Source organism: Crocodylus siamensis, chromosome 12 (genome assembly GCF_052110815.1).
Source record: "Crocodylus siamensis isolate JL-2025a chromosome 12, ASM5211081v1, whole genome shotgun sequence".
NCBI classification, from domain to species: Eukaryota; Metazoa; Chordata; order Crocodylia; family Crocodylidae; genus Crocodylus; species Crocodylus siamensis.
The window spans coordinates 10,103,536-11,250,758 of record NC_143406.1 but is presented as its reverse complement, the minus strand read 5'-3'; the positions used below and the strand labels follow the sequence as shown (position 1 = coordinate 11,250,758).

The following is a 1,147,223-nucleotide window of genomic DNA, read 5'->3' as shown; positions in this document are numbered from 1 at the left end:
TGGACCTACGGCTCCTGTTGCTGGCTCCACGCTGCTGTCAGGAGCCCTGAACGAAGGCCTGATGCAAAGCCACCCACAGGGGCATGCCAGGGTTGGGGTCAGGCCCATTACAGCAGCTCTCCTCACCCCACAACCTGCTCCAAGCATCTGCTTGATTCACTCCAGGTGTAAGTTGCTCCTGTTGGAGCCTCCATCCAGACACACACCAATGCTCCCCGGAGCACAGCCAGGAAATCTGGGATACATGCAAAATACAGCGCTACCAGGGACCATTCAGCACCACACCGGTCTCCCTCCCAACTCCCTTTTAAGCCAGCCCCACCTGCCTGGCACAGAACATGCCAATTTAAGATCCCCTGGAACAAAGCTGCTGCCTGCTTGCAGCCCAACCATGGGTGACAAGAAAGATCAGACCTGGGATGAAAATTAATTACAGACCTGAATTGCTAAATCAGCACATCAGGCCCTGAGCAAAAGCAAGGCATTGCAACCAGGTGAGCAGGCTGCTTTCCAAAGGACCACCTCTGCCCCTCCACCAGGGAGCCAGTGATCTAACTGGGATTCCTCAGCCCGAAGGACCAGCTGGCCTAGGCATCTGGTTTCACCTCCAAGCCCCTTGTGCTGCTGGACTGACACTAGCTCACAGGAAATCTTCAGAAGAAGAGACACCAGCGGGGTGCTGTGCATGGGGCGTCCAGAGAACCAGGCACAACCTCCACGGCCACCCATCCTGAGTGGACAGGAAACCTACCACCCTGACACAGCCCAGGGTCTGCTGGAAAGGCTGCCACAACTTATTTCATGGAGCTGGAGCACACGGGCAGCCCCAGCGCGGCGCTGCGCCTGTGCCAAAGCCTTTCCTGCAAGCGGTCGCTCCAGCCCGGCTCCCACTGCCTTTTCGTCAGGAGTTGCAGCCTGGTCACTGCTCCGCTCCAGCTCTGGGTCAGTGCAACTCCGCGGGTCCTGTTCCCTGTTCTGCCACTGTGTGAACTCAGTTGAGTGTGCCTCAGTTTCCCCACCCGTTCAACAGGACTACAAGCTCTGGGCAGTGCACCCCTGGTCCCTCCCTCCTCAGTCTCCACTACCACCCACACTGCGCCCTGCCTGCCCCTCGGACCTCAGGAGCTGCCAGATGCTGCTCAGTAGCTGCCCCAGGAGCCCTGCTTAATGGAGCAGTGGCCTCATCAGTCCCTGCACCTGGCTGCAGGAGACTGCTACCTAGTAGTGGGAGAAAGGCAGGGACAGGTCACCTCTGTGCGCACACACAGTGCATCACACTCACATGGGGAATTGTGCTCCATGGCACCTGGCCTCGAATCCAGCTGGGTCCCAGTGCCACAGCTGCTCCAGGCATATGGGAGAAGGCAGAAGGGGGACATACATCGAGCCAGCCTGACTCCACACCAGCACCAGCACCTCACGCTCGCTTGCACATGCAGCTGTCCACGCACACCGCCCACCACAACCAACACAGGAAGGAAAAAAAAAAAATCGCAGCTCCTTGCCAGTCTTCATCCCCCGCTGAGACGAAGCAGGTCCCTCTCCACCCACAAACCACACAGCAAAGCGCCAGAGGGACAGGGCTTTGCCACCAAGCCGGCCCTCAGCCCCCTTCCAGGAGGCATTTCCAAGCTGCAGAGGGCACTCAGCACCACATAGCTTCCTGCTACAAGCAGCTAATGCAGGACCCTTCCTACCCTGCCCCATTCAGAGACCCCCCCCACCCCCATGCAGCAAGGGCTTATAGCACCTACCATGGAGCAGGGCCCCCAGCAAGGGGCAGGCCAGGGGTTGCAACACACGCAGGGCAGCTCCATCCATGCACCACAGCTTCTCCTTCCTGGGTCTGGGCACCCAGCTCAAGCCCCACACCTGAGCCTGGCCCTGCCCACTGCCTCCAGGAGGAGGCTTCTACCTGTTTAAAGGAGCCACATCCTTATTCACGCAGCACCCCTGCAACGGGGCTTTCCGCAGGGGCCCCCCCGTGGGGACAGACCCCTGCCACAGGCCGTGCCTGGGGCACCTTCCCATGGACCCAGCCAAGAGGCTGCCAGCACCATGAGCACTAGCGATGGGTATTGGCTCTGCTGCAGCACACCCTGGGGAAGGGGAGCTTTCTCCCACGTGGGGCCAGGCTCTCTTGTTCCAGGCATGGCCAAGATGAGCAGCTCCTCTCAGCCAGGCCCGAAGGAACCACACACACCAGCAGGGTCACCACAGACTCGCTGTCCCCCCGGCGCAGTCACCATCCCCGAGGGACAGCCGGCCACGTGCTGAAGCAGAACCCAGACTGGATTACACGGTGCTGGCCTCCCTCCCCGGTCCGGCCTCCCAGGCACAACGCGCCTCTGGAGACTGCCTTCTGGGGGCTTCTGGCACTGCCTGGCCTGAGGGGCTGGCTCGTGTGCGAGGCAGGCAGCAGGGCAGACCAACATCCCTTGCACCCCCAACATCCTGGACCAATACTCCCTGCCCTTTCCTGAGGAAGCAATCGCCAGGGGACAGGGCCTTGCTGAAGTCACTTGAAGCATGTGCGCCTCAGTTTCCCCATCTGTAGAACCGAGAGTGCACCTGTCACACGGGGTGCTGCCCCTCCGCACAGAGTTGCAAAGTGCCTGGGGCCCAGGGGATGCACTTGGTGGTTGATGTCCTCTGAAGAGGAGGTACCAGACTGGAACACGCTACCAAGGAGAACAGCTGGCCAGTCTGCCCCATGCAATCCCCATCCCTCACCCATTTGCTGGTCCCTGGAATACAGTGCATGGCCGAAGAGCTCCCTGCAGCGATCCCAGGAGGGTTCTTCATTGTCCCCGAGAGAGGTTGACGATGGAGAAGGGGCCCATCTCTCCCCTCCAGCATCCCCTGCTGCAATGAAACCCCATCCACCCAAACAGCAGGGAGCCTCAGGAGTAGAAGACAAGCACAGATTGGGGCAACCAGCTTCGGTCCCAATGCACCATGCGCCTGCCACAGCCACTTGGACCGGTGCAAAGGGGATGTCACATGGGTGGGTAAACTGGAGTCTGCTCCAGGGAGCTTGTGCCGCTGGTGACAGCATGTGCAAGGGTTGGAGAAACAGGCCATGCTCTGCTGAGAGCTGCAGCTGGTCCAAGGCCTGCAAGCCCATGGGGGTAAGCAGTGCTACGCGGGGCGAACACAGACCTGAGCGCGAGGGAGGAGGAACCACGGGAGGCCCCAGTGTGAATGTCAAAATCCTTTATTTACAAGAGTCTCCAAAACCAAGGGGCACTGTAAACAGTGGGGGCAGGAGACGCCCTACAAAAAAAAAACACATGGGGATGGCACAGGGGGAATTGTGCTACATCACTCCATGGGCATGGAGTAAGGAGGACCCCTTCCTGCCTCCTTTCTCCTGGCACCTGCAGCTCTGGCGACCCCAGGCCCTGGACCCACTTGCTTCCCTCTCCCCAAAGCCAAACACCCCTCCTTCACCTCTCAAAGCTGCCTTTGCTCCTCCTGGGCACTTGCCTCCCACCCCCAGCTCTCTGGGCCGTCAGGGGTCATCCAGCTCCCACTCCCATCTCTCCCTACACCATCCTACCAAGACAGAATTGCTTTACTACGCCAAGCAGGAGGGGACTGTGAGCAAGGGCCATAGCCTGGAGCACCGCTGGCCACAAGCTGAAATAGGTGAGCAGAGGATTTACTGCCTCCCTGCTGAGCAGCTATGTAGAAAGGAATTGCAGGTGCTACAGCGCTCGCCCTGCCCAGCTGCAAATCAATCGGTGCCGCCCCAGCCGGGAGGACACTGATGGCTGCAGTAAATAACAGGACTCCTGCGCCCAGCCGGGGGAGTAGGCCATGCTGCCATGAAAAACGAGCGTGCACAGAGCATGTCAGGGAGCGCAATGCCCTTCCTCCTGACCCCCACCTACCAGTGGGCAGGTCCCAGGGCCCCACTCTTGACTTGGTGCTCCCACACCTAGCCGTGCTCCACCAAGTGGCAACTTCTCCCCATGTCTGTTCCCAAGAAGGTGTTCCCTGGCTGCTCCCCGGGTGCCACCAGGACAGAGCACATTGCCTGCTGGGGAAACCCTCTCTGGAGGCCTTCAGGCCCCAAACAAGGTTCACAACTCCTGCCGCTGCCACAAAGATGCTGAGATATGGCCCGACCCTGCCCACTGGATGACACCGAGGAGTCAGTTTTACCCCTGGCTCTGCCGCTGCTCTTCCGTGTCACTAGGGACAAGTCCCTCTTTCTCCTACACTTAAATCTGTGAGGCTGCTAGGACAGGGATCATCCAACCCTTCAACCCCAGAGCTCAGGACCAACTCTACCACAACACACATCTCCAGAGTAGCAATTCTCAACCAGGGTGCTGCAGCACCCTGGGGTGCCTTGCAATCTGTTTAAGGATGTTGAGGGTGCCGCACAATGTTAGCACTGTTATGTGTGCAAACATGCTTCATACAATTATATAAAGTTAGGGTTAGAAGGGACCTCGAGAGGTCATCTAGTCCAGCTCCCTGCTCAGAGCAGCACCGTCCCCAACTAGATCATCCCAGCCAAGGCTTTGTCTAGCCAGGTTTTAAAAAACCTTCAGGCATGGAGATCCCACAACCTCTTTGTTCCAGTGCTTCACCACCCTCCTAGTGAGAAAGTTTTTCCTAATATCCAACCTAAACTTTCCTTGCTGCAACTTGAGCCCATTGCTCCTTGCTCTGTCATCTGCCCCCGCTGAGAACAGCCCAGCTCTGTCCTCTTTGGAGCCTCCCAGCAGAAAGCTGCTATTAAGTCCCACCTCAGTCTTCTCTTCTGCAGCCTGAATCAGCCCATGCTGAAGTTCCCTCAACCACTCCCCATAAGTCATGTGCACCTGCCACTTAAAACATTTTCGTTGCCCTCCACTGTGCAGTTTGTCCACATGCTTTCTGTAGTGGAGGGGGAGAGGGGTAAAACTGGACACAGTACTCCCTCCGAGACATATCAGTGATGAACCCAGATATTTCAGACAGAAATCACTGTGTTAAAAGCATTCTGCTCTGCTGTTGCCTCTCCAAGTTCTTTGCAACAGAAGAATTGCTCTATTATTTTTCTGTAGTCAAAAAACAAGTGAAAACTAAGCTGCCATTTTTTGAGGGTGTCACGAGCCTGGGTGGCTTGAGTCCAACATGGTTGAGAAGCACTACTCTAGAGCAACTAGCCCCGCAAAGCAGTGATTTCACTTGGGCCCTCAGAGTAATGCAAGCAGCTCTCAGTTCAAGGCAGCATGGCTGTGCTAGATCAATGACTAGCGATGCTTCCTGACCGCTGGCTCTGACTGGGCGCTGAAGACTCCTAGCGAGAGCTGGACAGGACACAGACTTCTGCTATGCAGGAAGTGCCCCCATACATTTGTTTTCTATGGGGAAGCGGCATAAAAGCCAAAGACTCTGGGCTCCCCCGAGGAACGGCACCACAGAGCGATCGCACCCAGCCGTGCCACAGGGGAAGGCAAAGCGACAGGCCCCCAGCCGCGGGCTGCCGAGGCCGCAGCGCAAAACGAGAATGTCTCACGAGAAGAAAAGACCGCGCTGCCTTGTTCTGAGGCCGAAGCATCAGCCCTGCGCTCCCCCCAGCCAGCCGCTTAGCTAGGCACTAATAGGCTGGCCTCTTACCACCACTTGGCTGAGTTTTCTGGGTCTGACACAGTCACAATTGGTCTGCTGTGCTGGATCAGGTCTAATGACTACTGTATGGGTTATACCTGGGAGTGGACTAGTCCCTGCTCCAACACATCCGCTTCTGGACACCCCTTCAGCAGTGGCCACACATGCCTGTGATCTCCAAACAGCCCTCTCTGTGCTTGGACATGGAAAGCTCCCCTACACCCAGCAGCTCAAACCCTGGGCTGCTGAAGGGGTTTCCACCCTGTGCTGACAGACAGCAGCTGCCCTCCCAGTATGGGCTGACCTGCACCTGCCGCCACCTCCTTAACAGAGCCCCGTGCTCCTGAAGTTAGGTTCAGGCATATGCCAAGCCCAGGCAGGAGTCCCCCCAGCTGAGGTCCAGTGCTGGCACACACACAACAGCCGCCGTCTGTGCTAAGGCAGGAGGCACCTCGACTCCCCGCAGCTGTGGCTTCCCTTTGCCCTACTGCTTCGTGCCCTTCCCCAAGGCCTGGCTCCACCACCAGTCCTCAGGCGGCTTCACTCCCTACCCCCTCTTGCTCTCCCTAGGGCTCCTCCCTCACTGCTCACCACAGCTGAGGGGAGTAGCCAGGCCCTGGATGGGCAGGAGAGCAGTGTGGCATCCCTGCCCAGGGCCAGGGCATGTTTCCTGCAGATGCCCAGGGGCCTGAGCTCCCCACCAGGCCACAGCCCAGGCTGCCACATAACAATGCACACACTCTGTTATTTCCACTTTAAGAATAAGATGGAGCCAGCGATGCCTAAAATGTCCCTGCTAATGGTGCTCGGCTCATTCTCCTTTAATAGGAAACATCTGCTCTGAGCAAGCAGTGGCAGGGGAGAGCCCCCAGCACCATCCACACTCACCCCTGGCTGAGCGAGTCATGCTGCCCCCAGGGGCCAGCCCACTCCCAGGGTAAAAGCTCACTGCTGCGACTGACCAATGGTCCTTCCCCTATTGCTGCTGCTGGAGGGTGGGCATGTCACAGCATCCCCTGCTGAGGAGGAGACTTGGAGATGAGGGGAGATGCTTTCCACAGCTGCCAGCCCTGGAGAGGCCCACGAAGAGCAGCTCCCTGGGCAAGATGGACCCTGCCTACATGTGGCATGACAGGGATGGGGTAGGGGGTAGACAGACACATCTGTGACCCCAGGGAGCGCCACACTGCAGTCACACCCAGCAGCCCCTGACTGCTCTGTGCTGGGACTGCAGAGGTGACACCCCACAGCTGTGTCCAGTGGCACCAACCCAAACCAGTGCCCCGAAGGGCCACACCTGAGTTCTCGCCCCAGCTACTGCATAGCTCAGATCCCTGTGGAAAGGGTCAGGCCTGTGGCAGCCAGAGTTTCTTCTGGCACTGCTGACCCTTGACCTGTCTGGATAGACCCATCCCAAGCACTCCTGAAGCCACCTCCTCCTAGCCCCTCAAGTAGTGCAGCATGGGGAAGCAGAAATGACACCAGCTGGCCTGCACCAGCCATGGTCTGGCCCAGGAGGCACGGTTCACCCATACACCTCACTGGAGTCCCATGTTGAAGGCTCACGGTGGATGTGATGCACTGGCTCCTGCTCAGGGGAGCCTGTTGCCCTGAGAGCTGGACCCCATCCCTGCCCCCATCAGCAAGCCAGCCAGGGGAGCAGTGCTGGGGAAAGGGCCCAGCCAGCAACCTCCTGAGGGCTGCATTTACCTTCTAGGGCTCCAGATGCTCAGCTCCTTAACAAACCAAGCAGACCGAGAGGAGAGGGACTCCTCCTCCTCCTCTCTCTGCTGTTGCCAGCCCAGGCACTTCTCTGGGCACCCACATGATTCATCCATCCGCTGAAATAAACAGGAGGTCCGAGCCAAACCCCTTGGAAAATAAAGTGCATCTGGAGTGAAAAACCTTCTGGGAAAAAGGAGCGTCTGTTTGGGCTTTTTCTCTGTTTTACAAAATATATCCTTTAAAAAGGGGGGGAGTGGATTGCAAGGTCAGGGGTGGCGGTGGCGGTGGGGCACTATAGGGTCATCCCGTTGGGCAGTGGGATCTTGAATCCACTCTCCAGCAGTGCCAGGCAGACGCCCAGGCCAGCAAGGCCAGCAAGAAGCACGCCCGCCAGGGCCTTGAGGAAGGAAGTCCTGCTCCGGGTAAAGGTGCCAGGGCCCAGGATGCTGAGCAGGGCGGTGCTCACAGTCAGCGTGTACAGGATGGAGACGCCTGTGTTGAGGGCCACAATCTTCCCGAATTTGGCAAAGGGTGCGATGATGCAGAAGAAGAGCGGGACTGTGGCGATCATGGTGGTGACAGCACTGGAGACGATGGCTACACCCACGTGCCTCACAGCTTCCATCGTCCTCCACTGGCGGCAGGCGGTGGGGTCCTGGGGATGAGGGCAGTGAGGTTAGCAGGCAGCCCTGGGGCACAGGAGATTGTGCCCATGCCCGAACGGGAGCTTCTAGCTGCCAAGGTGGCTGCAGTTCTGCCAGCCAATGGCACAGGCCTGGTGGGAGCTGCACCAGCATCAGTCACACCGAGTGGGGGCATGCAATAGGGCATCCGTCATACCGCCCCAGTACAGGCAGGGCCTAAGAAGCAGCATTTGGATTCGGCTACACCAGCTCCTCCATCCCAGGGGCGGAGTGCTGGGAGCTCCGCTTCTCCAACCTCATGGCTGGGGCAGGCCCTGGCTCTCCCTGCCCCTTGCAGGAGGCATAGGGAGGAAGGGTACTCTGAACCCTGGCATGGCCCCACACCCCCTCCGGCAAGTGTAAGGGAACTCACCTCAGCCTGGTGGAGTGGCAGGCTCTCTCCTGCCAGCAGGTAGCCCTCCACCAGGTGCACACAGTAATCCACTGAGGAGCCCACAAGGATGGAGAGGGAAATGGCCTCAACTGCACCCATCTCCCAGCCAGACCAGTACATGATGGTCACCACCAGGCAGACCACCCCTGCACAGAGAAGCCAGCGAGGAACGTCAAGCAAACTTCAGACTCTCACTGAGGACCAGCCCTAGTCAGTGCTGAGCTCAATAGGGGATGCAGGGAACTGTCTATGCAGTATGCTTACAGGCTGCCCTGACCTATCCGAGTTGTACCTTCCTCCCCATGTGGAGTGGAAAGGGGCAGAGCCTCTTTACACCAGGGTAGGGGACCTGGCCTGCACTCTCAGCTCATTAAGCACCCGTGTGCTGTGCTGATGGGGGACCAGGCGCCTAGATTTGATAGAAGGCTGGGGAGAAGAGACAGACAGACCGCTACGAACAAGCATGCTGTAAAGCCAAAAGAACGCTTGGCAAAGAGCACAGGGCGTGTGTGCGCACACATGTACTCATATCCTCCCACCCCCCAACATGACAGAGGCTTCCTTGGTTCGCTTGCTGGAGTTCTGCGCACCGCATGGGCATGCATGAGTATGTGCGTGTGCATTCCTATACCTGCCACATGAAAAAGGCTCCTGTGGTTTGCTTGGTGGTGCATGTGCACCTACCCATTCTCTTACTGGCATTCTGTGCAGTGTCTGACCCCAGTGCTCTTTCTTAGGCAGGGGGTCGGGCTCGATGATCTGTTGAGGTCCCTTCCAACCCTAGCATCTATGAATCTGCCTGTGTGCATGCGCATTCACCTACCCACTCCCTTAGTTTGCTACTAGCATTGTATGCAGTGTGTATGTCCATGTGCATATGTGCATGCATGCCTGTGTGCACACATGTGTGCATGTATTTACCTACCCGCTCCCTTGGTTTGCTCGCTGATATTCTGCACAGTGTGCACGCTTCCCTTTTAAGCAGTGAGCACTGTTTATCTGTCAGCCATGAGTGGGAGACTAAGTGGTTTTAAAATGATAGATTTGATTTTTATACTGAGAAGTTTAGCAACATGCTTAGTCCATAATATTGTCAAAGCCCAGCCAGGGACAGGGAGCCTATTTACAGATTTGTTTAAAACACTAACAAACCCACTAACATATGCAGCTTTACTCAGGCCCCCCCACGGCTTGGAAACAGCAGAGGTGGCGCTGTGCTTTGGAATGGAGAGCGATTGTTATTCGAAGCATGTGGGACTTAATCACATTATTATACATAAGAGGCAGGGATGGCGTTTGTGTAGCTCAAACCCTTATTTAAACAAATAGAAGGGATTATGGAGATAAAATGCTCGAGAAATTAGGCACAAGACTCTTCTATCGCAATGCAGCCCTTTGGCACGCTCAGGGCAAGTGGTTCCTCTCCCTTATGCCTGGGTCAGACAGGAGTGACCCCAGCAGTTATGTGGGTGGAAGGGAGAGAAAAATTAAGCCCAGAGAAGTGGCCTGGGTGGAAATCAGGAGTAGGCAGAGCTGTATCAAAGCAGAATGGAGCCCTGGTGCCGGCTCCTGCAGATGTTCAGTGCAACCTGCTAGGGGCATGCTCTTACCTAGGATGCTCAGCAGCACGGGCAGCAGGAGGAGGATGTGGGTGGTGAAGACAGCAACCGCCGCTACACAGATGACCAGTGAGAGGATGAGGCCATACAGGGCACTTTGCACTCCTGCAAGACAAGCACACCCCCGCCATGGTCAGGGCACCGGGTGGGAGCAAGGCCCATCGGAGGTGGGCAGGGCGCAGCTGTGGGGTTCACCCTGTTGAAGCCCTGGCTGGCCAGAATACAAAGGGGCACTAGGTTAGGTGAAGGGGAAGATGCATGGGGCCAGGGATCAGGAACTTTCTGCCTGCATCATGGACCTACTGTGTGATCTCAGGCAAGTCGCTCTCTGCCAGTGCCTTAGTCTCCCCTCCTGCCCTCGCTCTACTCTGTCTTGTTTGCTTTGCAAGCTCTTTGGGGTGGAGACCTCTCCTCATTCGGTGTCTGATTGGGGTAGACTGCTCTTGGCTGGGCATGGGGGTGCAAGGCCAAGGCAACATGGGGTGCAGGTGTCAGGAAAAAGCTCAGGTGAGTAGGGGCAGGGCATGGTGCGGGGGAAGGAGGCTAAGGCCACCTGCCTATGATCTCCATGAAGATTTGCTTCCAGTGCTCGCAGGTCTGGAAGCCGCGGCGCAGGGCAGAGTCCTCGGGCAGGAGCTGGAGCTGCTGCTGCAGGAACGTCTCCCACTTGAGGTAGTCAGAGTAGGTCTGGAAGGATGACTTGCCCTTGTAAGTCGTCTGTGAAGAAGGGAGTGAGTCATTTCTGGGTTGACAGAGCAGTGATGCCCCCTGCTCCTCCAGGCTAGGGGGCTACCTCATTCTGAGCCCCAGCAGGAGAAGTGGTTGTATTGATCTGCACCTTCCCCTCTGCCTTGTCCCCCTCCTTGGGGCTTTGTCTCAGCGATAGGGGTGGCTGTGTCCCTGCCCGGCTCAGAGCCAGGACTCTTTCCAAGTGCCCCTGCACAGCCCAGGCTGCCAAAGGGATCCACCCCCTTGTGCGGACAGCATCGTCTCTAGCCCAACTGCCAGGGCCAGCTTTCTGTTCCCAGCTGGCAGGTGGGGCAGGCCGGGAGCCCGGGGCGGCACCCTCACCGATTCAAAGGCCATGGAGATCCACTGCACCTTGCCGTCCTTCACCCCCACTGCCCCGTGGGAGAGCTGCCCAGGCAGCAGGTTCGGCTCAGGGATGTTCTTGCACTCCGGGTGCAACATCTGCAGAAAGGAGGAGATGCTGTAACCTGAAGAGGAAGAAAGAGCAAGGGGTAGGGAAGGGGCAGGGACACAGGAGCAGGGGGGACAGAAGAAAGAGTTGCAGTTCTTGCTCAAGAACAGCTGCTTCTCCTTGCAGCCTCTCTGCATGCCACAGGGGACTCGTGTACCACACCATGGAGCCCCTCACTCCCTAGGGCCCACTGCTGTCAGCTCCCACTAGCTCAGGGAGGAGCAGATGCCAGGCATCCCACACAGGGCCCCAGACAGTCCTTGAACAAGCATGAGGCCATATTAGGTGGTGAAGCTGCCAAGCCAGGGGACAGTGTCAAGACCCAGCACGGGGGGACCCATGGGCAGGCAGGAGGAGCAGCACAGCTGAGAACACAGGATGGACAGGGCAGGGAGCTGGCTCCCAGGAGGCAGCAACCACAACCTTGGCTTCCTATTCTGAAACCATCCCAGGATACCCAAACAGGTGTCCACTTCCAGCTGGCTCCACCCTGCTGTACCTTCTACAGTCCTGGCCCGGGGCTCCCCGTCCTCCCTGAGCAGGGCCAACACCCCTGGGAGCTGCCGTGACCAGCAAGCTTCCAAGGGCATGGCTGCTCCCCTGGAGGGGGGGGGGGGGGGGGGGATCATCAGCTTAGTATCAGCCACCCCCTGCCTGAGTGAGAGGCCTGGTCCTCTCCTACTAACGCCAGGGCAAGCCGGGAGGGGCTCCACCACCATTAGCGAAGCTGCTCTGATGCTCATGGGGAGGGCTGGCAGCACTGCCAGACGTGTGCTCAGCGAAGGAGGAGAGGGCTGAGATGCCCTGGGAGAGAGGAAGCTGGGAGATACCTGGGCTGCTGTTCCCATCTGCAGCCTTGCTGGGCAAAGCGACAGGTTGATAAAACCCCGCTGTGAGCAGAGTGGGAGCCTGGCTGCACAAAGCACCTCCCTGGTGCCCGCAGGCCAAGCAAACAGCTATGGGGTGAGCAGTCTGCAGGGCAGGGAGCACATAGGTGTTCTGCGAGTCTTCGAGCTAGCCCTCAGCACAGACTTGGCCTTTCCCTCAAAGCCCATGACTTCCTGGGGTGGGAACAGGTAGTCTCTGCCCTACGTACCCGAGGGCAGGCACTGGGCCCCTCCAGGCTTCACCAGTTCGGCATTGGCGGCAATGGCCTTGCAGATGCGGCACAGGCTGCCAATCTCTTTGAAGAGGTCGAAGCTGTCATCGTAGATGACGCTGCCCTTTCACAAGGAGACACAACAGCGAGAGCAGGACACGTGAGGCACACATCCCACCACTGGCAACGTGACCAACCACACAACAGTGAGCTGAGCGAGGAGTGGCCCCGACGCTGGGCACTGCCTGAGCCTCCCAGCTCCACACACCTGACTGGGAACAAGATGCTGTGGCACTAAACAGCTTGGCAGGAGTGCTCCCTACCCTCACAACACTGCCAGGTCATAGCAATGTCCAAACCCCAGCCCAGCCGCCTAAACTGGAGGCCTCTGTGTCCCAAGGACTCTCCCACCCACAGGGCTCAAGGCCTGTCCACACACAAACCCCACCCCAATTTGTCTGCCCTGGTTTAGGTCCACTGGCACAGCCCTTAGCACGAGCACAGCTCTACCAGGATAAGGGACCGTAGGGCAATGGAGCTTATCCCTGTAAGGGAAAAGCCAGACATGAGGTACTGCACAGCCTGCAGACTGGCCAGGATTCAAACCCAAAAGCCAGGCTAGCAAAAAGAGCTCAAACTGCCTGCTGGGCATCAAGGCAGACTGCACCAGAGTGCCTTGCCCCTCTGGCAGGCACAGGCCCTTTGGCCCCCAAGTGCCCTGGCTGCTTCCCACTCAGCTCTGGGAAGAAGGGCGGGTGCTCTGCCTGGCCCATCCTTGAGGTGCCAGCAGCTCTGGGGCATCTCTCCAGTGAGTGATTAGCAGAGGTGCACTGGGGAAGCGACAGTCACATGTCAGGCTATCTGGCTTAGGAACTAAGCTGCCCTGGGGCAAGTCACCCTCAGCAGGCTCTCCCTCGCAAGGCTGATCCATATTTATTTATGCTAATACCTCGCAGCAGGGGAGGCAATAATTACACAGAGTGAGGGCTGTGGAGCTTGCAGCTAGGTTGATTTGCCTCTAAACCCCATGGAGAGACTGCCTGGTCTCACGGTTATTGGCTCTGGGGCTCGGATAGTGTCGGAGCACTTGGAGCAAGCTCTGATTTCTGTTGGGCAGACACAGTAAGATGTGGGTGGGCTCTCCTCAGAGCCTGATCCCAGCATGCCTGCCTCCACTATTCTCTCGGGGCAGCAGTGGGGAGAGCTGGCTGGGCTCTGTGCTTGCGACTCCCGGGAAAGTGCGTGTACCATGTCTCCAATGACGTGGTTATCCGGGCGCCGAGTGCGGTTCACCCCTCGGATGCCAAACACCACGAACACCATGGCTCCCGTGTCCACCAGAGGCCGCACGGCTGGCTTCCCACAGCCTGTGTTCATGCAAGGGTTAAACCCCGATGTGGTAGAGGGCTTCACCTTAGGGGCTGCTGTCAGAGCAAGAAGAGGAGGTTAAAACATGCAGGAGAGCAAGGAAGGCAGCCACAGCAGACAGGCCAGCCCTCCTTGAGCAGTTGTAGCTAGACAGACCCAGCCATAGGTGATAAATACATGGGGGCCTGAAAGCCCTGGCCCCTCTCAGGAAGAGGCCCTGAAATGGGAATATCAAATCCCAGTCCCACTGGTGCTGGGTAGGCAGGGGGTACCTTGCCATGGTGGCATGGCTGGTGTGGGGCTCCTAGGAAGAGGACAGGAGGGTGGTGAGCCGCAAGCCTGCAGCAGATAGCCAGCATCTGCCCCAATTCAGCTCTGCTCTGGCCATGCCACTGTGTAGGGGGCATCATCATAGCCTCCCCCCACCACCCCAGCAAAAATTAAAGTTAATGCCTGTAGACCCAGCCCTTGGCCCTACACTTCCACCTCACTTACCTCTCTCGCTGGGCACATAGAGGATACCCTTGGTGGGACCGTCTGGGCTGGAGCTGAGCAGACAGCCAGGGGGTGCCACACACACTCTGCCGTGGTACGGGGGCTTGTGTGACTGGGCAAAGTACAGCTTCCTGCATAGCAAACAAAGCCCATTATGGGATATTCTGAGCAGGTGGAAAGGCAGGGCCCCCACACCACCTACTAGCAGCTGAGGCAAGGTCTGACAGTGCAAGACAGCACTGGGGCTTTGCAACAGGGAATGTGCCAAGGCAAGGACTGGCAGGGAACGAACAGGGCAGACGGAAGGGCGAGAGACAAGGAGCTGGAGGGAATGACTGGTTTATCATGCAGTACCTCCATCACACCCCCACCTCTGCCTGGAAGGTGCTTGCTACATCCGTAGTCCCACCAATCTGGACTGCACGCTCCATCTGGGATGCCCAGGACCTGTCCCAGGTAGGGGAGGGGCATTGCAACACACCCAGGCTTTGCAGATGGTGCTATTCTGCTCACCATGGCCTGGTGGAACATGGATCTCCCTGCTCATGGCTGGTGGAAAATCTCTAGCAGACTGGAGCAGTGGAGAGGCTGCAATGCCTCAAGCATCTGGTTCTGCCTAGCACCGGGCAGCAGTGCATTGTAGCCTTCTCTGAGGCCCAGAGAGGTGACACGGCTTAGGCAAGGAAAGGAATCCAGGAGTCCCGTCTCCCCTCCTTGCACTAGCCACTGCTGTGCCCCTCCCCAGCTCCGTGCCCCCACCCCCCAGGCAGTTACCGCGTGCGTTGCTGCTCTTTGGCCGCCACGTAGAAACTGAAGTCGAACTTCCAGCCTCTCTTGGTGTCGCAGGACAAGGTGGTCATCATCCACTTCCTGGGGCTCTTCTGCGTAAGCAGCCCTACTGTGGACACACAAGCGGTCAGCTTCCTGGTGAAGTTACCGAAAGGCGCTCTATACACCTAAGCAATGGATTAACGAAAACAGACACTTAACTCCACAGGGCCGCAGCTGAGCATGCCTTAGCATCACACCCTCCCCTGGGCCCTGGCCTGGCCCAGTCCCAGAGTGGGCTTGGATGGGATGGGTCAGACCACTGGCATTATGACCCCATCCCTGCACCCTGCTCGCTTCCCAGCACATGGGGAGCAGAGTTATTGTCAGTGTCCGACTTCCAGCAGAGTTGAGTGGCTTGGTTTGGCCACGCATCTGCTGTCCAGCGTGTGCAGACAGAGAGCAAAGGTTCGGCTCAAATGGCACAGGAGCTTCTGCGGGGTTGGCTCAGCAGAGGAAGCCTGGCTTCCCATAGCCTGCTTTGATCTTCCTTGGGACTGAGCTACCCCCAGCTCCCACAGAAGTGTCTGCGGTGGAATGAGGTCTCAAGACAAGGCACAAAGTGTTCCAGTAGGTGGCTACCAGGGACGGCAGAAGTCGTACTGGTGCCAGCTGAACTGCCTACAGGGCGAGCACTGCCCTGCGACGCCCCGCAGGCCCCTGCACAGCGGGGGCGAGACACGTGAGCTGGCCACCGGGGGTGGGCCGTGCTCCACCTTCCCTAAACACACTCACCTGGAATGAGGGCACCTCGCCATCCCCCGGGGACACCAGCTGCCAGGGGGCAGGAACGCTGGCGTTGAGCGAGAACCTGTAGATGGCTGGCCTGCCCTTGCTCTTGGACTTGGAGATGTACACAGTCCCCTGGAGATCTAGAGGGCACAGCACATTTGGGGGGAGGGCAGTTATCCACAAAGGTGCAAACACAGAAGCTTCCCTGACATTCTTCCCGCCCCAGCATGACCCTGCTGACAGCAAGGCCCCTTCCCAAAGGGCTTTCAGAACAAGTGTCTGGTGCAACTCCCATAACTCGCAGACTTTCATGGGTGATGCTGATTTATGCTCGGTTAGGAGCTGGCCCCTTAACCAGCCCATCCTCAAAAGTCAAAAGTAGCTGGCAGGACTATCAAGCCCTAAGCCAGGGGAGCAAGGAACAAGGCCCAGAGGCTCCTAGTCCTAGCTGTGTGCTCAGGCTACTGGACCATGCTGCCACTCTGCTAAGCAGTTCATCCCAAAGGCCTCTCTGCTGAAAGTCTTGGTCCCTGTGGGGGCTGGGGAGCAGAAGCAGTGGACATGCTGACAGCTTAGAGGTCATCTGAGCGCAGGGTGTTCCCAGGAGCTCCTCACCCACTGAACCATACTACATTTGTCTGGGGCTTGGTGGGGGTGTCTGCAGCTCTCTCATCTGCTGAGAGCCCACTCAGCTGCCATCTTTACTAGGGGGGACCTGGGGCACCTCAGACCACACACCCTGCCTAAAGCCAGAGAGTACCAGCAGGTGTTTGAGCCTTTGTGGACTTACCTGGCTGTGCAGCCTCACCCGTGCCCCCTCTGCTCCCCCAGGGAAGTCCTGAGCCCCGCTTCTTCTTCTCCAAGGAGGTCCGGATGTTGTTCTGCAAGCTGTGGGGCTTTTCCTGAAACAAACCTGTCCCACAAGGTTAGTCAGGGGGGAAAGGACCAGGGGCCTGATCAGGGACCAGTCACACCAGTGCACCCTGTACAGGCGGGGAACACACAGGGGACCCTGCCAGCCTGCACTGGTATCACATGGACATTGCCCTGACTGGCCCTGGGCAACATGCTGAGGAGGGGGGCTTGGAGGAGGGGAAGACACCAGCTGTCAAGGCTGAACAGCACCATGCACAGAAACAAAGAGGAAGAGTTTTGCTTAATACATATCTCAGCCCCCAACCCAGGTCACACCATGAGAAGCCCTCACCTGAGCAGGTGACGCAGGAGATGCCCTCGGCACTCAGGTTGTACTTGAGATCCAGCAACACCTGGATGTTGGTGTCGGGCCGGAACAGGATGGGAGCGCGGCTAGCGGGGCGGAGGCGGCTAGCGAAGAATATGGACAGGATGAGGACTAGGACAAAGAGCCCTGCAATGAGAGGCACAGCCAGCGTGTGGGACTCAGCATGACTCTCATCCTCTCGGCAGCTCCAGGGGCTTTCCAGAGATGTGCGCCCAGGGCAGAGGGAGAGAGGGCAAGGCAGGCCCCTCAGGAAGCCTCCAAGCACAGAGGATCTGGGTCCCCAGCTGCCCAGGGACAGAGCGCTGCCCAGAAGCCACTTCACTAGCCACACGGGAGCAGTGCAGCTGTGTCTGCTAAACCCCAGAGGGAAACTCCATGCCACCTGGGGAAGGCTGGCAGGGCGGGACAATGTCTGAGCAGCAGTGCGTGGCTGGCATTGCCAGCACTTGTGTGCCGAGGGGCCAGGGTGTGAAGTGCCCTGAGGAAGGGCATCTCCTGCCCATCTTACCCATGATCACCCATCGGCTCTTCACAGCAGACCACAGCACCCAGTGCTGAAGCAGCTCCTGCAGGTGGGCTATCAGGTGGCCACGGCTGCTCTTCTCAGTGGGGCCCTGCAAGCTCTCTGGCAGCACTGACACCAAGGGCACATCCCCCATCTCTGGAGTCACTGTGGAGAGAGGCCAGAGGCATCACCTAAGAGCCCTGAACCCGGGGCTGCAGGTTCGGTCGGGCAGTGATATCCAGAGGTTTTGAAGCCCAAGCCCTTTGCAAAGAAACACCCTTTGCACCAGCTAGAGCTGGGAGGAAGAGCTTATGGTAAAGGCACTGGCTTGAGGTTTCTTATCCCGCTGGCCACTTCCTAGCTCCCCTGGAAGCCACTTAACAGCCTAATCCAACATGGACTCAAGTCACATGTGGGGCAACTGAGGCACAGTGGGGTACCATGACTTGTGCAAGGCCTCCACAAACCAGCAGCACTCCTGGGAGAGATGTCAGGACAGCCACTAGCAGACATTCCTAGTCCTGAGAAGGACCCCAAGCACCTACGCGAGTCCTCCTCCACGTCGAGCAGTGGGATGTCATCATCGAGGTATGGGAGGGTGCCCCGGGCTGGCCCAGCTGCAGCCTCCGACACGATGAACAGGTCGTCAGCAGTGTGCAAGGAGCTCTTCTTCATGCACTTCTGACTGCAGCTACAGCAGGGAGGGAATCACCCAGTGTAAGCGGCCCCGTACCCTGCAGCCAGCTGCCACCCAGACCTGAGCACAGCATCAGCAGAGTGCTCCACCCACTCGGCCTGGAAGCCCACAGCCAAAGCCACAAAATCAATTCCATGGCTGCTGTGCGGGGTGGACAAGGCCAGGCTGACAGTGGATCACCAGGAGGTTGGACTGGGCATATGGGGCAGGCTGGGATCAGGACCCCTGTGTGACAGCATTTCAGGCGTGTGCTGCTCTGCTAAGGAATTACACCTGGCCAAGTCCAGAGCCATGCTAATGGGAGGGAAGAGGAGAAATGCAAGGGCCCAAGCAGATACAGATCTGCATCTCAAAAGCTAGGCTGCCTGCCTGCCTGCAGGGTCTCCATGCCCGCAGCTCAAGGACTGGATGCTGGGAGAGTTCCTCGAAGTGTACAAGTCACAGTGCCTCTGCCAGCCTGGGGGGCTCTCACCTGGCTTGACAGGAGCTCTCCAAGGGAGACAAGTAGAGGGTCCAGATCCCGAGTGCAGCCGGCATGGTGAAGAGCACCGCCACCCAGCAGCAGGACACGATCAGTGACATGAAGAGCCCAAAGTCATGTACAGCTGGGATCTGCACAAAGAGACAATTGGGACAGGAACATAGGGGGCTGAGAGTGGCCACAGCAACGGCCCCGCTGGAGGTATGTTCTTACAGCCCCCCTGCCTGGCTACCTCACGAAGGCAGGGGTTGCGGTGGGAAGGCAGAGGGGGCAGAGCATCCCATTGGCGCAGCTTACCTGCGAGAAGATGTTGGCAGCATAGGCCGCAGCGGTGGTCAAGGAGGTGAAGAAAGTGGCCTTGCCCGCTGTCTGGACAGTGTGGATCATGCGGAGCCGCAGGTCCTTGAGGTGGGTAGCTTGGCGGTAGGTGTTTATGAAGACAAAGACATCATCCACACCTGGGAGGGGACCGAGACGCTTAAACAGGGCCACTCCCAGCAGGTGCGAGTCGGCACCACTCCCCGAAAGGCAGTGCAGAGAGGCAGCCACCCCCAGAAGAGGCTCTGGCCCCCAAAGTGCAAGTGCAGCAGCTCTGGGGAGAGGAAGCTTTGCCCCACAAGCTGCCTGCCCCATCCCCCTTCTCCCTCTGCACTAGTTTTCCCTGCACCAAGTGAGATGACCTCCCAGTGCAGGTGGGGCCTGGCCACACTGGCAGGGCTCTGAAAGGGAGCCTCTTACCGATGCCCACGATGACGAAGGCAGCCACACCATTGAGAATGCCCAGGTACTGGATCCCAAAAACGACATGGTACAGGAACAGGGCCACCAGGCAGCTCAGCCCAATGCTGGCAATGCCAAAGAAGGATAGGAACACTGCAGGGGGGAGCAAGAGGGAGGAGACGCCAAGGCTGAGCACCGGGACACACCTCCACAGTGCCCGAGTTGGTCCAGAGACTAGGGATCCCAGCTCTGGTCCTGGGATGAGGGTGGCTCCTAGGGTCAAAGGAAAGAGCTTCTGCCCCTCCTTTTTATTTTCATTTGTTCAGCTGGAAATGCCAGCGCCTGATTTATGGAGGTACTGAGCACCCCCAGCTCTAATGGACATCCAGGGGGAAAGCACGTCCCACCACCTCTGGAAGTGGCACCCATTTGGGAACCTAAGTTCAGAGCCTAGTGTTGCCAGCAGTGACATCCATGTCCTCGATGTGAAAGTATGGGGTGGGGAACCAGCAATGGTACATGAAGCCTTCCACCCCCACCCAGTTAGCAAGAATCAAAAGGCACATGTGGGTTCTTTGCACAAGCCAGGGACTTCCCTGCACCCCTTAGGCTCAGCGGGAAGGGAGATGGAAGCACCACTTACCTGAGCAAGAGGTGAGGATGTAGACCAAGACTGCAATGCAGCTGCTGCTGATGAAGGCCAGCAGCATATCATTGTTGAAAGTCTTCCTCACCTCGTAGTCGAACAAATCTGTCCCACCATACAGCACCTGCACCTTGCTGGGTGGAAGGGGGAGAGAAAGGAATAGCATGGAGGTGAACAGACAGTGAGGGCACCTACTGAACACAGCTTCTCCTCCAAAAAGACACAAGGGCACCAGCCTGGGCACTTGGCCATGTTCCCAGGTAGCAGGTGGGGTGCTGGAATGGCACTGGACTGGGAGGAGAAGCAGGTGGGGTCTGCACAAGAGGGAGCTCGAACAGCAAGAGCGGGTCTAATGCTGGTACGATAATTCCTCTGGTGCCCAGTGTCCTGCGGCATTGAGTTCTTGCCATCAGTAAATAGCTCCTGAAGGCCTCAAAGCCAATTCCATCTGGAATCTTAATCATTGCTTATTATATTAAGCACAAAGGTAATAACCAGTGGATGCAGCCAGAGTGCCGGCCTAGTGAGAGCTGGGCAATTTACCGGCCTCTGTTGCTGGAAGCTGGCTCAGAGCGGAGGTAATCCGAGATAATTAAAGCCAGGAGCACAATAACCCAGCACTGCAGGAGCCTTTCCATAATCCAGTCTTCGCAACAGCTCATCTGCTCCCCAGCTCCTGGTGCTGCTCCCCGTAATTGCAACCCCCCACCCCTCCGTCCTCGGCTCCTGGCTGGGAGGACTCCGCGGCTGCTTGCCATTCAGAGCTGACAAGGACTGGCTGTACTTCGCTTGGCTTTTAAAGATCAGAGTCTCCTCTGCCCAGGAGCGATTGAGATTCAGTGCAGCAGGGGGATGAAGGAGTGGCAGCAGATGCAGGCAGGTGGCAGGATGGAGCGCTCTCCTCCCAGCCATCCCATTCCCAGAGCTGCTGTGCGGGACTCAATGCAATCGCACTCTCCCTGCCTAGGCTGGTAACGAGGCTCGCCCAGTGAGCGTGGAAACAGAGCCCCAGTCTCCCCAACACAGTCACGGTGCAGCACTGTAGAGAAGGGAGCCCATGCAGCACCCTGCGCAACCCCTCCCACTGCCCCATTGGCATCAGTGCTCACAGGTGAAGTGAAGTGAAGGAGGAGCAGACCCCACAGCCTCCAGCGAGGACTGCTACACCACCTTTAAGAAACTGGCCTGGGCCAAATGGAGAGCTGATATAAATGGAGACAGTTCTGCTGGGAGTGGACGGGTGGAAGAGAACTGGAGAGGAGCTTGATAAATCCCTTCCTGGCTTTGAGTGAGGCCTGGTGGGAGCAGCCACACCTCGGGCCATGGCCTGTCCCTGTCCCAAATAAACCCACTGGCTGGGGCTCCTCTGCACACCATGCTGGACCCCATTGTCTATCCCACTACAAACCACACTGGTGTGACCCTAAACCCGTGCTGTGGAGCTGCCTCCCACTGTATGCCCAGGAGCGAGAACAGGAGCTGCTCTTCCAGCCTGTGACGCCAGCTGTTGCCAGGTGCATCTGCACTGTAGGAGAGGGGCTTGAAGCTTGGGTCCACAGATCTGCACTAGCTTTAGTCTGGTCAGCTTTGGCACCACATACAGCGAAGCTGCGGCAGCAGAGCATCAGCACCAGCATGCCAGGCAAGTACCACCCCAATGCCCGTGGCATGGGGCTGATGTCTCTGCCAGCATGACTGCTGCTGGGAGTCCCCTGCACGGGCTAGCTGAAGCTGCAACCTGCCTGGCGTCTCAGCGTCTCAGGAACACAACTGTGGTGCAAGAGAAGCATGCTAGCGAGGTGTGTAAGAAGCATGTGAACCACAAACACCGTGCAAGCTTTTTCTGCTTCCCCTGAAGCATCATGCTTTGGTTGCTGATCAAGGCAGGAGATGCAGCCAGACCAGGCACTCGCCTGAGACCCACAGCCACATCCAGGGCTCCTGATGTCCCCAGACAGCCGGACACCTCCACTCAGCTTTACCCCTGCAGAAGCCCCCAAGCACCGTCATGCAGGGAAGGCGAGTTAACTCCACGTACACTTGACACGCTCCTTCAGCATCTCCTCAAACTCCCGCCCTCCCCGCGCCGCAAGGCACCTGCCTCACCTGGTGGACTGCTTGGCCAGCATGGCTACGTAGGTGACCACAAAGCTCTGGAACTTGTGGCGCTGCTCCTCCCACCGGTCCTCCACCGAGTAGTAGTTGGGCAGCGGGGCCCCGAAGAGGATCTCACTCCGCAGGAGGGAGCTCTTCATGTTTTCTGCAGACAGCCCTTCATCCACGTACCAGTAGAACTCAGGGTGGGTCATGGCCAGCTCCAGGGACCCTGCGGGAGGGACCAGCATGGACTCTGTTAGACGCAGCTCAGCTGAAGGAGCACGACTACAGGAGGGGCCCAATGCTGGTGGGGTCAACAGCACCCACTGGCTCAGGGGACCTCTTCCAGCCATCTATAGCTTCGAAGGGCTGCCCTGGATGGCGCTGCCTTGCAAGAGGTCAGGCAGGGCCACGGCAGCCTCATTGCCCTGACTCTCGGCCACCTCCATGCAGCTCCTCGGCCCACCATGCTGCCATGTACGGTCACCTCAGAGCCACAGCCGCTCTGAGCAGAGGGGCAGGCCGAATCAACCTGGACTACCAGAGCTGGCCGCATCCTCCACCCTGTTAGACGGGGGATCCCAGCAAAGTATCCTCAGTGCAGTAATCTGCTGGATTCCCACCCAGTGCCCTCCTCCTTTGTGTGTAACCACCACATCCCCAAGCTGGGCTCGAGCCCATCCTCCCAGCCTGGCACACCGAGGAAGCAAGGCTGGAGCTAAATGTGCCACAGGACCCTGCAGTGTAATGGGACTGAGGATACCACAACTGGGAAGGATGCGCTAGATGGCACGCTGGAGGGACTCCAAACAGCAGCACAAACTGCACGAGTCTAAAGCAACTGCTGAAACAAGGCCCTGCACCAGCCCCAGCGTGGAGGGGGCAGGCATTCCTGCAAAACAGGGTCCCATGAGGAAGAGACAGAGTTCCTCCCAGCGCATTGTGCAGAGCAGAGCTGGCAGCACAGAGTCACAGGCTGTGACACCCCCCACCCCAAACTCCAGCATGCAGGAGCCTGTGAGGACAGAGCACGGCCCCGGGGCCTGCTTTGGAGCTGGGAGCAGAGGGACTTAGCAGCTTGCCTGCTCCCTGCTTGGCTCCCATTGACTTACAGCTGCAGCATGTGCCTGGCAGACAGAAAAAAGCTCCTTCCCACAATCACATCCCTCCCACGGCCCAGCCAAGAGTCACTTCCAACTCCACCGCCACATCCACCCCACTGCAGCACCAGGGAAGAGGGATCTGCTAAAAGCAGCACATCCTGGGGATGACTTGCAGGGCAATCCCTCAGCCAGGACCACCCAGTGCTATTAGTCCCACTGGCACTGGGAGCCCTTCCATGCTACCCTGGCAGTGGCCACAGTCAGTGAGTGCTGAGGGAAGAGGCCACTGCCTGAACTGGGATGAGGCAGGTGCTCAGCTGCAGAAAGGGCCGCTCCTCCATCACTCAGCACCGCGCATCACCCTGAGCCCCAGGCAGAAAACAGCACGTGCACCCTTTCTGTTCTGGCGTGAGTGATCCTAAGAGGTGCCAGGCCATGGAGGGCCAGCCCAAGAGGCTCCTGGCCTATTTTTGAAGGGTCCAGCCAGGCTACCAGCTCAGCAGCAGGATGGCTAGCATAAGGCCCTGAACCACTGCAACAGGCCCACGAGGACGCCAAGGCGAGCGCTGGCCTGTTTCCACCATCACAGCCCCCAGCCTTGCACTGCTACCTGGCCAGGGCACAGTCCCGAGGGGAGCAGCCAAAAGGAACAGGACAGAAGGCAGGGGGGAGGCTGTGGGCCCTCACAGCCAGCCCAGCAAACCCTTGCCTAGCATATGTGGTGATGACTGTCCCTGGTTGTGCTCCAGCAGGGCCTGCAGCCTGCTGGATGCTGCTCAGACGCACGCGACGGACGCGACCATCGTAGAACCCTGGCAAGCAGGGGATCGGCGTGTGCAGCCCCTGCCCCAATACCCCAACTACTCCTGGCAGGTCCTGGCCCAACCTGCTCTTAAGAACCAGCTATGGGGATCCCTCCACCCTGGACAGTCAATCTATGGCAGGGCTCTGCCAGCCTCATAGTTAGAAAACGTCTCTCGTTTCCAAGCTACCCCTCTCCTGCTCCCATCTAAGCCCTTTAGGCCTGTCCAACTCACAGCAGAGCTGGGGCAAAGCTCAGAGCCTTCCTCTTTGCAAAAGCCTCACATAGCTGGAGATGTTCCCCCTCCCCGCTCAGCGCCCTTCCCTCTGACAGCACAGCCTCACCTGGGTCCCTTGGCCCCAGCACCCAGGATGCATGCAGCTCACCTTGGATGTCAGCCAGGTCTTGCCCCATGCCGTCGTAGTAGATCTTGCCGCCCTTTTCCGTGGGGAAGAAGTACGTCATGAGGGAGCTGGGTGGGGAGCAGTAGGAGTAGGAGCCCAGAGGCAGGTCCTTCAGGACCTCATGGGGCTTCCAGCAAAACTCCCGGAACCGGGGGTGGTCCATGATCTTGCGCTCAATCTCATGGATGGTAACCAGGCGCTCAGTGGTGAAAATGTTGTTTTCAGCATCCCCCCGGGCCAGAAAGATGAGCTCAATGCGCCAATGGGCATGCGTTTGTGTGTTGGCACTGACATAGGCACTGGAGTAGTCCCAGCGCGAGGCACCCCGGGGCACGCGGGAGCTTTGGTTGGCTGGGCTCTGGTGGGTGGTGGGCCTAGTCCTGCCTCTGGCTGCAGGCGGTGTGGCACTGCGCTTTAGCCGGGTGGGCCCCCCAAGGTGGGAAGCATTGAGGTGCAGCTGCTGAAGTTGCTCAAAGAGGAGCCGCTGCAGGGTCTCCGAGGTGAAGTCAGCCAGGTCCCGGCGGCTGCGGCCCCACGAGCCGAACTGGGACTTGAGGGCCAGGGTGAGGGCATCAAAGCGCTGCGAGGACTCGTGGTTGCGGATCTCAAAGGCATTGTAGGAGATGTCAATGTCCAGTGCTGGATAGTGCAGGAACATAGCCATGGCCAGGGCTGCCGGGATGGCACAGCCCAAGAAAAGGATAAAGCCGGCACAGCAGGGGTTGGTGAACATCCAGCCAACTGTGTTCCAGAAGCCGGATACCGGCAGCATCGCAGGCAGCAGCTTGGGGCTCCACTGACACTTCCCGCACAGCTGGGGGCCCGCACTCCTCTTCGGAGGGTTGAAGGCAGCCGCCTCCTCCTCCTCTTCCTCCTCCTCCAGCCAAGCATCCTGCAACAAGGGGTCGTCCTCAGCATCCATGGCCAATGCCTGTGCCAAAGCAAGAGGGAGACAGGGTCAACAAGCCATCCCGATCTGCACATCCGCCTGCCCTCCTGACAGCCCTGATCCTGCCCAGCTGGGAGGAGATCACAGCCACCAACTGCACTGACACCAGCCTCCAAGAGCCAGGTGCCGAATGCATCAGAAACCGGATGCCAAAGCAGGCCACCACGGCCATGCTGCTCTGTGTCCAGCACTCACTCCTCCCTAGGGACAGAGGTCATGGAGCCTGAAGGGGACATACCACCACATGCATACACAGAGCCGCAGTGGTGGCACTGCAGTTCCCTGACCCTTCCCCAGTGCCCAGAGACAGCTTGTGCTGTGGGATGAAAAATGGCAAGGACCCTTTGCTCCTCTCAGCAGTGATGGAAGGAGACTCTCCTTGTAGTATTTATCACTTTGTTCCCCAGCGGAGCACACAAGCCCACACATGTACATGCACTGTGCAGAGTGAAGCCTGCTGTCATGGCCCAGGTTGCCCAAGCCACTCGGCAAGGGGAAGGGGCAAAGGACAGGAGCCAACAGCCTGGCTGTGTCTGTGCAGCACAGGCAACTTGCCTCTAGTATCCAGGACAGCTGCCAGCACAGCACCCCAAAGGCAAAGGCCCCAGAGGTTATTCAGCAGTTGACCCCATACCTCTGACGCAGCAGCCCCAACCCCAGGCAGCCGGGCACTCTGATCCGCAGAAAGCAGCCACTGCTGTTTATGCCATCCGTGCCTATAGAAAACAACAGCAGTTGCCAGTGGTAGGAACGGAAAAGAAGATGGCACTCTCCAGCTCAGCCCTGCTGCCCTGCAGGAGGTGGAAGGCCACCATGGCTGCAGGCATGCCCTGACTCTGCAGGGGGTTAGGTTCATAGGTGTAGGGTCGGAAGGGACCTGAGCAGATCATCAAGTCTGACCCCCTGCCCTGGGCAGGAATGAATGCTGGGCTTATATGACCCCTGGTAAGTTTAAGCTCATATATGACCCCTGCTAGGTAATTATCAAGCCTCCTTTTAAAGACCCTGGGGTTGCGTGGTGTGGGCAGGGGAGCACTCTGTGCACCCAGCCCTGCTCGGCTCCACCTCCCAGGCACACCTGTAAGGGCAGCCACATCCAGCCGGCAGCCACTTGTACCAAAGCCAGCACAGCCAAGCCCCGGTCAGGGCTGGCGACCCCACACTTTCACATTACAAGAAGTGAAACAGGAGGAAGGGTCAGTGACTTGAAACACAAGCTTCAAATTCTACAGTACATGGGCACACCTGACCACAGATGGGCAAAGAAAATCCCCTATGACCCACAGCACCAGGTGGTGTTTTGAAGCTCTCCGCACCAGCACACAAAATCCATCTTGCCCTCTCCCCGCAGTGCTGGGTTTGTCTGCCCCTGTGCGCCACAGGCCCACTGTGCAGGCCTTCCCCTACCAGTTTTGTGGAGGGCAGTGTGTGGCACCAGCAATCCTTCAGTATCAAGGCCACAGTGGAGCATTAGCCAGGTCGCATGCGCCCTGCACGCTGGGCCCCCGGTATGATCAGTTCTCCCCACCCGGGCTCCTAACCCAGGGCTGTCTGCACCCCACTCTTGCAAACAAAATACCAGTCTGGTGGGTCACAACCCCCTAGAGCTGGCCTGCTAAGAGAACAGCTTACTATTGCTGGCAGGCAAAGGACATGGATCCTCTACTCAAGCCGCCATGATCCCCATTTCCCCCACAGCTGGCAGCAGCCCCAGCTGAGTACATGTATATAATATTTTAAAAACTCTTATCGGGGAAGCAAGGTGAAGAGCCATAATCATGCCCTATTTATTGAGCTGCTGCGGAGAAGGAGGGAAGAGATTGTAATCCTGAAACAGAAGAGCCTGGACGTGACTAGAAAGGAAAGCACGAGGGAGAAATGGAGATGGAGAGGAAAAAAAAAGCAAGTCCAGAAATCTGTCATCTCCAGAATTCCCCCCAGCCCTACCATGGAGAGGAGGGAAGCCTCTTTGGATGGGGGAAGGGAGAAGCTTTGCTCTCAGGATGTCTCATAACTCCATCCTCTTGGCAGAGGTCTGGGTCCAGAAGCCAAGTCTACTTATCTCTCGATAAACCCAGGTAACTCCACTAAAGCTGGTGGAGTCACTGCTCCAGGACTGCACTCACCAATGTGGAAGGAAGTGGAGTCAGCCCAGCCAGGCTGCTGTGTGCAGGAGGGAGGGTGGGATTTGGGAGGGCAAAGGGCAGGTGTCTGAGGAGGCTCATGCTAGAGCTGGGATGGATTAGCAGTGCTCAGAGCACAACCTGGTTTGGGCTGGGGTTGGAGGCAAAACCAGGGGAGGTAGTGATAGCACTGGGCTCTCCAACACTGTCCCTTCCCCATTCCAAGCTGAGCCCACAGGCCCCTACCTCCTGTACCCCGAAGGGCTGGTGGCTCAGATCCAAGATCCTGCTGGAAGATCAACCCTGGTCTGGCTGGGGGAGGAGAGATGCACAATAACCCATGTCTTGGGAGAAAGCACAAGAGATGCACTAGAACCAGACTGGGATGGTCCCCCCAAGGGGCGAGCTGCACTGGGACAGTGCCCAGCAGGCTTGGCTACACAGGACTGCAAGCCCCTCAGGCTGTGGAACAGCCTAGTCAGGTCGGCAGCACGCGAGGAGCTCAGGTGCCCTTTGGCATCCCCAGCAGCCAATGTGCCAGACAGCAGCCCCTTGGTTATCGTTGCCAGGCCCCGACTTGTCCTGCCTGTGCAGCTCGGAGGAGAGAGAGCGTGCGTGTGCATTCCCTGAAAATGAATGGGTCTGCCACTGTGGCTTGCAGCACGAGGGCACCCTGGCTCCCAGCTGGCGCTTGCAAGAACAGGCATGAGCAGTTGTGCGGCCAAATGCTCCTTCCATCTGCAGCAGGGAGAAGCCTTCAGGGCCAGCCCTCATCCCTCGGCCTGCCACTGACTTGGCCTCCCCCTCTGTGGCCACTGGGGAACCTGCCCCCCCACAGCTGACAGCCCAGGGTGCAAACCTGCCTGTCAAGTGGCTGGAAAGCTGCTGTGCTGCTCCATCACCATTCGCTTTCTCCTGCACAGTCCTGCCTAGCTCCCACCAGCACAAGCTGTGTAAGCAAGCCCCAGCATCTGTATGTGCTGTGAGCACGGGTCTAGCACCAGAACGGTGCAGGGGAAGGAAGAGGCCTCACTGGATCTCTCTGCACCGAGCAGAGTTGTGTTGTCACCCAGCTGGCTAATGCCTGCCACTCTACCCTGGCCCCCAGCCCAGCCACGAGCATGGCTTCTGGCTTGGCAAGCCACCTTCCTGTTTCCCCACAGCTGCCAAGACTCCCCAGCACCAGGCTACACACGGAAAAGGCTGCCCATGCCCATGTCAGCCCTCCCCCTAGCCAGCACAGGGGTGCAGGCCACAAGTGGCCTGTCCCCAGGTTCCCCCACCTTGCCCAGGAGGCAGAGAGAAAGCCACGTCTGCGCACATCTGGAGAGCAGCTGCCTGGAGACAGCCACCGACACACAGAGATCTGGCTCTCCTTATCCCAATCAGGATTAGCCAGGTTCTCCCACCCTGTCCCCCGCTCAAACTCATGCCACCAGGCTTTGCGAGCCACCCAGCCAAATGTCACCAGAAGTCAGGGGAAGCAGCAGGAGTGCAGCTGGGTCAACAGCACGGCTGGGAGTGCAGGCAGAGCTCAAGCTGTGCAAGGTAGGAGGAGAGAGGGGTCCAGATCCAAGCAAATCAAGACCTCGTGCCCCCTCTCACACCCAACCCCAGAGTCAAGCAGAGCCCCAAGGAACAGCTGCAAGGGGGGGGCTGAGAAAGGCTGTGGCACTGGAGGGACAGGCCATCCCAACAGGATCAGAAGAGGCCCAGGGCAGCCCAGAAGTCCCTGCCTGCGGGACTGGCTCTGCAGCTTTGCAGACAAAGGGGCACTGAGGCAGGAGAAGCCAAGAATACACACATCACATTGGGCAGAGCAGGGGTGAAGCCCCCCCCCCCAGAGCACACAGCCCCCCTGCATGGGTACAAGTGACAGCCAAGGGATAGGGGCAGGCATGCCCCAGCATCCACATCCTCCAGCTCTGCCCCCCCGCCACGCCTTGTGCCAGCGGTCCGACCATGGCTTCTCTGATGTCTTGTTGCAATTTACCAGCCTGATTGGAATAATGGATTAATTAAATGTTTAAGACACTGTGGAGCCGGGAAGCACCACAGCAGGAGTAATTATTTCTCCAGCATTTGAAGTGGGCGCAACACCCGATGCGAAAGAAGAGACGACACCGAATCCTGCAGCCTGAGCAGACTCCCTCTCCTCCGAGCCTGCACCCTCAGGATCGGATGGTGCCACTGAACGTTCACATCCAGGTCCAGCAAAGCCCTGCACGATGCCCACACGACTGGGAACGCTCGACCCCTGCTACACCCAGGAATACAAAGCCAGTCACTGCCGAGTCAGGGAGCGATGGTGACAGGCACAGAAGCTAATTACACCCGACCTGACTAATTAATGCTGACTTTCAGATTAAAACCTCCTTGCCAGTGTTCCATTTCAATTACCTAGTTGTTCCTCTTGCAAGAAAAAGGGAGGCTCATGTGCCGGCACGGGGAAAAAGCAGCAAGGAAAAAAAAGAGAAAGGCTTGAAGGAGGAGGGAGCAACAAATCCTGTCATAGGCGAGATTCCTATCGACAAAATAATTAAACTGCACATTGGCTGCTCCCCCAGGCAGGGCTCCGAGCACAGCAAAGCCTTCCACAGCCCCATTTGTATTCCTGAAACTCGCAGGGTCTATGCTGAAGGCAGCTCTTGGCCTCCTCGTCCGGTAAATAAAGTCTCTATGAGAGAGGGAGAAAAGACAGAGACAGAGGGAGAGAGAAAGAGGTTTTTTTGCTTCCTTGCACACAGCTCACAAACCCTTTCTAGCAGCCGACAGCTCATGAGCAGCCACCTTGCAGAGTGGAATAGACAGGGCAACCCCCATTGCAGAGGGCATGGATGAAATGCAGCCACGGTCCCGGGGCTCAAGTCCACCCTGTACTGCATGAGCCACACGGCAGAGCTTGAGAGAGGGGTTCATTGTTTCTCCATTTGAAAGGCTCTAGTATAACAGAACTGGGTCCCATGGCTGTCCTGCAGCTCAAGAAGAGGTGCAATAGTACCAGTAACCCATATGCACAGCCCAGGTCTCCAGTGGGTAGTGCCAGGCAACCCCTACCCAGCATGTTTCATCCACAGATCTCAGAGCATGGGCCATCTTGTACCCCAGTAGAGGAAACAGAGCTCAGGAAACAGAGCCAGGTGCTTAGGTGACTTACCGGGGCACCTAAGCACCTGGGCACTGACCCAGCCCCAACCCCAACCCCAGCCCAGTGCGAAGCCATCAGGCTGCATTGTGTCTCTATTTAACCTGACACCTTCCTGCCAGCTCCCCACACCAATGCCCCATTCCCCCGCTTATGCCATGTGTTAGGGCGAGGATGTGGACGCTCCATCACTGGAAGGTCTCAAGGCCACATCAGACACACATCTGTCTGAGCTGGTTCAGATGGGACTGATCCTGCCTGGAGCAGGAGGTTGGGTTAGCTCCAACCTCCTGAGGGCCCTGCTGGCTGGGTCGTAGCTGGGAAGAGGACCCAGAGCCCTGACCCAGCAGGACACTGATGTGATGGTCTGCATGTATACTTGATGGTAGGCACATAAGTGCCTTGCAAGGCAAGGGCCAGGTCTCCTTCCTCCTAAAACAGAGGTAGCAGGCCACCCCCTCCCTAACATACCAATGCAGACCAGTCCTCTTCCCCTGCTGTAGGGTGACCATCAGTACAGGACAACCAGACCGTCCTCTATATGAAACCAGATGCCTTTATGTCCTCTAGTTTTCTCTATGGAAAACCAGAGGACATAAAAAGGTGTCAAGTTTCGTATCAACAGAGGACAGAGTAGCAGAAAACTGGAATGTCCTCTATGATGGCCACCCTATGTAGGGCACATCTCAGCATCATGGCACACTCAGTTTCCATTCTTGGCCCTTTGCTGTCCCTCCCTGCTTGCTTCAGATCCTTTGAAAGAGGAGCAGATGCACGGCCAGCCCCCAGGCACTTTGCAGATCAAGACATCAAGATGCCCCGGCCGCACACTGCTGTCAAGACTGCAGTGTGCCAATATGAACATGTTTTTACTGGAAGAGAAGGCAGACAACTTCCTTCAGGTTTTTTTTATTATTATTATTATTTTTCTTAAGTCACCATCTTCTGCAGTTCTACTTGGCCAAGGGAGGAATGAGACCAGAATAGGAAGTGAACAAACAGGGAAAGCTGGTTAAACTCCCAGCCTCTGTGCAGTATCAGGTACAAGCGCCGTCCTAATTAAGCCCTTCTCTATCCAATCAATGGCTGTTCCATCTCGCCTTCCTCCCGATCAGCACATCTCACACTCCCCATGGGAGCATTTGCACCCGGTTAAGATCACAGCCACTAGAAATGGGCCAGGGAGACAAGGCCCTGGCTTCACGAGGCAAGCAAGGTGGTTGCTACCCCTTGATCCGACAATGTCACTGGTACTCTGCATCCACCTACCACTGCCGGCCCTGTGGCAATGACCTCCTCATAACTACATACAGGAAAAAATATAAGGCAACAACTAAAGCTGCAAGGACAAGCTCTCCAAAAGGGAGGAAATGCCAGATGGCAGGTGGACAGCACAACCTTCATTCAGCCACTTTCTTGACAGGTGCTTTACCTAAAGGCCTGTGCCAAGTTCAGTGAACAGAAGGGATGGCGCTCACTCAGAGCACAGCTCTTCAGGATGCCGTTTCCCTCATTTTCTCAGCCTGTGGCTCCACACCTCCTTTGCTGGACACGGTTCAAACCCCCGCAACGAAGGAATTCCGGATTTCCTCGTAGGCTCCCCCTTGCCGGCCTCAGCAGAGCCTCAGAACGCTTCACTAATAGCGATGAATTCACTTACACAACCCCATCTCTTGGAGGTGAGGGAAGGACATTATGCCCATTTCACAGACAGACAACTGAGGCACAGAACTTTCTCCCAGGTCTTGTTATTGGAAACGGCTAAATGTTCTGCCTAACGTTTAGCCGGGAAAATCCATTCAGGCTGTAGTAGAGACCAGCTTCGGAAATATCACCCCAAGCAGTTAGTATGTGGCCAAGCTAGAGCAGGCAGTGCTCAGCTCTGCTTATACTAATGCAGCCCAGGGGCTCATGCACAGGACCCGGGTCTCTTTCAGCCCTGTGTGCAGATGGGTCTACCCAGCAGCTAGGACAAAGGCAATCCCTGGGCATTACCATGAGGTCAACAGGAGTGCCGCCAGTGTCCTGCAGTTCTGCCCAGGAGGAGCACTTCTAAGGTGTCAGCACTGCTTGCCATTAGCATAATTTCAGAGCACAATTAAACCACTTGATAACAATCAGCCTCTCTAGGCTACTACTGCTAGCAACGAGGGGGTTTAAATGTGGCCCTAGAGTTAATCTCAGAGGCACTCTCTGGGCCCGTCCACAGGACCGATTGCAAGGCCACACTCATCCCCTAATGACAAGGCCCCACCGTCACTCAAGCATGTGGCACTTGCAGGGTCCTGTGCTCCAGCACAGAGAAAGCCAGTGCCGACACGCTTCCTGAACTGCCTGCCTAGCTCTGCTCAGAAGGTGCAGCGAGCCTGTCTAAGCCCCGGCACCTTGCTGTTACAAAGTGGAGCGCCAGCTCCCAGCTCTGGTGCCTGCCTTCAGATGCCCCGACACAGATTTCAAAGGTGCTACAAAGCCCACCTGCTGTGGGCCTGGGAGAATGAGCTCATTAACTGCATACAGATGGCAGCGCTCCAGTGCATACCCTGAGCTCCTAGGTTCACTGCTAAGCCTCTGTGCGTCAGTGAAGTCTCATGGCTGCTGTACGCAGAAACCTCGTGTTACCACACCTAGGACAGACAGAGGCTCCCAAAACAAAGGGATGAGCCCCTGAATAAAAAAGCATGTCCCAAACACTTGCCTGCTTCTTCAGTGATAATCCCCACCCACCTTTGTGCCTCCCTCCCCCCGAAAAGGCGGTGCTTTGTTGTCAGCCCTTGTGACGCACTTGGTATTCCAGCCCGCGTGTGCCAGCTCCCCAGTCTGCGTCACAATGGCCACAGGAGCCACTCCAGGCTCTGCTGCTTCCTGGTAGTGAGCAGAGCTCTGACCTGGCTCCCAAAGCACCTGCTCCTTCCTGGAGGAGGCAATGCCAACCCTAGAGGCAGCTCTGCACAAGTTCCCCCCACAGGACAAGCCTGCTCAGTCCACAGTAGCTCAGAGGTTAAACCGCGACTCCCCTCCCTAGAATCACCTGCCTACAGGAACTAGCTTGGAAAAGAGCTGTAGATAATGCAGCCCCTCTACCCGGTCTTTTCAGCCCAACAGACCCTAGGACCCACTTCGGCATGTGGCCCGAGAGCCCACCAGGGTCTCCTTAGCCTCAGGGGCTTGCAAAGGAAGTCCAGGTTGCAGGGACATGTCTTGCACACGCCAGGGTCCCTTATTTGAGATGCAGCCTCTCAAAAGGGCCCAGTGATTCTCTTATATCCCGGCAGTGTAACCCAGCACACCCCCCAAGTGGTCCCAATCTAGCCCCTGATCCAAGGAGGACAAGACTCTACCCCAACCACCAACTGACAGAGCTGCCCCCTGAGCCCGAGTAGCAGCAGCTCATGGTTTTAGTGTTGAGGGCAGAATCTGGTCCCCAGCGATGCCTCATTGCACCTGGGTGGGGAAGCACTGGGCCAAAGCCTGTTCGCCTCAGCAGGGGCCTCTGCAGCAGCTTGGAACTGGGTTCAGGGCACCCACGAGGCATGGGCGCAGCAGGCACAGCTCCCTCACCAGCCCTCCCCGCTGCCTGGCAATGTGCAGGCAGCAAGCTGGGAGTGGGGCTACCCGGGAGAAGACAAGGCTTTCCATAACTCAGGGAGAACTTCCTAGGAAAGGAGGGACGGGATAGGGGCCCTTGGTGCCCACGCAGCATGTTGGCAGCTTCCCAGCCACAGCAAGGGCTTAACACCTGCTGCCAGCTGTGCCAGCCATGCAGAAACTCACAATAAATGTTACCACAGCTCCATGAGCATGGCCACGCAGCCAGCTGGAAGAGGACCGGGCAGCTGGAATGAGCAAGTAGGCTTCAGAGGCATGGAAGCCTCATTTGGAGCCCAGGATCCTTCCCCCTGCAGAGGGGGGACACTGCGAAGAGGAGTACCACCACTGGGCTGGCTAGGAGCCCTGGAGAGAGGCTGGTGCTAGGGGGAAAGGTCTAGGGAGCGTGGAAGCTGTAGGGTGACAACAGCTGAGTCCAGGAGGCAGGAGAAGCAACTTCTGCCCAGCAGAGTCCCTACCCTGTCAGTGCTGCTACTAAGCATGCGCTCCCGCTTTTCTCCACCCTTTCTTCTCAGTTCTGCTGAGCACAGCCAAGGCAGCAGGGTGTAGCAGCACAGTGCCCCTACCCAGATGGCAGGGAGCTGGGCAAATCTATGAGCAGTGTGGATCTTGCTGCTCACAGGGTGCAACAGGCAAAACAGCACAACCTAATTTTCAGATCCATGGTCTGTGGGAAAGGATACTACATCTGGAATCAAAGTCATCCTGATGAACCCCCTCACCGTAATGAACTGGGCTTCACACATGCCAAGGCTTTGGGCCAGAAGACTATTCTCCTCCTACCACAGACAGATCTAGGATACTGAAAAATGGAAGTCCAGATGCTCATGCATCATCACATGTAACAACACATTTTTCTCCAGTTAAACAGAAACTAGAAGCTTTACTGAAATGCTAGGGGCCCAGTGCTATATTATTCAGTTTAAGATCAAAGCAAAAACAAATTTAAATTTATTGAAATGTGCATTGGTTTGTTTGATTTTTATATTAAGTTTAAACGCACACAATGCATCAGGCAAAAACAGTCCAAAGATATTGTTTCATTAATCTTGTAGTCATAGTTGCATTTACATCAGGTTTGTAAACCAAAAACGTAGTCCTCTCCAGTGTCTTGATAGTGCCCCTCCAATACTTCACCTTTCAGCCATTTCTAAACCCGAGTTTGATATTACCACAGCCAAATTAAGGGTTTTAGCCAGAGCTAAAAACATTCTGCAGGACAGTGAAATAGAAAACAGATTGCCAAGAATAGCTAAAAAAATAACAAAATTGCAGAAGAAATGATAGATTGAACAGTGCAATGTCAAGACCATTAAGAGAGAAAGGGTCATTAACACCTGTGGAGTGAAGAAAGATGATCATTTCCCCCAATTCCTGCTAATGAGTCAAGTGATTCCCTCACTGCTACTCAAATACACATGCCACTGCCAGTTTAGGTGATGCAAAAAAATCAAAGTGAGGTGCAACCACACCGCAGCACCCCCCCCGAATCTACCCCCACCTCCTACCACGCGATAAGCTACAGGCCAAACAAGAGGGCTCTCCAAGTGAAAGGCCACCTCAATGGGACTTACTCCACGGCCCCTGCCCGTGGCTCAGGTCTGCATCCGTTGCATCTGGAAAAGGATCCAACACTTCTGTTGCACCAGTTACAGGCAAAGCTGCGCTGCGAACTCCCCAACTATAAAACGGTAACTTCCGCAGAGGATTCTGCTCTGTGTAGCAACATCAGGTTTACAAGAAGGGAACTTCTTATCTACAGTTTAAACAGTTCCTCGGGGGATAAAACGCTTACCTACTTGTGCAACCTGCTCCCAGCTGGTGCTTTACTGCCACGTGCGGGGCTGTGGAGTTCTTATCGCGCTCTACGCCCGAGTGTGCTGACACTGATGACAAAAAAAAAAAAAAAAAAAGAGAGAGCAGCCCCAAAGATCACAGCTCAGTTGCTCAATTACTGCCTCTTTCAGGATGCTACACGTGACCCAATACAGAGCAGTGGAAGGACAGGCAAGGGAAAGGAAGGGAGCAGCTCTTAGAAATTTAGATTCGCTGGAATGTTTAAATCATGAATCTAAACAAGAATTCCTGGCTCCAGGGAGACTTCAATTGCAAAAGTAACTCCAGGAAACATCTGTTAAAAGCCTGCCTGAAACCCTACGCAAATGGAAAGTTTGCAACAGAACAAGCCACTGAAGAGCCCAGTGGTTTGGAAAGACCCTGGGACTGATCTCTTCCCTTGGGCAGGGGCAGGCAATTATTTTGGGCAGAGGGCCACTTACTGAGTTTTGGCAAGCCATCGAGGGCCACATGATAGGCAGCCGGGGCAGATGAATATTAATTTTATACATTTTTTTTTTTTAGGGGCCCTGTGGGCCGGATAGAATGGCCTGGTGGGCCGCATCCAGCCTCCGGGCCACATTTTGCCTGCCCCATACTAGGGAGATCTGGGCAGCTGGCACCAGCTGGAAAGAGCAGTTTTTTGCTCATTTTGAGCAACAGCGTGAGCTCTCTGGCAAAACAGATTTGGCTTCTGAAATGAGCTACTGTCTGGATTGTCCAGACTCTCTGCCTGCTGTTTAAATGGAGCCCACTGTTTTAATCGAGTGACTTTCATGCTCTTGCAGGCCTGTCCACAGTTTCCATTTCAACTCAGCCATCAAAATTGGCTTGGAAATTAAGCCTGGCACAAGCTGTTAGGAGAGAAAGCAGGCAGGGCCTGGGAGGGGAAAGAAAGGAATTGCAAGGGACAGAGTTTGGGTTGGTGTGGAGTGAGAATTGCTTTTTGTTTCATCCCATATGCTTTTAAAACACACTTTTCCCAACTGGCTCTAGGAAGACTTTCCCACTGCTTCCCAGGAAGGGATACAGCTACTTAGAAAAAGGACGACAAGGTGATGCACAGGGAGGCTAATAGCAGAGGAAACCACAGCTGCAAGAAAAGGGAGAAGTACGATCTTTTGAGCACCAGCTCTGCTAGTGCATATAGAAAAGGGTCACCTCACAATGCTGGGCCAGAGACACAGCCAAGAAAAAAAAACCTGCAGCACACAGCCAGTCCATCTGGGAGCAAAGGATGCTTTGCATCGCTAAATCCAGCAGCTTTGATGAGAGGCAGCCCAGCCCCCCTGCAAACACGGAAAGCATTCCCATGCCCCTGGCAGGGTAGGTTATGCTATATCACAGCTTAGCAATGAATTAACCATTAGGCCAGAGACATTTCTGCTCCTTCAGAAAAAAAGCCCAAACGCCCATCAGCTTCCATGGGGGTGAGATGAGACCCAGGTATTATTAAAACAACAATAATCAAGCAGCCCCCACAGTTGTAGGTGCCTCCATTTTGGGGTATCCAGTCTAGGCCCCTTGCACCTGATTTTCCAAAGCAAGGGTCCCATTGCTCCAGCTAATGGAGCCCAGATGAAGTCCCCGGAAACAGAGGCAATCAAAACTGACAGTCGTTTCTGATACAACAATCCAGGAGATCTGCCCTAGATCACCCACTTCAACATAGGGTCCCCAACTCCCCATCCTCTGTGCTCAACACTAGGCACATCCTTCTTTCAAAGCCCAGGCACAGCAGAGCACAAAACAGCAATTAGTACCCAGCAAAGCTGTGCAACGCCCCGACTCCAAGTCCCTTCTTAGCCATCACTGTGCAAATCCGAGGTCTCTGCAAGCACGTTCTGGGGGGCAAACGCAGGCAGTGGGCTCCACAGCTCAGGACACCTCTCCAAGCCCTGCACTCCTCTGACCTCCGACACATACTCTTGCAGGTGGCGAAACAAACAGCATATGAGGCCGAACAATCCTTGGATGGTATACGTGGTGGCAGGGCAATATGTTATTATTATTTATTGAGTTTGCTGTGGGCATGAGCAGGTGTGACACTATTAAAGTCAATGGAGCTGCACCTACTTGTACCGGCATTCAATCTGGCCTGCAGCATCCATAAAGCTTTCCGTGCGGCAGGAGGGAGGAGAAAACAGAGCAGGTAGGAAGAGTCTGCTGGATGGGCACAAGGCAGCCAGACACCAGGCAGCAGCCGCCACTCATGGGCTGCGGCAAGTGTAGCATTACAGCTGCAAACGTTGCCGGGCACTGGCGCTGGCAGAGACAGCCATGCAGATTTATCTCAGTCCCTGCACCACATCCTACCTGTGTAGACAGATATCTACCTTGCAGCCAGAGTTAGCATACAGTGTTCACTCGCCAGAGGAAAGCAACAGTCTGAATCAGTCCCTAATATACTAACCCATTAAGTAGCAGGAGCAGAGGCCTGTCCACTCCAGTAGGTGCCCTCCTCCCAGCTCCAGGGAGCACCCAGGGAGGCAGATGCTGGTCTTCACTGGGACAGGGCAGATATTCTGCACTCCTGGGGTATGATGCAGATCCCAGTCACTTTCTCTGCTTGATAATATGAAGCATTTCACGAGTCATTTAACTAATGAATTCTCCAGTCAGGAAAGAGCCATTATCCCTGTTTGTGAAGAAGGAAACATGCCCCAGGCAGGTGGGTGGTGACTTGCCCAAGGTCAGACAGGCTGCAGAGCTGGGATTACAACTCAAGAGCTCTCAGAGCCCCTGCCTCTATTCAAACTCAGCATAAATAAAGGAGGACTCTCCTACCAGCTAGCAACAGACTAGGAAGAATGAGGCTGGCAACCTCAGGGCACCTTCACTGAAATCTGCTGCACAGTCTCTCCTGTCCAAGGATCCTGAGGGCCAGATCCTGCATTGATCCATCCTGGTGCAGATCCAAAGGGACTCTGCTGCTGTCATCTGGATTTATGCTGGAGTGGGCGAGATCAGACTCGGGCCTGAGGTGCAATAACAGCCTGGAGCCCGGTCTGTGCGCAGATGAGCCTCACTTCTGCCTCTCCCCATCACAAAACGGATTCAGCATTATCAGCAGCCTAAAAACCAGATGCCTGCCAGTGCAAGTAGTCTTTTGCCTCCTCCAGGCACTGCCCCCTCCACCTCTGCCAGTGTGCGTGTACCAGGCACTGCTTTGGTTTGATAGGAGCATACTCTGGTAACAAGGCTTGGCAAAGGGATGGCATGATCAGCGCCAGCTTGCAAGCCTGATGTCTTGAGGCAGATGGCAGGGAAAACATTCCAGCCTCGCTCCTCTTCTCCCAGGAAAAAAAGAATCCTACATGGGAACAAAGGGCTCTGGGAGCTGGGCTTACACCCCCGGATCTCACCCCAAACCCAGGTTTATGCCTGGCTTCCCAGCTTGCAGCAGGCATACTCCCCATGCTAAGACCCATGGCACCCTGCTTCTGTGCCAGGCTGAGACAGGAATGTTTGGAGGTTTTTGCTAGGAGCATTACTCACCCACAGTTAGAGGGGGAGGAAGAGACACTCTTCTGTTTGCAAAAAGGAAAACAAGGTAGGTTTTCAAAATCCATAGGATGTTGCCAATGCCTAAGCTTGGGGAATGGAGAAAGGGAAGGAGACCCCAGCCAGCAGCTGAAGGGAGAGAGTCAAGGCAGACATTCCTCTTGTCACGGAGCCCGACAGTCCCAGCCAGATGGGGACACGCAGTACCTCTGCAAGGGGCTGCACGTACGGGCTGCCCTCTGCCCCTGCCCCTTGCACACAGAACATCTGCTCTGCAGCAAGAACCAGCACCTGCTGCTCCCACGGGAGCAGAGGGGTCCACGCGTCTGATCGCATGATGCATCTGCCCACCAGGGCAGCCTGGGTCATCCACGGGGGTGGACATGGGTTGTGCCACATCAGGACTCCATCCCGCAAGGCATGGAGCACCCAGATCCCAGGGAGGACCCTACAGATCTCAAAGGCTCCCTCTTACTCCCCTTCCCCACAACATGAAGGTCAGACCCTCCATGCTGAATCCAAGCCACAGGTAACGAGGGAGCAAAAGAAGCCACTTCCCACACCCGAGCTGCACAGTGCAGAGCCAGCAAGACCCTACAAGCAAATGCAGAGCTTGGAGGCCAGGCAGGTGGCTTTTCAATATGAACTCTGCTACCTGGCCCAGAGGCCAGCTGGATCATGCCCACTTCATCCCCAGACCTGCAAAGAATACGGCTGTTCCACACACCGTCACGGACCGACTCGTATCTGGTAACAGCTGCAGCCGGCTGATTCGCAGCTCCCCTAGCCCCATTATTGTACCCCGCCAGCCACTCTCACTGCGGTCCCAGAGCCAAATTAATATCACAAAGAAAAAGCTGGATGTCTCCATGCGAGACGGCCAGGCAGGAAGTACGGCTCGATTGTTCGGTCTCTGATGAACAACAAGGCACGATGCCACAGCTGCTTGGGTTGCACAGACACCAGAGCCCCTTCCCACCGAAGCCTGGGCAGGGGAAATGCAGGCACCGTCAGTTCTGCCAGTTTGTGCGAGTCACTGCTCACAGAACTGCTGGGGTGCAGCAAGCCCAGAGGTGCACCCTTTCTCCCAAGCCCAGTGACAGGCAGCGCCCCCCCCCGGTCCCTCTGGCATCCGACTTGTGAGGCCTTACACAACCAGTCCCACCAAGACACATCAGCAAAGCCAGCCCAACACCCTGCAGCCTCCCTGCCACCCCACAGTGATCTTTAAGGACTGCCAAGTTACAGCTTCTCTCCAGTCCTGAACTAAGCAGTAAATGCGCTTTCATTCCCTGCTTCTTGCAACCGCAGAAAGCTGTTCCCACCACAAGCTACATGAAGGTGCTGGGGTCCCCCATGACCCTCCCAGGCAGGCACCCAACTTGAGAGTGCCCCATGGGCCCTGGTGTCCATCAAGGTCTCAGCCTCCGCTCTGCTCCATTCCACCCCAAGACAAGATTCCTGGTCTTGAAGTCTGGGTGGGGGGAGTGGGGAGCGCTTCTCTGCAGCGTTAGCTCAACTACAGCACAGTCTAATATGGAATCAAAATCAGCCAAGTTCCTCAGGGTCTAAAAGGCAAGGACTGCCCTGCTACAGAGACACTGAGGACAAAACAAGCCATTCTTTGGAGAAGGAAAAACCACACTGACTGCACTCCAAGCCAGCAGGTCTCCAGCTATCTGCCCCACCAGGAGGCACAGCCACCACGGAGGGTTTCCAATGAATGATACTACTGCACTGCTCCAAACACAGTCACCCATTGCTCCCACCACCACCTCTTAAAGGAGCAGTTTGATGGGCGAGGGCACAGCCATCAACATGGCCCAGGCAGGGAAGGGATTATGGGATCGAAATGTGGGGCTGGAAAAGCCACAGAGCTCAAGGGCCAGACTCCCTTTCTGGCACCTCCAGGATGGAAGGGAGTTCTGAATAAGACAGCAGAGACCTCATGGTGAATGTCTGCAAGGGGACGATGTGATCCAGAGCACCCAATCCTGAAAGCAATGAAAACAGGACAAGCAGGAGGCATCTTAGCCAAAAGGTCCTGGCTCGCTAGCTCCGCTTCAGCCATCGCAGAACCCCCAGGGAGAGTTTCCGCTCAGTGTGAATGGCCAAAAACCTGGATACATTCATTGCTGCCCCCACACAGAGTTGATCCTGCTGTCCTCATTCGGGGCAGGCTATTGAAATAAACAGGAGTTCTGCCCGAGCATGAAAAGCAGAATCAGGCCCACAATTTTGCTTTCAGCTCCATGCACTGACAAAGTGCTGGAGTGTCTCCAATGTCTCATTTCCTGGAGAAAAGCCCAAATACAGGAAATGAAGGAGGATGGTAGGAGCAGCTACCCCATTCACCTGAGACCTCATCTAGCTACAGAAGCTCCTGAAGACTCCACACACAAGGGGAGCCCAGACACTGCCTAGCTTTGATTTCTCCATTTATGAACAATAGGATAAGAGCAGCACCCACGTGGCCTTTGCTACTCTATTCCAGGTAGGATGCAGACAGCCTATCTACTCCAAAGCAGATCTGTGTCTCCCTCCAAGATGGTCAGAGATAAATCAAGAATAATTTCACCCCCTATACTCCTGCATCCAGGAGGTCCGGTTTGACAAAAGAAAGAAAATCTGTTCTTTCTGGACCCAATCCCAAGCCACTGGGAGCAACAGGAGTCATAGGAGTATTAGTAGCACATACAATAATATTTGTAATGGGGTGGCATGTAGATAGAGTACCTAGCCAAGACTGGGGGCCCCACTGCAACACACACTGCACGAACACATCCAGATGCTCTATGCAGATATGCATGTAACCATGCTTAACTTTGGGAACGTACTTAAGTCTCAAACCCATGCCTGAAACATTAAGCATGCGCTCTAGGGCTTCGCAGAGAAGTTACATGCAGTATTCAGGCCCAAGCTTCCAGCAATTAGAACAAGCCCAGTCCATTCCTGATGAATGAAATGGGTTTAACCAGCATTTTCTGGAGACCCTCCAAAAGGCGTCCCCAATATTTAGGTTATATTGATATTTGCTCCTTTGCAAGCTGGTTGGAATGGAAATGGGATCGCCTTTCCTTTCCAGTATGCATTGCTATTCCTCTACAGGGAGGCTTCCAAAGGCTGGATCGCTTCCATTTGTGTCATTTGTTTTGCATTTTTATTTATTTATTTATTCTACAGAAAAGCTCTGCGGATCCTAAGCAACCAAAATTACATATTTGTGGCTTGTTTTGACAGACTTCTTATGTGGATATTTTTCTCTTGTTCCTGGCATAGTACTGTAGTTATTAATCCTTTCTCTTCTTAAAAAAATATTTTATAGGATTCAGTAGCTACACAGAGTTCTCCGAAAATCTGCCTTGAGGAGCTATCAGGAAAGGCAAAGGGCAACACCATGTGCCACAGGCTCACAAATAATCTTATTGTAATCCCCCCCGCCCCCACCCAAAAATATGTTGAGAAAGTATCTTGGCCACACGTCCACGTTTAAGCACATTTCTGGCAGTGGTCTGAATCCCAGGCTCATAGCGAGGCACGTGCTTAAAAGACCATTTCAGGCTGGACATAAGGAAGAATTTCTTTACTGTCTGAGCCCCCAAGGTCTGGAACAGCCTGCCATCGGAGGTGGTTCAAGCACCTACACTGAACACCTTCAAGAGTAAATTGGATGCTTATCTTGCTGGGATCCTATGACCCCAGCTGACTTCCTGCCCTTTGGGTGGGGGGCTGGACTCAATCTCCCGAGGTCCCTTCCAGCCCTAATTTCTATGAAATCTATGAAATATCCTGAATAGGGGTCTCGGAGCACAACCCAGCTCCCCCTGAAATCAATGGAAGGGCCTATAACGTCAGTGGAAAGAAAAAGTCAGATTAGGTGTAATCATCTTTATATCCTTCCAGGATTCATCTGGGGCTAGGCTTCGCACCTCTGCCCCACAGCAAAGCCTGCTGACAGCAACAGAGACTGCCAGCGACCTCGGAGTTTGGGATGACAGCGCCAGGCAGTCCCGTATTCTTCAACAAGTCTAATTGAATTCAGGGGAGTTATTCATGGAGCAAGGTGCTGCTCAGCATGCATAAGGGAGGCTGGATTCAGCCCTCACACAAACTGGACACTGAGGAGCACTCCTCCTGCTATAACTGCAGAGACAAATGGGCACTGTGGTAGGAAATCCATCAGCGACTGCAGCCCTCTGCTCCCACCCAGGAGAGATAAGGAAGCACTAGGAGTGTTGCATTGCTCAGCTTCATCACAGGGACTGCGAACAGAGATCCTGGTCTAGGTCTGCACTCTCATGGCCATATTCATGGCTTGCAAACGTTCACCTGGTGGTGGTTATAGCCATCTCTCAGTATTAGGCAGAGCAGGGACACTGCCCGCTTCTCGCAGAGGCAAAGCATACAAGATGCCAAAGTGAGGCCTGATCCAGAGAGGCGCTAGGCACCCCAATGCCCACTGATTCCTTCACCTGCCACCCCAGCACCAGCAGGATGTTCTCAGCAGCAGGGATCCCCGACTCACTTTATCCCCAGACTTCACCAGCTTTGGGCTGAAACTTAAAAAACCTGCCAAAACAAGCAGCAGATAGACCCGTCAAACAGAGAGAGCCAATTACCATAACGCCTTTCACCATGATCCTGTATTGACAAGGAGATACTTTTAAACAAGCCCTGGCTGCAGACATAAGCCTATCAAGCGAATGAAAGGAAAAATTGTATCTGCTACATGGGCAAATACAATGGGGTTGGTCTGATTTTTTTAAACAAATGAATCTATTCAGTTCTAATTTATGTCAGCCCTTGATAAGATTAGAGGATTAGACCAACTGTACACTAAATGCTCTGTGCTGGAAAGAGTCATGCCCGGATTCCCTCCCCGTTTGCATGCTTAGAGGCTACAGCACCATCACATGGGGACCTGGAGAGTCACAGTAGGACCAGCTCAAAACTTCAGAAATAAAAATCACGGCTTATCCAGATTTTCCATATGCAGTCAAGGCATGAACGCCGATCCCTCTCCAATTTCAGTGAAGCTTATTCATTAAGTACTTGTACCCAACAGGCAAGCCTTTGTACAAGCAGTACTTATCTCAGAGCACTGGTATCACAAGAGGATTTTGTGCGTATGCATATGCACAAGTATCAGGTACACGTTCACATCAGCCCCTCACCCAGGGGCAGAAAATTCATGTTCCCACTCCCACCCACAATTCGGTAACAGGCACATCTCTAAACCCACTCCCACACGTGCTTGCACTGTATGATGTGCTAAAAAAATCATACCTGCTCTCAGCTTTCTGATCTCCAATTCATGAATAATAAAAGCACGACTGTTCAGAGCGCTACCGTAATTGGTCATCTCTTCTTACCTGCCTCACAGGACACGGCTGATGATTATTTCATGAGCGTCGGAGGACTTTGGATGGAAGGAGCTATGGAAGATATTACTATTATTGATGGGTTTTCTCCTCGTGTGCCAAAAACAACTTCCTCAACTGCAGGTTAACAAAACCTAGGACAGAAATCCAGCTAAAACAGACAGAGGTTTTGCCCACAGGAAACCAGGACCTCTGTCCTACAACACCCAAAAATTAAACATAAGCAGCCACACTCTTCCACTCGTACCCATAGTCAATGCTGCCTTACTCCACTAAAAAGCACAGGCACTATTTACACGGCAAGGTGCTATAGGAAGGCTCCAGCCCAGCAAGACAAGTCTACCAGTGGTGCAACAGGCAACTTCAGGGTTTTTTTTACACCAGGGATGAATACACTCCCTTATGCCACAGAAACCGAATCATTCTTCATCACAATGGGCGACTGGAACAGTACAGATGCACTTTGGGTCATTTGTCCCTTAGCTTTCCCTGCATGCATCCAGGAGCAGCAGTCACTAATACTGATGGCTCTTTTCCCCTTGAATGATTTTTTTATTAGATATGAATTCCCCCACCCAAGTGAGGTACCATCCCTGGGAACAGCAGTCTTTTGCAGAGGGTGTGGGGCTGAAGGCACCTTTCACCACAGTAAGTGGATCTATTCCTTTTTTTTTTTTTCCCCCCACCAGCTCAAGTCTATTTTATTCTGTACTCAGAGTCCATCAGTCTATAAGCCTCTGCAAGGTGCTAAAGAGACTGTCTTGATGACTCTAACCTCTGAAGATGTTCCTGGTATGATAAAAGAAATCCAGCTATTGAAACATGTCCCCACAATACAGTCACTGTGTTGCTAGGGTTCCAGCTAGATACAGAGCTTAAAAGAGCAACCCGAGAGGGAAGCTGCTGCCGAAGATAACATCTTTATCAGTGCTTGACAGGAGTCACTGGGAGCCAGAAGGGGAGAGGGAACAAGAGGCAAGGTGCAGGGGTCCCAAGCTAAGTTTGCTTTCGCAGCAAAGAACAAAACCGAGTTTCAAAAACTAACCTTTTCTTGTTGTTCCCTAAAACGCATCAAAAACAGAGTTTGGTAGCACGGAGACTGTGCCTCAGCGTATGTGCTGTGTGCGCTCGTGTGTTTATTCTATCATTCAAAATGTATTGCAATTATGGCATAATAGCACCAAAATGAGAGAATTATCCTCCCAACACACCTGCTCAACCCACTTAACTGAAGTCACCTCCTCCAGCTGCAACAGCCAGGCATGCCTCAGCCTTGTTGCAAAAAAAATAAATAATAATAATAAAAAATAATAATAATAATAACAACAACGACGGATCTTATTTGCTGGTGTACTGCATTAAACCCTAACAGGCCGGGTTCAGCTGTCAGAACAGCCCCAATAACTGCCCAAGGGGAAGTGGGGTGACCGCCTGGCAGCTCCGGCGCCGGCCTGGGGCGAGAAGAGCGGCGGGCACAAGCCGGGCACTGGCGCCGGCCAGGGGCTCCAGGCCCGGGGGCGCAGCCGCGCCGCGCAGGCCGGGGCACCGGGCCGCCTCCAGCGCGGGTGCGGGACGCTGCTGCCTCCCCCCGAGCCCGGGCAGCCCCAGCAAGGCCCGGGCTGCAGCTGCCAGGGCAGACGGAAGGGCGCTTGTGCCCCGCGCGCCGGTGCCCGCGGCCAGCGCTTACCTGGCCCCGGCGGGGCGCGTGCGGCCGGCGCTGCTCCGCGGCTCCCCGCGCCCTGCCCGCGCGGGCTCCGGCTGCCCCGCGCCGCCGCCGCCGCCGCCTTTTATCGCCGCCGCCCGGCTCCTACCATCGCGGCGGCGGGGAGGCCGCGGCAGCCGCGCAGCGCCGCCCGCAGCCCCGGCGCACCGAGCCCCGCGGCGGCGCGGGCGGGGGGGAGGGGAGGCGGCGGCGGCGGCGGCGGCGGCGGCGGCGGGGGGGAGGGGCGCGGCCGTCCCCCGAACGGGGCGCGGCGGTGGTACAGCCTGCCCGGGCCGCGGGCGGCGGGGGCTGCAGCCTCGACATGCCCGCCAAGATCCGCCCCCGCCGCGAGCCCATTCTGGGCGGGTGCCCAGGCAGCCGGTGCAAGCCCTGGGCCAGGCCGGCCTCCTGCTCGCTGACTCTCCGATGAGTTTGAATTTAATGAGGCTCCTGAAATACAACTGCATTATTCCCCCGGGACCCGCCTGGCCTGGATCCGCGTGTTGCCGGCTGGGGGTCTGGGTTGTTCGCGGGGTCTTTTTCGGTGCCCAGCCCCTTGCCCCTGAGCCAGCGCCTGCTCCGCCAGGGGTCGGTCCAGAGCGGCAGCTCTCCGCTTTCCTTGTACCTGTGTGTAAACGTGGATGGCCGGCCCCAACCCGGTGCCCCCAGTGAATGGGGAGCAAGTCAGGGCTGGGGCCGCGCAGCCCCTTGGAGGCAGGGGCTCTGCCAGCCTGCAAGCGAAAAGCCACACTCGCCCCCATTTTTTCTCCTTTGAAGGAGAACCTGTTTTTTAAGGTCGCTGATCCATTTTTAAAGTTGGTTCGTGACCCTTTCGTATATTCTTGCGACCCCCTTTGGGTCACGACCCATGGGTAGTGAAACGCTGATCTAGAAGAACGCGGTTTTCTTTAGGGGGGCTGTGTCCACTGAGTAAGGAGGTGTTTAACAAAGAGAGAGGGGACAGCATGGTCACTAGCCCAAGCGGTGCAGGAATCCTTTTCAAATTCACACCTGTCCCCCATGCACTTAGGCAGCCTGTGCAGCTTCTGCTCTAACTCAAGGTATATTTGCCTTGGAAGTCTCATGTAAGTGCTGGGGTTTCCTTAGCAGCGGTGGGAGCTGCCGTAATGGCAGTACCGGACCCTGGAGTCCTACATTTGCGTAAAGCACGTGCAGGAGCAGTGTGACGTGACTCTATTATGGAGACGGAGCAGATCAGGCTCCGTTCCCATTTGCCTCTCGGCCCCTCTGCTGGGGCTGCCAGGGAAGGTGCCAGTTCGAGTGGTGCGAATGCTTGCAAGAGCAGCCTCACGTTACAGAAGCGACTTCAGCCATCTGCTGGTAACAGCTTTTAATCATTTCTGGCTTAGTTTGGATTTAAAGTAGGGGCCCTAAAATACAAATGCTTTGTGTTTCATCCAGGGTTTGAGTTATGGAGGAGCTCGGTGGGGGGGGGCTGAGGCCCCCTGTAAGAGACGAGAGCCCCCCTGTAAGATTTGAAAATCGTAACCTGGGGGTCTCCAGTTTTATTAGGGCATTGCGATGGGTAGTCGAATTTTTTTTGCAGAACCCCCCACAAGAGTCAAAACGTAATTCGAACCCTGGTTTCATCCATCATCAACTTAAGCCAGAGCCTTTGATGGTGTCTACATGCAACCCCTGGACACCTGTCTACCAACCTGACCACACAGTGCATATGTGGAGCAGCACAGTACCATGAGCTCATCAGGTGTGTCATCGCCTCCTAGCAGAGGGGTCAAATGGGGGATATTAGATTCCTCCCACTGTGGTACCCAGAGTGACGAGGAAGGCACACAGGAAAGGCCAGACCATCCTCTTGCTTGCTGAGACTCCAATGAATTTGAATTTAACGAGGCTCCTGAAATACAATTGCATCCCTCTGGTTTAGTGCATTTCTGCTGGTGCTGGAAGTTTCTGCGGAGAAGGTAGCATCAAGGGTTTAGCTGTTCTGTTGGAAACAGCGAGCATCGAGTAAATGGAAAAATCGCTTTCTCTAACTTCTCCAGTAATGTGAGCTGAGCCCACGCTGATGTGAGGGACAGCACTCAATCAATCACCCAGAGAGCCCAGTAAACAACAGGGAGCTATCATTCAATGCTGCACGTAAGTATTCAGACTATAACACAACAATAGCTCCAGCAACCCTCCGAGTATAACAGGCACATACGTGTACCCTTCTCTCACATCAAACCCCACCATCGCTCAGGCATCTGCTGCATGACAGGTCTCATAACATGCATGCAGGCAAACACATAAACCCATACTCACAGGCCACCTCCTGCACACGTGACCTGCCACACTCACAATGCATGCTCGTACGCACCAACTTCACAGACTTAGAGAATAGAACTGCGTACACAATTACCACAAAATACAAATATGTACAATACACGCAAACACTTTCCCTTGATGCTTACATATGCACCAGAACTGTGGTGAAACCTGAAGTACCCCTTAATTCATAAGGCTTGCAATATATATATATGGGAGGGGGGAAAAAACCCCTTTTCCAACCATTTAAGCTGATGTGAGTGCTGCCCCACAGTCCAGCAACCTCTTAAGCATCTCACAGTGCATGTTCTACAATCTGCACAGGCAGACATTAAAACTCCAGTCATAAACCCCAATCCATATACACAACAAGATTATACGCAGAAACTCTTCCATCCTTAAAACACTCACCAGTATAAGGAATGCACCAGCTCACAGGAAGAGCTCCATTTCACAGCAGCTTTTAAGATTTCAAAATCTGTTTGTGCTCTGCGCTGGAAGGAAAACAAACCCTTTGCAATGTGCTCATGTGAACTGATCTGTGTGTGTTCTGCTGCCTAATAATGAGGGGGCGACTGGTCTGAGCCCTATGCTCTGCAGAATATTTCAGTCTCCACCACTTCAGATCAGGCACTTGAACTTCAGTACTTGGCATCCTAAAGCAGCACCCCAACCTCCCAGCTAACTCTTCTCTTCCTGTCAAAACCATCGCTTCAATAAAACAGTTCACTTTGCCAAAATGACCAGTGTTAAGCTTAGTAACACTGACTATACCTTATGCGCACACACATCTGAATAGTATCCCAATCTGCATTAACAAAATACATGCATACACACAGGAAGTAATAGTACTGGGCTGCAGTTTTCATTAACACACGCACGCACCACACATAGGTGGTGCACTTTGTTGCAATCTTTATTGCACATGCACACACACACAAAAAATGGAGGTATTAGTATTGTATCACAGTGTTCGTTAGGAAAATGCATATGCACGTACACAGACGTGTGTACACAGAGCAGGAAAAGGATTGCCAGTGGATCTAAAGCCATTCTTTGCTATGAAATCTCCTTGAGGGCTGGAGATAGGGAGGAGGGACCTTAGGGCTTCTGAGTAGTGACATCTGCCACCTCTACCGATGCCCCCTTCCTTCAAAGCCATCTCTCCCAGCTTATCCACCATCATGACTGGCCTCTGTGCTGAAATCTAAGCAGCTGGCCATTGGGTGTGCTTATGCTTCTTTTTGAAATTCTGACTGCTCTTCTATGCAGAATAAAGCTACCCAGGCAATCTTCCCTGCTCAGGTGCTCATTACCAAAGCGTTAAATAACGTCAAGCAGCCTCTCTTAGGCTTTGTAAATTTTATCTGGGGGACATTCAACTTCCATGAGCTCTATTATTGCCTGCTTGCCTGAAAGACTTCTAAGCTTGTTTCCAGACAGCAAGCCATACAGATGAGAGGACTGGGAAATGCACGGAGCTCCTACTGAACAACGTAGGCACCATAGGAGTCAGACATGGAGAGGGGCATGTGTGCGTGTGCGTGTATGTGTGTGCGTGTGCGTGTGTGTGTGTGTGCGTGCACGGAGCCCGCCTCCCTGGAGGGTACATGCGGCTACAAGTGTTTGCATGAATGCGTGTGCGTGCCTGCCTGTTGGAGAGAGGCGTTTGGAGAGGAGAGTGATGGTCCGCATGAGTGAGTGCGAGATTGTGGGAGTGTGAAAGGAGCAGGCTCCTGTCTGTGGGTTGGATTCTGCTCGTGGCTTTGCTAGCGTCAATCTGGAGTAATCCCACAGAAGTCAGTAGATTGGCTCTGGGTTTACCTGGGCCCTGGGAGTTCAGCGCTGTGCTGTTTGAACAGCTTTATCCATCTGCCAGTCAAAGAAGCGGTGCTTACTCTCACTTATGACTGCAAGCCATGATTCAGAGCCAGGGGAAATGGGAAGGAATGAGGCTGTTTGAATAAAGCGGTGAGCTTAATCGAGAGGAGATGAGGTCATGGAGAAGAGCAGGGAGTCACCTCCATAATCAAGTCACGAAAAAGCCCACAAGCATGGACAGGTTTTGCTTCCAACGTGGCCAACAAAGTATCCCGGGGTCCTTCGTAAGCGGGTCCAGCACCCACCAGGCTGCACGTCTATATGTTTTAGCTTTGACCTGGTGGGACCCTATCTAGCCGCATGGGGGAAGCACGGTCTGCATGGCTCGCCCAAGCCTCAAAGAGCCTGCTGGATTTCGCAGTAATGGTGGGCCAAAAGCTGGGACAGTGGTTGCACCCTGAATGTCTCTCTGCTAGGAACTGCACCCACCCCTTTCCCTGTAGGCCACTGAACAGCCCTCAGGCAGGAACAAGTGCCCTATACCAGTACTGCAGCACAGGACTGGATTCCCATCCCCGTCCCTCTTCATTCAGGCAGCAATTGCAGTCACCGCACTAGAAACAGAGGCGATGCCTTCCCCATTGAGCACAGAGCTGACAGCCCAGAGCCAGCCAGGCTGCCTCCATACTAGGATAACATTTCCCTCATATCTTTCATAAAAGCCAGATGGCACTATCTGAAGGGCAGCGAGCTTGCAGCCGCCAGCCACAGCTGCTGAAGCGATGCGTGACACCGGCCTCTGCAGCAGCCCCAGAGCCAGCCCCAGTGCTCAGACAGAACTTGGATGCTAGCTTGTCCTCTCCTGGGAGGCCCCAATGCCAAGGAGCAGTAGCAGCAGGAGTGGGGTCGCTCTTGTTCAAACACCATCTGCAGCCAGGGTGGATGACCTGAACAACTCTCTGAAGCTCTTGTATTGCCAACCAGTAAGATCCTTTACTGAAAAAAAAAGGAAGCCCCACATCCTGGAGTTCCTGGGACAAGGGACACCCTGGGAAAAGTGCGTCAGAAGAACTAGAAATGGAACCGGAGAGAAAAGGCGAAGTGTGCTGCAAAATCCAGCTGAGTATAAGGCCTTTTCCTTGCAGTTAAGTCACTTTAATGGCTTTACACACATTGTTTGTTTAAAAGGCCTTCACTGTGATGTTTAATGGAGTTTCACCAGTGCTTCCCAAAGGCTCCGAGATTCCATTAGTATCCCACGGCTGGCATCCTAACCAAACAAGTCCCCCCCACCCCAGCGTGTTTTCTCAAAGCACAGCGTGCTGGAGCGGGTAGAGCTACCAGGCTGCCTGGGCTTCCTTTGCCCCTGGAGTCTCGCAGTCCCAGGAAGGTAATGAATATGCATGGCATAAACACTAGCGTTAAGTACTGCGCAATTTGGCCCAAACTGTATTTTAGAGAAGAAGAACCGAGTGGGAGTGAGTGAGAATTTTTCACTCCTGAGTTCTGGGAACATCTGAATAGCATTTTCCTGAGCCGTAACTGGGGGTTTTAAAATGCAAATCAGGCTCGGGCTTCTGAAAGGCACTGTAAAAATAAAAAGACGTGTGCAGCAAAGCTTTATTGTTTCCTCACAAACTCCCTGTTCACAGAGCTGGGGTATTCCAGCAAGCAGCATGGAGACTGGGCACGTGGGAAGGGGCCCTGTCCTCTGCCACTGCCACACTGGGGCAACTCCGTCTCTGCTTCAGTTTCCCCATCTATATAAAATGCAGTGGAGGGGTTAAACACACTTGCTTTCCTTTGCATATTACGCAGCTTAGACGTTCTAGGTCATTACAAGCTGAAAACCAACAGAGCAGCTGCATCAGCAGTTTGAGCAGATGCTAGCAGACAATGAAAATACTCGCTATGGTTTTGACTCATCTTCCTCTGCCCTGTGCGGCTTGACTGTTGGCTCCAACCCACTCCTGTTCCTCCCTCATTGCCTATTATAATGTAACAACACACTGGTTAAGTTCAGGGCAGGGGAAAGTGTGGGTGCTTGCTATCACGGGCCATTTGTCTTCTGTTACCTCCAAAGCAGTGGTTTGCAGGCTTTTTTCATTCGCAGATCCCTAAAAAATGTCAAATGGAGGTGCGGACCCCATTGGAAATGTCAAACGGAGGTGTGGATCCCTTTGAATTGTAAGTATGGATAGTCGCATATATTTGCTTGATCAAAGTCATCTTAGACATAGTCTGCGGACCCCCAGAAGTCCATGGGCCACAGGTTGAAAACAACTGCTCTAGAGATCCATCTTTATCCCGTGGCAAAGGGTGCTCTCTAGAGGGAAGGGAGGGGAACCCAGTCCCAGAATATATCTCTGTACTAGCCCAGTGGTTTTCCACCTGTAGTCTGCAGAAATTTTGAAATATCTAAAGGGGTCTGTACCTCCATTCAAAATTTTTTAGGGGTCCCCAAATAAAAAAAGGTTGAAAACCACTGCAATAGCCCACAGACTGAAGCAGCATAGCTTTGTTAGTGCAGTTCTGAGCTCACACTGGTAAGCTCGGCACTTCAGAAGCTGCACTACTTCCAGCTCAGGGACTAATACGGACAGAGTGGGTTCAGCTTGTCTCCTAGTGGTGACTCTGTGGCCCAGTGTGGCACTACTTTGTGTCATGCGGACATGGCCTCAGCTGGCTTCTCAGTCCTATGATTCCCAAACCTGTCCTGCCAGGGCTGCATCCTTCTCTCATCCTGTCTAGCAGGTCACTTCCATTGTTTGCAATGAGGCTATCAGTAAAGCGCTGGATAGCCAGGTATGAGTCTGACCCTTGGAAACCAGATGGAGAATTCTTCACCAAGCTTTTTTTCCCCTCCCAGAGTCTGCTATCAAGCTCTCAACTGGTGCTGCCTTTGCCTCATTACCTACCAGGGACAGATGTGAGCCGGAGACTCAGAGGCAAAGCGCTCCCTGCCCCATTACCAGTCCCTGGAGCCACCGCAGTCACCCCAGAGGGAGAGCTGTTCGCTGAACCCCTCAACCACAGTTTCTCCAACAGCTGCCTGACCACGTGTGGCTGGAACCTTGGATCATCTCAGTCAGCATGCACCACAGGGCGAAATATTGCAAGCCCCCTGGAAAGTATTTCCTGATGAATTATAGACACTCCAGTAAGCTGACTTTGCCCCCTTGTGTTGCATACATGCAGGGGTTTTATGCCTTCTCAAGTCAGGGCATCACAAACCCCCCCAGCTCTATTCTGCTTTTTTCATAATGCAAAGCACCATGGAATCACATCACAATGAGCCGTAAACACCATACAAAAGCTGCAAGCCAGCTGTCTCTCTCCACATTTCACGGTCTTCATAGAGCCTGCCATCCCACATCCTGTTCATTCAATGACACCAGCAAATCACACTCACCATGGCCCCTCTTCTATGACTGGCACCTTGCAGACATTACAGGCCAGAAATTTTAAACCAGGGCTCTGAAGTGAGGATTCCAAATGTTTTAACCAGTGAAAGATGAGTAGTGAGAATTAGAATTAATGTGTCCTCAGTACTTTATCAAATCAGCCCTAAAGCAGAGGTAGTTGCCTTGATATGATGGAGGGACAGCTCATGGGAAAGGTATTATTCTCCCATGGAAGTTTTAGATTCCTCAGCAGAGATTCACAATCCTGAAAAATTATGTCTGAAAAACAAAATGTTCCAGAAATATTTCAGCTTGGAGGCATTCATTTTTAACAAAGTATTGCAATATTCCATCAAAAGGAGGAGGAAAAACAGAAGAAAGGAGAAAAATGTTTTACTAAAAAAACCTCAGTCTTTGCTCAAAAAAAAGTTTAAATGGAAATATTTCGACTATCCATAAGAGCAGTCAACCTTGATGCTCCCAGACCTGAAAATACTATGACTTCCTAGAATCATAGATAATGAGGGTTGGATGGGACCTCAGGAGGTCATCTAGTCCAGCCCCCTGCTCAAAGCAGGACCAGCCCCAACTAGATCATCCCAGCCAAGGTTTTTTTAGCCGGGTTTCAAAAACTTCCAAGGATGGAGAGTCCACAGCTTTTCTGGGTACCCTGTTCCAATGCTTTACTACCCTGTTCATGAGAAAATTTTCCCTAATATCTAACCTAAATGTCTTGTCGCAACTTGAGACCACTGATTTGTGTTCTGTCATCTGCCACCACTGAGGACATGTTATCTCTGTCTTCTTTGAAACCCCTGTTCAGGTAGCTGAAGGTCACTATTAAATCCCTCCTCCATCTTCTCTTCTCCAGACTAAGTAAGCCCAGTTCCCTTAACCTCTCCTCATAAGTCATGTGCTCCAGCCCCCTAACTACTTCCAAGATGTCCTGGCTCCTATTCAGCACAGTATACAGTAAGTATGTGCTTAAAGTCTCATTGAAACCAATGGGACTTCAATACATCAATAAAGCTTTGCAGAATGAGGGCCTCGCACTGCCTCAAGTCAATGAAATGGCCCCTTTTGACTTCAGTGGGCTGTGCATCAAGCACTAACTCAGCCCCATGGCCCATCCTGTTTGTTTTATGGCACCATCCTATAAAGTGTAATATAGCAAGGCTGACATTTACTGAAGGAAAGTGTCCATATGTGCAGGAAGGCCCAGCCAACGGGACTAGAATCCTTAAAGTGGGGAAGGTGCTCTCTTGGGGTTTCCTGGTCTCTGGCTCCAGTAATGAAAGGTTTTGTGTTTCATTTTCAAGGAAGGAAGGAAGGAAACTGAGTGAACACATTTAGCCTGATTTAAGCATCTTAATGGCCTGATCCACAAGGAAGGTGCTTTAATACCTGCTGTCCTTCACTTAAAAGTCCTTAAATGATGCAACTGTACTCTTCCCTGAAACCCTTTTCCCCTTGGTTATTCAGAGGTGACGACAGGGAGGCATTAGTTACACAGGGCAGCAGTCGGCAGGGGTCTAAAGGAGCATGGAGGAAGCCAGAGCGGTGGAGTTGTCCAAGAATGGGGGCAGGAGCAGAGGGCCCGGGGCTGGGGTGGAGGAGAAGGTGCAGTTAGCCACAAGGTGGTAAAGCAGAGCAGAAACAGATAAGGGAGAGGCAGGCAAGTGTTGGGGAACGAGACCAGGAGAGCAGTGGTGGAGCTGTGAACTGGGGAGGAAGCAGGAGAGGCAGGACGAAGAGAACCAGGTGGGGACTGAGGAGAAACACCAGCCACACCGCCTCCAGGTGTAAGAGCTGCACCAACCATCACTGAGAAGTAACAGCTCCCTGCAGGCTGATGAGATTCGGTGCCCTGGGATAAGAGAAGGTGCATACCAGCTGGTAGGCAAGGCGCCAGGTCTGATGGCAATGGGGAAGGCCGGTGACCGTGGCAGGGCAGAAGCTGAAGCCTGTCAGCTGCATGTGGAAGGTCAGACCCACAGGGCTAAAGAGGTGCCTTCACTGAACCACGCCTGCATGTCCTCAGCTGTGTTCACACACAAGCACTCACTCTTTGCACTATTAATAACCTGCCTTGAGACTTGTCCACACACAGAACTACCGCCGTTCCACGCGAGCTGTGAGTTTCACCAGTCCACAATGCAGGATGGATGCTCCTGGTTTAGCACAAGCCAGGCTCGCTTTGGTTTGGTTTGTGCCCGCTGGAGCAGGTATAAGATGAAACAGCCCCCTGGAGGGTTTGTGCCAGTTGAACAAAGCTGACTGAACCAAACTGGTGCAAACTGGTGTATAGCCAAGGGCTGGATCTGCAAGTGCCCACTGCGCTAAACTACACCAGTTTGGGGAACTGGGGACCTCACACAAAACGGCCTACCATGTGAGTCTGCACAGGCCCCTTCAAACACTTCTAACTTAGTCACCAAGCAGCTTCCTCTCGAACTCGGATTGCACTCGCTCCCTCAGCAAGGGCGATAAAATAAGCCAAGCTTGACATTTCCAGCCTCAGCCTGCTCTGAGTGATGGGAGCACAAACACTGCAATCGGAACATATGGAAAAAGGGTTTCTTTCCCCCCACCACTTGCATAACTCAAAACCGGCAGAACCAATTTGGCTCAGCCTTTCCGACAGGACCTCACCTCTCCTCTGAGACAGAGTGTGGAAAATTCCAGCCACTATATGACTGTCTGTGAAGTTTGAGGGGGGAGAAGGGGGTGTTGAGTGATGGAGCTGACAAAAAACCACGTCCAAAGAGCAATTTGCTAGTGATTGCTGTCTGCAGATGCTATCACACACAGGGATGGGAATGGGCGACACAGAGCCCCCACTTACACCTGGGCTGCTCAGTTAACTTTAATAGAAGGGAGGGTAAAACTGAGCTAGCTCTATGTTCTGTGGTATTAGCTGCTCAGGAGAGGGGCTGAGGGGGGCAGGTCTTCACTGCACTGCATCTTGTGTCCATCGCTGCTATTCAAAAGAACCCAGCATGCCAGGTGCCCAGGGAAACACCATGTATCTGGGCCCAAGAAGGCAGTTCTCCTTAAGTGGTCCCCGGGATAACTGTATTTCTGGCGTGGTTTAGTACCCACCGAAGTGTTGGGGCTTAAAGCCCACTTTATGGAAACGGGAGGCTTCTCTCTAGCTTGCTCCTGCAGCCGTATGGCTGAGGGCAGGCGAAACTTGGGGGCATCTGATCCCCAGGCCTTCGGGCTTGGACCTTCATATGGGATGCCTGCCAAAAGACTTTGGGAATATGTGAAGCCCCTGGTGAGGGTGGAGGATGTTTGTCGGTTGTAGGGCCACTTATGGTTCTGGACTGACTCACGGATTTGGCTAATTTGGCTTGGAACACAAAAAAATTGTTTAAAAAAAAAAATAGCCAGGTGCCAATTGGATGCAGAGCCTGGGAAAACTGGCCATGCCTTCTTTGGGAGATCCATTCCCACCTCCCCTTCTATGTTTGCAGAGCATCTATTGCATTTTGGGGAATTACCCAAAAATGCAACAGTGACCCTAAAACAAGGGTCAGCTGCTATGGCTGGCTTGCAGCCCAGCTGCCGTTAGCCTACTCTCCCATCTCTCTCTTGCATGCACACCCGGCAGTCTTCACTTACATTGCTACAAAATTCTGCAGATACATGTGGCAAATGACAGTGTAGAAGGACAAATCTGGTGACGATGGCAAGTGAAAAAAGAAAACAGGGAGGGGAGGAGAAAGGAAAAGAACAGGAATGCCCAGGTGCTCCTGCCAGTCGTAGTTTGTCAACCCCAGTCTCTAGCACACATCATCATAGTCCTGATTTTCAGAGGCGCTGAGTGCAAATCCAGATAGAGTGAAGGGGAACTGCTTGGGTTCAGGCCCTTTGAAAATCAGGCCCAGAAGAACTTCTGCAAATGATGGCTCCCATGAGAGGCACTGCAGTCACAGTGCACAGACAGAAGAGGGTTTCAGCTTGTCTATCCTGCCCAAGTGCCCATCCAAATGCACTTGCTTGTGCTTTTTGGCTGCTTTATCCTTTTGGGAGGATTGCCATTGGAAAGCACATGGGTCAAATCCTCTGTTGGGGTAATTCAACCCACTTCCACTGACTCCTGCAGAATTAGACCAGTCCACAGCAACACAGGGCATGACTCACTCTATACGGAGGCACAGAGCATAGCGGGGAAGTTGATGTGGTAACCATGTGGCTCATAAACCTTTTGTCCCTGCTCTGAGCTACTCTGGCAGTGTTATCATAGACACGGCTATTTATACATCGGGATGCTAAGCAGCTAAATGTTCCTTTCATCTCAGTGTCCTTCCACCTCGCCAAGAAAAGCAGCCTGCCTCAGATGATGAAACAGAATAACAGCCGGCGCTGTTTCCTTCCTCAGAGCAAGCAGGAAGCACGAGCCAAACCTTCTGATTAGTCACAGCCAAGCTTTGGGGTTTGTGTGGTGCAAATGTTTCTATTTCAAAGGCAGCTCAAGCCCTGACTCAAAGGGCTGAAGTGGGAGAAGGAACTGAGGAGACCTTGCTGGTTGTCTACCAACAAGCAAGGAGGAGAGGGGCTGGGGGACTAGTCAGGGATGCACTTAAGTATCTGGGGTCTTAAGATGGGGACAGCATGGCAGGCCTGTCTTTTGTTGGTATCTCAGAAAAGGAGTGGAGCTTTCTGAATAGAGAGATGATGTGCTGTGTGTATATGACATTCTCCCAGTCACCTAGGCAGTGTAGGGACAGGTAGTGCACAAATGCCATGGATAAGGTGTGCCCTAGATGAAGACAGATGTACAGACAGACGGATGGAGGGAGAGAAGAATGATCGGATGTTATACAGGCAGTCCTCAGACTTACGGCACAATTGCTTCCTGAGAACGGCATCTTTAGCCGAAACGTTGCAACTCGGAACCGATTTTCCCATAGGAAACAATGTTATAAATGGGGGATTGGTTTCTGAACCAAAGCCCGATGCCCTATTTTCACCAAAAATAACCCATAATTTTGTACTCAATAAATTATAGATGAGTAATATAGCTATATTAATGTATTTATATTGTAAATAGCAATCATATTGATTTGGAAGGACTTCTTTGAGGTGACTTGGCTGGACTTTTTGAAGGGTTCTTGGCTGGCGTCTTCTCAGAAGTCTCGGCTGCAGGTTTTTCTGGAGTCTTGTCTGCTTTCTTAAAGAAAGTGTCCAAGGACGTTTGGACAGGAGATGGGCGATGCAGAGAACTTGTTCGCTGGCATGGCGTGGTGTCAGATCAAGCATTGTAAAGTCGAAAGTGACATCAGAAAGTTGAAACGGTGTCAATTTAGAAACGCTGTAAGTGCGAAACGTCGCAACTCAAAATGTTGTAAGTCAAGGACTACCTGTACTCTGATACTCTGCCCCTTGCCTGACACACCTGTGGGCCAGTTTCTGTGGAGCAGTTTTAGCTCTGCATGTGTTTGCTTCCCTTTGTTCGTTGTCTTGCCCTGGCCAGCGGAAAGCAGAGCCACAATAACTGTACAGGTGGCAGCACACAGGGCATTCAGTGGCCCTGTGGAAGAGCGATGCTATCCGTGGAAACGGAGATTACTCCCTAAAACCCCAGGAGAGTTTTGCAAGCCCCAAAACTTAACCCCCAAGTTGCGGAGGCTACTCTGCTCCACAAGGCAGCCTGGACCTTTCGCCGCACCCTTGAGTAAAGCTTTGTCTCCTTCCAACCAGAAGGCTAAAGTGGCCTGCTTTCTACATGGGGAGACAGTGGTCATTATGCAAATGTGGCCCAGGGAGCCTCCCTCCGACAGATGGCCAAGCAGCCAGGATCGCCAGAGCTTGTGGGTAGCATGGATGTCTTTATCTTTATCATGGCTTCAAATGAAAGCAGTGAGACTGCCCACTGGCAGCCTGGCCACTTAATTTATTCATAATAACTTCCCTCTTTATTTTGCACTTGCATCTCATCAGGGAGCCAGTCTGAGTCCCCATCCTCCTGTAGCAGTTCAGAGAACCCTGCTCCAAACCACGGCGCAAACTCTTCCCCCAGGGCCCCGCCAGAAGCACTGTGCCCCGAGGAGCCGTGCTCATGCACAGCTTGCAGAAGCTCCTTGGCTGCACGCGGGAAGTCCTTGTGCTGCGAGGGGAGGGAAAGGAACCTCTCCTCTCCGTAGGGCTTCCCACAGCGAGGCTGACAGGTATGTCAGACATGAGATGTCACCTCCTGATTTCATATCTGGGACCTTGCTGTCAATAGTTGACTGACAGATCACCCACTGGCTCTCCAGGATGGAGAGATGACAGGGAGGAGCAAGGAGGAGACAAGAGGAGGGGGAGAGAAGGAAGCAGCGAGGGAGCCAGTTGCAGGGGAACAAGGGAAGACGCCAGGAGTGAAAGTGCAGCGGGAATCTAGTACTCAGATGCTGCAGGGAGGGATGTACCAAACAGACAGAAGTGATATAGCTGCAGGAGCCCGGTTCCCATCTCAGGTGAACCTCTAGAGCAACTTTATTTAAAAGAGAAAGGAAAAGGAAATCAAATGCACTAGGAAGCACAGAAGCTGGCTGTTAAAAGCCCAGCAAGCTCAGGAATGCTGAGGAGGCCATTAGACTCCAAGGCTGGGGCTGCTGGCAGGCCAGAGAAGGCAGGAAGAGGAGATGGCATGAATGGGGGGGGTGTTTGTCCAAGCACCATGAATAATGGGGAGCTGCCAGGCCTAATGTGCTTCGTACTGCCTGTGAAACCTCAGTGCGGAGTGCCATCCATTTCACCGGTGAGCTGCGCTCTCTCAGGTGCCGTTTGCATTTGATGAATGCCACTGTGACACATAAATTAAACCCAGGGAAAGTGAGCTTTATTAGAAGCTGAAAACCAGGGCCCATCGCTCCTCAGACTACTTCAGAAAGGAGTCAGGCTCAGGATACATGCCAGACCTCCCTACAGCATAGGGGGAAGCACTGCCAGCCCCAGCAGATGCCCCCCGCAGCCTCATGTACACTGTTTGGATCCACTGCAGAGGCTGGGAGCTCCCCTGAGGGCCTGGTGCAGGCAGCTTCTGCCTTTCTGGGCAGTCCCAAATGGCCCCACACACTAACCAGGTATCGGGGTGCTTTCTGCTGGGCTTGAAACCTCCTGCTATTGCAAGGTAACAGAGAATCAACCAGATGCCCTGAAGCTGCCCATGTCATTATCCCCATTTCACAGGTGTGAGGACTGAAGCCCATGAAGATGCAGAGGTAGTGATCCAGTGGTGGAGGGAAGCTAAGAAGCTGACTGCTTTTCCTTATACCGGTGATTTTCAACTATGGTGCCATGGCACCCTGGGGTGCCTTGAAATCCTTGCAAGGGTGCTGCAGGGCACCACACAACATTAGCACTGTTAGGCGTGCAAACACGATCCACTAGATAAACTCAGAAATGTCAAACAGGAATCCAGAGTGTTAAAAGTATTCCAACCTTTTGTGGTCTTTCTATGTGCTTTGCTACAGAGAAATTGCTCTGGTAGTTTTCTGCAGTCTAAAACTGAGTTGGCATGTTCCAAAGGATGCCTTGCATCTACTGATGGGTACCTGGTGTCGAAAAAGGTTGAGAACCACTGCCTTACACTCACAACCCTGCTTCCTTCTACCTTCTGCAGATTCCCATGCACATCAACCGCACTGGCTCAGATCTCCTGGAAATACTGGTTCCTGGTTGAGTCCATGGACCTATTAACAAACTCCTGCCATCAGAGAGGGGCAAGAACCAAGGGCTTCTTATATGAAAGAGTGGGTCTTTGGAGACTTCCATGGCCACAGCATACTGGCCATGGCTAAGAGACAGAGTTGAATGGATGCACAGAAGGATATAAGTGGATATAGCAAGAGGTGGTGTCTCCTCAGTGGAAACAGGGACTTGACTCTACTCCGATCATCCCTAAATCTGGGACTGGCACTGGCCTATCCATTACTTTCTGTTCCACACAGTTTTGAAACTCAAAACCTTCCCATGACTCTTGAGTGGCTTTTACAGAGGATCTCCCTCCCTTCCCCCGACCTTGCTTCTAATGAACCACACAGCAAGATATGGAATTAGCAGAATCCAAGTTATTAATTGTCTACAACAATTAGCCAGGATGCCTGGGCCTTTAGGCACCTTGGTTTACGTGGGGGAGCCAATTAGAGCTTCATACATATTCATACTCCTTAATCTACATGCTGAGAACATGGTTTCCCAGCCCTCGAGCCTGTCCCGAGCCTGCCCCGAGCCAGGAAGGATGGGAAGTTTCCTTTCCTTTCACGTTCCTTTGAAAACAAATATTTGAAGTAGCCATGATTGAGGCAGTGAAACAGCAGGGCTGATACCTCACAGTAGCAGGGGCTGGCCTGCTCCGGGGATCCCCATATCTGGGCAGCAGGGCCCGAGCCGAGCCCCATTCCTGCACCGGCCCCATTCCCTGCAACATGGGAGGAGAGGGAGAGAATCTGCCCCCTGCAGTCACTTGCCCCTGTTCTTCTGCAGCCTCTTGCTTAGCTAGTGTAAATCAGCAGAGCTCCAGGTATTTCCATGGATTTATCCTGATTTACACCATTGTAGAACCAAGCCCCAGATGTGCAGAACTATCCCTAATGATAATGGTCTGAGAAACAAGACCTGCAAGCCCAAGATGGGCTGATCCCAGAGCTGAAGGACGACCCTGCACTTCAACTGCTGCTCTTGCAAGCTGCCCTTCTCAGACTGTGCCGGTGTCCCTGAGCCAGTCCGGATCCTACCCTCAAGGCAGCACAGGGTGTAGAGCCTTCCTTATTCTGTTCCTCAGCTTTCACCGGTGTCCCCCAGTCTAGTCTCCAATATCTTCTCTGAAGAGACACTGCTCAGCCCCGATGGCCCAGGGGAGCTCCCTTCAGAGACAAGCACCTACTCCTGCCCCTGGACAAGCAGGTCTGGAAATGCCTACTGCAGGCTTTGTGGACCTCACTTGTCAGAGGAGCAGGTGGGCCCTGGGGGTGCTCTGCCCTCTGCACTAATCGCCTGAAACATGAAACAGCTGTGCAGTGTTTACCCAGGTAAAGCAGGAAGTTAAAAGCAAGACATACTCCCACCAGGCTCGCTGCCAATTAAGAGCTTATCCCGGCACCGTTTGCTTTGGTGTCTTCTGCTGTTGACATAGCTGTAAGATTTCCTGTTTATAGACCCAAATCCAGCCCAGGTGACATTTTAGAAAGGTTAAGCCCAACTTTAAGCCTGCCATGTGGCTACTTTGCAGCAAGCTGGCTGGCACGAAGCTGCCAGAAGGTATCTGTGAACCGAGGCTGTGTCATCCTTCACACCTGTGTGCAGTGGTTGTCAAATGCTCCGGCAGCTGCACGGCAAAGTTTTCCCCTCACCTTGCACAGCTTGAAGCACAAGGCAACAGAGAAACAGGACTAACAGCTTCACTTCTGCCTCTGACCATTAGCAGAGCATTGGTGTCAGCCGTTACAAAGCTGCTGTGCTCCGCCCCAAAAGTGGCTGCTTTCCAGAGGGGATGAAGTGTGCCCTGAAACCCATCTGTAGTCTGCAAAACATTTTGGGGATGAAAGATGCTATAGAAATGTAAGATGCTATTAAGGATTCTATTCTTAGATGAGCTAAATAACAGATCTTCCTCTTTCTAAATCTGCAGCCTAATGAGGAGAAAAATGGAAAGTTCCCTTGTCAACATTGAATTGTTTATAGAAAGGTTTTCACACAGTCTGAAAGATCTGAAGAGACTGGTTTCCTTGTATTCTTTTCCTGCCAAAATCCCGCAATCCAAATTTACAACAAAAAAAAGGAGTCTTAATTGGAGTTAAATGATGAGAGAGCTCCAAAATGCAGAGCATGAATCACATTTTGTGATGAGCAAAATATGCCAATCAGGCTAGTTTGATCCTTTCCAAGTTATAATCAGGGGCGTTTTTACCATTAGGATCAGCTTGTTTTCTTAACTCTGCAAGAACAAGCCGTTTTTCCATCTTCTTCTCCACTGAAAGCTGAGCTGGGGGCTTTTCTTCCTCTTCTGAGAGGAAATGAAATGAAGGAAGAGTTCTGAGATAAGCTGAACCTGCCAACTCCTTTCCATTCGACCAAAATAAGGAAATGAGCTTTCCTGTTTTTGAATTAAAAGAAAACAAATCTGAACAAAACAATAAAGGCAGCATCTAAAAGATCTCCAGGTACTCACAGTTTAAAGGCTCACTGGCCTGCTTGGAACTGGTTAAAGGACCCAGGTCAGAGGTGATGCAAACCATGGAGTGCATTGGCCCTCAGGAAGCAAAGGGAAGCCAATGTATTTTACTCCCCAGTGAGGAGAGAGGTAGGACTGCCTCAGAAAAAGTGACCGCAGGAAGGCAAGATAAAGCAGCCACTGTGTCAACTTGGCAGAAAGTAGACAGCATGAGTCCATGTGTTACCCTCTACCACCAGCACCCAACCTCCTCCCCCAGGAGGTGCCAGGAGCAGGGAGGCAAACCCTCCCACAGTCGCCTCCCCTGGGCTCTCCCCTAGCCAGTCTTGTTGCCCCTTCCCTGAGCACCTGTGGGGGAGAGAAACCAGTTAACTCCTTGGTCAGGGACAGACATTACACATAAACCAGTTTAAGTGATCAGAAACTGGTTTAAACCTGTAACAAAACAGATGTTCAGTGCACATAAACCAGTTTGAAAATGGCTGAAACTGGTTTCGGATAAACCTGGTTGAATGCAGTATCAGACTTAGATGATTCGGGTAAAACCGGTTTATGCAATGTCTGTCTCAGACCCCTTTCTGGTTTAAGTTAAATCAGAGTCCCTCAGCATCCCAGCATGCTCTCTGGGCTGGACTGAGTGGGGCTCTCTGCTCCAGAGAGCTGGGCTGGTCCCTCCCCTCTGCTCCCTAGCTGGAGCTCTGGCAGAGACTGCAGGTACAGCAGCATCTGCCTGCCTTTCTCCTGCCTCCTTCCTCCCTCCACAACCCCTGTCCCCTCTGCCTTACACAGACAACTCTCAGCATTAGCTAGCAGACCACATGCTGGCTATGGTCCATGCTGTGGGAGATACGTAGACAAATGCAGGGTGCTGCACCTTGGGAGAAGGAACCCACAGCATACATACAGGCTGGGGAGTTCCCTCCTTGAAAGCACAGAGGCGGAGAGGGATCTTGGAGTCATTATTGACTCTAAGATGAACATGAACCGCCAATGCCAGACCTCAGCCAGCAAGGCCAGCCATACCTTGTCATGCATCCAAAGGTGCATCTCAAGCTGGTCCAGAGAGGTGATACTCCCCCTCTATGCAATGCTGGTTAGGCTGCAATTGGAGTACTCTGTCCAATACTGGGCGCTGCACTTCAAAAGGGATGTGGCCAGCATGGAGAGAGTTCAGGGGAGGGCCACCCGCTTGGTGAGAGAGCAGCAGGACAGGCCCTACGAGGGGAGACCGAGGGACCTGAACCTGTTCAGTCTTGGCAAGAGGAGGATGAGGGGGGACCTGGTGGCTGCCTACAAATTCATCAGGGGAGATCAACAGCAAATAGGTAGAGTCCTTCCAGCACCACCTGGGGTGACAAGGACCAATGGTAATAAGCTGATGGAGAACAGGTTTAGGTTAGAGATCAGAAGGCAATATTTTACAGTTAGGGTGGCCAAAATCTGGAACCAGGTTCCCAGGGAAGTGGTCCTCGCCCCTACCTTGGGCAAATTCAAGAGGAGGTTGGATGATCACCTGTCTGGGGTCCTGTGAACCCAGCATTCATTCCTGCCTGTGGCAGGGGATAAGGCTAGATGATCTGTTCAGGTCCCTCCTGACCCTAGCTACTATGAAACTATGAAACTATAAGATGGGACAAAGGCAGATAGGACAGTGTCCACTTAGGTCTTTTTGGAGCTAATCAACAGGTAAGCTGGTAACGTCTCTCTATTCCTTTCTTAGAAAAAGTTGTTTAAGAAGAGCTTGAACTAATGAGAGAAGCTTTTCTTTTCTTTTGTTTTCTTAATGGGTTGATAAACACTGAGTTAGGGGTGATAGACACTGTGTTATCAACTCCCTGCTGGGCTGGGGAGTGGGGGGGCAGAGAACCATTCCCTAATCAGGCCCTGCCAGAGCCTGACCACACCCCCACCCTCAGCTCAGCACTGTGGAAGGGAAGGGAGGGCTGCTCTAGTGCCCCCCAGCTTCTAGCCTGAGCCACTGCAAGCACATGCCTGCATTTCTGGACTAAAAAGGGAATGTCTATCTACCTCCAAACTGATTCAAGTGTTGCAGGTTAGACTAACCTGCAAAGATATTGAGTCAATTGAGGCTCAGGTTTTTTGAATGTCTGTCCCTAATCTGGAGGCCCAGCCTCATTGCCATGCCCTGTCACAGCCCCATAACTGAACACACCTGCATCTTGGTTCGGTTCCTGTGGTCATCCTCACAGTGCAGGAATGATATCGGCTGCACTCCGTGCACTGAGAAACTTGCTCCCTTTCTGAGTCAGTGAACCATTTTTGTTCTCAGCCCAAAGGCCCCACAGAGGGACTGGGCACAGGTTCATCAGTATGGCTGACACCAAGAGCTTGCTTCTTTGCAAAGGTGCAACTTCCAGTGCAATCTGGAGACAGTAAATGTGCTAGTTTGATCTCTTATCAACTTCATTTAACTCCCCGACCGTCTGCTGTCTCCTCCACCCCACATACTTCCTAGCATATTTTCCCTCTGTTTGTAGTTTCGTTTCTGCCTATTACGGGGGCTTTGCAGAAGGGAAAATAAACAGATCATTGTTTGATGTGGTGCATTCTGTTTAGAAGTTGGCTTCCCTTTCTTCTTCCATCTCATCAATATTAACAAGGTGATTCATAAGCAAAAAAAAAAAAGACTATAAATAAATTCTTTTTCTCTTTTAAATCAAGAAATTCAAAGTTATGGTTCCCACAGCAACTGTAACTCAACCTCATAGTGCACAGATATTAAAGGCTCGGGAAATTATCACCAAAGGCTGCAATCCAATTTGCGTGAGGAGCCTGAGTTACCGGTGCTGGGAGGGCTATATTGCTTTGAAATCCTGGAAAGGCAGGAAAAACCTCAACCTTCTCTCTGCAGGAAATATGTACCGTGACAGGGAGCTGGAGCTGGATCTCTTGTACGGAGGGAACCGCTTGAATAGGGACAGGGAAGGGGAATCCCTAATGCAGAACCACTGGAGAACTCCTGGATCTCACAGTGACTTGGCTCCTCCTAGCACTAGAGATGCTGCCGCACAGTCTCTGCCTGAGCCCATCACTCAAACCTGGAACCAGTAGGCAGGTCACAGAGCCCACTGTCCCCACGAGCATCAGCCACCAGCATGCAGAGCCAAGGGAGGTGTGACGTGCACACCCCAGGCTACACCCCTGTCACTCATTGCCAAGCAAGTGTCGTTCTTCCTTGCAGCTACACTCAGCCTGAGAAGAGGCATGAGTCTAAACTGTGGCTCCTCAGAAAGCACTGGGGTTCTCTGGGGCCCAGATAGAAAGCAGAAAGCTTTAGAAAGCAGGAGTTTTGGGGCCCCCTCCGCTCCTCTGTGCTGTGCCTGCAGAGTAGCCAGGCAATGAAAGGGATTGTTTCAAGCTGGCGCAGCCTCCCAGGGGGCCTGGGTTAAGTTATTCTAATTATTTGTACTATGAGATGAAAGAGCGACGCGCTCTCTTCTTGTACTGGCTTTAGCAAACACAGTCCATCAGGTGCTGCCACTCCTTCCCGAGGCCCAAGAGCTGAGAACTAATTAGTCCCAAATTATACCCCTGACAAATACATGGCTAGGAAGCGTGGAACACAAACACGCAGCAAACAGCTACAGTCAGGAGCCCTTTCAAATGACAGATCAAACAGGCACCGCCGCTTCAGAGAGCGCAAGGTGCCTGGAGCCATCCATTTGTGCTGATGCTGGGCAGTACAGAGACCGGCAGAGACTGGGGAAAACAGATCCACAGAGCTGGCTGTTCTCACGGGGCCAGTGTCCTCCATGGGGGCAGGCTGCAGAGGAAGGAGGGTGCATGATGCAGTGGGCATCTATGGGGAGATGGGGGTTGGTTCCATTGACTCTCCTTCGCCACTGGGTATGTTGCTAGTGTCCAGAGCCAGCTGTGGTCAAGAAATGCTGCAGGAATAGCTCACAATAGCACAGCTGGATGCACAGGGAGCCCTGTTTGATAGACTCAGCTCTGTAAGGAGTGGGTGCAGTAAAAGAGGGGTTCCAGATGCTCACTACAGATCCAGAGGGGAAAGTTCTGGTGGTGCACTGAAGGCTATGCCATTTGGCTGTGCTGTGATGGACAGTTCAAGCTGGAAAGTCTAGGGTGGCTGGGTGTAAGGCTGCCCATGACACTCCCTGGTGTGCTACTTGTTACCAAAACCAACCTACCCGAACTGTGCCTGCCCTCTGGGCCCAGGGCAGGACTTGGCCCTGTTGGCTCTGAAGGAATGAAAGGCTCTGGTACAGTGTGTTGGCGCAGCTGGGTAGGGCTGACACTCCTCATCCAACCATTATGACTTGGCTTTCTTGACTGCTCCCAGTGCCCCATGGTCCCACACATGCGCTGGAGGGTGGAGAGTCCTCCAGCTGGGTTTAGAAAGTCAGGAAGAGGCATAGCAAGAGGGCACAGCAGCCCGCCTGGCTCTCCAGGGATCTAGCAGACCTCCTGAGGCTAAAAAGAAAGGCCTACAAAGGATGGAGGATGGGATTCACCTCCAAGGAGGATTATTCTGCACTGGTCCAGTCCTGCAGGGAGCAAACCAGGAAAGCCAAGGCTACAACTGAACTCCAACTAGCTTCGAGCATCAAGGACAATACAAAGTCATTTTTCAGATATGTGGGGAGCCGGAGGAAAAGCAAGGGCAATATTGGACCCCGGCTGAACCAGATGGGACATCTGACAACTGATGCCCAGGAAAAAGCCAACCCATTAAATGGGTACTCTGCGTCGGTCTTTCATCAGTCCTATGGGACACTGATGCCCACCATGGGACAGGGAGGTCCGGGTGAGGGAGATCCCCTGCCCTCCATCAATGTTGACTTCATGAAGGGACATTGAGAGGCTGGATACCTTCAAGTCAGCAGGCCCTGACAATCTACACCCCAGGGTACTCCAGGAGCTGGCAAGCATCATAGCCCAGCCCCGGGCACAGATCTTTGAAAACTCCTGGTGCCCTGGTGAAGTGCCCAAAGACTGGAAGAAGGCCAATGTGGTGCCGATCTTGAAGAAAGGGAGGAAAGTGGATCTGGCTAACTATAGGCCCACTTTTATCCTGGGAAAGGTCTTAGAAAAGTTTATTAAAGAGGCTATCCTTAATGGACTGGCCAACGCCAACATCCTAAGAGAAAGCCAGCACGGGTTTGTTGCGGGTAGGTCTTTCTTGACCAATCTCATTTCCTTCTACGACCAGGTGACCTATCACCTGGACAAGGGAAAAGAGATTGATGTCATATATCTTGACTTCAAAAAAGCCTTCAATCTGGTATCCCATGATCACCTCTTGGCAAAACTGGCCAACTGTGGCCTTGGGTCCACCATGATCTGCTGGCTGAGAAATTGGCTCCGTGGTTGGACCCAGAGGGTAGTAATTGATGGAAGTCACTCATCATGGTATCCTGTGACCAGTGGGGTACCCCAAGGCTCTCTCCTTGGACCCATATCGTTCATTATCTTCATTAATGATTCATAGATTCATAGATTCATAGATGCTAGGGTCGGAAGGGACCTCAATAGATCATCGAGTCCGACCCCCTGCATAAGCAGGAAAGAGTGCTGGGCCTACATTACCCCAGCTAGATACACATCCAACCTTCTCTTGAATACCCCCAGGGTAGGGGAGAGCACCACCTCCCTTGGGAGCCCGTTCCAGAGCTTGGCCACTCGAACTGTGAAGAAGTTCCTCCTAATATCTAATCTAAATCTGCTCTCCTCCAGCTTGTGGCCATTATTTCTTGTAACCCCCGGGGGCGCCTTGGTGAATAAATACTCACCAATTCCCTTCTGTGCCCCCCTGACGAACTTATAGGCAGCCACCAGGTCGCCTCTGAACCTTCTCTTGCGGAGGCTGAAAAGGTCCAGTTTCTCTAATCTCTCCTCATAGGGCTTGGCCTGCAGGCCCTTAACCATACGAGTGGCCCTTCTCTGGACCCTCTCCAGGTTATCCGCATCTTTCTTGAAGTGCGGCGCCCAGAATTGCACGCAGTACTCCAGCTGCGGTCTGACCAGCGCCCGATAGAGGGGAAGTATCACCTCCTTGGACTTATTTGTCATGCATCTGCTGATGCACGATAAAGTGCCATTGGCTTTTCTGATGGTTTCATCACACTGCCGACTCATGTTCATCTTGGAGTCTACTAGGACTCCAAGATCCCTTTCCACTTCCGTGCCACCCAGCAGGTCATTTCCTAGGCTGTAGGTGTGCTGGACATTTTCCCTCCCTAGATGCAGCACTTTGCATTTCTCCTTGTTGAACTGCATTCTGTTGTTTTCTGCCCACTTGTCTAACCTGTCCAGGTCTGCTTGCAGCTGTTCCCTGCCCTCCGGCGTGTCCACTTCGCCCCATAGCTTAGTGTCATCTGCAAACTTGGACAGAGTACATTTCACCCCCTCGTCCAAGTCGCTGATGAAGACATTAAAGAGTATCGGTCCAAGCACCGAGCCCTGCGGGACCCCACTGCCCACACTCTTCCAGGTCGAAACCGACCCATCCACCACAACTCTCTGGGTGCGACCCTCCAGCCAATTCTCCACCCACCGGACTGTGCAGTCATCCAAGTCACAGCCCCTTAACTTGTTCACCAGTATGGGGTGGGATACCGTGTCAAAGGCCTTCCTGAAGTCCAAGTATACGACATCCACCCCTCCTCCTGCGTCGAGGCGTTTTGTGACCTGGTCATAAAAAGAGACTAGATTGGTCAGGCACGATCTACCTGCCACGAACCCGTGCTGGTTTCCCCTCAGCATAATTTGTCCTGCCAGGCTCTCACAAATGTGAGCCTTGATGATTTTCTCAAAGATTTTGCCAAGGATGGAGGTGAGACTGACTGGCCTATAGTTACCCGGGTCCTCCTTCCTCCCCTTCTTGAAAATGGGAACCACATTGGCCCTTTTCCAGTCCTCCGGGACTTGACCCGTGCGCCACGAGCGTTCAAATATTCCCGCCAGTGGCTCTGCAATGATGTCGGCCAGTGCCTTCAGTACCCTCGGATGGAGCTCATCCGGGCCTGCCGACTTAAAGGCATCCAGTTCTTCCAAGTGACCCTGCACCACCTCGGGGTCCACGCATGGAAGTCTGGTGCCTTGCTGCTGCCTCCCTACACTCCCAGTGAGAGACTTGTCATGCCTCTCACTTAGGAACACTGAGGCGAAGAACTCGTTGAGGAGTTCAGCCTTGTCCCCTCTGTCCGTCACCAATTGTTTCTGCCCATTTAGCAGGGGTCCCATTCCTCCCTGGGCCTTCCTTTTACTCCCTATATATCTAAAAAACAATTTCTTATTGTCTTTTACTTGGGTTGCCATCCTCAGCTCCATGGTAGCTTTGGCCTGTCTAACTGCCTCCCTACAAGCACGAGCAGAAGAGGTATATTCCTCTTTGGTGATCTCTCCCTGTTTCCACTTTTTATGTGCTCCCCTTTTGGCCCTTAGTCTCCCCAGGATTTCTCTGGTCAGCCAGGGAAGCCTCCTGGCCCCTTTCCCTCTTTTACCTCGCACGGGGATCGTCTCGCTTTGTGCTCGAAGGATAGCTTCCTTAAGGCACAGCCACCCTTCTTGGGCTCCCATCGTTTCAAAACTACTACTCTGCAGTGCATCCTTCACTAATCGCCTGAGTTCGCTGAAATCAGCTTTCCTAAAGTCCAGCACGTTCACCCTACTGGTTACCTTACCCACTCGACGCCTTATGTTGAATTGTACTTTTAGGTGATCACTGTCCCCCAGATGGCTACCGATCTGTAGGTCCCCTACTATGTCATCCCCCGTTGCCAATACCAGATCCAGTAAGGCATTCCCCCTAGTGGGACCATGTACCTCCTGCGTCAGGTGGAGGTCCTGTACACAGGTTAGAAACCTGCGTGAGCGGTGGGACTTTGCTGTCTGTGTCTCCCAGCAGATGTCCGGGTAGTTTAGGTCCCCCATGACCACCGCCTCTTTAGCTTTTATGGTCTCTGAGAGTTGCCTCAGGAGCCCCAAATCTATTTCTTCCCCTTGATGTGGGGGTCTGTAGCAGACCCCTACCACCAAATCCTTTTCTCCTTGCCCCCCATGTAGCCTAACCCACAGTCCTTCTACTTCCTCATCCTTTGATTCTGTCTTGATGAGGGTTGATGTATATTGCTCCTTAACATAGAGCGCAACCCCTCCCCCCCTTTTCCCCACTCTGTCCTTTCTGTACAATCTATAGCCCTCAATATGTACCGCCCAGTCGTGGGATGGATCCCACCAGGTTTCCGTCAGCCCCACTAAGTCGTAGTCGTTTAGTGCAACCAGGAGCGCTAGTTCATCCTGCTTGTTCCCCATGCTCCTAGCATTAGTATATAGGCACTTGAGCCCTGTGACTGGTGCTTTTGCTACCCCCTCGCTCCAAGTCCTAAAGGGCTTTTTGTCCCTAACCTTCCCGTTCCTTACCTGTGCCGTATTGCTGTCCACCCCCTGCCTTTCACGTTCCCAAAGCTCTCTTTCTTCAGGCTGAGCTGTCCTTGTGGGTGCCACCTGGTTTGGTGGTCCACAGCCTCCCCCACCCTCATCTTCCCCTCCCCCCGACGAGCCTAGTTTAAAGCCCGCCGGAGGAGATCCGCCAACCTGGAAGAAAACACACGCTTACCTTTGGGGGACAGGTGAAGCCCATCCCAGCTGAGCATGTCCCTCGTTGTAATGTGTGGGTCATTGTCCAGGAAGCCGAAGCCTGCCTCGAGACACCACTGCCGAAGCCGCCAGTTGGTCTCTCGGATGCAGTTCTCATGCCGTCTTCCACGTCCATTCACTGGTAGGATGGAAGAGAATACCACCTGTGCACCAAATTCCCTCAGCACGCTGCCGAGAGCCTGGTAGTCCGCCATCAGGTGATCGGGGGTTCTCCTGGCCGCATCATTAGTACCCACATGGACAAGGACCATGGGGTAGTAATCGGTGGGCTTGATCCTGGCCTGGATTACCTCCGTCACATCCTGAATCTTAGCTCCAGGCAGGCAGTAGACCTCTCGTGCTGAAGGGTCCTGGCGACAAATGGGCCCTTCCATACCTCTCAGGATGGAATCGCCTATGACGAGCACGTGTCTCCTCCTCTTCTGGGTCCTCTCAGATCTCTTGATCTGTTTGGAATGTGAAGAATGTGGCATTTCTTCCTGCCCAAGGGCTTTCTCCTCCCTTTCCATCTCCTGCAGAGTCGCCAAGGCCTCGTACCTGTTCTCCAGTCAGACTGGAGAAGCTTGTACCTGCTCGCTGCGGACATTGGAGTCAGAAGTGGACTGGTCAAGTTCACCGATGACACCAAACTTTGGGGCAAAGCATCCACACCAGAAGATAGGCGAGTGATCCAGGCTGATCTGGACAGGCTCAGCAAATGGGCAGATGAGAACCTGATGGTGTTTAACACTGAAAAATGCAAGGTTCTCCACCTTGGGAGGAAAAACCTGCAGCACCCGTATAGGCTTAGCAGTGCTATGCTGGCTAGCACTACAGAAGAAAGAGACTTGGGGGTCATCATTGACCACAAGATGAACATGAGCTTGCAATATGATGCTGCAGCTAATAAAGCAACCAAAACTCTGGCTTGCATCCATAGATGTTTCTCGAGCAAATCCCGGGACATCATTCTCCCCTTGTACTCGGCCTTGGTGAGGCCGCAGCTGGAGTACTGCGTCCAGTTTTGGGCTCCACAATTCAAAAAGGATGCGAGAAGCTTGAGAGAGTCCAGAGAAGAGCCATGCGCATGATCAGAGGTCAGGAAAACAGACCTTACGATAAGAGGCTGAGAGCCATGGGGCTCTTTACCCTGGAAAAGCGCAGGCTCAGGGATGATCTGATGGCCACCTATAAGTTTATCAGGGGTGACCACCATCAGGTTTGTTTACCAGAGTGCCCCAAGGCATGATGAGGTCGAACGGTCATAAACTACTGCAAGACCATTTCAGGCTGGATATAAGGAAAAATTTCTTTACTGTCTGAGCCCCCAAGGTCTGGAACAGCCTACCATCGGAGGTGGTTCAAGCACCTACACTGAACACCTTCAAGAGTAAATTGGATGCTTATCTTGCTGGGATCCTATGACCCCAGCTGACTTCCTGCCCTTTGGGCAGGGGGCTGGACTCGATGATCTCCCGAGGTCCCTTCCAGCCCTGATGTCTATGAAATCTATGAAATTTATGGAACTTACCCAGGAACAGTTACAACCTGCAGGTGTCTTCCATCGCTATTACCAGCCCCCTTGAGGGTAGCCCCACACTCATGCTGGTGTGAGTGAGAGCTGGACTGGGCTGTCTGCTCCTCAGAAGCCCAGATGGAGGCCGGCTCCACAGAGGACCCTCCCAGCTCCTCCTGCCACAAGGCTGCACCAAGACTGGAAGTGGACCAGATCCCTTGCTGCAACAAGAAGGTTCCTCAGCAATGGCAGGGGCTGAGTTGGGCTTGGGTCCAGTTCTAGCCTGAAACAGAAGCACACCCCCATCTAACTTGAAGCGCACCTCCATCTCTGAGACCAGAGGGCTCTGCTGAGGATTCCTTACCATCCCCTTTGGCAAGTCTCCATCTCCCTTCCTGCCACATCTGGGATTCATTAATCACAGCAGAATTTGTTGCTCCCATCTGTCTGCTATCAGGCGATCTGGGGTGGTCTGGTTTAGCATGTCTGCAGCATCCGATCCTCCGGAGCCAGCTGCAACACTGCAGCTGGAGGAAGTCACCGGCATGGTGATGGTTGCAGCTTGGTGTCTCCAACATGGAAGCAAGTGCATGAGGTGCTCCCTGACACCAGATACTGTTCAAATGTGCCAAGGCAGCACAAGAGTCTCGCAGGTGTACCCGCCACCCTCTTCCAGCCCAAAGGGAGGCGTTTAATTTGGGGGGGTTGGCACCTGAGAGGCAGCACCATGTGATAGATATGATGGACACGAACCTCAAAACTCTAGCATTTCTGAAAATCCCACTAAATGCCTTCAGGTCTCTAAATCACTTTGAAAATTGGGCCCAAAGTATCAAACCAGGAAAGATATACATCCCTCTGTCAGCTCTGGACTACCATGTTCTTTACAACATACAGGACAACTCTTCTCAGGAGTGACCTATGTCCCACCATCCTTATCTCTCCAGCCAGGACCTGCCTGGCTCCCCCAAGGCCCAGCTCCCCTTTCCACTCCTGGAGCCTGTGTCACATTCTCTTTGCTAATATCCCCTAGCTGTCCCGTCTTGTCCAAACTGCTTCCCTAATGTAAGGCAAAGCTCCCAAGGCTAAATGCCACTGTGGCATGAATTATGTTTATCATAAACAAGAAACAAAGAAGGAAAAGAACAAAGGGAGAGGAAAGGAGGGTAGAGAACAAGAAAGGGAAAGACAAACAGAAGAGCAAAAGGGACGGATATAGATAGACCCATTAATTTCCCTGTGTTTGCCCTGGGATTTGAACAACAAGCTGCTGTGTCTGTGGTTTATCTTGGTTCCTCAGCTGTGAAACGTGCTGTGCTCCAGCGTCTTCTGAGCTTTAGAGATTTGCCAGAGAGCTGGGAATGAAGCAGGAGGTTCGGCAAACAGAGATAGCAGAGGCAGCTACATACATCACGCTCAGAGGAAATTCATTCCTTTCAGCACTGCCCATGGGTGAAATTACATTATATTCTGTTTGGGTAATTGGATGTCACATGCCATCCGACTTGCTAGAGGATGGCACTTCCTTCCAGACCCCCAATGGGAAGTGAGACCCTGGGACAAAGGAGATGAAGCTGATATCCCATATGGTGTGGAGGAAAGAAGGGGGAAAGCCAGGCCTGGACTCTGAGTGTTCCTGACAACCCACAAATCCAGCAGACTTCAGGTGGGGCAGAGGATGAACAGCTGCTCTGGGGATTGGGTCTAGCAGGGAAAAATACTAAAAATAATCAGAGACAATGAAGCTATACAGAAAACTAAAATAGAAGTCAGAGAGAAAGAGTGTGTACATGGGCAACTAGTGCCTCCTGAGTCGGGGGGGTGGGCACCAGCAGCCAATCGCCAACCAGGGGGGCATGTCCTGGCAGCTGATTGCTCAACCCAGAAGCGCCAGCAGCAAAACTGGAAGTGCTGGCAGCAAAACCAGAAGTGCCCCCGGTGTCTCTCTCGGCACCCCCACTCCCCAGCCAGTGCCAATCTCGGGGGGGGGGGGTACCGGGCAGTGCTTCTCTTCGTGCCCCCCACTCCCCGGCTGTTGAGGGCCAATTTCAGGGGGGGCACATGCCCCCCCCCACATTGCCTATGGGTGTAGGGAGAGCAGAGGAGGTCACACTGAGAGGGCTCCTTTTTTAGAGCATGGCTTTCACTTTGTGCACACACACACTGTGCACCTAGTGTACTAATGCAGTTTCCTTACCCATCTCCTCTCTGGCATCCGGGATGCTGATACACGCATCTTTGTGCAGACCTGGTGCCCACCACTGCTGCTGTGTCCAAATTCAAGTGTGGAACAGGCTGAGAAGTCTCTGAAAATGCAGCCAGTTGTGAGTAGGGAAAGAAAAGCAGGAGGTAGAAAGTAAGGAGAAAGACAAACACAGGTAGAGGAGATCTCTCTCACATATTCTCTGATAGCAGGTGGCATTAAAACAAAGCCAAAAAGTCCCAAGACTTTCAATAATCTCTAGTGATTTGGTTGCTTCTCTGTCCAGGTGCCCACCCTCAAACTGATATAAAACAGCCTAGGATAAGAGCATAGGTAGTCAGTACTTCTTGAGGGTGAGGCCCCTTCAAAGCACCTCCGGTAGGCACCCAAAACTCCAGTCACTGCTGCGAGTCCGTGCTGTCACGAGGGTGGCACCGATCAGCCATCTCTGCCTCCCGAAGGCTGGATTGAGATCTCCTGTTTATGGCCCCTGTGGGGTAGTTAGTGAGGTGTTTGGGGGTATCTGGGATAGTTAGGGAGGTGGCAGGGGTAACAATTGGTGAAGGGGCAGGGAACCAGACACACTGGAGAAGTGGGGGGGGCATGTATCCAGCAAGAGGCTGCAGCGCCGAGAATTTGAATGGATATGCCCAGAAGAGCGCATGCTGCAGAAGCAGGCAGGGAGCAGCATCCCCTGCGCACAGGGCCTGGTGAGGCACTTTCTCAGGGACAGGTCAGGATGTCCCAGACAGGTGTCTCAGGGGGTCAGAGCCAGCTGGCACCAGGGACTACACTTGAAATGTGGGGCCAGCCTTGCTCTGAGCTGCACCATCTCCAGGACACTTCTCTGTCTTGCACAGTGCTGTCCTTTACTTTGTGGTGGCTCTGATAGGACTGTGATGGCAGGGACACACAAGCCTCTTTGAAATTCTGCTGCTTGTCGTGCCCCCGCTGACCTGACTGGTGTCTGAAATCCCTTCCAGTTCTCCCTCTGCCTCACTGTCTCACTTCTCCTTGCCCCTAACTCTGGTGTCTTGATGGCTTTTTAATAGCACAGTTAGTTGCCAACACAAGCCAGAGGACAGTCTCATGTGTCATGTTCACCCAGGGCATCCTGGGAGCTCCATCTGGCTCGGGAGGACTTATTTTATTGAAACAATTTCTGCTCGGCCCTGCTGGTTATTGAATTGTCTTGGCTCAATGGCCTCGTTCAATATCAACTTTTCATGCTTAATAATTAGCACTGCAGAAGAGAGTTTCATTGAATAAATGCTTAATGTCACACACGATTAGGAGATACCGGGATGACCTAACCAAGCAATTCAATTTGGGGCTGCAACTGTTCTCAGGGGGGACAATTAGGGCTACATCCTGTACTAGGGATATCCGCCAGTCAGAGAGAGTGAAGGAGCTCATAATAATTTTGCTCTTCTTTCCCATCCACCGCATCTCGGTCTTGTGTGAAGCACAAGGACCAGTTTTGCTTCTCCCCCAAAATGCTCTGTGATCCCTGTCCAGTGAGGTCATCCGTTATAGCACCATAGCCCAATCCTGCACTTCTTAATCTACCTGGAGATGCTGCTTTGAACAGACTAAAACTTGAACAGACTAAAACTTGGTCTCATCAAAGCCCCTGGAAATTTAGCCTGAGTGTGGCATCCACAGGACTGGGGCCCACACTGCAGCCCTGACGCCCAAGAAAGGCAGAACTTCAGGCAGGGGATTTGGCTGAGCCCAAGTGCAGCATCAGCCCCGACCAAAGGGGTGAGGCTCTAGCCATGCCAAAGTCATCACACAAAGTCTGTCTCCTCACAACCCCGGTTCCTGCAATCTCCGAGAACCTCAGAGTCCTTGAGGCCCGCTCCCCACAACACAGATGAGGAACTAAGGCATGGGGAACAAGGGCCAAAACCTACAGATAGACAGGCACCTAGAGAGAAGAGAGGTGCCTAGGCACTTCTGTGGATCTGGGCCTGAGTACCCTGCCCAGACTTGGACACAGTGGAGACTTGAGTACAAGTCTCTTAGGCCTCAGCTACCATAGGACACTCCTTCCTTTCTACAAGCAGGCTGTCACCTGATTTCCCCCTGTGCACGGCCCCCACCCTGCCCAGGCAAGCACACTTCCATCCATGTTTCATTTCCTGGAGACTTCTGCACCAGCTGGTTTTCCCAGATGAAAAAGTGGCCAGACGAGAAATCTGCTTCCTGCTGATGGCCATATTTTATATGTGAAAGACTGATGTGCTGCAAATGCCTCCTGTATCCTGAACTGCCACTATGGTCATGTTCGTCACCTGCACCGTAGGCTGGCAGCTGAGTGAACTCCTTGCACAAGGGATGGCTGTGAATACAGAGCGTCAAAACCCCTGTATGGCTCCGGGCAGCTCTGCGCTTACAGTTCAGACCCAGCAGGATGCTCTGTGTTGGGAATGAGGCCCAATAGCTGCTTTTGGTCTCAGGGGACTTAAAGACTGCATGGAGGCAAATGCTACAAATCTCTCAACGGGGCCAGGACACAGCCTCAGAGAGGCAGTGGCCAGGCACAAAGAGAAGTAGGCACTGCTGCCTCTTCAAGGTGCAGTGCAAGGCTACACTGAAAGGGATTGCTGCAAAACCCATTGAAGTGAATGGAAGGCCATGAGGCACAATATTGCCCTCTGCAATGTCCACAGACTCACCACTGAGATGCAGCCACTGCTGGTGCCACCTGGCAGCTGAGCTCTGCCCAGCAACATGCTCCACCAAGACTCAGGGAAGTGTGAGCCAGCACCTGCCCCACTGAGCAACTTGGGCGTTTTGCTACTGGTCAGACCAGGGGTGGGCAAAATGCGGCCCGCAGACCAGATGTGGCCTGCCAGGCCATTCTATCCGACCCGTGGGACCCCTAAAAAATTTAGAAAGTTAATATTTATCTGCCTCTGGCTGCCTATCATGTGTCCCTCAATGCCTTGCCAAACCTCAGTAAGCGGTCCTCCACCCGAAATAATTGCCTGCCCCTGGGTCAGACCCTCCCTAAAAAATAGCCAGACACCAAAGCAGGAGGACAGAGCTGCACAGTCTGGACTGGAGGCAGCCCCAGGTCCCACGCAATGACAGGCCCTGCGTAGCTTATACGAGCTGGCATGAGCCTAGCCTGTGACAGCCTTTCTGCGAGCAGAATGGCCACCACCTTTAACTCTTGGTCCTTGCCTTGAAGTGGCTGTGACCAACTTTTATCAGAAAGCAATGTCTTTGAGGGCTGTTGCTGCAGCCTCTAATTAGTTTAGAGCTGGACCCAAAGGCCAAGGAAGCCAATAGTGAGAATGGGATGTGAGTCAGGCCCTGGGGATACAGCTGCTTTAAGCTAGCAGGTCGCATAAGGCAGAAAGTAGGGCTGTGCGAAATTTCACTCGGCTTTTTGTTTTGAAGCTGTTTCCATGCATTTTGAGCTTGAAACAGCGAAATCGGAATGAAACAAAAGCCTTCTGAACAGCTTCGAAACAAAACAAGGGAACTCGAAACATTTCAAAAGGTTCAAAACATTTCAAGTTTTGAAGCCAGGCTTACTGGCTTCAGTGCGGGTCTCAGCCAGCAGCACCTGGCTCCTGTCACCTGGCAGGCAGATTGGGGGCATGCACCCCTGGGAGGACTCCAGCACAGCCTCCACAGCCCTCCCAGGGGGTGCTGGCAGCCTCCAATCTGCATGCCAGCTGACAGGAGCCAAGTGCTGCCACACGGGGCCAGCAGGGCTGAGGCAGATCAGCTCATGTGGGGACCCAGCGCCCCCAATCCTGGGGCAGGGAAGGGTCCCTGCATGAGCTGATCTGCCCTGGTCCCGGACCGGTGCCGGCTCGAGGAGGGTGCAGGGCCCAGGGCAGATCAGCTTGTGCAGGGACCCTCTCCCACCCTGGGATCAGGGTAGTGGGTCCCCACATGAGCTGATCTGCCCCAGCCCCGCTGGCCCCAGGTGGTAGCACCCAGCTCCTGTCAGCCAGCAGACAGATCAGGGCCTGCTGGCACCTCTGGGCACCATTTCATTGACTCCAAGATGAACATGGGCCGGCAGCGTGGGGACGCGGTCAGGAAGGCCAACCACACCTTGTCATGCATCCACAGATGCATCTTTAGCAGGTCCAAGGAGGTGATCCTCCCCCATTATGTGGCACTGGTCAAGCCACAGCTGGAGTACTGCGTCCAGTTTTGGGAGCCGCACTTCAGGAGGGATGTGGACAACATGGAGAGGGTCCAGAGGAGGCCACTCGCATGATCAGGGGGCAGCAGGGCAGGCCCTACAGGGAGAGGCTATGGGACCTGAACCTGTTCAGCCTCCACAAGAGAAGGCTGAGGGGGGATCTAGTGGCCTGTTACAAACTAGTCAGAGGGGACCAGCAGGCATTGGGGGAGTCACTGTTCCCCCAAGCACCGCCAGGAGTGACTAGGAATAACGGTCACAAGCTGGCAGAGGGTAGATTTAGGTTAGACATCAGGAAGCGCTAATTCACAGTCAGGGCGGCTAGGATCTGGAACCAACTTCCAAGAGAAGTGGTGCTGGCTCCTACCCTGGGGGTGTTTAAGAGGAGGCTGGATGAACACCTCGCTGGGGTCATTTGACCCCAGTACTCTTTCCTGCCATGGCACGGGGTCGGACTTGATGATCTGCTCAGGTCCCTTCCGACCCTAGAAACTATGAAACTTATGGGTGAAACATCGAAACAGCAAAACAGTTTTGATGAAACAAAATGGAAGAGTGCTTTCGAAATGAAACTCGAAACGAGACGCCGTTCCGTCGAATTGTCGAAATGGAAGTCAAATCAGAACGGCGCTGTTTTGCACAGCCCTAGCAGAAAGCACAACTAAGGGTTATTTGCAGAAGATAAATTCTGCAGACAGGGCAGCAGTCTCATCCTCTTGGTTATGTGCTGTCACTCTCACCTGGGCTATGCTCAGAGTAACACCCTCTTCCAGGCAGGTCAGAGACCATGAGAGGGGAGGAGAAAGGAAATGGGTCAACTCAGGTGACTGGGTGGCTGGCCTCTCCCAACCAGAGTCCTCATTGCCAATTAGAAAATAATGATTCTCAAATGACTGGGAGATTCCTAGGAGAAAGCTTAGGTCTGAGGTGCTTCCCTCAGGGCAATGTCAGTCATGGCACCCCTGCTATGTTGGCCTGCACCTAATTGGCTGCTTCAGCACTTTGCAGAGCTAGGGCTACAGTGGGTGCTCCCATCAATAAGCCAGGGGGGACCTGGGCAGGCAGCACTAACCCCCATCACCATTAATATTTAATTTTTAATCAAACAAATGAGGAAGTCTTCTATTCCACTCATTTCCTTGTTCTTTCAGAGCCACAGCAGAGGAAGGAGGCAGCACAGACAGGACTGGGGGGAGCACATCAGGGCTTGTCCATCAAGTGCCACCACAGTAAGATCCATCTTTCTGAGAAGCCAAGACAGCTCCAAGTCCTGCAGAATAAAGTCACCTCATTCTCCTCCTGATGGCCAGGTTTTCTGCTGGTATAAATCACTGCCACCACTGGGGCTGCAGCAGGGTGGGGGAACATAGCTGCCTCCCAGTGCACTGGCACTACCCTTGCAAAGCTATCACTCTATCAGGAAGTACAGCACGGGGAGATGAAATGCTATTACTGTATCTAGTTCTCTTCATCTCAAATAGGAGGGGGGAAAAAACTTTGAAAATCCTCCCTGTGCAGGGAAGTCAAAGAAAATCTCTGATTCTAGGCTGCTTTCTGAAAGGAGTGGGAGCTCTTTGATTTTATTTGAGGGATTTTACAGCTATCAGGCCAGACATTACTGGTATTTCAGAGGTTTCTGGTATAAACAGATCGTTAATGAAATTAAGGAAATGACTTGCTGCTAAAGATCTGCTTAAGTCACAGGAGATAAAAAGGGGTGAGAACCACCTGGAATTTCGCAGGCAAACAAATGAGGAGAGAAAGCGGAGCTTTGGCTATTAAGACTCCTTGCAAGTGAAAGGTTTGCAAAATGCAGGGAGAAGGTACTTTGCATGTCAAAGGGCTCCCACACCTCCCACTCCAAAGTGTCACAATGAGCGCTGACAGATGTTCAAGCCAACCACTCTAACTCATGGCACTTTTCTTAAAGCACCATGAGTTAGAGCACCCAAAACCCAACAGATAATTGCCTGTTGGGTGTGGGGAGGTGGGGATGGAGCCTGCCTAGCAAGCAGAGGAGCTCCTCTCCCCAGCCCTACCCCACTCCTCCCCTAGCTCCAGGGCGGTCATCAAGGAGAGAGGTAGTGGGGAGGGCAAGCCAGCAGCAGCAAGCTGCTCCTTTCGCAAGCTAGAAGCTTGCCTAGCTTGACCTGGAGGGGGTGGGGTGTGATTCAGAGCCCTGCCGCCTTGCGGGCCTGGCCCAGCCAGGCTCCCCACAGTACCCCAGCTGGGCTGAATCAGCCCAGCCCTGATAGCAAGAAAGGTTAACCCTAGGGCACACAAGTTTCCTAAGGCACTCTAAAGTGCACTTTCATCTGATACCCCATTTGAGGAGGGTTACTTTTTTGCACGATTGGCCACTTTAAAAGCACACTGTAGCTTTGCACATGTGTCATGGTACAACTGTAGAGCACTTTCAGGGGCCCAATTGCGCGAAAAATGTAACGTCTGTCTAAGCCGAGTGTCACATCCTGAAGTCATCTCTGTAGCTCTATTGGGCTGCACCTGTAAGCTTTACCCACTGGCACAAAAGACTTCTGCCTACAATAAAGCCATGGCACCAGGAAACAGGCACAGGGATGAGGTTTGCCAGGTGGCTTGGGATGACCCACTACAGACACTTCACATGGCCCTATCTCAGAAAGCTCTGGGGTAAAGCTTCTCACTTTCTAATTAACAGACACTTCCAAGTGTCTTAGACCAGTTCTATCAATGTCTATACATCTCCCCAGGGGTGTGATGGTCTCTCCATTCCTGTCAGGCTTTAGGTCAAGACTGGATACCCTTCTATAGCACCGGCCCTGGCCAAACTGGAGCAGTGAACTGGATGCATAGCTCCCTGGGGGAGGTTCGTTCAGGTGTGTTATACAGGTGGTCTGACAGGATCATCATAGTGGCTGCTTCTGGCTTTAAAACCTATGAACACAAGTGTAACAGTACAAGATAACATAAGCAGCACCCACAAAGCTCAGCCTGCGTACAAGTGCTTGCAGAATTAGGGTTTGGAGCTGGGCATCCGGAAACTAGGGATCATAACAGCTAGACGGGTTTGAAACTCAACCACAGGCTGCTTCCAAACAGTCTGCCCGGGGTCAAATAAGCCTCATTCAAAATTGGCTTGACTCTTATCAATCCCTCATACAGCAGGACTAGCCCCAGAGCTTGACACTGCAATGAGCTGCAAGTACCCCTCTCACAGAAGACTGAAAATAGTTCCCAGGCTTTGGGTTATAAGCTGGTCAGCAGCTGGTATCAAGGAAAAATGGCCCCACCATGGCATAACACTGCACCGTCAAATACTCATGAAGAAACCCATCACGCTTATTCCGAGGGACTAGAGGACATGACGAGCCACAGATCTCTGCTTCCACAGAAGCTCCTAGATGCACAACTCACATTTAACAACAGGCATCCATACCTGCCCTGCCAGTGCCAGGGACTGGTGTCAGCAGGGAATCTAGTGGCTCTCCAAAGGTCCGGCGCACAGCAGGTGCCTGCAGGTTAGTGTGTGACAGACTGAGAAGCCACATCGAGGAGACAGTTAATAAAAGCAGGACTAGAAGAATCAATGCGTGCTGACACCCCGATGACAGATTGGCGAGAGGGACAGATTTAATATCCCCACATTATCCCTTCACAGCCTAGGGGCCCTGGAATTGATTGAATAAATTAAAGCATTGCTGTGCACGACACTACAGTTAAGGTCGTATCAGCACTTCAATCTCCGGTATTTTCCCCCCAGGTTTTCCTTTTCATGGCTCCACACAGAATTTTATTTCTGTGCTGTAACTTGGCCCAGAACATCTCAGTTCAAGTGTAATTTTACTATTGTAATTCTCAGGGCAAGAAAAAAAATGGATGGATAGACAGACAATAGCGAGATGTTCTGGAGGATGAGATAGGTGGCTCTGGCTTACATCCCCCAGAAATCAACCAGTGTGCCGGCCCTGGTAGGCCACTGCTCCAGTGGCCGCACCACTGCCTCATGCTGCAGCACAATCAAGAAATACAGGACCAAAAAATACATTAAAAAAGATCAATATGCTTCAATGTATAGAGACTCTGGAAAGATTTAAGCAATGCATCTCCGCATAACTCCACTGGCTGGCAAAGTTATTCATTCTCATGTTACTAAAACCAGCTTAGATTACTGGAATGAAGATTTAAAAAAAACAAGGTTTTTTGTTGTTGCTGTTTTTACTCTTTATTACATCCTTTCGATTTGCTCAGGGACAAGTACAGCAGCCCTGATGTGCAGCAAGATGTATTACGTCTCACAAGAAAATCCCATTGATTTCAACAGGCCTTCTGGAAAAGCGAGGTACTGAATCAAGATGTGGCCCTTCATTTTGCCTCCTTCACCCACCAGCAAGATCCCTAGGGCATCCACCCCCAGATGATGCCGACCACCTCGCATGAAGGACCGAGCCCCCCAGCTGAGAGGCAAAGCTGCCGCCGTGCTTCAGAGAGGGGGCTTCCCTTCCCAGGATTAGGCCTTACACTGCTCATTGTGTAGTCTGCAGCACTTTCCAGTCATCCTGTACTAGCCGCAGGCCTGAGCGCTGAAGTCTCTGTGCTACGAGAGCGCTCTACAAAACAAATGTCTGTACGTGTGCAGTGAGTTAATAGATACAGTCCACTAGTTCATGCTCCAGAAAATATTGTGTCATTCACAGTAAGAACGGGGCACTGCAAACAGCTTCCTGGGTGCAGCTCTTTGCATCAGTGCTCCACACTGAGCTCAGCAGGGGAACGTTCAATTTAAAAACAACAGCTGCAAAAACCCGTTTCCCCTGTTTTTTTCATTTCATAAAACCATTGGCACAAGGCCCCGATCAGTGCCATACCTAGACTCCTGGCAGCCCGGGTGAACTTTTAGTATCCAGCCCCCCCTCACCAGAGATAATGATAATAATAATAGGACAGCGGAGGGATTAAGTATATGTATATGCACAATATTAAAACATTTTTTTGTAATTAGTTTTTTGGGTTGTTTTTTTTTTGCATTGTCAGGCCCCTCTCTGTCCAGGGCCTGTGTCTGGGTCTGGCCCCAATCCTGGGAGACTCAGCATTTTACATCTCTCCTGCTTGGCCTCCTCTTTCCACCTGGCCATCCTCGTCATGCCAAGTTTACTTGGGGAGCCTGTGTCTCCCTTTCTGAAGATGCTAGCAGCACGCACCTTTCTACAGCCTCATGTTAAACAAGACAAAGCAGCCTGGAAATGTACCCCCCTCCCAGTGAACATCAGAAAAGCAGCACAGCTCCTGGCAACCACATGGGCTCAGCCACATGACCATCTTTAATGGGAGTGATGTGACCAGCCCCTCAAATAAGTTAAATGGAGAATTTAAAGGGTTGCCATGCAAATTCTGGAGAGAGCAACTGGCTCTGCTCAGACCGACCTCCTACAGTAGCTAGGACACTGCCATGCAGCACACCACTGTGCTCCCCAACTTTTCTCCAACAAAACTGCGTGGGCCAAAGTCTCAGAGCCTGAGTCAGCCCAGCTTTACTGCAGCTGCATGCCAGTGTGACTCCATCCACCTACTGAGCAACTGCATGGATGAGTCAGACCCTCGGTGTCAGCCCAAAGTGGGAACCTGACTGAGTCTGTCAGCCTGTGTTCCTGTCCACAGGCTGTTTGCTCATGGATTTAAATACAGATTGAGCATCAGTGCCTCTATCCACAAATCAAGCTTTCTTGTGTGCATGTTAAGTACAGACTAATTAGACACTCAAAGGGGGACAAATCTAATTTGACTGGGAGGATATGGAGAAAATTAATGCAGTGCAATGGCAGAATGGAACAGGAACACTTCACAGTGACAAGAGGGGTGGAAGGGCAGGACTCCTGGGTCCCACTCCTGCCTCTGTCACTGACTCCTTGGGTGAGTCACAGACTTTCCCAGCCCCCTGGCACCTTGTGCTGTCACTTAGAGTGGCGCACAGTGAGTATGAACAGCTCATCGCTTGGATACAAACATTTGGCACCCACTTTGCAATGGTGTCAGCTACCATGGTGCAGGATAACAGAGGATCCAGCTACTGGCACTGTTCGTTGTTCCACCATCTGGCAGACCAGCCTTACAAAAGGCTTCATCACTGTCCACACAGCGCTTTGAGTTCCTCACTTGCAAGGTGCCCTCCACACAAATGAGGCGCTTAAACTGCTCCCACACTGCCATCACCCCCTGGAAGATGGCATGTGTGTTGCTAACGAGTAACGAGTGCCTTCTGATGGCTTTTGCTGAGGATAATAGAGCACAGTTGGCCAAAGCAATCTGTGGAGGCTACTCTTTGAACATCAGCAGCTCCCATGTCCTCAGGCAGTGGAAGTTTATGGATCTCTTTTTGGAAGTTAATGTGCTCACTAATTGGAGGCTGATGGAGCAGATGGCACCAGCTTTGCCTTCCCTTGGACGCAGGTGGTAGAGCCGGCACTGCCCTTCATTAAGGGCTTTGGGACTCTTAGCAAAGCCCATAATTAATTGGAAGAGTTGTGTCTAAGGATTTCTCTCCTATCCTGGGGCTTGGGTTTCCCATCACAAATGATACAGTTTCCTACAACTGGGAAAATATAGCTCAAAAGTTAAAACAAGAGAAGCAGGGCTGGGGGGAGGGCGGGGGGAGGTTAGTCAGCTTCCTGACTGATTTTAATCATTCATGCAAAATAGAAATGGCAAATTCTCAAGGGCAGGTAGAGCTCCCTGGCTTTTGGGTTTCCCCACTAGCTTGAAACTCCCAAGGTCAGCCACAAGTTTGCTACAGGTTGTGGACCTGTTGGATAAACCTGGGCCCAGCACCAAGGTCACCCAAGGCCCAGTTCTGAAAAAAAACATGTCCAATTTCAAATCAGCTCCAATTTTGATCAAAGCTCAAAAGATTCTTGACTTCACCTCCAGAGTCAAGGGAACAGATGGTTCATAGCTTTCCTGAATAAAACCAGCTGGATTTAGCCATTTCAGCTGAGTTCCACTACAAATGTTTCCATGCACCTTCACTCAAACCTCATAGTCAGGCAGCACTGATGTGACTGCACCTGGACAGGAACCAGAGAAGGCAGCCTTGGCTGGAAGCAGAGCTACCCCTGCCCTCATGGACAATAAACATCAAACCTGATTCTCCTCTCACTCCAGTCTGATACCAGTATGATTCGCTAAATCTGGGTCGGCAGCAGCAGAACCTAGAACCGAGTCTGACCACAGCACAGCGGCTGAAAAACCACAGTGTGGACCCTATTCTGCCCTGGAGGATTGGACCAAAAGAAATCTCATGAGGTTCAATAAGGACAAGTGAAAAGTCCTCCATTTAGGATGCAACAATCCCATGGACCAGTACAGACTAAGGACTGACTGACTAAGCAGCAGCTCTGCAGAAAAGGACCTGGGGGTTACAGTGGACAATAAGCTGAACATAAGCCAACAGCGTGTCCTTGTTGTGAAGGCTGATGGCATCCTGCTCTGTATTGGTAGGTGTGTTGCCAGCAAGTCAAGGGAAGTGATTATTCCCCTCTATTCAGTAGACCTGTGCAAAGCGGCTAGTATTCGCCTTGGATTCAGCTGATTCGGGGGACAGTGATTCAATTCGGGGATTTGAATCACTGTCCCAGATCAATCTGGCCAAATCTCTGAATCACACAGGCCCATCCCCCACCTGCTCTCCCAGCCCCACCTGCCCCAGCTCCCGGCACTTTGAAAAAAAAAGCCCCTGCTCACCGGGTGCTGCCCAGTGGGGGGCAATCCCCACTGCCCCCCACTGCATGGGGGGCTATGTCATGAGCACCCTGACCCCCACTCGCTCCCCCAGTCCCCCCATGGCTGCCCCACCTGCCCCAGCTCCAGACCTTTAAGAAAAAAAAAAACCAACCAAAACCCTGGGCTGGGGGAGTGAGGGGGAGGGTTGGGGGGCTCGTGCACAGCCCCCCCCAGGCAGCGTAGGGCAGTGGTGTGCAGTGAGGATCACCCTACCACCCTGCAGCAACTGGTGAGTGGGGGCTTTTTTTTAAACGGCCGGGAGCTGGGTCAGGCAGGGGCAGCCATGGGGGGGCTGGGGATCGGGCGGGGGTCAGGGGGAGCAGGCAGGGGATGGGGCCTGGCGGGGGTCTCCCCATGGTCCCCTCTCCCCCACCCCCACCCCTAGTACTTACCGGCTCCAAGTTGGGCTCCAGCTCTCTGCTGCAGCCATCGGGTCTGCCCAAATCACTGAAGCTCTCTGAATCTTTTCCAGAATGATTCACACCTTTTTATTGATCCCCTGATTCAATTCGGATTTGGAGATCAGCCACTGAATTGGGCTTAATCTCCTCTGAATCGAATCACCACTCAAAGCTTCGCACAGCCCTACTATTCAGCACTGGTGAGGCCATATCTAGAGTTCTGTGTTCAGTTTTGCCCCCCCCCCCACTAGAAAAAGGATGTGGACAAATTAGAGAGCGTCCAATGGAGGGCAACAAGAATGGTTGGAGGGCTGTGGGACATGATTTATGAGGAGAAGCTGAGGGAATTGGGCTTATGTACTCTGCAGAAGATTGAAGGGGGGATTTAATAGCAGCCTTCAGCTCCCTGAAGGGTGGCACAAAGAGGACGGAGCTGGGCTGTTCTCAGTGGTGGCAGATGACAGAACAAGGAGCAATGCACTCTAGTTGCAGTGAGAGAAGTTCAGGTTAGATATTAGGAAGAACTTTCTCACTAGGAGGGTAGTAAAACACTGGAACTGATTGCCCAGAGAGGTGGTGGACTTGCCATCCTTGGAGGTTTCTAAGACCCAACTAGACAAAGTCTTGGCTGGGATGATCCAGTTGGGGACAATCTACTTTGAGACCCCCATGTCGGACTAGATGACCTCCTGAAGTCCCTCCCAAAACTAATTTTCTCTGATTCTCTGAGTTTATGATTCCTGACCCAATCCTAAGTCCATAGATTCAGGGGGCACCTGTTGGGCTGTCAAGACAGAATTTGGCCCATCATATTAAAAGATATTTCCTGTTATGACTCAGACATTGTGACTCTAACAACCCAATCAGTAGCACCCAGTCACTTCTTCGCAAGCACTTTGAATTCCCCACTGCCACTGGGTCTGGGGGCTGGCGTTTGTCTGGAAGACTTAAATAAAATAAGCCTATTAGGAAGTCTTCCTTCCCTGCTCCTGAAGACTGCTAAATCATTGCCCAGTGCACAACCACTCACTCAAAAGCATGAGGCATTCAGAGCGTAAATGAACAGTGATTTGTCACCAAGAATCAGTCCAAAGGTGTTGGGGCACATTTGCTACTAACGTAAATCCACAGAAGTGGCAGTGGAGTCAGCCGCATGCTCTGCTGCAGTTTCTTCATTATGAATGTTTCCATAGCAGATCATCCAGGGACAGTCACTCTCCTGTATTTCCTCTGTGCAGTGAAGCTGCCCAAGACGCTGGGCCAAGCAGTGATTTTGCAATGCAGATGACTGATCACTCAGGGTGCCTTTACTTTAGACTGCCAGAGATCCCTCTAGCACTGCCCAGCAGCCCTCACCCCAGATCTCAGATACTATTTAGTTCCCTCTTCACACTGTTTTGCTCACAGCAGGCCAGTTCTATGCTCAGAAAACACACTTGGCTCAAGAGGAGATTTTAATGCTAAAAGAACTGGAAGGAAGGACCAAGGCTTTGCCTCAGGCTGATAGGAGTTGAGGTGATTACACTCCTCCCTGGATCCTATCTGTAAGACCAATATTTTGGGCCATGTTCCTCTGTAACATGAACCCAGCTGAAGACACTGGAGAAGCACTGGGAATGAATTCTTTCCCAGAGGAAGCTCATGCTCGGAGAAACTCTCCCATGCCAAAGGCCAACGCAAGAGACAGGTGTTAGTACAGCCTCATTTGAGTCTCACCCTCCTGGAAGACCTACCTGCTGCAAACCCCTTGAGGGGATCCCTCTGCACAAGCTGCCCCTTCAGATTCAAAAAGACTCCAATCGACCCCGTAAAAGTTTCTATAAACCTCATCAGAGCAAAGTGACTTTTAAACTCACATTGAGTTTTCCAGGGGATGTGGCAAGCTGAGAGGGTTTGGGCCAGGAGGTTATTACTGAAGTTGCAGCTGTTTAATGAGCCCTGATAGAGTCATCTATTTATCTTTTCATTATTGGCATTAATGTTCTATACAACAGAAGGTGTCGGGAGAGGGCTGGGTTTTTCCATGCAGTTTGGCAAGCAGCGTGAGATTCACAGGACTCGTTTCCAGAAGCTGAGGCTGCTGGTTTGGCTTCTGATGGAACAGCAGGCTGAGGAGGGAGGAGGAGGAGAAGCAGATCTCTAGTAAAAGGGACGCTCTCGGGGTGAACAACAGACCTTTTGGAGAGCGAGGTTGTATTTCCGGTACAGAACACTGCAGTGCTCTTCACAGGGAGGTATGATATCTTTCACCTTCATCGCTCAGGGTTTGGGGTTCAGAGCAGTCCAGCCAGAACCCACCCCATAAAACATCCAGCGAGCTGCAGTGTCAGGTGGGTTGGGTGGCTAGCTCCCTTGGCCTCATATCCTGAGGGTGTTCTTGTCTTGAAAAAATATGAGAAGTTGACATGAATCCCCCACCAAGGTGGAGGGCTGGTTCCTTATTTCTGCTCTGCACCATGCAGACTTATGAGAAGCCCCCTCTCCCTTAAGCCCCTGGTGCTGGCTGGTCTAGTGTGCATCAGAGGTCTCCGCACAATCCCAGTTGCACATCTACCTTACCCCATTCTTTCTGCACACCTTGTGCTGCACTAAGCTTAGGCAAGGCCAGAGGATATGATCCCCAGATTCTGCCTGATGTCAGGTAAGCCTCTGCTGAAGGCAGACTGGCAACACTAACCCGTGGAAAATAATCACAAAAAGTCTTCCTTTTCCTTGCTGCAACATCCTACCATAATAGCATCAGAAGCTACATTACCACTGGAGTAAGCTGCCATGTTTGGGGCCAGTGAGAAATAGGGTGCTTCAATAAACTGGTACTTGAGACGACTGGGTTTTGTTCCCTGGTCCTCAGTTATTCTCCTGGGTGACCTTGGACAGGGTCCTTCACTCACCTGTGTCTCAGTTTGCCCATCTGCAAAAGGGCAATAATGAAAGGAAAAGGGTGGCATGAGCCATTGAGTTTTCCAGTTCAGGGGGCAAACCAATAAAAAAACTAAAATAACATGCTTGCCACATGCTTCTGATCAGGCTGGAAATGACTGGAGGGGGGGAGAGGGGAAGGGTGGATGAGTTTGTTTCTCACTGAAATGGAGAGCAAAACTTTTCACTTTGAGATAAGCTAAATGCTTTGTTCATCCCACCCACAAGGAACCAGGTCATTTCTATTTCTGGCTTTTCTAAGGAAAGCAAAGGAAGGGAAATGAAGGGCTAGACGTAGGCAGTATTCACCAAATGAAGGTGACGTGAGTGCTCCCTGCCAATGGCCCAGTGGTTAGGATTCTTTTCTGGGTTCAGATCCTCACCTGCCCAAGGGCACCTGAAGCCACATCCTCCACTTCCTAGGAGGTAATGCCCAAGGTACCACACTACTGGGTGTCTTAAACTAGACTCTTAATCTCTCCTGTGGGAGAGATTTGTTTAAGACCCCCAAAATATTCTTTGCAGGAGGGACTGGCACTTGAGCGACCAATCTAAGGGCTCTAACCACCAAACAAAAGAGTCATTCTCATGTTCTCCCATGTTCTCATGGTGAATTGTGACCTCTTCTGTAAGTACTTTCAGACTAGGGATAGAAAGAGCTGCATGAGGGTTAGGCAGTATCAGTATCACAGAAGAAACACAGTACTTCTCCCACCCAGGTAAATCATCCAGAAGGGCCAAGATGAACCAATTCACATTTATCCTATTGATCAGTCAGTGGGACTGTGATCTTGTTAATAGAGATGTCCAGAGTAAAAACAGATGAGGAGCAAATTTACTTGGCCTTTGTGAAAGCCAATTTTTTAAATAGCCGTAATTCAGCATGCTTAGAGTGTGTGTGCGTGCATTTATACACACACATACCCTTGGACTGAAAACAATAAACTGTCATTCAGAAAGCCAAAGGACATCTAAAATGGCAGGCTATTTCATGCCCCTGTAATTTAATTTAATTGTGGCAATACAAATGGGTCTGAAAATGTAAGAGTCTTCTTACAGAAGATCTGAGACTAGGATCCACTAGAAACATGACTCAAAAAATGGCTAGGAAGCAGGGTAGGGCTGAAATGCAAGAGACCCCGGGCAAATCGCTTGAACCCCTGCCCCCTGACTCCCTCCTGCAGCTGTAAGGCAGGAATGATGCCATTCAGGCTTTTGTAGGGCTCTCATGAGGCTGAATTCATTGATGTCTGCAAAGAGCACTGAGCTCCACAAAGGGTACAATGTAAGTGCCCAGGATTCTAATTATCCCCTAAAACTTGGGCTTTATGATCAAAACTCTCCCAAAGCCTCAGTGACAGCATGAATGGTTCCACTACAAGCCAGGTGCTCTTCAGACATGGTGCCCTTATCCCTCGGCGCTAATGATCAAGGGGAGGTTGCGTCTCCCAGCCTTAATCTGTCTTGCCTTTTAGGATTCATCACTGACAATAATTAAGTCTCATAAGGATGAAACTTAAATGAGCAGTAGCCTTTGGGGATGGTATTAGAGTGTTAACTCTGTTTGTGGTTTAAATATTAATGTCAAAGTGTAATTACCAGCCGCTAAGTTCCTGGCTGGCGTTTGAAAACACATTTAGCCAAGCAGGAGGAACGAGCCCGCCCCAGCTGGAGGCCTTGGTATGGAGGGGATTAAAACCCCAAGCTGGAGGAATCCTCCACTAAAGGAGAGCACAGAGGAGAAGATATAGTGGATGATCACTGCAAATGAGAAGGCAGCTTGGAAAACTTGGGGTGGGGGGGTATTCCTGATGCACCCTGGCTGCCAGCGGAGCTCCCAACATGGCCTCAGGACCCGGGATAGCAAAAGTGGAGGGACAGCTCAGCCCATAAAGGGACCCTGGTCACAGCTCAATGCTATTTAGCTAGCTGGCGTTTGCAGTATGCATGCATTGAACCTGATTCCAAAGGGAGAAGTCCTCAGCACCAGGGTTACTGTTGTGTCACTGGGATTTTATGAATCTGGCTCTCAGTGACAAGGCACCCAGCTGCTGGCTTCACTGCCCAGAGGTGTACCGTGCAAGCAACCACCCAGCCCTGCCTGAATTCCCAGCCCTCTGTCCCAGCAGCCCCCAGTAAAACCAAGGCTGGAGCATCTAGGAATGACTTCTCCTCTGGTTTTTCCAAAAGCCTGCACAGGGACAGGAGGGGGGAGCGGGTCCTTCCCAGGAGCCAGGAAGGGATGAGAGACTTGGGACGGACCATCCTCTTCTTGTCCTTGAGGCTCGCTAAATCTGTGGCAGAAAGAAAGAAATGAGCCTCAGCAGAAAGAAAGAAATGAGCCTCAGCTACACACAGCTCTGGTGCCAAGCCCTCAAGGCTGGCAGAAGTCCAGGGGCACATGGGCATGTGCTAGACAGTGACCAAGCCAAGTTTCTGCAGCTGGAGCATTAGGAACCAAGAAAAGGGCCATGCCACCTCAGGGCCTACTCACAAAAGGTGATGAGCATCCTCAGGGCCAGATCCAAAGCCCATTGAAATCATTCAGAGTCTTTCCATTGCCTTCCATAGGCATATGGCACCAGAGGGTACTCCAAGAGGGTACCCAGCACCTGGCAGGATCAAGCCTTTGGGACAGACTTAGGACAGCCCACCTTCTCCCATTCGTTCCTTCCTTAGGAATGGCAGAGGGGAACAGTCAGAAGGGGCAGGAGAAAGGAACGGCAAAAGGAGGAGGAGGGGATGCCATGAGTGGCTGGGGAGACACACTAACCCTGACTGGCTGAGTCTCTCTGCGCTGTGGCAGCGAAGGAGTCGCAGGCTGGGAGCCAGCCACAGCAGCACCCAACTCCCGTGCTCAGCCCTGAGAGAGAGCGCAAGCAGCAGAGAGAGACTGTAATTCATTTCACTTCAGCTCTGCTCATTTCAGACAAATAGAGCAGAAAAGTCAAGCCGGGGAAAGTGGAAACAGGGCATGAAATGGAGCTGTGGATTGTAATGCCTTGGTGAGCCTGGGAACTCATTACTGGTCTTAATACCATTAGCCCTTCCTGGCGCTCTGCTCCAGACCTGCAGGGACAATGCTAGGTCTAATGAATGCCACCCTGCCCCGCACACTCCTGTCCATCCCTGTTACGCCTGCGGCCCCCCGTGGGATTAGTTATACACAGGAAGAGCTGAGGGAAGGGCCCTGGCTTGCGCTCCAGGTGGGGAGAATAGAAATGCAGAATCCTCCCTGTGCCCAGGGTGGCATGTCTCAGCCCTTTGAACAATGACTGAGTGATTAAAGCTGATCCCTCCAAGGCTGCCCCCAGCTTTGGGGATTGGCAAGGTCTGAATGGCCAGGCTGAGGGCAGTGGGGCCATGGAGCGATCTGTCATTAGACATCCCCTGTAAATCCGAAGGAGTTTAACGGGATTCGGAGAATTAATCCAGCCAGGATTTAGATGATCAAAAGAATTTCTTGGAGTCAGAGGCCCTTACAGTGAAATTCAGCCAAGCCCTTAAAATATAGTCCCGCAGCAGGCAGAAGCCTTTATTCTTTCTATCTGGGTTTACGTGTCTTTATTTTTATTGTCTCTCTGGAAGGCAGGGGAGAAAGAAAAGTAAAGTCTAGGAGTGAAGGGAAATTTCACCTTGCTCAGCATCTGCCCCAAGGCAGCACGCCTCCCCACACCCAGGGCCATGGTAGCTTGTGAGAGACTGATCAATAGCAAGAGAGCTGGGAACGAGCTGAGCCAGCTCCCAAAGCACTAACCCCCACCAGAAGAACTGTAATATTAGCTCTGGCTCTAAATAATTAAGGGTAGATTAATATTCTCTTCTGTTATTTCCATAGGCTACATCTCAGTAGATCCCACTCTTTGCTATGTCAGCTGCTCCTTTGCTTTCTGCTGTCTTGCTCCTGGGGGGTGGGCTTGCGGCAATGATCCAGGAGGATGCACTCCAGAGGTGCATCCAGACAAGCATGCACATGTGGTCTGCAGTGCCTCAAAGCTGTCTGAGGCCCTGCAAGCTGCACACAGTGCACATGCACCCATTCGCCAGACTGCTAATTTGCAGCATGGTACCAAAATTTGACACCGGGAGATCCCTACATAAAAAAAAAGTTGCTAAAAAAAGCAGTGTGGCACACACGGCAGCAGCATGTGCTGCCAGAAATGGAGCCTGGCCAGCCACAGCCACACTGGCTGTTGGCCAGGCTCCGTGTGGCTGGACTGGTGCTGCTGCTGCCCCAGGAGGCCCCCAGAACCCCAGGTAAGACTGCTAAGGCCAGCACAGATGTTGGCCCCAGCCTCCTCTACCCCACCCAGGACAAGTTGGTGAATGCAAGAGCAGAAATATGTGCCACTGCTATTTGCGCCATGGGAAACATGCACCCCTGTACAAGCACACTCATCTGGACGCACACAGGCGTGTGCTCCTGGTTGTGCCTGTGGCAGAATGCCATCTTAGTCTCTTCCCAAACTCTACTATCAGGATTTTTCTTGCCATTGTTCTATTACCTGTCTGTCAGTTTGGTTACCATAGTCACTGTGGTCAAGCACCCTCAAAGTCTACAAGGCCTGTGTATCCCAGGGGGCACAGGGCCTTACACAGACCGAGACTCCTGGGTGGTGGCAACGATGACCCCAAGTTCATGGGTGTGCTCCAGGAAAGGGGTCGGCCAGACATGAGGCACCCCCAGGGAGGCACTTGGAGCCTGGAAGGTTGTCGGGCGCAGTGAGATAGGTGGCTCAATGCAGGAGCGCTCCCTATTGGCCCGCCAGTGCCCCTGGTAAAAGCAGCAAGCTTGGGCGAACCCAGAGGTGCTTGAAGTAGAGACACTCAAAAATGAGTGTCTTCCCCTATACATGAGAACGCTTGCCAGACTGGGCACCTGCATCTGGCACAAGTTCCAAGGTACTGGGATGCCAGGGCCAGAGCACTCCTATATTCTCCCTCACCCCTTCCCCTTGGCTGCTTTTCCCCACATTTTCTATCATTTTGGGGTTGCTTCTATCAGGCTCTGGGTCCCCCTGCTCTACCCCAGTCCTATTTGTAAGGGTCATTTAAAAACAATACATGATCCCACTGAAGTCCCAGGGAGCTGAGGGCAGCTTGCTGCTCCCAGAAAGGGCCTAGCATCATCCAGAAACAGGACTTCCTGTCTTTTTTCTTTTTATTCCACTGTCACTGTTCTTCTTTCTTCCTTCTTCACTTACCCCTTTCTCCCTCTGCCAGTCTTGTTTTTCAGTAACTCACTTCCCGTCTCCCTGAAGCTTCCAGCTTTTCCTGCTGCGCGGAGAGCTCTCCTGAACAAAGTGCCAGGCTGCCCACCTTTGGCCTACCCTCAGCCCCTCACTCACACGGGTTTGTCCAGACACAATAAATGATCTCTGCCCAGTCAAGCAGGAGGTGTGGAGGGCAGGGTGGTTCAGATGATGAAGTCAAAGAGCCTCTAGATAGCCAGAATAATTCCAGCCCAGCTGGACATGGGCTGAGCCTCATCACCATCTCTTGGCAGCTGAGGGCTCTATGTGAAATGGTTTGGGTCTTGTTTCCAAACCACTTTTCCCTCTTTCTCCAACTTCTGCACTTAAGCAGCTCGTTGCTCCCAACCATGGGAGTATGTGAGCACCTCACACTGTTTAGTCTTTGTTCTCCCAGCACCATGAAAGGCAGGGCCGTGCTACCATCCCATTTCTAGATGCAGAGCTGACAGGCTAGGTGGCTTGCCCAGGGTCACCTGGAAAGTCTGTGGCAGAAGAGGGACTCCAATCTAGTCCTTGCAAACTAATACCTAAACATTAGGCAAGTGTTCCCTTCAATGGGAATATGGGGAGGCCAAGAGCTGAACAAGGGGAGTGGGCAACAAACATTTCCCCCTCAAGACCATCAGGCTGGGGCCTGTTGGGGAAGCTGCCTTCACTGACCCACTTCTATAGGTACACAGAACACTGCATTCACTATAACTTAGAGGGGAAAATTCACACAAGCAATAAAACCCGCAAAACTAAAGAGATGAGAGGATGTGCTAATGAATGAGGTAGCAATATATGAATATGGGGGGGGCGCAATGTACAGCTCTCTGGCATACGCAACCACAGCAGCCCTCCCTAATGACACCTGGGAGAGGGAAACAGAGACAGAGCCAAAATAGCAGTAAAATGCTGAGGGCTCAATGACCCGCTCCAGATGCAGCCTTCTCTTCATCCCCACACTGGCTGCTGGAGATCAGTGCCTTGCCAACACTGCCCACTCTCCAAAGCCAGCCCTGCCAGCCAATCCGCCAAGTAGAATCCACGCATCCTTGGAAGGAAATAGTTTGACTGATGAACATACAAAAGGGAGAGTTTGCCATTAGCATAGAGAGAAAATCTCTCATTCCAAAAGGTTGCAGCAATAATTTTTAACACTTGCACAGAGCTGGACTGGTTTGATACAGTGGAGACATACATATGATTTATGAACCACTGATTATAATTGGAAATCAATCCTCGATCAGGCCTGAGGCAGGAGGAGAAAAAAAAATACACAGAGGCCTAAAGAATTCCAGGGCAAATCTTATGCAGCATCATTCTCTCAGCCACACGAGCTAGCGTAGGTACTGCTTGGCCTCCACTATCACCAGACCTGAATGTTTCACTGTCTTTCAGGCAGTTATCAACAGCACACATTTGTGTGTAGAGCAGAGCTAATGTCTCCATTATTTAAATGGGAAACTGAGGCCCAGGCAAGCTAGACCTATGGACTGGCAAGCAAAATTTAGTGAGTTGAAAGAGGGGTACTTACCACACTTGCTGCCCCCAGTAAATGTTTCTTGCATCCATGCCTATCCTCTGGTAATAAAAACGAAACCAGGGCAACTTACTCCTGAATAAAGCAGGATTATGTTGACCACAATTTAGCTTTCTTGTACTGTGGGGCAGGAGCAGGCACATCAAACAGCTATGGCAGACCAGCTGGGGTGCAGTAAGGGCTCCTCCAACTCAGTGTCATTTGTCCATCTAGCCTAGACCCTGGACAAGTTGCTTAGGGTTTGGAGAGATGAACAAATGACCGTGAATTAACAGGGGATAAAACTGCCCTCCCAGTAACTGTCCCTCCATCCACTTTTCTTGAGAAGTGAAAGCCAAAACAAAATAGCTCCATCCTGCTTCATTAAGGGCTACTGCATTTTAGCTGCCATTTACCATAGGGCAATGGGCAGTTACCCCAGAGCAGCTGATGCACAGTAAGAGTCCATCATCTTTTCCTGGGCAGTTGTTCGTCTATCTGTCCACACCGAGGTTTCACAGGAGTCCGCGGCAGAGCAGGGTTGGTCATGTCTGTGGCCAGTGCTCTAACCACATGCCCCATGCCAGCTGAATGAAGTAAGGTTACACAGATATCATCCCAGAAACCAGTTGCCATCCTCTCTCCTGTGCTGGTGACAGTGATCCTGACCTGAGTTACCCTGTTGTCAATCCAAGGACATCAGTGGAGTCTGGGCTAAATCACGGTGCCAGGATCATGAAAGGCAAAACTCCCTGTGACTGCTACAGGAGCACAATTCAACCCTGCTCCGAGCTCGGGCAGCCTCTGATTGATTCAGAAAGCACCTCATTAAGGAGAACTAATCCCCTCCCCGTATGAAGCAGAACTCATTTCTCTGTTACTGTGGGTGACAATCCATCATGTTCTCATCTGCACTGACAGCTGTCACCTCTCCGGGAGACGGAGGCATCTGCAGAGAGCCTCGCTCCCCAGGCTACTCTCTCTGCATTCCCCCCGTCTGCTCCATTCCAGGCTCCACATCTAAAGCCTCTTGCCACCTGTGATCTGCAGTTGATACTCAGGTCTCGCCTGCACTGAGACCTTTCTGCTTCACCCTGAATGTGCCTGATGCTGCCAGTAGTCACCTGTGACTGCCAGGCCAGGCTGACAGATTTTTAATGCAACAGTAACCAGGAGTGGTGATGAAGGAGCAGTGGGCCAGTGCTTGTGCTCTTGGATCAGCAACCTCGGATGCCAAGCCTCATCTGTTGATGGGCGGAGCCTAACTCTTTCCCCCATCCTCTTTTCCCTTCAGCTCACCCCGGCTGGCAAACCCTAGTTCCTGCTGTGGCGGGCCAGTAGGGGGCGCTCCTGCATTGAGCCGCCCACCTCCCTGCGCCCAACCACCGTCCAGGCTCTGAATGCCTCCCTAGGGGCGCCTTATGCTTGGCCGGCCCCTCTCCCACAGCACACTCGCTAGTCTGGGGGTAACGTCACTGCCACCACCCCGAGAAGGGACTGTCTCGGCCCTGTGTCCTCGGGAAAACACAAGCCTAATAGTCTGACGGGTACTTGACCCAGCACAGGCACTTGGGGCACTTCCCCAAGTCAGGGGGCAAAAAGTAAAGTCTCCCTTAGTCTGCAGACCTAAGGGGTCTCTTAGGCATAATTTTGACCCACCCCTCAATAAGTCTCCCACACCAGTCAAAAAGGAGAACTTTATTGATTACAAGGGGTAGGGTAAACTAGGGTACAGGATTAAGCAATATCTTAGAAATCCTAAAGAGCAAACAGTGTGGCTGAGGTAGCCTTTTGATTACGCATCTGTGTTACTGCCAGCTAAATAGCTAATCAGATTGAGTAGCTTACTCACAAGCATCTTCCAAAGGCAGGTGAAGTTTCCCTGTGGGGGCAGGCAGTTCCTTGCTCATGAGTTTTGGGGTGAGAGAGAGCTACTTTCAGATGGTAAAGCTCCTCTGTGTCCCCCGCATGGCTGCTGCTTCACCTCATGGCCGAAGAGAGAGACCGCCTCCTCCCCCCCCCAACTTACATAGCCCCTGTGACCTCATTCACCTGGTCCAGTGGAGGTCAGCCCCAGTTGGCTGTCAGCCAACCAATTTGAAATACATCACCTGTTACTGGGCTGATTCCAGCTCCCCAGGTAGAAACCCCCCACCCAGGGGGCTGATGCCAGTCACGCACGCAGAGGGAGCAGGTTTCCCCCTCCCTCAGGAATCCAGCCAGCTCAAGTCACCTAAATAGACAGGCTGAGGGTGCAGTCCCCTGTGTGCAGGGCCCACCCTAATCAAATGGTGGCAGCTCAGAGATTTTAGTCACAGTGTCACATGGCAGAGATTTTGGGGAGGAACCAAGGTGGCTTTCTGCCACACCTGCCTTCTGACATCTCCCCTTTATAAAGCCAACACTTCACCGTAAACGGCTGCAGGATTGTTCTGCCCCCGCAAGGGAACAGGCTGAGCCTTGGACTCCTTCCACCTGGGACAGTACCCATCCCACTGAGCCAGCCTCCCTCCACCTTCTCACCTCTGCATGCATCTCCCCCCTCCCAGCTGTCCAGTGACCAACTTCAACAGTAGGGTCAACGTGTGCTCTAGTCCATGTCTACCCCACATGCTAGTGGTCAGAGCACTTGGGAAGCATGCTGATCACCCAAGGAGAAGATACAGTACTTTCGCCTACCCTTTTCCTTTGTTGCCCTTCTCTCTCCCTGGCCTCATTGACAACCGAGGGGCGAAGAAAACCAGCATCAGCAATTTCTGCCTGCAATGAAATACAAACTGCCTCCCAAGCTCCCTTTTTTGAGGCCAGCTCTTGGCCAACTCACAGCTCTCTCCCTTCTCCTTTGTCATCCAGGTGACAAAAGCCTCCCTGATCAGTACGTTAGAAAGAGATATAAACCCTTCTCTGAGATTGATGGCCTGGTGCATCATCCTGGGTACTCTCAAAATACTGCAGCATGGGGCTCAGACAGAAATCCGGCTGCCTTCGCAATGGGCTCTGGAGGGAATCCAGAACTATCTTGGCATGGGAACAATTTCAGCACCCCATTGGAAGGGATCTACGTGCTTCAGACAACAGGGACAATTACTATATAAATCATATGTGGAGAAGAGACTAGAACCTTGGTACCTCGGCTCTAAAAATACAGCTTTCTGGCCTGCAAGGCAAGGCAAAGCTGGCGTTAGTGCTAGGTCTTGTATCCTATCCATGAGCTACATACTTGAAGGTACTGCCCACACAAAACCCTTCTGGCTGAAAAAGATGCCTGTCAGCCTCAAGACTTCTGAATATGTGGTGTGACTCTTCCTATTGCGTGGTGGACCAGATTAAAAAAGCCATGCCCTCCTTGCTCATTAAACTCCTCTTATTATACTCCTCCCCTGCAGGGCAGATCCACAGCAAAGGATCCAGCCCCTGTTATGTTCTTGAAAAGCACTTTTCAAACATAACCTCTCACACATTAAGATGGACATTTCTCAACCCATTTGTTCAGGCTGTAGCAAAGCGTCCGGCTCTAGATCACATGGCAGGAGAGTCGGGTCTGGGAAGGACCCACCAAAGACTGCCTGCCATTCCCTGTGCTGCTCTAACCACCCCTCACTCACACACCTCCCCTGGGACTCAGAGAGACCCAGTATAATCTACTGAGCACGAACAGCTACACCATTAATTGGTATTTATGCTGCAAAGGCCATGTAGCTACACAGCCATTTACAAGTTCCCTCCGATCACTCGGTAATGGTATTTGATGTTGTCAAGTTATTACAAGCATAATTGCTACACAATTCACAGTGTTCAGGACCTGTGATGTCAAGGCACGAGACAAAAATAACCCTGCCTTCCCCTTGTCACTGACCGACTGCTATAGTGAACTTCTCCACTCAGACACGCTCCCCAAAGCCTGCAATCAGCCGACAGCAGAGAGCAACAGCAGCTCAGCTTACCACGTTATGGGTATAGCTACACTGCAATCAGAGTGTGATGGCAGCCTGAAAACACCCGCATAAGCCTCCTTTGCTATACCAGCAAGGACTCTGGTTACGTTAGCCCACCAGACCACTGCGTAACCAGATTCACCTGCACTGATGTCCAGGCTATCATGTCTTTGCAGCTCTTGGTATCCAAACCAGCCAAATTAAAGCTGGTTTGGGGTGCCTCCCTGGTCACCTCCTGGATACAATGTAGACAGGCCCTTTGCCCTGCCTAGATCCTGCTGTTCCTAGGGGAGCTCCATCTGAGCATTAGTGGAGCAGGAGCAGGACTCGCCAAACTGCTGCACTGATGCAAACAGAAAAGGGCGATGACTTCCAGGCCCTGAATGGAGGAGATGCTATTTCCTGCACTCCACGTCTCCAAGGAACTTGGCTGCCAAAATGTTTGCCCAGGATTCTCTCATGACCCTCTCTGCATGGGAGGTGAACATCTAAAGAGACTCCTTAAAGCCCAGCAGCTGTGCACAGTCATACTGCGCCCTCCCTGCTAACTCCCCCCTGCCGGCTCTCTCCACGCTTGTCTCATTGGTAAGGATAAACGGGTGGCTGCCTATGCATTAAATCGCTTCATGTCTCCGGCTGCTACCATCACTTCAGTGATAATGAGAATCCTGGGTCCCTGGGGACCTGGGAAGGGAAAGTTTGTTAGAACAAGGCAGCATCTGTTTGGTTTAGTGGCTCCCAGCTCTGCTGCATCCTGGGACCCGGGAGGTGTCTTTGGGGAGGCACTTCTCCAGTTTTCAGGCTCACAGTGCATGGTTGCACCTGAGCCTTGAGCACCTTCAGTAACCAAGAAGCATGACTTAATGCCCCGGGAGCTCAGTGCACTGCAGGGAGCCATGCTGGCTGTCATGGTGCTGAACGAATAACACCCCCCTACACACACGAATAACACCCCCCTACTCCCACGAATAACACACACACACACACACACCCCGCTAGTGACAGTACTGCAGACCTAAGGAATCAAAGCACTATTGATCGGGCCCATCCTGCCCTGATTGCAATCTGCCCGGCAAGTGGCATCAGAAGCTCCAGCAACATCCATCATCACTTTCAATAAAAATACACCAGGTCAGGTCCTCGGCAGGTGCAAATCCATAGAGGCAGCTCGGAGGACCTGGCTTGTTTTGTCTGTCATTAATCAAGCGCAAGGAAAACAGAGGAAAGGGCTGGTGCAGAGAGCAATGCAGTGGCTCAGGAATGTGGAGCATTTGTTTGGCTAATCAGTTTTATTGTGCAATCAATGTCTATTTTGCCTCTTCTAAATGGCCACACCAGACAAAAAAATTATTGTTAAACAGTCATGTAGTGGATTTTGGCAAATTGCAGACTTTAAAAGAAAAATAACTACAAACAAGCCTGGCCCGCTACTTATGGATTTTTTTCTCCAGCTGAATAAATAATCACCTTTGGCTAATTGAGTAAATATAAAACTCTTTAGAAACAGAAACGCAGCAGAGCAGCCAAAGGATATCGGCGTTTTCAGAAAGAGGAATTCCCCAAGAAACCGCGTGGAGAAGAGAGGAGAAGGGCAGGGATGGAGGGAAGCAATGAATTAAACATCGCTCTCAGTTCCTCAGGACATTAGAGGCAGCTACAGACCAAAGGCAAAAGATAAATAAATAAATAAACACATCTTTAATTAATAAAGCTGAAGGAAAGAGATGAGAGTGAAAGGAGAGAATGGGACCCAGACGCTGCACCCCGAGGTCCTGAACAAGAGGAATATCCCAGCAGGTGATCAGCCAGTTGTCTCCCCAGCTGGGGAGTGGTTGGAGTTTAAAAACAAATCCGAATGCTTCTGGGATTTAAAGGGAACTAAGCAAAGCAGTAGCCGTGGCCTGGAGGGGAGGATTCCTGCTGTAGGCCAGGAGGAGGGAGAAGGCTGGTGTTTTCTGCACCGTGCCTATTTTCTAAACAGGGAAGCCAACACATGCAAGGTCATTGCCACTTGCTCCAGGTTGGCTGAGCCTGTGTTATAGGTGCGAAAATAACCTACCCCCCCTCTCACCTGGGTGACTGACCCACCGAAGCACACAGCCTTCCCTACCCACCTCTCCTCCCTGGGCTTCCTCTGAATATTAAGCCCAGGCTGGGAGTTGAGCGTATGAATCCAAGCAGCACGTTCTCAGCCCCCTCGCCTTGTGGAGTAGTCTCTTTTGCTTTAACTTCCCTCCAAGGTCTCTATTAGCAAACGGATTGTGAGGCATTTCACATGCTCCATCTGAATTCTTATGAAGAAGGAGTACGGCCATGCAAGATGGATGTGTCAGCTGGGAGGCCTGGGAGATTGGCTGGAAGAATTTTAAGGAGCTAAATTCAAGAAAGCGGTAATCAGGGGAAGTGGAAAGAGTGGGAGAGGCTCGTAAAAGCAGGCAAGCTGCTTCTAACAGCTGAAAGATCTGGGCAATACAACCCTTGCCGGGTCCCAGATGGGCTGTGCTAGTGATGATGGGGTATTAAAGCAGGCAGGCTACGGGAAGATGGTTCACAGGGATTATGATTAGCTCCAGATTAAGGGCCCAAGTAAATCCTGTTGGTGGAAAAATGGCTTGTTTGCTTTTGTTTCAAGAAAATGATGTAAACCAAATAAATCCCAGTTTCTCCTTCTCCTTTTTGCTCCTTTGTCCCAGCTGTCATCCCTTTTTACAATGAATCATAAATATGTTTTGTGGAGAAAGTAATGGTTAAGGTAAAATGTTGAAATTCTAGCGCTGCCAAAAGCTCTGGGGGAAGCCAGCAACCCCAGAGAGAAACACCTTCCCTTCAGCAAGATCCCATGAACACCCCTAGCCACTGTGTACCAGGATGCAGCAGATTCCCCCTGTGCAGAGTCAGCATAACCACAGAGTCATACGAAAATGAGGCTCAGAAGGGACCTCGGGAGGTCACATCTAGTCCAACCCCCTGCTCAAAGCAAGACCATCCTCAACTAGATCATCTCAGCCAAGGCTTTGTCTAGCCAGGTCGTAAAACCCTCCAAGGATGGAGATGTCACACCCTCTCTGGGTAACCTGTTCCAGTGCTGTACTGCCCTCCTCATGAGAAAGTTCTTCCTAATGTCTAATCTAAACTTCTCGTGCTGCAACTTGAGCCCATTGCTCCTTGTTCTGTCATCTGCCACCACTGAGAACAGTCCAGCTCCATCCCCTTTGGGACCCCCCTTCTCGTAGTTGAAGGCTGCTATTAAATCTCTCCTCCATCTTCTCATTTACAGACTACATAAACCCAGTTCCCTCAAGCCTCTCCTCATAAGTCATGTGCCCCAGTCCCTAATCATTTTCATTCCCCTAATCATTTTCATTCCCCTCTGCTGGACTTTTTCCAATTTGTCCACATCCTTTCTGTAGCAGGTGGGTGGCAAAACTGGACAGTCATCCAGATGTGGCCTCACCAGTGCCAAACAGAGAGGAAGAATCACTTCCCTCAATCTGCTGGCAGTGCTCCTCCTGATGCAGCCCAATGTGGACACGCTGCTGGCTCATTCAGCTTATTGTCCACTGTAACCCCCAGGTCCTTTTCTGTGGAGCTGCTGCTTAGCTAGTTAATCCCCGGCCTGTGCCAGTGCGTGGGATTGTTCTGCCCTAAATGCAGGGCTTTGCACTTGTCCTTATTGAACCCCATGAGATTTCTTTTAGTCCAATCCCCCAATTTGTCTAGGTTTCTCTGAATCTTAACCTGACTCTCTGGCATGTCTACTACTCCCCGCAACTTGGTGTCATTTGCAGACTTGCTGAGGGTGCACTCCATCCCATCTTCCAGGTTGTTGATGAGAATGCCCAGGCATTACTTATAGCTCAAGGATCTTTTTTTCATCGAAAAGGCACCTGGCATTAGAGCTCCTAGTACCTCACCCCCAGTCCATACACAAAACCAGTCATATGTGTGCTGTCCTATTAGCATCTCCAGTTGACTGAATGAGCAGGAATAGAGCTGGGAGCTGGAGGAGGCATGGTTCATTTCAAACTAGTATGTAAGTAGGAGGTAAAGGGATGTCTAGGGCTTGATATGGAGAATGTCATCTTTTAGCCAGAAAAAATGGCCTGTTATGGGATTTCCTGTGGGTCAATACTGCTGTAGTGGGGTGGGGGGGAGCTTGAGGCTTAGAAAACTAAGGTAAAATATGCTGAGGTACCATTACAGCAGTGTTTCCCAACCAGTGTACCGTGACACAATAGGCACAAGGATGGGGAACACCTTAACAGGTGTGCCGTGGAAAATATTTATTAATGTAAGTGTGCCTTGGGCTGGAAAAAGTTGGGAAACACCGCATTACAGACACAGAGCTATGGGGAAAGGAGCAAGTAGGGCTCAGCGTCTAAGGGGCAAAGCAACACAGGCCAGTCTCTGCTTTCATTTATATTAGTGCAACCCCATGAAGTCAGTGGAGTTGATTGGGTATAAAGGACAGGGCTGGTCCAACCATTAGGCAAACTAGGCAGTCGCCTAGGGTGCCAAAATTATATGCAGAACAAAATAACAGGAACACCATTCTAAATAACAGCCCTGGCTGGCTCCAACTTGGTCTAAGACCTTTGGTTCAGTAAGGGGAGAAAGACCTCTGAAAAAATCTCAAAGGAAAGATCACTAGAATCACAATTCCTACCTTTTCAACTCTCAAGTGGATTTATGATAAGAGCTGGCAACGTTATCCTAATTTTCCTCTATATTGGAGTGGTGGGGGTGCACAGTTCACCTAGGGCACCAATTACCCTTCAACCGGCCCTGATAAAGGAAAGGGTTTGTTGGGCCTCTGAGTTTGGCTCAGATATTAGGGCAGGGGTGGGCAAAATGTGGCCCGTGGGCCAGATGTGGCCCACCAGGCCATTCTATCCGGCTCGCAGGGCCCCTAAAAATTTAGAAAATTAATATTTATCTGCCCCTGGCTGGCTGTCATGCAGCCCTTGATGGCTTGCCAAAACTCAGTAAGTGGCCCTCTGCCCAAAATAATTGCCCGTCCCGTATTAAGGGCTTTAAAGGCGCAGGTGAACATTATGATCCAGCAGAGGGCAGAGCATTTCCTCCAGAAATGGCTGCACTGAGCCCAGGAACTTGTGGTTAACCCAGCACAGGCTTTTAAAAGACATCCATCATTAAGTCCAGGCTCTATTGAAGACAATGGCAAAATGCTCCTGGCCTTTGATGGAGCCAGGATGTCACCCACAACCTTGACCTACAGAGAATGCACCTTTGTGCCTTTGCAAGATGCAGCCCATGATTAAGGTGTCCTTGATGGATGGGAGTTGCTCCAGAAGGAGCTACGGTCCTGCACTTGGCTCCCAGATGCAGGCAGTTGCCTCTGTGGAGTGGGAGTTCAGAGGCTGCAGCAGTTCTGGCCATGGCCCAACCCAATCAGTTCTCCACCTGCATGCAAAACCGCCTGGCTCTTTTTTGTCATTCATCTGAGCGTGTTGTCAAACAAAGGCTCCGGTGCCAGGGCTGTGCTGAAGGGCTGCACTGCTCTCAGCCTCGCTGCTCTGGAATTGTGAAGGTGCCCTTAGAAGCAGCAGCATAATGGCAGTTAATGTGGGAATGAAAGCACAGGGAACCCTTCCTTTCACCACTTTATTTTCTATGCGTCCTCCCCGCTCTCCCCATGTTCATCCATCAATCTCCGTATCTCTCCCTGCCTCGCTGTCCTTTTCTGCACATAAAGGCTTTTGCTCAGATGACAAAAACCTGTGTTCCTCCTCCAATCTCAGGAATGAAAGTCAATATAAAACAGCTTCTTATCTCCGGCTCTGCTTTTTTTTTTTAGACCTTCAAGGGTCTTTATTTCACTCCACTAGCAAATTTTAACTGACAATTACAGCCATTGACTCGCACGCAAGGTGCTTAAAGCCTGCGCTGCCTCGGCATTAATCCAGGCAGAGGAGTGAAGCTAGACGCTAGACAGGAGACACCTGTCAATGTCTTTAAAGGGGCGGAGGGAACTGCACACAAGCTACCAACTATCCTCTGCAAAAAAAACCCCATAACACACACACGCGCTCTCTCTCTCTCTCTCTCTCCCACTTCTCCTTTCACTTCCCCTTCATCCATTTCTCCAGCTCCAGGAATTTCACCGCAACAGGAGAGAAGACTGAAAAAAACATGCAATTTAAAACAAGAGCCACCACAGAGACTAAGCCTATCAGGATTGCGGCCTGCAACTGTGTTGCTTTTTACAAAGACAGAAAGATTAGCGGCTGATGAGCAAATATCGGCTGGTAGAGAGAAAGTTGGCCTGATGTCCTGATGGGCAGTTTGAAAACACATTGTGGGGGAGGATGCTACCAAGAAGCTTGCAAAGTCCCCCAGCTTGGAAAGGGAGAGTAGGAAGGCTTTTCTCCTCTTAGTTCCGTGATATGGGTGCTAATAAGGAGAAGAAGGGATAGGAGACATCACATGCAAACGCCTGAAGGGGCAAGGACTCAGTGATCTCTGAAAATATGCTCCACTCAGCATCAGGGCAGCAGGGATCTCTGCAGGCAACCAGGGTGGACAAGGGAAATAGCAAAGCAAGGCGAAACCTCTCCCTTGCAGGCAATGGATGGATCAGAGCAGTTGTGACCTCTGGTCTGAAGCCACTGGCTGCTGGCTGTTCTTGTGCCCAATTAATTCATGACCTCAGTCCAGTCCAACATCATGACTGCTCAGCAGATAAATCGAAGACTCAGTGACTCAGCAGACCACAGAGGCTGATGCAGCTGCACTGGCTTAGAGCAATCCCCGCAGATGGCTCTCCTGGAGCTCTGGCTAGGAGACAGTGTAGTACTGCCATTATCCCTGCTTACTCAGGGCCAAACCAGGCAGCCATTGGAAATACCTGACCTAGACCTTTGTCCTTGGTGGAGGGACACCTGATTTATACCAGTATAAGGGAGAATACGAATCCTGCCCCTGGCTTGACAATATGTCACACACTGTCCGCTTGTTCCTCCACCACTGCTCCCTTGGTCCCCAGGGGTTTATATTAACCCAAACGTAAAAGCAGTACATAGGAAGGTAAAGGGCAAAATGTTGTCCCTCTCTGACAGCTGGGGGGCAGCAGTGACACCTGCTCCAAGGCTATTCACAGCACTCTGGCAATCAGACTGAGTCGCCAGTTGCTGAATTAACTGTATCAACATTGCAAGGCTGAATTAGCCACATGCTGGCACTATAATTCTAATTGTTTTCAGATACACATTGTAATAAAAGTCTAATTAGCACACATCTCTGAATGGGAGCTGATGGCATGCAGGAAGGGCTTGTGTCTGTGACACAAGTAATGAAGGATTACATACACTTGCCAAATACCTCTGGGACACTGCTTTTCACGTAGGTTTTTGTCTGATGTGGTGGAGGTTTTTAAACAAATGCATGAAAACAAGAAGGGAAGGAGTAGGCTGACAAACTGCATGAGCTAGAAGATGTAGATCAGACCCTCGGGAACATGGCCCAGCAGAGATCATTTAAATAAGGTGTGATGTCTGCTCAGCAAATCGAATCTGATCTCTGCACACAGCCAATGTGCCATCACGTGTGCCCAACAGCCTGGCAGCATGCATGCAGCGATGCAGGGGCACGCAAACATGCCCACACATGCAGGGATGTGGGCAGGATGCCCGCTTGCATGCACATATAAGCACACTTGCAGTGACTCAGTGGTACACAGTAGGGTGTGCGAAGCTTCGGGTGGTGATTCAATTCGGAGGAGATTCGACCCAATTCAGTGGCTGAATCTCCGAATCAAATCAAGGGACCAATTTAATCTTTGGAAAAGATTTGGAGAGCTTCAGTGATTCGGGCAGGCCCCAGTGGCTGCAGCAGGGAGCAACAGCTGGGCTCTGAGCTGGTAGGTACTAGGAGCGGGGGAGGGGACCGTGGGGGGCCCCTGCCAGCCCTCCCAACCCCTCCCCATTCCCCCAGCCCCCCATGGCTGTCCCAGCCCACCCCAGCTCAGTACTTCTAAAGAAAATCCCCGGTGCTCACCAGGTGCTGCTGGGAGGAGGGGTGATCCCTGCTGCCCCCACTGCCCATGCTGCATGGGGGGCTCTGCCACAAGCCCCCTGACTTCCCCCAGCCCCCCACAGGTGCCCTGTCTGGGCCAACTCTGACCCTTTAAGAAAAAAAAATGGAGAAAAGCCCCAGGACTCATTGCTCCTGCAGTGGCCTCGGGGCTGTAGGGGCTCATGCAGAGCCCCCCACATGGCACAGGGCAGTGCAGGGCAGCGAGGATTGCCTCTCACCCACAGGAGCGGTGAGTTCAGGTTTTTTTCAGGTTTTTTTTTCTTAACGGTCTGGAGCTGACCCAAGCGAGGCACCTGTGGGGGGCGCTAGGGGAGCAAGGGGGGGGTCAGGGGCCTTGTGCAGAGCCCCCCATGTAGTGCAGGGCAGTGGGGGGCAGCAGGGATCACCCCCTGCCCAGCAGCACCCAGTGAGTCAGGGCTTTTTTTTTTTTTTTTTTTTTTTTTTTACAAGTGCTGGGAGCTGGGGCAGCCTTTGCTGGGCTGGGAGAGCAGGTGGGGAATGGGCTTGGCCTGGCTGATTCAGCTAAATTCATTCAAGACAGTGATTCAAATCACTGAATCAAATCATTGTCCCCCGAATCGGCCAAATCCAAATCCGAAGTGAATACTAGGCGCTTCGCACAGGCCTAGTACATAGGCACACCCCTATAAATATACAAAACCACATGGAGGCCACAATCCTGGCACACCGGTCATGTCTGCACCACAGAGTCCTGCTTACACTGCTGGGTTGGTCAGGGGTGCATAGCGGCAGAAGCAATAGAGCTGTCCTGAAAGAAGCCTGTAGCCTGGGTGCAGCAATACTGGCAAACACCTTTTACAAGTGGTTTTACACGACCGGGACAGAAGACAGCTTTGTTAGTATAAGCTGTGTCCACACTTGGAACCCTTTGCTAGTATTCTGAGATGCTCTACTTAAGCCAGTAAAGCACTCCTGGCAAAGAAAAAGGTGCAGATATATGGATAAGTAGAATAGTACTACAACACACAGACCTACATGCATACACAACACCCACACAGCCCAGCCCACAGCCAGCTGAAGCAATGAAAGAACTACAATGGCCCCAACATGCACTTTCGCTGCCATCCCCTACGGCAAAGAGTAGGCCCAGACTCAGGCTAGGGTCAGGGTCTGTTAATGGTATGGTGTAAGCAAGCCCAGCACTGACTAAACATGGAAGCTGAATATTTTGCCCTAAAGCCAACAATCAGATGCCCTGAAGACTGTATAGCTTGTGAAAACATGAGCATGTAATCTCCCCACCATGCATAGGCCAGCAGCAAGTGGGGAAACACCTGCCAGGGGTATCCATCTCCATCTCACCCTGGGATCCAACTCATGACCGTGAAGGCAAGCACAGCAGGAGCAGCCTGTGCCTTCTCGCCAGACCCACCGATGCCCCATTGCCTTGTTTGTCTGAGCCAGCCGGGTCTGTATAAGCAGAAGGGAGCCAATTAGCAGCTGATGTGAACGGCTGAGTGGAAAGTTATTATTTAAAAGCTAGTTAAGATAATTGGGGGCCAGTTTAATTAAAACATCAACTTAAATGCAAACCAAACACTGGAGGTTTCTAGCCCCCTGGTACCAGGATGAGTGGCTTCCCCAGGGAGGTGGTTAATTACTGCCAGTTGCAATTGTAACTAATAAATAATAACCATAATCATCTCCAGGGGTTGGAAATGTCAGCTCTGGACTTGACTCCCCAGGACATAGCTCCTGTCTGCACATGTTAACGGAGTCCCCATCAATGGCAAAGGTCACAGCAGTGTCGTAGAAGGTGAGAAGCTGTAGGGCTTCTGGTGAGATTTCCAAAGCCATTTAGGGCTCACAGGCCTGGCTCCCACTCATACTAATTTCCTGCTCATTTTAATAGGAACTGGTCCATTAAGTAAGTGTCAAAATCCCCAAGGAGGTCATGGAAATCACAGCCTTTCAATTGGACTCCACTACAGACAGGTGTTAGCGCACCACATCAGACCTGGGAGAGAGGTGCTTGGAGTATCTATTAAGGGATGCAGGTCCAGGGCTGAGTGCTGCCTGGGGGAAGTGACAGTCCCTTTTACACGTCCTGGGGTCCAGCTCTGTGATGCCAACAACCCATGGGGTACAGATGAGGCAGGAAAGAGAACTGGGAGGTGACAGTTAATGTGACCTGCTAATCTGGTGATGGAGACAAGCAGTGAAGCAGGCAAAGCAGCCTCCTCTTCCTCCAAAACAGGATCTTGCCCCTTTGGCAAATGTGCTTTGAGACCCCTGTATTTCCATGAAGGCCCCAATTCTAATCTCAGTTCTACTGATAGGAGCTGAGAGCACCTCCTCCTATCTCACACCATGGGGAGAGCAGGCAGCAGAGTCCGGGCTGGCATGGCGGGCAGGACTCACTGGGACACGTGAGACAGCTGCAGCACTGTGTGGAGCACATGGACCATCACTACCAGACTGCGTAGCTTCATCCAGTGAAACCACTAATAAACCCAGCTTCTGCTGAGAGACAAGCACAATTACCCCAATCCATGCAGGGGACCACAGCTACAGCCCATGATGTGGAAGGGGAAGACCCTCCCATGAAGAGGGGACACAAGGAAGGGAGCCTTTCCTCCCTATTGAGGACTGCAAAAATGAATGCTCTCCTTGGAGCAGAGAGGAGCTGCGCTATCTCACTCCCACACCATAGATCCTGCGATGGCCAGGGGCAGGGGAATGCTCTAATTACTTCCGAATCAATTGATCTGCTGCTATTTCAGGAACATCTCTCTAACAGCTTGGACAAGCTCTGAAACAGCCAGACCCTGGTGCCTGGACCCCAACAGAAGGACGGCGCTGAGAATCTGCATGTGAGACCCTGCCAACAGCACAGCACAGGTGAGATCCGGAACTGAAGACAGATGCTGGCATGTCCCTCCCCTTCCCCAGATTTACAGGGCCACCTTGAGTCGAGGGAAATCTATGAGAGGAATGAACAAGAACTTGATAGTACATACAGCAATCCCAGCCAAGAGGAGGAAAGGGAAAGGCAGGGGGGGTGCCCTCTCCAGGCACAGGCAACAACACTAGCAAGTCACAGGTACACATCTGCAACACCTTCCATTTTTTTAAGGTAAAACTGAAACAAGGCAGGCACACAGGTTTCTAGCAAACTCTGGCCATAAAACCAATTGAGACGATCAAGCAGGATCAGGGATCCTCTAGTAAGACAGAACCACCAGTGCCAGCCTCATCCCTATTACCAGCATATCCAGAAGAAAGGGGGCCTGGGCAGGGTGGCCAGCATACCACAGAGAAGCTCCCAGTCTACTCTAACTCCTCACAAGAAGCCGCAGCCCAGCATAATGCAGCTCCCTGCTCTCAGGAGTGTGAAGGGAGCTTTACAATGTCCTTTCACCTCTCATCTGCTCTCTGTGCCCCACAACCAGACCCCTGACTCTGGCCCTTAAGGTCCAAACCTAGAAATGTTTCTCCTGGAAACTGAATAAGCCAGTTCTCCCAGCAGTGCTCCTGTTCTCACCTCCCATGTGAGCCGTAAGTGTATTAACATGCTGGGATTAAAAGGCATAAGTGATTTATAGAAATGAGGTGCTTAGTGAGCATTACCTTGAGTTCTCTCAGTTGTGTGGCCAGATTACAGCCAGCGGGGCTGAGGATAGAATCACTCCTTGGTCCTTTCATGTGTACGTGCAGCTGGAAATGATGCCCTCCGTCAGAACTGGCTTTCCCTGGCCTTCCTATAAGTGTGAAGGATCTCAATAAAAGGCAAGTCATAGTTCTCTCTCTGTACCTACATGCCAGATCCTCAGCTGTCATAAACCAGCAGAGCTCCATCGGGTTCAGTGATGGGTTAACAGTTTATAGCATGGGAGGATCAAACCTTCCAAGGCACCAGGAATGCAGAGGATGTCCCTTTGTACCATTAAAGTTCCCAGTAGGTTGTATAGCGTAGGGTGGGACAGGGGCTGCCTTTTCATTGTGGGTATATACAGCATGTGGCACAACAGAGCCTGCTTCCTGACTCAAGCACAGCACAGTGCAAGCTGAAATACCCTCCTGCCCCATAGGAGAATTACTCCTGACAGGCTGAAGCCTGCCTGTCCCTGCTGTTCCCTGCTCTCTAACCTTCCTTCCCCCTGTCTTCTCAGTAACTAGAGCCTTGGTCTGCAAAGAGCCTGTTCCTACTCCCACAGATGCCCAATGCACAGCTCTTCTAGGCAGGGGATCATGCCCAGGGTACCTCGAGGTATGTCATAAGCATCTACCCCACCCTGTGCTCCTGGCCTGAAGCTTCCTGCCTCCCCCGCTTTCAGTCAGCATGCACTCACAGTTCACCACCAACGTGACCGCCGATGATTAAAAGCAATCACAGTGTTTCTTGAGCGCCACAAGTTTCAACCCTGCTCACCCGCTCGCGTGCTTTAGTTCTGCCAAAGTTGGAAGTTTTGCCCTGCTCCCTTCCTGAAGACACGCTTCAGTATCTCCCCCCAGATTAGAAACCTACATCTCACCGTCTGCGGGAAACACAAACATTAATTGCACAGGAGAAGACATCTTCTCCACATGTTTTTGATATAGGGACTTCCACTTGTCAAAGTCCTCCTGGTTATTCTGTATAATTGGAACCCAATTATCCACCATGATATCACAGCCCTATCTTCAACTTCACTCCAAAACAAATTAAATTTTTCATCAGCCACTGTATAAACAGGGCCAAAATATAGAATTTCGCTGAGGGCAAGATTTGGGGTTTAACTCAGAGGCAGGAATTACTGCGTGATGCTGAAAATCTGCAGGGATTTTTCAAGGGTCTCTTACTAATATCAGGCTACCGTTGCTCACATCAGATGTGCATCTAATTACCTGGTGTTTTATCATGGTGAGCCCCACTCTAGGGGGTCTAGTATGAAAATACCTAGCTCTTTTCATCAGTAGATCTCAAAGCACTTTACAAAGCAGGGCCTCATTGCTATGCCTATTTTATAGAGTGGGAAACTGAGGCTTGGCAAGAGGAAGTGACTTGTTCAAGGTCACACAGCAAATTGAAAGCAGAGCAACTAATGTAGCCTGAGTCCTGGTATGGTGCCGTGGCCCTAGGCCCATGCTGCATTCCTACATCAGGGTCATTTCCATGGGAGTTACTGGAATGGGGCCACTTCTGAGGTGCAATATGGTAAGTTGCTAGCAGCACACACCAAGTGTCCATAGCAGTTTTATGCAGGAAGCAAGGACTCTGTGCAAGGTGACATCTCCCATTCGTGCTACCTGGGAACACCTGGACTTGTGTGTCCAGGACAGCAGGGTTAACAACACCTCTGCTGAGAAAAGTGCTGTGGGATTTTTAATGATCAGGGCTTCTTTCACCTGTCATCCATCAGCCAGTGCCTCTGGCAATACGGCAGCCTCCAGCCAGGGCCGTATTAAGCAGCAAACTTCAGCCAGGGCTCTTAATCAACAGTAACCAAGGCATGTGCTTGCTCACTGGGTCACTTCAGCCCTGTCTGTAGCTCCTGCTGACAGCTGACCTGCCCCTGTACATGGTACCTCTGGGATGCTGGTTCCACAGTGAGCCAGAGGGTAGTGCCAGCTACTCCACCTACTGACAGCCACAGCACTTGCACTGCTCCAAAAGAGAGAAAAGGAAAAGTCATGGAGCTCATTGCATGGGATCTAAACGAATCTGAATTGCATTTGCACTTCATTTAGATTTAATAAGATAGTTATTGTTTGCTAATTACATGCCAATTGATTACTGCAGCAACATATTTATTGAAGAGGAATAATTCAGCTGATGCATATCCTACTCCACTAAATTGAATTAAGCAGATTCAAAGTGACATACTGTCAGAGAGCATAAGTCTCCCATTTGACACACACACCTCTGAAAACAGCCACTGTCTGGAAACATATCGTGTCCCTTTCCAGGGGAGGGAGCAGCCCAGCAGGAGGGTGTATCACCGCAGGGCTGCTGTGTAGGGTGCTGGAGGTGCATGCCCAGGTCTGCAGCCCCTAGGCAGAGAGCTGTGCCCTTCCAAGGCTCCTTGCAGTCCCACTACCCCAGCTTCTGCTGCTACCTTCTCAGGATCCAAGCACACAGGGCAATCAGTGACACTAGACGAGGCCAACTTATCACTGACCAGTTTAACACATGACAGAATTGTCCTGGGTCCTGTACTATTTAATATCTTCATTAATTATTTGGACCATAGCAATGAGCACACACTTAGCAAATATGTGGATGACATCAAGGTGAGAAGAGTTGCAGACACTCTGGAGAGCAGGGCTTGGATCCAGAGTGACCTGAATATCCTAGAAAAATGATCCAAAAATCAATCAAACGAAATTCAACAAGGACAATGCAAAGTCCTGTACTTAGGACAGAACAACAGCATGCATAAATACAGACTAGGGAATGACTGGTCAGGAGGAAGTACTGCAGAGAAGGACCTGCGGGTTACAGTGGCCCCTAAGCTGAATGTGAGCTAACAGTATTCCTTCATTGCAAAAAAAAGCCCACAGCATACTGGGTTGTATTAACAAGTGCAAATCAAGGGAAGTGGCTCTTCTGCTCTGTTCAGCATGAATGAAGCCTCACCTGGAGTACTGTGCCCTCTTTTGGACCTACACTTCGAGCAAGATATGGACAGATTAGAAAGTGTCTAGAGAGTGACAAAAATGATTGGAGGTCTGGAAAGCAAGATTTACGAGAAAAGGCTGAAATAACTAGGATTGTTTATTCTGGGGAAGAGAAGACTGAGGGGAAACCGTCTTGAAATAACCAAAGGTTGTTTACAAAGAGGAGGTGAAAGACAATTTTCTGTGGCCACAGAAAACAGGACCAGGAGCAATGGCATCAAACTGCAGCAGGAGACATTTAGGTAGGAGATTAAGAAGAACTTTATCACTACAGAAGTAGTTAAGCATTGGAACAGGGTATACAGAACAGTTGTGAAATCTCTATCTTTGGAAAAGCAGGTTAGATAGACGTTTGACGGGGACGGTTTAATCAGCCTTGAGCAGAGAGCTGGACTAAATGACCTCCTGCAGTCACTTCCATTCCTACATGCTAACACACACACACACACGCACGCACAGGGGATGCATGTATAAATGTGAATAAATGTACCCACGTAAACAAGCATGCACAGATTTCATATATATATATATATATATATATATATATATATATAGTAATGGGCATGTCCATGCCACCTGACACGTCAACACATTTATGCACGCACAGACATATGTAAACGCACACACAGATTCACAAGCAATGCTCTATTTCCCCAAACAATGCTCTGTTTCCCCAAAACAAACATATAAATGCATTCACCTATAGAGACCCAGGCATCTGCAGACCACCAAACCATATTGATCTGAGGCAGAAAGAGCCTAGTACCAGCACTGACTTTAACAGAAGGCAGACCCAAACATGCAGGCATCCAGATACATGCATAAACATGCATGCATGCAAGGTGGATGTTTCTGGGTCCAGCGCTGGAAGTGAAAGCCCTGAGGATCCTTTGCTCCCAACAGTCTCATCTGTTTCCCCAGTAAAAGAGAAGCATTCATCTCTTCCAGCAAACAGTGATGCACTGAGAACACAGGCTGCCCAGCAAAGGTCACCCCCTACAAAGAGTGAAGCAGAGTCAGAGAGTTTGCCAGAGCTGGCAAGGAGAACCGAAGAGCAGTGCAGGGAGGGAGGGAGATATTAAACCCCATCTAAAGGAAATGAGAAACTAAATGATCCTCTTCACAACTGTCTCCACACACAAGCAGCCACGAGTCGGAGGGACTGCTCCAGCCGGGGAAATGTCAATTGTATGGAAATGTCATCTTCATCGCAGCACTCTCCTGGGGCTGCCAGGAGCTGCAAACACGACTGCATTAATTTCCGTCCCTCTCTATTTAATTTTTAAGCTTTTAACGTTTTTTTTGAGAGAGAAAAAACCCCCTGCATTTTGCATTCTGTAAAAATGTGTCGTCATAATCATGCAGAAAGGTTAAAGAGCCTCAATTAGAGAGGGCACTGCAAAAGTCACTCTGCAGGCAGTCGCATGCCGCCTGCAGCTTAAAGGGAGTGGATGGCACTCCAGTCTTCCTGTGCCAAGGGTGACAACAACTCTCCCAGTCAAGCCAAAAAGAAATTGCTGGTTATTTCTTCTTTAAAGTGACCCTGGACTCCCAGCCCCTTGGGAGCTGCCAAGCATGGAATTGCATAATGGGAACCCAAGGGAGAGAGACAGCAAGGAGCAGATCCACAGGAGATGGAGAGCCAGGGGGCACAGTCGGAGCATTCTCACAGATGGAAACCATTGGGTACAACAGCAGAAAGCAGGAATAGCCATCTCTGGGCCACGATTCAGAGCTCTTGGTACCTCCATGGTTAGTGAGGCAGGATGGCCAGAGTCAATACATGGAAGAAACAGTGAACCCTTAGCCACAGTTCCTCTATGAGCTCTTCCACCCCCATCTTGTTCACAGTCCTTTTGTTCTTTGTTCCCTCCTCCCAACCCCTCTACTCTTGTTTGCTCCAAAGGAAAGAAAGCAGCACACCCCCCATGGTCAGAAGGAAGGAGCATGGGGGAGACAGCAGTGTTCAGATAACCAGGAGAGAGGAATTACACGAATTACAATTGATTTTCCACCGTTAATGAACCGTGAAGTGCTTGTGATTGCATCTTGAAAAGATTTATAATTATTCATTGAATCTCAGAAGATAATTAAACTTCATTAAAAGCAGACATGACAAGCTTGCATAGCAAGAACAAACCTGGGTGCTGGTTCCAGATACAAGAGGGAGATAAGATGATGGGAGAGGGTGGAGGGTAGGTGAGGAAGTCTGCTTCAAAAGTACTTTTTTTGCCTGAACAAGAACAGCTGCTGCCCTTGGTGGTTTTTCCATCTTTCTTCTTCTCTTTTACAGCCCTCCTCACACTTCCCCCTTTGCCAAGCATCGAGAGCACCTTATGTAATCCAATTACATAGTTTGCAACAGTAATAGTGTGAAAATGTCCTACTGCTAGAGTGCAGGTTGGGGATAGGTTGTGTTGTGCGTCCTTGCCAAAGTGGCCACGATGTACAAAAAGCAAATGGGAAAGGAGTTCAAAGGGGAGAATGGGCAAGAAAAAAGCCATTAAGGTGAAATTCAGCTCTGCTTGAGGACTTGATTTTCAAAGCAGCCACATGTGGGACGTACTTGGGGTGCTGGGCTCCCCTCCACAGCATGAAGTTGGCTCTTAGGTTAGGGACAGACATAGGGGTCTGGGACAGACATTGCATAAACTGGTTTGAGCCAAATCAGTAAGTCGGATACTACATTCAACCAGGTTTATCTCACACTGGTTTTGGCCATTTTGAAATGTGCACTGAATGTCTGTTCTGTTACAGATTTAAACCAGGTTCTGATCACTTAAACTGGTTTATGTGTAATGTCTGTCCCTAGCCTAGTTCACAGAGCTTAACTAGGATATAAGTACGCTTATAGGCCTTGCATAAGGGGGAGTTTCTGTGTTGACTCCAGACATGCAAAAGCTATCACCTCTTTTACAAAAGAAAATTTTAACCAAGAAAGAAGCTGCAGAGCCTCAGCCATCATTTGGATCCTTTAAAATCAGAGATGGCCTTAGCTACTTTTCTCTGTTAGGAGCACCAGGGCAATGTTGCCACACAGCTTGACTAAGACAAGTACCTTTGCTCATATGAATCCCCTGTAATCAATGGTATTGCTCACATGGGACTAGTTTTCATAACATGCCCTACCTCCTTCCCCACAAGGAGATGGACATGGCAGTCTGAAAAGCCTGTACTGTCCTATCCTAGGAGGACCCTCATGGCACTTTTCCATTCAGAATTAATTTCCTAGGGCATGCAGTGTGCACAGCCCCCGGCAAAATCTCCTTTACCTGCCAAAACAGGACCAGTCAGCTTCAAGCCCAAACAGAAAAGAGACCATGGGACTCTGTGGTTCAAGGCCCTGCGTGAGGATGCAGCAATGCACAACACAGCTTTCCCGAGGCCCTGTCCTGCCTGCCTTGTGCTGAAACAGAGGCCAGAATCGAACAGTGCTGGAGAGGAAGTTGACTCCTTGTCCAAGCCCAGTCCTGATGGTGAGATTAGAGCAGTAGGGGCCAGCCCAACCCACTCACAAATGCCTCTCAATCCCCTTCTGCTGCCCAATCTGCTGCTCTGCATTCTGCTTCCTGACCTATGCTTCCTGCCTGATCTGCTGCTCTGCTTTCTGCTCCCTGGCCTATCTGCCTGCCCCATGCCACACCAAGAGGTTGCCCGTGCCACTTGTGGCACCTGTGCTGCAGGTTGGCCCCCCTGGACTGGGGAGGTCAGCACACAGTGAGGTCTTTCTAAACCCTCCAGCAGACTGCAACAGAGAACTCACACCTTGCTACACTGGAAGCTGCCTCCAAAGCTCTGCTGAAAGCAGGTTGCTTCTTTCATCTGGTCAATGGGGTTTGCAGTCATTTCCATGGGACTCTATTATCACGCCTCCAGCGGTTGGGTTCACCACTGCTCCAATCTGCAAGGCGTCCACTCTGCATCTCCCTTGGCCCCAGAGCACTGGTGGCCCCCCTCCTAACTGGTCTCTGTAAATCATTGGCCAGATCCTCAGTTGCCATTAAGAGTTACAGGTCCATGAAACCCCATCAGTCCAGACTGAGTTGCATCAGCTGAGAACATGGGACTGCAGGGTCAGACCTAGAGACAGCCGCTCAGAATGAGAGCTCTGAGCAATCGCCCTGTAAAGGAGAGCCCAGCAAATCCTGGAAGAACTCCCCTGCGCCTGCCTCCCCAGTTAAGTAACCCGACCAGAGATGGGGCAATAACAGCGGTGGATTGGCACAAACTTAGAAGTTGGCCCTGTGCATAAATCCCAGCCTGAGCCTTGGCATGGGTGGATCTAGGATTTTGAAAGGGGAGTGAAGATGGTGCGATGCATCATTCATCACATGTAAAGTAACACATATTTTTATCCAGTTAAAAATAAATGAGAATCATTTGTACTGGTGTGATAGGGGCCCACAGCTGGATTATTCAGTTTAAGACTGAAGCAAAAACAAATATAATTTCACTGGAATGAGTTAAAAACAAACTGCAGGGCTGTGAAATGAGCTTCCTTACCAGGCACAGCTAACAGGCAGAAGAATTGCAGAACAAAGGATAATTTGATTGGTGGAACATCAAGACCATTAATAAGACGAGAGGGTCATTAACATCTGTGGAATGACAAATTTAGAAAGGTTCAAGTGGATTATAATGAGCTATGGGGTTAACTGACTCCCTCAGTCTGACTATAAATGCTGCTGCCACTGCCAGGCAAGTAGTTTTAAATTCTGGGTGGGCCAGGAATCAAAGGGGGGTGCAAGTGCACCCCTGAGCCTTGGCATGCGGGGAACACTTCAACTCTTACCACCCTGGGGACTACTGCTCTTGAAGTGAGAAAGAGGTCTCGCTGCAGAAAGGGGCAGGCACTTCAGAGCAGCCCAATACATGTTGCTTCCCCTCAGAGAGCTCCTTCTTTTCATTCCCCTCCTAAAACTGCACTGAACGAGCTCTGGAGTCCCAAGGCAGGCTGACTTCATTAAGAACAAGAGATGTCAACATGAAATAGGGAGACTCAGAGAAACTGTTCCTCCTGCTCGGCTTGGCGCCGGCTGCACGAACAAAGTCCCAGTCAGAGGACAGCCCAGCGTGGGTAGAGACAGACCGCCCTGTCTGCACGCTTTGATTTTCAATCAATCTGCTTTAACCACTGCAAAGCCTCTCATATAAATGCATTTCACTCAGCTTAACCATTCTGTGAATCACTGGAGCTTGTGTCTGTATGTTTCTAAAATGATTTAAGCAAGGGTTAAAAGTAAAACCACTTCCCGGGTGTCCACAGGCAAGGGGGCTGCACACAGTGACCAAATGCATGTAAAATCAGCATCATCTGATAGTGTGCAACTCTTCTCTTACAAACAAGACCTGAACCTCAGGATGGACAAAGCCTTTGGGAGGACACAAAGATGGGTGTCCAGGCTTTGCAAGGAGCAGAAGGAGATGCCAAATGGAAAGGCTTCCTCCTGAGACCCTCCTGCCCTGCTTTGCAAGGGAATCACATCCCAGCCTTGCAATGAATGAGTTTCCGAAGGCAGCAGCGTTTCCTCCAGCTCTCGCCCCCGCGCTATAGCACCATGTGTTTTACAGCATTGTCAAACATAATGATTCTTTCCCTGGAGAGAAATTGGGCCCCGTTTTATATTTTATTGCCACAAAAAGAACATTTTTTACCTTCCACAGTCCACAGCTGGCAGGAACGGCCCCGTAAATCCTGGCAAATGCTTGGTGTTGATATATTGTCCAGTGAGAAGTCTTTGATGCTTGAACTGACACAGAGTAAACAAGGTGGCAGTCCCCAGCACATATCTAAATAGTGGGAGCTGCAGATGGGATGGGACAGCTGGGGAACTGGCTCTGGGGTCAGACCCAAAGAGTATTAGTTGATGGGAATAAATCAACATGGCACAAGGTGACCAGTGCTGTCCCTCAGGGATCAGTACTCAGGCCAGTACTATCCAACACTTTCATTAATGATTTGGATTTGGGGATCAGATGCAGACTGACAAAGTTTGCGGACAGCACTAAACCATGGGGGAAGGTGGTCATGCTGGAGGACTAGCTAGGGATAAAGGCCGACCTGGACAGGCTCGCAAGGTGGGCAGACCAAAACCTGATGGCTTTCAATGTAGAGAAGTGCATGGTGCTCCACCTTGAGAGGAAAAACCAACATCATACTTATAGTCTCAGCAGTGCTATGCTCACTAGCACCACAACCAAAAGAGACCTGGGGGTCTTAATTGACCACAATAGGAACATAAGCCACCAATGTGATGCCATAGCTGGCAAAGCAAACCAAACTCTGGCATGCATCCACCAATGCATCTCAAGCAGAACCAGGGATGACATCCTCCTGCTTTACTCAGCATTAGTGAGGCTGCAGCTAGAGTACTGCGTCCAGTTTTGGGCCCCCCACTTCAGGAGGGATGTGGATAAGCTTGAGAGAATCCAAAGAAAAGCCACCCGCAGGATCAAAGGCCAAGAGAGCAAGCCTCATAAGGAGAGGCTGAGGGACATGCGACTCTTCAGCCTGGAGAAGAGAAGGCTCAGAGGGGACTTGGTGGCAGCCTATAAATATATAAGGGGTGTGCACCAGGATCTGGGAGAACAGTTGCTCACCAGGGCTCCCCAAGGGTTAACAAGGTCTAACGGCCACAAACTTCTGGAAGGCTGATTTAGACTGGAAAAACGTCCTTACAATCTGAGTGTCCAGGGTCTGGAACAGACTCCCCCAGAGGTCGTGGAAGCAAGTACTCTGCACTCATTCAAAAGGCATTTGGATGCTTATCTTGCTGGGATCATCTGGCCCGAGCAGACTTCCTGCCTATGGCAGGGGGGCTGGACGTGATGATCTCGCGAGTTCCCTTCCAGCCCCTAGTACCTATGAAATCTATGAACTGGGCAGCCACCCGGGGCCCAGACAAAAAGTGGGCCTGAAAATGGTCATTTTCTTTTCACTGTCCAATTATTATCATCATTATCACTGGCGAAGGAGTGCTCGAGGCCACCAGGAGTCTAGGTAGGGCACTGGTCACCAGGAGGCCCCTGTAGCCAGAACCACTCCTACAGCCCTGCTCACCAGCTCCCTGAACTGCAACCAGCAGCAAAGACCGCTGCACATCAGGCAACTCCCTCCCTCTGCAGAGCAGGGTGCTCTACCTGCACCCACTAGAAAAGGGAGCTCTCCCTTTCACATCACAAGGTGCAGCCTCAGGTGTCTGAGCCAGTGGGCTGCTGCACTGACAGCCCCAGAGACCAAAGTCCTCTCTAATCCACCAGGCAGGCCCAGTGCAAGGTTTAGGCACCTGCACCAGAGGTGATAGGCAGAGAGAGCGCATCCAAGACACTGGAAGGGGAGCATTCCTGTCCTTTTATCAGTCCCCTCAGACATCTAGGCCCTCCCCTCCAAACTCATGTGATAGAGGCTGGGGCAAGAGGGAGCATGATAGCAATCAGGCACTCTGCTCCAGCCATGCAAACCGATGGGAGGCACTATTTACCAGACAGCACATGGCATGTCCTGTCCACTGAGAGCAAGCACAGCTCAGTGAGTGCTGCCTCCCTCTGCAGAGGAATCCAAAGGTTAGTTTTCAGCAGGTAGGGAGATGGCCTGCGGGGGTCAAGTGCCCAGGTGAGTTGGTTTACATCAGCTGGGGACAGCTGGAGGGAGGGAGGCAGCAATAGGGTGTGAATCTGTGGATGGAGGGCATAAGCAAGCATGAGCTAGCGGGTGAAGGCTACCCGTGCATCTGAGGCACATACATGACGCGGCGTAGTGGGAATTTGCTGAGAAAAGGAGTGTGTGTTGGGGCGTGCATACGTGTGTACAGAGGTAGAGGCCAAGACTGGAGCTGGAGGAGGGTGGTGGTACAGCATGTGTACAGGGGGCTAAGGCTGCATAGGTGTGTTCTATAGTAGCCGTTGTGTGAACACAAAATCACGTGGCCTTTGGGGAAGGTATAAGAACAGAGGTGCGGCAAGGCAATGCAATCATGGGCTGTGGCATGGTGGGTGACCAGACGCAGTAATGCAGGTGAGTGGGTTTCTCAGTAGGACAGCAGGCTGTCAGCAGTTTGTTCCTGGTGGGGCAGGTTTAATGTAAGCGTGTGGGAAGGGGCAGGATTGGGGAAGCCCTGGAGGGTCTGTGTGGGTGTGTTTCACACGCTATAAGAGGACACAGGAGTGGGTGCTGGTGAGGGGCTAGGTGCCCACATGCATACAGCTGATACCTGGTGTATTTGCACTAACCTGCGCAGATGCATGCATGTGGACAGGTGTACACATGCATGTGCTCTCCCCTGAGTCCAGCTCTTAACAAGCACTATCCTTGACTATGGCACTGCATGCCCCAACGTGGCAACACAGCATCCCCTAATAGCAAGATGCCAAGCCCGATTCCTCTGGGCAAATAACGAGTCAGGTTCCCTCCACTGTCTGTCCCTGCCTCCTGCCTAAACTCCAGCAGTGGGCCTCCATGTAATGAAGAGATAATGCCATAATGACTCCAGTGCTCTGCCTCGGTGTAATGCCTTAGAACAACCACATGCCACCTCACAAGCCCTCTGCCCACAGAGCCAGTGGCGCCCAGCTGGAGAGCCACCCACTGTCTGTCCCCAAGAGCCAGGCCCATTCAATGAGAGCTCACAGCTGCTCTCCAGCCAAGCCTGTAGTGCCTGACTCACGAGTGTTACCCCCTCTCCTCCCTTCCTCAGGGCCAGGACTGCCATTGTGCAGCCCAGGTCCACTCCGGCCACCTTTGTCGGCGCTGATTCTTTATGAGCCGGAACCTCCCCTGGAGCCTCGGGAATGAAAATATCACTAACCCTGGCTGGAGGGATAATGAACAGGGAGAGAGATTGATTGCGACGGCTGTAATTAACCGAGGGGCCTTGATGGCCTCGTAAACCACACGAGCCAAACCGGAGCCCCGAGATGAAAGCACCTGACTCTCCCAGGCCACCCCCACCTCCAAGCAGGGCTGGAGTCTTCAGGATTCAGAGCACGAAGCAACCTCGCTCCTGCCTTTATAGGGCTCTGAATCGTTTTATGAGGGTGGGGAGGGCTTGCAGGGGAGGAGATGAGCTTCCCACAGCCAAACGTGGCTGAGAGCCCTGAGGTGGGAGGGGGCCAGAACCGACACACTGATTGCCACAGAGGTGACATCCCAGCTTCAGCTTTGCCCTCCATGCATTACACACAGAGGGCTGCATCCATCTGTAGTCTGTAAACAGGGCCCAGCTGCCAGAAGGGTAAGGGGGAGCTGGAGGAGGGAATAATTATCCACCAAGGACTCAGATCCAGTGAGATTTACGCCCCTGCTTGGCCGTAAACCTTACAGAGATCTCGGGAGAAAAACACACTCCAGCTCTCTGCTGAACACTGCCTGCAAGTGCAAAGCTGCTTGGACACCCACCCACTCCTGCCAAGCTACCCTCTTCCCTTCAGGGCACTAGATCCCTCAGTGACATGTGCCCCTCATGTCACCCAAGCAGCAGGCAATGCCCTTAGTGCAATAGGAGGTATGTTTTCACATCAGAAAGCCACCTTTCCCTAGCAGGGACAGGATGGGGGCTGTTTTTACTAGTGTCAGAGAACTCAATCCCTTGTTTTTTGCAGTGCAGTCATACCCTGAGGCTGCTTTAGTCATGCAGGCTACATACACACGCAAGTGCTGTGCCTCAGAAGATGTGATGAGAGACAAGTTTGTGCTCGAGGGATGGATGGAGATGGCCTCAAAGACCCTCCCCAACTTTGTGGGGCTGCCATGACCCCAGTCCTGCATACTAACATCTCCTATAACTCCATTTCACCCCAGCATTAGACTACTCTCTGTTTGCTCCAGCCCTGGCTACCAGCCTCTCCCAGCACTGGGCTTGTTTCCCCCTTTCAGATCCTCTTTGTTGCTTCCCCTCGCTGGCAGGGGCTCAATGCCAGAAGAGGCTCTGCGGCAGCTCTGAACATCTCTGGGGATCAAAACCTTGATCAAAGCCAAGGTGTTTCATGTGGCTTTGCACCATGCCCAGGTCTCCAGGATGTTCCCCAACCTCATAGGTCAGTGGAGTTGCCAGCAAGCCTGCCAAGAGACAGAGGCCAGGCTTTGAGCACGCAAGGGGACACAGCGCCTGCCACAAACACAGAGTGCAGCTCAGGCTCCCCCTCTCACAGCTGGGCACTCCTGAACTTGCACAAGAATCAGCCATACAGACTCAACAGATCTAGGACTAGACACAGCCATTCCCTTTGCAAACAGCTTACCTGCTCCACCGGGACAGGGGCCAAGGAGGGGTCTGCTGTGTTTCAGTCACTTAAAACACTGGACAAGCAGCAAGCATTGAAGAGTACATTCACCCTGTCCCCTGTGATGTCCCAAAAAGGATGCCCCTGAGCAGGCCGTCCCCCACCCCTCCTGCTGGCATACTCCAGACCCCGAACAGGAGCGGCAGAGCCATTCCAGAGCATCCCCTGTGGCCAGTCTGGGGACATGCCCTGTGTAGCGCAGGTGATAACCTCTTTGCAACTAAGCTATTACGGCTTTGCAGCTCACTGATGGGCTCCTTGCTTCCTGCAGCTAGCTCCGTTATGCAAATTCCCCCGATGTTTGTAATATGTCCCTGTTAAAAGCCTTTCCTCTCTAAAGCGAGCAAGTAATAAATGGGAATGTCTCTATGCCCCATTAGCCTACACAAGGCAGCAGTTTGCAGCAGAAGCAGTGGGACAGAGGGATCATTACTCCTTGGACAGAGTCCCAGCCATGGCACTCACACACTGCACGGCATTGCCTCAGTTGTGTCATCACCCTGTGCCTCAGTTTCCCCCTCCATTCCTGCCTCACAGGGGCTTTGTGAGGCAGAACTATTTGATGTACACATGAGCTCTTCAAAGGAAAGGAACAAGAGAGGAGCATGAGAGTTTTGTGATATCATCCCTTTGAGCCTCCTAGTAACCAGGGCAATGGCTCAACTAGCAGGATTCTATTATAACCAATGTCTAAGCCCAACCGTACGTTTCTTCTGTATCATTTTAATGCCGGTGCTTCCCTCCCCAAGGCCCCTGTTCCCTGCACACTGCCTCCTCCTCTGGCTGTTCAACCCCCGCACACCTCCCCACGCGATCTTTGTCCATCACACATCGTTGGCCCTGAGACTCCATGCACCATGGGCGACAGACATATCCGGAGCGACAGGCTCTCGGAGTCAGCAGAATGCAGCCTGTTGCCATGGAAATCCAAGCCCCCTTTTCGAGCATCTGTGCAGCTTGAGGGAATGTAGCCAGCTCCCACTGTGAAAAATCTTTGCAAAGAGTCCCACTGAGAGTTGGTTTTGTATCCCACAATTGCTCACCATTCCCCGGTCCAATTATGAGCTCTGCCGGGAGATGATGGACCACAGCTCAGCTCAGGATGTCTGACGTCAAAGTGCATTGTCTAAAGGAAGAGCTCGCAACCAAGGAGATGATTTTCTATTTCAAAAACTCCACATGAAGGCGTTGGGTTGGTTTTTTAAATATTCCCAATGATTCCTTTTTGCTATGACCTTGCGGGAAACCACCAAGTGGTGCCCCTCAGAAACAGCCTGTCGAGTTCTGTTTATCTGAATGCACCAGAGTTTGCACTTGGAGAAATGCTTATGTACCGGTTGTGCTTCAGTTCTTTTCAGATGTTGAAAAAATTGCTGGGAAGAGTCTTCTGGCTACACCCCTGGCTGACCAAATAATGCTTTTAGGTGCAGCTGCTGTCTGAGAGTTATGGCCAGTCAGGGAAGCAAAACAAAACTCACACACTACTGTGCCTGTATAGGAAGGATCAATGAGGCAGAGTGGGGCACCTGGGAAAGTCCTTCTAGGTAACCTGGCGCCTTCATCATTTCTGTGCACTGCTGAGTTTGGAGTTGCAGGAAATGCAAGCAGAGGATACTAGCTGGCATTTAGCACGGTGTCTTTGTCATGCTTCTGTGGTGTGTGCAAACATATCTGTGCACACATGTATCTGCATCTGCAGGCACGTGTGTGTGCCTTAGCATGCATGTTCAAGGTTGTAAATGGAAATGTCACCGTGTGGGTTAATGTGGTCATGATGTCACTTACTAAAGGTGCATGCTGTGCATGTGTTGGTGTGTGCTAATGCATCCACATACATGCATGTGTGTGTATGTTTGCAGGGGGAAAGGCTCACATGCATGACAACCATAGAGAAGGAACAAAGTCCCGCTTCTCCAGGCCACTCCCATGGTGCAGCTATGGCAAAGAAAAGGCTCATCCAATTACCAGCACAGCTTAGCCCATGAAAAGTCTTTGCAGATCCAAACCCCAGGCTCCTGACTGAGTTGTTCCCTTTCCTTATTTTGGAATCACAGGCACTTAAGTGACTCTTTGCTGCTGGCAGAGGCACCTGCCACAGGAACTGCTTAATGAGCGCCAGCAGCGTGCTTCGGCTTTCAAAGCTATAGACAGCTTCATTAGCCAAACAAAGGCCACTTGCCCAGAGAAAAGGCAGCGGACGGGAGGCAGGAGGGCTTTCATCTGAGATCGAAGACAACAGCTCCTCGATTTCTCTGGAGCCCATTGGGAGATGCCGGCTGTGGGTGGAGGTGTGATAATAAGCTCTCCAAGGAGTTCAGCTTGTGATGTCCAAAGCTCGGACTTCAGAAATAAATCCAGAATAAAGCCCAAGCCAAAACCTGCAATCCTTTTGCTTTGAGTCTTTTCTACAGAAGCCTTTGTTTCATGAGAGATGTTTAGGGCCTGGTTCGCTATTGCCTGGTGCCTTCCCCCGAATGCTACTGTAAATGATGCCCCAAGATGTGAGACAATAGCGCAGGGCTCCTCCCTTTGAGGTCATATCCCTGCAGGGATATGGCCATCCCAATAGACAAGACAATCTCCCTCCTTGCCAGGAACGGTCTCTTCCTCTGCATTCTCCCTCTATAAATCACTCCATGTCAAGCAGTTCCTCAAGCCAGATGTCCCTGGGGGTCCCTTCTGGCTTGAAGGTCTCTGGCTATTCCCCTCCTCCCCTCTCCCCAAATGCTTTCCACAAGAGTGGTGCTTTTCCTCCCCAGTGTCCTTTCTCACAGAGTTCAAATAATGTCAGCCCTGGGACTGGAGAAGCCAAGAAAACCTTCACCTTCCTACCCATTGCCCCCAGTGCAGCCATCGATTCTCATAATTCCAGATGAAGATACTAACTACTGCTCTGGACAGGAAGAAACAGACTGAGATAAATGTAGAGAGGAGAGAGACTGCGAAAGAGAGAGAGAAAGAAAGAGAAAAAAGAACGAGACTCAAGCGACAGCAAAAGGAAGCATTTTGGCACTGACCCTTGTCCCCTCTGTGAAAATCAGTGAACAATTACCCAAGTTGTGGCCCAGAGGGTCATCCCAAGGGCAGATCATCCTCCCCTACTCTCTTGATCATCTCCTCAGCTCTTCAGGTTGCCTCTCAGGGGAGAGCACCGCTTGCCCTCCCTGCGTCCTTCCCGTCCCCCTCTGCTGCAGAGCTTTCCTGGGTAAACTCCAGGGAAATAAATCTGGAAAAGAGACTAGAAATTTAATCAAAAGCCGTCACGATGAGCAATCTGTCTTACCGGGAGCTGGGATGAGAGTCGGGCACATGAGGATGGAAAACAGAGCTGAGGCAGGGAGTCAAGGGAGAGCCAGAGCTAAGAAGAGGTCTCAGGACTCAAAGGAAAGCATGTAACTATGTTACAGCCACTTCAATCTGGGTCCCCTGCCTGCTGTGTGAATTGGGCGCCTGGCCCCTCACTGGAGCACTGGGTGGCATTGCTGCGCCTGGCAGACAGTGATGCTAAAACTAGCAACACTACCCTGTCTGTGGTTCTCTGAGTGCGCTTCGGGGGTGGTTTCTTCAAGGGACACATTAGTACCTCTATCCAAGAGAGCTCAGGAGAATATGGGAAAGAAATACACCCACATAGCAGTGAGGCCCAGGATGGCAGCAAAGTCCAGTCCGAGGGGAAGCCCTTCTGGTCAGTGCTTCAAGCCAGTTATGGCAACCTGACTGCTCTGCTCTGCTCTGCTCTGCTCCGCGAAGGACACTCCTGCTGTTGGGATACCTCTCACCCAATGCAGACTAACTAGACTCAGACACCCAGTGACATGCATCTGAATGGAAAACCAGGGCAGCACTTAGGGAGAAGCTGGGGTTAGGTCTGCAGTGCTCAGCACCCACCCTGATGAGCAGTGAGCAAAATCTGGCCTCCAGACAGGAGTGACCATACAGCCTAGACAGGTTTTCTCCTCCACTCTGCAAAGCACCAAGGAGCACAAAAGAGGGCACACAAGACTTCCTGCTAAAAGTCCTGGCAGAAAAGCAATGCAGGAGAGATGGTGAGGACAGCTATACAAAAGCCTATCTTACATCACTAAGGGACTCCCCTGCCAAAGGGACCTAGGGGGCTGAAGAAGGCCTAAGGCTGCTTGTGAAGCCCTGTCCTGAGCACACTTGACTCACTGTCTCTGTGCCAGACAGCTCCTTGATTTGCCTCTCTGCAGCGCTGGCGCAGCTCGCCAGGCCAATAATGCTTTCTGGCCAGAGCTTAATGGCAGCCATGGGAGTGGATTCAGACAGAAGACAAAAGCTTGAGGTGCCCATCGGGGACATGATGCCCAGCCTGAGCTATAAGCCAAAGAACATCAGCTTCTCTCAGAACAAGCTAAGAGAAGAGAGGAGAGGAGGCGGCTGCTTCTTAGGGATATGTCTCCTGCCCCCCTGCACCACACAGCTGTGCTCAGGACCTCAATGAGATCAAAAGCTACGGCAGAAAGGACGGGAGTCATCCATAACAGTGTCACACACGGCAGTCTGCAGGGGGTCGGACTCAATGATCTACAAGGTCCCTTCCGACCCTAGATATCTATGAAATCTAACCCAAAATAAAATCTTAAAACATCTGAACGGGTCATTTCCACTATATTAGAAACTATATGTATGTAAGTATGCATGTATGTATGATTATCGAATATAAAATTCACTGAAGCCATTCCTTTCCCACCAAAAGTTCTCGTTTGGAAAACAAGATGTTTTCACACGATAGCAGTTCCCTTGAACAATCTCTAAGCAGCTCCGCTCTCGGCCTTCTTTGCCCCCACCACCCCAGTGCCATTGCTAACGTGGGGAACCCTTCTTCCCAACAGAGCTTGCCACAAAAACCACGACAGTCTTCCTTCTGCCCAATCGAACTTCGGGGCGGGGGGGGGGGGCAGCTTCTCCTACTGGTTCGTCCCCCGGCCAAACAGGGACAGCATCACACCTCCATCATGGGGCTTCAAGCTTCCACACAACCAGCAGCAAAATTCATAGCACTCACACCCACCCGTTTTACTCTGCAAATGCACATGGTGATTACAGGGACAGCCTAAACTGGAAATGGCAGAGATGGGTCTTGGGCTCAGTCCCATCATTCACTTTCCCCTTTAACTTTAAAGCACCATTCAAAGCTTCCTAAGGCTGCTGTCGTAGAGCACAGGGCCTCCAAACACTCCTCCTCCCGCTCCCCCTCTTCCCACCCAAACACATGTGGGTCCATGAAATGGCCTCCAAATTACCTATGTGTACTCATCTCCAGCCTGCCTTTCCAGGGGTTTATTTTTTTCCTGATTGCAGGGCCTCGCCCGCCTGACAGCTTCATTACAGGTGACCTTCAGCTCCAGCTTTGTTGAAGGAGTGATTTAGAACCAAATTACGGCTGTATTCCCCCCCACTCCCTCCCCATTGCTCTATACAACAATAATAGCAGCAGAGAGGCCCTGTGAAGAAAAGCACATCTCGAACACAATACAGAAGCAGGATAAAAGCAGCACATAGCCCTCAACCAGAGTCAGAGAGAAGGGACCAAAACACCTCTAACATAATGCAAGCAGACTTGCATCAGGGATTAACTTAGTCCATGGGCATGACTGACTGATCTCGTGGGCTGGGAAATTGTAATTAAGAGAATCTGGGACTCTTCTGGGAGCGATGGAGACTGCTGGGAGAATATAGGGGTCAGATGGTAATTGGGAAGTTGGGCTTGCTTGGAACAGGAAGACAGTGAGATGGACACATGCATTGTTGCTATGGCTTGGCTAAACCTCATGGTGACTGGTAGGTATAACAGCCGCCTTCCATTCAAGCTGAATAAAGGAATAGATAAACGTGCCCTTGTTTAGCAAAAGCTGAAACAATACAAGCCACTGCCCAAAGCACTTCTGTGTGGGAAGGCGGAAGGGAAGCTATGGCATGTGCACTGGGAGGATTCCTGAGGGCTGGTACAGCCAAGGCAGAGACAAGTCACTGGTTGGCGGGAGCTGCATGTATCCATGTGAGTAGGAGAAACAGAAAGCAGCTCCAAAGAGCCTGGGCAGGAAAGCCAAGGACACCAACAGGACAAGCACCATTGGGATGAGGTGAAAAAAACCAAGAGAGCGCATTTTCAGGCTAACTGCAGCTGGAAAAGCTGTGAGCAAGGACACTGTCTCTTGATGGCTGATGCCTGCTGCATTCAGTGCAAGCACGTGTGTGCACATTTCTCATACATGAACAGGACGGCATCAGAGGAGGAGGAACACCTGACCCCATCTCCTACTTCTCCTTCTACATAGAACAAGCTCCACAATTTAGCTAAATGGGTGGGTCACAAAGGGGTAATGTTACCCACAGGGGGCCAAATTCTCAGCCGGAGTAGGTTAGCCTGACTGCAGTGGAGCTGTGTGTAGTGTCTGGCTTTAGTTCTTGAAGAACTTGATGCCCACCTTGCTGGAGTCATCTGACCCCAGCAGTCTTTCCTGCCCAAGTGCAGGGGGGCTGGACCCAATGATTTCGTCAGGTCCCTCCCAGCACTTAACCTCTGTGAATCTATGAATCTCACTCTGGATGCACAGAAAGGCCAAACTGCATGGGGGATGAGATCTTGTTAATAGCCATTCGTGTCCAGTGACAGAGCACTCCGGCTACAGCCTGAACCAGCTCACCCCAGAGCAGTCACTTCAAACATCTCCCTCCTACCCACACCGGGATTGCATACCTGTCCTTGCCAACCCCTCAGCTTCGTTGTGTGCTTCTGCATCAAATGTGCTTTGAAACTACCCAGCCCAAAGGATGCTGAGAAAGAAAAAGACACCAAAAGCACAAGAGAGGGAACAGAGGAAGGCCATCCTGGAAAAAAGTAAGGGAGGGAAGAACCCACTCCCGTTCTCACTGGAGGAAGGAAGGACGGAATCTTTAATCATCTCCTTCACAGCAGGCCAGAGGATGGGGCAGGCAGGGACAGCTTCAGAGAGAGTCTCCAAATCCAAGCCATGAAAAACTAGGCCCTGAAGCTCTGTCTGACCCAATTTTTTTGCAAGACTTACTCAGGCAACACTCAGTCAGGGGTCAGGAGCAGCCGACAGCTTCCCAAGGGAAAGGCAAGTGCTCAGAGAGGAATAGCTTTGAGACTATAGCTCACAGACTGGGCAGGAATTGGGCCTGACCCAAGAAGCCAAGCTCCTTCTGCAAGGGGCTGACTCTTTCATTCCCACTGAAGTCAGCAGAAGCAGCAGGTGCTCAGCACCTCTGGGTGCAGCTCAGAGCCTTGCAGAATGGCATCCTATGCCTGGAGAGCATGAGGCTCCCTCAGAGAGTCTGCATGGTTCTTTATCCACTATGGCCGAGACAGATTTAGAGGACAGAGCACTGGAAGAGTGGACATCTAGTTGAGACCCCCGCTCTGGGCTGGATCATCCCTGTCTTACAGATACACTAAACCATCCAGAGAATGAAGCTGCCAACAGACTCTTCTTCCCAGTCACCACAGGGCCATGACTTTAGCCACTTGGAGCACAGGGGGAAGAATTTAATTGGTAATGAGAAAATTTGGGAGGGAGGCCAGGCTGGTAGGTATGTAGACTGGTGACAGGCAGGCCTGGTAACGAGCAGCTGGGAGTGCATGCAGGAGGTGCCCGGGTGACTTGCATACTGAAGAGCATTGAGCGGTGGCCACATGGAAACAACAGAGATAAAGTGCCTCTTTCCAGCTGACATTTATCGCTGCCGCAGAATTCCCAGCTGGATCGAGGAGGCAGCAACCAAGAGGAGACATTCACACTGGCTACTGTATGCAAATCTAACCTTTCTGCACCTGCCATGTCGGGAGGGTTTATTGACTATGCAGCTGCCCAGCTAAATTGGCAAAGGCAGCCAATCAAAATAGACCGTGGGAAAGGTCAAAGGGCCACCAGGCTCATGACTGTAATTTCAAAGAGGATGACAGGCATTACATCTCTAATGTGATGGGGAGAGGTGCTATATTGAAATGAATTGACAGCAAGCAGTCATGCACCCGTGTATATATGCAGGGGTCACCCACACCGCTGGCCTGCGCTGGACAGAAACAGAACTGCTCAGCCACGTGTCATGAGCCTTATTGCTTGCAGGGAAGGGGAAATTTTCTGTTAGCTCAAATCCCTGGAGTCATTCACTTTGGAGCAGTTACCTCCTTTATCGCTATAAAGCTCCGTAAGACCATGGTATGAAGAAGGGTGGCAACTGTGACATAGCCTGAGGAATGAGGGGCAAGGGTTGGATTAATTTTAGATAGAAAGATAGTAGTTGTACACACATGCACCGTACCACTGCCACTACTACCCCACATTATCAAACATCTGCTTATGCTCCAGGCTATCGAATTATGCCATTTAAGCAGTTTGGGTAAATTAAGCTAATTTTTTCTGCACCCAAAACAGCATTGCCTATGTGGCAATAATGCTGCTTGGCACTTTACATCTAAAGGACTCCCTTCATCCATGGAAATGAAATGCAGCCACCTCTGTGCGTCACAGCAGCTGATCCTCAGCCCATAGTACAAGAGCTCAGGAAAGCAAGTGAAGAAGAACGCTATAACCAACTAAAACGGCAGAGGGGGATTTAGACAGACATAATGCCATCTCCCCACATTGAAATGAGGCCAGGACACAATAAATGAAAGTGATGCTCTGAAAATAAAAACACCTCGAGGTCTTGAATGATCTTAGGGTCAGGACACCGGTTTTGCATCACTTCTAGTACAAAATACTTCAGCAGCAACAGTGGCTTAAAGGGCTGGCCAAGGAATTGCTTCTGCCCTAAATCAAAGGAAAACATTTCATTTAGCAGCCTGGATTGTGCTAGCCTGTACCCCACTGCCCAGGTAGCCCACCACAGCTTGCATCTGTGCAGTTACAACCCCAGGAGCAGCAAGGGTGGAGGGAGGGGCCTGAAAGCTTGACTTTTCAGACATGAGATTTTAGGGTCCCAACTGAAGACATCTTAAAGGGGCTGGTTCCCAGGAGGCAGATACCCAGCACTTTCTGTAAATCAGGCCCCTTTATAGCATATCTTTCTGGACATCCAGAATCACTAGCTATGTTTGAAAGGCTTAGACTGAAGGCACTGATGAGGTACCAGTTGGCACCCGCTAGTACTTTTACTGCTGCATTTTCTCGACCTACTTTAAGCAGCATGAGTTCCTTCATAAGTCAGGCCATACAAAACCAGAAGACTGACATAATAATACTAGTAATGATGATGATGATGATGCCTTTTCCCTTGTTTTCTGCTTTGCTAGCTTCTATGTGACACTTGGGTCATGTCTTCAAGGCTTTTTCTGTGTAATTTCCCTTCTCCTTTTAAAGAAAAACAGACCCTCATGCACTTGCATGCCCCCAGGATCTGGAGTTTAATGAAAAACCCCAACTATTGTAAAACTCAAAATAAAATCACAAACGTAAGCAACACTCAAACACAGCCGCAAAACCACAGCCTTTGCCACGGCCTCTCTACTGCTGCCATCTCCACCCTGCATCATCATTCAGCTGGTACCAAACTGGTGAGAGTACAAAACTTAAGTCCTAGCGGAAATAAACTGACTAACCCCCAAGGCCACTTCCCACAACATCCAGATCTCTTTCAGGGCCTTTCAACCCAGTCCTAAATAGGCCCAGCCTTGCTCAGTTTGCAAGATCTGACGGGATCACAGCCCGAGGTGATCTGGCTGCAGGGCATGCCAGAGGCCATTTCTCTGAACCCAGCATGCCCTCACTGCTCTTGCCCAAACCATCTAGCTGGCTGCTTTAGTGAAGGGAAAGAAAAGAGAAGGCTTCTGAAGGGATATAGAAAAAAAAAGTGTGTGTGGTGGAGAATCCCCACAGGATAAGAGATGAGAAACTCAATGTTTTTTTAAAGCAGTTAAGTGAGGTCAAGAGTCAAGGATGACCAGAAGTCATGGAGGAGAGAAAGCAGATCGGAGCTGTTGAGGCATCCTGATCTTCTGGGCAGTTTTGAAACTCTTGGCCTTGAGGCCTCTCACTTCCTCTTGCTGGCACCAGAATTACATAGGTGAGTCCCATTTGACCGGCAGTTACACAGGCAAGTCCCCGCGGACTCGAATGGAGATGATATCCGAGGCTGTGGATGGAGGGAAGAGGAGATAGTCCAGGGGCGGGCAATTATTTTGGGCAGAGGGCCGCTTACTGAGTTTTAGCAAGCCATCTAGGGCCGCATGACAGGCAGCCAGGGGCAGATAGATATTAAATTTCTAAATTTTTTAGGGGCCCCATGGGCCAGATAGAATAGCCTGGCAGGCTGCATCCAGCCTGTGGGCTGCATTTTGCCCATCCCTGAGATAATCCAGTGCTCAGTGCTCTATTGCTTACACTACCTTTATAGCAGGGGTGAGCAAAATGCAGCCCGGGGGCCAGATGCAGCCTACCAGGCCGTTTATCTGCCCCTGGCTGCCTGTCATGAGGTCCTCAAAGGCTTGCCAAAACTCAGTAAGTGGCCCTCCGCCTGAAATAATTGCCTGCCCCCGCTTTATAGCAATGTTGCTGTGTTCCCACTGGAGGGCTATACTAATATAAAAGCTCCAGTGTTAAAATCAACCCTACCCAACAAAGTTTAATGATACAAATGCTGTATTCAGACAAGACCTGGTTTATATGCACAGGGTCCCGTGGGCTTTGCAGGTCTGAAACCACCTCCAGAGCTAGGGACAGAAGTTACACATAAACCAGTATAAGTGATCAGAAACAGCTTCAAATCTGTAACACAACAGAAGTTCAGCGCACATAAACCACTTTCAAAATGGCAAAAACTGGTTTAAGATAAACATGGATTGATATAGCATCAAACTTAACTGATTTAGGTTAAATCAGTTTACTGATTCTTTGTCCCAAATCCCCCCCAGATTCAAGTTAACTCACAGTCCCTCAGCATCCCAGGATGCTTTGTACCTCCCCCACAAAGCCCCCCTCACAGGGTGGGTGGGCTAGCCTTGGCCCAAGCTGTGTGCTCCAGCTGAGCAAGGAGGCATGATCTAGCGCCCCGTCTCCCAGCTTCTAACCTGGGTCGCTGCAGGCATGTGGCTGCATTTCCAGAATCAAAAGTGCAAGTCTATTCACTTGCTTATTGGTTCAATATACACAGCTTAGATTAACCTGCGAAGATTGAATTGATTCAGCCTCAGGCTTTTTGACTGCCTGTACTTAAGCCAGAGGTACACATCCTTCAGATTAATTCAGATGCTGCAGCATCAAGTGGGAGATTGAAAAGGCCTCCCTACCCCAGGCTAATTTCTGTTGTATCAACCTCCTGGGAGCTATTTTGTCTCCTGACAACGAATGATTTTACCACCTATACCCGCCTCAAGGAGTTAAAGGGCAGGTATTGTACTCCATCCCCAGTGCACAGGATGGTACGGGCAGACCCCTGAGGGCACAAGGGTCAACTACATTCTGGGCAGCTCCTGGCCTATCACACTGGCCCCCCGATCCTGTTTTGCAGCCTAACCATCTCACACAGTTCCTCCAGCTTATCAAGGTACAGAAACCCACCTTCCTCTCACTGCAGACCCTCCTCCAGAGAAGGTTTCCTTCTCCAGCAAGAACCGGCAACATCAGAAGAGCTCTGCACTGTGCCCAGCCCTCAGGAGCGCTGTACTGCAAAAAGACTTTCAGCCTCAGCTCTACAAGGCAGGGGAGTGCCCAACAGGCAGAGAAAGAAATCAGTGGAAAGTAATCGATGTCAGCAGGTAGTTTCAATAGGTTCCTTAATCAATACAATTTATAGCAGAGGCAGCTCCAAACACTACGGCAGGGAAGCCTGGCTTAAAGTGGTTATAACCTTTCTCATTTGTTTTTGTTTATTTTTCCTCCCTTTCTTCTTTTGGCAGCATCCCTTTGAGAACTAATTTGTCCAGGGACATAACAAGCTCATGTTTCATTCACCAACACTGTACAAACTCCCCGCAAATTGAATTACCTGGGTGGCAATGGGGGACCAGCCTGGGTTCTCCAGGATAAAGTGGATGCGAGACAACGGCCATGTCCCCAGTGGAAATGGATTGGAGATTTACATGGTAATTTAATTTTGCTGTGTTATTGGTTTTAAAGTGAGGATAAATGACTGGGAAGCAAGCAAACAAAAGGAAAAGAGGAAGCGGCTGCTGAAAGGAAGAGCTTTTTAGTTGTTAGCTGGTTCCCTACCCCTCAGCTTGAGGATCACAGTGCATGGATTAATACCGAGGCCCGGGAGGGGAGAGGTCAGCATTTTGTCTGGAGCTTTGCTGCAGGCTCACGTGGCCTTTCCTGCCTCAGTTTCCCCCTTGGTAAAACAGGGATAAAAGAGAAAATGCCTGGCAAGCGGGTTAATTACCATACAGCACACTGACATCTGCAGACATAAAGCATTATGGAAGACTATGTGTTCGACAGTTATAGCTAGTACTGTCTCCTTACTGAGAGGTGCCATTTAGAAATGCTCCAGGTGGTGGCATAAATGGATCTCCAGTAACTCATGCAGCTACCGACTACCAGTGAAGAAAGAATGAAGAGCTCTGCAGTTCTCCTGATGCTTCCAATCTCAGCCAGTTTACTGTTCGAGCCAAAACTTCCCAGCAAACTCTCGCAGCCCCTCCAGCCAGCCTGCTCGTACTCTCTCTCCATGGACACAGACTCCTAATCCTGAGCCCCAGTGTTTATCTAGCCACTGCCTCTTTAAATGTGCATGTGAATTGGAGCCCTCAGGCAGAGGATTTGCAGGCCAGATTGGCAAGGACAGCTCTGGATGCTGTTAGGAAAGCTTTGCAATGCTTCCTCAGGCCGCCTGGAAGCCTGCTAGGAAGCTAGTGACTTAAAGATTGATATTTTCTAGAGCTCTCATTGCCCAGAGCAAAACAAAGGTTTGGCAACCTGGGAAAGAACAAGCGAGTACCCTAAACTCCCCAGCTGTGCTCCACTGAAGAATCAGGAAATCCTTCAAGACAAACATCTGCCTGTTTGCTGATCATCTGAAAACAGGTGTCTCTTCCCTCTTCAGCAGGCTCTGGTTTATAATATGATTTCTCTGGAAAGGTATCAACCCAGATTCAATTATACGGGAACAGGGGAGCACATCTGGAGAGGCAAGGCTCTGACTATCAGCCTATATTTAAGACCAAACCAGATCTACACATACAAGTTGCAAACAAATAGAAAAGGCTGAGTGGTTTTGTTACAGTTGAGGCATTTTTAGCTTCTCCGCGTGGCAGCTGAGAGAAGAAGTACCCAGATACCCTCGGTCAGTTGGAAAATGAAAAGAAAAAATCCCATGAAACATTTCTACGCTATTTCCATTTCGCAGGATTCAAAATGAACTGTTCTTTTTTTTTTTTTCAGAATTGCTCACAAAATCATTAAATGCTCTTTTCATTTACTGAAAATCAGAGTTCCCCCCACAATAAATAAGGCATCAAGGATATGTTTTAACCTGAAAAAAAACGTATTTTGCTAAATTAAAAATGCAAGGTAGCCACTTCAAACAACTATGTGGAAGAGAGTTTGATGAAAATGAACATTTCCTCAAGAACCATCTCTAGTGAGGGCATTTTTTATATTAAAGGAGGGCATACTTCAGCAAGAGAAAAAATGCTTTTTGACCAGCTCTGCCAAAAACAATAAGAAAAAGAGGCTCAGATGAAATTTCCTGGAGAAAAGTAAGCCTCCACTAAAGAGCATCAGGTCAACTCTACTTATGCAAGAGGTTCAGACAAGCATCTCATCTTTTATATTATGATTCAGCACCCAAGCTTTTTCCTTCTCACCCGTCATTTACTGTATTAGAAGATGAGCTTGAGGAAGAAGCACTCAGACAGCTTTCACTGAGAAACCCAAAACAGGAATACAACAATTCACAGCTTCCTGAGGTTGTTAGAAGTGGTGTTGGTCTCATCAGTTGATTGGCAAGCACAACAGAGATAGCATCCTTTCCTCTGGTTGATGGTGACTAGTGATAACCGGAGGTTTCCCCATCCTGTTTTTGTGGAGAAGGGGCAACCTCAGACTTCGCTCCATGTGAATATTGGTGGCAACTACCCCTGCTTGCTCACTGTGAGACCTGCTTCACAGGATTATTTCTTTTGTGGAGGAGGGCAGGTTCTGCAGAAATGTCCTCTTCAAGGGGATAAAACCTTCAAGAGGAGCTTGGAGGAGGTGGAAAGGGCAGTCCCAGGAAGGACACGGGCTCAGACACTCAACCTGGCAAGCTCATCACCAAAGGACCTTTTGAACACCCTGTATAAGACATTAGTACTGATGGCTCTGGTGCTGACCCATGACACAGAAATATTCTTTGCCAAGGGAATAACAGCTATCTTCTCAGCAAGGAGAAAACTCCAAATGATCACAAGGTGCTATTCTGTATCTGTCCATGCTAGGTCCTGTACACACGGGCACGAGGCCTCCAGCAGAGACCCTGACAGCAGCAGCACAGGCCTGAGATGTTGCACCAAGCAGATGAGTTCTCTCTTTTAAGACATTTTAAGTGAATGAATAATTCATCCTAAATGACTTTGAGATGAGGCGACTCGCCATGTTACCACCCAATTATATGTTCCATAAAATGAGATGACAGCAATTTATCTCTTTTCTCTTCCAGGGTGGGCTGGTGGGGGGATAAATATGCCAGCACTGAGCTGGAGTTATGAATCATTCCTCATAGCAGTCAGAACGCAGCCAGTAACACTTTTACTGATTTGGCATTTAGTGCTTCCCACTAGGAGCTGTAAGGAAAGGGGCATTCACATAGTCCTTTGGAAGAAGAGGGAAGAGCCTGGATGATGGAGATCTCTCGTCTCACTCTGTCCTGGAGATCTGTGTCATAATGATTAATGCAACGGTTGTCAATCTGTGGTACAGGTACCACCAGTAGTACACAGACAACCTGTCAGTGGTACGCATTAACAGATTTATAATTGCTTTATATGACAAAAATTTGCTCATGGTACTTAAGGTTGAACTGAAAAATTTGCTGGAGGTACTGAAGGTTGTTTCATTTTAAACTGGTGGTGCACAATCTGTCAGAGCTTGGGAACCACGGTGTTAATTAATTGCATGTGGATGCAGGAGTCCTATGCTATAAATGACCGAGCCTTGCCAGAAGACCAAATCCATGTGCAGCTACCTAGCATGTAGGGAGGTGCCCAGTCTCCATCCTATTTTACAATGACTTAAGCAGTGTCACCCCTTTTCCAGAATTCAGTTTCCTCACTAGCAGCTTGCATCACTCCTGGAGACACAAGCAGTACTGTGCATGCCAGCCAAGGCCAACTCAGCTGGGAAGAGGAATCTGGACAAAGATTTGGGTAAGGGGAGCTACACACCCTGCTCCACACCAGCCTTGGGTACCTGTGCCCAGACCTGCTCAAGGTCTTGTGAGCTACTCCTGGGAGGCGAATGTTATCCATGCTCACATGGGGCTGCTACGTATTAGGGATGCTCTAAAACTACCAAACTCTGTTCAGTGAGCTCCCTGCACTCAGAAAGGAAAGGGGAAGGCTTTCTATCCTGAACTGCCTGATTCCCAGCTGGGATTTCTGTGGGCTTCCATATGGAAATGCCTCCATCCTCACAGCAGCATGGCCATATAGGCACAGGTACCTGGTCATGTGTACCCACACACAGGCATTCCTGCACAAGCACATGTAGGAAGTGTCACAGCCATGCACACACTTGCACACCCCCACCTAGCGACACACAGAAGCTCCTTGCACTAGTATGCTCAGATAGACGCATCTTCAAATATGCTGCAGAGGTGCATGAGTGTATACATGCAAAACAGAGTGCTGCACCAGCAGACAGATGGCCATGGACAAGCATACCATTCCCCCACGCACATATTGCCCTGCACACATGCCTCCTTCCCATTTACCCTCATGCCTTCCTCTGTGTGCTTCCCTTTAATCCCTCTCTCCTTCCAGCTGCTCCTGGCATGGGATGGGCTGATACAGCATGTAAATGCGCTCCAAAGACACATCCTCCACACCTCCGCACAGACTGAGAGAAGCATAAAACACAGCAGAGATTGCTGCTGCTTTATTATTTATGAAGCTTTGGTTATTTGGCATATAAATAATCCATGACTGCAAAGTGTTGCTGGCATTTTCGTTGAATATTCATGAGATATTTTTGTTGGGAATTTTCCCCACCATTTCAAATCCAGATACAAAAATAAAAATCATCATAATAAAGATTTCATCTGTCAGCTTGTGGCTTCAGCCTCAGAGAAACAACAGCTCATTCCCTCCTCCCAGGACTTGCCACGGACAGGGGAGAAAAAAGTCAGGGTTAATTTGGGAGGCAGATGTGTATGGAGCTGGAAAAGACTGGAGCCCCCTGAAAAGAGCTCTGCCTTCCACTTCTCAGGGCTGCCTGGGTTTTTGATCTGTAGCTGTTTGCCATCTGCAGAGGGTTCAAGCAAAACATCTTCCTCCCTCTAAAAACATTTCTCACCTAAGGTTTATGCCTAACCATTTTCTTAGACCGATGAATACCTACACACATGGAACTCAGAGGCCTGCAGCTACTTGTAAACTGGGAACATGCAAGCTCTCTAGCCATATGATCCTAAGCAAAGCTGCCATTAAATCTGCTGCTTTGGCATGGATAGGACCAGTAATCCTGATTTCACACTTGCATCCAGGCAACCTTCAGGAGAACGGCAACCCCTGTCACCATGCTGGGATATTGGCTCGGCCTTGTGTAGGGTGCTACCTACCACTACTGCTTAATACTGCAAGAGCGCTAAAAGGAATCAGGCAAGACTGTAGCACTATCACGCTGCAAAAACAGGGTGAAAAGCAGCCCTCACTATGAAGAGCTTAGAATCTAAAGAGACAAGAGATCACAGGTAGATTTTTTATTTCATTAGATGGATGTAAACCAAGGCAGACCAATGATTTGACTTTTCCAATGTCACCCAAAGAAATGAACCTTGGTCTCCCAAGTCACAGGCCATTGCCTTAACCCTGAGGTCAGCCTTATAATTACCTTCCAGCTCTCCTCTGCCAGACCACATGATGAAGGCTCATCTGATCTCAGCTGATCACATGTGGGATATCAGTGGGACACAGATTTGACCTGCCAAAGATATTGAGAGAGCCTTGGAGTGCAGTGTGAAGGATGACACACCTTCCACTGCATTCTTCATGTGTGTGCGCATGCGCACGCGCACACACACACACACACAACTGGGGCACATTGCATATGTCACAGTACATGAAGGGAAGAGGCATAGTAAGAGATGAAACAGCCTGTGGACCCAAACAGCTGACAAGCAACCACCTTTCACACCATTGTTGCTGGGACGCAGCCCATTATAGCAAAGGCTATAAACTAGACTATGATTCTAGCAGATGAATTATACTGTACTAAATTTCAGAGCAAAGGTATAGGAAAAAGCAACCCTGATAGGTAGGTAAACAAGCATGTTCATACCAGCTCCACAGTGACCTCATGGCACATATGGCCCTGCCCCACTGTCTCTTAGGAGCTGCCACTTAGAGGGCTAATACCCCATACTGTCCCATTGGCCACCATCACTGGCTGGACAACATCTCCCGGGATCCAGAGCACCCTCCCCTCTCAGAGTAGCAGGAAACAGAATGGGAATCGCTGTATTTCTTCAGTGTAACAGTTTCCATGCCCTTGGTGACTGTTGTGACACAATCAGAGCCTTAGCTATAAGGAATGGGGCCTGTGTAGCTGCCTTCTAGTGTGCAGCAAGTACACAGGGGCTGATTAATGGGGCTGCCTGATTGGGGCTGGTGGTGCACCTTGAAATGAAATGTAGCCTCATATAAAATAAATCTGGCTGACTTGCCACCCTGCTCTTCATAGAAGTTATCCATTGGGCTGTCAGACCGCAGTGTGTGACAACACAGGCCCTTGCTGAAGGTAAATATCGTGGCAACTCCAGCTGCCACTCACAGGGTGCAAAAACAAACAGGTGCAAGAACAGCCACAGAGGCAGGAAACGATCAAATAGTCCAAGACGGCAGCAGGCAACATGAAACTGGTGGCATGCATGTGTCAGGTAACAGAGCTGCAGCTCAGCGGGGGACCCGTCCTCTATCCCCGCTCCTGGAACAGGATTAGACTGCGGCAGATCCTGCTGGCTGCATGCAGTCCCATGGCTCGCTGCCTGGCTTGTATCCCAACCGGAGCAGTCTGCAGGTTGGAAGATATGGGACCAGGGAGGCAAACTACAGGACTGGGTATGGTTGGGCAGTTTACTTGGGCAGGAGATCTTTGATCAGACTGGCTCTTCATCCCCCAAGCTCTCCAGCCTCCTCTCCGTCTCCAGAACATGGTAAAGATACTCTGCCAGCGTTTTCCTTTCCTCTCGAGTTCCATCCTGAGCTGTTTTACAGGGCTGAGTTGGCTTCCTGTGATCACCCCTGGTCTCCTGTTGCTTGGTCTTCAGATTCTATAGCCTTTTGGCTCACAGAGACTGGTTTCCTGGGTGTCCTCCCCTTCCTGAGTCTGGAATGAGAAGAACTGATCCCAACGAAACAGAGCGGCATTTAGGATTCCTTCAAACCCCTCCAGGCTGCTGTTCCCTCACAAAATGTAATCCTGCTGGACCTTTGGGAAAGACAGCAGTTAACTCCAAGCCTGAAGGCCAATGGAAACCTTTTTGTATCTTCTAGCAAATGAACTGATGAATGAATAGAAGAGGGGCGAGAGCATTACAAGGGAGACAGAGAGGCTTGCTGTGCCCTGAAGTCTGATAGACTGTCTGGAATTCTAGTGAGTGAAAAATTTCTACTTTACCGCTCCTCGAGACTGAAGCAAAATGAGATCTGCCCTGCTAGCAAGAAGGTGATGCCGCAGGTTGCCTTCCATGCTGCCTTGCCCTAAGGTATCCTTGGTAATGACTTGAAGATTCATGTTCCCACAAGCTATACATTGCCATAGCTCAGGTTGTGAGGCTTTCAAGTCTTTTGTGCTTGTGAAATGCTTATCTGCTAATAAATCACTGCTCTGAGCAGCTGCTGGAGGCTGCTCCTTTAAAATTCCCACTGCTTTCACCACCATCCCATTCATCCGCATTAGTGGATACCACAGTCTGCTGGGTGGAGAAGGGATGTGTAAAGGGGTAATTCTATATGCAAGAGCTGAGACTAAAGGCTAAAACTAGCCCATACATTCATAACAGTTTTAACTACCATAATAATGGCTATATTCATCATGTGTAGCAGAGATGCTGCGTCCTCCTCTGAAGGGCTCCTCTACCCTGCTGGGGTCTAGATCTTGCGAGAGGTCCTCAGGACTCATGCCATGTCCTCTCCAAGTGGGCTGTTCCCAAGTGGGTGGTGGGCTCTGCGTCCTCATAAACATCCAGGTCCTGAATCCACACTTGTCCCAGGTGGAATAGGAGCTGAGACATAAGCATGGGCCCCTAAGCCAAGGCTGACTTCAGCACTGGGCTTTGCTGAGAACTCAACAGACAGAAGCACCTCTCTAACCGGCACCACGGCTGGGGAATCCAGGGCACAGCACTGATGGCTGAACTGTTAACTACACCAGCCAGTAGTCCATCTTCCTGCCACCGCCAAACTGCGTTCAGCCCCTTCTGTCCTGCATGGACACAGCAGGATGTTGGGTCTGTCCTGGGCCCCTCTGCTCCCCTTGCTGCTCTACAGACTCATTCCCCTACGCACAGTCTCTTTCTCCTGCACACATCTTGGTGCCTGTAGCTGGAAGAGAAAGCAGAACTGTGGGCAGCAGTGGGCCCAAACCGACTCTCTTTCCAAACACCCTACATGGGCGGGACCCGGGGCCCAGAAACCTGCCACTGGAGAACAACACTATGGTTTGCTAATGGCGGGATGCACGGAGCCAGTCAAGCCCTGGTGCCACTCACTTCACTGGATTCTTCCCACTTCTTCTCCAGCTGTGCCCAGCAAGCTCCTGCCCTTGACCCTCATCTCCTAGGCACTGTGACACTCTGCCCTGGCCAGTGATCCCTCTCATACCCTCCCTCTTCTGCCACTCTGTCCATCTCCTTTCACCCCTCTCCACCCCCTGCCTGTTTTCCAGCTGCCCCTCTACATGGAGCACGCCCTCTCCTCATCATCCTCCCACACAAGCTACTGTCCTGCCTCTCTGCCAAGTCAGCCTGGAAGCTCTTTGAGGGGGGCATCCCACCTTTGCTCCATGCTCTGTAACAATCTGCTAAATAAGTAATAATAACGGAGGTGTCGTATTCCCCATCCCTCTGGCTCAGTCGATTTTAATTCAGCAAGGTGAGGCTGGGGGACCAGCAGGCGGATCCAGAACCCACCCCTTTCCCAACCTGCTACAGTCTGCTTGCCCCGATGTCTGCAAGGCTGCGTCGTGTCAGCACATTGCAGACGGAGCTGGCGCTCTCTGCACGGTTTGCCTTCCTGGGTGATTTATGGGCCTTGTCAGTCGGGCAGACTGAACGGCAGAGACAGCTGGAGCGTGCAGCGAGTGGAGTAGCAATCCATCAGCACCGGGTGGGAGTCACCCAGGAATCCATCAAGAGCTTCATCATGGTGACACCTTTGCAAAAGCAGAGAGGGAAACAGAGGAGCAAGATGGAGAGAGAACCAGGAGTGTAAAACCCACCCGGGATTTCTCTGTGCTTTGGAGACACAGGAGTAAAACTAGATGACAGGCGCTGAAAAATATTTTTGGTGTGTGTAGTGACTCTGATGGACCTGCTTTAAGTCACAAATTACAATGTCTCATGCAGCTGAGCAAGGCTCTCTAGTGTCACATGCACCGGCTACAATCAGAAATCTCTCTTCCTCTCTTCCTCTGTAGCCACAGAACATGGGGGCAGGTACTAATTGCCTCTGGGTACAACAACTGGAGAGTTTTGACTGTAAGGCCATTTAATTGTGCGGGGCTGCTGCTGGCAGGAGGAAGCAGCCCCAGCTGCCTCTGTTCCAGGCCGTTCACTGCAGAGGAAAAAATGATGCCCTACAGTCTGGAGAAAATAACACAGAGCATCCTGCAGCTTCTATCAGCATGGGATGGATTTTGTATTCCAACCCAGAGATAGCTTCTCAGCAGATGCCCACCCCCTATACCCACTCAGGGGCAGCAGTGCACACACACACACACATGCACAGGGCCAACTGCAACTGAGTACACGCACACAAGCACCCACAAGCACATCCAAAGACACAAGCAGACACAAAATGAGGCACAAGTACATACACAGGCCCAGAGAAGCATGCAGAGAAAGGTTGGGCCAGCAGCCATCTAAAGTACAGCTGCAGAGTCTTCACACAATGTACAAGCACAGGATATAAAAAAAGAAAGCAAAGATGCACACACACACACAAAGCAGGGACCTATCTACCCATGTGCCCTGCCACCAGACTTGCATGTACCCTGCACCCTGCTCTACAATTCAGTCATCAGACACGGACTGAGTTCCTTAACAAAAAAAGAGCTGCTTTCACCCCAAATGCCATCAGAAAACAAATGAACATGAGTCCTTCCTAACACTCACTGGACACCATGGAGAAAGACGGGGGAAATGAACATGTGATGGAGGGCAGGGAAAGGGGAGAAGAAAAAATGCAATTTAACTAAATAGGGCACAGCAGAACAAGGCACATTATGCTTTCTCGTCCAGAGGCAGCCAGTGACATTGCTTTGATCCATGCTGATTATAGGTTAAGTGAGCTCCCAAAGCCCAGGAAAGGGCCAGGAGGGTGCTCTGGACAGAGGATGAACCAGCTGCAGGGTTGGCATGGAAAGAATAAGCTGGTGAATGAACGGGTTTGGACCCAAGTGGGTAGCAGGGCATCAGAGCAGGGAGGATGGGGATATAGAGCAAGGGCAGCAATAGGGGAGGTCTCAAGAGGCTTTTCTTAGGTGCATCCTGCACTCAGGGTCCTGCACATGCTGTTGACCACCTTCCCCAAGTGCTCAGGTATCCCCAGCCAGCACCACCCAGCTCGATGCATCTTTTCTGCCACTATTTATGCCCCAGCATCACACTGACTTTCACACCCAGGGGAGCTCCTCATGGCCCACAGCAGGCCTGGGGGTGCATCTGCCTCACCTTGAGCAGAGCCTAGCCTGTCTGAGCCACAAGCAGGATATGCTGCCAGCCCACTTTATGAGCCTTTTCTCTCTCTGGCCAGAGAACCATATCCCATGTCCCCCAGGAAAAGCAATGAAGCCTTCTACATTACACAGCCCCCAAAGGACACTATTCCCTTTAATCTGAGGGGAGGGCTGTCCTCCAGCCGCCAGCCCTTTTAATACCCCACTGGTGCTCTGTCTGAAGCACAGGTCATAAAGGCAGCTTTTATTTTTAAGTCAACCTTTGTGTTCAGCCACTAAGGACTCAGACAGAGTGCCAGGCTGCATGGGATACAGGGAGGGGGAGAGATGAGACCCCGGCAGCTTTGTCTGCTTGCAGACAGCTTCAAGGAAAGCCATTCATGGTCAAGATAAGCCAGCAGTTTAGGCCTTCACTGGTCCTACTTGCAGTTTCACTGTGTGACAAATAGGAGAGCAACCTTGACCTAGGCAGGGTTTGGGGTTTATAAATTACTATAGTCATCACTATTATTATTTGTGTGGTGGTAGCATGTAGGAGCCCCAGTCCTGGACCCAACTCTGTCCAGTGCTGTGCGAACACACAATGAAAAACAGTCCCTGCTCCCGAGAGCAAATCCAGCTGCCTCAGCCATGCCCTCCCAGCACAACCTACATCAAAAACCTGAGTTGTGCGGAGATTCAGAACAAGAGAGAAGGCTGACTCCTCAAGTCAATGCCTTGTTGTGCTACAGACTCACAGCGTAACCCTGGGTAAACCACTTTACTTCTCTGTGCTTCTGTTTCCCTCTCGGGAAATAGGGACAAAGCTTAACTCCTGATTTGTGAATGGGAGAGGTATGGGGCTCAGGCTGCTGCAGAGCTGAACAAGACATGATTTCCCTCCATATCAGCTGGGTGGCTGCCAGAGACCATATACACTGGGTTCAGTGCATAATTCCCATACACACGACAGTTCCCCCACTCCTGGCACCCTTGCATGCTATGCGCATATGTATGTATATGTACCTGTCCCATAAAGTGCTGTTGCTGCTACTTTCTCCTGCTTGATGCTCTCTTCATTGGGCTGGAAACTGCCACGGCACTGAAGGTAATTTCCTTTCATTTTAAATAAATAATCATTTGACAATGCAGGCTGCTGAATTCATTCTGCATCAAAGGGGAAATGATTGCACTTCCTGGGCCGGAAAGATGGAGGAGGGAGGCTGGGGTTTATAATTAAATTTGCCTTTCCTGCTTTCATTGTGCATCTTATTTTAGAAACCTCAAAGAACCTTGTGCTTTGGCCTCATGGGAACAAGGAGAGGCTGCCCCTGTTTTTGTCTCCTAATTCTGCTTCCACCACATGACCTGATTACAGCTGCCTGGACAATGCCAGCATGGGGACCTCATTCATTCCGCCTGGATACTCAGCACGGAGATGGAAGGCAACACCTGCCAATTGCCGCCAGGGGAGAGGGCAGTGAGCGAAAGCCCTGGGACATGCCAGGCACATCCTCTGATATGTCCCACACATGAATACATAAGCAGGGCACTCACCTGTGGCAAAGCCATGCCGACTCTGCACCGGATGATGCAGGGCAGAAGGTCTTATGCCCAGTATTTCACTTAGCAGCTGAGCTAAGTGGCAGCTGCAGCTGGTCCCCCTTTGAGGGCACAGTTTGATACATGAGGGTGGAGTGGAAGCACCCTATGCACAGTGAAACCTGGTGGCCAGCATTATGTCCCATGGGGCCAAGAACTGCTAACACCAAGACACTGAGAGTTCACAATAAGGTTCATAATCAGCAGCTTTTTACATTATTGCACTACCTGGACACCCTCCCAGCACTAACCAGCCTCCCAAGTCCTCAAACAGCCTGCACCGAGACACTGGATATGATGGAGGCCTAGTCTGTCATATGATGGTTGCAAAGTCTGTCTAGTGGGGACACCCGAGAGGCTGGGGACTGCATTCGCCGTTAGAGAAAGTCCTCGCATCAGGGAACAGACTGAAATGTTCTTGCTCAGTCAGTGCCAGGTAAACACACTGCAATTCCATCCATAATGAGCTATCTCTTTCAGGGGGAAAATCAGCACTCTGGTATCAGAGAACATTGCTGAGTGTAGTTCATGGGAGCTGTGTAAGTGCTGTCTGAGGAGAGGAGGTTAAAACACAAAGAGCCGCTGGAGCAATTTACCTTTGTGGTGACCCAGGTTAACACCTTCAGAGTCACTATAGATCTCTGGCCAGCAGGTCATCTTTTCCCTTAGCTCAGCCCAACAGAAACGTACATTCTTTGAGCCAAATCCATCCCTGGTTTAACCCTATTGATGTCAGGCCTGACTTCTGCAAATGCCCATTGATTTCAGTAGCAACTCAGTGTCCACAGGGACTTGAATCCAAAGACCTTATGAACTTTTCTTCCTCTTCCCCCCACACAACACACCCCTTCTTCCTTTGTACCAAACCCTTGTACTCCTTCCACCATTCCCAGCCTGTATCATGGGAGAAAAATGGAAATTCACCTTCAACCTTCCTATCCAACTGCATTCTAATTGCTGCAAGGGATTTGGGTGCATCCCAGCTATTCCCATCGCACCGGATCTGGGGCAGGGAGAGGATGGGATGACGAAGCCACATATCAATGGATCCGACTCCACATCAACTTTCATCCAGAAACCCTTCTGCACCCACTGCTGCAGTGACAGCTGCCTGGGGCCTGGGTACATTTTCCTCTCTGTTGCCTCAAAAGCTATCTGCCGATCTGCAGCTGGAGTCACCTGGCCTATTAAAAATAGGGAATAATAAAAAGTGACATTACTATGCATTATAAAAATAATGAAATAGTCTTTTCAATTTGTTTCCGCCCCAGATAGTGGTGCTGATCAGCATTTTATGCAGGATGCTCCTATGCGGCCTGGCACATGTTATTACAGTTATTAATAGTGAGCCATTCCTGGGGGCAGCTCTCTGTGCAGGTACATTTATTTCCTTTGCAGCCTTGTCACCCCCTTGCTGGTGTTGCAGGTCTTTGCCACACAACCCGCCATGCAGGACTAGATGCAGACTGGAAGGCAGGTGTCCTGCACTGCTCCATAGCTTCCTACACAAAGGCCATCCTCATTCTGTCACCCAGAAAGGGCTGCGAGGCAAGATGTATACTAGTGTTACTGCGCTGTCTGAGCCTTACTCCTCCATCTCCTGTTCCTTCCCACTCAGCTGAGGTTGTAAATACTTCGGCACTCACCCATGTCGCCTCCACGTGCCATGCGAATGTGAGCTGCCAGAGAGCTGCTCCTCAGTGACAAGGGAAATTCTGCCCCAAGCTGTTTCCACTAATTCCAGCCATTGCCCCAAATACCCCCAGCCCAGAAGCAAGACAAGCCCCTAATTCTTCTCCTTCAGCCCGCTTGACCAATGCTGCAAGTTCTTCTTTGCATGTCCCCACTACAGGACTAAGGCAAGCTTATGTCCCAAGCAGGCTAATCGCTGAGCTGTGATCGAGCCAAGTGCTCCCTATAGCTGCACCATAAGCTTCAGGTGATCCCTACACTAAGCCTAAGAGCCCCAGGCATTCCCCATGTGCCTCTCCCCCCGTAGACACAACTGTCTCCTCAAGTCTCTTATCCAATGACCACATCCAAATCCCACATTGTGGCACTGAGGAAAAGAATGTGTCAAGCCATCGTTTCAGCAGAAACACCCATATCTAGTCACATACAGGGCTAGAGTATAATGGCCAACCTCACCCCCGACAGGTTTCTACTGCCCCTTGCCCTTTGTGAGAGACCTCCTGTCCCTGCTTCCAGTCCTACTGTCCATCACTGTCCAACAGAAACCTCTACATGGCCAGGTCCTTTGCTGAGCCTATTGTCCTGCAGTCCTAACCCTACCTTCTTTCACTGAGCTGAGCCTATGGACTGTCTCTCACTGTATATTCATTGCTCTTTCCCCGAGCCAACCCCATCACTGCCTCTTAAAGCCTCCTGGGTCGCTGTTGTTTGCAGAACCCTGTCGTGCTAACTGGAAAATAAAAGAAGCCAAGGGATCTTCCACAATTCACGGCTCAGTGAACTTCACCATGATTCCAGGGAAATTAACTGGCAAGAACTAAGGCTACAATTGCACAATACTTGTACAATGCAGAACGGAGGGAGGAATAGGGTCACCACACCAACACTGCTGCAATGGGGAAACTAATCTCTCTTCAGCCTGGTGGAGTGCTTTAAAAGCAGCTAATCTGACAGAGACAGAGGTGACTGACTACAGAGAAATTACTTGGCGTCTCAAGAGCAAGGGGCCCAAGTGATCTCAGCTACATGCAGCAGGTTAAATCCAGAGCAACTGCATCCGCTTCAGCAGAGCTGCTCCAAATTCACACTCCGTGCAAGATCAGGATCTGGCCCAAGACTGCATTGCTGTCTCAGACACTGATGGGCAACAGGAAAGGAACAGTCATGGCCAACAGCTGCTTTGCCAAGTAGAAGTTAGTATTGGCTCACTGTGGTCAGAACTGGGACTATGGCTCGTTGATATCAAAGTCACATAGTTGGCAGAGTTAGGCTGGATTCAGCCTCCGCAAGGGTTTCAGTGTAGGGAAAATAGAACATACATCTGCTGGCAGCGCAAAGCAGGAGATAACATTGGAGGGAGATGAGGGAATAGAAAGCACAGCCCTCCTGGTGAAGCTAGACCACCATTCAGTGAGGGCATGGAGAGCAAAAGCCAGCTACCATAAGCCCCCACTTCAAGGTACAGTTTTATCAAAGCAACAAGGAGTAAAACAGGCCCCAATTAAATCAGTGACAAAACTCCCATTGACTTCAGTGGGGCAGGATCATATCCAAGCTGTCCCCAAAAACCCCTTTGTGATGGTGTGAATGGGTGCACACAATCTGAAAAAGTAAGAGATTCTTGATTTGAAGGCTAGAATAAATCATTAGGACTGTTCAGTCTGACCTCCTGCATAAGGCAAGCCAGAGAATTTTGTCCAGTGACCAAGCTGAGCTGGTTAAGCTACAATATATCACTCAAAAAGACATCCCGTCTTGATTTAAAGACTGCGTGTGACAGAATCCCCACATCCCTAGGCAAATTGTTCCAATAGTTAATTACTTAAACTTTTGCTTTTGTCTGCTAGATTAATGAGCCTTCCACCATCGGAAATCTCCCCACTTCAGTATTTATGGAAGTTATCTGGTCATCTTTTAACCTTGCTTTGGATAAACTAGATTCAGCTCCGCTGGGCTTCACCATAAGGCAGGTTTTCTAGACCTCAAATCATTCTTGTTGTACTCAGAGAAGGCAGGAGATCTGTTTCCCCCACCAGCCCTGGGGAATTTCTTTCAGTTCCCATGTGGTCGTGAGTCTCAAGGCCCAGGATCCTAGTCTGCCTCCTGCAGCTCCGTGTGTGATCAGCACTCAGAGTCCTTACCAGCGATTCCCAGCCAGGGTGCCATGGCACTCTGGGGTGCCTTGAGATCTTTTCAAGGGTGCCATGGGGTGCGCCACAATGCCATCACTGCTGATATGCAAATATGATTCACAAAATAAACCCAGAGATTTCAAATAGGAATCCATAGTGTTAAAACCACTCTGTCCTGTTGCTGGCTTTATGAGTTCTTTGCAACAAAAGACTCGCTCTATTATTTTCTTGCAGATAAAAAGACGAGAGAAAACTAAGAGCTGGCATTTTCTGAGGGGGGCCTTGAGTCCGGTGAGGGGTACCTTGAATCCAGTGAGGTTGAGAACCATTGCCTTATGCCCTTCTGTTGACAGATTCTTTGGGCATGTAGGAATATAACATCTCTAACGTTTCCTCTCTTAGCAGGGATATACTGCTGAGTCTAATTCCAGCTGAATGGAGTGAGGGTGAGTAAATGCACTGCCTGCCTGAATACACTAGAGGCCACCTTGCAAATGGATCAGGACAAAAAAGGGGAGAGATGGAAAGGAAGGTGAAATGACCAGCTGAGTAGACAATGTGTCACAAAACACATATCAAAGGGCTGGCAACCCTCTCCAAATCATTCGCTGTTCAGATACTTATTTTATAATTGTATGAGAAGCAGGCTGATCTAAGAGCCCTAGGTTGGGACTTGGGAGGCATGGGTTCCAGCTCCTGCTCTGCCACAAACTTCCCATGTGACCCTGGACAAGTTACTTTGCCTCTGTGCTCCAGACCCCCTGTTAGCTGGCTAGGGATACCAATCATGCCCGGCCTTGTTGGGTAAGGTAGGGGACAGGCACGAGATAAATACATGAACAGCTGTGAGATGCTCAGATACTGCAGTGATGGGGGTAGGTACATATGTCTGCATTCCCTGGCATATACTCATCCTTCTGAGCTCACTGAATTTCAACCCATTGGCCATAAACCTTGACAGAACTTCACTGGCTGACGCAGTTTCTTTTTGCCATTGGCCAGATAAGTCCCACAGAATGCTTTCTGATTGGAGGAGCACACAACCCCGCCTACTGAGCAAACATAAATGTCACCTCTTGCAGGTGCTTGTGCACGCGACTTGGGACTCTGCTTTCCAGAAGCTGAGAGCCCGAAGTAGATGCCCAAGGAAAGTCAAGCTGGCTGCAGTGAGGTTAGGAGAAACACAGAGCTCCATGGACTGGAGGTGCTTCTGCATTCGATTCTAGGAGAGGGAGCCAATACATTTTAGTCAGAATTTACAGGCAGGCTGCAGCCACATTTTCCAAAGAACTTATTGCCTTGATGAATATGGGAGGGGGGGGGGACTATATTGAAAATCAGCCATTAGTTAGTTGAAATCAAGCAAATTAATCATAGCAATTACTTGCAATGTACTATAGAGCGCTACCTCCCAGCCTCTCAATCTGTGCTGTGGCTTGTTTCATTATTTCATCAACTTAATTTAGGAATTGTGGCTACCTTTTTTTCCTCCCCTCTCTCTACCCTGGGAGAGCTCACAATGCAGAATAATGGGTAAAATATCTCAAACGCTTTCACAATGGCCACAGTGCAACCCAGCCAAAAAAGATCACTATACGCTAATTTGGGTTTCCTGCCTGCCCAGTCCCCAACCCCTTGCTTTTTCATTCTCCGCACAAACTTTCACATTTCTCCCCAGCTTGAAATTAGCATTCCTTTAAAATGTTTTCATACTCTCAAATTGTTTCCTAAATGTGCATATTAGCTAGTGAAACAGCTTGCCTTAGTTACTCTACATGCGCTAACATTCATCTCAGCAAAAACCTATTACACTTAATATGCCTTTGCCTCACTCCTCAGGATCATAAAATCCAGGGGCACTAATGAAACCAGCTCCGTGACTCTTTACATGGGAACTAGAGAGTTCAGAGTGTCAAACGCTCGTTGTTTGGGACCAGATCATCCAGAGAGACTGAGAGCGGGAACACAGGCACTGACAACCATTTACTCAAGGAACCCCCTAAACATCACTTCAACCCCACACACAACTGCAAGGCACAGAACCAGAAACTCCAGGGATGCTACTGGTAAAAGCAGACAAGACAAAAGCTTTGCCAACACCTGGTCAAGTAGTTGGTTGACATATATGCTCAGAGGATCCTAGGACAATGCTAGGACTTCCTATAGAAAAAGGCAAGGGTCTCCCCCAAGGGTCCTTGCCATCTTGCCTCAGGGGAAAATGCTTTCCCTGCTCCCAAATTTAGCTCCAGCCAGAAATCTCTGACTTTCCAAAGAACCAGCAGGACTACCTGCACATGCATTAAATGGACCCCAGCCTTAGATGTGACCAACACCCAACACTTCAGAAGGCAAAAAACCCCAAAACCCAGTGGCCTGCAGTATTCATAAAAGGGGAAAAAATCCCCCTTGGCCCCTGCAGGCTCCCCGCACAAGCCCAGAAGCACAGGATTACCAGATTTACCACACTGTAAGAGGTAAATCTCCACACCCAAGACCTCCCTGGCCTATCACACTATCCTTTCAATAAACTTATTAAGTTTGATCTTAAAGCAGTTCAGGTTCTTTGCTCCTCTGCTTTGCTGGTGTGAAGGTTTTGCAGGCAGCCATGAATGCCACTCAGTTCAAAATTCAGCCAGGTCCACAAATACACTTCACAGATGACTCTGGACAAAGTCATACAATTCCACGGCTTTGTCCCCTGGGGGAACGATGCCACCTTTGCACAGCTCTCCACAGTCAAGTAACACTTGAAAGGAACACTGTGAAGCAGGCTTTCGCCTGCACTGACCATTTGAACTAGAAATAAAAACGGTGCTTCTTGGGGGAAAAGAGGTGAAAACACAGACTCTGATTGTATTAATATAGTTTCCTTGTTTTGCTCATGGCAGTGAGAATGCTTTTTGCTAGACTCTAATGGAATCATTATGCCTGCTGGCCTGTTTTTCCGAAGTAACCCTGGAAACACACTGAAGAACATGGGAGACAATCAGCTTTCCCCCAGCCAGTGCATTCTGTTACAGAGGCTCTGACTAGGTGATGGACCAAGTGAATTTGGTATTGTGCTGGGGCTCTGACTTTGTGATGGACCAGGAGGTATATCCAGCTGGGGCCACCTGCCCCATTCCTACCACGCTGGATATCCAGCTGGGGCCACCTGCCCCATTCCTACCATGCTGATGTAGAGAAAATGTACCCAGATACCTATCTGTTTAGTTAGCTTCTGTCATTAATTGTACAGGTTGCACACAGGTTCATACAGACTCTTTGGGAACATACCCACTGAATATCAAGCCCATCCCACGTCAGCCCTGTGTTCTCTGTAACCATAACCATGCCAGTCTGTGCCCAGAATCAGCACTGAATCTCCATTAGCATGCAGCTCCCTATACCTGTTATGCATCAGGGCAGCCTTCTGTTCCATACCTACTCAGGTGCCAGCAACTAGGATGGGCACTGGGCATCACATACAAGTCCCTCCATGCCTTGCCTTCCACCTGTCTAGCATGGGTTTCCTTTACCTTCCCACTTGCAGCCCCACACACAGAGCCAGAGGCTTCCTGCAGGTCTTATTAGCTTGGTAGAGCCTTGGACAGTTGGACCCGATCCTCCTCTCCTGCTAATCTACATCCACGTGGCTTCAGTTTCACTGGAGAATTGAGATTGGATCCTGCCTCCCTTCCCCACAACACCAAGCCCAAGGAAAACAGAGCAGGGCCTGCTGGGCAGGCATCCTGTTGATCTGAAAACTGCTGTGTCTTGGAAGATCAGAGCATTGCCATCACTGGTCTCTTCTCAAGCCACACCATTTGTAAAATACACTTTGGGGGTGGACTGGACATTAAACATGACTAGGTTTGGTTCCTGTGTTTAGTTGCGGGGTGTGAAGCAGAGAGGCTTTGGCACCTAGACTGGGATAGGGCCAAGTCAGATTGCAGGGGTGCTTGTTTTGGAGAGCTGCAGGACGGTTTGGGCATCTGGGGTAATGGTTGCTGGGCTGGAGAAACTTTCTGTAGGCTGGGAAGTGTAATCCTGGGGTAGGTAAGCATGTGCTCCAGAGAACAAGGAGCCATTGGAGTCTGCATGGGGAATGTGCTGCCAAGCTGGCTCCAGTGGCGGAGGGAGCCAGGATGGCAGGTCTGTCAGTGGCAGGCGAGTGTGGGAGTCTGGCAGCTGGGAGAGTGCATGTAGAAAGCACGGCATGAGAGTTGTGTGTATCCTGATCAGATCACTGCTGTTGCTCTACCAGAGAGGGGGTAGGGGGAAGACTTTTATCCATGCATCTGCAATGCAGTAAATGTGCAGACTCCCAGCACCCTGGAGAAGCAGAATGGGCCAGTGCTGCCCTCCCCACACACCCCCAGCCCAAACCTCCCTGCTTCCAGCTTGCAAATCCAGCCTGGCTATTGAGATTCCCCCTCCCCTCCTCTCCACACCTACCTGCCTGCTGGAGAACATGTAGTGGGGGCAGAGGATAAATCAGGGGCTATATCAGAGTATTCCATCCCTGACTGTGTAAAGAGCAGCTTTTGTGACTTCCTGATGTGATTTACCATACAATGACAACCTTTAATGTCCGCCGGTGTTATAATCTACTTTATCTTAATACAATCTTTCCCTGCTGAACCCTCCGGAGTCTTAACAGCTATTTTCAATGGAGTTTTTTTTATTATTATGACTTGATACTGTGATTACTGTCGCACTCCTGCTCTTTGTGGAAGGGGAAATTAATAAGTTTTTTCTTAAGCACTTTGCAGCAGAGTGGAATACCAATCAGCCCCGAGCCGGGATCCTGCGCCTGCTGGATTCAATTACCAACCTTTGCTCTGACTTTCCAAGACACAGCAGTTTTCAGTTCAACAGCATGTCAGCACAACTGACCCACTCTGCTTTCCAGGGGTTTTGCATTGTGGGGAGGGAGGCTTTCCCTCTCACTGCATATCTTGTGGTAGGCCCCACAGAAATCTCCTCCTCAATGTCTCTCCCACCAGCCTCTGCTGCACGTCATTCCTCAGTGGAGCACAAGGCTACTCTCCACCCCAGCCCAGCTTCATTCACCTCCCTGCCCATCAGGGACCCACTGCATGACTGCCCCTACCTTTCCTCTCCTCAGCAAGGAAGGGGGTGTCATACAACTGCTTTCCCTCCACCTCCCAACTTCTCAAGTAGTCACAACTCCACTCCTTACTTCCCCTCCCACCATTCTTTACTGCACGGCATTCCTCAGCTAGTCACTGTTCTGCCATCAACCTGTCCTCCTTTACACTCTGGGAGTAACTGCAACAGCCCCTCTATCTCCCAGCACCTCAAATAGTCACTATGCCTGCCTCAGCATCCGCAGCCCAACTCAGGAAGCTCCCATCTCAGCGTCCCCTATCTCTTCTTCAAGCATGACACTGGGCCATCTCTCATTTCCTCCACTAGTCCCTTGGCACTTTCACCATGTCCTTGTCTATGGTGCATGCAAAGAGCAGACAAAACTCTGCTGGAGCACAAGCACCAAGAGTCGTCCTAGGCTAGCCCTTGAACTGCCTGATCTAGTTTCCACATCATGAACCGCTTGCTGATCATGGCCCTGTGAAGGGCTCCCACCATTCTGTGGCCAGCCCTCCATCTGTCTGTGTAAAGACAGAGCCAAGCAAACAAACCACACGACTCCTCAAACTTGCTGGGGCCAGCCAACTCCCTGGCTTCTCCACAGGTGTTGGCTGGCAGAAGATGAGAGTGCAAGTACACTGCATGCCATATAGCAGAGCTCAAACCATGCTGGATCAAACCCTGGTAATTCAGGAGACAGCCTCCTCCCTTGTCCCAGTGCTATCAGTATCTTCTCTGACAGGGGTTCAGCCAAATCACAGGACCTCAGCTCTGCCAGCTGAATTCTCACCCTGGCTATAGAGCATCTGCTTCTTGCCTTGGAGATGTTATTTCTGTTTGGGATGCTCTTTCGTCCATCCTGAGAAATCCAGTCTAATCTCTTACTGTTGCATTTCACCCTGCCCTCATGGCCACTGCTGCTAGATCCCCTCCAGACTGTTGTCCTCAAGTCAGAGAGAGAATCCCCCACTCTTGCTCGCACCCCTTACTCATTGATTTGCTACTCAGAGGAAGAGAAGCTCTCCAGTCTGCAGTGTTACTGCACAGGGGATCTGGGCAAGCATGTAAGCCTTACAACCAGGGCCAAAGCAGCGAGACAAGGGCTCATGCTCATCTTCATCTCTGCCCAACACAGGGACAGGAACTCCTGACTTCTGCCACCCAGGCTGCACCCACTGTGTGAGTAGAGAAGCCCTCTCACCTGCAGTAGCAGCCTCGTCCTTTCACCAGCATTACTCTGCATTCCCTAATGTATTTGAAAGGGAGCAGCACTGTTCTTGCACCTTGGACTGGGTTCTCTCCTGCCCTGGACCTTCTCTCATCCCTTCCAGCTGTGCAGAATGGGAGTGAAATGCATCCGCTCTGGTCAAATAGCATGAGATCTCCTATTTGCACGGGCATAAATGAACAAGGGTTAGGGGGCAAACGGATGGAAAGGCTCTCGTTTACCTCCATTTCAAACTCTTCCTGCACTGCCCCCATCCAGCCTCATGTGCCAGCAGGATAAACACCGACTGGGTGAACAGCCAGGCTTGGAGCCCAAGCCCTGGAGCCAGTGCCAGCATTGATCAAACAAACTGCAAAAAGTAAACAAAGTTCCTGCGATTAGTCAACTTGATGGATGCCAGTAGGTTCATTTGTTTCCTGCAAAGATGCCAATAGCCTAACGGAGCAAACATCAAGCCATTATGTAATAAAACTATACAGGTAATTAAAAATCTTCCGGCAAGCCTGCAAAGAGAACATCCTCTATTAACCATTTCAATGGAGCAAGAGGATATGGATGTTAAGGATTCTCTTTCACTCAAGACAGGAGATGGCTTCTCAGTACTAGAGCTGAGCCAGTAATTGATAGTGAACCACACATGCCTCAAATCTGACTTTGCCTTCTCCCTGGGAAATATATACCAGTATTTCACTGTATTGCCTAGAGATACCAACTGAGATTGGGGCCCAGGGGACTGGCTGCTGTACAAATGCATAAGAAACCAATTTGGCCCCAGAAAGCTTTGGACTAAATAGTCAAGACAGTCAAAGAGGAAGAAGAAAGGATTGTTAATTATCCATGTTTAAGAGGGAGAACTGAGGCACTAGCTGAACAGGCCCATGTCTACACTACCTCTCCGCCACTCCGCACCTGCTCACTTCTGCTCTGCGTCCGTGCAAGTCAAGCACTTATGCAGCACGCAGTTTGGAGGGGTCCTGAGTGAGCACCCCCATGTGCCAGGGAACCTGTAAGCAGTGCTTGGCCTTAAGCTAAGTGGTGGGCTTCTTTCACAGCAGTCCCCCCCCAGGCTCAGCATAGCGATGGTATACACGTGGCTGGAACGACTCACCCAAAGTCACACAGGTCAGTGGCTGAACTGAGAATGGAACCAAGACTCCTGCTCCCAGCACTAGACTTCAGCACAGAACCTCTGGCTTAAGTAGTGGCCCATCTGTGATGCAAGTTTCCCTAAAATAATGGGAACCTCTCCACAGGGAAATGGATCTGGCCCACCTGTACACGGACACCTAGGAAAGCAAGGTCCAGACCAATTTCCAAACTCAGTTGCTTCTGCTGCTGCCCTGTTCAGAGAGAGAGAAAGAGAGAGAGAGAATACTTAGAATATCTATATATTTGACAATGGGAAAGTGTATTTTGGTTGCCCTCCCACAGCTCAAACACAGCTACAGGGATTTTATTCAAGCTGTCCAGAACAATTCATCTTCATTGAGAGACCCAGCCTGAAAAATTTCAGACCCAGAGGTGACATTTTCAGGAAGTTATAAGGGCGTGAAATCAGGGGAGCTGTAATAGAAAATAGTTTGCTGTGTTACAATACAACTTGTCGAGGTACAAGGGACACAGAGCGATGGGCAACATGCTGAGCAAAGCCCCCAGCGGAGATGCTGCTTGGACCAGAGGTTCTCAACCTTTTTAGACTCAAAGCACCCCTTGTAAAATGTCAGCTCTCAGCTTTCACTTGTTTTTCAACTATGGAAAAATTATAGAGCAAATCTTCTGTTGCAAAGAATTCAAAAAGACCACAACAGGTCAGAATGGTTTTGACAGTACAGATTCCTATTTGAAATCTCTGGGTTTATCTTATGAGTCATGTGCAGGTGTTTGTCATGGCATCCAGGCTGAGAATCTCTGGTCTACACCCATGGTTACAGTTCAGTTTAATATCCACATCTCACAGGGAGTCAAGGGCTCTGTCCCAGGCAAGGCTCATGGCCTTTCCACACAGGTGAGTAAAGCAGGAGGTGCTTTGCAGAACTGGAGTGTTTCCCAGAGCAGCTGGGGTCAGAAGGGGAGAGCTGTGCTTAGCATTACCCCTGGGAGGCCCCTCAAATGCAAGAGGGCCCAGGTTGCACTAATTCCCCCATGGAAAAATCCACGCATTAGCACATGGATCACCCAACACTGTTTGAGGGAGATGGAGAAATCATTTACTAGCCCTGGGGCCTTGAAGATTGGGTTGATTCCAATCAGACTTTTCTTGGAGGGGTGAGAGATGTGGAAACAGGGGAAATTTCTCAATTGTTTTCTTGAAAAGTAAGCATTTTTGTACCTTTACAAATTGGGCTTGAAGGGGTTAGTTTCTCTCTGGGGCACAGGGAAAGCAATGTGGAGCGTGCTGTGTAAAGGAAGTTGCGATCAAGACCTATCAATAAAAACAGAGTTCCCCCGGAGCCACAACAGAAGACCACTGGCCAAACCATTAACTTGTAACAGATGCCTGCTGAGAGGGTCAGAACTGGTGAAACACAAGACTGGAGCCTCGAGCAGCGAGCGGAGGCACTAGCAGACCGCAGTCAGACGGGCTGCCAGGGCCACTAGCTGCACCGTCACCCTGTCACCGGGGCTCTGAACATTGTGCTTCATTTGGCAAATAAATGCCGTTTCCAAAGCTGTCCTGTGTCATGACAAACATCTCCAGGTTGTACAGCCCTCCCAAAGCCCAGTGATCAAAAAGGTTTCCAGTTGCTTTGAAACTGTTGAGGGATACTTGGGGAGACAGAATGGTGCTGGACCCAGGCATGGAGATCTGGGAATGCAGGGTTCTTCATGGCAAAAGGTGTAAAAGCAGGAGCTAGCACTAAGAGGTGCAGTCTCAGAGAGGATAGTCCAAGATCAGAGGCAGCCCACACCCTACAGATCAAAGAGAGCACCCCAAATCAACGGCACACCAAGCCCTGCCAATGTTTAAATCAGGCTCAGAGGGGAAGGAGAAGCTGTCTAAACGGTATGAACCGTCTAAAACAATGGGGAGGAGCAGAGTTTATTGAGGCACTTAAACCGTGTCTCTCCTCTGCTTTTATGTGGAGGAATCACGAGGTCATTCAAAATCAAGGAGAGAAACCAGAGGGAGGAGGGAGGAGTGCACGGGGTGATAGACAGCCAAAAGCTCTGGCTGGACCGACAGACAAACAGGCTCCCTCCTGAAATGAACTACGGGCTTCAAACTCTCTAGGTATGGTTAGAACCAGCAGCTTAAACCCGCCAAAGATGTAAGTAAGCTCTGCGCCAGGCTTGCAGCTCGCTTGATATGGGAGGCAGCAGTGTGGGAGACGGGCTGGTGCCAGGCAGCCGCAGAGCTTGGCACAGCCCCACTCCCACGCTCCTGCCTCTCTGGAGCAGAGGGCACAGAGCACAGGCAGCTGCTCTGCTGAGGCCTGAGCGCTACAACAGCACAATGGAGACAGCCTGCCAACGGCTCGCCTGGCACGCTCCCAGACTGCCCGGGGTACAGTCTGCCATGAAATCCTAATGGGAGCAATGTTCTTCATTTCCATAAAGGGCTTTTCTCTGAAGAACCGGACCCCGGGTGCCCTGCAGATGGGCCCACTCCTATAATGCAGCCAGCCTGCAGCTGCCACCTCCACAGAGCCTGAACACTATCTAGTCTGTCAGGGCAGGAAGCAGAGAGGAACGTGTCCCATTTAGATGCACTTAGCACTTCACCAGGCACCCTCTTAGGGGCTTAATGCAATTCCCATTGAAGCTAGTGGAAGTCATTCCACTGGCTTCAGTTAAGAGCTGGATCTGGCCCTGGCCCTGAGAATCAGCCTTCCTAACAGCCTTTTGCTAAGTGCTCTAAAACTCCTGGTTTCCCTTACCTTTAGTACAGCCAAGAAGCGTCTCCTTCCTAAGGAGAACCAGCAGAAACTACCGCCTCCACCCAACACAGCAATACCTAGGGACACCTGCTCTGGCTAATGACATAACTGGCAACCCCAAGAAGAAGGCAGGGACTATGGTGCTGTCTACAGCTAGAGATTAGACTCAGCTTAGTGCAAGAGGCAGTGCTCAGTGGCTAATACAATAGCCTAGGAGGCAGGAGAATTAAAGCTATTCCTGCCTGTGCCACTGACCTGCTGTATGGCTTGGGGCAAATCATTTTACAGGGTAATAATTATTACGGGGGCAGTAATAACCACTGACTCAGGGATCATTCATTACTGTCTCTGCCTCACAGGCTGTTCTGCTCAATAAGCACCATCCCACCACTCAAGCTGCTTACACCTAAATAGATCACAAGCAGACAAGACGCTGGAGAGACAACAGGCAGTGGCAGAAATGCACAGGTTGAGGTTATGTAGACAGGACGACAGTTCGATCATGAAGGTTGTAGTTACTTGTGGGGACCTCAGGATGTCAACCAGGGAAAGAGCATGGGGTGCTGTACCTTTGGAGAAATGCCACTGGACACATGCCTGGGCAAGCTCTCTCATCCCTTGGGGAAAAAAACACCTTCAGTCAAAGATGAAAGCCACAAAGGTCCCTGAACCACAAGCAGCAGCACATCACATCTGACCTTTTCTACCCTGCCTTTCAAAACAGCTCAGAAGCAATCTTTTGAATGTGAAAAACACAAATGTCGATCTCGGGAAAGGTACAGCCTGAGAGAGAAGGAGCAGCAGTCCTCCTGGGGAGATGAGGCACAAATAGATCAGCACGGAGACTTAATTTCACCAGCCCCCCAGAAAAACAGGGTCCCTGACACCTGTCCTACCTGCGACCTCCAGGTACTAACGCAGCACAGATAATAGTCGCACACTCTCAAGCAACATGTAGAGGGAAGTAGCTGTGAAATTATGTCAGGCTAGGATTTAGGGAAACCCAGCATAGCAGAGGCTTTGTCAGCCAGTTAGAGAGCAAGAAAACCAGAGTGAACCGCAGGGTCTATGTCCAACTGCCTCAATCCTTAATCCCTTTTATACTCATTATAACCACATGCTTATGCTTTTCTGCCACTACAAAAATAAGAGCAGATCTTTCTGTTTCTTTCACATACCAAAGGATATTTTTGTATCGTTTTAAAATGGCTTGTTTCCAAAAACATAAATAAGGGAAAAACAGCTAGGGTTGGGGGGAGCAGTCTGAATGGAGGAAGCATAGCAGAATTTCTGAGAGGAGCTGTAGCTGCCCCACCGGTGGCAAAGTAGCTTTGGTGCTGGATGGGGAATCTCCTAAGGCTGCCGGCATGCTGACATAGTTAGGAAATAATGTCTCTGAATGACTTCTCTGCAATACAAAAGAGCTGGAAACAACAGCGCTGACAGGATCCAAAGCTGGAACTTCAGATTTTCAGCTTTGACAACAGAATTATTGCACATTATTCTTTCTAAGTAAATTAAACCCATTAATCATCATAATTAGTAATGCTCCATGTCAGTGATATGGTAACAGAGCTAGTCATTATGCTGTACTATTAAGAAATTAAAGTGTGACACTACAGCCACTACATGCTGCTGCTGTCACTGGCTGACCAGGCTATGTTAAAAGCCGGTGGGTAAGGAGACTTTCCCACTGCAAAGAGAGGTGGGGGTGGTTGGAGTTGGCACCTCTTCTCATGGTCATAGCTCCCAGGATTTTGAAAGAGAGAAGGTCAAATTCCTCTCTGCTGAGACTCCACTTGAGTCAATAACTATCACATCAGGGATGATTTTGGTCCATTAATTTTCTCTCTTGCCTTGTACTTGGGGGGCGGGGGGGTCACCCTAATTTAACTGCTTTGAGTTTCCTGCCATGCCCCACTTCAGGGCATCACAGGCTGGCTGAAGGCAGAGTCCACCAGTGCTCTGCGCTTCAGTGCCATTGCTCTAGCACTGTTTTCCCCAAAGTCTTCTTGACCTAATTTCAACGTGCACATTTGTTACAGCTGCATTATTGTTATAGTCGCACATTATCCTGAGTTCATTTATAAAAGGCTTAATAATTAATTGATGTTTTGATAAATGACTAATCATGAGGTCAATACATGCCTTATAGCCACCTGTAACACCTTCTACTGAAGAGCTTCTAAGCATCCATACACATTTGGCATGCCTGTAACTCATTTCTACCATTCCTATTAATAATTGTTAACCCCTTTATAAACCATGTATAAGCAGACGCTGAATATTAGGTGTGACCCATTATTATTTCATAAAATCATAGGAAAGTGCAGTTGGAAGGGACCTCAGGAGGTCACATCTGGTCCAACCCCTGCTCAAAGCAGGACCATCCCCAATTAGATCACCCCAGCCAGGGTTTGTCTAGCTGGGTCTTGAAAACCTCCAAGGATGGAGACTCCACCACCTCTCTGGGTAACCTGTTCCAGTGCTTTACTAGCCTCCTAGTGAGAAAGTTCTGCCTAATATCCAACCTAAACTCCCCTTGCTGTGACTTGAGCCCATTGCTCCTTGCTCTGTCAGCTGCCACCACTGAGAACAGTCCAGCTCCATCCTCTTTGGAGCCCCCCTGCAAGTAGTTGAAGGCTGCTATTAAATCCTTCTCAGTCTTCTCTTCTACAGGCTAAATAAGCCCAGTTCCCTCAGCCTGTCCTCAGAAGTCATGTGTCCGAGGCCCCTACCCATTTTTGTTGTTCTCCGTGGGACTCTCTCCAACTCATCCACATCCTTCCTGTAGTAGGAGGCCCAAAACTAGACACAATACTGCAGATGTGGCCTCACAAGTGCTAAATTTGTATCATAGTAGTACCCAGAAGCCACAAGGTTTGGTGTGTCCACGGTGCTGTACAACCCAATGGAAAGACTATCCCTGCCCCAAAGAACCTATAATCTATATATTTTGTGACAGAGTTGTGCCTTCCTCTCTTTGAAGCCTATCTGCAGAGGAAACGAGATGCTTACTAACAAATTCATTACTTTAAATTATTTATCAAAATATGTCACTAATTCCATTTTCTCCATTAGCCCATCTGGGTTGCTTAGTTACAACTGTCATACGGCATTGTTTCTATTTCCTGATTGGACATGCCAAGAATTCTCCGATTGCATCTGATGCCAGTGCTGAAAGGAAGCGGATTCAAAATTTCCTTCCCTCCTTGTTTGTGCGACTAAGATTTAATGATGTGAATGTTATGAAAAGACAAACACAAAGGGACATATCCAGCCAACTCATGCTGAGAGCTCCTTCCTCCCACTGCTGTCAGTGGGATGACTTGCAAGGGGTACAAAGAGGCTGAGGAAGAAAATCTTGTACATAAGTGGGGATCCTTTTGCAGATATTCATGTATCTTCAGAGAGGAGGTGTGTGCTTGTGCATGAAACATTGTATGAACATGCAGTGAGAGCTCCAAGAAAGGTAACAGCTACCCTTACTAGCTACATCTTTTACTACATGCTGTTTCACAGGGGCCAAAGTTTCTACAGACATATTAGAGGCATGTTTTAAGCTGAAAGTATCTTCTCATTGATCTGGGACTCCAAGTCCTCCCTATACCTCCTGCACCCCTTGACCCTCTTCTTATAACACCTACCCCACGGCTATACGTTGCCCCACTCTCCTTGTTGTAAATACCTGCTTCTGCAGGCTACTTGGCTGTTGCACCCAACTCCAGTAGCCCTCTTGGTCCAGCTAAGACAAAATTTGGGTCTCAGAGAAATATATTCCAATGTTGGGAGCTCCCCCTAGTGCTACAAGGAGCTCTCATGACTGGCCATTATCAGAGCTGCAGGCATGGTAATTTGAGTTGGACACAAGGGAAATGGGCAGCTGTAATAAGATAAAGAGCCTTTCCACCCAAGGTCACTGACTGGAATTACTCTCAGGTCATTAGCAACTAAACTGTGTTAGCATCTGATAGTCAGTTGATGGCTTATGCCTCATCAGCAGTCTGTACTACGGCTGTTCAAGCCCGACCCAAAAAGGCAGCACAGGTTGTGTTGGTCTGAGAGCTGGAAAGCCAGAGAGAACCACAGCATCTGTCTGTTTCCAGCAGTATTCATAAAGAATCTCCTTTATATCCATCACAGCCAGCTCCTTGGCTCTTCTCTTCAGTGAAACATTGCAGTCATCTCAATCCAGTTTGTGCTACCCTTGGTCAATGCTACGTTTTCAGAAATCATGGACTGAACAGACCATAGAAAATTGGACTCCTGGAGCTAGAGACAAATCTGTGCATATTAAGCTGAAACACACTTGACTGAGCAGCTTGTAGTTACTACCCCTGTTCCGTAGATAAAGAAGACCATTGGTTTCCCGTGCTGTCTGCACACCGTCCATCAGCAGGAGTTGTTAAAATTGAGAAACAGAGGCTAATAAAAAGATGCCTGATAAGAATACAGCAACTTTTTATCTCCAGTATCTGGCTGCCTTTGTATCCAGCCTGTAGGACTGGAGGTTTGACGCACAGTATCATGGGTAAGAAGGTAAGCTCTAGCGAGACCATGGTGCGATGGAAGCTTTGGGTACTGCTCCAGTCTCCCGCGGGGTCAATGCTCTAGAAGCCGCCTGTCTGAACAGCACTGGGAAGAGTGATATGTTCTCATTTATTTAAAGGCACCCTCAGCTGACAGCTGTCTGCTCTGTGAGGGTCTATCTAGTCCAGTGCACACTGGCTCCGTGGAAAAAGCTCTGCTCTTTCTGAGTCAAGTTTACCCGAAGCGTGGGTTTCTTAATGTGGTTTTAAGATGTGTGATGGACAGTTTATGATAGAGGATACATACACACACACACACACATATATCCTCTATCTCCACATTTTTTATATATAAATAAAAAAACCTCTCTCTCTCCCCGTGTGTGTGTGTGTGTGTATATATATATATATATATATATATTTTAATTAAAAAAAAAAAAAGTTTACCGCAGGAGTTTCACAAGGAAAGGGATAATCAGCGTTCTGCCCGTCAGTGGCAACTTTCATCCCATGGAGCTCTCAGTATTTGCAAAGAGAGGCACAAAGTAGCTAAGTCAGCTGCTTAAGCAAGTCCACGGAAGAGCCTAATCTCCAGACTCACAGATGCTCACTCTAACCGCTAGAGGGAAGGTGTGATTGAGATCCATAGTGTTTAAAACTTGACCTGTGGAGCTGTCATCCAGCCCATCAGGCTCTCCCTAGATCAGGAAATTTGATGAAGCAGGAGTGGTGGCAGCAATTGCTGCTCCCATACGTTCCTGACTGGTTGGGAGCACAAAGAACCAGATAAGGTGGCCCTGTTCACTGGATTGGACATGCAGGGCCCAATGGAGGCAGCACAGGACCCAATCCTGGTGCCTGGGATGATGTGGCAGGGCTCAATCTTGGTATGCTAGGCCAGGCAAAGGCAGCACAGGACCAATCAGGGTGCACGGGGATGAGGGATGCAGTGCAGGGACAGGTAGTATGGGGCCCGATCCTCACTCCTGGGGACCAATCCAGCCTGCAGACCAGCCCCACACCGTTCATCCAGCCCACGGATCCAAAGGTAGAGCACCCCTGGCCTACAGAATCATGAAGGGTGCAGATAAGGTGAACAGAGAATTGTTATTCACCAAGTCCCAGAATACAAAAACTAGAGGGCACCACTGATATCATCAGGAGGCAGGTTTAAAACAAACAAGATGAAGCACTTTTTTACAAGAGCGCACAGAAGATGTCAATAAACGGTGAGTTGGGGTGACACAGTTGACATAATACCATATATTTGGACTTCCAAAAATTCTTTGACAAGGTCTCCCATTAAAGACTCTTAACTAGGTTAGATGATCATAAGCTTACAGGGAATATACACTCATGGATTAGAAATCGGCTCAAAGATACAAACCAAAAAGGGAGTATAAATGGCCAGTTTTCAGGATGGAAAGAAGTAAACAGTGGGGTCTCTGAGGGATCTCTGCTGGGACTGGTGCTGTTTAACATATTCAAAAATGATATGGAAAAGGAGGTGTGTAGCAAAGTAGCATCTGCCAATGATGCAAAATTGTTCAAAGTGGTAAAGACTAAAGCAAGCCATGAGGAACTACAGAAGGATCTGACAGGATTGAGCAAATGGGCAACTAAATGGCAGATACAGTTCAATGTAGATAAGTGTAAACTGATGCACCTAGGCAAAAGTAACCCAAACTATACCCACACTATGATGGGCTGTGCATTAGCTGTTACCACACAGGAAAGAGATGTAGGAGTCTGTGGGCAGTTCACTAAAAACATCAGCTCAGTGCTCAGCAGCCATCAAAAAGGCAAACAAAATGTTAGGGATTAAGAAGGAAAATGTATCATTATGCCCTTTATGAATCAATGGTGTGTCCACACCTTGAATATCATGACCAGTTCTGGTCCCCACACCTCAGAAAGGATATAGAAGAACAAGGTAAGGTCCAGAGAAAGGCAATAAGGACTTTTAGTGGCATGGAGATGCTTTCATATGAGAAGAGACTAAAGAGGCTAGGCCTATTTGGTTTAGAAAAGAAATATGTGTGGGGAGGATGTGATAAGGGTTTATAATATACTACTGATAAATGGCAAAAAGAAAATAAATTGAATTTATTATTTAAATTACCATCACTTACCAGACAAGAACTCAGAGTCACAAAATGAAATTAGTAGGTAGTAAGTATAAAACTAAAAAAAAGGAAGTTCTTTTTCACACAGTGTATAAAAAGTGTGGAACTTATTGCTACCCGATGTGGTGGAAGCCGATCCTTTAGCCCAATTCAAAAAGAGATTGGGCACATTCTCGGTAGAAGAGGGCATCAGTCGCCATTGAGCACAGGAGTGAGGGGCACAGTCCCCGAATCAGAACTTCCTCGACCTTAAATGGTAGAGGCTGCGCGTGAGAGGAACAGTGTGGGGGGGAAAAAAACCCCCTGGTCATACCCCATTCATTCTCCCTTTCAGCACACACTCTCTGCCCCCGTGTGACCAGGATACTTAGCAAGATGGACCTATGGTCTGCCCCAGTAAAAGGTGATTCTTATGTTCTTACTAGCAGAACTCACTGCCACGGAAGGCTGTAGAGGCAGATAGTATAACCAAGTTCAGAAAGGACTAGATAAATTAATGGGGGGCAGGTCCATTGGGAGCTGTTACATACAACAGTCAGAGATGTATCCTTTGACATTCCTAAACCAATGATGATGGACGCCAGGGAGGATATGACAGATGAAACCCTCTAGATGTGCCCTATTGCATATATTCTCCCTCTGGAGATGGGTACTGGGCTAGATGGACCATAGGGATCCTTTTAGGTTCTTATAATCTTAACGGCCTTATTAGAGAGAAACAAGAGATGGTGAGGAACTTGGGGCTCTATTTATGGGGCATAAGGAATAAAATGGAGGGGGAGGCTGTGATGTTTTGCCCAGTGCCTGCTTGTCCTATGAAAAGCACAATTCCATTGATAAAGGTTTTCCTTTCACTAAGCTGCGTTAGACATGAAGCCTGCAAGGGCCTGCTTTCAAGAGGGGCTCAGCACCCCCGTCTCGAGTCACGCTCAATTGGAGCTGCTCTGAGGAGGCAACCCGGGAAGTGCTAAGCATATTCCTGTCTTGCTGCCTTCACAGGAAGCATTCACTGCCTCGCTGTGCTGTGCTCTGATTTTTTAACTTATTGGCCCCATGTACTGCTAATGAGCTGGTATAAAGGCTGACACACACTCAGAATCAGGGATGAAGCTCCATGATAGATCAAGGCCAACAAAAGTCCCAGCAGGGGAGGAAATGCAGCTACTTGGAATAAAAGACAAGAACCCACTTGTCCGCCTGGAAATACCCAAATCACCTCCTTTCCTCAGTGGCCTTTCTCCTCTAAGCCTTCAGCTTGGGGATCCCCTTTGCCCTCCACTGACAGCCCACAACGGCATACAACATCTCCTCTTATTCTGGGTCATTGGCGTGGCTAGGCCTCTTGCCGGTGACTTCAGACAAGTTTTGGATCAAGCCCTTCACCTATGGGAGGAAAAAATGGCAAATATAAAAAGAGAGAAATCCACATTGCTCACCCTCCGGGCCCTAGATTTACTTATTTTTTCCACAGGGAGACTGGCACAGTCTATTTCCCCGAGGCGTTTTATTGGGCCATCCGCAGGAAGCGCGGGGAGCAAATAAGAGTATTTACTGTGAGCTAAAATCACGATGGTTCCACTATAAAGCAGACCGCAATTTTGTTTACCTTCTTGATCCCACTCCTGTGCTTGGGTAACGATTTTACAGTAAATTCTTTCATTTAGTATTTAAAATGCTCTACCTTCCCATCTCTTCTGCTGAGATGGATGTGGATATTCTGAGGCAAAAAACGTTCAGTAGTTTTCTCAGGCTGCAAAGGACATACACTATATTTATTCATCTCTTTCCCTAATTTTGAAATGATGATTTACAGAAACATTTTCGGGCCCCCCCCCCCACAAGAAAATCCTAGTACTTAGGACTTCATTTCTCATGTTTGTAAAATTAAATGAAAGGTTTATGAGTTTCTGTGCTACTTTAAGTTCCTGGAATATTATTGATAAGCCTTCTTCCTCTTCCTGTTGTTACATCTCATCAGCCCTTCAGCCATTATGGGCTTCTGAATCACTGATTCTCTTTGTTGGATCATTTTAATATCTGCCTCCCTAAGATTAACATTAGGTTTTGCTCCCCCACCAAATATATCATTTTCCACACTCCCATTGTGGCTTCAGAGCTGGGCAGGCAATGCATAAATCCCTTGTTATAACAGGAGCAGAATAAGATGGGGGAATCTCTGGAATTGGATAATACACCTCCAGAAATGTGCAGCCTTTAGAAGAACTGAACAAAGGCAGGTTTGAGTGAAAGTAAATTCACAGCTAATGTTATCACTGCAAGGGAGTGAGGATGAAATGTTGGTCACTTCTGGCTCTAAAATGATGAATGGTGCTGTGCTGAACATAAGTCTTCAGAGACTTTTGAGAACCCATCCAAGGACAACTCTCTTGCAGCAGCAGTTATCCCACCATTTTTATTCAGTGGACCATTCTGTAAGAATCCTCCACTATTTGGGTCCTCCACTGACCTTTCTTGGCCAGTGCACCAGCCAGTGCTTTATTCTAGGTGCCGGCAAGAAAGTCCCTGCAGACAGAATCACTGTCATATCCCTCAAGTTCTCGTGTCTTCGGGCCCCTCTCATACAGTCAAGAAGCTGGGCTTAGCAGGAATGCTATACTCTACTCGGCGTTTGGCCAATTCAGCAAGAATGTTACCACGTGCACTCAGTCACGAGAAGCGTCTGTGAACAATTCACAGCACAAAACATGCTCACAAAGGGACCGGTCTGATTAGAGATGATCTGCAAGAGAAAAGAAGCTAACCCATTAAGTGCATTCGTCATCATCTTAGTTGCTGCCTCAAAGAGCTTGCATTTATACAGACCAGACAGACAAGAAGCAGCAATCAGCATTTTTGCCCAAATGAGGAGACCTGCAAAACCAAAGCTGAGCCCAGCTCTATCTGAGGCCACCCTGAGCAGAGCACACAGCCATTGAGAGCCTGCCCTCAGTACCCCACTTGCTATAGGTCCCCCAGCTCACCTGCTCATGTGGACTTCTCTCATGCAGAAGGTCCCATGCCTGGCCTGCTGAGTCCCAGACACAACCCAAGATCTGCCTGCTGTTTCTCTCTGGCCTTCCCATGAAGAGGGATTGTAAGAGACACAAGGATTCAGAAAGCTGCCCCTCCCACCCAAGAACACAGCTGCTGTCTTCCTAATAGAGACACTGTCGCTGTCAGCACTAATATAGAGATACATGCCGCCTCTCCAAAAGGCTTCAGTCTGAACGGATTCTCCAGAGCACGGGGCACATGAGCCCTTTAGATTTTAATCCTTTTGCTCTTTAATCTTTTTTGCTCATGGTCTTATCATGCGCTGCAGAGTTTCAGGCGATAAGCCCACAACAGAAGGAGGTAAATCTCCCCTGTAGACAAGAGAAGAATCAGAATTTCCCAAGCAAGGGAGAGAAATTACTGGCTCGTCTTCCTGAGAACTGGCAGAACGAGGAATCAGCAGCAGGCATGTCCTCCAAGCTAGACTCTGTGCAGAAGTGATCACTCAGGCTAAGACCAGGGCCTGAACTTCGCCCTCACGTACCCACCTGGCCCTTGTCACCCTAGCATCTAGGCCCCTCAGGCCCCACAATGCCCTTCTCCTCACAATATTTCCCAGAGTAGGGTGAGAGGAGGAAGGGTTGTGCCCATTTTACAGATGGGGTAAATAAGGCACAGAGAGGTTATGCGACTTGTCCAGTGTTATAGATTTCATACACATCAGGCTGGAAGGGACCTCGGGAGATCATCGAGTCCAGCCCCCCGCCCGAAGGGCAGGAAGTCAGCTGGGGTTATAGGATCCCAGCAAGATAAGCATCCAATTTACTCTTGACGGTGTTCAATGTAGGTGCTTGAACCACCTCCGCTGGCAGGCTGTTCCAGACCTTGGGGGCTCGGACAGTAAAGAAATTCTTCCTTATGCCCAGCCTGAAACGGTCTTGCAGGAGTTTATGACCGTTCGACCTCGTCATCCCTTGGGGCGCTCTGGTGAACAAACGTTCCCCCAGATCCTAGTGGTCACCCCTGATAAACTTGTAGGTGACCATCAGATCACCCCTGAGCCTGCGCTTTTCCAGGCTAAAGAGTCCCATGGCTCTCAGCCTGTCATCGTAAGGTCTGTTTTCCTGACCTCTGATCATGCGCGTGGCTCTCCTCTGGACTCTCTCAAGCTTCTCCACATCCTTTTTGAATTGTGGAGCCCAAAACTGGACACAGTCCTCCAGCTGCGGCCTCACCAAGGCCGAGTACAAGGGGAGAATGACGTCCCGGGATTTGCTCGAGAAGCATCTATGGATGCAAGCCAGCGTTTTGGTCGCTTTACTAGCCGCAGCATCGCATTGCAGGCTCATGTTCATCTTGAGGTCAACGATGACCCCCAAGTCTCTTTCTTCTGCAGTGCTAGCCAGCGTAGCACTGCCGAGCCTATAAGGATGCTGCAGGTTTTTCCTCCCAAGGTGGAGAACCTTGCATTTTTTGGTGTTAAACACCATCAGGGTCTCGTCCGCCCATTTGCTGAGCTTGTCCAGGTCAGCCTGGATCACCCGCCTATCTTTTGGCGTGGATGCTTTGCCCCAAAGTTTGGTGTCATCGGCGAACTTGGCCAGTCCACTCCTGACTCCTATGTCCACATCATTAATGAAGATGTTGAACAGTATGGGTCCCAGGACAGAGCCTCGAGGGACCCCACTGGTCACAGGGCACCACGATGAGTGACTGCCATCAATCACAACCCTCCGAGTCCGACCACGGAGCCAATTTCCCAGCCAGCAGATCATGGTGGACCCAAGGCCACAACTGGCCAGTTTGGCCAAGAGGTGATCATGGGATACCAGATCAAAAGCTTTTTTGAAGTCAAGATATATGACATCAATCTCTTCTCCCTCTTCCAAGTGATAGGTCACCTGGTCGTAGAAGGAAATAAGATTGGTCAAACAAGACCTACCCGCAACAAACCCGTGCTGGCTATCCTTTAAGATGTTAGCCTGGGCCAGTCCATCAAGGATGGCCTCCTTAATAAACTTTTCTAAGATCTTCCCCAGGATAGAAGTCAGGCTAATGGGCCTGTAGTTAGCCGGATCCACTCTCCTCCCTTTCTTGAAGATCAGCACCACAAGTAAAAAAATGTATTGAGATGCAAACAGAGGTGTAAGAATAGACAAACAAAAAAAACATCAGCTCAGAACAATAACCTGTTCTTAGCCAACATCTTCAATCCAAGGTGAGTCCTTAGCCAGCTTCCCAGCTTACAGAGCAGAACCGGCCTCTTACCTCGTGCCACAGCCTTCTGTATCTGCCCATCAACTTGCTTTTCTCTGCCTAAGGACTACAGCCCACCTGGAACTGGGTACCTGGGCAGACTGAAGACAAAAGTCATACCCTGAGGCAGACTTAAGTACAGTTGCTTATTTGGCAATTCATGCATGCCACCCCTTCCACTCTAGGTTGCTCACACTATGCCAGCAACTTTGGGCCCCTCCACCCCCAAAGTGTATTTTTACCAGACTACAAACTTGCATCTTTTTTCAGACATGTAGATTCATTAATCCAACATACTGTCTCTCCCCCCTGACTGACCAGCTGTTATTCTTTTGGCTCTTTTTAAAAACAGGAAATGTATCACCACCTGGCCAGATACTGACTTCCCATGCCTCAGAGCACATCTGCATGAGGGACCAGTAAACAGCCCAAGTCACATGCCAGATTTCAGCCACTGCCTCTTCTAAGCCTGAACAGTCAAGAGCCACTTAAGTTAATCACTGCCTTATTAATACTCCCTTGTTTAGAATATAAAGACATGTCAAAATTGCCTTTATATCAAGTACTATAATACATACAGATATGAAAATGGCAAAGCTGAGCGCAGCTTCCTACCAGCTACACACAGAGACTAAACACTGCAGGACTAAAACTAATTAGGAGAATACCCATGCATGCTACATGGTGAATCTCAAGGGCAGCTTGGTTTTAGGCTGAATCCACAACACATGGAAGAGGAGGAAATTTCCTGCAAGTCTCTTAAGTCACAAACTACTGCCCTAAGCACTGGACTGTTTTTTCTCTTTCATTCCTGAACTGAAGCCAAGCACCTACCCCTTCTCCCATCACTACCTCCAGGACAGTTGGTGCCGGTCCCCAGACTTGGGCTGTTTACTGGTCCCTCATCCAGATGTGCTCTGAGGCATGGGAAGTCAGTATCTGGCCAGGTGGTGATACATTTCCTGTTTTTAAAAAGACCCACACCAGGATTCTTCAGCTTAGACTCACCTCTGTGTAGTCTCACAAGGCAAATACGAACCAGCTTCTCTATGCAGACCTTTCCTGACAGCTCTAGCTGCTGCTAGTTGCAGCCAAAAGAGACTGAGAATTATGGATGCCTAAAATAAAGCCCCATAAAGGGGCTCAATTTTCACAAAATGCTCGGCAGCTACCCTCCAAAAACTAGTAACCCATGCAAACTTCAGTCACAGTTTTCTGAGCTGGGACAATAAACTCTCAAAGGCCAAGCCTGTGCCTGCAGCAACACTGGTACTTAACAAGCCATGAGCCAGAGAAACAGCAGCAAACCTTCCAGCTGTGCTGAGTGCAGGGTTGGAAACAAACTTGGCAGCAGGGTGCTGTTCATTCTGTCTGCATGACAAACAGGGAGGAAATAAAGCAAACCGGCTGCCTTTGGGGATATAAACCTCTGCCTGCTCAGGATGCGCTTGCCTTATTAAGCCCACCCAGCCAAGAAGCACAAGGTATCCCACTGAATTTAATGGGCTGGTCCCGGCTTAAAGGTATGAATATGCTTTACTGCCCTGGGTTCTCAGTGCTGAAGATATCGCCCCACAATGCACAGGTAAGCCTTGTCCTGCATCCTTAGTATGAACAAGGCTCATGGCAAGAAAGCCTCTTCTCAGAATGCTTCCTTTCCATGATGCTCTAGATCCACCTTGCCTTCTTCACACAGCTGGACCAGGAACAGGAACAGTGCTAGGCCTGGCAGGTTGGTGATGGGGACACATATCTATTGAGAACTAAGTTGAGACTCACTAAACTCATTCCACTTAAGCCATCATATGGCAATAACCATCAGCCATTTTCACTCCCTGCAGGATTCAAACTGCCTACCCAGTCTAAAAGGCTCCATAGCAGTTTCCTAGGCAATTCTATCCAGAGATAAATCCCACAAATCCTGCCTCATAGCAACACTTCAGCATGTGTGAAATAGCTTGGGAGGAGCTGCAGAGATGCTGATGGCAGCACAGGTAGTGCACTGCTCACCACAGAGGCACTGAAGACCACAGGGGAAGGAAGAACCCTGTACCCACAAGAGATAAGCCATGTGCAGCCCATAGCTTTAAAAAGAATTAAAATCCCCATGAACATTTGATTCTTTCCCATCCTAAGCACTGATACCATGGAGCACAACTCCATCCCACACCTGCATCACATAGCCACAGTCTTTCCCTTGGGAGCCTGGAGAAGACCACAGTCAGCACTCCAGGAGGAAACATTCAGGAATTAGACAGCATCAAGTGTGATCTCAAGATTTTCACAATGCTGGTTCACTCCTGGCCTGCTAAACCACCAGCAGTCCTCTCCATCTTGAATAGACAAACCCCACTTCCCATTACAACTGGAAACCTCAGCCTCCAGACTATTGGCAGACTATAGACTGACTGGACACACAGAAAATGATGCATGTCCCCTCTGGGCAGGCTTGAGGCTCCTCGACAGGGCAGCAAGGGGACAGCTACCTTTCCTGTGGATCAATGGAAGTTTTCAGTCTCTAGTGCTTACAAGGCCATAACCTCTGCGGCACTAAGTATCCTTTAAACAGAAGAGAGACGAAACGTTCCTCTGTGGCTGGCAAGGCTCCAGCACAGAACATCCCTCCTTGCAGAAGGAAGCTGCTTTTCTGACCCTTTTTCCTTCTCTTTGTTCTGAGCCCTTTGCTCTCTCCAGCTCTGCTTCTTGGCAGTAAAGGAGAGAGAAAGAAGGCAGCATGCACATGCTAAGCCCACAGCACAGGGCTTCTGTGCCCCTACTGCAGGTAGACAGATGGAGATCTCTCTTGCATTCACAAAGGACCACAGGAAATCATCTCAGGATTATTCTTGGTCTGCGGGAAGTAGGGGACAGCACATAGTTTCAATGGATGGCTTCAGTGTACTTTCACTGCTCTAACAGGGGCATCCCCGGCAGCTAGATGTGCTCTGTGTAGAGCTTCTCCTGGGCTTTGGAGAAGGGAAGAAAGACAAGGCCACACTGCCTCCCCATTCTCCAGGAAATGTGGTTTGCCTTGTCTTGGGCTTAGGGTGACACTAGGTCTCACAGCCTTTGTGCATCCACTTTCCCTGCCTTTTGTGCATGTATACGCTGGCATCTATCTGTGGGTAAAGGTGCATCACAAAGGGGCCCAAAGCAAACCTCTCCTGATCCCTGCACCCCATCCAACCTCTGGGGAAGTTCGATGAAGAGTTCAGCTCTAGGCCCAGGGCCAGTGCATGTTGGGGCATGTGTGCACAGCATAATCTACTCATTGATCTTCCCATTCAATGTTTGTGTGACAGAGCACAGCTCAGGAGTCCATGAAAGAGAAGGGACTTCAGCCATAATGCAGCCTGGGGATTAAGAAGCCAGCTTTACACAAACCCATCAGGAATCAAGACAATTAGGCACACCTGGGATTTCTTTCTTTTCACTCAGGGAGCATTTTGCTCTTAATTACAGCTGGCGGTAGCAGCAGCCATTGCCTTGTTTGGCTTTGTCTGGGATGAACTTGATTGCATTCAAGGGGGGAAGAAAGCGCTTTCTTATGAAAATCCAATCAATCCAGTGCGTGTCTGCAGCTGTTTGCTGCTCAGAGCACCTGGAGCTTGTTTTAGGAGAGGGAAAGGCGGTGGAGTAGTGGGAAATTCTTGCACTTCTGGCAGAGGCTTCTTGGGAACTCTCCTAATGCAACATCCCTTCCTCCTCTCTCCACCCCACCTTAAGAGAGAGATCAGGAAAGAAATAATCTCACCTCCTAGGGGCTGCATCCCCTCTGCCACTGACTCCTTGCTCTGTTTCTCAATTTTCCCCACCTGTAAAAAAAAAAGAAAGAAAAAGAAAAAGATAATATTGTAATGAATTGCTGTCTGCATTCAAACCACTACCGTCTGCTAACAATTCACCATCCAGTGCAGGGTGTCAAGGGCCTGCAGCAAGATGGTAGCCCTAGACTTCAGGAGGGCCAACTTCAGCAAGTTGAGGAGACTAGTGGGGGAGGTGCTGGGGTCCTTGAGGGCAGGGGAACTCAGAGTCCAGGGCGAGTGGTCGTTCCTTAAGGAAACGATACTCAGGGCCCAGGGGGAGTCCATCCCAACAAGAAGCAAGGGGGGCAAGAGTGCCCGGAAGCCCCCCTGGCTCACGAAGGGCATCCGGGAACACCTGCTTGCCAAAAAGGTGGCGTACGCCCAGTGGAAGGGGGGTGCTACCTCCTCTGCTCGGGCCTGTAGGGGGGCTATCAGGAAAGCTAAGGCAGACATAGAGCTAGGACTAGCGTCCAAGGTCAAGGATAATAAAAAGTCCTTTTTCAAATACATAGGGAGGATGAAGAAGGCACCGGGTAACGTGGGGCCCCTGCAAGGTACGCTGGGCAATCTGGTGGTTGCGCCAGAGGAGAAAGCGGACCTCTTTAACCAATCCCTCATGTCCGTTTTCTTGTGCAGGGACTGGGACTTCCCCGCTGGGATGCCAGATGGACTTGAGGGGAACGCCTTCAGACCTCAGGTTGGGGAGGACCGGGTTAGAGAGCTTCTGGAGGGGCTGGACGTGTTCGAATCAGCGGGGCCAGATGCTCTCCACCCCCAGGGTGTTAAGGGAGCTAGCTGGGGTTATTGTAGGGCCCTTGGCACGGCTTTATGAGCGCTCATGGTGCTCGGGCCAGGTGCCAGATGACTGGAAGATAGCTAATGTGGTCCCCATCTTCAAAAAAGGAAGAGGGAGGACCTGGGCAACTATAGGCCCATCAGTCTTACCTCTATCCTTGAGAAACTCTTTGAGAAGATTCTCAAGAAGCACATCTGTGATGGGCCGGCTTCAGGGATGATGCTCAAGGGCAACCAGCACGGTTTCATTAGGGGGCAGGTCTTGTCAGACCAACCTGATTGCCTTTTATGATCAGGTCACAAAGGCAATGGATGCAGGTGTTGCCCTGGACAGTCTTTCTAGACTTCAGCAAGGCCTTTGACACCGTCTCCCACCCCATCCTCATTAAAAAACTAGGCGACTGTGGCATTGATGCCTACACAGTCAGATGGATTGCAGATTGGCTCAAGGGTTGTACTCAGAGGGTGGTGGTGGACAGGTCATATTCGACCTGGGGAGAAGTGGGCAGCGGAGTCCCCCAGGGCTCGGTCCTGGGGCCTGCGCTGTTCAATTTCTTCATCAGCGATTTGGACAATGGGGTGAAATGCAACCTGTTTAAATTCGCTGATGATATCAAAATTTGGGGTGAGGTGAGCACTCTAGTAGGGAGGGAAAGACTGCAACAAGACCTGGATAGGTTACAGGAGTGGGCTGACATAAACAAGATACGTTTCAATACTGGCAAGTGCAGGGTGCTGCACTTAGGCAGGAGAAACCAGCAGCACACTTATAGAATGGGAAACTCCCGTCTTGAGAGCACGGAGGCAGAAAGGCATCTTGGAGTCATTATTGACTCCAAGATGAACATGGGCCGACAATGCGAGGTCTCGGTTGGCAGGGCTAACCGGACCTTGTCGTGCATCCACAGGTGCATCTCAAGTAGAGCCAGGGAGGTGATTCCCCCGCTCTATGCGATGCTGGTCAGGCCGCAGCTGGAGTACTGTGTCCAGTTCTGTGCGCCCCATTTCAGGAGGGATGTGGACAACATTGAAAGGGTCCAGCGGAGGGCCACCCACATGATCCGGGGACTACAGGGCAGAGCCTACATTGAGAGACTGCGGGACCTAAACCTGTTCAGCCTTCACAAGAGAAGGCTGAGGGGGGACCTGGTGACTGTCTATAAACTCACTAGGGGGGACCAGAAGGGTTTAGGGGAGACGCTGTTTCCCCCAGCGCCCCCTGGCATGACAAGGAACAATGGACACATGTTATTAGAGAGTAGATTTAGATTAGACATCCGCAAGAACTACTTCACAGTCAGGGCAGCTAGGAGCTGGAACCAACTTCCTAGGGAAGTGGTGCTAGCTCCTACCCTGGGGATCTTTAAGAAGAGGCTTGATGCCCACCTGGCTGGACTCATTTGAGTCCAGTCTTTTTCTCCCACCCAGGCAGGGGGTCGGGCTTGAAGATCTACAAGCTCCCGTCTGACCCGACTTCTGTGATTCTATGAACAAAAGCCAGGCTTGGTCACTCACCAGATACTCATGGATGGAGATTCTCCTGCATCCCAAACACAGTTCCAGCCTTGCCCTCAAATAAAGTAAAGCAGCAGCCCTGCAAATCTTGATGGCCTGGTAATTATCATTTCCATTTTTACAGATGTGATAGCAAAACAAACAAAGGGAGGACCAGAGGCAGAATCTGAGTTCAGAGCTCCTGCTCCGACCCCCATGCTCCATTGTACATGCAGCTGGAAGGCTGCACAGGGCAGTCTGTCTGTGGAGCTGGTCCTAGAACAGTGGCAGACATGTAAGAAATGGCTTGAATAAAATGGAGGAAAGCCCTCAGCCCAAGCCTCCTCTCTGGTTTGGATAAGGTAAACCCACTGCCTGCCCATTCTTCTCCCTTCCACAGAAGCCTCAGGCTTTCCAGAGCCCTGAATTGCAGTTTCCCAGCACTGCCCATCCTCTTCTCTCAGATTCTGCTGTGTGGCCAAGTTCAGGACCCATTAGAACAGACCCACATGCTATTCTGAGGCCTCCACATCATGAAGTTTGTCATTCCCATCCACCCCCACACTCCTTATCTCCCTGGCTTTGTTCATTCAAGGGCTGCCAGAGCATCAGCTACATTTGTGGCCTTGCCTGCTATTTTGCTCCCACATTAACAGTCTTTGCTATGATGTTTCATTGCGCTGGATTTCCACGCCCCACTCGGCAATAGGTCTCAAAGGACCAACCTGGGATGCATCACAATGGCAACACTCACACTTCCTCCAGCATCCAGGGCAGCTGTGCTTTTCAAAGCTAGCTGCAGAGGCTAGCAAGGTTTGGCCCAGCATGGTGGGGCACTGATAATCCTCCCAGGCAGCTTGGAAGATAAGAGTGCTCCTAGCCTTGCTCATTAGTGCCATCCTCTGATGGAGACAAAGAATGGCACTGTTGTGCTACAGTGAACTGCTACAATGCCAGGGGAAGTAAGAGGAGAGGAGACATTGTCTGGAGAGGATTGGAAAGGGTCAAAAAGGTGCTATACAAAGACCTTGAAACAAGCCCTGCCACAAAGAGCTTCTAATCAAAAGAGCCAAGGCAGGAAAAGGGCAGGAGGGGAAGAAAGAAGCAGAGGGGGAGGAAGGGACTTGCCCAAGGTCATGCTGTGGATCTATTGCAGAGCCAGGAATAGAACTCAGGTCCCCTGAGTCCCACTGCAGTAGTGGCCCAGCCATGGATCATGCTGCCACTCCGGTAAGCGATACACTAAGTAATTACACTGCTGTCAACCTTGGCTGGTCCTAGAAGTGGGGGGGACACAAATTTCCCAGCAGCGTGTTGGGTTTTTTGATGGGGGGACTTACCAGTAACAGGCAGGCATCCTGAGTCCCCTGCGTAGAGAAAAGAAAGCCACTTTTCTTCATTTTAAATAAAGGAGACACTTGAAGGGGGGTGAGCTTCTCTGGCCAAACTCGTCACAGAGTCCTGCCCCAGGGCTGCACAGCTGACCCAGCACACGTGTTTCCTGCAGTTGGCAATTCCATGCACAGTTCAGCCTGCTACAGCTGATATGTCGGCCATACATGCTAATAAATCATAGCATAACCTGGGTTTCCTGCCTTCACAGCCAGCCTCACTCTGCTATGTGCTGCACCTCTTTGAGCCTCCATTGCCCCAATATTAATGCTTGGGGCTTCTGTCCTGCTTAGATTGTTGTATCATGCCACACAACACGGACTGTCTCAGCCCACCGGGGCCCTGCTCCCACACCACTGAAGTCAGGGTCAATGGGAACAGTCTCACTGGCTTTAACAGGTATGGAACCGAGTCTGTGAAGTGCAGCCTTCCTCTCTGCAAAGGGGGAATGAGGGGGAGAAAAAGCCCCCATGGCTATTTCAAAGGTTGCTGCTTCTTCTCTAGCTCTCAAAGTACTTCACACCTTAACTACAGATCCTCCTGTGCTGCACGTTCCAAAGCCCAGTTCCCAACTGTACGATCCAGATTTCCCCCAGCTCAGCAGGATCCCACTGTGAAAAGGAAGAAGGGCAACTGGATTCCCACTCATTTGTCTACTTGGATACTATCCCTCACCTGAAGAGTGCCTGCCCAGCACCTTCAAATCAATCCCTCTCACAACTTTCCAACAGAGCTTTGCCCTTGGGCAAAAGCCCTTTATAAAATAAAAGAAATTGAGAGAATTTGCACCAGGTCTTTGGGGAGAAAACAGAATTATCTGCAGCATCTCAGAGCCTACCCTTCCCCCACCCCATCTGCAGCTGCTGGAACAGGAGTGCTTAGCACGTTAAAAGCATAGACTGAAACCTAGAGAGGAGCACAGCACACAGCAGCAAGGAGAGAGGGCCATGGCAGCCGGCACACCAGGGACGCAGGTGTTCAGAGCATGCAGGCTTTATGGATGACTTGAGCTGTAATACACCATCAATTATAGCCATGCTGTCTCAGCTGAATTAACTCCTCCTGGGCAGGAGGGCATTTGTGGGTTGGAATCAGTCTCCTGTGATCAGCAGCAGCCTTTCCCCACCCAGGGCAGGAGGCACCATCTATCCACGTGAAAGAAAGGTTAACTGAGTGGCAAAGTCCTGTGGGGGGGGGAGGTGGAGGGGGAAGCAGCAGATGGCTGGCTTCTTGTTTTTCCTGCCAGGGGAAGCTTGCAGCCCTGCTGCCCATGGCTGGAGCAGCTTGTGTTTTGGTATGGCTCATGGTCTGGCACAAGTCAAGACCAGCTGTGGCCTCACCTCGCACATCGGCAGGCCGGGGCTAGGACATGGAGAGATTTGTGGTTAGCTCAGGCAAGAATGCGGAGTCAGGATATCTGCAGCCAAGTTGTGTGCTCTGATGGATGTATATCAGGAATGACTCCGGGGAGCTGTGTCAAATCAGCATGAAACCAGAATCAGGACCATGTTGTCTGCTTTTGGCTCATCCAAAGGTAGACCTCAGACAAGGCACCTGGAGTCCAATGATTAGCATTGCTAAGCACCTTTGACCTAAGAGGAAGTTAGTAGGTGGCTCAGCACCTGAAGAGGAGGGAACAAGATGGGATGGAGTGAGGCCTCAGCAAGTTTGCAAATGGCATCAAGCTGGGGGGAGTGGTAGATGCACTGAAGGGCAGGGGTAGGATTCAGAGTGACCTAGACAAATTGGAAATTTGGGCCAAAAGAAATCTCATGAGGTTCAATAAGGACAAGTACAAAGTTTGTTTTTTTGGGGGGGTTGTTTGTTTTGTAAAAATATAAGGTTATATACACACACAAACAGCTTCTTGTCACTGTTCATTACCTCCTTAACCCACCAAAGGAAAACCCACACACCTGCTACAATATACGGACCCGAGGAACGACGCTCCTGTGCACCTGTCCACAAGGCATCATCTTCCTCCAACCTTGTCTCAGTCTGGTCCCCAAATACTGGGTTTGAAACTCAGTTTGTTCACTGTCACTTCTGCTGGAGGCCCCGCTGCTGCTGTCCTCATTGCTGTCTTCCGATCCGGTTGTCTTGATGTCCTTTTTGCTGTCACTGTCTGTTTCCCTGCTCAGCGGGGTCTTGAAAGATCCTGTGCCAAGTGTCCTTCTGCCAGGTGGATTTGGCTGCATCCTCACTCTCCTCTGCTACTGGTTTCTGGTAGTAGGACTGGCATTCGCTCAAAGCCATTTTAACATAGTCTACCACCTCGAGGTTTGTGCATGTACCTCAGGAGGTTCCTGGACTTCCACAGGGCACTCCTGACACAGGATACAAACTGAGTGAAGTGGGCTGATGGGATCCCCTGGGGTTTAGCCAGGAGCCCGTACAGCGCCGCCCCTCTTGACAGCTGTCCAACCCGTCACTGCTTCACAGAGCTGCTTTACCTTCTTCCACACAGAACAATCCCATGCGCCGATACAGGCTGGGGGCCGACTAGCAAAGCAGCAGCTCTGCAGAAAAGGACCTGGGGGTTACAGTGGGCAATAAGCTGGATATGAACCAACAGTGTGTCCACATTGGGCTGCATTAGGAGGAGCACTGCCAGCAGACTGAGGGAAGCAATTCTTCTTCTCTATTTGGCACTGGTGACATCTGGAGTACTGTGTCTAGGTTTGGGCCCCCCATTACAGAAAGGATGTGGACAAATTGGAAAAAGTCCAGCAGAGGGCAATGAAAATGGTTAGGGACTGGGGTACATGACTTATGAGGAACGGTTGAGGAGCTGGGCTTGTTTAGTTTGTAGAAGAGAAGACTGAAGGGGAATTTAATAGCAGCTTTCAACGACCTGAAGGAGGTACAAAGAGGATGAAGCTGGGCCGTTCTCGGTGGTGGCAGATGACAGAATAAGGAGCAATGGGCTCAAGCTGCAATATGGGAAGTTTAGGTTGGATACTAGGAACAACTTTCACAGTAGGAGGGTGGTAAAGCACTGGAACAGGTTACCCAGAAAGGTGCTGGAATCTCCATCCCTGGAGGTTTTTAAGACATAGCTAGACAAAGCCTTGACTGGGATGATCTACTTGGAAATGGTCCTACTTTGAGCAAGGGGTTGGACTAGATGACCTCCTGAGGTCCCCTCCAACCCTAATTTCCTATGACTCTATGACACTAAAAACCAGGCCATCGATCTCTATGTGCTTCTGCTTTACCAATCCTACTGGTAGCCATCATTAATAATAATCGTTACCAATAACTCCCTGCCTCTGAGGAGGAAGGTGAGATGCACAGCCCTCAGATCCTTCAGCCAGCCAGCCAGATTCCACAGAGCTGGTAAGTCTTAGCTGCTGTTTGCAAAATGCTTTGAGATCCCCGTAGAGAAGGGTGCAGTGCTGGATACAGCTGCACACGTGGAACAAAACTGCATATGCCAATTCTATGGCCCTGCCTCTGACACTATGATGTGCAGAGCAGCGAGCTGGGGACAGCACCCACACCCAGCCCCCTTCTCCTCCTCCATCTCCCAGCCTCCTCTCTCCCCCCAGCTGTTTGCAGGCTGATAGCATCACTGGCCTGGTGTTGAGACAGAGAGTATTTTGTGCCTCTGGAGTCCCACCCCTGCCTCTGGATCTGCAATAATCCTGTAATTGTGATGCCGAGCAGCACCTGAAGACAATTTTATCACACTCTGTATAATGTGTAAATACCATTAAGTTAGACAGATTCTCTCATTAATTCTCCGTCCCAGTGACAGGCCAGGAATTAACACAATTGATTTTCCAGTCCCTGCTCATTATCAATCATCCAAGAACTTAGTCACATTTCATCTGTTCCACCTGGTCCCCAGCATTTATTCAGAGGCTTCAACGTATATTAAACTAATAAAGAACAGTGGGTAAAGCAACCTCTATATTCCAAGCCCAAAGAGGAACAAAGTGACCGCATTCCTAATTGCCTCCTTATGAAATACCTTCCTGTGTTTTAGCAACCGTTACAGCCAGTGCAGAACAAACTTACATGCAGACCTGCTAAATGACACCTGCTGCTCTGGTATTTTCCAAGTTGCCAGGTAAATGAATGCCTAGGTGTGCATGTCTGCACTACTGTCTTCAAAGCGCTAATGCCAGGTGCAGAGGGTCTGCACCTTCTGGTGAATCCTTTTGCAGTGAAGGGTCCTTGGCATTTGCCAGGGATATACAGCAACTCACAGCAGAAGGCACAGATTCAACTGGACTAACAAGATCAGAATGGCACCACACTCTGCCAACAGTCCCATTGGAAGTAGCAGGGCACTTCCTCCAAGCAATTGCTCAGCAATTGGGGGAAGGGGCTCACTACCTGTCCCCATGCTGCCAGGAGACTCAACTGAGAATGAGAACCTGGGAAGAGCACCCAAAACCCAGGTGGAGAAGGAAGCAATGCAAGTCAAGGTACCATTTAGCTCCTTAGAGCAGGCCTTGTGTCCTGGCATGAGAGTTAGAAGTGGGTGAGAAGAGGATGATTGACAGCATTACTTCCAGCTTGATAAAAGGCAGATAGTTTCAGTGTCTCATCCTCACAGTGGAAATCACAGAGCCAGAAAACCGCATTCTGTCCGTCTGTCTATCCTGCTGCTAGGCAAAACTCACTCTGGAGCTGAAGGAGCAGCAGCGCTAGGCTGAGAGGGTGATTCTGTCTCCAGACTCAGACAACTTCTTACACAGCAATTTGCCAACTACGAACCATGTTGGGGATTCAGACCTCTCTACAGGCTGATGCCCATCATTTACAAGCCTAATTAGGCCTTGCACAAAGTCAGCATCCACTCCTGACTGCACTTGTACCCTCACCTGCCAATACCTACATCATCCCACTTCCACCAGCTCCTCTTGCTTGCTCTGTGTCCCATTGTTTCCCTGCTTTGTATTTCTTGCAAACCCAGCCACTTACCTGAAGCTCCCCCTTGACAACAGAATCTGGATTTGTGGTTTGATGCAACCCACTTGTTTGAAAATGAAAACAAGTAGGTTGCTCTAAACCACAAATCCTTTTGCATCTTCCTTGCTGAGGGCATCTATTCCTCTAGCCTATCTTGTAAAGGAGGACATACAGGCCTAAATCGTCACACCCACATACAAGAAAAATGGAGTCTTACTCACACTGTAAAGACCAATGGTCTCAGCTCAAACCATAGCCGGTGCTGAATGCTTTGGAAGATCAGAAAGGGAAACGTTCTTCTGAACCCTGTGATCATTATATGCCCTTCAATGGGAGCCCTTATACCTGTGATTCTCATTAACATCATTACAACGAGTGTATGGGTCTATATTGGAACCTTATCAACTTGGTCCCCATAATCCTGTCACTGTTACACAGGGTGTATGGAGGGGGTAAAGTTTCCTTCTAGCCATGGGAAATGTACTGCTTTATCCTAGGAGTTAAGGGCAGGGTAGACGGGAGCAGCCTTTCCTCTTAAAGCCATTAACTCTCTTCTCCTCCCAGGGATCCAGGCACTCTTTGAGACAGGCTCCCAGATGGAATAACCGCTAGGTAATAATAATCTTTATGGAAGCTATTGAAGAGGAATTCTAATCTGTTTTTATTAGGTGACTTCTAAAAGTTCCCGTGCGAGGAGACAGTGCAGGTTGAGAATACTAAGCAAGGAGAGGTTAGAAGGGACACTTCAATCTGGTGACTGTTTCTCCAGCTAATTGGATTCCTAATCCCCTTAAGGTTATGCTCTCAGTTTAGTCAGCTGGGCTAGAAGTAAGGTGCCCAATTAGTCTGATATCATGTGATCCAACTCAGGCTCCAGCACAGCCTGCAAGTGACTGGGACCAGTCCCACCTGAAAAAAAATCACCACAGGAGGGAAAACTAAGGGAAGCTCAGGCTGTAGTAAATCAGCTCCCAACATATTGCATGTCTCACTGGAATGGCTTTTGTATTAGGTTGTTCTCCTAGATGCTGCAGAACCACAACCCAGGCCACCTGGGGACACAAAGGATGCAAGTCCTTGATCTGCAGAGGGGGCCAGGGAGCTGTCCATTTTCTGAAAGAAGTGGGTAGCAAACTCATTATAAAGAGCTGGCTCCTATTTAACAAGAGCAAAATGAACCTTTTATTGTGGCCCAGACCAGAGTGCTCCAAAGACAGGTCACTTTGGCTGTATTCATGTGTCATGTTCTCCAGTTTCTCGTGGTTACTGCACTAGCTCACAAAAGAGAATAGCAGGAAGGGGGGGAATAAGGTAGTTAATATGGATTTTTATAAAGTATTTAACTTACAAAATCATATCCTGAGAAGTGCAAAGAGCTTGGCAGTATCACTGAGAAACCCAGCTTGCTCTTATAAAACATCATTCATGCCTTGAGGAACAAAGCACAGACCAGGCAAGCCCCAGATCCCTGTTCTGGCAGAAGCTGCCTGTCCTCCACAACTAAGATTTGGGCCAAATTCAATAAACAGTTGACTTCAGTGAAGCTGCAAAGACCACAAGGATAAAGGTTGATCAGTGAATTGTATCTGGGCCATACACTGCTCTTTCTCTAGTTGCACAGGTTTTGCTGACATCTGTGGGCACTGAGCATGCACTTTCATGGACATCTCCATCTATAAGCAGGAAAAGGAGATGCAGCTCAGAAACTAAAGTGCCCTCAAGGTATTGGCTGTACCCAAGAATATCACCCCAAGTTAAACGTTTGCCCTTTATCTCTTACCTTTCAGGCATGAGGTGGTTGTGGCAGTGGCAGTGTGAAGAGAAAAGGAAAGCTAAAACCACACCTGTTCTATCAGATGAATGCACCTTTCTTATTAAAATGGGTAAAATTTACTATGCAAAGATGATTTTGCAGCCTGCATAATTTCCTAGACAGCATACTGACTGCACCTTGGGTATGGCTGTCGCTCTGTTAGCATCCTCACAGTGACCTGCAGCAAAGGTGCTCACCACAAGATAAAGTTGCATGAGAAACAACAGACATTGGACTCCTCAGTCATACCCAGAAGGGGCTTTCCTACCAGAAACAATAGAAAGTGTCCAGGAAACTCAAGAGCACTACGTGGCATCACTTGCTGGTCAGGATGTTAGGACTGGGGAACCATGGCCACTATGAAGAAAGGCAATGGAAAGAATAAGATGTTGGAGGGGCAGAAAAGTCTTGACAGGAGCTTCCTGCTGCATAGAGGGCGAGTGAAGACAGTAGCATCACCTTTATATCACTTACCTGCATTGTGGTTGCCCCTAGGAGCACAAGTCAAGGACAAGATCCCTGGAGTGGTAAAGAAACAGGACAAAAAGACAGTCCCTTGGGTTATTCTGGATAATTCATGTTTCTTTTAAAAATACATATGCTGAGCTCTGAACCACTCGGGGAGGCAACCAAGGCCAGCTGTGTCTTCTGCCACCACCATGCAACACTTTCAAAGGAATCACTGGCAAGCTGCCTCCCCTAGCCTGGTGAAAAGATTTTTCTCTGGGGAAATGGGAGCTGTGAGTTTGAATCACTGATGGTTGTAGAGCCACTTTGAAGAGTTTCTGCCCCAGTTTCTGACTGGGTTACTCCCCATCCCCTGAGGTGCTCATCCAGCAAATGGGTGAGCTTGGTTCTCCCTGTCTCAGACACAGGAGATTCAAAGAGAGCTGTGGTTCAAAGGCTAGCTGGTATTCACAGCCTTGTCACGCTCTCTCCATTAAGAGGAGCCATTAATTATAGTTGTGGATTTTCTCTGGCACAATTCTACTCATCTACAAAGACTGTCCACTAACTCCCATCCCTAGAGAGATGCATGGGAAAGCAGCAGGCTGCTTCCTGGCTCACAAGTTCCCAGCCTTCCTCTCCAGAGGCTTCCACACGCCAAGGAACTTGGTGTCTCTTCCCTCACAGGGCCATGCTCATGACTGCTTTGCTCCCCGTCTCCAAAAGCACCGGGCAGAGTTGGAAGCTATGCTGACAGAAGGACATTTCTGTAGGCTGAGGCCTTGTCTGCATGCTTGCACCATTGTCTGCTGCCCCCACCAAGCCATCAGAGTGCACCCACACCCATGTGCTTCTGGCAGGTCCGCAGCTGAGCCACCAGAGCATGAAGCGCGCCCCGAGAAGGTATCACCCATTGAAGGAGTGTCAGCAGCCAGCAGAAGGCACAGGAGCGTCTCCATGTGACTGCTACCAGCTTCCAAGCGGCGGCAGAAGCCTTGCTGTGCTCGGCAGAGGTGGAATAACTCTGCTGGCAGAAGAGGGGCTCGTGGCCACAGGATCGTCAGGTGAGGACAGATTTGCCAGCAGAACATTGCCCTACCTAGGATGGCAGAGGAAAAATATCCTTCCCCTGCATATGCTGCATGTCCACCAAGAGGGTCCGTCAGTACCACGATGGCAGTGACGGCTCTGGGATGGAGATGGGCCTCCGAACTCCTCTGAAGCCGGAGGTCGTTATGTGCCTAGAGTTGCTGCAGCATTTGCCAGAGGGACACTCACCCCACTCAGAGTCATGGAGGGTTTCTTGCTGCTTTGTCTAAGGCTACACTACATCCCTGCAAGCAGGAAGGACGAGTAGTGTGCAAGAAGAAGGAAACCCAAGAAGCGCACAAACAGCCTACAAGAAAAATCTAATGGAGCCTTTAAGGCTTTGCTCCATAACAGAAATAATCTGTCAGAAGCCCAAGCTTCCTTTTATCGATGGCTGAGCTCATTCTCCCTCAGCAGCCTGGTAAATACAACCATTCGTGTGTGACTAGTTTTATAGCAGGCTTCAGGCTGGAGCAGATTTTTACAGCCCAATCTTGAACTCCAGCAAATGTAGAATCCCAAATGGCAATGCTGGGAGAGGAGCTGTTGCCCCAGTTGCGCTCCAGGGCCGGGAGAGCTCAGGTGATGTAGTGATCAAACAGGGCAGCAGAGCGGGGCACAGGCAGTAGATGAACACAAGCAACTCGGTGCCTTGCAAAGCCCCACTGCTGCCTGTGGCTTGGACTCACATCTGTGCTGACCCACAGCTCTCCCAGGCCTGGGCGCACACACAGCTCTGCCAGCTCACCTCAGTCCTGTCCTGCATCCACACATGCGTGCTATTCCCATCCTGGGCATCTCAAGTGAGCACTGATTAAAATTATATTCATGAGCTAGGCACTGAGCCAGGGGACTTGCTTTATTGTCACTCACTTGGCAGTGATTGGAACAATTTATAGCAGATTGAAGTGTAAGGACCCAATAATGAAACCATTTCATTTCTATGCCCGATTCAGCTGCCACCTGTAAAGCTGCCACTAGGGAAGGCCTCTAGAAAGGATGGAGAACATTCCTGCACTAGGCACTGCCCTCTCCGTTACACATCTCCATCCCCACCCCCATCACAAGATGATTTCCCCTCTAGCTGCTCCCTGAAGTAATACCAGCCCCAGGACTGATTTATTACTGCAGGGACACAGAACACTGCAGCTGCCCGCATCTTTAATAGACAGGTAGAGTCTGCAGAGATTACGGTGCCCAGCAGTCAATTGACCCTTCTTGATCTGCAAAAGCCTCCACTTCACTCTAGAAGGAGTGTAGCACGCTGAGATCCACAGCTTGCCTTCCCACATTAGGGAAGGAGCAGCCCATGGACTGTGTTTGGGCAGTGATTCTTTACAACTCCCTGCTGTCGTGGCCTGAACAGGTACCCCTGCCACGGGGCTGGCTCCTGAGCATCAGTCCTCATTTGGGATGAGTCCTTGAAGAACCTCAAAGCCCAATCCCATAGGATCCTCTGCAGTGAAGCATGATCCAAAAAAGCCAAAAGACAGCATTGAATAAGGCAGGCTTCCATTTGCCTTAGCTATTAAATACCATCCTAGCCAGGCCTGCAGAGTCGTCTTTAGAGATGGAAAATGAACTGTGGGACACCCTGGATAACAGGAATAAGCTCTTCCTCCGTTCTACACAACCAGCACATTCCCGCTCCTGGCATCCATGCACACACAGGGAAGGAGCCTTCTTTCCTCCAGAACAGCAGCAGACAGGAGGAAAATATTTGCTCACCAAAAAGCAAGAGCCTAGAAATCTTGTCTGAGCTCCTTTGAGTCTTGTCCTACCATGCCTGTCACACCGCAGCCAAAGCCTCCCAAGGGACTTGTCCCCACCTCAGTCACAGCTGCCTTCCTCCAGAACCAGGTGGCAGGCTCACGAGCACAGGACGCGGGGCTTTCACTGGCGCTGGACTTTGCCTATGGATCTTCCCTCTCCACAAGAGCTCAGGAGGACCCCAGATCCCCCTGCATTCGAACATAAGACCAGTTCTGGAAAGGGCTGCCATCAAGTCCAGATCCTCATGATCACAAGCAAACACCATCAACATCAGCCCCCAACATCCACAAAACCCCTCTCGGTACACCAAAAGAAAGGATCTTTAGTTCCAGTTATCAGAGTGTCTCGCAAGGGAGGCAAGGGTCTTGAGCTCATGCCCCTGCAGGGAATTTGTTTGGTAAAATACATCTGGATGGACTGGGAAAAAGTCCTGCTGCAAAGGAAGGTACAAATCCCCCAAGCGTTCTTGTCAAGTTGCTCTGCGGGAAGATTCCCTCTTACGCCAACCTGGGAAAACTAACTGAAAAAAACTATTCCTTCTGCTTGCCTTTCCATCAAACAACTCTCCACCTCCTGCCCTCCACCAAGATGCACAACACACTCCCACACAAACAAGCAAACAAATCCTGCAAGATAACCAGCTCTTTTCTACAGGTTGGCACAGCAGAAAGACTGCTAATGTTCTTCTTCTGTTTAAATTCCTGGGAAGTATTCAAGTAACACCAGTAAATTGGGCACCATAATTATCAAGATACATTAATCAGTGAGAGATGGGTGGGATAATTCCAGATATGAAACTGTACTGTTTTGTGCTATTTGCATGCATACATATGCGCTTGCCCACATACACCATTCCTCACCCCAAATCAGAGAGCAGCCATAACTGCTGCCTCCCACATGTAGCCATTTTTGGCATACTAAGGTTTCTTTCACAGATGTTTCCCTCAACACCCCTTCCCTCACCCAGTTAACTTCAACAGCAAATTGGATGCTTATCTTGCTGGGATCCTATGACCCCAGCTGACTTCCTGCCCTTCGGGCGGGGGGCTGGACTCGATGATCTCCCGAGGTCCCTTCCAGCCCTGATGTCTATGAAATCGATGAACAGGGCAAATACAACAGACAGGGGAAGAGACACTGGGGCATCAGCAACCTTTGTGAGAAAGACTAGGGGACTTTTACCCTACACTATCCATGCCAGCACACCAGGAGCCCTGGCTATGCCACCACCAGCAGTACTATGACAGAATCAGAGAAAAATAAGGTTGGAAGAAACCTCAGGAGGTCACATCTAGTCCAACCCCTTGCTCAAAGCAGGGCCACAACCAACTAGAGCAGCCCAGGCAAGGTTTGTCTAGCTGGGCCTTAAAAACCTCCAAGGATGGAGATGCCACAACCTTTCTGGGTCACCTGTTCCAGTGCTTTACTACCCTCCTCATGAGAAAAGTTCTTCCTAATGTCTACCCTAAACTTTCCTTGCTGCAACTTGAGACCCTTGCTCCTTGTTCTGCCATCTGCCACCACCGCGAACAGTCCAGCTCCATCCTCTTTGGACCCCCCTGCAGGTAATTAAAGGCTGCTATGAAATCCTCCCTCATTCTTCTCTTCTCCAGACTAAATAAACCCAGTTCCCTAAGCCTCTCCTCAGAAGTCATGTGCCCCAGTCCCCTACTCATTTTTGTTGCCCTCCGCTGGTCTCTCTCCAATTTGTACACATCCTTTCTGTATTGGGGGGGGGGGGGGGGGGGGGGGGGGAAAACCAGACACACCTCCACAAAAGGCAGCCGAAGTGAGCACCTGGCATCCAGGTCTAACCAGCCTGAACAGCAGTCTTTTACCTAGGTAGGCAGTTGTCTGCTGTAAGCACACAGACAGAGTTTCTGGGGTTTTCTTATGTGTTTTACAGCTGGTAGTTAGTTACGCTCTAAATTGGAAGTCTATTACATGGAGATCCTTTGGGCTGAATGGAAATATGACAGCTGATTGTTTCTCGGGGCTGTGCCGACTCTGCAGGAAGCCACTCAGTAGCGACGTTCCAGGCAAGTTGGTGGGGAAATCAGGCTCAGACGTCGCTCCAGCTGCCCTCCCCAGATCTTGGACTCTCCTTCACCGACAGCAGCTCCCTCTGCTCTCGGCAAAGGAAAAAGAGCAGTTTCCCTTTTAATTATTTGCCAGTGAACACATGCCCAGGAGCAGGAGCCACCCAAAGTAGGTTTTCATTTGCTGGCTGTGGCAAGTCACCACCCATCTCTGAGCCACAGACACTTCATGGGAGGTGACATGGAACTTCCTTCAGGAAAGTCTGGAGGAAGAAGTGTGATCTGAGATAAGAAATATATGTCTTAAGGAATATGCAGTAAGGGAACAGGGTGGAAAAGCCTCTTGTGTAGGAGTGTGGTTTGGTGATAAAAGCTCAAGGATTCAGGTGCCACCACCCAGCAGCAAGACACCCTTGCTAGATAAAGCCAAGTCACTTCTCCACACTGTGGTTTCCCCATCTGTAAAACAAGGATAATGCCTGCCTTGCACATTAAATCCATGGCTTCCTTCACTAATGATAGCAAAGCACCTGGACATGGCTGCATCTCCCCACTTCTTCCATTCTGACCAGGTTGCACCTGCCTGCTTCCCCTCCCCCACCATTAATTGCCCAGCTACTCTCTAATTCAGTTATTATCAACAACAGTGCCATAGAAACCTGGGTGCCATGAGATCCTTTTAAGGGTGCTGCACAATATTAGCACTGTGCAAACACCTGCTTATGATTTGTAAGATAAACCCAGAGATTTCAAAGAGGAATCAGTAGTGTCAAAACCATACTGATCTGTTGTGATCTTTATAAGCTCTTTGCAACGGAAAAATTGCTCATATTTTCCCACAGTCAAAAAATAAGGGGAAGTTAAGACCTGGCATTTCCTGAGGATTCCTGGAGTCTAACCAGGTTGGAAGCCACTGCTTTAGCTTCTCACTGCTCTCAAGAACTGCCAAGATTGACTGTGTGATGGCAGGGAAGCCTGAATCAGCCACTCAAGGCTTGGGGCAGCTCAAATTTGAATCAAGCTTCCAAGGTTCCCCCTTCTCCCTTGGAAGGAGCCCAATACCAGGGCCTGATGGAGACCTCGAGCTGAGCAAGTTGGGGCTGGATCTCAACCTTGCAGCTCAGGCTGGAAAGAGAACAGAGCCATGGGGGCTCCACATCCTGTGCTGAGCCCTTTATTGTTCACAGAACAGCCTAGGATACTGCCTTATCACTACAAGAAGAAAAAAGCTAGAACAAATCTTCAGACACAAAGAACTAAAACAGGATTCCAGCTCCTGAAAGGCAGTGATACAAGGCTTCCCCCTTCTCCCCCGCTCTGCTTTTCTTCTTGATCTTTCTTCTTAATCCTCCTCTCTCCGCTCCCACTGAAATTGTTCCACCTCTTCCCATAACCCTGACCTGCAAAGCTCTGAAGCAGGGTGAAAAAACCAGCCTGGCTGAGAGATTCCAGTTCTGTAAAGGGATTAAGCCTGGGGAGAGCTTTATAGAAATCCCAGAGCAGATCATGGAGGGAAGAAATCAGTTTGGTTTGACCTTGTACTTCAGGGTGGCTAATGAACTGCTTAATTGTAAACTAATTTAAGCAAAAAGAAAGGCCAGATATAAAGCAGCACAGCCCACGATCCACTATTTCTAAAGCTTTATTGAGCTCCAGAATATAAAACCACCAAAGAATCTATAGTGGGGTCACTCCAGCCTCTGCTTATTTATATTGACCAGAGATTAACGCAGCAATGGAAAGCTACTATCCCTATGGTTTGACTTCACTGGAGCATCTATGGTCCCTTGACCATTACAGGAGTTAATTTTACTACCTAACTGTAGTCATTTCCTCAGTCCCAACCAAGGACAGTGGTTACAATGCAGGAGTGATGGTTTATTGCCATCTCTTACCTGGAGGTAAGATCTGGAGAAATTGCCCATTTTATAGAATACAAAGTTGTTCCACAGCGAGATTTACAGACACCACCCAGCATACAAAATAACTGGCCACATTTGCTCCTGGTCAAGTCGGGCATCAAGTTTGCCAGCAAGCCAGAAGGTCTAGTGAGCAAGCCTCTCAATTTCCAAAACTTCCAGCAAACACGTTATTTGACCAGAGGTCAAAATCAGCAGCAGGTTGTTACCTCCAGCAGAGACGGAGCCACCGAGTGACAAAACTCCTGGGAGCCTGCTTTGCCAACAGAAGGATCCCATCTCTTTCACAGAACTGACTGGTTCCTGTGCTTGTCATGCCTCATGCACAAAGGGACAGGTGTCCCAAGAAAGAAGGAAAAGCAGCAGGACAGAGATTCAGGAATGCAATCTACACGGTGAGCGATGAACCCTTAGATATTTTGCAGACATCTAAAACTTGACAATTTACTTGCAGAAAAGGCAAACGTGCTGCCTCTTTTGCATACAGGCCAAGTCTGACACCCCTCTGCTTCCCACACAGGGAGGGAGATGCTTTCCCGATTAAGCAGCGAATAACCATTTCACTGTGTGAAGCAGGCAACCAGCCCTGTTAGGTCCGACCCGTAGAGAAATGAATTCTATTTAACTTCCCAATTTTCCATTACAGATAGAAAATGCTGCTTGTTTTAATTAGCTTTCAGCCAAGGTCTGTGTTAGGGGGAAATATGAATTTTTGTAGCAGAACTGAATAACTGATTTATGTACGCTCACATGAAAGGGAGCAGTCACTTTCCTTCTACTGTTCTCCAGCACCAGCACAATGTAGCAATATCAGACTCCAACCCCTGCAGGGAAAGATTTCAAGTCAAACAAACTGTTCGCATTGATTTTTTCTTTTTCAGCCTCATGAAAACACTCTCTCCGTACTATTAAGTTCTGGATCCTTTTAAGGTTAAAAAAAGAAGCCCCATACCCTAGGTTTTCAGTCTAAACTGCCCAATATTAACTGTCAAAGGAAGCGAGGATGCAGAACAGAAAGAACAGAAACACACTACTGGGAAGAAGAAAAGAGCCGGTCCAGTATACAGCAGGCTTCCCGGGGGCTGCTGTGTCATTAGGCTTCACATAAGAACTCTGCCTTGTTGGGAAGCTTGTACGCAGTAGACCTGGTGGGACCCTCAGGGAGAAGGCACTTTCCCCCATATTCAATTCGGGCTCCTCTCTAGTAGGTATGAGCAATCACCATTGTTTTTATCCTCTTGTAGCCTAGATCTGCTAGGAGCACAACTGGATACCACAATGGCAGACCAGTGGGGGCCCTGTCCACACGTGTGCCTCCCCCCACTGCCACCCCAGAGCTGCACTAGCTGGGGGGCGATTCCTGAGACTCTCCAGCAAAGCAATGGCCCTTGCATTACACAGATGCTCTCCATCACCTCAAATCCAGAGCTGCTTGGATCTCACCACTTTCAAACACACGGGGCACACCAGGCTCCTTTTCAATTATTAAGTCAAGAAAAGCCTCTGCATTTTGCTAGGTCTTCAACATTTGCTTTGGTACTTGACAAACTGCCTACGTGACGCTTCACTCTGCCAGGGCATTTGTCTGGATTCATCATCGACAGCTCTGTCTGATTAACAAGCCGAGAATCTCTTCCTGGTTGTTTTCATGTGGAAGCTGCACAATGGTGCCATGGATTTTTAATTCCTCAACCTGCTTTGTGCTTGGCAGCATGAGGAAGAGTCTGGGCAGTGCAGCCAGGGATGAGGGTTTACTGAGAGCGACAGTATTTGGGTCTGTGTTTGTGAACTCTCTGCTGGAAACTTCTGCTGATCCTTCACTTCAGGGGTAACTCAGCCCAGAATCTGGGACAGGCGCCCACATGCAGTTTTGTTTCCAAGGGAACAGCAACACTCGGCTTGTAAGTCACATTGTATTTGTTGTTCAACAAGCCCTCGGTGGTGAGGCCAGTGGCACGTCCTCCAGGAAGGATTGCAGAGGCTCCGACACCTGGTCTTTACTTGCTGGAAGGAGTCCGGACTTGATACCTCTGAAAGAGAGCAGGACCCTTTCAACTGATTCAATAGATGGATCACACCCCAGATGTTTCTTTTTGAAGAAGGTCCCAGCTGATTACTAAAATACCTGATTTAGGATGTAGGCCATTTGGGGAAGGCAAGTGGGACCCATATAGACAAAGGGGGAGCAGCCCCTAGTTGCAGAACCATTGGAAGAAGCTTGCCAGGAAACCTGCCAAACTTTCACTCTGGATCTTGCTCTGACTTACAGACAGAAGCCAAAGGCTTATTTCAGACAGTAAAGCGTGAACATTACTCCAGACAGAGCTGGCCTCTATGTTTCCTTTAGACATACAGCTGCAATAAGGCAGCCAGGCCAGAGTTTTATTAAGCCTTATGAATTTTTTAGCAGTTCTGGGAGCTACATATTTTAAACTTGGGTAGATATTTAGCTCCACCTTAAAGTAAAAAAAAAAAAAAATCACCTTAAAAAGTCAGAGCAGCATTTCATTCCTTAAATATGTAATTCCAGCTGGAGCAAAACTCTAAGAACAAAGCTGCCAAAGGTGACTTAATTATAAGTGATCTGCAGACAAACTACAAGGGCAAGGGGGTCAACTAGTGATTAGAGCAGCAAGCCGTGTGTTCTGTTCTCTTACTGCTCACATGCTCACTGGGTGACCTTGATGAAGAGGCACTGGCTCAATTTACCCAACCATGAAATGGGAACAATGCTGACTGAGCTCCCAGGAGCCCTGCTAGAGGGATTTGGTATTGCTCAGGGTGCTTTGAGCTGCCTGGGTTAAAGCAACACAAACACACTTGACAGCTTCTCTACAAAATCCATGCAGATGCTGCATTTTTTTCTTCCACATAGGCAAATATGTGTCTTACCCATCATGCACAGCTTGCCCATACTCTTTTGAAAGCTTAGCACTTAGCATCTGACCAGAATAAGCTTATTAAGCCATCAGCAAAGGCTTTAAAAATGTAGGATGCCTATGTTTAAATGTACATTTCTGCTATGGCTAACTAGAGCAAAAAGCATCTATCAACCATCAACCCTGGCACTAAAAGTTCATCCTCAGGCACTTAACACTTTCTTACCCCTGAACCCTCTACCCTGTTCAGGTGGGAAACAGGTTTGTGCGCCAAAGTTTTGCTGGTGCATTTATGTTAACTAGGGCACACAAAAAAATGTAACCCCTATCCAGCATCACTTTGCTGGCAACACCCAGACTATAGCTGCCAACATGCTAACAGAAGAAAACTGTTGCCACCTCAGCATATGTGGCTCAGGCAGTGTAGTTATGTCAGGAGAAAAACTCCTTCGATCCAGGTATGCTGACTGTCCACTCAGAGGCACTGTTGGCATAGCATAAGGAGCCCAAAGACTCAAATCAAGTTCTCTGGGGATGGCCTCAGACCCAAATTTCTTTGGAGACAAAGGACAATTGAGCTGTTCTAATGCATGCCAGAATGCGTGCTGGGAAAAACTACTCCCCCTGCCCCCCCAAAGTCCTGTACACATTGGCTAGGAACAGACATTCAAAAAGCCTGAGCCTGAATGGATTCCATCTTCGCAGGTTAGTCTAACCTGTCTAGGCTGAATCAGTTTGTAACTGTACAGACATCCCAGAAATGAAGGCACAGGCCTGCAGTGGCTCAGGCTAGAAATCCGGGGGCGCTAGAGCAGCCCCCTAGGGGTGTGCAAAGTGGGCCCTATTTGATTTGGATTCGGCCCAAATCAGGGACAGTGATTCAATTAGTTGATTCGGATCACTGTGTCTGATTTGATTTGGCCAAATCCAAATCTGAAGATTCGATGCTGATTCAGAGAATCAGCGATTTGGACATAGACACAGCTTTAAAATTTTTTTCTACATACCTTGAGGGAGCAGGCACGGCTCATGATCACTGGGGTGCACGGAGCATCGCACAGGAGTGTAGGGGAGCCCTCCATGTACTCAGCGGCAAACCCTGAAGTGGACCAAAAGTACTTCTGGGTCTGATGGGGAGCACACTGGGGGCCCCTCCCCCCCCCACACCCTCCGGCTTGGTGATCAGCCACAGAGGGACTCCAGGTGCCCCCCCAGACCCATGAGGCACCAGTCACTGAGCCAGGGTGGGGGTGCAGAGGGGCCCCCCAGTGCGCTCCCCAGTGGACACAGAAGTGCTTCTGGTCGACTTCCAGGTCTGATGCCAAGCATGCTGGAGAGCCTCCCATGCTTCTGTGGGACAGTCCATGCAGCCCAGCATCACAGCACTCACAAGCCCCTGCTACCTAGAGGTATGTAGAAAAAACATTTAAAGCTGTTTCTATGTCCGAATCTCTCCAAATTGATTTGGAGGGTTCCAATTCGATTTGGAGAGATTAAAGGGTCCTCTGATTCAATTTGGATTCGGAGATTTGGCCAATGAATCAGGCTGAATCTTCTCCACCAGAACAAATCAGGGACCAAAGCTTCGCACAGCCCTCCAGCCCTCCCTTCCCTTTGACAATGCTAAGCTGAAGGGGGGCATGGCCAGGCCCTAACAGGACCCTCTGATTAGGGAGGGGTTCCCCTGCTCTCCCGACCACAGGGAATTGAATGATAACACAATGTTTATCACGCCATTAAAAAAAAACAACAGAGGGACATTACCATTTACCAGCTACCTGTTGATTCTGCCTTTATGCAGTCTGCCACAGCATGGACCCTAGCCAGCATGTGGTCTGCTAGCTAATGCTGAGAGCTGTCTTAGTAAGACAGAGGGGACTGGGGAATCCCTGCTTAGCAGGGAGTGGGGAGGACAGGGATGGGGAAGGGGGCTAAAGGAAACCAGGCAGATGCCTGCAGTCTCTGCCAAGCTCCAACCAGGGAGCAAAGGGGAAGGGCCAGCCCTGCTGTGGAGCAGAGCCCCGCTCAGGCCAGACAGCATGCCAGGATGCTGGGGGAGTCTGGTTTAACTTAAATCAGCAAGGGGTGTGAGACAGACATTGCATATACCAGTTTGACCCAAATCAGTTAAGTCTGATACTACATTCAACCAGGTTTATCTCAAACTAGTTTCAGCCATTTTCAAACTGGTTTATGTACACTGAACATCTGTTTTGTTACAGGTTTAAACCATTTTCTGATCACTTAAGCCAGTTTATGTATAATATCATAATTTCATAGTTGGTAGGGTCAGAAGGGACCTGAGCAGATCATAAAGTCCGACCCCCTGCCATGGCAGGAAAAAGTACTGGGGTCAAATGACCCCAGCAATGTGTTTGTCTAGCCTCCTCTTAAAGACCCCAGGGTAGGAGCCAGCAACACTTTGCTTGGAAGTTGGTTCCAGAGCCTAGCCGCCCTGACCGTGAAGTAGCGCCTCCTGATGTCTAGTCTGAGATGTCTGTCCCTAGCCATTATCTATTGGCTGCAGAACTGTGTGCTAAAAGCATGTAACCTCCCAATCACACAAAAAACCCTTCCAAACTGCAGTGAAGTGATCCAAGTCTGAAGCAACGGGTCTAATGGGGGCAAACAGCTTCTTTGCCTGATAGTGATAGGAATCTACTGTGTAACACTAAGATCTGATGATGAAAAGGACTGTATGAAAGCTGGGGATTGTTATCACCCCCTTGTCATCAGAATGTGAACAGTGAAGATTAACATACTGAGACTTAACTATTTCACTGATGATCACTTAACATCCAACTAATATGGCATGTTCAAATGCACAAACTGACTGGCATACTTTCTAGAGGGGCTCACAACCTACCTTTCCCCTCCTCAGAATCAAAGGCCTCCATCTTCTTCTGAAGTCTGTAACAACCATGCATTTCTAGCAAGCTCTGCAACCTACCAACAATTAGAGGCTTGCACCAGCTACACTGAAAACAATTGCATCCAACAACGGGGCAGACATACAGCGCTGGTCGTATTATTCGTTCACATCTTTAATTCCATTAAACAGTTAATTCAGCCGATGCTGCCACAGAATACCCAGCCTGCTGTGAAGAAGCTGCCATGGGAAGCAGAAGCCTAGCTGCAGGATTGGATTGGGGCTTGCTATGGAAAACAGCAACTCAGCTGTCACCAATGCTCATACCAAGAGCCTCTTTGGAACAGCAGACTCCACAACCACGCATACACTCTTACCTGGTGTCCCCTAATCCTCTCAGAGATCAATGCTGACCCACACACAACCTGCCCAATGAGGCTATGAAGAAGGGTCCGCCTACCCACCCAGCTATACACCCTGTCTTGTAGCTGCTTACCCAACACAGTAAATACATCTGCCAAACTCCTATATAAATGCATTTAGGATTCCCCAGACAGAGGCCTGCTCCTCCTGTAAGCACTTCCCTGGTTAAGGCTGCAGGCCCAAGGAAGGCATTTCCCCCTGCTTTCTCAGTTTGAAAATGAGCCATGTAAGTATAGGCCCACACCCCACAGCGACCCAGCCTGAGTTAAACAAGCTGTGAGAGGTGTCAGTCCTGACAGGGGTGGGGGGTGGGATTTAAACGGAGAACAGACCACCCAACCGGTGGTTGATCAGACCTGGAATCCCTGGTTCTGCATAAAGCAAGAACCGATCTCACTCTTGCTGTCCGCCCTCCCCCAAGGAAGGCAGGGCCTGACAAAACTCTGAAAACCCCTTTCTTAAAAGCACTTGACCAGGGTCCTGGCTGCGTGGAGAGATGGAAATTGCGTGGAGAGATGGTTGTTTATTTCTCTTTGGACCATCAATAATCCAGGAAGGGGTGGACTTTCTTGGATTCAGCTGGAGAGCTCAGCCTTCATTCACATGACCTGTTACAGACTGCAGTGTGGCTCAGAAGTGGGGAGAAGAGCTCGACCAGGAATTCTTAGGTCAGCTCACAGAGGCAGTGAGGGCATCATGGGGGACCTGAACTTCCCAGACATCTGCTGGGAAGAGCAGTCAGCCAAGTCTGACCGCTCACGTCGGTTCTTAGCCAGAGTGCAGGACCTCCATCCAACCCAGGAGGTGCACAGTCCCACCAGGGGAGACACCTTGTTGGACCTGGTGCTGGCCACGGGTGACGACCTGGTGAGGGGGCTGCGGGTGATGGGCCACCTGGGAGACAGTGATCATCGCTTGCTGGAATTCACCATCCAGCGTAAGGTGGCAAAGGGCTGCAGCAAGGCAACAGCCCTAGACTTTAGGAGGGCTGACTTCAACAAGCTAAGGAGGATCGTTGGGGAAGCGCTGAGGACCCAGAGGGGAAGGGAGCCAGATGTCCAAGGTGAGTGGTTGCTCCTTAAGGAGACGATCCTCCATGCCCAAAGGGAGGTAATCCCAACAAGGGTCAAAGGGAGCAGGAGGGCACATAAACCCCCATGGCTCACTAAGAGCATCCGGGAATGTCTCCTTGCTAAAAGGGAGGCATACACCCAATGGAGGGATGGGGTCATCACCAAGAAGGACTATGTTACAGTCGCCCGAGGATGTAGGGGGGCAGTCAGGAGGGCCAAGGCAGAGATGGAGATAGGACTAGCTTCCCGGATTAAGGACAATAAGAAGTCCTTCTTCAAATACATAGGGGGTAAAAAGAGGGTCCCAGGTAATGTGGGGCCCCTGCAGGACACGATGGGCAACTTAGTCGTCATGCCAGATGACAAAGCTAACATATTTAACGATTTCTTTGCCTCTGTCTTCCTAAGTAGGGACCAGTTCAGCCACCTCCCTGCTGGGCCCCCCTCGGGCCCCGAGAGAGACACGCCTGGGCCAAGGGTTAGCGAGGAGTTAGTTAGGGTACTTCTGGAGAGGCTGGACGTGTTCAAGTCCGCTGGTCCGGACGATCTTCACCCTAGGGTTCTACAGGAACTGGCTGAGGTCATTGCGGGACCCCTGGCGCGGCTCTATGAGCACTCGTGGTGCTCTGGTGAGGTGCCGGAGGACTGGAAGAGGGCCAATGTGGTCCCTATTTTCAAAAAGGGAAAAAAAGAGGACCCGGGAAATTACAGGCCAGTTAGTCTTACCTCAATCCCGGGTAAGCTCTTTGAAAAAATTATCCTGGCACACATCCAGGAGGGCCTTGCGGGGGAATGCATGCTCAGGGGCAACCAACATGGGTTCATCAGTGGCAGGTCTTGTCAGACCAACCTGGTGGCCTTTTACGATCAGGTCACCAAATCATTAGACGCAGGGGTTGCTGTGGATGTAGTCTTTCTGGACTTCTGGAAGGCTTTCGACACTGTCTCTCACCCTGTCCTCATCAAAAAGCTGGGAGACTGTGGTGTCGATGCCCACACGGTCAAATGGGTCGCTAACTGGTTGGAGGGCTGCACCCAGAGGGTGGTAGTGGATGGGTTCTTCTCGACCTGGAAGGACGTGGGCAGTGGGGTCCCCCAGGGCTCGGTCCTCGGGCCCGCACTGTTCAACATCTTCATCAGTGACTTGGATGAGGGGGTAGAAAGCACCCTGTTCAAGTCTGCTGATGACACTAAGATGTGGGGGGATGTGGGTGCACTAGAAGGGTGCAATAGGCTACAAGCTGACCTTGACAGGTTGCAACAGTGGGCGGATGAGAATAGGATGGGGTTTAACACTGATAAGTGCAAGGTGTTGCACATGGGGAGGAAGAACCGGCACCACGCTTACAGGTTGGGGAACTCCCCTCTTGCCAGCACGGAGACGGAAAAGGATCTTGGAGTCGTCATTGACTCCACGATGAACATGGGCCAGCAGTGTGGGGAGGCAGTCAAGAAGGCCAACCGTACCCTGTCATGCATCCACAGATGCATCTCGAGCAGGTCCAGGGAGGTGATCCTCCCCCTCTATGCGGCACTGGTCAGGCCGCAGCTGGAGTACTGCGTCCAGTTCTGGGCGCCACACTTCAAGAGGGACGTGGACGATATGGAAAGAGTCCAGAGGAGGGCCACTCGTATGATCAGGGGTCAGCAGGGCAAGCCTTATGAGGAGAGGCTACGGCACCTGAACCTGTTTAGCCTCCACAAGAGAAGGTTAAGGGGGGACCTTGTGGCCTGCTACAAACTGGTCAGGGGGGATCAGCAGGTATTGGGGGAGTCCCTGTTCCCCCGTGCGCTGCCAGGAGTGACCAGGAATAACCGTCACAAGCTGGCGGAGGGTAGGTTTAGATTAGATATTAGGAGGCGCTACTTCACAGTCAGGGCGGCTAGGGCCTGGAACCGGCTTCCAGGGGAAGTGGTGCAGGCTCCTAGCCTGGGGATTTTTAAAAGGAAGTTAGATGAGCACCTTGCCGGGGTCATCTGACCCCGGTGCTCTTTCCTGCCAAGGCAGGGGGTCGGACTAGATGATCTACCTAGGTCCCTTCCGACTCTAGCTACTATGAAACTATGGGGCAAGCGCCAGACCCTACTACACCCATGGGAAGAGGGTCCCCATAACAGCATGTCTGCTGCAAAGGGCATCACCCAGAGACCATTAGTTGCTCTGGTGTTCACCCTCTTTACCAGCTGGAAACAACAAGCCCTGAGAGGTCTTACAAACAGCAGGTGGACCAGTTGGCCTTCAAGTCTCCTCAGTTCATACCTGAATTCAGATTTGCAAGTACAGCAATAGCAAGCTAGGGCTCAGGCCTGGAGCTGTGGCTCAGCCTGTCAGTAAGATGAGAAGATTCAGAACATTTCCAGCATCCTCAGTTTTGGGGACAGGATTTTCTGCCTGGGCCACTACCATGGGTAACATGAGCATATAGTTCGTCCCAAGGCAGGAACAGCTTGTCTCTAGCTCCCAGCTGCCAATCTAAGAGGCCCACCTGGTGCTTACCTGGGGATGCCCTCCCAAGCTGCATTCACCCCCATTCTCCAAACAGACTGCAAGAACACACAGGAGAAGGGAGTAGTTTCTATCCTCTACACTCCTGAGCCAGCAGTTTTCCTTATTATACTAATGTCATTAAGGCTCTTCAATTACAGGCAATTTTAGCACCATTATCCAAGAGGGAGGTCTCCAAAGTGCCATCTACATCTGACCCACTGAGCATTCCTCCCCCCAAACCCACAGAGAAATGATCTCTTAATGGAGGAGACAAGAGCAGGTTCAGCACAGCTAGAAACTGAGGGTGCTGCTCTGTGTGGGGTGGAGGGCACTGGCACACTCTGTTCCAATCAAGCTGTGGCTTTGCTGAATGGGACCAATTCCTTAGAGAAAGTATCAGCTGCTCCAGCCCTTCCCTTGCCTCCACTCTATATAGGAAGTAGTGCAAATGGTGATCTGGAGAGAATTCCAGCCGGCACATTTAGTGCACGGAGACTATAGCTCTCAGGACACCTCCCGTCTAGTTCAGGTACTTGTAGGGCCCCCCATTACTCCAGGACCTCCCAGGCCAGCTCAATGATAACAGAACAACGTTGCCATCTTCAGGCAGCCTTCAGAATTACAACTTCTATTTAGGCAGGAAAAGCTTCCTATTTAAGGGAGGAAAAATGTGCCAGGATCTGGAAAAGGCTTCCACTTCCATGTGTCAAGGCAAATACAGCAATACTGTAGGGGCCCAAGCAGTGGAACAGAATGCTGAGCCAGGAGTAAGTTGTCCTACTTTCTGCTTCTACTACTAAGACAGGACGTTGGGGTGGACTGTGTTCTGGAAGCCAGCACAAAACAGTTACAAAAACATTAGCAAACACTTCCAGGCAGCTATACTTGCAGTACCATAGCAACAAAGTTTGGCACCTGGGGCAAGCCTGCAGCAGCAGCCCACCCTTGCCCCACACACACATCCGTGGGGCACATGCCCCCCCCATGCTTGCCCAGAAGTGCACACAGCAGCAGGAGCCACCTTCCACCCACTGCCGCATCCCCCCAAACAAGCCACTCACGGCTCTGTCCTGTGCCCTTCTCCCCCCACCTGCTGGCTAGCTCCTGTTGGCAACCCTTTCTTCAGTGTCGGGGGTGGTTGCCCCACTCTCCCCCCACTTATGGTACTGTATGCTTGTCCTCATGAACTGGGAAGTACAGCAAACTGGGTTTTGTTTTGCTATGCAAGGAGTTTGCCCAACTTTCCTTAGGCCTGAGATTGTCCTGAGTCCAACTATTCCACATATGGCTGTGATATTCAAAGCCAGGGTGGATAAAAATCAACAGTTTAAAAAACAAAACTTTTTAAAAAATTAAAGTCAGATTTTGTTATTTAAATCAATTTTTTTAAATTTAATTGTATTTGGTCTTGTTAAGATGCTTTTTAAAAAAATAAGCATATAAGGATAGCTTAAATTTAAGCTATGTGAAAGTTCAAAGATACCATCATGGAATAGGGATTATAACTTCTAATTATATACTATTTGAGACAATATATTCATCTAACCTTTTTAGAAGTTTTAACTAGGTCACAACAGGTCATGGACTATACTGGGGCCCAATCTTATGGGGTTCCCAGAGGCTCCTCTATAGCTTAGTAAAGATTAAAGAAAATCACTGTACCCAAAATGACTCCGTGCTCAGTCTATAGAAGATCCCATTAAGCATCTCCATGATGCTTAGTTTCAGTTTTCAAACTATGGATTGGTGTCTCCAGAGATCATAGGCAGACAAGGTTCTTTGGGTATATGTGATATCTTACTAGACTAACCAAATAGTTGGAAAAAAATTGCTCTTTGCAAGCTTTCAGGCACAAACACTCTCCTTCAGGCATAGGAGAGTTTGTTGTCCCCAGAGATAACATCCTTATTAACAGCAGTATATGGAGATGAGAGATAACAGCCCTGATTACCCACTCATCATCCCTATTGGCTCTTTGCAAGTTTGTGTACACACAGTCAAGCCCTTACCTCTCTCTAAAAGTTCAGTTTTTAGAAACAATAAAGGCTCTCAAACAATAAGAATTCACTTTTTGTAGAAAACAATAATTCACTGATGGGGCGTGTGGAACTGCACGCTTCTGAAAGAACAGAGAATGCCAGCTGTAGATGCAAGAGTTTCAATTAAAGGATTAAATTCACCTCATTATGGGAAGTTCTCGCAGTTTTGCAGTGTATCTAGCTTATCTCTACTTGAAGGTGCTACCAGCAATCGGCACGGGGTTTGACAGCAGAGCAGTCTACAGGCAGGTGCCAGGGCCTTGACATTCATTGGAGGTTGGCATGCGATCTGTTTAAAATAAAGGGTAGTAAGTGGGGGCATCCATTCAGATGCACCCGGACAATCCTCCCTCAGCGCAAAGGCCTTAACAGCCCCCCAGAGATGGAAGACTTCATTCTAGAGTTAATTTGTCCTCATTACTCCACACAGGACACTGTTCTCTTTGAGTCCTGCAAACCCAGCAGATTGCAAGTGTGAAGGTTTTCTCTATGGCACCAAAGCATTTTAAAGCAAGTTAAATTGCCACGACCCAAATAAGCCAGTACCTTTCTACTGGAGCCTGCACCTCCCCACAAATGCCCGTTTCCTGGGCAGAGGTGTTTAGCCATGTTCATTTTAAGTCTATATGGCAGTGGTTCTCAACCTTTTTAGACTCAAAGCCCCGCTTGGACAAAGCCAACTTAGTTTTTAGTCATTCCTTGACTACAGAATAATAACTAGAACAATTCTTCTGTTGCAACAAACTCAGAAAGACAACAGGTCAGAAGGCTTTTAACACCACTGATTCCTATTTGAAATCTCTGGGTTTATCTTGCGAATTATACTTGCGCATCTAACAGTTCTAACATTGTGTGGCACCCTGCAGCACCCTTGAAAGGATCTCAAGGCACTGCAGGGTGCTGTGGCAACCTGGTTGAGAATCACTGATTAAAGCTGCCATCTTGCCTCATCTCCCAGAAGCAATCACTGACTGCTCATACTAGTACCCAAGGACACATTAGCAAGCTCAGGTTAACTGGAAGTCAATTAACTTGCATTAAAACCCTGGAAAATAAGCAAATGCTTAGCAGACAAGGTAGCATGCTTCTTAACTCCTGTTCTCCTCGGACCTCATCTTATCACCACAGTCACAGTTTGCCCGTGACACACACAATCTCTAGCCCTTCCAGATATTCATGTCCTGCCCTCAGGGACCACTTTCTGGCTGCCCAGGAAACAGATGAGAAGTTGCTACATGGGCTTTGTACAACTGAGCTCACAGGCCAGCCCACCTTTTGTGCTCTGGATCTGGTCTAATTATAACAGCAGAGGCTGGTACAGTATCTAACTGTTTCTACAGTAGCGACAGCCATATGCTTACCTATGTAAAGCACACATAGGTCCTTTTATAGGTAGGGCTGACGAACAAAGAACGAGGTTTGCTCTCTACCCATTTGCCATTTAGTCTGGGTCCCTGAAAGGCCACTTAGATCTCTCCCGAGTAGTATCAAGGGTGTTTATCACTATTGTTTGCCATTGACCTTGCACATAACACAACTCGTAAGGTGTTCAGGCAGGTCCCATCAAACTAGTTTGTCTGACAATCACTCTGAAAATTGAAACCGCTGGTGAGATACAGAAGCCATACACTGCCTACTCCCAACAGGACTTATCTATACTCAGAATTCCACCATCTCAATAAAAAGTGCAATATTAAACCAATTTGATAAAGTGGTGCAAGGAAACTTGGGTTTAAATTAACTTATTCCCATTTATTTTTAACCACTGGGAACATGAAATTAGACTCCTTAAGGCCAAATTTAGGTCCTCATGCAAATCTGCATGTGAAAACCTGTGTATAAACATGATCTAAATTAGAAATAAAATTCCTATTAACTTTCATACACAAGATGGGGCTTACAGTCATGAACAGAGACGATTAGGGAAGGCAGACATTTTTGCACTAAAGGTGGGCAAAACACTAGCCCAAGCTTGGGAAGGGGTCAAAAGAGAGTCAAGCTGGCACGGTTCAGGCAGACCAGCTTCTTTAGCCAACAGTCCAGAAGGTGCAATGTGGCTAGGAAGTCAACCAGTTGTGTTCAGCTCCCCAGTCCAGATGATCAGGTACTCAGTGTTCAGCTGTGCTGACTGGGGAGCAGCCTTCAGTAGGAGTCTGGAACAAGACTCAGACTTGCATCTTCAAGCCAATGCCTTTGCCACACTGCCACCGCATCCCTTCAAGAGAGAAGAGCATAGGGAAGCAACATCAAGGGTTGGGAATTCTAGTTCAAACTGGGAGCAAGATGTTGCATGTGCCTTCAGAGGGAATGGTTTCTAAAGGAAAGGATAACAGAATGGTTTCTAAAGGAAAGGATAACAAACCACCACCTGTGGCAGAGCTTGCCTGGAAGCTCTTTATTGCAGGCCACAGCATTCATTTTCAAGGGCATGAGGGCAAAAACAAAACTGCATAGGGAGAGGATCATCATAAGGCAGCAGTTGAGCAATTAAAAATGAGGCGCAGTTGGAAAAAAGGAGCCTTCCTGGGCCTGCTTAATGGTTCCATAGGCAATACTATTCCCTGCTAGGTAGAGCACAGCTACAGGCATTTACATAGATTTAGCTGGTACCTCGGCCCTCAAGAGAAACACCCACAATTGAACACCAATGACCCAGAAGGAACCAACTTCAAGAGGCTTCAGTAGGGTCAGCGACACCCTAGGAGATCCATTTTAACAGGGTGGAACTGATGCTGAGCTAGTCCCGAGGGGCACAACACTGGGTGTATGACAGGAGCAGATGGGAGAGGCCCAGCTGCTTCACAAAGTTTCTGTGCTCATCCTTTGCCCTGGTTTTGGCACACGCAAAGATCCTGAGGATGCTGCCCCCAGCGGCCATGACACAAGTAAGACAACCTACAAAGCTGTGAGTTAGAAAAGGGGCCTATGACGCAGGAGGAACAGGAGACCACACAGGTGTTCATAAGTCAGTCTGTCTTTATTCAGAAAAAAAAAAAAGACTAAGAAAGTGAACTGAAGTCTCATTATTACAAAGGCTTGGGCTGAACAGCATGCCGCATAGAAACCCGGTGCATCAAAGGGGACTTCTCATTGGTGAAGGTACCAAAAATGTGTTACAGTATGTCCCAAAAGTAGGTCCACTTCTTGAACTACTTCTCCCACGATGTACAAGGACATAGCTGCCCAGCTCACAGGTGGCCTCCGGTGTCTTTTCAGGCACACCCAAGATGTGTGTTCTCCAGTACCTGCACTTCCAAGAGCATTGCGCAAGATTCCCTTTGACCCAGGGCAACGCTCCGATCCATGCCCTGCAATTTAAAGATTAACCACAGCTCATTGGCAACACAACATTTACCTGAGTTCTTTGTAGTGTGGACCAGGCCTCAGAGACACCTTGCCCAATGGTTCTCTGGAAAGGAGAGGTCTAGGAGAATTTTAGTGCACAAAGATGAACATGCAAACATACCTGCTCGTCTACCAGCAGAGACTCAAAGGACACTACATTCTGCCTCAAAGATTTGATCTAAGCTGCAAGGCCTACAACCAGGGAAGGAAACTAGGAGCATTTCAGTGTATTCAGCTCAGACCCTACAAGTCGGGTCCTCCTATTCTGGCCTGAGTGTCCATGTGGGAGAACAAGTTACTCGCAAAATATTTCCCCATACCCAGAGATGAAGACCCTCTGACCTTCAAAAGTTCTTCACAATGATGTTAGCCAAACATCCCTGTGAGCAGGCAAAGGCAGCTCTATTGTAAGGATGGAAAGAGGTAGGGAGATCTGAAATGTCTCCCCTAAGGCTACAAGAGGCTCAGAACTAGAATTCAGGTGGTCCAGGGAAAGAGATCTGTTTATGTTAAGGGAACAGGGGCTCTCCAATGTTTGCTGGGTAAGCATACAAACTCAAAACTGGAAGCAATGTAGGCCACACCTCAATTCCTCTCACCCCTGCATTTGTAAGCAGCTTGCCAGAAAATAGTGCTACCTATACATAAAGGAGCACAAGTAATCTTTTGCACCCATTTTGAAACTATGTAGTGTTGGTCTTTCCCAGTAGCAAGAAGTCCTTTCCCTACAGGCACAGAGGAGATCCTCTACAGGACTAGAGTGTAGTGGGGGCTCTTCCATCCAAGACCCCTTCCAAGACCGTTTGCTCTTCACCACTACAAAAGCCGGCAAACAACTCATTCACATTCCACTGCTATAAGCAACAAAACTAGAGGCAACCACTGGGAATAGAAATAAAAGCTTTTCATCAATCCCAATTTAGCATTGAGCTAGATACTGTAGACAAAATGGCACAGCACGTAGCTGCTGAGAGCTGCAAACTATGTACTACAACACTGAGATGGAACCACCATTCCAAATTACACAGGAAGTTGCTATCTTTAGCTCTAGGTTTAATTTGGCCACCAGCAATAGTCCACAGTCCTGGAAGAGCATTTGCTGGCAGGAGGCCAAGGTGTCTCTGACCAGTAAGGAAAACTGAGTGTTGCTGAGCATATATTCACTGTGGAAATGTTTTCTAAGGGTTGCTGGATGCTGGTCTCTACTCAATTTGGTCTCATCTTCTGAATGTGTTTCTAGCCTAAGCCATGTTCTCTGCTGTTAAAAGCAGCACACAGATCACTCATGTCTGTTCTGCTTTCTTGTTTTTCCTGGGCAGCCTACAAATAAGATCTGATTAAAACTGGGCAATGTCTTGACCAGAAGTGACCCAGAGCTGGTGAGAACTGTCATCTGCCTGCTGAGACTCATTTTGATTAAATCACAGAGCCCAAAAGCAAAGCAAACAGTCAGCAGCCACGTCTTTAAAAGCCACATGAATGGACTTCAAGATCAGAGAGCTCACATCTCTTTGGGTAGCTCCACTTCAGCTGTACCATTACATCTTCAATACATGAAGCACCCATTGTTCTCAGGGGATTAAAGCAAGGAACTGACACACCAAAGAGTAGATCTGGAACATTACTACAATCCCTAATGGACTTTTTGGCTCTGAAGTTAGCATACTGCCCTTTGGCTCAAGGACAAATTGTGTTCTACGCACCAAATGCCCTAGTGCAATATCCACGTCCACATCAATCCAACTTCAGCATCTCCAGCAGCCCTAGATGCTCCCTTTTAAAGCAGAAACCCAATGGTTCTTCCCCAGTACAGAAGAGGATTTAGTGGTCACTGAAAATATGAATCATTTGGGTCAAATTCATGCCCTCCTGGGACTCCACTGAAATCAGTGGCATTTCTCCACAGCTGTGTTTGGCCCTGTGCATTTTTCACAATGCTGTGGAGTCAAGAACTGCTCCTGGACAGAGGCCTGTTAGCTGTTGAGTGGCAGGACCTGCAAGATAGAGGAATAAACACCACCACTGAGCACATCTTCACAGGAGGAAAGAAGAGGGACTGGAACTTCAGAGCTGACCAACACATCACATAAACAGGACTTTGATTGAAACCCTGATCAGCAAGAATATAAATCCATCTCCCATTCCCAAGTTTTAGGGCAAGGGCATGGAAATTATTTAGACTCCTTCCTGATAAGGCCCCACCTTTCTTCTTCATTGCCACAATGCAATAGGATTAGTGCAATATTCTGGGGCCTTAAACAACAGATTCAAAAAATGACAGCTAGAAAATATTTTGCTACTAGAGACTTAGTTAAGTTAGGTCAGCTTGCAAGTCTGCTCATCAATATCCAGCTGCTTCTCCACTTTTACCACCTTGTCTGACACCTTTAATATCACAATCCTTTTACCTTGGCACACTGAGTTTGGAGCTCAGGGCAAGCATAATGGCAAGGAACATAACTTTCCAATCTAGCTAGGGCTGGGAGCTCTAGATTTGCAACCCCAGCTCCTAGTTCTGCAAAAGGAGATAAAAAGTTTATTGCTTTTGGCTAAAAGCTCAGTGCAACAGTGGAGTTGTGTTCCATTTCAGTACCTCTGTGCTACAGTGGTGCGTAACATGGATATTCCTAGGCAGGAAAGGTAGTAGACGAAAGCTCCAAAACGCAATGGTTCCCATCGGCTATCAAGTTGGATAGACAGCCCACACTCCATGTCATATAACCATAGGGCCAGGGAGGGGAAGCTCAGGGATTTGGCATGAGAAAAAAACATGAATATTAGGTGAAGAAGATGAAAGCTTATCACTGAGGGGGATAAGCAGGAGCAGCTGTGAGGCAGTGACATAGGCAGAACAGAAGCATCTGGCAGCCACTTTCACTATAGAAAGTGCTGCATTACTCTCCTCCCCTTCAATACAATCGTTGGCTTGAAAAAGTCATCATGCCATATGCATCCATAACAAACCTGTCACGTGGCACTAGGGACTCTGGCATTAATACTGAGTCACAGGGCCTGTTTCTGCAGCATCCCACACTGCTACAGTTTGGGCAGTGTGCCTGCTGGGGCCAGCACGATGCCAAAAACGTAGAAGAGCCCAAGCAGGAGGTTCAGCTTGGCTGTCCGCTGGGGAATTTTGTTGAAGTTCTGGCTCCGAAACTGCCTCTCCAGAGAGAATGCCATGGGAATGGTGAGTAGTGGCAGTGCCATGCTGATGGTGTAGCGTGTGGCCAAAACGCAGAAGATCAAATAGGGAAGGAAGAGGAGGATGCTGTAGAGCATGTAGGAGAACGTGGGGCCAATGAGGATGGCCAGGGTGACAATGCCCGCCTGTCGGTCAGACTCCATGTCCCGCGTGTTGTTGCTGTGCAGGATCGCTTCGGTGCTGAGAGCTAGTGGGATAGCATAGAGCAATGGCGAGACAGATAGATAACCAACCTGCACAGCATGAGCAAACATGACTGCCAGGGGCCCAAAGGTGATGAGGATCACCAAGTCTCCAAGGGCAACGTATTTAAATCCAATTCCTGTGGCAAGACACAAAAGCAAGAGGAGGATAAGGAGTCATGAAGCGAAACGCATGTTCTGGAGAACTTACTCAAACTGTACAGCAGCTCCTAGAGAAATGCTGCAAAACAGTCAGCATGAACACAGGTAGGTCTGGACAGCATGGGCTCTTATTGCCTTAGATATCCAACTTCTCTCTAATACCTGGGAAAAATCTGCTCTCTCTTCCTTTTCCAAAAATAATACTGGAAATGCAGTTTCTGAATTATACCTGGCTCCATACATAAGCAAAAGATTTAGGGACAGAATCTGTAACCTTCCTTCCCACCAAAAATATCTTAAATTCCACAACCAGTCCCAGTGAATTCAACAAGAATAAGGTGCTATCCAGTCTGAAACTGGACAAAAGAATCTGACCCTGAAGAAACAGGTGCAACAGTGAGGTGAACAAAAGGCTGCTAGACATTTTAGATGGTATCAGAAATTGTTTAATCTTTCCTAGAGCAAAGACTATCTCCTGTCTAGGAAAAGAAAAGATTACAGAACTGTTTGTCCTGGCACATATCTCCAGTGTCATCCCTCCTCCCACACCCATCATGTACAAAACTTGGCTTTAACTTCTAAATGTATTTTTTCATTTGAAACTGGACCTGGCAGATACAGGAGGAAAAGAGTCAGTTAAAACATTCCAGGCTTTCCCCATGGAGAAGAGAATAGAGATAACAAGAACTGGAAGTATTAATTTCAGCTATGGTGGACCAGTAGGGAGTGCTCCTGCGCTGAGCCACCCACCTCACTGTGCCCAACCACCTTCCAGGCTCTGGGTGCCTCCCTATGGGCGCCTCATGTCTGGCCGACCCCCTTCCTGGAGTGCACCCGCTAGCCTGGGAGTAGAACTGCCACCACCCAGGGATGGGCTTGATTCTGGCTCTGCACCCCCTGGGAAACACAGGCCTAATAGCCCCCTCAAGGGTTCCTGACTCACTTCAAGAGCTTGGGGTGCTTCCCTCAGTCTGAAGCACAAGCAGTGGTCTCCCTTAGTCAGCCGGACCAAGGGGACCCCAAGGCATAATCTAGACCCGCTCCCAGTAAGTCTCCTACACTAGGTACAAAGGAGAACTTTATTGGTTGCAAGGGATAGGGCTGGAATAGGGTACAGAGTTGAGTAGTATCAGAGAAATCCCATAGAAAAACAGGGTGGCTGGGGTAGCCTTTGATGATGCATCTGAGTTACTTTAAGCTATACATCTAGTTAGATCTCAGGTAGCTTAGTTAGATACTCACAAGTATCATCAGAGGCAGGTGGAGATTCCCTCTAGAGGCAGGTAGTTCACTGATCAAGAGTTTTGAGACAGAGTGAGATCAAGAGTTTTGAGACAGAGCGAGAAAGCAAGTTTTAGATGGTCTAGCTCCTCTCTCTCCCCCTCTCTCTTTTTCTTCATGGCTGCTGCCCCTTCCTCCTGGCCAGTCCTTAACTTATATAGTCCTTATGACCTTGTTTACCTGGTCCACTGGAGGCCAGCACCTGTTGGCTGTCAGCCAACCAATCTAAAATGCATCACAAGTTGCTGGGCAGACTGGTAGTCTCTAGCTCACCAGGGTGCCCAGGCCCCTCACCCAGGTATGCGATGCCAGTCACATAGGCAGAGTGAGCAGGTTTCCCCCCTTCTTCAGGAATGTATCCAGCTTAGGTTACCTAAAGAGATAGGGTAAGGTGCGTATCCTCTGCTGGGCCCATCCTAACCAAATCATCACAGAGCAGAGTTTTTGGGGAAAAACAGAGGTGGCCTTCTGCCACATCAGCCACCGTTCATGCCCCTGGTTTGTGGTGAAAAGGGTTCAGAAGCCATAGGGAGGCACAACTCCTAGCTCATCACGAAGAAGAAAAAGACACATGTGATGTTACACGTGCACCACCAGCCCAATCTGGAACGGGCTTCCAAGGGAGGTGGTGCTCTCCCCTACCCTGGGGGTCTTCAAGAGGAGACTGGACAAGCACCTGGCTGGAGTCGTCTAACTGCAGCGCTCTTTCCTGCCCGGGGCAGGGGGTCAAACTCCAACATCCCTTTCGACCCAAACATCTGTGAATCTATGAACCTGCGTCCCCGTTCAAAAGTCCCAACCCACCCATGCGTGTGAGATGGCAGAGGCCATCACTGCTGCAGAGGACAGTGGCAGACATGGAGGGGAGGCTGTCAGACCCCCCCGAGCCGGTGAACGTCGCGAGAAGCCATCAGGACTCCCGTCGGTCCTGGGCTGGCACCCGCACTCCCCGGTCCTTACCGCCGGTGTAGAGGAAGGAGCTGGAGAGCCCGCCGAAGTAGATGAGGGCCAGGTGCTCCAGCCGCAGTGGGGACAAGAAGTAGAGGCCAGCAGCGCAGATGCAGCCCAGGGTGTAGAGGACGACGCCGAAGCGCACCACGTCACGCGGCTCCAGGAGCTGGTCCACCAGCGTGCGGTCGTCGCTCTTCTTGTGGTCGATGCCCTTGGAGAAGTCGTAGTAAGTGTTCACCAGGTTGCCGGCCCCGTGCACGGCCAGCACGGCGCCGGCGCTGCCCACCAGGCGCGCGGGGTCCAGGGCGGCCTGAGCGCGGTAGGCGAGGGCGCTGCCCAGCGCCACGGGCGTCAGCGAGGCGCTGAAGCTCCAGGGCCGCAGCGCCAGCACGTAGGCGGCGCACTTCTGCCTCCAGCCGCCCGGCGGGCCCCGCTCCGCGCCCGCTTCGCCCAGCTCCGCGCCGCCGCCGATGCTGATTCCCTCGGCGGGCTCCGCGGCGGCGGCGGGGGGCGCCGGCGGGGGGCCCCGGCGGGGCGGCGCGGCGGGAGGCCGCATAGGGCTCGACCTCACGGGGCGCGAAACCCACCGCGCACGACACAGGTCATTACGGTAACAGCGCCCTTGGTCGGCTGCGAGCGAGGGAACGCTTTCAGCAGCGCACCCGGAAGCAGAGAGGCATGTGTCCCCACCCTGGCGTCCCCCCGCGACTTCCTGCTTCCGCCTGGTCACAGTCCCCGGGAGGGGTGGGAGTGCAGCATTCCAGCCAATCACGCTGCTGCCGGCTCGCCATTGGCGGAGCCCTGTATCAATCGGACATCTTTTATTTTATTTATTTTTTTGTTCCCGGATTGGTCAGCCCCGCTAGCCGGCTTGAGGGGTGGGGCTGCACTCCCCTAGGAACCCCGCCTTCCTCCCCACTCCATTGGCGACAGTGGCTGCCACTCCGATCTGCCTGGGCGCTGATTGGGTGGGGTGCTTCTCGCCGGCCCGGCGGGTAGAGCCGGGGCCCGAGCGAGGGAGCCGGCGAGGAGGCGGTGAGTGCTCCCCCCTCCCTCCGCGGTCACCTGGCGACGCCCCGGGGCGCGGGGCTCTGTCATGCCGGCGCTTGGCGCTGCGAGGCTCCGGGCCTGGGTCTGTGCGGGGGCCCGGCCCCCCCGGTGCCAACGCCGCGATTTTGTGTCCCAAGGCCCCGCTGCGCTGGACGCCCTGAGCCGCCTCCGCCGCCATGTCGGGCACCGTGTCCATCCTGCAGCAGTTCGCCAACGGCCTGAAGAGCCGCAGCGAGGAGACGCGGGCCAAAGCGGCCAAGGACTTGCAGCACTATGTCACCATGGAGCTGCGCGAGGTGCGGCGGCCCGCGGGGTCTGGGAGGCCCGGGACGGGACGGGACGGGGGGGCGGGGCAGGGGCAGGGAGGAGAAGACGCCGCCTGTTTGGATCCTGGGAGGCCCCGGCATCGTTGCTGCCCTGGGGGCTCAGGGTGCTGGGGAGCGGCTCTGCCTTGGCCTGAACTCTCTTTCCTGCGCAGATGAGCCAGGAGGAATCGACCCGCTTCTACGACCAGCTGAATCACCACATATTTGAGCTGGTCTCTAGCTCCGACACCAACGAGAAGAAGGGGGGCATCCTGGCGATAGGTGAGCGCAGGGATTCGGTGTCTCTGGGAGATTTGCTCTCCACTTCCCTGTGACGCAAACAAGCTGAAGACCTGGTCTCTCCGTGCTGAGCGCTTGAGAACGTGGTCCTGAGTTACGAAAATACGGGCCGCGATGCTCAGCTTTACGTGATCATGGTGTGCAAATAGTCTGGACTCTCTGTGGCCTCAGAGCAATAATCGTACCCTTTAAAACCCTTCGCTCAGTGGCAGCAGGTCCCACCTCCAAGGAGGAGATCAAACAACTTTTTTGCATTTATTTCTGGTAGCATCTCCCCTGATTGCCCTGTTGAGTTTTCGTTCTTGTGCGGCAGAACAGCCTAAACTTTGCAACTCCTGGGCATACAGATCAGGGGTTCCCAACCTTTTTATGCTGTGGACCAGTAAACCGTGGACCAGCAGTGATTGGCATACTGCGGGCCAGCAGCCAACCCTTTTTTATACTCGGTAGTGACCAACATACTGTGGACTCGGTTGCTAGTCCACAGTATGCTGGTCACTTTGGGACTTCCAGTCTGGCGGCCAACCCTCCTGTGGACCACCAACCAACCCTTCACAGCCTGAGGGTTGGGAACCCGTGATACAGATAACTCATATAAAAACAGTCCCTTCCAAATGGATCCCTCATTTCTGCACCGTTTGCTTTTTAATAACCCGGTAAAGCTCCTTCTGGATTGAATTGAGCATCATAACCAAACCAACCCCGGTGCGCTTAGAGGTGATGGAGGTTGTTGCAGTGGGGTGGTCTTTGTTAATGACATCTCACTTTAGGCAGACAGTGTTACTTTAAAGTTACTTCTGTGAACTTAGTACTGGTGGAAGGTGCCAGCTTGACAACCCTGGATACCAATGGCTTCTCTCTGCTGCCGCGCTGCCCCCTGCCAATGTGCCCCAAGCCAGGCCTTGAGAGACCATCTCTGGAAAGAGTACAAACTTCTCCATTCAATCCTGGGTCCATTATGGCCATATATAGATGCATGTGTGTTGGAATGGATGTGTGTTCCCAGGGTGGATCTTTATGAAGTAATACAAGGAAAATGTGACTTATGGAACCTTCTTGATGCATTTCTCTGTTTTACATAACAGATACGAGCTTGAGAAGAATGCAGACCTTTCCTGCTGCTTAATGTTTCTGGTGGATTTGCAGTTTAGGAAGAGTTAGCAGGAATCTCTCCAGGCTGCCTAGAAAGAACTCTCTTCCAGGGATTTTGCTACTGTTTGCCACACCAACCCACTGGCAGAACTTAACCCATGCTTTCTTTCTCCCCAGCAAGTCTTATTGGCGTTGAGGGAGGCAATGCCACCCGCATTGGCAGGTTTGCCAACTACCTTCGAAATCTGCTCCCCTCCAATGACCCTGTTGTCATGGAGATGGCGTCCAAGGCTATCGGGCGCCTTGCCATGACGGGAGACACCTTCACAGCAGAATATGTGGAGTTTGAGGTGAAACGGGCTCTGGAATGGCTGGGAGCTGATAGAAATGAAGGTCGAAGGCATGCGGCAGTAAGTGTTCTTCTGGCTTCTCAGCCTTCCTGGGAACAGGCTCATGGGTAGTGGTGATGAGAACTGTGTGAGGAAGGATGCAATGAGTGGAGAGAGAGTTGGAGGGAAGTCCTAGTTGGGGAGTGGAATGGCTGTTCTTCCATTTCTGAAGAGCTATGGGATGGACTAGTTGGTCTGCTGTTAATGGTGTTTGTTCTGGTGGTGCTTAGGAACCAAGACTCAGATGCTCCTGTGCCAAAGCACTGTATAAACCCAGCAGCATGCTCCCAAAAGCTTACAGTATAACTAGGCAAGACAGATCTAGCATGTGGAAGTTTTTTTCTAAATTCCCACCTCTCCCTGACCACCATTTTCCTTCCTGTCTCCAGGTTCTCGTCCTGCGTGAACTGGCCATCAGTGTGCCTACCTTCTTTTTCCAGCAAGTGCAGCCATTCTTTGATAATATCTTTGTGGCCGTGTGGGACCCCAAACAGGCCATCCGAGAGGGAGCTGTCTCTGCCTTACGTGCCTGCCTCATTCTCACCACCCAGCGGGAGCCAAAAGAGATGCAGAAGCCCCAGTGGTACAGAGTAAGGAAGGAGTTCCTTCCACTTTAAATAGCTTTCTTCTCTGTGTCAGCATACAAGATCTGGTCTAAGATAAGGCTGTTAGGTGTTGGCGCCTCTCAGTCAGGATTAAAAATATTCTGGCCTTGGGATCAACTGGTACAAAAGGAATGGGTCATATACACCAAAGTTTTATTGTGCTTTTTGCAACTTGTTGTCAGCCCTTTGACCAAGTCTATCCTAGCAGTCAGACTGTTCTCAAAAGAGCAGGTGATCAGACTGACCTGTGCTTCCCACCTTCTTTTGGTAGCAGTGTAGACTAATTTTAGGTGACATGCATGAGCATCTCCATTTCTCAATATCTTGGGACAGGGTGGTATGGCAGATGCTCAGGTCTCACTGTGCCTAATTAGCTTAATCATCCTGTTCAAGCCTTGTGTGATTACTCCACAGGGCGAACTCAGTGGCAGAATTCTTGGTATAACATCCTTGCCATTGCTCTTGGCTCTCATTGCTGCTGAAGACACTCTCAGGTAGCTGAACTCTGTTTTCTCTCTGACTCCTAGCTATACAGCACTTCACAATTTCCTGGCTGAAGCATGTAGCTCTTCCTGGAACTTACAGGTTCCCAGTACCTAGTGACATGTTGTGGTGCATTGTTCTGTTTCATGGGGCTTAGTTTCTGTTAAAATTGCTGCTGTTTATTGTTATTTTCTTTTTTAGCACACATATGAAGAGGCTGAGAAGGGTTTTGATGAGACTTTGGCCAAGGAAAAGGGTATGAATCGTGATGACCGAATCCATGGTGCCTTACTGATCCTCAATGAGTTGGTGAGGATCAGCAGCATGGAAGGAGAGGTGAGCAATTTATCAAGGTGATAGTCTGTGTATTACTGGTGGAAAGTGATACAAATTGATCAACTAAGTGATAAATGGGTACTTGTATGATGTGAACACACAAGAAAGGGTGAACTATTTAGTGTACAGGACTACATATTCAGATGAGGTAGCATGACAGTGAAGGGGTTGGGAACAGGTGGAATATCAGGAAACTTTCTGGCAGAGAGTTAAATAAGGACTGGAACAGGCTCCTGAGTAAGAAGGTGAAAACTTCATTGCTTACAGCTTAGGACTGATTAAGTACTAGGGAATGTTCTTCTGCCTTTGTACTGAGGGACGGGCAGGACAAATAGGGATTTTTCCCTTTCTAGTTTGTTATGACTTTCTAATCTTATCTTGAAACCTTTCTTTCTTTCTGCTGATATTGTCTACTAGCCAATTGCCCATCAGGAATGCCAGGGGAGGGGGGAGAAGTAGGTGGAGACAGAGCACCATCAGCCACCACCCTGCGCCGCTGCTTTCTCCCGAGAGCGAGAGAGGGGGGAAGCTTGCTTCTCTGGCCCCCTTGGCCAGCACCCAGTGCCGCCTCCGTCTTCAGGGAGCCCCTTGCTCCAGCTGCTCTGTTCCTACCGTCATGGTGGCGTGCCACTGTCTCCTGTCCGGAACAGTCTTGGAGCACTCTCGTTGTTTCAGATAACTAATCAGTGTATGAATAAAGCATTATGGACAGGCAGACAGACGGATTAAGGCTTTTATAATATTAGAATGAACAGATTTGGTACAGCCAAATACATTTTGATAAGGATTGGGATATGTGCCATAGGTTGCTGAGTATAGGTTCTGATCACATATGGAGCATCTGACTTCTTCAAGTAGTGCAGTGAAAGTTCTGTTATCTGGCATCTTACCAGCCATCATGCTCCACTAACCGGCATGCCAGCTTGTAAGGTAAAGTGAAACTGGAAGTACCCGTTGTGGCACTTCCAGTTTCTCTGAGCCCCCATTGCTCAGGGCAAAGCAGCCTGCGCTGTGGAGCCCCCATGGCCTGGGGGTATAGCAGGCTGTGTGGAACTTGCCTCCCTGTCCCGCTGGACCACAGGAGGGGCGGAGGGATGCCCCAGATGCAGCATGAGAAGCAGTGGCCGGGGCTGCTCAATTAACTAGCATATTTTGTTATCTGGCATCCACCGTTCTCGGGGGATGCCATATAACAGAGCTTTTACTGTAACTTGAACAAATGAAATGTGGAGTGGAAAAGCATGTGAGGACTGTGCGTTTCTGGAAAGCAGTTGAAGGTGTTCAAAGGAGGGATCAGGTTAAAGTTCAGAAGTAAACTGCTCATTCACTTGAAGCTGGATGCATTCAGAGAGGTATGCCAGACTTGAATCTCCTTTGTCTGGGGAGTAGGAGCCCTGGGTATGGGGTTCAAGTGGCATTTACTTGGAGAGTTAGGACCTTTGAAATACCCTGCCTGTCTTGTTCTGCCATGCTGGGGGGCTTTCATTGCCTGTCTCTGCTGCTTTCCCACTGGAAGTATAAAGAGGTAGAATTCCTTGGAATGTCTTGCTGTTGGTCTCTTATCAGAAAATCTGTTGCCTGTTGGGGATGTTGCAACTGGAGTGGATGCCTTTGGTCCCTAATTCTGTTAGTGCTTTGTGTGTGTGTGCACAATCTTCTATTCAGCTGTCTTTGAACCTGCTTATCTTCTATGCCTAGCGCCTCAGGGAAGAGATGGAGGAGATCACACAGCAACAGATGGTGCATGACAAGTACTGCAAAGATCTGATGGGCTTTGGTACGAAGCCTCGCCACATCACCCCATTCACCAGCTTCCAGTCTTTGCAACCCTCCCAATCGAATGCCTTTGCCGGACTGCTGGGATACAGTGCCCACCAGGGAATCATGGGATTCGGAGCCTCACCTGTCCCAGCAAAGTCAACCTTGGTAGAGAGCCGATGTTGCCGGGATCTCATGGAGGAAAAGTTTGATCAGGTGGGTTGTGAGTGTTTCTGTACTTGCCCCCTTGAACCAGCATAGATTTAAATTCTTAAAAGCACAGCTACCCTCCACTTCCCTTGTCTGGGAAGCAGTATGGCTCAGTGATTGCATCGAAGTATCAAGGTTCGTTAGCTGTATTTGACTCTGCTTCTGAGAGAGAGCAGCTTAGATTCTCTGTGCTGCAGTTTATTTCTCTCTGAATCAGATAATTTTATCTACTCCCGGGGGGAGCTGTGAGAGTCAGTACAAGGCTTTGTAGAGCACCAATTAAAAGAATGGGGAGGAGGGAAAAATATGCTCCTCCCTGAAAGCCCAATCCATCCGGTTTCAGGTATGCCAGTGGGTTTTGAAATGCAGAACCAGCAAGAACTCCCTGATCCAGATGACAGTACTCAACTTACTGCCCCGGTTGGCTGCTTTCCGGCCTTCTGCATTCACAGGTGAAGTGTTTGTTGCCTGGGTTTTGGGGATGCAGCCAAAGGTGGGCGGAGAGAGTTCCAGCTGCTTCTTCCATTGGCCTGCACACAGGTAGTAGAGCAGGGAGAAATTGCATGAGCTGGCCCTTTGATTTCTCTGAATAGCAAGGGGCCAGTTTTTTTTCAGAGAAGTGCAGCACAACATCTGTCAGGAACTTGCAGCTTTGCAAAGCCCTTGTGTGGATTACACAGTGCCATAGTGCCTCGTCTCAGGCTTTCTCAACCTGCTGGGCTCTTCCCTTTCCTTCCCCGCAAACATAACTGTGCGGTTGTCACCAGTGTCCAGTCCTTTATTTCCCTATTTGGGGCTGTTGGGAGATCTTGAGGGAAAAGGAGATTATAGCTGACCTTTTAAAAGCTGTATGGGTCTTAAAGTCCAGAGTGTACCAGAAATAAGGCCTTGCTAGTATGCCTAAGATTGGCTGTGCCTTTACAGCTGTATACCAATATCTCCTAAACTGCAAACCAGTTACCACCCTGTTGAGAAACTTTAGCATTTGTCTCCTGTATAAAACCTATAGGAAATGTCTTAACCACTGTTGCTGAGTTGTTGCTTTTTTCATATGCCTTTTCCAGGCGTAGAACCCTATGAAAGAAACTGTTGGCTTAGATGGCTAAAGCCCAGCTGGAACTTATTTTGTTGTCATTACATTTAAGTTTGTCCTTGCTGGCAGCAGCAATTTATACCAAGCCAGTGCCCATCCCCTAGTGTGTTATTTCTGCAAGGTGTCTTGCTATAAGTGATACTTCTGATGCCAGCATTCCTGTCCTCTGGTGCAGTTGCTTCTAAATAGGCCACCCTCTAAGTAATTGTCCTGGGTATTTTTTATTGCTTCACTGGCCGCTATGTGAAATACACTAATCTGCATTCTAACAGGTTCCCTGGCACAGTAGGCTGAAAGATGGATAGGGACAGGCCGCATGGTATGGCCTCCTTGTGTACTCCCTTTGCTTTGCAGCCCTATATATTTGCCACTCAAGGAATTGCTGAATGCTGTACACGTGCCTCACTAGTTGTGGTTGGTAACCTATGCTTTGGCCCTGCTGCCCAAAGAACTCACAGACTGACTTCTTCCTCTCTTGCCTTAGCTGACCAGTACCTTCCAGATACCATGAACCATGTCCTAAGCTGTGTGAAGAAAGAGAAGGAGCGAACAGCAGCCTTCCAGGCCTTGGGACTGCTTTCTGTGGCTGTGGGGTCTGAGTTTCAGGCCTACTTGCCCAAGGTTCTTGAAATCATCAAAGCAGCTCTTCCACCAAAGGACTTTGCCCACAAGTGAGTGCATGGTCTTGGATAGACAACTGTTGGTAAACTGACAGACAGTCCCTTGATGTCAGTGGTGTGAAGGTGGGGTGAGGGGGTGACAGGACTGCAAGCTTTCTGAGTTAACTAGCTCTTACTGTGTCTTCTTAGGAGACAGAAGTCCATGCAGGTTGATGCCACCGTCTTCACCTGCATCAGTATGCTGGCACGAGCTATGGGGCCCAGCATTCAGCAGGACATCAAAGAGCTACTGGAACCCATGCTGGCTGTAGGACTGAGGTACATACAAAGCTCTTCCACATGTTTTTCTGTTAGCCACTGGATGGCATTATTGGCCCTGAACAAAATAATTGTAGATTCTGAAGGGAAAGGGCCTGTAGGTATAAAAGTGAGTTGTGAAGATAGAGCAAGCAACCCTGGAGAAAAGCCCATCAAGCGCTTTCCTTGGGGGAGACAGCTATATTAGTCTTCCTGTGTTGGAGGAAATGGTGCATTGAGTGACTGCTTAGGGAAAACGCTAGAGTGCTTCACCCTTCCCTTTGGATGAAAATAAAACTGTTGTGTTACTAAACCTCCTAGGGTGTTACTGAACTGAGTCTTGTCGTGCAAAGGGGTAAGAAGTAATCTTTCAGTTGCAAGAGGTTAACATGCCATGTTCCTATGGGAAAGAGATGTTCTAAAGCTTATATCCTTCTCCTGAGAAGGGTAGATCTTGGAAGGGCAGGCCTGTGTGAGTGAGGCTTCCCTCAAAGGAGCCAATTTTAAAGAGAGGTGTTTCAGTGTGGGCTGATTTAACTTGACCCCCACCTGGAGGTGCATCAAACAGATATCTGCCATTCTCTTGTCTTTCACCTTCAGACTCAGCCCTTGGGCACTGGGAGTCGTTACATATCTGGAAATTGGGCCCATGTGTTATCTACAATATGTAACTACATTTCTGTGCTGAGCTTTGTGCCACATCCAACACAGCTGGTCAGGTCCCTTCAATACTGTCAGTGCATATATGCTATTACTTTTGGCTCCTTTGCCTTCTCAAACAAGTAATCTGTTGTCAGTGTAAGGTGTCTGAGTTCTGACTACATGTGCCACCATGTAAAAAATTCGCTCTTTGAAATGGCAGAGCAAAGTTAATTGAGGACTGGTCTCTCCAGCTTCTCAGTGCTCAGATACTCTTCTAAGTTGAAAAGCCTGAACAAAACAGAAAACCTTGGGAGGCTGATAAACTCCCGCTGTATCAGACCAATAGAAGAAGAAGGTTCAAGAGCTGGATGCTATGCCTCTAGCTTTTTCTTGCCCTCAGAGCTCAAATCTGGGGTCTCCTACTAAAAGAATCTTAACTCACCTCTGCTGGCAGCATGAGGGTGTGGGGAAAAGATGGTCTTTCAGACATCCAGCTCTCAGGCTGTGACAATTTTGTAGTCTGGAGTCAGCATCTTGTGAATTGCTCACCTCTCTGTCCATAGGATACAGGCTTGAGGTGTTCAGCTGAGCATGCACCCTGAAATAAATCTGTAGCTGCATTGTGCATGATTTGGAGCATCAAAGCAGCTTTTAAAGGCAGTCCTGTGCATAGCCCATTGCATTGGTCCCAGCTGAAAGTCCTCCATGTGGATAATTCTCAGTAGCACCTAGTGTAGCACACTGGGCTGGCATCCAAGCAGTCTGTTTTAGCTTCTGGAGGTCATGCAAGGGTAGCCAAACTCTAGTGGCAGGTATTGCTGTGGCTCTAAATGCCTGGAGCAATATTCCAATAGGCAGTGTCAAAGGCATGAACGAGAAGTAGAAACACATAACTTGTGGTGTTCCTGTCCTAATGAGCATTTGCCTGCTTCTTGTCCCCAGCCCTGCTCTGACTGCTGTGCTCTATGACTTGAGCCGTCAGATCCCCCAGCTGAAGAAGGACATCCAGGATGGGTTGCTGAAAATGCTGTCCCTTGTTCTAATGCACAAACCCCTGCGGCACCCAGGCATGCCCAAAGGCATTGCCCATCAGCTGGCCTCACCCAGCCTCACCAACATCCCTGAGGCCAGTGATGTGGGCAGTATCACCCTTGCCTTGCGCACGTTGGGCAGCTTTGAGTTTGAAGGTAAGACATGAAGCCAGTAGCAGGCTAAATGCAAGATGCATTCCAGCACTTGCAGAAAGCCTGAGCAACAGTATTGCAAGTGCAAGTGGCACACAGCCTAGTTAAGATTTCACAGAACAGTTGTCCATAAAAGCTTTCAGGTCTTCTAGGGTGGGTGTTCTCTGGGTATTTGCTGCAGAGTAGTGGGAACTTTGGAAGCAGCATGTTTTGGACACACAAAAGCAAGATGCACCTAAAAACTTTTACTAGAATCAGGATATAGAAGTGGTTGGCAAACCACCTAAACAAAATCCTAGCCTTTCCCTGCTAGACCCAGAATAATACCAACTGGCCTACTCAAGTTCTTGCTAATTCCATCTTCATAACTATTTCCCTTTGTTACCAAGCCTGCAGGTAACCTTGCAGGTTGGCTACTGATAAAAGAGGCAGAAACAGGTCTACAGCCCAACATTGTATTTGCTTGCACTTCAAAACACAAAAAAAACCATTTATTCCAAAGTCTGTCTAGCTACGCATGACAGCACAATATTAATTCTTACCTATACCAGCTGGGAAGACTCACACGGTGGGAGGAGGGTGGCATACGGATTGGCAGCAGGTCTTCTTGAATTTACTGAGTTCTCCAAATTTCCCTCCAGCCTATACTCTGTATTTATAGATGGCTTGTTCTAATAAATGTTCTCTGATTAGTTTTATTTAGATGTCTTTCTTTCACTCAACCTTTGGGGACTTGGACTGAACCAGATCTCTTGTGAACTTGGAAGGTGTTAGTTAGTTGGGATTTATATCCTTAGGAAAGTAAAAAGGAGGGTTTCTTATCTCCCCTTTTTCTTCCTCTTCAACATTCCATTGTGGAGTGCAGTTCAACCCTGTCCCATGTCTTCTTTACCTTAGTTTATGGTCTTCTCTGACCAGGGTGTTTTTGTTTTTACAACTTACCTAAATTTTTTAACAAAAATATATCTATAGCATCTAATACATTTGATTACACCAACCACCACTACTGATATTTTAAGATAAAGCTATGATATAGTATATTTGGATTATATAATATGTGGTCTTCCCTTTATAGTGTCTCCTTTCAGGCCTTGTGCTTTAATTGTATCTAATTACTGGTTTACTTAGAGACGTTGATGGCATCCTTTACAGATGAAATGACTAGCTGGTTCAGCAAAGTAAAGGTTCCCTCTGTGGCAGGGGTGGGCAATTATTAAGTGGCCCACCAGCCCAAAGTTTTGGTGAGCTGTTGAGGGCTGGGAGGGGGTGGGGTGGGCAGGGAGATGCCATTTGACCCTATCTGGCTACCCAGCTGCTGCTGGGAGCCTGAGGAGGGAGGGCTGCCTCCTGTGCTACTCTGTTCTGCTGCAGCTGGGGCTGGGCTAGGTTGGGCAGCATGCAGACTCATCCACACCCCTGCCTCCCACTTCTGTCCAGCTTTCTGTTGGTGTTGCATAGTCCTGGCACTGCAACCACTGGCAGCCAGGCCTGTATGGGATGGGACCAACTAGCCATCCTGCTTGTCCACCTGCTGCAATGAGCCACTACTGCCATGCAGCTCCAGGAAGTTGGGGGCAGCGGCTGCCCAGGCTGAGTCCCTCCCCTTCCCCCCCCTGTGGCCGGCACGGACTCACCTCCTAATGGTGCCACAATGGCAGCAGCTTGTTGCAGCAGGCGGATGGGACAGCTACCTGGCATGCTGCATTGTGTCCCATCCCATGCGGGCCTGGCTCCCAGCAGCTGCAGTGCCAGGACTGTACAGCCACAGTCCCAACAGGAAGCTGAAGGGGTAGGGGAAGAGTCTGCACACTACTCAGCCGAGCCCAGCACTGGCTGCAACAGAGTGGAACAGGTCATAGCACGGCCCTCTCTCCTCAGACTCAGCCAGCGGGCTGGGATAGGATCAATTAGTAGGCCAGATATGGCCTGTGGGCCTAATTTTGCCCACCTCTGCTCTATGGTCACTCCGAAGCAGGCTTTGGGCCCTTCTACTTAGCCACAGTTCTGCAGCTTGGCTTACGCCCCTTGAAAGTGGCCCAGGCTTGGCAACACTTTACAGTAGGGAGATCAAACTACACCTCTGTTGTTCTAACACAGTCAGCAGGAAGTCTAGGACCTAAAGTTTAAACCCATGTCAGACCCTCATCTGTCTTTCCTCTACCCCTCACTCCCACCCAGGTCATTCCCTGACCCAGTTTGTTCGACACTGTGCGGACCATTTCCTGAACAGTGAACACAAAGAGATCCGGATGGAGGCAGCCCGCACCTGCTCCCGCCTACTTACACCCTCCATCCACCTAATCAGCGGACATGCCCATGTGGTCAGCCAGACAGCAGTGCAGGTGGTGGCAGATGTCCTCAGCAAACTGCTTGTGGTTGGAATAACAGACCCAGGTATGAGTTCTCCCAGGTTATGATCCATTCATGGAGTTCAAGGGAGGACTGTCTCCTTAGCTAAATCCTTAGCCAGTTGCAGGATGGTCCCCAGGGGCTGATGTTTGCCATATCTCTGGATCCTTTCCAACCACACGAGCTGCAAGAGCAAGAGACAGATTTGGGTGTGAAATCCAAGTGTCTTGCTTAGCAACAGAGGCCACCACTGAGAAGCCCCTTGGTGGCCTGTGCTGAACTGCTTTTGGGTAAATTCCTTGGGTATTTCTTCCTTCATTGGGTCCTGCCAGCTCTAAAGCTTTGCCATGAAAGGTTAATGGCAGTAGGTCTGTGTGGTAAAGAGAGACAGTGGTGTGCTGGAAGCCATATATCAGTAATAGCAAGGGATTGTGGAAGAACAGAAACTTAAAGTGAACAAAGACAAGCAAACATGCTCTTGCAGACCCTGATATCCGCTTCTGCGTGCTGGCCTCCCTGGATGAGCGGTTTGATGCACATCTTGCTCAGGCAGAGAACTTGCAGGCTCTCTTTGTGGCCCTCAACGACCAGGTGTTTGAAATCCGAGAGCTGGCCATCTGCACCGTGGGCCGGCTGAGCAGCATGAACCCTGCCTTTGTCATGCCTTTTCTGCGCAAGATGTTAATCCAGGTGAGAGAGGTGTTGGGTTGGGGCTGAGTTGAGAGAGTGAGGTTTGAGGCTGCTGGAATTATCCTCTTCTCATGTGCTTAGAATGGTAAGAGCACCCTGAAAGGGTTCTTATCACTCAGCTTGATACACTTCAGAATCATAAAATCGTAGAAATTACGAGCTGGAAGGGACCTTGAAAGATCATGGAGTCCAACCCCCTTGCTCTGGGCAGGAATACTGCTGAGATCAAATGATTCCAGCAAGGTATCTGTCCTTGAAGACTTCCAAGGTTGGGGACTGCACCACCTCCTTGGGAAGTCTATTCCAGATTCTGATCACCCTTACCATAAACAGTTCTTCCTTGCATCCAACCTGAAACCATCCACTAACAGTTTATGGCCATTGCTCCTTGTCCTCCCCTGGGACACCTTAGTAACCATTTTTTTTCCTCCCACCTCCTGATGCTCACCACTCACATACATATAGATGCCCACCAAGTCCCCCCTCAGTCTTCTCTTCCCCAGGCTGACAGTCCCAGATCCCTCAGTCTTTCTTCATAAGGTTTGTCCTCCAGGCCCTTAATCATTCTTGTGGCTTTTCTCTGTACCCTTTCAAGATTCTCCACATCTTTTTTTGAAGTCGGCACCCAGAACTGGACACCGTACTCCAGCTGGGGTCTCACCAGTGCCAAGTAGAGAGGAAGTGTTGGGAAGGGCCTGCCTATAGGTTCATGACTTGACATCCATATCTAGAGTGAGCCCTTGCAATTCAGTAGTGAATCTGGCAGTTACCTTCTTCCATAGTGGAATGGAGAAGAGAGCAGAAACTGCAGGTCCCAGTATACATCATTTCTCCTTGACTGAAGTGGCCTTCTTTCAGTGGACAAGGAACACTGTGTGCTGGAGCCTTTAGCTCCATACCCTACACCTCCCTGTTAGACATGGGCTTAGTTTTAGTCCTTTCCTTTTAAAATGCAAAGTAGCTGTAGCCGTATTTTGACACTGCAAGCTGGGCAGTGCCTATATATGGAACATCACATATGGCTACCACAATCACGTTTTCTATGATGCTTCAATTGTGTTTCAGCCAAATGCAGACAGAAGCAGGGAATGGAGTCTAACTGGTTTGTTCCTTTTCATCTGTTGCTGCCTAATCTGAAGAATGTCGGCTCTCCAGCCTATCTCTGCTTTGATGCATCTGTTTCCCCCCTCCCTGTAGATCCTAACAGAGCTGGAACACAGTGGAGTTGGGAGGATTAAAGAGCAAAGTGCCAGGATGTTGGGTCACTTGGTCTCCAATGCCCCACGTCTCATTCGCCCATACATGGAGCCCATCCTTAAGGTAGGGCCTCCTTCCACACCCTGCTGATTTTTCATTGGAGGAAGGGGGGGGGTTTTTAGCATGTGGATGTGTCCCCTTTACCATGAGCTATCCTGTTATCCCTGCTTGGTAATAGCAGAACCAATATAAAAGAAACTGGCTAGAGTGGTCCTTGTAGTAGCACTGATTACATACAACCATGTGACCCAGATAGGGTGGGTGCATAGAAGCCATACAGATGTCATCAAAATGTATCGTTCATCTTTGAAATGCTGATACATGTGAATATCCTTCATGGGATGTGCACTGGTTTGAATTTTTGGTGTCAGGCAGAGAAGAGAGTGTTCCTTGCTGGGTAGGGGTGGGAGAGGCTTTCACTGAGGAGTCTAACCTATTTCTATGTCCTCAAACAGGCACTGATTGTGAAACTGAAAGATCCAGATCCAGATCCAAACCCAGGAGTGATTAACAATGTCCTAGCCACCATAGGGGAGCTTGCACAGGTAAGGAACTGCAGCTTTCTGAGGAGGCACCATGGTGGCCACCTTGACCCTAAACCTGTTGCTTTTGTAGAGGAGGGACTTCTCTTCTCTGCTTCTTACAGGTCAGTGGGCTGGAGATGAGGAAATGGGTGGATGAGCTTTTCATCATCATCATGGACATGCTCCAGGACTCCTCTTTGCTGGCTAAAAGACAGGTAAGTATACAACACCCTCATTAAACTAAGCTGCTGTCTGTGATTTAGAGAGAGTCAGATGTTACTGTGTGCCTCTTGGAGCTGGAAAAATGAGCCTTCAGTTCAAAGTGGTCAGTCGTCTACTTGAGAATGCCCAGAAGGGTGAGCCATATTGGTGACTTTACTGTCCATTTCATCTCAGGTAGTGTGTGTTCCCTGAACAGCTAAAGAAAGAAGCATGGATAAATGGCTCCCTTAGAAAGCACTAGGATCAAGCTCAGTGCTGTTAAGAAGCTGCCAGCAGTGACAGGGGGCAGGGCAACAGGTCTTGGAGAAGATGGCTCTTTTAATGACCCAGAAGGATGTATGTTGTCAAGTGTTAATGAACTTTTTGCTTTGCCCTGACAGAGAGAAAGTCTCTGGGGAGGCTTTCAGAAAGAGTTGGACCCTGAGATGCTTTTAAGTGTTTTAAAGGGAGATAAATGACTCCTTACAGGATAAGGCAAGTAATAAATTGCTGGTCTTCCATACCAGGTCAAAGCTAACTTTTCTGGGAATGTGTTCATTCCAGGTGGCTCTCTGGACGCTGGGGCAGCTGGTGGCCAGTACTGGTTATGTGGTAGAGCCCTACAGGAAATACCCAACTCTGCTGGAGGTGCTGCTGAATTTTCTGAAGACTGAGCAGAACCAGGGTACCCGGAGAGAGGTAGGAACTCCAATCTCTTCCTCCTCTGAGGACTTCCAGGAGTTAGGAGGGCAGTCCGACAGACAGGCTGCTGAATCCGCTTCTAGCAAAAGGAATGGAAGACCCGTTGCTGGGGCTGAGTGGGGTATAATTTGTTTTGATGGACAAGGCTGTAAAGAAGCTGTGAATGAAGTTGTTCACCGTTAGTGGAATGGAAAGAATTGGCTTGCTGTCTAGGGAATAAAAGGCCACCATTTCTCTTATCACTAGGTCTCCTCATGGCAGCTACCCAGACACCTGGGTTCAGGCTTCATTCATTGTGTTGGCTTTTGCCTGGAATATGGTTTTCACACATTTTTCTTGTTTTCTCCTTTGCTAGGCTATCCGTGTGCTGGGGCTCTTGGGAGCTTTGGACCCATATAAGCACAAAGTGAACATTGGCATGATTGACCAGTCACGCGATGCTTCGGCTGTCAGCCTGTCAGAGTCTAAATCCAGTCAAGATTCTTGTAAGCAAGTGGATGCTGGGAGAAGAGTGCGCAACTTTCACATAATTTAATTTTAAAGGGGCTGTGCTCTTTTCATTCCAGCATAGAAGCTAAAGATGGAAATTACATCATAGGTCATCTGCTTGTTTCTCCAGCCAGTATGGTGGCATGGGCCAGAGAGATCCTAACTAACAGTGAACCTGGGCTTTAGACATGATTCATTCCATTCTGGAGTTAAAAAAAATCCTGAGAGCTACAGTACAGCAGCATTAACCTTAACTGGGGCATAGACTCCAGCTCTGCCACAGGGAAACCCAAGCAAGTAGCTTCTCAATGCGTGTTTAACCTTTTGTTAAAAGTGTCTATTGATACTGATCTGCATTTGAAGGACTTGGAGATCTATGGTGGAACTACACTAAGCAGAAAGGGTTGTTGGTACCTGAGAAAAGGAAAATTTCTTAAAGGTGTTCCTTTTTTAGCTGCTATAAATGCTGGAAGGATGCTGTAGAATAGCAATCTAGTCGGTTTCAGAAAAATGAATTCAAGTGTTTTGTGCACCATCTTTGTACAAACTACCAGATGAGTGGCTTTCCGGTTGCTTTTTCCTGTTCTGTGAAATGTCCTTGTCCTGTGTTGCTGTGTGAAAGGCCAACAGGAAAAGAAGTGACTGACTATAGTGGTAGGGAAAGTGTGACTACATATAGTGCAGTCAAAATAAAATGGCACATGAAGGAAATCTCTGCTCTTTTAGCTACAGTGATAATATTGGGTACTACCTGTAGTAGCAGTACATACATTTGGGGCAATTGGGCAGGGTTTGTTTAGTATTATTAATAATGATACTCAGGTCTTAGTTCTTACTTGCATTAGCTCTCAAAGCACGTTACAGAATTATCGTTATTCCTTCTTTATAGAATGGAAATTTAAAACTTAGGGGAGGAAGTGCTGTGACCCAGGTGTCATCCCCCCGCCCCCCCCGGCCCAGGAGGCCAGTAAACCATGAATTAAATCTGGATCTCCTGTACCCCAGCCCAGTTCTTCTTACCCACTAGGCCAAGTTGATAACATCCCTTAGTAAATGTAATATTTTTATTGTTAGGGTTTGCATTTAGACACCTTTCATTGCCACTTATATCACCATTTCTTGTCCTCTTTGTGTCCTATGAAAGTTTCCTCCATAGCCTCTTTTCTTTCAGGGGAGTACAAATACAATGATTTTATTCCAAGAATTAACCGAGCATCTGAAAGATGTCTTTTTGGACAATGACAAACTTAAACTCATTTCTCTTTTAAAGAGGGTCTTGTAACCTATTCTTTTACCTGTCTCACTGTAGGTGAGATTTGGTTCAGGAACACACTGAAGGTCTTCACAGCCTTAGGTCTTTCTGTGGTGTATGTGGATGTATGTGATTCCTGGTCCATTGATTTAAATGAGCCTCTGTCTTGAGGAGTTTCCAACCAAACTAAAACTCTGAAGCCATCTAACAAAATCCTTTTGAGCAGGTGTCCAAGGAGGATCAAACTCCTGTGACTGAGGAGATCAGTAAACTTGTCCCCTTTACAACTGTCATTGGTGTTTTTGGGGTAGCCCTTTTTAAGCAAGCCATGTGACAGATTCAACACAGAGATCTACCCACACCTCTCACTCCCTACCCATGCTTAACCCTGTTGTGTAGCTGTTTACTAAGCAGACAGCTTTAGAGCTGACTTGGTTCAGAGTGGCATCCAGCTGTGGAAAGGTACCTGTTTGCCAGGCATTTGCTTAAATGAAATGATTGAATGGTTTCACTTCCTCTTTTAATAGGAATTTTTTATATTGGCCCTTTCCATTCTTAAAATGAAAAGTATAACAGCAGGTGGAACATGCTAACCTGTGTCCCTACATTCAAATACATTTTGGAGCCATAGGGCAGTAAAAAGCACCGCTCCCCGCCTCCAGGTTAGCAGGGTGACTGATTTTATGGATAGTTGTGGGGGCAGCTTGCATAAGGGAACTAAAGTAGCTAGGTACATGTGAATATGACCCTGACTAACTTAAGTTAAATTGGCCAATATGGAAATGTCTGTTATAGGAATAGTAATATTGCTCTCTCATCAGCAAGATTTTCTTTTGTAAAATGGCACCAAGTTGAAATACCCCATTTCATGCTTTAGAGCTTAGATTATCTATGGTCTCTTTGGGCTTCTACCCTGTTCTGTTACACAGGTGAAAGCTATGGTACTTCCATCAGAGCTGGTTTAATTTTTCAGGAGTTCCTCTCCTCTAAACAAAGTCCCAATTCAAAACTGGTGAATTGCTAAGAATTACAGTCCAGTTCTAATTTTTAAATGCATATATGAAAAAGACATGGACAAGGGTGCTTCATAATAGTTTATTACAGGGGGCAAATGGCTGGTGAGTAATAGGTTCAGTGTTGCCTGAAGACTTGTCTATGTATGGAAATTTATCAAAAGAGCTATTCTGAAATAGCTTCCAGAGTCTTGGAGCTTTGATGTAAAATTCCTATAAAATGTCTGCCCCCTCTGAGCATGCCCATAGTGTAAACATCCATTTTTCCCCATTAGCTGGTAGTGTTTGTATAGCAATATTGAAATGCGCTGTGTGTATACTGGTGACTCTTCTTTACTTCCTACCAGCTGATTACAGTACCAGTGAGATGTTGGTGAACATGGGGAACCTCCCACTGGATGAATTTTATCCTGCTGTCTCCATGGTAGCATTGATGCGAATCTTCCGAGATCAGTCCTTGTCCCAGCACCATACAATGGTCGTCCAAGCCATCACTTTCATCTTCAAGTCCCTTGGGCTGAAGTGTGTGCAGTTCCTACCCCAGGTCATGCCAACATTCCTCAATGTAATCCGGGTTTGTGACGGTGCTATCCGAGAGGTGAGTGTTGTTCTCTCCTGTCTGCCCCAGAACAGAAATCCATTGCAAAGAGAACATGACTAGCTTTGGGCACTCCTGCACTGTGTGTGTTGCTGCTAAGCATGCTGCAGAAAGTGAGGTACTAGCTCTGCTTTCTTTTGTCTCCAGGCATTGGTCAGAACATCAAGTGCCACCAGTTTTTCTGCTTCTCAGGCTGTTACTGAGCATCCTCCTTAAATGGCCAGCCCCTGGCTCTACTTCTTTGCCAAACCACTCGGCCCAAAAAGTGACTTTGCAGCTAGCTCCCCCAGCCTTCCATGGCCTCTGCAGTTCATGCCCCTGATGCACAGAGAATTTTTTTTGCATGTTGCACTAAGTGTCTTTTAAACCTTTGCCATAGACATGTGCTCTCATCCCCCTTTGAGAGGGATTATGATTTGCCAGTGTCAGCTGATGATTCCACAGAATCATCTTTGCCTCTTACCTAGCAGTTATCAATTGTGCATGACAGCACAAAAACGAGCGTTGGCTGCATCTGACCAAAAAATGGCTGAGTCTAGCAGAAGCTTTTCCTCCTAATACTGAAACTGGTGTGTGTGGGGTGGGATGGGGAACTTGCATGGGTTCCCAGAGTTGTTTGGTACGTGGGATGGGAGCTACATACTTACCCTTGTGGAATGTCTACCCTGGTATAGAACTGCAGTTGCCACAGGCTAATTCCCTACCAGACTGAACTACTGCTCAGGTCGGAAGGAGAAATCCTGGCACTCTTGGGTTGGCTGAGTGCCTACCCTTGATTGATCTAACATGCTTGAAAGCTATGCAATTGTGCACACTCTGTTTAAAAATTTTCAGGTAAAAGAAGATGGTGAAAGTGTACTGGGGAGAAGAGCTGAGGTGGGTACACGTGACTTTAAAGCCCAGACGAGGCAGGCCCTTGTCCTGTATGTAAGCACTTCGCAACTCTAAGAGAAGACAACTCCATGGGGGCTCAGGGTTACTTCTCGGTAAACACATACACAAGCCGCCTGTAGCCAGAGACTGATTATTTATTTATTTTTAATCCCTTGTCCACTTGCTCAATTTTCACTGAAAAGCCCTTCCTTGATTTCTCTGAGTATTGGCCTGTATTTTCCTGCTGTGAATAGCAGAAACAATCTATACTAGAAATTTTTTGTGAAAAAATAAAATATAGTAGAAAACACTTGTAAACACTCTTAATCTTTTAAAAAAAAAAAAAAAAGCATATATGTATTTGTGGACAAGGGCAGTTGATCCAAACTGACATATTATTTCATATCAAGCTCCAAAGTAAAATCACCACAGTGGTAAGTGTGCACGTGATTGTGTTTTGTTGGATCAAAGGTAATCATGAAACAGACATAGCAAGCATATGGTAGAAATGTCTAGTTCAGTTTTTCCAGGGTACAGTTGGTCATCTTCCTGTGAATTCGGCAAGTCCCAAGATCTCTCTCCTAATATTCCACCATTGTCTTGGTGGGGAGGGGAGAACTATAGAATCCGACCTTAAAATCTGGGTGTGTCTGGCTGGCAGGCAAGGGGGGAAGAGATGTGGGGCTACATTTTCAGTAACAGCTTCCAGATTTTAGTTTGCAAAATGGTATGATGTTTGAAATTCTGTCCATGAGTATGTTTAGACACCTAACCAGCTTGCATGCCTAAATTTCTTTTAGTGCCTGCATATCCACAGTTTGAAATGCTTTCAGTAAATACTGTAAACAACAACTATATGTTTTGAGGCTGTTGAGAGAATTTAGCCCCAGACTTCCTGCTTATAGTAGCTGTGCATGTTGGTCATTATTAGATGAGCTTGCAGTTGGCCTTTGAAACCTGATTTCTCTTGGGTTGCACTGCCACTTGGATAGTAGCACTGAGCACTACCCTCTTCTTCCTCATTCCAGTTCCTGTTCCAGCAGCTTGGAATGCTGGTATCCTTTGTGAGAAGTCACATTCGACCCTATATGGATGAAATTGTCACCCTTATGAGAGTGAGTATCATCCTTATGAGAGTATGACCTTTAGCTGGTGCCCTAGCTTCTTGGAAGTAAGACAAGGTAAGTAGTAATACTTTCCTTTGAGCACATGGAGTTACTCTTGAAGAAATACCAGAGTAAGAATGTTTCTGTCCACTCAGTGGTATCAAAGGGAGAAGGGCAGCAACTGATGTCAGGGAAGCTCATAAATGATGGGCAAAAATAGCAATTCATCAAATCTTTAGAATTTAACAATACTGTTTTTTTAATCCAATGTGTTTTGAGAGGCATTTTCTCTAGCTGAAGGCCCATGCAGTACTTTGTTAGGGTCATACCTGGACTTTGTTAGCCACTTCTGAATAGATGTTGGGTTCAGGATGGAGCATTGTCATTATAAACATTAAAAAAATTATTTTTCTGCTGCCCCTAAGCCATCACAAACAGCAGTAATTAAAGTTGGCTTTTCCCTACAAGTTAATGGGGCCAGCAGGAAGAATGATGTTTCATATTTCTAGCTGGATGAAAAGGTTTAATATTTGGTTGTAAGTGCATTAAGTGTGAAGAGAAAGAAGCAAGGCATAAATGTAGTATCTTTCTTCTATTTTCTAGAACAGCAGTGTTTCAGGAAGTAGTTCCTGCATGTCAAGGGTGGCATTGTGTGGAAGAGGCTCTAGAATAGACCTGTCTTTGTTATTGCATGATGATTATAAGGGTCCATTCTGACCTGCAGGAAGCCATCCTTCAGGTATCTAAGTGACATGTGCTTGTGAACAGGTGTTGGAACCTATTTGAAGGGACATGGTTAGTGCAAGTTTGACCTCATGTTTTAAATTCTGTGAAACTCAAAATTTAAAAAACCTGAACCAACTGGAAATCATAGACTCATAGAAAGTTAGGGTTGGAAGGGACCTCAGAGGTCATCTAATCCAGCCTCTCGCTCAGAGCAGGAACATCCCCAACTAGATCATCCCAGCCAAAGCTTTGTTTAGTTGGAGTTTGAAAACCTCCAAGAATGGTGCTTCCACCACCTGTTCCAGTGTTTTACTATCCTCCTAGTGAGAATTCTTTCTCATATCTAACCTAAACTTCTCTTGCTGCAACTTGAGACCATTGCTTCTTGTTCTGTCATCTGCCATCACTGAGAACAGTCCAGCTCCATCTTCCTTCAGACCCTACTTCAGGTAGTTGAAAGCTGCTATTAAGGTCCCCTCTCAGTCTTCTCTAGACTAAATAAGCACAGTTCCCTCAGTCTTTTTTCATAAGTCATGTCCATGAGCCCCTTCACCATTTTTGTTGCCCTCTGCCGGACTGTCCCCAGTTTGTCCACATTCTTTCTGTGGTGGTGGACCCAAAGCTGAACACAGTACTCCAGATGTGGCCTCACCAGTGCTGAACAGACTGAAATAATCACTTCCCTTGCCCTACTGGCAGCAAACCTACCAATACAGCCCAGTATGCCATTAGCTTTGTTGGCAACAAGGCCATGCTGCTGACTCATATTCAGCTTATTGCCCACTATAACCCCCAGGTCCTTTTCTGCAGAACTGCTTCCCAGCCGGTCAGCGCCCGGTCTGTAGTGGTGCATGGGATTGTTCCGCCCTAAGCGCAGGACTTTGCACTTGTCCTTATTGAACCTCATCAGATTTCTTTTGGCCCAATCCTCCAATTTGTTTAGGTCACCCTAAAGTGTTTCTGCTTTTTAAAAATCAGTCACAACTGGAGTTTAAAAATAACATTTCCTAGCAGTGCTCAAAACCTAGGTATTATAGCTTATCCTAGCAGGTACAAGCCTGTATATTAGTCAGTAATGAAAATAAGTGATCAGTCTTTTTCTGCATGCACAGAAGTGTGAAAACTAAAATAGAGAATTAATATTCAGTTTGTAATTGCACAACATGAGCTAGTGATAGAAATCAGGAAACTTTGGGATTTTTTAATAATTAACTTAAGCACTGAGAGTTATGTAACCCTTGAGTCTGGAGGATTGTGTAACTATACTGCGGAGCTGAAGAGTACATTTTACTGTGATGCATGCTTTTGAAAGTTTTATAAAAGGAGCATTAAGGCAATTGGTTTATTAAAGCAGAGGTGGGAACTATTATGTTTTGCATGTTGGTCAAAGTTTTCTTTGATCTGGCTAAAAGCACTGAAAAGTAAAAATAAACGATTCTTTTGGGAGCGTTTGCAGATTATTGGTCTGTTGACACTGGGAAGGCAAACAGAGGATCCATTCTCTAGAACTTGTTCCAGCTCATTTTTTAAAAGTTCCTTTCAGACCAGAAAGGAGTTGGGGAAGCCCATTTGTAGGTGGTAATCCTAGTGGGATCCCCTGGCAGTCTGCCTCGATGTCTGCCTAACTAGTGAGCTTGTTCGTGGAAAGTGTGAGGGCAAGAGATCAGGCTGGAATTCTGCTGAAGGTTTTCAGAAATTCTCTTTCTGAAGTTGTTACTACCAAAGAGAAATTAACGCCAAATGAGCTGTTATGGCCTGTGAAGTCCATGGAGATTTACCTTGCTAAGCTGATAGTGTTTGAAACCAGGCTGCTGTCACATGGCACTCTCACTGTCTTTTGAACTGCTTGCGGTTCTTTGGAGCTGGCAGAGGACAAGAAATCTGCCCTGGTTTTAACATTTGCTTAATATTCTGATGGTGAGGCTTGAAGGAAAACGGTTGTTCTCTGACCTCTTCTTATACCAGTGTAAAATATAAAACTCCACTCCATATTGCTTTGATATTAATTGGGCACTTCCTAATGTTGGCTCTGGATTTAGGATCCAGATACCTTGTTCCACACTCAGACCAATCGCAACCTTTCCGTTTGATAATAGGCAAATTTATTGATACACGGAGATAACAGAAAAGGAACAATACAAACAATCAATCAGTTCTGTATATCTACCAAATCCTAAGGATGCCATCAGAGTCAAAGTACATGGCCAGGATGGGTTCTTCACTCTGAGGCTCCTTCTTAGGTGTCAGCAGTCTGGAGGTGGGATGCTAAGGCCCACCCCACCCAGTGGGGTGCATGAGATGGGCTGTTGGTATCCCCTCTATCTATGGTGGTCTCGAGGACCCTTCCCAGGGAATGAGGAGAAGGATGGGGAGGGATGGGAGGGACACAATAAGAGGAAAGACTGATGAGGAGGGATGGGACAAAAGGAGGAACAGGAAGGCGGGGTGCTTTTTTACTCTCAAGTCTCCTGCTTTTGTATTCTCCTTCACTCCTGATGCCTTCATCCATGGCTATCTTTGGTTGGTTGTCTCCCTATGGTCACATGTCCACGTAGCCTTCAAGGCCTTCTCCTAATTTGGTCTGTTCCCCCAAAACCAGGATTCAGACCCCCTTGCTGCTCTGCGGTCTTATAGCTGGTGTCAGTTATGTCGTGTTATGGGCAATATGGTACATACTTCCTCCGTTCTCAGGCTGTGTCCTTGTTGTGTTAGACAGCCTGTCCACCTTGAAGGCTATACGAAACTGCATGCACGCACACGTGTGTGTGTGTGTGTGCGCGCGCACATGTGTGTGTGTGAGAGAGGGAAGGGGGGAGCGAGAGACACCCAGGCTTCTTAGAAATCAACCCCTGCTGCCCATCATCAACCCTTATAATGTATATATCTATACCTATAAGCCAATTCCCAAAAAACAGACCTTTAAATGCCATTTCTAAGCCAACACCTAAAAGTACTTACACTTTCATTTCTTACTAGTCTGCATAAGGGCAGCTGGCATTTAGTTGGTGCTTATGTACAAGACTTTTTGAATTTGTGCATGTTGTACATCAGATCCATTGTAGAGGAAAAGAGTTTGTGTTCATCGGGAGGTTGCAGTCTCTGGGGAGTTGGGGAAATGGAATCTGTCATAAGCAACTAAGCAAGGGACTAGGAAAAATCAGTCACCAAAGAAGTATGTTTCTAACAGCCAAACAAGACAGCACTGGAGATCTCAGATGCTAAAACAGAGGGTTTTGTAATGGTGGTGGGGTTTCTAACTGTTGTTCTGTATCTAGAAATCACTGTCAGTCTCCCTGGTCCTAACATGCACAGGTTGGCTGTAGAGGGCTGTTTTATTGTCTCCTTCTGTCTTCTGCAGGACTTCTGGGTCATGAACAACTCAATACAGAGCACAATAATCCTGCTTATTGAACAAATTGTGGTGGCTCTAGGGGGCGAGTTCAAACTCTACCTGCCACAGCTCATTCCTCACATGTTACGAGTTTTCATGCATGACGGCAGCCCAAGTCGCAATGTCTCTGTCAAGGTGAGTGAGGCCTTAGGCAGGCTGCATTGTTTTAGGTATAGCCTGAGTGGAAGCATGTGGTGGGGAAGGGAGTAACCAGAGCACAGTCAATTGCTGACAAGACAAGACAAGATACTCTACAGCAGGGGTCAGCAACCCCCGGCATGCATGCCAGAGCATGCTATGCATGGCCATTTTGTTTGGCACACCACCACTGGCCTGGGCTCTGGGCAGCTGCTGCCGGCCAAGGAGCCTGAGTCGCTTGCAGCAGGCAGAGGGACAGCTACAAGCCCTGCTGCGAGCAGCCCAGCCTCCATGGCAAGCAGCAGCTTCCCAGAGCCCAGGCTGTCTGTGGCAGGCAGCTGGGAAACTGCAACTGGTACACTGGGGTCTGGAGCCCTGGCTTGGCTCCGTGGCCAGTGATGGCTGTACGCGTGCCTCAGGATGCATGGCGGGGAAGGGGCCTGGGGCAGTACAACCCCAGCTTCTTCCCTGCCATGTACCCCAAAACGCAAGTGCAGCCACTATCAGCCACAGACCCCTGGCTGCTCACAGCCAGCAATGGACAGACTGCAAGCAGCTGCACAGGGTCCAGAGCCGCAGCCCAGCTCTGTGGCCGGTGGCAGCTGCACGTGAGCCTCAAGGTGCACAGCAGGGAAGGGGCTGGGGCAGTGTAGCCCTGGCCCCTTTCCCACTGTGCTCCTTGAGATGCACATGCAACAGCTTCTGGCAGTGAGTCAGACTCTGGATCCTAGTACAGCCGTTAGCAGGCTCGCGGCTATCTGCTGTGAGCAGCCTGGGCTTCATGGTGGCAGCAGCAGCGTGCTGGCAGTGGCTGCACATGTGCTTCGGGGAGCATGGGAAGAAAGGTACCGGGGTTCCCCTGCCACCCATCCCTGACATGCCAACATCATCTAAGCCCAGGTTGCAGGGTTTTTTGGGCACTTGGCCCAAAAACGTTGCCAACCCCCACTGTACAGTGTTGCTGTTTTACAACTTTAAGTTGGGTGGTGTTGGGTTGTCTTCCTCTCCAGCTGCTGAATGCAATCCAGCTGTTTGGCGCTAACTTGGATGACTACCTGCACTTGCTACTACCTCCCATTGTAAAGCTGTTTGATGCCCCAGACGTCCCAATACCGCCTCGGAAGTAAGTATCCACTGTTGTTTGTTTTCTCTTTTTTTTTTTTTTTTTTTTTTTCCCCCCTCTCTCTGTTCCCACTCCCTCTGGGTTCCTTAGTGGTTGCTATGATCTGAAATGGCACTAATTGCTCATTAGTCACTTCCAAAGACTTTGGCTTTCTCTAGTCACCAGTCAAGTGGAAGACCTACTTATTGCTTTGTGTTGAATGCACAGTGCTAGGACAGCCTAAGCCACAGAGAGTGAGCTCATTTGTCTGATATGAGCAGTGGGCAAGCTAATGCTTCTAGCCCATCTTGAATACTGTCAGTACTGTGCTGTTAGCACCCCAGAAATGGAGGTCATTCTCTCTATCAAGGTTGCTGGTAAGACACTCTGAGTAACAATGAAGTGAGCCTTAATGCTGTGTAAATAGCTGAATGCAGGTTGGGCCTAAGCTCTTGCTGCATTGTTACTCAGGATTCATGAGGTAAAAGTAGGCTCTTAATGCCTGAGTTAACAGGCGTGTGTAGCTTGTTAACTCGAGCACTAAGAGGGATTTGGCAAATGTCCGATGCTACTTGCACAGTATAAATGACTGCCTGTCTCACCCTTGGGTATCTTAATCAGCCTCTACTGTATGCTTTATTCTTTTGACATGGACTAAAATAATGGGAGGTGAGAGGAGTTATTAGCCATTGCCCTGTTTCAGGCAATCTTGTAAGTGTTCTCCCTGAAAGCCAAGTCCTTGCAGAAGCTGAAGATGACTGTGCATGTCACCTGTTTCTCTTCAGCCAGCGTGCTCCTTCTGTTTCACTCTGTCAGAGATGATGAGTCTCCCTTTTTTTCTTTGATTTCAGAGCTGCTCTAGAGACTGTGGACCGCCTGACAGAGTCTCTGGATTTCACTGATTATGCTTCAAGAATTATTCATCCTATTGTGCGCACACTAGATCAGAGCCCTGAGCTACGGACACCAGCTATGGATACTCTGTCCTCTCTGGTTTTTCAGCTAGGGAAGAAGGTAATGTCTTTCCTAAGTCTGAAAGCCACCAGAAGAGAGAGGGACTACCCCAAAGTTTATGGCTATAAGATGGAGTATTTATTATGTAGTCAGCTAGGGCCTTAAAAAGATGATACCCAGTTTTGCAATGTTTCCAGTCCATGACTGTGAAATGCAATGGATTTATTCTCAAAATAAACCAATTTCTATCTCTGCCATCATTTGTTCAATTTAAGGTTTTTTAGAATCTAGTGTTGGCCAACAAAATGGACATGGAATCAGTGGGTATATCTTTAGTCTTGGTGAGATTGGTTAATGAACTTGTAAAACCTTTCCCCTACAGTACCAGATTTTTATCCCAATGGTGAACAAGGTCTTGGTGCGTCACAGGATAAATCATCAGCGGTATGATGTTCTCATCTGCAGGATTGTGAAGGTGGGTTGGTTCATATGAATTAATGCAACAGAAAATTTGGTTGGCCTCAGCTGTAGGATGCAGAGCAACTATTTCCATGTTTTTGGGAGATTAGTTATATTATAATCTGGTATTTTGAGAGTAAAAATGCAAAACTTGTCCAGTATGTAAAACTTGATCCTCAGTCCTTCTGCAGGGAACCAAAAGGGATCCTAAGGTCCTAGCTGGTATCCTTCTTTCTCTCAATTAAATTGTCAAATTGAGCCTTCCTCTTTACCATCTCCACACCAGGGCTAAGGGAGGACTCTTCTGCCTTAATTTTCTGCAGTGGACCCCATGGTTCATAAGTCAGTAACTGCTCCATTCTATTATTACTTGCTTAAGGGGGTCTGTAGCACATCAGTATTTAGTAGCTATTGCAGAGACCCATATAGGGGAGGGAAGTGGCAATGCGCATTTGTGGCTCACTATTCCACAGTGGCATGCCTCAGAGTTCAGCTTTTCTATCCTTTGGTGTTGAGAGTCAAGATTTCTTGACACTTCTGCTGAACAGGACTGGGATGATCTGAGCTCACAGATTCCAAGGTCATCCATGTTATGAAAAGTGATTTCCCCTCCCTTGAGCTGAGCTAAGCTGAATGAGTGAGAGCTCCTCTGACTTGCACCAAGTTGACCCTCAGCAGATCTTGTTCGTGACTTGTGCGTGTCAGAGGAAACCTTAATGGTGGCCCTTCTGATCTTCATTCTGAGCCATTGGTTTGCAGGGTTACACACTTGCTGATGAAGAGGAGGATCCTTTGATTTATCAGCACCGAATGCTGAGAAGCAACCAGGGAGAGACACTAGCTAGTGGCCCTGTAGAAACAGGTCCAATGAAAAAACTGCACGTCAGCACCATTAACCTGCAGAAGGTGGGTATGGAGCTCCCTGTTTCAGTACTATGCTGCAGAAAGGCCAGGCTTTTGGTGTCTCAATCCAGGAGGTATGTCCAGTGCCACAGAACAGGGTTTGGGGTTTTTTTCAGTGTTCTCTTCCATTGCTGACTCTCATCCACAAGAGGAGAGTCCCCGTGATATCAGGGATTCCCCTGAGAATCCCGTATTTTTAAGAAATTCTGAGGTGCTTTGTTATACTTGGAAGATGTCTCATGGGCTGTGCAGCTGGTGGGCTGAAAAAGCACCGTGGGTAATATTGTAGGGCTGTTTCTCCAGGTCAGAAGAATAAGCAAAAGTTCTGGACTGCAAGTAGTAAGCCTTGGATAGGTCTCTGACTTCTAGATATATCTTCATTGGTGCACATCGCTATGGAATAGCCTCCTGTCAAAGGCAGCTGTGTAAAGTGTCCTCTGTACCATGTTTGGGGTGTCTAATGTTTGATTAAGTCCCTACAGTATCTGATATTTCCAACTTAGCTGTGAGTGGACAGATGTCTTAGTTGCACATGTGAGACCATCTAGATTCCAGCAAATACTGATTGGCTCAGAAAAATGACAAGAACACTTTGTCCAAAGGTAGCAATAACTTCTGAGACTGATATGTTGGTTGTTGCTTTTGGCAAAATGTGAAAGTAGGAAGTGTTTTTTAGTATAGCCTAATTTTTATTTTATTTTAATGGCTAATTAATCTTTTATGCCTAATGCTCCATCCACTAGCTGCATTGTGTGCAGTGCCTGTTCCCAACAGCAGGCACTAGTAGCCAGCGTTCACTTTGGTTGGCCTTGAAATGTTCACCTCAGACATGTCTACCAGTCAATAAAGACTCTTCCCCACCTGCTTTCAAAAATACAGTGGTACTATTATGTCTGGTCATATATGCCATTGTTTAAGTACTAGCTAGATTCAAAAGTGCTTCTGTATGAAGGACTGAGTTGACCCTGCTGGGTTTGAACATCTAATTCAAAGCATTTCAAAGGTGGTGCTTGAGTAGGGGTATGTGGCACTTAATGTTCTTCATATGAGGGAAAGAAAAGCAGGGGAGGCTTCCTGTGCATGAGGGGAATATATTTGGAAAGATCCTTTGGAGGAGCCAGTAGTCTGAGGAAAGGCACTCTTAGCAAGGAGGGGACAAGCGAATTGCAGCTGACAAAAGGGAGCAGATGCAACAAATTGGAAATATCTCTTCTCTTTGCTCTTCTACTTTTATTCACTGTGAGATTGTGTGCAGGTGCTTCCCTCAGAGCATCTCAGCTATCCTGCTTTTTGTTGCAGGCTTGGGGAGCTGCAAGAAGAGTCTCCAAAGATGACTGGCTGGAATGGCTCAGACGGTTAAGCTTGGAGCTGCTGAAAGATTCCTCATCACCATCCCTGCGCTCTTGCTGGGCCCTGGCTCAAGCCTACAACCCTATGGCCAGGTACAGTCACTATGTAGTTCATGTCTCTCCTTGGAGCATCATATAGATGCCAGAAACTGGAAGAAAATGGAAATAGGCAAACAAGGTTCTTTGGGTAAATGTGCTATCTTTTATTAGACCAACTAAATAATTGGAAAAATTGTTCTTTGTAAGATTTCAGGTACAAACACCCTTTTTCAGGCATAGGGAGAGTCTGCTGGTTTTTGTGTGCTCTCCTGGGTGAAATAGAAACCAAAATGCAGGTCTGTGAAAATGCAAAATGTATGGCAGTGAGGATCAGAAGGAATGGGAGACAATAGGTGAGAGACAGGTAGGTGCAGGGGGAGGAAAGGATGGGGATGTTGAACTGGTGATAGAATGTAGATGGAAAATTTTACCAGCTACATTCTATCACCAATTCAACATCCCTCCCCTACCTGTTTCTCACCTGTTGTCTCCCATTCCCTCTGATCCGCACTGCCACACATTTGCATTTTTACAAACCTGCATTTTGCATCTTGGCTTCTGTTCCACCTAGGAGAGCAAACACAACACCAGCAGACTCTCCCTATGCCTGAAGAAGAGTGTTTGTTTTCTGCAAGCTTTCAGGCACAATTTTTCCAACTGTTTAGTTGGCCTAATAAAAGATGCCACATTTACCCAAAGAACCGTTTCTGTCTATGTCCTTAGACCAATGTGGCTACAACCCACAACCCTGAAGGAAATGGAAAGTCATTTAAGAGCTGCTGAGTTGTACAAAATAGAGAGAACTATTGTTTGGGGGTAAATAAAGCAGGTGGAAATTGTACTTCCTCTCCAGTTTGTTGAGGTACAGAAAACCTGAGTAGAATTTTGCCTATTATTGTTTTCATAATTACACAAGGCAAATGTCAATGAAGCTGGAAAAAGAGCAAAGTGTAAAATAGCTTGTAGGGTCCCATGTCTCAGATAAAGATTCCTCTAGGCAAATAAACATCTGTGATTTTAGTTCTTTCATAACCTCTATGTCAGGGCTGACTTGTGAGTGCTATAGAAACCACCTATTTATCTCTTCGCTGTGGCATATAAATATCACCTTGATGTGCAGGGGCCTCACTTTACTACTGTCACAAAAGTGTGGCCTGTTCGAGTTTTAATCTTTTCTTTTATAAGTGAATCCTAGCATGCATGAAATAGAAGGATTGATTGCCTGGCAAGAGTATGGGACTTGCTGTGTGGTTAGACAGCATGCAAGTGTCCTTCATACAGGTCTGCAAGTACATCTCAAACCTCTATTATTTCTCTACTTCCCCTGTGCACTTTAACCTTACCTGCCATAAACCCAGCCATTGCACTCCTTCAGTGAATATAGGTAATGTGGTAGCTTTGTGTTGTGAACATATGACACTTCTCCTCCCCTGCCGCCCCCATCCCTTCCTACTGCATATAAGGATTTTTTTAAATTCTATTTTAATCTGCTTCGGTGTTTTGTACAGAGAACAAGGCAAGAATCATCTCTCATTTTTTTTGTATACCAGCATGGATTGTAGGACTTGGCACAGAAGGAACAAGCGTTTTTAAATTAATCCTTAAACCACTAGAATGTGTTGTAGCTTAGTGGCCTGAGCATGGAGTGTGACACTCCTTTCAACCACATATTTAAATCCTGGCTGGGTATACTTGGCCATGTGTTAAGTAAGGTAGGTAAACAGAGTTGCGTGCTATTGTTGTAGGTCTAATGAGTTGAAGCTTCAAAACTGAGGTTTCTGTATAGTAAAGATCCTATGGTATTTTCTGTAGAAGCTAAAGGGGTCCACCTTCTCTTCCTCCTTTTCAGTGTAGCAGTGACTGAAAAGACTTTTCCATATGGAGTTGTGTAAGGCAGATGGGGACGTCTGGCATCTAAATGAGTACTGCTTCAATGGACAGTACCAGGGATTACAAGAAAACCTTGTTTAAATCTGTTTAATATCCTGTTTTCTCTGCACTGAAAAGCAGTTATAATTGAAGGTGAACAAAAGCTAAAGCAGCAGCAGCTTTCCCAGTGATGTAATTTAGTCTTTTATATAAGATTCAGTGCATTAGAGAAGTGTGTCCCTAGATAACCTCAATCAGTCTGCCTTGAAGGAGCTGCATCTGCCAATAGCACAAATTCACTGCTCTCCTATGGATTTGGTTTCAGATTTTTAGTACCTCAGCAAGATGCTTAGAACTTTTGAACTTCTTATATTCCAAAAAATACTTGGTTCAACACTGAGTTTCTGAAATAGCTTTAGCAGCCGGCAAAGTGTTGAGCCAGACATTGTGTTTCACACCAGATAATAAGTGGGGGAATCTACATATGCAACTAATTAATGCACAGAAAGTTTACTGCACAGTAAGCTTTCTGTGAAAGCATGTCTATATGTGCACCCATTAGGAGGAAAATATGCTCCTAACAGGAGCAGTACAGGGCAGGGAAATACCTACCCTGTTCTCCTGCCATATGAATGTTGGGTCCCAACCACTGACCATGTCCCTGTTCCTCTGTCCTCAGAGATCTTTTCAATGCTGCCTTTGTTTCATGCTGGTCTGAGCTGAATGAAGATCAGCAGGATGAGTTGATCCGAAGCATCGAGTTGGCCCTGACTTCTCAGGACATTGCAGAAGTCACTCAAACCCTTCTGAACTTAGCAGAATTCATGGAGCACAGTGACAAGGTAGAGGTGGCAGGCAGGGAGCCCTTCTCTAAAGATACTTGGGTGACACTTGTGGCAGGTTTATAACTGCAAGCTCTGTCCTCTTTGTCTACACACTTTGTTTCTGATCTCCTCTCCAGGGTCCTCTGCCATTGCGAGATGATAATGGCATTGTTCTGCTGGGGGAAAGAGCTGCCAAATGCCGAGCATATGCCAAAGCCTTGCACTACAAGGAGCTGGAGTTTCAAAAAGGTCCCACCCCTGCCATCCTGGAGTCTCTTATCAGGTAGGAGTCAAACTGAACAGCTTCACGCTGTCTCCTCTGTATTGAAATTCCCATGTGCAGCATTGTCATTTGAGAGCCTAGGCTTAGGCCATTCCTTGACCTTTTAAAGAAAGCCCTTGTCATGTTTCAGATGGTCTGTTAGGAGATCCAGGGGTAGGTTTCCAGATTGCCTGGAGTTTGTAGGTTGTACACCCTCCCCTATCAAGTTCCTTCTACCTTCTGTGGAGTAAAGGTTCCAGTGGGAGCTGTCACTCAGGACTCAGTAACGTCCCTGCCTCCTTCAGTGAGCTGTAACCTGTTAATGACCCACCAGAGCACATCAGGGAGAGGCCTGGGTGTGGGTCCCCATGAAGTAGCTAAGGCATGGAACAGAGAACCTCCAAGAAAACAAAGCTGGTGATGCTAAACCAAATGGAGCTTTCAGGACAAAATCTTGGCTTTTAGCTAGTGTATTTTGTTGGGGTTTCAGTGCTTCAGATTGGGCTAATGTGGTGCTCATTCTTGACATGGCAGGAATCTCTAGGTTCTAGAAAAACCCAGTGATTGCAAGGAGCTAGGGGTGTGTCCTCAAAATGAGAGACTTCAACTAGGCCTGTGTGAAGCAGCTAGTATTTGCTTCGGATTCTGGTTTGACTGATTCGGCCAAATCGATTCGGAGTTTTGGCTGCTTCCGAATCGGCTGAATCTCTGAATCACACAGGCCCCATCCCCTGCCCACCCTAGCTCTCAACTCTTTGGGGGAAAAAAACCAAACAAAAACCCACTCACTGGCTCCTGCCCAGCAGGTAGGAGGCAATCCCTGCTGCCCCCCCACTGCTCCATGCCATGTGGGAGCCCCTTGGCCCCCACGTGCTATCCCAACCCCACCGTGGCTGCCCCGCCTGCCCCAGCTCCCAGCCCTTTAAAAAACAAAACAAAAAAATCCCCTGGACTCACCAGCTCCTGCTCGGTGGTGGGGAGGGGGATCTCCACTGCTCCACACTGCGTGGTGGGGCTTTGCCAGAAGCCCCTCGGCTGCTGCAGCAGCCGGTAAATCCAGGGTTTTGTTTTGCTTTTTTTTAAAGGGCTGGGAGCTTGTGGGGGGGGTGGACTGGGAAAGCAGACAGCGATTGGGGGGCTCATGGCAGAACTCTCCCACGTGGTAGGGGGACAGCAGGGATCACCCCTCCTCCTGGCATCAGCCATTGAGTAGGGACTTTTTTGTTTAAACAACTGGGAGCTGAGCCGAGCGAGGCAACCATGGGGAGGCTGGGGGAGCGGGCGGGGATCAGGGGTGTGCCTGGGGTGGGGGGAGGCTGAGGGAGCAGGCAGAGGATGGGGCCTGACAGGGGCCCCCCTGCCCCCTACTTACTAGCATGAAGTCCTGGTCCAGTTCCCTGCTGCAGCAGGCGGGGACTGCCCGGATCGCCAAAGCTCTCCGAATCTTTTCCGAATCGATTCGGAGTGCTTCGATGTTGGACCTTTTCATTGGACCCCTGATTTGATTTGGATTTGGAAGGTTCAGCCACTGAATCAGGTTGAATCTCCTCCAAATCGAATCGGCACCTGAAGCTTCACATAGCCCTAATTTCAGCCTTCCTGACTGCAGACATTTTTGAGGGACCAGTTACCAAGCAGCCAGAGTACTTACTTAGAAAATGAAGCAAACCCAGGAAGAGTGTGATTCCCAGCAGTTAATCCAGGCACAGGAAAGGGAGGAAGCTTCTTGCTGTTTTACAGTCTGTACTCAACTACTTGGCGCTGGTTATCATTACTCAGATAATCGGTCACTGCATTTGGCAATATGGTGTGAAGCAGTTTTGTCATGTGGTCTCCAGGATCATGCCCTGCAAGCCTGTTTTGTGGAATAATAGGAGGCATGTGAGACATCTTGTTAATTTGAGATGGTATAAGTGTAAGCCTATGGGACTATGCCAAGGCAGTGTTGTAAAGGCAATAGTATCAGGAAGCTGCGATGCAAAGGATTCTCTTGACTGGCTTTGTTTTCATAGTATCATAGTATCATAGTAGCTAGAGTCGGAAGGGACCTAGGTAGATCATCTAGTCCGACCCCCTGCCTTGGCAGAAAAGAGCACCGGGGTCAGATGACCCCGGCAAGGTGCTCATCTAACTTCCTTTTAAAAATCCCCAGGCTAGGAGCCTGCACCACTTCCCCTGGAAGCCGGTTCCAGGCCCTAGCCGCCCTGACTGTGAAGTAGCGCCTCCTAATATCTAATCTAAACCTACCCTCCGCCAGCTTGTGACGGTTATTCCTGGTCACTCCTGGCAGCGCACGGGGGAACAGGGACTCCCCCAATACCCGCTGATCCCCCCTGACCAGTTTGTAGCAGGCCACAAGGTCCCCCCTTAACCTTCTCTTGTGGAGGCTAAACAGGTTCAGGTGCCGTAGCCTCTCCTCATAAGGCCTGCCCTGCTGACCCCTGATCATACGAGTGGCCCTCCTCTGGACTCTTTCCATATCGTCCACGTCCCTCTTGAAGTGTAGCGCCCAGAACTGGACGCAGTACTCCAGGTGCGGCCTGACCAGTGCCGCATAGAGGGGGAGGATCACCTCCCTGGATCTGCTCGAGATGCATCTGTGGATGCATGACAGGGTACGGCTGGCCTTCTTGACTGCCTCCCCACACTGCCGGCCCATGTTCATCGTGGAGTCAATGAGGACTCCAAGATCCTTTTCCGTCTCCATGCTGGCAAGAGGGGAGTTCCCTAACCTGTAAGTGTGGTGCCGGTTCTTCCTCCCCATGTGCAACACCTTGCACTTATCAGTGTTAAACCCCATCCTATTCTCATCCGCCCACCGTTGCAAGCTGTCAAGGTCAGCTTGTAGCCTATTGCACCCTTCTAGTGCACCCACATCCCCCCACATCTTAGTGTCATCAGCAAACTTGAACAGGGTGCTTTCTACCCCGTCATCCAAGTCACTGATGAAGATGTTGAACAGTGCGGGCCCAAGGACCGAGCCCTGCGGAACCCCACTGCCCACGTCCTTCCAGGTCGAGAAGAACCCATCCACTACCACCCTCTGGGTGCGGCCCTCTAACCAGTTGGCGACCCATTTGACCGTGTGGGCATCGACACCACAGTCTCCCAGCTTTTTGATGAGGACAGGGTGAGAGACAGTGTCGAAAGCCTTCCGGAAGTCCAGAAAGACTACATCCACAGCAACCCCTGCGTCTAATGATTTGGTGACCTGATCGTAAAAGGCCACCAGGTTGGTCTGACAAGACCTGCCACTGACGAACCCGTGTTGGTTGCCCCTGAGCATGCATTCCCCCGCAAGGCCCTCCTGGATGTGTGCCAGGATAATTTTTTCAAAGAGCTTACCCGGGATTGAGGTAAGACTAACTGGCCTGTAATTTCCCGGGTCCTCTTTTTTTCCCTTTTTGAAGATAGGGACCCTCTTCCAGTCCTCCGGCACCTCACCAGAGCACCACGAGTGCTCATAGAGCCGCGCCAGGGGTCCCGCAATGACCTCGGCCAGTTCCTGTAGAACCCTAGGGTGAAGATCGTCCGGACCAGCGGACTTGAACACGCCCAGCCTCTCCAGAAGTACCCTAACTAACTCCTTGCTAACCCCTGGCCCAGGCGTGTCTCTCCCGGGGCCCGAGGGGGGCCCAGCAGGGAGGTGGCTGAACTGGTCCCTACTTAGGAAGACAGAGGCAAAGAAATCGTTAAATATGTTAGCTTTGTCATCTGGCGTGATGACTAAGTTGCCCATCGTGTCCTGCAGGGGCCCCACATTACCCGGGATCCTCTTTTTACCCCCTATGTATTTGAAGAAGGACTTCTTATTGTCCCCAATCCGGGAAGCTAGTCCTATCTCCATCTCTGCCTTGGCCCTCCTGACTGCCCCCCTACATCCTCGGGCGACTGTAACATAGTCCTTCTTGGTGATGACCCCATCTCTCCATTGGGTGTATGCCTCCCTTTTAGCAAGGAGACATTCCCGGATGCTCTTAGTGAGCCATGGGGGTTTGTGTGCCCTCCTGCTCCCTTTGACCCTTGTTGGGATTACCTCCCTTTGGGCATGGAGGATCGTCTCCTTAAGGAGCAACCACTCCCCTTCGACATCTGATTCCCTTCCCCTCTGGGTCCTCAGCGCTTCCCCAACGATCCTCCTTAGCTTGTTGAAGTCAGCCCTCCTAAAGTCTAGGGCTGTTGCCTTGCTGCAGCCCTTTGCCACCTTACGCTGGATGGTGAATTCCAGCAAGCGATGATCACTGTCTCCCAGGTGGCCCATCACCCGCAGCCCCCTCACCAGGTCGTCACCCGTGGCCAGCACCAGGTCCAACCTTCTGTTCCCTTGAAAGGAAAGTTCCACATCATTAACGAGACTGTATTTACCAACATTTTAATAACCTATTCTTTGTATTAAGACATTTGAGGTGTTTGCTGACCTCTTTAAAAAAGATAGCTTAGGAAGCAAATAAATGGCTGGTCCATTTACTTTTGACTTCCTGCAGTTTTGCTCTTGGGACTTGAGTTATCTTACAGAATCTGGCTGAGTAGTGGTAGTAACAGCACTTCTCTGTAATAAATATCTTTATAATTGACCCAGCTTGCATCTTAACATATCATCAGACCTGGCTTACATCTTAAAATATCATCTGACATTTGGAACATCTGGGGCCAAGTGCAGTATAAATTCCAGAGATCTTGCCAGCATTTACGGACTTGCTGACTTCCGTTTGTGACTCATTCAAAGCTTCTAGTGCAGCAGAACATTCCCTGGTGAGCTTCTTTTCTGCATTGTTAAGTTCAGTTGATTGATTAATTAGTTTTACCTTTAAAAATTGTGGTGAGGAATCCTCCAGAACATCCTTAAGTTAGCAGGGAAAAAAGCTGCCTTTGTTGCTTTGCTTTTTAAAAAGCCATTGTTAGTGTGTATTGTTCTGCTTCTCAAGAGGAATTGAGAATACAGAATATTTCACAGTCACCTTTTCTTTGCTCTTTCACTCAAACTTACTACGGCACATTGTTTCCAACACCTAGGACATACTTCAGTGTCATAAATAAAATGCCAATACAAATGACCAAAAGTGGTGCATAGACTTGTGGTAAGCAGGAGACGGGGAGGTAGGAGCTTTTGCTAATAGCTGACCTGAGAGAGATTTGAACAGAGCAGCTGTATTACAAAGGCTTCTGAATTCTTTGATTGCAAAAGCACACTTCCAAGCTACATTCCCAGTTTATGCTCAGCTGCTTGAGGCTGCATTTCTAGTCACTCCCTGGACTAGGGCTCAGGCCTTCAAAATTCCATGTATTTTGCTCGGCCATTCAGAATACTGCTTGCCCCGCATAAGTCCATTTTACATGCTTGTTTAAGGTGGAACAAGTAAAATACCCTATTGTAAGGTGGAAGAATAGATTTTATGCCTAAACTAATAAACTTTCATGGTAGACCTAGCTAAACTATGCTAGATTAGCTAGTCCTAGCAATGTTTTATCAACTTGCTTGAGGATCCACAGTTCTGGAGAATGTTGCCCCTTTCCCCCTCTCCAGCCCCATTTTTTAGTTCACATCAGGGTCAGTTAGCAACAGCTTTGGATAATACTGTCAATTGCTGTAGTTCCCCAAAATGCTATTGTTTCTCTTACCTATGACTCATTTTTAATAGTCATAAGCTTATATCTGCCCAGAACTGATTTGACATATTTATACCCCCCTGACTTACCTCGCATGCTGGATTTAGGGTGCCATGGTATTTCTGCCCCAGTGCATTCCAACTTGCGAGCTGCATATTGGTTATTCCTAGCTGCTAATGGCATCCTCTTGATCATGATCAGGACTGAAATGTCTGAAAAGCCAATGATAAAACAAGAGAGGCTGGCATGTGCGCTGCTCCAGCAAGCAAGCCCTGAAAAAGCTATGCACAGTCCCTAGCATCTGCAATTTCCATTCTCACAGCAGAGTTTCATAGTTTCTAGGGTCGGAAGGGACCTGAGCAGATCATCTAGTCCGACCCCGTGCCATGGCAGGACAGAATACTGGGGTCAAACGACCCCGGCTAGGTGATTATCTAACCTCCTCTTAAAACCCCTCAGGGTAGAAGCCTGCACCACTTCTCTTGGAAGTTGGTTCCAGACCCTAGCTGCCCTGACTGTGAAGTAGCGCCTCCTGATATCTAACCTAAACCTACCCTCTGCCAGCTTGTGACCGTTATTCCTGGTCACTCCTGGCGGTGCTCGGGGGAACAGGGACTCCCCCAATGCCTGCTGATCCCCCCTGACTAGTTTATAACAGGCCACAAGATCCCCCCCTCAGCCTTCTCTTTTGGAGGCTGAACAGATTCAGGTCCTGTAGCCTCTCCTCATAGGGCCTGCCCTGCTGTCCCCTGATCATACGAGTGGCCTCCTCTGGACCCTCTCCATGCTGTCGACATCCCTCTTGAAGTGTGGCGCCCAGAACTGGACGCAGTACTCCAGCTGCAGCCTGACCAGTGCCGCATAGAGGAGGAGGATCACCTCCCTGGACCTGCTCGAGATGCATCTGTGGATACATGACAAGGTGCGGTTGGCCTTCCTTACTGCCTCTCCACACTGCCGGCCCATGTTCATCTTGGAGTCAATGATGACCCCCAGATCCTTTTCCACCTCTGTGCTGACAAGAGGGGAGTTCCCTAACCTGTAGGTATGGTGCCGGTTCTTCCTCCCGAGGTGCATCACCTTGCACTTGTCTGTGTTGAATCCCATCCTATTCTCGTCCGCCCACCCTTGTAACCTGTCAAGGTCTGATTGTAGCCTGTTGCATCCTTCCAGTGTGGCCACGTCCCCCCACATCTTAGTGTCATCAGCAAATTTGAACAGGGTGCTTTTTTACCCCCGCGTCCAAATCACTGATGAAGATGTTGAACAGTGCGGGCCCGAGGACCGAGCCTTGTGGGACCCCACTGCCCACGTCCTTCCAGGTTGAGAAGGACCAATCCACTACCACCCTCTGGGTGCGGCCCACCAGCCAGTTGGCGACCCATTTGACTCCGTGGATGTCTACACCACAGTCCCCGGTTTCTTAATGAAAACGGGGTGAGAGACAGTGTCAAAAGCCTTCCGGAAGTCCAGGAAGACGATATCCACTGCTACCCCTGCATCTAATGATCTGGTGATCTGATCGTAAAAGGCCACTGAGTTGGTCTGACAGGACCTGCCACTGATGAACCCGTGTTGGTTGCCCCTAAGCATGCAGTCCCCTGCTGGCCCCTCCTGGATGTGTGCCAGCATAATTTTCTCGAACACCTTGCCTAGGATCGAGGTGAGACTAACCAGCCTATAGTTTCCCGGGTCCTCCTTCCTCCCTTTTTTGAAGATGGGGACCACGCTGGCCCTCTTCCAGTCCTCCAGTACTTCACCAGAGCACCACGAGTGCTCGTAAAGCCGTGCCAGGGGTCCTGCAATGACCTCGGCCAGTTCCTTTAGAACTCTAGGGTGGAGATCATCCGGGCCGGCTGACTTAAATACGTCCAACCCCTCCAGAAGCTCCCTAACTAAATCCTCTCTAACCTGTGGCCCAGGTGTGCCTCCCCCGGGTCCCAAGGGGGGCTCAGCAGGGAGGTGGCTGTTCTGGTCCCTTCTTAGGAAGATGGAGGCAAAGAAATCGTTAAACACGTTAGCCTTGCCGTCTGGTGTGATGACCAAATTTCCCAACGCATCCTGCAAGGGCCCCACATTACCCGGGACCTTCTTTTTACCCCCTACGTATTTAAAAAAGGACTTCTTATTGTCCTTAATCTGGGAAGCTAGTCCCAGTTCCATCTCTGCCTTGGCCTTCCTAATTACCCCCCTGCATCCCCGAGCAACTACAGAATAGTCCTCCGTGGTGATGACCCCTTCTTTCCATTGGGTGTAAGCCTCCTTTTTAGCAAGGAGACATTCCCAGATGCTTTTGGTGAGCCATGGAGGCTTGTGTGCTCTCCTGCTCCCTTTGATCCTCGTCGGGATTACCTTCCTTTGGGCTTGGAGGATCGTCTCCTTAAGGAGCAACCACTCTCCTTGGACACCTGGCTCCCCTCCGGGACCTCAGCATAGAATCATAGAAGTTGGGTCGGAAGGGAACTTGTAGTTCTTCGAGTCTGACCCCCTGCCTGGGCAGGAGAAAAAACTGGGCTCAAATGATTCCAGCCAGGTAGGCATCAAGCTTCCTCTTAAAGAACCCCAGGGTAGGAGCCAGCACCACTTTCCTTGAAAGTTGGTTCCAGATCCTAGCCACCCTGACTGAAGTAGTGCCTTTAGATGTCTAGTCTAAACCTACTCTCCAACAACTTATGGCTGTTATTCTTTTTTATGCCAGGGGGCGCTGGGGGAAACGAGGTCTCTCCCAAACCCTTCTGGTCCCCCCTAGTGAATTTTATAGATGGTCACCAGGTCCCCCCTCAGCCTTCTCTTGTGAAGGCTGAACAGGTTCAGGTCCCACAGTCTCTCATTGTAGGGTCTGCCCTGTTGTCCCTGGATCACGCAGGTGGCCCTCCTCTGGACCCTCTCAATATTGTCCACATCCCTCCTGAAGTGGGGTGCACAGAACTGGACACAGTACTCCAGCTGTGTCCTGACCAGTGTCGCGTAGAGAGGGAGGATCACCTCCTTGTCCCTACTTGAGAGCAACCGTGACCTCGCATTGTTGGCCCACGTTCATCTTGGAGTCAATAATGACTCCAAGATCCCTTACTGCCTCCGTGCTCTCAAGAAGGGAGTTTCCCATCTTATAAGTGTGCTGCTGGTTACTACTGCCCAAGTGCAGCACCCTGCACTTGCCATTATTGAAATGCATTCTGTTTTTGTTAGCCCACCCCTGTAACCTATCCAGGTCTTGCTACAGTCTTTCCCTCCCTACTAGCATGCTCACCTCACCCCAAATTTTGGTATCATCAGCAAAATTTAAAAGGTTGCTTTTCACCCTGTCGTCCAAGTTGCTGATAAAGAAATTGAACAGCGCAGGCCCAAGGACCGAGCCCTGGGGGACTCCGCTGCCCACTTCTCCCCAGGTCGAATATGACCCGTCCACCCCCACCCTCTGAGTACGACCCTTCAGCCAATCTGCAATCCATCTGAGTGTAGGCATCAATGCCACAGTCACCTAATTTTTTAATGAGGATGGGGTGGGACACAGTGTCAAAGGCCTTGCTGAAGTCAAGAAAGACCACGTCCATGGCGACACCTGCATCCAATGCTTTTGTGACCTGGTCATAAAAGGCAATCAGGTTGGTCTGACATGACCTGCCCCTAATGAAACCATGCTGGTTGCCCTTGAGCATCATCCCTGAGTCCGGCCCATTGCAGATGTGCTCCATGATGATCTCAAAGAGTTTCCATAGGATTGAGGTAAGACTGACGGGCCTATAGTTGCCCGGGTCCTCCCTCCTCCCTTTTTTAAAGATGCGGACCACGTTGGCTATCTTCCAATCATCTGGCACCTGGTCCAAGCACCACAAGCGCTCATAAAGCCATGCCAAAGGCCCTGCAGTAACCCCAGCTAGCTCCCTCAACACCCCGGGGTGGAGAGCATCTGGACCTGCTGTTTTGAACACGTCCAGCCCCTCCAGAAGCTCTCTAACCCGGTCCTCCCTGACCTGAGGTCTGGAAGCGTTCCCCTCAAGTCTGTCTTGCATAACGGTGGGGAAGTCCCGGTCCATGCACAAGAAAACAGAGGTGAAGAATTGGTTAAAGAGGTCTGCTTTCTCCTCTGGCACAACCACCAGATTGCCCAGAGGATCTTGCAGGGGCCCCACATTTCCCGGTGTTTTCTTCATCCTGACTATATATTTGAAAAAGGACTTTTTGTTATCTTTGATTTTGGACGCAAGTCCTAGCTCTGTGTCCGCCTTAGCTTTCTTGACAGCCCCCCTACAGGCCCGAGCAGAGGAGGTATACTCCTCTGTGGAGATGGCACCCCCCCTTCCACCGGTTGTACACCGCCTTTGTGGCAATCAGACATTCCCATACACCCTTGGTGAGCCAGGGGGGCTTTTAGGCACTCCTGCCCCCCTTGCTTTTTGTTGGGATGGTCAACCCTTGGGCCCTGAGTATTGTCTCCTTAAGGAACGACCACTCATCTTGGGCATAGCCACAGCTCTCTTCTCTCCATGATTAGTTCTAAAGGTGGGCCTCGAAAGAATGGGCAGGGAGCAACCACAGTGAAGTGCTCTTCCGTCTCTGGATGACTGACTGCCTGAGCTGTCAGAAAATTCCTGAGCTGGTTGAATGGGTCGCCTTTGAAGACTGCAGTCAGAGTTCCATGATGTAAGATAATTGTAGTAGGCCCATGTCTCTGGAGTCCCTTAGTTAAGCATCACTTCTGTCCGAGGCTACCAGGTGAAGTTGCTTTGGCAGATTTGCCCTTGGTCCAAAACTCAGTGGAATGAATCTGAATTGGAGTATATGGTGTGAAATGAGACTGATTCCAGGGAGTCTTTGTCACATCTTTGTTATTCCACCTTGCTGTAGGTAGGACAGAAAAAATGTCTCTTGGGTTAGAGCCCCCTATCTGCACTGGGACTTCCTGTCTGCACCGGGCGTGTTTTAAAGGTCCTGTGCTACTATTGGTAAGAGGGTCACCTTGATGACCACAGTGACTATCACTTCTTTCCCAGAAGTTTGTTAGGCTGTGTGCTATACCTGATTGGTAGTCATCCTACACAGCTGACTTCCTTCCTGCAGAGCTGTGTGAATGTGGAATGTAAAGTACTTCAGGATCCTCTGCCAAATGAGGTTCATATGAACATAGGTGATTTGCATTGGTTTGCCTGAAGAACAGATCTGGAGCACTAGCAAGAGAGGAAGAAGAGCGCATTCCACTGGTGGAAAAGGCCAGGCCAGGCATCCCCGAAGTTAAGAGGACTGAGACCACTGCCACCAAGAGGAAGCAACAAGTGCTGTACTGGTGGTCGGTGACTCCCTTCTGTGGGAAAGAGGCATTCATCTGCTGGCATGACCTGTTGTCTCAGGAGCTCTGCTGCTTACCCAGATCTGAGATATCGCAGAAAGATTACCAAGACTCATTCCACCCTCTTACTACTACTAGAGGTGCACTGATCCATTGGTCTGATATCGGATTGGCACTGATATAAGAAAATCAGCTGTATCGGAAATCAGCCTAATGTGGCCAATAAATGGCCCGTGCATGCACATAGCTGCGGCACAGCACGTAGGTGGTGAGGAGCACATCCTGGCAGCTTTTAGAGCTGTGTGCAGCTGATAAGTCTGTTGTGGTAGATGTGGAGGGGGGAGGGAAGGGGTGTCGGTGGGGCAGATCAAGGCCCCTGTGGTGAGGGAGAAGGTGGGGTGGGGCAGGCAGTGCCCAGCCAGTGTGGGACAGGGTGGAGGATGGAGCCGTGGATCATCTGGGTGAGGCAGCTCCCACTATTGCACGCACCTTGGGAGGGCACATGGGGGGCATGTGCCCCCCAGATCTGTGCAGGGTGGGCTGCAGCTGCAGGCTGGGAGGAAGGGTTGGGAGGCCTATAGCAAATTTTGGGGTGGCTGCATTCCGTTCTCCAAGTACGTAGAAAACACTTTAAGTTGTGTCTGTGTCCTAATCGCTGATTCACCGAATTGGCATCGAATCTTCAGATCCCAGTTCAGCCATATCTAATTGGGGCAGTGATCTGAATCAACGAATTGAATTGCTGTCCCTGATTCGGGCAAAATCTGAATCTAATAGGGCCCACTTCGCACACTCGTAGTGAACACATGTTGCAGATCAATGCATGGCTGCACAGCTGGTGTCACCAGCAGGGCTTAGGCTTCTTCAACCACAGGATGTCGTTCCAAGGAGAAGGATTGCTAGAAAGAGGTGGGATCCACCTGATGAAGTGAGAGAACATCTTCCCAGACAGGCTTCCTAACCTAGTGAGGAGGGCTTTGAGCTAGGTTTGCTGGGGTATGGAGACAAAAGTCCTGAGATAAGTGGGGGGGCAGATGATCTGAAAGACCCACAAGCAGGAGGTGACAGTAGGGGAAGCCTTCTCATTCTTCCTGAGAAAGTAGGGCAATTGGCTAGTTACCTCAGATATCTATCCATGAATGCACAGAACCTGGGAAATGAGCAGGAAGAACTGGAAGTCCTTGCATAGTCACAGAACTATGATGTGATTAGCATAAAGAAGACTTAGTGGCATAGCTTGCATGACTGGAGTACTGTCATGGATAGGTATAAACTATTCAGGATGAACAGGCAAGGAAGAAGAGGAGGGGTTTCTGTTTCATGTTGGTGCATACAAAGATGAAGTCTCTAGCATGCTGCAGTGGAGTCTGCAAGGCGAAAAAGGGACAGGTGGAAAACAGGAAATGCCACTTAATAGATCCCATTCCAGTGCCATTCTGCAGATGTTTTGGCCATCTGGCTCTGTATTAGTGAGTGTTGTACATTTGAGGAAATGTTGCATCAAATCCTCATAAAGCCATTAATGAATAGGCACAGATTGCAAAGAATGTGTGCCTGTTCAGATAACATTTGCTTCTGAGTGCCACCATTGCGCCCAAGATGAAGCCTTTGCAGCCCACAGGGCATTAAACTAATTTTCCCCAGTGTCCATATCCACATACTTCCTGCTTCCAAAGGTGTGGACTTGTCCAATGCCTGGCCCTGCCTTAAACACACTCCCTGACTGTGTATAATGCCACTCTGCTTTGCCTTTACAGTTTTTTGTTTTGGGTGTTCATTGTATTTGAACTCTGCCCAGGGCTTTGGGACTGCTTTGGAAGTGTGGGTGGAACAAGGCTTTCCACAGTTTTTAAGGAACCAGCACTTTTTTTGGTAGAAAAACCAGTATTAGGCCAGGTTTAGAGTCACAATGTCATATGTGTTTCTTCTTCTGTATGGAGGAACATAATGATGTCTCTCCTTGGGGAGGGTGAACCAATCTTCCCCTTCCAGGACTGCTTGAAGCCTTTGTGCCCTACTGCAACATAATGTAAAGCCACGTGGACCCACCTCATGTGCCAGAGCTGGTTTGGGAAAATACTGCAGCATGTTAGTTTTCCCACCTGCTGCATGTACCTGACTAGTCCTCCTTCCCTACATTATTTCTCCGTGGCAGTGGCCAGGATTTGAGTTGTGAATTAACAGTGTGCCTTTCTCTCTATAGCTTCCTTGTTTTCCTTCCTCTTGCATTGTCAGTTTAATTCAGTTACTGAGGGGTTCCTGTTATGGAATTTGTCAAGTGATTTAATGTCTGCACAGCTCCTGGCTATCCAAAATAAAGCTTAATTTTAGTAGAGATGTGGATGTACCCATCAAAGTATCCATCCGTATGCATAACTCTTAGGCTTGAAACAAAGTACTTGCTGCCTGCCTGTCTCAAACAGCTTTCCTGAAATTCATAGCTAACAGTATACACTTTTTATTTCTTAGTGCTGAGGCTAGCCTCTAACCAGTGGAGTCTAGGGATTAAAGAATCTTGTCATCTTTCAAAGCACTATATTTTTGTACCAGTGTTGTGGCTCATTATTTGCAACAAGGAGTAAAGTTTGTCTACTCTGGAGGACTGACCTCTGAGTAGGAGACAGAAAACTGGAGACAGGGGCACAGAACAGTAGCAGATCTTGTCTTGACCTCTGTTAAATCTACCTTTTAGAAGATCACTTGTGGCTGGACACATGATATAAATGGGTTGTTTTCAGGCTTTTAGTACGTTCAGGTTGGTAATGTGCTCTTAAGCAGTTTACTTAAAGCAGTAGTTTCCAAACTGGGCTCCACAGTAGTCAGCAGGGTTCTGCAAAGAGATTGGGGCAGTGCACCTCCATTACCAGGTTGGGTCACCTGGCTCCGCATCAGGCTTCAAGATAAGGATAGGAATAGGGGTAAGGGTTCCATAGGAGAAGTGATTCAAAAGGGTACTGTTTCTTTAGGAAGGTTGCAAACCACTCCCTTAAAGAAACTTATCGTTGTGCTGTGTGATTGGGAGCACCCAGCACAATGTGGGTATTTATAACAGGAAAGTGGAAATCTGTAGTTTGGGGTCTTGTTTATTTGATTGGGTGCTGCTAATCTTAGAATACCACATTGACTTAGGCTACTTAGGAATGCTTTTTCTTTGAGTTGGTGTGTTCCCTTTCCTCCTTCAGTGAAAACAAGTTGTTTTTCATTCTAATGCAGTGGATTTATCTGCACTCTAAGCTACCTGCTTTGGATTTTTTTTTCTTGTTTCACCTTTGCTTACCTTAAGGATATTTGCTTTTCTGCCGATGTTGTGCTGTTTTTGCCCTCCTTTCCCTTTCCCTTTTATCCTTGGTTCCCTTACGATGCTGTAGGATTTGAATATTCCCCTTTTCTGACCTCAATCACTTATCTGTCTGTTTCTTTGCATGTCAAAAAGCAAGTTAATATGTGAAGACTCAGAGGAAAACAGGCTTAAAAATGAAAGAGTTTATTACAGAAATGGAAAACTTTTGAAATTAAAATATATATATAATGTCCATTGCATAGACTTTGCAGGTTTGCATAGAATGCTTTTCTAATTTACAGTATGAATAGTCAACATGTACATAAGGCATTTCACAGGAATCTTCAGTCTCCTGTTTCATACAAGACAGACATTTTAAATTGGGCTCAAGCCCTCTTCAAAAAAAAACTGAGTAAAAGTAGATTTATTAACTATAATCATCTTTTCTTCATTCAAGCAACAGTGCAGCTGCAGGAAGAATCTTTTAACAATTATTTTCAAATGCCTTTGTGTAAGAAGACAACACACAGTTTTATTCAAAGCAAAACCTTTAGGCAGTGCTTGAAAAAGCACTCTGAACAAACTTTGAAACTCTTGGGCATGATGCCAGCCCAGTGAGTGAGGACTTATTTTTTCATTTTTCCTGGCACTTGAGGATTCCAGTAGAGATTTTCTCATAAATGTATTGGTTTGAATTTTTATTACAGTCATATAAGGAGAAGCATATTTAATACATTTCCCTTCCTCCTCCCGTACATGGACAGCTTGTCCCAATTTGCTTGTAGGCATTTATGGAGCATGTCTCTCAAAAGCAGTGGGACAGAGACCTGAAACTGAGGGAACAATCTTATGCTTGTGAACCGTAAGGCAGAGTGTTAAATACTAGCCTCTCTACACTATTTGAGTTCTTTGTAAATGAAAAGGGAAAATTAACAGTAGCTAAAAATTAAGGTTTGAGTATCATAAAATAGAGAATCAATGGAGCCATGCTTCAAATTCAGCTTGGCTTTGCAGTGACAACCCAAGTCAGTCGAGATGCCTTCTGGTATGTTGTGGTGTCCACGGGATGCTTTGTTGTATTAGAGTCTCACATACTCTATCCCTTGTTTACTAGCATTTCAGATGAACATTAAAAGAACCTTCTCCCCTTGCTGTTTGGGAATAATGTAAGTGGTAAGCTTCTCACCATGTTTATTCCCTGTTCACTTTGAGCCTTTCTGCCATTGTGATGAAGGAGGCCACTATTTTGGTCTTTGTGCTAGAAACAAAATAAAGGTGCAGCTGGGAATCTATTTGTTAAAGCCCACAGAATGGCATATAAGCATCCTGAAGGACCTTCTAGTATTCCTACTGGATACCTGTATCCTCGAGAGCTGCCCCCTATCTGTATCCCGCAAAGCAGGTAGGGCAGGCCCCTCCCAGGCTGTGCTCTCTGGGACTACTTTCTTGCATTGGATCCTTCCTGTGCCAGGAAAGTGGGGGTAAAACTCTAGGACAGAACAAATATGATCTTCCAATGCCCAGATTTTCAACTTGATTTTTCCTGTGTGGGGAGAATGGACCCAGTAACTGGAGGCGCATTTTATGAGTTATTTCTAAGCTAGTAATTGCTTAACACTTTAAAACACATCTCTCTCTCTCTCTCGGACTTGGTAGAAACTGTCTCCCTTGACAAGACTGCATCCACCCTTAGTAAACGTAGACATTACAGAGATGGTAAGAAGGAGGTAAAAGCTTTCTTCCTAGAGATCTCTGAGTGGTCAAATACTACAGCAGCTCAGCTAGTCCCAATGCTAGTGTATCCACAATATTGTTCCTGAAGGTGCTGCTAGTACAGGAGGTCCCAATCCTAACCTTTGAAGGGAAGCGCCATAACATGAGAGAACTTGGCTTGGGGAAAAATGTGCCTGCCTTCTCTCCTGTGGCTACTTCAATATTATCATGTAATGTGTAGTCACTATATAGCCCTGTCATTAGCGCACCTTGTAGATGAAGTAAACCATTTCTGTGGAGTGTTTGACAATGTCAGGCTCTTCCTCTTCTAGGCAGTGGGGTCGCTGTGGCTGTACAATGAAGTGGTTCCCTTTAGGGCTTGAAATCTTCTGCCCGTATCTTCATCTCAACCCTCTTCAGGGAGTAGGTTGAGCCATACCAGCCATACCAAGTGATGCCATCCATGTTCTTGGTGTGTTCCCCCTTGCGGTAGTAAACCCCATTCAGGTTGGAGTCTGTACAGCAGTTGTACCAATATCCGCCTTTCAGGAAACAGATGAATTGAGTCATTGCCAGTTTTTAAGCAGTGTATGACATTGTTATAGGCTTTTAATATGTATTACTGTCCTTCCCCAAGGAGTAAGGGAGGGCTAGTGTGCAGACATTACTTGGATATGTGTATACACACACACTATAGAGCTTAATAAAAAAAATGCAGATAATTTAATCTGTCACTGACTGCAGTTACCTCTGTGATAGCCAGGTAGATAGCTGATGCATAGTACACTGACCAACAGTGTAGACAGGTAAAATATTGGTTGAGAACACCAGAGCAAATGCTGATATGTACAAAAAACACAACTGAATCGCTCTAAAGTAAATACTGAGCAGACCAGGTTTTAATTGTTAAATTGCCCAGATTAGTGCACATTCCAAAAATGGTCATTGGTTCAGTGAAAGAGCGTTCAAATGCTAATGACTTAAAATGATCAATGAGCCTCACTCCAACCATGATGGCACCTCTGAGTAGCACAGAGCAGTTTGTTGGGACGCGGGCAGAGAAGGAGGTTGCCTTACCTTTGCGGAACTTGGCACAGTCATCCACACACTTGTCGTTGTCCTTGTCCTTGGTGCTGAAGGCTGTGTTGTTGTGGTACCTGAGGGAGTCGCGCCCCGTGGTGCCCGTATAGTTCCCCAGGAAGAGGCGGTAGCTATTATATTCATTGCTCAGGGTGAAGTGGTTGTATTGTGCATAGCGGATGTTGCCTTCCCAATCCTGCCCCAAGGGGTGAACAGGAAATAGCTTCCATTAGAAAATGTCCTAAGCCAGGTTTGCAAGCAGTGTTTACTTAATATGTATGTATGCATGTCTCCTCTGTGCCCTACAACAGAGCAGCTGGATTTGCAGTGGTAACTTCAGTCTGTTAGCATGAAGGTGAGAGGTCAGATTCCTGGAACCCCTCTGACAAGGCAAACAGCATCTGTCACTTAGCACAGCAGTCCGCCTAGCAACCACAGCATCTTGCCTGCTAGTCTGGTCTGCAGTGTTATTAAGGGTGGTACACAGGAATCTGGTGTGCTTTCCTTGCATCCATCACCTTGTCCTGTTGCTGTAGTTGGCCTTTACTCTTCATTTTGTGTGTTGTTTTTTGGGTGTGTTGTTTTCCCTCCCTCAAGCAGTGGCTTTTTTATTGTAAGAAAGCCCCAGGATCTTCTGTTTCCTTTGTAAGCACAGGTCTGTGGGGCTGCAGTAACAACTGCCATACCTCCAACTGGAAACTAGCATTAATGAACTGCATAGGAGGCTGCTCCTGGGGAGTGCAGTGCTTCCCCTCCTCCCTGTGTGCCAGGTGTGCTGCCCCAACAAGTGCCCCAAAATCCAAAATAACCCTTGCTGGGCATCCCTGCAGATTAAGTCCTTGGAAAGTGCTCAGCAGCTTTATCCCTCTATATCTTGGATTACTACCACTATACTTCAGTGGCTGGAAAAATTCACTCAAGGGTCCTCTAATGCAGCATTTCTCAACCTGTGGGTCAGGACCCAAAAGCGGGTCACAAGAATATACAAAAAGTTCATGAGCAAACTTTTTAAAAATGGGTCAAACTTTAAAAATGGATTCTCCTTTAAAGGAGAGAAATGTGGGAAACCGTGGCTTTCCTAGCCTGCAAAAGAAGAGTTCCAGTTTGCGAGGGGCTGCTTGCACACACCTCTGCCCCACATACTGGGAGGGCTGGGGCTGGGTGTTGGGGGCAGCAGGTCAGGAGTAAGGGGCACTGGGTCAGGACTGGCCACTGATGTTTACAAGTGAGTCCTGGTACAAAAAAGGTTGAGAAGCACTGTTCTAGAGCATGCAGCTCCTCCCAAAATGCATTCTCAAGTTGCCAAAGGAGATGCTGTTGTATTGACTCTGTGCAGTAGAGGATATTGCACTTCCATGTCCCTGATGCTCTTACCCAGTCCGCCTTGCATCACTGCCTACAACTTAGGTGCGCGAGTCCTTTGACCCGCCACAGCTGCTAGGACGTCATTTGTTTACCAAAGAGCTTGTCACTGCTGTGACCAAAAACTTGCCCATTACCTCCAGTTCCACGCGGAGCACAGTCGGGCGCTTGGAGAGCCGATAGATATGTTCATTACCCAGCCAGAAGTCTCCCCGGATGTTGCCAAACCCCTCTTTGTACTGCTTCCAGTCCCGATTAAATGAAATCAGACCAACTTTGCGCCTCTGGATGACAGTCCAGCCACCGCCATCTGTCTCCATGTCACAGTACACCTGGAGTAGGACAAGATGCAATGCTCACTAATCAGCAGGGTTTCTAAGGTCCGTTTCCAGTTCCACAAGACAAGACCCTCCACAGTAACCCCCCCTCCTCCCCCACGTTAAGGGAGTTGACTTATTTGCTGACAGTCATGAATGACTGATCTTCTCAGCACCTTTTCCCCCCTCTCCATCCCTTTCCCCCAAAACCTTCCAATGCAAGTTCCTGATCTAAGAGATGAGACGGGACTTAACAGATGCAATGTGTGGTGTCCCTGTTTTCTGTTTTAAAAATTTGACTTTGAGATAAGGGTAGATTGTGGAGGAGATTATATAAACACATGGCTTGCATGCATGGCATCCTCACCTCCAGTTCAGGGCTCCCCAGGAATTCATCAGGGGGCAACTTGTAAACCCCAGAGATTCTGTAATTCCTCTGGTAAAGGGAGGAGCAGTCGTAGACGGCATCTGCATAAATTAAAGGTAGGAAGTAAGGGAGAATTCTCTTTCATTGCTGAAAGTCAATGAAACAAATGGCCCAGATACATAGTCTGTTAAATCTGATATTTCTGACTGAGTGGGCAAAGAGATGGGGTTTATTAGGCTCTGGAGTAAATTGCAAAACACCATTACTGGACATGGTGCTAAAATAAACAGGTACTGCAGTTTATTTTTTGTGCACTTAATAATCTGAATTTTCTACTCTATGGATGAAGAGTTCATCCTTCCTGTAGCTTTTTAGCTCATTTGCCTAATGCGGTCACTAAAATTCTAATTCTCAGGAATAGAATTTACTGTCCCTCCACCTCTGGCTTTTTGCCATGAAAAAATACAGTGAACTGGTTTTGCGGGTTTGATCGGGAAGGCAGTGTTAGTGGTCTGGTTTTTTCTGGGTTGTGGGGTGCTGTGAAAGCAGCATGCTTGTCACCCATGGGCAAAGAAACGCCAGTCACTTAAAAGACACATCTCTGATCTATTCAGGAGCAAAGCAGGTGGGACTCCCAGGTGCTACTGGCTCAGAGTCCTGATGGTGGGATCTTGAAGGAGACCAAAATGGGGAGCTCCCTAATGCTCTAACATTCATCTAGGGGCTTCATTCATTGTAGAAGAGCATCTATTGTCTCTTAGCTTGATAATTTGACCTTTTGCTGAAGCATACAAAGCTCCAGGCTTCACAGGCATCTCTCATTTGGTTTAGAAATGCCACCATGTTTGAATAAATGGTATTGATGGGAGAAGCCATATTTTCTGTCCCTGCAAACGGACAGTGCTTTTCTGAAAACATGCTGCCAGCTACCATTCTGTAGCTGGGTATAATGACCGAGTTTGAATGGGGCATGTTGTACAGCAATCTTTGTATCTCAGTGAGCAATGGAGATCATGGCATGTTGACCAGTTGGCCTTAGGATCCCCTTTCCCTCTGCCCAGGAGTCTGTTAAAGACTGCTGATTTGTAGAGCTGTTTTTACAGAAAGGGAAAAAAAACCAATTGAAGTGAAGATTTATCCCGCTGACAGCTCTCCGTGTATTGCAGGGTGAATGACTTTCACCTGGCAGTATGAAACTCTGAATTCCCTGCATCTGGTTGCTGAAGTCCCTAGTTGGCTGGCTCTTCTCCTGTGTGCCGAGTTATTTTATGAAACCACATTGCGGCTTTCCTCTGCCCTAATGAGACTCATTACAGTAAAACCTTTGTTTGTTTGAGATTTAAAACCAACAAAGCTTCTCCTTTTTTCCTTAACCAAAGTGCTGATAGGCTTAGATTTATTTTCCCCTTGCAAAAGGAATTGAATAAAGGTGTTCAGCAAATCCCTCCATCCTGCACAATAGTGGTTTTTGTAAGGAAATGTTAAACTACTTGGAATGGTTTTCCTCTCCATCCCAAGGCTTTTGTGCCGGGAATTTTTCAACAACATCAGGCCTAATGAACTAAATCGTTAAAAAAGACAGAAAAAGGCTGGACCATGGATCATATCTGCATTCTGTCATCTTTCATTCAGGCCTGGGCAACTGTGATGCACTTTGAAATTCTCTACCGAGGAATGGAAGTACTTGAAGTTATTGAAGTGTGTTGGAATGAGAAATATCAGAGAGAGTGCATCTTGCATCATCTAACACCTTGGATCTCTGAGAGCTATTGCATACATTTAGTCTGGCACAAAGTCTCCAGTATTGGCTGGAAAGTTCCCCTAATTTTTTTTTTTTTTTACCAACCTTTGGTCGCCTACCAGCATTCTGGACAATGAAGGGAGTCTTATTGCCAGAGGCTTTCCTCAAACAAGCTGACTGCCTCTGTTCAGCTTAGGATCTTAGTACTCAGAAAAGCAAGGAGAAAAGATGCATTAAACTGAGTCCCGCCTTGTGGAGTTTCAGGACTGATTCTGCCCTTCCAACCCTTGGATGAGAGCATATCTGACAACTGGATTTTTGTCTTTCTTGTAAAAGAGCCTGGGAGGCTTTTTCCCTACTTTCTGTCTGCAGAAGTGCCCTGGGCAGACTGGTTTTGAGCATGCATGGTTACCAGCTGCCTTAGTAGGACATGCCAGCCTTAAGAGCTGCCAGATAATTTGATTTGTGCATTAAGAGGTGTCTGTGGGAGCTGGGAAACTCCCTCCTTACCAGCTGAAGTCTGGGTGACTGTCTGTGCCGCCTGGAGCTGCATGATGCCCATCTGGCTGTTCATTTCAGAGTACTTGCTCTCCACATCAGTGAGCCGGGACTCCAGCCTCTTGGTGATTTCTTCCAGCTTCATTGCCTGCATGACCACGTTCACCCAGTCACCTTCCTGCTTCTTGTTCAGCTCCCCCATCATAGCGCTCATGTTGGCAATTTGCAGCTTGAGCTCCTTAACCTCATTGCAACAGCCAGTCATTTTGACCTGGGCATTGCTGTTAACTGTTCTCCTCTTGGGAGGCTTCTGCAGCCATGCAGGGTAGATGGCCAAGGACACAGTGAGAATGCAGAGCCATGCCAGCTGGGCAGTGACTTTGGCTGGCATTTTGCACTCCCAGCAGCAAGGAACTTCCAGCTGCTTTCAGACAAAGTCAGCTGCGGATGGCTGGAGTGCAGTGGGCCCAGGTATGAAACTTTCTTAGTGCTGCAGCAAATGGGTATCTGAAGTCTGCTTCTCTCCCTCTCTGTCTCTTTTTCTCTCTGTCTGTCTCTCAATGAAATGAATGTCCCAAAGCTGGAGTCTCAAGGGCTGCTTGGGTGTTGTTTTATTTTCCTCCAGCCTTTTCCTCTAGCAGTTTGTGCTCTCTGGAAACCTCTCGCACAGCATCTTAAATATCTTTCTCCCCTGTTTACCTCCACCCCTCTGCAGCCCTACGCAGTACTCTAGCCCCTCCCAGCTCATCTGTTCATATCAGGTGCTTACCAAGTGAAATCAATGCAGGCTTAAGCCAAGAAAGGAGTGGGGGTGGCTGGAGATTTCCCTCCACTCAGCTCTGCCACCTCAGGGTGAGGGACAGTTCTAGGAAGTCGTGAGCGTTTCCAGTAAGCTTACTGGATTGTAGCCTTTTGGTGACTAACTCTAGCACGTTGGTAAACAGAAAAGCATCCAAAGTCCAGAATGGAAGGGCTGTCCAAGCTGGATGATCTTGTAAGAGCTTGAGCAAGGTGACCCCAAGGGGAATACTTCACGTACCAGTCCAATTAAAGCATTCCCCATGAGCCAAGTATCCTGTGTATTCATTTTGCCTTGCTTTGATACAGAGCTTATTTTAGCCATTCAGCAGCTAATCCAGAGGATCCATTGCATCTGGACTAGGCATTTCTTAGACTCTAGAAGTGCTCCCTTCAGAGAGATGCTCACAAGGGAACAGGATGGAGGTTTACCGAAGTGTTGAGAAGATAAATCACATGCCGCTGCTTCCCCACCTGCAGAAGATAGGGACAAAGGGTCAGTTGGCAGTGCCAAAAGGCAGCCCCTCTTTTAAAAATGACAAAAAGATTCCCCTTCTCCCCCCCCATCCCCTCTTTTTGCACAATACATGGTCAGTCTGGCAAAAACTTCAGGATTGTGGCAAGCAGGATCTTAACAGGGTTGGAGGCGCAGGAATGACACTTGATGGGATAATTGGAACCTTCCAAGTTATGTAAACCAGAAGATTTCAAACTAAATATTATAAATCCTCTTGGGTTCAGAGCAGTAAGCCAGGCATTGGCTAGTGAGATTAGGGGCTTTCAGCAGCCTCTTGCATTTCTCCTGAGCAGTTTGAAGGCTCCTCCAGCTCCGTTCAGTCCCACGGTAGAAACAAAGCCAACAGTGATGGTGCAGCCTGTGGACATAGGTGACTGACAGTAGCTCTCAGTTCCCAGGAAGCAGATTATGCTGAAATTGTCCAATAGAGGGATTTTTATGCCTCCCTCCAAAGCTTTGAGTAGTGATCAGTGAGAGAGGCATGGTATCGGATTGAGCGCACGTCTGATCCCATCGGATTGCTCCCTTGGTAAAAAGTCATGGACGTCTGTTTCAATAAAAATCAATCTGCTGCGCCTGGTATGAAGAAAATGTGAACAGCGCAACTGAGCCATGTTGCCCCAGGTGGAATTTTTTTGTAGTCTAAAAAGGAAGTAGACTGCATGTCAATAAACTTTGCTACCCTGGTGCATCTTGGAAGTGTGGAAGTGGAATTGGCACCGGTACTCCGTTTCTCTTCTGCTCCCCAGTTTTGTTATACTTATTGCTGGAGACTTCAGCGCTAGGGGCTGATTGCCTTTCCAACTGGCCTAGTCACTTTTCAGCAGGACAGCAGCAATGGCCCAGCAAGTTGAAGGGGAGCAGGAAGGTGAAAGTGCCAAAACATTTGCAGAGATGGGGTGAGGTGCTGGATACTGGTGAGGGGAGAGCACAGGTGATCAAAAACACTGAACAAAGAGCATGGGCATCTCTGGATTTCATCCTGGCTGCTCCTCCTGTGCAGTGTGCTTTAGTGACACCCCTGCCAAGTAAGACACAAGCAGGCAAGAAGGCTCCTACATGTTTCTGATGACCTGAGATGCCGCCAAACTCTTTCAATCAGAAGTGACAGTCATCGTTTGCTGGAAGTGCTAAAGCCCCCTCTATTTATGGCAGAGCAGTAGTTGCCGCTTCACTTGTTTTTCTCCTGTAGGCATTTCAAGAGCAAAATTGCTTTTTATGCCTCAGTCCAGCATGTGCTACCACACACAGACCAGAAGCCTGACCTGGTTTTGCTCTTGATCCTGTCTGAGCCCCCTTCTAGCCAGCACTTCTGCTTTTACCAGGGGGCAAATTCTTCTCATTTGCCAGTGACAAGAAATATGTTATGAGTCACAATTGAAGACTGAGAATGGAATGAGCTGAAGGCTTTTTTTTTTTTTTTTTGGTACCCTCTTTCCTTTCCTCAAAACTCACCTTCCCATTATTTCCCCTGTCCTGCTACTTAGAAGGATGTGGGGCCAGCCTTTTCTCTGACCGGTTTTAAGTGTAGCTGTTCCTAGCAGAGATCTAGCAGAATTTCCCAGATCTCTGTGTAACCCAAAGTTGCGCTTGCTTTTGTTTGTCTGGGGTCTGGCATCCCAGCCATGCTCTAGGCTAACCTTCCCAGTCCCCTTTCCCTGGTAGTAGGATGGTGGTATAATACATTTCCAGAAGACAGCAGATCCCTTTCCATGTCAGATAGCAAACCTGCTAGGATGTTAGTCACAGCTGGGTCTAATTTTGGGGGTAGCCAGCATGGGGCCATTCCCTGTACAGACCACATGTTGGTGTTATCTAATTGGAAGCGCATGTTAATGTAATCTAATTAGAAGCAGGTACCTCTTATACCTGGAGGGCTGGATTTAAGAGGGATGTGCTGAAATGCTGCAGCTCTCTGGGGAGCTATTCCAGCAGGTGTGCAGGTTCAAAGGGGGTGAAGATCAGAATGAATTCAGTGCCCTAGGGCTGTTTATTTGGCAGCCACTCACTGCAGAGCACCTTCCTTGCAGCTGGTAAGTGCTTTCAGAGACCTGCCTTGCTAGGGTTGCCTGTGAGATTGAAGAAACTGCTGAAAACTTCAACACTGCTGGCAATTTTCAGGAAATCTGCCCAGAGAAGAAATCTTGTGGGGGACTTTTAATTGGATTTCTCCCCCCTTCCCCCCACGATGTGTAAAAAAGCATCCATGTATCTAGCTCAGGGGTGGGCAAAATGTGGCCCGCGGGCCGGATGCAGCCCGCCAGGCCATTCTATCTGACCCGTGGGGCCCCTAAAAAATTTAGAGAATTAATATTTATCTGTCCCTGGCTGCCTGTCATGCCACCCTCTGGCTTGCCAAAACTCAGTAAACGGCCCTCCACCCAAAATAATTGCCCACCCCAATCTAGCTGAAGTGTTGGAAATATTCAGAATGCTCTTCTTTAATGCATCTGTTTGCAACCAGCTGTCTAATATTACTTCCTAATTTCTTCTTATTAAAGCCAAACAGAATTGCTGATAGGGCAACTTGTTTGGTTATAGAAGCAATAATAGAGAATCTAGCTAATATCCAAAGACAAGTATATAACTGTTGTCTTTGCTGACATCAAAAAATGTAATGTGAGAATTATTTAGGGCAATGCATCCTTATTCTCCATATTTGTGTTGGGGAAGTGTCTTGAGCTGACAGTAGAATGAGGACATACGTTTCTTTACAATCTTTGTTGCTGGAGCCAATAACTATATTCCATTACCGTGGCTGCAAAAATAAATAGGTATTATAGGAATGCAATTTCCAAGAATAAAGTAATAGGTACATGGAAAGTCTCGGTGCCTATTGTATGTTTAATTACTAAACTATGTAAGGAAAAATGTAGCAAATGAGAAGCAAGTTGCTGATACTGTAATTGTTAAAATAGTGTCTGATATTAATGTTGCCTCTGCTACAGCCTTTTTTGTATATGGGGTGCCAGAGTCTTGAGGTCTCTGGTCTTGCCTCCCTGCCCCAAATGTTTCTCCCTTATTATTTTTCTTACCTGTCTTTTATGGGCAAGGCAGAGGGAGAGCTACTACTGCATGAGCAGTGGGAATAGGCATTTTACTGGTATGGTTTTCATTGCCTGTACCTAATCTATGTGCAGGCTTTGCTATCAGTATTGGGAATCTGGCCTGCCTGAATGCCCGGCAATGATTTGATGAGCCCTCACTGCAGATACGAAGGGGGCTTGATCCTGACCACTGAACAGATGGTCACCACAGAGCTGACTGAAAATGCCTTTGGCTGACACTGATTCTTTTTCCAAATTAATTTGCTTCCAACCTAGAAATATTTTTAATGGCTTGATGGAAATGTACTGCATTGTGTGTTTTATATGTCAGTGCGAGGTGGTGGGTGTTAAGTATGTGGACTCAAAGATGCTTGAAATTACTAAACTGGGGAAACAGAGCAGCAAAGGCAACTGCCTTTGCCCAAAAGTTCTGTTCCTCAAAGGGATCTGCAAGCCAGCAGGGCCCTCAGCTTCACCTTCCAGGATCAAGCTCCCAGCCTTTTTGTACAGGGGAAAATCACCTTGGGTTAGATGAGGGAAACTTTCAAAATGACAGGCAAGAAAGCTTGCCAGGGGTAGAGAAAAAAGAAGAGTTCTCATCCCCTTTTGATTCTTCCATTGTGTTTTTACATCTGAGCATCTGCTTACATGCAGAAACATGGCTTTTCTCTGAAACTTTCTGGCTGACGTGAGATAGCGAGCATGTGCTCCCTCGCTGAGGGAGGTTTGGTTTGCAGCCTCCTGAAAGATGCATTAAAACAAAGCTAATTGTATTGTGAGAAGACGGGAGAATCCAGTCTGCTTTTTGCTTGCTTACTGTTCTCAAATGTTTAATAAACTTTGATTGGCAGACAATATTGCTAGTGACTCTCAGAGAGCAGGAAGAACTGGAAAGCTCCCAAGGATATGTAAGGAAGAGATTATGTAAGGAAGAGATTACTTCTATTAAATATTAGACATAGAGGAAAATGTACGCTGGGGACAGAAGAGCCCTTCATCAAAATTATTCCTGCTGATAGAAACAGCTGTCTCGATATCATTTGTCTTCATGTTCCCAACCCTTGCCTGATTCCTTTTTGAAAACACAAGTTGTTTTCTCATTCACTGCTTGTTTCCTGAATTCATAGACCTAACATGATATGATCCAACAGACCTAACGTAGACGTAGCATAACATGAATTCATAGACCTCTAACCTTCCATCCAGGAAGAGCACACACCAACTGCAGATGCTTCCTCAGTCTGATGAAGAGTATGTATACCCAAAAGCTTGCTAAGAAGAATTTTTCCAACTATTTGAGTTGGTCTAATAAAATATATCAGATTTACCCAAAGAACCTTGTCTGCCTATGTCCTTAGACCAACACAGCTACAACCTATACCCCTGTAGACCTAACATTACACTCTTACTACTTTTTAAGTTCTATAAACACTCTCACCAAAGATTTGAAGTATTTTGTCCTTGGTCATTAGGGCAGCATGTTCATTAGGAGTCACTTTTTGTGCCTGCTGCTCTTTGTCTTCAAAATAGTTCTCTCATCACAAGATTGCTACCATCTTCCAATACCTGTCTTTCCACCGCATGAAAATCTAAAGAAAGCCTCTTAAAATTGCAGCCTGATTAAGCAGGACTGGAGTTTGCCCAGTAATGACCAAGTCTCAAACATTAATGAGTCTGAATTGTGTTTTTTCAAAATGCATCAAGATGTGTCATTTTTGGTTTGGTTTTTTGCATAGCTTTGGATGCCTAACTCATTTCCTTAACCAACATTACCTGCTCTCTTGAAGGGTCTGTACTCTCATCATAGAGAGCAAATGCACCCTTTAATAGCTTTTGTCCTTGGCATCAGCTTTTGTTTCTTTCTCTGCTACATGTGTTATGGATGTATCAAAATCATTGTCAGTTATGTTGATGGAAATCAGTATTGCAAGCTGATTAGTTTCCACTTATACAAGAAAACTACAGTGGGATTTACTTCTGCTTGGGATTACTGCATACAATCACTGTGGGAATTGCAGAAATTCATGCATTATTTAATTCTGTTAAAACTCCTCTATGATTATGAATTGGGTACTTGTGCTACTGTTGTGGGCTGTCATTGAATTGTGTGCGTCAAGACAGGGGTATCTGAAGAACTGGAAAAATCTCCTGCTGCCCTCTGTGTCTCTGTCTGACTTTGATCTCCCCCATTGTTGCTCACAATAGAGTAGACAATGTAGCTGACTCCTTACTCTGTATGAAAGTTTTATTTATGGCATTTTTAAGATATACTTAAGGATGTTAGTTATGCTTTCATTTTGAGATGAGCAATTGACAACTCTTTCTTTTTTTGTGGTTTTCCTTGGGAAGAAAAAGCTGCTGTCAAAGAATAAAATGTCAAGTGTGTAGTTTCAAAGTTTTATGAAAACAAATGTAATTTCAGTGTAGGAGTTAAAAAGATGATGAATTGCATCACATGTTGATTCTCAGCTAAACTGATTTAATACATATTTTGGAAGCAAAATGGCACATGCAATGCAAGGAAAATTAGTGGGGGGAGGAAGAAATGGGTTTTTGTTCAGAGGCTCTGGGTTTGAAGCTGAATATCCGGTACATGCTGGAAACCAGGGTATTGCTAACAGAGTTTATCTGTAGCATGAGCAAACTGGTACAAGATTTCTGCATATTTTGTTAGGTTTAGTTTCCAGGGTTGGTTTGTAATCAGCTCAAAGTTCAGAAGTCATGGGTATGAAACCCATTGTCCTTCCCCCCCACCCCCCTCCAAGTTATTGAGTGCATCCTGGAGTATGCAAGTATATAGGCAATTAGTGCCACCTTGCCTTTGTCTGTGCTACAGAAAACAGTGTCCGTTTAGTCTTTTAGCTCAGTCCACTAACTCCTGTAAGAATTAAACTGCCTGTTCTTCACTATGACTGCAATATGGGGGAAAAAGCATAGTTGGACAGTGCTGAAAGGGACCTCAAGAGTTCATCTAGGCTATCTACTTGCCAGAAACATGATTAAGTACATCTAGATTATTCCTAACAGTCCAACCTGTTCTTACAAAACTCCATTGAGAATAGCTTGTCTCAGGTTCTATGCCTATCATAAAAAATCTTTTTCTAATATCAAGCCTAACTCATGTTTGCTACAAATTAAGTGGAGTGCTTCTCCTTATCCCCACTGGACCCTAGAGATAATCAATAACTATCCTCTTTATAGTAATCTTAATAGTGAGTATCTTGAGCTAAGAACCTCTTGTTCTGCAATACGACACTTGGTAATAGCAGGATTAACTGACACGCTTTGTGTTGGGATGGACTGGCAAAGCTAAGGAGCTATTGCTTCACCTTTCTATCCTGAAAGATTTTGATGATGAGCTTTGTCCAGAAACAGAGAGAAAATATCCATCTGATCCAAAGCCATAAAATTGCTGTGAATCCCAATAATAACACTGTAACTAAAATCTCCAGCAGCTCTGCTGGACTGGAACATGAGTCCCTTGGGCTTCTGTTAGTGCCTGGCTGCTTCTATGTAGTGCTGTTCATTTTCTGTCCAGTCTCTGACAGTGATAACTGGAAAACAGTTCTGTAATTCTTTAAGAATTTACAAAATGTGACAAGATTGTGCCTGAACAACCAATTAATGGCAAGGCAAGTACCACAGGCCTCACTGAAGATAGGCAAGAGCAATAACTTCCAGAAACTTGGTGGAGGGAGCATGGCATGGCATTTTAATCCTAAACAGATGTTGTAAGGGTGTTGCTATGGCTTTAGAAGTACTATAGCTGCTTTTAATGTTACTCACTGGCTTCCAGGAAAAGCACCTAGTCTGTCCCTCCCTGCTAACTCATAAGAACACTCATATGCAAAGAGGTGTGGGTCTGTTTTTAAATAACTCTTTTTCCTTTTGAAAACACATTCCAGGCAGCTGGAGTAATACAGATTTCAGGAACTGCTACCATGTCTCCAATAATTGGTGAGGGAGAAGAGGAATCTGACAGATGAGAAAAGGCAGAAATCTCATCTAAGACATTTTTTAAAAAAGAGGAGGAGGAAAAAACTCCTACACCCAGAGTCGAGCAAAAGACGGCAGAACCTCATTAATCTACACCTACAAATGTTCTCTGCTTGCCAATGTAAGATTTAATAGGCAGGTTCCTGCAATGATTACCAACACTTCATTACTCTTAAGAAACAAGCTAGTGAATGCTCTGCAGTGTTATGCATTGCTGAAAATTTGACTATATCTGTCACATAGACAAAGCACACTTTGATGCATGAGGCTTGTTTTCTAAGGATTTTACTCTGTTACGGACCTGAAGGGAAAGACAGTGCCAGCGATAAGTCCATTTCTCTAACCATGCAGCGTCTTTCCTGCCATATATAAACATTCTTACAGAATACTAATGCTCAGCATTCAGTAACTCTCCCTGAGCATCCCAGTTGTTAATGTGAGTTTTTCCTGGCTAGTCAGAGGTTGTTGTGGTTATAAAACATGTTCACGCTTAAGGGCAGCTTTGAAGCCTTTAAGTGAAAGGAAGTAAAGGGTTAAATCAGTGGCAGTTCTAGAAGCTATTCCCTAAAGAGAAATAGTGGAAATATGTAGGGGGGCATATCTGCTCTCATTTATTTCATAGCTGACACAGACACCTTTGTGCTTTCCTCCATGCTACCCACTGATGTGTCAGATTTCTTTACTGAACTTCCCTGCCAGTAGCAAGCATATTGTTTCTCTTCTCAAAACCCAACTCGGCCCTCATTTGTAAAACAAAATTGGGCAATTTATGACAGTTGGGTTGGGGACAGATAGAGGTAGGTGGCAGTCCTGTCTACATTATATTTATACATTAAAATTTTCCATCTCTATATGAAATGTATCAGTTCCATTTTCGTGAGTCATTCCTCTTAATTTGTAATCTCTTTGGACAGGTTTGCCTGTTCTCATGTCTGTACAGCACCTGACACAGTAGGTACCACCTCTTGGACACTCTTATATAGCTAGTATTTTCCAAAAACCCCTGGTGGGATCTGTCACACCAGCACTGGTACACTTGTTCTCCCCAAGACAAAGATGCTGCACTTTCCCCACTTCTCAACAAACCTGGATTCAGTGAAATCCAGGGCACCATCTGAATCCATTGTGCCTTTCCCCCAACAATCCCATCTCCTTCCTATATGTCTGTCAAGCCATCGAGTGGTCCCTTTTTGCTTGTTTAGCAGGTTTATATCCTCCATCATCCTCTGGTCCCTCAGCCTTGCCTCTGCCCTCTCCACTGTACTGGGAGATCCTCTTTTGCCACAGTCTCCTTATTCCCTTTCTTTCCCTGATTAAAGTTGCAGGAGCTGTTTGGCATGCTTAGCTTTCCTGACTTCTGCTGCTTTTGATGCTATCCTTAAGATCCTATCTTCTGAGGCTTCTGTGACTACCCTTTCCCTTGTTCTCTTCCAACTCTTTGGCCATCTTACAGGATTGCTGTGTCCTCCTTTTATGATGCCAGCATGTGATTCCAGTCATCTGGTCCTGCTGCAGGCCACAAAATGGTGGAAAAGCGATGATGAGCTAAGTTTACAGTGCCTAGACTGAACAGCTGTTGGGGAAGTAGATCACTATGAAATGAAATCCTTTCCCAGACTATCATGTGTACGCAAAAACTTGGCCATCTCCCGTTCCCCTGCTCTTCGGAAGTTTCTTACTATTGTCTCTTTAGCTGGGGTCCAATTCTTTGATTGTGTTTGCACATTCCCCAAGCACAGTATGGCTTTAATCCTAGTAGGGACCACTCTCCAGTAAGAAATAATCATCTGATCCATGCTTCCCTTGGGATTATTCCAAGGACATTTCACAAAGTGATACTTCTGGCCTGTTTTAACTAATTCCCACAAGTGGTCTATACTTGGTATGTCCTCTCTGTTCCTGTACTATTCATTTGTGGTCCCTTTTTTTTCCCTTGCCCTTCAAAATAGTTGAAGATATTTTTCTGGAAGCCAGTCCTTTCGTTCCATAGCTACTTGTCCATACCTTTATTTTTACAGATTTAAGAGGGCAAGACCGAACTATTGCAAATAATAAAAACGTTGTCAGTCACACAAGTACAAATTTTAATATGAAGTGTTGCTGATTGGTTTTGGGGGAATTCTCATGTCTCACTGAAAATGACCTTGATTTTAAAACATTCCAAGCAATGAAATCTTATGCAGGATGGATAGATGGAGTTTGAGGTTACAGTAGGGGGGAATGTCATCGTGTCACAACCACTTTACTTTAAAAAGACATATACCCTCTGTTTTAAAAACAAAAAAGAATCCGTAAGTGTTCTGCATGCGTGACCTCTCATTCTAATAACTGGTTTGAGTTTGCTTCATTCCTAACGATCATGGGCCACCAGTACCAGTAATTGGGTTACCACAACAGAGCTGTTCACTGCAAGGTTTCTCCATTACAGCGCTTCATCCTGTACCATCTTCCAGTATCCAAAGCAAGGTCCCACTTGGATGATCTGTACTGGAACTCTTTTGAGGAAAAGGTCAGAAAAGTCACCTGTCTATTACTGGCAAAAATGGTCTTACAGTGTAAACTTCCAGAGCCTCCCTGGTGAACAAACATCAAGGGGTCATCGGGACTGTGCCCAGCTTGAACCTTGTCTAATGGAAGGGCCAGAATATTAATCACAAAACAGAAATATCCCTGACTGATGTTTGCATTGTAAGTCCTTTATGAAATGAAAGTCACATCCCCCATCCCTTTTCTCCTCCAAAATTTAATGGCAAACCATACCTTTGTGAATCTTCTCCGGGGTCGAGATCGTTTCATTCTGCTTCAAACAGCAAAGGAAAAGAGAACGCAAGTGAGTGTACCAGGCAGCATCAGCAAAGGAGTTAAGCTAATTGCTGAAGAATAAAAGATAATGGTCAATTTGTCAGAAGGCATTGACAAGAAAGATAAAGTTGGAAGTAATTAACTGTCTGACAGTCTGGAAGTGATGCGTCTGCCAATGGCACTCTCAATCATCAGGCTATGAAATGTGACAGCCCTTTATCACTTTTATGAGGCAGCACGGACTAGCTCTCACTGGGGAAATGTAGAGGTGGTGTGTTCTTTGACTCTCCAAGAAGATACGGGATGTCTTATTTGTTAGGTCTCTTGGAAGTATAGTCACTTGTGTAGTCTTAACCCTCCAATGTCTGATTCTACTCAGTGCATTTTGAGATCATCTTTATTAAGCAAGCGAGCTTTGTACCGAGTCCAGCATGCATCTTAAATATTAAATAGTTAAAGGTATTCAGGAAGTTTGGTCTGTCTTAATAGGCTGGGAAGTTTTGGAGTGAGATGAGGAGCTCCTAGCTGCCTTGCACAGACATTTCATGCTTCTGTACTTGTCTTTAAACCAAACACCCAAAGTAATTTGGAGCTCTTGAATCTATATGCTTTATAGCACTCCTGTCGAGCAGGATAATTATCACTATCGTGATTTTACAGATAGTTGAATTGTGCCATGGCCAGATTAGAAGCTAGTGATTTAACCCCCCCCACAGTGTCCTGTTCCTTGTTTAGATTAAGAGCTGTATTATGAATATGCCTCATATATGGAGGGTAACACCCTAAATTGGACAGGCCTTTACAACACAAGTGGATATTAATTACTAACTAGCTATTAGGAAGCACCCAGAATTCAGTGATAAAATATAATTGAACTCTTTAGAGCTGATTGCAGTGGATTTATGCTTTGATTATGGGCTTCTTCCCTGATAGTGTTTGTGCACAAATTTGTGGCACTAATTTGGTTTCCAAGGGAAAACAACTGCAGATAGATTCATAGATGCTAGGGTCAAAAAGGACCTCAATGGGTCATCATGTCCGACTCCCCTGCCAGCAGCAGGAAAAAGTGTTGGGGTCACGTGACCCCACCCAGGTACTTGTCCAGTCTCTTCTTGAAGACCCCAAAGGTAGGGGAGAGCACTACTTCTCTTGGACACCCAGTTCAGATTCTGGCAACCCTAACGGTGAAGAAGTTCTTTCTGATGTCCAACATCAATCTAAATCTAAATAGATTATGTGGGGTCCAGGGTTACATGTGAAGCCAAGAAAAACAAGTGGATGCATATATAGAACAAAAATGTAGCAGAAATTAGTTTTGTCATGTTGAAACAAATAGATATCCTGTAACCTTTTGTATGTGCAGCTGGCGAGTTCCAAGTGGCTTATGGCCAGGTGATGGAACACAGGTCGCAGGTTCATCATCCACCACAAAAGAAATGAAAAATAACATTTTTAAACCAGCAAATCTGCTGAAAACACTCCTCAGTCTTGTCATCCCTTGTTTCCTATGCTCACGTAGCCAGCACCGTCTGAGCTGGAGGGGGTCTCTCAGTATTCACTCTACAAATCCATTTTTTCAGGCATATCGTAACTAAAGAAGTCTCATTAGTAAGACAAGCCAGGAACAATGGGAGAGGGATCGACTGGCAGTGGCTTTGTTCTTCTCTGTTAATTCTGCTTTTGGCAAGACAGGCAAAGAAAAATAAAATTATAGCTTCCTAAAGCTCCAGTAATTGTAAAAGTGGTGTTTTCTAAAAATGCTCATCTCTTGGCTCCTTATTCAAAAGGCTGTATTTAAATATGTATTGTGTCCACATCTGTTACCTGAATGGTACAAGGGATATAATGCCTCCCTACTTGATGGGAGGCTGTGAAAATTAATGCTTGAAAAGTGCTTCCAAGCTCTGAATTTCAAAGCACTACAAGTGAATGTGACCATTATTATTTCAGAGCCATTTTCATTTAGAACGGTCAATTGTAGTCTGGCTCCATTGCAGATCAGTGACCACACTGGGGAGATGACAGTTCAGCAAAGGTTTAAAGCATGAGAAATTCTGGCTGCCAGGAGCAGCTGTCAGCTGGATGACTAGAATATCTGATTTGGGTTGTTTCCTCCCCTTTTAATTGATTTTGATGCAGTTTATACCCCAAGTCAGATTTACAACATAGAGGACTACCAAGTCTTCGCTGCCCCCCACTCTGGGGTATTGTGATGGGGGACTCTGCTGAATGCTTCTTGCTAGCCATGTGTCTAAAGAGAAGCGTTATTTGAAGCCTAAAGTGAGCTGAGTCTCCTCTGCTCGTCGTGTTGGCTTGCCTGATTTTCTTATATTGCCTTGCTGCTGCTTGCATTCCTAATATGGGCTAGTATTAGTGCTGCTCTGGATTGCGTGTTGTAAAACTCCGGGTTGCTGGGACTTCACTCTGAACACTCTGCACTTTATAAGTCCTCCAGCATTAATAGGGGAAGAGGAGAGTAATGAGCCAGAGATCTTTCATAAAATGAGGTTTATAAAATTGCAGGAGCTCTTGAGAGCCCATGTGCTGACTGAGCCCTCTCTGTTTTCAGGCTCATAAAATCAATGTGATGGGGATATGTTTCAAAGAGGGCCTGCGTATCACCCTGCTAGGCTGGAGAGCCAGGTTCGTGAGTGGCTCAGCTGCCTTCTGCTTCAACCAGACCCGGCGGCCACTGGAATGCAGATTGGACACTGTTCTGTTATACAATATGTGTGAACCCTTCCTGAGGCACTCTGCAGTGGCCGCACTGAGGATGGGTGGTGGTGATGGGGCATTTGACGGGCTCCTGACCACCTGCGAATAAAGGGAACCATCCAAAGGCAGGTGAACAGTGATTATGAAAAACATGAGCTGAAAGTCAGAAGGGAAGAGTGTGGTGGCAACCGTGGGATTCATGTGTGCTAACAGGATTTCTCTTCTAGTCCCAAGGAGCAGATTGTTCTATGGGACATTAAATCTCCAGTCTGATTCTTCAGAGGGGTTGGTGGTCTTGTAAAATGAATAAGTAAAGCAAAACAGTAGTCCCCCATCCCTCCCCTGAACTCTGTATGTTTGCAGCTGGTACTTGATGGCAGAAAGGTCTTGCATATGTGGAGGAGGATCAGAGCAAAAGGAGAAAGGAGGAAGTCCCAGCTTAGAAGAGAGAGACTAGGAGGAAATTAAAATAAAGAAATGGACTATGCCAGCAGACACAGGAATTTTGCTTAAGTCCCCTACTGGTCTCTGTGCTAAATCTTACTCAAATCCTTAAATCTGACAGCAGCAAAAGAAAAAAAACAAACTTGTGGCCAGGGATGAAGGAAAAGATCAAAAGAATCTCTTCCAGCTTTATCAGTGATTCTTTACAGTGGGATCAGACTTTCTTCCATGGATACATTAATAATTGCATTAACTCAACAGCATTCAAGGCTTGCTGCAGAGCCCTGCTGAATTGCGTATATACGTGTAATGTAAAATGAAGGCACTCGTCTATATTTTCCTCTATCTCTCCATACTAAACTAAAAGAAGCAGCTATGTTGAGATGCTGACAACCCACATTTGAGCAGTACTTTTGCCACCCAACAGCCCGCAAGGAGTCGGCAGCTCTGACCATCATGTTAAGTACTTGCAGGCTTCATTATCCTGGTTTATAGATGTAGTCCTCAGTCTCATTCACCCTAAAACCTGGGCACCAGTTCCAAATGTGCCTGGTAAAGCTTTAAGTACCCAGTAGAGCAGCTATTTTAGAGAGACCCTCTTTTTGCTTAGGGACAGGAAAGAAGATAGATGTATTAGACTGCGGACCTAGGAACAGAGACATGTGAATTTGCATAGCATAAACCTAAAGCAAATTGCCACACAAGAGCCACTCAGATGAGCAGGCTGAATGTTGAAATCAGTGCTTGAAAGTATGAGAAAATGGCTCCTGATCCATCCAGAGGTAACTGCTGCTGGTCAAGCATGGTTATCTCACTTTTAAGGGCTGCATCACGTGTGTGTGCATATATACACACATTATATACATTGAGGCAGCTTGACTTTTTATGGAATAACTCATTCCATGAGTCTGGGATCTTAGCTTCCAAGTCCTCGTTGCCTAGAGGATTTCCCTTTTCACTGAGCGGGCGAGGGACTATCACTGTCATCCAATACAAGGTGCTTCTCAAAGGGATTCCAGAGTTGTAGGGGAAGGCATTGCTTCAGCTTTAAAGCTAATCTCATCTAATGGTAGTCTCCAGAACCAGCCACCGTGGTGCATAGAAACTTCTTTTTTTTCCCTCGTACTCCTCTTCTGTTTTTTCTCCAACAACTCCCCTTTTCTCCTCTCTCCTTCAGGTGTCTTGAGGAGGTCTCAGAAGCCATATAATCCTTTCTTTCAAAGCATGGCATCATGTCAGCCCCTTTTAGCCAGAAGAAACAAACTGATTTTAGTCTCAAATCAGTGGGTCATTGCTAGAGGTGGGGGGCAATTTTCCACCATTCCCCTGTCCTTTTTTTGTCTTTTCTCTATCCTTTGTCTTCCCCAGTATCTCAAAGAGCAGACGTGCAGTACCTGTGAATTGGTTCTTCTCTTCCTCTGAACCTGGGATGTAGTTACCATCACAAACTCGGCCTTCCATCTAAAAGGGCCTTCTCTACCAAGATGCAGTTGTTGACAATGGATCCATAAAATAAGCTGTTGTTCACACTAGAAATCCCAGAAGGGTTACTTTCATCTGGCACTATCTGATTCTTTAGGTGGTTTTAGGTGATATTACCAATTGCAGCCAGCTTTGCATTGATTACAGATAAATCCATTAAAATATATATAATTTTAAAATGTGACGAGATTGTCAAAAGATCATGGTGATCGAAAGCCAAAACAGTGGTTTCATGTTAGTTGTGCAACGGTTTCCCCAGTGAGCCAGTGAAGGCAGCCTGGCTAGCAAGAGAGATTTAACTTTAAGAATGACAGTTGTTTTTGGTGGAGTTAATTTCCAGCCTTAGATGTCATCTGGCCTGTTGGTAATACCTTGTACATCGTGAGTAGGCCAAACAATTTGCACCGGGCCCATCTCTGTAGGCCCAGCCCTGCCATGGAGGCAGTGGAGCCATGGAGAGTCACTAGACTCGGAAGTTGATTTGGCTTCTTTCTACTTTCCCACTGTGGGAGATCAGGGATTTGGTCCCCTCTCTTCCAGCGCTGCTGCTGAGGGGTTTCAGCCTGTTAACTGAAGAGTTTGCCTGGGGCTTTTCTTTCTATAGAGTGGATCTTCTCCAGAGAGAGAAGTGAATAATGTGAGCACTGTAGCCCTTCTCACTATGCTCAGCCATGGCGTGTGCTGGCAGTTACGTTCTCAGGGAATAGATGCGTTTGTGAGTCGTAAGAGGGCAGGAGGAAATACTTACTCGTGAGCAATGACTGCCTGTCGTCACCTCTAAGTAGACTGCTGTTTAGATTCAGCAGTGCCATGCCATAACCACGTATGCCTCTCACCTGACATGTGTTGTGTTACTGTGTCTCTTGCACAGTCCGGTGACTGTTACTTTTAGCATCTCAAGACACTTTAGAAGTCGTTTCTTCCAGCCATCGTTGTAACTGGCAGTTTGGTCTGTGTCAGGCAGATGGTTATGCTGGTCCCTGAACACTGATAACTGTGTTAAATGACTCATGTTCCTCTTTCTTTTTTCCCCTTCTCTAGCATTAACAACAAACTACAACAGCCAGAGGCAGCAGCAGGGGTGCTGGAGTATGCCATGAAACACTTTGGGGAGCTGGTGAGTCCCAGTTGCTTGGACTGTCGTTCTAAAACACATTTACGTGTCTCATCTTGCCATGTGTGAACGTGTACTCTTTCCTTGCATTTCTGCTCTTCTCTGTCACATATCTTTAGCTCTCATTCCTGTAATTTGCACAATGCAGGGATCAATTCAGGGAGGTAACTGGGTGAAAGGTAATGGTTCTTGATTTTGGGCCAAAGACCACAGCTGTTCCTCAAAGCCATGGTAAGTGCTCTACAAATCACCCCACCTCCACCCCATTTTCAAATTAAAGTTTGATACCAAGGCTTAAAAATAGTAATTTGGCTCCCAGAGTTTGAGAACCCAGGCTCCCCAGTGGACAGGGGCTCAAACTAGGTGATCTAGTTTCATTGATGTCATAGATTTTTAAGGTCGGAAGGGACCTCAGTAGATCGAGCCCGACCCCCTGCCTTGGGCAGGAAAGAGCGCTAGGATCAGACGACCCCAGCCAGGTGCTTGTCCAATCTCCTGTTGAAGACCCCCAGGGTAGGGGAGAGTACTACCTTCCTTGGAAGCCCATTCCAGATTCTGGTAACTCTTACCATAAAGAAGTTCTTCCTGATGTTCAACCTAAATCTCTTCTCTGTCAGTTTGTGACCCTTGTTTGTAGTCACCCAAGGGGTGTCCTGGTAAACAAAGTATCTCCTATTCCCTGCTGCTCCCCACCCCCAACTGGGTTTAACTCTATGTATATGAGAAAATCCTAGTGCAGGGGAAATCCATTTTGGGGTCTCAGAGCAGGAGAAGAAGGTAGGGAACATGTCCGTAAAGCATTTTTTTGAAGGACAGTGGAAGCCACAGAAAATTATAGAGAGGAGGGCAGTTGGGCAGGAGGATCCTAAGTTCAGGAGACTACTGAATGTTTCAGAGGAAGAATTTTCCATTACCTTCTACTGACAGATAAATCCCTGTTTGGATGAAAGGTGCTGTTGTAAAAGCAATTGCATTCATTTTTCTGCTTGTAATTCATAACCAGTGTAGAGATCACCTCTAGAAATTTTTTTGTGAATTCTGCAGCTTACTTAGTTGTTGAACAGGGCACATGGCTTAAACAGACCTTCAGCTGTCATGGATTTTGCTTTTAAGGTGTGATAAGCCTCCAAACAGTAGCCAGAACTTCTCTGTAGCGCTTGACACATTTTAATGAAACACTAAAAGTAATGGGGTAGGAAATGCTGAGGATATCTGACAGATCTGTGACTTGGCCGCAAACGCGACTGTCCAGTGCAGAGTGAGGAAAGGCATCATATGCTGTCTTGGGTATACAGCATCTGCAATTGAATTAGTGCAGTGCAATTTCACTGTAAATCTCTTGGACAAAAATGCTAGTCTCATCCGCCTCGCATTTTTTAAACCCTTCATAAATTCTCCTCAGAAAGCGTAGGGTGTGACTACATGCGTCCTACTGAGATTGGGTTCTCTCCCCAAGGACTACATTTTTAATATGCCACAGCTGTGAAGAACGTGGCAGCATAGGTGATTCAAGCCCTGCTTGCAGGCACATGTACTGCGAACCAAGCTATGTGGGCCACATATCCATTGAACTTACTTTCAAATGAAAGGCAGCCAAGAGAGCGGACCCATCTGGAACTGAGCCCCAGACTTAGGTGGGGCTAGTCCAGTGGCAGAGTGGAGACTGAACTTGTTGTCAAGGCTAAGGCTAAAACAATTGACTTTGTCTGCTATAGTTTGGGCTACTTTTAATCCACCTAGTTAATGGTTCAAATTTTTTGAAAAGCTCAGCACCTGCACCTTGTGAACTGCAGTTAGGTGCTTCGGAACTGGAAGAAACAATACTCTTACAGGCTGGGAAGGGATTGACATGCTGGACTCGTGTATTTTGGCAGGTGCTCAGGTACTGTAAAAACAGGGCCAGATAAGATTTTACCAAGTGTTCTCCTTCTAACTGCCCCCATCTTCCCCTTCCCAAAGCAAGCACAGAACCCTACCCTCGAATCTTGCTAGGAGTCCTTTATAATACCAGCTCCATCAGTTCACTGCCATTTTCCACACTTACTGAAGCAATAAATGATGCTGCCCCTCCTCAAGCTACTCTGTAGTTTTCTTTGCATTTCTTATCCCTTAAAATTAAAACTCTTCATTTGCATTCAGGGATGGAAGTCTTCTCTACCCTCCCACCTCTCCTAGCCTGGTCCAGAGGTTGGCATCTCTGGGTCACATTTCATAGTGCTCTGGGGATGTTTCTCTACAAAAAGGGAGGCAGCAGTGGACAAACCTCCCTTTTGTAAACTGACCCATCTAGTGGGGGCCATTGGGGAATGGCTGTATCACAGTAGATGTGAGTGCACCAGTGGTGGGATGGATTGATTCAATCCTCCTAGTGTTAAGTAAAGTCTGGCCCCAGGCTGGAGACGGGGCTCTTTCTGGTGAGCAAAATGATTTGAGAAAGTCCGTGCAGCTGTCCCCACTTCCTTCAGGGGAGCAAGCAGAGCCCCTTGTTACCTCATTCAAACTTTGCTTTTGAAGGATAACGTCATTGTAATCAAAATGGCCAGAAGGCATTTGCCTAAGCGCTCAAGAAGAGGGCTGGAGAGAGGACCTTTCGAATAAACTTTCTTTAAAAATTTATATAACATTCCCAAAAGGTTTGCAACCTGGTTGCTCTTTAACAAATTCAGAAGCAGATGAGGAGCTGGAAGCCCAGTGCTCAAGGCCCCAGCATTCACAATTCACGTGGAGGGCACTGAAGTGCAGTGTGTAGTGTATCCTACCTGCTGCCCACAGGGCTGTAAAAAGAATCAATTTTCTGGCATGTGTCAAAACAAGAGCTGCCAAGGACTGAGCAGAAAAGAACATTGGCAGGGAGTCCTGCCTGGAAAAAAAGAAACCTTAACATTCAAAGCAGATTTTTATTTCCTGGAAACTAAAGTGGACATAGAAATCAACAGTTTAAAGAAAGATTGGTGCAGCCGAGATAAGGATCTTCAGTTAGTTGGCTTATTTTTTTTGTAGCCTGTCTGGAAAACCACGTTCTTTCTCCTGTGAGGATCATCAAGAATTAGTATTCACTGGGTGGCAGTGCAGATGCCTTGAACTGCAAGTGAACTGAGCATTCCAGGAAAAAGCTACCATAATTGTCAGTGGGTGGTGGTTGCTAATCTTGAGGTTTCTTCTTATTTTCCTCTGCGCTACAGGAAATCCAAGCTACCTGGTATGAGAAGCTCCATGAGTGGGAGGATGCACTTGTGGCTTATGACAAAAAGATGGACACAAACAAGGATGATCCTGAGCTAATGTTGGGACGTATGCGTTGCCTGGAGGCTCTTGGTGAATGGTAAAAGGGGAGGGGAATTCTGAAGATCAGGAAAAATCTGGTTATCTTAAGTAGTCTTTCCAGTCTGAATTAATAGTGGACCTAGTTTCCTCCTGTATTTTCTCCTTTTCGCATTTAAAGCCTTGCCTGGCAAATTATTTCACATATATCACCATGAAGGGGAAAACATCTTCCTTGGATTCCTATTTATTTGTACTTTCCTAATGCTTGGAGAGTGTCCGTTTCCTGCTCACTGTGTTCATTAGGGCAGCACCTTGGGGCTGATGTTGGAAATCAGCTGTCTGAGCCTTTTAGGAGGAGGAGCTGTCTGATGTGCCAAGTTCAGCCAGAAAGAGGCTGTCAGCTCTCTCCCTCCTGTCCTCATGAGGGACAATATCAGTGGGGAGCTCTGGGAAAGCATCACTGAGCAGCATAGACCAGAACCACCCCCCAAAATCGTGATGCACAAGGCAGAGCCCAGGATTTGTGTACTCCTGTTCCCACCTGGAAGACACAGATTGCTTTAGGCCATTTGCGAAGTTGCCTACTTGCCAACAACCACCTGAATGAGTCTGTGCCAAGCCAGGGCTTCCATTTGAAACCCCTCACCAGGTCTGGCCAAGTTTCTTTCATCCTGACCTGTTTCAGCATATGTTAGGTTTTTTTGTCCTTCTTGGCATTCACTGTCATAAGCAGTCTGTGCCTTTGGCTTAAGAATTGTTAAAGTCAGTTTCCACCAGAGACCTGTTAGTGACTGAGAGACTCGCCCATTAGCCAAGCACCTTTGCTTTTCCCCGGGCTCATTCTGAGTCACAGAGGCTAATTGGGGAAGACAGGCCCTGTGCACTGTAATGCTGAGTTCTGCCGGAGGGCACGACAACTCTGCGCTGGTCCTGGCCTCCCGCCTCTCTGCTGAGCTGCTCATGTCAGTAGGACTCTGTGTCAGTAGGGTCCTGATGTGAAGTAGAGGATGACATGCTGGGAAGGAGATTCTTTATCACTGAGGACTTTGTGCTGCTAGGTAAACTGATTGCCTGGAAACTGTCCTGAGCTGTCTAAGAAGCCCCAAAATCTAACAGCATTTTTGCTCTCCTGCTGCCTGAATTGAGTTTTTCTTTCCACATCAGGAAAAATAGAGACTGCCTCAAGGGCATTCTGTCGTGTGCCCCAAGGAACAGGCGGTGTGCAGCTCAGTGTGCAGGGATGAGATGCTGCAGGATGCATGCTTTCATATAAGCATCCCTTCAGACTCCTCTACTTCCCTGTATTTGAGTAGGATACCTATGAAAGATTTTTATTCTACTGAAGATATAAGACACTGCTTACCGAAGGAAGAAATCCTGGTGTCCTGATCTGCACTGGGGCCTTTCCTGATGTACAGAAGGCCATTTCTCGGCACAGATAATGTTCAAGAAGTTTACTTTGTGTCCTAACAGCATAGGAAATGTGGCTCTCCTTCTCTCTGTGTTATGGTACATGTGATGTTCTGGCAGCTGCAGTGGGAATCCCTGCCGTGAGATGCTCCTCACTAGATTTCAGAGTTACTAATTCTCCTCTACACACTCTTTGAGTTTGTTTATTTGTGGAAGGAGAGGGAGGGTAGAAGGAAAGTCAGACCTGGTGTCTGAAGACTGTAGAGTAGATGCAGTTTCCAGGCTTGTTTGGGAAGTCAAAATGAATTGACTTTTCAGATACGATCTAAAAAGTAAAAGCTGGCTGTGTAACGTATAGGTTTCTGTCTTTAAAGCAAAACCCTGCATCCATTCAATGAGGTCCTGATTCTGAACACACACTGTGCACTCATGGCAAAAAAAGATAAGCCAGCTTTTGCATGGCAGAATATCTTGGGAGCTCATTTCACAAGCTTGGCAGTGTATGGTATGATAGAACTGGAATTACACACAGAGAAATACTTCATGCTCTCTTTCTGTTTGATACCTGGCTATATCACTATGAAGAAGAGTGGTTATTTCTTGTCACTGAATAACACCATGCCCATGTGCAGACCCGAGACTGAGAATTTAGTGTCTCGGTGTACTTGGGTTGCTGCCTCTCTCACAGCAGTGCAAAACTTCACTTTTGGAGCTCTTTTTTCCACTTGTCAATATTTGACAGTTTCCCTACAACTGATGCTGTACTGCATCAATTCTGAGTACTCTGTGGTATGACAGTTTGAAGGTCCAACCAAGATATGCCTAGCCACTTGTCTCCTAATGTAATTACGTCTGCAAGAGCCATGCTTCTTTATTAGCTCACATTGGATACTGATTTACTGCTGCTGCTGTTTTTTGGGGGGGGGTTTCCTGGGCCATTAAGCTGTCAGTATTGCTGTCTTGCCTATGGCAGCACATCCATTCTCTTTGTTGATTCATTCATCTTCCTCTCTGGGAGGAGAGAACAGCAGTGAGAAAGCAAGTTGGTCGTTCTCATGGTTGGCAACTACTCCACCGATACAGAATTTCCAGGCTGAGAGGCTGAGAAATAAATTCTGAAATCACAATACTCAAAAATTGGAGGTCAGATCCCTAAAGCATTCAAGATCTGATTGAGGAAAAAAAAAAGTATCTTTGTGTTTTCTGTCTAATGAAGTTGAAGGATTGGGGAGAGACCCCTCCAAGATCTCACTGTCCTAAGGCCGTATACGAGCTTGTTGTAGTTCCCATTCCTCAGCATTGCTCTTGAAAACGCACCAATCCCATAACATGTTTATCCAGAACATTTGACAAAGCAGGAAGTCCAAAAACTATACAAAAGGCTTTTCATCAAAAGTGTTGCTTATCTTCAAGTTTGCAAAGAAATTGTCAGTCTCCTTTTCAAGCAGGAAGACTTTGTTCTGTACATTTGATGTAGTTCTGTGTTCTAAGCCAGAGACAACAGTCCCCTTTTTACAATAAGCATTAATGAGTTCAGATGAAGACACAGCAGTCTTGGACTTGTTATAATTTGAACAAATAAAAAATCCATGATCTTGAACTAGATTGAGGGTAAATGATGTCAGTCAAATGACACTGCGTCTCTGGACCTCACTGTCCTCTACATGAAAGAGGATGACAGAGTTAAATACAACTTATACTTGTGAAAGGTGAATGCTAATCGAAGTGGTTGCTTACAGACCTAACCCCCTGCCCCGCCCCCACCGGCACTTTTCTTTAAACTTTGCGTGCCCCAATGCTAATACCAGCACATACCCAAAAGAGGCACTGTGTTAGTTGGACCTGGCTTGCCCAATGTCTGTATAGATTGAGCTCTTTAGTGGGGCTTTTTTTTTTATTGTGAATCAGCTATTAGATAAAAGCTCCAAAAAGCCCAACTGAAGTGCCCTATTTATATAGACGCTGCAGAGCAGGGTCAAACTAATGCACTGTTGCTTCTGCTAAAACGTGTTGGGGTGTTTTGGGGGGAGGGACAGGTTTCACATCTGTCAGCAGCCAGTAAGAAGACCATCAGGGAAGTCGTTCTCTGACCTGATGTTTTCAATTCTTCCTCCTAGGGGCCAACTTCATCAGCAGTGCTGTGAGAAGTGGACACAAGTGAATGATGAAACTCAAGCTAAGATGGCTAGGATGGCTGCTGCTGCTGCCTGGGGTTTAGGTAACATATCCCTTCCAGCTTTACTGATGTGACAGCATGTTCTCTTGGTCCTTGTAGCATGAGACAGGGTACAAAGGAGTTCTTCACAGCTCACTACAAATGAAAAGGGCCCAAGTTCAAATGGGAAGAATGCTTCAAGTGAAAAAAAGTGTAGCTGGAACATTAAATGGCTTTGAATCATGGGGGATTTCTAACAAGTGAGGTTCTTCTGTAGTTCCCTCTGTCATCCCAAGACACCTGCATGGGGGACATTCTGTTCTCCAAAACAGTGCTGTAGAACTCCAGTTTAGTTTCTTTCAAAGGGTCTAATAGCACTGTGAAACCCAGCCCTTGGTACTGAGAGCATAGCCCTGTTGTAATCCAACTCTATAATGCTTTGAGAGAGGGCTGTTGTGTCATCGGGGATGTCCATGTCTCTGCAGGTCAGTGGGACAGCATGGAGGAATATACCTGTATGATCCCAAGGGACACCCATGATGGGGCCTTCTACAGGGCTGTACTGGCACTTCATCAGGATCTCTTTTCATTAGCCCAGCAGGTATGTGCCTTTCTTCATGACTTCATGCCTGTACATTCCTACTGAAGATCACGTGCTCTTCCATGCAAACAAGGAATTTCTATAACAGCAGATAGTTATAACTCAGGAATAACTTGCTTCCAGTTGACATTCTTATCCCCAACTGCTGAGCTTGTCTTTTCTTTCTTGGAATACTGTAGTAGATGTCTATCAAGGCAACATTGGCCTCAAGGGCAATCAAGGGTTGTAGAGTGCTAACTACCATAGTCATTTGGCTGTTTGTACTGGTAGGCACATTTGGCAAGCAAGAGGAAGTTGCAAGAAATATCGTATCTGTTAAACCTATTCTACAAAACACAGTCTTCTGTTAAGAGGACGGATGGCAGAAGACTTGCATAGCAGAATCTCCTTGTCATCACGTGTGTTTGTGTGTCTACCAGTCCTTTTCAATCCATGAGATGTTGCAGTGGATTCCTAGTTCTCTTTTACCTTCTAGAAATAGGAAAAACCTTTAATTCTTAGACTAGGAGTAATTCTTAGATTAGGAGTAGGAATGAGGGGATCCTGCTGAGCAGAAATATGTTGATCCAGGTACATCTGTGACATGTCACTCACAGGTCCTGTTTTCACTGTGCAGCTGTGAAGCACACTGATTACTTCTGAAGACACTTGTGTGGTGTGTCTCAGAATTCTGTGCTGACTTGTACAACTAGATAAAGGAGTCATCCAGTCTGCCCTGTCAGAACCCATACACAAATCTTTAATGATGTGCATAAGCAAATTAGCCAAGCATTTAAAATACTAGGATTTGTAATTAACCTTTAACGTTTTGAAAGGGAAAAGCTACAGATGAGAGATTTATATAATTAGTGGCACCAGAGCAGGACCCTGTTTGATGCCTCCAGTGCGTTTTTTAGGTTTTTTTGCACTGAGGGAAGTAGATTTTGCAAGGTCTATAAAGCTCATAAAAACTTACTGGGGCATGTAGAAGGGTGAGCCTGTCTTAGGTAATTTTACATTATCAGGAAGCCAAAACTCTTGAGCCCTTTATGCAACTGGGTGTTTTGCACACAAACTTATTTCCTCCATGGTGGCTGGTGAGCTCTGCAAGGATACTGGGGTCAAAAGCCCTGTAAACTTTGGTATCTAATGACCATTGGACTGGTCATATTCAGGTTATAAATGTAGTTCCCTTTTTTACCTGCATCTCGTACTGGATTCTCCAGCTACCTGTTGGTTTCCATTTTAGAGTTAATTCTCCCTGCAGGTGACCATCCTTCCCAACCATGACAGTATAATGTAGTGACACTTCATTATGGAATTGTTGAAGGGGATCACTTTAGTGGCCATGTAAGATGTAGCTGCCTTTAGACAAAGCACATCAATGACGTCTCCACTTCTGTTCCAGTGCATTGACAAAGCCAGAGACCTGTTGGATGCTGAGCTGACTGCCATGGCAGGAGAGAGCTACAGTCGGGCCTATGGGGTGAGTTTCTGATGTGGAGCCTTAATATGTTGATCAGAACTTCCTTGCTGTGTTCATTTTCTAGTTATAGGGTCCATCCAGGTAATACAGACTTCAAATGGCCCTTTGGATTTTGAGGGTCTTAATGAAAGGGTCTGAATCCATTGAGAAGCAGAGTAAGAAACAAGTCTAACTGGTGCGCTAGAACTTGGCTTCTCACAGCCAGCCCTTGCCTCTGCCGCTGCCTGAGTCCAGAAGTTAATTCCTGGCTCTGTGGAGAAGCCAAGACCTAACTTCTGTCTTTTTCAGTAGGAAGTCATTCTTTAGACTAGGATTCAGTTTGAGTTTTGTACTATTGCAGGGGAAGCTCAGGATCAAGTGAAAACACAAGTGAAATTCTCTTGTTTCCACCCACCCCTGCAAAATTCAGAACTGGGGGTTCCTTGTTAGATCTCTTTGAAGAAGTGTGGGAGACAGTGGATTATCAAGGTCTTTATGAGAGCTACTTGTTTTTTCCATCTTGGACAGTAGATAAACCTAGGATTTTGTTGTCAAGTTAAGTATAGATCCTTGACTGTGGATTCATTGTGCAGCAATTGGAATGGAATGTAATTATTTTCTTCAGGCTATGGTATCCTGCCAGATGCTGTCAGAGCTGGAAGAGGTTATCCAGTATAAACTTGTCCCAGAACGGCGCGAGATCATCCGCCAGATATGGTGGGAGAGACTGCAGGTAAATCTGCCTCAAAAAACAGTATGCTTGCAGCCAGATGTTTGGGCTCTTATACACTGAGCAGCAACAACTCCTGGTAATATCCCAGACATAGGCACTCAGAACCTCTCTCTTGCCCCAGTGGCATTCACCACCTGTTTCCTTCACAGAAGTGTCTTGTATAGATTTATAGTACCTCTGGAGTTGTAGTGGTACAGACAATCATTTTAAAGCTCAGTATGAAAACTGGCCTTCTCCAAAGCTGGTTCTGATGGGAGCAGTGTGCAACAGAGGTATCTGTGAAACCTCCATGGCTTTTTTTCTGAACACTTGCCCTGGTGTGCAGGTGTTAAGCTAGGACACATCTAGCATATCATAGACACACCACCTTATCAAAGTTCATTATCTTCCTGCCTGCATTTAAAGAGGGGTGAGTGTTCTGCTTAAGAAACATGAGCAAATGATCAGGAAGAAGAATATTGGGAAGCCAGCTGCTGCAGCTATACACAAAGACTCACAGGAAACCTCTCTCTTTATAGGGCACTTTACCCACTCCCTAAGCAGTGCAGCATTGTTCCATACTGTTTTCCTTTGATTTGCCCTGTCCAGTTTGAAATGGCCTAAGCCACAGACCTCTCCCTCCCACAGGGAAGCTAATACATCTCTTTCCTCCCAAGACTTAAGACTCCTCTGAATGGATATCTTTTCAGAAGGGAGCTCTTGCATAAAAAAGACTTCTGTATGAAGCAGAGCATGCAGAACCTTCCAGCACCATTCAGAGATGTTCCTTTTTGAGGACAGGTATAGTCAGAACACAATGTTCGTACTGCTTGGGACTTAAGTGTTCTGTCTAGAGGAAGAATTTCTCCCTCCTCCTCCACCTCTGTGCCTCCATGCCAAACACTAATGACCTGTTGCTGCTGTGAGCTCTTCAGCCATTTGGGAAGCTGTGACAAAGCTTTTCACCTCCAAGCTGCATTCCTGTCTGGGAAAGCTCAAAGACTATTTCGCTGGAGGGGAAAGGCTGTGAGTGACTGGGAGGGTAATGTCTATGACTACAGCTCTTTATGGTCCTGAAAAACAGTACATGCGGTTCTTGCACGTTTTATAGCATCTCTATTAAAAATTTGCTAAATCCAGTTGGCCAATTTGATGGAAGGTTTATTTAGGTGTTGAAGAACAGGCTTTCACTGCCTAATGTGCCCAAACCCAGTTTGCAAGAGATGGGGAGCCAAAACCGTGGAGTAGGAAGGTGTTTAACCCTACTGGACAAAGTCCACTGTCCACCTTGGGGGCGGTGTAATTCTGAACAGATTCTGGCTGTACCTAAACTCTGAAGTCCTCAAATACCCTTTTCTCCCACCCTTGGGGGACTTGATCAACTGGGTGAGCTCAAGCCACAATAGATGGCCAGCACCACTTGGAGATAGCCACAACTCCCCACCACTCTGCCTTTGACACTGTAATATCCATGTGCCCTACAATTTCAGTGCCAGATCATGCTGTGCAGCCTCTTCTGGCAGTTATCCCCTACCCTAGTATATGGCCATGCAGTTCCTATCAAGTAAAAATCAGCAGCAAGCAAGGACAAAAGAAGGGACAGGAACAGAAATGCAGCTTTTTTTTAAGAACTGTTTTTTTTGTTATTGTTGTTGGACCTTCTGACATTGGAACAAGCCAAGGCTGAGACCAAAATAGAGCTTCAGGCCAGGTTAGGAAACGTTGTGAAACCCCTGCCTGGTTATTTTGACAGCACAGGAATAGCTGCCGAGCTTTTGGATCTACTCCTGCTGTACAAAGCCATGCTTTTTCCATTAGGCGATGCCATTTGAGTTAAAGCCGCAAGTTGGCTATTCATGGAGTTCTGACCACTAAACCAAAGGCATAGGAGCTTATCCTTATTTATACATATCAAGATTAAGAATGTGAGCAGTCAGTGCCCTATTTCTGTTTGCTGTGAAATCCAAGTACAGCACTCTCTCCTGTCTTGTAATGGTGTCTTTAGTTCTGGAAATGTAAGTGGGAGAGGATGATCCCAGAGGAAGAGACAACAAGAGTAAGTTCTGTCTGTTTTTGCCCAGGGCTGCCAGCGTATTGTGGAGGACTGGCAGAGAATACTTATGGTTCGGTCCCTTGTGGTCAATCCTCATGAGGACATGAGGACTTGGCTCAAGTACGCCAGTCTGTGTGGCAAGAGTGGAAGACTGGTGAGTCCTGTCAAGCCCTTAGTTTCAACTCCAGCTTTCTAGACCCTTGGCTTCACCATTCCATGTTAGCTAGAAACTTCTCCCAAATTCCTTGTTCTCTAAGTAAAATGTATGAGGAGACTGGTTAGAAGCTGCCAAAACTGGGGTCTGCCTGGATTTGGAGCTTTGTGGACACAACACTGTCCTCGAGGGAACAGCATTGAACCCGAGAGAAACTTCCAGCCAAGCTTCATTCCTGTGCTGGGCTAGTAAACTCTCATGTAGCATGGGTAACATTAATCATCCTTGGTTCTTTTCGTAGCACTTTCTGTCATATTTAGGAAGTTATGTTAGTATCATTATGTTACAGTCCTAGTTTGGACAGTCACTGCAGTAGTATTTATTATGCCCCCACCCCCAAAAAAAAAATAGTAAACCACAAAACCCCACTAACTGTTGGCCTCTGAAGTAAAAATGTAACCTTACAGGCCAGGAAAAAACATACGGTCTTTCAAGGGGGCCATCCTTATAAATCTGGGAAGTAGTAATTGAGCTGCTATATTGCCAATCCTCCCATACCCCTGCCTATAAATAATGACAGTAACAGTTTACTGCAAGGTTACAAAATGACATTCCGCTCCTCAGTGAATCATGTTAATCACTAAATTCCCGACAGCACGTTCAATGTGCCAGTTGCTCCTTGAGCTCAGAAATTTGTCCTAAATTGCATCAGTGCTAGTGTTTGTCCTCGGGTTTGATCCATGGCCTTTTGTTTGACAGTCCTGTGAAACTGTTTTTTGCTGGGAAAGTCTGTGCCCATTAGGAATAAAGGCCTAGTACGGCATTGGTTCCTGGAGAAAGAAATCCCCACAGGAACCAAGCTGAATTGTGAAATCATATGTTCTATATAAACTCCCATGAGCCTGTCTGAGAAGTTTAGTCTTGCACGTGGTTGTGAGTGCAGAGCTGCAGTTTCTACATGAGGTAACTTGCCTGTGTGTTCCTATCAAACAGCAGCACTCTTGCTTTAAGTGACAGGCCTTTTAGACATAGATATGAAAAGGGGAAGGTAGAGGTGAGAGTGATCTTGTTATAACCTTCTTTTTTTTTGTCATTCTTTCAAGGCTTTGGCCCATAAGACATTGGTGCTACTCCTTGGAGTAGATCCATCTCGACAGTTAGACCACCCTTTGCCAACAGTTCATCCCCAAGTGACCTATGCGTATATGAAACACATGTGGAAGAGCGCTCGTAAGGTACATATCATTGAGAGGCTGAGAATCTATTCTACACTCCGTTGCTCATGTTTGTTTCTTGCAGTGTCCTAGTCACCAGCTTTCTAGTTCCCAAGCAAGAAAACCAGGACTGAAATTTGTTCTTAAACTCTCCTCCCTAACTAACAAGTTTGTTGTTTGGGAAGAAAAAACTATTCAAACCAATTTTTATCTCCTGTGATCAGACCTTCTCTGTAATAAACCATTGAGTTTCCTGGAGGACACAGGTAAGAGTCATTTTCAGCAGGTGCACTGATGTCCTCGGAGCATTTACCACCCCATGCCTGGTCCTATCATCTCATTAATAGGGTATATTGGTGTCCATTGAGCTGTCCCTTTGGTCAAGATTCTGAGCTGCAGGAGGGGGAAGGAGCTGGTCAACCACACATGGTTATGGTGAAATATTCACACATGTCCCCAACCATGGTAACCAGGAGAGAAACAAGAAAAATAGCCACAACCTGAATAATGAATGATCAAAACAGATTTATGAGATGATCATGGATGAAAACACCCAACAGAAGGAGGCATCTAACTGCAAGACAGCTGGAAAACATGTAGGGATTTGTCAAGAGAGTAACTTGGCTGTGGGGGACCTAGGATGAATGCTTCTGACATTGCAACACAGTGGGAATTTATAGACTCAAATCCAGTAAGCTGCAGACTGGATAACTTCTAATATATATTAAAACTTCTAGTTATTTTCATATTCTGCCACATTTTTCTCATTGCTTCTGTCTGGACTTGCCAGCTCTGGGACAGGGGCCATTTCCAAGCACTTAGCCATAGCACTTGCCACTTAAATGTGAAAAGCAGAGGGAGCTGCCTGCAACTCTGCTCTGCACAGGAGCCTTTTTTCTTGCTCTCTCCACTACATTTTTCTGAGGGGTAACTTCATTATCCAATGGCTGCCTTTAAGAAACAACCTCCATTTGTCCCCATTTTTTCTGTTCTTCGTCTTGATGGCAGACAAGGTGGAAAAGGCTGATGCAACTGTAGACAGCAGAATGAAAGTTGGCACAAAGGGTATCGCCACGCTGCACAATGCAGTGCCCTTGGGAAGTCCTTGAGCTAGCTCTAAACAAGAAGTAAAGCAAATTTGCTGGGTGGAACCTAGCACTAGCATGACTGTACAGCTTCCAAGATCTGGGCTAACTAAAGTATCCCTCCAGGCCCTGCCCTGTGCAGTATACAGCTCTCCATGGAGGGATGAGAGAGAGGGAGAGGAAAGGAAATGAAGGGAGAGCAAGCCAGGACAAGATAGTGCAGGACCATGGGTGAGGAGTTTCAATATGACAGGAAAGGAGACTAACAAAGACTGAAGAAAAGGAAAGACATTTCAGATCAACCCTCTCTCCTTACTCAGTGTTTCCTGTCTTTATTATATCATATAACCTCTTTAAGCAAAGGCCATAACTTGTCACGTCTCATCTGTAAAGCTTTGTATGTGCTTGTACTACCACATAAGCAGTGCCTCACCCAGAACTTGGCACTAGTTCCAGAATTGCATGCAAGTTTCAACATTGGCTGTGAGCTCTCTTCTATGTGGACTCTTTGCACACCAGATGCATTTGCACCTGGATGAATGCATTTTGTGAGATGCACTTCTGTCCCAGAGAATGGAGAGTGTGATTGAGCAGGGCTTTTTATCATTTGTCTGAGTGTATGAAATAGCATGCACACATCCAGCTGGGTATAGGATGTTATATAGTGAGGCACATGAACTTGCTGGAGGATCTTGTGTGACTTCGTGGATCCAAAGAAGTGGGAAATTAAGTTTTCCTCTGCCAAATTCCAATATGGAATCAGTTATGCCCTGAAGTTTGCTCTTTGTTAGCAAACTGTTTCTAATACACCACTTGCCAAATCCACAGAGGAGACAAAGTGAGGCCTATCTGTAGAGCTTCCACAAAGCCCCTGCCGTCTCCTAAAGCTGTGGAACAACAGAACTGATTAGAATAAACCCCACAGTGCTGTTTCTAACACAGGCTGCTCTCAATGGTTGCAATCCAAGTAGACTCCTTCTCCTGCAAAATTGCAAATTGATTTTTTTTACCTGATTTATTCAAATATACTTCCCACTTAAATAAGCACGAGTGCTCTGCATTACAGTTCACAATAATTAATCTTCAGTACTTACAAAATGAGAAGAGCTCCTCTCTGGATAGGGAGGCCAGGAAGCATTTAAGAGAAGGAGGTAGGAAGAGAAGTTTCTTAAACAGTGACTTGTTTCAGACAAACATTAGTTTTAGGCAGCACCATCATTTTGAAATGGACATTCAAGGGGGGTGGGTGCTTTTCTAACCATGGAAAGAGCTCCTGCCACCCTTCTGCTCACATTAGCAGTGTGACAACTTTCCATATTCTGCCTCAGGGTGAAAACCCTCAGTCCTATTGATTGATTGAATTCAGCAAGTTGAAGAGTGTGTTGACATTTGCACTGTGCAGATGAGTCATTCCAATTCAGGTAATTTTTGTCTCTCCCTCCTAAATGGCTCCATTAATGAGAATAATGTTCATTCCTGTACACTGAACAAAAACAAATCAAGCTGTTAATGGCACATTGTGTGTTTCCTGACCTGGAGTGACCTCTTAGATTTCAAGAAAAGGGAGCAACATGCCTCACGGTCATGGCGAACTCTTACTCTAATTGCTTCCAGTGAATTGCATGCCCCTCTTTGCTTTAACCTGAAACTTTAACTTTTCTTGTCTTTTAATTTCAGTGAATTTAAAGACTTTTTCCGCCAACAAATTTTCCCTTCTCAAAACTGCTTAGGCACTCTTCTTTCTGTAGGCTAATGGAAAAAGAGCAATATAGAGTGGCATGAGACTTTCCAATACCTTGCAGAGGGATCTAGATAGCTCTTTACTAGCTGAGCCATCCACCATGCTTCACTCCAGGACTTACACTATTGAGCGAAGTCCATAGGGTGAAGAAGGAAGTGGTAAATCTCCCCTAGGCAGCATTTTTTCAAGCAGCTGTAAATGTAGCATAGGCAGATTTCCAGTAACCTTGGATGCCATCAATTTGCTTGTCATTTTGATAATGGCACAGACAATTGCAGATTATAAAGCACATAAATTTGGGAGGCTGTCAGGAGTTACATAGCTTACATGCTGTTTATCAGCTGTCATTTGGTTTCCAAGTGCATTTCAAGTGAATTATATTCATTCATTAAAATCCTAAATAATCAGGGACCTCCCCCAGGTCCCATCACAATTCAAATAAGACCCCTCCATTCATGTTCTAGGACAAGATTTATCAGAAGGAGCAGCAGCAGAACCTTTTCTGTGGAAGGTTCTCATTTATTAACTTTGACTTCATTGCTTTGCCAGCATCAGGGTTTGTTGGCCATTAGAGCGCAGTGTCAAGGCCTGTCAGTTCAGCCAGGCTCATGACTCTTTGTCTGATGTGAAGATGAGTATGGTCAGGATGCAGTTATTCATTCCTGCGAGTAGCGATTCAGTTGCCATATTTATGGGGTGTTGATTTATTTCAGAATTGTTAACTTAAGGAGTCTGAGACTCAGGGATGTTAAAGCCAATGGGTGCAGTGAAAGAATGTGGCTGTATAAATGGATGTATTGTACCGTGTAAAGCAAAGTTACTGTATGTGTAGGTGATGAAAGGGCATTTAAGGGGAAAAGTATGGGATGCTGCGATTCCCATGAATCTGTTTCTCTTGAACCTTTCTGGCCCTTTGGGAAGCTCTGTTTAACCCACATATTCATGCTTTCACCATCTGATTGCAGATTGATGCATTCCAGCACATGCAGCATTTTGTGCAGACAATGCAGCAACAGGCACAACATGCTATTGCAACTGAGGACCAGCAGCACAAGCAGGAGCTGCACAAGCTTATGGCACGGTTAGTACCAGGTCCTCCGTGACCCTGGGTTTGGGTCATGGCACTGGCACATCTCTTCAGATTACAAAGGGCATGCAGAAAACAAGCTGAACAATAACTCTCCTTCATTTGGCATGTGGAGGCCAGTCACGTGATGTGACATGCAGACCTGTTGCATAATTGCAGCCACTCAGCCTTTTGCAAGTCGAGAAGGTCTGTTGGTAGGTTAGACACCATCAAACTCCATTTAAACAAGCTTGTGTTTGTCCTAGGCAGCTGGCTGTATTTTTCCTGTAGTGTAGCTGATTGGACAAAAAAGACAGCGTTCTCTGCATGACTCATTCTTTAGGGACTTTGGGAGTGGGGGGCAACCAGTCAGCAGGAAAGAAGCACTTTCCACATGACTGGCACATCCATGCTTCTGGCAGCTCAGGCACTTTGGTGCTGCCCTCAGCCACTGAGTGCCCAGCATGAAAGATCCTTTTCAAAAACAGCATTGCATTAAAAATGCATCCAGTAATGTCAACTTCCCTCCCCAGGGCTCGGCAGCTCTGACAAGTCTATTGTTTCTTGCTGAATGATTCAAAATGATGATTTATTGCTGAAGGGACTTTTTAAAGCACCAATATATTTCCTAAACCTTTATGACAATGGGAACTTTATAACAGCCATTCTCTGTTAAATCTTGCATAATGATTAGCTTGAATGGCAAGTGCTTATGAGCTGAAGATGGGGTTCTTGATGTAGGATGCTAATTGGAAGTTGCGAAAGTTAAAAAGGACTGAGCTGTGTTAGGTGCATATTTATAGCCCGTGGAGAGACCTAAGCATCAAACTTCACAAACCTTCACAACACATCTTACAGCATGGGAAGCATTTATTTTCTCCCCTCCAGGGGGTGGAGTTAATATCCTTGGCTAAACCAAGAATCATTATTCTCCATGCACCCTCAGTGGGTGGCTGTCATAGTGTATTCCTATGCCATGCTAGTTTTAATGGTGGTAGGTTATTTGCGGCACCTCACAGGGAGACTATGCCACCTGCATGGTGATTTTTGGAGGATTTTGGTGCAATTAAAAACATTAATTAGGCCTCATGATGCCTCTGTAAGGCAGTTATTAGCTTCATTCTGTAACTGGGCAGCCTGCAGCACTTGGACATGCCTCAAGTCAAGCAAGCCAGGGAGACAAAATGTAGAATGGCTGCTGATGGCTCCTTCCTAACTACCATGCTGTGCCCTCTGTCTGCATTTCAGCCTGGTTTATATAGCTAGATTCCAGATGAAGTCAGCCTTGTAAGCCAACTGGTTCATGTTTTAGTGTCTGTTGTGTTTCAAGGGTAACAGTCTAACTTGCTTTATCAGGTGTTTCCTGAAACTGGGAGAGTGGCAGCTTAACCTACAAGGCATCAACGAAAGCACCATCCCCAAAGTCTTGCAGTACTACAGTGCTGCCACTGAGCACGACCGCAACTGGTACAAGGTGAGCAAGGAGAAACCTTAATGCTAAACCACAGGCAGTACAGGTAAGTACTGCACCCTGAAGCACAATGCAACACCAGAATGTTTGGCCTATGTAACCTTCTCCCCTGTTGAATATATATGATAGACCCAAGTATAGCACTGAGACCAGTGTAAGTGTCTCTGCAGCTCAGGTCAAGCATGACGTTGTTCAGATGCTGATTGGCCAGTAGCACGGGGTCACGGTTCAACTTGTGGAGTCACATTTGGGATCTTCTGTCTTGCAGATTAATTACAGATGTTTAATGACTGGGGAATGCTAATCCTTAGGGAGATGGATAAGTTTGCTTCACTGCGGTGGTCCAAGCCAGGATTCCTGCTATTAGTTCTCAAAGGAGTTTTTACCTTCAGAACCTTCCAAAGCTAACACTGGAGAGCCTACCTGCCTGTGGGCAGCATACTCCTGACCAGATGTCCTTCCACCTCTTCCCCCATTGACTTCTCCTTAAGCTTCACCTTCTCATTTCTGAATCACAACCCCTCACTTTAAACTTTGCAGAGCGTGTTGGTAGGGTGTGAAAATGGGAAGCAGTTTTAATTGTACTGCAGAGATGTTTTAATTACTCAAAAGTGGAGGCTGCACAGGGGCTTCCTCATCCCTGGGTTTCCTATTGACATTCTGATTTCCTCGTTGACAGGCCTGGCATGCCTGGGCAGTGATGAACTTTGAGGCTGTGCTTCACTACAAACATCAGAACCAGGCCAGAGACGAAAAGAAGAAACTGCGTCATGCCAGCGGAACCAGCATCACTAGTGCCAACACAGAAGGCAGCAACAGTGAGAGCGAAGCAGAGAGCACAGAGAATAGTCCCATCCCATCTCCTGTGCAAAAGAAAGTCACTGAGGTATGGCCTGCCCTTCCTTCCTGCTAGGGCCAAGGATGAGTGGCACTGAATAGCAGGTGCTCAGTTTTGAAAGACATAACATGTAACTGCCTTTCTGAGAGCTCTCCCATGTTAGGGCTCAGGCTTTTCACCCACAGATTTAAGTAAGGCTTGAAATAAGCAAAAAAGCTTTTAGTAGCTCTTACTGCTCATGATTTTGCCAGTAGATTCAAGTATCATAAGAATCCTAGCTGTGTAGCTCTGTAGGAGACATGGGGGAAGAGCAGGGAATAGCCATGCATCCTCTGAAGTACGTGCGCACTCAGGTATAGGCTCATGCGTCTTAGACTAGATGAATACATCTTGTGGGGGAGGACTGGCAAGAGACTGGAGTGGTATGAATCGTGTGTATATGTATATAAATATATGCTCCATTGCTTGGGATCATGAGGGAAGCCTGTAGACTGGTAACAACTTGCAGTCCGGTTCCTCCTGATGTGTTCTTGCCAAACTAAGACAGCCATTTATATTCCCCCAGGATTTATCCAAAACCCTCCTGATGTACACGGTCCCTGCTGTCCAGGGTTTCTTCCGATCCATTTCTTTGTCCCGAGGCAACAACCTACAGGACACGCTCAGGTACCCTGGGAAGTACATACAAAATAGAATCAAGCTGACAGCAATACACATACTTGCTTTAAGTCTCACTGTAACATGCTTCTGCACTCCTCACGTGGCTCAAAAAGTGATGACTGCATAGTCAATCTGAGCTTGTTTGTGGTCAGTCATACTCCTATTCTGCTTTCCCCAGTTGGTAAACTGGATCTGAGTGCAAGACACTGAAATACCCTGTTTTTTCTTTTTCTTTCAGAGTCCTTACCCTTTGGTTTGACTATGGCCACTGGCCTGATGTAAATGAAGCTCTGGTTGAAGGAGTCAAAGCAATCCAAATAGATACTTGGCTTCAGGTAAGGAGTGTAAGGGACCATGCAACCTGCCGTTTCTTAGAGACCACTTAGGATTTCAGAGTTACTGAGGTTCCAAATTGGCATCTTGCCAGAGACATTCCTTTATGTGACCATGAGAGCAAAATTTGTAATTTAGCAAGCACCTTGGACAGAGCTGGAGCCTCACTCATTCTGGATGCAGATGTCAACTGAGTACTGCTTGAAAAGGAGACTGAGTTTAAAGTGAAAGATGACATGCAGTAAAAATGACAGGGTATGAAACTCTGTTGTGTAACCCTAACGTAATATAATAGATCCTTAGTCCATTTCAAGTGGCTCTGTAGACTAGACCTCATACAGAAGGCTTCTTCTGTCCATCTTCCTTTTATGTTTATCTTTTTTTGAGATGTGGGAGAACCCTGCAGCAATTGTGGATGAGGCGCATCATCCACCACTGGGTCCAATGAGTAATAGGCCTACACACATGATAGTCACACATCATATGATACTCATTGTCTCTCTCAGCTGTTCCTAACCTTTGATGTCCTTTGGGTCTTTTTGCTATCCACCTCTGTTCTCTTTGTAGCTGCTAGGATGTACACTGGGATCTCTGGTGACAGCCAAACAGATACGCATGCAGTGGGCTGAACAGCTTGTAAGCCATACCCAAGAGAAGACTGTAACTTTCATTTTCTCATCCTTGCTGTTAGGTTATCCCTCAGCTCATTGCAAGAATTGATACCCCACGGCCGTTAGTGGGACGCCTTATTCACCAGCTCCTCACGGATATTGGGAGATACCACCCTCAGGTATGCTTTGGCCCAAAGGAAGACTTACGGTTAGAATTTTGACCATGAAAGGCTTTTATATATGGTCTGTACTAGAATGAGTGATTTACTGAGGGAAGGGGCAGGTTCTGGAAAAGAACTCATCATAGTTCATACATAGCAGAAGAGTTTCATTGCTGTTCACTTTCCTGAGCAGTTAATTTGTTCCTCTGAAAGCTTTTTCTCCTCAGCCTCCATCACAAAAAAGATGCAAATTTAGAATGGTTGAGACGCAAGACATCTGAACCAAACAGAGTTTGATGGCGTCTCCTTCTATTACGAACATAGTGAAAATTGCTTCCTAAAACCCAGTCCCATTAAATAACTGTTAATGGGCAGCAGCTGCTGCGTTTCCTGCCTTGGGCACAGAGAGTCATATCCCAGTGTGCTAGAGAGGATTGTCTTTCCCTCGGCTTGATACCAGTTCATCAACACAGTTTGATACCAGTTCATCAACAATGAATCATTTTGCTGCCCAATAAGTGAAAATCCAGGCCTTTTAGATTATAGGACTTCCTGTTGGAAAAAACAAACTCTTTCAGGTCTCCATTTCAAGAAATCAGTTTGCTTTTGCTGTCCCAATATTGCCATTTCTTCATCCTGTGGGACTCAAACAGGCTTGTTGCTTAGTTTTTTGTCTGTGTGGATCCACTTTATTTTTTTTATTTTTTTTGCTTCTTTGATACATGCAGCACCTGTTATTTGTTCCTGATTATAAAGTATTACTGTTTTGGTGTTTGCCATAGGCTTTGATCTACCCCTTGACTGTGGCTTCTAAGTCCACCACCACTGCTCGCCACAATGCTGCCAATAAGATCCTGAAAAACATGTGTGAGCACAGTAGCACACTGGTACAGCAGGCAATGATGGTGAGTGCTGTGTGTATAGGTCCAAAAAAAAGGAATCTTTTCATGAACTGATGCACCAGCCTTATTCAATCTTTGGGTCTATTTTAAGTACAGATAATTTCTCCCACTAAACTGGAAGAGAATGCCCAGTGTTAATTTGATTTTTGCATACATTTAATTTGCTGGGAAGTAATCTCCTCTTTGGAAGGGATTGTTTTAAAGTTAAATAATTTCAAGCTTATAGGGCCATAAGCTTTAAATATTAAGTTTTTGTTTCTTGTCATGAATGAAAGTAGGGAAGAGAGGAAGTGGGGAATGGGTATCATTGACCATGAAGAGAAACATTTGTTTGATGAGACACTGGACTAGAACATGCCAAATCTGTTTTGTTTCTGGGGAAAGGACTGGCTTGTCTTAATTGCTAAATTTGTAATGAATAACTGAAGGCAAGAATACATCTTCAGGCAGACTTACACAATTGTATATGTTCTGGTAAGTGATAAATCAAGCTATAATAATACATTAGGCTACAGAAAGCCAAAGAAAAAATATCAAGTAGTCAGAATGGGGGGTGGGATGTGTGACCCCCCCCCCCCCAGCTGCCAGCAGGCAAGTGCTTTAATATTTTCAAAGCAGAAAGTAATCTTGTGGGGGATTTTTTTTTTTTTCAATTAATGTGCATTCAAGCAGCTTTTCTTTAGGAATTTAGTGTCTTCCTTGTCCTGATCCAGGTGAGCGAAGAGCTCATCCGCGTGGCCATCCTGTGGCACGAGATGTGGCATGAGGGGCTGGAAGAGGCATCCCGTCTGTACTTTGGAGAGAGGAATGTGAAAGGCATGTTTGAAGTGCTAGAGCCTCTTCATGCTATGATGGAACGTGGCCCTCAGACCTTAAAGGAAACATCCTTCAATCAGGTATTTGCAAGTAGCAGCAGAACGTGCTTCTCTTAGCTGTGCAAAACAAAACAAGTTGTTCCTAAAACATTGCCATTTTCCTTTACACAGTATAGCAGGAAAGACGCTAGATATTTTTAGCAGATGGAGAAATGGTAGTTATGTATGTGTGCCTGTGAGCAAGAGAGATCCTTTATGATTCCAGGTCTTCAGTGTGGAAGTTTGACAGTGCAACTGTTCTAGGTTAGACTTTCTACAAAAGATTGCCACTTGCATCACATATGCCACAGGTTGGCCACCCCTACTTGAGAGCATGCTTCAATCAGGAAATGCGGTTAGTCTACCAATTGAATGAAGGATAAGTATCTTGAGATACCATAAGAGTCAGCAAAAACTAAGAATGCAGAGATACATTATTTGAAATTAGTACATAGTATCTATCTGGGCCTTGTGTGAAAGATCTCATGGGATTTGTATAATAACCTTTTTGACCCTGTCAGTGGGGAAGCAGTTCCTGCTTTGCAGCAGTTTCTTGTACCTTAAGATTGCCCTGCTTTGCAGTCTGCCTCAGTACCTACAGCAGCAACTGGGCATCAGCGGGGCTAAATAAAGACGGCTCCTCCCAAGTCTGCGTACACTGCTTCTCTGACTTTGCAGTAATTGCTTTTGCCTTCAGCTGTGCCATTACTAGGTGATTCAGATCTTTATGCTGCCTTGTAGGGGTGAAGTCGTTTTGTGCGGGTGCCCTGTCAGGTAGATATAATGCAGGTTTTGGCACCAGAGATTCTGGGTTCTAATATTGAACCTGCCACTGATGTGCCATAAAAAAACAAGCCTCAGTCAAAGTTTGTATAGCAGTTTGAAAAGAAATAAATGGCCTGTAGCAGTGTTTAATTGTTCTCCCATCTTCCCAGGCATATGGCAGAGACTTAATGGAGGCTCAGGAATGGTGCAGAAAATACATGAAATCTGGAAATGTCAAGGACCTCACCCAGGCCTGGGACCTCTATTACCACGTATTCAGGCGCATCTCGAAGCAGCTGCCTCAGGTGGGGGGAGAGGTACAGTTCTGTTGTGGGTCATACAGTTTATGCTATCGATACTTTTCTCTGTTCTGTGTTCTCTGTCTATCCAAAACACTCGAAGAGAGTATTCCTGAAACACCTCCCTGTGACATGCTTGGAAGCTGCAGAGGCCGTAGGCTTAATCTTTACACAGTGCTTTTTCCAGGTGACAGAAATACTGAAGGCTGGCAATCAGACCTTCCATACCCTATGCTTTTCTGATGTTTTAATTAAGTTGACATGTATATTAATTTTTTTCTTGTTTGCAGCTCACTTCCTTGGAACTACAATATGTGTCACCAAAGCTTCTAATGTGCCGGGACTTGGAATTAGCAGTACCAGGGACGTATGATCCCAACCAGCCAATCATCCGCATTCAGTCCATTGCACCATCCTTGCAAGTAATCACATCCAAGCAGAGGCCCAGGAAGTTAACGTTAATGGGTAAGAAACACAAATGGTTGCCAGTGCTACAGTCTGCTGCTCTAACCCTGAAATAGTTCAGGCTTTCATCTCAAGCTGCTTATTTGACAGGAGAAGCCTCCACAGCATTTCCTTGAAATGAAGTTTTAATTTTTGGTAAAAGCTTTTTCAGGACATGCTGGCTACTCAGAGTGCCTGACTTTCCCAGCTTTGGAAACATCTTCTTTTACTCTTTCCCTTGTTACAACAGGAAGAGCCTAGAACTGTAAGATAAAAGAAATACTTTATATAATGTGTTTCATCCCAAGGTGCCTTAGCTGTGCGTAGGCAGGCAGCACTGACACACAACCACTTCTGGGGTGGAAGCTGTTAGCTGAGTGGCATGAAATCCTTCACTTCATGTTCTGATCAAAGAAGCTCTTAAATTTTGTCTCGGTAAACAATGAAGTGTGCTTTATATGATTCCTTTAACCCAGCAAGATGAAAGACGGTGCTGATTGTTGGGTATGTTTATGCTGACATCATTATGCACCCAAGCTAGTTCAAGTACTGCTAGCAATACAGTCATAAGCGGCCCAGAGCTATATGTGGGTTGCAAAGCCCACCTGAGAGGTTGAATAAATCCTTGGGTAGTTTGCTCATCCCAGGGCCAGTGCTGCTGAAGGACTGTGCTTCCCTAACAAAGTTAACTACTTTAAAGATAGCCCTGGTAAGTCTGTGAGAGCTGTGACCGTTTTAGTGTTAGACATACCCGTCCACAGAATTCAAAGCTGTGGTTCCAAGGCCGATATCTTAGTTACTAACCTAATTCTTTTGGCAATATGTAGCTTGAAAGAGCAAAAAGAATTTTAAAAAGAGCAAACTCAAAAAATAAAGAACAAACCAAACAGCTGGATTTAGAAGGGCTGAATATAGTGATTAGGAGCTTGAGAGGACTAGACTGGGGAGAGAGGGGAGTAAGAGTGGTAAACAAGCTATTACTCCAAGAAACTAGTATCATTTTGTTCTGTTTTGTCAATATCCTGACAATACAACAGTATCCTGTTGTATAATTATTCCTGGTATTACCACTGTTTCAAAAGTATGGAATCTCAGTAATCTCTTTTTAGTGATATAAACCATTTCCTCAAAATCAACTTGTTTTCATAGAATCATGGAAATGTAAGGCTGGAAACAATCTCTGGAGAGCATTTAGTCCAGTTTTGTTGCATTAATTCATAACATGTGCCACCTTCCGAAGGTGGGATTCACAATAAGATTCGACTCCCTAGCATCCTGCATCTCACTATATCATTCTATCAGTTTTTATGCGGCTAAGGCATCCTCTAATTGTACATCACAGCTATGCTCCCATAACTTGCCTTCCAGGAAGCAATGGGCATGAGTTCGTATTCCTTCTGAAGGGGCATGAGGATCTCCGCCAGGATGAAAGAGTGATGCAGCTCTTTGGACTGGTCAACACTTTGCTGGCCAATGACCCAACTTCCCTTCGTAAAAATCTCAGGTATCGGAGTGGATATAGGTCCTTTTAATGCATTCATGCCTATGTGCCACGTAAAGATGATGTGGACTTCCTTAAAACCTCCACTCTTTTTTCACCAGTTTATAAAGAAATGGAAAATCCAGTAACAAGATGAAGGCTGCCACAATGTGACGCATTTATGTAACTAAAATTTAGAGGAAATGTACCGTGAAAGGAGCATGTTGGTTTTTTTGTTTTTTTTTGTTCTGTTCTTTTAATTAAAAGCCTTTCTAATGGCATTTCAAGACGTTCAGGATATAATCCCAAGGCATTTCATGTGTTGGCTTCAGCATCATAAAGCAAGCCACGTTAAAGGTCTTGGTGGCTTAATGGAATTGAGTGACTGTGATGTGTTGATATTGTACCATGGTTTACAATGGCATTCAGAGAGGTACAAACGATCCTGTGAAATGTTTACTTTTTTGGGTGAGGAAGTTTCTTTAACAGTGTATATGATGTATTGAGAAAGAGGTTCCAGCTCTGTATAGTAACAAAGCTGTCTTTTGGAGGCAGGGGGAGAGTTTGGTTGGGTCTGAGTTTAGGTTTCTTTTGGGGCTGGTTTGCTTTTTTGTTTTTAGAAGTGATGGATTGGAAACACATTTAGATCCCCTCTAGAGTCAGGCAGGAGGCTGTTTTAGACCAGTTGGTTTTGTATACATGTTGATAATGTACCAATTTGTAATATGCAACAATTGGTTCTTCCTTGCTCTGCATAGCATCCAGAGATATGCTGTTATTCCGCTGTCTACAAACTCTGGGCTAATTGGCTGGGTTCCCCACTGTGACACTTTGCATGCACTCATCCGAGACTACCGGGAGAAGAAGAAGATCCTTCTCAATATTGAACATCGCATCATGCTAAGGGTAAAGAACAAGGCTGGCAGACAATTGGTTCTTCTGTTAGGACTCTATAGAGTCCCTTTAACTAGAATGAGCAATGGCACAGGTTCTCATTCCCATTTATTTTGACCCCTTTATGTGGTGGTAATAATGGTAAAAAGCATGAAATGAAAATGCTAAAATATTTAGGAATGGCAGTGAATTAGCAATGGGTCACAGAGTCATTAATTTCTCATTTGCCATTTCAATAGTGCCCACAAACTATTGTCATCTAATAGCTAGAATGATTATAGTGGAGCTCAGTCTGGCTCCCAGCCTGTGTCGACTCAACTAGCCTCCTCCATCAGCAGTAAGGCTGTAAATTGAATGAGCTACAAAAATCATAGGTTGACAGGGCAGTGCTGGTACAACTGGTTCCATCAATTAAGAGAAGGCATGACCCCCCAGAATACAATTGGAGACCTCTCTCCAAAACAGAAATCCCCCTCTGCTTTTTTAATTAAAAGTGGCTGTGGCTCAAATTGCTAGGGGTTGCAGTTCAAATGAGTTCTGCAATACTGACTGTTCTTGCCATGGTAGCTAGAAATGGACTGGTCTGTACTGCGAAGTAATTAATAATTTAACTCCTCCTGGAGTTTTTCTCAGAACACTAGTTGAGACTGACATGCTTCTTGTATTGTGGTGCTTTGAGACCTATTATGGGAAACCTAGTAGTGTAGCTTCTAACTGGCATATCTGTATTGTAGATGGCTCCAGATTATGACCACCTGACCTTGATGCAGAAAGTGGAGGTGTTTGAACATGCTGTCAATAACACAGCTGGGGATGATCTTGCCAAACTGCTGTGGCTGAAAAGCCCAAGCTCTGAGGTACAGCCAACTTGAATCGTTACTAATGGCTTTTGCAGGCAGGTATGCATGTCTTTCTGGTTTATATGGACATGATAAAATGTACAGCAGTCACCGAGGGCTGGATTCACAAATGGGCTCTGGTGTTATAACAGCTTCACACCACCAGACTTTGAACCACCTGGTTCCTGGTCTGGAATCCCCAAGGTAAACATCTTTATACTCCCTAGGCCTTTTTGGCAGGCATACCACAAGCTAAGCCCCACACCCTCACCAAGTGCTACTCTGATCCCTTTCCTAATCTGCTCTTCTGTTTTCTGCTTCCTGCCCAATCTGTGAGCCACATTCAAGGTTACATATGCCACTTGTGGTACATATATGCCACAGATTGGCCATCCCTACCCTATACAGTGCATTGGAGAGAGCCAAGCATTTCAGAGTGTGATGTACCACAGCCAACTGAGCTGGGAGCTGTGGGAAGCTAACTAGGTCTGAAATCCTGCCCCTCCCATTGACTTCAGCATTTGCTCAATCTGTGCCAGACTGGGATTCACAACCCGCTACCGCTTTCTGGGTTTTGACACCTAAATTGCCCCTTTTAAAAAAGGACCGGGGGGGTCACTTACAACCAGGAGGAGGTGGGCTAGAGGTAGGATCATACCTGCTTCCACCCAGAAGCTCCATGAATACAGCAGCCACCCAGGGTGCTTTTCAGATGAACCATATTTGCAGTGTTGGGGACAGGTTAGAACCCAGCTTTCCTTCCCTAATGAGTGTCCTGACCACAGAGAGAGATCTCATTTGCTCTCTCATGAAGCTGAAATTCTTGGTAGCAAAATGAAACCGCTCTAGCCAGGGAAGAAAATAGTGTCTGCACAACAGAACAGCCTGTTGCTTGCTGGTGTTGGCACTCTGAGGTGGTGGGCAATGCAGTCTTGAACCCACAAAGGCCAAGGGGAGGGTTACTGATATCTGTGGAGGTAATGTATTGAAGGGGGATACTTCCTCCATCTCTGAATTCATGTAGCCAGGGCTATAATGTGTTGACTCAGTGCTCTCAGTATGCCTTCAGGCTCAGAGTATGCCTTTTGAATCAAGCTCTTCATGGTGTTTAGACAGAGGAACACCTTGGTTAGAGGTCTCATTCAGGTTTAGGTGCAAGGCAGGCCTGGAGTTGCTCAACCTTGCCCAAATGGCAGAAGTTCTGAGCACAAAAATTCATTCAGAGAAGCAGAATTTTAGGCCCCTCAGGAACCTCGCTGGCAAAAACTCCGGCGCCTCCAAGGTTAGCCAAAGTGGTTTGAAGATCACAATCTTGGGCTTAGGCACTTAAATTCCACCTAAGTCCTGGTTAGGCATCTAAGACACTTTGTGGATTTTGCCCTATATCCCCCTAGAGCCCATTCCTTCTGTATGTAGTAACAAAGAAGTGGAGGATAAAGTACTAATTTTAAACAGCTGTTAGCTCCTACCTTATTTACCGTTGGCAAAAATCCTTTCCTTTTTCATGTCCTTATGTAACAAGGTATTCAGCGGAATTTAGATTCACTGGAATCTGACAGGGCCGCACCATGGGTGCTTCTGCTGTGGCCTCAAACTTGTGACCTCTGGGCTGTCAGCCATATGCCTTAGTGTCTGCACCACCCCAGCCAGCCTAGCAAAAAGAAAACAGTGTCTCATAAACAGAATTAGCATAATTAGCTGGCTTGGTTGCACATGTCCTGCTGTGCCAAACTGGAATGCTGTTTTGGAAGCAGACACAGCTTAATCAAAGTTCGTTTTATCATTGTTATGTTTAGGTGTGGTTTGACAGAAGAACAAATTATACGCGCTCGCTTGCTGTGATGTCAATGGTAGGGTACATCTTGGGGCTTGGGGACAGGTGAGTGAAAAAACATTTATTTCTTCTAAATAAATTCAGCTAACAGTTTCTATTGGATCTGTTCTTGAGATAGATAGCCACTTTCATTTTGGCTGTTTCAAATGTGAAATGATAGCATCTTTCAGGGCTTATTCCTGTTTCCATTATCTTTATTGCTGCAGAATCAAGGCCCTAAGGGTTTGTACATCTCCTGAGCACATGAAATTAGTATCTTCTTTCAAGAAGAATCACAAAATTAGGTCAGGAACTGAGTTCAATTTCCAGCCCTTTCATTCACTTGCTGAGTGCCCTTAAATAAATCACTTGACCTCTGTCTGTTTACCCTTCTGTAAAATGGAGGCAAAAGTAATTCTTCACATATTGCGAGATCCACACTTACAAACAGGGCCACATGTGCCTTTTGCTCCACAAAGCTTAGAGAAACCGAGATCATCCCTCTGTCCCCTCTTACCATCTGAGGCAATAAGACAGAACCCAACAAGTATCTGACCTGCTACTCTCTTCAGAGATCTCAAGCCACTTTCAACCCATCTCATGAAGAAATCCACTTTCACACATGTTCTCCAAAGGGCAGTCCTTGAATCCTTATTTTCCTTCTTACTACCCTACTCCTAGTTCCATGGGCTGAGGGGCTTTACAACGAGCGCCTTGCATCCTGGCAGAGTTCAGATCCTGTGTGTTCTGCAGTGGAACTACCCCCAGCAAGGATGTGGCCAGAGCCTCTTCTGCTCACAAGAGCCACATCCCAGCTAAGTATTTTGTGTGTAAATCCCCAAGAACCCACAAGTCCAGAGATGCCTGGTCCCTACTACATCTGCTCTAATAGTCCACCCAGGTCATTTCAGAGCCAGAAGTGAAAGTCACAACCAGAGTGAGGCCACATAAATCAGCACTGGTCAGTGCTTCCTTGAAAACTCTTTACACATGGGACTCCCCCACAGATGGATGCAGAGCCACTAGAACATGTGTTGGTTTGGACACAGGAAACATTGTTGGCCAATTTCACCTACCCTGACTCTGGCTCAGCTCAGACTGACAGAGCCCCAGAAGAACAAGAAGGTATTGCTTTCAGTCCTCACAAGATTGAACTGGTGGAAGGAACCTGAAAACATGTATGGAGGGAGTATTGCTCTCTCTCCTACTTTGGCAAGAATTTTAATCATGGATGGTTTGTGTATGGGTTGGGGAGTCCATCTGGAGCATCTCTGCATGCAAAAAACAATGGTCTCTGAAGTCATGGGACTCCATCATATTGAACCAAATAGAAAAAGTTCCTGAAATGGGCAAACCAAATGAGTCTGGACCAGTCCAGGTCTTAATGCCATAGATCCTCAATCTACAGGAGGCAGCCTCTCTTATAGCTCTGCTAATGTCCACATCACAGTGAAGTTTAGCTTGCCACCTCTCTGTACAGATGTCTTTTGTGGCCCCAGAATACCAAGGTTTCTCAAAGAATTAGTACATCCTTGCCCACCAGTTTGAGGTCCCAGATCTGTTCAGGTTCTCCAGACTTTTATTTGGGTTGTAGATTACTGACCTAAGAAGACCTTTTTACTTTCTGAAAATGTATATCGGGAACCAATGTTTTTAATACTGGTTGTCTGTCTGTAAGGTAAAAGCAAATAAATCTTTCCTCCTTTTTGTGATAAAAAAAACTTTTTCTCATGAATTTAGAACATTTGATAAGCAAGTTATAAACTCATGAAACTTTTGGTGCAAATCATAACTAGAAGACTCCAGCATTAAAAATAGTGCTGTAATTCTCACTCTTTCCTGGTTTAAGATTGCTTCTGATAATGGCCTGTCTCCCTTCCCTTTACTACAGGCAGTACAATTCATTAAATTTTCCTATGCTGTAAAAATGTAAAATCCTAATAAAACAAGTGGAAGGGCTATCTTAAATGAAAAAGAAATGTGCCATATCCCAGGAGCATATTGATGGCTCTGCTCTGATAGGACATTTATCTTCAAAAGTAAGAGGTTTTTTTGTATCTCCTGAGCAGTAATTACTAAATCTTATCACACCCAGGATGAAAGTGCTGCAGAAAAAACTATTTATCTTGAGATTGAAGACCTCAGCAGAAAACTATCACTGGTTGTCTTCTGACTTGTGAAGATAAATATCATTTCAGGCCAAAGCTGTGATTTACTCTTTGATATTTTCCTCAGATTCCCTAATGATCTGTCACTCTGACTTGCCTCCTCTTCCTTCAATGTAGGCACCCTTCCAACCTGATGCTAGATAGGCTCAGTGGAAAGATTCTGCATATTGACTTTGGGGACTGTTTTGAGGTAAGCTGTCTGTTCAGACATCTCTAATTTTTTTTTAATGTGTATTTTATATATCGTGTTGTCTGGTACAGCAAAGGTAGAATTACAAATCAGGAGCTCCCAAGTTACTGTTTTACTTCTGACTGTAGTTTTGTGGAAATCACTTAACTTTTCTGTACCTCACTTTATCTGTAGGTAGAATGGAAGTAATACATGCCTATCTCGCAGGAGTGTTGTGAGGATTAGCTAGTATGTAAAGCAGTTGTCTAAGTGCTAACTGTGAATGCAGCTTTTCATTCAACTGTTAAGACAATTTAAGTCGTTGACATACAGGGAGGCTTACTCTGTAATGGCAGGCCAGATCTGAACTCTCAGCCAGGTCTACGCTACAAAGTTTTGTTGATGTAGCTGTGCCAGCTAGGGGTGTGAAGAGTTCACACCTCCTAGCTAACTTAGTCCAGCTTGCAGAACTACTATGAGACAGACATGCTAAGAGAAAAGAGCCTTTACTAGGTAGATTTGTCACTTGGGGGGGATATAACAGTGCTGACAGAAAAACCTTTTTGGTCTGTGTACACTGCATCTTCACTAGGGGGACTCGGCTGGCACAGCTATAACAGCACAAGTTCTGTAGTGTGGCCCAGCCTTTATTTTGATTGCTTTTTATTTTTCATTTAGTCACTTTTGGAGCTTCCATCATAAAATCCCAATAATTGGAGAGTGCAGGGCTGAGGAGTGTTTTTTGTGTTTATGACCACCAGGTTCAAAGTATGAAAGGCAGAAAAGCCAACCCTTTCCTTTTAAACAGACTGACTTCTCAGGGAAGGTAAGAAGGAAGCATCTGCAAAGTGAATACATTAAACAATTCTCTCCAATTGTGCTCTTAGGTTGCAATGACAAGAGAAAAGTTTCCTGAGAAGATCCCATTTAGGCTAACAAGGATGTTGACAAACGCAATGGAGGTGAGTGAGAATTAGCGGATGTCTCCCAATAGGATTGCTCTTGAGAAGATGGCACCAGCTCTGCCAGCTCTCCATAGGTGCTCTATTGTGACCATCTCCCTCATTCCAGAGGAAGCATAAGTGTTAATATTTCAGCTGCATGTTTCTGTAATTAAATTCCTCATGTGACCCTTGCACATGTTAAATTAAAAACAACTCTGCTTTGATTAAAAAGGAAATTAATTCCTGCAGCTCCCCAGGCCTCGCCATGTTTACTTATTTCAAATATTGGTCATGAACTTAGCCACTAATGGAAATCTTGACAGTAAGTGTCATCTCAGCATCCTTTCCATGTTAGTCCAGCCAACGTGCCACTGGGGTCTCTTAAATTTGTAAGGAACCTGTATCTTGTTCTCTGTATGAGTAGAACATGTGAGAGAATCCCAGTTCAAGACAAAAGTATATCCTGCCTTGGGAGTGAATGGGGAATCAAAAGGTAAAAAGAACCCCACTGCTGATTCACTACTTTCTTTTCTGAAGGTGACTGGCTTAGATGGTAATTACAGAATCACCTGTCACACTGTGATGGAAGTCCTGCGAGAACATAAAGACAGTGTCATGGCTGTGCTAGAAGCCTTTGTGTATGACCCGTTACTGAATTGGAGGTTGATGGACAGTAAGTTTTTTGGGAAAGAATAATGAGACAGGAGAGAGAAGTAAATCAGATGATCTGACATGCCTTTAGAAAGCCAGGGGCCCCAAATCACATGTTTGTCCAAACATTGATCTGAGTGGTTTAAAACCATTGTCTGGGGACTCATTTTGTTAACAGGTCTGTGCTTAGAAGTCCTAGTACAGAGCTACCACTGAGATAAAATTGCGTTAGCCCTTAAACAGAGATATTGAACTAAATAAAAAATGGAATTATTGGATTATCTTTTATTGATTATCTGTCAGCACGTGAAACAACCAGCATCTTTCAGGGCAGGCTGATTCGTTTTGAGATGGTGAATCTAGGTCTTGGAAGCAAATACTTTTCAGTGCTTTCTTTTCCTTGCAGCAAATACAAAAGGCAATAAGAGATCACGAACAAGGACAGACTCCTACTCAGCCAGTCAGTCAGTCGGTAAGCATAGAATGCTGTTGTAGTTTATTTAATTTGTTTGGGGTTTTGTATTGAATGGAATAACATTTTTCAAACTGTTATTCCATAGCTTTTATTCTGAACATGTACAGAGAATAACGCCTTGCTGAATTTAGATTTTTAAGACATCTAGTTTCAACCGGTGTGTCTGTTTGTCAGCTACTTCAGCCTGAATAGTAGTCACTGCTTTGTAGTCGCATTAACACTGTAACACAGATAGCATCATGTCATTTTGGAGACTGTACAAGTTGGTGGAACCCACAGAAGAACTGACGTATGATATTTGTTTATCAAGTTTACCGCATAGGATTATGCAAAACCTAGCAGCCACTCATGTGCACACAGTGGAAAAACCACTATGCTAAATCCTAACAGTTGATTGTTATTGGACCTGTAGGCAAAATGTCAAAGGAAAGAATTTACAATATTTCTTTGTCTGGTTTCAGTAACTGAACACAGTACTTGGCCAGAATTTTAAGTTAATTGTGCATTTTTTCTGATATGCCTTAGAACTTGCAGTGTGCGCTAAATTTTCCTGATGTTTAAATAGGACTTTCAGCACATAAAGACAACTATGTTTCTAACCTGAGTTTCAGTTCCCTTCATCAGACTGGTAGGGACATTCAGTACTGTTTGCCACCACTCTAAAGTGATCGTTTTAAGGTGTTCAGGAAGCTATCGAGCAGGATGAAAGTGAGTCCCAAAGCCATTGTTTCCTTTAAAATCAAGGGGTTTCCATTGTTCCAGGTGCTATGCGGGAGACTCTCCTGAAAAAGCAACAATTTCCAATCTTATTTATATTTGACCACATTACTGACATTTCTTTCCCATCCCCAGAAATGTTGGACAGCGTGGAGCTGGGCGAAACAGCCCACAAGAAAACAGGGACCACAGTGCCTGAATCCATCCACTCCTTCAGTAAGTTCTTTTGTTCTGAAATCATCGACTTCACTGTACTGCAGGCACGAGCTAACCAGCATGGAGCAGGAATAGTTCTCTGTCAGCATGAATAAAAAATGTAACAAGCTTTGGTTTTTTATTCAATTCAGCAGAAACATTATCCTGGTTTTCTGGCTTATGTCAGCTATTAAAAAGAAGCGGGGAGTAACTTTTTGGTCATTATTGTGGAAATTGAGTCTAAACCTTGTTTTTGCTTCTATCTTCTAGTAGGGGATGGTTTAGTGAAACCTGAGGCTCTAAATAAGAAGGCCATTCAGATCATTAACAGGGTTAGAGATAAACTCACAGGTAGGTATATGCTTTGTTTTAAAAATCATTTAAAAATACAAACAGGAGATGTATGTGTGCCTGCCCAGTGCCACTTTTAGTATTTCTATTTTGTGTTAAGATTATTTGAAATTAAATTAAGACTGTTCCTTAATTGGACACAGCTGTACTGGTGCTTTGCCTCCTCCACAGACCTATGTATCAGGACCAGCCTGAAAAAAGTTGATCTTTTTTAGAGAATTTAAAGAGAATTATATCTAAACTAGATGAGATTAGACACTTTTGGGTGGTGACTCTGAAAATAACTCTCAACGGTGGGTTCTTCCCTACGAGTTATGCAGCTTGCAAAATTGAGATTCTTTATTTAAGATGTACCCAACCGAGTGGGAGACGGCTTCCTTCTACTAGGGATTTTTGCTGAGTCACTTGGTAAATAGTTACTTTTGCCTGCCATTAGGAGGAAAATGGGTAGAGGGAGGAAGCAGCTGCTGCATTGTGGAAAACACTGGGGTCCCGAGATTTTACTGTGGCTTTTGAGTTTTTTGTGTCTTTAGACAGTTCTGCACTGTAAATATTATCAGAGGAGAGAAAATTCACCTTCACATCACTGCCCTACCTACCACGCAAAAATCAAGCGGGGTAATTTGCCAGGCAGGCTCTCTCTTATGTGTTTTCCCTTTAATTTTAAAGGTCGAGACTTCTCTCATGATGAAACTCTGGATGTAGCCACACAAGTAGAGCTGCTCATTAAGCAAGCTACTTCCCATGAGAATCTCTGCCAGTGCTACATTGGATGGTGAGTTTGTTGTTATGCCAGACTGGCAAAAAAAAAAATCCCCTCTTAGTTCTCCAGAACAAAGGCTTGTTGTGGGGATGTTGAATGGGGAGTAAGGAAGTTAAATATAGTCAGTCTTATTGGCCGTTGTGTAAAGATGGCCAAGTAAATATTGTGCCTAGTCTAGCAAACTTTTTTGCGATTGTTTTGTGAGGATACCTTAAGCCCTGTTTTATGAGAAAGCAATCTCTTAGAGATGGAAGAGAGAATAAGGACATTTAAGTTGCAATCAGATCGAAGGTTTGTGAAATTAGATGTTCCGATCCTGCAGATACCAGTTGTTGAGTATGGTTGGGAAATTGTGCACTCTGTAGTCCATATGGAACCGTATGCCCCCATCCTCTCTTAGTTGTTCCTTCACTTTTGGTTGTATTCAAGGACGTTTAGACCTTTAGTCTGATGATAGGGAATGAGCATTAGGATCAGACTGGGCTTTTCCTTGATTACAGAAAGGTTTCTGGACAGTATAACCAGTGCTTCTCAACATTTGTCTTTGCTTTTATGAAGCTGTAGGGAAGAACACCCTTCTTAAATCACTTCTGTTGTCTCCTTTAGGTGTCCTTTCTGGTAACAGAAGATTCTAAAGTATCCACAGCCTTTATTGGAGGCTTTTGCACTCCAAATGTATTCTTCTACAAGCTGAAAAGCTTGGACTGAAATCCAGCTTTTGTCAAATATTTTGAAATGTAAATGAAAAGAGTTATTGTATATTAAAAGTTGGTTTAAACCAATTTATAGCTGCTGTTAAAGAACATGAATTGTCCGAAACAGAAGACTTGATTTGGGTTTCCAGAACAGTGAAGATTCAACTAGACCATAGATATATGGTTTGTTTGGTCTTTGGGAATTGGGGATCCACTGAAAATAATGAAATACGGGTTTGAACTTACCTTAGTGTAACTAAACTAAAATAATTTGCAAATGAATTATTGCCCTGGTCAATCTTTTGGCTGCAGCTTCAGTGAACTCGTACTCATGCACGGGGGCTTGTTAGGGTTTGGGAACAAGTTGGGGTGCTGGAGAGCAAGAGACAGAATTTTCTCTGTACCTTGCATCATCTCGTGTGTTCTGAAACTGCTCCCACCCAGAAATCAATGAGGGATAAAGTTTGGCTGCAACTCCAGTGGTAACGCAACAAGCATATTTCATTCTAGCTTGAATAATAGGGGTAGATCCAGTCATAGTGTCTCAAGAAGGGTTGACCTGTGGCAAAAGGAAAGCAGGGTAGAATCAAAAGACCACTTGGGAGTTTCCCACACTAGCCGACAATAGAACAGTATTGGGAAGTAATTAAGAAAAACAAACTGCTTGGCATAAAAAGCAGTAAGGGAGAAGAACTGGTCATGCTTGGAAATGGAGAAAATGTAAGGGTAAAAAAAGTAACAATTTATGAATAAAACAAATATTAAAATGCACAAGATACAAAGTGTAGCCATGTTTAGATGCCATGTTGTATTTGAATATTTTTGTGCCAATAAATTACACTCAAAATATACAAAAACGGTTTTGACTGGGTTTTTATTTATACCAAAGGATTACTTAGGAAGTATAAAGCTGAGGCAAGAAAGCATCGCGCTAGAATACCCTGGAGCGCATAAACTGTTCATAGAGGATTAGATGCGTCTAAAATGTGTCTGGTATATTTAATTCTTGTATGCTTGTCCTCATAATTAGCAATTAGCTTGCTCTTGATAGTAGTGGAGACAAAATAATCAAGACTCGGGGACATCAGTCACATGCATCAAAGCTTACCTGTTTAGAAATCTTTTGGTTTCTATCCAGTTGATTGTTATTATATCCCTGAATGGACTGCATTTTAGTAGACTTTCATGAGTTGTGATTTTTAGGTCCTCTTCTCTAAGCACAAATGATCATCTCTGCAGGACACAGCTAGAACTCTCAGGTGATCTTTGTGTTGAATGTGGTTGCAAGGGAACAAAAGGTGTAGGCATTCAACTGTGTAGCAATTTTTTCTTTACTGACACAAAATCAAAGGTGATGTAGTTTGGTGAGGATCACCTTGTCTGACCCCCTTGCAAATAACACAGGCTCTTGAAATTTATGGGGGTACTCCATTTGATGTCAGTTTAAAATAATTCCAGCATGACAGCTTGATAACACAAATGGCAAGGTCCTGGTCATTTAGATTCATTTTTCTCTCTGCTGTTGCCACTTTGGAATAATCCTAACATGACAAACTGGGGCAGGAGTGACATTGCTTAAGATTTGAATGGGTGTCTCCACCTGCTGGCAAGATGAAGCCGGTGACTCAAGTCTTTGAACAAGCAAAGCACATTGCAATGTGAGCTCAGAAGATGAGTGACCTTGGGTGTCTCAAAAGATGCTGTCATCTAACTACATTCATCCTGCAGTCAAGTTTTTTGGGGGAATGTGATATCTTTTATTAGAAAATGTGTTCTTTGTAAAGTTTTGGGCACAAACACCCTTCAGCCATAGGGAGAGTCTGGTGTCGTTTTGTGCTCTCCTGGATGGAATAGAAACCGATATGTAAAATGCAGGTCTGTGAAAATGCAAATACCCCCGGGCATTGCAGATCAGAGGCCACGAGAGTGAGGCAGGTAGGAGGGGAAGGGGAAGATGCTGACCTGGCGATAAGTTGTAGCTGGTAAAATGCAGAGAGGTTACCTGGGCTTATCAGATGGCAGGCAGGTTATAATGTGCTGTAAATCCAGTGTCTGTGTTTAGTCCATGATTTTTTGTATCCAGTAATCGATTAAGTGAAGCTCATAGTCCCATCTACGAAAGGTGTTTTGTAACTCCCCTTTGAGGATTAGAAGTGAGATTGGAGAGCGGTTGTCCTAGGGGAAGCCTGCACCCAGTTCTCACCACCATGTTCACACCACCCAGGCTTTCTGAGACCCCGGGAACAAGGGGCTGGAGCACTGCAGGGGGCGGGCAGCCCCGAAGGCGCTCCTAGGCCGGACTGGGAAAGCTGGACTGGGCTGCAAACCCCTCCCCCGGCGCTGGGCAGGGCAGGAGACTGCGCCCTGGAGCGCGGGAACTACGAGGCGGGAGAGGCGTGGCCTGGACTCAGCCCCGCCCCTTGGTGGGCCTCGCCCTAGCAAGCTCGGAGAAACCAAGGGCAGCGACTTCTTCTCCCAGGGTGCGCACGCGCCAACCAGCATGGCGGCCCAAGTCTCGCGAGAGCACTCTACCACCGCGCGACTCCACGTCCAAGATGGCCGCTACAGCTGGGGGTGGAGGCGGCGGCAGCGCAGCGAAAAAGAGCAAGATGACGACCAAGAATAGCGGCGGCGCAGCCGGGGAAGGCACAGAGCCGCCAGGAGGCGGCGGGGAAGCAGTGCTGCCTGGTTTCCGGGATGCCGACTCCTTCGCCAAGGTACGTAAGCGAGCGGCCCAGAGCCCCTCTTCTACCAGGGTGCAGCGCGCGGGCCCCCTGGGCGCGGGACATGCTGGGAGCGGTAGTCCCTTCCTGCGGCTCCCGTCACTGAAGGTTCCTGGAGAGGCAGGTCAACGCTTCGCTTCCCAGCATGCCGTGCGCCTCCCGTACGGCGGCTGGCGGGGCCCTCGCGCAGCGGTGCATGTTGGGTGGTGCAGTTTTTTTCCGGGTCCGCGTGGTGGAGCAACACAGACTTCCCCCCGGGCAGCGCCGGCCGCTCCTGCTGAAGACCGAGACATCCTAGCCCTGATGTGTCCGTTACAACCTCCCTTCTCATCTCAGGCACCCCCCCCGGTCCTTGCCAGACAGTCTCGAGGCCGTGCATACAACATACCATGCACTCCTCGTAGACCCACAGAGGAGCAGGGACCTTCGGGGGTCATTGAGTCACACCCCCTGCCTGAGGCAGGTTCATCCCCATGCAAACCATCCTGTACAAACCGTCATCTAATGCTGTAAGACTGCCGCCAGCCCTGACGTGACAGACCTAGCTCTAACCTGCCACAGGTGATGCCAGGGAAGCACAACCTCCAACGTGCCGCTTCTGTGAAATGTTGTTAGTATAGACTTTTTTCTCCAGGGAAAAAGAAACTAGAAGCTTTATTTGTATGACAGGGGGCAGATTATTCAGTTCAGACTTGAACTGAAAACAAATATAACTTCACTGAAATGAATTCAAGACAGTCTGCAGGGCTGTGAGCTGGAACTTCATTGCCAGGGGCAGCTGAGAGAGAGCAGCGTGGCAGAGCAGAGGCTAGCTGGATTGGTGGGACATCAAGACCGTTAAGGGTTGTTAACATCCAGGGAAGGAAGAGTTGATTTCATGGCTTATTCTCATCATCTGCCTTCTCAAGTGACGCCTTCAGCTCTGACTAGGTAGAAATGCTGCTGCAGGCAGTTAGTTTTAAACTTTGGGTGGAGCAGGAATCAAAGGAGGGTTCAGCTACCCAGTACATCCCACCCACCTCTAATCAACCCCTGGGCTTGTAAACATGATTCACAAGCTAAACCCAAAGATTTCAAATAGGAATCTAGTGGTTAAAAGTAATTTGACTTTTCTGGTCTTTCTGAGTTCTCTGCAGCAGAAGCATCAGTCTGTTATTTTTCTGTGATCAAAAAACAAGTGAAAACAAAGCTGGCATTGTCCAAGGGGTTTCTCCAGTATATTGAGGGATGCCTTGAGTCCAATCAGGTCGAGAAGCCCTGCATTAAAAGAAGAAAATGGTCATGTTGACTTCATAAGCTCTTTTTTGAGCTTTTGTTTCTTGCCAGTTTAATTCCAAACTTGACTTTTGGCTCCACCATGCCCTCCCCTAGTTAGGTTTATTTTTTGATTAACTGAAACCAGGGTGTCTCAAGTTCCTGTATTGAAAGTCCTGCTTCAGCTTTGGAACTCGAGCTGTAATCCAGTGCAAAGCATAGGAGCACTGAGTACTCATCTGACGGTGTCCTGGAAGAATGGCAGTACAGTGTGGAATGATGTCAATGTTGTGTCTCTAACAGTATGCCCTCGGCACAGTGGTGGCTGCTACCAAGGCATCTAATGGGCTTCCTCAGCCGGGAGACGAGTACGACTTCTACCGAAGCTTTCCTGGGTTCCGAGCCTACTGTGAAACGCAAGGAGACAGGCTGCTTTACTGGTGAGGGGTTTTACTTGTGCCAGTGCTGAGATCTGTTGGTCCAAACTCAGATGCAAAGACAGAGAATCTTTTTCTTTGGGAACTCCAGAATAATTTGAGAGGATTTTATTGCAAATATTTCAACTGCTTTCGTAAAAAAACATTTAAGCTGTTTTTACAGCATCTTGCATTTTAATGGCAGCATCAGCGTTTCCCTGTAAGGATTTGGATGAGGAACTGTCAGAGAGGGTAGAAACAAAAATATAAACAGATGGCTTGCTTTGAATTCCTCAGACCCAGTGAAAATTAATTGCAGTTAATAGCCAAGCAATGCTTGGAGTAAACATTTATTTTATGTTCGGGGTTCAGGTATCTGAAGGTAGTACATCTGATATTGCAAACTGCAGAAAAGCCAGTGCTTGGGAGGAGTCTTAGTAAATGTTCTGGTTTTATATAGCGGCCGCTAATGTGATCTAGCAAGTAGCATTCAGTGCACTGATCTCTTGTCAGCATGAGCAAATTGATGCAGTACCACGGCTGTCGCAGTCACATCAAAGATCGCAGCAAAGTGACAGAGCTGGAAGACAAATTTGATTTGTTGGTCGACTCCAATGATGCAATTCTTGAACGAGTGGTGAGTAAATCTGCCTTGTGGCTTTGTCTGGTCCCTGTTCAGCAGTCAAAGGGGAGGCTTCCTACAAGAATTTTAGTCACACTCGCTCTGGTATCTGAATCTTGCTTCGTTTTTAAAGTGTCACTAGCTCTTTGCCCTGGCATTATTCCTTTGGCATCTTTAATTCAAAACACTCCAGCCCAACAGAGGACTGTTTTACTCAGATGTCTGTTTCTATCATTCAGATCATGACTACAGGATGGAACTTATACGGTAAGGGCAAAACGGGTATTTGTATTGTTGGTAACACCTAAAGGCTCCAACTGACGCAGGGTCCTCTTTGTGTTGGTGCTGTACTTGCATGTGGTAAAAGAAAGTCTCTGACCGAAAGAGCTTTCAGTCCAGTATTCACAGCAGACAGGTTGGAAGGGGAAGTGGAGTCAAAAACAAAAAGTGATTTGCTCAAGGTCACAAAAGAGATCAATGGCCAAGCTAGCAGTAGATGCCAAGGTTCTGACTGCTCCTGGAAGCCAGAGAGATGCAGACAGAACTTTCCATGGCAGACAAGGTGGTGGTATTGGAGACTGGCAAAGAAGAGCCTGCCCCTCGGGGTGTCAGACCAGCTGTTTTGCTCATTATTTTACTTTAGGCAGAGAAGGGACTTGGAATCATTACACCAACCATAAGGAAGAAATCAGGCTAACAGCTGAGCGAATTAAAATACCACAGAGAGCAGAGACCTTGGCACTGTTTGCATTCAAAATCAGCCTCCTGCTTAAATCAGTCATCTAATTAGTGTTTTTCAGCCCCAAATCATAGCACATGGTGTTCTGGAGGCTTTAGCCTCCCAGAATTTTCTGCAGTCACTAGCACCAGTGTACAGCAACTGTGAACACCACCAAGCAAGAGTGACAGTGCAGCCTTGGACTGGAAGTTAAACCCAACACTTTTCTGCCTCTGCCACTGGCTTGCTGTACAACTGTGAGCAAGTGGCACCACCTCTCTTTGTTTCTGTCTTGTCTGTTCAGAGTGTAAGATCTTTGGGGTGGGGCTGTATCTAACCACTTGCTTGTGCAGCACATAGGACCCTTATTTCACTGGGCCTTGTAGGCATTACTTGATCTTCAGGCCAGTACCCAGCCATGCGACCATGCTTCCTCTATCATCATTCACTTTCCGCCAAGATTGTTTGCTACAGTCCTGCTGTGCCAAGAAAACAAAATGCTAGGATATTCCTCCTGGTTCATCCCAGGTTGAAACACTAACGAGAGCACAGAGCTGGGAACAAAACGGTCAGGATATGGAGGTCTGAAGACACCCCACTTGGATACTTTGGCAGTTGCAGCTTTTGACCCTCCCCCTTAGGACTGACCCAAACATTTAGCTACTCAGTCCTTCACTTTTGAAGCAGATGTGCATGGAGGCAGCTGAACTTTTTTTCTCAGTAACTGCAGGTTGCTAAGTACCACCAGGTTTCATGTGACATTTTCCCCCTTCAACTCCTTTCTTGGATTTCAGGGTATTTTACTGGATGAAGCAGCGGGAGTGAACAAAAATCAGCAGCCTGTCCTGCCAGCAGGACTGCAGCTCCCTGAGACCATCGTTTCCAGCTGGAACCGCAAGGTGAGGCACCTACAAGATGGTTGGTTTTGGTAAGCTTTAGCTTCTATTTGTGAGTGTCATTGCTGAAGGTGATTCAGTGAGTTCAAGGTCTTTTAAATGTTTTGACTATGGTTCTTGCTTTCTTTATTTCCCAGGCTTTAGTCCAGAGTCAGGATCCTGTGGGTTCTGGCTTCAATTTCATACACGCAAAGGTTTTTTCTTAACCTAGATTCAGGACCCCTGGTTTGAGTAACATATGCCTCTTAGATGCTGTGCCCCAACTGCAGAAAAATTTCTTACCTTCTGGAGTATAATGCATCTGTGGGTATTGTATGAATCCTAGTAAAGCAGGCCTTTCAAAAATACATTAAAATATTTGTGTATTTATTTATTTATTTTTTAACAGAGTGCAGAAGCCAAAAGAACGAAGTCTGAAACCTTCCGGCTGCTTCATGCAAAGAATATTACTCGACCACAATTAAAGTTTGGGGAGAAGATCGACAATTCCAACACTCCCTTCATTCCTAAACTTTTTGTAAAACCCAATGCTCTGAAACCACTGCCTGAAGGTAGGAGAGCAAAGGAAAGATGGCTGCCTTTGTCTTGGGTTGTGTATAAAGAACACCGAGCAGAAACTTCCTCTGACAAGCCAGGAGAGAATTCCCTGAACCTAGCAGACATAGACCTGCAGAAGGAAACTAGAGTACTAGTAATCCCTGTAGTTCATCATTCTGTTTTTTCATTTTATTTATAAAGCTGAGTTGATGTAAACTTTCTTTATGGGGAAACAGTAGCAGTTTGTAACTGGAGATTTTTGGAGCTTACTCTCCCCACAGTTACTTCCAATGACCAGTCTTCCCTTGCCATCAAATAGTAGTGTCAGGCCCTATATAAGTGCAAATGTCTTTCAGTTTGTAGAATGGAGAAATGGCCACACATTAGCTCCTTTGCTTTGGCTTGCTTTTCCAAGCAGACGACAAGTGGCAACCAAAAGTTTCAACTGTTAATTGTCTCCCATTACAGTAACATCCCAGGTCATTGCATTCTGTGATTCTGCTGCTAGGGAATCAGCCTTACTCCATGAGGGAGCAGTCACAGTCCATCTATTAACACTTGATTTGATTGTTGGTGTATTTTCCATGTCTTACAGTAAATAGAATAGCAGAAGACCTGCTGGTTACCCTTTCACTACAGAGTAGCATTTAGCAGTTAGAAGCCAGCACTGGTTATTTGAATCATATCTGGCACAAGTGGCTCATTTTTCTTTAAAAAGGTCACCCATTGCATTACAGCTGCTTCGTCTTGCTCAAGTAGCACCCTAGACATACCTCGTACTATAAATTGGGAGGCACAGGAGAAATCTCATACAAGGTGCAGAACCTGCATCCTCTGGTTCTCAGTACTTAATGATGCTGTTCCTGGTGCTGGGCAGAGAAGCTGGGGTTCGGGATCAGCATGTCTTGCTCAGCTTTGTCTGATTGTTCCATCTCGGTCATTCAGCACTCGCCAAGAGCAGACGGGAGCGAAAGGAGCGTCCTGAGGACTTGGATGTGCCGGCTGCACTGGCGGATTTCCTCCATCAGCAGAGGACCCAGCAGACTGAGCAAGACATGTAAGAAATTGCGTATGCAGCAGGGTGCTAGAAAGCCTATGGCTTTGCGTTTTATATATGATATTTTTATGCAGACCCATCACATGCATACCTTTAGCCTGGGTGCTTTCATGAGTTGGTATTTGATGTGTCATCAGTTGTTCTCTGCATATGCATTCATAATTATTTTATGCCTACACATAACAAATCCACCAAGTGGTAAGTTTTCTGGTCAGTAACAGGCAAAGTACAGTCACTTACAAAGAGTCACTGTTGCCTTCTCCCTTCAGCTCCCTGCATTTGATTGGAATGACACCTGTTCCTTGTTTCTGCTTTTTGAAGGTTTGCTCACCCCTACCAGTATGAACTGGAACATTTTTCTCCACCAGATGTAGTTCTTGAGAAACCGGAGCCCCAGGTTAGTGGCCAAGTTACATTAGTAGAAGCCTAAAAGAGGGAAATGTTGAAAGCAAGAGTAAGTAATCTGTGTGCAGCAGATCCTGTTTCGAAGGTATTTTGTGGGAGGCAGTTGCCATGTCAAACCTTTTGTTTTGCTAGATGTTCAGGCCTCTTGAGGAAACGCCTTGCCATTTTGTCTCCACACTGGATGAGCTGGTAGAACTAAATGAAAAGCTTGTCAACTGCAAAGAGTTTGCTGTGGATTTGGAGGTAAGTTTTAAACTGTTTAAGTGCACTTCTAGCACTTGGGAAGGCATGTGCTACTACCCTTCTTGTTGTCAGTCCTTTTCAGTTCATTGCCTTGTATAACATATACTCCTTCCATCAACTTCTTTTGTCATTATGTCTCAGCCCTACTAAATGTTGGTGACCAGAAGGCTGAATGGGATTATGATTGACCCCGCCCGTTATTTTGCAAACTTGATTACTTTGCAGCAAAGTTTGCATATTGAATTTGGTCTCTTTTGGATTCTTCCTATGATCCTCTAAATTATGCTGTGAACCATATAAAGAACCAGCTTAGCCTAAAACATTTTTCTGATTGTATTAATACAACAGTGGTAGTGATTGGAAAGGAACACATGTTCTTATCACTAATGACTTTTTAGAAGATTCCTTGGTTACTTTTGCAGTGCTATTGTTTCACACCACTGCTCACTAAGCTAACTGGCCTCTTTTGTCTCCTGGTAGCACCACTCCTATCGGACCTTCTTGGGATTGACGTGTCTGATGCAGATCTCCACCCGGACAGAGGATTTTATCATTGACACGCTGGAGCTTCGGAGTGACCTGTACATTCTGAATGAGCCCTTCACAGACCCTGCAATTGTAAAGGTCAGTTGCCCCATTGCAGAATACTCTGAGTTTTGTCAGAGGGACTGAGCTGTAGCTTGAATTTGTTATTCTTCTACCATGGCCAGCTCTGGACCTGATCCAATACCTGTTAAAATTGCTAGTAAGAGTTACTGGACACTGATTCAACCTTCATTTTCCACAGGCCATGGTGAGATGCTAGCAACATCTAACCTCCCTGGTATAAGGAGAAATGCTAGCTAGTTAGTAATAGCCCAGCAGTGAATCGGGTGCCTACCAGGCAGTTCTGTATCCCTCAGACTGTGCTGCAAATGAACCAGGATATCATTGTTTAGTGCTTCTCATGCATAAAAAAAAAATCTCTGTCCCAAAGAGGCTGCATGCCAGCCAAAATAAATACATAAGCACACTGGGATGCATAGAAGCATAAACTGCAAAGGAGCAGTAGCATTTAGGATTGGTTTCCTCAGTTTCAGCTTTCTTGGTTTTTACCATGTGTTTTGAGGGGAATGTAGCTGGTTTCAGGTTTTTTTAGTTTACTTGTGTCCCAATGAGAGACATGGTGTTGCAGTAGCATAGTCTGAGTGAAACTTGGCCTCAGGGGTCTACTGGCAATAAGACGGAGAAAAGCAAGCAAAGAAATCATTTTGAAACATGAGCATCAAACTCAGATGTCAGCAAGCCCGATGTGAGGCCTCTGCATGGAGTTGGTTGTCATGTATCTTACTACCTTGCCTTCCTGTTTTGCCTTGCAGGTCTTTCACGGTGCAGATTCAGACATGGAATGGCTACAGAGAGACTTTGGCTTATACTTGGTGAACATGTTTGATACGCACCAGGCTGCCCGTCTCCTCAACCTTGGCCGGCATTCTCTAGACCATTTGCTGAAGCTCTACTGCAGTGTGGATGCTGACAAGCGGTACCAGCTGGCTGACTGGCGGATACGGTGAGAGCTTGTGCTTGATGTATTGGGTTTAGAGTGAAGGGTAGAGTATGGGGCTCATTTGTTTGTTAACACACTACCTTGCCTAGTTTCAAGTCGTACAGTTCAGTGGGGCTTTTTGTTAGCTCTTTGCTGGTCTAGGAAAAAAAAGTAGAGGCTTCACAACAGAGTTAAAATCCATGAGCAGACTTGTGAAATTAGACTGTTCTGTTCCAGCAGAGGCCCCACTTCAAGTTTCTGTCTGCCGGAGAAAAAAGCTGTGTCACTCAGCACAGTGACCAAGTAATAGGACTTGGGTTTCAAACTGAGTCCTACAGTTCCATCCACCTCCACAGGCCCACAAATAACTCAGGTGTGGTAGAGGCTCAGCAGAGCCTCAGTAGTCCATGAGATACCTGCAGTACTTGTTTCCCCATGATGATACTGGGGATCTTGCCTTCCCAGCCATGAGATGGGCTTGTGGGAAAAACTGTCCTGTTGCTGCCCTTGAGTGGACTCTGCTGGTAGGAGTCCTGAAGGAACCCTGCATTCATTCCTGGGGGTGGGCTGAGAAGCAGCTTGCCTTAATGAGCACTGGCACAGGGGGTTGCTGGGGTGGCAGAGCTTCCAAGATGTATTTGTGCAATGAGTGTTCTCTTTTTGCAGCCCTTTGCCAGAGGAGATGTTGCATTATGCCCGGGATGACACTCACTACCTGCTCTACATTTATGACAAGCTGAGGGAGGAGCTGTGGAACAAAGGAAATGGAAAGCCCACACAGCTCCAGGTTGTGTGGCAGCGGAGCAGGGACATCTGCTTGAAGGTAACCTTCGGGGCACCAGCTCCCATTTGGGTCAGGGCAGAGAAGACCTATGGTTTGCCCAGCCCATTCCCATCCTTTTGGAAGAAAACACTTCTTCTCTGTGGGTATCTGGAAATACTCTGGCAGGTATACGCTCATGACTAGTCACCACCAGATAAGTTAAAGGGCTTTACATTAAGACTATTTCCAAACCCCTGATCTTGACACTTGACACTTACCAGCTGATATTTCTCAAGCAAAATGATTCCTATCCCCATTTCTAATTCTTCTGGCTAGTCCTAGTATGAGGTCTTGATGCTGGAGTGTTGTCTCACTGCATGGGGTCCAGTGAGAACAGAAGGTGGTGTATCTTCATCCTTGGAACACTACAGGCCTTGTGTATTTTAGGATGCTCTTGGATTTACTTGGATTAAAACACAAAGATGAGAGGAGCTGGAGGTAAAGTGAAGAAACCAACATCGAATATTTAGAGTGCATTTCAAGCTGCCCTAAATCTCTGAGATCATGTCAGAAAGCCAACGCTCGTCTTGTACTTGTGTGTGGCTGATGGAGAGAATGCAGCCTGCAGAGCGCCAGAGAGATGTGATGCACTAATGTTGATCACCTGTGTCTGACTTCTTCCTCTACAGAAATATATCAAACCCATCTTCTCAGATGACTCCTATCTTGAGCTCTACAGGAGACAGAAAAAGCATCTCAACACACAGCAGCTAACTGCCTTTAAGCTTCTCTATGCCTGGCGGGACAAGCTATCGCGCCAAGAGGACGAGAGTACAGGGTAGGAAGTCATTTGTTACAGGCAGGCTTTAATGTTTGGAATGAGTGTAAGATTCTGCTCCTCTCTCTGGGGGCAAAAAGTGCTGGCCCTGTTGCTAAGAACAGTTACTTTGGGTGCTTCCTACTCAGCCAAAACAATATCCAGTGAGGGGCACCTTTACTCTCTTCCTTTGCATTCCAAAGTAGAAATTGTGTATATGAACTTAAAGGATCCTAATCTGTCACATTAATGTTACTCTCTGTTGCAGGTATGTGCTGCCAAACCACATGCTGCTGAAGATAGCAGAAGAGCTGCCGAAGTAAGTCTCTGCTCTTGAGAATTGTACACTCATGTTCCACAATGTCCCACACCTGCCAGTCAAATGTGTGTTGTTTTTCTCTGGTACCACTTTATTTCCATGGTTGGCTAATTGCTCCCTGCAGCCAGTATTGCTTCTGCCCTCAGTCCTTCAAGACTGGGGAATTCAGTGCACAGAAGAAGTCAGATGGTGAGCTGCTCAACTCTAAAGGATTCCAGAATACTTCATTCTTCTAGTGCGCTCATGCAAAGCATCATGACACTGTTGCAGGTCTTCCCACCAGGGGGTCCCAAGATGTCTACCAGCATTAGAGAGAGGGCTGATTTCCCATCTTGTGGCTGTTTAGTTTATAAAGGAAGTTGTATATGTGCCAGGCCTCACTCCTGTCTCCCATGGCATTCCTTTGTTAAACAAGCTTGTCTCTTGGAACTTGAGGTTCACGATTGAACATCTTTTCTTGAAAGCAGCCAAAGTGATGTGCATAATTCAAAGCTGGCACTAGTGCCCCTTTGTATAGAGGGAGCGTGGGGAAGAATGCATGTATGAAGGCTGTATGCAGGCAGACACCAGTTCCCACCAAAGGGAAGGGCGGTGGAGCCAGCTAATGGATTCTCCTTGTCTGCACCACCCTGATTTTGAAGAATTTGGCGTATGCTGGATATGCAGCATCTTACTCAGCTGAACTGCTGCCTTCTGTGGCACTGAGGCCTGCAGTAACATCTGACTGACAGTCATCTGTACATGGATGTTTGATTTATCAGCTGAGAATATAGCAGTGTCTTTCTGTCTTTAGAGAACCCCAGGGCATCATTGCTTGCTGCAACCCAATCCCACCTGTAGTTCGCCAACAGATCAATGAACTGCATCTCCTTATCCAACAAGCCCGAGAGATGCCTCTGCTCAAGGTAGGGGGACCTTTTACCAGCACACAGCAGAGCTCAGTGGGTGTGAATGTTACAGTCACTTTCTTGCCCTTGCTTTCTAAAGAATCCTAATGATCTTGTAGATACTGGAAACCTAGTAAAAGTCTGTATGTGTTCAGCTACTGCTGGATTTGGCTGTATGAGGAATGAGCCAAAACCTCTGTGTGAATGCTGCTTCGTACCAGATCCACTGTGTAAGATCACTTGCTGTAGCAGTATTTTCACTGCAAGAAGGGAAATCAGACAGTAGTACTAGACCCTCCGGGAACTAGAGGAGTAAAAGGGTAAAAATACCCACTGTGAAGCAGGACACAGGCATCTCTGGGGTTTCTGACACTACTATTTTGCCTATATCAGTTACCAACACAAGTAATTTAAACCTACAGAACTGGTTGGGCGTACATAAAAGACCACCAGGGTCAAGTCCCATGCAGTGTGGGAAGGTAGTTGTGTGCACCTGGCCTAGTTGCTCTATGTAAACTTTTCATATTGGCCAGCATGCTCTGCTATGCAAAGTATACCCTTGTGCGGTGAAGTGGAAGTAGTTACGAGCTAGAGTACAACCTGGCTGGATGAAGGTTTAATTTCACCTGTCCTTGGGCAGAGAAACCCCTCACAAAAACACTGAAGCTGTCATCCTACCAGAAGTGGTGAAAATACTGGTTAAAGGAAGCTTGTGTCTACAGAGTCTAGGTGCTTTACAGTGAATGTTTAGTAATTTTCTTATTTTCTTCTCACATCTAAGTCTGAAGCAGCTTCGGTGACAAAGAAGGGACCTCTCTCCAATCCAGAGGTACTGTGTATTCAACAGCTATTTAAACTGCCACAGCAGAAGATGTGATTGCTGAAACATCAGTCGGGCAAAAGAGCACAAATTGATCGGCAAGATGGGATGCTATTTATGATTTATGGCTATTTATGATGTCTGACAGATCCTGTGATATGGTCATTTCTGGTGCTGACAGACGTGGTTGGGGGGACGCACTTTACCAAAGGAAGCAGCACGTTAGTTCGACCCAGGTCTGCAGTGTCTGTATAGATTGGGTGTTCCAGCAGGGTTTTTCAGCGCTTTTATCTAAAGCAAATTCAGTCAGCTACTAGATAAAAGCATCAAGATGCAACTAAAGCACCCGGTCTATACAGACATTGGTCAAGCCAGGTCCAACTAATGCACTGCCTCTTCTGGACATGTGCTGGGCTTGGCACAGGCGTGCACCAAGTTTTTAAAGTAAAGCACTGTTGGGTGGGGGTTGGTTTATATCTGCAAGCAGCCTTCCAGATTGCTGATCTTTTCTTTTGAACCCAGTTTTTCTCTTGTGTGCTCGAATGCCCGTAAAACTGTCAGTTCTAAATCAGTGTTTTAAAACTTTTTCAAGAAGGATGAATGGTTCTTCCATCAGTGAATGGTTCAGCTGTTGGATGGCGTTTTGTGGCTATTTATGATGTCTGACATCTAAGAATGGAATTTCTAGCTGAGTTTCTGCAACAGTCATATCTGAAGTACCGTATTCTTGCTAACCCAGAGATGCATCCTTCTGGTACAAGCTATGCGTGCTAGCAGCTGAGCTGTGCGTTGGGAATACCTAGCCTTAAATATCGTTCGTAAATTTAGATTGTGATTAGTTTGTTGGTGTCTTCTGTGTAAAAACACCTATTATGTTGTACTGATCACCTGTGTCACTTGAATTTTTTTGTAGAAGCCAGAGAATCACTTATTTGGACCTCATGACAGTTCCCACATTACCCTGGACGATCCCCAGAACCACTTGTCATTAGGTAAATCTGGAGACAACTTCTAACTTGTGCTAAGTAGGAAGAAACATGGGTTCATTAAGAGTCATCTGACATGTTAAGAATAGTGTTGACAGACAGGGGCATCAGAGCACAAAAGTGCAGTAGAAAAGAATGTTCCAAAAAGCTACGCTCTTAATTTTTCTTTCTCTGCAGCACCTGCACCAGCTCTGAAGTGTGGGAGTCTCTTTTCAGACGGGGAAGAGTCAGACAGCGAAGGAATGTTACCAGATTCCACCTGCCTTGTTGCTACAGCCACCATCAGCATTTTCAATGTAAGTTCTGGTAGTAAGAAGGGGTCTGCGCTTGAGTAGGAGAACACACAGATTTGTTAATTTGTTATGGTAATCTAATAATGTTATGCAAAATGCAGGCTATTTGCAAGGATACATCAAAACCAAGTAGAGCAGGCAGGAGGCCAGGTAGGAAGTTAGCTAGTCTTACAGCCCAAGGGTCACTGTCCTCATAAGGGTGTCAAACGGAGTAGAAAAAGATACAGTAAGCTCCTAAGTAACCAAAAATTCCTCGGACTGAAGCCAGTGATAGATGTGAGACTGGTGCACAAAGCAAGAGTACATACTGCCCTTCAGAAACTGGGACTATGTGAGCCCATCAGGGCTTGAGGTCAATTTCTGTCAGTAGCACCTCAAATTCCTTGTCTCCACCCTGCTCCCAAACAAAACCTCAGAGAGGATGTCCTAAATTCAGTTTGCCTTCACCAACTATTCCAGTGCTTGGTGAGAGGGTTCTACAGAAAAGTTGCAGGTGACTGTTTAATTGTTCTATAAGCTGTTTTTTCTGCTTGCTTGTAGGAACCTGATGTGGAAGAAGGAGGGACTGAGAAGAATTTAACAGTTGCGCAGCAAAAGGCTCGGCGCATTATGGAGTCCTTTGAAAACCCGTTCAGGATGGTAAGCAGCACAGTCTGTCATCTGCAGTGGCAGCCAGCAAACCAGCCAACATAGCTGGTCCCTTAAGGCAGGAAGGGTAGAAGTGTTTACAAAGCAGTCTTGGGAGACTCTGATACAGCATCAGCTAGTGCTCACTTGCTGGAAACAAAGGACTTCATGCCAGGTGTATTTTGCAAGGAAAACATGGTTGTGTAGAGAAATAGGCAAAGAGGAGGTTCAGCAGGTTAAAAAATCACATGTATTTATAAACTTACTTGAGATTTTTTTATAAAAAACAAATCTGGTTTACTTTTTAGGTCTTATACCCAGTGATACTGTTTTACCATTTTAATCTGACGGCGTAAATGAGTTGGTTTCACTTGGATTCATTTCATTGCTAGTTTGGCATGTACTTCACTAGGATGTTTGGAGTTACAGGCTGCAGGAGGCGATGTGGTTCTTTGTAAAAGGGGAACTTTCTATAGCATCATAAGAATTTGAATTGGCACCTTCTAGGTCTGCCCCTTAGCTGTGTCTAGCTAACGTGTGGGATCTGGTCACTGGAACATGGTGTATTTTACACTCGGGTTGCTCTTTTTTTCTCAGTATCTGCCTGCAGAACAGAACCCTGCCCACGTCTCTCAGTCAGCAAAGTTTGACCCATCATCCAAAATTTACGAAGTAAGTGCTTATCTGCCAAACATTCTGCAAACTGCTGAGTTCCACATAAAAGAACCCAGTGGCTCCAGATCACTTCCTCCTTTCCCTGGGAATATTTGAGGTGGTGAGGAGGTGTGTTGCTGTGCTTTGTTTATTTCTTGGTGTCCTTTCTCCTCCCCTGAGAGTTTTCAGAACCTGCTAGTTCCAGGCAGGTTTTTAGAGCTGCATCTTCTCTGGTAGCTGAGCACAGATCTCTTACAGCATTCCTATCCAGGAATGTCACTAGAGGAAGGGGAAACACAGTCACTCATATCCCTCACATTGCAAAGCAAGAAGCTGCAACTAAATCCCAAGATGCTCTTGCACTTTCCTGTGGCACAGGACCCCTCAAAAGCAGAGGGCTCCTCTTTTATAACTCAGAGATTCCTGCAGCAAATTTTAATCTCTAGTATAAAACAATTTTCTCTTCTCTTACTATGAAGGCAGGTAGGAGGAGGTGGGCAGGACTGTGAGCTTTTTGCTCTACTTGCCTGACTTCAGAGCAAGTGAGTGATCCTGGGTTATTGTTTCTTTTGGCATAGATCAGCAATCGGTGGAAGTTGATGAATCAGACACAACTGCAGAAAGAGGCAAGGGAAGAAGCCAAAAAGAAAGTAGCACAGCAGACAGGTAATGCCCAATTCTTTGGTGGTTACTGATGGAGAACAGTGGACAAGGGTGAGTCTTCTAGCATCTCCTTGTAACAGCACTGTCTGGGCCCTGCATCAGTCTTTTGTGCCAAAATGCTCTCTGAATTAGGGTTTAAATCCATCAAAACCACGAGCTGATTTGTGTGGCTAGTGGGAGGATGGCATAATGACTTTCTTCTAGTCTAGTAATAATACTTTTGTGGCACTTCCAGATCCTGCTAGGACTGGAAATCAGATGCAGAACTTCTTCATGGCAGCTCAGTGCCAGCATCTGAATGATCCTCACAGTAATCTCTAGTTTAATGAAAAAATCTCATTCTAGCATGGCAAGCCTCTGCCTTTTATTTTCTCTTCCTATTAAGGCCAAAACATCTGACTCTTGAGATCTGGGGATTAATGCAGTGGTAGAAGCATCTGCAGTGCAGACAGGTGCCTTGGCTCACCTCCCTCCATTACTAGCAGCAGAGTGGTGGTTAGGGACCTAGGAGAGTTCAAATGCAAAGAGCTAAGGTAGATAGTTCTTAAATAAAGTGCCCTGTGTGTTGTTCAGGTATCAGCCAGCAGCTGCCTTCCCACGGCTCAGATGTATTATTACTAGACTAGAAGAAAGTTGTTATGCCATCCTCCCACACAAATCAGCTCATGGTTTTGTCATTGTCCTGTCCTGTAGTCGGGGAACTCAGAACCATTCAGATACGGGTTTCACATTAGGGAAATTGGAGCAAATCTGGTGTATGAGGCTTGCCACTGCAGACCTGCTCTATGGTTTATTTTGAGACCTCTCCTGACAGACTCATGCTTTGTTCCATGTCTCTTGCGTGCATCGCATAATGTTTTGGGGCTTTTTACCCCCCCCCACAGCGGCTCGGGAGCAGGCCCAGAAGGCATGCAAAATGGCTGCAGAAAATGTTGTTTCAGTTCGTCAACAAGCAGCGGTACGTATCCAGGCTTCCTGCAGGAACCACATGTTTGAGTGTCGGGCAAAATAAACATAGACCCTAATCTTAGAAATGTATCCTTCAACACCAGGTCTTAGTTCATGGCAGCTGACTTCAGGGGGCTTGAGAGGTGATATCTATTGCTAGAACCTTTCTTGGCTTCTGATCCTGTTCACAGCAACAGCCTGGTTTCACACCCCTGGAGACCTGTACTATGCATCCCATACTCCAGATTCAGCTGTTCTTGCAAATATGTTACATTGCATGGGGATAGCAGCACCTCTACACACCCCCCCCCCCACACACACACACACACACTCCCCAATGTTACCGGTGGCATGGGTATTCTTGGTTTTGTTTATGTGGCTGTGGTCTGTTAGGGGCTGGAGTGGACATTTGTTAGGGCTTTTTGGATAAACAGCTGCTTGCAGATGCAGGTCACCAGATTCAGTGGCCAAGGATGGTCCCTCTGGTTCTGTGTCCCTTATTGTCCTCATCCTGTTTTCTGGGTCTCCCCCAGAATCTGGACTTGAAACCACAGTAGCTTCAGGCCCTTACTGTTAGGTGATCATCAGCTTTTGTTTTTCATCTGAAAAGGCTCTTCTATGGAAATAGGGTATCCCAAACCCAGCAGAGGCCCAGATTGCCCAGTCTTCCTCCAAGCTCATTGTTGTATCAGTCACAGCCCACCAGCTCTGCCACTGCATGTTTGCTTTATGGTATTTGGGTTTTTGCTTGCTGTGCTAGTGCAGGTTCCCCTAACTGTGACCCCTCCAGGCCTAAACTTGTCCCACTTCTGCTCCTTGCACATTGCTTTTACAGCAGGAGCAAGCTGGCAAGAAAAGGGAGAGAATTGCAAGTGAGCCTGAAACAGAGCTGCCAAAGCAAGAAAAGAAACGGCCAAAAGCCTCCCAGCAACCAGAGGAGCAGGAGACGCCAAAGGAGTTCACCCCCTTTGATTACAGCAAGTCTGACTTCAAAGCGTTTGCAGGTAAGAGCAGGATTCCCATAACATGGAGCCACCAGCTGCCAAGCTCAGCCTTGTGTGTGGGGTGGATGTCAGAAGCCCAAACCATAGCGCACCTTTTCCCCTTACAAAGTGAAGAATGGGAGGGATAGAACGACCCAGCCTGGTAAAGAGGCCAACTCACCATCTGGCTGCCTCATTAAACAATAAACAGGATGGTGCGTGGGATGTCCTCTGTGGAATTGCCTACTAGCAGCAGCTCCTTTTGCAACACAACAGATGAATGTTCTGTTCAGTTCCAGCAGCTGGAGAACGGAGGGAGGTGTTGCACTAGCATGTAACGAGGTTCCGTTTAAAGCTTGCTTTTTCCCTCATTGAGATGTTCTTTCATGGTATGGAAGGGCAGCTGAAGCTGTTACCTGTAGCTAAGCAGCCACCTGCAAAGGCTTGTTTAAAAAAATCTTCCTAACAGTGATTCCTCTCCACCCTGTGTCTTTCTCAGGAAGCAGCAAGTCCAAGCAGTCCTCGCAGTTTGATCCAGCCAAGCAGGCCCACACAGGCAAGGTAAGAGAGCGTTATGAAAGGAGGAACAGCAAGAAAGATGCTGTCACCAGGCCAGAGGGTCTCCCTCAGAGAGGCTTCACACCACAGCCATGCCTCCTAGTGCAGCCTGGTTGCTGTACCCATCCTCTTTCCTATTTAATTGAGGAGCGCTGGTTCCTACAAACTTTCCTAATGATCTTTTTATGCCTACACTTAGAAAATTCGAATGAGCTCATGTGTGAAACAGTGGCCCTAGGGTCAGTGCCTGGCAAAACCCATTGTACAGGGAGAGACAACATGGGACAGTGGGGGAACGTGGTGGGGACATCAAATCTCTAGGAAAGGATATACAGATCCCTCTGCAGACTTGCAAGCTGTGAAAAATTGCTCTCCAGTGGAGTCTGGGCCATGCCCCATGGCTGGAACTGGTCTGCTTATTGTAGATGGAAAATAAAATCTTTTCCCCTGTAAAACTCACTCGCCTCTTAAATAAGCAGAAAACGTTCTGTGACCATAGGGGGGATCAGGCAGGGTTAGAAGCGACTGCGAGTGCTACATGGACTGTTCTTTTCAGCACATACCTCACTAGCACTTACTTTTCCTTTCTTGCAGAAATTTGGTGGAGCCAACAAACTTCAACAACAAGCTGGAAATAAAAGCATGTCCTACCTCGCTGGGAAAACGAATCGGTATGTTGGCAAGCGGTCCTTGCTCAAGTGAGGGAGCATTTTCTGCCTAAGTGCTCTGAAGCAATAGGCAAAGAAGCTACTGTGCCACAGAGCAAGAGGGGTTCTGGGCAAGCTTAACGTGAAGGTTACACAACACCTACTGGTGTTTGTTTCACAGCTTGACGTCGGCCTCAGAAAAGAGCTTGTCAAAGAATGCAGTTAAAGACAACCTGTGCTGACAGGTGTGGGGTGAGGAGGACTGAGGAATCTAGCTCTAGATCCTTAAGTTTAACCCAGGTGTGTGTTGGCACGGATGAACATCCTAGAGAGGTTTATCCCAAAGATACTAAGTTTGAAGCTGCCCAGACCTCCCTCTTTCGAGGGAGGAGAGGAGATGAGCAGTATCACAGCCCTGCAGATCCCCTGCAGCTGTAGAATAGCAACATCGCCTTTCACCCAGCATTGAGGTGGAGAAAGCAAGACAGATTTGACTTGACTGCCTCCTCAGTACAGCCTTACTCTCAGATTGTGGATTTGAGATCTCAAGTGTGAGTTTCGCACTGGAGGCATTTTAAATTCTTTCTGTATCTGTTTCTGCAGGGGCTCCAGGCACAACTGGCCAAAAAGATAGTGATTGTGAGAGACCTCTGGGAACAACCAGTAACCAATAAGTGGGAACTCTTGCCAGACTGTGGAGAAGCAGTTATCAGTTTCAACTACAGTTTTGTACAGAAATCTTTTTAAACCATTAAAATGCTTTTTTTCCCCCAAAGGGAAAAAAAATCTTAATTGCTTTGGCTTTGATCCTTCTTCTACTTTTAACAAGGATTTGATAGTGTATCTGGAGCCCTTAAGCTCCATTGCAGGCTAAGCCCTTTCTCAGCCTGTGCTGCAGGGAAAAGCAGACTCCCATGTCTTGGATGGACATGGGACAAACATGGCAGGTGTCTGGCTTGGCAGACATACCCCACTGTGTCCGAGAAGGAAGTAGGACCACAGCTTCTGAGCACTGTAGATATTGTACACCCACAGAACTGCCCATCCTGCCTCCTCTCTACACTATAGTAATGCAGACAACGTATTTGGTTCCCAAGCTGTAATCTCGTGTGTTCCCTAAGAGAAGAGTGCAAGTACTTTTGAACTGAAAATCAGCAGTAGCTGCTTTGCCCAAACAGTACAGAGGTGATGCACAGACTTGCTGAGAGCAACGTAACTAAGTTAAAATGGTTGGAATCGGCTTGGCAGTCTCACCCCTACTACTTGGTACTTCTATCTTCAACCTCAACCCTTGTTCCAAATGCTAATGACTGGAGGCTTGTGATGCCCTCCAGACAGGTATGTAGCCTCAGTTGCAAAACTGAAGCACAGAGCCAGCATGACTTGGTTAACTCGCAGGTAGGGCTGGCACTGGAACCCAGATCTCTGGAGACATTCATACCATCCAAGCCTTTGTGCTCAGATCTGCATCATCTCATTTTATCCACCTCGTTATTTTATCCACCCCTTTTGTGCTTGTGGTGGAGCTTGACCTGTTAACCAAGGCAGGGTGATAGGAACTAAGTGCATAATTTCAAAAGTCCCTTTCTGTGCTCTAAAACATGGAGCCACTTGTACTCCAAGAGCTTCAGCATACAAAAAAACCGAGTGCCCATCTCTTCTGCTTATTCCCAGGCCTGTTTCTGGTTTATTTTTTGATTTGGGTCATTGGGGGGTTTTTTGTTAGTGTAGGAGTTTTGCCATGAATAGCGTCAGCCAAGTTACGCTGTGGAGCATCGCAGCTCTGTCCTTTCCTACTCATAAAATCCATTTGTACAGCTGAACATTATGCCTGCAGTGTGTCTTTGAAGAGAGGTAATTGGAAAGCAATTTTCCTTATGAATATTATGTGCCATTCCCACAGCCCACTTTCAACAGTCACTGCTGCTGTCAATTGCAATTTCCTTTCAGCTTTGCCACCTCTGCTATCTTTTTTAATTGAGGTAGCAGTGACTTTATTGAGAGCTCCATTGGCTGCGGAGATTAAAAAATCCTGGGGTTTCTACGGCCTCTCTTCCCTCATTTAGAAGTGTATACAATGTAACGTTTTCAAAGTTGCTCTTAATTTTCTTCCTTTTTCCCCTTTTTGAATTGAGGCTTGCTGCCTCGGGTTTTAAAAAATGTTCTTAATGGAGATGACTGGCAAATCTATGCATGTTCTGTCGACCGATGCGTGATTACAGCTGTCATTCAGGTGCAGTGATATGCTGCAGTCCTGTAATGCATAAAAAACAACCAAGAAAAACATTTTGGCCTAAAAACTCAGTTTTGATAACTGCTCTTTTTGTGCAGCTTTTTCAGCGTGTTCTTTGAAATTTTGCACCGTGTTTTAGAATGGGTTTTTTTGGATGTGTTCCAGGGCATGTTATCAGCAGAACAGAAATTATTTTCCTAGCATCTTGGCACTGAAAAATAAATGTAATAAAAAAAAAAAAATGGAGTGATTTGGGATGCTTTAGTTAAGGTGCCTTTAAACGGCTCTGATTTTCTGAAAATTAGGCCCCTCTAAGGTGTGTCCAGTCAGTCTCAAATTCGTTAGTTATATCTTCTCAATCAACATGTTAATTACTGTGCAGTAATTACTTCTTTCTTGGCAATTCAGAAGCAATTTGATCTTTTGGTAAAGAGAACAGCCAACCTTTTGAATTTAAGTATGGTTGCCTCCCTTATTGAAATGGGTGTGCCAGTTGTGTCACGCTTAATAGTTTTCATAAAGAATTGTTTCAGTATAGCACTATAAACACCCACTTTGCTTTATAGGAACATAGCACTAGAAAGCAAACTGAACACTAGCTCTAAGCATCTCGGGATGAAAGTGGTGTATGGATTATCTCGTGATCTTTCTGATAGCCCTTCTATCTCCATCCTCTTGCACAAGGGTCAGATTTTGTGCAACCCAGGATCTCTTGAGCAAATACTGGCAAGATTTCATAGAAGCAGGCTGCTGTCATTCCCCAGTTTTACCTGTGGCAGGCTCAGTGTTAGATCTATGTTGTGTCAGGTTGATGGTGGTTTGCTGTAGCGTTTAAATGATGGCTTGTATGGGCTAGTTCGGATAGGGATGATATTGTCCCAGGCAAGGAGCTGTACTAGACCCTTGGAGGTCCCTTCCAGCCCTGCTTCTCTGTGCCTCTGGCCTGTCCGGTGCGACCAGCACTTACAGACGCCGGCTGGGAGGACAGTCGCTCACCCAAGTAAGTTACTAGGCAGCACGTGTACCTGTTGCAGAATCGGGCCATCTTTTTTTGCAGAGAGGTGCTCCGCACACCAGTAATATGTCAAAACTTCTTTCCGTATCCTGTCTAGTCGTACATTAGAGCACCCTGATCATCAGGGTAATTGACCTGCTGGAGCTATTCTTGCCTTTCATTTTTTAAGCAATTTATTCCAGATGAAGGGAACAGCATTCATAGCGCAGCTGGGCCCGATTTGAAGATCCAGACGGGTATTGTCTAGGAGCGGATACAGGCAGATCAATGCGAAATCTTCCCAGCGCGGTCCGTGGGCCGAGCGGTGCCGAATTCCCCGCAGCTGACCGTAGTGAGTCTCCTCCCGGTATCTCGTCCTCCGTCACAGCCGAGCGGGTGCGGGTGCTGGGTGCCTCTCCGCCCCTTGCTGCTCTCCCACCTGGCCCCCCCGCAGCTCGGGGCGAGCGGGGTCACGGGCGCTTGCGCTCCCCTAGTCCGCCGGGGTGCATCTCTGCCGGCCTCCGCGAAGCTGACGCCTGCCTGGGCGTGGCCTTGCCCGGTGCCCGGTGCCCTCCCGCCCCGGAGCCTGCGGGGGAAAGGAGGATCCTCGAGCTCAGCAGCCGGGGCAGGTTGGCCCCCCGGCCCGCGCCCACGAACGTGGCGCCGCGGCCCCGCCCCCCGGCCGCCTTTGTGCGCGGGGCCCCGCCCCCCGCCGCAGGCCCCGCCCCCCGCCGCCGGCTCTCGCTGGCGTGCCCCCACGTGGCCCCCACGGCGCGGGCCGCACTAACGTGCTGGCGCTGCGCAGCGAGGCTGCGCCGACCGCGGGCCAATGGCGAGGCCGCCGGGGGGCGGGCGCTCGGCGCGCATTGGCCGCGGGCGCCCGGCGCGGCGCGTCATTGGGCCCTGGGGCCGGATCGGCTGCGCCGCGCGGGCAGGTGCGGCGGGGCCGCGGCATGGAGCCCGAGCGGCCGCAGCAGGCCCGGAGCGCCGCCATCCGCGAGGGCTGGTTCCGCGAGACCTGCAGCCTGTGGCCGGGCCAGGCCATGTCGCTGCAGGTGGACGAGCTGCTCTACGCCAAGCGCTCGCGCTTCCAGGAGATCCTCGTCTTCCGCAGGTGCCGGGGCCGCGGGCCGGGCGGGGGGCCGGGGGCCGGGCCGGGCCGGGCCGGGCCGGGGCGGCGCTCACGCCCTGCCTCGGCCCCGCAGCAAGACGTACGGCAACGTGCTGGTGCTGGACGGCGTGATCCAGTGCACGGAGCGCGACGAGTTCTCCTACCAGGAGATGATCGCCAACCTGCCGCTCTGCAGCCACCCCGGCCCCCGCAAGGTGAGCCCGCGCCCGCCCGCCCCCGCCCCCGCCGCCGCCGCCGCCGCCCGGCCCCTGCCACCTCCGCCTCCTTGCCCAGCAGGTGCTGATCATCGGCGGCGGGGACGGCGGCGTGCTGCGCGAGGTGGTCAAGCACCCGTCCGTGGAGTCCGTGGTGCAGTGCGAGATCGACGAGGTACGTGGCGCGGGGGGCCGGGCCGGCCGCGCGGCGCTCGCGGGGCGGCCAGGGCTCCGTTGCGGCCGCGCCAGCAGGCGTCTTTTTTTCCTAGGGTGTTTCAAAACCTGCATCTCGGGCTGAGATCCACCTTGCCCGATGACGTGGGGGGGCAGTCGGGGCTGTAACCTGATCCTCGCAGCTCCTCGGGGCGAAACCGCGCTGCGTTCCCCCGGCTGGGCTTGGCGCGGAGCGGAGCCCAGAGGCCTCGGGAAGGGCTGGCTGGTGCGCGGAGGCCTTGGACGCCGGAGACGGGCTGCTCCCGGGCGCCTTGTGCCGGGGGTTGGAGCTGAGGGTGTGGAAGGAAATGATTCACTCATCCATCAGCTCTGGCTTTGCCCTGCGCTCGCGGAGAGCCCGGCTCCGTGGCGAGCGAGTACAGAGGCCACGTGCTTCGCTGACACGCTGCCTCTGCTTGTGCTCGCAGGATGTGATTAAGGTGTCTAAGCAGTACCTCCAGGGCATGGCGGTGGGGTACTCCAGCCCAAAGCTGACCCTGCACATCGGTGATGGCTTTGAGTTCATGCAGCAGAACCAAGAAGCCTTTGATGTGATTATCACAGACTCCTCCGACCCTGTGGGTAAGACCCCAGATGACTCGGGGTGCCATCGCACAGGCTCTCCATCCTTCTCCTCGGGCCTGTCTGCCAGCTCCTCAAGGCAGTGCTCCTCTGCCGCAGGCCTTCTCTGTCCTTTTCCACCCTGGTGGCACAAGGCTCCACTGACTTGGTTCCTCGGGCAGCGAACGTACCCAGTGGGGCAAGTGCATACAGACACTGGAGCTGTTCTTTCCTCTGTGTCTTCGGCCCCTGGGGTGCGGGATGGAGTATCAGAACATTTCCTTTGCCGGACCAAGAATGAGACCTCCAGCCAGCTGTCCGTCCTGGCTCCCGCTCTGAGTGCTGCGTCCCAGCACCAGGAGCTGATCTCAGCGTCATTGTAGTTTGGTTTGGGGTCAGAAGGGACCTGAACAGATCGTCTAACCTAACCCCCATAGTCACCTGTAGTCGCTCGCCGATTTTAGAATTGGAGGGATCCTCCCCACCTCCGCAGTGTTGCAGCCCTTGAAGCAGGCTCCCCCAGTCCCTGAGAAGAGGGCTGGTACTCCACCATGCGCTGCCGAAATGATCGTCCTCCCCCACCCCACCCCACTTCCTCAGGGCGGCACGCCAGGCAGTCAGGCTGGGATGCCTGCAGTTCAAAACCCTTCCCTTGCTGTAGGGTTGAGGCTTCACCCAGCACCCAGTCTGGGGGTTCAGGAGCCAGCTAGGGCAGTCGTGGATACGCAGGGGGATAGTCGGGACCCTGAGTCATCTCTGACTTTGCCCCCAGGTCCTGCCGAGAGCTTGTTCAAAGAATCCTACTACGAGCTGATGAAGACAGCTCTGCGAAAGGATGGCATCCTCTGCTGCCAAGGTGAGACCAGACGGGAGATTTCTCACCTGAACGGAGACCAGTCCGTGCCTAGCAAATCCATCACTGTGCAAATGGGGGGTTGGCTAGTGAGGGCATTGGCTTCTGGGGACACAGCTGCATGACGCCAGTGACACGGAGCATAATCTGTGGCTTGTTGCTGGGACCAGAGGGAGTTGTAAGCAGCAAGATGCAGATCAGCTATTCCCCGGGTCTCAGTGGGTCTCAGTTTGGTCTGGTTTTTTATGAAGCTACCAGCAGCCCGAATCCCTAGGTCTGATGCTCCCTGCAACAGTGACGGTCTGTCAGTGCTTCTGTAGACCCCCCCGTCCCACCCACTCCGTAGTAAAGTGCCCTGCAGTCCTGTGCGTTTGTCTTCGCCACTGCTGGCTGTTATCCTCATCGTAGCAGTGGGGGAGTAGACCAAGCACCCTGCTTGTGGTCGCTCGGGAAGTCTGACAGCACAGTTGCAGCCAGGGGACGGGTAGCTGTGTGAGCGGGGAAGGAAGCTTGATGAACTGAGGTCCCGTTCTAACTAGGGTGACCATATGAGAAACTTGGGACACTGCCACTACCACTGGTACTACTATTTGGGCAGGTAAGGAGTCAGTGGCTCATTAATAACCCATTCTTTTCTTCACAGGGGTTAACAATCCCACTTTTAATGGTCATTCCACTAATCAAGCTAACCTACTAGTACAATTTTGCTGTTTGATAGGACTTCCTGTTTCATAGCTCCTGCCACTCGGCCTCCTTACCCAGGATTCTTGTTTTAATTTTCAGCGGACTGACCTTTGAAGTCCAGGGCTTGCAGACACGTGGGAGGGGGAGGAATGTGCTTTTCTTTAAACTTGTCGCCCACGCCAAACCCAACGCACCGATAAAATGCAACGGATTAGTTGGACCCAGCTTTCCCAACATCTGTATAAATCAGGTGTTTTAGTGGTGGGGTTTTAGCGTTTGTATCTAGTAGCTTATTGACTTGGTTTTAGATAAGCACCAAAAAGCCCCAGTGAAGCACCTGATCTATACAGATGCCGCAGTGTCGGGTCAAAGTAACGCGCTGCTGCTTCTGGTAAAGTGGGTTTTTGGCGGGGGCTTTTCCCCACTTCTCTCAGTGCAAATTATAACTGACTTGGCCTGGGCCTGTAGATCTTGACCCCACTTGACTGAGGCTGTACCTTGCATAGGCTTTCATTGCCAGCCACAGCTGGGGAGAGCATTGTCCTGACGCACTGAAAAGCAGCTTTCCGTAACTCTGTGAAATGGCTTGGAGTCTGCCTGTGCCTTTGCGGTGCCCTTCCCCAGCACCTGCCTTTGGACCCCCAACAGCCTGGGTCTGCTGATGAAAATCGCAAGAGCACTGTAAAGCGTAGAGCCCAGATGTCACCTTGATACCCCTCAGCTCAAAGCTGGAGGTGGCAGCGGACTGCTCTAAGGTCCTTCTCTCCCTGTGTAGGCGAGTGCCAGTGGCTGCATCTGGATCTCATTAAGGAGATGCGTCAGTTCTGCAAGTCTCTGTTCCCTGTGGTGGAGTACGCCTATTGCACAATCCCTACCTACCCCAGCGGGCAGATTGGCTTCATGCTGTGCAGTAAGAATCCAGTGAGTATCTGAATTCCCCCTGCCACCTGCTCATGTCAGCCAGGTGATGCTCAGCCAGTGGGGTTTGTCCTGTGCTGGCCACTACAAGTCCAGGGCCCGGCAGCTGTGATCCAGTGCTCTTGGCCCTGGGCCAGCACTGACAGCAGCATGACCGCACACTCTGGCACATGCCAGCCTTGGGATGGCGGGAAAATGTTGAGTGTCTGGTATTACACAGGCTTCTTTTAGAGGCCCAGGCCAGACCCAGGAAGGCCACCCCAAGCAGTGAAGGTAGAGGCCAGTCTCCACAGCTCATTCAGGCCCTGCCCTTGATTGCTGGGTGTTGCAGTGAAGACCCTTGTGTGCCAGGAGACCAGATGCTTTGGAGGCATGTCCCCAGTCACTGCATGTAAACAGCTGGGTTGGATTTGAACTACCGACCCGGAAGGGAAAGGATATTTCTCTATTACCAGGCCTTAATCCACCATGCTTCCCTCTGCCCTGCTAAACTACAGCCAGGCTGGCTGGGCCCTTTGGTTGGTTCAGGATGCCAGCCGCGTCTTTCTGCTGTGGTCAGCTTGTTTGAGGTGCTAGCAACACGCTGGGGAGATCACAGAGGTGGATCCTGCCCTAAGGAGTCAGGAGCTTGATTCTCAGGGGCGCAGTCATGTCACAAAAGCTCCAGTTGATGCCAGCTCATGTGGGTAGTGCCTGGTCATGCAGGTTCCCCACGTGGGCTCTGTGATGAAGTGGGAGTCGCATGAATGCGGCTTCACAAGACCCAGACCGTTCAGGGCTGTGGCTGTGCCGGGCCTGCTGTCCCACGATGGAGCGGGGCATGACTAGAAACTGCACTATGCTGTCACTGTCTGCTCCCAGCAACTGCAGCACGAACTCCAGGGTGCAAGCTGGCTTGTTCTTTGCAGAACACAAACTTCCGGGATCCTGTGCAGCAGCTCTCGCAGCAGCAAGTGGAGGAGATGAACCTCAAGTACTACAACTCAGACATCCACCGGGCTGCCTTCATCCTGCCCGAGTTTGCACGGAAGGTAAGCACGGCTGGGCTAGAGGGGCAGGACACGGCCCCGGCATGGTGCGTGGCTGCTGTTGAGGCCTAAGGATTCCCCCTGCAGGGATGCCGTTGGCATCTACGTTGTGCAGCTCTCCGTGGGGATGCCAGGGTCCTTGCTGGGCAGGGAATGCTCAGAGCCCATTTGGGAACCTCCCTGTGCTCCAAAGCACATGCTGGGAGAGCAGGCGATCAGGATGTCTGTCCCCTCTTGGTCCTTGGGGGATCCTGCCTGAGTCAGGCTTGGGGCTGTTGGGGTTTGCAGGGGGGACCTGTACCCTGTCCATGCAGCACAGAGCACACCGAACTGCTTGGGGAGCGAGGCTGGAGCTACCCGTGAAGCTGGTGGCCCTGACCTGTGGGGACAGAGTGGGACTCGTGGACTCCACTGCCTTAGCAGTGCATTGAATAAATATGCTGCTCCTTAGTGCATCACATTAGAGCCTCAGCCTTGTAGTCTGCCTGAGCAGGAATGTGCTTTTGATCCCCCAAGTCTCTAGGACAGACCAGCTCTTCGCTAGAGACCCCGCACAAGGGGTTGGCTGGGCAGCAGATGCTGGCGCGAGCCGAGGGCATGAGCATGGGAGTGGTGATGCTCTGAGATGAACATCCGCCCGCGCTGCCCAAGGGTTCGCCCATGTTTTGAACTGTCGGTGCTCCAAGTGTGCTGCCAGTCCTGAAGGTGCCGCTCCCCAGAAGGAGACGCCCTCAGTGCATCCCAGGAACCAGGGGCACCGCTGCATGCCTGCCGATGCCGTAACTGTGTCCGGCCACCCAGCCCAGTCCTAGCAGAGAGCAAAGCCTCTTGCTGTTTCTCTGGGCCCCAAACCGACTTGTTGCCTCCGGGCTGCCTGCAGGAGCTGAGCAACGTGTGAGGCTGGGATGCTGCTTCCTCCCTCGAGCTGGACCCCCAGGATCTTCAGCGGTGCCGCACAAGGACTGTCCCAGCAGGCTACAGACTCTTCCCCGAGCCCTGGGATTTCACCCTTCGCCAGCCAACATTCCTTTTGACGACGCGTTCAAGATGGCAGGGCATGAGCCAGACGAGAGACTCGGTGCTCCAGCGGCTTGTTGCTTGGGGTCAAAACTGTTCTTTCCAGTACTGGGAATGTAAGATGTCTCCTCCCTCTGTTCCTGCTCTCTTCCCTTCCCCCGCCCTGCCCCCAGCTCACACGGTGTATTTATAACTGACATGTATTTCTGTCTAGCAATCTTCTGCCACTTGGGAACGGTCCAGAAGGTTCACTGACGGCCTTAAGCACAGGGAAAGGGGTTTGTGCAAGGAGGCAGCCTGCTCTCTTTTCGGAGAGCTCTGCTGCTGGGATATTGTTGCTGGTAGCAGGCCCAAACTGTTGTTACGCTCCCTTCTCCTGGGCCTTCTGGTGCCCACTCTGTGGTTTACTTGGCAGAGTTGCGCCTCGTCCAGTCTGTTGCCATTCACAATAGGTATCCCTCCAATCCCGGTGGAGTAGCAGTATTAAATACCAGCCCACTGGCTGGTAGCGAAGTTTAGTGATTTTTTTTTTTTTCTTGGTCAACAGTAAAGTGCCGAGGTACTAACAAGGGAGATGCCTGCTCTTACCCCTGCCATTGGACCAATTCCAAAGAATGTTCCTCCATCTGGCAAAAGGCGCTTTGATATAATATATAAATTATATACCTTAGATCCATTGCCTCGTGCACAGCAGCCATGACTGAAGACAGGAGCCAGCCTCTGGCAGCGGCTGCTGTCTCTTAGCCACGGCTGGAAGACTTGGGCCCGGGGAGCTGTTGGTCTTTGGGGAGATGTATTGGGACAAGGGAGTTCTTACCCAAGCTCCTCGGCTGCGTGGTGCGTCCTTTGGAGTCGTACGGGCTCGGGTCCACCTGGCTCCCCGTTCTGAGCTCTGCGCCACCGCTGCACAGTCGGGATCCTCCCCCAGTACTGTCACCATGCGGTTGTTGCTCCCTTGCAGTCAATTAAACGGTTGGCTCTGGTTGATAAGATGACAATCTGGTGGGTCTGTGCGTTTCTTTGGTGGGAGCAGAGGCGTGTTTGTGTGTCCCCAACTGAGCGTGTCCAGATGGACTGGCTTCTCCCCACCCTCTGGCCTCTGGGAAGGAAAAGCCGCATTGAAGATTCTCTGTAAAAACTTGTAGCTGCACGTTTTGTCACAAGCCGACTTCATACTAGTTCCAGCTCTGCTAGCCTGCATTCCCTGGGCCAGTTACCCTGCTCCTCTCTACTTACAGGTGTACGTCTCCAGGTGAGGCAGCGGTACATCCTCTACAAGTGTGCATCGCGTCTTCCCTATCAGCTAGAGCACCACGTTTTATTTTCTGCCTTGCAAGTGCTCTTGGCTGCCCCCGGTGCAAGCTGCTCGTCAGGCCGAGTCCCTTCAGCGGGTACAGGCCTTGAATGGCCACTTGGTGGCGTCTAAAGAATCGGACGCGGGGCCTGTGCTGCCAAGGGGGAGTTTGCTGCATTTGGGTTACGGTAGCAGAGGAGCTCTGTGGAGCGGCGTTTGGCTGCTGGTAGGTCTACGGCACGACCTTGGCTGCCGTGAAGGAAGCCAGTAGCCGTCTGCTGGCCTCCCTTCCTCACCCTCTGTGCCTGGCCCTTGCAGCCTCCCCTTCTCTTGGGTTCCCATCAGTGCAACTTTTCCATGGCCTAGAGGAGTTGCAAAGCAGAGCAAGAGAGCAGGAGCAAGAGCTGTGGCAAGCACAGAGGAAGCTTCCTGGCTTCAATTGGGTCAGGCCTTCCCATGCAGCAGAGATGAGCTAATTTAACTAGCTGTGATCACTCCTTTTACCCCTCACGCAAACTGGGCTGAGGGAGCAGGTTCTCTCCCTGGAGCTGTCCTGCAGATGCAGTTTTCCTGCCCTGCTTGCTGTCTCTTCTGTCCTGGCCCTCTCTGAGGGGATGCCCTGTTGCCTGCCCTCTGGCTCAACCCCCAGAAGCTTGTAGTAGCTCGAGGATCTGATGCCAGCTCCATGCCACCTGCAGACTGGAATTGCAGCTGCTGGTTCCCTGTGAAGGGTACAAGTGTCAGCATCTGGCTAGAGATTAGGGACCTTCTGGCTAATACTGGCACCTACTCCATACAGTTCTGCTCACACAGTTATGAAGTAGAGTCGCAAGGAGATCTGCCAGCCCCACAGCTTAGTGCATCTGTGACTTTCCATTGTACGCTAAAGAACATCTCGTGCCTAGGAGGTTACATGTCTGCATTTTAGGATAAGCCTTAAGCAGGAAGAGGAGGCTGGGCTGAAAGTGTGACCTTACTGAGATAAAGAAAAACGTTTCCATTTTCTTTATGAGAGATTTGGCTGCTCCGGTTTCAGTAATGTCCAGCAGAAAATGTTCAGTGGAGTATTTCACTGAGACAGACCTAAATCAGACTGAAACACTTGACACTCCCACTGGAATGAAATGTTAAGAGATACGGCTAGAAAGCCTTTGGCTTTTTTAGTGGCTACCTATTAATAAGGGTGAAGCACTTGTCCTTGGACAGGCATGTGATGTGGGGCTGGCTGAGTGAGGGCTGGTGGCATAGATGGGAGCAAAGGAAAGCACAAGAGGACCCCTTTCGGGCAGTTCACTTTCCCGTAAAAGTGGGTTTAAAAGAAACAGGAAGAAGTAAACACCCTCACCACTGTCCCCCCCCGCCTTCTGAGGGAGGGGATGGTTTGCGCCCTGCTGTGTGTCCCTGGGGCTGGGGCAGCAGCGTGGGAGAGCCCTTTGTGCTGAGCATTTGAGATGGGTCGAAGCACTAGTTGCAGGTACTAGAGCACAGTGACGGTGAGCGGGAGAGGAGCGAGGTCCTTGCAGTGCAGCCCCTCCTGCTTGGGGAGTTGATTGCTGGAAAGGATTGGATGCAGTTTGTGTGTCCAGGCGGGTTTGTCCCAGCTAAGCCAGGGGCAATAGGGCTCTGCTCCTGTGCCTGTGGGTACTGTCCGAGTGGGACGTTGCGTTGGACGCACAGCCAGCCCCGTAGAACAGGTGGTGTGGGGTCAGGCGAAGGAGAGGATGTGTTCAGGGCTGATTTCCAAGCCAGGCCCTGATGGCCCTTGAGGAATCACGGCACTCGGAGAGCTTTGCTGCAGCTCAACTTGATGCTTTGCCTCCCAGCTCTGCTTTGGGCTCCCAGGTGCGAGTTCTGAGCAAGCGTCAGGCTCTTTCCCATCGGTGCTGGAAGAGCTATTCCGAAAACCGAGTCTCTGCCCACACGTTTGGTACTGGATGGGCAGGAGCAGCACGTGCCATCCTGCTACTACATCGCCCCTGACCTCAAGGTGCCACCTCTACGGGGAGAGAACCGTTCCATCCCCACGATCCATTCCTTGCCTGGCCCCTCTGCTGAGTGTACTGAATCGGGACCAATTTAATGGCTTTTCCTCTCATCCAGTGAGAGCACCGGGGGCCAGCATCTCAGCCCAGAGAGGCCTTCAGTCAGGCCTGGCTTTGAGGCCACAGCCCCACAGTGCCCAGCACAGGGATGCTCTGGAAGAGAAGGGCTCCACGTTCCTCCGCGTTGTCACCGGCATCTCCATGCAGCCAGTGCTTTTTGCCTTCCTCCTTGGCTCCTGGCAAAGTTCCACTTTCAATTGAGCAGGCCAATTTCTTGGCCGGTTACTGCAGTGGTAGGGCAAGGCCGTCTGCAGTCCAAACCACGTGTGCTCTAGCCACAGAATCGCACGTCTAACTGAGCAGTAATTGCCCAACCGCTGTTCTTTATCGGCAGTTTCAAACGCTTCGGTGCCCTGCAGTAGGTGGAGATGCAGATCAGGGCCTGAATCAGGCGCTCATTAACAACAGTGCAGCCAGTGGGTGGAACAGGAGTTCGCACATCTGTAGCTCCATCGGAGCAGCTCCAAGCACTTTATGGCTGATCAAGTGAAAGTCACCCCTGTGCAGAGAGCAGCCAGGAGGTTTCTGCACTACTTCAGGCTCCAAAATAGACTCGGATGGAGATTCAGTTAGTCACCTGCACAGGAGGGCTCGAAAGGTAAATGATCTCTCCCACTGATGCATGAGGCTGGCGCCATTATCCCTGCTTGGCGGATCAGGATCCTGGCAGTAAAGAAGCGAGGCTTTCGAACGTGACAAGTGAGCGCAGAGGCTTCCCTATCTGGGTGACCAATGTGAGAAGCCAAAGAAAAGGCCCCGATTTTCACCACCCTGGGGAAAAATGAGCTGCTTTCAGATGCCTGTAGGAGGAGGCCCACAATCTTTGGTCACTTTTGAAAATCATGTCCAGTCGGCTCCAAGGACGTGACCAAAGTTAGACTGGTTAAGGACGTCCCAGACGGGTCCAGCACCATTGCCCATGGTGATTTGTATTGCTGCTGCATCTAAGCATGTTGCAGGTATCTACCAGGCCCCATCCCCAACAGCTGATGATTTAAATACAAGACCTGAGGTGGACACAGACAGGGAAGCACAGGATAATACTGGGCCAGACAGGACTCTCAGCCCCCAAAAATGCCAGCTGTTGCCTAGGCTGTTGCCCCACTTCTGACTCCCAGCCCTGGCCTTTGCTCACTAAACTTCTGGTTCCAGTAACTTTCACAAAATTTTATTTAATTTTTTCCCCAAAAAGTTAAATTATGAATAATCTCTCGCCAGTACCTTTTCAGTCACTTAATTGGCAGGAGTGTCTTTATTCATCCACTGTGCTAATATAAGCAGGGCCTGACTGAATTATTGATAGAGCTTGGCCGGCGCAAGAGACTCCCAAGCTGAGAGGGACAATTCATCTCTGGGAAGAGAACAGTAGCCCCAACAGGCAAACAAAGTGAAAGGAAATACAACTGGCACCGAATGGAGGAGGAAGCTGGCTCCTTTGATCCAATGGAGGGAAGAGTTCAGACAAAAGCCAGAAGCGGCAGCCAGGGCACCAGACAAAGAGACGGATGAAATGTCATTAAAAAGTAAAATGAGAAATTTCCCAAAGTGAAGGGGGAGTGGGGTTGAGGTGCGAGGCGCTTTTCTGCCTCTGTGTAGGACGGAGTTTAAATGCTTTTAAAACATGCAAAAGGTGAGGAATTAGAAACGGGGATCTCAATTACGGAATAGCGATGTGTGAAGCCAGTAACGGGAGGGAAATTATTACAAGTGCTGCGGAAGACGCTGGCAGACTTTTCAAGGACACCAGTTCCTCGGCTAATAGAAATTTAATAGCCTATTGTGAAGGATAAGAGCTCTCCTCGCGGAGCCTTCCTGCACCGGAGAGGGAGCGACGCTGCCCTCTCCAAGGTACTGAAAGGCCCTGGGGGACCTGCGCGCCGCCTCGCCGGGGTTTCTTGATGGGAGACGAGCTGCACAAGGCCGCGGCGCTGGCTCCAGGCCCCACGATAGTGCCACGGGCGGTACGTGCTAACCCTGCGCGCGCCTGTTCCAGACAGTCCTCAGCGACGAGACAGAAGGAACCCGGACCCTGTCCAAGGGAAGACGGCGTGGATTCATTGCCGTGGTTTCTTCGCATGGGGAAGTCCATCCCATGCTCAGGTTTATGGGCTCGTGTGCTTATAAGGACTAGTTGGGGCATCCCTGGCTAGGCTTAACATATACTGTACCATGGTGTCATAGCGCTTAGGGTCAGAAGGGACCTGAACAGATCATCAGGTCCGACCCTCTGCCCCGGGCAGGGGTCATATCGCTCCAGCCAAATGTGTCCAGCCTCCTCTTGAAGACCCCCAGGGTAGGGGAGAGCACCACCTCCCTGGGAGCCCGTTCCAGGGCCCGGCAGCCCTAACTGTAAAGCAGTGTCTCCCGATGTCCGGCTTAGGAAATCCTAGACAGCAAAAGCCTGTCTACCCTGGGCCCTTCCCCAAGAGCTCTGGCCAAGCGTGAGGCGAGTCTGGCTTTCTCAAGTGTGGTGGAGGTCAGTCTGTCCCTCAGATCCCCGACCCCAGGCCTCCTCCCTGGCTCCACAGCCTTAGCTGCATCCTAATTAGAGCTGGTCAAAGCAGGAAAGGCAGCTTCATTGACATTGAAATGTCCCTGGGGGACATACTGATGTCAAGGGACAACTGAGGTGCTTTCGAATGTACTAGTAGACGAGTTAAATGCACAAAGTCTGCACGTACCAACAAGTCATGGCTTGGTGGACATTCAGATTTGGAGGCATCCTTAGCTCCATCACAACATGTGACACCTCCCTGTAATACATTATCTATCATTGCCTTGTTGGGACTCTATTGAAACATAACAGTTTGGTGTCTCAAGGCACTCCTGTGCTTGCCCCCTCCCCTTTTGCCCCTTCCAGTCCCTTCTGGGTAGGTGCGGGGGCAGACAGACAGTAGCAGCCCCCCCCGTTGTTCCTCCAGCCCCAGCTCAGCTTCCCCAGGCAAGGGCAATATGTTTGCAGTCATTCGTGCTCCTCCAACAGGATCCCTGTGGCATTCCTCCCCTGCTCTGAGACTTGTCAGGGCCAAGCAGGGAGCTTCAGGCTCCATCCCACATTCAGATGCGGCCTCCTCCTTGGGCTTGTTACATTAGTGCCGCCAGAGGCTTTGGCAGACCAGCCACCAGCATCCCGCGTGGAGGCCCCAGGGAAGGAGGTGCTGGTGTTAAGGGAGCCTTTCAAGTTGAGTTTGATAAATGAGCTACAATTTCAGGCCTGTGAACAAATTGCCAGTTGGCTTCCCCTCTCCAGTAGGATGGCAGGAATCAGCTGCCTGTTGCTCTATTTATTGCGTTGCTCTTTGCCACACAGGCCCCAGGGGACTCCAGGACTCCAGCTCCTGACAACTGCAGAGGTGTTTGAGTGCTTTCCTCCACTCACAGTTGAGTTTCTGGCCTTTGAGAGCTGGAGGTCTGGTCCAATTCCATGCTGTGCGATGAGAAAATGCTGAGAGCCGACCTAAGGCAAACCACAGATGTAGGCTACCCCCGAGGGGCTACCCCAGTAAGGAACAGGCAGGAGACGGTGAGTATCAGTCCGCAGTCAAGGAGTTGAGAGAGCTGCCCCTGCTCCCTGATGTGATGCTCTGCATCCATAATGCTGTTAGTTGTCTGTGTGCTGGCAGTGCCTGGGGGCCAGTTGTATTGCAGACTCGCAGGAAGAGACCGCTGTTGCCCCACGCAGCCAGCCCTGCCCCATGGCTTATACCAGCCCCTGTATGAGAGTGATGGTGACTAACGAGATTGATCCAAACCAGCAAAGCTGGACACCGGTGCTGTAACGTCCCCCGTAACAGTCCCAAGGTGCAGCTGTATCTTACCTTGCTGCTGCAGCATCGGCTCCTCCTCCCCAGTCTGTTCCCTGGACGGCTTTTGAGCCTCTCTGTTCAGGTTGTGTCCCAAAGCAGTTAATATCCCTGAGGTCTCCCCAGGCCACTGTGTGTGGTCTCAGCGCCATCCACAGCAGGACAGTCCATGGCCGGGGCATGGCTAATTCCCATGTCAAATGCCTTGCGACAGGCACATGTAGACAGTAAGTTGCTGGATCAGCTGTTGGAGTTATACCTCAAAGGACTTGGCCTGGCGGGTTTTTAGTCCCTTTCCTTGCATTCAGTTCCCATCCGGCGAATCCCCACCTCGGCGAAGCACGGAGAGATGTTCTTGCAGATGCACTACTTTCAGGTAGATCTCCCCAAATCTGTAAGGCTAGCCGGGAGTGTGATTTCCTGGACGACTTCTTTGTCCGAGTGCTGTGTGAAAATCCAGCGGGCCACGTGGTCAGAGGCTTGACGTGTGGGTGGTAGAAGGTTAAGGTTAAAAACCAGCCCAGGTTCATTCCTCAGTGCAGGCGTGCTCTTAGGAGACGAGGACGGCTTTTTTCTTCCAGACCAGGAATTGAGACGCAGGCAGCAGAGGAAGAGGACGAGAAGAGGAAGACCTGCCAGGGAGCCGTGTTAATGCCTCGCAGGGAAGCTGTTTTCTTCACCTGTAACAGGTGTGGGGTGCTTGGGGAGCTAGGCCCAGGGCAACTAGGATTTGAACCTCTCAGAGAGCAGGTTATCTTTAGGAAGAGGATCAGGGGACATCCAGGCTGTAAAGCAGAGGTCTGGTCTGACCTGACCCCCATCCCGATCTCACGGACAGGTTCCCCTGTTAACTACTCCTCAGTTACTGAGATGAAGCTGCACGTGTTATTTTGACTTTGCCTTAGGGATGAAAGGCAACTTGAGTCTGCGAAGGGGGAGAAGCCCTGGCAGGGACGAGCGTGGAAGCTGCAGGGGCTTCTATCGGGCAGGGAATAACCAAAGGAGCCCCGAGGGATGGAGAGATGCGAGGGGGAAAGGCTGGTGCAGGGTAGGATGCTGCCGAGGGGCCGTAGGAGGAGGCAGGACTCTTGGGGCAGGGAGTGAGCGATGGCTGTGGAGGCGAAAGGAGAAGGAAATCACTAGGTGACGTGGGGGCCACGTCAGCAGGGGAAGGAGGCTGTCGCGGCGCCCAGCGCTGACCTGAGGCAGCCTGCTTGCATCGCGCTGCCCTGCCAGCCGTGCCGGGCTCGCCGCAGCTCGTGCCCGTGGAGCCGCCAAGGAAAGGCCACCGACCCCATCAGTTGTAGCGTGGCCCACGACTGCCTCCTCTGTCATCCAGCCGGATCCTGTGACTGTCTCGCCACTGCCCCTTCAGATGAGAGCCTTACCCGGTGCAGCCCAGCCCCTGGGAGAAGCGCCTGGGGTTGTTCCAGCTGGGAGCCGCCAGCCGGCCGTACTGTCTGGGCAGAGACCGTCTCCACAGGCCTCTCCCTGAGGAGGTTACAGTTAGCTTACGGTATTTCTGCAAGCTAAGCCCCTCTCGCAGCTGGCGCCACAGGCCTCGGGGCCCTCTCCATGCGGGGTCCTCCCCATTGCAGCAAGTCTGGCCTTCTTATTGATAGCAGAGCTTTTCTTCTCCCCAGGTCCTGCTGTCTGGAGTCACCTGCCGGGACATTGCCTTGCCTCTCCCTTCAGTACGTGACACTGCACTCTCAGTGAGGCATGTCTGGCAAAAGCCTGGCCAGAGGACAGAGCACCATGCACAGCCGTGTTCACTCAAGCAATTAAACTGCCTCCAAAGCAGAGACTGGACCCTGCTACCTCTCCACTGTCCCCCTGGCACATGAGCTCGTGAACCCTACGGGTCAGTTCTCCCCCTGAAGCAAGAGGCTAGGATTTGCCTCCTGCCCGTCCATTCTCCCAGCCCCATCCCAGACTGAATGAAGCAGGATAAAAGCCCAGTTTCTCTTGAGCAGTCAAGAGCATTTTCCCCACTGGCCGTGCTTTGCTGTGCTTCCGCACCTGAGTAATTCAGCCACAGGTCACCTGGCACGTCCCATGCCTGGATCAGTAACCAGGGCTTGGTACTTGGCTGCCTTCTGTTGCCAGGCTGGGAAGCGCTGGTAGAGCCCTTTACACGAGGGCTGTTAAGCCTATTCTGGTAAACCAGCACGATCATGCTGGGAGGGAGTGGGAAAGTTTCACCCTGGGTCAGAGCGTGGAAGTCCGCAATGAATGCATCTCCCTGCCGTCCCGGGACATGACATGACAGGCGATCGGGGGCTGCTTTTCCTGAGACAATTTCATGGCTGGAAAATGCTGTCGTTTAATGCTCTCTGCCAGCCATTTGGCATAAAGAAGTTCTTTGTATGTCTTTTAAGGAGAGAAGCGAGGTTTTCTTTCAGCATGCACCCACCCAGGGGCCTACGTTCTCTCGGTGCTCGAACGTGCCGCTGAGTGCATTAAATCGGCGTCAGACACTAGACAGGAGAGCTCCACCGCTCTGCCGCGTGGCTCATCGCTGTTTCAAACAGCAGTGGGATTGCCTGAGCTGTTAGCAGTTGCAGCAAGTGTGGAAAGCAGGAGAACATGGTTTTAATTCTTAGCTCTGGCCCCAATTCCCCGTGTCCTCTTGGCCAAGTCATCACCCCATGCCCCACATCGGTAAAAACAATCTGTTCTAGGACCAAGGAGCAGAAAGGGGCCTCCTGGGCCATTCAAAGTTTATCCTGGCATTCACAGATAAACCTCTACCCCAAAATTGCCATGTCAAACCTTCAGACTCAATTACAAAAGATGCTGGGACCAGAGAAGGACCCAAGCTGCAAAGCTGGGGCTTGGAGATGACTTCATTTCCTTTTATCAAGCTGGCCAGGGGAACAGTATAGTGTTAGGGTCAAGATTAGGAGGAGATCTGAGCTTTGGGTCCTCATTGCAAAAGGCAGAAAGGATCCCATACAGAGGGGGAGGGAAGGGGCACGTAGGCTCCGGTGTTTGTCCCTACAGGCACACACCTGCTCAGCACCATTACACCCAAAAGTCCTGGGCCTCAGACCTGTTGTGCCAAGCTGTGGCCTGGCACCAAGGTAAGTTTTCAAACACCCAAAAGCCAAAGTTCGTATGGAGGGAGTGCCAGGTGAGTGAGCATGGCATGGCGAGTGGCACTGTTGGAAGAGACGAGACTGGGCTGCAGAAATCGAGATCCAAACATCTACTGAGCTTGCGGTCCTTGAGACACAAGCTGGAGATGCAGGCTCGTCTATAGCTCTTGGTAGGACAGGAGGTTTAACGCCTTCCTCCGCACTTCCTGCACTGGCTGTAGGATACCGGACTAGCTGGGCTGAGGGCCTGGTCTTGCAGGGACAGCACAGCTACAGCCAGTGCCTCGCATGTCCTAGTGCCCGAGGCCTAACCCTTTACCTCCTGCGTGAAAGACTTTGCAGGACAGGCACATGGCAAGCCCAGAGGTACTGAAGTTGCCCACTTGAGCAGCCAAGTGTTCACACCCCCCCCCAAGTCTAATTTGCCTTTGATACGGACTTAATTGTTTGCGTCACCTGCAGGGCTAGGAGGAGGGCTATATAAGGGGCTGCAGCCATTGTCTGAGGCACAAGAGAGCCCAGAAGCAGCTCCCCCTCCCAGCCGTCCCTCATCCAGCGCAGCAGTCACAGCCTGTACGTCATGCAGCTGGTGGCCAGCCTGGTGTCGGTGCTGCTGCTGGTGTGGAGCGTGCGAGCCACGGCATTGCCGGGAGAGGAGAGGCTCTCGCTACAGAACAGTAAGGTGAGTATGATGCAGGAGCTGGGATGGGGTGGGACACGTGGAGAAGCAGCCTGGAGAGCCAAACAGGGCAGGCAGGACCGCTGCAGGGCTAATCCTCTCGACTTCTTTATATTCCAAACCACCGCTGCTTCCCAGAGACAGCTGCAGCACGCGGAGCTGCTGCCGGAGCCGGCTAGCCAGTTGATTAAAAGGGGGAAGGATCAAAGACAGGCTCTAGGGGAAAGTGTGGAAGCAAAGTCTGTGCTAGATGAAAAATGACAATGCAAAAAGGAGAGAGGGGAAAGGGAAAACGCGAGTGCTAAAAGAGTACAGCCTGGTGGAATAAAGCAGAGCAGTGAGAGCAGAGGAAAGAGCAAGGACTCAGTAAAACAATAAAAGGACTTTCTATTTTAAAGCAGACGCACGGGAAGGGAGAACCAGACAGAAAGGACCAGGCACAGTAGGAGAGGAGGAAGGTAGAGGAACAGTAAGTGGAGTAATCCTACCAGAATAAAGTGACTTCAGTCCAGAACAAGGTCCACACGTAGAGCTGAGCCAGCAGAGCTATCATGGTCTAGCTCCCCTTGACCAGCAGAACTAGGCTGGTAAAACTCTTACAGAGACGCCGTTACAAGATTGACTGCCAAAATGATAACATGATAATAGCTATAACTGTGGTGCCGTGGCTCTGCCCATCATTTTCTCTGGGTAGACGAGTCCCGGGAGATTCCACGAAGGAGAGGGAACGATCCCCATAAAATAACTCCCTGGGACAGTGTCTCTGCCCCGTGCCACGTGCCCCAGCCTGGGGCTCTCGAATTCCTCGCCTGTTCGCTCTTCTCCGGCACCTGCTCTGCCGTTTTCCTCCGAGTCGCTCGGTGGATTAGGTGCGCTGCTGTCTCTGGGAATCTGATTCATGCCCCTCTCCGTGGCGCTGCCTACATCTGAGCTGCGCACACAAGTGGAGGAGCCCAGAGTTGATCTTAAAGCCACTGGCTTTTCTCTTGTGTGTATCTGTTTCGTGTTACCGCTCCTTCAGTCTCAGCCATGTCTCCAACTCATCCATCAGTGTCTTAGTGCTTTAGGAATGGCCTCAGAGCCCAGTAACAACAAGCAAGACAAGGGGCTGCCAGAAAAAGGCGCAGAGAGTGTGAGGTCTCGGGGACAGCGTTCCCTTAAAGAGCAGTGCTATGTAGGCAGGCTGGTATTAACCCGAGGGGGGATAATAGGATCTTTCTGCTGTCAATTCTTACAACAAGAAGAAAAAATGCCAGTAATTTATTTTTTAAATTAAAAGTCCCTCCTTTGTTTGATAAATACCTTCAGATACAAACTCTAGCTCCGGGAAAGAGGGAAAAGTCATCTGGCTGATGCCAGCAATGAATGCCTTGATAAGAATGAAGTAGGGTAGTTGGTTGTAGCTGTGCTGGTCTAAGGACATAAGAAGGCAAAGTGCTTTGGGTAGATGTGATAGCTTTTATTAGACTGACTAAATAGTTGGAAGAAAGTTCTTTGCATACTTTTGGGTACAAACACCCTTCTTCAGGTTTTGGGACTCCCAGTGCTTGAAGAAGGGTGTTTGACCTGAAAACTTGCAAAAACTTTTTTCTAGCTATTTAGGTGGTCTAATAAAAGATATCGCATCTACCCAAAGAACAGAATGAACGAAGCTGTAATCATTCTCATTCTGAATGTCATCTCCAGCACAGTGCCTGGCAGGGAACTATCGAGAGAATAGCTGGTTTTTGAAAATGTTTTACAAGCTAGATATTAGTAGGCCCTCATTAATTGATACAGATACCGGTAGGTAGGATATATCAGAATCCATATTCAGGGAAATCTCTCCCTACTAAGGGCTTCAGGTTTTGAGGTGTTAGCATTTGAAGAGAATAGAAAATTGCAAAGGTAACTAAGGATGATAATGGTGTGTGTATCTCGGGGGATTGTTGGGGATGGTATCGAGACACCCGAGAAGCAGGAATGCGAACAGACTCCAGCTGCTCCGAGCTTGCTACCTGCTGATGGGGTTGTCTAGATTTTTTTGCAATGCAGAGCACTGTAGCACAGGGGTGTTAGCACAGAACTAGGGCAAAGGAATGAATCTCTCTCTTCTCGAAGACCCAGAGACATTCCCCTTTGCAACAGCAAGGGAGTCCTGTCATCCTGCTCCATTCCAGCTGTGATCTGGCTCGGAAGCCTTTTGACCTGTTGTTGGCTGTGCCTTGTTTTCAGCCAGCACCAGCATCTGTAACTCTTTCGCCCAGCTCATTCCCAAGGCGCCAGATCTTCGGGCGACAACATAGCAGAGTGTTATTAGGTATCAGCTGTCTGCAGCTCTGGCTAGGGCAGATATTTCCAGACACAGGGCTCACAGCTGGGATGAGATTTAATAAGGAAAATGGGACCTGAGCATTTCTGCTAGGCTAGGACTGAAGAACCCATCTTCCATACAGACAGCTTTGTGGCTAAGACGCAGGACCGGGAGACGGGGGACCTGGTTTCTGTCTTTGGCTCTGCTGCAACCGTGAGCGCTTAACTTTTCCTGCCTCGGTTTCCCCATCTGAAAACAGGAGTGAGAATTCAAGCAGGGCAACTGCCTCAATAATTGCCCACTGAGGTTCCCTGAAATAAAACCTGCCCCTTGCTTTGACTGTCTGTGCCCCCCTTGCGCTCGCTCCCAGTGAGTGGGCTCACCAACAACACCGAATATCGCCCAGGAAACAAATGCTGAATTTGCAAGTGTGAAGATTCACACAGGAGCCTGCTTCCACGAGTCCCACCCTCCAGGCAGGGAAGAGGAACACTCGCTAACAACCGCTTGCCCTACCAAACCCTGCTTCCTTATGATCCACAGGCAAGAGATCCTTCCTTAGATCTAGGTGGTTGCAAAGTACAGGCTAGCACCACTAAACAGTGATGGCTCCAGTGCCCTTTGCACTGATCGGGATCCTTACAATCCAGAATTACCAGCCAGGCCCTTCTCTGCTCCTCAGTAACAGAGTAGCTGAGTTAAATTTCTTTGGATTTACTGGTTTAACAGAGTTCGGTATCTTGCATTAAGTTCCCTGAAAAGAGACAATTCACATCACCTGTCTCTTTATTCCAGCATTTGGGGCTACCTCTCCGCCAGCCCCGGCTTCCTCCTTTAGGCACTTTGCAGTGTTCGCTCAGGGAGATTGCGGCAGCTCTGCTCACTATCATAACAGCTCTCGGCCCTCTGTCACCTCAGAGCCATCTAGCCCAAGGACAGGGCAAGGAACGTGGCAGGATGACCCAATCGAGGGGTCTGAGCATAGGTCTGGGAGCCAGGAGCTCCTGAGCAGTAATCCCAGCCCTGCCACTGGTGTTTTGGGCAAGGCACACTACCTCAGTGTCTTGGCTTCTCCACTTGCAAGGTGGGGTAATAATGCTTTCCTGCTATGCAGAGGGACCTCAGGAGGATTTATTAGCTTGAGACCATGAGCCAAGTGCTGCATGAGGCCTGAGCACTATTCTCCCATAGGAGTTTGTGGTGAGAGGCAGAGAACCCCGTCCCTTTCTTGCGTCTCTCCAGACTTGAAGAAGAACCAAGTTGTCTGGGCACGGAGCGGAGAGCCATGCAGGGCACCATGCCAGAGCATCTGCTTTAGACCTCCTTCCCCACGCATGCTGTCTTTCCTCTGGGCCCTGGGCCAAGCAGCAACAGCCATGGGATTTGGGGCAGACAAATGAAGAATGGGATGGGACACCTGGGACTGGGACTCCAGCCACCCCTGTAACCCCCTAGAGCAGGGGTGGGCAATTATTTTGGGCAGAGGGCCGCTTACTGAGTTTTGGCGAGCCATTGAGGGCTGCATGACAGGCAACCCGGGGCAGATTAATATTAATTTTCTAAATTTTTAGGGGCCCCGTGGGCCAGATAGAATGGCCTGGTGGGCCGCATCCGGCCCCCGGGCTGCATTTTGCCCACCCCTGCCCTAGAGACTCCCATCCATCCCTATGGACTGAGTGGTCTTTATCTCAGCTAGCCTGCCCAGACTGCCTCAGCTTTGAAACTCTGATGGGGATGCGGGAGGGCCAGGCTGAGACCTGCAGAGGGATCAGAGGGGAAGGTCTCACCTTCCTGGTGCTCTTTGCTTGCAGGAACAGACCAAAGCCCGGAAGGACATGATCCTGAAGATGCTGGTGGGCCTGCTGGATGACATGGATGTGGGGCGGGATGCCACTTCCACTGACTTTGAGGAGCCCCCGGAGGGCAAACTGGAGGAGGAGCGGTCGACCTTGGGGCGGCTAGCCCAGCTATCGCAGCGGGACCGCAAAGCCCCCTGCAAAAACTTCTTCTGGAAAACCTTCACCGCCTGCTAACACCAGTGCGCCGGAGCCAGACCCAGGCCCCCTCAGGCTCTCCCCAGCCCCTGTAGAATACATGAACTGTGCCTGCATTGTAAATGCCATCCACAAGTTGGTAGTGTCTCTTTTCCTTGAATGAATCGAGCTATGGTTGTTTATTACTCCATTCACCAATAAAGCATGGCTGAGAGGCGCCCCGGGGATGTGTGTCTGCTTCTTTTTGCCTCCAGGAGCCACATGCATGCACCACCAGGCCTCCCGGCACGCTCACCAAGGGGCAGGGGGTGAGCGAAGGAGAAAGGGACATGCCAGACAGCCAAGATACCTCCCCCATGGGGAAACCCAGCGCTCACCCTGCCTGGGCACTGCTGTGAGGAGCCTGGGTGGGAGTCCCAGGTGGGCACTGCCATGGGGGAGTTGGTGTTGCTGGGATCTCAGGTGCCCTGAGCTGAAATATTCTGGGGAAAAGCCCCCCTGGATTTGAGGGCAACCATGGAAAGGCCTCTCCCTTCTCCATCCCACCAACCCCCATGCTGGGTTTTACAGTCAAAGCCCCTGCCCAGGATTAGAAGGACTCTCCCCAGGGGCTCCACGCTGGGTTTTACTGGGGTCTCAGAGCCAGGATTTCAGGGCAGTCTGGAAAGACCCCATGCCCAAGACAATCAGGCCCTGGGCGGGGGGGCTGGCCCCAAGGCTCTGCTGGTGTTGCGGGAGCCCGGGGCTCACTTGGGGGCAGGCATTGCACCTGTGTCTGGGAGGTGCCGTGGGCACTCAGCTGTCTCACCCTGGGCTGCAGCTTTAATAGGGTGCAGCTGGGAACAGCTCCCTCGGGCCCTTGCCTTGCTGGGCTGGAGCCGGCAGTTCCCAAGTGCAGCTGTGCTGGGGTACAGAAGGACCCGTGGGAGCACCCAAGTAGGGGGCTGGGGGCGTTATGCTGGGACCTCACAAAGGCAGGGGTCTAAGAGGCCTGTCCGTGCTAATGGGGCAGCAGGGTCAGGGCCCTGGTCCTAGGGTCTGCACCTCTGTGGCCCCGCAGGTGGCTCAGCACGAGGGGCATTCCCTCTGCAGCCCCAGCGGCTGTCAGAAGCACGGGGGCAGCCATCTCTCCTGTGGGCATTGCAAAACCCCTGCAGGGGAGGTTTGGGGGCTTTGTCCAGGAGGAACCCGGTGAGTGGGACCCTCTCTCCCCCTGCCAGGCAGAGTGCGGTGGGGAGCAGTCCGGGTGCAGCCTGGGCTCGTGGCTGTTCTCTCAGCCGTGCTGGGGTGCAGATAACAATGTGCCCCGGGGTAGAAAGTAATTCCCCTCTTACAACAGGGGGAGGATGCTGGGGCAAGGGTAGCGGGTGCTGCGGAGGCTTGCACACCCCAGCCACGAGCCCAGGGCAGCAGCGGTGTTGGGTCAGAAGAGCCTCGTGCTCACAGAAGAGGATGCCTCTCAGTCCCTGGGAAGGGGCAGGCTGGGGTCTCTGTAACCCAGCTGCCAGATTGAAGCTAGGGTGCTGGGGAGCAGATTAGTTTTACAGCCTTGGTGTTGAGCTGTAAGGGTGGGTTGGGAAGTGGGTGCAGCTGAGTGGCAGGTGAGCGGTGCCAAGGCCCGTGAGCCCGGTAGGGGAGGTGAACGCTGGAGCTGGCAGCAAGGGGCTGATTCTACCTATGCACTGACTTATACCCATGCAAACCAGGCATAAAATGCTGTCGTTTGGGTTGGCTGTTATTGGTAATAGCGGTGCCTGGAGGCCCTGAGCAAGGGCTGGGCTTTGCTGTGCTGCGTAAGCATTTAGCAACCGAGAGTTGTGTTGTACATAGTCAAGGCAGGAAAAGCGACAGAGGGAACTTAATTTGCTCAATGTGTTGCAGGGACTCGGTGGCGAAGGTGGGAACAGAACACGGGTCCCCCAGCTCCCACCTCATCAGATCACGCTGCCTCTCTCCTTGGGGTTTCACAGCCGCTTTGCGCAGGTGTAAATGACTGCACAGTGAAGACTCCCACCCTGCCCGACCCGCTGGAAATGTGGTGGGGGTGGCAAGTGCCGAATTAGGTTGTTTGTTCCAGCCAGAGCTTTGCTTTCTCTTTTGCATGTGAGTGGCACGGAGGTCTCTCCTCTCAGCAGCATTTCAGTTTAATCAGCCGCCAGCCTGTTTTCTTGCAGACGAAGTGCCGCTTCCAACTCCCCCGCTCTCCCGAAGTAATGAGTGATACAATCGCACTGGCACCCAGATGGGCAGGCTCGTCTCTGCCACTTTGCTCTCTGTCAGGCTGCATTTTCACCGCCTCGTTTGCCATGGAAGTTTCTGGCTGCGTCCCTCCAACTTTTGGGAGCAGTCAGAGCCCTGGAGCTTGTTTCTTTCCTCGCTCAAAAATGAAAAATAAGATTCTTGCTGGGGGGACCCCACAAATCAGTAGGCAGGTAATGGGCTATGGAGCCTTCCCACAGTGTGGCGTACAGCTGATAGGGTGTGAGGCTAGGACTTGGGAGGTTGGAGGTCTCTTCCCAGCTGTGTGACTTTGGGCAAGTCACTTAGCCCCTCTGTGCCTCGGTTTCCCTATCTGTAAAATGGAGTTAATGACACTGCTCTCCTTTGTAACACACTGAGATCACTGGAGGGAAGCTGTGTTGATATTAATGGTGCTAATTCTTGCTTACCAGCGTGAATCCAGCCCAACCTGGTGAGGGCTAAAGGGCACTATCATGGGAACTGCCAAACTGGGTCAGACTTGTGCTGTGTCCAGTACAGATGCTGGCCAGCACCAGGTGCTGTACAGGAGTGTGCTGGGAAGCCTGCAGCAGACAGGAGGAATGATCTGGGTCTTATGCCCACCCTCAACCCACATTGGCTCAAACCTTGCAAAATTTGGTGGTTTTTTTGTGGCTCATGGACAGCATGTTTGGCAGATCCCAGCCTGGCCCTGCAGTGAAAATGGACCAGGTGAGAACTGGCAGCTGAGCGCTTTCTCCTGGAGATGGGCCCCTTCTGACCTGGGCTGAAGCACCTGGCTGGGCACCAGGAGAAAAGCCGGCACTGAAGCGGCCTGCGTTGCTTGTGGAAAGAGGCCTCCAGGACGATTCAGCCAGCTCTTCTAATTGGCGTTAAAACCTGCCTGCTGCATGGGCATGGTGCTGACCCTTGCGTTTTCCCTAGGGTAAGCCAAGAAGTTGGGGGTGCAGCTGTCTTGGGTGCTGAGGAGTGGAGATGGTGTTAATATTTTGGGGATTGCTATTGAGGCACAGGGGTCCTGAGAAGGTGCTGAGCGTTGGGTGGGGGGGGTTGGTTGTCCACGTGTGCATGTGTGTAAAATTATAAAGTACCCAGATTTGTACATAGATGCTGGGAACCTTCTAATGTTACACCTATACCAGGGTTGTGGGGAGGTGTGTTTTAAAATTGTAACCCTTGCCTTCATCGCTAAGGTGCTTTTTTTTTTTTTTTTTAACCTTGGCTTTCCTAACATACACATGTTCTCCCTGAAGAAAAGCCTGATGAGGACCAGATCCCTTAGTCTTACCACGAGGCTAACTGGGCGCAGTCAACCACAGGCCAGGCCATAGTGCTGGTCTTGCTTAGTTTACTTCACAAATAACGAAAGTGCCTTGAACTCATGATGGTTGATGTGGAGATGTAGCCTATACAGTAATTACCTGGGGATTAAAAAAAGTGCTGAAGAAGTTCAGCAGTGAAAACCAGGACTTAGTGTAGACAGAATAAGTGTCTAACCAGTAGACTAGACAACGCGAGCAGGTAACCTAGACTTAACTACAGATGTTTGTAGCCAGGAATGAAGGTGTCTGGGGTATCCAGGCCAGACTTCACAAAGGTGCCAACTAGGAATTTTGTTAATTCTCCATATAAAAAAAAAAAAAAAATCTAGTGAAGATAGGCAAGTACCTTTTTTTTTTTAGTCCAATGTCTTGAGTACAGGTCTGGGGATGTGGGTTCTGCTCTTGAATCTGCCAAAGACTTTGTACTTCTGACTTTGCCAGTTTACTTAGACCCTGGTTTCAACAGTGGGCACCAGCTCTCAGCTGCATTTTGCTCTTGGCTGTGTTTCTACCCAAGGACTAGTCTCAGCCCAAGATGCTGACTCGCAGAATGCATTAACTAAAGAAGACACTTGTATCTAAGACCCTGTATCTGTGGATTTTGCCGCAGCTTCACGAGTGACTTGTATGGCAGAGACAGTTCCTGAATGCAAATAAACTCTTGGTAACAATAGAGTATGTCTTGAACCACTTCTCTTGTCTGAGCCAAGCCCTCATGTACCATGCAGAGACTGGAGTGGACTGATGTTGGGAGAGCGGAAGAATGGCTACGGCATTGCAGCACTGGTGGGTTTGCAACTGAGGCATGGTGAAGTGGACTGGTGAAGTTCACCAATGACACCAAACTTTGGGGCAAAGCATCCACGCCAGAAGATAGACGGGTGATCCAGGCTGACCTGGACAGGCTCAGCAAATGGGCAGACGAGAACCTCATGGTGTTTAACACCGATAAATGCAAGGATCTCCACCTTGGGAGGAAAAACCTGCAGCATCCTTATAGGCTCGGCAGTGCTACGTTGGTTAGCACTACAGAAGAAAGAGACTTGGGGGTCATCATTGACCACAAGATGAACATGAGCCTGCAATGCGATGCTGCGGCTAGTAAAGCGACCAAAACGCTGGCGTGCATCCATAGATGCTTCTCGAGCAAATCCTGGGACGTCATTCTCCCCTTGTACTCGGCCTGGGTGAGGCCGCAGCTGGAGGACTGCGTCCAGTTTTGGGCTCCACAATTCAAAAAGGATGTGGAGAAGCTTGAGAGAGTCCGGAGGAGAGCCACGCGCATGATCAGAGGTCAGGAAAACAGACCTTACGATGACAGGCTGAGAGCCATGGGGCTCTTTAGCCTGGAAAAGCGCAGGCTCAGGGGTGATCTGATGGCCACCTATAAGTTTATCAGGGGTGACCACCAGGATCTGTGGGAACATTTGTTCACCAGAGCACCCCAAGGGATGACGAGGTCGAACGGTCACAAACTCCTGCAAGACCGTTTCAGGCTGGACATAAGGAAGAATTTCTTTACTGTCCAAGCCCCCAAGGTCTGGAACAGCCTGCCAGCGGAGGTGGTTCAAGCACCTACATTGAACACCTTCAAGAGTAAATTGGATGCTTATCTTGCTGGGATCCTATGACCCCAGCTGACTTCCTGCCCTTCGGGCAGGGGGCTGGACTCAATGATCTCCCGAGGTCCCTTCCAGCCCTAATGTCTATGAAATCTATGAAACAGCTTGGAAGATGGCATAGAGCGCACCCTCAGCAAGTTTGCAGATGACCTCAAGGTGGGGGGAGCAGCAGATATGCTGGAGGGTAGGGCTAGGATTTGGAGTGACCTTGACACATTGGAGGATTGGGCCAAAATAAATCTCATGGGGTTCAACAAGGACAAGTGGGAAGTCCTGCACTTAAGACAACAATCCCATGCCCCGGTACAGGCTGGGGGCTGACTGGGGGTTACAATAACAGCGTACTGGGCTGCATTGGTAGGTGTGTTACCAGCAGATCAAGGGAAGTGATTATTCCCCTCTGTTCTGCACTGGTGAGGCCACATCTGGAGCATTGTGTTCAGTTTTGGGCTTCCCGCTACAGAAAGGATGTGGGCCAACTGGAGAGAGTCCAGTGGAGGGCAGTGAAAATGGTTCAGGGGCTGGGGCACATGACTGATGAGGAGAGGCTGAGGGAACGGGGCTTATTTAGTCTGGAGAAGAGAAGACTGAGGTGGGGATTTGTTAACAGCCTTTAACTATCTGAAGTGGGGTACAAAGAGGATGGAGCTGGGCTGTTCTCAGAGGTGGCAGATGGCAGACCAAGGAGCAATGGGCTCAAGTGGCAGTAAGGGATGTTTAGGTTGGATATTAAGACGAACTTTCTCACTAGGAAGGTGGTGAAGCACTGGGACAGGCTCCCCGGAGAGGTGGTGGACTCTCCATCCTTGGAGGTTTTTAAGACCCAGGTACACAAAGCTTTGGCTGGGATGAAGTTGGGACTGGTCCTGCTTTGAGCAGGGTCTGGACTAGATGTGACCTCCTGGGGTCCCTTCCAACCCTCATTTTCTCTAAGTGAGGTCCAGACCACACACTTCTGTACCAAGCAGCAGTGTTAAGGGTGAGCCGGTATCACTGTGGGAACAACAATGCTAAATTGCCTGCCATAGCACAGCACCAACAGAGACACACGCCCTGTCTAGGATGTGGTGTGTGTATGTGTGTGTGTGTGTAACAGTGCAGCATGTTTAATGGGACCTCTGCAAGACCCGACCATGTCTAAACCAGAGTTTAAAATCAGGGAGCTGTCTTCTTGCTTTTCCATGTCTGGGGAAGCTGGAGCAGAGCACACAGAGGTGAAATCACGTATGCAGAGACATCTAGCAAAGACTTGCCCAAGCAGGTATTCTGCTCTAGCTCTCTGCTTGAGCACTACCCCCAAACCCATCACTTTTGTTCCAAAATAATCCATGTAATTATTCCAGAGTCAAGTGACTTTTATTCTGGAATAGAGGCTGCACACTGGGAGCTACTGCACAACAGCTTGTTAACCTTGTCTACAGGAGGAAATTAGGCCCTTAGCGGCAGAACTGGGACTTGAACCAAGGACTCTGGCCTCTCAGCCCACGAAACTATATGATGCCTCCCACTAGAGAGCAGCTCTGTGAACTCCAGAAGAGTTGCTGGCTTTACCGTCTGTACAGAGCCCTCCGGTGACCTGGAGCTTAGCCAACAGCAAGTCCTCTCCTGCCAGTCTCTTCTCGTCTTCCTCCCACAACACTCGAACTGCCTTGGGTCTTATTTCCAAATTCCTCTCCCTCTGCACAGCCTTGAGGAGGTGATTGGCTTGCAGATACGGCCAACATTTAAGCATGGCTCCAAGGACGGAGAGACCTCACTGGAGAAGGTGAGGATTTTCAGACTCGCCCAATATGACCCCGAGGGACAAAGCCATTTATAAGTTGCAAGAAATTTGGACAATTCACATGGTGTTTATTTGCTATAGCCATTTCCCCCTCTAGCAGACAGCTGCTGCCCTCATTTGCAAACCTCATCCTTTGCTCAGCTGTGTTGGGTGGCTGAGGGCTTGGGCCTGAACTTGAGATAATGATTTCTTTTGCCTCTTGTGATTAGGGACCTGCAGTTGTCAGGTGCAAGGATGGAGGGTTGCTGGGGTTAGTACCTTCTCCCTGATCGTGCCTATGCAGTAATGGGTTCAGATGAGGAGGGTGGGGGAGGACAGATGGAACAGGGCTGGGTGCTAAGAGGATTAAGTCGAACCCAGCTCGGGGCAGCAATGGTGTGAGGCTGTTCCTGCCAGGTGGCCAGTGTGTGAAATTAATTGGAAGGTCTCGGTCCAGCTGTTAGTTATCTGGCATGTCGAGCACAAAGGAATACCCTGTGGATAATCACTGGCCTTTATGATGACAGACTTGACATGCAGGGGGAGAGGCCAAGACCCGGGAAAACTGAGTACTCCTGGCCCATGAAACCTTTGGTAACTTGAGTGGGTTGATAAGTGGTTTAGGGCCTGTGTTTTTAGGCATTGCTGTAGCACTGGTCACTGTTGTGTTTGGGTGATATGAGGATGACCGGCTTAGCTGTGACTTATTACATTTTAATGCGAGTTGGGTATCCATATCTCCCAGATGGTCTTGACCCTCTTGGTCTGCTTTTGCTGGCAGGACTGGCAGGGTTTGAAGGCAGCAGTTGGACTGTAGAAAGGAAAGGAGAAAAAGAGGTACTTGTATGTGGTTTCCTTTGTACAGAACAGACCCTCTTTGCCCCTCCAGGTAAGTTCTTGCTTAGGAAATTGGTCCCTGCTGCAGAAGGAAACCTGCCGGGTAGAAAAAGGGCAGCTCAGGAACCTGCAGTGCTGTGAGCACGCTCCACCTAGCCTTGCACTGATGCTGCTCATCAAATCATGGAGGTAAATCAGCTCCCGGGTGAAAGCTACCCAGGCAGAAGTTCAGGTGCAGGTGTGTGGGCAGGAAGCTGCAGCTGCCTGAAGGGCCCTGGGCAAGTGCATGAGTGTCCCAGGGAGTAGAGCGAGTTGTGATCTTTTGCTTGGTTTGTAATGAAACTCATCTTTATCTGCCAAATCTGAATTTATCCACTGCTGGGAGCTGGCGGGCTGGAAAGTGCCTCCCAATCACTTTTTCCAGAGAGGAAAAACCAAGTCCTGCTCTCTGTTGATGCTCCCTGCAACATCATGAGTTGCTCAGAGTGGGCTGGGTGCTAGGAGGGAAATAGCAGATGTGCCAGGCATGGCCTCTGCCTCCTGGAAGCTAAGTTTTATGATGGCGGAGTCCAAATGGCTTGTGACTCATGCTATGGGCAACAGTGCGCGGGCACAGCAAGGGGAGGTGAGCATGCCAGGCCCTTAACTCTTCTGTTGCAGGCAGATGCATCGGCCTACACAGGTCACTTAGGCTGGGAGATAACTGTCTGTGTGCATCTGCCTTGGGGGGGCCTGCGGGAGGTACAGGCAGCCTGCACGGTGTGGGGTAGGAACGTGGTAACAGCCCATTTCCGTGTGCGGGGCACTCCTACCCACTAAGCGCAGCGAGCTCAACAAAGCTGATTCATTTGCTCTTGCAACAGCTCCACATGCCAGGCAGCTGTGATGGTCTCTCTCCTGTAGGCAGGCAAACCCCACCGAGGCAGTGATGTGAGTGGGTGGCGCAGTAAGGAGATGGCAGAAATACCTAGCACCTACTCCCCTCCTCTAAGCCCAAGGCAAGGCTGCCTCCAAGCTGCTGCCTCCGTGTAATCTGTGCCCGTTGTCCAGGCAGCTCCGAGCTCGCCACGCGCGCTTCACAACAAACGGCTGTTCGCTCCCGGAGCAGCCCGGGTCCGTGATCTCTGGTGATGGCCCCAGGATCTGAAAAGACTGAAGGGCAAGTTAATAAGCCTCCTGTTTCTGTCGGCCCAGCTCTAGCAGCTGGCCAGCCCTGATGGCAGCCTTTGCGGTCCAGGAGTGACGGGCTGGAAATCAAAGCTGGCGTTCCTGAGGAGAGTTGCGATGAAGGCTGACGGGTGCGAGGGGAACGGTTTTCCCCAGCCCCCCACCCTTGTCAGTCAGAAGCACCTCGCAGCTATGCTGTGCCTTCAGGAAGGGTTGACTTTCCAGGAAATGAGATGTCACGAGGAGAAATGAGGCAGCTCTGATGGTGGCTGTGAGTGGCAGCCTCCACCCCAGCGAGGCCTGAGCAGCAGCAGACCCCGAAGGTGAACCCAGCCCCGGCGGTCCCTGGAATTAAGTCCCAAGGCAAGGGCAGAATCCAGAAACACGAAGGAGCCACCGGCCTTTTGGAGAGGTGCGTACCTCCTCCAGGATCCCATAGTGCTGTTGGCTCTCCAAACCCAGAATGGAAAGGAGGGCCGTGGCCCATAGATCTGATGGCCCAAACATGAGACGAGTGGATCCAGGCTGGCAGCAGCATCACAAGGAAGCAACGAGAGCAGCTTGATGCATGTCCCTGCCCAACCCGCCTCTGTCCTGTGGAGGATGCAGGACGCTCCTTCCTACCCAGCAAGGCTGCACGTACGTCTTGCAGGTCACTCTGACGACGCGGGAATGCCTGTGATAGTATCGGGTCTGCATGGAATCTGCCCGGGATGTCTCCTCCCGTCCCGTATGAGACCTGCCAGCTTGCCCAGCATTTCCCTGCCTAGAAGGAGCTAGTTCAGGCTATGGGCCAAATGCAGGCTACTCTCGCTGCAAGCAGGTGTCAGAAGGTTTGCAAAGGGGCATCTGGCCCGGGATAGTGGCATGGGAAATGAAATGGCTTCTCACAGAAGTCTTGAGCAGAAAAGGAGCAGGCTTGGTTGGCCTGACTTCTTCCTGGACTCATCCCCAGTGCACTAAGTCCAGCAACAGGAGGACTGAGCTCCAAGACAGTATCACAAACCCCTTCCTCCGGTAATTGCCAGGGTCATCCTGGAGGTCTCTTTGGCACTGCCTTGTAGTCCTGGTGTGCATAGGCACTCACTTTGGTTTTTACTGGTGAGTGCTTTTATTTTTTTTATTTTTTTTTAGTGTCGCCACACATGCCCAAATGAGGCAGTGTGTTTCATAGACTTCATAGACATTGGGGCTGGAAGGGACCTCGGAAGATCGAGTCCAGTCCCCCGCCCGAAGGGCAGGAAGTCAGCTGGGGTCATAGGATCCCAGCAAGATAAGCATCCAATTTACTCTTGAAGGTGTTCAATGTAGGTGCTTGAACCACCTCCGCTGGCAGGCTGTTCCAGACCTTAGGGGCTTGGACAATAAAGAAATTCTTCCTTATGTCCAGCCTGAAAAAGAAAGGTCAGTAGTTTATGACCATTTGACCTCGTCGTCCCTTGGGGAGCTCTGGTGAACAATTGTTCCCCCAGATCCTGGTGGTCACCCCTGATAAACTTATAGGTGGCCATCAGATCACCCCTGAGCCTGCGCTTTTCCAGGCTAAAGAGCCCCATGGCTCTCAGCCTGTCATCATAAGATCTGTTTTCCTGACCTCTGATCATGCGTGTGGCTCTCCTCCGGACTCTCTCAAGCTTCTCCACATCCTTTTTGAATTGTGGAGCCCAAAACTGGACGCAGTACTCCAGCTGCGGCCTCCTCAAGGCCAAGTACAAGGGGAGAATGACGTCCCGGGATTTGCTCGAGAAGCATCTATGGATGCACGCCAGCATTTTGGTCACTTTACTAGCCGCAGCATCGCATTGGAGGCTCATGTTCATCTTGTGGTCAATGATGACCCCCAAGTCTCTTTCTTCCGTAGTGCTAGCCAGCGTAGCACTGCCGAGCCTATAAGGTTGCTGTAGGCTTTTCCTCCCAAGGTGGAGAACCATCCATTTTTCAGTGTTAAACACCATCAGGTTCTTGTCCGCCCATTTGCTGAGCCTGTCCAGGTCAGCCTGGATCACCTGCCTGTCTGCTGGCGTGGATGCTTTGCCCCAAAGTTTGGTGTCATCGGTGAACTTCACCAGTCCACTTCTGACTCGTGTCCACATCATTAATGAAGATGTTGAACAATATGGGTCCAAGGACAGAGCCTTGGGGGACCCCACTGGTCACAGGTCACCACGATGATTGACTTCCATCATCCACCACCCTCTGGGTCCGACCACCTTGAGTACCCTGGGGTGTAGACTGTCAGGGCCGGGTGACTTGAAGGTACCCAGCCTCTCAAGGTGTTCCTTCACGAGGTCAGCATTGATGGAGGGCAGGGGATCTCCCTCACCCGGACCTCCCTGTCCCATAGTGGGCATGGGCGTCCCATGGGACTGATGAAAGGCCAACGCAGAGTACCCATTTAATAGGTTGGCTTTTTCCTGGGCATCAGTTGTCAGTCGCCACATCTGGTTTAGCAGGGGTCCAGTGTTGCCCTTGCTTTTCCTCCGGCTCCCCACATATCTGAAAAAGGACTTTTTATTGTCCTTGATACTTGTAGCTAGTTGGAGTTCAGTCGCAGCCTTGGCTTTCCTGGTTCGCTCCCTGCAGGACCGGACCAGTGCAGAATATTCCTCCTTGGACGTGAATCCCATCCTCCATCCTTTATAGGCCTTTCTTTTTAGCCTTAGGAGGTCTGCTAGGTCCCTGGAGAGCCAGGGGGGCTGCTGTGCCCTCTTGCTGCCTTTCCTCCGAGATGGAAAAGAATTGGCTTGTGCATCGAGGATCGCTCCCTCGAGGAGCAACCACTCTTCCTGAGCTCCCCTCCCCCTGGGGTCGTGGTCCCTTAGGGCCTCACTGACAAGCCTCCTGAGCTTGTCGAAGTCGGCTTTCCTGAAGTCAAGGACTTCCGTGTTGCTGACTGACTTGTCAGCTTTACTGCAGATGGTGAAGGCGATCAGCTCATGGCCCCTGTCACCCAGCTTGCCATTGATCACTAGGTCATCACCACTACCAGGTCAAGCAGTGCTTTACCTCTCGTTGGCCTGTTGACTTCTTGAGTCCGGTAGAGGTCATCCACGCACGAGAGGAAGCTTTGTGACCACTCGGATTTTGCTGAGGGATCCTCCCACGAGATGTCTGGGTAGTTGAAGTCACCTGTGACAACCCAGCTTGCTCAATGTGGCTCCTGGGTGCTGAATGCCTGCTAACTTTTTTCAGTGGGGGCTTGAGCCCTGGAGCACCCGCAAAGTCAGCAGCTATGCTGGTGTGAGCTGTTAATTTGAAGAGTAGCCTGCATGGTCGGCTACCACTGCAAGTGCTGGTATTGGTGGTTTGCAAACATTTGTCCCAGGGCACAAATGGTTGACGGGAGGGCTCATTGTCTTGCAGCAAATGGTTGCCAAGTGTCTGCATGGGCACTTATACTCAGGGTCGCAGATGTGTGTTAATGAGCAGTCAATGGGAATGTACTACAGCCCTCTTCTCAGCACAGCGTTTGGTCTTGTTTGCTTGGGAAATGTCTTTTGGTACAGCCTCATGTGTGAATTTAAACCAGGGTAACCCCCATTCCCTAGCTCTTTCTGTGTCGATGGCATAGTTGGAGTGCCTTTCTGGCTTGTTTTAGGTGTAGCTACACCAGTGGTTCTCAACCTTTTTCAGGTTGCTCATGCTCATCCACCTCAAAACAGAGTAGACAAAGTGTGGGGAAGGGAAACTGAGGCACAGAGCGGGAAAGCAAGCAGCCTAAAGGCACAGAGTTGGGAAGAGTACCCCTGTTGGATGACCTAGCAGTAAAAAAATGGTTGCAGCTCTCTCCAAGGCCTTGTTTTGTCCAAGGAATCCAATGCGAATTGGTCAAAAAACCAAAAAGACACACAGAAAAAAGCTCCCAATCTTTCAGGCCTTCCAGAATGAAAATATGCTTCAAAGCAGAAAAGTGAAAAGCCATTTGGACCATCTGTGTCCCATTACTGAGCAGGGCTGTCATCCATTCTCATTAGGCCAGTCCTGAGAGCGTAGGTGGGGGAAGAGACCCAGGCAGCTGCCCTGGACACCAGGCTAAAAAGCACCATATGGAAAAGCCTAATGTATGTTAACAGGCATCAGAGACCTAAATTGGAAGAATAATGGCCCATCCTCACGCGGCAGCCTCGAGGAGACAAAACCTCAGCACCAATTTGTCAGGAGCAATTTCAGGTCATTACAATGCTGTTAAGCAGAGGCTAACAGACAAGTGAGGGAGATTAATCTGGTTTCAGCCAAAGTGATTCTTCCAGCCCCTGTATGGCTGTGGCTCCATCTTGTCCTCGCTGACACACATCAAGAGAAACCACCTCCTACCCACACCCTGAAGTCTCTTCCTGCCAGGCCCCAGGGATCCTATCCAAACACTGAAACTACACCGTGTTTAATTTACTGGCCCCTGGGGGTCTGTGTGGCTTGTGCCGATTTGAGCGAGCACCTAAGGTACAAGGAACTGAATAGAGCAGAAGCCCATTTCCCTTCCTGCCAACCCCGCAGTGGTGCTCTTCAACCATGTTGCGGGGAGCTTGCAACCGGGAGGCAGGAAGGGGCTCCAGTTGTTCCTCGTCTGCGCCCCTCCTAGCAGGAGGGAGGAGGCTGAATGCTGATGCCCTCTGCTTTGGTATTGGCACCACTGCCTTCCTCTGCATCTCGACCCACTGGGCATTTTAATGTGCTACCTGCCCCCCAGGCTCAGGGGAATCAGTCCGATGTGACGCACAGGCATCTCAGTGTTCAGGGGCAGTGCTGGGACACGGGTGGGATGCTGCTTTCCATCTCTCGTCACAGGTGAGAGTGGTGGGGGCATTGAAAACCCAGGATCCGACTCTGGCTGAGGATCCAGTGTCATTGCTCACAGCTGTCTCCATAACGGGCCAAATTGTTTGTTCCCTTCTGACAGGGCCTGGTTTAATTTTAGCCAACTGGGCTGTCATGAGTGACCCTGCCAACATCCGTCACTGGAAGACGCCATGGCCACGGGCACTTTGGGATAGACTCTAACAGACTCCCTGTCCGGCTCTGAATTAAAGAGCTTGAGCACTTCTGTTGCATCCAGCAAACCTCTCTGCACATGCTAACGGGCTTAGCAACTCCTAAATTAGTCGACGATTTCTAGTTGTCCGTACTAGAGCTCTGTAGACTTGCTAGCCCTGGTGCTGTTGGGACTGCTGTTCTTTGGTGAGAGTCTCGGCTAATTGGAGAGGGCAGGGGACCTAGCAAATTCAAGATTTCCTCTCTTCCCATCTAGCAAGTGATTGATTCGGGGAGGAAAGGCTGAACTTTACTAAGTATTTACTTTGCCCCAGAGGGATGGCACAGAAAAGGTCAGGAAGGAAGGAAGTAAAGGGGTCTGGAGATTGAGAAGCCCGAACTTGGCTGCCTGACTGACCTGCGGTCTTTGGGGGAAGCAGCCCCTTCACTGTATCTTCAGCTTGCGGCTGAGATTGGTAAAGTGCAGGAGACAAGTGTTCCAGCCTGAGGCCGACTCGGGCCATAAGGTAGACTCGGTGGTAGCTGCACACTTCAGGGCCTCCAGCAGATAAGGCCACGGATGGGCATAGATTGGCTCTCGGGCAGAGCTGCATCGAAGAGGCAGGTGAGGGTGGGATGTGAACCCCATTGCTAAGCTGCTTCTCTCGCATCCCCCAGATGTCATCGGGGCACAGAGTAAGCTGAGAGAGATGGCACTGCTCAGGAGTCTTGCACTTGATGCTCATCTCTGCTGTGTGCGTGATCCCGGCCACCTACCAGCTGGCCCCTCTGTCCCTCCGCGCTCCCCTGGTGCCCACTCCCGGTGCAGCGGAGGCTCAGACTGGCTTGGGCAGGTTGCTTGCGGGACAAGGCTGCATCAAGTTCAGGCCAGTGCATCACTGAGCTGAGTGAGGTTGGCGTAGAGAGGAACTGCTGAGCTGCTCCCTTTCCTAAGGCAGTTGTCTTCTAGTCTTCATCTTCTCTGCTGTCAAGCGTACAGCTATGCTGGCCCTTGCAGAGACCCTGGTCGTGGCCCGCGGCCTCTCCATACCAGTTCCAGGTTGTCCTGGATGTCTGACTGAACGAGCTTCTCCTTGGGCTTTGAGCAAGTGGGCTGGGCTGGAGCTGTGACATGCACAGTCCCTTCACTCTGAAGTCTGTATCCAACTGTATCTTGAGCTGTAACTAAGCCTCTTTCACAGTCGGACACGTTGCCAGTGTAGCAGACACACTGCAGGTACCAAGGACGTGAGCGATGGGAGATGACGGTTACATGTGCAATCTCAATCTTTGAGAGAGGCCAGCAGAAACAGGGTGGGAGCGAGGTGAGAAGAGAGAGAGACTCTACTTTCTGTTGGTCCTTAGGATTTCCTCGGCCCTTTTTTCTGAGCGCCTCTCAGCTGTGGGTAAGAGGTGTGACTAAGCGGTGTGACTAATGTCTCGGATCCTCTCCCACGAGAAGAGTCTTCAGCGCAGAGATTTGCCTTGGATTTCTTTTAAAGTGTGTGTGCGCGCATTGGAAAAAGCAGAGCCAAAGCTTTGTGCTCAGAAGACGAGGTAGGGAGGTCGGCAATGGCTCTTAGTTCCTGGGGATTCATCCTACAGACTCAGGCCACTTGCCCAAGACAGCGCTGAGTCCTGCACAAGTGAGCCCCAGCCTTGTGGGGTACGGTCCCACTGTACTGCAGGCACAGGGACGTCGGGTGCGCTCCTCATCCCAGCACATGAGTCTATCTTTAGAGGCACCCTGGGTCCAGGATGCTGGGCACCTTGGGGATAAAGGCTGAGCCCTTGCAGGCAATTGGCTAGTCTGTGGGATTGGAGGGCAGGCTGGTGGGCGCACAACAGCTGGCGTGCCTGAGAGCGCTCTGTGCTAGTGGCAGCGAGAGAGAGAGTGACCCATAAGGGGAGCGGGAGGCCTAATGCTACCCAGAGAGAGCAACAGCACCTCTGAGCATCGGCGTTCCTCGCCTGCTCATCTCACCCTGGTGCAAGATGGCTTTTTTTTCTGCTTTGCAGTGGTGTAGCTCTTCTTCCTTCCCCCTCCCTTTCCTGCCCTATCCGTGTTCCTGTCTCTTGATGTCAGTCACGCTGTTTGATTTGTAACGAGGAAATACAACTCCACACCTCCCCTCCTTCCCCTGCAGCACATCCTCCCCTCTACCCCCACGTGGAAGGGATCAGATTTAGCCAAGGTACAGCAAGCATCAAAGCCGTATCTCTGCTACGCAGAGACAGCTGGCTCCTGGGGAAGGCAGAGGCTGCCTGGGAGCCGTGTCTTTGGGAAGCACAGCAAGCTGCTGTTGGGCGTGCTGGGATGCAGGAACAGCCGCAGCCAACTGAAATGGATTCATTTATTTTTATTTTAATCCTAGGAGCCAGCAAGGGTTGTAAAGCCACATGTTTCCAGGCACTGCCACGTGCTGAGAACATGCCCCTCTGAGTAGGTAGGTTATGGCAAAATTTGCAGCACGTCCCCGCTGTCCACTGAAGCCCCCAGTCCTGTCCAGGCTTGGGCGGCGAACCACCGGGCTGCAGGCCCTGCCTGATCTGGAGCGGCCGTTCATGCTCTGAGTTTTGAAGGTTGGAGAAGAAGCCGCCAAGCGATTTCAAGAGGGCTGTCTTGCCTCTGGCACAGCATAGCTTGTTCCCACAGCACTGTGTGCTCCCAGGTCCCAAGCTGAGAGTTTGTGCTCTGAATACCTGGCCCCTTTAAGAAGGAGCAAGAAGACAGTAGGGCAGATTTCACAACCAGTCCATGACACATTAAATAAATCCAAAGCTTCCTCAAGTTGGCCAGTAGCTCGACAGGAGGCAAATAGCTGCATCCCTCTGTGAGGGGGCTTCGGCCTGGAAGCTGCTAGGAGGACCTGCTTGGGCCTGGGTGGAGATGGAGATAGGCTGGGAGATCTTATGTAGGGCCCGAGTCTTTCAGCATGGTGCTGTTCAGCTGGGCTTGCAGATGCCTGGTGTTACGAAATGGAAAGGGAACCGGCAAAATCCTCATTCTGGTGAAATTCAGGAGAAAACTTCCCTTTATCACAGGACAGCACTACACCCCAGGGGTCTGAGGTCTCAAGTGGCTTCCCCAGCTCCTGCCTGTAGCCTTGTTTCTCCAAAAACCCCGGAGGGGTGAACCTTGCAACCTCCCGTGGGCTCTAGGCTTGCTTGTTTGTATTTAGGGCAGCTTCCTTGCCCCGAGGCACTGCCATCCTCGCGTGCATACCTATACACACGCCTAGCTGAGAGCACAGGCATGGTGTCACAGAGCGAAGAGCCAGCAGCTCGGTTTGCCCGGCACTGATTTCCCAGAGGAGCTTGTCACTTGTGAGCAGTCTCTGATGTGTGGGTGCAGCAGGATTTTGCAGTGAGGAGTGGGCTCTGGTGGGGGCTCCTGTCCATCATGGTCCTTTGCTGTCACTCTTGCTGTCATGGCTACTGGCTGCTTGTAAATGCATCGTTCTGCTTGTGGTTTGCAGGGTGAGCCTTGGGCAGCAGGAGGGGCAGGCCTGCCCGTGCACTGGACTCCAAGGTGCTAGTTGCTGTAGGGTTATGCTTGGAGAGCTCCCCTCCACCCTGTCTCCCACAGTTAATGGTGGGCATGGGGGCATGCCCCTGCTGTCTTGCTGCCGGCTTCATCCCCTAACACTACCTTAGCCCTGGTTTCCTGTACCACGATGCCATTGCTGGAGGAGGAAGCCTGCCCCACTGTAGCTCAGACCGCCTAGACCAGCCTCCCAGCATCCCTTCGCGTTGCCGACTCTATCTTTTTCCCTTTTCCCCTCTCCTTCGGTGGCTTGGTGTCCCACGCTGCCTAGGACCACCAGATTATTGCACTGCTGAGTTGTTCACAAGCGCAGGTCCTCTGTCATAGCGGCCCCCATGCTCCAGCTGGCTGGCAGTGTAGCAAGTGCCCACCCCACACAGGTTCACATAAAACACTGGAACTGCTTCCAGCCATGATAGACTTGGGCTGGATTTGAAGCAGCAGCTGGGAGCTGAAAGGCTGCATTACCCCATTGAGGCCAGTGTTGCTCTGCGTTCCCCAGTTTTCTGGGTGGGCTGGCGGTGAAAGCTGGTGTCCTCGGCTCAGAAGAGCGTTTTCGGGTCCTCCTCCATGCAGGCAGCTGCTGAGTGGGTCAGCACAGACCCGTGGGCCCCTTGGTGACTTCTCATCACCTTCCTGCAAGGGCTAGGAGAGGAGCCCAGGACTCCCGTAACTTGCACATTGTGCAACAGGAACAAAGCAGCTGTGTTAGCTTCCCCGCAGGGGAAAGGGATTGCTAAACACCCAATTGCCTCTGGAGCGCACGGCTTCCTGAACCACCCTGTACCTGCCCCCACCTTCTCCTCCTCGGCCCCAGGCTGCCTGCATGAACGCCAGGCCCATTGCTCCTGCTCTACCTAGGTGGGGACTGCAATGCTCTAACTCCATCAGCACGTTTGTTCGCTCTGTGCTGGTCCAAAGCCTGGAAATGTGGGCCTGCTCCAGTCACGGCAGTTCCCAGAACTCGGACACTGAGGGCGAAAGGCCAATAAGGATCAGAGTCCAACAGCCGGACAAACGCGGCAGAGCCAGTGGGACGCCCCCTCCCCCAGCACCCGCAAGCAAATACACTGGGCGAAGCCACAGCCTTAGGGCTCAGAGCAGAGCAGGCTCAGGCAGGACGCTCGGACCTCGGTGGAGCCATGAGGTGAGTGCTATTGCAGAGGTCCCTCTTGGACTTCGCGGTGCAAAGCCGGGCAGCCTGATTCTAATGCAGTTATGGTAGCAACGCTGGCACTTGCTGCTGTTTTACCCCAAAGTTAAGTAGGATTTGGGATCTTGACCAGTGCCCGCAGAATGGAGCGGGCGCAATCTCTGAGCTTGCACTGACCCTCTCCCCATGGCTGTGTTCATTTTGGGGCAGGCTGTACCTTCTCTTGGCTGCCCTCTGCCATGGGATGGGTCGCAGCATCCTGTTGCAGAAGATGTACGGGCAGTTTGCCTCCCCTGACTTCCCCAACGTGTACCCCAACAACAAGGAGAGGACCTGGGACATCACCGTCCCCAAGGGCTACACCATCCGCCTCTACTTCACCTACTTCAACTTGGAGCTGTCCTACCTGTGTGAATATGACTATGTCAAGGTATGTGGAGTCTCCAGGGTGTCAAGGGTGCTTGGGAGTATGCTCCATAGAGCTCTGTGTTTGTCCACGTCAGTAGATGGGTGCATGTAGGCCCTGCATAGGCACATGTGGCACGTATGTCATTGGGTGCATGTATGTCCGGGCAGTGGACCTACAATATGGGATTGAGTGGGCATTTCTGCCTGGTCATGTGTGGTTAGGTAGCTGGAGTTCTTTGCATCATCTCAGTCTGAGAGGCATATACTGGTGCTGTGTGTCAAAATCAGCTCCATTTGCAAAGGCTGGCCTTGCAGGGTCAATACCAGGCCATTTGTCTTCTGCTCCAATCTTCTTGTGACTTCCTGGCTCAGGTTTATAAGGGACACACTGTCATACACTCTTTGGACTGTGAGGTAGGTTAGTGGCTGCTTTGGAAAATCCTGCAGCTGGTTGAGACTAAATTAATCTTCGGAGGGAAGGTCTGGCTGTGAGATCCTTTCATCCCACGTTAGGATGCCAAGCCCAGATACTGAAATTCCCCAATGGTGGGGAAAACTTCCTTCCAGAAATAATAAACCAACCTTATCTGATGGCTTCATTGAAATAATGATATCGATGGCTTCTGAGGCAAGATTCATTTGATGACTATCTTGCCAAGAGAAAAGTGTGGCCAGGTGCTTTACACAAAGCTGTTCAGCACAGCTGAATGAAGCAACGCACTTATTTTTGCTGAAACATGGTTACATCAAGGCACTGACTTCATCCAAGCAGCGCTTGCTGGCAGAGAACTGTCCTTTCGGACTCTCTTGGACCTCTTCTCAACAACGGTTCTGCCCCAGGAGAGCTATGCCAATGGGCCGTGGGCCAAAAGTGAGACTGAGCCCAAAGGGCAGCCTCAGGGCATTTGTGTGCCTTGGCACAGAGCTTGCTGGGAGGATGTCACTGGCTTGAGTGGGGAAACAAAAAAAAAAAAAAAAAGCATGGGGGAAGTACTGCCAGATTTGGCTTGAACCCAGCAGATTGGGAGGATTTCTGGGGTTTGGCCTGGACTTCTTGCCTTGCTGAAGTACCAATACAGTGGCATCAGTGTTTGCAGTAGCATCTCCTGGGTCCTGAGTCAGGAAGCAATATAACGATGGTCCCTGCTCCAGACAGCTGATGAGGTTAGCTTGGGCAGAGAAGCCAAAGAAAAGGGGCAGAGCAGGTGCCAGCAGAGCTCTTGTGCTGGGCACAACACCAGCTGTCCAGCCACTTGTTCTTAGGGGCAGGCAGGGCATACACAGTCCTACAACTGTACGGGTCCAGCTGCACTGGGCCGTCTGGTTCCCTGCTGAGAGCTGGCCAGATGCAAGGAAAGTTGTCCTGCTTTTCAGTGCGTCTTTGTATCAGCACTGGGCAGGGCAGGATGACCAGGTGCTTCCCTCACAAGTGCTTCTGTGCATGAGCCGGCACTGGGCGATGCCAGTCCAAAACAGGCCTAGTGGTGCTGGAACATGCGACTAAATGGGCAGGCAGCTGGAGTAACTGGGGATTATGCCACCAGCAAATGTTGCCCAGGTTTGGGCACAGGGAAGGAGAGAAGGGAAGGGCCCAGCTGAAAGGGGCTATTCTGTACGGTCAAAGTTCAGTGTGTGTTTAGTCTGCTTTTATGGGCTGTGCCCGGCCATAGCACGGGCGTCCAGAGAGTCTGACTTGGGACCAAAGGGTGAAGCGAATAGGAACAGAACCCACCACGGCAAACAGGGCAGGGCTTGGTGACCCAACATGGCCTGCCTACGTTGAGTAGGAATGGAGGGGTGGGGAGGAGGTGGTGTTTGTTTAAGGGAAAAAGAGAAAAAACAGCCCTCGGGGTAGGAGGAAATTGCTGCCCAGAGGCTGATCAGGAGTCCCTAATTGTGCAATCTGTCAGAGTGTTGTCAGCTCTGCACCCTCTGCAAGCACTTGAGCAGTTTGTATCCTGATCTCCCTCTACCTTGTATTTAACCGCACCTTGAATACATACATGTGTGCGCACACTCACGCTTTCCCTCTCCCCATAATTATGATAGATTCAGTGCTCTCCTCAGGTTTGGCTGAGCTGGTAGCGGGGAGCTCCTGCTGATGGAAAGTCTGCCAGGAGAAGGACACCGGCAGCCTCCACTCAGCCAGGGGCACGCAGCCAGCTGGCATGAGCATAGAGCTAGAGGGCATGTGGCCAGACCCTGCTTCAGCACATCCTCATGGAGCCCTGGCCACAAGGAAAACTGCTCTTCCTGGCATCCTGGAAGGGTCTGTCTGCCTTCCCCTTCCTCTCCAGGGATCTTCAGCCCCTGTGCAGAGGCAGGCAGGAGTGGGGCTGGGCACATGACGCTAGGTTGGGGTGTTCCCCAGGGACAGAGACCGAATGCTGCTCATGGACCTGATCCTTTTCCCACCAAGTTGGGAGGTAGAGGGGGGCTGTACAAATGTGTCGGTGTGACTGGCTCTTCTGTGCCCCCTTGCAGCTGAGCGCTGGAGGACAGCTGGTGGCCAAGCTGTGTGGGCAGGTGAGCACAGACACAGAGGAGGCTCCGGGCAACAAGACATACCACTCTGTCGACAACACTCTCACCGTTACTTTCCGCTCTGACTACTCCAATGAGAAGCAGTTCACGGGCTTTGAGGCCTTCTACGCTGCTGAAGGTGAGAGCCAACCCTGGCTAGGGAGAAAACAACTGCACTGGGGCAGTGCCCCTCCTGGCCTCGCACACCCTCTGGCAGGTGGCCTTGAGGCCTGGAGGAGGGACAGGCCTGTGCCCTGTGCAGGGCGAGGGAGAGGAGGGCTCGGGGTGCTACTGATGAGGTTCTCAGCAGAGGGTAGGAGCTGGCTTGGACAGACACAAGCAGACTTTAGGAAGTTTCCAGCTAACACCCAGAAGCATCTTCTTTCTCTTCTTGCCCTGCTTCATAGCTTTCACCTTGCTACCTCCTGCAGAGGACCCTCGGTGTTAGGCCCTGCCCCGCCTGCCCCAGCTCAGTGCAGTTGACTGATTCTGGCGTATTTAACTCTGTTAGATATGGATGAGTGCAAACTGCTGGTGGATGGGGAGCCGCTGTGTGACCACTACTGCCATAACTACCTGGGTGGCTACTACTGCAGCTGCAGGGTGGGCTATGCCCTCCATAAGGACAAGAGGACATGCACAGGTGAGTCTGCTCCCCTCCCTGCCCTGGCTTGGGCACCCAGTGAAGTCCAAGTCTAGAGCATCCCAAGGCCCAATTGCAGCCCATGCAATGCAGAGGAAGTTGTGCTTGGGCAGGGGGAAAGGCATTATCTGGAGGCTCTGGGGGCTTCAGTCTAGTTTCCAGGCATTTGCCCACTGACCCTGTGGTGGGCAGGCTCCAATGACAGACCAGTGATTGGGTGTGCAGTTGCCCCCTGGGACTGCTCCTCCAGGGTCTGGGCACAGGATGGAGGAAGGAAGCCCTCTTTCTGCTGCCCCAGCTGGATCCTGCAGGCTCCAGACTCCAGCAGCCCACACCAATGTCCTGTAAATGCTGAGGTGCAGACCCACTGTTTTAGCCCCACTGAGGAGCTGCAATCAAGGAGGCTGAGCACGAGCCGATCCCCAGCTCAGATGGAGGCAGTGTTGACCTGCTTCCGCCTGCCTGTCACAGCACGGACACCAGAGCTTCTGTGCTTGTGACACCAGCCACCTGAATCCAGCTGCAGATGCATGAGAGGCCATGCATGGACGTCCCTTCCACAGGGCTGGGCTGCAGGCCCCCAGCCACCTCCGCTGCTCTGCATGTGCTGCTGGGAGAAGGGTCATGACAAGGAGCAAGTGTCTGTCTGCATCAGTGCAGCGATCAGCACTTCGGGGCTTGCTCTGCCTGCAACATGCTGTGAGCCAACATAGGACAGAAGCCAGATTCATCGTAGCTGAGGGGCTTCATCAGGCTGGGGCTGGATCCTGCACCTGGGAGGACCTGGGGATGCTCAGTGCTCCCTAGATGTAGGCATGGCCTGCAAGTCCTACTCCTGTCTGGAGCCTTTGAACTCTGACACTCCTGCATGGCTTTGGGGTGACTGTTCCACCCCCCTCTAGTGCAACCACTCCCAAACTTCGGGATCCCTCGGGTCTTATTCGGGAGCTGTGCTCCACAAACTGCAGTGCACTGGGAACTCTTGCTTGCTGCCCAGCCCCATCTCCTCCTGCCAGTGTGTGTAGCACAAGGGGTCGGTGGGTTTGGCTCTGCCTTTAAAACATATCCCCCATCTTGCTTCGGAAACGCGCTTTGAGGCCAGCGCAGCCTCTGACTGGGCTCCGGAGGACAGGCCTGTTGGAACCACACTGGCCCCTGTGATTTGGGCTTCCATCTTAGCAGGCTGAGATTGACAAGCCTTTCTTGCCTATTTGTTTCTTCTCCTTTATCTTCCAGCTTGAGATAATTAACTTGCTGCTGCTTAAGCAGAGATCAAGACAGACATGCGGGGAAGAGCTGGCTCACCCTCCTTCCTGACCTGCCACCGGCTGCATGTCACACATGCTGGGTCTCGGCTCCTTTGCGCACGTCTGAGTTTCCTTCCTTTCAGGCCATTGCCTGCAGACAATAAAATGGCCTTTCCTGTCCAAAGCCGGCTGCAGCCTCAAGGCCCATGTTTTTGTTTGTGTGTTTGCGTTGCTCCTCGTGTTACTAAGGAAAAGGAAAGGCAGATGAGGCAGAGGCTGGTGACCGAGCGCACCCCTGAGAGGTGCCTTGGGCTCCAACACAAGCCGGAGAGAAGCTGCCTCTTGTTTTTAGTGCGCTGCTTCAGTTGCTGGGCTGATCAAGCCAAACACTTAAACTAGAACGGGATACAAGCCACCCTACCCCGCACTTTGCATCACTGGGTGACTTCAGCTCTGTGCCCGTGCTAAAACACCAAGCCTCTTCTCTGTGATGGACAAAGCCAAGAGCCTCAGTTCTGGGCATACTCATGCTTGGGAAAAGTTTGATCTCTCTCTGGACCCTGACATGGTGATTGCCCAACCCTGTGCTCATGGCTTGTCCTGTTGGGTCCTCTGGAAAGTCTCCGGGCTTCAGCTGCTCTGGGAAGCAAAGCAGTAACTAAGCAAAGCAGCTCCAGGACGGAGTTTCCCTTCTTGAGGAGCAGCATCTGCCACTTGAAGCAGCAGCATGAAGAGGTGACCTTTTCCAGGTGGATTTAAATAAAAGTGGCTCCAGTCTGTGCCCAGCTCCCTCTTCCTACGTAGTACTGGTGCCATGATTTTTCCTGACATCCTCACAACACTCATCCATACCTTCCTCTCCTGTTGCAGGATGACTTGAGAGTTAGTTAAGTTCATCCCAGCAGAGCCTTCCCTGGGCACAGGATCCAGGCTCTGTTCTCTGTTTAATACCATTGCTGGTCACTCCGACTAGTGTTGTCTGGCTGCTTCCCTGCATCCTTCCCCAGCCCCACTCCCCCAGCCATTCATCTCTTGCCCCTTCTCTTGGACTGTCAACTCTTTGGAGCAGGCACCCGCTCTCCGTCTGTGTGCTAGCAGTACCTAGCACACAGGGATCCGGGATCTTGACTAGGGCTCCTAGACACTATTTTAATGCAGAAAGCATTTGCAAGTGGGATATTAACTAATAGAGGTGGAGAGGCAGGTGGAAAAGCCACCCACAGATCAAACCAGGCTTTAAAGAGCTCAACAAGCTCACAAAGCCAGCAAAAACAAGGGAGTAGAGGCTCTTGGCAATGGGAGCTCCATCTCTGCCCCACACTGCTGTCCTGCATTCAGCTAGTTCCTGCACTGAAATCATTCCTCCTGAGAGTCAGCATGAGATTGACCCAAGAGGCCTGGGTTTGGCCCTGGCCCAGCAACCGATGTCCTGTGCAACCTGGGGTAAGTCTCTGGCACCTGTGCACCTCTGTTCTCAGTCTGTAACGTGGGCTGATAGGGCCGTGCTACTTGACTGTGCGGGTTGCAAGGGTGAAGCCAGTTACTGTGTGCGAAGCACTGGGACACTCCAGGGACAAGAGCCACAGTGGCAGGGTGGTCACCAGGACCCTGTCGGGATATGTGCTGTCTTGCCTTGAAGATGTGTTGCAGGCAGCCACGCTGGGACCAGCTGGAGGCACCGGGGTGACTCGCTGGCATGATTTACAATCCACTTTTTGTTAGAAACCTAATGAGCCAGTGCCAATGAACTCACAAGTTTAGAGGGGCTCGTTTCTCAGAGTTTAGGTCTTTGGCAAATGTCTCGCTGTGATTCTAATAAAAATATGGGATAAGTATAATTGAGCACTCTCTGGGCAGCTCTAAAACCCTGTCTGAGAAGCCCAGGGACAGGATTACTGCTGCGAGTGGGTTGAAAATGATTCAATCCTCTTTTGGGCTGGCTAGTTTATGAGCTCCTTGCTTGCAGACTTGTGAAATAAAAATATAGCCCTGCCAAAGGCAGCTCCCTGTGGCCACATTCAGGAGATATTGCACAGGAAAGTAGGGCAGGTTCTGAAGTGTTTCATCTTCAAGCAGCAAATCCCTTAGATCTAGCACGAGGCACCTCCTCCTGTCTGCTCAGCTGGTTTTGGCTGCTGTTTGTGGCCATGACTCCAGGGGGCTTATTCCCCTCTGCTGGGATTGTCTCTCAGCATCACACAACATCCCCTGACTCCCCAATCCCCTGGAGAAATGAGTTTCAGTGGACACTGATTCAGGACCTAGTCATCTTCCATCTTTCCCCTCCCTGGGTCCTTCAAAACAAGGTGAAGGCTCAGATGAAAACTCCATTTTCAGCGTCAGTGAGATATCAGCATTGTCCTGTTTGTATTATTTGTGCTGTGATAGCACACAAGGGTCCCACATACGGACTTCTTGTCCTAGGTGTTATCCAGGCACAGAAGAGCCTGTCCAAGCCCCACAGCACTGCTCCACATCAGTGCTAGGGGCAGGTAAAACCTCAGTGGATGCATCTACACGAGACATTTACTGTGGAGTTACCTGATTAGCTCTGCAGTAAAACATTGGCATTTATCTACACATGTGGTGCTATCAGGACAGAGCAAACCAATTAACTTCACCATAGGATAGTATTGCCAGGCACAATTACTATCCTACAGTGGAGTTTACTCCACTGCAACACGCATGTAAATGGTGACAGGGCTGGCTGTGGCACAAGGGTGCTTTAGTGCAGGGGGCTGCCTGCCAGCTAGCCCCACACCGGAGCACCCTCATGCCAGAGCCAGCCCCTCTGCTGCACATTGAGCCAAGTCGGAGCACCCCCAGGCTGGTAGGCTGACCCAGAGGGTCAGCTCAATGTGCTGTGGTCCTAGACCAGGGGTGGGCAAAACATGGCCTGTGGGGCCCCTAAAAAATTTAGAAAATTTAGTATTTATTTGTTCCTGGCTGCCTGTCAAAGATGACAGGAGCTAGTGGCAGGACCTAGCAGCAAGGCCTGCCCAGCCCCACTCCACCCCCAACAAGAAGCCCCTGCCTAGCACCAGAGAGGAGAATGCGGCCCTCGACAGCTTGCCAAAACTTGGTAAGCGGCCCTTCGCCCAAAATAATTGCCCGCCCCTGTCCTAGGTGCATATGCAAATGGCATGCCCTGGAGCAATAAACTCCAGCACAAACTGCAACCGAGTTTATTCAGGGGTGCTAACTGCATGTGTAGACATGCCCAGCACCTGTCAGGCTCAGGGAAGTACCAGACTAAGTTCCTCTCACCCACTCGCCTGTCTCTGCCAGTGGTCAGCACCTGGTACTTCAGAAGAAGGCATAAATCCATAAGCGGTTTTGAAGCATCACACTTCTGTGAAGACATTCTTTCCTAACCCCAGGCAAGGTGCCTGACATAGGGGTTGTGCATGGCAGCTACTTGCAAAGGGATGAATTGAAGGAATAAACCTTAAAATGCACACTGTGCCTTTCCCCAGGCACTTGTATCTTGGTTCCTACCTGCTTTAGGCTTGCTTTTGGATCACTCTTGCATGGACTAAGATCAGGCCCATTCATTTTGTTACATGAAAGAATTGTAGTTTGTAAGAGAGAAACCAATTTTCCACTAACTTACTTGGTCCATTCAGCAGTTCAAAGTTCTGTATTAAACAGGGTTTGATTTCTGGTCTGTCTCTATAATGAATAGAAGAGAGGGTGCTTGCAGGGCTATTTTCTACCAAGTACCAGAAGGCAAAGTGATGAAGGCAAAGTTTTCAAATCAATATTTTCAGCAGCCCCATCAGTGGCTTGGGAGAAGAATAATTGCACAGAGGACACTTGTTTGCTCTCCCATAATCAGCAGATGCTGCAGGACACGGAGGCAGAAACTATGGAGTTATAGTGACATCCACTGAGTTGGAAAAAAAATGAGGTACTCACTTGCACAATAAAAGCATTGCCAATTATTCTTCATGAGTATGGAATGGAAAGAAGAGATTGATGTCTACCTGTAACACAACTCAATGATTATTTTGCACTTGCAACAGAAAACTTAACACATCTCTAAATTAAGAAAAAAAGAGCAGAGCTGCAAGGTTAGGTCCAGAGTCAGCTGACAAACTCCTGACAAGTCAGTTGAGCTTTCTGTACCATCAATCCTTAGAGTGAAAGCAAGTTCAGTCTGCAGGCAGGGGAGGTCCCAAGTTCAGCTTCAGGAGCAGGGTTTTTTTTTGGTTTTTTTTTAGCAGTGGATTCCTCTGATCTGCATTTTTATCTCTGATGTTTGGGTACCAAGTTAGGCACTTATGGGATTTGCAGTAGGAAATGCCCTTGATGCCTGAATACCCTGGGGAGGATCGAGGGGTTTCTGTAGAAAGTGGTTGCTCAAGAGAAGGGTGATGGAGAGGAGTGGTGTCAACTGGCTAGAGGAGGTCACAGCTCTCTAAAAGAACTGTTTGCAAGGCCCAAGTGCATCATTATTTGTATGGTTAGCCCCACTGCGCTGGGAGCAAAACAGTAGGAAAAATAAAAGACTTTAGCCCAAAGTTCTTGCACCTCAACCAGAGTCAGCACTTCCTATACCAAAAGATTAAAATGTTGTATATCTAAGAGTTAAATTAAAGCAGGTTTTACCCTCCTAAAGAAGAGGAGACTCGAATTTGAAAGCAGGAAATCCAAGAGTTGCTGAAGTGGGTGTTAGGATGCGGCACACATCCTTGCCCTGAGCAGTTTCCATCTACATGGACAACATGGCCTCCTGGGGATCACCTACATTTAATGAGTGGATGATGGCATATTACTTGATAGGGATTTGTAGGGTGCATATGTCCCAAAGCCAGCCAGTTTTCTTTTTACAATTAATTTAGCATTATAGTGGCATGGAAATTTTTGGAACCGTTACCAGCCAGTCCATCAGTAAAGGAAGCTGCTCTCATAGCCCATCGTAAAGCCTTTGTACCCAGCTGATCAAAGCACTGCTTCACAGCAATCATGCCATCAAAAAGCAAAGATCTTCTAGGCACTTGTGGATGTTCCTCTCTGCCGTTCTTCAGCAGGGAACATTGTGGCTTCAATTGTGTCAGTAAGAGGCAGAGCTGGCTTTTCACAGAGAATAAAATCACATTGGAAATTTCTGGCTACAGTCAAGGCAGAGAATGAGATGCAGTCTGAAGCCTCTGGAAATGAGGGACAGGTAGTTTTGATTAGAAGCATTTACAGCCTGGGCACTGTGAACTAGTGCTTTAGTATTTGCCAGGACTTCTCAGATGCTCCCTCCCAGCTGCTTGCATGGTGGCCTTACGTCCTGTTATCATTTCATCTTAATTCTGCAGTGACTTGACCACTAAGGGCCTGGCTGCTTCTCCTGCTCCCTGCACTCCCTGCCTCTGGGCAGCATCCCTGATGTAAAACTGCTGACTAGTTATCGTGATCTTTCTTTTATGCTTTTTTGCCTTCTAGCTCAGTGTCAAAGCCAGTCCTTCACCAAGAGATCTGGAGAAATCACCAGCCCCAACTATCCCAAGGCTTATCCCAAACTCTCCTCCTGCAGCTACAGTATCCGGGTGGAAGAAGGCTTCATGATCATCCTGGCATTTGTGGAAACGTTTAATGTGGAAGCGCACCCAGAGGCATTGTGTCCCTACGATGCCCTTAAGGTCAGTTGGGCTCCACTGCTGGGCCAGCTTTTTCCCCTCAAATTGTAGCTTCCCCGCCCTCCCACTCTTGGGTATTTTTCTTGCTTGGGAAGTTCAAACAAGAAAGGAGGCACCCCCTTCCTTCCCAGCTTTCAGACAGTGAGGTGGTAGGACTGGATCCCACCTTCTGTCCATTACATATGGCATCATGTCATGCACAACACTTAAGCTCTTGGTACCTCAGTTTGCACATCTATAAAATGGCCATAATGCCCCCCCCCCACCCCCGGGCTAATCTCTGAAGCACTTTGAGATGCTTTGATGTAAATTTCTCTATATAAAATGATTGTCCTGACTTGCCATTAGGCAGAAGAGCTACAATTTGCTGAAGAGATCCACAGTTAGCAGCCTGAGCAGTCCCTGGCTAGCTGCCATTGTCCTCAAGGCAAAAGGATAAGTTCCTTGACTAAGGATAGGTTAGGCAGAGGTGCTCGAGTTGTCTCATTGTTTCAGATTAAAACGCCAAAAAAGCAGTACGGCCCGTTCTGTGGACAAACTTTGCCTCCGAAAATTGAGACGGGAAGCAACGCTGTCGATATTACTTTCACCACTGATATCTCAGGAGACCACACTGGATGGAAGATCAAATACACTACAAGAGGTGGGTTATCAGGACTGGGCTTTCTTGCCATCCAGAAATCTAGTTGTTCTTTGGGAGACAGGTTTCTGATGTTGATTTCAAGAGAGATCAGGGAGGGTAGTGGTGTTGCTATGCAATGAGGACTGGGTTGGTATTAAAGATACCATGGGTATGATGTCAAAACTTAAATAAATACCTTATCTCAATTCTCAGTAAGAATAGACACAAAGGCAAGATCCCTAATGGGGTGTGAGGGGATGGAGAAGGAACTTACTGCTTCTAAGGCAGAAGCAAACCCCAAAATTGTTTAATCCTCTCAAGTTTGTGGGGCTAGATTTGTTTTTTTTAAAGAACTGGCTTTTAATAACTACATCAGCTTGGCAGGAAGCACCATATAGAAAACAGCAGGGGAAGTGGTGTAGGTGAGTATAGACCCCATTACTCTGGCTGCAGTAGTATGCACACATTGAAGGAAAGAATAATTAAAGACATGGAGGTAAATGAAAAATGAGATTAAATACAGGCAGACTGCAGGTGAAGAGGATAGCGTTCTTGGAAGGTCACTGCTTTTCTAGACAAAGGAAGTGTGGTCACTCAAAATTAAACTACCCAGATGTATTGTGTATTTGGATAGGGCTGATCCCTCTGCCCGAGACAGGTTGGACTAGATCAGAGGTTCTCAATCTCTTGCACCTTTATGTCCCACCAACCCTTTTGTCAAAAACCCCTGATCCCACCATGATAAAAACAAAACCCCACTGTTTGAGATATCCGTTGATTCATCTCTCTGAAGTGCAAACAACTTTAATTTTTTTCAATTGGGCAATGAGTTGAAGTCCCACCTACATGACCTTTGTGTCCCACCACTGGTTGAGAAACACTGGACTAGATAATCTGTGGAGTCCCTTCCCACCCAACTGCTCTATGACTCCATGACGTGACTAGGCATTGGTACAGGGCCATAGGCAGAGTTATCACTTAAAGTGGATAAGTGAAGTAGTACATTTGTAAAGTGGGTAAGACACTAGCTCAAATGAAAATAATGGGTGGTGTTGAAGGAGGGAGGTTATTAGTAAAGCTACCCTAGGATTGGTCTTGGGACCTATGTTCATTAACATTTCCTTTAATAATCTTCACACAAGATGTAGGAACATGCAAAAAAGAACTTGCTGATGACACAAAGTTGGGAGATGCAAATACAGAGCAGGTGGGAACAGCACAGTGAAAAAGTCAGTTGGTCTTGAGGGAAATGTGGTCCTAGGATGAGATACTGCTAGTAAAGATAGGGAAATCTAAATGCCAGTGCGCAAAGCATAGGTGCAGGTGGGCCTCATCTGCATTGCTACCCAGTTTGACCACTACTTTCAAGAAGGAAGAATTCAAACCAGAACTGGGAGAGAACAGAGAAGACATTAAAAGAGCTGGGCTTGTGCAGCTCATCTGAAAGCTGGGTGGAGAGCCAGTTGCTGTCTAAATTCCCTGAAGGGAAAGCACCTGAGAGGTAGAAGAGTTGGTTAAGTTAAAGGGCAGTGTCTGCCCTAAAACTAATAGGAGTGTACTGGCCAGGAGTAAATTTAGGCTGGTAATGAGGCTTCTGACCACCAGCAGAACGAGGGTCTAAAGCGGCCTCCTGAAGAGTAATTGGGGGTGGGGGAAAAACGTAAGTTGTTTTAGGGTGGTTCGGTAAGTTCATGAAAGCAGAAAGACAATGTAGTTACCTGTAGTAGCAGGGAACTGGGTTGTGATCCAGGGGATCCCTTCTAGTCACATATTTAAAACCAGTGTTGTTCTTTTTAGTGCTCAGATTCATTTTTGCCACACTTGCACCTTGTCAGCTTTTTGGCTAAGCTCAGTAGTAAAGGTACTTCCATGAGATTGAGTTTACTGATACACAAACAACCTTCCCTTCTGCAGCCTTAATGGGGAGTTTAGGATTATAGCAATTGGTTCCTGTGTTTTCTGTACAGGGCAGAGTCAATGACATGTCCCAGGATCTGTCCTAAATGGAGACTTTCCTTTACCTCAAGTAATTGCTTCTTTGCACGTTTGGAGCAGGATACTGTCTATCACTTCCATCACCATAAAGGTCCAGAATGCCAGTGTGCAGCCTAGTGATGATAGCTGGTGCCACGTTGTTGGTCACAGCTGTCATTTCACCACCCAACACATCTAAGACATTCATTTCCCTTCAAAGAAAAGAGGCCCCTACTCACGACTTGACTCCAAGCTACTCTCAGACCTCAGTGAGGCAGGACAACAGCAATCAGGCAGCTCTATTTCATGCTTACATGTCACCAGAGCTTTATTAAATTTTAAAAAGTCTGCCAGGGAGTATCCAGAGCAATAGGTACTACAGCACCAGAACCATCTGGGGTGGTGTAGGCTGTCCAGAGCAAGCATTGGACTTGTTTAGAGCAAGGAACTTGTGACTACACGAGACTCTTCACTGCATAACTCTAGATTGACTAGTCTTCCAGCATGGGGCTGAATCTGAGTAATCAAATACACTGTGAGGATGACTCGAGCGTATGTCAGCAAGGTTTTACTATGCCTGCCTCACTTCAATGTTTCCTTTTGCTCTCAGTAACTTTTGCATGTGCATGCCTGTGTGTGTGGGGAGAGATGACGCATAGCTTTTATCGGTCGTTACCAACAAAGATTAGACTCCATTTCAGAAGGAAATATGATATTTTGTCATGCATCCCTCTACAGCTCCGCTGTGCCCTAATCCTAAAGCACCACCCAATGGCCACATCAGACCAGTGCAAGCACAATACATTCTGAAGGATTATTACCATCTGTCTTGCGATGCTGGATATGTGCTGTTGGAAGTAGGTAAACCACAAGCTCCTCATATTCTGCTTTCCCGTGTGGACTTAAATCTTTGTTGGAGTAAACAGTAGGTAGGATTGCTGGCTGCTTTAACCACTGTCACACAGAAACAATTTCTTTCCAAACCATAATTGTGTGCATGTTAGTTATCATCTTTCAGTTGTCCTTTCCAAAAAACTGTCCTTTCCCAAACAGGTTTTATTGATGCTTTTGGGCTGCTGCACTTGTAAATTTGTTGGTGGCTGCATTGGGAGATAAAAAAGAAGACTGTAAAGCCTGGCCTACCGAGGCAATATGCGGAGCACTAAGGCAGAAAAATTAAAACTAGAATGTTTCGTGTCTGCTGCCTAAAAAAATATTTTAGACTGCTTCACAGCATTTCAACTTCAGCTCCCAGCAGGGGACTTCTGATGATATTCCAAACGCAGAAGCCTGTTGGGAGCATATACTTAGATCACAGTTTTGCTGTTATGTACTTCCAGTAAGACGCGTTCTTATTTTAATGCGCAGTATAAAAACATACCACGGCCAACTATTCCTTCTTTTTACATGTTTGGTATTACTCTAGTACCTGTTCTGGTTACGAGTTACATGTTGTTTCTGTTTATGTTCAAAATCAAGACAACTAATTATATTAGAGCTTTGTCTATTCACTTCACCATGACATACAATAAAGGGAGGGTTTGTGCAAAAACTGATCAACTGCAAGATCTGCTACATTTCTTCTTGACATACTTTACAACGTTACATTTCTCATTGATGAGGACTCCAGAGAAGCATAAGTGGGTCAGACTGCTGTAGCAAACAAATGTAAAGTAGATTCAAACTCCCAGGAAACTTAAGCTTCCCTCCTTTCACATGGCCCTCAAACCTCAGCTAGGTAGGGTTTGTGTCCAGGAGGACAGTTATTACTTATTGGAAAACAGTACGAGTGTAACATAGGGACTACTGTACCCACTGTAGAAGTGTTAAGGTACTGCAACAACGTGAGAACAGGCAAGGACATCTGAGAATGGCATCACGAGCCTATAAAATCTATTTAGTACAGCATATTTTTATTTCAGACTGGTGAGTAGACATTAAGTCTGACTCTTTTTCAGGGAGTAGCAACACTGTGAAGTTGACTGAGTCAGTTTTTAAAGAAATAAATAGATCTTTACATCCTCTTTTTCTGCCCTATAGAATGAACTGGTTGTGAAATCTTTTAAAGCAGAATGTCAAAAGGATGGTTCCTGGAATAAGCCGATGGCAAAATGCATCAGTAAGTATATTACTATTAGGCACAAGTTTTTATCTTTGCAGTATGCTAATTTTTAGTTCTCTGACAGAGTATTTTCCGAAGTATGAGACGATGTAGAAGCATGGGATGGAATACTTTTATTTGGGTACAAATGACCCCTTTCTTATTAAATTGTATTTTTATTTAAAATTTAGACACTAGACTTCTGGTTTTTTAAAAAGTCACCGCTGGCAACAGCAACAAGTTTGCTTTGAGACGACAGTAGCGAGGAATTTTTCTGTGAATAGCCAGGCTATTATTGAGGAAAATAAATTATTCTAATAGTATTTCCACCCAACCAGCTCCTGCTCACATGGCTTTTTTTTTTTTACTTTAATCCAATTAAGGGGCTTTTTTCCCTTTTCTTTTCCTATTTGTTAACTGTTTAGTTGTCAACTGTGGCCCACCTGAGGACATAGACAACGGCACTGTTACATACGTCACAAGACCAGAAGTGACCACCTACAAAGCTGAAATCCAGTACAAGTGTGAGGGCCCTTTCTACAGTATGAAAGAGAAGAGTAACGGTAAGGGGAAACATTTTTTAGAGGCCCAATCTTTTGTTTCCCACAAGTACTTATGGGAAAACTGGCACTAAGCTCTGGTGCAGCACTTATTATACAGGGTTTAATTCAGGCACTTAACACTTCATACATCTCCTTAACTTCAGCTGGGGGATGCTTATCACAACTGTGGAGATTCTACTTCATGAGCTCCTGTGGCACAAAGACCCTGGTCTTAAGCTACATAAACTGTGAAGGATCCTGCCCTCTCACCGCTCAATAAAGGGGTGGGGACAGATAATGCACAGACAATTTTCATCCAAGACTACACAAAATTAGGGTAGGACCCCATGACTGTAGTCTGGTACTTAAAGAGTTAACTAGGGGTCACAAAATGAAACTAGATCTTAAGTTTAAAACTAACAAATTCTTTTTCACACAGCACATGATTAGAGTGTGGAACTCATTGTCACCAGATGTTGTGGAAGCTGATGGTTTAAGCCAGATTTTAAAAAGGAACTGGACACATTTAAGCACAGGAGAAGTACAGGCTCTGAATTAGACCTTCCTAAACTTTAAATGCTGTGGGCTGTGACAAACAGTAGGGGGAAAACCCCGGTTGCACCCAGTGCACTCTCCCTTTCAACATCCACTCTGCCCTTGGGTGATACAGAATGCTGGGCAGGATGGACCACAGGAGCTTGTAAAGTGGAATCACCACAGCAAATGGCAATTCTTACATTATGTTCAGATACATGGATGTCTCATAGATGCCTAGCTACAAAAATAGGACCGGAATTGTGCATGTATGTTCTTAAAATTTCTGCCTTTCTGATTGCAGGTAAGTATCAGTGTAGTGCTGATGGATTCTGGAAGAATTCCAACGGAGAAAAAACACTTCCCATCTGTGAGCCAGGTAATGCGCGAGTTGATATATCAAGTTTGATTGGTATAGATAAACAAGGACTTGACCTTAGGAAAATATATTCAGTAGTTGTCTTATGACTGGTCTTTAAACATTGTTATTACCAAACTTTTGTATATGAGCACTATTCATCACAAGCAATTGGGCAGCTCTTTATCATGCAGAAGGAAACCAGCTTTTATTTAAGTTGCAATTAAAAGAATGATCAAAACAATCTGTAGCTTTCCTAGTGATATTAAGTCCACAAAATTACTTTTCCCTAGCTATCAGCCTTCAATGGACATCAATTTCACAAAAACCCCTCAAAAAATTAACACCTGCACAATTGTTATTAAATGTAAAACATGCTATAATTTGCCTTGCGTTGACTTACCAAGATGAGGTAAATGCAATGAGTAACCCACTTTATTTGCATTAGATCAGTGAAAAATGAATGACAAACTGACAGGTCTAAACATCACAGCATCTAGAGTTCAACTGGGATCCACTGCAGCTCCCAACTCAAATGTATCCTTCTCCTCTTACACTGGATCCTTTTCAAGACTCCTCTGTGGCCTTATCTCAAGTTCCCCGTCGCTGTTAACATGAGGGCTCAAAGCTGAGAACCTGCCCTTCCCAAGGGCAATGCAAACCAGATTTAGGACTGTTTACATTCGTACGTTTTTTATATATCAATTCAGAAGCACACAAGGCTGGTATGAGAAATAGACAGAAACTTCATAATCCTTAACCTGAGAGTTCTTTGCTTATTTGAACACTAGTCTGGTTTACATGACAACATACTAACCAAGTAGGATTGAGTGAATCCAAGCCCTGTCCGGTAGCTTTATTACAGAACACTGTGAATGCTTGGGCAGCCTCACAACTGATTTGCAAAACTTTGAAGAGGGCCTGAAAAAGCCTATGAAGTCCTCCTGTGAAGAACATTCTGCATTATTTAGTCATATGCATTGAACCATTAAGTATTCTTTTAAGCACAACTCTTTAGATTCCCTACAGTTATTTCAAAGCAAATTTTTCATTCCCTATCATACATATAAGAATTAATGGAATTTAAAGCTGAAGTCTACTGAAAACATTACCTAAATAGTCACTCTTGCCCCCTTTGCAAATTATTTCACCTTTTAAAGTCCATGGATAAGTATTGTAATTTGCTTTGTGGATTCACCAGGGTAGGTTTAGTAACAAGTTTGCATCTTTAAATGCTTGGTATTTATTGCCATACTTATTTCTCTTCTCTCAGTTTGTGGAACACGAACTGTGACATCTTTGCTACGTATATATGGAGGAAAAAGGGCAAAACCTGGAGAATTACCATGGCAGGTCCTGTTAACCGATGAAAGAGGAAGAGCAGGGGGTGGTTCCCTTTTGTTAGACAACTGGGTTTTAACAGCTGCTCATGTTGTTGCTGATCAGAGAAACCCACTGTCCTTGACCATCAAAATGGGACTACTTAACAAATATTCAGTTCATTACCAGCAAGCCTGGGCAGAAGCAATTTTTGTTCATGAAGGTTATAAAAATGATGATATCAATTTTAACAATGACATTGCACTGATTAAACTGAAACATAAAGTCCCAATTAATGCAAACATCACACCCATTTGTTTGCCAGGAAGAGAAGCAAGATTTCAGGTGAAAACAGATGAGATGGGACTTGTATCTGGCTGGGGAAAAACTGAGAAAGGGCTCTCTTCCAATTACCTACTGTATGCTGAATTAACAGTTACTGACCAGCAAAAGTGTAAAAATCTATATGCAAACAAGCAAGCTGCAGATGGAAACCCTCTGATAGTAACAGAAAATATGTTTTGTGCAGGAGCTGAAGGAGAGGGGAAGGATTCTTGTCAGGGTGATAGTGGGGGACCATTTGCTTTCTTAGACAGTCAGACTAAGAAATGGGTCATTGGTGGTATTGTGTCTTGGGGCCTAGAGTGTGGTGTGGCTGATCAATATGGAGTATACACAAATGTGTATAACTACATTTCATGGATTCAAAATACTATGGTAAACAATTCTTAAACCATTTTAAGTCTGCAGTACTTAAGGGAAAAGGGAGCAGAGAGAAAGTTTCTATTTTGCATTGACACCCACCACATTTAACAGATTATCTTCTAATTTTTGAGCAACTTCGAGTTTACGGGACATGTGTCAGGCATTAGAAATGCTTTCAGGTTTTATAGTAGTCCAAGTGGTTGAGCCAACTTTTTGTAATTTTACACTGAAATGGTGTTTTCTATGTTAGTTCTTATGCGATAGTCACATGACTATAAACAAGTGTTAACTATGCATAAAATAAATAAAACTTAAAAAAAAGAATTAACATTTAGCGGCTTTTCTGGTGAGTGTATTTTAATTAAGGTTTCAGATGAAAAACCTGGTTCCATTTGTAGCGGATGATAATTTAAAGTTAAAAAAATATTTGGGGAAGATAAAAGCAGTTGTCACTGGCACAACTTTAATGTTCCCCTTAACACCTGAAAAAGCATTTAAAAGGAAAAATACATTTTAGCCCTTAAAAATGAATCCTACAATTCAAAAGATTCCAACAGCATCAATCTAGGTAACTGCAGAAGTTCTGTGGCACAGCTTCTCTCAGAGGCTATGGGTAAAATGCTTTCACACTAATCAAGACTGGCACTTAAGATGTTACATTACGTGCATTTATAGGGAACCTTGCACTGTTTTGGAGTTTGTTTGTTTTTGATAACTTGTCTTTACAAAAACACCAGCATGGGCAAAGTTAGAGCAACCAAGTACAACCAAAATTATAAAATAATATTAAAACCAATATAATTTTTGCAGTTAAGTGCAATAACATTAATGTAATTCTGCACTCCCAGTTTCTGCACCCCTATTTAAGCAAGGCAATAGAGGAAATCCAACATTTCAAAAATGTTAGTAGTATGGTCTCAACCAGTCAAATTAGAAGACATTCAGCAGATTAGCTTAAACAAAGAAAAAGCAATTAGATAAGTCCAGAGCATATTAAAGTATCAGCTTGCTTTTCCTAAATTAACCTAAAAAACCACACACAAATGTTGTCTTTCAAATTTATAAATAAATGCATGATGTTTCCTAGTCTCTAAAATCCTTCATCTCTCTAGTTTCAGTATTTTACACACAAAATATAAGTGCAATTTGTTAAAAACAAGACTCCAAACACTTGCATGTAGTAATAATATATTTTTATTAGCTCACTTAAAAACACTAGAATATGCAAAGCATTTAGAGAAAGTGACTAATAAAGTTTGAAAATACTTCTATAAGTCTTCCAAAGATTTTGTCTGAGGGTAAGGGGAGATTAAAATTCATAGCAAAGGTTACCCAACACTGCTAGCCTGTTGAGACCTGATCTTGGATTTAAAACAATTTTAAACAAATTAAAGCCATGCTAATGACAAAAACTTACCATCGCGTTCCTTGCAGGGATGCCACACTTTAGTCTTTGGAGGTTCCAGAGTACCATTTTAAAGTGTTACTCAGCAGCAGTAGCTGGTAATAGTGCAAGTGCTAAAATGCAAAATTCACAGATGGTACAGAGTTTGGAAATCATTATGATTTAGGTTCAGAATCAAAATTAAGTAACTCTTTGTAGAGGGATATAACTAATGAAAGAGGTGGGATTGCTTCTGAATGTCTTGAATGTTTACTACGCTTTTCTTTTTTCAAGTGTTCATCAAGACCTGGCTGCCAGCAATCTGCTAGTACTGCAGTATTAGAAATTAACATTAGTGCACAATTACCCAACATTTCAATGGCCTCTATTCATAAGAAAAATATGGCAAACACATAATAATTCAAAATCCCCTTCCAAAATTAAGCTAACTATCCACATCAAAAGAAGAACCTAAGCTAGTTCCCTTAATTCTTCATATTTAAAAATAGTAAATATACAATATAATGGAGTACAGCAATAAGAGGATCAGTGTGGCATGTATTGGTTTTCAAGTACAAATACATTATAATAATTATTTTAGATCTTAACACAGTCAAGGAAGTAATACTGCTGAATGTGTTACTATTTCATACATTCAACCTTTCAGCATAAAGAAGCCTCTTAGAATTTCCGAAAACTAAGTTTGTTAAATTGCCATCAGGGCTTCTAAAAAAACTGTTAAGTCATTAATATTCTTGGTTCAGCTGGACAGTTTCTATTGTGGTCTAACTTTATTTTAGTCAAAAGCTGAGAGTTTCTTCTGTGCTGGAATTATAATGGAAAGACTTAGCAATTGGTTCCAAATCAGCAGATTGATTTAAAGATGTCCACAGTACTTTGCTATGCATTCAGCTTCAAAATAAACTGCTCTGGAAAAATATCAAAGAGCAATAAATCTAACCTGTGTAAGTGTTTGCTTTCCTCCCCCTTACCTCTTTTTCCATTTAAAAAAAACAAACAAAAACAAAACAAAAAAAAACAAACCACCATCACAAATCCCAAAAACAAGAAAGCTTCCTTGGTGAAAATGTAGCCTGGGAAAGAGCTGCTTACCATTCAAGGTGAGGGCACCCACACTTATGAGAACTGGATTTTAGAGATACATATCACCGAACAATTGGAAAAAAAAAAAGAAAAAGAAAAAGCTGGTGGATTATAAAGGTGGGTGTCCGGTACCAATACATGATGAGTGATGGATCCATTTGACTTATTTTAGAGCACGTTTATCTGTAACAAACCAAGTTACTGCAAAGAAACTTTACAGAAGTTCATCTCAAATGGATAAAATAAATTAACTGCTATGAATTCTTTGCATTCAGGGCTGCAAAACAAAGACACATATTACTTAAATCAGTTTTATTTAAGAATTTCCTACAATGACAAATCTTATAAAAAGCATCCAAACACAGAACTGCAGCAAACAGCATTCTTATGGAAATCTTACAGACAGTGGAACTTCCAGCCTTTAGAGGCACACTGAGCTTGCTGGTGAACTTTGCCCTAAGAACTACTACAAAGTGCACCACAAGCTCAGTGTTCTCATCACAAACCCCATCATCTTCAATTCACATTACCACACTTACATATCATTAACAGAAAAGAACACACACCATACAGCATTCACAGCAGTTGACATAAGGGAAAAAAAATACAAATATTCATTTCACATAACACATTCAACTAATTGGTTAACTAGGTATAAAACCCACTTAGTCTTCCAGATATGGATGTCCTTTGAATACAAGAAACACTCGTACTTTATTTGCTATCATTGCTCTCTGCACACTCTCTCACCAAAGCCACAGGATTGAGAGACATCTTGCCAAGTAAAATAAAATCCCATAATGCACCACCAGGTCTCTGCATGCGCTCTCTCCTTTTTCTCGCACATACCAGCCCTCTCATGCCTCGGCACCACCATCAATCCCACACAAGGTTTCAAAGTTCAAACAGCCTTCTGGTTCCATCTCACAGCCTTGCGTTCATAGCGTTGATACGACTCCATGAAATAAAGAGTAGCGGATAAAAATGGAACACCCACCGTCTAAGACGTAGCATGTGCAGTGTGATGAAGTTTTCTTGGATGAGAAAGCATGTAGACAGAAGTATTCCTAAGGCAGAATATTTACAGCACTGCTTTCAATGAAGTGCTTCTTCCATACACATTTGAAATGAGATGAACTGCAGAGATTAAATGAAGCCTTCATATCGTACTTTAACATGAGGGGAGACAATGTTAAAATGAAAAAACAAAACAAAACAAACAAACAAAAAACTAACACCGACGCTGTGTTCTCCAACTGGGGCGTTTGGAGAGATTCTTATGGTGGGGATCAAATTAAAACAAGAGGGAAAGAATGTAGTTCCTGACCAATGGTTTTCATTTTGGACATGCAAAGAATTCAGCTAACCAGAAAACAAGGGACAAATTATTACAGAAGCCTTTCCTATCAATTGTAGTGTTAGTTTACCCATCAGGCAAACTGCAGTTCACTGTCAACCATTCAATAGTCCAACAAGTCATGTAACAAAACTTATAAAATTCTTTTAGCCTTTCTTTTTACAAAAGAAAAAAAAATGTCAAAAATACTGTTGAATATACTGCACATTGAACAAACGGATTTGGAAAATTTTAGTATATATGTAATTTACAATATACTTACCATGACTTTAGAAAAATTTGATTTCCCACCATAGAGTCAGCATCCGAGCCCAAAGTGTCTACATACCCCAGCCCGATGATTTGGAATCCATACTTGAACCAAAGCCTCCGTTAAACCCACTGCTCGAGCCTGCATTTGATGCTGAGCCCCAGCCTATTGCTGCCCCCGAGGTAGATCCGCCATAAGAGTTATTTCCTGAACTGAAACCCTGGTTCTGTTCCCTTTGCATGTTGCCTTGAGGCTGGTTGTTTCCAGATGGACCTGACTGGTTCTGTTGACTAGCTAACATGCCCATCATTCCCCAGCTGCTCTGCAATGCTGCTTGGGCTGCTGCCATCATAGCAGGATTGATGCTAAAAGCTCCAAAGTTCATCCCACCACCCATATTACTGCCCTGGTTGTTTCCCAACCCACCTCCTCCCCCTCTGCTGTTACCAAATCCACCCTGATTCCCAAAGCCTCCTGGATTACCACCAAATCTTCCACCTCTTTCTAACTGTCTATTACTATTGTGCTTAGGTTCAGCATTGGATATATGTACGCTGATTCCTTTAATGATCAAGTCTTCTCCACAAAGAGACTGGGCAACCTGTAAGACATAAGGGATTTCAGCAAACATATGATTAGATAATATATATTTTACACTTAGTACAGCACAACATAAAAATATATTATTTTAAACAGATCTCTAAGCTGCAACAGGAGAGTATACATTTAATTCTCATAAGAAGTGTTAACTGAATCAAACTGACTCAATCTAGTCTTAAGAACTATTAGCTGAAAAAGACTAAGTAAACTGTAAGTTTGAACACGCAAATCAGTTATATTCCAAGTAACATTGGAATTCTAAAACTGGATGATCCACATCTGACTTCAATTATACATTAATTAACAATGTTTCTGTATGAATGATAAATAGGGATACTGAATGCTTAAGAGCAGTTCTCAGACTTGGAGCAGACCACTGTCAATCCTCAGGACTTCTCATAGACTGCTATGCATCTTATCAAACTTCAAACTGAAGAATGCGAGGTGAAGGCACTATAATCTGAAGGCAATTAAATGCAGTCTTGTGGCCTGCAGTTTGGGAACCACTTGTGTAAGTTTCCTAAGCATTAGAGATGGAAGTACAGAGGAAGTACCTACCTGATCATCTGCGAATGTAACAAAAGCAAAAGCTCGGAAGGGTTTGGGAATGAAGACATCTACCACTTCTCCATACTGAGAAAAGAACTGTCGGAGCTCATCTGCTGTCATGTCCTCAGTGCAGCGACCAACAAACACCTTTCTGCTACGCAAGGGCTCATCAGGACTTTGCTGGGTAGGATTAAAAAAAAAACCAAACAAACTACTGAGTAAGAACTGCTAGTCATCTGAGCATGAAAGACAACGGAGTTTCTTGTACAATAGCTCATAATGCACATTAGGAATATGACAGTTGTTGTAAGATAAAGAAAAGCAACCCTCCACTCCAGATAGAGAGAACGTCACAGAAGACAGTACCATCCAAGAGAAATACTACAAGACTGAGCCAGAAGCTACTCTGAACAAACAGAGCTGTACGTTTCAGGACTGCTTCCATTTCACTACACATCAGAGGGAACCATTACATTCCAGCTCTGATACTGTTCTGCTAACTCTCACAGTGGTGGAAGGACAAGTATATACAGCCCACCACAAATCACAGTCTGCTCTTCTGACTGGGGGTTTGTTTATGACTGGAACATTTTCTACCCTGATACAAATGGGACAGGTATATAAAACGAAACACACAAGAGGAAGACGAACTAGAAAAAAAGGATGACAAAAAGAAACTAACTAGGTCTTTCTGCTGTAAGTATTCAGTTTGTATCCATATACATGGAAAGAACAACATTTATCTAGTCTGCAGTTCTGAGTTTTGTTCCCAGCTCTGATACAGACTCAACTCTGGCCTTAAGCCAGTTAAGCATCCCTGTTTTAATTTTCTCTAATTTGCCAATGTATCGGGAAGAGTTCAAGCAAGGACTGATGAACATTTTCTGTGATGTCATCAGGATGCTCTATAGTTTGTACACTTCCTCTGTACTATCTTAGTATTTTCTCTAACCCTATTCCACCTACTCCTCCAGCTCAGCTTCAGTCCCTTCTCCTATTTTCTTAGTCTCATCCTCACCTCACAGATCCTGCTAAAAGCCACACCTTTTGTTTCTATGCAATTAAGGCAAAATACCTTGGAATTAGGAAGTTTACAGTCGCACCATCTTCCATCTATCATGTGTCGCTGAGACATCACTTTCACCTGGGTTTCATAATCCGTAAATCGAACAAAACCAAACCCCTTTGAGTGACCAGATTTAATGTCTTTCTTAACCTAAGAAGGAAAAAAAAAAGTTATCCATAGTTATAATCCTGAAAAATCACAATACTATGAACCAGTATTTATAAGTTACCTACAACCCATGTTAGTTACTGGTCATTTTCTGATCAAAAAAGAAATACTACTTGCTGAAAATGTGCAATGTGAAGTTTTTATTACTTAGCTCAATATAGATTCATAGACATTAGGGCTGGAAGGGACCTTGAAGATCATCAAGTCCAGCCTCCTGCCCCAGGGGTAGGAAGTCAGCTAGGGTCAAAGGACCCCAGCAAGACAAGCATCCAAGCAGTTCTTGAATACATCCACAGTAGGTACCTGCACCGCATTTGGAGGGAGTCTATTCCAGGTCTTGGAGGCTCCGACAGTAAAGAAATTTTTTCTTATGTCCAGCCTAAAACAGCCTTGTAGGAGTTTATGACCATTGGTCCTTGCTGTGCTCTGGTGAAGAGACATTCTCCCAGATCCTGATGAACACCCCTTATGTACTTACAGGTGGCCACCAGGTCCCCCCGAGCCTGTGCTTTTCCAGACTAACGAGTCCCATGGCTCTCAGCCTCTCTTCATACAGCCTATTCTCTTGCCCTCTGATCATGCATGTGGCTCTCCTCTGGACTTTCTCAAGCTTCTTGACATCCTTTTTTGAATTGCGGAGCCCAGAATTGGATGCAGTACTCTAGCTGCAGCCTTAGGCCATTCATCATCTTATGAAATAACTCCTAGCACTGACAGGAATGAAGGCAGGGGAAAAAACCCCATCTACAGACTTTATACCCATGAAATCAGAATGCATCAGTTACCATTGCAAAACACAATAGGATTCAGTGAAGAATTGTTTTAATACCTCAGACAAAGCTAAAAACTTAATGCTCAGACTATAAAACACAAGTCTTTAAAGTAACAAAGCTACTTAACAACATACTAACATGAACAAGCAAAACAAAACAGGCCTTTTCTGGATCTCACGTGCACTACTCTAGACAAGAACAGAGCCGCAGAAAAGGGATTTTTCTACCTGAACACATGACAATGCAACCAAGAAAAGCATAGCACACTGCAAATTAGATTTGATCACAATTATAGGAAACCCTCGCTATTTGCAGATTCGGGGTTTCGAGTATTCATGGTGCAAATATTCAAACCCACGCTCTCTCTCCCTAGTGTATAGTGAGTGTGATGGTGGCGGCAGCATCTGCAGGAGCTCTGTGCTTGCCACCGCCAGCACGCACCGTTCATGAACACAGACACAGAAGTTCATGAACGTATCCGCGAATTTCCCCATTTACAGGGATCTCTAGAACATATCCCCCACAAATGACGAGGGTCTCCTGTACTAATATACTATTCACTCATTCAAGAAGTTTTGGAATTGGGAGTCCATGGCACTCTCCTTGAGAAAGTGTAGCAGAACTCTACCTGCACCATCAGAACTTCTCCAAAAGTGCTGAAATATTCTTTTAGATCCTGTTCAGTGGTTTTCCAAGGAAGGCCCAAAACAATCAAATCAGAAGTCTTCTGCACTGCTCGTTTCACTTTCACAGCTGATGACGCATCCGTTTCATCCATTTTTCTCTTGTTATCTGAAATTAAAACATACATAAAAAAAAATCCACAAACTGCATCTAATCACCAGTCATAAGAAGCACAATACAAAAATCCTTTGTAGAAGAAAGCATCTGTTGCAGGAAATTTAAACTGTAAAAGTGACATATGGCATTTCTTGTCTATATGTTATAATTCAGACTGTTCCATAATCTTGGGGCAGGGGCAGAGAAGTTAAAGGCTTAAACCCTCAGTTATATCACAAGTTCAGCTACCTTCTACTGCAGAACTGCTTAATGATATTCACACTCCTGCCTGATATATGTGCGTGGCAGATACCAGCTGAGACAGGACAGCTCAATCCAAAATGAAATACATTCTCTTTAGTTCATTTTATTTCCTTTTCATCTTCTTCTTCCCCATACACTCTCCCAATAACAACGATGTCTGCCTCCAATCTTGGTATGACTGTCAAGTTGCCAAACACCTGCCACCACACAGAGATTATTATAGGACTGGGGGCTTTAGAAGTTTCCCAAAAGATTTCAAACCCTTTACAAAAATAGGAACAATGCTTTGTTTTTCTAAGCATCTTTAGAATTAAATATAACCCCACATGTCAGAGGACCTAAAAGAGCGACAATCACTCTGCAGTGGAGCCACAATTGACAGGTAAGTTCAGGAACACAGACAACAAACCTTTGGGATAATTAACAACATAGACTAGATTTCCCCAGCCAGCCTCTGGGGCATGCAGGATTCCTTCCACCAGCCGGACTCCCCTCATACACTGAGACACCGGGTTCCTGTAACGCAGGCCACATGCTCCTGGGAACTGGGCGGTGACCGTCGACAGCAAGACAGTGCCATCATCCTCTGAGGGGATCTCGATGGGCTCATCATTCTCGTCTTCAGTAACTCGGATGTACTCAGACATCTTCGCTGGAGAACTAATGGATTGGAAAAAAAGAGAGAGAGAGAGAGGTAAACAATTTGTTTCTTTCTATTTAGGGTGGCATTTACAGTCCTATTAGTTTCAACATGGTGCATTTTGCAGCAAGACATCCCAAATTCTTCTGTTCTGCGGAACTGGTAACAACCCCCACGTTCGTTGTCACGCTTCATGCACTACGGAGGTGATGCTAGTGCCGAGAGACTTGGGGAAGAGTGCGGTGACCCCAAAAGCCTCCCTCTGCCTCCCCCCAACCGCTCAGAGGGTCCGATAGAAAGACGGATCGCCCGGAGAAGCCTTGCCCGAGCGCCTACGGTACCCTGGGCTGACACAGGTGCAGCCCGTGGTCCCAGCTGCAGGAGAAGTCACAACCCCGCAGCTGCGCGGGCAGGGCGGGGGAAGGGGGAGCAGGACGAGACCACTCGGGCGGGGGGAGAACTGGAGGGGAGCGGGGAGCGGACCATTCCAAGGCTGGGGGGGAGGGGAGACCACGTGACCAGCCGGCTGCCCTTCCCCCCCAGCTGCCGCACTGGGCCCAGCTGTTAGGCCCCATCCCAGGCTGCTCACGCTCCACGAGTCTCGGGGCCTACCTGCCCCGGCCCGCGCGCAGGGACCGCCCCCCCGCGCCGTGCTCACCGGTGCGGGGCTCGGGCAGCGGGGCGGGTGCGGGGTGTAGGGTCCGGGCCGAAGGGCTGAAAGCGCCTCCTGCCGCTGCCGACAAAATGGCGGCGTGGGCGCTTCTCACTCGCGGGGCCCGGCCCCGGGCTGGACCATTCCCATCGAGGGGGCAGGCAGCGCCCTAGAGAGCCCCGGGCCTGTGTGGGACGGGGTAGCACAGGCCTCGCTGAAAACTTAAATGTTCCTCAGGCGGAACCGAGCCTTCCTAGGCAGTGGCGGGGCGAGGCCTCCTTCCCGTTGCCCCTACCACGGGGCGCCAAGTGGTACGGCCCACTCCGCAGCCAACGCGCATGCGTAAATGGGTGGGGGCGGCAGAGAAGGCGGGGGCGGAGCTTTGTTCGTGGCTCCGCAGGGGGCGAGGTCGTGCTGTTCCCTCGCGGAGGTGGCACCTCCCTTTCAGTGCCTGCCTTCAGGGCAGTTGTGTGGGCTGCGTCGGGCTGTGAGGGGTGTCCCCTTGTTTTAAACCTGTGGCCTCCCTCTGTCCTTCTGGTGTCTTCATTTGTCCGGGGGGGTTCCCTCTCTTCCTCTTGCTTGCAGCCTCTAGCATTTAAGGTCTAGGGTAGGGGCAGACAATTATTTTGGGCAAAGGGTTTTGGCAAGCTATTGAGAGCGGGGGGCAGATAAATATAAACTTTCTAAATCTTTAGGGGCCTCGCGGGCTGGATAGAATGGCCTGGTGGGTTGTATGTGGCCTGTGGGACACATTTTGCCTAACCTGGTCTAGGGACCTCTGATTCAGAGGCTGTGCTCCTTGCTCCCTGCTCAATAATAATTGCCTGGAACCACTAGCGGGGAAACCAGTAAACCCAAAAGTGCACTTTTACCAGCACCTCTGGTTTTGGGGCTGGCGCTTCCAGGGGTGCGTGGCCAATCTCAGGGTGCACGTGCACCTGCCTGCACCCCTTACATGTCACCAATACCATGTTTGGTTAAAACTTAGCACCTACTCATTTCATTTTGTGACCCTGAGCTCTTGTATTGTGAGAGATGGTCAATAATAAATCCCTGTTTACTTTCTCTTTGCAATTTAGTGTATTGTAAACCCTTATGTCACACCTCAAGCATCTCCTTTCTAAAATGACTAGGCCTTGCCTTTTTACTCTCCTTGCATGGAAGCCCCTCCATGCTTTTATTATCCTGGTTGCCCTTCTTTAGTTCTATGTTTTGGAGGTGTGAGAACCAGAACTGGGTACAGTATTCAAAGTGTGGACGCACCATGGATTTATAAAGGAACATAATGGTACTTTCTGTTTTGTTTATAATTCTGTTTTGTAATCATTTCTGATGTTTTATTTGCTTTTTGACAGATGCTGAGCACTGAGCTGATGTTTTTAGCAAACTGCCCACGATCACTCCCTCATCTCTTTCCTTTATGGTAATGGCTCATGTGGAGCCCATCATAATGAAGGTATGGTTTGGGTTATTTTTGCCCAGATGCATCACTTTACACTTATCTACATTGAATTGTACCTGCCAATTAGTTGCCCAATTGCTCAATAGTGTCAGATCTTTCTGTAGTTCCTCATGGTCTGCCTTGGTCTTTACCACTTTGAACAATTTTGTGTCATCTGCAAATTCGGCCACCTCCCTGCTCACCCCCTTTTCCAAATCATTTATGAGTATATTAAACAGCACCGGTCCCAACACAAGATTCCTAGGGGATTCCAGTGTTTACTTCTTTGCGAAGTATATGAAGACTGAAAGTCAGCTTTTTTAAAATAAAAGAAAGCAATGTTTATCAAACACACAGAAGCTTGGAGTCTTCCTACATGGGGTGTGCATTATTATGGGTTGGCATGCACCTTTCCCAACCCAAAGCAATGGTAAAGTTGAAAATGTGTGTACATGATTTAAAGGTAGAACCGTTGTGGGGCTGCCGTAATCACTCCCCCAAAGAGTATTTATTGTAACACTGGGAATTTTAATGCTAACATAGGGTAAGAAACAAGAGAGGCACTCAACAAGGGGAACTTGGTCTGTGCTCAGTTTCCCAAAGCCAGAGAAACAAATTGTGCTTTCTTGCAAAATACTGCTCAGCGTATTAGTGTCGTGGCCTCAGATTCAAAGCAGCTGACTTGATCACAAAGGTTTTTTCATATCTTTTCCCCCTGGAGTCTCAACAGGGACTTCAACCTCACAGAAAACTATCTGCTGCCTGTAGTGATGCTCTGAAGGAAAAAAAACTAATGTGTATTTAACAAATATTTAAATGTAGTCTAGGATCACTGTCCTGAAATGCTTCAGTAGTAACTGTGGTTATTTCATGAGCTTGTGATGACTGGATTAAGAATATTTAAGGGTCTCAACTGTGCATTCCTAGATCTTAACATGTTTGTCCTGGTCATTGCAGGGGAATGTATTTGATATTTAGGGTTTTGTTTTATTTTTTTAATTAGCAATTCCTGCAAATATTTTTTAGTTTAGCTGCTGTATAATATGGGTAAAAACCCAATTTTCTGCAGGTCTTGCGAGATGTAGAAAATCTTTGAAAACACTGAGCTCAGCTAATTGAGTTTCTCAATCTAGAAGAACTCTTCCTTCATGGAATGACTAAGCTCCTGTGGATTCCTAAGGGAACATAACCAACATCCATCTAGCCTGGAGTTTGTTTACCAGAGCCTGAGAAAGAAATCATGCATAATTGCAAAATCTAAATTCTAGATCATATCTTACCCAATAACACCCCTTTAATCCATGTTGAGATACTGGCTGGTGACTGGAGCTGGGGACTTGAACCTGAAGCTCCTGGATTTTATTCCCATCTCTGATGTAGATTCACGGTATTGCTTTGGTAGTATTGTTTAGCTTGCCTTTTTGCCATTTCTTTAGTTTACCCACTTATAAAAGAGGGGTAATGTTATTTACATCCAACAAGTATGCTGAGGCTTAACTCATAAATATCTGTGAAATCCTTTTGTAATCCATGACCAAGAAAAGAGCTAGAGAGATGCAGAATATTACAACTAAAAGATGGTTGTGTCATCTGTGTCCCGTCCCCCACTCCACCACCACACTAAGTGTCCTAGTTACTGTTCTATTTCTTAGGTCGCTACTGCCACATTCCACCTGCCCTTATTCTCAGACTGCCTGGCTACATCTGTCAGCTTCCCACAAGATACTTCTTCATTTTGTGATGTAATAGAAAAACATTTTCCCTATGCATTCTCTCTAACAAAGCTGGCAGGAGCTCAAATCATGGGAAGGGGAGAGAAGGGCGCATCAAAGGAGGCAAGACTTACAAGGCCTTTTGCTGGGAACAGGATGAAGAACAAAGTGAATAAACTTATGCAGCTTGCAGAAGGTAACAGGCTTCTTTGAGTGTTCCAAAAAGTTTTTTGGATTGGGGAGTTTTTTGGATTGATGCAGTGTAGATAACTGTGCAAAACTGAGTGGAAGTGTCAGTTTATGTGACAAATGTCTTAATGACAGGCTGTGCTTTGTGTGGTGAGACAGCAGCTCAGATTTGGGGCTGAGTCTCTCCAGAGAGCCCAAGCTGCTCTCTCAGCCCCTGTCTAATGTCCCTTTCCATATGTCATTTCACTGCAGTCCAGAAAAAGAAGATCCCACACATTAGATTGACAGCATACTTAAACCGTCACAATTCTTACATGAGAGTTGGCAGATTGGAGTCTTGTGTTGATAAATGTGCTGTGCAAAGGTGTGTTCATAAAATAAGAATTGATTTCCATAGACCACCTTTCATTCTGAAGGTGAATGTGATTAGTTACTGGTAGTGTGGCAGCTGCACAGGCCAAACAGGCTGTTCTCATGTCCTCCAAAATGGCTCTTACACAAATCTCAACTACATTAGATACTATTTCATAAGAGAGGAAATGTTGAGCATAGCCCCCTCTTGATATATCAACTCCTGGGAGATCTTCAGTTGCCTCCAGTGCTTAGATAGGATGGGAGTGGGACAGTCTTCCAGTCAATAAACAGTTCTTTTTCCCTGACTTGGCCAAAACTGGATTTGTAGGCAGACTGGAAAGGAAGCAAAATCAGTTAATAGTTCTGATATTATCCTTTCACAGCTAGTAAGTGTTTACTGGGAGGTGGCTTGTCTTGATTTTTTTCCCCTTTCTTTATGCTTTTTCTTCCTTCATTTAAAAATTACAGACCAGCTCCAGATTTAAAGTGCATACTGACTGTGTCTCCCTGGCAGTTTGCCTGGCCCTTTCAATCCAGAGTTTTCCATGCAGCCATTGTAGAAAGGATTGCTGACTGCATTACAGTGTTGAGTTCCACCTCTCCCTTCTCCTCCCATTAGAAAATGCTGGATATAAATGAACCACATGAAGGGGCAGAACAATGGCTGTCAAGAACACTACTGTTCCCACATGGTATGGCTCCATTAACGATAGCAATTTTCTGTTTTTCAGGGTATAGCCTTCTGGATACATTAAACTCTCACATTTTATACTTTGCAGTGATAATACTATAAAACTATAAATTAATAGCCTTTCTACAGTTTTAATCAATCACACTTTATGTGTCTGGATAATTGCCATTCCACATTTCTGTACATTATTATAAAAATATCAAAAAAAAATTATAAACTTATTCAGTCCATCAATCACAAAAGACAGCCACATTAGTTGCAAGTCACGTATGTCAGAGACATCTGTAATGCAATCCGTTTTCACTTCAAGTTATATATGAACAGGACGTCATGTAAAGCAATCATTAGGAGGGCTGTAAAGGACTCCCTGTCACTGTGTTAACAGGACAAGTGGAAAGACAAGTCTGTAGGGCACCTTCTCTATGTTATTCCACCAATGTAACCTAAACCAGAGGGTTGCACCCCCTCTCCTGGCAAGAACAATTCTGCTTCTACATTGTTGTACTTGTGCTTCCTCACACTATTCCACCCATGCTATCCATGACCAAACCACATAATGATTCATTTTCTAATTCCCAGGAGTTTTGGGATTGCCATTATCATCCCATAATAGATCTCATTTCTAGAGAGAGGTCACCTTGCCTGGTGGGAGAGCTGAATTCAATCTCTTGGTCTGGCTTCCTTTTTAAGGTGCCACACATCCATATGCCCATTTAAATTCTCAAGGCAACAGGTGCACAGCATCTCTGGAAACCGGATGACTGATGCTTATCAACATTAGGTTAAACTTCTTCTCATGTCTTTGTCATAAACTAGATGTTGTTTCAGAATTGTGCACAAGTGGTGGCTCTTTGTATTGTTGCAGTGAGGTCTTCTTTCATACAAGTCTCACCAAGGAGTTGGCAAATAAACATGTGCTCTATAGTCCGCACTTCACCACACTTGCATATATTTGTGTCATTAGAGTAGCCCCATTTGTGTTTGTTTTTGATCTTCCAGTTTGCATGCACAGGTAGCCAAGGCATTGCCATGTTGGCCAATCTAAATCCTGCCTCTTGGAAGGTCTGAGGTTCCAAGTCCATTTCACAGCACCTGATTGCACGTAATCTTTCCTTCCATAACCTCAGTTGTGCCCTGTCAGCTATCATGTTCAGCAGCACAACACTGGTCACAAAACTCTTTCACTATTTAAGCCATTTAGTTATTTGTGTATGACCATAGGGTGGCTCCTTGGGATCTTCCGTCTACCATGACCTTTCTTTTTGGCTCACTTAACTAATATATCCCAACACTGATACAAAAGAACTGTTGGTCTGGGTGATTAGGTAAATGGGATAAATTCATTCTCCAGATAGATGACATGCTGGATTTCTTAGATTATTTACCTATGCACAATACCTATCCCCAGCTCTGTTTTGGTGGCATCAAGTAGGCATTGAATTGGTCAGTACTGTTTGTATATGCTGTAAGTACTGAGCTGTAACTACAGTATATCAACATTACCATTGCAGCACTTCAAGTATAACTATAGTTAAGCAAACACAGTGTTTGAAAAGGTTTCCATGGCACTTGGCCAAAGTGACCACTATCTAGCAAAGCATCTGCTGGTGATTTCACTAATGAGCAGAGTAAGCATCAACCCTGAACTAAATTTCACACAGGTAAGCACCTTGAAGAGAGTGGTGAATGGGTTGTCTTATAGTAACTTGCTTACAGCTGGTGAAATAGCTAGCAAAAGGGCAATTATTCACAACAGAGGCTTTTACCCTCCAAGTTTGTTTCTCAGTTTGGAAAAATATAGGCATAGAATTAAACAAAATCATCTCTCTCATATTTTTGGTGACAGTTGTGATTTTTGCAACACTTTCCTTGTTCTACCTTGGGCTTAAATATTAAGTTCCATGTAAGACAATTAGCAATACTCATTGCCTTCGACTAACTGTCCCGCTGGGTACACAGATATTTAATTCACCAGCTCCCCCACGCCAGCAGTTCAGTGTGCCCACGGGTGTAGACAAAGACACTGCAGTGATATGAAGCATCATGTGTGTTGAGTTAAGTGTGCCCACAGGCACAGAGCAAACTGCAATACAATAACTATTTGTTGCCCTGGGTTAAGTGTGCCCAGAGGTACAAGCAAGCTCAGTATAATGATTAGCCATTGGCCCTCCTAAAGAGCACCCAGGGGTGCAAAGGAACATCAACAGGCATCTAAATATAACTCTGTGATCAAAAATTTAGCTGTGGCTACTTCAAAAACCTGGAGTGCTTGGATCTCAGTTACACCAGTAGAAAGCAAGAGGATTAAAAAAAATGACACTCATTATTGTGGTCAGAATAAGGCCAATTCTCTCCAAATACTTCATAAATGTTACCTCTCAGCCTTCGGCACACATCTCCTTTTATTCCTTTATCTAGTATTAGTCTTTCTTTCATGTTAAACATGCCCTGATTCAACCAGTTGTGTGAATTTGGTGTAAGGAAAGTAACCACAGATTTTTCCCTTAAGTGGCAGGAAATTGCATTCTGCGGAACAGCCTGCAGGGGCATCCCGGAAGCATTTGGTTCACTGTTTGTTCCTTATCAAATGTAATAGGAATAGCAATCTCAAAGGTAGCCTAGTGCCAGTGAGACTGCAGTGGGGGCTGATTGCACTGTTCCTACAGCATAACTGCCAAGCATTGCCCTGTTCTGTCAGTTAGCACAACCATCCTTCATCCTATGCCTTAACTAGGGCACATGCTGAATGGTGCTGGTTAAAGGGACAGGATGCAGTTTAGCTGTTTGTAGATGAAAAGTGGAGCTGTCCTTCTCTTGCATGACTCTGAGCAGAGATTAGAGCTCTGGGAGCCTTGCATTTTAATAGGCTTGAAGAGGTGAGATTATTAGGGTTTTGGGGCTTTGGCTGAAGTTGAAAATCTTTGCGCCAAAAAAGTCACTGAGTTTTTATCACCCAGTTTTTACTTTCTTCTTTGAAAAGGCTTTTCCATCATTAACACAGTGACCTCCACAGCAGCCATCCCATTCTCCAGAGAAGCATCCCCAGAAAAGGGGAAAGAACTGACTATCCCATGAAGCTTCCTTGGGATTTGCTTCTGAGCTTCCCTGAACTGATCACCCATCCCTGCTGCTAGTCTCCTTTCTGCTCAGGTGAGCAAGGAAAAAGAAGGCAGGGAGTGACTTGAGCTTTGTGCTTACGGTCAAAATCCAGTCTCTGCCAACCTGCTGGGCCACACTCTTCTCCTAACGAGATTGCCAGGTGCTGATCCAGCCCTATGCTAATATAATTGACTACAGTAGGTGCTAATACAAAGTCACCTGATAGAATTAAAAGTGTGTTATTGGCTTGATCTTTTCATTTTCAATTCCATGGGGGCCTCAATCTTTCCTCAGCGTTGGCCTAATCCCTGCTGAGATAAATGGGATTCCATAGTTATTCTGCAGAACATGGTTCCCTGGGGATTTAATCTGTAAATTAGCAATCTTGCAGTAAGAATGACACCTGGCTGCAGGAAAATTCCTCTAATTGAAATCTAATTGGTTAAATTCTCCCCATGCTAAGTGCCTGAAGGAATCATTTGGCCCATTATTCCTGTGTTTATACCTCTCTTCATTCCCTTATTAGCTGCTGGTTGTTTGTCATAGATTATATTTTAGACATGACCATTGGCTTTGGATTCCTCCACTGCTGAGGACCCTACTTGAGATGTATTACGCCTTATTTTTAGAAATGCTGAGTACCTGCAGCTCCCATGAGTAGGGCAGATGCTTTGTTTGTTCAGCCCTTCAGAAATTAGGCCTTAGTTGTCCCGTTTTCAAGTGCTTGACCACTATTTTCTAAAGTGCTTCCCGGTGATACCTCTAGCCAGAACCACAGATGCTCTGTGTCTGATAAATTGGACTTTTTACATACTCTAGCTTAGTGACTTGTCTGAGTCACCCAGTCAGTGGCCACTTTGGAAAACTTTGCTGTACCAATGCATTCTTTTCTCAGAAAAGTACTGGGAGGATTCACTGCTGTGGTTGTGTATACAGCAATGCAAAATGATAATTGCTAGTATCATAGAGGAACAAACAAAGGAGCTGGTGAAATTATACCAAGGCAGAGCTAATGTTATTTCATCTCTTTGTTATTGGGTGGGATGAGCCACGCAGGGATCTGATGCACTTCTAATAACTGTGTCTCTCTCCCAGACTGCCACAATCTGCAGGTTTGTCAGGCAAGAAAGCACCCATGCAGCACTTAGAAAATCAGTGGTAGCTAACGGGTCCCCACTGGTTCTAAGAAGATGTTCTGATCCGCGGGAGCTTCTCAGCTTCACAGTGGCTCTTTGAAATTGGACAGTGCAACCTCCATGTTAGTTTATGAGCTGTAAATAGCCTTGGAAAGAGGGGGAGAGCCGTGAAAGCAGAGAGAGAGACATTTCCTGGTGTCTCTGTTGACACTGCAAGTCCCCAAGTGCAAATGACTTTCTTGTTTTAATGAGCAAGCAGCCGCACTGAAGCAGTTCTGTTATAGTCTCCTGCTGATGTAATTGCCAGCTCTTGTGCTTTTAGGCAAAAATGTTTACCTGCTCTCTTTACAGCAGCACGCTGGGGAAATGCTTCACTGGCAGGGTTTCCCTAGCTTGAGTGGACTATGCCCAAACCATTCCACTAAACTGGTCGGTGGGCCTGGATGGGGTGTAATAATCGCTTCTTGGCCTTTTTTAGGCTAAGATCATGTGTAGTTCCTGTTCTTATCAGTTGTATTATCTATTCCATGTGGCTTGTTAGCTTAGCAGCAGGCAGATTGCATGGCTGGAGCATTTAAGTTGGTGGAGTTTGTCTTTCTGCATGTCTCTCGATACAGCAGGCTCGCCCTTGAGCTGGATACCAGGATTCCAGTCAGGTCTCTGCCCACTTGCTTGAGATACCAGTGAGAACTGACATGTTGGTGTCTTATATGAGGAGAATAAAAAAATAATTCACATCCTATTTTGTTTAGCAGAAACACCCACAAACAACTCCCCCAGTATTGCTGGGCCATCCTCAGCATTGCTTGGGACGAGCCACCATGATGACTGTGTACATCATATCAGTCCCCAGGGTTTAATTCATGGTGGGAAGGAAGCAAGGAGTTCCCAGTGGAACTTATTATCACATGCAGTTCATTGGAGCTGGGATGCAAAGACCTGTCTTGATTATGTCACAACTGCCAGCATGGCTGACAGCAGGGTTTGAGTCCACAACCTTTAGCACAGACCTCTGTGAGCTAAAAGATTAAATTCATGCACTGGGAGCTGGCCTCACATCTTTCAAGATGCCCAGGCCTAAAATATGGGACACAGGATAGCATAAAGACCCTACATACAGGATGCAAAAACAAAATACTCCCTCAGAAAGCTTGCAATGCTGTAGATTCCTTCATGGGTATAGCTGCATGTGTGCCTTTAGCATGTAGGCCTACTGAAATCCAGACCTGGGCAAGTTAATTTATTAGCAGGCTGTTTTTTGGGAAGTTTGGGGGTTTTGAACCTTGTACCCCGAAGGTGGGAGCTCAGGTATGAGGCAAATCGGCAATTTCTAAAATGGTGCAGTGGTGCTGTCTGCTTGGCTTTTTAAAGTACATTTGCTGAAGATTTATGTAGAATCTATTTTTGTCTACTTAGAGCATGATCAATGGGTGTACAGGGGCAATATTTAATGTATTTGGGTTTTAATTGTTTTAAATCATTTGCCATATAGATGATTTGCCGTGACGTCAGACCTTTGGTCATTACCCATTCACCATAAATTGCCCTCCTCCCTCCCTCCTTCCCCCTGAATTTACATTCCCAGCTACACCTCTCAATTCATTCTTCAAACTGTTTCATAATTCTTTATTTTTCACATAAATGGCATTCAGTCATGAATGCAGAGGATGCTGAGTTTGTGTGCTACATAGGTAACTTTAAAAGAAGCGTGGGCCTTGAAATGAGACAGACTTGATCAACCACAGAGCAGTGACGAGAAAAGCTCCTTCAACAGCAAGGTACTAGGATACCTAGGATAAGGCATACCTGTATATATTTAGACTATGGGGAGTGTGTTGCCAGGCAGACAAATCTAGATTCTTCACTGAGGCTTATTCCCAGAGGTGTATGAACTCCCCCTTTCTCCTTTGAACTCCTCTCAGCTCCCTTTAGTGTGCTGGTCTTTGTATTTCATTCACTCCCTCCAACTCTACTCATTTAGTAGTACAGCCAACAGATGAGGATACTGATGAGAGGTGAAGGGACTTGCCAAAGGTCATTCATTGGCATGTTTGTTGTAGAAACCATGTCCCCTGACACCCAGTCCCCTGCCCTAACTTCAAGCACCTTTTCAATAGTTACAGAAAATGTGTGACATTATGGCCTCATAGGACCCAGGGTAAGATTTCACTGTAGTTATGAAGCTTAGTTTGCTCTATCAGTTTAGGAGACAGGGCAGTGGATGATTCAGGGCACTGCTAACAGGATATAGGTGTTCCTGTAGGAACCTTATTTGAATTCTGCCCAGCTCAGTAGTGATTGAAAGTTGCTGCCATCTGGTTGCTCTTCAGTGGCATACATTATGGGAGAGCAGAGAGGGATTTCAGTCTAGTTCCTCGTGGATGGATGCCCTACAGAACGAACTATAACATTGTTCTGCTCAGAAGAGTCAGAAACTTCTCAGTTTGCGCTGGACACTATACGGGCTCTCCCTGTCTACACCACACAACACAGCTAGTGCATCTCGGTCCTGACCCACAACCCCGCTGCTTATTTCAGTGCTCTTGCTCCTAGTCCGTGCACTAAGGATGACAGTGCGCTCCAGTCCTGACTTGCTTAACTCTGTACATCAGTCCTGAGCCGCCATATCCCAGTATCTTTCTGATGGCCCTGGATCCTGACCTACAGGCTCACAATCACGCCAGTCCCACAGCCACAGACTTTTCTGTCAGTGCCTTCAGTCTTGCTTCTGAGCTATTCATGAACCAGTTATCTCAACCCTAACCTCAAAGCAGGGTTACACAGCGCAATAATATTAAAAAAAACCCTTAAGCCCACGTGTGCTTTGTCTCCATTCTAGCTCCTAGTGGCGCTGCCACCAGTGATGCTGCACTGGAAAATCCAATTGATGAAAATACTAGCATAGTACAGATTTATGTGTGAGAGTGCAGAGGAAAGCAGAGGCTTTTAGTGCCTGGGGAAGTGGTTAGGAAATAAGGCCAAAGAAAGAAGGACAGTCATGTCAATTAGATCCTAAAAAAAGAAAACTTAAATGAAAGTCCTGGCTGCTAGACCATCTTCTGGCCTGGCAGCTGTTTGTAGCTCTCTTGGCAGAGAGAGGCTGAGGAAAGCTTAATGGACCCATTTAGATTTTCCCTTTACACCCTGGCATTGAGACAGTTCTGCTATCATCCCTTCCCCTCCCCAAGCATATTTCAGCTTCTTTCTTGGGGTCAAATTTTAGAAAGCCTTTAATATTTTAAAGGTTTCTGTGCTCTCTTGCACAGAGGATCCACGCTGCTCTCAGCCAGCACTTCCCTTCAGTTTGGGCTGAGGGAAGGCAGTCATTTGCAAAGTGCAAGGCTGACACCTGGAGGGGAATCACTGAGATGTCGCTGGTCAAGTTTTGGAGAGAAAGCTGAGAAGTCGTGAGCGACACAAACTTGGACTGGGAAATGCTGCAAGGGGAACCCAGCTCTTTAACAATTTTCTAATAAAGGTGTCAATGGCATTAACTATTTTCTGTCTTTTCTTCTATTAAGGAAACATCTTTGCTGTGCAGATTTTCTAGATCTGTTTCTTAGGACAGAGGTGAGTCTAGAGGCAAATGCTGCATCCAGCTGGATCTGTTTCACCAACAGCTGGTCCTCTGCTTTTTCCTAGCGGCATCTCCCAGACCATTCCTTGGTTGGCCGTGTCTTGTGGCTTTCTGGAATATAGCCTGGAGGAAATCTTTCACCTAGCAGCAGGGCCTAGTTGTTTTCTACATTCCTGGTTCTCCCAGCTTTCAGGGATAGGCGGCTCCTGAAGCTGTTCATAATCATGGGCGCAAGCCTATGGCCTTTAGCACAGACTTCCATGAGCTAAAAGATTAAATTGCATTGGGAGTCACTTGGGATGTTCACCCCCTGTCCTAGCAGTCTCCCAGTGCATATAGTCACACTAACTGGTCCCTTCTGCAGACAGTCAGAAACAGTCCCTATGCTTGGAAATATTAGTTTTGCTTTAATTGGGAGCATGTTAGTAATAGGGCTACTTACTAAGCTAATATTGAGAAAATGATGGCACTAGGTAAAGTGAAACACCTGTAGTGTCTGTGGTCCTAAGACTCCACCGTTCTTTTTTAGTGCATCTTGGTCCTGATCCATAGCATCTTTGCTACTCCAGTCCTCCAGCCCAAAGCTCTGCCAAAACAGCTCTCTCCTGCTCAGTAATATCCTCTTTATTCTACCCTTTCCCACCTCAGAGCTGCACCCCTGCCAGTTGTTTTAAATGATACCAGATTTTGTGGTCATTTAGTGACGTACACAAATATACATCCAGGTTTAAGGTGTGACACTCAACCATGACAGGTATTTCATTAGGGACTTGCTCCACTTCTGAAATGTGGATTCAGGCTGGTGCTTATTAAACTAATTTGTCAACCTCCTAACCCTCATTATTCTAGCTCTGGCAGATTATTTTCCTTAAAAAGGTGCCATAGATAGTTTCCCTGTGAATCATAACACATAGATTCCAGGTGAGTTACCTGACTTCCGTAGATAATGGTGTGCATCAGAAATGTGCACTGTCGTGGGTACTTTGTACCTGGTTGTTCTTACCCCTTTGACATATTTTCTAGACTCTTTGCCCTGCAAGTCCCCAAGCAATCTGACCCTGCACTAGCAAAACACTTACTTTAAGCATGTGTATGATCTCATGGAAGCCAACAGGAATACTTACATGCTTAAAAATGAGCACATGCTTAAGTGCTTTGTTGGATAGGGGCCAGGATCAAGCTCCACATGAGTCAGTTATTTCTCCTAAATCTTTTCATTTGCCCAAAAACGGAGCACCCACCCTAAGACCCAACCTGCTGCCTTGCAGAGAATTCATCACTTCCAGTTTGTAGGCTTGAAGGGAGAAATCCAGGAAGCATCAATAAATCTACTTTGACAGCACAGGAAAGCTGTGAAAGGAGTAACGTGTCAGGGTGATGTGACTTCATTTCTCTGCGAAAGATCCTTTTTATGGGCGAAATAAAAATGCCAGCCGTGTCAAATGCCAGGAAGTATCACATTTGATTGACTCCCAGTAGGAATTAAAACACACACAAAAATCAGGGAAGGAAAGGCATATGACATGTTTTCACTTTTAGGGAAAGCAGATCTTAACATACGCTGATGACCTGCACACCTGCCACTTGAATATGACACAGGTAGGTGTTTTTACATTAGCATTAGTTTGCCTTGCATGTTCCCACTCAGACAAAGCAGAGGTTACTTGAATGGGCTTTGAAGACCTGGTGAGATTCACACTTTGGACATGAGGGGGCAGTGTTATCTGCTGTTTGATGATGGCAAAGACTCATTTGGCTGTGTAGTACTGAGGAAGGTTCATTATATCTAGTTCACTTCTCTCTCAAGTTGCAGTAGCAAAATCTGGAGTGCTGCCCCTTTCTAACTAAGGGATGCAGGCTTTTCAAATCACCCGGCTCAAAGTGGGACACTGGCCCTTTAAATAGTAACATCTCTCAGCCCAAATGGGGAATGAAGCCTAGGCTAACAACAATTATGAAACCCTCTCTTTTTTGTGCATGCAGGTTTAGGGGCTGCTGCTGCACTCGGAGGTTAATAATCAGTTTTAATATTCACTTAGGGGGCTGTAAAAAAAGAATGAAAATTTCCTAATTTGAAAATGGACTTGATTGGCAGCTTTATTATCTCTGTAAGGTGCGTGGCATTCCACACAATCAAGTCGTTTTTAAAAATAATCTCGCTGCTTAAGTCGTACATGCCGCTAATTGCATTTTAATAAGTCTCTTTAAAATCTTTCCATATTTTTTAATATCCTAATATTAGATAAGTGATTGCTGGGGACACTGGAGGGCACTGAAGTTTATAGAAAGAGGAGCACCATAATGAAGCTTTATTGGGATGGCATCACCAAACAATTGCTGTGATAGCAACACTCCCAAGCTTGGAAAAGTGCCAGATATTCCCCCTGGAACTGACTCAGACACTAGCCTCTCTGGCTCAGGACTGACTCAGAAAATGGATGCTTTCTGGCTCATAAAATGGCCTCTTTCCGGCTTGGAATTAACTAAGGAACTGGCTACTTTCTGGTTTGGAAATGACTCAGAAACTGGCCTTTTTCCATCTAAGAAATTACTTTATAACTAGCCTTTTTTGAGGGCCTGGAAACTAGCTTGGATGCTGCTACTGTACAGCTGTGTATGAGAGCTGACTTGGGAAGTGGCCTCTTTCTCTTTTAGAAACTGGCTTATTTTGGGCTTGTACAAAGGACTTGCCAAGATGGGTCAGACCCAAATCCATTCAACCCAGCATCCTTAATCTGAAGGTGGCCCACACAAGACGATTCTGAGAAAGGGTAAGAGCTCTTCAGCAAGCAGGTGTGGAGTAATCTACCTCCCACATATAAGTGTCATCCTGGTCATTAATAATGAGAAATTAGATTAAGCCTTGGCTTGTAAGTGACTTGAAAATTGGTTCTTTTTCTGGCAAGGAACAACCTTCTTTCCAGCTCAGAAACTGGCTTCTCTCTCTCTCTGCCTGTTCCAAGCTGTAGCAAATCAGAAACTATCTCATTCATAAAAGTCCTTTTTTTATTTCTCAGTGACCTGCCAGGTTCAGATCTTGACAGATATAATGAAAAGTTTGCTGGAGTGGCTCTCTCGGATGCCAAAGGTTGTAAAGTGCTTCACCAGAAGTAAGAGAATGATCACATCTGAATAAGGATGGACATATGGGGGAGATGCACTTTTACCCCTTGAAATCAAACAATGTGTAGGGTGAGAGGCTTTCTGGAAATGCATGTCAGAGAAGAAACAGTGTGACTGCATTTTCCATAGCATGTTACCACTCGAGAGGAGGGGCAACAAGTAGGAATGGTATATGCCTTCTGCTGGCTGTCAGTCAGTAGCAGAAGCTTTCTTTCATTTGGGAAAGCTGATGCAGAAAGGGAAAGCTCTGTTGCAGCAGAGGAGCCTTGGGTGTAGACCCTCAAGTTTTACTGGCAGAGTGTGAGCTCCATAGTCAGAACTGTAGTGTAGACTGGGCCTGACTAATGAAAGCAGGATTTGTTCCACTCCTTGTAATGTTCTGGGACAGTTTGCTCATTAATAGCCGAGTCTTTATTCTTCGTTGTGAATCTTCCTTGGCCTTGAAAGAATATGAGATGCCTCAGGAAGGAAAGCAACCCTTTGAAATTAGCTAAGAGCTAAAGAAGAGTTGGGAACTCCCTAAGGTTTTTTTTCCCCCCTTTCTTTCTTTCTTGAAACAAAAGCAGAGCAGTTCCTGAAGGTCTCACTTCTTACTGACAGGCTGGGAGGCACATGTTCAACGAACTTCTGAACAGGAAGTAAATGTCCAGGTCATATTTATCCCTTTTCATGTGGTTCTTTTAATCCCCCAGATTGGGTTTCAGAGGAGTTTTACAGTTTCTGTTTTACAAAGCAAACCTTCCTTTAATGTTGGCATTTTAAAGAAAAAGCTTCAGTCAAAACATGTGTGTTTTACATCAGCCAGATGTGACGTGCAGGGGAATGGGTCACAATGTGGCAGCCAGCTCTGTTGCAAGATTGGATGTGTTGGAGCAGCTTGAATAACTGGACCCAGGGTGGGGGCTGGAGGTTCCACTGGAGAGATGATCACCTGGGCTCTTTCTTCCTGTTCAAATTAAAGATAGGATCTTGTCTCTCCTGTTCTGAGCAGAGTAAAGCATGCAGGAGTCCAGTCTGGGTTATTCTACATTAGCAACTAGAGGTTTCATTTGGGATCAAAGACCCATCATGCTAGGAACTGTATGTTCCATGTAGCAAGAGGCAGTTCCTACCCTGAGGAGCAAAAAGTATAACTAGAGAAGTGGGATAAGATGGGAGACATGGGTGAAGGGACTTGCCCAAGTCACACAGAAGATCAGTGGCAGAGCCACAAGTAGAACCCAGCTCATTTCATTTGCAGTCCAGTGCCCTGCCCACTAGACCACAGTGCTTCTCACATACTAGTTGTCACCCAGGTAGAAATTATTTGCCATTTGATAGCACTTTCCATGCAAGGATCTCAGGACTGGAGATGGGGGTTGCCTACCTCTGGTTCTCTTCCCAGAATCTTCTGAGCCCATATTAATGAACAACTCCCATGTCACTGCAGTGGCCAGCCATTGGCAGTCCCCTCCTCTCCCCAGCTTTTATCTATGGCATGAGTAGAGCATAGCTGTAAGGTATCCCAGGGGTTTCTGGCTTTGTACCTCATAGTCACATGCAAGGATTTGAAATGGCCATTTTGGGGACTGAACTCCGTGGCCCAAGAGACCCCTTCCAGCCCTGTGTACCTGTGGCCTGCAGTTAGCAGCCCTCCATAGCACAGCTGTGAAGCCAAAGGGCCCTAAAGCAGACACAGCTTCTAGTCAGATAAAGGCCCCTTTGGTCAACGTGACTTAACCTGGGTGGACTGGGAAGGGGGTATTTTGGCTGGTAGTGGTGCATCCTACTTTTTTCTGAATGGTGCCCTATTGCAAGGAGCGGAGGGAGGAGAGACATAGCCCTGCCCGATGCCTCTCATTGACATGGGGAGAAGAGCCACCTACACTTTCCTCACTGGGACTTTGGAGCAACCAAGGGAAAGTCTCATTCCAGAAGCTCCATCCCAGGTTTTCCTTCAGCCCAGTGCAAGCTGGGGCAGGAGCGTGCAGGCTGCCTCTACTGTTCCACGAAGCTGCCTCTGATGCAGGGTCCCTTGACTACCTACTTCCTGGGACACAAAGGGATGAGTACCTGCAGTGGGTCCCTGCTCCTTAGTTGCACGTCCACACTGCAGCTCCTTTACCTGGCTGATGGTCCTGGGGCCAGGATGTGAAACTTCAGTCAAACTGAGAGCCATGTTCCCCAGAACGGTCACTCTTCCATGCTGCTTGTCCATTCAGGTGCCCCTTTGGTGCTGCCTGGACTGGGTGCTGATCTTTCTCTTTTAGCTGGACATCACAGCTGGAGCGAGTAGGGTGGGCAGTGGGTCTTGGTGGGCTGAAAGCATCTGTTCTGGAGTCAGTGGGGCTGTGTCAGCCTGTCTCTGTGGGCTGAACTGTCATTCTGAGGGTCAGGCTTTCTTCATTAAAGCTGTCCTGGGTGGTGCAGGGGCACTGGGAGGGGGCTGATTCTCTGGATTGTTTGGGGTGGATTGGAGCGTGAGTTGTCCCTTTGGATGGGCTGAGGCAGACCTGGATTACATCCAAATGAACTTGGAGTTGCCTTTTGCGTTGTGGGAGAGGCTTCGTTGAGTATTTGATTAGGGTTCCCACAATATGAACATCCCCAGACCCCTGACCCCCTCTCTACTCCACTGGTGAATAGCCAGACAGACATCTTACAAGAGAAAGCACTACTTGTATTAACAGATGGGCATTGTGATCCTAAGCATCACTCATCCCTGCAGAAAGTTCATCTTCTCCCCACTCTGGAATACTTCTGCTCATCAATTACTGGGACTATCCTTGGCAACTGGACTAAAGTTCCTACTTTTTTCTGAACGCTGCCCTATTGCAAGGTGGTTCTAAGTTGGGCTAGAGGGCTCCCTATAAGGCTATAATTCAGAGGTGGAAAACACCTGCTGCTCTCATTGAAATCAGGTTTTTGAAAACCAGGCCTCAGAAAAGGAGTGGCAGGCTAAATTAAATTAATTCCTGATGCTGTCTAACTTAAGCCAAAGGGGTCCTATCAGGGAAGACCTTGAACCCTCATTTCACCAGATTCCTAGCTGAAAGTTATGTCATCCAGTCTACAGACGAGAAAGCAGAAGGCTGGCCCAGAAAAAAAGCCAGACTGGAGATCCTAGCAGACACCCAAAATTAGCCTCTTTTCCAGACCTGCACTGTCAGTGCTCTGCTCTCAACAGCAGGAATAGCACAACCTGACTGCCTGTCAGCAAGATAGCTCCCTTGGGCCACTCCAGTCACTCAATCTAGCCTGTCCCTCATTTTCCTGAGAAACACCCCTGCGAGGCAGGGTAGTCGTCAGAACAAAATCCATTAGCTGTTGTGAGACGCTCAGATGCTGCTGTGATGAGGGTCAGAGAAGTATCTAGATGGAAGAGATCCTAGTAAATAGGATCGTGGCTCGTGCACCTTCTGTCCAAGATGCTCACAAGACACTTTACCAGAGCTGCTTCCATTTTCCATCACACCCAGGAAGCAGTGCCTTATAAACCTCATTTTACAGATGGACGAGCTGACTTGTCCTTACGTTCCACGCTGGCTCAGTGACAGAGGTGGGAATTGAGCCATTAGATACTTGCTTCTCTGTGACAGCTCTGCACAATCCTAGCTTTCATTTATTTTCCCCATTAAAAAAAGAAGTAAACAAGTATTTTCTCTCTGCAGTCCACTGGGGCTAGGGGATTGGGAGAAAAAATGGAAGTAAAATTAAAAATAAAATGACATAGGTCCCTCTTGGCCCCGGGTTGTCCAGTCTCCTTTATATTCACACTTCTCTTTGTTATGTTTCCTTGAAGTTTAACCTCCCTGGAGAAGGGAAACCTCAGAGTTTCTGGTGCTGGGGAAGAAATGCTTCAAGAAAAAGAAAAATAATCGCAGCTGCAATGTTAAAAATAAGAAGCTAATCAAAGGCAGCCCATGTGGGCGCCACTTTCATCTCTCATCTTCAAAGAGGTGCAAACAAACATTGTCGGCTTGCCAAGCAGCAGCCTCGGAGGCTGACAATCCCATTATTCCTCCAGCGTCCACCCTCCCCTTCCACACTGCTGGGTCCGCAGGCATGGGAGACCAGGATCAGTGCCAAGGTGGGACCCTGGAGTCAGGAGAGGGGAAGCCACATGTGGAATTCTTCTGAGGATCCAAATAGTTGCATGACAAACACAGTTGCACCCCATAGAACATTTCTTGATCTTCCTTTAGATCCTGTCTAATAATAACAATATCAACAGCTCTGGTTCCTTGCATGACTGAGAAGCCTCTGGAGCACAGGGTTTTTTCCTCCCCTCCCCAAAGATTTGATAGTTTTTTTCACAATATTCGCCCCCGATGAGATCCAGATATGGTTAGTGTAGTGGGTGAGTGTGGGCTGCAGTCAGTTAGAGTAAGGGACTTGGCAACCAGCAGGATTCTGGGGGGTCTCATCCCTACTGTGAACCTCAGTTTACTTAGTTTCCTGGGTCTGAGTCTGGCTCCAAGTATACTTATCCCCTGTCATGCTAATAGTGACAGTCTCAGATGAGAGGCCAAGGGCTGAATGGGCCACAGGGTTTGAACTCCCCTCTCCAGCCTGTAGGTAGCGGACAGGCAGGTAAGAGCGAGGGAAATTGTGCTGCCCTGCTGTGCAGAGGGATCTCCCCTGGGGCAAAGCAGAGGCGTGGGAATGGGTGTGCAGGGGGTGGAGGAAATAGGAAGAGGTTTCTTATGTGTTGTTTGGGGAATCAACTATTGTTTCCTACCTGTGGGGTTTTTATTTACTGGAAGCATTTTCTGAGCCTTTTGGATAGGGCAGGATATACAGCCAACAGATAAATACGTACAGAAGAGCAGGGGCATCAGGTCAGATCCCTTGTTGCCAGCACCCATCTCACCGAGCTGACAGAACAGGCTGGGGAGACAGCGTTCCATCCTGACTTTGCCACTGGGTCTGTCAGGGGACCTCAGGCAAGTCACTTCATCTCTCTGTGCCTCAGTTTTCCCACCTGTAAAACTGAGAAAATGCAACTGACCTTCTCCATAAAGTTCTTTGAGTCCATGGAAACTGGGTTAGTGTTATTGAACTGCAGCTCGTACTTCCCAACATCTTTCTCAGACAAGATCCCCCAACTGTCCAGTTGGGGCTTCCCATCTCATTAGCAACGTTATAGTAGCTACGGGCACAGAAGCCTCAGGGGCCTGGGCAGCATTCACAAGAGAGGACTGGATCCATGTGCCAACTCCTCTAGAGTGGGGAAGACCTGTCCCAGTCAGGGAAGGATTCAGTTAGGAGACTGGAGGCATGTGGATGAGGTAAGGAAGGGCAGCAGGGCATTTGGCTGCTGCCAGCAGGAATAAAGGTGCATGATATAAGTGCAGGATGCTACTGTAAAGGAAGAGAAATCTGCTTCCAAGTAGCACTGATTCACCCTCCCCTATACAGTGTGCAACAAGGTACAGATTAGACCATTACACCCGGGGGAAGCCACAGAGTCGCACTCTCTTTTTCATGGACAGTAGCAGGAAATCAGTGGATTGGAACCAAATGGGAGGCCCAATTCAAACCAGATGTGACCCTGGGGGGATCGGAGATGTTTTAGCTCCAACATATCCGCTGGGGTTGAGGGTCGGAGAAGGAGGAGGGTAGCAACAGCCTACTGGGGGCTGCCAGGTTGTGTCACCCACTGGGTAACAACATAGCTGGCTGTCAAGGCAGGCTTTGGCAAGGAGGTATTGGAGTTACAGTGCTGCTTCCCAATCAGTGTGATAAGCTGTCTCCAGATTTTCAGGCATGTGTGTGTTGGGAAAGGTGGAGGTGAGCCGTTACCAAGGTTTGTACCTGGGATCTTCCTCACCACAGCATAAACCACTCCTTGGGTTAAAGGAGTGACTCCAGTAGCTGGCTGTCATAGCGGGTTTTTGGCCTGGGTGTGGGCCACCCATTGCTGACTCACAGTGCACTTTTCGCTATATATATATATATATATATATATATATATATATATATATATATATAGTGCCTTTGCTGTGCATTCTGGACCCAGTCCCTTGGTGAGACCACCTGAAGACCCTTTCACTTAGTTGTAACTCATGAAAGGAAAAAGCAAGGGAAGTATAAGTAATTTGTAGTGTTGCCAACCCATGCAATCTGGTGTTTTTTCTTGAAGTCCCACCTCGTAGAGTCCATGATTAGGTGAGGATCACAGCTTTCATTTTTAAAAAGTTACTTTCTACCCTTCTGGGTTGCAGAGAAAATCTTTTAAAAAGTGACCCCCAACTGCTTAATAAGCCAGATGATCAGTGTAAAAGAGGTCTCTATTTGCTTTTATATCTCAAGATTTCAAGGACCTGATTCCTGCTCATTTGGGATTAACCATTTTGAAATGAAGCGACTGCACAGCCATTTCTCCCTCTCCTTCCCTTTTAATCTAAGTGAGGGTCACAGGATCAGAACCATATTATGGAGCTTTTACCATACAGTCTGTTCAGTTCATGTCTTTGACCTTGTGCCATGCTGTGGGCTGGTGCACTACAGCGTACTGGAGGGGCACAGCTTGACTCTTAAACCAGGCTTATTACTTCCCTTATTGCTTATTGCTTTCTCAAGTAGAACTGTTTCCTCCTTGTGTGGGATCTCCGCATATCCACCAAAGAGTCCCACAGGAAATCACCAGCTTAGGCAGCTTTTCTTTGTCTAATGCCAGCAGACTTACTCCCAAGCTGCTGGGTACCCTCTTTCCAGTACTTCTGCCTGTAGAGTTCATCAGCTAGGAAGTTTTCCAGGCCTGGAGCTGCTGCTTTCTTACCGTTCCCACCACACCTTTTCCAGTGCCCCCTGATGCCACTGATTCCTGTAAACTTTGGATCAAGCTCATGATTCAGGGGGTGGCGGGATATCAATAATAGTGTCTAGCCGAGGAATATGGTCTGTCTGCACGATTAGGCAACCCGCCTGAAAGTTTGGGAGGAGTCTGTGAAAAGGTGCAGAGAGATGCTTGGTTCTTCCCTGCCTTTTATCTTTTACACCTGAGATGTGGGAGTGTTCAAACAGAGTGGGAGTTTGTACTTCCCTAGCCTGGGTGTAAATACACAGCATATTGGAAGTACAGAAGAACGAGGCCCCATGGTTAAAGACAGTAAGGGATGGATTGGAGAGGGGGCTGGGGCTGGATGCAAAAGGAAGCAAGACATTGTCAAGGAGGGATGTGCAGAATATAGACCTATTGATGCAACCAGAGCGTGTTACTTGAGACCCCGTCAGTACCTGAGTGCTTTAGTACCTGCACCCTCCTGGGAGTAGGGCGTTATTTTCCAACTTGCTTTGGATTAAATCTATTGTGATGTGCTGTTGATAGGGCTCTGCAAGGTTTGCCTTGGAGTGCCAGTAACCAGAGTATCCAGACAGTCCCGCCAAAATTGGGATTGGGTCAAAAGCTGTCAGGGCTACAGTGCTGGTAGGGTTTGTGGGTGCTCTGTTGGCATCCTTCTGTAAAGCCCAGATGGCCGTGGAAGGATGAGGTGGATTCAGTTTCGCCCTTGCACTGTCCGCTCAGGACTGGGTACAGAATGATTGTTGCTGAAGGTGATGGAAGAAGTGGCAAGGACCCAGCTTGCAGTTCAGATCTTAGGTGGTGTTTGTGGCAGCAACAGTCAGAGAAAGCATCCTTTATATTTGCAGCTAGATAGAAGGGCCTGATGAGTCAGTGAGAAAGAATAAACTGGGAAGCCCACAACATCCCTGAGACAGTCAGCCAGCTCATTGCCCCATTGAGAGACAGGGAGGGAGTATGCGTGTGTCTGCCCTGGCTCTGTTTCACCCCACCAGAAATCTGGAGTGGGCTTCCTGAAGGCACTAGGGTTCCTGTATATAGTCACCAACCCCAGGATCTGGCTCCTCAGGTGATGTTAATAGTGACAGGTGGGGAAAAGTTGGACTCCCGGACACTGCTTTATCCGGGCAGTGTTAAAGCTGCACTGGCAACCTATAAATTGCCAAAGGGAGCTGGGGCTTTGTGGGCAGCACTGTGCCAAGGAACAGCCTTCCAGCAATGAGGAAGGACAGGGTGTCATGCTAAAAGGGGCTTCTGGATAATCTCTCACAAAGCCCCTATCGAAGAGTGCATTAAATGGAAAGAAACCATGCCCCCTTCCTAAAGAGAATGAAAGTTGGCCTGTCAGCAAGGCATTTTCCAACCAGCTTACAAAAACCCTGGATGGAAACTAAACAGAATCGACCAAGTTGTGATTTACGGCGATTTCCCCCCGGCGTTTGCTTCAGTCTGTTTGCACCATTGCCATGGCAGCAAAGGAACTATTTACTCACCCCGCTGCCTCGCCACATCCTGGCCCTCTGTCTGAGACAAAGCCGGCCTCAACATGAAATGGCAAGCAGAGCCACTTAGTGCTTGAAGGCTTGTGGGTCAAAGGCCGTTTGTTCTCCTGCTTTCCAGAGATCCTCTAGTCTGACTGAGGAGGAAGAGCCAGATGGAACAATACTTTTCGTGTTATCCAGGAGCCGTACGTGCTTTGTGAACATCATGCCACCATTTATCCCCACAACTCCCACGAGTGTGCTGTATATTGTACGCACAGGGCCTAGCCTTGGGGCATTTACAGTCTAATAACCAGATTCGAGGCCCAGCTGAACCCAGGGGAAAGCCAGCTAAGCTCTGCTGGAAGTCATAGGCTCTGTACTTCAGGCATTAGCTTGACACTTGGGAGGGTGTAAATCAGATCCCTGCTTTGCCACAAGCTGCTCCTTGTGACCTTGGGCTGGTCTCTTGAGCTTCTCAGAGCCTCAGTTTCCCATCTGTAAACAGGGATGTTGATGCTTCTCTACCACATGGAGTTGACATCTGGACAAAGTACATGATTGTAAGGTGCTCAGGTAATGGTGAGCTTCCCAGACTGAACCCAGAGGTTAATTAAGTGTTCAAAGTAAGTCGGTGGCAAAGCTGGGAGTAAGACCCTGCCATCCTGGCCACTGACCTCCTGCCCTCATCCTTGTTCCCACTGTGGTGGTCTGTGGGCCCGACTCACCATTGCTCTGACCCTGGCATGATCATTTGCACCATGCACAGCTCAGTGTTGCCAGCTCAGAGTGCCAGCATTTCCCATCTTCTGCCCAAAGTGCAGGGCAGTGGGGAACTGGCCCCTTCACATCCAAGCTGAATAAATCCTGACAGCTAGCTGAAGAGGAAGTGAGACAGGTATGTGTTATTGCCACTCCTTACAGATGGGGTTCCATGATTAAAGGTCAAGTGGCAAATGAGTGGATTAGACCCTGTGTCCCCTGTGTTAGCTGATGGGCTACAACATTGGCATTGTTAATGTCAAATGGGCCAAGTCTGGTGCAGAGTGCCTCTTTGCCTTGAACTGTTAAAACAGATCTTCAACTTGCCTGGCAGACCCCAGATTTTCCTGCAGCTTGCTGGGTCCCTTTGAAAATGTGGCCTTTGCTTCAGTGGAGCTGAGTGGAGCTGAATTTTCACCAGAATTCGGCCTTGTGTCATTGCAGATAAGCTCTCTGCCCCCTCGAATCTCTCCCTGGCTTCTCTAGTCATGCTCTGTCTCTCCTTTTTAGGTCACTTCTCAGTGCTTCATTGTATTTGTACTTACTTAATTCCTGCCTGTAATGTGCTTTGAGATGCTCGGGTTTGGGGTGAGTGCTAGTGCTGTCACTCGTGTTGTTTGTTTAGCTGTAGCACTGGGGCAGGCTGTAGTGCCTTGGCTTGAAATAGTGGGAGGACTGAAACAGTGCTGGTAGATGCAGAAGTCTCATGCCATGGACCACATTTTAAATGTTGGTCATTGAATTGCATCTTCTAAACTGGTGGTTCTCAGCCTTCTTTAAACTCAAGGCAACCTTGAAAAATGCCAGCTCTTAATTTTTACCTTTTCTTGCCTACAGAAAAATAATAAAACAATTATTCTGTTCTGAAGTATTCGGATCGCTACAGGCCAGAATGATTTTAACACTATGGGTTCTTATGTGAAAACTCTGGGTTTATCTTGTGAATCATGTTTGCAATATTGTATAGCACCCTGCAACACCCCTGAAAGGATCTCATGTCACCTGGTTGAGAAACATGGTTTTAAATGAACTAAACTGGCAACAGTGCACAGACCCAGGCATTTTGGTGATGCAAGCTGGTATCTGCATATGAGAATGCCCATTTGTTCCCATGAGTCCCGGCTTGGTTTGTGTACCAATGCACATTCTGTATACATGTGGGATAGTGGAAGACATCAGGGATGCTTTGCAGAGTGCTTTAGTATGGTTCAGTAATGAAGGGGTTAATTATTTCATAGTGTATGTGGACTATGCTGGAGTGCTTGTAAGACCCTGGAAGCAGCCAGGTAGATGGAGAATTGTTACAACAAATGTTCCAGGCTGCCCCTAGTGTAAGGGGTGGGAAACAAAGCTGTGCTGAAGTGTGAGGCTAAGGCTTTTGAATCTTTTTCCTGCAAGCTCGCCCCTGTGTCTGCCCTCATGGCCACCTGTGGCCCCACCATAGCCTGTTTGGTGGGCTGCAGACTACTGGTTGGGAACCTCTGTGATGGTGGCTGGGAGTTAGGTACATTGTGCATGGCTTGTAAAAAGTTGGGACTAATCTTCCAAATTTGGAATAAAACTTCCATTTCAAGGCCTCCATGGGGACATCAGACCCAGCCCTGAAATTTAGGATTGTCATAGACCTGTGCCTGTTGGCTGTCTTATTCATACATAAAGCCTGTTTGTCAATGAGCCCAACCAGGATAGTAGAAAAACCATCTCCCCCTCCAACTCCGTTCCTTCTGGGCTTGCTTCTGCACCTCTGGATGATTTGTGGCCAGCTCCAGTAGCCAATAGTAGCATCCTCTTCTCCACTGTGCCCTACTTGGCTCTGCAAGAGCTTCTTACATTCCCTTCTGTCCTCACCTTCCTGCTGCTGAAGCCCAGACTGCTCTTTACCAAGTCTGGGGCTTTGCTTTCTGGATCAATAGAGCTTTCTCTCCCCTCCCTCTCATCCCCCCCACCCCACTACACACACAGTTTTGCTCAGAGCCAGCTAGAATCTCTTCTTTTTCATTTCTTGCCACAAAGCAGTGGTGAAAGTTCCTGGGGTTTCTTTGGCCCATGTGGTCTCAGCGTGATGGATTTTCTGTTTATGCACAGCCAGCCACTGTTAAATGAGCAGCACAAACCAAAGAGAGTGAAAAGGGCTTGAGAAGAGGGAGTGGGAGGAAAGGTTGGTCTGCGTGAAGCTGGAGAGCATCCCTTCTCTAAAATAAGTTTCTTTTCCTTCCTCTCGCCTGGGGTCAAGGGAAGACTGGTGGACGAGGAATGCTAGAGCCTAGCAGGCTGGAAATCTGTAAGTTGTTGTTTGAGTTCATCTGGACAGGCAGATGCCTGTTACTTTGTGCAGTAAACATGGGATTTGAACAGACCAAGAAGGTGCAGGCCTGTTTTGAAGGTGTGCTGCCCTATCTGGGGAAACATGTCACTCCAAAAAGCTAGCTCTCAATCCTGCCCGACTGGATTGGATTTGCATGTGTGACCTGTTATGCCCAGTACTACTCTTGCCTGTGAGTGAAACCAAGCAGGCCCTGCTTGCAATAAAAAAGGAGGCCATAATGCCAGAAGGAAAGTCCCGAGCTTCTCTGATGCATTGTATTAGCATCTCAGTGAATCTACATTTGCAGTGCCAATAGTCTGTGAAAACCATTGCTTTGTTAAAATGAGGTTACCTCTGTCTGGGGCCTGCAGATTCTCAGCTGTGGCTGTTAGCTGCACTTCTAGCCAGCTGGGTGCACCCTTCATTTAAGTGCTAACACAACTGGACCCAGTGGCATGTGGTGGAAATGCCTTGCATTTCCATAGCACCTTCCCTCAAAGTTAGTTTCATCCGTTTCATTTTACAGAGCAAGAAACTAAGGCGCAGAGAAGTCGAGAAGTGCACCCAGGGTCATGTAGTAAGTCAGTGGCAGAGCCAAGAACAGAAGCAGGTGTTTCTGCTCTCAGCCCCATGTGTAAGTCTCAGGGACAGCGACACTTTGCAGATCCTGTCTCCTCTGGCTGGTGGCAGAGGCTGGGACTGCAGAGACCTACCAGTAAGCTCTTGAGGGGAGGAAAGCTTTGCATTGCTGGTGAGCAGCTCCTTTTGACAGCTGCAAAGACAGCGCTGCCCAGCCCCGAGTGGCTGGCAGAATGATCCGACAGAAGAATGGCTGATGACAGCACTTCTCATCCTCATGCCCCAAAGCACCCGAGGAACTTTGCAAACCACAGGCCAGGTTCTCACTTGTATGAGGCAAAAGACAGAAACTTCTGCTCAGTGGCATAACAAAGTACCTGGCTCCTGTTCTCTGAAATCCTGAAGAGCTTGATGCTGGGGCAGTGGTCTCTGGGAGATGACCCACAGACACTGATTTCAGCACAGTGTGGGTTAACTCTTGAGGGCTCGAAGCCCAAGCCGTCCTTGACAGGCAGCCCTGTGCTGGCAGGGGAGTGTCAAAAAACAAGGAGGATTGGGAGGCTGCTAAGAAAAGGCAAACTGGGCACCCTCAGGGGAGAACTGTGGAGGATTCATGGGATTCATTCTCCATGTTAATTCTTCTCTTTGGAGTCAACTAACAAGCCCATTAAAATGTTTGTGTGGTACTTCGGGACCGGGGTAAAACTCCATCTATTCTGAGATAGATACTGCCTGCCTGCCTGATGCAGACCTGTTTGACTCCTTCCAAAGGGGCTGTACTGGGAAGGGAGATGGTGGAAGTGGGGGGGTACCTGTCTCTAATTTTATTCTACGGGTGAGATTTTTCATCTTGTTTATGCCCTCCCAGACCTCTTGGACTTGAAATGGGGTCCCAGGTTTGGGCTCTAGCACCACGGCAGCTCTTCAGCAGACCTGACCCGAGATCCTCCCCGAGACAATGTAATTGGGACATAAGTGAATTCCAGTCAGTTCAGGAAACACATCCTTTCAGTTCCTGAAAACATGCTATTATTAATTAAAGAGCGCAAATAGTAAGGGGGCCGCACGCCTTTCGTTCGCTGGTCTCAGACTTGTGTCTCTCTATTCGTCTCTTCTTGCTAAATTTTTCAGTGTTTTTAACATCAGACTGATGTTACGTATAATTACCAACTTTGCACCAAAATTATATTTGACATGGCTTGTGTGGGAAATTAGAGCATTTCAGAGACTACAAATTCACCTGGGAAGATGAGCCAGGCAAGACAAGGCAGCGCGGAGTGGAAGTAATTTGAATATTACATGTGCCCTCCTGAAAATGCCAAAATCATTTAAATTGCTAGAAAGGATATTTTCCCTAATTAACCGTGTGTGCTGGAGAGTTCATAACAATGCTTTGGAGATGTAGGATGGACCAGCAACGCACAGGCTGCCTCTGCACCGCAGGGGGGCAGTAAAGAACTGGTGGTGGGAGGCAGAGGCCCCCAGTGCAGTTGTGTTGGGTTAATTATTATCCCTGCTGCTGTTGGTCCTTAAAAAGGGGTGCTTGGTTCTGGGCAGAAACTACCCTGTCCCTGCTACCCAAGGAGGCCAGCAGTGTGTTCACTTCAAGGCATTTCTCCCAGTCCAAACCCTCTACCAACTCCTGGTTCAAAAGGCTTGAAGCCTATCAGCTGTGGTCTTTTTCAAACTTCTTCGGTAGTGACAGGCTTCACTGTGCTGCCCCCTCATGCTTCCTCCACCTCCCAGGGTCGCATGAGAGCTTTCTCCCCAGACTCCCTCTGGGCCTGTTTTTTATCTCCTGGGGGAACTAGCTAGCATGCTCTTATTTCTTCCCACAGCTACAGCTGGTTGCCCCACGTCAGCCAGACCAAGTCTGGCTTTCTTCCCTAAAATTAGCCTGATCAATGTAGACGTTCTGTTTCCCGTTGTATATAGGGTCATGTTCAGAGATGCATGCACACACATGCAAGCGTGTGGATCTTCTCTCTTCCTGCGCATCGATTGTTTAAGCACTAAACCATCTGCTGACTCCTGTGACTCTAAACGACGTGGGGCTTTTTCGAGGTTTTCCTCCCCATGGCTGGAGAAACCGCACTGGAGCGCTAGCCCCTCTAATGCAAGGGCTTCCACCTGTGACGAGGGATTGAGGGCGGCTGCCGGCTCTATCTTCTGCCCTGCCATCACCGCTTCTGTGGTTTCTGCTTAGTTACATATTCATATTTATAATGCAATTATTAGCTTGTGGGGAGAAGAGAGACGCTCTAATTAGCTCCTGACAGTGCTTTAAAATGCTGTTGGTAGCTGGGCCTGGCAAGACTGTTTTGGACAAGCAGGGAGTAGGAGAGCTGTGTGTACCACCTCCTCATGGGAAAGGGATAGGACCTATTCCTGCCGTGCTGAGCACTCCCTGCATCCAGCACCTTCTCTAGCAGGGTCAAACCTTCACTGTCTTATCCACAGTTAGCAATGGCCATAAGCAGCAACCATCCATACAGCAGTCCCTGAGCCTAACTCCCTACTGCCTTCTTACACTGCATTGCTGTGTGCCCATGAGTAACGCAAGTGCATATTGTTATCCCCTGGGGTGAATGAATGGAAAGTCCTGCCTTGGTAGCTGTTCACCCTGGCATTACCCAGGCATAAGTGACTACATGAGTTGCAACACAGGGCCTGAAACCAGGCTCCAAAGTGCCCCCTTGACACCTTTTGTTCTAGAGGCTCAAAAAGTCTGAGCTGTGTGTATCAAATCACTCAGAGGGCAAAGGTAGCTTGAAGCATGCTTCACCATGGCAAGGAGAGGCAGTATCCACCAAGGACAGCACCTGTTCCTTGGAAAGTTGTCATGGCACTTTCACCATTCACAGAACTTGTTGTTAAGGTCTTCTATGTGAGTCTCCCCAACAGCATGGTCCTTGGCTCATTGACCATGGAAAGATGCAGAGTTTGGTTGATTTGATTATGCTGCTCCCCAAAAAGTTAACTTGGCCCCAGCAGGACTCCATTGATTTCATTGGGGTCCAGCCAGGGGTGACTGGACCAAAAGTGTTTTATGCCTTGTGCTTAGCTTCCTCCAGAGCTTGAAGGCCAAGTTTTAGTCCCGGGTGCTGAGAGTCAGGGAGGTGCTCTTGCAGGGCTCTGTTGTGGTTCTGCCTTGATTTGCACCTGGGCCGGAAGAGGAGTGGCTCGAGGAAAACCTGAAAATCCAGAAGCATTTTTTACATGCTGATCATTTCAGGTAGCCCTTCCAGCTGCTTATGAATCCCTGCTGTACAGGAGCTGGGGGGGAGAAGCTGAATAATGCACCCTGGTGAGTGACTTTCACCTTGCTCACAGGGTGATAATTACATCCTCCAGCATGCTTTTGGCCACTCACCTACACCTCTGCACAATATACACCCTTCTTATCCACTCTGCTCTTCTCTGTCCCACTATGCTTCATGTCTGTAGGAGGAGGCAGGGTACAGGTCACTGGTCAGACCCAATTCATTATCCCCAGTCCTTACCCATTCAAGCCTTTTGCTTCCAAGGACAGCCCAGGTCACGTTCATGGACTTCAGCTGGTGATACAGAGCAGTATCTAAATTCCTCAGTGATGGGCACATCAGAGATGAGATCCAGTTGGATGGATGGCCAATGGATGGATGACATGGTAAATACATCCATATCGCTACATCCCTTTGCAGAAAGAGCCCATTACTCCCAACCTTTGACATCTGTGACATCCCAACCCCCTTCCTCATTGCTATTGATAGCCTCGCAACCATCTCCCACTCACCTCAGTTTGGTCTGATCAAAGCTTTCCTTTTCTTTCTGAATGATAATCCTAAAACTCTCGCTTCCCCTCTGCCTGCTGTGGTCCATACCTTGGTTCTCTTGTCCTGCACATTCCCCTACTCCTCATTTTTCAGCCCAAGGCTAAACTCTTCCTCCTTTCACACTGCTTGACTATGTTGCCTGTCACTGACTCTTCCATTGGCCTTCTGCCTTGCATTTCCAGGCACAGCCCAGCTCGGTAGCAGCCTGTTCCCAGTCTCCGTTCATCCTACTTTGCGCTTAGCTGTCTTGGTCTCACCATTCCATTGATGGTGCCATCTTCAGTGCTTTTCCCGTTGTGCTGCCATCTCTCTCTGAAATAGCTGCCCTTGTCCCATGGACCAAGCAGTCTTGTTTGCTGCTGAAGAAGACGGGAGTCCCAGCAAGATTTGCAAGCTCTGAAAGGTGTCACCAGAGACGCTCCCTGTGCTGGATGGAACAGAGAGCTGTGGGATGACTGGGCCATCAGCCTTGCCAGTGAGGGCACAGTGGAGCCAATTCCCCCTCAGGTGTCTTTATCCTTTCCTGATCCAGTGACTGCAAATTGATCCAGCCGGTCAGTTGTGAGAGCAACCAGGAATGGCACTTGCCTGCGTCGGTGGCTCTCTCCCGTGCCCGAGGAACTGCCAGGCTCACCCAAGCAGAGGGTTTGTCTCATCTTCTACACACCTCTCTCCACTCCAGCATGGGCATCGCAGTCTCCTTTCTTGGCACTAGATGGTGCCAAGCACCCTTGTGCAGTTGTAGTGAGCATTAGACCCCGCTTGATTTGCACTTCACCCAGGAGCTGCCTCTGGCTTCACAAAGAGGCCTTTCAGGAACTGTTTTCCACTAGGTCTCCCCAGGGCTGTTTCCCACATCTGCTTCTCAGTGGCTGAGCTCATAGGCTTCTGTGTATGCAGCAACTGGAGAAGAGATATATGAAGTAGAAGGATGTCAGAGATACCTGCCAGCACAAGGGGATGTGGGCCACCAGTAGAGCGTGTTTGTACCCAGAAGCTTGAAGAAGGGTGTTTGTACCTGAAAGGTTGCAAAGAACAATCTTCCAACTATTTAGTTGGTCTAATAAAAGATGTCACACACAAAGAACCTTGTTTGCCTATGTCCTTGGACCAACATGCCTACAACCAATAACCCTAAACTATTAGAGGATGGGTTTTTCACAGGGTGACTTTCTATTCTGCATGCGAGTAAGTGCTGGGGCTATCCAGAGCCAGGCATCCCATGGACAGGGGCAAGCTTCCACACATAGCTCTGCTAAAGCCCCTCAGCTCTGGGTTGTAGCTCCCCTGACCTGCAGATCCAGTCCTTCTCCCCACTATCCATCTACCCTGCTTTCTCTGTGTGTCTTGGTCCCAAATTACTGGCCACAACCCTTTCCTGAGCACAGGCTTTTAGTTGTGCTAATACAGTCTTGATCTGCTGGTAGATCTTGGAGCCTCTTGGAGTTGATCCAAGGCTGGGGTGGGGGGCTGAGTGCCCACGTGCATGCACATGCGCACCCTAGCCCAGCAAGTCAGTCTGTGGGGGAGGGAAGGGGCAAGGGCTATATCAAGGTCCCCGCGGCAAGGGGTAGGGGCAGGAGCAGGGGTAGGTTGAGTGGGGCCTTGGCTGGGTGGGACTTACCTGCTGGGGAGGTGCACCCCCAAATAATTTTTTCTCCCTCTGCCTTGATATGCTCCTTCCCCTTCCCTCTCCATAGACTTACCTGCTTGGGTGGCGGGGGAGTGGTGGCAGCAGCGCACAGTAGATCTTGGGTTGCTTTTAAATGCCAAAGGTGATCTGCTTCAAAAGGTTGGAGACCACTGTGGTTATTTCCCTGATGTAAAGCACCATTCTCTAGAGGCAAGGCTGAGACTGGCAAACTCATTCCATTTGTGACATAATTTGGATGTGAACAAATTTTTCCATGGGATCCAAAAGCAGACCCCTAACAACAAGCACCTGCAGGATTCCTGTGATGGTCTCTTCAGAGGACCTGGCACCCATTGTCTGCAGAAGCCCAAGGTTGAGGGTCTGAGTTTCACCACCCCCTATCAGCTGACCATGGGCCTTTTTCAGGAGGATCTTGGTCTCTAGTCTCACTTGCAGTTACGTTCCCAGAGCTGTTTAATCCTTGTTTCTCATACACCTTTTTTACCCAGCCTCTCCCAATCCCCTTTCTCCCTCCATGCCAAATGCATGCCCATTTTGGGTGCCAGCAGTCAATACCTATTGAGAGTCACCTCATCTGTGCTCATGCCTTGCCAGTATCATGCTTGATAAGATGAGACAAAGCTGGTGCAGATGGATCAGGAAATGGAGGTAAGCTAATCCCTTGGCACCTTCTGAGAGCCACAAGGAATGACAAGGAAAAGCTGCATCTTCCAGGGAGCGGGTGCCTGGATCCAGATGTTCCAAGGGGTGTCAGATGCAGCTGTCAGCTGAAATATTTAGAGGGAACATTTTCTATGCATGAAACAAGGAAAATGTAGTGACAGGGCTGGGCTGTTTTGTGTTGTCTTTTATACAATTTCTCCCCGCACTCCTATTTGGCAGTCCCCATACTCTTGATTTCACTGGCCAATTTTAGAACCTGTTACAGCTTCATGGTGTGGTATAGAGATTCCCCAAGTACGCCCTAAGTTTTTGCTCTGAACTGAGGGTTGTGTGCTGAAAACTGGCTGAGGTGGGTGGGTGAGAGTCCGCAGGTGGATGTGCAGTGTGTAAGAGCTGCTAGGCTGGCCACCATCCACCCTGGCAGGACCACAACATTTCTAGTCATTGTGCAGTGGTGACTTCCCTGTGTATTCAGTAGGGTCATGCTGCTATTGTCCACTTTCCTTATCATCATTTAAATAGGGAGAGAGTGGATCTGAATGTTGTGAGGAGATTTAAGAGAAGTTGGAGATGGCTTGCTGTGAGGAAGAAAGGGTTTCAGAAAAGATTGGTGGTGGTTGCAGTGGATCTTGGAAGTTGAACACAGTAGTGGGGCTTGCAGTGCAATTTGAGGTGGTAGGGCTGTAAGTGTGGGCAAAGGGTGGGGCAGAAGCAGGGTTAACACTTTTCTACCATGGGGTGGATAAGGGAGCAGATCCTTGATAGAGCTTTATGCTGTGTGTGCTGAGTGAGATCTAAAGGAAATACTGGGCTTGAGTCACCAGTTTAGGGATGGGAGAAAGAGATCTGGTAGGTGGAGCTAGGGGGAGGTTTAGCCTCAACCTACTTTCCAGCATCAGAAGATCACTGGCCCTGCACATGTCGCTTTTTGTGTCATGTAGCTGCTCCTGTTCTTGATCTGTAGGGTGGTAATAAGTAGAGGTTAAGGAATGACCTAGGCCTCTGGTGGGAGATGCTGGATGAAGACAAGTTCAGAGACGGTCCTGAAAAGCTGATGGTGTAAATCAGTGGTTCTCAACCTGTTTTGGACTTGAGGCACCCCTCACTGTACTCAGTATCCTCTTCCATAACTTATATGAATTGAGTGGCAACCAGTTGCAAAAATTAATTTATACAGTACAGTGCTTTTCTTCTTACACAGGGGCTTGGTAGTAGGGGATTGTCCAACCAGGGCCATATCCTCACATCTCACTTACCTCATACCTCGTGGCACCCTGGAAAGGAACTGGTGGCATCCCAGGATGTCCTGGCATCCTGTGAGAATCATTGACCTCAACTTTTAACTTAGACAGTGGAACTAGGCAAGATGCAGTAGCGGTGGAAAGCAGTCAGTGGCATTTTTTTAATCAAAACTTCAAACTCTGACTTCTGCCCTCTAAAAAAGTGGCCCCTTAAGCATGGTTCACTTAAGCATAGACCCATTTTCTGTTTGAGCCAAGCCATGTTGTGGCAGCATCTCCAAAATATGGAGCACAGCAATAACATTTTCCCTAAATCGCACCTTCTCCAGGGCTGAGGAGTCTGTCTTCCCCCTCCCTGCCCCAGCCCCCATCTGAAAATTCACCCTTCAGCTTCTTTTCTTCAGCCTCCTCCTCACCTCCCCAGACACCTTGCCAAGGGAAGAGCAGCATTAAACTGCTGAGGAGTCTTTTGCGGTGCCCCATTCCATCATTTGCTCTAATACCTTTTTGATTATCTTGGTGGACACAGATATAAATGCTGTGCTGCAGATCCCTCACTCCCAAGCCATCTCCATATTATTATTTTTTTTTTTTTGCATTTTCTTTTTAAAATAAAAATGACTGCTGATGTTTATGCCCCTGTAATACATTATGTATTATTTTGTTTTAAGCGCTGCCTTTTGCATCCTGACAGTAACAATAAAATGTGAGTATGGGATTCCTAATACAGACAGACTAATGTTTCCACTGTTAGCCTTCCCTAGCTCTTCTTTTTTTTTTTCCTTTCTGCTCTCTAAGCACTTTTGAAAAGCTCCTTTTATATTCCTAATAAAATTAGAGCAAAATACATCGATTTACTGGAAAAGAAGGTTTGTTTTTTCTTTTTTTCCTTGATGGTAGCACTTTTTTTTTTTGCACCCCCACCTTAAAATGCTGGTGAATGTTTTGTATCCAACAGCTCTAATTTCTTCTTCCCCTGACCAGTTCTTCTCTGTTTGTAGAGCTATGAGTGCTACCATTAAGTCTGGACTCATCCATCCAAGTGGGGTAATTCTCTCTTCTTCTACTGATTTGCACCAAGCCTATATTTCCAAATACTGGTTAATGGCTAGTCCTACCCTGGTAAGGAACTGAACTAGAGGCAGTCTTGCCCCATCTCTACAGTCGCCAGGCTCACTTCCACTGATCTTTGCCTGTCTAACCCTCTCCTGCCCTGTTCCTTCTGCTGCCTTTTAGCCAAGTGGCTATGAAATGGGACCAGGTCAGAATGGCTGTTGTTTTGCTTTAGCTTCATGAAGGCATATATAACCACAAGCTGTCGAGCCATTTGGAAATCTGGCTTGCTGGCCTTGGACTTATACGTTGATGCTATGGTGGGATCAGAATCGGGCTTTTAACTCAGCCTTTGAACAAGAGTTCACTCTTTTGGATCCTCCTGGCAGGTGGGCAGTGGCATGTAGTTTCCTTCAGAGGAGAGGAGGGTCTCAGCCTGCTGAGGTGGCTCCTGGTCAGCCTGGTCAGGAAGGTTTCAGGGCCTTACTGTGCTCTGGAGGTTTTAAATTTCTGGGATATTCACTTGGTTAAGGGCTGGGCTGAAGTCTGAGGCTGGCTTCGTGGGTAGAGAGGGGAGGAGGTGAAGGAAGAAGGCATGCACACACAAAAAGCAATTTCCCTCTGTAACAATTATGTTAAAATATTGATGCAGAGGCATAGAGAAAAACTTAGCTGGTGTTAGTTTAAAAGAAAGACACAGCATTAGATGTTTTCCTGTGTGCAGAGCCCCTAAGACGGGTTGCTGCTGGTTGGGGATGGGTGGACAAGGCCTGTGGACAAGGCAGTCCAGGTTGTGGAAGTACAAAACAGCCATGGCTTTCCCTGAAGACCATGGTAACTGATGGTGCTCAGCAGGTCTGGACATAAGACCCCCTACTGGAATCTAAACTGATCTGAGGTCCTTCTAACCCAATGTCCTGTGGTTCACTGCAGGCAGCACAGTTAGAGAAAGCTGTGATGCAGTTAAAGCTCAGATACTTTCATCCCCTGTTCCACAAGGAGTTGGACCATGTGATGGTATGAACTCCTGAGCCCTGTTTAGATGCTGTCTTCCATCATTGCTACACCTCTGGGGAGTTATGGGCCCATGCCTGAGACACTGGCTAATAATCAGGGTATCTAACTATGAGTCCAAGCTCCTGCTTCAGATTTCTTATGTAGTCTTGGGCAGGTCACTTACTCCTTCTGTGTCCGAGTTCTTCCACTGCACAGTAGGGAAACCCTATTTCCTGTCTTCTGCGGATGCCTATCTTGTCCATATGGCTTAGGCTCTTTGGAAGGGCTGTTTCTTATTATGGCTTTGTGCGGGGCTTGCAGCAGCAGGGTCCCAATCTTGGTTTTGCTGCCAGGTTCTGACATTCAGCTGTGATTCCAGCCTTGGCTCTTGTCTGGGACAATGGGGTTGAGGTTTTGAAGGCTCTGGCACAACCACACAGCCATTCTGCCTGGGATTCAATGGGGACTGGAGTTCCCCATCTTCACTTTCCTTTTCTCAAAGGGATGATGTGACATGGGTGTCTTTGATTGCACCAAGGTGGACTTGTTGACTTAGGAAGTCCCTTCCAGTCCTGTGCTCTTGTCTTGGGCCTCTCCACCTTACCTCCCCAGTGACAAGAGGCAAGAACACCCTTTCCTCACTATATCTATTCTTGCACAGTCCCATAAGTTGAGCCAAACTGGGTTTCTGGGCTCTGAATGTAGATCCTTATCCACTAGGGGCCTAGCTGAGACCACTGAATCTGAGCGTGCCTTTTAAGATGAAAATGAGAGAGGAATTAATTTTAATGAGTGATGTTTTTGCTGCTGCTTGCCCTGCCGAGCATGGCCTCCGCGTGCAGTATGATCTGCCATCGTGTCAGCGCTCCATGATCAAACTCCCTCTGAGAGGGGATACTTTACATGGGTTTTTGTGTCAATTCCGGTCCCCAAAGAACTTTGCCAATCCATTAAGAGCCTGGCAAGCTGTACTGGGAAATGCCAGAATGAGGAGGGAGGAGAGATACAAGCTAGAGAATAAGGAGGCGGGAACGAGGAAGAAAAAATTAATTCGAGCAGAAATTCTGCATCAAGAAGTGCTTGCAGGGGAGGGAGGGTGTCTTCAACCTGCTTTGCTGCCGAGAGTGAGCTGCAGAGCTGTGTTCCCCTTGCTGAAAGGCTTGGACAAAGAGACCCTTCCAAGCTGAGGAGTTTTTCCTGGGAACCTGGTACCATTTCCCTGGTTCACATCTTGCTCTGCTGTCCTGGGGCTTGGCCCTGACGGCCCCATTTTCCAAGGCATTCAGGATGCTGGCTGCACATGAGGTGCTAGCCTCTGTGGGTGGTGGCTAAATCCTCCAAGGGTCCTGATTGTAGGTATCAAGCAGCAAAACATGTGGCTCATGGGGTCTGATATAGAATGAGCCAACATGAATGGGGGCCTTTGCAATTAATGTAATGAGCTTTGACTTCTAGTGAGGAATTAAGGAGAAAAATTGAATGCTACACACCCGTTCATTTGGGCCAGACTCATTTTGCTGCTTTGTTAGTCTCTTCAGAAAGCAACACGTGGGAGAGGGTGGCGTTGCTGTGGTGTCTCTCATTGCTCTCTGTGATGGAAGTGCCTCTGAACCATGAGACCCATCCCATACAGCTTGCCTAACTGTAGCACTGGGGCAATCTGGCCCCAGCTAATATACAGTAGGGGCGGTTCCTGCCAAATGAGAGTGGGAGTGCCAAAACATGAGCAGCATTTTCACTTGAGCTTCCGAGTGGGTTGGGGCCTGGCTGCCTCAGTCTTTCACAGTGAGGCTGGATTCACAGTTGCATGTACAGTGCTTTGTGTGGAGGACCAATCTAGCTTCCTGCAGGACAAGAATCATATCCCTATAGTTGGCATCAATTGGCCTCTTGCTGGCAGCCTTGGCGCAGAGGCTGAAGTCTGGGTGAAGCTCCAGAGGTATTGTGTCACCTGTGAATTTGGAAGGAATTCACAGTCTGCCCTGCTCTGTGGCAGAACAGAGTGCTCCAGGGTCCTGGAACGAAAGAGCTGCTGTTCAAGTCTATACTCGGGTCCATCCATCACGCTTCCCATTGGGTCTGGACAGATCAGCACTTCAGCCTAAACTGACCAATTCTAATTTCACAAACATTAGCTGGGATGAGACTTAGCACAGGGTGGTGCTAGCCCTAGCAAGAATCCACTCAGGAGTCAGTCTGAAGTACTGGAGCAGAGTGGTGTTTAGTGGCAGATATGGGGGTGGCTAGGAGCCAGGAGATGTGGACTGTAATCTTAGCTGTGCCATTCATTCATTTGACAAGTCACTGAAGCCCCAGTTTTCCAATGCAGTCTATCATTTTGTGGGCCTCCACCGCTGTTGCCCAACTGTACCCAGACAGCAGGGATTGCTGAAATACTGAGTTTGGTTGAACCAAGCCTCAGTTTCCCCATCTCTGTGCAGTGCTTGAGACCCCTGGGCACAAGCCTCTTGTGTTATTATTTTCACCTCCTAGATCCTGTTATGGCCAAACACCCAATTTTTGTCCCATTTCTCTAGTGTGTATTGGATCTGTTGAATGAGCTGAGCACATCCTGTGTCCCCTACCCTCATCAGTAAATGGGCCCAGAATTCACAACCTAACCTTCCTGGGGTATTCCCCAGTGGCCGGAAGAAGGGAAGAATATACCTGTTTAGGGGACTAGCACAGCCAGCCCCCAGAGGTGATGGATCAGGAGAGAGTGATGGGCTCTTGGCTCAGACTCCCATGTATTTGGTTCCCTTCTGGTAGCGTTCTTGGGCATGCCACAGGTCAAGGATTACCGTGGGCAGCACTCTTTTTGTGTGCTTCACCTCAGCACACCAGAATGCCCCCAAAACCACACACCCAGATCGCTCCATTCAGATTCAGCTGTCTCAAAATCCCAGCCTGCCCAGCCCTTAAGCAGGTTCTCCAAGCAATCGAAGCCGCTGTACTGCAATTTCCGACCGAGAATTTCCTTCCTATTTCTGAGTGTGTGCATGTGCGTGTGTGTGTGTGTGTATGTGTGTTTACGTGTTTAAAAAAAAAAAAAAACATTTTGGTTTTGTGCACTAAGCACTTTTGAGGGCGATATGGGGCCCCGTAATACGGAGGTTTATAACCTCTTCAGCTAATGCTCTCTGACACTCTGTTTTGATATCATTACTACATTATACTCACAATTTTTGAGTGAAAAAATACAGTACTTAGAAAGTCGAAATTCATAAATAAATTCATGTCAAACCGCACTTAATATTGATTTTGTTAGTGTTCAGATTCAATAATAAGGTACTGCGTGCATGAATATTTAAATATAATCATCATTTCTGCATCTCCTAATGGCCTCTGCTCTTCTACACTCAATTTAAACACAATTTAAAAACTATAATGTATTGAAAAATACTAGGATTTAGCAATAAATCACCATTGGGATACTCCAAGCCTTTTATAGGATGGCTCAATATCTGCTTCTCAGGGGACAGCACAATTAGATTCATGTTTTTAAACTTCTCAATTATCCATATACCATAATTTTATGTGAAAGTTTGTTTCCCTTCCTCCCCCCCTCACCCCTGCTCCCCCTCCGCACCCCCCACCAGATCCTCTCCCAGTAGGAAGCGGAGAAATCGCTAAGTGTTCTCTTAGCCGGGTTAGTATAGTAAAAAGGAGTCAGAGGTCACAGTCCTCAAACTGAATTAAATCCAGAGGCTGTCAGGGAAAGCAGAACGCTGACTCACTTAATCACATTATTTGGGGAAAAATCTAGGGGGGGAAAGAGATAAAATGACTCAAAATGAACTCGCCAAGGAGGAAGCGGAGTTTTTATATTTATTTAAAAAGCAATATTCGTCTTTATCAAATAGACGCAGGGCGGTTCGATGGGGATGAAGCTGGCTGGACTTCCACGCAGTCGCAGACTGGAGAGCTCTGGCAGTCACTTCTCTTCCCTGGCAGGATCAATGAGGGGGTGAAAGAAGTGGAGTGTGCTGGGCTTTCTGGTCCCCCAATGCCACCCCTGCCTACCTGGGGTGCCTGTTGCTGTTGCATCTGAATGCTTCACCCAGTGAGGTAGGTCAATAGCCTCATTTTACAGATGGGGAAACTGAGGCGCAAGCGACATGCCCATGATCATGCAGTGAGTCAGCGGCAGAGCAGGGAACAGACCCCACATTTCCTGGTGCTTAACTATACTCTTGCTGTGAGCCCACCCAGCAGCCTGGGAGCCAGAGAAGGCAGAGGGAGGCCAAATGCATTTAATGGAAAAAAACCCTGCAATGTTAGCATTAAGCTTCTCAAGGAGGAAATAACTTCTGATGGCACAATAGTACTGATAGATGCAAATGGTATGCTGGTGTTGTTGGGTGCACTGCCATCTGGTACAGAAAGCCTGGCATTATGAAGTGCAGGTAGCATGTTGGCATTCTGGGACAGGGTGGCATGTTGGTATGTTATGCAGATGGTGCATTAGTGTCACTAAATGACTCTTTGGAAGCAGTGCCTATCAAGGGCCCCCCCAGTGTTGCTGCATATAGATGGTTCACTGATAGTGGTCCATCATATGAGTATCACAGTTGCAGCTGATATCAATGGTTGCAGATGGCATACAGTTGATACCAATGGTTGTAGCTGGCATACAGGGCTGAACACATGACACCATGACACAAGGAAATCGTGCATACTCCAGTGGTAGAGAACATGTGTGGGTGTGGAAGACCCAATGGTTTTACTGGCATGAACACAGGATGCTCCATTTGCCATATATGAGTTACCCCAAATGGGGGGACTGGGAATTATGCCACACTCACCTGTGGTTCAGTTTTGCAGATGAACAATATCAAATTAAATTGGTGATACTGCATTAGAACTAGTCTTTATTTGGATCCCTTTGTAAAACTAGTTAGCCTTGAGGCCAGGAGTCTCACTGTGCAGATATCAGGGGAAAAGAGAATTAAACCAGGGCAGAACATGCTAACAGTGACCTCACATAGCTCTTCTGCTTAAAGACAGTCATGTTTTTGTTTTGAAGGTGTGCGAGCTCACTGGTTCATGGGGTCAAAAAGAGATTCCTCTTCTTGTTAAGAAGGTAAGGTTTTCATCTCTTCTCCCAGTCCTGGACTTCCATTTATAGCTCTGATGTTCTGCACAACCATCTCTGAAACCCTGTCTCCAGTCAGGAAGTGATACTGTCTGTCCTCTACCTGGGACTAGAATGGAGGAAACTTCTCATTTCAAAGAGGGAGAGGAAGAAGTGTTTGACACCAGATGTATTTTTAAGGGTCCCTGTTTGCAACCTGCTCTGAGACATGAAAAGCTAGATACCAAGTCCGTTGATGCAGCTCAGCGAGGATGCAGGCAAAGCAAAGTATATGGCAAATTCAGTTTATTCCATAGTCCCACCGTTTATCACGTAGCTTGCAATGTATGGGATCAATACATGGGTATATGTGCATATGACTGGAATGCTGGCTTTGCTTGATGGCTTATTGGCATTGGTACATACTTAAGGCACATTAGTACTGAGAGTGGTGGATGTCACCTTGGTGCTGATAAATGGCACTAGCAGAATTAGGTGACACACCAAAGGTCAACAGACAGCTGATATTGAGAGTGACAGATGCAGATTAGTAAATAGTGCCCTGGAATTGACAGATTCAGGTGGCTGGGGCATGAACTGGGTACAGAAGAATAGCAGAGGTTTCCCATGCCCCATCTTTAAACCCAGGTTCATCCACTCATGACTCTACATTGAGAATGCACAGCCCTTCCTAAAATGTGAGATAGCTAACACTGTTGATATTGCAACTGGTAGCACGGGGTTCCACAGCTAAGCTGGTATGATAAAAAGGATGACAGTTCACCCATCAACTATTAAAGCTGTTCTTCCAGGGATACTCAGGCAGACTTACCACCCCTTCAGAAAGCAGGTTCTGAAGATGGTTGCCATGACTGAGAGGGCTAAAGACTTCTCTTTTTTTAAATGCAAGTCTAGAACCAATAGCTCAAAAAGACAGGCTCCAAAAGAAGACTGGCAGGTGAAGCTGATGTGTAGTGACCCAATGTAAGCCCTGCAGATGGCACTCTTGGTTTTCTGGTGGGTTGAATAGACCCCAGCCAAGGTTGGTAGGCTGGGCTCATACCTCTTCTGCTGATCGTACCGGCCTGCTCTGCACGCAGGACTTTGCATTGTTGCAAGCCCAGGACAAAAAAATCATTAACTCTCTTGCCCAAGATATTCTTAGCACTGGGGGCTAAGAGGACAGGGTGTGAGGGTACTTGTCAATCATTGTTTGTAATGGGCGTTGATGGCATTGGCAGCTAGGGGTTGCACTGACAGCCATCAATTGCAAATAGGTATTGATAGATGCGGATGGTGCGTTGGCAGTGATGGAGGCAGATTCCACGTTGCTGTTATTAAACAAGTGCTATTGATGACACAATAGCACAGACAGGTGAAAGCCCCTAGTAGGACTGATGAATTAATTGCTTTGCCATCACCTCTCTCACTGGGCCCCTGTGTTGACTCCTTGACTCTTACTGCATCAGACTCATGTGCCAGCTCCTCCTTTGGAAACCCTAACATAGTCTTCCTCTCTTCAGCTTCCTGGGTTTGTGCCTTCTCCCTTCTGCTGCTCCATTCCCTCTTTCATCTTTATGCCATTGCTTATGCAGCCCCTCTACCTAAGCCATTCCCTGTCACCCAGAAAGGATCCTTTTCCTTTCTGTCTATGGGCACTTGGGGTTCATCAAAGGTATGTTTGTGCAGGAAGTGGGCTGTATCCAAACTAGGGAAGTCCCTGCTGGCTGTTGAGGTATGTGAGGGGGGTTCATTGGAAGTGAAGAAAGAAATACAGATTGCTTCGGATAAGCATCTGAACTCCTGGATTCTTGTCTGATTCAGGGCCTAATTCCCAACTGTGATGTTCACTACCCAAAACACTGGATTTTCTTAACACTGTCAGACTGTTGCTTTAGCTGCTGGTAATGGGATATCTGGATGTCCATCATTGCCATCCACAAGGAGAGGTTTATTGTGGACTTACCTCGCACCTGGGCTTGTAGTATGTTCAAGCGCTTGTCCACATTGCACATCTGGAGTCTAGACATTGCTAGATGTCCCAACAGGTTTGTATCTACATTAGGACTGAAACTTTTTGAGATTGGAGGTGCCTAACTTGAGACCTAGTTTTCGAAAGTAAGTTCCTTCAGCTCTCCTAGAAGCCTGTAGGCACCTCTGAAAATCAGGCCAAAGGTGCCTTGGATCACACGCTGGCTATTTCTGAAGGTGCAGCTGTACATACATCACTATGTGACAAGCAGAGGTGGCCATTGTGCTAAACTCCATTTATCTCATATGTAGAGTTCCAATCTCTCTATCTCATACACCTTCCGAAACACCTCCACATAAAGTGCTGATGTGATTTATTGTTTTCTTTCTTTTGCATAACTGACTTTAAGCCAAGACTAGTTAGAATCCTGAATCCTGATTGGCTGACAGCCAGACCAAAATCTCCCTGCTACTATCCAGATGGCTCTGAGATGGCAGATGAGACTGGAGAAACCCATCGCATTATTTAACACAGAGAAACAAACAGAACTTCCTGGGTTCTTTTGCACCTTGCCAAACAGACAACTCTATCAGCCATTTATCTCTTGATTTTAGTCTTTGGGAGTGGTCTTATACACCTGTCTCACTGCACTGCTTGGGTAGTGCCATGTGGGTCTGAGCAGGCTGAGATAGGTTGGGGGTGATGCTATTGCAGAAACGTGGTCCCTCTTAATGCAGTGTTCACTCTTTTTATGAAGAAGTGCCACTCTTCTTGGCTACTAGAGGCCACAGCAAAGCAAAGCAAATGAAAGAACAAGACTTCTGCTCTTGGCACTACCAGTCATTCAGCCTAGGATACAAGGCAGTCACTTCTCTTTAATTTGCTCCAGGTTTCTACTCTGTAAAACAGGGCTAATGAGTACCACTGGTCAGGACCTCTTCACTAAACCAACCTTTCCTTTGGGTTTCTCTTGGGTCTGCTGGAGAATGCTGGGTTATCTAAGCCAAGATTGTAGCAGGAATGTACCCATTTTGGTAGCACTTCCCTTGGGGATGGTGTCTCAGGAGGGAAATCTCAAAATGTTTCCTGGGACAGGAAAATTGCTTCCTGGCCAGCTCCTGCCCTGCAGGAATGCTTTGAGATAATCTGAAAGAAAGGTGCTGAAGAGGGGGGCAGTTACCATTTCTTATCTTCATGGCAAGTTGCAAGTTCCCATTAGGAATGAGAGTCACAAAGCTGAGACCCAGATCTGAAATCTCTCCAGGAGCTGTGTAGTTTGGGTTCAGGGTTTTGGTTCAAGCCCAGGACAAGAAATGAGACCTTGTGGCTAGGTTTGGATCTGGATCTCCTTTCCACCCTCCTTTTTGGATCCATTTGATAAGGAATACAACTAGGATTGTTAATGGAGCCCCATAACTCAGTGGAGGCCAGGCATACTGAAGAGGGGCCAGCGCTTTTGCTGGTTTGGAACTAAAGAACTTGGTGGGTGGTAGGAAGCATTCCTGGAGTGATGGGGTTGTTGCTGTTGGAGGAGGTCTGCTGTACTTCTAACCCCTCAATTGTGCTGAGCCTGTGTCAGGTTTTTGGCTTGGGTATTTGAACATGCTGTTGGTTGCAGTGTGGTGGGGCCTGCAGCTGTGGTAGCTTTTTACTGCCTGGCAAAGAGCATCTGTGGGCAATAGACTCTAGTGCTGGGTAGCTCATACAAAAGCTGCAGCATCGTGGGGAAGAAGGTATAGCAGGTCACTGCAGCACTACTCAGATGTACCTGCTGGAGAGGAAAGGACAAGTTAGTGTACTGCACTGCTTAAGGAGTTAATCCAAAGCACTTGTAATCTTTGCCCTCTTAGTGGTAATTTGCTTCTCGATACCCATGAGCCCCATGGCTTTGCTTATATATTATTACCAACCCTGCCCAGCGTGTTATTTGGATGGTGAGAACCTGCCTCCTGTTCCCCACAGTGGAGCTTTTTGTCCCAGTGACCTCAGGGCTACCAACCTTGTGTTGTGACACTGCATCTCTGCAGACCCTGGCTACACCACTATAAAAACCTCTTGTCACAGGGACCTACATGTTGTAAGACAGCAGCTGGACCCCCACTACAGTTGCCCATCATGCTGTGTACTGACATTTTGGTCATTATAATAAATTTGACTGGGGAGGTTGGGGAGCATGGCTGGACAAGCATAGTAAAGCACACAGTGCTCAGTCTCAGTGATCTCAGTTTCAGCCCCCATTGGTTAGGTTTAATATATAGACACCATCATTGTACAAAGATGCTGTAAACCTTTGCAAAGTCCAAGTGATAGCCCAAGCTCAAAAGGTCCCTGTCCTGTAGGGGCATGGGCAAATTGTGCCTGGCTCCACATGGAGACTACTCCCCGGCTCCATTAGAACCAGATACAGTCCCATTTTTCCTACTCAGTTAGTTCTGAGGATGACTCCAGGCCAGTGATTTTCAACCAGGGTGTTGCAGCACCCTGGGATGCCTTCAGATCCTTTCAGGGGTGCTGCAGGGTGCTACACAGTGTTTGTTTTGTTAGGTGTGCAACCAGGATTCACAAGATAAACCCAGAGATTTCAAATAGGAATGCATGTTGTGCAAAGCATTCTGCCCTGCTGTGGGCTTCCTGAGTTTTTTGCAGCAAAAGAATTGCTCTGCTACTTTTCTGTACTCAAAAATAAAGTGAAAACTAAGAGCTGCCATTTTTCAAGGAAGGTTGAGAACCACTGCTCTAGGCTGATGCCCTCTACAGCTCTTACCTCCTCCAAGGGGGCAAAGAGAAACTGTGGCTTTGCCCTTTGCCCTTGCCATTTCCCCACCTGAGCCATCAGTCCTGGCAAAGTGGAACATAAAGCACATTCTGCACTAGCTGGTGTTCCCCCCAGGTCCCCCTACCCCCTCAGCTTGGATCGTCCACATGAGCTGAGCCCTGTTTGGGAGACAGATTTTCAGCTGGAAGGGAAGGGACCAAAGGTGGAGAAGGGCTGGATATCACTTACCTCTCCCTGGGATGTGAACTTCCCCTTCATCTGGTACAAAGAAGCTCCCTTTGACTTCTACCCAGCTTCTTGTTGTCGTGCGTTCTGGATTTTGGGGCATAATGCATTGCCTTTTTGGAATAAGAGTAACCAAAAGGTGGCGGAATCTCCATCCTTGGAGGTTTTTAAGACCCGGGTAGACAAAGCCTTGGCTGGGATGATCTAGTTGGGGATGGCCCTGCTTTGAGCAGGGGGTGGGACTAGATGTGACCTCCCGAGGTCCTTTTCATCCCCCATTTTCTATGATTCTGTGATCTCAAGACACTCAGCTGAGGTGCGGCTGCAGCAAGTGTTTGCAAGGAAAAGAATCCCCATCTCCATAGAAGCCGTTACTGCATTTACCCTGAAAGCATCTATTTTCAAGGGGAAAAGAGAAAGCCTGGGGACACTCATTCTTTGAAATCTGTGAAACGTAGAACAGGTGTGACTGGAAGCAGCTGCCTGGGCCCTGTGTGCAGATATTCCTACTAATGCCTCCTTAGAACTTAATCTCTGAAACCATCTGCTTATAGCAAGCACATGTCCCCTTTGGCGGGGGACAAAGGGGGAGGGAAGCAAACCCAGCAGCCCCTCAACTTACTCTGCTACATCCCAAGCAGGGTGAGCTGGAGCTGTTTGTCAAAGAGCACCATTCTCAACTCATATGCACCAGGTTTGCTCTGGTCTCATGGCCCTGCCTTTAAGGGGGTTACTCAGATCAGGATCTGGCCCAGAGTCAGTAGGGCAGTACTCAGCTCTGGGTCTGGCACTGCCCTGAGCCTGAGGAAGATTGCAGTCTGTGGAAACACGAGGCCAATTCTTCTTACTCAGGCTCTTAGCTTGGTCCTTACTCCAGTAGACCTCCCAGGAGTCAACCCTCTGAAGACCTAACCCTTGCATTACTTTCACTCTCTCATGGGAGCCAGTGGGGGATGGATGGACTAAAGCCTTAAAGATAGGACCCTAGGGATCTCATTCCAGTGATTTAAAACAGTCTGTTGTGTGCTCATTCAGGAACCAAATGAAATGGAGCAATGTTAGTGAGCCTGTGGTCTCAAGGCTGGGACTTCAGAGACCTGGGCTTTTCACCCCGCCTGCTAAGCCCGATTTTGGCTAAGTCACTTCACTTCGCTGTGCCTGTCAGGGGCCAGAGCTGGTTTTTACACTTGCTTGCACATCCCCTAACACACACAGTGGAGTCCTGGGTGTTACTGTGCTAATAGTTGTTAGCTAGTCCAAGACCCCCTGACCTAGATCAAACCTACCCACTGCCGTCAGCCATCCCACTCACTCCTGACTTGTGGCAAGTCAGGAGCAGAGGCCAAGTTACTCTCACTCAGCTGGCAGCTGCCGCTGCTGCCTTAACCACTGAACTGCTAATGAAAAGCCAGCCTGTCAATTTTAGGTAAAAAAAAAAAAGGAGATATTAGCCCCTGCTGCCCCGTGACTGCCAGAGGCACAGTGGTGATGGGAACAGGTCACACTCCAGTGTGTGACTGAAGGGGCCCCAGCTACCGAGAGGCACTTCGGGACTTCCCCCTGCATTTGGTGCTGGCCATAAAAAATTGATCATCCTTTGTTACAGCTTCACTTCTGTCACTTTCCATCCCAGAGTCTGTTTTTTACAGAAAACAAGCTACATTCATCAAAAATGACAGAACACAGACTTAATGTAATCATGTATGGGAACATGAATTGCAAATGCAGAACACAAGCACTAAAATGTATTTTCCATTACCACCACAAAATGAAATAATCATGAACGTTTTCCCCCAGAATGAGAACACATGTAGAGTACACTGACACCTTGAAAAGTGCCACCCTGCCCCAACCTCCATGCAGGTGGGCACTGGGCCTGCTCCTGGCACAAGGCAATGCTCTGCCAATGCTAGTAGAGGTAGCTAAGCTCAGAGTCCCAATAGGGATTCTTGTGCTGGTTGTCAGCCACTGCCAGCTTCAGTGTTCTCTTTCTGGGTGACACTTGAGAGTCTTGGCTATGGGTAGTTGCCTAAGATCCCATGGAACTGTTGCGTGTAATAACAAAGACCTAACAACTATTGTGTAGCACAGTAGTTTTCAACCTTTTTCCATTTGTGCACCCCTAAAAAATTTCAAATAGAAGTGCTGATCCGTTTGATTTGTAAGTGGGGGTATTCGCAGACTTTTGATGGATCATAATCATCTTTTGCAGACCCCTTAGACATAGTTTACGGACACCAAGGGGCCTGCAGACCACAGTTTGAAAACCACTGGTCTAGCACTTAAAAGAAAAACTGGAGAGCACAGGAGATGCTAATTGCTTTCACAGGTCTGCCACTGACTTGGTGTGCAACCTTGGACAAGTCATTTCAATTCCCATGCCTCAGTTTATCCAAGTTTAAAAAGAGGTATGATTGGCAGAGATAAAAAAAATACCAATTATTTTAAGAGTCTCAGGTAACCTGGTGTTCTGTCCAAATTCTGAAGCAGTAATTGTGTTCTGTCTTGTCTCTGCAGAGTCCCTGGACCACAGTGTATACCTGTCCTTTTCTGAACAGCTGCTGTGCTGCATCCCAGAAGTATCTGCATTGCATGGGTGAGTGAAGTATACCTTTGTCCATTTTACCTATGTGACTATAATGAGCTTCGGTGTGAGATGCTATATAAATATGAGTTTCTGAATTGTCTCCATTGTTCAGGATATCAGGAGAGGAGATTCATGAATCTGACTTGTATAATTTGTACATAATACTCCATTCAAACAGGTTCTTATTGGCACATTTGCCACATATTGCAAAGATTGCAAATACAGTGCAGTTAAGAGGGGGCCAGAACTCCCCTTTCTGGAGAACAGTTGGGTAAAGGAAGTAATAGAAGGGAAGCTATTGGTTTGATCAAAGCTTTGCTCTCAGGAAGCACTAAGTGATACATGGAACCAAATAGAAGGAGTAAAGCAGGAAGAAAGGGTGTGATATGCATCGCCTCTAACAGAAGGTGCTATCAGGATTGCTTTTGTTGGAGAGTTGCATGGGATAGATTGTGCTCCATTTTAGGCACATGCCAAAGGTGAAATGGGTAGTCTGGGATGGACCAGCCTCTCTGTAGCTGGCAGGGGATGCTAAAGAGAAAATGACATGGCAAGATAGACCAGTATCTGTGCCAGGCAGGAGGGGGCACTTCAGGGAACAGAGCAGTGAGAGATTGTATTCTCAATGATTTAAAATGCTGTCTTTCCATGAGAACTGTGCAGGGTATAAAAAATACATAGAACAAATAGGCTCAGCAGCTGCAAAATCCAAGCAAAAAATTTGAGGATCTGGAAAAGATTTTTGTCTCTCTTTTTTACTGTATCAGTCAGGAAAAACATGTGCTTTGATGCTTCTTCCAGCTGCTTACACATCTCAGGCATCCTCCAAACATGTGTTTGCTCACATGCCTTCACGTGCATGTCCATATGGATGTATAGATGCATTCTCTTGATTGCATATATATTACTCATACATCCTCATGTGTGCATAGCATATTTCATGGACATGTACACAGGCCCTTGCAAATCACAAATACACACTTGCACCTCTTCCTGTTTGCATTAACTTGTCTTCACAGTTGTGAAAACACCAATAAGCCCTACACAGAGGTGTACCTCTTTGTTCACACTGCCTCCCAAGCATGCACTAATGTACAAAGGGAAATCAAAATAATTGCAATGAACGACCAAACACTTGTAGATCTGTTCTGTTTTCCATTTCCACGGCGCTAACCCAGAAGAGACAATTAAACATTCTCGTGCGACTGTGGAAAGCTTGGGACCTGTTTCCACTTAAGGCTGATCCGTGTCCTCCCCAGCATCACACAGGCACATCCACTTAAATTTGTTCTCCCCTTATACACTGATATGGACATTTAGTCCCAGGTACCCTTTCCTAAGAGCATCTACCCCCTTTGCTAGCTCACATACATGGGTTCTCATGGTAAGATTCCCATGTGTTTCCATCCATGTTTGTGTACCAATGTATTTATGTGTGTGGGTTCTTATATCCTCACCGTCACTGATATATATAGCAGGGCATGCCCAGCATTAGAAATGTGTGTGTGTCATATATATGTGTGCATATGCTTTACGTACATATGTGCGTGCATGCTTTATACTTGTGTGTGTATCTGTGCAGGGAGACGTATGTGTATGAAGCCACAGATGCATGGAATTGGATGCATTAATTTATCCTCTCTAAACACACCTTCCAGAAGAGGGCTCCGCTCTCCCAGCACAGGCAGCCTTGTCTTAATCAATGGCCCCCAGCCTCTTACACCTGGGCACTTGCAGCTCGCTTGCCAAGCTGAGGTTAACGATGCCAGCACAGAGTGAAATATTAAGGCAAGCTCTTGAAATTCAAAGTCTTTCTTTTAATTAATGGGTGGATGCCACAGGATGATCCAGTCCAACTCTTAAATTAATCTTAATTACACAGATTTTGTAATTTTGGCATTAGCCAGCCGTACAAAATATGTATTTCATAATCCTAGAAACAGGCGAAAAAGACTGCAGCTGAGAAGTCAGCCGATGATGTTATCAGCCTCTGTGGCTGTGGGTGTAAGTGTCATCGGGGTGTGTCTGAGATCTTATCCAAAAGCCCAAATTAATTCACTGCTGCAAATATCAAAACAAGCTTTTTTGGCTGGCATGTGGGGAATAGGCAAAGCTCCTCACTGAGCTGTTCCATTGTGGAGTTTCTGTTTCGCCGGATGCTGACACAATTGGGAGTCAGGGGTGGCAGGGGGGGAAGCTTTATAAATCCTGCCAGACAATGAATATTGGCTTTGAAATCAAAAAGTGCCTCAACAACCCTCCGGTGCTCACATTGCCTTTCCCTTATTGATCTAGACCAGGAGTTGCAAGCCCTGGGCTTCCAGCTTTGCCACATACCTGCACTCCCCTCTCTGTGCCTCCCTTCCCACCCCCCTTCATCTGCCTTGTCTGTATAGACTGCAAGCTTTCCTGGGGAGGGGCTGTCTATTAATAAGTGTCTATAGAGCGCGGGGCGCAGTGGGGCCTCTCAGGGCTACTGCTCTATGGCTAACAATAAGAATGGATAGTCAGCATTGTCCTAGGGGAGCTGATAGCAGTGAGATCCATAAGAGATGCACATAAGGGATGCACACATCTCCCTTAGCACTGCTTCAACTTTAAATAGAACATGGAGCCTGGAATAGATCATCTGGGATGTTCACAGGAAATGCATGTACCTGATTCACCCAACATGCTTTAAACAGGAAGCAGGGCCTCTGCCATCCCCAGGGCTGCCAGACACCTGGGATTAATCTTGCTACTCATGGGTAGCATAACTGCTTCCCACCAGTGAAGCTGGAAGACAGTTGATTTGCCCAGAGGTGAGCACCACTGGTAGCTGTTGCTATGTCTCCTCTCTCCAAATCCGAACCAAAGGGACTGTGCAAAGATGGGGCATCTGTACCTGGCCAGGAGTGAACAACTATAGCCTGACAGGGTGTTTTGACTACCCCCATCATCATGCCAAGGCTGGTGGAGGAGCGTTGGGGAGCATGCTGCCACCTTGGAGAATACCACACAAACAACTTTGCCCTGCTAGGCGTGTGCACACTTTCTAAGAGGCACAGGCATATATATCTAACCGTCCCCCGTGCACATGCCGTTTGTGTAGCATTGTTCACCAGATCTTCCCAAGCACCCTTTTCTCAGAACTTTCTATATAACATAGGAAGAAGGAACCTCTGCAATCAGACCTTCCTTCTGCTACAGGCTGGCAAAAGCTATCTGTGAATTTGTATTCAGAGTATATGATTTCCCTTGTGGTTGGCTGCTTTGGTCTCATAAACTAAACCGTCTCCAGACAAATCCACCTGGATCATATATTCAGGGGCCTAAGATGACAAAAGCATGACTTTGTGGCTGGCTGATCTTTCTGGTATTTTCTCTCTTCCTGCTTACCATTTTCCCCCATGACTGTCAGGGCGGGGTTGTTTTGGGTATCATTTTGGGAGTTTGCTTTAACAGAGCTTTCACAGGCGTAGCTGACAACAATATTAAACCTAGTATCAATTTGCCTAATTAATGGGGAAACTTGTGGGCAGGGAGGGGTGGATTTCCTTACCTCAGCCTGATGAACAAACTGCTCATCAGAACACAGGAAGAAGAACAAGCAGATCTTGGCAGCCAGTGGGGTTACCTCTGTAGGCTGGGTTTTTGGGGGGAAGTTAGTCACTTGCATATCATTGAAAGTCAAGGGAATTTGGGAGCCAACCTTCCTTGGGTATTCTGAAAAGCTGAGCTAGTGTATGCATTTGTTTTGACTGGAGTTGAGGGCCTAGTGTTGGAAACTCTTGTCTTATGTGTTAGGGAAGAGGGGAAGTGGGGTCTGGGATGGAAGAAGAGGAGACCAGAGCCATGCATAAAGCAATGGATATTCCATTTGCCTTGAGCAAGCCAAGTGGAAGCTAAGGACAGACAGCAGCCCAACTTGTAACTGAAAGCCTGGTCATTCCAGCAGATGAAGAGGCATTTGGGATCCAGTTTTTCCCACTACAGCACCTGCTCCATTAAGATGGTAGTACTTATTGTATTTATTTATTAGCTGTAGGTGCCACTCTCCTATACATGCGATCGTTAACTCTCTGAGTCCAGCATGCTAAGAATGGTTGTATGCAGCAGATAGCAGGACATGTGGGCCAGCAAGGTAGGAAACACGCTGTTACTCTTTCTTTAGCTGATCTCCAATGATGAGGAATAGGGAGGTAGGGAGAAACCAGCATTGGGATTTAGATCCCATTAACTGCACTTTATGGGCTTTCTTATACCTTCAGCTGATGTAGCTGTGACAAGCACTGTTGGTAATGGGAACTTGGATTAGTTGGACATCTGGTCTGATCCATGACAGCAATTCTTGTGTTCCTCTATGAATTCTTGCACCACTGCACTCTCTATGACTGCCTTGATTTTTGAGAGACAAGAAATTTGAGGCCAAATCATAGAGAAATCAATTAAATGATTCAATGAAATGGGCAGGGAATGTATTCAGGCAGATTTGGACAGGCTGGAAAAGTGGGCAGAACAAAATAGGATGCAGTTTAACAAGGATAAGTGTGGAGTGCTGCACCTGGGGAGAAGGAATCACCAACACACCTACAACTTGGGAGATGACTTTCTAAGCAGCACAGAAGCAGAAAGGGATCTTGGAGTCACAGTTGACTGAAAGATGAACATGAGTTGACAGTGTGATGAAGTGATCAATAGAGCTAACCGCACTCTATCATGCATTAACAGGTGCATCGCGAACAGGTCTGAGGAGGCAATACTTCTCTATGTGGCACTGGTAAGGCCGCAGCTGGAGTACTGCATCCAGTTCTGGGCACTGTGCTTCAAGAGGGATGTGGACAACCTTGAGAGGGTCCAGAGGAAGGCCACTCGTATGGTTAGGGGCCTGCAGGATAGATCCTTTGAGGAGAGGTTGAGAGGGGATCTGGTGGTTGTCTACAAATTTGTCAGGGGAGGGGCATCAAGAAACAGAAGATGCTCTGTTTACCAAGGCACCCCTTGGAGTAACTAAAAACAACGGCCACAAACTGACAGACTAGACATAAGGAAGAACTTCTTCACGTTGAGGGTAACCAGAATCTGGAACAGGCTTCCAAGGGAGGTAGTGCTCTCCCCTACCTTGGAGGTTTTTAAGAGGAGACTGGACATACACCTGGCTAGGGTCATCTGAACCCATCACTTTTTCCTGCCCAGAGCAGGGGGTCGGACTCGATGATCTATTGAGGTCCCTTCTGACTCTGCAAATCTATGAAATCTATGAAGCAGGAGTTAGGCTGAGTAGGCTACGACGCCATAATTAAGGCCCAGCAGATGAGAGTGCTTCTGAAAGGTCAGCTACGCTGGGTTCAGGAGACTGACACACAGATCTGCAAACATTTCTATAGCCCAGAGCTCCTAGTACGACTTGAGAATGAAGGGGAAGGGCCAGCCAGCATAGCAGGAGCATGTTCAGGCTGAGTTAGTGTTGGCCGAAAGGGCTAAGATAAATAATAAGAGTGTTTCCGAGTATATTGGGGGAAAGAAATGTAAGAGAAAAAGGAGGCCCATTAATAAATGAGGAGGAAGCTGGAATCAATGGTGATTCTAAAATGGCTGAGCTACTTAACTTTTTTTTAATTGGTCTTTAAGAAGAAAAATATAGAACTGCAATATGGACCATTAGGAAGTAATGAGCATCTTGGCACCCTAGCAGTTGATGTAAAGCAGATAAGGAAATACTTCAAAGAATGGATAACTACAAATCAGCTGCTCCATCTGATAAGCATCCTGGGATGTTTGGGGAATTGGCTGTTGAACTTGCTGAACCGCTGGCTGGTATTTTTTAAATTACAAATTAAACAAGCAAGTCCTTCACGTTGGTCCTGTACCAACAGGCCCAGAACGAGAGAGTGCCTGGTGCTGGTCTTCACACAAGGCCATGAGGAGGAATATTGGCCAGCACTGTCTGTAAATCCAATTTCAAAGTAAGGTGCCTAGAACAATGGCAGAGGAGAATGAATACGGGAGCACTAAGCAGCAAGAGGCAGAGGTTTACAAAGGGCAGGTTGTAGCAGACCAACCCAGTCGCTCAGAGGACTCGCTTCAAATCAACGTCTGTCTTGGAGAACTTGCAGTGCTGTGGCTGCTTGTTAAGTTGTGCTGATGAAACCTCTATGGTAGCTGCCTGTAAATCTGTTTCAGTCATGCTTGAACTTTTTTAGCTTTGTGAGGAGTAAGTTACTGTCCTGAGTCCCAGCTGTTTAGAAGGGACTATGCTGAGGGATGGGAATGTCAGACCAGCATATCTTAATGGGAATTGGGGTAAGCTTTCTGTTGCAAGCAAGACTGGCTCTGATAGTTCCTGAATGAATTTGTTTTCCTATTGACTCGTGTGCTTCTGTTAGGCAAACTGCTGATCTGTCACTTTGAGTAGGGTGAAGAAGTTCCTGTAGCTGCCAGGTAGAGTCCTGGAGTACACTGTAGGCCATGTGGCAATGGACTCTCCTGGCTGCCCAGAAGAGGATGAAGCGATTTCGTGAGAATGCGAGTATCAGCAGGGTGGAGGCTAGTGGCCGTCAACACCAGTAGGGCTGCAATGGGCTTCAGCATCCCTCTGGCAAGTTGGGATGGTTTTTGTCCTTTAACAGGCTATGGAAGTCTGCAAGAAGCATCCTGGAGTATATCTGAGCCCCAGAATGGATGACCAACAGAGGAAGTGAACCTTCAGAGCCAGATTGTTTCCCTTGATTCTTCAAGAGGACCTGAGGAGAAAGAAACTAGATCCATGCAGAGTGAATGGGCCCCACCTACCATGCTGGCTTAATGAGATGGCCAGATTTCCATTGGAGAGGGATGGCTGTCTAAGAGCAGCTGCTGGCAGAGTAGAGAGAAATGCCAGTGTATGGACAACATTGCCTGAGTACAGAGAACTGTTGGAAAGTAATGTGCAAGGTGTTTTCCCTGATGGAAACAGCTTTCAGAGACAGCAGAATGGTCATGGTGAGGTCTTGCATGCAATCCTGTTGCTTCAAGTAGGCAAGTGCTCCCAATAGATTGTGACTACCAGAAGACTGTTTCACCCAGGGAAGCCAATAACCAGTTGAAGAACAAATCCATTTACAGCCGGTCCAGTTGTTCAAGGTCTATGGTGCTATTATGCTCTTCTCTAAGGATTTTGAATAAATCCTTCAGCCCTGCAGAGCTTCCCTAGGTACCCAATTACTGATTATCTGCCTTATTGTCTAAGGTTCCTCCAAAACAGAGATCACTTCCAAGTTATTGGCAGACATGGAAGACTGCAGCCTACAGGCATCCTTAGGATCTCTACTAGCTTCTGGGGCCAGGGTACATTTTATCCTTTTAGCAAAGCATCAATCCCTCTTTACTTTTTTCCTGAAGGAACTCTTCATTTGCGACTGACTTACACTAAAGGAAAGCTCTGACTTGGTCCTGAAAGTCCATGCTCAGGCCAGCCTTCTCTAATGGTCAGAGATGCACTCCAATGCTTGTTAGAAAGAGACCCCCCGCCAATGGGCATGTCCTCTCTGACCTCACAGATCCAATAAGCATTCAGCCAAGTTAATGATTTTGCTAAATACATCTACCAGCATCTTCGGGACTTCTCTGAAATTTATATTTAGGGATGCTCTGTGGTGTATAATGTCTTGTGGGGCATGCAGTAGAGAGAGGAAGAAAAGCATAACTTTTCCCAAGGTATTTGATACCTGGATTGTTTAGACTCTTTTCCATTTGCAGAGAATATGTGGAATACATTAGCACAGAAACTGAGATCCTTTAGCAATTACATTTCAGAATCTGTCTGTCTGTCTGTCCTCATACATAACCTCTCTCTGTCTTTCTGTTTCTACTCACAGTAATAAACATGAAGCTCCTATTTTTAAGGAAATACAAATTAGTGCAAAACCGTATTTTTATTTTATGGTCCAGCCTTGGTCCAGCCTTCACAGAGGAGCCATCAGCACTCCTTGTCCACTATCCGTGACACTACCATCCACCTTACTTCTCTTTCTCTGGGATAAGTTTGAATAATCCTATAGATTTACAGGGCAAGAGCATATGTTCTCCACTGTTTCTAGGTTTTGCTAGGGGCAAGGAAGTGTCTGTTAACAGACGCCTGAGTTGGAATGATCTTTGAGTTGCAACTCCTCTCTTGTGGTGGGATGGTGCCCCCTGGCAGTTGGGTCAGTGGAGAAGCTCATGCTTAAATTTAACATGGCCCCCGAGTTAACCATGGGTGATGATGGCATCTTCAGCTGAGGAAGCAGTGCTATAGCCAGTCAGAAGCCAGGTTCTGGAGCAAGGTACTCATATTTCTCTCTTGTCTCTTCATTGTTAAGATCTTGGTCCATGCTTAGGGCTCCTAGGAGCTGTGGTGATATGTAAAGTTGGTAGTATTAGGCATTGTAGTCCCACTGAGCTGGAGTAAGGATCCAGCTAAACCCAGTGGACCCTGTGGCTTGGCACTGCGCTGCCAATGCATATGGGTCTTCCAGGGAGAGTGGAGTGCATCCCAAACAGGTCCAAAGTGTCCTTCCTTCTCTAGGGTGTGGCGAGGAAGCCACGTTTAGGATGGGAGATCAGCTTTCTGTCCGTTGGCACAGTGGCAGTCTCTCTGCACTCGCTACAGAAGTAGAAGGAATTAAAAGCTAAATTAATACATAAGACAAGACCTGCCAGCAGTTCAGGGTGTAAACTGGCATATCTCCATTGATTCCAGCAAAGCCAGAAGGACTAAAACCAACTGAGAACCCAGCCCAGAGAATAAATTACTCTCTCTTGCTAACCTCATTGTAAGTCAGGAGACAAGTCCTTCACATGTCCTGTCCCATCACTATGTTGGAGAAGGTCACACTCCACCCCCTCCTCTCTACTTGGCTGTCCCTTCTCCTCTGGATAAACAGCATTTTTCCCCCCTCTCGCATTCCCAATCCCTCACGCTTCACCAGAATTAAATTCATCATTCATTTTTTATGGTTTATACATAGTGGTAATTTATGTTTTCAAATATATTGAGGTCACACTTTAGCAGAAAAAGAGTATTTCACATTTAAATTGAAGGCATGTTCATTCCATTAAATGGAGATGTTTTGGATAATTTTAAAAGGCTAAAAGTAGTAGAAAGTAACATTAAAATAAAATTTGAGAGATGTAATTACACCTAATCGTACCATAAAATAATCAATACCGCATTACATTATTTCTGACTTCCCCGGTTATAGCCTTTTTTTGTTAAGCTTTTGAATATTGATGAGGTGAGCGGGGTCGCAGTCTACTCTTCGAGGTCTAATGGAGGTGGAATTAAGGTGATGTCCTCTCCTATTATATCTGTGCGGAGGGGTGAGCACTCTCCTTTCTCAAGCTGGGGAGATAACATGGCATCAGAAGCCAATACCTCGGCAACATTTCTTGAGCTGAGATTAGGCTGTCAGTAACTGCTGACTGGGAAGCCGGCAGTGCAGCGCTGTCTCCTCATCACAGACCCACTCAATTATACACGCCGGAACATGGAGGAAATGATGTTCGTGTCAACAGAGATCATTAACAGCTGGAGACCAGCGTGTGTAAGGTGACAGGAACCAGTTACCTCCAGTTTCACCAGCGATTTCTGCAAGGTCACTTTTTGGGGAAGGATAATTTGAGGACCTCTGTTCTTGTAGGTGTTTGGTGATTTTTTTTTTTTTTTTTTGGGGGGGAGGGGAGGGTCCTTGTCACTTGGCACTCGCTTTCTCTGTTGAAAAGACAACACTCTTGGCCTTGATCTAATGACATTTGCCCTCTCCAAAGTACATGTCTATCCCTACGTGCACGCATGAAACATGCCAGGGCAGAGGCGCCACAGCCACTGTGACTGATTGCAGGTGCTCAGGTCAGAGGCTCGCTGCCACCTGCATTTTGTTCCAGTGGGTACAGATCTGACTGAGTCTGGATGAATAATCTTCTAGCACTATTAATCTCCCAAGATAGAAAAGGATTGTTCCTGGACTCTTGGCAGTGTCCTATTCTTGGTTTTGAGCCTACAGAGTTCCTCCTGTCCTATGATGGGAACAGGTGATGGGAACTGCTGGGAGGAGACGGTCTCTTTCTTCTCCTGGGTTGGGGATGAAACTTTCCGTCTGTCCTAGTCTGCTTTCTAAGCTTTGGATTATCTGTGCTTTTCCAGCAGTTATAGCAAGGGACTGGGACGACAGGTTCTGTTCCCAGCTCTGCCATTGACCTCCCCAGTTGACTTACAGCAAAATCCTGAGGCTGTTTGCTGGCCATCGGGTGGGTGGGATTTGTTGAGGCAGAACTGAACAAAAAACTCAGCATCTGACCCTTAAGCTCTTTGCCTCTTAATTTTCTATCTGTAGAGTGCGGAGGATAATACCCACTTGACCAAAGTCTTCTGCACACGTTCGTGTCGACAGCAACCCCTCACTAACTCCACTAGTGACAGATCAACCCTTAATGAGAGCAAAAAAATATTATTATTTTTCCTGGCCTTTAATAGGTATATCGATCCATCCATCCAGCTATCCCTCTTTATAGTTATTTATTAAAACAGAACCAAATCCAGCAGTACTGCTGCATTATCCATTTCACGGTGCCACAGCATCCTCAGATTACAGCGCTCATGACAAAAGAAAAGATAATGAGCAGGCCCATATCATTACCATTAATAATAAAAACCATATAATGTATTTTTAAAACTTTCCTTAATGCAACACCAGCCTGCCCTTCCCAGCCCTGAAATTATCACATCTCTTTCCCCCCAGCCCCTCCACCTCCCTCACAATCACCTGAAGGCAAATGTCAGGTAGGTAGTTGGAAAGAGTGGCTCAAATGGGAGATTGCCCCCATGTCAGACCCCTAGTTACAGTCTCTTTGCCAAGGGCCTCCTCCCCCAACAGGCCTCCAACATCCTTGTGTCCATTCAAGCCAAGCTGGGTCTTGCCATGGTTCCTCCACAGTGGGCGCATCTACACGAGACGCTAGACCGCCATAGTGCATTGCTACAGCGACATAGCATCGGCAGGCACAAATGGTGCAACTACTGTGCAATAGGGTCAGAAACGATCCGTGCGGCACCGTGACTGCACAGTACACCGTGTGCAGATGTGCTCACTGTGCCCCTCAAATGGCTTCTTATCTTACACTTCCCTCTCTTTGCACTTCCCATTGGGCTCCTGATGTGCGCTCCTCAGCAATCCTCCTCCCAAAACTGCTCCTCGTTATCAGTCTGTCTGTGTCCCCAAATTATCCCTTTCCCTGCACAACCACCATGTCCCTACTCACTCTCTCTCCGTTCCAAACTGCTCCTTATCTCCCCATTGCACACCTAGCATGTTCCCCTTTCACCCTTCCTGTCCCCCCCCAACAAACTCTCCTCCTTTGGCACCCATCTTGTTCCCACTTTACAGTCCAAATATTGCCCCTTTTATTCAAGCAAGTGTGCAGAGGGGTTTATTTGCACAAAAGCAAGCTCACAGCAGGTGCCATCCACCCCCCATTTCGAACCCACCACCCCACTGCCTTGGATTAGCTGAAACTGGTTTCAGTTGACCAATGTAACAAGTAGCTGCTGGTTCTGCTTTTTTTTTTCCACATTTGGAAATGGAAGGGACACTATTAGGAAATTTACATTTGCGAATATGATATTTAATTAGCAATATTAATAAATTAATAGAAGTAAAGAACCTTGTCGAGACTCCAGATTAATAAAACATGCTCTAACAGAGGAAATGAGGTGAGCCAGCGATCTGCTGGTGAGGGAGAGCTGAGGGTGGAACTGCTTCCCAATACACCCCTGCCTCCCGAAAGTGATGTGAGCTGGCAGGGGGAGATGGGGCTGAGTGATGTGCTTTGTCACTTCCCACAGCAGAATTGGTCCCGAGGGGAACTTACCATGCAAACCTGATTGATCTGGGAGGCATGAAGCAGGTAGGGAGTGGGGCACTATATAAACCCTATTAGCACAGGCAGATATCTGAATATTGTTGCTTTGGGCCCCTTCTGTGAGGTTGGTCAGACCCAAACCCAAATTGCTAGTCTCCAGAATGGTTCCAATCTAGTTCTGAACACGGTGGCTCCCCCATCTCAAGTTAGGCACGAAAAAACTCTGTGACCCTGTGCTTAGTCAGAGGCAGATGCTTACAGAAGCTTTCATGGCCCCTTCACTTCCCATTTGATTTGAGGTGGTCAGTCCCTGTGGCCACAGACAGATGCAGAGGCACCTCCAAGTCAGCTTTGCCCCTCTGAACTCCACATCTGCTGCTGTTTTCAGGCTCTCTGTGTATTTCACAGGGAAGGAAAGATCATCTTTTGGGGTGGAAATCCTCTTGTGTCCTTCTGCTTCTTACTGTTTGATTTATGCCTTGTGCACTTAAAAAGCCATCACGGCTCTACATTGTAGTTAGAAATAGAAACATGTCAAGGCTCTAAAGTAACGACAGCTTCCCTTGCCCACCAGTCCTGCCATCTTATGGGGGCTACGTGGCATGTCCAATGAGTGGGAGGCAGAGGTGAATATATAGGGCCCAGGTATGTGGAAGCATGATTATAACGGAAAGTAAAGGGGCAATTCCTTTGGGATGGCTGGTCAAATCTATGGATTTGAAAGCTGGAACTGGTCCTTTTCGTCATCTGGTCTGAATTTCTGCTTAGCACAGGGCAGAGTGTCACCAGCAGTGGCTCCATCCAATGCCTTGGCTTGCAAAGGGATTAGAGCATGTCTTTCAGAAAGATAGTCAGCCTTGGGTTAACAGTGCCAAGTGGCAGGGCATTTGCCACACCTCTTTGTAATCTGTCCTAGTCTATATGGACCTTCCCTGCTAAGAATTGGCTAAGTCTGTTCTACTTGGCTGTTCTTGTAAAAGTCTCCCCATACTCAGGTGGGATGGGGAGAGGGAAGCAGTGCAAAGTGGGTTAAATACTTTAAGACTTTTTAAGACCTCCCTTTTGAGTTTGGGTAATGGACTAGCTGGAGCCACTGGATAGGGAAAAGAACTGACTGGAAGGGGACCTGGGTTCTAGACCCCAGCTGTATCATTCACTTGCTATATGACTTTGAGGGGTTCACTTAGCCTCTCTGTGCCTCAGTTTCGCCATGTGTAAAACGGTCATAGTGATGCCTACCCTCCTTTGTAATGCATTCTCACATGGGCAGTTCTTTGCTGGCCCAGTCTCCTTACTTATATAAGACCATGCAGTCTCCCTCTTTGCTGGTTACCTCGTCTTTCCCAGCCTTGGCTGTGCCACAAGAAAGCCCTACTGCTGATGGGAGCAGGCTGTAACTAGCACCAGCACAGTTTGTTCTTTTCTGCATTTGCAGCCAAATTTTAATCAGCACCAGTTCAGCTGCCTCAAGCGGCTGTCAGATTTCTGGAGAGCAGACGGTTCTCTGGAGCGTAAGCTGCCACACACCAGGCCTGTCTCTGATTGTGGGTCAGATTTGACCACCCTTCTTGGTGCCCAGTAGAGCTCTACCAGCTGTCCTACTGACAGCAGAGGAGAGAAGCCAGAGTCGGTTCTGCTGCAGGAGGAGATTGGACCATTGCCCCTGTGTGCAGTGGGGCAGAAGGTGGTATAATGCGATGTAGGAGGTGGGGCTGGGCCAATAAGAACAGTAATACCAAGATTATGTGCTGGTGATGGGCACCGTGATCTGCTAAGCTGTTTGCCTGAGGCCTCCAGCAGGTTTCACCTCCCCGCAGCTGGGCTGCAGGAAGAGCTGCAATGTGGATCGGTCCCAGCCAGGAGGCAGCTTTTCGCAGTGCAGAACCAAGAGCAGAGCGATGTCAGCGCAGGCTGAGTGGAGAAGAATGAGAGCATTAAGCAAAGGTCTGACACAGCAGGAGATAAACTACTGTGAGGTTCCCAGAGGCCAAACACAGCGAGGTGTCCCAGTTTAAATACAGATCTGTCTTGCTGCTCAGGGACGGGGGTGCCAATCCAACTTGAAGGCTCCCAGGATGTATGCTCACTGCCTGCTTTGAGCTGTTCGCAGAGGCTTCCATTCAGCAAAGCAGCTGAGCACCTGCTTAACTTTAACTTAACTTTAAAGTTAAGCAGGTGCCTGAGCACATGGATGCATCAGAGCTAGAGCATCCGCAGTTCCTCTGCACCAGAAAAACCTCCGTTCCCTCCTGGATTCTTCAGCAGCACCGGGAAGCAAGATGCTGCCTTACTATGGCTTTCCTCACTGCATCATCAGCACAGGCAATGGCCCCTGAAGACCCAAGGCATCAGGATTCCTGGGTTCTACTCCAGCCTGACTATGGTGTTGCTGGCAGCCTCTCTTGCTTCCCCCATCTGCAAACTTGAGACACTAAGGCAGACTCTGGCTCTTTCACTAGGTGTTAGGCATCGGAGAAGCAGCCCATGCAGATAGTGAAAGGATGTCAGAGAGCATGAGCTGCCTGGAAGCATCCTGACCCGTGCAAGGCTCCTGGGTACATGTGCAGTGATGTGATGGAGCATCTTGCCCTGGCTCAGAAGGGGATGGGAGGGAAGCGTATAGGAGCAGCAGGCCTCAGAGGGGCCGAGCTTGCAGCAAAGGCAGCAGCTCTCCCAAGGCCTGTGTGACATTCACACACATCTCTGTGAAGTCACGCTCTCCTGCAGAGCATGGGAGAGGTGATTATTTATTAATGCACAGAGCACTGTCCTCGAACCTCGCAGTGCTGAAGCCACGGCAGAGAACTGTTTGAATGCCACAGGCAGGTGCCTGAAGGGAAGGGCCATTGCTTCTGGGCACGAACACTGCTGCATGGGTGTCCATTGGGACGGCAACTCTTCCTAGTGAGGGCTGAAGGTGGCAAGCACACAAGGTTACAGAGAGGAGAGAGGGTTGGGGCAGTTTCTTGGGTCATTCTCTGCATCCTCAGCCTTTGAGGTCTTGTGGTTCACCTGGACTGGCAGCCTGGTTCTCCACTCTGTTCCACGTGATGCCAGAACTCCTGGGCTCCTGCTGCAGCTCTGTCACTTGTGCTCAGTGAGTGCCAGCTCTCTGCCTCAGTTTCCTTGTGTGTGACAAGGTATCAGTAACATGCGACGGAGCTGTGGGAAACTGGATTCATTAGTGTCTGTGTTTCATTCCATACTTCCATCTTCCATGTCTTGTGCAAAGTGCCTGCAAAATGCTACCAGTGCAGAAGGCTCCAAGGAAAGGGGACATGGTCCTAGATCCTGAGCAGGGCTTGGCCCCAGCGTGTGGTGAACACCATGCACCCAATGCCCAAGTCCTATGTTATCTTTTGACAACATTGCAGCCAAGCCAGTCTGAGCAGTGTTGGGACAGGGCCAGAGTGAGATGTGCATGTGAGTGATACCTCACGTGCCCTCAGCTAGAAGAAATGCCATGCACTAGTGAGGGAGCTCTGCAGCATGGAGCTTTTGCTTCCTGGCTGGTGCAAGAGTTGGCAGGATTGTTATAAATTGGGCACAATGGGCACACTGCAGTCTTGAAAGTGAGTACCAGAGGGATTGTGGAGCCCTACTGCAAGGAGAGCTAGGAAATGATGCTGTTCTTGGAGTAGGGACCAACATGGATGCAGAAGTAGGGAAAGCTGGTACAGAGAAAATCATCACACACCCCTAGGCACTCTGCTTTCTCTGGGCTCCCTGCATCCAATTCTGGGCTCCACAGTTTAAAAAGGATGTGGAGAAGCTTGAGAGAGTCCAGAGGAGAGCCACACACATGATCAGAGGGAAGGAAAACAGGCCTTATGATGAGAAGCTGAGAGCCATAGGACTCTTCAGCCTGGAAAAGTGTAGGCTCAGGGGGGACCTGGTGGCTTCCTATAAGTATGTAAGGGGTGTACATCAGGATCTGGGAGAATACCTGTTCACCAGAACACCCCAAGGGATGACAAGGTCAAACGGTCACAAATTCCTTCAAGACTGTTTCAGGCTGGACATAAGGAAGAACTTCTTCACTGTCCAAGCCCCCCAGTCCTGGAACGGATTACCACCAGAGGTAGTGCAAGCACCTACTCTGGACTCCTTTAAGAGACATTTGGACGTTTATCTTGCTGGGATACTGTGATCCCAGCTGACTTCCTGCCCCTGGGGCAGGGGGCTGGACTTGATGATCTTCCAAGGTCCCTTCCTGCCCTAATGTCTATGAAGTCTATGAAAGCCGTCAGCTTGGGTGGGTCCAGGGCAGCTGGGTGTGGGGAAGGGTGAGTACATCAGTGTAGGCGGGAAGGGAGCTCTATAGCTCAGGAATATGGAATATGTATTAGGATCATCTGGGGATAAAGCAGCCATTGCAGTGGAAAGCCACTGTTAAACTCCAGGCATATGACATGAAGTACAGCCTTCTGGGGTTTTGGCCTGAAGCTCAGGTTGCCTTTGATGACAGCAGTGCATGTTCCAGACTGGAAGTGCAGTAGCACTGATGCGCTATGCAATGGGCTCTTCCTTGGGCTACAGAAGGGTTGCTTTGCAGCAGCTTCAAATCACACGAGTCTTTCTGAGGCCCAGCCTGCAAGCTGTCTGTGATGCAGATTCATGGTCCTTGGGTCCCACACTGGACTCCTGGGCCCTTGCTTTAGCTAAAAGGTGTAAGCAGTGCCTCCAGCTGGGAAAGCTCACACGCTATCACTGGTAGTCCCTGCAAAATGAGCACTAGAGATGTCCATGCTCAGAGCTACAAAAGCTCAAGTGCCTTGGCATTTGTCCTTAAATATCGTTTGGGTTCCTTTGGTCTCAGGCAGCCTGTTCATACTAGAGCAAGGCTCCTCCTGGAATTCCCATTGTCCAGGTGTAGAAATGCCTTGGCAAGGCCCCAGGGGTTTGCTATTTTGGCTCCATCAGCAGCTCCTAAAGCGCTAAGGAAAGATCATGGCAAATATAACACAAAAGGAACTTGGTCTGACCTGTGTGGAGGCTAGGATCCTGGCCCCCATGATGAGAGCCCATCTCTGTCCCATACACCAATGCCAGAATGATAAATCCTGATCCCTGCACACAGCTTGAGGTGTTGCCACTTGCAGTGCCACAGGCTGACCCGATGCCCCAGAGGCTGGCAAGTGCTGTGCAAGTTCCCTGCACTGTTCTGCTTTTGCCCCTCTTTCCTGACCTGATCTTCAAGTCCTGGCTCTTCGCTGAGCTGAGGCTGCCAGTCAGGTCTAACTGGGCACTAGATCTGTGAAAAGCAGAGACTAGTTGAAACTGTATTCTCTGGTGAACCAAGATATCATTTGAACCCAGGTCTTCCAGATCAAAGGCTAGCTTGGTTAGCCAAAGAGCAACTGAAACCCCCTAATCCTCCTATCTGCAACCTGTGTGTGCTGGAAGCAGAAGGAGGGGCTGCTTCCACTTGGTAGCTAAGGATCAACGCTGCCCCAGGACTTGACCCTGGTGTCTGTGTCAAAGACAACGAGGGTGTCTCAAGAAGGCAGAGGAGAGAGTGCAAGGAGGGCTCTGGCATCTGTGTCTTAGCTGAGTCGCAGCTAGGCAGGTTGGGTTTCTCTAGTCCTGCCATGGAGTGCAGCATCCTCAGTTCACTGTTGCCATTCTGCTAACACCATGATTCATGTTCCCAGCCCCAGGCAACAATAGGATCCTCATGCCAAAGCACTGACCCCAGGATTTGCGCTCCCAGCTTCTAAGCACAGGACTGTCGTTTCCAATGTGCTTGGACAGTCCCTAGCTGGTGGAAACACCACAGTATAATAATCACCAGCCATGCGCACCAGTTGTAACACTGCCAGCTTTCCAGTGCCAGCTACAGAGCACATGTGAGTCAGCTTCCTCCATGCCCAGGTGCCAGAATTCACACTCCTGCCCTCTTGGCATGGTATGTGCCACTCTCAGCAGCACAATGGTGCCAGACTTCACGCTCTCACCTTCTGAGCAGGCCATCACGTCATCTACCAGGGCTAATTTTCTCTCACTAGACCACAAACTAGCCTCACCTCACCTCCTGGGAAGATCGGAGGCATCTTTTGTACAAAGTAGAACTATCATTAGACTTGCCTGTGGAAGGCACTGAGCATTTCTCACTGCTATTGTCTAGCTAGTGATGACTTAACAAGTGAGTGGCTAGAAGCCTGATTCCCAGGGATGCTGATCCCAAAGAAATTTCTCAGTAAAGTTCTATATTGTGGTTGGGTGTATGCTGCTCATTGGGAGGGAAGAAGTTAATCTCTCTTGCTTTCCCTCTCGTGCATACATGCACACACGAACACATCTTGCGAGCAAAGGGATTTGCAGGGAAGCAGGGCTGGGCCAGCTCTGGGAATTAATTGCTCCCATCTAGCACTCTCTGAAGGCAGCAAAAGACCATTTGAGTGATGGGGCCTCCCTAGGGATAGGACCTGCTCTTCAGACCACTATATCTGGGTGAGGGGAAGCCCCATCCTCCATAGTTAGCCTTGACATGGGCTAGACTTTCTTTACTACAGTCTTTTGGCCAGCAATAGTGCTTTCACCTCCTCTAGACCTACAAGATTCACCTGGCATTGAGCAGCTGGCCATACTCTGCTGTGTTGCTCACCAGCATCCTCCCCTTCAGGTCTTGGGGACCCAGCAGACCTTCTCGATTTCCTACCATTAGCATGGTCTCATAAGAGCTCTTAAGATCAGCAGACCCCTGCCCTAGGTTTGCAGCACAGGTGGAGCCAGGGCTTCAGGTCAGAGCAGCCGCAGTTTGTAGGGGTTCCCACACAAACCTGACTGGGACTCAGGATCTGACTTTGAGGAGGTGTACCACCAGCTAGGCAGCGGCTGCCCCTCCTTGCTGGGATGACACTGATCTGAAGGGAGCCCTTCCCTTCTTGTGTTTCTATTCCAATCCAAAGGGCATTTCCTGGAGCATTGGAGTCACCTCAGACTCACTGCGGACTTTGCCCTTCGAAATTACTCTGCCGTGTTCACACCTGAGGTGCTCCGCAGAAGGGGGTCTGCATTTTACTGTGGGCTGTCACTTCTCAGCAAGTGCCTAAATTCCTCCCAGCACCACTTCTTTCTTTCTGCTGCCCTCGCAGGGTGTGACCAGCAAGAGCAGCTTGCCCGGTGTCCTTTCAGCACGGTGGCTTCCCCGTCACCATTGCAGAGCAGGAGGGGGGAGACTCCCTGTCCGATCCTGCCTCGCAGGGTGCAGGCAGGGGGAACAGTGTCCCTGGCGGGGCATGTTCAAGGGCAGCTCGAGCGCAGCCTTCTCACACCCCTTCTCTCCTCTCTTGGCAACTTTGTGGAGGCTGGAGCTCGCCAGCGGGCCCGGCTGGGCGGTAGGGGGCGCCTTGGTTATGCATTATTCATCGCTGGGTCGTCCACAGCCTCCCTCATTCATCTGAAAGAACAGTCTGCCAAGGAGATCTGGTACAAGCCATCAAAATATTTTGGCAGCTCTGCAAAGTGACAGTTTAAGTGAACACAGAGGGTGTTTAACCATTTAAGGGCTGAATAATGAGACGAGCACAAAGGAAGGATTTGTCGCTCCTTCGTGCAGGGCCGGCTTGCCAGCTTTGCAAACTGAGGGGGCTGTAGTTTCCTTGCCATGCCAAAGCCATGTCCTTGTCTGGCCCCTCCCGACCACCCCCTCACCCTCCAGGGCTGGTACGTTCACCCCAGTCCTGCAACAGGCAGACTACAGGGTGCTCCAGGTACCGGAGCCTGTGCGGCCTGCCCACGAGGCTCGGCAAAGCCCAGTTATATAAAGTTTAATTATAATACTTGGCTCCCAGGTAGTGCTTTTTATCTCAAGATCTCAGAGTGCTTTCGAAGCATTAGAGCAAGCCTCAAGACAGCCTCCCCCAGCCTCAGGAGGGAGGCTTGCCTCCACCTTTAAAAAAAACAAGCAGGTGGGAAAATGAGATACAGAGCAGGGAGGGGACTTAGTGAGGAAGAAAACCCAGGAGCACCCTTTCCTTGCTCACTTTAATTTCTGGGCTGTCCTCCGTCCCCGTGGAGCAGCTGTGCCTGGAGTCAGCCAGGGGCTGGCAGTCAGCTTGGCCCTCGTAGCTGCCCACGGTAAAATCCCTTGGTGAACTAAGCCAGTCCCGTCAGGCTGGGCGCCTTTCAGGAGCAGGTCAGATACCCCTATGGAGGCTGTGCTGGGGCAAGACTGCCCTTGTTAGAGTTGGCTTCTCTATTTATTTTTACGGTCTGCAGGCACAGAGGGAGCAAGGCCTCGCCTCAAGGTCTTGGTCTCCGAAGCTGGGAGAGCCGATTGGGCTGCGATGCATCCGTCCCTGGGAAGGTGCCATTCCCAGGCACCTCCTCCGTGTTCCCCATCGCCTTGTGAAAGGTCAAGGAAATGGATGGGACAGCGCCACGAGCGAGCCTGTAAATATTTAGCGAGCTGGCCGCTTTTACATTGCAGATTTCGCTCGTGTGCACAGCCGTTAATATCAGGGAGACATTAGCTCTGAAAAGCACCCGTCACACTGTTAACACTCAAAGTGCTCCGTCAAACTGGCTTGCGATGAATTACGGGACTCGAGTTTCCTTTATTAGCCTGGTATTTGTACAGCAGGAAAATCAACCTCAGACCCGCCGTAGAAAAAAGACCTGGTGGCAAATTGGAAAGCAAAGAACTTCCCTTACAGAAGACCTGGTACCTATCCCCAAATCTGGGAGAGGGGAAGCCCGTACAAGGACTCACTTCTAGCGGGGATGCGTCTGCCTCGAGGGAGAACCACAGAGTGGCCCCGTTCTGTTCCACCTTTACTAGAGCACATATCTCCATGAAGCAGATGATTTTTTGTGTCATCCCCTCAAGCCATTGTACAGTGTTTAGGAAGATTTTTTGTCTTAGGACAGGGATCTCTCTCTCTGGGAGCTGGGGGAGACTGAGTCCCCAGGTCCCAGATTGCGGCAGGTTTGCGGTTACGTGTTGGACTCAGGGTCACAATTTGACTCAGATTTCGTTTCATTTGCACAAAGACTCATTGACGCCCGGGCCTAATGAACATCAATATTCTTAATGACAAGGAAAAGATCTGTTTTATGGGACTCCAGACAGGCAGTGTGTCTCCGCGCTCCTTCTGCAGATTCGCAGGAAAATAGCCCGTTTCACACATGCTCCAGCTTCCGCCCTTGCAAAGTTTGAACCTGTGCCTTGGGGAAAGCTCCCCAAATGGGAGCATCTTCTTTGGAAACCTTTGCCAAAGTTCTGCAGATTTCTCTGCTTTGCTGTCTCCCCGGCCTGGCTTCTGTGCTTCCCATAAACAGTCGGATCAGAAATTCTTGATTCAGAGTTGTGATGATACAGTTGTTTTTTCCTGCCAAAAAATTCATAAGGACAGGAAGGAATTTTTTTGGTGTAATTTGGTATTTTTTTCACTCTTAATCACAAAAAAATCCAAAAAACCTAAAGTGAAGTGATGTAAAAAAAATTGCATCAGTCTAACTGTAGGATTGGAAGGGGGTGCAATTGTCAATCTCACTTGCACTTTTGTTTTGTTTTGGGGGGGGTTTTGTTGTGTTTTTTTCCATATAATTTTGCATTTCTACCCTCAGCCTTTTGCATCTTTGGCTACCAGATGTGTCCCACATTGAAGAATTATTTCTCCTCCCTAGAGTGAAATAAATGCAATCAATATGAGTATTGCTCTCAGGGCCTTGAAATATTACATTAATGTTCCATGTGGTGACATTTTAGCTGGAATTTTCAAATACATTATGATGGTTCAAATTAATATTTATCAGATCAGCTTTTATATTTTGCAAAAGAGAGAGGGAGAGAGAGAGAGAGAGAGTAAGCATTATTAAAATACAAAATGCAGATGAATTCCAAAATCGATGGTCCATTTTACCAGCACTTTCAAGGGGCTGTGTTTTGCTTTCTGGTTTTGTTTTTAAATTTATTAGTTTTACAGGCAAATCTATTTATCTTCCTTCATTTATTTTTTCTACCCTTTCAGTCTTTTCCAGTTGTTTCTTTATTCCGCTCCTCTTTATTATCCCAAAATGTAAATTATGACGTTAGCTGTGGTTTTTTTTTCTTTTTTTTCTTTTCAATGATTAAATCTGCTACATGACATCTTTGTCCTTTCTATAAATTAAATCATCTTTGCTTTCCACCTTTAGCCACTGCCAGCAGCAATACTCTGATTGCCAGCAATAAAAGTCCTCACTTTACGGTCTTTATTTCCTACACAAAGCAGCACCCCCCCCTTTCTTTTCCCTGTGCTTATGGTGCCTTTTTTTTGCTAAAGGGGTGGTGGGGCAGACTCCTGTTTTCAATGTTTCTCCATAAACAACGAATTTGCAGAAAGAGATTGTAGGGGGGGAAAAATCTAAACCACATTCCACTTTATTTCAGTCATTCCTAAACAGATTGTTCTATGAGGTGGAAAATCCAGGCAGATTAATGGTTCCATTTGTTTTGCTTTTTTATATTTCTGCTCCCCCCCACCCCACAACCCCCTTTGGTTTGGCGAAAATGTTTAAAAAGTAACTTCTCCAGACTAAATGCAACCTCAAAGATTTATGGATTATGGGCAAAAACTGAATTTATTTGTGAAACAATGCAACTTGTGAAATAATCTTTTTTCCCCCCACTCACCACCCCCCTCCCCAGCATGGAAAATCATAGGAACTGTCTTGGATCCTATAGCAGTCCCTTAAATGCCTTTGCAGTTGCTAGAGGAGAATTTTTGGAAAGGTTAGTGTTCTGGTTTAAAATTGAATGACACTTCCAAACTTTTCCCACTTTTCAGCTTTTTCCAATCTCAGTTTTGCTGTAAGAATATTTTATTGTTTAATACCTACGCATGCACACACAGAGAAATATATGTATGTATACGGATACACGCACGCGCTCGCTCGCGCGCTCTCTCTCTCTGGTTATAGAGATATACATACTCCAGACTGCCCTTCCTATTTTCCTTCAATGCTGATCTGGGCAAAAGAACGACAGGAAACTTAAAAAAGAAAAGGAGGAGGAATCGATTGTTCGACCCGCACTTGAACTCTCCTGAAAGAGATAAAGCAGAATTTTCAATAGGTCCCCTGCCCTTTTCACCAGGAGGGAAAGAGGAGAAGAAAAACAAGAGATATTTATATGACAGCAGCTGCTGAAAATAGCATTTCAGAGCAATAAAAAAAGGCAAAAGAGATTCAGTGGTAAAAAAAAAAAAAAGCAGAGAAACTCTTTTTCTTGTGCTTCCCAACTGGCGTATGAGCGGCTCGTCCTGGAAATGCATGCATGCCTCCTATAGATCTGTTTGAAATTATAGTTGTCATTGAGAGTGAATTTATGCTTCTATTGATCTGCAAAAGGAAAATATTAAATGGTTTGGTTTTGATCTTTAGCTGACCTCAGGGTCAAGGGTAGCCTAAGATTAGTATTCATAGAATTCATCACCAAATTGTAGTCTGCATTTACTTTATGCAAACATAGGGAAAACATCCAAAGATAAATACAAAGCAAAATGACAAACAATTCCACCACCACCCACCCCACCAAAAAAAACAACAGAACCTCACACCATAAAATCAGGGAGATATACACATACACAAAAATCAGGAATCAAGCACAACATCTAAAGGGGAAAGAGATGTAAAATATCTGAAAAAAACCAGCCACTGATTCACACAGAAACCAGAACAAATATAAATTCACAAACAGTGAAGTAGGTGCACTTACACTCCAGCCTAAGTACAAACAAACACACAGAGAGCTACACAAATAGAAAGAGATGCACGTTGTACATCTATCTATCCAGGAAAAAAAACCCTGCTCCTATATTGAGAAAAGCAGAGAGACGGACTATACCCGATGACTACTGCGAGCAGGAGAAAAGAGCAAGCACAGATGTGGCAAAATATGCACAAATTGAAATATGCTCACAAAGATAGTGATATACAAGTGTAAAAAAATAGCGACCCCTTTGCAGACGTAGTGAAACCCATTATTAGATGAAATGAAGCCCACTCTTCCCAAACAGATTCAAAGTTAGTGAAACGCATGCACAGAGAACTGTGCCCACATGTTAGTTAAGAACAATTGTGAAACTCATTCACTAAGGAAAACTCAGTCATTCATGAATGCAGGAAGCAGGCTCATAAGCATAGTGCAATCCATTCACATCCTGAGGCAGAAACCTGTTTGCTCACAAAGATGGTGAAGTCCACCCACAAGTACAAACATTCATGGCCACAGTGAAAACATGCCTACCCCAACATAATGAAAGCCTTTTAAGCACAAAAGAGAAGTTTATGCCCAGAGATGAAAATAAATGCAAAGGACAGAAGGCCCCATTCTAGTTGTTGCACCGTCACTTCCAAATATACAAGAAAAACATTCAGCAGCTTGGGAGGCAAAAAACGAACCAAATGGAAACTGATAGGTGCACTAGTACCAGATGTACACCGACATGAAGACTAACTAGTCAAATGCTAGTTGTCTGGCCATGGCAGCCTGTGCTCGTTACTCCAGCATTTCACCAACTGCAAGGGCAGGTTCTACAGTTTGCCCAGAGGTCCCTGCTGCTGTGACCACATTGCTACTGGTACAGGTGCTAACTGGTTTACAGCTACCTTGGGTGGGCCTATGCTGCACCGCAGCCACCATGGTAGACGTTCCCCATGTCACCCCCAACATGCAGAACATCCTAGAAAGGGTCTAACCAGGCAACATGTAAGTACTGCACAACAAAAACCAGGTGTCTGGTTCTTCTGTCACATCATTCTTTATCCAAAAGCTGTTTTTCTCTGAGAGCAGTTCTCAACTTGGTTAACGTTTTCTGGTTTCTTCTGCTCCTGAAAAGCTGGAAGATGTTCATAGGGATTTCTTTTTAATTCCCCTTTAAAAATCATTGGCATTTTTAACCAGTTCATAGATTCATAGATGCTAGGGTCAGAAGACACCTCAACAGATCATCAAGTCCAACCCCCTGCCTAGGCACAAAAGACTGCTGGCCTCAGATGACCCTAGCCAAATGCCTATCCAGCCTTCTCTTAAAGACCCTCCAGGTAGGGGAGAGCACCACCTCCCTTGGAAGCCCGTTCCAAATTTTGGCCACCCTCACCGTGAAGAAAAATGTCATAATAGCTACCCATGTTTCATGGCTGTTGTTCACTTGCTGCTTTAATTGTCATCTATATTATACTATGGAGGCCTAGGTGCACAAGTGCTGACTTTTATTTTTGCTGGGGAAGCGGGGGGTCCTGAGGTGATGGACATGTGGAAAGTTTTATGCATTTCAGGTGACAGCCCTCTTCCTGAGGGGGACCAGGGCTCTTGGGCCCCCATGTACTCAGCACTTTTGTCTGGGCTCGGTGCGCTACATATTGTATAAATATGTTGGGAGGCTGAGCCTTGCCCTGAAGAGCTCATAACGTAACTAGGCAGGACAGAGAGAGGAGCTGCAGTGTCTGGCTTGCTTCAGAGGCACAGAGTGTTGAAGTGACCTGCCCGAGGCTATCCTGGCAGTCCCTAGGAAACTCAGGAATTGACACCTCCTCACCTAAGTGCCCAGCCAGTACCCTAACCTTCAAACCCCCTTTCCTTTCTAGTAGAAATATGCTTTCATATGGGCCCATATTGATGATCGTTTAGTATTCTTTAATGCCTTGTTTGAAGGAGACCTAAAGAATCCAGCCCACAAGTACTAAACTGAGCAGGTAGACAGCACGCGCCAGACCTCAGTGCCCTGGGACATGCAGCTGAAGGCTGTGTCTTTGGCATCGCCCACCTTGGAAAGGGGTAGTCTGTCTGTATTGTTATAACTAGAGTATGTGGTATAACTACAGTAGAGCTCTCCTGGCAGACTCTCCTAGCAAACAGAGTGACACAGGGTTGCTCTTGCTGAGAGGAACAAGTTATACTGGCAAAATCACTTTTTTTGCCAGTGTAGCTGTATCCACCATAAGGCTTTGGCTGGCACAGCTATGTTGGGTGTGTGTGGCGGGGTGAGGGAGGAGAATATCACACCCCCTGAGTGCTAGGCTAGGCTAGGAAAAGCTGTAAACGTGGCCTGGGCCTTAGGAATATCCTCCTGTGGGTAAGGACCACATTTCATGGGCATGCGGAGGCGTATGTGGGAGCTTGAGAGAGAAAGGAATCGGGAGGGTGCAAAAATACACAGGGAGAGAATTTGAGGCACCAGGGCTGCTGTGGAAGGAGCAGAAGCAGAGAGGGGCAGGGAGATGCAGAGATGTCTGTAGATTTTCTTGCTGCTGTGTAACATGCAGTGGGACTAGCTCTGCTTCAGTCATTCAGGCCACCTTCCCCAAGTCCCCTGGGCTCAGTGAGAGCACTGGGTGCATGAGAAATGTGGCCCAGATCCCTATACAAGGACAGATCTGTAGCATCTTCCTGGCAGTAAAGAACTAGTACTTGTGACAATCAAGGGCATTATTCAGTGAGACTGCAGGACACAGAATCCCCTTTGGTGCTTTGGGACTGCAGAATCCATGGGGATAGTGACTGTGTCCTTTACCTGCTAGGGAGTAAGGGAATCATGCGTTCCTAGTGCAGTGCTCCCAGGATCCTGCCCAGTGGAAGGGATGGCTGTGTGCCGTGGTGTGCCAAGACTGCTCCCAGATGTGCCTTGGGACATGCGGCACTACCATGTTGATTTTAGTTTTAGAGATGCTGCTCTTGGTCATTTGGAGGGGACTGGAAGGCAGCTGGGGAGAGTGAGAGGCCTGGACTTTACAGTGGGCTGCAGCTGTCCAGAGCTGTCATGTGTGCTGTTTCTCCTCTGCTGGGCTGTTTCTCCTCTGCTGGGCTTTGCCAGGCCTGCTAGACAAGGAGTTCCCACAGGGTCTGGTCTGAAGCACACTGAAGCAAGGAGAAAGCTTCCCACTGACTTCAACAGGCTCTGGATAAGACCTCCAGGCGAGCAGAGTTAAGTGCAGACCTCCAAGAACAGAAAGCTTTTAATTCCCAAAACAAAGGGATCAGAACGTGGCTAATGAACCAGGCAATGGCCCCGGTCCAGCTGCAGCCTGGCAGGTTGGGATGGAGCTCTGTGACAGACCCCATTGGCGTGCGCTTTGCCTGGCAAGCTTTTGTTGCAGGAGTGCTCACTCTCTGTGTATGCATGGCAATGGTTAGGTTTCCTTTGGCAGCTCTGTCCATCGGCTCTTAGCACGCGTCACGTGGGAAAGGTTTTAGTTCAGGACAGGACGTGGGAGGATTTCTCTGTCACGCAAACCGGTGATACTAGTTGGCTTCTTGTTATCTGGGACTCTGCAGATTCCCTTTCTCAGGCCTGAAGGCTCAGGGGTATTGGTAAAATGCACTGGCCCTATTGGGGCACTCATTGCTTGGGGGAAGGGAGAGGAGGGCATGTGGGCATGCAGTGCTCACCCCAGAGAAGCAAAAGGCAATTCTGTGTGGCCCCAGAGGGTGTCATGGTGAGAGAACGAGGCAGAGGCTTAAGGGAGTAAGACAAGACCCATTTCTAATAACGGAGGACTGAGTCTCAAGGAGGTTTGCTCCTGCCAATGTATCCCCTGTCAGACTGCTCAAAGCTAAGGATAAGAGCCAGGATGAATAGCTGAAGTGAAGGCGAAGAAGAGACGCTCTTCACTGAGCCCTTTTCCTGCAACAGTGGCATGCAGACCCCTGGCCCAGGCACGGACTGGACACAAAAGGCCACGCAGGACAACACGAGTCCTTGGGTTCTGCTGCTACCTGAGTTGCTGGCTCACTTCTGCAGCGGCAGAGACTTGACCCTTTCGTACCTCTTACAGAAACGGGGTTGGATGCTGGAATTCTACAGGTAAGTCCAAATGCTTTCACTGGGCTGACTTTGCTAGGAATCAGATGCTGCACATGTCTATGGCTTCTGTGTCTTTATAGGCCTTGGAAAGCTTTGTGGGGCAGCAATCATGTCTGTCCTGTCTGTACACCGCCTGGTGCAGTGGGGCTTTTGGTTGTATTCTCATAGTAGCCCTGGGCTAGCCTCTCACCTTTTGTAGTGCAGGAAATGTGGCTGATCCTCCCCTGGCTGCGTCACAGGGTATGGATTGAATCGCGTTTCTCCTGCTATGGAAAGACAGAGAAGAAGCTGGAACAGAGGCGGGAGGAGCCTGCTCCCACCGTTTCTGTTTCATTGTTTACCGGCTATGACTCTTTGTAGAGCTTTTAACTGCACGGGTTGGCAAGACAGCAGCTGGCACCTCATGCAGCCCTGGGATGTACAGGGGCTGCAGGGAGTTTGACAACACAGGTTAGCTCAGCTGGGGCAGGCTGCATCTCCTCAGGTGCAGATATTTGGGAGGAACATCCTCTAGGGTGTAACGTCTCTCTCTCCCAATCTCTTCTTCTTTGCCAATCCACTCACTTCCTCTCCGCACCCCTACATTGCTGGCCTGCCCACCCTTGGAGCCATTCCCCACACAATTGTACAACCATCCTCCTGTTTCTCCCCAAACTCCATCTGGACATTTGATCTTATATTCTTTCCTCCACAGGAAGAGATGGTAGTTTGCTTCCCTCCAAATCAATCCAGACCCAGTGCCTCCTGCCTGGTGGAGGTGATGTCTCTCAAATGGCATGTAACAGGATGGTCTTCTCTATTCATTATCATTAAAGGTCCATGATGCTTTCTCCCAGGGTAAGAGCACTAACCTGGATCAAAGGTCCACTCAGGCCTAGCAGGCCATAGGACTGTTGTGGTCCAGTCCGGCCCATTTCTGTAGCCAGTACATAAGGGAGCAGTGTAGCTGCATAACATGCACTTAACTTTAACTGCCCAGTTTGAATGACCAGCTGTGTTGGCTGGGGAGCAGCCCTCAGTGGGAATGTGGAGCAAGGCTCCGTCTCTCACCCTTGATGCTGTAGCAAGATACTTACCTGGCAGGGGAAACACCATGTATCTGGATCCAAAAAGGCAGTTTCCCTTAAGCATTCCTGGGAATAACTTCTTCTGGTGTGGTTTAGTACCTGCTGAGGTGTTGGGGCTTAAAGCCCACTTTATGGAAATGGGAGGCTCCTCCCTAGCTTGCTCCTGCGGCCACATAGCTGAGGGCAGGTGAAACGTGGGGGCATCTGAACCCCAGAACTCTGGCTTGGGCCTGCCAAAAGATTTTGAAAATACCTGAAGCCCCTGGTGGGGATGGAGGATGTTTGCCGGTTGTAGGGCCACTTATGGTTCTGGATTGACTCATGGATTCGGACTTGATTTGGCTGATTTGGCATGGAACTTGAAAATTTTCTTTAAAAAAAACAACAAAAAGCCTTGACCACATGACCACTGCACCTACTTGAATGTGGTATTTTGGCCAGACTCCAAAAGGATATCTCTGCCAGCCAAACAATCCCTGGCAATTTTAGCTGGAAATGGCGTTCTTTATTTCCGGCCCTGACTGGTCCTGGAGTTTTGCTGTACACTTTTAAATAGCTGCTGTGGCTGGAGAAGACATTCTTCTTTCTATAACAGTTTATAAAGCACTTAAGGATACCTTGGGATGAAAAGCACTGTATAAATATTCAGTAAGATGGTGTTATTTATCCATGTAATCACCTATCACTTCCGCCCAACCCTTGTTCCTCCCCATCCCATCCAATCTGCCATATTATGTGCTCACGCTTACAGCCACGTACTCATCAATCCGCCTTTATCAGTACACACAGGCACTCAGGTACTATGAGGCTGAAAACTAGGTAGATTAGATAGATAGACAGATAGATGCCTCTAACTGTACAACCCAGCCTATTCATCTATCCCCATCCAGTCAGCAGAGGCACTCGGTAACATACATGAAAATTGCATTTTTAAGAGTAATTTAGACACGTGAGTCTCACTGAGAGTCAGTGGGGTGGAGGCTGTCAAGGATGCAATTCCTGAAATACCCAAGGGGTGCATGCAAAGGTTTTCAGCACCTTAAGGGTTTTCAGGTCACTGGGGCCAGATTCTTGTCCTGCTAGGAAATTGTGAAACCCCCTAAGTGGTGCCAAGAGTTAAATTTCACTTTTAAACCTGGGACTTGGGCTCCCACAGCACTTTGAGGCTTTGGACAGTTTTGCCCATGGACAAGGTCAGAAGATTGAAATCTCTTGTGTTGTTAATGTTTCCATCTGAAATGGTGCTTAGGAGCAAAAGTCCCACTGAACGAGGCTCTCATGATGACTCTACCCAGACAGCAAAGATTTGGGATCATCACCTCAGTGTGCAGCAAAGCACCTCTCTTCACTGCCCACTGAACAGTCTCCTGGGTGAATGCAAATGACAGAGAGACATCCCAGTAGGTCCATGTAGATCATGGGATGTGTGAACTCATCCAGCCCAGTGCTGTGCATACCTGTCCCCTGATCCCTGGGCAGGATTACAGTCTGCCCACTTCCCATTTGACAGAAGCTCTTCCTTTTGACTGGCTCCAGTGTGGCCTGTGACATGACTGTTTGAGGGGGAGCAGGCAGAAGGTTAGGAAAATAGGGAGCAGAAATTATGAGAAATCTTGGGGACCTAGGAAAGGCATCTTAGAGGAACTGAAGCATATCAAACTGCTGCATATGATTCTGCATTCAGCAGTGTTCAGGCCTTGAATTCAGGACTCCTGGATTCTCAACTTTGCTGTACATTGATCCATTATATTGCCTTAGAGAAGGCCATTTCCCAGGTACCCTGTCTACAAAATGTGGATCTGTTTATTGTTACCTTGAAGTCTAAGCATTGAACTCATAGGCTTGGAACAGATGTTGCATTTGTCCCAGGACAAATTGTACCTAGGGGTAGATCCAGGATTTGGCAAAGAGGGGTGCAGAAACAGCCACTTGCACTGCAGGGGTGGCTGTACCCCCACTTCCAGCCCACTGGTGCAGGCAGATCACTCTGTGAGAGCCTGTGAGGACTTTTTCAAATCCCCACCAAGTAGGAATACCTCTCCTTTACCTCCATGCTCAGCTGGGAACAATGACAGTGGCAGCTGCAATGAGTGAGGGTGTTTCCCTCTCTCTGCATCTACTCCCAGGGGATCGGGCATGGTGGAGTAACCCACCATCCCACTCATTGCTGCTGCTGCCATTATTCCCAGTTTGGCCCAGCCCCTGTGCGGCCCAACTGGAGTGGGCAAGATTGGCTTTGAAGCTTCCCTTCCCCTGGGACAGGAGAGAAAGTAGCATCGGCAGGTGAGGAAGGGGTGGGAATGGGGCATGCCTTTGAGCAAGAAGGAGTAGGAGAGAGATTCTTACATGCTTCGGGGATTTTAAAGAAGTCCCCAGAGGCTCCTGAAGCATGATCCACTCTGAAAGAAGGGGTGCAATTGTGGCACTGCCCCCCCCCCCCAGATTCACCCCTGGTTATGCCTGTATTTGTCCTGAAACAGAAATGTCCTGGGATTGGCATGTACAGACGTTGCCTGTCCAATCAGGGTTTAGTGAGTGGTTAAATCCACTGCTGCTTTTCTGCCACGGATTCCATGATGCAATTCTGGGACAACCATTCAGATATACTTCACAATGTCCTGGGACAAAATGTTTATACCTCTTATCCTCCTTTTTTAGGGTTTGTCTCAGGAGAAAAGACATGGAAGTCTGACCTACCACGCTTTGTCTTAGAATAAAATGGTTTCTCTGGGGACTTACGTGATATCTGTTTGTAGCCTTAGAATAGGCGTATTGAGCCTTAATTAATTCATTTAGAGTTGGTAAAGCATTTGGAGATCCCAGGCACTGTCACTGCCTGGCATTATTATCCAAGCCTGTCATCAGTGGGGGCAGGAGACTGCAGCGTTGGTTTTCGGCAGCTCCAGAGCTGTGCATATGTCCCCTGAGTCCCATAAGCAGCACCAGCATGCATACCCCTTTCCTTGGCAGTAAACCAGCACCCTGCTTTAGCATGTCTGTGAGGGAGACCATTCAGTGTCAGTGATTAGGACATCTCTGCTTGCAAATGTCTGAGCGCCCAGGACTGGGGAACACAAGTTCCTATATTTTGTACTGGCCTATATATATATATATATATATATATATATCTCCCCATCTGCTATAATCATCAAATGACTTCATAGCCAAGGGGTCTCTGGACTCAGCCACAGAAGTTCCTGGCTATGAATATTCTTGTGGGGGATCTTGGATAGGTTTAGCCAATCAAAAGTAAAGGAGTTGGTGTGGGGGCTTTGGTGGACCTGGTATATGAAGAGTGTTCAGCAGAGCAAGCCACTTCTGGGTCAGTCACTGGGTGCTGGCTGTGGCACATCTCTCAGCCCAATGACCCAGCAGAGAACCCCTGGAAAAAATAAGCTCCCCAGAGCTTTGAGCAGAAATTTTGCCCCTTATAAATTATGCCCAACTAGGCTGAACAAGGAAACAAGCCTTAAAGTGCAAAGTTTTTTTCCATTTCACGGCTAGTAGCTCCCCGGAGACGGGTTCTATTTTTTTTCCTTCTAAGAGTTTTTTTTTTCAGCTGAGGTGGGGGGCAGATACTCTGCAAATGTATTTGGCTGGAAGGGGCAAGAATCTGTCAGCAGAAAAGGGGCCGTCAGCAAGAGAAAGTGAGCTGCAAATTGTCCATTTCTAAACTGCGTGTTCATATGACACTTGCAAACTCAGAAGCCACCTGTTCAGCCATCAGTCATCAAGTGAAAATGAAGCTTTCCTGAAACCAAGATTCTGACAGATACAGAAAACTAAAAAAAGAAGAAGAGAGAGAGGGAAGAAAAAGACAGCCCTTTGAATTGGCTCCGGTGTGAAATGAAAATAGGGACTGGTTGGCTTTTCCCTATGGCCCCCAGGGAAGGGGTTTGCTTTCCCCGTTCCAGACTAGTCTTCCATGTGCTCCTTTCTCTCCACAAAAGAAAGAAGCAAAAAGCATGTTTCTGAGTGGAACAAGCTACAACACCTCCCTCCACCCCCAATTACAAAAAGATAATAATGGCTGATTTAGGGACTGGATTTATTTCTTGCTAAAAGAGCATTCAGCATGATAACAAGTGGCATGTCCCTTTGAAGTGGGGAAACTAAAGAGTGGCTTAGCTGTGATACCAAGAGCAGTATTGGCTTTCCCCTTTCCATGCAAGGTCAAATTAAGATTGGGCAAGCCAGAGACCCAAAAGCAGGACTATATTAAGCAGATGATTATTTTTTCCCCTCTTCGGGTGCAATGTGCTCTTTCCTCCCAGAGAGAATTTCAGGGTAGCAGCCAGCAGGGTGGACTCTTACGTGCAAGGTTTTTCTGGCTGCCCACAGAGCACATAGCCCAATGCGCCTGATCAAATAGCTTGTTAATTTCATCATTTCAGACTTTTATGGTTTTTCCAGTTGCTGCTGCTTTTATAAACAAGCATTTCGGTGACCTTCCCCTCCGGACATCAGCGCATTCAGCTCTGCAAGAATCCCAAGCTCTGAAAGTTTATAAATAAGCCTTCTATCAAGTTCCACAACAGGTGTGACCTCCCCCCCTGTCCTAAAACTGAACAGTTTCAACAAGCAAATAAAGACTGCACAGTCCTGCCTTAAAGGGAAAGCACTCTGGAAAAAGACTCACCGGCCCTAGCACCACCAATATAGTGGCCGACCCATCAGCAGGGGTGGGGCGCACAGCCAGGGTTTTGGAGGTCCCATCTCTGTTGGGTGGCAACTATAAGCAAGAGTTAGAAGAGCGGGGTGGTTTGGCACCGTGGTGTTGCATTGCAGTCTACTTCAGACCAGCATACTGGGGGAACCCTTACTGGTACCTAGAACAGACACTAGCTAGTGACAGTGGGTCTGATCCTGTTAGGTGCTGAGCATGGTACTCATCAGGTTTCAGTCTGAGATGCCAGGGGATGCCAGGGGATGTTAGGGGACTTCTCTAACCCCTGAGATGCCCTTCCAACTCTCAAGAGTTTAGACAGGGCTGGTGCCAGCAGCAGGGGTAGCACCTCAGTGATGTTGGATGGAGGAAGGGAGGGCTGGAGGGAGAGGCCCTGTTAGAAGATGTCAAGCAGGTGGGCTCAGCTATCTCGATTTAGAAAAATTGCAGTACATGGCAGGTTGTTTTCCAGGTTTCCAGGAATTATAGTTATTTCATATCAGATATTTTAGAGAAGAACGCAACATCCTGGGGCTGGGGCAGCCATCCTGGCTTTGCAGATCAAGGTTCAATGTAGCGTTTGCACTTTTGGGTGCTCACCTGAACTTCATCCAACCTTACCCACTACATCTCCCTTTCACCTTCATGCCTTTGTGTCTGATTTGTTCAGATTAATCCAGCCCCGCAACTTTCACTTGACAGGTCAGACGTCACCATCTTCACCTGCAAAACATGTCATTGTGTTTGGAAGAGGCATGGACTTCTGTAACCAAACAGTGAGTGTGTGTTAGCGGACTTCCCCTTCTATGCCTTATCTGTAGAGAGTTTGGTTTTGATACAGCACCAGCTATAGAGCTTGGGCTCTTGTGATCAAGCTGTAGCAGCTCATGCTTATAAATCTGGAGGTCTCCAGTTCTGTCCCTGGTGGGTGGCCAAGCATGTATGGAGTTTCTGTCTTTGAAAGAGTCCATCCACATGGCACCTGTCCTCCTGTTGGGTTGTTACTTGCACATATGTCAAGAGGATATTATTTGTTGGGATTAAAAAAAAAATGGATGTGCAAAAAATAGCTTCAATCTCTCTGCTTCTGAAAACTGTACAGTGGTGTCCATTTATCACACATGTTGCATTGGCAGGAAACTGAATTACTGTGGATGACTAAGTGGGCTCCTTGATATAGATTATTGCGTCATGTAAAATAACAATATTATGCAAAGAAAAGATTTTGAGGAGTCAGTGGGAACAGAGGACCTAATAGGTCCTCTGGCCTGAGCACAATCAATGACAAACGGAACTCAGTATACTCCTAGATGAGATTGGCTATAACCAAGGAGACAGGAGGATGCAATATAATTGGTACAACTGAGGAAGCCGATATAACAAATGAGACAGCAGGGCCCAATATAACTCAATACAGCAGAAAGAATCAGTATGATCGGTGAGGCAGGAAAACCCGATACAATCAATGAATGCTACAGAGCTTAGATACTGTGGTGATTGGGTACTGTGGAAAAACCTAAACTTGTTGTGATCCATGCAACCACAAGACTCAGTGCAGTCAATGAAAGTGAGGGACCCAATATGATCAATTGAAAGGATAGATTGAATATTATCAGTAGGTCTGGAGTTGCTGATAATGATATAATCAATGGGACATCGGGACATCTAGCTTGCAAGGCTCGCGCTCTCCATCTCAACACTGAAAGCTGTCTTAAAGGGAATCTGTCTCTCCCTGTGCAATGCACACTGCATGCACACAGGGATGTATCGCAGCATCCACTTGCCTTGCTGAGGCACTTTGCTCTTGTCTACGTGTCCAGGTAGCATCTTGAGTGGGGGGGGATGTACTTCACCACTGAGATGGGTGAAGGCTCTGTCAAAGGAGGGGAGTCGGTTGCTCCTGCAGGTCCCATGCTGCAGTCCCATTTCTCCTGCATTATGGAAGGATTTGGTTCTAAGAACATCCTAACTGCCCTGCTGAGAACAATAAGAGCAGCCATTTGGCTCATGGCAAGGCTCGTCCCTTCTAATGCACTTGCTGTCCCCGAGGGCCACGTCTAATTACTGCTCAAACACAATAGTTGCAGCGATGCATCATGCCAGACCCATCCAGAACAAACTCGACACAGAGGGATTCGTTGTCAGTCTTGCCCTTTTTTTTGTGCAGTGCTGATAAGGAAACTTTTTAACCCCTGCTCTCAAGCACTGAACAAGGGTCTGCAGAATCCACAGCCTATCACTAACCACTGAAGTAGAAGGAGACTCAAGCACCTTTGGGTGTGATGGGGAGAGGTTACTTCTGAGCTGTGTGTGAGAATTGGGGGATAGTTGTCTTAGAGGTGAGGAGCAATGTTCCCTCCTGAGGCCTTTCTAAGTCCAGATGCCTCTGTGTGTGTGTGTGTGTGTGTGTGTGTGTGTGTGTGTGTGTGTGTCTGTATATAAGTAGGTGCAGGCATATGTATATATTACTCTCCACTTCCAAATCATGTAGGATTCCAAGTCTGCCTTTGACTTAGAGACCTGGTACTAATTCCATTGAGTGACCCCCCCACATCTACTGAAGCAGAGCCATCTCCAGCCATAGTCTCTTTGAGATGCAGCTTCTTAACCAGTTACTTTATTTCATGCCTTAAAAACACAGTGTTCTCTTCACACTTGTAGCAGAGGGTGCAGCCAGCTCCTTATAGCTTTGGTGCCACAAAAGAAAAATGGAACATGAAAATTTTAGCCACTCTAATGCGGGCAGGGGGTAGTGAATTAGCAAGTCACTGATCTGGCCCCAGGGCACTTCTCAAGCACAGCAAGGTCCAGCACAAACCACAACTTGAGTTCATGACACTTATTTTAAGTTCGTTCCCCAACAGTGGTCCTTGGTGCAGAGCCCCCTCAGGGTTGTTAAATGACTTCCTCTTCAATCTCCAGTATGGGAGATAGGCCAGAACCCAAACCCAACCTCCTGGACCTCCCAAATGTTAGGGTGCTCAAATTTTGACTCCACTGTTGTGGCTTGAGCCGCCTCTATACAGTGACAGTCTGGATCCAAATCTGTCCACAGTAGCTGAACCAGGAGATTGTATCAGCTACCATGAGGTCAAGTACCCTGGGCCTCTGTGTTAGACTAAGGAGCAGAAAGCCCATAACCTCTGCTTGGGCCTCTGCTATGGGCCAGCAGGGCTCAGCACCTCTCAGGATCAGGCACTCAATCTGGAGCTTTGGATGAGGCCCTGTGCTGCACTAGAGATATAGAGATCTGCAAGTGTGTGTGAAGGCAAGCACATGAAATCTAAGGAGCCTGTTCTCCACTCAGCACAGTTGCCTCGTTTCCACTAAACATTAAAAGGAGTGAGATGAACATACCCATGGAGAACAGAGCCCCCTAAAGCAAGAGCCCGGGGACAGCTCTGTAATCAGGCTAGAAAGCAAGGAGAGCGTCCGGGTGATGAATCTACACCCAGAGCCCAGCGCCTCCTAAATCTCCAGCTTGCAGTGAAAGCGTTTGAAAGCAAATATAGACACAAATTAAAACGATACCATTTTTGACAAAGTAGACAGTAGTTGAAATATAATGAGGCACTGTAGAAAAATGCCCCTCCACCAAGCAAGCACTTGCTGGGCGGATTAGCCGGCATTCCTTCTCCTCCATTGAGTGGTGTCACAAGCTAATAAATATTTCAGAATTGGCTGTATTCAATCCAGCCCTTGTCCCGGTTGACGTCTGTTCTCTCAGTTTTCAGAAGGAGACAGGTGCAGAAGGATGAAAAGGGATTTAATTACTAAACATCCCCTACTCCCGGTATCCAAACACATGCTGTAGTGTACACACACATACTCACACACCCCTACTGTACACACATGCACAAAGTGCACACACATGCATACCTTCCAGACACACGCTGCCACAGAGGGTGCCAACAGATGCACATGGATCGCTCAGGGGAAGGACACACATGCACTTTGTATGTGGCACAGACATGTGTTTTGCACACATCCACTGGGCACTGGGATTATGCTCTGGCAACTGCAATAATGGTATATATGTGCTCCCACAATATAGTGCACACCAGCACCCCAACTGGGGGCTGGAGTGGCACAGGCACTAAAGTGTATGATCAACAGCCCAGAGGTTGCAAATTCAAGGCCATGGCAGAAGCAATCACAGCAATTCCAAAGAATCTGTGAATTCTGTTAAGTATTAAATTTACAAGGACATGAAAAAGGAGAGGAAGCACCCCAACTGTCCCCATGTGACCTAGAAAAGGATGTTTTGTCCCCTCCTAGTGGCAAGTCCACATAGAAGAATGAGAGCCTGTCACAGCTGCCAGCTAATGGGTTTCCTCCTTCAGTTCAGTTAATAAAAGCTCATGCATCTAATGCTGAAGGTCCTGGGTTCTGTCCTTGCTGATGAGCCCTGTGATTGGCACCATGGCTTCTGCCATTATAGTCATCAGCTGGCCCTGTACAGGCACTGAGCATGCATGCATGCATGGGCCACATTTGGGTGGATTCTGTCCCTGTGACCATCTGCAGCGATTTGCAGATGTGGTGTCTGCTGACATTCACTCACCCTGGCCTTTATGCATTCTTCCACATGCAGCTAGATGTTCAAATGCTTTGTGTGCCCAGGTTATAACAGGTTTTCACAAAGGTTCAGCTGTCATTTAGGCACCTAAATAAGGGCCAGCTTTTCTTTTTCCATTGTCTTTACCACTTATTGATACTGAAGTTCCTATGGCTTTTATCACAGCAATAATGGTGTCAGCTTTGGAGCCATGAGCAGATTTCAGCATGAGAAGCTGCATTCTTAATTTCCCTAGCAGATTCTGTGGGTTGCAGAATCCTTCATTTCCTGCCCTGATGTGTTGGGAAGTGGTTCTGTGTATGATTGGAGTCCAGGGGCAGGCAATTATTTTGGGCAGAGGGCTGCTTACTGAGTTTTGGCAAGCCATTGAGGGCCGCATGACAGGCAGCCTGGAGCAGATAAATATTCATTTTCTAAATTTTTTAGGGGCCCTGTGGGCTGGATAGAATGACTTGGCAGGCCACATGTGGCCCACGGGCTGCATTTTGCCCACCCTTGAATTAGACAGTGGCTACAGGTTGCTCTGCTTCCGGGCAGAGTAAACCAGCTGCTGTGGCTGGATGGCCAAAGCCTTGCCCTGGGATCTGGGAGCTGTACGCTCCATTGCCAGCTCTGCTACTGGCCTGCTGGTCACATCTCTTCATGCTTCATGCCTCAGTTTCCCCATCTGTAAAATGAGATAATACCGATTCCTTTGTAAAGTGCTTTGAGACTCACTAAGGAAAAGTGCTGCATAAGAGTGAGCTAGTATTACATAGAGCTTTATTAAACTGCTTTGAGATCCTTGGGGATGGTGAGCTTTTGAGTATATAAATGTAATAGATTGTTGTTACCAGGTGCTTTAGGCAGTAAGGAAACAAACAGGCCGTGCTCTCTATCCTAATGGAGAGGAAGACAGGGAAGGCTGGGGCCCTACCCTGCTCTCACTAGAGTTTTACCATTGACTCCAACATGAGCAGGATCAGGGCCTGGGAGCTTAAGGTACAGAAAATGATAAATGCCAAGAAAAGCACAAGTGATGGATGAGGAAAGCAGATGGTTCTGTGTCTGAACTGCAAGGGGTTTCAGGATAATGTATCACTTAAGCCCAATAGAGAATGCCAATGGTCTTAGAGTGAAGTAATTAGTGCATCAGAAAATTGGGGAAAATTGCATATCTTTTTAAAATGAGCTATTAAAGAAAATCATGAATTATTTAGAAGAGAAACTGCTTTCTTTGTGTTATTTAAGTTAACCTTGGAAAGAGAGGAAGGAGCACCAGTAGGATGTTTTGGGACATGTTCTGGGTAAGAGCATGTGTGGTCACAGAGATATCAGGCCTCCACTGCACTCATGCATGGTGCACACAGACTCACACACTGCAGTGTACTGCACACATGCAGAGTCCCTTCATACATTCCTATTACACGCACTCCCAGGATGTATTCAGATGCCTGCTTATACCTTGTATATACAAGTTCCATATTCAGAGTAAAAATCAGTCATACCTGATATAAAGAGGCTCAAACAGTCTGTGAAGGAACATGTAGCAGGTACCCAAACACTGTATAGCAACATAGAGATAGAGTAAGCGTACCCTTAGAGCCTACCTGCTCATCAAAGTTTGTAAATGCTCATGTACCTGCATGAAAAAGGTCCACCATAGGGCTACCATGGTGAAGGCATACCAGTGTCTATAGTCAACAGCACACAAGGGAGCAGCGTAGTCAACACCACATCCAAAAGCCTCTCATTCCAGAAGAATGACCAGGTACCCAGTTACAGCTGGGTCATCTAGCGGGCAGCCCTTGCTACAAGTCCAGACCAGGACTCAGGCTTCTGGCTCTGGAGATGTAGTGAGATGCCTTCTTCACTCTGCCATGACATGGCCACTGTGCCCATGTGCTTTATAAGAAAACTCAGGCCCACTGTATGTGCAGTCCCCATGCCAACAAATTACTATTTAGCTTATGCTTTTTCACAAATGCTGGACAAAACTACTTATGCTATACCCACACTCATATCCAGTATAAGACGCACAGATCTAGCATAGGGAGCTTAGCTTACCAGTACTCTATATACTCTTATCTGCTCTACCCTTTAAGCTCTTCTGCATGTTCTCGGCACACATCCTGTACTCAGGGTCACACTGCCTGTTACAGAAGTGTGTCACTTCTATAGAAATCTGTGGGATGTTCAAAGCCTATAACTTGTAGCTCATTCTTTATTCAGTTCTGGAGCTTCTAGGGTCACTTCTGTAGAAGCCCATCTCTGTTAAAGTTTACAGGACTTTTCCTCATGGGCATGAAGACATGGTCTGCCTTGCCTTCTGCCTAACTTCAGACTAATACAGCTAGCTACCTCCCTCTGCACCATTTCAAATCAAGAAGCTAATAGAGTTGATTCTACTATAGCTATTGTGTTTGGCTGGCTTCAGTGTCTCTCAGATCAGAAGAGCATTGATTTGATTTCATGTATCAAGTGGAGTGTGCTTTGTTTGTTTCCATGAACCGCTCTTCTGGGTTGTAGGCCTTTAAATGCATTCACATGGGCTTAACCTCTAGCACGTGCAGTGTCCCTGAGTTGGAACTACATTACCTGCAGTGGGCCTAGTCCTGTGTTTCAGGCTAAGTATCTGTGTAAGCATTTGCAAGATCGGGGTTTTAAATGGTCCTTTTCCCTGCCAGGAGCTGAGCGACCTCAGAGCCCCAAAAAGCAGCTCATGAAAACAAAGACATTCTCTCTAATTGATCCAGAACCTTGGACCAAATCCCTCCTGAGCCCTGGGGAATATTAGATCCTGATCTCAACATGTACCGTGCAGCTGATGCCTGTCTTGGTACCAGGCCATATCTAAGCTGGGCATTGAAACCTTTTGAATACAGTGGAAATTGGACCCTGGATCCAGGTGCCACATTCCCACCTGGCATTTGGTGCTAAAATGGACCAAACCAACCCCAGAGCTATGAACCCTCAAGCTTTGGGACATTCTGCTCTGCTTTGGGAACTTTTGCTCCGTGGACCTAGCCTCATTATTATGGGCCTACTTGTAACCTGTACCAGGGAATCCTATAAAGGATGAAGGGAATTTGGTTTCAGTGGGTACATCTTCACATGCAATTAATACAACTGAATATACTCCGGCTCAATTTGAACCAGAGTAAACTAATCCCAATGTCACCATTTACACGTGTGTTTAAGTGCAGTATTTTACTCCAGTGCTGGATACCACTTTTATCTAACAGGACTATCCGGTAGTGCAGTATATTAGTCTACTGCGCCCTAATTGTCGTGCATGTGTAGATGGTGATGCTTTACTGCGCAGCAAATTAGTCTGCTGCGCAGTAAAGTGTCTCATGTAGACGTGCCCAGTGATCATCAGGATAGGCCCGGGGGAAGGTTCTGCTTGCGTTGTTATTCTTTTCCTTGCTTGCAACTTTTTCTTCTCATAGAACCTGCAGTGAAACTCTTGTGCTGATTTTCTGACATCATTTTCCTTCCCTATGACAACAGCCTGTAATGCAATAAGCCCAGATCTATGAACAAAAATAATGTGAAAAAGAACACAGCCTTTCATTCCATTTAGTGAGCAAACACCATTCAACAGCTGCAATTTCTTCCTCGGCCAGGTTTGTTTCTCCTTCTCTGAAACATTCAGACTGGTGTTCCTTCATGTCAGAAGGAGCAGAGTTTGGAAATTGCTCCTGACTCAATGACTTGATCTTTTTTCAGGACCAAATTCTGAAATTGCAGAACTTTGAAAATTCGAGGGTTTCACATATTTGTTCATATCTGAAAGGTGCTGAGGCTTAGCCTTGTGTGGGCAGTCAGCAACCACAGCAGCAAGTGCGATCAGATAGCCGGCACTGATCAGAGTTGTGGAGCATCTTAGTTCCAACATACCGCTTAGAAAAATGTGCTCTTTCATTTCCTAATAAAACAGCTGGGTAAATTCCCTTACTTGCAGATAAAAAAAACTTGAAATGAATTTTTAATACTGATTTGAGTGGGATTGCAGCAGGCGCCTCTGATCTGGTAATTGAGCTGGATCAGCCACAGTCGTTGTTTTTCTTTGAAATTTTGTGCAAGAGTTTAGCACTGGTGAAAGATCCCAGATCAACAGCCCCAAAGGTCTTTGTGTAGCCAAAGATCAGAGAGAGCTTGGGAAGAGCATGGGGTTTTTCCCCCACACTCCTCTGCCCCTGCTTCCTGAAACCAGAGTCACCAGCTCTAGGGAAAGAAGCTTCCCTCAGTCATTCAGACGTTGGCCTGTCCAGAGAGTCTGTCAAAATGGTACTCAATTTGTGCTTCCTGCATAGGATGTGGGCACCCAGGGGGAGGTGGAAACAAGCCACCCACCACCAAACCATGACAAAGAGTCAGTGTGATTGCTTAGAGGTCACTGTGACCTGTGCAGCTTTGTAGCAAAGGGAGAGGTTTCCCCTGCACTTTGCCCTTCAGTCCCTAAGCAGCTGTTTGCCTGCAAGGGCAGCTGCCCTTTTGCGAGGCAGAGCTGATGAAGCATATTACAGTGCGAGTGCGTCTCCCACTTGCATGGGAATTTTAGGTTGTTCTTTCTCTCTTTTTTTCTTAAGAATACAAGGAAACGCATCTTTGGCTGTGAGGCCCAAAGTCCACTGGAATAGGTTGGGTCTGGGAAAGCTGTGCAGCGAGTCTTCCTCGTGTAGATCCAGCTACTATCAGCAAATGAGTGCTTTTGTTGGTACAGCTTAAACTAGCTTCCTGAATGAAATAAGTAATCCTGGGAAGAGCACTTTGATGTCAGTAAAACTGTATCTCTGCTAAAGCTTCTGCTGGTGCAGAAGTGATGTTCAGAAATCACACCCCTAATTGACATGACCATAAATAATTTCTAGCATAAACCTGGCTCCAAGTCAATGGGAAAGTGTACCAGAAGCAGACTCTGTGTCCTATTGCCAGCCACCCTAAGCCATCTCTTGCCTTTGGAGCCTCCTGGCTTGCTCCTCTGGCTTTGCAAGATGGAGCTGACTCAACTGATGCAATTACAATGGCTGCGAATGTGGCAGTGAAGTAGGAGGGGAAATTCAGGGCAAAAAGCCTGACACTGTTGTATTGTTTTCCCCATGGTTTCCTGGGCACTTGTTTTTTTTCTCTGCCTGTCAAAGCTTCCAGCAAGACGGTTGTGTTAAGAGATGAAAGGGCAAAGAGTCTCCCTGCCTTTCTCCCTGTTATTTTTCTCTTTTTTTCTTTCTTTCTTCTTCTTTTTTTTTGTGCCATCCTGGAGAGCCATTGGCTGCTGCCTGAGATATCCTGAGAGATGCGGCAATTAATTTTCTTTTAATCAAGGTCGGATGAAGTAAATTGGTGCGGCTCTGCAGCCCCTCATTTTCTGTTTTTGCAGTGATGCAAAACAAATATGATCAAATTATGCTCCTTCTCACCTTATTGAATTAGGAAGCGTGACTGATCCAGGAGAGCTGAGATGTTATATACTGTACCGATCCTCACCATCCCCCTCCCTGATGGAGCCACCGGGAATCTTTGTACAGGTTTTTATTTCAACTTGGGAGGGAAGCATGTGCGTGGTTGGGGGTATAGGTGGGAGAGAAGAGTCCTATTTATTTCTGTCCACAAAAGGAAAGAGCCTTACATTTTACCCTACAGAGATGGGTGAGGAACCATAGTAATCAGCTCCATTCTGGGCTCAAGGAAAAAAAATATGCTAGCAGGACCATGACAAAGAAGTTACAGGGCAGGCCTGCAAGGAGAAGGCTCCAACAGCCTGATACTTTTTTATTTATCTAGCTACTGACTACTGTGTATTTAGATAGGTAACTTTTATGCCTTAAAGGCCGTGGCCTGGGAGTCAGAGCTCTTGGGGTCTATTCCCAACTCTGCCACTTGCATTTCTGTTCAACCCTGAGCACATCGCTTCACCCTGCTGTGCCTTGGGTCTCCCGACTATGCAGTCTGGATAATGATGCTTACCAGGGGATTTGCAAATGAAAAGTGCTATATAGAGCAAAGCATTATTTGCACTTTGTTAGCTCTTAAGGACTATTTTCTGTTAATTTCATTGCAAGCTGCCATAGAGGAGACAGGCACACACACACACCCCGAGGTTTTGCTTATAGTTAGCTTGCTGTTCAGGCTGACCTTATCTCTCTGCTATTTGTATGGGGACGAACATTGCAGATGCCATGGTTGGGACTGCTGTGGACGTGCCGCTGCTCAGCATATAGGGATTTGTAACTCGCAGCTGGGCCCCTTGCTGCTTCATGCTGTTAGCACAGCTGATTGAAGCAGGCTGGTTTGCATGAGGGGAAGCAGTAGCAGGAAGCCTTTGGGGTCCAGCTGTTGATCCCTTCCAGGGTGCAAAGTGAAGAGATGCTGCAGGGGCAGCACATGCTGACTGAGCTGGTCAGTTTATCTTCTCTGTCTCTGACAGAAACTCCAGTGAATGCTACTGGACAGATTGATTTAGGATCCTAGAAGTAAAAGGGCTGTGGGGGTGGAGCCTGTGGCAATCACATAGGTAACTACAGAAGGGACAGTCCCAGGTCTTGGTGCCAGCATGCATGAATTTTGCCACTTGGCTTCAGCTGCAGGGTGTTGACAGGCAAAGGTACTAGGGATGGGCAGACAAGCCTGAGCATTAAATAGTAGAGACCTGTGAGGTGGACGTACATGAGCCACAGTTAGAAAATGCCAGATAAGCCAGGCCTGTTTGGTGACCCCAAGCAAAAGAAAGTGAAGTTGGCTCAGCAGTCTGACAGGTAGACACTTGACCAGGGTGAAGGAACTGGCCCAGGGTGGGATCTCCTGGTAATGACAGAGCACTGGTGTGAGTGGTGGAATAGGCTAGTCTGTGAGCTGGTGCCCTGCATTCACCCTGGGCTGTGGGCATGGCTGACTTCTGCCCCTGTCTCGACATTGAGTCTTGCGATGAGCATTCAGGAGCACATGGTGGTATGATGCAGGCATCGGGGGCCTGCAGTGAGGGAACTCAAGCAGGAGTTAATTCAGAGCAGCCCAGTGGCCTGTTAGCCAGGAGTCAGAGGAGATGATCACAGTGGCTCTTCTGGCCTTTCAAGGAGGGGCAGGATGAAATGGCCAAGAGTCCTTGAAGCCAGCCAGGCCATGGCAGGGAACAAGTAAGCAACGCCACTGTGGATGCACATAGTCTGGGCTCCTCCAAACAGCAAGATCTAGGAGTGCCCTTGCTGAGCTGTCATTTCCAAAGTGACTCAGAGGGAAAGGTGCCACCAGCTGACTCCTCAAAACCACTTCCTGCAGCATCTCTGCACTCCCTGCAGAGGTTTCTCAGCCTGGGCGTCAGGACATTGATGGCAGCACTAGCTGATAAGACAGCTAACACCTAGAGAGCAGCATGGTCTTCTCTGACATTGTTTTGCCACCCGAAACAAGTAGCTCATGTACTTTCCCAGTCCCACTGCATAATAGCAACAAATACTAGGTTATTTAACTTAAAAATTGTCCCATGGGGGGCACAATTTAGACCTGAGGTCTTAAATTGTGGACGTTGCATGGTCCTTCGCGCTGACCCTTTTCCTGATCAGGTAAATCTTATTTGGATCGTCTTATTTAATCAAAGCATATTACTAGCTCCAGCTGGGCAGATGTTTATAAAAGGGAGGGAAGATTCCAGCTCGTTTAGTGAGTTCTTAAGCAAGAAACTCCTGTCCGTGTGTCCAGCCTGCCACCCATCGTCACAACCTGCGCCTGTTCTGCTTCAGATAGATCATCAATCGCATTGGTTCCTAATGGCTATGGAGGAGTCTCTTCTTCTTCTCCCTGTCCATTGTAGTGGGGAGGGGAGAGGGAGGCTTTGTTCTTGGCAGGGTCAGAGACGAGGGAGTGGCTGAGGTTGGACAGCTCCTTCTGGTTGGGGCTGCGTCTTCATCTTCCCAAGGAAGAACATGGAGGGGGAGGAGGCTTGGAGTACTGTGGAGAAAGCAATGATCACTCCAGGAGCATTAAAGACAGGAGGACACAGAGGACAAGAGGGAGCAGGAGAGACATAGGAGCACTTTCTTATTTCCCCAGTTTTCTTCTTCCTCCCCTCCCCTGGCTCTTCTCTCTTTCCCTGTCACTCAGATGCTTCCCTTTGAGATTGTGTTGCTCATTGCTGCAGTCAGTCCTAATCAACACTCTTCCCAGCAAGAGAAAGAACATGTTGGAGGGTTTCTTTGGTTCTCTAAAAACCCTGTTCCCCTTCTGGCTGTCAGTAGAGAAGGGGCTTTGAAATAAATACTACATGCAAGCAGGACAGCAGGCAAAACTAGCACCCTCAGAGCAGTTTCCAAGAGTGCTGAGGGCACCTGGCTTTGTTTAGGACACTCCTCACAAAGGGAAAAGGGACAAGTGACCCTCCAGAAAGGGGCAGTCTGGGACAACAGGGAATAGAGAAGCCCATGAAAAGGAGACCAGGGCTCACTGGACATGGAGGATGAATGGGACTTCCCTTGTTCCACAAGCCCCATATTACTATGCAGCCCTTGTGTCTCATCTCCACATCTGACCTGTTTCATCCTGTATCTATTATAGTCTTCCGTGTGCAGCGCCCTGTCATTCTCCTTTCCTATTACTCTCCGTATCCTCCATCCTTGATGTCCTGTATCTTTTTCTACTCTCCATCCTCTCGTTTTTTCAGCCTCTCCCTGTCTCAGACACATCCAGCTTCTGCAGAGGGGGGTGGAAAAAACCCACCCAGAAACCCACCAGCTCAGCAGATTTTGCTTGGTATGGTTTTGGCACTCGATCCTGCCCATATTTCTGTGAATCATTGTGCCATCCGTGAGCAGCGCTCCAAATTAAACTTACCAGGAATTTTTATTACTCCAGGAACAGTAAAGTAAGAGTCAAACCTACCAATCACACTGGCTGGCAGGACAGGGCTCTCAAGGGACTGCAGGGCAGTGCAGTTTTAATTGTCCCTTTTTTTTTCTTCCTCTGTCAGGAGGAAAGAAGTCCCAGCCCCCAGCCCACCCCTGCCAGCTTCTTTCTTCCAAAACTCAGAACCTTTTTTCTGATGCTTGCAAAATACACAGACTTAGATTTAGAGGAAACATAACTGGGGTAATTCAGAGGTGAATGGGGGGATTCTGTGTCCTTGGGGCTCTTGACACTACAAATTACTAATGATTTAGCCTCTGTCAGTTGGATAATAATGCCCAGCTCTTTTCATTCATAGATCTCAAAGTGTTGCACAAAGGCAGGGAGGATTTTGACATCTATTTTACACAGGGTGGGAACCGAGGCACGGAGAGGTATTGTGGCTTGGCTACCATTGCGCGGCAGGCCTGTGGCAGAACTAGAAATGGAACCCAGGCCTCAGTCCTCTGAGCACCATGACCCATCTCAGGGGATGTGAGGGGGGCTGAATCAGCTGCTCTTGCCCCAGTCTTCAGCAGAAGGAGACCCCGCTAGTCTAAAGTGTAGATTTGCCTAGCAGAAATTGGGAGAGCATGAGGTGCCAGTACAGGGAATTCATAGATTCATAGACATTAGGGCTGGAAGGGACCTTGGAAGATCATCGAGTTCAGCCCCCTGCCCGAAGGGCAGGAAGTCAGCTGGGGTCATAGGATCCCAGCAAGATAAGCATCCAATTTACTCTTGAAGGTGTTCAATGTAGGTGCATGAACCACCCCTGATGGCAGGCTGTTCCAGACCTTGGGGGCTTGGACAGTAAAGAAATTCTTCCTTACGTCCCTCCTGAAATGGTCTTGCAGTAGTTTATGACCGTTTGACCTCACCATCCCTTGGGGCGCTCTGGTGAACAAGCGTTCCCCCAGATACTGGTGGTCACCCCTGATAAACTTATAGGTGATCATCAGATCACCCCCGAGCCTGCGCTTTTCCAGGCTAAAGAGTCCCATGGCTCTCAGCCTGTCGTCATAAGGTCTGTTTTCCTGACCTCTGATCATGCGCGTGGCTCTCCTCTGGACTCTCTCAAGCTTCTCCACATCCTTTTTGAATTGTGGAGCCCACAACTGGACACAGTACTCCAGCTGTGGCCCCACCAAGGCCGAGTACAAGGGGAGAATGACATCCCGGGATTTGCTTGAGAAGCATCTATGGATGCAAGCCAGCGTTTTGGTCACTTTACTAGCTGCAGCATCGCATGATGGAAGACCATTGGCTGTGGGGGGACTCGCTCCCTGAGCTCCATCTGGTGTCCCACTTGAATCCCCAGGGCTGCTGAGGAGGATCACCGCTTCTGCAGCCCAGCCCCCTCAGACACAGGGTGCAGTCAGGAAGGGAGAAGAAACAAGGGCAGGCAGAGGTGAGAGCTGAACTGCCCTGTGCATGGACACCACCTCAGCATGGCTCCCACAGGGAGCCTCACGCGGTGCTGCCTTGCGGGGAGCTCCAAATCCCTGGTGCAGAAGCAATGCCCTTACAAGTTACAGGGGAGTGCTCAGCTACTGCACACCCAAACCAGGCTCCAGGGGGAAGGTGGGAGAGGTTCTGATTGTGTAAGGGCTCAGTGAACAGCAGATGAAAGAGCTAATCCCACCAAGCAGGGCATATATTTCCTGGGTGTCTCACCATGGCAGTCAGTGCTGTTACGCCAGGCTTAAATTTCCCTCCTGCTTGTTTGGTCCCCATTGCTCTGGGTGTCTGGGCTCAGGCACTTCCAGTGGCTGTGATGGTCTCGGCCAGCCCAGGACCCCAACCCAGCTGGTAGCACTGAGATCTCACCAGCCTGCGGCAGCAGCAACAGCCTTCTTTCCTCGGCCCATCTGTAGAAGCTTTCAGCAAGAGAAAGATGATGAGGAGAGATAGGGTGGGGCATGTGACATAAATCAAGAGAGAAGGGTGGGAAATGTATCTGCCGCCCAGCACAGCAGCCTGAGGCACAGATGAACTTCACCACCAGGAGGAGGTCCTGGTGTCTTGGAGTCTGTCCTAGGATAGTGACCACAGTGCTCAGGGTCGCTGGCTTGGAGGGGTGGAGGGACGGGGAGTGCTGCTGCTGCCCTGTGGGGTCCTCTCCTCTCCTGGGAGAAATGCCCTTCACTCGCACGCAGGGTTTTCTCTCGTCCCATTGAGAGTGGGCTCCGTGCCACTTTATACTTTGGAGGATCATTAGCAGAAATCATTAGCTATAATACAACCTCCCCCATAAATCTCCCCTGCACCTGGTTCATTTGTCCATGCCTAATTTCCATCTCCCTAATTTTATGATTTGTCCCTCGTTTGATGAGAGTCCCTTCCATTAATTGTGTAGTAAGTGCTTCCAGAGAAAGGGCTGCAGAGCTGACCCCATCTTGGAAAGACATGGTTTCGGCTTTTTTCCTGAAGGATGGAGTCCCTCTGAAATATCCTCGCTTCTCTTCAAAGGGCAGCACTCCAAATCTTAAAGGCATCACAGCATTTTCCCAAGGGGAAAAGCCTCTTTCAGAGGTTTTGCTTTGCTAGAGGCACTGCAGGGCCAAGGAAAGCAGAAGATTTCAAGTCCAAGGTGTCCCCTACACAGAGCTGGAAGCAAGTGGCCTCCTCAATCCAGTACAAGCCTGGGGGATAACACCACACTCTGGTGCCGCTCCTGATTATCATTCTTTCCTGTCCAGAGGAGATTCCACATCTTCCTGCTAAAACCTTCTTTACCAAACTAGTTCATGTTACAAAGAGATGGAGCAGAAATCCCCACCCTGCTGTGACAAGAGGCAGGGAGGGAATAGGGTCTAGTGGGAGACTAGGAGTTAGGTCTCATGAGTGCTTTCCCCATCTCTTCCATAGAATTGCAAGGTGGCTGAGGACAAGGCAATTCCCTCTGGTAAAAGTCATCCTCTCAGCTCAGTATTTGATTGTTTTTGTGGCTCATGACGGTCCTCAGGGCTGGAACATCCCAGCTAGAGAGGAAAACAAAACTATAGAGGTACACACAAACTTTCCCATACCCCAGGCTGAACAGTTTGTGTGCATTCCTCACTAACAAGGACATTTTTACGAGTGTGCAAAGGAGCGCAGATCAAAGGCTTTATACCCAAGCCTGTGGATCTGAACACCCAAAGATCTGAAGCAGCTGAGATGACACAGAGTGAAGCAAATGTGTCCCATTGGAGTTATCCCACAGGCAAATTGGGGCCACTGGAGCTATGTTGCTGTGTCCAGCAGTCTTCCTGTCCCCAGCTGTCCCCCTTCTGCTTTTCCTCACTGCCTGGCCTTTGGTGATCACAGACATCAGGGGACGCGGCCAGGTTAGGGCCAGATCCAAAGATGTCCACGGCCTCCAGTGGACTTGGAATCCAGCCCTTCCCATGCAAGACATGGAGCTGCTTGATTTTCAACACCTCTTACACTGCAAGGCTGAGCCCTCTGTGAGTAGTAGGGTTTGACTTTGTAGCTAGCTGTTGATTTGGTCCCCAGGGTAGGTCTCAGGGATTCCTGCCCCCTTGCTTGTTTCTCCCAAGCTTAGCCCACCCCCTCCCCATACAGGCAGTGTGAATCCCAAGGGAAATGTTGGGCTGAGAGGGAGGTGTGGAGCCAGAAGCAGCTTGCACATTTTACAGGTAACATTATCTTTTATTGGCATCCTAAAAAGAATGTCAGGCACTAGAGGGTTTTTTTTTTTAAAGTTTCTGCTTCACTGCCATTCCACTGCAGGATTTTTATCACATCCATGACACCGGCAGAGGCAGGCAGAGCTCAATAATGACACCACTGGCCATTCACAAGATTTCTGGAGACCTTCCATCAAATCCTTCAGGGCAGCTCGTGCTAGTCTCATGCCATTTTCTGTTCCCAAGCTAGGAATGCTCTAGGCATAATGAAAGAGCATGCACCCTTCTTACCAGCCATCTGCTACCCTTACCAGCCAATGGAGGTCTTTCTCATCGGTGATCTGAGCCAATGCAGCTGCTTCTTACCAGTTGTCCAAACCAGTGGGGACCTCTCCATTAACTGTCCAGACCATTTGGGACCCTTCCCACTAACCATCAGCCCAAAAGGAGTACTTTTCACCAGTTGTCTAGACCAACAGGCATTCTTCTTACTGACTGTCTAGGTTAAGAGCACCCTTCCTATGGATAATCTGGCAAATGGGGACCCTTTCCACCAAGTCATAGCCAATTTTTCAACATGGATAGTTCACAGTGTTGCTGCTTGTCACAGCCAGTGTAACTCTCTCTAGGGTTTGTCTTTGCTAAGGGGAGATCCACACAGAGGTGTCAGTGGGCCAACCCTGCATTTTGTACATCTCTTCCTGCTCACCAGCCAGTGCTTTCCCAAGTGCTGCCCTTCCCATGGGATCTGGTGTTCTCCTGACATCAAGGTGAGTGAGGTGCAAAAGACCTCTGTCAGAGAGCTGTATCCTGAGTGCCCTGCCAGCGGGTAAAACAGCCTGCTACAAGGCCTGTTTCCTTTGGTGCCATGAAAAGCAGGAACCAAGGAGGCCTGCAACCCTGTCAGGGAATGGGAAAGGCCTGTCTGGCTTAGGTCACTGAGACTCAGAGGGGGCTGACGCTAGGCTTGCAAGAGCAGTGGTTTTGAATCCTTTTTTGTATCAGGACCCATTTGTAAACATCAGTGGCCAGTCCTGACCCAGTGCCCCTCACTCCTGATCTGCTGCTCTGTGCCAGTCCCCCAGTGTGTGGGGCAGGGGGGCTGTATGCAGGATATGGGGGGGCCAATGCAGCCCCTTGCAAGCTGGAACTCTGTCAGCTTGCAAGGGAAATGCGATGGTTTCCCATGTTTTTTTGTCTTTGAAGGAGAATCCATTTTTAAAGTTTGTTGATCCATTTTTAAAGTTTGTTTGAGACCCATTTTTGGGTTGTGACCCATGAGTTGAGAAACACTGTGCTAATCTACACTGGATCCCTGCGTTCCCCTGGGACGGACTGCCCCTGCTGCCCCTCCTGCTTTTGGTGGCCTGCTGGGGGCAGAGCAGTGGAGCTGTGCAGCATCCACCAGTCCAGCCCCATAGCTAGTCTGTGCAGGGAGCACTCAGGGGGCGAGAATGCTCCGTGAGGTCATCTCTGCGGTGGATTTTTGCTCAGTGACTTGAGCTCCTCCTCAGAGCCTGGGCAGCAGCTGCAGGGACCAGCAGCTGAGGCTTCTCGGGGTAGGGGGGATGGGCAGGGCTGTGGGTTTGCATCCTGAGTTTCACAGTTGCTGTCTGAGACTGCAGAAGCCTCTACTTGCTCCTCTGGAGCTGGTAGCTTAAACCCGGATCCTGACCAGTTCTCTCCCAGCCCCAGAAACCTCTTATTTTAGAGCATGGAGCAGTGCTCTGCCCTCTCCTCCTTCCCCCACAACATCGTGTAATTAGTGGCAGGCCTGGCAGACTCTCCTATTCCCCACTTCACTGGGGGACCTTGGCCCTGGGTAGACCAGTGACTCCAACACAGCTTTTGCATTTTCTCCAGCAGGGGCCAGTGAACAGGCAGCTCAGCCTCAGCCAGCTTAGCAGCTCCCACGGTTCCTGCTCTTCAAATGGCAGGACACCTTTCTGTTGGTATTGATGTCTGCAGGTTGGAGTTCGGCTGGCCATCTCCAGCCTCCCACATGCCTTTCATCCACCTGCAGTATCCAGTGATCCTCCCAACCTGCAGCTGACCTGCCTTCCCGTTCGCAAGGACAGATCCCCAGCTGGCAGAAGCCTAGCTGATTTACATCCAGCCCAGGCTGCGCTCAGACCCCAGATGTGCTTCCCACCTGCTGCCCTCAGAGGGTCGTAGTCATAAGGGGAACTGCTTTCCTGGGGGTGGGTTTTGCTGAAATGGGGCTACTTTTACTATGGGCCACAAAAATGACAGTGATATTCTCAAAGGCCCAGAATCTGGTACGAGTGACACCAGGGCAAATAGAGTAACCACACCAACTTCGCTGCGCTTACCCCAATGTGCAGCTGAGATCCAAAGCAAGCCCTAAATAGAGGGGCACTTCACCTGGGACTCACTGAAAGGCTCTTGTTGACTTTAGTAAGTTTTGGCTCAGGCCCTGTATGCAGAACTGGATTCACATTCTTGTACTAGAAACTGCTTTGCTAAATTCAGTGTCCCGTCCCTCGCCACCCCTCAATATACTGGTTTTTTATCTGTGACAATCTGGAAAGGCAGAAATGTTTAGTTTTTTCCCCCCCTTAGGATGGAGGGAGCTGCATAATATCTAGTGTAATATTATCGTGGAGTCCTAGAAGGTGAGATTCCTGGGATCTTTACCTAGCTCTGCCACTACTCCAGTGCATAGCCTCAGGGAAGTCACTTTCCTTCTCTGTTTCTCAGATAACATTGGTGGTGGCCACCAGCAAGATTGTGTGCACATGGGTGTAGGCTCTACTGACCTTCACCAAAGTGCTCCCAAGTGATCAGATCTGGGCATTTGCTTCCACCTGTGGCAGGAATGGAACTGCCAGGAAGTTTTGCTCTTGCATTGAACTCTCCCCAATGTTGGAGGGGCTCTTCAGTTAAGGGTTTGTGGTTCAGGTTTGTCTCTGAATGTATCAGTGGCATCTGGGAATGTCCCAGCATGGCCACTGAGCTGGCTTTGGAAGGAGACTCTGCTTGCAGATGCCCTGGCTTGGGTTATTTTAATGATCGAAACACTCTCAGCATCTGATTGTCTTTCCAAAACCAATTTTAACTTGCCCAGCCCTGAGAGAGGTTTTATCTTTCTTTTGTTACCATTAACATGGATGTGCATGCAAGTCTTCATGTCTGTGTGCAAACTTAAAATCATGTGAGCATGTGCATGGAAATATGCACACATGCAGACATGTAGGGCCGCATACAGACATGTGAGTGCATGCTTGTTTGCATGCTGGAGTCTGCATGTGCATGCGCATGCAACCATGTGCCTGTTGGAGCATTCATGTGTGTATGTGTGAACTTGCATGCACGTGCATGTGTGCATATGTGAGCATTTGTGTATGTGTATACATGAAGGAGCGAGAGCCAGAGAGCGCCTGGTAAAGTTATTTGAACCTGTTTGAAGGTCGGGTCTCCCCAAGGTTATCTGCTTTTTTCCCTTGAATCTGTAAAGTAATGGTATTCACACTCACTAGTTGAGAAGTGTTTCTTTTTATAGCTCTTCCAGATGACAAATAATGCCTGTTTTTGAAGTCCTTTTTAAGTCATTGTTCCCTGGACACAGATACCATGTTTGGGTGCAGGAGGGGAGCAGAGCACAGAGCTATTTCCCCTTTCTGTCTGCAGGGAGCTTTACTGGGACTAGGGACATTCCAGCAAGGATCATTCAGAGAAGCTGCTGCCCTCTCAGTGCTCGAATGGGACGCCCTCCCCAGAGAGCCCTGCAAAATGGAGCCAGGGGGACTTGCCCGCTGTCCTCCGTCCGCAGCAAGTCAGGGCCAAATCACAGGACCCTGAAACTCCCGCTGAATGTGGCAGGAGGTTCTCTGCAGTAAGATTCTCTCCTGCTGAAAAAGAGCCAGACTCACGTTGATGGGGTAGGCAGCCTAGGAGCAGTCGTTATTTTGTGTGCCCTGTGACTGATGTGGAGAGATCCAGATCCCCAGGTGACGCTGGGGGGAGTTTTGTGTGCCCTTCTTCCTGTCTCCAGAGCCTGGCACCTGGTTTAACATGTCCCCTCCCAGCTGCACCCCAGGCTGCTGGTGGCACCCCCAGGCCTTGTCTTTATGCCACAACCGGAGAGGTGCCAAGTACATAATGTTCTCACTGGAGTCAGGGAGCATTTGCTAGAGAAAGGACTGAATGTGGCCTTCAGGATTTGGCCCAGTGGGAGCTGCTGGTGCTCAGAACCTCTTGAGATCATTGGGCTTGGTCCACTTCCCACTGAAGTCAGTGGAAGCTAAACCAGGGCTTCATAAAAAGCCCAAACACACCAGGAGAAAGAAAAGGGCCAGTTTTGATCCTGGAAGTCCCAGTGCCCATTCACTGAGATAGCCACTGCCAGCCCTCCTACTTCCCTCTGAAAGCTTGGGCATTCAGTGTTTCTTCAAAGGGGCTCAGGACCCTGCTGGAGTAGACCTATGGGGGAGATGGCAGGGGTGGGAATATGAGGACACTGGGGAAAATGAGCAGAAAGAAAAGGGTCAGAAAAGTAGAAGAATGGATTTATAAAAGGAGGCGAGAGAGCCTTCTCCTTCAGCAGATAACTGGGCTCTGGGCAGGAAACGATATCTGACTTAATGTATTAGTCAGAAAGAAAAATTAGATGGTGTAAACTGATCCTTCCTGCATGGGGTGCTGAACTTTTTTGGTGACTTTAGAAGGCCGTGTTTACAGTAACTTCAGCTTGTGACGAGGGATGAAGGCGAGCTCTTTGGGCCAAGGGGTCTGGGGAGCAACGAGTGCTACTCCTGACACTCAGCCACCTGCTGCCACGGGCAGCCTGGCGTGGACATTGCTGGGGTGGGGGGTTATTATGAGGTTGTACTTTGCTTTTTTACATAGAAATATACAAATATGTGTATGTGTGTCGCTTATCAAAGGCGATAACGTTCACCAGGAATGGAACGCAAGTCTGCTTTATGGCAGTAAATTGCCTTCCCCACCCTCTCGGACTGATTAGTGGCTGAGCTGCGCCTCCGCTTTCTGGAGTTTTCCTTTTAATTCTGCACCTGCTTTGTTTTCTCCATTTTAGCAAAACTCCCAGGGGGAGGTAGTTAAAAGCACCTCTGGGAATGGAAGAGCCCTGATCCCACAGGCATTCTGGGAAGCTCCCACAGGCACCTTTGCAAAAGATTATTACAGGGTTTCATTTTAGTGCTGGGAAACAGGGGCTACTTTCACTTAGGCCCACTTTGGCTCAGTGTTGCGGAAGCTAAATGCATGGTCTTTCTCCTCTGCTGGGGAGGTGTTCTGCGAGGGCGTGGACAACGACACTTAAATCATTGTACTGTTGTTTTACCCCGATTCATTCTGCGGTAGTTTACCAATGGACTTGTTTACACCAATTTAGGGCTGTGTTTTGCCCGTCTGCAGCTTTTTTATACCATGCAAAAGCTGATGTCATCAGTGTAAGTGCTTTATGTGTCCATGCTCCAAGGCTTGGACTGACCATGGGAGCACATCACTTTAACTAAAAGGGTGGTTTGAATCAGGCTTGGAGCACTTTTGTGCATGGGTACTGTGACTTTGGTCTAAACTGGCTGTATGTCAGCTTAGCTTTCCCATTTGGTTGCCGGTATGTAGTGTGTTAACCAAAAAATTGTATCCATGCTGGATTTGAACTGGTTCGATTAATCTGGTAGGAGTCAGTGCACAGACAAGCCCAAAGCCTTCACTGTGGGCATAACTTGCATCAGTTTAACAAAAGTCAGCAATTTTTGTCAGTTTAATTAACCCCTTGTGGACACTGTCAGATCACTTTAGACCAGTGTCATAGGCCGGGGCTACATGAATGGATTTTCCCAAGACAGGGAACCTCAGGGCAAAAGCCTGGAGTTTATTGTCTGGGGGCAACTGCATGCAGACAAACAGCTGTCCCAAGAGGATTGGAACAGGGCTGAAATTTCCCAGGTTAGGGCCGATTTACATCAAGTGAGGGGCTTGCAGTGTGACTTCACCTGTTTTTATCTTGGGGTAGCTGGGGTTTTCATGGGAGTGCCCAGTCATGTGGCTGGAGCTATGAAGACATGGCTCTGTTTGGTAATTTGAGTAGACATTAGGGACCTAATGGCTTTGTCTTACATCTATTGAAGTTTATGGGCATGCTTCCCTGGCTGTGGGGAGGCTGTGAGCCCATGTCTCAGGAAAGCAATGAAGCATGCAAGTCAGCCCAGTAAACACAATGGGCTCAACAGCTTATCACAACTAGTTGGAATCAATGGGGCCCACACTGGTGCTTGAAGTTGGGCATGTACTTAAGGGCTTTGCGGGGCCTGAGCCACAGGGGGAGTACAAGAGTCCAACAGAGTATAAGGAAACCCCTTATCCTGCTTTTCACTTCCATTCTGGATTTGGCCCCACACCTCTCAGCCATTTACAAGGCACACCCTAAATTCTTGATTTGGATGTACTCAGACAGAATCCAGGCCAAGGCGGTGAGACCTTAATCAGAGCAAGGGATTTCAGGACTTAACCCAAGACAGTTATGGAAGAATATGTAATGAAAGTGGGAAGAGCCAGTTCGTGTATGTACAGTACTCACCTCGCCCCTTCCAGCCGAGCTGAGCTGGGAATCCTCAGCTATTCCTGAGCAGCTGGTCTTGTGGCTTCTGCTGTCACAGGCCCTTGTGTAAGCCAAGCCTGCCACCTGGCAAACGCTTACACAGAGCAGTGGTGTGACCTTTGTCTTTCCATTGGTGTTTCAGGTATTGATTGTCCTTTTGAAGCAGGAAGAAATGGGAAAACGAGGGATGGGAAAAACCCAAAGACACAGGCCCGAACCCACTGTGTGGCTGACAGCACACTGAGCTCAAGGTAGGATTGATTTCTCAGGAGACGCATGAATAGTCAGCGTAAACTGAAGAGCCACAACCCCACAGCCACACCAGAGGTGACTTGTGGCAGCTTTTCTCCAGCTCAAAGGAGAAAAGCTGCTGTTACCATGCACAGCAAAGCTGGCTCATAGAGCATTGCTCCTGACTGCAGGGAAGGAAGATTGAATATATGCTGGAAAAAAAAGTCTTTGATAATATTTTCTGCATAGAGCCACAGATGGGGGATGAAAAGCTGGAGATGGAGAAGGAGATGGGAATGAAGAACCACTTATGGCCCTGGAGCTGGGGTTTGAGCACACTGCTTTAACACCCCGCCAGTTGCAGCTGGGATGAGTTACATAGACCCAAGAAGGTTTGCCCCACAGTGCTCACCAAAGAAATGTGATTTCAAAGGTAGGGTAGAGCCAGGGCTCCAATACTGTTCCCTCTCATGATTCTTCCCCTGCTTTGTTCAGGGCTATTTCACACAGGATATTTGTCCGTTCATCAGTTGCCTTTGCAGACAGCTCTTTGCCTTGAACACTTCGGTTTATGGAACCAGATTCTGTTGGCCAGACCATAGGGCAAGGAGTATAAGGTAGGAACAAAATTCTGTATTTAATATTGTGGTTGGGACCTGTGGGAAGAAAGAAGATGCTTTCCTGGTGGTGAGGAAGGTCTCTGGTGTCAGCACTGTGCTGGAGGCTGACTGCTCGCTCCCTTTGGTCTGTAGCACTTTCATCACCCCACAGGATTTTACATTGTTTTCATGCTTTTCACTGGAGAATTTGTTGGCCTGTGTGTTTGTTAAGTTGAAGCCAAAAGGGGGAAATGGTCCCTTCAGCCTTTGGTAGTGCAAATTGCTGTATATGGAAACCCAATGCACAGAGTGGTGATGAGAAATAAATAATCCCTGTGGGGAAAGTGGAATCACAGAGAAATAAGAAGACGATGAATTGCCCTTTTCCAAGATCTCAGAGCTGCTTAAGAGCAATGAATTTGTCCTCACAGCTCCCATGTGAATGTAGTAATGATCCTTGTCCCCAATTTACAGAGGGGGAAATTGAGGCACAGAGAGGTGAAGCGATATGCCCGGGACCCCGCGGGAGTCATTTAGCATCATAAAGTGGGGCATAACTAGGAGGAATGGGATGAAATGAAGAAGGAAGACAGTTAGGCTCGGCCTCAGGAAAAGCTTCCTGCTGGTGAGAGGTACAAGGCTGCGGACAGTTTGCCCAGGGAGCTGGTGGGTCTGCTTTGATGGGGGCACCTGGGGGAGCCTGCCCTACACCGAGGAGCTGGCTTGGGGACCAGAAGCAGCTGTTTTAGCATGGTGTGGGGCCTGGGCTAATGTACCTGACCCAGCTAATGTAGACGTCTGCTTGCAGTGCTCACCTGGATGTGCCTGCCCCACATGGTATAGATGTGCCCTCCAAACTAATGCGCTCATTTAGGCCATTGTAATCGTCTAACCCAACCTCCTGCGTGTCGTGGTCCAAACGACTGTCCCCAAGCAAATTCTGCTTTCACCCACGCCCTCTGCATTTGACCTTGGGCTGCAGAGAGCAATCCTGCTCTGGCCTGGAAAGGCAAGAAAGGAGGGGGCTTTGGAGGTGTTTCCCACCTCCAGATTCTAGGGTTCCAGATGCCATTTTCTTACTGTGGCATTCTGGGCTCCTCCTCTGGTCTGACTCTGCCAGGTGATTTTGGTTTCACAAGGTTTTTATGCTAGAGAGCAGCCAGCCCAGACCATTCCACCTATGAAGCGGGTACACAGGAAACAACGTTGTTACAGAAGAGGTGAATGGGGATGATGTTTCCTGTCAAAATAAAGCAGGGAGCGGCCACTTCCTCTGCGATCCTTTTAATAACATTCCAGCCGGCTTGTGGGAGGGTCACCTATGCGACAAAGAAATAACTCTGCCAGGGCATTTATTAGGCTACAAGGCAACCAGTGCTTCAAGGTAGCAGTTCCAAAAGGGGGGCTGAGGTCCTGGACTCCGTAAGGGCCACAAAAGTGGTTCCTCAGTTGCTTGAAGTTTCCTGTCACTGGGGAGGTGAGAATTTGAGATCGTTGCTCTGGAAGCACAGGCCTCTACCGTGTGAGCTGATGAAACAGTCTCTTGTAGCCACAGCTGCATTCAGGTGTTTATCCTCTTTATGTGCCAACCATTTGTAGGCAAAATAGCAACAAATACATGAGTAAATGGAATATGAACCCATGTTCATGTGCATGTGCCATGCGTCCATGTGTGCATGCACATGCATGTACACACATACATATATCTTCCCTCAATAGCCCTTATGCTCATTGGTCCGAACAGTCAGAGGAGTTAGGACATTTCAGGTAAAGTAAATGCATTTGAAAATGAAACCAAAGACATTATTTCCTTTGGAGCCAGCTACTGTGTAGGGATTGCCAAAAGTAGCCAAAATGGACCTGGGTGCGAGGACAAATGCAGTAAAAGGACAAAAATCCCTATCAGAATTTTGTGCCGATTGAACGATAATTGCATCACAGGAGAAGGTTATTTGCAGACTCGAGGCCAAGCTGCAGGAATTTGAGACATAATCTTAATAACACTTACCCTCTGCAAAGCACTTTACAATATGACTTGGCCTCACAACAAGCCCAGTGAGATGGATAAACACAGAGGGATGGAGAGGGGAAGTGATTTGACTGAGTACATTACAATGCACTGTAGGCACCTAAAAAAGCCCCAGGCAAGTAGCTTCTGATACCTGCTCTAGTTTGTTCTGAGCTACCGTAGGTATCTTGTACTACACTGCTGGGCAGGATGTTGGGCTCGTGGTTCTGGTGAAGTTTGTGGCATTCACTCTTGCACAGAGATTGCCAGTCAGTACTGTTCTCATGTGGGCTTGGGATCAGGCCCGATTCATTTCATAGACACAGATAATTTTTTCAAAATGATTAAAGAAGTTTAAGTTGTAATCCTCCAGCACTAGTAGCCAGGCAGGATCAGACCATCCTCTTGAGGAATGGGTACCACATCAGGGTGTTTGGGGAACTCTGTGTGTAAAATAAATCCTCAGGCTTTTAACTGAGAACACGCTGCAGGCTCTTGCCATATGGTTTGATCTAAAATTTCTTGCTAGCCCAGCTCAGATTGTCTTGCTTTCTCTTCCCAATTTGTTCCAGCTGAGCTCAGCCATTCCTGCGCCAGTTCTGAGCAGAATACAGACATTTACACCAGTGCCCATTAAAGTCCTGTTCTCTCAATCCAGTCTGCATGGACACACTCGGATGGCCCTGCATAGTCGCACTAGTCCTGTGGCATCTGCCTGTGTTAGCTGATAGCAGGATCAGGATCTCTTAGAGAGGGGCTTTGGCCAGAGCTGAGCACAGGACTGACTCTGCTTCCACTGCACTTGGTAGCAGCCTTGTCAGACAAGGGTTGACTTCAGTAGGGAGCAGAGCATTATTGTCTAGTGCTGAGCTCTTTTGAAAACCTCACAGGAAATGGATGATCAGAGGGAAGTATTAGTTAGGAGTGAGGAGGGGGGGGGTCTCCTAATTCAATTGGCATTGGTGATTTTGATCAAACTTTTGCAAAGTGTCCAGTCCAATGTGATTATATTTTACATGAGGGAGAGAGAAAGGGAGAGAGCGAGAGCAGCTAATTTGACTGAATAAAGATAAAAGAAGGCAGGCGCCACGGGGTTGGCTGTTTATCTGGCCGTTGTGTAACATTGTGGAATCGGATCTGGCACTTTGGCTCCTGCACAGAGGCGCTAGGGCACAGAGAGAGGTTTTCTCCCAGCAGACCCCTTGGGAGGGCTCTGGGCCCAGGGGTTGGGTCAGCTTGGTGCCTTGGCTTGGATGAACATGGAGTGTGAATCTTCCCTTCCCTGTGCCCCTGCAGCACTTCCAGTCCTGCGGGTGCTCTGTAGGGGCTGGGCGTTGGCAAAGGGGACAAGACAGTGAAACCCCCAGTCAGTGGTATCATTCTCCATCCCCACCAGTCCTGTCAGCACTTGTTCCCCTCCGCACCCATGGTGGGGTTTGAGACAGTGGCAGGGCAGCACTTGGTGGCTGGAGGATGATGTTGCCACAGAATGCAGGAAGGCACCAGACCTCTATGGAGAAAACCTTGCAATCTCTGGAGGGTGCACCTATGCTCCCGTCCTAACTTCCCAGGGCATAGTCTTAGGGCTTCCAGCCCTCTGCCCTCCATAGGGGATCACTGGACCCAGAGGGTGCCCTCAGTACAATACAGAGCTTGTGGGAGCCCTGGCTTGCATGGAGGTACCAATGTAACTCTTCCATCTGGGGCAGAGAGAGCTGTCAAGAGGGAGGGGGTCTGAAAGAGCCAGGACTGAACACAAAGGGAGCATGAATTCACTCCAGGATAGGTTCATCCTGCGTGCTTAGGCAAGAGGACTCCCCAGGCATTTAATTTAGAAACAAAGCAGGGAAGCAAGAACTGCAGAGGTTGCAAGGAAGAGCAAAGCTCTTGGATTGCAGAAGGTCTACGAGGTCCCGCCAGGTCTGGATTGATTAGTATTCAGTATTTATAATATCTCCATAATGGTAAAACAAAAGAAAACAAGCCCAGAGAATGCATTTTTAATCATCAATCATTGCTCTTTGTTTGTTGTGAATGAGCGGCGAGAGGAAATAGTCTCCCATAATCACCTCCCTTCACATCTCCTGCCACGCAGGCCTCGCCGGGTGTGCTGGAAGGGAAATAAATAAACAAGCAGCAGATCTCAAAATAAATCCCAGAGGCTGGGGTGCTACGTGGGTTATCGTGCCCCTACACAGGGGGGCTTGCTGGAGACACAGGGGTGGGGGGGAAGTGGGTAACAGAACAAAGGGCAAGAAGGGGTGAGCATGGATAGGGCCTGGGGCATTGGGAGAGGAAGCTGTGCATGATCAAGAGGGATTGCAGATGAAGGGGGGAGCTGGCTAGAGGTCAGTACCAGCACCCAGGAGCAGAGGGGGCTGGAAACGGGGCAAGGCCTCTCTCCATCACTCCTGTTCAAGGTCCTATACTGCATCTGCCCTGGCAGTAACCCAGAGGCTTCCTAATAGGCCCATCTTGCTTCATACCCCAGCAGAGCAGTTCAGCATTCACAGGAGGGTGCCTTTTGTCTGCAAGCACCTCAGGGCAGGGAGCATGTCCGTTATGTCAGTGCCTTGGAGATAAGTTGAGGTAGTAGTCTGTTGAGGGATCTCTTTGAAAACATGGCGTGTGCCTCTCGCTCAGGTGGATTCAGATATGCTCCTGTGCAAACCACAAGGCTGAATACCACATGTACACTGGAGCTATGGAGTGCCCTCCAATTGTTAATGGGAGCTGGGGATGACACTAAGTAGTGAGATCAGATCTGTTATGCCTTTGCTGCAGCAGAAGTGCTAGAACGCAGTTCCACATGGCTAAGGGCCCAGTCCAGATGTAACCGAAGTCAGGAGGAATCTTTAGCAGGGCCTTGGACTGGGCCATGAGAGCCCAATCCTACTTCTGTAAGACAACAGCATCCCCCTCTGACTTCTACCTGAGCAGGATCTAGATCACCTGCACAGAATCCAGCCCAGCCCCCCTCAAACCTGGCCTCAGCAACATTATGCCAGCAGGACAGACAATCCCATGCCTTTGTGATGCATTTGGTTAGAAGGCAGCAGTGTCAGGAAGGCAGGAGCTTGGAGCTGTCAGAAAAGCCAGGCCTGTGAGCAACAGACACGTTAGATCTAAATCCTATTGAAAAATAATAAAGAGGTAATGACTTTGTCATTACTGGACATGGGTTTGTCTGTAGCGGGGGGGGCTCCTTCTGTGTTCCAGCTATAAATAACACCTCTCATTATCCTGCCCAGCAGACATATGTTTCCCGCTCAGTCCAGGTTAGTTGCAGGTATACAAGTGCTCTGTTGGCACTGTCCATGTATAAGACACACTAGGCTCATCCTGGCAGGCTGGTACAGAGAAAACAGACAGGAGAAACCTGCCCGTTTTCCCTGGCAGCAAGTGGAGCAAGGAGGCCTGTGGATAAACCAGACACGCCAGTTGGGAAGTGACGGTTTCTGATTGCGAGTGGAGGTGAACACTAGGCCAAGAAGCAGATTGAAAAGGTGGCAAATGTTAGAAAGTTGCCAGGCTGAAAGCATGCGAGTCACAGAGAAGGCCGTTCCGTACCCTGAGAATAGAAACATGCCTGGTCCCCTTGACACTGCTCCCAGTCTGCTTTCAGTGCACTTTTTTTGCATGGGCAAACTGCAGTGATTTCCCTTCCCTTGGGGTGGCGGCACTGGTGCCAGCCCTTAAGTAAACCTTCTTACTTGGGTTTAGTTTATCTCTAACCAACCCAACTGAACTAAATGTGGCTTAACCTGAAATCAGAGCATCCACAGGTGTTTGTCTTGCTTTAAAATCTCACCTTTAGTTCTGTGTCTGGCTCTGCCACTGATGGACCATGACCCTCAACAAGAATCTGAACCCATCTGTAAAGTGGGAATATTAAATCGTACCTGCCTTGGCTGGATGGTGGGGACCTAGCTAATCAGTGACTGTAGAGAACTCTGATTCTTGAGGCTGGTTCCATACCAGTGCAAATTAATGGCTATTCTTAATAATTGTTCCTTGTTTTTATTAATGTTTGTGCATGCTCACAAGCTATTACCCACAGCTTCTCACTTAGCTAATAATTGCAGCAAGTGTATTTAACACTTTGTTTACTAGGGTTTTTTTCCCCTGATTCTTGCTTATTTAATATTGTTTGATTTTTATTTTGTCATATTTATTGCATCTGGAGGCCTCGGAGGTTTCAGTGCACAGGGTGCTGCCCAGACACAAAGCATTGGATAGTCCTTGCCTGAGGCAGCTTCTAATCTAGAGAGCTGGGATGTGCAGTGGGATACACACACATAGATGCAGAATGTCAGCACACAAATGACTGAAGTCACACAGGAGCTTCCTCACCAGCACCCAACCTCTTGATGCCACACCAAAGGAGATAGAACTACACATGTGGAACAAGAGGCTGAAGGAAACCCCTGGCAGTGAAAAAGAAGGACCCTTCAGTGGTTGACAAACTATGGAACCCTTCAGGGGCTGACAAACTATGGCAAAGGTGGTGATATCTCAATTGCCTGTGCACCAAAGTTGGATGCTCCAAGGAACTAATGAAAGATCTCACAAAGTACAATAAACGAGCACAAACTTGCATAACAAAATGGTTAAATGTGGTATAGAGACACAAGAAGAAGGTCAGGAGGAGGCACTTAGGGATCGTAACTTAATTCATCCACCCTCATCTCTCTGGGGAAACACAGCTCCATTTTTCAGAGATGGGGAAATTGAGACCCAGAGAGGTGACATGACTTGTCCAAGGTGGTGCCACAAGTCAGTGGCTCAGCTGGGGTCACATCTTAAGCATTCCTGGCTCTCAGGCTTGTCATGGGTCATTAGGTTGCACACACCAACTGTAAATAAATACAGAGCTAGGTCCCCAGCTGCTGTAAATACATATCACTCCACTGTGATTTACACTGGCCGGGAATCCGTCTTGCCTTCCTTTGAGGTTCTACCTGGTCCTGCAGAGTTTCATCCTGCTTACATATTTGTGTTGTGTTCCTCTCTAAACAAGCCTTCTCTGAAGCTTTAAGCTGACAAAATGTGAAAACAAAAGACTCAGTCTTTAGGTGATGTAAATAGACTTTTTCCAAGTGACACCATATTACACTGGCTAAGGATTGGACCCATCATACACATGTTGATCTGATTAAGATTTTTTCTTTCTTGTGGAGTTTGTCTAACTCTAGAGAAAAAGTTGCATCTGAGAACAGGGCGCTTGGCAAACAGAGGCAATGTGATACGCTCTAATTGCTTTGGGTATTCTGATAATAAAAAATGAAAGCAGATATGATTAGGATATTTAACACTGAAAAGTAGCTGCTGCTGCTTGTATGAACTCAGTCATTTATTTTACACCAAAACCAAGAAATCCATAAGACTTCGAGTGCCTGTCTGTGGCATCCACATTGGCTCTGCAGAGAGACCGTTGTTATGGCATGTATTGTGGGATGCCCATGCTTCTCACAGGGAACTGGTGGGATTTGGGATCAGGAGCTCACACTGCTCTCTGTTCCATCCCCCAATCCTCTGCTCTCATGTGCCATTTTTAACTCACAGCAGCAAACATGGTTCCAGCACAGAGAAACACACTGCTCTTTTGCATTATAGAGACAGGGCCATTCTATGTGCTAACACCATTAAGAATGAAAAGATTTGGGCTGATTGTTACAAGGCATATTTTAAACTTTTGTTAATACCCCAGGGAATTCAACAGGACCACCAAAGGAGTAAGGTGCTGTCCCTAGGTGTCAGAAGTTCTCCCAATAACAACAGACGTGAGCTCCTCAAGGGAATCCAGTAACCCAAGCTCTGATGCCTGCTGGGGAAGAATGAGTTGCAAGGTCTCTGTCCAGTTCCAGCTGGATGACTGAATACATTGCAAGGGCCAAGAACTGTGTAGGAAATGTCACGGAGCTCTTTGGGTGGTTTCTCCCATCCCAGGATGGGGCTGTTCTGTGCTGCTAGAGGAGGGAAAAGGAAGTGTGCACTGAGACTGTAGGAGTCGTGGTTCAGTAAAACCATTAGGCCTAATGGAGAAAACCATCCCTATTCAGGAAGGGTGCATGAGCAGGTGATGAATCAAGGATGTTTTTGTGTCCAGCTGAAATCAGTGGGATTTCAGCGCCTGGGTTGACTGGGGTCTAAGGTGCACGTGTTCTGTGGCTGAGTAGATGACACCACTTTGCAGGCCCATTAATCCAGTGCTAAAAATATGGCAAGAAAGGATAAGCCTTAAAATGAGCAGTGCACTTGGCAGCATGAAAACAACCAGCTTCAGCTGTAATGGGGATTGACTTGAAGGGCAGCAAAGGATGAAGGGGATTCCTCACTGGGCAACAGGCCTCTGTAAACATTGGGTCCATTGATCACTGACTGCAGGTCTGGTGATTAGAAAACAGGCGGAGGTTCCCTTCTTAATTTGTTCCCTTATAGTCAAAGTCTAATTCAGGATTGGGTTTGGGGGGAGGGGGAGAGAACGAGGACCAGACTATTCATTTCTGACCTGTCTTCTTGTAATTGAGAAATGATGTTACTCAGAACAAACACAAACAGCCTTCATTTCTGACATCACAATACATGCAATTTGTGCTAGAGCTGGAAAGCAAATTAAAAATATCCTACTACATATTGCTCTTCTAGCCTTGATTTGGGATAAGTGACATTAGCAGACATTTGAAAGTTTGATAAGATCCCAACAAGCCCTTATGTTTAAATACCATGGTACTAACCAAGGGGGCAACATTCAAGATGAGTGTCTCTCACTCAAAGTCTGGCTCTAGTTCAAGCACTGGTTGGTGAGCTGGATGCAGCAGTCACTGGTGAAATTTTGGCCGGTGCTATACAGAAAGTTAGACAAGATGATGACAGATTTCACTTCTAGCTCATGTATCTGTGAAAATGGAGAACAGAGGTATGAAATACTAACACACAAGTGCTGGTCCTGAATAAACTCTGTGGGGCCCTGCAGTTCAGGGCCTCATGGCACCCCAAACAGCACTGCGGTTCTAAGACCACCCCAGGAATGCATTAAGGAACATGGGTGTGATGAGTGTAAATGGGAGAAGAACTGGGTCTCTAACTGTGGCACTGGCCTGTCCGTTAGCCATGGTCACAAAACTCAAAGATGGTCCAGAGGTATTAAAGTATGCCCTAGAACCAGAGGTGGAGGCGTCCCAAAATGAATTAAAGTAACACTGGAGGTTTCACAGATGTTGGCTGGCCATCCAAAATACAGTCTGTGCTGAGTTACCAGCTGTGTTGTCTCTGTGCAGATTTGGAAGCCCAGCTACAGAACTCGGACAAGGTGGGTCAGTGAGGTCCTCAGCCCCCTGACTGCCCTGGGCCAGGCTTTCCAGGAAAATGTTGGCCACCCTAGAACTCACTAAGAGAGATGAACATGTGCAAGGACTGAAGGAGTTTAAAATCATCTCCAGGAAAAAAAAATGAAAAGGCCACAGACCACAGCAGAAGCTTGCTCCAGAGACAGGATTGAGCCAGCTAGAGAACTTGACTCAGACTGGATGTTGCTTGCACTTTTCTACCCTGTTTGTAACCCACAAAGGTGCAAAGGGGAGAAGTGCTGTTATAATAACTCAGATGAGGCAACTGCCCCCTGGCTAGGAAGAAGAAACTCCCTGAGAGGCTTCTCTGGCTCAGTTCAGCATCACAGCTGAAATGAGTATCTTTTTCAGGAAGTTTTCAGCAGCCAAGCTGAGTGGCCCGGTTCAGGTGGTCCTGTAGGACCTGGCCAGATCTGGCAGAGACCCACCAGTCTGAGCTGCACTGGGCAGAAGAGGCAAAGAGGCAGAATTAGAGCCAAGAAAGGGACTTCCCCTGAGCTAGCAGGGCACCTGCTGAGACTTGTGTTTCTTGCATATCCAAACACCAACAAGGACTTCCAGGATTAATTGGCAATGGACCAATGTATAGATGCTCAGCCAGACTTGGACTTGCAGATCCAGCTCTGTGAGAGGAGGCCAAAGGTACTCCAAGGCTGTGGCATATGCCATGGAGCTTGAATCTTGATACACAGCAGCACACCAGAAGAGGAAGCAGCTGCTGCTATGGAAGATGGAAGCTGATCACCTGTAAAGTGCAGGTCTGAATCTACTGCGTACGATGGAAAAGGGGATTCTAATGTGGTTCATAACATTTTTGAGCAATTAGAGAAAGGGGTAAATTCAATTTGTAAAATGAGGGAAATGAACACTAATGCAAAAATCAAGGGAAGTGGTTTTGTTAAATGCTAGTGCAGTGAAAAAATGGGTACAGGAAAAAAAAAAGCTTGATATAAATAGAAGCCTGGCCAGGACAGAGCATTATGGATGTCTGCCACTTTCCCAGCCCAGGAAATGGGGTAGATAACAAACTGCAAGAACAAAGCCTCCAGGTAGAAGGATCCGTCCCATGGGTTTTTGTTGAAGTCCAGGCAATTAAACAATGATGATGGTAGTTTGGCTACTGAAACGACTTTGTGAATTGCCACTGGCTCAAACAAAACAGGTACTACTAATTTGTGGATTTGCTGGTATTACACAACCATTGCATAGCTAGAGAATGGAGGGATGTATTCTGAACCACCGACTTGCTCTGAAATGGAAACAGAGACTTGGACCTGTGTATCTGTCCAAGAACTAGATTTGATAATTGGATATCTGAAAGTTGAGCAAGAGGTCTGGAGAGCTGACATGGTGGAAGAGCTAATGATTGGTTTGGATTTTATTATTGCTAATAATGGTGTAATAAATTCCAGAAAAGGCATCTTTACATTTCAGCATATAGAAATTCCTTTTAAAGGTGTGGCCCAAATAAAACAAATGCTGCAGTTGGTTTGTGGGGGAAAAGTGATCCTGCTTCTGTAGGCACAAACGATTGTAAAAAGTTACATGGGGCGCATTTACATGTGCCCATACGGTGACGTGGCTACTGTGCTGTGCTTTAGTACTTCAAAGCACGGCGCAGTGGCAGCCCGTACTGTGCTGTATGCTGGGCGCATGGTTATTTTTAGCTGCTATGTCGCTGTAGCAGTGCACTATAACAAGGGAGCGTGCTGCTACGGCAAAGTAGTTGCCGGTCACGTGTACGCACATGATCGCTAAGTTGCTGTAGCGCGTTGCTACAACGATGCAGTGTCACATGTAGATGTGCCTATGCTGTAGTAAGTTTTCAGCAGTGGAAAGACTGGGAATGCTTGAGATCTGTCGTGAGACCCAGGGCCTCAGCGGAAGCTTAACTGGCAAAGGTCTTTGGGGTCTGAACTCAAGAGAAGTTTATGTTCAATTGCGAAATGTTTCTGACCTGCGGTGAGTGGTTATAAGGGGCACCAGGGTTGCAAAATGTGACAGTGGATTTAGTGGATGCTGGTGTGGATGAAAAGTCACAGATGAAAAGTGGTGAGGGGGAACCCCTGATTTCTATTGTCCTTGCTCTGGGGCAGTGCTGCACTCTTAAATGAGGTCCAGTAGAAAGGCCTGGTAGATGTCCTGGTTAGGAACTGAGTTGATCAAACACAAATACAGATTGTGCTGCACTGGTCCAGAGGTACCTACTCAGTGGGAGCATCTACATGAGACGTTGACTGTGTAGTAGGGTAGTTAGCTCCACAGTAAACATCTTGGCATCTATACCTGCAGGGCTGTTAGGCTGGAGTAAACTGATAAACTCTGCAGTAGGGCAGCACTTGTAAATACAAGTACTATCCTGCTGCACAGTTTTTTATTCCACAGCAGCACACATGTAGACACTGACCTGGCTAGCCCTGTGCTGAAGCACCCTCATGCCTCAGCCAGCCCCTCCGCAGCCCACTGAGCCAGGTTGGAGCACCCCCAGGCTGGCAGGCTGACCTACTCAACATGCTGCAGTCTTAGGCGCACATGTAAAGCTGGCACCCAGGAACAATAAACACCGGAGTTTATTGCATCACAGTAATATGCATGCGTAGATGTGCCCAGTGAGAGGAATTTCTGTTGGCAAGAGGAAACTGCACACAGCTGACAACTTCCCAAGCACTCACAGATGTGCAGAGTTTTGTCAGACTCTGCTTCTTTTACAGGTGGTTTATTTGTGGATTTGCTGGTATGAAACCATTGCATAGGCTAGATGAGAAAGGGAAACAATTACAGTGGCCAACAGAATGGGCCTATACTCATGCTCTGACGCGTTCTGATTAGGGCACATCAGAGCAGACTCGATTAATCAAGTCTGATGGAGCGTTTTAATTAGAACGCTCCAGCGTGCTGCAGCGTCTTGTGTATTCAGCGTCCTGCATTTCAAAAAGGTGGTTGGGTCGCTTTAACTAGTGCTCATCGAACAAGCTTGAGTTAAAGCGCCCTTGAGGCCATTTTGAAACATGGGACGCTGAATACACATGACACCGTGGCGTTTTAATTACAGCAGCTTCCTAGAGCCACTTCAATTAAAACAACTCCCCTACCCCCATGCCCCACCTTGGAGCATGTGCCTAGGTAGTGGATAAATCAAGTGAACATTTTCACCAATGTTTGGATCGTTTGGGTTTGATGATGTGAATTTATTGTGGAAGACAGACCCAGTGTAAATTGTTCCGGCTATGGGATTTGTACTTGGTTAAATTATTTATTTTATTTGGGCCTGGGAAGGGTAAAGGCCATCATGTTAGGGTCCCTTAGGCCAAGGGCAGTGTAAAGACGGAGGGGTGTTGTGTGTTGATTTCACCTCATTGAACCATTGGGCACCGAGTATTTTTCCATTCAGGCAAAATGCAGAGGTAAAGTCCTCTATAGAAGTCACCGTTCAAAAGAAGGCTGATCAGAAGCTGCATCTTACGGCCAAAGGATTTCCCAGGAAATGATACAGTGAACACTGGGCCCAGGGCACTGCCTGCTGGAGCTGTGGGTGTATACATATTTGAGAGAAGCAGGAGAAAGCTCCAGAGATCTTGGGCCAAAAGGTCAATGCCACAGAAGAACCAGGAGAAAGAAGGTCCGAAAAAAGCAGAGCTCTGGGGCTGTGGGCTGACCCGCCAGAGCTTGAGACTCAGCAAAGAGGGTGTTTCTCAATATTAAGCCCTGCTCTGTTCAGAGGAAACATATCCTCCTACATACTTTGTAAGTAAACAGGCCTGCCTCACCCAACACCGATTCGGTCATCAACTTCACCTAATTGGAACAGCCCACAAAGCCCCTGAATTTGGTTAAGGGCTTGAATCAAAAGGGGTAACATCTCCTAAAGGAAACCGATCATCCATATTCATTTTGTCCTCAGGAGAGAAATGCCAAAAGGCCGACAGAGAAAGCCATAGTAAGCGTGACTTAAAAAGCCTCCATCGGGTTTAATAACCAATGTTCTTCATGGGAGCTTCTCAAGCAAACAGGTTCCACAGCTGGACGCAGGATCCTCTAATTGCAGTACAGGCAGGACATTTACTTGTAGGAGTATTTGATCTATAACCTAACAACATCATCTCTCTAGCAGACCGATTTAAGAGTTGGACTTTTTATTTTATCTACATATAAACATTTCTCAAGTAGTTCCCCCGACAATCTGCAAATTCTATGGATTTCAGTTCGGTTTAAAAATATATCCCTATTTCTGTCTATTTGTTGCTCTCTTAGTGTTGGCAGGTAACCATAAATAGCTGAATAATAACTGATCCCAGAGGATAATTACATAAACAAAGGCCTTGATCCTGCAAAAACATATGCTTTTCCTAAGTGCTGGGAGTAGTCTTGGTGATATGGATCAGGTCGCCCTGGATTAAGTTCAGCACGAGCCTGCCTCTTTGTAGAATGGGGACCGAAATATTTAACTAAATAGACCAATATTATTAATATCCCCAGTTCAGAATTAAGGTCAGGTCCCCCAAAATCCTGAGATGGCTTCAAAATTCATACGCTGCTAAAACTAATCAGTTTGAGTTTGATTTATTCTCCGGTTTCTGGGGCTTGAGGTACACTCGTAAGCCCTGGTGCTGGGGAGCAAAGGAAAACGCAGAACATTGTGAGAGGCAATAAAACCTCAAGCATTGGTAACGCTCCTGGAGACATTCGTATCGCTGAGTTACTCACATGAGTAGCCTCATTGAAATCAGAAGGATGACTCCATTATTGTTATTTATTTGCCTGGTGTTATTTATTTGCAAGGGTGCCTGTTCATGGACCCGGTTGTGCTGGGTGCTGTAGAAGCACCGAGCAAGAAGGATCTCTGCCCCATAGAGCTTACAGTCAAAGTCCAAGAGCAGAGGCGATTGGTGGAGACAGGGGAAGTGATGTTGGGATCGTCTAGCAAGCGGCTGTGTGTGGGAGTGCGGACACTGAGCTATGGCATGATCTTGGGCTGGATGAACCAAGCTACTCAAGCGTTTGCAGGGTTAGGCCCTAAGGGCCAGAGCCTGCAAGTTGTGTCATGGGGCAGACACCCGCACCCACACTCAGTAACTTTACTCACACGCCTGCAAGTGAGGTGCAGGGCCCAGCCCTTCCGCAGCACTAAAGAGGGGCTGAGTTACAGGCACGGATCAAAGGGACACAACAAGAACTATATGTGTCTGTATAACCAGATCATTATATGTCTGCAACAGAGATCAACTGGGTTTATTAAACAGCAGCTAAATCTAAAGCTCAGAAACGAGGCTCCAGTGCAAACTAAGGGCCAGATCCCAAACCTTTCCGCCAGGTGAGTCACGTGATGGCCAGGAGCGCTCCTCCGGAGGGTTAGTCAGGGGCCTGCCTCGCCCGGGGGTCGGGGTCGGCGGCACACGTGGGTCCTGCGGTGGGCGCGGGACTCTGGTCCCTTCCCGGGTGCGGGCAGGAGCAGCCGCAGGTGCCAGCACGGGGTTGGCTGCAAGATGGAGCCAGGGTGCGTGAAGTGACACGCGGGGTGGGAGCAAGTGCGCGCGACGGGGACGGGGACGGGGACGGGGACGGGGGAGGCTCCGGCGGGTTCGCTCCAGCCCGAGCCGGCGCCGAGTTTGGGAGCAGTGCGCAGGCAGCAGCTGCCCCGGCCCCTCGCAGAAACTTTGCGCGACTCGGGCCGAGGGGAGTCGCCCCCCGCGGCGCGGGCGCGGGCGCGATCCGGGCCGGGTTTTGCCGCCGCCCGCGCCCGGCCGGGCGCCCTGCCCGCCGCCCGCGAGTCCGCTCCGTGCCGCCGCCGCCGCCGCGCGCTCCCCCCTCCCGGCGGAGCGGCCCGGGGCGGGGGGGCGGCGGCGGCCGCGATCCGGTCCGGGTTTTGCCGCCGCCCTCCCTGTTAGAAATAGGAAAATTCAATAATCAAAGCGCAGGAGCGCGAGGAGGGAAAAATCCGGGATCAGGGCAAGTTTGATGGCGCATGCGCCTGCCGCCCGCATCCCAAACACGCGCAGCGCCCCGGACTCGGAAAGTCACCCAAAGCCGCCCCAAGTGCAGGTAAGGCGCCGCGGCGGGACCCGGCAGGTGGGCGCCGCGCCGCGGGGCAGGGCAGGGCGGGGCGGGGCGGGGCGGGGCTCGGCTCGCTTCCCGCCACCGCCGGCGCCACGTGCGGCGCCCCCCGCCCGGCGATCGCCCCGGGTTACTTTGACCCGCTGGCATTTGCCGCGGGAACAGGAACAGGAACAGGTGTCCGCCGCCCGCAGGGACCCCGCCGCGGGGCTGCGAGCGCGGGGCCCGGCTGCCCGGGGCAGCCAGGAGCGAAACTTTTATTTCCCCCCTTCAACTTCACGTGTCCCGCCGGGCTCGGGCAGCGCTGCCCCGCGCCCCTCCCTCGCCCAGGCGCCCGGAGGGGGGAGGGGGGGAGCTTCTGGGAGAATATTGCCGAAGTTCAGTAATCAAGTTTCCAGATCTGATGCCTCCTGTTTAATTTATTAGCCTCGTTATTTATTCTGTTGATGATAATCTGTTGCTTGGGGTTTCTATGGAGATGTTAAACTGATCTCTTTCAGAAATCAAACTCCCCTATGCGCGAAAACGTTTAAAGGGGCAGCGTCCCCTCGCGCTCCAGGCTTTGCACCTGGCCGGGGCTTCCCGCGGGCTCCTCCGCGCCGCCCGCGCGGGACGGACACGGGCTGGAGTCGCGGCGCTGCCGCGCGGGGCAGGGCTCGGGGTGGCTCGAGCAGCAAGTCCGGGCTTTGATCCTGGACTTGCATCATCATTTAAAACAGATCAGCCCCCCCCATCAGGCAAGATAGCAGAACCCTTTCAAGATCAAAGAGTCCAGCTAAAAACTGGTGTTTAAAAAATAATACTAAAAGAGTCTGTTAAATTAGGGAAGGGGGGGGGCGCTTCCTTAATCGGCTCTTTTTTTTTTATTTTCAAAGATGATTTTTTATTTTTTTTTTAGCGATGAAAACCAAAAAAAACTTGTGGCAACTATAACGTTATTTTTATACCTCCCGAGCCTTTTTAATGTTAAAATAGGTTCAAAGTCAAATACTCTAAAGATAAAGTGCATGTTAGGGTATATTTATTACCTGTTTTCTAAATCTAGGAGGTCAGAATCCAACAGGCTATCGCGCTGGAGAAGGTTTTAATAGTCTTTTTTCAACTTAATGAGAGAGAAATATAAAAGCAGTTTTGCCGTAACATTTCTCTTTCTTTACAAGAGAATCTCGGCACGTTGTTTAGTTTTGAATGTTTTTTAAACTTTAAAAATGATCCACTCTTACTTTATCTAGTGGGATGTTACTTTTTTTAAGGAATTGAAAGTGGCAAAGGGGAGAATTTCTTGAATTTCTGGCACACTTAAAATTGTGAGCTCGTGTATTTATCAAGCTGACATACGCAACTGTTTCCTGTTCATTTTCTGGCGAAAAGTTGGAGGTTTTAAGAAAGAAATGAACCACATGATGCATTTTTAATGCCAAAGTAAAATATCTTATCACACTTTTTCTTATGTGCATCCTCAAAATGTGTGGTGCCTGTTATAATACTTTTTTTTCCGCTTTCCACGTACCTCTGCATTTTAATTAAAATTGCAAATAATAATTTCCACCAGATCAACTCTGAGCATACTAAAAATAAAAATTGCTGTGAGGTCAAATCAGTTTTTAATCTTTCTTCCTTGCTGTTTTTTTTCTTTCTCTCTCTCTCTTTTCCCCTTCATCAGTGCAGTGCATCATTGTATTTTTAATTTTTTTTTGTGTAAATCTTCTGTTTATTTGTTTGATTTGAATTGCAAACAGAATTGACTCTGACAAGTAAAAGGAGGAGGGGGGAAAAAAGGAAACACTATGCCTTTAAACTCAGGAGTTTGCATATTCTCCTTGTATCTTTCCCCTTTGCTAATTATTGTGTTGTTTTCAGAGCAAATATGTCATATCCATGGCGACCAGGCAGGTTTATTGTCTTTCAGAAGCAATAGCTCACATAAGTAATTAATGACTTCTTTTTTTTTCCTCTGGCTTAGGTTAAACAGATCATTCAAGGAAAGTCATATCTCTCGCTCCCTCTCCCTCTCTCTCTCTTTTTTTTTTTTTAGCCCAGTGACATAAGAACATGAGTTAGAACAAGAAAATACTTTAACCAAGAAGTCAACAGCTTATTTTTCCCCATTTCTTTTTAAAAGCACTAAGTGTCAGCTTTCCACACACATGACGTTGTCATTCTTGCAGTTTCAGAGCAAAGCCCTAGTGCATGGAAAACCCACTGAAAGCTGGAGTTCAGTTTATAGTTGTGCAATAGAAAAAAGGTGGTGGGGGGGGATGTTTTATTCCTGCTCAAGGAAATCACTGTGTGGGTGGGAGGAAATAACCAAAAAAAAAATCAGAATTAAACATAAGGTCTCTTTTGGATCTGGCAGGTTCTAATCAGTTTCTAAGAAAAGAATTTATAAGTTGATAACATATTTTACCCCCCCCCCCAGTGGACAAGCTGACTGGAAAAAAACAACCCTCCCCCCCGCTTTTTATTTTTTGAACTCCACATAACTTGCGTCTTAAGTTTCAAGAACCAAATGCATGTAGAGCCTCATTTTTGCAGCTAGTTTGCTGCAGGTGGAAGGATGATCCTCATTCCTTCCCCTTTTCAACTCTGCTTCTTCCTATTAAACCAGAATTTGCTATCTGCTCAACCCAGGGACTGGTTATCCAGCATGATTTACTGAGATGGTGATTTTTCTTCTCCCGCCTACCACCACCTTCACCCCTGTTTTGTTTTTGTTAATTTCATTTTCCGAAGGATTTATACACAGTCCATCTATATAAACTCCTGGGGAGATAAAAGCCTCGCTCACTCCCATAAACAAAAGCCTTCACATGCATCCTGTATTCTTTTTTTTTTTTTTTTTTTTTAAACCCCCATCCCATTTCGCTGAACCAGGTAGTGTACTTTGCTAGTAATGATGCCCTATTCCACAATGCTGCTACTTTAACTTTTAAAATCTGTTTCCTTTCTGGTTTGTAACATTAATCAAAGAGCTGCTTTCTTCCAATTTTCCATAGGCTTGAGCTAATTAGAACCACTTGAATCCTATTTTGTAAAATTTCATGTGGATGTGACTTTGGGTTTCAGAAACCCAGTTGCCTCCGGTTCCATCTAACTAAGCACTCGTTGGAAAGCGTGGTTTTTTTTTTTTATTATTATTTCTCCCCAAATCCAGCTCCCCACTTTCTCCTCCGTCCCCAAGAGGTTTGTAGTTTCAGCGACTGGAACCCACAGGCAGCAGACAATAAAAAAATTAAAAACCGCAAAACAGAAAAGAGATTTTGGTGTGTAGTTTCTAAAGAGCAGAAGTAGCATTGTGAGGCTGAGGGTTGGAGAGACTTGATAATTGAGCCCTTAACCTCCTGATGTCTATATCAGAAAAACAGACTCTAGCAGAGGGAGACAAAGAATAAAAGCAAATAGCAGGCAGGAGGAAGCTTGGGAGACGACTGAAATATTAAAGCATAGATCAGGATACACTTATAAATCTATATATTAAATTTCATTAGGTTCCGATTTTTTTCCCCTTGGTGAAGCGTAGCTGGTTTAAAGGTGGCTTTGAGAAAACTCTGAGGTTTCAAGTGCATCTGAGAGCCAGGGAATTTTTGTGGAGTGCACAGCTCAAACTTGGAAAGACTTGTCTCTTAAAACAAAATCAGTGTTTCTACCTTTTTGTTTTTTATTTGTTTGACTTGAAGTGGGGGGGTCCTTTTTTTTTTAATGAAAAGTTGAATAGCTGAAAGTTGGGAGTTTTGCAGGTTGCAATTTCTTAGCTGTGCTAAAAGCAGCCAACTCGAACCACGTTAGCCACCAGGCAGTGCAGTTTGCTTCCACGCTCTCCCACGGTATTTACGTCTCATCCATGTGTTGGTGTGTACAAATAGGGTGTGCAGGAAGAGTGGGCAGTGGGCGTACAAGGGGGCCCTTAAAGTTAACTTGCTTTTGGTGTCCAAGGCTGCAGCTTAAAAGAAAAAGCAAGAGCGCATCATAAATTTTGCTAAAATTAATCAACCGTTTAAGAGCTCCACATTAACGAGGTTTTCCAGGCAAGCAGCTTTCTTCTTCTTCCTCCTCTTGTTTCTCGTTTCAAAGTCCGAGAGGGTTAGGGGAGAAGGGGAGGACATGGAGAAAGGGGGGTAGGGGGTAGAATTTGAGTAGAAATGATAAAAACAAAAAAGGCTGGATTTATAGAATATAAATCCTCATGTGTCCTTGATCCATATTGTCAGGTTTTGTTTTTTTTTTTTTGGTCGGATTTGTCCTATGTGCCTTTGACGGAAAAGGCACGTAGAGAGAGAGAGCGAGCGAGCGACAGAGGGGGAGAGAGAGAGAGAGGGACGTGTCGCTGCTTTGGAGCTCATTATCATTCTTAATAAGTCTTAAGGAATAAAGAGGAGCATTGAGTGTAAATGCTGGGTAATCCTAACACTCCTCAAGGTGAGAGGAGTCTCGAGGACACAGAGAAAGAGATCGGGGAGGAGGGGGTTGCGGGGCCGAAGAGAAGAAGCAAACCAAAGTAGTCTTTAAGAAACTGGGGCTGGGCTGCCTGGGTTGGTGGCTGGTTTTATTCTGTAGGCCTGCGCTGAGCAAAGTTCTCTCCAAGCTCAGCTGTCAGAGCTAAGGTGAGCCTCTAGGCCAAAGCATTGGCCTCTAAATGCAAAGCTCACTGACAAACTTCAGCATGAGAAATGGGTACTACGTCCCACCTTCCTCTTACCCTGGCCTGCTGCCCTGTCTCTACACGACCCGAGCCCCTTCACCCAGGGCTTGGCAGATGTTGACGGTGCTGCTGGGCACCACACTTGGCTATTGACCTGGACGCTGTGCCCTGCCTAAAATTTAGTTCCTGGTTCCCTAGCCTGTAGCAGTCTCTGCTTACTCTCCTTTCTCAGCCCCTTTTCATTTCCATCTTGTCGGCTGTCAGCACTCCCTCCTCCTCCTCCTCCACTGCATTTCCTAAAGAATCTGCCTCCCGATGCTTTTTATTGTAAAGGGAGGACACATCCCGAGCGCACAGCTTCGGACACTAGGTGGCTTAAAGTATAGGAATGGTTCTTTAAGCCCGCTGTGAGAGAGGCATTCATTCCCTCCTTCTGGTGGGCTCCTTTATTTGAACTTTAGGCTGACAGCAAAACACGGAGCTGCCTTTGAAAATATCATGGGATTCGGGCATCTTATTGCCCCACAACCAGAGGATGCCTTGAGGAGCATATGGGAGTGTCTGAGTCTTCATGTGAGCGAGTGAAAGGACCCTGCCAATATCTGTGTTAAAGGTCTGGGCTACTTAAAAGGCACGATGAAGCTGCTCCTGAGGTTAGGGCTCCCCACTAATTGTAGGGTCAGCCGCACCTGCCTTAAAGGGGATGCTTTCTTCCTTCTGGAAGAACGTCTGGCATCTGTGTGCCTGCAGAGCCTTTCTTGCCTTGCCAGCGTATGGTCTCTGATGCCAGGCACCTCAGAAATGTTACCGAGCTGACCCTTCAGACCTCTGTCTCTCACCCCAGCCTTGTATCTAGTTGCAGGAGGGAAGGTGGGGGTACAGGTGGGCACTGGCCCAGTGTATTGCAAGCCTTGGGAGAGGGACAAGGGGCAGGTGCAGGCCTGTCTCCTCATCTCCTTTACATGATGTGATTTGCCCCGTTAAGCCCATAGCATTTGGAGTATGCCCTCTTCCCAGGCAGTGGTAAGAGCCAAGCCTCCCTTTCACCAACTGCATCCGTGGAATAGCCTGTGACTGTGCCGTGCTTTGGCCAGGGGGTGGGATGGGGCAGTTAGCCTGTAGCCCTAAGTCCTGGGTTCCTGCGTCTGTGCTGTGCTTAGTGCCGGTAACAGGTGAGCTGCAGGGCTAGCTGACACTTGGCAAAGAAGAGCTAAATAATGTTGGCAGACCGAAGAACTTCAGGCCCTCCCAACGCACTTCCCTCCAGTGCCGCCCAGTCTCTGTAACCCCATGTAGTCCTGGAGGCTGCTAATGAACTTTTTTCCCAGAAAAGAGGTGGACCCTGGTGCTCTGGCAACTATGCTGAGACCCCTCAAATTTGCACTGGAGAGGCCACTCCAGGGCTGCCTGATAGTAACTTTCACTTAAATTGACTTACGTTGAGGCACAACCCAGAGCGTAGAGATGAAACGCTTTGTGTCCCATTGCCAATAACTGGAGCCATCCAGCCCCCGGCTTCATGTGTGAGGAGGTGCAGGAGCGTGTAAGTTTGCAGAGCAGCGAATTGGCCTGTGCTGCTGGATCCTTTCCTACATCTGACGTGTTGCCCTACTGGGCAGCACTTCCTTTCCAGAAAGCCTGTCTTATTTTTGTTCTCCCATCTGTAGTGCTCTCATGAAGTCAAATAGGCCACTTCAAAGCTCTGAGGCCATGGGGCACTTCAGGGTAACTCATTCTTCCCTAACCCAGTCCCCAACCTGAGCCTGTTCCTTTTGCATATAGAGCTGGCTTAGATTGAGCCTGGTGCTTGCACCGTATGGAGTGAGGGTGGCATAGCAGAGTTGAACCCCCCCCAAGGCAGGAGGGAGAGGCAGACCCTGCAGACTCCCTAGGAGCTCTGAGATTGGAGCTGGCTCCTTTGGAAGGGCAGCATGAGCCAGGAAAGCCTCATAAGAGAACCCTCATATCTTCTCAGGATGGGGAAAGTAACACTGGCTTTTGCAGGGAGCCCTAATGCGATTGTGTTCAGCTGAATTGCTGCCCTGGGAGATGGGTGAGGACTGTGAGGTTACACAGTGTCAGTCATCAGGATGGCTCTGGGTGAATACCTGCTGAGCTCAAAGCCTGAGGCATGACCCCTGACACTAGCTGAGGGGCCCGAAGGAAAGTAAAATGCTTGAAGTCTTCTGTGAGCCTAAAGAGCAGGGTTTTGGTCCTGACTCTGCCACTGATTCCCTATATAGCCTTGGCCATGTCACAGCCACCTTTGGTACCTTGCTTTCCCTATCTGTGAAATGGATGCAGTGAAGCTCCAGTTTTTAATGCATAGAAAACGTTCCACAACTCCTTTATAGAAGGTGCTGCGAAGGGCAGGGTGTGTGCCACGGGTGTAGGCTGGGTATTCAGAGCAAGGCCAGGGAATGGGAAACCCAGTTAGATACATTTGGAGTCTGTTCTGGGCTTGAGTGCGACTGCTCCTGTGGTAATGGCAGAAATGGGTTGCCCCCTAGCCCTTGCTTTGAAGGCCTTTTGCCCCTCCTGTTGGTGCCAATCAAAGCCCTTTCTAACCCAGCTGTGGGCAGAGGGTATGCCAACAGCTTGTGCTGTGGATGACAGCCCCATGGGACATTTCCCTTTCACCCTGCTCAGCCCATCCCCAAGCCCAGAGGAGCGAGTTGCACAGGATCGCTCTTATGTGGTTATCGGATGGCAAAACAACTCCTGGTCGGGCTGCCTGCCTGTGTGCACTGCATCCTCTCCGTAAGGCTGTTACCTGATGACGAGGAACTGGGCCCTCCCCTTGACCGTGCCTCTGGTAAGGCTAGCTTTATACCGAGGGAGCCGGGTCCTTTCCCAGTGGAAAGCCAGCAACACATCTCCCTTGGGTTACCATGGGCTCTTGGCAGCGTTTTGCAAACAGGCTTTTGGAGATAAAGTCTTGGTGCCGTGCTAGGGGCCAGCAGGGCAGATATGAACTGCAGCAGGTTTATGAAAGGGAAGGTGTATGAAATGCAGCCTGCAGCTCCCATTTCACTGCACTATGCCAAAACACACAGTTTCTTATTTCGGTAACTGCGATCTTTCGAGGAGGTTAATTTCCATGACGAACTCCAGGCCACGTGCTTGGAGGATTTATCTAATTAGACTGACACTTTTCTTTTAAAAAAGAAAATTAAGCTGCACCTTGGAAGACTTAAGTATTTTAAACTGTGGGAGCAGCAGCAGGCAGCATGATCCCTATTTGCAGCATGGGGGAGGACGTTTCCTAGACTCTAGCCCTCTGTGTGAGACTTCACCAAAGTCCCCAGTTGCTTAATTTCCTGCATGCTAGAAGAGCATTTCATCCTGCCTGAGCGAGTCCCTGAAGCCATGGCTGATTCTTGAACGTGTGTTCACTACCTCTGTGCTGTGCTGTTACATATTCAGCAGAGCCAAGGGGAGAGCAAGAGTCCAGCTGACACTGCTCAGTGATGTCCTGCAGAAACCACCTTCTCCCAGGATGGGATTTGGTGTTCGCAGCTGTCTCTGTTGGAGATGCTTCAATACCCTGCCATTGCAGTGTCTGCACGTCTCCCAGCCCCAGTGGCTCTATCTTCTCAGCCAGTGCTGATGTCTCCATTTTAGAGCTGTGCACACATGCACTGAGGTTAACTTTGCCCCAGTCACCTAGGAAAGCTGAGGAGGAGCTGGAAATTGAACCCAGGTCTCCTGAATCCCAAATCTAGCATCCCAGCCACTCTGGGGGTCCTTTTCCCAGGGTGTTCAGCCCCAGGCTTCTACCCTAATAGGCTTGAGCTGAGTCTGGGTGGTAATGAATATAAAGGGGATTTGGACAGAGGCTGTGAGATGCAGGCAGACACTTTGGGTGTCTCTGGTTCCCTGCCTGGCTGACAAAGTCTGCGCTGCCCACAGACTCCCTAAGTCCTGGTCTGGATTTCAGAGGCTAGGTGGGAGTGGACAACTGGCATGACACTGGCTGATACTGGTTTTTGGCAGTGGGGGTGACATGCAGTCCTTCGTGGACCTTCTCTAGCTGACTTCATCTGGAGCAGCCTCAGGTCCTTCATGGGTTTTTAGGAAGGGGCCATCTCCCCATGCTGAACCCATGCTGAACCCAGATGACTCCAACCTGACTTGCTTGTACCACAGGCAGGAGTGGATTCAAATATGGATTAGTATCTGGGCATAGATCCTGGTGAGAAGGAGCCTTAGCTGCAGCTGGGTGTCTGCCAGGGGCAAGGGGCCTGGCTGTGATGGTCTCCCTTGAGCTGTGCTGGGCAATACCTTACGCCTCTGATGGCTCTGTTGGTTCCTGCAGAGCTATTCATGCTGGAAAAGCAGGGTGACTGCACTGCAGGCAAGCCCAGAGGCTTGCATTATATCTACGGTCAGTCCTGGGTGACTGCTGGACTGAGACTGAGAGTTTATTTCATTTGGCTTTATGGGAGGGGGAGAACAAAAGTAGATGAATTCTCTCCCCCCCCCCCGGTTTTATGCAAAAGAAAGAGAGAAAGAAAAATAATAAAATGTAATGGGCGCGCTATGGTCTGACCAATAAGAGCCCTGTCGGCTGGGGAGCGATCGTGCTGGCTTGGCCAGCCATCCCTAACAAGTTAGGGGTTGTATAAACTCCCAGCTTACAGCTGTAAATTTACTCAGTTTTGAATGCAGCCACGAGCTGGCTCAGCAGGATCCAAGCCCGTCTGCTCCAATCGTCGCGGTATGCCTGAAATTCACCACTTCTGGGGCCCCCAGCCTGGCTAAACACATGTGCGTGCTCCGAATGTGCCGGGGCCAGATCCTGGACCCTGGCATGCATGGCTGTGCTTTGCTCTGGCCAGAAAAGGTGCAAGCTGGTCTGATTGCTTAGCACTGGTAGCCTGGGTGCCTTCTGCTTTGCCAGGGGAATGGGCACTTGCTCCACATAGTTGTAGATCTACTGGTCCTGCCTCCTTCCTGCCTGCCCCACCCTGTAAGCCTTCTTTTGGTGTTGCACAGAGAGCCTGAGTGAGAGCTGAACTGCATATGGACCACCCCACCCCACTACTGCCTTCCTGCAGCAGGACTGTGCTGCTGGGCTGGGGAGGCAGCCTTCTGCTAGCCCTGCTTGAGGGCTGCTCCTGTCATCCCCACCCAGGCTCGTGCCCTGTTGAAGTCAGTGGGAGTTTGCTGGAGTGTGGAAAGAATGGAAGTTGAGCCAGGGCTTCAGGGTTCATGGTGGCAAAAGCCACTGGGCCCTGTTTAACTGAGAGCTCTGTCACCACCCGTCACTTCCCAGCGAGCTCACAAAGCTGAGCTTGTGGTGTCTCCAGGCCGATTCCCCAGTGGCAGTGACCAAGGGGATTCTTCATATTAAAACAGAATCGGGGGCAAGTGTAAAATGAAGCAAACTAAATCTGGGGAAAAGCAGAAAGCTTTGGGTCAGCAGGAATCAGCCATCTGGGGACAGAAGTGCGGCTGAGTGGTGCTGAGGTGATACTGGCAGATCTCACCGCTTTCCTTCACCTGCTGTCCTTCCTGACTCCTCTCCCATTTTACATCTTGTAAATTGGAGTGCAAGCCCTCTGGGACAGGGACTGGATCTGGGTCAATGCCAGGATGGGTCTGATAGGGTATGGATCACTCTACACTTACGTCATTCATATATTCTTCCTCTAAAGCATCTATTACTTGCCATAGTTGGATATGGGATAGTGGGGTAATACCTTCATCTGGAGCAGTACTGAGGCCATGCTTTCCACCTGGGTCAGGGAGAGATGGTCTGGGCGCAGCAGTGTTGAAGACTGGGATGAGGTGCTGTGAAGGAGAGCGAGCCCCCTTTGGTTTGTGGCTTGGTCAGCTGCCCCTGCTTGGGCTCTGGAAAGTGATCCCTGGCATTTCAGAGCCTTTAGCTCACCCACTTTGCCTGCGTTTCTCCTGCCTCTCAGCCTGTCCTGACTCCCAGGCATGCAGTGCTGCTGGAAGCTGGAGGAATCTTGTGAACAGCTGGGGGAGAGGGCAGTCAGGGAATGCGGCCAGTCTCCTTTTAGTCCCTTGAACGTGAGCCTGCGCCACGGCCACCATGAATGTGGGAAGTGGTGCAGGCGCATGCTCTTTTATTTTATCATGCAGCTTACCACAACCAGAAAGTGGCTGCAGAGTTCCTATTACGCTATTCTCTCTCTCTGTGGTTGGGTGGGACGGTGCTCCTGGTTTGGCAAACCTGGTCCCTGGACTCCGGGGTGTGTATTGGTGAGATCCTTCAGGGTTATGGAATCCTTCCTTCCTCCCCCACTCAGCTGCCTGGCTCGTGTTGCATGTTTGGTCTGGCCTGGAGTAAGGCCTGGTTAGTGGCTTGTGCAGCTCTGGAACTACCAGCCTTGCCCCAAGCACATGCAGCCATGTTGGGTAGTAAGGAAGCCTGCTGGAGCAGGATAGAGGGATGCAGGCTCTGCTGCTGTGCCTGTGCGGTGTGGGTTCCCCTTCCCCAATGCTTCAAGGACTAGGCAACATTTTGAAAAGGTCAAAATGGCAGAGTGGGGTCACAACATTGTCAATTCAGGGATGCAGTTGCATGGGCTGGGATGGCCTGGCCTGATGGGGTGGACCAAGTGTCTGCCACCAGCCTGGCTTTACCCAACCCTCGTCTGACTTCTCTGGAAGCTGAGTAGGGGGAGGGATGAGCAAGAGAAGCCATAGGCAAGCCCCCAGCCTGATGGCCAGGAGGCCCCATGCATTTGGACAGGTCTCCTTTTTCATCACTCGCACCCGGAGGTCATGCACTTCCCTGCTGTTTGTCTGGCAGTAAGCATCCCACACCAGCCAGGCTCTTTGAATGGTAAGCTGCAGGGCCCAGCTCCTATCCTATGGCTAATACCTCTTTGAGGTGGGCAAAGTAAATCTGTCCATGCTTACCGCAGCAGCCAGTGCCCCGGACCCTGCTCGCCAGCTCCACAGAACCCTTGGCATGGGTTGCAAAGCCAGGAGATGCGCTTCAAATGGAGCATGTGCTTCAGCACTTGTCTGAATTAGGGCCATGGCTGCTTAAGCCTTCCTGCCTCCCACCTGGACCAGACTTTTCTGATGCAGACCTGCCCAGCCTCTGCAAGTGTCACCACTAGATGTGCTCCACAGGTTCCCAACTTCCCCTGGGACTGGGGCAAATCACTTGGTCCAGGACCTTGCAAAGCCTTGGGACAGCCCCATGTGGCCAACAGAGCTCTCAAGGTTGGTCTCTCAGAATAGCTGGTTGTGGTGTCAGCGTTGCCAGCAGCACTTAATTTCCCAAGCGTTCTTGAAAGTGGGTGAAAGCAGAACCCAGGTGGGTCCTGCCCACCCCCCCTTTCTACTATAGCTCCCAAATGGTTAAGGTGACTCAAACCCATTTTGCTGGATCTGCTGGCAGGAACCCTTCATCCCCAGCCTCTAATTGTTGCTGTTTGCTCTGCACTTTCTCACTTTGGTTTGATGAAAGCATGTAACCAGGAGCTTAGTGCGAAGAGGCTCCCAGCTGACAGCCGCCATGCTGCCTTTACCAAGTCGCCCTTGCTGTGTAAACTCAGCAGACTAGCTGGGGGTTGGCAGTGGAGGAGGACTGATACTCACGGCCGCCTTCAGCCCTGTTCTGTGCTCAGTCCCCCTGATGCCCACCCTCCCCTTTAAAAACCAGGGCTTTCCCTGATCTTACTGCCTGTCATGTTCACACAGATCACAGGGTCAACTCAATGGCATTTGAACCTGCTTAGGGGACTGGACCAAGTGCTTGGAGAGAGGGTTCTCTTGGTCACCTGAGTCTGAATCTTGCACCGAATTCAACAGCACTTGCTTGTGTTGCAGGCTTCAGGGCCAGAACCCCATGCTGTACTGGGGTCCAGGGGTCCCACAGGGGGAGTTGTAAGCCCAGTATTGGTGCAGAGAGGTTCAGCTACTTCCCCTCTAGAGGCTGATGGAGAAGACATAATCTCCCCAGCCTCCCTTGTCTGGGGCCTGTGTAGGAATTTTCCCTCCAGTGTCATTGATTCAACCTGTAGTCTCCATCATTCCCCCCGGGAGGCTGTTTCCCAGTGCAATGAACCTTGCCAACAGGAAGCCTTGCTATCAGGAAGGTCCTTCTGTGCTGGGGGTGGAGAAGTCCCCATGTCCTCACCGTGCCATCTCTGGAGCAAGGCATGTCCGTGTCCCCTGTTACTATGCTACCGGAGCCCGTAGGCTGCTGCGGAGCTGAAGCAGCCCCTGAGGGAGGCAGATGCTGGTTTATTTGCGTTGCTGCTGCAAAACAAATTTGAGTTTCTGCCCAAACAGGAGCTCATGGCATGTGAGCAGCTGAACCAAGTCTGCCAGGGCTGCCACTGCTCTGCCTTTCCTCCTTCTCTCTCCTTATCTGTGGGGATCTAGCCCATGAGCAGCAAAGCGAATCCAGATGGGAAAACACATAAACCGGAAAATCTGGCTTCTCAATTCCTGGGAAAGCTGGATTCCCTATTCTCAGCCGCCTCCGTGCATCATGGGGGCTGTCATGCAATGAGGCTGAGGTTGCACAAAGAGGCTGAGGCTCTGTCTACACTTGGGAGACTCAGCACCAGATAACGCTTCGTGTGGATCCCCAGCAGAGATGCGCTGCTCTATGTCTTGCCTGGGGCACTGTGACCCAGCAGTGTGGCAGAGGCAGTAGCCCTGGGGCCAGGCCTGCGCAGGACACACCTGTGCTAGAGGTTTGGCCCCCATGCCGACAAGAGTGCCCTCAGTGCTAATGGGGCCTGCACTTAACTGCTCTGAACCAGGCACAGATGACTCATTAAAAGGAATAGACAGACAGTTCAAACTTCTCCTCTACGTGGCCTGGGGTCCATTATCAGCCGGGAGATGGAGAGGGAACAGGTGTAGCATAACAGCACAATAACTGGGAGAGACCAAAGGGCATCATAAAATAAATAGAGAAACAGGCAGTGCTCCAGCTCCCAAAAACATGGCACGCACTGGGGGATGCCTCCCAGCAGCCTGGTGAGCAGGTGCTGTGCTTCTGCTGCTTCAGGTGCTACTCATGGGACTGCTGCAGCCCCTCAGTTGGTCGTAGTTGGTATGGCTCTGACTCCTTTGCGCTGGGCACTGTACTAGCATGGCTCGGAAGGCAGTTCCCTGCCCCAGGGAGCGTACAGGTCAGCCTGATTCCCTGTCCCTTGCATTGCGATCCATATGCGAGTCTGACCGGCATGCTCTTAACACTCATTTGTCTCATTGTCCCGTATTCTAACTAACTCCCCGAGCCTTCCTGGTCTCCAGAGAAGGGGGCATCCAGCTTTTCCTGTCTATACATGCTGTCTCTCTTGGGGGGAGAGAGTTGTGTCAGGATTTCAAGAAGCCTTAGCACATGGTGACCTCCGTGCAGGGAATCTTTGCTGCCTCTCCCGTGCTGGGGTGCGGGACAGGCCTTTTCCAGGCTAGTGGTGCTTGCATCCGCCATCGTGTTGTGTAGAGAGACTCCACGGCGTTGGTGTGACTCAGCTCCCAGTGTCGTGCTTGCCCAACAATGCCTTTTGTCCTCTGCCCAAGACTCCTGGCCAATGAGCAAAAAAAAAAAATAATAATTTTTTTTAAAATAGATGATAAAATTCTGTCCCTCGTTGTCCTTTGGTTGCAGGTGGTGCCAGTTGGTTTTTGCTTTATTTATACAGGGCGGGGAGACAAGAAAAAGAAAACAAGGTGGAACTCGGAGCTGGCCCAAGAAATGTTGGAGCCTAACAACAAACTTCCTTTTGTTTTGCAGTTTGGGGGGGGGGGGCAGGGGCAGGGGGAAAGTTTAAAAAAAAAAGGAAGGAAGGAGAAAAAAGGTGCAAAGGACCAGCTCCAACCAACCCCAGCTCCTCGCGTGGGGTGGGGCCCTGCTGCCGCCTCTGCTCAGGTTTATTGTTTGGTTTTTATTCATGTGGCTCGAGAGCGTTTTATATGAACTGGAGCCCAAGCGCACTGGCGCTCCACAGTCCTGTGGGCCAGCACAGACCTGGGGAGAAGTCTTTTGGGCAAGACCTGGGGGAGAGGAAAACTCAGCCTTGTTCTTCTGCTGGGTTGCATGCCTGTCTGCGTGCTGGGTGCCACTGTCTTGGGGACATGGGAAGGGGAGGTGGAGCAAAAGGCCCAGCCCCTGCTGGAGAATGAGGAAATGAAGGGGCAGGGAGGTGGGACTCAGTCAGAATGAGGGATCCAGGAGTCGGTAGTGAGGAGGAGTCAATAATGCTGCCTAGAGATACATGAAGGCAGGTGGACTGGGAACTTGACCCCTGTGCAGTGTCCCCTTTTCTTTAAAGGCTCAGAAGGCAGATCATTGGTGTACGCCAAGCTTTTGTTTAAAGATTGGCATTTTAAGCCAATTCCATGACTTTTGGAGGTCTGGCTTCTCATCTGTGAACGGTGTGGACTGGAAGTAATTTATTTTCATTGTAGTAGCACTTAGGGGCTCCTGCTATAGAAAGACTCCATTGTGCCAGAAGCTGCATGAACGGCAAAAGGATGGCCTCTGTTCCAAAGGGCTTAGAGGCCAAGGAGAAAGCAAGATAGAGCTAGCAAGACTGCAGGTTGCGAGTTTCATGTTGGTCATAGATGGTGGTCACAGGACACCAGGAACCTGTTTCAGCCGGTGTTCACCTGAGCCAGATTTGTATAGTGCCTCAGGCAAAAGTAACCTGGTCAAAGACCTTAGAATAGTGGTTTTCAACCTGTGGTCCGCAAACCCCTGGGGATCTTCAGGCTATGTATAAGTGATCTGCGAAATATGACTTTGATTAATCAAAAGTACGGGAAAACCCACATTTACAATTCAAAGGGGTCTGTATCTCTATTTGAAATTTCCAAAGGGGTCCGCACCACCACGTGAAATTTTTTAGGGATCCACAAATGAAAAAAAGGTTAAAAACCACTGCCCTAGAAGGTCTGTTGAATTTGAAATTGCTTTAAGTGGTTGAATAACTGGTTAAAACAGAGAAGCACTGGGGAGGTTTAATAACTATCTAGAGGTCCATCAATTTGATGCTGCTGTGGAGACGGACAGATCTCAGCAGTTTGACTAGTCCTCCCACTACTGTTTTGGGATTTGCTGGTGACCTTGCAGCATCTCCCAGAATGCACTTCCTCTAGGATCAGAGCTGGGGATTTTGGGATAGGTACCCAGAGGGTATGTGCAATAGTTCAGGGCAGTGGTTGGCAACTCTCATAGGTTGTGGGGTGGGGAAGCTCCCACTGATGCCATTTCTTTTCATGGCGTTCAGAAAAGTGACTGCTGCTGAGTGCCACCTAAGCCCCATGTCCACAGGCTAGATCCAACCTGTGGGTCAAAGGTTGCTGGCCCCTGCTTTAAGGTAAAGTCATTGCACCTGTGGGTCAAACCTTGGCTTGCTGTATTAGTTTTAGTTGGGGTGTAGTGAACCGTTTGTGTTTCCACATGTTTGTTACACTTGGTTCATTAGCTTGAGGTGCAAATGAGGCCTTGGCCATGAACTATGCGTATCCCACACTATTTGCTCAGTGGTGATAGCAGCATTTCTTCTCATCCATGCAAGGAATAAAAAAGCTTCCCTGCAGGCAACTGAGCCCACACGCGGTTCTGGGGCTCTGTGCATTTGAAGCAAGCCTGGCACTCTGTTCACTTGGGGATGCTCTTTTCTGTGGTGCTAGCTAATGCTTTCCAGCTCTTCTCTTTCTCCTGTGTGTCTTTTGGGTCGGTGTTTAGCACTGCAATGGCCTGGTGACATCTAAGAAGCTGGCCAGTGTGTAGAGTGGGGGGAGCAGGCTGCCACGTCCTCTCCTGGCAGGACAGGAGGAGGGGAGGTGCTTTGCTAGCATCAGTGAAGGAAGCCATAATTTTTACTCAGGAGGTGGGTATAATCCTTACCTTACAGATGGGAGCAGCAGAGGGAAGTGAAATGGCTCATGTGACTGCCTGGTAAGTGGCATTTGGAGCCTGGTGATGGCACAGACTCTCCTGACTCCTCACGCTTTCACCACCAGACCATGCTCCTTCCCAAGAGGTCTGACCAACTAGACAAACACCTGAAAAATACGGGATGGGGAAAGCGTAGAAGATAAATGTCAGGGTGTGGCAGCAGGTGGGTGCTGCACTTCTCTTTGGGGTCTGATCCAAACCTAGCTGTGCTTCAGTTGGCAGCCAGAAGTACTAACACTTCAGTGTATTAAAGGAAACGCCCCAAGAAGCAAATTTGATTTAAAAACTCTCCCCGCTGCCAGGGAGAGAGACATCCTGCTGGATGCCCACTTGGAGTCACTTGCAAACATGGCCCCAGGTCCAGGCATTTGAGGAGCCCAGACAAAAAATGCACTTTCCCAGTGTTGCCAGACAGACTGTGTTGGCCTGGGAGTTCAGGACTCCTGGGTTCCAGTCCCATGCTTTCCAGGGCTTTGCTGTGTGATCCCGAACGAGTCGCTTGGGACCAGATTCTGAAATCAACCGCAGTCTGGGATAATTGTGCTGCAGAACATAGTGATATTTCAGATTTACACAGGGGCAGCTGAATTCAGAATCTGGTCTTCAATCTTCCCATTTTTAGCATGGGAATTAAAAGCCGTTTCCCCAAACATCCGTTGTTAGGCAAGAATTAATGGGTGGTTTGTGTGTCCTGAATGAGGCAGCTGTGTAGGGCAAATTATTATTATGGCTAGCATATTTATCTGGACTAGGAGGCTTAAAAGTTGTGTTCTGAGTGGGACTAACAAAGAACAGGGTTAAAATGCTGGCTGGAGACAGGGATGTCTTGGGTCTCATTACTTGGAGCTAGGGAATGGGCCTGGGCTGGCAGTGAGTGCCTTGCGCAGAGTCCATTCAAAATGCAAGCTTGACTGTGGGGAACGATTTCAAAGCCACCACTATGGAGATTAAGGGGATGAGAATGTAAATCTCAAGTAAAAAGGTAATTGAATGTAATAGCAAACACTGCTCGGTCTATGTTAATTTTAGCTCTTCCCCTGGATACAAGGCACTGTATTAGTGTTTTATTACCATTTTGTTTGCACTAATAAAATAGTAAAATTTATTTCGAGGAAGTTGAAGGATGGTTTTACAATGCAAATTTGAAGAAATTGGACTTTTCATTTACGCCACGGCTATTTTAAACCCTGAAGGGTGTAAATTAGCCTCCTGAGCCTGGGTGAAATGGGCTGCTTCCTCAGGCAGGGGGAGGGTTTGATGGAGGAGGGGGAGGGAACAACTCAACCCCGTGAATATTTGAGGGAGACGGCGAGATCTGATCAGGAGAGAGGACTAACTGCCTGGGCCATTGGGGAGGATGGAAGGAGGAAGGGCTGGCAGGAGCTGCTGGAAACTTGAGCTCTTGCTAGCCAGCTGCTTTCACCAGCTGTGCTTGTCGGGAGGGGGTAGGACAGGGTAGCAGATGTACCAGTCGGCGCTATGTCTGATGCCCCCTGTTGGCCATGTGCTGGCTACAGGTCAGACGCATCAGAAGGGCGGACATTAATTAGCGTGGTGTCGCCCGTAAATGTCTATCTGCTGCGACAAAGCTTTAGGCCATCTCTGGTTCTCAGCGCAAATGGACCCTTCTTTCCTGCTGATTTTCCTCCTTTTCCCCAGTCCTTCATCTTCCTCTCTTGTGGCAGCAGCCCAGCTGGTACCTGTGCACTGCCTGTCCTCTGACTCCTTGCTGATTCATAACACCCCCCAGAGCAGGTCTCGCATCCCAAGGCTCTTGGTTTGGCCATTTCCTTCTGCCATGAGGAAGCTACCATGTTCTCACATGGAGAAGGAGAAGCAGAGGACCCCACTTCTCTATTGCCCTGCACCTTGCGAGGTCACTTATCCCAGTGCCCCATGGCATAAAGCTCTGCCATGCTGGTTTGATTACCTAGTGTCTCCAAAACACTGGTACAAATGCGGGCTACTGGAGTGGTGTCCGCTTCCAAAGGTCCCCGGCAGAATTGTCTGAGGGCCTCTGGAAGTACCCGTTTTTATTTAGAGAACGACCTGCAGCTCAGCAGCTTTTCTGACCTTTGGGGCTTCCCTAACGTCCCCACAAAACTTACAAGGATGTGTTTTCTTGCAAGAGTCTAGGGGCATCCTAGTTCTTCTGCTCAGTTGGGGGCAGAAATGGGGCCTTGGTGCAAGATCCGGAGTTAGCATCCTGTGAGCCGTAGGGATGAAGTTGTGGTTCTGGGCGGAGGTACTGAATACTTTTTGAGTCTTCCCACCTTGTGCACCCCAATATCTCTGCACAGAGGTCGCACTGATGGGCCATGCTGAGTTTCTAAGAGGAGGTAATTGAACACGTTGTTCTGAATACCGGGTCAAGTTCTACCTTTGTTCGGTGGCCCAAGGTCCTCTGGCACCATGCCCGGTGTGGGCAAATTGCTCTGCCAAAGCTGATCTGGATATCTTATCTCACACCCTCTCGTGTGCCAGCCGCTCCGGGATTGCTGGTCTCTGCAGTGGAAATGAGCTGTTGATTCTGATGCTGAGTCAAGAACCTGCTGCTAAAAATTACTCAGGAGCTCCCAAAATTTACTGGGGAATGCACAAGGGGCCCCAGGATGGGAAAGGGGTTTGAGACACCAAGACCTGTGTCTGGAGCATTCAGCCCTGTAGGGGTTCAGGCCCCGCAGAGCCTGTTTCCCTTGATGCCTGTGGGAGCAATGGACCCAAAACGCATCCCTTGTTCCCAGGTGTCCTCGTCCGCCAGTGTTAGCCGTGCTGCTGTCAGTTTGGCTGCGTTGCCATGAGCTGCTCCTGCTATTGCAGTTAATTTCTCATGGTATGCTGGTGTCCTGATGCCTATTGTGGCATCATTCTTATCAAGAAACTGAGTCACAGAAACTTTGTGACCTTTTTTTGAGGGTGGGGAGTGGCAAAGCTGCTGGATTCCCGGTCCTGTCCCCTGCCTACTAGGCAACATCCCCTGGCGGGTGGGGACCCAAGAGGCAGGCAGCAGCTCTAAAAGCTCTTTGCAGCTCAGGGTTAGCCTCTAGCAGGCGTCCCCACCTCCCTTCTGTCTGCGGAGGATGGGGCAGAGGGCAAGCCAGGCTTGACAGTGTTACTGAGAAAGCACAGGCTGGTGGGGGGTTTTTTTTTGGCATGGAAACGGTTTCCTATTCTGCACGAGTCGGGGGAGCAGCACGGCTGTGTACCCAAGGATTTAGGTAGTGCATTAAGCAGAGGGGTTACACTCTGGGTGGATTTCAATCAAAAACTATAATTACATCAAATAGCAAACGGAAATGGAAAAAGAGGATTACAAACTCGACCTGAGTGCTGCCGGCTGCTGAACCCGCTCTGCTGTGCACTCCCTCCCCTCAGCACCCGGAGGGGATCGTCCCCACCTTGCCTTTTCGTCCTCCTGCTGGAGGAAGCTGCGTTCTGGGGCTGAGGTCCCCACTTGTGGGGAGGACAGAGTTTGTGCCATCTGAATCTGGGGCTGTTCCCTATCTGCATTGCTGTGCAGCCTCGGGCAGGAAGACAACGTCAGGGTCACAGACAAGGTCTGACTTGCACGTGTGATCCTTTTTTTTTTTTTAGATTGGAATCCACCTCTGTCTCAATGGGCAGCATTCATTTCCTGGAGTGCAGGGTTCACTCCCCTGGGTATTGCCTGTCTCTCCTTGCCAGGGGTAGGGACTGGACACCCATGCCCTGTGGTCCCAGGGCTGATGCTTGGCCAATTGAAATACCCTGCAAGTTGTACCTTGCTGAGCTCCTGCCTGCATTGCTACACCTGTCAGCTGCCTTCTAGCCTCTGTCTGCCTCTGTTTCCCGGTGTCTCGTTCTCCCAGGCCCTCCCCCTCTCTCTTCCTTCCTGTCTTGGGCCCGGTGTGTCTCTACATGCCTGTCCGCACACCTGAGCCGGGGGATGTGTAATGAGTGTGCTGGGGGGCTGGAAGTGTTTACCAGACTGTGAGGATAAGGTGCTAAATCCCCTTGCTGCCTTCCCAGGGCTGTTTCCTCAGAAAGTTTTCCAGACGCCTAATCCCAGAGTCCCCAGCCCAGCCCAGCTCCTGTGTGATGGGAACTTTAGCTTTCCATTGATGCTAAATCAGTGAGACATCACAGTGTGGTGAAGTGGTGATTCCAGCTGCTGCAGAGTACTGTGCTCTGCCTTGCTGTTTGGGGGCTCTGCCAACTCCAGTCTGCTCCCCACGTTGGCTCTTCGGGGCTCACAGTGAGGCCCACGGAGCAGAGGCTGTCCTGCATTCAGTTGTGGGGGGCAGGAGTCTTGTCTGAGATGCAGGATGAATGCCATGAAGTCAAGCTGCAGAATGAATGCTATGTTCTGGCAATAGGACGTTGCTGGATTCAGGCTCTGAAGCAGAAGTATTTGAAGAGCCAGCCTCTGGAAGGTGGCAACCAGTCAGTCATGTCTGGGTCATATACCTGGCAATGTTTTGTCCCAGGGGCATGGCGGGTGAGTGGTCTGAGGAGCAGGTCAAAAGTTTCAGCTTCTGTGAATCTGAATGGGGCTGGCTGCCCTTCCTTCCAGAGCCGAGAGGCTTTTAAATGCCGGGGCCTGATTACCCCTGGCATCACTCCATGGGTATAATGGAGTTGCTCCTGCTTTTCTCCTATGTGCAGGGCCCTGAGATACAGTATAGAACTGCAGGGCAATCCCTTGGCACTTAATGACCCAGGCAGAGACCTGCATAGGACCTATGCACTCGTTCGGTTTTAGCTAAGTCCTATTAGTGCCCCTGAAATGGCGATATGCCTTGGCGCTTTGTGCCAGGGAGAATTCTATCCAGCAAGAGGAGTTTGTCCCAGTGCCTTTGACCCAGGCTTTCCTCCCCACCTCACGCGTGCGTAGAGTGCTGGCTGCTGCGACCGTTTCAGTGGTGCAGTATGCATCGAGTTATGAAGCACTTTGGGATGAAAGGTGCTTTATAACTGTAAGATGATACTCTGTCCTTACAGACAGCTCCGTCATTTCACCTTACGAGAATAATACAAAACAGTGAACCATAAAATACTATCCAAATCCACTGTTGAAATAGTCCTTTCATTTTATATTTTAAAGGGACACAGTCATATTGGTTTAAGACCAAAATCTCTGTCTCTTTCAAGAGGGAAGGGAAGGTGCAGTCAGACACATTGGACTGAGCTTTCCTCTTGTGCAGCAGTATCAGCGTGGATTGCTATTTTTCTCTTTTTAAAGAGAAGGATACAGCTAACTAATAGAAGTGTTTCCTTGGGTTTTTTCCTTGTAAATGTCTTTTTTGGTTTTGGTTTTTGTTCTTTAATTCAGCATCCAATTTCCTCTGAGATGCTTGAAACTCAAGCGCTGTGGAATTGAGCTTGTGCAGAACAACCGGAAAGCAAGAACGATGGGTTTGTTTCATTGTCCCACCTGGGTCAATGATCAGTGAGAAGCCAACAGGATCGAAGCACCTGAGCTTTGTCTCCATCTCTGGTGCCAGCCAGGGCTGGAACATGAAAGGGCCAAAATGCTCGGCTCCATAAGCCAGGACGGGGAGTTGCTTCTGGTTTGTGCCAACAGCAAATGTAACTCATGACTTGTGTGATGCTGCAAGACCTGATCCTGCATGCCCTTGCACACTGAAGGCAGTGTGAGCACTCGCTTGTGCATATGTGTTTACCAGGTCAGCACTTCAGTGTTTTCCATGACGGAAGTGTGACCTACTTGTCTGTGCCTTCCCCATTTTTCCCTTCCCTAGCCTTACCTTAAAAATTACCCTGCCCCTCCCCACCCAAACACATACTCTGCTGTCTTGTCCTTGTATGAACTACACTTACCTTTCATTAGCTGTCACAACCTCTACGCTTAACATGCAATGTTCTGGTTTCAGTGGTGTCCTTTTTGCAAAGGAGGAAAACTCAGCTAGGTGAGAGGTGTCACTAGGAGAGACCCAGATGTAAAGGGGTGCAGGCCCTGATGGCGCAGCAATGCGGAGCCCCCAGAACTCAGTTTGCAGGTGCTTGGGACCTTGGAAAATCAGGTGCTTTCTTTTTTCTCAGGGTATGTCACAGTCTCCACAGCGCAGATCCAGGGTATGCCTTTCCAGTCTCTACAGGGCAGACTCTATTGCCCTTGCTCATCCCAGTAAGCGCCTTGCTATGGAGATAGTCCCATTGATTTCAACAGGACCATTCAATGAACAAGATGCTACCTCTCAGTGAGAAGTAAGGGTGTCAGAATCCAGCCCCGTGAGAGCTGCTGTGCTTCACCTCTGGGAAATGATCTTCATGGGTTACTAGTTTTATCAGCAGTACATCCCCCTTTTTTATATATATACAGGGAGAAGGAAGAAAGGAGAGCAATTCTACCCGGCTCTGCTGATTCAGTGGAGCAAAGAGGTGGAATTCATTAGTAAAAGATTGTTTACAGCACAACTTTAGTCACATAGGTGATCCTGTTTTTTATACTCTCCCTTTTTATAAGAGGTTGCTTATTAAAATAAAAATGAAGCAATAGAGGCCTTTTGTTTTTTCCCTCCCTTATGGTCTAATTGCATGATTTTTTTTGGTGATGTAACTCCTGGAAACGCCCGATGTGGTTCATAAAGTTTTTTTGCTTGCAAAACAATTTTTGCTTTATTAATTTTGAATTTGAGGTGCTGGAGAACCGGGCCTCAAAAGCAATATTTAGAGAGGGCGAAAAGGAAACCTAAGGCTTATAGTTAGAGGATAGATGGAAGAAAGGGAAAGCCTGCTGTGGGAGCAGTTTGAGGCTTCTATACACACAATAAGGGCCTTAAAAAGAGCGATAATGTAACAAATGTCTGTCTTCAGGCCTCTCTTTGCCTTCTGATTGGTGTAAAGGGGCTTTAGCATAAATGAGATTAAGGCCCTAGTGCCCTGCCTAGCAAATACTTATTTGCCTGCTTAGCTGTGCTCACATGAGGAGTCAATGGAATGATTCATGTAAGTTAAACTAAGCTATGTATAAAGTTCTGCAGGATGGGGGCCTGCATAAAGCAGCAGAGAATACACAGCTACAATCGGTGCCGGTCAGTTCTTGTAAAATCCTAACAGGAATCACAGTCATTGAAAAAAATATCTGTCGTGGAAAAAAAGTTTAAAATGTCAGAGACTTTAAATTGTGATGCCCTTGTCGGTATCTGTCATACAGTCCTGGATCTTCTTGATCTTGCTTAGGTGAGGATTAGCAATCTCCATATGTAGTGTTTTTTTAATTAGCAAGTAACATCTTCGGTAGCAAATCTCTTTTCACCCTAAATAAGATTTAAAGAGACCTATTTGTCCTTAAGTATCTAGATTTTGCAAAACAATTGCATGCCATTGCAAAAAAAGTAAGTCTGATAGAAAAACCTTTTATTAAAAAAAAAAAAAGAAATTCCAATGGAAAGTGCTGGTTTTAAACAATTTTTCCTAACTGCGTTTGCAACCAAATATCACAGCAAAGAGAGTCTGGAAGTGAAATTGACTAACAAATACAAGCGAGCCCAACTTAATTGATTTTTTTTTTTCATTGTCCAAGAGAGAAATGTCAAAAGTAAACACATAGCTTCAATACTGAAAAGTACGTAGGATGTAAAAAAATATTTTGGCTGTACTAAATACTCCAAGGCCTTTTCTGTGTGCAGAAGTTTTATCAGTTTAAGCTGAAGTGTGATTTTTTAGACAGCTGGAAGAATGAGTGAAGACCGTCATCTTTTGGTTCAGCTTACATTAATTAGGAACAGATTTCGGCCTGCCCCAAATAAGCCATTTCCGGATGATAAGAAGCATCTACACAGTGTTTGCACTGGTTTAATTAAACTGCTGCAAGGTTGTGTGTAGACAACTCCTTATATACTTATCCCTTTAAAGAGAGACTTTTAATGAAGTGCTTCTGATTAGGGAATAAAATAAATAAATAAAAAGCAGCACTGATCTTGATAGAAAAATTAAAACCACATGGAAGTTCATCCCCAAGTGTTTATCGGTGAATAAAAGCCGGTGTATTAATAGAAATAGTGTGAAGGAACCCCACCCTGGTGCTATCCTGAGCTCTGGCTGCCTTTGAAGCATACTTAAGAAGCATCATGAAAACAAGTGGTTCACCAGACAAGACTCAGATAGGAGAAGCATCACCTGGCTGCTTCCCCAGCAGGTGGAGGGGCTGAACTGCTTTTCTCTCTGCTTAGAAGGACCTTTGGAATTTCCTGCCACCTCTCGTTTTTCTGCTAGACACTGGGGGCTCGTTTTCCCAAGGAAGGTGCTGGGGTGTGCCCCCATAGTCTGCTGGTGCACCCAGAGCATACGCTTGCTTCTTGGCAGAGGCGTGGGTAGCTTCCATCAGGGGCACGTGCCTTTTTGGCCTCTTGTCCATTGTTCGAGGTGAGGGTGTCCGGGAAGGTGCATGTCCTTGGGGAACTGGCTTTGTTACAGCGTACAACGTCTCAACTCCTTTAGTTTCAGGTCTGTAAGGTGTCATTGAGGTCTAGAAGCAAACCGAGAAAGTGTCTAAGCTTGTGCTGCAAGTCTTGCTGTAGTGGGGGTGATTTGGATGCACAGGGCTGGTGCTGTCCTTCCTGCATCCCTAGGAGGCTGGCTGTCTGGAGTGAGAGTTGGGAGATTTGGGTTCTTTGCCCAGCTCTGACGCACAGTCCCTGTGTGACCTCAGGCAAGTCCTATTCTCTCCCTGTTGTCCCTGTTTTACAATGGAAAATTCCCTGCCAGCACACAGCGGGTTAAAGTGGTGGGAAGTTCTGTTACATGGGAGCACGTGTGTGTCTGTGTGTACATGGTCATTTCATGCCAGAAACCTGAGGACATCACAGAGCTCTAGGGCATTCATTCACTTTTTCAATGAAATAACTCCTGGCTTTTAAAACTAGCAGAAGCAATTAGCCCGCTCTGGGGACCAATAGCCGGCAACATGTCACATTAAAAAATGGATCTGGTTGTGGGGATCTCTAAGGCTTTATATCAGGTTAGAATATTTCTACTGTAAGTGACGTCTGCTGACATTCAACATTGTGGGTGTTCTGAGAAAGCCCAAACTGATAGTAATTGTTCAGTGTCATGTTCCCGGGACTGCCTGTCTCTGTCGTATTAACAGTACTAATATATAATGTAGCATGTCTATGCACATACATATATAGTGTGTGCACGGGTGTGTATGATTTACTTGTGTGTGTCTATATGAAATGCACCTACAGTCCATTAACAGCACAAATAGAGTGGAATGCTGCTTAGCCACTGTTCAGATCAGCTGGGTTAATCGAATGCACTGGTCACTCCCTGAGGATTTTGAGAGGGAGGATGCCCGTGAAATATTAGTGAGGGCCTCTGGTTCAAACCTTTTGCAAGTCAGTAGGGGATAAGAGCCGCTGCGTGTCCCCTCGTGTTCTTTGTCTGTTCTAGCAGTCTGGGACCGTGTTACTATTGGACCTGTTTTTGTTGGCAGTCTTAGCAGGGATGCCAAGGAGAAAAGATGGTGCAGTGCTGTGGCCACAAGACTGGAACTAAGGAATCCTATTCCCAGTTCTTCCACAGCCCACCCAAGTGACCTAAAACAACTCACTTAATCTCCCTGTGTCCCAATTTCCCCATCTCTAAAATGGAGGTGATGGTGCTAGACTGCCTTTCCAGGGTAGGGCTAGAACATAGACAGAAACCAAGTGCTGGGATGGTGCAGGAAGGCAGTGTGAGCTTCTTGGTAGAAGGGTGCCGTGGACTTGGGGCCGGAACCTCTTGTGCTGTGCCAGCAGTGCTCCTGCATGGGCAGTGCTGCGCTAGGGAGCAGGCATGGCAGACAACCATGGAGTCAGCCTTTCTGGCTGCTAGCCCATACACCTCTCACTGGAAACAAAGCCACTTTCATCCCTCCATTGAGAAACAGGAGTCTCCCTGTACAGCTCAGGGTGTGATGAGATTGGTCGCACTTGTCTTATAAAAGCAGTTAACCCCCAGCAGCTTCCAAGCAGCGAGATGATGCAAACTCACTGCCAGCACCCCTGGGGGGCCCAAGAACTTCATGCATCATAGCCTCAAGCCTAGGCACATGCATCCTGTTCAGCAGGGGGTCCAGAGTGGATGTCACCGCTCTCGTGCGTGCAGAGAATTGGAGCTTTCTGACTGCCCTCTGCACAGCCTCCAGCCCTCCGGGGCACACGAGAAATTGAGCAACGTGACATGCAGGGTAGCTCCCGGTCAGGTGACTGTATTTTTGCTGCCTTAGCTGCTGTTATAAATTCCTTACTCCCGGCCTCTCACTTCTGATATTTTACTTTATCCAAATAAGAGACAGTTTTGTTACCTCCGGCTCCCTGCAGACGCGGCAGCTTCAGGCTGTGAAATATGCTCCAGCCCAGAGAGGGGGGATAGGGGACCTGCTGCTGGGAATCCGAGGTGGAGAAAGGTTCCAGGAACAGGATGGAGTCTTTTGCTTTAGTTTCAGGGCTAGCCGCGTCCCTGAGCACGTGTGAGAACAACAATCCGGCTAGCAACGTGCTGGGAGAATAGATGAAGGAGCTTGGAAGTGCTGTGGGATTCACAGGGTGCAGTGAAAAACTGGTGTGTGGAGGCTGGCTGAGATATCCAGCCTCTAAGAGAAGCCAGGTCTGGGCAGCTTCTAAATGAAAAGATGCATCTTGTAATAACCTGGCAGGAAGAAAGCGGCAGCCATCCTGGGGTTTGTGGCTGTTTGGGTTACGAGAGGCCTCCAGCTGATGGGTACTGTTGGGGGTTCCCCTGACTGGAGAGCTCCATAACCCAGCATGGGGCATGGATGTTTACAATGGACATGGATGGTTATAAAGGTGGGACAGTGTGGCTTAGGATCCCACAGAGTGGTATGGGCAAGTATTGCCTGGCAGGGCCCAGCAGACCTTGTATGTGGCAAGTAAATGTGTTTTTTATAGCTTGGTGCTTCAGAACAGTGCCTTGTCTGGAATATGTGCTTTGAGGGCTGATGCCAGCTGAGTTGCTGGCATGTCACGCTGCCTGCATGTTGCGTCTAGTCCCAGCTTCCAGATAAAGAAGGGCCTGTCCTCTTGGAACCAGTGCTGGGATGCACCAGTGGATTAGGGGTTGTCCACCTGGGCATTGGGGCCAGGACTCTCCATCCAACTCAGTGAAATGGGACTTCTGCACTAGAGCACTACTACCAAGACTCGTGCTTCCAAACTCTAGGTGTATTAGGGGCCCATGGCCAGCTCTTTGACAGAGGTCTAAAGAGCACTCAACTTGCTTTTGTAGCTCCCATAATTTAAAGCACTTGGAAATGGGGTGTCAGAGAGAGACAACTTTAATGTCCCAGCAAATGGGGCCCTGGGTGTGAAGTGAGATGATCCTTCATGCCTAACATTCCTGCTACTCCTGGAGCTCGGAAAGCAGAGGCCCCCAGCCCTGCCATCACCTGGCATAGTCTGGTTACTGTGCAGCAGGGCAGGCCCTAGACCCACATGGTATATGGGTGATGCTCAGGAGGTGTCCCAGAGAGATCCATGCAGGGACTCTCCCACCCCATGCACACCCTTGAAACAGCCGCCCGAATAGTTGTTGCTAGAAATAGAAGTGGGGAGGCAGGGACTGCCCCCATCAGCAGCCCCGTGGGGGAGGGAGGGAAACCCGGCCAGAGAGCGACTGAGCGAGCGAGCACGCTGCTGGGAGCCAAGGCCAGTCCTGCTGATGTGGCCCTTTCTCCTGCAGCGAATCATAAAATATGGCTCAAATTTTCATTACGGGCTCTATTGATTATCTTTTGGGACAGATGAATTATAGGGAACATTAAATTAAAAAAAAAAGGGAAATATTTGAATGAGTTTGGGAGGTCGATGCCAGAAAGGCTGACGCACCAAGCCTTACCGGCACTTGCCTTCTTCCCAGGCCCTGCCAGGCCTAACGCTGAGCCCTGGCTCTTTCCCCCCAGGGAAGGATGGGCCCTGCCTGGAGCTCTGCCAGCCTCCATAGGGTGCTCTTGGGGAGCAGTGGGAAGTGGCTCCCAATCCCGCTAGGGTTAGGGGGAGGGTATGTCAGGGTAGGCTGTGCGGGGCTGCTGCTGCTGGCTCTGCTGCTATGGGGTCCCGAGAGTCTCTGGCTGTGTCGTAGTCTCCTCAACTTCAAAGATGACTGGTCTTATGGTGAATGGGGGTGGATTATTGAATGTCTGCAATGTGCCTTGCGATTCTTGGAGAGAATGACAGAGGTGGTGTTGGGTGTGGGGTGGGAGTGGCTCTTCAGTTTGGTTTTAGGGCCAGATTCTGCTGTGGTAGTCAGTGCCATTTCCATGTCTGATGCCAAGTTTGGATGTGGCTCCAGCTGACTAGCAGCAGGGAGCTACCTCAGTGGCCTGACAGGGAGGGAGACTGAGGAAAGGAGCCCCTGTACCCCTCACTTCAGCCCCATTCAGTCCTACACGTCCCCCTCTGCGCAAAGAGTGTGGGTCACCGCCAAACTCTTTCTGCCCTCCGTGTCCAGGATGGGTGACAGGCAAATCCGTCTTTCCTATGACTGGACGAGGCTGAGCTGGGTTACAAGGGCTTTGTCCAAGGTAGCAGGTTGCAAATACCCCACAGAAAATGCCTCCCAGGTTCTGAAAACTGCCCCTCCTTCCTTCCCCAAGAGTGACTTGCTCCTCCCTTTGTAATCCCCACACCGAGCATTGCAGTCCCAGCCTAGCCTGACTGTCGGTTGTTTGCTAACACTGGTGTAATCCCTGGATGAGGGTTAGTGATGCCAGCTTCTGGGTTCGGGAACAGGGTGAGTTACTCATGAGGTACACGAGTGAGTTGAGAGATGAGGGTTGGTTTGTTTTAAGCCAGCAGGGCTCTGCACTTGGGGCCCATTTCATGCCAGGTATCAAATGATGGTTCCCAAAGACAGCTCCTATCGGCATCTGTGTTGGTGGCTGCACGGTGGTCTTGTGATGTTAAATTCAAGTGGGACACTACATGAGGAGCTGAAGTGGAACAGCCCTAGCATTAGGACTCAGTGCCTGTTTAGGGTTCATTGAATTGTGGAGGTGAGAGCCCCTGCTGTGGCATGTGACCGAGGGAGACAGTGTGGTGATGTGAGCCCCCCCTGAAGCTGCTCCAAGGGGGGCATCTTGCTTCTTGCCCCCAGAAGTGCCCAGCACCTTCTGTGCCCCTGAGGCTGAGATCTCACCATGGGCTGGGCAGGACCCTCCCTGACTTCAGGGGACAGTCCCAAGGGCAGTAGTCCATTGCTGGCTCCTCTGGCTGAACGTCTGCTGGGCACAAAACCCCAGTGACTTTTGCCACGGTCAGCGAGTCTCTGCAGCTGGAAGCGGGGGACAATGGTCACTGCGTCTTTGAGAGCACCTCGGGTTGCTGCAGCAGAGGCCTGGAGCTCCTCTCTGCATTTGCTTTCCTCCTCTTTGGTCGCTCCTTTTCTGGTTCAGATGGCAGGCCAGTTACTCACTGTCTAGCATTTGTCCACGTGTCATGACAGTTCCTTGTATTTGTATGTGTCCGTGTATTCGTCCATGTGAATGTGTGAAATGACGTTTATCTGGTTATATGGCCCGATGTCATCACACATGGTGTATCTTTGTATGTGTACGTGTGCCCATGTTCATACAGGGCTGGATCTCTTTCAGCCTGTGCATGTGTCTGCAGTGCTTGTGTGTGTGCGTTTCAAAAAAAAATCAGTTTTGTGCACTAAGCACTTTTATGGCTGATATGGGGCCCTGTAATACAGAGGTGTGTGCGTGTGTGATGCAGCGTGCTCTCACCTGGGCATGCTTGTGTGCCTCTTGTGAATGGAATGGTACGTCCAGTCTGCAAGGTGTTGAGCATTTGTGGTGGCGAGCTGCACACCTGGGCGCTAGTGTCCATGTGCGTTCTCTCGGGGTACTCCACGCACACCTGTGCATATATGTGCATGTGCACGCCTTGGCTTGGTGTTTCACTTCCCAGCAGATCTCTGTGGATTTCACAAGCCATCCATAAAGCTTTGGTTTCACCTGGGTAAATGCAAAAAGGTGGTGGTTTCCATGGCTCCCCAGCTTCACTATGGTGACACGCCCTTTTTGTGTAAGCTGGTTCCCTGGAGTCGATTGTTTTTTTGGCAAACAGCTTTGTAAACTCCTCCAACAATTAAACTGAAAAGGGAAAAAAAAAAAAAAGGAACCCGCAGTGCAGAGTAAGACAACAAACAGGTCGGAGCAACTCACCCAGCCAGCCCGATCCCCACCGCCTCCTGCAGCCCACCCCAGATCCCTGATGCCAGGCAGACCAAAAGTCCCTTGTCCTTGTTCTCTCTAGACTCGGTCCTGGGAAGGGCTTGGGCTGATCCAACCTGCCAAAGGGTAATGCACTAACAAACACAAAGGAAAAGGTCACGTTATTCTTTTTTTTTTTTTTTTTTTAGCGCTCCAACGTCTCTGAGGGAGGGGAGCCGGCACAGATGCCAGCTCTGATTAATTTAAATATTTACCAATCCCATATTTTGTTTTGTTTTTTAATTGTATATGTGTTTGCTCTGTTTGTGTCCCATAAAATACCTGGTGTTTTGGGCGTACCCCGTTTGCAGGGCGCGTGAGATCACACTGAAAAAATGCAGTGAAAAACATTTTCATGCCACGACATATCAAATAGGATTTTGTATTAAGATGAGGCTTTTTCTTCTCTTTTTTTTTTAATCTCTGAAGTTTGGGTAAAAGGGCTTTCTTTTCTTAACTTTGATGTTTTATTTTCAGTTTTAAAAAAATAAATAGTTCTTTCAGTACACTTACGAGCAGCTTTTGCCCCATTGCCCTTTGCCAAAGGAACGTCAAGAATACCCAGGCAAAGCCATCAGAGGGGCAAAATCCATGGGGGCAAAATCCATGGGAGTTTGAGATCAGGCTGGGACAGTATAGTCCAGTGGGCAGGGCATTAAACTGGGATTCAGGAAGATTGGGTTCATAGCCTGGGGCTGCCAGTGACCAGCAGTGTGGCCTTGGGCAAATCCCTTCATCTCTCTGTGCCTCTCTTCATCCTCCTGCCCTTTGTCTATCTATTGGATTGCAAACTTTCTAGAGCAAGGTCTGTCCTTCACTATGTGCATGTACAGGACCTAGGTCTCAGGGACCTCATGCTGGCAGAGGCCTTTAGGCACTAGCATAAAACTGATAACATCTGGTGCCAAAGCTCATAGTGCCATTCGGGGAGGGTGCCTGATTGTTCAGGATTTATAATGCCAACCCAGTGCAGGAGCTAGAGTTTGCTTGCCACAGCAGCAAGCCATGGTGTGCGCGCCTGGATAGGCAGAGGTCCCCATGGCACGCTTTCCTCCTGGTCACAGCATTTGCTCTATGCCTTGACCTAAAGCTTAGATCTCCAGGGCCTGGGTTTTGGATCTTTTGGTGATGGAAGAAATACTGTCTGTTCCCCGCCCCCCCCCCAACTCCTGTTTTAATTATTTTCCAACCCCATTACCTTAGACCCTGGGTGAGTGCAGAGCAACTCTGTTGACATGGGGAAGCTGGCAAAGCAAGGACCTGTATACAGCCTCCTCCCTCCCACTTAGTTGGTTTGCAAGCCAAAAAGTATTTGGTTTGGAGAGCAAGAGCCTTGGCACAGGGACTTTTCTTTTTAATGCGTCTAAGCAGCAGCCTCCAGCGCTGGCAGCTTCACATTTCGTGAGCTTGTCCTGCCCATTGCCCCAGTTTGAGTAGCAGGTTCAGAAGCATGAACTGGGGAAAAGACTTTACGTGGTGGCAGTCGAGGAAAGAAAGGCAAGGGAGTTGGTAATGCTTTTGTTATGGCTGGGACTCCGCTGGTCGCCAGCTCTGGAGTTCGACAGGCACAGTCGCCCTGCCAAATTCCCCCGGGCTGTGAGCTGGCGTGGGGAAGGGCAGTAAGGGGGCACACATCAACAGAATGGGAAGCCTCCACACCTGCCGCACAAGAACTTTGCCGGAGAGGGTTTGGGGTGGGTATGCAGGAGGAGAGCAGTTGTCCAGGCCTGGGCCATTGGCCAAACTCTGAAATTGGACCTGATACTTTTGAGGAATGCAGGAATGGTGGAAGTGAGATTGTGTGTGGGGCCCTTGCTTCTATGTCATAGGCAAATGCCAAAGCGTAGGATGGCAGGGAACATATCAAGAATTACCCAACAGCGTCAGCTCTGCCATTGTGCTCTTGGATCACTTATTACTTTCCTATTTCTTTTTGTTGCTGTAATTGTTACAAAATCTCCTGGCTTTGGGAGGGGTCCAGGGCTCCAGGGCCCCATTGCATCTGCCCTGATTCAGAAAGTGGGTCATGCTGCTTCGTTTGAGGAGATACTCATCTTGCTTAGTGTGATATTTATTAGGAGATAGGGAAGGGAATGCAGCCGTGCTGTTGCATAGAAAATAGCTCTGGGGGGGGTAGTGCAGGACTTGTGAAGGCAGAACATGACGTTCAGCACTGGCTCCCCTGCACTTTTTGCAGCCCCCCCAATGCTTCTCTGAGGTCTCCCTTTCAAGGACAGTAATCCTGGCTCTGCTTCAGAGATGCATTCCTTTTTTAAAGTATGTTTTAGCTGTGATGTGAAAGGGATCACGGTCATGTGGGCCTCAGGTGACAGCTCTTCCTGCCATCTTGCGTGTATCTGGCAGCTGGGTGCTAATGCTGAGAGGGCCTCCAGTACCCAGGAAATTTTAAGGCTTTTGAACCTGAGCCTTCCCCACACCTGCACCAAGGGGCAGTGTTCCTCTTTTCTTGATCCTCGTACCTTCCCTTGAAGGCAGATAGCTATTCCCTCCCATAACCAGGGAACACAGCAAAGGCCTTGGTGTAGAAAAGAGTTGCCTGGCCTCTCTTGAGGGTTCCCGGGGGGTCTCATTTGCAGGACTGTCTGTGCCCCCTCTTCTCCACTCACTCCCAGTAGATATTCCCAGCACTTCTCTTTGTCACAGCCACCAGAGCTGCCTCATGGAGGGTCCAAATGGGTAACCCCCACCCACTGCTGGTCTGCAACAAGCCAAAGGACTTGCTGTTGTTCCAGGAGAGGTGGTGATTCCTTGTGTATCCTCCCAAATACTGCCCCCCCCCTTATACACACATACCTTTGCCCTCTTTTTGCTCATTCTCTGAGTTCTGGCTGGGCTTAGTCACTGCCTTTTCCCACCCTGAGAGAGCCCAGTAATAACAAGAAATCCTAGAGGTACTTTATTCCCCTCCCTCTCTTTCTAAGAAGCTAATCAACGTGGCATCTAGGCAGCAAGGATCCCACAGCATGCTGGTGAAGAGAGCTTACTGCATCCATACAGAAGTGCAGGCACGCTGAGGCGGGACTAGGAGGCTTTTTAATAACACTCCTGGACAATGGCTTGGAACAGAAAGTAAAGAAGGGATAAATTATCCCACTGAAACTGGAGGGCGGTAGGATATAATTACCTGAACTGGAATCAGGCCAGGATACCCGAGTTCATACCTGGTCCACTGTCAGCAGCAGCCTGGGCTCTGCAATGAGCAGGACAAGGTGGGTGCCTCTGGGAGACATGACCACTCCCTTCAGGCGGTGGCAGGAGGAGCAGTCCCCACGGGGTGTTCGACAAAATGGCTTTGACGTCACACTTTGTTGTTTTCCAAGATCCTTTCGCGCATGTGCAGAGATGCCTAGGAAGCTCGGTGGGACGCTGCAGCCTGTTAGGGAACAGCCTTTGTCGTGGTCCTTGTCTGAATACTCCTGTGTGTTTCCATTTAAAAACAAAAAAACCCTAAAAAACCCATTAAAAAAAAGAACAAAGGAAATTGACTTCCCAAAAATTACACTAAACTAACACTTGGGGCCTGGCGCCAATCCATGGTCTCCAGGAAACTCTCAGTTAACCACCAATCTCCCAGGGCTGCAGGGAGGGGACAGTCCAGCAGTACAGTCCTACAGCAGGGCCAACGCAAAGGGTTTGGAGGTACCTGGACAGGGTCCCTCCTGGCTGGACAAGTTACCTTTGGCACAGAGCAAAGGGCTTTTTCATGCCATCGTGGCTAGCTCCAGGCATGCTGAGATGGGGCATTCCTGCCAGGTTGGGTCTGGTGCTTTGTGTGTGGTGGAGAGAGTGAACACCTACCTCCTTGTGCTTACAGCTAATAAATAATCTCAGGGCTCGGGCAAGGGACGCTGTATCAGCGAGTGCTTTGCCTTCCAGGCTGCACATGCTGGAGGTAGGAGACCCATGATAAAGTGGGCCAGGCCTGTATATGTGCAGCCTTCAGTTTAGTTGGGTTTTTCCCCCCACTTTTGGAGACCCAAGTTCAAATCCTACCTCTGCTCAGAGAGGCTGATGAGGTCTGGGCTCTTCCAGGTTCCCACTTGCACACGCCCCAGCGCCATGTAGCTCAAGGTGACTGGCAGCTTCCAATCTGGTTTAGCGCTAGTTTGAAGAGAGAGGGGTGCAGCGATGGGAAAGCCAGCGCTGGCATGGGGTGCATGGGCAGAAGCTCCCTGCAGTCGAGCGGGCTGCTGGTCTGTGGTGAGCGCAGCTCGATGCCGGAAGCCCTGAAACACCTGCCAGCACTGTGCTCAGCTCTGTCTGGTGCTATCAGCACCGTTCTTTTGTGAGGACTAATTTCGCTCATCGGCTTTCATAAAAGAAAACAAACAGGCTCCTGTACCTATTGCAGCAAGCAGCCAGGCCTGACATAAAGGGAGCAGGCGCAGGTCTGGCCCCCTTTCTGAAATCCCAGCCTCGGGAGGATGCGAGCCAGATGCAACCCCTTGCTTTAACGGGGTGTTTGCGGGTGACTTCTTATGGTGGTGGGTTTTTGCTGAGCAAGGGAACAATGTCACTGATTTCAGGGGGTGGCAGAAGCTGGTATGTGTTCAGGCTGAAAATATTTACAGGTTTTGAAGTTGAAACGCAAACAGGAAAAGCCCTTTAAAAAGTGAGTGTAGTGGATATTCAAAACAGGGATTGCCATGGAAACGCCACAATATTTGCTTAAATTGACACAAAGGTTGCTGCTTGCAGGGTTTTAACTTCTTTGGCTCCATTTTTTTTGGCCCAGCACCCATCACAAATAGATCTCAGCAGCCCCCTTTTGTTTTGCTTCTATTTTTTATCTGATGGAAATAGTAATAATAAAAAAGCCCATCCCATTTAGAAATCCTACCTCTCAGATCAGCCTGAAGCTTCTGAGCTTCTGTCAAATATTCCAGCCTGGGCTTTTCTTTTTGGCGCATAAGGTAAAAAAGTTTTGGTTTTTTTTTTCTTTTTTAGTGCCCTCTAAAGGAGGAAATAGAAGGCAATTGTCTTAGGTGGCACTAGCTACAGACAGTAGGGGAGGGCGATAAATGTAGCAATGGTGGAGGAAGATATCCAAGGGGAACAGGAGAGGAAGAAGATATCTTTATACTGGACTGAAATTTGAGGGATCTGTCACAGATTTGCCATGTGATGATCTTGGGAAAGCTACTTTTAGTTTCTGAGCCTCAGTTTTCTTTTTCTGAGAATAATGTTACTTTCTTTTGTCTGTTTAGACTGGAATGGGGGGGGACTGTGGGTGTCTCTCTTACTATGTGAATGTACAACCCCCCAGCACAACGAAATCCTGATCTCACGCACTTCTGTAAATGCAAATAATACAGCCAATAATAAATGACCCATAACACTAGGAAATGGAGCCACCGAGAAATGTGGACAGCAAAGGCAAGTTGTAGTGGGAGCACTTCTCAATAAATGGCTTGGTAGTGTTGTCCGGGCCTTGGCCCTTGGATGGCACTCGCTTCTTTCTTGGAGCGGGATGGTCGTGTGCTCCAGGGAGGTCTGCGGTTTAGCGCCCAACTGAGGACTGTGTAAAGGGCCTCTGGAGTGGTTGTCTCATGAGATGGTTGGATGACCGAGAGGAGGGTTTAGTTGCTCCCTCAGCTGGGTCCTGGTGGTTACGGGACTGCTGAGCTCTGCGGGTGGCTGTGGCATTCCAGGCTAGCATCAGTAATGGCATGTGATTCACCATGGCTCTTGCGTGGCTCAGTAAATAATATCCCATTCGTTTCCTTTCATCCTTCTCTTCAGGGCCAAGAGACTTTGCCAAGTGAAGGGGACCCATCAAATTCTTGCAGTGTCCATCAAGGACTTCTGGAAAACAGGTCCTGATTCCCCTCTTCGCTGTGCGCTGTGGAATGGACTTTGAGCCCAGTGACTTCCTGATGCAAGGTACTGGCTTTCCTTCTGTAATTGGTCCTTCTTCATTTGGGCAAGGGCCAGAGTCTGGTTTCTAGGTGATTTCGAGCTGCTGGAGACTTCCACTGAGTCCCTAGGGGATGCACTTCTGCCACACTGAGTTCATATTTAAGATGCGCTGTTGGAAGCCCCCATGTGGGTCACAGCTTCAGCATAGTGTTGGTTTGCCAAGGGTTGGTTTGCATACAGGACCTGTTGGATGGGTATGAATTTAATTTTGAATGCTTCTGGCTCAGCCATCAGTGTCACAGCCAGTAAGATGGGGAGACTTCGAGGCAGGGACTTCGGAAGAAGCAAATGGGGCTGGCCATGACTTCTGATACTGTAGTTTGTACACCTGGATTAAATCCATGGCTGCTGATTTTCACATGAGACACTCTGAAGTCTTCTTCCTCTGAAGTTCCTCATCTACAGTGTTGTGTTTTTCTAGGGAACATGTCAATTTGGGATGGAAACGGGTTCCTATGCCTGACCAATTGGGATATGAGGGAATCAGGCCTGTAAGAGCCTCTACAGCTTCTCAGTGTCTGTGTGTGAGGAGTTTGGGGCTCTGTAACACCAACACAAAGGTTGGGGAGCGGCATGTACTACGAGGGTGGGACTCTGCTGTTCTGAAACACATTCGAATGTCTTTCCTTCTGGCTTCCTTCCTGGCTGCTCTGCTAAGACGGGGTTGGTACAGTGTGACTAAAAGAATAACTGCAATCTAGACCTACAGTGGGGTAATAAACCTTTCTCGCATGGCAGACCTGGCTTGGGTGGGTTGGAAGGTCCTGCCACATAAGGTGTGCTGCTGGTAGGAGATGCTGAGGACATAGGTAGTGCCTGAGTACTGGTTATGTGGTACTGGTTATGCATGGGGTCCGTGTTACCACCCAGATGGCAGCAATAGTAAGGGAGAGTGGAAACACACAGCCAAACAAAGTTCATTCCTAGTAGGAGCTCAGTGAGTTCATGTATCATAATTCTGGAGACTTGGGGATTTGTTTCTTTTACTCACTGAGTGAGATATCACTGTGCCACAGTATCTGAGGCCACTGGGAGCCAAGATGCAGCAGACAGAGGTGTGCGTGTGCAGCATCGGGACTGGGAAATTCAGGTTGGGACAGCAAAAGAAGGTCCTGAGACCTAAGACTTTAGTAAGAACCCTTCTCCTGGGGGAGCAAAATGCCCACTGGGTGTTCAGATGTCCTGGTGACCAGCGCCTTGGGTAGACTTGTCTGTTTAAGGGTGCTACAGGCCAGGATGATGGGCTGTGGTGCACTGAGCTTGGTCGGTACCTCCTGACACCATTCCACGGCTACGGTGCCTCCAGTCTGGCATGTTTGGTTCTGAGACGTTCATTTTGCACTGCATAGCCAACGGGCTTTACCCCTGGGGAGAAGGTCTCAGCAGATGGAGTCCTCTGGCACCTGCGTGTCTTACTTGAACCATGGAGGGCCTTCTCCTCCTTGGGCTTCAGAGGCTGCAGATCTTGCTAGGCCAGACTCCTGCCTGTGGGTGAGGAGCTGTACAACTGAAGGAGAAGAGGGAGGGCATGGGACATTGGGACATAAAGGGAGCCCTGTGGGCTTATCAAATCAGATGCAAATTCTGGGATTTGGTTGTGGCTGCTGGACCTTCAGGAGCTATTTTGTAAGGGCCTGATCCAAAGCTGGAGTCTCTCTCCCTTGACTCCATTGCTTTTGCACTAGTGTCCAAGGGTGCTCACCCTACCTCAGGGCAGTTGTTTCCAGTTTCTGGCAGGAGGGTCCCAGTGTGCTGGAGAGGGGGCAGCAGCAGTGTGGGGTTTGGACCCCCAGTTTATACTGGAAAAGTAATGGAAACGCCAGTTCCGTCTGTCTGCCCCTGGCCCCAAATGAAATCTAAATTTGGGGTTTAATATAAGATGACTAGCTTCACTGTACCACCACTGAATGGCCTCCTCTCCCAGTAAGTCAAAATGGGAGCCCAGCTGGCCCCACCACAACCTATCTTGACAGTTCTGCAAAGGATCTGTCCCAATATCCTAAGAAGAGCTGGGGAATGTAAAACAGCCTTGCAGAATCATTGTGGAAATTTCCCAGCCTGGGTATGAAATCAGCTGGCCTTCCTTTGCCAGGAGGAGGCTGGGACACTGAAGCACAGTTGGCTTGCCCATAGAAATATATGTATGCATTACTTGCTCTTGGTGAGTAAAATTTTCCCAGGCTCTTACAAAATCTAGTCTAGATTCTAGCATGCTCTATTTTACCTAGCAAGGCTGGAACATACAGTATCTACCTGGTACACATCATAAACTTCCTGCCTAGGATATACTGTGTCTAGTATGATGTCCCCACCAACCAGTAACCTGCTACAGCATACATAAATCAAGCTATGATATGCATTCTTTACTGGTAACATGCTAAAACATACATAGTTAGGCTGTGCCATGCCTAGTAATGGTGGAGGTGGGAGTGGGAGATGTGCAGTCTCTGTTGAATTTCATGGGACATGAGCTTTTGAGAGGCATAGGATAGAAAAAAAAACACGGGTGGGAATGGGCTAGGTCTGTTGGACAGATGCAGTTGACATGGATGGCTGTATCAGAGCCGCTGGTTGCGGGGGTTGCAGTGCCAGCAGAGAGGCAACTGTTTTTCCAGCAGCAAGTTTTGACTTTGTCCAGTTCACCACTGAAATGGTCTAACAGTCCTAAAAGATCTTATTTATTAGGGATAAGAGAAGCTCCTTCTGCCTTTTGGGTTGGCATGAGATGCTGAACCTCTTGAAAGCTGTAGTGACTCCATCCTGGGGAGAGGCTGACCTGTGATGGGGAATGGAGAGGCTAGGGTTGGAGAGGCCTTACAGATCATCATTTCCATCCTGGTGCACCCTAGCATGGTTTGTTTGTGAGCCATCCCTCAGTGTGCTGGTAAGGACAAAGTGCCAGGCCTGCCTACCACATTGGGTCTGTGGCTAGTTTGGTTCCCCTGTGTTGTTTCAGGCAAGCCCTGGTGGAACCAGGCAGACAGAGTTCTTTGGGTAAATCTGATATCTTTTATTAGACCAACTAAAATAGTTGGAAAAAAGTCTTCTTTGCAAGCTTTTTGGTACAAACACCCTTTTTCAGGTAGAAGTAGTATTTGCCTGACGAAGGGTGTTTGTCCCCGAAAGCTGGCAAAGAAGAATTTTTCCAACTATTTTAGTTGGTCTACTAAAAGATATCCGATTTACCTAAAGAACCTTGTCCGCCTGCATCCTTAAACCAACACGGCTACAACCAACATCCCTGGTGGGACCAGAGCATTGGTTCCTAGCTGGGCTGTTCTGGATGACTTTGAGCTCCAGGCCTTTCAGACAAAGCAGGGCAGATGTTACCTTGGTTGGTGCTCTCACCTGTGTTGCTGTGGCCTGACCTGGCTGGAGCCAGCCCTGCCTAGACAGAGCCCTTCTGGTGTGGCTGAGCAAAGGAGAGGGAACATGTTAAAAGCCTGTCTGGGATAAGAGCAGGGTTGTCACATCCATCTGCTCAGGCCCTGACGAACAGCCATTCCATATTGTTAACATATTGCCTGCCATATGGGCTGGCTCAGCTCTCCAGGAACGCTTGGGAGACCTGACCTCTAGTGTGACAAGATGTGAGCATGAAGGACGGGGTTGACAACAGCCCTTGGGTCTCGGAGTGTGAAACCATGTTCCAGCCACTTCCGCTGCCTTTCGCCGTGCTCGCTCACACTGTCTCTCAGGGTTTTTTCCTCCCTCCCCTGTTTTCCGCATCCCTGGTCTGCACTAGATCAATGACCTTCACTCATAACCAGACCGGACAGTTCTAACTCCCTCCCCCGGGCCTTCGATCAGATGTTTGGTTGGCGGCTGTGGAAAGCTGAATGGGGGGGAAAGTCAAAGGAGAGGAAAAGAAATCATGTGTTCAGCAGGCTTCATAGCTACCCATGCCTCATCTGGTCTCTGGGCATGGCTGGGCCTGATCCTGAGAGGTGCTGAGCACCTGCCACTCCCACTGATAATGGGAAAGGGAGCTTGGGGTCGATTGATCACATCCTTACCAGGGGCCTGCACAGAGTCCAGATGCCAGAGTGAGGAGAGGGAGCATCTATAGTTCCCCCTCCCCCTGAGTGGCACAGAGCAATTGTGAAATGAATCTTTAGAGAAGCCCATGCCAAATCCCTTCAACCTCTCCCGCTGTGCCAAAGAGCCTATTGGCATCACCTCCAACCAGCCACGCAGAGAGTGGGAGATCAGACTGATGACTCAGGGCAGCAAAGGGTGGTGGGGGGAAAGGTTTTACTCCATGGTAGGGCCAGAGCCTTGCAGGAAGTAATCTGGTGGCATAAGCAGGACTCTCTTAAAGAGTGGAGATGCTGCTCCTTGATCCCCGGTTGCAGAGAGCTGTTAGCTGTGAGCAGGATCACTGTAATCTAGCGGTGTGCCAGCACATGGTCACACGTACATGTGCACACCCTGTTGTGGAAGGGCAGGCAGACTCTAAAGAAGCCAGTGCTGGGCAAATTGTTGTCGTTTGCTTCGCAATTGTCCCATTGTGGTGCTGGCCTTCCCAGCAGCTTGGGCAGATGGAGGTGGCTCAGTGTTTGAGCAGACCATTCTGGCTTGGAGAAGTGTGGATTTCCACCCTGCCACTCCTATCATCTGGAACCATTTTCCTGGCTTTTCATCAGCCTGATTCTCCTTGAGCCACTAGGAGTTGGCAGGTCTTTCCCTCTGCTGGGACTTCTGTCTTCTTGATCCCATCCAGACTTCCTGGGGGTGGAATCTGGCACCATTTAGGTTAGCGGGAATTTTGCTGGTAGCTTCAAAGTCAGGATTTTATTCCCAGGTTTCAAAGAGAAGTTTTCTCCCTCCGCCAGACCTACCCGTTTTCAGTGCCACCTCCTGACTGCAGGGTTTGCTTGTGTTTTAGAGTCAGCCCAAGGGGGGATTGCCCCTTCCTTCCCTCTCTGTCCAGCACCTGGCACAGCGGGGCCTCAGACCTTGACTGGAACCTCTGGACCCTGCTATCATACAGATCCTAAAGAACAGCTTCAGCAGCTAGTCTCTTCCCTGTCCTCCCCTTTCTCCACAAACGTTCCCAACCTGGAGATAAGTGAGTTAATTTTGTCTCTTAAAGGTCCTGTTTTTACTACATTTCCTATGCTGAGACAGCTTACCCTTTCAGGTGGAACATCACTTTCTTTTACTTACTCCAAGGAAACTGGATTTTTGTCCAAAGTGACCTGCCCCAAGTTACCTGATTTCCAGACATGCCAAATGCTTGCAACATGACATGCCAATGCAGAAAAGAGGTCCCTTGTGAGAACAACCCACAGTGAAAAGGAAGAGCAGTGACTGCTAATCCTATGCCCTGCCTACTAGCTCATGGAAAGGCTTGCGCTGAAATCCTGCCCTCGGGGAGAGGAGGCGGGGGGGGATCGCTGGCAAAACTCCCTTCATCTTCAGTAGAGCTGGGATTCTACCCTGGTCCCCTTAAGAAAAACTTTATGTTCTCCTGGAAACTTTTTCCCCAGCCGTGGGTCCTTCCATCTTGACATACATGGGGCTTGTGATGAACATTAATCATGTGTGTTTGTGTAGAGAGGGGCCCACTGAAGAGTTGCAAAGTTCAAGACCGTGATGAGTCTTGGTTTATTTACTTAAGCTTTTGTTGGTGTAACAAGCTTGATTTTATGTTAATATAATGAGTCAGGACTAGAATTGGGAGGTGCCTTTTCCTGGTTCTTTCAACCACCAGGTAACGCTTTCGTCCTCATCTTAATAGAGCCAAGCCAAGGCGGTTCTGCTCTAATTAACTGCCACATGCATGGGTATGTTGCTGCATCCTTAGAGGAATAACTACAAATGAAGGTTGACACCAATCTCCAAAGGCCCCACAAGCTTCGGGAGCCCATTTAGCTGTTGTCCAGGATATTTGGGAGACTGCACAGGCCAGCCAGTGAATGCACTACACCCCAGAGTTATTCTTCAGGTCTTCTGATGTCATGACTGGATTGTCTAGGAAATAGTTCGTAGCCCTTGACCATTAGGAGATCACAAGAAAAAAAGCGATTGGAAGGCCTTTGGACCAATCGGCACTTAAGTATGTAAATGAGTTTCCAGAGCAAATGCTGTAAGAAAATGCAGTTTTGAGAAACACATTAATAAAACCAAAATTTGAAAAAATGAACACACCCATGGAAAGAGATACAATGCCTTCTTCAACACATTCCACATGGGGTTTGTTCCAGAGCTAATAATGCTCCATCCAGAAGTACATAGTCACCCAGAGGATAACACCAGAGGTGGGGCTTATCTCCTTCCTTTTGGTTAATTAACTATTTAAAGCAGTGGCACTTAACTTTTTGGCCCTATGGGCCAGATGAGTGCCGTGGGGCCTGTCTGCAGGTCGGATCAGGCCCCTTGCTGCCGCTGCCTGGCCCTGCATGTCCAGAATAAGCCCTGCATGGCCTAGGCCAATCCCTGTACTCATGCATTGGGCCCACATAGTCTTGGCCAGCCTTTGTGCACCTGGATTGGGCTCTGTGCCATCTCAGCCCAGCCTTACATGCCTCGATCGGCCCCACATCACCCTGTGTACCCAATCTAGTGAGCAGGGCCGTGCTGTCTGGCCCATGGGACTCCCCACAGGTCCAGAAATTTGTCAGCAGGGGAGTATCAATTAACACTGCCACTGTTCCCACACTGTCAAATTTTTGGACCTGTGGGGAGCCTCACGGGCCGGATGGTATGGCTCTGGGGGCTGGAACTGGCCCATGGGCTGGGCTTGAGCACCCCTGATTTAAAGTAACTTTAAAAATCCGGGCCAAGATATCTTATGGTGCCAAGCAGCACAATTGCACAAATGTGGCTTCCCCAGTTTACACCAAGCAAGGTGGAGATGTGACTTTTCCTGAGCTGCATATTGTGTGTCCAGTTGCTTTAAGGCCAAGAAAAACAGAGAGGAAAATAGGGAACATTCAGAAGGAAAGTGAAGTTGCAGCAAAATGGCAGCGCCAAGCACTGCGAAATGTAGAGTCAGGATCCTGATAACCATGCGATTGGCTTAAAAAGTTGTGAGATTTCAAAGCTCAGAAGGTTGCTGTCCTGGTTTTGCACTTTCAAGGTGCACAGAGGTCACTGTTTCCAAGCTCCTCCCCTCCACCGCGAGGGCTGGAAATGCACCATTCTCACAAAATGAAAGCTGAGATCCTTGCTTAAGCTGCTGCTTTCAGGAGCTGGGGCTTTAAGGAGAATAATGTATGTGGCAAAAGTTGGCAACACAGAAACTGTTCAGCCTGAGTATGAATGGTTTGGAGGACAGCCTGCCAGGGAAGGGGATAGCGTCCTTAACTCCCAGGGCTGGTTGGAGCAGGAGCTGAACTGAGCTGCCTCATAGTCCAGGGATGTTTCAGCCAAAGCTTATTTTCACTTTGGCTCATTGGATGGGAGTGCTGCAGAGCATCCACAGAAGACAGTTTTGTCCTGGCTGGGCATCATAAAGAGAGGGGCTTTTCAGACCATGATGTCTTGTCTTTTAATCGATAGCTGAACATCCTAGGGCCTTGCAGTTGACGCTGGAGCAGTGAGAAGCCATGTTTGTGCACAACTCGGGTATGCAGGTGAGGCAGGGGAGAGGGCTTCAGCCACCATCCTCATTTCCTCCCCCCACTGCCTTAAGGGGACAGGGCTCACACGCAGCCCTTGTGATGCCATGTGCATTTGTAAGGGAAGGGAGTCCTGCCAAGTGTTCCTTCCCCCACATACCTTTCCCTGATGAACCCCTGCTCTCCCAGGCAAAGAGTCTTTACAGGGGATCCTTGGGGACACCGTCCGTGCGGTTCCCGGGGGGCAGCCACTGAGCAAAGAGAGGTGCTGAGTGCTCTGACTCCACAGAGCTCCCTTCCATGCAATAGGCATATCCAGGGGTGGGCCCAGCCTAACACCCTAGGTTCAGATATGGAGAAGTTTCCGAGCCAGGCCGTGGAGGTGCCACCTTTCAATCCAGATTTTGGAAACCTGACGTGCTCTTTTTCTTGAAGAGCTGCCTCTCCCAGCCCCCAGGAAAGGGTGAGTGGGCAGGCTGGGTGACAGAGCTGAGCCTGAAAGCAGGTGGCTCTTGTCCATTTTCCCTCCTGGAAAGTTTGTGCAGAACCTTTGCGTGCAGGGTGGCTGAGACCCAGACCCGGGGCCCTCTGTGCTAATGCTAATTCCTAGCCCTTCAGTACTGCCTGCACTGCTAGTGCAGTGCAAGTCCTGTGGACATCCCCATACCCAAATCCAATCTCGGGTCCCTTGTTTTAGCCCTGCCACTGCAGCTGCCCTCCTCCAACCCACTCCTCATCACCTTTACCCCCACCCCCCATTCATTCCCCTATGCCGCTCTTTATGGGCTCACCAGAAAGAAAACTAGATTTTTCTTTCCCTTGTTTGCTTCACTCCATTACTCCCATCTGCTCCTCCATCCCCTCAGTCCCTTGCTTTTGCCATGGGTTTTCTGCTCTCTCTCTGTTCACTGGTCCGCCCATGCAAGCAGGGGCAGCGCAGGCAGGGGTCTGGTTTGGGACTGGAGGTAGGGGTGGGTGGGAACGTGCCTCTTCAAATTAATCAGTTTTTTCCTCCAGAAATGCTAATAGAGAAAAGCAATTAAAGTGGCCTGCTTTTATTAAGTAATCTGTGTTAAGAGCTGGTAATGAAGTTTAGTGCCGTTGTGACTCGATATTTCAGCTTCACCGGTTTGAGTCAAAACAACCCAAACTGGGGAGTGAGCTGGAGGGAGAACTGGTCTCCAGCAGCAGTCGTGCTGGGGCTCCCTTCCCTGGATGAGCTGGTGTGGAGTTTCCGATGTGTAGCATAACAGAAGCCCCTGTCTAGTGGCTTCTTGCCGGGAGAGCGGCCTGTGTGGGGAAGGAGGTGTTAAAGCCAGCAAATGGGACAGCAAGACTTTCCCTGGGCTAAGGTAACTGCTGGAGAGATGGGGAAACCGAAGCCTGTTGTGGCATAGTGACTTGTTCATGCTCAGCTAAGGGCAGCCCTAGGGCTCCCCTCGCTGTGCTGGTACAAGCATGTAGGTGGAGCTTTCAGGAAGAAACTGTAGGCAGAGGAGTTGTGGGGCTGAGGATCAGGCCACAACAGCAACTGGGCAGGGAGCAGGATCCTTGCCTGGGGGAAGTCATGCCTGCCATTCACGGGCTTCACCTCGGAGAGCCGCACCTTCACCTGCACGCTTGCCTGCCCTGCTACCAGAGAGGAGCTGGAAGCACATCTTGATTTTTTTTTTTTTTCTTTTCCCCTCCCTGTGAAAAAGCAAGGGAGAAAAAGGGAGCATGTCACTTTAAGCAGCCCCACACCAAGCCTCCGCCATCCTGTTTTATCTGAAGTCCAAACGCATGTTGTTCCAGGGCCGATCCGCTTTAGCTAATTAATAATCTGACAGGAGCCACCCAAGGGATTAGCTGCTGAGATGAGCTAGACCAAACCCCAGCAAATGAGCCCCGTACTCCCCGGGGACACAGAGGTGACTTTGGGGGGCAGGGGCTGCACCACCGGCAGCAGGGTGATGAGGTCCTGCAGGGGATTTATGGCAGTGGGGCGGGTGACAAGGAGGCATGGGGCTACAATTTACGAGAGGTAAACTAATAAATCAGCTTGGTGGGGAGGGGGAGCACCAAATTAAAAGATAACCTCTTAAAGGAGCAGCCTTAATTTGTGAGGCTCCTGGTGGCGGGGGTTGCACGCTTTGCTGGAGAAGGTCCCAGTACAGCTTCCTCTTTCCTGGATCCAGCTAGTTGGGAGTGGTGGCAGGACAGAGTGCCTCCACCTCTGTCCCAGCTTTTCGGGGAGAGGACAAGCAATTGGCTTTTGTGAGCTGTAAACACTGGCACGGGGGCCTCTGGGACAGCAGCTTTGTGGGGAGCACCAGGTCTATCTCTGGGGTGCAGATGGTGACAGGAGGCAGAGAGTGCAGGAAGACACTGCTGTCCGGGGGGCTGTGGATGGTAGGATGGCTCAGGATTTTTCAGGAAACCTGTACCCTAGGAGTGGCCTAGAGCAGTGGTTCTCAACCTTTTTTGTACCAGGACCCATTTGTAAACATTGCTGGCCCCCAGCCCCCCAGTGTGGGGCAGGGGGGCTCCGAGCAGCCCCTTGAAGTCTGGGACTCTGCCAGCCTACAAGGGAAAAGTCACAGTTTTCCACATGTTTCTCCTTTAAGGAGAATCCATTTTTAAAAGTCTGTTCACTACTATTTTATATATTCTCACAACCCACTTCTAGGTCGCGACCCATGGATTGAGAAACACTGGCCTAGAGGCTGTTTGCCAGCTGGGCCATTGGTGACCTGCCAGCTGCTGCTTCTGCCCTCTCTGCTACTGTTCCTGCCACAGCCCTGCTGCACGGGGATCCCCTGTGCATGCTCCAGCAGGAAAGGTGCACAGCCAGGAAGGGGCAGCTCTCCTGCTCCCCCCCTGAGCACTTATGGGGCTCCCAAGTCAGTGAGTGATATGATGTTTGGCACATTAGAAGAGCTTGGTGTGGGGAGTCCTTCTGCCATCCCGACTTGCTAGATCTCTAGATGCTAAAGATCTAGGGAGATGTCAAGGATGCCCGCAGTAGTGGGTTTCTGTATCCATTGCTTTGGCTTGATTCCTGTCCTGGAGAGCTTAAAACTTAATCTTTAACATGGGGCCTGTAACAGTGGAGGCTGGCAAAGAGGGCAAGGGCTGTCAAGGTGTGACATGTGGCTGCTATGTACCTGTCGGCATGCTGATCATTCACATCTGAGTACACAGCCTTTCTGCCCTGGTGATGTCTCCTGCCTTGCCCTGATCACCAAACAAGGCTCCTGAGTTCTCACCCTGGCCTTGGCTTGGATCCCAATTCTTTCTGTAGCCTTGGGCAAGTCACTTATGGCTTGGCATTCAGCAGGGAGTGGTGGCCCCTGCTCCTGCCTCAAGCTGTGGGGAGTCATGGATGCCCAGTCCCTCAGTGGAGTGGGCACCCAAGCATTTTGCTCCTCCACGCACGTGATGAGGATAATGGTGTGGAGCTACCTTGGGGATTAGTGCAGTAATGTCAGTAAAGCGCTCTGAAGATAGAAAGTGCTAAGTGTTGCATCTCCCCTAAGCTTGCCCTTCCCAACAGCTCCAAGTCCTTCAGGTGCCAACTGGGCTCGGAGCCCCTTTTAGAGTTGCTCCTTGGATTCGTGCAGGTTGGGAATTGGCCAATGGTACAGAAGATTTTTTTTTGGCCCTGCCTTTTGTTGCAGCCAGCATAGTAGGTGACATGGGGGCTTTCTTCAGCATATCCACTGACCTGTCATGACCCTGCAGGTGGGAAGGGACTGGCTTCCCTAGCATTCATGTGTGTCTGACCCCAGCGAGGTGCTGAGCGTGCTCTGCTCCCTGGGATTCAGCAGGTACTGACCAGGCTGCAGCCACCAGGAGCTGCTGGGCCTCCCTGTTGTCTGCTCTCCCTCCACTCACTCAGCCTATCCATCCTCGCTGTGCAGCGCCTTGTGGTGGGAGCGTGTGGGGAGGCTCTTCCGGAGGCTGAACTGGCAGTCACGCCGTCGCAGCCTCTTCCACACACAGCCGCGGTTTGGCCTCCCTCCTGCATCGCTGCCAATTGCCCACGCTGCCTCCTGACCAACATCATTAGCGCGGGTATTTATATTTCATTAACAACATTAAGCCAAAATGGTATTAAAAGCAACACCAATGATAAATAGCTTATTAATAAACAGGGAGCCGGCTGCACCGCGCGCAAATTCAATCCTGTTCTGAACGCCTCGCTTATGACTCAAGCCAGCTGTTTAACCTCTTCCAGCCTGGAAGAGATTGAAAGCAGCCTTGCGGGGAGAACGGGAGCAGGTGGAAGCAAGCTTGGGTCCAGGAGAACACGGTGCAGTTTACCCCATGCTGAAGGCAGCTGATTGGGATGGGAGGAGGTAATCCATCTTCCGTGACTCTGTTCAACCTCTTTGAGTTTGCTTTGGGCTCTGTCCTCTATGCTTCGGTTCCGAGATCCTGTATCAGTTTTGGTGCCTCTAAAACAGCAGCAGTACAAAGAGCACAAGGGAAAAGCCCTAGAGATCTGAGACCAAGTGATCATCTCCGTTTGCTCTCACAGCCTCCCATCCCTCCCAGGGTTCAAATTACACTTTGACTCTTGGAGTGGGGGGGGTTTGCAAAAAAAGTTAAACTGGTTCATTGGAAAGAGCCATCCAATTGGAGCCCCCCTGGTTATGATTTTCAAATCTTACAAGGGGGGCTCTTATCTCTTATGGGGAGGGGGCTCAGCTCCCCTGAGCTTCCCCCATAATTCGCACCCTGGTTCCTCCATCTCTGGGTTGGACGTCATGCCATCCGTTCCTGCCTGCCATGGGAGCTTGCTACCATGCACCCAACCCCATTCTGTGCCAGCGGGTGCGGAAACAGTTGCTCCTGTGTTCACTTCTCCCCGAGTGTTTGTTCTGGGGATTAAGAATTTCTGAAAATGTGGCATTTCTGGTAAGGTTGTCAATCAGTTTGTGGTCATTTTTCTGTTTGTGTTTTTCCCTGATTCCTTATTCTGCTAAAGGACTCCACTCCCTTGTCCCCACCCCAAAGTACAAAGGCTCTTTTATTGCTCTTCCGACTCCTCCTCTCAGCAGTACGTTTATTGCCTTAGAAACTTGGATCCTGTCAGTTTGTCTCCCCCTAACCCTCAAAGCCACTTCTGAACTCCCCAGGGTTGGGTCTTTTCCCTTTAAACACACACAGACCCACCCACCAGCTGGGGATGCACTGGCACACTGTTTCAAGTACATGCTGCGTTTCATTCTTTCCCATTTTATCCCACGTGCCCCCCCTCCTCCACCGGGCACCCTCCCTGCCACACTTCTTTGCACGTTCTTTCACTCGCCCAGGCATATCAGGCAGTGTTACACTCTCGCTGCATGCCTACTCTTGAAGCAACTTGTTCTCTGTCAGTACATGCATTGCTCACCTGGAGACTTGCATGCTGCTCTCAGATGCAGGGCATGCTCTTGCACACAACACATATGCTTGAATCTGGATTTGCGTGCAGTGTGCTGGCAAGGCATATGAGCTCCCTACCCAGTGTGCACACAGAGTGTTCCAGCTGCAATGACTGTGGAACTAATGCCTTAACCTTGTCATCCCTCTCCTTTTCTGTCTCTTTTAATGACCTTTCCACTTGTTTCCTGCAAGGCTTTAGAAAGATAAGTAGATTCTGCCATGGACCAAGGACCCTTCCCCAGCTCAATCCTTCCCAAAATCAGGGCCTGGTTTGTAACCAACATAGTTTGGCATTGACTTGTAGGTTGCAGCTTAGAAAGGAAAGAGAGAGAAGGGTCTTGGTTCCTAGAGGTTGCATGATGGTCTTTTTTCTCTGCCCCTCCGCCTGTGTCTAGTATCAGCTTCTGCAAGAGTAAATGAGCCAGAAAGGCTGGCATACTGAGTTTGCATGGCAGTGTGAGTTGCCACATAGATCATGTGTCCACCGGTTAGCAGGGCCATGGGTTGTGCATGTATGTGGCTCTGTTAGTGCATGGGGTCAGGGATGGGGGGCATGTCTGTAGGGTCAGTAGGACCACAGATTGGGTTGGGGGAAGAGGGAGCTGTGTGTAGTGATAGAGACCAGTCTCTTATTGCAGATTCCAACACCCTGAAATTTGGACTGCAAAGGAGACAGGAGTTTAATGGGGAACAGGGTCATGGTAGGAGTCCTTTCGGGTTGAGAGAGTGAGACTTGCAATACCTGAGGCCCAGCAGGGCCGTAGAAGAGCAGGGGACCAGGAAACTGCAGGCCAGTTCCTTACAGTGTGTTCTGCTGGGGGCAGTGGTTGAACCTGGGACTGTCTTGGTATCATATGCGGTGGCAGCAGTATAGAAGTGGAGGATCTAGGGTCCAATCCCTTTTGTGTCTCAAGTGGCATTGCTGAGTTGGTGGCTTCCTTCCAGTCGCTAGCACCAATCCCCAGTTTCACACAGCTGACCTGAGAGGCCTTGGATGTGGTTAGCAGTGCCTGTTGTAGGTGTTCTGGCAACAGTGGATGGGAGCCCTGGGCAGGAGCAGCCCAGGGCAGGTTGAGGGTTAGGACTGAGGTGCCTTGGCACAGTTGCATACAGAAGAAGCTATCCAGAACATGCGTATACCATGCCTGGCTTATCCCAGCCAGATCTGTCCTTTATTCTTGCAAGCACTGCAAGTCACAGATATTTGAAAGCAGAGGTGGGGGAGGAGAGAGTAAAGGGCGAGAAAACAGGCATCAAGATAATCATGATTTCCCCAGAGCCGTGCAGGGAAATCGGTGGCTGGTATCCAGCAGCATCTCTTCCGTCTCGCTCTTGCCACAGCATCAAGGATAAACAAAGAAAAAGTGCAGCTTCCCCAAGCCAGTCCTGCAAGCCCTCCTCTAGTGAGGCCTCCTCCCTTCATGGAGTGCAGTGGCAGACATGCTTCCTCCTGGGTTAGGAGGGGAAACCAATTGCTTTCCCTTCTCTGCCACTGCATCAACTTGGTGGAAGGAGACACATAGTGAGGCTAGTCATTCTTCAATGGTATAGAGTTTGAGAGTGTCCGGTCCCCTGCATGCCTAGAAGAGGCACCTCGGTGTAGAAAGGACCCAGCAGGTTTGGGACTCTAATGACATAAGAGGGGTTCGTATCAATTCCAGTGGAGAGAAGGATTGAGACGAGCAGGAAGCCCTCTGAGTGGATGGTAGCTGAGTGGTGGAAACTTCTAAGGGAAAGCTTCGAAGGTAAAAACCTTGGAAGACTTCCTGGAAACAGCCCAGAGGGAGATTGGTCCCATCACAGAAAAGCCACTCTCCCCACCTCAGCCTAAACGGAGGCCATCTGCAGAGAGCCACAAAGCATTACCTGTGCAGAGACCATGCCAAGTGTTCTCAGGGTGGCAGGTGGCAAGACATAGTCTTTCGCTTGGGTCCCATTGTCTCTCTGGGCTATTTCCCAACAAGCCTTGGAGGATCTAAGGCTGTATATTGACCCCCTTTCCTTCAAGACCTGATATAAACTTTTTGCCAGGCAGAGATGTGAGACCTCAAATCCTACCTTCAATCCGTTTCATCTTCACAGCTCATAGTGGAAGAAGATCTTCTCAGTGTCCGTTTACCCAAACCCGGGGGCGCGAGCTCTTAATAATCACTCACTTCCTCGTAACTCGGTGTCCTCTTCATCTGGAGAAGACTAGTACCTGCAGTGAGCAACTCTTGGGGAAAGCTTATGCTGCCTGCCTCATGCCTGCTGAGCCTTATGATTTATGTGGGGTGTGAGGACCACCTCTCAGTCAGACTTAACTGTCTTGAGTAGTTGTGGCAGTGTCTCACTTTGCACCCTGGCAGTGGAAAGAAAAAGAGCTCCTTTACTCCCATCACACCCTACACCCACATTGCTCTGGGGGCAGGGGAGGGCAGATTCTCCTGAGAGTTGTCGAGAGGTTTCTTTGTGCACACACAACCCTAGAAGTGTTGCAGCCAAAGTCCCCTCCCAACTTTTGTATGCCCCAGAAGCTGCCAGCTTCACTGTGCTGAGACCATCATGACTCTAATGGAGCATCTTTCCTTGAAAGGACTTTTAATCAAACTTGACTGAGGAGTGCTGAAAAACATGAGGAAGTAATTAGAAATGTGGATTTACAGCTGCCTTGACCACCTCCCTCTCCCCGTGTCTGCACAAAATGCCTGTGTTTACCCACGCTCATCCAGAAGCCTGTCTCCCATCACAGGACTCATTATGTCTGTCTCCACCATGGTCTTCCCTGTTCAAGGGCCCTGGCCCTTGCTGCTACTGTAGGGAGTGGGGAAGAGGCCAGTGTAGATTTCAAACAGTGAATTTTTTTTTTTTTTGGACAGTTTCTGTCTAAACCACCCCAGAGACCACCTCTCTGTCCCAAGAAGTTTGCTCTTGAAGGGACAACCGTGCCAAGTTCAAGTGAATTCCCTACTGGACTTGCCCTGTGGGGAGAGCTGGGCTGGGATAGGCAGTGCCAGGAGGATGGATCCTATCGGGAAAGTAAACCACCAGTTGTTGGGTTGGATGCCATTATCTCTGGGTGATGTCCTCTGGCCATTCAGGAAGTCATATAAATGGTCCCTTGTAGCCTTCAAACCTGTTTTTCTTGGGGAGAACCTGAGCCAGGTGACTGGACCAGACCTCATAGCCAGGTCCCAAGGAGGAGTTAAATGCAGTCAGCAGCACTAGGTGCTTATCTCTGTGACTTGTGCATGTGCATCCTCCCAGCCTGCTGTGCGTGTGTCTGTACCTGAACATGCCAGGTTTTTCAAACATCTGTGGAAGTTGTGGAGGATAAGAGATGAGACTCCAAATGTCATCAGAAGCCCCTTCCCTCTTCCAGAGAATTGGAAAGCCTCCAAGCAGAAGGTGTGAGCTCGGTGTGGGAGGGGTTGGGTGGCAGAGGAGATAGGACACCCAAGGGCCCTCCCTTCCCCCTTGCACCTCTCTTTCAGCTTTTAAAACAATAGAACAAATGGCTGGCGAGTGACCCAGGGGCTTTGGAAAGTGGCTGCTGCTCAGACAGCTGCCAGCCGGGTCAGGATTAGAGAGAGCTCTGGATTTGCGGGTGGAATTTAGCAGAAGTGAGTAAATTAGACCCCTTGGCTGGATGAGCCTTCAGTGGATTAGAGGCAATTTAAAACCACAAGCCTCCCCCCTCCAGTCCGACTTTTTGGGGGAATGAGGCGCTTGAGACAATCCCAGGCCCAGGAACACCTGGGACCAGTCATTTCCCACTAAAAAGGGGGCCTTTCTTCCCTAAATGTTTGACAGTCGCCTGGCATTTGGGGGAGATTGGGAAGGGTTTGACTCCCAATGCCATGCTGATCGCTTGTGCTGAAGCTGAATTTTCCTGGATTTGCCAGTAAGGAAGCTCTACCTCCCCTTTTTCCAAATCCACAAGCATGTGGACTGATCACCCCGTCATGCCCCCCAGCTGTTCACTGAGCAGGAATGAAGGGGGCATCATAAATTTTCCCCTGGGATCTGCTCTTCACTCATTTTCTTGTAACCGCTTTGCTTTTGGGCTAATTAGAGACTCCGTGCAGTTTGCTGCCTGTGGGGTTTTTTTATTTGGTTCCTCAGTTATTAACTTCTGTGCTGAATGAAGTTTCGATGGAGTTGGGCAGGCACTGAGCTAGGTTCTTGTCTTTGTGCTTCCTGATGTTTTACCTTGTATCTTGCTCTCCTCTCCACCTGCATTACCCTCTCTTCATTAATGCTCTTTACAGCCTGACCCTCTCCCCCTCCTCTCAACCCCACCTGGTTCTTTAACCTGCATCCCACGTGCCTCGCCTTCCCTTCGTGTCGTCTCTCCTTTTGCTGTACACCCCTTGCTTAGAGGGAAAAGGGGACCTAGGAGGGCCCAGTGACCTCAAGGTTAACAAGGCCTTGTCTTGCCATGATGCCATCCGTTGGAATTGGGGATAGCATGAGATGCAGCGCCTCCATGGTTAGCTTGTGCAGCTGTGCTGTCAGGTGCAAGGATGGCTGGCGCTTAGCCTTCCTCCTTGTTTGACATCTCCATCCGTCCCTCAGGCCTCCTCCAGAAGGCCATTCCTGCATCACAGCTCCGAGGTCCCATGCATGTTGCGAAGGGTTGAGACACTAGTGGCTCTCCTGGAGGACTTGCATCTACTCTGGATCGAAAGCTGGTAAGGCAGTAGCTGTGTATTGCTCTCAGCTTCCTGCCCCAGGGCTGGTCCTAGTAAGAGGGCTCCCCCCAGTCTGAGAGCGGCACCTTTGGGTGACCAGGGTCCCCCAGCTTTATACCTACCAGGGGGATGCTGGCCCCATACGCCCCCTAGTGGGCCTGACCCCGCACTGATCTGCACATGGCTGCATTGGCAAAGCTGAAAACTCCTCCCTTGTTCCACCCTCTGTATTGGGACCCCTTCCTTACCCCCTGCACCAGCTGAAGGGTTTGAGATCTGCTCACTGGCTGTAGCTTGGAAACTTTTTGGGCAGCTCTTTTGGAGTCTCGCAGCTAGCTGAACAGCTGAGCTCCCATCAGACACTCGCATGAAGTAACAAATGGTGGATGTATTTGTTGTTCCGAGGGTTGTTTTTTTTCCGAGAGCTGTTTCCTTTAATGCTGTGCAGCAGTGCAGGCAGCTGTCCATTTCAATAAGGAGTGTCAGTGTGGAAGCACCGCCCCATCCCTGGGCCTGCTGCACCCGCACCCTCCCCCCTTCCTGGCCACCCGACTCTTGCACACGCACCTTCCATGAGTGTGCCTGTATAAACACAGTACGTGGCTTATGTGCACACTTGTGCTCACTATGCACATGCACCTGCCAGCTACATACATGTAGCCCTGACTTGTGTCCATTTGTATGTGGGTGCTGGTGCAGACATATTCACATTCACACATACACAAGCACTCACGCACTCATAGTGTACTCAAAAGCACGCGCACTTCTGTGTTTTCCAGATGTGCATAACTACACATGTAAAAACTCCCATCTGCTGTGCACGGTTGCCCACACCTTGTGCGCAAGCACCATGCAGTGCGCACACACACGGTAGCATCAGGCACGGCCTCTCTTCAATTTAGTAATCTGTGCAAACTTTTGTTCAGGCGAAGATGACAGCTGTCTTAAAAAAAAAAAGAAAAGAAAAAAAAAACTGCACATGAACATGCACAAACTTTCTGTCATCTGCAAAAAATACCCAACCCCAACCCCGAATCCTGGAGGAGACAGTTGGAGTGCAGGAGGGAGAAAAAAACCCTGCTTTCCAAGGACTGATTAGATGGCATGCCAAGTGTATTAAATTTTGCAGACATTTTAACAGCAATATGCTAGATAGTTGGGTGTCCCCTGAGGCTGCTGGATTTTTTATATCCTTCACAGAAGGTCAAAGCCCTCTTCTGCCTGCCCCCCTCCTGTCTCTCTTTGCTGTCTCTCTCTCTCTCTCTCATTCTGTGTCCCTTTCTCTCTCTCTTTCTCTGTCACCATCCTGTTTTCCTTTTCTCTCTCTCTCTCTCACTCTCTGCATTCTTTCTTTCTTGCTCTGTGCATGTAAGAAAAAAAAGACTAGTTATATCCAAGTTCCCCAGTGAGTGGAAACTCTCTCATCTTCCCTCGTGGTCCTGTGGTGCAAGGATGGGCATGGGGCTTTTTTTCTATCTCTTCTGCAGTTTATTGCAGGAAAAACAAAACTCTCTCCTTTCCCCAAACGTCACCCCCCCCCCCTTATTTTTATTGCAAAAAGAAAAGGGGGCAGGAAAAGAATCCAGCTGGCATATGAATAATTGAAATGGCTCAACTCTGTTCCTGTTGCTGTTGTTTGCTCTCGGTTCTTCCTCCCCCCCTCAACCATTGCATCCCCCCAGGGCATGGGACTCGAAGGTGAGGATGTGTTGGCTCCTTGGAGGGGTTCAGCATGGGAGCTGGGCCCTTGCTGCCCCGTAGCAGTTTCATTCTGGAGTTGGGAGGGGGTGAAGGGATTTCTTTATTCTCCCCAGTACCAAGCTGCTCTTGCACCAGTCTCACCCAAGGGATGAGATCAGTGTTCCCAGGGTGCTTTCCTCCTGTGCACTGCTGGCATTTCTCATGGGCTCTGACACTTGTCTCAGGAGTTTTCTTCTTCACCGGGGTAGAGTGAACATGTCCTTTGGCGACAGGTTTTGCTTCCCCTCCAGCATCTTCATTACCTCTTCAGTTTGCCCCTGCCCTTCTCTGCCTTTCGGAGCCGTGCAGAGTGGGGAGATGCTGTGCCCTCTCCACATGCATTGCCACCAAGGCATTATCACAAGGGCCCTGTATGAATGTTGTGCCTGCTGTAAGCCTTGCTTTCAGAAGGTGGGGGGTACCGTGGGTTGGGGTGTGGCTAGGCCAGCAGGAGATGGTGCAGCTGGCAGTGTTCACAGGTACACAGGTCCCAGTGGTTACAGCCTCTGGATTCCTAGTATGAGCAGTCTAAAAAGAAACTCTCCTCTTGACAGACACACATGACACATGCGCAGAGCAACAACTTTGCCCCACAAAGACGTGTTCTCTCCTCTGACATTCTGCGTTTCTGTGGCTGTATCACTTTACTAGCATTCAGGGTGTGTTACAGCAGCAGAGCCGCTCCGCACACACCAGCCCTAAGACTTTCCCTTGGTCCTGGCTAGAGGTGAGAGGAGGTACAAGGAAAAATCTGTGAAACTTTTTAGCAGGTGTCCAGCAAGTCTAGAAATACTAACTGCCCCCCCCCCAGTGAACCCAAGCCCTCTGGTTTGTCCAGCCATTCACAATCTTGGCCCTGAAATGTAGAATCTGCTACCTTTTCAGTTTTGAAGTGCCTGAGCCAGCTGAACTAACCCTGCTCCCAGTGTCCAGAGCACAGTATTTGCTGTCTCTTTAAAACCATTTAGAGGGAAAACAAAGAACTTTAGTGCATTAATTCTGGATGAAGATGGGTCTCCAGATGACAGCCTGATCCATATTCTTCCCCACAAGACAACTTCCATTCTCCTCCTCCTCCCCTCCCTCGCAATCCCTCCTTCCCTTCTCTGTCCGTCTGTCTCTCTGTCATCTTCTCCACTTCCCTTAGAAATAAAAAGCTGATGTAAAGTGTTGAACCTTTAACCATATCCATAAACAGAGAGAATTTCTTTCTGTAGTTGAGAGGCTGCATTTTGTGTATTTGAGGAATATATTTGCTGTGTATATTTGCAATGTGACTGTGTCTGGGTGTTTCTGCGTATTTGGAGGGGAGTGTCTTTGGTGTGTGTAGTGCGTATTTCTTGGGAGATGTATCTAATTTTGGAGAAACGTGTCTATTTGCAGTCTGTTTTTTGTGCTTTGGGTAGGATCATGTGTGTATGGTATGCACATTTAGGTTAAGAGGTGTGTGTGCGTGCTCTGTTATTTTGTGTGTTGCATGAATGGAGATTGGTAGAGTGTATTTAAATGTATACTTGTACATGTATTTGTGTACGTTGTAGATGGCTGATGTGAATTTGGGCTGTGGTCATCTGCGTGTTTTACAGGTATTTGTAGGGAATGTGCCATCGTATTTTTTATGTATATGTGTGGGGCGTGTGTTTACGATGTGTACATCTACATATAGGGGATTTAGTAGTGTATTGGGGAGCTGTATTTGTGCTCCATTGTTGGCATGTGTTGTGTCTGTTTGTAGGATGGGTCTGGGGGTGTCTGTTCCTCACCAACAGGAAGAACGCCGGAGAGATTACAGAACAGTCAACGATATGAAAAGCCTGGTGCCAAATGCAGAGGTGCGAGTGTCTCTCACTGATACTATTGTGTGTGTATGTTAGGTGTACAGAGCCAGGAAAATTCTCACTAGGAGGGAGAGAAAATATCTTTCTGCCTCCTTTTTGAATTTCATTAAAAAAAAAAGAAAAAAAGAAAGAAAAATATTTCAGATGGAATTCAGATCAGGTTCGTTAATATATAAAAAGGTCTTATGTAAAGACTCCTACACACGTTATAAAAGCTGCGTGTAAAATCTCTGGTAACCCAGCGCCTGGTACAAATAATTAGATATTTATATCCAGTAAAACTAGTTTGATGGGGAAATCGTTCTCCTCAGTGCAGATTGCCATTTGATGGCAAGTTTTGGTGCTTCAGTTTGTTTTTTTCTGACAATAAAACCTGGAGTTTGGCACTGACAAAATATTTCCTTTAAATATCTAAATCTCTGTTCTGTATTGTAAACATTCAGAGATCTGCCCAATCATGTCGGAGAAGCCCATTTATCTACTGTGTGCTTTTCATGTTGGTTATAGCGTACTTTGTGGAAAGAAGAGACATGCATGCTCACAGACTGCAAGCAAAGTGATCGACCACTGGCCCTGGGATATGCTGGTAGAGTTTGACCAGCTTTCTTCCAGTCTTGGAAATCTGGGCCAGCCATAGGGCCCTGGATTTCACAGTCCAGCACCAGCTACAGGATGCACCTTCAAGCAGTTACAGGGTTTGTCTGTAACACATCCACAGCAGGGCTGGTGGAGGCTGGGATGAGCACACCGTGCCCACTTGCATCTGCTGATGGGCTCCGGAGGCAGAATTTTACCTGGGAGCTCAGCGCAGACTCCTCCCTAGCTTGCGCTCTCAGACCTGCCAGAGACAGAAGGCTCGAGAGTAACTGCTGGGGAAAAGTCCTGAGTAGCCTCACGGGCAAACATCCAGCTCTGATGTGGGTCAGTGGATTCAGGTGAGTGGAGCAGGGCACACTCAGGGCTGTCCTTCCCAGGACCCACTGCTGACACGGCATAAACCAGTACAGAAAGGCCAACTCCAGGTCCCAGACCAGGCTGCCAGGCAATCATAAAGTCCCAGAGACGCACTGCCTATTGTCAGTCAGTTGGGCACGGGCACCAGGACACGCTGGCAAGCAATCAATAGGTCACAAAGGCATCCACGGGGTCCAGGACATGCTAACAGGCAGGCAGATCTGGGATACACTGTCAGTCAGTCCACCCATCACACAGACCATCCCCTTCGATGCTGGAAAATGCTGGAGATCCGGCTATGTTCCTGGTGGATTTATTTTCAAACTGTCCCTCCAGAAGGCAGTGGGCACCTTGTTCCTTCTTGCACCAGGCAAGTTAAGGGAGGTTTTCGGTGAGCTGTAGAGTAGTGCTGCTTAGGGACCTGAATGGGATGGGCAAGGCTGGCAGTACTGGTAGCCTGGGAGCAATTTGGAAGAGAGGCCACCCGACCAGCAACAGACAGTGTGCTTCCCTCTGCTACAATCCAGGGACAACTGTCATCCAATCAGCCACTCGTTGCGTCTATTGATCCTCATTAGTACAGCTTTCCCTGGAAAATGCTGTGCTCTGAGCACTTAGAAGGACATCCAGTGAGGAGCTGAAGGATAGTTGCTTCTTTGCTCTCAGTGAGCCAGATTCTGGTCGTGGGCTAACCCGTGTAAATCCACTGTTGTTGGCAGGATTGCTCCACATTCACACCAGCTTTCCCTATTGCCTTATGGAGAGGTGAAGTTACAGCCAACAAAATGCTGTCAGCAAAGCAGTGTCAGGCTTCATTTGTTCCTAGAACTAACCTGTTGGGGGCAGTGGGACAAATAACTCGCGTGCAGTTTAATGGTAATTCTGAAAATTTAAATTGTGTTGTGTCAAAGAAAACGTTTAATTCAGATTTCATTTTAAAAACAAAACAAGAATATTTTCAAAATGGAAAGTATGTTCAAATTTAAACATGTCCTTTTTGAAATTTTCCAGAGGACGTGTTCTTTTCTTTTTCCTTTTCAGGGTTTTTCTCCCCTTAAGCGAATGATCAGAATGATTTGCAAAACCTTTTTTGTGTTGCAAAATATCCATTTTTCACCCAGAAGAGTTTCACCGGCTCTAGAAGGGTGACATTTACTTACTAAAGTTTGTATCTCCCATACTTTATATTTTTAAATCAGCACTGCTAGCTGTGAGCTGTTTCAGAGAGTTTCTAATCAAACAGCCCCACTCATTTGCTTTTCGGAACTTTACTTTTATTAAAATATGAAAACATACCTTGAACACCCAGAAACATTAATAGGGGGTTTGGAGACGGGATTCCTGGCAAGTGTCGTTGGCTTTTACCATTGTGCTTCAGCTTTTAAGGTCTTTGCTGTCACGCGCAGCAAAACTTAGCAGAGTCGATTGCAACTCCCCAAAAAAACCCCGGTCAGAGCACCCTTTCCGCAGCTGGAGCCAGGGATGCTGTTTAGTGTCACAATGACATGCAAAGCTTTCCCTATTGCCCTTCCCCACCTACATGAAGGGCACTGCCCCTCGGGAAAGTATATACAGCCCATCATGTGCGAACGCCTCTGTGTATGTGATGGGTTCAGTTCTGTGTCTGGCTTATGTCTCTGCATGTGCCCTGTGCGAAGGGGGGAAGGCTCCTGAAGTCAGATTAGGGAGCTGGCCCAACAACTTGAATAGCATCTTTTTCGAAAAATAAATAAATAAATTCCCAGTTCTCGGAGAAGATGAGTGAGATCCTGGTAATTGACACCGGGAAAAGCCAGTCAGAGCTCCCCTCCTCCCCTCCAGCACTTTGACGGGTGTTTGCTTCCAGAATGTGACTTTAACAAAAAGTAACAAAAAAAAATTAAAAATTAAAAAAAAAATTAAAAAAACCCCTTCCTTCATGCATATGGAGTTTTTTGATAAAAAAAAAAGGTATTTTAATGCTTTCTATTAAATTGGGACTAAAAGTGGTGTCTTAATTTGCATTCATTAGCATATTTGCATATAGATCACTGAAATGGTGGAAGAGGAGAGGAGCCTATAAATGAAAATTCTTTTAAAGGCACAGTCCTCCTTTTATTTATCTTCAGCCTCTCTTTCTCTGAAACTCTGCTCGGCCACTCTCTCGTTGGGCTTCGCCACATGCCATGTGAAGCTAAAAGGGAGAAAGCAAGTGAGAGGCAAGTACTGGCAAGGGATGGATAGAATTTGAGTGTTCATGACCAGCAGCAGAGCTTTGCTAAGGCCAGGCTGGAGCAGGGAACCTGAATTTTCTACCTTATATTGTAGGGACAGCTGAGGGCTTGTAGGGTGGTGGGTTCATTCCTGTATACCCAGACCCTCAACTCCTCTTTTCCCATTTCCCATGAAGCTCTTGCTTTAGGGGAGTGGAGCGAGTGATTTAAGGGTATATGGCAAGGTGAGTAACAGGTTGAGCGATATATGCCCAGTGCATTTTCAGGGGGGTCCCATATCCAGTTAGTCGTGTCTCACCCTCAGAACATCCCCATCATGTTTTAATTCCTTCATCTCTGCCCCTCCCACACATGTTCACACATCCTTTGTCTGAAAAGTCCCTTTTCCTTTTTAAAAACAGATCTTCTGTGTTGTTTCCTTTGCCAGCCTCTCTGTCTTCCTTGCCAGTGCCTTTCAGCGCTGGTTGAAACTGTTTATTATCATTGGGATTTTTCCAACCATGGTCCTGTTGTGCACGGTGCTGTACATCCACATAGATACACTTAGAGTTCTTTCACCTTGAGTGAGTCGATTGTCTGTGAACTGAAGGTACCTATCACTTCTGAAGTCCAGTCTGGGTACAGGTGTTGGTGGTTTACCCCACAGACCAGCCAGTTGATTTGTGGTAGGAACTGTAATGAAGACATGCTGCTCAGCGTGCAAGTTGCTTGGAGGCACACGGACAAGGGATGGAAAACCCTCCTTGTGGCACTTTGAGGCCACAATCTGAAGGGTGCTACTTAGCCCTTCCTCGGTGCTGGTAGCAGGGAAGGGAGAGGTGAAATGAAGGGGGAACCTGGAGGCACTGGTCTCCTGACTACCCATCAAACCGTAGGGCTGGGAAGTGTCCCTACTTCTGAAGTCTAGGGAAACTGGAGAGTGACTGGGCTGTAAGAGCAAATAGGATTAAGATAACCAACCTCCCAGAGAATGGTGGAGCCAGCTGTCCTAAGAGCCTGGCTCCACGGTTCCTTTTTAGGCTGTAGGGCACTGAGCTTTCAGGGTCTTCCTGCTGCATGGGAACTATGCTTGAGTCTTTGCTCATCTGTTCTCCACTATAATATCATTTTCCCCTTCAGAGCACCCAGGAACTGTGGGTGGGGGTTACTCCTATGCCCAGTAGCTTGCAAACATTTTAAGGGGGTCCCATCCTCTCCCCCATTAGCACAGCGAGGTTTCCCTGTTACCCCCATCCCTGCTTGCACCTCCAGAGTTTTCCCAGGGGCCTCTCCCTGCCCCTCAGTTCGTGTGTGAGTGTTTTTGGTCACAGTCCCCCGTCCCCAGCGCTGCGAGCAGGAGGAGCCCACCACCCTGGGAGTCTGAATGAGAAGGTTGGAGGTGGGGAGTTCCTTGATCTCCACCCCCTCCCGTTGGGCAGCCCCGGCACAGGCTGTATTGCCTAGAAAGCCTATTGACCCGGAGGGGGAGGGTGGGCTGGGGGAGACTCCCGACTCCCTCCTGCCAGCGGGGCAGGCGCCTTCTGGCTGCCGGGTGTGGTTCCCAGCCCCACGTGCCAGGTGAATGAAATGGCGTGGGGCGCGCTGGGGGGGAGCCGGCACTCCACCGCTAATGAAAATCGGAAACCGATGGAGCAGCACAAGGTGCCCAGGCAGCAGGTTGTGGAAACGAGGAAGGGAAAGGGGGTTGGGGGGGGGGGGGGGGGCGCTAATGGAAGCTTCTGTGAGGCGGATGTCGTATTGATTGCCGTGTGTCTATATTTATATATTATCAAGTATATAAACTTCAGCAGATGTATGGCGCATAGATAAATAAAATGCATGCTGAAAAATTAATGAAATGTACATGCAAATCCACCGCCATCGATCACGCTGGCTTCCAGGACCAGAGGGTTTTTTACTTTTCGGCTTTTTCCTTCCTTTCTGTCTTGCGCTCTCCCCTTCTTGCCCTCTGGGAAAAAAAAAAATCCTCCCCCTCTTGAGAAATTCCTCAGTGGAGGCCCAGGTGAGGTTTGGCAGGATTTTGTGAGAATTTTGTCTGCATAACGCTGTCATTGCCAGAGACTTTCGTGGCAGGGAAGCAAGGCTGGGTAGATGGTGAGTCAACAACCAGCCTGTTGGAGTTGTAGCTGGGTTTAAGCAGGAGCATCTTGCCCAGATCCCAGGCTGATTGGCACTAGGCGCATAGAGGGAACCCCCTTCTGACAGACATCCTCAAACAGCAGTGAAGTGCTGGGGTGATTCCTACAGCCTCGGCTGGCTGTTAGCAAAATGCTGTTAGCAGCATCCAACATGGCCTGATTTCTCCTCTTCTGGTAGTTTATACAGGTACAACTTGGGGACCAAGACTTGCTGGCCTATGTGAAGCACCGAATTATTGGATTAGGTATCATGAGAGACACTGCCTTGCTTGAGGGATTTTGTGCAGAGGGGTCACTCGGGGTAGTTCTGTAACTGCTGTTGCTCAGACCCACTGTGTCCCCCACGTGGGTGCGACCACCAGGTTTTAGCCCACTCTCCCTGTCTAGAGTTTCTGAGCAGGTCTTTCTTTCTGGAGACACAGCTGCTACCTGAGTTGGCATCACTCGCGCAGCAGCCCTGCACCCTGTGCCCTTCTCCACATTGCAATGGATGCCATGGGTTAAAGGTAACACCTCTGCCACCTGCTGACACATGCTGTGTGCTCTGGGAGGGAGGGGAGATGCATGTATATCCCCTCTTCTCTGTCACCTCCATGCTGTACCTGTCCAGGACCAGTTTGGCACAGCTTCATTGACTTCACACTGATCCACAGAGCAGAAGTTGAATTGTGGCCTGCATTTAGGGCCTGTGTGCTTCCTGTGCTGGGGGGACAAGCTTGGTGGCTAGCCTTACTATTGTCACCCCCCATGGTGCATCATGACTGGTTGGTTCAGGACCCAAATCCAGAGCTGTTTTAATTTCTGCAGGTATTTAAATGCTTCAGACTGAAACCATCCCATCTGCACCCTTCTAGAAACTGTGTGCAGACCAGTCCCCAGGAGCAGGCACTGTCCCCTGCAAACACTCAGCTCCTAGGGGGTGGGAGGACTATGGCCCAGACTGGGGCTGGTTATTTTTAGGTTCTCTTTTTCTGTTGTCGTGAGCATCCTGTTGTGAAGTGGCGACACTCTTGCACTCTCAGAGGGTCACAGAGAGTTTAATAGAGCAACCAAGCAGCTTCTTGGTGGCACGGCTAGTGACCGCTCCCAACTCGACTGCAATCCATCGCTCCCAAGGCACTGCCCAAGCGGGGCGGGTGCTCTCCTTCCTGTGTTGCTTTTGCATTTGGTCTGGAGTAGGGGCAGGTTCTGGAAAGTGAGTGGGGAGGTGTGGTCCGTGCCTCTGGCAGAGTGTTACTTACAGCCCTGGGCTGGAGGTGCACGTGGTTTGGGTGACAGTCCTTTGCCCACTGTTATTTCCTAGGGAGGAGAGGTAGTTAGCCGTGTTAGTCTGAAGTCCGTCAGAAAGTGGGGTAGAGATGCATCTTACAGGCTAACTAAATAAGATATGTATAGAGAGAGAGAGCCCAAGCTTTCGTGAGCTAAAATATACTTCCGATGCTATGAAAAGGACATGCAGAAAGCAGTACTCTTTCTGCACATCCTTTCACGGCATCTGATGAAGTGAGCTTTAGTTCATGAAAGCTTGCAGGCTCTATACATCTTATTTAGTTAGTCTACTCTGATTCATTTCCTAGCAGAGTCGCTTGCTTTTCCCCACTGCCTTTGGCCTCTGATTGTAGTGCCGATGTCTGACCTGCTGCTGCAGTAGGCCTCTGGACTCAGTCCTCCGAACGGGGACTACAGGTGAACCCTTCTAATGTTGCCAGCTCAGTGCCAGCCGTGGCTGAGCATGACTGATGAGAGCAAGGGGAGCTGAAGGGCAGAGGGACTGGACGTAGCCAGGCTGACCCATTCGCCGCAGTTTTGGCCGCGTGGTCTCCAGGGAGCAGCATGCATCTGGGCTGTTCTCCCTGTCACTGGATCTGCCGAGAGTAAATTTCCTTAGCTTGACTATGCAGCGCCTCATGCCTTAGCCAGCCATTTCTCATGGTGACCCAGTGACTAGTTTCCTCCTCATCCCTCTCTCCTCCCCCCAGAAGTGCAGCAGGAGAGGGCAGGTAATGCAGAAGGCTGTGAATCAGTGGTGTTGCCTGTCTCCTGAGTGCTGCTGGTTCAGGTCCAGCTCTGCTCAATGGTGCTGTCATCAGATGGCAGTTCAGTAGCCACTGCCGAGCAAGTTTTGCTGGCTGCAGCCTGTTCCCCAGGTGACAGATACCACCGGCACTTCCAGCCCGGACTGGCACTTCATTTTGGTTCCTGAAGAGGTGTCAGCTTCCAGTGGCCACAGAGATCCCACTCCCTCCTCTGTTCCTGCATCACACTGGGTCACGGCCGAGGCGCGGGAGAGTGGATCGGGGAGTTTCTGCTGCCCTTCCCCGTACAGAGGCCGTTCCTCTCTGGGGGACCTTTTCCAGCACTAACAGGGGAAACTTGGGGAGGCCTAAGCTGACAATTGACAAGCAGGAGAGAGCCTTGAGAAGAGGAGCAACGAGGCAGCACGTTGTTTTCTCTTTGACACTTTTTTGCTCCCCCCCTTCCCCGTCTTCCTCCCGGTGTTTCCAGGAGACTCTCTCGTCGGCTCAGAAAGCTGCGTAGGCCCGTGGCGGCTCAACCTTTCCCTCTCCCCGAGCCCCGGTCTAATCAACCCCTATAATTTATGCAGAAAATATGATTTATATTTAATTTCACCACACTTGCATTGTTAATTTGAGATGTAATTAACCCGTCGCTATGACAACTAATTTCGTGATGCCGTAAATTACTGCCGTCTTTTCATCAAAATTCAGTTACTTTGGCTCCTGTGTGCAATGTACTGATGCAATTAGGTTGCTAAGGGCAACCCAAAAGTGTTCAATTTCTTTTGTGTATCTGCAGTGGGGTAGAAGCTCTGGTGCGATATCCCAAAGTCCTGTTTTCTTTGGGAAAGAGCAGGGGCAGACGCCTCCGTGGAGGAATGTGCACGAGGGAGACGGAGCGGAAGAGTGTCCTCCGCTCGGCTTTCCCCAGTGCTAGCCTCTCCTCCTCACCGCTTGTTTATTTCTCTAATTGTTTTAAAACAGCTGGGCTCCCGATCACTCGCAGCCCCGTTTGTCTGAACCCAAAGCACCCCCTCGCTTTCCCCCACCCCGAGCTCTCCTCCCTGGCTGCTCAGGGAGAAACGGGGCAGCGTGAGAAGCATTTCGCTGCCACTTTCATCCCGAACACCAGAAACGAGCCTCTGTCCTTCCCAGAGAGTTTGGGTCCCTCTGAATTTGTGTGTGCGCGCGCGGAGAGAACTTGGTTATATAGATCTCTTCCCCCCCCCTTCTTTATTTAAAACAAAAACCCTCTGTGTTGCTTTTGTCACGTTAATTCCCATTTTGCCAACACCAGGGGCCCAGGCAGACGAGTTACCAAGGAACACAAAATTTTAATTAGTGTATTTTAATCATTCAGGCTTTCCGAGCTAATCCACATACCCTAGAGAATTCCCGAGATGCAGCACTGCTCTGCTTTACCATTTATTGTTGAGTCTATTATAATTACTGTTAGCAGGTGGGGACTGGGAGATGTTTATTATGAGTTTTTCATCTTTAGTATAATTACCGAAAAAAACAAAATAAAAAGATGTCGGTGCATTTTGTTTTCCTAGAGGTTTTTTTCTTTTTTTTAATTTTTTTTGGTATTTTTCCCGCTCCTTCCAGGCAGGTGCTCACCAATTAGTGCCTCTTTCTCATTATTTATTTATTTAGTTGAGCATCGAGTTGCCTTTTACTTTTTCAGTATGGAGGCAAAGTCCCAGTGACTCCCAGAGGGAGCCCCAGCGTCTCATTTAAGGCTAGAGATCAGGCCAAAGCAGAACCGGGTCTGCTTAGGAGTTCTGGGTTTGTGGAGTGAGTTTGGCGAGCCAGTCCCACTTTGGGACAAGGTTTGTTTGTAGCTTCGCCTGCTCCTGGCTTGTTTGTCTGCTCCAGTTCAAAAAGTGATCTTGGTGTACCGGATAGGAGGAAAGAGTGTGTGTGTACACCAGTGTGTCGGTGAGCGTGTGCATAAGTGTCTGCACACAAGCATGTATGTGCGTGATGGCACCAGCAACAGGTGTTTGCGTGTGTGTCTGTGCACGAGTGAATGTCCTTGGACACCATGGCATATTGGTGCCATTAAAGTCAAATGAAATCCACAGGGAGAGCAAGGACTGATGGTGAGATGCTGAACCAGCAATTCTGATGGTACCTGGGGCACAGGCAGGGTGTGCAACTGTGATGGGGGGGCGGGTTGGAGGAGGCTCACTCAGCTCCTGAGCAGTTGCTGCCATGGCTGCTTCCCCTACTACTGTTTTTCCCTTTCCAAACCAAACTTTTTGTGAAGCTTATGAGCCTGGTGCAGGAGTTGAGCTCACTGCAGGGCAGGGGATATGACTAGCTTTCTTCCCAGAGCAGCCTTCAGCAAGCTGCTGCCTCTCAGTGCCGAGCGACTGAGGAGGGAGTACGTGGCAGGGCACGAAGTATCTTGCTCCTGACCTTTGCCGCCGTCTGGTGAAAAAGGGACTAACCCGATCTGATGTGGTCTTCCATTTTCACTCCATGGGGACTCCAGTCGACACTTTCTCCCCTGGCAGCCTGGGAGGGTCCCCCAGGTCTTCTCTGCGCTTGGGGTTCAAACAGACCCTGAAATTCCAAAGCAAAACTTTAATTTAAGCAGGCAGGTGGTCCACTGTGCTGCAAAATTTTTCTGGTGCCAGTGACAGCTCTTGTGTAGCTTTGGAGCTTCTCTGTGCCATGGGATGAACAACAGTCAGAGCTTTGAAGTTCTGAATCTGAGCTGGATTTTCAAGAGACTTGGATCCAGAATTTTGGTTTGTCCCATTGTAGAAGACCTGAATCCTGCACCCAGTTCTGGAGTATGTGCATGTGTTTTATCCCTGTCTTTTCCCTCTGTGTCTTCAGTTAGTTAGAAATCATCAAAGTTAGGCAAGTTCCATGCAGTTGAGGACTTAGCTGAGAAAATGCCATGTTGATCTCCGACAACATCCTGAAGTCAAAGCTCCTCCAAGCCTCCCCACTCCCCTCTCCCGTCCCCCTCATTTTGGAGTCAGAAGACCTCGTCCCTGCCCCCTGCCCACTGAAGGCCAAGCACAAATATTTTCCTCTCCTTGATGATGATTTTCAAGTTTTCCTGGAAAATTCCACATCTCTGCAAGAGGCCTGGGCCCCGGCCGGGGGGAGCCCAAGCAGGATTAATTAATAAGCAAGCCCCAGTAGTTTGTGTAGGAGCCTTGCAATGTAATTATAGCCTCTCTGAGAAGTGACGCTGAAGTTAGAGAGGCCTGTGGGAATAGCACTGGTTTGGGAAGAATGCCCCTTTGGCTCCACATTCTTCATGGATACACTGGCCTTTTGGAGACTTTTTGTCTTTCCGTTTTTGGGGATTTTTTTGAGGGGCAGACCCAGAAGATATGCCCTAGAGCTTTAAGGTGTTTATTGTGCCCAGGGTGCTCTCTGCCTCCTAAGTTGGCCTTTGGCCTCTTGCTGCTTGATCTCACTGTAAAAGGGGCTTCCATTTCAGTGGTGCTGGGCTGCATGAAGTGCCCTGAATGGCTTGGACAGACTCCAAACCCTACATGCCCAGGTACATGCCACATGGCAGGTCTGACCAAGCCCCACATACACTCAAATTCCATCAGTGTGCAATCCGTGGAGGAGACGTTGCCCTTCTTTGTAGCCATTCCCAGATGCTAGGCGGTCCCAGGGGAAACCGGCAGGCATGGAAGCGTTTCAAGCCCAGCTGTTCCAGTTCCAGGTAGTGGCCGCCCCTCGGGAAGGATGGGGTGGTGTCCAGTGGTATGTGTAGCTGGGTGTCTGGTACCTCTCAGGTGAGATGGGACAGTTTGGCAGTGTTTGTAAACCCCAGCTGTTCGGTTTCTCATGACTCCGTTTTTAAGTTCTGCCCCAATTAAGCTCTGCGCATGTCGAGGGAAGTGTTTTTTGGAGCCCCCTTAGCGGATGGCCAAGCATGTATAGGCATCTCCTTCCCTTTTCCCACTTTCTCTTCTGCTCTCTCCCCAGGCGGTTTTGCAACTCTTACTGAGTCCAAAGGGGGGATCCTTTGTGCCTCCGTCCCCACACCCTTGCGTCTACCCTGGATTTCTCTCCCACTTCACCAGGCAAGGCCAACAGCTGGCAAGGGGCAGGGCAGGGTCCAGCACATGCTCCAGCAAAGCGGCCAGGGCCAACCGTGGATGGGTACATCCCCAAGGGAGAGAGCACGTCGAGCGCAGGAGGCAGGGGGAGGCTTTTCTTCTGCTCCTTCCAACTTTCCCATCCCAGCTGCGGCTCTACAAAGAGGCCGGGCCCCGTGCGTAGGGCCTTCCGCTCGGAGGGGTCTCGCCAGCCACTCTTTATTGAGTCTTCAAGCGCTGGCAGGGCACTCCATTAAAAAGCCATTCGCCTTTGTGTCCCCAGGCCCCCAGCCGGCTCCCGCTCATGTGACACTGGCCACAGTTGTAAAACAACAACACACATAGTTGGCAACTACCACGGGTTTTTTTTCAAACCGGGGTCGCCATAGCAACCCCCCAGTCAATCATGCCTCAGGAGTGGCTGCGGGAGCGGGCTGGCGCGGTGAGTGGCAAGGCAGGCTCGCGCAGCAGGGAGCCGGCAGCCAGGTTGTTCTCAGGGTCCCCTTTCGTGGGAGGCTGCCTTGCTTGTTTGCTGGAGTCAGCTTCACCCTCGAGTGAATAAAGAGACAGGACCCCCTTCGGGAGGGGGCAGCGGAGGAGGTGCCCCTGACCCTTCTCCAAACTTGCCCGCAGCCCCTGGGTACCCTCCCCCCTCCGCTGCACCCCTGCTCCTGGCACAGGGCCAGAGGGAGAATCCCCCACTCCCTGTGCCTGGACTGGTGCCAAGGGGGCATCTGGGTTCCCCCAGCACATGGCGTGGTGCCCAGGGGCTTCTGACTCCCTCTGCCCATGGGACATTGCTGATGGATCAGAGCACGGCACGGGGCCAGAGCTGAGCGACAGGATCAGCCCCAGTGCACGTCTTGCAGGAGGATGCAGGGCCAGGGAACGTGTGGTAGTGCCCTGGAGAGCTCTTGCTTTGGAGGAAAGCAGGAAAGTCTCCAGTCCCTTTCGGTGGTGCCAAGCTTGCAGGGGGAGAGAGACCTGCTGAGCGCAGGGGAATGATGTTTCCTTAGTAGCTCAGTGTCCTGGAATGGACCAACCCTTAGCTCCAAGGGAGGCCACAGGATGGCCCACACCCTCTGGCTTTGTGCCCATGCAGATGAGGCCCCGAGCTGGGGTCCTGTTAGCAGTGACCTGGTGGCACAACAGCATTTTTTTAAGGCTTGGGTGGGCGGTGGCCAAATGGGCTGTGGGAGGTCATCTCTGGGGCAGCTCTTCTAGCAAGAGCTAGCTCCCTTGGGTTGTGTCCATCTCCCTGTCTTAGCTGGGCTGGCTCTCAGTTCATGACTGCAAACTGCAACCATGCCCTTAGGAGCGGCATGGGGAAGGGAATGGCCAGGAGCCCTCTCTGGGCAGCTCTGAGGAGAGCAGCACGGATGGACAAGAGTTTCCCTTACATATGTAGTTTTTGGAGCCACCTACTCAGTCCTTGGTCTGTGAGGGCAGGAGCCAGGCACTCCCACTGCAACTTAGTACAGCCCCAGAGCTGAGTCCCCTGGACTCCCCCCAGGCTCTGGGCTGGCCTCCCAGAGTCCTGTGGCCAGAGCTATGGCAGTATCCCTGCTGCAGCCAGTTCTCCACACCCTGTGTGGCAGGAGGGTGCTGGGAGCGTGGTGCATCCTCCACCAGAGCTTATTGGGCCTGTAGTGTTGGTCTGAGCTGGCGGTGTCTCTATGGGCACTGCCATCTAGCCACACAACAGTGCAGCTGCACAGCAGCATGGAGTCAGTAACTGCATCAAAGGGGCACCTTCCCTCACCTCTCCTCTTTCTCTTTGTATGTAGGACCACGCAGCGCTCTCTCCAGTTACATCCTAAGGCTCTTCGGAGAAGCTCAAAGCTGCTGTGCTTTGCCCTTTCTCCCCTCATTGTGGCTAGAAATGCCCTGTGGGCCTCCCAGCCCAGGATGCAACCATCCACTGGGGGACTCGTGCAGAGTGACTAGCCACACTCTGCAGGTAACCAGCTCCTTCCCTTCCTGTGCAGGTGCTTCCTCCCAAGGTCCTTTCCTTGCCACCACCCTGCCCAGTGGCAGGATGGCCTGAGCTTTCTGGAGCTGCCCTCACAGCCCTGTCTGAGGTTCCCCGGCTGCCTCGGGAAACTCCTGTAGGGGAGGAATGTTAAAAATCTGCTCTTCGAGTAAGCTGGCACCAGACCCAGCCACCGTCTGCTCTGTGCCAGAGCTTAGCAAAATGTTGGCGAGGGCTGAAGCTCTGTACCCTGTGCCTCCCGCCTTGTCTCAGTTGGTTTGGCAGATGCATGCTAGTAGTACAGCTCAGGGTAGCACGGAAGAAATGCTGGCCGTGTGCAGGCAGAGGGTGGTGAGGGATTTCCAGGCTGTGCCCAAGGAGATTTGGTGGGGGGCAAGCAGCCAGGGTCATGCCTGGCGGTTTCCTGACCCAGGCGTTTGCCCTCCACAAATGCTGCAAGGGGCTTGCAGAAGCATGCGTGCCCCAGGCAGTGAGCAGGGAAGGTGTCCACAGGAGACAGACCGGGGTTGCAGGCAGGCATCAGGGTCCTCGGCTACTAATAAAGTGAGGCTACTGCAGAGGGCTGGCTCTGTGAAGCAAGGCAGGACTCCAGCAGCTTGTGAGCTGAGGAATCCTGATCACGTGGGGAAGGGAGAAATGACTCCGACCCCGTCTCTGACTCCCCTTGTCTCTGTTGCTTCGTCTTTCACTCTTTTCCTTTCTGTCATTTATTTGTTCTTGATCATGGGTTAATTTCCTTCCCTTCCTCTTCCATTTGTTCTCTGAGTCGTTTTCTCTCCCATTTATGCGTTCCTCTGTGCGCATTCACTTGTTCTTTGGTTAATCTCCTGCCATCACTCTTCCTTTTGTTCGTCTGTTCCCTCTCATCTGTCCTTCCCCTCCTATGTTGTTCGGGTCCTCTCTTGTTTGTGCCTGCCCTTGTCCCTCTCCTGAAGGCCGCCTCTGGTTGCACTCAGCACCTGTAATGGTTCTTTCCCATTGCTTCTCACCAAAGGTGAGCCGAGCCCCTGCTGGGCCAGAGGCCTGGCGTTTCCCAATGCAAAACCTGTGCCCAGAGCCGCCATTTGAATATGTGAAGGCAGGCAGAATTTGCTTCTCTGCAGGTTCTGGTTGAAATGCTGGAGGGTGGCTTCTGTTTTTCCAGCCCAGAAGCAAAAGCAATGTGGAGGGAAGGCAGGCGCCTAACACCCCCTCCCTGCAGAGGATGGCATTGGCTGCCCGTGGCAGTTGTGTGCTGCAGGTGCCTCCGCTGGCTGACTCATGGCAGATTGGGCCTGCTGCCAGCTGTGATGGATGATGGTGCTGGACTGTAGGCTGCTGCACTTGGTGGGGGAGGATGGACAGACAGTGGAGCAGAATCGCTGCCCTGTCTCCAAAGTGGTCTTTGTGCCAATGCTGGGCTTTAAGCGTGTGGTCTCCCCTGTGCTATCACTTCTCCTGCGCGCACGCATGCGTACACACACGCCCAGACACACGCACAGAGGGAGACCTACACTCGCCCTCCTGAATGTGTGTATTGGCACAAGCATGAACTGGTACGCATGCGCCTGATCATGTGTTCACACCCGTCCATGCTCCTCTGGCTTCTTTCATGCTCCCACATGTGCAGTAGCCCTCGCCTAACACTCCTTATGGCGCCTCTGCACTCTTCAGTCTTCACCCTGCTTCCCACACCTCCAGTTGCACACACGTGTTCACAGATGCCTGTCATGTCTATACCCGCATACTCTCGCGTGTGCAGGAAGGTTGCACAAAGTTATATGTCCCTTTACATTCGTTCACCTGAATTCATTTACCTACCTGCTCCTGCCCCCGCAAATGCACTATGCTTCACACTTGCACCCAGGAACCTACACCTATCCCTGCATACCCCATGCTTGTGGGTTTTATGTGCTTACTGTGCGTATGAGGCCTGTTTTCCCATAGTTACACGTTCAGCCTTTCCCATGTACTTGGAGGCACACGCCAGGCCGTAGTAAATTACCTCCCTCCTTCCACCCCAGCTCCCTGCCTTCCTCCCAGTACCCAGTCCAACTGAAGTGCTGTAACATAGTAGCTGCATGAACTCCGTTTCAAAGGTTAATATCAAAATCTGGAGCGGATTACCTAAAAATTACTTACAACACCATTAAAATTCTGAACTCTTTTTGTTGTGGCTGTAAATTAATTTAAAATGTCAGTTTTTTTGAGAAATCCAATAAGAAATTGAGCCAACGGAGCAATCTGTAAACTGTCTGGCACAGAGGAAAGTGTGTCTTTTCAATCGACAAGAAAAAATATGGGGCTTAACTGGAACCATATGGCAGCGCACTTGAGAGAAATCTGCTGAAAAGGAGGGAGGGGAGGGAGGGGAGCACATGCAGGCAGAGGCAGCGGGAGAGTGGGGAGGCACCGACTAGAGAGGGGAAGGAGCCAGTTTACGTGGAAGGGACAGGGTAGGAGTACATGGGTGGCGTGCAGGACAGTGGCCAGGGGAGGATAGAGTCTGGGCAGCTGTGAGGGGAGGACACACTGCTTCTCAGGGCAGGCAGTTCAGCTCTCTTCTGTGCCTCCCATCCTGGACACCAGGTGTGGTTTCCCAGTGCCAGGCAGGCCCAGGGTGATCTAGTGCACCAGCAGTATAAGGCAGCATCCCCATGTCCAGCATCATAGGGGATGCCATGGGAAGGAAGACTGTAGAGGCAACCCCAGGGCATGCTCAATGGCTAGTGGGCTGTGAAGTGGCAGCTGCAGGCTTGGACAGGCAAGAGGATGTAGGAGTGAGAGTAGGAGAGTAGGTACGGATTTACCTTTTCCTCCGGTAGTCCTGCATCCTGCAGAATACCCCAGCAGCCACCTGACCAAAGAGCTAACATCCTCCGTCAGGCTAAGGTCAGGCCCCTTTGGCTGACTTTGCTGGTGGGACAGGGGATCTACATCGGTGTGGGCAACAGGTGGAGGTTGCAATTGCAGCCCCAGCTTGAGGTATGGGGTCAGGACAGCTGAGCCTCCCCCTCCTTTGCCCCTGCCCTCCCCCGGCTGATGTGGTGGCAGCATTTTTCTTGCTGGTGAGAAGCCCCGCTTCCCCTTGGCGTCTCCAGTCTGCTGACATGTGTTACCCATTAGGCCTTAATTTCAGAAGATTTACAGCACATTAAGTAATTTGTAGGTTATTTCAACTTTAATCTGCTGAAGTCAAGAAATTCAACATTAAATTCAAAACACACAGATCTTCAAAGTGCCAGGATCGGGGCAAGTTCACCGCCCCTGCCGCCATCTCACCCCTGCTGCTGCCTTGGTGTCTGCCCCTCTTCCTTTCCCCCCACTCCTCCCCAGGCCCTGCCTGGCTCCCGGAGCCGACACGGGAAGCAGGAGGGGAAAGGGGAGTTCTGTGTAGGCAGAGAGGCTGGATCTCCAGCTTCAGAGCTGAGGTGGGGCCAGAAGGGGCCATTTTGAGCTTCTTGTCTGGCTATCTCCATGGCACAGACCAGAGGAGGTTGCCTGGCAGATCCTGCATGTAGCCTGGCGCCCTGTGTGCCTCACCGGGGATGAATGGCATTCAGGGCATGGTGTGCAGCATTGTTAGGCCCCAAGTCTCAATGTCCCCTATGAGATTTAACCATCTTCTGGTTTCATGGGCATCATCTCACCTCAAATGTATATAAATAAGAGAGGCTGGGTTTGATTCTCCTGTGCCCATCTTTCTCTTTCCTCCGCCTCTGCACTGCCCAGATCCCAGCTCACCCTAGACACCTGGCTTCTCTACAGTTTCCAATCCAGCTTTGCTGGCTCAAAGATGCACTTGTACTTCTGGCTGTTCTCAACCACCTGAGTCTTCCTCGTTGCTGGCCTCACCAAAGAGGGGTGAGGCAACAACAGGTCCCATTGCTGGATGTGATATCCCAAGAGTTCAGGGTTCCACCTCCCCCGTTCTCCCTTCCTCTGAGCCACAAGCACTTCCATCTTTGCAGTCAGTGTCTTGTGGAGCTCCACTTGCAGAGCCTCCCCAGCCAAGGGGCTACCGCCCTCAGTCTAGGGAGGAGAGGACTGAAAATGCCAGCCTGGTCAGGGAACCGGAGTCAGACCAGAATTCAGACTTGCTTGTTCTTGGCACCCAGTGTTAAGCTCATTATTAGCCCGAGTTGTCTGTAGCGTGAGTGTGGCTGCAGCAGCTAGGAAGCGCCTGTCCAGGAAGATGGGTGTCCCTGCCCTTCGATGCTGGATGCAGCCATAATTCCTGGTAGTGGCTCTCCTGCAGTTCCATGTGCTCTGTATCGGCATGTCTTGGATAAAACACCCAGAGCAGATGTCACAGGGGCCTCTGAGAAATGAGGAGCAAAGAGATGCAGCTTGGGATTCTCATGAGGCAACTAACCCTTGCAAACTGTCCTGGTAGCCCACAGCAAGGCTGTCAAAAGCTTTCAGCATGACTCGGCCTGGACTCTGCCTGCTAAATCCTCCCCACTGGGCAGTGCTGGACAGCAGCCTTGTGGAGTGAAACAGCACAGCGCTGCATGCCAGGAGGCCTGGGCTGTAGTTTCTGCTTGAACACTGCCTTGTTACATGGCTGCCTCCCAAGCCACATGGACTGTCTGCCTCCATTTGCCTGTCTCCAGATCCCAATCCCTGGGACTGTGTTAGGGAAGAAGCAGGTTTCGATCTGGATCGAAACTTCTGCCTGGTCCCTCTCTCTCCTTCCCTCCCTGGGACCCTCTGCTGGAACATGCTCTGTGAGTGCAGAGCGTTGTAGATGTAGATGATAGAGCACAGCAGGGCCTGGCTGTCAGAGTGTCTGCTGCTCCCACCAAAGCTGGGAGGGTCCGGTGCTACCTTGGGTTCAGGAGACCAAGATTCAACCCTGGGGCCAGTCGCTGGATCCCTCTGTGCCTCACTTCTCCATCTCTGCAATGGGGACAATAGCACCACCTCCTTGGAGTGCTGTGAAGATGGATGCGGTGAAGACTGAGTCATCTAGGTACTGCGGGGAATGGGACCTTAAAGATGCCTCTGATGGGTTGGTCACTGGGTTCTCAGTGCGTCTGGAAACTAGCCCCATGGAGCCTGACTCTTGCATAACAAACTTGCTATTTAGTGGGCAGAGCTGCAGCTGGAAGGAGACCAGGGCAAGGGCAGTGCCAGCTTGGAGATGCAGATCTTGGGGCAGGATAGGGAAGCTGTGATAGAGGAGGAAGGAGCAGGCCAGCTGATAGGGCACTTGGCTTTGATGGGTGGCTCAGCATCAGGATGTTTATTCCTGTCTCATCGGCATTTCCATGTACAGATGGGCAGATGGAGGAGTAAAACAATGGCTTGGGCATCTTGTTGGTTCAGCAGCTGCTGATCTAGTGCCACAACAAACCTGGCCAAGCTCTCTTGTCCATAACCTATGCTCACTTCACCACGCTAAATCAGTAGTGCAAGGCAAGGGTCCTGCCAGAGGCTGGCTCTGGATGCTGGTCCCTTGTAATGGGGAGGGCTCAGGGGTGATTAGCATCACAGCTGTCCCCTGTGCTGATTTGCATACTGTGGCCATTGGTGCTTTGCCCTGTGCTGTCTTTTCAGGAGATGGGCCTGATGATAATGAAAGCTAATTGGCAAGCATTCCTCCTGAGGTTTGAGTGCTGTCTGCTGGAAAGCAGCTGCCATATTCCTCCCCACCTCTTCTTTACCAATCCTCTTCCCTCTCTCGACGGTGGGATCAAATGAACACTAAACAAACTGGGAAACACATTAGATACCAGGTTGGGCTGGTGCCCAATATGTGCCCCCCATGTACTGACTATGGGTTCCTTGGAAGTAACCTCCTGAATGCACAACAATAAGTGATGAGCGACTGCCAAAATCGACTGCAGTGTCAGCTAGTGGTTAGAATAGGACTCCTGACATCTACTTGCATCTCTTTGGAAGAGATCATGAACCAGCAGTTGAAGCGCAACACTGAGGTCATGACTCCATGAATCTCTTCTTACAGAGGGAGGGTGGGCAAGCAGTTTTTAGGGCCCTAACTTCAGACTAAACAGACCTGGGTTCAGGTCCCTGCTCTGTTACCGTTTTTCCTTATGACCATAGGCCAAATCACTTGGTCTCTCTGTGCCTCAGTTCCCCAGATTGTAAAGCGCACAGTTGCACAGCCATACCTCATAGGGATGGTATGAGGATCACTGCTGAAGTACCATGGATGGCAGCCTCTTCCCAAGACTTCTTTGTACTGCACTTGTTCCATCTTTATATCCAGGTTCATGATATTTCCCTCACCAGGCTTCAGTGCGTGGAAGGGGCAGTTAACAGCCCTGCTGTTTCAGACTTACCACTCCAGAGGGTGCTGGTCTCTCCACCTGCATTGTCACCAAATCCTTAGGGTCCCTTGGGGTCTTCTAGCTCAGTGCCACCTTGTCCCAGAACCATGGGATCTGGGTGCTGCTGATGGCCTGTTTGGGCAGGATGCAGGGATGGGTGTACTGGCCAGCTGGTTCCCCACACCATTGCATCATGAGGATGTGTGCCCAAGGCTGTGTTGTGCAGATTGTTTGTGAGCTAGACCACCTGGAAGGCAATTTTAGCAGTGAGACGTGCCTTTGATTTACAGTTAAGCGAGGCAGCAGGCTTGTCTGGGGGAGGGAAGGGGGCATCCCCAGCCATGCTCCAGTTGGAGATCTCTGGAGCCAGATAAAATCTCAGAGCATGTTGCACTTCCTCCACATCTGCAGTGTCTTCCTGCTTTGTCCTTGTCTGATGGGGATATCTGTAGTTAGGGGCACAGCTCTGTCTGTCTCAAATCCTCATCCAGGTCATCCTAGGCTCACCTTTCATAGATTTCATAGACATTAGGGCCCAACTCAGATCAGATTTGGTGGTCCTGGTCCTGACCCACTGATCTCATCTCAAACCCACTGTGTATTTATCTTCATGTTGGCTGAGTGCTGATGAAAGATGCTGAATGGATAACATTTAAGTGAGGATGCAGGGGTCTCCCAGCATCAGTAGATCCAGATTCCCAGACGCGGCCACAACCCCGTTACCTAGTCAGTGTATAGCTCCTACAGCCGTTACCAAAAGGAACACTCAGTTTTGCCTATCAGTTTCTGTAACGTGGACCAGGACTTCATTCATCTCACACAGGTCACTGGGCAGCCGTCAGATGATGATGACTTTAGGCCATTCCTGTCCTGTGCTGGAGATGAACCAGCAACTTTTTCACAAGGAGAAAAATGTTTGTGTTAGCAGGTGTTTGTTAGCACTTAGGAAAATCCTCAGGTGGACAAGGCACCCTTTAGATTTACTGTAAGTTACTTAGTTGAGTTAAACCTGATGGAGGATTTAGGGTTTACTTCAACAAGCAAACGCTTGGTAAAACTTCCCCTAGCTCTCGTCTGTGTGAAGTGGAAATCCTGGCTCTGTGGAAGCTAGTGGCAAAACTCCTAGTGACTTCAGCAAGGCCAGGATTTCAACAGAAGATTTTAATGCATGAAAGCGAACATGTTAAAAATCCACTTTTCTGAGTGGAGATGGGGCGTAGCAGTTCTGCTGACAAAGTGCTCCCCCTCCTTCTTCTATCAGTCAGTTCAGAGTAGATTCTGGCACTGTCTTCACTGTTCCCGGTCCTGTACGGCAGTGGTTCTCAACCCTTTTTTGTACCAGGACCCATTTGTAAACATTGATGGCCAGTCTTGGACCCTGTGCCCCTTGCTCCCAACCTGCTGCCCCCAGGCCCCAGCCCCCAGTGTGTGGGGCGGAGGGCAAGGGAGGCCCCAAGCAGCCCCTTGCAGGCTGGAACTCTGCCAGCCTGCAAGGGAAAAGTCAGTTTCTGGTGTTTTTCTCCTTTAAAGGCCACCCCTTTAAAGTTTGTTGATCCATTTTTAAAGTTTGTTCGCAATCCTTTCATATATTCTTGTGACCCACTTTGGAGTCGTGGCCCACAGGTTGAGAAACGTTGCTGTATGATACACCGAGGATATACTAAGGGCCTGCAATTAGCTTCTTTTTCCTGCCCCTAAGAGGGTAGGAGGTTTGCTTAGTGATTACAGTGGAGAGGTGGGGACAGGGCTGAAGCTAACTTGCTTTTGTGACTATTCAGCAGACCATTCCAGCTCCCTCTGTTCCTCTTCCCTGGTGTGACCTAGGACTGATAACCTCCTTTGCCCCGAGACCATTGGGGTGAGAGGCTTAGTCAGTGAAGGTTTGCAGAGAGCTTTAGCCCTCAGGTGGAAGGTGCTATGGCAGCACGAAGAGCTGCTGCAAGGCGTCAGTGATGATGACACTGTGCCTATCCTAGTGCTGTCCGATCAGGAGTTCTCCATTGCCTTGCAAAGACCAGTATATTAAGTTTTACAGATCCCCTGTGAGTAAGGCCAGTCTGGGGCCCTCTTATAGCAGATGGCAGCAGTTACGTGTCTCATTCATGAAAGTGTTCATGAGCCTCTAGCCAGGCAGGACTCGGATATTGTGCACCTCAGCCCTGTGCGGTAATTGGTACACCAGACATTCCCAGACTGCGATCAGATGGGTTCTGTCTTATTAGGGAGTTGGTCTCATGGATACAATCTCCCATTCACAACAAATCGACCCCCCTGGGCAACTCCAGCAATTCCTTAGATGGGGGTTATGTTGAGGTGGAATATGAGAGAACAAGTGCTAGCCAGAGCCTGTTCTCATTTCCTTCAGTGGCAACGAAACCAAACCAGTTCTTTTGTTGCCAGTTCTGGCCTCTGTGTCTTCTCATCTTCTTTGAAAGCTATTGAGCAGCTGAAAGCAAGGAGAAGAAACCGTCCGTACGTGACCTCCACGTCTCCGTGGAACAGTAGGGCTCAGTGCCTAGATAGGTCACCAGGAGTTCCCATCCAGAGCCCCTCTGCTTGACACCCTGCTGCCCTTTGCTATATCCTGTCACCTCTAGCCGTGTGCGTGTGGCTGTAAGGCTCCGAAACACGTTAGTCTGATGACTCTGGTCACCAAATGGACCCTTAGGCAGACCGAGCAGCCATTGCTACCTGGTAGGGAAAGCCCCGAGGCCCTCAGCGCTGGACAGCTCCTCTGCCTCTTTCTTCTGCTTCAGGCCTGTCTATACCGCAACTCATGCAGCAGCACCGAGTTCAAGCTTGCCTTGAACTAGCTGGCTCAGGTGCTGAGAGCCATCTAGCTGTGGACTAACCACTTGAGTACTCAGGCAGGTTTGGCAGCCTGTGCTGAGCTCCCAGCTGCTGTGGTTGTGCTGAAGGCAGCGCTCAAGCTAGCTGATTTAAAGCCCGCTCGGGTAGGGCTCAGAGAACTTCCATGCAGCCGTCACTGGCGATCTGTGCCTCTGCCTTCCCCTGCCTTCCTGGGTTTCCCAGCCCTCAGCACTCCCAGGGTGGTTGTGGGAAACAGAGACTGAAATATAAGCAGCTCCTCTCGTTTTTGAGCCCGTGGTGCGACAGAGACAGGAAGTGGTATGTGGCCTAGATTGAAACCAGCTGCAGAGTTTGGATCTGGGTTTCTGTAGTTGAGGGTGTTGAGATACTGCAGCTTTGAATCAGGCCTGTTTGGGAGTGCTGAGGTATCTCTGGGGCACGTGCTCCACAGGGCTGCCCTGCCTGGCCGGCGCAAGACACATTGGTGCCTCCTAGCCATGGTTCACAGGGTGCAGAGCGAGTGCGGAGACAGAGACTAGCAACTCCAGAGGCATTTCGGGGGTGCCAAGGCTTCCTGCTTGGAGCACGGCAGGCTGGTGGGTCGGCAAGGGAGTGCAGGCAGACATGAGGCTTGGCTTGCAACGGGAAGGGAGACCTGGGCTCAGCCAAGCGTGCCAGGCAGGTAGCTGGTTGCCCTGCTTCTCCTTGGTGTCTGCTAGTCTCTGAGTCCTGGTTCACAGCTCCCTGCAAGCCAGGGATGGAGGAGATCCTATGAAAATGATGATATGTGACAATCAGTCACAGCAATTAGTGTTTTGGTTAACAGGCCTTTTTTGTTTTCTCTCACCCAGACAGAATGTCACAAATAAATCCTCGCCTGCATTTGCATATTAATTGGATCGGAGACGTCAAGCATCTTTCATTAAAGAAAATGATCTGCATATTTGGAGACATAAAATAGTTATTTTGATGGGTTTTTTTCATAAGATCAGGGGGTGGGGGAGGAAGGTGATGGGAGCAGTGGAAATTGAGGTAGAGCGAAGGCAGAGAAAGCAGCTTGTTATGGTTAACCCCTGATGGTCCAGAGCAAGCTCATGTCCAGGGAGAAAATAATAATATAAATAAGTAACTGGCAGGGCTCTGCATGTTTTCCTTTCCAACTTCATCCTTTTGGGCAGGATGGTTGGCGAGTGGATCCTAATGCGTTTCCAAAATGGCTCTCCTGCAGCCAGAGCTGCCCAGCCAGTCAGTTGGGTCCCTTTTGCTTTTGCACCTGTTCCCACCACTTTGGTTCTCTTGCCTATTTGTGGCTTGGATGTGCCATTTCTGGCAGGGGTATTATTTCACCTCTGGGAACAGAAGCCACTCAGCCAGGCCACTGGGCCATCATCAGGAAAGGCAGCTTCTGGGTGGAGGATCTTATGGAGGGGTCTGTCCAGGACCTGTGTGAGCCCACACTGGCGATGGGAGTAGGAATAGAAGGAGGAAGCACAGGTTCAGACTGCAGGTGCCAAGTGCTGCCATAGGGCAGGAGTTCTGGTGAATTCCTCTTCTCCTTTGCCCATTCCTGTGTTTGTACTGGGGTTAATGTTCACATAGCAAAGTAAGTGAAGCAGTCGCCTTCTTGCTCCGTGCGATCCAGCCTCACTTGAGTCTATGCTCTATACCATGGACTCACTGGCAAGTTCTCTGTAGCTATGGATAATGATGCTGCCTCCCACCTACCCTTTTTCCTCCTATTCAGATGGTTAGAAATGTCAGGCATAGCTGAGAAGATGTATACATGTGTGCATGTGCGTGTGGGCTGTAGTAGCTCATGTCATCATGCAGTTGTTTGTTCAGGAAAATCCCTGTGTGATGGTCTGCGCTTGCGCAAGAAGCCGTCATGAGCATATGAATGCAAGTGGGCCTGTGAGTCTATGTGAGCGGGCAAGTGTGTGCATATGAGGACCCTGCATCAGTACAGACGTGCAGGTGTGCAGCCAAATGTCTGAGTGTATATGTCCGTGCATGGAGAGCCTAGTTAGTTCCTCTCATCTCTGGGAAAAGCATCCCCATTTAAAAATGACTTGTGAACTGTGCTTCTTGCTCATTTCCTGACTGGCCAATGACCAACACAGACATAAGAAAGCTGAATTTGGCTCAAGGACAGTACTTGTCTCAACCTTGGGCCAGTGCCACCCAGTCCAAATCAGTGCTGCTGTGAGTAGGCAGCCATATCCATTTGCTCCCCTCTGGTACCCTGACTACAGGCCTATTGTGGTTTTCTTCCTCGCCCCTTTGCATGTGCAAATGATCTTCTTGTATGCTAGCAGGGATGTAGGGAGAAGCACTGCTCAGCAGCATAGGACAGGATATGAAGAACTTGACCCTCTCCCTTCCATGCCGAGCCAGGAATTTGTGTAGGCAGAATGTGGTGGTGTGAGATGGTCTGACTACAATGCTGAAGTTAACACCCCTCCTCTTGTAGAAAGTGCCACGGGTCTCTGGTGCATAGGGGTGGGCAGGACCTCAGGTTCAGGTCACATCTGAAAGCAGGGACTCCTGCCAGGCTGGTGGGGGGAGTTTGATTAGATACTGACTGATGGGGGGGGGCACCCCATCTGGAATGCCTAGTACCACTTTGGAGGTCCCTAAGAAGTCTGCCATCCAAACACTGCCCCCAGCTCAGCTCTGCTTAGCTTGCGAGTGCCATCGGGCTGGGTTGTACAGCTGCAGGGCACCTGCCAGATTTACAAGTGAGAGGACTCCCCAAGCTCCAGTCACAGAGGGCGGCAGGCAAGAGAGAGCACTGCGTAGCATGCGTCTATGTATCGCTGCTGTGCAGAGCTGGCTGGCGGCTGCTGAGCCTGTCCAGCACGATCAGCTGAGCAATGAGCCTGACAGGAGGGGGCTGCATGGGAAGGGGAGCAGGACACCCTCCTTGCCAAGCCAGCCATTCTCATTCTCTAGTGTTGGGCAATACAATTTGAAAGTGATCCTGGGGCAGGTCGGAGGAGCTGAGGCTCTGCCAGCAGATGGCCAGGCACAGACACCAGCCTCAGGCTCGCCTGCTTCAGTGCCTGATTTCCATGAAATCATTCCCGCGGCAGGGCTGGCCGTGCTCCTGGGGAACTGTCCCTGCGGGAGGAGTCTGGTCTAGAGAGGGGTTACCACCTGCTGTTCCTATTCCCTACCTGGGATGCACATCCTCCTCCCAGCATCTTTGGCCGCCAGTCGAGCAAGTGTCAGTGTCCACTTGAATGTTTTATGGGGAGCTGCAGAATTTGCGCTTGGCTCAGAACAAGTAAATTTAGTGCTGGTGCCTTATTAACAGCCCTGTCGACCGAAGGCCTGGCTTTATTAATGCAAGTACTGGCAGTCCCAGTTTTCCACATCCCCCCCATCTGCAGCTCTGAGTGATTCCCTCTGGGGGAAAAGAGAGAGCAGCCTCATCAGTCTTTGGCCTCTTGGGCAAAACTGCTAACTCGGCAACTGTTTGTGATGTGGGACTGGGCTGAGACCCGCCAAGCTCGTCTCATTGATGTGGCTGCTGCATGATAACAGTCCCAACTGGCCAGAACCAGGCCTGAGCCCTGGGTGCGTGGAGACAGCATGGGCTTCAGATGATCTGTGCCAGCTTCCCTCTATGGCTCTGGGGGAGCAATAACCCAGGAGTGCAATGGAGAGCAAACTTTGTGGGGTCCAGCAGGGTAGAAAGTTTGAGAAAGTCAGAGGCATAGATTTTGCCTTGTGGACCAGCATGCTAGAGGCTAGGATGAGAGAAGCAGTATGGTCTAGCAGATTGGTGCTGAATTGGGAGCCAGGAACTTCATGTTCTGTTCCTACCTCTGCCATGGACCAAGGCAGCCCCGAGCAAATCGTTCCCTCTGGGCTTCAGTCTTCCCTCCTATCCTTTGCCTGTCTTTTGTATTAGACTGAGCTGTGCAGGGCTGGGGCTGTTTCTAGCTCAGCATTTGTCGGAGCAAGAGGGCACTTATTTCTGTGTCCTACCAGCCTGCAGTTAACAGAGTTGACTTCTTTCCCTGGGTGGAAGCTGCCAGGGACCGTGCCTCATCTCACTGCGAAACCTCTCCAGCATTCTCTGGAGCAGCAAGGCTGGGCTTCCTGCTTCAGTGTACACCAGTCCCACGGAAGTCACCAGTCCTCAGAGCCCTGCATTGCCTTTTTTTTTCCCTGGAGGGCTTCCCAGCCACCTCTCTCCTCTCCACCCCACAGATCAAGGCATGGTTTTTTTCAGAATCCTGCTCCTAGGAAGCCATTGGTATCCAGGGAACATTATCACACGCACTTGAAATAACCCAGAAAGCTACCAGCCCCATATTAGGGCATGAATCTCTGTCAGAAAGCAAAGCAATGCAAAATGTATTGACAGATTAGTGTGACAGTGGGCTGCTCATCCCAGCCCCCCTCTCCTGGCTCTCATTACAGCCCGGTAGCCCTCTCCAGCATGTATTTTGCACATTCAGGGCACCTTTCCTTTGGCTGCTGGTGTGTACACTGTGTGCAAGAGCCTCTTCAGTGCAGTGGTCTGTCCTCTGTTTTCCCAGAAATGGCTGCCAAAGCTCATGGAGGAAAGCAGCCGGATCAGAAGTTGTCTTCAGAAGTTGTCTGCCTCTGGGGACTCTTAGTGGTGTCATTATTTATAAGGGAAGCAGCAATTAGTAAGAGATGAATCTCTGGGGGCACAGGATCCTTGATTCCTTGATTCTGTTTTGATTGGATGTATGAAGTCAGAGCATTGCTTGCGTGCCTCAGTTTCCCTCTGTGTATATCTGTTCTGTGTCCTATCACCATAATCTCTGAATGCCTTCTCTGTAATCTGAAGTTTGTCAGGTGTGCTTTGGGAGTGGCTGGTGTTTTCTGTTACTGGGGGAAACACTGCTTGGGGTTGGATCATTTTCTGACTTGGTTGCATGGTTTTTGGTTTGTGGATTTTGTTGCACTCTTCAAGTAACAGACTCTGCTCCTGCCCTGCTAGCATAGCAGAGTATCCCAGACAGAAGCTGCTGCTTGCAAGGGGTTGCTACTAACTCTTTGTGTTAAAGACAAGGGCTGGAAGCAGAAGGGAACGTGCTGGATACACAGCAACACTTCTGTGACTCCTCCTCCATGTAAGTGCACCCCTAGTTTTGCATAAGGCAGGTCAGCACCAGTATCCTCATTGCACCATGGAACAGAGCTTAAGTGACATACCCAAAGCCACAGAAGGAATCAGTGTCCACAAGGACTCTGGAGTGGCCGGTACTTTTGTACCAGCCAGAGACGACTGGCCTGTGCTGCTGCAGCTGGACACAGTGACCTGGGAGCAGAAGGCTTTAGACTGTTGCTGTGTTTGTCGCATCACAATGGTGCTGGAGGACATCTTTAAGGGGGTGGGCCTGACCTGGAAGCTATTTTCTTTGACACCCTAGAAAGAGCCCTTATGAGCCCCTGGGAAGGGGCTTGGGGAACACTGGGAAGCAAGTCAGGGTCCACAAGCCTTTTACTCTCGGTGGGACTTGAGTGCCAGGGACTGAAAGCTCATGTGCCCCAAGACAGTCTGCAGCAGGGCAGCTCCTATATGTATTTGTGAGTATGCCCCAGCCGTGGCTCCTTGGGGACGGAGCGCAGGAGAATTCAGTCTCTGCTACAAGCCAGCCCTTGGCTTCTTGGCTGAGACTGTAACATTGCCACTGGTTGTCCTTGTGTAGCCGCCTGCCTGGCTGTGTACTGGGCCGAGACTAGTTCCACCTCTCCTGTCATTGCACACAGTCCAGGGATTGCCAGTTGGTCATCACCAGCATTTGGCCAAATGCCATTCTCACTCACGCTGCTCTGACACCGGTTTAACTCCCAAGGGTGTAGTGGAGTCGATCCTGATTTATCCTGATGCTCAGGGAGAGGACAAACAGGGCTTGGCCTGCATTTAGGCAGGTGACCTCCAGGTCAATGGCACTGAAGAGCGCTGCCTGTGCAAGTGGTTCTCAGCGTGCCCGAGGGAAGGGGAAATGTAACATCTGCCCTGCCTGCTCCTGCCCTCTTCCTGGTGTCCCTGGTTCAAGCAGGGAGCCCTCGAACTTGAGCAGAGTTTGGTAAGTGGCTAACATTGTCTTGTTGGCTATTGATCCAGATTTCTGGAGAATGGAAACACCCATCTCCTTACTCCTACAAGGCACGAGAGGCTGGGAAGCATGGTGCAGCTGTAGGGGCTGCTGTTAGGGCTGAGGCATTTAGATCTGGATGAGCAAGAGGGTTCTCGGGATGATTCATAGGGCTGGCTGGTTGCACATGAGCAGGGAGGGGGGCAGCACTCAGCCCTGGGCACCAGGTGGGCATGGGGGGATCCACATCTGGCTGAGCAGGAGTTTTAGTGCAGGACGGTTTGCTGATTTGTGGTGCATTCAGCTTGGCGGACAGGAGCTACAAATTGTCTCTCTTTAGTGAATATTGTCCTTTAGCGGTCGGCCGGCGCCATCAATCACACCCAGATGCCATCAGGAAATGATTCCCAATCAATTATAATTGCTCTTCACCTATTTCCTGTATAAATCACTTAGGTTTTACTGCAGATGTGGAGGAAACAGGGAAGCTGAGGCTGTTCCCTCAACTTTCTCTATCTCCTTCTGTTGGTTCATCCCATGTGTTTCCTGGGACACTCCAGGAAGAGAAGCAGGTAGTTGGGTTTGAATGTCTGCATGAATTGTAATGTTCCTGACAGCAAGAGCAACCAGAGAAAGATGTCGTGGACACAGCACAAGCTGGAGGGCACCTGGTTCCTGACATTGCCAAGGCACACCCAGGACCTGATCCCATTTTACAGACAGGAGGACTGAGACTCAGAGATGCTGCCGTGTGTTCAAACATGGTACTCTGATAGAACTTGGTGGTGCTTGAGGGAAGGTGACTTGGCAGGGCCTGCCGCCATCAGTAGAAGTGGAGGTTTCACTCCATGCAGAGCAGAATCAGGCCCTAAGTCAGTCCCTGCCCACAGTGCTAAAGGGGAATTTCTCAGACATCTGTTCTTATTTTCCTTTACCTCCTTTCTTTCTTCTTCTGTTTATCCTTCTCTTTCATCTCCTGAGCCTGATTGTTTGCTTTACAAGAAGAGGTGCTGCAAGGAGCTGGCATTCATAGATGTTTGGGTCGGAAGAGACCTCAGTAGATCATCAAATCCACCCCCCTGCCCTGGGCAGGAGAGAACGCTGGGATCAGACAACCCCAGCCAGGTGTATGTCCAGTGTCCTCTTAAAGACCCCCAGGGTAGGGGAGAGCACCATCTCCCTTGAAAGCCCATTCCAGATTCTGGTAACCCTCACTGTGAAGTTCTTCCTTATGTCCAACCTAAATCTGCTGTCTGTCAGTTTGTGGCCATTGTTCCTAGTTACTCCAAGGGGTGCCCCGGTAAACAGAGCATCTCCTATTCCTTGCTATTCCTTGCTGCCCCCCGCCCCACATAGAGAGGAAGTATCACCTCCCTGGTCCTGTTCATCTTGCATTCAGAGAGGAGCTGATTCTGGGCTCAAAACTCAGCATGGTCCTGGGGTCTGGGTTGGAGACCAAACAGGGCTTGGGTTTTGGGGGTGCCCAGAATCTTTGGCAATCTTCTGGTGAGACTGCAGCCATGTCTGAAGTGGGACCAAGCTACTTTGGATGGGAAGGGGGTGGGGATCAGAAGAGAGAGTGTCCATCTGGGCCAGTGGGGTGAAAGAGGATTGAGCTCAGCTCAGCAGGGTTAGGGTGACAGCCTTTTCCGGGCGGGAAAGCGCTAATAAAAGGTTCAGCAGGCCTGATCTACGCTATAATTGCAGTAACTGATGTAGCTCTGCTGAGGCAGATCCCTCATGGAGATGCATCAAATGCCATTTGCACCCAGGCAGCTGGTCCCCATTGTGTGCACTAGCAAGTATCTGTGTGGAGAGGGGGCTGGGGAGGGGAGAAAGCTTTGCTGGAGCACTGGAGGGTGCTGGCGGGTGGATGCGATGCCATCCAGCTGGGTGAGTATTTTATGGAGTCCTCTGAAGTCCAAAGTTATGTGTGTTTGTTAAGCGCCGTAACGTCGAGTTTATTTAATGTGGTTTTAACTGCCACACGCTTTTATAAATCAAAATAATTAAAAATAATAAATTTGAAGGTTAAACAACAGCCTGCGCTCAGCAACTCAAAGAGAGCGGCTCAGAGCATGTTTGGGAGGGGCCGGGGGGAGGCCTTGGGGTTTCCTGTGTGGCTAAGTGGGTCCTTGTCATGGCCCACAGAGGACACAGTGGGGGACTAGCCTCCAGTGGACAGCACATGTGGGTGGCAGAGGCCTGGGCTCCCACACAGTAGCGCTCCTTTACGTGTGCACACAGCCCAGTGTCCAACATTGTGCACGCTGGGTACAGCATCAGTTCCTACAGCCCAGCGACAACCTGAGCCGTGCCACCCTGTGCCCCATGACCTCTGTCCCTCCTCCTGGGCTGAGAACACCCAGGACCCATGGGTTCCCAGCTTCCTCACTGTTTTTCTGGCTCTCAGTACTCCTCTCGTTGCCAGGCGTTTGTCAACCCATCAGCTCGGCTGGTGGTGGTTACCCAGAGTGATCGAACCCATCCTGCATCTCATGCAGGCCACGCAGGTCTGGACCTGCCCTTCTGAAATGAAACTGCCCAGGCTCCCTGCAATGTTGTCTCCATGCTTGGGAAACAGGGGCTTTAGGCAGACCTCTTCCCCCTCCTACTTGTTTTAGCTTAGAAAGGTTACCCTGAAGTAGCTGGGCCTGGGAAGGGGTGTGTGTGTGTGTCTCTTTAAATGCTCTTTGTGTCAGCGTGATAAGGAATTTGATGGCTTTATCAGAAATACCAAAGCTTTATTTAGCAGGGTGAGGCGAGCGCCACTCGGCTCTGCACAATCTGCTGATAAATGGCAAAAAAGGGAGTGGGGGGAGGAAAGGCTAAACTTTCCCTGATTGTTGGCAGTGCTGTGGAGCTGCTGGAGCCCAGGGATTTCAAAGCAGGGCCCATGCCCTTCCAGCCTGTACCCTCCTAGGGCCTGGCTGCTGTCACTGTACTGACCAACTCTTTGCTCCCTTGGGTCTGTCCACAGGCCCCACTTGCCTTCCAGTGCCTCTTACCTCTCCCCCCTGCTCCCTCCTTCTCAGTGCTGGGCTTACAGTTCAGACTTTGTGCCTGCCTGGGCAGACATGCTCCGTGCTAGCCTAGATTTTTTGGAGGAGGCTTCTAGACCCCAGCCCTTCTGCGCAGAAGAAGTTGGATGCCACCATTTGGTCTGCACCGATGTTAGAGCAGATTGGAAGATCCCCACTGGTCCCATTCGCACAGGGGACCCTCAGCCCAACCCAGACCTGCCAGACTTGAGGGAAGGTGGGATTCAGCTTGGGGCTGGGTGCCTAGGCCTGACTCTTCTTCCAGTGCAAAGAGTGACTGTCATCTATCCATCCATCCCCAACAGTGCCTGTCTCAGTGTGCTACTGTCAATGGGCAGCCCCAGCAGGGGAGGAGACTCTGTTCACATGCCAATTGAGATGAGTTACTGGTCTCCCTGAGGAGCAGGAATATCACCTGAGTCAGGCCACTGCAGTCGGCACTGCCCTGGGACCCCTCCACACTGAGCAGAAAAGCAGCCCAGCAAGTCCATGCTCTGTGAGTTTAGCAGAGGCAGCTGCTGCAGGAGCTGTTCTAGCAGGGGTCCTATGCCTTTTAGGATTGTATTATCATCATGGTGCTTTGCTTGTCAATAAGCGTGACTGTGGTTTGGCATCCAAAGCACCGGACTGGGCGGCGGGACTCCTGCGTTCTGGTGCCAGCTCTGCTACTGACTTGGAGCAGGCACATTGGTTAACTTCTCCGTGCCTCTGGAAACAGGGCCGTGTCCCAGTAATACCTGTGGGCACAAGGTGGTTGGAACAGGACTAGAACAGCTGCAGCGCTGTAGGAGCCGAGATGGAAGGGGCTGGAAAAGGGCATCGTGTTTGTTTCTGCTGCGTATTTCTCATCAGCGAGTGGTGTCTATTGTGTGTTACCATGCTTTCAAGTTCACTGTGTGCTGAGCACAGGACGTGTGTGCTCTGACAGCCTCACACTTCCTCACCCTTTCTTCCCATTTTCCCATTAGTTTTTACTCCTCCTCTTTCCTCTCTCTTTCTTTTGATCCCTCCTCTCGCCTCCGCTTGCACGCACACACGTGCACACACAAGCACGCAGAGGCTTCAGCAGGCGGATCTTCTGCTCTTGGCTCTCCCCCACAGCCCTCTGATGTGGTTTCAAGAGGGTTTGAACCAAGTCCCTCGTCTCATCAGGACGCCTGCTGCGGTCTCGGTTTCCAGCCGGATCCACTTAACTCTCTCCAAAGGAACCTCACAGTCTAGCAGGGCAGTGTTGATGCTGTCAGTCTAGCCGAAGAGAAGGGTCTCTGTCGTGGTTACATGCGGCTGCGCTTGCTTGACACCAGCTTGACTTACAGCAGAATCAGGCCCTGAACTGAAGCAGCATGTGGTGTAGGAGGTGTAGATTTTATCCACTCTGCAGCAGATGCTAGGCTGCTCTTGTTTCAGGATATCTGCTTCCCTCGCCTGGCCTGTAAACTGTCAGCTCTTGCTGGCTTCTCTTCCTCCCTGCAGCAGAGCCCGAGCAGAGCGCTGGGATTCGGGCCCTGGGGTGGGTTATGCCTTTGAGCTTTCTCTGGCAAGATTTCTGTACTGGTGCATGCCATGCTCAGTCTTGGTCACGGCTCCATCTCCAGCAGCCTGCCTGTTGGCTTACATATGGCATTGCCCCCCCCAGCTGGGTGAAGGTACCTCACTGTTTAAGAATCAGGTTTGAAACTGCAGCTCCAAGTCTTTCAGGGTTAAAGCAGCTATTCATTCTCCTAAGAAAATAACTTATGACCAGGCAATTGTCTCAAGAAGGGGAGGCGGGTGGGAAGGTTCAGAAAAGCTCTTACGTAAGGATTTCACTGCTCTAGAATGGTTTTAAAGACTCTAGGGCATTTTGGGAAAGATCAGCTTTCCAGGGGGGTTTCCTTGAGACCCTGTTATGTGGTGGCTGGTCCTCTGTGTTGGAAAGTGGTTTGGGATCTTTTCTGAAAGCAGCACATTACTGGTATGTTCTGGTGCAAAATGGCATGTACTAGGCAGGGGGCAGCGGTGGGGGCTTGACACTTTCCTCTGCTGCCTTCCTAGAGGCTTACACTGTTCTCCAAAGTCTTGCTCCTAGTCCTGTGAAACTGAGTTCAGTGTCAGGTCTGGAATGAGCAGGACACCCTGGGGCAGACAGCTGTGCTCCAGGCCCAGAGGTGTGTTATCAGAGAAACTGCCCCTGCTTAAAGCCACTGGAAGGTTTATCATAAATGGGGAAGGAGTGAGGGGAAGGTTTGTGCCTGGCTAAGTGGAGACTGTGGTCATTTAGGCTGCGGCCACTTCGTGGCCTGGAATGAATCAGTCATTGCAACCTGCCTCCTAGCAGGCAAGCAGAAAGCACCCGCAAACTTGGCACTAACCAGCCTGATGGCAGGACCAGCAGGGAGGGTGAGCTGTCTGGCCACAGACTGGCTGTCTTGCTCTGCCTTGAGGCGCACCACCAGGGCAGTGCCTGGAGGAAGCTTGCCCTGCCACTGCCCACACTGGTAGGGATTGTGCAGAGTTGCTCCCAAGCTCTCCATCCCAGACTAAATTCTTTCCTTTCCAAAACAGAGATCCAAAGAAAGTGAGCCACAGGCCACCCCTCTGGGTGCTGGGACAGTTGAGCTCCCTCCAGAAGCCAGCTAATAGAAATCAGTCCTGATTAGGATTAGTCCAGCCAGCACTGAGCTGGTAGGCTGATAATCTAATAAAAATTCCCAGGATTGGTTTACTCTGGGGAGGATTTGCTCTGGCCGGGAGGAGCAGGATTGGCCCAGCTGTGTTGGAGAGGGGAGGGGCAGGGAGGAGAGGGGCAGGATGGAGGCTGCCGAGAGGGTGGGGGAGCGAGACAGACAGCAAGAGTAAGTGGAAGTGACAGGGTCAGCCCAGGCCTTTGTCCTACAGCCTGATTAGAGAGTCTGCCCCCAGTTTCTTACACTTTGGGATGTTGTCGGACAAACTGGAGCTTAATTCTGTCAGAGCGAAGGAGAGATTGGAGCTGACGTCCTGGGAACACAGTCCTTGCTGTGCGGAAATCCAGGCCCTGCTGGGAAGAAATAACATGCCCATCAAGGCCTGTCTAAGCTGGACCAGCGGGTGGAGGGCTGGGCTCAAGGTTGGTCCCCAGCAAAGCCACTGTCCTCCCCCAGAGACATTCAGCCTTCTGGGCTCAACAGGCAGGGGGCTTGCATGGCAGGAGATGTGGCACCCATATGGAGCTGGGAGTGAATTGTCAGGCTGTGTAAGTTGCTTGGTAGAGACCTCCTGCCCTGGCGCAAAGGGGAAGCCCCAGAAACCAGGGTATCACTCACCAGCTGGCATCACCAGCTCCCAGGCTTTGAGTATTGTGCTGATATTGGCATCCACGGTGTGAGCGCCAGGACCCAGCAGGACGTGCCCCTCTCCCCAGGTGCTTTCATGGCGGGCAGCACAGGGTTGGGAGGATCAGGTGCACTCAGACACAGGATGCGGGGAACTCCCATTGGCTTCCTGGTTGAAGCGGATCCTCATGTGGTGAGGAAGGGTGGGAAATCCTCCAGCCAGATCCAGCACAGTCTTATCCAGGAGTCCTGCTGCACAGATGTCAAGGAATACATCCTCAGCGAGCCCCACTATATCATGCTTGATATCATGCTCTCAATACCCTGGCTTGTTAGAAAACCCCAGCCTCTGCCATCTCCTTGGGGACAGTCCTTTAGATGGGGAGGGAGAGCATGGTGGAGGGCCCTTCAGAGCATTGCACTAATGAACCCCTGTCTGGAGCAGAGGCCCCTCTTCAGCCAGCCAGGGGGCTGTGGGCAGAAAGAGAGGAGTTATTCTGGATAAAGACGCTCTTCTGGAGCCTGAACTCAGGGAAGAGCTGTCCTGCCTCCAAGCTCCAGTGATTTTTAAATAGCAGCAACTATTGTGAATGGGGTGGGCATTTCCCCATGGAGAGCACGTCTGTCTGTGCTGCACAGGGCAGGCAGCTTATTCCTGAAACCTTCAGGATGTAGTGATTATCTGGAAGGGGCCCCCTCCCGCGCGTGTGTGCACACACTCATACGCATGCACACACATGCACGCACACACACACACACCCTAAAATGAAATAAAAATAACTAACTCAAGCACTGTCCTCTCAGCTTGGGGAGCTGCATACATGATTGTCAACTTGATGAAATCCCCCCGGATGTAATGAGCTGATTTTCTGCTGTTAATATTGCATCTGCTGATGAAGGATTCGTTAGGATAATGGAACGAAGCTAAAATATAAATGACTCGCTGTCAAGAAGCAGCTTTTGCTTGTGTTCTCCTGACAGTTCCTGGGCCATGGCGCGGGGGGGGGTGCACTGCACATGTGTGCATGTGTGTGATTGTGTGGTCCTGCAAGGACAAGGACACTTGGTTTGGGTGTGTGTCTCAGGAGGGGTCTCATTCAGTAGCCTGAAAGCTCAGGGCACATGCCAGGCCTGGAGGCCACAGCACTGGGTGGACTGAAGAGCAATCAGCAGAATCAAATGCAGCATGAGAAAGGAATCTGGCTGTTTGCTGTTCTTTTTGCTGGCAGTGACCTTATCTAAACAGTATGCAGGGCTCCCGTAAGCGAGCAGTTTGCTACTAAAACTTACCTCTCTGGTAATTGTGAAGGGTGTAACAGGAGCAACGGAAAATCCTCATAGAAAAGAATTAGCACTTGTGGAAAGATCATTTTTTGCAACTGAAATGTTGCTTTTTTGCTAAGCTGCCGAGTTCTCCTCCAAACAGCCCCAAATCTGACTCGCTGCACTTCTGGAGCAGAAAAGCAGTCTTTGCCCCAAAATGCAAAATATTGTGCTCACTGGTTAATGTGAGGGAATATTTTGATGAGTACGGGCTCTGTTTGCACTCAGATCTAGGTTTTGCTGCCTTTTGTGAGAAATGGGATCATTTTCATGAATGCACAGTGAAATTCAAACCTCTCTAATGCTGAGGATTTTGAATTTTGTTATGAATATTTTGCCCAGCCCTAGTTAACACTGGCTTATTCACCCTTTTGTGGGGGGAGGAGGTGTGTGTGTGCGCGCACGTCTTAAAAGGTATGTTTTCAAATATATGAGTAGGATGACTTAAGAAAATATTTACAAGTATCCTTGGTATCTTAGACTTTTCAGTACATTTCATACCAGCACTAAACTAAACACACTGTTGCCAACTCATTATTTTATCATTAGTCTTGTAATATATGGTGTGTTTTCTTAAAGCTCCAGTCCCTCGAGTCAAGTGACAGTGCGACACTCAGCTTTTTCTTGGTTTGGTTTTGGTTCTTTTTCCCCCCTCTTTTAATTTTTAGCCCTTCTGCTTGCTGAAAATAACAGATTGAAATGCAAACTCTGATAGCTCCAAAACAAAAACAGAAAAATCAAAAGAACCTAATAATAATAATTATAGTTATAATAATAATAGTTGTTGTTATTTATGCCCTTATGTTTCTAACCCAATCTCCTCACTTTTACGGACCTGATCCATGAGTTTTGAATGCTTGGAGTTGACAATATAAAAATATACTGCTATTCAGTAGATAGCGTGCCCATCTCTTACATTCCGCACACCTTCTGTGAAGTATTTCAAATTAGAAAACTTTGTCTGGGCCAGTCATGCCTTTGCAGGTTCCTTGTCAGTGCATGGGCTCTTCTTCTAGCTAGAAATAATTGCAGGTTAATGGAATCACCCTTTGCAAAAGTCCATGAATTTAAATAATGGGAGAAGGCTTGCAAATATGGTGCTAGAAAGTTTTGAATGGAAGTGTTTGACAGAAAGGATCTTTTTGGTGAAGTGGCGTTCTTTAATTAAAAACAATGATTCTCGTTAAAAGTCTTGGGGGTCTGGATGAAAACCCCTGAACCAAACGTTTTTTGTTTTTTATGCTAGTCAGATACTAGATCGTTTTGGAGAAAACTAAAATTGGGATCAGAATCTTTTGCAGAAAAAACAGTCTTCTGATCAGTTCTGCCTGGGAGCTTGAGCTAATTGTGCAAGCTTAGCAAACGATGTAGGATGGGGCTGCATCTGTTCTGCACATGCATGTATTTATGCACTCATATGCAGGTTCATGTATTATGTGTTTTAGTCCTGAGTCTGGTATTACCGAAGTCAGTAGCAAAGCTTCCCCTGATGTCAATGGTGCAGGATCACCCACCCCTAGACTGCTGCAGCACGAGTGTATACAGATAAGTGTGGGTGTATATTAGCACACGTGTGCACATTGTATGCCAACATTCAGTAGGCACAAGCTGGGATATAGAAGACTCTGTGTCCTGAACGTGGGGAAATTTAGCTTGGATTCGAGCTGCCCACCTCCTGCTGTTCTCCAGTACACGTCTGCACTTGTGTGTGGAGGTGCCCATTAAAGCTGTGTGCATGGCTGTGTTGGCACTTTGCTCAGCAGCTGCCTCATGACCAGCGGTTTGGTTTTGGTTGCTGACACAGGAAGCAGGATGCCATCCAGCTTGCTCTCCAGTAACTGTGCTGGCTGCATGAGGTTGACGAGAGTTAGCGTCAGGGCAGCCGGCAGCTGTGGCTCAGAGAGCCCATTTTCTTGTCATACTTCCAACCATAGCTACACTGAGCCCAGGCTCAGACAGGCCAGCGAGAGCAGAGATGAGACTGACAGGTACAGCTGCCAAGCACCCATCTCACAGCCACATCCAAGCTGCCTCATTGAGCAGGAAGCATTGGCTGTTGAGGGAGAGGGACTAAAGGGTGGACATGCCGAGGCCACTTATCGGCTGCCCCACTAAACCTGTGCATCAGTCCGCTGACCTGAATCCGGGGATGCCCAGTTGTCCCATCAATAGTACTGCAGGGGCTCGAGGATCTCACACACCAGGGCTGCTTTGCGCTCTCTCCCCCTCCCCAGTCTCTGGGTTAAGAAAAGCAGTTTGCCAGCGAGCTGCTGATAGGGACTGACGTGATGCAAGAGGACTGCTCATGGAAAAGGATTTCTGGTTAAAAAAGGAGCCCAAGCCACGTGCACAGCAGTGGGCCAGAATGAATCCAGATGTTCCCGGCAAGTATGTGCCTGAGCAGCTAGCATCAGGGTGAGCAGACGGGGTGGCTGTAGCTGGGAGCAGAGCGGAGTCGAGTCTGGTTTCCCACAGACACACCAGAAAGAAGCCTCTCTGCCGATGATCTCTCAGCTCAGTTTCATTAGGTAGTACAGAAGCAGGACACTTTCTGCGGGGATCTGAGTTCCTCCCAACTTGGAGAGAGTTGCAGGCCTAAATGACACTGGTTTAGACCGTGGGAATCCTGAGGTTAGAGAGAAGAGGGCTGCGAGACCTGTTCACCCCACACCATCCTCAGTCCCGCTGCCCAGTCATCTTTTTTTTCCTGGCAGCAATGTCATACAGTGCTCCTTCCCCAGCAGATGGTGGCTGGGGCAGAAGCAGTGCAAAGGAAGCAAGAGAAAAGTGGAAAAAAGGAGAGGAGGAGGGAGCAGGGATGGAGGAAAGCGAAAAGATTAGAGTGAGAAAGAGCAAGGTAGGGGGAGAGGGGCGTTGAGGGGGAGGCAGACAGCAAAGGCAGCCCACTACGCTAACAGAGACCAAGAGCAGAGTCCTTTCCTCCTGATGTTTTTTGCAGCATTTCTTCACCCGCCATTTACAGGCAAAGGGGCAGATCCTCCTCCACTTGACATGGCGCCTTCAGATGCAGTGATTCACCCAGCCCTAGCAGAGTCGGCAGGTTGACTCCCACCCAGGCTTGGAGAAACGTTCTCAAGGAGCTCCATCGCGAGTGGCAGGTTCAAGCCCCACATGGGGAAGAGGCTGCCCGCTGAACTTGGGGTGCGGACCCCGCCAGCTCAGGTGAAACCACTGCCTTTGGGCTGGTTCTCTTTGGCTGGCTTCAAAAATGCAGCCCCCCCAAAATTCACTTTGTTTTCTCTGTCACTCGTCTTGTCCGCCCAAGCAGCCCCAGACTCCCAGGAGACCCGGCCGCCTCTTCCCACTGAGCCCAGCGCTCCCACCCTGTCACCTGGAGCGTGTGGGGTGTGCGGGCTGTATTTTTTTTTTTTTTTGGGATCCCCAGCTTCATCATTATCTTAATCACTGTTGTGTTAAAGTTTCATGCTTCCTTTGACCTTTCTTTTTGGCCTGGTTATGCTGTTTAGCTTCCTCTGACACTTGTCCCCTGGTGCTATTGCCAGGGAAACCCAACACACAGGCCTTTCTCCCCCTCACTTGGCCCTTTCTATTTTATTTTTTTCTCTCCCCCCTCCCCCCCCCCTTTTTTTTGTCTTTTAACATGGTTTTCCTAAAAAGTTTTTTAATCAATCAAATTTGAGGCAGAAAATAGGCTTGGTCACGCCTGGTCCTTGGGTCGTGTGACACTCACTCAGGATCCTGACAGCTCCTCAAAAGGGGGACTCAGGGCTAGGGGGGGAGAACAGCATGTTTCCCCAGGAAAGGGGCCGTTTCCATGACGCTGCCCCCACTCCCCCGCCATCCGCTGGCCTGACACGGACCCGAGACTTTTCAAAAGGACAGAGTTGGGGAGCGTGTGTGTGTGTGCAGGGAAGGGGAACAAAACGGAGCAGGAGTGGAGGTGGCAGGAGGGGGTGGGGGTGTTGGCTGCATTGACAGCTGCCTGGGTTCTCTGCAGTGCTGGCTCATTGGGGAGCCGGCAGGCTCGACAGTAATTTAGTCAGGCCAGGCAGGGCCTGTGAGCGCCCTGTCCTCATCCTCCTCCAGGGGCTTTCCATGGACGTCCCATTTTTCATCCTTGTCTCGGGCATCTGCTCCAGGAGAGCCGATAACCCTGACGTGGAGGGACAGAGGGGACCAGACAGCACTCCCGGGTCTGGGTACACGCGTCCGCGCGCCTGCTTCCCCCTTCTCTCTTGCTTTGCCTCTTCCGTGTCTTTCTGCCTTTCTCTGGGCTGAGGCTCCAGCCACCCTCCCTCCATGCTGAGTCGCTTCTCGTTGCACTGACCCCAGCAGAACGGCCCTGGCAGCAGGGCGCTGCGTGGTGCCAAGGGGAAGGGAGGCTGAACCAGCCCTTGGGGCCGGCTGAACCAGCTGGTGTCAAGTTGTGTACCTCTGCTGGCTTCTACAGCGCAACACAAGCTTCCCTTGGGTACTGGCCCCCCTCTACCTGTGTCAAGCTCTGTCCATCTGTCTGACCGCCACAGCACTGCCCTCCTCTCCCCTTGCTTTCTTGTGCTGTCTCTCCCCTGTGCGTCTTGTACATGGATTACCCGCTCCCCGTGCCTTGGGTCTCACCCTAAGTTGGGCAGCATGGACCCAAGCGCCCACTTTGGCCCACTGCATGTAGTCCTTGTCTTCCCCTCCCTCTCTTTCCTACCATGTTTCTTTTCCCTGTGCCCTTTCCATCCTTCTAGTCCCGCGCTCTCTCTTTTATAATTAATGATTAGTTTTAATTGGTTTGCTTAGGCAGCCTGACAGCAAATTAGCAGGAGCCAGCCCAGGGCTGGCGAATGCCAAGTTTGGGGGACTGCTGTGCTTTCCAGATGCCTTGGGTTGGGGCCGGGGATGGGGAGGGAGGGGGGGGGAGAAGGGAGCGCCTGTCCGTCTCCCCTCCACTGCCTCCTGTGGTGCTGGGTCAGCCTGGTAGGGTTCTTTCCAGATGCGTCGTTCAGCTGCGGTCCCCAGCTGTGCCCTGCTCTTGGCTGCCTTCATTGCAGGCGCACGGTGTTGAGTGTGAAGGTGGATGAGGATCTTTGCTTCCATCCTTACGCAGATCCAGCCCCCAAGAGAGGCAGCTTGGAGTCACCTAGCATAGGGCACCACCAAGGAGGCGATTCATGGGGCTCACAGCCCTGGGCACCAAACTTTCCTTTCTTCCTCTCATACTGGTAGTTATTGTGCTAAACTCACCTCTGCTCAACAGGTTCCTGCAGAGCGGGGTGGGGCATGGCAGACCTGGGTTTCTAGCTCCTCGCACCTCCTTGTAGATGTGGCTGTGGCCTGGCAGCAGCCTCTCCCCAGAGGGCTGGGGGGGGCATTGGGAGCCGGGGGTGCCTTGCTGTCCCTTTACAGTGATTTCCTTTTGCTTTCTTTCTTTTTCTCTTTCTTTTCTTCCTTTTTTTTTATAGCTCCCATTTTTCTTTTTTATGAGAGAGAAGCTGCAGGGTTCTCCCAGGGCTGGAAAGAACGCTCGGTCCCATGCTGCTCCCAGCCAGATGGAGGGGAAGGGAAGGGAAGGAGGCGGGGGAGTCCTCCTGGCAGGAGAGTTTGCCTAGTCAAAGAGGCTTTGGTCTGGAGGCTGGGATGCTCCGCTGTCACATTTGGGGGAGACAGTTGGCAGGGGGAGGGACAGGGCATGGCCAATTTTTACTGCTCATTACCTAGGCTCAGAGCAGCTTGAGGCTCTGCCCCTTGTAAAGGGGCTTTGGGGTTTAGATGCCGTTGAGCAAGCCTGCGGGTATAGCTTGCATGACGGCTGCTATTGTTGCTCTTTGGGGGAATCAGAAGATGAAGATGAAGCAAGGGTCAAATCAGAAGAGGAAGCGAGGTTCCCTTCCATGTCTCTCCATTCAGCCCAGTTTTTTTTCCAAGATCAATAGGAGCAGACACGTGGGCATAACTAGTCAGCCAGAGAGAACCAGTAAGCAAACTCCAGGCTGGGGGCTGGATGGTGTCTTTTCTTCTAGATAGGCCCTGGCCAGCTGGCCCTGAACACATCATCAGCCTCTCCCTCAGAGCTCCCAGCACTGCTGAGCTTTTGTGCAAGGAGTGACTCTTCCCATGCTACCCTTCCTGCTGAGTCTGGCTGGGCTGGGAGCCCCTCCTAACACCTGGGAGCTGGGCTGTTCTAAGGGACAGTCTCTTTATCTGCCCTCGTCCTTGCTCTAAAATGTCTGCTTAACAGATTGCAATGAAGTTCCTTGTGCCTCTAACCCAGATTTAATGGTGCAAGGGCTTAAGAGTAGCTGCATGATCGCCTTACACATCTAGGCTCCCTGGTACATTGAGAGAGGGCTAGAGGTGGTGTGCCAGGCTAGAGAGAGCTTGGGATGCTTCTCAGCACTTGGGGGTCCTGCCCCTTCTCTGCTGACCTGGCTTTGACTCCCTTTGCCCCCCTCCGGAGTCCCAACAAGCCGCACTGGCTTGGTGATAATAAGATCTGTGTCTATGTGTTCTTTGCTGCCCCAGAAGCGTTCGCAGGGCTGAAAGCAGAGGAGAGCTGGCGCTTTCGTGGTATTTCCATCATGCAGCAACCAGGCAAGACTAGTCACGTGGCTCCCTGCTGCATTAAAATGTCCAGGGAAGACAGAGGCCAGTACAAATGCTAGATCCCATGCATCAGCTAGCTCAAGTCAATACGCTATTCAGCTGTGACTCTACAAGCAAATGCCAAGATGTGACACCTCGCCATAGTCTGGCTGCCTCTCCCCTTCAGAAACGCTCCTGCTTCTTTCAGAGCCCATACCCACAGGAGGAACTGATAATGTGGGTATGCACAGGTGCTAGGCAGGCTTCTGCCAATTAACTTCTGCCTGGATTGCCAGCGCACTCTGCCCATTGCCCAGCTCTGCCAGTGCACCTAGCCCTTCCAGTCCTAGCTCTGAATTCCCATGCAGGCTGAGCTGCAGCCTCCCTACAGCTGTTCCAACCCAAGGCTCCCCGCACACAACACAGGCCAATGCTCTTGAATCCCGAGACACTCTTCCAGCTGTGGGCTCTTCCCAAACAAAGTTTGTCTATTAATTAGAGGTGGCTCTTTTCAATTTTAGAATGGCTGTGGACAAATGCCAAACCATTCTCTGGGTTGAGGCCTTTCTAAGTTACACCCTAGCCCATGCAAGCCCTGTCCGTTATCCCAACAGCACAAGTGTCCATGGAACATGTAGGCTTTCTGAGCTGATGCAAGGGGCCCGTTTCAGAGGAGGTTTATGTTCCTTTCTGCTTCTTCAGGCACATCCCTGTCAGTGAGTATTTCAAGCCCCGATGGGCTTTGTCACTTCTCTCCAGACTCTTCACAGCCCGCACCACACTTTAATGAGCTAGAAGCATAGGGGCTCCCAGTGGTCTCAAGGTGTGCGTTATCAGCTGCAGAACCCTTTGGTCCCAAGTGACCGATTAACATCCAGCCAAACCTGGCCTTGACCTTTGCTGGTCTTTGTGGAGGACTAGAGTCCAAACAGACACTTGTTCCCACTCCAGAATGCATTGCTTTCATTGCTGCTCTTCTTGCTGCTTGTTGGGCTTCTCAGCAGAGAGTTCAAGGGCAAGTGGGACATGGAGCCTGGACATAGCAGGATTTGCACGTGCATGTGTGTGTGGACACTTGCTCAGCCACTTATCAAGCTGTCTTGCCTTCAGATCTTTCATTCCTTTAAATTTAGACTGGGGCAGTGCCTGACTGTAGTGGGTTGGACAGCCCCATAGGAAAGCGCAGCCCCCGCACCAGGGAGCAAGCTATCTTCGTTCTGCCAGGGCTGTCCCTCTCGCCAGAACCAAGCTCCATGTAATGCAGAGAGTACAGATGTACCACTGTTCCCATATGCCTGAGGAGGTCGTTTTGGGGGAGAAACTAAGGCGCGGGGAGGAGATGGCTCACACAGTCACGCAAGTGACCCAGTGCGTGATGGGAACCTTGTGCGTCCTCACCTGCTCCCACTAGCCAATGCCCCTGCCAGCCACTCCACCAGCCACAAATGCAACCTGGGGCCCAAAAAGTTTTGTCCTACCCATAAGCTGAGCTGCTGGGGGAGCTAGCCTCCAGTCCCCCCTCCACCAACATGCACGTACTCCACCTCGCCCAGCCTAGCCTGCGTGCTGTTCCTTTAAGATGAGCGTGCTAGGGGAATTGCGCGCCAGTGCCAGCTTTCATTCTGCGCGCCTCTCCCGCTTCCCCCCTTTGGAAAGTTTCCTGCCCAATTGTTATGTGCGATCCGATCTGAAAGTTGCTCTCTAAGCTTCTTGTCACATTTTGACTTAATGAAGTGCAACTGGAGTGGGAATTGGGGTTCATCACGCCAGTCTCGCTGCGCTCCCTTGTTGTCAGAAAACAGGGGCGGTTGGGGACCGTAATGCAACGCTGCAAGTCGTTATCATTCCGGTCAGTCTGTTTAACACAAAATTAAACAAAGAACTAATTAGTGCCTCATGAATTAATAAATGCGCAGTTGCCGGGTAGGAAGGGGAGGAAGGAAAAAAGGTTGTTGAAGGAAAGATACTGAAAAAGTCGAATTAGGATGTTGTGTCAAGGGGAAAAGAAAAAAAAATCTGAGTTCGCTTTGGCCAAGAGTTTGAAGCTGCCTGGTTTTCTCCACGCATGCTTCCTCCTGCCTGCCTGCCGGCTTCAGAGCAGAGCTGCATGGCCGGGCACAGGCGAAGAGGGATGTCCAGGTGGCTCCGTTGCTCCCGAGGAGCCAGGGCTGGGATCTCTAGGCTGGTAGCCAGGTATGAATATTTATACGGAGAGGACTTTGCTGCCCAGCTGTGGGAGCTGATGGTGATGCAGGCCGGGAGCCCCTCCTCGGAAGAGAGATGGGACACTGCAAGGCTGTGCGGTGGGGTCACAGATGCCAAAGTACCTTGCATCCCAGCTGCCCTGAAGTGGTTACATACCTTCCCGACAGTGTCCCTACCCCCGCTTCAGCTCAGCTCTTCACACTATAGAAAGCACTAGTACTTCGGTATTAAGCCTCTTATAAAGAGGGGCATAAAGAAGGGAAGAGGCAGCGGGGCTAAGAAGTGAGGAGTGGGTGGGAGGGCTGGCAGAGAAGAGTAGTGGCCCGTGCACTAGGACAGCCAGAACAAGGCACGCGGAGATGGGGAAGGGAAGACGGGAGAGTTTAGGTGCTGAGGTGGAGAGACCATGGCCATGTGGGCAGAGCTGGGGAGAGGCAGGGGTAGCAATGGGGCAGAGCAAGGAGGCATGAAAGCCACAGGGAGCAGGTTTTATTTGAGAATTTGAGGCTGCTACAATAACAACTTTTAATCCCAGATTAAGCATGTCCCAGAAACTCCCCCACCCCTGGCCCTTGCTGAGCCAGCCCGGCTCCCTCCGGAGCAGTGAATGTGCACAGTGCGCTCACTCGAGGAAGGGGAGCAGCAAGTGCTCCCCCAGCAGAGCTGAGCGGAGGGGGTCCCTGTCAGGACGCCCACCGGGTCTGGCGGTGCCCTGCCCTGCAGGTGGTGTGCTGTGGAGCGGGCTGCGCTCTGGCGCTTTGTCAGGCAGGGAAGGCAGGCAGAGCTGGGGGAGGGAAGAGTCCATCCTTAAGAGGACATGTCAAGTACAATTAGCGTTATCTGTCTAAATATGTACTGGGAACACAGAATACAAGAGGAGGCCTGGCTGGCTTTAATGGAGACATATGCAAGGTCATATTGCCTCATACAATCCCCCAATCTGATTTGGGGATTACACATTCTAAGTAAATTGGCGTTATTCCTCTTGCATCATTGATAAGCTGCATCTGAAATGAGGGGCAAAAAACCATTAAAGCCCCAAACCCAAGAGCTGGCCCCACATTGGGGCATGGACTGCCCTGGGGGGCTGGGAGGGGAACAGAGAGAGCCCTGGGAAGGAGGGAGGGAGGGAGAGAACAAAAGAGAGAGGGATGGGATGGGAGAGTGAGGAGAGGAAGAGCAAACAAGGGAAGAGAACAAAAGGGAGGAAAAGTGAGAGAGGGAAGGGGAGTGGGCTGGGCCGGGGGGAGTGGCAGTGCAGGTAGGGCACTGTCAGCGCTTGCAGCTGCCAGAGAGGACACCCGCGTCCCCAGCCTCGTTAGTATGGGGCTTGGAGAGGAGCCGATGGCAATGCGTCTTCCTCACGATGGGGCTCCCTTCACTGGGTCCCTCCCTCTGTCTGGCCAAAGCCAGGCTGTCTCTCTTTGCAGTGTCTGGCAATGAGAGAAGGCCGCCCAAATACACACAGCACCAGGACCCAAAACACAAGTGACCGCTTGCTCCCTGCAGCAGCCAAGGCTTCCCGGAGCCAAGTCCCTCTCACTGTCCTCTCTGGGGCTTGTAGGTGGGCAGGACTGTTCAGAGGGGCCGGTCAGGGAAGCTAGACCCTTTTGCAGTAGCCAGCATGTGGTTGCGATTAGAGCCCAGCAAGGAAAGTGGGGATTCCTGGGCTCAGCCTCTTGCACACCTGTGACCTTAGGCGGGCCACGTCACTGCTCTGTCCCCGTGTGCCCAGCTGAGCCCCTGCCCAGGGGGTGAGGGGAGGGACTCGTTAGTGGTGGGAGGCACGTTGGCACCCTCACACACTCTTGGGCAGAGCTCCCTCCCTTCCCAGCCTGCAGGCTCCCTGAGCGCTCTGTCACCCTCCCGGTCTCCCCAGGAGAAGGGAACCCATGGCTGGCTGCTTTCTGAGCCATTGCCCTTCCCCCTCGCTCCCCCCGCAGTGCCTGTGCAGGATAACCCCCTCCGGAAGTCTCACAGCGCGGCTTTTATGCTCTGTCACATTTTTGGAACATATGGTTTTAAATAATTCAATTTACTTTTCCTGTGTTTTGCTGTGACTTTTCTTTTCCCCTGTCCCCTTTCTTTTCTCTCCCTGTTCTGTGCATTGCCCCAGTAGCTAATGGGTGTAGAAGAACGGCTGGGGGGACACCGTGTACCTTAAGCCCATACAGCACCCCTTAGGGGCTGGCACCCCATCTATACATCAGAGGGGGTATAGCAGCAGAGCACTTCTGAGGCTCTGAGAAGGGCAGGATCAGGGGGAGGGGCATGGTGCTAGGGGCAGAGCCTGATGGAGAGTGGGAAGAGCATAGAAATAGAGGCGGAGTCAGGTGAGAGTGGGAGGAGCTCAGATCTGGAGGCGAGTTATGTGTTGACTGGGTGGGGCATGATGATAAAGGAGGGAGCATGAGAAAGTAGGAGGAGCACGGGTGTGGGGCAGAGTCAGGTGGAGACCAGGTGGGGGACCCCTTATACTCCAGGATCTCTGCTGTATGAAGAACTAGCAGAAAATTCAGCACCTGGATAATGAAGGGCATTAGGCTTGTCTGTTGTTGCATGTCCCTGTGTTGAACAGTGAGGCAGGCCCTTGCCCGGTAAGGGGGGCTCTTTACTAGCCCACTAATCCACTCCTCACTAGTCCTCAAGCTCCCTGGTCACCAGGGCAGGGGCCTGTGTCTCCCAGGGTGGTGCTGCATGTACTCATAAGCACTGCACCATTTAGCTGAGAGCAGAAAGGGGAGCTTCTTGCTTTATATCCTGGGTTCTGCGTGGCTGCCCTGGCTGGAGTGGCTTTCTGGTGCTCCCATCTCTGACCTGGGGCTCCTCTGCATGCATTGTGCATCCTGGGCTGGATATGTCTAAACATTAGCCATCTTCCTTCTCTTTCCTTCTCAGGATGAAGTGACTTTACAGCTAAAAACCAGGCTAGAAACCAGGCCTTGAAATCTCCGAAAGGTAGGAGAGACTTCAGGCTGCAATGGGTATGTGACCACACCCTCCTGGGTTCTCTTTTCCTCTGCGTGTCTCTCACTCTGTGGCCTAGTCCTTGTGGCATTGTCTGCACTAGGGCTCCCAGGGTGGCTAGAGGCGGTGGGGTGGAACCAGTGTTATCTCTGGAGAGACATTTCCAAGGGGAAGGCTTGGTGCAGACATGGCCCATGTGTCTCTAACCCTGTCTGTGTCTTTGTCACTCAAAGCTCTTGAGTTTGTGTCTTTGGGGAGTTCCAGATGGCCTCTCTGCCATCGTGGTCCTTTCTGGTGCAGAGATGTGCATGGGGGAAAAGTGGGGGAAGAGGGGATGGGAGTGGGTTGTGGGGCCTTCTCTTCTTCACCTTGTCCAGGCGAGAGAAGGAAGCGGCCTTGGTCTCCATACACCTGAGACCCACTCCCTGGTGCCTCTGGGGATAAACTGAGCTGAATCTGAGCAGAAGTAATTTCACATGATGCATCTGTGCTGGCACAGAGTGAGAGTTGCATATAGTTAAACCACAGCACCACTCTCTATCCAAATCTCTTCATTCCTTGGGCTCCGGCAGACTGGAGTGTCATGGTCTCCTGGAGCCAGAGATGGAAAAGGGTCTCAAGAGTCACTTAGTCCATGCCCCAGTACTGATGGCACGGTAGTTTCTTACAACCTGTTTTCCAGAGCTTCCCAGTCTAGAATGGGCAGGAGTTAGAAGTTCAGATCCCATTGAAACAGTTGTTTGGGGGCCTAATTCCCTTACACTCCTTTGAAAACCCCACTCCGCTTTTATTCCTTCTCAGGCATCTGCTCCACAGCATCTGAGATCTCACTGCTCTTCCCATGATCGTTCTAATCATCCTAACCTCCTCGTTGCAAACCCTCCACAATCCCAAGTCTTCCCCCTTGGCCCTTTCATCTGCTCCCAGAGGGTTTTCACTCCTTCCCTGAATCGTTCCTGAATCACAATGTCCCCACAGAACCTGGCTTCATTCGGCAGACCCTCTGGCCTTCCAAGTGTCCTGGCTCTTCCGGGACCTCATCTAAATGCCGTTTCTCTCAGACCTGGAACTGCGCTTCCACTGGCAAGTGCACTGGTCATGACAGGTCTCCCTGGCTACTTGGGAATGTCGGTGCTTGCTGGGAATCCTGCTTGGGGACAGCGGGGTGGATCAGTTTGAAGTGATGGATTGGAGTCCTGTGAAATTGCAGGGGGCCAGGCAGGGAGGGAGCAAAGAGAACAATGGGGCTGTGGGGCAAGTGACACATTAGGGAGAGAGAGTTGGGCTTGTCTTCTCTGCTGAGCATCTGGCCAGCTTGCCGAGGTCTCAGAGGGGCTGCCAGGCTGGGTTGAGCAGCACTGGAGGAGCTCCTGGGCCTGGGCTGTCAGGCCAGAGGGGACTGGGAGAACCCAGGGGCTAGTCCAGGCCCCTCTGCCTGGCTGGGCAGTGTCAGAGGGCACCCCTCAAGCTGGGCCAGGCAATGTCAGAGAAGCCCCTGACCCAGTCTGAGAGGTGCTGGGGAGGGCCCAAGTCCAGGCCGGCTGGTGCCAGAGGCCCCCAAGCCAGGCTGGGCAGTGTCAGAGGTGACCGGTGGAAGACCAGTGTTATGTAAATATTTCTGCTGTAACATGGCAGGAGTGAATGGCCCTGTGCGTCCATCCATCATTGCTGGGGAACAGAAGCCTCCCTGGGAGCACGGGGGGCGGGCGGCGCGGGGGATGCAGACATAGGCAGCATGTGCCCTACTCATAAACTGTTTGTTTTCTTTTTGTCTCTCGCGTTTCGGAGCACCCCGCTGGGAGCGACTCTGGGTTTTGTCCTCACAACCTCTTCCCCCACCCGCTTGGCCCTTCCTTTTCCTCCCACCCTCCCACCCCCCAAAAAATCCCCCGTTCACATTGCGGCTTCTTTCTCTGACTTCAAAGGCTCCCCATCATTGTTTGGGATCGGCAGGCAGTGGCCCTGAAAACGTGATCACAGCCGGGCGCAGTGTAGGTCACCGCCGAGCACCATGCTCCAAGCGCTGAAAGGAACAGGCAGATTCTTCCCTTTTCATGCTTCACAACCCTGGTTACAGCTCTCTGCCTCGCCCCGCACGCTCCCTCGCTGTGCTCCTTTTTCTTGCTCTTTTCTCTTCTCTTTCCTCTCTCTGTCTCTCGCTTCTCCCTCCTCCTTTCGCTCTCATTCTCTCCTGTCCTGTCCATTCTCAGGCTCCCTCTCTTTTCCCGTCCACTTCCCTTTTCCCCTCCTCACTCTGTTTCTCATTCCCCTTTTTTGCTGTCTCCTATCTGGTCTGGAACTGTTTCCTTTCTTGTTCTCACTCACTCTCTTGGCTCATTCTCCCCCTTCCCTTTTCCCTACTCTCCCCTAAGACTGTTCTGGAGCTGGGTGCCAGGGTCAGAGGGATCTGCTTGATCCCTCTCCGCTTCTGTTCAGTGGCAGTCTTTGTTGGACTCTGGGGCAGAGGCCTGTTTCTCCTTGCGCTCTCTCCCTCGGGCCCGAGTCGCTGAGGTTCTGCAAGGGTAGGACGAGCCCTGGCCAGCCGGCAGCCATCCGTCCCCAGTGAGGCACTCGCTTGCTGTCTGTGTGCGGAGTTCTCCAGTTCCCCCACGGTCTGCCAGCTGTTAGCATGGCCTCCATCCAGGTAGGGAGTGCACAGTGACTAGTGATCCCTCCCTGAGCAGTGCCTACTTGCAGGCCTGCACACTGGATGTGTCCATAAGCCCCAGTAGAGATATAGGCAGGGGACATACTGCACCCCTGGCTGAAGCCCAGGCCCCTGTATTTACACAGTTCATGAAGTGGAGAAGGCAGTGGGGCTGCCCCAGACTCTGAGTCATGTAGCTTTTGGGCCAGAGGTGGAAACAAGGCAGGGCACAGACCAACCAAGGGGGTAGTTCAGAGCAAATGGACCAGTGTCCTGAAAAGTAATCTCATTGGCTTGAGGGCTCTTGGATAGGGGTCCCTGTGCTGCCCTGAAATGCAGAAAGATGGGAACTTGTGCTCATTTGAATGACCATAGAGCAACCCCCAGCATGCCAGGACTCCCTGTCTGGGGCAGTCAGCCAGGACCTGGCCCTTCTTCCCCACCTGCAGGGTCCTGGGCTAGGTGCTGGGCTCTCTCCTCTCCATTTGGGAACAGGGAGCTTGGTACTTGTGCCTCTGGTGATTTGCGAGGCTGGTTTAATGGCAAGAAGCCCACCAGGACTTGTCTCTGGCTAAATAGGGATATTAAAGGACATTGCGGCAGGGGTTATAGAGTAATAATTTGTCCTAATGAGCTGGTGTCACATTCTCCCAGGCCTGGCCGAGGCAAGAGCTGGAGCCGTGGTAGGCAAGGGCCGCGCTCGCTGACCCGCCAGCCCAGGTTAATGAAGTGGAGCTCAGCATGGGGAGTCAGAGAGCAGGAGCTCAGCCAGCCCTCACAGGCCATCCCAGGGTTGGGGAGAGAGCTCAGTGCCCCAGGGAGAGGCTGCTTGGGGTGGTGTGGCTTTGTCTGGCAGGACAGGTGCTGTGTTGTGACACTGGCATATCCACGCTTTACCAGCATATAGCGTGTTGCCTGTCCCTGCAGGCAAATGCCCAAATGTGGAGCTGGCTCAGCTTGCAGGACAGGCCCAGGACAGCCTGCTCAGAGGGAGGCAGCACCGTTAGGGAGAGGAGCTCTTGCTTTTCAGAAACTCAAGGCTTGGGGCACCATGAGGATCACAAACCCCAGCCACAGAAATCCACAGTGCCACTTTTTTGACAAGGGAGATAGGGCAAGGCAGTACAGGACAGCTGTTGCCACAGGGGTGAACTGATGTGCACCGAGATGCTGCATGGGGAGACACTTTATCCTCGTCCTTGCCCTGTGCTCAGAGCCACAAGGAGGGAGGAAGATAAAACTCCCCCTCTGCTCCTTTCCTTCTCTACCCCTGTCTCTGCTGTCACACTGTCTTTTTCCTTGCCCTCTCTTATCTTCCCTCCATGCCTGCTTTACGGCCAGCCAAGCAGGTGAGCATGGTCAAGCAGCAGGGCTCTGGTGAAACCCTGGCTGAGCAGTATTCCCAGGCGGGGCACTCCATGCACTGGGCGCCTTGACCTGCTTGTGAACTCCCTAGGGAAGGGTCCATGCACCTGGCACCTTAGGGATGCTGCGTCCACGATAACACAACGGGCTGGGAGAGCCCTGCTGTCCTGGGCAGGTGGCGCATCCTGTGGGACACATCGCCCCAGCCCACAACAGGACATCAGGCAGCCTGATCCTTGCTTCAGCTGGCCGGGGCCTGCAGTCCAGGAGGCCAGACTTCCTGCTGGCTCCCTCTTCCTCCTCCACCTTCCCCCCACCATCTCTCTCTGTGCTCTCTAACCCCCGCCCACCCTTTTCTCTTTGCTTTTCTCTCTCTCCATCTCTCTCTCCCTTTCATCTACTCGGAAGGCTTTACTCTACTTCCTTGTCACCCTAATTGATTGCATTAACCTTTCAGCGTATTGGATTTCCCCAGCACCGTGCAGAGAGCACTGTGCAATATGCTTATAATCTGGGCTGTAATGGACAGGGAGCAGTCAACGAGCCCGTGCTCCAACAGGTTCCGCTGACAACTTGTTCTCAGGGCGGGGGAGAGAGAAGGAGAGAGGCTGATGGGGCCTCTGTCCTCCTGTGCCCAGCCCCGGCGGCCTGCAGCCGGCCAAACCCCAGGGTGTCTTTTACTAAACCAGGAGGCTAGGGGCAAATGTATTTGGCATCCCCACCTGCCCGCACACCCCTGTCCTTTGCCCATCTCTTTCCTCAGGCCCTGCAGGTCATGCACCCGGAGAAGCCAGGCCCTTCCCCAAGGATCTCACCTGGGATAGCTTGGATCCTGTGCCTCAGCTCCCTTCCCTACATTCTCATCCCACCTGCTACATCATTTATTATAGGTCGTGCATTGAAGATGTGTCTGCAAAGGGCAAGGGCTCTGATACTTGTTCTGGGCTCTGTTTGTATTTTAATGAGGTGGGGGGGGTTCTTTCCTAATTTCAGTTAAACTCCATTAAATGCAGTCAGGACTGGCGAGCTAGACTCTTTCCCCCAGGTGGCTGGAGACCTAAGCAGGCCATTGTGCTGGTGAGGGAGTGGGCTACCAGAGGGATAACCCAGTGCTGGCCTGGCCTCAAGCAGGTGCCTCTGTATCCCTGGTGTAGCAGAGAGCTGTGATTTTTACCCTCCTGGGTAAAAATGTGTGCCGAGAAAGGCAGTGGACAAGGGCTCAGGCTGTTAGCACTGCAGCTGCAGGAGAATATGGAAGTGACTGTAAAGGGGTAGTGAAGCCAAGCAGCCGAGTTTCGCTGCTCACGTAGGCGGTGATACAGGAAGTGGTGCAAAGTGTGTGAGACGGGGGAAGCCTGGCAGGCTGCAGGTGGGGATGGACACCTCCAGCAAATTGTTTTTAAAGGACTAAACAACTAGCCAACGATTTTTGTTCCTGCTGATGCTCACCTCAAGGTGCCAGCCTGCGCCGCCCATGGTCTCCTAAGCTAGGCTTCGAAACAGCAAGGAGCTTGAACCACCTGCGTAAGTCCCATTAAAATCAAAGGGCACAAGCTCAAATGCTTTGCTGAATTGTGTCCGCAGGGCCAGCCTCAAAGCCCATTCAGGGACTGGCCTGGCGTTCCAGGTTTGCACAGTGTCCTGGAGCCCCTTACACACTACTGCAGCACAAATAAGAAGTCATAGCATTGGAAAGACTTCCACTGATTTCAGTGGGCTGTGTCAGGTCCTTCCTGAGTTAGTGGAGAGTTACCAGTGCCTGTTTCTGGTGAGAGTGACCCCGGCATGCCTTGTGGCAGTAACTTGTCTTTGGAGGCCTTGCATGCTACTGGGATATCTGGGAGGAAAGTGGGAAGGATGCTGTGAAAGACAAGAAGTAGGGACAGCTGTATTTCCAGGTCTCTTGTCACCAGGAAGAGGAGAGAGAGAATGAAACAGAAAAAGTGAAAGAAACTTTATTCCATGCACTCACCCCTAAAGTGGAAGCTTAGTTACTGACCCAGAGAGGGAGAAGGGACTTTATTTTAGCGGGGGAATAAAGTAGGGAAGAGGGAAAAGAAGCAAAGGAGGACAAATTGAAATGAAAGATAGAAAGAGAGAGAGAGAGACAGCAGCACCTCCTAAATGGAAGAGTAAACAGGCACTCGGAGGCATTAACTTAATTGATTGTTCTGCAACAGGCTGAACGCTGTGTTATTCTGTCGCCGTGGCAACAACCCAAAAAAATTGTCAGCCTGTTTGGATGAAGTGAAGCGAAACATTCTCTAATTTGCAGTGATCCGGGTGTTTGTTTTCCTTCCGAGAGGGCGGGGGCTCCAGTGAGCTATTGTTTGCACAAAGCTTTTTTTTTATGAAGGGGAAAGGGACTGGGAAGGAAGGGGGCATTTCCCCCCACGCACCCCGGTTTCAGGAGGAGGAGGGCCGTGGAGTGAAGGCAGCCTGTTCTCTGCTGCAGGAACGGTAACTCTGCTCCCTCCGATCAGCCTTGGCAAACCGGCATCACTGATCCACCGAAACTCCGGTGACAGGAAACTTCGTGGCGGGGAGAAATCTCAGGGAAAGGAGGAGATGCTTGGCTCACGTGGGACTCTGCCAGGGTTGACACTTCTGGTCAAGTTCTTAGACTGTGCCCATCACCGCGGCATGTAAGCTGTCACCCCATGAGTGCTGTAATCCCTGCCTGGCATGGGATGGAGGGGAAGCTGGGCCTGGCCAAGGACAAGGGTGTCTGGGAGCTGCTGAGTGAGATCTTTATTACATTGTTCTTGATCCCCATTTGCATCGCAGTGCTTCAAGCTAGGTAAGAGCAGCCATAAATGCCTTGGGGGCAACAGCGGTTCCTCCATGCATGGCTGCTTGCTTTGCTCCTGTGTGTGCATGGCTTCATGCATAGGATGCAGTGGGGCAGAGAGAAGACATCCTCTGGTCCCAAGATCTCATTTGCAGTAAGATTTAGGACTGACAAGGCTCTGGCACCTTTCGGCTCCTTACACACTGCCACATACAGTTCTGTTACTGCTTCACCCCAGAAAGGGACTGTATGAGCTGTGTACAGTCTTGAACAGTGCCACATGGCCAGGTAGAAACAGGGAGGCAAGCAGCCAGCGGAGAGCATGGGTGGGGTTTACTGTGGGCAGGAAGAAGGAAATCCCCAGAGGTACTATTCGTCTCTGACCCTGGGGTGAGTGGCTCGACACTGAAAGGGCACCACATTTACCTCTGCCCCTTGCTGGGTGTCTCATGTAGCACCGTGCCCCAGAGGGTAGGCTGGAGCTCCTGGGAGCATCACTCGCCATCAGCAGCTGCTCACTTTCCGAGTGAAATGTCACTGCTCTGAGAGTGAACTTCAGCTGAGAAACAAGTGGGAGAAACCTGACGGATCAGAAAGTGAGCCTGCATGGTGAGAGGAGAGCAGGCGGAGGTGGGACTATGCCCGTGGCTCAGCTGTGCCACTGACCTGACACACTCCTGGCACTGAGCTGGTTCCTCCACTCGTGTTTGGGCAGTCACTCCCCCATCCATGGCCAGTGGACACAGGGAAGTTGACTCCTGTTCCCTCCCGGCTTGGAGGCATTCCCATATGGCCGCACAGCCTGCACCACTCCCCAGCAGTGCCACAGCCCTCCTGCAGCTGCGGGCTGGCTGAAATACAGGCACTCCTGGGGGCCACAGAGTCCATGCCTGCAATTTGACGGAGAGCTGTAGCATATATTAGTATTAGTCGCCGGAGAGTGCTGCGAGGGGAGGCCGGCACATCCCTGCTCTCTGTCTGGCTCCCTCTCTCCTCTCCCTATTGCTTTGTCTCCTTCCTCTCCTCTGTTTGCCTTTCCTTCTTTTCCCTTTGCCCCATCCTGCTAGTCTCCCACTCCGTCTCACATCACCCTCTTTGCTCCCTCTCTTGATTTGCCTGCCCACTTCCCTGTTACACTCCCTCCATCCCGCTGTCACTCGCTCCTGTGCTCTGTTCATTTCCCCGGCAGTCAAGGGTCTTTGTGCTGGGGATTACATGCAGCCTTCAGCTGTAGCTGGCTGGTGCCAGATGCCCCTCAGCAGCTCCCTCCTGTTCAAGGATCTGTCCCCCTTAGGTCTGCGGTGGGCCTGGCAGGGTGCGGGAGTTTGTCCCTGAGGAGGGAGCTGAGCTGCCAGTGGAAGTTTGGTAGTTATTAGTGTCAGGAGAAGCTAAATAACTATAACTGGTATGAAGGTGAATTCATGGTCTAGTGAGCACTGAAAATATGAGAGGGCTCTGAGACAGGCAAAGTGTGGTGAGGGGAATACAGCGTGGCCCTGGCTCAGGGCAGTGCCATGCCTCCAGAGGAAGGAAGGGAAATATGTACCCATTACCCCAAGGCTTGCCAGTGTCTGGGTATTCCCCTTCAGTAGCGGCTGGCCAGGACAGGAAGGCTGCCCTTTCACATAACAAGCATTGCTGTTCATGCGCACTTGTATGAATACATACCAGACACGCGCACACAGTTCTGTAGACACATGTGAAACTGGGAGCACACACCACACTGCACCTCCAGAGTCCTACATGTAGTCACCCTTTTCAACAAACACACACGAGCATGAATGTGGACGCACAGAGATACAGTGAGGTACACTCTCTTGTGCAACTCCACAAACACATGAGCACGCACACACAACACAGAAGCACTCCTTGGTGCCTGCACTAGACACACGGAGACAAATTAAGCCAAATTCCTCCCTAGTGTGACTGCACTGAAGTCAGACTGTGGAGGTGGCTTTGTCCTGGCATATCCTGAATGGTCTGTGCAGCTACCTGCTGTGAATGAAAGCCGAGATGCAGGAAACCTCCAGCTGGGAGAGGCTGATGCCTGGGAATACCGGGAGCTCTGCTGAGAGGAAACCCCCTTCAGCTTTTCACTTGGAGCTGGTAATCTCCCTGCTCCGAGTCCCTGAAACAGGGGAATTGCATTTGAAGCGCAGCCAGTGGCGATTTAGTGGCAGACATTTGCAGAAGAGACTTTGATTAATTCATAGTAAAATAAAGTAGTGCTCAGGTGCCAGCACCACATTCCAGAGTGAGCCAGCGACCTAGGTACGCGCTGGGCCAGCTGCCAGGTGCCTGAGCAATCCCCGCGGAGGTGGCCGCGCCATCCAACCAGCAGCCTCTCCCTACTTGGGCTTCTTAATTATTGATTTTTTTTTTTTTTACCCCTTCCCTGGCAAAAAAATAGTATTTGGTAACAACCTCAAATTGCAAAATGCTGATGATTTGGAGAATGTGTCACTGAGGCTCCAGGGTGATACAGGGGAGACAGAGCCCAGCCAACAATCCGGCTTAGCCAGTTTGCCTATTTATTAAGAAAAAGCCCAGATCATTAACTTTTTTGTTGTTTTTCTGTTTGCGGGCAACTCCCCTGCTGGCAACTTTCGGGCAGCTGACAAATTAAACTTGGTATCGGCTTGGGTAAGTGGTAAAGGCAGCAACAGGACAGCTTAATTCTTGCTGGAAAATCTGAAAGAAAGTGGGTTTCTTTGGGTTGGTGGGTGGGCACCCAGGTAAAAATATTCTCTGGCACAGACAGCAGCTCACCTGAGTTGGTGGGAGATGTATCCCAAGAAGGTTCCTCTCAAAGCCAGTAGAGATACCTTGTGTGCAAGATCCTGGCTGGCAGGCAGCATTGCTGCTGGTGAGGGCTGGGGGTTTCTGAGCTTTGTGTAGGGGCCAGCCCTGTTGGTTGGTCAGCAAGGAGGTTGGAAGTGTTGGTTCCCAGCAGTCGTAGGGTCTGTTTTGGACCGGGAGTTTCAGCTGTGCAGCTGCTCTCCCAGCCTGTCACTGATTCATACATCGAAGTTCCTCTTAGATCCCATGTCTGTCAAGGGCGGGGAGGAGGCTGGGAGCCTGGCAGAGGAGCTCCTGGCACAGGTTGTGTTGATTCCCTTTTCACCTGGCTGTCTTGTCTGTTAGCTGGGAGGAGAGGGGCTTGGGAATGCGTTTTCCTGTCTGCTGTATTCCTCACATTGGGATAGGCTTGCTAATACTGTATGGAAATGTACCCTGTTGTGCCGCCATGTATACAATGGAGTAGCTCTGCAAACTTCTGGCTCTAGTGTGCCCAGACTGCAGCTCAGGCCCAGACAGGGCTCCTTCAGCAGTTTTATGAGAACCTTTGTCAGGACCACGTCTATCGGCACTCTGTCTGGGCAAGGCGCTGAATCTAGGACCTGTGCTTCCCTGCTGTTGGGAAGCACAGTTCTCTGCTTCCCTTGGGATATCCTCACCTGCCCTCCCTGGGGTCTAGAACAGAGAGACCGGAAGAGCTGCCAGCAAAACTGCCATTGACTCCCCTTGGCCCCGAGTGGTCATTCCCAGAGCTGCCATCAGCACGTGGGAGCTAGCTCGTGGCCAAGAGCTTGTGCTGGAGACAGGATCTGACATCCTGCTAGGGGATTTCTAGACTACTTCTGTAATGGAGTCAGTTTTGTATGAGGCTGGGCTTAACGTTTTAATGTAAACATCCCTGCAAGACAGCCACCCTCTGCCTCCTCCCTGATACGACACACACCCTCTCTGCTGCCATCCCTTTGGCAAAGGTTCACGTGGGCACTGATGGGAGGAGAAAGGGTATTTTTCAAGGTTTCTACTGGGTTTTTTTTTACTCTGAAATATAAGGATGTGCAATTTTTTTAGTTTCAATTTAGCATTGGAGAATTTTATAATTTAGTAATTAAAATCTCTGATAGGCTTTAGAAATTGCAGCTAATTGAATTTAATGGGAAGATGATTTTCAATTTTATTTGATTACCCGGACCCCTGGCATTGGTATTTATGGGAAAAAAATGGGAAATGTGCTGTGTGGGCTAAGATGGCATAATTGAATTAGGGCTAATCGGATTTCTTCGTCATGAATTTCACTATAATTTTCCTATAATTTTCCATTAGATATCTAGTTTACAAATATTCACAAAGAAATGAAGCTCTTTCGGAATGGAGATTGCTGGCTAACAGGATTACAGGGACGAGAGCTCGGCACTGCCAGCCCGGGCTCCTTCAGTAATGCAATCGCTACGTCTGCCTCACACTTCCCGCCCGCCGCCGTTGCCCCCCGCCTCCCTCCTGGCTCATCATCCAAGCCTCCTGCGTGGCCACTCTTCCAGCAGGGCCTTTATGGCCTCTTCACCTGGTGGTGGCCGGCACACACAGCCAGCATGCGAGTCAGAGCACACACGCACTAACACGCTCGCTGTGTCAGCACACAGAGGCACATGCCCAGGGTCAGCGCGCATGTGCACTCCTGCATGGTGGCAGCATGCACACACGCATGCACGCTGTGTCATGGGGAGTCCCCCACCCCCTTGCTTCCCTGCCACACACTGTACTGTGTGGGGGAGATTCTCCCCCACTCCCTTGCTGCTGGCAGGATGGGGATCTGCCCCCCTTCGGTTCCTGTCACTGGCTGCAGCATGGTGAATTCCCATTGCTTGTTCCCTGTCACAAGTTGTCACAGGCCTCTCTTCTCTGTCCCAGATCCCCATTCTCTGCCCCCCTCATCATTTGCCTTTGACCCCGCTTCCGGCCAGCCTGATGGTCTTGAGGGCTGGAGCCATGCTCGCAGTGCCAGCCCTGCCTGCCTCTTCCAAGGAAGGTCAGCACTTTCCATCCACACTCCCATGGGCTGCTCACACAAAAGGCACCCCCCGGCACAGCTTTCAGCTAGCCCCAACTATTGTCTCACTGGGACGGGCTGCTCTCGGCTGAGTAATGCCCCCCACAGCGCTCCGCCTGCTTCGGAGCAATGGCTGTCACCAAGTGTCTGTGCTGCTCTGTCCTCCCCACCCTGCTTCCGCATTCCATCTATCTCTCTCTTGCTCTTCATGTGTTTTAAAGCAGGGCCTGCCCCTGGCTCACTGTGCCAGACAGAGCCCACTAGCTGCAGTTTGAGCTGTTACCTTCCAGACACCCTCCCATTTCCCTCTCTTGTGTCCCCATTTCTTTCCTGATTCCAAATAGGCCAGCCCCAGAGACTAAACTAAATGAAGCTACCCCCTCACCACACCCCTCAGATCCAGATGTTGCTCTTCCTCCCCACTGCTGCACTCTCCATCCCACCCACCCTGTGGTCTCTCGCATCCCCCTCCATCTGCTCAGTGCTGTGCATTTGCACACATCCACTTTCCCTCAAGATACAGGGGCTCTACCTGAAACCACACCATATCTGTCCTTTCTACCTCAGTTACTTGCTAGGGGTCCTGTGGCACCTGATGAAACCCATTGTCTCACCTAGTTGTGGCTAGGGAAAGCAATCCCCCAAGAGGAAGCCCAATCCATTCAGGAGTGAACAAGAGGGGCAGACCGAACTGACAATTTTCACCTGATCTGGCCCCTGAAAGTGCTCTACACCTGTGACCAAATACAAGTGCATGGCTGCAGAGCACTTTAAAAGGACCCGATCCTGCAAAAATGTAAACCCTCACTACATGAGGGTTCAGGTGAAGGCTCTGCAAAGCGGGGCGCCATCAGTGGCTTGTGTCTGCATGTGCTAGGAGGAGGGCTGAGCTGGGTCAGGTGTCTTTACACGTGTGGTTGGAGCCCGTGAGTTTGCATGTGCTCAAGTGCGGGCGCTGGAATGAGGCAGACTGACTGTGATTGTGAACTTTTTGTGGCAGGGACTCTTTGGTTGGTGTGTATACAGCACCTGCCCGTTGGGGCTCTAGTCCATGAGCAGACCTCCTAGGCACTAACCCAAAACTACTGCTAATATTAATTGATAATCACAGGTCTGCCAGAGACTTATTGAGAGTTAATCCTGATGCCTGCCGCACAGAGACGGTGCTGGGGAGGTTTCAGCCTGTGGCATTTAGGGCTAGACTATGGTAAAATTGTCCCAACTCCCCACCAAAATGCCTGGCTCACACCAGGCAGCTGTTTTAATTATTGCTGTTAATTGTAACTATTTGTTAGCAGCTTCAAATGCCTGCTGTCCTTCCCCCACAAGAGTCCTGGGGGCCCTTGTGCAGCATGCCAAGTGTATGTTCTCTGCTTTATGGCCTGCTCGGGTTACAACAACTCCCTGGGGGCAGCAGTCAAGTGATGAACAGCACTTGGCTGGGGCACCTGCTGAAGGAGCTGGGATCCCTGGAAGAACAGCAGCTACATGGCAAGAAGAGGGGAGGGGGCACAGGACGAGTGTCAGATTGTTTGAGTAAAACCCAAGGAATAGCAAGTGGCATAAGATGGCCCTGCAGAGCCCCACCCTGTATACTGATACTCCACAGGTGATTTGGCAATGCCTGTCAGGCTTGACATGACAATAAAGTGATTGAAACTGAATTGAGAAGGAAAGGAGTGAAAAAGTAGGAAAGGGAAAGAAAGCACAGATTGTCTGCTCCTGCCTCCCAGGCCCTGAGGCTTCTGGGCACCTCCCTTGATGAAAGAGAAATCAAACAAAATTGCAGAAAGAGGGCAAGAGTGTTTGCCTAGTAAACTCCGGGAGGGGGAGGGCTCCCCAGACCCACAACCCAAGAGCCAGTATGTAGCCCAGGCATGTGCAGAGCAGAGTTAGCCCGAGCCCAGGGGATGGACAGGAAAAGAGGCGAATGGAGAGAGAGGCAGGAAAACGTGGGGGTAAGAGAAGCATGCTGGGGGTGCCCTACCTACTGTTCTCCCTCCCCAGCAGCACCGCGTCCCCTGCTCAGCCCTGCCATGGTCTCCACAGGCAAAGCATTAACCTGCAATAACAACATTTAATTAATCATCCCACACCCTCCCATCGCACCTTTCATCTGTGGATCTCCAAGCACCTGGCAAACAATTAATTAAAGCTCTCGTGCCCCTGGGAGGGAGGGCAGGGACGCACACAGATTGCTTCACCTGGCACTGAAGTGCAGCCACCTCTGGCATGGAACAGGGCATCTGGTAGACACAGCGGGTGATATTGTGTTACAATTCAGGCTAGAATAATAGACACTACCCTGCCTCCAGGTGTCTCCAGGGTCAGGGCATACAGGAGCTGCCTTGTACACCACAAAGTACAACTTTGCCTTTGGGATGATCGCTCCCAAGGAGGAGGAGAGAGGGATGGGGTGGGGTGGGGGAGCTTTTTACATGCTTTACAGGGAGGGCTGACCAAGCAAGAAGCCAGGTGGTCCCAGAAGGAGGGAAGGCAGCCTTTGCTTGGGTAAGAGGCAAGGGTGGAAGGATGGGGAAATAAAAAATGATCCTATGACTGGAGATCTCTGAGATACGAAATCAGGCCTAAGTGTTGTGTTAGCTCCAGGGCGGGAGCCTCACCTGAAATAACACCTCTGCAGGGAGAGGTAGGAGGGGTCATGGGGATCCCACACCTGAGCCTGTGGAGGGGAGTCCTCAGAAGTGTGTGCGCATGTTTGTCTGCATGGTGCCTACACGTGCACTTGAGTGCCTGAGCTACTGTGCTTTTGCAGGAGTGTCTGAGCATGCATGTATACATTGATGTGGGAATGTTCATGTTTGTGTGTATGGGAAAGCATAGGCAGTGAGGAGGGTGCGTGTCTGTGGGACAGTATGTACTCACTGCGTGTGCCTGTGTGCTGGCATGTGCATGTAACTGTGTGTATGTGTTTTCCCTCCTGGCTTGTGAAACACAGAGCTTGGGCTCTCGGCGGACAGTGGCGATGAATACAAGTCGTTCCCCCCATTTGATAATGACGTGTCTGTAGGAGAAATTAGAGTGAAGAACCTGAGGGAACAAAGGATGTGTCTAGCTTTATGAAGCGGAGGGGAGATTGTCCAGAGGCTTTGGCTGTGAGAGATGGCAGGAGCCTGGAAGTAGCAGAGCGACAGCCGGGATTCTTTGATTCAAAACAACTTCTTTTTGTTAGGAATAAAACCTTCCCTCTTAGGGACTGCAGCCGCCTCATGGCCGTGTCTCGCCAGGACAGTGGACCCAGGGATTGGCACGGATGAGAGCACAAAGGGGGCTGGCAGGCTGGTGTCACGGCCTGGGCTGAGTGAGGTGTGGACAGCTAGCAGGTGTCATTTAGAAGGCAGCACTGGGTTATTGTGGTGGTGGAGATCGCAGCCACTGTCAGCAACCCAGCACTGCACAGTGAGTGTGTTGACGTCTGGTTTTTATGCTAGGGGCGCCTTTAGAGCAGGAGTTTGGTTTCATCAAGCGGGAAGGGAACTCCAGTATGATGGCTTTGGGGGCTTTTAGTCCATCAGTGATATGGAACGCTGTTAAAATATAGGGCTCCAGTCACCCCCACTGATGCTGGTGCACAAGCCAGGTGCAGGTCCCACATCCAGCTGCAGCACTGGTTGTAACTGTGCACGGTGCCTGCAACATCTGCTCCACCAGGGGGCCCACAAGCCTGAAGGTGGTGGGCAAGTCCCAAGTGGGAGGGGGGCATGTGGCGCAGGTGCCCTCTGACTGGGGATGCTCCTTTTCCTTTCCACCTGCAAATGCCCCACATTTGTGACCAGGTCAGACCATGCCAACCTCATGTCCTGGCCCATCAGTGGAACAAGTGTTCCCGGCCCTGGGCCCTGTGTCTTATTTGATGCCAGTAGAGACCAGGAGGACCAGTTTGAGAGGGCAGCTGGGATCCTTTGTGATCAGCACAGGTGTAATGATGTTTGTCTCCTTTACAGGCTACTAAAAGATCTGCATGTATGAGCTTGGGAATTCGTTGACTGCCCCTAAGCCCTGACAGAGTGGCCTGCTTCACCAGAGCCCAGGGAGCCAAACACAGGACCTTTAAAAAAAAAAAACACACAACCTGCTCAAAATACCTGTTTAATCGGGTAAATAATCTATCTGTTCGTTTGTTTTAAAGAAAGAGGCTTATATGTATGTTTACCCAATACGCCTCTCAGAGCCTCCCTCGCATTCTTTGCTACTTAGAAAAAGGCAACAAAAATGAGGAAATTAATTGCAAAAAAAAAAACCAAAAACCAATGCTGTGAGCCAAACGGCCTTTTCCAAGCTGACGCTTGTGGTGAGGTTGGCCCAGCGTGTTGAAATAATCTTAGCAATTGTGACACAAGCCAGTGAAATCCCCAGAAATTCAGCATGAACGCAGCTGCTTTGGCGCAAGTCTGTTTTGCCCTGTGCACCTACCATACATGGCAGGTGTGCCCATAGGGGAGCACGCGTTTTCCTGGGCATCCACTATCCATAGCAGGTGCTCCCCTATGGGCACACGCATTCTCCTGTGGGCACACTATACATGGCAGGTGCTCCCGTACGGGCACATGCGTTCTCCTGTGCGCACACTATACATGGCAGGTGCTCCCCTACAGGCACACACGTTCTTCTGTGCATGCATTATACATGGCAAGCACTCCCCTAGGGGCACACATGTTCTCCTGTGCATGCAGTATACACAGCAAGTGCTCCCCTACGGACACACATGTTCTGTGCACACACTATACGTGGCAAGTGCTGCCATATGGGCACACATGTTCTCCTGTGCATGCAGTATACATGGCAAGTGCTCCCCTACAGGCACGTGTTCTCCTGTGCGCACACTATACATGGCAGGTGCTTCCCTACGGGCACATGCGTTCTCCTGTGCACACACTATACATGGCAGGTGCTACCGTACGGGCACATGCATTCTCCTGTGCGCACACTATACATGGCAGGTGCTCCCCTACGGGCACTCATATTCTTCTGTGCACGCACTAGACATGGCAAGTGCTCCCGTATGGGCACGCATGTTCTCCTGTGCACGCACTATACATAGCAGGTACTCCCCTACGGGCACGCATGTTCTCCTGTGCGCACACTATACACGGCAGGTGCTCCCCTGCGGACACACGTGTTCTCCTGTGCATGCACTATACATGGCAAGTGTTCCCATAGGGGCACACATGTTCTCCTATGCGCACACTATACATGGCAGGTGCTCCCCAATGGGCACACACGTTCTCCTGTGTGCACCCTATAGACAGCAGGTGCTCCCGCACGGGCACACGTGTTGTCCTGTGCATGCACTATGCTTGGCAGGTGCTCCCGTACGAGCATACACGTTCTCCTGTGCGCTCACTATATGTGGCAGGTGCTCCCCTACGGGCACACGCGTTCTCCTGTGCACGCACCATGCCGTATACGACACGCACACACTTCTTCGGAAAGATTCGCCCCTATAAAAGTGTTTCCTCGCACAACTCCCAGCTGCGCACCGGCGGGTGCCACACACTCACGCGTGCCTGGCGCCGTCCGGTGCGCACGCAGCGCCGTCCGGCTTGCTCGCAGCGTGCATCCCTCCCTGTGCCGGGCACCCCCAGAGCTGCACCCCCTTTCCCAGCCGGCTCTGCCCCCGGCACAGGCGCTCTCTGGCTGCCGGGATCCCCGCTGTGAAGCCAGCCATGCAACAGCTCTGCGTTGAGCGCAAACTTCCCCACACAAACTCCCGCTGTCCTCGGCGCCCCCCGCCGCGGGCAGGTGCGAGCCGCGGGGCAGGCGGCCGGGCGGCGGCTCCGCTCCTCCCGGCCGGGCCCGGCCCGCGCTCACCTGCCCCCGGCGCGGGGAAGGCCCGGGGGGCGGGGCCGGCGGCGGCTGCCAATCACGCGGCTCCGCGCCCCCCCCCCGCCTGCCCACCCGCCCGGCGCGGCTGCCCCGGCGCTGCGGGCAGGACCGACCGCGCCGGCGATGACATCAGCGCGGCACAACTTATGATCGGGGCGCGCTCAGGTGCGGTGCGGACTGCGCGGGGAAGTAGTATGAAAGTTGATTATTTCAGTGAATTCGGCTGTCGGCGCCCCGACTATGGTGAGTACCGCCCCGCGCCCGCCGCGCCGGCTGCCGGAGTTAGCCCCGCGCCCCCCGGCTCTGCCCGCGCGCGGGAGGCGGCTCGGGGGGCGCCAGGTGCTGCCCGAGGCGGGACTCGCGGGCTCCGCTCCGGCTCTTTCACTTTTCTTTCGGTTCTTTTACGGAAGTTGCTTTTTTTTTTCTCCCTCCCCCCTCCCCCGCGCCGTGTCCGCGCCTCGCTCCCTCCCTCCCTGCTGCCTGCCCGGCCGCCGGGGGTCGGGACCGGGGCGAGGCTCCGGGGACCGGGAAGTTGAGGGGGGGTTTGAAATGATTCTGTCTCTATATTCTCGCTTGCAAAAAAAAAAAAAAAAAGCGAAAGAAAGCAAGTTGTGCGGGTTGTTTTCTCTTTCATTTCTCCCCCCTCGCCCCCCCCGCGAGCACCGGCGTCGGGTTGGCGAAGGCGGCTCGTCAGGTTCCTGCGCTGTCTAAATGAAAAGGAATTTAATTTATTTGGGATGAGGCAGTGTCAGAGGAAGAGGCTGCTTATTACCTTTAATGAGTTTTGTTGTGTGTTTGTTGTTGTTGTTGTTCACCCGGGTGGATTTGTTTTTGTCCGTTTCTGTCAGGTGTGTAGGTTCCCCCTCCCCCGTTTTGGTTTGTTTTTTTAAAGCCCCGGTGCCGTTTTGGTTTTGGTGACAGGCCCCGCGCGCCCCCCGGCTCTCTCGAGCCCGTGTGGGGAGGGCAGGGGGCAGGGAGCTTTCCGGGCCTAGCGTAAGACTGGAGCGTGGCTTGGGCTCCAGCTGGGATTTCTAGGTGGGCTTGTGCGCAGGGCTGAGATTTCGCAGGCCGGGGCATGATTTCAGCTCGGGATCAAGCGCGTTATGTCAGTAGGGTTTCCAGTCCCTTGCCGGCCCGGGGCAGAATTTGAGTTTGGCTTTCGCAGCCTTGCCCCGAGGTGGTGTGAGCCAGCTCCGAGTTTGGCAGGGATCCCTTAGAGCCCGTTTCCCCCTCTTGGGCTTTATCAACACCCTGGCTTTGGCCCGGTCCCACCAGGAAAACAAGATGTCTTCTCCTTCAGTGGCTTAAACCCCATCCCTTTGTTTAGAAACTAGGTGACGGCAACGGGCCGTACCGTCCGCCCTGGCGATCCTGCTGCGTCGTGGACCATTATTGTAGTGTATTTTCATAAGGAATAAGGCAGTAATAAACTGGTTGATGATTGACTGGGCGTGAACTCTGAACCCTGTTAGTTTGCTTTCAAAGGATAAAGTGTTTTTGTTTGTTTGTTTTTTCTTTTCTTTTAATGATACCAGGAATGGAAAGGAGCAGGAAGGACTCTCACACCTGAGTTTGCAATGTTGGCTTTGGGCTGGCCTGCTCCTGGGCGTGTGCTGTGGTAGATCAAGGGAGCTGAGAGGCTGCCTGGGCAAGGGAAACGTTAAGGATGTGGTTAAATTAAGGAGGGCAGGTACTTTCAAGAGGAATAAACAGTGGTTTATGCCTGATCCCCATCTCCAGGAACTCTGGGACCTCTGAGAGGGGATGAAAATGCAGCTGTACCAGGTGTTTACAACCAGCCTTGGCCTGGTTTCAAGACCTCTCTCCATTTTTAACTCCCCTTTCTGGAGAGGCATTGCCCCCTGCTGGCTGGAGCTGCACCTGCCAGCCAATCGGTGTCAACTGCTGCCTCTCCGGCAAGGTCAACCGGCTTCACTCGCAGTGAACATTTGGACTTCCTCCTTCCTGTCCCATCCCATTTGCTATGGAAACTGCCCCTGGCCTGTACTGTTGGGATACAGAAGATGGGAGCATAACACATGCTTAAGCTTTCCCCACAGCTGCTCAGGGGCAGCATAGACCTTCCTTGGTCTTGTACAGAAACCCAAGGCACTGATGAGCGTGGAAATTAGGATTTGGGTAGGTCTGAGTTAGGTCAACATTGCAATCTGCATGTGGCGAACTGTCCAGTTGGGGTTATGGGACAAAGACTTACCCCATTATCACCACCTCTAACCCTTATCTACTTGAGGCCAGCTTATCTCCCTTAGACTGCATCTCAAATTCACTCCACACCTTCAGGCAGTGGCTCCCTGGAGTCAGAGCTTGAAGGGCTGGTTGCTCCTGTGAGCTGCTGACTGACAAAGGACAGTCCAGGAGAGGTTTCTTTCCCAGGGGGGATCCAAGATGTGAGGTCTGAAGCTCTGGTCCTGCTTTCTATTGCTGTCTTTTAGTTTCTGAAGGTTTCATAGAGGTTAAAGATGGGAAGGTCCTGCCAGGCCAACTTGTTATGCCTGGGTTCAAGGTAGGATCTATCCCAGGATGTGATTTTGAGAGTCATAAATATTCCAGGTGACTGAGCATTGGTCACTTCCTTTGGGAGACTCTCCTGCCATCTAGACAACCTCTTCAAGAGGGAAGAGGTACTACACTCAGCATGATGCCCAGGAGCCTAGAGGTGGTAGGGGAGATGGACAGAAACAAGTAATGGGGAGAGGGGCTGCGACTTATATTTTCATTTTTGTATGGCTTAAAAAAAGAGCAATATCTACACTGTGGCGGACACAGGTCTGCTTTGGTTTGGTTCAGTCCTGTGTTGGCTTCACCAGCTACAGGGGCATCATGCAGGAGGTGGAGCTTTATCTTTGAGACCAAAGTTCCCTTGGGAGCTTTTCTAGGGACTCTGCTGGGCCAAAGTGTGTCCAGAGGGTGACAAGGAGCACTTGACAAGGCCTGTTCCACAGTAGAAGGACTTACCTGAGTGTGGGATTCACTCTCCAGTAATAGCATCAAGTAAGGCCTTGTGGTTGCTTGAAAGATGTGCTCCAGGGCTTAGCGGACTCAGCAGAGCACTTGTGCTGGTTGAATGGGCCTTGGATCAGGACTGGATAGAGTAGTAATTCACCGTAGGTTGGGCATTGATAAAATGGGGATTGGTAGTTGGGTTACAAGGCCTTCATTCATACATAAAAACTCTCCCTACAACTATCCCGCTGGTCGTCAGCCTCCTGGGTGCGGATGACTTCTAGGCTGGATTTCAAATAACAGTTAGAGACCAACTGAGTGAGGTCTGTATGTGCACATGATATTTCAGTATATCCTTCTACTGCAAAACATAGTGCTTACTAGGAGCGTAGAAAGAACAGAAATGCCATGAACATTAGAAGTACTTAGTGACCAAACTTTAACAACATGGCTTATGAACCTTTAGTTTCTCTTTCTCTGATTCCTTGACCTGTTTCTGCTCCCCCTCTCTTTCCTGGTCTTGGGAAAGGCTTGCACATGCTAGGGACTCATCAAGGATTTTTGGCTCAATGTGGAGAATTTGGCATGAGGGCTATCACTGTAGCAGTAAATCTCGGCTGAATAGTCCACAATTTAGGTTTCCCACTCAGAAGTTGTTGAAAAGTAGTTGGAGAGTAACAGGCTGATACAGAAAGCATGGCTTAGCGCTGTGGGAGGAAAAGACCTGTCCTCTCCCCCTCTCACACCTTCACTTCTGTTTCCACCTTCTTCCAGAGAAGTATTTTATCGTCTCTGTTCTGTTCTCTTCTCTTATTTTCATCCTGAGGTCCTGACCAAGAATCACTTTGCAGAAGCAACCTCACCCAGGAGGCCTCTCTAGCCAAGCCCAATGTGGTTTGGAGCAGTCCGTGTCCCCAGCTGTACTCGGTGAACTGGAGAGGGGGTAAAGGAGGTTGGACTTGGGTGGCGGGGGAGGGGCAGAAGCCAGAGCCCAGAGTCCCATGCGGCACTGTTTCCTCCCCTCTGGTTCAATGCGGACTGGATCAATTTGGACGTCTTCAGCAATAAAAAATGCCGATGTCGTCCTAATTCACCAGGCCCCGAGATGACAGCAAATTTACATTTTTTAATTAAACTAGCAGCCAGTTTTTATGAGAGGGGGCTGGGTTATGCAAATCAAATGGTTGTGTACGAAAGATTAGGAGAGTTTGGGAATAAATTCCACAAATGCTAATAAAAAAAAAAAGAGAGAGAGAATGAGAGGGGGAGAGGGACATTGTTCCATTAGCCCCTTTTAGACTGATTTCCCTGGAGAGAAAGTGAGGTGGGGTGAGAGATGAAGGAGGCTTTCAGAGACAGGTAAAATCCATTTTGAGGATTGAGAGCCTCCATGGACCAGGACCTGGCTGCTCCCTGCTTCCTCTTCTTGGGCAGCCCAGGGCTTGAGGGAGGCGGAGAAGGATACCAGCCATGGGAGAAGGAATTTACTGGATTTTAATTCCACTTCCCACCCAGCTTTTGCCTGCACCAGATAGAAACACCAAAAGGAGCTGGAGAGCTGCAAGAATAGTCTGACTTGGGTGACTTTGGAGCCAGGCCAGGCACACAGGCACATGGCTAGCAGGTGAACCATGGGATGCAGTGCCATGCTAAGGCCAAGAATAGGATGGAACTACTCATTGCCTGGCAGATTTAGGTGACAGCAGGGACCCTGGATTAACAAAGGGCTGGTGGAAATGGAGGAGGTGACACAAGAGGGCAGGTGAAGAAGTGGGGACTTTATGGGTATGGAGCCACTTTGAGGAGGGAAGCAGTGCTGGGCCAAGGTACTGTGCAGGCAGATATGAGCATATGCTTACTTGGTGACTTTGACCAGCTTGGGAAGTGTGTACAGAGATGGCCTGGAGGAGCATAGGTCTCGGTGGGCAGGTTGAATAGTTACATGACTTGGGCAGTTGGTGTAGGGCTATAGCAGTGTGCTGGATGTGTAAACTCCTTGGAGCACAGGCTCTCTTTCTGTTTTGTTTGTGTAGCTCCTAACACTGTGATCCTGGTCTCTGGCTAGAGCTGGGCCTGCTCTCTGTCTGCATACAGGGTTGAACAGGTTGGCAGAGTGGGAATTGACTGGGTCAGTATGTGGATATTCCTTTCCACAAACTCCAAGCCAGCCCTTCCTCCATCTTTAGGGTAGCTGGGAGCTGAGTCCATAGCCCACCATGACAGCTCCCCCAGTTCCTTGGGAGCACTTCCACCCACAGATATGCAGTTCACTTGCCTAAAGCATGTCCCTGATGCAAATTCCAGTGTTGTTATAGAGATTTCCATCCCTCATCCCCTGGCTGCATGGGGCTTCCCAGGCTGCTTGGGGGTGCCAGGCATGGAGCAGAGCAGGGTAAAACCCAACCAATAAAAAACTGCTGAGGCTGGAAAGCTGCTCAGAACTTCCAGTCCTAGAGCAGAGTTGTGCTCAGGATAAAAGCTGCACCTCTGACAGGGCAAAAGGGAGGAGAAAAGGGGAGGGGAAAATCTGGGAAGATTCAAGTTAATGGAGAAACTTCACCACAGGCTTAAGCACCCACATTTCCCCGAAGCACTTGGTGTCCCAGGGAGGAACCTGGCCCCCATTCCCAGTATTTGGGTGTGAAGGGATGATTCACGAATGGGTACGTGTTTGTGGTAGAGAGGCAGCATTTCAGCAGAGCTGCTTGTGAAACGAAGTGAGAAGGCAAAGCGCTGGATGGGTGATTCTGAGGATGAGTGAAGCTCCCAAATGATCACCCGTGTCCAGTCGCACAGGACATGACCCCACCAGCCTGCCATGCATACACTCCTGCTTGTGGTTTGCTCCCTTCTGTACACGTAGAGCTGGGGATGCTCTCTGGAGTTCAGTTCTGCCCATGGGTGACATCTGTGCTGGTGAATGGAGCTGGGACAGACACAGGGTGACTTGTGCCTGTGCAGGGTTTTCCTATGCTCTGCCCAGTGTTCCTTGTACCTGATCCAGTGAAGATGTGGGGAACTCAGCCTCCTTGGCCAGTTCAGTCCTTGGCCTCTGCTGAGGTTGTCCCCAGGGGAGCTTGTTAGGCTGGTGGTTTTTGTGACGTGGGCTCCTGAACTGCAGAGCATGGTCTGTGCCAGAGCTGTAGTGTTAGGGTCTGAGTGACATCCTAGTGGTGGGGGGGGACCTGGGCACAGGGGAAGAGATCTTTAAACCACCTGGACTCTGGGCAGGTGGGGTATTTTTCCCTCTACAATTGACTCATGCCAGTCAGCCCTGTTATATTGAAGCAGGTAACATTCCAGCAGGAATCTGTGGGCCATTTAAAGACGTGTCTCTTGAAGAGGCATAAGAGTTGAGGAGCCCCTCACCCTCTTCCACCTCATCTCTGGTGCCAGCCAGTCTGACCTCCAGAACACCTAGCGCACACCAATATGGAGAGGGCTATGCTGCAGAAGCAAGGAGGAGACTGCAGGGTACATTTGTGTGTCTGCTGGCAGAATTGCTGCCGTCTACTCAGGAGGGAGCAGAAAGGCTGCTAGAAAGATTGGGTGGGTGTCAGAAATGAAGCCTGATGGGAGAGGGTCCTCTCTCCAATTCCTTCAGATTCCTTAGTCTTGCAGGCTATGTAGTTACACAGGCAATCACAGAAGAGAGAGGTAGTTAGCTGTCTTAGTCTGAAGTTGGTCAGAAGGCAGGGTAGATATGCACCTTTATTGACTAAATAAGATTAAATACACAGAGTGAGTACAAGCTTTTGTGAATCGTCCGGTAAAGTGAACTTTTGTTCACAAAAACTTGTGTGTGCCCTGTCTCTCATATTTTATACAATATATGTATAAAATATATATATTTGACTTGGCTCTATAAAGATGCACATCTACCCTGCCTTCTACTGGAAAAAGAGCCAGCCATGAGCATATGTGTAATCAAGGGAAAGAAGTTCGAGGTTCAGGAGACCTGGGTTGTATTCCCAGTGTGGATAAGTCTCTGTCTGAGCTGAACAATCCCACATCTCTAAAACAGGGATCACGTCACCCACCCATGAAGCTCAGAGCCAGGGATGGGCACCCCGGTGATGGAAAGGGATTAATTAGGGCTGTATCCTGTCCTGGGGGAATGCAAGGTGGAGCTGGGTATGCCTCTTCCTCAACTTGGGAGGGGGGCAGTAAGGCTGGTGCCACTTTAGCATTGCCATCCCATCCCATCCACAGGGAACTGGGCTACCTTTGTTCTCCCAGGTCCTACACTCCTCCCGTACACTGGGTCAGAAGGAGTGAGCACCACTGGACTGCCCTGTATCTGTTCCATTGTCTTAAGGGCCTCCACCAAGGGTTTGAGATCCAAACTGTGGTGTAGCTTCCCAACACGGAAGCTCCAAAGTCAGGTAATGACACTGGCTCTCAGCTGGTATTTCCAGAAAAACGTGGCATTCCAGGGCATCATTTATGATGGAAAAATAAAATAATAATAATAAAGAAGTCCCAATCCCTTTGGTCCCTGAATCATAGAAGCATCATCTCATTAAAGCAGCTCTGCCTTTCTCATTAAAGCAGCTCTGCCTTTCTGTGCGGCATTTGCCAGTGCCATTCTTGTACATATCCACGTGTTGGACTGACCCGCCCACTGGTGCCCTCCTTGCTATCAGTGGGTGTCCCACATGCACCTGTCTCTGGAGGCCTTTGAATGTTCATTGGATGGTCCTGTGCCAGGCTCCCTTTGTGGGGCTATCCAGCATCACCCTCTGCCTGCTGTCAGATCTTGTGGGGGCAGGATTCCTGTTGGGTGTTCAGAGTTCCCCTCCCGCACCTCTTTTAAAGTGGCATTTTGCACAGTGGGCAGTGGGGAGAGGAAGTCGCTCCTGGAGTAATTACTGCCTGCGTGTCCTGGAGGCAAGCAGCTGCTGTTGGCAGGGAAGGACCAGCTTGAAGGGGCTTGAGGGCCATGGGGGCAAGCTGGCTTGTTTTCTCATTTGAATATTTTGTAATGGGAACTCGGTAGGATGGCCTCCCTTCTGGCCTTTGTATGGTTCAGCAGGCCGCCTGAGAGCTCCCGGGGAGCTGAGTCCAGCCTGTCCACAGGTGCTCCTTCACCCGCTCTGGCTCACTGTCACTCAGTGCATCTTGTATTCACAGTCTTTCCCTGTCTTGTTCTCCAGCATTTCTCAGCCTTTTCCTTGCATATGCTTTCTTGCTCCTTCCTCTCCCATCTCTCTCTCTCTCTTTTTCTCACTTTTCCCCTCGGTACTTTGCTTGGTCTTTTTCACACAGCCTTTGCAATGCTCTTCCTCACCCTCCCTTTCATGCTTGCTCATTCTGCTGTATTGTCTCTGTCTTCCTCTTCTTCACCCCTGTTGGGGGCTGACACAAATGAGCCTAGCTCTTCCAAGGAGAGGAGCTGATGAATGTAGCTGTTCTCCCACCAAACTGTTGAGCTGGTGCTATAACCCTCATGCATGTTTAAAACATCCTACTAGTTGTTGTCTACTCATCTCCACCCCCCTGGCTCTAGGGGGCCAGTTTCTTCTGATTATGCTACTTCTGTCTCTGGGAGTCTTTTCTCCCTAGACAGCTGGCACCTGGGAGCTCTAGGTTTCAAACAGGTAGGGGCAGGATGTGGATTTTGGCAGGATCCCACCACTTTGGAGGACGGTTTGTGACGTTGCTTGTTTGGTTTTTGTTTGCTTTGTTTTATTTTCAAGAACATTTTGTGCTGAAAGATGCAGCCTGGGAGGCTCGGCATCTGACTAGGCCCAGTGATTGATGGAGGGAGCTCAGAGCCAGCTCTCGGGGTGGGGTGAGGAAAGGGAAGAAGGGGAGAGCAGAAGCTCCTGCCTCTCTCTTCTCCTGCTGGTGTGGACTGGATGTGGTGTGCAGCGGTGATGATGCGCTGGGAGAATATCCTCGTGAGGCCTGGAACCTGGTCTCTGGGTGTGGTACCCCCAAGAGACCCACAGTGCCCTGTTTTGGAGGGTCCATGGGAGTTGACATTGGCATATCCCTGGCTCATTGTTGGGGTTAGGGACTGGATTCCTGCTAAGAGCTGCTTTTATGGCTTAAGTGAGGATTAGCTCTGTAGCACTGAAGGAAAGAGGGTTAAATAAGGCCCAGCTAGGGGTGTCCCTCCTTCCTAGCACCCTCCAGATGCAGAACTGTGCAGAGGAGATATCCCTTTGGAGCACTTGGGCTGAGCGCTTCTCACAGCCATGTGGCCTGGAGAAAAGAGCTAATGGGTTGGACCTGGCAGCACAGCAACTACAGGATCTATTTGAGAAAGGAACCCCATGCTATTGTGATGGCATTGGAGCATCTCTTTCAGTTCTCGTGGGCTGTTGGCCACAACCTCTCCAGCATGGCCTCTACACTTCAGCCTCACTCCACTCATGCCCCTCATTCCTCCTGGCCCTGTGCCCCTTAGTGTGTTTGCTCCCTTCCCTCCTTTTTTTTTTTTCATTCACTTGAGCCCCAACCTTCCTGAGCCTCACCCCAAGCACTAACAAAGCACCGTGGAACAAATGTGGCCAACCATTGGGACACAGAGTCATAGAAAATGAGAGTTGGACAGGACCTCAGGAGGCCATGTAGCCCAGCCGCCTGCTCAAAGCAGGTCCATCCCCAACGAGATTATTCTGGCCAAGGCTTTGTCTAGCTGCGTCTTAAACCTCCAAGGATGGAGATCCCTCAACCTCTCTGGGTAACCTGTTCCAGTTCTTTACTACCCCTTGGTGAGAAAGTTCATCCTAATATCTAACCTACACTTCCCTTGCTGCAACTTGAGCCCATTGCTCCTTTGTTCTGTCATCTGCCACCACTGAGAACAGTCCAGCTCCATTCTCTTTGTACCCCACTTCAGATAGTTAAAGGCTGCTATTAAATCACCTCTCAGTCTTCTTTTCAGGCTAAATAAGTCCAATCTCTTCTTCAGTCATGTGCCCCACCCTCCTACCCATTTTTGTTGCCCTTCACTGGACTTTCTCCAATTTGTCCACATCCTTTCTGTAGGAGTGTGGGGGGAAACTGGACTCAGTACTCCACTTGTGGCCTCACCAGTACAGAACAGAGGGGAATAATCACTCCCCTCGATTTGCTGGCAGTGCTCCTACTAATGCAGCTCAATAAGCCGTTAGCCTCCTTGGCAACAAGGACATGCTGTTGACTCGTATCCGACTTATTGTCCACTGTAACCCCCAGGTCCTTTTCTGCAGAGCTGCTGCTTAGTCAGTCAGTCCTCAGCCTGTACCAGTGTATGGGATTGTTTCATCCTAAGTGCAGGACTTTGCACTTGTCCTTATTGAACTTCATGAGATTTCTTTTCATTCAGTCCTCCAATTTGTGGAGGTCTCTCAGTCCTAGCCCTACCCTCCAGCATATCTATTACTCCCCCCAGCTTGGTGTCATCTGCAGACTTGCTGAGGGTGCACTCTGTGCCATCTTCCGGGTTGTTGATGAAGATATTGAACAAAGCTGGCCTCAGGACCGACCCCTGGGGCACTCCACTTGATACTGGCTGCCAGCTAGACATAGAGCCATTGATTACTACCTTTTGAGCCTGATGATCTGGCCAGTTTTCTATCCACCTTCCAGTCCATTCATCAACCCATATTTCCTTAACTTGCTTGCAAGAATGTTGTGGGAGAGCATATCAAAAGTCCTGCTAAAGTCCTCTGCTCTCCGCACATCCACAGAGCCAGTCATCTCATCACAGAAGGCAATCAGGTCGGTCAGCTTGGGACTCTGGCAGCAGGTTAGGACATGCACTAGGACTGTTTCATCTGTTCGGAGCTTAAGCTGTTTGAGGCAAGGACTGTCTGCTCTGTGCAGAGCCTGCCACCATGGGACCCTGAGCATGGTGAGTCCCCAGGGTGGCCATAATAAACCCACTATTATTATTAATCATGTTCAAGTCAGGGTTGTGGCCTTTGATTTCTTCTCTGCATTGTAGTAGCTCCCCCAACACCCTGTGTGCTGTGTAGATGCATATACACTTGTCTGGAAAATACCATGCTGTTGCTACTGCCGGGGCAGTTGTACTAAGGGGAGCAACAGTTGGAGGGAGGGGGTGAACACAAGACCTAGAGGTACTGAAGAAGAGAGGGTGTCTGGCAGTCTCTAGCCCCTGCTCTTGAGCTGTAGTGGGGAGATCAGCTGACAGAGTCTGGGGACGGGATGCAAGCTGGGTCTTTGGGACCTTCTTCAGTGCAGCCTCAGACCTGTGCTTTGGTTATGGGCTGGCTGGCTCACACTCATGCCAGTCTTGTCTCCTTCCCCTGCCCTAGGAAGGTGTGGCCCACATGCAGAGACATGTACAGCACCTTCCCTTGGTTGAGGGCGCCCGCCCTCTGAGGAAGGATCTTTCTCAACTCCATATCCCCTCCGTGAGCAACGTTGCTGCCCTCTAGCCCCCTCCAGCCGAGCCCTCTATTTCCCTGGGCAGGAGCTGCATGCACATGCTGGCTTGTGTGAACACAGAGTTTGTTTTGCCAGGGTGACCTGTTTAATCATCTCATTTTCTGGTGGCCATTTATTCCTCGTTTCCACGGTTACGGCCCCATTAAGGGGAGAAGCAATAAGGCAGCGAGTCAAACAGGTAATAAAAACATTAAAGCCATGTGCGCGTCAGGCTGGAGGGAGGGCGAGCAGGAGCTCAGCGAGACGAGACAGGCTGGGCCAGGGAGACAGCAGGGTCATGGGGAGCCCACACAAAGACCCTGGTGGCACCCGGTTTGTCCCCTGATCTGAGTAGAGAAGGGGTCAGTAAAAAACACTGCAGCCTCCTATGACACTAGCCTAATCCACTGCAGCCTAGAGCACTGTTACTACTGTACTGTGAGCAACAGATCACTCCAGACCAGAGTACTGGTACCGCACTACTAAAATCACAGCTTTGTGGAGGGCTGCAAATACTGCAACTTATATCTTTTATTACGAGGCAGTTGCTACAGGACTAAAGGAGCCAAACATTGCATATTGCTCCCATAGTAATTCCGAAGGTCCACGGTATGACTGGTGTCAGCACAGTCCAAAGAGAGCAGCCTAGGATCGTGTTACTACTGTGTAGATCCACCAGTAACATGAATAGCCCAAGACACAACTGCTAGGAATAATGTCACTAGTTTTATTGTCATATTGCTGATGACCCAGAAGGGAATAGTTTGTAGTGTTAGTACAGTGGTTTGGGCTGCTCCTGTCTAGAACGCTGAAGTATTTGTTTAAAGAAGGGCATGTTTCTCAACCTCAAGGAGAAGGTCAAACTCCATAGAAACAACCAACATAGACAAAAGACCTGGTTCCCTCTGCCCCATTGAGGCAGTGAGGCTGCCAGAAGGCATTACATAGGATGAGAGTGAAGGTGGGAGTAATTTGCCTGTGAGCCTGAGCAACAGGCTGACTTTAGATCCATAGCTATTTGAGGTGGTTGTGGCAAAAAATCCAAGGAGAGCTGTAAATGTTAAGGCAGAGTGGTTCAGGATGGCTCTCCTCCCCGAGCAGCCTGAAGGAAGAATCCATGGGGCGTCCTCTACACTGATCTGGGGAGCAAGGGTTGGAGCAAGGTACAGCAACCTAGATAGCTCTGGAACGAGGGGATGGCTGAGGGCTTCACCCTTGAGGAAGAGACCTTCAATGCCAGTCGTATGTTCCTGGGAAAAGTAGATGTAGGGTAATGTTCCTTATGCTTGTTGGTGGGATCAGGCCTTTTGCTAACACCTGCCAGCTATCTGCGTTAGCAGCCAGATCGTGGCATGTCTCTTTGGGTAAATGTGGGCCAGATCAGGTCTCAGACCCACTGGTGTAAATCTGGAATAAATCACAGACTTTGGTATTTAGTCCAGCATTACACCAGTGTAAGGGAGGCAAGGCTTTGGTGGCTTTTCTGCCCTTCCAGACAGAAGCTAACATTGGTATAATTCTTGTATTGCTAGCTATACCCCATGGATATTGGAAAAGCTAACTGGAGACTAAGCCAGTGCTAGGACAAGAACTTATGATGAAGTTCATGGTCATTTGTATAGGCTTTGTCATTACAGTGTTCCTCCACATAACTTCTTGCATGCCTTTCAGGGGCTAAGGACCCCAAAAGGGGCTGTGGTGCAAGATGATGAGACGGTAGTAAACAGGCCAGTTTTAGGATCCGTCACTCACACTAGAGCCAAGTGCTGGTTCTGATGGTCAGATGGAGATGGAAATGATGTCACTAAGAAGTGATTAAAAAAACCTCCTTAGACAATGTGAGCACTGGGGTTGGGGTTTTCAGAACTGCACAGCGTCAGCCAGACATTATTTCTGTTAATGTCACGTGGGAATTTATCAGACTCGTATCCTCTTTCAGAAACAACAAAACCTGTGTGATTTGTAGACCTGTTCCAGGGTCCTGAGATCTAAGGGTGTGAGGCAGAAACTCAATGAAGTCACTTTGTAACCTAAGGAGGGCCAGAGTGTAGGATCGTAGCTTGACAATAACACCAGGGAGTGATGAGATCCACTGGGTCATCAAAGTATCATTCCACTCACCTTTGTCATGCAGGTAGCCTGGTTTCCTATGATAGGGTTATTCATAGGAATGGGAAAAGTTTGAGTCCCCTTAATCTGTCCTCTGGACTGCGCAGCGTTTTTTTCCATATAGTATAGTGCCTCATTGCTTTTTCAGCCTGTTAATGAGCAATGGGTCCAGGAGACATCCTGAGCACTGGGGGGGCTAACCTGTAATTGCCCCTGTGCAGAGGGTCAGCACAAAAAGACTCGGAGCTAGAAGGGGGCCGACCTGTTGCACAAGGGTGAATTTCCCTTGGTGTGGGCAGAACAGGTGAATTGGTGAATTGGGGACCTCTTCCAGAGCGAGGCCACGGCTCTGAGGGCGGAACAAAACCAGTCAGAAAAACAGGAAAAGGGGGGAAAAAAAAAACAACCCAGGGAAAATGTGGGGAAAATAACTAACTTGCTCCACGCCCATTTCCTCTTTGGCTTTCTCTGCTGAGCTGTTTTATTCCTCTGCCTGCCCTGTCTTGCCCTGCTGGGATTTTGTTTTTATTATTATTTCTGATCTTGTTTTGGGTTTTATAGTTCTTTTCTCCAGCCTTTATCAGAAAGCATATTTGTGGTGAGCGCCCGTGAAAGGACCTGGGCTGCTGAGTAAATATTCAATGTGCAAACGAGCAGTGTGACCTTGAGAGAGGGGGGAGAGAGGGAGGGAAGCAAGAGGGAAATTCATAAAAATCTGGAAAAGAAAAGAATGGGAAGAATTTAAAAAAAACAAACAAAAAAAACCTAGATCAAAGCTCAGCAAGATAGCAGGAAGTGTCATAATGGAAGGAGTGTTGACCTTGGTGCAAGGTGGGGATCGGGTGGCAGCAGTTCTCACAAGTGCAGAGCACCTGCCCCCAGACAGCCAGACTTTTATGAGGTGTCTCAAGTTCAGCACCAAAAATCACTAGTCACTGCATAAGCTTGGCCTCGGCTCGAAAGGGAGAAACTCCTTCTTGGAAAAAGGCCAGTGCAAAGCCTGTGCCTCGTTTTGGTTCCTGAAATAGGGCTGAATTAGCATACAGGCCTTGTGCCATCCCCTCTGCACAGGGCCAAGTTTCACCCCCTGTCAAATCCTCCTGATGAGTTTCTAGCCACCACTAGCTCCAACGTGCCCAATTCTAACACGAGATACAGCAGCTATGGCTCGTGTGCACGTTCTCCTGTGACACCTGTTGTGCTCAGAGGAGTGGACTAGGCCCATTTGTTGGAGGAGTTTTTACACTTTTGGGATTGAATTTAGTGCTTGGGAAAGGTGCCAGATTAGCTGCCGTGCTGTGAGATGGCTTCTCTTCACAGTCCAGAGCCTGCCTGTAGCAGAGCAGGCCTCCCCAGGACCAGCCCTCCTGGAACCTGCCTTGCAACTCCTCCAGATAGAGCGCTCGAGGGGGAGAGGGGAGCTTATTCCAACCTTGATTCCAGTGATGAGGGGGCAGTGAGAGCACTAGGCAGTGCTCACTGTGTTAATGGGAGCAGCAAAGTGGGAGCTAACCTAGGACCCTTTCTTGGTGAAGAGGTCACCTGAGAGCAGCCAGGAACAAGCAGCATCCTGGCCTGAGAACAAGCGGGATCAAGCTGCAGACTCCATAGTGCTGGGGTTCCCATTTGCGACTCAAGTCCAGCCATGGCTGTTCTGGACTGCATTTAGACACAGTGCTACAGGGACGAGGTCTTTCTCTGTTATAACCTCTTTGACTGAATCAGTTAAATTCAATGAGAAGAGATTTTGAAAGCCCTCTCACTAGGTAAATCTGTTCCTCTGTGGTCTCCCAGATGGGATACTCCAAACAGCCAGCCAAATGGCATGGAGGGATTCTAGTGCTTCTCATGGAAACTCTCCCTAGCTCCACTAAAGAAGCTGGGGGACGCATTTTTGTCCCTAGAATTTTGCTGGGCTGAGTTGTTGATTTCTTTGGTGAGCCAAGAAATTGTAAAAGCAGATTTCCCCAGTTACGTTGGAGAGATCTTTGTGATGTGGAGGATAGATTTCCATGCCGCCCCCCGTTCCCTCCCTTGCCTTTTTTTTTCCTTCCTCCCAACCCTGAATTTAAGGGAGGTAGAAGACAGGAGAAAAAAGGTTTCTCTGACAATGACCTCAAAATCATTTTTGTGGTGGTGGGCTGTGATGTCGTAGATGGAGGGTTGGCAGCAGGGTAGGATGTGAGAATATCATCATGGGCCCTGGATGGAAGGGACAACTGGAGTCTTTTAATTAAATAAAAAGTCAGAGACGGGGAGAGGAGCGGGAGCAAAGTCACCAGTGCAGATGCCACAGTGAGAAACTGTAACTATACGTTTAATAGCTTTGGATGTTTGCTTTTATGTGACAGTTGCTGTTCAAGCAAACAGATTGGAGGATTCCAGACTTGCGGGGATTTCAGGGGTTTCACATACACAATATGGCCTTTCGGCAGAGGACAGAAATGGGTCTGGGTACAAGGCAAGGAGGGAGAACAGGGCTCCCATTAGCATCAGCTCTGGTCCTCCTGCCCTAGGCTTAGTGCTCATCTCCCAAGCCCCCGTTCCCCTTTCCCAGGAGCACCTCTGCTCTGAGCTCCCTTTTGCTCCACAGACCTGTCTTACTGTCCCAGTGCCCACTCCTTCCTCCTCTTGGCTCTCAACAAGATCTTTTTCTCTCTCCCTGGGCGCACGGGAAATCCTGCCTGCCGTTCTCTCCGTGAGCTGTGACACCCCCTATGATCAGTGCACACCATTGACCGGGATCAGGCGGCAATGTACCAGCATGCAGGAGTGCAGAAGTGTCTAGAGGCCTGTGGCTAGAAAGCAGGCGGTGCCACCCCCAGGCAAGCCTTTTCACCTGCCCCACCCTCGCCCAGGCCTTCTCACTCTGGCTTTGGGCCCAGTTATATTAGTCCAACCCGAACAAGAGGGAAGGGGTGTGTTTTCCTGGTCTGCACTCCAAATGGAAAGCCGGGAGGGGGTGAGGGGCAGACTCCTTGCAGCAAAGGTGTTAACAAATAGCAGGTGATTAAACATGACAAGCAGTGACATTTCTGTGTGGGGTTCTCAGTACCAGCAATGCCAAGAATGAAGCTATAAACCCTGACATTTTGTATTATGCACTGAGGTTTTTAATAGACATCTTTTGCTCCCTCCCCCCTGTTTATTTCTTTTATTCTTCATCTCTTGTCTGTCCCCTTCTCCCTTTCCGCACTTTTCTCCTACTGCCCCTCATTCTTCAGCCTTGTTCTCTATTCTCTTGTTTTGCCGCCCTCGCTTATCGTCTGGTCCTCACTCCCCTTCCTTTCTGTTGCTTGTGCCCTCTTTCCTTTCCTTTCGCTCAGCCTCCACAGTTCCCTTCCTACCACTTTCTGGCTCTGTGGCCTCCTACTCCCCTCTTTTACTTTTTGTTCCCCCTTCCTTTATTCCTCTCTGACCTTTCCTTCCTAGGCTCTACCCCACTCTCACACACCTGCATTTGCACGCTCCCACACACTCTCACACTTTCTCACACACTGCCACTTGCTGAGCACACCCTCCACCCACGCTTCCTCGTGTGCTCTCACACGCATACTCTGTTCACCCACTTTCTCTCTCTCTGCCCGTTTCTTGCTCTTCCCCTTCAGTCTGTTACTCTGAGCCCTCTCCCTCCCTCATCTGTTCTTTTCCACTCCCTCCTTCTCCCTCCCTTCCCTTTCTCTTTTTGGGGCCTGATGTAATACAGCAACCATGGGCAGCCAGACCAGTTGCTTGTCTGGGAGCAGGTGTCCCACCCCTGAGTGATGTTTTTGTTAATAACATTTTCGCCCTGACTCAGAAGCTGGTGTTTTGGAGATCGGTCATTGGGTTTTTTTAAGGGCAGGAGCTGAGGGGGCCGCGCTTTTGGGAACAGTTGCCGGTTTTATGCTAGAAGGACCGCAACAGTTGTTCTGAGTGAGAAACATTGGAACAACTGCAGATTCTCACTCGCTCTTGACATATCTCTCCAAAGGGCGTTTGGAGGTGAAACCCAGCACAGGGGCTTTTGCGCAGCCAGCGCTGATCATGATCTGAGCCAGTGGCCTGCTGCTGGTTCAGGGGTTTGGGAGGGGGGCGCTCTAGGTGCAAAGGTTATTCCTGCCTGGCACTCTTCACACAGAGCCCCCTCTCTCCCAGCTGCCCATGGTGCTGTGCCCTCATGGGGTTGCTTATAGCACAAGAATGAGGAGAAAGCATGTATTGGAGCCAGGAGTTTTCTCTGTGCTAGCTTGGACAAGCCACCCCACATCTGGGCCTGAATCATGGGCCTGGTCACTCATCTTGGACAGCAGGATGGGACCTCCAGCATGTGGAGAAGGGGTGGTTTGAAGAAGACCCTCAAGGGGGCAAGGGGAGAAGGAGGTGATCGGTTGCCTGGTGCATATAGACGTCAGGACTTCTGGTTGGGGCAGGTGGCTGGCGCTTCTACTTGTGGCCAGGTCCTCTGTCTCATCTTGCCCAACTCAGCACTTCTGAGCCAGGATGTGACTCCCATAGAAAAGTTGAGGGACAGGATCAGGGTAGGGTGGGCCAGTCCCTGTGCCTTGACCTGGGAGACCACCCCAGGTCTGAGCACACAGGCCAGCTCAGGCACATGACATCTTTTGGGGCATCTTCCATGATTCCTTATTCTTCAAGAGGCAGAGTTGCTATATGCTTCTTTCCCCTAACTTGTGCAGAAGACCTCTGTCCTTCTGGATGCACAAGGAATTGTGGGAAGGCATGGGAAGACTGTCAGCATGCTGTGTCACTTTGCAAAGCGGATGGTTTACCAACCGGAGTATAAGCAGGACCTGATCTGTCGCCCGTAGCCCTGGATGAGCCAGCTAGCCTGGGCCAAAAGCACCAGACTCTGTCACCATCACCGTGTGGACAGAGGAAGTGTAGAAGCAATTCCGTGACAAGAGCCTGACTTAGGTCTGCAGCGAAGATGAGCCCTGAGCCTCCCCATCTCCTCCCCGTCAGATCCCAGGATACAAGGCTTGGCAGGCATCTGAAGTGGGTCCACACCAAACCTCAGCCTTGCTCCTGGCATTTCTCTTCCTCTACTCAGCAAGAGCTTTAAAAGCCAAAATATTTCCCCCCAAAGGCCCTGCCTTCCCATAAACGCGCCTCTCCAGCCCTACCCGCCCAGGTTGTATTGATCCAGCTCTACAGACAGTGGCTGCAGTTTTAGTTGCCAAGTAGGGCAGATCAATAGAGACTTGGGATGGGATTTTTGGCAGCTGGGGCATCCATTTGTCCCTCCTCCCCCACTCCCTCCGGGAAACAGGCGGCCTCAGAGTAAAGCCAGGTGAAGCACAGCCTTGTCCTTAGCACCCCTGTCTCACTTTGTCCCTTGCTGTCCTTGTTGCTGTTCCCAGACTGCTAGGCTTTCTGCAGGAGGGAACACAGGACTGGATGGAGCAGGGAGCAGCAGTGGAACAGGAAGCCTGAGTGACTCTCGAGCAGGGACAGATGCCAGGCCTAGGGCTATGTCCCACAGCAGCTGTAACCACACTGACTTCATTGGCCCCTCTGTGATTCTTCCTTTTACAGTGGCCACAATCTGTTCTGTTACCTCAGTGGTCCTGTTGCCCACCACTGGTTGCTGTGGCATCACTAGGACCAGTATTTGACCTCTTGTAGTTGTGCAGAGCTCTTGAACTCAGACTCTGCTCCTGGTTTCCTCAGCAAGAATTGGGGGCAAAATTGCTCTCGATTTACGATTCTGTAGCTGTCAGCATTCTGTAATGGGAGAAACTGAGGCTTGGTGACTTGCTACGCCTGGTTGCAGCCCCTGTCAACACCAGGGTTAACCCAAGAGTCACTGGCTGCTGGCCCTGTACCCGGGCTGGTGACTGTACCTCTGGGCTTGTGCTTTCCCACTGCCAGGGCAGCTTGCTGTGACATTTGAGCAGTGGCGGTTTTTCCAACATCAACTCAGTTTTTCCCACATCAACTCGCATCCTTGTGTCTGGGAAATGGAGAAGATGCTGAGGGCACTCTCCCCAGCCTGAGCCATGGAGCACTCGGTACAGGTCTTTGGAAGCTCAGTGGAGAAGAGTGGTTAGCACTTTAATAAGGCACCATTAACCCTTGCGAGCCCTCCCGGCTGCCTAACCTACTGACAGGTGCCGAGCACTGCACACAGTAAAGCTAATGAAATGAGTGTTTAGGGGGGGAGGAGGAGAGGCTCTGTACTGCACCCTGGGGCCCTGGGTTTATTAATGGTGACCCGCCATTAAAGACTAAAGTGCTAACCTGGTCATATTTAGCAGCTTTCAATGGCGTCCCTGCGGCCTGCGCATGCAGCATCAACTCCTGCCTTCCCCCCTCAGCCCCGGGCCAGCAGGAGCTGACTCTGGAGTTTCTTTGCTAGGATGAGTCTGCTGGGCAGCACTAAGAAGTCTCCACGCTGCTGCTGCCAGACAGATTTCCTCCCCCCTCCTGCTGCTTTGCTCAGAGCAGTTTCCCTTCTTATTGCTGTCAGGCATTGCCAGGGCCTGGGAGGGGAGCCATGGGAGGAGGGGGCCAGATCCTTGTGCAGAGCTGGGGGTCTTTACAAGCAGCTTTGCTGGCGGGGATTTTTTCTGCAGGATTTGGCCAGAAGGAGGGATGCACACAGGCCTAGTTCTGACTCCAGTGTGGGGAGCTAGAGGGGCAAAAGACTGTTTCAGCCCATGTCGGCTGAGGTGGAGCCCAAGCAGAGGGGAAGGGAAGCTCCCAAGCAAAAAATCAGTTTGTCTGTTCCTGTCCCCTTGCTCTGGGCACATAGTATAGAAGGACCTCTGAAACTGTGGAAGGGGGAGCAGAAGGAAAGACTGTCCTAGGATGAGGCAGCAGGTGGATACTACAGTGATAGGAGCCTCAAAAAGATTATACTAGATGCTGCTGCTGCTGCCGCCGGCTGGTTCACACAGTACTAACGGGAGAGAACTGAACTTAAACACCCTGTTCCAGTTGGCTCAGTTCAAGGCACCCTTGTTGCCTCCCTGACCCCCTGCACTGTACCTGTGTTGGCTCAGGTTTTTTGGGAGCAGTTCTGATTCCCTTTCCAACAGAGGGTCTCTGGCCCTTGTGTCACCTCTAGACACCTGGTAGCTTTGGGCTTTGCAAATGCTGGTGGCTGGATCTCTGAGAGAGGTTAACACCAGCATTGGGGTCCTATGGGACAAGCTGGCCCAGTGAAGCCCCTGACCTCAGGGAGAGGGATCACCAGTAATTCAAGAGAGGGAGAGGGCATGGAGCAGAAGTCCTCCGGAGGTTTCTTCTCCTTCCTTGCTCTCTGTCTTCCCTGCCTTCTGGGTTCCTAGCTCTCCCCGCCCCTGAGCCAGCCCAGCTTGGTTCTGCCATCTCCCATCCGTTCCACGACAGCGCTGGCAGGGCTGGGGCCCTGCAACGCCTGTGAACTCGAAGCCTCCCCGCCTCCCGAAAGCAAGCACTGGTTTGGCAGCCAGGCTGGGGGCAATCCTCGCGCGCTTGTTTGGCTCCGTGCCCCACCTGATCCAGAGCCAGGTTTTACTGTAATCCCTACATCCTGTTGCAGGTCCTTAATCAGCTGGAGCCAGCATGTTAAAAAAAAAAAACCCCACACACACAACACCAAACTATTGTGGTTAGCAAGAGCTCTCAGGTCTCACTCTAGGGTTCGCAGGAACTTGCAGTAGAGCTTCCCAGGCTCCTCTGCTGGGTGCCCAAGTCATCTCTGAAGTAAAGGCCCAGCCCGCAGGGTTGGCTCACACTTCTCCCCCGCAGGTGGAACCAGGCTTGCTGGGTTTGGGGACAGCAAGCCCATCTCAGCCAGCAGAGCCGGGGGACGCCCCCCCTACCCTGGTGTCAGCCCTCTCTGGGCTGACCCTGAAACTCGCTGGGTTGTTGTTGGGTTGTTTTTTTTTTTTCCGTTTAATGCATAGAATAACACTGATGGGTCTGAACAGCTCCAGCCAGGCGACGAGGGGAAAGAATAACAAGCTCCTGAATGTCAGGCGAGATTATGGGCCGCTGCTATTTAGGGTGAGTCTGGTGGATTTAGGGCCGCTTCTGTTCTATTGTCCTGGCCTCTCGGAGCACTGGAGCAGGCGCGCCAGGAGTCGGGGATTGTGTCGCAGGTTGGTGCTGGCTTGTGGAGGGGAGGGGGTGTTGGTGCCAAGTATTTCTGTCTTGGACCAGCAGAGCAGGGGTGATGGGCTCCCCATGCTTTATCTGAAAACTCCCCTTCTCCCCCTGTCTCTGTGGCCTGTGAAACACTTGAGGAGGCAGATGAAGGGGTCATGTGGGGCTGGAGATTTGTGCGTCCCAGCTTGCCTTGCTTCTGGTTGGCACTGAGGTTACCCACTGTGGCTGGCAGCCTTTCCTCAGCCCTTTGCTTCTTCCCAAGGCAGGTGCCTGCACAGCCTGCCTGGAGCAGCAGTAACAGGGTGACAGAGAGCACAAGGAACCAGAGCAGTGAAGGCAAGCCATAAGGTTGTATGGGCCCTGAGCCCAACCCTTGCCCACTCTTGGTGAGCACACTGGGTCCCACACTGGCATGGGGAAGTGGTGGGGGCATGCTTGCCCCAAGGACTTCCTAGAAACAAGCCTGGGAAGGGTGAATTCTTTGCTTCTTTGGGTCCCTTTTTATTTGACCGGATTAAAAAGCCTCTTTGAGTTTCTTAAACCATTTAATCTAAAATCCCCAGGTAGATGCAACGTCGGATTCAGTTTTAAGCTTATAAACAAAATACGGCTGTGTTTGGCTCTTCTTTGCTTTGTAATAAAGAAACTGGGGCCTGGCCCTTCCGTGACATCAGGGGCAGTCGGGCTCCTGATGCTTTTGCATCCTGTTGGGTCTTCATGAGTATCGGAAGGTGCAGAGACTGGGATGCTGGTGTAACCCTGCTTTGGCTCCAAATTGGGTGAGCATGGGGGACCAGGCAGGTGGGGGGCAGGGAGTCGAGGAAGATTGCATGAAGGCAGGTTAAGTGACTGAAGAGTTTCCAGGAAGCCTCTGCTCCTTAGGTGCCCGTTGGGCACTGAGCCTGTTGAAACATGCAGCTGCAGGTGTTGCACTGGGAAATGCTGGGCACTGGGTGTTTATGAAAACCAGCCTGTGGGGAAGGGACAGGGAACGGTGATTTGGTAAGCTCTGTCTGCATAAAACCAGTACACGGTGTGGATAGAGTATGACTTGCCCTACAGGACTTGGGAGCCAGCAAGGGATTGTAGGAGCATAGGAGTTGTCAGTCTGGATCAGAGACGTGGTCTGTCTTGTCTTGTGTACTGTGTCTGGCAGTGGCCTGTGCCACAAGCTTGAGAGGCAGGTGCAAATGCAGGATAATCTGTCCCCACATTGGGTTTCATCCTGGTGTCTTGAGCAGGTCACGTTGAGCTCATGTGCAAGGAGTCTGGCAGGTTCCCAGTTGGAAAACAGCCTGCATCTCAGACTGCCTCCTATCAGTCGGCCCCTTTGTGAGTTACTCCAGTCGAGGGGCTAATCGAGGCTGAGCCAGCTGGGGGTCCCAACTCCCTCGGCAGCCCCAGGGAGCCTGCTGCCTCATCAGGGCTGCATTGGCAGGGCACAGGGGAAGCTCACCCTGCTTGCACTCCCTGTTCCTTACCTGCATAAAAAGGCCTCCAATCTGCAGGGCTGTCATGGTGATATCTTCTCAGGGGTGTGGGGGAGAAGAGCCCTGCCTTTAAAAAGCAGAGTGGTGGAGGGTGGACAGGGGGACAGGCATCTGTCCGATGGTGGCTTGGAGAGCAGGGAGCCCTGTTGGCTATGCCGAGGGAGCTTCTTTCTATATGGAAATGAAGAATTTAGGCTAATGGAGCTCAACCATCTCTAATTTTGCGATGGCAGGAGGATTTTGATTGAAAGTAATTAAGCAAGCTAGCTGTAAAATTAATTAAAGCAAAAGGGGGGGATTTTTTTATTGGATTGGATAGCGATATAGCGGCTGTCAAATGGGGGACGGATGGGGGTGACCTGAATTCTCTGCCCTCCCTCCTCCCACTCGGGACGTTTATGTCACTTTAATCTCCTTACAGCGGCTGGTGTGCATTTGTTTGAAATAATCAAGGAAATATGGTCAGAAATTGTCAGCTTTCAGATCTAATTTACCTGACAGCCCTGCACAGGCCGGGAAGCGTGTGTGTGTGTGTGTGTGCGCGTGCGCGTGTGTGTGTGTGTGTAGTCATGGAGGACACCTTCTCACTCTCTCACCCTTCACACCATGGCTCCCTGTAAAAAAAAAAAAAAAAAAAGCAAGCTTTTTTGATGCACCCAGAACTACTCCAACCCTGCTGTGGAATGAAGAAAGTTTGAGAATTTTCTGACGGTGCCTTCCCTCTTCTGCCCCTCCATCCCCATTACAGCTCCCCCAACCTGCTGCCTCATCCCTGCACCATAACCAGCTTTAGGGTTTAGGGAATATAGGATTAGGGGAGGTGGCTGTAATGCTTTATTCCAGATGGCTGACAAGTGCTAAACCCTCTGTCACAAGTGCCATAGTTTTAAAAATACTTTAAATTAGTCCCTTTAGTTTGGCCCAGTCCCTGCTGAGCAGGTCAGTGCAGTGTTGAGGGTTCAACCTGTCTTGCAGTGCTGAGGGGATAGCAAGTGAAGCGATGTCACTTTGTGCCCTCACTTCCCTGGGTTTCCTTACCTCATTTTGAGAGTTGTGGCAGGAGTATTTCTGCAGCAGTTCATCGCCATGTAGTGCTCAGACAATTTTGCCCCACGTGGAAGGGCACAAGGCAAGGAGCTAGGAAGCCTGGCTTTCATTCCTGGCTCTGATGCTGACTTGCTTTGGGATCAAAGGGAAATGACTTCACTGCTCATGCCTCAGTTTCCCCATCTTTAAAATAAAGATAATGATACTAGCTTCCTTTGGAAGTACCTTGAACTCTGCATGTGAGATGAGCCAAGTATTATATTAGTGTTACAAAGACCAGGTCCCTGCTGTGTTCCTCTTATGGTTGTGGAGGGTGTGCTCCTAAGAGGAGTGGACACTGCAGCTCCCATTCCCCACAGTGTGAGCTGCAGTTGTATGGCATTAATACAGATTTGCCTCTGCAAGTCTGACCCCACCAAGTGTTTGGTGCCCTTAGCTCTCATTGACTTCCTTGAGAGGGTGGGAGGCACTGAAGGGTGGGAAGGGAATACAGCTGCTGGGAGAGTCAGTCTGCTTTCCCTTGGGGCCGGCCTTGTGCAGCTGTGGTATCTCATATCCCTCTTGCTAGGCCTGCTCACAGGATTAGGATTTATTATTTGATTAGTATTTAAGTGCTGACAGAGTTGGGGCTCTTGTTTGTTTAATTTGGGTCTCCATTTACAAACCTTTGCTAAAGCCATCTTCCCTGCCAAGACCAGGGGTGCTTTTACAGTCGCATCCAGGGATCCTTCTGTATCATTTCAGTAATGCCTTTCGGTCCCAAAGGAACCAGCAGTGGTTCTTGGACCAGGACATCCAGCACAGAGTAGCACCTAAGCAAAAGCAACTCGCGCCAAAAGTGTCGGGGGGTCTTTAATGCCTGAACCGAGCAGTTTGGACCTTGGCTTCTAAGGCCTTGTTCCAAGGACCTCTACTCCGTAAACTGCAGAGAGCTCTGTTAATCTGCCTTGGGAGGAGGGAAGGGATAAGTCAGGTCTTCCAGGGGCCGAACATGTGGTACCAGGGCATCGTGATGCTTCAGAATAACCGCTTCAGCTTCTATGTATATCTGTCCATCTGTCTGTCAGTCTCAAATATGGCAGTGTGGACTTTTTGTCCTGAGGGACCCTTGGAGCACTTGGAGTAGTAGCAGCAGCAGCTGATTTTCAAAGTTAAATCACGTGGCTCCTGTTTTAAAAAATAGATGTTTACATTAATAATGATATTAGTTGAGTGCCACTCAGCTCCAGTTGGGGGGATGGGGATGGGGACCCTTCTCTTTCTAAATAGATATGCAAGAAGCAAGGCTTTTTTGTGTGATTATCTTTTATTGAGCCAACTGTATATTTGGGATAAAGTTAGGCAAGCTTACAGATGCAAACGTTCTTTTTTCAGGTCCCAGCTTTGCATTTAAAATCTTGTCTAACTTTATCTGTGAGAGAGCTGTAGAACAGATTATCACAGATCTTGGGCTCCCAAATCAGTGATCCGGTGGACCATTTCTAGCAGTCCGTAAAGATTGGTTGGTGCTTGTGCCACGTGACTGTGAATACGTTTTCGAGGCTGTGGCTCTACCCCACCCAGGAGCTGGGAAATATTCTGTACTTGTGCAGCAAGACAAATTAAAAGGCTCAGGGCTAGAGACAAGCAGGAACCTATGGTTCCCAGATTGTGGGAAAGATCTGAGCCAGATGCAATTCTTACAGCCCCTTGGATCCAAAGTAGTTCTTCAAAATCCAGTCCTGCGCAAAGAACCACCTTCTGCTCCTATCTGGAAAGATGAGTGGCTTGGGAGCTTGCAGAGAATAATGGCCTAGGGGTTAGAAGGAGAAGAGGCACTTGGATCTGCCATTCCCAGGGACATAGTGGCTGCACTGGAGCATATACCACATCATGTGCCAGTGCCAGGCTCCGGCTGCTGTCCACAGTCACAGCTGCAGGGCAGCCCTGGGTGGCTTGGGAAGAGGAAGGAAAGAACATGGCACTGCCTGAGGTCCAGCTGAGCAGAGAGTTATGGACAGAGGTCACCCTGCTTGGCTGGCTGTTGATGCAGGAGTTTGCTGTAGAAATAGCCTCTTGGGGCAGGCCTGAACAAGCCAGCAACTCTTAATTTCACCCTGAGACAGAGAAGCCACAAGGAAAACCTAAAGTTTAGGGATGGGAGGGGTGGCTGAGTGGAAATGCATTGGGTGCCATCCTGTGTCTGTGGGGCAGCCCCCCAATTACAGTGGGGGCCCGGTGCTGTTATCTCTCTTGCTGCCTATTTGTTGTATTCTCCCAGAGGCTTCTCCTGTAGTTGGCTCTGATGTAGCAGCAGAGCTGGAATGACATCCATGAACAACCAGCTCCAGCCCTGTGACGGGTTATAAACTGATCTGCATGGCACCAACCCCAGATTTGTGTGTCCCAGTGCCCTCCCCAACCAGTGGGGCCTGTCTTGGGATCATGACCCCCACAAGCTGCAGTTCATGCAAGTGACTGCTTAACAGGACTCTGTCCCCTTTGGCTCGCTAGAGAGCTGGGAGCACATCATCTCCTGCCTTGGGGTTTTACTCTCTTTACAACCTGGGCGTTGATGGCACGTCTCCATTATAGCTCCAGCGGAGGGCTGTATGCTGGGATAAAGGACTGGCCCTTGAGGACATGCCACATCCTAGAGATGGATGAATGAGACCACAACCTCTGCTGCTTGCGCTGGTGGGAAGGGACGCCTTCTCCTGCCCTGGCAGTCTCTAGCTTGCCTGTGTAGCGGCTCCTTGGGGGTAAATAGGAAGGAGGCTGGGTTTCTGCCCAGCACCCTGCCATTGCATACTGATTGTCAAAGCACAGCGGAGAGCCCTGGGGCAGGGGACAGTGCAGCCTTTGGGCTCTGTCAGACCTCCTTTGCCTAGGGTGGATAGTAGGCAGTGTTGGGCCTGCGTGTAGGGTGCAAGGCCAGGAGCAGGTGCTACACTCCCTGCTTGTCCCCCGGGATCCACTCTGCCAAAGCCAACAGACATCCGTGGTTGAGAGGGGAAGGGGGCCATTCGGCCCCTCGTTTGCTGTCTCCCTTCCCCCACCTGGCAGCCCTCCCCAAGTGCAAGGCAAATTTATCAATTTAGGTGGGAATGCAATAAAATCACCGGGGGTTGCTGAGGTCTCGGTTTCATTAATTCCGACCCCGGATACACCAGCCCCCTGCTCCAGCGCTTGTTTTCAGGACTGTCGCTGCTAGTGTGGGCTCGCCTCCCGACTTATTAAACCAGCACCTTTGAAACCCAGGCTGAATTCAGATTCATAACGGCTGTTCCCTCGTGTCCCTCGCTCCCCCAGCGTCAGGAAAACAGCTTATTAAAAATCTCTACTGGTAATTGGCTGAGAAGTCATGTTTTTAAACACTTCTGTCCAGTCTTTTAGAGATGAGCTGTTTCTCTCCCTCAACTGCATCCAGTGAGGGGCTGAGACTCATTCAGGGAACATAGTTATTTGCCGCTGCGAGCAGTGTCCCTCTGGGATCTAGATACCCCTGTCAGCCCAAGCGAGGAAACTGTTGTGCTTGGATTTTGGGGAAGGAGGGAATTAATGGTGCACAGAGGTGGGTAAAAACTGTCTTGTGAGAGCAGCTGAGTCTTTGAGCTGAAGGGTCACATGTGGAGCACGTCACTGTCCATGGTCTCCATTGCCCAGAAGCTCATACCCCCTCCCTACCTGCAGATGGGGTCTGGCAGAAGAAGGGAACAGAAATTGCTCCCCAGTTGCAGCTCCGGGGATTGAGATCTTTTTCCGGATGGGAGCTGAGATCTTGACCTATTTCCCCATTCATCAGATAGTGGCAACGTAGGCAGGAGAATCCTTACCTTGCTGAACTAGTTCCTTCCCAAAGATGTTGTGGGAGAGCAGAAGGGAGAGAGGAGGAGCCCCCAGGTGGGCCTTGTTTCAGCCTTAGGGCTTGAGTGGGGTGGGGGGGAAGGTCCAAGTTCCAGTTATGCTTGCTGTGAAGAGACTAGCCTGGAGCAAAGGACCAAATCTGACGGATTCCCTTGTGATGTGGGGTTCTCCTAACGTGCGCTTGCAGGTAGGATAACGGTTGAAGTGGGGCTGCCTGGCTTCACACTGGTGGCTCTGGGTTGTTGCCAAATTGGGAAAACATGGTCCTATAAAGGAAACACCTCCCTGCTCACTAGGTCTGCTCTATTCAGAATGAGATCTGCTGACTTTGCTGAGAAGATTCAGATCTGTCTTGCTGCTTGTTTCCTTAGCCCCGCAGAGCTAGCATGACAGGAGAGAACAAGCAGGCTTCTGCCACAGTGTCACTGGCAAGTGGATAGCCCAAATCCTCTCCCTTGCAGTGAGAAGGAAAACAGGAGGAAGCCAGCTTGCCTGACTGAGATCCAGAGCTGAGTCTGTGGTGCTGCCACTTCAGGACTTGACTTCGCTGCAAAGTGAATTAACCTGCCTGATGTGAGCTGCAAAGCCATCTCCACATTCCTGTGTCCTCACTGGCACAGCGCTTCCTTTGTAGGGACTCAGTTGAGGGAGGGGGTTGTGCCAGAGGCATGGAGGGACGTGAAGAAGTGCCTACATTACCTTTGCAGTGATAGCACCCCTTAAAGACCATCTTTTTATTTTGCAAACTGAGCACTGGAAGAGTGCTCCATGGGACCATGTAGCCTGAACTGAGTGGCATCCAGAGAACTACTGTATGCTGGAGGCAGACACCAGAAAGATCCCCACATAGGGCTTTCCTACAGCCCTGAATGCTGAGTGATGGGGGCAGATCAGCCTGTGCCCTAGCTGCACCCATCACGCATGCTGTCTGGATCCCCTCTGATGTGAGGCAGGAATTGGGAGTCCAGGGTGTAGCTTGAAATATAGCTCAGGGAAATGCGTTACTGTTTCACTGCAGGAAGCCCAAATTTGCCTCTTGCACATCAGCTAGTAAGCTTTTGAACTAGGGGAGGAGGCAGGGCTTCAGCTCCTACTGAGCAGATTAGGCTGCAGTATGTGACCCCATGCTAATGGCTCTGATTGGATTACGATAGAGAATGAGCCTAGCCTTATTATTATACTATTAGATCATCTGTTTAGCCCTCCCTGCCACCCCCAGGCCAAGCTAGAATTGCTCCCAGTAGGACATTTTGTCCTGTCTAGTTTCCAAGCTCCCAGGTGAAGGGGCCTCCCTCTGGAGAGCTCCTCATGGTGCCATTGGAGTCGGTTCCCTCGGGGTCACTGTGAGACCTTGGGTCACTATGATATTCGCATCCACAGCTCCCTCGTGGCCCTGGGGCCAAGGATGCAGGCATGGCTCCATGTTAAGAGCTGGAATCCCCCAAGTACAGAATGGTGCATTTGAGTCAAGCCTGTCTCTGCCTGGGATCTAGAGAAAGGTCTGTGGACAGTATAAATCCTGTCTCGCTGTCAGTTTATTCCTACAGGTGGGAGAGCCTTGGACCTGGGGAGTGCAGAGGGAGCACAGGATAACTACTCAGCCAGCCAGAACCCCTTGAAAGGGCCTTTTCCAGAGGGGTTTGAGCAGGAGGGCAATGTGGCCTAGTCTGTGCTGGGTCCAGGACAGCTAAAGCTTTGGGAGGCACCAGATCAGTCTCCATCGCCTGTCAGCTGCTCGTTCATCTCCTTCTTTTCCTGCCCCCATCTCTGGCCTTCCTGCACCACGCTCCCCTGTGCTCTAGCTGCAGTGGCTGACTCTGAACTTGGCCTTGCCTTGGCTTCCACGCTGGCTCAGATCACACGATCTCTCCCACTGGTTTTGCAGCCGTTTTTGCTGCCAGCGCAGGGCACTGAAAAGTGCTGGCACTGCCAAAAACCCTGTGTGCACTACGACTCCCCAAACATCCCTTTATTTTTATTGTTCTGTTAATTACTGTTTAAACTTTAATAAGTCACTTCGTCAGGAGGGGGGACCTGCAGCGAGGTTTCTGTGCAAACACTGGGCCGGCAGTGACTCTAGTGTAACATAACCCTTTATACAATGTGGGAATGTTTAGACTGTAACAGAAACTTGTTATTTTAATGACAGTTAGAGCAAAAAAAAAAAAAAAGAGAGAGAATGAAAGAAGGAAGCAAGTTTGTTGGGGAAACAACTCGTCTCAATCTCTGTCTGGCCTCTGCTCTCCCAGCCCTAATGCAGCTGGAGTGGATGCTTGTGGGCCCTCTTGCTAGAGCAACATGGGTCTTGGGCCCTGAGATTCCCATGCTGGCTAGCTCATGCTGTCGTTCCGGGCTAACGGGAGGGATGTTGGGAACAACGGCCTGCCATGACTTTGACCTTAAGCACACAGGGCTGATTCTGGCTTGACCCTACAGTCTGGACCCAAACAGTTTATCTGGTCCCTTCCACATTGGCATCAACTGTAGTTGCCAGGTTGGATCGCTTCAGTAGTTGACGCTTCAGTCATTGGATCACTTCTGAGAACCACGTGCTGGCACAAAGCAGACGTATGGGCACAACCCGAGAAGGGTGGTCCGTATAGCTAGGGGCTGCTCCTTTCTCAGCTTGTGGTATATGGCGTCTTTTCCTCTCCATACTCCAGCATCACTGAGCCTTGCATGCATGCACCATCTCTTTGGGTTCCTAGGCTGGGCATAAGCTCTTCCTCCAGCAGGAGATGCTATAGCATGGGGCACTAGAGAAGCACCCAGAGAAGGTGGATGTCCGTCGCCCCCTTTGTGGGCGGGGAGGTAGAGGGCAAGGAGCGACGTAAGGGTTTGGGTTGGTGGTGGTGTCCTCAGTGCTCTGGGGCAGTGAAAGGTGCTTGTGAAGAGGCTAGTGTCCCTGCATGGCAGAACTGGAGTCACCTCCAAGTTCGGCTCAGTTATATTTATTGCCCACTGTAGACAGACTGTGTAGAGTGATGTACAAGATCTGAAAACCTTCAACTCCTGCTGACCTCCCTGCTTCTAAAACAAATTCACCACACATTGCAACCTGGGAGCGGAGTGACATGAGGCCAGGGGAAGGGAGAGCTCTCGCCTCACCTTCTGCCACCCCCTCCTGCTCAGCCGCTCAGTCAGAGTTGATGTACCATCACCGGACAGCTGGCAGTGTCAGCTCCACGGGTAGCTTCAAAAGCCAGTGCTCAGGCCAGGAGAGGCTAGAATCACACGGGGGAGAATGGGGGTGAGGCAGGAGGGTAGGAAGGAGGAGGGCAGGGGGGTGTAAGCAGGGCATGAAGAGAGTAAGGGGGCAGGGGTGGATGGAGAGGGCATGGACATGAGCAAAGAGGAAGGTGAGAGGGTCGGGAGTGAGGGGTGGGAAGGTGGGAGAAGAAGGAAGCATGAAGGTGAGAGTGGGGACAGAGGGAGAAGGAGCTACATGGGTGAGAGCAAGGGGACAGGAAGGAGCAGTGTGGGCTTGCAGGGCCCTTGGTACCTTCCTGATACACCAGCTCATGCTGGAAATTTGCACCTGCCCCCACCCCCCACTCCCAAGAGCTCTGCTCCCTGCTCTTGGGGTGTTTTTGGGCAGGGCAGGAGCCCGGCACGTCATGCAGCACAAGAGACTGGGGGATGAAATCCTGGCCCATGCTGAGCTAGCGTGGAGCTGTATGCACTGTTCCAAACAGGCACGCACATGGGGAAGAAGCTGGAGTGGCTTGCGCTTCCTTGCCTGCTGCCTAGCTTGCATTGGTTATTGATTGGTTGTGCTGGTTTCAGCACTGTGCATTTCCAGCTAGAGCTGCCTGGCCTTTGATTTTATTTGGGTTCGTTTCCTTTTATTTTATTGTAAATTGCATCTCTGCCTTCATGCAGGTATGTGTGTGTGTGTGTGTGTGTGTGAGCGAGGGAGGCTCCTGGCTTGCGTGCATGCTAGCGAGCCAGTCTCTGCACGGGTGTGAGTCTGACCCAGCACAGGTTTCAGTGGCTGTGTCGATTTGTGCAGTTGCAAGCACTTGATTTCTCCAGGCATCTGCAAGCTTGGGGGATGCAGTTGCCCATGGACAGCATGCATGTCTGTGCAGCAGGAGGGACAGCAATCCCGACCTGACGCTGAGCTGGGTGCTTCTGGGGTGGTTTGTAGTGAGATTATTAGAGCTCCTGAGTCTAATAAGTTATAACTGAGTAGTCCAGGAGTACAGTCCTTGCAGTGACAGTCACGGCATTCAGATCAAACACAGCTGGCTCCCCCTGCCCCTTGAGATGAGTTCACTCATTCGCTATGCTCCAAGGGAAGCGGGCAATCCCCTTGTTAGAGCACTGACCAGTCGGTGACAGTTGTGGAGTGGGGAGGATTGGGCCCATGCTGTTGAGAGCTGTTTCACTGAAAAAGACACTGCTTGGCAGCATGTTGAAGCAGGTGGAGAACTGCAGACCCCTGGGCTTGGTCCCAGTCTCCCCTCCTCATCTCCAAGGCAAGGGAATCAGTAGCTGGGAGAGCAGCATTTTCTTTCTCTCTCTCTGTGATCATGACAGGTGGCAGTTTTGAAGCCAGGATACTTCTGTGTCCCACCCTGCTGCACCATCACTTTACCGCCAAACCCAGGGTTTGAACATCCTCAGGTCCTTACCTGTTTGCCTAGCCATTGAAGGGGTTTGTGTTAAAACTCATCCCTCAGATACTGTCCCTTCCCAAGCTGCTGAATGATTCACATCTGCCATCTGCAAAAGGATGCCATGTACCTTGTGGAAAGGGGAGCAGCAGCGATACTTCCGCCTTTTGTCCTGGGCAGGGCCAGATTGAAAATAGTGCTCTAAAGGGGCATCCAGCAGCTGCCAGGACATGAAAACTAGAATAGGGACCTGTGCGGAGGTTAACGGACTCCACTGAGATCCTCTGGCAGGCTGAGCTAGCAAAGGGCAGGGCAGGCAAAACAATAAGTATTGCTTGGCTAGAGACTTTAGGACGATCGCACTCCACTACAAACCAACATTGACTGGCCTCTCTGGAGCATCCCTGGGACATGAGACTCACTCAGCGGACCACAACGAACGGTTCAGCGGAGAGCTGCAGCTGCAGGAGCAGCCACAGACTTTCTCCCCCAGCCCTTCTCCTCCTCCGTTCTCCCATGGCCGGTGGGGTCACTTTGGTTGGAGAGCACGAATCGAGCTCAAGGATAGAGCCCCCTGGACGGAGCCAAGGAGCCGCTGTATAAAAAACGCTGAGGTTTTCCTTTTCTGTACAGCGCGTTTCCCTAAATTGCCTTTGACTGTGTGCATCGCTAATGAAAGTTTATGCCCTTGTTAGAAGGACAGGCAGGTCCGTTCCAGTTAGGGCTGGGTCTATCCCTCTGCCAACTGCCCTCCCCAGCACACACACTCTCTCTCTCTCTCTCTCTCTCTCTCTCTCTCTCTCTCTCTCCCTCTCTCTCCCTGGTGAATAAGTGGAGGCTGTTATAAAAAAAGGGGGGTGGGGAGGAGGGGGAAAAAATTTCCATATTTGTGTAAGTTGCTTTAAAAGCATTTTATCATGTCATAAAAAAAAAGGAAAGTACTCTCGGAAATTGATCCTGCACACGAGCCCATTGGACAGAAGGACGTCGGGATGTTAATGGCTATTTTGCTCCAGGGTGGCTTATTAAAAAATTTATACATAAATGCTTAAAATTGCATAAATTATTTAAAAAAAAAACATAGTAAGCAATTTGCAATCCTGATTCACTTTTCCTTTCTTTCCCTCCCTTCTCATCCCGTTCTTTCCCTCTCTCTTTTATTCTTTCTTTCTTTCTTTTCTTTAAAACAAAACAAAACAAAAACAATTCTCCTTTTCTCTGTCTCTCTCTCTGCTTGCTATGTCCCCTCCTGGTCTGGAAATGTGAGGAGTCCAAAATCACAAATAAAACCCATGATTCTTTGAAATACCCCACTGCTGCCCAGCAGAGCTGGGGATGGGGGCAATGAAAATAACCCAGCAAAGAAAGAGAGAAGTTTGGATGTGATGAGTGTTCCTCGCAGGCGTGGAATGTCACCCACATATCCTGGAGATTGTACTGGGGAGGTTTATGATGGTTTCCCATTGATTTGTTTCCCCGACGCAGCTGCCGACCTCTATTGAGGGACAAACATAATCAGCACTGACGCAAATTAGATGGTTATTCGTTTTGAAAATTGACAGAAAAACAATAAAAAAGATGAAATGCTCCCAAATCAATAGATATAATGAAATTCAAATAATCCGAGAGATGAGGTCTCCATGGCAACTGATAATGTGGAAAAGAAAACAATTTAATAAAGGACAGACACACTTTGAAAACAGATTGGGCAAAGGGAAGGCGGGGGGGCGAGGGAGGGAGGGAGGGGGGCGAGGGTTGGTGGTGGGAGGGGGGCAGCAGTGAGGAGGAGGTGGTGGTGGTGGTGGTGGTGGTGGGGAGTGGGGGGGAGCCTGCTGGCTCTCCGGTTGGTTAGCGGTGCTGTAGTGAAGGATCACTGTCCATCCCAAGGACGCTTGCCATAATTAAGAGAGGCTTTCGGTCCAGAAAGTGCAGATTCAGGTTTTAATACACAAAATTATTTCAGGAGCACTGAATCGGAAAGTCGTTTGTTATGACCTTCCTGAGAGGCCTGGAGCAGGGCATGTTGGAGGCGCGGCGGCTGAGCCAGCTGAGTTATGGCATATTTGTGTTTTTATAGTGCGGAGGGGAGGGGGGAAGGGGGGAAGAAGGTTAAACAGTATTTACAGCTCAGTTGTTTTCAGAAAGGAAAGAGAAATAGAGTTCATGAAAAGATGCGAGTGGAAGAGAGAGATTCCCCTGCCCAGCACACGCGCTCCGCTGGGACACTGGCTACAGCAAGCGCTCACTGCCGCTCCTTTTGCCTGAAGGTGTGAAGTGCAGAGGGGCTGAGGGAAAGAGGGGCTCTTAGATGGGCTGGGGAACCCGCCTGTCCTGTTCGGTCTGTCTGCAGGGTCCAAGTGGGCCCCCACAGCCGTCTCCTGAGCTGCCTAATGCTGCTCTCGGCAGGCAGTCTTGCACCAGAAGTCTGCATGCGTGTGCAAGTGCATGGGGCTGTGCTGGGGTGCACGCATGGACGTTGGGTGCATGTGCATGCAAGAGTGTCCTCTGCTCATGTGCCTGTGTACAGGTGCCTCGGGGGATGCTTCGGCGTGCATGTATGTCTGTACAGGAAAGTGCTCCCAGCACACCGTGCCTACATAGGGGCTTATCTTGCTGGGATCCTATGACCCCAGCTGACTTCCTGCCCTCTGGGCAGGGGGCTGGACTCGATGATCTCCCGAGGTCCCTTCCAGCCCTAATGTCTATGAAATCTGTGTGTGGACCTTCGCAGGCAGTGGGAATGCATTTGTGCAGGCACAGACATGCGCTGGCCTCTGTCTGTGTGCACTGCCACGTGTGCCTCTGTATGTGACGGTGCATCTGCACAGCCATGTGTGTGCACACGTGTGTGTGACCACAGATATGCTTGCTGCTTGAGTTGACAGCACCAGCACATGGATCCACTTCAGGGATGGGGGAGATGAGAGAAACCCTAATGACCAGAAGGAGGGCAAGGCAGGGCATTAGGCTTGGCATGAGCATGGCAGGTGCTGGTGCTAGCCCCCATGCAGCCCTGCTCACTGAGGCTTTCTCAGTCACTGTTGGCTCTGACAGGACTGCTGAGTCGGACAGTCCTGGGAATGACCCACTCCATTCGCACCAACAATCAGCTCTCCGCTGGCAGAACTGTTAACCTCTTCCACACGGATAGAACTGATGCACGTCCCCTGATAACCATGTTGCACAGCACTTAGGGCCCTGCAGTTGTCATGTGATAACAGGGTCCCCAGCCTCCCATAGCGCCATGTGGTTGGAGCATGAGCGCTTTAGATATTACCATGTGTTTGGAGGACTGAGGATCTTCTAGCCGCACCTTGTCAGTACAGGCCTCAGGTGCCCCCCCGTAGCGGGGCACCAGAGCATGTTACCAGCCCACACATGACTCATGCTTCTCCCTGGGATTTCTAGGAAGGATGAAATCATTCAGGGTGGCTCAGCTTGTGTTTACATCTTCCCGCCATCATGAAGCTCCTGCTGAGACCTTGCTCTAGCCACTGCTGAGCGGGGGTGGAATGACACCCTGAATCATTGCCCATTGCATTAGGGAGAAGATATGGGCATAAATAAATGTTGGCCCTCTTCTCACAGATTTCTTAGTGGCTAGTGATGGTGAAAGGAGAAGACTTGGCAGCCCAGGGTGGGCTCAGGCTTACCCTGTGCTGCATGTTGACCTGGCTGGAGGGACCCTGCTCTGGAGACCAGCGGGGTGTTCATTCCACATGGTCCCCTTGCCCATGGCATCTCTGCTGGAAATGATCATGCAGAATCCAGGTAGTGTTGCTGGGTGTGATGACTTTGGGCCTGGTCCAAAGCCCACCCAAGTCAAAAGGTACCTCTTTGCTCACTTTCCATGGATTAGGCCCTTGACGAAGTAACTCACTTGGTGCAGGTCACTGAGTGAGAACAGCCAGTGTGGCCCAGAGCTCTTCCCCGTGGAACTGGGTCCCAGACCCTCTGAGCCATCTGCTCCCCATCCCAACACTCACGGTCAGGGTCAGGCTGGTGTCCCTTGGGTTCCTATCTGCCAGGAGCCCCATCACTGGCAGTGCTGGAGCATTGCTAGCCAGGGACAGACGTGGGGCTGGTGTCTCCATTGCAGCGCCATGAAGCGGAGCTCTCAAGTGCTCCTTGGGCCTGCTCCAAAGAGCTCACTGCACATTCACAGTTGCTCTGCTCCTCCCAAGGCCCTCCCTGTTCCCAGGCGATTCCTAGAGGCCTGGCCAAGCTGGCTCCGACACAGGCCGTCCTCCTGCAGACATTTCCTGCTAGGAGTGGGTGCAGGCTCTTGGCCTTCCCAAGCAGGCAGACATGCAGGTCTTTCCTGTGCTGGGGGAGTCGGCTGCACGGGAGGGAGTGCAGGGGAAGGAAGTCCTCTGAGTTGGAGGAGGAAAGTGGAGAGGAAACCTGGTTTGTACTAGAATAGATTGAGGAGCGGTTTGCCAGACGTCTTACCATGGGGTCTCTCATGTATCTTTGGCCATGTGCCTATTTGGGGTCGTTTGACCCCAGCACTCTTTCCTGCCCAGGGTAGGGGTTTGAACTCAATGACCTACTAAGGTCCCTTCCAACCCTAATATCTATGAATCTATGTATCTGCCACAAGGCTTCCCTGTGCTGCCCTCATGGTCTATGCATCTCTCTGTTTCTAGGGGCACTTTTGTCCCACCCCAGCCCCGCTGTCTTTATCTGTGTCTGCTGTTCTCTTTCCCCCACTATTCATTAGGGTGACCCTCCTCATCCCCCTCAGGCCCCCACATTGGACAGCATTTCTCAAGGATGGTTTCCTACACTGGCCTCCAGTCAGCCATCCTTATTCCTTTATCCTACTCTGGGCACTTTCCCAGCCCTCCTCCTGGTACCTTCAGTATATGGGGTTACTGATCTATCACAGCCCCTTGCTCCCTTCACCAGGAAAAAACTCTGTTCTGTCGCCCAGCTCAGCTCCACTTGCTCTTGTGCCGTCATTGTCTCCTGACATAGCATCCTGAGCCCCATCCCCGCGTGTGCAGAAAGGTGAAGTTAGACGCTGTGATTATATTCAGTTGCCCTGACAACATACTGGCTTCCTGGAGAGCTTTCCAGGGGCCACAGCCACGTGCAGAGCCCTAGCCCAACTGAGGATACTTCTCTGCACTCTCCCTTCCTCTTTTTCTTCCCCCCTTGTTTTCCCCATGACCTGTGGGCAGATTGATGGCAAGATTGTGATGTAGATGTTAACAGTTCTGCCTGATTTATAGAGTTACTTAGGCTAAGTGAGGCCACTTAGACTTGTCTGGATAGTAAACCTTTTAACTGGGCTAAAAATAATAATAAATAAATAAAGAAGAGAAAGAAGGGGACCTGGATTGGAAAGGCAGATTCTCCTGGCTTCATAGTGAAGGGCAGAAAGAAAGAAAGACCGAAAGAAAGACTCCGCAAAGGCAGAAAGGGCCTTGGCATCAGTGAAATCCCACTGACCACTTTCCACCTGGAGCTGCTGGGGTGGGAGAGGATTGCCACAGAGGAAGGGAGGAAAGCAACTGAAATAGTAACACAAAGTCAGTGTGCTGGTAGATGAGCTGGGAAGGTGGTTGCAGGGCATAAGGGACTCTTGTCACTTCTGAAACTGTCCTGACTCTCTCCCTGCCTAGGTTTTGATGTAATAAGCATCCGAAGACACCCAGCCACCCTCAGGGCCCCATTGCACTGTCCATACCCATACTAAGGGAGGGTCTCTGCCCCTAAATGCTCACAATCCAGTCGCTGGACAGATCAGGGGCAGGAAGAGTAACAGTGGCTCATTTAAGCCAAGCAAGTTGCCCAAGGTGACCCAGCAAGGCAGTGGCAAAGTAGGGAACAGAGCCCTGGCTTTCTGGTTCCCAGGCTAGTGCCCCAGTCCCTGATTCCACGCCTCTGCCCCCCTGTTCATCTGGCAGCTTATCCTCTGGGTTAAATGCACGTTGCAAAAGGGACATCAAATCTCTCTGGCTTCCTGGAAGTTCAGGGCTTGTGCCTTGCAGACTAACATGAAACATGGTGGGGAGGGGAGTATTTGCAGGACAGTATGACAGGCTCATGCATTCAGAGGTGGGCAGAAGAATGGCAGCAATATCAGGAAGTAGGACTAGACCGTGCTTGGAGCAAAGATCAGGCAGTGCTGAGAGCAGTTTAGTCCTGTCCTAGTACTGACAGATCAGTCACTTGTGGTATGACAAGAGCCAGTGGTGTGGAAGAGGCTTGTGAAGAACTAGCACAAGAACAACCACAGTGAACGGGGACAAAGCTGGAGAAGTGCAGGGGCCCAGCAGCATCCTGAGGGCAGCAGTGTGAGGCAGTCTGTGCAGTATGAGCGAGGAGCCCGTGCGCCGTGCATTGGAGGTGTCCATCCTGCTCAGCTGCTTGTCAGCCAGGCTGCCGCTCTCCAAAGGGAGCTCCGCAGGCTCTGGAGGACTCCGCGAAGCAGCCCGTTGCACTGATGTAGCAGGCGTGTCTGTGCCGGGGCTTTGCTGGGGCCAGCTCTCTCCCAGTGTGAGGTCTGCGCTGCCTCTCTCTCCCTGGCCAGTGATATATGGCATAAATTAGGCCTCTGAAGGGGGAGACTGCATCCTTAAGAAGAAATATGTCCTCATTTTTCTTAAACACCGTTTGCACTGAGTGAAATGTTTAGAAGGGACGCTGAGGGATAACTTTATTTCTTACTAGGGAGTTCAGAGCCGTTCCGTTAAACCCATAAAACACCGGGAGTAGGGAAGCTGACAGCTTGCCCGTGCATTAGAAAAGCCATTACTCATTCAGGGGAAACTTACCCCCTGATGAAGTCTCACACTTAGCACCGGGGCAGGTCCAGGGTGGGAGCCAGCCTCTTCCTCTCTGCTGCCCAGGGGATCAGTGGGACACTGATGCAGGTGAGGAATGAGAGTTTGCCAATGCTTATGCTGTATCTGGGCTGTAGTGCCCATCTGAGGCTCTTGGTGTGCTTTGAAAATGTGGCTGGATCGAGTCATGTGGCTGATGGCACCCTTAGTCTGCTGGTGGGGAAACTAAGGCACAGAGGGTGAAGAGCCCTGTCCAAAGCCACGCAGTGAGAGAGCCAGGGATAGAACCCGGGAGTCCTGAATCCCAGTCCCCTGCTTGAATCGCTGAATCACACTCGCTTCCTAGAAAAGGGGTACAACCTAGGTGTCCTGACTCTCAGCTGCCTGCTTAAATCACAAGGCCATATTCCCTTCTAGAGCCTGAGATCAAACCCAGAAGTCCTGAGTCCTGGTCCCCTGCTATGATCACGAGGTTGTGCTCTCTTCCAGAGTCAAGAATGGAGCCCAGGAGTCTTGCGTCAAGTTGGCTGCTTTCAGCATTAATCCCTTCTTCCTTAAGAAGACTGAGACTCCACTAAAAAGTGAGGGCAGGGATCTTGAAGATGGTGGGTAGAAGATGCCTGACTGGTGCTTGATCATATAGTGAGACATGGGTTACAGGTATTTGTGAGGTGGGGTCGTTGGCTGGGAGTCCTCCAGTGCTCAGATGCCCCAGCGATACAGGCTGATGTGGTGCCCTGCAGAGCTGGCCCTTCCAAGGGCACAGGGCCACAGGTGTAGGGCTGGAGGCACATATAGGCCCTGGTGGGGAGAGGATGGCAGCTCTATTTTATTTTATATATATATTTTTTATTTTGGAGGCCTGGCGCCAAAAGATTTAATATTTGTTTGAAATGAGAAACGGTTCTCAAATGAATTTGGAGAGCCTGGGAATTAATGTCACCCCCCCCACACACCCCCGCCAGCCTCCCCCCTTTCAATTTCTGAAGCCTGCTGATTTGAATATTTATAAATATCAGTAAATTATTTATTGTAGCAATCTGCTGTGCCATTTCACCAATCGCCGTTAACACTTTAGGTCTCGCTTTTCAGGCAAGCGCAACGGGAGACAGCGAGTGTGGGAAAGAAGGTTCCCTTGGAGCATGTGGCCCTGGGCAGAGCCAGGTGGTGTGGGTCATGGTGCACGCAGGGTTGGTTTCTGTGCTGTGTGGGACAGGGGAAGGCTTGGGGGTGTGACAGAAAGGGATGGGGACCCTTCTATGTGTGTTATTGGGGAAGAATTGAAGCAGGGGAGTATTGTCAGGGAGTTGGAAAAGGTGTTGCTGTGAAGTGACAGGATAGTTGGGAATGGCATGGATGGGAGGGTAGGAGGAAAGGTTGCCTGGATGGGTGTGTTGTGCTCCCTGTGGCACCCCCAGAAGCCATGCCCAGCAGTACCATGGACACCTCTACCCACAGCTCAGCACTGACCCTGCTCATTTGCTGTTTCCATTCCCTGTGGGGGGAAAATATCTCTAGACCTTCCTTCTCCCCAGTTACAAAGTTTATCTAATAAAACACACACCACATAGCTGATGTGGCTGCGAGAGTGAAGTGAAGAGTTTTTTGTTAATGAGCTGGATTGACAGAGGCCCCCTGGCAGACCTCAGGAGGATTCAGGCTGTCAGACTATCTGGAGCAGTTAACCCCAAAATGGTTTGCACCCAAAACCTGCCCATGTCTGGGGCTTTGGAGAGACTCCTATGTCCAGCTGCAAGTACCTTTCTCTGGCCCTGACTCTCACCTCCTCCCAGTCTTTATGCCCATTCCACATATATCACTGCCTGGCCAGTGCCCCCATCCATCACCTCTTCACTGCTGCCAGCACATAGGGGTTAAACTCTGCAGTGCAGGAAGGCCTGCGACTCCAGGTTGGGGCAACCTGTGGTCACTGCTCTGTGAACTCGGCCCTGCGGGGCTTGACAAGGAAATAGTGCTTGCCTGTGACCACCCCATTTTTGCCAGCCTGTGGTGGCTGGCTGAAGTTGAGTTGTCACAGTGGGCAGCAGAAGGGGCAAGGACTGCAGGCTGTAGCACTGATGAACAGGCCAGCACTGGCAAGGGAAGGCAGTCAACACAGGGCTGAGCTGTGATGACTGCAGGTGAACAACCCTGGGGTGGGGAGCAGAGCAGAGTGCTGCCCCTCACCCAGCCTTCCCGGGACTCTTTCCCATTCACCTGGGGGAAGAGCTAGGAGCAGGGAGTGCAGCCAGCAGCACTACGAAGAGGGATCTCCATCTGTGATCTCCCCTTCCCTCGCTCTGAATAGCCTGCGGTGTCCCTCTGCCTCCTTTGCTGCTTTGCACAGTGCAGACCTGGAGCCCTTTTGGTCTGATTTCTGCGCTAAGGGCTTTCCCCAACCTCCCACGTGCACACGCAGGCGGGATCCGTGCTCACAGGGCAGAGGAGACTGTTAAAGAGCCATTGTGAACTCCCCAAGGTCAGGCAGAAGAGACAGCATCCACTAATCCAAGGTCATTTCCTGGGCTAAAAGCAATAAAATGTTTTATTGATAAACTGAAGAGGGGAAAATATACACACTAAATCCGCTCTCACACATCCTGGGGCATGCATGGGCAGCTGCTGCCACCGCCTCAGCCCGGCCCTCCCAGGAAAATGCAGGAACCCTCACCCTGAGGGGCAAGACGAAGCAGGGAGCATGCTGCAAACGGGGCAAGAGGGCTGAGGCAACTTCCCTGCCCCTGCTGAATCCTGGCGGGCACTGCTGTGGGGAAGCTCGCTGTGACGGTGCCCGCAGGGCACAAACATGGTGTTGCAGCGAGGGTTTGGCTGTCTGAAGCAGCCGTCCAGCGCACCAGTGGGAAAAGACCCTAGCATGAGGCATGCAGGCCTTGCACTTGGGGCTCGCTGCCCACCCCGCTCGGGGTTTCGCGGCAGCCTGGAACGTCTCCATTCGCGCTCGCACCACAGTGGTTAAAAAAGAAAAGGCCTGTGCTGTGTCCCCCCGCCCCAAATAATGCTGTTAATAATTAATCGAATGAGAGCTCACAGCTCCTGGAAAGCTGGCACTGGGGCCTCCCTCCTGAACGGAGCTGTTCAGCTGGGCTTAAAACTCTTCAATAAGAATATGAAAGCTCCATCTGTTCAATGTACGCAGCTCTCTGAAGTGACAGTCCTCAGTCCCTCCTCCAGCAGACCCCCAATCCCCACAGTCAGGGCCCCCCTCCTCAACCTTTCCTGCTGCACCTTCCAGCTCCAGCCCACCCTGCCGGGTCCCTCTCCTCAGCCACTCTCCACCCCATCACCAAGGGCCATTTTCCCGTATCCTTCACCCCTGACAGTGCTTCCACCAGAGGCAGGCCATCCTGCCCTCACAGCCAGGGGTTTCTCTTCTGATCCCCCTCCCTCCAAAACCACATGCACCACACAGCCACACACCCCTCGCTATCTCCCGACACAACTACAACCCACTTCCCGCGCAGCCAGGACCTTCCAGCACAGCTAGAAATACCCCTGCACCCTTCTCCATGGAGTCCATCCACCCACATCTGCTGCTTCTCTCTCCAGCCCAATTTTTCCCCCTTCAGTCCCCTCTTCCCCACTTCAGTCCCTCCTCCAGACTCACTTTATTCCCCCTGTGCAGCCACAGCCTACATCCTCAGGCAGATGGAGAGCCTCTTCCCTTCCCAGCCCCTCCTTTTACACCCACATCCCCTGTTTAATATATCCATGCCACCCCCGCCTCCTGACACCCCCCGCCACAAGGTCCTCTTTTTTTCTCTCTGTCACTGGTGTGAGCCAAGAGAAACTCCAACGAGCACCCAGAGTTAAATGCAGGGGGAGCAGAGAACCCATTCCAAGCAGAGACAGGGCATAGCTGTGCAGAGGTGGGAGCAAGCGTTCAAATCTGCACCAGCAAAGGTGGGAGAGAAGCAGAGGCTTGATTGCAGCCGACCTGACAGAAGAGGCTTCAGCTATGAGTTCCCAAGCTACCTCCTCTCTCAGACCTCCCTACATTTCCCTCCATACAAGCTGGAATCACTTTTTCTCTCCCCCAGCTTTTAGCACTTTAGCTGAAAGTAAAGTGCTAGTTCCTCTGCTATCTTGCTCTGTATAAGTTTTGTTTGGCTAGCAGCAAGTGAGACTAGGGGGCATCTGGCCTCCAAGGCCTCCGGGCTTGGGGCTTGCACATAGGATGCCTGCCATGGATTTGGCAATATCTGAAGCCCCAGAGTGATGAGTCTGAGAGGCAGGATACTTGCCGGTGGTATACTTGAATTATGCTTGGGGGTTGGACGTGTCCTGAAAATATTTGGATCTCAGTGCCCTGTTGCAGTCTGGCTGGGGATTTTACCTGCTCTGTGAAGCTGGATTTACCTACAGCAGATTATTCAGGGGGATCCTTCTTCTCTCACCACGTTCCTGCCCCCGCACAGATGAGGTGGTGCCAACCAAGTGCTGTCTGAGCACTTAGCAGCACAGTCCTACCTTGCCTTGTGCCCTTATGATCTAGGAGCCCTTGAGGGTTTAGAGGATTGGCCATCAGTTTTTCATCACACGGCCGTGCTGGGGGAGAGTGGGGGAGCATGCTTGGGGCTGGAGGTGGTGGGCTGCAGGCTGGGGATAGTGGGTGTGTGGAAAGGGAGGGACTGAGAATGGAGACTACAGATATAGGGCTGTTTGCTGGCAAGGACAGGCTAATGGATGTTGGACAGTCCAGTTATGGTGCAGGGGGGCAATGAACTTGAGAGCAGGTTCTGCCCCCCTCCCTGGTGCTACCCCCAGCTGCACCCATTCTGTCCAGGCGAGGACCCTGGTGGGGCCAGGAGGTGGCTGCAGCTCTGCCCCAGGGGCGGTGGGCGCACATATAAACTCTCTCTGGTATTGTTTTCAGAGGAAGTGCTCAGTGTAAATAGAGCATGTGGGAGAGTTTGTCCTGGGCAGAGATGAAAAGTCCCTATGACAGGCCCGGGTTATAAACGGCTTCCTCAGATTGATGTGAAATCAAAACATTTCTGTTTGGGAGAAGAAAATGCAGGGGGATGTTTATTTAGCCCAGAATCTTTAAACAGTGCAGTGGTGGCAAGAGGGTGATGCTGGGTGGGGGGTTGAATTTGGGGGAGGGAGAGGAGACTGCTCTGCTCCCAGAGGTCCCCCCACCCCTTGTGCAAAAGAGACTTGAGGATCCTTTGCTCAGCAGCCCAATTCCGCCCCCTTTGCTGGATTGAAGGGAATGCAGGGGCTCTGGCACCCAGTGGGTTGGAGTATCCCTTTGTGGGTAGATGACTAAGGAAATGCACTTTCCAGTTCCTAGAAAAGAGGTCTGGGTGGCACGGAAGGCAGCAAAGACGCTCATGAAGAGCTCTTAAGCCAAGACTGGCACAGAGAGGTAAAATACTTTGCCCAGGCCAACAAAGTGAGTCATTGACAAAGTTGGCAATAGTACTCACGAGTCCTGATCCTCCCTGTCCTCTTCTAGGCCAGATCCTGTGCCAAGTCCTGGTGCCCAGGCTCCTGCTCTGGCTGCCAGATGCCATGTGGACTCAGACAGTGCACCAGCAACATTCATACTGAACAGTGCCCCCCTTGGCAAGATGCTGGTGGGGCCTTTTCCAAAACCTGGTTTTTTTGGTCAGACACTAGGGAGGACTGTTCTGTAGTTGCTCGGGGATGTAGGGGGATAGTTAGGAAGGCCAAGGCAGAGATGGAACTGCGGCTAGCTTCCCAGATTAAGGACAATAAGAAGTCCTTTTTTAAATACGTAGGGGGTAAAAAAGAAGGTCCCGGGTAATGTGGGGCCCTTGCAGGATGCCATGGGAAACTTGGTCATCACACCAGACGGCAAAGCTAACATGTTTAACGATTTCTTTGCCTCTGTCTTCCTAAGTAGGGACCAGAACAACCACCTCCCTGCTGGGCCCCTCTCGGGCCCCGGGGGAGGCACACCCGGGCCACGGGTTAGTGAGGATTTAGTTAGGGAGCTTCTGGAGGGGTTGGACGTATTCAAGTCAGCCGGCCCGGATGATCTCCACCCTAGAGTTCTAAAGGAACTGGCCGAGGTCATTGCAAGTCCCCTGGCATGGCTTTACGAGCACTCGTGGTGCTCTGGTGAGGTACCAGAGGACTGGAAGAGGGCCAACGTGGTCCCCATCTTCAAAAAAGGGAGGAAGGAGGACCCAGGAAACTATAGGCCGGTTAGTCTCACCTCGATCCTAGGCAAGCTGTTCGAGAAAATTATGCTGGCACACATCCAGGAGGGGCCAGCAGGGGGCTGCATTCTTAGGGGCAACCAACACGGGTTCATCAGTGGCAGGTCCTGTCAGACCAACCTGGTGGCCTTTTACGATCAGATCACCAGATCATTAGACGCAGGGGTGGCAGTGGATATCGTCTTCCTGGACTTCCGGAAGGCTTTTGACACTGTCTCTCACCCCGTTCTCATTAAGAAACTGGGGGGCTGTGGTGTCGACACCCACACAGTCAAATGGGTCGCCAACTGGCTGGAGGGCCGCACCCAGAGGGTGGTAGTGGATGGATCATTTTCGACCTGGAAGGACGTGGGCAGTGGGGTCCCACAGGGCTCGGTCCTCGGGCCCGCACTGTTCAACATCTTCATCAGTGATTTGGACGAGGGCTCAAATTTGCTGATGACACTAAAATGTGGGGGGATGTGGGCACACTGGAAGGATGCAACAGGCTACAATCAGACCTTGACAGGTTACAATCAGACCTTGACGAGGATAGGATGGGATTCAACACAGACAAATGCAAGGTGATGCACCTGGGGAGGAACAACTGGCACCATACCTACAGGTTAGGGAACTCCCCTCTTGTCAGCACGGAGGCGGAAAAGGATCTTGGGGTCGTCATTGAGGCCAAGATGAACATGGGCCGGCAGTGTGGGGAGGCAGTCAGGAAGGCCAACCACACCTTGTCATGCATCCACAGATGCATCTCGAGCAGGTCCAGGGAGGTGATCCTCCCCCTCTATGCGGCACTGGTCAGGCCACAGCTGGAGTACTGCGTCCAGTTCTGGGCGCCGCACTTCAAGAGGGATGTCGACAGCATGGAGAGGGTCCAGAGGAGGCCACTCGTATGATCAGGGGACAGCAGGGCAGGCCCTATGAGGAGAGGCTCCGGGACCTGAACCTGTTCAGCCTCCACAAGAGAAGGCTGAGGGGGGATCTTGTGGCCTGTTATAAACTAGTCAGGGGGGATCAGCAGGCATTGGGGGAGTCCCTGTTCCCCCGAGCACCGCCAGGAGTGACCAGGAATAACGGTCACAAGCTGGCAGAGGGTAGGTTTAGGTTAGGTATCAGGAGGCACGACTTCACAGTCAGGGCGGCTAGGGTCTGGAATCAGCTTCCAAGAGAAGTGGTGCAGGCTCCTACCCTGGGGGCTTTAAGAGGAGGTTAGATGAACATCTTGCCGGGGTCGTTTGACCCCAGTATTCTTTCCTGCCATGGCAGGGGGTCGGACTAGATGATCTGCTCAGGTCCCTTCCGATCCTAGAAACTATGAAACTAGTTTAGGATCAGATTGGGGAAAGCTCCGTTTTGACTTGAAAAATTCTGGGAAAATGTTCTAGTTTTGAAAGGAGATTCCTGAACCATGTGTGTGAGCCCTCAGCTTGTCCCAACCAAAGCAGGGGGTAAAGGAGTTAGTCTGAATGAAATATTTGGAAAATATTGAAACAAATGGTGTTCATTGCCCTGATCCCGAGTCGATGGGAGCTGCTGCCTCAAGGAAGGAGCCTGTGCTTGGAGCCAGCCCAGCCAAGGGAATCCAGGTTGCTGCTAATGTGTTGGAGCATCTCCTCCAGCTCTGATGGCCACCCTGTTGGCCCCAGCCCTCCTCCCTGGCTTTGGCTCTTCACTTGAGTCCCACTTCACACCTGTCCTCATACTTCCTATCCCCTTAGGTGTTTCCTCCCTCCACTTATCTCTCCATTTAGCTGATCTCACACCTCACTGAGCCTCACCCTAGCCAGCATTGACTGGGCTGTTGCGGTCATTCTGCCATTCTCTCCTCTGCTGTGGTTCCCTGCAGTTCTCTCATTGAGTTAGGCAATGGCCTCTGGTGCAGGGACTCTCTTATAGTGTGTATATCCAGCACCCAACACAGTAGGGCCCTGATTACAGTCAATCTTTGAGACTGCTGTAATAATTAGCAGAATTTGGAACATGCCAAAGGCAGGACAAGGAGACAGAGTGGAGACATGACAGTAGGGGTGGGCTGGGACAGGAGCCAGTGGGGTTGGGGCACAGAAGCTGTGCGGGTTGACAGGGGCAGAGGCATGGTGGACAAGGGGAAGAGGCGAATGGTCAGGAAAGGAAGACGAGTCGCAAGCTCCCTGGAGCTGCAGCATGCGCAGCAAGTGCAGCCTCAGGAACGTATGCTCCCTTCCTTTGAATAAATATTTATATATTCATTTGCTGTCTGGTGTGTGCACTTAGCTGTGCACCTCCCAGCCAGAAGGATGAGGCCTGCCTTCACTGAAGGAAGGGGGAAGCTGGCTGCAAAGTGGGCAAAAGCTCCTTCCACCTCAGCCCCCAAGTTTGGAGCTGAAGCCAAGCTGCCATCCTCCTCCCTTCAGCTGTGCGCTTTTCTGATCTCCTTAGCTAAGCGGGGTTGGGCTTCATGAAAGGGGCCTGCCACAAGCATGTTGGTGACTCAGAGCTGACCTGCTGCCCAGCCCAGTGCCGGGACACGCCATGCTGCGGGAGGTGCTCTCCTTACCACCTGCAGTCAGCAAAGCTCTTCTGGCCACTTTCCCAAGCGTATGGGTGTAGCTAAGGTGTCCTGGCCTGGGTCCAGCTGGAGCCAGGAACAGTTTCTGCTGCCTGTATAGCTTCCCTCTGTGGTTCCAGTGGTGCACAGGGTCTGTCTCCACTTTCTGTACAAAGCACGGGAAGATGGGGAGAAGCTTTTGCATCCCTGGATGTTTCTTGGCTGAGGTTGGCCCTTATTTGCTTGTGTTTGCACACATGTATGACAAAGAAAGTGAAGGAGTACAGGGTCTGAGCGTGCAGCAGGCATATGCAGGGGAGTGTAGAAAGAGGGTGCACATGTCATGGTATAGATGTTTGTATGTGCATGTCCCCTTTTGTGTCTTGCGAAACAACACCCGCATTTTTCTGCACGTGCCTCTGGTTGCGTATATTCGTACACTGCATGTGTGTGTATAGGTTGAGGTACATTTTAAAAACATCAGTGCATACTTGTGGGTGCTATGTGTGTTGCATGTGTGTGAGTGCAGAAAGGTGTGCGTGTTGTGTGCAAGAGTGCCCGAGGGGTGTGCATCAGTGCCTCCCTGATGTGAGGGGGTTGACAGGTTTGTTGGGGGTTTATTATACTTACAGCTTTGACAGGAAAGTGTGTCTGAAGCTGTCAGAAGTTTACGCTAAGCAGCCGCTCTCTGGCTCTCGGACAGCAAGTCTAAAGTTTCAGTCTGTTTGTATTGGGCTGTCATGTTATAGGATTAGGGACTGTCACAATGGCTTCTGGATGCATTGTAGGGGGTCTCATTAATATTATTTTACTCCTGTGTAGCAGGACCTTCAGGGCTGGAGATGGAGAGGTGCTGGGTGAACCTCAGCGAGAGGCGTTTGGGCTCTCAAAGCACCCATTCCCATCATTTGAGGCATGCAAGGGATGGGTTCCCTCTGCCCTTCCCCTCCGGACCCCTCTTTCAGCAGGATGTGACATCAAAGAGCACATTGTCCTGGGGTTCCTGGCAAGGTGCAGGCTCTTTGTCTGCAGGGAGCCCCTGGCTTGTGTATGCAGAGGCCTTTCCTAGACCACATGTGGCCTCAAGGAGCAGCATGTGCTTGCTGGGAACCCAAGGGAGCTAGGGTGCATGTGATAATGCCAGACGAAGATACTGCGGTCAGAGAGAAAAAAGTGATCAGGGACAAATGAAGGATGCAGCGGGATGAGAAAGAGCGAGTGAAGGTGGATAAAGAGTGTCAGAGGGAAAATAGGGTAGATAAAGGCCACGTCAGGGGTCTGGGACAGTGAGAACACAGCCCCTAGGGTGGAAAGGATGAGGGCGGGCATGGCAGTGCCTGGTTTTGAGGCAGTGCCAGTGACCCCATCCTTAGAGATAGTTAGGGGCAGGGGCAGAAGGAGTGCTCCCTGTGTTGAGAGTGTTATCCCGTGCTTGGCCTGGATGCCATCAGAAAACAACAAAAAAAAGCAATAACAACAATGCCATCCTTAACTCTCACTTCACACAATTCTCTGCTTTTAATTGGGATTAAATCTTGTTAATAGTCAGTACAATAATTATGCAAGTAACTCTGTAGTGGGGACCGATCAGTTCGAGACATTCTCTGACCTTGAAGTTAAGATCTTTCCTTCCTTCCTTCCTTCCTTTCATCCTTCCCCTCTCTTTCTCTCCCTGCCCCCCCAGTAGCTGTGACATATGAATAAACTACATTAAAATAACAAACCCAGACTAATTAGCTGATTGTGCTGGGAAGTGTAAGAACAGAGTTTCCTGTGAGTGTGCGAGAGAGGGCATTACTGACTGGTGCTAACCCAGCACCACCTCCCCCACCCCCTTCTTAGTATGGCACTCAAGCAAACCCACTCCCCAAGGCTCCTGCTCTCCCCCTTTGCCTCAGCATCTGAGTAAATCCCAGTGAGAGAGTCGCTTGCATTCCCTAGGTTAAGAATCAGGAGTCTTATCTTTCTGATAGATACTTAAGGCCTCATTCATGCCAGGGTACCTCTGTTGGCTTCGGTGCAATGGCAGCTCCAGCCATCTTGGCTGACATGGGGACAGCAGGTTCTGCTGCCACTGGAGCCAAAGAGCTGAGGCTCCTGCAGCAGGGCCTGTGACACACCAACATTATGCAGAGGGGCAGATAGCCATGGCGGTCTGCAATCTCTGCTTTAGTTAGTCTGTGAAATGTATTACACACTGACACTAGCAGTGCTTGGGACATTCAGGACCTCACATAAGCAGGTGCCTCTCCACTAAAGTTGCTGGTGTTGTGCCCACTCGCGCCAGGCCTGTATTCACCAGTTTAGACAGGCTTCACTGTGTGGTGTTGCTGAAATACCGTGGGTGCACTCTGCCTGACATGCCTCAGTCCCAGCTCCTCACAGTGCTGGGAGCGAAGGCAGGTCCTTGCTTCGGAGGGCAGCGCTGGCATGTAGGGGTCAGGAGTCTGGTGTTTGCAAATGGGGGGCATCTTTGAGTCCTCTCACATTCATTGTTTCTCCCTTTTTGTCTCCCCCATTCCAGCTGAAAGAACTATATGCACTGACGCAACCTCAGGAAAACCCACGATGGCTGCCAAGCGCAAAGGCGGCCTGAAGCTGAACGCAATCTGTGCCAAGCTCAGCCGCCAGGTGGTCTTTGATCACGGGGGAGCTGAGCAGGCGCAGGCGGACAAGGGTGCCCAGCGCGAGAGCAGCAAAAAGGAAGCCCCCCAGCCTGGAACCAAGGAGGTGGGGGCTGAGTTCTCGGATGGACTCAGCCGTGTGCAGAAGATCGAGGAGGACAAGAGGAGGGAGGTGATTGAGAAGTGGGTGAATGGGGAGTACAATGACGAACTCTTGCTGGGCCGAGTGGAGGGCAAGGAGGGTAAGGGCACTGAGAGCGTGGAGATGCCCCCCGAAGGCGTCTACATGGTCCAGCCTAAGGGCTGCAGTGATGAGGAAGATAACGGGGATGAGGCAGATGCGTTGCGGGGCTCCCAGGATGGCAGCTTCCTAGACGACAGGGATTCGGACGGGCCTGCCTCGAAGGATGAGAGTTACCGATCCTCCAGCGGCGAGACGGGCTCCAAGTTGGCTGGAGGAGCTGCCTCAGGTAAGGCATGGTCCCCGCACTCCCCGATCAGGCTGGATCCTACCCCATTGACTCCTTTATGCAACTTTCACCTTTTCCAGAGGTCTCAGAGCCCATCCTGCCCATGTGCCAGTGCCACCAGCAGACTTACCCATGCATTCACACCCTCTCAACTCTGCACGCTCAGCAGTATATGGCAGCCAGGCCCATGTGAATGCACGAGTGCTCCTGCACGCCCACATGCCGTCTTACACAACGGGGATTAGTCCCAGGAGCAGAGTCAGCTGTGGTATTTGAGAGCTGGGAGGGAAGATGGGAACCCCGCTGGCATTTTGGGGAGCTGGGTGCATAGCTCAGTGATCCTGTACTGCAGTAACACCCAGCCAGTTCTGTCAGTGAGGGTGCAGTAAGGGCGCTCAGATCAGGGCCAGAGAAGGGAGGCCTTCTATCTCCTCGGCCAGGGCTGGTGCCCAGCAGTAGAGCCCAAGGCACTGGATTGAGGGCACAGGAAGGTCCAGGGAATGGGAGTTGAAGTTACTGTAGGGTAGGATGGGAAGCAGAGGAGGAGCCAAGGGTGATGCCTGAATGAGACAGGAAGAAAACAGGTCTAGGATGAGGAAGGCTCACTCTGGGGAAGGCTTTTCACTGAGTAAAGCGGGATCATCATGGGAAAGAAAGGCCCTGGAAATACGGCTAGTGAGACCACAAGCCTGGAGGATAAGGAGGGCTCAAACGTGTGTGTATGAGAGCAAGCGAGAAAGAGAGAACTGGCTGTGTCTGGATTTGTGGGTGAAGGCTGCAGATATTTTTAAGTGCACACATCCAAGCAGCACGTGAACTCATGCCAGGGCCATGTCTGCTGTGTGTGTTTGCATGCATATGTGCACAGCTCAGAGGTGGAAGGTGGCTGTCCTGGGTGTAACTCCCAAGCTATTGTTGTTTGTTCTGGTTACCTAAGCTGAGCCAGGTGAATGCAAGAGCCGCAGAGTGGGCAGATTAGCCGGGAGGTTGGCGTGTGTGGGAGAGGGCTCCCTGCCTTCCCCTCCAGAGGAGCAGCGCTGCCATTGGCAGGGTGACAAACACCAGCAGCATCTACTGGGATGCCACAATCCTTCACAGCTTTGTTCCCGTCAGCAAACAAGCCCGATTTGTCCTGCCAACACAAACTCTCTCCTTCCTTTCACATGCGTGCATTCTCCCCTTCTTTCATTCATTCCTGTGATCTCTTTATTACTGTGAACATCCCTTTCACATTTGTGACACCCATGTGCATAACAGAGGTGTGACACACCACACAGCCAAATTCTCCCTTCACATTTTCATGGTTACCCCTGCTCAAGAATCAAGGGGATGCTCCCCAGCATGGCTGGCTGTCCCCTCTGGGAGATGCTCTGTCCTGTGTCATTACAGCCACCCATTCAGGGAACCACCTTGTGACTCAGAGCATTGGTGAATCCCAGAGCCTGAGGCCCCCTGCACTCTTTTTCTTCTGCCCCAGCTTCTCTCACACCAGTATCTGGATGACAGTTTGGACATAACTCCTCTGAAGGGGTTTCCCCCAGAGGCTCGATGTATTTGTTGTTTGTGGTTATCTCCTGACATCAAGGAGCGCCCCCCTTGTCAGGCTCGAGCCAGTTTGAATTCAGCCAAAGGCTCTGGTGGGTGTGGGTGAGCACTGGGGGAAAAATGCATTCCTTGTTCACCCCAGAAACACCGGTCTCTCCAGATCAACATCACAAACCCTTTAAGCACAAAGCGTGGACAGTAACTCAATACCCTGTGTACCACAGTGTCTAGACCTCCCCACGACGTCTACATCTGTCACCTACTTGGATTGAATCTCTTGATGGAAAGGTCTCTTCACCCCACCCCCTCCGATCTCAGCACTTGGCAAATCCATCAAACTTTCCCTCTTTTGTGCGTGCCTGTGCTTTCCTCCTCCTGTTAATAATGCAGCCGAAACTCATCTCCGTCTGTCCGTTCCCCTTCTGGAGAGGCATATTCTCCAGTCTTCACGAGTTCAGTGGCAGCGCACATAATTATGCATATAAGATATAAACAGAGCTGTTTAATTATCCTTCGCCACATCAGTGACAGAGTAATTAACAAACATTGCAAGATCAATGAGGAAAAGTGTGACCTTCAGTTTCCTTTGATAGGAAAGCCCTTGTCGTTCCCAGACACAAGGTGATTGCGCCTGGACTCCGTTCGCAGTTTGTTTAAATTCCCCTCCTCCCCCACACACACCACTTGCAGTTTTGGATGTGGAGAAAAGCAAAAAAGGATTGGAGGGGGGAACCCGATGTAGAAATATGTGGCCAACCTGCGGGGAATGGAAGGGATCCTGTGTCCCCTGTTCAGAACCGAGCTTCTGGCTTCATGTCATTTCATGGCCACATTGTCAAAAATCCATGCCTAATTATTGGAGCAAGTGGGCACAAGGGCATGTGAGATGGGCAAGAGCATGTATGGTGCCCAGATCACATGGGCTCCCTTAAGGGTTGTACACGCAAGCAGCTGCACTGGTACAGGGCTTGGGTTTTCTTGCCTCCAGAAGGGCTTAGTGCTGCTTTCCCTCCCCTCTTGTCTTCAGCTCTCTCCTCCGTAGATCCTGACTTTGTCCCCAGTAGGCATCATTGGAGCCGGTGTAACAGGGCGTGTAGCCCTTTGGCTCAGCTGGACCTGCACTTCTGTACACCAGGGAGGAGTCTGGTATGACGGTTTCAGAAAAGCCTGGGTGGGCTGGCAAGCTGAGCAGAGGACCAGGGGCAGGAGAATAGCTACAGGGCTTTGCCAAGTCACCCAGCCAGTGTGGCCTAAGGGGAATCACCTACAGACCTGATTCTTAAGGTGCCCCGGGTCTGTTGTTCTCCTTGGAGGCGGTAGGAGCTGCAGATGCTTAATACCATTGGTAGTTACTGGTCAAGCTCCTTGTCCAGCTGGAAATTCAAGTAAAAAGCAAGAGACTGACTAAAAGGCAGACACTGCCTCTAGATTGATCTGCCCCAAGGGAATCAGTGACCCCCAGTCATAGGTTTCCTAGACCAGGACAGGCCATTCACATCACTTGTTTCACTCTCTGCTCCTTCCTCCATCATTCGCTTCCTCAGCTGATGCCTCTAGCAGGTTGACCCTGCATCTGCCACGTTGGTACCCTGACCCCTTGGGGGATTGCGGACCTGTTCTTGTGAATGGGACATGGGGGGAACTCACTGGAGACTGGGCAGCGCATCAGCATTCAGGGCTGGCTTTGCAATGCTCCACCCTCAGAAACGAGCTGCGACTCATCCGAGGGGCAGGTTTGTTCTCCGCTTTGGCCACTCTGCAGGGACGGGGGACTAATGAGAGCTGCCCTGGCCGATTGGGCCTCTGGATGTACCTCCTGCATCCCCCTCCGTCGCAGACAGGGAACATGTGCGGGATGTGCAGAGCTGATGTTTTCAGGAGACGAGTGACAGAGCCCATCACAGATACCCGGCCTCACTCACTCGTGCATGCTGACTAGCTCACTCTCCCCCCCACACTTCTCCCCTCACCCACGCAGCCCCTCCACACTGTCTCATAGGCCTGCACGTGCATGTCCCTGGGCCGCCCCGCACTGCCCTTCCTCCCTCGCACACAGTAACTCACAGAGCAGGAGGGCAGTGGGAATCTCCAAGAGGTTTGTCCTCTCTTGAGCTTCCAAAGTTTCCAGTTCGTATAGATTGTTATTCCTAAGTAAGCCAAGCCTGTGGGAAGGGGAGTGCCTGTTTCTTGGCCCACTCGTGGGCTTCTCCTTCCCTGATTTCCCAGGAGCCTTCCCCACTAGGAAATGTTTGCAGGTGGCCAGAGCCAGTTTCTGGGTTTTTACTTTAAACCCGGCAATCTGCTGTGTTTTCCTGTGCTGCCCAGGCAAAAGGCCGAAGCCCCGTGCAGGCTGCCCCATCCCCCGGTGGCCAGAGCTCCGCTCCATTCGGGCTGTTTGGCTTTTCCTTCCATATATAGTGTGCTGCTCTGGGCTATTTTTAGCCCCCTCTTTTTTTTTTTTTTTTCCGTGCTCACTCCGGATCCGTTGTGATACGATAGCTGCTCCGAGACGCGCAAATCTCTGCTCTTTGGCAATGCCCACAAATGGAGAGCCATGGCCAGGGGAGAGGGAGCTCTCCTTATCATGCAGAGGGGAGGGAAGAATGCGCTGCAGGAGGAAGGGCACGGTGCGGTGCGGGAGAGGGCGAGCCTGGGGACAAGGCTGCCCCGCACACACGTGGGCCTGGAAGGAGCACGGCTCAGTGGTGCTGCCCTCTGCAAGGAATCATCTCCCACCTGCTGCCCCGTGCGTTGTACCAGGGTGTGGAGGGGTAAGGCAGGCAGCCCCAAGGGCTGGGTTCAAGAGAGGGGAAGCTTTGACCTTTGCCTCTGGTTTGAATGAGGAGCTGCCAGCTCACAGCTGTTGAGTGGCTCACATGAAACAAGGTGACTGGGTCTCGGCCCTTCTCCCAGTGGGACATGGGCCAAGCCACTGGTGCCACCACTGCAGCTGGCTCCTGCAGGCTTCCTTGTCAGCTGCCTGCAGAGACACCGAGGGGTAACTGGCATGCAGGGTGAACGCTCTCGGTCTGGAGGAGATGCTGGTAGCCCAGGGTGAGGGGCATTGGCTGGGCAGCATGTAGGGGAGCCAGCCATGGTTGGCCTCTGGGAGGTCTGGTCTTCCCCACAGCTTTGGGGAACGCTTAGCTGTGCTTGCGTGATCATCCAGAACTGACCTAAAGGAGAATCGGGGTGGAGGTCATAGATGATTGTGAGAGAGAGAACAGCCAGTTCAGCTGAAATAGGAGCAGGCTGCAGTGAGTGCTCCCTGGGACCCAAACTCCCCCGGCTTCATCAAGGCTCAGGAGGGACCCCTTCCCCATCATCCTGTTCCTCCTCGGCCGCCCCCTGCACCAGCTGGGTCTCACCAGGGCAGGGGCCAAAGCACTTCCAAGCCTAGGCTTGCAGGTTTGAGAAGCTTAAAGAAACGGTCAATCTCAGGGCTCCTCCTGACTCGGTAGTACCGGGAAGTCCCCGGTTTCCCAGGTCTCTCTTCCTTAAGGCTTTGTGTGGTTAATCTCAGCAGGGGCTGGATCAGCCTGGGATTTGCCAGGCTGGCTTGGGATGTGGGCTCAGCAGGGAGTCTCACAGCTTCTACTTGTTATCCTTGTGTTTCAGGCGGGGAACTGAGAGGCATGAGGTCCAGGAAGTGCAAAAAAGGTGGGATCATCTTTCCAGCTCCCCCTTCTTCCTGGGCTTGGGGCAAAGCTTGGGGTGGGCCTTCCTTAGCGCTCAGCCTCCTCTCCCACCTCCCACAACTTCTCTGGGATTCCTGGATGTGGGATGAGAACAGAAATGCTATGGTGTGAACAAGTCTCCTTGCCAGCAGAGGAAATAACCTGCCAGCTCTACCTTCCAGGGTGGCCCTTAAAGCCAGTGATCGCTTGCTAGTTTAATTTTCTTTCCTATCCCCTTCATGGTGCTCTTTCCCCTTGGCTGTTTGGGTTGAGGGGGATGGGATTTCATTGTGCCAGGCCTAGAAGTTTGGGATGCGGGGTAACTAGGGATCATCTTACAGGTCCAAAGAGAGATGAAAAGCAGAAGAGGGGAGACAGGGTTAGCAGGACCATGGAAATCTTAGACACGGGGGATTTTATGGTATTAATCGCTTTTGTTGGGGCTATAGGGTTACACTGGAATGGGGGTGGGGAAAGGGAAAGGCATCAAAAGGACAAAAAGCTTGAAAAAAGGAGGAAGCACTTTAATGCCTGGGTGTGCGAAAGTGAAAGGCAATCCCTCTGGTATCCCCAGGCAGTGAGGGCCCTGGGAGGGAGTGCTAATGGGGCCAGGGGAAATGAACCCACTCTTCCCAGGAGGTGTCCTAGTTGTCAAATGTGGGCATCTGAGCAGGGTGCTGCTGGCTAGTGCCGGGGCATCCTTCTGCCAAAATCACGTCCCTGTTGCACAGCTAGCTAAGGAGTATCCTGTGAGCCCTGGTAGCTCTGCATCACTTCGCATCTGTAGGTGCAGGGTGTTGGTGCCCAGCTGAGGAAGGCTGTGCTGTCCTTTCCTGGATCCTGGCACCAGTGGCCTAGCCCTAGGTCATCACTTCTAGTGCAGCAGATGTGTTTTCCTACCTTTGCTGTCCTACACTGTCCCTTGTAGCATAGGCCAGCAACACAGCAGGGTTTATGCCCCACACACCTGGCTACATTAGGCATCGGTGGTACTGGGATATGACCCTTGCGTGTCCTGCAGGAATTTTTGGAGCCCACTACAGGGCCCTGTCTTTTCCAGGTATCTCTTCCCACCCATGCCCTTGCTGAAACAGGCTTCTGAGAGCTAGGTGAGCTCCTGAGCTACGCCGCTTGTTGGTTGGGGCCACTTTGCACAGGAGCATTCAGACATGTGCGCGTGCATTTGTCTGTGCATGTGGTGCATACCCATGCATGTGTGCTTGTATGCATGGCATTGGTTGCTCTTAGAGCCCAGGGCTCCATTTTAACCCCTTGGGCTCCATAGCTGAGACAAGCCCCGAGCTCTCGTGCTGTCTTTCATGACGGCACTCCACCTCCGAGTGCCAGACCCAGGGCAGCGGCCAGGAACCCCCTTCCTGCTGCCTCGCACCTGCCCTCTCCAGCACTCACCCTCCCTGTGAGAGATGGTGCCCACCCACGAGAGCCCGAGTGAGTGATTGGGAAAGATGACAAGGGAGGTTTGAAGGACTCCTGCGTACAGTAAATCTTTACTCTGCCGGAGAAAGCGAGAAGGAGAGGAGGAGGAGGAGGAGGAACGCTGTGTCAGACTGAAGCCTAAATGAGTCTGAGTTGGCACGTCAGTCAGAGTAATCTTTATTTCCTCCTTTACACTGATATTGGGTGACCTCCAGAGCACTGTTCTTCCCCTCCCAGTGACCAGCAAAAGTGCCAGTGGGAGGGAGCGGGGAGGGAGAGACCATGGGAGAACAGCCCTCCCCCCACAGCCCCGACCTCAGGGATAACAGCCCCCACCCTGAGGAAGCAGCTCTTCTCCCCCTGGCCATGAGAAGAACAGCTTGCCTCCTCTCCATGGGCCCCTTGCCCAGCAGCCTGCTCCCTTGGGCAGGGCTGTGGATGCTGCCAGCTGGACTCTGCCACCCTCTGTGCACTGTTAGCACCTAGGGCAGTGGCAGTAGGGCTCCTGCACAGCCTGACCCCAGGAGAAGATGCTTTGGGAGCCACTTAGATGTAGGAGATGTTAGAAAAGCAGTGGTGTGGGGGGGGGACCAGAGTGGCCATAGGGATTCCTTGCTGCCCCTCCCCACCCCCAACACCCACACAGCAGTCTCTGCTCCTGCCAGCTCCTTGACCTCCTGCCTCACCTTCACTTGTCCCTATGCCCACTCGTTTATCCCCCTTCCCCTCCTCATTTCCACATCCTGCCTCTGTCCTCTCACATCTCCTACCCCAGCCTGCCCCCAACAGCCCATGCCTCTGCCTTGCTCCCTGCCCTCCCCCACCACCGCCAGCCCTTCTGCCCTCAAGCCCTGCCCACCGCACACACTCCTCCCCTCTGCCCTCACCCCTGCTCCCCATGTAGACATCCACGCAGCCTTCCTCTGTACCCGACCTCCCTGCTCTGCCATGTGTGCGCATGTGTCGTCCCCCCCCCCCCCACACACACACACACACACACACACAAGGACAGAGCTGCGCAAACCCCAGCATATTGGCACTGGCCTCACTTCCAGTAAAATTACTTTTCCTTCATATTAGGCCAAGGCAAGAGTGCAGAGACATTTATGAAACTTTGTTTAATGTACTGAAAAGCCATCGGCTAGAACATTTAGGAAATTGATTTTCCTGGCATTGATGAACTCTTTTTATTTTACCCCAGTATTAATTACTTTTTTTTTTTAAACAAATTAATTTAAGAGTCGTAAAACCTAACAAGTGAGCCAAACGTCAGTAGATCATGTTCCCCTCTCCCCACTCCCCCCTCCCACCCCCACCGATGCCTTTTCAGGAGAGGAGAAATCCACCCCGTGTGACTCGTTCTCGCTGTCTGTTTGCAGGGGAAGCTTCGTCGCTGCGCGATTACGCCGCCACCACCATGAATGAATTCCTGGGCATGTTCGGCTACGACGACCAGAACATGCGGGATGAGCTGGCCCGCAAGATCAGCTTCGACAAGCTAAATGCTGCTACCTCAGAGGCCACCTCGGCCGCCACCTCCCTGCCCAGCGAGGATGCCATGAGCAAGCGGGCCCGCTTCTCCAAGTACGAGGAGTATATCCGCAAGCTCAAGGCTGGCGAACAGCTCTCCTGGCCCATCCATCTGACCAGGCCTGAAGAGCTGAGCTCCAAGCTGGGCAAAGAGGCTTCCTCAGTGCTGGCCCAGCCCATCCGGTTGCCAGGTCCAGATGCCTCCCTGCTGACGGAGACCAAAGCCACCATCCTGCCCTTGCCCTCTCCCAGCAGCTCCCAGATGCAGGGGCTGATGTCTCGGGCCTCCAAGTATGACTTCTTCATCCAGAAGCTGAAGACAGGCGAGAGCATTAGGCCACAGAATGGCAACACCTACAAGAAGGCCTCCAAGTATGATCTAGAGAATGTCAAGTACTTGCACCTTTTCAAGCCTGGGGAAGGCAATCCAGACATGGGAGGGGCCATAGCTTTCAAGACGGGCAAGGTGGGCCGGCCTTCCAAGTATGACGTGAGGAACATCCAGAAGCTCACTCCAGTCAAGCCTGCTGCACCCAGCTTGACCCCCACTCCTCTCACCAGTACCCCCAGCAGCGCTCCAGTGACTGGGCCTGAACAGCCTGTCTCTTTGCCATTCAACACCCCTGAGTACCTGAAGTCAACCTTCTCCAAGACAGACTCCATCACAACTGGAACGGTCTCTACAGTCAAGTAAGTGCCCTTCCATTTCTCTTTACTTTCCATTAGTCGGGGGACATGAGGAGGCACTGTGGGTCCCTCAGAGGAAAGCTTGCTGTCCTCCCCTTGCTCATATCAGGGGAAGTTTTTTGATTCAGAGGTTGGCTCAACCCACCAGCCAGGTTTGCTTGAGTCTTTTAATCTGTCTTGGTTTCTAAACATCCTAATTCCTACCCTGACCCTAACCCTGAAAAAAGAACTGGAGTTGATTTGGGCTGTTAAGGACAGTGTTAACATAAGGTTAACAAGACAGCCAGCAGAAGCAGCCATGGCCTGAGGTCAGGATCCAAAGCCAGGCCTAGGCATCTTCACCTGGTGCTGCAGGCAACTGGGGAGGTCCAGTGGGACTAGTCAGTGAGAGGCAAGCAAAGGACCAGTGAAAATCCTGTTTCCTTGGACACCGGCTGCAAGACAGCTTGGTTGTCCTGTCAGCTGTCCTCATCCCTGGCTGCTCACAGCAAGATGAACTCGTGAAATGACTCCCAGTACCCATGAGGTCCTAACTGCCTGAGTCCATCAGCCCCCTACCCAGGCACAGATCCCAGGGTGAGACAAGACACAGAAGGGTGACCTGCTCTGACGTGCAAGTCTGGATCGTGGCCGCTTTCTTCCCCTCTGCCCTCCACATCTCTTAAGCAGCACATCTCTCTAACTGGAGAAGGGCCCGATTCTACTAGTGAAGTCAGTGGCAAAACTCTCACAGTAGGTCATGTTATGTCGGTCTAAGCCGTTCCTCACAGATGGAAATGAGGCAAGAAAGCCTGCAACTGGGCAAACACCTCCAGTTTGGCCAGGACATGCCATATCTCACATGCACATCTACCACCCCAGTTAGTACTAATAACCCCCTGACACATTGTTGGCATCCTCTACCAAGAGACCGGTGACTTACTGGGCCATGGGGATACCTGCATGGATTGTCCCGAGGGGAGCTCTGCTTGAGGTAGCAATGGAGGAGACATGCAAATAGACGTGGGCATATGGGCACTGCCACTTCAACCACCTTGACATGCAGACATGTTATTAGCAGGATTAGATGTTGTGGTCCTTAAGACACCAGGGTCCCTGTAGCATTGCTGGAGCTGTGTGCCCAGCAGCACTGTTGTAGTGTTAGAAGCACTAGTCGGGAATCCTAGCGTAGATGTAGCCATCTAAGAAGAGGACAGGTATGTTTGCTGGGGCCAAGGGAGAGATTAATACTGCTCCACCAGTGCTGTGTGGAAGCACAAGCTTTGTTTTCCCCCAGCATTCAGGTTCTGGACAAAGTAATGCAGCTACCCTTCAGCACTCCTCCCATCCTAAGGCCTCGCGGGGTTAGGGTTATAAGATGGAGAGGTTGTTTCTGGAGAGGAAACTGCTGACCCCATAAAAGGGACTGGACCTGATGGGCTGACCTTAAACTCTAGGAAATTGTCAGGGTCAGGGTGCAAACAGAGCAGGGGAGTGTGAGCACTGCTTCCCCATCTTGGCTGGATTCTCTGGCTTCATGGGACCTGAGTACCTTTTGTGAGAAGCATTATTGGTTCCTGGGGCTTGCTCCCCGCAATGTACTTCAAGGATGCCTATGGGAGGGAGGCTCCTCCTGCTTGGCTACCCTGCCCTTCCATTGGTTGAGGTGACACCCATCATGTGGTTTTCCACCGAGGAACTCAGTTGTGGCCTTCTGATTGGCTGGTCCCCACATCTGAACAGGTTGTATCACCCAGGAGCCCCATGAGATCATTTGTACCAGGTCTGGGTCTTCTAGGTCACACCAGTGCCATTGTGTCCAGCCACCTGCCTTATCCCTCTGTAGGGAGGAAGACTGCCCCTGGAGCTATGATATAGGCCTCAGAGTCAGGAGACTTGGGGTATGTTCCTGACTGCCAGTGATCCATCTCCTGTGCCTCAGTTTCCCTGTGCAAGGCAGGAGTCTCTGCTTCCTGTGGGACACGTTAATTCATTGCTGTGGGTTCTTTATTCCAGTGTTTGGAAAAGAGGAAAGCATTATCATGAGCTGCAGCTAAATTTATCACCCAGCCTCCAATCTGGGAGCGCTGTGACCCCTCCAACACCCCTCGTCATTGTGTGCCACGCTGTTCAATGAGATAGTAGCGTTCTCCACTTTGCTGGCTCTGCCACAGAGCCTGGTTTAGCCCCTGGGGCAGCGGGCTCCCTGCTGTGCCAGGAGCATGCTATAAATGCCTTGTGGCTGAACACTCACTCGCACTCTCACTGATGTTTCTTGCTTCAGAGGGCAGGCAGGGGCTGCTGCTGTCAGGACACTTAGTTGTAAATATGTGTATGTGGCCAGCACCTTATCGTGGTCAGGCCACAGGTCTGCAGCTCCGGAAAGAGGAAGTCCATTGAGTCTCAAGGACAGTCTGGCCCTCTGAGCATTTTCTCTCCTGCCCTTGTGCTGCCTGGGCATCTTGGGGTTGCAGGGAGCTGCTCATGCACCCTTGCTTTGCTTTTGCTTTTCATCAGGATCTGGTTCTGTTCCTCTCTTGCAGCCCCATGCTTTTTTTTCTGCTGTGGATGAAGGTTTGCAGTGTCACGGTGATCCCTTCTCTAACCACAGGACTTCCTGGGAATGAGGGAGAGGGGACATGGTGATGGGAGTATAGCTGGCAATGGGCTTGCTTTGAGACTTCCACCCAGTTGTGCTCTGCTGAACACTTGCAGACCTGTGGGTGTGTTTGGTGTGTTGTGGCTAGGCAGAGCATTCTCATGGAGCTGTGATTGCTCCTCCCTCCAGGTATGGAGGTATCACAAACCAGGCACAGCCCCCGGGGGGACACTTCCGTCAGAGTGGAGGCAGCTTCTCATTCTCCTGCTTTAACCCACAAGGTGCCTGGACTGGACACAGACCAGTAATGCTCTCCTGTTGACATGCAGCTCCTCCATTGCCCATCTGCAGACCTACTTGTGTGTTGTTTGGGCATGGTGGGCCTAACTTCACTGCCATAAAGATGAGCTACCCCCACACATGCCCTCCAGGTCTTTGCAGGCTGCACTTCTGTGCCCCTCAGATGTCAAAGCAACCTCTCGCTGCACCACTGCAGTGGGGAATGGGGGCACTTGCTGAACTTCCCAACTTGGGGAATCTCCAAAGCTTTGCTGGCCTTTGTGCTTGTCTGAAGGCTGACTGTACAGCAAGTGGGAGATCCAGAGCAGTGTGCACCATGAGATGAGAGGGGCATGCGAGGTAAAGTGATAACTGTGCTAGTGAAGACAGGACTCACTGCATGATCCAGGACCTGCCTTTCCATTCAGAAACCCTCTGGGACCAAATGACCTGGCAGAAATTACCCCTTCATTCTCTCACACACACACAAATTCAGGGTATTAACTGGGTAACTCCTAATGCTCTTAACTTGGGCTAAATTCATTTACCTACTTGATGTGAAACTTCTGCAGAGCTGTCCTGGCATAACCAGGATTTGGAGCTGGCACAAAACAGAAGGGCGCCAGGATGCAAGAGGAAGACCCAAGTGCAGCCTATTTCTCCTTGGCCACTCTGCAAGGTCTGCAGCAATGATTCTTGTTGGCCAAAGCCCAGACTGGCTGTACTAAGGTTCTTTCTTGCTGTTGTTGGAGAACCCAACTAAGACGTAATTTCTGTGCCAGTTTCAAGGCAGATACTTTTCCAAGTGAATGGTTGGGTGCAGTGCGTGTTTCATGCCTCATTGCAAAGCTACACAGCTATATTTGTGGTTCTGTCAGCAGGGTGTGGGGTCACTGGGAGAGTGTAATCAAAGCCCTCTCTATGCTGCCGCCATGTTGCAGTGGTCAGATCACAAACGCAGTCCGCTCTCCAACAGTCGCAGCACGGTTCTGGTCATTAATGTAGACGGGAGCTTACAGTGTCTGAATCGTGCTAGACTCTTGTCATTATTATTATTTTCCAGTGGTTTAACACAGTATAGGCATGTATTTAAAGCTTTCTTTTTGTAAGCAGAAGACATGTTACAACAGGGTTGGGACCATCCACTTTTGAGATGACCTCTGGTTCTGTGTAGATGGGGCAGTGGTGTCTTTGTGGCTTGTGGCAGGTCTTCTTAGCCCCTTCAGCAAACAGGAATGAGCTCTGGGGGCATGGGAGATGCAGGAAGGGAATGTGTCCCTAGGAGAAGGGGGTGCAGAGCTGAGAGGGCGAGGGGGGAGGTTACACAGGCAGGTATCTCTGCTGCATACTGTTCCCAGAGCCCAGTGCCCTGGTCTGCTCAGTGCTGCATGAGAGAGACGGGGAGCTTCGACTGTGCCCTGCCACTGCCTGCTAACCAGCTCTGCCCTGTGTGTTTCTCATTAGGAACGGATTACCCACTGACAAACCAGCTGTCAGCGAAGATGTAAATATTTACCAGAAATATATTGCCAGGTAGGCAAACCCCTCGGCTTTCTCGGGGACATGGTTGGGAGGGAAGGGTATGGGAGGGGGGGGTCTCGTCCGTCTGTCTGTCCGGGTGAAATGTATACACCAGTCATGGGCACTGAGTCTTCCATTTCCCTCTGACATCCATACTGACTTTGTTCCCCCCTCGGGACCCCAGAGCAGGAACCTGTGAACAAGCCCGAGGAGCCCACGAGAGCTCTCTTCCCCCCACGGCCCCAGTAGACAGTGAAGAAGTACCTCATTGTGGAGGCCTGGGCTCTAGTGCAGTCCCTGGCCTCCTGGCTGGCATTCTCCTTGCTCACCGGTGTTATTTCCAGCCTATATCTTCTGCCCTTTTTGGGGTCTGGGATCTCAAGGCTGGAGGTGGGGGGGTCATACAGAGCATTGTAGTCAGAGCAAGCCATAAACAGGCCTCAAAAAATTAAAGCAAGGGGTTTGCTCCCCCAGTCCTGCCTGCATCAACCCTGGGATGTAGGGCTGTTGGGGGCAACAGGGAAGATGAGGTGGGAAGAGAGAGGGAGGGCTATTCTGTTATCGTAGCAAAGGGCCCAGAGCAGTGGTGCCCCAGCATGGGCTGCCACTCGCCTGCCCTCAGGAGAACTGGAGATGAGATCAAGAGCTTAGTCCCACCCTTGCCTCGCTGGGCCAAAGGGAGCAAGGGCCATTCAGCAGCCAAATAATCTTCTCCCCTGGGTGCCAAGCCTCCACCCTGGCTAGGCAGTGTTGAGAGACCAGTGGGGATCTGAAGGCTGAGTCCTCTCTCAGCTGCACTCCACTGAGGTCAGCATGCTTATGCTGGGAGAGCAGAGGGAAGAAATCATCCCTTTGTGCCCAGTGCAAGTAAAGAGCCGCTCTAAACGCAGCACTCCTGTCCTCTCCTCGCAGCTCCCCCTGGGCCGAGACAGTGCAGGAAGGGAAGTTTGCAAGGTGGCTTTGGGACACCACTTCCTGCCTTAAAAAGCTCCATGGGCCGCCCCTTGGCAGCCCAGCAACTTCCCTTTAATTTACACATGGTTTTAAAAACAGTTTAAAGCCTTAAAATAAGAGGTGGGGGGAGCATGTCTGTGCTGCACAGTTAGCTTAATGAGTTCACCAAAGCCACTGCCAAAAGCTGCCCAGGGATAATCCATTCTCTCGCACAACAAAACAAAACCTCTTACTTAGCTAGTTTGGGTTGAGCTGGTTTTTTTCCCTTGTATATTTATATTTTTTCTGTGGTTTCTTTTTTGTAATTATTATTATTATTGCTATTATTATTAGTGCCTCAGCAGATGGTGCATCTGGCAGCACTTACTTAAATATTTATTTGCGTGTGGGTTTCCTCCCCCTTGTAATTGGGGTGGGTTTTTTTTTCTTCTTCCTTCTCTCATATCATCGTTACAGGGTAATGAGTCTGTAAACACTCACTGAGCATGCTGACTTCTTTATTTATTATTTTTATTATTATTTATTTATCTCAGTTTTCCTTGCTAACTCCTGCCAGATCTGGGACTGGCTCTTGCTGTCAAAACAACTGAACGAATGAAGGGGGGAGCAGGTGCTGGGGGGGGTACAGAGAGTGCTGCACAGGGGGGATGTGTACGGGTGCACGGGATTGTGGATGCGTACAAATGCGCGCGTGTACCTGTAAATGGAGGCGCGTTTGTGTAAACGAGGAGGGATGTTCTGAGGAAGAGTTGGGGAGTGTGCATGTACATGTGTGTGCGTGTCAGGGAGTGTGTGGTGTGTAAGCTTTCCTGTTTTGAAAAACTAAACAGATGCTGCGCTTTAAAAATTAATAGCTTTGAACTGTTTCAAGTGTCAGAAAAAGCACAGGGTAAATATAACCCTTTAGGAGCCTAACCTGTTAATATTGCAACGTAGCAAGAATCCTGCCTCCCTGCTCCCACTGGGCAGGCCCCAAAGCACACTGTCCCACCGAACACTGTCCAGCCACCGTGGCAGTGCAGTAGCAGGAGCTTCCCATCTCACTTACTGTTGAATTACAAATACACACACTCCCCCCACCCCCGATATGAGATTGTAACATACACGCACACACACCATCAGATATAAGATTGTAGCATACTCCAAGGCAAAAGGAGGCCAGGAGCTTGAGTGCCACCCCCACATTGCTACAGCCCTTGTTTCCTTCTCACCAAGCGGAAACCACAAGTTACTCCTGCTGCTGCCTTGGGTAACCCATCTCATGAAGAGCAATTCCTCTAGGTCCCGGCCCTTCCCTTAGCTGTAGTCCTTGCTTGATCTTAGCTCATACAGCCGCTTGGCCAGTGCCATTCATACGATCACATGAAGAGCGTGTGTGTCACAGTCTCCATCTCCCTCTCCTCCACAGCAGGCAGACCTGCTTTCTTCAGCCCTCCAGCCCTGTATCTTACTCCCTACCCTTTGCTGTCTCTTCCCCATCTCACCTCACTAGGAAGGAAGCTTTCCCCATAAGCAGCAGGACCCCAGCCTGACCCTTCTTCTCCAGCGGCTGGTGCTGGCCATCTCAGAGACAGCATGCTGGACTGGATGGACCAGCGATGGCGCAGCCTGTTCCACTCCTAGCCTCCCTGGTGCCCTTTGTACATGTCTGGCGTTGCTGTCACTCCCTCCCACCCCACGCCTTTGTTTGTGCAACCCAGCGTCATTGTTTGCCACTTGGTTTGTTTCCCCACCACAGCTAAGGTTTGTTCCAGTTTCTCAGTCACCTGTTCTGGCGTGATCCTGATTTCCTGCAGTGTTTCTTCTCCCTCCCCTGGGAAAGGCATGTCTGCGTCTGGCATCTGTCCCCATCTCCCTTTGTGAACGCTGAGGCAAAAGAAGGCATTTAATTTTTTAGCAATGTCGCTCTCTTCTGTCAATTACGTCCCCTTTCCATCTCCTGGAGGCCCCCCCATCCCCATGACCAACCTCAGGTTTCTTCTGCACTTCAGAACTGCCTTATGGTGCTTGACTCCAGCCCTAGCCCTCTTCCCCCACCTCAGCATGGTGTGCCCCTCCAAACCTTCCCTTCCCTGTTTCTGTCCTGTACCCAGAGCCCCCCATCCTACACCCCTGCCCCGTCACAGCCCTAACTCATCCCACTGCTTTACTTTCGAGATCCCCTCTAGCCTTTCCTTGCCTCTCTCTCATGCTCTTTACTGCATGCACTCCTGGTGTATGTGGTGGCAGGGAATGGGGAGAGCCTGTGAGCAGATGCTAATTTGTCTTTGAATGTTTGACTCCAGAGCCCCCTTCTCCTCTGTCTTTTCCCTTTCAGGCTCTCCAGCTCTTTCAGTTGCCTCCACAATATGCTCTGTGAAGCTTGTTCCCAATGTCTTGCTTTCACGTCTCCTCTTATTGCCCTTTTCAGATCTATCTGCCTCTCTCCAGTCTGTGTCTAGATCGGTGGCTCCCAAGCTAGAGGTTGCTTGACGGGGAGTGTGAGCCCCGCTGAAATTCAGTTGCAGCAGGCAGACTCAGGTTAGGAAGAGGCTTGTATGCTGACCAGAGGGGAGGTCACTGCACCGTTAGACGGAGCTAGGGACTGTGCATCCTTTCTGTCTCTGAGGTCTGTAGCCTGTAGCCTGTGGAGCACTTGCTGGTGGCCTGAAGGGAGCTGGCTTTGTCCTTGGTGTTGGCTCTTCCTCATTATTTCCCACTGCTAAATGGCACTAAAAGACAATCCCCAATCCAACTAGGGTCTGTGATTGTTTCAGGGATGTCATGGGATTGCTGGGGGCAGGGGTGATCCAGGCTATTGTGCATGAGTGGGGTTTCCTGAAGACAGGCTCTCTGCTGGCTGTGTTGTCTTCTTCTGATATTGCACTCTGCTTGCTTGCAAGTGCCTGTCTAATTTATCTCATCCATTTCTGTATATTGGTCTCTTTTGTATGTCAGTCTCACCATAAGGTATCTATCTAATCTCGCCATGGCGCTCTGTTCTCCCTACAGCTTATTGTCTAATCCATCTGTCCTCAACCTTTTCCATAGCATGACCTCATGTTACTACAGAAAAAAAGTAATGGGATCCTCACACTTTTAGCCATACAAAAAGGGGCTGATGGTGACTCCTTCCCCTCCCCCCCCACCTGATACCATTACACTCAGGTTGGGAATATTAGACACTGCATTCATTTTTCCTCATAGGATCTTGTTTTCTTGCTCCTAGGTTTAGGCACTTTACTTAATGTGGCCTTCCTCATTTTTTTTCTCTTTCCTCTTTTCTTCCTTCCCTTCTTGACTCTGGATACCTGGTTCCTCTTCAACCATCCTGACTGGGAGGGGTTGCAGAAAAAAATGTAATCCATGGCTCAACTACTCCCCCATCATGTCCTTTCATCTCCCAACCCTGAGTCATTCATCATTTCCACAAAGGTTTTCAGGTCTGGAAGATCTCCCAGGTGGTAGTCACTTCCAGACTGATTTCAGACATTTGTCTCATCACATCCAACTTTGTGTCGTACCTTTTCTAAGATCATCATTTTGAGCCAGAACACCCCTTTCCCAGCTGGGAGCCATCTACCATGACCTGTCTTCCTCTCTTCCACATCTCCTTTTGCCGCCTAAATCCCTCTCCAGCATTAGCCCCATTCTTTTCCATCTCCACCCTGCCTCATCTAAGGCCTGAAACCAGAGTCCTGGGAGGAAGAGATCTCTCTTACTGTGTATTGCCCAGTCTTCTTGTGCATTTAGCCTGGTGGACCTGAGAGACGGTTTCCACCCCAGAGCCATATTGTCCTGTGAAGTGATGTGGGGAGAAGAAATCTATTCTCTAGATGTTTCCTCTTCTGTCGTCTTTCCTCTAGACATCTACATTACCTGCTTCATTCTCTAAGCTATTTCCTTTCTCTTGGCCTTGCAACATGCAGAGCTGAATCTTTCTTCTATTCTGGTGTTTGATCTCTCTCACCTTCTCAGACACTGGCTCCTTTCCCTCTGCCCACTGGCAGCTCTGGACTGTACATCCAGTAATCTTTGTCCAAAAGCCTCAGTTTCCTTTACTATCCAGTACCCCGGTGCATCCAATGGCCCCTTAGATTCCAGCAGAACATCCTTTTAAGGCAGCAACACAAGAGTTGCCTGAGCAGCGAGAGATCCAGCAAAGGAAGGGGATGGGGGTAAGGTACAAGGGGAGGCTGGGATCCTGAGCACTTAGGAAATCTGCCTACTGCTACTGTTCTTTTAGAGAGAGGGCTCCAGTCCCCGGGGAAGTTCATCTGGTCCCTAAACATGCTGAAAGCCTCAGTTTTGCTTCCCCTGGGGTGGGGGGTCTTCGTAGACACAAGGGAGACAGGACTTGCTCCCTAGAGAGGAGCCTGAACAAGAGAGATCATGTGTCTCTCCCTTCCAAGTGAGGGAGTAACCCCCATTTATTATCACTTATTGTGCCGCCGTGACACACTCTAATTTTCAATACGCTGCTCTTGAACTCTCAGCGAGTCAGAAGAAAAAATCACCTTTGTTTATGGTGCAGTAGAACAGCAGCTGCTGACTCCCCGCTTAATTGAAATGCAAATATGGCACATTACGGCTTGCGCCCCATCTCTCTCCAGCTGCAACAAGTAGCCTTTGCAGTCCTTTAGTCTTTCTGCTCCAGAAGAGCTGAGAGTCACACACGCATCTGCAGCCTCTCTGCTGACCCCAGGCCTTCTCTTTACCTTTCTCCCGCCTCTTCTTCCAGCATGGCTTTTTGGCGGGGTGCTGCATTGCATGAGAATGATACTGTTTTCCTTGTGGCTCCAGCTGAAGCTCCCTTGAGCTGCTCATCTACCTTGAGCAGGTTGGGCAGGATGGGGGAAGACCTCTGGTGCTGGCCAGAGGGGAAAAATAACCTGGCTGCTTGAGCTTTTTGCCCCCTGTCTCTTGTAACTACTTGAAAGAGCCTGTTCCCATGGGCTCATCAGACTCTGGAGCAGTCCAGTGAAGTGAAGTGAGAAAAGAATAAAGCCAGTTTAAGAAGCCTAGTAATGGTATTGCCTCAGAGAGAAAGACACAAAACCTCTTTGGAAAAGGGGCTTGTAGCTGGAGGAAGCTTTTTCCTTCGGCATCCTGGCACTGAACAGTTAGAGGGAAAGGACGAAGGGCAGTGCGGGATAGCAGCAATGCACCCGTGACTCAAAGAAGTCCCCAGTCTCCCCAGCATGCTTGGAGTTGGTAGTTAGATGGTGCAACAGGGAGGATGCCGTGCCTGTTTCACTTGTGTCTTGCCTTGCAGAAATCCCCAGAGTCAGCAGCCCCAGGAGTGGATCAACTTAATTTTATCTCTTTCTCTCTTTTCTTTCTTCCCCCTCCATTCCCAGGTTCTCTGGCAGCCAGCACTGCGGACACATACACTGTGCATACCAATATCGAGAACATTACCACTGCCTGGACCCGGAGTGCAACTATCAGGTAATAGGGGTGGGCACAGCATGACACACTGTCTTTTCTCTCTGTGCTGGACATGGGGGGTGGAGATCCTGTTTGAAACTTCCAGAGTCACATTGTTTCCAGTCAAACCAGTCTGGCACCACTGAACTCAGCTTGGTTACTCTGGATATGCACCTCTGTAGCTGAGAGCAGAACATGGATCAGCTGGAGTCATTGGGGTACTCCAGATCCACACTATCATAACCAAGAGGATAAATTTGGCCAGGTTCTAAATCGTGTGTGAAAACAGGGACTGCTGCTCAGTGAACTTCTCTTCCTCACCTGCTGCCCAAGTGACATTACAACAGCAGCAACCAAACACCCAATAAGACCAGACCGCAGCCCTGATCTGTGCTTGGGGTGGGCAGAGAGCAAGGGAAGGAGCACGTGCCGTGCTGTAATTACTGGGAGGACTGCCAGGGGAGCCACGTCAAGCCAGCTCTGAATCACATGCTCTGTTTGTTTACCCTCTTGCCTGGTCTGAGAGCATGACTGCCATCTCTGTGGTCAGGATCCGTGTGCTTGTGCGTAGGGGGGAATCCCTGCATGTGCCTTGGTTCTTTGCTCAGTGTGACTCCTGCCCCAGCCCCAGGGGGCACTGCTGTCAAAGGAATGGGTCTGACCACAGCAAGGGAAGCCAGTTTAGCTCCACTGAGTTTGACAGCAGGTTTCTGTCAGTCAACCTAGAGTTTAACCCAGGGATGCTGGCAGTGACCCATCTAAACCAGAGTGGCAATCAGGTGAGACAGCCCCAGCCATGGCCCGAGCGCCTCTATGCACAAGGAGCAGAAAGGAACGCAAAGGCTGGAAAGACAAAAAAAAACTATTATTCTGATTGGCCTTGTGATTATTTCCCAAAGAGTCTGGGAGTTGCTTGCAAAGGAGCTTTCTAGTCTCACAGGGAATAAGGATTTAGGCTGCTTTTTAAAATGCAAATTATTTTATGGCTGAGATATATTTTATAATAAGTAACACGCCATAATAAGTGGGCACAAATTAACTCTGATTGGCAATAGGAATCCTGTGCGTACACCCTGGGAAATTGTACCTCCAGCCTCCTCAGGTTTCCTGTTGAAATCTATAGCCACATATCCACTTGGAATTGATCAGGATTGGTATTATAGGAGCAGTGTGGAAGCGATAATCATTTGTCTCTTATGAAGGGAAGCTGAAAAAGTTGTTAAACATTAGAATACTGGCTTTTTCAATTTCTCCTCAAAATAAATGAGTATTGATTTCCTTAAAAATATGATTTCTTTTCCCACCTTCACTGTTTAATATCGATGTATGTGGGAAATAAAAGCAAAAAGTTCTATATTCAAGGCACTTTGTCTACCCTGAGAGTGGGGCACTGATGCATTAGCCTAGGTAGGCAGAGGATGAAAGATCTGGTCAGCTGCTTCAGTCAGGGGCCAGGGATACTTAGGTTCATTTCTCAACTTTGCCATTGACTTCTTGTGGCCATTGGCAAATCGCTTCACCTCTTGATGCCACCTCTTTTCCTAGTAAAGCCAACCTACCCCCTCTGAGTATGGTGAGGCTAAAGGTCACTGATGATTTTAGAGAACTTGGAAAGCTATTGATGAAGGCAGCAGAGGAGGTGAAAGTATTTTCACCCCACGTGCATTCTGATGCAGGTTTAGCAGTCGGTCTCACCCCTAGAGCCAGGGATACTGAAACTGGGATCGCTCACTTTCAAACAGTATAGTTCACTAGTTTCCTCTGTAGCGCATAGCAGTTCTTGAGCTAGAAGCAGTTAAAAGCATGGCAGAAGAACTGTGTCTAGAACTGCGGGGAGCTCATCTTGGACAGTGGGCTAGCTTCGTTTTCACTCCCCACTTAAAGCTAGTGAAACGGTTTTTGTTTGCACGCATTTTCCCTTTAACAAAGATGACACACAGAATTGCACCCTAGGGTGGCAAACACATTTGATGACTGAGTTTTAAATTCACACTAGGGGAGGTTTATAAAGGCAGGCATCCAGGAATGCTCTCCTGCCCCTTCACATGCCTATACGTCTCACTCTGTCTATCTCTGTATCTCCCCAGAGATTCACTAGTAAACAGGATGTGATTCGACATTACAACATGCACAAGAAACGTGATAACTCCCTCCAGCATGGCTTCATGCGCTTCAGCCCCTTGGATGACTGCAGCGTGTACTACCATGGCTGTCACCTGAATGGGAAAAGCACACACTACCACTGCATGCAGGTAACTTGAGCAGGCTGGGGAGAAACCACCATGGCACATGGGGAAGACTGTAGCAACAATGAAGAACCCAGAGCCACTTTGCCTAACCCATGCCTCTTGTGCTGCAAACTTGAAGGCTCCTGAAGTTCAGGCTCCTAACATTTTCCCTTTTGATACTAGTGAGAGCATCCATAGAGCTTGACCATAGCCTCCTCTGGTCCCTCCTAGTTCAGCTTTCTCTATGAAGAATCTGTACCCAGTTTCCTGGCTCTGTTGACTGAGCAGGACCATGAAAGATTGCATCATGAGGGGCAGTGCTGTTCTACATTTATCACAGCCTTCTGAGTGGGGCACCGAGATACAAGTATCTCTGCCTGTCTATACCTGACTGACCCAAAGAGATGCTCCATCTCTGTGGGACTGTTGGAAGGACAAGTAGCACTAGTACCTCTGCCCAAACAGACCATCTGACCTACCTTGCAATAAGGCCGCTTCACCCAACATCTGCCCTTTAACACTGATTCAAGTTTCTCTGTAGCCATCTGCTAGGACAATCAAATATTAACAGTATTTAGCTTGAAATAAACCTAGACAATCTGCCCCCCTTGCCAGCAGTGCTAAAGGAGAAGTTATGAGAGTTATCAGGCATGGATGCAGCATGGGTTGGGAGCATGGTTAGGTTTTAGTCACCCATGTTTTAACCATAGTGCAACCACCCTTGGAATTCCTACAGACAAAGAACTTCATTCCTTTATTGTTTCTTACAAAGTCTAGGTAGGTCCATGCTGGCTCACCCATCTCCTAGCGTGGGATCCAAAGTTGGGGTAAGGCTGGGGAGTGGACACTGCATCCTGAAACTTTGCTGGGTTGATGGGCAATGGTACATGTAAGTCCCCTGGGACTGTTCAGACAACCTACGTGAGATCCTGCCAGTCTGCAAATCGGCTCCTGCTTCCTAGACTGTCCCAACAGCCTAAGACCCCAATTAAAATCAGTGGACCTTAATCATGCGCCTAACCACTTTGCTGAATAGCAGTAGACTTAAGCACATGTTTAACTTGAAGTAAGGTTGGCTTTTTTAAGTCAATGGGGCTTAAGCGCATATTTTGTTAGGCACACACTTAAATGCTGTCCTGAATAGGGATGGATTTAAGCATGTGCTTAGTACTTTTTGATGAATTAGAGGCTTCATCTGATTCTCTATTAGAGACTTGTTCTTGTTATTTCGCCTGCATTTTCCTTGTTTAGTGTCTTGCTGCATTGACCAGGATGGGAGTCACTTACTTTTTTAAGTGCAGTCAAGACTCTACCACCTTCAGTCCATCAAAAGCTGTGCAGAGACCCCTGTGTAGACATCTATATAAGGGTAATTTTGCCCTGTGCCCAGTCCCTTCCCATAAGTCAATTTCCATATAAGCAGTAGCTTCGAGGAAAGGTATCAGAACGTAAACTCCTAATTAAAGGGAATATTGCTTAAATGGCAGGATTTGTGCCGTCTGCCTCATGGGATTTTTTTTCTTTATGTCCATAATTGGTGTGGATAAAATTCAGTTAGTTGTTTATATAAACTGACATTTTTTAGGCTTTAACACCAAGAGCCACATTGCAAATTATTCCTAAGGAGGTTTTTGTTTAATTCTTTTTTTTAATGCCGCGCAGGGTCTGTCTTTTTTCAAGGTGTCAGCACGGAGAGAGCGAGGCTCTTTTATATTGGAAATAGTTGGAGATCCTTTTATTTTTTGCTCTGGGTATTTGTCAGGGGGTTTGTTATTGCCCGTTTGAATCAACCTGGGCTAAACCGAGAGGTGGTGTTTTCGTTCTCTTCACTTCTGAGATGGTGCAGACGTTGGCACGCGTCGTCCTAGAAGAGAAGGGGGGAAGAAACCACCCTCGGCAGGGATGATGGCATTGTCAGATTCCACCGGTTTTTTACTCAATATGGCAAGGCTGCCCGCTTTGCCCTGCGGAAGGCAGGTTTGCAGCATTCCGTTCTCGTCACACCATTCCCATCTGCTGTAGAGTTTGAAATTATTGAATTAATAGCATGGAAGGGTGATGGGAACAAGCCACCGGTTCCCTGGAACAGGCTGGCTCCAGGATTCCCACTTTGTTCTGTGGCTGGTTACAATGGAATTGTATACTGCAGGTCCTAGAGATGTGGCAGGCCTTCCTTCTTCTGCTACAGAGAGGAAGGAGACAAGCAAGTAACTCCCAGTCTGCCCAGCATTCCCCACGTAGGTGAAGGGCTGGAATAAAAAAACTTAAGTTATTCCAGTTCTTCCCAAAGTGACAAAGGCTCGTGACAGTGCCTGTCAGTCTCTTCAGACTTCCTCAAGAGCAAGTCACTTTCCACTGCACCTTTGAGCGGTAGCCATTATCCTTCCGTGTCTCCACCTTTCCTCTTCATCCTTCCCATTGTTCATATTGCTTCATCCCCAGAGACTCGGGCTCTTTGCCTCATCAGACTTAGGTTGGAAATCAAAGCGATGGTTTAATACTCTGAAGGGAAGTACACAGAGGTGACTACAATATATATTGCTGCTTGTTTGTTTATTATTGCTGCTAGAAATAATGAAGCAATATAGGCTGGTCCAGGGAAGTGCTGATGTTCCTTCCCCTTATTCTTGGGCAGGTGGGTTGTAACAAAGTCTATACCAGCACCTCCGATGTGATGACCCATGAGAACTTCCACAAGAAAAACACACAGCTGATCAACGATGGGTTCCAGCGGTTCCGAGCCACTGAGGACTGCGGCACTGTGGAATGTCAGTTCTACGGCCAGAAAACCACTCATTTCCACTGCAGGTGAGATGGGCCGGGGAGGGTGGCCTCTAATCCTTCATTAGAGATGCAGCCCCTCCAAAAAAAGTCTTCATTTCAGGATTCTATACAGGATTATGCACAACCAATCTTTCCAGGAAGCTCCATGGTATTTCACTGGTGGAGCAAAGGAAAGAGGTCCAAGTGGAAAACTTTGATGAACCTCTGTCAAGGCAGAGACCCCAGTGATCCCACTGGAAAGGTCACTGCTGAGAGAAAATGTCATGATATTATTCATCATTCTTGTGCTCGTGAGTTCTCCATAAGCACCAGCTACTCAGCTCTCCCATCTTAAGGCCGAACCGTGGTCTGTGTTACATTAGTGCCTTTGTCATCTGGAAGAAAAATGAGGCACAGCGGGTGCATCTACGTGGTCATTAATGTGCCGTAGTTACTGTGCATTAAGTTAAGTACTTGCATAACCAAGTACTAAATCAACACACAGTAACTGGTGCTACTGCGCAGTAGCGTCGGCACATGGCTTTTTATTGACGCTAACTGTGCAGTAGCCTAATACTACTGCACAGTAGTGTATTAGCACAGGTTTTCCCAGCACGCTACTGCGCAGTGTTATTAGGCTACTGCACAGTTAGCATCTCATGTAGATGCTGCACCCAGCTAGTGTCTTTGTTTATCTCTAGGAAAGACCCTGAGTCCACCTTGGGCTCATACACGGTTTGGAATCGTGAGTGGGTGAGTTGGGTACGTGTCTCTCTACATTACGTTGGCTGCTTTTCCAAATGGGGGCAGTTATTAGCAGCTCCGATATCTGGCAGCATCTTATTGTCCCAAGTCATCCCTAAGAAGACCCGACAAGCCCTCTGCCAGCAGGGGCCACTACCTTATAATGGTCATGGCTTCCATTCCAGAGGGGTGGGCGGGTAGCACAGCAGTGCTTTTTCTGCTCTGAACTCATGCAGCCCCCCACCCTCCCTCATGCCCTCATAGGCGACCTGGATGTACATTCACCTTCAAGAACAAGTGTGATATTGAGAAGCACAAGAGCTACCACATCAAGGATGACGCCTATGCCAAGGATGGGTTCAAGAAGTTCTACAAGTATGAGGAGTGCAAATATGAGGGCTGCGTTTACAGTAAGGCCACCAACCACTTCCACTGCATCCGGGCAGGCTGTGGCTTCACCTTCACTTCCACCAGCCAGATGACCTCCCACAAGCGCAAGCACGAGCGCAGGCACATCCGCAGCTCAGGAGTGCTAGGCCTGCCCACTTCCCTCCTTGGAGCTAAGGATAACGAGCAGGAGGAGTCCAGCAATGATGACCTCATTGACTTCTCTGCCATGAGCTCTAAAAACTCCAGCCTGAGTGCCTCCCCAACCAGTCAGCAGTCTTCCGTCTCCCTGATCATCCCAACTCCGCCCTCCTCAGCTGCAGAGCTTGTCTCCTCACAGGCCAGCAAGCCTGCCAACAGCATGCCACCAGCCACCAAGATTTCTGGCCTGCTCTCCCACTCAGCGCTTCTTGGAACAGCAGGCTCCTTCTTCTCCATCATCCCTAGCCGGGTCTCCACGCCACTTCCAGCCAGCTCAGCCAATCTGATGGCAGCTGGTTCCTCCAGCACCAATCCAGCATCCTCTGCTTCTGGCGATTCTCCCTCCCAAGCCGTCTCAGGGTCCGGTGAGTCAGCAGCCACCTCATCCCCAGCTCCAGCAGCGTCCATTATGGAGAGGATCTCCGCCAGCAAAGGATTGATCTCACCCATGATGGCCAGGCTGGCAGCAGCAGCACTGAAACCATCCATGGCACTTGAAGCAGGTGAGTCACCTTCCTGGGAAAATGTTTTGGGAGTGAGAGACTTCTGGTTTGGAGAGAATGGGTCAAATCACCCAACCACCAGCTGGCAGCTGAGCTTAGCGGGTGGGGGGAGAGTTGTACAAGAATACTGCTGGGAGAAGCCATTCAGCCAATCCAGCTGAAGAGTTGGGATCCCAAGGTGCAGTCTTAGCAGGGGGCATCTCTGTGGAACCTGATATTGCCCACATAGCTGGAAGAGAAGCAGGAAATGTGTGCAGCTTTTGCCCATAAATAGAGACAGCTTCTCTCAGCTGCGGGGAAGGAACGTGTCCCTGGGTGTCACCCGTCAAGCTGTAGGCTGGAAAGTGAGTGGCATTGTATTAAAAGGGGAATGGATTGAGAATTCACTGGAGCCCTGGGGCTAGTGAACAGCACCTGCTTCCATGATCCATCTTCCAGCCCTAAGGGTTTGGCTACTAAGTATGGGCTTGTGGTTCCTTTCTTTCCATGGAACAGCAAAGTAAGTCAGATCTGAGAAGCATTTAGAGCCTGACTGGTATATCCCTTTCTACCTCCTGATGTCCCATTCCCCATTCAGGTTTGTCTTCTTTGCTTCATAGAGGATTATAGGGCTGGAAGGGACTTCAAGGGCCCTCTTGCCTTTGGGGAGGATCAGCTTTCATCCCAGACAGATGCTCCTCCAGCCTCTTCTTGAAATACCTTCAGTGAAAGAGTCTACAGCTTCCCTGGGAATCTTGTGCCATTGTCTTTTGTTGGGTGGACACATCAGCACATTTCCTCCAGCTTGTCACCACCTTTTGGTCTTTTCCCCCTCTCCCCATCTTCTCCTACTGGAGCTCTGGGGTGGGTTCCTGCTGAGCTCTGCCCCTGTCGTCCATCCAGTGTCCCACACACCAGCTCTGCCCTTGGAGGCCTTGCTGACGTATCCCCAAGCAGAATCTTTTCTGCTTCATCAGGACCCTGTTATGAAGCTGAGCTTCTGTCTCACAGGAAAACAGGGCAAAAGAAAGGACAAGTAGGAGGGATGTTGGAGATGGTCTGAAGAAATACACAGCAGCAAGGACCGTTCAGTGCCTGGCTGGTTGCTGTAGACAATCCATAAGGAATCAGGGGAGCTGTGATTGGGGGCACGCTGCCTAAGAAAGAAGGTAGAACATCTGCCGAGACATAACCATACCTCCAGACCCAGAGCCAGGCTGGCCAGGGGGGAGGATGGTGAAGCCAGTAAGAGACACAAGGGGAAATGAAGAGTCTGGAAACACTGCTGTATCTAGTAGCGCTTCAGAGGAGTCTGACAGCTGCAGGTTTCTTCTCATGAACTGAGCTGCACCAAATGCCTCCCTCCCCTTCACCTTGCACCTCTGCTGCAGTAATTACAGGACAAACAACAGCATTGACCCTGGCACTGTGCCAGGCAGCAGGCTCCTGTGATATGTCCAGTCCATCCAGCACTCCCTTTTCGCTCCAGTTCATTTCTTTCTCTTTCATCTCCCCTGTCTCTGTCCTCTTGGGGGAGGGCGGGAGCTCCCCCCTTTGCATCCTCCGGCAGATCCTCTCCGGAGCTGCAGTAGTGGCTCACGCATTCTGCTTTCCCAGATCTGATCGGCAGGTAGCTCTCCTTCTCTGTGATCCCACAGCCAGCTAGTCCCCTGGGAATCTGCCAGAAGCATTGACATTTCTTGGGTGCAGCACGAAGATACAGCAGAAAGATGGGAGAGGACCCCACAGTGGGACCAACAAAACCTTTACCTGCTGCTGTCTAGAACCTACATAGACAGTTAATTTGCAATCAGCCTTTGTGGCCAGAACGTCTCAGGCCTCTTCTAGAGATGTGGGCTACGTGGCTCTTGGGGGCACCACTGTGAATCCCAGGTACTCCAGCTAGAAGCAGTCAAATTGCTCTAGATTTCTGCCAGTGTACTTGAGAGGAGTACATGCAATGGCAGACTGCCTTTGCAATTCCTCTCGCTCTGCTGAAAACCTTCCCATCACCTAGGCCCCGAGGGAGGCCACTTGGCTTTGGGTAGGCCAGGTGGATGAGTTGGCTTTGCCCCCATCTGAAACCGATTCGTCCATGAGCATGGAAGGGAGGGGACTGACGCCATCTGATCGAAGAAGGGGAAAGACCTTATCACATACTTTTTTAATTATTATTTTTAAAAGTCTTTTCTCAAACAGGGAAAGGTCACGGAAGGAATGGTTTCCCTTTTATTTTTTAATAAAATGCCACTTGCTGTCTGTGAAAGAGCTCACCGTCAGCTGTAGTGCCTGAGGGTAAATTAATATTTTAGTCACTTGGGGATTGTGGAAAAAAGCTCAGTGGACATGTTCCTGTCAGCGACTTTTTTCCGCTTTTTGTTCTCTTTCTATTTCTTTTCCTCCTCCTTCTTACTTTTTTCCCTTTCTTTTCCCTTCATTTCTTCCATCCTCTTTTTTTATTATTATTTCTTCTCCCCCTAAACATATACAAATATATTTAATGATTTTTCTGATTTAAAAAAGAAACCCAAAAAAGACTTCTCTTTTGTCGGGACAACTTGATGGGAGAGAGGTCACGCAGTTTGAACCAATCTGATTGGCTGTCAGCTTCGATAGACCTGACACAGCAGATGTTCCTTTTGGGCATGCTCAATGGAAGGCTGGAGCGGTCGCTAAGGCAACGGCAAGATTGGGGAATGGAAAGGGGGCTTGACTAGCAGTCGAAAGCTGCCACATTGCCTCAGCATTAACAGAGTCTTTAATAAACGCTTAAGAGGCAGCCCCGCAAATTAGTTATGACAGTTTGTGGAGAGAATCAGGTCTCCCCCACGCTCCTTCCGCCCTTCTCCTTTAAAGGGCCCGTAGCCTGGACAACTTTGACATAATTTTGCAATAATTATCACTTGAAGAATTTCCACGCTGGAGTGGACGTCAGAACCCATCATGTCAGTCCAGCAATAAACGCTGACCAGCAACCCAAGCACTTCCCTGCCTCCCCCTTTATTTTTTTCTTTCCCGTTATTGGGTGGTGGTGGCGGAGGTGGTTTAATTCATTTATTTCCCTCTGTCGCCTCGTTTTACCATTTGTACATTCATTTTCAATTCATCTTTCATGTTTTGGCCTCTCTGTCTCCTTCCCTCTTGCAGGGAATGGGCAGCCAACAACTCCCAGCCGGTTCAATCCAGTTCAAGTGAAGCAGGAGCCTGCCGAGAGCTTGGGATCCTCCTCTGCAGCAACCCAGGAGTCCTTGCAAGAGCACAGCCTGGACCTGAGCGTGAAGGATCACGGGTGAGAGAGGGAGGCAGGCAGGCATGGTTCCCCTGAACCCGGAGCGCCCAGATCACTTGCACACATGGCAGTGCTAGGGGAGCCATTTGCGCTAAGGTCTTTCCATGTGTGGGGAGGTTGCGGTGAGTCAGAATAATCTGTAAATTGAGAAGGGAAGAGTCTTAGAAGCACCCTTCAAGGCACCCATGACTTCCTCACACATGCATCCTCTGAGGCCCTCGCTGCATGACAAACACCCGTTGACTTCGCTAGGCTCTGTTTGCAGATCAAGAGCCTCAACAACTTGCAAGGCCTTGTCTCCTACGCTAGACCACTGGCCTTTCCCCACCACAGTTTTCCTATCGCCACCCCTATTGTTACACTTGGGGTTGAAGGTTGACATCAAGGCCGTGCCTTCGTGAAGGACCCTGTCCAATGCCCGGCGAAGGTGGTGTGAGGTGAATGAAGGCGGTGGTGACAGGAGGCAAAGAAACCACTGGAGTACATCAGCGACTCCTAGTAGCCGGTTGTCTTCTTTCCCCTGGCCAAGGCAAAGCATGCCCTTAGAGCAGTGTGGGTTTTGATAGCCACATTGATGCATCTGTACCTGCACAACATAGAGCCCCTGTCTCACAGCGTCCACCCTTGTAACGGAGAGCACGAGCTTTCTGATGATTTCTAAATGAGGAAGACTACGCTGGTGATGAGGTGTATGGGACTAGTGAACTAGGTTAACTGGAGCTCTTGAGGTTTCCTCCCCCTACTTTAGTTCAGCTGGGTCTGGGACAAAATCCTTGGTTGTGATCAACTAGTCCCGCTCATGCTTCTCTAATGTCAGGGTTGCCATCGGGTATCTATACAGCTCTGCACCCAGGAGCCTGAGACTTGGTCGCAGTGCCCTCTTATTGCCTGTAGGTTGAAGACTTGAGGACGGGGAATAGGGAATGGGCTGAGTGTCAGCTGATAAGGAAGAGGGAGCTATGCTGGACATTGGAGGTGGGAGCTGGAGTGCTGAGCAGTCAAGAGATCCATCTTAGCTACGGAAGCTTGACCTGCCCAAGGGAAGGTTGGCATCATGTCTTCCTCTGGATGCCGCAGGTGGGGAGAGAGGCAGTTTGAAGGGAGAAGAATTAATCTCAGTGCTCATGGTCCCTGTGCACATCTTAACTGAACCCTGTTGGTTTGTGTGTTCCAGTAATGAATCAAATGGCCACGCAGTCTCGGCAAATTCATCTCTTTTATCCTCGCTTATGAATAAGGTAAGAGCCATCCATCAAACGCCTTTCATTCCCCCCCACCAAGAGAAATTAAAGCTGCGATGGCGAGGGGGGAAGAGATGCGTTTGTTTTTTAATGTTTTGCCTCTAATAAGATGAGTTTGTACCATTTAAATTTTGAGACCATTTTTCATCGGGTATAATTTCAGAGCCACTGCTTACGAATTAATTTAATGAACTGGCTGAAGAAATATATCGCAGCCTCTGACACCTTTTTTTTTTTTTTTATCCTTTCCAGACAGAGGAGGGCTCGCAAAGACTTTCTTTTTTTTTTTTTTTTATTTCCATAACCTGGCAAGTTTGCTCCCCCTTTGTACTCTCATGCCTTTTATTTATTTCTTTGGAAACCTTTGCCTTCATTGGGGAGGGGGGTCATTTGTTCTTGTAAAAGAGAAAAGAAGAATAAAATTGGAAGATTTGAACCAAAATCATCAATTTCTGCCTTTCTGGCGTGAATAATGGTGTCCAACAGAGCCCGCTTTACCATGCTTGGGAATATTTATTTTAAATAATGCACGGTTTCTTTTTCTTTCCTTTTTTTTCTTAAATTATACATCATCTCAAATATATTTTTCCCTTTCACATGATAAATTTTACTATAGTGAGATTAATTTTGCAACTGTATACAACTGCATTAGAGATCAGGGCAGCCTCTGAGCCACACTTTAATATCCTACTGTGTGATAGGTTTTAGAGGCATAACTATTGCTGTCCCTTTAGCTGTAGGCATTGCATCCAACAAGGCCATATAACCCTCAAGAAAGGGCAAAGTGACTTTGTCTGATGCTCCCCCTCCTCCTCTTCCTTTATCCATTGGCCTTTTTCCTCTCAATTGTTTTGTTTTCATCCTTTAATCACTTTTCTCCTCCGTTCTGCTTTTCTCTCCACTGGGTTTTTGGTGGTTCCTTTTCCCCTGAGCTTCTCATTGAAGTGGATTACTACTTTATACTCCTTTGTTTTTTCACCCACCATTCTCTTCATATCTCCTTCACCCAGTCTCTACTCCCAAATCTTCACATCTTCCTCCACTGAGTAGACCGCTGTATCAGAATCGCCACCGCCTGGCACCTGAAGCCGTCCTTACGGCCCCAGCTCAGGAAAGTCCTTGAATGCAAGTCCTACTGAAGTCAGTGAGATTTAAATATGTGCCCAAAGTTATGCATTTGCCTACAGGCTTTCTGGAATCGGGCAAAATAAGTGCATCCTGGGTGCAAAGAGGATTGGTGGCATTTTATTGCTAAGTGTAGAATTACATGATGACTTAAAGTGTATGGCAATGGAGAATCAGGCCCATTGACTTCAGTGGGACCTTGCATAAAAGTAATGGCTGCAGATTCAGGCTCCACGTTATCACTTGTGTATGTGCAGGCGCATACCTCTTTTTCTGCCCAACTGTCCCTCCTGGGGTTGAGGAATTCTTTCTTTCTTTGCATGAATTTTTCCTGGAAAAAAAGAAAAACCTCTCTTAGGGCATGGAAGGGAGCACTCCAAAAGGCTCCAGCGAGTCAGACGAGCAGAATTCCTAACACCCAGCCACACAGGGCTGCAGGCTGCACGTGAGGGATGTATTGTAACAGCAGGGCTTTTACCTTCAGGGGGCCTTTACAGAGGGTTCCCATTCTGCATGGCAGTTGTTCTGCAGTGTATTCAGGGGGGCTGTCAAGCTTAATTAATTGATGTTTACAAAGGGCTTTGAGATCCTCAGATGGGAGGTGGTTTCTAAATGCAGAGACTGAGCTCAGTTTGCATGCGTGTTGAGTTCCACAGCCCGTAGCAGAACTACTCGTGTGAGTTGGGGAGCAGGATGGCACCCCTGGGGTACTGTCAGACATTTATCATGAGAGAGAGTTTGCTCTGTAAACACTGCTAAGGAACTTCCCTTTCTGGCTGAGCTTCTGCCTGATCCTGCAAGCCTTGAGCAGCAATAGGCTGCAGTCCCTCCGCAGAGGGTTTGTAGCTCCAGGCCCTGTTTGTATGAACCAGTCATGTAACAGAGAGGGTGAAATCCTGGCTCCAGGTACATGAATGGGTTTTTCTGCAAGGACTTCAGTGGAACCAGGATTTCACCCAGAATTTGAGAAGGTTTATACATCCTTTGAAGATATACATATATGGCAGTTGTTATAAAGGAGTGAGCAAGGCTCTGCAGTTAGAGAAGAGGCACTCTGAGATCCTGGGATGGAGAGTCCTGGAGAGGAGCAAGCTGTTATTAATTTGTTCTGAAGCTGGGTGTCACCTGTGCAAACCTCTTGTCTTATCTTCCCTGGTGATCCTGAAAATACGGTTTGTACGGGACACTTTCAGGTGGAGCCATGTTGGCTGGGGACTTGAGCCTGATGGACTCTCCATGTTCTCACCACAGGTGTCCCAGACCAATGCCAACCTTGGCAACCTGATGAACTTGAAGACAGAAGGAGATGGCAGCCAGGCAGGGGCTGGAGAGCCAACACCATACTTGGGCAAGGCCGTGAAGGCACTTGTTCAAGAGAAACTCTCTGAGCCCTGGAAGATGTACCTGCGCAGGTAAGAGAGCATGGAGCCAGGAACAGCGTCCTTTACAAATGCCAGCTCTTGTAGGAAGGGCTAAGATGGTGTTCCCCTGACAGGTTCACCTCAGTTCAGTGTAGTCAGTAACATCTGACTTTGAGGGCCTAATCCCATGAGATGCTGAGCCCCTTCTGCAGTGCACTGAGCTCCCTCAGGGGAGGAGTGTTCATATCTTACAAGAGATGCGTAGCACTTTACACAACTGGGACACGAGATTCCTTTGGGAGGTAGCTAACAGCCAGGGCCATCACCTGGCTGCAGTATGGTGATGTGCTCTTCATCCTGAACCCTCCTCTGGGGATGAAGAAGTGAATCCTAGGAGCTTCCTATATCAGTAATCTTCAGCAGGGAGCCATTGTTAGATCATGTACCGTTAGTACCTGAAGATCACAGCAGCCATGAGAGCACTCACAGTGGAACTCGGCACCCCTCGTCTGGTCTTACGGGCTAGTGAAAGAAAGCAGGAGATCCACAGGGCTCTGTGCAGCTGACTGGTTCCTGTTCTAAGAGACTGTTTTTCTTAGAGACAAGGAGGCTTGTAGGAAAAATGGAACGGGGATAAAACTCACCCACACACAGACACATGCACATACGTGCCTGGACAAACATGATTCAGGAACTAATGGATACGCCCATGCAGACATGTATGGTTTTGTTTTCTGACATAAACACCTGATTGCATGTGCCTGTGGACATTTTACAGAATCACAGACACTAACACTGGGAAGACCTGTAAGGTCTTCTAGTCTTTCTGCCCCTGGCCAATGCAGCATCCTGCCCTGCCAGCATTTTGTCCTCTAATGATGCCACACTGCTTAGGGACAGCAGCAGACCAGGGGAGAAAGCTGACAGTGACCGGGATTAGGTGGTAGAATAATCCTCCAGGAGACATGGCCATCAGACTAGAGGGACTATTGGTTCCCTGCTCCACAAGTGAAGCCCCAAATTGTACTGTCCGGTTTGCATCCACAACATATTGCACACTTGGCTCGCATCTGCTGTCCACTATGATATTGGATGGCTCTGTCTTGCTGCTCTCTTCGTTTCCTCTCCCATTGAATTTTCCCCTATTGAATATTAGCTACATTTTTCCAAATATGATCTCATATAGTGATTTCCTCTCTAGTCTCTCTAGACCCCTTTGTATTATTTCTTTCCTCTTGCCCTGGTGCTTCCAACTCCGCCCAGTTTAGTATCATCTGTGAATTTCATTAACATGCTGTTTACTTCTTCTCCTAGATTACTAATGAAGACGTTAAATAAACTCAGACCTAACCAGACTCATCCTCACAGCACTCCCGAGATACCTCCTCCCAGCTCAGTGCATTGTCGTTTGTCATTACCCTTTGTTTACGGTCCTTCAGCCAGTTTTCAATCCGTGTGGCAAGGTTCACATCCAAGCCAATTTGAATTAATTTTAAGCATATGTGAGAATCGGTATCAAAATGCTTTCCTAAAATCAAAATATATTGCAGCCCTTCATCCACTCATTTGATAATTCTATCAAAAAAAGCAATTAAATTTGTCGAGCAAGATTTATTCTGTATAATCCTGATGCTGTTTATTGCTCGCAGTTCCTTTATCCCGTGGATGTTTAATGATTTTCTCCTCCCTCTTAATATTTGTTCCATTACTTTACTGGGAAGAAAAGTTAAGACTAGAGGTGTGATAATAGCCGGGATCTCTTGCCTTTTTTATTCTCAAGGCATCAGTGCCTGGGTGATTCCTGCCAGCTTTCCGGTGCCCTCCCAGCTTCTCTCTTCACTTTTGAAAAATAACACATAGCAGCACAGTAAGTTGGGGAGTTAATTCCCAGCCTGCTCTAGGACACATATCAGCCAGACGGGCTGGTGTGTGCATATTTACATTTTCTGAGCATTCTCTTATCTGCTCTTCTCTGCGGCCTTCATCCCGTCTTAATTGTCCGGGCTTTAGCATTCATAGTAAAGGCAGATTTAAAAAAACAGTTGAGTACCTCGGCCATTGTGAAGAGGCCTGCTTTCTCTCCAAGTACAGTACCTCTTGTCCCTGATAAAATAACCCCGTTAGCTTGCATTAACTGGTGCTGCTATCTCATCCCTTATCAAGTCCTTACTCTCCCTTATCTCTGCCCTGCCAGCCTGAACTGACCCTCATGTTCTGGATCCACTGCCCTTTTCCTTTTCCAGCACAAGCTTCCTTTTGTTATTTTAACCTTAGATTTTCAGAGGTCCCTCCTGGGACCACACAGGCTGCTGCTTGCTCCTTGCCTTTCTGCTCTGCAGAGGAATTATTGTCCATCACGCCTTAATTGCCCAGAATTCCTCAGGCTCCTTCCACACTAGTGGGTTTTAAATACTTCCTGCCATTGCACCTTGCATAGCAGAGTGCTGAATTGCCTGAAAACTCATGTGCCCATGACGTTCCCAACTGTGGTGAATCCAAGCAGTTGCTGGTCGCTGGCATCAGGATTCTGTGTTATTCTCTCCTTCTCGATTAGTTAGTTCCTCCCTGATGGAAGGCAACAGGTCCTAGATGGTTTCACCCCTCGCTGGAGCAACTGCTTTCTGAATGCTCCCTTCAAACAATGCCACCCTCCTGGGCTTGTTGTAAGCCGCACGTTTGTCTCATTTGCTCAGGTTTGGTACCAAGGATTTCTGCGATGCCCAGTGTGACTTTCTCCACAAGGTGCATTTCCACTGCGTGGTGGAGGAATGTGGTGCCCTCTTCAGTACTGTCGATGGGGCCATCAAACATGCCAAGTAAGTGAAAGAATGACGGTCAGGTGATGTGTATTGAGGAAACCCCGAAGTAGGTGCAGTGTGGCAGGGAGAGGGGAGGGGCATCCTGTAACTCTCTGGTGAGGAGCTTTCCTATGTGTGGACACAGTGACTGAGGGGGCAGCAGTCCGAGCATCCACAGTCTTTCTGCATCCAGCTGATTCTGGTGTTGGCTCTGGGCACACCCTGTGAGTTCAGTAACTTCAGCCGCTCAGCCTTTGGCAGATGGGCATCGTGCCCACTTAATAGTGACAGCCAGGCTGAGAACTACCTAGGAGACCGTATGCACCAGAAACACTTACGGGCCCAGCAGCAAAGACATGCACTAAGTCATAAGAACTAAGAAAGCATGCAGGCAGCACCTACACAGACACCACTCCCTGTTTGTAATGCCTTCCTTGGGGCAGAGGACACAGTGCCGTAGCCTCTGCAGAGCAGCAGGCCTTTCAGTTGTAATGGTGCCTATTGTATTTGTCTCACCCTTCTTTCTGCAGATCCATTTGAATAGACTCCTGCTGTAATTGCTGCACACAGGAGCTGTTCCCCAGGTCCCTGCTTGCCTGACTGCATCTAGGCAGGGAACTCGGATCTGGGGAATGAGACACCCCCCCAGCCCAGCCCTGTGGGGGCATCCCAGGCCTTGGCTTCTTGTCACCTGCATAGCGCTCCAGAAAGCAGGGCAGTGCTAAGATGCAGGCAGTTGAAAAGTGCTGGTGTGTGAGCCAGTTCCTGAAGTCTGCACCACACTCAGCACTCCAGGACCTTGGGATTGGGCCCCATTGTTAGTACAAGGGCACTAGCAAAGGAAGGGCGGGATCTGGGGAGGCAACGGTCACAATGCCTAATACATCTTTTCTGCCTGATGTCCATGGGCCAAAACTCGGGCAAAGCTTCTCTCACAGTCAGTGGGAGCTTTGCCCAGACAAGGACTGAGTGAAGGGTTCAGGGTTTGGCCACTTGACTAGAGATGTGTGGCAGTCTCCCACGCCATCCAGTGGACCTCACTGGCAGGAAGAGGTTCTCCTCTAGTTTTCAACTGATTTCTCCAAGCTGACCCCACCCCGGGCACCACCTAAAATCACTGTTCTCCCTCTTTGGGGCCAAATCCAGAAAGATGTCGAAAACCTGGGGGAGCTGAGGTTGCCCAGCAGACCCACAGAATCGCTCAGCATTCGGCCATGCGTCTTCTGAGCATGTTGTTATTGGTCCCACTGACCCGGGGTCATCACTCCTGCTATTCTGTCCAGGATCCTGTGACGCTCTCTCTCTCCCTCTCCCTAATGTGAACTACTGCCTCTTCTCGTTGCAGTTTTCACTTCCGCACGGAAGGTGGAGCTGTGAAAAATAATGCCGAGTCTCCCTTCCCAACCGCTGCTGAGACCAAGACCTCCTTGGCCCCCTCGTCACCACCTGCGACTTCTGCCACCCTGGCAAGCGCTCCCACTCTGGATGGTGCCCTGAGCCCAGCGACGGTGCCCTCTGCCCCCACGCTGCTAGCTTGGAAGCAGCTGGCTTCCACCATACCCCAGATGCCTCAGATCCCAGCATCAGTGCCTAACCTGGCAACGTCACCCCTGGCAACAACTTCCCTAGAGCATGCCAAGCCTCAGGTCAAACCCGGATTCCTCCAGTTCCAAGAGAAGTGAGTTCCTCTGGTGACAAGGGGATGTCTTGCAGTCCTCTGTAGCATTCAGTGCATCCCTTTCAGCCCCAGGGATCAGGCAGAGTCATCACCTTCCCATTACGTTCCCATTCTATGCAGCAACTTTGCTTCCAGTTGGTGCTTCCAGCCTTCCCAGGACACTCTGCCCCTGTCCCCACCCTGCAGGAAAGCAGCCTCAAAAAGTCTAACAAATGACTTGCCAAGCACTTAGAAACCAGCACATCTGGGAACACTTTTAGATAAAGTCTGGGGAGAAATAAACCCATTGACATATCACCGTAGCCTCACTGTACTTCCTGGGCTGTGAAAACAAATGCATTTGGCTTTGCATTGTCGCTGAAGCCAGATGGTATGGGATAAAGCATGAGAGCATTGCAATTTGTTCCAAAGGGAACCTGATTTGCCTGTCTGTAGGTCTTGTCACAAACCCAGTACTTGGCATGGTCTTGCCTAAGGTTTGGTCAAACTGGTATGGGTTTCAGGCCAAGATGGACCAGATTTAGGCTAAACTTTGGACAAGGTTCAGGCAAAATTGGGCTAGTATCTGGTGGGAATGAGAAGAAACTGAGTGATGTGTGATGGGAAACTGAGTGAAAACTGATATCACCAACTTTGTTTCTCTTATAACTGAGATTGGTGGCTACAAAGCCATCAGTGCTGACCAAGAATAGGTTTGTACAACCTCTGGGGAAGGAAACGGGCTCCACAATACCACCTGCTGCCTCTATAAGAGCATCAAGTCTGTATCTCAGTCTGTGCAACGCATTTTCTCAATAAAATTGATAAACTGGAAAAAAAAGAAAGTGCTCAGCCTCTCTGATCAGACAGCAGTGGGTTTACCAATGGTGAGGGAGGGGGAGTAGATATCCATCACCTCCTCCTTTGGAAGAGCTCTGCTTTCCCAGCTAGGCTGCTGCATGAGGGTAGCAAAACGCAGTGTCTTATTTACAGTGTTAGTAGCTGCTGTTTAAAAAGTGTTTAACTAAAGGGACTTGTAAAATAGTGACAACTGCACATCTGCATCAGCGCTCTTAGCAAACGTTCAGGGGCCTTCAAACACTCCTAGGAAGAAGGCAAGCTTCACCTCCACTGTAGAAGTGAGGAGAAAGAGAGAGTTTAAGTAAGTGTCTTACCTGAGGCTGTAGGAGGAGTCAACGTCAGACCTAGAATTAGACATCAGGAGTTCCTGGCTCTCTGTCAGGGACTCAGCCTTCCAAGGCCTTGCCTCTGTAGGCCTAATGCTGACTCACTTGTGTCCCCTTTCAGATTCAGTAAATCAAGAGTGGGTAGCAGAGCAGGTAGCACTGGGGCCAGCAAGAGACCAGTCCCTGGCTGTGTCAAGCACTAAGCTCCAAATCTGCCCCTGATTGCTCACAGCTACAGCCATATATTTATGGATTGTGGGGCCCCAGGACAGGCAGCCAGACCATTCCACTGACTGAGTGACGACACATGGATTTTGCCCAACCAAGGGAAGCCCTGGACCTTGTAGCAGGCGACCCAAAGGTTTCAGCAAAGTTTTGCAGCTACCTTTGTCCATTAACAGGGGAGTGTGACATGCGAGGAGAGCAGTTCTCTCCTGGGTCTGAAGCTTTCCTGGGAAAGTGTGGCCTGCAAAGACCACAGATCACAGCATGCAGTCCACACACCCTAGTACAGAGAACACAATGCATGCTGGGATCTACAGTAATATTTGTAGACTACAACTCTTGACTAATTATGGAGAGATTCATGGGAGCTCTCTAGGCCACACTTGGACTAGAGGTGTCACTTGGGCTAAGTTAAATGAGTGAATGTTGGGAACGATGCCCAGGTGTGAAGGGGGGAATGAAGATGATGATTGGGTTTTGGCTGTGTTCCAGCGACCCCTGCCTGGCGACAGACTGCAAGTATGCCAACAAGTTCCACTTCCACTGTCTCTTTGGGAACTGCAAGTACGTGTGCAAAACCTCCGGCAAAGCAGAGTCCCACTGCCTGGACCACATCAACCCCAACAACAACCTGGTGAACGTTCGAGACCAGTTTGCTTACTACTCGCTGCAGTGTCTCTGTCCAAACCAGGTAAGCATCATTCAAGGAGGTGGCTCAGGCTGGGGTTTGGGTGTGAGGGAACAAATGCAGGAAAAGAGGAATGGGGAAAAGCATAGGAAAGATATGAAAACAAGCAGGGGCCCTATTCGTGCCTTGGTGTGAAACTCCTGAATTACTGAATGGATCTAGCAACTATTCGAAAGGTGTAAACTAGAGAGAGATTTGAATCCAAATTCTGAAGTTCAAAGTATTGTCAGGATGCCTTTGCTTGGTCTTGAGGGAAAGGGACGTGTGGATTTATACTCATTACCACTGAAAACTCCAAGTAGGGAGAGGAAATAGTCTTGGATGGTCAGAGTGATGCAAGATTAAATTAAACAAAAGAGAATGTAAGAGGAGTATCCAGAAAAGAAGCCTATCGGACAGTAGGCAGTCTCCAGCAGGAAGTGGTAGAGGTACCATTGAGAATAAGACTGTTGAGTTTGCTACGAATGAATTCACTGTAGGGAGCAATCCTGCTCTGGGCCCCTTGAAGGGTAAGCAAGGTGGCAGTAGGTCTTGCTTATCTCCATCATGAGAGAGAAAGTATGGGTGGGAGTAGGCAGATGGGAGCAGTCACCTGCATCCATCTAAAATAATCTGATTGGCTTCCCTCCAGCACTGTGAATTCAGGATGCGAGGGCATTACCATTGTCTTCGTCCTGGTTGCTACTTTGTGACCAACATCACCACCAAGCTGCCCTGGCATGTGAAGAAACATGAGAAGGCAGAACGAAGGGCAGCCAATGGCTTCAAGTACTTCACCAAGAGGGAAGAGTGCGGCAGGCTAGGTAAGTCCATCCTTTTTTTGTACCTCCTGGACTCAGTACCTGGGCTGCATTCATTCCTCAGCCTACGGGCTTCAGCACTCTCCCTGTGCAGTGGCCATTGCACCAGTTGTGATAAACCCTCCTTTGAAACCTCTGCCTGGGCTGAGGTCCCACAAGTTTAGCTCACGGGACCATTAGACCCACTTTCAGCCATGTAAAGAGTTCCCAGGGGCTGCAGAAGTGAACAAATGACAGGAGAACATGCCTCCCGTGTTTAGTTGTAATTCGTTTGCATCTAACGTCGGTGACATGTTGTAGATCACATGACCTTTAATTGGGGATGGGGAAACCAAAACAGGCGTTCCCCATCCCCCACCAGCCTCCTGTCCTCTGCTCACACCTGCGAGCTTGTGTATAATGGCTGTCCGCTGGTCTAGCCCCCTGTGTCTGCGGGTCCCAGAGCATTTGACAGAGATTGATTAAATAAGGCTTGTGTCACCTCTGTGACGGGGGGGCGGGGCTAGAACTCTTGTCCCCATTTGCCAGTGACAAAAAGACGGAGAGTTTTTCCCCAGTCGCAGTGTGATATGAAATCTGGCCCTAATCATCACAGCACAGACACAGGAGCAGAAGGCGGAAGTCACAATCTGGTCGGGGAGCTGCACGCGGGCCCCAGTTCTCACAGAGGTGTGCAAAGTAAAGACTAGGCGCAAGCTGAGTGCAGCAGCGATCTGCAGCCTAACAGGGAGCAACCTCCCCTGTGCACCAGCAGCTCCTGCCCGCAGCGACCCTCCCTTCAGCGCCACTCTTCCACTGGCCGCAGCTCCTGAGAGCACCTGACCCACGGCGCAGCGCTGAGCGAGTGCCTTGCCTCCTTGCCAGCTACATTAGCCAGCACCAAAGTTGGTTACAAAGCTGCAGAGCCTAAAAGCCTCCAGCAGCTTAACGAAACGCACACACACGAGAGAGGGGAGCGTGAATCTCCCCCCGCTCCCTAGCAGACACTGTCCTGAGACCCCCACCCCCACTGCCGGGATTCGCTCATCCTTTCAGCCCTGTTTGGCTTGATTTTGCCTTCCAGCCACCTTTCCCCATCAGCACTGGCTGGAGGCTCACACTGCCAGGGCAGCTCCATAGCTTTGCCTTGGCTTCCCTGCCCTGCACATGGGGCACTCAGCGGCACCAGGGCAAAGAAATCACAAACCGGCCTGCTGCCACCAGGAAAAAACTCTTTCCTTTGGCTTCTAATTCATGAAGAATTAATGCCTGAGCGATACCTTGTCCACGGTCACCAAGGCAACCGGTGTCAACATTGAGGCCGGGCCCTTACCTGGGTCTCCACTTACAAATGTCAGGAGATCCAGCAGTTGCTGTTATTTACTCAGCGTGGCATGTTTCAGGTGATAGCCAGGGCTAAACAAAGCCGGCTGGTGATACATGACACCCGCCTGCCCGCTGCCTGGGCAACGGGCGAGTCTTCACCTGCCCTCTGCCGATACTGTTTCAGTCCTGCCAGCACTGTTTGTTCTTCTTCCCAAAGAACAGCACCGCGCCGCGGGCAGGGCCGACAAGGTGGGCTGGGTGGAATAGCTAAGCAAACGTCGGCTTGGCATGCACAGGATGCGCCTCTCCGCCAGGAAGACAGGCAGGCCGAGTTGTTGGCAGTGCCGTTTTAGAGTACAGGCGTCTGGTCTCGGCCGGGAGGGGCAGGGACGCGTGGCTATGAGAATGCACGTGCATGTGTACAGGTTTCCAGGTGTGCAAATGTATCCACACCTGCGTCTGGATGTTTCGCTGTGTTGGCGCAGGCAGCTCGATGTGTTCCAGCGGCCGTGTGTGTTTTGTGCAGGTGTATGCAGGCATATAGAGGTGTGAGTGTGTGTATCCACTGCTCTGGGGTTAATGTGCATGTGCAGCAGGGACATGTCTGGAAGCCAGCTATGGGTTTTCTGTGTACACGTGGTAGTGCAGGCCTGGGTATGTGCACACGTACAGCCGGTGCCTGCTCACAGACCAGTCCGTGGAATCTTGCATGTATGTATGTGTATGCACCTGCATTTTGTGTCTGCAGACCTGTATGGAAATGTGTACACATGTGTGTCAGGTGTGTCATTGTAGGGGGTGAGGCGTGTCTGTAACCCTGCGCTGGGGGGCACATGCTGAGGTACAGCTGTGGGTCTCTGGTGGGAGGTCACATGCCAGTGTTTTTTACTGGGACAGGTTAAGAGAGCAGCTCTGCAAGCCACAGGGGCTGTCTGGAAACCCACCACACATGTTCCCAGTGCACGAGGCAGCACGTATGAGGGGCAAAATGCAAGAGTTGCTTGAAAGGAAAATAGCAAGGAAGATAATGGATACTCCATTATCCATTTCAGGCTGGACATAAGGAAGAATTTCTCTACTGTCCGAGCCCCCAGGGTCTGGAGCAGTCTGCCAGCGGAGGTGGTTCAAGCACCTTCAAGAGTAAATTGGATGCTTATCTTGCTGGGATCCTATGACCCCAGCTGACTTCCTGCCCTTTGGGCATGGGGCTGGACTCGATGATCTCCCGAGGTCCCTTCCAGCCCTGATGTCTATGAAATCTATGAAATCCTTCTCCTACTCCGCATGCACCTCGTCTATCTTGGCAGCATCCTTGTAAACCTAACACAACACCCCCATCAGCTAACCAGGAATAGCAGTAAACTCTTCCTGGCTCCTCCACATTTGATCTGGAGCTTGCATTACCCAGCGCTGGGGGAGTGGAGGGAACTTTTCCCTGACTGCTCAGCAAGGGAACAATTTAATTTTTGGTCTGGGGCTGCCGCTGAGAAACCTGCAGCCATTCCAGAGTTCTCCACCCCATCAGAAATCAATGTGGCGGTAGCTTTGTGCTGTCTCCAGCACGCGTCTGCGCCAACCCCTTCCCCCCCTACTGTTGCTGTATTAACAGACTGGATTGGTATTGGTTTTGTGTTGGCAGGTTGCAAGTATAACCAGGTAAACAGTCATTTCCACTGCATTCGAGAGGGCTGCCAGTTCTCCTTCCTGCTCAAGCACCAAATGACATCTCACGCCAGGAAGCACATGAGGAGGATGCTGGGGAAAAACTTTGACCGAGTTCCCACTCAGGTGACTCACTGGTTATTTAAGTAGCAGCTGCGTCTGTAAGTGATGCCCCCTTGATGGTTCCCTGCAGAGCAGGGCTAGTGCCAAGACTCACACACACCCAGCCTCAGAACCCACAAACCAGGTCAGTAGTGCTCCGAGTCACATTCCCACACTCTAGGCACATGTCTGCTCTCCCGCCGGGAGGCACGATTGCAGCATGTACAGACAAACCAGGCTGGCTTTAATCTAGCTGGCTTGGGTACCAGGATTGATGTAGAGGCAGGGGCATGGACTTCAGAGCAGGCTCGTGCCTGTGTAAGTAGCAGCGGTTCCTGTGGAGTCCTGTGCAGCTGGAATTGCCACCCAGGCACCCTGACTTCATGAGTCTTGTAAGCAAGCGCTCAGCAGGCACCGATAGCAATAGACATCCTCCCACCTGAATGCATCTGAATCCACATGCCAGGATAGCGATGCCAATATTCATATTCCCAGGCTCTAAGTGCAGCAGGATCCCCATAGTAAGGCATTAATGCCAAGATTAACACCTCCTGTCTTTGAATGCATCAGAATCCACATGCTGGGGTACTAGTGCCAAGATTAACACTCCCAGCCTCTGAGTGCCTCACAATTCACACACCATGGATCTAGTGCCAAGGTGAATGTTCCCAGACTCCAAACGAGGCAGTACTCATGCTCCCAGCCTCAGTGCCATTGGTTTCCTGTGCCAACGTGGTCCAGCTATCCCCGAAGAACAATGTCAGGGAAAACAAAACACGCGGACAGATGGTTTTGGTCCTGACATCTCGCGCTCAGTGTGAAATCCCTGTCTCAATTTCTTGCTGCAGGTTATTGGCCACACTCCAAGAAATGAAAATCTCCCCCACGTTGGCAGCATGGCACCCAGCCCAGCTTCATCAGGGACCCCAGCTTCCTTCCAGGGACCCCAGAGCATGATGGACACAGAAACAGACGAGTATATGGATTATACCGGCTGTAGCCCTGGGGGGATCTCCTCCGAGTCCTCCAACATGGACCGCAGCTGCTCCAGCACTCCAGTGGGCAACGAGAGCACGTCGGCAGGTAAGGGGCAACTGGGGGAAATGGATTATCAGCCGTCTGCTGCCGTGAGAGCTGAATTCACAAGTAGAGGCCAGCGAGCAACCATACCTTCTCCTACAAACTTTGTCAGCTTCAGCTTAGCAGATGTTGCCTTCTCCCAGGTTAGCTCCCTCTGCCACATTTCCCCTAGGATATCCTTGACCTGCAGCCACCCTCTTCTTTCTCCCTCTGTGAAGAGGATCTTGCCCAATGGAGCTGATTAACATCTCCACTTGAGTCCCAAGGGCTAGCTTTCTTGCTTCCCACATTTCCCTGGTATCTTTTGTGTGGCTGTGCCACATCTGGAAGTCCGGTATTTCTCTGAACTCCTGGGGCTCAAAAGATTAGACAGGAGCAGCCATCTAACCACACTTCCCTCTCAGCAAGTGATGGATGCAGGGAAACCCTGACATCACTGTTTGAGGAAGTGGCACACAAAAGTAACCCACTGAGCTCCTCCCCTTCTAAGGGTAGTGATGCAAAAAATCAAAATCTCCCATGTCACTTCCAGAGCAACAGAGATGCACAGACGAGCCTCCTTGACATCACATCCTCTTTTAGGAAGGAATGCTAAAAGGCAATGCTGATGTCACTTCTGGTTTTCAGAAATGATATTTGGCTGCCCTCCATTTCCATAAGTTACATGTTTTCTGTGAACTCCTGAGGCTCAAAGGATTCCCAAGTGAAAGAGCTCCTGTCACCCATCCCATGGCACTCGCAAAGGGTGCCCTTGGGTGGCCTGGGTCCTGTCAGCCTGGTACGGGACAGCCTTTTCTCTGAGCCCTCCCCAAGGCTCTCTGGGTCTCGTCACAAACTTTCCTTTCATTTAGGACTTCAGTAGCACATGGGTATTTTTCCTACTTTACTTAAACTTGGTGTGTCTCTGCTCAGGGGGTTCTCCTCAAACTTCTGGCTGGTTGATCTCTGTTACGTTTAAATACCAGTAGGAAATACAATTAATAAGTAATTCCCACTGACATTCTGCAGCTCTCCAGCTAACAGAGATGTTCTGACCTCTCCTGTCACACATGCCACTAACACACAACCTCTGTGCACTGCTCTGATACAAACATTGCATGATAATGACAGCTCCACACAGCACTGATGCTCCTCCAGAGAGGCAGTGGGTCCTGGAATTCCCTGTTAAATTAGCCCAGTGTCAGAGGCGTCAGTCGTGCCTCCTAAATGACCCACCAACTAACGCGCACCCAAGTGAATCCACAGGCCTCTGGGATTCCCCCTGCCCCCAGCGGCACAGTGCTCACAGCAGGGCCAAGCACGGGCAGGCACCGTGCAGCTGGATGCACACAAACCACTCAGGACAACTTTCCTTTTAGACACTGTAACTCCACCTCCCTGCCGTTCAGGCCACCCCATCTCCTGCAGCGCCCCTGTTCCTCCTGCTGCTGTCAGTCACGCGCCTTCCATCTCGTCTCTGTTCCAGTTCCGTTTCATATGTGTGTGAATGTATTTTCCATTTTCATCATACGGCTTCCGCTCTTGGGTTCTCATTTCGGTTCTTTTTTTTTCTTTTCTTTTTGTTTTGGTTTGTTTGGTATTTTTTGTTTTCCTGTTTTCTTTTCTTGTTTTTTTTCTACTTTTTTTTCTCTCCACATTCTCCAGGCTGCCTGGTTCCTCCTACTACTACTGCTGCCGTTGCCGATGATGCTACCCACAATGCACAACAACCTCCACCACCTCTTCCTCCATCTTTCTCACAAGCCCTGCTCAGGTCTCCCCTCCCCACCCTCCCCTATCTCTTCTCTCCATCTTGTCTATCATACTCTCTGCTCAGTGCCACCCTCGGATCCAGCAGGGGCATTGTCATGCCTGCCGCCAGCACGCCTGGGTTCTCGCCCATCATTGCCACTCCAACTCCAGTAAAAAGTGATGTTCCCCTAGTTCAGGATGCAGCAGGTAACTGTTACATGCTTTATCTCTGAGTGACCCCCTGCCCTGTCTCCTCCCTGCTCATCCTGCCCACTGTTCTCTCCCCACCCTTGAGCTCGGTTGGGTCAATAAGAGGTGTTCCCACCTCTCCATCACTTTTAACTCTGCTCAAGGGATCCCCTGTCCCCACAGGCGTCCTCCTCTGGACTGCTGGCACAATGATCTCACACCACAAACACGGTTAAAGAAGGTAGCTGATAACACAGTGAATCCCCATGAAAAGTCATGCTGCCAGGAACAATTTCTCACCAACCCAAATCCTGACATGAATTTGACAGTAACATATGTAACAAAAATGGCCATTTCTGAACCTCCTGACAGTAGCTGGGGGGGCCAAAAGCAAGACACTGACCATGTACCATCATGCTCTCAGAGCTTGCTGTAAGCTTCTTGAGCCACCCAGTCCAGTGACTCCCAACCTCTGCTACACATCACTGCAGGTTCTTTGATTTCCATTTGACTGGGCTTCCTGTTTCTGGTGTCCATTCGGTTCTGAAGCCCCACTGCTCCCCATTCACATACGCACCCCACAGCTTGGGGCTGCTTTCACCACCACACCCCGTGAGGTCACACCGATGCCACTGAGATGATACACCATGCAATCAGAGGTCTCGGTACCATCTCTCACACCCACAGTGCCTGTGCCTGTGCCTGTCCCTGTGCCTGCGACTGCCTAGGCAGAGCTGCAGGAAGCAAAGCTGGATGTCAGACAGATCACACCTGTGGCCTTTCCGCTGTATGGGGATCAGAGATGTCTCGGGCCTTTTCAGTCCAGCTGGGAATGATTTTCAGGGTGCACCCTGGCCTCAGTCTCCTTTCTCAGCTCAGCTCCTTCCCAGTTAATTGAGAGCACTTTCATTTGTGCCAGTGAGATGCATATTTTAAAGGCCCCTTGGAAAGGTGCAGCTTGGAAATGGGCAGCGTCCCTCTCCATCTCCCCACCAGGTAAAGACCAAGCATGGAGTGATTCCAGTCGCCTCATTAGGACTGAAGTGGTCCAGACTGGCCTTCTGCAAAGGGATGACTTTCACCCTGCGGGAGAATGTGATCCAGTGGGCAGTGCTAATGATGGGCAGGACACTGAGCTCTTCCACTGCCTCCCCATGTGGGCTAGAGAGGATCACCTGGCCTCTCTGTGCCTCAGCTTCCTTTTGCAGGAAAGGGGTTGATAGTTTTTAAAGGATCCTGAGAACTCCAGGTAGAAGCACCACATAAATGCTCACTTCTACCTCTGCCAGTGAGATAGGCTGACTGGACACACTTGGGATGGAGGGCTGCTTGTGACTGTGCCTGTGGAGGATTTTCAGCCTTTGATTAGTTACAGGGACTGGGCACTTTGCAATGGTTAGAACAGGGAGAGAGCAGGACGGCCTGCGTCTTCTCTGACTTGCTCACTTGAGCCTTCTTGAGGTTGTGGAGTCTCCATTCTTGGAGGTTTTTAAGACCCGGATAGACAGAGCCTTGGCTGGGATGCTATAGCTGGGGGTGATCCTGCTTTGAGCAAGGGGTTGGACTAGATGACCTCCTGAGGTCCCTTCCATCCCTAATTTTCTGTGATTCTCTGCATGAGAAAGTGGAACCAGCTGAAGTAAAAATGAGGTTTTAAACAGACTCAAGGCCTTAATCCCAGACTGTCTTCCCTGAAGGTTGGAATTACTCCCAGTTTACCCAGGTGTGAATGAGATCCGAGTTCAGCCCAAGACTGGACTCCTCTGCTTTGGTGTAGATTTCTTTTTTTCCGTAGCAATAAGTTCAGGAGTTGCCCAGGGAGCCAGGCACCCAGCAGTGCTTCTTGTTGCTCATAAGAACTGATTGTGAAGTGTGTGTAGGGGGCCTGGATGGTTATGGGATGGCGATACTGCAACCTGGGGGTTGCTAGTTTGAATCTGGTTGAAATCTGTAACAGCTATCTCCTCCCTGGTGGCTGATCTGTGGCTAAATGAGCCTGGTGGGGCTTAGGTCAGTTCCTAATGGACATGTGCGTACATCACTAAGATCCCCTCCCCGTGAGTGTCACAAACAAGCCCCGAGCAGCCGGCTTAGCAAGGTGCCGCACGCTGAATGAGCCTTTCCCTGCTCGACAGGGTCTGCCCAGTTCAGGCACACAGCAGTGCATGCTGGGGGCAGCCTGGCCTGCTGCCATCCATGCCAGAGGTGCATTGTTCAGACTGTGCTGCCCATCAGCAGTGCCATTTGCCAAGCCCCTTTGTAGGGGAACATCGTTTGAGAGGCTGGGTAGGGTGAAATCAGCACCCACCACCTTCAGGGCTGCTCACCAGCCAGAACACTGGCAGTAGCATTAAGTTAAATGGTTGCACATTCCTCCAGACCCCAAGGCCTAAATGCAAACTGCTGTGGATTGTCTGGAGCACAGACTGCAGGCATTGCATGGCACCCGTCATACCTGTCTTCATCAGGCTGCAAACCCAGCTCAGAGATCTCTATTTTGTTGTGAACTTTAATTTCCAATTAAACTCTAAGGTTTGCAAGCATGCTGGAGCTGGCATCTTGTAAGTGACCTGGGGCATAACCAGTGGTGCAAGGACATTAATGGGTAGGAGGTGGCCAAGTTGTTGGTGTCTGCTTCATCCTCTGGGACTCCAGTTTCAGCCAGCGATCCTGCCTGTCAGGGTGAAACTGGGAGCCTGATGTGGGTCCCTTAATCTGATTGTGGAGGCCCCCAAGGGAAAGCTTCCAAAGTGGTATTTTCATGTGCAGCCTCCTGGCTAGTCATGATGAGAATTAGCCCCATTGAACATCTGTCCATCTGTCTTTCTAAATGTACTCATCACTGTAATATGTAGGCTCATTACGGTGAGGGATGTTACAGTCTCCTGGCCAAAGTCCATCTTGCTTCAATAAATCCCCCTTGCAGCTTCAATTAAATCTGGGATTCTTCTTCACTTTCTGCCTCGCCTCAACAGTTGTGCAGAATTGCACCAGTGGTGCCCCTGCCCAGAATGCATTTTGTGCGCAGACCTTGTGAAAGCGTTTGGGGATGGCACAGGGTGAAAGGAACCAGCAAACTTCTGTGAAACTATAGTAGAGTGCCCTCTTCTTTTGGCTGGGATGAGCTGACTCCCCGGTGCTAAATGCCAGTTCACCGGAAAAAGAGGACTAGGAACAGCAAAGTGACTGGGAGATCCACAAAGCTGTTGAGAAGCAGCCCCCAGTCCCTAGGCAGGGCTAAGGCTAGAAAAGCAGCAGCCATAAGGGTTTCCTTTGTGGAATGTGTCAGCCAAGCCCTGCTGCTGTAGCATCCAGCAGGTACCAGCCAACAGAATCCCCTAGGTGGATGGTGGAGTGGGATCACGTTGGCTGCAGCATCACGGTTCGGCCATGCTTGTGAGCCAGAACAGGGTCTGGGTCAGCCTGGCAGGGCTGGAGGGGATGCGGGTTCCTGCTGCCCCTCTAATTCCGTTCTCCCTTCCTGTCCCCAGGGAACACCATCACCATGCCAACTGCCTCCGGGGCCAAAAAGCGCTTCTGGATCATTGAGGACATGTCTCCCTTCGGCAAGCGCCGCAAGACAGCATCCTCACGCAAGATGCTGGATGAGGGGATGATGCTGGAGGGCTTCCGGCGCTACGACCTCTATGAGGACTGCAAAGATTCCAGCTGCCAGTTCTCCCTCAAGGTCACCCACTACCACTGCACCCGGGAGAACTGTGGCTACAAGTTCTGTGGCCGCACCCACATGTACAAGCACGCTCAGCACCACGACCGCGTTGACAACCTGGTGCTGGATGACTTCAAGCGCTTCAAGTCCTCGCTGAGCTGCAACTTCCCCGACTGCCAGTTCTCTGGCAACAGCACGCACTTCCACTGCCTGCGCTGCGGCTTCCGCTGCACCGACAGCACCAAGGTGACAGCCCACCGCAAGCACCACGGCAAGCAGGACGTCATCAGTGCTGCCGGCTTCTGCCAGTTCAGCTCGAGCGTGGACTGCGAAGTGCCCGACTGCAAGTACAAACTCAAGTGCTCCCACTTTCACTGCACCTACCCCGGCTGCAAGCACACAGTGGTGGGCATGTCACAGATGGACTCGCATAAGCGCAAACACGAGAAGCAGGAGCGAGGGGAGCTGCCCGCCATCTCCCCTGGCCCCGAGGGTCTCCCCCACTCCACTGGGCTGGAGTACGACATCCAGAACTCTTCCGTCAACCTGGACAGCTCCCTCAACCTGGGCACGGATGCCAGCAGCTCCCTCTTCTTCCTGCAGAACGCGGCTGGCGTGGGCCTCAGCGACTCCCTGGACCTCAGCAAGAAGCAGTCAGAAGCGGCTGGGGGCCCTTCCCCCAGCCGAGCAGGGGCAGCTCCCCAGGAGGGCGGGACAGTGGCATCCAACTCTGGCGACGCAGAAGAGGATGACGACTCCTCCCAAGAAGACGAGGAGGACGATGAGGAGATGAACGAGGAGGAGGATGATGAAGAGGATGATGATGATGATGACGACGACGAAGACGATGATGAGGAAGACCTGAATACGGATTCCGAGGAGTCGCTTCCTGACCCCGAGGGCCTGGCTGCTAAAGAGGACAGGGAACCAGAGGAGGCCTCTTCTTCCATAGACCACGGCAATGCTTCCAGGCCACTGGGAGAGCCAGCCACAGCCCCGGTCCCCACTTCAGCTCCAACCCCTGCCCCTGCTCCGGCTGCTGCCTCAGCCCTCGCCCTTGCTCCAGCCCCAGGCCCCACCCTTTCCCCAGCAGCTTCTCCTTAACCTTAGAGACAGCAGCAGCAGCGGTTTGGTTTTGCTCTTAAACAGAATTGTTAAGAGGACCCCTTAGGAGGCAAGAACAAAGCACTGGGATGGCAAGCAACAAAACGCCCCATGCCACACGCACGAGAGAGGGAGGGGGGAGGGGACTCGGAGCAGCGGAGGGAACCTGCGCTCCCGGGCCCCGCGAGAGGGACAGGGCCGACGCCACGTTGCTTCCTCCTGCAGATGACAGGCGCCGGGACGGGCCACAGTGCAGTGAAACCCTCCGAGACAGACGCTACCCCAAGAGTGCTGGCTGTGGTCCCCGGCCCCTGCGTGGCATGTGGGACCTGCGTGCCCAGGCGGGGCTCCCCCTCCCCCCCGGTTTCTTTCGGGATGTTATTTTTCCATGGTTTTAGTTGTACAATATTACTAACAATCTCCACTTCTCAGAGGGGTGGGCGGGTGGGCGGCCTGAGAGGAATTTTAAAGTACATATATATATTATATTATATATAATATAATATAATATATATCTATATATATATATTTAAGTGTGTGTAAGAAACGGGTGTCACAAAGGCGACTAGCTATGCCTTTGCCCGGGGGACGTGGGGCTCTCTCTCTCTCTCTCTTTCTCTCTCCAGCATTAAATTAATGGGAGAGACTTAGGCATCAGGCAGCCAGGGTGGGAGGGGATATTTATTGTTGTGTAAATGAGGAAGCATTAATGAATGAGCAGGGCTGGGAATGGGACACTTCTCTGTTCTTCCAGATCCTCATTATTATTAATAATAATATTATTATTATTAATTGTTAAATGCTATTTATATTGTAATGCTTCCCTCTGTCTAGTGCTGTAGAAACAGCTGTAGGGCGCCTCCTGTCTCACCTGCCGCCTCCAGGCAGGGCTATGACGGCAGTACCGGAGGAGGAGGCGACCGTACGGCAGGGGGAGGGTCTGTCACTCACACTGGAGGACGGGGGCTAAGCCCCTCTCCCATCCTACCCCACCCCAGGCACTTCTCCTCTTTGTTGAGGGTGAGGCTCTCTTTTTCTTGTGGTGCAGCAGAGCCAGTTCCCAGTCTCAGGAGGGCTCTGAAGAGAGGAGGAGGTGAGCAAAGCCTCCTCGCCCCTGGACAACCCGGAGGGCAGCGCCCATGCCATGGAGAGCAAGGCCATCCACGCCAGCAAAGCCACCTGGCAAACGCAACTTGCCCTCTGCCCAGGCAGGTGCTGACGAGCAAAAGCAACACCCCCACGTTCTCCCTCGTGCTGTGGCGAGCGAGCAGCTCTGTGCAGGGGCCAATGAATTCTCCTGCCAAGTTCCCAAACGGGCGGGAGAAGGTGAAGCCCCTGCCACAGACAAGCGCAGGGAGGTCAAGGCAGGCCTTGGGCGGGCTTCCTTGCTCTGACTGTGGCTGGGGAGTTGTATGTTGCTGCACTTCTTGGTCCTGGTCTCGATCAGCCCTTGCTGCTACCCCTGCTGCCAGCCACTCCCATGGCGCTGAAAGCAGGGGAGCCTGAGGGCACCGCTACCTGCCGTGCAGCAGCACGCTACCCCGTTCCACGTGGCCAGGCCGTGCACGTGCTTCAGGCACGGCTCCGGCATCCCGCAGCATGCTAGCTGGCCAGGCCGGCAGCCTTCCAGCGAGTCCCAGCCGTCTCCCCAGCCCCGCCACTCAGGTGTTACAGGACCCAGAAGGTGAGCGTGCACACACACTACAGGAGACTGTCCAGGGTGCTCACAGCTGAGACGGTTGCGGTTTGCCCCCAAGCCCCATCCCAGGCCGGAAACGGGGTTGTCTACAGACGTACTAGCTTAAGAGGCCTTATGGTGCAAACAGACCCTGAGGCAGTTATTCCAGGGCAGTCTGTAAGGCACCCGGGAGCCTTGAGCCTGCAGCTTGGAGCTTTTTTAATTTTGTCCTCCTTTTATTTTTTTGTTGACGTTTCAGCCTCCTCCCCACCCTCCACCCCCGTCCCAAGCGCCTGCAGCCCCAGGGAACCCCGGTAATTTGTTTCCACCCTAAACAGATCAAGGCCTCAAGCAGTTTGGGTTGTTTCTTCCTTATTTCCCCAAGGAGCAGGCAGGCGCATGTTGGCCGAGCTGTTCTGCCGCGGGGACGAGGCATTTGGAGAACGGTTGAAAAGGAAAGACAGAAAAAAAAAAAGAGCAAAAGGAGAAAAAAAAAATGACAAAAAAACAGTTGTACAGTATTTTCCTGTAAAAGTTATTACTCAATAGAGAACAAAAAGAACCAGCCAGTGCCAGAGGGACGGGGTTGCCTGCCTCCTGGCCAGCCCATAGAGCCTAGGTATGGTTACTTGTGTGCAATTTTTTTTTTTCTCTTTTCGTTTTTTTTTTCTTTGTTTAAGTGTTTGTTTGGCAGGGGCGGCAGGGATGGGAGGGACCGCGGTCCTGGGGTCTGAAGCCACGTCGTGCTTCCAGCACTGACCGGAGCTGCACGATTCCGTATTTGAACTTGAATTTTATAGAGACTAAACAAACAGAACGACAAGCTGACAGCCACGCGTAGTTCAGTGACGTACCCGGGGGGGGTTTCTTTCTCTCGCTCGGTTATTTGTGTGGCTTTTATTTTTAGAGGGTTTTCTTTTGGTTTGCTTTCCATTATTTTGTTTGGTTACTTCTGTCCCGTCTTCCCCACCTCTCCTGCCACTCACTCATGGTGGAGAACCATCCTCTCCTTTTGTTCCCCACCCGTTAACGGTGATGATGCTTACCTCACCCTCGGGTGCAGTGAGGGCATCCAGGCTGGGGGTTTCTGGAGCTGGGGCCAGACAGACTGCTTCTGGCATTTTGTTGTGGGTTTTCTGTTTGTGCATTTCCCCAGTGCTCGGCTGCTCTGGCGATAGGCGCTACAGGAAACCTTGCAGCCCTAGCACGAGGCCTAGTCTTAGAAGCCTACATGCTTAGCTGGCACTGTTTAAATCAGTGGGAGTTTCTCTCTAGGCTTCAGTGGGAACATTGACTTCAATGGGACTTCTCGCAACTTTATACTCAAGCCCACCTGGGTTTCCTGATCAGCCCCATGGGGTCACCCCACTGGAAAGAGTAAGATGCAGGGAATCTCCCTTCAACCGGTAGCTGCTACATAGGATAGATATGGCCAAGCCTTGCTTGAAATCAGCTTCATTAAGACTCCTACCTGCTGCTGTAAATCAGGTAGGAGCCGCATCCCTCCTGTCAGCCTCTAGTGACTGACTCTGGCAAGGTGGCAGGAGAAAGCAGATCTGTGGGAAAAGGGGATAAGAGAAGAACCACTCCACTGTCTCCATCCCCAACTCCAGACACGACCCTGCTGCTTGAGCTGGGTTTACTAATTCATCCCTCTCTCTCCTCAATCCCCCATCCTCACCACCTAGCCACACATCTCACCTCTCCCAGCACCCCCGATGCGTTTCCTGTACTCAAGAGCTGGCACTGGGAAAGAACTCCTTTCCTGACAGGCTGCTACCAGAATCACCCCCTGCAGCAAGGGCCTGATTCTGCAGAGGGAAGTACCCTTGGATGCCCCAAGGAAGCTCAGCCGCTCCAGCCAAGCTCTCCTTTGGGCCCAGTACCCATCCCTGCCCGAGGTGCTGTTTGCTGAGTCTTCCCCCGGCTATGGAGTCTTGTGTTTCTTTAGCCCTATTATATCTTTATTTAAAACTGAAAAATGGACATGGGTGAAAAACAGCAGCCCAGCCCAAGGCTCTTGTTTTTAGTTTCTGCCACACAACGTGCCTGCCTCAGCACCTCTCTTAAGTACATGCTCAAGCTGCATTGATTTCAGTGAGACTGCAAAAAAAATGTGCGTGTTGCTAAGCTTGTGCTTAAGGGGTGGCTGAAGATGCATGGATTTAAGCACATACTTAAGTGTGTTACTGAACTGAAGTTATGACCAACACACAGGTCCCCAACTCAGCAAGATGTTCCTCACTTTAAGCACTCACGCCAATGGGGCAGCGTGTATGATTGAGTTTAGACATACTTAAAAGTAGCTTGCTAAATTGAGGGCCAGAGAGAGAGAGACTCAACTGGCTGGCTTAGGAGGGGGCAAGAGGAGAGAAGAGACTGAATGATTGTTCAAAGCAAAATAAAGCAAACAAAAGAAACCCTGAGAAGGACCCTCCCGAATCTGCTACCATTCGCTGCTGAAGAGCAAAAAAAAAAAAAAGATTGACTAGACCATTCTAGCCACAAACTCAACTGGATTAAAGTCTGTGTGGAAGGAATTTTGTAAAGAAAAAAAAATAAACATTTTTTTCAATGTAGCAAAAAAAGGAAACTAAAAAAAAAAAACCACAAAAAAAAAAAACCACAAAAAAAACGATGAAAAAAAAAAGACAAAGAGGGAGAATTCTAGCCTTTTGTAATATCCATATTGCACACTAGGACTATAAGCCATTGCTAGCTCATTTTGAATTTTAAATGTGTAATTTTTTTGTTTTGTTGTTGTTTTATTTTTTTTTCTTTCTGTTGGGGGGAAATAAATGCTTGAACCACCAATGCTCTTTTTAATGTTTTATAAATATGTATGTGTATATATATAAATATAAAAATAATATGTATGCACATATATATGTGTGTGTGTATATATCTATATGTATATACATATATATATAGATATATAGATATATATATAGGTTTTGAGACAAAAAAAAATGCAGAAAGTGAAAAAAAACACCCTAACCAGGATGGTGTGCTCTGATTTACTTGAATCTGGTCTCTTCGGCACCTGCGTTATTAAGAACTGAATATTTTTCCACTTGAATTTAGTGCTATTAGAAATTTAATATATGTGTTTTATTTATTTGATTTTTTTTTTTGCATGACTGATGCAAGGTTTGACATTTTCACTCAATAAAAACTGGAAAAAAAACCCAAACAAACCAACAATGGCATTGCCTTTTAATTGTTTCTTTGAATTTGGGTTAATTTGTCACTACCCAAGAAACTATGGTCTTTTCAGCCTGTCTTACCGTTGACCCCCTTGTCCAGACACCCCCTTGTTCTATACACAGAAAGAGATCTTGGAGTCATTATTGACTCCAGGATGAACATTGGCTGCCAATGCAAGGACATGGTCAGGAAGGCCACCCGCACCTTGTCCTGCATCCACAGATGCATCTTGAGCTGGTCCAGGGAGGTGAGCCTCCCCCTCCGTGCGGCACTGGTCAGGCCGCAGCTGGAGTACTGCGTCCAGTTCTGGGCACCGCACTTCAGGAGGGATGTGGACAGCATGGAGAGAGTTTAGAGGAGGCCGCTCACATGATCAGGGGCAGCAGGGAGAGGCTAAGGGACCTGAACCTGTTCAACCTCCACAATGGCAGACTGAGGGGGGATCTGGTGACCGTTTACAAACCCACCGGGGGCAGGGGGCCCAGCAGGCATTGGGGGAGGCCCTGTTCCCCCAGGCACTACCTGGGGTGACTAGGAATAACAGCCACAAATGTTAAGCGAGAAGGTTCAGGCTGGACATCGGGAGACACTGCTTTACAGTTAGGGCTGCCGGGCTCTGGAATGGGCTCCCAAGGGAGGTGGTGCTCTCTCCTACCTTGGGGGGTCTTCAAGAGGAGGCTGGACACATATTTGGCTGGAGTGATATGACTGCGGCACCTGTTCCTGCCTGGGGCAGGGGGTCGGACCTGATCTGTTTAGGTCCCTTCTGACCCTAAGCACTATGATACTACAATACACAGACATAATCTCAGCATCAGGACCTCCCTAACACTGTCATGAATACTCAGTGTTAAAGACCTGGCTTCACAAGAGACTGAGCTCTGCTGAATGGACCCAAATCACAACAGTGTTTTAGCAGATGTGTAACTAGTTACAGAGCTTACTGAAGCTGTTTGCAAGAGCACAGTTCATGAAGGAGCCTTCACAGTGCACAGGATAGGGCTGGCACGAGGTTGCTGCGTGCTCGCTCATTCCCAGCTGCACTGGGGGGCTCAGACACTGGTTTAAGTACTTTTGTAGCTCCCCCAGCCTGCAACTGCAGAGCTTAGTATTTTGATCTGTACAACACACCCCGTTTCTTACCGTAGCAGCTGATCCACAGGCTCACTGAATCCATGGGGTTGGGTCTTGTCTTTGACTTCCAAGGGATTCAGATAAGACCCTAGAAGAGCAGCGGATGTAGTGATGCTGGATAGTCAAGGAGCTTACCAAGTAGGCTCTGCAGAGGGAGGACCAAGTGGGGAACCAGCTAGGTAATGCCCCCCATATGGGGAATGGGAAAAAATATTTTTCCTGGATGCTGGGTTCCCTGGAGTCCTGAGACTGGGATGGGAACACCACTCTCCTGTGAGGTGCAGTATGAAAGCACTATGCTATGGTAGGAGCGCACAGAACCACACCATCAAACCCAAATGCAGGCTGACGTTGTCTTTGAGCAAGAGCGAGGAAGCATGTGAAAGCCAGAGAGCAAGTACCACTCTCCACACACTAGTGTTACCTGGCCTCCTGGCAGATGCCTCCTTTGGCAAGAACATGCCCACAGCTGGCTGTTGTTGCAGGCTGGCATGCCTGCCTCTGAGATATGAAGCACAGCCCCTGGGCTATTGGCTCTGGGAAGGAAGGCATTCCCACGTCCAGCAGCGAGTGAGAGCAGCAGGTCCTGCGGTGGTGAAAACAGATGTAAAACTTTATTAGTGGATGTTAAAACTCAGTTATTTACATGGTGTTGTAGCAGTGAAAATTAGAGGGTGCCATCCATTCCCTGCCATGCATGGTAGCCACATGGGTGCAGAATAGGCGAACACAATGGAGACGGTGCAGTTAGTCACTCCGCCTACATTAGCTCAGGGGTATTTATTTTATTTTATTTTTTGCGGGGTGGGGGGTGGAAAGCACAAGACAACCTTTCACCTCCGCTTTCGTCCTTCCACGTTCTCTCGGCTGCAGCTTACACCACACTGCCTATGCCCTGGGGCTGAGCGCACGAGGCACAACAGCTGCCTCTGAGCTGACTTGCAGCCTCAGCCCGCTCTCACCTGGGCACGCTCAAGCCCTGTACAAAGCCAGCAGCCTGCCTAGCCTGGCCTGGCCTGGCCTGACTGCCTTGGACTCACAGAGGACTGATTGGGCTGGGGGCAATGTAGCATTGTACCCATCCCCTCTTAGCCTTGCTTCTCCACCCTGGCAGTGCCAGCTGAGCTGCTCCCCTTGGCTGTTCCAGCACAGGACAGTACTTTGATACTTGTCCTGTTGAAGTGCTTGAGAGTCGGGGGCAGCAACTGCCTGCCCTTGCCACTGCTGCAGAGGCTCACATTGCAGTCAGAGGGAGTGACAGACTGAAAGCCTCCCCTCTCCTCCCGCCCCCTGCCAAGTCTTGCCTGGTCCCTCCCATCCTCTGCCAACGGCAAGGTGCTTGTTTGTGCCTCATTGTCCTCTCTGCCACCCATCAAAGGGAGCCCAGAAGCAGCGGCACTGAGCCTGCCAAGCCTTGTGCCTTGGCAGCAGCTGCCTCCTTGTTAGCAGAGGGGATTAAGACTCCTCTCTCTTTCAAAGCCCCCTGGTTGCTCCGCTGCTGCTCCCAGCCATCCTGTTTTCAGATGTCATTATCCGAACACGCTCCTAATCCGACCTCAGCATGCGGATGTTTGTTCTTGCTGGAGCGCTGCCCGCAGCGCATGGGATAGTTACATTGCTGCATTTCCAGCACGAGCACAAGTGTGCATGCACACACACACATCCCCAATGCTGTACACCCTGTCCCCCTCCCCCATCATCTCAGAGGCTCACACTGGGACATACCTGCTCTTTATAGGGCGCTCATTGTACTTAAAGAGTTCCTTACTTACGGGCTGAAGGAAAATAAGAAAACCAGGTTGACCACGTACAAGCCATTGCTGCTGTGCCCCTGCCAGGCTGGCAACGGGGCAGCTCAGGCCCCTGCCACAGGCGCATGGGTTTTGTGACCCACAGAGCAGCAGGAGCAAAGCAGGGGGGTGGGTGCCAGTCAGGGTACAGCCAGGGCTGGCGCAGCTGCGCAAGCCACTGCCATTGACTCACTGGCCAGTGTTTCTTATTCACAGTGGAAGCTGCTGCCAGGTGCGCTGTAGTACTTCAGGCAGGCCCTGGGCAAGTGCTTTGCTGCTGCTTGTGCAGACAAACTGGTCATGACGGGGGCACTAACTGGCCTTGTCTTTTGTGGTGCAAGTAAAAGAGGAATCCACCCGCCTGAGAACACCTGCATGGAGCCGGAGCTAACAGGTAGGTCAGCCACAGCCTGGTGCACGTATTAACTGTAACAGGGATGAGGCAGCGCAGGCCCACCAACTCAGCAGGTTGGTGAAGCCTGGTTCCCAAACCCCAGGTAAAAAATCCCTGGGTGTGGAGGCAGAAATGCTGCTGTGGTGCCTTTCAGCCAGGGTTAGCTGCAGTATTCTCACCACCTCCTAAACCCAACAGCTTGAGGAGGGCCCAGGCCTGCTCCCCAGGAGCCGGTAGCAGCCCCTGGTTTGCAGTATACGAAGACCCGAGTTTGAGCCTCCTTTTTCCCCTCTCTCTCTTTGCAGCAGAGCTGGGAACACAAGTTTTCAATCTCAACCCACCTGGGTGGCGAGGCCCTCTGAGTAACACAGAAGCCGGAGAAACAAGTGACTTTGGCCTTGTGAGATGGGGTCAGATCCTGGCATAGGGCAAATGGAGACCCTGTCTGCTATAAAACAACCAGGAGGAAGAAATATGATCTGGAGTCTGCATCTCCCAAGCAGTAAACTAGCCCCCAGGGTACCATGGGGGCTAGCAGGAACAGATGGATTTATTCAACGAGCAGGGAAACATCTACAGCAGCGGAGTGCTCTATGCCGCTCCTTTTCCCTAGCTACCCTTCCAGCTCATGTTTGGGCCACACATCAGGGGCACCATCATGCCGAGAGGGCTACAAAGACTCAAGAACACAGAGTGTGGATGAGGGAAGCAGCCAGCGGCTGCTGCAGAAGGCAGCAATGCCAAGCCAGGCCCTAAGGTGTGCGTAAGTGTTGCTGGTACCTGGAGAGATGCTCCTCACAGCTTGTGCCACTGAACACAAAAGGTGGGAAAATGTGTTTCAATCTATTAATTTGCTGGCAGCACGATGCCTCTGACCTCTAAATGAGGACAAATTCAGGGTGCTTTTAACTTCTGGAGAAGAGGAAGCAGCAGGCACCTGTGCTACAAGCTGAGCACCACAACCTTTTCACCGTCTCAGCCTGAGACAGCTGCAGAAAAAATATTACAAGAGCTCTGAGGCCTGGTACAGCCGGGGGGGGGGAAGCTTGGGGGGCAAACTATCTCCAAAAAAATAAACCTTTCATCTAGAGAAACGTGGGAATTGTTCTGGGGTTGGAGCTGGACAGGGCTCAGGCCTCGAACAGCACACGCGAATCACCTGGGCATGAGTAAGGGGCACTGGCAGGCTGGGTGAGGAACCCAGGACTGGGGCAGAGGGCAGGAGCAAGGCAATGAGCACTCCTGTCGAAGGTCAGGAATGGGATCTGTTTATGCCCTGCAGACCAACGGCTGCAGCACAGGGTCCTCCTGGTCCAGAGAGGAGAAATGAAGGAGTTGTACTTTACCTGGGCTCCTCGCCCAGCTTGCCAGTGCCCCTCGCTCATGCCCAAATGATCTGCCCAACTGCGGGCAGCAGAGAAGCAAAAGGTAAATGGGAGAGAACAGGAAATGACTGGAAACAATATGCCCAGGCTGAAGCACTGACCACAGCTCTCAACCCTGGGTTGCAAGCTCTGCAGCTCCTGGCCCAGCCTATCTTACTGTGCTAGGCAACGATTTTCACTGGGTGCAAATACTAAGGGGAGTAGAAGGCAGCAGACAAGACAGGAGGGTAATAGTACAAAATATGCCAGAGAGAGAAATTATGATAAAGAGAAGGGGGAAAAGCCAAGGGGAAGCAATGTTTAGGCTCAGATTTCACAAGCTGCCTGTCAAATCCCCTTGCACACTTTTGCACACTCATTTCTCAGAGGCAAGACTTTGTGTACCCAAACTTGCAGAGGTTATTTCCAAGTGCAGAGAGGCCCTTCTGAAAAGAGCAGCAACTGGGGGCTTCAGTCTGACCTTAGTAACACGGTGAGTTCCTCCAGGCAAACCTCTCCTGAGCTCCTCCCTGCCCCTGGAGTGGAGGGAACTTCAGGCAGTAGCTGCATAACAACATGACAATAAAGTCTCATCTCTTTTCCTATGAGAACTTGAATGTTAAGGGTCTTGCTGAAAGACAACGAGCAACTTGTGCCAGCTCTAAACAAAAGGCAGCTGCTTTCATGAAAAAAAACAACAACAACACAAAACTTCTCCAATCTGCTTTGCTGTGCGAAGTAGGGTGGGACTTGGTTCTGGCCAAGCCAAGAGAATGAAAGCATGAGTGTGCCCATGTGTTCACGCAGAAAGGATGGCTCTCCATGAGTACATAAATCTAGCATTTGAGTGCACCCACAAAAGCCTGAGTGTGCACGTCTACACACACAGCACATCCAAGTATAACTATATTTGAATGCACATGTGTGTAAGCAGGTGAAACCGTGTGTGCAAAGGTGTGTATGCCAGGCAGTCTACATGCCTGCAAGGGCATGAGCTCATTGTGCATGTAGCGTGCAACGGGGGGGGGACACGACAAATCGGTGTGAGCAAGTGTAAGACCGAGACTCTCTCTTGAGGGACATGGAAGTAGAGGGCTGCGTGCGCATTGGTGTCACTCAACGGGAGAGTGACTGAGGGTGTTTTTCAGCCTTTGCTGCAGGGAATTATGCGTCTAAACACCACATTTGGTAGGAAGGCCCGGCCTTCCCCCGTCTGTCTCCTGTCCTGACCAAGCGGCGTCAAAGCCTGGCAGCTGACAAAGGCAAATTCTGTAGCAGGACAATGCCGCCCGGGGTTGGGAAAGGGGCTTGCTCATGGGTAGACTGGGAGAGGGGCTGCAGGAACGGACTCGCCCTAACCCCTGGGATACAGCCCACTCTCCCCAGTGTCCCACCCTGAGGCTGTGCCCCATCCCCGCAACCCGGTGGGGGGCGAGTTTGGGCCCCAGCCGTGCTCTGGCCCTGGACGAGGTGGCGTGGCTGGTGGGAGTGGCTTCCCTCCTTCCTTTTGCTCTTTTTTGGCAGGAAATTTTTTAAACAAACAACTGAAGAAACACTGAGGATTTAAGTAAACACACGAAGATTTATCTGACAGGCCGGCTAAGGATCCTTGCCCTGCCCCCCCTTCCCACAGTCACTAGCCAGCACTTACTGGGGCAGTCTGGGGCGCTGCCTTGCACCGTTTGCAACCCAGCCACAAGAGCATTCGCTCCAAGTCCTGGCAGCAAGGCATCTGATGGTGACACGGGGCTCACGCCACAGCCACAGCCAACGCCAACGCCCCACCATGTGAAGGGCTTGGCATATCCTGGCACCCACCCAAACCTAACCATGCGCAGGCAACATAAGAGCTAAAACCAGGGGCCAAAATAATTTGAAGGGCTTCGGAAAGTGGGACACTGCGTCTCTCCTGGTCCGTGAGGAGCAGGGCGGGGTTGGGGGGGATTTGGTTTTTACTAGCGAGAGGAATTGAGACGGCTAAATACCGGTAGCAGGAAAAACCTTCCTTGAAGCAGCTTTGCCCAGGCATGACGCACACACTCGGAGCGTCTCCTGCACGCCAGATGCCAGGCACCTAACTCAGCTCCATCAGGACACCTTGCTCCACCCTCGGCGCCTCCTGAGCCCCCGTCACCCTGCGTACCAAGGACAGGACGCGATAGTTGTGTTGGAACAAGCCTGTAGCATCCAAGCAAGCTGAGGCCACCAAACCTGAGCGCAAAGGAGCAGGTGAATTCAGTCCTGCCCAGTCCATTCCCCGACCCTGGCATGCAGCTCCCGGCTCGCAGCCAGAGCAGGTTATACCAACAGGGTCCACTGCCCAGCCGAGTGCCCCTGTCGGACCTGGAGCGTACAAGCGACGATTTCTGCCTAGCCGGCATGCAGCACTCTGGCTTCGGAAACTACATTGCGTGGAAACATTTGCTGCAGTTTAAACCACTTTAATTGAAACCAAAATAAGCCTGGGTCAAAACCAAGCAAGCACATTTGGACAGAAGTTTGCGTGGCTCTAACTAAATCAGTTTAAAAAACAACATTGAGTTAAGCCGTTGCAACTTTTTCATACAGACAAGACCCTGGTTACTGCCTGAGGGGTAAAGTTGGAGGCGTTTCAGAGTTGAAAGCTGGAGAGAGAGAGATGGACAGACAGCAGCAGAGAAAGACAGACAGATCAACAGACAGAGGCAGTGGAAGACAAACACGCTAGGCAGGCCAAGTGACCAAGAGACAGACAGACTGTCTGGCAAAGTGACAGACGCAAGAAAAAAAAACAACGCAGGGCAGCAAATCTGATCAGAAGACGCAATCCTAGAAAAAAGCAGGAATCTTCTTGAAAACAGTAAAGAAAAAATATTGTCTCTTTCCCCGCGCTAAGCCAAACAGACATGCTCCCAGAGCTGGCATTAGATCAGATCCTTCCCTATTTGCTGAGATATGGATGGATGGCATATCCTTGAAGGGTTAAATCCTACAGCAGATGTAGAAAAAAAAGAGGGCCAGAGTGCCAGTGGGTACTGGGGGGCTCTCTCTAAGATGCTCCATATTGTGACTACCCACAAAGCCGCCTTGCAAAGCATTTGGGGAAATTTCTCATCTGAAAGACACTCTACAAAAATAAATTGTAATTGAGTTTAATAATCTTCCCCTTTCCAGAAAGGGCCTGACAGATGCTGCCTGGTGCTCACTTCTGCCCCATTTCAAATATTTTTACCTTATTTGGATGAAATATATTATTTTTCTAATGAAAGGAGGTTTTCTTTTTTTTTTTTTTTTTCCCTCCAAAGGGCTGCTTTCCCTCCGTCCAGCTGGTGCCTTTATTAGGTTAGCATTTGCTCCCTTTTGGGGATGGGAGTTTTTTTCCCTGAGCCGAGGAAGCCCATGCCAGCCCCTCCATCCACAAAGCACACGCAAAGCTCAGCTCCCACTGCACCCCTCAGCAAACTAGACCGTCTGCCTTAACCCAGGTCTCTCCTCCCCCTGGTTCATCCTGGGTGCATTTATAATCTTGCCACAGTGCAGGTAAGAGCCAGGGCTACTGATGCAGGTAGCCTGATGCACGTATGCTGGGCAAATGCCCGGGGAGGCAGTGTGGTCTAGCTAGCAGGGCACCAACCCGAGCGTGCGGGGAGCCTGGTTCTGGTCCCAGTTCTGCGTTAGGACCACAGGCAAGTAATTTGCCTTTCCTGTGCCTGTTTCCTCTCCCAACTTTGCTCTGCCTTCCCTGTTCACACCGTCAGCTCCTCAGGCAGGAGCCATCTTACCCGGTGCTCACGTGGCACCCAGCACTAGGAAGGGGGTCTTACATCTCAAGACGGGGCCCAGCCATGACTGACACCAATGTTGGGTGCGTGAGTCAGGACCGGCTCCAGGTTGAGCGGGTACAAAGCAAAGTCATGTGATGGGGGGGCTCCTACCTGCCAGCAGCACGGACAATATCAAGGGCGGATCCGCAGGCTGCCGGCACCTGAGGGAGCAGGATTCAGGGCCTTATTCAGCCGTACCCTCAGGTCTGCACAGCTGCACCAGCACTGCAGCAAAACCACTGCTCCCAAGCCCCTGCAGCCTTTTACTGACGGCACAGAGTAAAAACAGGCTGAGCTCAATGTCTGGGCTGGATGCTGGCACCTCCCACACCTCGACCAGACTCCTTGGGCACGGGACCCCAGGAGGCACAGGTTACTCACCTGCATGGGGCTCATTCCAGCTCCAGGTGGTCCTCCTGGCTGTATGGCCACAGCTCCCTGAAGGTATCCCAGGATGCAGTGCTCTCTGCCATCACACATCAGAGCTGGCCGCGCTGGCTCCACAGGGCTTGGGGCAGGGAGGGGAAATGCAGCGGGACTTCCAGGCACTTAATCCTTGGGTAGGCAGGAGAGGCAGCAAGTGGCGGCAGGCCCGGGGTGGCGGACCACAAGCTCTGCCGTACTAGAGAGTTCCAGGTGCAGAAAGGCATGGTGGGAAAAAGTGGTCCTCCCAGACAGGAGCTGTGCGCTTGGGTGGGTGAGGAGCCAGGCAGCCCCCTCCCGCACCACAGTTCAGCGCCTTTACTCTGGCGTGCTGCATGGAGCGGCCAGGCTTGGGTGGAAATCTGGGCCTGATTCCCAAGTTTGCCTTCCTCTGGCAGTTTATTTTAAGCCTCACCAGACCCCTTGGTGTTGGTTGATACAGTGCAGAGAGGTCAAGTGAATCAGCCACGGTCAAGTAGCCAGGCAGGATGAGGCCCCACAGAGCCCATCCCTGTGTCCCCAGCCCAAATATCCTGGATTGTGCTCTAGAAAGGTGCACAATGGAAAATGCTGATTGTTCCCAAGAATGTGGGAATTTATCCTTCTCCAGCAGTCCTTGGGGAAAGAGGGGCCACAATCAGTCCCCTTCCCAGCCCCGGCAAAGTGGCTCGCATTTAGCTTTTCGCCTGGCCCTGTATTCTGAGGGCACAAAGCCAGGTTCACTTGCCAGCCATGGTTGGGTCAAATGAAGATGATTCGGAGAAGTCCCTCTCCATATGCCTCCCACCTTGGCCTGTATCCAGAGGTGCCCTGGCACCAAAACTGCTGCTCATGGACACTGGATTATGAGCTCTTATGTCTTCATGTTGCCTGACAGCAGCAGGCTGTCTCCATCTGCTCTGGCGTGGTCCATGGTGTTTCAGAGGGAGGAAGGCCTAAAGCAGCGAATCTCTCTCTGCCAGCTCCATCTCCTCCTTCCCGACATTCACTCTCCACCTGCCTCCCTCCTTCATGTCCCCTCCTGCCTTTGCAGTTTTTTTCTTTGGTGTCCCTTAAGGTTGGAACAATCAATGTATTCACCTAATGCAAACCTCCCTCCTCAGGCCACCAGGGAACCTGCTACTTACCATCCTCACCTACCACTCCACTCCTTCAGCTTCACAGTGGGTCTCCTGAGATGCAAGGGACCTATCAGTCTTTTGGCACAACTCTCAGTCTCCTGTATTATGGCAAAAATGCCCATAAACAGCCACGTATGCCATGGTCTGATTAATCAATCACACACTAACAGAGGAACAAAGGGTCCTGCTACCTCAGAAGGCACCGGTCATCCAGGGGTTGGTTTTACTGCACAGTAGTCTGGTAGAATAGGGGGCTCTTGATGTAGTAACTCCACCCTGATAGACAGACAGAGAAGGGTGTCATCTCCCTTGCCCTGCAGGGAAAAGGATCCCTGCTCCCCAGTCGTTCAGCTAGTGCCACGGTGTGCCCAGCACATACTGGCCACTGCCCCAGAGCTACTGATTTAAGAAGCTAGGTTCCACCGGGGATGGGGGGCAGAAAGGAGGGAAGAATTATGAATTAAAGGACAAGCTCAGCTCAGGACTAAAATACTGATCCCTGCAGCAGCAGCTACAGAATCCCAAGCCAAGGCGATGAGGGAAAGCCCGTTTCCATCACTGCCCCTTTGCCCTTGGTCTGGTCATCAATATTTTCGTTATGAGATTGTTGTGGAAAGCAAAGGCAGGATGGGAAACGCACGGGAACTAAGCCCCCAGGACTCTCGGAAATACCTGCTGGCAATTAGGCCCAGCTTTCTCAGAACTCCCTGCTGGTGTGCTGGGTCCCCTCAGCCAGCACCTGTAAGTGAATAAACACAGTATCAGCAGCACAATCTCAGGGTTACTTTTCCTGAGCAAGCCAGAGTTTTGATCTGGCCTGCAGGGTAGGGGACAGGGAAGCTGTGACTTCCCCGAGTAGGAAGGGTTGCAAGAGCAAGGTTTGGAAGAGAAGGGGAAAAAAAAAAAAAAAAAAATCACACTTTATCGCTACCCCAGGAAGCAAAGGAAGGCTTGAAAAACTCAAAGCAAAAACACGCCTTGTTAATGAACTAGCTATCCATTGGAAGCACAGAGGGAAGGAAAAAAACCTCAGGGCTGCCTGTGCTGTAAACCTCGTAAGTCACTCCACAAGGGGCATACCTCAGCAACATATTTTCCACATTTCACTGACTGCTGTTGTCCAAGCACTTTCTATTTTCAAAACCTTCTATGTATATAAAATGTACACAGGCAGGACAATACTTTTGTTGCCTCCCTGTGTTCACCCCGCATTTCCATTTCATGAGGATTCTTGGCTTGAGGAAGACAAAAAGTGCCATCATGTAAGGAAAGCCTCCGCTTTTAAACACACTCAAATTTGCCCTGTTTTAGCTAAATGCAACATTCTCAGTGAATGCTACGGGGGAGAGAGAGAGGGGGAGAGAGAGGGAGAGAGAGACTCCTGGGGAAGATATTCGTCCATTTAAGGAATGAGAAATCATCACATTCAACAGCAGGTCTAAATACAGTAATATGAAGGTCCCTTCCTCTCCCCCTGAGTAGGCAAATGTCACTGTGTACCAGACACCCAAATACTCAGGAATCAAGTAAATCCCTCATTTTTTAGAAGCAAGCCAAACATTTCTGTCAAGTGAAGATAGGACTGCAGGAGCTAAGCTGCTATATGCTGCTCCCTGCACCACCGCCTGCTCAGAGATGGTGGGGTTCAAATAGTCATGAGCTACCACGTACCATCTCCCTTAGTGCCTCCTTCTGGAAGACGGTGAGACTGAAGAGCTGCACGTTGCCCTGAAGATGAGGCATCTGCTCCATACCGCGCATACCCCATGGCCTGGGGTAGCATCAAGTTATAGCACCATCAGAGCTACTTACATTGCTCACTGCAATCAATAGCTCCTGCGGGGAGACAAGGGGTCCATGGGTAGCCTCAGTTGCCAAGATCCTCCATTGTGCTCTGCACTGCCCTTTGCTGGGAGAACCTGGGACGGGAGCAGCTGACTATAAAACTAACAAACATTTCCCAATAAACTTTGGGGAACGTTTGCCTAAGAGCTGCGTTTCCAGAGCCCACATTCTCTTTTGCCCACCCCCTCCCAAAAAAGTCAGCCACAGCAGCCCAGTGTTAAATAGTGGTAACTCATATTTATTACAATTATATACAATCGTATTTTATATTTGAAATCTATACATGATCACACAGACGAGCACGTTTGCTTGGTGCGGACAGTGAGACTCAGATGTTACAGGAATTGCTCTGCTAAGAGGCTCTTATGCAGTGAATAAGAATCAGACACCACCATTTTACCAGCTGCAAACACAATGCTGCAAACAGGAGAATTCAAAACTCGTCATTTTGTTTTTGTGTTCAGCCCTCCTGGGGCAAAGAGGGCCGGGCCGGGCCGGGCAGGGAGGGGAGCGGTGCACCTCTGCGTTGGAACCATTCTCCATACTGCAAACAGGATCTTGCCGAGGCAGATCCCTGTGGCACGCTGGACACGGGCCTTGACAGACCATTTAGATGAGCTAAGAACCACTGCAGAGACTTGGGACCGACTGACTACTCCAGCAGCCAAGATCGCCCGATTCATTCAGGCCAGGCTATTAATGGAACGGAAGACGTCAGAAACGGGCGTGAGCTACCCTTTCCCTGCACAGTAAATGAGGGTGAATGGGGCATCAGGTGCGAATCATGTCGGCAGGGGAAGTACTCTTTCACCAGAGGGAAGTCAAGGGCACCTGGCCTCATGACCATTTCTATGGGCCTGATCCCTAACAAGAGGCACCAGGTTGAGTGTAGGGAGTTGTGCCCTTTGGACTTTGCCAGAACTTCAGTGTTTCTCAAAGGCTGAACGGCTTCAGGAGTTGGGTCTCACACAAAGTCTGGGCGGCAGGTGGCTGGCCTGGGAGCAAGATTTGATGGGGTATTTAGGGATTAAACAGCCTGGTTTGAGGAGTAAAATCTGGTGGGATGTTTCAGTGAACGGGGAGAACTGCTTTGGGACCAAGATGTGGCTGGGAACAAGAAGGGGCTTGGCCAGCTGGTTTCTGAGCGTGGATGGAAGGGCTCTGGGATGCAGTGAAGGTTTGGACTAGTTCACGAAAAATGCATTTGCAAGTGGACTTTTTTCTCTAGCCATGGAGTCTCTGGCCATGGTAAGGTGTTCTCCCAATCTGGGCAGTGACCCCAGCTCAGATTCCTGGGGCAGGAGGTGGTGTGGGGAAAGGGAAAGAAAGCCACCAGGATGCTGCATGGCCCTGGGGTGACACAGGACCCGCCTTGCTCACTGGACAATCATGACGCTACTCGAGGTGAATCATGGGAGAATCACTGGGGCAGGGAAGCTTTCTCCACTGAACAGGAGAGGCAATTCAGAAAAGGAGGGGAGGCTTAGGGAGATGCAGGGCAGAAGGAGAAGCAGCCCAGTTGCCCTAGTCGATCTCGTTTTCATTGCTGGCCCCTTCAGGTCTCCGTAGCTTTTCTACCTGCTCATTAATCTGCCCGTCACCTCCTCGCCGGTCCTCAGTCTGGACCCCGAGGCACTCCTCTTCATCCACGTGGCTGACGTCATCGTCCTCATCGTCCTCCTCTTCCTCGTTCCCCTTGTCCTCCCGCTTTTCCTCCTCACCTTGTACCTCCATCCGCACCTGGCCCTTGACATCAATAATCGCTTTGCCACCTTCCTCTGTGGTCAGGAGGTGGCAGTTGACCTTTGCCCCCTCTGGGCTATGGTTCTCCTTGACGGGTGAGGAGGAGGTGGACTCGTTGCTGACAGGAGAGATATCACTGCTACTGTTGTGGTTGGTGGCAACGGGGTTGGAGGGTGAGGAAGGCTTCACTGGAATTTGCCACGATGGGATCTTGGGGGCCGATGGGGAGGGAGGGAACTGCCTCCTTGAGGTGGAGGGAAAGCAAAGAAAGGGGCTTGTATTACTAGGACAGCAGGGCTATCATTTCAGAGAAGGGATCAGCCATCGAGGCGAGCAGACGCTCAAGGAATCATGCAGAACAGGGCTCCAAGTCCCTACTGTAACCAGCGAGCCACAAGACAGCCCCTTGCCTTCTCCAGCCATGATCCCAAACTGTTTTACATGCACCCGCTCATTAAGTCTGTGCACATCTGCACTCACCGACGAGCAAACTGAAGTGGGAAAAAATGGGCCCTGGCCATTTTCACAGTGTGAGCTGAGACTCAGACTCAGAACTCACCCATCCCAGCTCTACCCCCTGGGAAGCACTGCCTTGGGAAACAAGGGGGAGTGCACTGCTCTGCTGTACCACAATCGCAGATTAACTAGTCCAGAAAGGTCCCATTGCAGGGAGAAACTATGGGCATCAGTACCCTGGCTCTGAGCCAAGCTCTACTCTACCCACCTGGTTACCCTGTGAGATGTATCCACTGCCCCATGGTCTCCTGTCACAGTATGCACTATTCATCTGGGCCTGATCCTTAGTTGGTGTAAATCAGTTTTGTCCCACAGATTTCCAAGGAGTTACCCCAATGAACTCCAGGTGATAACCTGGCCTGTCTGTCCTACGCAGCAGCACAGGTAACCAAAATGGGAAGCAGGGCAGATGGCAGTGCGATGAGGAATGGGCTTCCCCTGCTGCCTTCAAAAGATGCTATCATCCAGAGAACAACGTATGCAGGGCCTGATCCTACACTCCCCCAGCCAGCACAGCCCTGGCTGACATCAGTGGGAACTGGGCACATACAGTGATATTAGATCAGGCCCTTAGAGAGGAAGCGTAAGTGTTGGGGGAAGTTCACACACCTGGTGCAGGGAACACAGCTCCAGAGGAGAGCTGGGGCAAAGGGAAGCTGCCTGCCTCCTTGCAGGGGATGACATCTGGTGCAACAGATTCAACCTGTGCAGACCTAAAAACAACTGCACTCACCTCCATCTCCTCACCCCCCCCACCACCACCCCAGCTGTGGAGAAGCCCAGCTACACCAGCTTCCATCTTCTCCTAGTGCACACAGACTCATGCCTGCATTATTCCCTGGTATCACAAATACTATCAAGAAATTTAATTTGGAAGTTTTCTTGGCTCCAGTGTTACCACCGCCTGCTCACTGCAGGGAGATTTGCCCTTTTTGTTTAATTTTTAAAGCACTTAGCCCCTGGCTGCAGAACAGAGAATTTCCTTCCATGACAGCCATCCCCTTGCCCACCCCAGGGAGCTTTTCCCTTGCTGCTGTCCCTGCCAAGCATGCTAACGGAGAAAAGAACTGTCCTCACTAGAGGGAAAGGGATAAGCAGGACTGTGTGCTGTGCTCTTCAGCTGAAAAAAGACCAACAGGCCTGTGATCCCTCCACAGACCTACTAGAATGGCCTCCCCTCAACTGAAGAGGCTTCAGTAAGTGTTCCTGCTGCTACAATGCTGCTAGCATGACCCAACCGAATGGAGACAGGATCTGTGACCTCCGCTGAACAGTGGCGTGACAGGTTGCCCCTCTTTAAAAAGTATTAAAATCAAAGCAATGTTCAGGCCTCGATGTCTACCAAGCACACCTGCCTCCAGAAGCCATTTGGTCTGATTTTCAACAGGCCTCCGGTCCTAACCCTCTGTTGGAAAAGGGACTTGGCAGCCTCTCTTACAAGTGGACAAGGAGTGATGGATATCAGGCTAGGAAGGACCAAAAGCTCCAACAGAGCTAATGAACCATGGATTACAAAGAATGCAATGGTACTCTTGCAATAAAATCAGAGAGAGGGATGTGAACCTTCTTCCTGCCTCTACAACTGAGGATGAGTCAGTCAATGTCTCTATCCCAAATGGCAATGAGAAAATTTAGCTACTTCCGACGGCAGACAAAGAGCACTGAGATTAAAGAAATGTTTGTGAGGTGTTCTGAGACCCTCACATAGAAGATGAAATGGAAGTGGAGGACCAGGCCTAGTTCCTTCCGGCGGTGCCTGCCTCATTCCCTGAAGGAAACCCCCTTCCCCCACCACAATCCAGCCTACATACTCCTCCATACCTGTTTAGGAGGAGCCCTTTTAATGAGTAGATCTCAGATTTCAGTTCATTGATATTCTGTGACTCCAGGATCCAGTTGGTGGAAGTGGTAGCCTAGGACACAAAACACAAGAGGTAATGGTCAGAGTAGGCACTGAGAGATCGTTCAGAGAACTGTGCTGTTCTCTCCCACCCCCCCTCAAAGCTCGCAAAGTCTTCAGCAAAGCATTTAAAAGCTCTCGTTGCTGGGCAAAAGGATTTGCACAACTAGGAGCAGGTGCTGGAACAGACTCCCAGAGAGGCCAACTGTTCTATCACTAATAGCCTAGGACAATTCTTGCTCTGATGTTAGCAGGCATCACAGGATTTCCCTTCAGTCAATGGGAAGGGTTAATCTTGTTTCCAAAGGACATTACACAAATCAGATCCAAACACCATACATGGCTGTTGTTAAAGGGAGTTTTCTTCTCTTGTTTAAAAGAGGAAGCTAGTATTTGCAAGGGGGGTAAATAGGAATCCCTACAGTAAGGCTGACAGAAGAAAACCTTGGAGAGCCAGCCAGCCAGCAAGGCAGGGAACCAGTGCAGCCCCTGAAAAGGCAATGAAGACTTCCCCGTGTTCACCTAAGAGCATGCTCAACCCTGACCCCAAGGGACCACTTCTTGAGAAGAGAGCCTGGGATTCAGGATGAAATTTTCAGAGCCACCTTAAGTGACTCATCTGAGTCTCACCCTCTTTCCTGGGACTGCCCTCAGCAGTTAAGGGTGCAGATTATAATCTGAGCACTAAGTGTTAAAAACTGGGCCAAGACTGCTAACTCATTTCTATTAAACCACAAAAGAAACAGCCACTGGCTCACAGTGCATGGAGTTAATCAGTGTTCTGATCCACAGATATTTGAAGAGCCAAAAAACTTCTCCACTAGATCTCAACAAAGAGAAATATGCTTGAGCTACCAGATTGCATCTCTAGGAAGAGAAGCTGGGACTGGAAGAGCTGAACACCAGCACAGCCAGTGCTCATATTCATTCCTTACACAGACTTCAGTTAGGGCTGGATAACTGCGAGCACCTTCACAGCCAGCATGTCCTACAGCGACTCCAGCTGGAAGAGGCTCAGACCGTGGTAGCTGTGATATACACAGATGCCTTCCCTTGGGATTCACACTCCCAGCCCTCAGACAGCGAGAATCCAGGAGCCACTGTTCTGGCTCACCAAGACCTTGAAAGCTACAGCAGCACATTAACAAGGGAGTGCTTTCCACTCACTGGCCTGCAAAGGACTCGAATTTCCAAAACACATATGGTGCCAGATGCCTAGGATTTAGAAATAAAATCTGACATCTGGGGCTTTTTAGCCAGTCTCTTTAAAAAACAGTTGTAGAAAATGCAAGCCTTGAGTTTTTATGTATGTTTTTTAATTACTTAAAGCGCCTCTTTTTAATTTTTTACAGTGTGCTAGTAGGAGTTTGAAAAGCAGATATAAAAACTTACATTACAGCTGAGAAAACACAGCTTTCACTCCCTGGTTTGTGGGGTTGCCCAAGCCTTTCTTTGTACACATGAGGTTTAGATATCATAACAGCATGCACTACCAGTTCAGCGCAGAAGGGAGAAGGGGGAGGAAGAACTTTTTAAAGACACTCTAAACCACCAAGGCTGCTTTGCCTTCTTCCCTTCTCCAGGATCAGCATGTGGTCTTAATCTTAACACTTACGACGTGAAAACAGTTTTCCAATTTCCGGACTGGCTCTAGGCCACTGACAGGCCACAGTTCCCAAAGAAAATTGAAGCAGAGTGTTGTGACCATAAACCAGCTTTCATGGTTGGATTTACATTTCTGCCACTGAGGGATTCCTACTGTATGGCTTGTACGCCACATAGCCAGAGGTGGCCCACCAGTTACATACGACCAAAGGTTTTATAAGAGCCTGGGGGAAGAGTGACTGTTAGTCCTGGAGGTGGAGAACTGCATTACAAACACCTAACTGTTTCAGACATCTTGTTGTAAAAGGCAAAAGCTCTCACTGCCCAGAGACCACTGAACGCAACAGTTGTGGGGCAGAATGACCCTAGGGCCCTGCTAGTTTTCACCTCCAAGCGACCAGTTCAAATCCAGGCCAGTTCAGCAGTGACTGGCAACTGACGGTGAAGTGTTTTGGAGATGAAAAAGGTTAAGTATCAGTGCCACAATCCAAGTTCAGCTTGATGGGGTTCAGAATAATCCCCAAATGCACTGGTAACCACGCTGCAAAAGTATGAGCCCCCACTGGCTCATTTGTTGGCAATCTCATCACAAGCACAGTCAACAGTGACTGAATGCCATTCTCATCCTAATGATGGGCCTTTTAGTCTGGACACGAGGCGTGTTGGCTTAGACATGCTGGGATCCTTGTTTAACCTGAGAATGACACAGGTGGCAACTAATGCTACCTGTTGGCCTGAGACCATCATCCATTTCAGCTGGATCACCTAGAAGCTTTCAGTCACTACACGACCTCGATCTAAACAGGTGACTTGGATGCAAAGAACCTCATAAGCCTATTCCTTTCAGCCATCCAGTCCTACCTTGGTGATAGGTACAGTGTAAATACTTGGACTGACAGACACCTAGAGAGATGGAACATTAAACAGAGCACCCTCTATTGCGATCCTAGTTGGTATCACAGTAAAAAAAAAAAAAAAAAAAAACACCTTCTACCCATATGGCCTTCCAGTCTGGTCAGTAGGCTGGCAGACCAGTCATCCTGTCTTCATTGCCATGTAACACCTACTTCCCTGTCCTTCCATTTCACCAACTAGAGATACGATTTAAATTTCTACTGGAGGTAGTTACAGAACTAGTCAGAGAGTTCAGAACAAACCAGATTTCAGGCATGAAGGATGCAGGTAACATTATCTCAAAAGCCTTATGTTTAGTGTAGACACAAAGTCAACACCTATTAATCTGCACAGATATTCCAGGAAGACGGGACCAGCTACAAAGAAACTTGGGGAAATAGAACGAAGATGTGGAGATGGGTTAGGGAGGTGACCATAAGAAGTCATGCATGCTCCAAAGGGCTAAGGGATACTCTGAAGGACACGCAGATGAAGGTAGGTACCTTGGAAGCAGCCAGCTCTTGGGTGAGCTCCTGGATTTTCTGTTGCTGCTGCATCAGCAATTCCTGAACAGAGGCTAAAGTTGTCTGTAATTGAGTCACTGTGGGAGGAACGGCAGGAGAGTTTCAGTTAAACTGAAAAACACACACACACATCCTTCCTGCTGTCTAGCTACAAGATGCCTTTATTCCTACTATATCTAATTTATCTACACACGCCCGCTCACTCTAATCCATATAATTTATCTGCACTATGGGTAATCTACCTGCACTGCATCTAACCTCCAGTATTTCTAGTTTATCTTTCCATTGTATAGATGTCTATAGCCCACAGTATATCCGTCCAAAACCTCTCCCTTCTAATTATATTGGTTTATGATTTGTACATCTCCCTGAACTTATACAATGTTTGTATCATTTATCTGTCTTGGGCCTCGCACGGGCACTTGGTGCTGAGGGCTTAGATCTCGTCTGGAAACTGACAGGTCCCTGGATCAACCCCAAGATCTGGGGAGGAATGAGAGAAAGCCTCTTTCCTCCACACCCGCTGCCAACAGGTGCAATTAGCATCTTCCCACCCTCAAACCACCTGCTCCTTCGCCCCATGATGGCTGTAACAGCCCTGTGGCCATAAACCACCCTCTCTCCTCTTCTGTAACCGGATATACTTAGTGCCCTGCCTTGGACTTCAGAGGAGCTCTCTCAAACCCCCGCTGGACTCCGACTGGGTGGTGAGGAACTGCCTTCAGCTGTGGTATTTTATCCAGTGCTTCCACCCAGTAAACAAGCTGATAAAAAAAAAATGTCTATTGCTGTGACAGGTAACAGCTAATCTGGGCCATCATTAGGGCACTGGGTAATGAACAGGCGCCCTATGGAGTCAATAACAGAGAAGGTGGCTGGGGTCAGGAAAGGCACAGTAATTACAGACTCTCTTGACCCCTGCTTTGGATTCTCGGAGAAAAGGGGGGGAGAAACCACCAAAAAAGCCCCCGAAAACCTCAGAGAAGCAGAAATTAAAAATGAACTTTACAGCCCTCCGAAAGGCTGTCATTTTATTCCCCTTATTAATATTCTGAGGTTGGGAGCCTTTCCGTAAAAACATAATTAATTGAGGCCGCGCCGACAGTAAACAAGCAATTTCAAATTAAACCGAAATGACGGCGGCTTCATTTGCAAATGTGAACAGATTCTCAGAGCAGATAAATGAAGTCACCACATAAAGTGGAGACGGAGGGGTAGAGGAGGGGTGGGGGTCTTGGCAGGATGGGGATTCAGGCAGAAGGGCTTTGAGGGGTGAATTGATGGAGTCATTAATCTTTACCTGTCTGTGTCACGCTGCCACTCATCTCAGAAATGTTCGACTCAATCCTCTGAAGTTGTTTCCTGTCTTCTTTGCCTCCCATGATGAGAGGGAGCAGGTATTTCTGCATGGAGCAGGAAGGCTGTGTTAAGAAACAGGGATGGACCAGGGGTGTCTTCTAACCCCAGGACCTATCAGACCAATTCCCACACCAACTTCAGAAAATATGACCATGATCGCACAACTGATACAGATCCCCTGAATGGAGGCACTCAGAGCAGCCATGAGAAAAACTGAACTACTGGGATCTCCTTTTCTGGGCTCCTGAGAAGAAGCTCTTGTCTCTGTTTAGGGGCTACTGGAAAAGTTCTCAGTCCAGAGACTTTCTCCATCTGCACGCCGATGGAGTTCAGTCTCTACTGCAGGCCTCTTACGATACCTGAGATCTACCCATTCAGCAGAAAATGGAGAAGCAGGGAGACCATAAGAGTATGGATACACAGGGGCCAAGGGAACGACAGACCTTATAGAGTCCTGGAGGCAGGATAACCAAAACTAGAGGCACAGGGAGCCAGGAAAGAACGTAGAGAAGACGGGGCGACGGTGGAAGCAGAGCGCTGTGGACCGAGGGCTAAGGGACGGGGGTCAGTGCACCATAGGAAAGGATGTAGCTCAGCGATAGCATACACTGCAGCCATGAAATCAAACTCATTCTGCCCTTGCAGGGGATGGACTTGATCTAATAGGTCGCAGCCACCCCTAATTGCTGTGATCCCACTTGGGACACAGCACATGTGAACTGAATGTGCAGCCTAATGAGAGCAGGTTCACACACAACATGCCTGGGACAAGACGGGGCTGGGCAGGTGTGTGGAAACAGCCCTGATTATAAGGAAGCACCTTGCCTACCAGCGCTCTCTTAACCTGGCCCTTGATATAAGTGCTTCCAGGGAGGCATTTCTGAGAGAGAGGGTATAAAGCAGCATTCATCTAGATTCCCATTACCATACTGGTACTCTACTATTTGGCTGCCTCTGCAGACAGCTCTCTCACTGAGTATGTGTATAAACACATGCTTACACTTACATACATTGTCACTCCACTTTTTCCGCCCATTCTGAAAAGCCAGAGCAGACAATTCTCTTCTGAACTTCCCAGAACACCCAAATCAGCAATGTGACAGGGTGCGGCAATCTACCCAATAAGGACAATTACCACCACGGGCACAAAAATCACTGCTAAGGCCAATTATCCGGTTGCGCTTAAGCAGCTGGCCCAATACACCTTTGGCTCCTATAAAAGGGAAGGCAGCTTCTGCTGGCCAACCAAGATGTCTTGTGGCAGGCGAAAAGGTGACGGATCTGCACACAGAGAGAAAGGCATAGTCCACTGGTATTGGAAGCAAGGGGTTCTGACCTCACACCTTGCTATGTAGTCATAACCAAGGATCCTAGTATTCCTGGTTTAAAAACTGCAAATTCTGTGATTAAAAACGCCTAAAATTCACAATTACAATGAAACTCCACTATACATATCGGTATCAATTGAACACAATGTTTTATTGATATATCTACAATTTTAAATCAATTTGGAAGCCTACCAGTGCCTCAATCACTCTAACAGAATAAATTTTAAGTACCTATACATTTTGATATTTGATTTGGGGATTTTTATCATGGAAAATCAGAGCTCCCCAGGACACAGGTCCAGGCCCCTCACTCCCCACCCACAGCCCCCACCCCACAGCCCTGCCAGAGGGGGCCCTCAGTTGCCATAGCTATGGGGCCAGGGAACCAAGTCTGCAGCCTCCTGCCCCCTCAGCAGTGCCCAAGCCCTGGCTGCTGCCCACAGGAGACAGTGGCTGCTGTGGCAGAGCATGGAGCCTGGCTCCTCCTCCCCTGCGGGCAGCACAGCCAGAGTGAAGCCCATGATGGGGGCGGAGGCAGGCAGCCCAGTGTGGGCTCAGGCTTCCTGCCCTGCTGCCCTCCCCATGGGGCCTCCGTGGCCCAGCAGGGCAGAGCGGAGCTGGACAGAGAAGCTGACTGCCTTTGCTGCAAGCCCCACGCCACCCTGGCGAGGCGCCCCCTGCTCCCCCAGCAGCAGCAAAGGGCACAACTCTTATGCTGCCACCCTTGCTGCTGCTGGGCAGGCAGGGGGCACTTCGCCAGGGTGGTGCAGGGCTTGCAGCGGCAAGGAGCTTCCCCACCCAGCCCCACTCTGTCCTGCCACACCAGATCCCACCCGCTGGGTTGTGGAGGCCCTAGGTAGGGAGGGCAGCAGGGCAGGGAGCCCGAGCCCACCGTGGGCACAAATCTGGGGGGCATGTGTCCCCCTTACACCTCCAAAAGTACATGCAGCAGTGGGGAGCCAGCCCCCTGGATGAGCTGCCTGCAGCTCCATCCCACTCCCTACTGGGGCCCTGCAGGCACATGTGCCAGCCCTGGGCCCCAAGCCCCATGCATTGCTCAACTGGGCAGCATCCCCAGCCCCAGCCCTGCCCAACTCACTCCCTCCATCCCCATAGGGGCCTCAATCCCCCCCGTCCCCTCCAGACTTATCTGCGGGAGCTGCTCTCCAGGCTGCCTGGTGGCCATGTGCATGTGTGAGCGCATATGAACATGGCACCCCCTGCCTGGCCTCCTCCTCCCGCTCCCCCAGCCCCTTGCAGGCTGAAACTCTGCCAGCCTGCAAAGAGCTCTTGGCAAAAGTGGAAAATCCGCACGTTTTCCCATTAAAATGCACAATCCGCATTTTTCTCAGTTAAAGGGGAAAATCCGTGTTTTTTCCCTGATTTTCTGTGGGAAACAGAAAACCTGGATCCCTGGTCATAACATGCATTTTTCTCCCAACAGCTCTGTAATTTTATTCTCCATAGCAATGGGGAGCAGGTCTCCAGTGAGAGAATTGAGCACATGTTTAACCAGAGAAATACAGCACCCAAAAATGGGCTGGATGGGTGTTTCTACCACATAACCAGTGTATATGCTTGCTCTAGAGCAGTGGTTCTCAACCTTTTTTTGTACCAGGACCCATATGTAAACATTGATGACTAGTCCCAGCCCAGGAAATAGTTTAAGTAGAAAACAGCCCCCAGGTCCTGCCGGTGCCCCTCACTCCTGACCCACTGCCCCCAGTGTGTGGGGCAGAGGTACACGTGTGGGGTAGGGAGGCGTGGGACATGGGGGACCCAAGCAGCCCTTTGCAAGCTGGAACTCTGCCAGCCTGCAAGGGAAAACCCACTGTTTCCCACATTTTTCTCCTTTAAAAGAGAATCCAGTTTTAAAGTTTGTCTGAGACCCTTTCATATATTCTCGTGACCCACTTTTGGGTCGCGACCCATGGGTTGAGCAATGCTACTCTAGAGGGTTCCGATTAAGCAGACAGCCTCAGTAATGGCATGCATACACTGGGAATCCCGCAGAGGAGGTAAGCACCTCTTCTTCTGGCCTTTGACCAGCCAAAATAATTCATAGAAGCAGTGTGGCCTAGTGGAGAGAGGCCTGGGATTCAGGCCCCCTGGGTTATATGCCTGGTTCTGCCACTAGTATGTTGGATGACTCTGAGCAAGTCACTTCACCTCCCTATGCCTCAGTTTCCCCTGGTGTAAAAATGCAAACAATTATACCTATTTCACTTGTGGCTGTTTGGGTTCTACCAAGGAAAAGTGCCATAAAAGAACTAGATATTATCATCATTACTTGTCTAAGGCATTTGCTCCCACTTTACTGACTCTTGTTGGAGCACCCATACAGCTCCATCCATACATCCAGAGAAGAGTCAATAAGAGCAGCTGGTTCAAGGACTGCATCTCTGCTTAGAGCCAGCATGTTTGCTGGGATATGGGAAGCACAACCACCACTCTCTTAGAGCAAAAGCCACTTTGGTGGCACAGAAAGACACCACTTACCTTATAAAGCTGATGGAAGCCAAAGGCAATCCCTGCCATAATGATAGCCAAAGCACTGTAGTCTCGCCATCTAGATCCCGGTGTACCTAATAGCCAAAAGCCAGAAAGAATCATGGTCAGAACGTGCAGGCATAGAGACCTCTGGGTGAGTCACTTTTGTCCCATGCAAATGCCTACTCTGGAAAGGGAGGAAGAATAATGCCAACTTCTCTGTTTTCTAAGGCTGAGCAGAGTAACTCCAGAGACACAAAAGAAAGGAGAAAAATCACATCAGTAATCCACAGAGGTCTCTCAGTCCTGCTCAGCCTGTTCTTTGTGTGGAGCGGACACCCAAATCTGTGCTGCACTGACCCTGGGCAAATCTCTGTACTGTTAATATTAGCTGAGTCTAGTTTATCAACCAAGTGCTTTCAAAGATCATCATTTCTGAAACTGGAGAAGGAAGAGGAGTTTCAAGGAACTGGTGGGAAAAAAGGGGACCCCATCAACTCAGCTCTGAATGCCAGGATGGACTTTCAGGTTGAAGAGTTGAAGGCGCATGGACATGACACCAGCCACTGCTCCCTTGAGTGCTAATGGCTACGGAAACTGGATTATCTGAACCATGGCAGAACAGTAGGCCACCTGGGATTGCCTTTTTCAAAAAGAGAAAACCCTGTTTGGGACCGTAAGTGTGCTCATAAAAGAACAGAAGAGAGGAAAAGTGTTGCGCTGTCTCGTGGATCTATTCCTTACAGGCTTATCTGAGGATCCAGTGCCTTTCTCGACTGAATTAAGAGCAGGAGCCAAGGTTCACCACACCTAGCAAAGCCCGAATATGCATTAGAGAGAGGAAGAAGAGTGGGGAAAAGCGTGAGGTGCTGAACGCACCGTTCTGCACCAGAGCTTAAAGACTGAACAAAGCAAAGATGCTGCCTCCTCTGTGGCAAGAAGCAGAAAACACCTGTAGTTTCCACCGGCTTCTCCCTTTCAGCTCCCGGAACGAGCTTGCTAAGAAGCTTGTACTGCCCCCGGTTGTCATTAATAATAAAGAGGATGCAGAGTGATCTTTCCTAAAGTTCAGTGGCAGGATGTGGGCAAGCACTCAGGAGGTAGAGGCGGGCATGTGGCCTCTAAACAGACTGATCCAACTCCGCATGCAACCCACAACATTCAGGAAAAGCACTCCCCTCTCCAAACCGTCACACGGTGCTTCCAGGAGAAAGAGACGTCGTTGGCAGGACTGACTGAAAACTTGTCTCCTTTCCATCTCAGTCATTCACTGCCCACTGAAACCGAATGAGTGGGGAACAAGGATATCTAAGGCTGCAAGCTTAGCCGTTACAGAGTCTGTGACAATTTGCTATTTATCCATGTCTCTAGATTTCAGGATGCAGCATACAGCTTTTAGTGCCTTAAATACGACGATCTCCACTGTAACTCTGGGCTAGACTGAGGTACCAGGAAACCTGGTGTCATGCTTGGGACATTCAGGTACAGGAATCAGCAGCTCAGCTGGCTTTTGAACCCCTGAGTTGCCAGCTGTCTGCCGAGACGATCCAAACACAAATATCCTTCCATGATAATGTAGCTCAGCCCACAGCAAACTCCCGATAAGAAAGGGTTAATTAATCTCACAGGCTCGGTGGCTCTCAATTGCGTCCTGCATATGGATCGTCAGCCTTTGCCTAGATGCTCCCAGATCTCTCCCATCTGCTGTGACCTCTGAGCAGAAGCAGGAGACACCTGTAGGTCCCTGTCAGCACTGCCCTTTCACCTCCCTCATCTCTCCCCTCGTTCCTGTAATGCTCACACTAAGAACATTTTATTGCCCCCTGGTTTTCATTATTAATGAAAAGGGACCAGAATGATCTTTCCTAAAGTTCAGAGAGTCTATAAAGACAAGAAGCTGAAATGCCATTTTACTCGTTTTAGAGATGTGTGAAACAATTCAGTCTTGTGGCAAAAAAAAAAAGGGTGGGGGGAGGAAGTGGAAAGCAAAGGCAGGGAGGGACACAGCGAGGACTCTTCATTGACCACATTAGCATTACAGGGAGGAGAAATATCATAGCTGATCTCAGCAGCCCCTTTTCAGTTGCAATCTCTCTTTACTAGCTTACAATTTAAATCCAAGACCACCACTTGGGACCCCAGTTTCTAAACCCAGCTCTTCCTCTCCATGTCCTTGGGCACTTGCTCAGAGACTTGAGTAAACCTTTATGCCTCAGTTTCCCCATCTTTAAAACTGGAATTGCAATATAAAGGAGAGGAAAGATAACATGATCCAGGTCTGCAATAGGTATTTTAGTTCTGCACTCCCTTTGGAGGGCTGGTGACCAACAGGGATATATAGTGAAGCTTCTATACAAAGGGCTATGGAAATGCACGTGGGGATGACCAGGTCAGTTTTTAACTGGACATACTGAAGCAGAAAGAAAAAGCAGAGACCTAAACTTCTGTGGGTCAGTATACAGTATTACAGTAGACAAGGCATTACCAGCAAAGTTCAGTACTAATCCCAAAAGTGGCCTGCAGCTCTGGAGACTCCGTATTCTGCCAGAAAGGTCCAGGACCACGTCATTCTGGATGTACTTGATCTCTGCTAATATCCTCCCACCAAGAGGTGACCAGGGTAAATAAGAGTCACCCATACCCTGCTAAGCTGAATCACTGACACATTAAGAAGCCTGAACAACATTAGCTCATAGCAATACATCACTTCCCTCCCTTGGATCATTAGGTTTGGAGTCTCCCTAAGCTTATTCAATCACAAGTGCTAGCAGTGGCCATGGAACAAGTGCAATTAGCACTCCAGGAACAAATGCTAACTGTCTGCTCAGCGTCCACTTCATTGCAGGATCGGCCTGGATTGACATCAGTGAATTAAGGCTCACTGAGCCACAGCAAAATCTGTCAGATCAATACCTATACTTTACAAACTGAGAAACTGAGGCACAGAATGCTGGCTTCTTCTGGGACAAACAGTGAGTCTATGGCAGGCAGACCTGATAAGATAACCAGGAGTCACCACATCAAACTATCTGAGAACAAGGCCTCTTACTTTACAGAGTCCTGCCTCATGAAGAAAAGGGCAGGAGGAGAAAGAATATCAGAGTGGGAGAAAAGCAGTCCCTGATTTTTTAGAAGGTGTAAAATCTGCATGAGCACCCATGAATGGAGGCCATAAATACCCTGGAGAAGAACACAGACACAGACAATGCCTGGATGATGAGCACACAGCTTTGCCCACCTAGCTCAAAACTCCCTGGAGTTTGCTTGTAATTAAGGGGGTGAGAAAGGTAAAAAAAATATATAAACCCAATTAATCATTTAAATATTTAAAGTCAGATTTTCGTCCTCACTCCCGGATTAGTATATTTCATAGCACCGAGTAGACAGCCCTGTTTTTTTTTTTTTTTTTTTTTTTTTTTTTTTTTTTACAGGGGGTTCATTTTAGAGCATGTTTAAACTAGTCAGATTGAGTGATGCTTCCAGCAACTAATCGCATGTCAAATAAAAGATATTTTATGTAATAAATTACCGCTACAAGTAATTCAAATGTCATTTATCAGTTTTATTATCAGTCAGGCAAAGTCTTGTTTCTCTATATTAATCAAAATCAAGCTTCTTTTTTTTTTTTTTTTTTTGAGCAGTTTTGACACCTCTTGGCAAAAGTACATAAGTGGAGGGAAAGAATTACCCCTAGAGTAGGGCGTAGAGGAGGAATGGGACAGGAGACTCCAAGCTCCAAGACAAGGACTGGGAACTCAAGGAATTTCATTGCCCTCTCTGCCCCCTGAAAGTTACTGCACTTTCTCTGAAGCCAAGCCAGGGGCAGGTTCTGCTGCTGGCAAGATATATGCTATTTATAAGGCTTACAAAGTTTTGGTTTTTTTTTTAATACTTATATAGCTAATAGCGCTCTCCAGCAAAATATCAGAACACCTTCTAATGCCAACACTCCTGGCACAATGTGCACAGCAGGAGGCATTTAAATAACGTAAATGCTTTTCTGAGCCTCTCCCCTTCAGAAAGGCCTGAGTTATTAAGAGCACAAGAGAGGGAGCACAGTGTAGTCTAGTTTGTAGGACTTAGTCTCAGCTCTCTGCTGAACTAGTTCTGTCCCATGGGTGCTTTTGAGCATCACCTATTAAGATCACAGAAATAGCAAACAGACAGTATCCCAGATTATTTTTCTGTACAAGACAGAGCTCACAAACTTTGCCAGAAATTATAGGATTTAGCAAACTATTACAGAAACAATTGGCCTGGGCTGAATTCGGGTCTCTGCTTCAGTATCCCTCAAGCCATCAGCCTCCAACAGATGAAGGAGCTGTAACAAATGAACCACCTTAAAAATTATTAGACCAAGTCTGCAGGGACACACAGCCCTAAAGTCAATTCTGACGGTGTCAGCTCTCCAGCAATTTCTCTGTTATATTTATATTATTTATATTAGTTCGGCATTTTGAATCGCGCTTTGCAGGCTGATATGGACATGGATTCAGGCCTAACTGAATCTGACCAATAATACAAACCAAAGAGATGGGGAAAGGAATGGCAACAGCAGTGCGGTTAAAGGAAAAGGTCATGCATGTGCCTTGTTAATTTAACCACACTGAGAGACTCAGTAGTTACAAGGATCTGCAAAGCATGGGGAAGGGGAAGAGGAAAGAGTTAAAGGTGTTGTCTAATCTCACCCCTGTGGTCGTCTCTGGCCTGATTTGGGGTTGCTGCATGAGATTTTGTTTGCTTTACCAGGATAGATCTTCTGTGCAATAATCACCATCCCCAAGCATTCAATAAAGCATCAGTTGGGTCTCCCAGATCATGACGCTGGCTTAAATATGGTTTTAAAAAAACTAACTGATCTTGCTTTTCCTTTGCCTTTGGTTACTGAGGGATCAGGCCTTCAAGTTTTTTTGTGCAATTAGATGGGCTAAAAATTTCCGGTTTTGAAAAGGAAAGATTTTCACCTCATCACAAGGATCCCAGAACTGAGGCTATAAGAAATCCGTATGTAGCAAAACTGTACGGGCTGTCACTGATGCCAGTACTTGCATTTTTACCTTGTGTGACCTTTTGGGGCTTTAGTGGTTTTGATGAGAAACCAGGAGAACCAACACTGTTTTTACACCAGATCCTGAATGAAGCTGGTTATGCTACGCTTGGGAACTGCTGTGATAAGAGGGCACTAACACAAGATGGACAGCTTTTAGTCTTTAGGCTATTTCCTGTAAAATGCAGTAGCTAGGTATTAGCTCAGGACACAACATTCAGAGTTGGATTTCATTAACTGCACCAAAACATTTAATGGTGTTGGGATTCACGATCCTGGTGTAGCCCATTCACGACAGAAATCGAGGCTTTCATTTCAGATCTTTTTCTTGCCACCCCAAAATGAAGGGTTTTTACAAGAGCAAGAGCCTGTTTAGGACCATCTCTGGCAAAATTATGCCATAAATGAATCATCTCATGTAGACCTTTCTGTGGGTCAGAGGAACTGAACTAGAATTTTTCTACTGTGTTTAAACAGCATAGTGCCTAGCATGGGATCTAAATAAAGCACCAGGTTGCAGTGCAAGCAACAGAAACTTTCCATTTGTCAAATAATAACCACAAAACTTAGCATTTATGTGGTTTGTTTTTCATCTAAAATTCTGACAACACATTACAAATGAGGGTAAGTAATATTAACCCCATTTCACTGACACAGACCCTGAAACCCAGACTGGTTAAATCACATGGCCAAGTTCACACAGTTTTAAGTTGGTGGCAGAGAGCTACAGTGGTCAAGTCAATCTACAGATCTCCCAGTTCTGTTCCCGGCCTACTGGACCACAGAGAAAATGTGTTGAGATAGTTGGATGATGTAGCCTGCAATGAAAGGGAGCATCAGCATCCTCTAATGCAACAACGCTATGTACTAGGACTCACTGAATTTGTGGGAGCAATATCAAGCCTTATCTTAGCATTTGGCAGGTAAGTAAAGTGCTTTTCAAACTGCCAGCCACACATCTAAGCTAAACAGCTCCTTGTGATGGATTTTTAATGGTGTGTAGTTCAGTTTTTATTATATGGAGCTCAGATACTTTTTTGCTAGGTTTGCTTTAAAATGCAAATGGGTATGTAAATTTTTAAGTCTATACAGATTCTGCTCGACCTTAAGGTACTATGCATGTATTTTTTTTTTTTTAAATGCACAGCCACTCCTACATACATATACAACATTTCTGCAGCCCATCTTTAAAATGGGGTGAGCCTATGGTCAAATAACATGATGCAAGGTGTGCCCAAAGATAAATTAGTATCATTATTAACTGTTCACTCTTACTTGTAAACCAATAACACCTAAAGCCTCAGTTATGACCAGGCCCCAATTGTGCTAGACCTAGATCACCACACAGGCAGACAAAATCTGTGCCCTAAAGAGCTTATAATGTAATTTGCCCTCTGTGCTGCAATTCTTTACGCTCCCGTGCTGAACAACCACTGAAGCCATCAACAACAATCAGTAGCTTAAGGGAGGTGAATCTCCTAATTAAGGTGCAGCAGAATTATACTCGGTGCATTTGTGGATACTTCGTGATGGACTCCCATAGATAGGCAGTTGCCAAATAAAGGTGATCTCGTGTACAAGTCCCATTGTTATAACAATAAATAACAGTTACTTTGCACTTTTATAGCACCTTCTATCCAAGAACCTCATAGCATTATGTAAATATTAACAAAAGATTCATAAATCAAACCAAGTATTGTTAATTTTAGAGGGGAAAGACTGAGGCCTACAAAAGATGAGAAACTTGTCTATGTTTATACAGTAAGTCAGTGGCAGAGTCAGGAACAGAACCCAGATTTTTCTGGGTCATGCTTCCTAAATTTAAAGCAGGGGTGGGCAATGATTTCGGGCAGAGGGTCGCTTACTGAGTTTTGGCAAGACCTCCAGGGCCACATGACAGGCAGCCAGGGGAAGATAAATATTAAATTTTCTAAATTTTTTAAGGGCCCCACAGACTGGACAGAATGGCCTGGCGGGCCGCATCCAGCCCGCGGGCCACATTTTGCCCACCCCGATCTAAAGGATATCATAGACTTATTTACTGTGTTAGAGTGTGAATGACTGCAGCTTGTATCCCCAGTTGCCTTGTGTGACACTCTTGAGTTGGTTTCTGCTGCATACTTCTGTCACTTGCATCAAGAATTTAAAAGTGTATTTAAAATAACACTAGGTTCGTGGTTCTGACAAGCAGGGCATTTGCAGGGGACCACCATGGCAGATTCTGCTGATTCCGGGGGTCCAGCACTAAAATCTGAAATCACTAAAAAAGCACACAGGACAAGAAAAACAACTGTACAAAATGAGAGCATCAAGTACTGTCAAGAGGCTACTTACTGTACGGCACAAGGTGAGGGGGCTGAGTTGGCACCAGCTGCATGGCAGGACCTGGGGACTGTGGTTCATCAGCGACAGTGCCCGACTGTTGGAAAGCCAGGTCGATCTCTTCATCCGTCAGTCCTGGGGGAGAGGAGGAAAGGAGGTAAGTTTAGTACTTTTACTCACTTGACGCATTCATAATTAAATCTTCAAGCCAGGCAGAACCCTTTCAAGCTGCAGAAGGATTTTGATGGTGACTGCCTCCCCAATTTTGGATTCACTGAAATCTCTCCCCCTCTCTCTGCTGCAATTTAACCTTAAGCGACAGAATATTAGCCTCAACGCTGCTTCCAAATGTGGCTCATTCAATTTCCTTAATTTATCCTTGAGTTTATTGCTGCTTTTGAAGTAGCTTTCTATTGCAATTCTCCATTCTTCCCCCGAAAAAAAGATACCATCAACTGCAAATGTGGCTCATTTTAATCTGTAATGGTGTAAAAAAAAAAAAGAGGGGAAAAAACTAACAATAATGCATGAAAACAGACAGGGAAACAAAAAACTAATTATTGGGTTAGACGACTAATTAGTCTAGATCGTTTCCGAAGACGAGAATAATTTGCTTTATTTTATGACAAATGCAGAAATAAAAAGAAAAAAAATCAGGACTGACTCTGATTAGTATGAATGGGACACAGAATGCAGGGAGGAAATAAAACTATAACAAAACAGATCAAAACAAAGCCAAGACCAAACTTTCAGATTAGCATTGCCCCAGCCTATCACAGCCTGATTAGACTGCCTGAGGCTAGCCTGGTTTTTATTTTGCACATGGCAGTAGCCCCACACATGGTACATGTTGATGTAGTCTCTGCTGCCACTGGGAAATGCCAGGATGCCCATCTGTAAGCAGTCACAACATATGGAGAGGATTTGGCCAATGCGGGGTGGGGGGGGAGAAAAGCAGCTGAAAGATCCATGATGACCAGCATCTGTGAAGGAGGAAATACAGCTGGGTTGTTTTGTTTTTTTTAAACAGAAGGAAAAGTGCTTTAGAAAAAAGGAAAGTGGTATGAGGAAAGAGACTATGCCATTAGCCTGAAAAGTTATTTATCACTTGTACCTTGCCACCTAGCACACACGGAAACAGGTAAAAAGCCAAGGTCCTTGCCCTGAGGAATTTCCAGAGTAGTTCAAGTGGCCCCACTGTATACAGAGCACATATGAGAGAAGGAAGGGAGGAGATGAAAGCAGCATCGTTTGCAAAAGAAGCATGTGTCAAGGAAACAGATTTGGAGGAGAAGAAAGAGGCCACTCGACTCTTGGAAAGCTGTTTCAAGCATAAGGGGTAGCATGGAAGAAAGAGTAAAGCCCAGAATGGGGAGAAGAGCTGGAAGGAGCACTTTCTCTCCAACACTACTCAAGATAAATGGAGTTCAGCTGCATGGCCATGCTCGGTACTGTTGGTAGATGGAATTCATGAACTTTATCCCCTTTACAATATAGTGCTCCTCAACATCACAGTGAGATGTAATACAGAACAAAGCCTGCTTACAGGAGTTTATCCAGGATCTGAAATTTGACTGCATGCTATGAGTCTGATAGAGCAATCCATAATACAAGCAACACTGCCAGGAATAGATGTCAAGGCTTATAACACATAGCAGTGACCATGCCTGTCTTTTAGAGGGCTTTATAATTATGAGCTGATCTTCCCAGAACTCCTTTACGTTCAGTATTATCCCCATTTTAAAAAGGGGATACTCATACACAGAAAGGTTAAGTGACCCATTTCAGATCAGAGCTGGCTGTCAATGTCACACGTAGGATTTTAAATCTGAAGTTCTGGGCTTCACTTTTGGATACAACCAACCTACCTAAAAACAATCGTCTTGCATTTGATGCGGGCCTCATATAGCAAAGATACAGACAGACCAGCAACCAAGAGGGGACAGCAATAAGAGACACATGGACACATTCACTCAGGCGGTTGTTTTAAAGCCCCAGTAGCAATATTTATGGTACGTGAGCCCTGTTAGACAGTAAAATCCTAATAAGAAAGGAACTGTTTTAACCAATTCATAATTATCCAATAGAGGAGAGAGCATAAGCAGATGCTGGCATTATAGATCACTAGCAACCACGGAATTTTATAAGTCTGGAGCCAGACACACAAGGCTATATTAGCTGCTGACTGCAAATGCAGCTCTCTAAAAAAGGGCATTTTGTTCTGTTTCCATGCAAAGATAGCAGATGTGATAACATTTAACACTGAGAAACGTACAGTAAGTTATGGAGGATGCTTTGTCCTTGAGATCTTCAGGCTATGCAAAGAACAGGAAATAATGCTCATTGTTTCCCATTCCTACTACCCCCTCAATTCTCATCCTGTTTAGGAAAAAAAAGTTTTATAGATAAAATTTACTTCTTGCATTATTCTGGTCATGCCCACTAGCAAGACTCGAGTGTCACTGTTTCCATTACAGAATCCTGCTTTAACAGGGAAGAGAAAGTGCATGTGAATGGTAATGAGATATGAAAGCTTTCAGATTTAGTTTGCCGATTTGAATCCTGCACAAGTTCGGAGAGAGTAAAAGCTGCTACCATCCAATGGCTATTCTGTGGCTCTGTGCAGCGGTTTCATTCACATTACTAATAGCATCTCAGAAAACATTACTACAACTGGCTTCATTGTTAATAATGAAAGTACAAGACCGAAATAAGTACAGGGACTGGATACGTCCCTATCTGTCCATCTCCAACTATGTTGTTTACGAAGACCTATCACTTCGGTCTCTAACCACCAAGAGATCTACTGAAGGTCAGGGTTAAAGGCCAGAGAAAGAAAAAGCCAGCAGTTCAGCTCACCATTTCTGGATTCAGAGAAAATGTCTATCTCCAGGGCTGTCACTTTGGCACTTTTCATGAACACTAGCAAAAATTTATCAGGTATTTTAAGGAGTCTATTCTCAGGACTCTAACACTTCGCCATGAAAGTTTTTCTTCTCTCGTGCTCACAGCAAGAGCAACTTTTCCAAACCCAGGAAACTGTTTTCCAAAACTCAGGAATGCAAAAAACTATAGCGTTTTCAAAGAAACTGAAAACGCTGGGATCAAACCAGTGATCCGTCTGGCCTAGTAGCTTGTCTTGACTTAACCATCCTGGCATGCCTACTGAATATGAAACAAAATCAGAAATAGGTACCAATATCAGGAGTCATTTAACTTCACTCACCCATATGAATTCCGGTTTGCCTACACAAAAAGGAAGCCTAGGCATCTTGGTACTACCCTAAGTTAATATGTGTGTAGAGCAGATTGGGACATTTTAAGTGCTTAAAAAATGGAAAAGCGATGAAGAGAGCAACACTCAGTCATTCTGCCCACCAGGGATTCACAACACAAGAATACTCCCACCATTTGGCCCTTCTTGGATGTGCACTGGCTTATGGACATCAAAACTCATTCTGAGCTCTGGGGTACGCCACTTCTGTCCAACACCAGCACCCAGAATCGATAGCTCTTTCAACCCAGTGAGACCTGTAAAGTATCCACAGGCTTGCTTACTGCCCTTTTTCAGTACAAAGCTGGTTACCCAAACAGAATATGCGCTCTCTCTTGGGTGCATAAATGGTGCCACAAAAACTAGCCTTGCACTGAATATGATCGTCTCTGGGAACAAGCGTGTCAATAGCATCACATCAATGTAACAGAACATCCCCTGCAACCCTCGCCTCCCCCACGGTATGAAAGACAAACATTTTAGATCTTCTGGAGTCAGAGAGAGATCAAGACCATGCAGAATGCAAAAGGTTAAAAGGAACAATAAAGGAAACTGCCAATTGTAAGTGAATTATATTTGGCTTTGAAAGCTGAGCCACGGCTATATTATAAAAGGCATCTCTTTGCGTTGTTTACCATCACCCTGACTAATGCAGACCTTTTTTTTTGTTTTAAATAATCTCATGCAAATTAGACACACACTTCCTTCCAGTTGATTGCTATCTGCAAGGAATAATCTAACCGCAGAGGGTACTGAGCAAGGACTGAGCGGAGGAGAAGGATGCGAGGAAACTGTCTTCACAGCCCTACAGAATGCAAACCTCCTCCCCTCCCCCATCCGTCTACCTTGCTCCTCCGTAGAGCCGCGGCTTTTTGCAAGAATTAGTCGTAATTTTCATAAAACATTAAATTTTTCTTTTTTAGGTTGGAGGGTGTTAATTTACATTATCCAGCACCCAACAATATTTTGCACTCAGGTGTTCTCAGCAACGCTCATTCAGCAACTTCACTCCTGCCAGTCCCAATTTTCGGGAGTCAATCAGCTACACTGTTAGACAACAAAACAGGCCATGCTCTAAGCCTGCACTTGGGATGCCTACTTGGAAACTTCTTCGCTTGGGACTTTTAAAACTAAATTATCTATGTGATTTTATAACATCCATTGTCATGGACTCTGAGCATCTCCAATACATCAAAGCCTGTTTTCTTACAATACCTTTGTCCCCATTTTCTAGATGGGCAGGTAAGGCACAGAGGTAAACTACTTGCCCCAAGATTACACAGTGGATCTGCAGCAGATCTGGGGGTTCAAACCCAGATATTCTGAGTTTCAAATAAGCAGCTAGAGCACTAGGAAAACGTACTATAAAGAAGCAACCCCGCATCAGCTGGGAGATTGACTGGATGACTTAACGAGTCATTTCCAACTCTTGCACGTTCCTTGTAGGGCATCATATTCAGTCCCTATCCAGTCTAGGTATTTTTCTTTTTATTATGTTCCCCAGTGTTTTATCCAGTCCGGTAACTGAGGCCGCAGATTCATTAATACCTGAAGAAAGGGTCAGGTTTGAGGAGAAAAATTCTCACTAGAAAAAGGAAAATATGTTGTCTCCTTAGGAGTGGACAGGAAAAAATAATTTAATTCTTTCCTGGATTCTCCAACCCAGCCTTTTACCACTCTGTCTGCTAGATGGCCCTGGGGCTGTTGTCACACCTGAGGTAAACAGAGCCAAACCAGAGACAAACAGGATTTTCTTTTTCTCATGATTTCTGTTAAAAAGCAAACAAACCCAAACGGGCTGACTTTGTTCAGCTGAACAACGAGCTACCTGTCTGCATGAAGTCTCTATCAGACCCCACATCACTAAAAGGAAAATCTGCTGGCAGGAATCCTGAAACGACGTTACGGTCCTGTTCCTGAAAGCCACAAGAGCCAACTGCTTTCTTAAGGACATGGTCAGATTTTAAAAGAATCGCCATAAAAATATCCTGGGATTGGCTGAAGATTAACGAGCCCACCTGTTCAGTCAGTTCTATACGCCGCTACCTGGTTCTTTACCCGGGACGCTCGTCTTACTGTTCATTAACACGCTTGTACCTCCAAAAAGTTCATGTCGTTTAATACATTTCATGGGGAGCTCCTGATCCTTATCCTTCCACCTGCCCTTGTTAAAGAGGCAACATAAGTTCAATTTCAACTGAAGGTTTTACCAAAATCTAAGGTCAGCAGAAGCAGCCAGCTGATTTTTTAAATTGTTTTTTTTTTTTTTGCCTTTCTTTGAATGAAGATACTTGACTTGGATTTAGACATCCCCCGCTGCACTCATAACCCCGTCATTGTACAAGTGCCCGGGAATGTGAATGTCAAAGTGAATGAGCTGACCGGTCTCAAATACAAAAATGCAAAAAGCAAGGCAATTTTAAGAAAAACTGAGCTCGCTTTGAATTCTCACAGCTTTAATCATCCAATTAACAGCATTCAAGGTGCTGTTAATTACACAGCTATGAACTTTTAACAATATATATTTCATATCCATTTTTAATCTGTTTGTGTCCCTTTGATTCTTGGTTTATCCTACACAAAACTAAAAAGAGAAAAATCTGACTGGCAACAAAGTGATAAATATTACATTGGGCCATTAGGGGTGGGGGAGAAAGGGTTAAAAATAAGAGTATTTTGATGTTAGGAGGAAAAAAAAGCAAACCCAAACTGGCAGCAGTTTCTCTTCCTGGTCAGGCTCTTGGAGTCTATAATAAAATGAAGTGTAATGGAGGAGAGGAGGGCAATGTCAGAGGGTGAGGGTTTGGGAGAGAGGCTGTTAAGTATCTCCCTCTCCTCAGCTGTGTTTACTCCATTTACAGCCCCCCCTGATTGATTACAGGGACAAAAGGAAAGTGAACAGGCAGTTGTTCCTCTCCCCAAACCCCAGAGGAAGGGGGCTGCCCCCCCCAGCAGCTGAAAGCTCCAAACTCTCCTTAAAGTGCCTGAAATTAAAAGGACAGAACCAGAGGCTCAGCAGGGGAAAGAAGAAAAAGTAAAAGGGGGGGATTTTTTTTTTATTTATTTTATTATTAACATTTTGTTGGAACAGTGGAGTGCAATAAGGACTCTCAGAGCCGTTAAAAGTCGTCGGGTGACCTGCAGACCCCTATTTCCCAGAGCCTTGTATAAAATTGAATTTTTTAAACATAAATTACACGTAATGACGACACTGTAAAAACTAACAGTAATGGAAAGCTGTGCTGTATTTCATTAGCCTGTATTATTCCGTGCCACCTGATCCAGCCGGGCCTTGTTTATGAGTTAGTGTGTTAGCAGATGCCGATGGAAGCATTTGCTTCGACCTTGCTCTTCTCATTGGGGCATGAAATTACGACGGCAGCACCTTGATATTACAGCCATAAATACAGTAAACTGCAAATTTAAGCCAACGGCTCCTATTGTCTCCGAACATAAAGCTGATCGGTATTTATTTAAAAGGAGAACGAAAAAAAATATTATATATCACCTTGTTTATGGGTCCAGTCCCCCCCCTTCCCCTAATCTGCCTTATTCACTTGGTTAAATACTAAACAAACAAACTAAATCCTCCCTATTTTCTACTGATTAAATATTCTCATGAAATGAGTATTGTCTTCAGAAAACTGGATCAAAGTATTTTCGCCCTGAATAGGAAAGGGCAGGCTTCTTGTTTAATGCATCTTTAAATGGAAAACCAGGAACAAGTGCTGCAACTTTTCTTGTGTATTTTGAACTCCTCACATTTAGAAAACAAGGAAAAAAAGTTGTTCCTGGTCATGAAAAAAGTGCATGCGTGTGTGTGTCTGTGTACGCATGCATGCACATGGGTGTGCGCATGCATGTGTGCGTGAGAGAGAAGGGACTATCTTTTTCTCCAGTTATTTTCTGTCTTAAATGAGCTGTCCCTTGTAAATACTATTTCAAAAGCTGCAGGAAAAAATTGCGATAAAATTTAGAAAATAAAGAAAAAACATTAAAGGAAAGAGTGGAAAAGGGAATGCACAAGAGCACGGAAGATTTCCCAGTGAAGGAGAACTTAGGGCATCTTTCTTGCCTTGGGCATTTTGGGGAAATACCCGCCATACATGGGAACACGCCCACAAAAATATATTAGAGGAAAAATAAAACACAAAGGCAAAAGGACACTGGGATATTACACAGCATCTCTCAGCATAAATCACTGCATTACAAGCTAGTGCAAAATGTATTTCACTGGTGGTTTCAAAGCAGAGAAGACACAGTTTCACCTGTTATAGGAGAGGTCAGGTCTTCCTCTTCTAATGCAAGGAGAGTTCTCCAGTCCTGGGAAGTACGTTATCTCTGCCACACAGGAAAAAAGGGAGGGATGGTTCAGGCACAGCTTCCAGTACTAAATTAGATACTTTGCAGGGCAATGCATTAGGAAGAGGGGGAAGAGAACAAACCTGTACTGGGGGCCGAAGAAGTAAATGGATGATGTGATGTAATGTAGTGGATCTTTTCCCTTTCAAAATTGCTAAAGACAGCAATAGCAGCAGGATTTGGACCTCTGAATTCCTGAGCAACTACCTTCTATCCAGCAGAATGCCCACTTTGACCATCATAGCTTTTGCTCCAAACAACGTCTTAGTTACAAAGAGGATAGCTGGTAGTGTCACAGTCTGAGCCAAATGAGGTAGGACCATAAATTCTCATAGTCTTTAGTTAGAGAATCCATAGCGAGACCTGCCTTTTGGCCAGTTCTTCCCAAGGAGGCACATGCCTAAGAGACGCACAGAACTGCTCTAGGGAACTGTATGACCAGCAAACAAGACACAAGCAAGCTACCACTCTACAGAACATGAATTGAGATCTCTCTTTCTAGAAATACGAGGAATTGCAATCATCATCTCCAGTACCTATTTTTAGGTCTCTCGCCTGCAGCTGTTCATTTTTATCGTAATAAATTTAGAGAAACATTATCTGATAGAAGATCTTTGTGGGGTACTAAAGGGGCAGATGACAATGCTCGTTCAGTACACAGGTTTTCTCTAACATAAAAAGCACGACATATGGGGCTAAACTGGAAGACAAACTCATAGCAAACAGCTATGGAGGCGGCACAGGGCACACTCTCTGTTGTATAACTCACTCAGAAAGCACATGGCTTGAGACTGTTACGTGCGGGACCAAGTGCCTCCATACATCAGAGGCTGTGGGGATTAGAGAGTCCATGGTAAGAAGTTAATTCAACAGTACAGTTATTTACCATGAATGAGACATGGCCAACAGATATTTGGTTTAGGGAAGCACGTACAAAACACTACCCTTAGGAAACTCAGGTCACAAATGAGGTAGGTGCTAACCATGTAATTGTAATGTTATCATAACATAAATATCTGCCATCTCGAAGGAAATGGATGCTTGGTGCTTTCAGTGGTTGACACTTGTTTGAAAACACCATATCCCAGACTAGTACCAGTGAGCATCTGCTGCACGTTATGGAGAGCTGGCAGGTCCCAGGCTGGTGGCTACTGTTGTGTGTTACATGATTAGTGGCTAAAGGCTCCAACAGAGATCAGGCCCCAGTTTGCTAAGGCGTTTTACAGGCAGAGCAAAAGATAGCCTCTGTTTCAAGGATCCTACAGTCTAAACAGATAAGACAGACTGAGAAGGGAAATTAACTGCCCCAGTTCACACAACAGGTCAAAGGCAGCACTGGGAACAGCAGCTTTGACTCATGGGTCCCCTTTGCCCAAAACTGTGCTCACCAGCCCATACTATTCCTTGTTTCCAAGCTGTTATTACAAAAACTAAAAGGGTTGAGGGGCCTGTAAAACTTGCTGCAAGGAAAGGAAGCCAACCTAGCTGAACTTCATTACAGCTAAAATAAAAGCAGGCAGAAAAAGCAGCAGAATGTGGTCTCGGATAGATCTTACATTGCAGCTTCCAGCCAAAATTGAGAGAAGGGTAGAGACTGGGAGCCAGGCCACGTGTGCCTTGTAAGTTGGAGGGGAAGAGGAGCGCAGGCACTGGGCAGCACCTATGAGAAACAGGAGGGAGTGGTAAGTAAGAACCAGGTAGCATAGTCGCATAGCAGGGAGCAGTATGGCACAGATGGAGAAGGGAAGGGGAGCTGGCATCAGATCGGCATGTGCATGAAAGGAGCAACACAGAAAGAAAATGCTCTCTGTTTGTGGTACCCACCTGCACTGTCATCTTACAGTACAGTCTGTGAAGCTCTCTGGGCCACATTCCTGCACAGCACATGGCAAAACCAAGCCCCAAACCATTATTGGGGCTCTTCTGCACTACTGTAATACAAATAAGATCACTGGACACATCTACACGTTCATTAATGCACCCTAGTAACTGCACAGTAAGTTTAGTATTTGGTAAACCAAGTACTAATTCAATGTGCAGTAACTCATGCTACCAAGCAGTAGCCCCGGTGCACAGGGGTTTTGTTTTTTTTGAATGCTTACTTTGCAGTAGCCGAAAAACGTGGTGGAGGAGCATATAGCACAGTTTTTGACTGGCATGCTATCATGCCATGTAATTTGGATACTGCACCGTGTAATTTGGATACTGTGCAGTAAGCGTCTCATGTAGACACGCCCACTATGTGGGAGGAGGAGATTAAATAAAGAGCAAAAGGAAACAGTGATCCTACTTTCTTATACAGGGACAAAAGCTAAAAGCTTTAAACACAGTTAAATTTCAGCAATATTTACTTAACGCTGCTTTTTCATGTAAGCAATTGCCATCCTTGTCACAGGCACTGGAAATGGGATTGGAAGATTGTCTGTGAAATCATCATTCTGCTAAATTGGAGATCATGCCAGGAAATCCTTGTGCCAAAGGATCCAGGAGGGAAAGGGTCAATCGCTCCTGCAGTGGCTTTGGTCTCCACAGCCCCAAAATAAACCAGCTGTGTTGTTAAAGGGGCCCAAGATAAAAAGTCCCCAAAAGGAACCAAAGAGGCCAAAACCCCTTCATGCTTTAGAAACATCTCCTCAGTGTGAAAAAAGTCTGCTCCTTCAGTAACCAGTCATTTAGTAGAAGAACTTGATCAGGATGAAACTGATCTTTGCTTGCTCTTCAATCCGAAAGAGTATTTTTCAGGGGCTGAAAGAAAAAAACTTGCAGTTTCCTGCAGTTGAAATAAGATACTGACAATTGTGGAGGGGCTTCTTTTTTTCTTTATCTTTAATATGAAACTATTAAACCACATTTCCAAATTGACGGAGCTGACTGGCACTGACCAGCAGCACCTTCAACACATGACCTACCAGGCCCACTGGCTCAGGACCTTTGCTGGCTGTTTCACAGTAAGACACAGTTTTAGTCTAGGGATAGGAGGGAGCACCCTGGGGGCATGGGTGACTGGCGCCTCCTGAGTCGGGGGGGGGGGGGGGGTGTCACAATTTGTGGGCAGCCCCAGGGGCTGGCCAAAAAGTTCTCTGGGGGACCAGAGAGCCCCGGCCCCACACGCTGCAGCTTAGTGCCCTCCAACCACCTCCACCACATGCCACCGGCCTGCGCAGCAAAACAGGCCCCCAGCACTTTCAGGGGCCAATCTTGGGGGGAGCACATGCCCCGCTGTGCTCCCTCCCCCCACCGGCTGCCTGTGCCTGGGGGCTTGCACTGAAAGGGGCAGCAGGAACTCAAACAGCTTTTAAATTATTTCAGGAGAGCTCAAGCAACAGCAGCAAAAGCTCAAGTGCCTCTTTTGTCAAGGTGCTACAAACTCAATGGCCAGCTATAAAGACTTTCTATTTGCAAGGTGGCATACAATGGAAAAATGGAAGGCAAACAGCCCAAGGTGAGATGACTGTTGGCCATACAAGGAACTTTCTTCAAAGCTCCAGTGTGGGGTCACCTAACATGAAGGAGGTATATTTTAAAGAGTAGTCAGGAAGGGCATCTTTATGATACCACTGAAAGGCCTGGCCAACTATTCAGGTCACGACTGCCTTGCTTGAAAGTGATTTTGATGTTTGCTGTCCAATTCTTTCCAGACTTTTATAAAAATTCAATTTTTCTGGAACGGATTTATCATTGTGTAAATACATTCAGTTTTAGCATAGGGCTCTGCATCTCTTGAAAGAAATGAAAGATGTCTGGGTCGGCAACATCACGCTGATCTGTTATTACAGGGAGCGGATGCCTGGTATGAAATTCCAGGTCCAGAATTTTTGAAGTCTAAGGATTTGAATGAATAAATCCGATAAGAGAGCAGGGGATGGTTTGTCAACAATTTCATACCTATCCAGGAATCATTTAACAGGATTTGTGAGGATGTCTGGGGTGCAGCAGAATTTTTATACAGAAGAATGAGAAATCTCATCTTCATGCACCATGCCCAGTTCTTTCTATTACTCCAGAATTTCTGATGGCTCCTAATGCACTAGCTAGGGCATCTGGGATATTTTACATTAGACAATGGCTGTCAGAGAGTGCTCTCTACCGCCTAAGATTGATTGGAATGTAAAGGGCAATTTGCCTTGATGTTACATGCTGCTCCTTTTACTATCAAAACTTTAAGCTTTACAAAGAAACAGAATAAACAAATCAGCCTGGGCTGATCCCAGGAAGAGTCATATAAAGGGTGTGTAGTCAGTGACCTTTTAGTGTATGAGAGACAGTGATACACATACCAGCCACTGCCATTTCTTCTATACCCCGTCTATGTCAGGAGGTTGCTGTAACAAGGCGCACAGCATCTATCTGCTGCCTGTTGTAAACGCAACCTGGGAGAGGCTGGTCCGAAGTGAGGCTTGGGATCAAGGAAACTGAAGCGTTAATCCATTTTACTCCTTCTGTGGCCTCAGGCAAGAAACTGCACTTTCCTGCCTCAGTTTCCCCATCTACAGTAAGAGGCCACATTAGGCAGCTACATAATCTGCTGTGTACCAAGAGGGTTAGTTTGATAAAGAAAAACGCATCTGTGTTCATTATTATGACAGCATGAACAGTTCAAGTAAATCTGCTTTGCAGCTCCTCCGCAATGAAAGCATTCCACTATGCTACTATGAAGACACGTGGCAGCAAGTATTCACTACAGATTACAAACCACTCTGATTCTTTATTCTTTTGTTTTAAAGATGTTTTTATACACCATTAAAATCCTGTTTGCTGAATGCTAGTAAAAAGCTAGCCACCTGTAAAATGAAAAGTGGATGCTGCCGATAAGGGTAGAAATACATTTTGTTTAAAAGCTACAACTACTTTTTAATTTTTAAAACATATACACGTATGTCTCTGCCCACCGCTCACAATTCTGCTGGCTACAGTCGCATCCATTTAGAAAACCACCAGCTTTGTCATCACAGAGGATGTTAATCTCAGGCAGTGGGGAAGGAGAAACAGCAGCCAAAGAACTGTAAAGCCAGTAAACTTTCGAGAAACGGAAGAGTGTGTATTCAGGCAAAACGAGCTTAGTAATAAGGAGCAAAGACTGAAAACTACAAGGTGGGGGGAAATGTAGAATAGCTTGCAAAGGCAACATTATCCAAAGTGGGTGTATTCAGGTATTTATTGCATGAGTCTTCAGCACTTCTTCAGATTTCTGATGAAAATTCAAGGAGCCTAGAGGAAATGCCCAAAAGGCAACTAACGCTAACAACACTAAAAATAATGAAGCTGAAACTGTGGAAAAACTATGGTGGCTGCACACAGAGTACCGGAGTGGCAAGGTATAAAAGGAGTTTCATCATTACTCTCTTGGGACGTGCACAGAGCATACTAACTGCCTCCAGGTCTCTGGGGCTCCGATTACCATGCCAAAACACACCTCCAGAGTTTCCTTATTAGTATAATAAAAGGCTTTATGCTTTGGGGTTCTATTCCCAGCTCCACCATTGACCTTGTGCAGGTCACTTAACCTCCATGTGCCTCAGTTTCTCCACCTGTAAAACAGGAATAAAAGTGAAGGCAAACTGCTGAGAATCTGACGACAAGTGTCAGATATGCTCTAAGTGGTATTATTTACAGAGAATGACTGAAGTCGCAGGATCTATGCATCACATGCATTAGATATGCAATTTGCAACTAAACTTATTCAGTGAATTTTGCTTATTTTTCTGTTTGTTCCTCATTTCCATAAACACTTCCTTATGTGTAGCCAGCAAGTGAGAAGCCCGTGGGCACACAGGACATGCTGTATACTCCTGTTCCCTAACTGGAGGAATGACACACTTAGAACCAGGTTTCTGGGGTGAACGCTCACACCAATAAGCTCAAGGTTTGACCAGGTACTGCTTCCTGCAGCAACTTCCTAGGCTGGACCTTCAAGAAAGGACGACTGGGCAAGTCAAGGCAAACCCATTTAAAAACTAGAGCAAACATTCGGAAATGGCTGTGGGCAGGTTACTGCACACACGTCAGACCAGAGGGTGCGGCAGCTGACGAGGCTGGAGACTCAGGAACTGAATCTGCAGACTCCACTTTCTACTGGGATAGCAATAACCGGTAGTTTAAAAATCTCCAAGTATCCTCTGGAGAAACATCGGGTCTTTAGATATATAGAAAAGAGGAGAGTGGGCAGATGGGCCCTACTGAGCACTAAGCAGAAAACTTGGTCTCTCTTACTAGGGTACCACAAGGCAACCGGCTCCAGCAACTCTTCAAGCACAGGGATGTAAAAACAGCTCCCACATGAAAGTGCATAGAGCTGGGGTCAGGGATAAAGGGGCAGGAAGGATATGTTTTGATGATCCCTGTCACTCCAGATCAATCTGAAAGCCACATCCCTGAAGTGCGGGGCCGATGCCAGGCGCAGGTGGAACTCTATTGCAACGGAAGTCGCTGCTGGAGATGAGGTTTAAGCGGCAGATCTCCGTGTGCAGGAGCTTTGGCTTGGCTCCCTGGGGGATCCCTGCCCCTGCGTTGCAGAGCGCCAAGTCCAACAACCGGATAGAACGACTTGCCCTTTCCAGTCACTGCAGCATCTGAAGTTTATCATAACGACTCTGTTTGGTTCTTCCCCCCCATTTTCTTCCTGGTTACTGCTCCTCTCGTCTGTCCCAGGCGGCCTTGCATGAAGCAAGTTTTGCCTTTATGATGCAATACGTGGGACCAGGTGAGGCCCTGACTCCTCTGATCACTTAAGCAATGGGCAACAGCAGCTTCTGTTCTTATTGATAGCATGCAGGTGCTAGTAAATACCAACCTCGAGGGTATTCTCGGTAAACACATAGCCATCCCCAACGCCTCGCGCACACACATGCTCGCTTTAACCGACACTGAACTCACACCTCACAAACAAATTATTTAACTACTCTATTCCCCCAGGAATACAGTGATCATTTCAAATGCAGCTCCCTGCTCATCTCTCACATACACGCAACGGCCTGATAGGTTAAATGCTGCCATTTAATTACAGTAATGGAAGCTGCTATTTTTTGGTTCCCCTGAATACCTCTTCTCTCTCGCTCTTTTTAAACACACTCAGCGAGTCATCTTTTAAACATGTATTTTATATTTCAGGGTTTAACAGCTGCATGCTCCTGGTTACTCTGAGAGGGAGCAAAGAGATTTTTCTCTTAGTGCATGAAAAACTGGCCTTTTAAATGCCACCAAAAAGGAAAAATGAAGCAAAAAAAGGGGAAAATGCCAAACAAGACAGAGAAAGCCTGTCCTTTCCTCTACTCAGATGAATCAATGTCGACTGTGCTGAATAAAATTAGTGACCAAACAGCGCTGTAAATAAAATATGTGAGAAAACAGTCCGAGTAATTTTGCTGAAGGTGCTTACAGAGATCAGCATGTCCCACGGAGCATACTATGGCAGCTTACGCACAGGGCTGAGCGCCAGGAACTCCTCAGGTCTAACTAGACCTTTGGTACATTGACTTGCTCTCAGCTGCCCTGCCTCAGTTTCCCCATTGGTAAAATAGGGATATGTCTCATCTCCCAGCAGTGGCCTATGGATTAGTGTTTGCAAAGTGCCTGGAAAAGTAAAAGGTCTCCCCAGCGGGAAAAAAAAGATTTGAGGGGAACACACAAAGGAGACAATACTGATTTCCCTCCACACCAGGCATCATAAGAATTAGTTAGTTTACATTGGTAGAGTGCTTCAAACATGTAAATGGCTAAAGTGCAGGGTAAAGTGTATTAACTGCCGGGGCATACTGCAATGCACATCTCTTGCAGGACCAAAGGAAGAGGGCTGCAGGCACCCCAGGAAGGGGTCATTATGAATCATCAATATTGAGGGAATATCATTATATATGGGCCCTGCAACAATTAGCTGTGGGGCTTATATTTTTCAGTGTATGGCAACTGAAAGAGCCTTGGAGCAAAGCTCAAGTCAAAATCGATTCTTCACACCTCAACATTCCTAGAAAAGACCTGACCTACTCCCAGCCTAATCTTTAGCTCTTCTCTACATGTGCAAAGCTGCCATGGCCGTGCAAGATGCCGGTATTTTATTTACTCGGTGGCCCCCAAACCACGATGAAACGTCCCAGCTCTCAGCGCAGAGACACAGCCGAGGGAGTCTGTCTACTGCTGTCTCTGGCCCCATAGGATGGCAACTTAAAGGTGAGGCAGGGCAGCAGAGACAAAGACAAATTTAATTTTGTTTATCACCATAAAAAGGGACATTTCCACATGGACATCAAGGACATGAATATCGTGTGTAGGCAGGGGTGGGGGGGGGGGAATTATAAACGCATTTTTGGCGAAATTCAATAAAGCTGATTCCACTGCATAAGGTCAGCAATTTACTTTTAAAAAATGATATGATTGCAACTTTTAATATAACCCATGTATTTGCTGCAAGATGCTCTGGAAGATTGTGTAATGTAACCATCCGACCTCTCCACAGGAGCAGAGATCACCCCATTTACCCTTTATTGTCTTGATAAGAGCAGTGCACATTTGCACAGTAAGACAAAGTCAACAGCTTTTACTTAAGAGAGCCTCAGATTTCACGGGGAATGAATTCTCTTCTCTCCTCCTAGGGGAGTGGGGTCTCCCCTGGGCTAGGCTCCATCAGGAAGAGCAGAAAAGAACAAACACTAGACTAAATTCCACCTTTCTCCAAGAAGAGGGCACCCCCCCCTCCAATTTTAAGTCAGGGAGAGTGTTGGGGAGCAGAAAAGAGGATCATTATTGGAACAACACATGGTATGCCCTAGATTACAGACCCTGCTTTGTTCCCCAGGGGAGAAAGAGATCCCTCCAGAATTGGTTTGTTCATGGATTGCACTGGGGACCGAATTTCCTTTCTGGCCAAGGAGGAGCGTGAGAAAACCCTGGACTGGATGGCCGAGTGAACTCCTCCTTCCATCCCAAAACATTTTATGTAAGTGCACGCAGATCTCTCTGCCTGTCTGAAGGTGAAGCTTGCTTCAAAAGGTCAGAGCTCCAGGGCTGGATTAGGATTGCACGCAATCTGCCTGAGCCGTGGCAGTCTGACATTCTAAAGTTTGCTAACTCCCCCTCCCTTACCCAGCTGACAGAGGTAAATCCTCCGTCTCTGCAAGTGTTGTTTTCACTGCACTGAATAACTCACATTTTTTTTACATCACATGTTGCAGCATAAGCCCTCGTGTAGTGATCTGCAACCTGAAGAGCTCAAAGCAGTTTACAAACTAGAATGAATTAAACCTCCGCATGCCTGTACGGTGGAAGTAATCATCGCTGCCCCCATTCTTTTAATGGACATATTGAGACCCAGAGACCTTAAGTTACTTGGCCCAGGAATCAATGCCAGAGACAATACTAGGTCCTAAGTTTTAACCACAAGGCCTATCTTCTTCTTCTATATTCTCTCACTCAAAGATATCTACAGCTGTTTGCTAAAATTACAAGTAAAAAATGAACTTTTCTAAGCGTCCCTGCTGTAATCTCAACCCAGGGTCTGAAAATCTGTGTTCTTCTCACCATCATCAACAGTAAAGATCCAAGGCTCAGAATTTAGCCAACGATTTTAACACTGGTACATGATCCAGCATAGACTTCAGTTCCTTCTGCCATAGTGGTGTTGGCTCTGCAGGGCTACCAGGAACAGAAACCCAATTCTGGCAGTACACAAAGCAAATATGGCTCAAAACACACCCAGAGGGAGCAACATGAACTAATTTTACAAAGTCAGTTTAAACTGCTCTTTTCCATTACACAGTTACAGACAGACGGCCAAAGTGAAAGTCACTGTTAAAGCAGTGACATACCAGTTATTTGTTCAAATAAAGCTTCCAGCTGATGTTCTGGAGCACAGAAAACTTTCTGGGCACTGGGTAAGTCTGCTCCTATGTGCTAGGAATTTGCAAGCTATGATAACACAGCAAAGGTGTTGACGGATGCTACCACTGAAATCCCCGTGAATTTCCTGCAGGCTGGGAGAAGTGGGAGTTGTGGCTGACTGTTCGCTCAATGTACTGTAAATGAATCAGCGCTCTTGTTCTGCCGAGTGCATATCTAAATGGTTCAAGAGTGTTGTAGAGTGAGGCTGAAGTAAGCGAGAGAGGCTATTACCACTAATGTGACTTGTACCCTCTGTTATGGAACAAATAAAATGCGCATTTAGAGGTTGTCAAATTTGAGAGCGTCTCTCCCTCAGTGCAGGCTTTGCAACATCATTAAAACATCAAACGGGTGCCTCTCGTGGTGCACTTTCCGGAGCTTTCACACAGAAAACAGGAGAAAAGTCATTGCGAGTTTCATCTTTTCAACGTGAAACTGCGGAGCACTTATTAAACCCCACTGGACACGTTACTTTGCAGGACATACCTTCAAAGATGGAAGGCCCCAAAGTTTGCCTTGCCTTGTTAATTCTATCTTTTTAGAGATCCAAGTGGAGCTTTATCTCCACTCTTCAGCAAATACAACAATGCAACACCAAGCCAGCAGTTCCCAGCAGCCTTGCACACATCAAATGGTATGATGCCCCTGGAAATTCCCCAGCAAAAACCAACAACTGTGTACTCAGGTAATTGCGGGCAGAACTTTTGCAAAAGCAGCACCGCCGTTTTAAGTAAAGTGTGTTGAAAATTGTGCAATTCAACAGGTTTTCATGCTGGAAAATGCTGATCTGACAAAACCTCAACATATTGCAGAAATTTATTGATTTTGTTGAAATCTGACAGCAAATTATCTACACGTTTTATTTTGATGTTTAAATTATGGTATTATTTTACCTGCATCAAATATATAAAAAAGGCTAAATGAAAGTGTAGCAAACTTGTCAAAATACTGTATTCTGACAGGTTAAAATGACATAATGTGAAATTTCAGAGAAAGAAGAGTCAGAAATTGAACTCTTCATCCCAATTCAGGACAAATATCCAATTTCAACATTTCACTAGCTCCCCCGAGATGGAAATTAATTGTACCCCAGCTCGTGTGAAGCTTCTATGGGGTTATAAAAATGTTTTTTAATTATGTAACATACCTGGATCAAAGTACTATTTTAAAATGAGCAAATCATCTATAAGTGAGTAGGATTTCAAAACGCAAGCCCATGTGCACATACCTACACACACACACAGATCATTTCTAAAATCTCTTGACCTGCACTAAATATTAAGAAAGTGTTGTCATGCTTCCCAATCCCACACAAAATTTCACCCTTGCTGTTTCTCACTATAAACAGTGGCTGGCTGATTTCACAATTAATGGCATTTATGCTATGCAAAGCCTATGTCACCAGCGAAAAGATGATTGCTTGTAGTAATCGAGAACTATCACCTTTCTTGGACTTCAGCATCACATAACTGGCAAAGCTAGGAATTGCATTATAGAGTGCTTTTTGCATTCCCTTGAATCACCATGCACATAGCCACCAGAGGCAAGAAGTGAACCGCTTTCTCCAGCTGTATGCAACTCCAGTGTCCTGCCCCAACCTTACTTCCACATCCTGAAGAAAGGGTTAAGGAAGGATTATCTCTATCAAAGAGCTTTCTTTTGAAAGAGCCCAGCAGACCTGACCAACAGGAACAGCCCCTGACCAACTCCTAAGCACACCTCAGTGGCTGACTGTTTGGGGAAGTTTTGTTGGCACTGCTGCTGCAGGTTTCCTCGTGGCATGGAAGAGTTGGTGCAGAAATCCGTCGAGTTCATGACAAGTTCAGATAACACAAGCAGTAGGAAAATTGATGGGGGAAGGAGCCAGCGTGATGAATAGGCTGGCACAGAACAGCAGGTGACGGATATGCACATGCGAGACTGTCAGGATAGGAAGACATCCCTTCATAGCAGATGGATGGAGATTCTCAATCACTCTCAGGAAAAAAAAATTAAACTAATGCAGAATCCAGAGCTGTGGTCCTAATCTCCAGTCCATGAGTGCATTTGTACTTCTGGGTCAGGAGCAACCTGCATGGGAAATCTTATCTGTAAGTGCAGAAAACTATCGGTATTGGGCAAACATTAGCAGAGTGGATGCCAGAAGTGGATGCAACAACAGATACCCTTGATTGAGTCAGGACCGGGTGTAAGTTTGCTAGTGCTAAAAAGGGCTCACTCTCTCCGTCTTCATTCTAGGAGTTCCAAATCAGTTCCAGAGAACCCATCGTATCGCATGTGATAAGCACAGATGTGTTGCTTCAGTATTTGGTTGGGAGATCCCTAAACAATGTCCTGGTACTGCAAGGAAAGGTTTGAAGCCTTCTTTCCCTGGACCCAAGTAAAACAGATAGGGGAACATTGGTCTGTCTTTCAGCATAGACATAAAGCAGAGGCCTTGATTATTTGTGGTAATTAAAGATCCCATGGTGCTTTTCAAAATCTTTGCAAACTTTCAACTCTAGTAACCACATGCTCCTTCCCCAGATCTCATCTTGCAAGATCACTCAGATGCAGTAATCCGTATTTCCTGTCCTAAAACCCTTGCAGTGGGGTTGAACAGCTGCTGCCTTGCTTCTCAGAGGTGGCTGCATCTCAATGGTAGGCAAAGCGGCCTTCACAAAACACTTTTGTGCCCATGAACAGAGCAATGAGAAGTGTAATCAGCTGCTGGGTATAACGTGCTCCAAGCTCCTTTGATGAAAGGCATTATGGAAATGCACAAAATTATTCTGTAAATATTCTGCTTCTACAGGAAAGTGCCAGCTAACTTCCTCTCAGCACACACTATTTTATGTCTGTTTAAAAAGTCTTCCTCTTACCATGCTCGTTCCTGCAGTGTTTGAGCACCTGCTACAAACTTCCATCTCACGCTTTGGGGACCATCCTGGTTCTTACCATGTCATTCAGCATTTCCCTTTCATCCTGCACTGATGCCATTTGCTCTGGCTGCACTGTCTTGCCTAATCCACTGAGTATTTTCATGTAATGGTAAAACAAACATTTACTGCCAACAGTCGAATTCTTAGCCTTGGCCTCCGGCTCTGCATCTCTTTTTATGTGCATGCACTTGATGAGATCTGCATGGACAGTTACACTTACTAGACAGGCAACCAGTTATCCAATCTGCACGTGCAAATGGGGGAAAATCCCTGTTAGCCCAGTGATCTGCACACACAAAAGTAAAGCTTGGCTCAAAAAAAAATCAAATTGTAAATGCCTTGTAGTTCCAATTCTTTCCCATCTTCTAAATCGATATCCCGCCAACAAGTCAGCACAGAATGACAAAATGCCCAACGTGCCCCAAGTATTACTGGTACCTCTGACCCCATCTCCATATCCCTGAGTCAAAGTGGGTGGGTCTTCAGAAACAGGAAGGGAGAACTACAGCGATCCTGTTGAGATGGGTGGGTTTCGACAGCGCATGTAGCTAACTGGGTCTTTTGCATGAGCTGTCACTGGACTCTGCTGCCTTGTGCTGTGCTTTGCGCTCAAGGAAAAGCTTTGTAAAAAAAACTGTTCAAGCTTCACTGAGACATGTTAAAGAATTAATTACAAAGTAAAGCTGAAGGAGAAAATTAATTTTAGAAACATAAGAGGTTACTTTTCTTTTCCTCCCTTTTCTGGAGGTGGGGGAGGAAAAGGCCGTTATTTTCATTCTCATCCTGGGGGCAGAAGCTGGGAGCTGTCCAGTCGATAACCTGGCCATCAGAACAAGGTTTGTAATTAAAAGGTCAGTGACCTGGAAAGCTAGGGCCTCACTCTCAGGGCTTCTCAGTAATGACGGAGCTATTAAATTAAGACTGTTATGAAATCAATGCTAAAAAAGCTTTCATGGTAACGAGATTCCATTCAAGGACATGCAAACTGCCTCATGAAATGGACTTAAATTATAAAAAAGAAAAGTAATAAAAGAGAGTTAAATTGAAATCTGCGGAAGAATTCACTCTCCTTAAAATCCTCCGACACTAGGCAGTGCTCCTCAAGGTGATCCACTTGGGTTTCTGCAATGGATTGTGTTTGGCAAAGAGATGGTTTAGCTGCTGGTGGGGGTTCAACTTCCAGGAATACAGGTGATTAGAAGAGGAACAGAAAGGAGTCAATTTTCTACAGGCGACTCCTGGAATCAAGACATTTGTTTCCTGGGAAGCACATATGCTTGGCCCTGGACTGCATTAGAGCATTTAAAGCAGAACAAATTACTCGTCGCCGCTTTACAAGCGCCTCTAGAGTTCTCAACCTCCAGTTGCCTTCTAAGCTGACAACCACCCTCCAAATCTCTACCTTGCTGCTGTCATCGTGACTTGAATGACACTGCAAAAAGCTGTGTAGGACCACAGGGAAAGCTTCTGCATTAACTTGATTGCTATGAGCCAAGGTAATGAAACAGATTAATAGACCCAACATTTAAAAGGGCAACACCTTCTCTGACCTCCCACTCACCCGCCAAAGAGGAGCTTGACTCCGCTTGTAGGCAGGTTGTCCGTTGTGTTATGAAAACATCACCCGTCAACGTAAGAAGTCTTCTGAAGAGAGTTGCTGACTCTCCAGCTTTCCAGATTGACTAGTCTCCCCAGTGGAAACAGGAACCATAGTTTATCTACTTGAGATGCCCACTGCCATTACACTGGAACCTCTCCCAATCAGTAACGCATTTCTCCCAAATTCTTCTCAGTCGAGAAGTCTTTCCACCTTCGTGTTTCAGACAGATAAGTGACCTATCCAAGGTCACAAGGGAAGCTTGTGGCAGAACAGGGATTTGAATTCACGTCTCTCATGTTCCAGGCTAGTACTTTAGCGGGTGAAGCTTCCCACTACTAGTGCCCCTGCTCCCATTCCCTCCCTAGTTGGAAACTACAGATTCAGAGAGCACAGCATTAAGTCACGCGAGCTACTAGATGGGTAGCAGAGCAGCACAGGACAGCCGAGGCTAACGACAGCTAACAGCAGACATCTCTACACGGGTTGAAGCCCCCACATGCTGTCTAACTTCTCCCAAGGTGCCGCTGGGTCTCTGTGGCGTTTCATCAACAGAATCAGATAGTTGAACAAAAAAAGAAAAAAAACAACCTTTTTTATTTCTTACAGATATTCTGAAGGGAAACAGCTGTTTTCCCCCTTCATCTGAAGAAGATCATGATAAAAAAAAGGACGAAATGTCATAAATTACACAAAATGCCAGTGTAAGCTTCAAAGAAAATGATAAACGATTCTAATAACTTCATGTTTCTCATTAATGCCTCTGTATTTGGGAGTTTAGAAGTGCTCGAGACAACAGAGAAATCTCATCCAACTTCTGAAAGACCTTCCGCGTCCCTCCTATTGTCAACCTCACATCCCACATGCCTAAAATATCAGACCACCAAATTCTTACCCGACCAGCAACAGGGAAAGCCTGCCCTGAATCCCACCGCTGCTGTTTCACAAGGCAACAAACACAATCCAGCTGATGATCCTAAACTAACCTTCATTTCCCACTGAACTGACATGCACTACAGGGACCTCAATTTCTATATTAAATATTAAATAATATTAAAAGAGAAACAAAATTGGATTTGTCTTTTCAGGAAAGAGATGTTTATTAAAGGGAAAAAAAAAAAGAGGTAAGATTATAATTCAAAGCAAGGCATCACTGCAAGTCCCAGAAGTGAAATTTCCTGGGCAAAGCTGAGACTGCAGTGGTGGGAGCTCCCACACAGCCAATATTTTAGTTCCATTCCCCATAGGCTTTCCTGCTGGAAGAGACTGACTGGAGGAGCTGAAAGCTTCCCCATGGGTAGAACATCGCCCCTTGGCTTACGGCTGTCACAGACAGTCAGTGGTCCTCACCTACTCTCTACAGTGACTTCTCCCAGAAGAAGCTGGGACCAAAGAAACCGTTAACCCCCCGCAGAGAGGATGTATACACAAAGGGAATGCTGCCTATAGACAGCTAGTTCTGGTACCACCTCTGTCACTGCCAGGCTCATGTTCAACAGCATAACCACCTAAGAACTGCGGACATATGCCTCTCACATCGTTGACTCTGTGTCTGTAAAACTCTTTGAAATCTTTACCGAAAGATGCTGTAGACTTGCAGAACAATTACAAATAAATACAATATGCAGAACTTCTTCAGAGGCCTGGAGAAGATTCAGAGCTCCTGGTGGCATCTGGGTTACTGAGATTCAGGGAAGATAATGGACTGCTCCTTGGAGGGCCAATGGGAAGATCTCAGGGTCCAAATGAGATTGGAAACTGAATCCTATAGTTTCTTCTTCCTAAGCCCAGGACTGAAGCGACTACAACATCTAGGGGCGGGAAAGAATTACACCTGTTCCTTAGGGCATAAAGGGAGACTGCACATGTGCAACTTTTGCTATGGAGCACTGGCCAGAGGTGAGATATGATCAGGTGGTCAATCGCATGTAGTCACGCTCCCAGCGATTGCTGCAGACAGGCGTTGCTAGACCCCACTCTTCCCTGTTTCTTAATTCTCAGTTTCTAGATGAGCAATTAGTGCAAAGGGGAGGGGGGAAATTAACAAAAAGGAACAAACACTTCTACCAAACAGTTTCTGCTCTTCGGTAATTATTAGCCAAGTAATTCATACGAAGTATTAGTCGGGCCACAGTGTCTCTCTGCTTCCCTCTCCCTACCCCTCCTCTTCTCCCAGTCAGGGATTTATTAAAATTAAACAGATTAGATGGAGCTCCTGATACTAAAAACTGCTCAGCGAAGCCTGCGGTGGGGAAGTGCAGAGCAAACACCAGAGACATTTGTCTCTAAATTGCTCTAAATACCTTCTGCAAATGAAATTCTAACCCAGCTGCGTTGAGAGAGAAAATGAGGAATAACTGGTCATTGTCAGCAGAGAAGATCAGGCGGTTATAATATTGCACGATATACTAGGGACTAAGGATCTCTCGGCAACAATAGATTTTGTATCAGGTTACCCCGGGTAATCAGCACAGCTTTTAGGCTCAGCTTTCCCCTGCTTCATTGCTTCGATGATAGAGTTGAAATCCCCAAGCTTTTATGATTAATTACTCCCCGTAGGTCCACATATTTCAAGGAAAAACTCATGGAGCAGAGCAGCCAACAAGCTCCAAATTTTAATGCCATCCTGATGGCAAGCGAGGGTAAAAACAATGAACCCAGCAGAATTATCCCTCTATGTTGGGATGCTCTGGGGTCAGCTAGCATCAGGACCACGTTCCAACTGATGTACCTGCAAAGCACTGTTTCTGGTGGGCTTGTTCAAACACAATCCCTCCCATTACACTCTTGCCGCTTTCAGGTCCAAGAAGAGCAGTGTGGTGCTTGTAAATGAACAATCTATCTTGTGCCTTCAGATCTCAGGGATTTCACTAAATGATTCATATCTCCAACCCTGACAATATTTCAGGGGTTCCTTACTTTCCACAGCTCAAGATCTACAGCCACAGAATTCAAAGAACACTGCTGAATTTGTAATGTTAATATAAAAATGGGTCTTCACCCCCTCCCAAGTATGAAGTTTGCAATTCTACCCCCCCAGCCACCATCATTCAAACTACCTTTTCTGTTCTGTAGAGCATTACATTCAATCCAGGGCAAGACCTGCCTTTATTATCATTTACTTCAGCGCATACGTGGCATGGAATGATCTCGGATGGGCAGTCTGAACTGGAGTGAACTTCACCTGAAAGACACTAATGAGTAGCTAAGTTGCTGGCTTAAAACTTGAAGCCAAAGGAGAACCCCTGAGTTAGCTCCTTTATAAACAAACAGAAGGGAAAAACCTGTTATCAAGCTGTCACCAAAGCATAGTCCATCTGCCTGAGAAATATTGGATTTGTCAGGATCCGTTCTATCCCTGCTATCAAAATCCAGTCGCAGTTTGCCATTTCAGCCTGAAAATCAGGACCCCAAGACTGACCTTAACTTGACCTTGTTTACTCTACCAGGTCCCTGTCCTTCACTCCTCTCCCCGACTCTTCTTTGGAAGCAGCTGACCTTTTAACCTGCAGCTGGTCATTCGAAAGCCAATGACATTAAGGAGGTAGAATTGACCAACTAGCCTGTAACTCTAAACCGCCCTCACTTCTGAGGGCCTAAGTTGACAGTTAACCCTAAGATTCCCCAATATGCCTTCTATACATCATTCTACAATGCCACATCTGGGGCCAATATCACCTCTGACCTGCAGGGAGGAAAGTCAAGCTGCATTGCTCAGACTCCCCATAATTTCTCTCATACAGGAGATACCTAATTTTCCACCGCAGTATCTTCTGGCCCACACCCCGACTCTAACTCTTGCCAAGAAGAGAGAATGAAATTGATGCCTCCATACCTTTCTTCTTAAGAAATGCTCTTCTGGTTGTCAGCGGACTCTGGCGGACCCGGGAGTTTTGTAGAAATTTCACTGCTGTTGCGATCTGATTGGGGTGAGGGGATTGGAGAAACAGAAGAGAGACAAGCTCTGAGTCAGGAACATGTAAAATCCTAATTCTAAACAACACACCCTGAACTAGAGCATCAAGCTATCAAATCCTGTACAAGATGCAGATGGGCTTCAGACAAAAGCTGATCCAACCTTGGGAAATGTTTGTATCTGCAACTCCAGCTTGGAGAGAATGGTACAGATATTTCAACTAAGAAAAATTTCTCCCCAAACCTCTTTTCCCAGAGGAAACCCTGTTTAGCTACGAGCAGAGTCTCTATTTGGATGCTCAGAGGTGACCAAGAATCAGGTTGTGCCATCCTTAGCTACGTGGACAAGCACAATCAGGAGTGATGAGGCACAGCACTGAGGCATAACAGGTGGTTTGCAGCAGTTGAGATTGTTGCAGGGTGTTAGGAAAAAATTCAAGGGTCTATTGCAAGTAAGAGGACAACCAGCAGTCCTCCATGCCAAGATGTAGTCTACTTGTCTAGAGCTATCTGAGCACAAGAAAGGCAGATGACTTTTGATGTTTTAACCTTTGCCTAACCCAACGTCTCTGTTTGAATTCTAAGGGGCTGCTGCCATTTCTTCCACTGTGGTACCTACTGCAGGCAATAGGCAAGACTCTCTTGTCATTTGTAGGTAGGAGGTTATTTTCCACATCCCCAGTCACAATACCCTACCAAAGGCACCAAAAATTTTTAGTTTTAATTTCCAGCAATTTACCTATACAAATGCATGTCAGCTTTAAGCTTCACTGTGGTGGACTGCACATGAAACTCTGAACTAAGGAATATAATTTCACCGACGTGCTCTAGAACAGGGATATCAAACTCATCTGCCTTCCCAGACCGAGGATACGGAGGGGCATGGAGCTGGTCCATGGGCCAAATCAGACCTATAGACCACCCCCGCACGCTGGAGCCAGTGCAGAGGTGGTCTGGCACAGGAGCCACGTGCAGCACGCACCCCAAACTGGCCCTGTACCAAGCATGAAGTGCATGCCCCAGACCAATCCAAGACACACAACAAGGACTGCAGGTTTGATGATAGGGTTCTGTGGGCCAGATCCAGCCTGTTGACTGTATCTTTGACACGTCAGAAGAGGAACTTTGAGGCAACTTAGGACTCAGGACCCATACAGCCCTACAGAGTGAAAGAGCTGGAATGATGCTGACTGGCACACACAACAGTTGCATTCTCTTAAAGTGAGTTTAGTGCCAGCAAGAGGTACTCTCTATCCACAGAGAGGTAACAGGACAAAGTCCTGCAGATACTCTTGTCCTCCTCTCTTCCTTGAGGAATCAGCTTTAAGGATGACAGAGTTCACTTCCCATGGCCCGTTTGGTCCCTGGTTTTCTAAACGGGATTATAAACAAGGAGGCCTATTTGTGACTGATAACTGTAATGGTCCTGCTGGTGAAGTGGGCAGAGCTGAGGCCACCAACTCCTTTCACACAGTCTGCCGAGCACAGTAACTTCGGGTCCATGCCACTCCGGACTAAATTTAATCTAGGGACCACTTTCCATGTCCCATTATTAAATCCAAGCCATCCTGTTCCATACATGGTATCTCCTTCTGTGCTGGGGTAAACAGCTAATATGCTTTTATAAAAAGACAACTGCTTTGGATGGAGCACAGAGGAGAACAACCAGCCTGAAGCAAACAATACTTAGGAGATATACACATCTATATGAACAGGTGAGAGATCACTTCATTCCAGTTCAGTAGAAAATGGACCTCCATAAATAAGGGGGAGAAGGGTGTTTTTTTCCCCATCCCTGAAAGACGGCATCTGTATTCCCTGTAAGGTATGGTAGGTGTCAGAGGAGGAAAGAAAGGATTTGCAGGTCTCCTGGAGTTCAAGCTACAATGAAGCTTCTCGAGTTTAGATCTAAATAGGCTTTCAAAATGTTCCATGGTAAAAAGGGAAAAAAATAGAACGCACATATTGAAATGACCAAGTTCCACCTTGTTTTTGAATCCAGCCCCTGAAATATGCATTTCTGGTCAGAGAGCAAAGTTCTGATGGGTTTAATGGCACTTTCAATGTACTCAGTGCATTCCATCAATGTTGTGTTGGGGTTTTTTTTTTTTTTTAAATTGCATCTCTTATTTCTTTAAATACATTAATCAGGCTAGTGTAGGCAAAACGGATCCATTGGACAATGCAATAAACATGAATTATCATCTATCCAACACGCATAATGGCTTAAAAATACATAATAGCAGGTGTAGTTTAAATGATTAGTTATTACACCTGTGGTGGGTCTGATTCAATTGGGGAAAATCATCTTTAATAGGTTAAAAGGTTTAGATCACCAGGCTTCCCTTAAAGTGGCTGTAGAGAGGGTATGATGGAGTACGCTGTCATTACTAATTCATTTAAGAAAAACGTGGGGGATACAGCAAAGAACAGCATAAACGAGCGAATCCAATTTAAACATCAGGTAAAGCAGAAAACACCTTTTAAAAAAGCATGATAAATGAATTTGGAGGGGAGATGAAATTGACATATTTATTTTAACGGGAATTTGACAAAGTCCCGGCATACTTTCAAGTTGGGGGAAAATGAGCAGAGGTGGGTGGGTTGGTTTTTTTTTTTTTTGGTAAGTTTACATTCAATAATTTCCAGTCATAAAGTAATACAGCAGAATACCCCACATAAAGTACATTTTCATCTCATTTACATGCACTTGATCTGTCTCTTTGGAAATGCAGGCGATAGGCAAATCGCACATTTAAACGGTACTGACATCACTAAGCCGGATGCAGAAACATAAAGCGCACCAACTAATAACTTTAGGATAATGTGCTGAATAAGAAAAAATGCCCAAATAAGCAGACACATAGATGTGTGAACATATCAAAACACTTTCCTTTTTACAATAATTCCTTGTTTCTTTGGGAACTCTTGCAGGTTCCCTCCTGCATTCAGCAAACTAGTAACAGAGGCAAGTCGCATAAAAGGTTTGGAGACCTGAAAAATTCTATAAGGTCTAAGATTCATATATGAATGTTACCAATTTTTTTTTTAATCTGTAAGATATAATGCCGTACTTTTTTCTTGTGTCATTTTAAACAGACCCGTTTTAATGTTCTATTGATTGTCACTGTTTACTGGAACACACTTTTGTTTAGAAAAATGTAAACATTTCAAGATGATTCATTTAAAAAAAAATAAATCTCCCCTTCAAGGACTAAGTTGTTTAAGCTCTTTCCTGTATCATTCTTCTTCTCTTCCCCTAAAGGTCATAAATATAAAACAAAATAAAATGACCAGCCAGCAGCAAACTTTACAAAAAAAAAAACAAGTCCCCAAATTGTTAATTCCTTTTCACAGAGTCTCACGTTCCTTTAAATTTATGTCTGCCTCAAGAGCTCTCCCCACTTGTTCACCTGAAATATCTTTATTTGGGTAATACAGCTTCTTTATATAAACGACTTATGAAATCATTTTGGATAGGTCAGCGTGCCAATCTTTTAAAAAACAGCACGAGGATGTTCTATCTTCTAAGGATTCTCTTTGCACAAACAAGGGCGAATGCAGTCCTTTAAAAGACAAAAAAAAAAAAAAGCCCCACTTTGCAGTCCTGGGTATAGATGAAAAATCATGCAGCAAATATAATTCTGACTCAGCTGGTAACTTATTGTTCCATACTATTTCTGTAACATTTGTAACACTTGACCAAATTTTTCTAGCATTAGGACATTGCCAAGCAGCGTGCATCACCTCACCCCTCTTATATCAGATTGCAAGCTCATAGTAGCCAAGAGACCACATTTACCCATCTGATCACAGTCATTTATTATTTTTAATGAAAAAATATTGTGTTCAGTTGTTAAAAGGGAATTAACTCCCTAAACTTGCTATCCTACCAGCCCTTCTGCATCGAGGGAATGATATGGAGAGACACTCTTGAATGGCAATAGCGAGGGGAGAACCCTGCATTAGATCTTGCCTAATCATTTGATTTTCTAATTAGAAGATGAATGCGACTATCCATGGGTTATATTTGTGCCTGGCCAAATTACATAAATTCAGGCCAAATATTCCGCCTCAGCGTCAGAGACGTAAAACAGAGACAGGAACTTTATTGCAGATGCTGTGAGAGTGTAACAAGCTGGGGAAATTCTGGGCCAAAGCACTGTATTTTGACATTGCAGCCAAGGTCCCTCACCCCCAAACTGCTTCTCGCTAGCATTTGTGACGAAGGTGAGGTCAGCCCTCATTGTTATTACATTCTCAGAAACAGGGTTGTTACCCAAGGAACCCACGCTGCTTATTCAGCTGCTTGCAGGAACAAAGTAAACCACTCGTATTCAGAAGAAAAACGCAGGGACAAGTGCTTGTGTCCCCCACATCCAGGGGGAAAGGAAAGAAAAAAAAAAATCAGCTTGAACATTCACAACTATGCAGGCAGATAAAGAGAGAGACGCGAGAGTCGTCAGGGGTGCAGTGAATGAGAGCTCCGTTAGATTCCCTAACCCTGGGAACCCTCGGTGGGATATTATGGAACAGCGTTTGTTGACAGAGTGAGACTTCAGGATGACCTGTGAACTAAAGGTTGGGTCTGAATTACATGCTGCAAGAGGTGATATTTTGTCTCTCTGAGCGGATCTGTCCGTTTAAATGCAACGCTTCTTTTCATTAAGCGCAGGCGGCACAGGCCATGAACTATGCACAGACAGTTTACATTACATGTGCGGAAGCAATCAACACTGGCAATATATACGATGTATGTAAAAGAAGTTGAAATTAATTTTTTTCGAGTGTATTAACAAAAATAATATGGAAACAACAAGAAAAACCCAATCAATTTTAGCCAGGGTAAAAAGCCATGGCTACAGGGCAAATGGACTGATCAATACATTAGCCTCTTGCAACACCCCCCGCCCAAGCATACAGCTCTATGTTTGGAAGGCTTGGAAGATTAAATTGTCTGTGAAAGGCTTCTGCACTCCTACTCCAAAGGAGATACCCAGAATCCTGTTAACAAGCGTCAGGCTAAAGCCAACCCAAGTTTTAACAAGGGCTGACTTAAAAGCCTGGCATTGCAATGAGCAAGAGAACCTTTTCAAACAGAAATGCTGCGTTTTAGTAAGAAATCAGGGCTCTGTCAGGACTAGCTTGACAAATATGGTCATCGGTGGCACAAGGAAATAGTTGCAAAGCAGCTGTTAATCAGGGAAACGCATCATAGAACGCTGATGCTAGCACTCATGAAAAAATGCAAGGGGCTAATTATGAAGCTATATATCTCACTAAAGAGGCACTGCTCCTTGAGATTCCAGGCAGAGCTCTCTCCGAGTCAGGGTCCTGGGACACTACGCACATACTGAGCTCTGTAATCCAAGCTTTCTGTTCCCAGGGCAAACCCCACCTTTTCCTAAGTCAGGGTTCAGGGGCAAGGAGACCAGATTTATCCCTTCCAAAAATTGCTTGTCCTTTCTAATCAGGGTATGTGTAGACCACAAGAGAGAAAAAACGCACGCAGACACTAATTTACATTTACCTGATGCACAAAGCTCTCGTTTGAACTGGAGTGAAACCCTGGAATTACTTCCAGGGTGGTAGCACCTAGAAGCCCCCCCCGAGAGAATGGGGCCTCATTCTGTAGCATCTCTACAATCGTGTATTAAAAGGTAGCTCCCCAAAGTGACCGGACCAGAGGAACCTGTGTGAACTTACTCACAACTTCTGTGGGACAGCATTAAAAAGATCTCACTCAAGCAGAGGATAAAGAAAATTGAAAGGCAAAGCATTTTGCAGGATCCATAATCTGAAAGAAGATAGGGAAGAAAGAAAGAAAACAAGCCCCAAGTCAGATTTAAATCAGGAATCCTGAACTGAAAAGAAAGCAAAAGCAGTGAAGGGAGATTAAAGAAAGGGTAATAAAATCTGAAATCCCAGGTCCCGAGGACCCACTAGAAAGAGTTCTGTGAATGAAATCTAACCCAAGAATGCCAACATAATAAAAACCAGGTGAAAGGTAGAAAAGATTATATGCCAAGGAAGCATTTATCACCTAGCTCGCAATAATACTGGGAAGAGCAAGGCCCCCTGAAACTAGAGGCGAGTGTGGGGAGGGGTTGAGGTGGGCAGGTGGATTTCCATTTGATACTCCAAGAAAAACCACCCGGGTGGCACAAGAGGAATAACCTTGGGTTGGACAAAGTTGCCGGAGCTGTGCCAGAGCAGAGCCAGTACTCCCCCTAGCCGAGGCCCGGGGGAGGCGCAGGCTTCGCCACCGAACGCAGCCCAAATTAAGTGTTTTCACTCAGTGGAAATGAAATGTTTTGCAAGATGAAACAGAAAGAAAATTGAGGTTTTAGGTAATTACTAGTTGGCATTTACATATCACAGGCTGGTTCAACACCTATTCATTTTCCTCTTTTATTTTCAATTTTTTAAAATTGCTCATTAAAACGCACATATGACAGGGACGGGGGGGAAAAATTACTCTTCCTCTTTTTCCCCGAGGACTACAAAATTCAGATCTACTTTAAATACGTTTATCTATAATTATCACATACAAAAAAGCCCTGCTTAATTTACATTAAGAGGGTGACCAAAAAAAAGAAAAAGGAAAAAAAAAAAAATCAATAATAAAGCCGTAAAAAATCCCAGCTGAGATGTCTTCATCTCTCCTCAGTGTCCAGCCAGTGTCAAAGGCAGGGGACAACCTCCACTGAGCTGAGACCCACGGCACCGTCGAAGTACAATGGAACGGCTTAAAAGGAAGAAGTTGCAAAATCTTTTGTGTCCCCTGCTGCCCCACTCCCACTGATCTGAATCAAAGCCCTGTAGCTATCTAGATATGCTTCATGAGTCTATATTTCCCTCTGATTCTCTTTTCCTCCTCGATTTTTATTCTCATCTCACATAAGGAGAAATGAGACCACCTGATCCTCAGCTTGACCAGCTTTGTTTCTGGACTCACCTCACATATCCTCCAGCTGATAGGAATGGCTTGGCCTTTCCACACTCCTTGCTCACATGAGCATCAGTCCCCGTCGGTTCACCCAGCCTCACCATTGTCTACAAGCTTCCCCTGCAGCAGGACTCAGTCTTCCTGCATCTCTCTGCCCCATGGATTTTCCATCTGGTTTCCGATTTTCCTCTCAAATTTCTTTCTCCTTCCCATCCATATGTTAACTTTTCTCCGCTCTTCAGCTTTTAAAATTTTAACCTTGTAAATGTATTATTTAGTTCTGCAAAGCATTTCAGGGTATGGTTTGTATGAAAAATGCTATACAAAAAGTTTTATTGTATCATATGTTAAGGACATAAAACATCCCTGATAGAAGTGTACAGGAGCTGACATGATGGACTAATATATTTTAAGGTCTATTGTGTAAATATGTATTTAGGGAATTCTAAAGCATGGTATTATTGACCCAAGTCTCTCTTAAAACACAGTGATATATGGAGTAAAAGCCCTTATGAAAAAGTAGCAACTTCATCTGTGCAGCAGCCACCTTTCAGAGTGAAATATCTCTGCCATCTAAAGTTTTTTTGGGTCTGGTTAAAACCTAATGTACTGCTTGCCAAAATCTGACTTGTTTTAAAGAGCAATGCCCATTTTAGATTTGCAGAAAATAAAATAAAATAGCATTGGAAACCAGGACACACATTTTAAGAGAAACGCAAACCTAAAAAACTGCCAGACTGTCAATATGTGCATGCATACACATGTATATATACACGCAAAGGGAATGTGCTGTCTGGCTCTACAGATGCATTTTTGTACCCTGAGAAAGGATTCTGTCATCTGGATGAAAATTTGTGGTCCCCAATTCCACTCAAAATTAAACTTTTACAGACAAGCAATAAAATGCCAAGAAAAGCAGTTTCTAAAGAAATACTAACAGTTCTTTAATTAGAGTGGTATCAACATGTGGTACCACAGTATGCAAGATTAGTCAATAAGCAGCAAACGCCTTCAATTCTAGGGTGCAAGTATCAGAGCATTTTTAAGGGGCAGAAGACGACTCTGGACAGCATCATATTCCTTTTGTCCCCCACCTAGAAGAAAAATACACGTGCTAAATACATAATCATTCTTTGGAAATCCCCCTTTTTCCTGTGTTTCTGCCTTGATTCAGGCAGCAGCTTTCCTATAATTGCTGATGCCACCAAAGGAAATATAACACGATGGGGGGAAAAAAAGAGATGACATTTGCCATTTCCACTGCTTTGAAATCCAACCGGCAGCAAATTATTTGAAGTCCTATTTAGAGGGAGAAAACTGAGATAAACTCAATGCTGAAAGTGCTGGACCATTATGGGTAGACAGAGATCACTAAGCCCGTGCTCCCAGGAAACAGATGAAGGGTCCAGCTTCAAAGTTTAGGTGATACCAGCCTGCCAAGTACAGGTAAGGGAACTGATCTAATGGGGCAGGGGTTAGATGCAAGGAATAGGGAGAGGGATTTGATTTCTTCATTACACAGTCTCCCATTTTGTAACTCTTTACAGTAGCCCCCCTTCCCCCCCCCATTAATTCATCTTCTGGTTCCCTTTAAACCTATCCTTTTTGCAGAGGGTAGCTCAGAGAAGACTGTGGCTCTCTGCTGTAAAATTAATGAAAGTGTCAAGCTGTTAAGCTGAATCACTCCAAAGGAATGTAATGACTCAGTGTCCAAGATGCTCACTACAGGGGAACAACCGTGAGACTGCTTTGTGACTCCAGGACTAAAAGTATGTATAATACAGTCATCAGGGCCAGCTGATGGCAACACCCCTCAGCTCTCACTCCTTCCCACTGCCATGCTCAAAGAGTTCAGTTCCGACAGCTTTCAAAGATGGTTCCTTTTATCCCAGCTACAGTACCTTCAAATGTGCAGAGGGGGGAAACAATAATAACATATTGCCTTGTTCTTTTAAGTGCAGGGCAGAGGAGGACTAGTGGAACTCCATTCACGTGCTGTTGAACTGTGGGATGATTAAGTAGAGGGGACACAAGGCTTGTGTCATGAATAAAGACAAAGCACAAGTGGTAAAATTATCGTGGCATGTTGGATTCTGAAAGGCTCATCGCCCGAGATGGATGGATCAGCACAAAAGAATTATTCAGATAAACTTAGCTCCCTGTGATTTCGTAAATAAGAAGCTGGCTGCATCTTTCAAGATTCCCCTGAATTTAACCTAAAATATACACAATTTCTGGAAGCCGCCACCAAATATGTATGCAACAGAGGTAACTCTTGTGCACTGGAGAATCAGCAATGCACAACTCCATGAACCTACTTTATGCAGAACTCTTCTTGATGGACCCTCTAATTCTTGCCTGAAGGAGTCTAGTAACCAAGTGTTTCTTTGTCATAACAGAAAACGATGAGACTGAAGCAAAAATAATGGGGTTGTAGCTGGGATTCGTATACCTGAAGGTAATTAATTAATCCACGGGTACCTTTGCCCGCATCTCAGAAAATTCAAAGAGAATCTATGCAGGAATAGACGAAGGAGCTTGTGTTGCTATAAGAAACTGGCAAACAAAAGGTTTGATGGTGGAAACAGTTGAGAGGCTGGAAATACTGACAGGTGCACAATAAATCATGCAAGGCACAACAGTTGGGAAGTGGCGCTGGGAAGAGAGGGGTTCAGACCACTGAAAGACCTCAATATAAATTTAACGTTTACTTGGAGTGTAAGTTGTTTGTGACAAAGATTGACTGCTTTGTTCTGCATCTGCACAGCACCTAGCACTGGTCCAAAACCAGGCTCCTGGATGGTAAACGCAATACACATTGTAACAGAGACTAGGCCGACTGCACTTTGTTGCTGCTGTTAATTGTCCTATTAAGAGAAAACTGAGTGTGGGTCAGAAAATGTGGCTGACAAGAGCTGACTGATCCGAGTCAAGCGGCTGGTGGGATAATTTGATTGATGCCAGTTCAGCCATGTCACCAGTCTTTGTTCTGTTCCCAGAGGACAGGTGTCCACATCACAAAAATGCTTCTTCAGAAGTAGCATCCTCTGTGAGCAGCTTTAAGGGAAACTGAACTTCCTTTTTAACCTTTCCAGGATGCAGACTCCAGGAGGGGGCAAAAGCATGGGGAATGCTTGAACTGCTGCTGTCCACACCATAAATATTCAACAAAGACGAATTCATTTTCCCATAAGATTAATCTGGAAATGTTCATGGTTGGTACATTCACTTCTTAAAGAAAACCAAGCGGATAGATAATCACAGTATACCCGAGATGAGACCCTACCATTACAGATGCACCGTATCCACCTAGAAACCCGTTAGCAAATCCCCACCATCCAAAAATCAAGCTCAGATGTCCAAGGGAATTAATACTACAAAGACTGATCCTTGAAATCTTCTGCCCCACACAGTTTTGATACATACAAAGCATGGAAACAGCAAAAACAACGTGGCTTCTGGTTTTCATTTTTCTTCAAACTTGGAGCAGTCAGCACGTCAGGGATTATTACAATTACACTTTTTGCCTACTAAAAAATTAATAAACAATTACCCGCTTCAGGAAGAAAACCACTACCAGCCTTTACCTACATAAATGCTGCAGAGAGCATCAACGTCCACACTGAACGCTTGGTCCATATTACGGTAAAGCTAAGTGACAACAACTGGTCCATGCTTTTGCAGAGCACTGGCCAAACACTGAAAACCCAGGACCACGCTGCTGTGGGGCGTCAGCTCAACATTCAGAGCTATTTTTCCCTCCTCTTTGTGACAAAAGAAATGTAGCTTGATCTTTTCTACTTCCCTGGCCCTAGTATATTACTGGGTTTTGTATCGACCCTCCTGGTAATCTAGGGGTACCCAGGTGTGTTTGCACTAAAAGGTTTCCAATTTTCTTTAGGAAAAAAAAAAAAAACTCCACATATTTCTCTCTAAACAGACTGGTACTACTCAGTGGCCTTCCCACCCAAAATCAATGGTAACCCAATTCAAATGCCTTAAAGCTCTGTCTGAAAACTAGTGTAGAGATCAACGCTTTTTATCTGAAGGATTATGGATCGCTGCTTGGCTGAGTAACACACCCAGCTGCCCATTTTAAAATACTGCAAAGGGCCTGAATGCTTCTCTTTCCAACCTTCAGTTTTTAGAAAGTACTGTCGAAACTTTGTCCCTCTCGCTGTCATCCTTTGCTGCCAGCCTGTCCTGCTTCATGCTTTAAATACACAAAGATTTATTAACCTTTACAGTAAAAACAAATAAAATAATGATGAAGTAAAAACACAGTGATGTAAGGGCTGCAGCTAGCACCATTTATCTGTGGAAATCCAATTAGCGCTCTAGTGGCAGAGATACCTGGAAAAGTGCTTACAATCAAATCAAAAAATGATACAAAAACATTAACCTGATGGCTAAAAACTCCACATTTAAACATTTAAAGTAATCAAGGCGCTTTTATTGAGTATTTTCTATATTTCATTAGGCCCCAAATTGACGAGGAGCCCTAGAGATGCATTTCCTGGGCTTCTGGATCCTCAAACCAAATGCTCGACTTTTTTTGTTTTGAAACCAAAAAAGGAAAGAGCATTTCTTGTAAGAATAGTGGGATTAAAGTGGTTCTCTCCAGCAGCAACGTGAACAGTGAATGCAAACACAAGTGCCATGGAGCCCATCAAACCTTTTCTGGTCTTGGCACTTTCGTTCTGCCCCCACCCTGGCATTAGCCGAGTGATCAGCTGCTAGACCCAGAAAATGTTGCGGGGATAGATGTCCTGAGATATCTATCACAGCTACTCTGTGTCTAACATTATAGGGTGGGTTTGCGATACCACTACCTGCAGTCTGTGCCCCCCCTCCACATTAACTACAGCTTTCCCAGACTGTTTACTGATAGCAAAACATTATGCTTGCTTCCCATACCAATTCCTGAATGCTGTCTTTGAGCTTTTCACAGAGGAGTTGACTATACACCTGGGGCAGATCGCATTAAATGCAAAATACAGTGCGCTGAAATTCAAAGGATGATCACACAGGCAAACCACTCCAGTATGGACACATGCACTTAAATGCAGCAGCCTTTCCCGAACTGCTTCGATCATCAAAAACCTCACAGAATCACAGAAATTATAGAAGGAAAAAACCTAACAGGTCATCCCCCTTCACTCCCAGCTAGCACACAATCGTTCGCTGCGGTTTATTTTTAATGCTCTGTCTAGTCTTCTTTTAACAGTCCCAAGCTCCCTAACTATCTCACAGTCTAATAGATCACACTGTCAGGAAGTTTTCCTGATGCTAACCTTAAATTTCCCTTCCCTAATTTCACCCCATTAGTCAGAATTAAACTTAAGACTTAAGAATGTCATATGGACACTTCTGGTTGTAAATATCTGGAACTAGAAAATAGTTATTTCCTCCCCTTACCGTTCCACTGGGCTGCTACCCAGGCTCATATATATTGAACCGAATGGCCCTATGTGTGGTATTGTCTTTCTGCAGAGAATATTCATGACTTAGCTTCCAGGTACCTAAGAGTACAACCAGCCTTCAGGGAGCACATTCTTGTGTATTTTTACCCCCACATGTTTGGTATGTAACAAATTATGATGAGGAATGTGATACCTCTAGATTCTTCTGTGAAGAGTTTAAATTAAAAAAAAAAAAAAACCCACACCATACCAAAGAGATTCAACATAGCAGCATTCAGCAGTCTTCCACCCCCAGGTTTAGTGGTGATGGGCACTGTTTAAGAACCCGGGTAGAGAGAAAGAGAGACCTCTGATGCTAGTTTAGAGCATAAAGTTTGCCGTTATTCTGCATTGCAAGTGTGCAAATGTTTTAATAATACAACAAAATCCCCGTAGACCGAAGGAAACATGGAAGGGTAAAATACAAAGACGATTACTGTCTTTTGTGAGAGAGGGAGAGCGAGAATAAGAAAGAGAGAGGAAGAGGGTAGCAGGGTGGAGGAAGAAAACAAGCTTTCTGGAGTATATCTGGAAAAAACTGGAAGAGAAATCATTAGCAAGTCCATAGTGCATCTACAGTGATACAGTGTGGATCAATTCATTTAATGCTGCCCTGTACATTTACAGAAAAGTACCTTTGATATAATAAAGGCTCATAAACACGCAGAAATTGGGTTAGACCTGTTTCGAATTCCTGCCAAACAATGGTTCAGAAAAATGAAGCTCTATTTTAATTAGCTGGACTCACGAGTGATTTGATAACAGCAGATGCTGTCTGGATGCTTTCAGCTTGATGGGCTCCACATACATGAACTAAGAGTGGCTTTGATGCAATTAGGTCTCTCTCTGCTCCAACATGTGTCATAGAATCAGTGGCTGCATGTACCTACATCTCGGTATACGCAGGAACTCTAATTCACTGGAAGGAGAATGAGAAGTGACCCATTCTACGTTAGGCAAAAAAAATAAGGGCTTGAGGGGATATACAGAGTTCCAGCAGTTGAAATGAGGAAGAGGAATGCTTCAGAGCACACTGCCTACAGACAGATACGAAAGCCATAATATGAAAGATCCACTAATTTCTACTGCACATCAAGCTTGCTGCTGGCATATAGACTTTGCAATCCTTGTTAGCCTCAGGTGTGCAAATCTCTGCCACATGGACTGGTGTTATAGCGCTCACTGTGAAAACCAGCGACTGATTCAGGAGGTCCCCTCCTGTCATGTGAACCTGGGTTCCTAAAAGATACCCCATAGCAACACCCTTTATGAATGAAGGGGTTTCTCTGCAGCAAGGCCACAGCTTCTTTCCGGGGTCGTCTCCTGCACCATCACAGTTGGCAGACAACATCTACCATGCCTGACAATGCACTGACACCTCCTTAAACCCCTTCCTTGAAGCTATTCTGAATACCACCCTCAGTGGCCACAATGTGCATGCATCTGCTAAAGGACACATGTAATGTAGGAGCTGTTTCAATGCATTGGGGACAAGACTAATAGGAGGCCTTGATTTGTTAATTATCTGTCAGTTTGTCACAGCTGGGCTGTAAGAAGTGGGTGGGGGAATCTTTCTGCTCAGTTCTATCCTTCCCTAAAATGCCAAATTAGGCTGTCAAAACCTTCATCCCACCACAAGAGGCTCAGCAGAAGAGCAGGGCTATTCCTCCTCTTCCTTCCCCCTCCCAGCAGGTGCAGCTGCTCCAGACATCCACCCTCTCACCACTTTTTTGGCAATGGCCAAGCCATGTACACGATAACCTTCACACCATCACCACTGTGCCCAGCTCAGGCAAGGGCCGTTAACAAGCCTGAGCACCGTAAATCAGGGATGAAATCCCAGTGCCAAGAGAGCAGGCAAGAGGCATTTATTCTGCAAAGAGCCCGAAAGACGTTGCCTGCTTCTGAATCAGCAGCTCAGGGCAGGGTTCTGGAAGGCAGGAAAGTTGGCCCCTGTGACAGTAGATAGAGATACACTGAGATACAGAGATAAAGGGGTGCAGCAGGGCCAAGATTCCCTTTATTCTTACATCTCTGCCCCATGTAATCCCCTAAGCAGGGGGCAAAGGGTCCAGGCTGTGAAATGGGATAAAGTATGCAATACCCCCATGGAGACAAAGCCAGCAAAGCGGAAAGCAGGCTTTGACACAGCATTAGGATTTGCTATAAATGCTTCTGCCTCTTAAATCCAGCTAAATGTGGCAGTTAAACCCTGTGAGCCTAGGGAGATCCCCAACCTACTGTTCCTTCCCCCTGAAGCTCCTATCCTGAGCAGCTTTTCACCAAGTTCCTCCTCTGCAGGGCCCAGACAATGGACTACAATCTCCACTGCGGTGCACATGCCTACTCCAGCACCTAAGGCGCCCCTCCCTTGCAGGTAGAGGAGCTGCAAACACTACTCCACCCACACAAGGACCCAGTCCTCTTTGGGACAGGGAAAGCAAAAGAACCCAATTCGAAGTACTTCTCCCTAACCACTGCTTAAGCCACTTTCCTCTTTAGTCACATGCACCCTTTTGCTTTGAGCATCTTTTGTTCAAGGCCCCTTTAAAGTAGTAGCACCAGCATCCTAATCTTTTAGAGAGGGAAACAGGCCCTGAGAATGACTTGGCCACGGCAACAAAGCAAGTTAGTGACAAAGCTGGAACTAGAACTCGGGTATCCTAAAATCGACTGTCCACCCTCACCACTAGACCAATGCTGCCACCCTGCAGTCAGCAGGGCAGCTTAAAAGCTTAAAATACATTAATGCTTCCCTACTATTACTTTTCCATGTCGGTGACTGCCACCATAGCTACCCTTGGAATGTCACAGTTGTGAAAGGGAAGAAGAGATACTCTATGCATTTGGGATGGCGAGGAGATGTGTTCATCCACAAAATCTTTCCATTGATGTATTTGAGAAGCCTTGATATAACCAACTGCTGTAGTTAACACAGAGATACTTGGGTCCATCTAGAGATCTGACTGAAGTGAAACAACTCTCCAATTCTTCTCCCGTCAGGCAAAACATATAGATTTAACTTCCAGATGGCTGCAGAGCTGGCATCTGGAAGTGAAGAGACTTTAAGGAGCTTGAGACTTTCAACAAGAGAGAGGAGGTGTGTGATAATACAACACCTGCTTGGGGTTCTCTTGCCACAAAACATTGGAAGCAAGCTTCCAGCAGATCCTGGGGGGGGGGGGGTGTCACAAGCACCCCTCTCCCCAAAGATCCACCAATACATTATCAATACAGCCAGCCTAGCAGCAGGGAATTATTTGCTCCAGACCCTTCACAGGCAAAGTCTGTCTCTCTTGCATCTACTTCCCTATCTCTTCCTTGGCTTTAGTTACAGCATGCTCTTCTAACTCTTCAGATGTAATCTGCATTGTGTGTACCCATATGTGCGCGCGCACACTCCCCTATTCAAACGCAAACACACATAGATGCAGAAGTTCAGCTTCCCATTTGAAAGATAAATCAAGAGGAATTGAACAAATTCTGCCAAAATCTGATTTCCAGAATCTGGTTTTGCTGCATTCTTGCCCACAGCCTGCAGTTCTGGGCACCTCCTTGTTATTCCTCATGAGCATAGCCCTCTTGAAATCCAGATTTCTTGCATCTATAATAATTACCAGGTGCCCTGTGCCAGGCTCCTTTAATTAACCAGTCCAACTCCTCTCCCTTTACAACCAGGCTACGTTCTGTTTTTTATTAACATCTGTCACCTCAGTATCCAGGCTTAAGCAGGACACCTTATGCAACTTTGTAAGTGGTACTGTACAGGGCAAATGACCTCCTAAAACAATTGCCTGCCTGCTTTCCTGTAGAGATGGCAACGACAGCTGGGCTCCAAACCCACGGAAGATACAAGGGGCTGCTCCAACACCTTTCAAAGCTAATTACACCACCAGACACGACAGCTCAAAGTCCCGAGGAAAACACTTGGCACAAGGAGGACTTAGGTGTGCCAGGTAGATGCTGCTCTAGCAGATGAAGGTGCTTCAACGCAAAGAGGACAAAAGTGAAAACAGGAAGAAGCCTGCAAACAGTCAGTACGCTGGAGCCAGAGACAGCTCTGAGTTTAACCTGGCCCAAGGCTGAAGGGAGGCAGGAGGGAGGCACTACAGTCTCCCCTGGTACTGTTGCCTGGAGATGGATGTCGTATTGGCAGATAAGCCCCAAATTGATGTGGGGACCCAGAAGAGGGAGACACAAATTCATTGCTCACACTGCTTGTATATAAGGCTGGCTCTCAGGTTGGGCGAGTAAGTGGATCAGAATGTGTCAGTTTAAGAAATGAATTCCCCCTCCCACCAGCACACATGGAAGCCCTGTGCCCTACCCCACACAGTGCCACGACTTTCCCTCCGGTTGCAGCAGCCCTCGGAGTCACTGTCCAGCTTTTATTTTTACATGTTCTCTTTCCTTTGCCATTGTCCCACCGTTTTCAGATAAACTGAAGCTCCCCTGCTATGGAGACAGAAACAACAGAGTTCATGTTGCGGGTTGGCCTTTTCAGGACATTGGGATTTGGGGAAAGGAGCAGGGAAGCAGTTGGTGGAGGAGCAGCAGAGCTGGCCAACGTCTTGGGATTCCTCAGGACAGCCGGTCACTGTAGCTACGCTCTGCAACTTCCCCGGAGAGTTTTCTCAAGGGGAAACCAGCCATCAATCTTGGGACACACAACTTCCAGGACCGTTCCTTATCTCAGAACAGCCTCTGCCACAAATTCCTGCATGCGCTTTAATGTTTAAATTATTAAATGCATTAATGTATTTACATTATTCAAGTCTTATGTGCATTTTTCTAAGATAATTTATGTATAAGAGTTTGAATGTCCATGACTGTTAATGTCTACAACCCTTCCTGTTCATTATTGATTCTGGAAGGAAAAAAAAAGTCAGTGTTTTAATGCCTTATTTTTAATGTATTAAGAGTCTGAATAAGTGCATTCTCTTTTTTCTTTTGTAATTTCATAATTTAAGTAGTGCATTTATTAAACTGACACAGTATGAATTGTGGTGAAGTCTGGCACTGGTCCATGCTGCCAACGCAGCCCGACCGACCATCACGCTGCTCTGCAAATCAAGCGCAAGCTTGGCTCCTCTTACGCCAGCTTTTACTCCCCACCTGAAATCAAAAGGAGGAAGGGGGAAAACGAGGAGTCTTTCCAAAGTGAATGTTCTTTACTTTTTACACATTTTGCTCTCTTCCTACTTGGCTTTTTTTAAAAGCAGATAAAGCAGCCGTCTGTGGTTTAAATACTTCTGTTTTAATATGGACCTCTTTTCAGCTAGTTGAAAGTAACACATGTGAAACTGCCACGTATTACAGGTATAAAAATGACTTACTTTTCTACATCAACATCCTACCCCAAATAATGCCCCATCTCTTTACAGCTCTAAAAGGCATGTTACCATCTGTCGTTTCACACATCATAAAAATAGGTTTTTGTCTCCAAACCTCACAGCTTTTTAAAAACAACTGACAAATGAAAGTCAGGGTCTCATCACCTGCTCCAGAAGCACAGCCACTTCTGGAGTAGAACGTGGCAGCTATACAAAAGCATGCGGCTGCCCCACAGGACAGTCGGGACCAAGCATATTACAGTAGCCAAAACCAACCTCAAAGAGTGCAGGCGGGCAGGATGTAATTGCACCGATACCCGCCCCCGTCTTCACACAGAGAATGCTGGCATAGCTACACATTTAATACAAAAATTGTGGGCAAACACTTAAAACGTTTGCAGCCCAAAACTAGGTCCAGTTTTTGCTGCCAGACATACCCCACTGCCAACTGCACTTCCATGGAGCAACACTGACACCCAATGGCTTGTTAGCTTAACCTTCGGACAAGTATTCCCTGCAAAGAACCCCAGGGATACCTCCAGCAGCTCCAGTTCCTTCATCAATATGGTAGCCCTAACTCAATCACCCATCAAACAGCTCATCAAGAAACTGAACTGCTGAGAGAGGAACTTGCTGCATGTAGTCACTGTATGTAATTATGTGTGTGTGCATAAGCTAACACAGTATATTCTGCATCATTACAGCCTTGCCTGGCACAGTTGCCAGAGCGAGCACGAACACACACGCGCACACACACATAATGTATGCACAATACTGTGCACATGGACTTGGGAAAAGCGAGAGAACAGCGAAAGTTGCTGGCTGCTGTTTTAAGAGCTGACTCTGCCATTTCTAAGGTTAAGTTTGTGTTTTTTTGCTACTCATTACCATTCTTTAACTGTTACAATTTATATCAGCATATAATGTTAAATAATTACAGGGAGCGGAGCTCACTCTAGTGAGGATATAAACGCGCTGTGGGATTCTACAGATTTAAACAAATAACACTCACAGCAGGGGGTGAGCAGATGAATTAGCATTAATATCCTGCCTGGGAGATCCCAGTGCAGTGCTACTGCTTAAATACAGATCTTTTCTGTAACAGTCAATATGACAGCTACTAGCAATACAGCCCAGCGCATTTACCAGTCAATATACCAGCTGCAGCTAAAAGAACACCCTTGTAATAATCCATACGGCAACCAGCTCCAATAAATAACTTCCCTTTAACAGTCTATATAGCAGCCAACTATATTAAAACCTTCCCTTTTAAGGTCTATACGATAGTCAGCTAAATGGAGGAACTGGCATCCTTCTTGGCAGCCTCCGAGAGAAGCCAAGCACTGAATGGGCCAGAGAGACTGAGCTCAGCTCTTGTCCCTGGAGAGGGTGGTCCCTTCTATACAAAGCTTGCAATGCTGCTACCCAGGCTGCATATACTCTGTGAGGTGATTTTGGTTTCCAGAGCTATTGACTCCTGACCTTTCACGAGCATTAAATTCCCTTAAAAAAAGAAAGAAAGAAAGAAAGAAGTAAGCACGATGCATTTCTTTCCTGATTAGAATGATTGGATGAAACGACTTTTGCTCCAAAAGCCGGCATCCCTTTTCAAACTTTCAGAGTAACAGAAGCACCTTTTTTTCTTCTAGTGCTGTTTTACCACGATTCTGAGAGATGCCTCATCTCAATGTAAAAAGGTGAAACCAACCGCAAAACTCTCCCTTTAAAGCTAGCTGCTCATTTTCCACTTTCTAACACAAAGCAATCGGCTGCGGTAAGTCCCTCTGGGCTACGTCACCACACTTTGTTTTGTGACAGGAACTTCAGCAGAACACACAATGCGAGCTGTGGAACAACGTGGTGGGGGGCTGTAAGCTAAGCAAGGGAGAAATATATGACCATAAATGGATTCGATCAGAAGGGAACTATATGCAGTTATCACAAACGGGGCCCAATTCTGTTCTCCTGCAAGGAGTTGTATACAGGTATAAGCCTGGTTTGATGAAGCAGCTCCAGATTTACACTGACTTAACCTAGATCAGAATCCTGCCTCTCAACAAATGCAAGTACGTTTCTATTCATTTGAATTAGGAAGACAAAGAAAACAGGGGCCCTTAAAACCGAACTTACTGTAGGGGGACTGTTGTGATTGCCAGAAAATAAAGAGATTTCTAGGTATCTCTTCAGATTTTCCTTGCTGCTAAACGATGTAAAAGATATGGAATTTTACTGTTAACCTGCTCCCACGTTTGCTGACTTCAGACAAAAGAAAGAAGGTGGAAACACTAACATGTTGTTAGAAATCAGCAAGATAAAGCAGCAGTGATATTTATTCCTTAAAATTCCCCAAATGAAAACCATCTGCTTGCTTGCCTTTGGAGAAACCTGTCCCTTTGGGTATATATTAAAAAAAACCACAAGCACAAAACAGGGGCCCTACAACCTCCACCAGATGTTTAGCACCTGGGGGCTTTTCAAGTAATTGACCGGGAAAATATGTTTTCAGATAGCAGGAAAAATGGATCCCTACAAGTTTCTGCACTGCCAATATCCCCATTTCTGGATGTCTTTAGGGGAAAGACCTCAGTTACGAACAGGATCACTTTTAGAATCACGCACACACACACAGCCCTTCCCCTGCAAAAAAGAAAGAAATCGGGGTTTGAAGCTTTGACAATATTTTGCAAAATGACAGTTACTTAAAACAACAAACATGCATCACAGTGAGTCATCTGGTTTCCAACTCTTGAGTCAAAAGGGGTTGATTCCACCTAAACCGAAACCTGGCTCTCTGGCAGCCTGCATGTTTAATGATACATATCTCTGCACCGCAGCTTCAGACAGGATGTGGAGGAAAAGAATGAAAAGGGGATGGAGAAAAGGGGGAGGGAGGAAAAAAAAAAAACAACACTTCTTTACTGGTCCCAATGTCACTGCAAATAAAGACCATGTCAAGATTTAAACCATAATAATGGAAAGGCTATAAAGGTCTCTGCTATAATGTTTCCTCTGATATTCCCTTTCATAAAATGCCCTCTTTATGTTGCATGCTTTGCAATAATACATGTAATGTTTGCGAACTAGTCCCAGTGGGGAAGCCATATCATACAAAGCTATACAGAATACAGCATTAAAAACCAGACAGTCAACTTCCAGGCTCCCCAACACCAGTGTCTGCTGTACCCATCTTCTCACAGAAAGCGCGACAAACACAAAAAGACAAGTTACCTAAGGCAACTGGCAAAATTTGCTCAGCTGAAAACAGAGCTGTGTGCCCTGACTTACCTTTCCTCCATCCCAGCACCTCTGAGGCTGGAATCACTAACAACTACCCCAAGCTCCCATTTATCTTAGCACATTCCCTGCATATCTTCATAGCTGTGCCAAGCATATATGCCAGCACCAGGAGCTTCCTCCTGGCAGTATCAGCTAGCAATGTCCATGCCACAAGCCTGTTAGTGCCTGGCCTAGAAGTCTCCATGCAACAGTGTGCAAAGGATGCATATACACTAGCTGAAAGTTGGGTTCAAGTGCTGGAATTTTTTACTTTGTGTTGGCTAGACAAGCCTCACTCAAAGCTGAGGAGCTGTAGTACTAATAACACTCTGCATGGAGTTTTAACTTCTTTTCCTTCCCAGAGGGAATGGCCCACAGCAGTGTTCCCTGTAAGCTGTGCAGTGTGCGTGGCTGCTCAGGCACGCCTGGCAGTGCGGCATGAGCGCGCCTGCGCACACTGCACAGCTTAGAGGGAACAGTGGCCCACAGTGGCCCAGTCCCTGTGCATGGGTTCATACAGGCCACGCTCATGAAAACCACAGCTTCATCTGGATCCTTGAGCTACTTAAACACTGCATCTCCCAACTGACCCAATAGCATCAGTCTGAGAAACACCCAGTACTTGGAGACCCTGACCAATGGACTGTGACACCAAGCTGCTGCTGCATGGGGTTGAGGCAACCTGGCATTAAGCAAGGGGTTGCCAAAAATAGGGTGCGAGGAGGACTCATCACAGTCTTGACTGTAATTCTCAATCACTGCACAGAAAGTATTTATATCCTGTTGGCAGTGTGTGTAACCAATGCGACTCTTCGTGTCAGAGCTGTCAATTACAGCCTTGACTTATGAGGAAAGATTAAATGAGCTAAATATGTAGAGCTTGGCTAAGAGACCAGGGTGGGGGGAGGGCGGGGGGAAGAAATGCTGTGATAGCTGCCTGCAAACAGCTGAAGGGTGCAGATGCTTAAGAAGGAAAGGAATCATTTTGGTGGCACAGGAAGGCAAACAGGAGTAGTAGGATGCAACCTAAACAAAGGAAATTTAGACAGAATAGCAGAGAAAGTTCCTGGCTGTGAAATGGTTTCCCAGGGGACACCAGCACTCAAAGGCATTTGAAAATAAGATTTGCCAAAATACCAGGAAATAGGTTGCACTGGATGGTCCCGGTTAGGCCAAGGGGAGATCTAACACACTGCATCTCTCCGAGATCCTGGCTGGCCATAGGATGCTGCCTTTCTTGCTCCCAACTGCTAAATCGTTTATAATAATAATAATAATAATAAAAAATTAAAAAAATAAATAAAAATACATGAATATTTAGCTTCCCTGCTATCACTTTTCCATATCAACACTTACCATAAGTGCCCCTGAGATGTTACAGGATTGTGAGTGGGAAAAGGTAGATGCTCCACTCAGCCGGGACAAGAGAGGTGTTCACCTAGGAATCTTTCCACGGACATGTTTGACAAGTCCTGACATAAGGAACTGCTGTAGCTACCACAGAAATGCTCGGAGAGTAGCTGGGAAGTAGTCCATATGATGAAATATTTAAGATGCTCAAACATGTTTTTTTCTCAACTTAACTTTTCTACTTTTGTGAGCCTGGCACTACCCTCCACTTCAGGGTGGCTGCATTACAGCAGTAAAGTGATTGTAGAGAACACACCTAAGGGAAAGTCCTTTGAGATGCTTGGACCAGTCATCCCACCTCTGTGCCCCACTTACTCCAACATTAATATAGGGAAGGTATTACCAACTCACCTGCCAGAAAAGCTATCACAAGCCCTAACTACTTTGTGGAGAATCTGAGAGGGAAAGTGCTATTGAAATGGCAAGCTGTCATTATTAGACAGGAGTTCAGTTTCTGCTACTCATTCAAGCTTTGGCTGTTAACAAGAGAGTCAGCTATGATGGCAAGGGAACACTTGTCCATTAGGAACTGAACTAAGCACTCTCTGGTATATGAAAGAATACAACTTTCCCTGAGTAATGGCAAGAGGGAGCCAAAAACAAGAAAAGAGGTGAACATTTTCCCTATACATTTATCTTATTTGGGGACCATGGCCACTGCAGTGTGAAGCCGAGCTACTGCCACACAGGGTCAAGACAGCCTGGTGTTAAGAAAAGGGTTGCCAAAAAAGTTGTCAGCAGGCTAACCCTCTTGGATGAAGTTAAAAGCGATACAGGTATCATCTGTGTGAATACAACCCCATAGTCCAATTGCTCAGGGGTGGCAAGGGGAGAGTAAAGAATCTCAAGGGAAAATTTCAAGTCTATCTGGAGACGAGCAACTCCCCCAAAGAATAAGGCTCCTGTGCAAAAATTACTTTAAAAAACTGGAAAAGCAGTCCACACGGTCAGGTTCAGAGTCTCTCTCCTTCTCTCTGCAGGAAGAACTGTGGGCAGCTGCTGCCCTCTGCAAGCTGCTCTGCACATAGCACATTCCCACACATGCATGGCTGAAATGATACCATTATCTCACCTTGATCCTACAACCCGTTATTACCAAAGCGTGCATAGTGCAGGCGCCTCTTTGCTCTGCGCCGTCACCTGTGCAAAATTAATAGGCGCCCTTTCCGACAGCTGGGATGCACATAACAAAGGGCTCCTGATCTTTCTGGGCAGGCAGGGAGCCAGGCTGCCAGGCGACACAGAATCACAAGCTGGCACCTAACCACACTCAAGAGGTAAAAATGCCTAGCAGGTGTGGAACGTTTTACACCTCAAAAGCATCACATAAACACAGGGCAATTCACCGTGCTAAAAGAGAAACTTTCAGCTCAGTCAGATAAGTTACAGTAAAAAAAAAAACTATGGCCAAACATTTAATTATGGGTGCCTGGAAGAGTGGGATGATTTTTAGAGGTACCAAGCACAGCTTCCAAAGATTTCGGTACAAGATAGAAGAGCTCAGCACCTCTGGAAGTCAAACCACTAATGAAGATGCCTCCAGTAGGCACCCAAATTTAGAAGATCCTGGCAGCATTTGTAATGTAAATTTCCTATGCTAGTAACACCACCTCTCAGTATGAAATACACAGAAGACCATCTTAAAAGTCTAATCAACTTGTGGCCACTAATGTTGTTCACCTGAAAGAAAATAAATCTGGTTGCTTTCATTCCTCAAACACTCACCTCTGCAGGAATGCACACGGAAAACTCTGCAAGCTGCTAACAAGGGAGGTGATGAGCAGTCACTATTGCTACTGCAGTTATGAACTGCACACTTCCTATTTAACTCTATTTGTTATCCTGTCTCATCCATCTGCTCTAAATTGTTTTTTAAACTGTAAAATCTTTGGGACAAGGACTATCCTTTACTGTAGATTTTTATTTATGGTACCTAACATAGGATTGCAGCAAACGTTCAACAACAATTGCAGCTTTCCAGTTCTCATCCACTAGCAAAATGCTGCGATGTCTGGGTTGTAAACGCAGTGAGCAGAGGAGAAGTTAAAAAAAAATATACATATACACACTTTTTATTTGGGATTAAAAAGAATTTCAAGAAAATCTCCCTATTGATCTCAGATACGGAGCCTAACTTGACCTGATAATGTCTCTTTAACTATGCTCTGTAAGTAAATTTGTATCTGCATGTTGTACGTATATATTTGTCTAAATCAACAGAGCAAAAGGAATCGACAGATTAAGAGAGTACATTTTGCATGAACCACAGAAAAAGTCAATGAACACTCAGCAATAAGAGACAAAACCAGGCAAAAAAAAAAAGAGCAACAAAACCTCAAACTCATCAAAAGGTCAAACACAACAAAAGACTGTTTGATAAATTAAAGCATTCTCCCTGCAGGAAACCCACGGACACTGCAAAAGGTAGCAACACAGCTCTGGCTCCCTTCTCATGGCCCAACAGAACTGAAACCCCCCTGCTATTGCCCTGCAAGGCCTGATGAAATTGCTCTCCAGCACTGCAAATCCACAGAAGCAATCCAGGAACTCCCCAAACAAACTGGAGCATTATCGCACCATTAGGGTTACTGCCGGTACACGAGGTCACGGAGCTGATAGTGTCTCTCTCTCGCTGACAGTGGTAAATTATCCTGACTAATGTTTCGCTGGGGGCTATAAGTTAGTTGCCTACTGACTCCGGCTGTCTGGGAATCCCCTCTGGATAGATTTACTTTTAGAGAATCGTTCAGTGTAGGCCGCCTCTCTGGACAAACCCACTGCAGCAGACAGAAAATTTGTGTAGCAAACAAGCATAAATCTCGTTTTTAACTGTAATCTATAAAAGATGGGAGGAGGGAAGGGGGGGAGAAAATGTAGCAGAGGGGGTGTCCCACAGAAAATAGCGGTCTCTCCTAGCAGCTCTCAGAAGCTGAGAACTCCTTCCGAAAAGGCCGCCCACTTCTGCAAATCCCAAAGCACAGGCGAGGATTTTGGAATGTGCATCAAGATATCCAAGGGTCCTAACAGTGCATGTGTTCACAGGAGCTGTGTTGCTTCACTCGAAGTAGGAGGTTTTTCAATGGAAATCCCTTCCTTGCATTCGTTCAAAAGTTCAGTTGCAGACAGAGGAAAGGTTTTTGGAAACTTCCTATCATTAGGCAGCCCTTAGGCTTCCCATGGAGTGGCTGGCACAGACAGATAGTGCCTGTAACATTACGGAGGAAGCCTGACATGCAGAGAAGTGGAACTTTTTCAAGAGACTTTTCTTTAATTAGCACTCTCCACAAATTGTTCAGCAAAAGTAGTCACCAACACAGAAGCCAATCCTGAGAGATGCTGAGTACTCACCACTATGTTCAGCTTCAGAGCACACACTCAAGAGCTGGCAGCCTGATGGTGTTAGGGCCCAATCCTGCATCCTTTAACCATTCAACTCAACAAGCCTGCTTACATGATTCAGGGTCCGAGACTTTATTGGCACCAGTGGCATCAACTAGAACTAAAGGTGCCCAGAGTTTTTAATTAAGCCTTTAACCTCTTTCTAGAGGAACCCATGGGAAACTGTCCCTCAACCTAGTCTAGAGAGGAAGGAAGTGAGCAACACTAACCATGGGAAAAGGCAATATGCAGTTTTTTCTGCTGCTCAGCACCAGGCACTCAAATCAAGCCAAAAGAGAGAGAAAAATCAAGCCTGTATAGTCCTGCACTGCTGTTCTAGTTTCTGTTCTCAGAGGGATTACCCAGTATAAATATTTACTATGATTTCTGCCGATTTAGCAGCGCTTTCACACAGCTCTGACAAGACCCCTGGCACTTGGAGCACCCAGGAATCTAACTGCCCTTTCCAGATGCTCTGCACTCACCCAGTGATCGAGCTCTAGCCACACCTCAAGAGTCTTTGATTCAGAGTATTTCAAGTTCATAGAAAGGTACCAAAAAGCCCCTGAGACTGAAGTTCTGTGTCCCCACAAAGCACTAACAGCATGCATGGCTTGTGGCAGGCTCTCAGCCATGTCCTGGAGGGAGTCCCTCCAGGGCAAGGGGTAAAGCCAGTTCCAAGGTCAGGTCAGCCACTGGCACTGCTACTCAGACCTACAGTAAAGTGAAAGGCAGTGCAACTGCCCAGCAAACCTAATACCGAACACAATTTTTGCAGAGGGAGCCTACAGGGACTAAAAATGCACACCATACAAGTACTCTTCTGCTCTAGGAACTGGACCTATGATTTTCAACCGGGGTGTCAGGGCAGCTTGGGGTATCTATCGCCAGATCTTTTGAAGGGTGCCATGAGGTGTTAGGAGATGAGCAGATAAATTAAGCAGATAAGATATAAGGGACTCAGGCTTGTCCCTGCCTGGACAATGCCCCCCTCCCCATTGTGCGGCCCCTCTACAAGAAACGTAGAGGGGCTGTACATGCATTGTAATATGTAAATCGTTTTTTGAAATGGGGTCCACTCGATTCACAAATGTTATGGAGAGATTCCTTGAACCTAGTGAGGGAGGCCCTGAGTCCAAAAAGGTTGAGAACCACCAAACTGGACTCAGACTGCCAACTCATTCTACAAAGATCTCTGGGCTGCTTCTTGCTCACCTCTCCAGGCTGATCCAGAAACAAACCAACAACCCATCAGGAAGAAGGTTTATGTTACTCTCCAATCCCTGAAGCTTCAGCTCATCTGCACTGAGAACAATTTTGGCACATCCTGGATTATTCAGTATATTCCTGCTACACGAGCACCTCTGCAGATGCCTAATGCCCACACTAGTCACTGATGCAAAAGTCTTAACTCAGAGTACTGGTTCTCAACCTTTTTAGATTCCAGGCAGCCCTCGACAGACTCAAGGCTACCCTTGGAAAATGCCAGCTCTTAGTTTTGAGTGAATGTGATATCTTTTATTAAACCAACCATAGAGTTGAAAAAAAATATTCTTTGCAAACTTTCGGGTACAAACACCCTTCTTCAGGCAGCGGGCCCAAAAGCTTGCAAAGAACAATTTCTCCAACTATTTAGCTGGTCTTATAAAAGATATCACATCTACCCAACAAACCATGTCTGCCTATGTCCTTAGACCAACCCAGCTACAAACACCACCCCATATCACTTAGTTTTCACTCTTTTCTTGCCTACGGACAAATCAGAGCAGTTTTTTGATTTTGCACAGCTATGGATTTGTATTTGAAATCTCTGATTTTATCCTGTGAATCAAGCTTGTACACCCACCAGCACTAACATTGTGTGGCTGAGAATCACTGTCATAGAGGTTCCTTGAATGACCCTCTTCAAGTTAACTGTGGTGTCACAATATATCTCAACACCACCTTGTTTAACCAAGTCCTCAGGTGATTTCCGGACAATCAAGCCCAGACACAAGTGCTGAATTTCTGACTGTATATAAGAGATGATACATTGACTTGTATAATTAAGAGCTTGGAAAATCTTGTGGAAAATGATTTAAATTCCCCTTTCCATTTTCTTTTTTAATTCTCACAAAAATAGTTTGTTTTTTTTAAAAAAAAAAGGAGGAAAAGGACAAACTAAAGTGACAATGTGTGAAAATAATGAAGCTGAATCCTCCTTGTGTTCCAACAACAAAATATGCCACCTCAGGGAAAACTCAGATGTTTCCAGGACAGACTGTATCTTGCAGCTTATGTTCAGGAGAGCTTAGAATCCAGTAACAGCTTTCAGTGTTTGAGGCAGAAGCCAGTACCACATCTCTCACTTTAAAATGTCCCCTCTATGTTAACATGAAAAACGCACTGTGGATGCAATGGCCAGAAATCTTCCCAAACACACAGAGAGATGCGCAGTGAAGTTCCTAATGCAGAAATGATCTAATCAATGGGGAGGGGAACCAGAATTTTAGACCCCTCTTTTCTACTGCCAACTAGTTCTCTGACCTTGGAAAGGCACTTCATCTGTATGCCCGAGTTTGCTCTTATGTAAAATGGAGATAACACTGACATACCTACCAGACATGTTACAAGAAATAATGAATTCAGGTCCGTGCAGTGCTCTGAGGTCCTTGGATAGAAGCGGCAACGTAAGTATTGCAACTACTAGTCCTGGCAGGGAAAAGATTAAAGACTGAAGGGCCAGAAGAAGTGGGTGAAAACCCTGGGGTCTTGGTACGTACCACCTAATTCTACACTCACTGCTTCAGAAGCCCATAAAGCAAGGGAATAAAATGCCCACGTTCCAGTGCCTGAAGCTATTGCTGGCCTCCAGAAACAAAGGGGGAAAAAACGCATTGAAAATGAGAGAGAGAGAAGCTAAATGGTTCTGCAGATGCAGGAGAAATGGAATTGCTAAGGCGGACAGAGAAAATACCCTGGTTCTCATGCCACGAGTCCAGAGATCGCACCTCAGTAAGAGCAGAGTGATTTACGTTTACAACCAGTGCTTGCACATTTACAGCTAGTGCTTCTCCCAGACACAAAGCAGCAGCTGGGGAGCAAGTAAGTTTTGTGGCACGAAGAATTAAGCAACATGTGGAAGGCCCTTGTTTAAGTGCTTTTAAGTCAGGGCTCTGCCTCTGCAGGTTCTCCTCCAGCTCAGGTTCAGACTGGGAGCTGGGGTATGCGTTACTTTTACAGCCCTCAAATATGCTAGGGTAGGCTTGGCAGCAATGAAACCTTGGAAAGTGATTCAGAAACACTTCTGAGGTAACGGGGGCATGTTTAAAAGTGTCCAATATGTTCCTGGGGGAGACAGAGAAAAAAGAAGAAGAAAAAGAAAGAGAAAAGGAAAAAAAACTAAAATTAAAAAGGAAAAACGGAGAAATCAGGGTGAAGAAAAGAAACAAAAGGAAAGAAAACGAGAAGAGAAAAGGGGAGCTCTGCTAGTTTAACCTCTCAGAAAGAGGTTTTGTCCTCTGTAATTAGGTCTTTTACACATCCCAGCACTTTGAGTCACTGCAAAAAGACAATCCTATTCAAATTCTGCAAGTGCTCAGAGGATTACGGGAGATGGCTGTACAAACAAAAGCCGGGGGCAGCAGAAAGGGACATGCCAGTGTCACTGCTCAGCCGGACTCAAGGAGAGGCTGATCCCGCACCGACGATGACAAACGTGGCTGTAAACAGCAGCGGAGCGAGATGCTGACACTCTGCTAACACAAGGTTACACTTCCCACCACAGAGCTACAAGGCAAATTTTAATGGGCCAAGACTGACAGCAGGGAAATGAGTGTCCGCTGCAAAAATTACAGCTCCCCCCGCCCTCAGCCCATTCTCCACTGTCAGTGCTGTAACACAGCGACCTCTCGTTAGGGAGGATTTTTCAAATGTGGACAGTTTATCGCAAAATGACTGGATGACTCGAGGGATTCATGGTGGGGGAGAGAACCCCTCACCTCCTATGTGGTGTTCAAAGCATGTGCACATCACGGGCAGCCGTTAGGAGACCTGCGTGCCATGAGTTTGGTAGGGTCCCATCTTGAAAACTCCAGTAAGTCTAAACACCCCCACAACTCCTACTAGGCAACAAGCCTCATCCTGCACTGACTAAAGGCAATGAAGCTTGAAAGTGCCCAGCATGTAGCCGGTGTCATTCACCACCGTAGGGAATAACGTCCCTGGACAGGCCCGCTGAGGTCACAAGCATAATGCAAGCAGGATGAGATCCTAATGTGCCCTTTGCTGCCTGGCATAAGATGCCAGCATGTCACCTTCTCTTCTTACAGCTGAACTCTAACCCCCCTGCCTACCACCTTCCAAATGAAGGGACTGATCCTGCATGAGAGCTCTAACCTCTCTGCTTACTACTTTCCAAATGAAGGGGCAGATCCTGAGAGTTGCTGAGCACCCCTCAGCCACAGAGGAAGTTGGAAGCATATATCAGATTCCGGTCGCAATTCTTTTTTCACTCCTACAAGTCGGTGAAAACAAGCTTCCCTGCCCCACTAGGGAACATCAGACCAGGAGTCAATGGGGCTCCCCTTGGGTACAGGCTCTCCCTATTGAACTGGTTTTGGTTCCAGGTCAGAGGTTGTTTGGGTATTACTACAAGCATTTTTGCAGCATGTCACCATATGGCTATAAGGCTGCCACATGGACCCATGCCTTGCTTGTATGCATTACTGAGGAGCAAGCACTGTTGTGGGGACAGCGGAGCCACAGTAGAGACTGGAGGCTAGGTCATCTGGCTCCCAGAACTGAACTGCTCATTTAATAAGGCTTCCACAGACACTCAGCTGGAAGCAATAATGACTTTTAGGCAAACATGACAGAGGCTGGGGAAGCTTAATATTAAAAAAAATTTTTAAAAAGGAGAATGGCTCCACCTTTCACGAGGGCTCTAATTAACCCAGAGGCAGGATTCACCATCATGAGAGTGGAGTTTATTTTGAGAGTCTTATAAAAAGTATATTTATAAATAATCTATCTATATTTATATATAGCTGCTATGTGTTTTCTTTCCTCTGAGCAATTATGCAGCAGTATATAAAGGAGGAGAAAGATATTAATTAAGTTGAAGGTAATGTCAGAGTTCGCCTGGAGAGACAGAGTAAACTCTAATCCAAGATCGGCTGAGAAGGTTTTCAGCCCGTTATGGTCTTCCTGAAAAAAATACAATCACAAAGCACAGAATGTCAGCAAGAAAAAAGCAGTTTTGGGAAATCTCAGCACAGAGAGATCCAAGCAATTAGGGTCGGCTTGCAATGATACGTGGCTACAGGGATCTGCGATGCAAGGCCTGACTACTCAGGTCTCCAAATTCACCAGAGTCCATGCGCTCCAGCATTATCTAAGGGAGAGACAAGGGAGGGTAGGACAGCCCTCAGTCTCTAAAAAGAAGACTCTTTCCTTTAAAGCTTTGTTCCCAGAAGCTTCAGACAAAGATTCAAATACAGAAATGGTTTAACACTACCAATACAGGGCCATAATGGAGAGCGGCTGGTGTTTAATATTACACACACAGCACACATAGCTCCCACTGCAGATAGCTTGCATTCAACACGATCACCAAGGGGGAGCCAGAAAAGAGACTTAAAGAGAGGAGTGATGCGTTTAGAGTAGTAAAAGGGCACATGGTTTTGGCAGCGTTTTGATTGGGCTGCAGAGGGCCAAGGAGAAAAACCAGGAGGTTGTAACAAGAAGTTACAGCAGCCCAGGAGACAAAACTGATGGCTTTGTTCCCAACCCACTTCACTGTAGGATTTCACTTGGTTATCATCTCACACAATAATCCCAGAGCCCTTTCCAAAACAGTTCAAGAAGTCAAAACACTGGCTGGCAGCAACCTCTGAGCTCATTCACGGTGAGTTTGAGGGTAGAGTCAGCTCAGGCTGACATTTCTGAACTGAGAGGCTTGTCTTATTAGACAGTACCCTTTAGGACCCCAGCTCAAATCATGCCACAGAGATCTTCCTTCAGTGGGTTCAGACTGCTTACTAATAGGCATTGATCATCAGCATACACACACACATTTAGGACAAACAGCTCTGGCTCAAGGACAGCACAGGTCTCGGATAAGCAGGGAGGCCTGGCTGACCCATATCTAACCCCTGGAAAGGCAGAAGGTGATGGCCAAAGGTCAGAAATCCGAGGTCACCAGACGGGCAGCACTGGACCGTTTCAACCTTTTCTCTCAGTATAACACCTGCTCCAAAAGAAGGAGAAGTACAGATACAAGACGGTGCAACTGAGGGAAACGCTCGTACAACAGGGTTTAATTGTGTGAAAGGAATTATATGCTGCATCTTGATGGACTCACCAGTGATTCTCGGGACGCCGCATTCTCGGGACCAGGGGAAGAGCCAGTCTGCAAGGCAGAGAAAAGAAGTATGAGGTTACATTGCCACCTGATGGACACAGCCAGAAGTGCTTGCATATTCAGGCCGCACAGCACCTAACCACAATCTGGGCACACAGAGCCATTACTGATGTCAATGGCAGTTCTGTCATGGACCAAAGAATCTATACGACCCAAAAGGCTTGAGCCTGAAAGATAATGAGTTCCTGCCACTCCCACTTAAACCAGTAAGGTTGCAGGTGCTTGACACCTCTAAGGACCCATTAGAATTATGAGCCAAAGAGATCAGCGACAGATGGATGAGTCATTAACATTTTGAAAGAAATCTTCCTGTTAACTCAGATTCAGAAGCAAATGGCAGAGAAAGCTAGTGGAAAGGGCATAAGGTAAGAACTTAACATTTCTGGGTTCAAATCCTAGCTGCAATCCTTGACCAACGGCGTCGCCTTGGGCAAGTTACTACTTCATTCTGTGCCTCGGTTTCCTCACATGTAAAATAAGGACAGCAGTTCACCTACCTGTAGTTTGCAATTAACATCTGCAAAGGGCTTTGAGCTCCTCAGGAGGGAAAGGGCTGCTTTAACTCTCCGAAGTAACACTATTACATCGAGGTCAAAGGCACATTTCTTTGCCTCAATGTTTTATTTCCCCCCTAAATTCACTGAATTTAGTCTGGGCTTGTCTCATTTCTGGGAATCAATAATACTTTGCCTTTCTTTAGCACCACTAATCCAAAGATGTCAAACCAATTAAGTAACCAAAGATGTTAATTAATTAAGCCTCACAGAAACTCTGCAAGGTAACGTTACATTTTATCATCCCCATTTTCCACACTTTGAAATAGAGATACCTTTTCCTCCCCACAGTGAAAAGTATTAAGAAATGAATTTGTCAAAATGAAAAACACAAATGTTACTTGTTCCACATGTTTAAAAAAAAAAAAAAAATCAATTAAGCCCAGGTTAGTAATGATAACACCTACATGATGCTTTTCATTTTCAAAGTGCCTTGCATTTAACCTGGGATACCAAGGGAACAGGCACCTTGGGATAAGTTCACAACTCCCCTGCGAGGCTGGTATTAACCCCCTCATGATACAAATTGGGAAACCAAGACACAGAGAAGTGTAAAACATTTGCTTAAGACAGCACAAGTCAGTGGTCAAGCTGGATTTAGATCTCTGGAGCCCCCAGTTTCCAGGCTTAGCTTACACATTATCTGTGGTTGCTCACTTCCCATGCTCAGAGCAGCCGTAACCTTTTAATCAGCGACTGATGTTCTACCTACATCAGACACTATGGGTTTGTCTTTGCTGCTAGAAAGCTAAGCTGTTTACCCCGGAGTACCTACCACGCATTGCTGTCCCGAGATAAAAACACGGAAGTTGTGTTCTGCCACAGGGAGAAATCTCCATAGTCAGGTGCCTCTAGACCCTCCCTGGAGTCCACCTTTTTCACTTTACCTTGTGGCGAAATTAAATAGCCTTACTTCCACCATAGTCTTCTGCAACATGGCTCATGGCTTTGGTCATCCCAAAGTTAAAAAATGCAGCTTTGCTGATAGTAAAGACAAATCTTGAGGTTGGGCTAGAGAGCATGGGCCCTGCCTGCTGGCATAAGGTGAACCTTTGTGTGCAGGCAAGAACCCAGGCTAACCCCTCAAGTGACCCCATAAAGACCCAGAGCAGCTCTCCCTACTCATGCCACACGAGTCATTCCAGCACAATGTGCCACTCTCCCAAAGTGCCTTAACATCTTGCCACCTGAAAAATGCTGAAGAACAGTCTATAAGAGACTTTGGGTAAATCCCAAAATCTTTTATTAGACCAACTCAAATAGCTGGAAAAATTCTTCTTTGCCAGCTTTCGGGTACAAACGCCCTTTGTCAGGCTGAGAAAACCTGACGACGGGCGTTTGTACCCAAAAGCTTGCAAAGAAGAATTTTCCCAACTATTTAAGTTGGTCTAATAAATGATATTGGAGTTACCCAAAGAACCTTGTCTGCCTATGTCCTTAAACTAACACGGCTACAACCTGTACCTCTATAAGAGACTAGCATTTACCACAAGAGGGCACCAGTAACTCATGGACACTGCAGTCTCACTGTTCCCAGCCATCCATGCAGATGCCAGGACTCAGAGATTGGAGTGCATGCTTCCCCTTTCTCCCAGCAGGACACAAAGGTATCAGAGGGTGGCAGTGCATGCCACCCAATTCCAGCTACCACGGACAATACTCTTTCCCTCTCCAGGCTCTTCCACTGCCTTCGTATTTCACTACCTCTTCCATTCCTCATCCTGTTCACCAAGATTTTATGGCAGGGTCAGGAAAGCCATCAAGTGATCTCAAGGTCTCCCCAGTCCTCCAGAAAAAGCGGGAGAAATTTGGATATTAAAACAAAAGTGTAGCTTGCAAGATGTATTTCGATACCAAGATTAAGTTAACAGTTTGGAGACTGAGGATATGTGGGTACCTTTTCAAACATTTTGTTTGGCTGCAGTGCAAGAACATTGATGTCCAGGGGATTAAACACGCTTGGGAGAAGATTTCAAAGAAGGAAATGCATTATTTATTCATTCTCTGTATTACTGTAGCACATAGGGGCTCTAACCAGGGACCAGGATCTCAGTGCTAGGTGCTGTACAGTATATCAAAGTATGGGGGATAACTTACTATTAAGAGTGGTATAAAAGTTTATTTATGACCATATGAGAGGGAAACTGAGATGGGAGCATCACAGGGCCTATTTTCCTCACTACACGAGCCTCGGGAGTGGTTTTCCTATGACTACCCTGTGTGGAAGGCTAGATCAGAGCTCAGGTAATGCCATAAATAAAGGCCCACCTTTGCCAATACCACCCCATTGAAGAACTAGAATGGTCAAGTGTGCAGACTTTCCCTGCCTTGGACAGCTAGTCAGTCCAAAGTTTTAACCAGTTCCCTGGCTGCCAAACACCTTGAACCATCTTCAGCATCAAATGCAAAACCCAGTAAGTGTGGGCAGGTAGGATTCACTCTTTTGAAAATGCTTCAAGTTCCTAAGGACAGTATTAGGTGAATGGGCAACAATCTCTGCTCAGCTTTGCTTGACACAGTTGTACATCTCTCTCTCCAAACTTCCATACCACCACTCCATATTCATGGTTAAGGACGATGTCAGAGACCAGATGTCTGTGAGCTTTGTTCAAAGTCCGCTAAGGTCAATGGAAATGACTGCAACAGTGTTTGGATCAGAACTTCTGTGAACATGCATTGCAGCAGGTGCACCAGGAAACTTCACTCAACTCCCAGAGTCACATGTAGCTACAGAGGCAACTTTCCATGTCATTATTCCTGCTTATGTCATAAGACCTGCTTATGTAAATTGGTTATTTGGAATACAGACACTTTGCCCTTCTGTAACAACTTCCAGGGAACTCAAAGCATTTTTAAACAGGAAATTAGGTCTTCCACACTAATGTGATATTTAACTTCCTTATTCCTACTTTACAGCTATGAAAACTGAGGCTCTGAGAGGTTAAGAGACTTGTCCAGGAGCACACAGTAAATCAGTGTCAAAGTGAAAAAGAAATCCAGGTGCCTCAATCCCCACATCTCTGCACTCACAACAGACCATACATCAACAGCAATACACTACTAATGCCCTAAACACTGCTTATTGTATTCAATCCAATATTTGCTGTGCACTAGTGCTGCATACTTGTGGGACATTTGGCTAGCCCTGGAAGTTGACCAATTCTGGATTTGAAGTGATTCATTCCTGCATATGAAACAAGGGGAAACCAGTGGATGTGGTATACCTTGATTTTAGCAAGGCTTTTGGTATGGACTCCCACAACATTCTCACAGACAAGCTAAGGAAGTATGGGCTGGATGAATGAACTGTAAGCTGAACAGAAAACTGGCTGGAGCATCGGGCTCAGACGGTAGTAATCAATGGCTTGATGTCTAGCTGGCAGCCAGTATCAAGTCGAGTGCCCCAGGGGTCAGTTCTGGGGTCGATTTTGTTCAATGTCTTCATCAACAATGTGGAAAATGGCATAGAGTGCACCCTCAGCAAGCTTACAGATGACACCAAGCTGGCGGGGGGGAGAAGGGGGTAGTTGATATGCTGGAGGGTAGGGTTAAGATTCAAAGTGACCTAGACAAATTGGACGACTGGGCCAAAAGAAATCTCATGAGATTCAACAAGGACAAGTGCAAAATCCTGCCCTTCAGACGGAACAATCCCATGCCTCGCTACAGGCTGGGGGCTGACTGGCTGGGCAGCAGCTCTGCAGAAAGGAGCTGGGGGTTACAGTGGGAAATAGGCTGAATACGAACGAGCAGTGTGGCCTCGTTGCAAAGGTGGCTAATGGCATACTGGGCTGCACTGATAGGTGTGTTGCCAGCAGGTCCACAGAAATGATTATTCCCCTCTATTCAGCACTGATGAAGCCACATCTGGAGTACAGGCAGTCTGAGTTGAAATGTTTTGAGTTACAATATTTCTGAGTATTTACGTTTCTAAATCGACACCCTGTTTCAACTTTATGGCGTCAGTTTCGACTTTACAACGATTGATCCGACGCCAGGCTATGGTTTGCTGCGGCGCTCATCTTCCTGGAGAACATCTGTCCAAACTTCCTTGGACACTTTCTTTAAGAAAGCAGACAAGACTCCAGAAAAACCTGCAACCGAGACTCCTGGGAAGACTCCAGCGAAGAACCCATCAAAAAGTCCAACCAAGAGCCTTTCCAAAAGTCCAGCTAAGTCCCCTCAAAGAAGTCCTTCCAAATCAATGTGATTGTATTTACAATATAAATACATTCATGTAGCTATATTACTCACCTATAATTGATCGAGTACAAAATTCTGGGGTATTTTTAGTGAAAATAGGGTACTGGACCTTGGTTCAGGAACCAACCCCCCATTTATAACATTGTTTCTTATGAGAAAATTGGTTCCGAGTTACAACGTTTCGACTCAAGACGCGGTTTTCAGGACCAATTGTGTCGTAAGTCGGAGGACTGCCTGTACTGTGTTCAGTCTTGGACCTCCCACTACAGAAAGGATGTGGACAAATTGGAGAGAGTCCAGTGGAGGGGAAGGAAAATGGTGAGGGGGCTGGGGCACATGACTGCTGAGGAGAAGCTGAGGCAGCTGGGCTTACTTAGTCTAGAGAAGAGAAGACTGACCGGGGATTTAATAGCAGCCTTTAACTACCTGAAGGAGGGTTCAAAAGAGATGAAGCTGGGCTGTTCTCAATGGTGGCTGATGACAGAACAAGGAGCAACAGTCTCAAGTTGCAGCAAGGGAAGTTTCGGTTAGATATTAAGAAGAATTCTCTCATTAACAGGGCAGTAAAGCACTGGAACCCAGGGAGGTGGTGGAATCGCCATGCTTGGAGGTTTTTAAGACCCGGCTAGAGAAAGCTTTGGCTGGAGCGATCTCGTTGGCGATGGTCCTGCTTTGTGCAGGATGTCAGGCTAGATCAGCATTTTTCAACCTGTGGGTCACAGCCCAAAAGAATACACGTGAACGGGTTGTGAACAAATTTAAAAAAATGTATCAACAAACTTACAAAAATGGATTCTCCTTTAAGTGAGAAAAATGTGAGAAACCATGGCTTTTCCCTTGGAGGCTAGCAATGTTCCAGCTTGTCCCAGCTTGCAAGGGGGCTGCTTAGGGCCTCCCATCCCCCACACATCCCTCCCTGCCCCACACACCCACCTCCTACCCCACGCACTGGAGGGCTGAGGCCTGGGGGAAGGGGCAATGGGTCAGGAATGAGGAGCACTGGGTCAGGACTGGCCATCAATGTTTATAAATGGGTCCTGGTACAAAAAGGTTGAGAACCACTGAAGTAGATGACCTCCTGAGGTCCCCTCCAATGCTAATTTTCTATGATTCTAAAGGCCCTGTAGGAAAACCATATAGGATCCTGAATACTCATCGGGCAAATACTGAAGTGCTCTGATCAAGAACCACCTTGAAACATACAGACTACATGCACCTGCCTAGCTGGACTATTTAAGGTAGTTTTATTGCATCAGCCATGGTTACAACTTTTTAATGTAAAGGGAGACCATACATTTCCCTTGTACAGCAAATGGGATAACTGTATTGCTAAAGGACTGGCCTTATAAGACAGACCACTACTTGAAAATGAGCCAGGGCAGGAAAGAACACATGTTGCTTCCGTCTGATGATTATTTAGCAGACTTGAAAAATTAGTTTGGTGGACGCCAGTGGCCAGATCATCTGTTGCTGGCAGTTTCAGTGGAGAGGTCAGAGACAGTGGCAGGCCTGGAAGGAGGCTGTCTTGATGAGGTTCTGCAGCAGACGGAGGAATTAAGTCTCTATGCATACAAATAAGGGCCTTTCAAGAGCTCTAAAATTTGCTTTAGGTGTCTCTTTTCCAAGAGGGTGGGAGAGACCAAACAGCTGGGTTTGGTTTCAGACCAGAGTGGGTTTGATGCAACTGAAAAGCATGTTTAGCTGCGCATAAAACATTTTAATCCTTGGGTCTTACAGCTCCTTTTACTTCTGTGAGTACAAGGTGCTAGGCCAACAGTGCATTCCATTCACAACATCATCTCTCCAGCTTGGCCTCCACATTAAACTAGACATGGTTGGTCCCTTGAGCATAATCCATTCTGCAGCATTTTACTTCAGGAAAGAGAAACTCTGCCCACTGTCATCACTGCAGTACCCATTTCAGCACCAAGTCCCACTCAGCCATTGACTTTCAAGCCTTTTATGACTCACACAGACTTGCCACAAGCTGATTTCTGGGTTAGTGGATTCTCAGCTTCTGCACATAATTATACAACTAATTAGGTATCATTTGTGTACCAAATCAAGTGGCTTGAAAAATTTAAAATATTATCTAATCCTATAGCACCATCGCCAAATATTTCAAAGATGCTCAAGATTCTCCTGTAGCAAAAGCATTCACAGTTAGCTGGAAAACTGGAAGCCAAGGCTGCTGGCTTGCAAGGCTCAGTCATCACGTTTAGCACCATAGAGTTCACCATCACAGAAATACTGATGTCCTAAGCAAAACTAGGAAACTGATGTTTTAAAACAGCCCTATTCATTTCATCATGCTTCCTCCATTTCTTTTCCCCATCTTTATTATTGGAACACTCAGGGGAAAAAGAGGATCTTTGATGTTATTTGATTATTTCAAAAAGGCACTGTCAAAGGCCTGAGAAGTCTACTAGAAATGTTATGGCCTTTTTGAAAATAGGTATATAACCTTATCAAGAAATGTTGTCTGGACCCCAATATCCCCATGCACTGCTTATGACCAACATACTGCAGCAATGTACTAATACGTGGGCATTATAAAATAAAACTAAGTAGAAACAGATGAGAAACTAAAAGGAAACTGATGGTCCTCTTTTCATTATTAGAGCTAATTACATCCTGGCCAGGAAAAATGCTGAGGACTAAGCAACTAGCAGGTCAAGAAGGGTTATACCATATACCTTTCTGCTTGTGCCAAAGTATGAAACAAAGAGTGTCGATAGTAAAAAGTAAACACTTTTAGTGTAAGTTATTAAGGTGTGCACTCTGCCCTTAGTTGAGGGTGATGTCAAATTTGCCATGATTTCAGTGAGAACAAGATCAGAGTCTACATTAACATATTAGCAGTAAGATTTGTTATGATTTTTATCTTAGCCCAACAATGCCCCCTGCTCCTGCTGCTTTGTCTGAGATTAGAGACTTTGTTCGCTCTCTCTCCCAAATCCTGCCTTACTAAAAAAAAAAAGTCAATGAAATTTGAGAGCACTTAGCACTTCCCAGAATCAAACCTTGTGCAGGACACGCTGCCAGTACCATAGAGAATTGGCAATAAAATTCTAAGAGGGGCAATCAGCTGCAGAAACTGATAGGACTTGGAAAAGACAGACACAGCAGGCAGGCTGCATGCGAGTGCACAGACTAGTACATAAGGAGGGAAAAGAATGCCACGCACAAGCAGGGCTGTTTCTCTGAAGAATGATCTTTAAAGATTACTGCATGGCAATAGCTTCTCCTTAACCACAGTTCAGTGCCACCTCACCTACATGAGTCTAAACACACCTCCAGGCCTGCCCTACACCTCAGCGGTGGCCAGCTGGAATGATGACATTCCAATAGCTTAAAGGGAGTCAGCTGCTTTACGACTGTTTGCAATGCCAGCACCTCTACACATATGATAGTGGAGTCCAGCAAGCAAGAGGTTAACCAGCCCCTTCCACCCAGAATGGCTTCAGGCAGCAGATGCCATTCCTCCAGCAGAGCCAAAAAACATATTTATCTGCTCCCCAATTAAATTAGGTCACTCACACACACAAGTACATATAAATTGCCCTGTGTGGAACAAAATTACCCTCCAGCAGGCTGTATAGGAGAGAAGAGGATTCCATCCCATCTCAAACCCAACAAACATTGACTGATGAGCTAGTTGAGCACTACTATATCAACTTTATGGGGGAAGCAGACAGAGAAGCCAATGAAATTATTTGCCTTGCATCACAGAAGTCAATGCCAGTGCTGGAGTTAAGACCCAGGAAGTTCTCGTGCCCCAACTGCTAAGTCATATTTATTGGGCCTGCACAAAAGGAGACATTTCCATTCCAAACCATCATACTTTCTTTCAAGGCAATGCAGTTCAGGATAACTGAAATAAGAAGACTCATTAGAAGAATGAATTAAGGCAACACCATATACAACCGCATGAGAACTTAGTATTTTTTAAGCAAGCCAACTTTCCAGGGGGTGCGGTCATTCACCAGATTTCTTTGTAGAGCCCCTTGAGCTACTGGTCAGCTCCTGTCCATCCCAGGCATTTACCCACAGTGACCAGGTCTGCCCTATAATGCCCATACCATAACACACCAGCAAGGCCAGTAACAAACCAAGTCCAGCAAAGCTTAGCTTTAACCTGCTACCTTTATCTTTGGACAGTTACACAGATTCAAGTAAAAGGATACATATACATATAAAATAATTTAGCTCCGTTCTATTTCAGTTTAGTATGAATCTGTTCCCAGCTGGCTTAACCTAACCTGAATTCAGCTACTGGGATCCACCCAGGAGTCTCAATGTTTGTCAAACCAGTGCAAATTTGCAGACAACACAAATCAGAGTTGTAACTGCGTTGGTGGCAGGCCTGAACTCCCTCAGTTTCCTTCCTGCTGCCTGAAATCCTTCTCCAGACCTTCACGTCTCCCATCCTTTTTTTTACTATTGCAGCTCCCCCCTCTGTGGTTTCCTTAGGTACCATCACAGGTAAACCTGCATGTATAAACAATAGCTCAAGCTCTTCATCTCCTCTGCAGGCTGCCCCATTCCCTTCAGGATCCAGTTTAAAATAAAAATTCTCCCCATAGTTTTTAAATATCCTCTTTGGCTTTGCCAGAGCCAGTCTCCTGGGCCTTATGTGCCACTACTCCTCTTCCCACTTGGTTTCTGAAGACATGTACATTGAACTCCTCACAGAAAAGGCCTTGCACATTGTTGGTGCTCAAGCTTTCTTCACAGCTGCTCCTGTTGCTTATCTTCTTTACCAACACTCCATCTGGTTTCAAATCCCAGCTGAAAACATATTTTCTATTCCTTGTCTCTCATTATCATTAAACTATAGAAAACCAGGGCTGGAAGGAATCTGGAGATCTCTAACCCAAGCCCCTGCCGCAGGCAGTATCTCTTCCATCTAAATCAACCTAAACAAGTGTTGTGTAACTGCACTGAAACACTTTCAATGACCCATTCCACTGTCTCACTAGATGATCTCTTCCGCTGTTTAAACACCTTGAGAGTTAGCCTGTTATTCCTAATATCCAATCGAAATCATCCATTACTTCTTGTCCTGCTCTAAGTAACCACAGAGAATGACTAATGACCATGCTCTTTATAACAGACCTTTTTTGTATCCAAAGATTGCTCTCAAATCCCTCTTGCCTTCTTTCTTTCACTAAACGACCCCAATTCTTCCAACCTTTCATTATGTAATATATTTTCAAGATATCTAGCCATGCCTGCTGTTCTCCTCTGGACTCTCTTCAACTGGTCCACATGTCTCTCAAAGCACCCAGGACTGGATAAAGCACCTCACCGGTGCTGACCACTTTTCATGCCCAGCACAGATGCTCCTGTTCATAGACTCCAGTATGACAACAGCTCGTTCCAACACTATAACATTGTTCAGTCACATTCAAACTGTGAGCCAGTACAGCCAGTTCTCCGTTTTTTTCCTGCAATACCGCAACACTGTTAGTCAATCTTCATTTTGCATTTAACTGCTCCTTATTGAATATTATCCGTTTCATTTCAGACTTCCCCCCACTCCAAAGTTTTCAAGGTCATTTTAAATCCTCATCCTTTCCCTCCAAAGTTTCTTCTGCCCATAAGGCTCAGTCTCATCCTCCAATTTAATAAGCGTGCACTCGGCTCTATCATCCAAGTTACTAATTACAGCACAGAACAGTGCAAGACCAAGACACATGCCTGGCAAAAGACTGGGAGAGATGCCAGACCCACTTGACGCTGCCCCCAGTTGGACACAGAGCCACAGACGACTCCCACCAGTCTGACGATCCAGTCCACTGCGCATCAACCCTAGGATAGCTCTCATTTCTGTAGCCTCCTCCTTCGTGAGGGGTCCCCACAGCGCTGCTCGCTCCACAGGGTCTCTCACACGCAGCTTGCCCCCGTCATGAGGCTGCCATCGGCTTTGACAACCCCACCGTGGCTACGAGTCGTCCCCTCGCGCTCTTCGAGGAGCTGGCGAATCGTGGCACCTGCTCGGGTGGGGAGGGACCCCAATGGGCCCTGTGCTTCGCCTCTCACCCACTTTTGAGGGAAGGGGGTGACCGTTTTCACCCACCTGAGACCTCACTGGAGCCCGCAATCGCCGCAGGCAAGGCCACTCGGGCCCCCCGAGGCGCTGCTCCTCCAGCAGCCGGGCCACACGCGGCCGCCCCCGCCTGCAGGGGACTGCCCGGGCCCCACGGCGGGAGGCCCCGCAGCCTGCCCCGCCCGCCTCAGGAGCGCCGGGGGAGGGGGCGTCGCACGCGCCTCTGCGGCCTGGGGGGACGCGGCCCCAGCGGGGGAAAGGGGAAGGCGCCGCCGCCGCTTACCTGGCTGGGCGGCTCTGCCTGCTCCGAGGAGGCCATGTTTCCAGACCCGCCTAATCCATCCCCGCCCCGGCCGCCCAGAACGCCTCCCGCGCCCCGCCGGCCCCAGGCAGAAGCAGCGGACCGCCCCACTATCGATCGACCTGAGTGGCCGAGGGGCGAGGGTCGTTTTCCAGTGGGCATTAAAGGTATCGACGCTAATCAGCATGAAGAGGGCTCCACATGTTTATTAGACCAACTCTAATAAAAGAGAGGGGTGTACGCTGCAGCTGTGTTGGTCTAAGGGACTAGGCAGACAAGGGTTTGGGGGTACCTCATCTCTTATTCGATAGACCAACTCAGATAGTGGGGAACATTCTTCTTTGCAAGCTTTTGGCTATAAATACCCTTTGTCAGGCTGAAGGAGCATTTTTTTTTTTTTTGTATTTAATTTGTATCCGAGGTCAAATTAGCCAAAACTAATTCCAAATCCATCTGCAGTTGGTGTGCGCTCTGCCTGGGTGCGATGAACTGTAAAGCACTGTTCATGTCATCCAGGAAGAGCACACACCAACTGCTGAAACTTCCTCAGCCTGACGAAGGGTTTTTGAACCCAAAAGCTTGCTTAAAAATTGTTTTCCAACTATTTAAGTTGGTCTAATAAAAGATACCAGATTCACCCAAAGAACCTTGTCTGCTTAGTAAAGCAGCCGGCACATTTACCCAAAGACCCCTGTCAGCCTAGGCCTTCACATCAATGTTGAGGTTGCTCTGGCTGCAGGGTCTTTAAGGCAAGGTCCACTGCCAGTTATTAATCACTGATGCTTTTAAAGACCCTGCAACCAGAATAAAACCAAGGTCCACTGTCAGCTACTAATCACTATGGTTTTGTTTTGGCTGCAGGCTCTTTAAAACCAAGGTCCACTGACAGTTATTAATCACTGATGGTTCATGCCTATGCATGGTGCATGCCCCATATTTGTTATCTCCCATCATAAACGACATGCATTTCAAACAACTTATGTGCTAAGAACTTGCCTGCACAGTTTAGCTCGCAGGATTAAAGTCAGTCACAACCCCGTAACAATAACTGGTTGCAGCGCAGCAACAAATCCTACCTGCTCCAGTCAGCTGACTTCAGTGGGGCTCTTTTCATGAGTAAACCAACTATCAACGGGAATGAGAACACTATCAGGCCCTCGATTAAACTCCATAAAAAGGATTTAAAAGCCTGTTCCTGCACCACTTAAACCATTGACAAAAGTCTTATTGATTTCAGTGGTGCAGTTGTTGGCTCGCTGTGCATCACTTCCTTGTTTTTGTTTACACACAACTATTTATTATTCATTAGTATTTCATTTGTATAGCTCCCAGAAGTCTGACATGTGCTAAAAAGCACAAATAATGAGAGCGATTTTGCAAACTGTGCAAGTGTGTAACTTTATTCTTGACTTCACTGGACTGCTCAAGTGAGTGTAGATCCTGCCTGCATTGCGAGCTCCTTCCTGGCGTATTTGAGCTATACTGATGTTTGTAAGAGGTGATTCCTTGCTGTGCAAATATTCTTCCTTGTGTATAGTATAGTTGACAGCAGATGCACTTTTTTATAACTCTATTTAATTCATGTGCAAAACACGATGCATTACAAATACATTTCACTATTTTTATGAGCTTTGTTTACGGTAGCACCTTGCTTTATATACATTTGCACTGTTGCCAACAGTCGCAACTTAATTGCAGGTACCTCAACCAGTCAGATTTTTTCTTAAAGCCTGAAGTCCTGGAGTCAAGTGATTTCAGCTTTAATTAAAAAAACAAACAAACTGCAGCCATCACCTCACAGCTGTGCATAAAAGGTGGAAAACATGATCCAGCTTGCATTAAAGACTCAAAACCCGAAGATCATTTAAAAAAAACAACAACCTAAATGTGTTATTAGCAAGTCTTTGCAACAAATCACAGGGAGGATGTGACTCATGGCATTTGCATTCTTGATGGTGACAATGCCTCGTGTGTGTACTATTCATGTTTAGTTATTATTTAGTTGGGGTAACAAAAGGTATTGTATGTACCCAAAGAACCTCCCTGCCTATGTGTATCTACTATTGCATGGTGCCTGTGCATGTTTAGCTGATAACAACCCAGGCCCTTAGCAGATCAGAGCTGGGCCCTGTAAAACTCCAATCCTGACAAAGAAACACCTTGCAGCGCCTGACAGCCGGGGACTAAAGGGAAACTCACTCGTGCTCCTGTCTCTTTAAGGCGGGCGGGCGAGGGGCGGACTGGGACTACATCTTCCAGGAGGCACCGGGGCGACGGAGCGCGGAAGCACCAGAGCTGATGAGAGGGGAGGACTCCACGTCCCGGCATACCTCGCGGCGCGGGCCGGCCGGTCCCAGCGTGCACCGCGCCAGGCAAGGGGATGCGGTTCATTGGCCGTTGCTTCAGTTTCGGGCCGGGAGGCCATGGCAGCGGCGGGGCCGCGGGATGGCGGCGGGGAGGGTGGCGCTGCGCTCGCCTCGCGGAAGCAGTGCCTGATCCGGCGGAACCACGAGCGGGAGCAGCACGGGGTGGCGGTGTCCTGCCTCCGGGAGCTGCGCAGCAAGGGTGGGCTGAAGGGGCGGGGCATGGAGCCAAGAGTGGGGGCGGGGCATGGGGGCGCGGCGGGACCCTGAGCGGGAGGGCGGATGCATAGGTGAGAGGAGCCAAGGGTGGGGGCGGGGCAGGGACCCTCTGAAGCAGTGACTGTTGTGGGGGAGGGGATAAGGAAAGCAGGTGATGGAGTTGGGGAGGGAAGCACGGGGCGCAGCTCCCTTCAGCGGGAACCCGTTGCCCAGCAGCTGGCGCCAGGCCTCGTGCCGCGTGGGATTGGAAATGTGCCCTCGGGAACGTCCCCTGGGCAGCTGGCCCCTGGGACCAAGGCTTTGAGATCGTGACCCTTTAGTGCTGTGACGTGCAGCTCCTGGCTGCGCGAGGAGGGTCTGGGCATTCATGGCCACCTGGCTCAGGAACGAGGTGAATGTCGAGACCTATTGCCGAGTTCCCTAGGTTCAAGGAGCCTGGCACAACTAAACCTCTTGTGTACCCACAGGCACCAAGGTGCCAAGTGCTGCACATGCCAGCATCAGCATTTCCAAAATACAGCTCGTGTCGTGGTAAAGGTTAAACTCGGTAATTGCATTAAAGATTTTTAAGCTGCATTAGAGGAGGAAATTGCTTTGGCTAAATCTACACTATATTTGCTTTGGAGAGTCCAGGCTGTGTGTACTTAGCCTTTGCTCTTCTGCCTGATGACTGAGGAGGCTTGGCTTGCATGTGGAGTTTCTAAGTGTTCAGAGTAATACCTTGATCTCATGTCTCCTTGCTTTGGGCTTTCCTTTCTGGATTGCTGCCTTATGTTTATCATAGGCACTGGCATGTGTTGACGGGGGTCAGGCATGTGGTGCTGGACAGGGGATGCCTCCTGTAGCTGCCAAGGCTGTCTTTGCATCCTTGATTCATAAAAATAAACAATCTCTTCTGCAGCCTGTGATGTTCTAGCCCTTGACAAGACCTGGGAACCCATCACTTTAGTACTGGCAGAGGATGGCACCATTGTGGATGATGAAGATTACTTCCTGTGCTTACCGGCCAACACCAAGTTTGTGGCATTGGCCCGAAACGAAAAGTGGTCCAGCAGGAGTCTAGGTACTGAGTGGTGATGGTGGTAGCTTGTCTGTGAATGTCCCAGAAATAATATCTGCTGATGTTGGGCCAAGGGCTCTTTGCTGGGTGCCCATTTTAGAAATGGTTTCTGCATTCCATCTTCTTAGGTGTGAAGAAAAAACCTATTATGGACAGGTGATATTAATCTTCTGCTACACTAAAAAAAAATCATCTTATTCATCTACATGAATACACTTTTACTGGTAAATGTGGGAAAGGCAAATGACAACAATGAAGAGGTGGGGAGAAAATCTGTGAGCTCTGTAACAAGTCTGTCTTCATGCTTCTTGATAGGCACCAAGAAAATAACTGGAAAAAAAAAAAGTTTAAATGGTATATTCCATTTCTAATCAGTCACACAGATGGGTTGGCCCAAGAGACTACAGCTCCTGAATGGCTTCTGAAAGCAGCATTTTAAACACTTTTTCCATAATTGCAGTATAGGTTTTATAGCTAGGACTCCAACTCAAGGGCAAGAAAACATCAATAGCTCATAGACCAGACGCTGCTTCCTTTATTATACATAACTACTATACTCCCAGTGGACAGCTTCCCACAAGGATCTGTCTGGATTTTGTTGTCGCTGTCTTTGCAACCTTGAGTTCCTTAGTCTTGTGATTCTGGTTATTTCTGTCATGTTAGATGGGGGCACAGCCTGGCTCTCAAGAGAATCCACAGATGAAGTGGATGCCAGTGAAGAGAAGTGGAAACACCTGGCCCGGCAGCTGAAAGATGACTTGTCCAGCATCATTTTGATGTCTGAGGAAGACCTTCAGGTATAATGAGAACTACTACAGAAATCTGCCTACCATCCTTCTCCCCACTCAGTGCCTTTTGGTTTTCTAGTAGTGGGTGAAAATGTAGGAAAGCAAAATCTATCAGCCTGTCCAAATTCAACTGCAGCTGGCTTGACTCGGGTGCTGAAATGAAGTTCAGCTCTGGGGATAACATGCACTTGACTGGCAGTGCAAACTCCAGATTATTCTGTCCTTCCCCTAGACAGACAGTGCTCTTTCCTGGGACCATGTCTTCTCTTGCTTCATCTCTTCTCAGTATCCCTCCCCCTCCACACTTAACACCGTCCTCCTTTTTCCTCCTCATCTTTCTGTGGTGATGCAACATCCTTTTTTCTGACTGCCTGATTAAATTCTTAACTCCTTCCCTGCCCTCCAACTTTACTTGTTCTTTTGGTTTGTATTGGCCCTGAAGGGTGTGGCTGTTCCACCCAGGCCATCCCTACTGATGTGGCATGTTCTTTCCTTCCTCATCTCCAGCTGATTGACCTGCCTCAGGTTCCAGTTTGAGGTTGACTGTGCCTTCTGGCTAGGTCATGTGAAAGTCCCACTCCTGCCAGAGTACCCAAAGTCAGGAAAATAAAATCTTCTGCCTTGTTTGGACTCAGTGCCCAATGTACTTGCCAGGTCCATTTTTCTGCAGGGAGGCTCTGGTGGGGAGCTGTATTATGAGGGCCCCACTTGCTCTCCCCCCAGGAAGAACTGAAGGGCTGCTCAGCCAGCAACTGAAATAGGCTCCTCATCAGCCTGATGCTTGCTTCTGGTATAAGACAATAGGGCAGACTGGATTGGCAGTGGTCCAGTCACTCCTACCTGACCATTGTCAGTCCCAAGAAGAAACCACTTGTATGTTAGACCACTCCCTGCCTCTTTACATTGGCATGTAGTAGAATTTGGTTGTAGTGACTGTACCTTATGGTGCTCATTTAACAATGGAGCAAACAGCCTTGATTTTTTTTTTTTCAAATGCTAAGTGCTGTTGGTATGTGTCACACTCAGATCCAACAGTTCGCATAAACATTCTTATTCCAAAGTTGGGCAGTAATTTCACACCTTTCTGAGTACATTGTGGCTGCTTGTTAAAACTACTGGGATTTATGAGTACTGTTAGAGCTGCTTATAACTAGAATGATTTGCCTTGGCATGGAAGCACATAGCAAAACTTTCTCTCACAGGCTTCTTTCAACAGGGAGACTTTTGCTGCTATGAATGCATCATTTGGGAGGCTGGCTGGGGTTTAGGGCCTCCTTATGCTGTGGATCAAGAAGAGAGAATATTCAAAATGAGGGTTTACCTAAATCATTCCATGTGACAGGAGTCCACTTTGTTACTCAGGTGCTCATTGATGTACCATGCATAGAGCTAGCTGAGGAGCTGTCCCAAAGTCAACCCCAAGTCCAAGTATTACAGGATACCCTGCAGCAAGTGCTGGACAGGCGGGAGGAAGAACGACAGTCAAAGCAGCTTCTGGAACTCTACTTGGAGGCCTTGAAGAAAGAGGGCAGCATCATAAGCAAGGCAGCAGGTAGGAAGGGTTGGGCAGCTAGAAAGAATCTGAAAGGGTGGGGTTGAATTAGAGGAGGAGGGATGGTGGGCAAGCTGCAAGCAAGTCACTGGGGCTGGGAAGGCACTTGTGAGGATGTAGCAGTAGCCGTAGCAGAGGAGAGAGCAAACTCATCCAAAGCATTTGTGCAGCCCTACATTAGCAATCATGCCCGTGGCCACACATGCACTCTTCCTGCTACTCTTCAGAACCAGAAGCAGCGCTCAGAGGGGATGTGGTTGACGCTGGAGCCAGCGATACAGACACCTCAACCAAAATTACACTCAGTGACCAGATACTTACTGCACTGAAAGAAAAACCTGCCCCAGAGCTCAGCTTGGACAGTCAGGATCTGGAGGTGAGTAAAGACCTCCAGCAAGGAGGGCATAGGTACAGAAATGGGGAAATTTCCTCTTGAACTACATCAATAATTGGGGTTCCACAGCTTAAGGCACAAACAGTGAGGTTTTAATGTCTCTGTCTACTTTGCTGCAGCCTCTCTGCCTGGACCTCCCCTATGGTGTCACATTGCCACTTTCCAGACAGTTGTTTGTCAAACTTCCTTCTCTAAAGGAAATACTTGCTTAGAGCTTTGTCAGCCATTCACAGAATATGGTCACCCAGAGTTCAGACTATTTTACCAAGCAAGCTCTTTGAATATGGCGCTGCATTTGGCAGCACTTTGCAATATCTACCAGCCAGCATAATGCAAATAAACCCCTACCTTGGAATTGTGGAGAGTCTTTGGATTTACCTCTCCCTCTACACAAACAAGGTTTCATAGTTGGTAGGGCTGGAAGGGACCTGAGCAGCTCATTGAGTCTGACCCCCTGCCATGGCAGGAAAGAGTACTGGGGTCAAACAACCTCAGCAAGGTGATTTGCCTAGCCTTGTCTTAAAGACCCCCAGGGTAGGAGCCAGCACCACTTCTCTTAGAAGTTGGTTCCAGATCCTAGCTGCCCTGACAGTGAAGTAGCACCTCCTGATGTCTAGTCTGAGTTTATCTTCTGCCAGCTTGTGACTGTTATTTCTAGTCACTCCTGGTAGTGCTGGGGCAAACAGGGACTCCCCCAATGCCTGCTGGTCCCCTCTGACTAGTTTGTAACAGGCCACCAGATCCCCCCTCAGCCTTCTCTTGTGGAGGCTGAACAGGTTCAGGTCCCGTCGCCTCTCCTCGTAGGGCCTGCCCTGCTGTCCTCTGACCATGTTGTCCACATCCCTCTTGAAGTGCGGCACCAGAACTGGACGCAGTACTCCAGCTGCGGCCTGACCAGTGCCGCATAGGGGGGGAGGATCACCTCCCTGGACCTGCTCGAGATGCATCTGTGGATGCAGGACAAGGTGTGGTTAGCCTTCCTGACTGCATCCCCACACTGCCGGCCCATGTTCATCTTGGCATCAGTGATGACTCCAAGATCCTTTTCTGCCTCTATGCTGATAAGAAGGGAGTTCCCCAGCCTGTAGGTATGGTTCTGGTTCTTCCGCCCCAGGTGTATCACCTTGCGCTTGTCAGTGTCGAATCCCATCCTATTCTCATCCGCCCACCCCTGTAACCCGTCTAGGTAGCCTATTCCCTCCTCCTAATGTGCCCACATCCCCCCACATCTTAGTGTCATCAGCAAATTTTTAACAGGGTGCTTTTTACCCCTTCGTCTAGGTCGAAGCACATTGACCTTGTTTGGCAAGAATTAGCATTCAGTGTCCTGTTGTGAGGTTTTGCTGGACTTTTCCAGATGCCAAGCAGATTAAAAAACCTAAGGCAACAAATTAGGGCTGACACACAAGAGTGTTAAGCCAGGGATTTGTGTTCCTTACGGATAAAAGTGCCAGGGGGCCCCAGTTGGGTATAGAAATTCAAATGTTTACCTAACTGAATGGTCCATCAGGCTTGCATATCTGATGCCACATAAGGAGGACATATGCCTAGTCTCACATAGAGCCATCTTTGACTCGACCACCTAAACGATCAGGTTACCCATGTACAGCCGAGTTGACAGGAGTCAGCTTTCAGCATGTCTAGAGCAGGGATCAACATCATGCCCCTGGAACTACTGCAAAATGTCTCAGTTGTCCAGCTATTGCACCCTTTTTCCACAGAGTGCCTAGTTTTGATTAAATATATCAAATCTGTTATTAGCAATTCAACATCTCTTTCATGATGACCCACCTGTTCTCGGTGGGGGAAGGGTTGTGCTTCAGGAGGATGTGTTGCTAGAGGAAGTTCTAGCTGCTGCAGGAGACAAGCTGTCAGCAGTAGGAGTCTGTATGTCAGTAACTTCTATTTCTGTCACAGTTGGTTTTCAAAGAAGACACGGAAGTCTTGGCTCTGGCATTAAGCTGGGACAAGCAAAAGACTGAAGCTCTCCAGCAGGCCTGTGATCAGGAGCTTTCAAGGCGCCTACAGCAAGTGCAAGCTCTACAGTCGCTGAGGAGCATGTCAAAGGTCAAGAAATCACTGCCCTGGGGAGACTGGCTAAGTTCAAAACGCAGGAAGTAAGAAACTTTGTAGACCTGCTGCTGGCAGTGCTTTAGGTATCAAGGAAACGTGTCTCTGGGGCACAAGAGGCAAAACAAACAAGTGGTATATTGCAGTCTTAATACCACACTTTGCTGTTCACGCTATGCACTAGCTTAAGCAAACTGAGAAAACTGGGCTTGCCTTGACAGTTAATTCCTGTGGCATGAGACTCTAGGATGTTGTATAACCAAAGGCATTATGGAAGGGGAAGAGGGGAGGTTAAGAATCAGAACTTCAAGTAACTTCTGTGAACACAATCATTGTCTTGCTAAATGCAGTGGAGAGAAGGATGCAGGACCGGGAATCTGGAGCTCCTGATTGCTAACCATGGCTCCGACAGTCTTGGTGGCTACAAGAAAGTCACTTACCTTGTCTTTCCTCTCAACTTAAAAGAGAATTATGTACTTCACAGGGGTATTGTGAGGCTGAGTTAATGATTAGAAGGCACAGAGGATCACTATGTAAGCATTCATTTCTATACCAAGTGCTGAGGTCATGCAGGAGGGCAGACCATACCTACTTGTTCAGTTTAGAGTTATAATGTAAAGTGCAGCAATAAGCAGAGCGCTATTCAGTGCTCATTCCTGGGGGGACCTAGTAAGGTTACCACACTCCCCAGCAACTGCTCTTTTGGCATTGACTAACTCCCAACCTGGGCTCCTGGCACTTGACTTCAAATTTCACATTACAATTTTGGCTAGTTGAGCAAGAGTTTAATCAAATGACTTTTAGCCTCTAACACTTTGCATTTCTGGTCGGGAGACTGGTGTGAGAACTATTATTTGTGAAATGTTTCGAGGATAAAAAGCTTGGTTAGAAGTCCTCTTGCACAAAATTAATAGTGGGGCTGTCTGTATTTCTGTCTTTATCTTTGATACAGCATCATGACCTTATTCATATTGATTGACTCTTTTAATGATTAAAATATTTTTAAAGGCATTGAAACCTTTTGTACCCTACTACTAAGCTAACTTCCGGTGAATATATATATATACATGCACATATTATGTGACTTGTTCATCAAGAACATAATTTTCTAATTCATAGATATACCTTAACTTCTCCGAGGCACCAGGGTGTGGTAGGGGAACTTTCACGGTCTGGGTGTTTCTAATTGAAGACGGGGTGGCAAATAACTTCCTCAAGGGCATCACTTAGCTTTTGCCAGCAACATTAGCAACTTTGCACGAAAACACAGTTCAGTCCTGGGAGAGAGAGAGGTAACAATTCTGAAACATTTAAAAAAAAAAAAAAGAGGAGCAGAATCTGGTTTTAATAGGTATAATAGGCAAATCCAGCTACGTGCATAACCCATTAATCTAACATTTAGGTTAAGCAATGCAGTATACTAGTTGCTAAAAATATAGAAAAAGCCAAATGCTCAAATGTGCCCCTTGTGTATAGAAATTGCAATCTAGCTTTAATGAATGTGCCATAAGCGCAATGCAAGTGTAGTTGTAATAAACATGACCCCAGTCATTTGTAGTGCCATTATATAAGGTAGGCAAAAATCCACTGCTTTAACACAATTATAAGAAGCTACGATTAACTCTTTTATTTCATACAAAACCTTCCTGAATCTTAGTTAGAGCAACCAGGAGATAATGGTAGTGGGGTGTCACACTTCCCTTAACAGGAAACTGCAGGACTTAATTGCCAAATACTACTAGTGTTCTGTTGTTTAAGGGGGAAAAGCAACATTGGCCTTTGCTTTAAACTGCCTTTCTCTTTTGAAATGAGACAAATTAGGGAAAGTAATAATCTCTCACAACACTTTTCTTCTGACAGTTTAAGCAGTAGCAAGATGATAGTTTTCCTGCTACTGTAGGGATAGTATTTAGTCTATTATATGCTGTCCTAGGAGCTATGCGGAAGAGCAGATATACATCAGAAATGCTGTTCAGGCACATCCATGTCTTACTCAGTTCTACAAAGATAATTACACAGATTCAGTAATTGAATACAAATCTAGCCCTGGTGAGAGCTGTGATTTTCAGCAAGCTTGGTTTCACACTGTTTGCATAGAGCAGCTACAGGGTTGCTAAGTTTTTCATTACAAACCCTTATTCTCAGAGGCTTGTACTACCTGAAATTTGACATGCAGGCCACATCCAGATGAGTGCAGCAGTGCGGTATGTAGCACCACATACTGTGCAGTCAGGTGTTGGGCACACTGCTTTGTTGGGTTTTTTGACTCCTGGATATCCAGGAGTCAAAAAAGGCTGGGGACGGGGGGAATGGAGCAGTGCACATAGGGGCAGTGTGCGCTGCTGAAAAGCAGAGTCGGGCTGCCTGGACCCATGCTGTAGCTGTCAGCCAGGCTCCATTCAACAGGAGTGTCACTGCTGTGGCCCCAGGAGGCCCCCAGATAAGGCTGCTGGGGCCAGTACGCCAATGAATGTGGCTCGCAGTGTTGGCCCCAGCCTCCCCTACTGCCCCCAGGGTAACTTGCCACACAACAAAGCATGTGTGACACAGGCTTTCCCTGGGGAACGAAACATCTGCGCTTATCTCAATGCAGCCACAAAGTTCATCCTAGAAATGAAAGCCTACCCCCTCAGATGTATAAACAAAAATAAGATAAGCTTATTATGGCTTTTCATGCAACTCTAATGTGTTTTTCTTATGTACACCACATACTATGCAGTTAGGTGGGATATATGCAAATTGTCATTCACAAAGTACGAGGCCAATTTTGCTAGTGGAAAGCCACAGATATCACCTTCTAGCAAGGGCTGCAGTGTTGACACTATACAGCTTCCTTCCTTTCTAGCTTTAAAGAAAAATGGGAGAAGAGAGAGAACTTGTATTGTTTTCCTCTCTTTGTGAAACCTGGTATATTGACTATAGACATATTTTAACATGACTGCTTCCTACAAAGATGTCTCGTTTTTAATATGGGACAAAACACTCCATCCAATAAAAAAAACAGCAGCAACAATACAGAAACTTTTAAAACCTGCTATTTATTTTCAGTTTTTTTCCAGTTAGCCTTTAAAAACAAAAAATACCCACCACCCTCCATTTAAGTCTTGCTTAAATTTTCCCTTTGTGATGTTATTTAACAGTAATCAAAGCTGTTCTATGCACAGGCTAACATTAAAAAGAAGTGACACCCCCTAGAAATTTATACCAGCATGAAAGGAAAAATGTGTGGAGACTAGAAAAAATTATGCACAAACTAAAGTCTCCTGGTAAAGCTTTCAAATAAATGATGAAAAAGATCTTTTTCCAGAAGAAAGACTCTGTGCAATAAGGGCTGTACCAGCTGGGGCTATAAGAAACCTAAAAAGCAGGCATTGAAAAGACACAATCCTTGCCATCTCTACTACAGATAATGACATAGATATTTGTTAAACCTGATCCTGCTGTCCATTCGTTTTTCAGGCAATAAGGATTTGGGGTGAATGAAAACAACAGGATGAGGCAGGTAATATTCTGCTTTATCACTGAAACGTGCTGTTTTGATACTATCTGAATTACATTTCAATCGGATCAGGCTTAATCTGTTTCAATCACAGAATGAATTCTGATTCACATACTGTTCAGGTTGGTTAGAGAATTAGAGAGGAAGAGTGTCTAATCACTTATTACAGAGAGAGAGTATTTGTTCACAGATGAGAGCAGGCGCTGATAACATTCATCTGGAGTGAGGTGGGTGGTGCTAAAGCCATTCTACAGTACAGCTTCACTGAGCTATTCTGCTAGCAAGAGGAGAAAGTCTTCCAAAAGAAATTCCTGCAGGGAGACTTTTCCCTGGCTGGGGATGGATGAAGGGCATCCCTCTCTTGCCGCTTGGCTAGCTCTACCGCTGCCTCAGCCAGGGGCGCTTCATTCACCTGGGACATCCAGTCAGACAGCGCAGACAGGAATGTGGGCAGAGAGCTTCTCTGTGCATCTGTTTGGTCCTGTGGGAGCTTGTAAAAGAAGCAAAAGTTATTTACTCCATGGAGGAACAGCTCTGGTGCGAGTGAACAACATGAAACCTTGCATGACTGGATTAAGCAGCCTCATATAGAAAGGAAGGTCAGATAGACTTTGGCTCTATGCATGTGGAAGCTATTTCCAGTGATCTACTGCAGCAATACTGGGGCAAACTGGCAGCTTGTAAAACCTTGATTTTACAGGAATGGGACATGAAGAGCATTAACTAATGCTCGCAAAGCATTTGTGTTTAGCATTTGAAATGGGCTACTGCTGAGCAGTTATCTTAGCTCAAACCCATGTAGACTCATAAGTTTGTTCTCACAGCCACACACTCACACTTGACAAAATCATGTCAAGTGGAAATCGAGTCAATTTTAAGACTTGCTAAGAGGTGCTTCCCTTGCCAATTTCTCTGGTTTTACAGTCATGTTCACATGTTTTAAAATGTTTTTCTTACCCTTATTATTGTGTGGCAGACCCAGGAAAACAAACAACACAAAATGAATGCAAACTTACCATACCCAAAATGCTGTCATAGGCGGTTTTTCTGTGCTCTTTTTGATACCAAACTTAAGAGTAACTTGCAACAGCCTGCTTTCACATTACATATAGCATGTCCCTTTAAAAAAAATTCTTCTATATTCAGCATACTTCAAAAGCCTCATTGAAAACGACAAGGGCTATTGTGTAATGAACTACCAGACTGCAATGCTGTATCTCATCCCATAATTTCAGTGAAAAATCCTTTTTTAATGATCCAGTTTATGTACTGATTCTTGGATCTTTTTCAAGATTACAGTAAATCAAATACAAAAGGCTGAAAAACTCTTAAAATGGCTAACTTAATTACAGTTTTTTCAACCAGTAATAGCATTCAATTATCTAAGTCAAGGCAGCTAAGCGATTAGGTCATTATGCTATTGGAATCTCCATTTCAGAGCCAGAGTTCCCAGACTAGAGCCAACAGATTTTACAGCAGTGTAGCAGCCTTTCATAGCAAATGATCCTAGATTATTTCTACAAACTGTCTCTCTCCACTGAGTTACAGTCACTTCTGGGGTGGAAAACCAGCAGCCCACTGACACAATAGGTGTGCATGTGTTTGGGGAAAAGGAGGTTCTGGCCAGGGACATATTAAAACCCCTCTTGCTTGTTAAATTTACTCAGCACTTCAGAGTTGGAGAAGAGCAGAGAGAACTCCAACAGTTACGGTCTTATCTAAATGACGCATGAATGATATCCGTTATTCTTGGAAGGAATGCAACCCACCGTTTAATTACTTTTACAGTATTTTCTTCAATGCCTTGATGAAGGGGTGTTTGTGCCCAAAAGCTTGCAATTAAATAAATGTTTTGGCAAAAATCTTCTTGGTCTAATAAAAGATACAATCTCTACTACAAGTCCCGAGTACCCACCTTTTAGGTTGTTCTCTGAAAGGAAGTACTAAATCCCACTGAAGAAAGTAACAGGCTAAAGAAGAGAAGAACATCAGGGGCTTGGAAGGAAAAAAACTGCAACAAACCAATGCCTGGAGTGCTCTTGTTAGCTAGTCTCACCAAATTCCTTCCATGTCTCTAACCCATACTGGGGGAGAACTGTCCTTCACATGGACATGTACAAGAAGAGAGTAAACAAGTATTATAGGCATAGCAGTTTTGTATGTTTTCTACTTACCTTGTGATCTTTCCATAAAAGTTTTTCCTGTGATGGAAGCACAGCAGCTCCCATTGTCCTGGATACAGAGATCAGGAGGAGAAGAAACAGGCAGAAAGGAGGATGCATGTGGAATACTGTCTGATACAGCTCTGCCACAAGCTACTTCCCTCTTGCAAGTTATCTTTTTATGGCAGGGATGCAAATGCCAGCTTAATTTTTTATATTCCAGCAGCCCCTTCCTCCAAGATCAAGTAATGACGCACAAACCAGGGAGCAATTAACTCCCCAAAGTAGGCACTCTGTTTGGATTTAACCCTTAATTAGAGCCTCTGGTTTTGCTGACATTAAGAGCGTATTTGTTGTCAATTTAAGCTGCATATGCATTCTGTTTGCTAAAAAAAACTGCATCATTTCCTCACCATTATTCCTATAATGACCAGGAAGCCTTGCATACCAAGTAGGGTGATTTAGCTGCAAATGATTCATAGGGGTAAATTTTGTGGATGGGTTTGATGGTGGGAGGGCTACCTACTAGGCCTGTGCGAAGTGGCTAGTATTCACTTCAGATTTGGCCAATTCGGGGGACAGTGATTTGATTCGGTGACTCGAATCACTGTCCCGATTCAATTTGGTCAAATTTGATTTGGAGATTCAGCCAGGCCAGGCCCGTCCCGTCCCTCTCTCAGCCCAGCTATGGCTGCCCCACCTGCCTGAGCTCCCAGCACTTGTTTAAAAAAAAGCTCGGGCTCAGAGGGTGCTGCAGGGCAAGGGGTGATCCCTGTTGCCCCCCCCACTGCATGGGGGGCTCTATATAAGCCCCCAGACACCCCCCCATGGGTGCCCCACCCAAGCCAGCTCTGCCCCTTTAAGAAAAAACAAAACAAGAAAACCCCCAGACTCACCACTGCTGCCAGCAAGGTGCAATCCCTGCTGCCCTCCACCACGGGAGGCTCTGCATGAGCCCCCAAATCCCTGAGGCTGCTGCAGGAGTGGTGAGTCCCAGGCCTTTTCTTGGTTGTTTTTTTCCTTCAAGGGCCAGAGATGACCAAGGCAGAGCACAGCGGGGGGGGGGGTGCTTGTGCAGAGCCCCCCATGCAGCTGGGGGCAACAGGGATTGCACCCCCCTGCCTGGAAGCACCCAGTGAGCACCGGGACTTTTTTTTTTAAAGTACGGAGCTGGGGCAGGTGGGGGCAGCCATGGGGGGGGAGGGGGCGGGCTGGCAGGGGTCCTCCCATGGTTCCCTCCCCCAGGCCCTAGTACTTAGCAGCTCTGAGTCAGCTGCAGCTCCCTGCTGCAGCCACCAGGGACTACCCAAATCATTAAAGGTCTCCAAACCTTTTCTGAAGATTCAGAGAGCTTTGAATAATCGATTCGGACCTTTAAATTGGTCCCCTGATTTGATTCGGATTCAAAGATTCGGCCACCGAATTGGGGCCAATCTCCTCTGAACTGAATCACCACCAAAGCTTCGCACATAATTGAGGAGAAAAGCTTGACCACACAACCCAAAGGCACCCTCCCTGAGCAGAAACCAGAAAACAAGTAGAAGAACAGGGATTATTATTAAATAAAACAAAACCCCACAATATTTGATTATGCAGGGTTGGCAATACTGCCAGGGAAGGGTAACTTTCATTTTAGGATAAAAAGCATTGCAGAGATGATGTTTTATAGGACCTGAGAATCAAGAGTTTTAAATTCAGTTCCCAGCCCTGCCATTACCTTGCTGTGCGAATGCAAGTTACAACCTCTCTGCCTTAGTTTCATCATCTATAAAAATAGGAATAAGAGATTTACTGACTCAGGAGTTCTTTGTGAGGATCAGTGTTTGAAGAGTACTTAAATGCCCTACAGAGATGCAGTGTACTGTTACAATGATCTCTGCTTGTGCCAGCCTGGGGTACTTGTTGGATAGATCTTTAGAATGGAAAATCAGGACTAACAGTGCCTCAGGTGGCTTTGTGCACAAAACTACGGGCCCAAGCAAGGGCTCAGATTAAGAGTCACATACCAGATGAACACATGCAAGGGTGCAGCATTCATTCATAATTAGGGAACTGAGCACAGGGCTTGAAGCCAGGAACTCATTTCATTCCCTTCCCTATTACTCAACAATGTGGGGGATGCAACAGAACCTGCCTGAGTGCATATATGTCAATGCCTCCCCACCACCCATACTGATTAGCGTTCTGAACTCTTCCTCACTGGTGCTCTACTAGAATGTTTCAGTGGTGATCTCTAGGGATGTCAACCCATCCGTTTCTGTCAAAGCCGCAAGAAGCAATGAATTCTGGAAAATTCTGAGAACAGAACTCAATGCAATAGTAGGAGGAAGACTATTGGAACCATTTTCGTGCCATCCACACTAGTACTTGCACAGTACAGACTAAAATGATATTTAGCCTTACTGAAATTATGTTTTATAGGACCTGAGAGAATCAAGAATTTTAAATTCAGTTCCCAGCCCTGCCATTACCTTGCTGTGTGAATGCAAGTTACAACCCCTCTGCCTGATCAGGGTTCATTTAGTGAGCTGTCAGATAAGCACTAGCACATGTGGCCAAACATATTTCATAGTTTCATAGTTTGTAGGGTCGGAAGGGACCTGAGAAGATCATCTAGTCCGACCCCCGCCGTGGCAGGAAAGAGGACTGGGATCAAATGACCCCAGCAAGATGTTCATCTAACCTCCTCTTAAACACCCCCAGGGTAGGAGCCTGCACCACTGCTCTTGGAAGCTGGTTCCAGACCCTAGCCGCCCTGACTGTGAAGTCGCGCCTCCTGATACCTAACCTAAATCTACCCTCTGCCAGCTTGTGACCGTTATTCCTGGTCACTCCTGGCAGTGCTCAGGGGAACAGGGACTCCCCCAATGCCTGCTGATCCCCCCTGACTAGTTTATAACAGGCCACAAGATCCCCCCTCAGCCTTCTCTTTTGGAGGCTGAACAGGTTCAGGTCCCACAGCCTGTCCTCATAGGGCCTGCCCTGCTGTCCCCTGATCATACGAGTGGCCTCCTCTGGACCCTCTCCATGCTGTTGACATCCCTCTCGACGTGCGGCGCCCAGAACTGGACGCAGTGCTCCAGCTGCGGCCTGACCAGCACCGCACAGAAGGGGAGGATCACCTCCTTGGACCTGCTCGAGATGCATCTATGGATGCATGCCAAGCTGCGGTCGGCCTTCCTGACTGCCTCTCCACACTGCCGGCCCATGTTCATCCTGGAGTCAATGATGACCCCCAGATCCCTTTCCGCCTCCGTGCTGATAAGAGGGGAGTTCCCCAACCTGTCGGTATGGTGCCGGTTGTTCCTCCCGAGGTGCATCACCTTGCACTTGTCTGTTGAAACCCATCCTATTCTCGTCCGCCCACCCTTGTAACCTGTCGAGGTCTGATTGTAGCCTGTTGCATCCTTCCAATGTACCCACGTCCCCCCACATCTTAGTGTCATCAGCAAATTTGAACAGGGTGCTTTTAACCTCCTCATCCAAATCGCTGATGAAGATGGTGAACAGTGCGGGCCCGAGGACCGAGCCCCGCGGAACCCCACTGCCCACGTCCTTCCCGGTCGAAAATGACCCATCCACTACCACCCTCTGGGTGCGGCCCTCCAGCCAGTTGGCGACCCATTTGACTGTGTGGGTGTCTACACCACAGCCCCCCCAGTTTCTTAATGAGAACGGGGTGAGAGACAGTGTCAAAAGCCTTCCGGAAGTCCAGGAAGACGATATCCACTGCTACCCCTGCATCTAACGATCTGGTGATCTGATCGTAAAAGGCCACCAGGTTGGTCTGACAGGACCTGCCACTGACGAACCCGTGTTGGTTGCCCCTAAGCAAGCAGTCTCCTGCTGGCCCCTCCTGGATGTGTGCCAGCATAATTTTCTCGAACAGCTTGCCTAGGATCGAGGTGAGACTAAAGGCCTATAGTTTCCCGGGTCCTCCTTCCCGCCTTTTTTGAAGATGGGGACCACGTTGGCCCTCTTCCAGTCCCTCTTCCACAAGTATGCTCATTGGAACACAGGGCCCCAATACAGGAATTTTCTTTAGTGTAGGCAAAATCTTGGAGATCCTGGTTTTTCTTAGTATACATTTTCTATACCCTCCTGTGGGGAAGAATCAAACACTTTTACGCTGCCTTACTCCAAGAAAGTTCATATTAAAAGAAAGTAAGTACAGTGCTGCTTCATGGCAGGTTGAACCCTCCCATTGCCAATGGCTGGACAAAGTCTACGAACCTCCAGATAGGGGGCAACAGCTACTTTGTTAAAATCTGTAAGTCTCTTTGAAGTACAAAATATTAAACAAGCATAATTTAGATATATTTGCATATGAAAAGGACTCCTCAGGGTCCCCAGGCTATATATACCACTCAGTGCCTTCTGCGGCTCATGTGGGATCACGCTGATACAGCCCCAGATAGTCCACGGAGCACAGAGCACCAGTGGACAGATCAGTTCCAGAATTAGACAGTTCTATGGAATTGATCCTACAGTTTCTTTCCCAGAATAGCGATACCCACAATTTGATGAGAGAAAATAAAAGGGTGAAAAAACCAAAAGGAGCAGTAGAAATATCCAACAGGCGGATTTATGCCAACAACACATTCTAAAGGAGATGACACTTGGAGGAGGGTCACAATTCTCTCAGCCAGTCACCAGTTTCAGAGCTCCAAATACAAATGAAACAGCTGGCTGATATAGGAGACTGTGCTCTGCACTCCCTGTAAGAGATGCCAATTTAATTTATAAACGTACCCTTTATTTCCCACTCCTCTGAAGGCAACAACATATTGAAGGTGTCATACAGAGCTAGAGAATACCTCTCTGCTGGTTGATTTGGGAATACTGCTGAGAAGCTCAGATAGGAAGGAGGCTCTGTGGGCAGGGATTCAACCAGCTCTCTCAAGGTTGGAGGAATTGAGGGGGGAAAAAAACTGGGGAAAACCCAACACTTTTGCCGTATTTTGGTCACACCAATGAGCCCCCCACAGCAATTCTACCATGAACGTTATTTCTATCCCATTCCTCCAAGAACAGCGCAATATCCCTCACCCAAGACAATCCGTTGATCATATATCCTCCTGCAGACAGGGCAGGGAAACAAAAGTGTCTGTTAGTTGGGGATGGTACTTGATTGGTCTGTCCAGTCATAAAAACTTAAGGTTTCCTTTTACTTTCTGTTACACAGGAGCTTCTCTACATTTAAATAGATACAGGGTCACTAAGTTGAGAAGTCAGTAGGGCACAGCACTTTATGGCAAGAGCCCAGGATCACTGACATAAGATATACAAATTCAAAAAAAGAAGGAAAAAGGCTGCTAAAGAGGACAATCGCACACACATATAGTATCATCAAAATAATTGCATAGACATGACCCTAGATACAGATCCCATCTATTCCAATAAGGGAAAGATATAGTCCCCTTTTGAAGAGAACCCACCTGGCTACTAATCAGGTTCGTAGCCAAAAGTCCATACAGCAGCAGAAAGGATGAACCAGTTTTAGAACAGGTTGTCATCCTCATCTTTTTCATCTACTGCAAGAAGATGCAGCTAACTCCATCCTAACTCTTTAGTGAGCATTGCACTCAAGCAATTTCACATGGAAAATAACGATGCAGGAAAGTCTACTTTAATAGCCCAGAACAAGTATGAATGATGTCTGAAAAATATTTTCAATACACTTAAGCACAGCAGCAACAAAAACAAACAGGAAATGAACAAATCTTACTCATAACTTGGAAAAGCCAAACAACAGCATGGAGAGTTGCCTAGAAGAGCATCTCATACTCTTAGTTCTGTTTGCTGGCTAGGCAGAGGATACCTAGCTTTGGAGTTTCTAGCCCTCATGACTGATTCTCTTTTGGAAAACTATTAAAATAGTCCTTGTTTGCTTCCCTTTGCAAGCCGTATTTTGGTGATGGCTAAACAACAACTCTTGGCATTGAAGCCTGTTTTTGAAAATGGAACTTAAACAATTACCGGGTTCATGTAAAAGATGAAAGGTCCCATTGCTGTAGCTGCTTTGCAAGGGCAACTCCCAACGGAGTTTTCCATGCAGAGAGGCTGCCTTTGTTCCCTTAGGGTACAGTAAGGGACCTTCCCTGATCCAAGTCGCAAAGCAGAAAGCTGGCAGAAGTGGTTTGAAAGATCATGCCATGTTGGAATCCTCACTCTCAGCTCCAATGGGCTCCATCTGCTCCTCTGAGGTTCTCTTTCCCTTTGTTGTACCAGACTTCTTTTTCTTCCTCTCCTTTTGTTCCAGATTATTCAATACCAGCTCTTCTGCCTTCTGGGTTATATACTTTTCCTAAGAGAAAAATGAGCCAGTAATCTATCAGGGACTCAGCTAGTTTATGCACCTCAAAAAACCTGAATAATTTATTCAAATAAAATATCTGTACCCCCACCTCTACTCCTGCCTGTCATCAGCTGGTTTATTTTTTGGCCAAATCATTCATTCTTAACTGCACAGCAATAGGAATAACCCACATCTGAAATGCCAGCACATGACTGGGGCCTTCACCTGTATGTTGTACCCAGTCCCACAAGAACACAGATGGTAATAACTAAGTTGAGGCACAGTTGTTGCTATCACAGTTGTGATCCCAGTATGAACTGGGTACAAGAGTCCTGTTTTCTCTCTCAGAAAACCCAGACCAAAGAAAGCTATACAGCAGGTGGTAGCAAAGACCAAAACCAAAACAAAAAACCCAAATTCAGCTCCAGCCCTCATCAACTCTTCTGAAAGGGGCTGTCATGTGTCCCAGATCACAGATGGGAGAAAAAAAATTACTCAGATAAGACTGCCTCAGCTGCTAATTTTAGCCTTTCACAGACATGTCTGAACTTGCTCCAAAGTACTATTTTTAAACAGACGCATCTGTTTAGACGGTAGGCATCTGCCTGTTTACATTGTCAACTTCCCAGAACTTACTAAATGAAAACCATAACTCATTCTACTGTGGAGATTTTATGCTCTTTTCCTAAAGTAACTTAGGTGTTTTCTAGGATATATAAATGGTCTAACAGTTGACTGAAGTGGAATGGATGCTGGACCAGAAACAAATCAGCATGTGAGAGAATATTTACTGACTATTCCTTGTTACTTCTAGCAGTAGAATAAGCACCACTTTCCTGATACAGAATGACACAGAGCAGCTTTGATCAGTATGCAAAGTATTCCTGACCCGAGGCTGAAATAAAGAAATGTGGCAGTAGGAGAACAAATGAATCTCCTTCTAAGACTGAAGGTGCTGTAACAAGCTCATTAGACACTGCATTCTGTAGCTGGAGCCTCAGCAGTTTCTCTTTAGCCAGGACATTGCTGCTTGAGCTATGGCTAAATCTGAAACACTAATATGAAGAACAAATGTCAAGAACTAGAGCAGAATAAAAGATCGCAAATAGACTCCCAAAGATGTTGCCTGGGAGATTTGCTACCCACCGTTCATAACCCACAAGAAAAAAAAAAAAATCACTTGAACAGCAAGCACTGGCAGCTCCACCACCCATAGGTTTTATACAAATCTTCTAAGGAATAATCCTGTGATTTATGAGGAAAAATGTGAGAAGAGAAGGGGCTTAAACTCACCAAAGAACGGCTCCTCCTGGCCAACAGCTTGACATCATCTAAATTAATTGTGCTTCGTTTTGCATGCCTGCATTAATTCAAAAAAGGGGAGAAATATTAGCAAGGTATTTGCTCAGATCTGTCATAGGAGGCTTTAAAACTCCTTTTTTATTGCACAAAACAATCTGTATATCCAGGACATGCTACATATACCCCCTTTTATGGACCCTTTGGCAGAGTGACCATTGTACCACGTGCACAGGCCAACAGTCGATGGCCCCAAATTAGTCCTGGTGGCTTTCCAATGTCAGTTAGTCAATGAGACATCAAGCACCTTTTGGGGGCCTGGAGGATATCTGGTATGTCATACACCAGGCTGCTCTTGGGTTTATCCAGGCTTGTGCCCAAGATTTGTACACTAAGCACAAGACAGTTCAAAATATGACAGACATGCCCCACTATCACACCTACTGCCATCCCCCCACAACCTCTCTTTTCTAATAATAACATACATAATACACATTTATTTAGAAAAAGCAAAATAAACTGTGGCCTAGACCCCAAGCAGCAGGAGGGAAGGGGAAAGTGGGCCCAGGTGGAGGGGGCACGGGGCTCCATCCCCACCTGCTGTGCCCCACCACACCACCATCATTTTTGACAGGCAATTGGCTAGCGTTTATATTAGTGGCGCTTCATTTTAACCACAAAAAAACACAGATCTTGGAATTTTTATCAGAGAATTTGGGATTTTTATCAGAGAACATAGGATTTTTTTTAATCAGAGAAAATCAGGATCCCTGGTGAAGACAGTGGTGCAGGAACCAAAACTGGAAGAAACAGAATGTGAAAACTGCGACCTCAGACACTGTGGCTCCCTCTATCAAAATGGGCCACTGGGGACATTTTAACTCTTCGTGCCACCTACTGAATCCCCAGGAAATACTTTCTGCTCCCTTGATCAGCTGGATAAGAACCCACATGCTACTAAGAACCTGGTGCTTGTGAGTAATCTCATCACATTCATTTAGATAATAATGCATCTATCAGTCATGTAAAGACATTGATTAAAAGCAATCACTTGTAACAAATAAATTGACTTCCAAAGACTCAGGGGAAGGAACATGCTAGCAGATGATATGCAACTGGGGGAGAGAGCTTGCTCTGGACAAACAAGAGGCCAGGAGAAACATATTCTGAAATGCAAGGGGGATAGCAGAGATATCCTACGCAATAAAGAAGGTGCAAGACAACAGGCAGGACAGGATGCAGAGGGACACTTAGGAAAAAAGTCCCTGGAGAAGCCATAAGTATAAAGGGGTAGGCAGGGTTACAGTTGTGCTGAAAGAGGAGGTGACAAGCTTGAAGTGGAGTCCAAAGGAAAAAGATAAAAACACAGGAATAATGAAGTCAGAGTAACTAGAAGAAGAGGGTGATTTTAGCAATATACTTTATATAGATAAAAGGAGTAGTAACAAACTCCAAGGCCGTTGAAAAGAGATGGAAGGAAGGGAGGATGGGCACTTCAAGTTAATTGCAGAACCAAGTCAGAGACTTAAAGTCTGCTGGGTTTTCACTCATTCACATGTTCTGTATACAGAATCAACTTAACAAGGAGGAAAGGCTGTTAGCATCAAACCAGATCTGGTACACTGAAAAGCTTCAAACGCCACAGGCTTCAGTCATTCAAATGGTTTCATAAAAGCATTTAATAGCAATCATTTTCCATTACGTACAATTCTAATTGAACAGACAAGTACAAGTCACCTGTGAAGATGCATTACACAACAGAAGCTTTAAAAACTGAAAGCAAACTACCTACTTATCTACTCTTCCAGGAGTACTATTTACTGCTAACAAGCACAGCAAAATGAAAACCTCCAACTGTGATGCAGTTATCCATACACCTGCATGCAATTACATTAGAGAGCACAATGCACACAGAAGGCTACACTCTGGAGGCAAGATTCAATACAAGGGCTTTATTATCCTCTAGGTAATTAAGTTATTTTGTGTTCTATATGTTTTTCCTCCCCCTTCGTGGTACAAACTTCCAAAGCAATTTTGAAGTTAGCTGATGGGGTGAAAAATCCCAAAGCATTCTCCAGAAGCCTTAAGACCATACAACTCACATCTATGACTCCTAAAAACACGCAATTTTGAAACAGAGGACTCATCAAACCTCAGGAAAACACCATGGTTTGAATCAATGCAATCAGAAGCAGTGCTGCACTCAGAGTATGAAATAATTTCTTTTTTATCTGCTACAAAACAAATCTGAATAATTTAAATCAGGACAGCTTCAGGATCTGTTAGCTAAACTTCAAAACTGGCCACTTCATAAACATCTGGCTGGGACAAATAACATAAAAGTAGTCCAGGTGCACTTTTAAATACTATACTTTTCCAAGGAAGAAGCGCAAATAGGATAGAGATCTTTCTCTAGCCAAACATATCACTGAGTTGAGTAAAAGAAACAAGCCTTTGTAAGGATAAATGTTCCAGTACCTACCTCGCAAACATTTCAAGGTCTTTTGCAAAAATTTCTGAAAGAAAATAAAGGGGGAGGGCAACAGAGAGAGAGAAAAAAAAAATAATCACACTTTTTTTTTTAACATTTTCAAGTCAGCAGGATGAAATCTGTTTCTGTAACTGTGGTGACCAATCATAGAGCTTATAAAAAAAGTGCACTTTTCATCCCCAAGTATTTCACTTAAGTATTAAAAAGGGCAGCACTCAAGCATAAGAACAGAGCACAGTATGATATACATTAGGCCTGTGCGAAGCTTTGGGCGCTGATTCAATTCAGAGGAGATTTGGCCCAATTCGGTGCCCGAATCTCCAAATCCGAATCGGATCAAGGACCAATAGAAAGGTCCAAATCAATTTGGAAGAGATTCAGATAGCTTCAATGATTTGGGCAATTCCCGCCCACTGCAGCAGGGAGCTGGACCTGGACTCTGAGCTGGTAAATAAAGGGCAGGGGAGGGGGAGCTGGAAGAGGAGGGTGGGGACAACCGGAGACGGGAACCCCTGCCAGGCCCCATCCCCTGCCTGCTCCCCCAGCCCCACCGTGGCTACCCCACCTGACCCCAGCTCCCAGTACTTTAAAAAAGTCCCCACTCACCAGGTACTGCCAGGCAGGGGGGGCAATCTCTGCTGCTCCCCACCACGAGGGGCTCTGCCACAAGCCCCCCAACCACCCCACAGGTCTAATATACATCTTGGGGGAAGGTGACTGGACATTAAGGCAAGTGTCTGTGCACAGGTAAATAACAGCAGTAACTTTCTCTTACAGAAAGGCTCATGTGATTGCTAACAACCATACAGAGCTAAAAGGAACTCATTTTGGAAGACCCACACCTTGTACATTGTGTTATACTTTGGTTCTCTGCTTGTTGGTCTGCGTTGTACTAGCAGAATGTGACCCTGTGATTGCCTTAGTTTTAAATACTTCAAGCTTGAAGACCAATTTGGAAGTTATTTGCTTTGGTCAAACATATAGACCCATCCATCCCCTGGTCATAAGTATGTGTACAAAACTCTGTAAGTACTAAACATTGTTACAGGTCCACATGATGTAGTTATAGCCCTGTCCATATCCTGGCTTTATGGCAATATTAATACTTCTCCAGGAGATGAGATGCACAATGTTTAACACCCCAGCTCTTACCACATGTATCAATTGATCTTGGAAGTGTACAAAAGCAGCTGCTTTTTAAGGCAAAGCAAGGCTCATTTCTGTGTATTTTATAGAGACCAGATATAAAACAGCAACAGAGGCTGTGGAACTATTAGACATTATCTTTTCTAATTATGAATGGAAATGAAGCAATAAACTAACTTGGTAAGTAATCTCAAATCAGAAAGAAGGAAAGCAAACAAAGTTCCTCAGATGGTCCAGAGGCTTGCAAGTGAATTTTATATAACAGCTTGTATGCAAGAGCACGAGGCATTTTACAATTGGAAAAAAAAAATGAAGTGAAGCTACTACTATGTTACAAGAAACTATAAATGGCTACACAGGCAATACATGCAAGCAAGCCTCATCCTTACATCTTTGGAGAGGCCACTGCTTTGCACTAGCATACATCAACCAGCACAGCCATGTTACCTAAAATCTTTATTGATATCAATACTGGGAAACAGTTCATTAACGCGGGCTACCTTGTTGCATGGATAGACAGGTGTAGGATTTTGCATGTCTTGAATTAAGTACCTCTTTCATACCAGGAAAATGAAGTTAGCATTCTGGATCACTTTTAAAGAGAACAAGAACAGTTCCATCAGTGCATGGACATGTACATACCACATTGCCTGAAGGTGATCTCTGAAATAGCTGCAATGGTTTGCTTGCTAAACTGAATGTCTTTATCTTCTGCAACTTCCTGGCAGAGACAACCCACATTGTAGTGAACTGCAGCCTTTAGCCTCTGAAATAATTCAAAACAAATTACTAAGTGGACCTTACATATCACAATATTAACTCTCACATTCACTATAATGCATAAACACCAACTGAAAGAATGAGACACCAGCATTACAGAGGCAGCGCAATAGGGATCACAGCTCAGCAGCAATAGGGATCCATGTGGTTTAACACTTGCTACCTTACAGGGAGCTTGCTCCTGTGAAGAGTCAACAGGATTACCCATGGTATTAAGTACAACGGGCGCTAACCATCAAGGGATCATGATTCATGGCCGTACACCCTGTCCAGTAAGAACATAAGCCCAGCCATTTCCTGAGTCATTCACAGGTCCATCTTGCTCAGCGCTGTCAAGCCGCAGATGTTAGAAGGGAAACAGAACTGGGTCTGACCAGGGCTCCCCCCTTCCTCTCACTCATCACCTCCAGCATTTACTATTGAGGGAGCTCTGATTCAGAGGCCGTGTCCCTCGCTCCCTGCTCAGTAGCAACTGATGCCCTTTTCCTCCAAGAACATGTCCAGTCCCAGTTTGAATCTGGCTTAAACGCTCAGCTCCCGCCACACCTGCCATGCCGGGTGGGCAGAAAGAGCTTCCTCCTGTTCCTTTTCAACCGGCTCCCTGCTCCTTTCCGTGTCCGACTGATGGGAGGAGGCTGCCTGCCCCCCCAGACAATAATAAAGCCGGGTGCTGAAGGGGCACGAGCGCCTCTGCCGTGCTCCAGGCTCCCAGCAGGACTGCCACCGAACCGCATCCAATCCTGGCTCGTGGACAGAGATGAGATCTTTTATTAGACCAACAAGATGTTTGCAAGAATAAAAAATTCAAAAGTTAAAAAACAGAAAAACCCCGAGATCTCTCACCTCTGTCCATGAGCCCTGACTGTTGCTTTTTCCTCCAACACAGCTACAACCTGGACAGGATACCATTCAAATCCTGGGCAACTGGTGGCAGGGGTTGGAGGGGAGGGGGAGTATTGCCAGTTATTTTTTGGGAGGGGCATTGATAGTTATTTTGCGGGGGGTGGGGAGTATTGCCAGTTGTTTTTTTGTTTTCGGGGGATTGCTGATACTTTTTTTTTTTCTGCTACTACCTTTTTTTAAATTAAAATGTGCTTCTATATAGAGAGAGTTCCCTTGCTGTGTGAGGAGCAGGACGCCGAGGTCCGGCCCCAGGCCTGTGGAAGGGGAGCGGCCTGCACCTCCCCCGCAGCAGCCGGGCCCGGCGGGCGGCGGCGACCTCCCTGTACCTGCGTGTGGAGAAGCTCCCGCTGCCCGTCCGGCTCCATGGCGCAAGCGCGGCCGCGATTTTCCCGCCCAGGAAGCGGCGAGGCGGGACCGGGGCCGCTGCCGCCCAGGACAGGCCCCGCCCCCGGACAGCCCAGAAGGACGCGCGTGCGCAGCGGGGTGACACGCAGGTTCCGCGGCCCCGGAACGGCTTAGCCCCGGCGCGGGCCACGCGGGAGCCGGAGCCGGCTGTGCTGCAAGCAGCAGGGACGTGTCCACGTATTTAACGTTTATACAGTCTTTTCTCCCATGCCTGATGAAGGGTGGTTGTGGCCAAAAGCTTGCAATTAAAGACTTTTTTTTTTTTTGGTGCAAAAAGCTTGTTGGTCTAATTAAAGAGACCATCTCTGCTACCAGCCCTGATGGCTTTTTCCATTCTCATTAATTATTTTCTGGAAAGCTGTCATTCAAAACTCCTGAACTAGCCACTAGATGTCACCATTTCCCCACCTAAGTTTTGAGTACTGCATCACAACTGGAAGTTTTGATAAAATGTGAAAGCTAGTCTGCGATTCAAGGAACAGCTTTGCTTTATTCTTGGCCTGAGATCCAGATAAAGTCTTAGCAATGAAGATCAATATACACAAGAAGTTACAATAGCAAAATCTGACCAAAACAGCAGTGGTTCTCAGCAAATAAACCCATTCCATTTTCTGGCATTAATCATCCTGAAAGGTTTGACACTGTGGCATCCCTTGGTCGCTAACAAGTTGGGGGCATCTCCCCCTGATGGCAGCATTTGAAAGTAACCAATCATTGCTACTGTGAAAGCGCAGCATGCTTTGATTATAAAATAATTCTGCTATTTTTAACCAACCCTGGAAGGTACATTGCTTTTCATATTTTTAAGTAACTGTTGCTGAAATAAGGTATCCGGTTTTTAGACCAGACATATATTCCACAGTACCAGAGGTATTAGGAAGGAGATGCAGAGCTGTCAGTCAGCCTCTGGGTCATAATCAATACCATTACGACAATGCTGTGGAAACCAGATGACATGTACAATGACAGGTTTTGCTGGCTACTACATGTCATTTTTCATCTTTATTTCTAAGGTGGAGAAGGTAGCTTATTTTGCCTAGAGCACTCACTGTTATGGTTTCTTGAGGCCACTTGGCTATTGCAATTTTATCTTGCTGTGCATTTGCTCTTTCTTTTGAACCTGACATCTCTTGCAATTGGTGTAAATTTAATTAGGATTTAAAAAAAAGAAGAGGCAAACTAAAATATCTGCAAGCTTCATAGCTATGTTATAAATACCGAGTTAGTAAAGGAAGCCCCCAGCCTATAAAACCCTGTAGCAGTTTCTGAGCCAGGCCAAACCTAGCAGGCAATAACACTGCTTGAAGATGAAACCAACATTGGACACTTTCAAGAAACATTTGGGTGCTTATCTTGCTGGGATCCTTTGACCCTAGCTGACTTCCTGCCTGTTGGGCAGGGGGCTGGACCTGATGCTCTTACAAGGTCCCTTCTGGCCCTAATGTCTATGAAATCTATGAAACCTATAGGCCATAACAATATAGTTATAAGTACCCTTTTTACAACCTAAATAGTGAGATCACAAGGATGCAATCTCAGAAAAAAATAACCACTTTTTGAGCACCTAATCAATCAATCTAATTTTAGTAATATCTCTAGGAATTATTCTCTGCTACAACCTAGGAGATTCTGGGTCAACTTTCAGGAAGTAGGATCATATCTGTATTTAAAAGTAAAACTGTCACAACAAAAATACTCTACAATTTCTGAGACGAATTATGTTTGACCACCATTTTCCAAGGTGGATGTCACTGAAACAGTTCAAGCTCTAGGGTTCAGAGGCTAAAAAGTTCATTGCCACTTCCTGCCATTCATTAGACAAGATTTAATTTTATACACTGTCATTTCTAACATTTTCCATGAAGGCTGCAATCCCCAAGAGGATGCTTTCACCTGAAACTAATCTCTGCCCATCACAATGGCATTTTTATTGACCCTGATAGCCAACAGTGGCTGAAGGGCCAGCAAGTGCCTGAAGAGGAATAACAAAAATACTGCACCAGATTGCCAATCCTTGGCATTATTTAGTGAAGAAAGGATTCCAGTGACAAGCGGACTACCACCACCACCCTGGTAGGTGTAGGAGTCTTATGGGTGCTAGTTTTGGAGAGAATATAGCAATGGGAAAGGAACAAACAGAATAACAAACAGGCAGGGACAAGCATTGTGCCTGAATACAAACATTTTAAAGGTCAAATTGTGAAAAAGGACAAAATGTAATTAATAAAAATCAGCTATCGTAACTTCCAATATAACAGAAGAGCTGAAGAGGGCCTACCCTAGCAACTGAAGTATTCGTTTTGAAGTATTTAGACTGTCAGGAACTATGGAGTCAAATCCCTTTGTGACCAACTATCCCTTCGCCCTTTTAAGAAAGATAAGTGAAGCTCATTATGGTAGATGCACAGAAGGAATGAGTTCAGGTGGATGCTTAAAAATTACACCTTAAGCACCAAAAACCTTCCTGCTGCAAATGAAGATTCATTACTCCACCACTGCATATCGTTACTGCGCACTGATTATTTGCCACTCTTCAACTTGGAGACACCTGGATTTCTGTGGTTTTCAATCTAGATGGTTAGTGGAGGTGTTGGAGATTATGTATAGGCTATTGAAGTGGGATTATATGTGTTCTATGAACTATTGCACAAAAGTTGTATTTCTGATTAGCCCTGTCCCAGCAACAGGAAAAAAGGGAAGAGAAAAACAAGCACGCCAAACAATACATTTACACGTACATTTATTTTGTTGCCCTTGTAAGACATACACCTACAAGTTGGGGTGTTTTGGTTTTTTGGTTTTTTTTTTATAAAAAGCGCCCAGACAAACTCCAGCAAAGTGCAGTACATGTGAATGGTTGCCAGGAAGAGGAATGTCTGAGATCTACAGTATCTTGGTGTTCTGTGGGACTACTAGAGCACTCTTACTAGACATTATAGGATGAAGAAGAAACATTTCCTCCATGACCTGTCCAGTTAGTATGGATAAACTCCCCTGGCTTTGATAGCAGTTCATAGGTATGAGCACCAAAGTAGTCACGCTGAGCCTAGAAAACAAAATATAAAGAAGCAACACAGTCAAATACTAATGAAATGCTATACTTTATATACCACCTCTGTATATATGCATCTACTTAGTTGTCTTACTGAGTCCATGGCTGTGATATCCAAGTGACATGCATATTTTAAAAGAAATGTGACATTTCAAGTAATACTGATAAACTGGGAGGCAGGATTACAGGCAAAGTTACAGGTTAGATATGCCTGAAATGTTAATGTGCTCCATTAAATGACAACAAAGTCATCAGCAAAGAAGATTCAGGAAGAACACAGAATAAGGGAGGAGCAGAGGTATCTGGCTGAGCTACATTTTATTACACTCAAACAGTATCAGAGAATTTAGATTTCAGGGTGCAGACAAAAAAAACATCGCCTCGATGAGGTAACAAATTAGAAAAACAGGCCTTTTGTGGGCAATCGTTCAACATGCACCGCTACTTGGCTACAGAGAATACTAGGAAAGAGTTATGACTTAATTACTGAATAACTGTTCAAGTTATCGGTTCTCAAATTTTAACAAAGGTCCATACAATATTGATCATCTCAGATTTATATGCTTTTTAATCACAGAACCACAGAAAAGTAGGACTGAAAGGGACCCAGTTTGGGTCTAACCTATTACTATACCAGCAACCCTCCCACACAGATACAAAGCACAGCACCATAACCTGCCGTGAGTAAGGCAGGTGGACAATGGTGGACAATGTCCTGCTGCTGCAAGGTTGTTAATGAATGCTCAAGAGATCCCAGGAAAAGAGTCACACCCTCTGCTACAGAGGAAAGCAAAAAACCTGCACAGTCCGTACCAATCTGACCAGGGGTTAAAATTTTTTCCTGACCCTAAATCTGGTCTTACCCTTGAGAGAAAGGGCAAACCTTTCTAGTCAGTAACTCCTAGGTTTTAATCCCTGCAAAAGCCCTAGCACACCCCAGTCAAAATCCTCTGCCATGGCTGCAAGTTATTTCTGAAACATGTAATAAAGTTGATCTTCAAACCAATAACAATCAGTACTTGTATTATAGGGTTTAATTGCACTTTTCATTAAAAGATCACACAAGGTCATCAGATTAATTATCCCAAATTTACAGATGGAAAACCTGAAAAAATTTTAGTCACGCTAACAGACATACTCTTCTTTGTCCAAGGTTGTCATAGCTTTGTGATGATAGGCCTTTCAAAGTTAGGCAACATTTGCCATAATTTCTATGCCAGATGGGTGGTAACAAAAGGACTTTTTATCATTATGCTCTTTAGATCAGTATCTAAGCAGCGCTGAACTGTGTTGTTTTTATATTCCACTGACAAAAAGCTGACTGTACTGATGACTCACAACAGGTAGAAATGGAAGACGTCTAGCTGTTAGATCATCTAAATCCATCTTCCAACCAAGGCCAGCTTATTCCCTACAGCACATGCCAATGAAGGCTCTTTGTCTGTCAGCTAGAAACTGACTCTCTCTTTCCCTTTGTGATCAGGTAATCTAGAAAAACACGGTGTCAATGGAACTAATGCCATGCCATCCAATATTGTGACGCTTGTTTTAATGGTTACCTCAAGCAGCTCATGTTCATCTATGAGATCTGCTGCAATTACACAGAAATGATCTTCCCAACTCCTTCAAGTTCTAAATATTTGCTAAGAAGGTTTTTCATTTGGGCTAACTATGAGGGCAACCTGGCCACTGCTTACTATGTTCATTAAGTTTGTTACACCATGGAACTGGAACACAGAGTTTGTAACGGTTCAAGTGCTTTATTTTTCTCAGACTGAAGTTCAGGCTCAAAAGATCTCTGTGTAGTAGCTCAGGTACTTACCTGAATCAAGTTAGCTGGGAGCATTTCATGCCTGTACCCATCATAGAAAGAAAGGGCTGTGGTGAAGCAGGGCATAGGGATGCCAATCTGGACTCCAGTGCTGATTACATGTCGCCAGGAATCCTGGAAGGGGTTAAGAAGGAAGGAAGAAAGGGGAATGCTTCTTAGCCAGCATCAGATACAGGAGCTAGGTAGGATGTGCTGAGCTCCAAACTAATGCCAGTGTTCACTAATAGGCATCACCCCAGATGTCATGAAACTAAGCTGGAGCACCATTTCCCAGTCATTTTAGACAAATACAGGCAGCCCAGAGCGCTGCCCAGAAATACAGAACCGGTGAACAAGGTTCTAAACACTAAAAACACAACTGTACGCCATGAGCATAATCAAATCTAGACCTCAGGCAGGGAGACTGCTCTTTTCATACATAAGGGCAACACATTCCACAAGCACAAAAAGCGTAACAGGCTGAGCAGACAAAGAAGCGTGTTCAGCAAACCTAATGAAGCACAGCTCAAAAAACTTCCCAGGGATAGAAGGGCCAGCTCAGTACCACGGAGAGGTATGCAGATAGTCCTTCGTCTCAACTTTACATTGGATTTAGTAACATACACAGAATATTCAGTTTCAGTGAATACAGCTACGAGTCATAAAACAACTCCTTCTATTATTATGAGTAATAAAGCAACTGCCAGACAGACACCCTGGTTATCGTTCTGATAGGGCTCCTCTCCAACCCAGATCTTGTGAGCGGAGAGTTTAGCACACTGTTGGATCTATGCTACTGCAAAGTATCGTAATAGAGCCGGAATTTAAACAGCTTCACAACTGTAATCCAAGTTCTGCACAGCAGGTACCTTCCAAGGCAGAACAAATTGTACAGCGGTAAGAGGAAGGTTTCACCACGTCTGGCAAATAGGGTTTTTTTAAAAAAATCACAATTCTCCCAAATTGCTACATTCTGCCTGAAAACTTTTACATGACAATGAAGCAGCAGCCTTAGAGTTTATGAGAATTAATAGTGGAGCTTCAAGGATAAGGAACTTGATTTAGAAAGCATTTTATCTGTCTGCAGATTAACTCTACCGAGCAAATATTAATATATCATGGCACTGTGGGATGTGCATCGGTAACATTTATGACTTTACAGCAAGTGCAGGTAGTTACCTTTAAAGCATACGTATACTGCATGCAAAGATACAGACACATACACACACATTCCCAAACTGTCTGAGATTAAGAGTGCTATATAAAATATGACACACCCTGCATTCTCTCCTTTGAAATCTCCCAAAACAGATGAAAAGTCATTCTGGGTCACAACTGGAACACGCCACATTTCAAAATTGTTGCATTAGTGATATCTCTTCCTGGGGCACACACCTGACAGTTTTCAACAGCTGTCTTAAAGAAGTCATCCAACAGCAGGTTCTGGAGCTCAGGGTTTCGGTCAAAAGCATCTTTGATTTTCCCCAGGAACACACTAGACAACAGATGCAAAGCTGAGATTAGATTTCAGTGGCAGGGGCTGTAGGTGGCCAAGAATGCAAGGTGCATGTGTCTCTGATTAGATAGGCAGCAAATATGACTGGGTTCTGTAAATACTGTGCCTACCATTAGCTTTCAAACACCCAAACCTAGGGAGGAAAAGCAAAGTGAAAACATGAAAAGGAACTCAACAGTGGCTATGAACCTGGTATTAAGTTGCCCGGGGTACTGCGTTTGATGTAGGACAATAACATCAAAGCTGATGAAATGCAAGGATCTTCCCAAGGACATCTCTGGGTACGCCAGTCAAGGGTCTCCATCACCTGCACTACATTCTAATGACCCTACCTTGTCCCAAATGTCCCCTTACCTTCGGATGATGCAGCCTCCCCTCCACATCAGTGCAATACCACCATAATTTAATGTCCAGCCAAACTCCTTGGCTGCCTGTCTCAGCAGCATGAAACCTTGAGCATAGGAGATGATCTTAGAGGCATACAGGGCCTGGAGAAACAAACCAACAAATTAAATGACAACCCACAAACTCAGACAGAAGAAACTTGCAATCAGACCCACAAGCAGAGCGCACAGACCCAAAAGGCCCACCTAGGTGGCTATGCTCCAGGTCTTTGTTAAAAAAAAGACCCACCTGCTCACTTCCAAACCCTCCAAACTACTACACTGGATAATCTATGCCTTTTAAAAAACTCACAGCTCAAAAGTAAACTCAGTAAACTTATGTCCTTGAAAAAAAAATTCTCTCCAATGTAATTCAGATGGTGACAGTCAAATGTTGGCTATTTTCTTGGCTTAATATTCAAACAACAGGTTGGGTTAGAATTAGAAAGAGATGCAGTCAAATCATCTTTGGTTTTAGTCATGATGGTTATTTTGGGCACACGCTCCAATCATTTCTCTCAAAACAAAAGGGCACCAGTGAAAGGGTTGATGTCAAAACAGCAAGCAGAGTCTTTTTTCAATCCATTTAAAACAGACCTGGGGTCCTTGAGGGCAGGGGAACTCAGTGTCCAGGGCGAGTGGTCGTTCCTTAAGGAAACAATACTCAGGGCCCAGGGGGAGTCCATCCCAACAAGAAGCAAGGGGGGCAAGAGTGCCCAGAAGCCCCCCTGGCTCACCAAGGGCGTCCGGGAATGCCTGCTTGCCAAAAAGGTGGCGTACGCCCAGTGGAAGGGGGGTGCTGTCTCCAAAGAGGAGTATACCTCCTCTGCTTGGGCCTGTAGGGGGGCTGTCAGGAAAGCTAAGGCAGACATAGAGCTAGGACTAGCGTCCAAGATCAAGGATAATAAAAAGTCCTTTTTCAAATACATAGGGAGGATGAAGAAGGCACCGGGAAATGTGGGGCCCCTGCAAGGTACGCTGGGCAATCCGGTGGTTGCGCCAGAGGAGAAAGCGGACCTCTTTAACCAATTCCTCATGTCCGTTTTCTTGTGCAAGGACTGGGACTTCCCCGCTGGGATGCCAGATGGACTCGAGGGGAACGCCTCCAGACCTGAGGTTGGGGAGGACCAGGTTAGAGAGCTTCTGGAGGGGCTGGACGTGTTCAAGTCAGCGGGGCCAGATGCTCTCCACCCCCAGGGTGTTAAGGGAGCTAGCTGGGGTTATTGCAGGGCCCTTGGCACGGCTTTACGAGCGCTCGTGGTGCTCGGGCCAGGTGCCAGATGACTGGAAGATAGCCAACGTGGTCCCCATCTTCAAAAAAGGGAAGAGGGAGGACCCGGGCAACTATAGGTCCGTCAGTCTTACCTCGATCCTTGGGAAACTCTCTGAGAAGATTCTCAAGAAGCACATCTGTGATGGGCCGGCTTCAGGGATGATGCTCAAGGGCAACCAGCACAGTTTCATTAGGGGCAGGTCTTGTCCGACCAACCTGATTGCCTTTTATGATCAGGTCACAAAGGCAATGGATGCAGGTGTTGCCGTCGACGTAGTCTTTCTAGACTTCAGCAAGGCTTTGACACCGTCTCCCACCCCATCCTCATTAAAAAACTAGGCGACTGTAGCATTGATGCCTACACAGTCAGATGGATTGCAGATTGGCTGAAGGGTCGTACTCAGAGGGTGGCGGTGGACGGGTCATATTCGACCTGGGGGGGAAGTGGGCAGCGGAGTCCCCCAGGGCTCGGTCCTGGGGCCTGCGCTGTTCAATTTCTTCATCAGCAATTTGGACGACAGGGTGAAATGCAACCTGTTTAAATTCGCTGACGATACCAAAATTTGGGGTGAGGTGAGCACTCTAGTAGGGAGGGAAAGACTGCAACAAGACCTGGATAGGTTACAGGGGTGGGCTGACATAAACAAGATGCGTTTCAATACTGGCAAGTGCAGGGTGCTGCACTTAGGCAGGAGAAACCAGCAGCACACTTATAGAATGGGAAACTCCCTTCTTGAGAGCACGGAGGCAGAAAGGCATCTTGGAGTCACTGTTGACTCCAAGATGAACATGGGCCGACAATGCGAGGTCTCGGTTGGCAGGGCTAACCGGACCTTGTCGTGCATCCACAGGTGCATCTCAAGTAGAGCCAGGGAGATGATCCCCCCCTCTATGCGACGCTGGTCAGGCCGCAGCTGGAGTACTGCATCCAGTTCTGTGCGCCCCATTTCAGGAGGGATGTGGACAACATTGAAAGGGTCCAGAGGAGGGCCACCTGCATGATCCGGGGACTACAGGGCAGAGCCTACATTGAGAGACTGCGGGACCTAAACCTGTTCAGCCTTCACAAGAGAAGGCTGAGGGGGGACCTGGTGACTGTCTATAAACTCACTAGGGGGGACCAGAAGGGTTTAGGGGAGACGCTGTTTCCCCCAGCGCCCCCTGGCACGACAAGGAACAATGGACACAAGTTATTAGAGAGTAGATTTAGATTAGACATCCGCAAGAACTACTTCACAGTCAGGGCGGCTAGGAGCTGGAACCAACTTCCTAGGGAAGTGGTGCTGGCTCCTACCCTGGGGATCTTTAAGAAGAGGCTTGATGCCTACCTGGCTGGACTCATTTGAGTCCAGTCTTTTTCTCCCGCCCAGGCGGGGGGTCGGGCTTGAAGATCTACAAGGTCCCTTCCGACCCGACTTCCACGATTCTATGATTTATATATCCATGCAAGAATTAAATTGTCTGCTTCCATCTCCTGAAACTTTTGCTAACAGTCTCTCTCTCTCTGGTCAGCAAATGTGTTCCCCATTAACCAGATTTTGCTGCGTGTCAGCTGGTGCACAGTGGGAAAGAAAGGTAAAACATGACAGGAGGCAGACAAGCGTGATGCCCGATGCTTATGAACAGGAAAAGCAAGAGCAGAGGGAGCACATGTCCCATGCTAACATTTCTAATGCAGAGGTGTGGCTGGGAGTTATAACCCACCTTGCGAATATCCTCCAAAAATGCCTTCTTGTTCCCACTGAATTGAGTCATTTTGGGACCTTCCAAGAGTTTGCTGGCCTGTACCCTCTCATCCTTGAGAGAAGACAGGCACCGCGCAAAGACAGCTTCACCTTTAAACAAAAGAGGAAAGACTATTTAGTTAGCTATCACCATCCCAGCTCTAAGGTTCACCTGCATCTGGAGCCCTGGCATGGGGTGAAATGAGGGAGGGAACAAGCATGGAGGAGCTCACGCTTTGAGGGAAGGAGGCCAACGGAAAGGTAAGCTGTCTGGTGGCTTCCACAACATAGGGATTTCCAGTTTCATTATTTGAAAAACACTGGAAAGAACTACCAGTCAGAAAATGTAATCATTGGGCTACAGCAGTATTGGGCAACACTGCCTGGGGTTTAATCCATTTGAAAGGCATGGGGCACCCACATGACTATATTTCTGGAAATAATCAACATTTCCCCTTGCTTGCACAAGCTATTTGAATCTTTTGATCTCAGTTCCTTCTATCTCGAAGATGCGACTATGACTGTGTCCTGGGAGCATGTGGGAATTGGAGACGCAAAAAATATTTGCATGGTGCTTTGAAGATGAAAAAGTTAGGCAAAGGCCAAGTATCAATCACACTAACTGAACATACTTTAAAAAAAAAAAAAAGTTTATATATGTGTATACCTGTGTGTGTATGTACACACACATTTTTATATATGTATACCCCCATCAAAAGTTCCCAGTGGCTCCAGAGAAGCCCCCTGCCCTGCTCCGCCACATGTGCTGCCAGTGGGGCTGCGGCTGGTCTCTACAGCAACCCCAGCCTTGAGCTTTCCTGTGCAGCTGCAGCTGGGGTCTCCATGGACACTGGCCCCAGCCAGTGGGAAATGGGAGTCCACTGCCCACGAGCTGGACTTTGCCCATCCTTGGTCTACGAGCTTTATTATTTCTATATGGAGGAAAGGAAGTCTATGTCGGAGAGGCCAATCAGTAAAAGTGTATCCAATTCCCAGATAAACCGAATGGACAAAAATAAATACTCTTTGGGCGTGCCTACAGTTTGCCCAGATAATCAGTGAAGAAACTGGTAACTGAAACAATTTCCTTCTCAACAAAGCATTTGAGCACACCTTTCAAGGGACCGATAGAAAGAAAAAGGCAGGGTTGACGTATTATACTGTGCACAATGGACTTTCCTTCTTCCCTTAACATTAGTTCCTGGTTTTGAGAAATCCTTCAAATGCCTCCAAACATGAGTCACAGATTTACAGTGGCTTCTGAACCTTCCCTATACTAAGATTTTCACAGTGCATCAGTCAGGACTGGCCCCTCCTTTTTACTTTTGCCTAAACTACTTCCTTCTGCATTGTGGAGCAAGCATGACTCTGCTATACCAGGGAAAGGTCTGCAAGTCACACTGATACAAGAAAAAACATGTAGCAATTGCCTTAAGAATATCCCTGTTTGCACAAGAGCAGTTATGAAGGCCTACCTTCCCTATACATCTCAGCATTACCCCACAAAACATTCCTGCATCCCATGATTACATCCAAGGACCATCTCCACCCTCCGCTCTTGATCCGTGCAATTGCAAGAGTCCAAAATAAAAGGAAACATTACTGAATCAATGGGGGAATGAAAAATTGAAAGAAAGCAGAGCTTAACGGAACTCTGTTACGTTCAAATTATTCAGGAAATAATTTGCTGACAGCTTCAGCCCTTTGTTGCAATGCAGTCCAGCTTCTGTGATAAGCTGGATTCAGCAGGCCACAGAGGCAGCAATCAGTAAAGTTGATCTTTTTTTACAAACCAAGTTAAAAAAAGAGGAAAAAGGAGACAGAGAGAAGGACACAAAAATAAAGCACAGACAACAGAGAGAGAACCTGTTCAACCACTTCATTCACCTGCCCACAGGGCTCATAAACCCTCAGTAACACAGATTGGGGGTTGATTCCTGACACACTTGCAGTGTCATAACTACCTTTAAAAAAAAATCAGGCTAAGATGACTGTGGGTGGGGGGGTAATTATACAGGTATCAGTGCAAGCGTGTGGGTATTTCTCCAAAGTGATTTAGGCATTATCGGAAACCTGCTGATGTCGCTGGAAGGACTCCCACTTTGATACTGGATCAGGCTGTAGACTAGCCATAAGGGTTAACAAAAAACCTATTTGCAGCATACGGCGATAACGCAAGAGACTCTCCTGGTGCGAAATGGAGGCTTCCAAGCTCAACCACTGATATCCATCCCCGAGATGTCTGGCAGTAATGTTGCTCAAGTCATAGTGAGGATACAGGTTAAATTTCCCCATCTAGTCAAAAATGACCCTGCATCTGCCAAGAGGTACCAAAGCAATCACAGAAAATATACATGGAAGGAAAGTATGTGGGGATAGGGAAAATGACTGTTTGGGGCAATGAATGGTCTCATACAGCTCGAGCAGAACAGAAGCTTTACACCTTTCGCAGGGCTGTGAGGGGCATCAATACAGGGGCAAAGAGAAAGGATTATTGGGAAGAGCACAAAACCACACCAGAGTGGGAGCGATCTTCTTAACTCTCTACTCATTTCTCATGTGAACCCTAACATTAACTCACTTTTCTACCTGTGGACATAGCAAACAGCGTGGCATGGACAAAGGTGCCTCGATAGCCAAAGGAGGCCTGGAGAAATGGCTAGGAAGAACACCCACAAAAGATACATGAAGAACAATGAGCAACTTGCCCTTTGAGAGCAGATATGGGGCAGAAGCAAAAGGACCTACATTAGTAGACTAGAGATAAGAGCCTTGCCCTGGACCGGTCTCCCGTGTTACTGTGCATCACCATGCTTCATCGCTAGCTTGCTCTGAGAGGTATAGATCAAGACGCAAGAAGGTTATAACGCAAAGCCACCTACCAATCAGTGTGACAGGGACTCCGTACTCCAGAGCCGAGATAGCCGTCCACTTCCCTGTGCCTTTTTGCCCTGCGCTGTCCCTGATTTTTGGGAGCAGGTGTTTGCCATCAGGGTTCCTGAACTTGAGAATGTTGGCTGTGATTTCAATCAGGAATGAGTCCAGCTCCGTCTTATTCCATTCCTCAAATGCCTTGGAAGCACAAACAAAGGGAATGCAGGTGGCACACTCACCTCAGCTCAATTTGCTGGCTCCTCTTCAAACATACAGGTCTTAACCACCTTGCTAGGCCACTACTTGGGAGCCTCAAACTGGAATCATCACATCCTCAGGTTAGAGGCACCTCAGACACAGAGCTGCAAAGAAGCCATCTCTAAACAGTGACGTGCTGGCATGCTCTGGCCTGCTGCCTATAAACTGGGGCTTTCTGAGGGAAGTGCAACCGTCTTTCCACCTAATCCCATGACACAATGCTTTCAGCCAGTAGCAGGCATGGGTGCCAGAGCATGGCAAAGGAAGGGATTTTGCTTGGCACTTGCACCTCTGGCAGAAGAGCAGGGAAGGAAATCGGGGCAATGCTGCCACAACAAGGATTAGGTTCCTTGCTGCTCCCCCACCATCCACCCCTGGCACGCCAACATCTTACAAAGTGAGGCTGTGGGTGTTTCTAGCACTGTGACCAAAAATCCTGCCAACTCCTTTAAGCTATTCTCATGGCTCTTCTCAAGTGAACTACTCATCACTCACAAAGAGCTATCTGCCCCATACTGAATTCCACCCTGCCTCAAGGGTTCTTTGGGATCTCTGTTATTAGCTTCATTAGCATTTTCAGACCGAGCCAATGAACAACGAAGTTACTCAAAACACTTCACACACTTTCCCAAGACAGACTCCTTCCCAGGAAAAAGGGAATTGAGGAATGAAGGCTCTCAGGTAACAGCTGAAATCATTCAGGTCTGATACCCTGCAGCTATCTGCCTCAGTTGGGTACTATGATTTGGGTTCCTGAGCCTCTCCAAAACTGTTAAGGGGATTTTACTGCAGACGTTGCTCTCATGGCAGATCAGCTACTCACTGAGGTCCAAGGCAGAGGCGAAGCAGGTCGGGAAAGATGACAAGACACCTACACCATAGCTCACCTTTGCCATCTCATCATGTTCCATGCCCAGGACATCCTTCATCAGGTGGTAGGCCTCACAAATCAGCTGCATGTCTCCATATTCGATCCCATTGTGCACCATCTTCACAAAGTGCCCAGCACCTTCATCTCCCACCTGCCCAAGACATAAGGCTTCTTTGAGGATGCTGCTACTGACCTTTAGTACCTGCCCACAGGTTTAATCTTTGCTTCACATCTGTCAGAGTAGTACTGATTAAAAGTGCTCTGGAACACTACACCCCTCTATATGACTTCAGACAAAGCATACCCAGCAAGACTGCATAGTTTTCCCATGTTATTTTTCCAATGTACTTCCATCTCTAGACCACAGGAAAGGTGAAGTCTTGCAGAACAATAAATCTGACTAGCATGCAGCAAGCTAAAGAATCAGTGCAACAAGCAGCCTTGTTTTCTTGAAGGATGTTTTAGTTGCATCTGTGACAAGGACATACACCAACTGGAGCGGCCTGACCACACAAGCAATGGTTCCAACCACCTCACCAGATGGAGCAATGTCAGTAAGTACTTGCCCAGTCACAGCAGGGTTCTCCAGTTCCCACTTTAGCAGCAATGCTTTGAAATATTGTCTTGATGTGCGGCCTGCAGAGAGGAATAGTACAGCTCAGTAGCTTGGCAAAGGGCAGTAACACTGCAACAGAAATCTACTGGTGCCACACAGCCCACTGTCACTGACTTCCAGTCCAGAGAGAGGGAAGGGATATTTGCTGTTTGGCAACACAGCTACAAGACATCTTCATCACATACATAAAAGCAGGAGGACTCTGTAATTAACTACCAGATGCAAGAAATGGAAAACAGCCCACGCTGTGCATCTATTGAGTATCTTCCAGATGAGGTCTTCAGTGTTTTTCACAGGAAAAACTTTATCACCACCATTCTGCAGATGGAAAAACTAAGGAAGAGGGGTTGAATGACATGGCCAACGTCATGCAGGTCATCAGTGGCACAGCCCAGATCTCAACCCAGGTTCTGGCTTTACTGTCCCTTGCTCTAACTGTAGGATCAGCGTGAGGTGCTTTAGAGAAGCAGACAGAAGGGACTTAGTGACAGCTTACTGGGAGGTTAAAAATAGTATAATTGTAGTGCCTAGAAGCCCAAGTCACGGACAAGCACAGAACAAGAAAAAGTGTGCCCATCAGATGACACAGAAGGACACCAAATCAGGAGCAGGTGAAGGGAGCTATCAGGAGGCATGTGGGAAGAGTGAGGAAAGCAGGCAGACAAGGATAGAGTTCCAGGGGAAGGTGGGAAAAAAACGACCCCTCTTCACCCAGGTGTTTAAAGGTGAAACAAGAGCAGCAGGGCAGAGATTACAGCCGTCACTATGATCTTCGTATCATCAAGCTGGAACAGGCTGATTTGGGAGGCACAGCCAGTGCAAAGCGTCAGGATTTCTGAGAGTTGCTTAAGCTGCCCCTCCCTTGAACTGAAATTAAGCCTGGAAGACAAACCCTTGCTCCACTGGAGCATCGGTACAGGGTAAAACTGGGAGAGAGTCAGAGACAAATCCTGAAGCAGCCATTGCTTGCAAACCCTTCTAGTGGCCTGGGGTGGAAGAAGGTGCTGGGTTGAGAGCCCAGCTTATGTGCAAGTGTTCATACACTTTGTGAGAGTTCGAGGACACAGAAACTGAGTTCACTTTTGAGTTCCTAATCCCTTTATTGTGCCTTTTGGGACTCTCGGCTGGTCATCTGCCCTATTCACTTACCCCACAACACTGTTCTGTGCTTCTGGTGACACCTCCTAAAACCCACGAAGAAGAACATTGGACAAGGTTTGCCCAGTGTGAAGAGCCAGCGCTGCTGTGACCTCAGCTAAGCTGGACAATCCAAGCCCCAGGACAGGTGATGCTTAAGTATCTCTTTAGTGCACACACAACCCCAGAGGTGTAGTTAGCAGATGACCTGCTGGCAGAATAAGCAGATGGAAAGGCAAAGGCTGACACTTACCAAGCCTCTTTGGCTCCTCCTGGCATGAGGGAAGGACCATATCTAGCACCCTCCTCTCCACCACTAACGCCACTTCCTACAAACAGGATACCCTTGGCCCGGAGTTCCTTACAGCGCCTCTGAATGAAAGATACAGAGAAAAGTTAGGCATTTTCTGAAACAACCAGAGATGGATGGCTTGTGGGACAAGCATATAAAAGCTATGGGCATAAATAACACCATTTAGGCCCAAGATTATTTTTTCTTCAGTTCTGCTTTGGCCAGGGCAGCGGTTGGTGCTAAAGAGGAACTTGCACACACACTGCCCTCTGAATGTTAAGAAATTTCCCTTTGTTCCCCCCTAAATGGTTCCTTGCAAAGCACAGAGAGATAAAAGGACCATTTGTCTAACAATCCCATTTCTAGGAAGACGGAGCCATCCGCAAAGCATTCCCAGCACATCCACCACAAACAAGAGGACTGAGGCAACCAGGTTCAGGCTCACCGTGGTGTCTCTGTATTCAGAATTGCCCCCGTCGATTATGATGTCTCCGGTTTCTAGCAGCGGCACCTGCAACCAGAAAGGAAAAGCCCGTTGGCATCTGCCGAGGAGCAGCTTCCGCACGTCTACCTGGGAGCGCTCCGAGCCGGTAAAGCCCCCCGAACCCTCTGCAACAAGGAACAACAAAAGAGCCGAGCCCCCAGCTCAAGGGATTTTGCTCGTAGGGTCAGCCCTCCCCCCTCCCCCTGCGCAACGCCTGAGCCCTGCCCTGCCCCTTCGGGCAGGCCCCCCCGGGAAGGCGGAGCAGGAACGAGAGCAGAGGGCAGCAGCAGCCGGAAAGGAAGTCTTACCAGCTTCCCGATGAAGTCATCCACAGCGCTGCCCGCTTTCACCAGCAAGATGATGCGCCGGGGCCTCTTCAGCTTGGCGACCATCTCCTCCAGGCTGCGAGCCCCGATCACTTTGGTTCCCTTGGCCTCGTTGGCCAGGAACGCCTCCACCTTGGACACCGTCCTGTTGAACGCGCAGACCTGGCGGGGCGGGGCGGGGCGGGGGTCAGGCTATGCCACGGGCAGGCGAGGCCCCGCTCCCCCCTCCGGCCCGCACTCACCACGAAGCCGTGGTCGTTCATGTTCAGCACCAGGTTCTGGCCCATCACGGCCAGGCCGATCAGCGCGATGTCGGCTCTGCGGGGGGGAGAGGCGGCAGCGGCGTTAGTGGGCCCGACCCCACCCCCGGGCTCCCCGCGGGGCCCGACGCAGCCGGAGGAGAGGCGGGAAGCAAGCGTCCCCCACCCCCACTCCCACTCACTGGGCCATGGCGACGGCGACGTGACTCCGACGGCGGCTCCTGCCAAATCACTGTGACCGCTCCCGCAACCCCGCTCCCATCGCCCCGCCCCGCCCGCGCGAGGGGCGGAGCCGCGCTCCCATTGGCTGCCGCGTGCGGCCCCGCCCCGGCTCAGGCGTGAGGAGCAGAGCACCGAGCGACTCACCCCTTAAAGGCGAAGGCGCCTCCTGACGCGAGGGGGCGGGGCAGCCCGGAGCTCCGGGACTAGGGCGAATTAAAACTAGGCAGGGTGGGAGGCGCAGCAACCAGGGCCCCGAACGGGGACGCCCAGGAAGAGCGCGGGCAGCGCCCCGCTGCTCCCGGCGGGTGCACGCAGGCCCATTTCACCTGCCAGAAGACATGGGGCCTCTGGTGGAAGGAGAGAGGCAGTGCCGACACAGCAGCTCATTCCCAGAGACAAACCCTGGTTTCTCTGCGAGGGAGCGCGGGCACAGGTTGACCAGGGCCCCGAGAGGGGACAGGGATAGGGGTGCCGACCCCCCCGGACCTGCCCGCAGTGGTGTCGCTCTCCTGGTGACCCAGGAGATGGGTGGTGGGAGCGGGGTGAACAGTACAGTGAATGTCACTGCATCATGGCAGAGGAAAAAACCTCCCAGAATCACTCTGTGTCGAGGGCTGCCAGCTCAGACTGGAGTAAAGCTCAATGGGCAGCACCCTCCCACCCACCCAGGGCAGCAAAGAAACTGTGAACGGTTAGTCTGACCCAGGATGCACCCACTGCTGACATCCTCACACATCTGTACGACTCTCAAAGTGCCAGTGAAGGCAGCCTGAGTGTACAGGAGATAAGACAGCCGCAGAAGCAGCTCAGACAGCAGAGGTTTCTTAAATGACAAGGATCTGGGGAACAAAGCAGTGTAAAAATGAGTCCCGGAAAGCAAGAAGCACACAGGATGCCTGCTAATGCACTGGTTGTACCTTTATTGTTTCACCTCGTTCACTAACAGTTCAGTGGTGCAAGGTTACCATACACAGTTAGATAATATCTGCATTGCACACCTAAGGCTATACAGCAAATGGATCAGAATTAGTACAAATACGTGAACTCTATTTACATTTGTATACTCAAGCTCCAAACATCGGATATATTTACAAAATAAAACATGGAAATGAAAATCCGAAATTAATCATGTACAGTGTTGCTGATACACTCCTTCGGTGGGACGAGATCAGTGTTCAAAGAGACTTGTTCGAGAAGGCCACTTACACTATAGTGTGCACACTGTGTATGGATGGGCAGCGTGGGGAGATGGAAACCTGGGTTCAAAAGTCTGTGTTTCAGTGCAACAGCTTTCTTATGTCCAAAGTCAAGAGTGTCAACAGACTTCACACAGAGTATGAACAAGCAGAGTGAAAATTACGACCTGATCCCAAGAAGTGGTAAGAACCCCCGACTGCCCAATTCTCCACTCCCACAGGAAGTAGGGGTAGCTCAGCACTGATCGTATCAGGCCATTAATTTGGTAACATTAAAAACAGAAGCACCATGACCTCCACACCCTCCACTTCCTGGTCTACTTGAGCGAAACAGTTGGAAAATTCATATGGACATTGACAATTAAATCGCCTGCAGTTGTTTTTGGCCTGCAATACCGAGAACTTATAAATGGCCTTCCGAACAAAAAATCTCCCTCCTGTTCTTGAACAGCTCATGGTTTGTTTGTTTTTAAACAAGGAAGCACAAAATTAATACATTCCCGCTACATACAGTACAGTTCAGACCACATACTGGGGTAATTAGCCACAATGGAGATGCAACGCACACAAGTTAGAGTCCCGTTTAAAATACATTCAACAAACCTTCCAAGAACAGCAGCATTAGTATCCTTCATTCAAGCAGCAGCTTAACAACTGCATTTTAACACAAGGGAAGAAAACAGACAGAACTCAAACTAAGGCTGTATAACACCAGAATGATGCATATGCATAGGCAGTATTAGTCGGTTGCAGAGTACCACTGGGTGCTATACCCAAGCTAATCCTCTTCCTTATCTAATGTGCAATTAATTACAGATGTATAAATATACAATACATTACATAAAATTAAATCTCTGTAAATTAGGTAACAAGCAGCAAAAAGTAAAGTCTTTGCTTTGAAACACTTCACCGACCAGTACTAGGGAATTTCAATGTGGGCTAGACAAACCTTCCCAGCGGTTTGAAGATAATATCCCCTTCCTGCTTGCATTTCAAAAGGGAAGGAGTTTCCTAAAAACTAAAAAAAGTCTTTTAAAGTGCATCTTTAAAATCAAGTCAGGGAAGTGTGGTTCCAAAATGAAATGCCTTGTTTGGAACTCTGACACTGGCATTATAGGTCAATTTTCCCTTTCACTCAATAATGAAGTTTAAAAGCCCAAGTGAGACAAGCGATTCCCAATCTTTACCTTCCCCACCCCCCAAACAACCGTCCTTTTGGAAAAGCACTCATGCTCAATAGGTTGGCTGGCCCATGGCATGGGGCTCGTCTCCAGCAGCATGGCCTGAGAGCTGGCTGACTCCAGGCCCCCAGCTGCCTTCAGTGCAACTTGCACAGCAGTTCAGTTGGGTTTTTAAACCACAGGAGGGGGCAGCATAGCAATTTTCCCTCTCTGATTTGTTTCTCCACGGAATTTTTAGCTCTTTGGGCTAAATCAAGAGCTACTGAAACCATTATGGATTTCATTTTCCTTAAGAAAAACCTGAATTGTTCCTATTTCTGATATAAAAGACCAGGAAAGGCCATGTTCTAGGGCAAACCTTGATTACTGGCAAGAGGACATCCGTCGTGCCCTGTACTTTGAACCTGGAAGTGGCAATGCCCTGTCCAACCCTAAAAGACAAGAATCCCTTTTGTTAAAAAGTCTGCGGCCCTAAGAAATTTAGGAACTTAAAACAAATAGAACTTTGCACTTCTAATCGTCTGTGATCCATGGGTGGATCAAGCCATGAGAAGCTGCCTCAAGTCCTCAAGAGAACAGATTGGCATTCATGCAATCCATCTGTAATGTGTCCAGGCATGCTGGGCACCCGCCTGGCACCTTCACTTTCTAAGGAGTGTTTCCTTAACCCCGTTCAGATCCAATCATTCTAGTGAGATTCCAATTCAGCTTGCTCTCCAGCTTCTGGCCTATCCAAAGCAAAGACTTTGCAAACTAGTTTTGTTCTAGTTAAAACAAAATAAAAATGTTCTCAGTGCGTCACATAATGCCACTGTCATCACCATCCTCCTTCCCCTCCTTGCACATGCCCCACCTTCATCACTGAAGGCAGCAGCAGCAGCAACTTGATGCATAAAACTAGCCTCTAAATCAGTCTTACAGTCTGGAAATCTGCTCAGCTCCAAGCACAGGGAGCTTCTCTCTGGCAATCCTGTTTGTGCCCACACTGGAAGTGCATATTGTGTCCACTACATAACAAAGAAACACGAGCACTGGATTAGAGTCAAACACAATTAAAGAACAATGTTACAGACAAAAAGAAAAACAACCTTCTGTGCAATGCTCTGGGGTCCCCCTGGTGCCTGCAGATGTCAGGTTTGGAAGGACTTTTAAAGGGCTGCAGGAGACAGGCTGAGCACGTTACTGTTCTGAAAGATACACAGATGTGTCCTAGCAAGAATTGTTCTCCGTCTTCCTGCTCCTTTTTAATGCATGCTTTGGGGAGGGAGGCAGGGCACTGTGTACTGCATTTTGCTGCACAACCAAAGCTGAGCATAACAATGGCATGAAGTTGATCTACTGAGGAGAATCCTTCACATGTGCTTCTAGCCACAGAACCTCCAGTGTGGTTCGGTGCAGATGAGCGAGCTGAATGGAAACTAAATCTTCTGCGGCGAAGGGATGAGATCCACCCTGCCCTGGATGTGCCCTAGACAATCAGTGGAATTAAACCCCCTCTCTCCTGAGGGCTGTGACCCTAAGGATAACATCTCTGTACCTCTCCTCATTCCATACCAGCTTTTTCACTGCTTGTGAGGGAGCCAAGGAAGTACAGCAGAGGCATTCTGAAGGGCATTAAAAATAATTTGCCTGCAGCCACCTAAAAACACACCTGGGAAAAAGAGCTCATCTTCCCAGGAAAGGAAACTCACTTGGCCACTGGTAAGAGGAGACAACTGTTTGCTTAAGACAGATCCTGTATCATCACATGGACAACAGATCTCCAATCAAACAATTATTACACCCAGGTGACCAAGTCAAGGTGTCTGCTTGGTCTCTATTCAGAAAGGACCATTTTCCTGTCCACAGAACGTAGAGGGCTTGGAGACAGCTGAGGACTTGACGATGAGGAGATGTGCAAAGAAATTTGATATTTATTCCCACGAGAAGCCAAGACTTCCCACCCTGGAGCATGCAGTGGCTGGAAAATACTGTGCTTTTAAAGGGGATGGTGGAGAGAGGACACTGGCCCATGGCCAGATTGGCCGTCATCTGAATTTCAGGAAGGAGGGCTGCATGCATGAGGTGGGCATGGGGAACAGCTCACCTGACATGCCTCAGATTGACTTCCAAGGCCATTGTGATTTCTGGTTTGAAGGTTTTCTGTGGTGGGAAAAGCGAGTGCCCATGCTGCTGGCACTCTCACAAGCCAAAAGCAAGATGGAGAGAAGGGAATCATTGCCCCCTTCTGGTTACTTCCTGCATATGTTCCAGGAAGCAACCCTTGGGATTTTTCAGTATCATACTTTTGTCATTGGTGTGCTCCTATGGCACACCCTCCCTCCCAAGTACAGAGGATGAAGTCACGCTGCCTGCATAGTGTTTTCTCTGCTCAGCTCAACTGCAGAACAGCGGGAGCTAACACTTAGGAAGATACCTAGCTAGAAAGTGCCCATTGACCGCCCCCACCCATTGCAAGAGCCCAAGCAGAAGTTCCTTCCAGCCAGTTGCTACACCTCTGACTCTGCTCCTCCTCCCCTTGCTCTACATAGCAGCAGATATTGCTTTGGCCCTGAGCAGCACCAGAAGCTCCTTCATCTCCCAGTGGAACCCAAATTCCTAGACAAGTGCGAAGTCCACCCTGGACAGGCAGCCTTTTCTTATGTGCCAGCTTCCACAAGGAATCCAGTTAGGCAGGACCCAGAAAGTCTGAGGAACTGCTGCAGTTTGCACCTGGGTAATGCCATGTCTTGACACTTAGAAGGAGTCGCTTTCCTTAGCCTACAACCCATGTCCTGAGGGCAGTATTGTGGTTACCACGAAGACAAATAAATAATAAACCTAAAGCGCTTCAGACAGACAGACAACACTGAGGACAGTAGTAGAGACACCACGCAGTCAGTCAGGATGGGAAACCAACCCTTTTAGGGGGAAAAAAAAAAAAAAAGAAATCACTTGGTTTCTGTTTGAAGTTGTGCATAATTGCCGCGTCCCTTTTCCAGGTTTTTTTTCCTTTTTGTTTGGCCACATGCTACTAGTAGAATTCTCAGCGCAGGTGGAAAGAAAAACAGGGGCGTTAGAATAGCTAGAAAAAGTGCCAAGGAGCTGGGGAAGGAAGGGAGAGTTAAGCCACAGGATTACATACAAGAGAAACCGTCAAGAATCACAAAGAGAAATGAGAGGTAACACTTTATCTATCTGAAGGCGCGTTAGAGAGAACGGGGGAGAACGTTACATGGACTCAGTACTTCATCTGGCCCGTGCGTCTTCGGGCCAGTTTCGACCTGTACAAAGCAGAGAAGAAAAGGTGCTGTTAAGCTTGGCATCGTCTCCAGAGACCTGCTATTTCCCCCCCTTCCCACTGCCAAGTCATGCTTCCCTTCCTGCCCCCTATTCTGCCCTTGCCTGTTTTGCTTTTCTAAAAAAAAGGCAGCAAATGCACGCAAGTGTGAACACTCAACAGCCTGCATGTGCTGTCCCCAGCTCCAAGAATGAGATAACATCTTGTGAGCCCCAGTTTAAAAGCTGCATTACACAGGTAACACAGCTGAGGTTTCAATTAGCTTTTTAATGAAATAGAAGGCACCAGTCAGTCACGAGGTCACAAAATTGAAACAGATTTTTTTTTTTTTTTTTTTTTTTTAAAGGGCCCTCAGGGGAGTTCTCGTCCCACCCCTTCTCAAGGCAATATCATCTCCTGTCCTTCTGAAGAGGCAGTAGCTCTCCAGCCCGGCTGACAAGGCGGCATCCATGATTTTGGTGGAATGCAGAGAGCCCTTGAGAGTCTGCAAGGGCACAGGGTGGCCACAGGCCATTTTTAGCCCTCTACACCTCTGCTACATGCACATATCTAAATTGGATTCGTCTGGCAAGCACACACGCAGCATCCATTGTGCTTCCTAGCCTTTCTGGCTAGCTCTTCTCTACACCAGAAGGCTGAGGGCTCTCTGGCCTCCCTCAGCCCCTCACCAGTATAAGAGGCTGCCTGGACACATCCAAGCTCGCTCAGGCTCTGCTTCTTACCGTATTGTTCCAGCAAGAAGAGGGTTGAAGGCATATAACCAGTCGTTCATGTCCTTGTCGTTGAAGGCCTGGAGCAGGACCCCGCGGTGCTTCGTGCATACTGCAAAGGTGTTGGGTGTCTGAAAGAGTTAATCAATCACTGAAGTAGCTGGAATGACACCGCCCAAGGCTAACCCCTCCTTTCCTGCTGGAATGTGCCCATCCCAGCAGCAGTGTCCTATAGAACACTCATCAACTGACCAGACTTAGGTATTTTTCCTTAGGTTGCCCTTGTTTTGCAGTTGAATGAACAATACTCGCAACCTGACGTTATCAGGAGGACATATCATAGGCCTTTACTTAACTTGCAAACCCATATGAGCTGCTGTGGCAGATCCATTGAGCAGTGTACCTCTTACTGAGAGCAGGCACATGTGATGGGCTCAAGCTATCAGGGCATGAGTCAAGGGACAAAGAGCCATAACCCCCACGTCTCATCCATCCAAGACTGGCAGTGGGATGACAAAGAGGGCTGGAAAGCATCTAAGGTGGAGGCCTCAAACTATTCCACACATCTCAATCCAAGTGCTATCAACAGCCTCAAAATATTCCACACATCTCAATCCAAGTGCTATCAACAGCTCCCTGCATGTTTACATCTCCATCACAGAAGTCATCCCTGCATGGGTTGGAAACCTTGCTGGCAGCTGCAGCAGAGGCACAGGGCTAGACTAGCCACTGAGATGGCTCTTGCCTCTGACTCCTACAGGCAGCTCTCCCAGACCAGAGGTACATTGGACTGCAAGGGCAGTGTGAATCATGTATGCACATCACCCACAGATTCTGTTCTGTGCCCAAGAGGACTAGTCCCCTGACTGACCTTCACCATTGCCTGCTGATCCTCGCTGTACTCCACCTGTGCCGTAGACAAGTTGATGATCCCCCTCTCCACAGGGTCTTTGTCGCTGTTGTAAATAAAGACGTACGGACGGCGAACCACCACAAAGTGCTTGGCCCAGGAGGCGGAGAGCGGCTCCTTGAAGTGGAGGTATCCCTTCTTGGAGACCACAGAGCTGAAAAAGCAAATGGGAATTCCGGTTATTAAGACTGTCTGAAGTAAATCAGCTTCTGTTTCCCACCCCAAAACTACCAATTCCTCCATCAGAAAGCTTGACCCCTGCCCTTCAAGAAAATACCTGCAAATCCCTAGCATGAAAGAAGTGACGTACACAGCCCTATATTGAAATAACACCTGCACCATGAGTCTGCCCATGCAGCAGGTCAACAGGAGCTTGGTGAAGGAGGCAGCTACAAGACTGAGCTTTAAATAAGGCAGAAATCAACACAATGCTCCCCTGCCCTGCTGCTAGTCCAAGTCTCTTGCTACTTAAGGTTGCTACTTTAGTCTTGCCAGCAACTGTTGCATTCATCTTCACAAGGGGCATGACACCTGGAATTCCAGGATGGCCCAGTCTGCAGGCAGGGAAGGTTCACTCCTGCCACATCTCACCCTGGTCTGATCTCCTCAATGTCAGGAACAAGGTTCAGGAATTCATTCTTTCCAGCTCTGGCCAGATAGGAGGTTTCCACTGCTGGGACCAGCTGAAATTGTTCCAACTCGGGGCATGGGCTGGAGGCGCGGGAATTTGCTTCTGGAGTCCTTTGGGGGGGGGGAAAAAAAAAAAAATATAAGAGGGAGAGAAAAGCAATCACTACAAAGCAAATGATCATGACACAGCTCTAAGCAATTCTGCCTCCCATCCTGTCCTGCAAGATTTCTACTCTGCCCTGGCACGAGCCTGATCCATGCCCCAAGTGCTTCCATGGAAGAGAGACCTGGGAGACTCTTATACACCTAAAACAGCATTTCATGTAAGATCTGCAGGATCGAGCTTGAGGCTCTCTCCTCATGGCAGAGAACTGACTTGTCCTTGGGCTGCTTCTCACTACTCTTCCAGTACATCCTCCTTCACACGCTGACCACTATGCTGAGGGGCTATACAAAGTTCATAGGCAGCACTTGCTAGCCAGCCATCCTGTCTCAGGGAGAGCTCAGCAGAGACTGAAGCACTGAACTGTTCTTCTCAGAGATCTGAATCCTATTTTTATCTGAAATGTCCTTCTTAATTACATAGATGAGAAGTAGGTTGTCAAGAAACAGCTCCCTGGATAAGGTGGTCAACTGTTGTTTGATCTCAATTAAACCCTTCTCTTGCCTAACTGCCAAGGATCAGCGTGGGCTTTATACACAGTGAAGCTGCAGGAACTCTCCATAATGTAGTGTGTTCACCTGGCTGCCCCTTCGGCAAGGAAAATAAAAGGGAAGAGGCTAAATATGCAGAAATGACAGAGAAGAGGAAGAACACCTGGAAAGGAGAGAATAGGCTAAAAACAAACAAGGAAGGGAATGGAACAAGGACAGAAGATGCGGAGTGGGGGAGCCTGTTGACAATCCCATTAGTCCTCCTCACTTACTTCTGATCCATTGAATTGCATCTTGAATCTACCAGAGAGGGGCAGGTGGATGAAGGTGTAAGGGTGGCACTGCTGAAGCTGGACACAGATGGGTCCCGCCCGATTGGAGAGATATCGGACAGCTGCAAGAACACACAAAACCGCTACGGTAAGGCACCACCCTCAAGGGACCACAGCCCTCAGAACACCCACCCCTCGCAGCCTCAAGTGTTCAGACCATGGAGAAGTGTTTGTACCAAGATTGATTTTCATACAGGCTCCCTCAGCCCAGCACTGCATGATCTGGTTCTGTAATACTGCATTACTTTCTTTATCCCCTGTTCCCAGAGCCAGAGCTCTCAAGCTGTTCAGTTTACACTCTGTTCTCAGGAAATACTAATAAGAAGGCAGATGCCTGACCAAAGCAGTAATGATAAAAGGTGAGTGCAGGAGACTTCCTCCACATCCCTCTTCTTCCTTGTTCCAAGACTCCAGGGCCAGGGAATGCCCCCACCTCCAGACTCAAGCTGAACAGAACGAATCAAGCCCAGCATCGGCTGGACCATTCAGGTACAGTTTGGGCCCTTGGCATTTTGACACTGTAGATAGTAGAACCTTTACTTTCCATGATCATTCAATACACAGCACTGACAATTATACTTCAGGTCACCAAACATTCAATCTTGCAATTCCTACAGGTATTTGAGAAAGGGACAGACAGAGTATTGCAGGAAACAACACTGACCTATTGCACACTTGGCTGATGCCATACTGCAAACGCCTTACCTTACAATCACTAATGCTGTTGTACACCTGGTTAAATTCACGGTTGAATGTATGGGTGAGAAGCTGGAGGCACTAAGGAGAAAAAAAGAAGAAACTAGACATTTCCAATTAGGTTTCAGGAGAAAACAGATCAAACAGCATGGAATCTACCAGTACCACTTAGTTGCTCACTAAAGTATCAGTGAAATCCAGACTGCACGTGTCCAGGCAAGTCCAGTCATTAAAAAATTCACTCAAACAGAAAAGGCACACGTTATTCACATAGTGCAAACGTTTTACACACAGAAGTGCTAAGAGTTTGCCCACAAACAGGGGACCGGACTTGATGGTCCAAAAGACCCCTTTCTAAATCTACATTCCTAACAGTATAATCTCAATCAGCATTTCCATTTCACTGAAGGGAGATGGGTTTTGATTGACTGAGGGAATATAAAACTTTGGCCGTAGGAGCTTCTTAAAACAAAGCTCTGCAAAGCACAGGACTCTCGCCACGTATGAGACAGCAAGAGATATGCACATCAGATAAGAAAAGAATAGGTTCTAGAGAGGTTCTAGGTCCCTAAAGTGTAAATGAGTTATCAGGGATTTCACCTACCCAAGAAATCAGTAGGTCCTAGTTAAGATCAAGAAGTGCTAAGGTCCTAGCAGCATATTGTCTCTTGCCCATCAGATCACCTACTCCATTGGGAACAATAACAAGGTCTACCAGAGCCTGATTTGTAATGACAAAGTTGTGCAGGGGAAAAGGCTTTTGTATTTTCTACTGTGACTGGGCTGTAGGTTTTGGTGTCTTCTCACATGTCTTTCCTGCCTCTCCAGTGCCACATACTGGTCCTGTCCTGCTCTTTCCATAACCTGTACCTTGGTGGCCAGCTCTTTCTCCCGATCCACCAGGCTCTCAATGTCTGTTGAGTCGTAGCCACTGCTTTCGCTGGGTGTGACAGCACTCTCAAAAGTTGTGGTGGAGATCTGGGAGGAGATGCTAGTAGAGGTGCTGAGGGTCCCACTGCTCAGACTGGGGGACAGCGAGTCACTCAGGGACTTGGGGATGCTGTCGCCAAGCTTCTCACGCAGCAGCAGGAAGTGACGGGTCTTTTCCACCTGAGAACCAACAGAACAAGCACCAACTCCAGGATGGTCCTTACCCTTGAGCATACTGAGATATGCTTCGCCCCACTAGGATATGAGAGTACACAGCAGAAAGGGATTGCAATAGTGCTAAAAGGCCAAGTGTGGCCTCTGCTAAATAGAGCAAGACCCTGTGTTGAAGGTTATGCTCAGTGGCAGCAGTACCACCTCTGTATTCATCTGGAGGGAATCTATTTCTGGCCTGCACCTCTTGAGCTCTCTCTCAGTTTGAGAAGTGAAGAGTGGCTGCTGAGAGGCCCATGTCTCTCCCACCCTTTGCTCCCTCCCCCTCAAGTACCTCATGCAGCAGCTCCAGCTTCTCCAGTTCCCACTGGTGCTCTAAAATGAGGCTATCACCACGGGGCCTCCATCCAGCCAGGTTCTCTTCACCCCGGACATATGCTACAGACGTATCCAGGACTTTCCTCCTCCTCCTCTGCATCCCTGAAGAGTCAAGAAAAAAGTAGCATAGATGGGAGGGAACAATCTAGGACAGACTTCATGCACAGGGGATTGATAGAGCACCTGTGCTCCCCCTACTTGACTGACCATAGATAAAATCACCAAGATCACACCTGGGGCAAGGCCTCCATAGATCTCTCCATTCTGAAAGGCTGAGGGCATTAATACACATCATTTTAATTCAGCCTCCTGCACCAACCCAGAAATATTACCCCACTAACCCCAAGAACTGAAAATCCTGTTCAGTCCAAGGTAATAGTCATTTTTCTCCTCAGAGGCCTTATGTTTGATATTTTTCCAGTTATCATCAATCAAAAGCCTTGCATTTCAACAAGCAAATTTACAAGCTCTCAAACTCGCTTCTTAGGAAAAAAGCCTGTATCGGGGGATCAGAGGAACCTTTCTCCTGGCTCCCTCCCCTTTCCCACCCTTGTCTCAATTCCACTGATTTGAAGGAGCTAGGCCTCAAATACTCTCCTTTCTTGATCCCCACAGCCAGCCTCTGTCACAGTTCAGCTCTACAATTATGACAGTACCTCTGCACTGCACACGAACTGCTTCTCTTAAAAAAAAAAAAAAAAAAAAAGAGGAAGATTTATTTCCTCTGTGCATGAAAAGTCATTACTTTCAAACTCTCCATCTGCCATAAAACCCAGAGATGTTAACATTCCCCAGCTTGAATGAATGGGCTGTTACCACTGACCTGGACTTCCTGTGTCTGCCATTTTGCACAAACTCAGCTCATAGATTCCGGTCACTCGATTGCTGTTTACGAAAAAGCCCACACAGGAAAAGCTAGTTATAATGAGAAATCAATCACAGTTGACACTCGTGTCTTTGAAGATGCTTGACACCATTCTCATGATTTACAGGGTCCTTCAGCCTCCAAACTTATCAACCGCATTTGCAAAATAGAGATCTTCCCCTGACTGCAAAGCTGAGAAGCAGCAGACAGCCCGGGCCCTAGAACAGACACTTCCACTGAGTTCTGCTTTTTCCTGTTTCCAGCACATTAGCCTTTGAAATCTGCCAATTAAGCAGATTTCAATCTCAGACCAGCATTCTCCACATGCAAGCTGGAAAGCCTAAATATTCCTTTCTACAAAAACACCCTTTTGCTTTTCAAAAGAGCTATCTGAAGAGGCAAAGCTGGAGGCAGGCAGTTTGGGTGATCAGTTTGCCTCAACATAAATCAGACTACCTAATTAAGGAAAGCTGTTTGCTGACCAAAGGAGCTGGGAACTGCAGTGAAGAGCCTTAGAAGAAAACAGCTGGTATTTTCCTTTTTTGATCTGGATCCAAAACACATGCTCTGATCCTATGAAACTTACGAGTCTGGCGATTTGGAGTAGCCACTGCCAAAGAGACTGCGCAGTGAGCGTGGTGGTGAGATCTTGGCATCTCGCGAGTAGAAGACCATACAGACATCCTTGGTGATGACGGCTGGCTGGATGCAGTGGTCAAGCTAGAGCGTGAACATATGACTGTTTAAACTACGCAGCGAATCACGTGTGCCTGTGCCCACCTATATGCTTAAGTGTACGTGTTCTCTCTGTCAGTGGGGAAACTTCCTCATCAGGCTTTTTTAAAAACATGCTGCTAGCTTTCTAGGTGCATCCTCCACATTTGTGACCATACTACAGGGAAAGATAGGTCTCCTGCACACAAAACCAAGAGCCAAGCCAATGCATGTAGGCGATGAAGGTCCTTAAATGGAAACTTTCATGCTAGGATATCAAAGGACTTTGCAAACACAGAGAAAGACTAACAGAGGCAGAGAGGCTAACTGTATTGATGGGGGACAACACTGATTTGATTTTATACCATTAACCAGACGTTACTGCAGAAAATGCTTCTATCTGGTCCCTAATATAACCAGACAAGGGCTGAAGCAGGATCATTTCAGCAGATTCCAGCACTCAAAGGCAACTTGGTACAGCTGAGATGATAGCCAGAATGCCTGCTCCTTACTGTACTAGTTGTTTCCCTTCACCCGATTCCAAAACAGCTGCTATGGGGCACAGTGTACACTCACCTCCAGGTATGCTGACAGGGTCATATAAATCTTCTCTCCATATGGTGTCACGCGATTGAGGAGGAGAGAGTTGTGCAGGGAACTATCCCAAACAGCCTCAAAACGATAGAAAGTCCTGAAGAAAACACAACAGCAGCTCAATAGGAAAAGCGTCTCTGTACCCCTGCTGCAAGTCAGTGCACAGGGCCTCTTCCTGAACACCATCAGCGGGTATATGTTTGTGATTACCAAGGGTTGGTTAGGCAAGGACCACCTAGAACTGGAAGGAGGTCCAGGTCTTCTCCACCCCCTTTGCAGAAAGCACCCAGGATTATTCATCTATATCTAAACTCCTGGAGTTAGTTGTGCCCTCATCTGTGAGGAAGAAGTCTACTCTAAAAGCAAGCAAAATGCTGAGAGGCTACAGAAGAGAATTAAAAGCCCTATCAAGCCATAGAGGAGTGGGGATAAAAGGGGAGTGCATAAATAGACTGAACTCTTCCTGAGTGCCTAGATTGCAATTCTACCTTCAACACACAGGGAAGGATCCTTTTCCATAACCAGCACCCTTGGCCTAAAGCATGTTGTGGGCTTAGTAGGTAGATATCCCCAGCTAAGTGGAGTGTTGACCCAACTCTCAAACCACAATAGAGATGCTGTCTGCACTAAGCTACACAACAGGGTAGTAGCTTCTGCAGGCGAGCAGAAACATCCAAAAGCATGGCCAGCCTTTTATTTAAGCTAAGAGTATTTCTTTTCCTGCAACCCACCTGCAAGCTGCTCTCAAATACCCAGCTCCAACCTCACTCTGAGGCAAACCATTGCTGACCCACTGCAGGCTGAACTAAGAAATCCTTTCAGCTGGCCCCGTGGAAGCAGGCAAGAGCTCCCAGCAACTTGTTCGCCACTCTGGGCAGAGGTCAAGTGCAGTTTTAAGCCAGCTACCTTAGTGAGTGGGAGGGAACTGAAGCCTCAGTGCCCAGTGCCATCTAGGTCACTCTCTCAAGTCTCCAAACTGGACACCAGATGCTTCCGGCTTCCCAGCCGGCAGAGATTTCTTTCACCAAGTTCCCTTTCAGAGAAGGACCTTTACACTAACATTCTCCCTTCCTAAATTTCCAAGGGGTATTGTAGCCACATTACACTGGGCTATTATAGCCTGCACTCCCTGGGGCACACAAAGGCTCCCCCCCCCCCACTTAATTCTCTGTCATCCCTGTGTATGGTCCCTTTTCCCCTGCTCCCCAGTGTCAACCAGTCCACTCTAGTCCACAGTGGACAGCTGGCACAAGGAAACACTTGACATGCATTGACGGCCCACCGTGTTCCTTTCTACAGCCAGCTGGATTGCTAAAGAGCTCCCATGCCAGTTCCCAAAAGTGAGAGTAAAGAAACCAAACAGAGGCAGAAACTACAGAATGAAACAAAGAAACGGGCAAAAGAGCAGAGGCGATAAGTAAGATCCTGCAAGACACCTGAGAGGCAAGGATGCTGATCTTAACCATGGCATCCCATGAATTTCCTCTCCTCCAGATGACCTGTAGGTCAGAGTTAATCAGGTATACAGTAAGCTGTGGATCACACTTTCAGCCTAGCCAATTAATACTGCTCAACAGCATCAATTTGCCTCAAAGTAAATAATGTGGTTGTTCTGCCTTAACTGAAGACAGACAACTCAAACCCTTCCCCCTGCTGTTACAGAGGAGCAGGCCTTGAAGGCCAACCAAGTAGGAACTCAAGGGGAACTGCAATGTAAGACCTCGCTCTTAGGAGGCTGAAGAGCTTGCTTTCTACCTGTCATTCTCCAACCCACTGCTGAACTGTGTGAACTGAAAACCCTTTCCCCTCCCAAATTTCAATCATTTATCACATTTTTGTTCTAAGCAAGACTTTTATCCTTCAGCTACAACAGCTCTGCAGAGTCGAGGGCTGCTCCAGGTGATCTGAATCAAGTTCACAGTGGATCTCCAGACCCATATTCGACTTCTCCTATCATTTACTTCAGCTGAAAGTGCTCCACAGTCATTGCTGAGCTCAATGTGCTGCAGAGCCAGGATCTTCAACACTTGGTTACTCTGCAGTTCCCCTAAGGTTTGATGTCCTAGTACCAAACAGTGCCCATACTAATGCAGTGAGGCAGCACGCAGAAATCAGTGCTATGAACAGCCAGTGCCCTGTCCCAGAGGATTTCAGTGCTACAGTATAGACCCCAAGGGTGTCTCTGTCTGGGAAAGGTGAATCTTAAATGACCACAAGAGGCTGCTGTGACACTAGTGGAAGTGAGCACAGTGTGGAGAGGTACTGCGTGAGCTCTGCTCACATAGCCCAGCTCAGTACCTCTCATTGGGCAGCTCAAATACTCCTCAAGAACCCCACCTGAATAGGGACAGTCAAGGCTAAACTCCACTTGTCCTTGCATGAAAATGAGGTCTTGGCTTGAGATCACCTGAACCTCTCAGGCTGAAGAAACAAATGGAACCTGGGTCTCCAGACAGGATCAACAAATGCACCAAACCCTGCCCAGGTTTTGCACCCTGTGCTGCTGAATTGGACTTCCCACAGCAGGGACAGAGGCAGTGCCTGAAGAGACTCATCCTACTCCAGTGAAGTGAGGCATTGTGAGTGAATTCACCAGGAAAGCATGACAGCCAGGTGAGGTTTACCTTTAGAAAGCCACTGTACTTGTGTGTTTGTCACAGAGGGGGAGAACACACACAACCCTGCCTCATCCAAACCAAACCTTTCTAGAACAGATATGGAAGGAGACAGACAAAAGCTAAATGTGAGCAAACCTCTTGAAAGTTCAACACAGGAGGTGACACCTGCAAAGGAATGGGAGTGCTGAACAAGGCAAAGTAGGAAGGAAGTAAGGAACAGCTCTGGGAATCCAGCGCTGAGGGATGGCTGAGTTTTTAACTGAAAGTTAGTGTTAAAAGGTGACACAGCAACAGCACTGGAAAATGAGAACTTCAGCCAAACCAGTGGAGCACAGGCAGCAGCAGGACAAGTTGCCTGACATTGCTCAAGGCTGCTTGGCTGCAACCAGGAGTTGCCTTTTTAGTGTAAAAGGCAAGTCCATCCTGTGTGGTTTTTGAATGCTCAGCTTCTCTGCTCACAGGCAGACTGTTAATTATCAACAACAGCGCTAATTCTGGGGTCCAGCTCCAACCTAGTACTGGCCACCCAAACAGCCTAATAGTTACAGCTGCATTCACGACAAGCCTGGGCGGATTTGAACCAACCAGTGGTTGAGCCACGTGATTCCTGCCCTGGGACTTTTAAATGCAGCCAAGTGTTCTTAAAAGCTGTTAGATGCTAAATGCTAGCCATGGCTGTCTAGGGTGGGAAAAAGGAGGAAAAGGCAGGAGAATTAGATGTACAGGGAAATTCCTGCTGACTCCTTTAGAAGATCAAGGAATGACTGAGGAATGTGTTTCGGTTGAAGGTGAAGGAAATTTGCCTTCACATGTGTTCAGCTACTGAACTGTATGTACATGGATAATTCTTGATGTATGAGGGAGGAGGAAATGCACTCCCAGACAGGGCGAGAGGTTTGCTGACAAAATCCGCTAAAAGGGAAATGGCAGCAACACAAGTGAGACATAAAGCATTCTACTCCATAAGAACCTTTATGTGCAAAGGAAGCAAACAGAAAATACCTAGGCATATCCTTATCAAGAAAGAGCCTGTAAAAACATAGAAAGAGCTTTCGTTAGTGCAACCAAAAGCAGAACAGACAAGCAACAGCTGAGAGGAGCAAACAAGCAGACCAAAAACAGCAACCAGAAAACACATCAGCAGATGATGAATGAACAGAACAGATATCCCTGACTATGACAGAGATTCCTCTCTGCCACCCACCCATCCCCTTATCCAGCAATCAAAACCTGGCAATCTGGTGTATCAGCTTCATTTCAGTCACCCCCATCCCACCTCCAAGAAGCTTTCCTGACAGAGATAATGAAGAAATTTCCTTGCAACTAGGGAGCAATAGGGATATGCATTTCCTACTTCAAAATTCATTGAGATCTGACTGGACAGCAGCAAGTGGCTTCCCACAGTCTGGTTACAGAGTGATCAGTGCCAAGATGTTAAAAATAAAAAAGCACCACCCCCTCCACCCTATCAAATGGGTTCCACATCTCTCCCTTTCTGAACCATAAAGGAATTTTAATTGCATCTCCCCATCTCTCCTCCATCACTGTCCCTTCTTCAAGCTCCACTGTGTTGTAGGCTTTGCAAGGAAGTGTGCATGCAGTCACGGTCGCTTCTCCTTTTCTATTTATCTGGACTTAACAGGGACATTTAGATGCTTATTCTTTACTGGAGATCACTTGAGTGTTGGGCAGCAGATATCCAGGTTTAGCTACCCAGCCACACTCAGCAGTGCCTGCAGTTCTACGGTACCCTCCGAATACCCTACAAAGCAATGGATCTCTCTATGCCATTTTTCCCTATGTTCCTCTTCTTTTGCAGGGGGCATTCATTCTCTTCAATCCAGAAATTCTCCAAAATTTTAGTTTTACCTTCAACTTGTAAGAAATAAGACATGGGGCCTAATGGTCATAATGTTACCTGCTATAAAAACAGAGGGAGCAGCATCCCATACTGCAGACAGCAGTCCTGACTCCAAGTTTAATATTAGAGCAGCATTCTCAAGTCCAAGTCTGTAGCTGAAGAGACAGGAGCTATTGTGTGGAACGCCCACTAGTATTCAATAGTCTGTGAGGAGATGGGTTGAAAAGCATTTCTCCCCTCAGTTTTGATGATAATCTGCTCTTTGAGGGAGGTTCCTGCTCTGCACCCAATTTACAAGCCGGGCAGACAGAAATCCGGCGAACGAGGTCAAGTGACTCAGCTGATGTCAGAGAGGGGAGAAGCCCGGCCCCCGTTGCAGAATTCTGCCTCAACAGCCCTTTGTTGCAGATAATGAAGCACGGAACTACCAGGGACACGAAATCACGTCAATAGTGTACTCTCCTTAGGAGACATCCACAGCCCAGCCCCTCAGGAGAGACGGGTTTCTCACAGTGAAGAACAATCACTTGCGGCCAACACTCCTTTATCATTTAAACGACACTGCAGCAACACTTGCTTTGATCCCTCACTGGATGGAAGAAGGAAGACGGCAGGTCACTGCAGCCTTTGGAACAGCGCTGACATGCCACTTGATTCTAATGCACAGGTCCTTCACAGGACCCCGCTTGTTTGCATCTGCGTAAATCCTCCTCCCTTCCTGCAACTCACTGGGATAATAAAAGATGCACGCTAAGAGGCTGGGTTTCTATGAGCAGGTCTGATGCTTTAACACAGTGGAGGCCAACCTTTTTTTTTGGCAGCTGTCCCCCAAAGTAAGCCCCACATCCTCCCCAAATGCCACTCCAAACCCCTTCCCCTACCCAATCTGCTGCTCTGCTTTCCGCTCCCTTCCCAATCCACTCCTCTGTTTTCCACTGCCTGCACTATCTGTGCTGCCTTCCCCTTCTCTGATCTGCTGTGTGCCACACACAAAGGGTGCCTGTGCCACAAGTGGCACTTACGTTGCAGGTTGGCCACCCCTGGTTAACAAAAAAGCCTTTTCTGGATCCCTGACTGCATGTCCAAGGACAACAGTCCCCACTCTGGGATTGTCCTTGTACTTTACTGCTCTGTCTTAAGTCTCAATTACTATTTCAACCTCCTGGAAAAACTGTTGAGGCTCCTTTGAAGTTTCCCCTTCCCTCCTCCTCTCATAGCACTTACAAATGGAAAGGAGTCACCCAGCTGTAGTATGAGGAAGTCCCCAATGTCTGACACGGGTCTAGGCAGATCTCTAACAGGTGACACCAAAGGTTAATACCCATTGTTCACCTGTGTGCATTACATCTACAGGCCTAGAAGTCCACACTGAAGCACTGTCATCCTTTCCAGCCTCCCAACACCTTCCCAGCAGTGCTGCACAACTGAGGCCTCTAAGGTTCTGAACCAGAAGGACTCCTTACACCCACTTCCTCAGCCTACCTGTTGGAGCTGTGAGATGACTTAAGGTACTTTGCAGAGATGATGTTCAGAGACAGAATGGCATCCACAGCAGCTTCATCTACCTCTGCTTTGTTTCTGATGCGCCCTGAAGTAAAAAATCATGCATCTTCTGATTAAACAGAAACTGGAAGGCACAAGAGAAATTGCCGTTTCTCAAGTGTTATTTTATCCCGGGTATTTAGACAGGTAGTTCCAATTAGCAGTTCAAAACCATATTTTTTTCTTTTGGTGCCCTTTCAAAAGTACTGCACTTCTGCTCTATAATTTGAGTGACAGAGGAAATAACCGGAAAGAAAAATCCTCATTTTTTGTATGCTTGCCTTCCTCACACGGTATCACCCAACCAAGAAGTACTCACCAACTACCAGCTCTCGCACATCTTTCCAGTGCAGCTCATTGCCTTTTTCATGAATTATGGTGACTGTGATCCTTCGCTGGATTCCCTGGTGGGATTGAAAAAGCACAAAATTGAGAGGGGGAAAAACCCCCCAAGACTCTCCAACCCTTTAAGTCAAGCACATTTAGCAAGCACAGAGTTGACCAACATTCAAGTCTTGCCTGTCAACAGTCTCACAAAGGTAAAGAAGTATTTGTGCTCTCCTTGGTGATGAATACACTTCATGCAGAAAGAACCTGTTTGCAGATCAAAGAACAGCACCTATGCTCTTCTCGCTTCATCTTAAGAGCGATTTTACACTCCAAATGCCCCCAAAATGGCCTCCCTTCCACTCCCAGGAAAGGTACAAGTACCTCATGGGGAAACAGCAGCCAGCTACCCAAATCTCAAGGAAAAAGGCAGCATGTGTGATACTCTGAATTTTTAGACCACAGATTCCAGCAAACCCAACTTTCTAAAAGCAAGCTGACACATAGGCATTCCATAATGGAAGAAATCCCTACTACTTATAACCAGACAAGTCACTTTGGAAATTTACAGACAGACTCCAGGATTGGGGGGTAGGCAAGGGGCAGTTTTAATTAGAGTGGCTCTGAGCGCCACTCTAATTAAGGCGCCCAGAGCACCTCGTGTATCAGCATCACCATGCTTCAAAATGATGGCAGGGGTGATTTATCTAAAGCTCATTCAATGAGCTTTATATAAAGTGCCCCCACCACCATTTTGAAGCGTGGGGCCACTGATACATGAGACGTTGTAGACTGCTGGACTGTGGTAGTCGCCATGCTCCAACAGACTTGATTAATTAAGTCTGCTCCACTGTGCTGTAATTACAGTGTGTCAGAGCAGCCTCCCTGCTTGTGTACAGACACTCTTAATGCTAACTGGAGTTCTCAACAGGTGTTGTCCACATACGTTCCACTGTGGACAGGAGCACTTTCTCCAAGTCTTCAGATTAACATGCAGGCCCTTGGCATTTCTCTGTGCCCTCGTACTAAGGTCTTAGAAGACGGCATGAGCCCAAACACTGCTCAGTTCCTTTGCCATTAGGGAATCCAGGTGTAACAAGGACCCCAGAGGAGGAGGGAAAAGGTCAGGTCAGGGGCAGATATGAACATCACTTCTCAAAGAATTCCAGTTTTGCAAGGTAAATAACTTTTCCTGTGTGCTTGCCCACTAGCAGTTACACAAGGTAAAGAACCATATGTGCTGCACCTGCTTAAAAGACTGCACTACAGCCTTGCCAAAAGCAGCAGCAAACCCTCAGTGCTTCACTTGGAAATAGAACATGGACTTAATGCAAGGTGCTGTCCCCTAAAAAGCAACACAGTCAAAGAAGCTGCCTAAATACCACCGGGGGAGGTCCTAATTAGAGAAAACTCAACACAAACCCCAATACAGTCTCATACCCACACCAGGATAATCTCACCATTAATAGTGCTTGACTTTGTAGCATTGATTGACAAAAGAAAGAGTCTTTGAGAAACACTGAAGAGCTTGGCCCTTTGCAAAGCAGGAGATATAACCATACAAATATCTGTCCCCTGTACACAAAGAGCTTGGCATGCCAATTGGCCCCCCAGCCTAGGCATGTACCTGGTGAAGCAGGAATGTCCCCTGGCAGGGTAGGCCTCCAGTGTGATCAACGATAGCAGGGATGTATCTGAGGGAAGCACAGGAATGAACATCCTAGATTAGAGGTGGTCTTTACAGAGCAGGCAGCAGGACACTAGATAAGGCACCTCTGACAGAACACACCGGTGATGCAATACCCTGACAAATGAGGCTCCTTCTGCTAACTCACAGTCAGCCTCTACTCAACACGGACTTCTCCGTGTACAGTGGTATTCCGCAGGAAAAGCTCTTTGTAAAGCACTGAGGATGAGGTCAGTGCAGTTCCTCTCAGGGGAACTCTCCTGCTCCGTAGCATGGTTGAGCTCAGTGCAAAACCTGCTGGACTGAGCTCTGGAGAGTGAAATCTCTGGGCATTCGAACAGCAGATGCCATGGGTTTGTTGTAGCAGCACAAGCATCCCCTGCACACTACTCAGCCCATGTGTCTAGCCTAATTTAGAGAAACAATTCTGAGCACTGTGAAGGAAGGCTATTCTCCACACTTCCAGTCCTTGGCCTCTCTGGTCAGGCTGCCAAAAGCGAGGACAGTTAGTATCAGTTGCATTGATGGCCCCCTCCACTTTAACTGGAAGACGACCAGTTTCAGACAAGGCAACACAACCTCCAGGTGACAAGAGCCACGAATAACTGACCTGGACTAAGCAGAACCCAAACTGCAGGGATCTGCACTCCCACAGACCACTATCCCAAATGTGATTAAAAATGGACTCACTCTCCTGTTGGCTCCAGCTCGCTGATCTCAAACCAAACAAGGAGGTCATACTTGCTCACGCTCTGGCCCAGGCTCGTTTTGCTCATCGTATTAAGCTTTGTGGCTGGCACTTAAAAAATACAAACACCGTTCTCACACACTGCACAGGTAAAATGAATCATACAACACTTTAGTTCTGCAATATCATCAGCGCATAGCAAAGTCAGAAAAACCTCTAAATGTGTGTGGGGGGGGGGGGGGTGGCAGCGGGTGTCACACAATCAACTCACCTGAAGTTAAAAAGCCAGGAAGGACACCAGCTAGGCAATGGAGTCACTAAGGAGTTGTCTTTTAAACCAAGAGTCCCTTCCCTCCCTCCACTGTCTATAAAGAGATGGAGGATCAACCGTGACTATGAAACACTATAAGAGTTTTCCCTACTGAAGCAAAGAGCAAGACACTAAGTGAAAACAGAAGGCCAACTTTCCATTAACCCACACAGCATAAAATTCACCTTAAGTCACACATACAGTCATCATCTATTACAGTAAGGGACTTGTTTTAAACAATTCGTGAAAAGGGTCATTGCAGCTTCCATTTAAGGTCACCTAACTCCATGAAGGTGTCAGGGCTCATGGCACTTACCCTCATGGTAAAAATGCCTAGACAATGCTGGCATGTGACAGACTGAAGAGAGTGTCCACAAAGGATAAATTCACTATAAATAGAACCTCTGTGGATCCGTGAGTGGGAGGGTCCTGTGCCACCTTAGACACCCACATTTAGAAATAGGCTATTTTTTTTGCATTTGGTTTAGAATCCTTCAGATGCAGCACTGAAGCCAGTATCTCCAAATTATGTTCTCAAAACAACACCACCTACACTGCAGAGCCCCTTTCTGACCTCCAGGGAGACCCATTTCAGCCTCTGCATGCTTGGAGTTTGGCCCTGCCTAGGTCTGTTTATCTTTGCCGGCTCACCTCCAGCATTCAGGAGCCTTCACAAAAAAGAGACGGCCAAGATCCCAGAGACTCCAGCACTAATTTAGGTTTGATGACTTTTATATGTTACACCAGAAGGTATATTAGATTGTGCACTAAACTGAAGAGGTTTAGAGGAGAGTGGTAAGCTCTGCCATTTTAGATACAAGGTGCACATTTAAGGAGATTTGCCAGGACTACTTCCAGAGCAAAAGGTCCTAGAATCAAGCTCTGTGGCTCTCTTTATTCCAGGCTTGTCAGTTCTGCTGTCAGACTTACTAGCTCCTTTCATGACTAATGAAGAGACAAGCAGTGCTTTAAAGTACAAGACAGCAATCAGACTTAACCTTTTTCCGTTTTCCTCCCCCTCAAGCCACCCCTTCATGCTACCATTCTATCCAGCTATCTCTGCCTCTTTTTTTGCTCTACTCCTGGGAATAGGAAAGGTCTTGAAAAATTGTGAAAGCTTCTCTCCTCTGCATGCAGCTCTGCAGCTTCCTCATCATTCCACCTGGTTTAACACATTTAGTCAACTGCTCGTACAGCATTATTCCCATGCCCTACTTTACTGAAGACCAGCCTCAGCATTTTATAGCCTCTCCCATTCTTGCCTTTGTCTCCTGCCACTTCCATCGTGGCCCAACTACATCCCTCAATGGAGGAAGCACAATCAGCTCAATGAGTAGTGATTAGCACATGTCCAGGTGCATGCACGCAGGAGCAAGTCGTCATTCTTTCAAAAGCTGTTATTTTAATTCTGCCTCTAGCTCCATGTCAAGCTATCTGGAAACAGTGGACCCAGAAGAAAGGGCAGAGACTCGACTACAGGGATGAAAGTCAAATACAGCAGGACATCAGCGTTACACGAAGCAATGGGTTCAGTATCATCACTTGCTGTCTCCCATTCATAACCAAAACAGTCACCATCACTGTCTCACATCTACCCATGCCACCAGCATAAGAGCTGCAGCTGTGCATATAGCATCCGTGAGCTAATGACAGCTGGACTCTAAAATGACAACGTTAACTGGGAAGGAGGACAAAGCACACAAGTCACTGGAGGCTGGGGCCAGAAAAATTTGGCAGCACTGAAACATCTGACAAATATAGATGAAGCTTTACAAATATGTAGGCTGAGCCATCTTAAATGTTCCCAGAGGCTCTGGCAGCCAGGAATGGGTTTGTTCAGGAACAGCTGGACCACCCAACCCAGGATTCACTAGGATGCAGTGGTGAGGTGACCAAGCTGGACAGATAAAAGGGGAGCTTCAACAGACACCCTCCCATAAAACTCGGCACTTAAAGCACCTTTCCTCTGAAGGTATCAATGAGCACATAAACAAGGCAGCAGGCAGCTACTCCCATTTTACAGATCAGATATAGTTTCCGTGGCAGGAACAATGTCACTGTAACTATGACAGAGGTAGGATCAGAACCCCGAAATGCAGACTCCCCACACTGCTTGCATCAGCATATCCATGCCGCTTCATCTGCCCACTACAAGGGCTACCAGCTACTCAGGATACCAGAGGGCAAAAATGGGGATGAACTGCCTTCAAGCCAGAGTGTGGGATATTTCTACATCTACCAAAGGTCAAATCTGGCTACTAACCATCTCGTTTGGGAGCCCTCTCGCTCTGACAGCTGGGAATAGGCAGAAAGAGAAAAGGTGGTAGCTGGTCAGCCCCGTCCTGGAAAGCAGCCATGGCAGAGTACGTGAGCACGTGGGCGTGCTCAGACAGCGCGTTCAGCACATGCGTGTTTACATAGCCAGACATGAGATACCTAATCAACTGGATTTTTCTCTCATGGTCTGAAAAGGGAATGGAACAAGGGGGAAAAAAAGGGGCCATGGAAACAAGCAGAAAGAAAGGAAAGAAGATGGGAGGGAGGGGAGGACAAAAAATAAAGCAAAAAGGAGGTCAACATGCACAAGTAAATTAAACAAAAGAAAATGGAAGGATCACTGTGAGAGCGTTAGTGAGAGCAAAGGCAGATGGGTTAACAGATCAGCAAACCCCGGGTCACATGCTCAGTAGCCACACAGAGAATGGTTCCCTAGGTAAATCGGGGAGGATGGATTGGACACTTCATACATGTGACTTCTGGCACGTCTCAAGAAACAACTGCTCTGAGGTGAAGTTGGGCCAGAACGCCTGGGAATGAACAGTGTCAGAGAGGGAGTCTGGTGCCTGCCCCAGTGTTCTCCATTTCATCTGCTCAACCGTAAATGGCTGAATACACCTCATCCTCTGCACCCTTATTTTTAAGCAGCAAGCGCAGACACGCAGATGCAAGGAACAGCTTGATGTGAAAAATGTGTTAATTCTCACCTGGCTTTGACAGCGGCATGGGGGGAGGGAAGAATCGCCGGGAAGGCTGGGGAGGGCTGCAGAAAGAGAAAACAGTTACCATGCCCATGCCCCCCTTTCATGCTTCCCCTCTACTGTGCTCCAAGCTTGGCTGTACTTCCCCCAACCCCACTCTTCAAAGGCAAACCAAGCCGTTCAGGTAAATGCACAGTTCTGCTGACACAGCTGCACCTACACAAAGGACCTTGCTGCCATAGCTATGTTGGGAATCACACTTCGCCCTCTGAAATAACAGTCAGGCCAGCAGAAGTCTGGCTGCTTAGGCCAGGTCCACAGCCTGCATATATAGGCCAGGTATGGAACTCCAGAAGCAAACAGGAGAGGTGGGTATGATATCTATCCCCACATTCAGGATCCTTTCTACCATCACAGAGAGCCCTTATACAGCGGAAATGGCCAATACCTGTTGAGATCCTGTCCCTGAAGGTGGGGAGGATGCTGTTGATAATGGCCAAAGACTTCAAATACAATGGGCTTGGTTTTGATGTACTCGACAAAGGACTCTGTCACTTCTACAGCAATCTGGCAAGCAAGGGAAGAGATCATCAGGTCAGAGAGCCTCCCTGCAGCCTCACAAGGAGAGCCCAGGGAACCATGCGTCTTTTCCAAGACACTGATGGCTTAATTGAAGTGTGTCACTCCATGGGGAGCAGCATTCCTGATTTTATTCAGATGTTAAAAATGTCATCAGGTGTTGCAGGAGAAACAGAAACCCCCTGAACTAGATACACAGCAGGTAAGGAAAGGATGCAGCTACAAAGTTAACTGTAACAAGATCGTCATTCATTGATGAAGCTGCCCCCACTCAGTTAATTTGGCAGCTGGAGCAGGGCTTTTCATGCTTTCTATTTCCTAAATTTTCAAGCTGCTTCTATTGTACACTCCTGTGTCCTAATAAGAGGAGTGAGAGCACAAGGAATTCAGAACCAGGAAGGGGTGGGGAGAAGGGTTAAACTCCACACCCTCGCATAAAGGCTTTGTAATTCAGTTACCACTAACAGGCTCTATTTTCTCCAGTGGGGATTACATCACCCATTTGATCACTCCTCCTATTGTCTATTCTTCTGTGTGCCCTCCCCCTTTGCTACACATGCTTGACTGAGTAGGCTAACAGGAAGGCAATGTGCATTTCCTAGTGCTAAAATCAACTTAGGCAGGATCCTCCCCTAGTCCTTCATTCTTCATACAGAAGTGCTGAGTTTCACTTACATTCTGAACATGGTAAAACCCAAGTGGAGTCCCCCGGCCATTGTTTTTGAGAGGCTCAGTGGAGAAAGCTTCATCGTGTCGGTGTAAAAAGCTAAAAAAAAAAATAAAACAGCTCAAATGAACAAGACCTGCTCTGCACGTTAGCCCGACCCTGGAGAAACCGGCATCTCTCTGCTCTCCTGGTCTGCTATTTAAGCATATTTATCAGGGTTCCCTTTTGCCCCACTGCTTGCCTTGCACTTCTTCCACTGTTCTGTTGGTTTATGTATCCACTGCCCTCCCTTTTCATCCTTACTTTAACATCTAAATGAAAACAAAGCTTTAGCTGAGATCTAAGTGATGTACTGTGCTGCCAGCCCCTCTGGTCCAAGCTAGGTATACACACAATCCACTTTTATTGCATATAGACTTCATAGGGCCTAACCATCTATCAAGTGAGACGTTATAAATTTATTCAACATAAGGAATTGCTGGGTGTTACTGATCTCATACAGCACCCATCACCAGGAGAACCTCAGACTCCTTCTCTACAAAACTTTGGGATATTAGGACAAGAGGAACAAGAGAAGAACTGGCTGTTCAAAGTTGTAATTCAGTCTGTGAGGCTTTGCGCCTAGATGCCACATTGCTGCGAGACTGAGGTTTGTTCAGGGCAGCACTTGGGTTGTGACTTTTGCAAGGGGCTATTGTCATAATGTCCCCCCTGGAAGCTGCTCAGTCTGAGCTCCAGCTACTGAGGAGAAAATGCCATTTACCCTGCCAAAGCCCTCCCCTTCTTATTGAGGGCTGGTCCTTACTTGAACTGGCAGAAGATGTCTGCATATTCTGGTAGGATGCCACTGGCCTGCAGCACTGTCACGCGGAAAGTGAACATGCTGCCCAGCTTCAGGTGGTCACCAACTTCATCAGTAAACCCTTCCATCACCATCTTCCCATCCAGCAAAGTGCCCGACTTCAGATCTTAAAGACAAACCAACAACCACACAAAACTTCTCAATTTAGTGCATCAACAGATGCTCCCTCCCACACAGGAGGGGTCAAGCCCCCCACTTTCCAGGCCCCCAGAACACAAACTCCAAACCCTTCACCGTTCTGTGACCAGTTTTGAAAAGTGATTTGATGGCAACAGCAAGTTGTGGAGATGAAAGGGAATTGCACAGAATTGCAAAGGAGCTCAAGTAGCAGAAACCCTGTGTTAAGGACAGAAGAGGGACTGAGGCATTTGTGTCAGGCCTGTTTTAACCTTTTAACCAGCTGTTTTAACCAACAGGTGCAGTAACCCAACTGCAGTAGCCCTGGTGAAGGCTGGAGGGTTAAGAAAGCCTCAAGCCTATGTTCTCACCATGCAGGGAGCAGTGCACGGGTAAAAAGCTACCCAAGTTCTTGAGACCCGTGTTAAGGACTAGCAGACTGCCCAGACCAGCCTGGGTCTCTGGCTGATGAGATCTGTCCCAGCTAGTTAACTGGTTGGCTTCCTGATTGGCTGCTTGGAGCTCAGGCCCCCCACTTATTCCAATCTGTGGCAGCAGCCTCCAGGCCAGCCAACAGTTCTGACCCAGTCTGCTGTGCCAAGCCTTCTGGTTTTCCGGGTTTCCTGACCCTGATTTTGGCTTGTCTCAGGACTCTGGCTTTGGATTTCCCTGTGGATCAGTTTCCTGGCTCCTTACCCCAGTTTGGCTCTGCTCTTGGGACTGTGGATTATCCCTAGGACTTGGTAACTCAACATCTGATCCCCAGATCCTCACCCTGGACTGTGTTGTGGACTCTGCCCCTGGATTCCCCTCCAGATTTGATAATGTGGCTTCTAAACTCTGACACAGCCCCTGGCCCCTGCCTTCCCTCAGTGGCATAACCATTAGGGCAGACCACCTATGCCCCAATCCCTTACAACCTACCTGTATTAGAACCACCAGAGCAACTACTATCAGCAAAGCTACACACAGGAGGAATGAACAATCCTACAGTGGAAAAGGCCTGGCCTGTATTGTTCCTGTGGAAACTGTGGTATCTCCAAATTAAGTGCCAGGTTCATCACCAGTGAGCTGGTAAGTTAAATCTAGGTTTTAACCAGAGTTCTTCTCTCCCTCAGGCACAGATTTGAAGCAGCAAGCAGGAAAATGCACACAGCCATTGCTAACTTAATACCAGCTTGGATAAAAGATTTCCAACCACTCAAACCTCTCAGCACAGCAAAAACTCTGAAGCAACTGAGACTCAAAAGCTTCCCTCCAGGTGCTACGTCATCGTTCACAAAACAAAGCTGAAAAACTAATCCATGCATTATGTACCTTCCTGTCCCCATCAGAGGCAACATCCCTCAGCCTGCAGCACAGTATGGAATGAGACCCAAAACCATTCTTCATATGCAATTACAATGACCCTATGTTGGTTCCCTCGAGCCCCAGATGGTACTGTGTCTTGCTTACTTACCTAGCTCATTCATTCTGTTAATCTCCTCTGGGGGAGTGATGACCTCTGAGCTCTGGCCTTGCCCTTCCACAATTCTCAGTTCTTCTAATGACAGTCCAGATCGAGTCATTGCAACTGAAGAAAAGTCACTCTGAAAAGAAGACAGACAGACACTTCAGGTGACAAAGCCATGCAGTTCCCAACAGTCCCAGCCCTTCTGTCCTGTATTATCCAGTCTATGTTCAGAACTGGACACACTGCTTCCCTCTCCGAGAAACGTTGAGACACTGAAGACTTTTTACCTTATCAAAGTATTCATTATCAAACGAGATTTTTGCGGTGCCAGACTGCCGAATGCCAGATCCATAATCCGGGGCTTCTTCATCGGCTACCAAACAAAGAAAAACACACCACTGAGGAAAAATTAAAGTCCCATTTATGGCAAGGTGGAATGAGACTGTAAACTTGACGGTCAAGTTAGGGAAGTCTCTGGAATTATTTAATACTGCACTGAAGCAAGTGCGAGCAAAGTAGAGAACTACTCAAACACTGGCCTTTGCAGAAGGGCATGGAAAAGACCAACAAAATAAGTTAGAAGGGCCCACTGTTAATACAGGCTAATTTATCAATTAAATAAATACTCACTAACCTGTGCAGAATTCATAGGTGTAAAACTACGTGGTACTGATTTTTATTGTACACTTGCCAGTTTATGAGCCAAGTGAATGAATACCATGAAAATATAATGACCAAACAGAACAGAAATGAAAAGAAAATTTAAGTCACATCAACTGGAATTCCATAAACCTAATCAGAGAGTTGACTGTGAACCTACTGGCAGAAATTTTCAATTCCTGTCCACAGGCTAACTCCAGTGATCCACGTCACCATACCTCCAGATCCTTCCCTATAGGGGATTCTTGCTAGAGGCAGAGATGCATAAAATAATGCTGCTCAGAATCATTTTTTATCAATCCACTTCATTCACATAAATGTAAACCAGGATCTGTAGCTTTCATGCTCTTTCCAGGAATTACACCGGATGTATATTAATGACAAATCTCCAGCCACTGAAGAATACACAATAAAAGAAGCAGCTTTACAGAATAGGGGAAAAACCAATCCAAAGCTTTTTAAAATAGGTTAAGTAACTGCCAGTCTACCAGTCCTGGAGACAAAGATCCTCTACATACAGAGTGAGCAGCATGACTCCACCACCGTGTGAGACCCTGGCCAGGAGGGGCTGGCTATCTGTATGACCCATTCATTCCTAGGACTCTCTGGAGTCTGCCAAGAAGAGGGCCCAGTTACATGCCAAGGTATTTTCCAACAGAAAATGCAAGTTATAGAAGTAAGCCCAAGGCTGATAATGCCTTTAGAAATTTCACTCAAAAGACCAAACAAACCCACAGACAAATTTGAAGAGATGTTCCAAAATCAATTCCTAATTGCCAGAGTTTGCTCTTTCATATCAACCACTTAGATGCATTAGTGTCAATGCCAAGAAGAACTAGCCAGGCTAAAAGTAAAACTTCTGGATGTATTTAAACACATTTCATTTCATCTGCCATTTTAGCCCCTGCCAGAGAGAATCCTAGACTCAGTGTCTGAGACCTCATCACATGTTCCCATGGAGAATGAAGCCCCCAGGGCTGCCTTCCTAAGACAACAGACAAAGGTTGGAAGTTAGCCATTGCTAGAAAAGACAGATAAATTACAGGAAGCATCTTGTGCTCTCACCAAGACAGACAGTGCATGGCCAAACAGCAAGCATAAGCCTCGACTTGCTCACACCAGAGCTGAAAAGGACAAAACGCTAGCAGTCAAATGGCAGATCAGAGAACTAGCCATGCAGAAAATGTGATACCTCCTCTCTTCTCCCAAGGACTTGGAATAAATCAGTCAAAGGAAGGAGCAATTCAGCTGCTGATTCCCTCCCACCCAGCCTCCCCTTAAAAATCAAAGCATTTTCCTCCTGGAAAGCAACAGGAATGTCCTACTTTTATCCTGCTACCCCAGCTAGACAGACTAACACTGTGCTTTGAAATATTATATAGGTAAATCTGATCTGTGGTGCCCATTCATTAAAAAAAAAAACAAATGTGGTTGATGAAAAGGTGCCCAAAGCAGACTTTGAGCCTCTTACCTGCTATCGCCTGCACTGCCACACGCAGGAATCCTCGCACTTCCCCCTTCTCACTGACAACCGCTACTCTGTGGATGAGGGGCACTGGGTACAGCAGATTGCTTAGGTATACAAATGCCCTGGTAATAGGAAGGAAAAAAAAGCATTAGGCCATCACCTCTAAGAACATCAGGACTGACTGGCTAACAGGACACAAAAGCCTTCACACAGCCTATTGTCTGTAGTTTTGCTAGACTACAAAACATTGTCCTGTACTGCTTTTTGTACTCTGGCTGTACAGAGTTCCTTGAGCACAATCAAAGCTAACTATGTGAAAACACAGACGCGTTAAACCAGAGATAGCTACAGCCAACATGTCTACTTTAGTGAGTTAAAGAACACACAAAGGGAACATTTAATATGCCACCTTATCAAAGATGACTTTCGATGCAATACAATGTAAATAAAATTGTTAGCAACACACTGAAAATTTAAAGAGAATCTATTGCATGTAAAGTGTCATTAGAAAGCTCTCCACGCTACAAAGCATAGTCTAGAGATCATTAGAAATTACAAATTAAAAGGAAAATGACTCTGTTTAGGCAACTTCATAAGTTATTTTAGTTTAATATGCACAATCACCATATAAAATAGATTTATGACTGAGCATTTTCTCTCCTCTCTGCATACTTTATGATACTGCATATATATGTTAATTATCAAGATTCACAAATTATAACCATCTTTTGAGCTTCTCAGCAGACCATTACTGAGGATCTTGGAAAGTACAGTATTCCCCACCAACAGGTATCTTGGGATGCTGTAGGTTTCCTTCTCCTGTAATAAAGCACCAAAATATTCTGGAGAAAAGGTCCAGAACACTGCAGCTTACAGCACAGTGAACACAGCAGCATTTGGGGCCAATACTAGAATACACTGCGAAACTTATTAGAACATCAAACAATTAAAACAACTTGGAAGCGTATTTCAGTTAATGTGTTTTATTGTTGCCTCACCTGAACTTTACTCTAAATAAACCAATTATGCTAGAAAGTTCATTCTCAATTTTTTTGTACTTAAAAGACTCGCTTAAAAAGGCAAACTTCAGGGTGGGATGAGGAGCCTCGATTAAAGTGGAATGCCGAATAATGCAGAGGAGTCCAACAAATCAAGTCTGTGTGCAGTCCTCCAGAAAAGGAGAAAATAGTGGAGTAATTTGAGTTGGTAGCGGCAGAAGTCTGAGATTTTAAAGGAAGCATTCTGGGAGGGTACATAGCACTCCCAATAGTAGGCTTCTGATCAATCACTAAATTAGAAACCTAACATTAACTGCTTGAGTGTTCCTAGCAGATGATTCTAGATGAATTGAGCGACCTATACTAGAGCATGGGTCACCTTACATAGCTGGATTTCCTCTCAGTGTTTCTCCACTGGATTTTATATCCAAGGTCAACTACTCCTCCAATTTAGAGCATTTTACCATTTTCTGGGCATAGGGCGAAAGTTTGGAGGGCCAATATAAAGATGGGAGAAAAATGTGGTGCTCTGCTGCTCCTGCCCAGACCCTCAGTTGTGCAACCTGGTCACTGGGCACAGGAACAAAAATTTAGCTTAATCCCTTGTGATCATAGTCAAAAACCCAAGCTAGGGAAAAGGTAAAGATGTCTCTCCCTGGATTCCCTTCCCCTCAACAAGCGTTTCCCTTAACATGGGGAGGGGTCAAGCAGGTATCAGTTGCAAACTAAAAGAGATGAAAACTCTACTTAAAACAGGGTGACAACAAAATGTAATACAGAAGAGAAGGATTAATAAAGCTGTAAGAGCAGCAAAATAAAACACCAACAAAAGTACACAACAGAAAAGCAACTGCAACTCAACACTGTAATAAATGAAATTAGGATCTACTTCCTTTTCAGTCTGCTTCAAAGTGAGGTAAAACGCTCATAAAACAGGGGAGGGGAGGAGCAATTCAAGCTGAAGTGAGAAAAAGAAAAAGCTTGTTTCTCGTAAGAAAAGATTTCGACTTTTAGCCTAAAATTTTCAAGTGGTGCTGATTTGAAGGAAAAGCAGCCCAAACAAACAAACAGAACAAAACAACACGTACTAAATGAGTTGCAATCAATCACATGGACTGGACCAGGAAATGAGCTCAGGAAGATATGGAGGTTATCATTGTCATCAAGCAATGCATACAGTTCAAAATTCCCATTTCGAGTCCAGGGAAAAGAGATGCCTCCAAACAGGAGTCTGGTTCAGCCTTGTGTCAGCGTGTATACAGTACGAGACAGTTCTCAGACTAATACAAACAGTCTCTACAAAGGCCTTCTTCCTCTAAAGCTAGAGCTACCGGACCACTCCATCTCAACATGGCAAAAGAAAAAGTTATTGACATATTCGTGGCCCATATTTTGGAGCCACGGTCCAACAGGATGGATAGCAAACGCATTCAGCCTTAGGAAGTAGCTGCGATTGGAGAGTCGCCTTGGTAAAATGATAAATCCCAAAGAAGAAATACATGACTCATCTTCCACTTCCCCCCCAGCCTATTGCCCAGCTGTGGGCAATCGTTTTTAAACACACAAAGAACCTCAAGAATGGAACGGAATAGCTTAAGCTTCCTGTCTGGTGACGGAAAAGCTGGATATCCTCTGTGGCAAAGACAGCAATGGCACATTGGCTGCTGTGGTTGTACGAAGAGGAGAGTTGTTTTTAGGCAGCAATTCCACCTTGCACTGCTGTGGTGCACCCATCACACCACAGGACTTACTGGATCCAGTGGGGTGGATGCATGATTAAGGGTCTCCTTCTCCCCTCCCCACACCTGGGAGAGCAGTTCCACTTTGAGTCGCCCCCACGTGCAAATGTCCCTCCTGCACCTTAGCCCAGCAGACTGAAAGGGGGGAGGGTATTAGCAGAAAGATTGGTGAGGTAAAATGGCATACTCACAACAAAACCAGAAATGAAATTTAACAAACAGAAATCGTCACCAAAACATAAAAACCGACAAAACTCAGAATGGTCATGACGCTTTTTCTTTAAATAAACACAACATCGATTCGGGGTTTAAAGAAAATGCAGTGTAACCCTTCCCCCCCCCCCCAAAATAGATCCAATATTTGATGGGTCACACCATTAAAGAGAGTCAGAATTGTAACGACATCCCAGCATGCCAGAAGAGATGGCTAAAGGGATCAGCTCTTTATTTTATTTTTTAAAGAACTACAGTTCTGATAAAAGGCAGACACCACAGAAAATGAAATGCTGCAGCTGTCTTAATAAGGGTTGGCTGATTAACTAAACAACAAATGTCACCAGCTCATCCTCATATTTGCACCACTGGGGAGCGCAGGTAAGACCTCTATTCCTCCTGTTCCATTGTACTCTCCTCGTTATACACAGCAATGCATCGCTGGTTATAGTGGAGCTTTGCTTCAATCTGACATGCATACTGGCCACTGCGGGGCACAATGCCCATCTCGATGGACACAGGATTGGACCTGGTTATGTAGGCTGCCCTATACAGAATGCACAAAAACGGAACTCCCATACTGGAAGACACTAAAGAATGGAAATCCACTTAGCTCATGGATGCTACATAACCCTCTTTGCGTGGTTTAGTCATAACTCAGCTATAGATTACTGCAGCTCTGAGCAGCATAAAAATAATCCCATTTCAACTGCAGGTAAAGGGAATGGACTGAGAATCAGCTGCCAGTTAGAGAAACCGCATGGAAATTCAGGGAACTATGAATGCACTTTTACTCATTAGAAGTAATGGTGAGAAACAAAGCTCTAACAGGGACAATTGACATGGCTTCAGAACTGTTTCTCAACTGCCTAAACATGCCTGCAGTGGCAGTACTCAGTGGGTTGTTTTTTGTTTTTTTTTTAAATATGTGGACACAGGAAGCAAGTTATATAATGGCAAGGAAGCACAAGTGATTTCTTTATACACTGCAGTGGCTCAGGCTGTGGAGTGCTTCCTGAGGAGTTTGGACACTAGAACTGTGAAATGAAGATGAATAGCTCAAGTTTTTCCCAAGCACTGACGGACCCACTCTGACTGAATATGCACAATGGCATAATATGCCAGCACTGTACGAGAGAGAACATTTTCAGCAAATATGCAGTAGGTGGTTTCCAACAATTAAACAGGCCAATTAAAGAAAACTGGACACCAAAACCTACTAACTTGTATGACACTGAGTAATCTGAAAACTCAGGAGTTTTAAAGTGTGGCTTTCAAGTGTTGAGCACTAAGGTACAATAGGTCTCAACAGGCAGAGGACTTCACTGCTCCCTTGTATCTTTAATAACCATATTTTTATTTTTAAAGAGAGTGGGTCCAGGAGCTTGAACTCTAAGCACCACCTTTAAAATAAGCCCCTCCATTGATTAAGTTAAGACACTCAATACCCAGTTTAGTTTTCCCCCATCAGTGAGCTAGCCAGTGTGACCATTGGCCACATCATAAAAACTAGTTGTAAAGTAATCAGAAAAAGCAGTAAGCATTTTTGATACAACTTCCTTGCATTTGGCAGATAACTCCTTAGCCATATCTGGACGAGGTAGTGAGCTGATGTTCTAAAACATGCTAAACAGGCAGCTGACACGATACTTAAATTCCATATAACCTGTTGTGTAGATGGGCGTTAGCATCTTTAAATATGCGTAAAAGCACCAGTTCACAAGTTTTTAACAACATCAAACACTCGCTGTGCTATGGGGAATTCAAAAACTTCTTAAGCCCTGTGCTGACATTTTTAAGAACACCACCTCACCACTATTTCAGGCAGAGCCCTTGAGATGGGTTCTTTTTCAAACCTGGAATGTCCATTCTACCTAGTCTAAGCAAAGGATGTCTGAAGAGTTTTCCATGAGTAGATCTAGTAGATGAGTTTTAAAGTTTTCTCTATAATTCTTGGAATCTGTAAGTTCCATAAATGCCTATTTCTGGATATGGCAGTTTAAAGACGCGTTTGGTCAATGATCTCTGTACTCTAAGATGAAGGCTCTGCAGCCTCTGACAAGAGCTGGTCCCTTTTGGCCATTCTCACAATAACCTCACCAACCTTCCCACTAAAATGAACCAGGGGGACCGGTCGTAAAACGGGTCGTGCCCATCACTGAAGAGGTCCGATCCCTCCTCGGTTCCAGCGTCGGAGCCGGTATCATCCACAAAGGCTTCATCATCAAAGTCCTCCATCTCATCCTGCTGCTCATCGGCCAGTTCAGTGATGTCGGAGTCAGCCGTGGAGAAAGTGGGGGAGGGTGTGCGGTCAGCAAGACGCTCATTCACGCAGCCGTGGAAAATGGGGGAGCTAGATATCAGTTAATGGAACAACTTTGATTAACACACCAAGGGGAGAAGAATGCTTCATTCAACACTCTGCTGCTGCCATCAGCATGGAGTTCAGCTGAAGAGCAAGCAAGAGCTTCAGATCATTTGGGGTGAGATGGGAGGAAGGGAACTGCTGACAGAGTTAGAGAAAGAGGACGTCCTTGGACTGAGCAGAAAGCAAAGGAAACATGAATACAAACAAGTGTGACCATATACGGTTATTTACAATGTTATTATGCTTTTACATAATGAAGCTATAACCTGTTATTCCACCATTAAGTTTTAAATAAAGAGGCGGCTCAGTCTCAGGAAGTATTAAAGAGCCTCCAAGATCTCTTTACTAGATGTTTAATCTTCCCAAAACGATGACCAGTACTTGAACATCATGCCTATGTGAAGTCCTGGACCAGTTTCCCCCTGGATTTTCCACAACTCTTCAGCCTCTCAAGACCACTACACTCCAATCACTTCACACAATGCTTAACTAGCTCTCTTTTTCACAAATAAAGCTTAGACCTAATGGAGGGTGAATTCAAATCAATTAGACTTGGAAAGGCTGCACACCTGTATCAAGAAAATTCTGAACAGCACTTCCTGCTTTTTACCAGTGTTTGGATGGAAAATCAGAAGGGTCTACCAGATGGATCACCAATCCCTGAGAGACCATATACACAGCTGACACTATTGATTATGCAGTTTAAAACTTGATTTGAAGTCCAAAGTTTGCCCTGGTAAGGACAAAAGTTGGTGAACATACCAGGAGATGGGATTGTCATCACATACCTTCCAACCAGCTTGAACCAGTGAAATCTATCATAGAAGGGGTCACTGCCAGTCATTGTGCTCTCACTCTCATCCTGTGTGTTGGATGCCATCTCTCCAGCCCTGTCATACATCTCCCGCATCAGCTCCAACCTCTGCCTGTAGAGGAAAAAAGCAGCCCCCACAACAATTAAGTTTTTGCATTTAAAATTCCTTACAGACAAGACACTAATACTGGTGGTCAGTTCATAATTTCAAAAAAGCACAACTGCAAGGGGGAAAGCAGGTTGACCACAGGAACAGAAAAAAGCACTGGAGTTAAATGGACAAAGAGAAGAAAAATACAGAGAGGCGGAGTCAGAACGGGCAGGTTCTCTACTGTACTAACATTTAATATAATGTTAGAGATCACCGTGAAGCCCAAGTTGCCATCTTTTAGGGCAAATCTGCTGGGTGAAAGGCAAAATTCAAGGCCAACCAGGGTCCTTAATCAACACATCTCATTAAAAGTAAATTTATCTTGGTCAAATTTAAGCTTTCACAAGTTCTTCCTGAAGTGTCAGCTGAGCACTTTCTGCATCTCCTACCCAGCATTAGCATCTAGCATTTCTGGTCACTATTAAACAGATGCTCCCCTTCTCTCCAAAAGTGGTGGTATTTTTGTGAACTGATCTCACTACAAACTTTAGTTAACTCACAAGGACAGAAAGATTATTAAAGGCACATGTTACAAAATGCTTGAATTACACCCTAAGACCATGTCCACATGTGCATGGACATTTGTTTCCCCAGGGACAACCAGCACACCTTGTACTGCTGCTAGCTGTCCCCAGGGAATGCCTGTGTCATGTGCCCTCTGGCACGCAGGTTACCCCAGGTTGGGTAAGGGATGCTAGGGCCAACACTGGCCTGCCTCAGCAGCCTTATGTTGGATCCTAGACACCTCCCGGGGCTGCAGCAGTGGCAATCCTGCCGCGCAGAGCCTGGCTGGCAGCCAGAGTGCGGCTCCATCCATCCAGACTCTGGTTTGAGCAGTGCTCCGCTTTTTTTGGGCAGGTTTTTTTTTTTTTTTTTTTTTTTTTGACTGAGGGGAAAAAAAGCACAGAGAACAACTGAACATGTGGTATGTGGCATCACAGATGTGTCTGCAGTGCCACATACTGCATGGCTGCGCTCATCTGAACACAGCCTGAGAGTACAAAAACCCCCCACTGCTGCAGAACACAGGCATGAAAATGAAAACAGAAACCCAGGAAATCCATGAACACTGCAAGAAACCCATGGAAACCCATGAACATCTTTTATTTCTGTACAACAGTGTTAGGGTTAGGTGAAAAAAAAAACCAGGTTGTAGACAAATAAAGGAGGAAGAGATTAAGGTACAGAAATGAATTGGGGTAAATTTAGCAAGGCTTTTAGGAAAATAGTAATTTTGAAACAGCCTCAAATAAACAAGGGAGCCAACTGAGATACTGGCAAGTGGGCAGCAGTCACATGCATTCTTGGTTTAAATTTCACTCTGACATAACATTTACATACTTGAGTTTTTCCAGGGACCAGTAATGAGTTGCTCCATTCTTTAGATCCTGGACTTCCACAGCTACCACTGTCCGAGGGAAAGGTCTGTTATCCCGGGTCTTCTCTGTCTCAGGAGGCAGAAGCTCAGGGGGTAGAGGGGAGTACAGTGTATCTGTCAGGAGGACAAACTGAAACTGCACCTGAATGGAGAAAACCAATTTTTTAATATTTTGTGAATATAAATAAAGTCTGTAACTACAGAGATATTAGAAATAGGATTCCCTCTTTCATTCTAATAAAGGGAACCCAAAAGAACAGTTTCATGAAGACATGGGAATCCAATCCAACCAAAGCCACTTTTGATAAGATATACAACCCAGCATGGGGTTGAAGGTGGATAAGAAACAATAATTTTATTTCTAATGGGGTTCTTTTGGAATGGTGAGTAGAGGAGGCAGCATAAGGAGGATGAAGGTCAGAAGAATGGATTACCAGTTTGCAAGCAATACCATTTCAACTCACAGAGGTAACTATAATATGGCATGAGTCTTGGAACAGTTTAAATGGCAGTGCAGTAGAGAAAAAGAACAAAGCAAAATTAAAGCAAAATTTAAGTCTCTGCTAGTTTACAGCAAGATATCAGAGTGCACACTTGCAAGTCAGGAGATTCAACAAGATGCTCTGCACACACTTACTTTCTTCTTCAACTCCACACTGATGGCATTGGCCTCTTTCAGATAGACAGCATTGCCCCAGAGCTGGTCCCTTAATGAAGTGAACTGGTGGAACTTCCATTTCCTGAATGCCCACTGGGCCAGCTCATACTCATGCTGTGTCCAGGGCACTGGGAAAAGCAAAGGAACAGCTGAGTCAAAGGTAGCAGTTTCCCTCCAACCCAGACACTCAGACAAAAAAAAGACAGTATCTACACACTTGACAGTCTCATCAAGTTCTCATCATTTTGTCTGAAGTGATGAAGTTGCAATTCCATTGCTCAATGAGTAAAACTAGTTCTAATCTTTTATGCCAAGCATCAGAAACTTAACGTACACCCAAGTCAAGCTTTTGGAGCAGTTCAACCAAAAAAGCTACTGCTCTGGTTACTGTCAAGTAATTAGCATTGCTTAAAAACAGAGAATACAAAAATGGAGAAATAAGAGAGACATTAGTCTCTGCATCGACTGGATCATTCAACCATACCACCATCCAATACAGGATGGAAAAAGCACGGAGGGGTCTCACAGTTCAAGACCACCAAACAAATGCCAATTCCAGTCCGACAGCTAGACCGTTGGCTTACTTGAATTTGGGAGTCCAGCATCCAGTTCTCCTACCAACTGCTAATGTAGAACCTGTTCTACAGACAAGTAATTTAAATCTCCAGAACTGTCAAACTGGCATTTTTAGGGACTGCCCACTGTTTCACAATTTTCTAAAATTCTATTTCCAGCTACAGCAAATGTCCCTATAATGCAGCTTCCTTTAGAGCAGTGAGAGCCAACCTTTTTAACAGGTGTGCCACAAATTAGCCCTGCATCCTCCCTAAATACCACTCTGATCTGCTGCTTCACTTTCCATTCCCCATCCTGTGCTCTCTGCCTGATCTGATATTCTGCTTTCTGCTCCTTGCCTTTCTGTTTATCTGCCACAAGCAACACATGGAGGCTGCCCATGTTGTTGGCTTAGAAATGTTATTTAAAGGCCTGGTTTTTTTGGGAATTGGCTTCTAGGTATAGATATACACATTGGAAAAGATGGGAAGCTGGGGTTAAATGGATTTCTAAAGAGCTTGGGAGATGAACACACAGCTTCTTATGGCCCTACAGGCAGAAGGGTTGTCTAAGACAACAAGGACACAGCCTAGGAACCAAAGGCTGTATGTGCCACACTGTCCTGTAACACATGATGTGACACCAGCAACAAGGCCTCAGAGAGAAGGTGGGCCTAAATCCTGGTTTTGGGGGAACAAACCAAATTAGGGGAAGGCCCAGAAGGCTATGTGGACATGTGAGACCACAGAGACACAACCAACCAGAGATAGCCATGGATGAGGAGTCATCAAGGGGAAGGAGAGCACAAAAGCAGAGACTTGAGAGTAACAAAGGATCCCTTCCGTCCCTCCCTCTGTCCCGTCCCTCGCTGTTTTGCTCCCTGAGAGGGGTCCCCATCCCCATCTGTCAGCCAGGAAGGGTCCCCAAGGCCACCATGGACCAAGGGCATACCAGTAGCCCATCTCATGCACCCCACTGTGGGGAGGTGTGGCCCTCAGCATCCCACCTCCAGACTGCTGACACCCAAAAGAGAAAGCCTCAGAGTGGAGTCTGCATCCTGACCAGATGTACTTGGACTCTGATGACAACCCTAGGATTGGCAGATACAGAATTGTTTGACCGTTTGTATTGTTGCTTTTTTGTTATCGGTCTGTATCAATAAATTTGCCTATTACAGACTTGCAGATCCTGTGGTCAATCTGAGGGTTGTGCCTGCCCGGAACAAAGGTATAGGTGCTGGGTCCAAATCCAGTGTCAACAATGTCACTTGTGGCATCCGAGCTGCAGGATGCCTCTCAGTCTTAGAAACCTCCTCCCCACCACTAAAACACTCTGTTCTTTTAAAGCTTACCCTCCTCCTCTTCCTCCTCCTCTTCTGTTGTCTCAGCAACCAGGGATCTTGTCTCAACCTGCTTCTGCAAAGCCTGCAGTTTGCTCTCATAGTCCTGTGGGGAAAGAGGAGATACCATGTAGGAGAAGGACAGACGAAAGTGAAGAGGAGACAGCCAAAGAAACATGAACATTTCAGAGGGAGTGACAGAGACACAGGGAGACAGCACATGTGGACAGACACTTCCATACAACTGGAAGAGATCAGATTGCTCCAGAAAAGAATTAAAAAACACAACAAGCTTTTTAATCAACTTCCCCCTTTCCCCTCAAGAAAGAAAAGACAGAGAGGGTGTATCCACAAGACAGGCCAGTAGAACTACAGCTTGTTTTGCTTATTAATCACATGTCCATATATCCAATGCAATAACAGAAGGATTTTATTTTTCTTCTTAATTGAGGAAAAGTTGGAATATCCAGAGAACACCTGCATACTTGTTGGTATTACTTCTCTATTATAATATCGCCATGAGAGTTAACAAAGCACATTTTGCATAGTGTGTTTGGGACTAACAAATACAGCCCACAATTTCACCCTGATACAAGTTCTTACAAAAGAAAATCCTCAGGTCAGACAAAGTAACCTAATGACGACCTTGGAAGGATTTAAAACAAACAAACAACCAACCAACCAAAAAATCCCAACCTGAATAAGCTTAAAAAGCAGGGTTCTGAAGCTTAAGCATTACTCAGTAAGTCATTTCTGGGAAACAAATTTATTCACTGAACATCTCTGTATTGTGCTGTAGATTGTATAGTCTGGCAACAAGGGAACAGAAAGGAAAGATGGTCCATCTTGATTCAATCAATATAGTAAAGGGTTAGAAGCATTGCAGAATTTTATCTTTTGATGCAGAATTAGTTTTATGCTTTAAAATGAAGTTACTTTTTTATAAGGTTCCCATTTCCTTGCATGTGAATGCAATCCTCCATCATGCATATATTTGATTTCTCAAGGGAGCAAAGTAATGTAACGTTTTTACTAGATAAAGAGACTGACTGCATCTAGGGCAAAAGCAAGTTTAATTCTCAGCACATTCCAATCCCACTGCTAAGAAAACCAGACATTTCTGCCACCCCACTCTTCTCTCGTTTGGTGAAAAATTCACACATGCCCCAGATTTACAGAGACTCAAGAAACACAAAAATGGATCAGGAACATAAGTACAGAGTATTTTTCCAATTATTTTGTGTGTTGGGGAAAGATCAAGACCTCAGTGGAAAATGTTTAGGCTGTTAACTCCTTCCAAAAAGGAGTTGCTCGAACAAAACAAGTCTGAGTATATTGCTGCAAACCAGACTGGAGGAGAGGGAACGTGGAAGAGGGCAGCACAAGAAGGAAGAAAATTTCTCCCAGAAGTCCTTTATGAGGAGTACTGCAAGAAGGGAAAATTAGTGTATCTGAGTAACTTCACAGAGAACTCTTTGCCGAGGCTTGCCCAATAAGAGAGAGAGAGTACTGCCTACCATTCATGGAGATGCAAAGAATTTAAACAGAATCATGTGGGCATTTAATCCTACATCTCAAGCTTTAGAGCAGATGCCAACTGGGGTAGGGGATGAAACAGAAGCTTAACAATGCATCAGGCAAGAGTTTTTCTTACAAAATCCAATATGAAAGCTGCTAATCGTGAAGAGTTGTGCAAAACTGCCTGATATAACTAGAATCAAAAGGCTTTGCTTTTCTACTTCCGTAGCTCTTCCCTGGAACCTGTACTCTTTTGAGGACATGAGAAATATGGCACAAGGCTGCTGGACAGTACAAAGGCAACTATAATATTGGCATGGGACTGAAAAATCAGGGGACAGTTACTACTGGCATTTAATATTGAGGTTCTCCTCTTTTGGGGGGAAATCACTTATAACATAGGATAGCTTCCCTTTATGTCACAGCTTTGTTTATTTCAGCAACTCTGGCTTATCTCATGCAAGGCCAAGGAACACATGGATGGGCCAGTCCCCCCCCCCCACACACACTTTTTTTTTTTTTTTTTTTTTTTAAGTCATGCCACTGCACTTACAGTTTCTCCCCTAAAATTTTGGAGCTGTCTTTTAAAAACAACAGTGTTCAGCAGCCAGCAAAGTCTCTGGACTGTCTCTCAGACCATGCATGACTCTCAGAAGTGAGGGCTCTAGATTGAGAGGGCTGCAATAAACTGTGCCAAGAGTCTCCACCAATCCCTCCTGCACTTCACAAATGAGTATTTTCATCTCATCCATCTATGCGTAGACACACAATTTTCCACGTGCACACACAGGCTCAGCTCTACTGTACTGGATTATTCAACAAGGAGAGGGGGGTTCACACATTTATGTGCACCTCTCTCACCTGTACCCCTGATACTATACTGAAGAGAAGAGCTTTGGCTTTTAAAGGAACATAATGTCTTTGTAGAAGAAAATTTGCTGCAGAAAATGTGAAGCAACTACTGTTTGTAGTTGTAAATTTATTTGGTTTTCAGAAATAACAGGAGGCATGGACGTAGAAATTATGTAATTTATGAGAGTCCAGTACAAAAAGTTGCAGCATCAAGTCAAATTGGTTTGAACAGACCCAGTCTGCTTTGGAACCGCAGCATGCATGGGGAGAATGAATGTGGAAACCGAGGGAAGAATCTTAACGAGCCAAAGATCTTATTTTGATAATTCACATAGAAAGCTGAAAAGCAAATAAGCTGAAAAAGTCCTAACACTACAGCACACAATAGTCCATGAATACAGTGACTTTGCACTGCAATGCAAACCGTCCTCATGCTGTACTGAAACGAGGCTCTTAGAGACTCACGCACCCCATTTTATGGATTTTTAAAAAATTCTTCCAACTTGACTTGGGTTCTGCTTATGTGACCTTCTCCTGCTCCCACAAGCAGACTGAAAAGGTTGAAAGCACGCCACATATATAAACGTGTTAAGAGATTATCAGCTTGGCAAGGACCTGACGAAAAGGTCAAAAGTCTCCTTACCTACTTGTCCAGATGCAAAAATATCAGAGGGGCTGAGTGCTATAAAAAGTTAAAGGAACTGACGCAACTAAATACACTGACAAGGAAAGCAGAGAACACACCCAGATGAGAAACCCTCTTTCTAGGTAAGAAGCAGTTCAGCACTTGCCTTTACATACTGAGCACTTGCAGTTAATCGGGAACAAAGTATTCTCAAGCAACTGCATGCCATGCATGGACATATTTATTCCACAATAAGTCAGTCTTATTCCTGCTTAACTTAATCGACTTCTTAATTCCCAGAAAGGGTTATTTTGCTTGAATATGTAGTCGATCGGAAAGGCATTTTCCACAGCCAAGTTCTTTGATCAAGGTATTACTGGGCACCTTCAGAAGAATTTCAACCCATTCGTCTGGCACTTCAAACCTTGCTCTCTGCTTACTGAATGATTTAAAACCCCAGAATTCATTCTCTTCCTCTTTAATGCATTTTCTGCACTGACAAATTATTACGTCCAGAATAATGAAAGGGACAGCACTACATAGTTCCCTTATCGCCTTAAGGAAACATATTATCTTGGTTTAAACCTTACTTAAATAACCTTAGTTCACCTGAAAATCCCAGGCAATTGAATCAGACCTCAAAGCAGTTTTTAGCTGGCTCAATACTTGAACAGGAGATCTCAAAGCAGTAACCAGTACCAAAAAGAACAGATTCAGATTCTCAGAATGTGGCACTATTCCCACCCACTAGGTACTGAAAGAAGGTCCCACTGTGGTGGCAGTAGGAAGGTGGCTGCTAACTAAAAAGATGTTAAACACCTGAGGTCATTAAGGAACCTCGGCTCTTTATAAAAGGACTTCAGGTCCTCTCTCTGGGTCATATTTTAAGTCCCTAAATTTCTACTTAAACTTTCAGTTCGGTATATCAATTCATCCTGAACGCTACCTGTGACATTCTTTGGCTGAGATGACTCCATTAGCAGCAATAGCTAAAAGGTGGGATCCTGCTGTCCAGGTGGTAGAACTAATAATTAAATTTTTACCCATTAGGAAAAAAAAAAACCAACAAGCAAAAACAAAGCAACAAAACAAAAAACCCCATAGATAGGATCTAGACATGTAGTCTTAAAATAGCCCAATTTGAAGTTGTTAAAGATTTCTAATCTGTGAGGATGGCTATTTTTGCAAGGAAGTGGGCAAGTGTCAGCCTACATTGAGAGATGTCGAATACCTAGAACCCTTTTAAAAGCACTTGAGATAAAAGGTAGCCATCTCCTCTAGACAAAGTCTTTTTTCCCCAACCAAAGTGGATATAAGGCTGTGACATTTCACGGAGGTAGGGAGCTATGTAAGGAGGTCTGAGAGAAAACAAGCTCCTCAAATATTGAAACATTTGAAGGACAGAGTAGGATTTATTCTCTTAGAATTCAAGAGCTTTTGGAGAAGATATGAAACAGAGGCCATGGACAGATGTATCTTTAAGTCTCTTTAAGTCACTATGGAGTTACGTCTTCATGCTCCTAGAGCAACACAAGTGAGCTAAACCAGGCAACTTTAACCCTGAATGAAGCAGGGTTAAGGTTACAAGGGTTTTGCTACATTTTCATTGCAGCAGGAGCATGTGAAGGTACTAGGTACATCCTAACAGCACATACAGGTATAGCTCTACACCAATAAAAAGTTCCTGCATTTTTCTACACCCCTCAATTTGAGCAGGTATGTACTGAGCAGAGAAAATGCTGTAGAAGAGGATCCAGGAAAGGTGCGTTTCAAGCAATATTCATTGCCATGGTGCATTAAATCAACTCTGTAGGTGTCAAAGATGGGCAGAATCTTTACTTTGATTCTTTCAAAGATGCTTAAAGGCTGCAGGATATGAAGCAACATATTAGTTGTGTATAAGGATTAAAAAACCCCACATCCATTGTCTTCCCTCTTCTGCAGCACCCTTGACTTCTCTTGAGTGAATCATAGATTTTTTATATTTAAATTGTCTAGATATGCAAACATTTACTATAGCAGATCATCTTTTTTTTCTTACCCCTATAGTACCAAAAGAAAGAGCTATTTTTCAAAAAGTGGATTAAGGTCAGGTTTGTTTTCCCAGAATCAGAAGAGGAAAATGGCAACATTTCACCTGTTTTCTGGCAGCTGGTACTGTTCTACTGCTTAAGCTACTAGGCAGCTTGCTTTCAATAGTGGATACAAGGATGAATATCAGCTTGGCTGGATGGTGGGGAACAAGATAATGGTTATGGCTCTTCTACAATGGAAGAACAAACTGAGGCTCAGGGTTGTAGAAAGCATCGTCTCAGAGTAATACCTTTAAACTGGAGAAAATAAAACAGTATTTATAATAGCACCCACAGCTCATGAAAAAAGCCTTAAAACTTTTCTCTATTTTCAAGTGCATTTTTAAAGGTCTGAAGGGGGTTTGCTCTAAGAAGCCATCACAGTACAGGCATGTCTCTTGCACTTCAGCATCTCATTCTTTGATGTAACATGGGAAAACTCTGCTTCTCTACTCTCCACTCAACAAGTGAACCATCAATTCCCTGCTGTTCTTCTTTTGAATTTAAACCAATGGCAGAGATGACTGCACAATGGGACCATAATAGGATTACAGCCCGTGTCCTTCCTACATTGTAAATAACATCTCATAATGTTATAGGACAAAACAAATGCGGTTCCAGGTTTTTTGTCCATTAAGTAAAGTTGCACCAAAAAACCAGGATAGCTTGGTACTGACTGAACTGAAGTAGAATGGGTCACAAGCCCTCAAAAGAAAATGAAAATTGGGACAAGTCTACACGTAAGGTTTTGTGCCACTGAGCATTTCATTGTCACTGAAATGAGTCAGACGCTTAATGAGTATTTTAGAGTTTATTGAAAGAGCACTTGTTACAATACAAACCAGTTCTGCTTTTCACAAGGCAGATGAACACAGGACAATCAAAAACATGTTTTTGTTGTTGTTTTTAAAAAAAAACCCGAACTGGAGATCTGAAAATCCCATAATTTCATTAAAAGGTGATTCACGGCCTCCTTTACAGTAACAATGGGCAAACAACTAGGATTTTTCAGCCAGCAGTGGTTCAAAGACAAATATCTGAGGCACATTATTAAATATAAAGTTTTCCAAGAATGAACAGGGAAGGAGATTCCAAAATTCTGCTCAACATACTTGCACAAATGTCAACCCCTCCAATTCGACAGATCACTTGATTCAGAATGCTCCAAGAAGTATGTTGAAAAAATTAAAATCGGAGGAGCTCAAGTGGCATGCATTCATTCCCCCACCCCAGCTAGAGGCTTGAAGGATATGTATGATATCCTCACTAAGGCACAGGTGCATACAAGTCAGCAATGGCAGTTAAACTCATTGAAAAGGCACCCTTCATCACAGAAGCTGCATTTTCCCATTACCAGGAAAGACATTTCACATGTACTTACACAGAATTGGCTGCATTAGTCTTCATTAGTTCCACAAATACTTATTCTGAAAGGAGAGGCAGCCACTTCAGGCTACTTCCGCAAGATGACTACGTTTGTTTTTTTTCCATTTCTCTAAGATACAGGGAGTGCATCCTAATCATTATCTACACTAGAATGGAACAATTATGGTAAGGGTGGCCCAAATTTGGAATGGGCTTCCAAGCGAAGTGGTGCTCTCCCCTACCTTGGGGGTCTTTAAGAGAAGGCAGGATAGGCATCTACCTGGGGTCATCTGACCCCAGCACTCTTTCCCGGCTAGGCAGGGGGTCAGACTTGATGATCTGTTGAGGTCCCTTCCGACCTCATGCAGTTTGGACTTTATTTGAAAGGGACCATTTTGTCCGCCCCCCTCCACCAAGTCATACAGGAAAATAAAACCGTACATTTTTATTTCCATCTTTGCTGCAGTATCTGTCACAAAGGACAAGCACCGCCTTAAAACAGCATTCAATAAGTAGCTGATCCAGAGTTTATTGAAATTTCTGCTGTTGCACCAAAATAGTCTAAAATAACCAGGCAACAAAACGATGGGTTTAAGACATATTCATTATCCAACATTAGCCAAACATTTAGAAACAGGGACAGATAATCTCAAACCAACTAAAAAGAATTGTCAAAGTCAGGGATTTCAAATATCCTATGGTTTTATTCCATTTCCACATACATACTTGAATAGACGTAAAATTACATACTGCATATTCCTTTTGTGTACTCAGTCACGCTGCTTTTACACAGGTTATCACAAAGATGAGGGGTGCACACACAAAAGACTTGTTTAGACTATTCTCATGCCTGGCCCCTACACACGCCAATCTCTATTTGGCCCAAGCGGAGGCACATAGCAGGAACTCCCCAGATGCATGTTTTCCTCTCTCCTTGAGAGTTAAAATGCCTCTGGGGAAGATACCAAAGAGCAAATCATACGGACACCAACACAGTAAGAATGGAAGAAGCTACTTAGCAGAGAATTATACAAGAAATCTAATGGCACAAGAATTCTCATAGCCCTAAATAAGTTGGAGGGCGGGGTGGGGGGCTGACTCAAGTGGGAAGAAAAGTATTGCCTCTGTATAGGGCTTTCTTTCTTGGAAGAACCGAGGAATTATAAAGCCACACATCATCCCTGTTTTTCAGAGATACTAAAACAAAGGGCAAATGAAACCGCTGTAGCCATGTCTGAACAGAACAATTAAACTGGTCATCAGAAGATGACCTAAGTGGCTTTGATTGGGTCACCCCTCTTAGGACACCATGGAATGACTTTACAACTCCTAAATCGCAGGGAGAGTAAATGCGTCACGAACACATGAATGAAGACTGTAGTGTTGACACCTGACTGAAAGATACAGGTCCCTAGCTGCAACCTGATCATGGACATCCGTAGTGTGGTTGGGAAGAAAAATTAAAAAAAAAATTAAAATAAAACCAGAGGCAGGGAACAAGAATACAAGGGAAGATAAATTGCAGGCACTTTCTGCTCATCTAGAGCTACCCTAAGACATGCAAAAGTAAACAATTACCAGTAGGGCTTATGCTTAACAAGCAGAGCAGCCTCAGGTAGTCAAGTCAAGGGTATTTGTACCTGACTGTACAAATGTGCTGCCGTGTGATGTATCCATATCTAATCAGCCCTAAATAGTTTGCTTGAAAAAAATGGCATTCAGAATAAACACTTATCAGCAAACCAAGTTTCTCCCAAAGCTTCAGATGCATCTTGAATTCAAGTCTAAAAAGTTGATGTAATCTTTTATGCGTTTTAACAAAAGTTTCCAGAAGCAAAAAAAAGAAAAAGAAAAGAAAAAGAATCCTATATTTAAAAGCAGAACTTTCCAATTGAGCTAAAAACCCTCTGAAGCCCTAACATAGTTCTTAACCAAACAGCAGCTTGGTTTTTTGTCCATTCTTTTTGCTGCCATTCATTTTAGGATATCTTAAGCAAAATCACAGGGACTGTGTTTTAGTGTTTCACCTATAAACCTGGCACCTTCAGTTCATAACGTAAGTCAGAAATACGGCTTCTAAGTTGCACTTAGAATGGGGGGGAGAAGGAAGACGCACGTGATTTTCCTGTTAAAGTGACTGATTTCTTCAACAAGTCTTGAAATAGTGGTGCTCTCTGAGACGAGAAGGCACTACAATGAGGTATTGTGTGAAAATGAATCCGTTCTCTAGCCCGCTCTTCTCTGCCCCCTCCAATTCAGGGTGTTCACTATATCTCCACCAGAAAAACCGTTTCAATAGCATCATCCAGGCCCAAAACCTGACCAAGGAATCTGAAGCAATCAACTTTAGTCTTTTTACTGCACCATTTGGACAAAATAAAAAAGTGCAGTTCGTCCCTACTATCTCCATATAACAAGTCATTAGTAAAAACTGTTATAATTAGAGACAAGATGGGAATGAGAAAAAGCTTACTTCCCCAACATGGCTCCAGCCATGTATTCAGTCCAATATACAGCCTCAGTCAGGCACATTTCTATTATGGCAATTTCATACTGATACTAATGAACTTCAGCAGAAGGGTAAAAGGCATTTCCCACTCATTGAAGATGGACCATCAAGCATCTAAAGAGCTGCTGTAAATTTCTGCAGAGGCAGAACACCGACAAAAAGCTCCTTATCTTGGTAACTGACAACTTTTGGCTTGCAGACAATTATTTAAAACTCGGGCTAGGAGGTGTAAAGTGAATTGGACTGAATTGCTCATGCTGATTTACAATACAGATGGTCAGTTTCCTCATTCCTAATAAACAGGTGACATAAAACATTCAACACTATAAACTAGATTCCCCTTTTGATTGTCTACATAAAAACAAAGGAGGGAGGCAGTTCTTTATAAATTCCAAACCATATTTTCAGCATTAGAAAAATATTCCAAGGAAAAAACCAGGAAGGTAAAAGGAGCTAGTAGGGTGCCCTCTTTCCCTGTCTTCTAGTTTCTCCAAGCAGAGTTTTGAAAATTTCACCATGATTCACATGCAAAATGGATGCTTTGAAGTGCCAGTATCTTGAGCTTTGTACATCAGATCACTCAAGTTCTAACCGGCCAAATGAAACCCAAGGCCAATGATCAAAACCATCCCCACCTGCTTCTCGGTGATATACGAGCATCACCCCTTTCCCTTCTCCCCCCCAAACTAGCCTTGCCCAGTGACTCATACTGTTGTTTCTCTGCCTGCTTTGAGGTTAGGTGCAGAGAACTGTCGCCTCATTCGGGGAGGTGTCACAAACTGGTTATAGTGGTTGGGCCGGTCAGTGTGTTTTGGCTGGAAGTTGGCTGCATTGATCTCCACGTTGCCTCCATTGTTATGGCTGCAATAGGGCTGGCGGTGCTGGTGGATGTGGCGTTTTTGCTGGAAAGTCTGCAGGTCTGGGTTCTGCTGGCCACCATAGGTGTGTAGCGATTCAGAGGAGCCTGATGTCTGGCGTCGCAAGCTTTTCTGCGAGCCGTTGTTGAGGGAATTGCTTCTCCAGCGTATCTGAGGTGAAGGCTGCTGCTGACTGCTAGGCTGGGGCTGAGGATTTAACTGCTGCCTGTTTATTTGGATGTTATCTTGACTCCGCTGAGGACCACATAGGTTCCATGGCTGTTGAGAGTCACCAGAGACAATGCTGCCCTGCTTTTCTTGCATCTCTTCTCTGCTTTTCTCTTCCTCCTTTGGAATTCTGACCTCAATAACTTCATCTTCCGTGATAATTATGTGAGTGCCTGGACTCCATGAGTTTCGGTGTTTGGGGTTGCTCTTAAATGGGAAGCGGGGTTTACGGTTCTCCGGTGGGATAAATCGGTGAGGCATGTTCTGCCGACGAAGCTGCTTTGTGATTTCCTGCTGCTGCAGATTCTTAAACCTAATTTGCTCTTGTCTCATCCAGCGCAATCGTCCACGCCTAAAGGCTGGATCACCTGCCATTAGCTGGGAGACACGCTCCTCTTTAGCAACTTCATCGCTATCACACTTGTTCATGTCATTTGCAGATTTCTTGTCAACATCCACCCCACTAGCGGAGTTTGGGTCTCTATTCTGAGCGGTGGTGGACTGGACTTTTGGCTCTTGAGACCCTATCAAAGGTAAAACCTTCTCCATTTTTAGCATCTTATTTCTAAGAATTTTTATCTCCTCATCCTTCATGTTGTTCTGCTTTTTCACTTCTTGCAAGATATCTTCCAATTTGTCTATGTGCACCTTGAGATCATCCATATCAGTCACACCTTTCCCATTGGCTATCACATCTTCAATTTTCTCATCTCCAACCCCCACCGTATCCCAGACATCCCGGGCAACAGCTCGCCACGACTCACGCTCATTCGGATCTTTCTTTCCATACATGGCACAAAGCTCCTTCATTCTGACAATGGCCAGAGCCTCAATCTCCTGCCTAGTATGCCTGAAGTCATTGAGGGCAACCTCATAGCAGATCTCCTTCACAGCCTGAATCTTTAAGTCTGAAATGGTAACCCATTTGGAGTCTTTGCTAAGGCGTCGGCGCTGTGGTATCTGGTACATTTTAATTGGCTCTCGTTTCTTCCCACTGCTAGGGAGGCCACACTTTTTTACAATGGTTTGCAGCTTGCTGGGGGGCAGCTTCTCTCTCAGGGACGTGATCAATCTCCAGCTCTCTTCACACGATCTCTTGTCCGAATCATCCCCACTATCAGAGTCTGCATCCTTTGGAAAAACAAAAATCAAGAAGTGGCCCCAAAATAACCAAAATTAAAATTGAAAAAAATGGAAAAGCTAAACAAGAAGTATCAGGCAAAGAAAACTAAACCAAATAAAAATCAAACAAGACAAAAGATATGGAAGTCTCCCAAGAGTGAGTGTTAGGGCATTAAGAGCAAACCTCACCTTCTAGATTCATTTTCTTACTTAAATTTTAAGCTGTTCACTCCCCTATATTTGACATTATACTCATAGCTAGCAGTTTTAAAATATACTGAATCTAACCTACATTCTCCCCCTTTCAACCCCCTCCAACATCTTTAATGAACCAACTGAACCAAGCACCAAACAAAACAAGGTGTCAACTGCATCCCCATACATGCTCCAAAGACATGCAAATTCCTGCCAAACATTTGCCTTGGTTATTGCTGTTGCTTCTTTTGGAAAATCCTCCCCCAGTGAGCGAACACAACAGCCATCAATAGAAGAATGCGATGAGCAGCCAGAGTAAGACAGGTTAACACTGGTTAGTAATGCCGAATGTGGTGCTGGGATGCTTGAGTTTAGAATCCACTTTATTACAAGAGCAGCCAAAGAAGTGTTAGAGAATAAGAAATACAACAGAGATGAAAGCAGTCGATAGGGTCAATGTTAGAAGTGCTGTAAATGCACAAATGACAGGCAAAAGTCGTTTTTCATACTCCAAGACTTGCTACAAGCTAAAGTGATATCCAGAATCAGTGTTTCAAAGGGTTTTTCCATTTGCCACCTTGTTGTTTTTATTTTAGAAACCAATAGGCTTGACTGTCCGAAGAGCGAGCAGCAGAAGGATGAAGTAATCTTTTTTTTTTTTTTTTTTTTTTAAGTGTTAATCAATAAAAGTCCAATTAGATATTCTTTATCTCCATCTTCTCAAGGCCTGGAAAACATTTTAGAAATTGCCACCTGAAGCTTCAACACGTTTGCTAAGAGCTAGGCTTCTTTTGCTTCTTCATGACAACTTTTCCAACAGAATTGTTAGAGAGTGCGCTCACTAAATCATGCTTCATCAACAAACATTTCCGATTTTTATACACTAGGAATGTTATTTTCCAGATAATGCTACCAGAAGATAAGTAGATTTATTACCAATAAAAGCATCCAAGAATTTAAGTCAGACTATTTTTTTAAAGGGATGCTTGTCTGACATAATCTAGTGGTTAATTGATCCACTAGAACCTGATGCACCTTCAAAAGTTTCTCACAATTACTCTAAGAACTTGAAGGTTTCAAATTCTTATGTATGAAGAGAGTCAGCAACAGCAAGTGTGTGTGTACATGTGTACACATCTCAGTTCTGATGCACTAGATTTAAAATACTTTTTTGAGAGCAATACAAACAAACAGGATATGTTGTAATAAAATTTATTCTCAGCCTGGGAATAATGAGATGGAGTGCAGTAGAGCAGACATAGTCTTCTCAGAGATATGCTTGCCATTTCCAGTTGATTGGGGTTTTTTTCCCCCTCACAACTCATTTTATGTGCAAATTCCTTGTGACCTTCTATTATTGTTTACAATTTGAAATAAGCAATTTGGAGAAACATGTCTCTTAGATTAGACCAAAAGATTGGCCAAAAAAGTGAATTTAAATAATCAGCATCAGAAACTTGTTGTTTATCGCAGGCAAGATCTGTAGTTTACAAATAAGCTACGGATGCAGACATATGAACCACTTATTACAGAGCAGAAGTGGATGGGCCTTCATTAGACCACAGCTACTTGAAGGTAATAGCCCATTTGCACACTCTTACTCCTCACTAAGAGAAAGGTGCATCACAGCTTAGCCTTCAGTGACAGAGAGATGAAAGCTACCATTACTTGAGCTTGAGCCCAGTGAGGGTAAAAGTGTAAATACAAGAAATTAATACAAGCCACTAATACACTGTAAAGCCTTGCCAATTTTTGCAATAAAATGTTCATGCTACATGTTGCAGTGGAAATGGAAGACACCCAGCAGAAAGACAGCACGCACTGGGAGAGCTACAAATTCAAGATTGCATTCAGAAAGGAATAAAAATTAGTCATTAGTCATTCTTAAGGTCACCAAATCTGTTTACAATATTATTCTGGTAGGCAACAGAAGAACAGTTTGCTATTTATAGGTGAAGCACCTATTTGCGATGTAACCACTATATGGTCATCCTCCTACATTCACTCTAAAGATTAACTCCAATGCATTTGGTACATACAATTCCACGTCATAATACCAAGTGATCGCTGCACAGGCACAAAAGGACAGCAAGTGAGATGGGGAGATTACCTAAAAATATACTACATTTATTTTCACTTCAAATTTAAGGGAAAAGCTTGGCAATCTTTAGTCATGCAAGCAAGGCATCCCAACATATGTAGTTGTATGCTCTTCGGGGCAAGAACAATCATATGACTTTTTTTCTACACTCCTAGCACAACAGGGGCCTTCAGATGGCTGGCCTCTATGCACTACAACAGAATAAACAATTAAAAATAGCAGCACCAAGGGTCTCACTTGACATTTCAAACTTTGAAAGAACAAAAACACTATTTCATAACACAGACTCAACCTGTTGAGTTCACTAAGGTAGGAGGGGGGTCAGAGTCTGATGCTACAGCTGCATATGACTGACAGTCTGTAGTTAGTTTCCATGCTTCAGACCATCAGCCAGTTGTTTCTACGAGTTAGGAAAGTATGGCTCCTATCCATCCCTAATCCCTAATTCAGTGGTGAAGAAGTGACCAGAAAAAAAGATTGATCCACCTGTTGGAAATCAGCCTGATGCAGCTGATAATTTGGCTGATAAATGCTTGTGTGCACACGCAACCACATCGCAGCACAGGCACCAAGCAGCATTGTCTGGCAGTGTGGAGAGCTGTATGCAGCTGGTAAATCCATTGTGGAAGAAGGGGAGAGTGAAGGGAAGGGGTGTGGTGGGCCAGATTAATGCCCATCCCCCCCATGGTAAAGGAGGGGCAGGAGCAGGCATTGCCCAGCTGGTGTGGGGCAGGGCATGGGATGGAGCCATGGCTTGTGTGGGGGGAACTCCCACCATGCTTGCACCCCAGAAGGGGGGAGTGGGGGTGGCATGTGCCCCCAGATCTGCGCAGGGCAGGAAGGCTATAGCTGCAGGCTAGAGCCAGGGCTGTGCCAGGCTCTTTTCAGTGGGGGCTACCGAGGGGGCTGCAGCCACCCCAAATTTCACTACAGCCTGCTCCCAGCGCTGCCGCACACCAGGTGCGGCCCCAGCTCTTGCTGGCGCATGGGTGGAGGCGGAGTGTTGAGCCAGGGCTGAGCTGGGTGCGCTGTGGCAGCAGCGCCGGGAACAGGCCTACGACGAAATCTGGAGTAGCTGCAGCCCCCTCTGTAGCCCCCTTCCTGAGCCCAGTCCCCACCGAGAAGAGCCAGGCAGAGCCCCGGCTCCAGCCTGAAGCTGCAGCCTGTCTGCCCTGCCCAGATCCAGGGGCACCCCCTGCCCCATGTGCCCTCCCGGGGTTCAAGGAACGGCAGGAGTCTCCCCTTCCCTGATGAGGCATGGTTCCATCCAGTGCCCTGCCCCACCCCTGCTGGGCAGCACCTGCCCCTGCCCCCTCTCTCACTGTGGGGGGCACTGATCTGCCCCCCAACGCCCCTACCCTTCCACCACAACAGACTTACTAGCTGCACACAGCTATATCGGAAATTGGACTGGTATCAGCCGATATGCCTCCTTAAAAATGGGCTATCAGTATCAGCCCCCAAAATCTCTAATTAGTACACCCCTAATTATAGTTTTTTGCAACTTTAGGACATCTGTTTTTAAAAATACCTGGTTATTGATATTTCCTGGTGACAGTCTTCCAACATTGGCCAACTAAAAATATAGTGTGCTTGCAGAAATCATATTGTTCATTACAATATTAAACAATACTACATTCAAATATACAGAGAATAGGGAAATGAACTTTATTTCATTGGATTTTTACAACTGCAGATTTATTTTAAACATATTTCATAATCACAGTTTCCACAGGCCCATTTTTGACAAGTTCACTGTGTAATATCCTTCCCAGGGACAAAATGCTGCCTTATCTCAAGGCTGCCTGTAAGTCTCATCCAAAGATTAAGGAGGGTAACACCACTACTTACATCTCCTGTGGCTCACAGCCAACTCACAAGGACTGCACTAAGACTTTACTTCCCTCGTGCTCTCAATGCACTCTCCCCATACTACTCTGAAGTAGCACTGACTGCATTCTAACTTCTTTTTCTGATCTGAGACTTGCCTGAGGTCAAACTCTGCAGTTGCTCTGCTTCATTCACAATGCGAGATGAGAAAGCTCAGGGTCAGGGGTTAAAGGTCATTATATCCTATTCTTAATAGAAAGTCATACTAATTGCCATACAGCTTCTACCTAGCAGGCAATGGAAGCCAGGTCCTGTTCTACTCTCCCTCTTAGAGACAAAGGGAGGAGCTTTGTGAAAAGCCCTCTGACAAGCTCATAGAGCGTCCACGAGTAGCTAGTTACCCAAACTCACCTCAACAGCAAGTTGCCATCCTGAACTTCCCAAATGGGTGCAGAGGTAATGTTCCCCTCTGGGTAACCAAAAAATAAGCCAAAAAAATAACAGAAGGGCAGATGTGATAGAGCCAGTGTTATTCAAGAAATCCACATTGAATTCCTGCTTCCTCATACTTTTTGGCTTGGCAGCAGACTTGGAGTCTGCATTTATTTTGTTTTATATTTTATAAACTGTGCACCACTTGGAGCGTATCTGACTGAAAAGAACTCAGACCCCCATTAACTGGAGAGAGTAAAGACTCAAGTCAGACCATCAGACTAAATTTTCTGGATTTCCCTAACCATGCAGCCAGCGTTATTTTCAAGTGTTTGAAAGAATGAAAGTTCCCTGTGCAACCCTAAGCTGTGTGTGTTGCCCCATCATCAGCATGTGTGTGCTGTTAAGACCCTTACAAGGGATTCAGACTCCATGCAGGGGAGGAAAAAAGGTTAAAACATGCAGAGTGCAGTAATGTTTTCAGACATCATCCGTAAGACAAACCTAGCACAGGAACACTCAAAAAGTCCTTTTCAGCAGCACAAAATTAGTACTTTTGGTGATCCAAGACAAAACCAAGGCAAACATCCACAGTTAACAAATTAAACTACTGAAAAACAATTTCAAAGACACTGTCAAGGAAGCCGTGTCCTCTTCTTGCCCTAAGTTATAAAGACAGAAAACATATCCTGCCCCCATGAGCACTGCTGGATGCCTTCACATGGGTGAAGTTCATCTCTGTCTTAATGCACATGAGGCACCTTCAGCCATAATCATTCTCTCTTTTGCAGTTATGAAGTATTTATAAGGAAAGGAAGAACTGTGCATTATATGCAGACAGTCCAAGCCATCTTCCTGGACTAACAAATCAGAAACAGCAGTAGTTAATCTACATCAAAGGAAGTATGGACACCTACCAGCCTCTGCTGCTCCAACAAGAGGTCTGCTTCTTCTTTCTCCTTCTTGTACAAAATCTCCATTTCTTGTAATCTGAAGAGAAAGAGCACAAGGGACTCAGAGGCAGCCATGCAGGGCACCATTTGTGCTAGTGTCATCTTATCCACAGAAACAGTTAAGCACAAGAACAAATGCAAGTTTCTTCAAGTCTAGTGTCTATCTGCATCTCAATCTGCTGATATGAAAGCCACTATCCTTCCTGCTCCCTTCAGCTGAAGCACTTTGGTTCCCTTGGAATGAGAACTACCCTTGATATCCGCACTGAGTTATGTGATGTGTTCTGCTGAAGACCTGATTAGCATAACTGTTTGAGGCTTAACAGCACAGGGGTTACCCTCTTCAAAGGGTAAAAGTCAAGAAGTTGTGGGGTCACAAAGCACTATATTCTTTACTACGACTCCTGGCCCTCTTCTCTCTCATAAGCAGAGTGCCTGGTGGAGACAACGCTCAGGGAACACCCAGCCTGCCTGTTTTTCCATCATTCCTCCCTTTGTCAGCTTAAGAAGCTGCATCAAGAAACCAGGCAGTTGCTCTCTGTTTTGGTCCAGAACTTAAGTGGTTAGGGGGCATAATATTTTAAAGAAACTAGAATTCAAAATAATGATGAAGGCAAAAATATGCTGAAGTGCCACAAGCATCTCCTTAGCCAGAGCCAGATTTAAATCAAGAGGAGCATGGTTTGGCGCAATTAAGCTCTGGTTGGGTATTTTTTTAAGCCAAGTTAAATGTGTGATGCTTCACTTACAGGGAGCTCCCAATTAAGCACGCTTCCCTGTGGAAAAAGTAGGCATCTACTTCATACACAGAATTGGTACCTCTCCAAACAGACCAACTGAAAAAGGCGCATGTATTTTTTTGTTCCAAGTCAAATGTATGAGCTAGTTTATTACCTTTTCTCCATTTCCTGCTTCATATCAATGCCCTGTTTCTCCAGCAGTTCTCTCTGTGCAAAAGTCCAGTCTACTGGCTCAGAGGGAGTCTCAGCTGATGGAGTTTTTTCTCTCTCTGCTCGAGCTTGCTCAGGGTGGTTAAATCGGAAAACGTGATTTTTGCCCATGATGATACGATTCCCTAAAACAGGAACAAAAGATTAACTCTTCCAGATAAGGACTCCAGAACCAATGTGACATTTTATGTTCAGGCAAATTTACCCTGAGGAAATCAAATGATTTTCCCCTAAAGTACTGTGCTCAGAAAATTTAGTAATAGGTGTCCACACAAAAGGAACAAACAGTGCAAGAGAGACGAAACTGTGCAGAAACAAGAAATGCCCCAAAAAAGCATCTCCCTGTTGAACCTCAGAAGAAAACTTCCACAAAATAAAAATGGTCTTATGGATGAACTAAGAGTAGCAACAGATACACTGATCGAATATACTCTAAATCCTCTTCTGTAGCAAATTTTGCAACAATAGCATTTTTAAAACAGGCTCAAAAGTCATGGACAAAAAACACCCCATAATTTTTTCTATTTAGAAAAGTTTAACCTCAAACACTTGAAGACTGGATGCTTTACATTTTTAAGTGCTGAGATTTGTACGAATGATCTAAGTTTCCACTTAAGTCCTCAGCAATGGAATTTCTGGGGAGGCATTTTCCTGCATCCTTCACCCTTGTGTGAGATGGAGAGTCCCAGGCATGTGGAAAAGCAGAAGAGTAGTAACTAAGTGCTAAAGAAAACTTATATGCAAAAACATTAAACAAGCACTAAAAATACAGCAGCATCTTTCTGCTCTTCCAGTACAACACACAAATGTGAGAAATAATCACTACAGTGCTAGTGAAATGAACTTTTAGGCCACCAAGACAGTCTTTGTAAGTCTATTAATGACAGACAACTGTCTTTTAAAAATATCAGGAGTTACTAATCCCATTTCATTAAATGGAAACATCAAGAGATGACGATGAAAAAGAAAAGTATTAAACAAAACCCCAAGTTTTAGAAAAATCAGCTTGCCAAAATAATAAGTGCAGTAATTCCCAACCTATGGGCCATATTCCGGTTTCAGAAGTTTTAAAGTAGTAGGAATGGCTCAAAGAGTAAAATTAAAGAGCCTGTTCATGCCCATCATCCTGTCTTCTGCTGAAGCTAATGCATCTAATGACAAACGCCAGGCTACAACCTAGTGCAAAGGACACTGGAATGCATTTGAGCACAAGGAGAATGATGGGTCTCAATTTAAAAGATGTTTTGTCTACAATCGTCAGGCTACACGATTCATTTATGAAAGCTGCTCTCCCCCACTGCCCTTGGCCAAGGTATATGAGGAGGGATGTATGTCGTTCTAAACAGATTTCTGAACACATAGAAGGAAAGGAGAGAGAGGCTAATGAATTCCTGCCTGGAGTTGCATCTCAACTGTGCCAGGGAAACTGGGGATTTTCAATCAGCAGGTGGCAGTGTATTTACTCTGTTTCATTGCAAGCGCCAAGGGCAACAGTCTTGGGTAAGAATGTACTAGAATAATACCAGAGTAAGCAAAAGTAAAGAATCAAGCAGAGAGTGCCCTGTGTTAGTGACTATTTATGCAGGCTTTCAGCTGGTGCAGTGAAGGGCCTGGGAAAATAAAAGAAGATAGTGTTTTCACCAATGTGGAAAAGGCCTTGCCAAAAAAGCCAAGATTCCTTATCTGGAATAGTACCCTGTTGTTTCCTTCAGCCAGAAGACATTTGTTCTGTATGGATCATCCTGGAAGAACCACCTGCAAAACAGGCCAATTTTGAAGTCCCTTACCTGAGCGCAACTGCACTGGCTGCACAACCCTCTTGCCATTGACGTACGTTTCCGACCGTTCACAAGGCTCCAGAGTAACAATGACTAGAAGGAACACAGGTGTTATTCACATCAAAACACACCATTTCCTACCAGAGAACACCTGGAGAGCCAGGGAAAGCACAAGGCCCAGATATTTTCCTTTACTGTATGCCAAGAAACCTGGCTATATACCCTTCCAGCCAAAAACGCATGAGACAAGTAGATAATGCTCTGCTCACTGCACTCACTCCCTACAAACTGAGATTCTGAAGAAGCTGTTCCTTTATACCAAACCCTGGTTAAGCATGCATAGCCAAGGCATCTGAAATAATGCAGGTCTCAACTGCTAGGATTCTGTTTCACATTTCCATAGGGAAAAAAATGAACTGTGATCAAAATGGTCAGAATGAACACAGGTCAAAGCTTTTATCAGTCTTGACAGAGGCCTCTTGCAACAAGGTTTGAAGAATAATCAACACATTATTTTGTAACTGATTTCAGCACTACCGTCACTGCAGGGCTATGTGGTAAGGTATACAGTGCCAGATGCTTAGGAGGTACTAAACACTCCTTTCCACTGAAATATCTGGTAGCTCCAGGCGCTAGTCTAGTAGCACAGACAACCTTTGATGTCAGAAATGACTGAAAGGCAACGCTACCTAAGACGCTGGGGATGTAGCAAATAAAAATTAAGTGTCTTATAAAGTACACTGTATTTCATCCTGAACATCCCCAAAAAATAAGCAAGCACTATCCCCACATCACAGACAACAGTCTTGTCCAACCCAGCACTAAAACTAAACTGTTCTTTATCCACAGTGTTATCAGACCACACTGTCTGGGGTTCAACCCCATTTTCCATGAAATAACCTGGACACCCAGAAATGAACGGACTGAGCCACATGCGTCTCATCCACAGCCCAGAATCTATAAACCGTGCAAAAGTCATCTCTGCTGTACCACACGTTCTATTTGGACACAGCATGAAGACCAGCAGGGATCTGGGTTTTCCACTCACCAAGGAAAAATGTCGATTTTCTCCTTGAAAGAGAAAAACGCAAATTTTCTCCTTTAAAGGAGAAAAATGTGGGAAACTGCAGGTTTTCCCTTGCAGGCTGGCAAAGTTCCCTTCTACAAGGGGCTGCGGGAGCGAGACACAGGAGGCACTCCACGTATTTTCACATGCACAAATGCAAGTGGCCAACAATACAGCCAAGTAGTGGTGGAAAGCAGCTCCCCCAGCTACTTGCAAGTAAGTATATGGAGGTGGGGGGGTGTCACAGGCAACATGGGAAGAGGGGCAGGGGGGCAGACCAAGGCCCCCATGGTGAGAAAGGCAGTGGGGCAGGGTTGGCAGCTGGGGCTGGAAGCACTGCCCAGCCAGGGCAGGAATGCGTGGCCTGGCTGGGAGAATAGGATGGAGCCATAGGTGGCTCATCTGGGGGGTAATGTGTGGGGGAGCTGGCTCCCCACCACTGTGTGCACTCTCAGGGTTGGATTGGGCACCAGAGATGACACATTGGTCGAGCGGCACCCCCCCCAGATGTGTGCGCAGGGATGGGGAGAATTCAGGCTGCCCACTGTGGGGCACAGGACATCCCGTGCTGCTGCCCCCCCTGCCCAGGGGCCTCTGCGACCCAGCAGGTGGGACAGGGAGGCTTGGTGACAGTGCTGCCACCGCCAGGAGCCCTATGCTGCCATGACAAGGCACTCCCTGCCCCCCTAGTAACAACAGGCAGGGCACAACTTCATGCCACTGCTGGCCCGGCAGGGGGCACCTCACTATGGTGGCGTGGCTGGCACAGGGCTCCCAGTGGCAGTGGTGGCAGCACCAAGCCTTCCCACTGCACCCTGCCCACCCACACCAGGTCCCACCCCCTGGCCCATGGATTCCAGGGGGACGGGAAACAGAGCAGGGAGCCCCAAGCTCTGCATCCTCCCCCACCCTTCACGGGCTCCACTCAGCTTCACTCCTGGCTGTGCCACCCAGCAGGGGGTAGAGTCAAGCTGGGCTCCGCACTCTGCTCCAGCCACAGCAGATACTGCCTCCCATGTGGCACCTGGGGCCCAGGTGCTGCTGGCTGGCTGTGGCTGGTACCCACAGAACAGGGAATAGGCAGGACGGTTCTGTAGCCCTGGCTGCTGGGGGCCCGCCCTGGCAGAGCTGGAGGGAGAAGGGAGATGCAGGATCCCTAAAGATCAGGTATGAATTCCAGCTCAAAGGCAACAGTGCTAACTGGGCCAAATAAATGCACTAGAGAATGAAGGTCTCAGTATGGTGCTACTCTGCACAAACCATTAACTCAAACAGCTACTTCTTATTAAACCCAAACAGAAAATGTTTTCAGTGACCTGATGAAAGGACTCTTTCAAGTCCCAACAGTCCTTTCAGCTCTCCTTCCCTGACCACTTCAAAAATAATATATTGTACATAGCTGCTTGTACAGAGTTGTGTTTTTTTTTCCAGGACTCAAAGCACTAGCTCTCCAGTGCTGAAGACTAATTTATGGATAAGGCAGTCCTTGCACCCATATTTATATGCAAACACACAGTAGCAAACTGGGTACGTTCTTCAAAAGTGGAAAGAGATTCAATGATACCCGGATAATGGAAGGATGCTCACCATTGCCATTGTTGTTCCTCTCACTTCGGAAGATACAGTGTTCTTCTTTTATGTGAGCCCCGCTTAGCACAATGTCCTGTCGTCGTTCAGCATCTGCCTGGCCAACCCTGAGCCCAACAGAAAGCATTTCAAGGTCAACTCAGAAACGGTCTACAACTGATAAAGAAAATACACCACTACTGTGTTCAAAGAAATGCTGCACATGATTAAAACAATCCTTTACAGTCTAACAGCTGAGGAAATGTAGCCCTCAAAATGGATACTTCCTAAAATACAATACTGCACACTGGCATCTGAACAGTTCATGACAACATCACGAACACACTTTTGATTAGGGATAAATTAAGACTCAAAACTCATGACAATTACACATAACATTTAAAAAAAAAAAAAAAAAAGACAGCTTTGCTGGGCTCAATATCCTGATTGACTTTGGGCAGAGGGGATGGGAAGGGAGTGGAGAAAGCCTTGAAGCATTTTTCTGATTCACCCTGAAAAGGGAGAAAAAGGCCAACACAGGTTATTAGCCCTGAAGAACTGGCCCATAAGGGATCATCTCTTGCTAGTACCTCTGCAGAAAACTTGCCACTGAGGGAGAACGAACGCTTAGTGTTGGACTTGGCACGTCAGCCAAAAAATGTTTCATGAAGCCCATAGTTACATGTGAATAAACAAGACAGGAATAGCAAAGTCATTAACATCTGCCCTTCGACTGAAGAGACAGGAACTGCCATACTGGATTAAACTGCAGCCCATTTAGCCCAGCATCCAGGCATCATTATTTGTGCCAAATGACAACATGCTCCAGCTAAGGTGCAAGCAATGTCGTAGCAGGTAGTTGAGTATGAAGTTGCCATCTAACCTCCAAACTTCCAGAGGTTGGCATATCTTGAAGCCTGAGAATTTATTCACGTTAACTCTGGCTACTTGCTATCCCTGTAAATAACAAACAATTCTGCACGCTCAAACTCACAGTTTCCAATTCCTTGTGGCAATGAATTCCAGAGTTGAACTGTCCATTGTGTCAAAGAAGTTATATATGAATCTGTGATTTTTCAATTTCATTTACAGTCCCTTTGCTCTCTTATTATGAAATAGGATGACTAAAATATTTTGATGTTCCTGCTCTACACCATTTGTTCTGCTAAATACTTTTACACTGAGGTTAAAAAAGAAAAAGAAAGAAAAATGAATCTTCATTTTCTTGTACGAGAATGATTAGGGGCACATAAAGATCTCTCATTGCTCTTTCTTTAATTCCCTAGAGCCTTGCTATATGTTTTATAATTAAGTTAGTCCAGAATTGAGCATAACCTCCCAAACTGAAGTGTGATGCTGATTTATAAAACGGCATAGTTTTTATTCCTGCATTATTCTCCATCTGTTCCATGGGGAATATGCCCACTTGACAGCTGAACATTGCTCAATGCTCCAGAGATAGATAAATCCGCCTTTCAGTCTTCCCCCAGCTGTCCTGCCTACGAAGAAAATTCCTTCTAGACTCTAAATATGGCAATTAAGTTTAATCTTGTGTATGCGAACAGGGACCACATTAATTGTATGCAGACATTAGCAGCCAAAAATAACGTAACTGAGTTTAGGGATGTGTTTTCAAAAGAAAGAGATCCACCCACAAAGAAGAAAACAAAAAGAATGGAGGAAACAGCTTTCTTTTTAGTTAACAGGATATTAAAAGTACAGTTGGTTTTCCCAAAGAGGGTAGTTTTCAGTGCTCTACCAACATGGCCACTCCCCCTGCCATTTTTGTCTTTTGCAATCCCCCTTTCCTGTATTTTACAGGAGGTTTCTCTTTCTGCTCCCCTCAGAAAGAGGCAAGGGTAAGTATCTGGCAAAGACGCACAAGCATACAGAATGTAAACTAGGAAAATGCATTTCCCTCACCTTTCATTTACAATAAGTGCATGTGCGTGCATGTGCCTGCATTAAGAGTAGTGACAACAGTTTCAGGCAGAAATGTAATTTAAATGGATGATGTCTCTAACCACAGGTCTATTAAGCAAGCATAACAAAGCCACATCTCACCTGGTAATGCCATCTTTGATGTAGTAAAGCAGACATTCTGACATGAGTGGATCTTCATTGAGGTTCACAAGATGAGGGGTCTGCCAACAAATGAGAACACACGATCTGAAGGCTAAACACCTGCATCCACGCTTCCTTTTAAAGATTTGCTGGCTGTCAACATGCAGAGGAATCCAAATGCTACACAACCACACATAGCCAGCAAAGCTCCAGGGTCCTCCATGGACTCTCTTTTCGAGCTGAAATGTCAACCCTTTCAGTGTAGACACAACCATATCAGGATAGGAAAGGAGCACTAAAAAAGTTATACCAGGAGCACAGCTCAGATAATCTGATTTTAAGCAGAGGATGTAGGGAAGACAAGCAATTGATATGAAAGACTAATGACTCCTTGTAAAGCCTTGATTAAGCTTTAATAAGAATAATGAAGGGAACAGAAAAGCTAAACAGCAACACATTGTCATATAGCCTTGGTATCAAAATGCTACGCTGATGTAAGGTTTTTATTTAATATAAAAAATAGGCATTCCATGTGTGCTATTTTTCAGAGCCTGTAGATTTGGAAGTAAGCTCTAAACTACTGACATTTCCTGATACACACGGCTACGAATCTCCATCTAATTCTCTTCTAAAAACGTAGTCATTTATATCACTAAACCAACCTTCTTTGGTGAAAACACCCCATTGGAATCAGCAAACAAGTCGCATGGCCTTGGTGTAAAAATCTAGCCATTGAGATAGCAGCAGATAAACACACACACAAAAAAAAGGGTGAGAAACGTGACAGTAAGGAAACAAAAAACCAGAGCAAACATGGGAAATTAACATGCCAGTCTCTTGTAATCCACAACTGGAACATTAAAGCAGGAGATCTATCTGCATGGGCTCCCAAGGGAAAGCTGAATTCAGTTTACTGTGAGCTCCAAAGGAGCCAACTTGTAACACGTGCACCCACATGCAATTGATGGAAGCTCAAAAGATACTCTTTATGCTTGAGACTTTAAGATAGCTGATGGCTGTAATCTACAGATAAGAAACCTCTCAGAAATTAAAGACTACTATTTTTTCATGGCTTTTATGTTCTGGCTATGGACTCTGACACTTTTTTAAAGCCATTTCCACGTGGACCTAGTAAAAGCCTAGTAAAATTAAAACTGTTCCTGCCAATCGTCATAAAGCGAAAGCATTCTTCAGCAAAAACAAGGATTTTAGCTTGGTCCAAACAAATGTAGAGTGAGCACCAGGTCAAGAAGGAAGTAATGGTTCCTTCATAGAAGGAAACAGGATCCTGGACTATACATTCAGAACAAGTGTTCCAAGTCCTGACGTCCTTGAAAGTCCAAATACTCAGACAGCCAGGTCATACAAGGTACTCAGATCAGGAAAGGTCAATATAGTAATTTGTTTCTGTGTTTCAAAATGTTGGGGAGTTAACTGAACCAGAGACAAGCATAGCAAGAAGGTCAGGTTGACATCTGCAAATCCAATTTTGGCTTCCTTTGCCTGACTGCCAACAATGTCAAAAGGGTTAGTAACACACATAATTTATGCAACGCAAATACTTTTAAGAAGTTCTATGGGAAGCCCATTTGAAAATTTGATTTAAAAGGAGCATAAGGTTTCAGGGCCTGGAAACTTGTATTTGAAGAAACAAGAAAGCGAAGCGAGGTGAAGGAGGTACCATCATGTTGTTTTGAAGCGATGCCCCTCACCAATCAGTAATGGCATTTCCTCTCTTTGGAGGGAGAAGTCTCATCTTCCATGACCCAATGAAAAGACAGCTGTAGAACCACGGTGAGTACAGACACGTAAGCAAATGCATACCTCCAACTACGGCTGAAGATGAGCAATAGAGCACGAGCACGACCACCGACTCATCTCACAAGAAGACTTTTAGAACTTATATAAAAGGTGGAACCTTTAGCTGTCATTTCCTGAGAAGCCAAAATCCACAAGTACTCAAAATATGACAAGCAGGAGTAAGCAGTTGGACGTATAGACACGTGCATCTGTCCCACCAACTACAAAAATATTTTTATGCTTCTCTTTGTATACTGTATTTTTTACAGCAAGTCTTAATTCCTTCTTATGGGTGACCTTAAAATGAGAACACTCTATAACAAACGAAGCTGAGCAACCTGAAAGATGTTTGGTGGTAACAAAATGGACCCATTCACTCATCCTAAAGTCCCCTGTTCTGTGCGTGAAGATATGCCTCGTCAGCACTGCAAGCTTCCACTGCCTAGCCGCCTTCACGCCCAACTTAAAAGGCCCTCCCTCAAGGGTTGAGAGGATAATTCATTGGTTTTGTGAAGTTACAACCTTTTCATTCAGGAACTAAACAGAAAAGTAATTTCCTACAGCTTGATTTCTATCGGGCTGGCATGATAGAAATACTGACCCATGCTCACAGGCACTAACACAAAACTAGATTCATACTTGTGCCATAAACATAAAACACTTATAACCCAGTTTGCCATCTAGATTTCTAAAACTCTCACAAGAGCTGCCAATTACTACAGGAAGGAGAACTATGCACATTAAACTGGAAGGGCAGAAAGGAATGGCTAAGGACAGATCAGGATTTGGTTTCCTCTAGTATGCATTTCCACAGGCAGAACTTGCTATTTACTAACCAAAGCAACTACTGATCCCCAACAGCTTCTACACACAAACCTGGTCAGGAGAAAAAGCATCAAAAGAGTCATCAAAAAGAGTTGATGGCCTCTGAGGGAAAATCTATGAGGAAATGCAATCCAAAATGTGAAAGAGAAGCAAGAGAAAAGAAAACTTGAGGAAAGATAACAGTCAGGATAAAGAAGCTTTATGAATCTTAAGACGGTTTAGGAATAAGTTACAAAAGGCAAAACAAACCAACTGGAAACAAAATATGGCACTTCAGAGACATAAGGAAAAATCAACAGGTATGAGATTCAAGGGTATCACTCAAAAAAGACATACAATGTATATTGAAGGCAGAAAGGGGAAGAGTTTCAGACTATTGGTTTCTTTTGTTTGAGATAACACAGAGTAATTGGTAGTTGCTATATTCATTGCATTCAAGGTAATTTTAAACCAGATTCCTCCTCTCATGCATGTAGCACAGATTTCCAATGGAGTTATTTCCACCTTTCACAAAGAAGATAGAAGTTTGACATGCAATAGAAGGAACCCTTCCCCCTCCATTTACAACTCTCATCATCAGTGATTATTAGTTCACTAAATGACAACCCCTCTTTTTGATAGGAAAAAATAAATAGTGGACCTTTAACAAAGATAATTAGGCCACAGAATCTTAGGATTTGAGCTAGTTATAACATCATCCAACCAAGCAGAGATGAATCTTTAAAAAAAAAAAAAAAAAAAAAATACAAGCCCAGATGCCACTTCTGAGTCAATGTGCAACACCAGTGGCCCAGTTCAGATATCCTGTTACTGGAAGCAGCCACTTTCCAAAGGGACACTACAGCATTCTTACTTATTTTTGGTCATCCAAAGTCTCATGCTGCATTTTTCACGTGGCTTGAGTTTCTTCATTAAATTCAGACTGAATTCATATGACATTCTGCCTTTCCTAAATAAATGGTGGACTGTGGACATCATCCCTAAGAGCAAGATATACTGTTCCTGGTACTGAGGGACAGCTTTCACATCTCTGTTGGCTGCATTTCATTGGTTGGCAAGGTAATACCTGCAGTGGTGTAACTAGGGCAAGGCAACTAGGGCAGCTACCCCAGTACAGTTGTACTACCAGCACAACTACTAACAGCAGCGCAGTGGCAGCCAGAAGCTACCACTGCCCTTGTATGTGGCACCTGTCCCAGGCACCAAGCCACATGTTGTTATGCCTCTGAATCCCTGCATATAGCCTGCAAAACACTGAAGTACTTCAAGACTAAAACTGGTATCCGTTACCTGGGGTCCAGAGACTGCCAGAATTATTCTGCAGCTGACAGAGAAATGAGTCTCACCCAGCTGACTAGTCTCTTACAGAAGTGAACCAATATTTAACATCAGCATTCGCTACCTTTTTAGGTGAGAAGACTCCCAGTGTTCCTCCATCTTCCCGAATAGCAACTCCCATCTCAGCCAGCAAAGCTTCCCTACAAGGAAAGGGAAGCACAAAGTTAGACATGCTTTGTTAGCTGTACGTGTGTCAATTTGAATTTGGATGCAAATGTAAGTTCCATTATAGTCATCATTGTACAATGTGTTGTAGTACCAGCTAGCTTGCACATTGGCCCCTGACCTGATGCACTACTGCCACAGGAATGAAATCTTACTTTCAGCTCCAAAAAACACAGACCTACAGAATTTTTCCACAAGTCTAACATTCCTGTTGACAGCAATAATACACCATGAGAATAACCTTTTACAACAGTAATTCCACCTACCCCAGAAAAAAGTTAAAATCTGTTCTGAACAGAAATTCTCAAGGCAAACCACACATCAGGTTAAAGATTGGCTGTTCTCCTTCCCCGAAAAGTCCCCCTAGATACTCCACGACAATTAAGATACAAATGATAAGGTCCACCAATACAGAGGGGGATTCGCCAACAATTCTTATTTGTAGCCTGTTGCTTCATTGAAGCAAGCTATAATTCCAGCTGCAGATGCAAAGCTGAATTGGGGGGAGAAGTGGGGAAAAGAGTACTGATATTAACCACTCTGGTACCAAAAGCCTCTCTTTTCCCTTTAACCTTCATGTCAAATTGCGTGCTATAAAGAAAAGACAAAGGGAGAAAAAGAAAAGCCAGAATCAAATGCAGTTTCATATCATAATGAGCACGTTTCAGAGAAGGACTGAACCCCAAGTACTTAAGCCAGCACCTCAAACCTTGGATGGAAACTGTGTCTAAGAAAAAGTATTTCGCTTAACTATTCTAAGCAGTATCTTGGAAGTATGGAAATGAAACTAATTCCCCTTTCTATATGGCCCACCTAATGTCAGTGCAATACAAAAGAACAGCAGCCATGTCACCAATGAAGCCAGCTGCTGCTATGCTTTAGCTTTTTAGGCAAGTGCAGCTTCTGTCCAGACTCCTTCCTTCTACCATGTGCCCACCCCACTGCCCACCCCCATGGCATTTCTTTCTCCTGACCTCTCCATTCTAATAGCTTCAGTCTTCCGCAGCTTCTCCTCCCATGTCTCATTCAGCTCTGCAATGATCTTCTCAGATTCCTGTACAGAAGTTCACAATTAATAGATCATACAGGGATTATATGGAACCAACCCTTTATGACAGCATATAGCAAAAAAGCAGAAAAGTTAATGCATATATGTATTTGAGGCCTACATGAAAGCTGAATTAGACCCTAGCAGTAAGTGGCCAAGTGCTAATTTTAACCACTCAACAACACTACAAAATTATGAACAAACTAATAAATCTCCCAGAAACCCAGATGCTTCCTGTAATGACCGCCCTGAATCAACTTACAAAAATCCAGATTCTCTACCTCTGAAATGAACTGTTATTCCCTAGGTTGGACATAATGTCTGGGGCTGGCCAGGGGTTAACTACCAATTGGTAATTTGGCGCCAATTCCAAGTCTTTGGGTCATTAGCTTTCAAAATGCCAAGATATAAATGGGTGCTGTTCAAGTCCCCAGGAAAAAAAGCCAGGCTACACAAAGAGCCAAGCTAGACAGCGGCTCCTGGTTGCTGACAATTTTTTTGTTTGTAGAAGACTAGAGATCACGGTAGCTAAAAGGGAAGTCTAGTGGCTAATGCTATAAATCAGTTCATAAATGCACTCTGGAGCCTTCTGGATGAAAGGTGCTGTATCAAGATAAGTCATTAGGACACTCATTATTCCCTCTAGCATATTCTTGGAGCTATATTTAAACAACATGAGCGCCAAAGATAAACAACAGGTTTTGTGGTTAAGAATGCCACATACCCAACACCAGCTGCATCGCAATGCACAAAAGGCCAAGTCAAATTCCTTAAGTATCCTATGCAAACCACACAGATTGGTATGTAACTGCAGCACTTGGGAAGTGGCTATTTTCATAGAAATCATAGAAAATTAGGGTTGGAAGAAACCTCAGGAGGTCATCTAGTCCAACCCCCTGCTCATAGTACGACCATCCCCAACTAGATCATTCCAGCCAGGGCTTTATCAAGCCAAGGCTTAAAACCCCCCAAGGATGGAGATTCTACCACCTCTCTAGGTAATACGTTCCAGTGCTTCACCACCCTCCTAGTGAGAAAGTTTTTCCTAATATCCAACCTAAGTCTCCCTTGTTACAACATGAGGCCATTCTGCCTTGGAAGTTTACTCTAAATCCTCAGCCAGATTGATGTTTAAGTCCTTAACTGTAAGGCCTTCGCATACACCCACTCAGTATAACTGCTCTCAAGGGCAAGAGGGCACAAATGAGCAAAGAGCATATTTTATATCAGTTCTGAACAACTGTTTGCAGAAGCTGCTACTAACTATTTACCAGAAGTAGCTTTATAGCAAGCTGTACCCAACCGCATTGTGTTCGGCTCACTGCCCAGCAAAAGTCACTGATGTGGAGGGAGGGGAGAAAATTAGGAATCTTATTAGTCTTTCCAGTCCCATTTGTTATCAATCTCCTTGCTCCTCTAGCAACATAATCCCTTAGGAATGCAGCTCCCCGTCTCCATGCACACGCACACACAAATACCCCAATCATTATGGAATTGTTAGAGAATCCGTCTGAAAGCTCCTGCACAGGAGACTGAAAATGAATCTAAAAAGGAGCATTAAAAATAAAGAGGCCTGGCCAAGAGGGATTCCTGCCATTCAAAAGAGCAAGTTAAGGAGCTTACACTCCACTGCTGCATTAAAGGATGAACCTTAAAAAAAAAAAAAAAAAAATGGAAAAAAATTCAGAGATTTTTTCCTTCTGTTAAATGAGAAGGGGGAAAGGGAAGAAGAACTACGCTTATTTAACCTCCATCTGCATTAAAAAAAACCATATTTTAAAATCAGAAAGCTTTCTCTAAAGGACTTGGAGTATTTGTTCAGATCAAAGGCTTACCACGATATATAGCAAAGCCAATGGTTGAAGCAATACTTGCCTTTCAACAGCATTAAAGCCCATTTAGACAATAAAATTTGCGTGCTGGTGACACTTGGTACAAGGGTGGCAGGGAAATTAAAAATGAATTCCCTCACCCCATAAGCTACTTATCACTTCCTAATTCATCTTCCAGGCCCCAGCTCCACTCTAAGCCAAAGACTAGGAAGCACAGGGAGTTTACAACCCTGAACCCAGGCCCTTCTACCCAAATCAGTGGGCCATGGTCCTCTCATGTAAAGTTTAACCTAAAGCTCCTGCAACAGTGGGCAGTACCCTGGCAAAAATCCAAGAACTTCAGTTCAGAGACTGTGTCAAGGCTGAATGGAGGCTCAATCCTCTTTTCTGGTGCTGAGGATTAAACAGAGTATTAGCAGCTCTCCACAACAATCAGCATGATTCAGTGTGGCATACCACCACTGTAAAAGGGATTCCACACCATTTTACAGCCTCATGCCAAGAGCTACTCCAGCAGCTTTTTCCCAAGCAAGATTTTCACAGGGGCTTTTTTCAACTGTTGCCTTCACCCAGCTGTAGCACAAGAGGCCATTTCTTTTCTCTGAAGAGAGACACAGGGATATATTTCTTACTTGCTCCACTCTGTTGTTCTGAATTGACACACACAGCTATTTCTCTACTCGCCTGAGCAGCTTGAGGATGCGTCGGACTTGATCCTTCTCAAAAAGCTAGCAGCCAGGTTACCCATTGGAAAGCTCAAGTAAAAGCATCAGCATGCTCAATTCTATGCATCTCTGGCTACTTTGAGTTCCAAAAACATTCTATACTTCGAATATCTGAGACGTCAAAGTGCACTGCCCTTCTCAACAGTGTTTCACAAGAAGCTGTCTTGAATATTGATGGAAAAAGTAGAAAACGCTCTTCCCGGCAGGCTCCGATTTTAATTTGGACCACCTTAAGAGATTTTTCTTTTTCAATCTAGTTTACAGACGTCATTCAGTGTCTTGATGTCAGGGGACTACAGAGACAGCACCATTATCTCCATGGCAACAGCAGGTTTCTAATAGAAGGAGGATATGCCGTGTGTGTGTTCCAGACCATTCAAACCCTCCTGGCAGCATCTCATGGAGAAATCACGAAAACAAACCACTGGGATTTAACATATCTAACTCCCCCCACACACGCCCATCAGTGTGGGAGGGGGTTGACAAAAAAAAAAAAAAGCAAAGAAACCCTTCGCTGGAATGCATTTTTAATGCTGGTCAATTCTATGCAGATTTAGGACAAGGCTCCCATTGTCTGGCTACAGCAGGCTTTTCTGTATGCTTCACATTCTAATCCGTGGGGGTAGGGCAAAGACAACAGTGCCAGGATTGTACTTCTCCTTTAGGCTTAGATAAACTTGGGTTTTTAAAAAAAATGACTGCACTGGCAAGTCAGGCCTAGTACAGGGAGATGCTGAACAAACCGCTTGAAACCCCTCCACACAAACACCTACCTCCCAACCCCCAGTCGCTCTATTCACCTTACTCATTATCCTCATTATATGAGACTGTCAGTAGATGCACGTACTTGGATTCAAGTTTGCTATTGCCAATTTTTGTTATAGCTGAAGACACTCTCATGCAGATTTTTGTGAATGAACAGTTCAGACATGGAGCCAAATCCCTAGCTCATCCCACCCTGGTGAACTCTTTGGAGTGCAAAAGAGCTTCTGTGTTAGCCTCCAGAAATAGAAAAGGGATTGGCTATTAGGACTGTGCGAAACTGCTACATTTCATTTCTATTTTGGATTCAGCCACTTCAGAGGGGCAGCGATTTGTTTTGGTGTTTCAGATCACTGTTCCATTTCAGTTCAGCCAAATCTGTTTTGGAGTTTCAACACTGTTTCGGAACCGATTCGGCCAGGAAGAGGCAGGTATAGCCAAGCGGCTGCATGTTCTCCCACGGCTCCTCTGACTGTGCCTACCTCCCCTGTGGCTCCTCCAGCTGTGTCTGCCTCTGTCCCAGTGTGGGGAGCTGCAAGAGAAGCCCCTGTGGCTGCCCTGCCCGGCCCCATCTCCCACCCAGCACTTTAAAAGGAGGGCTGCAGGGCTGCCAGACTCTCCCTGGGCATGGGCCCCAGGATGTGCGCAAAGGATGACAGCAGGCTGCCATCCCTCCCCAGAGCACTGGGATTGGAAGAGACCTCAGGGAAGATCACAGCCACGGCAAGCTACAGATATCAATATCAGAGCACTCCTTCCTGCCTCCCTTCTAAGTTTCTGTTTCCCCGCAAGCCCGCCTCTAAAACTTTCCGAAGCATTTCCAAAATGTTTCGGATGGTTTGGTTTTGCTTTGTAGCCTTCCGTTTAAGTTTTGGATTCAGTGTTCCGGGCACCAAAATGGGCTGAAACACCTCTAAAACAAAACAGCTGCTGAAATTTCGCACAGCCCTATTGGCTATGTTCTCCTAAGGAGATTCCTTCCAAATATGCAGCTTTCAAGCCCACCAAAATTATACCCAGCTGAGTGCACAATAACATGTACCTTCAAACGTTCAATGGCTTCTTCTCCTCCAGGTGTAGACATGATCCTCTCCTGTATACTGGACACAGATGTTAAGCCCACCTGACTATTGAGAGAGCAGGAAGATGGAGATGCTGTGAGGGACCCCATGGAGGCTGTGGAAAAATTGCCAGGGCGTTGATTCTCGGAGGCAAGCAAGTATCTATGTTTATTGTTCTGAAAATCTTTCAGATCTGGGAGAGACAGACAAACAGACAGAAGGGAAGGTAGAAAAACGGGAGAATAGGAAAAGAGGGGAAGAGGGAAGGAGCAGAGAAACGGAAAATAGGAAGGAAACACCAGTATAAGAGGAAAGCACTTAAGCAGCAACACAGACAAATATAATAGTTTTAGATGGCAGTTCTGAAACAAATCCTTTAAAGCAAATACCACTAAGCTAACAGCAGCTCAGTTCAGACCCTGAGAATTATAAATAAAGGGACCCAGCACACACCACTGAGATCAGTAAACTCTTGCCAAAATAAAGTAAAAACGTTCACACCAGGACACTGTGTAAATTATAAGAAGCCCCCTCCTGGCTTCCACAGCTATACGCTGATCTGTTTCTACAGTGCCATCGGTATCCAACAACTGGGCAACGGCACAGCGGTGAACAATATGGGGGCTGAAAGCTGGGAACAGAGGCGACCACCAATCAGGAAATAAACTACTCTGGGCCAAATTCTCCCTTCTAGACTCCTCAAGCCTAACAGGAATACAAATAATTACTGGCTAAATCTTACAATCTGAAGGTGTACCTCTGCACAGCAGAATTAGGAGGGGAACTCAACTGCTGCCAGGTTCCACCAAGGGCAAAAGTTCTATTAGCCATCTCCCCAGCCTTTGACAGTACGAGCGAACACCGCACTAGCTCACGTTCATATTGCAGTCTTTCACACCCTACACTAGTGCTGAGGAAGAGGACCGAAGTATGCACATAGGCCAAGTATGTGCTAGGAGCTGTTTGCACATGAGGTTAAATTCTAAGCCTTTTGATCATAACGGCTTGAAAAGAGCAGAGGAAAGGATTTCAAGAGAGACCTCGAATTTCAGGCTAACACTGGAGTATAAATGCAAGAGGCCTGGAGACAGCTCCTGCAGAGGTGGGAAGTACAGGTTAGCCATGGGATTTTTCTATTCAAGTTATTCAGAGGTAACTGCTCTGATCAGAACCCAGGCCAATCCTCAAATAAAACTGTCATTAAAATTGCCCACTTAAAAAGCTTAGACAAGTAAGCCCAGATGCTTGGGCCATTCTCCACAAGTCCTCACCCCCACCAATGCCTTTTTTTCTCCAACCCTGAACAACCTTTCTGTCTTAAACCTTTCACTCTATTTCTTTCCACACCTCATCACAGCAAACACAGAGAACTAATAGTAACTCTTAAGTCAGTTTGAAAACCACCATCTGCAAATATAAGAAGCAGGGGTGGAAGCAATAATAAGTAGAGGAGGTTAAGGACGGGGACAAGCCACCAGGATAAAGGCAAATGGGCAGGACAGAACAGAGAAGATGCAGTCTTGAAAGGCCAGTAGGCACATGCACTCTTAGGGAAGAGGAAACAGCACTGGCAATCGCTTTGCTTTGGCAGCTGCTCTGTCCATACAACACCTAACCCTCAATATCATGCATGCTTCTTTCAGAGGTCTGCAGTTGCTCCAAACAGATAAGAGTTAGGCACAAGCTAGAAGCAGCACCAAAACATCATAGCAAGACCAGGCTGAGTCTTTACACCACCAGTAACTGCACTTGGGAAATTTCAGACAGATCTTTTCCAGTCAGTATTGTTTTGGGGTGAGAATGGGCAAAGTGGGAAGAAAAGAGCTCAATTACAAAAAAAAGAAAACGTGAGACTTGACCAAAAATCTACAGAGAATCCACCCGTTTAAAGAAGCAAAACATTTTGTTGAAAGTGGGTTATATAGAAGGAAGATCTACTATTTCTATGAAGCAAGAGAATGTATGGCAAAGTCAAAAATAAAATACTGTCTTGCCAAAGGTTCTCTCTGAACCTGCAATTTAAATCTTCCTCAGTTTTTTCACATTAAGAGCTGTTCCTTCAGAGGAAAACAAGTCTCTGTTCTACACAGCAGCTGTACTAATACCCAGCAGGAGTAAGAGCTCAAGTAAAGTGAGAAGGCACCCAGCACTGCGTGAGCACAGAAATGATCAAACTCATTCTACAGGAGGAAACTTTCACTTTTTTTAGCTTAACCAATTGTCAAATTCAAAATCAGAAAAACATTTTTGAGGTCCAGAAAACAAATTATGGGAGCAGCTGTTCATGGAAATGGAAACCTGTTTGGATTTCATAACTTGTAAATGATTTGCCAAAGGAAAAAAAAAAGTAGTAGGTCAAGTCTGAACCATTAGTGGTAACAAAAAACAGCCTTTACGATTACTATCCTCTGAATCTCCTCCACAGCAAGTAGCAGATACATTAAAGAATGGTTGTAACTTTGCATTTCTGAAGAGCTGTTCAAAAGCAGAGATGGAGCTCGTCTTAATATCCATTAAACTACATTAGTGTTTGCAGTACATGTTCTGTCTGGGATTTCCCCATGAGGAACGCTGGCATGCAAAGCTCAGCTAAAAGCTGACCCAGCAGAAGCACAGTGGCAAGTTAGAGAGCTAGAGAACCACACAATACACACATTTGCCTCCACTTCCAGAGTAATCATCTCCCATTGGATCAACTAAAGGGAAGCAGGAGGGAAAATACAAGAAGGATCAAAGTTCAGGTTCAACAGTGACATAGGAAGGGAAGCGAAGAGTAACTGACATTTGAAAAAACAAAGACAATTTTCAATTACACATCAACATAAATTTCCTGGCTCGGCTTGACCCAAACCCAAGACTGCGTAAAATGTGAAAATGTCTGAATTTAAGCTAAGTCTTCTTCTTGATCCATTCTCTTGGAAATGAAGGAAGACAAAAAGATACGTGCACAGAACGTACTTCTTCATGCTGTCCATAATTAACCCATGACTTTTCCTTTACAAGAAAAATAAGTACCCACAACACAGATCCTTTTTTTAAGAAACATTTTAACAGATTTTTTCCATAATGAACAAATGGCAAGCTGGTTCAATTGCCAGAAATAACTGAAATCATGATCTGAAAGGCATCTCCTCTGTCAGAAATTAAGTCTCAGTCTAGGTTCCTCAAAGAATTTAACGTAAAAGCTTTTTAACTTGTTTGCTAAATTTGAGGCAAGGGTCAGGAAAATCAGTTAAGTCAGAAAAAGTCTCTTCAGAGACTATTCTATACAGTATTTTGACAAAGGCAGTTAGACAAGACATTGTACAAGTTCCTACTATGTAGGTCTGGCAATGTACCTCAAAATTTTTGCTCTATAACAGCATATTATTTCAGTCAGAGGCAGCTAATTGTAGAGAGCAGTCAAATATTTTTTGACATTCAAGGACTTGTACCAGGGATTAGGCATAATCTTCTGTTCTGATGAACACCATTTGAAGCCAAGTGAGGGCTGACAAGATGATGTTCTTTGAGGGGACTGGAAAGATGGCCTCTGTCCCTGGTGCAAAGTTATTTTTCATGTCATGCTATCACCCCTTTGAGATGGAAAGCCCTCCAAAGTGACCTAGCAAGACTGCTCCTTAATCAAAGGGGTCCTAACCAGGGACCAATGCAAAGGGATCATGACATCATGGCAACATACCCAGCACTTCCTTTGCAAGCAAGACACAATAGAGCAGAGTTTGAATCCAATGTGTCAACCTCAAAGAAAAGGAAAGAAAGGCTCTGCAACAGACTATTTGTTAAAGGGGAGAGACCACCATTTCCAAAGCAAAGTGAAGTACCTGTTAGTACTTGTTTATCTGTGACCAAACTCTCTTCTGCAATTCCGTGGCCTTAGACAAGTAATTTATTTCCAGAGTAGGTCACAGCGCCCAGATTACAAGGTGGAGACAGACACGTTTAATCCACTTACTATCAATAATGTCTCCCAGCCCTTGGGCCCGCAGGAGATCTTTGAGCCGTGTCACCTCTTCCTTCAGCTCACGCACCAGCTTGGCATTGGGGTCTTCATTGATAACAGCATTGCATTTGATCTGCTTGGCACGATCTGCATATCTAGAACCAGCCAGAGAAAACCATTAGTTTCTTTTACAGGGAGACGCTTACATGCACCAATGCAAAATGGGAAATATCTGACTAGGTAGAAGTACAAAGGAAAGGCATCTCTCTGTCAAACTTCTAATGAATCCATGTGATGCTACTGAAAAAATAAAGGCATATCCTCTTTCTAGGATGGATTTGCAGAAGCATCATACATATGAAACAGAAGATGTATATTTCCTTCTACTCAGCATTAATGAGGCCTCAGCTGCAATATGCTGTTCATTTGTAGGCCACACACACACAGACATTAACTAACTGCAGGGAGTCCAGAGGAGAGCAAACAACAATAGGAATGTCATGGTTTCGTGACCATTATGAAGAGCTGAAGGAATTAGGTTTATTTACTCTGGAAGACAAAAGTGGAAGGTAGGAGCACATTAAATTGTCCAATACGAAAGAGGTTGTCAAAGTATACCCTAGCAAAGTGCTAGTCTTGTCCCTGAGGGATGATGTGCATGTATAAACCAGTAAGAAATTTGCACCAAAGGGGAAAAAAAAAAACTGGTTAAAGTAACGAAAAATTAAAACAGGCTATGTACACCAAGAGACTGTGGAATCTTCTTAAGTGGAGATCTCTGAAGATAGGTTAGACTAAAATTTGTTGGGGAAAGTTTAGGTAGTAGGTACACGTGATCCTGCCTCAGTGCAGGTGCTGGATTAGATGATCCCTTGAGATCTCTCCAGCCTTACAAATATACAACAGCTCTCTACATTGCCACCCACTATCTCAGACTAATGAGAGGATTAAATTAGCTCAAACCTAGAAGTGCTATGGAATACAGAGCTGGAGGCAAACTGTCAGACACTGAGCTGCAACTACTGCTTTACCTTTTAGGGGTTTTCACAAAGTTCACTCAGCATCTTTGAAAAAAATCAAGCCCTAGAGGTCACCAGTGACATCATTTTTAACTGGTCTTTCCCCATGGGTAAAATTATTTCCTTTATGCACTTTTTGGCAAATATTTTCACGAAAATCCAGTAAATCTATCTGGCCAATTCAAAGCATAACCAACAACTGCCTCTCCCCTGGTTCACTTTTTAATTTACCTGGGTTTTGACCATACATGGCCTGTACCCAGCAAATACTCTCAGTGCAGTGGTACAAAGGACAGGAACCTGAATTTTAGAGCTGCAATTTGATAAATTTCCTACCAGATTAGAGAGTAGTACCTTAAAGTGCTCAAAGTTTCATCATAGTTGATGTCTGCTGGACTCAGAGCAGCGACCATGGCCGTTCTAGAGTTCCCACCTGTAACACACAGTGTTCTAAATAAAACTGCATTACATGTTATGGACAGTGGTCATTTTACTGAAGGTCAGTATTGCCCAGCTTAAAGCATGCCATTACTAAATATTCAACAATGTTGCACTAAGCAAAGTAACAGATAAAGGTCACCTTCTGACACCAGAAATGGTTTAAATAAAAAAAGGCTCAAACGTGGCTGCTAAACTTAGCTATTTCCAAATGTAATGTCAATGTAATACTTCAACTGAAAAAAGAAAATTGCAAAAAATTAAGAAAAATGGAGTGAACTGTATATATTATCACAGTTAAATTAGCCATACCTAGATTTTCCCGAAGAAGCCATGTCAGCACAGAATCTCTGTATGGAATAAAGTCTGTTTTCTTCTTCTTTTTGCTCTGAAAAAAAGAACATGCAAGTGAAGTAGTCACTGAGGAAGGAAAAAAAAGTAAAACACAAACAGGGCAGAAAGCTTTCCCTAACCCCCAAGAAATCTTATTTAAAAATGGGGCTTAGATAGTGTCCTCTTCCAGGGGATAGAAAAAACAACATTTTGCTGCATTCTGTGTAGAAGGTTGAATACAATGAAAATCGGGTTAGAAAAAGTAGTAGCAAGAGATATGTTCAAGTTCCCACAAGCTGCAAGCCCCCTGGTCAGAGCAAGAATCTAGGAGTGATTGTGAAGAAACTCTGGACCCATCAATTTCCATGTCTGGCAGCAGTTCAAGCAAACTGAGCAAGGGACTATGCACACAAAAGAATCACAGCACAAATCCAAAGGGAGGATTATGAAGGTGCAGATGCCAGCACTGGTAAAAATAGACACAATACAAAGAAAGCCAGATACTGACTGGTAGAAAAGATATTGAAAAAGCTATGCAGATAAAGGATCATCAGGGTTAAGAAAGAAAGGGGAAAAGTGAGAGTAAGATAGAGGAGGTTAAGAAAGGAAATGAAAATAGATGATGGGAAATGTTATAAGCTGAAGATAAAGGATCAGAATTTTACTCTGCCAACAGGAAGACAGACAGACCAGGCAAAAACTGCAAGAGTTCACCTCCTTTCTTTCTCCTCTCTTGATTTTCTTCCCTACTTCTCTCATTTCATTCCCACTATATAAATAGCACCAGAAAGCTGGTATAAATTGGTGTTGAATGTTTTATCCTTTTCCCCCCACAGTGGATGGGATCACTAATGAGGGCCTGCACAACAATATTTTTTCATGTCTTTTTTTATATTTAGCTTTAAATACAATGAAACAAAATAGTAAGTAGAAATTTAAAATCTAATAGTTTTTCTGCTGAACTAAGGCTTAGCTGGGGCCTTTCCCCCCTGTAGTGAGTTGGACTGCAGAAATTTGCTGAGATTGGCCTGTTTTTAAATGTAATCACTGAAAGGTGTTCCTTGTATACAAAATAACCTTTTTTCAGAGAAGCACTTTGGATCAAGTCAAGTGCCCTTGTTAATATCCTCCACATTCCCACTGCGTACCTGTCAAGTAACCTTAAAATGGGAACCAATACAGTATTTATCAATAGTCATGGAGTGGTGGCTGCAGTGGCAGTTAACATGGACGGGGCAATTAGCTTCCTTTCCAGGTACAGGTTGTTTGGAGTTTTTAACGGTTCAAGTCAGCCACGTTCCCGTACAGGAGGGGAAGATTCTTTCACTCCCTATAGCTTCTTTGTGAAAGAATCTTCCCTTCCTATATGGGACCATGGCTGACTTGACCCATTAAAAACTCAAAACAACCTGTACTTGGAAAGGAAGCTAATTCCCCCATCCATGTTAACTGCCACTGCAGCCACCACTCCACGAGTATCGATAAGTACTGTATTGGTTCCCATTTTAAGGTTACTTGACAGGTATGCAGTGGGAATGTGGAGGATATTAACAAGGCCACTTGACTTGATCAAAGTGCTTCTCTGAAGAAAGGTTATTCTGTATACAAGGAACACCTTTCACTGATTACATTTAAAAACCGGGCCAATCTCAGCAAATTTCTGCAGTCAACTTACTACAGCGGGGAAAGGCCCCAGCTAAGCCTTACTTCAGCAGAAAAACTATTAGACTTTAAGCTATTCTGGAAAGTCAGGAAGGCAATTCAGAAATGATGCACGGGGAGGGGCACAGGTAGAAAGACAATGAATAAATTGCTCAGGAAAACATTACTGGGAAACATGAGGACAGGGAAGAGATTGGAACAGGACAGAACGGCTTAGCCAGAAAGGTTTTTCCTCTTTTAAGCTAACCTTGTAACCGGCTGCTGATTAAAGGATTTGGGGACTATTCAGGCAAAAGCACAAGGTCACACGGCAGCCAGATTCACAAGTCTCAAAGCACCCAATCCATTAATTAGTCCAATGATGGGTAAAGACTTTTCAGAAAGGTTGTATGAGTGTTCCAAAGAATCACAGAAAATGAGGGTTGTAAGAGACCTCAAGCTCATCTAGTCCAACCCCCTGCTCAAAGCAGGACCATCCCCAATTTCTCTGTAGGGAGGTTAGACTTGCACCTCCACACCCCACTGTAGATATTTTCTATTCCTCATTACCTGTGGCACACCTCAACCTGTTTTGATGCAAGGTAAGCACTAAGAAATTACCTATGAAAGCTCTTCTAGAGGGTGGGGCTGTTTTGTCATTTACTGACATGCAGAAAAAATTAATAGACATGCATAAAGCTTCAAATGCTGCCAAAAATTAATTCCATACAACACAATTAAAAAAGGATTTGACTATGTAGTAGAAGCTTTGAGGACAAATTATGTAGGTTGTGAATACCAACCTTATAAAGAAAATTCTACTACCCTTTTGTCTCTGGCAAGTAACCTTTAGATTGATAAGTGAAAGAAGGGTGAGGCAAGGGCTGCACACGGCATTTTCGTGTAATTTTGTCAGGCTAGACTAGACGCAGCTTGTGAGACAAAAATAAAAGACCATGGGAGGTCAGGTGCAGGAAAGCAAAGACATTAAGTTATTCCTACTAATTCTAATTATTTCTAAGAAAAGTCACCAACAAACCAGGAGCAGGGATGCATACAATAAAACTATTAGATATTCTTTACAGCTGCATTTTTCTCTGTCCTCCTTCCCCCATACGCAAGGTATTTTAATTTTGAGTTCTGATGCTGATGTTACTCATCATCCCATGATTATTTTGTAATTTCCTTAAAGACAGTCTATGATGCAAAAATCAAATTGTCATGAAAGCCCTTGAGATCCCTGCTCTTTGTCTTTCCAAGTGAACAACACTGGTCTTTACAGTGAATCTAAGATCAATGGCTATTTTGGCCCACCATACCTTGCTGGTGCAGTTATCCTAAAGTTGAAAGCATTACAGAAAGAAGAAGAAAGAACACAAGTTGAGCTTCTTAACAAGACATAACAGACCATTTTAATTGTCACCTTGGAGAATGTGCAACAAATACTGCTTTTCTTAGGAAGCAAATGAGTGACAATAGTCTACCAAACAGCAATTAAATGAATTATAAAGTCCTGCCATCTATTCCAACTGCTCCACAGGCTGAATTTCCTATATAACTGAAGTCAACAGCAGCATGCAACTGCAGTGACACAGAAGGAAATGGAAAGTATTCTTAGGTGGGCCTGGCCTAGTGCACTTGGATTACTGGATTCTTAACTGAAGTTTAGACAAGACAGTCTCAGCTTTGGTCAGCGGGCTATTCTGCTGTAAATGGTTCTATGGGCCCCCATCATTCAAGTCAAGTAAATCTCAAATTCAGTGGTTTTTCAACCTGCAATCCACAGACCCACGCAGGTTTGCAGACTATGTTTAAGGGGTCCGCAAAAGATGACTATGATCAAACAAAAGTACGTGAATACCCACACTGACGATTCAAGGGGTCCACACTGGAGGTGCACCAATACATCGGTCCAATATCAGATCAGTACCAATACAAAGAAAGTTTGCTGCATCTGATATTGGCCCGATGGGGCCGATAACTTGACCGATAAATGCCTGTGCTGCAAGCAGCCACAGCGCAGCACAGAGCAGAGGCAGCAGCACAGATAGGTGCTTCCAGCTGGTAAGCCAGATGGGGAGGAGGGAGAGAAGGGGTGTGGGAGGGGCAGATCAACACCCCTGCGGTGAGGGAGGAAGGGATAGAGGCATGTGCCCCAGGGGGGCAGAAATGCGGAATGGAGGCGCAGGTCATTCAGGGGGAGGGTGCTGTGCCAGGTGGCAGATGGGAGCAGGAGCACTGGGAGCGGAGCTGCGGCAAAATTTGGGGTGGATGCAGCATCCTCAGTGCCCACTCTGAGCGCACCCCCTCCAAGAAGAGCCATGTGCAGCACCAGAAGAGCCTGGGAGTGTGCGCCGGTAGCACTGGGAGGATGCTGCATCCACCCCAAATTTTGCCGCAGCTCTGCTCCCAGCTGCCTGGGACAGACTCAGCAGTTTCTGGCTCATGGATGGAGGTGGGACCTGGAGTGGGGATCCACAGGGTGGTGCAGGGCTGGGAGCAGAGCTGTGGTGAAATTTAAGGTGGCTGCACCCCCTCCCAATGCCTCCAGCACCTGCTCTGAGCCCAGCCCCCACCGAGAAGAGCCCCATGCAGCCCTAGCTCCAGCCTGCCCCATGCATATCTGGGAGGTACATCCCTCCCCCCAGGGTGCAAGCAGCAGCAGCAGCAGCAGGAGCTGCCTCCTCCCTGCCACGAGCCAGACCTCTGTCCCATGCCCCCACCCACCTGGGCAGCGCCTACCCCTGCCCCCTCTGTCCTTCACCTCAGGAGGCACTGATCTGCCCCTTCCCACACACTTCCCTCCCCCTCCCCTTCCACCACAACAGACTTACCACCTGGAGGCAGCTGTATTGGATAGGTATCGGCCCATATGCCTCCTTAAATATATCGGCTATCTGTATCGGTCCCAAATATTTCTATTGGGGTAACCCTAGTCCACACCTCCATTCAAAATTTTAGGGATCCGCAAATGAAAAAGGTTGAAAACCACCACTTTAATAGTATGCATCAAGTTCCTCTTTTGTAATGATAATTTACTTATTTTTCGAAAAAAATCATGACAAAGCTCAGCAAGGAAACATGTAGTCTGTAGACTTTATTGCTTACAAGTTAAAAAAAATAAAGAGGGGAATTTGCAATTCAAGTCTTTTTCCAGATTAAATGACCCAGTATTCTTGCCTTGGTGTGAGCAATCTTATACCAAAATTTAAGGGCTTCACAGATCAGTTATATCTACCTAAAGATGAAAGATGATTAATGCAGAAGCCAACGGTAGACAAGTCCAGCAGGGCCTTGCTGGGCTACCCAGTCTTCTGCTGTCTCAAAGTGCTATATTCAAAGCACTGAGAGCTTTGCAAAAAGTAATAGGTTCCACATGGGACAAATTAAGTAATGTACTTACCACCTCTGCCAAAGCTGAAATGACTTTCCCCAGGGTTGTGAGAGACTTGTTGATATTTGCCCCTTCCTAGAAAAAAGGATCACATAAGGTGGTTCATACTGATCAGGCATGGACTCCTCCAGGTTCAAAGAGGAAGAAATAACACTGGCTGAACTTCTTAACAAGACATAATAGACCAACAGAGGTAAATCCTAGCTGATGTAAATTTCTCAGATTTGTAGCAATGACTTTCCCAAAGTATGACTTAAATGCCATGATCCTTTGGGTCTTAACATAGTCATTTTCTCAGACTGGCAAATTAGTGGAGGTACCTTTCTCAAGCTCATTAACAAACGCCAGTTACCAATCTGAAGAAATACTTCAATGTACGTTTCAATCTATGACACAAAAAAGTTGAAGCATGACTAAAATTTTTAGATCGTTAAAAGCAAACCTAGAAAGACCATTTTCATGCTGTCTTAACTCCTTCCTTTTAATTGCTCCCAATACAAGATAAAATTGCAGGAAATCAAACGAACTACAGACTTCTGAAAACAGTGAGCTTTTAGTTACAGACAGCAAGCCATTTTCTCATAGCAGCAATCATATGCAAGAACAAAAGGCTGTTGTGATAGATACCATTAGTTCAGCAATGGAAAGATTTCTTAAAAAGTTGAAGAAATTATTCCACAATATCACTGAATATTGGGAATAACGCTCTTAAACATTTTAGCAATGTTGTCCTCAAATCAGTTTTTAATGAGCAAAAAAAGCATTCCTAATCACCAGACTAGTACTGTACCAGTTTCTCCTTTCCCCCCCTCAATCCCAACAGTCCCTGCTACCTTTAATCGAGTCCCTTTGGCACCAGTAGAATCTGCTCTCTCGCTCCCAGCCAGATCTACAAGACTGATCTTGCTGACCTGCAGAAGGAAATACAGAAACAGTTAAAGCCAACTCCTGTTGAATAGGAACAAAATAAAAATAAATCTGATGCCACAATTTACAGACTCTGCAGCCTTCCAAAGTGTCCACTGATGATCAGCCTTAAGGTAGCAGAGCTGTTATACTGGGATAAATACCATCCTGAATCACATCCTGATTTAAGTGCAACTCTCTCACATAACCAACCTAAAAATAAAGAAGTGTGGCCTCAAGGGTTTCCAGAGACTTGCAGAGCAAATTGTGCCTCAAAAGACTTTAACTACCGCTGCTATAAACAAAATATGGGACATGAAAGAGCTGTGTTATAAAAATATAACACAGCTCTTTCTTTATATTGACATTAATAAAGAATTGAATAAGCTGTAAAAATATCAGAATACAAGTTATCCTCCCATAGATCTAATGAGCTATCCAATCAGGAAGAAATGTCTGGTTGTGTCAATACAGGAAAGCCATGATCCATCCAAAGAGACAGAGTATGGAGACATATGAAAGGGACGCCATACTTATATTGCCACTTTTGTATACAGTCTTTCTGTATTCCTCCATCAGTCAAAGTAATAGCAAGACCAGTAAAATTACTCTACTCACACAGAACGTACTGCTTTTTAACATGCAAATTTAATAGGCAAACATTTTGCCTGGCCTATTGTCTGGCCATGGCTCCATCCCACCCCCCACCTCACTGCAGGGGCCTTGATCTGCCCCTGCCATGCCCCTTCCCCCACCACAGACTTATCAGCTGCACACAGCTCTTCGAACTGCAGGGCTGCGTATCGAAAACTGGATTGGTATCGGTTAATATGCCTCCTTAAAAATTGGCTATTGGTATCAGCCCCCAAAATCTCTATTGATACACCCCTATGATCTCCCAGTTGAACCCTCAAATGTCTGGATTTTCCCAGCTGCTAAGTCTGTGGAGGGGAAGGGTGGGGAGAGATCAAGGCTCCCATGGTGAGGGAGGGAGTGAGGCAGCAGGAACAGGGGCTGGAGTGAATGGGGCCCCGGGGCCAGGGCAGGTTGTTCAGAGATGGGAGGGCAGAAGAGGGGGACAGCATGGCTCCCCACAGCTCTGTACACCCCTGGGGGAGGCATGGGGGGCATGTGCCCCTTACAGGGCAGAGGCAGGCTACCTGCCCCAGGCTGAAGGCTCTGCACCTTGCTACTTTTGTTCCAGGAGCTCAGCTGCATGATGCCAGTGTGCTTTCTGCAGCCAGGTGGGCAGATGCGCTGCGCAGCCAGCCTGCCACACATTCCCTGCCTGCTCGGCAAGCAGTAATGGTACCTCTGGGTGACCTACTCCGGCCCTGGGGCCCCAATTCACCCCAGCCCCTGCTCCTGCCCCACTCTCTCCCTCACCATGGGAGCGAGCCTCAATCTCTCCCCCCCACCCCTCCCACTCCACTTACCAGCTGGATGCTGTCTCAGCATCTGTCTCTGTGCGTGTAGGTGGCTGTGTGAGTCTGTGTCTGCTCCCCAATCCCAAACCACAGCCCCCCAGTCCTGCTGCTGCCTCACTCCTGACCAACAGTACCCTGCATCCTGCCAGGGAGTGTGGGGACCCTTCTTCCTCAGGCTCCAAACCCCCCGCCCCCCACACCTTCACAAATACCACCCCCACTTCAAACATAGCATCTCATGATTTACATGCCAATATCTTGATTTTCATTTTTTTTTTTTTTTAAAGAGTTTGTCTCATGATTTCTGGCACAGTGGAGTTGGCAATACTGGGCCTAAGCATCTTCACTAAACCAGGGAGGCTGCAGAAGAGAGTTAATGAGGCAGTAATTAGTTAGGCCTTGAAAAGGAGAAACAGAAGTTTGTGTTCAAGAAAGGATGTAGACCTTCATCCAACTTATTTTAGACTTCTTTAGTGGATCCTCATCCTCTATGCCTCCATATCCTGTTCCACTCTTATGTTCCTGGCCTTCCCAGTCAGTATCCCCAGTTAAATTGAACTACTTTCAAAAGCCAGCAATAAAAGCAGTGGATAAAGACATAAAAAAGTTCTTTCCCATCCAAAATATCATACATTAGGATGACAGTCAAATTTCCAGTTCCGTCTCCTTCCTCCAGTGAAACAACAGGTCACTGCAGGGAGGACTTGAGTGGTAGTCGATCCCCAAAGCTCCCACTCAACTACCTTCTCGGTAGAAAGGTCAGTTTCTGTGTCATGTCGCTTCTGAGTGAAGACTATCGTAAACACAGCATGAGAGCGGCTGCTGGTTTCATTCATGTTGGTGGCTGCCACAGTCCTGGGAAAAGAGAGAGATTTGTTTTGAAGACACAAGTCAGCTCCATGCTGCAAATAAAGATTCAGGAAGATTAAATGAATTTCAACCAAGTATTGTCAAGATAGCACTCATCAACTTCCCAGTATCAACCCCCATCTACTGCTGTCTCCAGTTACGTTCTCCTTTCCTTCCCTACACCCTGCTTTATGGATTAACTCATCAAAGAATAAAGCCGACAGGGTGGTTCTAAATGGGTTTTGTTTTTAACTGGTTTGTTTTTGGGAGGCATTTATGCAAAGATCACTGTATCTGTATATAGAAAAGCCTGGAGGTAAAGGGCACCACAAAGCAGTGCAATTACTAGCATATTTTATCACAAATTCCTGCAAGACATCAATAAAATGTGGTACCATTTTACAATATTTGTGTGTTGACATCCAACTTGCATTTATGAAGCACAATGCATCTTCTTACTAGGACTAATTCTTGTAGGAGTTTTTACAGTGAGTTCAACATGCACCAAAGACAAGACAAAAACAGGTTGCCAAGTTATGTTCCAATGAATCCGCACAAAAGAATACAAACTACTGTACCACCAGCTGACAAGCTGTATCGTAACATACCTGGCTTTGTTCCCAGCATCCATGAGGTCTGCAATGTCTGTGTAAGAGGTCACCGCTAGTTTGGACAGGTCCTCCACATAGGGTCCAAGCAAAGGGTGCTCTCGCACACGCAAGTTCCCCTTGTTCTTCGGGTTCAACAGATCTCTGACTCTCTCACAGTAAATCTCCATGTAACTTACCTGCAAATAGATTTACATGGGTGATTTACAGCATCTGAAGCTCTCTTTGTCTGTTGAAATGCTCTGCAGCATTTCTAGGGCCACTGTTAAGGAGTCTTTTGATGCTTTGCAATGATAAAAAAAGACCATGTCCAAATAGCTTTTGCTACATGCAGAAGACAGGGAGTGCAATGTCACAATTTAGATCTCATTTAAGCTGCAAACCCTCCACCCAAAGCAGTTTCTATCACCAGCTTTTTCTTTTATCTGTGCTTTACCCAACCACACCTACCCATTTGGTTGATTTAAACTGAGAACATCAGCTGAAATATTATATCCACCACCTTTTCAGAAACTGTACTGCCTAACTGCACTCTATTACTTACTTAAGTTCAATGATCAAATGAGAATTTATAGTATATAAAAGGGTTTATACAAATGCCCCTTTAAAGGGGTTTATACAAATGCAATTTTGCAATGAAACATAACATTAGGGCTTATTATTCAGTCACATTTGTTACATGGAAAGGAGGGAAAAGAGTTTGCTTTCAAGGAATCTTGCTTCTGAAAACAAGAAATTTAAAATTCCTGCCTTTTCATGAAGGAGCTACTTTGCATTCTCTAGAATCTCTAACAGTGTACATACACTTCAGGGCAAATTAAAATCCCAAGTCTCCAAAAGAAGCTAATCAAGACAACTCATTACATTTCAGTTCTGCACCTCTCCGCAGCAGAATTACAAAGCTAAGGCACTTTAAAAATGAATAATTTTTAATTTGCATGTTTCTCAGGGAACCAAACTTATTCTAATCTAACAGGTACTTAGTGACTTCCACATGCAAGATATTAAATATTAAAAGAGATGGTAAATTCCATTCTGTGAAAAGAATTCAGATGGAAGCAGTTGTTTTAGAAATGCAAAAAGGGGATCCCAAATGTCTAAATGTAAATCACATCTGACAGAAATGTGTATCTAACTGCTTACAGAGATTTTTTAATTTTAACATTTACAGCACAGTTTCTGACCCAATTCTCTTCCCCTTCCCCAATTCGTCCCAAGTCTACCCTAAGATCCTTGCATCACAACAGATCAATCTTTTTCTTCACGTGTATTGTTTCAGACCTCGGAGGGCACTCCCTCCTTCCAATTAAAATAAGAGCCCAAAATGACCTGATGCTTCAAAAAAGCCTCTTAAATACATCAATTCTGCTAAACAAAGCTGCATCCTTTTTCCAGCCCTAGAGAACAGTAAAAACTAAATGTTGGCATTCCACGTTCTCTTAAAGTAAAAGTAGACAAGAACTAGGCAATTGGCTCCAATCTGATTCCTTCATTTAAAAGTTTGAAGCATATTATTCTACTTGTAGGACTATTAAAAAAGTCTCAGTTTTTGTTTTAGTGGTTTTTCTTATTTTTTTTTTCCTTTCTTTTAAATGGTATTTTGATGAGGAAAAGTACCATGCAAGTTGATAAAGGGACTCCAGGAAACTATCAGAAGACATAATTTAATATTGTGGACCCAGTCACAGGACTGTCATCTATTAATAAAGGTCTACTATGCACAAATTCCCCTTATAAACAGATTTTAAGTTGTTTCAAACAAGTATAATGTTTAAAGGAAATCAGCTACCAACTCAATTTTAACATGGGACCTGCTCAGAGGTCTGACAAAAACCAACAAGGTGTAGTACCATAAATGTTCTCAGTAGGTGCATCTACACAAGACGTTTACTACGCAGTTGCCCAATTAACTGCGCAGTAAATATCTCGGCATCTACACGTGCACCCCTGTTAGGGGACACAAAACTAATAAACTCCCTTGCAGGAGTTTTTTCATACACAGCAGTGCACATGTAGATGCTGCCCCGTCTGGCTAGGGCACAGGGTGCTTTAATGCAGGGCCAACTGGCAGGCAGCTCCCAAGCTGAAGCACTCTCATGCATCAGCTAGCCTGTCTGCAGTACATGAAGCCCGCATCAGAGCAACCCTGGGCTGGCAGGCAGCACCCCCCCCCCCATGTCCCCTGCCAGGTCAGGCTGCTCCAACCAGGATCCACACGCTGGATACAAATTAACTCCAGAGCAATATGCTTCACAGTTTTTTGCTCCTGAGTGCATGTTCAAATGGTGTGCCTGGGAGCTTATTGCTCTGGAGTTTATTCATATGCATTAATTGTACATGTAGACTGTCCCAGTGATACCATATTTAATCCTTCTAGTTTACAGATTTAGTCATTTTCCTACATGCCTTGCAATCTGCAAATCAAGCTGTGCTTTAGTCTACCATCACCATTGGGACCAAAAGGTCTTCAATCAGAACTTGGCTAGCAAGTCTACTAGGTAAGCAGAACCCTACTCATCTCTTAGCTGTGTTGACACCACCACGTTGAGGGTGTCAATAAACAGGTGGATTGGAGTGATCCAGTTGAAACCGTACATCTGGACTTTCAAAAAGCATCTGACAAGGTCCTCTATCAGAGGCTCTTAACTAAGTTAGGGAGTCATGGGATTACAGGGAATGTCTACTTGTTGATTAGAAATTGGCTTAAAGACAGAAAACAAAGAGCGAGTATAAATGGTCAGTTTTCAGAATGGAAAGAAATAAACAGCAGGGTCCCCAATGGATCCGTGTTAGGATCAGTGCTGTTTAACATATTTATAAATGATCAGGAAAAGGAGGTAAGTAGCAAAGTGGTCACATTTGCATATGACACAATGCAAAGTGGCAAAGACCAAGGCAGACTGCAAGGAACGACAGAAGGATCTGGCACAATTGAGTGAATGGGCAACTATATGGCAGATGAAGTTCAACGCAGATAAGTATAAAGTGATGCACCTAGGCAAAACACCCAAACCATATCTACAGTATGATGGACTATTACACAGGGAATTAGCTGTTACCACATAAGAAAGATACCTGGAAGTCCCTGGGGCCAGTGTGCTCAAAGCATCAGCCCAGTGTACAGCAGGCATCAAAAAGGCAAGCAAAATATTAGGGATTATTAAGAAGAGAATTGTAATCAAAACAGAAAGTATCATTATGCCACTTTATAAATCCATGGTGCATCCACACCTTGGATACTGTGCCCAGTTCTAGTCCTCACACCACAAAAAAGGATATAGGAGAACTAGATAAGGTACAGAGATGGGCAAAAAGTTATTAGTGGTATGGAGGGGCTTCCATATGAGAAAAGAGAGTAAAGAGACTAGGCCTATACAGTTTAGAAAAGAGATGCTTGAGGGAGGACACAATAAGGGTTTACAAAATACTAAATGGCAGAGAGAAAATAGGGATTTATTATGTACTCTTTCAGAATACAAGAACTAGAGGTCACAAAATGAAACTAGGAGGTTGTAAGTTTAAAACTCACAAAAGGAAGTTCTGTTTCATACAATGTGTAATTCAAGTGTGAAACTCACTGCCATAAGGTGTTGTGAAGGCTGACAATTTAGCCAGATTCAAAAAAGGAATGGATACAATTTTTGGAGGAAAGAGGCATCAGTAGCTATTGAGCACAGGGAGATACAAGGTCTGAATTAGAGCTTCTTAGAACTTAAATGCTGGAAGCTGCAAGTGAGAGAGGAACAGTAGAAAAAACCCTGGTCAGATCCAGTTCATTCTTTCAGCATCTTCTTTTTGCCACTGTATGACACAGGCTACTTACTGGGCAAGACAGACCCATGGTCTGACCCAGTAAATGGCATTTCTTATGTTCTTACCAGGGCTAATAGGCCTAATTAATACTAATCCTATTTAACAATAAAATGAGCAGGTATGTCTAAACACTAGAAAATATCTGCTGTTTTGCATAGTCTGAATTTTAATCCTTTGCCAACTGTGAACTTTGCCTAACCATTTATTTGGCTTGCAGCCTGGAAACTGCCTTGTTCCTAGAATTAACACAATTGTTCAGTCTGAATTCAAGCTGCAATATTCCTTTCCTATCCATCATATGGCTTTACAGCATTCATTCTCTAGCAGCTATGGCCTTAATCCACCTGTGGCCAAGGACTTCACTTTAACAGCAGAGAAACTGGAGATTCCACAATAAATCTGCAACATCACGTAATCTAAATTACCCCGACACCCAACAGAATTCAAAGTTTGGACTAAAAGTAATCCACAGAAAGTATACCAGCTAGATTTCCCAACCCATGATGACAAAAATGCCTGCAGGTTCACTGTCAGGCTTTCAGCCTTGCAACCATTTTACAGTCCCCTTAAGACAGGTATACTAATGCCCATAGAAAAGAAAAGATTTTGTTTGCCCATTTTTGTCAGATGTGGAAGGGAGGAGGCAATGCATTCGTGAGCATCAGCAAAATGCCAACACCACAGTGCTTTCTTCAGATCACCAAGCTTATGTGCAGCACAGGAACATGCCACGATCCCCACCATACTCACCTCCACCGAGTAGGATATCTCCTCATTGCTGTTGTCATTGATTTTCTCAAATAATTCTTCACAGAGCTGGAAAGATTAAAACTCAAGTTAGAATTACTAATAAGCAATGAAAAATAATTACAGCGACATAATCCATACTCCTTCTCTTCTCCCTTCCAACCCCTCCCCCCTCCAAGAGCCACATTAATGACATCTACACAGTACCAAGTGGAAATGCAGCTAATCCCTATTCCCAATCACTATATTTATGCCTGCTATTTATTCATTCTTCCCTTTCACCAACTGTACCAAACTGAACTGGTATTAATCCACCACAAAGTCAGAAAAATTACTCTGTACAAAATTGACAGCTTAAAACAATTGAAATTAGAATTTCTAATCTGTTTTGCTTGAGAGGCATGATTAAAAATACTAAATCCTCTCCCATGCAGCCATACAAAACAAAAAGCTGCTTATTTTTAGGAAAATAATCCTCAGAGTCATTAGTCTGCTTGACACAGTTCCAGGAATTAGATTTCAGTGAACTAGACAGGGTTTAAAATCAGTTAGGAACATGCTTGTTCAACAGATGCACTGGCTATCCAAAAAGAACAAATGTTATCATGTTCTCTGCAAAAGTGATTAGCTTTAAAATAGGCAAAATACAAACCTAAGAATTAAGATAAGAAGGTAAGACAAGAAATAGCTACATGCATTGAATTAGCATATGACATGGGTAGATGTCTAAGGATGCTACAAGTGTACCAAGACAACAGAAGACAGAAAAGGCCTTCAGGGGTATCTGTACCAAAACAGCAATTTCACACCAAATACATAGCACCATGGCAAGTGTCCAAAGATGTTCAGCCTGTGACCTCTGAACAGCTAACTCAGAAAATAATTAAGATATCTTCTATTCCACACAGATATGTTAAGGGGTGTCAAATAAGGGAATCTCGTGAACAGACAAATACAAGATCAAAGACCTACAGGGGTGCACCAATAAAGATTTTCTTGGCCAATACTCATGGCTGATAGTTAACCAGCCGGGGCTGACCAATACCGATCCGATTCCTGATGTGCAGCCCTGCAGCTTGGAGAGCAGCATCTGAACAGTAAGTGTGTGGGTTGGGAAGCGGTGTTGGTGGGGGAGGGGAGGGGGGAAGGGGTAAGAGGCAGAGCAGATAGAGGCCACCATAGTGAGGGTGGGAATGGGGCTGGGACAGGGGCTGCCCAGCCAGGGCAAGGCTTGGGCTAGAGCTGCAGGAAGCTCATCTGAGGGAACCGGGGGGCAGCTCCAAGCTGCTGTGTGGACCCCCAGGGGAGGCACATGCCCCCAGATTTGTGTGCAGGGTGAGGGCAGGCTGCCTACAGTGGGCTTGGGAGCTACGCTGGCCATTTCGGGGGTGGGGGGGAACCGGCCGGGGCCACACTCAAAACAGGCGGAGATGGGGCAACACAGGTGGCAGCAACACTGGGAGGGGAGCTGCAAGGGAACTGGTGAATTTTGGGGTGGCTGTACCCCAAATCCCCCCATCTCAGTGCCACCATCACCCTCCCCATTTGCAGCCACAGACCAGACCCTGCTGGGAAGAGGCCAGCACAGCCCCTGGCCCCAAGCCCACAGCAGCAGCCTGCCCTCACCCTGAGCATAAATCTGGGGAGCACATGCCCCCATGTGCAGCAACTGGGAGCTGCTACCCCAGTCCCCACCATGCAGCTGACCTGCCCATGGCTCTGCCCCACGCACCGCCCCGACTGGGTAGCACCTACCCCTGCCCCAGCCCCACTCCTTCCCTCACCGTGGGGGCCTCAATCTGCCTCTCTCCTTCCCACCCCAACTTACTGGCTGGATGCTGCTCTCCCAGATGCCAGGCTGCATTCCTCACTACATGCATGCTGCAGCTGCGCATATGCACATGGCATTTATTAGTGACATTATTGGCTACACCAGCCAATAAAAGCTGATTGCCAATAATGTAAATTTTCCTTTTTTCGGTGCTGATCCAATATGGGTTGATATATCAGTGCACCTCTAAAGACCCATGTTTGTATAGAAACAGATCCTGCCGTACCTTCTGTATGTTTTTCAAGTGAAAGGACAGGCATTAGCGAGTATAATTTATACAAAAATTACGTTATCCCTGCATATAGTCGCGTTTGATCCTCTGCAGGAGTTTAGTAAGAGCCTGTAGTAGACGGCAGGAGCAATAGTCTGGTTCGTAGTTTTCATTGCGGACTCTGACTTGCACAGATTTGGGGAACAACAAACACAAAATCTGAGAATGCCCAATTTTACAAAAACAATGATGAGTACACCAAGCAGCTCTGTAAAGCAGCAAGGAAATAACAAGCTGTTCTAATCTACTTCAAGGGCTAAGCCCAAATACACATTAAAATGAGAAAAATAATAAAGGTGCTTGGCTATATGAAGAACATTTCTTATACAGATGCATGGTATATCTAATAAGTAACTTCTTCTCAAGTACTATTTAAAGCTACCCTATATGCAGCCTCTAAGGTCCCCTGTAAGCAGTATAGGTATTGGGCGATTACCTTGTTAACTGTACAATTACCCGGAGACCAGCACAGTAGCTATGACACAATAAAAGCATCCAATCAGCTGTGAAGTTAGACCTCGAAGATGTGTACTAACTTTATAGCTGGTTGCTATTAAACTTTATTTTGCATGGGTACCTATGTCCCCCCTGAGGCTAGGAGCCCCATCAGTTGACAGAGCTCCTAACCACAGTGTAAAAGCCCTGAGACCTGGGGATCACAGCATCCATGATCCCCAGAGGTCCAAGGGTTTCATGCACCCCTAACACTAGCGATTTCAGAAACTGCAATTCCCAGGTTCCAGGCATTTTACACAAATGTCAGGATCCTGGGGCGCAAAATATCTGAAGCACTTAAAATCTCTGGGCTTTTACTGTAAATTATGTTTGTACACCTAACAGTGCTAACATTGTGCAGCACCCCATGACTGCAGCACCCTGACTGAGAATTGTTGGACTAGATATTCTCCAGACCCCATTTTCTGGCAGTATCATCAACAATGCCATTTCCTGTCCAGCAAGAATCCTAATATTCCTGTACTGCCTGGCCACAATCAGAAGAATAAAAAAAAAACAACCCAGTGAAATAATACATCTTTACTCAGTGTTACTTTTTTTTGGAAGCAGAAAGAATTGGAAAGAGCATGTACTAAACTACGTACTCTACACCAAGTTTAACATTTGTTATTCTATGATTGCACTGATTTTATTTCCCCTAAATATGAGTCACTGTTCTTAACATTTCTCTTAATTGCCTGAAAGTTATATATCCTCCAAACAATTTACAGTATGCACCTCTACTTTCAAAAATACAGACTTCTAGATAGCTGACAAACATGTGCAACCAGTTCTGTTATACCATGTTAGTCGCTTGCTAGTTTGGACAAAAAACATGGTCACTTATACTAGAGACTCGGTCAAGACATTTGCAGACCAGATATACAGATCAATGCTTCCTCCCTGGTTTTCTGTGGACTATCAGTGCAAGGTAAAGGGTGTTAGAGTATCAAAAATCTCAAAATACTGTGGGTTATATTACCTGCGGAATGATGCCGGCTTGGCTTTCTTCCTGTTTACCCATCATGGTATAGGACTTCCCAGCTCCAGTCTGCCCATAAGCAAAGATGCACACATTGTAGCCCTCAAAGGCATGCAGCAGCATCTCCTTCCCGATATCATTATACACACGGCTCTGAGATGCAAAGCAGGGATCTTCAGCCTGTAAAGATTTAAAGAGGATCAATCAATATTGCCTTCTCTTAACCCAGAAGCTACAATTGAAAAAGAGATTTAGAATTATTTTCTACTGAAAACAAACTTTGCGGGTCACTCTTATAGGAAACAGTATCACTAGCATTACTTTTCCACATGTGGCTTCTAGGGGAGTGTGAAGCTAGCCATATTCAATTCAGATTCGGTCTGATTCAGGACACAGAGATTTGATTTGTTGATTTGGATCACTGTCCCAATTTGATTCAGCTGAATCTGAATTTGAAGATTCGATGCCGATTCAGAGAATCAGCGATTCAGCGATAGACACAGCTTTAAATGTTTTTGCTACGTACCTCAAAGTACCAAGCACGGCTCATGAACACTGAGATGGTGGGCCGGATGGAGTGTCCCACAGAAGCGTTGGGGAGGAGGGGAGGGGCCATGTCCCCAGCATGCTCGGTGGTAGAGCCAGAAGTAGACTGGAAGTGCTTCTGGTCCACTACCAAGCATGCTGGGGACACCCCCCACCCTCCAAATTCCCATGAGACGCTCCATCTGCCCCACCATCTCAGTGTTCATGAGCCACCTGGTACCATGAGGTATGTAGAAAAAACATTTAAAGATGCGTCTATATCTGAATCATCGAATCTCTCCGGATCAATTCAGAGGGTTCCAATTCGATTAGGAGAGATTAAAGGGTCTCCTGATTCGATTCGGATACGAAGATTTGGCCACCAAATGGAACCAAACCTTTGCTGAATTGAATCAGTGACCAAAGCTTCGCACAGCCCTAATGGTTTCCCAAAGTAATTCCACATGGGGCAGAATGAGACTGGCAATCCTGGCAACATCACTGTGCTAGGGGAGGCATCTGCCTAACAAAAAAACTTTTATTCCATCCTATAGCAGTTGGTCTGGACAAGGACCTAAAGAAAGAAACATTGAAACAAGCTGCTCACAATTTTTCTTTTTTAGAGTAAAAAGCATATTTGAGCTTCAGACACCAGTCAAAACAAACCATGCAACTGAACAAGCTTGTTTGGCAGCTCACGTTACACTTCCTACAATCTAGACTTATACTTACACCTCTACTTCACTAATTCATACTAATGAGTACAAAGCCCACCTCACAGCAATACAGTTTCAAGTTAGTAAGTAGGTAAGCAAACTAAAAGCCAAGGAAAATAAATTTGAAGTGATTTCACATGGGAAATGGTAGTTAGATCTGATCAGTAACACTTTACTGATCCAAATTACACCTTTTGTGTTTAGGATTTTTATTTTGTGCTCATCAGAACGTAAAGCAAAGCAGGTTTAGTAACACAAGGCCGTACCACAGCTTAATCTACTAATAAATTTTTATGTGAGACGAGAAAACATTGTGTATACACATACTAGAAACCTGCTAGTTTCCAATGCATTTTAAAAGTTTTCTCCTCCTAAAATGCAAGTTTGTGGCATTCTTTTATCAAGGAAAAGAAAATATTTAAATGTTATACTTCAGAATCAAGTGAAATCATGAACAAACATGATCCTGTTTAACCAAACTACAGCATTTAGCTTCTATTTGTTTTAATAAATGAGAGAAAGTAGAGACAGTATATTTAAATCCTCAGACACTGAATTTGAAGATATCAAATATAAACACTAGAAATAATCAAAGTTTGTTTAAAGCTTAAGCCCTCTCTCTCCCTTCAACACATGGGGCACGTTCACCCAAACATGAACGCGCATCTTGCAGTGTCTCAAAACCATTTGAGATGCTGCAAGAGGCATGTATGGGAACAAAACAAAACAAAAAAGATTCCCCACGCTGCAAATCTGCAGCACAGGGGCAAAATTAGACCCCTGAATATCCAGGGGTCAAAAAAAATCCAGGGGGAAAAAAGCGGGGCAGGCCACGGTCCCAGGCTCTGATGCAACCACAGGCTTGGTCTTCCACAGAGACGGTCTGGTAGCTGGCCAGAGCATCTCTATGGCTGGCCCCTGCCCTGATGCTAAAGCACACTGCCTGCCCGTATGGATTCAGGCTCCTGTTGTTAAGTGGGGGGAGGGAACCATGGGGGGGGACCCCTGCCAGCCCACCTGCTCCCCCAGCCCCCCAGATTGCTACCCCACCCGCTCACTCAGCCCTCCCCTAACCCACAATCACTGCCCCATCCAGCCCCACGGATGCCCTGCCCAACCCCATCCCCTGCCTGCCCCTGGAGCGCCTCCAATTGCTGCCCCACCCTGCATCACTGCCCCACCCAAACCCAGCAGCCCGGCAATTCAAAAAAGCCTCACACTCACAGGCACTAGCCCTTGCTGTCAGGGTCACTGGGGCCTTGTGGCAGAGCCCTCCTCACAGCACAGGGCCCAGGTGACAGGCACAGCGGGCCCAGCTGCCCGACACTGCACAGAGCCGCACAGCGCCCTGCCAACCCCGCCCACACCTGTGCAATGCGGCAGCAGCAGTGCGGGTGCCAGGCAGCAGGGGCCAGGCCCCACTGCCCCATGCTGCCCAGCGGGGCTCTACTATGTGGCTTCAGTGACCCTGACAGCAGCTGCTACTGCCAGTGAGTGTGGGGCTTCTTTTGTTTGGAGTTCCCAACTGCTGGTGAGTACAAGGCTTTTATTTTATTTTTTTTTTTTTTAAGTGCCAGAAGGCTGCGGGGGGGAGCAAGCAAGCAGGGGGTGGGCAGCAGGAGCCAGTGGGGGATGGAGCCAGGCAGGGAAGCAATCCAGGGGGCTGGGGGAGCAAGCAGGGGTGGGGAATGTGGGCCCTGTAGGAGGGGGTGGCCCCTGTGGGGGGCTGTAACCCCTGTTGAGGGGCAGTCTGAGAGCTGTGCAAGGGGGCTGAGCAGCTCCCCTGAACAGTCCCCTCACAAACCACCCACATACCTCCACATCCCCCCACCTACAAACCCCATATGCCCCCAGCACACACCCAGCATGCCCAGACAGGGTGAGACCTGCTGGCAGGAGCTGTGGCTGCAGGGGAAGCTGTCCCACATCCTGGTTAGCGAAGTGGTCAGGGGGAGCTCTAACTGCTCTATGGTAAGAAAACTAAAGACAAACAGCAAAATATACAGGTATTTAGAATTTTATTATGATGACAGAGACACTGGTAAGCTTCCAAATTGCTTTAACACTGTAGATATATCAATAAAACATTGTCCAACTGATTGCCGTCTCTCTCTCTTTATATAGTGGTCTTTTGTTTTAATTGTGGAGGAACATGAACATTGGGGTATTTTACAGAGTGACTTTGGGATCTTTTTTTAATCAGAGATTTTTCAGTTTTCAAATAGGGAACACCAGAATTCCTGCTAAGGAGGCAAGTGGCAGGACCCAGGCAGAGGAGCCTGCTCAGACCTGGCACCTTGGACCCAGCTGGAGGTGGGTCCAAGGTCCAAGTAGTGTTCCCGGGTACCAACTGGCTGGGCCCCAGAAGCTCCTGAGAGCGGGCAGCCCTGAGCTACTTGACACAGCAGCTTTGTGTGTTGATGGGGCCAGGACAGGGCAGCTTTTTATACTGCTGCAGACAGCACAGCTGCTGGCCCAAGGCTCTAGCTCCCCCTGGCTGCAGATGCAGAAGGAGCCAGGCAGGGTTATTTTGCCCCAAGTTGCATGATTTGCCCCACACCAAAGCATGTCCAAGCACGTGTGCCGAGGCAAAAAAGCCCCATCTCAAATTTGCACAGATTCTATTTGAGCTGCTGCAAGCGCATGTGCTTGCATGCATGGACATGCCCATGGAGGCTACTTCAGCTGATATTAAAGGATTTTCCTATTTAAGGAACAGCAGAACAAGTTAATTTCCAAGTAAGATTTTAAGTAAGAAAAGATATCAGATTCACCCAAAGAACCTTGTCTGCCTAATTTCTAGGTAGATATTTGGTCTGTCACCCCCCTTATGAACAACATACAGGAAATTTCTTATAAACTGACTGAACTAGGAACCAGATTAAAAAAACTCAAATCAACAAGTACTGGACTCAGAATATGATAAAATTAACAAGAAGCTATCATTTCATCGAAATGAGATGGTTTTACAAAACTGGCCCAGAAGAGCATGGCTGCAAATGCTATCAAATCAAGTTCCATATATACAGGAGTTCAAGGTGTTCCTTCTCTCAAGACCTCCCTCTTTAACAGAAAATGTGGCCAAAGTTCAAAAGATTTGACTTTGCAAGAGCTCTACAAAAAACACTGATGAAAGCAGCCCAGAAAAAATGCCAAAAGCAGACAGATCATCAGTCCCAGCTGCCTGGTTGGAAGGATCACAACAGAATTACACTTGCTGCACATGCAATTAAAAGTATTTTCCAGATCTCAAGATAAATCACAGAAGCTTTTAATTGTGAACAAAAGAAGTGAATCCACCTTTTTGATGTGGTCAGGTTCAATCACTTGATAAGAAAATGTTATATTCAGAGATCAGACATCATCACCCAATTGCTGGACACCATCCCAGACACTGCTCAAGGCAAGGTCTAGGATACAAAAATGAACACTTCCTCACTTTCTCCATTGACTAGTTAAGGAAACCCCTGTTCTATATATTCCATGCAACATACCACCACACTAACAACGATCTGTTTCACACTGCGTCAATTGGAAGAGACTAAGCTGTTGGTCAAAATTGGAGTATTTTTGTTGGAGTATACTTTTACATTATTAACATTTATATTGTCTCTCCCCTGATACCAGGTGTTTCTTGAGAAGTGGTCAGAATTTAAAGAAGAGGGCTGGTTTAATTTACTATCAGACTGCTACTTTTACAATAATTATTTCCCTGACGGTATGTCAACTTCTAGAAAAAATAAGAAACCAGTGGCTATAATCATAGGGCACTGACAGAGGGTGGGTGGGTGGGTGTGTGCTTTGGGGAGGAGAGAGGAAGCATGCTTTACGGGAAGCAGCAGTGCGTTAGTACGACTCGGCTCTGCAGCACCTGTATAAATCAGCACTTCAGCAGGGCTTTCTGCTGTTTTTATCTAGAGCTGATTCAATCAGCTAATCAGATAAAAGCACCAAAAAAGCCCCACTGAAGCGCACAATCTATACAGGTGTTGGTAATAAACACCAGGTCCAACTACTTCTGGGCATGCTTCTTCTGGGCATGTGCTGGGCTCAGTGCAGGAGGACGCCAAGTTTTTTGGGGCTTCCCCCCCCCCCCCATGTCTGCAAGCACCCATAATTCCTATCATTAGATTTAGTTTCATAATTCTTGCAATATCTTCTATGCCTGTTGATCAGTCACATAATCGTATGGCTTCTACACAATTGTTTTACACAACTGTTTTATTCAACAAGAAATTTGGTTCATCTAAGCTTCATTCAAGAAAGCTTATTTATAGGCTTTGGGTTTTCTGAGATAGCTAACCTGGGCAGAAGTGCTAACTGACCTACCTTTCACCCAAAACAAATATCAATGCTTAGCGGGCAAAAAATATAGATGATCCAGTTTCTTTCATCTTTCAACAAAACATGGGAGTACAAAGCTGCAGTGCCTTGATGCAGAACAATTGCCGGATGTGAGCAAGACTTTCAATCCACCTCTCAGAAGGGGTGAGGCAGAGTGCTCATACTAGAGGACAGGAGTAGATAGCTTTTCAGCTGTAGGAAGCATGGGCCACTGCCTTGCTTTTTCCTGACAACCCAATGCTGCACAATGCTGCCCTGCTTTTTCCTGACAAACCAATGGAAACCAGTGGGGTTCTGCAAGGCTCGGTCCTCGGGCCCACACTGTTCAACATCTTCATCAGTGATTTGGATGAGGGGGTAAAAAGCATCCCGTTCAAGTTTGGTGATAACACTAAGATGTGGGGGGATGTGGGCACACTAGAAGGTAGCATCAGGCTTCAATCAGACCTAGACAGGCTACAAGGGTGGGCGGATGTGAATAGGATGGGATTCAACACAGACAAGTGCAAGGTGATGCATCTGGGGAAGAACAACCAGCACCATACCTACAGGTTAGGGAACTCCCCTCTTGTCAGCACGGAGGCGGAAAAGGATCTCGGAGTCATCATTGACTCCAAGATGAACATGGGCCGGCAGTGTGGGGAGGCAGTCAGGAAGACCAACCGTACCTTGTCATGCATCCACAGATGCATCTCGAGCAGGTCCAAAGAGGTGATCCTCCCCCTCTATGCGGCACTGGTCAGGCCGCAGCCGGAGTACTGCGTCCAGTTCTGGGCGCCGCACTTCAAGAGGGATGTGGACAGCATTGAGAGGGTTCAGAGGAGGCCACTCGTATGATCAGGGGACAACAGGGCAGGCCCTATGAGGAGAGGCTATGGGACCTGAACCTGTTCAGCCTCCAAAAGAGAAGGCTGAGGGGGGGTGATCTAGTGGCCTGTTATAAACTAGTCAGGGGGGAATTGGGGGAGTCACTGTTCCCCCATCCACTGCCAGGAGTGACCAGGAACAACAGTCACAAGCTGGCAGAGGGCAGGTTTAGGCTAGATATCAGGAAGCACTACTTCACGGTCAGGGTGGCTAGGATGTGGAACCAACTTCCAAGAGAGGTGGTCCTGGCTCCTACCCTGGGGGTTTTTAAGAGGAGGTTGGATGAACATCTTGCTGGGGTTGTATGACCCCAGTATTGTTTCCTGCCATGGCGGGGGATCGGACTAGATGATCTACTCAGGTCCCTTCTGACCCTAGAAACTATGAATCCAATTCACTTTCTTCCACGGTGCAACAAAAGCTTAAGACACTTTCATTTCTGGATTAAAAATGAGAGGAAAAAAATTGAGCTCATGTCCTCACGCTCTGCAAACTTCACTTTTCACATCCAGAAGGATTTGGGTGGGGGTGGGGGGGGTGAAACTAAAAGACATAGTGAGGCAGAGCTCTGGACCTGTATCATTCAGAATGCAACACCACCAGGACAACCACCTGGTGTTAAGTCAGGAGAAAATTAAAGAAGTCCAACAGGTAAACACAGCTGTTTTTGTGATAGTACAATCCAAAACTTACTGAGGTATGCGACCAATAGGAGTAGTCAAAGCTGAAGGACTTTGGCGCTTCCTTGGGATTCTTTGGGTTGACAATACCTAGAAGAAACAAAATTCAAGCTCTTAGTTATCAGTGGTATTAGCACCATAAAAAAAAAAAAATACTTTTTCTAGTCTTTCAAACGGTATTACGACATCTAATCCCAGACACACTCAAAGTCCTGTGGAAGTCAGAGGATTCACTGAAGTTGCACTGAAGGACTATCATGACCCAAATAGGTGTTTTTATCACAACTTCATGCTGCAGTATTCTTCCAGGGACTCCATGAAGCAGATCAGGAAAAGGTAAGGGCATAGGAGAAATGCAGCTAATAAACCAGTTAATAATCAGTTAATCAATTCTTAGTAATTAATAATCAATTAATAACCAACTAACCATCTTAATAATCAGAGAGAGAAAAAGCCTCAGGCACATCATCTAGTCCCTTGCCTTTTGGCTAGTGAAGATTTCTAAAAGCACAGTGAGGTGTGCACATGTAAGTATGTGCATGCAAGCTTGAGGCACTTCAGTAATGAAAAGCCCAAGAGCCACTGGGGATTTCACAGCAGGACAACACAAGCCTATTTTGAAATGCATGCTACAGTGCAAAGATAAAGACCTATGGCCTACAGATTTTTATTTCAGAGGCTCATGGTTCTTTAGGGCATTGTGGGAGGCAATGAAAAGAGCTGGAGGAGGATCTACAAACATTTCAGAGATTGCATTATATGACATACAACATTCTTCTACAAGTAAAATATGTACAGAGCCCACATGGAGATTTTAATAGGACTGACATTAAACGAACCAGCCAAACTACTTGCAAATCTTACCTTCAGCATATGGCTATGAGGTTCAGTCCTACAGTAACCCAGACCAGACCCTGTTTTATTCCTTTGGCAATCCCTCAGTGCAATCTAAATTGATCCTACTATACAGATCACACAAAGCAAGCCAGCCTCAGCAGTTAGTTCACTTGTTTCTGGAAAGGTCCAATGCAGAACTGAACATCACCTCCAACAGCCTTTACAGCTTGATGCACTGCCTCCTAGATTCTCTCTCAAATGTATCAAAAATAAGGACAGTAAGGTATTGCAATCATTTCAGAAATTGATTCCTTCAACTATTCTGCCCATATTAGTGATAAATATATACAAACACATATATATGCTCTAAACTTCCATGCCTTTTACCTCTCCTATACAGATCCCCTAGGTAGGACAGGGGTTGTTAACTGGGGGTATGCACACACTCGGGGATACCTGGGAAGGAGCCAGGGGGTATGCCATCCACCACCCCACACTACCTCCTCCCAGGAGCAGCAGCTCCCCTCTGCAGGCCACACAGGCACTGTCCAGCCAGCTGGATTGGGGGGGGGTGGGCTTCAAATGTGGCCACTGCCATCCTCCACCCCACACCACCTCTGTGTGCAAGCCCCCCTGCTCTGCATGCAGCCATCCCCAACCTCATCCCGCCCCCCCACCCCAATTCTGCCAGAAGTGTACCCGAAAGTGATATACTCCTTTAAAAAAAAAGGTTGAAAACCCCTGTACTAGGACACCTATTCCCCAGCACCTTGCCACAACTCTTTTAGGTGACACTGCTACATTAGTATCTTGTGGCAATAGGGAGGTGCCATGTGGCCTCCACCTGGCCAGGTGGTGTGGCATTAGATTCTGGAGCAGGCCTGTAGATTCTGTATGGTCATCTCCACAAGGAAAAAGGCATACAACCCTTTTTAAAAAGACATTTACTTCAGGGTACCCAGTCAACTATGCCACTGTGCCCTTTCCTTCTCAGTGCACACTGTCAAAACACCTGACATCTCAGCCCTTACCACAGGAAGTCCAAGTTGAGCTGAGCCCTCCAAAAGCATGTGCCCGCAGAATCCACTATGGATCTTACAACCGGAAATCCACAGAATTTCCTTTCAAAAATCAAACAGCTCTACCAGATGCTTTGGCCTTAAAGCAGGACCACTTTCCAACAGGGCAGGATGGGAAAGGAACCCAAGCCCCAGACTGCTGCTTGGGCTACAAATAGCAACAGTTGCTTCCATGCTTTTCCTGGCCAATTCCACTTTGCTGGGATTTGCCTCTCCTGACATTCTTCCCCTATGAAAGCTGACAGATATGCAAAGCCAAGGATTAATATGCTTTACACCAGTACAATATCACGTGGTAAAACACATGTGGCTTTGGATAGCAACACAGGCATCAACACATCAGTAACAAACTGGTAACCTAAGCAATCAACATGGCTTCAGTTTCCCCCCGTAAGACCCTCAGCCAAGTTGCAGTAATTCTACAGCACAGCTTTCAGCCAGCTGTCAAGTTGGAGGACTCCAGGTTTCCAAGGTTTTACTACCAAGATTTTGCCTGGGCTCTCCCATTCACAGCCATTACCTCCAAATCTAAAGGTTTATAGCTGGAGTCAAAGTCATAAGCTGAAAGTCATTTCACCCATTATAAGACAGACTAAGACAGCAGTGAGAGAAGAGAAGAATCCACTCCCTTCTCCCTGCAAGTACATGACCATATTGCCCCTAAAATAGCCAATTACATAAAAGGGTCCATTACTATAATTTGTCCAGACAATTAACTCCCACTTGGTAGTTTAATCCCAGGCTCACGCCATCATCACCTCAAATCATACAGGCTGCTTACAGGTATGAAAAAACCAAAAAACCCATGCTTTAAACTGGATGTGCTCCCACACCGAGCCCACTGCATGCCTCGAAGAGGCAGTGTGCCAGTTGGACCTGGCTCTGCAGTGTCTGTATAGATCAGGAACTTTAGTGGGGCTTTTTGGGCACTTTTATCTAATAGCTCATTGAATAAACTGTAGATAAAAGCGCCATAAAGCCCCCCTGAAGTGCCCGATCTGTACAGACACAGCACAGCTGGGTCTAACTAACACGCTGCTGCTTCTCGTGAAGCAAGGAATTTTGTGTTTTTTTTTCATGTCTGCAAGCATCCACAGACACTACTGCTACAAGAACTGTGACGGGTGGAGGCACAAGAGAAACAGTTGTGCTCATACCACAAGTTCCGCGGCTCCTCCCAACAGGGGAACTTGGAACATGGTAGGTACAAGCCAGAGACATGCAGCTATGTCTTCATTAACCAAAGTTTTCACTGCATGATAGATCGGTGCAAATTAGCTAGTCCACTATAAAATACTGTTGGGGTAAGATGGTGTACATTTACTGCAAGATAAGTTATACCAGATGAACCTCAGAAGAAAGAGGGTAGCTGACCTCATCAAGATATCTCACTGTAGAAATGACAAATGCATTTTTGCCACTTAGGATTTTACACTAAGAAATACTGAGCAATAGTTATCGGCCTGTAAAAAGGCCACCTCTGTTGCACAGAAAACCAAGTTTATTCTTTACCAAAGAAACAACAATTAGGACTGAATGCTAAGACTCTATTACTATCTCAGTTACACAGAAACAGAGCAGGCAGCAAGAACTTCTTAGATCTGTTCAGAATGCATTTATGAAAATGAAGACATTTTTCCTGGGGTTCCTACAACACAGCATATTCAATCACTTCTAAGGGCAGATCCAAGAGAAAGTCTGAGAATCCCACTTCAGATCCAGCTAGGAAAGCATTTGGCCAAGGCATTGAGATAAGAAAGGTTAACTTCTTTTAAGCAAAGAAGCAACGGTGACTTGAAGATCTATAAGCAAGAAAGAATTGTGTCTACAAGATAAAGGTTTTAGAGGGAAGAAAATCTATCCGGGCAGGAGGAGCCTTTCACCTACAGCTCACAGGACACATTTTGTTCAGGTTAGCAGCTAATTACCAAGTTCAGCAACGGGCAATTTTGAAATAAGGGCATAAGAAATAAGTGCCTCCTCATTCTACCCATATTCCTAGTGGGGGGTGGGGAAGACACGGCATGAGCAGGGGAGTTTTAGGAAAGCCCTTAGGGCTACTGCCCATGCTGTCCATGATAATGAGAGGACAGGAATAACAGAAATCAGACATTTTAGGCAAACTAGAACAATGGTGAAATTAGTTTCCTCACATATGCAGGGAACAACTCAAGATCCCTTTAATTCATGTACACAAGCTTATGAAGATTTCCCATTTGGTCCTAACAATCAGTCAAAAATGAAGCTCCCCAAAACCCAGGCAGTTCAAAACACTAGTTCCAATCTTCACAGCAGGTGCAACTCATTCAAAAAAATATATTCTAGTATTTCTAAAGCTCCTTTCTGCAATATTAGCTGCTGGATAAAGCCACCAAGAATTTATCATGTGGAATCTCACCTGAATCATCTCTTTAAAAGCTGTTTAAAGTTGACAGTTTTTAAGCAGCAAAAAGAAAGCAAGCGGGTGACAGTAACTCTCAAATGGAGGAATTTGAAAAATTCCCACCATTAAAGAAAAATAAGGGCTGGGCAGCCATGTGAGCACAGCTGATTTTTAAAGCCTTAAAGGCTGTAGGCTCTGATTATATGTGCACTGCAGAACAGGTGCATATGGCTCCAGACATAAGATCAGAAAAGGACTTGTAAGGGACCTCCTCAAGCCTCACACCCACACGTACTGCACTCGCATCATCTGCCCACTAGTGATGTTGCTTCAGTTAGCTGGATCAGCAGTCAGAGGGCCACAGCATGGAGAAAATCAGTCTCTACCTGGTCTTCAGCTTGTACCACTCCGCTTTCTCTTTCTGAATAGAAAGGCTCCATCAAAATGGTGTTCATTTTCACCATCCTTGAGATTACCAGCTGTTACATTTCTCAGGCTTTGCACTCTCCTATGCCCAAGGAAGGGCGCATGTGCCCGAAAGCTTGCAAATAAAAAGCATTTTTTTGCAACTATCTAGCTGGTCTAATAAAAGAGATCACCTCTACCAAGAGTTCTGATTGAATTTCACAGGCAATGCATTTCAGGGATCACCAAATCACCATACTAACTCAGCTCTCCCATCTGACCACAAAAAAATAAGTCTGTCTGAGAAGAGTTCTGCGGCTTTAGCACAACTGGTAAATGAGGTTAGTTTTGTGTCCGCTAAGACCAAACAATGTGGTGTTGCTGGCTGAATACAGCAGTTAAGCACTCCCCCTTCCTTCCTTGCTCACACAGCCAAACTGTGTCCAGACAACCCACAGCATTTGTGTAGCGGTCACAGAAAAGGAAGGGTGGGGGGGAACAGCATTAGGGTAGAGTTAAGCTATACTTGCCAATCTGTTTCAGTACAAAAAAAAAAAAAATCAAAACTGCTTCTGCCATTGAAATCAAGTGCTCTACTTTCAGAGGGTCGGATGCTTAACCCTAAAAGGAATTCCTGACCTTAAATCCCCAAGAGATATCCAAGCTGTCCACGCTCGCCCTCCTGGAAGAGAGAATCTACTCCGCATACCACTGCCCATCATCTAGAGCCTCAGGGGTTGATGTAGTCAAGAGACCAGAAACAGGGCCCTTTCCCAGAAGCAGCACTTAACTCCTCACCAAAATCACTAAGAACCTTAATAACTATTGACTTTTACCTCAGTGTTTATCTGGCAACAGGCTAGTCATATTTTGTTAGAAAACCCAGGGCAGAAAAGTTAAACCATTTGAAGCAATATGCTGACAGACTGCCCCAACGACTGCACTGAGGTGCTGACATCATCACGAGCTCCATAGGGATGCTTCAGTGCCAAGAAGCACGAGCAAAAATTGTGGTTGAGATAATACCACTGAGCAGTGTTTCTCAACCTGTGGGCCATGACCAAAAAGTGGGTTGCAAGAAATATATGAAAGATTCATAAATGCTAAGGTCGGAAGGGACCTCAACAGATCGAGTCCAACCCCCTGCCTAGGTAGGAAAGAGTGCTGGGATCAGATGACCCCAACCAGATGCCCATCCAAGGGTCGTGAACAAACTTTAAAAATGGATTCTCCTTTAAAAGAGAAAAATGTAGGAAACCATGGCTTTTCCCATGCAGGGTGGCAGAGCAAGAGGGGCTGCTTGGGGTCCCCCCCTGCCACACACACGGGAGGGCTGGGGGGCAGCGGGTCAGTGAGAGGCACTAGGTCAGGACTGGCAATCAATGTTTAAAAATGGGTCCTGTTACAAAAAAGTTTGAGAATCACTGCCATAGAGCAGCAGTTCTTGACCTTTTCAGTCAGGAAAATGGACCTTATGACAAGCTGAGAGCCATGGGGCTGTTTAGCCTGGAAAAGCACAGGCTCGGGGGTGATCTGATGGCCACCTATAAGTTTATTAGGGGTGACCACCAGTATCTGGGGGAACGCTTGTTCACCAGAGCACCCCAAGGGATGACGAGGTCGACCGTTACAAGCTACTGCAAGACCGTTTCAGGCTGGACATAAGGAAGAATTTCTTTACTGTCCAAAGCCCCCAAGGTCTGGAACAGTCTGCCAGCGGAGGTGGTTCAAGCACCTACACTGAACACCTTCCAGAGTAAATTGGATGCTTATCTTGCTGGGATCCTATGACCCCAGCTGACTTCCTGCCCTTCGGGCGGGGGGCTGGACTCGATGATCTTCCAAGGTCCCTTCCAGCCCTAATGTCTATGAATCTATGACATTTTCAGACTCAAGGCACCCCTTGAAATATGCCAGTTCTTGGTCTTCGCTCATTTTTGAGTGCAGAAAAATAACACTAAGCTATTTCAGTAGAAAAGAACATAGAAATACCACAACAGGTCAGAATAGTTTTTATCACTATCTGAAATCGCTGGGGGGGGTTTGTGAATCATGCTTGCACAACTAAGATTGCTCACATTAAATGGCAGCCTGCAGTCCCCCCGAAAGGAAATCAAGGCACCCAAGGATGTCATGGCACCCTGGTTGAGAATCAGTGGTGCAGAGTGCCACAGTCTACCCAAACCCACACGCAAGGAAGGCCGGGAGAACTGAAATCTTAACGGCCATGAAAAAGGAAACCTGAATCCTTCATATTGCTCACAGAAGGTGCCATGTAAATAATCCATGAGACAGAATGCCTCCTTTTGAAGAAAAGATCATTTCTGGAGAGACACTCCAAACTTTTTACACAGCCCCACCAGTTTACTTCCATCTTCCACTTGAGGTATTGTCTCCAAGGATCAGGAATGGAATTCACCCGCCACGACCTGCCAAGCTGGCCCACCAATTGTGAGAGTGCTTTTGTGGAATACTGACACCATTTACTTAGAAATCAACTGAAACCAAAATTTGCATGAAACAGGAAATTCGGTGGCAACTTCAAATCACAATCAACAGCCCGAGTTTGAAGCAGCGGGCATTTAAGAGATGTACTGAGATCAGACATCTGGCAAGAGATGGTACGGCAGCTAGTAACTTAGGAGTTCTATTTTCAACTGCCACAGAGAATGCCATAGGTGTCACAGCAGGCACCGACTGACGACACCACGGAAATAAGCAGACGGCTGGAACCTGATAGTTTATTCAGAAAATAGGCAGGGGACTTAGGCTAGAAAGATATCTCCACAGTATAGGGAGACTCAGTCTAGAACCTCACAATCCAGAAAAACTGCATAATAGCAAGCAGCAACCTGTAAGATTGTATGATTGCACAATAAAACTGACAGCTGACAACATGGAAGTTAATCACAGCAGCAATGAGCTATACTTTCAGTTAAAAACAAAAACAAAAAAAACCAACAACCACCCATAAATTAGACCAGCCATGAAGGGTGCAACTCTCACAAAATATTAAAGCCATTCTTGCAATCCACACAAGGCCAAAATGACCACTTAAGAGACTCATGGAGTGGATTATAATCTATGCCATAGTCTCCTTTACCCTCCTTTTCCCACACCAGATTTTGCTGCTTCACTGAATGGTACACAGGCTAATGGTTTAATTACAGAGCCCCAGGAAATGAGAAAGGCAATAAGGCAGACAATCGCAGCAGGGCCCACCATTAATGGCCTCTATTTTACAGAATAAATTTGTTTATCAGATATTTCAAAGGCTCGATGTGGCAATTAACTATTCTGTTTGCAAACTAACACTGCCACTTTTGTGTTGCAGCTATAATTAGTTCTCAACAGTGTGGCACTGCAGTAACTTTGAATGCTCAAGTTAACCTAAACAGACCATTTCAGAGAAACTCAAACCCTTTTCCAGGCCCCTTTCTCTAGCTAAAGCCAATTTCTTCTCATGTGATGGTGAATCTTACAGCTTTCCAGCCTTTCCATACCAAGATTTTCAGCATAACTTTCTCCCACTCCAACTTCTAATCTGTACTTGAGGGGAAAATTAAGATGGAAATCTAAAAAACAGTTTCTTATACAGCAAATGCAGCCAGTTGAAAGGACTACAATACTTCCCTTCTAATGGAGAAATCTGGAAGGATAAAATGTACAGGAAAAACAGTTTTAATCTCCTAAAGCTATTAGACATTTCTGTAATAACAGAAGAAACCTAAGCTAAAATTTAGATGGGCAGTTTAGGAAACGCCTTAACAAACGCTCTTCCCAATAAATTGAGACCCTCTTGACATACTGACGTGAAGGCCACAATAAAGTTCACCTCTTTTCTTGTAAACTGAAACATGGCGAAGGTGGTGCATTCTATTTATGCTCTGGCCAATTTGTTAACTAACACTTAAGTCCATGCTGGCTCTTTTACAATTAAAATACACAGTCTAGTTAAGCTTCTAGAGGTTCTCAATATATGTCAGTTTAACACTGAAATCTTTTCCATTTTTCAGCTCCAACAACAAAGAGCCCTCTTATTTTCCAATACTTCCCGGGAACTGAAACAATATTATGGCATTTGGATTACAAAAGACTGTAGGGCAAGGGTGTGTAATTCCCAAAACAGATGATGTGTTTTTTCTCCTGTATTCATCCTCACTCCTACCCTAAAGAGCTAGACTACAGATTTTAAGTTTCCGTTTTAAAAATGGGTCCCTTATTGTGAAAGGTAAACCATGCCGTGTATCGGAGACAGCCTAAAACAGCTCTAAGGAGTGTTACATCCATATCCAGTTTATCTCAGTGTTCCAAACCCAAAAAAGGAGAAACTTTCAAGTAATTTTAAGTCATTACCTACATGCCTGGTTACAGTAGTGGGCAAACACACAAGAAAAACAGCAATATTGCCAACACATTCTCCTCCACACCAAACTACGCTGACTTCAACAGGAATTTTATTAAGGAAGTTTAGCTATTACATAAAGGCCATATGCTTCCCTTCATCTTTGTCCAAATCTATTTTCAGAGAACGATGCACTGTGAAATGGTAGCATAAAGCCTCCAGAACATGATTCCAGTCTACAAGTCATGATTAAAAGCGTAACTTGCCCATTCGCAGAATGACCTTAGGGGCCCTACAACAGGCAAACGTTTAAAGGCAAACTGCTGACACTGAAACGAAAACATGCAAACACTGTATTTCATGAATCTGAAAGGTGATACATTAAATATTTTTAACTCCCTAAGGGTGGTTTCAAAAACTAAGTGCAACTCAAAAGCAGACTCTCCAGGGCTTAGCAAAATTAGTTTCGCATTCCTGGACCTTTTTATCAAAACGGACCCTACACAATGATGCAGCTGGAAGGCCAGTCCAGCAAGAACAAACTAGAAAGTGACCTATGGCCCATTAGCCACAAACACAGGATGGCAGTGGATTGTGGGAACAGCAGTTATATAACTACGTTAAAAAAACTATACTGCCAACCCCCCTCCAACAGCTGAGCTAGTGACTGCCGGAGCCAACTAATACAATACAACAGACACAACAGATCTTTCTCCAGGCCATTTCTCCACTTCGAGATGCAGCTGAAGTGTATGGAAAACTGCAGAGAGTAACTTTATCATAATGGGACAGATGGCACACAAAGCAGCCTCAGATTTCAAAGGGAGGAAAGTGCACACACAGTTTGACCCATATGCTTTTGGGCAGGAAAAGCCAATAGCAAGTATAGCTCAGGTTGTCACAGACTATCACTGTAGCACAGCTGCAGCCTGTCAAAGGAAGAGGAAGTTACAGCTGGGATGCACTGGGTAAACCCTGGAAGCCTCATTTGTCTAAGGAGTATTTGATTTCAGCTACTCTTACTCAGCCAGGCACCTCCCGTTTCTCAGACACTTTCCCAGACCATTCTCTGTACCATGGCTCCCTTCTCCCATGGTATTTTTCATACCATGGAGGAAATCCAGAGTGACAAACACAAAACCACCTGGAGCCACACTCACTCTAAGCACTGGCATTTCCTTGACTATGTCATTGCTATAGCCTGTGATCGAATGGATATCTGTATGACACAGGCCATGCAGGGAACAAATGACGGCTGGACAGATCACGGTCTTGTCAGACCCATTATGATCATCCAGCTTGCTCCAAAACACTGAAAACAGCTCAAAGCAATGCAAAGGACTCTCAACACCAAATCTCTTCAAGACCCAAAGGTCTGTAGATCTTCAACAGTGTCTCCCTGAACGGCTTTCTGGCCTGTCCACAAATGAAGGCAATACTGAGGAACTCTGAAAAGGGTTAAAACCGCCATCCATATGGCCTGCGCTGATTCCATTGACTATATCAACCACTGATACCAAGACTGGTTCAATGAGAGCAACACCGAGATCCAAGCCCTCCTCAACCAGAACACAAGGGCTCATTCTGCTTGGCAAGATGACACCTGTGATGGCCAGAACCAGAAGGGTTAAACAGGAGAAATCTGCTTTTCAAAGGTACCTTAAGTAGCTTATAGGAGTAGTTCCCTGTCTGCCTGGAAGAAGATTTATATATAGCTTTTTATACCAATTTTCAGACAACATGACTTTTAAAAAGCAGAACTAAAGAATATACCGCAGACATAGCTGATTTATAAAATGTTGCTTAGAATCAGTAAAAACTAATGAACATAATCACAAGGCATAATTATCCTAGTGGGTTGAACTTAGGTGGGGACATGTTAATCTCAGACCCCAAAGTGACATGGTGTGACTTGCTTATTGGGCAAACCCAAGCTTGGGCAGTAACTTCTTATAATAATTTCTAACACCTTTTAACCTTACAGGATAACAGCTATAAAAGTAACACTATGAATGGCTATATAACCAAAAAATTAACAGAGGCAAGATGTAAAAGAACACGCACGTTAAGTAACCCTCAGGGAAGGGCAGAACAGAAAGGTCCTTGCTGTCCCAAACCCCTGCAGGTCTGTGAGCGCGAAGACCAGATCCTGACTGAGGGACCTTCTTCCGGTTCCCCCTCTGACAGCCCAGTTCAGAGACATCTGACTTCGCTGAATCAACTTGACGTGTATCTTCTAACTGAGGGACTATCGATAAGTTGCTAACCAAGTGGGAACTCTTAGTTAATACCTTAGTCTATTTTATTATCACTGTCAATTTTAATCTGTATTGTTGTGTTGTCTGTTTCTTAGCTTAACCTTTTTACTAACTGTCATGTGTGTAAACTATATCTTTTGTTGTTATAAGTAAAATTTAGTCTTTCTTTTATTAGTAAAACTTGTCATTGCTCTCCTTCCCAACATCACCTCCTTGATCCCAAACCAAAAAAGCCCAGTGACTAATAAAGTTGCAGGGCTCAGTCAGTCTGCAACTAAATTGATATAAGCACAGTGCCCAGCTGGACTGTGACAGACACACCATCTCAGCAGAAGGAGACATATCAGCTCCTCAAAGCTGAAGCTCAAAGGAGGATCCAATCCAACAAATCAAGTCAGTGGTGGCAAGACAAAGATCTATGCTGACAAACATGATATACATGGGGGGGTTTTCAGGCAACAAAGGACATCTACAGCCCAACTTCCCACAGTCCTACTTTCCTGTGAGCATGAATCTATCCAAGCTAAATGGAAAGAGCACTTTGAGGCATTCCTGAACTGTGAGTCAACTGTGCCAGATACCACCACCAAATCTATCCCCCAAGACCCTGAAGAAAAGGGATTCTTTGCCAGCCCTACTCTCCTAACAGAAGTCTGGTGTGCCGTTAAGGAAACAAAAGAACAACAAGGCTACCGGACTGGATGGCATACCTGCCAAAAGCTACAAGGCTGGCAGCAAGAAACTGGTACTGAGATTCCACAAATTTATTCTATGAATTTGGAAGGACAGAGATCCCGAAGATCTGAGGAATGCTGCCACCTTGACCACTTTCAGGAAAGGAGATAAAAGTCTGTGTGGGATCTATCAAGGTATCGCCCTCCTTTCCACAGCACATAAATCCTCTATTGCATCCTTCGGAACTATCTTCTACGTCTTGCCACCAGAATCTCAACATGGTTTCAGACCATCCTGTGCAACAACTGACATGATCGTTGTTGTCTGCCAGGTCCCAGAAAAGAGTTGGGAACAACACCTGTATATGGCCTTCACTGACCTCATTAAGGCCCTTTATTCCATCAATTGAAGCCTTATTGAAAGTACTGACCCGAGTTGGATGTCCTAAAAAAGCACACCAAGGTCCCAAGGCTTCTCCCCAACCAGATGACTGAGACCACTCTATGAAGCAAATCAGAGACAGATCCATTTGCCTTCTGAACCGGGGTCAAGCAAGAATGTGTCATTGCCACATCCCCTTCTTTCTGGAATTGACAACAAATACCAAACAGACAAAGGACTCAAAACTAGAGATGCACTGATATACTGGTTGTGCATCAGATCAGCACCAATAAAAAGGAAAATTAACATTAATCGGCTACTGGTTTTTGTTGAACAATAACATTCTCTGATAATTTAATTATGCCAGGGCCCCCAGTCTTACCAGAACCGAGTCAGTGATCCTCAAGCACTAACTTCATTAGACTGGACACCGCATGCAGATGCCCAGCTCTCTGACTCACAAAACAAGTGTTCTACTTCCATCTTAGTAACTGCCTGAGAACCCGCAGTGGCCAGAGGAAATGCTGCAAAGACGCTGTGAAGGCATACCTCAAGAAAACAAATGCCAACATCAAGAGCTGGGAGGAGCTGGCTGCCGACCAACTCCAAAGGCACAAAAACTTCAACCAAGCAGCAGCCTGTTTTGAGGTAAAGCATCTTAATGTCAAAGAAGGGAAAGGAGAAGGAAAGAAATCCTGGTCTATAACCTACACTCCCCTGTGGAAGGACTTATAACTTCTGTGGATGGGTCTGTGGCTCAAGTATTGGACTCTTAAAGTCATCTCAAGACCCATAAATGAGCCATGGTAGAAGTCATCCTCATACTAACAGATTGCCCATGATATTCAGGCTGTTCAAGCATGGTGCACAATACAACAAACTTTCAGCCTCTCTCATTTATGGATCTAGTTCATCCCTGGCTATTTTGAAATGTTAAAATCCAACACCAGCTAGCAAGAGGTAAATAGCTATCTACAGCCCAATGTCCAGGGACATGAGCAACTCTCAATCTAAGCCTCTGAAATCATATATACAAGGCAGCAAAACAGAGGAGTTTTGGGGTTGGGGTTGGGGGTTTTTTTTGCAAAATAACATGGATTTAGGAAAAGGGGTTGTGTCGTAAGAGTTGCATTGGTTTAATCTATGTTCCATGCATAATTTAAAATAGCTATTTGATCTAACTCCATCCCCACTGATGGTCAGTCAGAACATCTCACTAAGGGACATTGCCACAGTCTATTCACACTACACTGAACTCCAGCAAAGAATTAGCTAACCCCGGTTTGCCCTTCTAACAAACAGACACCAGACGACAGAATTAACTGGAGCTAAATCCCTGGATTAGCTGCCATACAATCTGTGTGGGAGAGGGAAGCAGATTCAGAGATTAAAATCCAGCAGGACCGCCATGAGCTGCCAGCTGAAATATGAAGGCCAAACAAAGGGAATTAAATCAATGCGAAATTGGGGAAGTTCGTTTTCTATTGTTTGTGCCTTTTAGTAAAGCCTCTTTCCACCCCACGATTCATGCTGCTTTCAGACTAGCCAAAGTTGGATGCATAAAGACTTTGCTATTCCCATAACCAACCAACACTTTGAGCTCTATATCTTCACCTGACCATTTAATCCTCATGCAGAGTATGCTTACAACAGCATGACAACACTCCATTACCTTCAGTGGCAGCACTAACTGAAACCAACTAAATTAGCTGATAAGCCTGGAGAAAAGTGGAAAAAATGCATGCGTCCAATTCATATTGTTGCACTTGAACTATACAACTTGCAGGACAATGGCTAGATAGACCCTGAAAACAAGAGTCTGAGACAGGATCACACCAGCAATCTTAAAGTTCAGCACTACTTAGGAAAACGGAGCTTGAATTCATTTTTATCACTCTACCTTAGCCCAGTCTTAGGTTTTTGCTCAATGAAAGTACACCATCAGTTATATGCCCATCTAGCCAAACTGAGATCAAGATTAAAGAGTTTGGATACCCTCAAACTCACAGGAGAAAACCACAGGAGAAAACCAACATCAGATGCATGTAAACTCCAAAAGTGCAAGCCTGCCAGGGAAAGCAGATCTATGCCATTTGTAGATTGGAATGACAACAATGCATACATGTTTGCTGGTGAGAGCAGGGTGGAGTGGACACTCCTACAGCCTGGAATGCTATAAAGAGCCCTTGCAAACATACATTTCACACAGGCTTCTTGCCAAAGGACACAACGTGAAGTGATCTGAAACTGGCTGCATCGTCTTTATGAGAAAAATGGGTTTGCAAACTAAAGCAGCTACAAGAGAAATGCAGGGAAATGGACACTTCCAGCACCCATAATGCAGCGCAGTACAAAACACTGTTTGCATTTTTCACACTGTTAGAAAGAAAGGAAATCAAACAGAGACTAAGAACAGCTCAAGTTGGGATTCAACTGGATTCTCTTGCCACTAAGGAATTCCAGCCCCGGACTGGAAGAAAAGTTGGGCGGGGGAGGGCATAATGCACAACAGAATCAGAGCCAGGCAAAAGCTTGCGCACAGAAGTTGCTGGAAAGCTTCTCATCCTCAGCTGCTCTTACAGATCCAGTTGCTATAAATATCTTCTCTGCAGCTGGCATTCTGGGAAGACATGCCAGCAGGCTTTGCTTCAAGGGGGAACTCATTGCTTGAACCCCATCTAGCTGTCTAAAAGGCACAATCACATCCCTTTTCAAACTTTGTTGCAGGAACACTCCAAATACTGATATGCCCATATACAAAGTCAAATATGTATTTTAACTGTGCAGCTGCCTCTAAACACAATACAAAGGATGCATTAGACAGGTAAAGCAATCACAATTGTTTGCTGCTGACTTGGCTCCATCTCCCAGAGAGCTATTATGAGCATCAGAAATGGATCAAAGCTGAGCAAATGCATATACTGGGAAATTGGTTCTGCTGATTTCACTAATTGAAAAGATCTCTGTAGTTAAGTGACCAGAACCTTCAGTATTTATTAACAGAAATATCATTAAGTATTCTCCTTAGGTAACAAGTTACTGTGCACATTAATCTTTCCCTTTTCAAGCTTTATGGACTCAGAGGCAAACAGCCCATGGTCATTCCAACACTGACGGGATAATGTCAAATCCATATAGCCTTCAGCTATCTGAGCTTCATGGAAAGGACATCTTGGAAGCCCCATACTATTAAGACTGTGCTAAGCCTATTATGACAAGCTTTCAAAAGTCATTAGCATCCCATCAGCCTCTAAAATCATGAGACTGGCTTGAAAATCATGAGATTATTTACTTTCTGATTTGCCGCCTTCCATGGTTCATGTTTTTCAAAGCTGTTTCTGTGGCCAAGAAGAAAAGAAACTGTTCCATAAATTAAAACCAAATTCACCTAGGCTCTATGTAAGGAAAGCTATATACCTGAAGTCCCACAGTAACATGGTGAGAGCTGGCAATACTGTAGGAAGCACTAAGATACTAGTTCAGAACGCTAGCAGAGAGCCAGCAGGGAGCATGATCACTGCAAGGCAGGGAAAAATCTGTATGCAAGGCCTTAGCTTAACTGCTTTTGATCAACATCATATTTGCTGTCACCATCTGCTTTTCTGATTACTCCTCCCACCCCACCCAGAGTCATGATTCAATAATTTTAGAAAACAAGACTGATTCATCACCCAGCATGGGTCCCTGTTCCTGGCAGAACCTGAGGAAGAGGACACCTTTTTGCATAGCAATTACCTACATTTCCTCCCTTTGCTGAGGCGAGCTTGTGCTCAGCCTTCATTTTTCTTGCTCCTGCATTTTCAACAGTGTGGTAGGTGACAGATGGTGATTCATTCCCAGATCCTGGAAGCTCTTGACTATTTTGGCTTGTTTTCAAACTCAAGATACATTCAACAGTATAGCTGTCCTCAATTTTGATCCTCAATTTCAATCCACATACCCCACGGAGGGCAAATCAATACATTTTCTGCAAAGCACATTGTTCTGATAACAATTCCATCATGCCTATGAGGCATGCTTTACAAACCTTCACTAAGGTTAAGGTGACCACCTCTTCCAAATGAAAAGGCAGGACACGTCTGCTTCCCCCTACACCCCCCCATGGGGGATGAGGGAAGGATGCGGGCTTCCCACCCTGCTGCCCTCCATCTGAGAGCCCCACACCACCATGGCAAGGCACCCCCTACCCACCCAGCAGCGAGGGGCACAACACTGTGCCACCACCACTACCAGGCCCGCAGTTCCCACCCCAGCCCTGGGCCCCATGCACTGCTCTGACTGGGCAACGCTCCCAGCCCCACTCCCGGATCACTGGGGCCTCAATCTGCCCCCCTCCCCACTATGCTTCCACCCCTCCTCCACAGACTTGCCTGCAGGAAGCTGCTCTCCATAGCTGCCTGGCTGTATTCCCGGCCACGTATATCTGCATGCACGCACACTCCCTGCATCCCACTCTCCCCAGCCCCAAGCAACTCCTTGCAGACTGGAACTCTGACAGTCTGCAAGGGGAAACCTGCTGTTTCTCATGTTTTTCCACAGCAAACAGAAACCCAGATCTCTCCACAATACTTGGAATTCAGTACAAATGTCCCAGAGTCATTCAGCCCAGGACTGGTACTTGATGCTTACATTTCAGGACTGTTCCACCCAATTAGAGACAAGGCAGTCACCCTACTTGAGGCATTGCTGAATAGCCATTCTACAGATGGGGAAACCTAGAGGGGTGAAAATTACGTGCCCAAATCTGGCTCCCAGTTTTGTGTCTTCACCACAGAAAGAGACTGAGTGAGCATGAAAGCTTTAAAAAGACTAGCTATGGTTGGGATCTTCAGCAATTTTGCAAAGGAATTTTGCTCAGACTATAATCCCAGCAACCTCCTTTTTAACAGCTTCCTTTGAAACCCTGCTCTACACCCCCACCACTGACTGGGACCATGTAGTTGCACGCCAATGAGCTGTGCAACAACAAAACAGAAATGGAAGTGGTTTCCATCTTACCCACAGATTTTTTTATTTTTTTTTTCCATACTGGTAAATGCAGAGGAAGTGTTGTGCACCAGCCAGCAAAGCAGACAGGAAAAAGAATGGTAAAACCCAAAGGGAATGCGAGCTGCACTTTTATAAAAATGAAGTCTCAGAAAAGGTCAACAAAAGATATTGAAACAATAAGTAAATTGGCAATGGCTTGCCTTTACAGAGCTTCAATCATTGATCCTTGTGCTTTGTAAGCATCACACTTTACAAGTGACTTACGTAGATAAGTATAATTGCATTGTTACAGATAAATCTATCCATTTGTTTAAATGGCTTGCCCACAAGATGTATTTGCAGAGTTGGAAACAGGAGCCTAATTTCATGCTTTGCTCTAACGCTCCTCTGCCCATTTTTTAAGATTATAGGACAAACCTCAGGTGGTACCTAAGCATTAAAAATAACTAAGTAGAGAATTATTCCAATTTCTCATGATTCCCTTAAACTTCACACAGCAAGCAGGAGTGCTCCTAGGTACAGCTGCAATTGTGCCAAGCCTTGAAGAAACCATTTCACTTGCAGAACTAGCTGAAGGTTCAAGCAGCAGTGACCAAATAAGGCTCTCTGAAGAGCTGCAATCAGGCAAAACAGAAGTCTGCTAACACTGGCAACCACAATACCAACAGTATTGCTTCACCAAAGCCTGCCCAAAAGGAAAAGGCAACGGGAAGATGCCTTTAAAGCAGCATTTCCTGGAAGGCATACTCATATGTTTCATGGAGAGCGATGGGTCCTACCACCTTAGTAATAGGTATTTCAGAAGAAAGTAGTAGTCAAGGCTAGAATTTGTCTATCAAAACAAACCCTTTCACCTACCCTGTTCTTTCCTGCAGACCCCACACACAATTTTGAGAGAGAGAAAAAACATTAAAGTGTGCAACTTGGGTTGACAGAATTAATTAGTGAAGCAAACCAGGACACAATGAAGTTGTTCATTTCCTCTTCCTACCCCTCTCATCCTCTCTGTAAGGCTAGAAAGGGCAATTAGCAGCTGCTACCTCACCTCCCACCCCTATCCTACCTAAAGCAACCTTAACCATCATCAAGATGAAAAACTGTCTGCAAGGCTTTAAACTGCAGATCATTTCCATAAAACTAGCCCCCTTAATTAAAACTACACAAAATAGCTTGAAAAACTGAATTTCCTGGATGCCTAGCACTGGGTCACTCCAACTTGGCCTGATAGTGTGTATAATGTTATCAGATAGACTTGTTTTATCAAATGCACAAGACCTGCTGCAGTCTTCTCCATTTCAGAAAGTGTCCAAATTCAGATCACAAACAACAAAGACAAAAAATTACACAGGACATCTAGGGAATAGTAAATCCAGCATCTTTAATTGCAACTAAGTTCCCACAGCAGAAATTAGCATCTTTTGTAATCCTGACATGTACTGAACCAGCAAAAGCCAAAATTTAAGGTTAGTCCAGTCAATTTATATAGTTCAAATACTGGTGAAATTACTGATGGGGCTTTCTTACTGTCAGCTATCTCATCTTATTTCATCAGACCTCTTCTTCCATTATTTATTAGTCATTTAAACTAAAGCCAACACTACAATTCATATCCTTATGAGTATTTTGTTACACTTGACTTGTTTCTGAGTTACCACTATGCCTCTGCTCTAGAATCGCTGCATACCTAAGGAACCAGCAGTCAAAACCCAAAATCGCACATTTCTGTACTAAAATATTTTCAAAGATCAAAACCAAAACCCATCCAGCAGCTCCTTTATGATTCATGAAGCCTTTCCGAAGCCAAGGAGGCCCATTAGGCAACCTATATGCCATCTGTTTAGGACAGCAGCTGGGACTATTGTTCCTGACAGCTGGGATTGTTCCATTGTATAAACAGGGAGAGCAAAGGTCAGAATCCCAAGACTCACAGATGATCCAATAATCTAAAATACTTCACAGGAGAGCACCTTTCAGTTCTACTTGAAGTGCCAAAGACTCGCGGGCAAAATCCCCAGGCTAGACTTAAGTCCCGTTCTGAGAATCCAGGGAAATCTGTATTCACCAAGAAGCTCCCTGGATTCTTCAGTGTTCTTTACTCATCTGTGAATTGGAACAATCACAAACCAGAACATTTGACCAAAACATGCACAAACTAAAACTGAACAGCAACACCAGCTCATTACAAACCCCATACACAACTGTTGCCAATACAACAGCTTCCTCCCATCTTCCTGGCTTCGTTATTCTGGGCTATGGAAGGGGTTGAACATAAAAAGACACCATAAGGATCTTAAGCATCGTAAAAATAACCTGCTGCCCAACATACAATTAACCATGTTCAGATATCAAGAACATCATCGTGCAGGGACCTCTACCACAGTACACAGTAGGGCAGCTACCTAAACTCTTCACTGTTTCTCCTGCTTTCCTGGACCACGGTGCATTACATTTAATTAGGTCCTTTGGAGCCGTATTATGTAAGAAGGGATAGAGCAGATGCTTTTGTAGACACTTCTGGACAAATAGAAACCTGTGAAGGCAGTGGACAGGACAGAAGAGGGTCCTTCTCCTCTAATGCTCCCCTGCCTACTCTTTCCTGCACAACATTACAGAATCGCTGTTACAAGAAGTGGCAGAGCATCAGCCTGACACAATGTGGATGCCAAGTTTGGATTTGGTGTATCGTATGGTCACAGCCAAGTGGCTGGTTTATAGGTAGGGCTTCACATAGGCATATTTCACTGAAGCTGAACAATTTATTTTTTCACCCCAAATTTACATATTTGAATAAGAGCTACTTGGTTTAGCTGCAAGTGTTGATGGATAAGCAGAGAACCTCACATGCAACCTGTCAGACAGATCCTCACTCATGGAGCAGAGTGAACATGCCCCCATTGCCCCTGTGCAGCATGAGAAGATGCCACCCCCATTCGGTGCACTTCTGTGTCCTGACCTGCAAGTAATATAGCTGACTTAGTACACTACTGGGTAGGCACCAAAACGTTCTCGTCAGAGGCAATTTATTGGTCCACATCAGCCACATCCTAAGTCAGTTATAGCACATCCAGTTCGGGAAATAGCACATCTTGCTCTGGGGTTCCCTAGCAGGAAGCAAGGATGGTGCACACATGCTCTTAGACAGCCTAACCTATTTCTAACAAATCAGAAATACTAGTAATCCTCCCCTCCTAGAGCCACTACTGAATTCCAACTACAGGAATCTCCCTTGTGTTTTGTCCAAGCCACTGCCATTACTTCCCCTGCAAGATTACTCTAGACTAAACTCCTCCTCTCCAGTCCTTATGCCTTTCCCTTTCCATCAGCCTGGGATCCAACTTAAATTCCCTTTCTTAATTCATTCAGTCACACTCTGCTGTCCAATTCCATGTTTCTCCACAGAGAAACCCTCATGTAAATTCCATGATCAAGCATAGGCACTGCCAGCCATCACCCTGTCAGCTCCCAGCAAACACAATACAGTTCTGCCCCAATAAATACTGAATGAATTGTATTTGGAGATTCATCCACATTAGAAAATTACTGAGAATGGCTGTTAACAGATGCTGTACACAGATTCCCTCCAGGTGGGCAATTATCTGGGCTGGAGAGTCACTTAATGAGTTTTGGTGAGCTGCTGGGGTGTGCGGAAATGCCAAACTGATTCCATCTGGCACACTGGCTGCCACTGAGAACCTAAGGAGGAAGGGCTGCACCCCATACCACTCTGCTCCGTGGAGGGCAGGTGCAGGCTTCTCTGCCACCTGCATCCACACCTCCCCTTCCCTCCAGCCCCGGCCTTCCTGTTGGTGTTGCACAGTCTTCATACTGGCAGGATGCACGGCATCAAATAGCCATCCCTCTCACCTGCCCACCACAGTGAGCCACTGCTGCTGCACTGCACTGGGAAAAATCAGGTTCAGATGCCCAGGGCTGAGCCCCACTTGCAGCTGGCAAGGACTCACCTTCTAGTGGCACTACAGCAGTGGCTCAAAACAGCAGGCGGGATGGCTACTAGGTGCACTGAATGACACCCTGTCCCATGTGGGTCCAGCTGCCAGTGGCCATGGCACCCAGACTACGCAGCCACAATGCCAACAGGAAGGTGGGAGGAGGGAGTGGAAGAGTCTGTGCCCTGCATGGCCCAGCCCAATCCCAGCTGTGGCAAAGCAGAGCAGTGCAAGGCACAGGCCTCCCTAATCAGGCTCCCAGTGCCAGCCAGTGGGCCGAATATGATCAACTGGTGGCCCAGATACTGCCTGCAAAACCTATTTTACCAACCCCAGAGTAACGTGCTAGCAGAAGCAACGTTAAACCTCAGAACTGAAAACGGTGATGCACTTAGCTAGGGAATACACTTATCTGAACTCAACATAAACACTGCTCCCTAACTAAAGGGAAAGCCTGGGTTAACTTTTACACATCTCAACAAGGCTCCCTAACATGTTTCTCCAAGCCCTCTGCTTCTAATAAGAGGCTTGAAGTTGCAGCTTCTAGTCAGTTGCACCAATTATGCAATCAAGCAGGGTACAATTAGCTTAATAAGCAAACACTGGAACTGTCTGCACCGATATCAAGATAACAACTGTCTGCTACAATGTGAGCAACAAACAAAAAACTGTGGTGGGCATCTTGTTAAGCAGATGATATACTTACCTAATACACACAGAAGGGGTGTGAACTGCAAGTCAAATTGTATTCATGTATATAAACATGTTATACAAGACAAAAGCTTATTCTCTGGAGTAATTACCCAAAAAATTGTTCAAAAGTAGAGTGACCACATGTCCCAGTTTGCCAGGGACAGTCCCAGCCAGGTGGCAAAAATTAAATGAGTGCTGGAATCACAGGGACTTGGGTGTAGTTCAACAGAGAAGAGGAATGGCATAGGTTAGGTTAGGGCAGCTAGGACCTGGAACCAACTTCCAGGGAAGCGGGGCTCGCTCCCTACCTTGGGGGTCTTTAAGAGGAGGCTGGATGGACATCTGACTGGGGTCATATGACTCCAGCATCTGTTCCTGTCCAAGGCAGGGGGTAGGACTTGATGATCTGTTTAGGTCCCTTCAGACCCTAGGTAAAATGATACTATGACAGTGCGCCAGGCATCTCTCCGTCCTCACTGAATTATGCCCGCACCCCTACCACTGACGGGGGGAGGGCGGGGGCGTGTCCCACATTTCCTTACAGTCACCCTAATCCAAAGAGACGAGAGGTGTCACAACTTGCAATTTGGCAGGCAGGCTTACTTATAATCACAGGACATACTAACAAACACATTGTTATCATTACACTGGAAATTAGTACTCAATGGAATGTTGCAGTTAAGGAGAAAGTTTCTTTAAAATAATCATCATCATCATCATCTTCATTCTTATAGGCTCCAGACACACTTGGGTTAATGGAATGTGATTTTTTGTTGTTGTTGTTATCAGATGGAGAGGGAGGAAGGGAGAAGACAGGTTAGGAGTGGCCATTTCTTGCTAGCCTAGCTGAACAGACTCCACAGATCCGCCAAGATGCATGCAGCAGAAAAATGCAAGAACTTTGTAAAGACTTTTACACCACCGGAGAAAGCTTCCACATCAAGCAAGATAGCTAGGCCATTTAAAAAAAACAAACAACCCTCACTTAAAAAAACAAACAAAAAAAACCCCTCCCACCCCAAAAATACAACCCTGCTATATATTTCTAAATGAATATGAGAAATTAAGACAGACACTGCTGAAGAACTCGGCGTGTTTAACTGTTGGCTGAAATAACACCAATTTGGGAGTGGAATTCTTTGTGGTTCTTTCACTCCCAGGCATCTGAATGACTTACAGTGGCCAAGGAGACTGATATTTTGTGCATTAAATATTCAGATGCTGAACAACTAGAATTTTAAAAGCAACAGAATATGCTGCATTCTTTGCTGGCTGAATGGATATTTAAATAGGGTCTTCTCCTGTTTCAGCAACTGCTCAGTCTCATTTTAACTTGTCCTTTTGTAATGCAGAAAGCAACCCTCAGCCTGCTCTGGGTTGTCTGGACAGAGGGATTACCCAATAATTTCCACTGAAATAGAGCAATAAGCATAATCTCCTAGACATGGGAGAGTTTGGCTTTCAAATCCAATAATCCAAGAAAGCAAATTCCCAACATATTTAGGTTTCACATATCTTTACAACCTCTGCAAAATTCAACTTCACTTAAAACGTACATACAGTATATCCTTTTCTCCATTTGCTATTCACACAGCTCATTTTGCCCATTTAGCACTGAAACAGACATTTCTAGACTAGGCCGTAGCACTTCTGAATGGATGGAACAGAAACTTATTGCAGATTAATGGCATAAAACATGTAAGCCAGTCAGACCCCAAAATGTCATAGGAACAGCTAAAGGTGACACCTAATCTATATCCAATCAAATTAAACTTAGTTAAAACTACTGATTAGCCAACTTTATTTTCATAAATACTGTAATCTTCTTAAAAACAAGAAGAGCCCAACTAACCCTCAAGTAAAAAAAACAGCTCATCTTTTCCAACTCAGTAAAGCTTTGCCATGCCAACTGCAATAACCATATCCAAAAAAGAAAACCATGTTTGTCATTTAACAGTTGTGTCATCATGCCAAGGAAAGATTTTTACAAAAATTCAGGAGAGTCTTTAGAAGATCACCATTGCACAATTCCATCAGATTTTTTTCTTTTTACATGTTCAGAACCACCATTCAATAAAATAATTAGAAACCAAGCTAACTAAGTGATGTTGGCTCATAAAAGTAATCCATCATTTTTCCATAGCTATAATAAGATTATAACGATGTAAGAAATTGAAGAAGCCCTTAAATGATTTAGAAGTATAATTCCCAGTGACTCTGAATACTTCCATTCCCTTTCTGCAAATCTTTCAGAAGTTAAATAATCTAGGAGCCCAATTTTCAATTACTTTCAAAAGGCCTGCAGAAAAAGAAAAGCAAAAAGCTGGGAGCAATTTAGTTCCTTTAGTCACTTAGGTGCTTTTTAAAATCCTACCCATCCTCTTAGTGTCCCCCGCCGGCCCCAACTCCAAGGCCTTTACTGACATCAAAATCATGATCAAAAAGCAGGAGGAAACTAGAATTTCCTTCGCTGGGATGGGCCTGGACCTCAGGGAATTAAGAGAGAAGTGGGGGATGGAAGACAATTTGGTCCTGACCTGCATTGCAAAATTAAATCTTTCAGCAGTACAGCTCTGCAACCTCAAACTTCTCCAATCCCCTGAATATGTCCAAGAATTTTTTCTACTCTCTTCTCCCCTTCCATCATTTCCACCAGAGAACGTATGGCAGTATCATTCCACTGCATACCATCTGCAATCAGCTATGATCTGAGCAGCCTGGGCTTGCTGCCAACATACCAGCTCCTTAATGCAGTCACCACATGTGACTTCAGCTGGACTGCAGAATTTGACTCTTTGCAATAAATATTTCAGTACTGAAAAAGCAAAGCATTCACACAATTCCTTAAATGCATTCTTTACATTAGCGTTCACTGTTGTCCCTGCAGTCTCCGTGCATCATAAGGGCCAAAACAAAATGAGCAAATTAACAAAAATAAACCCTCTTAAGGCACTATGAAAAATGCTTTTCATAACTTCGTACAAAGAACTAAGCTTGCACATTTCTGCAGTGCCTTCTACCATCCCACCTTTCAGACGATACATAAAAATTAGCATGCTGGTCACTCCCAGTAATTAACATTCCATCGAACTTGCTGCAGGAGTTGCATCAGCTTCAGCATCGCTGATACACCTTGCAACTGCTTTAAGTGGATGTGACACAGTCTCAACTTACCTTAATCTAGTGAGTAATTTTAATGTCTGTTATTATACAAGTATTGTGACCCAACCCTTTCACAAGCAGTGAAATAACTTTGGTATTTATCCACACGTTTGTGGGCACTGTAAATGGAGCTAATAGAAATGCTCATATTCCATGTCAGAATTTCAAGGATTTCACCATCAGCTATACCACCGGCTGGACAAGCTCTTAGTTCTAAAGAGCTGACTGGCAACCAAGATTTCCTCAGAAAATACGTTTAGTTTCCAAACAAACCAACAAAAAAAAAAGAGAAACTCACCATTTAAAAAAATTCTCCTCTAATTCAATTAATGTGCTGTGGCTTAAAACATCCATTATTACTTATGATATCTTGTTATTCGTATTATATTGGTTATAAAAAAAACCAAGCATTGAAAATGACTGCTCAGCATCATTACTATTATCTTGATTGCTGGTATCTAGAAGTCCTAAGGTTAGGGAGCCATTGTGCTAACTGCTGTACTAACACTGAGAAACATGCAATATAAATAGACAACAGATAATAAGTGAAAGGAAGGCCCTGAAAAGTGAAACTATTTGTGCAAGGTCACACAAAAGGTCAGTGAATTTAGAACAGAACTCAGGCCTGATTCCCAGTCAGTGGCCTCTCCAGTAATATTTTGGTATGGAAGCTGTAGTATATTTCTTGGTGATCATTATGTACTGAAAGCATAAAAAAAAAAGTATTTCAAACTGGCAGCTAAGTTACCTTACAGGTAAAGGGCACTTAAAAAAAAAAAAGTCTATTACCTTTGTTCTTGGCAGCTTTTAGAAACGATTTTACAAATCCAGCTGATTTTTATCCAGTTTAACCTTTTATGCAGCTTATTGCTTATGTATACTTAGCTTGGAGAGGTTTGGATAGTGAAACTCAGCTCACACTGCAATTCTGGGCAGTTCTGTTGTTCACACAGCATAGCAATGTTGCGGCATTTCCAGTAGTGAAATGGTCAAATACCAATCACTTTCAACTGACACTTTTTTCCCAAAAAAGTTCCATTAAAATATTTGTTTACTGTATCTTGTTATGACTTAAAATACATTTAAGGCCTACACTAAATATTCTTTAACTACTTCTACAGTGATAGTTACAAGCTTAAAAAAAAACTACTTTTCATAGACTGAAATCCCCCCTTGCACTTCTACTGCTTTTTCGCTGACTCTAATGCCAACGCTGCTGATTTATCAATAGGCTTGGCCAAGTCCAAGAAAACAAATCCCCTTCACACTGCCCCCTGCATGACTCATATGCATATTAAGAGGAATATATGACTCAAATCACAAACTGTAAAGCAATCACACAGACATGAGAACTCTGCCATCTCAGACACTTTTCCAATTTGCTACTGGAAGTTCTGGTAGGTACGGCCTGCAGACCACTTTTCCGCCACTGTAATTCTTGAATAGAAGCAGTTCTACTATGCATCTCCTAACATGGGTGCTGTTCTCCATGTATAAGCACTTTCATACCAGTTTGACTGAGTTACATATGTCACTGTAATTAAAGCAGTCTAAATGGCATTTTTACAAGATCTCCAATAACGGTGTCTTCGCTTCTTCGGTCTGTTCAGGTATTTGTACCTGATTCTGAACACCAAAGTACTGTGATCCCACTGCAAAACACACCTACTTCTGTGTATACTCCTTGGTTCGGTACTCATCCAAGACATTTCTGTGTTGTGTTACTCTGAAGTCAGGCAGAAGGTAGGGTAGATCTGCACAGAGGAGAGGGAACCCAGGTGTCCAGGGCCCTGGCCAGAAGACATAATTATTGGTAACCATTATCAGCTACAATGCCAAAAGAAGGCCAAGAGCTGCTAATGTAATTTCCCCTTTTATTGGTGCCAATCTGATAGGCAACCAATATATCAGTGCATCTCTAACAAACACTTTCTCCAAATGTGGTGTTCTCTGGGCATTAAGCTCAACATCATAAGCAGGCATTGGCAAAAAAAATGTAAGTCCAAACAAATGACATATCAATTTTGCAGTTTCAAGGGCAACAGAGGAAAAAAACACTCCAACTTCCAGGTTGTAGCTTACAGCATACAAGATACAGTTTCCATTGTTTAGACATTTGTCAGAAAAGCAGGAGTAAAGGGAGTACTACTAATATGCATTAACACAGTGTAAACTGAACGCTCAAATGGGGAACCTGACTTCACCTGACTAACACCACCCAGGGAGACAAGCTGCACAAAATGAACACTTTAAAACCAAGTAGCAGACAAAGCCGCTATACAAGATAGAAGAAATTCTTTGTTCCTGTTCCTACAAGTCAGATTCTGAGATGGAAGTTTATATTGTGCAAATATGCAGCAGAGAAAACCAAATAACATGTGTGGGGTGAGTTTTGCAGCACCTCAAAAGCCTTTGAGGCACCACAAAGCACGTGTGCACATTTGTGTGGACACACGCCAGGAGTTCTGGCACTACCCTCCCTTTGCCCCCCCCCCAGAATTAACGTTCCAGCTCTTGGCGCACACAAAAAAATCATAAATTCAACTTGGTCAGTCAAACAAAAGCTCCCTAGCTTCAGACAATGAGCTCAGCAGGAAGTGTCATGTCTCACCCCTTTCCTTCTCGTCATATTGCATGTAATAGTTTGAATGCTCGCAATAAATACCAATTAGCCAAGTTAGAAAAAAAGGCAAGGTTCATCTTTTTATCTAGTGTCATTGCTTGTTTTCGCCTACATGATAAATGTCTTGATTCTGAATTTTATCTTTAGAGACCTTGCAGCAAACGTGCTGAATGTCTTGGTTTTTGAATATTGTGTCTTAAAGGCCTTTAACAAAGTTAATTTAAAAGCGACCCTTAGGTAAACATTCCGACAGATCGAAACCTAGGGACTTTTGGAAAGCGGTTGGCAAGAGGTCACAGCGGTGATGTTGAAAATTCCCCAAAGACGACCCAGGAAAGGAATCTGTTGGGTAAGATCCGAGCCCAAATTTGGGAGTTGTGACAGGTTTGGGTAGGAGGGGCCCAAGACGGCAACTCACCCAATAAAAACTGTAACCTACAGTCCCGATTTGGAGGTAACCTCACTTGCAGAACACCAAAGGAAAAATCGCAAGTGTAGGCCAGATCAGACCGATCACCTGAACCACCCTCTCCGTGAACAAGAACTCCCGTTCACACTGAAGCCACGGAGCGCCCGAAGGGGACCAAAGGAAGGGGACTTGTTCCTATCACTGCTGAGACGAACCCTAAAACCATAACTAAAGAATGAAAGTATCCTTGGGGATTTGGTGTCTAGGAATTCTAGGACTGTAAGTACACCATGAGAAATAACCTTTACTTGTAATTGTGGTTGTTTTTGTAATACCAATTCTTATAGCATTGTTTGGGAAGGAAGTGCGTTTGGAGCATTGTTTCTAATATATGCAGTTATGGTGTTTTTAATGTTTGTGGTTTTTCTTAAAGCTAAGCTGTGTTACATGTGTAGCAAGGAATTTTAAAATAAAATTGTGTTGTATGAATTAAGTCTGCAATCATTGTGAAATCGTGCAAACAACCAAATACTCCCCCAGCCAGGTGCATCAAACAAATCAGTAAATTCTGTGAGATCTTTCTCTATTCCATAACCCACTAGAGACACTTCTCTGAACATTTTATCACCTTGTGAGCCTGCTCTAGGCATTCAAGAACATGCCTTTCCTCTCTTCAGATTCTTGGCATATTTCTTTTCTAATAGGCATATATGGAGGAGTAGGGGTGGAAACAGCTCTCAGACTGCAGGGACCCCAGAGTCTCTGCAACTGAAAAATCTTTTCCTACACAGACTCGAATGACCCCAGTGAGTTAAACCTGACCATCTGCCATCTAAGCCAGCTTGTGCAAGTGCCATGAGACTCCAACAGAAGGCTGCAGATTAGAGCATTTACAGGGAAGACAAGGCAGCAAGAAGATGCACAGGCAGTGCCAGCCATGTTAAACCAGAACATTTCCCCAAACCTTATTATTGATTTACTTATTTTAAATTTTCACTCTATTTCTGCAAGCCTTTTAGTACCTGACACTGTTTAGCAAGGTGACCCAGAGCCTGCATTCCACCTCATATCAGCTAACAGATGGTCTGCCAGAGATAAACCAGGCAACCTTGTCACTGAACCAAAGGAGTTGTTTTCAGTCTTGGATTAGATCTTACCTATGAAATTACCGCTGTCCAGTCACCCCGGCAGCAAGCAAAAACCTATGCTAACCTGTGGGCATTTCCATTATAAGTGCCATTAGATGGCACTTAACAGTTCTCCTATTTTATGTTGCACTGAGCTAACACTTGGCAGGCAAACGTGAGATAAAAGATCCATTTAAACCAGAAAATACTGATAACGATAATTCGTCTTCATTTGAAGTATAGCCTATATCTACAATAGGTTAAGTCTCAGAGTTCTTTATTTTTTTAGAGGAAATTTCAAATCCACCAGTCTAAACTTGACTTGGTTTCTCCTCCTAACATCTCCTATTATAGCTGTAAACAGGCATCTGTTTTGAGATTAGGGCCCCGTGTGACCCATATCTTCTCGCAATGCCACAACTGTTTGTATCAGAGTAGGCGATTGCCACGCAGTTTAAAACTTCATTGCAGGATGTGCCTGAAAGAAGAGCTGGACTCTAGAAGAACAAGCTTTTGTTATTGCACATTCAGATGTATTAACGGTATATGAGCATATAACCAACTAAGATGTATAACAAAAGAAACACATGTGTGGGCTATTAGCCCCCACACTCAGGGACACTCAATGAGGGAAGAAACTAATATTCTCAGGTAAGTATTTAATGTGATGACAATTCAGTGCTATAAAAGGGGTAGCATCGGGTTTTGTTCTTAGCTCAAACAAGGCCTGCCCTCATACCAGCCCTCGGTTATCTCATCTGCCCACTCCGTGTCATCTCAGTCCACGCACCAGGAATGAGAATCTCCAGGGAAAAGATGGAGTCCAGAGAACTTTAGGCTCCAGGACCAGGTAACACCTCATTTGACTAACGGCATGCCCAGGCTTATGTTTCTGGGATTTTTCACCCCTCACTCACTTAAGACAGCCAGTCACCAAAGGAGACCTGCTCCAACTCATGATTTAATAACTCCAGGGTTTACCATGGACTAGAGTACAGCAAAACCAGAAATAAGAGTCCTCCTGGTGTCTGATATGGAGAGACAGCCTTTTTCCTCAGGCCGGCCCAATCAGCTACTGCTTCTTAACTCACGGTAACCACAGATTCGAGTCCACCAAAGAAAACTAGCAGGACTGAGCATGCAGTAACACTACCACAAGCCCCATATGGCAACCTGCTGCAGCCCAAACCGTTCCCTGTGCTCTCAACTCAGAAAGCAGTAGCTGCACCTGCAGCAAGATCCACATATCCAGGACTTAACTTGCTTATTTTGTATTTGCCTGAAGTAATCTACGTCAGCCTCAAAAAAAAAAAAACAAAAACGAAGAGAGCTCCCTGAAAGGGTAATTCCAGATGACAAAATGTGCACAACCATCAAATGCCAATCAAAATGGACCAAAAGAGAGGAAACAGACAGACAGACTCCATTAGGAGAGGAGAATCAACTTACTGGTCGAGTTGCCTTGCATCTGGATGATACATTTGGATTCTTTGCTGGTCTCTCGGGAATTGAAGGGCCTGACCCGAACAGCCACCTTCACAGAAGCCCCCGACATCTTGATGTCCTGTAGTGCAGTGTTCAGAAATCAGAGGCAATGGTTTCGCTGCAGTTTGTTTCTTGTTGGAGCTTTCTAGAGAGAAAAGGACGTGTCAGATTTTTCTCAGAAAACACTCAAGACAAACAGGAATTAGTAGGGAAGAAGAGTTCAAGTGAGAAGATTACCTCATTCACCCTACAACTAAGAAACACCTCTGAATTTTTAACTGCAGAGATGGAGCTAGAATATTCATATCAGTACCCCAGGCCACCTCCCTCCTTAACGCTTATGTCAACCAACACAGAGTGCTCCTGAAGCAAACAAATAAGCTAATCTGCATTCCTTCCCTCCTTCTCTAGGAAGAATGGATGCTAGCGTCACTGGGAATTGTGTCCTTGGAAAAATGCAGGTATGACTGTAGCATGCATTAGTTTCCCTCTAGCTAGCATAGATAATGGCAGGAAAGATGCAGCAGCACAGACTAACTACCACAACACATGCTCAGGGTCCCTGGAGTGCTTGTACTCTGGCTGCTGGTCCACACGACCATTTGCTTGCTGGTGGTGTAACCCAGACTAGCCAGGTTTAAGCTAGCACAGGTGTGCTAACATGTGCTACAATCACACCTTCATTTGTTGTAGACAGGGGTGCACCAACAGATTTTCTGGGATGATACCAATGGCTGATTTTTAGCAAGCCATATCAGACCATACAAATCCAATTCCGATGTGCAGCTGGGCGACGTGGAGAGAGAGCAGCATCCGGCTGATAAGTCTGTTGTGGGGGCAGGGACAACCAGATAGAGGCCCCCATGGTGAGGGAGGGAGTAGGGCTGGGGTACAGGGAGGTGCTGCACAGCTGGGGCGGGGTATGGCACAGAGCCATGAGCAGCTTGTCCAGAGGTGGCACAGGGGACAGCTTCTGCCACTACATGTAGCCCAGGAGTGCACATGCCCCAAATCTGCACACAGGGTGCAGACGGGCTGCCACTGGGGGGGGGGGGGGGTGCAGCGGACAGGCACTGGGCTGGGGGCAGGCAGCAGTAGTGCTGGGAGGGGGACTATGGGGGCCAATACGATATAGGACTGATGTATCGGTGGACCTCTACTTGTGGAGGCAAATCCTCAACCATGGCTTGCACAGCAAGTAATTCCAGAGAAAAGGGCTTTGTGTTTTCTGCTCATTTCAATGGCACATGAAACAACCTCTGAGTACTCTGCCTGCATCTGGGGATTACCTCTGTTTCCAAGAAAAGAACAACCTTACTAAGTATTCGCACACCTAGCAACCTTTAACACAAATGCTGTGCTGCACAAAAACATTAGAGACTAAAGCTTTCAAATAGAGTTTTGCTTAAGCGCTCCATCTGTGTGCAGATGTCCACCAATGTACTCATGTGCTCAAGTCATTATGAAAATACTCATGGTTCAAGCCATGTCACTGCCAAATGACTGAGTACTTCCAAGTTTCCAGAAAACAAAGCGCTGGACCAGGAAGCAAGTCCATTCCAGATAAAACAGTACAGACCAGAGCTGGCACACTTCTGTGTACATCCTCCTTTGTTTACTCCCAGCTAACAAGTAGAGTCCTAACCCTTTCTGCCAAAACAGCAGCTGTGCTAGACAGTGCTCCACAAGTGAGGGTATATTGGCCAGAGCACCTGGAAATTGCTCCCATAGTTAACTAAACTCTGCCTCTTTGATAAAAGCTTTTATTCCAGGTTATGACCATAATTCTAGATGTCTGGAAAAAAATGGACCGGGAAAAAGAAAGTAAGTGTGCCAACTCAGAGAGCAAATTCACCAGCTGGTAAAAATAGCTTCAACATGCCTCATTCAAGCTATGACACATTTTCACATGGCACAAGAAGGTATCATTAAAACCACATTTTTTCAGTTCCACTAATGGCAGGGGATGACAGCACATCACATGGTATGAGAGGTTATATCATCGCATAGAATAGGGCAAGTTACTTAATGAGGTACTCCTCTCATCAGATTATCAATGTGCCTAACCAGATGACTGGTGCAGTTCTAGGTGCCAACAGAAACCAGAACTGAAGTAGAACTGACTAAGAGCACCTCTCACATGGAGGGATGATTTGTCACAGGAACAGCCAAAGCCAAGCTCTCAGTTACTGGCAACACAGATCACATTCCCCAGTTAGCTGGTCACCATAGTTTTAACACTCCCAAACATCTCTTGCATGACAGGAGGTAGCGAACATAGGACTTCATGTCACCATGATATTCCCTGGGCATCAACTAACTGGATTTTCTCCTCTTTTTTTCACCTCTATTCCCACCTATTACAATTTGACCCCCATATGTATCCATATCCTGCCAACAAATCTACATGACAGCAAACTAGCAGAATAACACCATATCAATGTTTTTCAAGTGAAACTGCATGTTACAGCAATTCACCAAAGTGATCACTTAGGTAAAATGTTCTGCACTTCGCACAACTGGCCACAGATAAATTAGCAAGCCATGGGATTTGTGTGGTCAGATAGAAGAGAAAGGGGATTACAGGAATGTTCATAGGCTATATTAGTAGAAGGCAAAACTAGAAACTAATCTGCACAGAGCTGACAGAAAGCTGATTTCCAGCAAATGGCTACCAAACATTTGTTGAGTGGCTCTCTTCTTTCTACTGTCTAGCTAACCTGACCAAGAATATTATATGCTTTTAACACTTAAGAAAATAGCTACAATGGCTAATGAATCAGAAGTCTGTATCAGCTAAAAGATGCTTAAGAATAAATGCCTCCTAAACTTCAGAAGGAGAGAAATTTCATGGGCATGCTTAGTTTGCATTGCTGCTTATTTTCCTTTCAATCTGTATAATATAGGACTGAATGACTATTTGCCTTTAATATCTTCATTAAAGTACCTACCCGGACTGTATTAACCTACTTAATACTCTATTATTTAAATATACTTAATCCTCTCCTCTTTTACCATACAGCTTGTACTGAAGTCTGACAACTGGAGCATCCATTTGTTGATACAGATGCGAGACCACCTTGCTTTCTTTTTAAGACACAAATTTCTTTCAACCCGTCCCAGGAACTTCAGAGCGACTGCCTTGCATAAGGCTATATATTTTAGCAGGGAGTGGCATGCAGATGTGCAAACATTCAATAGTTATTTCCAAATAACTAGGGACAAGGTAAAGCTAAGGGAAGGATATATGGAAGTCAGGCATTGGGAGGGGTTCCATGATAAGCCACAGCAACATTTTCTTCTCTTTATTACTGATTCAGCAGCCTTGAAACAAGAACTAAAGCATACCAGTCAGTGGACTGAAGGTCCATCCATCACCAAAACTGTTTCTCCTCCTGTCACTGCTAATTTAAGTTCTTTTGCATCTTTTACTTTAAGCTACTGTCTAATTTCCTATAGCACAGAGAGATCTCCCTGTAGCAACCTCTCTTGCCAGTGAACCTACAAATGACAAGAGCCTCTGTTACATCATCAGAAATCTCATCTTCAGTACAAAGACCAATGGATTCTTCACTTACAGGGAGTTCAAACTTGGAAGCGACAGTTATAAAAACATACAACCCTGCTTCCTCGAAAACTGTAAAAGAAGAAAGACTTCAAAATGTTGGAGCTTGAACTTGACAGAGTGGGATGTGGAGTTCCCAGAACAAGGACAGGATTAACATGCGTGCAATGCCATTCATGTCCCTGCCACACTGGCCTGCTCTCCTCCCTTTGACACATCCCCAGGCATCCCAACAACAGAATGAAGCAGTGAAAGCTCCCCAAACCCTCCCTTGTACCAGACTGCAAAGGATTTTACTTTATTTGACCTTCTCTGCTCTATTCATTCTTTGTATTGCATGAGTCTGATGTAGTGTTTCTCCCTCTCCAGTTCATATACCCCAGCAGGTAACTCTACCAGAATGAAGGAAAAGAGCTAACAGTTTCAATTTTACTTGAGTTGTCCTTAGTTATGTGCATGTGCAGCATGTAGCCAAGGACAAAAATGCTTCCGTTTTTTCTTTAAAACAAAAGATTTCACTTCCTGCTGGTGTCTGGACTAGAGACATCAATTTCTTTGCCCCAAAATCTAGTATAAACATTGCTGAGAGTGCTTCGCATGCTCCAAAACCTATACTACCTAATACTCTATTATTTAAATCAACGTTAGGAGCTCCCGGTACTGACAGAAGCAATGCTGCAAACAACAAAAAGAAGTGAAAGAAATAGAAGAAACTAAAGGTGTCAGAATAGACTTCACTGCCTTATATGAAACAGCATTTAAAGAAGGGAAAGGAAGAACGAGGCCATATCTTGTTACAATCATCCACAATAAGAACACAAAAAACTAGGTACTTCCGCAAGATATGCTCTCTAATCCTCTCAAATAGCAGTAGGGAAGTCTAATGACTTCTCTGTCCAGGGACCACTAGAAGAGAATCAAAGCAATTCCAGTACAGTTTTCAATTACAAGTACCAAGACTTATTTTCATCCAGGCACTATGTTCACGTACAGTCAACTTTCATCTCATAGCTGCCCTACTCACCTGAAAAAAGCACAGGTTCAAATACTACAGGCTGAAATAGAGCCTATTCTAAAGACAGTGACCATTAAAAAGAGTTTATACACAACTGGGTCACTTACATTATAGAAAACTCAGCCCAGAGGACAAACTGAAGAGCTGCTTTTGGCAGAAGGTACCACAGTTTTCAGACCCCATTTTTTTCCATGCAACTGCAATTGCACTGCACCTCACATTTCACCTAAACCCAGCCCTGTGGCTTTTCCCAGCTAACATCCCACATTACGCTGCTGTTTTACAATGATATATGGATTCCAGACACGTTCTCTGCTGTCTCACTGCACAAGGTCACTTTCTGATAAATTGATATAGCATGTGACCCAAGACTCCATTCATTTTAAAACTTGCTGAAATCAGTCAGAGCTCAGCACTTAAATAGCGACTTCAATCGGATTTCAAAACACTCCACAAAGATGCTATTATCCTCATCTCACGGACAGATAAACCGAGACACCGCAGTTATTTGCCCAAAGTATTGCAGCAGTCAGTGACAAAGGGACAACAGACACAAGGGTCCTGTAGCTCCCAGGCCTATTGCCACTACGGCACATTGTCTCCTTACAGAGGAATTACAGGAAATGCCTCCTGTAAGACAATACCAGCTTCACTCTGCAGTCCTGGACAGAGGTTCACGAGAACAAGATCTAAACACTCATATGCTGCTCCTTATACTCCATATAGGTTTAGAAAGTTGCCAGTAAATTCATTCCAGGATGAATCATTTTCCTAGTGCCTTGGAAAGTTTTAGATGTCTATTATTAGGCATGTGTTCTGCATAAATTAAAAATGGAACAAAGAAAATGAAGGACTGCATGATCTTACTGCCAAATCTTATACATAATTAAGATCCACCATCTACCTCTAAAGCTTAAGGTAAGTAATACCTGAATAGCTAGCTATTCATCAGCACAAAAACAAATCCCTTCACATTGAAGTGCTGCCTCATTTGTATTTACATGTTTTTAGCAATTATTAAAATCCACTGCTTCACCCAGTTTACACAGGTAAGCATGTCACAGATGAGTAAATTTTATATTAAATTAACTCGTAGAATTTGCCTATTCCTCATCATCTAAACTGCCTGAAATGGAAAACACACTAGTCCTTTTTCCCTTTGTGGATTTCAAGCATTAACTAAATTTGGGTTTAAGACAAACAGGAGCATTAATAATGTACTTTTCACTAAAACTTAAACTGTAACATCCCTACTTATTTCCAGAGTTGGCAAAAAACAATGTTTATGAAAGATCCAGCTTTGTCATCTCAAATTAGTTGGCAACATGCCTATAAACAAGACTTCAAATATTAAAAGAGACTGCTCGCTGATTATCAAAGTAACACCCATCATAGCACAAAGATTTAAGCTCTAGTTAATTCACATCAATTTCTCCTCTGCGGCAGAACATGCTGTTTTTCCTTTTTTTCAAATGAAAAGCCAAGAGCAGAACACAGACTTGAGGAAAGCCATATTATAGACTTAGCAACCAGATCCATGACCGGTCAAAAAAACAAATATTAGAGAATAAAATAAAGCTTGATGTTCTTAACAGCTAGATCTCCATCGTTAAATAGAAAATTTAGTTATGATCTCTATGCAAAATACATATCTGACAAATTGTGACCTGTAGAATCACCCGTGTTTAACTCACGCCATAACACATTTGAATAGGAAGTAAGAGTGCTATATCTCTTAGCATCAGAGAAAATGAGGATTGGAAGGGACCTCAGGAGGTCATCTAGCAACTGTCCAACCCCCTGCTCAAAGCAGGACGAGGCCTGGCTATCTCATCCCGGCCAAGGCTTTGTCTACCCGGGTCTTAAAAACCTCCAAGGATGGAGATTCCACCACCTCTCTGGGTAACCTGTTTCCCACCCTCCTAATGAAAAAGTTTTCCTTAATATCTAACCTAATGTAACCTATGGCTCCTTCCTTCCTTCTCACATCCTTGTCGTGACAAGGTATTTAACAGAATTCGCAACCACTGGAATCTGGCAGAGGCACAGCGTGAGCGCTTCTGCTATGGCCTCCAACTCACAACCTTTAGGCTAGCCACAATGTGCCTCAGTGCCCATGCCACCCCAGCCCCCACCCTATGGATATGACTATCCTAGAATGTGCAGCCGTTTTTTAATTAAAAGCTGACTCCCAGATACTTGTAACCCGATCACTAAAAGATACCAGGGACAAGCCATCACTAAAAGATACCAGGGACAAGCACAGAAATGACTGCATGGAAAGTTAGCAGGGTAGCTGCTCTGAGCACTGGGGCCCCATGAAGAAGAGGACGCCGGGGAAGCCCATTTTAGGTACCTCGCTGGAGATCGCTCAGAAAAGACACACTAAAACTGCAGCTCCAGCACGGGCTGCCAAATGACAGGTTTTTGATCGTACGTTTTCTTATTCGAACAAAAGCCGCAACACCGAACGCAAACCTTTAGAGGCAGCAGCCAAGGCCTGCTCACTCTGTGATTTGTCCAGCAGGCGAGAAAGGCGGAGGACAAAAACACAGGACTATGAACCATCTGGATTTCACTGAGGGCAGCAGGCAGGGAGCGGCACTTCTCTGTCAAGCCTGGGGAAGCTGCTATGCCAAGAAGCATCCCCACTGCTCCAGAACTGGATCTTGTCTTGACGGAGGGAGATGGATGAAGGGCACTCGGGCTGGGCCCCGCATGCAGACCCCATCCCTCGGGCTGCCATCCCCCCACTCCCCCCAATTTAGCTCCTCGAGGTTTGTCAGTTCATCCTCCCAACATGGCTGCCCTTTGCCGTGCGGAGCGGAGCAGGGGGCTGCAGCGCCCCAGGCCGGACCCTCCCCTCCCCCACCCCCAGGAGGCGCCGGGAAGGGGGGGGAGGGGAAAAACGGCTCGTCTCCCCGCTCGGAGTCCCAGGGACGCGGGGGAAAGGCTCTGGCTCCCGGCCGGAGATGATGGGGGGGGGGGGGGGGGACCCTCCCGGCCCCACCTCAATCCCACCCCGCCCTACCCGGGCGCACCTGGCGACGGCCGCAGTCCGGGGAACCGGCGACGCTATCAGCAGCGACGGGCGGAGACGGAAGGAGCCGGGCGGGAGCGCAGCAGACGGCCGCCCAGCGCCATCACGGGGCGGCGGGGCCGGCGCGGGGCTGGGGGCGCCCCCGCATCGGGAGGAGAGGATCCGCCGGCAGCGACAGCCCCGCGATATGCCTCGCCCGACTGCCGCTTCCACACTGAGCGGCTCGGATCGCTCCGCAGCGCGCCCCGCCCTCGGCCCGCCCCACTCCGCCAATCGCGGCGCGGCGCCGGCCCTCGAACCAATCGCCGCGCGGCAACGCTCGGGAAAGGGGTCGGCCCCGTCGCGCGTCCATCCTCGCCCGCCACCAATCACAGCCCGCGAGGGGAGAACAGGGGGGTGCGACACAAATGGCCGTTGTCTAGACTCGGCACCGCCCCTTTCGCCAATCCCTCCGCCGAACGGCGAAGACGGGCGGGCCCGTCCCCTCTCGGAGCCAATCAGAGTGCCCGCAGTCTTTGGGAGGAGGCGCCAGGACGTTCGCTCACTGGTTCTCCGCGCAGCTGCCGGGGCAGCCCCGCTGCTCCCCCTGGCGGCGAGACAGGCGTGGCGGGGCCTGAGCCACCCTGGGGACACGCGCACCCGTGCGCACGCCCAGACCGGGGTGCGGTGCAGCACTTGTCACTGGACCCTCCACCGGAGCATCGGGGGGTCATCGCGGATCACTGGTCGGTGCTTGCTGTGCCTGCCTTCACCCCGCGTTGTGTTATGGCGCTGAACAGCCCTGATACGCCGGTGCATGCCCCTGCCCATGGCGCTGCCCCTCACTCCCAACCCACAGCCCCCTGCATGCCGGCCCTGTCGGTGCCCCTCACTGCTGACCTGCAGCCCCCTACCCCCTCCAGCCCTGATGAAGGCGGCCCCCAGCTGCCCCTTGCCCCCATGATGACTCACAGGACTCCAGCAGAGCCACTGGGGGCCAAGGCCTGTGCTCTTAGAGGCAGGGGCAGCCGGCCAGGAGATGCTGCCCAGGTTGGGGGGGTGGGGGCCTTGACCAAGCCATTTGGTGCAGCGTAGGAGCTCCAGTCCAGGGCAGGGGGTGCTACACGCATTCCCTCCTCCTCCCTCCAGCCGGGGCTTGAGTGGGAGCCCTGGGTGGGACAGAGAGCACCTGGAGCCCCTTGCCCTCCTCCAGCTGCCTGCATTACGACCCAGGCCACAGCTGTGTTGGGCTTCAGGCTGTTGTGCAGGTCCTCCCCATCGCATTGCACCCCAGCCGGTGGTGTGGGGCAGTATGCGGTGCCCCAATCGCTACCTGTGCCACGCAGCTCCCCTTAGCCCCCAAAGGACCCTCTTCCCCTTCCTTTGCTGCAGTGCTGGGCTCGCTGGCAGCACCAAATGCTGCCCCAGCCCCCTGCCATGCTGCAGCCCGGGTGCCTGGACTCCTTCCCCCAATGCTGGCATGCACCTGCCCCACATCCCCTCCACACACCCCCTACCACACACACACCTGCCCCTGGGCAGTCTCCAAGCCCTTGCCCTCCAACCCCTGTGCCCCATGGACTTACCTGCATCCAGTTGCTGGGGCTGCTCTCACCACCCTGCCTGGCTGTATGCTGGCCACACGCAGGTGCACACGCAGGTACACACGGAATCACTCCCCCCTGCAAGGCTGCCAGCCTGCAAGGGGAAACCCAGAGTTTGCTGCGGTTTTCTTCTTTAAAGGGGAAAATCCACATTTTTCTGCAGCAGACAGAAAACCCAGATCCCCAATGACAAGCCACAAAATCAACTGACTCCCTCAACACTGTTTGTCTAGAAAAGCCAGGCAGTTGGTTTTAAACTTTGGGTAGAGCAGGAAACAAAGTGGGTGACGAGTGTCATTGCTCACCACTGCCGGTGGTGTCTGCTGGCAGCCCCTGATTGCCGCTGGCCACCACTGGCAGCAGTCCCCCTGAATATGCGCGTGCGTGCACGCCCCCCCCCCTTTAAACCTAAAGTTCTGATTCCTGAGCAAGAAGGGTTGGAGTGAAAGCCAACAACACCTGATGGGAACCATGTGACTTATTCCAATCATGGCTGGAATAGGGCTACTGACACCAGTGACTCAGAAGAGGATTTTTGCATTTTTTGGTGAGTGAGCTCAAGCCGTCTTCAGCCTACAAGCTAATGTTTTCTTTATATGTTCCTCTGACCCTTCACTTTCATGCAAGTGTTTAAGTAGGTTCTGTAAGCAATGCTATATAAAGGTGTATTTGAGTGCTTTAAATAATAATGAAGTGTGCCTTTTTGTTTCATGCTAAAAATTGATTTGTGGCAATAACCAGCTTCAGACCTCTGCCTAACCCATCACAGACCTCTGTTCAGTGCTCTGACCAGCTGGAATGATACTATTTCTTTTTTTATCATCACTTTTTAAAGTTCTACTCTACTGCTATTAAATATAGGAAATAATTTGTTAGCTCTAGTAAAAAGGAGAAAGTAAAAGAGAAAAGGAACAGGCCTACAAAATCTGCTTTAGAACAGTCAAAGAAGCACATGCAGTAAGAAGCAGAAAGTGATATTGCACTTGTCCTTTAGAGAAAGCCAGGTTGGGAAGACAGAATGACATGAACTCAAGGTCCATGTCCACACGATCATGGGCATTTGCTTCCCCAGGGCCAAGAAGCAGCGGTACACCATGTGCCACTGCTACTTTTCCTAGGGGAATACCTGTGCCATGCACTCTCTGGCATGCAGCAGGTTACCCTGGGTAGGGTAGGGGACATGGGGCCAGCAATGGGCTGGCCCCAGCAGCCTTACCTGGGATCCTGGGGGCCTCAGGGCATGGTGATCCTGCTGCTTGGAGCTTGTCTAGCAGTCAAAGTATGGCTCTGGCTGAGGGAGACGCATGCTGCCCCCTCATATGCCACCCATTTTTTTCTTCCATGTGGATTCTTTTGACCCCAGGATCTCCCAGGGTTAATCCCAGGGTGCATCATGCCTGCAGCGCCAAATACTGTACGGCTGCACTCAACTGGATGCTGCCAAGGAGTGCATTAATAGGAAGGAGATGAAAACTCAAAGGGAAGGTAGAGTTGAGGATGAGGGGGCAGTTGTACTTTTCTTAGCCCATTTAAAGTACCACTTATACCAGCTAGTTACAATATTGATTGTTTTTTTAAACCATTACAACAATTTTCATGCTGTATTCCTGCCAAAGTTAAATTTACTGCATATACTGTTTGATAATGCAAAGTCAGTAAGTCAGATAGCCCAAGATGTTTGTTTTTCATTTGTCTGTTCTGTATTTCAAATGCTGTTATATATGTACATTCGGCTAATAAGAACTGGCAGCATACCTACAGTAATTATTTCTTCCTGATGCTTTACTGGATAGAAATGTACATAAAACCTTTCTTGTTAAGTACCAGATACTTGCACGGTAAGCAAATGTATATGTATAACCAAAATGCAGATCATCATTTTGCGCACACATGGTTGAACAATAGTTTCTATTTATTCCACACAACTCCATTCACAGACTTCATAAGCAACATTTCAAAAAGTCTGCCGGGACGTTTAAAAACTTAATTTACCAAGCCACTGTTGTTTGAGTTTATCCAATAAAACGAGAAGCATGAAGTCACTAATCTTGTTTTACAATTGCTGGCAGTACAGATATTCTAGACTAGTGCCTCTGGCTCCCAATGGAGAACTGAAGTTGTAGTACACCTTGCTGGGCAGTGTGCTCAGAAAAGTCCAAAAGAACCACAAGTGGCAAATGTTTTTGGGTTCCTAAATTTTTCATTCCTGACACAGTACTGGAGTGGAGATTCATAAAAGCACCTACAGGATCAAAAGTAGCCACTTTTGACAATCTTTACCTTTATGTCTTTTCTGCTCAGAGTTATCTTCCTTGCCTTACCTAATGTGCTGCTCAGGCTGACAAGACAGAAAAATGGTAGTTTACAGGCAAGAAAATCCACACTTGTGAACTGGCTAACAACCATGCTGGGATATTTAAATTGTTCACCCTCAAGGAGACAATCACGTTGTTGTCTAGAACAGAGGCTCTTAAACTATGGTCTGCAGATCACCACTGGTCCATGAGCTCCATTCAGGTGGTCGCAGAAAGGTTGTGGAGCAATCAAGAATATCTGTACTTGTACGGTAAGACTACTGATATTGAAATCTGACTTGTGTGCTTTGATTTGTAGAACAAAAAAAAGTTTAAAGTGGTCCGCCAAGACCCACAGCAATTTTCAAGTGGTCTGCGAAAAGAATAGTTTGAGAACCACTGGTTTAGAAGAATGCTAGCTTCGCAGAACAGAGACGTAAGCTAGTTATGACTGATTAATGGTAAACCAGTGGGATAACATAGGCAAAATGCTTCTTTCCGTCTGCCCAGCAGAGTGGAATAATAGTTTTGTTGGATCTTTGATTGTATTTCACTATTATATAAAACTAGCAGATTGGCCATCAAGAATGACTGGGGGATGGGGGGCAGAAATGGAGCCCCACATCTCGCTTCTCCTCCCCTGCTGCTCTGGGTCCTCCTCTATTCCCCCCACAACCCGTCATCACTGCTCTGGGTCTGCCCCCACTCCCCGTCCACCTCTCTGGGTCTGGCACCACTCAACCCCGCTCCCTGCCGCTCCTGGTCTGGCCCTGCTCTACCCCCACCCCCCTCCGTTCCAGGTCTAGCCCTGCTCTACCCCTGCTCCCTACATCAGTCTAGGTCCAGCCCCCCCTTCCCCCCCAAACTCTCTGGGTCTGGCCCCGTTCTATCCCCTGCCATGTCCGGCCCTGTGCTCCTCCCCCCTGCCACTCCACGTCCAGCCCTGCTCTACACCCCCTACTCCACCACTCTGGGTCTGGCCCCATTTCTTCCCCCACCGCTCCAGGTGTATCCCTGCTTTACCCAGCCCCCTTCCCCCACCCTGTGTCCACCTGCCTGCCCTTTCCTCCCTCCCTGCCTGTTGCCTCCCCCTCCCTGCCAGCTGTTCTGAAGGGAGTTGGGGCCAGGCGGCAGGGGGCACTGCCACTGTGATCCACCCCCACCCTTTTCCCTCATGCAGGGAGGCATAGCGATGCCCCGCTGCTCAGGCAGCTGGGGTGTGTTCACCGCCACTACAAAACTTGCCAGCAGCGGTGCAAACTTGGGCCTACGCAGCTAGGGCCACACAGCCAATCGCCGCCAGCCCTCTTGGCGGTGCATGCGCAGTTGCCCAAAAGCGTTACAGACAGACAGACTAAGCCTTTTTATTATATTAGATGTGGTTTTCTTCTTGATGTATCTGCAGCCTAAGACGACATTCTACATCCAACCTGTTGGCCAGTGTCCATCAAAACATACAGCCTTAGTCTTAAGTCAGACAAAGGCAAAATAGGTTCATGTCTTATAGACTGACTTAATGTTAATTCAGAATATACTCAAGTTATATATGCTGATATTTTAGTGATCAAAGTTATTGTTCCTTGAGATGACTATTTGCTACCTAAGGCAAAACAGATCAGTCTCTCTCTTGCATCAGTACTTATGATCATTTTCGCAGACTTCCAAGTTTCCTGTTGTTTACTTGGTGCGTTTGGGCAAGGTCTACATTTTCAGCATAACTTAGGTTCCCCTCAGCTGTCCATTAGTGAAATTATAGTCTTATACTCATTGTCTTTCTTGTAGAAGTGATACGAATGGGACTTACTTAAGGTTTGAATACTTCTCCTGAGTTAGCAGGACGGCTAGTTGAATTATGCCAGGCCGAGTTTCTCACTGCGCCATTCCAGAAACCATGATCAAATGTGTATCCACCTCTCCTACATGTAACTGAAGAATGATGTCATCTTTCTGATGCTTTATTAAGAAATTTTTCTATCTGCAAATGTTTGATACTAAGATGTTTAGATTGAGAACAAGATGCATTTTTGTTCTTCTCGGAATCAGTGTTGCGTATTTATTTGTACTCATCTTTGTTGCTTCTAATGCTGAACTTGAAAACCAGAGGAAAAAAAAACTCTCTCTTTTATGTCATTTTCTCTTTGATTGTTCCCCTCCCCTACTGTGTTTTGAATTAATCTGTCATGAGTACAAATGTTTATGTTTAGTAGCTCCAATCTGAATTTACAGTCATAATCACACTACAGCGCAAAGAATAGCGGTGTCAGGACATGTCTGCAAACATCTCTTGCTAGTTAAAATGCTGCAGAGCCAACAAAGCAAAAACACAAAAGGCAAAAACAAAGCATGTTTTTGTAGGTCCTATAAACTACCCTTGTTATGGTCTTGCAGATACTTGATGGGACTATTAGATTTAAAATAAACAAAGAATTTGGATATTTTATATAGTTCAACTCTTCCAACTGATGCTAAATACAATGTGGAAGGTCTGACATTTTGCATCTCAAAAATTGTATTTAAAAACTACTATACATGGGTATTTTTATGTAATCAGGGGTATATTTGGTAGCTGTGTTTGTCTGAGAAAAAAGAAATGCAAAACTCTAGAACTCTTGGTTCAGAGATGATACCTTTTATTAGACCAACTAAGAAATCGCTTTTGTGATTCCTTAGTTAATACCTTTTTATTATACTCTCTCTGAACCAAGAGTTCTAGAGTTTCGCATTATTTTTATGTAAATATTTTGTTGTCACGGTGCCCTTCAACTCCCCCTCTTTCATTCAAAGACGGTGAGCACTTGCTTGGCTTCTCTGCGCTGTTCATGCATCGTTCTTCTGTAATGGACAGTTTTGCTCACTAGAAACAATCTCACGTCCCCATTAGCTGGGGTCTTAAAGCCATGATTAAAAATCCCAAATTATTGTTTTTAGGTTTTTCTGTAGAAGTGACAGACGATCTCAGTCTATATGGGTAAAGGAGACGAGGCCTAATACAGGCTTGCCACCAAATTTCTGACAAGAATCTTAACTGTGTAACAACACCCAAGGCTCAATACCAGAAAGGAGGAACTTGGTGGTCCAGGAATCCATTTCTGCGTAATGTATCTTCTACAAAATAGAAAAGACTATTAGGAGACACCTGGAGGCTCAACAGTACACTCGGAATTAATACAACTGAACAAAAGGACCCCAAACATTTGTGGGAGTCAAATTTCTGGATACTGACTTAGTGACTGGCTCCTATCAATGTCGTTGTGTGAATCAGAATCACCGTTTCCAATGTTATTGAACTTGGGGCATGTTTGAATTTCTGTTTCAAATTTGCATCTTGAACCAGTTTCTACTTGTGAATCACTGTGACGTTGTATCTCCTTTATATAATGTACAGCTATTATTGAATACACACACTTAATGCAACCGACTCGCATTGTGTCAGCACAGAAGAACCCACATCTCCTAAAGCTGTAAAACATTATTCCACCCACCAGCTCTTCAAATGCTATATAGAGAAACATTTCTAATACATGTGAGAGAGTGACATCAGTGGATAAGTAAAATTACGTTGCACCTAGACATAAATTACCTAGAATCCCCTTCTCTTGTAATTTTTAGTTGAGACTAAATTCACATACTGTATTTTCAAAATGTAGATGATACACAAATATATAGAACCTGTAACAAAACAGACACCAGTACTAGAAATATCACCCTTTAAAAATTCCTCATTTGGCATAAATGCTTCCAACTCGGATTACATTTTTTGCTTTTTTATTTTTGCATGTAGACCAAAGACAGGTCAAGGAACAGTTCAAAGCTTTTTCAGCAAAGAGAGAAAATAGTTTAGATATCTGTTCAAAGTAGTGAGGGTTCCATCCCCCAATACCTGGTTTTTACTAATTTCCATTATTCTACTGGTTTATTTTTTGATTTTACCACTTCCCTCTTTTCATCTCACCAACACTTTTCCTTGTCAACATTTCCCAAACTTTTGTTAACTTTTCCTGAATAACGCATCTGCAGAACGTTGTCTGCCCATGCTCAGTTCCCCAGCTCTTCCTACTTACTATTGGTTTGCTTATTTAAAACTGCCCATTTAAAATCCCCATAGCCAACTAATTTCCAAAATATGTGGAGTCTTCCGATTCCAACATTCTTCCCTCCTTCCACTAAAACCAAGTGCTTTCCGTGGACATTGCAATTTTATATGCTTATTTCAGATCTATCCAAGTCCTGGGTGTCAGATGCAACTAGATGAACCCTACTTAAAACCCTCTTTTTTAGGGTTTAAATGAAATTGCATTGTGCTATTCCTCCACTCAGGGGAAATGAATTTTGCTGGTGTAGCAAAAGAGAAGGAAATGATCTCTGTCATAGCAGGAGAGATTATTGGTACAGTAATATTTGTGAAAGCATTTCACCTCTACTGGACAGAGGTGAAAACAAGGGAGATACGGATATAAAAACTGTGTCAAAGACCCATCAAATTGCACCATCCCAATGCAGAAAGGCAATAAAAATTAAAGGCATCCAAGCTTGCATTGCCAAACCTTGTCTTGGCATTAGCACATTTTCAAGAATCCCTTAAAATCTTAAAGGACTGCTCTTTTTTCATGGTTGTGACAACCTGCATCACCATCTGTTCCTTCTCGTCTTTAAACAAAAAATAGATATATTTTAATCTAATTTTCAAGAGAAGTTTTGTTTAAAACAATTTTACATATTATTTCTCATTACAGGATCATTTATTCTTCATTACATATTATTCCTCATTACCTTCATTTTCCTGCTAATATCTTCTGCATCAGACTCTGTCAGCAGTAGATTCCCCAGTACAGATCCAATGAAATTAATTCAGTTAACAGGCTTTTCAAAGGTGTTGGTTGAAGCCATATTTTGTTTCTCTGAGGAATGTGAGGGAGTCCTGTTAGGATCACAACTGGCCAAAGATTATTCTCATTTTGGTTTTGTTTTCATGGAGATTGGTTTATCCATCTGAAAAGTCCAACGCTGACAGACACATGAGAATTTTTTTCTGATATACAAGTCGGATGTAGGGAGGTATATAGAAGTGATTAACCGAGTTGCAAAAAAAAAAGGCAGGATACGCTTTTTAATATCCAGGTGCATTTTGTGTAAAGATGGGCTAGGCTTCAAGCTTTTGCTAGAGTATGAAACATCTGCTGCAAACTGCAGCTTTTATTAATGTGCTTAAGCAGTGTAGGTGTATAAGGCTCTGACATCCTGTACTCAGAGGAATCTAACATCTAAACTGATCGCAAGGTTAAGATACTAGGAGGAAAGACAAGGCAAGGGCGGAGGCGGTGGGTTGGAGGAGGAAAGCACCTCTACATGGAACAAGATTTTATGATTGCTTGGCAGAAAAGAAAAGATGCAGTACACTACTTCCTAAATACTTGTTTATAAAACTTGAAAATTTCAGAGCATGGGAAAAAATGTGAATAGTGAGAGGAACAGAGAGGTCATTCAGCAACAGGAAATAAATCATGGAAGAAATCTTCACATGCTTGATTTCTGCATGGTCTGAGGGAACCTCTGCTACATACAAGACGCTGCCCGTTACAACAGCCTTTGCTATCAAAGTTACGTACCCTGACATCTCATTACTTGGTTCATGAGTCAACCTAGGATTTTTAAAAAGGGGTTCAGATGATGTGGTGCATCACCGCATATAACAACATTTTTCTCCAGCTAGAAGGAAACTAGAAGCTTTACTATGGTTGGGGTCTGGCACTACATTATTTTATTTGAAAACAAAAACACAACTTTACATTTAAAAACACGTGCACAACTTTGCTAGATTATATATTAAGTTAAAAAAACACAACAAAACTAGGCAAAAATGGTCTAAATAGAAGGTACTGTGCCATTAGTTCTGTAGTCATTATAGTTCAATGCACATCTCTTCTTCAAATTTGTCAAATAAAATCTAGTCATCTTGAGAGCACCTCCAGTACTTAATCATTAGTCATTTCTACACAACTGAGTTGGTATGGTATTACTACACCTGAGTTAAAGATTTTAGGGCTATGAAATAGAAAAGAGAGATTACCAGATAGCAAAATTGCAGAAGGATAGCTTGACTCGAGCTACCTCAATGGAACATGAAGACTATTAAAAAGGAGAGGGTTGTTAATACCTAGAGTGAAGAGAGATTAGCAGAAATCAGGTGGCTTATAATCAGCCATGAAGTTAATGGACTCCCTCAGCTCTGCCTGAATAGAAATGCTGCTGCCTCTCCTGAGCAATTGGTTTAAAATTTTGGATAGATTAGGAATCAAACTGCACCCTCCTAGGTCTGCCTCCAACTCAGTTATGTGGTGGTGAAAGCAATGCTGGTCATTGCAGATCCTGACATTACCAAGCAAACTTCAACTGATTCATTTTACTTAATTCTACCATTTTATTTTACTTTTTTAACTAATTCTGCTCCATCTCTACACCTTTACATAGGCTCTAGTCCCAAGTATAGTTCCCAACGCCTGTGAAAGGATGGAAACTATTTAGATATACTTGTGATCAAGCCACCTGAGAATTCAGCCTGCATTGTGCTGTGCTGTGCTGGGATCTTCTTCACGCTGTCTGAATTTAAGCTCGACAGGCTCCAAGGATAGGTTATACATAACCAAAACTCCCTAGGGAAAGGAAACATAACTGATGCTCTTGTCACATGGCACTGTTTCTTCTCAATTTTCTTGTGCATATGCTGCATGTGTTGCCTCAGTTCAGAGATGGGCAAAATATATGGCCATGAAGGGGTTTTGTCCAGCCCGCAGTGGATCCCTCAGTCCTGTCTGGCCCAGGTGCCGCCCACCAGGGCACATCCTGCTGTCCCTTAAGCATGGGGCTGGGGCAGCTCCTACCAGTTGCTACCGCTGCTGGTCCCAGCCCCATGGTACCAGTGGGGACCCATGCACGGAGCCCCGATGCAGCACACCCCGCAGCTGCTTCAGACTTGCCCATCCAGGCTCAGCAGCAGGTGGGTGCCAGGCAGAAACTGTTGTTAGGTGCAGAGGAAAAGCAGCCCTTCCCCATCGCTGCTGCCGGGCAGTTCTTGCTGCAGCTGCCTGGAGCCCGCATTGTACTGGGTTGCTCTGCAGCTGCTCTGCACTGTCCTGCTGAGGAGCCCAGAGGCACTGGTGATGGTGGCAGAGATGTAGGGCAGCCCAGCATGGGCTCTGGGTGGCTGCAGCAAAGACTGCCCAGCAGCGATGAGGGAGAAGGGCCACTTTTCCCCTGCACCAAGCAATAGTTTCTACCCAGCAGCCAACTCGGGGGGGACTCCCATGCACACCCCACCATACCATCAAACTCTCCCCTACACACACACAAAATCACATACCCCACAAATAGTGTGCCCATCCACACCCTCCCCAACAAACACCTACATGCTTCTGGGAGAAGCCCTGCTTATCGCTATGCGCACGCTCGAGCCCACACATACACCCACCCAGACCTTCTCCCTCCACTAACCCCATCCCCACAAACCCCCTTACCCCACAAGCCCCATAAACATCCAGCCACCCACACATAACCACCTCCCTACCCCCTCTTGCAATATATTCTTGTAAGACTTTATTTTGAGCTATTATGCAATCGTCTCTATATACACAATGTAAACACACAACTATTTCTTTTAAATAAAATTAAAATACTTTGTTGTGGATGTTTGATTTCTAGTATATAATTTTTTCCCCCCAGTTCCAAGATGGCAACCCCCCTTCCCAAAAGGCAGGAAGCAAGGGGAGGGACTTCCAGTGGCAAAGGTCCGGGGTTAGGGTGGTGGGACTTCTGGTCCCAAGATAGCAACCAGGGGGTGGGACGTTTGTCAAGGGGCAGGGACACCCTTGCGACCGACAGCTCACCAGAACTTGTTAAGTAGCCCTCCAGCCAAAATAATTGCCCACCCCACCTTAGTTTATACTTGCAAGCATAGCTAAATGCTACCGAAATACTAACCTAACATACTCCCTAAACCATAAGAGATTAGGTAAACTTAAAAAAAAAAAAAAAACCCACAAAACACCCTAAAACTTCCTGTATCTAAGGCCAGTCGTTTGGGAAGTGAGGAGGGTCATGTATTTGAATGTAAAGGCCCTGAAAACAGGTGGGGTTCTCTCCCTCTCTTGTGTACTGGGAATGTTCTGAATCCCAACAGTGACCATTAATGAAAGTGAGCCAAATTCTGCTGTTATACTGTTGTGAATGCTGGTATCGTAGCATTCAGTTCACTGGTGACATACCGTCATCACATTAGAATTAGGCCTAATCAATGTTTTAACTGATCATAGAGAGCACATGATGAAGTAGAGATGCAAGAATCTGGTCAATTGTGAATGCTCTAGAGCAACCCTAAGAATAGAAACTCTGGGGGAATGGAAGCAAGAAAACCTACATGTTGCCAGAATGGAAGCAAGAAAACCAAATGTTGCCATCTTAACCATATCCTTAAGTAACACCACAAAAGAACAAGAAAGGAGAAAGAATGACAGAGTAATCTTTGAATGTCCTTTGTTATAGAGTATTGAAGGATGGTTTTGAATTGTGATTTGGATTTATGGTAGTCAGGGACTGAAGTGTGTGCAGAAGGATTATGTGGGGAGAACATAGCTTATTTATGAACTGCTGCCCATGAAAGCCCACTTTCACATCTTGAAGATTGGTCCATGACCAACACTATTCAACATTTTTATCAATTATCTGGGAAGAAATTTTGCAATGTTAGTAACATTAACAATGGGAAAAAAGGTGGCATAGGAAAGACAACTCGAGTTTCACAAAGTATTCTGGATCTCCTGCTAAACTGGATCCACTTGAATAACATGCACTTTAATACAGCTGAATGTAAGGTCATAACTCTAGGCACTAAGAACTTAATTGAAGTCTCATAGATAACCAAGTGAACAAGAGCTCATAGTACATTGCAACAGTTAAAACAAATCTGATCATTAATTATTCTGTTACTCATATCTAATAGAAGCCCGGAAGTATAATTAATTACCAAGTTATATAGCATTAGGAAGACAATTACTGGAATACTGTGGTCATTTATGGCACCCATTAAAAACAAAGCTAAGCTAATATTCATGAGGAAGATTACAGGAATGATTTTGAGGTCTGAAAAAATGGTCTTACAGTGAGAGCTGAAAATGCTTAAAAGTATTAAAGCTTCACAAAAAGTGACTAGATCATGGCTTCTAAGTATCAACCACAAGGGAAAAAGTTTCATAGTTTCTAGGGTCGGAAGGGACCTAAGAAGATCATCTAGTCCGACCCCCTGCCATGGCAGGAAAGAGTACTGGGGGTCAAACGACCCCAGCAACATGTAAAGAAGCGGGCTTCCCTTGCCAGGAAATGAACCCAGGCCGTGGCGGTGAGAGTGCTGAATCCTAACCGCTAGTTCTCATGAGTAGCACTATGGCAGGCTGCTAAGCCAGTAACTACAGCCCAGCTGTAGGCAGTAATGCTAATTACAAGCTGCTTAGGACTGGGCCAGCTGTGGGAGATAACTAGCTGGCCCACAGGAAGTGAAAGGCTCCCAGGAAGAGGAAGCCAGACAGACAGAAGGTAAAATGTGAGGGCCTGGCCAACAGTTACAAAGCAAAGAGATCCAGGGGCTGCAAGACTGGGAGCAGCAGCACCATGGCAGAGACCTGAGTCACAGCCAGTGTGAGAGGGAAGATTACAGTGAGGAAAAATCAGCAATAAGCCAGAGGCACCTTCTCAGGGTCTGAAGAGGACTTAGACCTGTGGAGCTAACCCTCTATAGACTGTATTTATGTTAACGTTTGAGGACTGACTGATGTGGGAGGACACCTATGTGACAGGTGTGCCCTAAGAGCAAAGGACTATATTGCGTTTAAACACTATAAGCTAAGTGGTAACCTTGAACCCACTGCAAGCACACAGAAGCTTCATTGTAAACTATTTCTGTTCAGTAAACACGTGAGATGTCCACTGTATGTTCCTATTGAAAAGGGCTAGCAGTGTAACTATTGTTCTCTACAGGATTCCAATTCGCATCAGTCTTCCATAATGAATATTGAATTTGTGACATGAAGTGACAGTGGGATTCCTACCCATTAAAAAATAGGAGCCCTTGGGGCCTAGACAAGATATATCTAAGTGATTAGTACCTAACCTCAGCTTCTAGCCAGTGAGCAATTCTTTCTGCCTTCAGCCTGTTCTTTTCTTATTTTAATTAATTAAATCAGTAGTGCTAAATCTGTATAAGATTTCTTAATGTTTCAGGCACTCATAGCTCCAAAACAAAGACAGGCACAGGAGACGAGACAAATCTCTCTATGCAAATGCTTAAGTTGCAGTGGATGAAGGGGAACTAGAAAAGAACATTTCTTCCATCTCCCCCTTCCCTAAAACCATCTGTTCAAAGCCTGCTAAGGGAAATCTGAGGTCATTTGAGTGTTTTCATTTGCTAGGTAGTAACAATGAGGTGAAATCCTAAAAAACTGAAGATTATATATGAAGAACAAACATGCACATTGCTGAACAAGCCTCCTTTATCATATAAGTGATCAATTCATAATTCTTGCTAAGAGTTTAATCACTAGAGCAATAAAACCTTGATAATTAGATGATGATTCCTTTCCCAGCTGAAGTACTGAAATCAATCAATGTTCACACTAATTACTTTACACAAAGAAAAGCTATTAGGTCTTTTTACAAAAACTGAGATTGTGAAAGGGACAGAACCACATTGAACATCAGTCGCAGCAAAACCTAAAAATTATGATGGAATGCGATGTTAAATGAGTGTAAGATTCCTTTTTTAAGCCTTCCATGGTCAGAGTACAGATTAACACACTGAACAGACTGCTCTCTGCAATCTTTCAGATGCCCAGAACCATCCCTAACCATTCATAGACTTCCCCCTCCTTCATGTTTTTCATCTCACTTACCTCTCCCAAGGCTTTACTGAGCTATTATCTAACCTGATGCAAGAGGTGAACAAGCCTTCCTTTGAAGTTTATCCACCTTGCTTCCTGACTGGCTGTGTGCAAGTGCACGAGTGTGTCTGGCAGATCTGAAGAAACATAAGACTTTTCCAGCTGGCAAAAAAAGGAATATTAGCTTGAAGGCCACACAAAAGGAAACTCTGCATGTGTGTTAAAAGCAACTATTCACATGTAATTGAGTAGTTTTGCCTCTGGAACTCTAAATCAATATCAGCAACGGGAGTCAGAGCAGCAAGATACATTATAGCTACTCAGCCATACTCAACACATGCTCTTTTCCTTCACTAAGCCACTGTGAGAAAAGGAAGACACAGAGGAAGTTCTTTGTGAATGTGTATCACCATTTATTGTAGTTCAAGAGTCAGGAATTGAACAGAGGACACTGTCAGCAAAAAAACGAGAAAAAAAACATTTTTTTTTTTTTTTTTTTTACAGGCTTCATTTTAAAACACTGTGGTTTCAAATCCTTTTTAAAAAGGAAATTCAAGTATCTTAAGCAGGGGGCAGTAATACAAAAATGTTTTGTGGATTTTTTTTAGTTTTTTAAAAAAATGTAATTCTACATTTCCTGCACCCTTTTTGCTTTGGTAAGGCCAAGCTATGGATACAAACTGGTATGCAACATAAAAATGACCCCGCCCCAAACTGCAGGCTCCAAGACTAAAAGGATCTGCTCTCTGGAGACAAGCTGTAAAGGCTCAGAACTGTCACTTAGCATATCCTATCTCCAGCGTTAAAAGAAGGTTTATTTTTTAAAAAAGTCACTGAAGTCCTGGTATTCCCAAACACCTCATTGGTGGCAGCTGCTTCAACATGTTCCTATCCACAAGGCTTTTCAAAAATACCAGAGCATCAAGATTCTCTCCATTTAACATAAAGGGACATCTCAAAGAACAGAACTTAAAATCCACGTGTCAAATATCTTGCCTTTTTTAAATTATTATTCTTGTGTGTCTTCTAACACCAATTAAAAAACAAATATGCGAATATAATATAAAAATACGATCCCAAGATTAACACTTTGTTGCAGGCACAGTTATCTCACAGAATATGTTCTCTTGGGGGCAGGAGAAGGATTTTATTTTCATGGGGACTTTTTTTCGCATTACAAAGAAAGACAGCAGTGCAGGTTTATGGGAGGAAGAGAAGGGAAGGAAAGAGGAAAAAGTTACTTTAGCAGCAAAATGTCCGATGTTCTAACCACAATCAAATTAACGGATATCTGGCTGTAAAAATAAAGTTGAAGGGATGCTGCTCTGATCCATTCATCTTTGCTAAAATAATTCAGCTGTAAAAACCCCAAATTGTGACAGGTTGAAGGACTTTGTTTTGTAACATGAGCAACTTCCTAATTTGTCCTCCATGCTATTGACCATCCTTATCATTTAAATATATGTACAAGAATTAAGCTGCTTTTCTTCTCGTCCACATGCTTCTGGTCACTACCGGATATCACTGACGGTGGGCATGCTAATCCCAGCATTAGTTTCCAATGTATTATCTGCACCACCATCACTAGACCAGCCCATGCCCTGCTCTTCTCATTGGCATTGGCGTGCGCTGCAGGGGAGTTTTTAATGGTCAGCATTCTGCTTGTCTCTCATCCAGGCTTGGATTTGCTCTTTCAGTTCTGGCACTTGAGATGAAGAGAAAAAACAATGAATGATTAATGTGAAAGTTGTAAAATTTTAGATATGCCATTATCCTGAAGAAGACAGGGGCGTCCTTGGGTTAAGAGAGGCGGTAAGAGGAGCCAACTCCTGGGTTATGTTCCCTGTTCTAGCAAAAAAAATTGATGCATGGCTTTAGGGAAATCCTTTAATCTCTCTCTGTCTGTGGATTAGATATCATCTACCTATCAAAACACGCCCAAATGACAGGAACTCTGGACAAGTGCAGATACTAAAAGAAAAATGACAAAGACTAACCAAAGACATAAAACTTGAACTTTTCTGAGTAGGCTGGAGTGAGGGAACTGCTGCTTTACCCAGGCTCCAATACTGCAAAAGCTTCAGATGCATCGGACAATCTGCAACGAAGCTGTGCTCCACTGTACACCATTCCAGTAATTACAGTAAAAGTAGAGCTACCTGGTTCCAGCATGTTTTCTGTCAGCGTCTGCCGATTGAAGGGGTCAGTGGAGGAGTTCAAAAGGTGCCGTAGGATTATTGATCTGTCCATGATCGTTCCAGATGGCAGCCTTACAGGGTCAGTCATCAGGGTGTCCATGAGTGGATCTAAAGAGAGTTCAAGCTTTACATCATCATTAAATTACATGCACGCACGCACGCCTCTCAAGACCACAGATGACTAGGTATATTACTGATGTAAATTTTAAGGGAAAAAACGGCTCTTAGGCATCTCCAGCCAGCTGAACTAGAGTTGTAATGAGGGCAGCATCAGATAAGGACATGTACAGAAGGGCAACACTTGCTGAGAAGGGGACTACTGCTGAGATAAAAGCTACCTCAGAATGCAGAACTGGATGGTACCCAAATTTAACATGGGAAATGCAGTGTAAAGGCCCAGCACTTGAGCACTGTAAGGATTAAAAAACCCTTTAAAAACTGTAAAGCAGATTTAGCACAGACAGGGATAAACATGGATAACAAGCTCCTGATCAACTTTGTTCTCTTCACTCAGACACTGTTTCACTGAACTGGGGAAAAGAGCAGGACTTGAGGGCACCAAGTTGTTTCCATTAAAAGTTACAAATTTTAATTTATACTTGCATTATGAGACTGTATGTAATCTCTATTCCCCCTCAGTTCCCTCTACCCCCAAATCAATATTTAGAATATCAACTTGCCTCTAAATTCATCTGGAGCATCACTATAATCGATTTCCGCACGGGCATTCTTGGCAACAATTTCCTCCACCTTCTCTGCCAGCAGCTTGAATTTCTCTATTGCTATTGTTGACTTGATGCCAGCCTTCCTCATCTTCGAGATAACCTCCTCAAACAGCTCTTTGCTGTAGGACCTCTGTAAGCAAGGAAAGCAAGCTGACCGTGGGAACTGGTGGCAGTTTTGCTTAGCTACAGCAACTTGATGTAAAGATCTCGGCACCCTTCTTTAAAGAAACTAAAAGCTTCATCACTAATGTGAGGTAGGCAGGGGCAATATAAGAATTATTTCACTCCACACTGAGATGCCATTAAAGGGCGGGGGGTGAGTACAAAGGCACTTTTCCATCATTCCCCACACTAGTCACTATTCAGGACAGGAAACAAGGATGTTGTAATACTCCACTGGGGAAAAAAAAAAAAAAAAAAATCAGGAAATTTAGGGAAGTCAAACAATTGCCAGAGTTGTTGAGACAGGACACCTGGTCACAGATAGTTGGGTTTTATATTTAATTTAAAAAGTGACAGCTTCAACAACCTCAGTTCAATTTCTGCGTAACTGCCACCAACCCACAAGTGCTTCTGTTAGATTGCCATCCAAGAACTGAATCATCCAAACTGCAGTTTGCTTGCAGGATGCAACAGGGTCAGGGTATATGGTAATATAGATTCAACAGTTTTCAGAAGTCCAAATTCCTATGTTAAGCACTGCATGGATTAAGGATCTGACTACTCTCCCCTGCTAGGTTAAAGTGGGAATGTGTACCAGAGTCACCTCAGGGAAACAAGCCTACAAGGTTCTCCTCTATCTTGGAATCCAAACAGTTTAACTCTCTTACATACCCACACTATTGAGATTACTGTAATTATTATTATAATTTAACTATAAAATCAGATGGTACCTTCCCCAATATAAAACTATCTATGTGCCTGAGTCTCTCAATGTGCCTGACAACTGGGGGTTAACCATATGGGCAGGGGCCTTTTTCCCAAAAAGTGCAACAGGTACATTTGGACAAATTACTGAAAACACTGCAAACAGTTTGAATGATTAACTGATGTAATTAACCATGCCATGTGCCAAGTGGGTACAGAAAAGTGGGAGCCAGGGTCTGACTGAGGAAATCTAGAAAACAAGCAAGACATCCAGCTATGGACTACTAGAATCCTGACCATGAGGTGCCCCAAAATCAGGCTGACTAGCTAACTACTGGCTTACAATTGCTCCAGGCAGATATATTAATCTCTGCAACAACATGGAATCCTATTCTGGGAAAGAATGTAATTCCCCGCTCCATTCCCTAATGACAAAAGATCCTACTGCAAAAGTAATTCAGTAGTCTCACAGAGGGAAGCTGGTACCAGCTGGGATCCTGCCAGTTTGATGCAGCATGCAGCATACTGCAGGAGTAGCCAAGCTCTGTTTCTAAAACTGTGCAGCTACCCAGCACAATACAAATCAACCACAGACAAAAGGCATACTTCACAGCTTCCATCAACTTTTGCATCAGTCTCATGAAAACTGAAGAAAATAAATATATATAAAGGACTTTGGTGAAGCACTTACATTCTAGAGACTACAAAGCCACTTGCGTTCACTTTCAAAGTGCTGGGTTTTGAAGAAAAATGTATGAAAAATTAGTTTTTTTATAACCTAAAGACCTTGTTTTCTAAAATCTTGCAAATCGGTTTTTAAGCAGGTATGAGTCAAACAACAAACATATGACCTAACGCACTAGGTCTCATGAATCCATAGTATCTTTGGGCATTATAAAACATTCTTAACACAGCTACAATTCTTCAGTACCATACATCCTGCCGAAGCATGGTATTCAGTGCTGAGGACACTGTGTACCCACCCCAACTCCATGCCAACCGGGAGGGGAACAGAGAACTATGGGCACCATGCCCAGGGCCTTGGAAAGGTCTTCACATTTCTTCTATTATGTGTTTGGACTTGCAAAGCAGCAATATCCTTTTGAGAGTCCCCATTATAATCAGACATTTTTTTTAATTCAATAGCTATTAAACTATTGTGCGTTTTTCCTGGTGCTTCCTTCCTATCACTGCCAGTTACCAAGATACTCATCACTCCCCTCAAGACCTTTTTTTTTGTAATCCATCACTCATTCATTTGTACAAGTCACAACTCAAGTACACAGCAGTTAGGTGGGGACAAATGAGAATGAATCACATTAGTGCTGGAACCGGAAGAAAGCCTGGTTGACATTCTGGTTTTTACCCATACCGAATAGCATTAAAGGGACACCATGAATTTAAAAATTACATGCAACTTCCCCTCTGCTACTGACACCACACGTACTGATAAGAGAAAGAACTTTAAAAATCCAACTGAATTTTCACTATTTGTGCTGTTGTTTTGTTTGGTTTTTTTTACTGTATTCTCTCAGACTAGCCTAATACGGGTAGAATAGGGGAATCAATTAAGCCAGTTCCACAGCTCTGCGACTGTATTTGGGATGCAAACAGGGTTTTAATTCTTTGGAAACATTTTCCATTAGAATTTTAAGCAGGCACAGAAAGGCTTCCTTTTTGTCTTTGGATTTGGAAAAAAACTTGTTCTTCTACCAAATACAAGCTACTGGGCCACAGTTTTTCCCCTTTAACTGGCAAATCAGTACAAGGGACCAAGGGAACAGCTTAAATGTATTCACACAAGCTTCTGCAGGAGTGATTTTGCAAAGATGTTTGCCAAGGTCTTCACTCCCTCCTCTGGTACTCACCTGGTCATCAGCAATTGCTTTAGCAAAACGAGCACAATCTAGCTGCAGGTAAATATCAGTCAGTTGGTCCAACAGCTTCTTTGGTTCAAACCCATATTTCTCAGGGTTTTCAACTTTCAGGTCACGGCACTTAGGGCCACACAGTTGCTGAAGGTTAAAGTTCAGCATAGCAGCCAATCGTGGTCCAAGTTCCTATACAGGCAAATGTAAAGCACAAACAGAAATGAGGAAGCTGTGAAGAAGGGCTAGTACCCTTTGGGGGACAGGCATCAAGATCAAGAATTTATGGCACTATGATTTCCCTTCACAGAAGCTTCTGCTGAATTCATAGGTTTCAACACTGCAATCTCCCAGCAGCACTTCTTTTTTTCAAACTGAAGCGCTAAGCATACAAAATAAAAAACAATTCAACTCGTATAAATGTACCCAAAGACCACATGTGACTAAGAATATTACTGGCAGAGGGGTTTCTGCTGATGAGAAACTGGAAGTGTCACATCCTGAGCCAAGTACCAAGCAGACAGAAGCTGCATGTGCTTCTCCCTGTGGTTTGCAGTACCACACCTTTCTTCAGGACACCTTGCTTTGTTACAATACATACTCACTGTGGGAGTTTAGGTTGGATGCTCTCAACCCTGCTCAGAAAGGTTCAGACTCTGGCACATCTTAATTTTCCTCTTAAATCTGTTAAATTCAGTGCCAACATTTTTAAAGTCTCATCACTATTGGCCACTACAGATCTAAGAAATCTATGATTTTCTCAGCAGCTAAGAAACCACCAAATCACAGACACCACCAATTAGATCAGTGCACTGGGGTGGGAGTGAAGGAATATGCTACAATTCCTAGCCTGTTAGCCAACCAATGTTTTTTAAAAAGCTAGAAATCAGTCGGGCAGGGGAAAACACTAGAGCACGACCGGTCATACTTACAGGTCTGAGGAAAGGCTTCTGAACCTGCTTGGTAAGGATATGGAACATATCAACAGTTTCTGTTGCCAGGGCAAGATATGAGCGAGACACACGCTCATCCTGAGCAAGCTGAGACTGACGAGCCTGTTGCTGGTCCTAGAAAATAAAGACGTAATGATCCAAAGGCTAAGTCCTCAGAACTCATTACCAACCCCGAGCAAAACAGATTCATAGATGCAGGGTTGGAAGGGACCTTGTAGATCTTCTAGTCTAGCCCCCTGCCGTGGACAGGAGAAAAACTGGGCTCAAATGACCCCAGCCAGGTAAATGCTGAGCCTCCTCTTGAAGATCCCCAGGATAGGAGCAATCATCACTTCCCTTGGAAGTTGGTTCCAGATCCTAGCTGCCCTGACTGTGAAGTAGTGCCTTCTAATGTCTAGTCTAAACCTACTCTCTAGCAACTTATGGCCGTTATTCCTCGTTACTCTGGGAGGCGCTTGGGGGAACAAGGCCTCTCCCAAACCCCATTGGTCTCCCCTAGTAAGTTTATAGACAGCCATCAGGCCCCCCCCTCAGCCTTCTCTTGCGAAGGCTGAACAGGTTCAGGTCCCGTAGCCTCTCCTCATATGGTTTGCCCTGCTGTCCCTGGATCATACGAGTGGCCCTCCTTTGGACCCTCTCAACGCTGTCCACATCCCTCCTGAAGTGTGGCACCCAGAACTGGATGCAGTATTCCAGCTGTGGCCTGACCAGTGTCACATAGAAGGGGAGGATCACCTCCTTGGCCCTGCTTGTGGTGCACCTGTGGATGCAGAACAAGGTACGGTTAGCCCTTCCAACCGTGACCTCGCATTGTTGGCCCATGTTCATCTTGGAGTCAGTAATGACTCCAAGATCACTTTTCGCCACCGTGCTTTCAAGAAGGGAGTTCCCCAGCCTATAGATATGTTGCTGGTTCCTACTGCCCAAGTGCAGCACCTTGCACTTGTCTGTAATGAATTCCATCCTATTTTCATTTGCCCACCCCTGTCACCTGTCCAGGTCCTGCTGTAATCTGTCCTTCCCTTCTAGCCCACCTCACCCCAAATCTTGGTGTTGTCTACAAATTTAAACAGGCTGCTTTTCACCCCGTCATCCGAGTTGCTAATAAAGAAATTTGAATAGTGTGGGCCCAAGGACCAAGCCCTGGGGGACCCCACTACCCACTTCCTTCCAGGTCACAAATGACACATTCGCTACCACTCCGAGTGTGACCCCTCAGCCAATTTGCAAACCATCTGACTGTGCAGGCACCAATGCTGCAGTCACCTAGCTTTTTAATGAGAATGGGGGCAGGGGGGACAGTGTCAACAGCCTTCCTGAAGTCCAGAAAGACTAAATCCACCGCAACACCTGCATCCAGTGATTTTGTGACCTGATCGTAGAAGGCAATCAGGTTGGTCTGACAGCAGAACTGCCCCTAGTGAAACCATGCTGGTTGCCCTTGAGCATCATCCCCCACAGATACAATCCTGATCTACTTTTGGCAGAGAAAAGCGATAGACTAAGATAGGAATGTGATCCCATTCTTTGGTGTCAGGTATGAATACAGCTTCCCCACTTACTGGTATGCCTGGGGGAGAGTAAAGAAGCAAACCACGGGTGTGCAAAATACAGCCCACGGGCCTAATCTGGCCCACGGAGTGCCTAAAAAATTCAGAAAATTACTATCTCTCTGCCCCTAGCTGCCTGTCAAAGATGACAGGAGCCAGATGCAGTAGAATCCAGGGGAGCCATTGGCAGGACTCAGCAGCCACAGCAGCAAGGCTTACTTGGCCCCGCTCCACCCACAGCCCACCTCCATCCCAGCCCCTCTGCCTAGCACAGGCTTCTGGCCTGGGCCCCTGGGGCTGTTCCTGCCTCCCTCCCCCAGAGAGGTGAATTTAGATAAGAATGGGATAGAGGAGAGGGGGAGGAGAGGACTGTGTGCCATCACCCCAGTCTTCAGGGCTGGACCATGCTGGCTCCTGTTATGCAGCCAGGAACCATGTGGTGCCAGAGAATGGCAGCAGCAGGCATTAAGGTGGGAAATGGCAGTGGCAGGAGTGGGGGTAAGTGGCAGTGAGCAGGTGTGTGAGAGTGCAGAGACAGCTGGGCAGGGACCCAGGGCAGTGGCAGGAGCATGGGCTGGCAGGGGCTCAATGGAGCCAGGCTGGGCTGCACCAGCAGGGAGAGGGGAGAGTCAGCCCGACTCCACAGAATGCCTGCCAGCACAGGCCCTGCACTCCTGCTGCCCTGCCCTGGGCCCTGTGTTCCCGCCTAGCTGTCACTACATTCCTGTGCGCTGCCACTTGCCACCCCTACCTGCCCCATCTGCTGCCACCATTTCTCCCCTCTCCTGCACATGGTTCCCAGCTGCATCACTGGACTGCAGGACTCAGCAGAACTCCTCGCAATTCTTGGCTGGCTTTGTGCCGTGCCAGCCAGGCCAGGCTGGCTTCTGCTACATCCTGCAGTCTCAGCCTTTGCAGCTGGGACATGGTGGGGAGGGAACAACATGAGGAAGCGGCAGAAGAAGAGCAGCAGTGGCAGACAGGAGGGGGAAATGATGGCAAGTGGGAGCATGGAGCCAAGAGAGAGAGAGAGACTGCCATACATGCACACCACACCCTCCCCCCACACACCCCAGCCACCCTTCCCCTTCCACACATGCCACAACCCTCCTCAGCCACCCTTCCCCCCCCACACGCTCCATACCCACCCATACCCCACATATCCACACACGCGCCGCCATCCCAAATACACACACCCACATCCCCGCAATCGTATACATACCTGCATGCCCCACACCTATCTAGTTCCCCACACCCTCTCCCCACACACTCCTCTACACCCTATATACTCACAGTCCCCCCACTGACCCATACCCTGCCCACAATATACAATAGTAACACTTCATTTTAAGCTTTTATACTATCACTTCTATGTACACTACGCAAACGCAAATAAATCAGGACAAAATATTTTTTAAAATCAGGTGTTGTAGTAGATGTTTGAGTTTAGAATATAATTTGCTATTTTTCTGGTTCTGAGATGGCACACCCCCTTGCTGAAAGGAGTACTTTCGGGGGTAAGAGACGGGACTTCTGGTGGCAAAGGTCAGGTGTTCGGGGACAGGACTTCTGGTTCCAAGATGGTGACCAGGGGGCAGGGCACCTATCAAGGGGCAGGGCTACCCTTGCAGCCCTCCACAGCTTGCCAAAACTTGGTAAGTGGCCCTCCAGCCACAATAATTGCCTTCCCCTGAAGCAGACTGTATCAAAGCTCTAAATTGCTGTATCACTCCACAAGATAACTAGAAATGAGATCCCCTGTTATGGGATTCACATGGATTCTCTAGCATATTTGCTCACTATAATTTGCTCTTCCCCACCAAATGCCAATACTTCATAGCCATCCTAGAATCGGAGAGTCAGGCAGAAATCTTTCTGGCTTGCAGTCGAAGGACTTCGAAGGACTTCTTACTCCAAAAATCTATGGCCATGTGCATTATTAAAGCCAGCTAGATAAGACTGCTGTCAATACTTTGAGCATATGCAACCTTTTGGGTATCATTTCATTATTGTTTGCATTTGGGGAAGAAAGCAATACCTTTTTGGAGGATAAAGCAATTAGAATTTTCTTGTCTGAAGAAATGCAGCAAAATAGATCTTGCCCTTCTTTTTATATCTTTTCTATGCCAGTCTGCTTTTTAAAAATCAATAACCTTAAAATAAAAATACCTGACATTGGCAAGTCAACACACGATTGTTGTATAATCAGACTGAAGTCTGAGGTTTATTCTCTTCCTTTCTAGCCCAAGCTTTCTGCAAGATCAATGCTGTGACTCTTTTCTAGAACAATTAGTGGAAGAGAACTCAACTGATGGGCATTTTCCAAAGCTTTCATTGTAAAGGTTTGCAAGCCCGTTTCTGCACTATGATTTTTAGGTACACCTCATAGTCTTCCCCTGCACACACACACTCCATGCCAAACCTGATGTAGCTCTGCAGATTGGTTTTTTTGTTCAAGAAGCGGTGTCTGACATGATCTTGGCTGCAAAAGCAGCAAAAGGCAACATATCCCAGGGCTGCTTTTGCAGAGTTGCTCATGGGTTCTCCCTGTACTCAAAAAAGCTTTAGCACACAAAGAAAGATATGTTTTTGGGAAAAGCCCAACTATACCCACCCTTGGCAGCAGGTCCCACTGTTCCTTGTTCTTCATCTCCTCTTGGACTTCATGAATACGCTTTAGGGACTCCAGACTCTCATCCAGCAAAAACGTTGTGTCATTTATCAGCATATTGATGTAGCGAACAAACTGTTTCCCAGAGCTGAGAACATTGAAGCAAATATTTATCCCTCCACAGCACAGCGGGTGCGTTCATTCCAGACTGTGACTCTCAATCTGGATCACCTGCAACCTTTCCCTCACATTCCACAGTCTGGACAATTCATTGCCCTACTCCAGAGCCCAGGCTGATTGTGGCTGCAAGAACCCATGCAGACTCCACATTCCTCTTTGTTTAAATGGTTGCAGCTCTGGCAGGGGTGCCTAGTCATTCGCAAGATGTCAGGTGAAAGCAGCATCTCTCCACTCCTGACAGCAATGGCAGAGCACAGAGGGAAGACATGGCACAAGGGGAGGAAAAATTCTACCTCAAAGAGCAAAGCAAGGACAAAATTGTCATTTAGCTAAGAAACCACAGGGTGGACCCAAGCAAACCCATCAGTGTATGGAAAAAGAACATGAGACAGACCAGCAGAGGGAGCACAGTGCAGAAGAGAGAGGGATAATTCCTGTTTCTGCACAGTGAATTAAACCATGATATGGTCATTAAATGGCAATTAGGACAAGCATGCCCAGAAAGGTCCCCTGCAGGATCTGAGTTAGGGTCCCCACTCTCCCAACTCAGAAATATGCTCCGTTGCTGCTCACTGTTCCCTCTAACAAAACACTACAAAAAAGCACATCCCGGGGTATTTTTGGCTCACTATGACAACGGCAGAGAGAGCACATGTTTCCTTCCCCACAAAAGCAAGAAAGAACAAGCAGTGTGCAGAGCAAAACAGAGGGCTTATTTGAAAATGAACATGCAGGGAGATTTCCTCTTCCACTTCCAGGCTTAGTATGTTTTTTCTGGCCCTGACACTAAGTGTCTGTTCAGTTCTGCTCTTGGAGCGATCAGCCTTGGACCTTCATTCCAGTAGTCTTTACACTTCAAGTGGAGGGTTAATAGGCTCTCTGCTGGCTTTCATGACAGCAAGCTGCAGCATGCATAGCCTTTTACTCACTTGAACTCTTCCATGAAGGTGCCATGGTGAGCTATGTTCTGCCAGAGACTTTTGAAAATGGTACTGATGTGGTAGCGGATGGTAAATTTGTCATAGAACTCGCTGGTGGCTCCAGTGTGCTCAACATCTGAGAAAGAAAAAGACCCCAATGTTTCCACTAAAACCTCTTCACCCCCACCCCTTCCCTCCTGACTGCACTGTGTTGGTACATTGTACCTTCCCTATCACACCTTCGCTGAGCAGGAATAACTGGAAACTGCAGGAAATGAAAACCCCTGGGTAGATTTCAACTGGGTCCCCATTTAAAATAGCTGTGCCCACTATCTCCCAGAACCAAACCTTCAGGGGATATGGATCCCACAGAACATCTCAGAAGGAAGGGAATACCATACCTCTGCCTTGACTCCATCATTTAAAAGCACATAACTGTTTATGCTTGCTAATACTTGCAGTACATATAAAATTAAACATATATTATCCCTTTAAAAATGATGAGGTTTTGTCTCTCAATTAGAACAGGTTTTTGTGATTAAATCAGGTGATTCGGTTGTTTCTACATCAACTGAATCTGAGGGCCATTTCACACAAGTAATGATCCATACTAAGACTCTCTCAGGGTTTAATATTTCCAGTCATCACCACAGCACGTCAGCACTTCTAAATAAAACAATCAATAGTAACAGTAAAGTCCCCAGTGTATTTCATAAAGCCTCTGGCTCTTCTCTGTTTTGGAGGCAAAATTCTGCTTGCATATAGCTTTGATTTTTATTTTAGGAATTTGCCATTCCTTTTTGTTTAGGCTGCTTGCATTGTTTCAGGGTAAAACAATACAATAATTCTTGATTTCAAATACATACAGCACAGTCAAATAAAGCTTGCTAGAAAAAGCTTAATACGGCAAGAAAGATAGGGCTGGCAGGGACCTCTGGAGGTCATCTATTCCAACCTCTTTCTTAAGGCTGGATTATCCCTGCCTACACCATATATCATTCAAGTGTTTGCCTAACCTGCTCTTTGGCAAAAAAAATTACGGGGAAAGGAACTGACAAAAAATACAAAGCCAGAGTGCTCAGAAATTACCTGGTTTTGTAAATTTAAAATATTAGCCTTGATGTTGCTATCAGTGTAGGCACCAGTCTTGTGATCTCTTCTCTGCCCTGTACATTTGACTCTCAGCAAGTTTTCTTACCACAAAAAGAAACCCGGGAGAAGTCTCCCAGGTTATGTGAATATGCGCACACGGCCTTGAGCACAACAAGTTTCAGCTCCAGGCTTGGCACGTATGCACCACTACAGCATTATAAGCATCTTTACAGGGTTTAGAAGTGCTGACACAAATATGGTCAGAAAGCAAGATAAGGCCAAACCTGGTCAGGATCCACAGGAGACCAGCCTTGATATTTCAGAGCCTAAAGCAACTGATGACACGCGCACGCACTTCCCTCCCAGTGTCTTACCTGTATAAAACTTCATCAATGAAGGGACTAACAATTTAGTGGAGAGAGGATGATTCTCAATCATTTCAAAGAACTTCTGTGTCCGTGGCTGAACGGCAGGGTTTGTCATGAACATCACCTCCACCAGCTTCGCAATCAGATAGGGGTTTCGGATGTAGTTCTGGTTGCACAGCATCACAACAAGGAACATCACAATGTCCTGAGTGCAGGGCTCATAAAGCACCTGAGGAGCATATCTGCAGAGAAGGAAGAAAAAATAAGCATGCAGCATCTACAAGGAATTCCACCATGTATCTACCTCAGGCAACTACAGGTTTAGAAGGCCCATTAGCACTAGGAAAACCATACGTCATTTTGACACCACCACTACCTGCCACCATGGAAACAAGATATTCATTAGATTCTATTAGAGGCTCTTGCCAGTAGTCCTCCAGGAACTGGATCCTGGTCCCCAACTCCAGGAAACAGGCCTCCTTTGAAGCACAGCCTCATTCAGCTGCTGCACTTTCTCTGGCATCAACATCTCCTTAGAAGTGTCACTTTAACAACAGCTCCTAGGAGCTGTCTCTTTGGAAGCTGAGCGGAAGATAGGACTGCAGGAGGGAAACAACTGAAATCCCAAATTTTATAAACAGCTGCCTAGTCAGTCTGAGGAAGAGCTGCACTCAGCTATAAGGTTAGCTTTAGAAATCAATGCAATTCTGTCAAACCCACAAACTGAAGGGCATTTCTTTCACTGTCGCATCTTACTTTTACATCTGTTCTAGAGCTTGTTAATACCTCATCAGACCTACAAGAGATGAAATTCAGACCTCTCTCAATATCAAGAGGGTGGTGGCTTTTTATACCACCCTACGCTGAAAACGGAGTCTCCTGTAGACTGTATGAGAGATATACATATACACACAGCTTCCAATCCCCCTTGCCAAGATTCACCAAGGGTTGAGAATAAAGCAGCTTGTGGTTCCTTGAAAGTCACCTGCAACCCTGTTCCTACAATGCCTTAAACAGTGCCAGAGGTACAAGCAGCTCATATGTAGAGGCTAAAGCAATAGCCTGCTGGCCCAACCTTCTCTTGTCTGTACACCTACAACAGTACACATAGCTGATCCCCATGGAGTCACCAAAAGATGCCAAGTCCCACATCCCCAGCACCACACAGCCTTCAAGTGAGCTAAGAAAAGGACAGAGTCACAAAAACAACACAAAGTTGCACAGAAATGAAGAACTAGAAGGAAAAAGGAGAAGCTGGAAAGAACAGGGTAGGGGTGGGAAAGGCATAGCTAAGGTAAGCTCTGGATTTCCTCTCAGACAGGCACACAGGGGGCTACCAAAGTCCGTGCAACTTATCATCACAATTTGCCTCGCTGCACTTTCTCCTGCCTTCTCTGCCTTTCCTCAAGCAGAGAAAGCCATGATCAACAAGCATGTTTTTACTGGTCTTGCCTTTGCACTGGAGCTGGAATTGGCTTAGCTCAGTGTCCACACTGGTTTTCAGCTACAGAGATGGCAAATGCCAAAGTGGATCCAGAGACTACTGCAAACACTATCAACAATACAGTATCATGTCACAGTACAGGGAAAAAGTAATAGCTGATCTTCAAGCATGACTTGACTTACTGAACAATAAAAAATAAAAATTCAGCCACATCTTCCACGTAGAACTCCGGCAATGCTGCAAACACCTTCGGAACATCAAGATTTAAAGGCAGCTTCATGCTACAGAACAGAAAACACACAGGGACAGAGTTAATGAGAGGGATCGTGGACTAGCCGGGTTAAACAACATTTTGTGTTTGCTTACAGAACAGCTCTTTGCAGACCTTCTTATATGAGGAGTTTTAACCAAATCTCAGTGCTTCACATCAGGAATCCACACCTGAAATTTTTACTGCTCTAACCAAAACTGTTGCATAAATAAAGCTGGCATTCTTCACAAACTCATCCATTGACATGAACCAACCACAAATTTTCCAGCAGGTGGTAAAAGTGAGAGACTGGCTCAGAGAGTGACAGACATCCCCAGCCCTGAAACTCACTTGGGGTAAGCAGGGTCGAGGATGCGAAGCATCAGCTGAATCACCATGCCATAAAAATTCAGACATCTCCTCAAAAAGTTCTCATCTAGCAAGCCAGCATCTGCACACGCCTTGCAACGCACCAGCTTCTGCAAGAGAAGATGCACATAAAGGCTTATCCAGTGCAAGATGCAAGTAACACAACACAAAATCCGCCCAAATAGCTAAACATGTCGAAGAAAAACTATTCTAGGTAACAGTACACTTGAAAGAAATAACAATGAAATCAAAGATGTCCAATATGAACACATACATATATATATACATATACATATATACATACACAGGTGAAAACCATTGCTAATTTGTAGGCAAGGAGTAATTACTCTAACAGTAGTACAAGAACAGGAGAGTTAAGAAAGGAATCAGGGTGAGGTGAATCGCTCAACGTTGTCTAGATGATGCAGCAAAAAAATTTCCATCAACTGAAAACTGGGACTATTATGCAGACCACAGAAATTCTCAGTGAGCGACTGTAGCACACCCACTTTGGAAAGCTCTCAGTAAAGGGAGTTAAGGACCTTGGAGTTCTAAGTTCAGGTTGGCTCTTAGTTGTGCACGCATATATAGAGATCCTGAGTAGTTGCTTCGGCTCGTTACTTTTATTTTCCAATCTGGAAGATGGGGACAGCAATATTTTCAGATTTCCCAGTGCTGTCCCGTGGATTAGTCTGCCACTTGCTTTTAATTTTAAAACTGCTAAGCACTAAGGGGTTTCAACCCCTATCATATGGTGCATATTTATGAGGGTACTTAACAGGTATTATACTACACTGTAACATGCTACAAACAGACTACACATACAAGAGCATCTAAGGAACGTTTTCAGACGCCTTCAAAAAACTCACCACTTATCAGCCAACAGATCATTTACAGTGAAAGAAAACATTAACACTGCACTTACATATTGGCAAGGCCAGTTAGTTGCCATCCCAGCTAATTACAAACCTTAAGCTGCGTTTTACAGCGTTTCAGCATTTCTCGATGTCTGGTAGCCAGAGGCGAATCTTTCCATTGACTCTCATTGTTTTTCAGATCCTCGACAGTCCTGTAAATCATATGAAATCGCTGGTAATTATAGCAAAGGGGACACTTAATCTATCTGGCTTTCTTGCCAAATTTTCCCTCACTGATTTTATTAAAAGTAAGATTACAAAGCTCATTCTTCAACCAAAACTACGCCATACCATGACAAGGACAGCAAGCTACTCCTGTATCTTGCTGAAAACAAAGGCAAACCTTGTCCAAAGGCCACATGCTAGGATGCACCAGATACATCAATCCAAGCCTGACATACCGATTAAACTTTGTTTCTCAATTTTTTTTTTTTAGAACCAAAGTATCCCTTGATAGACCCAAGACACCCTTCAGAAAATGACAGTTCTTAGCTTTCACTCATTTTTTTGACTATGAAAACAGGTCAAAATGGTTTCAACACTAAGGATTTCTTTTTTAAAGCTCTGGCCCCATCCGTTTATTTTCCTAGGATTTCTTTTTTAAAGCTCTGGCCCCATCCGTTTATTTTCCTAGGGACAAGTAGCAACAGCACACTTTGTGTTGCTACTACTTGTACCCAGGGAATGCCCATGCCATGCATGCTCTGGCACGTAGCAGGTGACGACAGCCAGATAGAGAAGGCTGGGTCCAGCAACTGTGCTGGCCCCAGCAGCTTTACCTGGGGTCCTGGGGGCCTTGGGGAGCTGCAGCCGCAGTGTTCCTGTGGCTGGAAGCCTGGCCTGCAGTTGAAGCATGGCTCCGGCTGGCCAGGTTCTGGTTTTGGGGGGGCGGCGCACATTGCTACCATGTCTGCCACCCTGCTTTTTGCCATGTTTTTTTTTGACCCTGGGACCTCCTGGAGTCAACCCCCGCTCTCCCACCATGCAAGGTAGCAGCATGCGATATGCCTGCATGTGCAGGGTGTAGTGACAGAGATGGATCTGCAGTGCCATATACCACATGTCCACACCTGTCTGGACATGGCCTCTGGGGTTATCCTGTGAAACATGTTTGCAAACCTAAGCGTGCTAACATTGCTTGGCACCCCACGGCACCCTTGAAAAGACCTCAAGGAGCCCTGTGGTGCTGCCACACCTTGGTTGAGAGCCAATGTATTAAGCAAACTAGAGCCATGACCAAAAAGTTGGGGGTGGGGTGGAAGCAGGGAGGAAGACAGAAGAAAAAATGGAAAGTGGAAGAGGCAGGATGATAACAGGGGAAGAATTCTCCCTTCAGGAATAGCTAATCATTTAATCACCACATTTTGTACTATTTATTTTTTACCAAATCTACAATATAAAAAACCCCCCACTTAAACCAAGTCATTAAGAACCATGATGGATAACAGAGATGATCCAACTAACAGTGAGAACACCTGATATTCAGGCCCAAATCTCATTTACCTCTAGGAGCAAGGGCAAAGAGATGGTGAAAAGCAGAAGCAGCTAGAAGGAAAAAAGGGAAGGTACCAACATGAATTTCCCCAAATATGTTCCCCTCCAGACCAGGTACAAACGCAATCCCTGTGCCATCTCTGGATCCCAACCCCCACCAGACATTTTCTTTTCCAGATTTCTTCTTTTAACCCACAATCCCTCTGATTGCAATTCTAAGCTGCATAGAGGGAAGGCGCGTAAACAAGGATGAAATCATTCCCATTCTCTACATCCATGCAAGGGCCACACTTATCAATAACACTGTTGGCCCTTTCCTCTTGGCACAGTCAGTGTAGATCTAACATGGGGAGTAAGTCAATGGTAGACTAGCATCACACAACCATCCACACTAAGCTCTTTTCTGGACACGATGAGTTCAAGTATCTTCTGGACTCAGCACATTTTAAAAGAGTAGTTTCTCAGTTCAGCATGCAAAGTATTTATTATTCTCTCCTATTCTGCTTCCATTTCCTCCCTCCTTCAGGCATAAGAGTAGCCTCTGCCCCCTCTTGCCCCTCCCCCCCCAAAACAACTGCTATCTGCTGTGGCTAATTATCTAACCTTAATGTCTTTATGAGTGACATCCAAATACATGGCCTGATCTTCCTGGGAAATGCTGAGTACCCATAACTTCGAGTGAAATCAATGAAAGCCAAAAGCACTCAGCATGTTGGAGGACCAGACACAGTTGCTATGGAAACACCCAATGACTGACAAGCCTAAGAGGAATGGTTATTCTTAAAATCCAGGGTCTGCTTATTCAAAAACCTTTGTTTATGTACAACACGCAATCATTCCTCACATCCAGGCCCTAACAACCCTCCTGGATATTTGTACGTGTATATCATAAACCACAGGTTGGCAACATACGGTCCACAGGGCAGATCCAGCGTCACAATTTCTGGGACCCTGCAGACCGCAAGGAACATCCCACAGTGCAGTGCACTTCTGAACAGGTGGAGGAGCTGTGGCAGCAAAATCCATTCTGCACCACGCACCAGGCAGTAGATCCAACAGCAGCGAGTCAAAAAAAGGGCTCCAGCATGTCCCCAGCCAGACAGGGACTTGTGGAGCAGTCAGGTAATGATCCATGTAGGGCTGTGCTAGCTAGATTGCAGCAGATGGGGATGCTTTGCAAGTAGGAAAGTTATGCTGGAGACTGGGGTGCTGCTGGGGGTGCCTTCAATCGGTGTATAAGGACTGCCTACCCACAACTCCCCCTGGGCATGCAGGGCTGGGGTTGGCGGGTGGACAGGGGTTGCTCTAGTGGGTGCTCCATGAATCTCTCTCACTGGTCAGACACTGCAAGCAGCTAAGGCAAATCCAGCAATCCTTGTACATGTGCTTTGTGAAGAAGCTACCTGGTGTCACATTGCTGGTGAAGATCAACAGAAGAATAAATTATACACTCCAGAACTCGTCATGACTGAACCGTTAATTGGGCCCTCCATTACTGAAAGGTTATTAATCCCTGCTATAAACAACTCACAATAAACTATTATTGAACGTAGATGAAAGATTCCGCAAGCCATCTGTGGTCTTACTGCCAAGGGACTTTTACTAAGTGAACAGAATTATACGCCATGGAAAATACTCATGCTGTATAATCTGCTCTTACTTATTGCAGTGGGAAAAGTACTTTGCGACTGCGATTCTACAGCTATAAAAGTCTATTTGGACTCATGACAAGAAGGGAAAACAAATGCATCTTCATGTTAGCATCAAAATTGTAGGGTTTTTTAATTTTAGAAACGACAGGCCACTCGTTGAATGACACAAGCAGCACCATCGCTCAGATTCACTGTAGGAGCTTTTACATAATGAAGGAGATGATCACTTCTTATCCTTACACACCACAGTAGCCCTGAGGAACAATAAAAATATGATCTGTTGGGGGGATACAGAACATCAGACAGAATAATGATACTCTGCTTTTAAAGCAATCACTGCAATGACTTGCACATCAGACAGATCCAACTTCATATACTTCTATCGCAGTGCAAAAAGGCCTAGAGTATGATATCCTCACACTTCTGGTGGTGCCACAGAGCACTCAACAGTTTAACCACTGTAAACATTACCAATAACATTGCCGTAAGGGGCTTTTGAGAAAGATCCAGTTCTCCAAGACAGGGACTCCCAAGGAGTTTGGTATTATTTGTTCACCTAATCTCTTTTCTTTCCCCTATTAATTGAATTTGTGATGCAAACCACTGCCAAGAAAATCTGTTAGGACTAAAAACAGAAGACAGATCACAGGATAGACACCACCATACTCTACAACTTAAGTACATCCATAATGTGCTTTTAACTTCCATCATATTTGCAGGAATCAGAATCACACTCTGGAAAACACTAATTTAAGGTGACAGTTGGAATCTTGTATCACATGCTAGGTAACTAACACAGCATCTAACCTGTTGAGTTCCCTGATGGCCCGCAGTCTACGGATGTAGCGGCGGCAGCTTGGCAGGATGGAGAGGTGGTGGGCATGCAGGGTTAGAAAGAAGCATTCCGTTGGGAATTTCGGCTCAGAAAATTGAGACGGATCCCTGTCTAGAAAAAGAAAAGAAAAAAGAAAAAAGAACAAAACATGGGACCAAGGACAGTGAGAAAAGAACTGGATGAAGTAGTGAGCAGAATCTGACCACCCCAAACTTCTCTGCAAATCTTCAGCTGAATTAATGAAGGCAGAAAACGGTACCAAGCAAATTATTTAGGGACAGGAAAAAGAGTCTGCAAAAAAATCAACCCAAAATATCTCTAGCATCACATATCAAAATATCACTAGTACCAGAACAAAGGGATTGAAGTAAAAAGGAACATGTATGTACTACACTTACAAAGCTCAGCCATCCAGTCTGTAACATCCTCCATGGTTGCTTTCACTCTCGTCTCATCCGTTGGGAGGATGATGCGACACCTCGGATGGAATATATATGTGGGATCAACTGTTTCTAGCTTAATTTTTGTGCTTAGCTGCTGCAGAACCCATAGGAAATTGAGCATAAAACCATCTGTGGACACCAACCGATCATCTGTCTGTAAGGCAAGGTACAGAAAGTGAATGCTTGGAAAAGGTATCTTAAAATAAATTAGTGGGTGACAGACGTTTGCAATGAACAAGTTTAGGAGCCAAGCCACTATTAATAATATAGAATATATGACAAAAAAAAAGACAGCACCTCTAAGGAGACTTCCCAATAACTAGAGTACAAGCAGCTGTAACTACCAATATGGTCTCCTTGTCCTGTGTACATTTAACCACTCATTTTTCAGGAGCATTAAATGTATAAATCAAAATGGAAAAGCAGTAGGAAGGAAAGAGGGGAAAGAAGCTGAGAAATTTTTAGCAAAGTTATATTCAGGACCAAGAAGGATTAGGTATGTTGCTAAGCCTTGCTTCTTACTCTTTACCTTATAAGCAAGATTTACAGTGGTTCCTGGAAGTTTAAGTTCTGACAACAGTTTCAAATGTTGCGTCTATGGAAAATGGGAACCTCAAATAATGCCGCCTCAGCAACACCTGTTTATATAAGGTATGCCAAGGAAAAAAGTGGTACGAAAAGCAGGTAACTAGTTACAAATGTATGCCCTGTTGCTTCTGCAAATTTGTGCTAGTTCATTCCCAGGGCATACACAAATCTACAAGTCACAAAAACGTGAAACTTGGCAACTTGACTAACAGTTAACTGAAAACTTTCTTGCCCCACTTGGTAGACACTTCCACAAATGGCAGGTTGGTATATATCAATAAAAGGGATAAGCTTCTGCTACAGAATTATAGGCCAACACATTTAGCTGGCATCTCAGTGTTCACCCAGGAGGAAACATATGCTTTAAGCTAGCAAGTAGGTTAATTTCAGAAAATAATTTAAAGAATTCTTTTGAAGACTGATCCAAATGGATTTTCTGACTGCTTCAGTCCTTGCAGTCCCTTTGATTTCTGTTCCTGAAGTACCACTGTATCAGCAGACATCTAGAGCTAACTGCATCCAGGATGAATAGGAATAGAGCTCCCCGTGTTTACCTGCATCTGTGCCTTCTTCATGTTGGCATTGACAACAGCTGCCATGTAACTAAGAGCTGCCTCCCGAGTTTCCCCATTCAGCAAAATATTATGTAGAATCTTGAACAGTTCTAGCTGAAATGTAAAGTGAAAGATCTGTTCATAAATCAAATCTGTCTCCATTTCTACACAAGATAACTTCTTCCCCCAAGTTCCAAGTGACTACTGAAGTATTCTGAGAAGCCTACAGAAAATCCTACCGAAGTGGAGTCACATTATACAAAATACTGATACTTCAGCTACAGAAAACTTCTCTCTCTCTCTCTCTCTCTCAGAGAGACATAAACAGAAGAGTATACCTTAAAAATCATGGCAACATATGTCCTATGATAACGTACCATGTACTCTTTTATTTATCCTCAGACAAAAACTACATTCCATAGATATGCTCAAAGCCTGGCTTCAGGACCTGGTGAAAGAAGTCTTGACTTGTGGTCCAGTGGGTAAACCCTACTTGCCTCTTCTTTTACCTGCCCTCACCCTTACTGCCTAAGCTGGATTTTGTTAGAATACTCTTCACCAACGCTGTTAAAACCAGGAATGAAAAAAAACTACGGATAAAAGTCCACCTGCAGGAGCGAACTACTGAGACACTCACCCTTGCCAATTCCAGGTAATGCTGCAAAGATTGGCTAACAACACGGTTGTTTTCAAGAGTAATGGCAGGCCCTGAGAAATACTTTTCAACCACTTTAGTCTGAAAGGAGAAAGAATATTTGCAAGCAGTACAAAAAGCACATCTTGTGGTTTATTCTCAGAAAAGACACTGCAAGCAGCGCTTCTTGAGCACTTACATCATCTTCAGCAAAGACAGAGAGACTGAAGAAAGCGCCAAGGTACGACAGTCTTTGCAGCTCACGTCCTGCACCCGGGCTTAAAGATTTAGGCAACCACAAGGGCAAAGATACAACCTACCAAAAAAAAAAAAAAAAAAAAGAGCAAGAAACAGTAAGACACAGAGCTGCCAAATCGGTAGTACTCTTTTTCTATTTGCATTACCATTTTTGCACCTTTTATCCTTGACATCTATCACATTCTCAGTTCTTCAACACAGCTGTGTTGGCTGCTAAGTAACAAGGTCTCTGCTTGCTTAGAATTTTAAAGTATCACAGTCTCTATTCTAGGTCTCTCTGTATTCCAATATGCCGCTTTTTAGGGCGAGATCTCTTTTCACTGATGTTGCTCCTCTCTTAAGCTTACTGCTGTTAAATATTTCACTAGTCCTCAAAGCTTCAATCAGTATCAGGCCCCTGTTCTAGCAGGTGCTAGACATACCACAAAACAAGAAGTAGCCCCTGCTCCCCAAAATTTCCAATACAAGGAGCCTTAAAGTACCACAAATTACAGATGCAAATCTTGACCAGACTGGTAGTGCCAAGGAAATTAGTTAATTGAAACAACAGTCCTTCAACAAACCTGCAAGTTGATCAGCAGGGATCCAGGTTTTCTGTTTGCTCAGGAAAAAAATGTGGATTTTCTCCTTTAAAGGAGAAAAACACACAGATTTGTTTTCCTTTCAAAGAGAAAAACCCAGGAAACCACAGGTTTCCCCTTGCAGGCTGACAGAGTTCCAGCCAGCAAAGGCTGCTCGGGGATGGGGGAAAGTGGGATGCAGGGTGCACCATGTGCACATGCATGCACACACATGCTTGTGGCAACCAGGCAGTGTGGTGGAGAGCAGCTCCAGCAGCTTCCTCCAAGTAAGTCTAAGGAGGGAGGTGGGGGAAGGGAACACAGGCGATGTGTGTGTACACATGGGGAGGGTTGGGGGGGAACACATGGCCCCCTGAGATTTCTGCACCCACAGTGGGGCATAGGGTGGCAACTGGGCCAGATAAGCTGCAGATAGGAGCCATTTCTGTGGCCCAGAGGGTGGTACCTGGCATGGGAGGGAATGCCATGTCACCATGGCTACCAAGGTGAGGTGCTCTCTGCCCACCCAGCAGAATGAGGGGCATAACTCCACAACTGCTGCACCTGACCGTGGCGGCCATGCTAGCACAGAGCTCCCTCCTGTGCTGGGTCCTGCCTGCTGGGCTGCACCGGCTGCTCCTGCCTGGAGCTGGTCCAGCTTGGCTGCAGCCCCACACCCCACTGAGTGCCAAAGTCGGGGAGGCATGTGCCCCCCTCCATGTCACTTGTGCCCACATCCCCCTTTCCCCACACACCCACCACCTTCCTCACACACTGGGGGGCTGGGTCCTGGGGATAATGGGTCAGAAGTGACAGGCACCAGCAGTGCTGGGATTGCTATGGGTCAGGAGTGAGAGGCAACGGCATGAGCAGGGGCAAGGCACTAGCATATCAGGCCTGTTCAGCACCACAAAGTAGCCAGGGGGACAGCCACAGCTGGACCCATATCCTAATGAGCAAAGGAGACAGAGGGAGCTCTGATTTTCCTTGATAAAAAAACCACAACCAAACACCAAGATAAATAACTATTGAGAACTTAATTTATTATAATGATTGATGCACTGGTAGGCTTCCAAACTGCTTTAAAATTGTAAATATATCAATAAAATTGTATTCAACTGATACCTGCATATAAAGGGGCTTTTCATTTTAATAACTGCAAAAAAATGCAAGTAGGCATTTTTTTAAATCAGAAAAATTGGGACTTTCATCAGAGAATTTGGGATTTTTAAACAGAGGAAACCAGGTTCCTTGCTGATCAGGAGTACCAGTTTTAGCTCAAGGCTGAAAGCCAGGAATTTATCTGGCTCAGCCAACTGACTTCTTTTGTGATGTTACGACAAGCCACTTCTCTGAGGCTCAGTTTTCCAGTTGTAAAAAGTCCCAAACACTGATTTTTCTCTTAAAAAATTGAGTCATATATTTCCCGAGGGCTCTGTAAACATGATAGGTGAGCACTATGTACTATGTAGCAGAAATATTGTGTGTCAACATGTAGGAAAAAGTGAATTTAGCAGTAGAACTAAATTACCCAAAAGTACACTCTTTCCAAGAATAAATATGCCCAGAGCTACACTTCACAAAACTCTGGTTACAACTTGTTTTTAAAGCAATGCAAGCAAGCTTCAAGAGAACAACTTCTCTACTCTCGCCAGTTTACAGCATTTCTGGCTCACTAAATCAATCAGGATATACTTACCAAGCTGCACATGGGGTGTGTTTTCCCAAACTTGATTTCACACAGTTCACCTAATGCCTGCAAGGAAAAACCCCATGAACAGATCATCCACGTGCATTTTCCACATCATCTTTGGTGAAAGAATAACCAAGCTAGAACATTTAAAAAGCCAAAGACTGCTCCACTAAACTTCCTGGCAAAACTTCCCTACACTATAATGGAAACAGGATATAACTACCTTAGTGACTATTTTAGCGTTTGTGTGTTTTCCAAGTTGTCTCAAGAAAGTTAAATGGTTCAACTGGACAATAAATATTGCACTTATTTTAGAAATTAGCTGTGCTAGTTATTTCCTTCTCTGGTACATAATGATGCCATTGCTGGACTCCTGAACTGCCATACAAGAGTCAGTACCAGTAATAAATAGAGCTATTGTCCTACACAAACCAAGGCTTTTGTCTTCCAACTCTGAGTGGAAGCCTGTCAGATGAATGTTGAGGCCTGAAACAAAGAATCCTATCTACAATCTCTAACTCGCTTTAAACTCCAGCAAAGAAGTAAAGAAAACAGCTATAAAGGAGGATTTTGAAAATACAAAAAAAAAAAAAAAAAAAAAAAAGTAGGCTTTCATGTGTTCTACTTCTCTTGTGCTACAAGTTCTCATGCTTCAATTATACTACAGTGAGCACAGCTACTGCTCTATCCCACTGACTTGTTCTCTCCCAGTATAGGGCTCTGATGAAGAAACTCCACTTAGAAATATTACTAGCCTATGCAGCAGCCAAAAGGCAAATTTCACAAGAGTTATAAATTGAGACTAGTAGGGGAGCCTGATAATAGAAAAACATAAATCTGCCCAAGAAAATTTGTTTGTTTAGGAGTTTGTTTTATCGTTTGGGGTTGTTTTTTTGTGTGTGTGTGGGGGGGGGGGGATGTCTTTTTTAAGACGTAGCTAAGCGACCTCACCATCAGGTCTTTTTAATTTGCAGAATCCCAAGGTGGTTAAGCTAATTGCTGGAACTGCAAACTCAACCCAAGATTTGAGGCCATGTTTTTTTTCTGGCTCAGTCATTATCCATGGTATCTTGCAGTCTGAATTTATCCGGCGGTATGTGCGAGACAAGAATCCAGCTCATGGTCTTGAACTATACTGGATAACAGTGCTGCCTTTGGTTCCACCAGTAAAATGAGAAGCTTTGTCTTGAGGATATACAAGGAGCACACACTCATGGAGTAAACATTCTATCTGGTTATTTTATTGTATTGTTTATATATTTATATAGTCCTAACACTTGACATTTTCAACATGAGGCGAGTGCTTAATAAGAAGTTGAAATAATCCAAGAAAGGCATTAGCTTGAAGACAGACTGTATTAAGTACCAGGCATCCTAAAGCAAGAGCTGCTAGAAAGGAATGGTTCTTACCATAAGAGGGTATTTAAAATTGTCACTATCAAGGGAGCACTCTTTGGAAGCAAGAGCCAGGCCTTGTAAGATGGGGATAAAAATCTGTAAAAACAGAAGTATATTACTTACACACTTCAGCAATGGAAAACAATAAAGGTATAAATGAAACCACAGCTTTGCACTGTGTAAACCCTCACCCACTTCTCAAATGTTAATATATGAAAAAGAAAAAAACCCCCAAAAACTTAAGGCTTGCTCTGTTAATTCACATAATTTTAAAAGGCATTTCCACGTTTAATTGTAGGGTGAGGGAGAGAAAGAATCCTGAAGCTAGAAATGAGCTCAAGTCTAATTCCTACGTTCTTCAGGCAATGACGTTCACCCCATAACATGTTGAGAAAGACATCTTGCCTAGGTCTTCGCTTCATCAAAAGTAACACACTGACTTGGATGGGGACATAAAACTAATGAAATGCACCACAGCTCAGCAACAGTAATAAAGCCATCACCCTTGACGAGACTAGCTGCTTGATTGCTTGTTTAGTTTTCCTCAGGATCATTACATAAGTCTTTCAACACACAGGTGGTGAACTACAGGTGCACGCACATGCACACTCACAGAAACACAAAAGACAGCACTATGAGCTCTAGGCCTCCCTCCAACAGCTTGACAGCTGAACCATTCAGACCTCTGTACGCCTATTCACAAGACAACATTTCTTCATCATCACAGTGAGTCAGTAGATTTGGTGCTTATCCTGGTAAATGTTAATGCTATAACAAGCACTAACAAAACAACAGCAATCATTAAGGGATGCAAAGGAGGAAGTACCAAGGGAGGAAATGATTAGCTAAACATGACGACACCCAATTATACAGACTACGTCACACAAATGCGTGGGGAATCATTTCTTATGCAATAAGATCAAACACTGATTCTGGGCAACACAGGAATGACTACGGAAACCTAAAGAGAACCGTCCTGGGCCTCTTGAACAACGGTACACAAATACCATTACGCTGATATGAAAGATGGCTACAATATATATGTTCCCTAATCCAGTTAGGGGAATGGTTCTAACCTTTAGGATAGGCTGGACTTCAGAAGTATTCTATAACCATTCCCTAAAAGTGCCTTAAACATACTCCTGATTAAAGTGAACACATAATAAGAGCCCAATGAAGAAGTAACTTGTAAATTAAAGTGACTTGTTTACATGTTGATATTTAATCCCAGGTAGGAATTAATAGTTTCTTTTGCACTCATTTGTGTAAACATATGTTAATTAAAACAGAAGAGTCTGCAGAAAGCATTCAGCTCTGTGGATTAAACATTTCTTTACAAAAGCCATTTCCAGCCAGTACTGATGGGTCTTTATCATATTAATCAGGAGTAAAAATAAATTTAGTGTTTCTTTAGACTTCTTAAGATATTAGTCTGTTCACACTGTTTTGAATTCCATTTCTCTATAAATAAGTCATGTCACCGTGTTCAAGAGTGCTTGTCACCGTGTTCAAGAGTGCTAATTAAAGACAATTATAACCTGACTAACCTGCTTTTGTATTACATTGGCTCGCAGTACATTGGCCTATTAATTAAAGCATGCTAGCAAACAGGAGAACTCAGTTCCAACTTCTGAATCTTTCACTGACCTCACCCTGGCACCTTCAGCAAAGTCATTTAATCTCTCTCTGTCTCAGTGTCCTCATCTGTAAAGTGACATTTCAGTGAGCTGCCATCTGTAAAGTGCTTACAGATCCCTGAGTGAAACATGTTATAGATGCAAAGTATTATATTATTAAGTTGCTCTATCCTTTGCAGATGGACAGAAAACCACAACATTTTGAGCATGTGATCTTGGAAGACTGCTGAGTTTCGGATCTGACTGGAGGGGTAAATTTGGAAGAATGCTCAGAAAATGTGACAGTCCCTGTTATGCGAGGCTACCATACACCAAAGCCATCTGGGAGTGTGCTTCTACATTACATAGGAGTGCTGTATGTTAAGAAGTTTGCTTTATACTACATTTTGATATATAGAAGAATTTCACATTATTTGCTTGCTTAAGTAAAACTTCAGAGCTCTGTCATTCCTTCTATCCCCCCATATTAAATTAGATAGCAGACTTGCACCAGCCCCTGGAATAATGGTTCTCAGCACTACACTCTCAGGATGCGATTTGCAGAAAGCTCTCCTCTGGAAAGCTCAGAAACCAAACAGTAGCGTACTTCACTTGGGCAAGCCCCTTACCTGTTTGAACACCTCTTCATCCTGGTAGGTTGTTCTCACCAATTCTTGGATGAAGCCAAATGGGAGGTTCCTACACAGCATGTATGGTACCAACAGAGACTGCTGCTGCAATAACCTTTAGCCATGCAAAAAAGGGACATTTTTTAGGAAAAAATGAAGAGGCACCAAATTTAATGATGTATCAGACAAGAAAGCCTCAGCAGGGAGACAGCTACTTCTTTCAGAAGCAGGTAACCAAGTTTCTCAAGTCATCTGAACAAAGAATTTTCTGCAGTGGATACTGCTACTAACAGCATAATGAGGCTGGCCGGAAACAGTGGCTTTTATAAATTAAATGGTTCTCCTCTCCACCCCTCCCTAATGAAAAGACCTTTGTTTGGCTCATCCGGTGAAGAAACAGCATTAGGTCTGTTCTTCTGATTTCAACCTGTTTGTCTTTCCAGCCGTAAGGAAAGGTTATAGTCTCAATATTTTCCAAATTAACATGCTCACTATATGTAACCGCACTCTGGGAGCTTGAAACTAAATGGTGTGCGTTTTCCCCACTATTATACTCAAACATATGTTTGCTGTTCACGTAAAAAAAAAAATGAATGATTGACATTATTTTTAGGAAAATTAACAAAGAATTCGTTTTAAATGAAAGAGGGTCAGACTTACACAATCTAGCTTTCACTTCCTGAAGTATAAGAGTAGACACACATTCAGAGTACCTGATAAAGCCCTGCCCCTTTAGCTTGCTCCAATTCATACGCTTGTCAATATCCTAGTTACATGGATTTTGGCAAGTCAAATATAGTTTAGCTGTTCACATCATCCCTTCAAATACGTAGGGCTCGTTTATACCACACATTAGACTGCCACTGATAAACCTTTATAGTGATCAGTGAAAATCCCCATTAAGACACTTATGGTATACTGGTGTTGTTATTCTCCTAGTCACTGCAGTAGAAAACACTATTTGCATGACTGAAAATACATGCCGCTTCTGCAGCTGATCTTAAGTTTCTCTATCTAATTCCATGGAAAGAAAAACCCAACAGAGAACTAGCATCCTTTTTAATCAACATGAGCCATACTCACCTTGGTTGTGTTAAGGAACCATGTAGTACCAAAGCAGCATGGGAAATGCACTGTGATCGGATGTTGCTCAGTAACTGACTAACCGCTGGCTGGCTACACATCTAACAGAAGTATTAGAAAAGCCAAATTATTTCAATGACAACTGAAAAGGTTCAGAAACAAAACATAGGAAATTCAGGGGACTTGTGTATTTGTGCAGCTTAAGCAAAGAGGAGGCAACCTTCCTGATTAAAATTCTCCAAACTATATTTAGAGCGCTAAAATTAAATATTTGCTGTACCACTATCAACAAAGGAATGGGTTCAGCTTAATAGCAAGATAAAAATCTCTGCCAGGTTCCTACTCTCACCAAGATCTGCTTCTGTATGGAATCAATCATCATCAGGAAAACCAAAGAAAGACATGCATCATTTCCCAAAACACCGTCCATGCCACAGATGTAAAACTACTACAGGAGGGGTTCTGAACATGGAAAAAAGACTTAAGGCAGGGGTAGGCAACGTTTTTCGGCCAAACTGCCAAAAAACCCGCAGTGCCTACCTTGGAAGGTGCCAGAGTGCGGCCCCGCCTGCAGGGGCAGTGCGGCCAGGGCAGTGGGGAGCTTGGAGCAACTTTCTGCGCCCCCTGCTGTGTCCTGCCACGCCAGGTTTCACACGCTGCTCTGCAGAAGCAGCAGCAAGGGGAGCACAGCAGGGAGCATCGCTGGTATCTGCTGCCTCCCTGGAGCCCAGGACTGGAGCCGGGGCTAGGGGGCAGCTGGGGCTGGGAGGCAGCAGCTGTTTGTAGCCACCTGGCTGCAGCCAGCCCAGGTTCTGGGTAGCTGCTGATAGCCACGGAGCCTGGGCTACTTGCAGCAGGCCTTCCATCTTCCCAGCCACCTGCTGGGAGCAGCCTGGGCTGCTGACTGGCAGCAGCTACCCAGAGCCAGGGCCGGCTGCAGCCAGGAGGCTGCAAACAGCTACTGCCTCCCCACCCTGGCCCTGGCCCTGGCCCCGGCCCCGGCCCCAACACGTGCTGAGGAAAATGGCCTTGCGTGCCATATTCGGCATGCATGCCGGGGGTTGTTGACCCCTGACTCAAGGGAACAGAGATTAAATCTCAGTGATCCACTTGTAAGACTACATTTCATTAAACCTTTCTAGGTTTTCCTCTGTTATGAACCATCTTTCCCGTCTGAATACAGCTAAATGAAGAAAACTGTTTGAGATCAAACTGATGCTCAAATATCGCTTTACTCTTTTCAAAGTACCTTTGGTGCTTTTCTCTCCTCTATTCCAACTCTGTCAAAACACTCAATGAGGTAGTTCAGCATCTCTGTCTCCTTGCAAGTTTCAATGGTGAAATGGTCACTGCAGGAATCAGAAACACTTGTGCTGCCAGAGCCTCCCACACTTAAGAAAAGACAAAAAAAAGCAAAATGTAGAGCCTTGCTCTTGCAAGTACTTGCCCCCAACTCTGACAGACAACTTCCTTATGGCAAAACCCCCAGACCAACATATCAAACTCATGCAAGCATGATGACAGTGTCAATCTTTACATTAATTTTTAGATCTGTGCAGGGGTCAGTAAAGTACCATTCGAATCTTGATTTTGGGCTGCATTTTAACACACATACTAGGTAACTGTCCATGAATCTCTTCTATTTTCTTGTATAACAAGCAGCCAAAAGCAATTCCACAAAGGCAACCAGGAATCAATAATCTTATATTAAATGGATCAGATACTTGGGAGATGGTAAAAGGCGTGCAAAGATAACGGGGCTTTATCAAAAGTGATTCACACACGGGAAACCAAAGAAGTGCTTTGTCATGATGTTGAAGCATGCATCGATCTTGGAAAGTGATGCTTCAAGCTAGTTCTACCCCACTCCAGCACTCTTCCATGGGTTCTAGAACCAATATTAATGAAAAAGGCACAGAAACTCTCTATATAATCGCTTCCCATCTTCTTATATAGCATCCAATTCTGTGAAGGACACCAGGATCAGTAAGCTGGAAAACCTGTAGCGAGGTAGAACCAACCTGGAAAGAAGTGGCCTGGAGAACAAAAACAGAAAAGTGTCTCCAGGAAAAAGGATACAGCAGCACAGAAAATAGAAGGGGGGGTCTAAACAAGCAGCCTATCCTTGCATATTAATCCATCTCTATTTTTTTTTAACCTCAATACTGTCAAAATAATATAATAGTTTGTTTCAACTAAACAATACAGCTCCTGTCAAGAAAACCTGAATTCTATCTTTGGTCCTGGCATGTCTCACTCCTATCTCTGTTGTGTTTAGTAGCTCACCCTCTTTAAATGTACTTATTATAGCATCTGTGGGAGATGGGATAATAATGTCCCTATTTTTAGAGATGGGAAAGTGGGGCACAGACAGTAATGTCTAAGTGCACAAAGGTATGTGGGCACCTGGATCCATTATACTAAATGGTGCAAAAATCCGTTCTGGCCCAACAGTACACAGGAAGTCTTGTGGCAAAGCACACAAGGTTTCTGGGGTCTCAGGGCAGCATCCCAACTGCTGGACTAGATTGTTCTTCCTCAGGAAGGTGCCAGAGTCCATCTGTGTTTTTCATAAGTAGTTCAAGTCTGAAAACAATAACTCAATTTCTTGTGAAATTAGCAGGTGCAAATCAGGTGTGTATGTACAAGCTCTTTTCTCCTATGAACAAGAGAAAATAACCCAGAAGTTGTATAAGGATTTATGTCTTACTGGCATACAAGAGATGAAGTAGAGTCGCCCCAAAAATGCACACTGGCATCAGACCATGTAATTACCTTTGATGTTTGAACCACCAGCAATGATTCGTATAAGAAAAAGCATAGTTAGTATCACACAATCAGCACTAACCAACCCTTTTCCTCCACGAAGCATTCCTGACAGCATCCTCATGCTGGAAAAATGTGGTTGCTAGCCGAAATTAAAAATTTGCACTTTCAGCCTGTACTTGTTAGAAATGGTTTTGTAACCTCAAGGCCCACACACCATCTCCATTTTTAAATCTTCAATCTCCTGTTTTCACCCCAAGTAAACTTCTGGTACTATGTTTACCAAGCTGACCCTTCTAGGAGCCAGCACAATTTTCCTGTCTTAGCTTTGACTGCACACACTCCAAAATGCCTCTTTAGAGGTCATCTGTATCTTGAACTCAGCTTGGCAGTGCTCAGCAAATCCTACTGCTGTAGTAATATGTTACAGAGAATTTTCTGAGAAAACACATGCTTGGTAGCACCAAGCAGAAGCAGCCATGAGATTTTCTCCTTTAGACACCATGTTCAGCTGGAAGCATGAGAACTGTATTTATTCTTTCACACTGTCTGGCAGGACTGCAATTCCCATCACTTGTAGTGGGGTTTTATTTTGCAGGGGGGGAGGGGGGGGAGATGTTGGTTGTTTGGGTTTTTTTAAAGCTACGTTTCCCTTTATACTTCCCCTTACTTCTCCTATAGCAACTCACTGCAAGCTGCTTCTGTTTAATAAATCAGATGGTTCTAAACGCAATCCATGTTCTGATATTTTTTCCCCTTCTCTTTAGTAAAGGCTATACCACTTAAGTGCATTCTATAGAAAAATAGTCAAGACATTCAACCGCAAATTTAAAGATCATTTTAATTAATATTTCTTGTTTGCCAGCTTAAGGCAATCAACCATGCACCAATTTTGCCTGAGGTGGTACTGAGCAGTATTTCAGCACAGAATAAAATAATACATCCATATTTTTTTCTTGCATATGCTCTTTCCTGTTCTTTGGATTATTCATCTCCACCCCAAAGGTTACCCCTTTTACTCGTACAAGTTTTTTTGACTTTATTAAAGGTTAGTCTTCCCAAAGGCAGTTACTCTAAAAGAGACATCATTTCAGCAGTGGCTGAAATTACCCCTGAGCACAGCTGTCTATGTTTATTACATACACAAAGTACTATGGTAACTTTCAAAATGCAATTTGTGGTGTAAATACAAAATCATCACGCTCATAATGACATTCTAAGGCAGTTGGTAGGATGTCAAGAAATAATGCATGAGCAAAGGCACCTGAAACGTGGCAATCCCACCAGTTCTTATAGTGCATGAATCACGGCATCTAATTCTTGACTTAAAATTTTCAACAGAACAGGAATTAAGTTTGAAATGAAGCCAAAAGGTTACAAATGTAATCCGCAATTCCCTGAACACAAAATGCAAGCTTAGAGCTGGAAGTACTTCTCATGAAATCATTCAGTGTGAACTGGAAGATGGAAGTTTAATAAGCTTGTTTCTCTAAATAATTGTTGGAAGCATCTCAAATTGACAGCGTATAACTTTAACAAAGTTGTTATAGTCCAACATTAATATGTAAAACAAGGCCATAAGAGCCAGAGAGAAACCTATTAGGTCCTTCTACTATGTTCTCTAGGCCCAGTGCAGGACTGGGTAATCCCCAACAGGAAATGTTCTAATTATTCTGTGGCTTCTACAGATTTGTAAATCCTAACTCACTTCCTATAGGAAGAGATTTCAAAAGGGAGTTAGATTTCTTTAATTGGATTAAAAAAAAAACAACAACAAAAACCAAGTTTTTTAGAATCTGATCTCATCATTTTAAAATTAGATTGGAACAGGTCTACTAATAAGCACAAAACAGTGAAAGGATCACCACAACTAGATTGTTGACTGCGAGTAAGGGTCATCACCTATAGCTATATCAAAGGCCAGTTATTATCAACCAAGTGACCATGTATCTGTAACAAGCCTTCAATATGCTAGCAAGATTATACAGCTACTGCTTTCCAGATGGTTTTCCTCCTCCAAAGCACATGTTTTTCCATTCCCCTTTTACTCTGCTTGGATAGATACAAGATAAAAGAAAGGGGCCAAACACATTTATTGAGGGTTCAAAGGCCTAAAGAACTTATATTTTAGGCAGGACACAGGAAGAATGGAACAGTGGCCAGATGAAGAAGATGACGACTTAGGAATGGCCAACATCTATGCAGGGTAATTGCTTATTTTTCATTTTGGAAGCTACATTGAGGCAAACACATTGGGCGATTGTGATAAGCCTTCAGCCACGTACGGATCTTCAAACCACATGTACGAAACCAGAAGATTCTGTCCCTCATGGTCATCTTGTCTGGCCAGTCCAACACAAAGCCAGTTCTACTGCATGACTAATGGGTTAGTCACTAAATACAGCTACTCAAAATCCATTCTTATTTTGTACTGGTGTACTTTCATGCCATGCAAACCAAAGGGACTTTGTGACAGGATGCCCAAGTTTCTGATTCAGCATAAGCTATTTTCTCTGCCCTAGAATGTCCCATATACATTTGTTCGTACTGCCCATCCTCTCCAGGGCTGCTAATTGCCATTTGTGCACTTGACTTCCAGGTCCGTTTGCTCAGGGAATAGCAGGCATATCCATCCCCCACTGGTATAATTTGCAATAGATCCATTCACTTCAATGAAACTACACTACTTTATATCAGCTGAAATTATGGCTGGAAAATAGGTCCATTCTCCCAGACACCCTCTACCCTCATTTTCTAGAGTTCAGTAGGCATTCTGAAAGGTATAATCCCTGAGGAACCAAACTGCTTGTAACCACACATTCAGTAACGAGTTCCACTTTCAGACCATGTGGTCATTAAAACTGAAGGGCAACATGACTAATATTTCTTTTATTCCGAGTCACCTTTTCAAAAAGAGCTGGCTAACTAAGACTCATCATTACTCATATTTATACTCCACCTTCCATTAAGAACTATCTAGGTCATCTCCTCCCTTTCCTTATTTCCAAAGTTTCCTGAAGAACGCTTGCAACTTCCCAGACTGTTAGTTCTGAAGCACCCAGACATGCAGTTTACATTCTATTCCATTCCTCCAATACCTGGACCCAAACTGGACACAAGAAAAATCATCATCTTCATTTTCTTCATCACTACTGTCCTCAGATACATCAGAAACGCCAAGGAAGAGGAGTGAGAAAGGGTTGTCGTACATACTACCGCAACAAAAGCAAAAAGGCCATCAGAGAACAGAGAGATTTTTAAAGAGGAAAACATAACAACAACAAAAAACACAAAATAAAAATGCCACAAAGCCTCCTGCTAAGTTTGCTGTCCCAAACTTTCTTCTTAAATGGGCAAACAATGGTTAGCACAATCCACAATGTTAGAAAAACTAAGACTGTGCTCACATGCTCCATGACATGGCTGGCCACAAGTTATTCACATAACAAACGATTAAATATTCACTCATAACTTAAGCTAGCCAAGTGTCTACAGACTCTGTACAGGTTAGAGCATAAACAGAAGTCCTTGGATCTCACTGAAAAATAAGGAATATTAAACCTCTGAGCTACTCAGTTTTAACATGACAGCAGCAACAAGTCAGCTCATTGGTTTCTCCCTCCCACCAAGGTGGGAAGGACCCTGGAAGCAGCTAGCAAAGACACAGTCCAGGAGTGCTTGGCCTGGCTGACAAAGGCAGCACAATCGGTCATTTAAATCCATACACCAGAGTTGACTCTGACACAGCCCAGCTAGCACAAGCCTTGGACAAACTGATTGAAGATCCACAGAGAAAAACTGGCTTCATAGCAGATACGGGTTTGATAAACTGTTCAGCCCGAGTGACTGAACTGCAATTTAAACTGAAGGAAGATCATTAGCCTGAAGTGGGAGGTAAAAGGAAGTAGAAAATGTACCACTACATTGCTGCCTTTCAATCAATTATATTCCGTATTGAATGCTGGCAGAAACAGGTTTAGCCGTTTGGCAGCCAGGACTTGTTAGCAAGTCAACATATTAGCCCAAAAACAAACATAAACATCAACTATTAGTTAGTAAGGTAAGATGTAAGCTCAGTACAAACACAACTTCTTCCAAATTATGCCACACCCTGCACTGCACACGTAACACACTTGTGCTTGTGAAATACCTAGGAGAAGTCCTGTTTAGTAAAGAACGCCTGCTCATGGTACTTGGCGAAGGAGGAAACACAGGTGGGCCCATAATTGCAGGCCTCTGTCTGGATGAGCTGACTGGTATGGCTTGAGGGCTGGTAGCTATGGCTGGAGGACTTGGTGAGCTAGATGGGATGGAGATACTCAAGGAGCGTGGGATGGGAGAAGCTGATATGCCCGCAGAATGGGCAACAGTGTATGGGTGGTACCTTGGAGATGAGGGCTGGACTCCAGAAGGACTTACTGCTGTGACGTGAGGGCTGACAGAAATGGAAGGTACAGATGTAGTGGCAACTGAACTGGCTGGTAGGGTAGGAGATGAACCAGACATTGGCACATGACTTGAGAAATTGATATTAGAAGCTGGACTAGTCCCATAGAGACTAAATCAGTTAAGGAAGAAAGAGGAGGGAAAAAAAAGAAGCAATTTAGGATGCAAAGAAGGAGAGAAAGACGTAAATGAGCAATAGCAAAAATCCTGCTGCTAACTGCTTGGTTAAATTATACATATCCATAACAGCGTCTTTTGTGCTTTTACCTACTAATAGTCACCTCTGATTATTAAGGCTAAGTAATACCTATTTCACTGCTGGAATTATAGAAATTTAGACGTTATAGGCGAATTCCTCAATGGGCTGATGCTGGGGACACTGGTCATAGAATTTCAATTTTCTCAATTTCCACCTGCTGAGGATGGGCCCTAAATTACACAGGGTATATATAACTGTGGCACCATAATCCAAAAGGGCAGGGAAAGAATATATTGGTGCAGCAGAATGAAGCGTTTTTCATTTAAAGGTTGCTAGGGCATTTCTAAACTCCCCCATCCCCATATAAATCAATATTCAAGTGCAACCAAAGTTACCTGGATAAAGAACCGGAACCAAAGGAACCCACACTACAGAACATAGGGCTAGTTCCTGGGTTGGAGCCAGTGTTTAGAATCAGGTTTCTATCAGGTGACCGGGCAGCTGCTGCAATTGGCTGTGATGTAGCCGTCAGGCTGGCAAACGGGTTTTCATCTCTTGACTGAGTGGACATCATCAGAACTTCCATTAAAATCTGACCAATCAAGTCCTTAAAATCTGAGTACACTGTGAAAAGGATAGCAAGAGAGTTAGAAGAGCATTCTTCACCTTCACACACAAGATATTTCATGTCACCTAACCACTAAGTTTTCTTCTGCTTCCACAAGTTTGGTACTCTTGTTCCCAATTGCAATAGACCACATTCCTTCATCATACCCCAAAATGCTATGTTGTCTTCATTATATAAAAGAGTACAGCAAATTATGGCAAAGGCTGAAGCTAGACAGCTTTGGCAACACCTCAGCACCACCATTATTACTGTGGATGAATAAAAGGCTAGAGCTGAAGCAGCTAGGCAACAAGCCAACCACACATCTTTACAATTAAACAACTTTCTCTCATGTCCTAACCAGCACAAGCAGCTGATGCTCCTACCTTCTTTCGGGTTCTGCTTAAATTGCACACAGAGCGAAGTAAGGAAAATTACATCTCTGTCTCGATCCTTCCAGGAGACTCTAAAAATCTTAGAGACCAGTTGTAACGCCTGCTCCTCCGATACCTCAGAACCTGACGGAGGCTCCTTGTTGAGAGAAGAGGGATGTTTTTGCATTAATATTTGGGTTATAAGTCACAGTCTCATGAGCACCACACCACAGCTTAAATGGGCTTTGGTAGCCATTAGAAACAAAAACCCAATCCTCATCTAGCAGTTCTTTATGGGAAACACTCTGCAAGATTGCTTGCATGTTTGAAAACTGCAGCAATGCCCTGGTAACAGATTCTAGGTGGTTATTAACAGGAGAAATAAATTGTCAAAATTTATTTTAAAAAAAGAACTGTACTAAAAGGTCAAATAAAATGAATGCACACACCAATCTGGTGCCAAGCACCTTCTGAGAAAACTGCATACCTAGAAAAGAATTTTTAAACCTGGTTATCAACTAAATGTCTACTCTTATAAGGAGTTCTACAGGGATTTTAAAATTTACTTTATGTCTGCATACAGCAGAAGGGACTTTCTTGCCGTAAATTTCTTCTTAAAAAGTCCCAAAAAGGATAACAAGGGTTTAATGCCCCTAAAATAATTCTTCTTTTCCCTCCCAATCTATATCTCCTAAAAACAGACCAGCCAGAATAATTGCGTCTACACAACAATTAGAAGCAAATTTAGTTTAGAACATTAAATACAGAAAAATGCATATTCATGGCCCAATCCAACCCACTCTGAAGCTGATGAAGACATTTGCATCCATTTAAGCAGGTATGAAAATCGGGCTCACAACAAATGGCAGCATCTTTCATAGAATTTAAACTTTCAGGAAGCATTTCCCAAACTCTAGGGTGCACACCCGATGGTGGGGGCACAAAAGGTGGGCGCGCAAAGTGGGAAAGAATGATGCTCCTCTACTTCAGCCTCTGCTTCCCTTGCTACAGATTGCTGCCAGGGAAGGGGAGCCAGCCACAAATGGCAGCAGAAGAGAATGGCTGAAGAATTATGGAGGTGTGGGAATGCAATATTCCCTGACTACTACAATGAGGCATGAACTCACAGGGATGCCTAAGCAGATGCTCTGCTGTAAGTGAAATCACATTTGTCACACACTGATACCCCAAAACAATCTGAATACCTCCAATCACTGGATGAGATCTCAGTGTGCCAGAGAACAGAAAAAAGCACAAGTAATACATAACTGAGAAAATGGATCCTAAGTGTAAACTTCTAGTCCTAATGCTGGGAAAGAAGTGCCTACTGAAAACTGCTATTTATTTCATCATGTTTTTTCCAGACAGCTTCATGACACTACCTCTCTGTATAAAGTGGAACAGACAGGAAAAAGTACTCAAGCGTCTGTCTCAGTCCCCTCTCCCTTCATTAAATGGGATCAAGCTAACTATATTAAAGGCCAAGGCAAAACAAGCCCCTCTGGAGTTGCTCCCCTAAAGCTGTCATCACCATATATCATTCCTAACAAGGATGAATGGAAAGGTCTAAAACCAGAAATTAGGGTATCAATGGAAGATTAAAATCATCTTCATCTCCACCATGGGTAGACTATTTAAAAGCATTTCCAGAACACACATGCACAAAATCATTTCCCTTTGCCCTCCGAATCACACCTCAGAAGGCTAAGACTAATTAAAAAGACGAAAGTCAGTGAAGAACAGTGAAAACATCTGCTGTGTAAAATTCAGTAATATATTCTTTTTCTTCCTTACATTTCCCTGTAGATAACTCTATACTTTGAGTCCAAGAGTGTGAAGCACCCCAGTTCCCACTTGTCCTTTACTGGGATGGACAGGCGACTGGGCAGCTTTTAAGTGACTGCCTAATACAGTTGTCATTTTTCCCTGTTTCACAGTAGTCAAAAGGGACCTGAACAGATTGTCTAGTCTGACCCCCCGCCACTGGTAGGAGTACATGCTGGGATCACACAACCCCAGACAGGGGCTCGTCCAACCTCTTTCTGAATTTACCCAAGGTAGGAGTGAGGACCACTTCCCTAGGAAGTTGGTTCCAGATCCTAGCCACCCTAACAGTGAAATAGTGCCTCCTAATCTCTAACCCGAACCTATTCTCCAGCAGCTTCTGGCCACTGTTCCTCGTCACCCCAGGTGCTGCTAAGGGGAATAGGACCCTTCCTATGTGCTGCTGAACTCCCCTAACGAGTTTGTAGGCAGCCACCAAATCTCCCCTCAGCCTCTGCTTGCTGAGGCTGAACAGATTCAGGTCCCTCAGCCTCTTCTCATAGGGCCTGCCCCGCTGCCCTCCAACCAAGCGGGTGGCCCTCCTCTGAACCCTCCAAGGCAGGCCACGTCCTTCTTAAAGTGCGGTGGCCAGAACTGAACGCAGTACTCCAACTGTGGCCTGACCAATGTTGCGTAGAGAGGGAGTATCACCTCTCCGGACCAGCTTGAGATGCATCTTTGGATGCACGACAAGGTGAGGTTGGCTTTGCTGGCTGCGGTCTGGCATTGGCGGCTCACGTTCATCTCGGAGTCAATAATGACTCTAAAATCCCTTTCCGCCTCTGTGTTCGCAAGGGGGGAGCTCCCTAGCTTGCATGTATGCTGTGGATTCCTTCTCCCCAGGTGCAGCACCCAGCATTTATCTACGCTGAACGCCATCCTGTTACCATCCTTCCACTTCTGTAGTCTGTCTAAATCTAATGGCAGCCTCTCTCTCCCTTTTAGTGTGCCTATCTCTCCCCATATCTTGGTGTCATCGGCAAACTTGGACAACGTGTTTTCCACCCCTTCGTCCAAGTTGCTGATGAAGATGTTGAACAGTGTAGGCCCCAGTACCGAGCCCTGGGGGTTCCCACTATTCACATCCCGCCAGGTCAAGTATGACCTGTCCACCACCGCTCACTGGGTATGCCCCATCAGCCAATTTCTGACCCATCTAGCTGTGTAGGCATCAATGCCACAGTCGCTCAATTTATTAATGACAACGGGATGAGAGAGTGTCAAAGGCCTTCTTAAAGTCCAAAAAGACTATGTCCATGGCAACACCATCATCCAGGGATTTAGTTACCTGGTCATAAAAGGCAATCAGGTTGGTCTGGCAGGACATGCCTTTGATGAACCCATGTTGATTTCCCCTGGGCATGATCTCCCCTGCTGGCCTCTCGCAGATGTGATCCTTGATAATTTTGTCAAGGATTTTCCCCAAGACTGATGTGAGGCTTATGGGCCTGTAGTTTCTTGGGTCCTCCTTCCCCCCTTTCTTATAAATGAGGGCCACATTAGCTTGTTTCCAATCTCTGGGCACCTGGCCCGTGGACCACGATCGCTTGTACAGCCAGGCCAAGGCCACAGCAATGACCCCCACCAGTTCTCTCAACACCCGAGGGTGGAGGGCATCAGGGCCCGCAGATCTGAAAACATCCAGCCCTTCCAGAAGATCCTTAACTACATCTGCGCAGACCTGAGGCCTGGCAGTGCTATCCCCAAGGCTGCCCCTACTTGTGATGGGAGAGCTGTCCTGGTCCCTGTTCAAGAAAACAGAGACAAAGAACTTGTTAAAAATTTTGGCTCTCTCATCTGGCGTGGCCACAAGATTACAATTTGAGTCTAGCAGGGGCCCTACATTACCCAGTGCCCTCTTCTTATTCCCAATGTATTTGAAGAAGGACTTTTTGTTGTCCTTAATCCTGGTCGCTAGCCTGAGCTCCACCCCCGCCTTGGCTTTCCTAATAGCCCTCCTACACTCACAGGCCAAGGAGGAATATTCCTCCTTGATGATAGCTCCTCCCTTCCACCAGGTGTACGGCTCCCTTTTGGCCCTCAGGCATTCTCGAATGCCTTTGCTGAGCCATTGGGGTTTCAGAGCACTCTTACCCCCTTCTTCCTCTTGGGGACTGTCACACTCTGAGCTTGGAGGATCATCCTCTTAAGGTACAAGCATCCCTCAGGGACTCCCATATCCTCTACCTTTTGGGCCCCCAGTGCCTCCCCCACTAATCTCCTAAGTTCATTGAAGTTGGCCCTTCTGAAGTCAGGGGCTTTAGTCTAGGTATAAGCCCTCAACACCCTACGCCGGATGGTGAATTCCAGCAGGCGATGATCATGGTCACCCAGGTGGTCAAGGACCTGGAGTCCCCTCACCAGGTCATCCCCAGTGGCCAAGACCAGGTCCAGCAAGACATCTCCCCTAGTGGGGCTGTGCAACTCCTGGATAAAGTGAAGGTCCTGTATTTCAGCTAGGAACCTATGCAAACGGTCAGACCTGGCTGACTGTTCCTCTCAGCAGATGTCTGGGTAGTTTAGGTTCCCCATGACAATGATGTCCCTAGACCTAAATGCCTCCCCATAAGCTGTACTGAGAAATTCTGGTCCAACTCAGCCCCTTGGCAGGGTGGTCTATAGTAGACACCCTCTGTAAGACCCCTTTCGCTTTGCCCCCCTTGAAGTTTGACCCACAGTGCCTCTGCCTGACCTTCCTCTGCCCCAAAGCTAATTCTTGACAAAGTGGGTTGCTCTTTGACATAGAGGGCAACCCCCCCACCTTTCCCTTCTGTTCTCTTTACCTGCTGGAAAACAAGGATGTTTTGATGCAGCTAGCAACCTAAAACACCGTAATTCATCTAAACCACTTGGTTCTGGAATAACTTGTATCCTTCTGCCTCTATTTTCACTAAGGGTACACTGATAAAGATTTTCTTGGCTGACACCAATAATGGATGATTAGCCAGCCACAATCAGCCATTGCAGATTAAATAAGTGATATTTAGTAATAGTTCAAGACATTTTAAACTACTGACATAAACCTCTTTTTTTGTTTGTTTTGCATTTATCTCACACACACACCTCCTGCCTACTCCAGCCCTTGATGAGAAAGGTAGTGACCACCTTATTCCTATGCACATTGCCCCTCACCTACAGTTCCTGCCTGCAGCCATGCTCCCTGCACAGCCTATGCTGCCACCCCGGGTGGGTGGGGCGGACCCTCATATGGACAGCAGAGCTGGACGCATTTGGAGCCCCAGAGCACACCACTGCCTCAGTGACAGCAGGCCCTGTCCAGGCAAGCTCCTGCAGCCACCAAGGAGAAGGCACTTTTGCAAAGGCACCTGGTGCCTGGCTTAGCAGAATATCCCTCGCATGATGTCTTATCCCGCCTGTACGCAGCCCAACATCTGCGCAGCAGCTCTGGTGCTCAGGACCCCCCTGCTGCATGTGCAGCATCACCATGGCAGCAGCAGTAGCAGCAGGAGCCAGTAACAGTCCCTTTGTTGCCGAGTGCAGCACCTTGTGACCACTTCCAAGCCCCCCTCCATTTCCTACTGCTTGCTGGGATCTGTAGTTTGCCACGGGCTTGGGGTGGCAGTGGGGCATAGGGACTGGGGTATGCTCGCCAGGGTGCTCCAGGCACGTGGTTGTAATTATCGGCTATAATGACCAATAACATAAAATTTCTCCTTTTATTGGTGCTGATCCGATAATCAACTGATATAACTGATGCACCCCTAATTCTCACTTTTCTATAGGTTAATTTCCAATACACGTTAGCACTATATGACACTAAATACAAGGGCCAGATCACAATACGACCAAAAAAAGCCAATATCATTTCAAGCCACAGAAGTTAAGATAGGGAAAAGGTCCATCAGGTCCTGGGGACCATTTTCTTGCAAGGATAAGGCATGCTTTTTAGGGAGAGAATATACCTGATATTCAAAAGGCACTTTTTAAAGATAGTGTGATAATATAACTTCTGAAGAAGCTACTCTCTAACAGGAGACTTGAAAGGCAGGTATAGAAAGCAAACAGCAGCTCAAACATTAAAAAAAAAAGAAAAAAAAAAAAGACACGAATGCTCACAGGGTAACCCCAGATCCAGCAGAGATTTCCTCAGTCTCCCGACTGCCCCAAAACACAGGCAGTTATCTATTAACTAACATTTCTCATTTTTTCATCTTTCTTCTACAGCAATCAAGTAATCCAGAACCCAGGACAGGACAGTGCACTCTGAAGTACATTAAACTTATATTAGTGTTTCATAAAAGAATGTACACAAAAAGACTTTAGTACTGACATCAAAATATGAAAATAGTTTCAAAATAACATCAATACAGTTTTCCACACAAAAGACAGGGCTGGAAGTTTCCTGCTTATAAATAGACTCTCCAACTTATCTATTCAAAATTACCCGAAAGACGAGGGAAATGAGCCAAGTTTGCAAAACTTCTTCCTACTCTCTGCTGCCTTCCCCTTCATTCAACACTGCCCTCAGCTCCCAACTACCCATTCTACAGCAGCGTGCTGCAGGCAGGCTGATTGCCTGGTCCGCAACCAGCAACTGCTCACAAGCCCCCCCCCAAAAAACAAACAAACAAACCACGAACTCTGCAACAGGATTAATTCTATGTGGCTAAAAGCCACATTTTTACCCACTGAACTTATTACTCAAAAATGCAGGCATACACGAAGTCTGAGTGAGCACTACAAGAGTAGTGAAGAGAACCCCTCTCCTCCCTACATTCACACCCATATCTCATTTCCCAAGTCTCTATTTAGAATGGAACAAAGTCAAAAAGGAGAAACCAGGCTGCAGACTGAAGCAGGGGTTTGGATCTACTTTTTCCCCCATCTATTTTGTTCTTTCAGGTCCCATCTCTTGCCTACGTGATGGGATAGATTGCTATTTATTTATTGTTGAAGAAAGAAGAATGATGATGATGATGCAGATAAGAAAATCTGTATTATTTTGACAAAAGACATGGAACAGTCTTCCAAAGAGAATCAGTTATTTCCTAGAACAAGCATTTGCTTAGACCTAATTCGTATTTTGAAAGAACCAGGTTTGGGAGCTGAAGACTACATTGTGGTGAGGTACAGTACTCAACCCCTCACTCCCCTTCCAACACACACTTCAGAATGATATTTCCAAAACTCAGCAGATGGACAGCCAGAGCTTTTGTGCAGAAGCCTATTTCATATGCTATCTGTTTTCTACATACCATCACCCCATATCTGAAGAGTTCCACATTTGAAACACTTTTTAAACAGGGAATTTGGGGAAGGGAGTTTTGATCTCCAGGAGCAGAAAGAGGAATAATTCACATCACTTTTTCTGCCCATCTGAATACTGTCACTTAGCCACTTTCCTCCAAGACCCACAGGAAGGGCAATTGCTATCAGGGAAATTTCTTCAATACTGTTATAACCCTTTGGAGATCCAACAGAAACCAAGCCATCCAAATAGAAAAATTAAAGACAGCACACCAGCATTGTGAGTGTCTATGTATGGCTGTACTTGCCTGACTGATACAAATGAGAAGCACAGGATTAAATCTGAGCTAATGACTTTGTAAAACAAATGTAACACTGTATGAAACAGAAGCACACATTGTAGGGAAAACAAAGATAAAAATGCCCTACATTTAAACATTAGGCTGTTTAACCTGAGTAGATACTCTATGAAAAGCAAGAGCTCAAGATAACCATACAAAGCTCACACATCTGGTCCAAAAGAGACCAGCAAAAAGAGAGTATAACCAACCAACCTTATCAGTCAGGCTCCTTTTCTCTCTACGATCATTCTCATCGACCTCCATATTTTCAATTCCTGAATCTACGTCCACCTGAGACATACTGTAAGTGGAAAGAAGAGAAGAGTCCATCAGCCTCTGGAAACCCACAGACAGTCCTTTTTAAGAGGCTGACTGAAGGAATGTCATCTTAAGTGAAAGCAGTGCGGGAAGGACGGCTGAAACAGGAAAAGTCCAATCCATAAATGTAACAATTAGAAGTCTCTAATCATTATAGGGGTCTTTTGGGTCTGCCTCTCACATTACAATTACTTTAAGAAATGTGTCACTGTATTTCTTCAGCAGGCAAGAAAAAATGTATATCCATCCTTTTCTATGATTTTTAAAGAAATAAAATTATTGAATCACACTTCTCAGCATGTTAGTCACTCATAGCACCCAAGATGACCTTCTGCCTTGCATCACTTTAGTAGAAAGGACTCCAGTAAAACTAGTGAAGATGGCATTATATTGCATACTGCAGGAAGTGACACTACACTGTAAGCTTGACATACAATAACATGACTGGAAACAGGAGATAAGAGCATATTTCCTGCTGTATACAGACAGTCTGGATGTTCAATCTAAGTGCAATCTTTGCCTATTAATAGAGGTAATATTCTTTACCTTTTCTCACAGGAGACACTATCAATATCCATGCTCTGGGACCGGGAAAGAGACTGGGATTGCGTTTCAAGGCTATTGGATGGAGAACTGCTAAGTGAACTCACTCCTTCGCTGCTCTGGCTTCGGTGGGCTACTCCTAAAGAAAAGACACCATCAAAATTAGTATTACAGGAATGGGAAGTCATCATAATTATTTAGTGGGATCCACCTAGTTTTTTGGACCATTTATTGAATACAGCTGTTAAGGATTCTTTGTAATGTTATGAATATTATCAACTCCAAAAAGTCACTTTGTACCTCTTCTTCCCTATATGGAAAAGCATTCCAACCACTGCCTACCTGTATCACAAACCAGATGGACTGTTAGATTCGAGTCTATAAAGTGCATAGGGATTCCACAACACAAGTGCTAGCAAGGTGCTTTAGCTCCCCCCCGCCACCCCCTCCAACCCCCCGAAGCCCAGACAACTGAGTAATATTGAAGCTCTCCAGACAGCACTACTATGGAGTAATTACCGTATGTTTCAGACCATAAGACGCACTTTTTTCCCCCCAAATGTGGGGGGAAAACGAGGGTGCGTCTTATGGTCCGAAGGTGTGTGTCCCGGGGAGACGGGGCGGAGCTTGCCCGCGGAGGCGGCGGAGCCTGAGCGGGACACCCGCCGCTTGTTTATGCCGTGTCCCGGGGAGACGGGGCAGAGCTTGCCCGCGGAGGCGGCGGAGCCCGAGCGGGACATCCGCCGCTTGTTTACACTGGAAGCCGGCGCCCGTGCCGGTGGCCGGGAGCCGGCAATAAAAATGGCCGGCCGGAACAGACGGGGCAGGAGTCCGAAGGAGGGACTCGCTGCCGCGGACTGAGGCTCCAGGAGGGGTGCGTCTTATGGTCAGGTGCGTCTTATGGTCCGAAAAGTACGGTAACGCTGCATCTTGTGCTGTAGTAAACTTACTCCATGGTGAGATTTACATGTCAGCACTGATTTACACTAGTGCTAGAAAGGAAAGGTGCCTCTTCCCTCTACTCTTTTGCTTCCTCCATTTTCCAGCCTCCTCAGAAAACAAAGGTCTGCAAATCCATATACTCAGCTCAGTTACAACACTAACATGGGCTAAAGGAAAACCCCTCCAAATTTATAATCCCCAAACTACAAATGCTTGAAGATAACCAGTAAAAGAGCAAAGTAATCCATAATGGGGATGATATAAAGCTTTGAGCAATTGCCCATCTTTCAACAATTAGTCCCAAAGCAAACTAACTATGTGCATACTACTACTAAAGGAGAAAAATATTAAATTCTAGCTATAGAAAATGAAAGACTTAATCAGTAAAAGTAATGCTAATGAGAAGAAATTCCTGTGACATTTAAATTCGGGAACAGGTTTTCTGAGTTATATAGTAACTTGTCTGCTTCTGTACAGATAACCTGCAGACAGACAAGGCAAAGAATTTGCATCCGAAGTATTGTACATGCAAATATCTAGTTTCCTTCGTGGGTGGGGACAGAAACTGAACGGAATTTCTCTGTTAAGGAATTTCCCTCTTAAAGAGTCATGTCTGCAAAAAAAACAAACAAACAACCCAAAACTTTCTCAACAGCCAGGTTGGGTCTCTGTCTCTCTCCCAGTTCCCCAAGTCAATGGTCACCAACCTTTTAAGGTTGTGGGCTAGATTGATCCAGTTGAAGTCAGAGCAGCAGGCACTACAACCTCGCTACCACTGCATTGCAGGTGCCATAGGTTGCCAACTCCTGCAGAGGTGCACTGATAAAGATTTTCTTGGCCGATACTGATAGACGATTATTACCCATCAAGTGAGCTTTAGTTCAAGCGCTGCCACCACCATTTTTAAGTGCAGGGATGCTTTTAAGCAGGGCAGAGTTGAGCTAGGCGAGGGCAGATGTGGGCTCTCCACTGTGGGCTTGGGGCTCTCCACACCGCTGCTTTTGCCTTGGAAACCCCACACCGGTTGCATATCCACCACCCACCCAGCAGTGGGTAGCACAACTTACCACCCCAACTGCTACCAGGTGGGCAGGGGGTGTGTGGCTCCCAAGGGAAAAGAAGCAGGGTGGAGATCCCCGAAGCCTACAACAAGCAGCCCACATCTGCCCCATGCACAATTATGGAGGAGGGACACATGCCTCCCCTAGGGAGTGCATGCAGTAGCAGGGAGTCACCCCTTGCCCACCGCTCCCTGGATGAGCTGCCCATGGCTCCATCCCACTCCCCAGCTGTTTTCCTGGCCATGTGCATGCCTGCAGCCACACACATGCACACAGAGCCCCCAGGTCTCACTCCCAGCAGCTCCAAACAGAACTCCTTACAGGCTACAATGCTGCTTGCCTGCAAGGGGAAACCCACCATTTCCCATGGGAACCCAGCCATATGGGGGCCCTAGCCCTGCTGGGGAGAAGGAACCCAAGCATCTGGGGGCCCTAGCCCCATGGGTGAGAGGGAACCCAAGTATCCGGGGGGGGGCAGATGCCTGCAAGCACGGATTCAGGGAAAGAGGAAGGGAGAAATTCACATATAGAATACAAACTAAAAGCAGAATAAGCCTTGCATTCAATAAAAATTAAAGCAGGGTGAATGCTACTGATGTCCATATGAAGATGAACTCTAAACTGCAGCATTTTCTTAAAATCCCTGTCTCATGACACTGGGTCAAGAAGGATGCTAAACTCAACTCTTGCCTAGCAATATAAAATATTAATTTCATGCTGCTATGGCAGTAGTGCTGTAGCATGGTACCTACACACTGATAGACGAGCTCTTTGAAGAGCACGCACAGAAAAAGATATTGTTATAGCTTGCTTGCTTAAAAGGAAAATTCCTCTCCTCTGAGGTTTTCAGCTCACTCGTTATTTACGGGACATTCCCCAAACAGTATTAGGTTTCAGGTGAAGAGTATAAAACCAGATTGACAACCTATTTTTAAATTCCAGCACTGGGTCTGTTCCAATGTTACTACTAAAAACTGCAGCAGCTTGTCCCATGCTTGTGGCAGTAACACATTTTAAAGTTAACAGAGTGGGCAGTGAAGTAGAACAGATCCAGGATTATGCTGGTTTTGCCGCAAGCTGTTTGTTTTAGCAGTTCCTTCAAAAAGCATTTCAAAGATTTAATATAAATTTCATCTTCATGAGAAAAATCTAAACAGTCAAAGTAATGCCTGTTCAGAAACCAGCCTGTTGGGGAGCATGGCTGATTTTAAAACCAGAAGATTGTTTCACTTCAAATAAATGGTTTGGATTTATTTTGCCAAAATGTACAGCTACCATCTTCATGCTTCTAAAACATGCAAACCTCAAGTTCTGTCCATACTGCAGGGCAAGTTGTGCTAGCAACAGCCATTTAAACATGGACTGGGCTCAAGTCTGTTCTAAGGAAGACTAAAATGAATTTGAAATAACTGGACTAACTTCAGTGGAGTTGTATGGATGCAAGACTGCCTGGGTGCATCTACATGTGCAATTAGTGCAACACAAAAAACATGTGTGTGTGCACCTGGAAGTGAAGCACATTGAGCAATGGCAGAGCAGCCCAGGCTGGTAGCAGACCCTGAGGATCAGCCTGCCAGCTCTGGGCTACCCCAACCTGGCTCAACATGCTGCAGAGGGGCTACCTGGGGCATGAAGGTAGTTCAGTACAAAGCCAGCCGAGGCACCTTCATGCCCCAACCAGTCCTGTCAGCATCTACACATGCCATGCAGTGCACTAAACACCACTGCAGGATAGCACTTGTGTTTAAAAGTACTAACCTACAGCAGAGTTAATTTACTGCACCCTAATAGGACTGTATGTGTAGACACTGAGACTTTACTAGAGAGCTAATTAGGCAATTGTGCAGTAAACGTCTTGTGTAGATGTGCCCAGTGATATGCAAATCTGATGGGCAAATCAGTTTTTTTGTCCAAGAGAGAGACAGTTGTACATTTTTGGACCTGCACTGTAAACGTAAGAGTTATCCAAGGACAAATCACATACCATGGCACAACATGGCGAAGAGTCATCCCCATAAAAAGGTCTCTGTCCAACCTGGTCAAGGTGGAGATTCAATTATGTAACAGAGAGGGTATCAATAAACTGGAAATGTACCCACACAAGAAAACACTGTGCTTTAACATCATCAAAGCGTGCCCTACCTACATGGCATTCAGGGGCCTACTGCATCCTAATGTGAGCCCTCCATATGTAAATATATATTGTCAATATTTACATTTCAACTGGAAACCAAAAATAGGGCATACTCTGAAAATGGTCCTGGAGCAACAGTTGTAACTATGACCCACACTGAGAATGTGTTCTCACTTCTTGAGGGTTAGTTGGGACTTTGGTTCTTAGAACACATCCACAACCAGGTACAGATTAAGCACCCAAGTACAGGTGAGCATTTAAAGTACAGTGACCACCTGGTACTCTGATGCAGACAGAACAACAATGAATTAGCATGCACTGCTTAAACTTCACCATGCTAGAGGACAGCTGACAAGATACTAGCTGCCAGATGATTTTATCGAAGTCATATTAGGAGCCTTCCATATCACTAACTGCAGCAGACAGTCGCAACTGAGATGCATTCCTTGGATGACTAAATGTTGCAGCTCAAATGCATGCCAGGCAGTGCTATTTAAAAATAAATAAATACATACATAAATAAATAATCTGCCAATGTATATGTGGAAACTAAGGGGAAAATTTATTTGCTCACACAGCTAAAATATTTCAATCTACAATTCTCCAAAGCAGGTAGCTGAAAAATCGGTTTGTGGCTGCCAAGCTGTGTGCACCCCCCCTCCCCGCCAAATTCATGCAAAATGCCAAAGGCCTATAATGTAACCATGCCTTCTCTATATTAGTGAATGTCACTGCAGTTTTTTTGAACATGAGACATGCTATGTAAGGGCTATGTACTAATAGACATAGCTGGATATGAAATGTATAACTGCTCTCTAAGGGAAAACCTGGAGGAGGCCTCATACAGCATGGTGCAGCAACAACTATAACATCTCATGGATAACAACTGCCTCTGTTTAAAGCAAACTATAGCCTGAGAAATCACCAATAACAGAAGGCAGGCAGGCCATGACAGTGCCTGAGAATTAACATTTTTTGTGCTCATGTGCTCAATACTCAGACCATGACTTGCCTGCCAAGAAGCTCTAATAAGATAATTTATCCAACCCATTTCCCCAGAAGATGGTAGCTTTGAAATAAGTCCTCAAGAAAGGGAATGCTTTCAGAAGAAAAAAAAAAAAGGGGGAAAAAAACCCAAACCTCCACCAAGATTTATCACCGACTCAAATGAATGAGCTCCTGACCTAGTGATCCCACAACAGGACTGGAAGCAAAACCTGAGGTCTATTCCTGTGTCTGCTATTTAAAACCTCTGATCCCAGTCCCTTGAATATAAAAATAGCATAATTCTTACCCATCTCACAGAGAGGATTTTTTTTTTTTTGGCAGGGGGGAGCATTGTTTGTTTGAGGAACAGCTACTTTTTGGAGTGGTCTCAGATCCTCAGACATAAGGTATAAAAGATGCACAAGGTATTATTACACATATACTAGAAAAGCAATTGAACTAAACAGATTAGCCAAACACCTCAGTTGAGGAACTGAACAAAACTAAGTGCTCTACGGTGTGGTACAAAACCAGAGAAAGAACATATAATTAACACCTACCATTACTTACATGTTACATTTTAAAGCTATGAACAAAAAGGAATGTGCAACGTGTAGGTTAGCAACCTTTCATGGGGTACAGCTATTAGCATTTCTAACAGTAGGCAATTAGGCACTCACTATAAAAAAAAAAAGTGCAAAGACGGGCTCTGGAATCCTCCAAGACAAGTTATGTTTTGCTGAAATGCCTATTTGTCAATATCATTCACAAAAGATTCAACCTTGTAGACGAGGAGATGTCAGGGAAAAAAAGTCCCACTGCAATTAAGGAGGGATAATTGCTTCCTCAAAATCTGGTGATTTACAGATAGTATGCTACAGCCTTGGGCTTACAAGTTCTCGCAAGACACACAAACCTGCTGCAATCCAGCTCAACGGGCAGCTACACAAAAGCTCAAGAAAGCAGAAATGTCAGATGAAGCCCAGCCCTCTGCACTGAACGGAAGCAAGCTCTAGGCCTTATCTACATTGACAAAATTTGCACTGGAGTCACTACAGTGCTAATCTCTAATGTAAATATGCTGTGTCAGCACAAAACATCTATTCATTCAGTTTAGTTCAGTAAGTTACTGGCCAAGATGCAGTGGTGCAAACCCTGCGACTCCATTTCAGTTCTCTGCCTGCATAACCTACATTTAGTTAGTAACATGGATGCAACTTTCCTCAACATAGGGAAGCCCAACCACTTCTATACAACTCTTATTGCACTCAAACAGCATAGGATGACAGCAAAAAAAACAAGCTGCAGAGAAGACAGGAGCATAAGTTTGACTCCCATTATGCTAAAGCAGTGCCTAAACGCACTGCTCTCAGGGTCTTCTATAGTATGGTGGCCAAGCTGCAGTACTCACTAATATAGGATAGTGATTTCCTCAAAAAGTCTGTCCCGCCTGTGCTGAATTTACTTGTACTTTTACCCCTCACTTGCTCAGTGCTGTATTAAGTATTTTATGAAATCTGACCTGCAGCTTTAAAATGAAAGAAATCAAATAATGCAAAAACATGCTGACATGCGCTGAACACACAGACAACACATGGCTCATGTCTCTGTCCCCCATTTTATTTATTATTTGCAAGGTATCCCCAAAAGAAGCAAAATTAATGAGAACTGTTACTCTGTTTCCTGCCAAATTGATCCAGTGCTCCAACTTCACCATGATATGCCACTCCTCACAGGAAGGGACGCTTACAAGGACATTATTTTGCTGGGGCTGCTCTCTGCACGTCTAAGTGAATTAAAGTCCTCTGCAGTCATTTTAGTTTACCACTGCAAAAGGACTCCTGCAAACGGTACATCTTTAACAGAACCTTTGTTGTTGCTAAATGCATATAGCAGATGATCACCAATAAATACCACCGCTTCTCATCACCCTTTTCCCCAACTTTATAATTCATTGCACATACCCCAAACCAAAAATGAATACCCCTCCTGGCATGAAAAAATACCTAGTTTTAATCATTTCAATAATTTGTACTATAACGAATGGACCCTGTATTGTAACAAGGGATTCTCTGTTTCTGAGCACTAGACAAGCCCACAGCTCATGCATCACCAATTAATGTGCTGTCTAAAGCTAACTAATACTGCATAGGCTTCTCTCCAAGCAAACATGCAAGGTGAACTCTGCACCATAAACACCGAGTTCATTAGCTAACAGGTTAAAATTACCTTGGTTTCTGTGTCACTTCCCTTAATCATAAGGCCAATGTTCAGCGTTAAATTCCAACAGCAGTGAGCTTTTCTCAGGAACTGCTTCTGATAAGTACTCTGCCCTGAGTGGAGTATGGGCAGACAGAAGGTGAAGCTATCTTTACCCTCCAGAAATTCTGGAAGAACATTTATTCTTTGTTTCATTCTTCTTTTGCAAATAATACCCAAGCACAGCACATACAGCACTCAAATGCACCAATACACCAGTAATGGGAGACTTGAAACAAAAATGGATTTAGAGACTGACTGTTGAAGTCCATCAAGAGGCCAATCAATAAAAAATGCATTGCAAAGCTGAGGAGCGTTTTTTCTGTCTGTTAGATTATCTTCATTCTTCAAATTATTCTGAAGATGCAAGCGTTCTCAATACCATCTGCACTGCACACTTCACTCTGCATCAGGCTTTTATTTGCAGTAAAAAGTATTTGAACAGCATCTGTGATTGCCCTTGCCCTACCCTGAAAAAAAATCCTTACAGAATGATTTCTTCACTGCAGATAAGAAACTAAAGTAACATAATTCACTTAAACCATGTCATACAGTTTACCAGAAAATACAGAAATATGCGCACTATAAAATCTCTCTTCCTCCAACCCATTTTCAAACGATACCAGAAATAACCCAGAAAATGTTCTCTTCGCTGCTTAGGTTGCTGCCTACCTGATGCGCCAATTGGAGAGGTAGCTGGGGTCATGCTATGGACATTTAGACCAAGATTGTGGGATGGACCCGGGGCTGGCGCAGCTACAGGTGGTCCTGGTGGGTTCTCTCTTTGTGGGGACGTAAGCGGAGTGGTGGGCTGGGAAGATGGCCCACCTGCAAGCCGAGCAAGGCGCCTTCGACGAATCTGCACAAAGGAAAATAAAAACACCCTGTTACAACAGACACTTGATGAACTCCCTTTCAAAACAACATGGATATAACCCCTGCTGGATGGCAATACTAGTATCCTTGATATGAAGGGAAACTAACATTATGTAAGAATGCCAATATGCAATTTCCTCGTCTTTCATGGCCATTTTTTTTTAAGTTTCCAGGGCATACTTTACTAACTTTGAAGACCATCTTTACAAGACAATTTGTTTATCCCACTCACAGGACAAACACACGTTTCACTTTTTGCTGCACAGTAGTTTCAAAAACTTGCAACACTTCCCTTCATTTTAGCATCTGATGCAACAAACCACATTCCTCCAAAAAAGACATCAGCATAAACTTTACCCCAAGTTCATAACATTCAAGACTATGATAAATGTTTGCATTTTAAAAGTGTTTCATTAAAAGTTTTTTTTTAAAAAGGAGTGTGTTACCCTATAGTGTCTGTAACCGAAACACTCCAGCATTAAGTCTCTACAAGGAGACAGCTGCTGTCCTAACACCTGGCTAGGAAAGCAAATAAAGCAATGAAGTGTCTTGTCAGAGTCTGGGAGCAGAGAGCAAACACAAAGGAGGAAAATAAGATTTTTTTAAATGGTACCACTCAAGCTGTTAATAACACCACAGATGAAAGCAAAACACATTTCTTCAATATCTCACTTAAATTTCTAGCATCATTTCTAAATTACTAAAATTTAGTACCACAATGGGCAGATTGTTCATTTTTTCTCCATGTATCAAGCCAAAGGAAATACAAACTGCGAGACCTATTTTATAAACCAGCAAACTCAAAGAACAGATTTAAAATCACAAACAAGTAACGGACCAAAAACCCAAATGATACAATTATTTACTATCAAGAACTACCAACCCCCCCACAACCCCCCCAAAAAATTCTTATGCTAAAGAGCACATTTACTGCTAACAGCAAACCCAAGGCAAGCAGAAAACATCACATGCTGGTAAATTCACTGTGGCAGACAAGCCATGATAATTCCATTTCTACAGTGATAAAGCAGTGCTAAATGAACGATAACATTTCTCGCTTCTACCCATAATACCGAAGGGTTGGCAAGACGTGAAAGAGCGTAACAAAGGATGTGTGTCAAGTGAATGTCTATGCCATGTTACTACTGTCATTTAGTGGCCTGCCAAACCTACCCCAAGAGAGAAAGATGAACAGAGCAAATTAAAACAGACTTTAAAAACTGTGGGAAAACATAGTGCCTGAAGCAGGATCTCTTCTGTGACTCTGGTGTCACCACATGAATATGGAAGACAGCAAGAAAATAAATCCTTTTTTTGTTCTTGGACAAAAAGGACTTTAAATGGAACATCTTAATCCCACCGCTTTGTAAAACTAAGGTGGGGAGTTCATTATTACAGCAAAACTGAGAAAACCTATTCATGCAGCTAAAAGCTTCTGTTATTGACTATAAAAAAAAATAAAATAAAATTCACCCCCCCATCTGTTTCTTAGAGGGAGTTAAATTGAAGATTTTAGTGTTCTATGTACCCACTTAAACATAAAATTTCTGTTGCGTGGTGTCACTGTAATCATTAAGCAGTTAATGCATTTCATCCAAAAAACAAAACAAAACTATTTCATGAGTTACTCAATCACTCCGCAATCAAGCATTGCTGATCAGCTTGCATTCCCCAATCTATTTTTTATACTATATAAATAAAATATATTGAACTGGAGGTTGAGAAAATCCCCAGGGTTTTGTTCCACGCTGCGCAAGTGAAAGTTTTTCTTGTGGACAATACTTCCCCTTCAACAGGGGAGTCAAAGATATAGCCTGCAGAGCCTTATCCTCCAGCCTGCAATGCTGCTTGTCACTTTCAACGTGCGCTGGCTCCAGCCCTGCATGCTGTAAAACCCATCTGGTGTGAGGCCAGCTTGGAGTGTGCGCTGCATATGTCACCCACACTGGATCCATGATCAGTCCAGACTGGGCCCACAGACAGGCTGTCGATGCTGGATCAAGTGTACCCCAGTGCATACTGTGCCACACCAGGCAGGAGCTACCCTTCACTGCAGGCAAGCATGCAGGACCTGTGACACATTTGGGACACGCACAGCAAGCAGCACCTGCACCAGAATGACCATCCATGCTGAATCTGGAGCCAATCTGCATTGGGCCCATAGACCAGTCCTGTTTGCCTGAACTGGAGCAATAGGGGCAGTCTAGCATAGGTGCCATATGCAGCATGACCCCATGGCACTTGGGGCTGGAGCCAATGCATGCTGAAAGCAGCATGTGTGGCTAGTCCTGCGAGTGCGTTGCATACCATACCTGCACCAGCCCGGCCCCAAGGGCTGGTTCCAGCATGTGGGACTAGTCTGTGGGACCAATCTGATCCACAGACTTGGCTCCACACCCCTTATCTAGCCTATGGAGATACATGAAAGAGACCACCGACATCCAAGAAAGAGGAAGTACTTTAAAGATCTGCATTTTGAAAACACCAAAGCAACTGCTGAATTTCATACACAAGTTGCTCCAACAACTTAAATAACTCCCTCACACAAAGTTAAGTCTATAGAGAAGCATTTGCAGGATCAGAGCCAAACTCTCCAAATCTACATTAATCAATTTATTGTAATCGTGTCACCAAATGGCTTGCTAGGGTGGTTTAGAGCTGTAGTGTTCACTGCAGATCCTTCAAGGGGATAGGAACATGTAGTCATCTTTTGAACAGTACTCCAGCGTTTTAGAGGAGAGACTGATAAAACAAGAAAAACACTTACAACCTACAGTTAGAATCCAAATTCCAAAAATAGAATAGAAATTTAGCTTAAGTCAGTTCTCAATTACCTGAAAAGTTTCCAGATGATGTAATCAAAACTCAGCAAAGTCTCAAATCAATATGTTCCCAAAAATCTCTAAGTTAACTTGGGAGATATTTAAATAAGCCCACCAAAGTAACTTTTACCCTACCACTCCCACCTCTAACTTGGCTGTTCTGAAAAGAAAAACTTCTGTACAGAAAACACCAATTTCCACTCGTATGAAACAATGTGATGAGGATTAACTTATGCCCTTTATCCAAAAAGTTTTCAGTACTGTATATCCCAGATAAACAGGGCAGCAACTTCTAGCCATTCTGGACACCTTGGATTTATTAAAAGAGGTCTCCGTGTACCATGATGTATAGTTCTGGTTCTAGTGCAAGGTTGCTCACTCCCTGTCTCTCTCACATGAAAGCGGCTTGGTTTTCCATGCCTGAGTTTTCTTCTTCTACCTACAACTCCTACCTACAAATGTAGTCTTCCTCTCCAGTTTGAAGCAGCTGCACTAATGGTTTTCCCCACACTACTCTTAACACTGCAGTAGCAATAACCCTGTTTAAAAGAGTTTATGTCAATACTGTTTCTTTGACCAGGGGTTGATCAAATGGTTCAAACTGTATTATAACATTTACTATGCTTAGGCATCAGTTTTAAATGCTCTAATGATCCAGTCACATTCTAATGGAATTTGATCTTGCCTGCAAAGCTGGTACTACATGACAGCGTAGTAAGAAATATAATCTAGCTCTAATTGTTTACCCAAGTATTTAAGCATTGTAGATTTTGAAGAGGACACAGAGCATAATCAATGCTGAAATCAGTTTCAAAACTGCACTGAGACCAGTATAGGACAGTCATACCTCAGGAGAATAGCATACTCTACAGCTTGACTAAGATCATGTCCCAAGTATAAGGTTCCCATCTGTAAGTGGGGAATCCATGCTACCTAGTAATGACATAGTTTAAACTCAGTTGTTGATAGCAGGTTTCAACTGTAACGGTAAGCAGGACCTGCAAAGGCCCAATCTGTGCAGCTTCGGAGTACAATCTGAAATGCCCAAGAATATTTTCAACTGTTAGAATTTATTTGGTTTTCTTGCTTTGCAACAGCCTGTGATATTTGCTTAACAATGATGACAGCACGCAACAGGATTTAAGATCAGAACTGATCAAACAATATTTTTTCTCCCCAAGAGCGTATCTACCCTAGAAAAAGAAGCCTGCCATTACAGTGAGGATTTTCCACATGATAACCTCACCACTGCGCTTTTGAAGACATGGCTTTGTATCAACTTTCACGAACACTGCTGTAATTTAGGGAAAGGCCTTCAACATCCTATTTCTGACCTATGCAAATGACTGTGCTTGAACCATTAGAAAACCAATTTTGGCATACAGAACCAAAGAACCGCTGCAAGATGAACAGCCCTACCCACACATCAGCACAATTCTTTATGCAGTTAGAAGTCTGGCTAGGTATAAAGGCTATAAATCCTACAGACTGCTTCCGTCATTGCCCAACTCATGTTAAGCGCAGCAGCAAAGCAATGGAAACATGGAAAAGGGAATAAGGTCCAACTGTCATTACAGACTTTCATTCAGAGCAATAAAAGTACAGGAAACAAAAACAGCCTCTCTTCAGCACTGGTGAAGCCTAATCTGGAGTACAGTGGCCACTTCGGGGCCCTGCACTTCAAGACAGACATGGGCAAATTGGAAAGAGTTTGAAGAAGAACAAGAAAAGTGATCAAGAACAAGATTCATGAGGAAAGTTAGAATGAACTGTGATTATTTAGTCTAGAGAAGAGAAGGGTGAGGGAAGATTTGATAACAGCCTTCAAATATCTGAACAGTCATTATAAAGAGGACGGATACAAACTGTTCTCTGTGGGAACTGGATAAGGAGAAAAGTCTCAGATTGCAGCAAGGAGAATTTAGACTGGATATTAGGAAGAACTTTTTCACTATAAATGTGGTAAGTATTGGAACAGACTACCCGGAGAGGTTGTGAAATCTCTATCCTTGGATGTTTTTAAATGCAGATATGTCCAACACTTTAGTGCGATGGTTTAGTCAGGGTCGATCCTGCCTTAAGCAGGGGAGGCAGGAAAGGTGCTGGGGAGGGTGGGGGGGGTGGCTGGACTGGATACAACCTCCTGATGCTTCTCCCAGCACTACTGCACTACGAGTCTATGAACAAGCCTTCATATAATCACTTTCACTTCACTTCCACCTCGTTCAAAATAACTTCCGAATGAAACTTAGGACAACCGGTTCAGAAGTGGTGCTGATGGAATGCAACAGTTCCGGTCACATTATCTGAAAAATAAAAGTCACCCATTGCTCCCCGAGACGTAAATTCAGGAATCTTTAGTAAGATACCCGGACTGCTGCCTTTTTTATTTGTCAAGGTGACCAAATCAAGTTTGCTTTGCTCAAAATTGGAGGCCAAAGAGGATAATTAGTAACAACAAGAAAGCTGAATTTCTAATCTACATGGGGATGTTTAAGCCCTCATATACCATCCATTTCCTCACTGTTCAAATCTAAACCTTCTGCATGCCTTCCAAACTGAGAAAAGGGAGGCAAGACAGGAAAACAGAGGGGTGGGTAATACTAAGTAGAAAAAGTGATCATAAAGTTATTGGTATGATTAAGCAAAGGGAATAAGAGGGAAAGAAAAAAAAAAACAAGAAAATGGGGGAGGCAGCATAAATAAGAGGATAATCAGTCATGAGCAATTAACATGAAAGTAAGACAACAAGTCTGACATTGAACTTCCCTGCATTATTCAGCCATATTCTTGCTAGCTTTGATTCTAGCAGTAGATTTTCAGATTTGGGGTCAAGTGGAAGACAACAGACCAAAGGACAAGGCATGTGCACCAAGACTAAAATATCAACATTGGAGTGGCATATTATTCAATAAACTCTCTGTCAAACCTTGATTGTATTGAAGGCCACATAACACACATCCACACATACCACAGAGTGCAGCAGTTGCACAGACAATCCTCTGCTGTCTATGAATTATTCCCACCTTCCCCCATTTCAAGCAGATAAGCAAAGGCCGCTTGCATTCCTGTCACTTGAAGCTCTTCTCATCCAGGAAGTGCCAGATGCATTCAGGCATGATCAAGGCTTTTTGGGTTGTGCGTCTTCAACTGCTGTGCTGCCCTATCACTGTGTTATGAATAATAAAAAATAATACACGTGTTCCAACAACCATCCTGCAGCCCCTCTAACATTGCAAGAGATGTTGTAGAGCTGTAGCTTTCCAGTTCTTTCTTTTCTTCCATTTACATTCCCCCTTTCCCTCCCTCAGCTATGACATTCTTTCCTCTGATATACCCTGTAGCCCAGAAATTCTACTGAAAATAGTCACAGTTTTTGCTAGCAATAAGAGCACCGAGTCTGATTTTCACACTTGAATGAGTTATTGAATGGGGCTACCAATTACCTTCTTTAGTAAGGTTTCACACCATATCAGCTTATAACGTACCCTCAAGACTTTTTTAAAGGGCATTTTCTCAAAGAAGCTGGCACACAATAGTCAGACTGCAATGTTTACTTCGCTGCTCCCAAGCCTACTGCAGTTATATCCACCCCAAGGTTTCTCCCTTAGCCGTGAGGAGTTAATGGCACGTTATGCTTTTCTTCTGTACTCACTTCTAAACAACCTTTCCCAGAAGGCCTTCCCTTGCTGTTTAACTGAGGTCCAGCCCAAGAAAACATTTCAGCTGTATTTAGCAGTGATGCATCAGAATAATTTAAATTCACCTTTGGTCAAATCTTATAACCACCACCCAATGTGTCTGGGCTAATAACACCGACTCAACCTCTTTGCAAAGCATAGGCTACCCCACTTCTTATTTAGACCTTGCAAAAAATGTAGTTTGTGTCTGTTCACCTGGTATAGCCAAACCAGCTGGTTTTCAGCAGCAAGTACAGCTAAAACTCAGTAAAGATAAGAGCTTCGTATAAAATAACACTGAAATTATCAGCTTTGTCTCAATATCTTACAAAGCACCACGACTTGGTCACTCCTGGACCTAAGTTTAGCCCTTGTGTAAAAACTGGATTTGGCTCTTGAGACACGACGATTTGTCATCCTCACCCTCCTCTGCTGCCCCAGTCTACCCAAAAGTATCCTGGGAGACCCAACAACTGAGAATTAAAGAGTCAAGAATTTTAAACAAGAGCAACAGCATGAGAGACAATGGAAACAGAAAAGTAAATTCTAGTGATTGTGAGAAAGGCCCAGAAGCATGCTGAAGTAGAAGGGCAGAGCACAGATGTCATGTAGTCTTCATGTAGCACAGGATGAATAGAATAGAATAGAAAGGTTTGAAAAAACCTGCTTTAATTTTTCTTTAAGGCAATTAAATAACTGGGATACTTCACTTTCAGAATTAAACTAGTGGCTAATACCCATACCTTCTGTTGTAACACTTAATTAAAGATCAAAACTATTATTTTTACCCTATTTCATAAAGGCTACACAGCAGAGGTACACCAATAAAAATTTTCTTGTCTGATACCAATAGCCAATGATTAAACAACTATATTGGCCAATGCTGATTCAATAACCAATATTTAGTAATAGTGCAAGGCATTTTAAACTACTGACATGAACAAACCTTTTTTTGTGTTTTGCATTTATCGCACACATGCCTCCTGCCTGCTCTAGCCCTTGACAAGGACAGCAGTGACTGCCTTAATTCCTATGCAAGTCACCCCCTCACCCAGGGCTCCTACCCTGCTCCCTGCGCAGCCCATGCTGACATCCCCAGCAGGCAGGGCGCACCTTCACACAAACAGTGGCGCCAAGTGCATTCGGAGCCCCAGGCATGCCACTGGGCCCCGTGCAGCCAAGCTCTCACAGCCGCCAGGGAGAAGCCACTTCTGCAAAGGTGCCTGGTGCCTGGCAAAGACGAATGTCCCTCATGTGATGCCTTACCCCACCCATGTGCAGACTAATGTCTCTGCAGCAGCCCTGGCACTCAGGCCCTGGCTGCGCACGTGGTGGTGCTGCCATGGCAGCAGCAGATAACAGTCCCTTTACTGCTGAGTGCCGTGTCCTGTGACCGTTCCCCAGCACCCCCTCCCACCACTCGCCAGGACCTATAGTCTGCTGCAGGCTTGGGCTGGCAGCAGGGCACGGGGACCAGACTACACTCACCAGGGTGCTTCAGACACACAGCTGTAATCATCAGCTATAATGACCAAAAAGGCTGATAGCCACTGATGTCATTTCTCCTTTTATCCGTGCCGATCCAACAGCCAACTGATATATTGGTGCACACCTACTACACAGAAACATCTCCTACAATATTACAGGTACTACAATACGAGAGAAGATGGTTTTGTCCTTAAGTCAGATGGGTGAGCCTCAAGATCTACAGTTTGCAAAGTACCCAGCACAGTGGGGCCCTAATAGATGGCATTATGCAAAATGCAAATAATTCATTTGTGATCAATAACAGTGGTTAGTTCTCAAAAGGACCTACACTTCAGATTGTCTTTCAGGCTCAAATAGCACTTATCAAACAAAACAGAAACAGGTAGTGTTTTTAAATGTTCTGCTACCAAAAAAAAAAATCACTGTTTACTAAAATTAATCTTACACCACAGAATACTTGAATGTCAAGTATGAGATGCTCTCTTAGGTAAGTAGCACATTATTTCATAACATTCATTATATGGGGTCTGGAACAATCAATGCTATCTTCATTGTATTACATATGTCAATAACATGATGGAAAAAAAGGTTAATGCAAACATCTAAGTGCCCCAATGAAACTGGTGCATTCATTTTGATTAGTACACTTAGCTCCAGACACATCTAAACTGCTTCTAGAAATTAACTTTCATAGATAACATTTTTGATCTTACCAAACTTCTACCACAAAGCTACCAGCCTGGATATGCAACACCACACAAGATACAATAGCCCCATCACTAAAAACAGCAAACACAGGATTTGATCTATAAAGGAGAGCCATAGAGACAAGACTGTAACAACAGGTTCATTATAGATGCTCACCACAAAGCTATAAGCTTTTTAATTAATACCTATTTTGAGGTCAGGTACTAGCTCAGAAGACAGTCTAAGGAAAAAGCTTATTTTTCCATCATCACCAAGCATTTTCAAAGCAGAACAGCAAGATACCAATAGAAGAGTTGTCATTATCTTTAATACCAAGTATATCATTTTACTTATTTGTGATCTCGGTTACAGCATGAAATTCATCTTAAGAAATATTCATCTTCTGTATACACGTGTCATCATAGAGGTTAATGAGGTTTATAAAGCCTAGTAAAACAAAACACAGAAATTTTAAGAAACAATTGGTCTCAGTTCCCCCCACTTTAGGTAACTTTTTTCCCCTTCCTCCATTTCTATTTTGTTCTTCCGTTCACCTCTTACCTGCAGCTCAAAATTTTTCAATCAATTCTGTCCTGGTTCTTCTCTCTCATCTCTCAATCCCCCACTGTTTCTGCCATTTCCTCCTCTTGTATACTCTCTCCTCACCCTTTCTTAAGGTACTATCATACTTAATTTTGCAACTTTGCTCTATTATGGTACTTTTAAAAATTGCATCAGCATTCAACTTTAGTGTCATAAACATACTCTTTGCTAGACAAATGTTAGTCTCTGCCCTGAGCTAATTAAAGGCACAAGCACGGATAATAGACATCTTTAAATTACTCTAGAAGCCATAAGGAACAAAGGTCCAATCCAAGAGTCCTTGAAGTGAACAGAAGGGCTTTAACTTCAATAAAGGTTTGATCAGCCTAAAAGGTATAAACTGAATCCTGCAAAGAGCAAAATGAAAAGTTCTTAACTGGCAACCTAAACCAGAGTCTAGTAACACTATGGTTTAAAGGAGCAGGAACATTGTATCATGGAGGCACAAGCCTAGAAAAAAATAAAGCTTCAAGAAGTCTTACAAATAAGCAAGAGAAAGGAGGAGGAATTAAGAAGCATATTTTCCTAACAGATAAAATGTTAACAACCAAACACTCATCATTCACTAATAGCACTTTATTAAACAATATTCAGCCCATATTTCTTTCAACTATAATTTATCATGCACAGCAATATCTGTCATAGAAATCTGCCACATTCTCTTCGTATATTGCTATACATGGTGATGATGTCGGTATGACAAAACATCATCTACTTCCATGATGGAATGAGAGAATTAACAATATACCATACAACCTCGCTGGCTTGCTTTTTTGCTATGCCACTGATGCCACAATTCACACCCAAAACATGGCAAAGGTTCGATTCCATATGTTGGTATACAAAATGGAATCTCTCACAATACAAAGGCTCCAGCACTTTTACAAAATATCCCATCAGACACTTACCACTTTACACTAAAGCAATCTTCAATAGGAAAAGGATCAAGGTGCATCAAGATTAAGATCACTAGTAAAAATCCCTCTTATTTAACTGAAACTGGGACCCGACACTATATTTAGTACTGTATTAATTTTATATTCTGTTTTTTAAATTACATTTCTGTATTTTGTCGCTAATTTTCTAAATTTATTAAATTATATTAGGGGTCTCAGACACCTGCACTCATCAGCATGGACCTGGGTTTTCCATTTCCCATGGAAAAATGGAAGAAAAAAAGCGGATTTTCCTTTTTAACTACAAAAAACATGTTTTTTTTCATTTTAACAGAAAAACGCATGGATTTTCCACTATTGCAAAGAGCTCTCTACAGGCTGGCTGAGTTCCACCCTGCAATGTGCTGGGGGGAATAGGAGGTGGCTGTCAGGCAGGAGGCAACACGTGCATGTGTGCTCACACATGCATGCAGCTGCCAGGCAGCCTGGGGAGAAGCTCCTGCAGGTAAGCTGGGGGAGGGGGGGGGCAGGACTGAGGCCCCTGTAGGGAGGGAGTGAGGTGGGCAGGGCTGGGGCTGTGGCGCTTGGGGCCCAGGGCTGGAATGCGCAGCCAAAGGACTCCAGCAGGAAGCAGGATGGAGCCACAGGTAGCTTGTTCGGGTGACAGGCCCAGATCCCCACTGCTTTGCATACGCTCAGGAGGGGCACGGGGGGCATGTGCAGGATGGAGGCAGGTTGCCTGCTGTGGGATCAGGCTCCCTGCTCTACTTCCCTCCACCTGGGGCCTCTGCGGCCCAGCAGGCAGGACTCAGCATGGCATGGCAAGAGCAGGTCCAGGCAGGGAAGTTCCCTGCTACTGCTGGGAACTCCGCACCATGTTGGCAAAGCACTCCCTGCCCGTCAGGCAGCAGCAGGGGCAGCAGCATGGAGTTGTGGCCTTTGCTGCTGCCAGGTGGGCAGGGGGTGCTTCACCATGGCAGCATCAGGGTCCCAGTGGTGGCAACAAGCTTCCCCGCCTGGCTCTGCTCTGCCATGCCAGATCCTGCCTGCTGAGCTGCAGAGACCCCATGGAGAGGGCAGCAGGGCAGGAAGCCCAAACCCACAGTGGGCAGCCTGCATCCACCCTGCTCCATGGGTGGTGCTCCAGCCATGCCACCCATGGGGGGCGGGGAACTGGGCTCCGTACTCTACTGTGCTGCAGCAGCCACCACTTCCCACTGGAGACAGCTGAGGCTTGGGCACTGCTGCAGGGAGCAGGGGACTGCAGACCCAGGTCCCTGGCCCTGTAGCCCTGGCAGCTGGGGGTGGGGTGGGGAGCTGTGAATGGGGAGTGAGGGGTACCAGCAGGGCCCAGGGTGCTGCAGGTGAGGATATGGGGCCAGGACCCATGTGCAGGTGAGCTAAGGGAGCAGGGAGAGCTCTGAATTTTCATGATAAAAAACCCAAAATCAAATACCAAAATTTACAGGTACTTAGAATTTATTCTATTATAGTGATTAACGTACTGGTAGGCTTCTAAAGTGCTTTAAAATTGTAAATATATTAATAAAATATTGTGTTCAATTGACAGACACACATACATACATAGTGGTGTTTCATTTTAATCACAGATTTTGGGGGTTTTAATCAGATAATTTGCTATTTTTATCAGATAATTTACCATTTTTAAACAGAAAAAAACAATATTTCTGCTCATCAGCTAAATTATACTGTACTTAAAATATATTTTGAAATAAGAAGATAGTCCAACTTATGTGAGTATTGACACCGCCTTCTATTAGTTTTCTTTTCACTCCTGCTCCACCCAATTCCGAGAGTAGCTTTGAGTACAACATATGGCAAGACACATGGCCATTTAAAAAAAAGGCTATATTCTCTACCAGCAGCCATTCTTCGATAAAGAGCCTGCTGCCTTGAGTAGTAGGAAAACAGAAGTATGTCGGGGGGGGGGGGGGGGGAATAAAGTAAACATGGTTCTAAAGAATGCCCTTTCTAATTAAAAGAGTGTATATGTTAACAACAAAAATTGGAGGGACTGATCTCTTTAGATGACATAACACGAAACATGCCACAAGCAATACCAAAAGGCTGTTCTTTAGTCAAAATTGCAATGAAGAGGTTGGGGAAGACTAAGTTACTTAAGACAAGGGTTTTCCAAATGAAGGACTATTTTGGAGAAAATACAAGACTTCCACTATCTTGCTTCCACAACACATCATTTTCCTCAGTAATTTACAACAATAGTGATATAAAGTAGGTTTATGTGGGATGAACAGCTCTGAATCCCTGTAAAAAAAAAGTCACTGTAAGATAGAGTTGAGCAGTATTATTAGAAGAATGAGAGATAAACACACTACTTATTGAACATGCCTCCTAAATTATAGGCTCCTCCAGATAAGTACTAGCATCACCCCCTCCCCTCCACCTTGCTGGGCAGTGCCATATGGGAATTGTAGTCTCCCTCTCTCTAGTGCCACAGTATATAAAGACCTCATCAAGCAAGTACTCATAAGGCACTTTTCCTGGTTCCTGTTGCAACACAGTAGAATTGCTAAATCATAACTTGCAACATGATCAAAACACATCACTACCTTTTGGAATACAAGCTTGAGCGACAGCAGCAACAGCCTTCTTCCACAATCCAGTCATCAACATGAAAGTCATTTCTTCCCACTACCACTAGCATCCTAACCTGAGAGTGGAAGTCTGCAATAAATCTAACAAAAAAGCAAGAAAACCTTAAACTGCAGCTAGCCTGAGATCATTCATTATTTATAGTGTACTTTCATATGAAAACATTTGAAAAAAAGTGAAGATCTGCATTCGTGTCTGAAGTAGGTATCACATTGTGGAAGCAGGAAACCCCCTTGACATCCTCCTCACTAGCATATTATAAATCATCTGACTGGGCACTTAAATATGAACAAAATAGAAACAAGCCTAATAGTAGGCAGGGCACCTGTTTAAAAGAAGAATCAGGAAACAGCTTGAAAATGTTTTGCCCCATGTCAGGTCTATATCACCCACTAACAGTTTTCAGTTGGAGAAATAAGAAATGTAAAAAAGTTAAGTGAATGGAGGTGAGCTACGGAAAAAGGGCCCGTTCCAACACGATCTCAAGATCTTCACAAACCCAACAAAAAGACTATTAAATATAAAACTCCACATACATGCCAGCCCTCGGAGCTAGGAAAGGCTTAAGGTGGCAATTTTAAACACCTCAGTTGGAAACAAAATAAAAAACGCATCAAGAAACTATTAACAATACTGGCAAGAACTCACCTAATATGAAGGGGTCTTCTTTTAAATTAAGACAAGTTGGCAGGTATACACCCCCTCAGCCCCCAAACACAAAAAGCAAAGGGATTCAGCCCCTTACTTCAAGCAATATAATGAGAGGCTCCCAAAAAAAGAACTGCTGCACAAATAGCAAATGCAAACCTTGGACAGAGCTAATGTCTCTTATGAACATGCTTTCCTGAATCAAAGTTGCCCCTTTGAATCAGCAACACATGAATGCCCTGGAGCCAATTTCCCCCTCCTCTGCGGCCACATCCCTTTATGCAAGACCCGGGCCCATAACACCCCGTCAGCGCCTGCCCTCGGCTCTTCAAGAGCACCAGGCAGCCCTGCGATGCCTGCCCAGCCTCCCTCCCACAAGTCCCCTGTCGCCACCCGGGGCCCCCAGACTCACCTCATCCGCGCTCAGCTCCTCCATCGCTTTCCTCTTAATGGTGAAAGGAGTGGGGGGGGGGTTCTTTCCTCCTGTGCGGGGCGGGAGTTTGGGGAGGAGGAGGAGTGGTGTCCTGCTGCCTCTTCCCCCAGGGGTGTCTCAGAATTGCATAGTCAGAGGTGGAGAACAACAACCCGGGAGGCGCCCCCCTCTCCCTCTGCCCGGCCGTCAGCGAGCACCAGGCTCTCCCCTCAGCGGCCGCTGCCCCCCGCGCCCTCCCCCGCTCTGGGCGCCGGCGCTGCTCTTGCTGCAGGTCCCCCGGCTCCTGCTTCGGCCCCTTCCCCAGGCGTCCCCCGTGCCGCAGCCCCAGGCCCCTCCGCAGTGAGATGATGTCCGTACCCCCCGCCTCGCTGCCCCGGCCCCAGCCCCAGCCCCGGCCCCGCGCGGAGATTATTCATCAAAACAAGAGGGCGGCGGCGGCCATCTTGGGGCGGGATCACGTGACCCTACCCGGCGGCTCCGAGCGAGCCGCGCACGCCAGGCCCCGCGCCTGGTTGGCCAATGGCAGCGAGGGGCGGGCTCGGCCGCCTGCGCCATAGCAACAGCGGAGCGGAGCGGGGCGGGGGAGCAGCCAGGAGGTTGGGGTTGGGGTTGGGCTGGGGCTGAGAGGAAGGAGGAAGCAGGTGGGAGAGAGCAGGGAGCATGGCGGTTGGAAGGAGGTGCTGGAGAGGTGTATTTCAGGGAGGGGACCCGTCTCCTTTTGGCTTTGGCCCCACCCCATTTGTGGCCATGTGGCGTGGTGTCCACACCTCCCCGATTGAGGTTGCTTCCAAACCTGCAAAGAAGCTTTGTAGTTAGTGGGGTCGGAAGGGACCTGAGCCAATCATCAAGTCCGACCCCCGCCATGGCAGGAAAGAGTACAGGGGTCAAGTGACCCCGGCAAGATGTTCATCTAACCTCCTCTTAAACACCCCCAGAGTAGGAGCCTGCACCACTTCTCTTGGAAGCTGGTTCCAGACCCTAGCCGCCCTGACCGTGAAGTAGCACCTCCTGATGTCTAGCTTGAACCTACTCTCTGCCAGCTTGTGACTGTTATTCCTGGTCACTCCTGGCGGTGCTCGGGGGAACAGGGACTCCCCCAATGCCTGCTGATCCCCCCTGACTAGTTTGTAACAGGCCACTAGATCCCCCTCAGCCTTCTCTTGTGGAGGCTGAACAGGTTCAGGTCCCATCGCCTCTCCTCGTAGGGCCTGCCCTGCTGCCCCCTGATCACATGAGTGGCTTCCTCTGGACCCTCTCCATGGTGTCCACATCCCTCCTGAAGTGCAGCGCACAAAACTGGACGCAGTACTCCAGCTGCGGCCTGACCAGTGCCGCATAGAGGGGGTGGATCACCTCCCTGGACCTGCTTGTGATGCATCTGTAGATGCATAACAAGGTGCAGTTGGCCTTTCTGACTGCCTCCCCACACTGCCGGCCCATATTCATTTTGGCATCAATAATGACTCCAAGATCCTTTTCTGCCTCTGCACTGACGAGCAGGGAGTTTCCCAGCTTGTAGGTATGCTGCTGGCTCTTCCTCCCCAGGTACAGTACCTTTGCACCCTTCTGCATGGGTTTGGGATTGATTTGACTTAAAAACAACAAACCCTTCCTCCTCTTTGCTGGTGGCCCCTGCTTTGAACCGTGAAAAGTGGGGCTGTGGTGTGGGGTGGAGGTTACAGTCCCAGTCGGTGAGCCAGATAGATGGTTGGTCCATAGGCCTAATGAAACAGGGGTGATGTGCAGAGTCACTCCATGGGTGCAGTCTGAGTCGGGTGCATAGGCCCAGCCCTACACACCTGCACAATCTAGTGCACAAGACCACATCTTCTGGCATGTGGGGCTCCCCAGGAATCAAGGAAAT

General features: G+C 48.0%; 16 protein-coding genes, 2 long non-coding RNA genes and 1 pseudogene across 36 annotated transcripts; 9 read left to right on the top strand and 10 right to left on the bottom strand.

Moving 5' to 3' along the window:
• Window positions 1-3,221: 3,221 nt before the first annotated feature.
• Window positions 3,222-46,903, bottom strand: DISP3 (dispatched RND transporter family member 3). Of its 3 annotated transcripts, none has more exons than XM_090024164.1 (21): window positions 46,684-46,903; window positions 24,435-25,383; window positions 22,153-22,372; window positions 20,044-20,180; window positions 19,419-19,553; window positions 18,978-19,138; window positions 18,672-18,811; window positions 18,048-18,193; window positions 17,506-17,667; window positions 16,962-17,123; window positions 16,545-16,667; window positions 15,758-15,894; window positions 14,969-15,150; window positions 14,195-14,325; window positions 13,580-13,755; window positions 12,329-12,455; window positions 11,103-11,248; window positions 10,589-10,748; window positions 10,023-10,136; window positions 8,392-8,558; window positions 3,222-7,990 (listed from the first exon to the last, which is right to left on the bottom strand). In XM_090024164.1, the coding sequence occupies exons 2-21, from the start codon at window positions 25,372-25,374 to the stop codon at window positions 7,628-7,630; spliced, it is 4,029 nt and encodes a 1,342-aa protein (XP_089880290.1). In that variant the 5' UTR covers window positions 25,375-25,383; window positions 46,684-46,903; the 3' UTR covers window positions 3,222-7,627. The 3 variants fall into 3 exon arrangements, with proteins under 3 accessions (XP_089880290.1, XP_089880291.1, XP_089880292.1); XM_090024165.1 differs by lacking the exon at window positions 46,684-46,903 and adding an exon at window positions 36,075-36,162; XM_090024166.1 differs by lacking the exon at window positions 17,506-17,667.
• Window positions 46,904-213,423: 166,520 nt separating this feature from the next.
• Window positions 213,424-220,289, bottom strand: UBIAD1 (UbiA prenyltransferase domain containing 1). The gene is made up of 2 exons (XM_090024485.1): window positions 219,598-220,289; window positions 213,424-217,334 (listed from the first exon to the last, which is right to left on the bottom strand). Exons 1-2 carry the CDS (start codon window positions 220,142-220,144, stop codon window positions 216,847-216,849), a joined length of 1,035 nt encoding a protein of 344 aa, XP_089880611.1. The 5' UTR covers window positions 220,145-220,289; the 3' UTR covers window positions 213,424-216,846.
• Window positions 220,290-220,491: 202 nt separating this feature from the next.
• MTOR (mechanistic target of rapamycin kinase) lies at window positions 220,492-328,437 on the top strand. Of its 4 annotated transcripts, none has more exons than XM_090024188.1 (59): window positions 220,492-220,623; window positions 220,776-220,934; window positions 221,117-221,225; window positions 222,513-222,745; window positions 223,114-223,314; window positions 224,014-224,148; window positions 225,847-226,122; window positions 226,460-226,568; window positions 227,694-227,880; window positions 228,019-228,147; window positions 229,711-229,955; window positions 232,131-232,346; window positions 232,786-232,991; window positions 234,189-234,311; window positions 234,704-234,793; window positions 234,895-234,987; window positions 235,538-235,672; window positions 236,031-236,160; window positions 238,777-239,027; window positions 239,862-239,903; window positions 240,929-241,015; window positions 245,091-245,258; window positions 246,272-246,384; window positions 247,215-247,377; window positions 247,700-247,792; window positions 248,536-248,682; window positions 249,979-250,121; window positions 252,616-252,778; window positions 252,898-253,043; window positions 291,117-291,192; window positions 294,372-294,511; window positions 297,981-298,081; window positions 298,504-298,619; window positions 300,007-300,084; window positions 300,689-300,796; window positions 302,857-302,982; window positions 304,086-304,217; window positions 307,988-308,103; window positions 309,445-309,562; window positions 310,239-310,445; window positions 310,963-311,063; window positions 311,296-311,392; window positions 312,082-312,180; window positions 312,945-313,067; window positions 313,778-313,960; window positions 314,854-314,988; window positions 315,273-315,447; window positions 316,795-316,930; window positions 317,665-317,812; window positions 318,535-318,657; window positions 320,436-320,518; window positions 322,738-322,810; window positions 323,677-323,751; window positions 324,271-324,406; window positions 324,791-324,856; window positions 325,712-325,792; window positions 326,042-326,122; window positions 326,792-326,897; window positions 327,492-328,437. In XM_090024188.1, exons 2-59 carry the CDS (start codon window positions 220,815-220,817, stop codon window positions 327,505-327,507), a joined length of 7,608 nt encoding a protein of 2,535 aa, XP_089880314.1. In that variant the 5' UTR covers window positions 220,492-220,623; window positions 220,776-220,814; the 3' UTR covers window positions 327,508-328,437. The 4 variants fall into 4 exon arrangements, with proteins under 4 accessions (XP_089880314.1, XP_089880313.1, XP_089880316.1 ...); XM_090024187.1 differs by having other exon boundaries at window positions 314,854-315,000; XM_090024190.1 differs by lacking the exon at window positions 239,862-239,903.
• Window positions 267,466-274,888, bottom strand: ANGPTL7 (angiopoietin like 7). Its single transcript, XM_090023784.1, has 5 exons — window positions 274,287-274,888; window positions 272,036-272,136; window positions 271,489-271,683; window positions 269,987-270,185; window positions 267,466-269,451 (listed from the first exon to the last, which is right to left on the bottom strand). The coding sequence occupies exons 1-5, from the start codon at window positions 274,663-274,665 to the stop codon at window positions 269,282-269,284; spliced, it is 1,044 nt and encodes a 347-aa protein (XP_089879910.1). The 5' UTR covers window positions 274,666-274,888; the 3' UTR covers window positions 267,466-269,281.
• Window positions 328,438-330,089: 1,652 nt separating the features above from the next.
• Window positions 330,090-348,733, top strand: EXOSC10 (exosome component 10). The gene is made up of 25 exons (XM_090024191.1): window positions 330,090-330,297; window positions 331,861-331,997; window positions 332,487-332,610; window positions 334,108-334,212; window positions 334,598-334,760; window positions 335,692-335,803; window positions 336,125-336,200; window positions 336,341-336,451; window positions 336,932-337,075; window positions 337,810-338,000; window positions 338,643-338,799; window positions 339,429-339,577; window positions 339,825-339,875; window positions 340,669-340,780; window positions 341,544-341,591; window positions 342,496-342,574; window positions 342,746-342,864; window positions 343,402-343,500; window positions 344,086-344,160; window positions 344,721-344,808; window positions 345,690-345,763; window positions 346,589-346,757; window positions 347,236-347,297; window positions 347,889-347,965; window positions 348,545-348,733. Exons 1-25 carry the CDS (start codon window positions 330,136-330,138, stop codon window positions 348,573-348,575), a joined length of 2,715 nt encoding a protein of 904 aa, XP_089880317.1. The 5' UTR covers window positions 330,090-330,135; the 3' UTR covers window positions 348,576-348,733.
• Window positions 348,734-351,456: 2,723 nt separating this feature from the next.
• SRM (spermidine synthase) lies at window positions 351,457-358,330 on the top strand. Its single transcript, XM_090024677.1, has 9 exons — window positions 351,457-351,797; window positions 351,887-352,282; window positions 352,374-352,494; window positions 352,574-352,669; window positions 353,136-353,289; window positions 354,041-354,124; window positions 355,581-355,726; window positions 356,632-356,754; window positions 357,632-358,330. Exons 1-9 carry the CDS (start codon window positions 351,457-351,459, stop codon window positions 357,647-357,649), a joined length of 1,479 nt encoding a protein of 492 aa, XP_089880803.1. The 3' UTR covers window positions 357,650-358,330.
• Window positions 358,331-368,592: 10,262 nt separating this feature from the next.
• Window positions 368,593-373,253, top strand: CORT (cortistatin). Its single transcript, XM_090024204.1, has 2 exons — window positions 368,593-368,750; window positions 372,852-373,253. The coding sequence occupies exons 1-2, from the start codon at window positions 368,649-368,651 to the stop codon at window positions 373,071-373,073; spliced, it is 324 nt and encodes a 107-aa protein (XP_089880330.1). The 5' UTR covers window positions 368,593-368,648; the 3' UTR covers window positions 373,074-373,253.
• Window positions 373,254-391,381: 18,128 nt separating this feature from the next.
• Window positions 391,382-411,284, top strand: MASP2 (MBL associated serine protease 2). Of its 2 annotated transcripts, none has more exons than XM_090023706.1 (11): window positions 391,382-391,647; window positions 391,864-392,083; window positions 394,546-394,723; window positions 395,096-395,227; window positions 401,911-402,107; window positions 402,600-402,747; window positions 405,439-405,557; window positions 406,741-406,819; window positions 407,227-407,364; window positions 408,182-408,256; window positions 409,509-411,284. In XM_090023706.1, the coding sequence occupies exons 1-11, from the start codon at window positions 391,643-391,645 to the stop codon at window positions 410,285-410,287; spliced, it is 2,070 nt and encodes a 689-aa protein (XP_089879832.1). In that variant the 5' UTR covers window positions 391,382-391,642; the 3' UTR covers window positions 410,288-411,284. The 2 variants fall into 2 exon arrangements, with proteins under 2 accessions (XP_089879832.1, XP_089879833.1); XM_090023707.1 differs by having other exon boundaries at window positions 391,396-391,647; window positions 408,684-409,604.
• Window positions 411,285-413,045: 1,761 nt separating this feature from the next.
• On the bottom strand, window positions 413,046-420,041 carry TARDBP (TAR DNA binding protein). Of its 2 annotated transcripts, none has more exons than XM_090023709.1 (6): window positions 419,808-420,041; window positions 418,965-419,215; window positions 418,140-418,303; window positions 416,580-416,720; window positions 415,514-415,684; window positions 413,046-414,956 (listed from the first exon to the last, which is right to left on the bottom strand). In XM_090023709.1, exons 2-6 carry the CDS (start codon window positions 419,200-419,202, stop codon window positions 414,426-414,428), a joined length of 1,245 nt encoding a protein of 414 aa, XP_089879835.1. In that variant the 5' UTR covers window positions 419,203-419,215; window positions 419,808-420,041; the 3' UTR covers window positions 413,046-414,425. The 2 variants fall into 2 exon arrangements, with proteins under 2 accessions (XP_089879835.1, XP_089879834.1); XM_090023708.1 differs by having other exon boundaries at window positions 419,854-420,038.
• An 8,884-nt stretch (window positions 420,042-428,925) lies between these two features.
• LOC149854607 (U2 spliceosomal RNA) lies at window positions 428,926-429,134 on the top strand (annotated as a pseudogene).
• Window positions 429,135-542,099: 112,965 nt separating this feature from the next.
• CASZ1 (castor zinc finger 1) lies at window positions 542,100-773,488 on the top strand. 4 transcript variants are annotated; one of them, XM_090024012.1, is made up of 22 exons: window positions 542,100-542,404; window positions 578,948-579,088; window positions 648,232-648,291; window positions 716,399-716,968; window positions 722,132-722,173; window positions 725,007-725,847; window positions 730,166-730,234; window positions 736,516-736,606; window positions 738,673-738,837; window positions 741,449-741,621; window positions 742,585-743,411; window positions 746,538-746,679; window positions 747,854-747,917; window positions 750,297-750,457; window positions 753,100-753,222; window positions 754,550-754,882; window positions 756,766-756,964; window positions 757,593-757,764; window positions 760,706-760,854; window positions 761,679-761,913; window positions 763,555-763,848; window positions 767,322-773,488. In XM_090024012.1, exons 4-22 carry the CDS (start codon window positions 716,443-716,445, stop codon window positions 768,602-768,604), a joined length of 5,889 nt encoding a protein of 1,962 aa, XP_089880138.1. In that variant the 5' UTR covers window positions 542,100-542,404; window positions 578,948-579,088; window positions 648,232-648,291; window positions 716,399-716,442; the 3' UTR covers window positions 768,605-773,488. The 4 variants fall into 4 exon arrangements, with proteins under 4 accessions (XP_089880138.1, XP_089880137.1, XP_089880135.1 ...); XM_090024011.1 differs by having other exon boundaries at window positions 648,232-648,317; XM_090024009.1 differs by lacking the exons at window positions 542,100-542,404; window positions 578,948-579,088; window positions 648,232-648,291 and adding an exon at window positions 665,906-666,036.
• Window positions 773,489-775,054: 1,566 nt separating this feature from the next.
• Window positions 775,055-783,872, bottom strand: LOC149854605 (uncharacterized). The gene is made up of 3 exons (XR_016438766.1): window positions 783,710-783,872; window positions 782,356-783,616; window positions 775,055-775,209 (listed from the first exon to the last, which is right to left on the bottom strand). It is a non-coding gene; the product is annotated as an uncharacterized LOC149854605 (long non-coding RNA).
• Window positions 783,873-785,580: 1,708 nt separating this feature from the next.
• PEX14 (peroxisomal biogenesis factor 14) lies at window positions 785,581-874,421 on the bottom strand. Its single transcript, XM_090024488.1, has 9 exons — window positions 874,334-874,421; window positions 863,182-863,229; window positions 830,951-831,035; window positions 805,104-805,226; window positions 797,732-797,817; window positions 793,846-793,948; window positions 792,525-792,622; window positions 789,444-789,535; window positions 785,581-787,350 (listed from the first exon to the last, which is right to left on the bottom strand). Exons 1-9 carry the CDS (start codon window positions 874,367-874,369, stop codon window positions 786,888-786,890), a joined length of 1,134 nt encoding a protein of 377 aa, XP_089880614.1. The 5' UTR covers window positions 874,370-874,421; the 3' UTR covers window positions 785,581-786,887.
• Window positions 874,422-876,717: 2,296 nt separating this feature from the next.
• Window positions 876,718-883,808, top strand: DFFA (DNA fragmentation factor subunit alpha). Its single transcript, XM_090023591.1, has 6 exons — window positions 876,718-876,916; window positions 877,835-877,996; window positions 878,657-878,790; window positions 880,144-880,333; window positions 880,561-880,709; window positions 882,645-883,808. The coding sequence occupies exons 1-6, from the start codon at window positions 876,775-876,777 to the stop codon at window positions 882,846-882,848; spliced, it is 981 nt and encodes a 326-aa protein (XP_089879717.1). The 5' UTR covers window positions 876,718-876,774; the 3' UTR covers window positions 882,849-883,808.
• A 2,841-nt stretch (window positions 883,809-886,649) lies between these two features.
• On the bottom strand, window positions 886,650-901,814 carry CENPS (centromere protein S). Of its 2 annotated transcripts, XR_016438649.1 has the most exons (6): window positions 901,702-901,814; window positions 900,335-900,458; window positions 898,538-898,571; window positions 896,050-896,116; window positions 894,438-894,765; window positions 886,650-886,786 (listed from the first exon to the last, which is right to left on the bottom strand). XR_016438649.1 is itself a non-coding variant. In XM_090023592.1 (5 exons), exons 1-5 carry the CDS (start codon window positions 901,738-901,740, stop codon window positions 894,607-894,609), a joined length of 423 nt encoding a protein of 140 aa, XP_089879718.1. In that variant the 5' UTR covers window positions 901,741-901,814; the 3' UTR covers window positions 894,066-894,606. The 2 variants fall into 2 exon arrangements, 1 of the variants encoding a protein (XP_089879718.1); XM_090023592.1 differs by lacking the exon at window positions 886,650-886,786 and having other exon boundaries at window positions 894,066-894,765.
• Window positions 901,815-904,503: 2,689 nt separating this feature from the next.
• PGD (phosphogluconate dehydrogenase) lies at window positions 904,504-918,953 on the bottom strand. The gene is made up of 13 exons (XM_090024047.1): window positions 918,839-918,953; window positions 918,639-918,714; window positions 918,379-918,558; window positions 918,032-918,097; window positions 917,548-917,666; window positions 916,108-916,177; window positions 915,558-915,692; window positions 914,421-914,610; window positions 911,519-911,649; window positions 908,513-908,646; window positions 908,038-908,137; window positions 906,655-906,777; window positions 904,504-904,826 (listed from the first exon to the last, which is right to left on the bottom strand). Exons 1-13 carry the CDS (start codon window positions 918,844-918,846, stop codon window positions 904,707-904,709), a joined length of 1,452 nt encoding a protein of 483 aa, XP_089880173.1. The 5' UTR covers window positions 918,847-918,953; the 3' UTR covers window positions 904,504-904,706.
• An 828-nt stretch (window positions 918,954-919,781) lies between these two features.
• Window positions 919,782-1,062,280, bottom strand: KIF1B (kinesin family member 1B). 7 transcript variants are annotated; one of them, XM_090024186.1, is made up of 49 exons: window positions 1,062,037-1,062,280; window positions 1,054,380-1,054,560; window positions 1,023,631-1,023,707; window positions 1,016,486-1,016,665; window positions 1,012,910-1,012,975; window positions 1,008,347-1,008,525; window positions 1,007,633-1,007,744; window positions 1,005,390-1,005,467; window positions 1,004,566-1,004,631; window positions 999,501-999,576; window positions 999,105-999,183; window positions 997,744-997,886; window positions 996,443-996,484; window positions 993,770-993,981; window positions 989,335-989,414; window positions 988,260-988,335; window positions 984,233-984,312; window positions 982,190-982,296; window positions 979,546-979,629; window positions 977,703-977,883; window positions 976,773-976,845; window positions 960,162-960,255; window positions 958,235-958,383; window positions 957,561-957,739; window positions 956,043-956,180; window positions 954,991-955,239; window positions 949,940-950,058; window positions 948,096-948,181; window positions 947,815-947,944; window positions 946,182-946,344; window positions 945,385-945,475; window positions 944,579-944,697; window positions 944,137-944,192; window positions 943,416-943,616; window positions 940,845-940,953; window positions 940,095-940,161; window positions 938,460-938,544; window positions 938,081-938,186; window positions 932,102-932,216; window positions 931,398-931,531; window positions 930,770-930,831; window positions 929,903-930,048; window positions 929,338-929,577; window positions 928,477-928,548; window positions 927,712-927,833; window positions 926,747-926,896; window positions 926,117-926,309; window positions 925,258-925,376; window positions 919,782-924,518 (listed from the first exon to the last, which is right to left on the bottom strand). In XM_090024186.1, exons 2-49 carry the CDS (start codon window positions 1,054,483-1,054,485, stop codon window positions 924,476-924,478), a joined length of 5,634 nt encoding a protein of 1,877 aa, XP_089880312.1. In that variant the 5' UTR covers window positions 1,054,486-1,054,560; window positions 1,062,037-1,062,280; the 3' UTR covers window positions 919,782-924,475. The 7 variants fall into 7 exon arrangements, with proteins under 7 accessions (XP_089880312.1, XP_089880306.1, XP_089880307.1 ...); XM_090024180.1 differs by lacking the exon at window positions 943,416-943,616 and having other exon boundaries at window positions 1,062,037-1,062,279; XM_090024181.1 differs by lacking the exons at window positions 943,416-943,616; window positions 996,443-996,484 and having other exon boundaries at window positions 1,062,037-1,062,279.
• Window positions 1,062,281-1,062,578: 298 nt separating this feature from the next.
• On the top strand, window positions 1,062,579-1,069,326 carry LOC149854599 (uncharacterized). Its single transcript, XR_016438758.1, has 2 exons — window positions 1,062,579-1,064,165; window positions 1,068,841-1,069,326. It is a non-coding gene; the product is annotated as an uncharacterized LOC149854599 (long non-coding RNA).
• Window positions 1,069,327-1,077,222: 7,896 nt separating this feature from the next.
• On the bottom strand, window positions 1,077,223-1,145,641 carry UBE4B (ubiquitination factor E4B). 2 transcript variants are annotated; one of them, XM_090023523.1, is made up of 29 exons: window positions 1,145,339-1,145,641; window positions 1,131,265-1,131,451; window positions 1,123,213-1,123,348; window positions 1,122,562-1,122,649; window positions 1,114,988-1,115,132; window positions 1,114,390-1,114,618; window positions 1,113,500-1,113,907; window positions 1,112,448-1,112,561; window positions 1,107,833-1,107,974; window positions 1,106,584-1,106,684; window positions 1,105,501-1,105,615; window positions 1,103,268-1,103,351; window positions 1,101,864-1,101,920; window positions 1,099,546-1,099,662; window positions 1,099,350-1,099,448; window positions 1,098,713-1,098,826; window positions 1,097,526-1,097,724; window positions 1,097,100-1,097,238; window positions 1,093,199-1,093,298; window positions 1,092,212-1,092,339; window positions 1,091,793-1,091,891; window positions 1,090,173-1,090,408; window positions 1,088,716-1,088,842; window positions 1,087,610-1,087,754; window positions 1,083,425-1,083,559; window positions 1,082,493-1,082,684; window positions 1,079,713-1,079,887; window positions 1,078,994-1,079,140; window positions 1,077,223-1,078,539 (listed from the first exon to the last, which is right to left on the bottom strand). In XM_090023523.1, the coding sequence occupies exons 1-29, from the start codon at window positions 1,145,360-1,145,362 to the stop codon at window positions 1,078,478-1,078,480; spliced, it is 4,044 nt and encodes a 1,347-aa protein (XP_089879649.1). In that variant the 5' UTR covers window positions 1,145,363-1,145,641; the 3' UTR covers window positions 1,077,223-1,078,477. The 2 variants fall into 2 exon arrangements, with proteins under 2 accessions (XP_089879649.1, XP_089879650.1); XM_090023524.1 differs by lacking the exons at window positions 1,112,448-1,112,561; window positions 1,113,500-1,113,907 and having other exon boundaries at window positions 1,077,225-1,078,539; window positions 1,145,339-1,145,636.
• Window positions 1,145,642-1,147,223: the final 1,582 nt, after the last annotated feature.

Coding starts and splice junctions, on each gene's coding strand:
- MASP2 (XM_090023706.1), top strand. Junction 402,108..402,599: donor GTCCCTACGATGCCCTTAAG/GTCAGTTGGGCT, acceptor TCATTGTTTCAG/ATTAAAACGCCAAAAAAGCA. Junction 402,748..405,438: donor GATCAAATACACTACAAGAG/GTGGGTTATCAG, acceptor ATCCCTCTACAG/CTCCGCTGTGCCCTAATCCT.
- KIF1B (XM_090024186.1), bottom strand. CDS start 1,054,485: ATGTCGGGGGCTTCTGTGAAGGTGGCTGTTCGGGTCAGGCCCTTCAAT. Junction 1,016,666..1,023,630: donor CCTATTGGTCGCATACCTCA/GTAAGTTTTGGA, acceptor AAATCTTTACAG/GCTGAAGATCCCTGCTTTGC. Junction 1,012,976..1,016,485: donor AAGCCGGCATCATTCCGCAG/GTAATATAACCC, acceptor TAATCTTTCCAG/CTCTGTGAAGAATTATTTGA.
- CASZ1 (XM_090024009.1), top strand. CDS start 665,940: ATGATCGGGGCGCGCTCAGGTGCGGTGCGGACTGCGCGGGGAAGTAGT. Junction 716,969..722,131: donor GGCTGGAGGAGCTGCCTCAG/GTAAGGCATGGT, acceptor CTTGTGTTTCAG/GCGGGGAACTGAGAGGCATG. Junction 760,855..761,678: donor TTGACCGAGTTCCCACTCAG/GTGACTCACTGG, acceptor TTCTTGCTGCAG/GTTATTGGCCACACTCCAAG.
- SRM (XM_090024677.1), top strand. CDS start 351,457: ATGCGAAATCTTCCCAGCGCGGTCCGTGGGCCGAGCGGTGCCGAATTC. Junction 351,798..351,886: donor GAGCTCAGCAGCCGGGGCAG/GTTGGCCCCCCG, acceptor CCCCCGCCGCAG/GCCCCGCCCCCCGCCGCCGG. Junction 353,290..354,040: donor AGACTCCTCCGACCCTGTGG/GTAAGACCCCAG, acceptor CTTTGCCCCCAG/GTCCTGCCGAGAGCTTGTTC.
- MTOR (XM_090024187.1), top strand. CDS start 220,815: ATGTCGGGCACCGTGTCCATCCTGCAGCAGTTCGCCAACGGCCTGAAG. Junction 226,569..227,693: donor CCGGCCTTCTGCATTCACAG/GTGAAGTGTTTG, acceptor CTCTTGCCTTAG/CTGACCAGTACCTTCCAGAT. Junction 326,123..326,791: donor GGTTAGAGATAAACTCACAG/GTAGGTATATGC, acceptor TTAATTTTAAAG/GTCGAGACTTCTCTCATGAT.
- TARDBP (XM_090023709.1), bottom strand. CDS start 419,202: ATGTCTGAGTACATCCGAGTTACTGAAGACGAGAATGATGAGCCCATC. Junction 418,304..418,964: donor TGTTGTTAATTATCCCAAAG/GTTTGTTGTCTG, acceptor TTTTAATTTCAG/ATAACAAGAGAAAAATGGAT. Junction 414,957..415,513: donor TTACATTCGCAGATGATCAG/GTAGGTACTTCC, acceptor TATGTCTTACAG/GTTGCCCAGTCTCTTTGTGG.
- ANGPTL7 (XM_090023784.1), bottom strand. CDS start 274,665: ATGCCAGCCAAAGTCACTGCCCAGCTGGCATGGCTCTGCATTCTCACT. Junction 272,137..274,286: donor AGTCACCCAGACTTCAGCTG/GTAAGGAGGGAG, acceptor TAATTTATGCAG/ATGCCGTCTACGACTGCTCC. Junction 269,452..269,986: donor CTGTGCCAAGTTCCGCAAAG/GTAAGGCAACCT, acceptor GTTTCCTGAAAG/GCGGATATTGGTACAACTGC.
- EXOSC10 (XM_090024191.1), top strand. CDS start 330,136: ATGGCCGCTACAGCTGGGGGTGGAGGCGGCGGCAGCGCAGCGAAAAAG. Junction 340,781..341,543: donor GAGAGATGCCTCTGCTCAAG/GTAGGGGGACCT, acceptor CTCACATCTAAG/TCTGAAGCAGCTTCGGTGAC. Junction 345,764..346,588: donor CAGTTCGTCAACAAGCAGCG/GTACGTATCCAG, acceptor TTGCTTTTACAG/CAGGAGCAAGCTGGCAAGAA.
- PGD (XM_090024047.1), bottom strand. Junction 918,559..918,638: donor TGAACGACCACGGCTTCGTG/GTGAGTGCGGGC, acceptor CCGCCCCGCCAG/GTCTGCGCGTTCAACAGGAC. Junction 914,611..915,557: donor AACATGATGAGATGGCAAAG/GTGAGCTATGGT, acceptor TGTGCTTCCAAG/GCATTTGAGGAATGGAATAA.
- DISP3 (XM_090024164.1), bottom strand. CDS start 25,374: ATGGATGCTGAGGACGACCCCTTGTTGCAGGATGCTTGGCTGGAGGAG. Junction 18,812..18,977: donor CTGCCAACATCTTCTCGCAG/GTAAGCTGCGCC, acceptor CTCTTTGTGCAG/ATCCCAGCTGTACATGACTT. Junction 17,668..18,047: donor CGACGTGGAGGAGGACTCGC/GTAGGTGCTTGG, acceptor CTCTCTCCACAG/TGACTCCAGAGATGGGGGAT.
- DFFA (XM_090023591.1), top strand. CDS start 876,775: ATGGCAGCGGCGGGGCCGCGGGATGGCGGCGGGGAGGGTGGCGCTGCG. Junction 876,917..877,834: donor CCGGGAGCTGCGCAGCAAGG/GTGGGCTGAAGG, acceptor TCTCTTCTGCAG/CCTGTGATGTTCTAGCCCTT. Junction 878,791..880,143: donor TGTCTGAGGAAGACCTTCAG/GTATAATGAGAA, acceptor TTTGTTACTCAG/GTGCTCATTGATGTACCATG.
- UBE4B (XM_090023523.1), bottom strand. CDS start 1,145,362: ATGGAGGAGCTGAGCGCGGATGAG. Junction 1,092,340..1,093,198: donor GCTGTAAAACGCAGCTTAAG/GTTTGTAATTAG, acceptor CTTCTCTTGCAG/AAGCTGGTGCGTTGCAAGGC. Junction 1,082,685..1,083,424: donor AGAAGCCTTTCCTCAGACCT/GTAAGTATGACC, acceptor TTGCCTGTATAG/GAACTTGGACCACGATTGGC.
- CORT (XM_090024204.1), top strand. CDS start 368,649: ATGCAGCTGGTGGCCAGCCTGGTGTCGGTGCTGCTGCTGGTGTGGAGC. Junction 368,751..372,851: donor TCTCGCTACAGAACAGTAAG/GTGAGTATGATG, acceptor CTTTGCTTGCAG/GAACAGACCAAAGCCCGGAA.
- UBIAD1 (XM_090024485.1), bottom strand. CDS start 220,144: ATGCGGCCTCCCGCCGCGCCGCCCCGCCGGGGCCCCCCGCCGGCGCCC. Junction 217,335..219,597: donor CTCCTTCCTCTACACCGGCG/GTAAGGACCGGG, acceptor GTCTTGCCACAG/GAATTGGATTTAAATACGTT.
- PEX14 (XM_090024488.1), bottom strand. CDS start 874,369: ATGGCCTCCTCGGAGCAGGCAGAGCCGCCCAGCCAG. Junction 863,230..874,333: donor AGGCAGAGCCGCCCAGCCAG/GTAAGCGGCGGC, acceptor TCTGCCTTGCAG/ACTGGCTCTTCCCCTGGTCC. Junction 789,536..792,524: donor AAGAGCTGGCTGCTTCCAAG/GTACCTACCTTC, acceptor TTTGTGTCCTAG/GCTACCACTTCCACCAACTG.
- CENPS (XM_090023592.1), bottom strand. CDS start 901,740: ATGGAGCCGGACGGGCAGCGGGAGCTTCTCCACACGCAG. Junction 896,117..898,537: donor GACCTTGAAATGTTTGCGAG/GTAGGTACTGGA, acceptor GAATTAATGCAG/GCATGCAAAACGAAGCACAA. Junction 894,766..896,049: donor CCAGGAGGAGCCGTTCTTTG/GTGAGTTTAAGC, acceptor TTTTTCTCTTAG/GAAAAGTATATAACCCAGAA.